Source organism: Osmia bicornis, chromosome 13, assembly GCF_907164935.1.
Source record: "Osmia bicornis bicornis chromosome 13, iOsmBic2.1, whole genome shotgun sequence".
NCBI classification, from domain to species: Eukaryota; Metazoa; Arthropoda; class Insecta; order Hymenoptera; family Megachilidae; genus Osmia; species Osmia bicornis.
Genome location: NC_060228.1, coordinates 2,934,024 through 3,856,709, shown reverse-complemented (window position 1 = coordinate 3,856,709; position 922,686 = coordinate 2,934,024). Strand labels below are relative to the sequence as shown.

The 922,686-nt window shown below is 38.0% G+C and overlaps 50 protein-coding genes and 3 long non-coding RNA genes across 138 annotated transcripts; 31 read left to right on the top strand and 22 right to left on the bottom strand.

The window, feature by feature from the left end:
• Nucleotides 1–28,363: 28,363 nt before the first annotated feature.
• On the bottom strand, nt 28,364–30,810 carry LOC114875875 (COP9 signalosome complex subunit 2). Its single transcript, XM_029186669.2, has 9 exons — nt 30,650–30,810; nt 30,135–30,329; nt 29,949–30,074; nt 29,711–29,878; nt 29,457–29,631; nt 29,225–29,363; nt 28,924–29,140; nt 28,714–28,854; nt 28,364–28,632 (listed from the first exon to the last, which is right to left on the bottom strand). Exons 1-9 carry the CDS (start codon nt 30,701–30,703, stop codon nt 28,513–28,515), a joined length of 1,335 nt encoding a protein of 444 aa, XP_029042502.1. The 5' UTR covers nt 30,704–30,810; the 3' UTR covers nt 28,364–28,512.
• Nucleotides 30,811–31,086: 276 nt separating this feature from the next.
• LOC114875874 (neuroblastoma-amplified sequence-like) lies at nt 31,087–38,459 on the top strand. Its single transcript, XM_029186668.2, has 18 exons — nt 31,087–31,187; nt 31,272–31,506; nt 31,598–32,016; nt 32,090–32,473; nt 32,552–32,762; nt 32,845–33,068; nt 33,129–33,461; nt 33,545–33,750; nt 33,831–34,127; nt 34,204–34,540; nt 34,614–35,026; nt 35,106–35,405; nt 35,473–35,761; nt 35,834–36,142; nt 36,223–36,634; nt 36,720–37,600; nt 37,686–37,808; nt 37,889–38,459. Exons 1-18 carry the CDS (start codon nt 31,101–31,103, stop codon nt 38,162–38,164), a joined length of 5,736 nt encoding a protein of 1,911 aa, XP_029042501.2. The 5' UTR covers nt 31,087–31,100; the 3' UTR covers nt 38,165–38,459.
• Nucleotides 38,460–39,070: 611 nt separating this feature from the next.
• On the top strand, nt 39,071–40,847 carry LOC114875876 (DNA repair protein complementing XP-A cells homolog). Its single transcript, XM_029186670.2, has 6 exons — nt 39,071–39,217; nt 39,474–39,650; nt 39,727–39,838; nt 39,907–40,031; nt 40,101–40,377; nt 40,483–40,847. Exons 2-6 carry the CDS (start codon nt 39,502–39,504, stop codon nt 40,642–40,644), a joined length of 825 nt encoding a protein of 274 aa, XP_029042503.1. The 5' UTR covers nt 39,071–39,217; nt 39,474–39,501; the 3' UTR covers nt 40,645–40,847.
• A 653-nt stretch (nt 40,848–41,500) lies between these two features.
• LOC114875877 (3-hydroxy-3-methylglutaryl-coenzyme A reductase) lies at nt 41,501–51,650 on the bottom strand. 9 transcript variants are annotated; one of them, XM_029186671.2, is made up of 15 exons: nt 50,556–51,023; nt 50,098–50,154; nt 49,700–49,918; nt 49,312–49,598; nt 48,973–49,202; nt 48,712–48,843; nt 48,088–48,625; nt 45,534–45,745; nt 45,346–45,457; nt 44,843–44,930; nt 44,478–44,775; nt 44,245–44,396; nt 43,111–43,675; nt 41,774–43,014; nt 41,501–41,693 (listed from the first exon to the last, which is right to left on the bottom strand). In XM_029186671.2, exons 8-15 carry the CDS (start codon nt 45,711–45,713, stop codon nt 41,570–41,572), a joined length of 2,760 nt encoding a protein of 919 aa, XP_029042504.1. In that variant the 5' UTR covers nt 45,714–45,745; nt 48,088–48,625; nt 48,712–48,843; nt 48,973–49,202; nt 49,312–49,598; nt 49,700–49,918; nt 50,098–50,154; nt 50,556–51,023; the 3' UTR covers nt 41,501–41,569. The 9 variants fall into 9 exon arrangements, with proteins under 9 accessions (XP_029042504.1, XP_029042506.1, XP_029042507.1 ...); XM_029186673.2 differs by lacking the exon at nt 50,098–50,154 and having other exon boundaries at nt 48,088–48,348; nt 48,455–48,625; XM_029186674.2 differs by lacking the exon at nt 50,098–50,154 and having other exon boundaries at nt 48,088–48,182; nt 48,455–48,625.
• On the bottom strand, nt 51,033–51,624 carry LOC114875878 (BLOC-1-related complex subunit 8 homolog). The gene is made up of 3 exons (XM_046288457.1): nt 51,570–51,624; nt 51,318–51,490; nt 51,033–51,230 (listed from the first exon to the last, which is right to left on the bottom strand). The coding sequence occupies exons 1-3, from the start codon at nt 51,622–51,624 to the stop codon at nt 51,033–51,035; spliced, it is 426 nt and encodes a 141-aa protein (XP_046144413.1).
• Nucleotides 51,651–61,456: 9,806 nt separating the features above from the next.
• LOC114875060 (vegetative cell wall protein gp1-like) lies at nt 61,457–69,554 on the top strand. Its single transcript, XM_029184954.2, has 4 exons — nt 61,457–61,723; nt 64,227–64,624; nt 65,971–66,199; nt 69,139–69,554. The coding sequence occupies exons 2-4, from the start codon at nt 64,277–64,279 to the stop codon at nt 69,288–69,290; spliced, it is 729 nt and encodes a 242-aa protein (XP_029040787.1). The 5' UTR covers nt 61,457–61,723; nt 64,227–64,276; the 3' UTR covers nt 69,291–69,554.
• Nucleotides 69,555–69,929: 375 nt separating this feature from the next.
• LOC114875058 (nesprin-1) lies at nt 69,930–158,725 on the top strand. 11 transcript variants are annotated; one of them, XM_046288525.1, is made up of 53 exons: nt 69,942–70,726; nt 81,311–81,372; nt 81,745–81,840; nt 81,921–82,004; nt 82,091–82,183; nt 82,958–83,136; nt 83,252–83,648; nt 83,726–83,872; nt 83,965–84,505; nt 84,588–86,271; nt 86,345–86,453; nt 86,707–87,751; nt 87,813–93,353; nt 93,425–93,713; nt 93,791–94,310; nt 94,432–94,880; nt 94,955–95,150; nt 95,526–95,600; nt 96,180–96,332; nt 96,428–98,675; nt 98,752–100,045; nt 100,109–100,472; nt 100,597–101,205; nt 101,270–102,055; nt 102,157–104,097; nt 104,226–104,876; nt 104,964–105,565; nt 105,639–106,281; nt 106,416–106,754; nt 106,834–107,139; nt 107,314–107,465; nt 113,075–113,885; nt 114,301–114,459; nt 114,538–114,900; nt 115,307–115,417; nt 118,246–125,419; nt 125,729–129,909; nt 130,987–131,091; nt 131,221–131,526; nt 131,848–131,982; nt 134,171–139,896; nt 140,169–140,865; nt 141,125–141,427; nt 141,580–142,536; nt 147,263–147,565; nt 150,252–150,509; nt 151,978–154,701; nt 154,817–155,001; nt 155,082–155,120; nt 155,400–155,906; nt 156,075–156,318; nt 156,732–156,787; nt 157,098–158,725. In XM_046288525.1, exons 1-53 carry the CDS (start codon nt 70,057–70,059, stop codon nt 157,315–157,317), a joined length of 47,829 nt encoding a protein of 15,942 aa, XP_046144481.1. In that variant the 5' UTR covers nt 69,942–70,056; the 3' UTR covers nt 157,318–158,725. The 11 variants fall into 11 exon arrangements, with proteins under 11 accessions (XP_029040785.2, XP_046144481.1, XP_046144479.1 ...); XM_046288523.1 differs by having other exon boundaries at nt 125,549–129,909; XM_046288521.1 differs by having other exon boundaries at nt 118,246–127,212; nt 127,276–129,909.
• Nucleotides 110,833–111,993, top strand: LOC123988438. The gene is made up of 2 exons (XR_006830041.1): nt 110,833–111,135; nt 111,252–111,993. It is a non-coding gene; the product is annotated as an uncharacterized LOC123988438 (long non-coding RNA).
• Nucleotides 158,726–160,509: 1,784 nt separating the features above from the next.
• Nucleotides 160,510–172,767, top strand: LOC114875065. 3 transcript variants are annotated; one of them, XM_029184965.2, is made up of 8 exons: nt 160,510–160,656; nt 160,741–160,928; nt 161,004–161,221; nt 161,452–161,682; nt 162,334–162,472; nt 167,491–167,643; nt 170,447–170,797; nt 170,934–172,767. In XM_029184965.2, the coding sequence occupies exons 1-8, from the start codon at nt 160,626–160,628 to the stop codon at nt 171,096–171,098; spliced, it is 1,476 nt and encodes a 491-aa protein (XP_029040798.2). In that variant the 5' UTR covers nt 160,510–160,625; the 3' UTR covers nt 171,099–172,767. The 3 variants fall into 3 exon arrangements, with proteins under 3 accessions (XP_029040798.2, XP_029040797.2, XP_029040799.1); XM_029184964.2 differs by having other exon boundaries at nt 160,510–160,928; XM_029184966.2 differs by lacking the exons at nt 160,510–160,656; nt 160,741–160,928; nt 161,004–161,221; nt 161,452–161,682; nt 162,334–162,472 and adding an exon at nt 164,926–166,293.
• Nucleotides 172,768–173,091: 324 nt separating this feature from the next.
• LOC114875066 (acylphosphatase-2-like) lies at nt 173,092–176,201 on the top strand. Its single transcript, XM_029184967.2, has 3 exons — nt 173,092–173,364; nt 173,704–173,830; nt 176,044–176,201. Exons 1-3 carry the CDS (start codon nt 173,292–173,294, stop codon nt 176,156–176,158), a joined length of 315 nt encoding a protein of 104 aa, XP_029040800.1. The 5' UTR covers nt 173,092–173,291; the 3' UTR covers nt 176,159–176,201.
• Nucleotides 176,202–176,490: 289 nt separating this feature from the next.
• Nucleotides 176,491–182,506, bottom strand: LOC114875062 (rab3 GTPase-activating protein non-catalytic subunit). The gene is given in 19 exon segments (XM_029184961.2): nt 176,491–176,705; nt 176,776–176,928; nt 177,001–177,288; nt 177,366–177,587; nt 177,666–177,793; nt 177,796–177,846; nt 177,927–178,100; nt 178,172–178,417; nt 178,482–178,576; nt 178,642–179,029; nt 179,103–179,303; nt 179,379–179,762; nt 179,834–180,657; nt 180,733–181,060; nt 181,139–181,340; nt 181,417–181,543; nt 181,642–181,723; nt 181,839–181,946; nt 182,014–182,506. Coding segments are annotated over 19 exon segments (4,239 nt in total). The 5' UTR covers nt 182,099–182,506; the 3' UTR covers nt 176,491–176,552.
• Nucleotides 182,507–182,604: 98 nt separating this feature from the next.
• Nucleotides 182,605–190,357, top strand: LOC114875064 (exportin-1). Of its 4 annotated transcripts, none has more exons than XM_046288531.1 (14): nt 182,605–182,780; nt 183,820–184,050; nt 184,124–184,318; nt 184,382–184,732; nt 184,821–185,534; nt 185,610–185,844; nt 185,930–186,093; nt 186,182–186,316; nt 186,391–186,534; nt 186,610–186,756; nt 186,836–187,084; nt 187,160–187,409; nt 187,472–187,722; nt 187,792–190,357. In XM_046288531.1, the coding sequence occupies exons 2-14, from the start codon at nt 183,853–183,855 to the stop codon at nt 187,936–187,938; spliced, it is 3,180 nt and encodes a 1,059-aa protein (XP_046144487.1). In that variant the 5' UTR covers nt 182,605–182,780; nt 183,820–183,852; the 3' UTR covers nt 187,939–190,357. The 4 variants fall into 4 exon arrangements, with proteins under 4 accessions (XP_046144487.1, XP_046144489.1, XP_046144488.1 ...); XM_046288533.1 differs by lacking the exon at nt 182,605–182,780 and adding an exon at nt 182,787–182,894; XM_046288532.1 differs by lacking the exon at nt 182,605–182,780 and adding an exon at nt 182,901–183,067 and having other exon boundaries at nt 183,824–184,050.
• An 899-nt stretch (nt 190,358–191,256) lies between these two features.
• Nucleotides 191,257–194,370, top strand: LOC114875033. Its single transcript, XM_029184892.2, is given in 10 exon segments — nt 191,257–191,837; nt 191,940–192,237; nt 192,396–192,549; nt 192,630–192,772; nt 192,853–192,893; nt 192,895–193,050; nt 193,119–193,506; nt 193,563–193,808; nt 193,878–194,200; nt 194,202–194,370. Coding segments are annotated over 10 exon segments (1,947 nt in total). The 5' UTR covers nt 191,257–191,747; the 3' UTR covers nt 194,310–194,370.
• A 250-nt stretch (nt 194,371–194,620) lies between these two features.
• LOC114875051 (protein HIRA homolog) lies at nt 194,621–199,350 on the top strand. Of its 3 annotated transcripts, none has more exons than XM_046288384.1 (12): nt 194,621–194,973; nt 195,120–195,280; nt 195,349–195,411; nt 195,521–195,631; nt 195,711–196,309; nt 196,390–196,671; nt 196,734–196,999; nt 197,078–197,621; nt 197,691–197,880; nt 197,962–198,249; nt 198,326–198,420; nt 198,531–199,350. In XM_046288384.1, the coding sequence occupies exons 2-12, from the start codon at nt 195,244–195,246 to the stop codon at nt 198,651–198,653; spliced, it is 2,598 nt and encodes an 865-aa protein (XP_046144340.1). In that variant the 5' UTR covers nt 194,621–194,973; nt 195,120–195,243; the 3' UTR covers nt 198,654–199,350. The 3 variants fall into 3 exon arrangements, with proteins under 3 accessions (XP_046144340.1, XP_046144341.1, XP_046144339.1); XM_046288385.1 differs by having other exon boundaries at nt 194,621–195,010; XM_046288383.1 differs by having other exon boundaries at nt 194,621–195,280.
• Nucleotides 199,248–202,632, bottom strand: LOC114875052 (START domain-containing protein 10-like). 5 transcript variants are annotated; one of them, XM_029184927.2, is made up of 8 exons: nt 202,336–202,632; nt 201,917–202,216; nt 201,616–201,828; nt 201,369–201,516; nt 201,086–201,238; nt 200,864–200,988; nt 200,669–200,791; nt 199,248–200,552 (listed from the first exon to the last, which is right to left on the bottom strand). In XM_029184927.2, exons 3-8 carry the CDS (start codon nt 201,769–201,771, stop codon nt 200,463–200,465), a joined length of 795 nt encoding a protein of 264 aa, XP_029040760.1. In that variant the 5' UTR covers nt 201,772–201,828; nt 201,917–202,216; nt 202,336–202,632; the 3' UTR covers nt 199,248–200,462. The 5 variants fall into 5 exon arrangements, with proteins under 5 accessions (XP_029040760.1, XP_029040761.1, XP_029040759.1 ...); XM_029184928.1 differs by having other exon boundaries at nt 201,917–202,032; XM_029184926.2 differs by having other exon boundaries at nt 202,408–202,632.
• Nucleotides 202,633–203,414: 782 nt separating this feature from the next.
• LOC114875048 (iron-sulfur cluster co-chaperone protein HscB) lies at nt 203,415–204,534 on the top strand. Of its 2 annotated transcripts, none has more exons than XM_029184923.2 (3): nt 203,415–203,953; nt 204,018–204,261; nt 204,336–204,427. In XM_029184923.2, the coding sequence occupies exons 1-3, from the start codon at nt 203,591–203,593 to the stop codon at nt 204,353–204,355; spliced, it is 627 nt and encodes a 208-aa protein (XP_029040756.2). In that variant the 5' UTR covers nt 203,415–203,590; the 3' UTR covers nt 204,356–204,427. The 2 variants fall into 2 exon arrangements, with proteins under 2 accessions (XP_029040756.2, XP_029040755.2); XM_029184922.2 differs by having other exon boundaries at nt 203,417–203,953; nt 204,018–204,274; nt 204,356–204,534.
• Nucleotides 204,535–204,729: 195 nt separating this feature from the next.
• On the bottom strand, nt 204,730–206,127 carry LOC114875049 (adenylate kinase isoenzyme 6). Of its 2 annotated transcripts, none has more exons than XM_046288364.1 (4): nt 206,038–206,127; nt 205,416–205,527; nt 205,155–205,306; nt 204,730–205,085 (listed from the first exon to the last, which is right to left on the bottom strand). In XM_046288364.1, exons 2-4 carry the CDS (start codon nt 205,456–205,458, stop codon nt 204,744–204,746), a joined length of 537 nt encoding a protein of 178 aa, XP_046144320.1. In that variant the 5' UTR covers nt 205,459–205,527; nt 206,038–206,127; the 3' UTR covers nt 204,730–204,743. The 2 variants fall into 2 exon arrangements, with proteins under 2 accessions (XP_046144320.1, XP_029040757.1); XM_029184924.2 differs by lacking the exon at nt 206,038–206,127 and adding an exon at nt 205,867–205,981.
• On the top strand, nt 206,057–211,785 carry LOC114875047 (maternal B9.10 protein-like). Of its 5 annotated transcripts, XM_029184921.2 has the most exons (4): nt 206,255–206,340; nt 206,830–207,010; nt 207,091–207,538; nt 207,632–211,785. In XM_029184921.2, exons 3-4 carry the CDS (start codon nt 207,098–207,100, stop codon nt 207,983–207,985), a joined length of 795 nt encoding a protein of 264 aa, XP_029040754.1. In that variant the 5' UTR covers nt 206,255–206,340; nt 206,830–207,010; nt 207,091–207,097; the 3' UTR covers nt 207,986–211,785. The 5 variants fall into 5 exon arrangements, with proteins under 5 accessions (XP_029040750.1, XP_029040752.1, XP_029040751.1 ...); XM_029184917.2 differs by lacking the exon at nt 206,255–206,340 and adding an exon at nt 206,057–206,145 and having other exon boundaries at nt 206,830–207,538; XM_029184919.2 differs by lacking the exon at nt 206,255–206,340 and adding an exon at nt 206,067–206,150 and having other exon boundaries at nt 206,830–207,538.
• A 2,436-nt stretch (nt 211,786–214,221) lies between these two features.
• On the bottom strand, nt 214,222–217,948 carry LOC114875067. 3 transcript variants are annotated; one of them, XM_029184968.2, is made up of 11 exons: nt 217,261–217,948; nt 216,989–217,133; nt 216,743–216,918; nt 216,499–216,677; nt 216,273–216,411; nt 216,145–216,189; nt 215,907–216,060; nt 215,467–215,804; nt 215,072–215,352; nt 214,853–214,960; nt 214,222–214,611 (listed from the first exon to the last, which is right to left on the bottom strand). In XM_029184968.2, exons 1-11 carry the CDS (start codon nt 217,345–217,347, stop codon nt 214,512–214,514), a joined length of 1,752 nt encoding a protein of 583 aa, XP_029040801.2. In that variant the 5' UTR covers nt 217,348–217,948; the 3' UTR covers nt 214,222–214,511. The 3 variants fall into 3 exon arrangements, with proteins under 3 accessions (XP_029040801.2, XP_029040802.2, XP_029040804.2); XM_029184969.2 differs by having other exon boundaries at nt 217,759–217,948; XM_029184971.2 differs by having other exon boundaries at nt 217,850–217,948.
• A 473-nt stretch (nt 217,949–218,421) lies between these two features.
• LOC114875071 (peptide methionine sulfoxide reductase) lies at nt 218,422–223,082 on the bottom strand. Of its 3 annotated transcripts, XM_029184986.2 has the most exons (7): nt 223,056–223,082; nt 222,932–222,978; nt 222,770–222,868; nt 219,894–220,060; nt 219,550–219,685; nt 219,325–219,461; nt 218,422–219,047 (listed from the first exon to the last, which is right to left on the bottom strand). In XM_029184986.2, the coding sequence occupies exons 3-7, from the start codon at nt 222,833–222,835 to the stop codon at nt 218,810–218,812; spliced, it is 744 nt and encodes a 247-aa protein (XP_029040819.1). In that variant the 5' UTR covers nt 222,836–222,868; nt 222,932–222,978; nt 223,056–223,082; the 3' UTR covers nt 218,422–218,809. The 3 variants fall into 3 exon arrangements, with proteins under 3 accessions (XP_029040819.1, XP_029040820.1, XP_029040821.1); XM_029184987.2 differs by lacking the exon at nt 223,056–223,082 and having other exon boundaries at nt 219,565–219,685; nt 222,932–223,022; XM_029184988.2 differs by lacking the exons at nt 222,770–222,868; nt 222,932–222,978; nt 223,056–223,082 and adding an exon at nt 221,742–221,868.
• Nucleotides 223,083–223,110: 28 nt separating this feature from the next.
• On the bottom strand, nt 223,111–231,600 carry LOC114875068 (protein phosphatase 1 regulatory subunit 16A). Of its 7 annotated transcripts, none has more exons than XM_029184978.2 (9): nt 231,517–231,600; nt 229,156–229,419; nt 228,779–229,096; nt 228,565–228,707; nt 228,343–228,468; nt 228,185–228,260; nt 227,886–228,103; nt 227,619–227,790; nt 223,111–223,187 (listed from the first exon to the last, which is right to left on the bottom strand). In XM_029184978.2, exons 1-9 carry the CDS (start codon nt 231,524–231,526, stop codon nt 223,120–223,122), a joined length of 1,395 nt encoding a protein of 464 aa, XP_029040811.1. In that variant the 5' UTR covers nt 231,527–231,600; the 3' UTR covers nt 223,111–223,119. The 7 variants fall into 7 exon arrangements, with proteins under 7 accessions (XP_029040811.1, XP_029040806.1, XP_046144492.1 ...); XM_029184973.2 differs by lacking the exon at nt 223,111–223,187 and adding an exon at nt 223,542–224,543; XM_046288536.1 differs by lacking the exon at nt 223,111–223,187 and adding an exon at nt 223,542–224,537.
• On the top strand, nt 230,657–232,383 carry LOC114875072. The gene is made up of 4 exons (XM_029184989.1): nt 230,657–230,744; nt 231,629–231,821; nt 231,928–232,074; nt 232,152–232,383. Exons 2-4 carry the CDS (start codon nt 231,639–231,641, stop codon nt 232,290–232,292), a joined length of 471 nt encoding a protein of 156 aa, XP_029040822.1. The 5' UTR covers nt 230,657–230,744; nt 231,629–231,638; the 3' UTR covers nt 232,293–232,383.
• A 1,618-nt stretch (nt 232,384–234,001) lies between these two features.
• On the top strand, nt 234,002–241,719 carry LOC114875070 (dual specificity protein phosphatase 15). Of its 4 annotated transcripts, none has more exons than XM_029184983.2 (8): nt 234,002–234,158; nt 235,849–236,223; nt 237,813–237,929; nt 237,998–238,122; nt 238,209–238,380; nt 238,465–238,643; nt 238,740–238,940; nt 239,031–241,719. In XM_029184983.2, the coding sequence occupies exons 2-8, from the start codon at nt 236,203–236,205 to the stop codon at nt 239,266–239,268; spliced, it is 1,053 nt and encodes a 350-aa protein (XP_029040816.1). In that variant the 5' UTR covers nt 234,002–234,158; nt 235,849–236,202; the 3' UTR covers nt 239,269–241,719. The 4 variants fall into 4 exon arrangements, with proteins under 4 accessions (XP_029040816.1, XP_029040818.1, XP_029040817.1 ...); XM_029184985.2 differs by having other exon boundaries at nt 235,846–236,223; XM_029184984.2 differs by having other exon boundaries at nt 234,002–234,173.
• Nucleotides 241,720–243,694: 1,975 nt separating this feature from the next.
• LOC114875032 (PHD finger protein rhinoceros-like) lies at nt 243,695–258,775 on the bottom strand. Of its 4 annotated transcripts, XR_003789191.2 has the most exons (12): nt 258,305–258,775; nt 257,395–258,242; nt 256,607–256,656; nt 256,014–256,528; nt 255,667–255,823; nt 255,384–255,536; nt 254,908–255,195; nt 254,598–254,771; nt 254,349–254,521; nt 254,129–254,252; nt 246,726–254,044; nt 243,695–246,201 (listed from the first exon to the last, which is right to left on the bottom strand). XR_003789191.2 is itself a non-coding variant. In XM_029184891.2 (10 exons), the coding sequence occupies exons 3-10, from the start codon at nt 256,469–256,471 to the stop codon at nt 246,908–246,910; spliced, it is 8,664 nt and encodes a 2,887-aa protein (XP_029040724.2). In that variant the 5' UTR covers nt 256,472–256,528; nt 256,607–256,656; nt 257,395–258,775; the 3' UTR covers nt 243,695–246,907. The 4 variants fall into 4 exon arrangements, 1 of the variants encoding a protein (XP_029040724.2); XR_003789189.2 differs by having other exon boundaries at nt 257,748–258,775; XR_003789192.2 differs by lacking the exon at nt 257,395–258,242.
• A 600-nt stretch (nt 258,776–259,375) lies between these two features.
• On the top strand, nt 259,376–262,171 carry LOC114875029 (protein Hook homolog 3). The gene has a single exon (XM_029184886.2). It carries the CDS (start codon nt 259,683–259,685, stop codon nt 261,798–261,800), a length of 2,118 nt encoding a protein of 705 aa, XP_029040719.1. The 5' UTR covers nt 259,376–259,682; the 3' UTR covers nt 261,801–262,171.
• A 13-nt stretch (nt 262,172–262,184) lies between these two features.
• On the bottom strand, nt 262,185–263,934 carry LOC114875046 (dehydrodolichyl diphosphate synthase complex subunit DHDDS). Of its 2 annotated transcripts, XM_029184916.2 has the most exons (6): nt 263,760–263,934; nt 263,315–263,413; nt 263,064–263,225; nt 262,835–262,983; nt 262,528–262,712; nt 262,185–262,467 (listed from the first exon to the last, which is right to left on the bottom strand). In XM_029184916.2, the coding sequence occupies exons 2-6, from the start codon at nt 263,377–263,379 to the stop codon at nt 262,237–262,239; spliced, it is 792 nt and encodes a 263-aa protein (XP_029040749.1). In that variant the 5' UTR covers nt 263,380–263,413; nt 263,760–263,934; the 3' UTR covers nt 262,185–262,236. The 2 variants fall into 2 exon arrangements, with proteins under 2 accessions (XP_029040749.1, XP_029040747.1); XM_029184914.2 differs by lacking the exon at nt 263,760–263,934 and having other exon boundaries at nt 263,315–263,638.
• A 115-nt stretch (nt 263,935–264,049) lies between these two features.
• On the top strand, nt 264,050–273,916 carry LOC114875045 (PH-interacting protein). 4 transcript variants are annotated; one of them, XM_029184913.2, is made up of 24 exons: nt 264,050–264,130; nt 264,816–265,149; nt 265,236–265,294; nt 265,364–265,393; nt 265,603–265,662; nt 266,252–266,402; nt 266,473–266,571; nt 266,665–267,002; nt 267,176–267,330; nt 267,402–267,719; nt 267,812–267,939; nt 268,105–268,229; nt 268,312–268,537; nt 268,614–268,938; nt 269,054–269,249; nt 269,331–269,579; nt 269,646–269,867; nt 269,942–270,320; nt 270,399–270,798; nt 270,886–271,116; nt 271,213–271,393; nt 271,468–271,633; nt 271,714–271,821; nt 271,929–273,916. In XM_029184913.2, the coding sequence occupies exons 2-24, from the start codon at nt 265,086–265,088 to the stop codon at nt 272,894–272,896; spliced, it is 5,178 nt and encodes a 1,725-aa protein (XP_029040746.1). In that variant the 5' UTR covers nt 264,050–264,130; nt 264,816–265,085; the 3' UTR covers nt 272,897–273,916. The 4 variants fall into 4 exon arrangements, with proteins under 4 accessions (XP_029040746.1, XP_029040745.1, XP_046144306.1 ...); XM_029184912.2 differs by having other exon boundaries at nt 267,991–268,229; XM_046288350.1 differs by having other exon boundaries at nt 267,812–268,229.
• Nucleotides 273,917–275,312: 1,396 nt separating this feature from the next.
• LOC114875043 (60S ribosomal protein L13a) lies at nt 275,313–276,963 on the top strand. The gene is made up of 6 exons (XM_029184910.2): nt 275,313–275,390; nt 275,791–275,921; nt 276,022–276,131; nt 276,303–276,448; nt 276,645–276,767; nt 276,839–276,963. Exons 1-6 carry the CDS (start codon nt 275,370–275,372, stop codon nt 276,920–276,922), a joined length of 615 nt encoding a protein of 204 aa, XP_029040743.1. The 5' UTR covers nt 275,313–275,369; the 3' UTR covers nt 276,923–276,963.
• Nucleotides 276,964–277,122: 159 nt separating this feature from the next.
• Nucleotides 277,123–278,830, bottom strand: LOC114875042 (DNA-directed RNA polymerase II subunit GRINL1A). 2 transcript variants are annotated; one of them, XM_029184909.2, is made up of 5 exons: nt 278,738–278,830; nt 278,378–278,583; nt 278,058–278,313; nt 277,613–277,981; nt 277,123–277,458 (listed from the first exon to the last, which is right to left on the bottom strand). In XM_029184909.2, the coding sequence occupies exons 2-5, from the start codon at nt 278,527–278,529 to the stop codon at nt 277,252–277,254; spliced, it is 984 nt and encodes a 327-aa protein (XP_029040742.2). In that variant the 5' UTR covers nt 278,530–278,583; nt 278,738–278,830; the 3' UTR covers nt 277,123–277,251. The 2 variants fall into 2 exon arrangements, with proteins under 2 accessions (XP_029040742.2, XP_029040741.2); XM_029184908.2 differs by having other exon boundaries at nt 278,721–278,811.
• On the top strand, nt 277,304–285,952 carry LOC114875041 (trafficking protein particle complex subunit 10). 4 transcript variants are annotated; one of them, XM_029184905.2, is made up of 12 exons: nt 277,304–277,388; nt 279,899–280,116; nt 280,322–280,515; nt 280,601–280,796; nt 280,886–280,997; nt 281,071–281,258; nt 281,343–281,561; nt 281,666–282,429; nt 282,529–283,195; nt 283,262–283,720; nt 283,921–284,242; nt 284,386–285,952. In XM_029184905.2, the coding sequence occupies exons 2-12, from the start codon at nt 279,964–279,966 to the stop codon at nt 284,511–284,513; spliced, it is 3,402 nt and encodes a 1,133-aa protein (XP_029040738.1). In that variant the 5' UTR covers nt 277,304–277,388; nt 279,899–279,963; the 3' UTR covers nt 284,514–285,952. The 4 variants fall into 4 exon arrangements, with proteins under 4 accessions (XP_029040738.1, XP_029040737.1, XP_029040739.1 ...); XM_029184904.2 differs by lacking the exon at nt 277,304–277,388 and adding an exon at nt 279,240–279,323; XM_029184906.2 differs by lacking the exon at nt 277,304–277,388 and having other exon boundaries at nt 280,023–280,133.
• A 483-nt stretch (nt 285,953–286,435) lies between these two features.
• Nucleotides 286,436–287,059, bottom strand: LOC114875038 (H/ACA ribonucleoprotein complex subunit 3). Its single transcript, XM_029184902.2, has 3 exons — nt 286,884–287,059; nt 286,683–286,725; nt 286,436–286,615 (listed from the first exon to the last, which is right to left on the bottom strand). The coding sequence occupies exons 1-3, from the start codon at nt 286,935–286,937 to the stop codon at nt 286,518–286,520; spliced, it is 195 nt and encodes a 64-aa protein (XP_029040735.1). The 5' UTR covers nt 286,938–287,059; the 3' UTR covers nt 286,436–286,517.
• Nucleotides 287,060–287,106: 47 nt separating this feature from the next.
• Nucleotides 287,107–288,046, bottom strand: LOC114875039. Its single transcript, XR_003789193.1, has 2 exons — nt 287,796–288,046; nt 287,107–287,159 (listed from the first exon to the last, which is right to left on the bottom strand). It is a non-coding gene; the product is annotated as an uncharacterized LOC114875039 (long non-coding RNA).
• A 2,787-nt stretch (nt 288,047–290,833) lies between these two features.
• On the top strand, nt 290,834–642,252 carry LOC114875061 (dystrophin). Of its 6 annotated transcripts, XM_029184958.2 has the most exons (51): nt 290,834–291,526; nt 292,152–292,242; nt 293,806–293,991; nt 302,252–302,313; nt 302,436–302,528; nt 303,287–303,364; nt 303,439–303,531; nt 303,639–303,728; nt 303,803–304,001; nt 304,277–304,425; nt 304,492–304,887; nt 305,119–307,677; nt 307,750–307,902; nt 308,288–308,449; nt 308,744–309,046; nt 309,121–309,264; nt 309,347–309,517; nt 309,594–309,776; nt 309,837–309,953; nt 310,025–310,144; nt 311,034–312,479; nt 312,673–312,900; nt 312,976–313,491; nt 313,564–314,201; nt 314,557–314,704; nt 315,069–315,182; nt 315,272–315,448; nt 315,520–315,627; nt 315,982–316,093; nt 361,909–362,117; nt 369,846–369,944; nt 383,367–383,472; nt 414,087–414,298; nt 415,536–415,690; nt 416,286–416,475; nt 480,294–480,338; nt 561,885–562,057; nt 579,166–579,310; nt 583,843–583,966; nt 589,899–590,065; nt 634,529–634,788; nt 635,931–636,089; nt 636,796–636,932; nt 637,870–638,074; nt 638,271–638,356; nt 638,433–638,760; nt 638,862–638,973; nt 639,051–639,689; nt 639,774–639,888; nt 640,270–640,377; nt 640,986–642,252. In XM_029184958.2, the coding sequence occupies exons 3-51, from the start codon at nt 293,976–293,978 to the stop codon at nt 641,084–641,086; spliced, it is 12,450 nt and encodes a 4,149-aa protein (XP_029040791.2). In that variant the 5' UTR covers nt 290,834–291,526; nt 292,152–292,242; nt 293,806–293,975; the 3' UTR covers nt 641,087–642,252. The 6 variants fall into 6 exon arrangements, with proteins under 6 accessions (XP_029040791.2, XP_029040789.2, XP_029040788.2 ...); XM_029184956.2 differs by lacking the exons at nt 290,834–291,526; nt 293,806–293,991 and adding an exon at nt 291,984–292,070 and having other exon boundaries at nt 312,697–312,900; XM_029184955.2 differs by lacking the exons at nt 290,834–291,526; nt 293,806–293,991 and adding an exon at nt 291,984–292,070.
• Nucleotides 642,253–645,828: 3,576 nt separating this feature from the next.
• Nucleotides 645,829–658,297, top strand: LOC114875054 (myophilin). The gene is made up of 5 exons (XM_029184935.2): nt 645,829–645,938; nt 646,008–646,095; nt 656,658–656,794; nt 656,879–657,083; nt 657,409–658,297. Exons 2-5 carry the CDS (start codon nt 646,042–646,044, stop codon nt 657,577–657,579), a joined length of 567 nt encoding a protein of 188 aa, XP_029040768.1. The 5' UTR covers nt 645,829–645,938; nt 646,008–646,041; the 3' UTR covers nt 657,580–658,297.
• A 641-nt stretch (nt 658,298–658,938) lies between these two features.
• Nucleotides 658,939–659,979, bottom strand: LOC114875040 (probable 28S ribosomal protein S6, mitochondrial). The gene is made up of 4 exons (XM_029184903.2): nt 659,828–659,979; nt 659,435–659,574; nt 659,191–659,352; nt 658,939–659,113 (listed from the first exon to the last, which is right to left on the bottom strand). Exons 1-4 carry the CDS (start codon nt 659,870–659,872, stop codon nt 659,011–659,013), a joined length of 450 nt encoding a protein of 149 aa, XP_029040736.1. The 5' UTR covers nt 659,873–659,979; the 3' UTR covers nt 658,939–659,010.
• Nucleotides 659,980–665,617: 5,638 nt separating this feature from the next.
• On the bottom strand, nt 665,618–776,702 carry LOC114875030 (heterogeneous nuclear ribonucleoprotein L). 3 transcript variants are annotated; one of them, XM_029184887.2, is made up of 11 exons: nt 776,402–776,702; nt 762,352–762,395; nt 760,015–760,084; nt 735,802–735,887; nt 734,932–735,028; nt 705,648–705,711; nt 680,632–680,724; nt 679,354–679,652; nt 678,801–679,024; nt 677,066–677,325; nt 665,618–675,665 (listed from the first exon to the last, which is right to left on the bottom strand). In XM_029184887.2, the coding sequence occupies exons 1-11, from the start codon at nt 776,462–776,464 to the stop codon at nt 675,526–675,528; spliced, it is 1,440 nt and encodes a 479-aa protein (XP_029040720.1). In that variant the 5' UTR covers nt 776,465–776,702; the 3' UTR covers nt 665,618–675,525. The 3 variants fall into 3 exon arrangements, with proteins under 3 accessions (XP_029040720.1, XP_029040722.1, XP_029040723.1); XM_029184889.2 differs by lacking the exon at nt 776,402–776,702 and adding an exon at nt 775,544–776,135; XM_029184890.2 differs by lacking the exon at nt 680,632–680,724.
• On the top strand, nt 731,981–735,012 carry LOC114875031. The gene is made up of 3 exons (XR_003789188.2): nt 731,981–732,187; nt 733,076–733,546; nt 734,925–735,012. It is a non-coding gene; the product is annotated as an uncharacterized LOC114875031 (long non-coding RNA).
• Nucleotides 776,703–776,800: 98 nt separating the features above from the next.
• On the bottom strand, nt 776,801–779,365 carry LOC114875056 (methyltransferase-like protein 25B). Of its 3 annotated transcripts, none has more exons than XM_029184937.2 (8): nt 779,081–779,365; nt 778,794–778,903; nt 778,459–778,720; nt 778,253–778,401; nt 777,890–778,192; nt 777,668–777,821; nt 777,493–777,602; nt 776,801–777,412 (listed from the first exon to the last, which is right to left on the bottom strand). In XM_029184937.2, exons 1-8 carry the CDS (start codon nt 779,198–779,200, stop codon nt 777,139–777,141), a joined length of 1,482 nt encoding a protein of 493 aa, XP_029040770.2. In that variant the 5' UTR covers nt 779,201–779,365; the 3' UTR covers nt 776,801–777,138. The 3 variants fall into 3 exon arrangements, with proteins under 3 accessions (XP_029040770.2, XP_029040773.2, XP_029040772.2); XM_029184940.2 differs by having other exon boundaries at nt 778,663–778,720; XM_029184939.2 differs by having other exon boundaries at nt 778,465–778,720; nt 779,081–779,364.
• Nucleotides 779,366–781,827: 2,462 nt separating this feature from the next.
• Nucleotides 781,828–786,656, top strand: LOC114875055 (bromodomain-containing protein 4-like). Its single transcript, XM_029184936.2, has 3 exons — nt 781,828–782,229; nt 783,066–786,001; nt 786,231–786,656. The coding sequence occupies exons 1-3, from the start codon at nt 782,212–782,214 to the stop codon at nt 786,394–786,396; spliced, it is 3,120 nt and encodes a 1,039-aa protein (XP_029040769.2). The 5' UTR covers nt 781,828–782,211; the 3' UTR covers nt 786,397–786,656.
• A 437-nt stretch (nt 786,657–787,093) lies between these two features.
• LOC114875036 (smad nuclear-interacting protein 1) lies at nt 787,094–788,841 on the top strand. 2 transcript variants are annotated; one of them, XM_046288349.1, is made up of 2 exons: nt 787,094–787,210; nt 787,312–788,841. In XM_046288349.1, exon 2 carries the CDS (start codon nt 787,404–787,406, stop codon nt 788,487–788,489), a length of 1,086 nt encoding a protein of 361 aa, XP_046144305.1. In that variant the 5' UTR covers nt 787,094–787,210; nt 787,312–787,403; the 3' UTR covers nt 788,490–788,841. The 2 variants fall into 2 exon arrangements, with proteins under 2 accessions (XP_046144305.1, XP_029040732.1); XM_029184899.2 differs by having other exon boundaries at nt 787,307–788,841.
• Nucleotides 788,842–789,812: 971 nt separating this feature from the next.
• Nucleotides 789,813–814,558, bottom strand: LOC114875034 (proto-oncogene tyrosine-protein kinase ROS). 3 transcript variants are annotated; one of them, XM_029184895.2, is made up of 20 exons: nt 813,798–814,558; nt 807,018–807,077; nt 801,807–801,866; nt 801,602–801,692; nt 799,953–800,185; nt 799,595–799,834; nt 798,480–798,627; nt 797,874–798,370; nt 797,509–797,798; nt 796,892–797,248; nt 796,521–796,824; nt 796,115–796,438; nt 795,430–796,031; nt 794,728–795,366; nt 793,068–794,470; nt 792,573–792,995; nt 792,244–792,467; nt 791,712–792,182; nt 791,284–791,647; nt 789,813–790,804 (listed from the first exon to the last, which is right to left on the bottom strand). In XM_029184895.2, the coding sequence occupies exons 1-20, from the start codon at nt 813,948–813,950 to the stop codon at nt 789,942–789,944; spliced, it is 7,746 nt and encodes a 2,581-aa protein (XP_029040728.2). In that variant the 5' UTR covers nt 813,951–814,558; the 3' UTR covers nt 789,813–789,941. The 3 variants fall into 3 exon arrangements, with proteins under 3 accessions (XP_029040728.2, XP_029040729.2, XP_029040730.2); XM_029184896.2 differs by having other exon boundaries at nt 792,244–792,464; XM_029184897.2 differs by having other exon boundaries at nt 799,718–799,834.
• On the top strand, nt 800,381–801,424 carry LOC114875037 (cAMP-dependent protein kinase catalytic subunit 1-like). The gene has a single exon (XM_029184901.2). The coding sequence runs from the start codon at nt 800,381–800,383 to the stop codon at nt 801,422–801,424; it is 1,044 nt and encodes a 347-aa protein (XP_029040734.1).
• A 4,248-nt stretch (nt 814,559–818,806) lies between the features above and the next one.
• Nucleotides 818,807–838,081, bottom strand: LOC114875057 (protein stum). Of its 2 annotated transcripts, none has more exons than XM_029184942.2 (9): nt 837,962–838,081; nt 832,330–832,391; nt 831,644–832,025; nt 829,867–831,565; nt 821,008–821,268; nt 820,357–820,573; nt 820,124–820,250; nt 819,796–819,990; nt 818,807–819,664 (listed from the first exon to the last, which is right to left on the bottom strand). In XM_029184942.2, exons 3-9 carry the CDS (start codon nt 832,005–832,007, stop codon nt 819,537–819,539), a joined length of 2,991 nt encoding a protein of 996 aa, XP_029040775.2. In that variant the 5' UTR covers nt 832,008–832,025; nt 832,330–832,391; nt 837,962–838,081; the 3' UTR covers nt 818,807–819,536. The 2 variants fall into 2 exon arrangements, with proteins under 2 accessions (XP_029040775.2, XP_029040774.2); XM_029184941.2 differs by lacking the exon at nt 837,962–838,081 and adding an exon at nt 834,110–834,285.
• Nucleotides 838,082–839,352: 1,271 nt separating this feature from the next.
• Nucleotides 839,353–845,158, bottom strand: LOC114875053. 2 transcript variants are annotated; one of them, XM_029184934.2, is made up of 5 exons: nt 845,111–845,158; nt 844,855–845,044; nt 844,204–844,599; nt 844,049–844,132; nt 839,353–843,963 (listed from the first exon to the last, which is right to left on the bottom strand). In XM_029184934.2, exons 2-5 carry the CDS (start codon nt 844,873–844,875, stop codon nt 841,879–841,881), a joined length of 2,586 nt encoding a protein of 861 aa, XP_029040767.2. In that variant the 5' UTR covers nt 844,876–845,044; nt 845,111–845,158; the 3' UTR covers nt 839,353–841,878. The 2 variants fall into 2 exon arrangements, with proteins under 2 accessions (XP_029040767.2, XP_029040766.2); XM_029184933.2 differs by having other exon boundaries at nt 844,855–845,152.
• An 8,545-nt stretch (nt 845,159–853,703) lies between these two features.
• LOC114878776 (MATH and LRR domain-containing protein PFE0570w) lies at nt 853,704–860,698 on the top strand. 10 transcript variants are annotated; one of them, XM_029192932.2, is made up of 10 exons: nt 854,737–855,055; nt 855,588–855,805; nt 855,951–856,498; nt 856,572–856,785; nt 856,868–857,058; nt 857,125–857,229; nt 857,304–859,733; nt 859,806–860,041; nt 860,118–860,370; nt 860,444–860,698. In XM_029192932.2, exons 3-10 carry the CDS (start codon nt 855,962–855,964, stop codon nt 860,489–860,491), a joined length of 4,014 nt encoding a protein of 1,337 aa, XP_029048765.1. In that variant the 5' UTR covers nt 854,737–855,055; nt 855,588–855,805; nt 855,951–855,961; the 3' UTR covers nt 860,492–860,698. The 10 variants fall into 10 exon arrangements, with proteins under 10 accessions (XP_029048773.1, XP_029048771.1, XP_029048767.1 ...); XM_029192931.2 differs by having other exon boundaries at nt 855,588–855,811; XM_029192940.2 differs by lacking the exon at nt 854,737–855,055 and adding an exon at nt 853,704–853,979 and having other exon boundaries at nt 855,653–856,498.
• Nucleotides 860,699–860,771: 73 nt separating this feature from the next.
• Nucleotides 860,772–863,879, bottom strand: LOC114878777 (phosphoglucomutase-2). The gene is made up of 10 exons (XM_029192941.2): nt 863,548–863,879; nt 863,372–863,478; nt 863,055–863,305; nt 862,495–862,957; nt 862,205–862,392; nt 861,963–862,140; nt 861,667–861,890; nt 861,455–861,560; nt 861,154–861,380; nt 860,772–861,073 (listed from the first exon to the last, which is right to left on the bottom strand). The coding sequence occupies exons 2-10, from the start codon at nt 863,447–863,449 to the stop codon at nt 860,971–860,973; spliced, it is 1,818 nt and encodes a 605-aa protein (XP_029048774.1). The 5' UTR covers nt 863,450–863,478; nt 863,548–863,879; the 3' UTR covers nt 860,772–860,970.
• A 636-nt stretch (nt 863,880–864,515) lies between these two features.
• Nucleotides 864,516–865,343, top strand: LOC114878770 (caltractin-like). Its single transcript, XM_029192922.2, has 2 exons — nt 864,516–864,556; nt 864,632–865,343. The coding sequence occupies exons 1-2, from the start codon at nt 864,554–864,556 to the stop codon at nt 865,130–865,132; spliced, it is 504 nt and encodes a 167-aa protein (XP_029048755.1). The 5' UTR covers nt 864,516–864,553; the 3' UTR covers nt 865,133–865,343.
• A 77-nt stretch (nt 865,344–865,420) lies between these two features.
• LOC114878774 (exosome complex component RRP43-like) lies at nt 865,421–867,038 on the bottom strand. The gene is made up of 7 exons (XM_029192927.2): nt 866,956–867,038; nt 866,617–866,653; nt 866,415–866,552; nt 866,013–866,307; nt 865,806–865,926; nt 865,624–865,727; nt 865,421–865,545 (listed from the first exon to the last, which is right to left on the bottom strand). Exons 1-7 carry the CDS (start codon nt 866,970–866,972, stop codon nt 865,421–865,423), a joined length of 837 nt encoding a protein of 278 aa, XP_029048760.2. The 5' UTR covers nt 866,973–867,038.
• Nucleotides 867,039–869,300: 2,262 nt separating this feature from the next.
• On the top strand, nt 869,301–872,096 carry LOC114878771 (condensin complex subunit 2). Its single transcript, XM_029192923.1, has 3 exons — nt 869,301–869,392; nt 869,480–869,603; nt 869,712–872,096. The coding sequence occupies exon 3, from the start codon at nt 869,776–869,778 to the stop codon at nt 871,786–871,788; it is 2,013 nt and encodes a 670-aa protein (XP_029048756.1). The 5' UTR covers nt 869,301–869,392; nt 869,480–869,603; nt 869,712–869,775; the 3' UTR covers nt 871,789–872,096.
• A 105-nt stretch (nt 872,097–872,201) lies between these two features.
• On the top strand, nt 872,202–874,552 carry LOC114878773 (malate dehydrogenase, mitochondrial-like). Its single transcript, XM_029192926.2, has 3 exons — nt 872,202–872,681; nt 872,782–873,168; nt 873,248–874,552. The coding sequence occupies exons 1-3, from the start codon at nt 872,262–872,264 to the stop codon at nt 873,620–873,622; spliced, it is 1,182 nt and encodes a 393-aa protein (XP_029048759.1). The 5' UTR covers nt 872,202–872,261; the 3' UTR covers nt 873,623–874,552.
• On the top strand, nt 874,332–878,029 carry LOC114878772 (endoplasmic reticulum junction formation protein lunapark-B). Its single transcript, XM_029192925.2, has 11 exons — nt 874,332–874,424; nt 874,491–874,552; nt 875,084–875,125; nt 875,203–875,390; nt 875,474–875,660; nt 875,776–875,787; nt 875,931–876,186; nt 876,311–876,472; nt 876,558–876,737; nt 876,804–876,887; nt 876,961–878,029. The coding sequence occupies exons 2-11, from the start codon at nt 874,526–874,528 to the stop codon at nt 877,050–877,052; spliced, it is 1,230 nt and encodes a 409-aa protein (XP_029048758.2). The 5' UTR covers nt 874,332–874,424; nt 874,491–874,525; the 3' UTR covers nt 877,053–878,029.
• Nucleotides 878,030–878,377: 348 nt separating this feature from the next.
• LOC114878775 (nascent polypeptide-associated complex subunit alpha) lies at nt 878,378–880,680 on the top strand. 4 transcript variants are annotated; one of them, XM_046288356.1, is made up of 7 exons: nt 878,576–878,787; nt 878,977–879,155; nt 879,239–879,503; nt 879,580–879,699; nt 879,902–879,997; nt 880,073–880,231; nt 880,428–880,680. In XM_046288356.1, the coding sequence occupies exons 3-7, from the start codon at nt 879,249–879,251 to the stop codon at nt 880,440–880,442; spliced, it is 645 nt and encodes a 214-aa protein (XP_046144312.1). In that variant the 5' UTR covers nt 878,576–878,787; nt 878,977–879,155; nt 879,239–879,248; the 3' UTR covers nt 880,443–880,680. The 4 variants fall into 4 exon arrangements, with proteins under 4 accessions (XP_029048762.1, XP_029048761.1, XP_046144312.1 ...); XM_029192929.2 differs by lacking the exons at nt 878,576–878,787; nt 878,977–879,155 and adding an exon at nt 878,378–878,480; XM_029192928.2 differs by lacking the exon at nt 878,977–879,155 and having other exon boundaries at nt 878,575–878,795.
• Nucleotides 880,681–910,290: 29,610 nt separating this feature from the next.
• Nucleotides 910,291–912,146, top strand: LOC114878782. The gene is made up of 7 exons (XM_046288456.1): nt 910,291–910,371; nt 910,570–910,821; nt 910,916–911,170; nt 911,232–911,398; nt 911,462–911,631; nt 911,691–911,836; nt 912,003–912,146. The coding sequence occupies exons 1-7, from the start codon at nt 910,291–910,293 to the stop codon at nt 912,144–912,146; spliced, it is 1,215 nt and encodes a 404-aa protein (XP_046144412.1).
• The last annotated feature ends 10,540 nt before the right edge of the window (nt 912,147–922,686 follow it).

Below are 922,686 nucleotides of genomic sequence, written 5' to 3'. Positions count from 1 at the left end.
CAACACAGCTAGAAGCGTACGCCTGCAAAGGGGTCATCTGTATCTGATGCGACTATCGCTATACCTTCACTCTATCTCTCGTCGAGGATCGAAGCACTTTGAATTTTTCGAATTTTTCCACATATCTCCTTGACGTCGAGCGAATCTTCGCAGATCTGCACTACGGGTATCCAAGCTTCGACATTTGTCTCAATTTCAATTTTTATTTTATTCAAAGGGCTATCGCAAATTAACGCAGGGATTAATTAATTTCATTACACAGGATAAGCTGCTGTAAATCCAGTCGAATCCCGACTATTTAGGTAATACGGGATTTACCAGTTTGTTAGTTGAATTTACCATCGTGTTATAAGTTTAATTCGCGTCCTGTCCACGCGACCAGGCTTGAAGTTAAATGGAAAGTTTCGTTGAAAGGGACTTCATAAAATATCCTCGACGATATTAGCCAAGGTAGTGAACAAACCTTCGATATTCTACGAGGAAAGTAGCAATGTACGTGACCCCACGAGCAAGTAGAACTTGCCGGAGAACAGTAGAAAGTTTTGTAACTTGAAGTACTCGCGTGGAAAAATTCACGAGTAGGAAAATATTGCATCAAGCCGGAAAGTTTTCCGTGTCTTAGCGTGCTCTGTTTGTACCAAGGGAAAAGGTGTATCGTTACAATGTAACGAAACGACAGATAAATTCTTTTGTCTCGCCCTCCGGAGAGGAATAATTTAAAAAATTATCTCGGATACAACTTCAACCGCAACTTAAATTAGTCGGTGAAATACACGGTCCAATTAACGCATTCGCAGCTGCCACGTTTTTCTTGCTTCTTTGATTAAAACGCAAACGAAAGTTGTAAAAGTCGCTGTATAATTTCACGTTCACGGCTACTCGTTACAAACGGGAACAAAACATCAAACAGGCGCAATATCAAATTCATAAACGCGAGGAATATTCAATTTAGGGAACATATTTGTCAAATAAAAATTGACGTGTGACAAAAAGGAAGCCTACAGTTGTTCGCATTTCAGGTTGAAATTAATCATATCTCTTTTGAAACTCATTTCAATTTATTTATTATAAAAGTACAAAAAGGTTTGGTACAGATTTTACAAAATTTATAAATTAAAAGGTAAAACGGTAAAAGAAACAAAAAATCCGAGGTATCAAGTATCAGTAAAGTGTCAAGACACTCCATTAAAAATTTCCTGGAAAATCTTTGAATGAAAGATAAAACGATAATGTTTGGTCGATTCGTATGACGTTGAGTTCACTTGTCGTATCGTCAGTTTCGTAAAAAAGGCCATTATTTTCTCGGTATTTCCGTCATCGTACATTCGATGCATCGACAAGGGATACGTAGCCACGGGGATGAGTCTGCGAGCAGGAAGTTCCATTTTTGTTTCGTCCAGATCGACACATCGACCGCCTTCCAGCAACGAACAATGTCGATAGCAGAGTTTCCATGGTCGGAATTATTTCCGGTTAATATTCTACCGGGCGGGCAGCAGCTAGATATAATTAAAAACCCCGCCAACCTGCGGGGAGCTCCTTCCACCGCGAAATTGCATGTAAAATTGGGCCGAACCCGCACAAGCCGGCTCGCGACTTGTGTCCGTGTCCGCGCGGGTATCGCCATACCGCAAAACCTCACCGCTACCTGGCCGTAGGTAATTTTCCCGAGGTACCATTGCTACCTTTCTCTCTCTAGATTTTCCCCACGTTTCCCATCTCTGTCTCTCGCGAAATCAAAGCTCGCAAAAGAAAATCTCGAAATGCGTGTCAACTGCACGATTCTAGTTTTACCGCCTGCTAAACACACATCGCTCGAACCGCATTTCGTTCGCGTTCCCGCGCATGTATGTGCGTTTGACTCGCGGCTCTGTAACGCGACACTATTTTCCAGCTGACACGTCGAACCCCGACGAATTTCTATCGATCGATTTCACTCGTGTTTTATGCGACCATTCGCCACGGAGCTTTCAGATTCTGATAGAACTGTGACAGAAAAGAGGACGCGAATTTCAGTAGGATTACCAGTCGATTCATTAGCGAGATTAATTACTATTAGTAGCTTCTCGCAGCTGTTCCATCAGAGAATTTATGTGTTATTCAAATTAGAATCTTCATGGGTTCTCTCAGGTTTCTTCCAAAATATTCATACAGAAATCCTATAGTTACATTGTTGTAACTATGCACGCTCGGCATCCCACTAGGGAAAATGGCGGTCTAAGCCAGCGGAGGGGTAGGTGTCCCTGCTATGGGATATGACACCTCGAGCCAGCAGGTATTATGCCTAATTCACAGGAGACATTTTTGTATTCGAGAAATTTATTAATCCTTTACATTTATTAATCCCATATATATTTGCGCCCTTTATATTTCTGTATCACTTACATCCCTGCATCTCTTACATACCTGCATCCCCTATATTTCTGCATCTCGTATATCTCAGCATTCCTTATACGCCAGAATTTATTAATAAATTATTAATATATTAATCCTTTACATTTATTAATCCCATATATATTTGGGCCCTTCATATTTCTGTATCACTTACAGGGATGTAGGGATGCAGTGATGCATTTCTTACATACCTGCATCTCCTATATTGCTGCATCTCGTATATCCCAGCATTCCTTATACGCCGGCATTTATTAATCCCTTATTAATTTATTAATCCTTTACATTTATTAATCCCATATATATTTGTGCCCTTTACATTTCTGTATCAATTACATCCCTGCATTTCTTACATATCAGCATCCTTTACATCCATACGTCCTTTACATTTCTGCATTCCTTACGTCCGCTTTTTTTTTTTTTTTTTTTTTTTTCGTGGTGGAAATCTTCAAAAAGACACCTCCAGTCCCCCTGGGGAGGGGCCGGAGGTAGTGTGGGATTTTTACCCACTAAAACCACCACGGTGGCCTGCACTGGGTCTATAGGGAGGGCGCACAGGCGCCACTATTTCGGGTCTAACCTTTGACCGTCCTACATATGCAAAACTCCACCGACATCAGGAGCCACACCCGATGCCGGCACTGCTCGGGCCGCGTGCAATGAAGATCGGGGCCCCAGCCCCGACCCCCTGCGGCCCTGCAGCCTTGCTTCAGATTCTTTACATCCCTACGTCCATTATATTCCTGTAACCCTTACATCTCCGCATTAAACAAATTTCTGCTTACTTTATATCTCTACATCCCTTACATCACTGCATTCTTTTCATCCCTACATTGTTTTCATCTCTACATTCGTTTCATTCCTACATTATCCTCATCCCCATCTTCTTTTCATCCCTGCATTGGTTTCATTCCTACATTCCTTTCATCCCTACATTCTTTTCATCCCTACATTCTTTTCAACCCTACATTCTTTTCATCCCTACATTCCTTTCATCACTACATTCTTTCACCCCTATATTCTTTTCAACCCTACATTCTTTTCATCCCTACATCCCTTTCATCCCAGCATCCCTTATATCCCTGCAAACCTTATAATAAATATATTACAAAGACTGCTTCGAGTAAAGGTAAGTAAAGGTAAGTTGTTTTTCGCCACAAATTTTGCAAAATTTAGTTCCTTTTTTCGCCACCAGAGGGCGCTGATTCGACCTCGAAATTTTAGTTCGCATTTTTGCCGCTAGAGGGCCAAAAATTGAGCATGATTTAGTTCCTTTTTCCAAAACCAGATGGCGCTGATTCAACATCGAAATTTTAGTTCAAATTTTTGCCGCTAGGGGGCGCTATTTTTTCGAGATTTTCGCGAAAATTTCGAAAAAATAGCGCCCCCTAGCGGCAAAAATTCGAACTAAAATTTTCGCGCGAAAAAAGCGCCCCCTAGCGGCCAAATTTGGAACTAAAGTTTTCGAAAAAAATTTAGTTCGAATTTTTGCCGCTAGGGGGCGCTGTTTTTTCGAGAATTTTCGCAAAAATCTCGAAAAATAGCGCCCCCTGGCGGCAAAAATTCGAACTAAAATTTCGATGTTGAATCAGCGCCATCTGGTTTTGGAAAAAAGAACTAAATCATGCTCAATTTTTGGCCCTCTAGCGGCAAAAATGTGAACTAAAATTTCGAGGTCGAATCAGCGCCCTCTGGTGGCGAAAAAAGGAACTAAATTTTGCACGATTTTGCATAAAAATGTTGCGAATGAGTAAAAAATGCAAGGATGTAAGGGATACAGAGATATAAGGGATGTAGAGATGTAGGGAATGAAGGGATGAAAAGAATGTAGGGTTGAAGAGAATGTAGGGATGAAAAGAATGTAGAGATGAAAAGAATGTACGGATGACAAGAATGTAGGGATGAAAAGAATGTAGGGGCGAAATGAATGTGGGGATGAGAGGAATGCAGGAATGGAAGGAATGTAGGTGCGAAAGGAATGTGGGGGTGGAAAGAATGTAGGGATGAAAGGAATGTAGGGATGGCAGGGATGTGGGAATGAAAAGAATGTAGGTATCAGAAAAGTGTTGGGATAAAAAGAATGTAGGGGTGAAAAGAATGTAGGGATGAAAAGAATGTAGGAATGAAAAGAATGTAGGAATGAAACGAATGAAGGGATGAAAAGAATGTAGGGATGAAAAGAATGTAGGGATGAAAAGAATGTAGGAATGAAACGAATGAAGGGATGAAAAGAATGTAGGGATGAAAAGAATTCAGTGATGTAAGGGTTGCAGAAATGTAACATATGCAGGGATGTAAGGGGTGCAGAGAGGTAAAGAATGCAGAGATGTAAGACATGCAGGGGTTTAAGGGAAACAGATGTGCTTGCGATTTATGGATGTAAGAGTAACAAAGTTGTAAAGAATGAAGGGGTTGAAGAAATGCAACGATGTATGGCATGCATAGATGTGAGGGATGCAGGCATGTAAGGGACACAGGAATGTATAGAACACAAAGGTGTAAGGGATATAAGACTATGAAGATAGGTTTGATTTCTAAGAAGCTTATAGAACAGAATGCAATACTAAATAAATTAGATTGTCAGCGCAGGCGTAGAAGGGATGAAATTATAAATTTTATTGCTCTTGAGTTTATTAAAAAGATAAAAGACAAGTAAATTATACAAGCACAGAAAATAAACCAGATGTAAATGTATGTTTAACAGCTAGATGCGCACTCCTTGGCGCTCCGGAGAAGACTGACATTGTTGTAGGAATGAAGAGAATATAGGGATGAGAAGATTGTAGAGATGAAAAGACTGCAGAGATGCAAGACATGCAGGAGTGTAAAGGATGCATGAATGTAAGAGAAGCCGAGATGTAAGGGATGTAGAGATTAGAGGAATTTTGGTAATGCGGCGATATAAGGGTTGCAGGAATATGCAGAAGGCAGGGATGTAAGTAATCTGAAGTGGCGCCGCAGGGAACCAGGCTGGGGCCCTGGTCTCCACTGCACGCGGCCCGAGGAATGCCGGCATCGGGTGTGGCCCTCGATGTCGGCGGAGCTTGGCACATGGAGGAAGGTTAAAAGTCAGACCTTCTCCTGAAATAGGGTCGGGGGGGTCCCGTTGTGTTCGTCAGGGCATCCGGGGCCCTTCCTATAGACCCAGTGCAGGCCACCGTGGTGGTTTTAGTGGGTAAAAATCCCACACTACCTCCGGCCCCTCCCCAGAAGGGGCTTGAGGTGTCTTTCTGAAGATTTCCACCACGTTAAAATAAAAAAAAAAAAAAAAAATGATGTAAGGGATGCAGAGATGTAAAGGATGCTGTTATATAAGGGATGTAAAGAGGTAAGCGATGCAGGGATGCAACAGATGCGGGAATGTAAGACTTAGAGAAATGTAAGGGGTGGAGAGTTGTAAAGGTTGCAGAGATGTAAAGGATGCTGTTATATAAGGGATGTATAGATGTAAGCAATGCAATTATGGCCTATGTTTTGGCGTGAACGAAAATTTACTTACATTATTAGTTGGAAAGATATGATGGTCAAGTTTCGTTTTTTAAATGGAACTATATATTTTTTTCATTAAGCTTTAATATGTACACCCGATTTTAATTAGTTTTCAAGATATAACGTTTACAAATTTCCTGATTTTCAGTAGATACGTCTCGGTTTGAGTAGCAAGTTGTAAAAGTGACCCTATTGTTGCGGTAAGTGCCACAGCGGGGGTCTACACTAGGAACGGCAGATCCAAAGAATAAGAAACTGCAACAAAGGCATCAAGAGCCCCCACTCCCGATGCCATTCGCTTTCGATAACGGTAGCAACTAAACAGAATTAATACCAAAGTACCTCCTATGAATTAAGCATAATACCTGCTAGTTCGAGGTATCATATCCAATGGTGGGGATACCTTCCCCTTCGCTGGCTTAGACCGTTATTTTCCCTAGAAGGGAGGCCGAGGGTGCTCGACGGTGTACGTCACGTCTGGCTTCTGGATTACATTTATATCCCATGCCGGCTATAGAGGGTGAGCCCAGGGGGCCGATGCGCCAATACGTGCCTATAATCTTCTATCTTGTCCTCTTTCCCTCGCTCGACCTTTCACTGATGCTCTTCGTCGATCGCGGACTCCTCTTCTGCGGACTACGGCTGTCTTTGCACGCTTTGCTGCTCATTTTCGAGCGTGTTTCGACGCCCGTGTACACGTTTACATTTCCTACATCAATGCTCGTCTCTCTCTGTTACCACCCTTCATTTTTTCCATCTTATACCTCGCGTTTTTGTCCGCTGTTTCTTTCATCTTCGCTCCAACTTCCCTTCTTTTTTCGTTTCTTCTTCATCCCGGGCTTGAAACTCTTCTTTCCGACCCGGGAGCTTTTCCCTCCTCCTCGGCGATGTTTTGTTTCCCTTCCGGTTTTCACTGCAGCCTCGTTTTTCAATTTCGTTGGGTCACGCGCTATTTTTCTTGCCGCGAGTTAAACACGCGTAGCGGAAGCAATCGTTGAGTAACTCTCGGCGACGATCACCCCGCTCCGCGTGCAACGTCGTAGATCTTTCAGCTCGCTATTACTCCTACGGGAGGTTTTATTTCTGAACGATGTCTTGGTCATGACTCGAAAGTCTTTATCGGACGATTCCTCGCCACATAACCGACGCTAGGAAATAGCTGTAAAATTCTGGAGATACCCCTTTATCTCTGTTGTTTAAAATAGAGAAGACAAATTTCTCAAAGGGTTCATGTTTTATTGAAACAAACAGTGGATCAAGTGCCTTCCATCGGCTCGCATAGAAGACAATAAAGTGGAAGATATGAAAAACTTGCGTAAGAAGAGGAATGATAACAAGGGAGGATAATAATATTGTTAGCGGAATGGTGGTCGTTCATCTCCCGGTTGACGGTGAAAAATAAAACAACGGGAAGAAAGGAGTCTCAATTTCGAGCGTCGTTGTCGCCCTCAAAATAAAAAAAAAGGAAGGAGAAAGTTTAGCTGTAAATTTTCGAGCAACCACTCACACCCCCCCGCACCCGCCCATAGGGGTTCTGATTTACGAGGAAGGCTTAAACGCGGACCCTCTGGTTTGTTTTTATCAATAGTTAATTCGCAATTTACATCCGTTTAAATATTCATACAGGCGTTGCCGTCGCAGCCGCGGAAACCCCGGGGCTTTCGGTCCTTCGCATACTTATCCGAGACTCTACGTCCGTCTCTTTCCTCTTTTCCTCTTTCCTCTTTATCGCGCTCTCTTGCTCCCTTTACGCCCGCCAGAGGAACACTGTGAGAGCAACGACAAAACCCAGTGGGATACGTTCGAATACCTTTGCACCCGAAACCTCTCACGCATTAAATTCTAAAGCCGCTTTCTAGTTTCGGGGTGCACCGTGGTGCACCCTTCACTCCTCTCTCGTTGCCTCATCCTTCGATAGTTGAACAAGCAGGAACAGAAGGGAGACAGAGAAAGGGAGAGGTTGTACCACGAAAACTTTGTCCTGGAGAACGATGCTTGTTGGTTACGAGAGTGTAATGCGCACCTTGCTCCTGTTTATGCTCGGATAACTGTGCAGTAAGTAGCGTGGATTTTCCTCCTACCCGCGGTTGATTAATTAACGATTAATTAAGTGGAGCGAGAGCGCAATTTGTTGTTATGAAAAGTTTAAAAACTCTGGTGGTAAATGATTAAACGTTTGATAAGCTACGTAGAGTCAAAATCAGTAGTATAGGCATGGGAATAGTCAGACAACAGTGTGGATAGAAAATGCACAAAGGAACTGGGTCACTTTGTGGCGTGGCAGTAGATTAGGACGGTAGATGATCAGACGTCGATATAGTAGTGGTATGTAACCGAGCAAGTAGTATGTGGCGGTAGATTGTCAGGCAAGTAGTACAAGACCGTGAATGTTCAGGCAATAGAATAGGGCCGACGAGTGGTCAGACAGTAATTGAGTAGTAATATGGAGTCCATATGTAGCCTGACAGTAGTATAGGGTCCGTAGCTTGCCAGACAGTAGTATAGGTCAATCGATAATTAACACGTTGAGTGCCGTAGTGAAACATGCATAGGAAAGGACTTTATAATGATAGTTATTAAAGGTACGATTATTTTATGATACAATAGTAACATTGTTGAAAATTATATTTCTTTTTTCTTAATTTGGGGTCACTGGAAACCACGATTAATTATTAATTTCACATTTGTCAATCACATTCTACAAGATCTTTTTTTATTCGGTCGATTCCTAATTGATAATTATCCACCATAATTTTTTTATAATGAATGACGGAAAGAAGTATCGACGTAACTGATCGATTCGACTAAATCAGTCGATTAAAATCCCGGCTTAAAGGGAAATCAGGCGTTGCAGTGCGAAACGAACGGTGTAAAACGAGCGTTTTAAACGTATCAACCAAGCTGGGACATAAATTAATTAATTAAAAGCGATCGCGCGACGCGACGTTACCTTGGTAGAAGAGTGCGTTTATCAAACAATTTTCCGTTTGCCCTGTTGCCGATCCGGACAACGCGACCTAACCACAACTAATTAAATTTAATGACCGAGTGACAATGGCTTTATTAATTAGTAAAATTAACCGCGTAACGCACCGATACTCGCGTGGGGATACGTGCAACCTACGGATCCAAATTCATTCGGATTTATTAATACAGTTTCTGATTTATTGAGATTTTCCTTGTTTACTATCATAAATTTTCAAATAACTCCACGTTAATTTCACCAATTACGCTCGAATTTCCACGAATAGTTTTCTCATCGTTTCAACAAGGATTTGCGTAGAAATTTCTGAAATCTCAGACAACTGTCAAGAGTTTTTTCTTATTTCATGCACGTATCCTCGGTTTGCATTCACCGGGATGTTCAAGCTAGCTTGCCGTGGCTTGTCAGCTCGTACGTGTAGTTGCGTGTTTTATTCATGAAATACGAAACTGTCTATCGTATCCGCCAGATAAGATTCAGAAAGTGTAGATTCGGTATATCGCACGGTGAACCTGTCGTTTCGCAATTGAGAACCGTGGAAACAAAAATAACGGATCACCAGCACAATCCTGCCATCGATACCTTTTATACCCTTTTCTGGATTATTTCTATTTCGTCTCATGATTTATCCACACATCCTTCGCCAACTGGTACGATCATTGACGTAGAACACTCAAGATCCTATATTTAAAACCGTACGCCAAGATTTCGTGATCCTCGAACTTTATTTGTGCAAAGGAAGATCAATATAATCGTTACCTTTCTAAGCAGAATATTTCAAAGTATAGAAAATTCAATTTCTAATTAAAACAAATAATGGGTTATTCACGTTTTGGCTGGAATCGTCGATTTCAAGGCAACCCGTAGATTTGATTCGCGAATGGTACCGGAAGGCCGATAATGAAGTGCAAATTCCGTGAACCAAGAGCGAACGGATCCACGCGCATTTAACTTCGCACCTGCGACGATCGCATAACGCGGCCAAGCCGTGTTTATAATGCACGTGTCGCATGGTCCGAGCCGCAGCCGCGAAGGCATTGTGACGTGTGCGATAACCGTAATAATCGAAGTGCTCGCAATCTACCATTGCGGCCGAGTGAACCCATGAAACCATCTCGCGTTTCGATTTTACAACAATTTTACAAACCGCATCACGATCCGGTGAAAAATCGTTTCCTAACTTCGATTTTTGCTTCCACCACCGCCGACAGTGGGGAAAAAAAAAACACCATCGTGGATGAAACTCGTTCGCAATTTGCAAATTATATATTTTCCATGATGGCTCGAAGTCGAGAGTCTAAAGATTATGATTCGACGTAATTTGGTCACTGGTTTTTACGATACCGAGTTAATGACCGTGGATTTATAGCACATTAGTTGGCGAAGGTTTATCGAGGGCGAAAAATGTACGAAGGGTGGAAAATAAATTAGGTAGACATAACGTAGATTTAAGATCGACCAAGAAACACGGACCTGATTGGAATCTATCGTTGAGGAATAGTTGTTTCTCTGTCGTCGAAAGGAGTTTATAATCCAATTACTCATTAGCCGGCATGTACACAAGAGGTTTCAGAAGGTTATTATTGGCGAAATCACTGAAATCTGACTGTAATCAAGCATTTATTGCTCCTTTACCTCGACGAGTTTAGTGGTTAAGCGTCATTATTGCGTCTCCGGTCTGACCATAAACCGACTTTTACTACTTCCTCCCTCGCATTCACGGCCCCCTTTCACAGATCTGTCGCGAACTCGAGAATCTTATTAAAAACACGCCACTTAAGTGTAAGTTACTGTACAATAATGATCATGGAAAACCAACAACTAATTAGAATTTTAGTAATTAAAGTAAATGAATTGATATATCGATATCTACTTAAATATTGATGCCCACCCGATAAGTTTCAAATAACAAATGGGTATTTTTATATTTAAAGGAAAGATTTAGGTATCTTCTTTGAAAGATGATACCGTGTCTTGACCCAGTACTTTGGAAAAACGTTTAGCGAAACTAAGACCGTTCCAGGTGAAGCGGATTAAAGCGAAACGTTCGGTAAAGCAGAGTCCTGTAAAGCGTATCCCGAGGGCTGATATATCTCCAGTTTGTAGTTCGGCTACTAAAAATCCTTTATTTCTAGCCAGCTAACGATGGGATGGCGAAAGGTGGGGTAAGAGAGGGTGGTTGCGCACCATCTGCTCTCTTCTCACGCTTTTAGCCAGTAGTGCCAGCTAGACCGACAATAAGCTGATAATTGAGCTTTTGAATAATTCCAGCTATTTAATCCTGGTTTAATAAAGCTTCCCGTTTCAAAACGCTCTTGAATTTCATTAGAGGGACTCTTGACTGAAGAATCGCGGGGGCGACATTAATGCGCGCAATTTAGTCTTTCTTTCTTTCTTTCCTTTCCTCGTTTTTTTCTCTGCCCTTTTTTTCACCTCTCTCGCTCTCTGTCTCCTCCAGACCTTTTTTCCTCTCCACGCCGTGTGTCTGTGTACGTGTGTGTTTTTTCCCCAGGTAATCGTAGCGGAGAGGACGCATAATTTAACGTAGGAAAGAAGAAAAAAAAAACAAAGAAAAAAGAAAAACGTTCGAGGGAGTACAATAGCAGAGGTTATGCGGTAAAAATTTGGCGGGTTGGTTCGCTTTTATTGTCCTACAAACGGTGCCACTGGTTTAACCTTTCCGAACGCGGGTTCTTAATATTTAACGCAGATATAATTTCGATTTCATCCAGGCCGAGATAAATCAGATGGAATTCGATTTTGCAAGGGAAGATCGTAATTCTTCGGTGTGCTCAATCTTCGATCGAACGATACGTCACACTCAACCCCTCACGAAACCGCCACCCTTCCTCGGCATCAATTATTTCGAACGGAACACGCGATTACGGGATACGTGAGTTTGAAAGAGAGAATGTCAGTATAAATGCAATGACCCGGGGGCCCCGAGTCTTGCCTCCCATAAAAGTTGCATTCCCGGGCGGAACCCCTCATGAATGTTCCATTCGAACAAGATGCCGCCCGTCGAGATCCACCAAAGTAGCACACTCAAGCCGGAAATTCTTTTCTCCGTCGACCGGAGAAAAAAAACAACAAACTTCGATACAACAGAGTTTCGAGAGAAGAGAAACAAAGGGACACCCCACTTTTGTTGTCAGCTCGAGAAAAATAATCGATCGACTAGTTTCTCTACCTGATATATCTAATTACAGAGAATACATTGTCCATCCGATACGAGGCAGAGATTGATAGAGAAAACGAGGAAAGTTAGAGTAACGGTATCTCGTTCTTCCCCTAAAGGGACACGATCAAAAGGGGCCGAACGTACAAGAGGCGGGATCGAACGCAATGACATTTTAACTATGCCAACAGTCGAGTAGTCTGTGGCCACCATCAAATATGTCACTGGCTTGGAATTCTCTTTGATGGCCCGTATATACGTATTAGGCGGCATCCTGTTAACCGATTGCGTTACTCGATACACCAGACTAAATTGTCGTGCAGAGTCCTTGTACACATCGAACACAGCTCGAATTTCTCTACGTGTACACGTGTCGAAGGGACGCGTCCAGGTTTCTAACCTTCCTCCCGAAGCTCATGAACTCCCCATAAACTGACCACTAACTACTACGCGAGTAGTTTGAATTGCTCTGGGTACAATGCTTACCGGTGTCCACTTAAGTAATGCTCGACCGTGAAGTAACGTCGTGGAAACTGATACAGGCGTGTACTAACTGCTGCTAATTGGAGGGAACGAGTTTCCTGCACGTGGAATGAAACAGAAGTTTCGGGACGAAAGGGTATGCTCCGTTGAATGATCGTGTTTGAATGGACCCTTTCATTAGAATCTATGCTGTTTGGAGCGATTAGTGACGTCGGTTAAGTTACAAATTTATTTAACGAATATTACCACATTTGCTGAAACTTTGGTTGATCTATTAATCCTTTCGCTGCCACGGGAATTTTTAAATTTGCACCATTGGGCCACGAATTTCATATTGAAAATTTTATAACGGCAAAGAAATGCGAAATATATTAAAATAATGGTACAATCTTGCCAGTGGCAGATTTTTCTTAGTGGTGGTCACCGGTGAAAAGACCAAATCGAAAGACAAGCGCCGGTCCCATGGGACCACCGTGGCAGTGAAAGGGTTAATCGCGACTGACTTGAAATGAAATTCGATGAATCGATCGTTCTCGTTAAAGTAGGCGGAATCATGGAGAATGCGAGGCCCGCAGAAGTGCAACGCGGATAACCGTGAGCTAGTCGATTAATTAGTATCGTATCGCAACGCGAGTGGCACGCTTAATTTCATGTGCACCGTCGTCGACGTATTGGTGAGAATCGCGCGAGCTTCACGTGAATCAATTAGCGATTATCTGTTCAACGGGCTGCGATAAACTCGAATAGGCTTTCAAGGAACAGGAAACGTTTCTGATAGACGGCTTTCAATGCGCTTGAAACTTTTCTGGGGATCAACGACTCTCAAGCGAGGATTAAACCTTCGATAATTTCAATTCACCTTAAACAATATTTATTATTAAAATTTTAGCGGTAGATATTGGAGATTGAAACTCGCGGGCGTTTGGATAACATCACCGACGCGTTAATGATCGAACGAGCTCGATAAAATTGATAAAACGTAGACGACTTTTATTCTTTAGAATCACGAGATTAAAGCGGTGGACGTATGAAATACAGGTGTAATAATTGTCCGTTGGCGGAGATTGGTTTAGACGTTACATCGGCCATGCGATAGGGAGCCAGCTGTTTCCTATTGTGCAGCTAATTACATCGGGGATCCAGGGACTGGGTATAGCTGGCCCGAAATTAACTAATCTACCGATGAAAGAACCCACGCCACTAAACGCTCTGCTGCATAAACTCGTATCGTTGTAGGAGGCGAGCCTTTTGATATCCCACATCCCCGTGGAGAATCGTATCGATGGAAATTTAATTGCGACATGCACGAAATCGTGCTATCCGCGCGATACAAACAGAAACCTATTCTTACATTCTCGGAACATTCGCATCCGACTTCATCCAATTTTACACGTCGCGATAATTTAAATTACTTCCTCTTTTTATCCCACCGTGTGAAATAGTAAGTTCTTCCTGTTCTGGTAATCCTCGCGAGTAGCAGCCCTTAGATCCCGAGGGTTTTGCAGAATGCGAATAACTTAACCAGGGTGGAAACTTCGCGACAACCGCGAAGCATTAAGCCCGGTTTATATTACGGTTCCCTTGTATCGTTGTGTATTACTTAGTTAGCATACGGATCGGATGTGTCGGTAAGCGCACGTGTCACGTAGCCAGGGGTAAAGTCACACGTTCCGGTATCAAAATTGGAATTTCAATGCCTCTATCCGATTAATGAGAAACCCTTTACCTTCTATACCGATATAGGTTCGATAAGTCGGTATTTCTAGCTGTGATAATCGACGGAAGCATTATAGACGGATGATTATCAATTTCGTAAAATATTCACTAGGTGGATTGTCGTAAAGCTAGACTCGATTCTGGCGAGAATTAGTGCCGATTATCCACGGGATTCGAATCGATAATACCCGATAATTGGCGATAAAACGCACGCCTGGTTGTTAATTTTCGCTCGTTCGAAAGGAAATTAATTTTCAACCCTGACTTTTCTCTACCAAAGAGATAAGTATGTTTTCATTTTGTTCCTTCGCTTTTCTTTTCTCCTTTTCTACGGATACCCAAAGCGTTTTCAGATCCCTTTACATTTGACGGAACGAATTTCTTTTCAATAAAGCGATTCCACGAGAAAGAAAATGCGTTTGGACGTGCGCCAACGGAAACGAATAAGCTTTTTCTCTTGGAACACATCGAGGAACGATCTCTTTTTATAATTGCATCCTGTGTGCGCGGGTAATTGAATTGAATTTAATCGCAAGCGTATTCGAAAGAGCATGAAATTACAAGCATATTGAAATAGAAAGATAAAATGCGAAACGGTTTATTGAAATCAACGAAGAGAGAGAAGGGTTGCGTGCGTCCCGTTTACCGGCCTTTATTTCTCTCAACCGTGTGCTCCCCGTACTATTTACTTTTTATAATGCGGATAAATTAAAAATTCTGTGCGCTTCTATCCACAGATGACAGAACAGGACAGAACAGTAATTCACTATGAATCGAAACCGCGGAATGGAACAAATTCATCGTTACAAGACAGAAGAAGTAACGACCAGCTTCCTCTGGGCGAGCCATGGAAAATCTCGAATTTGGAACGAGAGTGTCAAATGCAACGGTTTGAATTTCCTACCACTAAACACGTTGCTACGACCGCAGCTCGTGGTACTTTCGTACAACTAATATGTATACGTGTCTGAGTTGCGGTTCGTTTGCCCGGTAAAGTGTCGGTATTTGTAAATGGCACCGAAGCGAGCTATTCGTTCGTATTAATTCATACCACGAATATTTCGTATCTTCGTCTCGTCTTTCATAGATAAAACGTCGAAAGTTATTTTCAATTTCTGGGGCAAATCCGGAACAAATCTTCGGTTAGCGAGAGGTAACCGTTAATTCCGGATCGGATGGTGTAGCAAAGAGATTAAAGGCATCGCCCGAAGGAAGACGGTCGATCAAGCGATCAGAAGTAACCATCGGTATGCCAGGATCGGTCGATTGAGAATCGCGAACACGTAGGCGCTTAACGAGGGTGCTCGTGCGGAGAGAGCGAAAGGAGGAACCGAAATATACGCGAAGGATATGACGGTCGAAGATATTTCGATTCGTGAACGAACATCATCGTCGCCCCCTTTTTATTGTGTCGCTTATATACGACCCGATTCTCTCCCTCTCTCCTCTGGATTCGATTCTCATCGAAAAACCGGGCACGCTGGAACAAAAGCAGCCTGATATTATGTACGAAGAACGTACCGACGAACCTTCGGAGAATATCCGTTTGCTTTGTTAGAAATACAATTTTTCAGCATGGACGGATGAGATACTCCGGTGAAAACTCGTCGATAACTTTTTCCACGATACCGTATAGAGGGATGAAATTTAAAGGGGTGATTTTATTGCGACGATTTCAATCAAACGCGAGATCCGGTGTTTCCATTTCATCCTCTAAATTATTGTAAAACCTCTTCTTGTGCAACGCTCGGTACGCGTCCGTCATTAGAGACTACAATTCAGAAATTACTCGGGGACGTCGTTTCGTAGATAACAAACGATCCTCGGAGGTCCAGCAAACACGTTTCAAATGCATCCGTCGTCGAGCATTAAACGTTGCAGACACAATTTAGACGATGCAACGAGGAGAAAGACAGAGCTAGAGGAGAGGATGGTTGGTAGTTTACGGAAGTGCAGGCATCCCGTGAACCACGTGTTTGCCTTGGCCTGGGTGTCGTGACACGACACACAACGTCGAGTTATTACTCCATAACCCGTTGCTTTTACAGACTCCCCGAGTTAGATGATACAGGGGGAGTATAAGTAACAACATGCACGTAATATGATCCCAGCAAATACCGATCGCTTCATTGATTTGCAATTTCAATCTCACCTGAAACGATATCTCTTTCGTGCAGCGATGAATATGTACCTGCACGTATTACCGTTAATGAGTAACTATTGGAAGGGGTAGTAATTGAAAATTTCTAGATATATTTTTCGAGAATGTTTACCGAAGGAAAGTTTAAAAATTTGTGGATAGGAAAAGTTTTCAACGATATCGGCTGAAACGTGGACACGCGTTTAAAATTCAAATTTCCGTCGTATCGCCCACGATCATTATCAAAGCTCTCGGATGCAACGTGTATCTGGATTGACATATTTTCTCGCAGCAACGGTAGATAGGGAGTTCCTTGGAACGCGATATTGGACATTTCTCCGTTTCAACGATCGAAAGGTAGAGAGGGAAAGAGAACTCGTATTTGGCAAGATCTTACGGTTCCCTTTTGCGGATATGACGTAAGTCCATGCTTCCTGCAACCATCTGCGAACCACCTATCGCGTATCCCATCGAGGAATATTCAAAATACGAGACTCTATTCGATGCGAGACATCCTGTTTTAGCTGCTTTGTTATATCATACGCTAAATTTCGCGGACAGCTGTTTTGCAAGGGAAACGTAGCAAATATTTCTCTTGTTTTTCTATGGAGGTTAGATCAATATTTTGGAGAACGATAGTGTCGGTTATTGTAAAGGGGAAAAAGTACACCGTGGATACCCTGTATTTTTCTCAATTGTTAAAAATACAGAGGTTTTCGAACTTGGAACCTGACACTTTTTAATTTTATTGGAATACTAAACAATCTTCAGGTAATTAAAAGATCCGCATATTCTGCGGTATATAAGATGGATTTGACAATGTAGCAGAATCAACAAGGAAGATGTCGAATTGCAAGGAGGAAATTCGCTGAATCGCGAAGAAATTCGGTTACCGATAATCGAAGGGCGTCTCACGCGACCAGATATTGCACGGTGGACGATATTTCATCGATAGCCCCCGTTGTACACGTAGCAATATTGTGTACCGTGAACGTTTAGCCCGCGATATAACATGAGTAGTCGTTCGTAATCATTTTTATCCGAGCAAATACCAACGGATCGAGCATGTCCGTTTCCGCAACTATTATTCGACCGATCGATGAAAGTCTCCGGAGGATTTAGTCGTTACTCTTGACGAGGGCCATACCCAGAAAATGGAGTAGCCTAATCGGAGCCACTTTCACGTGGAATGTTCCCGCTGGAAAACGGCGAAAGGGAGTCTGGATATTGGGTTCGAACCCGTGCCTTATTTTCGGGGCTTACAACCACCCGCGTAACACCACGTTTCGTAGAAAATATTAAAAAAAATAATGAAATTTTTCGGAATTTTCCTCTCCCAAGTACAAACCTAGTTAAGTATTATTACTTCTAATATAAAATTTGACAAAAGGGTCAAAGAAACCTGTACGTGTTTCCCTTCTTAACTAAAGCACGTATAGAACCAACGTAGAAAATTAATCTACTGCACGATTGACCCCATTAATCTCCAAGATATATATTGTATCTCTTTCTTTTTTAATTCCTTTTCGATACAGCCGCATAGTCGCGAACGCGAATCCCTTAAATTTAACACCGTTTGACGCGCTGTCCTCTAATCAACGATCACCCTGTTCTCATCAGGATGATGTAGATTAACATGGAAAACCCGACACCCGGTGTACGATTTCACCAAGAGCGACGAGTAATACACTGCAATATTAAGTAGAGTTTCCCTTGGTACCACGGTCGGAAAAGGGACTCGGAAAACGAGGGAGAAAGGGGCGATAGAAGAGAGGGATAGGACGGCAACGTGTATGCCAGACATGTGCGACCCGCACGACTTATATCTGTTACGGGCGAGAGTATCTGCCAGCGTGGATCGCAGACGTAACACTTTCCAAGAACGTAAAGTTATAAATTTATAACTGACAGTGCATTTTTTGGCGAACCGTATCGCGGCACAGACAAGGAACCGAATACGAGGGGACGATATTGAACTGCAACCCCATACCCTATAGTCTTTGTAGTTTTTTCAAGTGAAAGGGTTGAGTTGATGCTACGATACGACGAAATGAGAGCCAACTATCTTAATCTATGGAATATCGTAGAATTTATTAAAAATATTTTGTAGCGGAGTCTACCATTTTATTCGTTACATCGAGAAAATCGGTATCGGTAGAAGAGAAAGGGTCATAATGCACGTAAATTCCAACTTTGTAGTTTTTTCAAGTGAAAGGGTTGGATTGATACTATGATACGACGAAATGAGAGCCAACTATCTTAATCTATGGAATATCGTAGAATTGATTAAAAATATTTTGTAGCGGAGTCTACCATTTTATTCGTTACATCGAGAAAATCGGTATCGGTAGAAGAGGAAGGGCCATAATGCACGTAAATTCCAACGATCGATGAACAGTTCGTAGACGTCTCTGTTTCTCGTAATTCCCCGTATTTCATCGATTCTAGAGTTCGTTCAATGGCACTCGATGTCTCGTTACGCTTCCCTTAATCGATCTAGTAATGCCTCGATGCTAATTTTAATCGTCTCGATCGTGAAGCAATAATTATTCCGACGCTACTTGCCGGCATTACCGTGTCTCATTGATAAGTGTTACGTAACGAACGAGAACGTTGTAATTTCATACTCCTCGCGTTTTAGATACCCACACACGTTCAACGATCTGCTAATTTGTCTGCAGCTGGCAGATTGAATTCACTTTAACCGCATTGAAACGCAGGGAACCGGCTACTATTTCCTCCTGTAAACTCGTTCGAAGCCTCGTTAGAAAATATATCATTCTCGTGTTACGTTGTATTATTTGGGTAACCAAAGAAACCGGGATAATTCAATTTCCATTGGGAATAATTTCAATACGAAAGAGGAAATATTCTCGGGATCAAAGAAGGGGATTTTCCTGATTTTACATGGAGATCAACATGTACAGATAAAATGAGGATTTCGCAAAACTCTGTATGAAGAGATTTACAACAATTTCTGTTCATAAATCTTTACACAGTTGTATTACAAATTATATTCTCGTTATTGTAATAAAATGATTTCGAACAAATATTCAATCGTTCTCTTCCGTTCGTAAAGAAAGGTTGATTGAAATTTGCCAAACACAGGATAAACTCGTATTTGTTACCTGCTACGTTCTCTGCACAATCGAATATAACCAGGTGAACAGTAGTTCCTGTGTAGAATCTACACTGTAGACGGTATGTGCACGTATAACGGATATAAGTCGTGCGGGTCGTACATGTCTGGCATACATGTTGCCTTCTCCACAGTTCTCACCCTCTCTCTACCCGATATCTTTGTGTTTACCTGGTCGTCTATAGAAGCACACGAACGAAATGACTGATTCCTAATTATTATACCTCGAATGATATGTTATGTTTACATACAGCTATCCTCAACCGCCGGTCTACAGAGAATTTTTACTTGTCCGCGTTAAAAAATCTACTTATTCAAAAAAAAAAAACGAAAAATAATAATAATAAAATTTTAATTTGTAACATTACGAAATAAAAATATTTTTAACTAATTTTACATTCAGCTATACTCAACTGCCGATCCGCAGAGAATTTTTACCTTTCCGCGTTAAAAAAATTTCTTATTCAAAAAGAAACCGAAAAATAATAATAATAAAATTTTAATTTATAAAATTACGAAATAAAAATATTTTTAATTAATTTTAAATTTACGTAATTTATGATTGAACATAACTGAAGACAAATTCCTGTAATGCAGCTATTCTCAATCGCAGGCCAAAAAGGGTTGAGAAATGCTGGTTTACATCACTGAAATGCAGGGTGTCAAAATTGGAAGCAAATTAAATAGCGTCGAGTTATGCATTTTTGGTGCATCGAGAAAATGCAACTGCACCTTTCTAACACGAATTTAACCGCGATCCAATTAACTTTCCCGCAGATTAAATTCATCCTGGAATCAAGGTTAAGTCGTAGAATGGTCGAAGCAGCGGAGAACAGAGATTCACTGGCTGCACGAAACATTAGCGAGGAGGGCAGTTAGCGTAGTCTAATTAAAGCGGCTAATTATGTGCCAGCAACGTAAGATGGCCGCGTATTCGAAACCGCAAACGAAAGGGGTCACAATAGCTGGTGTTACGAGAAACGCAATTAACATAAGCGTTGCTGGAGCATAATTATCAAAAGTTGTAACGCGTGTCGAATAAATGATTATAATTCGTCTCTAAGCAGAAAGCAAACAAAATTTTAACGATGAATCGTTGATAATTGAAAGAAACTATCACATTGTTTTTTCTTTTAATTTTTCAGATTCCTTCGTAGCTAATCAACATAATTGATTAGCAGTCGGTATTCTCCCGCTAGGAACGTCGTTGCATCAACATCGAAGGGGGAGAGAATCTTTGCATAGCCTAATTAACACCTACCGCGCACGAGGCTCCAGCTAATCTGACGGCAGTGTACGTTAAGGTGCTTGTTTTCGTCGGGAAGGATAATGCATACGTATTGATGCTCGAGGACATAGAGGCGACGTAAATTTCCGGAAGTCGTGAAAACGATGTTCCGAGAGAAACAGGAAGAGGATAATATTGAAATTGCGGAGAAATATGGAGAACGTTTCCGTTCTAATTTCGAACAAGTATTAAACCGTAAATAGAAACTTGTACACGAATATTTATCAAATACATTAATTCTTAAATTGTACGACGGTGTTTGAAAAGTTTCTAAAATTTAACATTTGAAAACCTGGAATCCCTTAATTTAAAGTTTTCCTCGACAACGAATAGTTTCCGAGATATTTCGTCAAACAAGTTTCCCCGCCCCTAGTTTCAAGGATTACTTTCACCCTCTTAATATGAAACTCGACCTATAAAGGAAATATGTGAGGAATATTTTTCTCATCTACCACATCGTATCAAAGTTTCATCAAAGTGGGCCACTTGATTAACATTCCGCGTTAAAAGGAAAATTTCAGCTCAGCTCTCTTTTCAGTCTGTTAGATAAAATGATACTTCTAATTTCTACCGGTGTAAAGAACCGTGTTACATAATGGAATCTTTCTGAAATCGTATTTAAAAGCAAACCAGCATAACTCACTGTCAGAGGTGAATCAGCGACGAGGGGGATAAACCAAAGAGATATCACCGGGATTCCTTCTCGAAAGGGTCGATCGTCAATAATCGAGTTAATTATCACGGACGAGAGATCGTGGGGTCGTTCAGATCGAGGGAAGATTTCGATTATCCAGCGGGAAATAACGAAAACGCTTTTCGAACTCGTCGCGCGTGTTGAACGTCACGTAGGGGTTCCATTGATCCCATATAATTTCCTAATAATCCCCTCGTGTACATTTCAAGCCGGTGGCGAGGAAACCCTATGGAAATCACGTATCCGCTGATCCCTGGCTAAGTTTATCTTAAATGAGTCCAACGGATAGTTACTGTCCACAGCAAATGGAACATTTGTTCGTTCGACGTTAGTTCGTTCGTTGGAAAACGAGATACACTGACTCTCACGTTTGTTTCCATAAGGTTAACGTTTATTTGTATAGAATAATTGGGTTTTATTGGTTTATTAACCCCTTCGATCCGACGCGATTTTCAACGATTCGTTTCACACGAGAGCATAGGCGCGAACAAGCGTGTACAAATGCTTCGTTTACTCATTAACGCTTCACTTTCACCCTCTGTATAGTGCCTAATTCCATAATCAGAATCGAATCGACTGATCAACGTCACGACGAAATTGTTCATTTTTATATGAAACTTACATTTTATTTCTACATAGAATCCTATTAAACTGTTTCTAATACAGGATGAGCGATTCTTTATTAAAGCAAACAATGGATCAACCAATCGACAGCTCGCTATTATTCATTAGCGAATATCCAATTTGTAATCCATACACCATGTTAATTTTAGCAATAGTCTAATAATAATTTCAGTGCATTACCGTTTGATTCTCACATTTCCACAAATGCTAATGTTCTACAAACGATAATCTCGAATATCGTTAAACAGCTGAAGTTAATTAATACGTAACATTCGTACCTGTCTGCAGCGAACAGAGATGATTGTTTATTAGATTGATGAATGCGAGCAATTTCGATGGTGATCAAAGAAAGAAAATTGTTAGCCGGAAGATATTGCCATTCCCGACGACAGGAAATAATTCGTGGCTTGTTAAAACGAAGAGATAATTACGTTTCTCCTCCGTGGCTCCCCTTGTTAAACTTCCGAGTCTATTGAAAATTTCGCATTCAACAGGGAAAGCTTTAATCTTTACCCTGCAGCTTTCGCGACGCGATATCGCGTTACCACGTGTATGTACGCGTGCAACGTAATATCGCTTTGTAACTGAAAATTTCAGAAATTTTGTTACACTCTCGCGATCCCTTGCCTCGATAAAACTTCGACCATTAGTTCTCGTTAGAGACGGCCGTGTTTGTCAGCGATACTGATAAACGTTCCTCCACGAGAAAGGAAATGATTATAGTGTCAATAACGTTAGATGAAATTTGCACAGGGAGTTAGAAGGATGAAAATATGAGGTAAAATTTTCTTTCATGCAAGTTGACGTTAACAGATAATATTTATATTTTTAAAAAATTTTATTTATTATTTTTCTAATAATATAGATAATGGCTTCCTTTGGCAATTCAAGCGTCACCCAAATATGGGTGACATGGCATTGAACGTGTTAAGAAATAAGAAGAATCATAGATCTCGTCAAATATAGGGCTAACTAAAGCGTTTATTCGCATTTTATCGTAGGACATAATTGGATATTATCGGATAAAAATCTCGTTACCCTTCCCCTCGATTTTCCACCGCGTAAAATGATCTTAAAAAGGGTCTTGTAACGCGATTTTTCACGGTGAAGCAGTTGTTGTATCGCGGCTGTATCGTTGCCGTTCAATTATGGAATTAACAACGTGAACGGGTCGGTCGGCCCTTTCGGTCAGCTGTGTAATAAATGTTCGCCGTTACAACGATAACGGGTCGAATGAATGCAACGGATACCGGTATTTATGCGATCCAGATATCAGTTGAACAATAACGACCGCCACGGTATCGTACGCAAACGCGTGCGCGTAATTATTTTGGAATTAATGGGGACGCGAGCTCGTTGTTGAAATACCGTTACTGAAATCAACGGGGAAAAAAGAAGGAACGAGATACAAACGCCCGAGAAGATTTGTTTTCTCCATCCTTTTTTCAATCGGTAACGCTGTTAATTGTCGTGCGAATTAAGAGGAACAAAAAGGATTGCATCGATGCAAACGATACGTTATTTCCTCTTTTCTTCATCGTTAATTATCAAAATACGATAGAAATAGGTAGAAAATTATTTTTGCTCATGAATTTCATTCACTGAAAAGAATATGTTCTTTAATATCACGATGAATAATTTAAAACTGAAGAGGAAAGAAATATTTCGCATCGTCGTATAGAAAAATTATGAATAAACATTACTTCTGATTATTTCTACAAAAAAGAACACGTTGCAAATACTTTACCAAGTAGAGGCGATAAATAAAATTTGTTTTAAGCAGGTGTTGACCGAAGAAGCGAGAAAAATGAAGCGAAACGTCTCCAAAGCGGATTTTGAAACTATACCAAAGTTCCTCCCTTTATCCCGGTAATGAGCGTTTGTTTTCTCTTTCCATTCCTTTCTGTCGCATATATCATACGAATAATACACAAAACGGGGATGGGTAAAAGAAAAAAACGAGGTGGTAGAAAAGGGGAAACGTCTCCAGGCTGAATATTTGTGTGAGAACGAAGGGATGGTTTGGCTTAAGAAACGTCTACCACGGCCGGCAACAAGGGTCGAAGGTCTCGACAAATATCATAAAATGTAAATGTTGCGGATACGCCATAGATCCAAAGGGAGAACTTCTCAATTTACCAATATGCCGAAGCCCTTTTATCCAGCTTACACACGTTCACGGCCCGATTAATTCCACGCTCGTTCGATCTGCCCACCTTTCCTCTGACCCCTTCTGCTCAGATTAAAATTTCTGATCCCGATGCTCGTACATTTTCATGGAATCCCGAATACGGAATACGTTTAACTCCACCTCGTCCTCTGTTGGCAAACAAACTTCTTCTATCCCGATCGAACCAGTCCACGAACCTCGTCAAAACTATCCTGGAAAAGGTCGTCTATCCAGCAAACGAATGCATTCCAATTCCCTATTCTCTCTATCTTCTGTTTTCACTAAATATTAGTCTATTAATTTCTAACTTCTCCTAAAGGGCTATGTAAATCAAGATTTCGTTTCCATCGGAGAAATTGCCAAAGGAACTTAATTATTGCGGATAACAAGTTAATATTAGAAATAAAATTATTCTTCGAATTAGTTTTACAACGGAGTCTAAACATTTGAAAGCTATCATTCTTCACCCTTTTCACTCAAGGTAACTCGTAAACAGGTCTAGGTAAGAGGAACTACGGAAACTATCCTCTTAAAAGGACTATCCACGGTTGAGCCCGATCTCCCGAAGAAAGTTTTCCAAGTGATCAATTCAATTTTCCAATTCGTCTTGTCCAATTCGAGCCGGTGTTAGCTGAAAGCCAGCCGGGAAAAGTTACGCGCCTCCAGGAAAACGACTTTGTCGTCGAAACCGTGAAAAACTGTTCTCGGGACACCCTTTCTCTATCGCGTTACCGAAACTCCTCGGTTCCTGATTTTTTCACGAGTTTAATTCTAATCACGGATGAGAAACTTCATAATCAGGGAGAGAAATAATTAGAAAGAAACTTATCGAACGAGTTGAGACACTTAAAAACGGATAGAAAACTATCCGCGATACGTGTGTACAAAGGGAGTTAAGTTGTATAAGATAGATGGTCGAACCGGTAGCCCTCTCTCATCCTGAACACTTATGATATATGGCCAGCCCGCTAAAAACTGGCAGATGTGTTTCCTCGTTCCTCGTCTCTTTCCATTCCCAGATACCGAGTTCTGGTGGGTCACCCTTAGCGAAACCGGATAAATCGACGCGAGGCGCGAACAATACTTGAGAGATTATACGCTTGGCCGACGCGTAGCGTCGTGACGCCTGGCTGAAAAACACCGTTGTATTCCTTGTTCCTATGATATATGGCCCCATGCGGATTCTCGTTCGCGATCGTTCTTTCCCGTGGTTTGTTTCTTGGGGGACCGGTGGAAAAAAAATTACTCGCGGGACAAGCTCCTAGCCCGTTCATCCAACGCCAACTACCTTGTGTCTTGTCCTTCGTTTATCTTCTGGGGTGGAAGAATCTTCGTGATAGGATAAATGATGAGGAAGAATTTTTCTTCGAATACTGGACACACCGTGTAATTAACTGTTTTACAAACTGTGATGCGATCGTTGTTTAACGATTGCTTTGTAAGGGATGATTACTTTGTAGAGAAAATGTCCTATCATTAAGTTGTTCGTTCCAACGTGATATTCGAGTCACGAAAAGGTAGGGAAAAAGTGAGGAGGTGAAAATTAACTCGAATCGTTCCTTAATGCGTGGTCTTAACCACCGGCTGAAAAATAACCACCTAGGAACAGAGTAAACGACAGCTCGGACCTTCTCCACGATTCACACCCCCTGTGTTTGGCTTTCAATTAAAACTTGAACTACTTCACGAGACAAATGAAGTCTCGATGAAGGTTTCTATCTCCTCCTTAACAGACGTCGAAACAGAAGAATCGTTTCCCATTCGACCAACGACGGATCTACTCGATAATAGTTCTCATCCCTCTTCCGGGTTCCTTCGTACGATTCATTAACGTAATTAATCCTACCGGTTCGACGATCGATCCGACCACAAAACCTGCTTCAAGATCCTTGAAATCCGTACGAAAGGAATATCAAAAGATTCTGGCAACTATCTTGTCGACAGGTAGTTATACGGAGGGCAAAGAGGTATAAAAAAGTAGAAGAATTCTCTTTTCTTTTTTCTTCTTTTTGCAACATGCAACGTAGACCCCGTGGGGCATCCTCTAACGGAGGAGACACTGAAAATGGAGTTTTCACTTAAATTAACTCTCCTCAAAGGCTAAAATCTACTCGCAACTGCACGAGAGCTATGTCCCTCGTGTACGTTGCAACATGAACCTGCAACGGACGTGATGCTCGAATTAAAGAGGAAGAAAAAGAGGATACAAAGAAGATAGCGGGTTTCATCGCGACTTAAACGGATCTATGATTTCCCATTGACTTAAAAGGATACATCCACTCGAGACACCTAAACGTTGAATTATTTTTGAAAAATATAAACGTGGCTTTATATTCTAATTTTTCAAAAGTGAACATGTAAAATGACTAAATTTATGGCAGGATACATGGTGGTCAATTTCAGTCCACCGTATCGTCTCGCAGACTTCTATCTGTTCGTGCGAGGAGAAATTTTGAGGAAAATTTCATTTCAAAGTCTGCAGAGGAGCTGCGTGAATACCAGCGGGTATTTCGAGCTCTGCTTTGATTGCAAGTGCCAATTAACGTTGGGGTTGCACCGTCGTCATAGTCGTTATCGTCGACGTCGTTTCACGCGTGTACTCGCGTGCCCGCTAATCACGCCGACTGCAGTTGAAACCACGACTCGTGGAAGCTTAATGCCAAAATACACAGAAACCTAGGGTACAGTACTTCTATCAACGATTTCGCGATTTTCAACTGGCTATGTTCGAAAATTTGATAAGCTATCCGCTACCAGAAGATCTCGTTACCATTTTCCTTACATCCTGATATACTTTCGCTACCTAATAGTATTACTTTACTTTAATTTTCGGAAAAAAGGGATGCATTTTTACATCCCGTTTCCTGCGGGCGGCATACTTTGGGAACTTTTACTGTCCCCTTTTGCCCAACGAACATTTTCGGCCACGCGCGCTTTGCGCGACTTTTTTCAAATCTCATTCTCTTTTGCATTTTACATTGTTTCATACATTTGCCATACTTTTGCTTCTGTTTTTTCGCCATACTTTTACAATCTTTTGCTTGAGTCTGCGTGTGTGTGCGTGTGTGTCCCCTTTTAGTCGCCTTGTACGACAGGCAGGGGATACCGTGGCCGTATTCTAATCCCCCCGAGCCACAGGGGTCCTAATAGTATTACTCCGTTGACGAATAAAAATGATAGAAAAATATCTGTATTGTACGATATCAAAATTGGTATCTCCTTTGTACCGGAAAGCTTTCAAAATTTCATTGTTCGTTTAAAATATCGCTGCATTCCCGGAGGGCGAGATCTTTAATTAAACAATAACAGAGTGTACTGTTAAAATCGATGCTGCATTATTCAATAACTGATCGTGTTAATTATTTCCAATTACGATTATTTTTTATCATACAAGACCGTCGTGGAACTCTAAATGTATCATTTAAATTTTGAACAAAAGGATGGTTATTAAATGAAAAATATTAAGGGGGATTTATTGGATTTGCCAGTGATTTTACTTTGGAAATTGATTTTCTAGCAAAGTGAGTTCCCGTAGCTTTGCAAGCTGCCACCTTAAACGTGGCGAGGATGAGGATGAACATGTTCGAGAACGAGAGGATTATACTATCCCGTAACGGGGAGGATGTAGGGCGAGCCTAGGGACCCTACCGCCCATCCTGCCTGGGGTTAACCAACATTTACATAGGCGCGAACGTAGACTGAATAACAATGCTTGAAACGGAGCTAAAACCAGCCGTGCCATTCCACTGAGACGGCACGTTTCGTCATCCTTCTGTTGAAGCACATCCTTCTGCAGGGTGTTCAATTGCTCTATGTATCGAACTTGCATGGAAATTAGGAGAGATGAATAGAACTTCGTTAATTGGACGTAACGAAGTTCAACGTTCCAAGAACTGATCGACACCTTTGACTGATATAATTGTCGATTGTTCCACTAAGCGAATACAATTTAACAATTAAATGTATTTAGAGTTGCCGGTCCGTGAATTCGACTAATGCACAGAAATGATTTCCTTATAAAGTTAGAATTAACTTGATAAAGAGGAATAAAATGGTATAGTATACGTATCGTATTAAAATTCTAACTTTATTATTATATCACAACAGATTTTATTTTTTTTTTTTTTTCAGATAGTAGAAGACAGGCATTTATGATATACTATACAATATGATGTTTAGAAATTGTTTTTATTTTGCAGTCACGCATACCATACTCCTTACGACATTTTATTAACTATTGCTAAATGCAATGAATGCAATTGACTTGTCCATTTGTCGAGAGCATAGTAACGCGCTGCACATACCGATTTTTTATCCAATTCTAGAACTTGGTTCACCTGTTAATGATATGAAATCTAGTATATAAGGCTGAGAAAGCACAATATCTTTAAATAATGATACGAAATTCTTTATATTACCTGATCTATGCGACCACGGATCGTATTATCCAAGATGCAAGACACTAATAGACTTTCGACCTCCGATACATCGATATTTAATTCTTTGCTTATGAATGGAATATAAATTCTAGTGTAAGGTTTTATTAGTTTAATCAAGACCTATAATTATACGAATGTTGTATTAAACTTTCAGAAAATTTTTAAACATTCTACGCGTACCGCACATACCTGAGTACGTATATTGCGTAATAAATCTTCGATATGCTCTCTTATAAAAGGATCATCCATTATATTATTTCTATTTTGTTTTAAAATTAATTCAAATTGATTAATATCGTTATTTTGATAACTGACCACTAGATTGGTCATTGCTAAAATTTCCGGGTCATTTTTATATGGTTTTGCTTCTTGAGAATCAAATGGATTGATACCAGATTTCATCAACCTGTTTTTTTTTTTTTTTTAATCATAACGTATTTTATGTTGCTATTATATTACACGTTACTATGCTTATCTAGTTTCTACTTACATATTTGCTAAAACTAAATATTTCAAACATGTGGTTCTCCTTGGTGATCCAGACTCATCATAATTTTTAAAAGCCTCAAAGAAATCAGTGTGTGCTTTTTCAAATTCACCCTCTCTTAAGTGCATCTTTCCTCCACATTCTTTTATTTATACACAGATAATACTATTTTACTTTAAGATATCAAGATACCTCTTAATTTCTAATTCTAATAACTTAATCTATGCTACTGTACCTCTAATCACTCCCATTATTAGTGGATGTGGTATAGCACTTTTAATGTGTAAGCTCTGTTCATACAGAGTTTTCAATTTCTTATTGTTCTTTTGGGCAGTGTACATTTGTATTTCTAATGCATATATCTCTAAAAGTTGTGTTCCTTTTTTCAAATCATCCTCCCCATCATCAGTCTGAATAAATATTATGTACATTTAGAATGTGTAAAACCAACTGCTTTAACTTACTATATAAATAATGTACACAATCTACCTGGCAACTTTGGTGAAGTTGTTTTAATATTTTTGCTAATTTATTAAAGTCTGATCGATCAAAGTACAACTTTCCCAACTTTGTGTTAGTTTTAAACCATAACCTATCATTTTTAGCATCTTTCAATGCATCTAAAGTAGTTTCATAAAAATCTTGTAACAATTCCATCTGCAAAATATTAAGTAAGGAAGAATCCTTATTTCCTAGGGTAATTTAATTAGCAGCCGTAATTACTCACATTCTTTGATGTACTAATGTAATCTAATATGGAGTTTATAGACTTTTCCGAATGGTTTCTGGTAACAGCACTTTTAATATAAGTTAATAGTTGCTTATACCTGACCATCATTTCCTTATAATTTGCCTACAAAGATATAGTAGTATAAATATATAACATCCACATAATAATAACTTAACAACATACCAATTTAAAATTAATCTTTATCATTTGCTTCAAAGCTTTGAAGCCCCATTCACCCTTTTCGCCTCCCTCTAAATCCAAAACTTTTTGAAAACTCTGTAGAGCTGCTTTTGGATCATCTTCTTTTAATGCTTTGCTATTATAATATTGATTTTCTAGATCAACGTCAGGCTCAGAATTTGAGTCCTCTGAATATTCCTAAAATTATGGTTAAAGTAACATCACTCCAACATTGTTTCTGGTAAAAAATAATTGATCATAGTACTAAAGGAAAGAAAAACTAAAAGAACATCCATATAACCTAAACAAAGTTAAGATACTCTACAACATCAATAGCCTTCTCAAAATCAAAAGAAATCTCAGTTACACTATTTTTTTATTATTTAAACATTTCAAAACGTATAAACGAATTATTTTTAAGCTTCATATATGTCAAAAATAAAAATCCTAACCTATTCCTTAAATGGAAAGATTCTTAACACAGCAATATTTCCTACCAGAAACAGACAAATACTCACAAGACCATAATCTTCCTCCTCCTCACACATAAAATCATCTTCACCGTCTGACATTTTGAAAATACTCAAAGAGAGTGAATATTAAAAATAAAACGTTCACGCTATCCTGTTGACAATCGCTGGCTGAAACGTTTGTATTTTGAAATTCACATGTATGCATGAGGTTATACATGTGCTTCTACCCAACTTATATTGTTGGAGATTCACTATACCAATATGGTTCTATCATTCTTAATTATTTTCAGCAAAGAATACATACGATTTATTTAATAATTACTCAGATTTATATGTCTAGAATACTTAAATAATTTTTACTTGAACCAATATAAATATGTTTAATAAAAGGTGAAAAAATATTCATGACGTTACACTAGTGACATGTCAAATTCTGACTGATTGCACTCTCTGGTCTGTTTTTATCGGCAAAAAAGGTTATGTTTCTGCATACAAAATGGTTAATTCAAACGAAGTATCAAATAAACCAATACTTTATGAATTGCTAGAATATTTTGTACGCAAGCAAGAACCAGAACTGATAGTAAGTTTATGTCTATGTATTCAGGACATGATTTACATTTTACAGTATTCCAGCATACAATGCATAAAATGATGTTCCTTCCAGAAATGTAAAAAGGACAGTGTAATATTACCAACAACAGGCACAATTAAAAATGCTCTGAGATATTTAAACAACAGATACTCTTTGCCAGAAAGTATATCCCAACAGATCAGTCTTACTTTACCATGGAAGTTTGCAATTAGCGACTGTGGAAGATTACTTGCAGTTTTACAAGAGACTGTAATAGAAATACGAAAAGCAAAAGATGAATACTCATCAGTTGTTGGGAAAGCTTCTGGTAAGTTATGAAGTTATATGATCTATGATCTGAGCATGTACAGATTAAAAACATAAACCAATGTTCTTCATAAAATCTTTCATTATTTTAGTACCAAAAGATGCTTTTCCACAATGGAGAAAACTTGCATGGAGTCCAGATGGAACACTTTTAGCATTAGCATCTAGCAATGGTCATACTTCCTTTTATAATGCTCTGGGAAACAATGTTTTTAATATTAATCCCAGAGCTGTTTCTCAGAACCCCCATATTTTAGAAGCTGGTGATGCAATAACTTCTATGATATTTCTCAAACCCAGAACAAATTCAGAAAAATGGTCTTATGAATTTATGTTAATCACGTACAGTGGTTTACTGAGATCATACCACATTTCACCAACCAATGGATTTGAAGACAATTATGAATTTTCTTTTGGCAATTTTTATAAAAATGGAATAACTACTGTTACCTATGATGAAAAACATCATCTATTTTATGTTGCTGGAAATACCATCACCCAAAAATTAATGGTAACTAATTTTTAATTACATATACCTCTAATAAAAACACTAATATGACACTTCTAATCGTAAAATAATATAGTCAACAGCTTCAGAAAGTGGATTAACATCATGGAGGCCTTTGTATGATTATCCATACTGCAAATTGTCATTTACTTTTGATGATCAGTCAAAAACAACATCCAAATTTTCTATATGGAACATTATTCCAACATTGAACTTGCAACCAGAATCAGTCATATTCAAAATAAAAATTTCTCCAAATAGCAAGTTACTAACATGTTTACACACAGATGGTTCAATATCATTATGGAGGTTACCAAATTTATTGATACAGAGGAAATGGAAACTGTCAGAACAACCAGACTTCAATATACCTAATCCATTGGGACATATAAAATCGAAAAAATTTCCACCCGGTGTTACTGAATTTCATCCATTAGATATTGGCTGGTGGTCTGAAGAGGTAATACTATTTTCTTTGAAAATGATGTATAATAAAATATGCAATTTTATTGGTACTGATTCATCAATGTTCTCAAAGGCAATTATAATTGCAAGATATTCTGGATCTACTTCCGTTTGCTGTACACAAAACTTAAAGAATCTATTGGGCCCAAGTCCTGAATTTTTAGCCGGGCAACCACAAATATGTGAACTCGGTCCAGACCGAGGATTTTTGTGCCTAGATTGTGAAACATTTATAACAAGTAAAAAAAGAACTAGGGAAACTAATACAGAGGGTCAAATATCAGGTTTGGATTAAACTATCTATTCAATAAACAGTTTGATTTCCTCTATGTATATATAAATGATATAATTTATTTAATTTCTAAGAAGCCTCGTCAGAAAGTGAAGAAGAAAATGACGATGAACTAGAACCAGTTAGCATATTAAATTATACCACAAATTTAATGCAGAGTACTTTATACTCTATAACAGATATTGAAAGATTTCAGCCTAAAAGAAGGAAATCAAGGGTGTTATTCAGAACTTATAGAATTCTTGGCCTTAAAAGTACAACACCTGAAGAATTGTATTCACGAAAAATTGATATCGAGGTATGAAGACATAAAGTCCAAACCAGTGTAAATTGAATTGAATAAAAAATTGTATTGCAGGAATATGAAGAAGCATTGGCATTAGCAAATATGTATAATTTAGACACAGATTTGGTATATCAGACACAATGGCGAAAGTCTGAATTATCTTTGAATGCTATTCATGAACATCTGAGCAAAGTAACAAAAAGATCTTGGGTGTTACATGAATGCATTACGCGGGTTCCAGACACTATTGAAGCAGCGCGAGAATTATTAAATTTTGGATTAAAGGGTGCTAATTTGGAAACTTTAGTAGCAATTGGAACTCATGATGATGGAAAATTTATGATGATGGACAATAATGACGAAGACTGGAATGAAATGGATGAAGCAAGTGTAAGTTTAAGACAGGTAAGCTATGCTGTTATTATGTGATATGTACAGAAACATTTTAGTACATTTGTACAGATACATTATATAATATACCAAAATAGGTACAAAAGATAAATCAGTTGCTCGAAAAAATTGACATGAAACATTTATCAGAAGCTCAAAAGGATTTAATTAAATATAGAAGGAAACTTCTGGATCATTTAGATAAACTACTTACATATGAAATCATTCTGGGATCATCATTAAAATATGATAAAACATTCTATGAAGAATTTCGGCAACTTTCAACAATTGAAAATGCGGTTAGGTATAAAAAATAATAAAAATTTCTTATAGCGTAAAGTGATTTATACTTCTATACTAGTATTATTATTTCGTTAAGAGCAGATTTGCGAAAGATGGTGACTGGCAAGGGGTTGAAATTATGTTCACATATCACGGTGAAAATTTGTTACCTCATTGGCTAGCAATCATCAGTTATTTCCCAGAAACATTAAATCCATTGAAATATAAGAAGCTTCTACCAGAATGTGATACCGACGACCAATTGTTTTTACTTGATCAATGTGAATTACGACAAAAAGACTGGTCTGAGAAAACTGAATTCAATGAAATAATTAATTTAGAAAATGATGATGAATCAAAAGTACTTTATGAAGACGACCCATCACTATCTATATATAGGTAAATTCTATCTTCCTCGCTGTGTATTTTTTTTAATATTAAAATTTGTGTATGCACGTTTCATTTTTGTTTTCAGAAATACATTACTTACACCAGAGTTATTGCAAAAATGGTACGAATCGCGAGCTTATCAAATTGAAAGAAACAGTTGCATAGTAGATAATGCTTTGCAATTAATAAAAATTGCCAAGTCACACAACATTCCTGGTTTAGAAAATCTCTTGCTAGATTTGGAAACTTTGGATGATCTCATTTACAAAGTTTATCTAGAAGATTTATCTTTAGACCAATTACAAAAATTATCTAATTTGAAGAAAATTAAATTGTTAATGAGCAAAACTACTGAAAAAAGTTTCGTTGATGATATCAAAAATTTTTTACTGCCATTTATAAAAAGAAGACATCAGTATTTGGTAAGCGTACAAATTTCACAAAACATTTATTATATTATAAGTGCTAGACCTTTTAATGTATCAAATTTTATAGGGTGGAGAATTACAAAGACATTTGTTTAACGATTACTTAGTATGCATTAGTAAAGAAGACTTAAAACTACCAGTCAAACTTTTTGAGTACTTGAAAATGTCTCGTGACGAAGAAATTCTTCAAATGATAGAAGACATTGCTACATTGGCGTTAGACTGTATTTATGCTTGCAATGATCCTAATATGTACGAAAAAGCAACGTGCATTGTAGATTCTATTTCTAAAGATCGCGATAGTAAAAGAACCAGCGCGATATGTACATTGCAAGAGGAACTTGATAGAGAACTTGTATGTACAAAAATCTTAAATCAATATGGAGTTAAAACCACGCTGAACGCATTGCGAAAAAACAAAAGCAATCCTGAAGCTGCTAAACAATTGTTAGTTGAAATGGCAAGAAGCTTGAATAAAATGTAAGCAAATAGAACATTCCAAAAGATGAACAAACTTTAAACACTTTTATATTTAATATTCTTTATATTTTATTTCAAGAACTCCGCCTCCGGATGAAAAACAATGGGCTCAGTTATTAAATGGGATGCTTGAAATTCATGGTTTGATTTTCTCATGTGTTGACATAGAAACATGCTTTGAAATTTGTGTATCGGCACGTTTAGTATCAGGAGTTAAATCAAACATACAAAATTGTGCTGTTTTAATAGAAACTAAGAAAAATGAACAATCTTTGTTGAAAGTATCTTATGAAAGAGCAGTGAACTTAATTTTGGATGCTAGTAAAGAATATTTCAACAGCTCAAAGTCCCTTACTGATAATAGTATGGAATTAGCTAGGTAAGTTTAGTCCTTGATATGTTCTAATTATTTTTTATATCAGTTGTTATTAATAATGTTATTCCAGAGCCTGTCTTCACCTGATCGCAGACGACAATCCACGAATCAAAGAAGAATACGACCTTATTAATTCGCTTCAAATTCTAACTGAATTCAACATTGATATACTACCGCTTCAAGTCCGGTTAATGCAAGACAGACTAAGATTGATACAGGATTGTTTAAATACTCGAGAGGATGCTCATAAATGTCGTCAAAGATTGTTGACTTTAGCAAATTATCTACGAATCGAAAGGAACAATAGTAGAACACAAGAAGGGAAAGTTTTGGAGTTAATAGCAAAGAAAGCACTTGAGGTAAAGCTTTGTTTCAGTATGATATTTTAAAGTAAGCAAGAGACAATAAATTTAAATAACATACTCTTTTAGATCAAGGATTTTACTGTATGTGCTGCTACTTGTCAGCAATTAATGCAGAATAATTACATTCCTGCCTGGACAGTTGCTTTAGATTTAGGATTTTGTGAAGATTATGATGATTTGAAAACTAGACAGAAATGTTTATGGTTTGCGATAAACAATGGACCTAGTGAAATGTTGAGTAAAGCGTTAGATCAAATACATTTAATAGAAATACAAATGTTACATAAAAATTTGGAACTGTGGATACCACCTAGCGAATCTGACGATTTTAACGATGCTGATAGTGAAGATGAATTTATAGATGCACTTACAACTGTGAGTAATATATGTGTATATACAGAAATGTATGAACAAATTAAACAATAGGAATGTATTAAACTATTTTTGATTTACAGCCTCAGGTAGAAACTAAAGAATTCGTTCCAAAAGTATTAGAAGCTTCTACTGAAATAGTAAAAACTTCTGCAAACATTATGAAAGATTCAACGTTTGGTTTAATTAAAAATATAAGCGATACAAATTTTTGGAAATCTAGACTGAAATTTAATTTCACAAATAACCAAGGCAATGATACAGAACACGATAATACAGAACGCCACGAAAACGATGACGACGTCCAAAGTTTTCCATGCTTTTATGAATGTTTGCATGAAAAATGTAAAGTTAGTAATCTTGATAGTAAATATACAAGTTATTCGATGCCAGATTTAGAAAACACAAAGCTAAAATGCTGTCGCGCTTTTCTAAGAGTAGCCATGTTAAGCGAATCATCTTGTTATGGATTGGAAGTCAGTGATATTAATCATTGTAAGTGTTCCATGAGAATTAAAATACAAATACAAGTAAGATAGTATGTAATTGTATATAAATAATAAATTATTTTATATTTCAGTGTTTTTAGAATGTGCAAAGTATACCATGCAAGAAGATTGGTTGTTAGGCATATGTTATTTATTTAGCGTACAAAAGAATTATATAAAAGAGGTGCAAAATGTTTTAGTGGAATTACCTGAAACAGAATTATACACTCAGACTGCTATATATTATTACTGTTTGGAGTTACATAAAAGTTTATATAAAGATTTAAAAAATTTATATTCATTTAATCCATTAAGTTTAATATGGAAAGTGATAAATGTAGCACATAAGAGCAAAGAATCTGACATTTATGAATATCTTAAATATTGGCAAAAACGTATGTTTAATAATCATGGAATACAAGACACCCAGTTTTCTGAACCAAATCAAATAATTGAAGATTATACAGATAAAAAAGACAATGAATATATACAGAAATCAAATTCAACTATTATAGAATCAAATAATAAAAAAAAATCAATTGAAAATTCGAATTTATCTGAATCTGGTGTTAATCATGATGTAGAATGGACTGATGACTGGGGCAATTTTTCTGATGAAGAAATAGTAGAGAATATTGATGATAAAACAAATGTCTTAGAACATGAATTGTGTACAGATAATAGTGTTATATTATTAAAGGACATTGGTAAATGTCTAACAGAGAAAGATCGGTTTGAAGCCTTTAAAAGAGTGTTCAATAAAATTCGAAATGCTGATGATTTTTATGAAGTAAAAAGAATGTTAATACAATGGCCGAAATTTGAAGATCCTGAATATACGCAACTTGATAAACATCCAGTCTTACAGATGATGAAGATACTTAGTCTACATGTAACAGAAGGAGGCAAAGGCAAGGATAAACGAATTTTTCAAGAATATAAAGAATTAATTGAAAGATTGTCCTCAGAAAATGTAAGTATCAAAACATAAGTAACCATATTAGATTCAGAGTTTAATCTATTACATATTATTAATTGTTTTGATTTATATGTAACAGATGCTTAAAGAATTTTTAAATAAGGAGAATATTCCCCTTGAACATGCGGTTCATATCAGGTTAGACACAGATGACCCAGAATTACATAAAGAAGCAGTAATAATCCTTCAAGAAAAGCATAAGGTATGCTTATATTTTGATTAATAATATATTCTCTAATTCTTCAATACATTTTACATTATTTTTATTATTATATGTTGCAGGAATTAATGTTATCAACATCAATACTAGAAATGTTATTTTTAAAGAATTTAACAGCATCTTTTAATCCAAATCATGAAGTTTATGGTCGAATCATTGAACACGTACTTGTGAATCGATCTTTAACAAATATAAAGGAAAATGCGGACATTCTTATACAAGAATTAAAGAAACAAGGACACATAGCTCATGCTTTATGCATAATTAGATTGGTGCAGGATATACCTCCATCTTTATGTACGTTTGATACTTGTTACCAATGTTTTACAAAAAAATAATTACTCATTCCTCTTCGTTTTTTTTTTTTACGAAAACTGTGATGCGTGTTAAATAGGAAAAATTGTAATTTAACCTGCTTTTAATGATTAAATAAGAGATTTTTTTAATGAATTGTCTTTAACTCGCGTGTAAGTAATATAAAGCTTTTACTTCAGGTATGTAGGTATCAAATACTTTAAAACCGCTATGTATATATTACGAATATTTGTTACGATATGTTATTTCTAAATATGAATGTGATATATATTAGAATATATTATTAACCAAAAATAAATATCTCTAATTTTTCACTTATCTTTCGATGTCTTCATTGCGAAGATTCAAATCTTAAGTAGTCGCTACTTTGTCGGTAAGCGCGGGGGGACGTCTGGTTGCTGTAATTTTAAAATTAGAATAGTATGAAAATATCAACAATTACAATGAAACTATATAATACATGACAAAGATAAAATTACACCCTAAGACTGGTAAATTTTTACTAACCATACATTAATTTGTAATCTTTTTTTTAATTTTACACTGAATCACAAAACTGTTGGATTTCGTGCAACACTACACCAATGACTACAGACGCAAAAAGAATAACGACGCCTTTGTCTCGAGGGGTCCTAGACACCCCCACTGAATTAGATTTCACGTTTTTACTTTAATTCTCGCTCTTAACTGAGAAGACAATTTTTACTCCGATTTTTTTAATAAATCTCCTAAAATCAACACAAGACCGACAAATTATTGAAGACTGAAACGGAAAATAGCGCTTAGGCGCTAAAGCGCGTCAGTCGGTCTCAGTCTGTGTTCGGTGATCTTCGGATGTCAAAAAGAAAGGGCGGTATATTTAAATTTTCGATATTAGCGTTATCTATGCAAAAGTAGTGGAAACTACTCGACAACTTACCTTTTGATTTTCCGAAACAGGGAAACACTAATTCAAGACCCCTTGAAAAGAAAGGTCTGTCCAATGTCCCATCTTGTTGGATCTGTAGTCACTGAGAAAACTAACAAATCAAATTAGAAATTATAGATTATATAAGTTATAAAATAAGTACTTTTAGGTAATGGAAATATATCTGAATATAAATATTTGATGTTAAATAATCAATTATAATATGTTTTTTATATTTTTGTATAATCTTTTCTGTATGTCGTATTAATTATGCATCGAATAAAAATTTACGCAATAAATATAAATTGTTTTATTAATAAAATTGCAATTAATTTTGTAATATGTATAAAATTTATAAATTTAACCTGCACAAATCATACAAACATCTCATTGTTAAAGTATTAACAATGATTATTCTGTTTTAGATTCTGCATTTATTTATATGCAAGAAAAATGTCTACTACGGTAGAATTGTGTGATTCTTCTGAGGATAAAGATTCAGTAGAAAGTAGCCAGCATTTTAAAGAACGTGCAGAACGAAATCGTCAAAAAGCATTACTTTTAAAGAAATCTAAAATCGTATCTCATCCCTATGCAAACAGGTATGATATGATAGATCTCTGTTATTGTTATGGCAGATTGAAAGATATGTAGAAGTCAATTTCATTTATTTTACAGTGAAAATGCAGGTTCAATAAAGGGTAGACAATTAAAAGTTCAAGGACAGCGTGTTATAGACAGTGGTGGTGGTTTCCTCATAGAGGAAGATAATGATTTAGAAGAACAATTGGTTTGCCCTAAAAGATATTGTAGTTTATGATTTCCTAATATTTAATCTAATACCTTGTTTTGTTTTAGTTACGAATAACAACAGAGCCTGCTCCTATCATTATTGATTCACCTCATTGTGACGAGTGTCAACAGGAATTTAAAGATTCTTATCTGTTAAAAACATTTGATCTTGCTGTATGTGATAAATGCAGGTACAACCATCATTTGAAAATACTTATTTGAAAGTAGTACTGTTATCATGATTAGTTATGTTATTTCAGAGATCCAGATGAAAAACATTCTTTAATCACAAAAACAGAAGCAAAACAAGAATATTTATTAAAGGATTGTGATTTTGATAAAAGAGAACCTCCATTAAAATTCATTACCAGAAGAAATCCTCACAATTCAAACTGGGGTGATATGAAATTGTATTTACAACTACAGATTGAGCAGAGGGCTTTGGAAGTATGGGGTACTGAAGAAAAATTATTAGAAGAAAAAGAATTACGCGATATTAAGAGAGAAGGGACCAAAATTAAAAAATTCAATAAAAAGGTAACAAGCACGTATAAAACTTAATTTCATGTCCATAGGGGAATAGATAAAATCTACTAGTACAAGTATTATTCCCAAAATCTTATCACTGTTTTTACTATCTAGATTAAACAGTTACGAATGCAAGTCAGAAGTTCGATATATGATAAAACAACGAAAGCTTCCCATACGCACGAATTTGGGGAAGACACATATAATGAAGATAATGATACATATACACACACTTGTGTTACTTGTGGTTATGAAGAAACTTATGAAAAAATGTAGTTTGTAACTGCAATGAATATAACTTAGGTATTAATTAGGCTGTGTTTCAACATTGTATGTCTTTTTCATATATTGATAAAATCTTTTTTTTTTAAATATTATCTACCAAATTTATACAAACATTGAATGAATATCGGAAACTTTCAATATTCTCATTAATTAATTATTTATTTTTATGTATATTTTATTTTAATAAAATGTTTTCAATTAAACTTCGATGCATTTTATATTTTTAATCATTTATCCTAATCGTTTTTTATTACTTAAACATATATAAACAAAAAGTATATTTTACAATGTTTATGTTATAATACCTTAATATATACACATATATTAATAAATATACATGTTATTATATTACAAATGTATTATCAATATGTATATATACATATATATTATCAATATATGTATATATATATACTTTAATTGCCGAAAGCATTCATTAAGTAGATTGTACTTGGTATACTACATAATGTACAGTCTTCGAATACATTAATTTTGTACTGCTACATTATGAGAACCTGATTGACTAAATCATTATAACTAAAAAATTAATATTGCACTACCTAAAAATATGACTCTGTTTGCAAAAAAATAATCTTTGCGTCATGTTAATTTTATACAACCAAGAGCAACTGCATAATTCTTTGTAAATTAAGTATACACATTTCGTTGCACGTTAAATACTATGCCTTAAAGATCGTTATTTAAAATTTGTTACTATGTTTCCACTGAAAGTATTAAAATCACTCCACTATTTTTATTTCTATTTTCGTTTTGATTTTTGGTAGATATTCTCCCATGTCCACAAAAAAATGATAGTTCTTTGGAATATTCTGATAAAGCAGTCGTATAATAGCATGTACACGGTATTCTATTTAAAAATCAAGAAGACCTAACCCAAGCCGTTTATGCATAACTATTGCTAAGACTTCTCTACAAAATCTTTACAAACGTTTTGTACAGGTTGTAAAACATTTGGCACAGTTAGTTTATCTCCCATATTATTTTGAGAAACAGTCATTGCGTTTGTTACCATGGTAGACGATCTAAAATAAAATAATGTACTGTGTAACTTTTTTGTTCTATTGAATTAAAAAATTAAATAAATTACTTTTGGTTAACGTACCTGTTATGCCTGAGGTGACTTTTAACCAAATGACCAGCTGTAAGGGCTGCCATTAATGAAAGTTCGCCAGCAAGCACTGTAGCGCATACGATTCTAGCTAATCTGCTAGCATTTTCACCAGGTTGGTTGGCGTGCGGGCCCTTAACACCCAATATAGCTAAACAAGCACCCTGTGCAGGAAGACCAGTTCCACCTCCGACTGTACCTATTTCTATGCTAGGCATTGTACAAGACACATACAAATCCGAACCATCTGCTCCCCATGGTTCCATCAAAGTCATGCAATTACTACTACCGACGTTCTGTGCAGGATCCTGACCCGTAGCTATAAAAATTGCAGTTACAATATTGGCAGCATGAGCATTAAAACCACCTACGCTACCAGCTACAGCAGAACCAATCATATTTTTACTTATATTCACATCAACTAAGGCATGGACTGATGTCTTCAGCACATTAGTAACAATGTCTGCAGGTACTACTGCTTCACAAACGACACTTTTACCTCTACCCTGAATCCAATTTACAGCTGCTGGCTTTTTATCAGTGCAAAAGTTACCGCTCAGTGATAATATTTCCATATCAGGAAAGTGTACCTTCACTGTATTTAGTGACTTTTCTGTCCCCTTGGACAACATGTTCATTCCCATTGCATCGCCAGTTGTTGCCACAAAGCGAATAAACAAATGTCTACCAGCGATGCGTACTTGAATTTTCGTCAATCTAGCAAATCGACTGGTTAAATCAAAACTGTCCTTCATTTCTTCAAAATTCTCAGGATCCTGCATCCATGCCATAGCTTCACTGGCTCTAACGATATTTGGAAATCTTACAACCGGTCCTCTGGTCATTCCATCAGCCACTACACGGCTCGTTACGCCACATTTTAATAATGCTCTACTTCCACGATTCGTCGATGCTACTAAACATCCTTCAGTCGTTGCCATTGGTACATGGTACAATTCGCCATCAACTAACAATGGGCCAGCAATTCCAAGCGGCACTGGTACGTATCCTATAACGTTCTCGCAACATGATCCTAACACTTTACTATAATCGTAATCTTTATACGGTAAGTCCGATAGATTTTCAGTGAACTTTCCAGCTTCCCCAATTATGAGACGTCTGATTCCAACACCTCTCTCCATATCCCCAACTGCTTTTTCCAACTGATAAGCAGTTATATGCTTGGATTTTACTAATTGAATCACTTCTTCGTCTGTTAATCCACTTGCGCCAAGCTGTGAATATTAAAAAAAATGATGTTAAAACACTGTCAATTTAACGTAAAATATACGGAACGATTATAGACCGGTCTCAATAACGAATTCGCTTACTTCAGACTTGTATATTTCAAGACATTCTTCTAAGGATCTAGGAACTTTCGATTGTAAAGGTAGACTTTCAGTGCTCAATGTATCCGCACTAAATTGTTTTACATCAGTTTGCACTTCCTTGTCGATGAACTCCATCTGATATTCATTGTCAACGTCGATCCAACCACCACCCACGCCTGACAAGGGAAAAACGGCTGACCGCATCGGGGGCATTGAATCACCAAAGCGTTGTCGCAGTGACATATTCATAGTAGCTGTATTCATATTTTCACTAGTAGCATATTCACTTTCAACTTTTTCATCCGTATCGTCCTCTTCTTTGAATCGTAATTGCTTAGCGATATCTCCTTTATCCTCGAAGAAAATGAATTTGATCGCAAGCGCGAGAAGAAGGATCAGTATCACAATATTATCTGCACTAACTGACAGCCAATTCATCAAGTATTCCTTCACCTCCGAAGAACTTTCTGTTTTGTTGTACGAATTTGCTATGATATGCGAATTTGTTGGCGACGCTTTGCCTTCTACCGTGTGTTCGCTTTCTTCATTTTTAAAAGGCCAACGACTGAAATAAATAAACAATTTCTTTGTATACTTCTTCAATTATTGATGATAGTAAAAAAAGAAAAATTTTTAAAAAAGATTACTACAACTGCGGTAAATTTAAAGTTTAACCTTCCCTGCGTGCTATTTTAACAGAATCTTCCCGAATTCGACAATAAAAGAATGAATAATTGTTGTCATTCTTAACTCGGCACGAGCGTATAGTACACTGCTTCCTAACTTAGTATACAAAGGGTTAAAGGAACCCGAACGTCGGTTGAGATACTATCTCTTTTTTGTGAAATTCATTGAATATGAATTAAACGTATACTTATATTACTGTGTAATAAGTTGAACCTGACCCCGTAGAAGTTAAGAATAAGAAAACTGTCAAACAAGAAGTACGCTCGGTTAAAAAAAGAAATCTACACACGGTGTGGGGCAGATTCTTGATAACTTTCTGTCGCTATTTCTTTGTATTGTTACCCGCTATCTGATGTATAATATATAAAGTTCATTTCAAATGAAAAAAAAAAGAAGAAAACGTATTTGTGTAGATTATGAAATGCAGGAAATAATACGGAAATATACCTGTTAGCGTGTACCACAAATAGGCCAGCCATCATGATTAATTTAACCCGTTCTACTACCGGATTTGGCTTTTGATCCTCTTCGTTCAATGGATGCATCATGAAAATCTTATCCGCGCTTAACGGTTTTATACTGTTAGTGCCACGAGACAGCTGGAAAACAATGTTAACGTAGTATTTATAATATGAACTCATCTGTAATTACTCGAAGGACATAAAAAAAAAAGCAGTTACTTCAAGGATGAGCGATAAACACGCAGGATAGAAAGTCATGAAAACAACATAATTAACAACGACACCGAGACAAGCAAAACTGCATAGGATCTCTAATCTCCTAACACCGGATAAAGATCCTATACTAATAAGTAGAGTTGCCACTAATGTGTCTAATGTAATAGTTGGTCCTAACAACGACATCCCACGAGCAATATTAGCTCTCACTTCCTCTTGGTTCCTTGAGCTTAGAGCCAGCTGTGCTAATATAGCGGCCTTTGAAAGGTCAATGATAAGCAGAAAGAAGAACAATGCATCCCTGAAAAATAATCATTTTTATACATATTTACAATTTTATTATATTTTCTTGTTCAACGAGAACTTACTTCAAATCCGAAATTTCGCTACGGCCAAAATTCACCACGCTGGATGTGAACACAACACTGGAAAATACTGTAAATAGGCCTGCGATACCTGATAAAACATACCGTTAAAATATTATTATTCTGAAATATTTCTATAGTTCAGTTTATTATCCAATCATTAGACGATAAATAAATCTATTTGGCTTCAGAGGAAATCAACATAGCACCAGAAATACGCTGAATATTTTACAAACAGAAATTTATGTAAATTCGATAATCAAATGTCGATTGCGTATCGTGAGAATGAAACGTTATCGCTTTCCATAGAACTTTCACTGACACTGAAAGCTTTCACGCGTACCATGGAAAGATCCTGCTATATGAATAATCGAGCAGTACATAATCATGGTGAACATCATACGTGTGTTTCGTACATCTAATTTTTCAAAGATTCATTTACAATGCTCACCACGCAATCTTTAATTACCCCTTACCTAATCTAGAGCGGGTACACGGTTGCTTACCTAAAATATATTTTGAACCCAATTTTTGAAGATTGCGAAACTGGTGGTAGGTGAACAGTATTGCTAGACATCTTATTATAGTCATGACTATAATATCAGCTGCATTTAGGTCCTAATAAATGACAAAACGTAAATCGTGTAATATAATTGTTGCCCGAAATGGGCGGATTTTCTGGAAATCTGCTTACGTCCGAATTACATCGGCCAGCTCGACAATGCGAGGACACAGGAAGAGCTCTATCCCGCGACTGCACGCTTCCGGTCTCCATGTTCAGGATGCATGCTGTGAGCGTGAAGGTCGTGACAATCACTTCCAAGGGATGACCGGCACAGAACCGGCCGTGAATTTCGAACAACCGCGTCAGCATGTTTCTTGTTTTCCTCAACAGCTATTTACAACCTGAAACACAGAATCATCGGTTAATTTGAATTATTCAATACCGATCAATTGACCGATCTCGATGAAATTTTCAGCACACACTGTAACACACTTAAATTTACAAATGTCGTATTTTAAATTTTCGTTACAGTTTCTTTTCCGATTTCGGCAAATTTTAATTTTTTCAAACGACAAAGCCACGTATCTTAGTAAACTAATTTGTATAGCTTCTCGAGAAACCTGAAGTCGTTTGGTCCAATTTTAAACGATGGACGAATACTTTTGCGGCAGGGCGTATGTTGGTGAAATCGACAGGGTAAACGTAAAGTGTGGCACCTCTTACTTTTTCGAGGAGAAGAGGATGTTGATCGAAGACGAGGATCAGAAATAGGTTTCGAGGAAAGCAAACGAAAGACTGTGGTTATTGCCACACCACATTTCCTTTTTATGTCAATGTTGATCCATAAAGTCATAATAATTTCAATGATGCAATAAAGTCCGACACGTGTTCGTCGGCATTCGATTTTCTTCAAGTGAAGTACCATTTTTTACCGGTTTGTCCCAGGACGTTCGGTGATGCTGAGAGAAACTTAGGTAACGCGAAGCAAAGGTGAAGGTAACGAAACCACCGATGAGCAACGTAACTTAAACAGTATCTCTATAAATAGATGTGCCCTTTGGTGTTACACCATGATTTTCAACGGGGCCGTTTAAAATTGAGACACCCTTAGGTTCTCCAAGGATGATGGAGTTATCTGTTAGCAAGAAACGAACGTCCTTCTCTGACTATTTATCAACGTAAGCGTACGTGATCATATTTTTGCGATTTCATATTTAAAAAAAGAAACTAGTTCAACGAGAGGCATAAGTTGGAAGAATGAAATGTCTGTCAAGGTCGGTAACTTTCCAAGAGCGTATGAGAACATTTCTATACTCGACTGACCACTGACCTCTTCTCACTTTCAATGAAACTACCGTTGAAAGCACTTACACCATTATTTTGACAGGGTATTGTCATTCAAATAAAGCGGTGTCAAACGATTCAGGAAATGCTACGAAGCCTCGCGATTTCCTGAAAATGATAAACCTCGAGTAGCAGCGAAGAGAAATATGTTACAGAGATAAAATTGACCAACAATGAAATCAAATGAACATTTATGCTAAACTGATCGAGTATTTATTGCTTTAGTTTAAGTTATGTATCTTTAATGATACATAAATTAACATAATTGAACTGAACTCAAAAAGCAGTTTGAATATTGGAGTCATCGTTCACGTGTCAAGTGTTCTACAATGTATTGGGACATTTATGCATACATTAATATTTAATTTCACAATTCTAGAAATCAAAATTCGGATGTATAAATAATGAGGCTTCAAGAATTTGGCACACGATTCAAATTGCACATCGTAGATTTCGAACTCATCGAACGACGTTTAGACATTTTCTTATTTGATAAACAATCCCATACTCCGATCACGATCAAAAATAAAGTATCGACTCGTTGTATATTTCTCTTTCGTTTTCCCGGATCGTGGTGAGCCAAGAATATCCGACTTGCAAGATTTTAAACATAAAATAATGAAAAGTCCAGTTTCGCGGCGGTAATTTTTGTTTGTAATCGTCTGCTCTTCCTTGCTGTTTTGTATAAAGAAGTGAAAATAAGAAAGAACGTGAAAGCCATGAAGAGTATTATTCTTTCATGAAATAAGTAGAAAGTATGACCAAGAAACTATGCACCGAATATAAAGATACATTATCGTTTTTTTCCTAAGAGCTTTTTGATTAGACACAATTTCAAGTTGTCTTCTATATTTTAAAAATAGAATTCTTGTATTAGTCCAACGCGTCTCAAGTGGTATTTTATTTTATTATGGGATACATCACGTGGATGCGTTAAGTTAAATGTAACTCGTGCTTTGTGTAAATAAATTCTTTACCGCGTCGCGGCTACTTTCGTTACATGTACTGCATCTTTAATATAGTATGAAAATTGTGCAACTAAAATGGACACTAATAACGCATGTACATACATATAATTTGCATGACAAAATTAATTAATTTTTTAAACGATCATTTCCACTAATTTCAATTATTTTGTGTAATACTCATTGTTTCGTTTCCTATTATATGGTTAAACAAGTAATCGACTATCGGTTTGATTTTATCGTGTATCAAATAATCGGGTACATTCATCAATTATCATAAAATCCTCTGTTATAAAGTTCACAATTTAGAGATTATGAATGGTGTGACTCGTAAACTGAAAAAATTGTATTCTTATTAATAGGATGATTCCATGACATTAACCCGTATATTAGTGATCTATATAATAATAATAAATAAATGCGGTCAAGCATACCTCGGTAAGGCGCACACAGCAATTCGATGGACCTCTTGACGTATTGTACACGTGGTCACGTATCGCATGTATATCGCGTGTCCGCTTTTTCCCCTCTTTTTTCGAACATTCAAAAAAGGCTTGTACGAAACAGTATAAAAAAAGTAATAAAACTTCTTATTTACATGACTGTGTTAAGTAAATATTTAAATCATAACCAATACATTAAATACAACTTATCAATCGAATTACTGAATAACTTTTGTCTTAAAATCTTTCTCTCTGAAATAGAAATAGATCTTTCACCTAGCTCTGACGAAAAAGCAATACAACTTGGTACCCGAAATTTAAAAAAGATAGAAAAGAAAACAACAGAAACGATACTGACAGTGCGGCGCTCGCCGACCAACAGCTGCGCTCACGCTCCAGCAACCTGATCGACCCTTCAGAAAACGATCGTCTTGTTCCGACTAGATTCGGCTGTATTCGTCTCTTTTTCTCTTTCTCTCTCCTTTCACGCAGCTATACCTGTTACCTTTGGTACCCGTATCATCCGTGACTGTGAAGTTTAATATTAATAAAAATAATACTTTTTTTGAATATTTATTTCTTCGAATAGATAAAGTATTTAAATTTCGTATTTACATCCTTAAACCAATGCACTTCTTTACTCCTTCGTGATCACAAGATAAATGCGCGCGAACCAGCCGTCTCCAAATCACTGTTAAACCAACATACGAGTTGGCTTACGAAATTTATTGGGAATAGTGTTATGCACTGAAATATAATAACACTTTTTATGAAAGGCGCACCAAGTTTTGCACGTTTTTAACGTTTCACTAAAGTTCATTACCCATTGAAAGTATTATACTGAATGGCAGGGAAACGGTAAAATGTAATACATACATACTGCTCGCAAGTAGCACAGCGGCAAACCGTTATAATAGCTGATAACAAAGTAGTTTTACGAGCATTAGGAAGACAAGAATGCAAACATTGATTAAGCATTCAAGGAAGATGCGTTTTTAAATTATCCTAGAGAAAAATGCATTTCACAATGCTTTTCAGCAGGTGTATAGCTTCATGGAATTTGTGAAAATGTATTTGAAATATCCGGAAACCGCCAATGTTGATTTCTGTTGGTCAAGAAATATAATTTGTATAAGTCTATACGGAGATTTGAATGCCAATATACTAAATTAAAAACAACGGAAACGCTTCGGTTCCTCGAAAAAGTACACTTACAGAGCTTTTCGAACGATTTTCATCGTTCACGCATATACGCGGTTACCAAATGGGTGTCATGCATATGTATAAACAACGAATAACAGTTTAGTTGGAAATCTTATTACGGACAGCTTCAAATAACGTTCACCATTCCCGGAACTATTTTAAATACAACAGAAGAGACCAGTGATTCACGGAAATCGTTCTCCTCGTCACGATGGACTGACACATCTCACGCAAATTTTGGCTCTATTACGTGATTACAATTGTAATTATTAGAAATAACATATTACATTCAATGAATCCTGAAAGGCACATGAGTTAATATAAAAATATAAAATAGACTTTTAAAAAATTTTTTTATAATAAAAAAATAAAAGTATAGGAAATATTTGTAGATTTTTACCTAATTATTAAAGCACAGTTGAAATTGCTTATTATCGACAAGAGAAATTATTGTCTTTTTAGTAACAGTAATTTGAAGTCCATACAAGACACGGCACCCATGACTTTATAATCGCAAAGTATTTGCGTGGTTTCTCTTAAGAAACGCGTGTAGCATATTCATTTGTCTTGTCTGTAGAATCTGCTTGGAAATTCCGTACTTATCGATGAACGAAAATTTCTATGTAAATTTAAACAATCTTAATATTAATATTTACGATTGCGTATAGTAAATCTGTTGCAGTTATCGGTATGTCAAATAAAATTTATAAAATTAACTTTAAAGATAGTGTAACTAATTTAAATTTGCATTTACATCGATTAATATTCAAGTAAACATTACTGTTTTTGCATTCTTACGTTAGACGCAAAATCGTCTTATGGGGGCCCTAGGTAGCCGCCTAGTCTGCCCAGGCCCTGATTAAACATTATATTCGTCAAATAATTATATAAGAATATTTTATTTCTTATTTAATTTTGTTATTAATTACGTGGAATTTTTTAATTGCCGTTACAGCAATTTAAAATAGAAATTTTTAAATAATCCGATTATATGTGGAGAACGTACAGTGTCCTACATCATGTGAAATTAGTAAAGTATTTCAATGTATGTAAATTATACATGTATTAATTATTGCTTCACATGACATTCCGTGATACCACAATACAAAAATTAATTTATTGAATAAAATTACGATTACATACGATTACATAAAGTAATCGATAGAACATAAAATGAGTTAAAATTTCGGCAACATTATGCAAATACTAAACAAAAATAACCTATAACAAACAAGAATATCAAATAACCAACATACCGTAGAACTTCTTTAATAATAAAATATGTTTCAAATGAACATTATCGTTTAACAATCGTTCCAATTCATACTTTGTCTTTTTTTATCACAATTTCATATATGAACCAACATTCTATACACCAATTCGTCCGACAATACACACCACTCATGCGAATTTAGCGACATCTACGCGATCTAATTCTATACATGGGATTATATGAACGACAAAGTGTGATTTTAATTATTTTTTTCTAAAATGATGATAATTAACTTCCAAATGTAATATGAAATACTAGAAATATATAGAAAGTATTTAAATATTTTACAATATTAAGAGCATCATAATAATTTTCGTTAACATTCATTACATGTTCCTTCAGATTATTTTATGACTGCAAATTACCTATTCACAACCTGGTGATACTTTTTGTAATAATAATAATCGTAATTTGTTTACACATTAAATCCACAATATCAGAAATGATAAAAAATAGCTATTTAGCTTGTTTTTTGAATCTCTGTAGAATGTCTAGCATGATTCATCATGGATTCTACTCTATTTGCAGTTTCTCTTACAACATCAGATATTTCATCCGGTAAATGATCTAATGTTGGAATGTGGGCAGATAGTCTTTTGTATACAGAATCTCTATTGCTGTCTTTTTTATGTCTACGTTGCTCTTCGTATTTCAATTGCTGTTTGAAAAATATTGCATTTTTTATAAATTCTAATGTATTCTCAAAACTTTTTCCAGCACCATGCATTGTTTTAATTGCGCTCACAGCATATTCTACATCATAACATCTGCCTAATAGTTGCTGTTGAAGAGCAAGCACTTCAACACGTTTCTCCACCATCGGAGGCAATGCTTTTCTTACATGTTCCTGTAATCTATAAAAGGCAAGAGATGGTTCGTTTGCAACTATGTGCATATTTTCAGATATACGCTCAGTTGCTACAACGATAGAAAATAATATATCAATAATCATCGAAAATCGAAATGCATTCGTTTATAACATACATACAGTCCTAACCTTTCTTAACCTTCGTTTCCAATTCCTGATCTGATTGATACACTTTCGCAGCCATGGTTCAAAGTATTATGCTAACTGCCGAGATATGTAAATACAAATTACATAAAAATCTTATTGTTAGAAGTAGTTTGAAACAATTTCTAATTGAAAAAGAAATATTTTATATTACCATTAACATACACCTATGTAATATATTTGATACGATACTATTATTTTACAGGACTTTTACAAGGTACTGCCGCAGAATATTAATTAATGAACTACTTAATGAACTAAATACAAAAATAATACATATTTAACACCATACACAAATGGTTATTGTTGATAATCTTAGCGCAACCTATTGTTAACAAGTAAAAGTAAGATGGAGAATTCTCACGGATTTTTACTTGTGGCCGGTATGGTGCTGCACCGCGCGGCCAACTCTTGCAAAAGAGGAGAAAATAAACAACATTCAAATTAGAATAGGTATACAGCAACTGTCCGACATTTAAATAAGCATTTCGAAGAATCCTCTAACATCCATCTGTTTTTTCTCTTGTAATTATTATTTAAAAGTTTATTTTAATATTAAAGTTTTTAACTATACAACTTTCAATTTCCCTCCAATGACTACGTGCGCATGTCAGACTTAGTACGTCACTTCCCTTCGAAGCTTCGTTCAGAGTGGACGCGTTCTTAACAAATGATATTAAATTATATTAAAATATTATATTAAATTGTATACTAAGTATCAGAAGTACGAAGAATAGAAGGCCACGTGCAGGATTTCTGACATCAATTCCACATTGTTATCAGAAATGCGTAAGGTGAAATTTCTTACTCTTGTTGCGAATTGAAATTGATGTTGGAACAGCAACATCTTAATTATTTCCCTTTTATATCGATAGTTTTCTAAACGTTATTAAATTTTCTCATTTTTTTGGTATTTCTTTCCATAATTTATTGTGTTAACGCGGAAAATTGGTTTTCACGTACATACTAATTTTCGTAAGAGAGTTCGACAACGTTCTCCCTTCAGAATCATAATATCACGAGATCGGTTCGGCTACCTGCTTCGGTATCAAGCCGAACAACCCCGAATGATCGTAGGAAGGATGCGTTATTTGTTTCGCGAATGTCGAGGTGATAAGACATGTTGAGACGTCGTTCCGTATATGTAGTACATAGGTACACGTATTTGTTGAAATATTTTGCATAAATTATAGAGTTTGATCGTTTGTTAGTCATAATTTTATTGCTGTTGGTTAAATTTTATTAACATAATCTTGTATTTCTTATTTGTTACAGATATTTTGTTGACATTGAAAAGACACCACGAGATACGACGCCATGCTAATTTGCAATACATTTTGGTAAAGAATTGGTAACATTTTGATTTATTGTAATCAATTAATAATATTTATTGCCACTTTTTTTTACTGAGTCGTTGTTAATTGCAAGCATTTTGAATAATTAGTACTGAGGTCAAGGAAGAAAAGATTAGAGAAATTCTGTTTCTTTGATTAATTAATAGAAAAAGGATAATTAATTTTTCATTTTATTAAATAACTTTGACTAATAATTTAATATGTGCGGTTTAAATTAGAACATAATTGAAACTGTTTGTATTTTACTGCAGATGATTGCTTCTCTTCTGCAATTATTTACTTGTTTTAATTATTTTAAACAATTTATTCTTGTTAAATCATAGTAATTATATTATAATATACAGCTTTTGGTGCAGGTTTTAATTAAAATAGAATCATTATTAAATTAAATACTGTTTATGCATGATTAATTATTGGACGTTGTTTATCGAAAAGAATTTAGATAATTTATAAATCACGTCGTAACAGAATTTCCAACAAGTTTTAGTATGCTTGCAATCTTAACAACAAGAATCCTCTACTTTAATAAAAGAGACTATTATATTTATTAAACAATGATTTTCTATCCATATAATATTCATTGAAATAATTATCAACGATCATTACAAACATTTCATTATTACGGTATTAACTAGGATCAGTATTGAACTTTAATAACATTTGTATTCATTGAAGATATTTCACGAACATAGATATTTTCATTTACAAGCCATTAATAACAGTATTTTCGTTACGAATGCTCAATAAGAAGAATGTTGTTTTGTATATTTCCACCCAGCCCATCCCTGCTCACAAGTTTTTCTTTCAGGAATTGTTGTGGTCGCGCGCAATGCGGCCGGTAGAGTCAGTGTTTGTACGAACATATTTCCAATGTTTTGATTTTTTCAAGGGTGAACTGGCCCTGAATAGAGTTGCGTTTATACAGTTAGGAATCACGCGAAAGTAGAGTCAGTGTTTGCTGCGTTATAAAATATAAAATATTTTCTAGAGCATCGCGGCTCTGATTTTTCTTTTTCCACCGTGAAAGTAGAGTCTCTATAATTGTTCGCCGAAAATTATTCACGGTCGCGTTACTATTTTTATTTTTAATTTTTTTTTAATTGCTCGATATATCCGGAATTAGAGTCAAAACACCACTGAAGAGGAGTCTTGGGCGTTGCTCCATAAGGAAAGAGTGTAAGTATCTTATTACTTTATTTAATTAATTTTAACTGAAATAGAATAATTTATAATTTCAATACTTGATAATTGAGATTTCTTTTTAATTGCTAATATTTTATAAAATTCAATTTCATATATAATTTTATTAGAATAAAAATTGATAACTTGCAAAATTAACCGTAATTCTTTTTTGTTTTGTTACAGATGAATTTTTTGATTTTGCCAAGTTTCTGGATATCCTGATGATGGGTTTCTTCACGACTTCCCCCTTGGTCGTTGGACCACAAGGAAAGAGTGTAAGTATCTTATTACTTCACTTAATTGCTTTTTATTAAAATAGAATAATTTATAATTTCAACACTTGATAATTGAGATTTCTTTTTAATTGCTAATATTTTATAAAATTCAATTTCATATATTATTTTATTAGAATAAAAATTGATAATTTTTAAAATTAACCGTAATTCTTCTTTTTTTGTTACAGATGAATTTCTTCACGACTTCCGTCTTCACCTTGACTTGACTGTCGGAAGAAGAGTATATCTGCGAACGGTGAGTCGCATGTTTTATGGTTCCTCTGGTGCCCAATCATGTCGTAGGACGAATGGTCCGAATCGACACGGGCTACCAGTTGTATATGTGATTAGCAAGCACAGTGACCATGGGTATGATTATACTCATGTGTAGTAATATTTTTATTGTTTCATTTAATTTAGTTCAGGCTAGGTCTTCTTGCACATCGCGTTTTAATATTATTTCAATTCCACACATTCCAATAGATATTTGTGAAATACATGAATGCTCTTAAATGTTCTTAAATGTTCTTAAATGTGGAATATGAAATATTTTAATACCGATACAATTTTATTTAGTTTGTAATAGAGAAGTCAAATACTATCTGACTTAGTTATTGCGAAAATTCAAAGCAATATAATATTGATAGTAATATGTATACTGGATATACGTATTAATGATGCTATTACATTGATTTAATTACATTTTGTATATTATAAATTCAAATATAATTTTAGAATTTTTTACGAGTAGTAAAATTTCATTCATTCAATACCGAAGATTAAGTTATTTAAACGTTCATGAAAAAATGAACAATTTATGTGCAAGAAGACAATTCGTGGCGGGTAGATTTCCAACTCAGAGTGATTTATTTCAACACATTTTGCGTATTCTTGAAAATTTACTCTGAGGAGGGAGTCGCCCGAGGATGTTTTATTAATTTTCACAATAAATTCTTGTTTCATTGGAAAGAATTCATAATTAGAGACATTAAATTCTTTTTTATTAAAATTTTGCATTTCTTAAATTAGTGTTGCGAAAAATTTCCAGCGCGAGAGTAAATATGACGATGCACTGACTAGTATTCGGTGGGAATCCTTCTGGTTTTTAAACTCAATCCTTTTTATTATTTAATTAATCAAATTAGTTACAAGGATTCCGCGGCCTGAGACCGTGAACACCATCTCATGGGAGACAAACCCATGCATTACTAGGCCTTTGCAGGCACAGTTTTAGAATACGGAACATATGAAAATATGTTACCATATTTTAAACTGCAGTCCTTTTGTCTATACTATGGGCGTCCGTCAATCTGACACCGTTGGATGCAACGTGTTGGACGGGCGGGTAGCGCACTTAGCGAAGGGGTGCATCCTGTCCTGGCGTTACGACGTCCAGGCGGGGTGGGTGGTATGTAGCGTCTGGCGTATGAACTAGGGGGCGTGAGACCCTTCGTTGCCAGCTGATATTAGCAGTGCACCATGTTTGCGTCATAGTTGCTCTATTTTTTTTTTTTCAGTATTTGTTCTTAAAGCTTAATATTTACAAAGTCGAGTCACTTTTATTAAATTAAAATAGTGAAATATTAGCCCGTTAGATGTTTATGTACTAATCATGTTTGTAGATCAGGATTTTCAGATTTAACCCCTTCCGTGTTTATTGCCAAAGCCCATTCACGTGCCCAGGTGCTACTTGGATGGGTAGAGGCAATGGGCACGATGACCTAGTTAATAAGAATAATCATTAATAAGCGGTTGGCATTGTGTTAGTATATCGTGCACGACGTAATCTCCACATATGGTGTGTGTGTTTTTAGGCTGTGGGATTGCGTCGGTTTAATAACTTTTTCATTTACTTTTAATTTGAAATAATATTTTATTCAACAAGATGTACGATGAACGTATAAACCAAATACTATTGTTATCATTACTATTACCATGATTATTACCATTACTATGAAATATTCTATATCAAAGTAGTTAATTAAATTTTTTAATTATCATTATACGCAATGATTGCTAGCCTTGCCAGACGATTTCAGTGAAAAATGGTACGTACCGTAGAGTGTGATGTGAGATGAAACTCGGGTGACGGAGGCGTCCCGGGACGTTCTCCCTAGTGTAGGCTCTGCGCCCGGGTGGAGTGTATGGGGGTCGTGGAATGAATTTTTGTAAGAATGTGATTTTGCCTTTTTTAAATATAGCGTTAGGTAGGTAGGTAGTATACCTTCTGGTGTGTGTGATAGATCGTAAGTAGGTAGGGCCGGGACAGGTTGTCACAGTCTCTTGGTCGGGTAGGCGCGATTTCGGTGATCAACCTGTACCTGGAATATATTTGAAGAATTGACGATACGATCGATACGAACGGAGTATGCCGTTCGCCTTCTATCTATCTGTACAATTTTTCAAATTTTTGGCGACTTCATAAGTCGTCATACGCGATCGCGATGGCACGAAACGCACAAGTTCTGCTCGAGCACGGCACGTGTGTACGAACAACGACTTATATAAAGTCCTTTTTCGTCCACGTGTCAATTAGAGTTTCGCGATTTTTCTTTTTTGTTGATTGTTTTTTTTTTTGTTTTGCGAATTTGCAAGTCTCGAGCTTTAGATATAAGTTTCAGGTGGGTGGACCGTCCGAAGAAAGAAAAGGCTATATGCCGAAGCGCCCCGACAAACTGTCTTTCAAGAGGGGAACTACTAATGATTTTGCATCCTTTTGCAAAAAAGGATGGGAAATCATTATCGTTACTACTTTGTCACTGTGCTTGCCTGTAGTTGTAGTTTTGTAATTTCAGGACAAGAGGGGGCCCGTGACCCCCATGATTTTGGGCAAATCGCGTTTTTAATTTAGTGTTGCGAATATTAACCACGGTTCAATTTAGTGTTGCGAATGAATATCGATCACGGTTCAATTTAATATTGCGTATGCATGATTATCGCGATTTTCATTTAGTGTTGCGAACTTTAAATATCGCGTTTCTTTCTTGCATTGCTTTAAAATAGAATTTAACTTTTCAATGTTGATTGCTTTAACATTTTTGAGAGTTTTGCTTTTTAATGTTCATTGCTTTAGTGTTGCGAGTAAAAGATTCACGGTTTGAGAATCCCCATTTTTTGCATTTTAATTGCATGTCTATTAAAAATAGCGTTGCGAATGATATTAGCGCGATTGTTTCCCAGTGTTGCGACTTATAAATACGCGATTGCTTTGCATTAGTTTATAGACTTCCCTGCTAATTAGTGTTGCGGTAATGAATATTCGCGTTTTGCATTAGAGTTGCGATATATGATGAAATGCCCAAAAACGATCCAGTGGAGTTGCCATGGTCCATAAGGCAGCTATGGACCAGCTGCCATGATACAGCCTTGGATTGGCTGTACCCCTTTTTTAGATTAGTGTTGCGTCTTAGAAAATTCGGTAGATTTGAGTAGTGTTGCGTTACATTTCGCGTTTTCTCTTTTTTTCTTTTTTTCAGCTTAGTGTTGCGTATAATGGAGCAGCCTTCACGCGTATGCTTTTGTACATATTATATAATTAATAAAATTAGTGTTGCGAGTAAAAAATTCACGGTTTGAGAATCCCCCTTTTCTGCATTTTAATTGCATGTCTGTTAAAGATAGTGTTGCGAATGACATTAGCGCGATTGTTTCCCAGTGTTGCGACTTATAAATACGCGATTGCTTTGCATTAGTTTATAGAGTTCCCTCCTAATTAGTGTTGCGGTAATGAATATTCGCGTTTTGCATTAGAAATGCCCAAGAACGATCCAGTGGAGTTGCCATGGTCCATAAGGCAGCTATGGACCAGCTGCCGCGGTACAGCCTTGGATTGGCTGTACCCCTTTTTTAGATTAGTGTTGCGTCTTAGAAAATTCGGTAGATTTGAGTAGTGTTGCGTTACAGTTCGCGTTTTCTCTTTTTTCTTTTTTTCAGCTTAGCGTTGCGCATAATGAAGCAGCCTTTACGCGTACGCTTTTGTACATATTATATAATTAATGAAATTAGTGTTGCGAATGAATTCGCGATTGTTATATTAGTGGAAGTAACTATGACTCACATTCGGTGGGAGTCCTTTTAAGGATTCCGCGGCCTGAGACCGTGAACACCATCTCATGGGAGACAAACCCATGCATTACTAGGCCTTTGCAGGCGCAGTTTTAGAATACGGAACATATGAAAATATGTTACCATATTCTAAACTGCAGTCCTTTTGTCTATACTATGGGCGTCCGTCAATCTGACACCGTTGGATGCAACGTGTTGGACGGGGGGGTAGCGTCCTTAGCGAAGGGGTGCATCCTGTCCTGGCGTTACGACGTCCAGGCGGGGTGGGTGGTATGTAGCGTCTGGCGTAAGACTAGGGGGCGTGAGACCCTTCGTTGCCAGCCGGTGTTTTGTCATAGTTCAGAATGTTTGCAATTTTGAAATTAGTGTTGCGTATGATTTCGGTTTGTTTTATAGGGTTTGCTTAGGGATTGCTCTTATGGGCAGTCAAACTTTTCTTTTCAGGTTCCCCTGTACCCTCCCTCCCACTGCTCCGCCCCTATTCTTTTTTTTTCTTCCCTTTTTTTAATTTTGAAAATTTTGAGCATTCGGTTATTGGAAATACTGTTGAATAATTTATGAATTTAATGTTTTCAGAATATTATTAAATACGATAAAGTTTTAAATAGAACTTTATTCAAAGTTTTATTTAAAATGGATGTTCATTTTATTTTGTGATGATTGGTGATAAATTATTTCAAGGAATATTTGTTCATTCGAGATAGCTTATTAAATTTTTATTTTACTTTATTTAAACAAAAGTATTGGATAATTGTTGTTCGGGTTGTTCAGTTTTAATTTTTGCTCGCGATTTTTCGTTTCAAGCTTACGGAAAAGCTAGTTAAATTACTTTTATAAATTGTCAAATTCTTTTCCTGAAAAGCAAAGTCTTCTTGCGATTTTCTTTTCAGTTTTTCCATTTACAATAAATTTGCATTGAAAGGTGTATTGAATAATATAATGCAATAAAGTCAAGTAGAGTCATGATTGTACGTATATTGCAGTAAAAGATAGTTGTTTCAATTAAAATATCGTGTACTGTTTGTCAACGAATGAACGAATATTAGATACTATAAAATGAAAAATAATTAATCCTTTTAAATCAAATCACTTATTGTGTAACGATATATTTTTCTAAATCTTTTTTTTTCTTTATTTTGGTACTGAAATTGTATTGATGTTCCTTCTTTTTATTGGAAACGAGTCATTAACAATGACTCTGTTTTTTGTAAAATTTTGTTTGTACTAATGCACCTTCTTTCCAGCTATTAAACATTTTGTCTTGATATGGATTCAATTAATAAGTTTCTGTTGCAGAGAAATATCTCAGGACGTATTTTGGTAATTAATCCTTTTTAGTTTGTTTCAAGAAGTATTCTGGTATTAAGGTAATACGAGTCTTATTATTTTTGGAAATTGTATCTCATCCTATTCCGAATGTTTCAGGAATTATTCTCGTATTAAGGTAATATGCGTCGTATTATTTTTGAAAATTGTATCTAACCCTTTTTAGTCTATTTCAGAAACTATTTTAATATGAAGGTAATACGAATATTATTATTTTTGCAAATTGTATCTAATCTTTCATAGTTTATTTCAGAAAGCATTCTGGTGAGGACAACAAAATCAAGAAATTCATTGTATTTATTTATGTATATCCCTTTAAATTTTTATATAAACACGTTGTAAGTTTATGGTTTTGTAGAATGACTTTACGGTCATTAAGATATAATCATTAAACACTGCAGTGTTTAATTAGGAAGCGTTAGATTTAAGCGATTTTTTAATATAATCACGAGCGCTCGTATAGATAAGTATTCTTAGTAATATAAGTACGTAGGACAAATATGCAATTGCATATTATCAATTACAGATCTGTAATTAAAGTAAAAAAAAATGTTGAGGTTGAATTGAAAAATAAAGATATTAGTAGATAAATAGATAGGCAGGTACTGAATAGAAATAATGCTCCTTTTGTTGTTCGTTTGCACAGCAATCAAAAATGTTTTGCAAATGTGCATCAAGAGGATGATGTTATTATTATAAATAAAAAAATTAATTTTTTGTATAAATGGAGGGTGGATGGGATGAGGTAGGGCGGGTCTCCACCCGCAGCAACCTCCTCGTGGTGAGACCTGGGCAATCGTATTATTTGATGTGTAATTAATAACTGTATCATTATTTCTATGGTACATTTATTAATTATGTAGCAAATAATACGAGCGAATTGGCTGCGAGATTTATGGTTCATTTTAATATTTTATTTCTGCTGCAGATTCCAATATATTCCTTAAAAAAACAGAGGAAACTTACATGTTTATCGTGAATAATGGATAAAATTAGGCTCTGTAGCGAAGACTAAAGGGGTCAAGGCAATCGACAACCTCGTGGACACCAGCTGTCAACTTCCAGTTCTAGGTCTCGTCCCTTTGTTACTTCAGTAAACTACAATTATTCTATGAAGTATATATCAAAAAATATTATCTATCTTTAATCATAAATATTTATAACTTAAATAGAAGACTTAGTTTTTAAACACCACAGAATTTTAAATAAAAAATTAGGGAAAATTCCGTCATTAGTATAATACGTATCAATTTTCATTTAATTGTACCGAAAAATGGGCAACAACATTTGCATGTATCACCTTCTGTATAACGTAATGATACTATAATAGCAGGAAGGATGACGATCAGCATTGATCATCGAAAGTCCTGAAGATTCGACGTCGATCCGAATGAAAGCACGATCTTACCTCACCGCCGATAATAAAACGGAAACGCGTGATCCTGGTTGGGAAGCGAGTGTCGGCGAGAGGCGTCGCGGCGAAAAGAGGGATGATCGCATCGAGGGCGAAAGGGAGGCAAAGGGAAGAGGAAATGTAGAACGGGAACGCTAAGCGGAATCGCGGTACGAGCGTAAACCCAAGCCGAAAGTCGAGCGACGCCAAAGTTAAATATAAATGTCGCGGCAAGCGGTCCAGGACCGATGAACCAGCGGACCGATCAGTCTCTTCGTGGTCTTCGTCGTGGACCGACTACGAAAATCGACTACGATACGTCGTTTGCCCGCGATCCTTTTTTTTTTTTCGACACGATTTTCCTTTCGATCATCGCGGCTTTAGCCGACGGTGTTACGCGAAATCGCGACCTGAACCGAACCGATCGAACCTTCTTGATCAACCGGAACCAATACGACCCATTTGTGTACCCGTTTACACTTTGGATTTTCTAAAGATTCTTGGATTTCGTTCATCTCTTGTCGACGGCCCGACGTCTCTTCGGTATTATCTTTTATTCTTCACCTTCTTCCTTTAATCCTTTTAATTTTGAATCTGCATATATTAACCCTTCTTGGTATTGCGTGAGTCTTAACCCATCAGATCTAATATAGATAAGCTATAATTCTATGATTTGTGAAATTGACTGAAAATTTAACATATCCTCTATCGTTTAATATTCTTGATTTTCAATAACCTTTGTATACGTTTTGCCCAACGAAGGGGTTGAGTATTGCGCCTCTGGTGGTGGGGTTCGTTGGACTCTTGGAATCGTTCAAGATCTCACTGTTTATTGGTCATACATTCATTTGTTTATTTTCTTATTCTCGTTTGCTTCTTTTTTCACGGTGCCGAACTCTTTGCCGAGAAATCTTCTTTGATGGTTTCACCGGATGTTTCTAACAAAGTTCAACGATTTAACCCTGCGATGAAGTTCTAATTCAGAGTATTTGATGATATTAGATTTCTAACGTTGGTCAAAGGTGATCTACGATTATCAATTAAAAATTTAGATGTTTGATAGTAAAAGCATTGTGATAGAATATATTTCAAAGGTGTGAGTTAATTCGAGGGTTGATTTATGATATTGAATTCTTTAACGATTGAAATTACTAATGACATGCAACTATAGAGTAGTTTGAGTCTCCAAGAGCCTCAACGAGTTCCCACAATTAATCGTCGCTCATTCCGACGTTCGATCTTTATTTTATTCCCAATATTAGCATTTCAAGCCCGGATTTCAATAGTAATCGCTCAGGCTTTAATCTCTGGTACGAGCAACCTGTGTCAGGAGCAACCATTCTGAACGAAGACTATTTCTGTTCGTTAATTCGGCAGTAATCTTATTTTTGGACGCAGCATCCGAGGTCCAGGATCCAGCGAGCTAACAGCCGTGTGACCGTAGATAACGCGTCTCTTTTTCACCCTACGAAACCTTCGATTCACTTTCATTTCATGTAATTTCGTCGTTTGACGTATATTCGTGTCTTCCCCCGAAACCGCGTGCTTTCTTCGTTAGCACAAGGAGGGCCTTCGATTTGTATTTTTATCCACATCAGACGAGGAACCCACCTGGGTTTCGTATGCACATGGGTTATCGTTGCCGAGTGGTGTCGTTTATAAATAGACCGTCAGTCGATTCCTCTGGATGCTTTATCGAAATCAGTGGAACGAACTCGAACGACTGCCAGCCGTCGAACCTCTCGTTCGTAATGGCGCTCGTGAACTTAACAAGAACAAAATGGACGCTTTGAAGGGTAACACGGCTGTACAGGATCCCCGTCTTTGTTTTCATCGACCAAGAAAAAAGGAGCAATAAAATTTAACGATGAATTTCTCAATTTTTGAACAGCTACCCTTGAAGTTTAAGCGTCACACGTTCGACATCTCTCGCGAATACTTGGAAAAATGAAAAGAATACTTCCTAGAATAATTTGAATTTGAATGAAAGGCGTGCGTGGCATCTCGAGGCGTACAATGAAGGCGCCATGCACCGTGCACACGAGTGTCGTCGCAAGGCCAATTGTAGGTGTTAATATTCGCGTCACTTTCTGAAATATCTGACGCAGTCGTTGCAAATATACCTGCCGTGTCGGACGTGTCTGTGGCCACCGTTCGAATCTCTCTAAAATAGAAATGTCGCTATATTTAGTCGGCCTACACTCGCCATCTAGCCAAAAAACCTTTAGACCTTCGACCTGTGTCGCACCCAACTTCCTTATACTTCATAAAGTTCATGCATGTTTAAAAATTAAACCTAACAATCTTTTTTTTTTAAATCGAGTATTATCAATAAACAGAAAGGTATCGTAATTCATTTTTATAGAAACAGTAAAAATACACTGTTTGATGTTATCTTTTATCCGAAAGATTGAGCAGAATTTCCAGTCGAATTCTCCACGTACCACGATACCTGTTGTCGAAAGAGCTCACGAATTCGCTGATAAGAAACGCGAAAAGTATAGTTTCATTTAACTTCGCCGATATGCACGTCCACGTATTGTGTAACGTCACGCACGGCGCCGCGATTTGTACGTTACACATTTTTCACGCGTTAACGTGCACAAGTCAGCGGGAAGGCAGACAATCTAAGCGCCTATTTCGAGAGACTTTTGGACGATTGCCCATCCTAATCTGCCTACTCACTGCCACTACGCGACCCAGAGCTCGTTAGACGTCGAAGACGCTTCAGCTTTCGTAGAATATCTCTTTGATCGTGCTCAATTACCGATACAATTGCCAGCTCTTCCTTTTTTAATTAACATCACACGCTCACTTTCGATAATTATCGAAAATTAGAAATCAGTCAACGCACGATTGCATGTTTGCTTGCTACACTTCCGGTTTATATTTGACTAATATATCGCCGGTTTTCCCCCGATAAATGGCGTCAATGACTTAACTGTCGGCACGCCAATGATATCACTGTCGGGTCTTCCGCCAGCAAAGTGTCGGAAGAAAATATTTTGCAAGAAACTAATGAATGAAATGTTAACGTTCGTTACAGCGATGCTAGGTGATCGAAGAGTGCCCCGTGAATCTTCGAAATAGTCAGAGATGTCGCAGCCGCCGTCGAAACCCCATGGAAAAGGCGGGCCAGGGGGTGGCTGGTCGGCCAGACCGAACGTGTCAGCCCATTACAGACCCCCGTCGCCTTACAGTCCCTCGAGTTCACCCCGTCCTCGAGGACCACCCACGCCGGTCCATCATGCTCATCCAGCGTCCCCGTTGACGTATTCCGGAATGATGCACCCGATGAGCCCGGTGCCCATAGGAATGCCGATTTCACCGGGGATGTCACCAGTTTTCGGATCGCCGACCAGCTACATACAATGTCCCAGGCCTAGATGGCCCTCCCCCCTCCCGGTTGGGAGTCAAGCACCCAGACCTTTCATACCGACTCAGGTGAATTGAAATAATTAATATTCCAGAATTAGATTAAGTTTGCGTGGCATCGTCGTGTCGAAATCGTTAAGGAAACGTTGCATGCACGAATCGACTGTCGAAAGAGGAAGTTAACGTGGCAGTGAAAGACCGGTGGGTTCAAGGGTTCTCGAGAATGGAAATTCTTTCGTGTCACGAAAGATGGAAGGTGAAAGCCTCGCCATTTCACCGTGTACGAAAGACTCGGCTCGGTGTTCGCGTGAAATTTAACGATCCATTCCTGCGAGCGAGAAGGTTGGAGATTCGCGATGACGAATTCGCCACGTGGAGCGTTTCTGCTTTCGTTTGCAACGTCTTCTTCACGCCCACGCGATGCCACGCGTTCCCTCGGTCGAGGATTCTTCGAAATAGGGACCTGAATAAAATGTAGGCCGCGGTGTGTTTCGACGAACGGTTTCTCAGGTGCGCCGTTTCATGTGAATGCACTCCGATCGGAGGATGCAACAGAGAATTTTTCTTGAATTTTTAGAGCAAAGTTAATAGATATTCTTGATTATTTTAAATTCAGTACTGCAATTTGATATTAGTGGAATTTTCAATTTACAGAATCTATTCTGTTAATATCCCAAATTGTCTTTCGTCCTATTTTTATTTATTTTTGAGTAGTTAGGAACGATTATGTCATATTGGATTCTCGAACCGTCCACTTTATACGCTCGTAGACACTCTCGGTAGATTGCATCTGCTGAGTCGATAGATTCCGCTCGTGATAAATTCGCTGACCTGGTCGAGGATTCGCGTGCTGACTCATCAACAGCTTAGAAACTGATGAATGTTCTCGCTGTCCATCAAGATCACGAACCGGGAGAAAGGATAAAAGTGTTTAAGGATCGTGCGAGGATATGTAGGTTCAAAAATGAGGGAAACAGGAATTAACACGTTAAGTACCACGGTGGTTCTTAATGACCAGCGACACAAATTTAAAGCAACCATAAATTTTATGGTATATAAATATTTGTTGGCTGAAAAATTTGATTAAGAGAACTGAGTTAAGAACGAAGATGTTAAGGTTGTAAAGGAAATGATGTTAAGAGGGCAAGAAACCGACGGATCAATAAGGAAGTTATAAAAGTAAATGGTTCATGAAAATAAATTGCTTTCAGAGAGTAATTGAAAGGTTGCAGCGTAGAAACGTAAAGCATAACGATTACAGGAAGTTGAAAGAGCAAAACCCTATTAAAAGGTTCTTATTTAACAACGACATAAATATAAATAACATTTATGTTAACGTACAATGAATAAATTTTATTTACTGTTTATTTAATATTCACGTTGTCGTTGTTATTTTCTTTGCTTTGTTTAAATAGAGCTCAATGGAAAGTGGTACATCGTCGCCCTTAGCTTGCGGACCAGCAGAATACATGATTGGACCATATAGACCCGGGGATTACGAGTACGTTGGTGTACCACTGGACCATTCCCAAACAGAAGAAGAATCCAGTGGACCCAGCACTGCGGAAATAATAGCCAACCAAAGTCAAGATTATGTGGATGAAAAATTAGCCGAGTACCAAGCTACTATTCAGCAACTTCAGAGTGAGTATTATTTTTTTATATGCATCTATCCTCTCCGTTGAACTAGTTAATAATACCTGATGATATCATTGGTTTATCGCATTGAATATTCTGATCGTTAATTACTGATAATTAAAACTAGATCGATTGATTATTGATCACAATATTGTGACCATTTTACTAGTGGAAAAAATTGGGAATCCTTTAAGATGAAAATAACATCTTTTAATGGTCCTCGATAATTTGAATGCAATTTAGTAGCGAGTGTATAGCATTCTGGGGGGAACAGTTTTTATTGGCATCCATCACTGGTGAATGTTATTTCTGTGCAACGTCGTCTTCAAGATGGACATTGACAATGATCTAACCGACCAAAAACCGATGTTTCCGATGCGGTTGTGGGAGATACTTTTTGGCAAGCGAGGAGTCAATGAAAGTTACTCTGCCAATTCACAAACTCCAATTTCGCGATATTGATTCCTTTTAACCTTGATTAGCACCGGCATTAATGGCTTACATCAATTTTTTGTGCGAGTTGTACTGCTTTTTACATTTACGTTCTAACTCGTTCTTACAAATTATGCGTGGGCATTAGCAATCGAACGCCGGTAATTAGAATAGAACCGCTAATTAACGTAAACGATCGGAATGTTTAATCTTCTGGAAAAGAAAACATTTGTTATACAATATAGGTTACGCGATAATGTTTTTTCCTTAAAAAATTGCAAGACATTCGATCACACGCGTGTGGTCGTTTCTCGTCTGTCTTCGAAGCACGATTTCGAAGGAGGGCAAATATTTTGCCAACGTTTTCAACCGGCTTAAAAGATTTACGCACGCGTTGAACCCATTACAAACAGATTTCTCAGAAATGTTTATGTAATTCTTGATTACTTATATCCAGAATCTCATAAAGTATTAGGATTCTAGATTGCTGGGTTCGTAAAATTAGAACAATAGATAGTCAAGTGGAATTTTGGAATACTATAATGATGGAACGTTGAAATACTAGAACACCAAATTATTAGAACACTGGAAAATTTCATAAGCATTTTCTTCGCCCACCAGAATTATTTCGAACAGTCCGTGTCCGACCTACCGCAATAACTGGCTGCAAAATAATTTGCATATGTCCACCGGTTGAAAGGAGACCGATTTGCGAAATTTCGCATGCTACTAGCGCGAATCAATCGGTATCGGTTGTATGTACCGTGTGTGATTCGCATACTTATTCGCTGAACCGTGTAGAAGAAATAGAAGACGATGGCTCGACTATTTATAAATAGATGTGACGAAGCACCTGCTGTGGCCGTTCACAATTGCCACCATTGACTTTTCTCTTTGGACATACAAAAATTGGCGCATTAAAAAAATCAATCAATTTCAAGAGGGTGCTGAAATTTTCATTAACACTTTATCGGCATTCTGATTAACTTTGTCGGAAATCCAAAGACCCATTGATACTAAATTAAATCATTTAGTATTTACATAGAGTAGATTGTGTTAAAAGTACACACTGATAATTTTCCTGATCAATTAGTTCTTCATATTCTTCTTCTTTTGAATCTCTGAATTCCTAATCAATGAGACGACTTTTGAAGCGACCTATAGATTGGAGAACATTCTTCTTCCTCCGCTGGTATCAGCCTCGAGTTTGTCTTTCGTAGATAAAGTAATACAATTTCGATACGCATTTATTTCCCAGCTTAACCGGGAATTAAATTAATCCCGAGTGACGAACAGTCGAGAATTCTCGTCGTAAATATTAGGCAATCGTTTCTAATTTATATGAAAGAAATATTGAAACAAGTATGATGGACTTTCCTGCAGTGAGAAAAATAATGAAAAATTCATTATTTAAATGCCGTACTGTCTACACTGTGTCACTTAAAATTTGAATGAACCTCGCTAATGTATGCACTCCCCAAAGATAATTGAGAAAGATAATCTGAAAAAGTAAATTGTCGAATACAATGACACGATTCCGGCTGTTTTGTTTACTAGTTACTGTTATCATCGTATTACGCAACGATGATTTATCGATAACGCGTCACTGTTTCGCAGAATGGTACCACCGATAAAACTCGTACCGTTTCTTACCACGTCCCACATACGATATCGGCTTATTTCACATTTTTCCTGTATTTTGTTCTACGAATCGGCTTAAGCGAACCTTTAACAAATCACGTTTATTTATAGACATTGTAACATGTTTATCGAGACGGTTTTAGACGATCGAAGACAGCGTTAATATGTCGCGTAATGGTAATTAAAAAATTTGAACCTCGATTAATCACGTTCATCGTTCGCGGTACTCCGAGATTTTATCTCGTGGTTTAATAAATATCCTTCGAAGGATTAACATCTGCGTGGGTGTCCCTTTAATTTTCTCGTAGAAAATAATCTGTTTGCTCTTCGGCCGCCATTACCAACAGCAATTCACCTTCATTCGAGTCAGTCTGAAAATAAAAAGTCTGTTTAATCATTAGGATTCGTCATCGCACGGAATAGAACCGCGTTAGTTGGACAATTTGTTAACAACAACTGTTCCAACTCGAGTGTTGTTTCGATCATTAAAATCCTGTTTCTTGGACGATATTTATCGGTTGTTTGCAAAACTGCCAGAATCTTCTTGGCAAGTGACGAGATGTACAAATATCCACTCATTATCGACTGCTAGACTCGTTAAAGCATACCACTTGTAATTTGGAACATTTTTCAGTCGGACATTCTAGACATCTAGTAACAGTCTAGTTTTAACACATTAACTTCCCTTTTTTATTAATTATAAAATGATACAAAGTTTGAAGCATCGATCACCGATGACCTCCGCAGTAACCAGAATATTAAAACGAGATACCTCGTTGATAGAAATGACTTCTCGATAAGATCTTCGTCACATTTCAAGATTTTCAAGTTTCTTGTCAACCAAAATCGCAGCATCTTCCTTCACCCTTCAGATACATCTAAATCAAGAAAACACGTTCTCGATAAAACCACCACCCATCGTCCATCCGCAACCGGAAAAAACCCGACCAATCGAAAGAAGCAGCGAGCCGGAGTGGACAGAAGGCGCGCACGTTCAAACGGCGCGGCGCAAAGTGACATTTAGTCTAGCGGAGGAGAAGGACGCAGGATAAAGCATCGATCGGTCGGCGTGCTTCCCATCAGGAAGGTTGGATTGTCCAGACATAGAGAGACCAGTCGTCAGGTCTAGACGGCGTACGGTGGCGCATGGTTCGCATCGTCACGGACATCGTCATCGTACTCGACCATCTCCTCGTCGTCGTCGTCGTCGTCGTTGTCCTCGTCATCGTGCAATGCGGATCGCGGACAACGAGAACTTGTGGTCTCGGGGTATAGGAGGGCACGGAGGGCACGGCATGGCGGAACGAGGTGGGGACCCAGCGAGAGGTCGGGAAGAGAGGCAGCAATATCGAACCGGCGGCCGTGGTGCGCGGCCAGAGTGCATTCCGTGTGAGCGGTAGACGCGTATCGCACATAGTCGCGAGCGGCCAATATGCGTGAGTACGTCGCGGGTAGAAGGTAACCTCCTCGTTTGTACGCGAGATCAAGCGGACTGGAGTTACACGCGCGAGAGAAGAGAAAAAGAAAAAAAAAAAAAGGAAAGAAACGAACGTTGGCGGTGTTTTTCGCGTCGACCGGCGAGGTACGGGAGGCGCGGCTGCCGATATACGCATGGTGGTGCGGGTAGGGTGTGGTGTGCGAAGAACAGGTGTCCACGAGCGGTTAGCTCGACCGTGAAACGAGCAGAAGCCGGAAACGGACGCGTATAGCTGCGCGTTCCGTAGGCGGTATGAATTTTCGTGGTGGCTAGCTGCGAGGAACAGAGGTAAAAAAGCAGCTCCGAGCGAGTAATGTCGACGCCACCGAAGGGCGGAAGTCCTGCCGGCAGCCGGACCAGCCCTGCCAGTCCGGCCACCCCACGTGGTGGCCGACTACGGGACAAAGTCAGCTTCTTCGAGCAGGTCTGGTCCGGAGGACGGACTGCCAGCTCCGAAGAACTGTACCACGAATTGGACGGCAGACGTAACGTCGCTCACTTCCGCTCCCCTACAAACCCTAGACCATCGTCAAGGGCTAGCGATTCGTCGTTCGAGGAGAGCTTCGAACGACTCGTAGAAGAGGGTGAATTGAACGGTTCGAAGGTAGTGAAGTTCGAGAAGATCACGGTGAGAAAAAGCGTCAGAGAGATCGCCAGCGGTGAATCTCATCAGAGGGTACTAGCGGAGACCAGCAGGACACCGAGCGAGGAACACGCCCTCGAGGACTCGGCTTATCAGAGTCACAGTCACGGGGCGCCGAGTCACGGAAGTAAGTCCAGCTCGGTAACCTCCTTCACCAGATTTCCGTCCGAGGAGAGTTTGTCGCAGAGGAGGGGCAGCAGCCCCCAACAGCATCCGGACGATCGAACACCCTCCGAGTGGTACGCCGAGTATCATACTCAGAGCTTCCAGAACGTAGCTGCCAGGATCGAATACGTACGCAGTAAAAGCGAATACGACGCGCACATCGCTGAGATTAAAGGTACTTTGCCGTTTTTTTTTTTAAAGGAATTCCTCTTTGGGTGGTGGTTCGATTGGGGGAGGGCGGGGGAGTTGCGGACAGAGGGCATGCCTGAGGGTGTACGTGATTTTCAACACGATTGATTCATCGATTAGAGTTTCTAAAGCTGAAGAAAACTGATGGTATTGAACACCATTTAACACAGATATGAATGTCACCCTTCTACAAGGGTGGTTATATAAAAACTTAATTTGGTGAAGGATTATTATGAAATTAATCGCACATTCTTAATATGAACGTCCATATCTTTGACCATAACTACTCGATGTCTGGATCTACTTACATCAGTAGTATGCAGCATCTGCTGACGTTGGTGGATTTTTAATAGGATTTTTCAAAATCCCACCTTACATCCCTATTTTTTGACTATAAAAGTGGTACTCTTATAGTTCAATAGAGTATTCGAATTAATAGGTCGACGAGAGTAGGCTACAATGCTGCACGAAGATCGTTCTTGCAGAGATAAATCGATACCAGGTCAATGTTAATTAAAGGCCAATGAAATGTTTGCGTACGTCGCTGTGATTCATTCCGAGCCAAGCTAAATAAAACGCTTGTTGTTATCAAATTTTACGTAACTGCAATTTCTTTGTTTCGTTAAATGTGTCCTCTCATCGCGGTTGATCTGTCATTTAATTACGCTCACGCCTCGTTTCTTTTTTCCTCCGTTTCACCCAGCGAATGGGTTTCATGGAAAAACTACTTGTACTTCCTTTCACGCAGACTTTTGTCGCGACTGGAAAGATGCCTGACTTTGCCTTGTGCAACGTCGCTCGATACTTGGAGCTCCATCAGATATCAGACAATAGCGAAACCCGTTGGAAAATTCTCGCGATAATAATTCGAATAAACAAAATTCATCTAAGATTAAAAAAGGTGCAATTATTGACTTTCTTACTTTTTAAGAGGTTACTTTTCATCGCTGACTCGAATGACTTTCAACAATAGATTTTATAGCGTTAACGGGTTATTGTGACGGTGATCGATCGTCTAGCGTAGAAATTAAAATAAAATTACGCGGTGACCTAGATTCGTACCGGCGACACATGCTGACAATTCATTACTCATCCGTCTGAAAGGACGAATCCGGTCTGACAATCCTTGTTGCTCTTTTCATCGATGACAGTGACCAACCACGAAGCGTGCGCCATTAAAATCAATGATCCCAATATGTACTGTTACACCCTTTCTGCTTCAGTTTCTCGGAAAAACGCGAAAATGTCATTATGGTCCGCGTTTCATGCATTAGAAATGATAACAGTGTTTTATGCCGGTTTAACATCGTCAAATTCCTGTATTGATTTTAATATGAGTCGTTAGACTAGTTAAACTTGTTGTTCTTAAAAATATGGAACTATGCTCAGCATGTTGTACGGGTGAGTGGTATTTTAAACTGTGCGACAGCTATTAGTACGATTAAGTTGTTCCACTTCTGGACGACCGTCGTTTTAATAGTTCCACGCTGGTCAGTACTTTATAGAGTAGTTAATCTCAATATCTTGACACTTGGTGCGATGCATTCATGATTTTTTATTCTATTTTCTATTCATTTAGAATTGGGTCATTTTGACTTGGCATTTTTCTCAAAAATCAACTGTCCTAATTCTATCATCAGACGTGACATACATTAACCCGTTCTCCGAGATGCATGCATACCGAAGATGTTTCTTCCGTCGATTGAATTTTGAAATTTTTCTATGCAATTTCGAGTTGGATTAAAGTTTTTTGCCTGTCGGGCGACGAAGCACCGCAGACGAATAACCTAGCTTACACGCGATCAATAGTTATTCGCCGCTGTTAAGTAGCGTATTAGCAATTCCCCCGTGGGGACCGTGGAACATTTTCTTGGGTCGTCTAGTATCAGAACAACGGAACCTTGAGAAACGACACTGCCGAAGCGAAGACGTGTTCTTTCGTAACGCGATCGTGAAATAATCCGCGAGGATTAGATAAGACGAAACGAAGCGAGTCTCGTTCTTCGCGTTACATGTTTCGCGACAGTCGAGCAATAGAGAATAAAATAATAAAATAAAATGCTTCTCGAGGAAATGCACCCGTTCGATGATTTGATCTCGATAACAATGCGTCTTACGGGTTTGATGGATAACGTTAATTTGCGGTTCTCCTTCAATAATCCCGTTGCCCACGCACGTTGCTGTTCATTACGTGGGACAAACTGGAAAGATTAGTTCGAGAGAATCTTTTCATGGCCACGGTCGATGTGGTTAACTGAAATTGTTCTTTTTAAGATGACAAATAATATTTTAGAAATTTATTTAATGTTGAATTAAAATACCGAGGGTCATCCTCAGAATGAAATTATCACGAACTGCATAGGGCCACTGACAAGGTGATGAAATTTAAAGAAATTTTAAAATAAAAGAAATTTTCGCGGATGAATCTTCTTGACGTCTACGAATTGGACGCAACCGTATCCCACGCAACGGAGCGAAATAAAAGTTGCGATATAAATTTCACTGAACACGAATTAACCGGAACTGACAGCTAACCGAGTCAGAGGAAAGTAATTTGCTCGATTAAAAACTTCCCGTTAAAGAAGGGAATAAAAGTGGAACGAAGTTGTCATAGAAGTACGGATGAATGAAAAAGTTAGCCGAGGAATTTGAAGTCGCTACGAAAATTTCACCAGTTTTTGGCACAACCTCTCGTACGTCGTGGTACCAACAGGGATATCGTCGATCGATGATCGAGAAGCAGGGCAACGAACCGTTCATCTATTCCCCACGAATAAATAAAATGTTAGGTCGAGATAACGAGCAGCGTCGAGGAAACGGGGTACACGCACACTGGGATCAATGGTTACTCGATCCAACTACCGCAAACGTCTTGTACTCCTCGTCGTCTGGTCTCTGCACGAGATCCGTGTTCGTTAAATTTTATTTCACGCTACTTTCTACGGAAGAAAATCTATAGGACGTCTTAAAATAATTTCGCATCGAGAAAACTTTGAATTTGTCTGAAATCTGAACAAACTTCATCATTTTGCAAGCTGAAATTGGAAATTTGGAAGAGTATTTCTTACAGATTGGTAATTCTTCTAACATTTTCCGGTATTTATTCTAAATGTCGGGGAAATGTGCAAACAGCGGAACACTGTTCACTTTAATTAAGCGAGAACGGAACAGAATCGTCTGTCAGATAAGAGAAACAACGTCCAACTTAAGAAAGTGTGGAAACGACAGTGAGGTCAAGGTTTACGATGGTCTGCAGTTATTAAACGGTTACGTCAGACCGGTAGCCACCATACACTCGAAAGCTACGTTTAATTTCGTTAACAAGTCACACGTTCACCCTATGTGACAGAAAAACATTGCAGAATGTGACACGACCAAAGGTGTGGGTATGTGTGTCGCGTTTTATAAAAGGGTAATGTGGTAACTCGTACTAATAGTAAACGATGACGTTATTCGGCGTCAGTTCAAGGCTAGACTCCAACCGTACTCGCCTTCTCTGGAACCTTTTTGCTACTTCTATCCTTCTTCCATCTCTTAATATTCCCTATTTTTCCTCTTCGTTATCCTCTCGAGTATCCTCATCTATTTCGTTCCTTTCTATATTTGTCCGCCTCCCTAATACTGCCTTTCTGCCCGCGACCTCCATTTTCCAGCCTCTCCGTCTCCATTCTCCATCCATCTTACTTTAATACCTTCATATTTCAGCGGTCCGTTTCTGGGAGACATTTTACGGTTGTCTCTTGTATCATGGCGGAATAATAAAATGCATTAGTGCTTAAAAAGAGAAACGAGATCAAAGGTTACGTAACCACATCAGTAGAGACAGCTGGGTACAATTTTAATCGATGAAATCAAATGTCTCTAAAATTAGACGAGATACGATATCTTTCCCTACTGTGCTTTACGATATGTTTATAGCTCGGAATTTTTAGGTGGACGCTTCAAGGCGAAGTCAAGGTCATCTTTATTCTTTCTTCCAAGAAGTTGCGTTTCAAATGCCTTCATATGAGACACAGATACCTAGTATCTTCGTTTTGAGATATCTTAAAATATTTTGCTTATGAATAATTTCACGTACCAATAGATGATGTAGATCATCCAAGTATTAATTAATTTAATTACATAGTACATGAGGTGTCGGTCAACATACCATGGACCACCCTGAATGTTTTAACAAAATGACAGCGTTCAAGATTGCCCTGACCATGCAGAAGTGAAAGAAACCTTCGGATAATAGCACGTTATTTTACGTTTCAACGTGTATGACGTTTCCATCTACCTCTGTCTGGTTTCTCTCTCGATACCGATCTCTTCTCGGCTAACCTGACCAGTGCTGGTACCATCTGTCCTCCTCTTTCTTCTTCATCGACCATTTCTATCTCGTTCCACGTCTACCTGGGTCGATTGTTTCCGATAACCGACCAAACGAGAAGAAGAGCTCGAAATTGCGGAATTAACAAGGGAGGGGTACTTGATGAAGAATCGACTCTGTCTACGAATTCAATTGGGTCAATTGATAATCTTCTCACGGACCGCCATTCATATCAGCAAGGAAGACAAATTCGATCCGGATTATGTGTATCATGCTCTGAGCTTTGCTTCCGGGTAATCGGATTTCATTTTTCTTTTTCTTTTTTTATCGAAGGACACGCAGGTGTACGTAATTGTACTCTGGATGATATTAAAATTTTATCTTCCATTCGTGGATGAAATACAATATCCATTTATAAATTAACAGTAATTAGAAATTGAAACGGGTGTATAGTATTTCTAATTAGAAGATTAATTAATTAGAAGAACTTCTATCGCCAAATTAGGTTGAAACATTGACAAATCAAATGATGCACGGACGTCACGATCATTCTCCATTAAAAACGACCGACCGTGTGTTTGTACGCGTGATTGTTTGTTAATTACTTCCTAATGAGCGTTCAGAGGGGATGAGGTAAGATTGCATGTTACGAGCGGTGCGGCGGCGTGCTTGTCAAGCAAATTGGAGAAATCATGGCGTGCAAAGTGAACCATGCAAGCAAGAAATCCTTCTGGATCGTCCTCATGCTGCTTTCCTCGATCACTCCACGCCACGAGATCGTTTGTCCTCGAATCGCTCGTAAATTTACAGAGTACGTGAGCCGATTGGGGTCGAGATTAAACAGCCGTCTTTTTCTACCTTCTTTATCGCAAGGTTGAGCAGAAAAAAAAATAGCGAATCAAGCGATTCGCTAATAACTGTTACACGTTCTTCGAACGGTAAGCGAACGAACTAAATATATCGACGCTATAAATAGAAGTTGTAAGGTTAGATAAAAATAGACGAAATGGTGTTTATTTGTTACTATTTCGAGTAAATGGCCTGTTGCTATTTCATTTAGAATTTTTAGAAAATAGACTTTTCTAATTAAGCTATAATTGCAATTAATTAATTAATTAATAAAGAAAGTGATCCCCTAAGCGTAAAGAAAATTACTAAATAATTTTTAATCGAATGTCTTTTGGAGAACTTGGAAACCGGAAATTGGAATACGTGTAGTTTAACCCAGAAGACTACACATGTCATAGCGGGTTAATTCTGTCCATCACGTGTCTAGAACCATAGGTAACTCCTAGATAGAGGTACTTGAAATACGTCCGATCCAGTAACGAGTAAACTATTCAATTTCCAAGACGTTGCGAGTGCTCATCGACGATAATTGCCAGCCGTTTCTGAATGGGAACGCACCTGCACGCCATGTGTACGCAAAAATGCTGCATCTCTCGTATTACACGCGTACCATCACGCAATTCGAGCATTGTGTTCTGATCGTGATATCAAATTAGTAAACACTGACATAATGTAAAAAGAAGAAATTTAACGCAACTCGTTATTACGATAATCACGCGGACAAATGAACACAGGTTATCAATGACAAGCACAATGCATTCATAGAATATGCAATAAAATGCACTCTTTGAAACGGGAGCACTGATCAAATGGAAATTGCTCTTATTGTTTCCCTACGAGTAGTTCTACGCATCGATCGATACTATAAATTGTGTCACTGTTCTATTTCTATAATCGTTTTGGAATACAATGATTAACGCAAAATTTTGATGAGCGACTATAATTACTCCTAGATTATAAGAAACATTTGTCACTAGGTGATTATAGTCATGTTTAGTATGTTTGAAAAATCATTCCTAACGACATCGCTAATTCGATCTGATGTGTTCAGAGAACGATTGGACTAACCCTTAAAACTTGGAACAACCGATTAGACGGTGTATGTGCAACGGCATGCATGGTAAATGGCGTGCAGTTACATTCGATAATTGAAAGTTCGCCTCGCGTTCTTACGAATGCAGCCCTTTAGGAAAGTCGTTGCAGTGAACATTATTATCGCGTTGTGTAAACTTGTTGCTGAATCGAGCCAGGCTATTTTCAGCAGCAATCATCGCTAAAAACAGAAGTTAAAACTCACTAAATAAATGTCTCCCCGACGCTAGTCAAACGAGTTCCTTTTCGTTAAGTTCTTTTTTTAATCGTGAACCTGTGTTTCTTCGCGTCTCCGTATTAATTATGCAAACATCGCCAGAAAATTCGTGTGAAATATGCTTGAAAAAGAAATAATGATTTTTTTTCTTTCACCTGCTAAAATGTTACATCAATTCGTGCCCCGAAACGCATTGAATGAAACATGAGGCGTAATTTAATTTAGCATACAGTACCGATTCGACGTGTACAATAAATCAATTCTCTTATCGCGTGACGAATGTCAAGGCTACATTCGATTACGATTGGTGGCTCGTGAATTTCCTTTATTAACGTCGTACCGAAGTAAAACGCGTCTTAATTTAAGAATTTAATTGCCGGGATTAATATTGAAAAGATTCACTGTTTGATCAGTCAGAGTTTCTTTAGCCATTCAGAACGAACAGAGAGGTAACGATTGACGTCGTGTCGTAAAAAAGAACTCGACGAGACGCTGTGATCACAGGGGTCTCTCTTGATCTTCGTTGTCTGAAACGAGACGTCAAGGCAGATGCCAGCGTTACGCTTGTTATTAAAATCAAACAGAGAGGAAGCGTAAATATAACGTAACTCGGTCTAATAAAAACGCAGAAATACACGGTTGATGAACCAAAGGAAATCGTAGATTCGTCATGGATATCGTTTACTCTGCTCCATGAATTTAATATCCATCGCGAATAGAACATGCTTACACGATAGCTCAAATCTATATAGGAAAGTCTAGGGAGAAATTGAAAGATTATTGATACAGAAATCGTTTAACGTGATCAAATGGAGAGATGGTTCTTCTGCAAGGATGCTATCAGGAGAATAGATGGGATTGTGGACCGATCGAATCACAAGTAGTTCCGATAACCTTGGGAATGGAAGTCAAGTAAATGGAAAAGAGAACAAGGTGAAATGACGCGAGGAAAGAACCTCGATTTTCCATTTAAAAATGAAATATATCATCGAACGGAATTAGTGGGATTACTATTGAATTACGAGGCAACTCATTAGTCTCATTAAATTGAAGTCGAATAAGAAGGCTGAGAGTTGTAATTAAACTGACAGAGGCCATCGAAGTGTTAATAAGATGGAGCCACGAAAACGTATCAAGATTATAAATAAGATTATTGCTACATCGAGGTACAAAAAATCTCGATAATTTCACGAGATCGAAGTCTGGTCTGCGCGAAGGGTAGCACACAATTTGTGTCATTATTGGTCCCATTTACGACGAATCCCTCTGGTTTTCTGGAAATAGATAGGAAACAGGAGAAAGAAGAATATCGAAATTCGATCGATCCTGACGGAGATGGTATCGAGCATCTGAGCTCATCCACGAGAATTTGTCCCACTTCACCGATCTTCTGGTTCCTCTTCTCGCATTTTGCTTTCGACATCGTGCAGACCGCACGAAAGCGCTAAAAATACGAATTTATATGCGCGTCCGCTTGATGCGTGTACCTCGTTTCGAGAAAAAAAAAGAGTGGAAGAGTAGGAGAAAGGCGGGATAATTTTAAATGTCAGTGATGATTGGAGAGGAAAAAACGAGACGAAACCATTCCGAGTCCAATGATTATGCACCAGTGATTTCGTAGGTGTTAAATGGCTTCCCGTACGCAATTGTTTCTTTAATTGCGTTTCATCTTGTACTTCAAGTGCAGTTGGCGCCTTGCGTCTTCTCGATAGGAGTTATCTAACGCGAAGACACGTCCGCTCTTAGAATAGCGTTTAACGAGCTCCTTTTCTTGGGAAAAATACAGTAATTAAGGGAACTGATTTATTGCAGACAAAATTGGATCCGTTTGATCGATATTTCTTCAATTATTCAGGGACCTCAGTAAATAACTTTTCATAGAAATGGTCAATTTTTCATCTAATTCTATACTCAAATTTGATTTCCACAAAAGATAAATTTATGTATTTTTAGAATTAAACGAGTTATAAGATATGAGACTGCATAGGGGACATTATCTTCCCATATTTAACTCAGAAAAATGGAAGCCATGAATTCCTAATGCTTTATGAAAGAAAACAGTATAAAAATGTCACAGAAACAAGAAACGATTCTGCTTCGTCGTCTTTAAACGTGACCATTTTACGACCCTCGCGAACCGTATGTTTTCTCTTTCAAAACTTTACACCTAACCGTATCAATGCACGAAACATATTTCTTCCGAGTTTATCGTTGCTGTTTCAACTCTCATCGCTACCATTAGTGTTCCATTAAAACAGCAGTAAAACGTCAACCTTACATAATTCACATGTCACATCGTGTTTCTTTGTTCACACCCAATTAGCTGTCCTGCTCGAGTTTTTACCTGCTCCTCTAATGATCAACGGGGTAAATTACATCTTTCACGTGGAAACGTGTAATTTTACGGGGGATTAGCCTCGCATTGATCACGCTCACCGCGTAATCTTTAAACGCAGCGTGAATTAATAAAGTGACAGGAGCTAATAAAGCTTGAGTTCGATTCTTAGACGCGTAACAGAGCTGTCCGGAGCAGACTTCTGGAGCTTATTAAGCAGAAAGCTTCTCCCTTCCTTTGTCTTCATTTCCAAGAAAGTCTGTTCGAGGCTCTTGTTTGTCTCTGAAACGAACGACGCAGTTATTTGGATAATGATACCCGAAGATTAAGTTAATGGAGCATCGAATTGGAATAATTCCAATTTTAATTTAAAGAACCCTCTTCTTTTTTTAATTTAAAAATCGATTCAAGACGTCCAATGCAGTTCACGTACGCATCGCTGAACATACACGAGCTTCTCCATTTCATATGCACGTTCACGATGCGCACCTTTTAATTAACTCTTCTGCCTCGCACAGAGAAATTTCTCTTTCCTTCGCACTTTATCCGCATTACGATCCATCGTGCAACGATCGTAATTTATAATGGGATTCACGATCGAGATACAACGTTGACGAGGTCGAAATTGTGCGTCTTTTCACAGGAACCTTTTAATTGCACTCGACGCGGTGTTTTTTCGAGTGCAAGAAAGGGGTGCATAAATTAAGCAGCCTGGGAAGGCAGATTCACAAACATTCTGTCATCGTATAAAAAAGCGGTCAAGGAGAATCCAACTTAATTCAAGCAGTTTTTGATGAAAATTCAGTTGACAGAGTTTTTATTACTTTTCTTTCAAGACGATAACTAAAGGGATTTTTAATTTGCATAATTTATGCGCTGGACTATAAACCTTTTTTGGAATATTTCTCCAGATTTTTTTTATTGTTTTATAAAATTTCGCGATGAAAGCGATTCGACACGTCTCAAGGGGTATTTTAAAGATTCACCCGGGAACGTGAACGTTTACCGCCAATAAAAGCAGTTTATTCAACGCGGCATAAGCGCACGCTAAATTTACATTCGTCGAGGAACTGGTTTCGGTTGCTACACCCTGATGCATTCATTACAATCACCAATCTTGAATTCTTTTCACTGATATTCGTTTAATTAATACATTCGACGGGTAGGTAAAAAACTGTCGACCTTTTGAAAGAATGATTTTCGTCGCACACTGCGATGATCATCAGCCACGCAATTGAACATGACGTAATGTTAGTCAAGTCTGTCAGCCACTTACTCGAACGATACGTACACATATTATTATGGATAGTTTTCTTTCGATCTTTGTTATCAATGTCGTCGAACGTTGCCTCATAATTATTCTTAGACACGAAAGGCTGTTATCGATTTCTTAATAACTTCATATCCATCGAATTTCTCTACTTTCCTCGATAATTTCATAGTCCTTCAACGAGGGAAACGCAATTTCTTTTTATATTTCAACGAAGTTACGTAACCACGTATAAAAATTCATGTTTACCCGGACTGCTAAAGCGAACTTTATGGAAGATACATAATATTTCAATTTGACAAGCTTTGAAGGGGGATTTTGTGGATTTGAAATGTAGGAAATGAAATAAGATGCAGTCACTTCCACGCACTGTTTTTTATTTTTGGAAACAGACAGTTTTACTTTAAAATAATTCAATTGAACGACTGCTATTTTTACTTTGATGTATTTAATATTTTGCTGTATTAAAATATACTCATATCTCCTTCTTTCCAGATGAACAAGAACGCGTACAGAAGAAAACTTTTGTCAACTGGATAAATTCTTACTTGTCCAAAGTAAGTAAAACTTCATAGAAACGATTTCAACAATCTTTTCTTGATTCGTCCACTTCTCTGGAAACATTTTCTGTGCACGGAAAGTTACGCAAATTCTTCGTCCCTTTTTCACTGTCCCTTCTACATAATAAGGCATCGTTTGAAATTACTCCTCATCACGAATATCAAAAGTTTAGCGGAATAACTTGTACCTGGCTCGTGAGTCTCGATTCTACGCTCCAAGTTTTGCACTTCCGGATACTTTGAAACTTGAATTAGAATCCTTTCCTCGCGACATGCATGCTACAGAAACGGGACGGCGTTGCCTTTAATCCGTTGGTCCCTTAATTCTTGATTAAAATTTTTCCATAAAACGATAAAATTCATTTCCAGAGGATTCCACCTCTCCGAGTGGATGATCTGATCGATGACCTTAAAGACGGCACCCGTCTTCTCGCCTTGTTGGAAGTTCTGTCCGGTGAGAAGCTGGTAAGTTCGTATAGCGAATGTATGCCGTAATTCTGATCGATAGAGAGTGCTCTCGGTACGAAACGTGTTTCTGTTCGCAGCCGGTTGAAAGGGGCCGTAACTTGAAGAGACCGCATTTTCTCAGCAATGCCAATACAGCTCTTCAATTCCTGCAGAGCAAGAAAGTAAATATTTTCTCCGAAGAAACTGAAAAATTTCATTCAATTTCTAAAGAAAAAATTACAAACGACCATTCGATATCTGTTCACAGATTAAATTGGTGAACATCAATTCGTCTGATTTGGTGGACGGACGACCGCCCGTTGTGTTGGGCCTGATTTGGACCATAATTCTATACTTCCAGGTAAACGATCTTCTATTTCGAACTCCGTACGATCGAAGTTACGCAAAGAAAAGCACACTTACAACTAGAATGCGGTAGTCGCTTAAGTACGAAGCTCGTGCCACATATCAGGTCATTCTATAGTCGATGTCGTTCCGATCTTATCAATTTTACATTACACGTTCGTAGGAGAAAATAATATATCAGCAAGTATGCGTGAAAATGACATTGTGTACGGAATGACCTAATACAACATCGGATTACATAAAGGTGCTGCGATGTACGCAACAGCACTATCAATCGTTTAAATTTACGGGGATTAACTTGCGAGTCACAAGGACGCGATTGATCATTCTTTTCTGTCGAAATTTTCTAATGGAATAATTCATAAATTTCCTTACGCAATGATACAGAATCATATTATAAAGAATTTAAAAAAAAATTTTCCTGTCCGACCTTTTTTCATTAAATAAGTTAGTCCTCGTTAAGAACGAAGTAAATTACAGTCCATTCTGCTAACCACATTTATTCCACAAATACAAGCTACGATCGAAGGATCGAAAGAAGGTGAGTAGCTATGGAAAAGAAAAAAGAAAAAAGAAAAGATTGTCGTTTAACTGGTACGATGGGACGAGTAAAGCTGTAGAGAAAGTCTGTGTACAGTGATAGCACGCACCTGCATGCAACTTACGCATCACACTAGTACGCACGCTAGTTCTCCTCCTTTCGTGAATTCTCTACCCCACACGATGGAATTCCCTTCGCCGTGGATCCACTGATAGCGTGATTTTATAGATCGAGGAGAATACCAGAGCTTTGGAGTATCTTGGGCACACGTGGGGTAGTCAGAGCAGCCTGGAGAGCCTCAGCACCCAAGGGTCAGCTACCAGCGAGAGGAAACGCATCAGCAGCGAAAAATGGAAACAGGGGGCGAGGAAGACTTTGTTACAATGGGTCACCAATGCCCTGCCGAAGTTAGTACAACAACGCTTAATTATTTAATTAATTATTTCGCTTCGAAGGTGTCAGTGTCGAATCCGGAGCTTCGAGTTGCGAGCGTTAACAATATTTTTCCACTTTGTCGCACAGGGACATAAAAGTCCGCGACTTCGGCGAAAGCTGGCGCGATGGCAACGCCTTCCTGGCCATCATCGACGCGATCAAAGCAAATCTGGTGAACATCGCAGCTATGAGAGAGGCGACGAACAGAGCTCGTCTAGCGACAGCTTTCCACGTGGCTGAATCGGAGCTTGGCATCGCCAGGCTCCTCGATCCTGAAGACGTCGACGTTCCCCAACCAGACGAGAAATCGATCATGACTTACGTAGCTCAGTTTCTGCATAAATATCCGGAACCAGGATCCACAGCTTCCGACTCGTTCGCTGCTGTACAGCAAGAATACGATAGATTGTTTAATTGGCTTAATGAGAAAGTTAGATACCTGGAACAGATGGATAGGGCTAATTCTTTCCCTTTGAATTATGGAGTACGTATGGTGTTTGTTGAATATTGATGATTATGTATTTTTTTTGAAATATGTTTTATTTGAATTTCTATTCGTAGGATTATGGTGCTTTGAAAGGGGAAGCTGATCAGCAGCTGGGGGTGTATAATAAATTACAACGCCTTGTTGAAACACCTAGCATGATAAGCATCACTAGAGATTCTTGGGGACATATACAGAATTTGTGGAAAACTTTTGAAATCCTTGTAAGCTCGCAGAATTTAGATTTCCAGATTAAATGCAGGTTCAATAATAATTTTATGACGTTCTTTCAATGTTTTTAATTTTAAACTCATAGATGCTTCACTGGCTCTGGATCCTAGACTCCTCTTTACCAGGCGAATTAGGGGAGGTTGGTAAATGGCTGGGTCGTGCAGAGGCTCTCTTAATATCCGACAACGACATACCCGAAGAAATGACCGAAGAAACAGCCAACATAATATCAAACAAGTTGGAAGATCACAAGAAGTTCTTCGTCGATCTACCGTCCATGACAGAACGTTTCCAAGCAGCTCGAAACTCTCAGCTCGCCTTGAAAGTTCCAGCCCAACAGTTGACCAATATGGCAACTCGATTCGAAAGCTTGCCAGATCGCGCTGCGAAACGTAGAATCCGACTAAAGTTCCTGGAGCACAAGTGCTGCCTTATTGCTTTCTTGTTCCTAGTCGAGACGAAGTTGAAAGGATGGAGCGTGAAATATGGCACCGAGGAGAAGGTGCACCAGATGCTGGAACAGTACAGAAACTTCGTGTCTCGAAACAGAATCTTTCAGGAGTTCCAGAAGGCGTACTTGGACATGCAGCAAGTCGTCGAGGATTATAAACGCGAAGGAAATGTTGGTGAGTAAAACTTGTGCATAATAAAGAAATTAAATTCTGTTTTTTAATTTCCCTACAGAAACCATATTCCCGCTTGTTATAGACAAAGAAGAAAGCGCAAGTATCGATCGTTTCATGAGAGAAACCAGCGAGAAATGGAAGAGTGTCTCCATGGACCTTCGTTGCGTGCAAAGTATGCTGGAGGAGGTCGTAGCCTACTGGCGTCGCTGGAACGTCGTCTCCGACGAGTTCGAAGCCTGGTTGATGCGAGCAGAACCAGCTCTGAACCTCCCAGAAGAAGAAAGAATGGAGTTCTTCCAAGATATAAGCGTTTGGAAGGACAAACACCAACAGCTATCCGACACAGTTACCTTCCTCATCGCCACATCCGATGAACCAGTCGCTCTGCAACTGAAACAACGTTACTCGAACCTCACTTCGAGATGGGAGTCCCTGTTCCAGGAAGCGAAACAGTACATGCGTGCTGGGGACGTGATACGAAACAGGAAGGACTACAGAGCTGGCGTGGAGACCCTGCAGAAGTGGCTAAGAAACGTCGAATCAGCTTTGTCAGCCACTGACCTAACCACCACTGAGAAGATCAAAGCCTATGGCGAGAAACTACAAGTTTTCCATAACGAGGTGGAAGGTATCGAGGATCTCTTCAAGAGCATCAGCAAGAAATTTCAAACGCTCATTCAAGATCTATCCCGTGATGAAGTGGACAAGATGATGAACACCTTGAAGAAAGAGAAAGAAGCTCTGGTCAAAGTACGAGCTTTAATTCCCATGCAACTACATTTATATCATCAGTTGTTGGTTCAACAGGAATCCCTGGAAGCTGGACAAAAAGAAATTGCTACTTGGTTGGATGAAGCAGAGAGGATGTTGATGAGTATCGACTTATCTGGAGGCAGAGAATACATCCTGGCTCAGTTGGACCGTCACAAATCCTTCTTTTCAAGGACTCTGTACTACAAATCTATGTTGGAATCCAAGAACAAGGTTTTCACCAACATTGTGAAGTCTGTGGACAGCCATGCTGATGTTAGTACAGCAGAAGGTGGCAAGACCCTGAGGGAACTCAACGAACGGTTCAATAAAGTGTCCCAAGCTGCTCAGGTTTGGGAACTACGTCTGCAAGAAGCTGTCAGATGCTGGACCAAGTTCAAAGAATGCGAGAGACAAGTGTCCGAATGGTTGTCAGTAGCAGAGACCATGATCAACGACAAACATACCGACAATAGACGATCCATAGAGTATCACAAGAATTTCTTCAGCAACGTGAGCGAGAAATGGATCCAAGATTTCGCGAACGCTGCACAGGACTTGAAGAATATCCTGCCTGTTGAACAGCAAGCTCCAATCGTGGAAGCTGTGGAAGCTTTGCAAAAACGTTGGAAGGAAGTACTGACGTTTGCTCCTCTTCATCTAATGAGACTCGAGTTCCGTCTTGACGAGACCACCTTCCTGCAGTACCTGAAGGGAATCGAAGTTGAGATCAACTCCGAGCAACAGGCTCTGATGAAGAATGATAACGTGGAAAGTATACTGCAGAGGAACAAGGAGTTCTTCGTGAATCGTGGCACAGTGCTGGAAGTGGAGAAGTGTTTGCAGACCCTGAAGAAGATCAGTCAGGCGTACAGCCAACTGCAACCCAGTGACACCAGTTTAGCCGAGGCTACTCAGAATGCTGAACGTTTGTGGGAGGAATCTGCTCAGAGAGTGGAACGTTTGAGGGATCAATTGAAACAAGTGCCTCAGCAATGGGCTGCTTACAAGAAGAAGTGAGTACTTAGAAATTTGTTATTAAAGCTAATAATTACTGGTAATTTCGACTGGTTCATATTTTCATTCTAGATTCGACGAGATGGTTCGATGGATGGACCACGTGGACAGCAATCTGAGAAGCATACTACACGAAGTGAACACGCTGGAGGAATTCGAGACAGAGAAAACAATATTCCAGGTAAGGAAAGTTATTCTGTATACTTAAAGATTCTGTATTCCAACAACGAATATGCATTGAGTCATAAAAATTCATTGAGGAGATAATTTGAATCTATTTAAATACTTTCGTCCATTTTGTCCTTGCATTCTTCGTTCTGGATAGGTTCAAGTTTTAACGGTAAATATGATATGAAGGAAAAAATATTTCGTTTCAAAGTACGCTGGGTATTCTCAGAAAATGAAAATTATTTTTGAACAATGTGTTTTATCAGAAAATATGCCGAGAAGCAGACAGCAAACGCGAGGAGATGAAGTGGTTGGTTCAAACCTTGGACAGTCTGACCTCGAATCGTTCAGATCACGAAGCCCTTTCAGAACAGAATCGTCTCGAGCAATTGATCACTCGTTACAAGAATCTGATACCCACTATTGAAATTACCATGACGAAAACCGATATCTACTCGAAGAGTTACACGTACAGAAAGGAGGTACGCGAGGTGTGCACTCTTCTGCGCAAGGTTCGTGATCAGTCCAAGGTCGACGTGGTTGCCGAAGGTCCGGAGACCCTGCAGACCGCACTGTCCCATCAGGAGAGTCGCCTGAGTAATCTGGAACAGCAGAGACCAAACATCGTCAGCATGTTGCAGCGTGGAAAAGATCTTCTAAAGGATCAACATGCTCCTCCATTCGTATCCCTCGAAGTTCAGCAACTGGAATCCAACTGGAACGACACGTACGGTCAAAGTGTAGAGACCTTGAAGACTCTGAAGAGCACTCAGAAACTGTGGAACACTTATACAGAACAAAAAGAAGAGATCTTGAAGTTGATCGAGCAAGCCGATGAAGAACTAAGAAAGATCGATTCGAAGATCTATTTCAATGCTTCCGAAGCATCCTCCGATCTTCAGAATAAGCAAGACTTCAGTTCTACGTTGAGGAAATCAGCCGAAGAGTGGATGAAGAAGCTACAAGAAACGTACAGTCAGCTGACCGACGTGACACCCCCAGAGAAGAGGGAAGTTCTGAAGAAAGAGATCACGATTACAGAAAAACGAATGGAGACCACTATAAAGACGGTCGAAGAGAAGGTTGTTCATTTGCAAAAGCACAGCACCAGATGGAACAAGTTCCAAGCGAAATTGAATGAATTACAATCGTGGGCTCAACAGAGGACACCGCAATCGATTTCTGACGCAGCAAACCTGGCAACGTCCCCCGAAGAGATGGTATACAGGACGGAGAGTTTGCAAAAGGAGATTCGAGAGAAGTACAGCGTATTGGAGTTCCTCGAACTGGAAGCTGATCGTCTCGTGAAAGGTAAGTCGACTCGTTTAATAGGTATTCTTCGAAGAATAACGAGTTACATTTTCATTCACAGGCGAAGGTAACAGACTCGAGAACAGACCGCTAAGCAGTGAGTTTTGCAAGCTCGAGAAGACCCTTGAAGTCTTGAAGAAGAGCATCGTGGTTCAACGACAGAGCGCTACTGAAAATCTAGAAACCTGGAAGGAGTACGAGAAGGGAATTAAAGAATTGAAACCGTGGATCGAAGAGTCGGAATCAAAGGCTGCTACCATAGGCAGCAAACCTACCACCTTAGCTCAAGCAACTCAGATGCTGGAAGCAGCCAAGGCTTTCGAAATACGATGCCAGCAACACTTCCCTAGAATTCAAGATTTATCACTGATCAGTCAACGAATGTCAGGTAGGACATCAGCATCCGACGAAGTGGACGCGGTTCACACTCGGTGGAACGCTGTCCACGACACAGCCGTGCAGACGACCACGAAGTTGGACAAGTTGGTCACCTCATGGAACAGCTTCGAGTCTGAGATCAAAGAATTCAACGAGTGGCTAGAAAGATCCGAAAGAACGGTACTCGTGGAGCCTAACACTCAAACTCCTGAGGTATCAGTGTTGGAGAAGGAGTTAGCACGCTTGAAGGACTTCAACAAGAGCATATCCGATCACCAGGCTCAATTAATCTCCCTAACTCAGGTGTCTGATCACATCAGCCATGGTTTGTCTCTGGAAGGAGCGTCGAACTTGAAGAGTCGAGTGTCTGATATAAAATCCAGGGTCAGTAGACTGGCAGACACTGTCAGGTTGCAGATCAACAAAGTCTCTGATTCCCTGTTAGCTCGTCAAGAGTTCCAGATGAAGATCACCGACTTCGAGAACTGGATGTCACGATTGAGGTCAAACATCGCTGAAATCAGTGATGCTAGCGTTGACACTGTAGACACGAATCTCCAGGCTGTGCATGCTTACATTCAGGAGCACTTTGAGAAACAGCCGAGTTTTGCAGCCATCTACGACGAGGTCAAACAACTGTCCTCGAAAGGATCAGTTATGGAAGCAGCTGCTTTGGATGAAACTTATACCACCTTGGCGAAGAAGTACAAAGCACTGGAGGATGACTTGCAGCAGAAGAAGAAGGGCCTGGAGAAGTGGATAGAATTGCTCAGCTGGTTAAACGATGCGAATGCTCAGTTGAGTCACTGCAAATACGAAGCAGAGGCTAGGAAACCAACTCTAGCTGACCTCGAAAGATTCTCTTCAGAGTTGCAAACCATCTACGATAAAATAGACAGCTGGAAACAGCACGTTCTACCTGACTCAGCAGTGAGTATCCAGATTAGGGATAAACAAGGAAAGCCTCTTTCAGCGGCGGATTTATTAAACGATCTGGAGAACAAAGCTATAGCCTTGAAGAATGAGATATCCGCGAAACGTGACAAGTTGGAGAACCTCGATGCCAGGTGGAACAACTTCAGAAGCTTGCAGCAAGAAATCACTGAGAAGATATTGAACACTCAAACAGCTCTTCAGGAAACAGTTTACAATGTTGATTCTTGTAAACAATTAGCACCTGCGGTGGACAAGATTGATCGATTGATCGAGGATCATCAGAAGAGGGAGCAGCAGAAAGAGATTCTTCATTTCGAGGGTAGTTCCTTGATGAAGGAGGACCAAAGATCGACGACTAACATTCAGGTAGTTCTATCTTCGGTCGATGCTAATTGGGAGAAGGTCAATGAACTTCTACGAGAACAAAGGAAGAAATACGCCGACATGAACACAGACTGGAAGGCGTACGAAGAAGCAAAACAGAAGCTGAAGAAGTCGATCGAAGAAGCAAAGACTCTGTGCCGGTCAGTCAAAGGGATACCTTACGACGTCACCCAAGCGAACATAGCTTTAGAGAAGCACAAAAAGGCATTGGAAACCTTGAAGAAAGGCAAACAATTCTTAGAGAAAATGGACACCAAAGCGCAACAGCTCATCAAGGAAACATCTCTGATGCCTAGATTCGACTCCGACTTGATAGAAACAGACTTGACTGAATCTCGACAGAATTATCAGGACATTTACAATGACATCAGTGAAAAATTGCAAGCATACGAGACTCAAGTGATCATCTGGAAACAGATAGAAGAATCCAAATCAGAACTAATCACATGGCTGACTAATACCAGTGACGTTTTGGCTTCTGCCAGCTCACGATTGGTGGATGCTGAGACTTGCCACGCGACCTTGGCAAGATACCGCGAAGAACTGCCAGGTTATCAGCAACTGTACCGAAATATCGTCTCCAAAATCGAGCAGTTAGTCAAACTGAACGATAACAAAGAAATCCCTACATTAAACTCTTTGCACAAATTATTAGACGATCAATTCCTTATGGTCACTAATTATGCAGAGAAGCTCGAATCTCTGACGTCGACCTTGAATGAAAGAGAGAGAAATATCAGGCAGGAGATGAAGAGATGCGGTGATTTAATTTCAAAGATCAGAGAGGACATCATCAAGTGTGATGATTTAACTGGCGAGAATACTAAGATTTTAGGCAGAATCAACAAGTGTCAAGAATTGAAAACAGAATTAGAGCAGTGTGATTATGCCTTGTCGAAGGTCGAAGAGACCCTGACGACCATCGCCACAGAATACCAGGGTATCTTCAGATCGAGTCTGCCTAAAGAGCTTCAAGCTCTTCAGCTTCGAAGAGACGGCGTGGCCAGCCACGCGAACAAAGTGATCGCAACCTTGGTTGCATTCTTAACTAAACTCTATCACGAGAAGTTTGGAGCTCTTCAGCGTATGGTGGTGACACTGAAAGAGAAGGTGGCTTGGTGCGAACCCGAGCAGAGCAGCGATCGTTACAATCTCGAAGTAAAAATGGCCTCTCTGATGGACGTGGAGGCTGGTATCGCTGATTGTATCGCTAGAAAAGAGGACACCGACAATTCCTTGAAGCTTCTAGCGTCTGTGGAGAGCGCGGAAACGATGGAAGACTTGAAAACCGACAGGGACAAGGTCGAGGGGGACCTGGAGTCCCTGAAGTCTAGCTTCGGCAAGATTAAAAACGATCTAGAGCGAAACATTGCGCTGTGGCAGCGATACGAGCACACCTCGGAGAGTGTTTTATCATGGTTGAAGGAGAATGAGAATAAAATCAGAGCCGAGGCTTCGGCATTGCTGAACCTGGAGGACATCGAGCAGAAGATCTCAGAGATGAGCCAAGCCCAGAAGACGGTGATGGAGTATAACGCTGAATTGAAAGCACTCACTGCTCTAGCTGAAGACATCACCAAAGTCAGCTCCGAATCCAGAGTGAACCAGTACATAGTACACCTGAACACTCGTTACGATTATGTCCTGAAGTTCCTTTCCCAATACTTGGACAGGCTTAAAGAATTGAAGGACAACAGGGATCAGTATATCGCGAACAAGAAGAAACTCGAAAAATGGATCCAGAATGCCGAGAAGACTCTGAAAGCATTCGATGAAATCACTGGACCAAAGCCTATCACTTTCTACCAGTCTCGTTTGAAGGAGTTGAAAGCGTTTGCTGAGGAACGAGAAGTTGGGCAAGGTATACTGAATAAAACCGCTGAAGCAGGCGAAGCTCTCTTCGCCAGGATCACTCCTGATCAGAGAGAAACAATCAGAGCCGAGGTGAGGAACTTCCGCAACCGAGTTGACGCCATGGCGGATCGCGCTAACGTGATCTACAAGAAGATAGAGAGTGACATGATGCACAGATCGTCGTTCGAAGATAAATTCTCGCAGGTGAAGCAATGGCTGGTGGACGCTCAGAATAAATTGGGCGAGAAACAGGAACTGCTACCAACTTTGCAGGAGAAGAAGTTAGCTCTTCATCTGTTCAGAGCCGTGGCGCAGGACGTTACTGTTCATAAAAACATTCTTCAGCAGCTTCAAGAGAGACTGAGCACAGCACCCGACGACGATGCCAGTGAAATGCTGGGGAACGTGATAGAAGCCTACGAGAAACTGTCTAACGAAGTCGAAGGAAGGATCAATATCGCAGAGAAACACGTTTCCAACCACGAAGCTTATTTCCAGACTTTCGAGAAGACTCGCGACTGGATCAACACAGTCATCAACGAAGGTACACCCATCATCGAGGACTTCTCGGTGGAAAGGGACACTGCTCAGAGCAAGATCTCGGCGATCGAGAGTCTGTTGCAGCAAAAAGCTGAAGGGGATCGAATCTTAGCTGACTGCAATCAACAGATGAACATAGTTCTCGAGCAGACATCTATGCCGGGTCATTCGGCGCTGATAACGAATTTCGAGCAGCAGAGCAAGATCTGGAAGGACTTCCTGAAGAGATGCGTCACTGCCAGGGATAAATTGAAACAGATGTTCAGTCAGTGGTCCGAGTTCGAGAAGATAGTGGAAGGTCTGGAGGCTTGGATCAAGCAGATGGAGACTCAGCTGAAGGACCAGAGTCTGAAGAGCACCGAAGAAGCAAAGAGGTCTAATCTGCAGAGACTGAAATCTCTTGAAGAGAGCATCATCGCCAAAGGCAGTGAATTCAACGCCGCGATCGAGAAGAGTCAGAGCATCGAAGCTGAAGCTGATCTTGCTACCAGAGTCTCCAGGCAAACTACTAAGTACCAGGCTATCAAGAATCAAATTAAGGAAGCCGTGATGAGATACGAGCAATTCGTGAAGGAACACCATACCTTCAACTCGAAGTACGATCAATTATTGCAATGGATCACTGATATCCAGTCAGAGCTGAAGAAGCACAGTGAAATCGTGGGTGATTTATCGGTTTTGCAGAGCAGACAGAAGCTTGTTCGCGATCTCGGTGACACTAGGACGAAGGAGAACGCTCGTTTCGAGTCTGTGATCGATCTAGGAGAGAAATTATACGTCCACACGTCTCCTGATGGTCGAGAGATCATCAGACAACAGCTGAGAAACTTAAGAACCTTGTGGGACGGATTCTCCGAAGAGCTCCAGAATACCACGCAGAAGTTGGACCAGTGTTTGATGCAATTCGCAGAATTCTCCTTGTCTCACGAGCAACTAACTGCCTGGCTTCGAGATGTCGAACGAGCTATGCATCAGCACACTGAATTGAAGTGCACTTTGGAAGAGAAACGAGCACAGCTTCAGAATCACAAGATCATGCATCAGGAGATCATGTCCCATCAGTCTCTCGTTGAGAACGTTTGCGACAAGGCTCAGCAATTGGTCGATCAGACCAAGGACACGTCTCTGAACGTCTTCCTACCTTCCATCAAACAGCTGTTCCATAATATCGTGGCTAAGTCGAAGGATTTATTAGAGAATTTAGAGGACTGCGTGGAGAAACATCATCGTTTCAATCTCCAGGTGAAGAGTTTCTCGGATTGGCTGAATGGAGAACGAGAGAAGCTTGCAGAATGCAATGACGTCACTGGAGAACGCACGGATATCACTCGAAGACTTGCTACTTTGGCGGGTTTGAAGGACGATCAGATGCAGGGAGCAGAATACCTGGAGAAATTAAAAGAACTCAGCGACATTGTGATCAAAAGAACCGCGCCTAAGGGTTGGGACACTATTAATAAGGAGATTAGCGTTTTGGAGAGCAATCTTCGACAATACTTGAGCGAAATAGGTAAGTATCCTTCAACTTTGAATGATTCTTTTAGCAGGAATACCAAAAGGAATCATTTGTTCATCGTACAGAGTCAGTGGAGGAGAAGCAAAAAGCAGCCTTGCAAAAATGGCAGGACTTTGAAGATAAATTGGAGGCACACACTAAGTGGTTCTGTGCCATGGAAGCTGCGTTCAGAGACCAGCAATTGCAACCCACTTTACAGGACAAGGAAGCTCGTTTGCAGACTTTGAAAGAGAAACGCGACGCCATACTGAAAGAAGAATCCAAGATTGATGAGTTTGTCGACAAGTCTCATAGTTTGCTCCATGCCAGTGGCGTTGATCGTATAAAACCTCTGATCTCCCAAATTAGCAAGAGGTTAATTTCAAACTCTCTAACTTCACTGTTGGTGCAATGGTCAGGGGTAGAAAGGTAAAATTTATCTTCAATTTCAGGTACCAATTGTTACACGTCCTCAGTAAAGAGGTAGTCACTCGATGCCAGACCATCGTGGACGACCATCGTGCCTATGAAGAAAAATTGAAGGTCATCGATGCCTGGCTCACTCAGTTGGAGCAAAGTTTAGCCAGCCTGAAGAAGGAGGAAGCTGGTGGGAACCTGGAAGAGAAGGTTTCCCGTTTGCAGATCCTGCTCGCTGAGAAGGAGCAAGGTGAACATCGACTGGGAGGTCTGATATCCTTTGGAGAGAGAATCCTAGCTGATACATCGGCTCAGGGACGAGAACTGATTCGTCATGAATTGAGACAAGCTCGAGAACGATGGGACAAACTGGTGGAAGGAATAGCTGAGCAACAGAAGAAACAGGATGCTCAGTCTTTGCAGTGGTCCAATTATCAAGAGACTCTGCAACAAATTCTGGCCTGGTTGGACACTATGGAGAGGTCTGTGAAACAGGACTCCTCGATCATCTGGTCGTCTCTTCAGGAAATTAAATCGAAGTTGCTGAAGAGCAAGGTAATTCTATTTTTTATAAAATGATTAGAAAATTTTTTAGATGGGCAGTGTTTATTTTCTGAAGAAAATAATGTTGAGAGTTTTGAAGGTTTCATGATGAAGAAACATTTTCTTATTCTAGGGAATGCATCAAGAAATCTTGGCATACAAACGTATCATCGAAGGAGTCTCTGAGAAAGCCAATGCTCTGTCTTACACAGCTCAAGCACCATCTGACGCTCAACAGAAAGCTGCCTCCGTTTCCGGTCGATACGATGACCTGGTTGAGATGTCGCAGAAAAATATATCCAATCTGGAGACCCTTCTAGACACGTTCCAACAATTCTACGACCTTCAGAAATCCTATCAGGATTATCAGAAACAGCAATGGGAACAGTTAGCCAATTACAGTGATTACACAGGAAACAAGGCTGCTCTTCAGGCTCAGTTGGCTAAGATCATGGAACTTCAAGATGGTCAAAGAGAAGGAGAATTGAAATTAAACATCCTCAGTGAACACGTAGCACAGAGTGCTCATAATTTATCCCCTAGATCATTAGAATCCATGGAAAGAGACCTGGCTACGTTAAGGTAAGAAAAATGAAATTCTGTAAAGAAAATTTTAAATCATTTTTCTATGAATTCTAAATTCATTTTTGGAACAGATTCGAGCAGAAGAAGTTTGCTACTGCGGTGAACGATATTATTCGGTGCATCGAAGAGAGAATCCAACAATGGAGCGAGTATGAGAATTCTTTAGAAAGATTGTTAGCCTGGTTGACTGATGCAGAGTCTTCTTTGAAGAATTATTCGTTGAAGAATACTTTGGATGAGAAACAGGAACAGCTTGAAAAATATCAGGTAATATTTTAATTAAAAAGAAAAATTGTTAGTGCACACCTTTCGTTCAGTTCTTTTTTTCGCTTCTTTTTAAGAATACATTGTTCAACCCTTTTTTGGATTCCTATGAGGATTATTTAATATTATTTTACCAAAGTTTTACGAAATAATAGAGGATTACATAAATTTTCAAAGAGTTAAGGCATGGTTAGTTTAAATTTTGGGGAGCTGCTGAAATTCTCATAATCTGAAAAAGGGTTAAATATAAAATTCCACCCCCAAATACATGATATAACGTGAGGTAGCGTATTTGAATTTATTAAGAAGAGGAAAAGATACGAGAGAGAGATGAGGTTGTCGTTAAATTCAGGCATTGTATTTGGAAAACTTTCTTAGGCACTACAAAAAACCGCCTTGTCGTGGGACACGGAAGTGACGGAACTGGTGGCCCTCGGCGACCACCTGGATCAAGTAAGAATAAAATCAATCCTGAAAACTCTTCAGCAAGGCGTGGATGCTTTCTTTTTTACGAATCTCTCATTACTGTCCCCTTCTCGCGTTCTCCTTTCATCTTTCTTTGCACTGTATCTCTATGTTATCTTCTTTCTTCTATTCTTTTCTTATTTCAGTGTGATTTGTACATGAAGATATTCAATGTACTTACTTGGGAAGTTGTTGACAGATTTCGGAAGACTTGTTACACACCTCTCACACTGTTATACTTACACTTTCTGAAATTTCACAAGCGTCTTAACACGTACTCGAGGATTTCAATCGTTTCTACTTCGATGCACGCAGACCTGTTGTTTCAAGCATGCTTGATCGAAGAATCGTGTTTCAACCTGTCGATTGATTGAATTCATACTGACTAGGGAACGTTGTTTTTTACCATTATACATACAAGAACACAACATGTACATAAAACAAGTTCAATGTCAAGGTGTTTTCATAGGGACAGAAAATGACCTAATTTGCTCGGTGCATTATATGAAACAAGTGGTGCATCCTAAATAAATGTACTTTACACCTAAAGATATCTTTTATTCATAGATATTGATCGTGAATCTCCGGCAGAACGAGGCCGAATTCGACAAAATGAGTGATGAATCATCAGAACTGATGCAAATCAGTGGTGAAACCAGGTTCTCTGCTAGTGTCCAGCAAATCACCTCTCGTTTCCAGTCCATCCAAGCAACTGCTAAGGTAAACTAACAGAAACTTACATCTTTTATCATCCATTCTAGCATTTGGATCAGTTCGAATAAAGATCCTGTGAATTTGCATCCTGTGAATTATAGGAACTGGTGAAGAAATGCGAACAAGCAGTGGCAGACCACGCAGCCTATCTAGAACGCTACAAACAATGCTCAGAATGGCTAGCAAACACACGAGTCACCTATCAGTCCATCAAAGAAGACCTCAGTGGCACTCGTCTAGAACTCTCCTCGAACGTGGCAACCCTGAAGGATCTTCTAGCCCGCCAATCCTCTGCAACTCTCCTCATAAACAACACAGTGGAAGCTGGAGAGCGATTGTACCCTACGACAGGCATGGAAGGCAGAGAAATCGTTCGTCAGCAACTCTTAGATCTTCAGCAAGCCTTCGAGGAACTGTACGACGGCGTAGCCTCAACCGAACGTGAATTACAATCCAAGATCTCACGATGGTCAGGTTTCGACGATTCCAACGAGGCATTCGAGAAGTGGCTGAAGACCATCGAGGCTCAACTGAAACCAGAAATAGAGCTAAAGACCACCCTGGACGAGAAACGAGCCCAGTTGCAAATTTATCGCACTTTCTTGCACGACGTACAGTCTCATCAACAAGACCTACTCGATCTTCGCGACAAGGTTGACAATCTTCCCGATTCCACCGACAAGGTGCATCAAACTCTGAAAAAACTGAACGACAGACACGCTACAGTGCTGAAACGAGCCGCTGCATTCGTTGAAAGGTACGAGGGCATCGTCAGTGATCATCAACAATACAGCAAGGCTGTTTTAGACACCCACGAATGGTTAGACGCGACCCACAATGCGGTTATCCTTTGGGGTGACACAGAACTTGAGCGAGTGTCTCTTCACACGAATCTTGATCGTCTGAAGAACCTTCTTCAGAGTCTACCCGAGGACAAACCAAGGGTTCAGCAAATAAGGACACTGGGAGAGAAGGTGATCCCAGGTACTTTGGAGTCTGGTCAGATTAACATTCGTTCGCAGATAGACTCGTCTCAACAAGAATGGGAGAGCTTGGTCACAGCTGTGAAGTCTACTATCGAGACTCTGGAGAACAAACTTCAGCAATGGAACGAGTTTGAGACGTCGAAGGAGAGGTGTCTAGCCTGGATGAGGGAAACCGACACGAAGCTTCACGCTGTCGACTTGAAGCCCACTTTGCAGGAGAAGAAGGAGCAACTTGAGTTCCTGCGTACTCTTCAGGGTCAAGTTCGCGCCAAAGAATTAGAGATCGACGCAGTCACAGAGAAGGCTCAGCAACTTCACAAGAACATAACTTCTCGTACTACCCACATGTCAGAACTGAGCATCAAGTACCAGCAGATCTCGAACAAGGTCAAGGACTTGAACAGTCGCTGGCATCAGTATGTCACTACCCATCAGGAATTCGACAACCAGATGGCAGAGTGTACCAGATGGTTGGACGACATCAGAAAGAAACTGGCTTACTGTTCAGACTTGGGTGCATCCTCGCAGAAGGACCTGGAGAACAAAATGGAAATTGTTCAGGATCTGTTGCTTTACAAAGAGGATGGTTTCGCGAAGGTTCAAGGAATCGTAGAGCTAGCGCAGGCTGTCTTAGCGAACACTGCACCGACTGGGCACAAAGCCATCAACGATGCTGTTGGAAAGCTTCAGGAACAGTGGAGCGCTTTGGCCTCGAAGATGTTGGAGACCAAGACCAACCTGGACGACTCTATCAACAAGTGGGCTGGTCTTTTGGAACAAATACAGTCCATGAATAAGACAGTGGACTACATGGAGACGGCCTTGAACGAATTCATACCCTTCCAAACAACCATGTCCGAGAAGAGGTGCCAGTTGGAACGTATAAAAGCTCTTGAAGAGAAGGTCCGATGCGAGAACATAGAAGTGGACAGTCTGAAGATCAAGGTCGCTGAGATGATCGCCAGTGGACCTCAAGGCTTAGCCGCATCACAGGCCCAGAGTATCTTAAATAGATTTGATACGTTGTTTGAGAAAATTAAATCATTGCTGGTGGAAAGAGAAGAACAGTACAAGGATCATCGACTTTACAAGGAAGCTCACGATGACATAATTAACTGGTTGAGTCGTGCTCGAGAAAAGATCGCATCTATGAAACAGAGACCTTTGAGCGATAAATTGGCTATCGAGAACGCTGTCGCTCCTTTAGAAAGCTTGTTGAATAAGAAGGCCCAGGGAGAGTTGCTGGTGGAACAACTTCAGCATACTGAGAAGGTCGCCAGCGCCAGTACTAGTCCTCAGGGTCAAGAAATCCTGAAGAAGGAGGTCCGAGCTTTGACTCAGAGTTTCGAGGAATTGTTCAGAGGTAAGAGGATTGTTTTAATATTATTTTAGTTTAATTAACTCACGTTCACACTGGTATTCGCGAACTTTATTTCCAGAAATCAAGCAGCAGAAGGATAAGCTGGAACAAACCGTCAGTCAATGGCGCGATTACAAGGACGAATACGAAAGACTAAGCGATTGGTTGCAACAATTCGACATTCTCATTAAGGCACAGAAGAACTCCCTGCTACCAAACGTGAAGGAGAAAGAGAAGCAGGTGCAGGAAGTGAAGGAGATACTGGAGAACCTGCTCAAAGGACAAGAGCAGATCGATAGGTTCAATAAGACAGCCTCGGGTCTGCTCTCCTCTCACCTGGACACTTACATAAACAACCAGCTGCGTCTTTTGAACTCACGATACCAGGTTCAAGTGAATCTTGCTAAAGACGTGTTAAACAAAGTGGAGACAAATTTGGCCCAGCACAAAGAGTACGAGGCTAACTTGGCGAAGACACGCGCGTGGATAGAGAACGCGAAGCAGATCATTCGGAAAGGAACGGAAGCTGCCTCAACCAGTAGTCGCGAAGAATTACAGAACAGACTGGATAATATTCAAGAGTTGCTGAGGAAGCGAGAGGAGGGTCAGAACCTGGTACACCTAACTGTGAATTGTGGCGAGAAGGTGATGAGGAACACCAGGTCGGACGGTCGCGAAGAGATCAACGCACAGCTGAAGGAGATCCAGAACGACTGGGAAAGACTAGTGAAGAAGATTTCGACCACCAAGGTCCATTTGGAGACCAGTTTGCTCCAATGGGCAGACTACAGCTCGTCTTATTTGCAACTTCAGCAATGGATCAACGACAGAGAGGCAAAGTTGCAGCAGGTCGCGACCAGGAAAGGTCTAGCTGGACTGAGTTCCTTGGCCATTGGCGAAAGGAAGGCGAACTTGAGGCAGACCAACAGTATCGTCCAGGACATCGTAGCCTTTGAACCCATGATACAATCTGTCACTACCAAGGCGGAGGATCTTCGGCAGGCTACACCAGCCACCGAGATCTCGATCAAATACAAGACCCTGAGCAAACAGGCGCAAGAATTATACGCGAAACAGAAGGAGACCGTTGAGCAACATCAATCCTTCATCGACAGCGGCAACGAGTTCATTCAATGGATACGAGCAGCTAAAGAGAGACTTGGGAAGTATTCAGAACCGACAGGTGACAAGGAGTGTCTGGCGAATAAGATCACTCAATTAAAGGTTCTCCAAAGCGAGTTACCAGAGGGTCAGAAGAAGCTGCAGCATGCGTTGGAACAAGGAAACGCTGCTTGCCAGATCGCTGACGAAGAAGACAAAGAAATAATTGAAGAGAAAGTAGCGTTGTTGCAGGAAGAGTACGATAGCTACGTGTAAGTAGAAGATATAGGTAAATCTTTGGTGTCTAATTGCTAAGATACATTTTTTTATTATAGGGATTCGTTGAACCATACGAAGAGCTTATTAGAAGAAGGCATCGTCCTATGGACTGTATACGAAGATCAATTCTCTGAGGCAACCGAATGGCTCACTCAGACTGAACAGCTGGTGCAATCCTTCAACAAGTTACAGGATAGCTTGGAGGAGAAGAAGAATGTCCTTGAACAATTCCAGATTCACCTGCAGACGTTGTTCGACTGGCAGAAGGAGCTCGATGCTTTGAACATGAAAGCTCAGATACTGTTGGACACCTGTGCTGATACCAGGGTCTCCAATGCTATCACCCAATTTACCACTAAGTACAATGCGCTTTTATCTCTGGCCAAGGAGATAATGAGACGATTGGAGCTACATTACCAGGTATTGGATTCGAATTAATAAAGATTCTGTCTCATTTAATACACCATCGTCAACCCTCTGACACTCCTGCTTCTACAATTCTTCCTTCGTTGAAATAAAACCACCCGCATCCCTTCATTTTCAGGAACACCAACAGCACAATACCCTGTACCAAGAGTGCCAGGACTGGATCGAGCGAACTCGAGACAAACTAAGCGAGTGCAAAGAGATTCCAAGTACCTTAACCGAAGTGAACAATAAATTACACACCTGCAAAGCCATCAGACAGTCCCTGGAACAAGGTCAAAACAAACTGCGTTACGCTCTTGAGCTCAAGGAAAAAGTAATCATGAATACGGAGCAAAACGGAGCAGCGAAGATTCAGGAAGACACAGAGAACCTGAAGACAGAGTTCGAAAAATTGCTGGTGAATGTAGAGGAGATCAGGCAGAAACTCGCAGCAAGGGCAACCGCGTTGGAGGAGCTGAATAAGATCCATCGACTCACTACCGATTGGATCGAGGAGATCGAGGGCAAGATCCAACCGGGTGAAATGTATAAGAATGATCTGAGCGAGAAAAAAGCGGTTTTGGAGAAGTATAAGACAGTGCAGAGGGATATTCAAGGACACGGTGAAACAGTGGATCGTTTGAAGGCTCGTCTTGCTGAAGACTCCAGCATACCAGTTGGTCCTTACCAATCTACCATCGCGAAATACGATGAATTGAATAAACTGATCGCTGAGAAGATAAAGGTAGGTATTCTGTGCTTGTTTCTGTTCACTTTTAAACTTCATTCGCGATTATTAAATTCTTTAGAACCTGGAGGAGCAAGTGAACGACCATGAAAAGTTCCAACAAGCCCACAACGAGGCAGCCGACTGGGTTCGACACACAAAGCTGGAATTGCAACAAAACTGCGACACCCATGGTGAAAAGGATCGAATCATCGAAAGGGAGAACAAAGTGAACCAAATCATCGCTTCCCTTCCCAAAGGAGAAAATTTGATCTCTAAAGTAATCCAACTAAGCGACGCTGTAATTGCTAGTACCGGCCCGGAAGGCCAGGAGACCATCAAACAGGATGTGAAACAGTTGCAAGCAAACTGGAAATCCTTGCAAGCACAGTGTCACGAGTCACAGAAGACCTTGTCCAATTGCATCTCCAGTTGGTCTCAATTCACAGCTGCGTTGGACAGCATGAAGAGATGGATAGATCACTTCCAGAAGAAGGTGAACGACGAACAAGCGAAGGAGAACAAGACTCCGGAAGACCTGGTTCGTTGTAAGAGTCTTGTAGAAGAAGCTATACAACAGAAGCCTGTTCTGGAGGATTTGAATGATAAATGCGAAGCTCTGTTGGAAATGAGTGCCTGCAGTTGGGCTCGTGACAAGACTGTCCAACTGCAGTCTGCGTATACATCGTTGCTGACGGACATGCAAGGTCTAGTTTCCCGAGTGGAGAAGAATCTTTCTGATCATACAGAATTCCTAAAAGCGAAGAAGGAAATGGAAGAGTGGTTGCGTATTGCACGAGGGTCGGTGCAGGATTGCATGGGTGTTGGAGACGTTGAATGGGCGAAAGACAAATTGGAGACAATTAAAGTGAGTTCTTGTCATTTTTATGAGAATTTTTAATTAAACAATTCTTCGCAGTCATCCAAATTCTACGATTTTTTAAAAATTATTATCCTTTTTTTTCATAGATCGTCGCAACAAGGATCACAGAGGGCCAACACTTGCTCTCAACTCTCCAAGACGCATTCACAAAGGCAATCGACACCGCAGTCCCCGAGCAACAGGAGCAATTAAGATCAGACATGGCCGGCCTCCTCTCAAGCTGGGAACAATTAAGCATCGACCTGAACACAGTTCAAGCGCAGCTGAAATCCTTACTGAATCGCTGGGAAGATCACAGCGAGGCTCATGGAAAATTGAAACGTTGGTTGGAAGAAACAGAGAAGAGTATCCAAGAGCTGCCAGACACGAAGGGAGAATTTGGCGACATGAAGACGTTATTGGAACGTTATGGGCATATCAAAGAAGAGGTCCGAAAGAAGAAATCCGAGTTGGATCATCTGATGGAAGAAGCCGAAGAATTATCAAAATTGGCAAAGAAGAACACACCTCTGGAACAAACGAAAGAATTGTTGAATCGTTGGCAAAGTTTAAGTAGCACCGTCGACGAAAGAGAGAAGCTGATCGAGAATGAGATACAAGAGTACAACGCTTACCAGGCAGCCTTGCAAGAGACCGGAAGTTGGTTGTTGCTGATATCCTTCCGACTGATGGGCCACAATTCACTGTACATTACTAACAAAGAGCAAACGGTCTCGCAAATTCAGCAACACGAGAATTTACTAGTCGAGATCGAGAACTACGCGAGTGTACTCGACGACCTGAAGCTGAAAGGAAACGGGCAGATCACTCGTTACGTGGCTGCGAACCCGGAAATCAAAACCATCATCGAAACCCAGCTGCAAAATATGCAAGAGAGTTACAATTCTCTACTGAACACCGCGTTGCAGATCAAGAAACGATTAGCCGAGTCACTGGTGAAATTCCAAGAGTACGAGAACACTTTGGAGAGCATCATGAAGAACCTGGACGCGTACGAGCCTGAAATCGCTCAGGAAATGGAAGCGCCGTTGGATACTCTTGAAATGGCGAAACAGCGATTCGAAACAGCGCGGACCTTGCACAATAAGCTTCAAGGCGAGAAGACGCGATTAGCTTTGGCGGTGGAAGCTTGCGAAGCCGCGGTCGCGTGCGTGTCCAGACCCGGAAGTCCTCTGGATGCTCCAGCTGTTCAGATCCCAGCGAGGGAGGTGGAGGTTCGGAATAAACTCGAGGAATTGATCGACCAAGCGCAAGGGCATCTGATGAACGTCACCAAGTCTCTGCACGATCTCGAAGAGCAGACCCGACAGAAAAACGTCCTTCGAGCCTGGATAAATCAGCAACGAGCCTTGTGCGCCGAATGGAAGTCTCGGCCAGCGAAATTGCGTTCCGAAGCCGCGCACGCTGAATTGCAGGCGATGAACGATCTTCTGGGGAACGTTGGCGAACGCAGAACGCACGCGTTGACCGAGCTGTCCCTCCACGAAGGCGATCAGGACATCGAGGAAGGTCTGAACAAACTGGAAGCGGAATTGACCGATGCCATAGCTGGAAAACAAGCTGCTCAGGATTTAATTCAAAAGTATCGCTCGCAAGTGCAAACTGTTCAATCCTGGTTGGACGCATTGTCGAAGAAGGTGGACGTGATCGAGAAAGGCAACGGACAGACGATCGGACAGAAGATATCGAGTGTCAAAGAGATCACAGCTGAGTTTGAATCTCAAGGACCTGGGAAGTTGAACGAGGTGAAGAGTCTCGGTGATCAAGTGATGGATTCCGTGAGCAACCTGGATTCCCAGCAAATCGAGGAGCAGATTAAATCGGTGGAGAGAAGATACGCTGATATCGCTAAGAAGCTGCAGAGAAAGGGACAGGTGCTGGACATGACAGCTCAGGGTATAGAAGCGACAAGACAGGAGATTGAAGAGAACAGAGATTGGATACAGCAAAAGGAAGAACAGGTTCAATTGTCGGAACCAGTGGGATATGATAGCAAACAGGCTGAAGAGAGACTCCTGGCTCTAAAGGTATTTTGATAAAATATTTAATTTATCAAATCTTTGCTAACTCAAAATTTAAATTTCTCTTCTATTTCTCTAGGTATTATTTTGTCCAGCACATTTGTTTGGAAATCGAGCGACTTTATATGTTTCAGGCAATGCTGAAGGAAGCTGAAGGAAAGCAGCTGGTGATCGACACCTTGGAGAAACGAGTTGGAAACATGCAAAACGAGCTGGAAACCAACGAGCAGCAGCAATTGGAGAACGAGACGAAAGCTCTACGCGGAGAACAGGCACAACTCTGTACCCTGTTAACCGAAGGAATTTCTACAGCTACCGCTGCTGCTGATGCTCGTCGCAAATTCGAAGCTGATTTGGAACGCGCCCGAGCTTGGATCAAATCTAAGAGCAACAACTTGAAGAAACTCAGCGGTTACTTACCTCTGAAGGCCGCGAAAGTGGAGCAAGATATCGTACAGCACAATGAATTGGAATCGGATATCGAATCCTTCAGCGAGAAAGATCTTAATGATATTTTGAAGCATGGACATAATTTGCTGAAGGAATGCAACGACGAAGATCGAGCTAAATTAGAAGGTGTCTTGAACGAATTGAATAAGGACTACGATGAGCTGAAGAGCGAAGCTCGTGAGAAACAGGCAGCATTGGCGGACCTTCTTCAGGGTCGCAAAGCATTCGAGAGTGAAATGGATAAGTGTAAGAGATGGGTTAACGAAGCTGAAGTAGCTATTTCTTCGGATCTACGAACGTCCAGTATTGATATTCTCCGAGAACAGCTTGCTAAGGTAATTTGTTAAAAGAATTTTTCATTCGAATGCTAATTAGATTTTAATGTCCATCAAAAATTAACTAATTTCTCCTTATGATTCTAGTACGACCGTCTGAAGAAGGAAGCCAAGGACTACGCAGACGACATCGAGAAGATCCTTCAACAAGGAAAATCCATCCTGCCAACAGTGAGCGACGCTGACAAGTTAGAATTAAACGAGCAGCTTCAGAACATGAAGGAAGCACACGGGAGAGTAGCTGGAATCATAAACGAAAGAGCTGTCGCTCTTCAAAAGAGCATCGACGAAGCTGAAGAATCATTGGCACGAGTAGCCGAGGCAGTCCAGTACATGACCGACGTACAGAAAGAGCTCCACGAACTTAACAAACCGATTGGTTCTCGCGTCGAAGACGTCGAAGCCATGTTAGATGCTTATGAAAGGATCTTGAACGATCTGAAAGGGAATAAGGCGAAACTGTCTGATTTACAATCGGTCAATGTTGCTGATCTTCATGGTGTGTTGACGCAACAGGACGATCTTATAAAAGCCATTGAGTCTCAGATCGCCAAGCTTCGTCAGTTACTTTTGTTAAGGCAACAATTTATCGCTTTGATTACCGAAATTACCACCTTCATCGCTAAGTATACAGAGATTGTCAGGGACATTGAGAACTCCGGGCAAACCATAGAAGAAAAGATTAAAAGGTACTATTTCATTTTATTTTAATTATAGTAATTTCCAAAAAAATCAACACTTTTATTTCATTTCTTTGTTCAGGTACGACGATGCAATCTTGAAGATTCAAGAATGCGAAGCCACCCTCGCCAGTGCAACAGACAAAGGCCAACAGATCGCAGCGGAAGGTTCCACTGCAGATAGAAACAACATAACAGAACAATTGCAATCATTGAAACAACAGCTTCAGGGTCTAAGAAGAGCCGTGGAGACTCAGAGAGAGCAACACGAGTTGGCAGCAGCAGAGCATAAGAGACTGGCGAATGAATTAGCTGAGATTCTTGATTGGTTGGAGGATAAAGAGAAGGAAGTAAAATCCAGACCACTTCTGGAAAGAGATCCAACCAGTGTCGAAGCTGAGCTGAAGAAGCATAACGAGCTTTGCGAGGCTGTGAACGACCATCTGGATAGAATCAGAAATCTAAAGAACTCTATGCCTTACGAAGAAGGTATGCCTGGGTCGTTGAAGGAGATGCTTAGCGAAGCCGTTTCTCTGTTGTCGTCTTTGCCAAGGGAAATGGAGGAACGTGGCAATTATTTGGAAAGTAACATGAAAATGCGACAGGAATATGCTGCGTTGACTGATAAGCTTCGAAACTGGGTTCGTGAAGCGGAGATCCGGTTGGAAAGCGACAAGGATGGGCTCGATTTTGAGAATATTCTCAGTGATCTTGAGGAACACAAGGTTTGTATAATCCTAATCTCCATAATTAATAAAAAGGATCCAAGTTCAATTTTCCATAGCCCAATCTCTGCTTCCTATATCTTTAAATAAATGAAACACCATAACATTCCAGCATCATTTAATTTCATTTGCAGATTTACTTCAGCAGCGAGCCCTCCATTCGCGAATTAGTGTCTCAACAGATCCAGCAAGCAGCCGACAAAATCTGGCCATCTCTGAACACCTCCGAGCAAGAAGAGCTGAGCGCGGAACAACAGCAGCACACTCAGTTGTTGAAGAACACTTTGAACACTGCTAAATCACATCGTGCGAGACTGGAACAAGGTGCTGAAACCTGGAAGGATTACACGCAAACTTTGGAGCGTGTTCGAGCTGTCATCGCAAGAACAAGATTCACTGATGAACCTGTCACCACTCTAGCTGGATTGCAATTCAATATTCAGAAAATCACGCACGCTCTAAACGATATACAAGTATGTATACAATCATCCTTTCCTGTTTAGCACGACGAGTATGGAGATTTAATGGTTTCTTTATGTTTTATTTTATTAGAATCAGCAATTCGAATTGGATCTCCTAAACGAACGCAGTCGCGAGGTGCTTCGATTGGCTGATGATAATAATAAAAAGACTATAGAGGAGCAAATATCTGAGATCAGTTCTGAATGGAAAAAATTGGTGTCTGGGTTAGAAGGTCGTAGAGATGCTTTGGAAGCACTGTCGAAACATTGGGAAGACTTGGAAACGCAATGGTCTCTCATTGAAACTCGTGTGAACGCGATTGAGGAAAAGAGCAGACTTTTGGACACTGTGATTCGGTCGAAGCAGAGCTTGCTCGATACCATCAAAGCTCTACGTGTAAGTATTTTTGTAGAATTATTTATTAACATAATTTTCAATTGAAACGATCACAGTTTGGATTAATAAAAAAATTCATTTTTTGGTCATTCTATGATAGAATCAAAACTATTTTGGATGATTTATGTCATAAACTTATTTCTAATTAAAAATTTCATTTTTTGTATTACATAGGAATTAGTGATAGAAGCTGAGAAGCTGAAACCATTGACAGAGGAGGTGAAAGCCCTGACAGGACCTGTTCTAGCATATCTAGCTGCCTTCACAGAAGCTGCAGCACTCGCACTCGAAGAGAAACTGAAGAAATTGCAGAATTCCGTCGAATCGTGAGTGAAAATGCATTTTTGTTGTTGGTTTTTTTGTGGTATTATGAAAGCACCGCTGAAGACACCACAATGGTGTCACAGTTACTTAGAAATGATTTATGCACTTTATTCGCGAACGCGTTTCTTTTTAAATTAAAATCAATTCCATATGAGTTTATTTTTATATAAGCAACAATTCATATTTTGCATTTATTTTTTAATTTAAAATAATTTTCATTTTTAGCACAATTTCATTTTATAGCCCTTAGATAATATTGCAATAATTCCTCTTAAAAAGACTTAATAGATTTTACAAATATATTTAAAAAGTTGCTAGTAGATTATAAATAATAAGTTTGCATTCCAGTCGATCATCTTTTATATAATTTTTTCAATCGATAATTAGGAATATTGTATTTCTCCCTATTTTGTTTCAAAGGGAAATAATTATTCAAGATTCCACCACAATTATCAGTGGAATCATCAAGAAATCATGCGGTGCAATTTTGTGCGATTTCAACGCATGTGCATGGGTGTATGCTGCTTATTGCACATTATCATCTTCTTCAAAGATGGTAATATCCGCTTTTCCCACCACCCCTTTATCAATTTTGTTTCAGGCTCTCTTCGCATCGATAATTTAATCGCAACATACTATTCTCTTTTTATATAATTTTTTCAGCAAATTTTTTACAGGCACGACGCATTGTCAATTATAATTTCACATTTCTTCTCTGTTAGAAATTTATTAGATCATCTTACGCACGCCGTTTTCTTTTCGTTATCAAGGTTTCACGTAGTCCTCGTTTCAGAATGTCAAAATCTTTTTATAGGAAGTTTATGTTGCGAGGAAAAAAAAAAGAAAGAATTTGGGAGAAATGATAAATAAGCAGCGAGGTTTCTCGGCGAGAGTAGATTCCTTACGTGTTACGACATATATCGATTTAGCATGCATTACGTGTCTTACCTCGTTCCATCATAGCCAAATTAATCCCATGACGTAATTAGGCCTTGCAAATCATTATTGCACCGTCTATCCTACTATACCGCGTCATGAAATTAATAATCATAAACGAATTGAAATAAACCGGTTAGCCTATGCGATAATCGCTCGAAACAGATGCTATCAATCAAAATCACAATTTCTTAATCACTACGTTTTCTTCACTCTGAATTTTACTATCAGATTTCCTTTTCAAAACTTGACAAATTTAGCCAGACATGTTATAATTAGAATTACAATTTTTACAAATTTTCGCTCGCTACTTTGCATAAATGATATAATTTATTCAAAAAGATAAACTAACATTACACCACTCGATTCTTTAAATATTTATTCAAGAATGAAATAATGAAATAAAAATCAAAATCAAATGAAAATTATATTCAATAAAATAGATCTTGCATCTGCATCGTTCATACTGTTTGTAAACAGTGTTGAATGATTGCGCAACGAGTTGCTCGAATTATTCGACGGTTCATTAATCGGGCATCATTAGATAATCCAAGGTTCTCCGCATTCCCGATCGATCGAACGATCGCACGTGAAAAACGAGGATTTCTAACGTCATCGCGAACACGCGAGGAGATTCCGTTTCTATTCGGGGTGCATTCGCGAATTTCATCCCCCGACGTATCGCCAGGGGGTACCACAGTCCGTTTGTCGATCGAATTCGCAACTAAATATAGATTTGACGAAGAAAAGTGGCGGCACGTTGGCCCGCTTCTGAATTTCATGGCGTAATATCCGCGGCCGGTTACACGCCAGTCACCATTTGTACGCGGCACGGTGCACTGGAAATAAAGTATGACGAGTACGGTTCAACCGAAGACGTCATCGTCACGTTGTTACCACGATTCGTTTGTTAAACAATCGTCAGACGCGATAAGGATATCGTAGAACACGTTTCTAGGCGAAAGCTTTCCAAGTGTACGATCAAGTGCAGTAGTGATTTTCGAAAGAATTCGAGGAAAAATTCATAATTACAGTAATTTCAATTTTCAAATAAGGCTATCGCGTAAAGTTGACAATTGAAATCCACGTGAAGCCTATTCCGCATAATTGGAGCAATCGCGAATTCAAAGTAAAACTTAATCACTTCGAGTGCTGATAATTGGTGCGCGGTTTAGTATAATCACGGTTCTCGAGGAAATCCAAATCCATGTGAATTCTATTCCGCGTAACTGGTGTAATTGCGGTACAATTAAACTACATACCTATGATTTTGAAATAAGACTTCGTCTAGATTCGACGATTCCCCTGGTTAAATTGAATCGCGGTGTCAAAGGAAGAGAAAATTCGTTTCTCTGTGAATCCTACTCGCGTAGTTGGATCAATCGCTATTTCTAAATAAGACTTCTGCGCGTGAAGTTGATGAAATCGTGCTTTCGAAGGAACATCAAATAGAACCTACTCTGTGTTGAATTCAAATATCCAAGTGCAGTTTGAAAAGTGATCTGAAAAAGAGCAATCGTGTCTTCCTTTAGTTTTCAAGGATATCTTTGAATATTAATGTGTTTGGTGTTGAAACGAAGTTAATTAAGTGTCTGACGAATCTTTCGGGTCGGATTGTGCAAGAGTTGAGAAGTCTACGACGTAGACGGCGGTTCCTGTCATCAACGAACGCGGAATGTCGATTGATAGTACGTAACAATGAAATTTTCATCGATGTTTCACAGTTTATTGGGTTAACGGGATTGCACGCGGTTATTGGCTTAAATATTATGACCGTAGAGAGACGGGGGTGGTCTCTATCATCAATCGATACCGAAGTAGTACGGTGTAACGTGTTTCGTAGCAGCACGTGTGCGCGGTGATATCAAACGAGCCCTAATTTCCTAAGTGTTGATAAATTTTTCAACATTTTTACCCGAGTCGTGGTGGCACAATTTGTATTCAGACAGATGGTATCGATCGTAATGCGTCTGTTTGTAACAGCACCGGCAACGTGTCCGCAGTTTCATTCTTCTGCGTCGTTGCTACAAGTAACAACCCCTTTTCATCGATTTCTAAAAAAATTATTTATTTCATTGATTTCTGGGAATAAAATTTCCATCCATTTAGACATTTAATTAAATAGCAATGCTAATGAAATTTTCGAATTCTTAGGATTTCTTTAAATATTTCTGCCTAAATCAGACGTTTGAGAAATTTATAATTCAAATCTGACGCGAAGAAAGAAATTGAAAGGGTGATCTGGAAAGAGGGCGAGCGGATCTTTTTTCGCAACGTTGCAACATCGACTGTAACCTCTCTTCGTTTCACCCTGTCGGGGAAGCTGAAAGAAAAAAAAAATAGAAAAATTCGACGGCAAAGATCTTGGAGCCAATGAACTCGCGCGGAAGTTGCAACTCGCCGGCGCGATGAACAGCCGATGTGTATTTTATTCTTAGGAACGTCGTGCGCCGCTTTTCAGGCTGTCGTTCCTCGATTTTCGTTCCCTGGCCAACGTTCTAAGCCGCATGCGTCGCGGCGCCTCGCCAACACGAAAATTCAAAGCTAATCCGTACCTTCTAATAACGTTTCGAACGGCGAACGCTGCTGTTTAGCTTGATCGTGCCGCGCCATACTGTTGTCCGATCTTTCATCCGCGATAAATCAGAGAAACGACGAACAACTATCAAGAATCAAGAGAGAATTTCCTCGAGAAAATCGATTCAATCACGGCGATCTTCGATTTTCCTCGGATAGGTACGCTCCTAACGATTGATGAATCAATCTTCATCGAAGCATCTTTTCAAAGATCATTTTCAATTTAACAGAAGAGTTAGAAAATTCTTGGCTAACGTTTCTTGGAATTTTTAAAGGTGTCTTCGGAGGTGTTAAAAAAATATACACCGTCGTTCATTGATTTGGTGTTTTCTGTGAGGAATTTTTCAAAAAGTGGATCCTACGGTTGGTGTTGTAAAAATATCTCCACGAACTGTTTTACTACGGCGATGCTGGGTTACATTGAGCCGAGTCACATGTCCGCATATGGATTGCATCACGTGGACCCAGTTACTTCCGGTTCTTACCGCCCATGGCGGTCTTTCATCGATTTTGATGAACCTAGAGTTTCGGTTGAAAATGTTCGAGGGTGACGTTCCGGAATAGGGAAGCTTTGAAAAATTCATTTATTATGCGCGTAGATAGGGAATTTGTATAATTATTTAGGAACATCGAGGAGATTTCATAATTATGACTAATACTGAAAACTTGTATCTAATTTCGCATTAGTCAGACGCGTCGTGCAACCTGTTTTATAAATGTCTGTCTGGTTTTCAAATATACCGTGGTAATCGCTCGAGTTAGACGTGGTTCGCTATTAGCAACGATGATGTCATTGTATGAAAAGAAGCGAGCACCATGCACGACACTTGACATTGACATCACGAACCTTTCCTCTACTCGGAAATTCCACGTGGACATCACTTCGGACACCTTTCGCTAAATGACACCCAAAAAGAAAGAATCTAGAATCGATAGCAGACAATCTAGATTTATAGAAAAATTCTATCAATTTTAATTAGCAAAGAAGGATTAAAAATAATTCAACTTGTTCCCTAATCCTCATTTTAAAATTGACGTCCTTGTTGTTCGACGAAATTCAAACGACCCGATGATTGTTTGCGACATTCCTGTGGTGCAGTCATCTTTACGAAAACACTTGGCAGGATACGAAACCTTGTACGATTCCCTTGGCCACGATGAAACAAAGTAGAAACAACAAGCAAATCCATATTCTTACCAGCATACATAATTGAACATATTCAAAGCTAGTGACGTGATATTACGTCTGACCGTGCCTATTTATTAACATAATAAAAAGATAAGGAAATTTGAGGGAAATTAAAACACGAACCGGCAGTGTTTAAAGAATAATTTTAATTCTACCAAACTTCTGGTCGACTCACACGTACACAGATCCCGCGTCTACTTTTAGCCAAAGCGTCCTCCGGCTGTATCTGGCTTCGTTCCAGCCACAACCGAACCAGCGACACGCATTTCCGATTCTAATTTCGTCGCATCTCCGTCTCGAACAATTCCTTGAGGCCGTTCGATCGATTCAACGTAATCCTTTCTTCTTTTCTGCCTTCCCATCGGTCGAACCCCTGCCCTGTGCGCCAGGACGACGGGACGACCACGAGTTGGCACGCGTTATTGCACACTTGCTCGCACATGAAATATGTTAAAATCTATTTTTACGCCTGGCCGACGTGGACGAGCACGCGGCTAAGAGGGCAAATCGTTTTCCGTTACCGAACTAGTGACCGAAGAGTTGCCGTCGGTGACGTTGGTATTTCATTGGGTCTGTAAACATCCGCCGGTGATTGCGACTCGGTTCGACAAGCTCGTTGCGCGCCTGTTGATTAAAGGAAACGAAATTTCCTTAGCTTTTCGATTCGATATTTCATCCCGAGGTGTTCGAATTCTTCGAATTCTCTTTCGTTACCATCGTCGAGATTCGTCGCGAATCTAAGATAGCGCAATTTCTCGCAACCGAACTTCCTAATCTTTTGAAAGGGCTCTGAAATTCATTGTATTTCGTTTCGTCGACGTTGAAATTCATCGGGTGAAAGATAATTCACGAGAAAGCTACGAACCGACGTGTAATCACGGGGGAATGAGAAATCGGTGCTCGTTACAGGCTCGTCGACTCTCTGCAGAAGAAATCGAAGAAGGCGGACGAGGACTTGGAGGCGTTCGAGAGCACCGAGCGTGAGATCGAGCACCTGAGGAAACGTCTGAACGAGGCGCGCGAACGCGCTTCGGGATTTTACATATACGGACCGAATCAGGACTCTACCGAGGAGGAACTAGAAGCGTTATCCTCGTCGGTCGGCGAGGTGCTGGAGGAAGCGAAAAAATTCTCAGGAAGCACTAAGGCGCGGTACCAAGCTAGCCAGCAGCTTGTCCCCAGCGATCTTGCTCAACATTTGACCGCTTTGGAACTTTGCGCCGAAGCGACCGCTCAAGCGATGGAGGAGAAACAGAGGGAACAGAAACGTGCCCGAACCGTCAGGTCGGATTATCTTACCGATCTCGACGAGGTTCAAGCGTGGATAAGACAGGCGGAACTGAAGGTACAGGACAGATCCATCGAACCGATCCCTCTGAAGGAGCAATTGAAACAGGTGCAAGACGAACTGGGCACGATCACCGACAAGCTCGAACGATTAACGAGAAACGGCCGTACCATCGGCGAGAACACGAGAGACGAGACCGAGAAACAATTAATCGACAGCACCGTTCACAACGTTACCGAACAGTTGAACCAAGTACGAACCTGGCTGGACAGTAGGAAACAAGTGGTGGCTGATACCATCGACGCTTGGCAGAGATTCTTGACCTTGTACGAAGCTGTGAAAACGTGGACAGAGGAGAAGAGACAGTTCCTAGTTGAGCCATTGAAGCTCAGCACCCTTGTGCAGGCCAGGCAGAGGCTGCACGAGTACTCGGTACGTGAGGGAAACTGATGCACTGATCTGAGGAGCGATCTTGTTCCTTGGAGGATGACGAGGGAACGTGATTTTGATTTCTTCAGAATTTCTTCAGAATTAAGGAAACTCGTAGTAATACTGATACAATTCTTATTTCTGAAGTGAATTAAGGGAAAAGAGGCAGAGATAGTCAGACAGCGCGTTTACCGCCACAGTAGTACAAACTTATGTGGTCAGACATACGGTAGTAATTAAAATATTAATTATAGGGCGCTATTTTAAATCATTAATATGATTTAGTTGATATTTAGAAAATTCCCAAAAATTTCACGTTCATCGTTATCCGAAACAAGAGCATGGATCATCCATCAGTGGCTCGATTTCTCTTAGGGGAGCGTATAAATTAATTGGTCTAATTCTTGTTCGTCTGCAGACAGCCGTAAAGAGCTGCAAACAAATCAACAAGAATCTCAGCGACATGGGAAAAGAGCTCGAAAGTATCGGTCAGGTGTGCAGCGTGGGTGATTTGCCCGAGAAATTGTTGGAAGCTGAAGAGGCGAAGGTTCAGGTGGAAGGTCAACTGTTGGAAAGGGTTGGTGTTTGTATAATTTAGGGATTAACGAGTCGTCCGTAAGATGCGCGTGTATGTGAATATCGTTTAACGTTTCAGAACGCGCTGCTGCAAGAAACAAGCGAGGAATGGGAGCAATGCGAACGAAAATTAAAAGAATCGAGAACGTGGATCGAGAAAGCGAAACAAAGTCTCGAATCGCAGCAAAATAAAAAGAAACCTTTAAGGGACCAGCATAGTATGCGTGAGAAAATGTTAAGCGACGTGGCGATACAGAAAACGAAAATCACTCTATCGATGGAGAAGCTTCAGGTTCACTTCCGTTCGGGTATCGGCGGTGATAGAAAAATTGGTGATACCGTAGACGAGTTACTGGCTGAATTAGACGATCTTAACACCACTGTGAAAGAACAGACGACATCGTTAGAGGCTTGTTTAGCGCAGATCGATCAATATCAACAGGTTAGGACTTAACAGCCTGTCGATGAAGAAATGTCTCTTCTTTCTTGCTCTCGACTGTAGCTGTATTCTTTCGAAACGCGATCGCTGATCCAATTCTTATTTTTGAAATGAATTAAGGGAAAAGAGGCAGAGAGAGTCAGACAACGCGTTTACCGCCACAGTAGTACAACCTTATGTGGTCAGACATAGTATGGATTATTAAAATATTAATTACAGGGTGCTATTTTAAATTATTAATATTATATTTAAAAAGTAAAAATTTTAAGCACCATAGGTGATCTCAGTGGCTGTCAACGTGGTAATTTTTTAATGGTAGATGAAATTTTATATTTGAATAGAATTGAAGGGGATCAGTGATCGATATGGTATCGAAAAGAATACGGCTGACCCCTGTTTATAATTTTAGGAGATACAACAGTTGAGGCAACAGATAATGCAGGTGGAGCAGCAACTGAGGACGGTATTGAGCCCTACTTACCTGTCCAACGACAAGGAGAAAGCTTTACAGGAGCAACAGGTAGGTTTGCCTTGATCCCACCTTTTCATCACCTGCACAAGTGCGCTAAAGCAGCAAGTTGAGTTTTTTGCATTTGCTCGATACCAACTGAAAACCACCACCAAGATACGTCGCGTTTTGTTGTCACCCCTTTGAAAATGGGGCTCGAACGAGTTAAGGGATGATGGGATAGTTTTAACCCTTCTATTCACGTGGAATTTCTCTCTATCTGCTCTCGAGACAGTGCTTGTATCTTCGTAATCTCCAAGTGACTAACAATTAACCGTCGATCGAGCACATTAATCCTTAACCCTTTTTATACATGTACCAAATTTTCAAAAGAAAAACCCTATTTTTGGTACTGTCAGGGTTAACTGCGTCAGGGTTAAAATTTTAATCGACCCTTGCATAATAATTACGTAAAGGGATCGATGAAAATTTTTCAACGTACTAATTAAAATTGGAAACATTTTGATTACCCTTGAAAAGGGTAGTTTATATTGGGAGACAGAGGTCGATGGTTTTTAATTATAATTTAGATCAAGGTGTTTCCGTTGAAACCTATTTACCCTGTTCCTAGTTTAGCCATTCATTTTATGCAATTTTCCTTGTCAAAGCTTTTCAACTCACCAAAGATGTTAATCTTGAAATTACATTCATTTAACGCTTTCTTCTTTTAACTCATAAAACCATTAAACACTATTTTCCTTTCTTCTCTATCTCTGTCTCTCTATCTCTCTATCTTCCTCTCTAGACGAAAAGAATCTGCTAATCACGCTGCTTAAAAAATTCCAAAAGTCTCGACGAAAATGTGAATCATTTTTTCGCAAATAGCGATCGAATGATTTAATCAGCATGCTATCATCGTGGTGGTACATCATGTTACGCGGTATTGGTTGGTATCATGCTCTAACTAAAATTTTGTCACCACTATCTATCTTTCTTGATATTCTCTTACGAGAGATCAATCGATCGTGTCACTCTCACGCACTTTCGTTCTTCCATGACCTTTGGAACGATTTCTCGGTTCGAACTTTGAATAATTGTGAAGAAACTTTGAAATTAATAATTCTACAAAAATATAGGGAGTACTTTTCTGAAATAAGGGAAAAATTTTCTCCCTTATTCCTGAGAAGTCCTAATTATTCCAAATTTTAATTTCTAAAGTACTTTACAAATTTGAAAAGTTTCTACCATGTACCAAAGGTTTTTAGTTTATAGTTTCTCATCTTTCTTCTCCGTGTACGTCACCAGTTTAACGACACCCATACGTGTTGCTGTTCCGTGATGGGGATTACTTGATTTTGCTTGTTTTTTTTCTTTTTTTCTTTGTGTAATACACGTGTTCTCGTTATTTTCTATCGCCGTATCACTCGTCTATCGTGTACTATACGATACGAGAGACAAAACGAATCCAGAAAATTCAAACGTATCGCACTCTGTGTCGTAAGAAGACATCGAGTAAAATGAAAAGAAAAGTAGCAATCGCACAAAGTACACGCGTAACGAATACAATAAATGTCTTGCAATGTCCGCCACACACAGAATTCTATTTCACCCACAAGATCACCGTAGGCTTTTTTATCAGCGTAGCCAAGCAATGCTGAAACCGCGAGCTTCTTTTCCGTATGAAATACCGTGCGATCGACGACGAACACGGAAACGGGAAGATACGCAAGAAAATCAAGTGACCTCCAAAGACTTGTGAAAAAAGAAAATCAATGCGAGGAACACAAGTCAATTATACCCTGATTATTTCATTCGCGATTCTTTTTCTTTTATTCTTCTCTCCGTTGTGTTTGTTCATTTTAATTTTTGTCTTTAATCCATTCGCATCGGCTATTTGATTCACGAAATTTTATTTGCTACACCCTTGCCCTTTCTTCGTCCCTTGAAAAACTATCCATTCCACACCGTTCACTTTCTATCTCGATCATCGTCTCTGCTTCGCCATCGTCGTCTTCTGGTTCTGTTCTCGGTTTCTTTTTATTTTTGTTCCTTCCTTATTATTTCTCTTGGTTCCTTGGATCTCTGTCTCTCTCTCTCCATTTCGACGATCTCTGCTTGGGTCAATCTCGCTCGCTCGCTCGGCGTGTTGTTTGTTCGTTGGTTCGTTCGTTGGATAGATTTATCGAGAGAAGATCAAATCGTTGCACAGTAAAATCCAAGCGCGTACAGAGAGGTCGAAGATCCTCGCTCAGAGAGGAACACCCGACCCGGAACCATTGGATTCATGACCAGTCTAGTCGATTAATTAAGAAACAAAAAAAAAAAAAATTGCGCGATATAGTATTGTTCCTTTGCGTAATGTCTTTTTCTCACCCGTAAAGAGTTCCACGCTTTCCATCCGGAACGAAGGCAACGTCCAAGGGAATTGTTCTCTTTTATTAAATGAAAAATTCGACGTCTGCCTTCATTCGCGGAGGGGGATCGTACGATTTTTAATACCTCAGGATCTTTTTTAGCGAACTTTATATATATATCGAGCAAATTTCCTAAACGTGGTGTCCGATCATAGAGAGCAGATGTACGGCTGTATCTTTATTTTAAAGAGAGAATAAAATGCCCTCTTTGTTGCGAACATCAATTATAATTTTTCTTTTAACTTCCTTCGCGCGTCACATGCCCATCGCTGATCATAATGTTTAATACACGCATACTAAAACTCTCCAAAAATATTAAGGAAAGGTACTCCAACCACCTCGATCCATTTAACATAATATTCTTTTTCCCTACTACAAAAACAAATACAAACAAATCAAAATAAATAAACACAAGAGACTCCCAGAAAATTGACGTATGTGTATTCCATTGTTGTGCCTTGGCTGATCATCCGTGGACGGATTAAGCAGAGCCTGCAGCAAAGGATGGACGAATGGAGGCAACGGAGCAAGATACTCATGGATCAAATATACACCGTGGACCCGTACTATGTACAGAGCAACGAGAATCGGCCGATCAATCAAGTATCGTACGCGGACATCGCAGCTGGTCGTACCAGTCCGAGTTCCAGGGGTTCTAGCCCCTTCAGAAACCCACGGGACGAAACGACCCCTCTGTCCATTCAGGTGTTGAGACCGACCGCCCAATTATCCATCCAGAAACCGGTTCTTGCACCCGATAGTTCACCGTCTCGAGTCGTTAGCGGCAAAGAAGAAGAGGCGAAGGTGCTCGAAGAACCAGAGGAGCCAAGAGAACCTGAAGCGAAAGCAACGCAGCACGTGTCCAAGATAGACTCCGTGGAGACTACGCCTAAATACAGAGCCCAATCTAGAAAAGCGACCTTCGTTAGAAGAGAAGCCGAAGCGGTTAAAGAAACAACAACCGTGGAGAACGTTGAATCTCCTAGGTTGACGAAGAGAGAACCGATGTCGCTGAAGAACACCTTGGCACCCAAAGAAGAGAGGAGAGGTAGATCGGCAAGTCCTATCTGGATGCCTGGCTTGACTTCCTACGCGGATATTCTTCGTGGAAGCAGACAGACTTCCAGAAGTCCTTCGGTCGAGATCGGCAAGGGTGCTAGATCCATCTCCAAGGACAATCCACCTGATGTGTCTAGCTCGGAAGGTGAACAGGAGAAGGTTGACCTGAAAGCTCCTACGGTTGAAGTTGAAGAACGAACCGAAGAGATTGTTGAAGAGCAACCGAGTCAGATAGTAGAGATTTATCAAGAGCCTGAAGTTGCTGAAGTGCAAACTCCTGAGAAAGTTGCTGAAACGAAAACCAGCTGGGCTGATGAAGCTATGGAAGACTATGTCATGTTGAATGAAGCTGGTTATGAAAACGTGGCAAGACCTCAGCCAGTACCAGAGATGTACAATTATATTCATCCACCTATACCGGAACTGGTGGGTTACATAGGCTCTCAGATCGCGTATCCGGTTAGTTCCTACGTCTACATGCCGGCTGCGCCTCAGCAAATCGCTATGCCTCATTACCCTGAAAGTCAGATAGCCTTTCCGGCGGAACACTACGTGGCGCAGCCTAGTTACGTACCGGAAACTGAGATCTATCAGCAGAATCAGTTCCAGAAACAACAACCGAGGCAACATCATTCATCCAAGTTCAAGAATCCAACGAAATCTCCGATAACGGTGCAGAATGTTGAAGAGAAGTGTCAGGCACCGCCTGGTTTGGAAGTGCAACCGGTTGTCCAACCGGAAACTGTCGAACCTGAAAAGCCAGTGGAACAGGAACAACCTGTGTCGTCTTCAGACGCGATTAAGCAGAAGAATGCAGGTTCCAGTGAGAGTAAAACCTTTTCCTATGCTCAGATCTTGTCTCAGGGACTTAGTACACGACCACCTGTTACTAGTTCCGTTTCTTCAACAACGAGTTCGGTGCTGAGACAGGTGAAAGAACGATCTGGTTCCCCAGCAACCTCGACATCCTCGGTGCACGAGCACAGTCCTCCTCAGGATGTGAGACAGACGAGAGAGTCTTCTGTAACTAAGCAGGAAACGAGACAGGAAGAGTGGGACACCACGAAGAAACGGGAAGGAAGGAAGACTCATCAGGATGCGCCTAAATCGAGGATTCCTGAGAAGAGAGCTCGAAGGACACCTGAGAAGTCTCAAGAAAAGTCTCAGAAAGAGAAGAAAGGTACTGTGGAGCAGAGGAAGGAAGCACCCGAAGTGAAGAGCAGAGAAACTTCTATAGATATTTCAGTTAGTTCTGAAAAGAGTGAAGCTGAAATTAAAAAGGAGAAACGAGGCGATGTTGGTCAGGAAAAGCAGGCAGATGTTGAAAAGGAGAAAGAAAGGGAGAAATCAGAAGAGAAACAAATAGGCAAATCTCAGGAGAAGAAACGAAAGACGAAGAAGAAGAAGATGGAGAAAACAGTGGACGATGAGATTGAGAAAGCTTTGAAGGAAATTGAAGACATGGATAAGCAGAAGAAGAATCAGAGAGACAAATCGAAAGAACAGATTAAGGCTAAAGATACCAGTCAAGAAAAAGCTAAAGAAGAAAGTGAAAAGAAGAATGCGAAGAGCAGCGAGAAGAAGAAGCAGAGTAAACAGAAGGTTGAGGCGAAGGGTAAGGATGAGTCAGTGATTGCTGAAACTTCGATGACTCAGTCTACCATTAAGGAACAGATTAAATCGAAGGACGATGCTAAAGAAAGCAAAGACAAAGATTCTGAGAAGAAGAATGTTAAAGACGACGTCAAGGTGAAAGGAAAAGAAACAAAAGGGGAAGTTCGGAAGGTTGAGCCTGAAAATATTGACACAACTAAGCCTGAAGTAAAAATAGAACCAACGAGTGAAATTTCAGGGAAGAAGGTCGAGGTGAAAGAAGAAAAGAAAGAGCCTTCGTCGAAGAAGAAACAGAAAGGTAAAGCTAAAGATACGAAGGTTGAAAATGATGCGGAACAAATTAAAAAATCTGTAGCTGTTGAGAAAGAACAAGTAACTAAAATGGAAGCTTCTAAAAATGCTAGAAATCTGCAAGAAAAGAAACAAGATGAGTCGAGGAAAGTGGATGAAATAATTGAAACTAAACTTGAATCGAAGGATAAACCTAGTGAACCAATAATACCGAAGGAACAAAATAAACCTAAAGAAAATGTAAAAGGTAAGGGTAAAAAGAAAGAGCAGATACCTAAGAAACTTACACAAGAGAAGGATTCTGAAGAGAAATCAGATGTAATGAAAGATAATAAAGCAGAAGAAATAAAATTAGACACGGATGTAAAAATACAAAGAGACAATAAAGGCAAGAAAGCAACAGGGAAAATAGAGAGAAGAAAGAGCGATGAAATGAAAAAAGGTCAGAAGAAAGATGAAGTGAAATCTGAAGTTGAATCGAAAACAGACATTGAAGAAGAACAGAAAGCTGCAATGAGTGCATTAGATCGTGCAATAGAATCTGGGGTAGACATTAGATCCAGAGAATCAAGTGCATCGATAAAATCAGAGGTACCAACCCCAGAGAAGGTAGAAAAAGAAGAACTTGCAATCAAGAAATCAGTAAAGGAAGACACAAAGAAACTCATTGAATCAGAGAAACAGACTAAAGCAAAAGATAAAAAGAAGGTGAAGAAAGAAGCTGATGCTGGTCTGAAAACAACTTCTGAAGCAGAAAGAATTCTTAAAGAAAATGTAGATAAGATTGAAGAGAAATCAATAATTGAAGAAAAGGGTGTTAGCGAACAAACTGTTGTAGAAGAAATAAAGAAGGAAAGTTTGGTGCAAGAGAAGGAACAGCCAGAGAAAAAGAAGAAGAAACATAAGAAATCCAAATCACCGATGAAAGGAAAGAAAGAAGAAAGTTTGAAACCTTCCTTATCAGTAGAAGAAAAAGAACAATTAAAGGAAAGAGATGAAATAGAAGCATTAATGCTTGAATTGGAAGAAAAGTGTGATAATATTAGTGAAGTTAAACAAATATCTATAAGTGAAGAAAAAATTGAAAGCAAATCCACAGAAAATGTCGCTAAAACTGAGAAGATTGATCAAGACGAAAGTTCACAAGAATTAAAAGAACATGGTGAAGATAAGGTATCTTCTATTAAAGTCATTGACAATGATTCTGTTACTGTCCCTGAAGTTCCATTGCCAGAAACATCCCCAAAACAAGAAACAGATGAACCAACTCCTACTCCATCAAAAGTGAAGAAACCAGGTAAATCAAAAGAGAAAATTACCGAAAATATTCCTCCAACCAGCATCACTGAACCCAAAGAGGAACCTAAAACCAGTCAACCGGGTACACCAAAGCTGGAGAAGAAGAAGAAAAAGAAACAAGAACACAAAAACATAACTGAAGAAAAGACAGTTACCACAAGTGTAGATCAGAAAGCTGACATCCAAACCGAAGTAATTAAAAATGAACCCCAAGAATTAATAATCAAAGAAACTATTAAAAAAGATGAAGTACCATCATCATTGAAAATTGAAGCTCCAGCAGCTGAAGTTAAAACAGATGCTGATGAAACTTCTAATGACTTGAAAATTCATGACGAAAAATCAAATAAAGAAGAAACGAATGTCCAGACTTCAGATCCAATTTCACCAGTCGATTCAACAACAGGCAAAGCATTGATCATCGAAAAGACGATCACAACAGTGACGACAACAACCAGCATCCCCGGCTCTGTGGAAGTGAAACCACCCGATGTGAAATCCGTGAAATCCGTAGAGATCTTAGAAAGCATCCCCTTACCCAAGATCGTAGGCTCCAAACCCACCGAACTAATCACCCTGCGTCCCGAAACAGTAGAGGCTAGCCTAACCACCAGATATGCTAGGGTTGCCGATGATCCAGCCGTTGGTATTCCTTCGAAAGAATCGTTAGACACTTTAGGAGACAAGTCGAATTACGCGATCTATATCGACAGTTTGACTGGTAATGACGAGCCAATTCTGTTTGGTAGCGTTCAGGATAGGAGGAGAGGTCGTTCTGGGACTCCTTTGTCGCCTAGATCTGTAGGAAGCGTAAAGGATGAACAGGATTCTGATGCTTTAGAGAAGGAGCAGGGATCTAATTTAGAAGTTACACAAAATGTTAATGCTGAAGAGTATAGGGAATTTAAATCTGGACATCCAGAGATATTGATGTTGAAGTGGGAGGGTGGAATAGGAGGAGAAAAGGGGGACAAAAGTGAAAAAGTGGAAGAGAATGTTAGGGAAGATAAATCGAGTTCTATTGTTGAGGAGTCAATTAGGGAAGAAATAAAGAAAACAGAAGTATCTCAAGTTGACGATAAAGTATCTATTATTGATTCTAAATATAAAAAGGAAGAAACTGTGCCCATTACTAAGGAATCAGTTAAGGAAGAAGTGAAGGAAATAAAGGTAATTGAAGCTGAAAATGAAGTATCTATTATTAGCGATCAAATAGAACTTCCAGAAGTTAAAACACATGATTCTAAACCAAAAATGAAGGATGTTATTTCCTATTATTACGCAGACCTAATTAAACCGTATTGGATTAATTATCACAATTACATGGAAGCTGAAAATGGTTTCTATAAAAGTTTCAAAGTAATGAAGGTGGAGGAAGAAAATGTACCTCCTTCTCCACCTCCAGAATCCACAAGGATTGAGAAAATTGTTCAGGAATCGGTTATGAAGAAGCCTGAGAAGGAGCAGGAAGAAGATATAGAAGAATCAGATGCTGAATGTAGGAAACGTGCTTTGATTGCTGAATCTGTTAAATATCCTGTTTGTACGTTCTATGAATTGGAAAGTGAATGGGTAATGTCTAAGCAGAGGAAAGATAAAGAGATTTTATCTACTTCTTCTGAAGAATCTAATACCAATAGTGTTATTGAAATCAAGAAAGAGGCTTTACAGGTGCAACCAGAAGAAAGGGAACCTTTGAAGTCAGTAACCTCTGATGCTGAAGCAATTCCGAAAATAGAAAAAAGTGTCGATAGATATACAGTTAAAATTACTGAGGAGCCTACAGACGCAGCTTTGAAAGATCAATCAATAGAGAAACTCGAAGTCACAGAAGTCAAAGAAGTCAAAGAAGTCAAAGAAGTCAAAGAAGTCAAAGAAGTCAAAGAAGTCAAAGAAGTTAAAGATGTCGAAGAGGTCAAGAAAGTTAAAGATGTCGAAGAAGTCAAGGAGGCTATTATTGATGATAAAGCAGTAACTGAACATAAAGAACCTAACGTGTTATCTGCTACCATTAAATCTGATGATGTGAATAAAAGATCTGAGACAGCAAAAGCAGAGAAAGAAAATGAAAAGAAGAAACCGGACGCCCAGAAGAAACAGAAAAAGATGGTTGAAGAAAAGTTAAAAGTGGAAACGGAAAAACATAAACAACCTGAAGTCCCTATTGAAGAAGCTATTAAAGTAGAGCAACCACCACCAAAAGTTGAAGAAGAAACAAAATCTATAACTGAATTACCTGAAGCAGAAAAAGTTAAAGAAGAAAAACAACCTGAAACAAAGAAAGAAGAAATTATTGGAAGTATAAGTATAATTGAACAGGAGTTAGAAAAGAAGTTTGCTTCTGAAAAGACAAAATCTTCTATCGAGTCGAAGAAAAAGGATGACGTTAAAACACCAACGAAAGAAGAGAAGCCTTCACTACAAGAGAGTATTACCTTAATCGAAACAACAACAGCGGAGACATTAATGACTGGTAAAGTAAGTGAAAATAAAACATCAGAAATTATGTTGAAAGAAGAGAAGGATAAACCTATGGACAAGTCTAAGAAGGAAGATACAAAAGCGTCAGCAAAATCAGGAAAGCAGAAACAGTCGAAAGAAAAAGCTGATGGTAAAACAAAATCAATACCAGAAAAGGAAGCAAAGAAGCAAGATAAACAAGAAATTAGTTCACCAGAAGTAATGAAGAAACGAGAAGAAAAATCAAAGAAAGAAAACGAAGTTCCAGAACCAACACCCAAAGAAACTGTAATTGAAATTTTTGTAGGAGAAGACAAAAAAGAAGAAAGTCAACCTGAAATGAAAGACGTCCCTAAAGAAGAAAGTCAGTCACCAGTTTGTACCAAATCTTGGGCATCTGTGGTTGGTATGAAAAGCGCCACTGATATTACTGTCCCTGAAGAAAGTCAACTAGTTATAACATCCCAGGAATCATTGATGGAAGATCTGAAAATTGAAAAGGTGGAGCAGGTGGTTGAAGTTGCAGCTGAAGAACCTCAAAATCTACCAACACAGCAGAAATCAGCGAAACAAAAGAAGAAAGATGCGAAACAAGAAAAGGGGGACATTGAATTAAAACCTTCTGTTCCTGTAGCAGAAATTGATAAAGAAAAGTCCAAAATCGAGAAACCTGAGGAATCTTCAGAAGAAATCAATAAAATTACTTCTGAAGAACCTCAGAGTCCACAACAGAAACCAGCGAAACAAAAGAAGAAAGATGCGAAACAAGAAAAGGGGGACGCTGAATTAAAACCTTCTGTTCCTGTAGCAGAAATTGATAAAGAAAAGTCCAAAATCGAGAAACCTGAGGAATCTTCAGAAGAAATCAATAAAATTACTTCTGAAGAACCTCAGAGTCCACAAACACAACAGAAACCAGCGAAACAAAAGAAGAAAGATATAAAGCAGGAATCATTGATGCAGGCTTTAACAGTTGGAAAAGTGGAGCAGGTGGTTGAAATTGCAGCTGAAGAGCCTCAAACTGCATCAACACCACAGAAACCAACGAGACAACAAAAGAAGAAAGATGCGAAACAAGAAAAGGGGGACGCTGAATTAAAACCTTCTGTTCCTGTAGCAGAAATTGATAAAGAAAAGTCCAAAATCGAGAAACCTGAGGAATCTTCAGAAGAAATCAATAAAATTACTTCTGAAGAACCTCAGAGTCCACAAACACAACAGAAACCAGCGAAACAAAAGAAGAAAGATAAAAAGCAAGAGAAAAGCATGATAGAATTAAAAGGTTCTGAAACTGAAATTGATAAAAAAGAATCGAAAATTGACAAATTTGAAGAATCAACAGAAGTGACAACAAAAGAATGCAACAAATCATATGCTCAGGTTGCAGCTGCTGCTCGAAGAACCCCTCCTAAAGAAGATATCATTCTAATGCAACCAATTCCTCTGAAATACGACCAGATTATAGACGAAGTACCTGAAGACAACAAAATTACTGAAATAGAAGAAGTAACACTTACTACAAAGTTAATAAGTGCACAAGAAATGGAAGAACCTTCTAAATCTGAAGAAATTTCAGTAACAGATTTGAAAATTGATGAAAAAGACACGTTTAAAGTGGAATCAACCTCCTGGGTAGAAGAAATCGAGAAAGAAGCTTTAGAAGACGAAGACAACATAGAATCTTCAACTTTGAACCTAACTGAAGTTGCTACTCCTGAAACGATGAAAGATTCATGGGCTTCCATAGTGGGCAAGCACGTAGAATTCATGGAGCCTGTTCCAGCACCCACTCCTGAAAAGATTGTGGTGAAGGAAGATCAAGATTCGCCTCCGCATGTACAGATTCATGTCGAAGAAGCTCCAGAACCGGTCCCAATCGAAAAAGTTGTTCAAGTTGACGAACAAGGGTTCATAGAGTTCGTGAACCGACGAGAACTACGATCCAGAAGATCCAGATCTAGATCCAGAAGTATTAGAAGAGAAGATACAACTTCGAAACAGGTTACTGATAAGACAAGTTCTGATGAAGAACAAAAGAAGATTCAAAAAGTGGAAGGGCAAAAGAAAGATAAATCTAAAAAAGAGAAGAATAAGGGTAAAACAAGTGATGTTAATGCTGATCAAGGTAAAGAAAAAGAGAATGATAATGCAATAGTAAGTGAGGTCGATGAAAAAGAAGAGAAGAAACAGCCAGAGAAGAAAGATCATTCAAAGAATAAAGGTAAACCAAAAAGAGATACGATTCAAGAAACCAAAAAAGCTGAAGAAAAGGATCAGTTGAAGGACGAGAAGCAAGAAGCACAACCTGAAAAACCTGAAATTTTAGAAGATAAACCAGATATAGATGAAAAGAAGAATATCGAAGAACCAAAAACAGAAGTGAAAGAACAACCTATCAGTGCTTCCAAGAGGAATAAAAAATCCAAGAAAGGGAAGCACGATAAAGTACAAAATAAGGAAGAATATGAAAGCAAAGAACAAGTGAAGCAAATGGATACAACGAAGACACAAAAAGAAGACCCAGAACAGCTAAAGATTGAAGAAATTAAAGAAGAACCAACACCAGTTGCAAAACCTGAATCAGCTCCAAAATCAGTAAAACGTAAAGAAAAATCCAAAGATAGAAAAGTGGAACATTTAACAAAAGAAATAGAAACCCCAGTTGAAGAGAAGAAAGAGCTAGAATCTAAAGTCGAAGAAGAAGTAAAAACTGATATGCAACAGGAACACGTAAGTAAGGAAAATCCTGACGATGCTGATTCTGGAGTAGATGTTACAAAAGAAAAGTTTCAGGTGCCAGTGGTTGAAGAAAAAGATAAAGTAACAGAAAAACCTGAAGAAGAGTCCACCGTGCCTTCCAAGATACCTGTTGAAGAAAAGGTTGCAGATAATAAAGTACAAATGAAAGAAGATAAGGAAGAAGAAAAAGAGGAAGTGAAATCCAAACTTTCATATCGAGAAAGAAGGAAACGAAAGAAGAAGGAAAAATCACGTGCAGACAAGCAGAAGAATGAAGAAATAGAAACAGATGCTTCAGAAACTACTAAAAAAGAAGAAAGAGATGTAAAACCTGTAAAATTGGAAGAAGAAAAATTAACACTGGCCCCTGAGTCAAACCAAGAGACAGAAATAAAGAAAAATATCAAAGAAACTAAGAAACCAGTTATAAAAGTTGCTGAAGTAATTGTCGACGAGATAAAACTTGCACCTGAAACGATGCCTAAAGTAATACCTAAAGAAAAAACAGGAGAAGTGCCAAAATTAATTGAAGAAACCCAAGACCCATCGAAATTAACTGAAGAAATATTAAAAACGTTGACAGATACGGTGAAGAAATATGTAAGTGAAGAAGAACCTGCTCCTGATCCTAAAGAGAAGTCGAAACGTAAAAATAAGCAGGCAAAGAAGGGTAAACGCGAAGAACAGGAATCAGCAAAGGTTAGAGATGAAGAAGTTAATTTATTGCAGGATAAAAACATTCCTGTTGTAATGGCTGACGAGATTTCAAAAGATACTGCTCAAGAAAAAGTGGTTTCTGAGTCACAGAAGTCAGAGGTTCCTGAAAAACAGGAAGTTGTGGTTGAAAGAAGCGATGAAGTAATGAAGGAAGATACTAAAGTTTTGGATACTTCAGTAACTACAATTACACAAGAACTTGATCTTGATAGTGAGACCGCCACAGAAAACAAGGAAGATCTAGTTAAAGTCTCAAAGAAAATTGAAGAAACTCCTGAAGTTCTTCCTGGCGAAGAGAAGGTTTCTCAGCAAGTTGAAGGAATTCCTGAAATTATTCCCGAAGAAAAGAAGATTTCTCAGCAAGTTGAAAGCACTCCTGAAATTCTTCCTAAAAAAGAGAAGGTTTCTCAGCAAGTTGAAGAAATTCCTGAAATTCTTCCTAAAGAAGAGAAGGTTTCTCAGCAAGTTGAAGAAATTCCTAAAATTATTCCCAAAGAAAAGAAGGTTTCTCAGCAAGTTGAAAGCACTCTTGTAATTCTTCCTGAAAAAGAGAAGGTTTCTCATAAAGTTGAAAGCACTCCTGAAATTCTTCCTGAAGAAAAGAAGGTTTCTCATAAAGTTGAAGAAACTCCTGAAATTCTTCCTAAAGAAGAGAAGGTTTCTCAGCAAGTTGAAGGCACTCCTGAAATTCTTCCTGAAGAAGAGAAGGTTTCTCATAAAGTTGAAGAAACTCATGAAATTCAGCCTGTAGAAGAAAAGATATTGCAGCAACCTGAAAAACCCCCTAAACCTTCACCTGCAGAGGAGGAAATATCACAGAAAATTGAAGAACCTCCTAAATCTGTACCTGTAGAAGAAATAGAAGAAATCGAACCATCGATTGTAAAAGAATTAGAAGACATGATCCAAGACACTGATCAAATCCCTCAAGAAAATATAGCCATAGAATCGTTATTAGACGAACTTGAAGCACCGATCGTGATTGATTCCATTGAATCCCAGTTAGAAACTGAAGAAGAATTCGAGAAGTGCATATCGAGTGAGCCAGAAATAAAGACAGCTGATATCGTGATCGAACCAGCGAAACCCAAGGTACAATTCTATATAGCAGACGAGATTTTGGTTTTAAGTCCCGAGAAAAAGAAACCAGTCCAGACCCCATTGATCTTGCAAACTTTATCAGAAATCAATGGCTCTATCAACAAATCGAAGTTCCTTTCCCTTGACAGCGGTTTCTGGCCAGACAAACACCCTTATCACGAAGCTGAACGTTATCTCTTCGAGAACTTAGCTAATTACACGAAGCAAAAACCTTCCAGCGAGGTGAATCGCGGTTCAAATGACCCCGACGACTTCGACGGGGATCACGATGGTAGTTTAAACGATCGTGGAGGAAACGGCGGTTCCACAAACCCATACTTCATGGGTGGACCCCATACCGAACGTTTGATCGCTGATCTTCCTGGAGGTATAGGTAGCTGGAGCGATTATAGTACTTACTTGTCGAGCGAAAACGAGCAGAGAACAGATTTTCTTCAGGAAAATGTCGAGAATCCAACGTCAAATCTTATTCTTCACGAATCTCTTTCTGAATTATCTGCTATACATTTCGAAGATCAACAGTCCGCTTCCAAACGCGACGAATTTTCTTTGGAGTATCCTCCATCTGAAATAACGTTAGAAAATTCCAAGGAGCTGAGATTTCAACTGGTACCCCATCGCGAAACGTCCATTTCAGACGAACAACCTCCAACACCCGAGTCCACCTCGTTCCATCGACAACTAGAACCCATTGATTCCGAACCGTACGATTCAATCGTTCCCTCAAGCAACCCTTTCCTCACTCCAGAACCCATAGAACATTTAGGTAGAGAAAGAGCATCGATGCAGCGGCACACTCCGAATGTGGAGGCGGAGAAAGAGACGGTGGTAGCTGAAGATGAGGCTGAAAAGAGGATACGAGGGATCAAGGTGCGATCACGTCTCAAGCAGGGCTCGAGCTTTAACGAGTTCAATTTATCCAGCTGTTGTTTTGTACAGATTTGCGTGTATGTGTACCACACGCTCGCGGGCGGATGTGTGTGTGTTCGCGCGTGTGCTTGGTATACTCGGCTGCAACGATTTCTTTTGATTAAGGGGAAAGGTAGAGGGAGGAGGCATACACCATGGATCTTTAGTCTTGAGGGAGAGCTTAGATCTTACGGAGGATCTAGAGCTATGTCTATACAGTATAACGTAAAAAAAATAATTAGTGAGACATTTTTCCCCCTACACTTCCCCTCAACCAAAAGAAGCCTACGTTGCACGAGACTGTACAATGTTTTTCTTTTCTGTAACCGTTTTCTCTTTTTTTTAATTATTTGTTTCTTCTGGTTTTTTCTGTCGATTTTCTTTAACAATATCACCATTTTTCTCGTCCTCTGTACTTGGAGCGTATCTTTTCTATCTATCTCGCTGATTATTTTGCTGCCACTCGCTGTTTACTGCTTAAGTTATCGCTAATCGCTGTTGCTTTCCTATCCTTTCTCATCCGCATGGTAGAATGTAAGAAATGCTCGAGCATAACGTTACTTGATTTTCGGCTTGCGTTGCGGCCTGAAATTTTCACTTTTCGAAAGTATTCTATTAGTATCGAATGAAGTTACGTTGAAGTGTTCGGTCGACAAAATTCCTGTACAATCTATATATTTTTGTTTCTATAAAATCCTATTTTGTGACAGCATCCCAGAGATACTTGAAAATTTACACAACTTTTGAACCACCCTATAGCTGCAGAACATTCTTATCAAACACTGTGTTCTTTATTCTACCTGCATGACGATACGTGCAGATATTCAAAACCATGAAATGTACAGCAGTTCCTTTCTGTTATCTGTGTTTTTTTGTATAGTTCTTCATTCGTTAAAGATTCAATTAGTCCCCTGAAGGCCCCGCCTGAAGCTAATCTATTAACATGATTGATTTGAACCTCCTGATCCGCACGACATATTTTTCAAACCACTGTTCAATCAAGTGTCGACGTTCATTTAACCGGTTGCTATGTTACAGGACATCATACAGGAGCGTCTGATGGTTTTACAGCTGAGTCTATCAAACCTGAAAGGAACTCATTTGCCACGAGATAGCATAGATTCCATGCTCTCTGCACTCACGGTGAGATTTGATACGTGACAAACTAAGAATTCCTTATATTTTTCAATAGAATATTTTTGTACTTTTTCATGATTGTGAGGCTGAAAATAAATTGTTCATTCGTTGAGAGGTTATCGAAATTAATTTCAGAATTTGCTGATGGAACTTCGTGGTTACGAGCAAGAAACAAGGCAATTAGAGGAGGAACTACATAAAATTCCAGCTGATTCTGAAGCACAAAGGCTTCTGTCCAATTTAGAGGAGGTTCAAACAAAAATTGCCACCCTTTTGACCCAAGCTGAACAAGGAAAAGCGACTTTAGATGGTGCACGTGGACAACAGGTGCAACGTGGTCACGACATTCATACTTATAAACAATTTTTGGACGAAACCGATTCCTGGCTGAAGAACATTGTTGCGAGCATGAAGGAAGAGCAACCTATCACTACGAACAAGGTGCGTTTAGATTGGAAAATTTTCAGAAATTTGATTTTTCAAACTTTCTACACCATAATTGATTTTAGTATTTTAAATTTCTAAAACTTGACCACAAAAAATTTCCAACTTAGCAATTTTCAAATTCTTATGAATCTAATATCTCAAGAAACATTAACATGCCATTAATTTAACAAAAATCAGCCTAGAGCCGGCGCCAATGTCGTAATCCCTCGATTTAGAATGCCTGTGTTTCTGGTTTATTTTTAAATAAAGTCACAGAAATAGAGAGAGAGAAAGAGAAAGAGAGAAAGATCCACGTATATGTGTCTGTACGAACAGGCTTTGCAGGACGAGTTAAGCAGTCACGCGCAACGGGTATCGGAGCTTGAATCATTGCCAGAAATCAGCACGCTGGCAAAGGTCCTGAAGAATGCTCTGTTGGAGGTGATGTCTCGTCTTCAGCAAAGGCAGCAGGTATCCAACGTTTTCCAATGCTCAGGGGCTTTCGCAAACTTCGCTGGTGTTCGCGCAACAGTCTCGTGAACTGCACGATCTTCGAAAGAAAATACGTGAAAAAAGAAAGAGAAAAGAAAAGCTCAGAGTCAGTAAAGAAAACGACCATATACCTATAGAGATTTTTTTTTTTAAGACATTAATTACATTTCTAGTCGATTTCTAATCATTCTACGGGTGGGGGGGATAAAAGGGAAAATTATTCAATCTCTTGCTGAAGTAAGGGACGTTGAAGAATAATGCTGACACAGTATGTATATAAGAAAAGGAATAATATATATACTGCCTGTATTTTGTATTATAGGGAAAAGGGAGCAGGGTGATCATTAGATAACATTGTTGGGCATCGATTGATTAAAATTTATAGTTTGATGAAATTAGTCGTTAGTCCTTAATTGCAATTATTAATAATTGATTTAATTAAAATTTGATTATTTGATGTAGATTTTTTATTAATTTTATTAGTTCTTGTACAGTGTATTCAAATATTAATTTTACAGACGAATTAAAAATTTAATTGTTAATTGAATTATAATATTGCCCAACATTGTTAGGTAGTAAAGCATGTAATCGTTCTTAATTTCATTCGCTGCTTCGACGTAGTAATTTATGTTTGTAACGCCATACTTCATTTTGCACGTTAATGGGTCAATTAAGGTTCAACGGTGAATAGAATAGAATTATGTACACCTCATATATATATATTTTTTTCTCTTTATTTTGCACCATGGTTCATCTTGTTAATTATCCATCAGGCTTTAACGATCACACGCAACACTATTCGTTACATTCATCGCACAATCACAATTCCGTTCTCATGTTTCATACGTGTATTTATTTAAAACGCACTTTATGTTCATCTAGCTTAAGGTAATGGATGTAATTGTATAGACGCAGCATTTTGTTTAAGGAATGTTAATACAGTACTCTGTAATTTTTTTCATGCTGTAATTAAAGTATTCTCATTAATCCCCATCTCCCTCCGTTTTATTTATCCCAACGTCTCATTTCGTGTCTGGTTATGGTAACGATAATAATATCATTTAAGAAAATAAACATATGTATTTACCTATATGTATCCATATTATACAGGGTGTTTAAAAGAAAATTGAAGTGAAATTTTATGAGAATTTGGTACTCGTACTTTGAATTCTCTGTATGTGTATTTGTAAAATAATAATAGAATTTTATTCGAGAAACGTTGTAAAAATACTTAAGATACGTCATTTTTTAATTCGGTATCTTTAATAGAAAGCATGTGTTCGTTAATAAATTTTCGGCCTCATTCGTTAGCGATGAATAAATTGCTGGTTCCATTTTTTAAATATATGTATACTTATATACGTATCTCGTGGTATAAGTAGAGCTTAAAATAAAGTTAAACGTAGCATTCGTTTTGATCTAAAAATACGACAGTGTTACGCGAAGTGTTCTTGTCTACGGATATATTCTCGTTCTCGCTCCGTGGCGATTATGTTTTTCAAATAAATTCTTCCGTCTCCGCCATCATCGACACCATGCAGGTGCAGCTGTGCCGATAGAAATAGACAAGGCTCACCAAATCATGTAACAATCAACGTCAACTTTCACGTAACAAACGAGTGATTCAACGTAGTGCTACCATTAACAAGGATCGTAATAAATTTTGCTACTTCAGAAACAGACATCCGTTATTATTCATGTCGCGATTACATAATGAAATACTTGTTAGTTACCAGAATGTAATGCAAGGTCTTTCATTGACCTGAATTATTATTTGTCTTTCAAGTAGCAAAATTTAGTACATTAATTGTTACAGCTTTAATCGTGCTAATCACAAAATCATTCACAAGTGCATTCACGAAGGGGGTGGAAATTGATTTTGGGAGTGAAAAATTATAGCGAGCACTTTACAAAATTTTCTTAAGTATTAGGATTGGATTAATTAGAAAATTGCTAATTATCACTAGACAATACTGAATTTTATTATTTATTGAATTCCCAATAATTACACAAAACTTGGACTTAATCAAGATTCCGAAGCTCACCCTTTGTCAAAAAAAAGACTTACACGGTACACTCAACAAAATGTCCAGAACACCAGCAACCGAAGAAGAATTTTTGTAAGCGACCCAGGTAGCTTCAATGGGGGTTGTTTTCAATTTTCCAGGAGCAAGGTGACGAGGAAGCTCGAGCCGACGAAGCGTCGGACCGAGATGACGCTACCCTCGATCAGGCACCCTCAATTCATTCGTCCCTCGAGAGTAGCATGCCATCTTTGGCCGACGTTTCCCTACAAACTGGTCAAAGTCTTCTAGAAAACGACGTCGTTGAGAAACCGCAGCAAGTGTCTAAACAGACGTCCACGAATCAAATGCCGCCATCAACAGTATGTCACTCGTTAACCACGCAGACGGTGGACACGATGCACCCAGACGTCGAGAATCCCCAAACCCAGGAAACTATAAAGATCCTGAAGACCACAGAGGGTGATCACGACGTGATCGAAATAGCCACGAAGAATCTACCCTCCGCATCGGTCCAAGAAATCGTTCAAGATCGTCCTGACACCATTGCTGAAGACATCGTCGTTGACATGAAGTATCAGGACCCAACGAACAAGGACAACACTACTAGCGAATTGAACATCTTCCATGCTGCTCCGCAGTCCTTCGAAACGGTTCTGGTCGAACCGGACGACGTGACGACCGAGGTGGTAGTAGATGAAGACGGCTCGAAGAGGATCATCGTGAGGAAACTGAGACGAACCACGATGACTAGCAGACAAACCACTCAACAACACTTGTCGTCCATGTCGACAGCGATCGGAGACGCTCCATCCATGGTGCACGCCTTCTCTGAAGCCACCATGAGGAACCAGCAGGTCACCGTCACCACCGCCAAACCAAACGGCACCATAGAAACGAGCACCAAACAGATTTACGGAGGAAGAGTGGCCACTGGAACACCGTTCAAGGACGTGAACGTAGAAGAATACGAATCAGCGCCGCAGTACACTCATGTAGTGACTCAAGGACAAATAAGAGACATCAGTCCGCAGCCTCTCGAAGAAGGTATCCTGATGGAGGGCGGTGAATGCCAGGCGAAGACGTCGAGTGTGCACGCAGTGGTGCAGCAAGTGACTAGAAGAGTGGTCAGGAAGACTAGAAGGATCATTCGAAAAGTGACGATCGTCGATGGCAAGGAGACTGCTACGGAGGAGATAATAGAGGAACCTGAAGAAGTTGAGATAGACGAGAAGAGTATTCCTCATATCAGCATCAATGTGATCAAACAGGAGGATCAACGACACCTTGGCGCAGAAACTCAGATCGAAGAAGAGAAGGAAGGTCGTCCTAAGATTGAGAAGATCAAGGATGAAGAAGATAAAATGGACAAAGATGGAGGATTGAAGGACGTCACTAGGGCTGACACTCCTATGCAAGGACCTTTCTTCGGCGCCTTTGCTAAGGACATGCATCCATGCGCGAATCAAGAACCAGAAGAAGAAGAAATTTCCCCTGACACTGGAAAAGATGTCGAAGCCGAAAGGAAGGTTACAGATGTTATAGAAATTTCTGAAACAGAACAAGTTGAGGAAATATCACAGCAAGCTCCAATTGATAGCCAAGTTGCTGATGAGAGTCTGAAGCCAGAATTACTTGAGAAGAAACCTGAAATAGTGGACAAGTACGAGCACGAGCAATTCCTGGCCGAGGTAACTGGTAAAAAATCTCTTCCAGTGAACAGTCAAGCGTTCATCGATGCTGAAGTATCCGCTGCTTTGCAGAGTCCCAGTCAAGAGATCAAGATCCAAGAGGTTTCTCAGGTAGCAGAAGAATCAATCAGATCTCCGATTGATTCCACGGTGTCGGAGGATGTACCGAGCATCGAGAAAGCGACCTGTAAGTCAGACGGTGCACCAGTAATCATCGAAACACCTGTTATGGAGGTAGAAGGTCGCACGGTAGACGTAGAAAAGCACCCTGGCACCGTAGATGCTTCCGTGCTTGAGGAACAGCCGAAGAAAGCACAAGATCTATCCGAAGAAATACCAAAGACAGTTGAAATTTCAGGAGAACCTGAAGAACCAGTCGAAACGAAGAAAGAAGAAACACGTGTCCTACCGATTAACGTGAAACAACAAATAGTGAAGGACTCGTTCGTTCCTGAAATCGATTACGATTACGTTGACGAAGCTCTGAAGCCGGAATACAAACCCATCTTCCACAAGGTGGAGATATCTCTGGCTGTGAAGAAAGAGGGAGAAGAAGCTGAGCCTATGGTGTCTGTGAAGAGTCAAACTGAACCACGACTCGCACCCTACGGTATGGTGAAGGAGGATGTAGACATCAGTCTGCCAGCAGACAAAGAAAGTACGTCTGTAATTCACGATAAGATCGTTCAGACGTCTCCACCAATGCTAGAACGACCCGTTACCTTGGAGAAAGAGGTTGCTACCTCGGACAAGCCGGTGAACACTTCAGAAAAAGAAGTTGCTACATCGGACAAGTCGGTGATCACTTCAGAGAAAGAAGAAACGGATAAATCGATCATCACTTCGGAGAAGGATGAAACTTCGGACAAGTCAATCGTTGCGTCAGAAAAAGAAGAAGAATGTCAAGCGAAGCCCACAGAATCCGAAGAAGATACAATTACTACAAAAATCGAAGAAGAAATCGGTTCACCTATGAAATCGAGCACTTCCTTGATTTCAAACCTTGCAGATTCTATGGAGATTGATATCCCTCTGTCAGATTCCTCGAAACAGGTTAGCGAAGCTCCTCAACCGGACGTGACGAAGATGTTCGCATCGGGTGAGATGGAATTGTCATTGAAGGATGAAACTTCGGAAGGTGAAGATGGATACGAGGCGGACAGGACGATGGTGTCGACCACCACGCCGGATGATGAAAATATTACGAGGACGAAGAAGAAGAAGAAGAGGAAGCAGAGAGTGAGAAGCTCCAGAGAAGAAGAACCGACAGAATTTCCTAAGACCACTACCGACGATGGAGAATTCACGGACGATGTGACACCGGTGGACAGCGAAGACGCCAAGGCGACGAAGAAGAAAAAGAAGAAAAGGAAGAGGGAGGAGGTTGATCCTAACAAGGATAAACCTTCGCGAACTCAAGAATTCACTGTCTCTGTAGCTACGTCTCCGAAACACGAAGAAGTATCGGAGATTTACGTACAGACATCGCCTCAATTAGAAGGAAGAAGGGTGTCGGAGATTTCAGATATTCACAAACAAGTACAAACTTCGCCTCAAGCTCCTGAAGATGTTGAAGTACCCAAAGTCGAAGCTCACGCAGAGATGCAAACATCTCCGTTGCCTGGTCTAGATTTCAGCAGCCAAACGGTTCAAGAAGAAATCCACAAACAAGTGCAGACCTCGCCTCAAATCCCTGAAGATATCCAAGTACCCGAAGTCGAAGAAGTTCATACAGAAATGCAGACATCTCCGTTGCTCGGCTTAGACTTCAGCACCCAGACCGTTCAAGAATCGCCTGAAACGCATCATTCGGAGATGCAGACTTCTCCATTACCTGGCTCAGACTTTGCTGTTCAAACTATCATAGAAAAACCTACAATCGAAGAAACGAGTACACAAACGTTAGAAATACCTAGGAAAGAAGTTGAAGAGTACGCTGTTCAGACCAGCCCGATTGAAGATATTCAGGTGACAGTTGTTTCGGCGGAAACTGAAGAGACCCAGGTGCAAACTGTACCTATGGATGTAGTTTCCATGGAGGCGCAGACGTCGCCAACAGTACCATCCATAGAAATGGAGACTCAGACTTTGGAGAAGACAGTGGTCGCTGTTGAACAGCAAACGACTCCTTCGCCAATTGAGGAGAAGGTTTCCACTTGCATTGCTGTTCAGACAGTGACCCCTGAAGAGCCTGAGATCGTCGAAACGGAGTCGCAAACCAGTAAACCAGAAACGACCACGTTGGACTTCAACGTTCAAGCAGATCTAGCTAAAGAGACACCGTTCGAGGTGATAGAAACCCAGACTACTCCCATGGAGAGTCCTCGACAGGCTGTTACTCAAGAAACGGAGTCGCAGACGATTTTACCCCAACCAACTCAGGAAAACACGATGCAAACCAGCCCGATCAGTGTCTCCCCGATTGGAGTCGACGTTTGTGAACTTTCTGCTCAAACCAGTCTCGAAGAAACGAAACAACTGATGGATGAACACTCGCAGACTATTCCTCCCGAGAAGATAGAAACGTTAGATAGCTCGGTACAAATAAAGACGAGCGAATTAGTCCCTGGAGTAGAGGAGAGTGTCCAGATCATCCCTGAAACACGCGACGTTCAAACGAGCGTCGAAGAAGAGAAGCCGTCGTTCGCGACGATTTCTCAGCAAACGAATGAAACGTTGCAAGATTCGTTATTTAAGAATGATGCGCAAGGAGTACAAGCCACAGTGGACGTGGTGGACGCGTCGACGGATGCAATGACGCCTGTAAAATATATAGAAATTCCAGTAGCACCTGATGTACAAGTACAAGAAACAAAAGAAGAGTTAATGATGATAAGGAGCACGAAAGAGCAGCCGTCTTCCACAGACGAGTTTATAGAAACCGAACGATTGCAAGGACTATTGGAGCAAGATGAGCCAAAGTCCGAAGATAAGGAATTATCAGTCAGCGATGACACCACGAAACCTACCGACACCTCGCAGGACACCAGTATCAGCGAGGATTTGAACGCAGCCAAAGTGGACGATGGCAGCCTTGGAAGAAGACACAAGCGAAAGAGAAGACATAAGACCATGGAAATCAGCTCACCGAGTGAAAAGGACCTTGAGTCCATCTTTGGCCACCCCGTAGAGTCGAAAGATCTGTCTTTAAAGTTATCCTATTCAGACGTTGCTAAGAAGAATGTAGGCAAAGAGAAGTCTCCTCCTGGAGATACACATTTGGAAAAAATTTCTGAATCAGAGGATGCTTCACAAAAAGAAGAAAATGAATCAATGGTCATCAAGGATGCTCAAGATGTATGGACTCTGGGCACGGAGAAACCAGATTCGGAAGTTCAACAAGTACCAATGCACATGCCTTCGCCCGAACCGATGGACACAACTGAAGAACCATTCTCACCTGCTGAGTTCGTCTTGCAGGAGGAAGATCGACCTAGGATTAAAACTTACGCGGACATTATCACTGAATCTTCCAAAAAGCTTGATCCGAAATACGAAGAAGTGGACCAAGCTTCGTGGGAGATGTCTCATCACCCAGTCCCACCGAAGGGTGCCAGTTCGAAGGCCTTCCTGCTAGCTGAAACGATGGAATACGATCCTCAGCTTCAGGTCACTCAAAGTAGTCAAACCACCAAGGCGATTTCCGATCGAATGCAATGTCTTCGAAACGCCAAACAGCCTAGCCATCTGGGAAACATTCTCCATATCGCTCACTTAGATCAAGTAGCGAACGAGAAGTTAGCCGAAGAGCGTGCTGCTGATGTGAGGAAAGAATTGTCTCGTCTGAAAGACGCTGCTCAAGAGAAAGATTCGATAGCCGCGGAAGAAACCCTGGTTGTCATCGTGGACACTATATCCACGTGGTTAGAGACGATCGAATACAGAATCTTCCTGAGCAAGGAGTGTCCCAGTGGACCATCCCACGAGGACAAGACTTACGTCGAACTGAAGGACGAAGTGGAGAACGTAGAGGAGAATATACACGAATTGAACGATATTTGGAAATTGGTCGAGACTAATTATCCAGAGAGCGATCGTGTCAATTTGCAGGAGTGTTTAGACGCTCTTATGCATCAGGTGAAGATGATCGAGGACGTAACTGCTGACAGCGAGAAGCATGTCACCAGCGAACTTGCAAGGTGGGATGAATTTGTGAACGGAGTGCACAACATGTACAGGTAAGATTCGAATGGAATAAAATATAGAAAGTGTTTCCTTTCGTAGGCGTTAGGGGAAGGGGGAGAGGGTTTCGTCTCCCCGGACGCCTTTAGTTCGGGCCGGGACCGCTAGGTGGCGTCGAGATGATCAGTGTTCTCGCTAGCGGTCGCCCGCAGTTCGAATATAAGGCAGGGATCGCCTGACGAGTCTGACGATCCCGAGACGAAACGACTTTCTCCCCTCTCCTACACTTTTTATTTTTTAATTAATCCATTTCTCATTATCGCGACAGATGGATCGAGGAGCAACGCGAACAGCTGAACAACGTCGTCGAGCAAGAAGCATCCACGCAATGGAAGCTCCAGGAGCTGGACAAGCTCGAAAACATAAATCGTTGTCACATGTGGAAAATCGCGTCTCTTCTCACCACTTCACACGAATTACTCCGCGACTACCCCGGCAAAAATATTCCGAGAGAAACCTACGCTGCTCACGAAATGACGAAAATGATCGAACACGACATTTCCATCGAACGCGAACGTCTTCTGCAGCTGTTGGCTCTTGCCGAGGAATACGAGCAGACTCTCAGAGAATTTGCTGAGATCACCGAGATTGCAGAGAACTTGTTGAACAGTCCTATATCGGTGATGAGTTTAGAACATCTTCAGGAAGAGATGCAGAAGCATAGGAAGTTCTTTGTCAATCTCAATCACTGTCGAACGATCCTGGAGTCATTGGAAGGCAATTTGGACCCTGAAACGAGGACCAAGTATTCAGACCTTCACGAAGAACTGCATAGCAGAGCTACGTCTCTGTTGGATCAAGCTGCATCCAGGGCGCAACAAATGGCTCTAGCTGCGTCCAGGTGGATGCTACTGGAACAAGGGATCAAAGAAGAAAGAGGGTGGCTCCAGGTTGCTCATCAACGGGTACCTGGCCTCCAAAATGTGAAGTCGTCTGATTACGATCAGTACATCTCTCTGTACCAAGTGAGTATTTTTAAAAATTTCAGTAGATAAAATTATTAAAGTCATCTCCTCTGAAAATGTAGATTGTATTTAAAGTTCATTCTGGAATGATGAAACATCCCATGACTTATGGAACAGAACGTAAATAATACATTAAACTTATTTTTAACTCGAGCAACATTGCAGCTAACATTTACATGATAATGTTGAACGTCAGTTTAACGGGTATCGGTTTTCGTCAACAAACGCGATTTATCGGTAACGTAAATTCTTTTTTTAGTCTCTGGAAACGGATGTGGCGAAGCATCACGCCAGGATCGTTCAGCTTCTGAACGTAGCTCGCAGTCTTAAGGAACTTGTGAACATCGAAGATCCTGAGGATCGTTACAGAGAAGCTTTGGATGTGATCGTGAAGCTTCAGATCGACGTGCAACGGTCGTTGGGAACATTGTTGAAGTTTAAGGAGAAATGGATCCTTCATGAATCATTGAAGAATCGATTGAAAAACTGGATGACGAAGGTGGAGAAGGAGATGCGCGAACCTGAATATTATCTATCCGTGGATCATTTGCACGAATTTTGGGTAAGAATTTCTAAAAGGGTTATTAACACTTCGATATCAGCATCCTTTATTCTAATATAATTATAATCTGAAACAAATGTATAATTCGCAATTTTTAAATCTCCCTCAAATAATCTCAACTTCCTAACACGTATCATTTATAATTTCATCAGGAATTGAAGGCACAATACGAAGTCCACCAAAATATGAAACTAAAGGCACACGAAAGTTTCGTAGACGCCCTCAGAATAATCGATTGCCGGGACGATATATGGCAGAGAGATTTATACAGGCAATTTGAAGATGTTTGGTTCGATGTAACTGCACATATCAAGTACATCGAAGAACAGTTGAAACAAAACATCTACCCTAAAGACATATCGCCCAACGAAGAACTGAAACTCCTTGAAAGACGATTGAACGAGTTAAGAATGACCATGGATGGTTTCCATGGTGTCCTGAAGACCGAAGAAGAATTGGATCTCTACATCGAACGACTCGCTGTTCTGTTAAATGAAATAGCATCGATTCATTGCGGAATAAGTTCTCTAAAACTGCTTTCACTACCGGCGATCGAGAAAGCCGGTGTTTTGCTGTCATCGGCTTGCAGGATCGAAGATCAGATCAGGCAGGAATTGAACGTTGCAAAGTTGCTGAGGGAAAGGCTTCAGGCTATTCATCGTGGTCTGAATCGTGTCAGGAAAGCTCATCAAGAGCAATCATCTATATTGGACCAATGCGAGGGAAGCGAACGACAGGGGAGCGACGTGGTCGCAACTGCTGTTGATCGTTGTCAAACGGTCGCTGATGAACTGGCACTCTTGTGGCAGGATATCATGGAACTCAGACAATTATTACACACCTTGCCTACTATCACGAAAGTCTCTATGTCGCCTATCAGCGTCGAAAGAGACATTTCGAACCTGCAGGATGCGCATACCGATCTCGAGGCTAGATGTTCTCGGTTGTTGCCGTTGTTGAGGAACAGGCTTGCTCTGTGGAGGAGGTTCGAAAGACAACTTGAAATGGTGCAGCAATCTGTTCAGGAGGCTGATTATATGATGGAGTTGCTGACGGTTCAAGAATCGGTTGATTACGACAGACTACTCAAAGCTACCGAACGGTTGGAGGTAAGTTTTAATGATTTTCGTGTTTCATATATTTTCACTTTCATGTGTTGGAAAAAAGATAGTAATTAAGAAAAATAATTAATTCAATGGAACGGAAAATAATAATTGAAAAATGAAACTTTCGTATCCTGAACAAGTGCAATTATATTCGACTGTAACAGCTAACGTGTTAATCAAGCAAGAATTCTTAATCAAACTAGAAGCACCCAAGATTTATTATTCAAACGGTTTTGTACTCGAACATTCCTTGAAACTCTTCGGAACCTGGAATGCGTTAAAACTTGCAGAAGTTTCAATGACTGTAATCTAGAGGTATCGAGCGCCCTGCTTTCACGTCCCCACGCTTTTACTCGTTCTAGTAAAGAAACTATGAAAAACTTGGTTGAAAAGCAACCGACGGGAGCAATAAAGTTTAAACGTGTTTCGTGTTATACATTTTCAACTATTTCGAAGAGGAAATTTACTTTTGCGTGATTTAAAATAATATCAATATTCAGCACGAAACATATCGCAAATTAATGATAAAAATATTAATTTGAAAAACTCTACGTTTCGCGCGTTAAATATCGCGAAGCGTTGCAGATTAAAAATACCAAACTTTGCAAAAGTTCGATCGTCAAATACTGCGAATTAATAATAGAAACGTTTAAACGACCAAACTTTGAAAAAAAAAAAGCGTCAGAAATGATGAGGTAACGATTGATCGATGGATCGATGCTCTCACCGGAAGACGCACTTTCCTCTTCGATAACCTTCGCCACGTGCGAGAAAAGCGCGCCTCCGAGTGCGCATGCGCGATGCGAACTGGGATCGGTGTTATCGCGGGTCAGCTATCAGTGGCGCGAGTTCCGTCGTCGAGTACGCGTCGGCCCCGCGCGCTTTTAAACGTTTCCTTTCGTTCCGTGACACAGTGACACTCGTGTAAATCAATTTCGTAATTTTATTAACGTTCGAGTGATTGTGAAATGAAGAATGAAGGATTGCGGTGACACGAGCCATGTGAACGATCGACGAAACGTCAGTTCGCTAATAGGCAAGCATGTCTGCTCCTCGACGCATCGAATCGGCTGATCGGAAGTAAACGTTAAATATTCATGCTTTCGATTTAGTAGTGAACCAATGCTCAAGAACAATTTTAATCTTTTGCACTTTGGAACGAAACGTTTAATTATTGCGTTCGAATGTGTAGTTCATTAATTTGCTGCGGTTGAAAAAAGTCAAATTTAAACACGTGCATAGGATATTTTACTTTGTTTTATTATGAATTTTTTCTTTTTATTTCATCCTTTTTCAGATTTCCAAATTTAATTCTCTGTATTATTATTTTTTAATTTAAATATCATTTGACTGGGAGTCGAAAATTTTAGAGAGCCACTGTACGTATGTACACAAAACCGAAACGGGGACGAAGAACATATATACAAACGTGCAAAACAGATGACTCGTTTTAGGAAGTTCGTAGGTAACAGCTGTGCTATGAATAGTCATTTTTAGTTTCGGTTTAGAGAATGCAGTATCTGGTGTAGATAAGCTCATCCCAAAAATATGACGGAATTACTAGTGTCTGAAGAGTGTGCGTTCTTTTTGTCATTAACATTAGAATACTAAAATTCTCTAAATTTAATCGTAATCAGCAAAAAGTCGAACAATTGAATTGTCCTTGAAGAAAGACAGATATGAAGTCATCGAGTATAATTCTTAATTTACATTTTACTTGAACGTATGATACGGTTTCGTGAAACTGCGAATTTTAGCGTCGAATAAAATTTGCCGTAAAAATGTAACGTACCCAGAGTCATTCGTCAAAAATATTATTACACATATGTTTTGACTGAAAATTGTGGAAATCGCATATTTAGTTGCCAACCCAATTATATTTTATAATTCGGGAACGATCTATATGTAATCAATCAAAATTTATAATTAACGACTTTGCATATGTAACGTAATACTTATTAATGAATCAACTCGTAACCGTCGATGATTCTTTTTTTATAACAGTAATAATAAATATTATCTAAACGTAAATTTTGAGTTTCTGTAATGTAACAGAATTTCACCGAAACAGAGTCTTTTATCTTAAAAGGGTTTAAAATATTTTCAATTTATTTGCACGCGGATAAAAAGGAAGTTGATTTACGTAACAGCCTGATACTTTCGTCGTGGGGTATACGTATCGAAATAAAGCGAAACAATACAAGTTATACCGCAGACGGGCGTTCGTTTCGCTAATCCACTTTGATGTAATTACACGGGATGACACAAACGAGCACGGCGACTGGACTTATGACGCAGTGATACGGTATGTAAACTATGCCCACGTGGATAAGCACGGGTTTACCTAAGACTCGAAGGGACTTTTGACAATGTTTACGATCGACTTGCCAGACGTTCGTTTCCGATTACGATTTTGCGCACCGAATTTCTAGTCACGAATTTAGACATCGGAATTCGACGATAAACTCGCCCGCGTCTAACTGCGCATTTTTATGCTCCCTTTTGTTATTCCACGCCACGATCGTTTGTCGATTATTCTCATATTCGAAGCGACATAAATTTGATGAAATTTTGTTAAAAATATTTTTAATAATCGCGATCGTGAAATTATTTACCATTAAAAATTTGTAAAATTTGTAAGGTAATTATAAATTTTTGTGACGGAGAAATTATAGTAATGTTGGAGACAGTTGAAGAATTTTAGGCAGAGTGATTGCACGAACGAAGCGGAAGCTACAGGCTGGCCGCAACTTCCTGTTTCGTTGCTTATCGCGATTCCTCGTCCACAATTCCGATCTGAATCCCGTTGCATTCGACTTCCGGTTCGTGAAAAGTCCAACGATCGGCTTCGTTAAAATTGTCAACTGCATCTAAAATTAACCGCGAGTATCATTGCACTTTTAGAAATGTTCATTTTATTCCTCAATCGAAATAAAATATTGCAAAGTGAAGCGAAAGAGAAATTTCATGCATTTCTTTCTGGAACTTCAATTTTTTTCCTCAAAATTTGTACAAATTGAAGCGCGCTCATAGGATGTCGTTCGAATCAAATCCGTCCGAGCGGACAGCCGCGTTACTCAAAGTATGCAAATGCCAGTTTCCCTTAAATACGAACTATAAATAATTTTGAGTCACGAGACCAGCACGTTTCGAAGCTCGCGCCTTGAATTCGGTCAGAGCGTGGTTGAACTAATTTTATGTCGTGTACTCGGGTTCGTTAACCTGCCTGAGAATTTTCCGGCGAAACTGCTAAGCGGAAATCAAATCACCGCCAACAACGTTCCTCGTCAGCGAAATTCGTGTTACTCTGGGAAACTTCCCTACTCGACTCGGTTTAACTGATATTTCAACTATTCATAGTTGCTCTAATTTTTGCTTAATTATGAATAGTCACGTTTCCTGAAAATAACGAAATAATCATTCCTATGATTATGAATTTTTTACTATATTTCAAACCTTTTCTTTTTTTTTAAATAAAAATCAGATAATTGCTTGTGCCATCGCTTCTAATTATCCGCATTGTAAATGTTAATTTAAAGATATGAGAATAGATAAAATGCTAATGCGAACGTCTACGATGGAGAGAATTAGGAAACGTTTTCCAAAGGTCCGTCGGGTTAATGGCTACGACGATCGCAATTAACTGGAAGACTATCGAGCAAATAACGAGCCAATCGTTCAATCACTCGTTTCAACATAACAATAGAACAATGTCCGAGCTTTTTTCTCTTCGCCAATCCCTGTTGTACTTGCCGTTGCATAACGTTCGATTCCATATGATCGCGGAATATACGTGAAACTAAATATCACGCATGGGTACGTCACAGATAATTTTAATCGTTGGTAATAAGCGCGAAACGCGTTCAGTGTATTTTCCTTGCTCGGAACGTTTATCCGGTGTCGCAATCTTTTATACAATGAAATCACCGATTAACATTCGCTTGTAATATCCAGGTAGAAAACGTAATCATAGAAAGAAACTAAGGAAGAGTCAACGAGGAGTCGGACCGTACAGAATCAATTAAAGTTTCATTGAACTCTTCGGTTCAATAAAAGAACGCTCTCTACGTGAGTTCGTTTCGTTCGGTGTACAGCGAAACGCGGATAAATAAGCTGATTAAGCGAACTTGATCGAACCCGTTTAATTGATACGCGTATCAGACTTAACGAACAAACAACAAGAGAAAGTGATAATCCCTAGTTTAGTCGCGGTGACCAATTTTCTGAGGAGAATCAGCTTTTAACGAGATTACTTAACGCATTCTATGGCAGGGCTCTATTAACCCTTTGCCCTAAGGAAATTATTTTCAAGACAATTAAGGTGTTTGCACTTACAAGGGAACAATAATAGATTATTAGAATAAATGAATTTTGTTGAAACAAATGAATTGAAAAATACTAATTTCATCAATTTACATAATTACTCTATCTGCAGTAGTTTCCGAGATATTCATCAAACAAAATATGTTTTGCATCCCCAACTTTGAGGGTAATTTTCACCCCTTTAACATGGACGGATGGCCGATATAAAAAAATATGTGTCAAATATTTTTACCAGAACTACATAATCGATTTCATCGAAATCGTCGATTGACACTTCGGTACGTTTCCTTGTTTGTCTTTCGTCCGGTACGAATCGTGTTGGATTGGAGTCAGGAAACGTAGGAGATAAGAAAGACGCGTTTTACGATGGGGTACGTGATACCAGAAATGGTTTCATTCGTTTTAGGGTCTCAGCGGTGATTTGGGAGCCCGAGAAGTTCTCATTGGCGAATTGCGCGAAGCTGCCGAACCTCTGCGGGAGGGTTGCGCTGCAGAGGTCCGCGAGAAGGTCGAAGCGGCGGTAAATGAGGCCGTGCAAGCCTGGGAGGACACCAGGGCCGAATTAGATGCCCGTTGCACCAAGTATCAGCACGCGTGCAGATTGTGGGAACAGTACAAAGACTCGAGCGCCGCGGTGAAGGCCTGGGTGGACACCCAGATGGACACCGTCGCCAACCTACCGCCCGAAGAAGCCGTCAAACAGATCAAGGTACGTCTTTTCAATTTAATACATCTCCATTTTTATTTTGTCGAATAAAAAATCATCGCGGTAGCGGTCAATTTGTCAACGCTCGAATATCTAACTGGAGGAGTTACTTAATTTATTTATCGAGAAAAAAGAAAGAAAGGAATAAAAAGAGCGTAGGCGCGATGAAAGCGGAATGTTTTTACAAGTTTATATTTAACCTTTGAATCATTGGATATAACATAATGGATACTTTGTTTTCGGGAGCATCTTTATCGCTGTAAAAATGAGGTAACATTAGTTTTCTTTTGGAACTCAACGGTTCGGATTATTCTGACGGTGAGTCATATTTATGGTAGTCGCACAATGTAAACTCGCTAAACAAACTTAGTAAATTACCTGAATGTCCAGTTAAGCGGCTGAATATAAGGAAGTCTTATGGTATTGTTCATTTAAATATTTGCTAAATCATTTCCAAGAGGTCGAGGTCCGAGTACATATTACCGTTCCCTGGATAATAAAAAATCATTTTCTGTGAGCTTCAAAGGCAGGGTATCGATCATCGTTATCAGGCGTGAAACGTGACATAATATTCATTATCAAACTATACAGTCACTTCTGTGCACTTTACCAAACAAGACAAGCTGTCTATCGATCTCCGATAAGCCACGAATTTTCTGCTTTTGGAGTTATCAGTTCACTGTTGATATTAAAAAAATCTCTTCGTCGAAGCAAATTTCAGATTTTTGTATACCGCAATAATCTTTGTCAAGCCTATAATTCAATTTCTCGATTTAAAAAAATAATCAGATAAAACGTAAATCCGTAACTCCGTCTACTCCACCCACGAAAACATTCGGTCAGGGAGGATATAGAGGTTGAAAAGGCGTCCCTTGAATGGAAGTAGTGTCATCGTCCCCACCACGAGTACTGGGTGCAGCGATATAGAAACGATTCACCCTACGCAAGTGCGAGAAAACGTGTCTGCGAGGGTAGGTCGTTGAAATACAGGGCAACAGAGTCTCTCTCCCCACTTTGTTAGGGTATGCGCATCGATCCCCGGAGACGGCAGTCTGGTCCAGAGCGTCGGGACGCTTGTTACTCCGGCGGGGGCCGAGTCGTTATCGTCCACGTTTTTTCTCTCAACAAGCTTGCATCGTAAACACGTTCTGAATCATATACGGATTTGGCCGGGCGACGAATTAACGCGTGCTCGTCCCGTCGGCTTTCGGCTCATCGAAAATTCAAAGCATGCGCTCGTACGCGTCGCGACGACACGTGCCCGATCATTTTCTTCGTTCCATGGAACGAACACGCGTTGACTTGCTGTGAAAAAAATAGGAACGGTGACCTAAATTCAGATAACATGTGCACACCCGAGGAGATAAAGGTACGATCGAAGAAGGATGTCAACGAGTGGACAGTGAAAGGGCGTTCTTTTCTTCGTGGAATTCACTGAAGATATCTCGGTTCTAATCTTTATTTTTTCATTCTGATGAAGTTTCTTTTTTTTTTTTTGTTCTTTCTAATCTTTTTGGATGTGTTGTGCTTTCGACCACGAGTGGGATGCGGGGTCGGAAAGTCTCCCTTGGGATACATCGTCCGCTCCCCTTTTCTTCCCTTTCTATCGATATCGTGGTCGAAACGCAGATTCTGCGTTAGAATACATGCATGCGTGGTGCAGACAGTTGAAATGGTATTCTTTGTGCATGCTATTCTACGCTAATCTAGCAAATTGTGATTTGATCGTTTGAGTAATTTCCTATTTATATTGGAGTGACATCCTCCCATTTACATTGGAATGGTTCGAAAGAACCTGTCATTTTTTTATTTTTTACAAATAATTTGGCTGAATAATTAGAAGCTTATCTAACAGAAGAAAGTTCAATAATTATTCGAAATAAAATTGCTCCAAATTGATATTTGAACACGCATTTGGTTCAAAAATGATCGGAGCTCCGAACGAATTGCATCCACTTGACGCGTGTGTCATTCATACTCGTCCCGCTTTTTTCCACGATTCTCCTTCTCTTTTTCATTCATTCATCCGTACCATTCATTTATGCGCTTGTCATTCATTCGCACACGTACGCGGTCGCTTTCTATGACGGATGAAGCTCGAATTCAGAAAACGTTAGGGCAACCGATGCTCCCGAGATCCTATCCCCTTTTCTTTTTTCAAGAAATAACAGAAATTTATATTTAGCACACGCTCGATCCCGCTATCTTTAGCGCGTAGTTAACAGGTTTCTGAAATCTTAAAGTGTCCACGAGAAACGTGATAATAGAGTGGAACGAGACTAACTCTTAATCATGGTTGTTTCGCAAACAAGTGACTCCAAGTGACAAGATAAAAAGTACGCATAATATCTTTCCTTAACACTTTCGTTTCTCGTGAATGCAATGAAAATAATTTATTCTTTCTAATGTACAAACTGTACAAACATTTTTTCCCAACTAAATTTTTCACCTTTCTGAATATTCTGCTTCAACCCTTGGGCGGTGGATCACTAAAATTTTAAGTTGTTTTTTAAAAATATTAGAAATCTTTTCTAATTTTATTCTATTCCACCATTCGAGGGTTAAAAACGCCCTAATTCTACCTCGAAAGGGTAGAAAAATTACCATATGTATGAGGAAAGATTAATAATTGTAATAAAAAGACGAAGACACTGATTTGTAAATTACGGTTTATTTCGAAATTTTCTAGATTTGCGAAGAAACGATGGCGGAACACAAGGAAAGGTTGGCGGAGCTTCGTGGCCTGGTGGCGCAAATTGCATCGGACGTCGGTTTGGATGCAAGTGGGCCATTGCACTGCGAGGTAGAGGCCCTTGGACAACGTCTCGAAGACATCCGAGAGACATTATCGTCTCTCGCAGATGCCGCGGACGCTCGTGCCCTTAACCAGGAGCTAGCACGTGGCGATTTATGTCAGACTAAAAATTTCTTGGACTCCATCCAACAGGCAAGTGTATAATTATGTAATTTTTATTTCCGTGGCTTTCATTTTTCTCTATATTAGTCAACGATGTTTCAACAGAGTAGATAATTTCTAATTTCACCTTTTGCATTCTTCAGTTATAATTAGACAAAGTCGTTGCATATTCTTGAAAATTCATTCGATGAAACTTTGAGTTTTCCCGGCAGAGCCATAAACAGTAGCACGGTTTCATAAATATTTCAACCGCGTGATAGAAATGTCGATGAAAAACGTGTTGACACGTGTGCTTAACGCCGGTACAGTTAGCACCGCGCCGTGTTTATTTCAATTAGCCCCAGTCGCTACTCGAAACATAACTACTCTTCCTCAACCGAGGTCGTTGTTCGATACAACAGAGAATCGAAGCTCCATCGAATCGATTCGTTTCTCTGTGCGATCGAATGTGTCAGGGTGAAGATCGTTGGTAAGCGAATCAACTTCCATCTATAATTACGAGCGATTAATTTAGAGTCAACGAATCGCGTAAAATGGGAATCGTCGCGACGTCGGGGATACCGCAAGGCTAAAAACGAGGGTTCTAAAGTAGGCAGTTTCATACGCGTTGAAGAACAGCATATGCTGTCTTCGTGTTCTCTTATTCTGGCCTTCGCGAATTCGTCTGGAGTCATGGGATGCCTTTGATCGCTCGTACCATCTCCTGCATTCCATCTTTCTTTAGACTACTCAGACTATTCAACGGTTACAAACGAAGACTGGGAAAATTTGATGATTTATTTGTTCGGATTTAAATGAATTATCGTAATTAGACGCCCGGGTCCATTGGACTCTTAATTGGATTAAGGATTAATGCAGTTGTCTCCCGATTTTCTTAGCTCTTCGGATACAGTGGTATAATTATACGTGTCCATCAGTTTCCGGCGTGGCTATTGGTGCTTGGCACAAGCTCAATCATTACCTCGCACGCGCGTTTATATTTTAATCGCGTTAGTTCCGAAACAATTTGTTGTGTCAAGGCCGAAGGGCTTGAAAACCGGGGCTGGCAATTGCATCAGTCACGAAATCCGCAACAGCTGAATATCCGGCCGTGCACCCGCGCCACTCTTGCCAAAACTTTCGACTACCCTGGAACACCTTCGATTCCAAGCACCTTGTTTCCGATCGAAATCCATGATTCGTCGAGGTGTCGATTGAAAATCACCCTCAAGGACACGGTTAACGCGAATGTACGAAAAGTCGATACTCGGCGAAAGGGATGCAATCGAGTACACTCGAGATAAAGGGAAGAGACTTTCATATTTGAAATTGAAATGTTCTCAGACTTCTCAATTCTAACTAATATTAATATTAATACATTAATTAGGCAAGGTTGCAAGTGGAAAACTTGAATTGAAAAATGCAACGACTGCGTTCTGACTAATTGCAATTTTAATTATTTAGGAAAATCTAGATCATCGTGTCTTACAATATAATTTTTCTAATATTTCCTCTTCAGAGCCTCGCCGCAGCGAACGAAGACGAGTCGAAGGAGCAGCTGAAGCTCCTGAGGAATCACCTCCTCGCCCTCACCTGTACAGAACCCCAGCTGCAATCAATCAAGGAGCGCAGCTTGGAGGTGTCCTCGCAGGAACCATCGGTGGTGGAGGTTCTTCAACTATGGCAGAAGGTCTTCAGGGAAACCTTTCAACAGTATCATCGTCTGTCCACTCGTCTAGTCAAAACTCAGGACAGCGTGACCGCCCTTAAACTCTGGCAAGAGTACCTATCCCACGTGCAAGACTTCCTGTCCAACGACGTCCCCGCCGACTACAGCGGTTTGTCGGAGCACAGAAATCTCTGCGAGGTTCATCAGAACCTACTGACTGATCAACAGAATCTCATCCTCACCGTTCGTTCGGAGGAGGGCGGTAACCTGTCCACCACCGAACAATTCAACATCCTGACGAATCTGCACAACGAAACGTTGTCGAAAATTATGGAGAGACACGCGGCTGTACGCGATAGGCTGACAGCATGGGACAGGTACAAGGTTGACCAAAGTAAACTGCTCGGTTGGTTGAAGGAGATCGAGAGAGAACGAAGCCAACTTCATCTTCGGTTCATTCATCTAAGGAGGCTCGACAAGATCCTCCAAAGGATACAAGCGTTATTGGATAAGATACCGGAAGGCGAGGCTCAGTTGAAGTCCCTTCAAGAGCAACAGGAAACCCTGTTGATCAATTGCGACGGGGCATTGGCTGCGTCCATCCGCATGGAACACGCAGCTGATTCCCAAAGGATAGCGAATCTCAGCGCAGGTTTGGAGACTTGGAGAGATTTCATTCAGAAGATACAGAAACTCCACGCTGAATACGAAGAACAAACGAGAAATATCAGCGCGACTTTCGAGGAGATTAGTCAAACATTAAGCACAGCTTTCCACGCGAAGGCTGCAAATGTTTCGAGGACCAGCGAACAGCTGGAATCCGTTCGACAACTGCAGGACAGGCTGTCCAACATGAGCACCGATTTAGAATCTCTCGGTGTTATTACAGAACAGTTGAGAGAGTGTCTGAGTCCTTCGGACGTGAAGTCCTTGAACCATCAACGAACACTTCTATGCCAACAGCACGGAGACCTCGAACACCAGGCTGCATTATTAGCGTGCAGATTAGACGAACGTTGCAGCCTCTACGATCGTTGGGTGGATAAATCGAGAAAATTGTACGTATCGATCGTTAATATTATGTCGAATATTCAGAAACACGATTCCACGTGGAAATCTAAAGACGCGCAGAAGAGACTGGTATGCGAATTGCAAGCAGAGATCGCTTTGCAACAGAGAGACTTATTCTGGGTGCAGAGCACCGGGCAAGATCTGCTCGAAGTTGCCGACGAGAAGGAGAAAGAGAGGATTCAACGATTCCTCGATCGCGTGAACGAGAAGTGGGATCGTTTGACAGCCATGAGCAAAGCAAGGGCGATTAAATTAGAAAATTTCATCAGAACCATGGAAACGTTGGAGAGGAGGTTGAACGAGATGTTGAGTATGGTGGCAGGCATCGAAATGGCTCAGCGATCGAAAACCCCGGTGACCGATCAGAGTCGTATCGACAGAAAGTTTCAGGACCTGCAGCATTACAGCAGCATCATCGATGCTGAAAGTGCCAACGTTAGTGAAGTGTTAAATCTCGCGGAGATATTCTTAAAGGACAGCTCGAACTACGTGTTCGAGTCAGACACGAGCGACATTTCGAGGGACATGTGTGATTTAGAGAAAAGATGGGATAAGATCTGTATAGAGGTGACAGGATCCGAAGGTTACTTTAAGTCATGGGTTCGCAAGGCTCTTGAGAAGCTAGAGAAGATTACTATAGAACACGAAGACTGGCTCAGAGAGACGGATAGCGTTCTGTCCGAGTTGGAGAACAATCTCGATGAACTTTCCAAAGAGGAAACCGATAAGGCCATCGAGAAGGCTAAGAGGATCCTCGAGGATGTCGAAGGTCACGAGTCGGTGATAGAGTTAATTAAATGGAATGTTCATAAGTTGGTAACGTATTTAGAGATAGATAATCTGAAATCCGTTATCAGCGGAACCTACCAGCTTATCGATAAGTGGGACACGTTGAAACCTAGAGTGAATACCGTTCTATCGGTGCTTCAGCGAGGTCAAAAGAATTATCGCGACTTCATTACGGTGCACGGTGCCGCGGTCGTCGGTTTGACGCAAGTTGACGTTAGATTGACGAGGACTCAACACCTCGCGACGCCTGAGCAAAAAGCGTCTGCTCAATTAAGATTGCAACAGTTGAACGAGATCGAGGAAGAGTTGAGGACTCTGAACGTTACGCTTCAAAGGGCCGACGAATTGGCGTTGAAAGTTATGCAAGAATGTCATCCGGACGAAGTGGCGAACATTCAGGAGCTGGTGGACGAGTACCAGTTACTATGGACTGATATCAAGGAGAGAGTGGCATCTCTGAGGGCAGAAATCGAAGGGCAAGAGAAGAAGGAAGTTGACGAAGCTGTACAAGTGGAAACTTTGAAATTTGAGCAAGATTCTGCTGTACAGGTGGACACTTTGCCTAGGTTACTGAGAATGACTTCCAGTGACGCTTATCTGATGGAACTGGAAGCTGCCTTGATTGAATGCAATGATGCTTTGGATACATTGGAAGTAGCAGTTACCCCGGATCCTGTTGCCGGACCCGGGTTAAATGCTAGTGCTAAGCATATAGTAAGTTTGACATAATTTGACGACATTTGGCGTTAATGTCATCGCAGCATCGCGAAATGACATTTAATATCTTCAAGTTTCTAAAGATTCTAAAATCTATCGTTCTATCTTACAGAGTAAATTGATCGGAAGCTGCCAGTCATCGATCGAACTGGCTCGTCATCTGCACAGCTTGCTCCTCGAAGACGGGAAATTGAGTCCTCAGGTTGCCAAAGTTGACGAAGTGACCGCATTGACCAACAGATACGAGAATCTTTTAATACTGGCAAGAACGCGTGAACAACAAATTAGGGAACTCAGGTAAAATTATAATTGATTATTTAACACGCTTGAATAATACTTCCTACCCAGTCAACGTTAAACAACTTTTTCATGTACAGATCGCCTATGAGTGACGTTTACACCTCTCCCTGTGATCAGTGAGTGTTCCCCTTTCGCACTAACAATTTCTCATTAACAGTCATTAACGTACTCCGTTCATTTCGTGTCTGCTTTTCTCCTCTCGTTTCACGCCAACCCATTTAGATAACGTTTGTTAGATAACATTTCTGTTGTGTATCTATTGTTTCGTTTCAGCAATTGATTTTCAAATTTAATCAAATTTTATTCCTCATTTTCAACTTATCGTTGCATCACTCGTCTTGGCCTATCCTGTATAAGTGAATATTCAAACTAAAATTTTACTTTCTTCATTGCAGTGATAATGGTAGACTGACCTGTCCCCTGTGTTCCCATCGCAATTGGGCCCAACTGGAAAACGACCTTTGGAGATTAGAAAAATGGTTAGAATTCGCTGAAGGTACTCAAAGCGAGCAGCATTCACCACCGAGCAGTATAGAACAGCTGGAGGATGTGATTCAAGACCACCGTGAATTTCTACTCGATCTCGACTGCCATAAGAGCATCCTCGTCGGTCTGAACACGGTGGGTGCTCATTTAGCCGATCATACCGAAGAATTGTGCCGAGCCAGCCAGCTCAGAGACAGACTGACCATCGCGAACACAAGATGGGACAAAGTGTGCTCGTTGGCTGCACGTTGGCAGGAACAGCTTCAAGTTTCTCTTATGTCGAATCAACAATTCCATCGCATCATAGAAGAGTTGCTTTCTTGGTTGGAGAAGACGGAAATGAGTATAAGAATCAGCGAACCGGTTGATTTGACCAAATCGCCTGAAATTATGACCGCCAAATATAATAAATTCAGGTATGTTCGATGACTTGAGAATTTTTAACTCAATTTTTACTCAAATTCTATCTTGGAAAATTTTTTTAATTCCCAAATAATTTTCCTTCTTTTGTTTTGAAAGCTCTCTAATTCTAGCACAGAATTGTATGAGAATAATGAAGAATAATGAAGATTTTTCTTGTTCAGGGAATTGAGAAGTGACTTAGAGCGATGCGAACCTCGTGTTTTGTCGCTTCAAGAGGCGGCAAATCAATTACTGGACGAGAAAGGCGAAACCAGAGCACGTCTGCAGGAACTTCGACTCAGGTTGCAGTCGCTTCGACGACTCACAGGGATATACGCTTTAAAATTAGGGGCAGCATTAGGGATGGACCCTAGAGAGGTTGGACTTGCTGCCACCACTTCTTCTCTTGCTTCCCTTTCTCAAGACGTAAGCTACATTCTATCCTATCTCTTCCATAGATTTGAAAAGACGTGAAAATAAACATTCCCTATGGTGCAGAAGAATAGTTTTAAAGAAAATATTTGCAAGGAACGTCAGTGCTCTGCGGATGGTTCTCACTTGGTAAATGTTTCATAGTAGATTTACGCACTTACGTCGTAGGATCACGTTAACCGGTATTTAACATACACCAGGCATGGATTATAATAAAAATCCAACGAAAATCATACATGAAATGTTGGAGATAAATTGATTTTCATATGGTGGTTTTCACAATTTCTATGATTTAGAGAAAAATTTTCTTTCTCATTGGAATTTTATTGTTCCATGCTTTTTATTATCAGTAGCATTCACACGCACAGTACCTTATTGTTTGTGTTTTCTCTTTTACTGTATTGTAGCTGCTCGACGAAGCTGCCTCTGGATCCGCTCAACCCCACGACGCATCTAGCACAGAGTATGTTCATTATCTGTTTTGTTTTTCACTTGAATAGAATTTTTATATATAATATTAAACAACAATCAGAATCGATTCTTCTTTATTTATAATATATTTAAAATAGTAGACCTAATTGATAAACCAGACCCAATTTACATTTGATATTTTCTATCTTGCTTATAAGATCCTCTTTCAGTTTTAAGAGAAAAAATTCCAGGTAACTCGAGTTTCAACTGAGAATTTTGGTATCTGCAATTATCTGAAACAAATTGAATATTCTCCAAATAAACGTTTATTTATGATAATCGTATAGTATCGTGTGTTTCAGTGGTGACGATGGCCAACGAACGGTATTGTCTCGAGGATACCGTTTCCTGGGCCGTGTTTTAAGGGTTTCGTTGCCGATTCAAGCCCTGATGTTGTTGGTACTTGGGATCACCTCCTTGGTACCATCCACCGAAGAAGACTACAGTTGCATGCTGTCGAACAATCTCGCCAGAAGTTTCACACCGATGCTCCTCTATACGAACGGACCTCCGCCGATTTAACATTAAAACGGCACAATACGAAACGCATCGACTTAGCTAGTCCTCGAAGAACGTTCAATCGAAATATTCCGAAAAATCGCGGCAAACGGAAACGAAATTTACGTAGCTATTTAGCTAGTCTCTCGTACAATGACGTACCATTTCCACCGTGCTATAGATGAAGAGGACACTCATGGATCTCCGTGGCTCACGAAAGTCATCGAGACAATTACACGTGTGATATAACGTTTTGTAGTCGTGTAGATTAAAACACGTTAAGGACCAAGAAACAAACGGTTCCGTTTCGCTTATTTACAATTGTGATCTTCGTTCGATATTTGCGAATTTGTCATTGTGCAATATCTTCGACAAGATTTCCGAAGATAATGTAAGAGTATGTACGACCTCTACGAACGATTTAACACGGTTATCGACGAATTTGTTCCGGTTTCGATCAGTTAACCACATCCGACATTCCATGTAACATTATCGCGTTTCTATTTATACAAACACACTGTTGATATCGTTCCTTTGATTAATTATCCACCTTTTTCGTTTTTCTTTTCTTTTTTCCTTTGATTATTATCTGTACAGAGAACGAGAGATCGAGAGAAAAAGAAAAAACGAGAAAGGTTTAATGTCACATGGAATGGACGAAAACGTGTTAACGATTAAATTATTAATTAACGAATCGCTTACGTGCACACACAGATTAACTACGAAACTTGTATGAAAAAAAAAGAGATTAAATGATATATATATATACATACATACATATATTATATACTTTCAACGAGTTTCGCGTTTTTACGGTTAGTACGTGACGAAAGATTAATATAATCTTGTTCCGACTTTATTTTTTATACGTTGCGTTTATAAATTGAGAATGAAGGAATAGAGAGAAGCGGTTACTTAAAAAAGAGAATAATTAAGAACGTAAACGTCCACTGACCGATTTCTTCAGCGTGTTCGCTAAATCGCGCTGGTCATTGGTGCTAGTTCGATGGGATAGAAAGAAACACAATAATACATTATATTGGTATCTAATATATTATAGAATTGAATTTCGAACTCTGTACGGTTACTTAAGGATGGATGAATGAAAAAGTTAAAAAAAAAAAAAGAAAAAGACACAAGTATCGCATAATAATAAACGAAGTTACCCGTTGCTGGAAGATGATGTTTTAAGAGAACGATCATTATACAGGATACGCACAAATGGATCACGAATTCTATTCGAGGTACAAAATAAGAGAACCGATTGTATTTAAAAGTGGCCCCGCTAGAATTTCGCTTCCTAATTTAAATGGTATCTTGCTTGCTACGCGATCGAGCTTTGTTATGTATTTTTATAAGGACAGAGCTTTCCGAAGACGGTGTACATCTGTCGATGTAATATAATTACAATAAATTGAGACCTATATAATTATTTGTCTGTTTTTATAGAGCGGAGTGGAAGAATCACGAAACGTTGGAGAAGTGAATCATGACGCAGGTCTAATCATCGCCTCAAATTAAAAACTGAAAATTTTCAAACGAAAAGTGTTCGTATTCCAGAAATGATATTAAAAGAAATTTTATGCAAGTGTCATTCAAGAACACTTGAAGAATCATTGCAAATATTGAAACAGCTCCATGAAATTAACATCAATTAGGATTCAGACGGGTCGAAAACATCTCAGACTTCTAAGAAAATTTTTGGCGTACAGCAATTATTAACTCTCTCATTTGTCAGGATCATAAACACAAAATGAACATTTTAGAAGTGAAACTTACATTACGTTAATTAGTAAAAGACTCCAGAAATAGATACGAGAATTGAAAACATTAACAACAGTTTTAATCATCGCATTTACTTTATTTGAATATTACCAATATTTATGACAAACATTTGTTAACACTTTGATTATCGCCTGGTATTACCTGGTTTTGTCATTAAGATTCATATCTAAGTAGGAAATTAAACACTTTACGTGTACTAATTTGAATGAACTTTAGTCATAGCATCGAGGACAAAATAACGGAGATATTTTGCAGAATGCAATTATTGTGATTATAATTAACACTTATGGCAACAAATATGAAAACCTAACAAAGTGTTGACTAAAAATAGTGTGCCAAACAGAATGCACTGATAATGTAAATTAGTAAATTAAAAGATGACTCTTTGGAATTGCATGATAATGTCTTTAATATGTTATTCTAAACACGTCAATTTTCATTATTCCAATTAACACTTCTCGTTAATTTCCCACGAGGTTCATTATACGTTGCACCAAAGACTCGTTTATACAAATACTAAAAACAATGTTTCGCAATCTTAATAGTTCATATTTCTATTTTGAAACAATGCCTAAAGCACCATTTGAATCCTGTCTAAGATATATTTTTCTTTCAAACAGTGATGGAAAATTTTCCAAGGTAAAGTCATCGATGATTCCAAGAATTCGCAACAGAACGACGATCAGACTTTCCAATGTTGTAATTGTAGAATAATACAATCGCAAGCTAAAGATTTCGTTTAATCGTATTCTATTAAAAAGCTGCTAGACATACATATGTTGCTGGCTAATTAAATGCTTAATTAAATACTATTATTATCTCTACACGTATCGCTCTCCAGTTAAGCCTTTGATTTCAGATGTGTCTATATATTTATCATTTGCCAGAATATCTTTCAAAACGATGATAAATAAAATTAATTTTAGAGGTGCAAAGGGATGAGGAGGTAAGCATTGAAGAGTGCATCAAAAATGCATCAAAAGTGCATCGACAAAGAATAGACTTCCAAATTTTCAAAGAAATAATATAAAATTTAAAAAATACAAATGCAGACGAATTTAAAATTAATACAAAGTCAGCAAAGAACCGATTTCCCTATCTGAGGGTTAAAATTAGAATTTAGAAAACTTCTGACCTTTTGCAAAAAGCTTTCATCAGTAATAATAGCTTCGAGCGTTTTAATTAATTTCTACTATAATTTCATGTTTCTTTAACTGACTCGCTAGGAAAATAACATTGATCCACGTGTTTACGTCTGAACGAAATAGAACCTCGCATATGTGCATCCAGGATCAAATCAAATGAATTCTATTTAACAGCTGCATGCAAGGTGCAGCCTGTGAGAGAGAAAAATTATTGTAAAAACGAAACAAGTTTTTGCGCAAGCGCCTCATTCACACCGTGTCCAGTGATAACGAAAGGTAATACTTAGTGTTGTAAAGACATTAGTTCGGGTAAGAGGATTTTTCATTTGATAATGAGAATTGGACACAGATCCCATCACCACTTTGAACGTCTCACATTAGTTATCTAACTCCGAACGCAGCATGTCGAATTCGAAGGAGAGAAAAGCGAAAAGTTTGAACGATATTCCTATGATTTTCAAAAAACGCAACACTAATAACACCGAATCAAAAAATTCAAATTTCAAAGTTTCTTTAGGAAATGTGCCGGATGAACAATCAGAAGAAAATGACACTTTTCATTCAGAAAAGACAATTTCTAATGAAAGTAAGTTACTCGAAGCAAGGGAATTTAGCAAAGAAGAGACTGAAAAGGAGGAAGGATATACGAAAAAATTTCAAGTGTCCGCTATTAGTATCGAGGAACGATTAGATAGTAATTCAAAGGTAATTCGTTATAAGTTTATGTCATATTTTCGTGTTTTTTCTTTACTGTTGTTGGAAAAGTTTCTTCCCGATTAGATCGGTGCTTTCGATACGTCAAATTTCGTGAATACACTGCTCGAAGACGAGAATCTGGCGAACAGGCATAAATTCAAAGATATTTTAGAGATAAAATTTGGAAAGAAGAAACGTGTCCTATCGTTCATAGACATCTTTCTATCGTTGGTTTTAATTGCCCCATTGACGGTCGGTTATTGGAGAGGAGTGTGGACGTTGATGGACATTCACGTGGACATGTACGTTATGCAAATTAATTTACTAATTACACCGATAAACAAAACAACTTTACAAAAAAACTTATAATTTGTAAAATTACCTCTTTTGTACCGTTAAAATTAAAATGCATCGTTTTGCTTATATTTATGCAAATTCTCTATCGGGTCTTCAAATTTAATGGTTTTACAAAGTCGTAAGAAGGACAAATATAAGATATATTTTATCGAATTTTTTAATTTATTATTTTAAGCTTTCCTGGTGTGTTCACGTTCGTCTTGGGTATATTGATTCACACGAGTTTCGCGGTCTTGAAGAATTTATTACACACTCGTGTGGTGAACGCATGGAAGAAGAAAACGCCATTGAATAAATTCTTTTGCAAAGGCACGCAAATTTTGTACACGTACATTTTTGGGGTTGCTTGCAATATGCAATGGAGAGGAGGATGGATCATTTATGATCATTTTGTCACTGATCTTTGGTAAGATAATTAACCATTTACCATTGTTTCAATTTCAATTTCATTTTTACAAATATTTCTCTTGTTTTCCTTTCATTTCTCTGTGTTCCCTGTTTTAGGAAACTTCTGACTTCATTTACATTTCTTACCACTGATATGGTCATAGGATAGTGGTGTATATTTTGAAACCTTCCCATCATTGTAATTTGCAGAAAAAAAGACGAGGAAAGAACAAATTTTACTATTAATGATAAGAATAACTAAGTAAAACTGTTTAAAAAGTAGAAAACAATGTTCGGAGATAGTCTAATCATTTCGAAAGTTATCTTTTTCAATGCTAATTTTGCGTTAATTAAGTATGAATATATTTAAGATAGAGAGAACTTTGTTCCACGTTAATATAGATTAACTTCCTTATTACCGCTCACTCGATATCGCGTAATCGATCGTCAGTGCTTAAACATTGCGGTATACAGCAATCGACCCGCGTTTCGACCCTGACAATGAACAAACACCTAAAAATAAAAATACCAGTAACAATACAAAAATCCAGAATGAATTGTCTTAACTGTGTGTTAAGAATTAACCATAATGATTTCATGTTTGAATTGAAATGATTTGATTGATCTTTCAAGGAATTTTATTTAACTTATTTTTAATAATTTTTTGCAGGACAATAATAGTCACCTTGCTACTGGAATTAACAATATTGGTCATTATTCGAGCCGTTCGTAATCTGCTCGCAATTCCATCGGTGATCGCCGTGGATAAACTCATCTTTGTCTTTCGTTTTCCAACCAGATATCAATTGGTAAGTTCATATCAAATTCATGTTATTTTAAAAAGAAAATCATGTTTCAATTTAAAGAGAAAACCGAAGGAAAATACACTTCTTCTTGCAAAAGATCATGAATTTCATCATATTGTAGCGATTTTCCTTCGGATACTGGATCTGATAAGGGCAGTGAAATGTTTATAATGTTATGTATTTCCCCGTAAATAATTTTATCGATTAAGATGATCGATTAAAATCATATATCGTATCAGTGTACCATTTCGTAACATTGAAACAATCGCTTTTATATAAATATTCTTCAAGGAAATATTTCATAAACTTATATTTGCTGTTACTCACAGATTAGTTAACCACTTAGATATTAATTCATGGATTAATTAAATATTTTTTGCGAGCTGCATATTTTTGCAATTATTAAAAAAGGGTCAGTAGGTTTATTTAGGAGCATTTTACAAGGTATTAAACATTGCAAAATTATGATTGTAAAGGATATATTCATAAAAAGAAAATTTCCAGGTCAAACACAAATTTTTAATTCAATTACATTTGATTATCTAGCACTTGATCGTGATAGTAAAGGATGTTGCAACTTTATCGTACAAACAAAACTTACCTACGACCATTTATCACTGAAAACAAAAAAATGATTAACTCCGTCAACGATGGAGTAAACTTTATAGTACGATCTGTTTGATACGACTGAAGGTACCTATTGCCAAGCAATAATAGTTATCGTTTATCTTTATCGTACCTGCCGAGTTATTTGCGTGCGGTTCATTGAAGCTTGTGAATCATAAAAATCGTGTATGCTTTTTCAGAAGGAAAGTAACGCATGTGGGGATGTACCTTTCCACAATAAAACAAAAACTGACTTGAAAATAGCAAACAGAAGAGAAACTTTCTTATCTAAATTAAAAGTATTCTAGGTATAAATTTGCAAAATTGTATAGTGATATAAAATAATATCACTAAATAGACGTAAAGTAATTTTTATTCAGATTGAAAATATTTTTCGAAACTTTCTCCACAAATAAACCCGTCACCAGTTGTTAATCCCTAATATCAGTACTTAAAACTGTCTTAACTTTATCATCAAACACCGGCGACGTATCTGAAACATATTACTCGTGTTAACCAGTCAAATCTCCTAATCAAAGATATCAAATTATACAATATATCTACACCAATTTTCTCACGCTTACGACCGTCGAAATGACGAAGTGTGAACGTGGTACCGGATTAAATGCGATTACACAAAAGTGTCCGAGATTCGAAGGGAAGTTTTTCGCGATTAACAAAGGCTGTCGCGAAAAAGAAGAAAAATGACGGGTCAAGGTGAGAGGATCGTGGTAATCCAAGCTTGATTGGTGTACAAAAAGGTGGCGATTAGCGATGCGTTCGTCGGTACAAAAGGCCGATGAATCTGGCGGACAGGAAACGCCACTCAGAAAAATGAGGCTTCAAGGTGGCTCGACCGGGTGGCTCCAACTCCTATCTTGTTTCTTATCAATCAACGACGATTTCCGGATTTATTAATTAGCGCCTGCTTGTCGCGTGTGTCGATCACGATTTACCCGTTCGCCCTACGGGATTTTGTTAAAAATTATGTACGATAACAATTGATATCGATGCCATTACATACAAATTTCTGTTTAAAAAAAGGTATTAATTCAACGTCTAAGATAAATTCGATCACGAGTTTCAGATGGAATGCCATCTAATCGTACAGTGATTAATCGAATCATGTATCAAAAAAATATATAATTACGCAAAAATGAAAGAATGTAATATGGAAAGTGAAATTTAAAATGCAAAGTGCATTCGTTGTTTCGATGCATTGCATGTTCAAGGATTGTAAGACTCTTTAGTCGTTCGATAATATAATATATATGTGAAAATATGGAAAACATGCTAATGGAGAGGTAACATGCGAATGGAATTAATCAAGTTCAGAGAAAATAGAATTTACACCCCCTACGATTTTATGGTATCAAATTTCAGTTCTAACATCTTTTAGATTTTTTCAATCTTTCTTATTCCATAATATTGAAAATGATTAATTACAAATTGAAACATCATCAAACACCCAAAAAATGTAAAAAAAAGAAATGGAGAATTACTCCAATCTAACACATGAACGAGTGTACCTTGTACCTACACGTGTCTATATAAAATTAATTATTAAGTACCAAGTACACTCGATAAATAAATTAGAAAAGGTAGAAATCGATGAACAATGAGGGAGAAGGGTGATCACGCAATCATCAGCAGAGATCCAAGAAAGCTTCTTCTTAAACGATGAACAAGTTTCTTGACAATCAGTTAAATTGTCCAATTTGATTCGTCAAATCTACCTGGAAGCGTTGGCGGGAAGTGGTATCATCCTCGGAGACGGGTTTGAACTTTCTTAGAACATCGATGACAAGCGTCTAAAAAGCTCGTCCCCCGTGTTCGTTCATCAAGCGTGCTTTACGGTGCAGATTTGGTGGGGAGGGTTGTCGGCGAGCTCGAGGAAGGAAGGGAAGAGTGCACACCGGTACTATTCTCTATGCCATGGCCCGTGTTACGAAGCTGTTCATGATAATGCGATGGTGTTGGTCTGTGCTTAGCACTTGATAAAAGATAGCGGTGACTGAACAGATGCCAGTGTTCACCCGACCTGTCGGCTGACAGTCTCGCGTACTCGCCCCCGGTGCGCGTCGAATACGTCAATCGCGAATAAAAAAAGGAAAAAGAAAAGAGAAAAAGAAAAAAATAGAAGTGAAGTAAAACAGAGAAAATCATTCGCGAACGTAGAAGGTGAAATTATCGTGCGATGACAAAGTCGAGGAACGTTTGAAGATGTCGAGAGGAAATCACCGAGACCTTCCGGAAAATCGTTCTCCACTAAGTTTCAAACAGTTGACGAAATTGACGCGTGAGAACAGTCAACGAAAAAGATTCTTAGGATAGAACCGATCAGTGAGATCGATGATAGGTGCGATGGATAAAATATTCAACACGGTTTGATGATCGTTGAAAAGAACAAGGATTCCTTATCTCGTTTTGATCATCGTCTAGACCGAAGAAGAACTCGGTGACCAGTTGGTGAATTGAAGTTCAACGATCGTCGTTCATCAGGGCCAATTGAATGAGCAAAAGGATAGATCCTTTGATGGAAGAATGACTGGCTGCCGGTGGAATTCTTCGATAGCCGAAGGCGTTCACCACCAAAGCGAACGTATCGCAACAGCCTCGAATCATGCATGATGAGCGGTGCGACTAGGCTCGATCAGGATTGGATGAGAATGGTCGAGTTACGAGGTGGCACCGGAATGACGAGCGGTCTCAGTGGTCGATCATCGAGTCGTCTCCATTACACGATACTAACGATTTTGGACACCGTTTTCTCAGCTACCGTCGCGGCACCAGCTGTCGTCGGTTACTGGAGAGGAACATGGGGTTTGAGCGACGTCTACGTTCATCCCGAGGATCCGGTACTGAGTAGCCTGACCTCGATACTGATCGGTTTCGTCGGCTTGTACGCGTTCAACGTGGTCCAACATGTTCTCAACGATCTGTTGCACCCTGACAAACACAGATTGTCGTACTATGTCGGATCCAGGTTGTACACAGCCGTTTTTGGCTTTTGCTGCGTAAATGCATGGCGTGGCGCGTGGCAAGCCCTCGATCTGTACACGGAACTCACAGCCGGCACCGTTTTCGCCACCACCGCTGTTAGTCTACTGGCATTGGCCATCATGCGGGCCGTGAGGAACATTTCCGCGCCGCCCTTTTCACTTTGCCTCGACTCCTGTCCTGGATACTTCGAAGTGCCGACCATGTTCCGGGTGAACGTAAGTAATTAGACGAGTCGATGACAGAATTTCGCCTTGGAGATTTGGATATTGGTACTGGGCGAAGATACGAAAGTGGATAAGGGATGAATTTTAACCCTTCTTTGAATTATGCTTCCAGAAGACTATCTATCTAAAGAAAGGTCATAATCTCTTTCACCTTCCATCCTTCAAAAATCAAAGTCTGGAGATAACGAGGACCTTACGTGGTCCCAAGTAATTGTAGCTGTAGTTTTGAATAGCGAAAGTTCGAATCAATTTCAATAATTCAGTTTCATTTAAAACTCATTGACTCGTTCAGTAGTTGTCAGCAACAATGGTATTAATGGGTTAAATAGGAAACGTATAAGCTTAGACAGCACGTTTTGACGCATCACTGGAACTAGAGCCGTGCGATGCACGCTATCGATGTGTAAGGTATAAGCACAGTTTCCGGCTGTCTCTCCCAACAGTATTGCATCCATGCACGCACGAGCTCCAACCAGTGCAACAATTTCAATATTCATTATTTTCTCGAACAAAAATGTAGTAAATTTTTGCAATTTTTTCTATTGAAATCTCCTTTCTATGATACTCCATTTGAAACATTGAAATCTACATGAAAATTAGAGTACATCTTTTAAACTATGAATACATTTTGCATTGTATTTGAAAATATTATCCATGTTCTTTTATTAATTTATAAATCTTGAGATATCGATAGTTTCATCTTGAAAGTAGAAAAAGATAGAATTGTAATACTACTTTTATCCAATCAATATTTTATAATTGTGGATAATTAATGTATAGAGAAATAATTAATGAAGCGATCCGTTGAAAAAACAACGGAGACGATCTTAAATTAATTATCGTCAGTTGAGTCCTCTTTATCACTTAAAAATCGAGGACAGAAGGGTGTCATGCAAAGTAAGCGGATGGTACACTCCGATGAAAGTTTACCTCATACGTGGTACATCGACCGGGGAAGATCCTTCGAACTTTCAATTACCAAAATATCTTCTACGTAAAGCAAACTTTAATTAGGTATAAATCTACTTGAAACCACGACAGATTATTTCATTTATATTTCTATGAAAATAAACAATCGTTGACGTAAACGATGCTCGTGATACGTTGTTTATCGTAGTTTCCAAGTCTCTACAAATATTTCCCACCTGTAAATGATACTTATCTACTGTTTATGTTGCTTGATTGCAGAACACGAGGGACTGGTCGTTGTACTTATTGGATTGTGCCTTCAGCGTGGGTGTCGTTGGTACTTTGGTCGTATTCGTTTGGAGAGGTGTTTGGATGCTTCTCGATCTCTACCTATTCCCAGAGGATCGAGAGTACTCCGCCATTGGATCTCTAGTAAGTTATTAATCCATTTTAATTCATCATTCCGAATTTTTCTTATCTTAAACTCTTTTGTTCAAATATTTGAATTCGCGATTCTAGGAAAGCGAGCTATTTTTATTTATCAATTATTGATTAGGATCGATGTTTATAGAATGTAATATTTTAATTCTCAAAATAGCTCCAAAATTTGATAAAATTTCAAATCTGAACGCCTAAAAGTATGTTTCACTATTCGAAGCTTAACACCCCTCTATACGTGAAAAATAAATGAAAGGACCAATGATTTGTAATGAAATTTATGGAAATAAAAATTCAGCTGAATCGATGAACACGTGTTATCGGGTGTCATTAACAATCACGTGTTGAACGACATTTTGAAACGTGCCACCTACGCTCACTGCTCGAGCGGCACGCTGTTGGTCCGATTGTATAATTGAATATTCGCCAATTGCATGATTGCGGGGGCACATGACAAAACTGTTGATGTGCTCGTGTGTGTGTAAGACACTTTATAACGAGCTGCGTTTACTTCTCTGAATACGATGCGGAGAGAACGCGGTCAACGAGAGGATTTGTTTAATTTTTCAATAATGACGATCGTTGATCTTCAGCCGGCTGCGCGACGATACCATAGCGAGACAAAATCATGAAAACGTGGCAAAAATCTTAGAATAATGTATCTAATATCTTTATTTAAATCTCAGTATAAGAAAATATGGTAACGAGGGTGATTCACCCCCTTTGAAACAGCAACCGTTCGTTACACTCTGTATAATTACTGGTAGATTAATTGCCTAAGTCTTTTGTGATTTTTCCATGCGATCGCGAGATGCAAACGAATCATTCGCAAACACAGATGATCCAGCGCAAATATTTCAACATTGCCAGCTTAACCGAAGCCCGTGGAATTGTTCTGTTGTAAAATAATACACAACTGGCGCCATGCATCCGACGCGACAACAATACCGACGATGTTTCTGTTAATTTGCGATTTTCTCGCGATGATTAACCCTCGAGAAAAACGTCGTCGTTTTGCAGGGCTATTTTGATCCATAAAGGATGACACTCACGATCAAATCAGGTTTCAGAGTAAATATTTACCTATTCAAATTTTCTCGTCTTTCAACTCCTTCGCTACATTATCAGTTTCTCTGGGGATGCCTAGAAGGAAGGGTGGGAACACCGGGCATCATTATTTTTCCTGGGGAAACAGGATTTTCAAAACGAAAATTTCTTTCATTTTCTTTTGATGGAATTGACATTGCATAGCTTCATTCATAAATAAATAAAACATATCATTTATATTCTTAACAATACCTTCCACTATTGATCAAATACGACTTAGGTGTTTTTTGATTTCTTATCATTTCACATTTATTACCGGACAATAATTAAATCTGCATTTAAAAATCTCAGTCTTATCAATCATGCGACTAAATATTGAATGTTTTTTAATTAGAATAGTCTCGTTATTAGAATAATTAAATAGCTGTAATTGAGAATGTGTCACCCTAAGTAAAGATTTTATTTTTAAATCTTCAACCTTATAACTGGGTCAAAAATGAAAACACTCGACCATTGTAAATGATTTCTAGTATAAATTCGTTATCAAAGACGAAAGAAACACGGAGGGAAGAGGTTCAGACGTTGAATTAAACGTCTCCCCGGTGATTAATCACGATCAGATCGATCGTAACTTTTCGAATTTGATAAAGTTAACTCGTGGAAAACCCAATGCGAAGTAAACAAATTTCATGGCGCCAGTCTATGCTCTTTCGTACAGAACTTCACTTATCAGCAGCTTTAACGCGAATTAAATTCATTTTTCTAATCAATCAATATTCTGTTTCTTTAAATAAAACATATTCGTCAGGTAAATCAGAATACAAATCGTATTATGCTTATCGAAGATTAAATCGATTTAAAACGAGATGATAAGAATAGCTCATTGTTATTTATGAACGTCTTAACACGATAAAAGCATGATATCATTTTACTCTTCATTTTCTAATGATCGAGAGATTCAAATAAAATGTTATATCTCCGTTGCGAAGAAATGATCCACAAACATTATCTTCGATGAAAATCCGAGAAATTTAACTGATACAGTTTGCGCGACGATCGCGGTAACATAAATTCTCAAGAGGGTCGATGATTGCGCGAGGGTCATCCAATTCATGCATTTACTCGCTCGCAATGCCACTTCGAAACCGTGAAACAGTCACGGACGATTTGTCGTCAAATAATTCGCTCGCATTTGTCATCAGCATCGACAATCACTAATGTTCGTTCACTATCGAATCAAAGGACTATTCTACTCTCTTTAGATCAGTCAGCTCAAAAATGAAATCTCCTCATTTTTCCTTTTTTTAAAATTTATTCTAGTTATCATTAAAATTTGTCCTGTATAGAATTCACTGTATATCCTATGGAATCGTTTTGTTTCTTTTAAAATTTATTTTAGTTATCATTAAAATTTCTTCTGTACAGAATTCACTGAGTATCAAACATATTTTTCTTCTTCGCATGAAATAAAGGTCCCCATGGGAAACACGTACTCCGAACGAAACAAGCATTCGACAATTGTTCAGTTTAAAATAATGTTACTAAATCGGTTCTAAATCGGTACACGCCAAACGTGTCAGTTGAAAGTGTCGATGATTCTATTACCACGGCATCGCTGGCGAAAATGAAACAGGCATCGAGTACGTTCGATCCATCGTCGATCCGCTCGCAGTCCACTTTCGATCCGTTTCCCGGACACTTTGATCATCCGTGTGAATGAAATTTCAACAATTGGTACGTTTGATTCCAGGCCATTGGATACGCGATAGTGACGGTGACGTTTTCCCTACAACCACTGATGAGACACGTGTGTGCTCGTCTTCAAGGTTTGCCCCGTTTGATAGCAGCGGACAGCTTCCTGTTGCTCAGCTTCCTGGGCACCGTGAACGTGTGGCGTGGTATTTGGAACATCCTGGACCTTTGGTTGTTACCAGAGAATCCAGAATTATCCTGCTGGATCACCCACGTTGGATGCTTCGTTTTCCTCGTACTTCTAAACTGCAGCAACTCCATCCTCGTCAGAGGCGTTTACATCGACGCCGAAGAGGACGACGGCAAATGCGTAGCGTTTCCTTGCCATTATCTTCGATTATTCTTTAAGGTCGGTGCATTCGATTTGATCGAAAGTTATCAATGAAATTTCTTTAAATCAACCACCTCGAGATTCATCTTCCTCGACGTCTACGAATTCAATTCAACTAAAATCTGTACTAATCGTGACAAATATTTGATTTCAGGTCGAACGCGAAAAGAAAGAAGCGAGACGACGAAACCTGCTGGTTGCCTCGAAGGACTTCCGGCCCCGTGCCGACGGAAATGCCAAAGAAACCGAGAACGGAGTGTTTTTACCGAACAGCAACGCCACGACCATCTTACCAACAAACCCGGAATCTCTCGTTTAATTACGAACATCCCGCAACGAGGAATCTGTTAATCCCGATCATCGTCGGAAGGGAACGTTATCTCTTCGAGTTTGTGCCAAACCGGTGATCGTGCAGTGACATTCCAAACATTCGAACACTTTCCAAGGACTTCTCTTAACGAAGCTGTCGAATAATAAGGCTGTAACGAGCGAATAGGCAGGTAAAATACCGAGGGAATAAGAGCATACGATCGACAGATAGATGATGTAGGTAGACACGCAAAATAGACACTTAGGGAATTGATTAAGTTAGATGGACAATTAGAGTGGGCACAAACAGGATTTCAAATTCAACGATGGACCAAGTGAATGGCTGTGAACGAGTAACGTGTGCCAATTACACGTAATTGATGTTTCTTTTTACGGTCGAGTGCGCTTCGTAATGAGTGTATCAAATGAGTGGATAAAAAAGAAAAAGCATAGGAGCTGTTTACCGTGTTTAATGTAAGTTGTACAGAATATACGTAATACTAGGGCACATGTGTATACACGTGGCGTGGTACGATTACGCGACTGTTCATTCATAATGATTCCACTGAACGAATGGTGCCTTGACACTCGAGTAACAGTTCAAGAATCGTAAGATGCTGACCGGCTTAGAAATCGACGACAATACTCCTGAACGATCCGTTTTGACAAGATTAAAGGATTTTGGTAATTAAGTTCTTAAAGGGGTATATCTGCCTAGGATCATTGAGGAACTTTTGAAAATTTTTTTTAGAAAAATTTCTATAACTATTGGAATATAATTATTTTTATTTTGTTAAAGGTATCTTTAGGAATTTTTCAGAATTTTTTTAAACAGAAGTAATAAAAAATGGAGGAGATATTAATTTGTCCAGAGGTGCTTTTGCCTTATCAAATGGAATCTTTAGAAAAATTATTTTCTCAATTCATTCAAAATTTTATGTTTCTAGATAGATTATACCCTTTTGATCCGAAGATAAAGAAGCTCGACAGCGTTGAATCCTGCAGGATTTCTAGTCATCTAATCATACGTTAACCACCGCTTTCAAATGCGTCGATATCTGTCGATCGATCGTATCGAATTTATTTGATATTTCTCTTTTTTTTTCTTCTTTGTCACACACTTATGATTATACTTTGCGATCCTAGAGTTAGATGAGACCTTGATGATGACAATGGTAATAGACTGGACACGATCATTATAAATGGGTTACAACCTTCTCCCCCGCATCCTGTACACCCCGCAGATTTTGCTCTTGTACATCAATTACGACGTCATGGCGTACTAATAATTAATTAACTGGAATAATGACGGGACAATGGGCGGCTGGCACATCGATGGGAAGTGGCTAGTTCGACGATAAGCGGACTGCCCTCCTGGCCTACATTTAATATTTTCACAATGAACAATACGATGGGCCTTCGAGCCGGAAGGTTTCCTACGATGTTCCGTAGAAAAGCGGAATCGATCGGGTTCGATCGAGTGAAATCAATCGCGTTGTGCTGACTCTTTCGTATTAAGACGAAAAACGAGCAGGGTGTTTCGTGTGAAAGAAAGAATAATACCTATGTAATATTTATAGGCAACTCTTATCACGGAACATTGAAATAAAAGAAATAAGCTGATGAATGTTGAAACAAGTATTTACATGTTGTATAATAAAAAGGTTTTATCTTTTTGATCCGCTTCTAACTTTGACTATTGAAACTCTTGGAAGCTTAGCGAGTATTAATTGAAATTTTCAAAACTTTCTAAATATTTAGAATTCGAAGCTGGAATAGCTTGAAAACTAGTACGACGTTAATAGAAGATAATTTCTCGTCGAGGACGATCGAACGGTTACGATTCGAAGGGTAATTAAAAATATAGAAAAGGGTCGAACGTGGCCAAGGGAATGTTTGATGGAGGACGATCCAACAGCGATACCGATCGATCGATCGATCGATCTCGATTGGATTCTCCTCGACAGGGGTGGGGGGAGTCTATTTGAGGCGTCGCGACGCCGTGGTGCAATGATCAGAATCAGTCGGTAGGTCGCATCACGGCGAAAGGTGAATCGTGGACGTCTGAGAAGGAGGAATTGTAGCCAAGTAGCGCGCGCGACTGCATACTGTATGCTGATCAAGTTCCGGGTACTTTTCGAACTTTCACGAGTCGAAAAAGTGAAATTCGTTAGGTGACCAATCAACCCCTTTGCCTAGGAGAATGGCAGCGGACGACCCCCTTCGAAACGAGCCATTAATTTCCGTTGAATTCGAGGTCTTTGGCAAGGTGCAGGGTAAGACTTTTGTCGGTCAGAAGGCCGTCAAATATTCAATTAACAATCTATTAATTTTCAAATTAAGATTTTCAATTTGATACTCTATGCAATTACTATAACAATAGAGCTATTCATAAGTTCCACTTCCGTTTATAATAATTTTTCAATTATTTAATTATATAGAATTTCAAGCATGGATCACCAATTACTCCCACAGCAATCAACGTGTTAATCAATCGACTTCACCTTAATTAGGAACCTTGATATTAACACACATGAATTTTAACAACACCTCGATGATTTCACTGCAGTATTCAACGCGATAATTTATAATTGAATTTTCGTACAAATTTTCAGGTGTATTTTTTCCAAAATACGTGAAAGATATATCCCTAGAATTGGGAATTTGCGGTTGGGTGAAGAACACCAAGTCCGGCACGATACTAGGAAAAATGCAGGGACCACGTGCGCTCATCGATCAGATGTGAGTTGCGATTCCTTGTCACTGAAGCCTTTTCAAAGCGTCGGGCGCCGATCGGTAAACAATGTGAAAGTTCATTTTTATTGAAATTTATCTGTCCCTCTCGTGATTACTAAGAAACAGATAAAATAAGATAAATTTACAGACGAACATCTTTATTACGCTCCACTTTACAAAATAGAAGAAACAAAGGAAGCGCGCTCGCTTCTTCGAAATAATGACTTTAATCACTTTAGGCTCTTTATATAATTAGACTCTTAATTAATATTATTACATCGTTGCACATTGCCAAAATTAGCGACAGTGATTATTAACACTTTGGAAAGGGCTCAAAATGGCACATAATTCGTAATTACTTTTCATTTGTCAATTACCATTTTTATTCTGATTTCCTTCGTTCCACGAATTCGTGATTGACACGCGTCCATGCTAACGTAAGCCCACAAATTTAGTGCTCCCTTAAAATCGCGTGACCTTAGCCGCAAATTGACGAGTAACAGCCATTAGGTAGTTCGGCCTGACTTTAATAATGATCTAATGAAATAATAGCGCGAACATCGTCGTCTCTTTCCTTCGCCAGTTATCACCGAATCATACTGAATGTTTTCCAACAGCTATACGCATAGCGGTTGATCCTTCGAGGAACCGTATTCTTGTTACATTTAAAAAAATAATCGCGTTAACAACCAAACAATGTAAACGACTAATATTGACAATGGGATGGAAGTTTACGACGATGACACTATAAGCTTGCCAGAAGGAAACGTGAACACTTTGATTTAAATGAAAAATAAAAGACAGACATAGTTACTTAAATTTTTAACTATTTTATTTTATTCATTTTATTATACTCGTTCAATGTAATGGTAGCCATCAGATTTCAACTTCTCAAATTTAATAAAATAAAATAATTAAATTTTATTTTATTAAATTAAAAAATTATTTTATTCACACTGATAATGAAAAACAAGTGTCTTAAATGATAAATGAAACAAGGGCAAGAAATTCTTCCCATGGGACGGTAGTAGAAGAATAAGAAACGAGAAGGATGTAATCGTTATTTAGAGAAGTAAGCCAGACCTACTGATCCATATATACATTTTGCCAGTTGCGTACAGACAATAGAAACAAGAATTATTTCACATCGAACGAGATCGTTGCTACACGAACAAATATAAACTTAAATACATTCATAACGATCGGTGACCAAAAAACGTCCCAGGAGGTCGAATTTACTCTGTTCGTGAACCTGAAGTTAAAGAAAATAGCTCGGTCGAGGACAAAACATCGGGTTTTGGCTTCCCCCCAAAAGGAAATCGTCTAGATTGAACTTCGTTTCAAAATCATTGTTTCTACTCCTATATTTAATTGTCAAACAGCTATGTTGTTTAATAATCGATTAAAGATTCAGAATTTTTAATTAAAAGTACATGATATGTGTTGATCCATCATCATCACTATCATTATAATAGGGGGTCGTACGCAACTGGACCATTTATAACTCTAGAGTGGTAAAAATTAGACAGAAAAATTATATTAGGGAAATTGTATCTAATGAGATATCTTTCAAAAATTTTAAGATCATCTTCGTTTTTTGAACAGGGGTTGAAAATGTGATTAGGTTCCTTCGCTGTGGGGGTATTTGTAACGTCTTCTTATCAAAATAAATGTGTAGAATTTAATAATACGATAATACCTGAATCGTATGTAATATTGTATTACAAAGAATCTTATTTTGAAAAAAAAGACGCTTATGTTACAACCCAATAGTTATATCGCGACGCCAAAAATATTGATGATAAATTGGATCGCGTTCACGTTGATAATCCGTTTGTATTGTTGTCGCGAGACAGCTGATCGAATTTAAAGATCCTACTTCGATACAGCTGCTTAAAATACCCCAACTCGGTCTGATTAGACGCTAATTATATATAAATGCGAAGCGCGCGAGATCACAGTCGGGATCGTGGCAGATAGGTGCGTATATCATTCGCATCGAGAATCACAGATCTTTCGATGATTAAGCATGTTTTGCAAAAATTATTAATCCCTGAACGAATAACAAGTTAAAAAATAAATTTAACTTTGTCATCTCGTTGGTCTTTATGAAGTTCCATAGGATACGAGAAAGTGATTTCAATGCTTGTAAAGGAAAGACAAGTTCTAAAAAATTTAAATATGTATTAATTTATAATAACCAGATTGTTTTGTTTCAGGGCACAATGGCTAACGAAAGTGGGCAGTCCAGGAAGTGAGATCCACCACTGCGAATTCACAAATTGGGAAGGCATTTCTAGGCTACAGTATAAAGGATTTGTTATACGTTTTTAGCAAAGAAATATCTATTCGTTTTGAAAATATAAGTTAAAAAACATCGACTGCTTTTGCGAATTACCGGAATTAAATAATACTTTATAAGAAAATTATTGAAGTAGTTAAATATATACATATATTTTTTAACTGCTTCAATTATTTTATTACGTGTATATATAAGTAGGAAGATTGAAAGCTATTTGGAAACCTCAAACTGAAAAATCTATTTAACGTGTATCAATTTTGAATGAAATACTTTTTAATGATATGACATATAGAGACATTAAATTCTTCCCTTGTATATTTTCATTTGATGTCCGGGAAAGGTGTAGAAAATTAAAAACACGATCGAAGCACAAACAAATTTATTGAACTTATTCTCTACTACATATTAATGGTACATGTTCGAATATCATGTTGTACCCTCATAAATAAATGTCGCATCTAACATCAACTGCGCAAGACGATATTCAGAATGGTCTTCGGGCAACTGTCTAGAAACTCTTCGTATTAATTCAACAGTATCATCGTTTGAACAATTTGTACAAATCACCTCGGTTACATTCTACAAAGATTATGTATTAATAAGCCTGAAGATTATTCAGAAAATGAATTTGATATAGCACAATACTTACTAAACTTTCTAGATATTTAGTTAGCGTAGGACTTATACGAGAAACTTCCTCTAATAGATCAGGAGTTTTTGAAAGATACGCCATCATTCGTCTTCCAGCTATTGGCAAAAGATCAGCTGCTAATCTCTCAGTATCATTTACAGCTGCAACAACCTATTTGGGAATGTTAAATATAAAATAATTATTCGCTATATAATGATACATAATTAAATTTCATTAGCGCACCTCATCCGCTAATCGGTCAAAACCGTTCACGTATAATTGACAAACTTGATGTATCCTTAATTGATCATTGTTAATTTTCCAAATAGATGCTAATGTTTGACATTTACTCATCCATTGAATAGCTTGAGTGGAACTTATGTTACCATCTACTATTTCTTGGTGAATAAAATCCATTGACGCAGAAATAACTCGACATAAAAATTCTGTTCTTAAATTATCTCTTTTGTCATCTCTATACCATGTAAGCATTACTTTATCTGTCATTGTTTGAAAAAAATATGGTTGCACCTATACAGTCGAAATTAAACACGTTTGTACAAATAATAAATAGGACAAACATGTACCTAATATAATAGTTTACTTACCACAGATTCAAACAGATTATTCAATGGTTTTGTTACTTTTAAATTAAAATGTGCCATCATGTACAAGACGTTAGCTAACTGTACATGTAACATTATTAAATCATACCAGGCAGGTGTTTGAAAAATAGCTAATGCTGCAAATGGTTGTGGACCAGAATTACATCCCTCCCATAATTCCTCTGTCTTAATTATAGTATTTTCACTTGCTTCAAGTACTTCAGACTAAACCAATATAAAACATGTTCATATAATTTTAACTAATTTTACGTTACACAAAATATTTATTTATGATAAACTCACATCAACAAATATTTCTAAAAATGCAACACAGTTTTGTAAAAATGTAATTGTTTGTATATCGGATAAACCAATCTCCTGTAAACACAACCTCTCCTTTGGTAATTTCCCAAGCTTGTTAATTAACTTGCAACTGATTCCATTCGCTTTTTTACATGAACTGACCATAAGAGACAACATACACCTTTACAAAAATTAATATTTCATATACTCGAGGTAAAAGGAAAATATATATTTAATAATAACAATTACTAAATCATTTACCATGTCTCATGTGTTTCAGTGGTATTTGTTGTAAAACGGATAACGCAGCTTCGAGAGAGTTTAGTTGCGAAATATCCTTATTCCATGACATTGCAAATTCCCAACACACATTCGCTAATAGAACACTACTTGTCAAACTATATGGAAAATGACGTTTCAATAATTTAATTCTTTCTGAAAATTTGGAAAACAAGGTAATATAATATTTCAATTAAAACAGATTAAAAATATGTATAATCATTTACCTAAAATGCATGTACAAGCAGTTGTGTCAGTTTTCACTTCCTTTTCGGTTTCAATCGGTACTGAGATTGACGTTTCTGAATCTTGTTTTAAATCAGCACTACTAGTTTCATCTGACATATTTAATCTATCAAAAGAATTATTTGTTAATTTCATCTGATCAAACTCGGTGTCCGTTGTATCTACTAGTAGAGCTGGGTCAATACCAGTAGAAACAATCCATTTTGCAACAATTTCTGACACAGAACCTAAATACAATAATAATTATATAACATGAAAATATAATATTAGTTAAAATCAAATTATACATACCTTTTCCCTTTGAGAGAACTGAGCTTAAAGAAATATTAAATTTTGTAAATGGCAATGCAAGAAACTGTGTTGTTGTATCTGATGGAGGCTGCTGGCTAAAATTACAATATTATAGTAATTGTAAAGATGTTGATTAGTAGTAAATTTTATTGCTAGTTACCTTACAATAGCATCTAAAATTGTAATATCCTCAAGATTACCAATAAGCAATGTGAATTGACAACTATCTTTAGTAACATTTTCCCACTCGTTTGTTAAATTATATATATCGTCATCCACCTTCAAATTACTCATAATAGAATCTTTTAATCGATTTACTTCATCTAAATCAGTTTCATCTTTGATATCTTCTTTCTCCTCGTTACCATTATCATCTTGAGTTTTACCGATACATTTTTCTTTATATTTCTCTAAACACATAGCAACAGCCCTGCACATTACAGCAGCACAAAGTGAATTAAATGGATTCATTGATTCCGAAAGAATATTACGAACATTTTTCCACCATAGAGATGTTTCATTATTTTCTGCACATATTTTTTCGATATCTGTGAACAATAAAAATCATATTACGAAATCAAAGAATCATGCGAATTATACAGAAACAAATTGGAAACGTACTGGCTATTGAACAAATTGCAATTAAGAGTTGTGTAAACTGTTTTAATTCATCCCTTAAATATGTATGCTTTTCCTGATTAAGCCAGTAAATTAAAGCTAATTCCATTAAAACAAATGGCTGTATATTACTGCTTGTAGCAGCTTCTTTCCATGTTGCAATGTTGTCATTCAAATGCATACATCCTTGATACATTAACTGAGCTAGAAATTAAAAACAAAAATTGTACTTGTAATCTTAACGAATGTGATTTATATCACAAAAATCAAATCACTCACAAATTTGATATTTCCTTTCTGTTTCTATGCCTTTTTTCATATCTATCAATCCCGAAGTTCCAAATTCAAAACATGACAAAAAGTCCAAGAAAAGTTTATTATCTTCTTTGAATTTTACTTTATTTTCTGTTTTAACATTAGAACATTTAAAACTATTCACCGAATTAAACAATTCAAAAATTCTATTCACTTCTTTTTCAGACGTTAGTAAAATAGCGGCTAAGTCTCTATTGTTCAAATCATTATCATTATCACTAACGGTACTACTGTTATATATCGAAGCATCAAACTGAAGTTTAATATGTTTATAAAATTGAATGACTTGCTGCAGCTGTGATGATAATAAGTAAACTGTTTTAGCTGTAGGTTCCATCTCTTCTTTGTCTGCAATGTACAACTGATATATTTATTATTACTTAAACTTATATTTACACAAAAATATTGCGCATACATACCGTATTCGTTTAATTTTTTAATGAAACAATTTGCTGCTACAAGCAAAGCATCAGGTATAATATTTTTATTCGACATTAACATTTCTATTGTTTGTATTCTAATTTCATTAGTTTTTAAATCGGAACACATATTCTCAATTTCTGACACTAATTTCTCGTCATCGAATTCTTCTTCTCGTAAGAACGTTTTTAATTTCTTAAGCAAATGTATATCACGAGCCTTTTTCCCACTTTTATTATTAAGAGCAAAATGAAATGGAACTGTTATTTCTTTTAATCCCCCAAGCGGATCCATAAAAACGCAAGAATATTGTGGTTTATTTTTTGATAGATATACATTATCATTTATTCCAAAAAGTCCATAATTGATATAAAGTAGTCGCCCGTGTTTACTTGCTGTAAATGTAGTAATCTTAGGGCCTTGTTGAGTGCTCCAAATATCTATTACCCCCTTTTTCGGAGCATAAATAACTAAGAATAGTGCTGAACGTAACTGTGAAGTTTGTTTAAATTTATTGAACTCCTTGCGCATTCCGGGGTGTTTTTCTTCCTCTACTTCAATCCATCCACATTGAGCATCCCGGTAACCCTTCCACATTCTAATCGCTATACCACATCTATTATCTACTAATATCACTCTACCCATTGCATCTAATATCACGGATAACATTTTATTCGGGCTAGATACTATCGAGTAACCCTCTCGTGTTATATCGCTCAAACCAAACCTACAAGTCATTGGCTCAACTGGTTCATGAACACTAGTCTTCGCCATTTCAAGGGATGGTTGATGCTTCGAGTTGCCCCAATTAAGAGGAAGCCAACTAAACAAATAAAAAGAATGCTCTATATTTCAGTGCCTGTTGCATTAATTGTGAGAATGATTACGCAGTACTCACGGAACAGCGGTTCCTATAGCATTCGCTAACTTGTTGGCCATTGCGATTGCAACATCCGATAGCACCGGTGCTGAACCACCTTCTAATGCATAGTGAAAACCAACGAACGGTCGTTTACCCGTTGCAATAACCAAATTATGTTGAGGAGCACTAGATCTGTAAGATGCGTTATATCCGCCACAAATAGAAGCTATCATTAAATGATCAAAACTATTCACAGAAGTAGTGCCAATCACTTCTGAATCATTGACAATATCCTGACTTTTATAGCCCCACTTCTTATATGATAAATTCGTAACTGGGGGTAAATCATCACAATTTGCTTGTACTGTAACAAAAAGAACATTATTCAGTAACTGTGCATAATATAGTCGTAAATTTGTATGATACACATTTATTATTATACCTCTAGCTAAATGATTTCTACAAGCTCTTAATGTTGAAAACAAAGAGAAACCTTGTAAGACGCATACAACAGTATTGTAAGTTATATGTACTTCTTCAGCTAAACCAGCATCACCTGCATGTTTAGGTGAACGAAATGATTGACATTTTAATCCTACTACTGGCTCACTATGTAGTTGCTCTCCTAATAATAATGCACCTGTCTAAATAATATAAATGCATTTGATAATTATTGGTTTGTCTTAACACAAGTGTATCACAATTGCAAAATATACCTACTTCAGTATAAAATCTAACATAACCAGTATTAAAGCCAACTATAATACATGTCCAATCTGGATTAGTGCCACTGCTAACTTTCCCCAATGATAATAAAGGCAAACATATTACAGATGTTATCCATTCACTAAAAAACACTTTCAATATATGGACATATTTTCAAAGAAATTCATAGCATTAAAATAACATAAAATTTAACATAATGTTACTGCAATAAATACTCACTTTGGTTCTTTTGTTATTTCACCATACCATATCATATGAAATTTGTTCTTTGTCTCCTCCACTTCTAAAGAATCCCACCTTGCTGATATAAAATTATAGCAGTAATATTAATGCAAGCTTAATTCTTATCATTTCTCATAAAAATAAAAAATCCCATTACATCATAAATGTATAAAGACATGTAAAATAATACATACAAATTAATATAATCATCTTTGTATTATATGCCATAGTAAGAACATCTCCAGTCGATGATAATGATATGAAACAATCCTGAAGTGGCAACTCATTTTGTGGAATGTCAACTAAAAAGACACCAATATTAATGTTTATTGTTCCTTAACATAATAAACTAAAGAGACAATGTCTTACACTTTGTGGTAGAATCTCCAAAAAGTAACTCCTTGATATTATTTGTATTAGTTAAATTTGCAATTCCTTTTATTTGACAAGACATATCTGATCAATTATATAAATATACTAATTTTCAAAGGCATATAATTTTTACTTTGACATCATATGCAAGTGCTGCTCAGCTGGTTAAGCTATCGACATTCTAACGTATACATACACATATAACAAAAAGATAATAGTTTCACAAACTGTCATATGCTTGTAAGTAGGGTAGTAATCACAGAGATTCTTCGTTTCAGTATTCGTACTTAATGACAAATAAACATTAGTAAACACGTCATTACTTTCATTACAGTAATAATGTAATATAAATTAGTAGTAAAGGGGAAATGTGTAAATGATTGTATGAATTGACAACGCTAAACAAAGATAAAAATATAAATATGCAATATTTATTTCTATGAAACGTTAAGTAAATTCCAAGTCAAAATGGAGAACACGTGTTGCATGACATCACGTGACGTAATTTGTGACGTTTGGAAACAGTCGCTAGAATTTTCCTGATTGGATGAAATAAACAGTTAGAACCAATAGAAACATCCGTCTCTCCGCAATGGTCCGCGTAATGTGTTCAGCCATTTTGTTATTATTTTCGAAAATCTGTAGGTTGGATTTAAGGGCGACGTAACGCTCCTATTTTTTCTCATTTCTTGTGAAAAGTGAAGAGAAAAATACTAAATTCTTATGAGATTTAAAAAACAAAGTTACGACGAAGAACGGCCTCGGTGGGTATCACGCATTTACAAGTGGAGCTCTCTTCACTGACGATCGTCGTAAACGAAGCAGAGACAGGAGAAACGAGCGAGAGAACGTGAGAAAGATAGAGAGAGAAAGAGACGGTGAGGAACAGTGAGTGTGTGAAACGAGGAACGAAATTGGTCGCGCGCGGGAATCAGCGGTTGTGTGTTTGGCCTTTTTCTGATTGTGATTTATTACGAGAGATTGTGATTGCTAGTGTGAAACGTGTGTTTTTTACCTACGAAGTGAGAATCTACTTGTTGGAGTTAATGCGGTATGTTCATACGTCGCTTATGTTACTTTATTCGTTGAACAACGACGCAATGAATAAAGTGCGCCCGGACAACAAAAATCTACAAATTTCAGTGTTCTATTATTAATATTATGAACATCTATCACTTTCCAATTGTGCTTGATTATATGCATCAAGTGAAGTACTTTTTATACTTGATTTATAAACATTGCGCACAATAAACTTCCACATAACCTTATTTGCGATTGTCAAATGTAGGTTAGGTCGAGCGGTCGCAGTGCGGTGACCTCCCTCGCTACATGTTAACAGTGATTTCGTAGTTTATTATTGCTTCTGTTTAGTTAGTTCCATTACATATATCGCGCTTTATTTTTTAAATATTTTTTACTTGGTTACAAGCAAAAACGAATGATTTTTATTAAAAGCAAAACAGTATTAAGTAGACTATTGTCTACTCTGAATTTTTTACATTCTTCTAGTTAAACTGTAACAATGTAAGACACATGTTTTATTAAAAATAATGAAATAATTATAAAAAGACAATGTTTATAGTATACATTGTTTGTCGGTACACAAACAATTAAGTGTATTTATATATATATGATCACATCTTTATATTACATTATATTACTTTTTAACTGTTTATATATTTGAGGAATAAATTAGTCTCCTTTCCAAATGTAGACCGTTGTAATATTTGTGCCTATGATATTGTAAGTTATTTACTTAATTCTAATGGCTTAATCAATTTTATAAAATTTAATTGTTTTCAGATAGAGTGTATGAAAACTGGATAACTTATAATAATGGCAACATTAGCAGAACAAGCATCAAAGCTTTTGGATTTTAATCAAAAGCTTGATATAACACTTCTTGATAACATAGTAGGTTGTATGTATACTGGGATAGGTGAGCAACAAAGAGTTGCACAAGAAGTATTAACCACACTTAAGGAACATCCAAATGCATGGACACGTGTAGATACTATTCTAGAATATTCACAGGTTAATAATTTTATTTATAATTACTTTTTATGAATTTAATAGAACTATTTCATTTACATATCAACATTTATAGAACCAACAAACAAAGTATTATGCTTTACAAATATTGGAACAAGTAATAAAGACACGGTGGAAAGTATTACCACGAAATCAGTGCGAGGGTATAAAAAAGTACATTGTAGGCCTTATTATAAAAACAAGCAGTGATCCTGAAACAATGGAGGCTTCTAAAGTTTATCTCAATAAACTTAATATGATTTTAGTTCAGGTAAGTTAATTAAAGAAGTTAAATTGTTTAATACTTTAACTAAACATATTTTCTATATTTTAGGTGTTAAAACGAGAATGGCCAAAAAACTGGGAATCCTTTATTGGTGACATTGTTGGAGCAAGTAAAACAAACGAAAGTCTTTGTCAGAATAACATGGCTATTTTGAAATTATTGTCAGAAGAAGTATTTGATTTTTCTAGCGGACAAATGACACAAACAAAAGCAAAACATTTAAAAGATACAATGTGTAGTGAATTCTCACAAATATTTCAACTATGTCAGTTTGTATTGGATAATTCACAAAATGTTCCCTTAGTAGCAGTAACACTAGAAACTCTTTTAAGGTTTTTAAATTGGATTCCCCTTGGATATATTTTTGAAACAGAATTGATAAGTACACTAGTATTCAAGGTAATTAAAAAAATTTTAAGTAATACTTCTTACATCAACATTAATATTTTTCAATATAACTGCGTTTAACTTTCTTTATTTGTTGCAGTTCTTGAATGTACCAATATTTAGAAATATCACACTAAAATGTTTGACTGAAATTGCTGGTGTCACAGTATCAACTTATAATGATATGTTTGTAATGTTATTTGTTCATGTAATGAGACAATTAGAACAAATTCTACCACTTGATACCAATATACGTGAGGCATATGCAACTGGTCAAGATCAAGAGCAAAATTTTATTCAAAACCTAGCTATATTTCTTTGCACATATTTGAAAGAACACGGTCAGTTTATAGAGACAAAGCAATTGAATGATATGCTACTCAAAGCATTGCACTACCTTGTTTTAATCTCTGAAGTTGAAGAGGTTGAAATATTCAAAATTTGTTTGGAGTATTGGAATGCATTGGCAATGGATTTATATAGTGGAAGTCCTTTGGTGGCTCCGTCGCCGTTGTTTAAAAGCATGACAATTCCACCCAGAAGATTATTCTATTGTTCAGTTTTAACGAAAGTGCGGTACATTATGATTAGCAGAATGGCTAAGCCGGAAGAAGTCCTTATTGTAGAAAATGAGAATGGAGAAGTTGTCAGAGAATTTATGAAGGACACTGATTCTATTAATTTGTATAAAAATATGAGAGAAACTCTCGTGTATCTTACTCATCTTGACTATATGGATACAGAAAGAATAATGACAGAAAAACTGCAAAATCAAGTTAATGGATCAGAATGGTCATGGAAGAATCTCAATGCGGTAAATACTTTGGAGACGTTATAAAATTCTTAATAAAGAATATCCTTTTACTAACAGTTATAATTCTTTCATTAGTTATGCTGGGCAATAGGTAGTATTTCTGGTGCAATGCATGAAGAAGATGAGAAACGATTTTTAGTAACGGTAATCAAAGACCTGTTAGGTCTTTGTGAGCAGAAAAAAGGCAAAGATAACAAAGCTATTATTGCTAGCAATATTATGTATGTAGTTGGACAATATCCAAGATTTCTTAGAGCACACTGGAAATTTTTAAAGACTGTTGTAAATAAACTCTTTGAATTTATGCACGGTAAGAATATTATATGACAGATTACGTATACTAGGAGTTATATTTTAGGAATATGTTTTAAATAATTGATAAAAATTTGTTACAGAAACCCATGATGGTGTACAAGATATGGCCTGTGACACATTCATAAAAATTGCATTGAAATGTAGGCGACATTTTGTTACAGTACAAATAGGTGAAGCAGTACCATTCATTGAAGAAATTCTTTCCACTATTAGTAGTATCATTTGCGACCTTCAAACACAGCAGGTAAGACTATTAATGATAAGTGATGTGTTGTGCATTATGTATATAAATAATTTCAATGGCTTAACATTTACTTTTATTAACAATATAGGTACATACTTTTTATGAAGCGGTTGGATACATGATAAGTGCACAGACAGATACAGTAGTTCAAGAGCAATTAATAGAAAAATATATGCTTTTACCAAATCAAGTTTGGGATGATATAATAAGTCAAGCATCTAAAGTAAGTAATATGTGATCTAAAGTACTTTGAAGTGCGTGTTTTAATGTACTTCAAATAATGTATTTTGTTTTCAGAATGTAGATGTATTAAAAGATCAAGAAGCTGTAAAACAACTTGCTAGTATTTTAAAAACAAATGTAAGAGCTTGCAAAGCTCTCGGGCATCCGTACGTGATACAATTAGGAAGAATATATTTAGATATGTTGAACGTTTATAAGGTACATTAATCATTAGGTAATTTATTTAATATTACAAAAAGACGAAATTTACTAGTTTATAAGTTTCATTTTTAGGTTATGAGTGAAAATATAAGTGCTGCAATAGCTTTAAATGGTGAAATAGTGATGGAACAATCTTTAATTAAAAGTATGCGAGTAGTCAAAAAAGAAACACTAAAACTGATCTCCGATTGGGTTAGCAGAACACCCGATCATCAAATGGTATGCAATTTTCGTTTTATATATAGAATGATATGCGATACTTTTAGAATAATTTTTGTTTGTTTCATACGTTTTGTAGGTCTTGGAAAACTTCATACCACCATTGTTGGACGCTGTATTACTGGATTATCAAAAAACAAACGTTCATTGTGCTCGAGAACCAGAGGTGCTAAGTGCTATGGCCACTATTGTAAACAGATTAGAGGGTAACATCACCAGTGAAGTACCGAAAATATTCGATGCTGTGTTTGAGTGTACTCTAGAAATGATAAATAAAGATTTTGAAGAATTCCCAGAGCACAGAACGAATTTCTTTCTACTTTTACAGGTAATTTATATATAACATTAGTTGTATGTTTATTATAATACAAATTGTAATATTTTGAACGCTTCTTTGCTGCAGGCAGTGAATGTTTACTGTTTCCCTGCATTTCTTTCAATTCCACCAGCACAATTTAAACTTGTTCTTGATTCAATAATTTGGGCTTTCAAACATACAATGAGAAACGTTGCAGATACAGGGTTACTAATACTGTATCAGCTTCTACAGAATATTGAAAATGAGGAAGCAGCGCAAAGTTTTTATCAAACATATTTCACAGATATTCTTCAACACATATTCAGTGTAGTTACAGACACATCACATATAGCAGGTAAGTTTATAACATTTCTTTTATTGTTTTTGTGTAATTAATTTTTTATAATATCTATATAGGTCTTAATATGCATGCTACAATTCTGGCATACATGTTTTCATTGGTCGAACTTGGGCGAATTCAAGTACCCTTAGGACCTGTACCAGATAACACGTTATACGTTCAAGAATTTGTCGCAAGATTGCTTAAAGCAGCATTTCCACATTTAACAGATAATCAGATTAAAATAACCGTGCAAGGATTATTTAATCTTAATCAGAATATACCAGCATTCAAGGAACATCTTAGAGATTTCCTGGTTCAAATTAGAGTAAGTTTTTATAACATTATACGTTATATATTATATATTATTTTATTGATATTAAATGTTTTTGTAAAGGAATATACTGGCGAAGATGATTCAGATTTGTATTTAGAAGAGCGAGAAACCGCATTACGATTCGCTCAAGAAGAGAAATGGCGAAAGAAAATATCAGTTCCAGGAATACTTAATCCTCATGAAATACCAGATGAAATGCAGGACTGAATTACCAGTCATCATTGTTACCTGCTGCTTCCTGTAAATCTAAATAAGAAACATTCTGTTACTGAGACTATTGTATCCTTTGATCTGCAACTTTCCCCACAACATGTACCACAACAATCATCAAAATGGATATGCATTACATACTTTTTAAAACCAAGTTCACAGTATAACATTCTTGTTAAGGAGGTAAGCCCGAAACGTGGTGATTGTTTGTCTGTTATACAGTTTTAAAAGAATTGAAACTTCTGTTATAAGTAACAGGTAAAAACGTGCTGGACAATACTATTTTATGTAATAAAGGAAACCTTTGTACATTGCTATTTAATGCAGGTAATTAATATTTTTTACTAAGCGAATATAATACAAAGGTCTATGATACCCAAAAAAAGTTATATATAGCAGTACATATAATAAGGACATATTTCATATTTTAATATTTTTAGTTGTTAGATTTTTTTTTCTTATATCGTATCTTTCATATAAGTTGTTTACAATATTGGTTATTTAAAAATATTGTATAAATTATAATACGATTATCATTGAATAACTGAATTATTAAAAAAATATTATGCATAATATCCACGTTTCTACTAAATTTAAAAATATAACTAAACTTATTTTTCAAAATAAATTTAAAACAGATGTGTAACACATTATGCATAAAATAGTGTTGCTTCAGCAAATTTAGAGGATGTTACACGTATATGTGTGTTTTTATCTGCATAAAGTTGTATAATACTATTATTAATATTGCTATATATAAATATATAGATACATAGATATATAAATATATATTGTCTGCAAGACACTGAAAAATTTTGTAAATTAAAACTACATGTCACACATAGCATTTACTTAGATTTCACTTCTCTAATTCTATATATTTATAGATAAACCAGTCTATATTTTTGTCATATTTAACAAATATAGATGAATTAAAGAAACGAAATTACAAATTTTTCAATACATTAAAACCCGTTATTATTTTTTTCTAAATGTCTTAATAATCAAAATAGATCATCCGTATTTTGAACATTATATTCTGTGGGAGACAGGGAATTTCTAATACTTAAATGATCAAGAAATATTTATTTTATTTCTTGTGTTTATTTATTACATTTTGTAAACTGTTACTTTACTTGATTTATGATGCAACAAACAGCAACTTCCTGAAAATACACATGTAACTACTGTTAATTTTTTATACAATTTAAAAATGTCAGGTGATTTTCATATTTGTTTGAATTTAAGTAATTGAATAATGAAAAAAAAACATATTCTTTGCATATAAAAGAATTTTAAAGTTTTGGGGATACAATTAACAGAATTTGGTTAATTATATTTTGTACTATTGCATTTCTATTACTTTTATAGCAATTAAACATTGCAAAATAGTTCTTAAATTTAACAAAAATTTGAAGGGCAAATTTTCTTATCGTTCGAGCTTGCCTCCATCATACTGAATACTGCAGGTGCTTTATTCTATCAATCACAAAATAATCTTGATACATGGTAACACAATTTAATACATGTCTAACAGTGGTATATGACCTACAGAAAAACTGTAAAGATAGATAAAACATTACCAAATAAAATTCGTAAAAGAAAATTTTGTGTGAAAATATAACATAAGAAATGTAAATTGCTTGGTTCTGCTTGGTAATGAAAAATGATTTCTTATAGTATGTAATTTGATACTTTTATTATTTATTGAAGCTTCTATTTCTAACATAATATGCACTGTTATTATGAAAATATTTACTTCTGATATTGATCTTTTGTTGAAGCGGATGGGAAACGAAAAGTAGTAGGTGTCACAACAAGATTGAATAGGTACATATACCATTACTGCATTTTAATAAAATGTCAACTATTTGTATCATATGAGTAAATTGAACAGCAGCTTTGCTTGAAATCCTGAAGCCATTACATTTGATACTATGCGACTCGGGTCTCAAGCTAGGCCGCTAAAATTCCAATGAAAGAAAATTAAAAAGAAAATCAATGAAATTTGATTTCTTTTTTTTTTATTTGTAAGCTGTATTTATTTGCAAGCAGTTACAAACAAAAATTCGACATCATTTTCAAACGATCCATAATAACTTTATAAAATTTTTATCACAAAAAGAAGTTGTTTGTATGAATAGGTGTAATAAGTTACAGAATGTATTTAGTCATACATAGTTGTATGTGATAAAATTACATGTAATGAGGAAAGTGCTTAAAATTCGTAAGATATCGAAGTAATAATCGTATCTAAAGTAAAGCTGCAACTAAATGTTTTATAAGCTATTCGTTTGTTATACGAGAGTCCTAAATTTAGCAAGTTTCTACACTGTAAGTGATTAAGACACAAGAATGATATATTTTTGTTGTTATATATTGATCTGTGACTTAAAACATGTTTTCTAACAAATGAGAAAAAAGAAGATAGAGATTCCTTTCTTTTTAAATTAATAATAATATAAAATAAAAATTAAGAATGTTAAAAATCAAGCTGCATAAATGTAAAAAGTATTCTACATTTTATTACTATAAAGATTTACTACTTAAATTTCAAAGCAAAAAGGTTCTGTATTGAAATTGTAGTCAAAATACTTGAATGGGTAACACAATATACTTCTTCTAATTGGTGCACAATAAATAGAAGTAATTTAATACTTATATTTATTGCTGCAATACAACTTGTGTTAATTTTTATAGAATGATTGATTATAAGGAAAGATCTCTTGCTCTCCCTCTAATCTTATTTGACCTGGAGAGAAATTAATAAACAGATTCTGTAAGCTGTTGAATTATGACATTAATCTTATAAGTTGCCAAGGATCATGTGACATAGTTGTGAGTACTGAGTACATAGTTACAGAATGGTCCGTCATGGGTGTTTGAATGAGTGGATGTATAAGTTAAGAGTTCTACCAGTTATTCATTATAATGACAGAAATATGTAAAGAGTTTAATAACACTTACTAATAAAATAAAAAATGCCACTATAATGATTCTTAGTATCTTCGATAAAATAAATATATATATAATTTACAAAATTTACAGTAAAAACTAATTTTTTCTGTTTTTTATAAATACATTTTCTATAATTACATAGTTTCCTGTTTTTTGAAATTTAATCTTTCATATAATTAAAATTCGAAATTTTCATAAATTAAAAATAAGTAGTCTCTACATATATTATTTTTTTAAATAATATAAATATCAGTTAATGTATATTAAAGAACAATACATATCAAAACATAAACTTAAAATAAGCTTAAGTCATAGGGAATAAATAAAAATTAACATATGAAATGAATAAAATTAAAAAATGTTTATTTAATATAAATTCAAATAAATTACATTCCAAATAATGTATGCATTTGAAAATTACATAAAGTGACATCTATTTTATGGAGAACAAACAATTTTCTTAAACAACTTCATTATCGATGAAGTTGATTGCACATTATACATATGTAATTACGAGTAAAAAGCTAAGCTATGTATTTTATATTCTTTTATTCATAATAATGTGTATTATTATAAATAAATAAAATGAAAATTTAAAATACATTGTTTAATCAGTAATTGAGCATTTACAGAAAGAGGGCACTATCTGATGTGATACTGGTCCTCTCTATAGCATAGTAAGCAAATGGCTTTAAAATTCAAACTTTCACATAACCGTAAGAGTTGTATTTCTTTTACATTATTGTTATAAAATGATTGAGATACCCACTGGTTAAAGTGTTTTTTTTATACATTAATTAATATAAGCTAATTTCATATATAATTGTTATTAACTTGATATTAAGGTAATGGCCGTAAGCGCATCTTTTCATCGTAATGTATTGTTATTGTCTGAAATAATTCAACCTAATGATGAATTCAAGAAACATTTCCGAAAGGTATATTTTTCATAAAAATTAAGTATGCTCAAGATACATTTAAATCTGTTTGTTTCTTTGAAATTATTCTATATATTTGCTATAAACTTTGTTTATTTACAGGGAATGTTTGATAAACCTAACACAGCTGGCTTTATACATGTTTCCCACTATTTATTAACAATATACGATTCAGAGCGTTTTAAAAAATTGATTGAATGGCCAATAATTTGTAAAAAGACTGAAGTGAAATATCGTAACAGTGTTAAAAATTATTTAATAAGTATATCAGTGGAAAACCCAGATATTGGTTTCCCAAACATACTTATGTCTCACTTAATTCATGCTGGTGGAAATAAATTTACAATTATCATGTGGAAATTATCTCAAGTAGTACTAAGAAAATATATTGCACGAGAAAGTATGATATCTTCCATAAAACTTTTATGTTATTTCTTATTTGTTGCTATAATAAACTTTAAATCCACTATTGAAAGTAATCCCATTTACTGCAATAAATTCCTATGCTTAAATAAATAATAACATATAAAATATTGTATGATTTTTTATTTTTTGTAGCTAGTTACAGTGTTATGTTTGCACCACAAGCAAGAAACAAACCATGTTTAGCAAAAAAATTTATTCAAGAAACTAATCTAAAAATCAAGCATAATATTTCTAATCATCACAAAAATTTATCAGAAATGGAAAATGCAACTAAAACTATTTTAGAGTAATAGTTTTTTTGTTTTGTTTTATACATGTATTTACAAAATTGAATTAATAAACTAATTTTATCATTTTATTTTTCAGGGAACAGAAGAAAAAATTATCTAATATTGTAACAGAAATTTTTGAAAGAGAACAGTTCATTGAAACTCTTTTAAATGAAGCACCTGTTCATCCTACAATTAAAAAATGCTTAAGGAATATAAATGATGAAGAAGTAATAAAAAGTTAGTATTATATTTTTAATATTTATTTTTACTTCTATCTAATAATCATAATAATAATAATTATCATGTGTTAATTTCAGTGTGGCAAATGAACATAACTGATGGAATAAACCGCATACAGAAAAAAAAATGCACTTTTGAAAAGTATAGAACAGCTTGGTTTTAAAGTAAATAATATAGTATTGAGTAATAGTAATAATGTTAAAGTGTTAGATGCAAAACAGATACAAAAGATAAATTGCTCAAAAATTTCAGAATTATTTTCTATAGATACACAAGTAAGTAATACTATATAGTTCATTCATAACATATAAAGAATTCAAATCAACAATATTTTCAATTCCAGTGTCTTCTATTTCAATCATATAAAAACGATAAGTTAATATTAAACAACTTTATTGTATTATTCAATTCTCTCTTAACTCAATTACATCAACTACTGAAAATAAATACAGAAGATATATCAAAGTACTTATTACAAGTAGAGGCAAGTTGTGAAGACATGAAAGCAGCACTCAATATTATTCAAACATATGTATCAGACATCGCGAAACTCTTATCCGAATCACAAGATATGTTATATCAGAATGATTTATCACAAGTTTATGACGATTCTGCATTACCTGTGATGAGCAATGTACTTTTAATGGTATCTCCTCTTATAAAATTTGATACCAACTATACTAATGAGGAATGTGACCTACAGAAACGATTGCAACTTACTCCAGTAGAAGGTAAGATTATTATTATTTATGAAAGTATCAAAAATATATGTAAAAACTTCTTTCAGGTATACACAAATCACTATTTTCACGATATGAACGTCTGAAACAAAATCATGAAACACATATTTCAAAGCTAAGAGAAAATTTATTTGTATCACGAATTAATTTTGACGATACAATTTCAACTATAAATAATGAAAACCCATCTTTACATATGCAAACAATATTTAGAAGAAATTTGTCGTCTTTAAAACCAGCGAAAAAGTATTCTCGATTATTTTCAAATCGTACAAAAAGAAGTAACAGAAGAGGTTTGTAAATGATGTAAGATATTTTGAGCATGAATGTCTTGTTACAAATTAAAAAATTTTGTTTTTCAGCAGCAAATTTAAGTATAATGTCTATGCCTTCTTCTTCAGAAGCAAATTCAACTGCAATTGTAAATGCAATTGAGGAAATGCATGATGTGTCACAGCTCAATTTAAACACGTCAGCAAAGAGTCCTTGTAATATCAATGTAGAATTTGCTACCCCTGACAAATTAACTGTCAAAGAAAATAAGCTTGAAAACACACCGGAAACGGGAAACGTACTACAAGATTTCCAAAATAAAATCAATATACTTGATATATGTGAAACAATGGAGGTAGAAATTAATAATGATTATGACAATAATCCTATAAAGACTGAGGAAAAAAAAAGGAAGGAGACATTCGATCAGTGATTTAGTTGACCGTTATAAAAAACTGCTCGAACTCAATAATCGTTCGCCAAGTTCTCAAATCAATTGTGTAAAATATAACAATGAATAATTATAAGAAACGACAATTGGCAATGTAACATGAAAAGAAATACATTTTATATCTTACTTAATATTTTATTATTAATTTATGTACATATTTATGAGATTTCTAATATGAATAAAATAATTTAAATAGTTTTAATTATTATTTAAGAAATTATTTTGTTCTAGTTATTGTTTATTTCTTACTTTAGTCATAAAATAATATTGTATGTAAAAAAATTTCAAAGATTATAACAAGACAGAAAATTTATTAAAATAATTATGTGACAAACTTACATTTTGAAAAGACCGTCATTTTTTAAGTACGACCACTGTGCTATCTATACAAAAGCGGCAGAAACTACTCAACGAATTACCGACTTATCGACTGAACTTCCGACAGTTGGTAATCGACCCTTCGGCAGTCGGTAAGTTAATGAATAGTTTGCGCCGCTTTTTATTTATATAATTTTATCCCTCATTATAGGCCAAGGCTACCCCTTTCAGTTATTAATCATTTTATCCTTCTTTAGAGGCCAAGACCCACGCTTCCTAACTATTTATTATCCTACTCCTCTTTATGGACCAACGCCTCCTTTGGCAGATATTTATTTCATCATTCTTTTTAGGAGCCTCGCGAGGACTACCACTAAATCATTGTATCTCCGTATCACTTGTGTACAAATATAGATGTAATTAAATTATTTTGTATGCAACTTTTGCATTGGCGTGTGTATATATGATGAATTCACATCGATGCATTTCATGTGTTCGTGAAAATGCACCTGAATGCGTTGCCGGTAATCATTCAGTAATAGAAGAATGTTTATATCTTCAGGTTATGTGATTTAACCAAGTTAAAAGAACAAGAGCTGCTACTTAATGTTGGGAACTTGAAATGAATTATGGATAAGAATTGCAAAATAAGTATTAAATTAATTAAGTTTAGTAAATAAAAAAATATGAAATTGGTGAAGCCAAATTGGGTTACACATGATGGTCTGTATAAAACAATATATTATTATTTGAGTAGAATGCTGAATTATAAAACAATAATTATTATCTAGGATACTCAATATTTTCCGTGGATATACATCCAGATGGAAAGAGGTTTGCCACTGGTGGTCAAGGTAATAAAACTTTTTATTTAATGTTATTTTTTTGTACAAGTAAAAGTAAATTAAAACTATCATTAATGTTATTAGCGAAAATGTATAGATTTTACTTGTCTAATTATAGGTGGAGATTCTGGAAGGGTTGTTATTTGGAATATGGAACCAGTGGTTAATGAAATTGCGGAATTAGATGAGAATATTCCAAAGATGTTATGTCAGTTAGATAACCATCTTGGTATAATCACATGATAAAATTAATTACATTATAATGCTATAATGTATATTATATATTAATATATTTATTATTTGTATAGCATGCGTCAATTGTGTTAGATGGAGTAATAATGGATTATTAGCATCAGGTGGTGTAGATAAATTAATTATGATTTGGAGATTGTCTGGTGGATCAGGTGGAAGTTCTATATTTGGTGGAAAATCTAGTGTTGAAACATGGCGTTGTATAGCTACATTACGTTCACATGAGGCTGATGTACTTGACCTTGCATGGGCACCGCATAGTCCATGGTTAGCATCTGCATCAGTGGATAACAGTGTAATTGTATGGGATGCCTCCAAATTTCCAGCTATTATAGCTGTACTAAAAGGTCATACAGGATTTGTAAAAGGAATTACTTGGGATCCAGTAGGAAAATACTTAGCCTCTCAATCTGACGATAAAACATTAAGAGTATGGCGTACCACTGATTGGACTGAAGCAGCATTAATATCAGAACCATTCGACGAATGTGGTGGAACAACTCATGTGTTAAGACTCTCTTGGAGTCCAGATGGTCAGTATTTAGTATCAGCTCATGCAATGAATGGTGGAGGCCCCACAGCACAAATAATTGAAAGGGATGGATGGACACAAGATAAAGATTTTGTCGGACATCGTAAAGCTGTTACATGTGTGGTATGTATTAAAAATGAGAAAAAAATATTATTGTATATGTACAGTATTTATTAAGTCTCTAATTCGTTCATTAATTACAGAGATTTAACGGAAATATTTTACAAAAGAAGCAACCAGGTTCTTCTAAACCTCAGCAGTATTGCTGTGTTGCTATAGGATCTCGTGATCGTTCTCTTTCTGTATGGTTAACGTCATTGAAACGACCTTTAGTAGTAATACATGAATTGTTTACACATTCAGTCTTAGATGCCAGTTGGTCACCGTGCGGTCTACGATTAGCCGCTTGTTCTTGGGATGGATCTGTTGTACTTATTGAATTTACACAACAGGAATTAGGTCAGCCATTAGATCCTGCTGAACAAGTAAGTATTCTGCATAAATTATTTAAAGCAATCAAACATTAATAATTTTTGTTTTACTATAGAGTAGTCTTCATGAACGTTTATATGGTAAACCATTGGTCCAAGGTGGTTGTACCGTAATGGAAGCACCCGAACTTCTTAATTTAAAAACATCGGCACCTCCCACACAACCGACTCAAACTCCTACAAATACAACTTCTGTACATCCACCAACTACTACTTCAACCACTCCTGCTAAAGGTCCTATAAACAAACAGATTGAAACAAGGACATCAGATGGCAAAAGACGGATAACTCCAATGTTTATACCACCGCCGTCCGATACAATGTTAATCAAATTATATTTTTACGGTCCTATATATAGTCTTTAAATATTCCCTATATTAAATAAATAATTTTTTTTTAGGGATTCATCAAGTGGTATACTGGGAGCACCGACATTTACGAGCCAAGCCAAAAGTTCTATTGTTATAGAAAAACGAAACGATGTTGTAGCACCGAACGTTACTACTTGTATAAATCCAACTAATACAAATACTCCAACTTCTACTCTTACTCTGAAACGACGCGAACAGACTACTCCAAAATCACACTCCAGTTCGCTCAATAAAAAACCAAAAGTTGCATCTGAGAGAAATATAAATCAAGTTATACTTCCTCCATTAAAACCATCTAGTTCATTGTCTCAGCAAGCTGGTCACTATGCAGTGACTGTAACTAACAATCAAGGTTTAGCTCATTTACAAGTGTTCAAAGGCACGGATTCGGAACCGACCTGGGATTTATACTTAGGATACAGTGCTGTTGCTTTAGCAGCATCACCAGCTGTTATAGCACTTGGTTTAGAGGATGGTAGTCTTCATACGTTTCATCCTGCTAAAGGATGTCGACCAGCACCTCCTTTAGCCCCACCCGCACCACTTGCAAAAGTTCATGCAGTTGGAAATGCGGTAATTGTTTTTTTTTTTTTTTTTTTATATAAAAGAAAATAATATTATACTAACTATTAATACTTTTAGGTAATGGTCATTTCAAGCTGCGGTGCGGTACGTGTTTGGGAAATAGGATATTCATGCAGAATGATAGTTTCTACTTCTGCAGCACATTTAGCAGTACCTGGCACCTCTTTATTGTCTTGTACCTTATATAATGGAATGCCACATTTAGCTTTCACTAATGCTAGAGCATACATGTATCATAAAGAAATGGGTATATAAGCTATATTACGCAATAAAAGAAAAATGTATTATATTTAGCATGTAATATATTTGAGATATATAATACTTTCAGGTACATGGTTATTAATCGGTGATAGTCAAGACCCAATATGGCGATGGGCATCATTTAATGCATCAACTACCTCCCAGGGAAATAGAGCTCCCAGAGGTCCACTTTTTTCTTTACAGGAAGGATTACTTAGAACTGCTGGGAATACTTTACCCAATCCTAGATTACCTCATAGTGCTCCAAGTGTAGTATCTTATTTGGAACAACAGTTACTAGCATCCAAAGCTCTGGGGAGTGCTCAGGAATATGTACATTGGCTTATGGCTTTGGTATCGTTTTTATTAACTCAAGGTTCATATTTTTACAGCTCCCTTTTATTTGTGAACTTTTATTTAATAATGCATTTTACAAAGTAGCATATTTTCAGACGGATTGGAAAAACGTCTGAGGCTAATTTTAGATGAACTTTTGGGTCCAAGTCACACATCAGCTTCTAAAAGTATATGGGATCCTTTAATTTTGGTATTACTTTCAGCACTTATTATTTCATGTTTTAGACTTTAAAGACGTAGTTTACGTTTATTATATCAGATACTAATAAAACAACACATTTCTGTGCTTTCTTTCTACAGGGAATTAAAAAACACAAACTTTTAGAAGATGTATTATCTGTTGTTGGTGGACATCTTCGTTGGCAGAGATTGTATCTTGAATATACAGAACAGTTAACTGCATTAAAGAATCAAACTAATTAGAAATATTTGATCACAACTAGATCTGATATAACACATAGAATTTTATACTGCAATTAAAATGGTATCAAAAAATTTTAAGGTACGTTGTAGATTACTAACAGATACAAGTTCATAAATTTTTTATTTGTGAAATATAGTCACTTTCAGTTTTAAAATATGCACATTAAGTTTTGTACTAAATCAATTGAATACACATACATAAAAGTATGTAATAGAAGTTAATTTGTTTTTAATACTTTACGCAAATATATTTAGTTCGTATACTATGTTAATTATTTAATAAAACATATCAAAAGCTGAAAGTTAAGTATAGTTTAAAAATAAAAAATGTATGGATTTTAAGTTCTAGAATGTGCTGACTAATTTTTTGACACCAATTTAGAATCAATCTGTATCTCTTGTATATTTTTAAAAACAAACATTGATAAAAAAAACATGTACAGATTTTTATATCTTATACGACACGACGATTAAAATAAATACATAAAAATAACATTTTATATAAAAAAACAAATATTGTATTTTTATTCGTAATAATTTTTGGTTCGTATTGTAAAGTTTTCTAAATACTACACAAATAAGATAAGGCATACAAACGAGAAAAAATTGTTTAGTTTATAAAAAGAAAAATTACAAGTTTTCACAATGTTCCTTTTACAACAAGTTATGAACAAATAAATTATTTAATAACACATGATATAGACAATATTGTATACTAAACCAGTCTATAAAAATCTTATAAAATGTCTTTATAAACTTTGTAATCAATTCCTACTTGTATAAATGAATAAATAACAGTTCATTTCCGTATTAAAACTTGCATAAATATCTACAATAAAAATACAATAAATTACTAATTGCTGTAACAAAATGGAATACCTAACACACGACAATAATTTTTATTTTAAATTAAATAGTCTTTTATTCTGATTTAACTTTGTTATAGAATATAATATTTCATGCTGTAAAATTTTAAATGATATTTACTGTATTTTAGATTCTAATCGCCAATTTAAAACCACCACGTAAAGTTAAGCTACTTATTTGTCTTTCAATTGACATAGTAATTTAGAAACTGTTAGTATGTATAAATAAATTCTATTCGTATACGAAGACTATTATTTTCTACAGGAATTATTGACCGAGAATAAAATTTCTAATTAAGTACATTAATACATTTAATAAAAATGCTATCCGTATTCGACTATCATTCTCAAATTTAAAGATTCAAAACTGCAATTTTAAGCCTATAACATTCTAACTTTTATCTACGTAGCAAGATATAATAGAATAACGTTTATAAATATTTCATAGAGAATATATATTAGTTTTACATTTTTACCAATTACTCTCATTTCAAATCTATTCACCTGATATTTATGCAATGTTTGAATGTTCATCCGAATGTAAATTTGAAATTACGACCTATTGTGCGTGTTACACATTTGAGAACACACTACACTTTCGATAACACACAGACTTCAAACTTCAAATATAACAAACTATGATTAGAATCTTATGTAATGCAGGCCACTGTATATTTTGTTATTCATTCTATAATCAATTGCAATAAGCAGATTTGTTCAAACAGTAACAAACCTAATACCATTATTGCTAATATAATAAAAGTTCAATTATACCCATATGTATACATACATTATAATGTTTATACACATATACCTATATAATTTAAATTTTATAAACAATTCTTTTATTAGTATGGAATGTTAGAGTACTGTATTTGATAGCTTAAATTATTATATTATTTTATAATTTTAACAGTATTATAGTGTGCCTTATTAAAAGAAGCTAATCACTGTCCATTGTAATAGACTCTTTCAATTCGGATTCATCAACATAATGGTTCTTTGAATTCCGTTCTTCCGCAGATTTTACACACTATAACAATTTACAAACACATTTTTGTAATGTTAAATTACAACTACTACATATGTAATTTCTTAATCATTTTTATTTTGCAAACTTTAATGCAGAAATTCTTAAGGAACACTTACATCTTCAATTCTTATTCGTGGTGACGATATTTGTTCAGGAAAATGCCATGGCTTATAGTTTGGATTATTTATTACTTTCCAATTAGGATAAGCTACAGAAGCCTTGTGTAACTTTTTAACCATCTGAAACAGGAAAATGTTTATAAGTAAAATTAAATTCTTATAATATATGTATACATATGTATTTTTACATACTCTTGGAGCAAATATTTGTGTAACTTTATTAACAAGCCAAACTGGTAATTTTCCATGTGGATCAGTGTGAGATACATATCCCAATTCAGAACCATCACCATTTCGTGATGGTCTTACGATATATCCTTAAATTAGAAATTTCAATAATAGAATAACAATTCTTAATTATATACGTAAATATAGAAATATATAGCAACTTTTATTTTAAATTTCAAACTATACCTGTGAGATAAGATGTTGCTCGCACAAATTGCTTTCTTGGTGGATAATCTTTATGAAAAACGGAATGATTTAGAATCAGTTGCTCTATACCAGTATCAAGCCATGATCTTTGGAGAACGAAATCTCTATTTTTCAATGGAGATGGACAGGCCACTAATTCATATGTACATATATATACATACCCACACACGCGCGCACACACGCATATATGTGTATATACATATTACTTTACTTAAACAACAATAATTTGTATTTAACATGAATATCTAACAATAACACTTACTAGAATAGTAACCAATATCATTATTTGGATTAAAAAACCCTATATCTTTTGATTCAATCATATGAGTATCCCAAACTTTTCTATATTCAGGATCATGTAGTACATCATATAAAGTTTCTGGTAAAACATCAGCAAAACGAGTTCTAATCTGTAATAATAAATAAATAACAAACATTATATAGTTTATACATACAACATCCAAATGATGAAAAATTGAATATAAGTTAAAATCTTTAAAAATATGTACTTTCACCATTTTAAAACTAATCCCTGGTACAGATTTTGTCCACACAGACAAATCTGGCTTGTTGTAATCTAATTTCCATTCATTATTATCATCATATAACTTCTTAAGTTTTTCAAAGTCTTTATCTTCAGCAATTTTAACAATCCCAATATCCATTTTAAAAAATATGATTTATCAAACAGGTAGCATAATTAATTTTCACACACAATGTTTCTGAAACAAAATAAAGTGACATAATATGATGAATAATGAAGATAATAAATACATAACAATCATTATATATTTCTTATAATAAACTTACCTGTTATTCATGGAATTTATAATGTTCTGACATAATGTTTATACATGTTTAATGCTACTGTGTATTAGGTCTTGTATTTGTACCAAAGTAATCTTTGAGCAGTCTTAATCATTATTCTGCTTTTTAAAAAGCAATGAAACATATGTTAGCTTCAAACTTCATTCATATTATAAAGAAAAAGAAAAATGATATAAAAAAGAGTCTTTCCTATGATGTGAACAACATGCAGTGTATTTTGCTATCTAAATATAACTGCATAAATTAACATATTCAATTAAAATGTATACAATTCTTGCTCATCTGTAATTGTTAAATACATACTTAGAAAATGAATAGTATTAATTAACTATAAAAATCTTAGTCGCGCTAATAATACGTATACGGTAAAGAAAAAATTAATAAATAAAAGTTTAAATTACCCGCATTAAAATAGTCACATATGTTCTCTTAAAGCATAACAACACGAAAAAATTGTCTACATGTATACATACCCTACGTATACTAAAATGATTACATTTTCTCTACAAACGTTTTTACACGTTAAAGACAATTATGTCATACATCCAACTTATCAATATGAATGAAAGTGATCACAGAACATCAAGTAGAATCAAATTTTACTAGAGTTCTCATCTGCAGAATCTACTGATCTCGTTATCAGTACGATCCAAACAGGTTAGTCGGCATCACCGTTGCTAGATAAAGGCTTCATAATTGCCAGTGATTACAGATCCAACAAAAGTGGACATGCTCTTGTTACCGAGAGGGTTACGATTTGCAGGGTCTCGGAGACCCCAAGACCAGACTAGGTCCATATTTCACAGGGGCATGCATAATTATCAGGAGATATAATTTTCACTCCTTTTGATTCTATAGTTTAGAAATTAGAATAAGCACAAGACCGAAGATTTATTGAAATATTTTGACAAATTTATGTTTTAAAAAGATCGAAATAATTTAAATAATTTTAACATTCGATCTCAGCGTCATCTATACAAAAACAACGCAAACTATTCGACAGTTTACCGACTCTCCTATGATAAGTCGATAAATAGCTTCCGCTGCTTGTCGATACGCGGCGCTAGTGTTCCCCTGGAAAATCGATCGGTAACTTGTCGAGTAGTTTGAGCCATTTCTGTATAGATGGCGAGAGGATCGAATTTAAAAAACTGTTATCATTTAGGGGTGTTAGGGACCCCGAGGCACTGATGACACCCTATCATCTTGGGGTATTATGTACCCCGAAGCACCGGTAACGCTCTTTGCATGCCAACATTATATGCCACCCTCTGTGGCCGGGGGGTTTAGAATACGGCCACGGTAACCCCTGCCTGTCGTAAGAGGCGACTAAAAGGGGGACGTAGAGGAGTGAGTGAAAGAGTGTGAGACTAAAAATTATGGATAAGGATGAATGGAATTAAAAGTTCGAAAACAACGTAGGAAATTAATGTCTCTAGAGATGAAATGAAATCAAATACCGAGATTATGGCATCCGGGGTATCAGGGACCCCTATGCATCGGTAGTGCTCTCTGTATACCGACTTGATACTATCTTGGGGTATCAGGGACCCCGAAGCACCAGTAATTCTCTCCATGTCTACTCACTGCTGTGATAATCAGTCTGTCATCAGTTTAATGGTCAAATGAATAGGTTATGACAGTCATAACAAAAGCATGTCTTTAAGAAGGGTGCTTTTTAATCTTACAAAAACAAATAGCGTTTTTTCTTTAAGGTTTAAAAACCAAAAATTGTATTATTATTATGTAGACAAAAGTAATTTTCCTTTGATAATTTTAACGAATGCTTTGCAATATTCAAGTGAAAGTCCATCAAAGTGTTGGAACTGCAATTTTATATCCAAGTCTGAATTGTTTTGTTCCAAATGCAAAGTTTTACAAGAACCACCCGAAAATTTGACTTATTTTGATATAATGGGCATTCCAAAAAGTTATGATGTAACAGTTTCAGAAGTTCAGAAAAAATACAAGGAACTTCAAAAATTATTACATCCTGATAAATTTAGTAGAAAATCTGAGGTAGGCATTATAAATTATAAGATCACCAGTCAGTTTATAAATGTATTTATTTTGATTTTCACAGAAAGAGAAAGAACTTTCTGATCATTTTTCATCATTGGTAAATAAAGCTTATAGCACATTGTCTCATCCATTAAAAAGAGGATTATATATGTTAAAGTTAAACAATGTAATGATATCAGAAGAAACAGATAATGTGAATGCAGTATTTTTAATGGAAATTATGGAGAAAAATGAGGAAATAGATGAGGCAGAAAATAATGAGGAAAAAATAAAGAAGTTAGTGGAAGAGAACGAAAGGATACTAAGTAATTTAACAAAGTAATGTTCTTTTCATTATATGAATTTGCAGTGGTCTCTAGTTGTTCATCAATTATTACAGATATTTTCCTTGTTATGTAGGAATGTGGGAGATGCATTTCGCAAAGAAGATATTAAAAAAGCAGAAACTCTTCTTATACAAATGAAATATTATGATACCATAAATAATAGATTGAAAAAGCTAAAACATGATTTAGGTATAATAGAATAACTTCTAATAATATATAAAATATTTGTAATATTAGTATATGTAAATAATTATGTATAAATGTACATTTTAATGTAAAAAGTATATTATAATATTTATTATCTATAAACTTATTCGATTAAATTACTTACTAATTTTAAACCTCTTATAAATTAACATCTTAATTATATATTTTATGAATAATATCACTGCATTGCTAATCCAATAAGTTTTTCGTTTAAATAACAGGCAGTTATAAAAAACAAAATTTAAGTAGTTAAATTATTCTTGCTGATTATCTATTTTCCACTGTTCAATCCATTGGCATATTCTATTTACATTTTCTGTAATTTGACTTAAATTGTTACTTCTCAATTCATGGACTATCTCTTCTCTATAAGCTGATTTAGCCTCTTCAAGAATAGTTTGAAATATTTCACAGTCTATGTTATCTTCTAGTTTCTTCCCTGTGTAACCTCTGTCTCTTAAACGATCATATAAAATTGTATTGTCAGTTCTCAATACAAATACAATATCAAACCATCTTTCTGGAAAGAAATCAGCTCCATGATAATCAACAATTTTTCCACCTTCACTCATTAGAGTTTCCATTTGATCTAGTAACTGCAATTAGAAATTATATTATTCATTCTTTAATGAAAATTTAAATAACATGATTTCGAACGTAATTACCTTATCTTCATCTAAAATAGGACACTGATATATTTCATCATATTCTTCTAAACATTCTTTTTCAATAGCAAATTTGCTAACATCAATCCAGGTTAATTTTGTTTTTTCGGCTAAAATACGAGACATTAAACTTTTCCCTACTCCAGGTGTACCTAAAATCGAAGATTTTATCATTTTTTTATTGATATTATTCGTAAATACTTAAACTGGAAATTATTATTGTCAATTTATTAAAATGTATTACTTTTTATTCATAATTACCTGTTATTAAAATGTTTGGAGAACTTCTATTCATGTTGATCATCTTCGAGTAATTTAATCCGTTCCTTTTGCGTTCAGTATTATTACAATTAATTACATGTCACAAACATTGCTATAAAATAACAATTTTTTAGAAACTGATGTACACGCGTTTTTACAGTTCATGAGTTGTCATGAGTGAGGGCGTTGTGAATCATTTTCAATACAATATTGGAACGAGAAGTAAGCAATAAGTTAACTTTTGATAAATTTCAAAATATTGAGAAAGATTTCTTACAAACTTGCGATCAACATTTCTTAATGTTTCATAACATCTCAATTATGTTTAATACTAACAATTAGAAGTTAAAGTTTCTTTGAAGAAAATTGTTTCTAAGAATTAAAACTACGTGACTTGGAATTTATTAATTCTGAATTTATAAAGAAGTTGATCAAGTTTTAAAATACACACCGGGTAAATATCTGGGCCACTTCAAAGTATTTAATGTTGCTTAATGTTACAGAAATTTTTGGTTTATCGATATCTTAAAGCTACTTTATAATAAATTATTGTTGTTTTCTTTTACCTATGAAGATACAAATAAAAATAACTACTGTTGAGGATCTATATTTTTCTACATACTTCATGGACATTGATGCAACGTAACACGTGTTGGGTCGAGTACGTTTATTTAAAGAGAGAGAAGACGTAGTAGTTTCACCAGAAACACGGAATTTTCGTCACTGATCCGTAAGGTCAATTTAATATTAGTATTAAATTTTTAAGTATATCGAACAAAAGTATAGTTGCAATGGCAGTGGAACATCACGATAAATAAATAATCAGCAAGATCGCGAGTTGTGGTATTTCAGGAACAATCGCTCACGGCACGACCTGGTACGACAAGAATGAGCTGGCATAATTCGTTGTGCTCATTATTTGAAAGTAATAGTTTCTTGAAATTTCATGTATTTTATAATAATGCCATTTGTTTTGTTTCTGACTATGAGTCACCCTAATCGTGATTTAAATCTTCTATGTTGTTTCTTTAAACGATTCTCCTAACCTGCGTTTATTATGGTTTATAACCTAATTAATATCCATAACATATTGTTATGTAGTTCCACTGTGAAATGAAATCAATCATTTTGTGCATGTGTATATATATTAATAATGGTATGCAACAAGTCATGTATATATGATATATTCAAAATATGTTTATTTGGATATCTTCTCAAATTTAAGCATTAAAGAAACAAATAAACATGGTTCTTATAGATACAAAGAGGCAAATAGTTATGCATTCTAAGTACAAATAGTTAATTTAGGATTGTGTTGTTAATAATTTTGTAAAGATGTTTTAATAATTATAAACTTCTAAAATATATAAAATTCAATGATTTATGAATAACAAAGTTTTTCATATGATTTCAGGTAAATTAACAGGGATAATTAGAAGAAATTGTGTATACCAAAGAAAAAGCAAGATAGTATAAAGGAAGTTATTTTCTAAAAACACAAACAAACAAAAAACAAACATCATAGATCATAAAAAATTCAAGTATTGCTGCGGTGCAGAAGGGCTCTATGTGCTCCACATCGGCTTTAGCGAATGGTATTTTAGTTTTCAAGAATATTGTAACACGGCGTCACAGAAGGATTTCATTTGCAAATTATAAACTTGGTATACGACAGAGACAACATGCGCAACGAGATCACTGCAGCAGTACTATTCTTAGTACAGCTGATAGAAAAAAACGAAAAATTTAGTCCTGATCAATTGGAGTGCTTCAAACGACGTTTAGTAGAATTATTAACTGAACGTTTTAAAAATCATTGGTTTCCTGACAAGCCATTCAAAGGTCAAGGTTATCGTTGTATTCGTGTAAATGGTCATAATCGGAGGGATGCAACTTTGGAGAGTGCTGCCAATGCTGCTGGAGTCAAATATGAAGACCTATCGTTACCTGTAGAATTAACACTTTGGGTTGATCCTAATGAAGTATGTTGCCGTTTCGGAGAAAGCAAGGGATCTTATTGCACATTGGCATCATTTGATGATAAAGAAAATACTGTACCAATTTTTCAAGGAAGCAATGAAGAAAAAGAAAATAAACAATCTGAGGGGCCGACTAAGATACAGGTAAAATATTCATTTATATCTAATTCCCTGCTTCTTGGTATCAGTAGACAGTATAACAAGACAAATATATTAAATTTTTCAATTTTCTTACAGAAATCCCCTTTGACTGCTAACGCAGAACAGCACCAAAAATCAAAACCACTAAGCTCTGCTAATCAAAATCAACAGCATAGTAATACCGGTACAGGTAGGAAACGCAATTTGAACAGTCCAAGGCTACATCTAAATAGAAATCGTTCCTGGTTCGGTCACTCCTTCAGTATGGGTTATGGTCCACATCCAATAAGTCAGCCATGGTATAATATTATGCCCCCTCATTTTTTGGGTGGTCCATCTCCACCTCCATTTATGGGTCACAGAGGAAATAAGTGGATTCACCCTCCCTCTTACCCTACAGGACCTGCCCGTTTCCATCACTGGTCTCCCAAAGCTGCTCTTAAAGTGTAAACAGTCCCTTCTTATGAAAGTAGTTAAAAAACCTGTTCCTTTCTATGAAACGAAAATTATATAATTGTTTTGCTAATAAGAGATTTTATATTTCAATCTAAATGTACATGACATTTATACTAATGCTGAAAAATGCTATTATTATTATCATTCTTCTTATTATTATTATTTACGTTACATTTTTAACAAAGTTGAAAATGATCTTTATAACAGGAACAGGTTTATTAACGTTTCAGTGACGAAAATTATTCATTCTGTAATTACAAATGACCTTGTTCGAATTACGACTAAGGCTTACGATTTTTTATGACGAAGAACTGTTGCATTATTACATGTTATATATAAATAATTAATTGGATGATAGATGTTTAATTCCGGATGCAAGGTTGCTTGTAAAAATATTAGATTAGTGAGAATTTAATTAGAATGAATTAAGTCATTGATGTGTAAGGCATACAAAATGAATGTCATATCACTTGTGGTGACACTTTCTTTAATTAATCCTCAAAAACGGATTTAGTAAAAGATAGATCATAGATATTTCAAGAGGGAGCAGTATTGATTTTTAAGCGGGTTTGAAAAATTGGATACAATTCCTCATTAAATTGTATGTAACGAATTTTAATGCCTAATATAGGCGATCTCAGTTGATTAATAAATATTGCATATATCAAATTCTGTCAAGTAACAGAGGGAAAAGGTTTTAAAGAACTTTTTCTTTGATTTGTATATATATATAGGACATTTATGCTGACTTGAGCTTCAAGGTTTGCTTTATCCTTCAATATTGTTTTAGCGCAAAGAATAAAAATTAATAATTTAGGTATATAATCTATCAACTTGTCGAGGTACATGCCCTAGAACAATATTGATAAACCATGTGAACTTTGAAATTTTAGTAACACTGATTTGAGGACAATGTTTGACAACTTATTTGTATGTATATTATATTACGTTAACGAATAGAGAAATGATATATCAATTTCGCATGCTTGTGGTGTAAAAAGAAAATTTACGCTATATTTGCTTCAGAAAGCATACCACACTTTTTATGTAAACATACTGCCTCCGAGATTCTATTAATAATCGGTTATACTAGAAGATTATTAACAAATGCATGAATTTCAAGATTAACGTGTAGTTACAAATTTTTATTTTAACTATGCTCAAAGAGAAGATAAATTGAGCTTATGGTTTTAAGTAAAACTAATAAATCTTAGCATTTAAGAATATACATTATCGATGTTAGTAGATCTATAGCTTATTACAGTTGAAACTTTAATTCTATCATGCTAAAGCTAATGTCATGTACATTGAATCTTGTATATTGTAGACAATTTATCAAACCATAGTAACTTATATCTACTTAATCAACTACTTTTTGCTTTGTTAACATGATAAATAAATGTCTTGTTTTTATTTGAAAATTTTCTATGTCTGAAGGAGTCAAAAACCAAGTACATAATATGAATTTACTTTATATACAGTATTCCGAGTGTTACAATAGTTAATTCTTTAAGTAATTTCATATCTTATTTCTCAACTTTTTATTATGTTCAAACTGATTTGTACAAATATATGTGATAACATTTAACAAGTTTTGTTTATATTTAATTATTTTACATTGTTTGGTTTTTGAACGTATCACACATACAAGGAGCATTTTAATATCATTAATGCATAAAATGTGCAATTTTTTTTCCATTTATATTGTAACATAGTGTTATTCATAAAAGTAATTTTCACGTTGTACGAATTTGCAGCTTTAATGTGAAAATTACTTTTAAGAATTATGTTTGTACAAGTATATTGTTAATTCATTGGTGCAGAAAAATCATTTAACAGAAAATATTGATAATAATATACAGCATATTTTATTGGTACATAATTAATTTATATAATTGATCTATTTTAAGAACTTTTCGTTAATATTTTAGAGCACTTAAATTGATAGTAACATGAAAAATTTAAATTGAATAGTATAGGTGTTACCATCTGTTACATATTGTATGAATCTAGTTAATTCTGATAAATAATTGGAATATTGTTATCGCTATTCTTAGTGTTCTTAGATGAATTTCTAAATATATAATCAGATTTAACGTAAATATTACGAACCGACTGTATTAGACAAATTTTTAATCAAACATGTAGTATAACAATTTGCAACTTTCATGTTTTACACGTATCATTGTTTAATATATGCATGAAATTTGCTCTACTGTAGGTGATTTTTGTGTTCAATTTGTTAATACTTATTCAGAAAGAGTCATTTTGTTGTTATGAGAGATGTGGAAATTCTATATGAATATAGATATTATTATAATGTATATGTAGAAATTAAGCAATGTTGCATTCGGACATATTCTTTTATTAATATATATGATGCTCAACATTTGAAATGTTCCAAACTTTTTAATTGTGTTCATGTATAAAAGAAAAGTATAAAAACCTTATGTATAAAAGAACCTTATGCTCCATACAATAATGAAAATATTCAGAAACAATTTTTTTATAAGAAATCTATATTCAAATAAACATGTGATAAAATACGTAGTATTAATGTATATTCGCATTCGTGACGGAAAGAAAATATCACACATTTTGGGCAAAAAAAATATAATCTCTTTTATATAAACAAAATTTTTTTATATTCATAACTTCTTAAATATTTAGTAGATAGATATTAAAATTTACAAGTGAATATAGTGCTTTGGCATTGAAAAAAAAGAGAAATTGAGATTCTTTCAGTCGCTTTTAAATATAATAGAGGCTTTAATCAGCATTTAAAGAAACAAATAAGGATTTTGATTTAAAATTTAAAAAAATCCATTTCTTTTGTACAGCCAATGAATATAAGAATTTTTAATACTTCATTATTGTACATTCTCTTATCGAGTAAGACTGTACTTTACAATCGAGTAAAAACGATGTATTGAAAGCAAACAGATTTGATATTAACATTAATGTTTGGATCATTTCGATTGTAGGGTAAGGCACTATATAAACATACATATATTCTACCACTGCTGTGTCATATGTTATAAGAATACTTCTTGTATAACTATGCAATGATAACTGTAATCCTGTTCTATAACTATATTGATCTTCGCATTTTTTCATAACTTTAAATATATATTTGTTCAATACTTTATTTCGTGTTATCCAATAAAAACTATATTACACATTCGTGCAAAATACTTACATATTATTAATTGTACGACCTCTTTACTTTTAGCACTATAATCAAAATTTATGAAGTTACTAATAAACTAATTACGAATCAAATTTTAAGGCAGCATAGGATGATTTATATCTGTACTAAAAATAAAAAATAGAAATTACAATAAAATTATATTATTGATGGCAAATTAATATTTATCATTTTTATTTTTAATTCGTCACATTTAATAAGTATAATTGTTATCAGTGTGTAGATAAACCATGTAACTTAAACGTGAATATGAAAAAAATTTATAGTATGTTGAGTGAATTAATATAATTTTTATCTTTACAAGAAGTATTGCTTTCAGAGAAACAAAATTTAACTGGGTGGCAAATCTCTTGTAATTTATCACTGTTAATTGGTAATATTGTATTCAATTTAGTTTTAAACCATTCAGTGCATTTCTTTGTAAACAAAATAAGATTTTGTAAAATTTATTGTTTTTCTTTTTCAAGTATTAAATACATTGTAAACTGTTATTATTATTGTTGTATTAACATCATTAACAATTTTATGATTACAAACATTATGTATGGGGTATAATAAACACTTAATAAATATTTCTGCAAATTAATGTCATTCAGTTTCTTTCACCTATTTTTCTCCAGCAATTTGTTCATATAAATTTAAATTGTCATACAAACAAGAATAGATGTGCAATTAAAGTTCTTTTCCGCCTGTTTTTGATTTAAAACTTCGCTAAGTATTGACATCCAATAAGAAATGCGATCTTCATTCAATGGGATTCTATTGGTCGGAGTCCAAGCTCTATTACGTATGTATGTGCACACATACATGGTACACATATTTATACTTACATACGCCCTGCAGCACGCTCCACGGCTCTCTAGGAAAAATGGCGATGAAAGCCATCGGAAAGAAAGGTGTCTCCACTGGTCACTACCGCAGCTGGCTGCGACACACTCATCAATTGTTCCATTTATTTTTTTTTTTTTATTTTTTTTTTTTTTTGACGAGGAGGGGGAAAATGCTTTATGCACACCGGGCGGGTAGTGCAAGCCCGGTAGTGTGGGACTCCTTATACCCACTAAAAACTCCCTCCTCGTACTCACCTCGTCATTCAGAATTTAATTTGCTGTATCTATCTTCTTAGCTTGTTGAATAAATTCAGTAGGAGCATGAACGCGTTGATTCTATTAGATCTGTGTGCCTTGCCTATTATTTTATCCTCTTATTTATTGTTTTACCCATATTTTCGAGCGTCGCGAGAACTACCCTCCCAAGTCATTTATTATTATATCCCTCTACATGGGCCTCGGCTCATCCTTTTCAGTTACTTACTATTTACTTATCTTTGATCGCTTACTTCTCTGCATCCCTTACATCACTGCATGTCTTACCTCTATGCATCCCTTACATTCCTGCATTCCTTACATCTCTACATCCCTTACATCACTGCATGCCTAATATTACTGCATTCTTTTCATCCCAACATTCTTTTCATCAATACATTATTTTTATCCCTACATTCTATTCATTCCTACATATTATTCATTCCTACATTCTATTCATTCCTACATATTATTCATTCCTACATTCTATTCATTCCTACATATTATTCATTCCTACATTCTATTCATTCCTACATTCTTTTCATCCCTGTTATATTATTGCTTTCCATCCCTACATTCATTTCATCCCTACATTCTTTTCATCCCAACATTGTTTTCATCCCTACATTCATATCATCCCTACATTCATATCATCCCTACATTCATTTCATCCCTACATTCATTTCAACCCTACATTCTTTTCATCCCTTCATTCCCTACATCTCTACATCCCTTATATCTCTGTATCCCTTACATCCTTGCATTTTTCACTCATTCGCAACATTTTTATGCAAAATCGTGCAAAATTTAGTTCCTTTTTTCGCCACCAGGGGGCGCTGATTCGACCTCGAAATTTTAGTTCACATTTTTGCCGCTAGAGGGCCAAAAATTGAGCATGATTTAGTTCCTTTTTCCAAAACCAGATGGCGCTGATTCAACATCGAAATTTTAGTTCAAATTTTTGCCGCTAGGGGGCGCTATTTTTTCGAGATTTTTGCGAAAATCCCGGAAAAACAGCGCCCCCTAGCGGCAAAAATTCGAACTAAATTCTTTTTGAAAACTTTAGTTCCAAATTTGGCCGCTAGAGGGCGCTATTTTTCGAAATTTTCACAAAAATCTCGAAAAAATAGCGCCCCCTAGCGGCAAAAATTCGAACTAAAATTTCGATATCGAATCAGCGCCCTCTGGTGGCGAAAAAAGGAACTAAATTTTGCAAAATTTCCGATGAAAAACTAACTTACCTTTACTTACCTTTACTCGAAGCAGTCTTGGTAATATATTTATTATAAGGTTTGCAGGGATATAAGGGATGCTGGGATGTAGAGGTAAAAGGAATGTAGGGATGAATAGATGTAAGGAATGTAGGGATGAATAGATGTAAGGAATCTAGGGATGAATAGATGTAAGGAATGTTGGGATGAATAGATGTAAGGAATGTAGGGATGAATAGATGTAAGGAATGTAGGGATGAAAGGTATGAAGGGATGGAAGGAATGTAGGGATGAAAAGAATGTGGGGATGAAAAGAATGTAGGGATGAAAAGAATGTAGGGATGAAAAGAATGTAGGGATGAAAGGTATGAAGGGATGGAAGGAATGTAGGGATGAAAAGAATGTTGGGATGAATGGATGTAAGGAATGTAGGGATGAATAGATGTAAGGAATGTAGGGATGAAAGGTATGAAGGGATGAAAAGAATGTAGGGGTGAAAAGAATGTAGGGATGAAAAGGATGTAGGGATATTAAGCATGCAGTGATATAAGAGATACAAAGATGTAAAAGATGTAGGGATGTAAGGTATGCAGAGATGTAAGGGATGCAGTGATGTAAGGCATACATGAATGTTAGGGTTGCGCGGATATAGTTATTTAAGGGTATTCCCTGCTTGGCCCATAAAGGGGAATAAATGAATATACATATAATGAGGAAGCGTGTGTCTTGACCCATGAAGAAGAATAAAATATTTAATAACTAAAATGTGCATGGTTTGGCTCATGAGTAGAGATAAAATAATAAATAATCGGAAAAAATGGATCGGGATCCATAAAGAGAGATAAAAGAATATATAAACGTTTTTGTAAAACGTATACACGTTTCCATAGATTACAGAATGCATACATATATAGAACTAAATCAAATAACATGTGCAGGAAAATCGAAAACTCGTCATCGAATTACATCAAGGTCTCATGGAACAGACCATATACATCAATGAATGATGAAAATTATTATTTATTCAAATCAGATTTAATCTTACGTAAATACTGTTCTAGATGCTCTTGCTCTTGGTTCATAGATAATATAACTTTATCTGGCTTCAATATTGGCCTAAAAAAGAAAAAATATATAAAAATCAGTATATTATTGTGAAAACTGAATAAATTATATTAACATTATCACTTATTGTGAAAAATGAGTAGTTTAGGAAATAATTGGGTCGAAATATTAAAATAAAATATTTTACAAAAAATGTGTATAGCATTATTTTTATAACACTATTTTTGTTCAAAAAAAATTTGAATTAAATAAAACTAAAAAAAATATCCTATTAGTAAAAGTAAAAACTTACAAATCAGAGCATAAAGAATTTAAGTCATCAGGTATAAAATAACGTGTGTGCGAAAACAAACCGACGAATGGATCAGTTTCGGCTTCAAAATTATCAAATCCCTTTAGTCTGTAAAAATAAAATGTAACATAAATAATGATGAATGATTTAGCTTAAACAAATATCGTAATATTTAAAGTTTATTCAAAAATTAAAATTTCCTGTAAAGTTTATACTAACCGTACAATAAAATGCCTGGCCTCTTGTATCACAGATTCTTCGACATTGCGTTTCGCTAAATTAAATATCGTAGGAAAAACTACATCGCGAAAATCACAAATTTCTATAAAATTATATTGTTCCGAATTATTTCTTTTAAATCTTGATGTAATTAACGATCGCATTCTTGGTGTATCGATCCAAATAATGCAATACTGTTTATGAAGCATTTCAGCAAACCATTCAGAACCACCAATTTCAGCTACGTAATTACATTCTATACCATCATACCAATCATGTACCTATTCAGTATACAAAAAATACATATATTTGAATTTCATGTATGAAGAAAATAATATTTTCCATGAAATGCTTTCAAACAGTTTGTAAAGCTATGTAAAATTTTAGTAACTTACAACACATCCACAAACTTTACGTAGCACTTCACGAAAATCTGTCATTAATGACATAAAAGATTCACAGCCTTTCGAATACAATAAAACGATTCCTGTATTTTCATATTGCATTTCATTCTTGTTGTCTGTTACGTCATGTACATCCCATTTATGAAAAATATTTGTATAGTATCTGCTTCCATATTTCTTACAGGTATGTATAATATAAATGATATATACAATTCCACATATTGCAACTAATATAATAGTAACAATATGTAAGAGCAAAGAGGAATGTATATCAGAATCAATACCGAATTGAAATTCAAACTGGCCGTAATTAGTTATATTTCGGCATTCTGCAAAAAAATTTAAATTACTATTTATGTATTACTAATAAACACGAAAATCATTTTAGTAAAAAATATATAAATATATCTATTTTCATTTTTTTTACATACGTTCATGCCAATTAGTTTTTTCTACTGGAGGGTTCCAAAGAGTTCCCTTCTTACTTCTTATATCACCATAAAGTACATTAAAACAGTAATTTGTATTTTGTGTAATTTTTCTACTTTGAAATTTTCCGCTTGCTTCATATCTTCCATTTACAGTCTAAAACATAAGTAGAATTTTTTAAATGATGTGTAATTTGTTATGGCATAACTCTAATATAAAAATATTAAATACAGGACTTACTAAGGTTGTAGTGAAGTTAGGATGCTTATTGTTTGGATTATGCTCCTAGAATAATTGGAGAAAGAAAGAATTGTAAATTTTTTATAAGCTTTTATAAAAGTAGAAAATTATTGCTAATAAAATAATACCAAAATATGAAACATCTGAGATATATTTGACACCTCCACATCAGAACTACAGCTGTCCCCATCTTCAAACAACCCCAATTCTACTAGTACATCTTCTACTATTGGTGTAGAAAAATTGACTTCAAAGTTTAATAGTTTACTACAAAATTTAGATAAAATTTTTCAAACATTCCATTGTAAAAAGTGTTAATTATTAAAATTATTTTTTTAATAAATATAAACTCACTTCATTGTATTATCAGATATAATACTGTATGAACATTCAATCACTGGGTCACTGATTTCTGTACGACTATAATTTGTTTTTAGAAATGCATTGTGTGCTATAATTTTTCCATTACCAAACCAGAAATTGATAGAATAACATGCTGTAAATATATATGGAAGAGTTATGTTAAAGCTACCCTAGAAACAAAATACATAATATGTTAGATTAGTTCAAAATATATTGAAAAGAATGAAATGATTACCTGATATTGAGCAATTGAACCAATAACTATATTGATTCTAGTATGTATTTCAGCATCATTAAATTTCTCAAAAGTATAATTCATACATTGTTCTTCGTTAACTGACTCATTTGCTGACAACACTACTCCGTACACGCAATTTCCTTGTGGTGGTATAAAATTGATCTGTAATTTAGCTGCAACACATTTGTATTATTATCTTAGATTAATAATACTTCAGAAAAATTAAGTATATACACTACTTACTTGGATATTTAGAAATGTCATTTCTTTCTTTTACTAATTCAAAACTAATATTAGTGGGAATATCTTCATCTTTACAACAACTCATAGATTTAAGATAAACTGACTTTATTCTAGATGAATTACAACCATCGGCATCACAGACAAACTGTAAATGATGAAAGGATATACATATTAATATAGCTTGAAATAAATAAAATTTGTAATATAAAATAAAACATTAAACTGTGGAAATGAAAAATTTACTGTTCCTTTGAAATTTAGTAAGTACTTACATCAATATTATCATTAATCATACATGCATGTATAAACATGGAGTAGTAAAATAGTAGTAATGTAGTAGTAAAATAACTTCTATACATAATGAAATTACACTTTCACGGGAATTACTTTATACTATAAATTGGGTAAAACAAATTTCACTTTTTTTATTTAAATTTTCCACAATTTGGCTATGTTTACTAAAAAAATGAATTACAATTTCTTTTTTGTAAACATTCAATAGTTTAAAAATGTTTGAATCATTCCATTCGATGTCCACTTTTCGGTGTAACAAATTTAACATATTCGATGTGACGTAAAAATGTAGCAGAATAGTCACAACAACTTTAAAAATAATATAAAACGGATGAATGCCTACGCATGTGAATGTATATGTATATTTATATATGTATATATTTATGTGCGCGTCACCGATATAACTTGTTTTTAAATTTTATCTTTATTGAATATAAAGAAGTACTGTATTTTGTATAAAATAAAACTAAACTAACCGGTTAATATTTTGACAAATGAATAAACCAGTAAGCAACAAAGTATTGCTTCATAACCTATTTGTTTCTGTTAAACTATTTGAAACCTTACCCGAGGCTGCTTTACATTTTCTAATGACAACGCAATTGAAGAACACAAAAAAGGATTTTTAAAATGATTGTATAGGCCCTATCATTTTTTTTTTATTTTGCTACAATTTATTATATGTATATGGATTTTTTCTTTAATATACACTAATTACGTACAAGTATTAAAAACAAAAAAACGAAGCATGTAAACAAATTACAAGTATATTTAACATAAATACCGTAAGTGGCCAAATAGTGTATACGCGTGCGCAGTTGTCCCAAATTATATTGTATGTATATATGTACATCTTTTTTTATTGTTTATGGCCAATAAAATTGTTAATAATAAATATTCGATAATATTTTTTCATAGATAGTAAAAAGAATATATTCTTTGTACTATTAATTTTAGTAGAAGTACGACTTAGAGTGTTTAACAAAAAATCGTGTTTGTCTAATTTGCATGCTTCGTATTTTTTAATAATAAACGACATCATGATAACGTTATGAAATCTATAGAATGTACGGAGCGATCAAAGAAATCATTGCAAAAAGAGTTAAGTATATATACATGTATATCTTTCACAGCCTATCTTAATGCAAAACTTCATTTTAATTGTTTTTTCTTTTAAATAAAATATTCGATATTACAGAGGCACAAATAAACGATTGTGTCATGAATTCGTCACCTACCGAAAAACAGCATAATGAATATCCTGTTGGTAAAATTTAAACAGCTACGATAAAAGTAATGCAAAAAGGGGAAATGTAATACTAACGAAAGATATCTGTCGCACCTAAATTGTTATCTAAAATCATACTAAAGACTTGTTCACGTTGTTCAAATCGTTTAGCCAGTAATTGAATCGTATTAACAAGCCTTTCGTCAGACTTTGACGTTTCTTCTTCACGAAGAAATAGAGCGCATTTCATATTCACTACATACGAACAATTCTCAATTATTCATACGTGATAATATTAGCTAGCAGTATAAACCGCTTCCTTGATTATCGATCACATATTTCTGTAAATACTGTACAGCTTTCTCGCTTAATCCAAGATTCGGTAAATCATTATTAAATTGGTCCAATGTTCCAGCACCAGCTATGTAACCATTTAACTTGGCGGCTAATGGTGAATTTCGAAGAATTTCGTCGCTAGTGAGGCCGGTAGTTTCGAGTAGCCATGGATGATTTCGTAGTCGATATTTTTGATGATAACTGAAAAAAGCAATAATTTGTTAAATAGGAAATGTATCTTATAATTTCTTATTTGTAACTTTAATTTAGCAGGGTCAGAAGAAATGTTCCAATCTTTTAGCAATGGCGTTCGGTCTAATAAAAATCAATTTAGGATAAGTGATATTAAATCACCAAACTGTCGACGTTTATATAACGAAACGTGAACTAGATATATCACACTAATGTTTTTTCTATCAATGTTCAAGCATTTTCTTTTTGTTACTTTTAGTTTGGTTGTTTTATGCGCCATACTTACTCTTCGGCCGGATAAAACTTTTCAAATTTTCGAACTTCCGTGAGAATCATATCTGTACGTTTTCGTTGCTCTTGTTCCCGTGATTTCTCAGCTAATAATCTTTGCTCCTCGTCGTGGTATAAAATCAAAGACATGTACTGAAAATTTATTACACGTGAAAATAAACCAACTGATTCACAAATCATTAATATATATCTTAACTATTATTGTATAATATACAACTACCTTAACGAGATTTACCTGTCTCTTGATCTTTGTAGTTAGACCATATTCATGATTCTGCCAAAACAGAGCGAGTAATTGTCCGAAGGATATAACGTTTGGGTCGTACTCGACATCAACGACTTCTGTATGATCTCCGCTGCAATAAAAATCATTAAAATAAATTAATAATAAAACTCAATTTATTTTACAAAATTTGAAAATTTTATTTCTGAACCCTTTAAAATTTATTATTTGAAAAAATCATTGTTAGAACAAGGAAGTGAATTCTTCCTATTCTAACAGTTTAAAAAAATATATATATAGAAATTATTAAAATTGAATTGGGAATACAAATGAATAGTTACATGTTCCTATAAGTTGGAGAGTCTTTTTGACCTCCAGCGTAACCAACGCAGGTCCTGACCACGCCAGGTAAAACACCAAACAGAGAATCACCGGCCCAGAAGCATCCCATTCCAAATGTAGCGCGTTTCGCTTGAATTTCTTCCAATTGTCCTGGCATTTTGTTCGACTGTTGTCCATTGTACGAAGATGTGGCATATATAAAATACAGAAAATATTTGATCGAGTTAGTGAGAGAAATCATAGCTGATACTCCGTGGACCAGATAATGAACGTGAGAAACGGATACAAGATCGTACGATCCACGTGCTTATAGAGATAGTATCGATCTTATCCGATAAAGAAGCGCAAAACCTGTTAAGTAACGGTCACATTGAAAATTAGTGGGACACCTGCAGTAGTATAAACTTGTTTTTCTATTATTACTGACAAATTTCTACTGTTTCAAAAATATTTATTTTAAAATATCTATAATAAATGAATTAAACGAGAAGATGATGAATATATTCAACTTTAACATTTGGAGTAAATAAATCTTGAAAGAATAGAAGATTAATGTAAGCACAAGTGGGTAACGATTTTAAACATTTAATTTTAAGTTTATTATTAATTTTTGGCAGATGTTAGTTTTGGTATTGCACGATATTGCTTAGCGTTTAGAAATTCCTGTTCTTTCATATCACCCGTTGTGCACCCGGTACAGGTGTGATCTGTCTACATAAAAAAAAACCGCGACGAAATGTACAGGGTGGACCTGTACAACTTGATTACCTTGATCACTTCCGTTTTTAATGCGCTGATCATATATTTTGTTATTTTAAACAACACTTTATTTCATAACGTCAATTTCTTCCCTCTTTTTAATATAATTTTTATCAATTTTATTCTCTTCCTCTATTTTAATATCTTTTATTTATAAATAAAGATTGAGTTCATGCTTGTAAGATTTCGTCATTGAAACTAAAGGTGCGAAACCCATGGAAGGTATAATCCTTGAAAAGTTATTGATCAATCTCACGTGATACTTAAAATGCTGTTCATCGACTCCGATGTACTTGGATAAGGAATGTCTACTTAATTCCTTCGATCACATTACTATCGTCACACGTAATCCAATACAGATTTACTATTTGTTATTGTAAATAGTTTTCAGCATTGTTTGAAAATTTTTACCAACTTAGCTTTAAAATTTTATAATTTATAATAATGGAAGTGGGATAGTTATTTACATAGGTATCCTCAAAAGTATTTCTTTATAATTAGTTTCAATTAAAAAAAAATAAATTTATAAATCTAACGATTTAATATGATCAAGTGATTCGTCTTTTTTGAAGCAAAGGATCAAATACAACAAGATTCAGATCATTTTATTATTGACGGAAGTACTTTTAGTTACTAGTTTAGCGCACGTGAAGAGACGGCGATGCAGTGTATTCCTAACAGATTACTAAATTTTCATTTATAAAAATTGAAATATGTGTAAACTAAAATTAACAGTTACCTAAACTATTATAATTAAATTGTTCTTCGAGTCTTCTAATATCAAATTCCTTGCTAAATCAATTTGCTACCCTAGTATTTATTGATACGAGAGAAATACATAATAATATCAATATAATAAGTTTTTGTAATAGACACCATTTCAATAAATGATTTTAGTTAACCCTTTGTTGCATTTTTGTTAATTTTGAAAAAATATTTTCTTTTCCTATAATGACAAGAAAACAAATTAATTTGTTCTATTTTGGAAGTTTCTTTAACGAAAAGTTATTAAGTCTATAATTATTATTAAAATTATTAAAAATAATGCAGCAAAAGGTTAAAAATTACGTTAAATAAATCTAAATTACCTGAGTATACAATGATGTAGCAAGAAGATTATAAAAATGAAAACTGCAATGTGACAAAATGAAATTCACTTCAAAGCCAATCAACCTCCTCTCCGGCCGAAGGAGTACGAGAAACTACCGCGTGCTACCGTCAACTCCGGCTATTTATCTCTACAGTGTCCCCTCTCCTTCGTTTTCCCCCACCCCAACGGTATTCCCGCTGTGGCGCTAGCACTTTGTCGCATATCGTTTTCTTCTTTTATTGCCGATACATTTGGATCTTTGATTTAATTTATCGGTCCTTCTGCTTTAGTATTTCAACTTATACTTTTTATAATCAATCGTCGCTTGTCACTTTGATAGCGTGCTTGCGAAATTATGAAATACCTTCTATCGGTAAACGTCGTTTGTACTTATCGTGTCATACGATTCCTTTTGCTAATCAAAATAACTAAATAACTATCTTAAGTAAATGATTTTTATACTTTTACGTGTGACATGTTTATAAATGTGACTGAATTATCTCTAATGTGAATAACAATATAGTATTTTAATCGATATCAAATCTCATCGCATATATGGGCTATATTAATTGTCAATTTAAACAGGGTTCGATAAATTCTCCATGTAAGTTGCATCAGAAAATTGAAGCCACATGTGTTCGTTAAATTAGATAACAATTGCTGGACTAACTGACTGACTGATGTAATCATTCTACCCTGGACGCTAAGCTGAATGGCTCATCATTCTTGATTTAAAAAGAGCGGTATACTATCGCGACATCAATCGTACACAGAGGTTACTATCGCATCTTTCGCCGTTAATATCATTAACTTTACATTGCATCATTAATTAAGCTGCAAAATCTCATTAAAATACGACGGTAGCAACAAATTAGAGATTGTAGTTCAAAATGAAATCGATCATGAATGGGATTGCTCAATATTACACAAGAATGAAAATATTAGGTTTAATGACATAATGAGATTAAGCAGCAACAATCATATTCGATATCAATTGTAGAAAAGTGTGAAGTAACGATGACATACCAAACAACGATAATTGATCGTGATTAAACTTCTGCGTAGCAAGAGGGTTAAATTTAGTGTCACCATCTTTGCTTGGAACACTTCCTAATGACAAGTGTTCTGAAAAAAGAACCATTTATTCATCGGCCCCGTAAACTAACAGTAATGAAATTTAAACCATACCTTCATTGTTGTTTCGGAAATGTTTTCAATTTAATATTGCGAATAAACTAGTTCAAACATTTAAACAAATTAATTGAAAGAAATGTTTATTTTAATTAGGAATTAAAGAAATTTTACTGCTTACGTTCTTCTGTATTAGTACTTCTTCGAAAATGAACCAATCTTTGACTAGTACGATCACGTGATTACTACGTCATAATAACAGGAAGTGTCTGGGAAATTTTCAAATATTCCCGGGCTTTGAAATGAAGAGCGCCTATAACATTTTTTAAAATATTATAAATTGAAAAATATTTTAATAACGATTTAATGGGAAAATATAACGTATTCCCAAGTAATATACAGAGATATTAACCAAACAATTCTCGCAACGCGTTTAAGTTTGCTTATAGAGAATAAAAATTGTATACAGGATTGAAAAATTATGCACAAAAAATACCGTTGTAAATAGAAGTAAAATAAATAAATTATACAATTTTCTAAATGTACAGAAATATAAGTAATCTCATAGTTATTAATACAATATATTATAATATATATTCCAGAAAGTATGAAATTGAATCTCATTAAAGCATATAAATATGCCAAAATTGTAATTACCATACATGTAATTCACGATGTGTTTTAAAGAAAAGAACCTAGAACATATACTATCATAGAACAACGACGTGGATAAAAATTTACAAATAAAAATATTCGTACAAATAAAGATATCTAAATGAATATAAAAAGACTTCATTTATAACTAATATTCTTATAAAAAATAGTCGAGTAGTACTCAGTACGCTATCATACATAGCTATCCTAATGGCGTATTTCTGTGCAATATACAATTCAATAATTATTGTTCGAAATATACATTGTTTTACGCCGTAATAAATAAAATTCTGTACATATTCAAAAGTAAATTCGAATTCGATTAAAATTATCTCTTATATATCGTAGTTCTTACTTAAATATTTGTTTAAGTACAATACACATAATCTCATAGAGAAGTTACTTGCTTACCATCCAAACAAAATTCACTTGATTTCCTTGGAATTAAACATACACTAGTAGATCGCATAATTAATCAAAAGTTAATATAATATCTCATTAAGATATTATAATATTTTAAAATCAAAATTTGATGATACAGAGAATCTTGCTCATCCTATACAATTATTTATAATCCTTTAGCGAAAGGATACATATAATTATTTTAAGTACATATTGACAAAGGTTCTATGCATAGAACAGAAATGAAAGAAACAGAATGTAATGAAATAAAGAAAGTAGAATGTAATGAGGACTCAGGAATAGAGTCACATAAGGACGCAGCAACTTTTCTCAGAATGATTATCACCGACAATCTCGCTGGTATTTCCAGTGAATCGTTGAAAATCTCCGCCGCTGTTGAATTCGGCATTAGAGATAGGTGATACAGGAATGCCATTTCCATTGGCATCTATCGAACCGGTGGATATATGTCGATTCTGTGCCCTTTGTTTCTTCAAATCCGACAATGATTTGACAAAAACTACCGAGACGTGTATGTTGATCTTCCCATTGGTGTCACCATCCGGCGTGTAGATTGGCTGCTGATTACCGACCGGTGGGTCGGACCCTGTTACTATCGAGGCAAACATGTAAATCCAACGCTACTTTTCTTCCTGGAAGTTCAAGCGAAATTTGCTCTCCTTCCCTTTCATTCCATTCCATCTCATTCGTCATTTCACCTTGAGTAACCCTCCACCTAATCCCCCTTCTTATACACTGAAATTGTACTTCAAAAGAAACACGACTAGTATGAAACTAGCGGCCATGCGCTAAGCGTAACATGCTTTAGCAATATAAGCATTAAGAAAGTTGCATGATGGAGCACCAGAAACGTGTTTATATGTTCTACGTGTGTCTACACAAACATCTTTACCTCCTACCTTATATTAGCAAATCATCACATTTATTAATATGTTCCCTGGTTTTTGTTTTTTTTTTTTTAAATAAAGAAAATTGTAACAGTTCATTTGTTTTCTTTTTCAATTCATTTTTCTATTTGTTGATCTATTAGACTGTGAACTAAATCTCCATGCTTTTAATTAATCACGCAACAAGTAGTGTTTATGAAAACTTATAGGAGATTCAGTTTATAATCTAATATTTGTAACTGTTATATAAAAATACACCAAGGAAGCTGTAGATTTTCTACGCCAAGATAAATCGAAAAGTTCTTTACCATTATGCTATTTAAGACTTCACTTTTGAGATATAAAAGATTAAAAATTGGGTGCTTGACTTTTGAGACACCTCCTTAAATAGATGAGTGAACAAGTGTCAGCAAACATTACCAACAGTAAGAGGTCATTCACTATTGGTCTTTGTCGTAGTATAATAAACGATACTGTAAATAATCTTTTACTATTAGATAGTATTTGCTGTGTGTGCGTGCGTATATCTACACGTGTTCATTTCTGAGTATGGATATCTGCTGTTCCCTCAGCTGCTTACGGTTTAACTGGGGCACCCCGGAAATTCAACAGTTGATTTTTAACCACTTCTATTTCGAAACCAAAGTTGCACATTGCATAATGGTAAAGGCCCTTCAATTTGTTTCGGTATAGACAATCTGTAGTTTTCACGGTATACAATCTTTTTGAAACACTCTGTACATACATGTAAAGCATATGTAATAGTTGAATTCTCTGGAACATCGAAATAACTTATGTATTTTATCATTTTTTAACAATATAAATTAATTACATTTATAAACTGTGTCAATGTCCAAACATACTCTCTATTCTAATCTCAAGCTGATCATTATTTGAAGTATTTAACTTTAATTTCAACAAATATTAAATACAAGTTTCTTATCAATGATATTAACATTTTTATAGAAAACATAAACCAAATTTCTACACATAACGCTTATAAATTTCATTCTTTATAACACCAGATTCAAAGACCTTCTGCTATACTAATATATAAAACAAAAGTATTTTAAGATATATATTGTATATATTAATTTTTGATTTTTAAACGATAACGACAATAATTCTCAATACCATTGAATTTCCCCAATACTAGTTTTATCAATATGATCGATTTGATGTGGAATCTGTAATAGAAACCTATTAATGACTATATGGTACTAATAACGTGAAACGATTCAATGTCGTGCCACAACTGACCTTGTAACGACTTTATCGTTTAGCGATAAATCTAAGAGACAGGAAGACACATTGCGCGAGTACATAATTAACACTGAGTGAATACAGTTCATCATCAGCACAATCAATATGTTAGGTTTGTGAAAAAGTTTTCATTCTTCTTCGTTTAATATTTGTTCACTAATAATTAATAGTTGGTGTATTACCTTGTTTCATTTATTGTGTAGAAAGCAAACATTATTAAAAAATGCAATTGTAATGTTAAATCTTATAAGCGTCAATGGAAGAATTGTGAATAATTTATTAAGAAAAGGAAACTGAACTTTTTTACAGACCTAATACATGTATCAAAGCAAATCGATATGTTCTATGCGCGAAATATATTTTATTTCAACAACATTCTTCTTTATGATATGTAGTAAATATACATAAAAATGCTCATTGAATATAAATTGATGCGAACTAATGCATCACGATACAGATCAATATTTAATCAATTTGTTTAGTAGAATACCGAATACTGATAATGTTATTATCAAACGTTACTACACCTGCATAGTACATTTACCGTATAAAGGAATGTTGAAAAAGACGTTTAAGGTAGATAGAAGAATTATTCTGATCCTACTTGTATATATGGAAGATATTGAGTTATTTGTGTAATGGAAATGTGCGTTTAAGCTTAGAGCACTCTAAACTGTATTATGTAAATATAAAACCAATATTATCAGAACTTCAGTTAAATCAATTGTAGATTAATCCTAATACCGTTCCGCATATAACAGTCAATAAGCTCCGTAAAATGCTAACATATGATTTGCAACAAAATCACTAAAAAGAAAGCTAATGCAGTTTAGTCCTTGCCGTAAAACAATTGTTTCGAATAAATGTTTCTATACCAGAAAAATATTTTGAACGAGAAAAATACATGTATGCATAGCACATATAAAAATTACTCGACGTTACGAGTCAAAATTTTGAAAGATATGGTAATATAAAAAGTTGAAAAATAATAATGCACAGCATCAATAATACGTTTAAAGGAACAGGAAAGTGACATAGAAAACTGACCTCGCAATTATTCAGGAGCACGGCGCAGTAATAACAGAAAAAAGAAAGGGCTGATAAATGATCAATGTTAAACATTTTGTTAACATTTTATATGTAAAAATTATGATAATGATTTTTTCTATACTACCATAGTAACAATCATTGAGTACTTAAATTTTTACATCTTTAGTTGTACAGCTGAAAATGGTTCTCATTAAAATGAGGATAAATCCTTTTTCAGTTAATAGTATTTCTCTGTTATTTTCAAACATAAATGAATATTCTATTTCGGCACAGTAAGCGCATGTTAAATATAAAATTGTAATTGCTATGAAACGTTACCAAGGTCGAGTTATGCGGTACAAACGCACGACTTAAATGGACATGACACGTGAAACGTTCTTTCCACGATTTTATGCACAAAACTACCATTTACCAGAGGATTCTACTTAACCACAACCAGTGTGAGTGTAACATGTTTTGGAATGTACCTGAGTCTTTATCGACGTCTTCGTGAAGAAACGATTCATTATCCTTCCCCTCCGGAGCTTTACGTACTGCTGTTGGTGGGGCACCAGAATCTGACTCGTTGTTTGCACTATCTCGAGCAATGATTTCATTTTCAGAAGATGGAACATTTACAGTTGGACCTCCAATATACGTCTAAAATATATCAGTTATTATTTTCTGTTTTCAATCAGTGAAAAATCAGCAATTTGCAGTATTGTATAATCTGGAATGCATTAAAATTTCATTACTTGTTGCGCTTGTAATCTTAGGCGAGCTTCTTCCTGAGCATCCTTTTTCGTAGTTAAAACTTTATCTCTTATCGAAGTTCGTCGTACACTTTGAGTACGCGTATTTATACTTTGAGATCTGCGTACTCGTCTTCCTTGTGCTTCTCGCAATCGCTTACTTTCTTGTTCGGTTTTAAGTTCAACTATCCTTTCGCGAATTTCAGGATCTTCGCAAATATCTATGAAATTAAATTCAATATTTCATCAATACTGATACTGAATAAAAACTTGTATAATTAGTACAATAAAAGTATTTCTACCCGCTGGAGTTTCATCATGTTTATTCTTTGCATTTAAATCAGCCCCATTTTGTACCAGCAACTCCAGAACTTCTAGCTGAAACGAAACAATAATCATGTCAAGCACGATAAACTTGATTCAAATAACTCAACAAATATCATGTATATAATGCTCTTACATGTCCCCAACATGCAGCTGCATGAACTGGTTGCCATTTGTCATTATCTTCAACATCAGTTGAAACATGTTGATCTAAAAGAAACTCAACTACCCTTAAGTAACCATTTGCAGCTGCAATGTGAAGCTAAAATTCGAAACGGAAAATCATCACATCTTTCTTGCTATGTGATAAATTAATAACTGTTATGTAAAAGCAATGAGTTTAAGCTAATATACGTACAGGTGTAGCACCTTGATGATCTTTGTACTCAAGATCACCACCAATAGAAGTTATATGTTGTAAGTCTCTTAACATTTGAACTTCTATTGAAGCTCTAGTTTCATCTATTAATTCTTGAGTAACGCCTCTTCTTGCCATTTCTCCTATATTATACAATAAAGTAAAAAGTTATTTACATATAATTTTAAATTATAAATATTAAAATGATTCTTACCCTCAATGCAATCCAACGTTTTTTCATCTTCACAAATATCATAAGGCATATTACCATCAGCATTAACAGCTAATAAATTTGCACCTCTTGCAATGAGGTTCTTAACTAAATGCAAGTGTCCACAGGTAGCAGCAGCATGTAATGGTGTCCATTTTTCACTATCTTCCGCATTAACATTTGCTCCAAATTCAATCAATAATTTCATCATTTCCTCATTATCATCTATGCAACATTGATGTAAAGCAGTCAATCCATCTTCATTCGTTGAATCTGGATTTACCCCTTTCTTTAGAAGACGTCTCACTGAAACATATGTCACTTCTCTATATGTAGTAAACAGTAATGGAAAAAACATTTCTGTACTTCTGTCATATTACCTTCGTCAATATCATTTCTTGCTGCAGCTTCCAAAAGCATAACACTGTCGCTAAAGTATATATGACGTTTGTTGCTTGTATGTCTGGTTTGATGTCTCATCCATTCTTTCTCACGCTGACGCCATACTTTTAACTGTTGAAGTCTTCTGTGACGAGCCAAATGCAAGCGCTCTTGAGTTGTTAGCCTTTCTATATGCACCATCTCTGCCACTAAATCGGAATGTTCCATGGCTATTTGCTTGTAATTTTTACAGCTGTATTTACCTGCTCAAAAAAAAATTTTAGTTTATATCTGTGGCTTAGAATCAATGTTTATTAATACTTCTAATATAGTATAAAAATGGTAAGACAGAAAATATTAGTAGGAGTATATTGGTATTTTAAAAAGGAATTTGGATGTTAACCAGTTTACCTTCACACTTACAAAGCCATGAATGCATTCCAAGGTATTTTAAAATTTTTTGATAAACATTAGACATCATTCTGACATAATATCAAGTTTTGCTCTTTCACATTCAAAAACCTGCATGAAATTAGCCACTTTTTCAATGTATATTTAATGTGAATGATATCATACTTTTATCCAAAACTCTGTCACATTTATCAAGTACTTAGGTAAGTAAACATACATTATTTACACAAATGTTCAAAAATATTCATTTGAATCATCATATAATCACCAACAATAAACTGTTTACAATTTGCTATAGGAATAAAACATGTTTTAAGCTTTTGGAAAGTTGTTTTCAAAATACACTTGTACTTGATAAAATTGAAAGAGTTGTTCCATGGAAATTTTTACAAAATAAGTTCTCTATTTTTTAGAAATTCATGTGTAATAATTAATACATAAATAGAATCAAAAATCAATGTAAAATAACAATATTCTTATACATGGAATTTTTGTGTGATAACAATTAATTTTAAACAAATATAACTTATATTTAATAATAAATAATATAACAATACAAAAAGATAATGTAATAATACTTATTACAGAATACAAATCTATATTTTAAGGCCCATCCTAGTCTATACATAATGTGATATAACTTTTCCATAACGAGCCATACCATTAAGAGGTTTCAACAGGTAAAAGAAATAACATATGTAAACATACTGTATTGAACGACATTGTTTTCTTATTCTTTATTGTTCGTTTCTTATCTCGGCGTATGGACAAAATAATATACTTCTCGCATAAAGCATGAAAATTAATAGAACAGATAAGGAAATAAAGAGAAATAGAGGAGAAAAAAACGAGGGCTAACAGCGTGTGAAATATCAGTAAAAGCGCCATAGAAACGGAAGTATGAATAACTTTGCCATTTTGCGATCGTAACTCAAGTTAACGCAGGTGAAAGAAATCTGTTCTAGGACTGGGGGGTGTCAAATCGCGGTATCTACTCACATTGGCAAGCGATTGCTCGTTCGTTCACTTATTCGTTCGCGATCCAATGGAATGCGGAAGTTTGCTTGTTCGTTCGTACATTCGTTCGCTTTTTTCTTTTTCGTGGGCTCGGAAAACAGCCGTGCAGCAGGTAGAAAATTTTAATTGTGACGTGCTGAACTAAGCAGAGCTAAAACTCGTGAGTACGACGTAGCGGAGAGAAAGTCACCGTGTTGATCGATGAAAACGTAACATAATTCGCAAGGTTTCTCCGATGCAATTATCTCACTGAATAATATTGAATCAGAGCTAGCTAAACGAACCCCTTGCCTTTAATTTCACAAAAATCACGTCGCTTCTGGTCTCGTCGCGGCGCCGTGCACGCGAGGAAACGCGTACCTGTCAGTCGCCATTTTTAAACTACCTGTAGAAAATCATTCGCGCGTTGCCCTTCACTGCCGCGGTAACATTGTCTTTTTTCAAATTACTTGACCTGTCTCCACGCGCACACCTCGTGCACAAATTTATCTCGTATCAAGGATTTAATCGGGGATTTACAATGTGTATACAATTTAGGAAACGTAAAATCTGAAGTTTAACACATATATGGAACTTCAAATATCTCTACTAATTTATAACACTAGTATGTTTACTCTTTCAGCTATACCTACTGTAACTATCTATAATTCACTACAATTCAAAGAAATTTCTCTATAAAAAATTAAATACATCTATTCGAATTAAAATTTACTTAATTTTTTACTTTAAAGTGTTCATTGAAAACAAATACAATCATGAAAAACGTAAAATAAATTTACAGAGAAATGAAATACAGAAGACATAAATAGACAATTTTCATTATATTCACTGTATTTTTGCAAACTACTTAAATTAAAATAGTTTAAATTATAATGATTATGTTAAAATTCCCGCCATAAAAAGAAACGAAGAACAAGCTATAGAATACTTACTATACTTCATTCATAATATTATTATAGAATTCACTTCTACATCGATAAAGTTGAGAGTGGAGGAAGTTGACAATAAAATTCTTTGTTGTTTCTTTGATGGTTGCAACGATAGGGTCTAAACGATGAAACGCAGATCATCAACAGACTCTTCTTCGTTGTTGAAAGATTCAAAATCCTCTTCAACAACATGTATCATAGAAAAGAAGCAAGAAGGAAAAATTCATTTGGCAATTGTCAGTGGAGTTTTTGCAACTACTGGAAGTTTATTCGGTAAATTTACAAGTAGCGTTGAAATGGATTCTATAGTAAGTTATGTATGATCTTCCTACCTCTAATTGTATAATAACAACGTCATGATCGTGTTCTTTATGCAAATTTTTGTACAGTATTAATTGTTTTTCTTCTCATAAGCTTGGATTTCTGCTTAAAGCAGTACTTTTAGTGCTAATGATAACAAGCAATACTGTAGGCTGTACATTTTTCGTGAAAGCACTGAATGCCAGTGGATCTTCTTTACCATGTACAATTGCCAACGCCGCCACAAGCTACGTTTGCTCGGTAATTTTCTCTTTTATCGATATATCAAAACAAACATGCAATGATAGCTAATTTATGTAATTTATTTTTAATTAAAGGCACTGGTTGGCTCTTTGATCTTTAACGAATCGACATCCCTTCTTTGGTGGTGCGGTATATCTTTCGTTATTCTGGGTTTATTACTCGTTTGTCACGATCCATCCGAAAGCGATTCTGTGAAGAAATCAAAGCAACAATAATTTAAAAATCTTGTCATCTTCCATCACTTATCCATTGTATAGCAGTATTTATATTAGTATGTACTTAATTAAATAAATGAATAAACCTTGAGAGTTATCTTTTTATTCATTAAACTATGATATTTCGGTAATCATTAAAATATTGTTTTGAATATAAATTACGAAATGGAGTGGTATGTTAATTAATTGTTATTTTATTCTAGAGCATCAATAATCTTATCTTTTTAAATTCTTATTATTTCTCTCTGTCCCATTCAAGATAAGCAATGAAAGATACGAAAGGAACGACAGAGAAACCAGCAGTAAAAAAATCTGAAGTAGTACTTGTTTTTAGAGAGTAAAGTGGATCTCCGCGCTTGTAATAGCGCCGGATAAGAAACGCGAAGAAAAAAGAATAAAAGATTCTTCCGCCCTATTTCCTTCTACACATGGACTATACAAATACTTCTTTTTTGACTGGATCGCGTCCAATATCCTCTTAAAGTTTTTCAATAACATTTTCTTTGTGTTTCAACGAATATAATAATTGTTACCCTTCAATAATTAATGAATTCAGGTATTCCTACAAGACAGGTAGACGTGAGCTATAATTTCAATTAATAATGTAAATTTAAGCGCACAAGTACAATCCTAAACTATAGCCGTAAGTACTTACGCAGAATGAACATACATCCGTTTCTGAAATATTTATTTCATTGTTACCTGAATCATTATCTAAATCGATAAAAAGCAAACATTCATTTGTTCAAAACTGTACATGCGCTACGTCCGTATATTAACGTAGGTTAGTAATGAAGGATCTTACTAGTCCAGGGTTGCTAGCACTGTGTTACGTAGATATCGTATCCCAGGTAAAAAGAGTGTATGTGTACAGAGAGCTGGCGACGAAGTTTCAGTCAACCAGGTTTTCAGTTTGTGGGGCAGGGTCGTGGTTCATAGGTGTAACATGGAACAGAAAAGGAGGGTGTTAGCGAAGAAGTGAAACAGGAAAGAAGAGCAAGAGGATGGCTTTATCGAGCGGCGACTGCGCCAAAGTGTTATTCTCAACACTGCCGTCTACCGGCTAACACCAGTCATCCTCACGAGACGATAACATGATACTCTTTCTTACCTATTTTCTCATGTTTCCTTTTCTAATTACTATACATCACATTTCTTCCATCGTAATAAACCATTACCCTTAATCTAAATTACACAAACCTTCAACTTTCAACGGTAAATCTTGAAAACATTTTGCGATTCAATCACGAGTGTTTAAAAACATTTACAAAGACATTTGATTCATGCAATTATACTTCTCAAGCTATTTACTCACCACTTAAATCATTAACCTGGCACGTTCTAGTTCATTCTTATTGAAACATTGAACTTAGAGTAGTCATTTCAAACGACTAACACTGTACGCTTCGATCATTGATGTTTCCAGTGAGATTATTGAAAAATCGATGGATAATTGTTTCAGGTCAATGAGACGATCTGTTTCGAGCATTTTCATAGACGATTTAACATGGTAATCCTTTTTTGTGATAGATCTTCCGCTATGCAACGAGTTGTACTGTCCGGTGCACGCGCCTTACGCTTTCCCCACCCTGTTATTTTACCCCCTCTTTTTACGACCACCCCCTCCAGAAACGAGTGCCCCTAGATTCTGGCAATACTTCTCGCAACCGAGACAACGGGACAGTTTTCATACGGCGCACCCTCTTGCCGATTCGGTTGCACATCAAATGATACGGATAGCGAGCCTGTGCTTTTACGCGGTTCGTGTATCCGTTTTACTTTGATCGCTGTCTATCTATTTATCGTTCGCGCGTGCACGAGCGTGTTAATTAGAAAAGGTGCCTTTAACGTGTTAAGTGTTGACAGGTAGAGTGGGATCTTGTACGATCAATCAGTTGTTTTCTTCAACAATCTCCGATTCCATTTACATTTTATTCGATCCGAACAAACAGCCTTTAAAGTAACACGAATACATAACCGTGCGAGCCCGTACAATCAATTCACAGCGAAGCCATAAGTCATAAAATTTGTACGGAGATGTTCGATTAAAGTAAATACCGGTAGTCAATTTTAATTGATCCCGCACCCATGGGACTTATGCGGTATTCTCGTGTTGTTCGAACGAATTCAACTGTGAAATTTATTAACGCACCGACAGGGGAGGAAAAAAGGAAACTCTCGCGCCTCTTTTCGTTACGCAGGAAATGTTAAAGTATAATAATCAGAGCGATCGGTATGTTTGCGAATTAAGGGAGTTTTTAAATCGATTGGTATAACAAAGCAATTTATACAAAAAAAGGTAGCGACAAAAGTGCATATTTACTTCTAGTACACGAATAAATTATTTAATATGTTTCAATTAATTATTATAATATGTAATAAATAATAACTTGAATGAATCGTGAAATTAATTTTCATACCATTCAATTTTCTCTACGAATACGTTATTGTTATTTAATATTATATTTATAAAAAATTGAGGGTAATAGCAATAATGGCTCTTCTTGCAAGACATTTAAATCTAAACGGTAGTCATTTGGGTCAGCAACATGAAAAAGTCGCTCGATTCGGTTTCTTCCCGTTTATTTTGTCAAAACTTGTATCCTGATCGTTACTTGAATTATTATCACGTTGATTTTTGCCAAGATTAATGCACGCAAGAGACGAGCTTCGATTTTCTATTTGGCATCTCTCCAACTAATGCTTGCTAGAAAATCAAAGACGTGAAAACTTTTTTAATTTATCGCCGTGGGCAAAGTAACGATTGTACCCTTTAGCCGCATTTCATTCTTTCTATAGAGGCTACCCTTTTTCTGTGTATATATATGCACGGTGCATTTAAATCGTCGGGAGAAAATCAGGCAGAAAATATAGGTTTGTTCCTCTCCAGCTGAAACGAAACAAAAGCTTTCCCTCAAATTGCTCGGCTTTCATTCAGAGTGATAACTTGATCGTTGCGCTGATGAGTTTGCCTGTATTTCCCTATTCTGTTCCACTTGTTCTGTCGTCGCGTTATCATCACGAATGATCGGAAAAAAGTTTCGTCAATAATTTATTTTTATATCTATTTTAATTTCTCGCGAATTCACCGTTGATCGCGATGAAAAGAAAAAAGGATTTCCACGAAACCGCGATTGTACAATGTGATCCGTTTCTAACGCATCGTAGTGGAATAAATGTGATGTTGAAGTAAAATCCTCGCATAGATAGGTCCCGGTGGAAAAAAAAGTGTATAGAAACGCACATGCCATGACACACTTGAAAAGAGTTTCGTGACAATCTGTTTAATCTTCGCTAGTAAATGAGATTTATGGCGCAAACAGTCCTATTTTTTTTTTTTTCATTATCTTTTCCGTACATAAATGATAAGCGAATGCGGGTAGAGGATAAAAATGATGGAATAACAGATTTCTCGTTACGCGATAGTGTACCCTCAGATATATATTTTATTAGTATTTTGTAATTATCTGAAGTTCAACGTGAAATCGAGGAAAGAATAAAAGTAATGTGTCAGTGTTGATGGGAAATATTGCACGTTTTTCTTTCTTCTAAGAAGAATATCGAAGAAACATGTTGGCACGAAGATACTCTATTACGAGACCCACGCACCGCGACTTCGAAGGTTTCAATTAGACGACGTAATCAAGTGAATCAGAACTAGTAATAGCTTTTCGAGAATCTATCTTCAACGATGATGCTGAAGGAGGAACACGACGGTGGCTACAAAAGAAACTGTTGTCCAACAATAAGATCATCGGGGAGCGAGCTCGAGAGACGAAAGATAAGAAAAGATCGACGAATCGTCTCGAGTGTGACAACCGATTGAACTGATAGTTTCTTCTTTTTTTTTATCGTGGATCTACAACGTAGCCTAAAGGGATTCTGGGCTCTGGAATCATAAGCTGGCATCATGGGGAATGGTATGAATAAGGTAAAAAATGAATAATTAAAAATTTCTTTTAGATGAATAAATAGTGAAGGGATAGTAGCATGGAATGTCTATCCTAGTTTAACCCTTTCGTAACCTAAGGAAATGAAATTCAATTCTTGTGAAATTGTAAATGCGTCACGTGAAAAAGATCTCAAAAACCAAAAAACGAAAAAATATAAGTCAGGATCTCACTTTAAAAAAATTCATTATGGATAATATTAATATTGATTATTACAGTTTAGAAAAATTAATAAAAATACCTCACTGTCTCACGAACTATCTCACTGTAAAATAAATCATTTATCACATATTTTATAATTATAAAAGAAATTTCAGTCTACTCTTCTTTAAAGAAGCTAATGATGCACGTGCTTGTACATCTTGTTTTGTTAGTTACTATATGTTAAGCTTGTAAGATTACGTCGTGGTTGCTAATTTTATCTGTCCCAGATATTAAAATTCAAAAGATATTTTTAACATTTTCTACTTGTCAGTATATCCCTTTTATATTCGAAAAGCTTCATCATTTAATTTGAAACCACCCTGTACATTCATCAATTTTCCATTAGATGAACTTGATTTCGAATTGTCACGGAGTAACATGAAATTAGTCGTTCCATTTGTCGGAAACTTTTGTAATTCTCCAATAAATCGATGCTCTAATATACAGTTTTAAGAGGCATCGTACGATGCATAATATCGCAACGATGCACGTTGAGATTTCAATCGATGGTCCCGATGGAAAGTTAAGAGCTGTACCTTTGTTCTATCGTTCCACCAAAGACACCTCATTTAAGAATGCCGCATCGATTAAGCGATTACCACGAGTCTCACCTGGTTGTACAGGTTCGAGTGATCATCCAGAAAGATGAATGATTAACGGTGAAGCACCTGCATCAAAACGCTGCTCCATCGATTTTTTTTTCTTTTAATTTTTTTTTTCAATGCTACCTCGACATCCACGTAGCTCGAGTACCGCTCGACTTTTCTCCTCACGCTAATTGCGATAGGAAGCATCAACTCATCTTCACATGAATTTAAGTGTCGCTCTTGTTACGAGTCTGAGCAGCGTTTAGAAAATAAATCCTCCGAGTAATTCGAATAATTAGCGATACATCCGCGATGGAATTAACGAGGGGAGTGAAATCACCCTTCAGAACACTGATTTAACGTCAGAAAGGCTAAGGGGATGCTCGTCTCCGTTAATTCAAAAATATTGGAAATCTCTTATTTCTTTTATATAAAAAATATTAAAATATTAGAGATGAATATTTCTAAAATAGAAATGAATAGTTATCTAGGAGGATAATTTTCTAGGGGTAATAATTCCTAAGTTCCGCCTTTCTCTGTAATAACTTCACGGAGCTAATTAGACTTTGTATGCAAATTTCTCCCTCGATTCGGAGAGTTGCGCGCTATGCCTTTACATAATTATTACTTTTGGTATGCTCTGTAATTACCCAAAGTTCAAAGGTAAAGTTTCAACCTAATATGACGCGCTCTCATCGTAAGTTGTTCGAATGAAAAAATTAAATTTGCAAATCTTATTAAGCGTTACTATTCATCTCTTTCATATTTCACATCTGTAGGTACTTCCTGGCCTCTACGTCGGGAATTATCATGATAGTAAGGATGCTGATCAATTAGAACGATTCGAGATCACCCATATTTTGGCAATTCACGACACCGCTCGTCGATTGCATTCTGTAAGTAGAACTTAAAAGTAGAACTTTAAATAATAGATTGTATAAAATATTCAACGTATTGTTTGTAGGATAAGCATTATTTATGTATACTGGCGTCGGACAGTCCAGATCAGAACTTATCTCAGTATTTCTCCCTGTGTAATGACTTCATTCACGCAGCTCGTCTGCGCGGTGGAAACGTTCTGATACATTGGTACCTGCCATGTTATGATATTAATTTTCCTTTAATCAATACATTTTTATCTGCATCTCAAAGAGATTGATGATATTCGATTTCAGCTTAGCCGGTATGTCAAGGAGCGTGACAGTAGCAGTGGCCTATATTATGAGTACCACCAATCTTTCATGGAAAGAGGCACTCAAAGTGGTCAGAGTAGGTCGTTCCATTGCCAATCCAAACGTCGGTTTTCAGCAACAGCTAAAAGATTTCGAATCTAGCCGATTGCACGAGGTACTGAAATGAATACTTCAACTAAATAAGTGGCTATTTCATCTGAGGCCGCATCGGGGTTAACATTTATCTTGTCTGACACAGGAACGACGTAGGCTGAAGGAGCGATTTCCAAGCTTGGCACTGGCAGAGTCCGATGCAGAAGTGTGTCGTACTACTTTGAGAAATTACGAAACCATGGCATTGGCACGGGAAGTGTGCGAGGGAAAATGTGCCATGGGCCGTCCTTGTCCGACTGGACTATGCAGGCAACCATCCAAAAGGTATGTTACCGTTTTGTACAGCGCTGATTAACACGGCTTCGTTTGGAAGAAGAAATGAAATCGATAAAGTTATTCGATTCGTTCGTGTATTTATAGAAGTCCAAGAAGAAAGCCATCCACGGGTAGTACTAGCAGCTTAACCAGTGGAAGAACTCCGCCACAAACACCACGAATGTTACCGTCTGCACCACCATCACCGGCTATGCAGAGATCAAGTAGCGTACTTTCGGCTGCGAGACCAAGAAGCGGTCCTGCAGGTTTACATTATTACACAGGGGGATCTGCACCTCCATCTAGGTACCATAGACTATCGTATCGTAAAGGAAGTCATGAATAAATTATCAATTCTCTCCTTGAACCTTTAGTACTATCATGTGAAACTTACAGAGCTGTGTCAAGGGTGGATTTGTCCGCGGCTGTGGCGTGCAGCAGTAGCAGTACGAGTTTGTCATCGGTGGGTAGATCCGGTCTATCTAGTAGTAATTGGCGTTTAACAGCTGGATCAGCCCCAAATACACCGAGGCCAACACCACCGGTATCTCCTCAACGTTGGCCAAGGAGAGCTTCCAATCGCCAAACACCTCAGTTGCCAGTCTCATCAGAAACTCCATCTACGACGACGTAGCACTTGAGGAACTTCCGTTCGTTCACGATTTTACCTGAATAATTTCAACGTCGTATCACGTCGACGTAACGTCAGTATTTCGTTGCGATTCTGTTGCTTGATGAGTGAAAGAAAGAATCGTCGAGAAGTATCGAACGACGGAGAACTTTGATAACATGCACTTAAGCTTCCCAGTTTGAAACGATGTTCAATTATGTGCAAAAACTTTTTCAGGAGTCTCTCAGTGAACTGCTTCGATCTGCTTGTGCTAATTCGCGAGATTGTTTGGCAAGACTATAGCACTCAGCACAACGGTGGTTTCTGCTTTTACGGGTCGATAGTTATATTTGTTAATCGCGTAAGAAAAACGACAGACTGTCGTTTGTATTGCTAATAATAATTGCAGACGTCACAGGTGGAACCGCACAAGGCACACATATTTTCTTTTCGCTTCAAGCGAATGCGTAAGGCGGAAATTCAATTGTTCAAAAGGGTTCGCGTTTCAGAAACTCACAAATTGTTCATTGACGCTGTATAATTTTAAACGTGCGTTACAATCATCGACAATCTTACGTATGGTTCTAGGATTCTCGTTAATTGACATTCTTTTTTTATAAAAAAAAGAGGTGTACCATGAATATTGTTATTTACGACGAAGCTATGAAAAACTGTCCAAAAAGATCTCTTCGTTTACTCGTGTAAAAGTCCACTCGTAGAGGATTCATTACTATGTATGGAACGTAGAGTTAGAAGTACAGAAAATCATTGCATTCAAGGGAAAGCGCTTATTCTCGTGTTTGTTTATCAATCATCGATTCGCTGTAGTTGTAAACTCGATCATATAATAGCACACGCTTGATCACTTTTCTAAAATCAAAGCTTGATGCCAATATTTGTATTCAAAGAGAAACTAAATTTTAATGGCTATCCTGAGAGATCGAGAAGGAGTATGCCATTGATATCGTTAATAATTGTGAATAGATTATTTGAGTATTAAAAAAAAAAAAAATCGATGAAACACGAGAAATATGAAAGGATCAAGAGCTGTTGTTCCCTCGAATCGTTCCATTAAGTTTATTCGCAACCGTCCATTGCAGTTGTTGGATTTTGTAGCGAAACCACGCTGTTTAGCGCAAGTTGTTAATCTAAAAGGAAGCATATTAAAACATATTTGAAGTGTGTGTCGATGGAAGCATTTTATGCACACGGAAAATAGATAGACTATCTTGTCAGAGCTTACGGTTCCCGGCGCACTTCATAGGCGGCCCCTTCCCTAGGCTTCCACCCGTGCCGTAGGCGGCCGCGGGAAGAATGACGAGACAGTGAAGGGGCCCCCTATATATAGGCCTGTGGCCGCCCGCCTCACACGCACTTACGCGCGAAAATTTGAATTAATATTTACTTTGTTATTCGTACTGTTCAGTGCTATACTAAATTCTATAATATTTAATAATTAAAAATGATGCTATTTTTGTTCTAAGTCATTTTTAATAATAATATTATTAAAATTAAGATTTTGCGTGTGCAAAAAATACCGCTAGACATCGCACACACTTGTATGCATTTGTAGGCATACGTTGTTGCAAATGGATTTCAGAAGATTTTATAAACTGTTGGCAATGGTGATTATTATGCGACTATGTCGTAGATTAGATAGACACGTTGTTATTTTTTCGTGCACCACAGGTATGTACGATTCACGCACGATGAGTGAGAAAAGAAAGAATCCGAGCGAATCTTGTACCTCATTCCTCTAATCATCGAGGCATATTTCTTAGATTTACAGGATAGAAATATTTATTTTTCTAGAATCACTCGAGCGTATCATAGATTAAAACGGAATAGTTAGAAAGTAGAGAGTAAAGTGCGCAGTTAAGAGTATATTAAAAAAATAAGAAAACAAAAAAAAAGCATTTCAGTCAACTTTTTAGCGTTATTCAATCCAGAAGGATGATTTTAACAATAACACTGACTAGGTAATTGTAACTGTATTGTTAAAATCACTTTCTTTGTATAAGCTGTACTCGTTTGAAGAACTTGATCATTAAGAGTCCAATCGATATGATCGATTACTGGTTTACTTGTTCGTTATTATTTTTAAATATTCAATTAAAGTATAGTGATAATGGAGCAATAACGTGATGTGAAAAACGTTCATGATTCAAAGTTTGATCCAGTGATCAAGTTCATTTCCATTGGTCTTTTCAAGATCATTAATGTTCTCAATTAATTCAAAGGGGTACAACTATGATGATGTTAAAAATCCACAAAGTATTTTTTATAAACTTATTGTTTTCAAACGTTTGCTGGATATTGACATATCGCTGTTATAATAATTAAATATATATATATATATATATACACCGATACACACAACGCTTGACCATTTAAATACGAAAATATATATACGTATATATATTTGTAGAGAAAGAGAGTGTGTGTGAGAGAAAGAGAGAAAACAGTTCTAAATTATACATATATATACGTTCTTTCATCTTATTGTTAGAATTTTCATTTAAATATATTTATATTTATTTAATCATTATATTTTATTTCAGTATATTTATAGAATGATCCATATTTTTCATTTGATGCTTATGCTACCTGAGTTTAGGTTGTGATTGTGAAAATAAAAAAAAATTATGAAAGAAAAGGAATGATAAACGAAATGTCTTTTGAAAATTAAATAATGATTCGTTTTAAGCTTGACAGAATAACTTTCGAAAACAGTTTAAGTCGCTGTTTATTTTTTAGAATTCTATTGTTAATGAAATATTAAATCAAGGGGAACAAATTGAAAATATACATGCGATTTTCTTCAAAGAAAGTTAGTTTTTCAATGATTTTAAAATATTGTAAAGCGACTTGTGCAAGCTTTCAAAGTTATCTCTCTATTTTTTAATTAGAATATAGAATTTCCTTATCGTTACCTTTATAGTATTTGTTTCATACTGGTGATTATTTTCCTGGCTCCGTTTATCCATAGGCTTCCCCGGAAGCGTTCTTGAAAACAATGACAGTTTGAGAAAGAGGACCTTAGATATAAGGTGCTCAGCTATAAGTAGGCATCCTTTAAGAGGATGTCATTTATAACTTTTATAATATTTAACAATTGAAAATTATATTCCATTTTTCCCTGAGAAAGCCTACTTTGCTGGGTACTATATGTTACAAGTGACTACAGATTTATGTATGCAGTTGGTAAATTATCAAGTAGTTTCCGCCGCTTGCCGAAAGGTAGCGCTGGTATTCCCGTTTTGGATCGGTAAGTTGTTGAGTAGTTTCCGCCATTTTCGTATAGATGGCGCCAGAGTCGAATTCAAAAAGTCATGGCGGTTTTTTATTTAAAATACAAATTTGTCAAACAGTTATTTGTATAAAAAGAGTCAAAATCTTATCGTTTATAGTTTTAACTTACGTCGGTATTTTAGAATGTGGGAGACGAACTCTCGTAAGATCATATATCTATTCTCAGTTTCTTTCCATTTACTCCTATATTTTTATTCACTATATGATCACAAAGTGAGAGACCTCTTGGATCAGCTGACGATGAGAGACGCGAAACAAGTAATCGAATAACCGCGTAATCTGAAACTCACAATTTTATGTACTGTTTGATGTTAACACTTATATGCAGTATAAAAAGAATCATATGAAATATAAAAAATAAACCAACTCATCTGTATTATTGCAATGTAGGTGTGGAGGATCGAACACGATGGAATTCAACAATCTTCATCCTTCTTTTTTTTAAAAAACTGTAATTATTATTAATCGTAATAATATGATTATTGACAATGACGCGGCTATGTGCACATTAAAACACCTTAATCCGTATCTTACAAGACCAGCTTTTCTTTTACATTATATACAGTAGCTAAATATTGTATTATTTCACTTTGCAATATAATAAAACTATTTATATATTTATATATTTATATATGCACGTATGTGTCCTGAATCGTTGTAAGCATCCACATTAATTAATTTCTTTTTTTTTTTATTCTGCAATATGGATACGTACAACGAATTATGAGAAATTCATTGTTATCGGGTTTTCTATGCTTAGCGTAAGTAAGAAACGAGTCGAAATTATAACGATTCCGCTTGGCTCTCCTTCCTCTGTACAACGCAATAGGCTCCGCTTATCGCCGACAAGTATTCTCTCCGGCTTCCAGGGCGTACAATGTTATTCCTCTTCTCAGAAATATACGATTAATAATCAATTAACATTTTCATTTGATCCTAAAACCAGTCGATCTTCATTTATCAAACAATTAAAATTACAATCTGATTTTTGTCCTTTCTTATCCATAGATGATTCTATTATTTACAAGCTCAATAACTGAATCTTTTTTGTAACTTTCATGTAAAATCAATGGTACAAACAACAAAAATATACATGATCAAAAAGAAAAAGAAAAACTTTGAAGCAAACGCGAACGACTTCGAGCGAGACAATCATGTACTTTTACTAGGGCAATCTACATACACTTATAATTCCTGTATCTCCAACGCTTTTATACAAATTATAGAATAAAAATGTGTGTTACATTGCAGAGATCCTTGAGCTAAGTGTAAGGTAACTGAAGTGTTTGCACATTCTAAATTATTTAGTGAACAAGATCAGACACTCAAATATTAGTCTATGTATTTTCTAGCGTATTGCACCGTCATCTATAATAATTTATTACAATCCATTAAAAACGCTTTAGATCAAATAAACAGTTTCTCTATATACATTCATTTGCCAGGAGAATCTGCCACTGTTCGAGTCAATTTTGCAACAAATACAGTTTGGAAGAGATGTACAAAACACTCTTAGCGTTTTCATGATCATCAATTGTGTCGCTATGAAGATTTCATCAAATGAAATCCTATACATAGTAGGTAACAAGATATAAAAGTGACGATTTGATCACTGTTTCAAACGTTAGAACGTTTCTCTCAGATGATTCGCTTGTACAGAATATCGTATCATAAATTCCTCACTGTTGTTCATCAATAATTTAAAACAAAAGAAAAGGCAATCATACTGTTTAGCTCAGGAATCTCTCGCTTGTCGGATACGGTACTTCTAAATAAGGAAACTCTGTAAAAACGTGATACATATATAAAAAAAGAAAATACAGGAAAACTATCTCTAAATCTACAGATGTGTTGCGTACCTCTGAAAGTAGCATACGATACACGACTTAAATACAAGTTAACGTTCAACGCGAACAAATGGCAATTCCTGTCGTATGCGAATAAAATGAAGAATTGACTGGATCTAGGGTCAAAGTTGTATACCGGTCCGCGCAGAGAAATTCCGTACCCCGGATTCCGAGCATAGAAATGTTTCCCTTGGTCGCAACAGCGAAGGAGGAAGCAGAAACAATTACGTTTTCTCCACCAAAAAAAGGAGGAAGATCCTTCCTCTGTCGCTGGCGCCACGACGGAGGGTCCAAACGAGGACAAACATTATTTTTCCAACACACCGCACACTCTAAAATCGAGCATGAACGATATTTACGCTTACTATGTTTCTCAATATAGTCCTTTAACGAACATCCAAAAGGACATTCACCATGTCCATGTTACGCAGTCGTCTTGAACGATACACGTGGATAAGATTACTTTACAAATATCAAAGTAAAAACGTAAAAACTTAAAAAAAAAAAAAAAAAAAAAAAAAGCGAACGAACTACATCTTGTTACAATAAACTATATACTATCGTATAAAAACGTATCTCAATTCTGTATAGAACTTATTTACACTATAGAAAGAATAAATTATTAACATTGTACTTTGTGTAAAATATACTTCATACATATATATATATATATAATATATAATATATAATATCAAAATGAATGGATAAAAACGATGACAAATGCGTATTGACAGTTTTTACGAATTTCCTTTGATAAAAATAATAATTACATGATCTAAGTAATTCTGTAATTTTGAATACACAAGACGACTGCATAATTATGGACAATTCGAATTATTGCGACAAAGAGACTATAAGATTAATTCGTCTAATTCGTCGAAGAAGCTGTTGCTGAGCAACAGGATTGTCCTCGTATACGATAAATTACATTTTCTTCGGATTTCTCCGCCCGAACGTCTACTACTTTAATTGTTTTCTTTATATACTATTTTCTATCGTAATATTCAACCGACGGCCTCGTTTTAAAGGGGGGAACAGGAAGGGAAAGACTCGAGCAATCCAACGGTTGGGGGGATACTGAACGTTTCTGCGCGGCCCAGGATTAATTTGCCTGGAAGATCGGACCGCGTGGTAAAACACAGCCATCACGTAAGCTTCGCACTGATTATAAAATCTTTCACGCTCATTTTCTCCCTTTCTCACTCTTAACATACACGTACATACACACACATACACAACACTCTCGCGTGCGTTCTTTCTCCTCGACTTAAACTAAATACAATCGTAAATTACAAGTATGTACAATTAACTAGTCCTTACTGCGAAATTAATGACGAGGCCGTTTACGAAGTTTATCTCAAGAATTCTTTTCTATCTCGTTCTTTCAGTACGTACATGTTACACGCATGGTGTTGCTGAAAAGAAAAAATAAAGAAGAAGAAGAGGAAACTTTGTAAACGAAAATTAAATTGAAATATTTCATACGATATCAGTTCGATTCTTCGATCTTCGTCAACGGCCTCGACAGTACTCTTCAATCAGATTTTTCTCAAGGAAAAAACATAGACATCTCGTCGTCGTCGCCGCCGCGAAATGGCACGCCCGTTCTCGTCTCTCGAGTATTGTTTAGTGTTCTTTTTGTAAGAATAAAACCGAATGTTCTCTCGAGGAGCATAGGTTCTTTCTTCGTTTAACCGTCGGAGAATGTCCTTTGAAGCGAGTCCGAAACGAGTATATCTTAGAAGTTGCTACCACCTTGTTCCCTCTCTTGCCGAAATCATCGTTTCTTATTGTGTTTCTGTTGCCGTAAGAAGGTGAAGTTTATTAAAAGAAATTCATTAATTAATGTGAATAAAGAATAACGAACTTGCTTGTGTATATATATGCATAACATAACGTAATAATAAAAAATAAAAACATAATTTATAAATACTATCAACAGCGCAAGTACTCTTTTCGTATATATATATATACAATCTGATAAAATCTTGCTAGGAAATGGTAAAAAAAAAATGTTGTATCAAATGAATTTAGCATATCGTAGGTCTAGTGGGATCAACATATTCTTATCCATCTTATAGCTTTAGCAAATCTACCAATTATTGATTTATTTATAAAATAAAATTTCTCATGATCAATGATTTTCATTAATAAAATAAGAAAAAGAATTATTTCAATAAGCCACTCGTTTGATTTAAAACCATAGTATTTAAAATAAAAAAAATAAAAAAAGAAATATGATGATTTAGATTTTGGTCCCAGTAAGCCAACGATACGATTCAACGGATGATATAAAATTGTCTTGTAAGAATAAGGTAGTACCTCGATTATTTTGGGGCCTGTACAAATTGCGGAACGCTTTATCACCTTATCACGGCAACGTGCTTTCACAGCTAGCAACCGGAAACAAGCGTGTATCGAGTCCTTTTCTTTATAGACTGTAAACATCGTACAAGCACCGTGTGTGTCCTCTGCTTCCGTTACTCCACGAGTATCATTAATTATCACCTAACTTGGCATCCTTGTGGTATACTTGTCGCGGCAGGACACGCGGAGGAGTCTCTTTGCACGGAACTATTGTTCTCCTCCTCTTCCTCCTCTTCCTCTTCCCTAGAGGATTCTTCCTCTTGGCTTTTCACCGGTGGATCTCTCGTCTCCTCGTTCGAAACATCGGAACATCGCGGTTTCTCCGTAATTAAAGCGGACTCCTCGCCATGGATCGGCGAGCCCTTCAGCTCGTAGCCCTCCTGACAACGCGTCAATTTTAACCTGATCGGCGTGACCTTGGCCGAACGAACGTTCCTAGGCGCACTGCCGCCAGTGTCCGGGTCGGTAGGCTGTTTCTCTTCTATGTTGGCAGCGACTGCCGGGTAGACAGGCTCGTCCTTTGCCGGTTCCGGAGGTGGAGGACCTACTCTACTGTCAGTCGGATGTCGTTCCTCTTCCTCCTCCTCCTCTTCGTCCGAGAGCATGATCGGTAATTCGTCCGGAGAGTCATTGCCTTTGCCCAGCGTTATGATCAATTTCGGTGGGGCAGCACCACCTTCGAGGATACGTACCCTGGCCTCCTTTCTATTCGACTGCCGTTTCTTTCGCTTTCCATTTTTATCCTTCTTACTTTTAGCTCGGAGTTTCTCGTCGTTGTCGAAACCGGCCATGATCATGCGTCTGAACTTCATGCTCTCTCTGCGCAGCTCCTCGATGCTGGGCGTGCTGCTAGGAATGCTGCTCAGTCGTTTCTTAGGCGGTCTAATCCTAGTCCTGTCGTCCTGGCCGCTCTCCTGACCACCGATTATGCTATTGCCGATTTTGATTTTCAGTTTTGGAGGACCACTGTTGGTGGTAGTGGTCGTGGTGGTCGTTGTCGTTGACCTGCCACCACTGCTCTGCCTTCCTCTCCGACGGTCCGCGTTTCCAACGGCAGCGTTACCGCTGGAACCAGCACCGTTCGCGGCACTGCCCCGTCTCCTTTCGACACCTCCCTCTTCCTCGTTGGCGTCCAAGAAGCCGGCGGGTCTTTCTTTTCTCCTCTTCTTCTCCATGTTCGCATCGACGACCGCTTTGTAGTCCTCCCTGGTAGGTATAGTGGTCATGGAAGCGACGGCTTTAGGTATGGTTATGACTGTGCGATTGATCTGTGGCACGATGATCGGCGCGGACGTCGTGAGATTCCCGCAGCCTGGCTCGTCCATGTTCATATCCTGAGAACAATACTGTCTGAGTAGCTCCTTTTTCCGCATCCGCCTGAGGTTCGAGGTGCCGGAAGCGACGGAAGCACTGGTCGCAGCCGGAGCGATTATCACGGGTGCTTGTTGAGCGAGCGGTGGTACCGACGAGGCAGGAACATAGTTTGCATCGAGGAACGGACCTTTGATCTTCACCTTCAATTGATTTCTAGAATCCGTCAAGGAGACCTTGTTGGCCTCTACGAAACCGGACGACGACGCGTCGATGCTCGCGTCGAAGTTCGGCTTCGAACAGTCTTCTTGACTCTGTTTGCCTATCAGCGCGGATCTTAACTCCTTCTCGAGGTCCTCCTCGATATCCGGAAGAGCAGGGTCGCTCACCGAGACACCCACGAAGGATCCCAGGAAGTGATTCTCGTACGTCTGACCGTGTAGCGTGGAAGAACTTGAAGCGTCGAGGGTAGAGTTGTACGTTCTCATGTCGACGGGACCAGGAATGACCGGTAGGACGGTATCGAAGCTCTGTCCAACGTTTGACTGGCTCTCGACGACGGTGGAGTCATCGTGACCCGGTGAACAAGAGAGTCTCCTGTCATCCAGGTACTTCCTAGTGCCTCCAGGACTGGATAGTCTGGATTGAATACTTTCTCCGGAAGCCATAACAGCAGAATCTCTCCTCTCGATACCCGCTGCCGCGGCGTCCGTCGACTTCTTCCGCTCTCTCATAGTACGTAAGTCGGCGATGTTCGCCTCACTGGTGGAATCTTCATCGGAGTCAAAGTCATACACTGTACCGACTAGTTTGTTTTGAATGGAGTCATCGTGCTGACTAACACCCACACCGGAGACCAGTGTTAGTCCCGCGTTCTGACCGCTTCTACCTCGTCCCCTGCCTCGGCCTCGTCCTCGTCCTCTGTAACCCGAGTGTTGGGATGAATTCTTAGCCCCTCTGCCTCGTCCTCGTGCCCCAGGAACGCTCTTCTGAGCCTCCTGCCTCGGAGACTTCCCTGGAGACTTTCCTTGTAGGGACGTAACCCGGGCTGATGTCCTGGTAGGCTTCGAAGGCGACTTCTTTCCGGAATGGTTCTTGCCGTCGGGCAGAACTTCCTGCAGGCTCTCGACGACGGTATCGGCAACGTGGCTCTCTGGCGCTACGGTGTTCAAGAAATTCATAGGCAAGGTAGGTGATTCGGTGACCTGAGTTTCCAATTGTTGCTGTGTCCTCTCGATGGTTTCTGCGGGTGGAGCGGTAACTTGTGGTGGTGGTGGAGGTGGTGGCGGTGGTGGTGTGGCTATTTTGGTAGGCGAGACCATGGCTGCGGTGAGCGCCATGTTGTGCGAGCAAGACGTGAACGCTGCGGTACATGGTGAAGCCTGTAGATTCAACGAGTCCCCCAGTGGTTTCACGTGCGACAACAACGACTGTGCTGCTGGAAAAGCTGCCCCGAATGCCGGTGGAAAAAGGGCTGGCCCGGGTGAGGGATACGGTAACGGCGCCGCGCACGACTGCGGCGGAAACAGACTTACCGGCCCGGTACCGTAGCTCGAGTCCGCTATATACGATGCTTCCATCGAGCACGGTGGAAAAGGAATGCCCGCTACGCTTTTGTACGGTGGAATGGAATGATCCTCCGCGGATGATGCGGAAGTGATCGAAGAAGATGTTGACCTTCGAGACGGTAACACTTGACTCTCTGCCCATCGGGTATCCGGACGGCCATTCAAATCATTGTAAGGTGAATTATGATCGTACTCCTGCTGCCTGACGACGTCTTCCTCTTTCTCGAGTACTCTGTCCATCATTTCAGCAGCCTGGTCGTCCTCCGATGCTGGCAATCCAATCAAATGCCTGTTCACCATCTCCATAGGGTTCTCTTCGGATATCTGTTGATTAAGCATCGTTCTTTCATGAGCTTCCTGTTGACTATGAAGGATCGAGTGCGATTGCTGTAGAAGATATTGTTCCTGTATACTTGGCGCGTTCAAATGAGTACGCGTAAGCGCTTCGGTTTCTTGAATGGATTCATTGGGGAACTGGTGGTTGCCGTATCGGTGATTCTGCGTCTCCATTAAAGCATTTAGGTGTTGCACGTCGCTGGGTTCGAAACTGTTTATGCTCGGTGGTACCCATCTCTCGTCGGTCTCCGCTCTATCGAGCTTCGCTCGTTCCACCAGGCTCACTTTATTCGCACCGCGATCCTCTTCGTAGGCCGCGTATCTATCGTTACCACTAGAGTAACACGTCTTTCGTTTCTCTTCCATCGTGTTCTTACAGCTACTGGGATGTGCTTCGTTAGGGATTATTTCTTCTTCTGGAATCTCAACACTGTTCTTCACGTTCATAACTGGTTCTATAGACTCCAGAATCTTCACCTCCTTTTCCTGTTGCTGTTCATGCTGCGGTTGATGCTGTACTTGTAATTGTTGCTGTGGCTGTTGTGGTTGTTGTTCGAAAATCTTCTCAATCGGTGGTTCCTCTTTTTTGATTTCGCCGTCTACAGGTACTGCCTCTAATTCAAACTGACTAGAATTTGATTTCTTCGAAAGTTCCATACGCAATTTCTCCACTAGATGGAGGGTTTCACGAGCGCTGTCTTCCTTCGAATCTTCCTTGAACCACAGCTCGTTGTTGAAGGAGAAACTTAATGGTACACCACGCTCTTCAACGTCCCTGGATATACCGAAACCGTCCTCGTTCACCATCTCTTCTGTTAACATATCCTGATCAAAATCAAACAATTCTGAAACACTCGCATCTTTACCATGCTGCGGGGAGAATATGGATCGGTTGCCGGATTTCCGTTTCTTTTGATGTTCCTTCTCCAGATTTTCAACCCTCTCTGAAACAGATCTAACATTCTCCTCTTCGTTATTCTCTTTTGGAACAGTCTCTTCAACAGGTACATTCTGCAATTCAATATTCTGTGGTTCAACCGCGTTCTCCAGATTCCTCTCGCATTTCTTCTTCCCAATGATAGATTTCTCTATCTGTGGTACATCAACTACATCCTTCTTTATTAGCTCCTCCGTATGTTCTTCCGATTTCGTTTTCTCCACAGCAACATCACTTTCGTTAACGTGATTTTTATGATCCTCGCTTTTCACAGCGTCCTTCATGTGTTTACTTTCATTCAATGGCTGCTTTTCTTCCTTCTCCTCCTCGCAAACGGTCTTCTCAAGCTTCACCTCGGAATTTTTACTTCTAGACATCTTATCGTGGTGTTCGCGTTTCTCCAAAAGCTTGTCCAAACCTCTCAATGATTTTTTAGGGCTATCCCTTTCTGCTCTGCGTTGTTTCATCTCTTCTTCCAAGATATTGATCGCATTCTTGTCACTGAACTTTTTGACTTTCTTCTCTTCCATTTTCGAACAACTTTCTACAGATTCACTAACCTTCGCTTGATCCACGACCGTCTGTTCGTCCTTAGTCTCCACCTCGTCTCTCTTCTCGCTCTCCTTCACAGACAGCTTGTCGTTCAGCCGCTTTTCCGGTTTTTTAATCGCCTCCTTCCCGCTCTTCTCATCCTTCGCAACGGATTCGTTCGGTTTTCGCTTTCTGCCTTCGGACTTATTTTTCTTCTCTTCCTTTCTCGGCACGGGTTGCTGTTTAGCAGCTTGACCCGATTTTTTGGCAGGTCTGGACCCAGAAATACTTCTTGACCCATCATGATCTCCAGGCCCAACGAGCAGATCCTCATCAGCCTCCGTTCCTGTTGCTGGTTGCTTTTTGTTATCTCTTTGATCTTGCTTTTTGACGCTTGCTTCTTGTTGCTGAGATTGTTGTTGTTGCTGCGACTGTTCCTTGGAGATTCGACGAGATTCCTCTCTCTCAGTAGGCGGCTGAAACTCTGGTCCCCGCCGCCCGTCGGAAGTTTTAAGCTTCTTCTCGGGCAGCTTCTTGAGTTTCCGCCCTGTAACCGTCTTCCTCTCAGCCTCTTGTCGTTCCGGCGACGTTTTACTGGCTTGCTGTCTTTTGTTCGCTGCGGTCGGCGTACTCGTGACCGTTTTACTCTTCGCCCTGTTACCTGTGTCGCTCTCGGAAGAAGAACTAGAAGAGGAACCGTCCATGAACTCGTCCGAAAGTTTTCTACGACCTGGATTCTCGGAGTCGCTACTACTCTCTGTGGAACTACTGCAACTATTGCTACTGCTGCTACTATCACTGTTACTCGAAAGTACCGAGGATTTTCGTTCGCTAGGTTTCCTAGGCCTTCTCGAACGATTGTCCTTGGAAAGGATCTCTTCCTTCCTCGAAGAAGAATCGTCCTTTTTCGAGGATAATTCTTCTTTCCTAGAAGCTTCCTCCTTTCTAGAGGACAACGAGGAAGAAGACGACGAAGAGGAAGAGGATGAAGAAGACGAAGAAGAAGAGGATGACGACGACGACGATGAGGATGTTTCTTCTTTCCTCGAAGAAAGTTCTTCCTTTCTAGATGGATCATCCTTTCGAAGTTCTTTCTTTTTACCACTCTCCGGGGATTCTTTCTTTGATCTACCATCCAGGGTTTCTGGTTCGACTTGCTGGGTAGGCTTACTGCCCATACCACTTTTTATATGCTCGGCAGCTTTCTTCGCAGCTTGTCTTTGCGGCACGTATGCTAAAATTTCTGATCCGTCTCCGAATTCTTTATCAAAATCGTAGACGTCGTTATTCTTAATCTCTTTAGACGGTTTGTTTTCCCTTTGCTTCTTAGGAGGACTTTTGTCTTTTGATTGCTTCGAAGAGGAGCACTTCGAAATCTCCTCAACTGGAGATTTAACTATTTCCGGATTAGAATCAGGCACTGGATTTTCTTTTTTATTTTGTTGTGTGCGCTGCATGATTTCCGAAGCCTTCTTCGCTGCTTGCCTTTGTGGTACGATTAACGCGGATGGTATGTATTCTTTCTTTTTAGTACTAACTTTACTTTGATTCTCTTTATTCTTCATTCCAGTATTGTGGTACGTGGATTCCGAATGCCTGGAGTCTTTGCCGAAAGCTTTCTGAGAATTTTTCGATAGATTCGCCGCGGAGAATTCTTTAACAGCCGCTTTTGTTATTAACACTGCTGAATGAGACGTGTGTTCTTGAGAATCCGAATCTGTGTCCGAGTAAATAGCCGAAGCGACGAGATGCTTCGTCGCTCCAGCGTTTAACGTTAACAATTCGTCGCTTTCACTACCAGAAGCACTTCCTAATTCTTTTTCCATATGTTCGAGCGTATGTGATCTACTATTCACAAGTTTTTCGTTCTCACTGTTTTCTTTAAGCGTCGAATGTAACTTATCCGTTGAACGAACAGTCTTTTTCGCTTTTCTACGCGATAATTTTTTCGACGGAACACTGGTGGTCTCTTCCTCGGTACTCGAATCAGTTTCGAGTTTCAGATTCTTCGACTTGTCGGGTGTTTTCGCTTTAACCGCATCCGTTTCACTACTACTGACAGACGATAAATCACTGCCGTATAGGTTCTTTCTCCGGACGGAGCCGTTGAAATATAATTTTTTACTAGAGGCACCATTGAAGTCCTGTTGTTGTTGTTGCTGTTGCTGCTGTTGTTGTTGCTGCGATTTCCTCTCGTCACTAGTCGGAGAGTCTATGCCAGCGATCCTGGCGACTATCGTGTCGAAGTCGTGAGTGTGATCCTCTGAATCGGGATGCGAGTAGAGCCGGTCGTAAATCGAAGGTCCATGGTTCGCTTCCATTACGGCTGCGGCTGCTGCAGGTGGTAGAGGTGGCCCGGACATTACTAAAGCTTGCTTGTGAAAAGTCTGTTCTCGCAGTCTGAGGAAGGATCGACAGAGTTTTTCTCTTCTGCCAACCATATAGCACAGGTTTCTGACTCTTTCCAAGTCTTGGCGGAGTTGAACGAACGTTCTCATCTTCTCCAGATCGGCTGCTTGGCCCTGATTGCGTGATCCACTACCAGAAAGTTCTCCACAACGAGGTGCCAATAAAGGTTTGTTATGGCCAGCCTGTAACGTGACATAATAAATTAAACGTATTTTATTTTTATCGATGCTTTTAATTAATACGTTATTTTTCTTAACGATACTTACCCTTCTTTTGAGCTTCCAATAGTTGTATATGTAAACAATGCTTTCAGGGTCTACATCCAATTGCTGTGAAGCAATATCCTTCAAACTCACGTGTTTGTCGAATTCTGCTTCAATTTCTTGTAATCTAATGACGAGAAAGAAATTTCGTTTAATACAACAAAAATCCTAAATCAAAGAAAAATGACAAAAGAGAATTGTAAGTGATGTAGATTAAACGTACTTTGCAGCACGTGCTTGATTTTTCTCTTCAGAAGTCATATCCTTTCTCTTACGTCTCCTAGATTCAGCATCTTCAGAATCTGATCCTGCTTTATCAGCTCCACTTCCTATACTGCCTCCAGTGCCCTGAACTTTATCTTTTGTATTTGTTCTACTATGTTTCTGGCAGTAAGACTGTAAACAAAATTTTAATATTAAAAAATGTATCATTTTTTTAATATTTTAAAGTAATTCTTTAATTGATTAATACCCTTAATTTTACTCCATCGTCAGCCATTTCATCCTCAATGATTGCCTTCATTTCCAAGCCATATTTGAAGGCACACGTTACGTGATAAGCTGTTTTACACGTCTTTATGCTACACTGGATGCAAGCACCAACCCTTTCTCGACATAATACACATATTAGAGCCCATCGACTTTGCTGTAATTCAAAATTTGTTATATGAATTTGAATTTACAAATCAATTTTCATTTAATAAGCTTATAAGTTTCCTTATTTAACATCAACTCTTATTAGCGCCCAATATTTATAAATTACATAAATATATTGCATGTACCGGAATACTGGATATCTTAGTAATAGGTTCCATTCTTTCAACACAGCCAATGCTGACTTCTGGGATCCATAAAGCACAAGAAACATGAGCCCATTTTTGGCCACTACGAGTACACTTCATAGCACCACCTTTATTAGGACAAAGAACACAATCTGGTCGTTGACTTAGAGAACAAGTTCTGCATAACCATGAACCATCTGGTATTGAAGTAATTCCATAACATGCTTGATGCACACATATGTTGCAGCAGTCACAAAATACCATTTCATTTCCTTCCTCAGAGTCAGGCTAACAACAAAATTTTGTTATATGTTAAAACGAAAGAATTTACCTTAACGTCTTTTTATAATAACATGATTAATCTATAAAACCAAATTACTAAGGAATATTATAACAGTATGCAATAAATATTTGCTGTAATACTATATTTGAAAGTAAATAATTCTATTTATAAGGTGACTGAAAAAAGCACTTACAGATCTACAAACATCACAGATTACGTTCTCGTCATATTCAATACCAAGACCTTCCTCATTCTTTACGATGGTTTGTATTCTTTCCCAACAACGAACTTCTAATTCCTCTATCACACGTTCTAATTGTGATTCTGTGATAGGTAACTGACCAGCCTAAAATTATAAAGAATTTTAAAAAATTGCGAAGAAACATTTGTTACGACCCTTCTTCAATTAAAACCTCTAATTAAATCAACCACAAATTGGTCTTTAACGGTGTTTTTATGATATTTAGTAAATATACCTGCGCACGTTCACCATTTAACACATCCAACCAAGCAATATCAGTATCATCAAGATCATAGGCACAAGCTTTTTCTGCTCGTGCAGGTGTTGTGCTTAAATGATGATCTTCCGGGTTGAAATAATCATCACGAGATATCCTTACGAATTTTTTAGGTCTATAAAAACATTGTTACCAAAGGAAATTACTAAAACAATTTAATGAATTAATCAAATGATACGAGCAACAATTTTAATTTTAAGTCTGTTAATGCAGAATATTTAAGTGTGTTTTCATACAAAGAATTACTTGAAACTTGTTAAGCTTTCATTAAGCTTTCATTTGATTTACTTGAAAGAAAAACTTACAGTTTAAATTCACTGTGCTGCTTTACAGGTGTTGCTTGAGTGATAGTGACTGTTGGTTCAGGAAGGGAGTCTGGGTTAACAGGTACTTGAACACCTCTCTCCCATTCTTGCTTCCATTGATCAGTAATAACCCAATATTCGTTAGGACTTAATGGTTCACTGTCAGGTAATTTCATTGCGCTGATCAAATCCTTACGAAATAACTCTGCAGGAGCCTCGGCAGAGGAGCGATTGTATATACTAGAGATTTTGATGTCACTAAGAGGTCTGGGGGTCCAGGATGCCCCTCCTTGACTGGACGACGCCATCGTCTCCTCCTCTTCTGAGGGGCCCATGGTAGCTGCCAGCGACGACGAACCCGTCGCTGGACCCAGCCTACATTTGCGCCTTTTGATTGCGCCTGGGCAAGACGCCAAATCATTGTCGTTTCTATTTATTCGTTTGCCTCGCTGTGCCATTCTACTATACCAAGTGAGCTAGCGGTACGTGGCACGTGCAGGTGAGCCGCGCGCACCCTGGAAGATTTTGTTCTTGCAAATTATCCAAATAATTTTGATGAAAATAAAAACAAAAACATTCATTCGATTACTCACTACATAGTCGTCCATGTATTTATTATCTAGAAAGCGGATTCCTCTCGGAGCTGCAACAAGAAAGATACAGTTACTGTACTGTTCAATTTATAAATGAAAAAAGAAGAAAAACTTCAATTAGAAAATTTGTTTGAATAAGTATTAACTTTGTCTTGACACTATAAATGATCCCTTGTGCAAAACTGACAACTCTTTATAAATAAAGAAATATTTGTACAGCATTGTATTGTTTTAATAAAAATGTTACACAAAGTAAAGCTATCATGCTACGGTATAGTATTAGCATATATGAAGTCAAAATGAAAAGAAAACAATGTATAAATTCAATAAATTATGCATTATATCAGATAAGATAAAAATAATGATTGTTTACAAAAAAAAACATGAATAGAAAACAAGTCTAATCAATGAAAGTAGTATGTAAACATAACATTAATGTATAGTACTAAATGCGTAAAAAAAAACAGGTGGATACAACTATTTAGTCATATATCATGTGATACACGCTATAACAATACTTATAGAACTAACAGGAAATACGATTACAAAAAGGAAAATATGAAATAAACATAAGCAACTAGTGTTCCACAGAGATCACAAGCGTAAGACACAAAGCATCCTTTCGCAAACTGAATTTCTAAAAGTAGCACTTGAGAATGAGAAGTATTCGATAACACAAATTCACAATTCTAACATCTAGCTCACAATAACAACTTCATATAAGAATTGTAGCGACGCAAACACGTTTGAGAGCACAAAAATTGGACAAAAGGACTGATGGTATAGACCGATTGTATTGCAGGGGGTCTGCGGCCGTTGATCCTCGATGGCCGCCGCGGAGAGGTTATAAATGGGGCAGTCCAGCAGGAATAGTTATAATTGAAACGAAATCGTTTTCCCGTAACGGTATAGGGCCGTGAGTAGTTGGAAAAGCACAAGGATCTTCGAGAAACTGGTCGCCGTGGCGGGTGGCATGTAAACATTGCGACGGAGTTACTCCGCGGCGACGCTCGAGCGGCGCCGAGGCTCGACCGTGAAGAACCGCCGTACGACTTTCGATGACTCGACACGAGGAAGTCGAGACTCGCAGTCGAGAATAGACGTCTAGAAGAAGATCGGGCGGAGAGTCGAAAATGCTCACGGGTCCATTGGGCTGGTGGTGCTCCTGCTGGCCGACAACATTGACAATACAGATGGCGACAGGCTCGACTCGCACACGAATCTCGACACACACGTATAAACATCGGAACGCACACGCAGCCGTATTCAAATACACATGCAACCGGGTGTAAGTAAATACGCACACGCGACGTGAATGCACAGGTATGCACGAACGTGAATGTAAACGCACACGATATGGATACGAACACGCGAGCACAAGTTCGACACGCACACGCAAACATGAACACGCACGCGCGCACAAGATAGAACAAGAACGAAAGAGAGAGAAAAAGATAGAGATGGTTGGAAGGCAGTAAATGCCTTATTATTGATCTATCGACGGAGAGGGTGATTTCGCGCGCGATGATGCACGTGACGAATAATAGCCGGTACGTCTGATCGTGAAGGATCGAATTATTCTTCGATCGGTAGCTCCGAGATGGCAGTAGTCCGAGTACGCCTCTGTCACGGCAGCCTAACCAAGATGTCCTCATTAGCAATTCGAGTCGCAACCGCGACCAGCTCGATTTTACTCACTTCGTAGGCCGAGGGCTCCTGTCGAGCTTGCTCGACGCCCTCAAATAGCCTCCGTAAGGACACCCGATGGCTTTCTTCCTCGCGCGGTGCACCAAATCGATATTATATTTACATTAATGTGGATACTGCTGTTTGGCGCCATCATGCCTAAAAAAATAACTGTCTGAGCGCGGAGTCACGTGACCCCGCGACACGGTGAGATCTCAAGATTGCTTTTATCCATAGGCCACGAGAGGCTCTGGGAACGGAGCTGAATAAGAACCTGTGGCATCTTCACCACGTGTGTCTTTATAATTAAGTTTCTCTTTTAGCTATCAAAGATACATGAAAGATCGATCCAAGAAATATTATTCTTTTTTAAATATATCAATTCTTTGGTATTTCTTACATATGCCATTCACCCATAGCGTTTACTCTATTCAATCTCCTTGTTCCTTTCACTTCTTTTTTTCTCCATAAAGAGATAGATACAGGAAAGACTGTAAAGATAAAAAAAAATTGACATTGATAATTATATAATTTTAGAAAATATATACTGTGCAGTTCACTTAATTCGAACACCTCACTAAGCCTAGGGAGATTCCTAATCATGAGTGTGATGCCCCTTAACTGCTTGCATCTTACTTCATGGTCATATACAGGGTGGACAAAAATGTACGAACAAAATAATGATAATGTAAATGTACAACACTGAGCATAGTAGTCTTCCCAGGTTTCCCGCCCCTCCGCGAAAGCGGTCCCGAGGGGAATGACGAGATACGGGTGGAGGCGCGATATATATAGATCTGTAGGCCCCCCACCACTTGCCAATAGACATTTACGCGGCAAAATTAAATTGAAATTTATGCTATTATTCTTATTTCTTAATTATATACTAAATTTTATAATATTTAACAATTAAAAATTATGTTATGTTCTTCTAAATCTCTTTTATTATTAATTTCGTCAAAATTGAGGTTTTAAGAATTTGTTTCCTTTATAACGCCATTTTTCCCAGGGAAGCCTACTCTGCTCGATGCTGTACAATAAGTTACTATACATTTACAACAAAACTATATAAATAGCTATATAAAAGAGAAAGTACTTCAAGTTATATAGTCTAAATTCGATCTACTTTTGTTCTTGAAGTAAGTAATGTCAAAGTGGTACCATCACGTAATTTGTAATACATTTTTGTTAAAGTTAAGTTAACAGAGGATATTAATAAACTATAAGATCAATGAATTCTGCAGACCTGAGTTAATTATTTGAAAAGTAAATGATAAATTTTCAAGTAAGATTTTTAAAAGAATTGACGTTTGCTGTAAGATTGTTTTACATGGCAGAACACATATAGTATTTTATACGATTACATTAAGATTTTTAATCAAAACTCACAATGGATGATCAGCAATTAAATAATCTAATTAAATGGCTAGACACATTTGATTTACTAACTCCTCATTTAACAGCAGAAGACATAAGTGATGGTGTAGCCTTAGCAGATGCCTTGGCTCAAATTGCCCCAGAATGGTTTACTGCTGCTTGGAGGGCAAAAATTAAAACTGATGTCAGTTCAAACTGGCGGCTCAAAGTTAGTAACCTTAAAAAAATAGTTGAAGCTGTAATGGAATATTATGTAGAATGTTTAAATCAACCATTATCGGGTTATATTAAACCTGATGCAACTAAAATTGGTGAACACTGTGATAACCATGAACTACGTCGTCTGTTGCAATTAATACTTGGGTGTGCAGTTAATTGCAATCAAAAACAGCAATATATTACAAGAATTATGGGTATGGAAGAGACTGTACAACAAGCAATTATGCAAAGTATTCAAGAATTGGAGAGTAATATGCATGGACCAAGATTAAGTTTAGGCACTAGTCTTAATTTTGAATCTTTAGATGTTGCCGATGGTACTCAACAAAGACTATTAGCAGAACTTCAATTGAATGTTGATATGAAAGAACAATTGGCACAAAAGTGTCACGAGCTTGATCAACAGCTTTCGCTCTTACAGGAAGAAAAAGCAGCATTAGTAGCAGAAAATAAGAAACTTCAAGAACGGTTAGATGAATTTGAAAATCCAGAGGAAACTGGTTCTATTTTGAAGTATTCTGGTCTTAGGAAACAAGTAGAAGCATTGAAAGATGAATTATTCAAGGTAGAAACTTCTAGAGATGACTATAGATTAAAGGTGGAATTATTAGAAAAAGAGGTATTAGAATTACAGTCTAGACAAGAAGATTTGCAAAAAGCAGCAGAGGAAGCCAATCATCTAAAAGATGAAATAGATGCATTAAGAGAGACTGCAGATAAGGTAGCCAAGTATGAACTTACAATAGAATCATACAAAAAGAAAATGGAAGACTTGAGCGATTTAAGAAGACAAGTTAAAATATTGGAAGATAAAAATTTAGAATATTTACAATCCAAGATAGATTATGAAGAAGAATCTAAACGGACTACAATGCTAAGAAATCATTTAGAAGTTTGTAAACAGCAACTTGCAGAAGCACATCATAAGTTAGATGAACAAACTAATAAGTGTGATAAACTTGAATTTGAAGGGAAAAAAATGGAAACCAAATTAAACACTTTACAAAGAGAGAGGGATAGATTGATTGTGGAAAGAGATGCTTTAAAAGAAACAAATGAGGAATTGAAATGTACACAATTACAGGCTGCAGAAAATATGACAAAACCTAGTACTGAGAGTACTGTTACAAATACGGAAATGATACCACTTGAAATTAAAGAAAAGTTATTATTTCTGCAACATGAGAATAAAATGTTGAAGCTTAAGCAGAAGGGTAACGAAGGCGAAGACAAGTTACCAACGGTTCAAGCATTATTAGACGATTCAGAAGAAAGATTAAATGCACTCAGAGCTCAAAATCGTAAAGCAAATCAAAAAATAATTGAATTAGAAAATCGCTTGGAAGAAGTATTGGGAAATCATTCAAATGGTGATACTAAAACTGATAATACTAATTTAGGACAAAAGATAACAAACTTGCAAGATGAATTAAGAAGGGTACAAGCTGAAAAGGAACGTTTGATTTTACAAGTTGAAGAACGAGAGAACGCGTTACAGGCTCAGAAACAAAAGGCCTTTACTCTTCAAGAAAAATTAACACGTCGAGAATATGATAATGCAGCGCTTGAAGAACGTTATAAAAAATATGTAGAAAAGGCGAAAAGCGTCATAAAAAGTTTAGATCCTAAACAAAACCATTCATCTCCAAATGAAGTAGCTGTTTTAAGAAATCAAATTTTAGAACAACGTAAAATTATGGAGGATATGGAACGATCTTTTAAAGAATCTAAATTAATTACAGAGATGGAAGAAAAATTAATATTATCTGCTTTTTATCGTTTAGGTTTAACTTGTCATAGAGAAGCAATAGATCAGCGTCTTGCTGCTCTAAGTTCTGGTCAGGGACAGTCTTTTTTAGCAAGACAAAGACAACCGTCCGCTAGACGTCATCCGCCTTATAATTCTAAGTAAGAACTAATAAAAAGATTATATTCGCTGATTTTATTTAAAATATATGATAATTATACTAATAACAATAATTTAAATTATGTCAACATAACAACATAATTAATTTTTATTTATTTTAAAATGTAATGTATAATTCACGATTCTTTTAATTATTGATGGAATACTTTAATATACAATTTCACAAATGTACATGCAATATTATAAATATAATAATTCAATGTATATACTGTACATGTACATTACTTATTATTATGCTTTTAGCGCATATTAAATATTTGTACATATGTATTGTGTGAACATTAATATGTACTTTTATGTCTCTACTTATTTTAAAGAAATATATTTAAAAAAACATGCTTGTGGTATTTATTTAATATGTACCGTGTATTATTTATTTAAATTTCTTTTAATATTATGATTATTTTAATATATACATTACTTAAATATTTGGTGAATGCATTCTTTCAAGTGCAATTTCTCTTTTATGATGTAACTTATCTATATAATTTGATTGTCTGCTATTTTGTATCATAGACTTCATATTTTGCATTTTCCTTACTTTTTGTATGTCAGAATAACATCTTTGATAATAAAATATTGCGTTAAGAAAATCCCATACATTAAATTCTGGCCATAATATATTGGTAAAATAAATGCATGTACTTGATATCTGAAATGTATTATATCACATCAATTTATAAAAAAAAAGTAGATTAATTTTTAAACTTACTTGCCACATAAGAAAATCACTGAATCTGACTTCTCCCGAAGTACGAATTAATAAATCTGGATTTGGTGAATTATTAGTGTACAAACAATTGGAAATAAGATCTTCATCGATATCTTCTGAAAGAATATCACCATTTTGGACACCTTCAATTACATCTTTAATAGCATGTGTAATTTCATCTCTTGCTAAAACATTATATGATAAAATTAACTTTATCTTCTGCTATGATAATGCTATAAAACTGAATGTGATATAAGTATGGCTTAAATTTTTAACATATATAAGAGTACCTTATCCATATACTTACATGTGTAAGCAAATGCAATATTGAGAAATGCTTTATTATGTTCTTTGGTAAAAATCATAGTTTCTGCTATTAATTCTTGTAGTTTTAGAGGTAGTAATGATAAATTACCAATTATACGAACCCGCAATCCATATTTTCTTATTTTATCCCTAAATTAAAATATTTATTATATCCTACAGCTGTAATAAGTATTAAATTTCTTCATAACTCCACATGATTTTCAACGTACTTTTCACCTAATAAACTGTGAAATTTCTCTTCTGCAAGATTTAAAAGCCCCTTTACTTCTTCTTCTTGTCTTTTAAAATTCTCAATGCTAAACGCATAAAATGTTACTTCCTGCACACCAAGATCTTTACACCATTGTAAAGTTTCAGCAAATTTATCAAATCTTGTAATATATAATATTATGTAGTGCAAAACAAAATAATATAAGAATAAAATGTAAAAATTATAATTATTTGTTTTAGTAATACACACCCTTTTGAATGCCCATCTAATTTTTCCATCCCATTCTTACTTGCATAACGTCTATTACCATCCATTATAAATGCTACATGTTTAGGAATATGGCCAGTGCTTAAAATTTTCATAAGCAACAGTTGAAACCAATTTAAAGTATTATCTTTTATCCATGACATTGTTTACAAATAGTTAAATACAATGGTTACATATATACATGTATACATATATCAAAATCTTAATTTTTTTCGTAAGGTTTAACAAATAATGTTTAAATTTATTCGCATAATTCTCGTATTCAATTTACATAACGATTTTTAAATTAGTTTAAAATTTTTAATTTTATAAATACTTTCGTGTCATTTTATATAATACAATATAAAGTCGGATTTATTATATAATATGTATATAAATCCACAGAAGATTATGATAAAATTGTAATAACACGAATGTTAAATATTACCTTGTTACATATTACACTTTATGTGAAAAAACGTAAAATCATTATCCTATTGACACGTCGACATTTAACCCCATTACAAATTTCAAACATTTACATATTATCTCTAAAAATTGTAGGAATGTAATAATACATATCGTTCGTTTATATAATGTATATGTTATTATATTTGTTTACAAAAATTGACAATTATTACAGAAATACAAATTCTTTAAAAAAATTATATACGTAGTACTTCATACATACATATATGTATGTATACACATATCGTTACACATCGATATTTCGAGTTTATTCGAGTTACCTAGCGTCCATCTTGAAGTTTAGCTTTTGTGAAAAAATGCATTTTATGTTTTTATTCATCATAAATATATGTAAGTATTTAAATAGTTGTAATAATAAATAATGGGAATTTAATAATTTGCAGTATTTATTTAAAACGATTATGGATATAGCTTAATCTTATTATTGATAAAAATTTCTGTATTATATCACGTTACAAAATGGATACAAAATTATCACAATACTGAAACACTTGCACCATTGAAATTGAAACATTAGTATATTTAATTTATGTAATAAAGTGATTTATATAAAAGTTTAATGTAAAATAGATGGTTATATAAGAATAATAATGTTTTTTCATTAATTACAATTTTCTTGGTTGTTGACCGTACTTTAATTTATATCGTTTTAGAATCACAAACATTTCTTTTGGGTAAAAGTTCCTTTAAATTCAATTAGATGGACTATAATTTAATTATTCATTAATGTTTATCGATGTATAACAATAACAATTATGACAAATTTCATTTTGCTACTCACTTTGCTTCATGCTATTTTTAAAATCAAAATTATATACTTTTTTCGTGTTTCTTGTAACAGCGGTTTTCGGTCACTCTATTTTTAATTTCAAATGTACCGCGTGAAATGGTGCAGATACTGTTCACAAATATATTTTATAGTGATTTAAATTTGTTAACCCATAGTAACATAGTAGAATACAACAATAACATTAAAACTAGTCATCTTATTTTGTTTTCTATTAAATTATTAAAGAAAGGAATACGGTAGTTCATTGCTTCGAAGACATACATACAAGTTGAAATAAAGTTACTCAAGGTTCTAAGGAAGCATGTTACGCTCCTGAATAATACGGTACGTTGTGTCGACAATCGGGTATGGGGGGGACTACTTTCCGTTGAGGAGGTGAGCGTGCGTGTGCGTCTCGCGGTCGAGACCTCGCAAGAGAGAAAATGAAATCTGAAATGGTTACTGCCGCGCTATGACCCTAAAAAGTAAATGTTTCTCTTTGTCTGTGAGTGAATAATGAACGATTGGTCAGGCAAAATGGAGGGCAGCGGGTCCAAAAACGAGACTGCAATTGCACCAGGTAAAGAATGAGAGCGATAAGCGCCTTTACCATCCGCAACGAAGCGAGGCGTGCGGTTCGTTCCTAAGCAACATTATTTCTTACAGAGCTGTACTTCCTAATTGCCAAATTCTTAGCGGCGGGACCTTGTTGTGAAGCCGCTGACGTAAGTATTATCGAATAAAAAGTTGTAAAATTTTGCTGAAATGTATCGTAACGATAAGGTACATTCTAGGTGCTGAAGCGTGAATTGGAGCGAGCTAAGGTAAGACGATTGGTCTGAGTTGACGTTTTGCCGGGGTGACACTATACATACCCATCGGCTCCACATGGTTTGCACGTGGTTTCTGCTTGTCAAAACATTAGAATTTCAAGGTCGGCGACCTTGATATTCGACAAATTCTGCCAATTTTATCTCGAACGTAATTGATCGATTGATCGACTTATTTTTATGATTTTTGATTTTTTTCGTAGGTTTTGCCGCAAAGAATAGATTGGGAAGGGCATGTACATAATCAAACGTTTGAAGAGTTGGTAAGTAAATTAATTGTTTAAAAGAATTTCATTTAACATATATTGCACATGATATAATAAATAGGTTATTTTTTGGAATAATATCATGGCAAATTTTATCTTGCTATCTGCGTTGTAAAATATTTGACAAATATCAGTCTCTAAGATGTACCCCGAATAGGGTGCTACCCCCTATTCCGTCCCACTCCTCAACCCTTCCCCTCCACTGTGCTTTTATACTGCTGTTGCACAAGTTTCCCCCACTACTTTACTTTCAACCAATCAGCGATAACTTCCGGCCATCTTGGATGAACTGATCAATGAATATATCTTATACTCAGACCTTATTTATAGAAACTAGTGTTGTGCGTGACGGGTGGGCTGTTCAGATTGGTCGTATTTGCTTATTTGCTCTCTGATTGGTTACAAATAGGAACTACTTTAGATCACTTAAATTTGAATTATTAGCGCGAATCGATATTGGAATTTTATATCTTTTTATCAATATTTGTAACAGATACAAGTAACCAAAAATGTTTTTAAATACGTACTGATATTATTTATGTACCGAATGAGATGAGGAATAAAAAGAATAATTATAAATTTGCAGGAGAAAAAGTATTCACATATTGGACCAAATCATTTGTTACAAATATGTGCCAGAATTGGTCCAGTATTAGAAAAAGAAGTACCACCATGTATACCAGGAGCAATATCTCTTCTTGGTGTAGGAAGACAATCTTTGCTACGTACATACGAAGGTGAGATTAAATATCATCCTGAAATATATGCACAAATGACTTTAAATATTTCATGAAATTATTGTTATAGATGTCCAGCGCCAGATACATCGAATCTTTACTTATTCTGGCAGGATAGGTGGAAAACCTTTTTTGAAATCACCTTATAGTTTATCAGTGCCTAATATAGGTGAATTAAATGTTATATTTTTCAAATTCAATGAACTACGATTTTGAGTACTTTTATTAATGTTACACTATCTTACCTTTGCTTTTTTTATAGTATATGTGCTTCAAGGACGGGAAAATTCAGGATCTTTGAGTCGGCGGGAAGCAATACCAACAAAATTCTACAATAAAATGCAGTTGTATCGACATACGTTAGGACATTTATCTGCAGTATATTGTGTTCTTTTCGATCGTACTGGAAAATATATAATAACTGGTGCAGATGACTTACTTGTTAAAGTATGGAGTTCCATTGATGGACGATTATTAGCTACTTTCCGAGGAGCATCAGCTGAAATTATGGATATCGCTGTAAATTTTGACAATACTTTACTTGCTGCTGGAAGTTTAGATCGAATATTAAGAGTTTGGTGTTTTCAAACAATGTCTCCTGTAAGAAATTAATGGTTTTCTTTTCATACTTTACACTGGTCGCTTGGTTTACGTGAAATCTACGCGTGGTTTAGAGAATAAAGAATACCCCGTAAAGCGAGAAATCAGCGTAAAGCTAGGAATATAACTTTATATTAACATACATTTTACCTTAAACCTTAATTTCTTCTTAGATTGCAGTTCTATCTGGACATTCTGGTATGATTACATCTGTAAATTTTTGTCCTATATCTTGCAATGGTGTATATTATCTAGTTTCTACAAGTACAGATGGGTCTGTTGCTTTTTGGTCCCATACAAAAAAAGGGAAGGAAAGAGCACTCTTTCAGTAAGTTAAAATATACAGTTCTAAAACAATCGTAATAATTAAAATACTTAAGATATTTCATTGTTTTATAGACCAAAACCAATTCAGTACCATGAAAAAATGCGACCCGGTCAGGCACAGATGATATGTGCTTCATTTAGCCCCGGTGGTGCATTTATGGCAGCTGGTTCAGCAGACCATCATGTTAGAGTATATGCGATGTTAGGAGATGAAGGTCCACGTAGAGTTTTGGAGGTTGAAGCAAATACTGATACAGTTGATAGTATTCAATGGGCACACAGTGGTTTAAAGTTTATTTCTGGTTCTAAAGATGGTACTGCAAATGTATGGCATTTTGAACAACAGCAGTGGATGTACAAACGTTTATTGATGACCACTAAACTGCCTGGGTAATTAAAATATTAAATATATTTATAAAACGACCATTCAATGTTTATTAATATAACTTAAATAATTACCTTTTATTTCTTATTGTGTTTAGAGAAACAGAATCAGAAGATGATTCTAATAAAAAAGCCAAGGTGACTATGGTTAGTTGGGATGTAAGTGATGAATGGGTTATCACAGCTGTAAACGATAGTTCACTCAAAGTATGGAACGCAAAATCAGGTGAACTTGTGAAAGTTTTGCGTGGACATAAAGATGAAGTTTTTGTATTAGAATCTCATCCGATAGATCCCCGTGTTATATTAAGTGCCGGGCATGACGGGCAACTTATAATTTGGGATGTTTTAAACACAGAACCAATAGCTTGTTTTCAAAATTTTATTGAAGGACAAGGTAATGGTGCCGTTTTTGATGCAAAGTGGTCCCCAGATGGAACAATGTTAGCCGCAACAGATTCTCATGGGCACCTTTTAATATATGGATTTGGATCTGGCGTTTCAAAACTTAAGATAGTGAGTTTTCATTGTTAAACGCAGTGTGTACATTTTTTTATCCAATATTTATGAATATATTTTGATATATTTTTTTATTCAGGTACCTAAAGAATTATTTTTCCATACGGATTATAGACCATTAATTCGAGATGCAAATAATTATGTTTTGGATGAACAAACCCAGACTGCACCTCATTTAATGCCTCCGCCATTTTTAGTGGATGTCGATGGAAATCCTTATCCACCGGCATTGCAAAGATTAGTTCCTGGAAGAGAGAACTGTAGAGGAGAACAATTAGTACCTAATATTGCAGTAGGTGCAGGAGGTATGTAAATTACTTTATTATTGTTTATTTTATATTTATCATAGTATATGTATATAAAAATTGATATGTTTAATAGGAATGCAAGAAGTTATAGAAGGTCTTCCATCTCAAGAACCGCGATCTAATATCGACCAATTAATTGAAGCTCTTGCACAGAGGCAAAATATTAATGCTGAAGGAGAAGAAATAGGTAATGATAGGGAAGAAAATTTAGCGGAACAACCAGTTCGTCATATGGCTAGCCCTCGGGGTAGTAGATCTGGCTTGAGAAGAGTTGGAGATGTCGAAGGTGTACGACAAAGTAGCGGTAATTGGCAAAGAGATAATACTACACCTTGGAATAAGCCTATTCTTGCTCGACCAATGAATCCAGCTGTTAGGGAAACACAATTTGACGCTCTGTACGTTTCAAATAATTTACTATGTTACAAATCACTTCTTCGAATCTGAACCTTATCAGTAGAATTTTGATAAATAGTTTAAATTAAGAAATATATTAATATACAATATTTACAGGGATGCAATGGCAGAGATGGAACTTGATAATTGGAGACGCGAAATGCGAAAAAGACCACAACCAGTATCAGATACTGCCAATACTGAAGGAAATATAAGTAGTCGATTAGCAAATCGAAAACGTAATAGAACTGCTAGACATGGTTATAGAACACGAGCTACGCGTGGCGAAGAACACGAAGACGAAGAATTTGAGGTATTTTAATTATTAAAAGTAACAATACCCAAAGTGTTTACTTAGTGCAGCAAACATGATTACATCTAAGTATATTTACAGAATCCTGATAATGTAGGCACAAGCGGAAGTTCGAGCAGTAGCAATAGTAATGATTCCACTGCTCATGAAGAAGATCTGTGTTCTGACAGTTCAACTTCAGAATCTAGTACTGAATATTCAGATTGGATCGCCGATCATGGTTTAAATCTAGAACCACCAAAACGAAGTAAACGTAAACCTGTCAAAAAGCGATCTCTTACTCCTCCTAGTGAAACAGATAAAAGACGTAGTAGACGTCCTAAAAAAAAGGTAACTAAATGTTCTTTATACTTACATTTTATTTCTTTCTGGTCTGAAACTTTTTCTTATTCCAAGGATATTCCTGTACCTAATGGTATCGACGATGTCCCAGAAGTTTTTAGACCTTCGGAATGGCTCACTGAAATAATACCAAGGAAAGCTCCGTATTATCCGCAAATGGGCGATGAAATAGTATACTTTCGCCAAGGGCATCAGTTCTATTTAGATGCCGTCAGAAATAAAAAAGTGTACGAGCTTGGTCCACGATGTGAACCCTGGAGTAAAGTTAATATAAGAGTAAGATCCTTATTTCTGAACTGGTTATGATCTTACAATCAGTTCCTTAAATAACAAATTTATTACTTTTATAGGCCCAGGAATTTGTGAAGGTAGTAGGTATTAAGTATGAAATTCGTCCACCTAGACTATGTTGTTTAAAATTGGCATTGATGGATGAAAGTGGCAGATTAAGTGGAGAAAATTTCACTATTAAATATCACGACATGGCTGATGTATTGGACTTTCTGGTTTTACGACAAACTTTCGACACAGCTTTGGCGCGTAGTTGGTCCGAAGGTGATCGATTTCGTTGTATGATCGACGATGGCTGGTGGATGGGTCAAATACAATCGATGGAACCCTTGGATGAAGATTTTCCAGAATCTTTCTTCATGTGTTTCCGTGTGAGATGGGATAACGGCGAATACGAGAGAATGAGTCCCTGGGATCTAGAACCAATTGATGAAAACAGTATGTTTCGAATTTCTAGTAATTGATGCGTTTAAGAGTTTTTTGTAGATATCGTATATTTACATACATTAATTACAGGACTTCCTGCACAACTTGGAGGTGCAGTTCCTGTGCTTCCAGAAGAAATACAAGCGATATTATATCAACCTCACGCGGAAGAATGGCCAATGGGAGACAGGGAAGCCACGTGTCGTAGGATCATACGTGGATTAGACCAAGTGATGACCCTTGCAATTGCGGAACCATTTGTGGCACCTGTTGATCTGAATATATATCCTACATATGCATTTGTCGTGGAGTATCCCATTGATATATCAACCATAAAAGCTCGTTTTGAGAATCACTTTTATCGAAGAATAACATCCGCACAGTTTGATGTTCGATACTTAGCAACGAATGCAGAGCAATTTAACGAGCCACATAGTCAAATAGTAAGGCGTGCAAGAATAGTAACTGACCTATGCCTACGTATTATAAAGTAAGATTTAGTTTACCTCTTTATTTATTTCGCTTTAATTCTATCGGAATGGAATAAATTAAGACAGATTATATATGATTTATACAGAGAAACTACAGAATTGGATGTACCAGCTCTTTATCATCAGTTAGTTGATACATATCATTCTTCAGAATCAGAGGTTGACATGGAAGATGTAAAAGATAAGCCTTCCACTAGTACTCAAAGAGCAACTTCAAGCAGAAATTCGCGTCCACAAGAAGTGTTAGATGATTGGAAAGTAGCATGTCGACAATTATTAGAAACTTTATGGCAGTGTGAAGATTCTATTCCTTTTAGGTAAAACAAGTCACTATTATTATATTACAAAAGATTACCTTCTGAATATACAAGATGTCTCATTTTAATCTTTCTATCTTTATTATCATTCTTTAGAGAGCCGGTTGACAGATTGGAACATCCAGATTATCATCAGATTATAGATACACCGATGGATTTACGTACTGTAAAAGAGGATTTATTAGGGGGCAATTACGAAACTCCTGCAGAATTTGCCAAAGATATGAAATTAATATTTTCCAATAGTCGGAATTACAACACTAACAAACGATCGAGGGTAAGTTATATTACATATAAAACGAATTATATTTCGAAGATCATTTACTTTAATGTAATATAATATTTTTGTAGATATATTCAATGACAATAAGATTATCGGCGATGTTTGAGGAACATATGCGAAAAATCATTTCAAATTGGAAATCTGCCAGAAGACGCAATAACAACAAACCAAATGCCAAAGGGAAAGGGAAAGGGAAAGGTAAAAAGGGTGCGGTTCGATTAACAAATGGCACCGGTACGTTTTAATATCACGCATTTGAATTAGTCAATTACAGATTTATAAGTATTTTAAAATATTGAAACTCTTTTATATAGGACCTTCGAAATCAAAACCTCGATCGGATGATGAGGAAATGAATAGTGAGGATGACGATGAAGATTTAGATGAAGTAGGAAAGAATAATTCTAATGTGTGCGCACCAGGTATATATCTTATTCTTCTATCAATTAGATATATATATATAATTACAGAAAATTATCTGTATTATTAATAAACAATGAAATTGATGATAATTTTATTCGTTCAACAGGACCATCACGTTTGACAAATGGTCATACTAAACGTTCTGGCAACACAACACGGCCGACCCTAAAACTTCGAATTCCTAGGGCTGCCGTATCGAAAAAACCAAAAGAAAGTGAGAGTGAAGCTAGTGACTCGGAAGCTTCCGCAGAAAATGAAAGTAGTGGTAGTGTACCTATAAGAAGGACACGCGCAAGGAAAACAGTACCTAGTGTCAGTGCTGATAGTAGTGATTCCGGAGAAGTATATACACCTAGTGGTCGCGGTAAGCAAACTCGAAAAAATCGTGCGAAAAATAGCAAAAATAGTAAACAAGTAAAAGCAAAACCGAAATTAAAATCCTACGAAGACAACATCAGTGATGTGGTAACTGATGATGATGATGAAGTGTTCACTACAAATGAGTTTTCAGATGAAGAAAGTGAAGAAGTAGTTGTTAATAGAAGTAGAACAAGATCACGGAAATTAGCATCTACGTCTGAGCACGAGGATAACGTTAAAAGCGTAACGAAAAGTGGAAGAAACAACGTCGAAAGTCAGAGTGAAGAAGATGAAGAAGAGGAAGAGGAAGAGGAAGAAGAAGAAGAGGAGGAGGAAGAGGATGATGAAGAAGAAGAACAGCGTCAAGATAGGACGAATAATCAAGATTCAGATAGCGAAGAATCGGATAAAGTTTTTCGATCAACGAAACCTCAACGAAGAGGAGTTCGTGGATCAAGGGAAACGCAAAGTCAGGAACCTGTACAAAATTCAAGAAGAAGCGGAAAACGTCCTCGTTACAATGAAGAAAGTGATGAAAGCAATACAATGCCAGTTAGGAATCGACGTAAAATTAAACGTCGGTATTATGCGGAAGAAAGTGACGAAAGTCCAGAGCCTGAAAATGTACCAGGCATTAGTATAAGTAGTAGGGGACGTGTGCGTAGAATGACAGAACGTGCACGGGCTTTCCGTGCTCTTTTAGAATCACCCTAACAACATCTTTTACGCTAGAAATAAAATGTAAATTATTAATTAATCTATGAAATAATTCTTACAAACGATTATTTAAGAATATTGTAAAAATTGAAAATGTTATTTGATCATGTTTGTTCTTTGAAACATGCGACTGTATCCATATTGTAGCATTACACTAAATTTGTGTATGCCAGGATATTATTGCCTGAAGATCTTAGACTAAGATTATAGATAGACATACGTATAAACACTTGAGATTGTCATAGCAATTCATGGTAATTACAGCTATAAAGTACTTCCATTATTATAAAGCACATCGATAATATTATTTTTTTATGTTTAAATACAGGATCAGTTAACAATGCATAAGGCAAATTTAATAGCAAGCGGAAACAGTGTAATTTTATAATGTTCTTTGGTTCTATGGGCATACCTTCTGTATAGTTTTGTAAATTTTATCACATCATTACTTATTTTCATATGAAGTATTTATAACATATATACCATTCCCGATATTCAAAATGTAATTACAATTAAATTGTTACATGATTATTTTTACAAGATATTCTGAACTGTTAATAATGTATGATGTTTACAAATACAGATGGAAAAATATTTACAAATTCTGAATTTCTATACAATAACGGTAGCAAAAACGGAATAGTATATAATAGTGTTTGTATTACATTGTTAGAAATATGTTATTGTACCTGGAATGACATGAAAAAATGCCCATCTTATTCAGGGAATATAACGTTAAGCTTAGCTAAAATTTCAAACTTCTGCTTGTTTAAACAATGTTAATTGACAAGTGAAAAGCTACTTTCATGTAAAGATCTTAAAAAGTAGAAAAATGGCATTATCTATTCGAACATGTGATTAATAAAAATGATCAGTATCAGTGCTTCTGTTTGCATCTGATGAAATGATGTAGTTAAAAATACAATGTAAGTCTTTTTAACAACAATGACATTTATTTAATGAATTTAATATTTGTATATTCTTCTAAGATAATATTTCATTTATTTTAATAAAAATTGATTTCAAATTCAATGAATTGCATAAAAAAGTAAAATATTAAGATTTTTATTATGATGTATTTTTAATATTCATTAATTATATCAAGTGTTTGTACATTAAAAAAAAAAAAAGAAAATTGTACTTATTTTTCATAATTCGGAAATTATGTTAAATGAGGCAGTGCCTTTATAAACCTGATGATTTATTTAAGGAATATGAGTGACACTTATTTTCTATCCATTTCTTGAAAGAGTACTTGAAAATTATAAAGAGATATTCATATTCTTTCAATTTAATTAATTTCGTAATGGCACTGTTTTCGCTTTTTTTTACGATTATACTTAAAATATAATGTTATTTGTAAATACAAATGCAATTTAAAGTGATTATAATTTTTTTTTAAATAACATGTAAAAAAAACGTGCGCTTTATATGATCTGTAGTATGAAGTAGCAACTTTTTACATGTAATTTATATGTCCATTAGAGGATTAAGAACCAATGCTCGTGCGACTAGGAATTTTTCATACATAGAAAATAGACATTTTTCAGATTTATATAGCTTAACAATTAATTCACTTACTGTACAATAGATTACAAGTTTTTCAAGACAGTTATGCAACCAACAAACTAACATAGCATAAGGATATGTGCACAAATATTGGAAGTTTTGACTGTCTCGAGTCATTGTGATACTAGCGTAAGAATATTAAATATATAATGATATAAATATTAATAATTAGGAGTATAATGAATATTTTTTTAATAACGCCTCAAAAAAATAGAATCATATCATGTGGATTCAAGAAGTCAAATATCTCTGATTACACTAATTTAATACAAATATTAATATTGATCATTTAATTAATTACATTATGATTAACATATTTCATATTTTAATCTTCAGAATTAATATAATTTTCTGTATATAAACATTGTTAAGTAACAAAACTTAATTAACGTAATAGTTTCGATTTATGTAAAATTTTAAATTTTAGTTGTGAAACCAATGTGCTCTGTTGCATACTTAGTTTATTAAAACCCACCGTCACCAATAAAAAAAATATTAAATTGTTTCATATTTGTTTTTCATTCAATTGAGGAACCTATAATATACTTTTAAACATTCATTTCTTGCATTAATTTATGTTTAACTAATTGATTGATTTTATGGAATTTTAAATATAAAGTCTTACCTTACCACCAGATAGCGCTGTTTACTTTTTATACTACTTTTTAATATAAGAAAATTAACTTCAATGATTGATACTATAACAATAAATTGTTCCAAATTACTCTTTCTTTACAATATTTATAAAACTATCAACTGAAAGAATTATCGAATTATACGACTTTAGTTAGAAAAAGGAATATTGTTGGATACACTGGTAACTATATCGTACCTTCCGGTAAGAGGCAAGAGGTCGCCCAATTCTCTATGTTGATGGATCCTTTTCCGGTAGGGTGACAAAATGACTGGCTTCAGTAATAAGGTTCGTATCATAAGTTTTATTATTGTAAGCTACAAGAAATAATATATCTTATGAAATATATTCGTTTGAATCAATATAATATAACTAAAAAGTTGATAAGTTCTACTTACATGTATTTAATACGAATTTGAAAAAATTATATGTTGTACCTGCTGTACGATTTTGTATGTCGTACACACGTGTTTGCATGGAACCGCATTCCTTATTTTTATTGTTATTTTATTGTTTTTCAATATTACAATAGTTTTTATTGACGGTATTTATAAACAAGTGGCAATTTTGATGTAATAAATCCATAGAATTGATGGATATTATTTGTTATTGATAATGTTGTGTAAAACTTAATGTCATTATTCTTCTTCATTTAACACTCCTATATAATATAATTATGTTTTTTTAGCCAATACTGATCGATGGCCGTGGCCATCTACTCGGTCGTTTAGCAGCAATTATTGCTAAGACCATCTTACAGGGCAACAAAGTAATTGTTGTTCGGAGTGAACAACTTAATATCTCTGGTAACTTCTTCAGGTCTGTGGAAAGGGGTATATTAGTTTTAATGACCTACTTAAACAAAGCACTGTTTGGTTTGCGTTTACTGTATGTTTTTTTACCTATGATTTTCTTTTAGGAACAAGTTGAAATTCATGTCATTCTTGCGTAAAAGATGTAATGTGAATCCAGCTCGTGGACCTTTCCATTTCCGTGCTCCTAGCAAAATATTATGGAAAACAGTTCGTGGTATATTTGAATGCTAATTAATTCTTTATATTATTTCAATTTATATCAATGATTATTTACCTACATTATTTGATAATTCAGTGATGAAAACTTCTAGTATGAGATGATTTATTATAAAATTAATAATTTGTGGTATAATTACCAAAAAATTAAAGACAGTTTAAATTACAGGAATGATTCCACACAAAACTCAAAGAGGAAAAGATGCTCTCAGAAGGTTGAAGATTTATGAAGGCTGTCCTCCACCATATGATCGCAGAAAACGTGTTGTTGTACCAGGAGCTATGAGGGTTATGTGTCTTAAGCCTGGTAGAAAGGTAAGATAAAAAATTCATTTACAGTATATATACATACATCTCATTTTTATACAATGATGTTATGGTAATTTGCGCCTGAATATAATATGCTTCATATTCTGTGATGTCACACTTGACTGAGTAAATCTAAAAAAAAAAATTTATATTAATTAAAGAAATTATGGGAGATTAATATTGTTTTTTTTTTATGTTATAGTACTGTCATGTAGGTAGATTGTCTCATGAAGTTGGGTGGAAATACAAGGCTGTGGTACGCACATTGGAAAATAAGAGGCGCGTCAGATCTATTCTTGAGGTTCAAAAGAGAGATAAACTCAAGGTATATATAAAAAATAATAATAATATAATTATATATAAGTAATATTACATACTCCGTTTCGTGTGTTTCAGAAACTTACCAAACAAGCTGGGCAAACAGTTGCTAAAGCTACAGCACCATACACAGCAATTATTAATAATTTTGGATACAATTAATATAAAAATTGTAAAACTAATAAAATCCCATAAACATTTTATTCTGAGTTATTACGATTTGTATAAAATTATTGCGTATCCATTTTATTCCTATATGTAATCCTTCAAATAATCTCATATAATCATAAAATTCGTTGCTTTCGAAAGGTTTTACTGGCCGGCTGTAACATATAAATGCTTACAGTTTAGACATCGATGACTTATTAGATTGAACACCAAATTTATTTAAAATATCTTGAGATATCGTCAATTTATTTATAAACTCTTACAAAACATTTGAACACTTATATCTATATCAAAACATATAAACTTATATATTAATAAGGTACTTAATGCTCAATACTGTCCACTGTGAAAACAACAGTTCCCCTTTTATCATTATCTTCATCATCGTGTACTTCGTGCTCTTCACTTTCAGAACCAGAATCTTTTTCACTCGGTTCACGATAAGTACCTACATTTTGAGGTACAGGTCCAATACTGTGTAAACCAAATTGTTCAGCTAATCTCTCTGCTGCATGCTTTGCTTGAATTTCCTAAAAAATAACATAATTGTTACTAAATATTCTTTATAAAAGTACCTAATACTTTCGTCGTCACATGTATCGTTAGCAATACACCGTATATACCCTGTGGACCACAAAAATATCGCGACGGCGAAAATGTTAAAGTACAAGAATATTTAATTACCTGAAGTTTGTCACTTTGCTCCTTCTGTAGTCTCAAAGATTCACTTAAATCTATAATTTTTGCTGCATCATGAACTATGAGCGGGGGTGTAGCTGCTGTAACTTCCCAGTACTTATTTTGTTTTCTTTGCTTTTCTTTTTCTGGCTCATGTACACCAGATTTAGTTGTTTTATATGGTTTAAATGGTATCTTTTTATTTTTATCTTCCGAATGGTTTTCCACTTTATTGACAATAAATGAAACATGATCAGCAGGTTCTGTAGATTCTTTTTTAAATGATTCTATTTCTGCCAAATCTTCTGGCTTAATCAAACTTTCTTCTGGTGGTAAATGTATGACTTTCTTCTTATGAACACCAGAACCTGTAGGCTAATATAGACAAATTGATAAATATTAAAACAATATACATGGAATATAAACTAATTTCTGAGAATATAAAACTAACTTGTGCCAAGATTTTCAAAGGATCATCTTCATCATCGCTGTCAAGTTGAACAATTTTCTCTGTATTTTTTGTTTCATTGTATTTGCCTGTCCATTCTAGTTTATTCATGGCCATTTTTCCTTCGGATGCTATATTCAATCCTGACAGAAGATTAGCAGCATTTTCAATATCATCTTTATTTTTTAATTCCTCCACTAATCTATCACGAAATTTCTTAATCTTTTCTCCTTTGTCTGGCAGCTTTAATATAAAGGCTCTAGAACAATAATATTATAAACAATTTACCTAATAATTCAATACATGCCATAAATCCTACCTACTTATTATTAAGAATTTTGTTCTGTCTTTCTAAGATTTCTTCCAACTGAAATTTCTTTAACTTTCCCATATCATCAATATATCCTTGATGTTCTTGTTTTGGGATAGGTGGTAAATCACCTGGTATTTTATGAAGTACTGTGCTTTTATACATCTTTTTTTATTTGTGGTATATGAACTTTACATTTAAAATGCTTGCAGAAACAACCTGTAAAATCAAGAGTTCAAATATAAATATATTTCAGAGAAATATTTAATGTTACAGCATTAGAAAATTATACGTTATACAATAAAAATCATTTAATTATACAAAATATTAAAAACGTAATTAAAGCGATTATTAACCTTTGTGATAATGTTACCTTGACAGTCACCAAAATATAATTTATATAAATATACTCTTTACATGCTTCATAAAAATTAATCTCCTGTGCTTCAATACAAATAACTATTATTTTTCCATCTATGAGATTTGGGCAAACCAAGCAAACTTACAACGGTTTCTACTAAACGGAAGTTTGCGAAAACAATTCGTATATATTTTAAAAATACGAGATATCGATACGTTTTGATAGTATCGATGTCGTACGACATGTTAAATAAAGATTCCAATTCCAACCTCAATCAACCTCAATGGAAGTTGTCTAAAGGATTGAAATACAATGTTGGATTTATTATATTATGTTGAAGTTTTGTCTGTTTGCGATCAATTAAATCATTGAAGCCAATTTAATTCATAGAGAATGCTTTAGTGTTCAGAATTTTGTTTTCAGATAAATGATAAAGTAATTTTTGTTGAAAGTAACAAAAGTGACGTAAAGTTGTAATGATTGAAAGCAGGTTCGCGAAGCAACTGCCGATCTTTAGAAATGACTTGCAATGGGGGGTCGTCTTTGGATGGTGAACGTAAAACAAATATCTTTATGGATATTAAACCAATTATCACATGTACGTTCATTAATCAAGATATTAATTCTTTTAACCTCCTTTTAGTGATGACATTATTCTTCACCACTGTTATTTACTGCTTCAATAAACTGTCAATTTCTATGATATTCCTTTCATCTTTATAATTCAGTTACATTTATTTGTAATATGCAGTTATTTATGAAATACTATATAACACATAATAGCAATTGTTGTTAACAATAGAATTTCTTTAATCATTACCATTCATTTTTAATAAACATATGTTATTTTAAATAGGTTAACGTTTTCTTCCTATATAACATTTTTCTTTACTTAAAATAAAATTGTATATATTTAACTTCATTTATTGTAACTGTTTCTAATGTAATTTTATGCATGTATTTCCCTGTAGAAGATTATGAATGTTTCATAATTATAAATTAATATGTTATGTTAATAATAATATGTAAAATTAATGTCAAAAATATAATATAATATTAATTATGAACATCTGATTGTGCCAATTCTTAATCAATCATCTGTGTATATATAAAATGATATAGTATATACAGTTTATAATGTTTCAAACTAATATATTAATTCCTTTAACGTAGATGCTGGAGATGATAAATTATTTTCTACTTTGGAAGGTAGTTTGCTTCAAGTTATACCTGCAGATATGGTGGAATGGCGTAGGTCATTTAGTAGACCAGTCAAACAAGTCAAATTGGGGGCAACTTTTGTGCCATTTTCCAAAGACATTCTTCCAACTGAGAAGAGTGTACACCTAATAAAACAACCAATATTTCATATATATTGGACTGAATGTTCTGTGAGTACATTAATAATGTAGGTATTAGAATGTTAGGTATTATATTATAGGTATTAGTGTAAGTTTCATATTATGAACATCTAATGAATTTGTTTAAATATATAATTTAGTAATATATAAGACAATATTTGGAGGAAATTGTTATCATTTAATTATGTGGTAAATAAATTCTATGTTTTTCTGATCATACATATTGAGATTACAGGATGTAGATACTTACAAGACAAGTATCAGAGAAGACATTGATAATTGGTTGAAAACATTATCACAGTATCATATTCAGGACTGGATGATTGTTTTAGTAGAAACCTATGATATTAAGAAAACTAATAAATTATTACCTAGAACAACAGTTCTGGATAAAATTCGGAGTGATTTTGCTTCTAAGAATGGCGATAGGTGAAGTAATAATTAATTAACAATTGTTTTGTACATATTTATAAATTACCTGTTTGTTATATGTTATGTATTGTATATTAAACAGATGTGTTTCTGTAATAAATCCAATCAAATCCGAAATGCGTTCAGCTGAATCGTGGAGGGGTTTAATCAGTCGTATACGCCACTTAATGCTAGTAGCATATGATAAAACATTGTCACGTTTTGAAGATATTATTAGAGAACAAAGAGAAAGTAGAAATCATCCAAATTGGAATTTCTGCCACTATTTTTTGCTACAGGTAAATTAAAACGTTGATTTTTTAACTGTATTCTACAAACTTGTTATGTTAAAAGAACAAAATATATGTTTTAATTTCAACCTTTTTAGGAAGAACTTGCATTTGTTTTACAAATGTTAGGATTGTATGATGAAGCATTAGTTCAGTATGACGAGTTAGATGCTCTCTTTACACAGTTTGTGCTTAATTCCAATGTAGGAGGTATACCAACCATATTTCATAAAATCCTCGTATTCTTTTTAATTTGAAAATTAATCGATTTTAATTTTTGTAGATATTCCAGGATGGTTAAATTTGTTTCAAGCACCATTAAATAATTGGAAAGGCGTCAATTTAAGTAGTGGTACAAATCATCAACTAAGATTTCTTTTGGCCGAGTGTAAGGCATCATTATTAGATCTTAGAAGTTATTTATTTAGTAGACAATGTGCCATGTTACTAGCTCTTAATAAACCATGGGAGGTTTGTATATTACACACAACTGTTTCTCGTTTATAAATCATAGTTGTATCATTAATATGAATGTATACATAAATTTTAATTTAGGTCGCACAAAGGTGCTTATCATTTGTTCATAACACATTAAGCGAATTACGTATCTTAGAAATTCAACGACCCGAAGGATCCATTGAATGTTGGTCTTTCCTTTGTGCACTAGAGGTATTACAAGCTTGTCAATTATCGTCTTACAATAATGATAATAATCAACAGCTAGATCTTTGCTCCTTGCATACAGCTAGTCTGTGGGCACTTGCTAGAGATAAAGTAAGTTATTCAAACTATCTCTCGTTTTTTTTTTTTAAAGAATATAAGTGAATAAATATTAGAAGAAACAGTTAGCAATTAAATATTATTATAACTTATTCTAGCTAGGAAATTTAGGAAGATTATGTGGTTTAATGCCTGGAAGTGAACCAACTAGCGAACAATTACATACAGTTGTTTACCTTATAGCTGGTATGGGAGATTCTGAATCACAGGTAGAAGGAAAATTAACTCCTACTGATAAGTTGAAGGAAGCGCTTTCATCGAAAGAAGCGTTTAAAAAACAATATCTTGAACATGCAGAATTAGCTATGGGTACTTACAAACACGTAGGCCGTATTCGATCAGCCAGATTGATAGGAAAAGAATTAGCACAATTTTATAGCGAACTCGCAGAGAATCAGAAAGCTGTTGCATTTTTATCTGATGCTTTGAAAACTTATACCGATGAAGGTTGGAATCATTTAGCAGCACAAACTCAATTGGAATTAGCTCAGTGTTACAAAAGAATGGACGATGTAGAAAAATATACGAAAGTTTGTGCAGCTATTTCTAGTTTGGATGTATTACATATTACTGTCCGTAACACATATTTTGAAGAAATGTTTGGATACATGAAATTGATCTCATTACCCCAACCATTACTTGTAGAACTTAGATGTGCTTTTGTAATACTGAGTATGGAAGTTAAAGTGATGGATAAGGTAGTACAAGATTGTGTGGTTCATATTGAGGTCAGTGTACAAAGTTTATTTCCTAGAGAAGTAAAATGCACTAAAGCGTCTGTATCCGTCGAAGAGATTCAAAAACCTCAATTATCTAACAAAAAGAAAGGTTCAAAATTACCAGTTGAACCATCAATACCACTGTACGTAATATATGTGAAATTTAATATTATTAAAATCATAGGAGAAAGAAATTAAAATTCCTTTGTACTCTTTGGCAATTAAAAAATTATTATTTTCAGATTATCGAAATGTACTCTAGAAGATATGAAACCATTTGATCCGAGTTTACTTCAGTTACAAGTATATTCATATTTCGATTACAAAGAAGATAAAAGTCTTGGATCTGCTAGTGTTGTACACAAAAATACTAAACCCGTTGTCAGACGTTCTGATAGCACAAAACATAGGAAACCGTCTGTAAACGCAAAAGGTGATTTTAGTAAAGCCCTGTCGTGTAATGAATTTGTAATGAAACCAGGCGTGAACACCTTTACATTAGTAAGGCACGTTGATCAGCCCGGATTTTACAAAATTGGTCAGCTGTCACTAGTTATCGAGGAAAAATTAGAATTTCTATCACCTATTTTAAATCCCCGATTATGTTACGAAGTAGCTAAAACTCAACCAGTAGTATCTCTGAAATGTGGTAGAGATTTACTGGCTGGCCTTATTCAAGATATAGAGTTAACTATTATGAGTGGAAGTATAAAAATAACAAAAGACATGAAACTTAAATTACGTACGTCCAGAGGATTAACGATACAAGTTGATAATTCAAAGGATGCAATGTCTAAAGAATTAGAAGTATCACTGCCAGTTTGTGAACCATTTCAAACAATACGGCTGAAGTTTAAAGCTCTAGCTGAACTACCACCAAAGAAAGATACTTTATCAATGGAACATAAGGTACTTTTTTTTTATATATTGCATAATACTTTAATAAATATATTTCTAATTATTATTTTTTGTTAGCTAAATATACAGTGCCCCTGGAATTCAGAAGAAAGTATACCTTTGCATTTTGGCCCTCCACTTATGTCAAATATGAAACTTCACACAGCAAAACAAAGGAAATTCCTTCAAATAATTGTAACAGGGTTAACGAATCAGCTTCTACAACTGATCGAGCCAGAATTGACAACAATAACATCCATAGATGTTAACTTCAAAAGTTTAAATCCGATTGCGGGCCAGAGATTAGTAATAGGAAATGGAATAAACGTATCATTTATGTGGGAACTTGAAATTGGTAAAGATGAAAAGTCTTTGATACCAATAAAGACTGATTTTCGTGTGAAATATGTACCAATCAATGATGCGGAAGAACTGAATGATCTACTTACTGATGATCCTCTACAAACACATCATTTGCAAAGAATGGAAAAATCATGCAGTGTTTATAGATGCAACTTCGATATTACAGATTATGTGGTAAGAGTGTAAATTATTTTTTTTTGTTTGATAGTTATGAACTAGTGAAATAAATTTGATTACTCATGTTATAGCCCATTTGATTAATAATTCATTTCTAATTAAATGTAAAACAAACATGACCTTATAAACGTACCTATAAAATATATTTTAATGACATTTCAGAAAGATAAATTTCTAGTTATAATATCATTTTCCAGACCTTGTTTACAGTATCATCAAAAGTTGAGGCAGCTGGAAATGGGGGTGAATTTTGTCGTGCTGGTAGCATGTGCCATCTTTATCTCACAGTAACACGTATGTTACCCACTCCTAATCCAAATCCTACACCTCAGTTAATGTATGAGGTTCTTGCTGATCAAGCTATGTGGGCTGTATGTGGTCGTACTGCTGGTATTGTGTCTTTAGAAGTTCTAGAAAAACAAAGTGTCACATTGGACGTGATGCCATTAACCAGTGGTTATTTACCTTTGCCTGTTGTTAGATTGTCTCGATATATTCCAGCTCCTGAATCAAAAAGTGGTAAGTCCTTTAATATTAATATTAATTATCGAAGCTACATGTGTAGTTTGTTTTTCACTTAACAGTTATATATGTTTTTAATACCAAAATAATTTTTTACCTTTTATGTGTTCGTGCTTGTAACATTTGTTAATTTTTTAAAGATATGATTCGTAAAAACGAAATAAGTTCTAGTTCAAGACTAGAACCATTCAGTCCTGGCCAAGTTTATAATGCTAGTAAAGCACAGCAAGTTCATGTTCTACCAGCAGCACCTTCAGAAGCAAATTGAACATAAAATTATTGATACTGAAACCGCATAGTATATCTGTGGCATTATCAAATGGAAATTGCATATACCGTAATCAAGATCATTTTTATATTGTTTGATATATTTCTGACATTGAATAATATTATCACTTATTATTTAGTCAGTCATTGCTATATTGATTTATTTTTTTATATTATTAATTGAAGTTTGAATTTTGGACAAGTAGAAATTACACATACACTGTTTCATGTTATACCTTTATATATTAATCCAAAAATCAAATTTCAATTTCTGTTATTGTTTACTTCTAAAAATAGCAGAATAATTACTAATTTAAGTTTTGCCATTAGAGGTGAAGTAAAAATGTGACAATATGAGCTGTAAGTAAAACTATAAGGTTTCATACCTGAAAAACATGAATATAGTTAAACCAAAATTACGATAACATGTTTTCACTCGTGCAGTAATGTAATTTGTATTTTCATGTAATTATTGAACAATATTCATGTTGTACAGTCTACGTATAAAATTTGACCAAAACACATGTCTGATTTAATTTGAAAAAAAGTTATAAAAATTGATCGTTTTATTTTGATCTATGTACTTATAATTCTTCCGTTATGTACATACATATAATGATATAGATGATTTCAGTTGTTTCCTATTTTTCAAATATTTAATTTTCGTATAATACATTATGTGTTAAGTTTATGATATAGTGTTCGTGATAATTTCAACTAATTTTAACAGATTGTGTCATTTTACTATTACAGTAATTGAATGTTCAATTCCGCTTGTTAGATACAATGCTGTAAAATTTGTACAAATATTTATTAAGAATATACTCATAACATCGAATAAGAATTAAAAATTGTATAGTTTGTATGTAAACATTACAAAAAAATGATAATTAACATCTATCTGAAGGATAAAAATATTGTATTCTGTATTGAATATTTATAAGAAGATGTAAGTATGTTTAGAAAGATCAAGATAAACGTTATTTAAGTTACTTTTATTTCTTATTTTTTATTAGTCAAGCTATAAATATTGCGAAAAGTATGTTTATATTGCCATGTTAATTAGTAAACCATTTTTCAAGGCAAATACTATAATACTCAATGCTTGATATTTCTGTACTAAGAAAATAACATTCGTAATATAAAATACTTTCAATAGAGAGACAGTTTTCTCATATAATTTATTGATTAACCATTAGTTAAATATTTTTCAAATTATTTCTAATTAGAAAAATATTTAAATAACATCAAATAAAAGCTACAAATACATGTAAATGTTTGCATATATACATATGTAAATATAATTAACTATATCAAATACTGTATATTGTTACTGTCTATATTAAGTTTGATACAGTATAATGTATTTAATAGAAAAGACATTAAAAATGTCATATATCAAACTGATGTACATGTATATTAAACAGAAGTGTTGTCAAATGTTGGTAAATCTTTTCTTTTCAATACTAATTTCGTCGTGTATACTCATTCAGAAAATTTTAATTTTATCAGTAATATAAGAAATTTATAAAACTTTAAGATATGTCTAACATAATGTTAAAGTTAAAAAAATTGAAGTTTGTTTTATATAATTCTATTATTATAATCTTCAGATAAAATTGTATAATATTTAAACTGGTTAGATAATGTACAATACATTGAAATATGTTTTATTTTTTATATATACACATGTTAAAATAAAGTGAATTCTGAATAAAAAAACTTTATCTATATCAATATTCACTCCATTTTAAATGTAATTGAATTTGAAGTACAATATTAAAGTATGTAGGTTGTTGAATCAAAGTGTGAATGTATTAAGCTATTAAGAATTTTGTTAGATTATCAGAAGAGGAAGCTGTGGGTGTAAAAGATCTGTGTATCTCAACTGATGAGAAACAAAAAAATACACAGATCTACATATACATTTATATGTTGTATAACAGTCTATTTAATTACATTTTTGTACAAAATAAAAATAGCCACTTAAAAATACAAATGAATATCAATAAGTAGGCAATGGTTGTTGAGTAAGCAGTAAGCCATATCTTCTTTTAAGCGTTATTCTTTCTCTTGAATATTTATCTTCCGGCGAAAATCGAGCTGAAATAAAAATTGTAACTGATTTCATCCTTTTAAAATAAATTATAATATTTTAAAAAATATTTACCTGGATGTGCTGATAGTGTAGGTTTTCCATTGGGATCTATTTTCTGTAAAATAACATTACAACAATAAAGATAAGAAAGAAGAGTTACAAACATTAATCTATATATGCAAATATAAATAAGGAAAATATAAAATGAAACATTAGTATAATACATAAAAATATATTATATAGGACATAATAAAATGATCCATTGTGTGCTACCTTTAACGTATACACACGATCTCCATTTTCATTTAAATAATACATCAAATACATGTTTGCGTTTTAATTTTTGTCAGTGTTTTTTACAAATATAACATAGGTTATGTGTTATTTTCACCACGTGATTAGCTACAGTATCTATAGATAGTAGTGTACTATCTATGGTCACTGTTAGCTATGAATGAGAGGAATAGAGAATGTTCACGCTCAGGGTTTTACTTGCCGTGATGTACTGGTGCTGCACCACGCGACCAACTGTTGCAAAAGAGCAGAAATCTGTAAAACGACATCCAAATTAGCATATACAGGAACCTCAAATCCTGGTGTCGCAGATGTCGGTATTACATAATTGAAACTTACGTTAGTTAATAAACTTATGCACTACTAATAATAATACGAAAGTGAGATGAAAGTGCATTAAAAGTAATGCAAAAATTAACGAAAAAAAATAGCATAAATAAAATTGAAAAAACAAACCACGAATCTCGCAGCCAATTTGCTCGTATTATTTGATATATAATTAATAAAAAAGAATTTAATGTCTCTAATTATGAATTCTTTTCAATGAAACAAGAATTTATTGTGAAAATTAATAAAATATCCTCGCGCGACTCTCTCCTCAGAGTAAATTTTCAAGAATACGCAAAATGTGTTGAAATAAATCACTCTGAGTTGGAAATCTACCCGTCACGAATTGTCTTCTTGCACATAAATTGTTCATTTTTTCATGAACGTGTAAATAACTTAATCTTCGGTATTGAATGAATGAAATTTTACTACTCGTAAAAAATTCTAAAATTATATTTGAATTTATAATATACAAAATGTAATTAAATCAATGTAATAGCATCATAAATTGTAAATTATTCTACTTGAATTAAAATTAATTAAATAAAGTAATAAGATACTTACACTCTTTCCTTATGAAGCAACGCCCAAGACTCCTCTTCAGTGGTGCACTGACTCTAATACCGGATATATCGAGCAATTAAAAAAAAAATTAAAAATAAAAATAAAGATATGAAATACTAGTAACGCGACCGTGAATAATTTTCGGCGAACAATTGTAGTGACTCTACTTTCACGATGAAAAAGGAAAAAGCAGAGTCGCGATATGTACTCTAGAAAATATTTTATAATACGCAGCAAACACTGACTCTACTTTCGCGTGATTCCTAATTGTACAAACGCAACTCTATTCAGGGCCAGTTCACCCTTGAAAAAATCAAAACATTGGTAATATGTTCGTACAAACACTGACTCTACCGACCGCCTTGCGCGCGGCCACAACAATTCCTGGAAGAAAAGATTAGTGGGGAGGTTGGGGATGGGTGAAAATATACAAAACAAAACCAACATTCTTCTTATTGAGTGTTCATTAAGGAAATACTGTTATTACGTGTAAATGAAAATATCAGTGTTCGTGAAATATTTTCAAAGAATACGAATATTATTCAAGCTAGATTATATTGTAATAATGAAATGTTTTAAATAATTGTTGATAATTATTTCAATGAACATTATATGGATAGAAAATCATTGTTTAATAAATATAATAGTCTCTTTTATTAAAGTAGAGGATTCTTGTTGTTAAGATTGCAAGCATACTAAAACTTGTTGGAAATTCTATTACGACGTGATTTATAAATTATCTAAATTCTTTTCGATAAACCACGTCCAGTAATTAATCATACATAAACAGTATGTAATTTAATAATGATTCTATTTTAATTAAAATCTGCACCAAAAGCTGTATATTATAATATAATTACTATGATTTAACAAGAATAAATTGTTTAAAATAATTAAAACAAATAAATAATTGCAGAAGAGAAGCAATCATCTGCAGTAAAATACAAACAGTTTCAATTATGTTCTAATTTAAAACCCATATATTAAATTACTAGTCAAAATTATTTAATAAAATGAAATTTTTCTATTAATTAATCAAAGAAACATAATTTCTCTAATTTTTCTTCCTCGACCTCAGTACTAATTATTCAAAATGCTTGCAATTAACAACGACTCAGTAAAAAAAAGTGGCAATAGATATTATCAATTTATTACAATAAATCAAAATATTACCAATTCTTTACCAAATTGTATTGCAAATTAGCATGAAGTGTCATGCGGTCGTATCTCGTGACGTCTTTTCAATGTCAACAAAATATCTGTAACAAATAAGAAATACAAGATTATGTTAATAAAATTTAACCAACAGCAATAAAATTATGACTAACAAATGATCAAACTCTATAATTTATGCAAAATATTTCAAGAAATACGTGTACCTATATACTACATATACGGAACGACGTCTCAACATGTCTTATCACCTCGACATTCGCGAAACAAATGACGCATCCTTCTTACGACCATTCGGGGTTGTTCGGCTTGATACCGAAGCAGGTAGCCGAACCAATCTCGTGATATTATGATTCTAAAGGGAGAACGTTATCGAACTCTCTTACGAAAATCAGTATGTACATCAAAATCAATTTTTTCGCGTTAGCACAATAAATTATGGAAAGAAATACCAAAAGAATGTGAAAATTTAATAACATTTAGAAAATTATAGATATAAAAGAGAAATAATTAAGATGTTGCTGTTCCAATATCAATTTCAATTCGCAACAAGCGTAAGAAATTTCACCTTACGCATTTCTGATGACAATGTGGAATTGATGTCAGAAATCCTGCACGTGGCCTTCTATTCTTCGTACTTCTGACACCTAATACACAATTTAATACAATATTTTAATATGATTTAATATAACTTCGTTATACACGCGTGCACTCAGGACGAAGCTCCGAAAGGAAATGACGTAGTAAGTCAGCATGCGCACATCTCCGGTAACGACGATTCTAATTGGTCGACAATCTGATTGCTCGAACTGGGACAGCCAATCACCGTCGTTGATAGAAATTAAGAAATGCGTTCTTCGAGAAAACGATCACACAATAAATTCCAAAGAAAAAATCGAGCATTGTGCATATATATAAAGAAATTTATATAATAAGAATAAAAAAACATGAATACATCAAGGGAAATGCTGATTAAAATTAAAAAATAATATAGTCATAATTGCGGGTGGGGATTCACCTCACGAATAGATAACCTCAATTAAGTTGGAAAAACTAAATCATTTTTCAGAGTTTAAAACAATAAATTATGAAAACAAGTAACGTGTTGTCGATAAAGAGAAGAAATATCTAAGATGATACTATGTTAATTTAAATCTGAATTCGGGACACGAGTAAAAAATTTTACCTCACGTATTTCTGAACACAATGTAGAATTAGTGTCAGAAATCTTGTACCTGATCTTCTCTTCAACTTTTCCTTTCGTTCTTCGTACTTCTGATACTTAGTATACAATTTAATATAATATTTTAACATAATTTAATATCACTTGTTAAGAACGCGTCCGCTCAGGACGACGCGACGGTTAGAAGGGTAGTGACGTAGAGAATCGGACTGTTCTGATTGGTTGACATTGGATAGCAACTGCCATTGGTGGAAATGAAAAATTGTATAGTTCAAAACTTTAATAGTAAAATAAACGTACAAATAATAAATAGAAAGGAAAAGCTCAATAATGCTCTTTTTTACAATGCTCATTTAGTTTTAAATTTTAGTTATTTGTAATTACCTGATGAATAAAGAGAAATATTAATTTCTGAAATATTAATGAAAGTCCATGGGTTCTTGTATATGCTATTATGGATATCGGATTGTCCTCGTTTATACTAATTAAAATTTCGAATAATTCTTGAATATGTTAATTTGGATGTAATTTACAAGATTCTATTCTGTTTTGAAATTTGGCCACGTGGTGCAGCACTGTACGGAGTGCAAGCAAAACCTCGTGAGTGAGCACTCTTTGTTCCCCTAAAATTTTAATTTTGGCGCATGCGTAACTCTCTACTACACAACGGTTAACTACACAAATCCATTTTGTACAGCTTCAAATTTTAAAAACTATAATCGAAAAGAACAGTTATCGAAGCAAAGAATACATTATATTATACGAAGAATGCGAATCCAAACAGTAAGAAGTATATTTTTGATAAATAAGGAAGTTAATATCAAACTAAAGCATTCATTTTATATATTAAACACTTAGAGTATATAACGACTACATTTTACTAAAGGTAATAAAAACGTCATGTCTATTTTGTACTTTTAACGTAATCATTAATTCGCTTTTTCCACTATGTTCGAACAGAATATGATACTCTTATAATCATTCAAAATTACAAGTACTATGATTATAATATACACGTCGAAAATATTGGTAAAGCAATGAATTGTGTTGTTTAGTTAATAACACAGGAGAATTTAAGATTGAATGGTGGTTGTGTTAGAACGTTTCGTTGACGAAAGCTCTGATTGTTCACGCATATGAGTGATAGATTCGTGGGTGTAGAAGTTCTGGCAATTCTTCTTAGCAAAGTCTACATTCAAACACGCGTGGTCAATGTAATGAACCATCACATTGTCACAATACAGAGTGTTACTTCCGTCGACGGACAAATTATTGTCAGTGTGGAACGAGTGTTATCCGCGCAGTGAATTCAGTCGTCGATCTATGATCGTCACGTTTACAAACATTCGTAAAATGTTTCAGAGAAATAGTTAAGGTAACTGTTTTATTTTCTTTATTTATATTTATCTAAACGTAATGATAATTAACATTTTACTTTAATACACGATTACTACATATCTAATCACGTTCAACTCCTGATACTAAACACTTGATATCGTAATAATTATATACTGACAGTGACATTACTGGATCATTAAAGAAAATAAGATTAATCAATAAACTAAGATTTTTAAAATAAATAAGCTTTTCGTTAATACTTTTCCTAGATAGGAAATGAATAGTTTACGACTATTAAAATGAGATAACAAAATATTTTTATTCCTCTTCTCTTTATTTATTTATTTTTTAAAATAAATACGATATAGATTACAAAAACCATAAATTAAAGAAAAAAACTGAATTGATAAAGCGAGCGCAGAGGTTAAAATTATCATCGTGGAAATCCATTTCAACGCATTATCTGTAAACGTTTTATGCGTAAAAAATAATCATGCACCGATACCGATACATCCACTTTAAATCTAGCGTGAACTACTACTAGTACTAGACTGCTGCAGTTTGATGTTTTATAGAAAATGGTGTGGAACAAATAAAATTGTATTTGTAACGGTCCTTTCCCTTAATCACCCGAAATAACGTTACGATCGTCAATTTTTCAGATGCAAGCAAGGAAAATTCGTTGGATTGTTCAAGTCGAAGGAGATCCATGGAATGGAGAAAGCGTCGAGGAACAAATTTCTTCTATTAGATGTAAGTTTCAGTCATTTATAAATAACACAGAATATTGTCCGTCATTCTCAATGAACTTACGCGTCTGTTAAATTAGATACACATCTACTATACCAGCTTCATTCATTTATAGGAAAACTTGATTAATATTCATAGTATATGTGATTTACGTAATTATAAATAGAAGTGATCCACACGATCACGTTTCACACCACGTTTCACCTTGTCTTGAAGCCTGAAAATATGTTAATTTAACAAACAAAAAAATAGTTTATGCATATAATCGCATATACTACAGTAGCATTTAGATTATTCAAGGTGAAACGAAACTGCTGAATGTCGTTGATGATGTGCTTTATCACATCGAGAAACTTTAAAGTATTGACCTCAAGAATCTCTTTAGAAGTGCTTATAGACTCTATTTCTGAATGTGTAATTCAAGGATTCGTTCATCGAACCTTTCTCACGAACCTAGATTAATTACACCGGAAACCATTCTTTTGGCTCGTGAATATTAAACAGATTAGTATTATATATACGATGTTCCGTTATATTAATAGGTGCTCTCTAATAATTATTTAATCCGTCTGTATCGTCATTTAAGAATCAATTTCTTTCAATAAGGAACCTTCCCTTATAAACTGACCATCAGAGTGAAACTGAATTCACGTATGCAAATCAAATCATAGAAGTCATTTTTATGTTTTAATTTCAGATTCCCCGCGCTTTAAAAATATTCATTTGGCGCCATCTAGACACGAACGGTAAAACTATTTGAACAAGAAAGATGCCCTAAAAAATAATTGTTTTTTATATTTCATTGGGATAAGTAGAACGTTCTATAATTACATATATAATAATTCTATAATTATGTGTCTAAAACTGCAATTTTGTATTTTTAACCGACTTCGAAAAAGGAGGAGGTTACCCAATTCGATCATGTTAGTTTTACCATTTGATGCTAGATGACACAAACGGTACTATTTTCAAAGCGCGCAATAATATAAAATTAAGACATAAAAATAAAGCTGGCACAATATTCTGAACTTATTAAATTAATTATTTTACAGAAACATCATTTCCTCTATTTAAATGTGTTTCCAAAAGAAATATTTACTGTTGTTTTTAAAATTAACATAAAATGAAATTTCATTATTTATTTTTAAATTAAATGAATTTAATGTGAATTTGAGTGAATCTAGTCCTATTTTAATGATGAAAATTATAAAGGTCTGTTTCTTATTTAGAAATTAATTTATAGACGATGATACGCAAATATAAGTTTTGAAGAAAGACTATGCATTGCAAATTAGCTCGATCAATATTGAAACTGTATAAGAATATAGATTATTAATACAAATCCTCAAATACTCAAAAGCATACTTAAACTGTAGGTACATCAAGAGCTTCGACATCTCAATATCTAGCAGTGTGCAAAAGTTCATCGATTAACTCGCGCAGCACCGGTGGTCTTCTCCTTATCAGTTACAAATTTTAAGCCTTTGAATACATATTATTTTATTTCAATAACTCATATATATATATTAAACAGTTATTACATAAAACTAGCTATTTTTATTTCAGAAATAACGACGTACTGAGTGTGAAATAACATGAGTTAATTAACATGAATTGCAAGATATGTGATGTGTTCAGGAATTCACATAATAGGCTGTGCATTGAATAAAAAAGTATATATGTATACACGTGCAAAATATTCAGTGATTTTAAATGATTTTAAATAAAAACCGATTATGGATGATGATATTTGTAAGTATACCAAAAAATGCAATTGGGCAATTATTTTTTTTTTAATAGTAAAATCAATCATTTTGAGTATACTTGATAATAATCTTAGATTAGTTGAATGATAGTGTATCTATGCCTGAAATTAATGCAATTAGTTGAAGAATCGGAGTCGTGACGCTGTGGGAGGTCCCTGATAGAACGACGCAGACGCATTTCCAAGAATTGCACTAATCTTACGTTTCGAATGAATTCTGGAAGCGATATAAATGTTACTAGAGTAAGCAACTAAACGTTATGAATGATAGTTGAATTGCTAACATTGGTATATAATCGTAATCTTATTCATATTTAACGTATCACATTTTAGAAACAATCTTCTGATACGTTGTACATTATTACACAATCTCATTTTACATTCTTTTTTAGTTGACGAGTAGGAAAAAGAATTGATCTTTGACCGAGAGTAGAAACTGAAATTTGTATTGTAGAGCCCCACGACCTACCTCTTTCTACCTGCCCAGTTCGAGAGGCTACTTCTTTCGATTTCTGAGATCCTGTTTACCTGTGATGCATTGGGCCTTACGGTCCACAAAGAGGAGCCCGAGGGCCTGTGCTTCGACGCTCGTAGATTGTAATCCTGCTACATATACTTTGAATCTCCAAATTATAATTAAAATTCGATAATACCAGAAAGGAATAGAAAATATAATTCTCATATAAACAATCTATTATTCACTGAATTAAAAAATAATAATAACTATAAAATTGCTTACATTTAACAAACATAAAATTACAATGATGTTTATTCAAATTAATCTTTTACAGGTATAATTACACTTTAATTTACTGTCGAGTGATTTTAACATACATCCAATGGTGCCCCAAAAATTGTAGTACCATTTTTCATTGTTTTCTTACATGGCTATCGGTAAAGTACCTATAGTAGGGAAAGGGAGAGCCCATTCAAAAAAGGAGAAAGAATGCAAAAGAGTAAATGAGACAGAGATGCAGTGTGTATAGCTAGAAGGCAGATATAGGAGTGAGGGAAGTTGGGCCTTACTCGTTGCAACTCCGAGGTTGCCAGTTCGCTCGAGACTCGGCCGGTGTGTAGTTCGTTCTTTCGTCGATTGACGCTCGCATAAAATTAAGAAGAACGTCTGTCAATTTTTCTTATTCACTTTTTTCTTCCATCTCCGTGTTGTTTCAATCTCAGCGTCATAGAATATTTCTTTTACAGTGCTCTGATGTGTGTACGCGCGACGAAGAAACGATACCGTAGTTTCACGTCGCCTGAGTTTCGATCGCGACAAAGATCGTAAAGGCTCGAAAGAAACGCCATCGTCGGTGGGAACGAGGCAAACAAGGGAGAGAGAGAGAGAGTGTACGTGTAGAAAAGAGAGAGAAAGTTTGAAGTGCATATGTGTGAAAGCGACGACGGGTTTGCTCGCATACGGGTGCAGTAGTCTTCTTGACAGTGTGGAATCAACAAGTGTGTACGAAGCGTCATTGTCGCGCCTTGTGCGCGCGCGATTCTAACCTCATCATCGAGATCGGTTCGCCTCGGCTCGGTTGATCGTCCACGATCGTTGCTGTTCTCAGTGTCGAAGTTACGCTCATGCAAGCCGTCACGGCTTGCACGTCGTGGCAATTTTAATTGATGTGATATCGTGATTTTTCTTTAACGCGCCCTTGGATACTCTTACGTCGGCGATCTCTCTGGTGACTGAGGCTCCAACGTCTCAAGATGGAAGTCGTTTACATCGGTATGTCAAACCTGTAATTACAATTTTATTGGGCGGGAAATCTGTCGATTATCATTACGTTTACTCTGTAATCATTATTTATTTTAGACGAGTTGACATCTCGGTTTTACTTGTTCCTTGTACTCATCTTGTATGTCTCATCACTTGACATATCTTTATATTACTAGGAGTCGCTCTACGTTAAGAATTTTAATTTATATTTCTTTCTGATTTTACAGGTACTTTTTAAGTTAAAAAGTATTGTATAAACTGATCGTTAAACGATGTAAGCTTAAACAGACGATGCTACACGTGAAGTGTACATAGCTTTCAAAGTACATTTACGTATTAGATCACAGCAGGATTTTTATATACCGTATGCGTACGAGCTGAAAGCGTATCGGTACCAAACCAGAACCATGTGATTTTATTACCTACCTGTATATTTTTCTACTCTCACCGTCAGTAGGCAATGAGGTTATCTGTATCCTAAGGCACGTGTTATCTAATCTTCAAAATATTTATTCATCATATACGCGAAACGCGTGTATACGTCAAGAAAATAGGTACGGTACACGTGCACGTCAAGAATGATAACTGGGCTGTGTAAGTGGCGTCATTTAGATTAGAACGCTCGTTTCGCGTACGAAGGTTCACTGAACGTACTATTAGCAAAACGATTTAAAGGAATTTCAATCCAGTCTTGTGTAAATTACCAGTATCTACTAATTATACATCAGATATTTCGTAATTGAAAAACAGTTACCATCACGTTTTCATCTACATAGTTTCTTGCTCTCTTTGCAAGAACTAAAAACAGTTCAATTAATATTATGTACATCTATCTCAATTAGTTATCGAATGAGATAACAGTGAATTATCCTGAAAAAAAGCTGGAATCTCGTTCGTGAAATAATACTTTTATCAATTATATAATTTTCTTCTATAAGCAGTTTCAAAGTATAGATATTTATTCGTCAGATGAGCATAAACAAAAGAAATGTTGTTCAGGAATTCTTCAGCAGTGTTTTATTATTCACGTGACGCACTTGGTGTGTCATCGTTTAAATACGCTTTAATCCTAAGTAAAACCTTCTCCTTTCAGAGGTTCGTCGTTGTACTCCGAGTAATGATGTATCGATGGCTGAGATTAAGATAGATGCATTTGGTTGCATACTATGACCAGATAGGACGATCCATCCCTATAGATAGAACTATAAGAAGATAACGAATGGAGTTGTGCTAGGTTGGCTCTTTTCTTCTAGCTATTTACTTTATAAATTAAACACCAGAACGGTCGCGTGAACATTATGCGGTCCCATCAGTTCATTTGACCTATGAACTTGGGACGGTGGTACGTTTAGGGCCAACGACACGCGTTCCACTGAACTCGCCAGAGGAGACGCACTCCTCACAGCCGGTAGTCCGCATTGTCATCTCGTTTAAACGATTGTTTGGCACGTTGGCGACCATACGCGGAGGGTCGTCTAGTAAAGTGCACACGGTGCTCCACTTGCATTCATCCTGGCGCCAATGAATGAAAAGGCGACGCATTGAACGACCTGTGCATAATCGTTCTTTTTCCTTGTCGACCTTATTTCGACTGTAGACGGAAAGGTGTATAAGTCTTTTAGGGAAATAGTCGTACACGTGAATCGCCTTGTCACGTTTTGCACAGTAAATGATAAGACTGTTTGATGGCAAGAATAAGTGGAAGAAGTGTTACTTTATGTCAGAGTTTCTATGGATTAAATCCGCATTAACTGTGCCTGCTATAGACAGCATTCGCTTTGGAATATTTATAGACTAATTTCGTCCTCGTGCAAGGATTGAGAATTACCCAACTGCGTTAATACAGTGTTTACTACGAAATTGAGGTAATTTGTCGTAAAACGACAGCGAACCGCGCTTCCACTGTACGACTCGTCTTTATAGCATCTTTCGCGATCTACCTCACCTCATTTTCTCGACATCTGCATCTTTTTAATGAAGAGCCGACGACGAGAGTGGCTCGGAGCCTCTCGATCGGAGGTCTTCTCGATGACGCTTAACGATTGTGGTGAAAACGATGGAGTATGACGAGAAAAAGAGAACCTAATATCAAGATCGTTAATTCGACTTTACGCCTTTCCAGGGAATGGGAACGATAACCACTCCTTTGGCTTAGAATTAATGGCTCGAATCGCATAATTCTCTCGGTAATTCGAATGGGAGGGTAAAGATATTATATATGTGTATGTAAAAATAATGGCTCTTTCACAAGTTGGTATTGGTTTAAAAGAATCAGTACGTTGATATGCTCTAGATTGTAAAAAATTTACTCTGTTGCATCATTGTATTAAGTTGTGTAACATTTTAATTAAGGCATAAGCTTCAAATTAATGTACCACAAATGCTATTCTACGAAACTTCTCTGTCATGAAATCGTGTCAGACTCCACATGCTCCAAAATCAATCATAGTTTGAAATAACAGACAATTATTCATTCTGCATTGAAATCTTTAATGAAAGACTTGTGTAGTTATTTTTATAAAACCTTAATCTTCAAATTGATGTACTGTAAGCGTAATTTACGGTACTTTTCTGTCATCAAATCAACTCAGACTTTCTGTATTTCGAAATCCGCCATTTGATATGCATCAGTCTAATATATTGTGGTCATTCCTGCAATGCATTTTTTCAATTGCAAATCAAAGAGGAAAAATTCATCGTGATACTATTTTAAATCACTGTAGAAACTGTTTTATATTAACCGCAAATGAATGCTTACGTACGTCTAGATGCAAATTAGATTATACTGATAGTAGAATAAGAATGACAGCAGAACAATTGCCTGAAGATAAAGTAATACGAGAGCCATTACTTTTGCATATACCAATACATAGATAGAGAGCATTTCTCTGGCGTATGGAAGTTGATTCGTGAAAAATGTTGCGTCCTTGAAGTAACTGATACTCGAGATCATGCTGCGACAGCGATACAGCAAACCTAATGTGCTATCGATGGCGTAATGCTCTCACTGATCTAGTCAGAGGATTAAGATGATCGTAAACACGAGACACGAGATCGTATTCATTCTAGACACGTGGAATTCGAAAGGAATCCCCGAATAGGTCAATAGGGTGCCTCTTGTTGAACTCACGGTAGGGTGTAATCAATGTCGATATCAGTAAAAGAAAAATAGGAATAGAGGATAGTCTAAAAGAACTTTATTAGGATCAAGTGTCGTTGTAATCTGAAATGTCGATGCATCCATCAAGAAGTAATTTACATTTTTTCTTCGCAACATCATTACTTCAGAATAGAATTATTTTTATCAAATGACTAATTGCTGATGAACTCATTCGTCACTGAATGATCGTACAGTAGTATCGTTTAGCAGAAGGATTCTTTGTATTAGTTGAGGCAAGTTTGCACCTGAAATTCTAAATCTGTTAATCTAAACATCAAATGGCAACTGTGTATGTTTCTTGTATATTTGTAGATTTTCCATTTTCTAATTCTCTTCTCGTTTCATGGAAAATGACTCATAATCGCTTTGGAGGCAACGAGGAACGCAAAGTTTCTTTTTAGAAAGCCACGGTTCGCGAAGTGTCAGTAGAACGGCGGGAAACATTTGTTTCGTTGATTTGCTCTAATGAACGTGCGTATAGTTGAGAAGAAGAGAGCCGCGTGTTAGCGTGCTTTTAGCTAAGTTTAGCGATGGTTTCAGATGGCTGCCACTGTTTTCGCGACGATGTATTATCGGAACGTTAACAGCATTACGCGTTTCGAAGTTACGGTTCGTTCAACCCTGCCCATTTCGTAGTAGAGGGTGGATGGAATTGGTAGAAAAGCAATCGACCGAGAGTATCGGGACACGAATGCTGTCGTAGCCGGATATCGGTTTGCCGGAAATGAAAAGTGATCGCAGAAACTGGAGATAGCAGTGCTGCGAAATTTTATTTCGTTTTGCCAGGATTTTATATCAGGGTTGTATAGATCTATATAATAGCGCCTCCACCCCTTCATTGTCATTCTCCTCGGGATTGCGAGAAGGGGCGAGAACCCGAGGAGGACCGGGGAGCCCAAAACCCGGAAACCTGGAGAAACTGGGGGGTATGCCTACATCGAAGGCCAAGAACCCCGGAACCCAGGGAAAGCCAACCATACTCGGTACTGTACATAGTTATGAAAGCAATCATAAGACAAGGTGTTAATTAGTCTCCTCCGTTGTACATTTCTTACTTAGCCATCACTGTTCACCTTCCTCGTCTAGAAAGCGAACTAACGACATATGTTTATACACGTATCAACACTTGTATCCACGTCCAAGTTTGGATTTTAGAAGAAGGTTGAGGGAAATTAGTCACGGATGCTGTGTAGCATATGTGCACAGCTGTTTCGGTTTTCTTTAGGTATAATTTGGTGCATGTCTTTAAAGAGATATTCTCATTTAAAAACGAAGAAACGTCTTTCCTTAGCTAAGGCTTAAGTACGTAATTTGTATTCATTCAACTTGAAATCGTAACACTGTTCGAATATGTACCTTCATGAAATCTGTGCATGTACAGTAACTCCATGGCCAAATGGTTAAGTTTCTGGGCCAAAGTAATGGACACTTTGCTGGAGAAGTGATGCGAGGCGGTCAACGAGCAAAGAAAACTGGTGATCGTATAGCAGTGTAAAAAAAAAAAAAAACCTGATGCACCATATTCGGAAGCGGCACGGTTTCGTAAGGAAAGCTCCACGTTGGCCGATGCCCGTCCAGGAAAGACTCACGATCTTGCACGCCTATCTTACGGCATACTTTACTTTGGCTACGTGATCCTCATTCGCGATTTCTCTCCCCCTTGGCTCCTCTTCCGGCTGCTATCTTGTACCCCTTCGAACGTAAGATAACGTTCATTCATTCATTGCTGGTCAGTGACGTCTCCGCTTAGGATCGTGTTTCGATTCAGTTCTTATTGAACTTACTTTCCATCCTTAATAATGCGATTACAATTCATTTTTCGAAGTTTTGGCTGATACAATGAAATCTGGATAGCTTGGATCTCGAGGGAAAAAATCAGTTATTACACAGAATAGGAAACGCAATCGTTTAGGATTAAAAGAAACATTTGAAAGGCTACAAAACACTGTACCGTTACCACATAAGTCGAGGAAATGCTCCGTAACGCGAAGTAATTCAATTTGAAAAAACAACATTGAAGTAACAGCAACATCGACATCCTCGATGTTTAAATTGCTTGTTGAAATTTCGAACGAAGGGGTTCTCGGATCGCGTACTTCTGATGGCTCGTGATTAATGTTCTGACGATGTTGATGAAGGTAATGAAGTCGATTAGAGTTTAGAGCATTCAATGGATGAGTGGCTAGAACCAAGAAGCGTGATGAATGGTGGTAGTTTAGAGAGAGGATAAATTCATTGGTAGTAGTGGTTATTTCGAGAATTTCTAGATATCAGAGTATTCCAATTTCAAAACGATTTGAATTTCTATTTCTGTTTCGATTTTCCTTTTACCCTGGGTTCCTGTGCTTAAAGGGGTAGATCTACGATCTTCGGTCAGAAAAGACCAAGTGGTGATGGTTTGAACTATTTCTATTATCTTTTTTTAAACATTAGAAATGAATTGTTACGTCTTTGTAAGGTCGATTTATGGAGTTGTTTTGTATTCCAAGAGACTTTGCTAAGAAGGAGGACACAATTGGTAGAAGATTGTTCCGGTCAAAGTGCAGTAGGACCTCGGTTATCCGAATGTTTGATTAACTGAATAAATATTCCAAACGTACATGTACATCTTAAGTTAGAAAGCAGTGACACCTTCTGTAATAACAAATTAATAATTTTTCTTTCTGAAGAAAGCTAACTTCAAAATTTATGTAATTAATTTTTTTTTCTTCTGACAATTGCGGTTTCATGGTACAACTGAATCATTGAGTAGGTAATGCAAAAGGGAAGCAAAGACCTACGATACAAAATATTTGTTATGAGTCTTCAGGTTTTAAATAGACGATTACTCACGTAGGGTCAGTAGACGAGTTTCGTAGGAGGGTCGTCGCTAAAAGGCGAATAGTCTTTTGAAAATCTACTCGTTGACGGGTCGAAAGCGGCCAGGTATTTAAGCACACTGTGCTTTATGACTTTCTGTTGGCCGACCTAAATTTCAAGAGTTTACTGCTGCATCTACCGAGGTCAATGAGTGTCAACGCGATAGATGACGAGTCGTCGTTTGCCACGTCGACAATAATTTCGCGTTCGTGTTGAAATGACAATGAAACCGTTGCTGTTACTGCAAAAATAAGATATATGTACTCTAGATGCCTTTCTTTTCTTCTTATCCGAATGATAATGCCTTGGATGCTTGGGTTTCTTTATTTTCAGATAAACTTATTTAAGTAACGTGATATTTATTATATAACTTGCAGTGTAATTTCATTAAATGATACGAGACATGTCTGAAGATTGATTATTTTTATATTTCAAAGACTAGGGTACACAGACAATTTTAAGAATTTTCATCTTCTTTAATGAATATGATTTTACTCTTATGTTGCAGATGAACGAGAGGATGTACAGAAGAAGACGTTTGCAAAATGGATAAATTCGCAATTACTCAAGGTAAATTAATCGTGAATTTCCCATACGGGAATTTGTTAGAGGTGTAAATTAATTTAGTGCCTCCCTTTGGCACTGAGCATCAATGTCTAATCCTTAATGAGTTAATTACCATTTTCATATAGAATCATCACGAACCGATTACCGATTTGTTCGTCGACCTGAGAGATGGCAATCGACTGTTGTCCCTTTTGGAAGTACTCACATCAAAAGTTTACGTAAGTACACAGCTCTTTAGCGAAGGTGTACGATCATAGGCGTAAGTAGGCAGAGGCCCGGATGGGCCTGGCTCCCAAAAAATGCGGCCTGACTATCCCACCTGAAGTTATTGGAATTTATATAATACACCTGAGAAAAAATTTTAATTACGCCAATGTGTACGATTACATAAGCAGACCGATGGGTCACGATAACTTATTATTGACGGACACAGTCCATTTTTTTATTCCACATCTGATGTAATCTTACAAGCATTTCGCTGACAGTTGTTCTTTTTTTAAATACACTTTGGAGTAGTGCGTTCCGTGTTTACGATATGAGACTTTGCCAGTAGAATACCAAGCAGGTGTGCGTATCGAGTACTACGAATATTTGCATAAGATTGCCGATTATCTGTGCACAGTAGGCGTAAGAGCATTCCAAGAGAAAAGCGCGCCTTGTTCACAAGTGCCTTTATTTGCTTTTAGGATTTCTGTTGCTTTTATCCTTTCTAGATAAAAAGTAGTTGTACAATTTCATTTTATGAGTAGCATTATTGGCTTTCTCTAGCTCCTTTTGTCTCTCCCTACATGTATATTGCATTTTGTCTATTTTTTTTGTTATAAAAATATAAAATAAACAAATAAATCAAATCACTGTCAGCGAAATACTGCCATACGTACGATAATTGAGCATAGAGCAATCTTTGTATCGTTCTAGATTTGCAACGTTTGTTTGTTAAAGATCAAAATCATCTGATTAGGTTTGTATTTTTCAGAAAAGAGAACGTGGTCGAATGAGAGTTCATCATCTAAATAATGTTAATAAAGCTCTGCAAATTCTAGAACAGAATAACGTGAGTTGTTGATACTAAATCTCCACCAGAATAAACGAAGAGGTGTAAATTAATGTTGGTTTATATAATTTTAGGTGAAACTCGTAAATATTAGCAGTAACGATATCGTTGATGGTAATCCTAAGCTAACACTTGGATTAGTATGGAGTATCATTCTACACTGGCAGGTCAGTTTTACGACTGGATTAGTTATCTGAAGATGAATGTTTAATTACTCGTTTAATTACTCCTTTCTGTGAAACTCTAATTCATTGTCATTAATATTTTGATTCAGGTACATTACCATCTCAAGGATTTAATGACAGAATTACAGCAGACGAATTTGGAAAAAACTCTTTTAGCATGGTGTCGTCAGAATTCACAGGTAAATACATAATTTACCACTAAAGAACTTTACTACTTGTTTTCGTGCAATAACATTTCTTCTTTGTCTTCTAGAATTACCCTGGAGTTGATATTAAAAATTTCACCACATCCTGGTCGGATGGTTTGGCATTTAACGCGATTCTCCACAAATGGAAACCACATTTGTTTGATTTTAATAATATAGCGCGTAAACATCCTAATGCTAGACTGGATCACGCATTTCGTATCGCTCAGGAACAGTTGGGTATCGAGCGTTTGTTGGATCCAGAAGGTATATCAAAGAAAATGATTGGGTACATCCTTTGTGGTCCAGTTATTTTGACCTAAGTAATTTATGCTCTCCTTAGAATCTTATGCTCCTTTTACACTCTTCCTAGATTTTTCCAGGATTTTCTCAACATTGAAAGCAAACTTTCTTCCCCTATCTTTTTTCTTAACCAAAAGAAGTCTACTTTGCACCCCACTGTATGCTTGGACCATAAAGGGATGACGTTATGTCTCTATTTACTATTATCAATTTGACACTTATGAATCAATTTATCATAGACGTGAACACATCGGTGCCAGACAAGAAGTCAATAATGATGTATGTTATGTGTCTCTTCCAATCGTTACCTCATTCCGGAGATGATATAGGCGAGATAGATCTTTCAGTAGCGAGCGATGGTAGTCCGGTTACAACACCCGGAGCTGAGGTATTCAATTTGATTTCATATCCTTTATGCAATTCACGGTGAATATTAAATGTATACTATTTATAGAATCCATTATCATTTACAAATTTTGGAACGCCAACCTCGAGGCCGATGAGTCTAGCAACGAATGTGTCCGTGGAACTCGGTGGCTATCAGGTTGCTCTTGAAGAAGTTCTCACCTGGCTTCTTGAGGCAGAAGATAAATTAAATCACGCTCCAGAACCTGGATCTAGTTTGGAAGTATTAAAGCAACAGTTCCACGAGCATGAAACCTTTCTAATGGAGTTATCCGGACACCAGGACGGTGTCGGTGCTGTACTGCAGGAAGGTGCGAGATTATTAGCGGAGGGTGGTTTACACAAGGACGAAGAGCACGAAGTTCGCGTCCAAATGTCACTATTAAATTCTCGATGGGAAGGACTTCGAATGAGCGCGATGGAAAGACAAACTAAAATTCATGAGGTGTGTTTAATGTATACATCTAATTAATCTTATCTAGTTGTTACAGATCAGATAGATAAGGATCACTTATCGCGATCAAATTGTATTACTGCTCTTGAGTTATTATTTAATTATCAATGATCGAAAGCTTATTAATTGATTTCCACTCAATAATTGCTGTCATTAATTAAGTAGTCTATTAATAAATTATCTGTTAATGAGGTGTTAGTAATTATGTTTGAATTATTACAGGTACTTATGCAAATGCAACAAGGCCAATTAGACGCATTACGGCAATGGTTAACGAGTACCGAAGATAGAATTTCGCGAGTGGCAGCTATTGAATTAAATCAATCTGCTTTAGACGATCAACTGAAACAATTAAATGAACTAGAACAAGATATTGAAGCGCAACAGGGAGTCGTCGATGGTATGAGGAATATGGTAGTTGTTGTGGATGAGGAAAATTCCGAAGCGGTTTATGCTCAAATGGAAGATCAATTATCTGCTCTTGGAGAACGATGGACTCACATTTGCCAGTGGAAAGAAGAGAGGAGGCAACGTTTACAGTCTCTTTCTTCGCTTTGGCAAAACATTAATGACGATTACAAGAGATTAGTATCCTGGTTAAATGAAACTGAAATTACATTAAAACAAATGGAGGCAAACCCAGCATCTGAAATTGGCGAGGTATTGGAAAGGATTAAAAGGTTGCAGATTTTGAAAATGGAAATGGATTCAAATCAAAGAAAATTAACGTCTTTGCAAGAATCGGTTCAAGAATTGGAAGGGCAAAGTACCTCGCCAGAGTGTGTTACTATATTGGAAAAGTTAGAAAATTTGCAAGATCAATGGGAAGCTATAGGGCAAATAATGGAAGTGCAGACTCAAAGGATTACTAGTTCAGGATTCGAGTTTGATCTAAAATCAGAAAGAGAGACAACTATGATTACAGGTAACGAATGGATGTCTGAGACAGTAACAAGTATTGCTTATAAAGAAGAAATCAGTGCAACGTCAACACCGCATAGTGATTCAAAGAAACGCCGTGTAGATAGCACCGCTAGACATGAATTTGAATCTGCTTTGCATAATCTCTATAAGTGGATCGATTATGTTGATTTAGAAATTGGACGATCCGAGGGAATGTTTGATGAATTAAGTGTTGAAGAAAAGAAAGTAGTATATAATGACACGATAGCTGATATAGAATCCCACAAAGATGAATACAACAGAGTTTTAGAATTGGGGAAACAACTTCTTGATGAATTAAATAATGCAAACGAATCAACCGAAGCGGAGGAATCAAAACTTAAAGACATCCAAAATTGTTGGATGGCAACTAGTAATCGACTCGACGAAATAAAAAGTCGTATAGAACATCTGGAGGAGGTGAAAAAATTCAAAACGGAATTGGCTAGTTTAAATCTAATGTTAGATAGTTATACCAAATGGTTTGATTCAAACAAAAGTAATAATCAGATCGAGCCATTTAGGGTAAAGATGAAATCAATGAAGTCTCACGAGGAACGGATAAAAAAGTTGTTAGAAAAAGCCAAAGAACTGTCAGAAAATCAAACCGGTACCAATGAAAATGTTAATATAAACACAGACGTGCAAACGTTTGTTTCCAGCTGGGAAAAGTTATATAAAATGCTGTCTGAAAGATTGGCTGAATTAAATGATGCTGTTGATAAAACACCACCAAAGAAATATACCGACGCAGTTGCGAATCTTACTTCTTTTATTAATAACGTGGAAAGTACATTACTGTCAGAACATATAGTGATGTCAGATGATAAAACAATGGCAGAACAATTAAGAAAGTTCAGTGATCTACAGGAATCTTTAAAAGAACACCAGGAAGTTTTTAATTATGTAAACAGTGTTGGACATGAATTAATCATGAAAACTAATGGAGACTCTCAGGGACAAAGACTTAAAGAGGCATTACAAGATCTTAATACCAAGTGGAGTGATATACCTATAATACTTGAAGAACGTCAACAGAATTTATTGAAAGACATACAATCTTTAAAAACATTCAATGATGAACTTTCTGACCTTGAAAGTTGGCTTGAAAAATCACATCACTACCTAGAAGAATTGTCAAAAGATAACGTGACAAATGATGTTGAATCTATGGAGCTTAGATTAAAGCAAGTTCAATCTTTCTGTGAAGATATAAATCGAACAAAACCAAGGATAGAACAACTTCAAACTTGTACGAACAAATTACTTGAAAATTCTGAGCCAAAATTCGCGAACGTATTAAATAATAAATTGGAAGTTGTATCGCATAAATGGAATGCTGTTGTTGATGGTGCTAAAAGTTTAAATGATAAGTATGAGGATGCTTTGAAGAAAAATGACGAGATTATTAATGGAATAGAAGATTTTACAAAATGGTTATCATCTTTAGAAAAAGAAATACCAACTGAAACAAAAATAACATCATCGGTTGAATTGTTCCAAGTTCGCGGACGATATCAATCTTTAAAGGAAAAGATTGATAAACGAGTAGAAGAGTTCAGAAATCTCAATGAAATGGGCAATGACAAACTGTTAAGTTCAGAAGGATCCTCAGTGCAGGAACTTGGTAGACGTTTTACATTTTTAAATGCTCGATGGACTGATGTTACAGATCGTATTTACGAAAGATATAGACATTTACAAAACGCTAGTCACGAATATGGCGAATTTCGTGCTTTAGTTGCACAAGAAAGCGATTGGTTGGATAAATTGGATAAGAGATTGAAGAAATCAACGGAAAGTGCTGCTGATGCTGAAGAAATATCAGAAGAACTAGATGTAAGTAAAAGTTTTATAACATTAAAAAAGTTTTTTCATATATTTATACAACTATATCTATGTTTCAAAAAGGATCTAGAAAATTACATACGAAATCATCCAGAATTAAGGCTTGAAAAAATACAAGAAATTGGAAAACAGTTGATTGAAAGCAATATTATGACACAGTCTATCCAAGCAGATGTAGAGAACTTAACAAGTCGCTGGGAAACTTTAAATAATCAGGTGCGTAAATGTTGTGTATTTGTTAATATTAACCGATACGTGTATTTATTCTCATTTATAAATTTTGTTTATAACATTAAAAATATGTTTATTTTTAACTGCATGTACTGTTACCAAAGAAATCTTATTGTTAGATACTTATGTCGAGAAAACTGTTCTTGCTTGTATGATGAATTATTAAATTACTGCATATGTGTTATACTGAAAACGAATATGTTACTTTTCTTTTAAAGCTTTCATAGATTTTCGATACAATAATGGTTTTTGTTCAGTTCTTCAAGTATCATAAGTTTTAATACCTAAGAAATATAAAAGAATAATAGTATACATAACAACTGCTATTATAATAAAGTTATATAGAAAATTAGAATTATATTTTGAGTAGGCAGGGCAGCGAGCAAAGCTGCTGGAAGGATCAGTGAAGCAAGCACAACAATTAGAAGGATGCATTCTTGCTCTTCAGCACTCCTTAACCCAAATAGATTCTGTACTAACAGCACGTCTTGACTGCGATCTTACTGCTGACGATTTGCCTCATGATTATCAGGTCTGTTAGTCATATATATATATTATTTTACTAAATATTTATATAAATAAATAATAAAACTGATGTGTCAATCAAAGCGCAAATTCTTTGCTTTTATATTAATACAAGTTATGAAGGAGCATGGCAGAGAATGTTTTTATAATTGAAGTTTGTTATATGTATTTTTTGTGAATATATTAATTAAAGTGTATAATATATAACACCTATGATTTTTGTAATTATAATTGATATGATATAACAGAAAATAGGCAATAGTAATATTGTGATAATATTAATGAAAGATTTCCAATTCAGAAATTAATGGAAGAAATGGAACATCAACGTTCTACTCTTGAAGAAATGGTGTTGCAAATTGAATCTTATAAAGCTTCTGGAAAACAGGAAGCTGCACTTAGGCTGCAAGAGCAGCTAACTCTTATTGATCAAAAGTTTGCTGAAGTTCAAAAGAAGTTTCAACGTTTCCGGTGCCCGACAAATTTAGAACCGAGATTATCCAGAGCATTAAGAGAACTTAGAGGAATAGAGGAAGCAACTTGTTTATTGGAATTGTCATCTGAAGATCCAGAAGCCATTGAAGGACAACTTAAACATTGTCTGGTAACTTATTTAATATACTTCATATTTTATAAAATTATTAATTACGTGACAAATGTATTTGTTAAACTTTATAGCGTTTCTATCAAACGCTGAGCGAGATTAAAGGCGAGATAGAAAATATAATACTGACTGGTAGAAAATTAGTTGAAGAGAAAAGCGTTGTTGAACCAGATAAATTTTCAAGACGGATTGATATGTTAAAGGAATTGTACAATAAGGTAATATGTGTATAATGTATCTGCAATCTCTACTATCATGTATTATTACATGGATGTATATATAATTATTTATGTATTGCAGCTGGGATTACATATAACTGAATCAAAATCATGTTTGGAATCTGCTTTAGATTTATCACGTGACATGTACAAAAATATGTCTTATATTAACATGTCTCTAGATAGCATTAACAAGGAATTAGATACGCAAAAAAATATGCCTGATTTACCAGTTAATGCGATATACGTACGAGTAAGTACATAAATACTCGTTAGACCGATGTATAATAGGATATTTTTTAATATTAATGTTATTATTTTTTAAATAGGAAACTTTGACAGAAGTGATACCAAGACTAAATGTCGTAAAAGATAAGTTGTTAAACTCTCAGGAAGAATTTTCCAAACTTTGTGATCCTATGTACTTAGAGCAACTTAAAGAAAAGTTATCGGATGTCGTTACCAGATTAGCAAATACCGAAAAAAGATTAAGACTTTGTAATTCTTCAGAGGTAAATATATGTAATATTTGATAAATCGTAATGATACTTAAAAAATATTAATATTTTCAGGAAGAACCTAATGTTGATGAGATAAATGCATGGCTTCTACAAATGGAAGAAAAACTCAATAAATTAGATGGTGTTCCAGTTGATCAACTGACAGAGAATCACTTTGAACAATGCAAGGTAATTAGTTATTTATGGTCTTAATGTTTTAGTTGTATTTAATACAAAAAAATTTTTGTGCTGGGTTTAAGGCTGTTCAAACTGAAATGATTGAGGCAAAACCAAAGGTCAACCAATTGCAACGTTATACATACTATCCAAAGGTTGCAGCAGTCTGCAACAAGTGGGAAGCTGTATCTAGTAGAATACAAGTACGTAATTATATTTGTGTAATTAATTTAAACATCATTCATTGCTTACCTTTTCATGGCTTGTATTGCTTGTTCTTTAACTTAACATCTGGTATATGTAATGCTTGTGCTTTATAGTACCATTACGTATATCGCATTAAAAGAATTGTTCGTAATATATATTTCACATAATTTTTTATATTTTGAAATAATACAACTGTTTATCCTTAAAAACTAATGTTTCAATTCTACTAAAATTTACGATTGTTGAAAAATATATTTTTGCATTCGTGTTCTTAAATTCTTTAAGAGCCAAAGGATAATTATGCTAAAGTAACTATGTTTTATACTAATTATTTTATATTGTATAAGTTATGTATGTACATCTATAGAAAAGTTTTGATTATATTTAATTGTATAAGTATAATCACTATTATGTATATAGTTAACACTTCACTATTTAAACAATTAAAATTAAGTATTAGTTACATTACATTATGTAACACTATACACCAGTGCATCTTATAAAACACTTTGACTCTGTCCAAGAGGTGTCTCTAGCTATGTAAATAATACTGTCACTATTAATAAAACACAGATATCAACTTTGGTGGATGGAAAAAAAAAATATTATAGATCAATCGTTTATGACATTGTCTCTCCCCTTGTATAAATTTTCAGAAGTGTGAATCTGATATGCAGAAACAAACAGAATGAGGAATGAATAAAAATGTGCTCCAAGTTTTTGTACTGGTGATGGATACACGCAATGAAAAAGCTTTGTTTGCACAATGAAATGCATTGTCACTTTCATTTTGGCCATGCTTGATATTGTCACACTATTAACAATGCTCTTTCAATTAACTGTTGCCTGTCCATGAATTTTCTGTTACCTATCATATTTTCACAGGAATGGATCCACAAGATCACAGACAGTTTATTAATAAAGAGTAAGGTGGGAGAAACTAAGGGGAGAGACAATTATGGACGCACTAAATTGTCTAAACAGCCGGAACAAACTTCGGTGCAACTAGTTAAAAAAGAAAATAAATTGATAGACGAGAATGAGGAAATATATGGCATAGGATATCTTAATCCTGCGTTTGACGAAAGTCAATGTAACGTTAGAAACACACCTGAAAGTTCTCCAATCGATATTGTTCATCGAAGCCGGAAATCTATAAAATCTGAAAAAGTAAAAGCTAAAATCGTAGATGTTAGTAAAACTGTTAGACGGAAATTAGACATGAGTTCTGTCCCTGATGTTGTTCAAACTTCTCAACCACAAGTCGTACACATAGATGACGATCCATCTTCTTCGTCTCCTGATTCAGATGCATACGTGGCTGATGAAGAATTCTTTCTATCAAAAAATAGCTCTTTATTTTCTCAAGTTTCTTCAAACACGTTGGTCACATCAGACTCGAAACCATTCAATATGTACCATACACAAATGAACCCTTTCCATATTGTTGAAGTGAAAGAAATGGAAATAGTAAAGTCAGTTGCATCTCCTGAAGATCATGTAATATTGCCAAGTGCTAATGTCAGTGTAGGATTAATGCCACAAGTTGTTGAAAGAGTAGAAATCGTTGAGGATACAGAGACAGAACCAGAATCGGTAGATACTGATACAGAAGATAAAGAGACTAGGGGTAAGATTTGCAGTACAAGTAGTACTGGAAATCAAATTGTTAACAAAAAAAGGGAGCTTATTCCTATTTTAAAGAAAAAACGTGCAGTAGATCCATATGCTGCAAAAAATGTTAAGAAGTTAACTCTTAAATTAGATGTTGAGAATGTACAATCAGAGCATCAAACTTCGTACAATAAATCAATGAGAGTAGAAGAGAATGTTACACGAATTCACGAATCTATTTCAATGAATTCACAACAATTATGTAAAATAAATAGAACTGACACAATTGAGAAAGCTTGTGCATTGAAAGACAAAGATAGCATTGCCGAGTATCTTATACTAGACGATAACGAAACACGTTCAAAATTAAGTTCGAAAACTCATATTTCTCTCTCGCCATCAGTAAGTGATGCGAAAAGAAGAAAAACACATAATGAAAAAGAATCAACCCCGTTAAGGGATACTGATTTCTCTAAATCACGTAATGAAAATCAAAATCTCGATTCGGAGAGGAGCACAAAATCCTTAATGTTTAGACGTGCCAGAAGTATCTCAAAAGATGATACATTAGAAGATTGTGAAAGCTTCTATGGAAGCGATAAAGAAACTGACGATATTTTAATTTTTTCTGATGATACAGAAATTGATGTTGGAAGTTCCAGTTCAGAAGGGGAAGATCCAAATTTAGGAGAACATGTTGAGCACCTCTTGGGCAAGGTAATTTTAATAGCACTTATCTTGCCATGCTAAGTTGCATTGTCCATATAATGTGCTATTAATAATGTAATCATTGTAACAATAACAGTTATGACTTAAAAGTTTTGTGGATATTTAATAATAGGTGAAGGTTAACATATACATAAATCAGTTTAATGCTTTGAAAATTTTTTTATGATTTTCTTCTGTATAGCTACAGGCAGAAAAATTATCGCAGGAACTGCAACAGCATAAAGCAGACGCAAAGGTTTCTGGTGATAAGAGGGTCTTTAAAGCTTCAACAAATTTATCCAGAACGGGTTTAGAGAAAAGTATTTTGGAATTTGAACAAGCTGCTCAACTGATGTTACACAGAATGGATGTTATGTTAATGAGCATCAGTAGCATTAGTAATGAGAAAGATCCTACTAAGCGTTTGGAGGTTCGTATAATTATAGTAACTTCTGGAGAGCAATAAAGTTTATGTATAGTATTTATTGATGTAATTATATTCCAGGTACTAAAGGGCGAAGTTAGTACTCTTGCACCAGATGCAGCAGCTTTAATCAGCAAAGGCGATGGTCTAGTCATGACAGTGCACACATCTGATCCCATTAGAGCTGAGAAGATAAAGAACGAACATCAGGATAAATTGAGAAGTAAATGGCATCAAGTTATGTCTGAGATAGAAACGAGACGTATACAAGCACAGCGAGCAGAAGAAATGTTGCGACAGTACAATAATATAATTGCGGAATTTGAAGATTGGTTTAGAGACGTGCCATTAAAACTTGAACAAGTGAACAATTACGAAGGGCAATTAGAATCATTCACTGAAGAATTTGATGCCAAACAAGAACAAATTCACAAACTAAACGACTTAGCAGTTGAATTGAAACGATTAAACGTTGGATATTCTGAAACTGTACGTTACAGCATTAACAGCAGGTGGCAGGAAGTTAGTTCACAATTTAAAAGATTTAGCGGCAGTAAGGATAAAGATAAGCATGTAACTGATAAGAAAGTTGAAGTGGTATGTAATCTTACTGAAATGATTTATATCTTCTTGTTATAATTATTTTTATTAAATCTTTTTATATCTTAGGATGTGGGAGGTGTTGATATGCAAGAATTCACCATGAAAGTTAATAAGATTAGAGAAGCTGTTGTGACTGTGACGAGATCTCTAAACTCAGTACCTTTGAATGGCGACGATTATGAAATGTTCTCCAGTCAAGAGGAGTGTCTTAAAAAAATTAGCAACGCTTTGAACATCCTCAAACCGAGTATCGAAGAGATCAATTCTGTTTTCGAAAATGTTGCTTCTCAGTTAAGAAGGGAACAAGCCGAACAGATCAGACGTTTAAGCGACAAATTACGAGACGAATGGATAAATGTCAATCAGAGTTATGTAGAAAGATATAATCGTTGGAATAAATGTTACGAAAAGTGGAAAGAAATTAGTAACACCTGTCGGACATTTTCGGATTGGCTAGATAAAATGGAAGATTCATTGAGAAGATTAAACTCCCTTGGTCATTCTAAAGTATCAAAAACAAAATTATTTGAGCTGGAACAAGAGATTTCTAGGATGCAGAGAACTATGAATAATATCAACGTTTCAAGTGCAAGTATTTTCAGCCGTGCTAAGTCGGAAGATATGGTGGAACTGAAAGAAATGGTAGAAACGATAAAGCGTCGCTGGCAAAATATTATAACCGATTTAAATTCAAGGAAAGAGAAGTACGTAGTTATTTAGATTGACTATATTTTATGCAACAAATGTTCATATTTTATTCTTTGAGACTGATAGTTTTTGATACACACGTAACATTGTTAAGCTTCTTCTCCTATAGAGCTATTTCAGTTGTGATTTGCCTTTGCTGCTGTAGTGATCAACGTAGAATAACCTACAATAAGAAAACATTCCTTGTAATTTAAACTATATTACATTTAACTTTTAACATTTAATAAATATAGAATTTGTGAATAAATTGATACACTGAAATAAATTTTTCAAAATTAGTAACGCGTCTATATTAGTCTTTCTTTAGATGTTTTCTGTTATAGTATATTTAATAACTATGTATTGTTTAAGGTGTTTTGCTATGGAGAAGAAAGTGAACAATGAAAGTAGAATTTTGGAAAGTGCTTATAATATCTTGGAACAAATAAATTCCTTATTGGTATCTGCAGCAAATCCCTCAGACGAGACTTCATTATCAATAAGACTGTCACTCATTAAGGTAAGCTGATACAATTAGAAAATAGTAATTTTGCAATTTAATTTTGAAATATAATCACTATTCGTGTTTAAATAATGCAGACACTAATTTATTTCATAGTGTAATATATTGTAAATTAAATTTGATATTTTGTTTTTTTGCTATTTTGATTTAAACATTAATTTCTTGGAAGTAACGTTATCAAACTGAAAGTGAACCTAATAATACTTTCCATCTCATGACTACATAGACTAAAGTGTGCCAAGACATAAATAGCATTGAACTCTTACTTTTTGCTTAGTTTATCATTAAATTGAAATTTTCTTCATATAAAATAAATTTTGTATACATTTTATATACAAAATGATAATTTATTATTTTTTAGGCAAGACAGGAAGAACTCTCTTCTCGTAAAAGGGCATTGCAGAACTTAATCAATCAAAATGGTATTCCCTCGGCAGAAGACGAATGTAACAAACTACTTGCTGATATGGATAAGGTAATTAAATTTGAAATTTATTAAACGAAAATGATGGATAGCGTGTTTGTAGTTCCAGTTTAATTAAATCATTAATATTAATTTTCTAGGCTAATACAAGTCTTTCTAATCATCGTGAATATGTTGAAAATAAACTTGCTTCTCTTAAAAAATATATTTGTACATTGGATGCTGTTATGGCATGGGTTATGGAAACTCGAACAAGAATTAATATATCTCGTGATTTACCTCAGCAAGAGAGAGCTGAAGTTATGAACAATGTTATGGTAAGCATGGAAATATTTATTTATTTAAACAATTAATAAAGAGAAATAATTAACAATATTTTATGCAACAGACTAAAGTTGAAGATCGTGAAATGGAAGTAAAAGATGTACTGGAAAATTACACCAACTTAGAGAAAGAGTGCGAATCTGCGAAGCAACCTATTTCTGTAGAATTACAAGTAAGTATACAAAGAATATCGTTTTCCACTTTATATAAATTATTTTTGTCTTCATACAATCGCGTATTTATTACAAAACATGTTCTGTACAAAAAATACTATACTAAAATTTTTAAACGTTTGACTTTCGTGGTAAAAGATTTACCAGCCAATCAGAAGCTTCCTCCTATTAGCGTCGCTATCCTATTGGCTGGGAATAGGTTAGTATAAAAGGGGGCGCTTCACGGCGTCATTATTCTTCGAACGATCGAGTGTGCGGGAGGATGTTTGCTCCGAGTTTTGTTAAAATTTGTATTTGTGATTTACTGTTGAATTTTTTCTTAAAATTCGTCGTGTATTGTCTGAATCTAACAGGAGAAGCTAAAGAAATTGAGAGAAGACTGGCAATTCGTGAAAAGCAGTGGAGAATCGCCGAATTATGATGTTAAATCTGCAACAGCGTCGGGGCCGGCGTCGCGGGGTATTGGTAAGTACTTTTCTCTCATATAATTGCATATAATCAGAATATAACTACACAAATACACGTTTTTCGATGCTTTTAATGATAAGCATCGATTTTTGACGAAATAAGTATACTCAACAAACTAATTTCCACATTTTGCAATACTTCCGGGTTTCGATTGCTATTTCTTACGCGGGAAATCCTTTTCATTCGAAATTTAGTTCCGGCTTTTGCCGCAAGATGGCGACCGTCGCTATTGAGCGAATTTCAAATATTTCCTTACGTATTATAAGTGTTACGATCTAATGCTAACAAAATATTAATATTCAAGAAATTTTATAATGAAATTATTTAAAGTCTCCTTATACACGGGTATATTGCTATTTTATAGTTTTAAACAGGTAATTGATAGAAAAATATAGTTGTTGAGTTTACTTATTTAAAAATTCATTGAAAGTAGCTCGAATTTTCTTTATACATATATCTTTGTAATTGCGAGAGAGATTTTCAAAGGAAATTGGTAATGGAACAATAAATAGTACGTTTAGCCGGGTCGGTAAGCGTGGCCACATATCACTTCCACTCCATCTTACGAAACGATATATATCCGCCACGTTAAGTGCACTCTTTTCAGCAAGTGACGGCCCTTTCTTCTACTTTCTCGTCCTCTGATCGATCAGTGTATTCAGAATTGCCGATGGCGATCAATTTCGCTTAGTCGTCGTACTTTTAATCGGAAGTCTTTTTAGTGCCATTCAGAACGGATGGCTTTGATAAAAACCGATTCAAAACTGAGCCGCAAAGACTAGGGAACGTTCAGTTTACTTTGCTTCTTACTTGCAGATTGTTCATAACTTAGAATCAAATTACAAAAGGGAAAAGGAATTATTATAGTAATGGCATTCGTATAATTATGAAAATATATAATAATATAGAAAATCTTTTATAAATTTAGTCTAATTAGTTTTGGAAAAGGGCGCGTATAGTGGGCGTTGAACGTGTTAATCGTCAGGTACCGGAAGGAAGGACGCGAGGTTGTTGATCCAAAAGCGGAGAGCTTAACGGAAAGGTCGAGGGTTTGTAGTATAAGCGAGACCGTCGGGCCGCATAATGAGCGGATAAGCCGTCTAATGTAGTCGTGGTGGAACATGGGAGGACCTAAGATAGCCGAGGCTTCGTTGTTCCCCGGTCTTCTGTTTCCAACGCTTCCTTCCTCCATTGTCTTCCATCTCCGGCGGATAGTGCTACATCAAGATGAAATCAGACTCGTTTGACAAAAGTTCGGTTACCTACAAACGGGATTAAGCTCGCGTTCTCAGCCATTCTCCAATTTATAACATTATCTTTCCATCGCTTCTACTCTTTTTATTGCCAAAAATTATTACTCCAAGTTCCAAATATTTTTCAAATCATTTTAGAACTCTGCTCGTAGAAATCAGATTCATTTTCAATCAGCGAACGTTCAAGGGTTCATTAGTCCACGCATTAACCGATGTATCATCTACACGCGTACACTGTCGGGCAAACAGTACGCGGGGAAATAAAGCTGATTAGCCGAATGAACTCTCGTAGCTTTCGCGTAACACAATATTTCATCGTTTCGATGGGAAAGCGGATTGGCGGCTGATTCGAGCTGACGCGATTAACGAACGTATATGCATTGTGAGTCACGATCGTGTTAACGGTGAATTACCTTAATCCCAGAAAAGCTATTTCCAACGAGTCTAACGTACACACGCGGAGGACGAGGAGAACGTATGTTGAACTGAACAAACACGTTGCTCGTTAGCCAGAGAGCTAATTAAGACTTTCGTATTCCTGTGGTCACGTTTTTCTTTTTTCACTGTCGTAGTCAGCATTTATTATAAATGTGAAGAATTAAATCATAGTTAGGGGTTGAAAAATCTTCTTTTTCGATAAATATCAGAAACAACAAAAATGAAAGGAAAAATGATTGCACCCCTTTAGAGATTTAGTTAATTTTTCTGTTTGATAATATTTGTTGAAAATCAGCTTATTTGATAGGCGCGATAAAAGGGGAGAAAATTTTCGAGCGGTCGATGGACAGGAAGGTGGTGAAATATATCGGATGTTGTGCCGTTGTGCTGACACAGGGATCGCGTTGTATGACGCTGTGCTAATTGCAGCTCGGTGTTGTACGAGAGACAGCTTTTTATGCCGCGACTGGTAATGACATCCGCCCTGCACAGCTGACCCCCTATTATTTCTCGGCGAGCCTCTCTTATCGAACAAAATCCCGTTGCCAATGGGACGCGTACATTTATTCCGAGCCGAATTTCGAATTTTCGCGTATCAAAGCTTTATTTCAAGCTTCTTTCATCGTAAAACCCGTCGACTGTATAATGAGTCTCGAGACGAAAACCGTATCTCTCTGTTCCACGAATTATGATGTCCTTTGTGTTTCACCAGCTCTCGGTGTAAATTCACCAGCCGAGAGTACTTTGGCCACGGGTAAAAGGGTAAGATGATTGTTAATCACATTCCGGCCTCGACAATGGAATTGTATTGCTGGGAAATCAAAAGGAAATTAAGGGAAACCGCGATGCTCTTCTGGCAGAATAGAAATTTAATCCTTTAGGATATTTTAAGGACCAGACGATGCTTTAGGGGTTTTATTCTTGATTTTCTATTCAGAAGTAAAAGGGTTAATCTTAGATATCTTTTAGAAATTATCCTTTGAATAGAAATATAGAAGGCATTGGGAATTATTAGTTAAATCATTGTTTTCAATCTCAATTTAATGCACGTGGTACGAGTATTGATGTTCCCTGAGGAAGTGAAAAACGAAGAGGGCTGTCAGGGATTTACGTCGAAAATAAGACGAAGGGACACTTCTTCGGGATCTAATAAGAGCCAGCTTAGCCATGAAATTTTATTGTACCACGAGAAAGCTTCCCAGTGCTGATGGGGTGGTTTCGTTCTGCCATACGTTACTGCTACGCATGAATGCTCGTTGGACACACGTGTGGGTGTAATACACAACATTGGGGATACATACACTAAAGCTCAAAAGTATTTGCCCATTTATTCTTTTTCTTATTTATGGGATATGTGTCTGATCTTCCCCTATCGAGTTTAAATCTTTTAGACAAATACAAATCACAATACAACCCTATAAAAATTATTGAAATCTTTTCACATAATTTGCTTAATTAGTAAGAATCTTGAAATCAAATGATTTTCAATAGCATTCAAATTATGTTGATGTCTTTTTCAACTTTAATTATTAAAATACATTACTTTATCTATGGATACTCCACCATCAGGTGTTATTTTTTTAAAAGCTTCAATTCTTTTTTTTTAAATCATAACAAATGTGCTATTTCCACAATATTTTATCTGCTTAACGTTGGGCAAATACTTTTGAGCGATATTGTATGTAGCAGAGAACGAATAACGAGGGGTGGACGGATGAGTAAAATAATGGTTTTTTGGGAGGGGTGCATCGGACACTGAAATATGTAACTTGGTTGTGGCCACGCATTACCTACAATGAGATTCCACATTAACGGGTAATTGGAAATTATTATTTAAATTCTCGTCTCGAATATCAATTTTGTACATTAACATGTTTTCCTGCAAATTGTCTCTTTACAAACGAATTTTATCTAACACGTAGAATTTATTTTCCACTTGGATTTATTTTTGAATACAGTGTTTTATCCCGTTTCTCAGAGAAGAGATGATTTGAAACGACGTAGAAATAGAATTTCTCGGCTAGAATGAAATGAAAGCCATAGATTCTTCCGCCAACCGATTGGTCTTTACTTTCCGTCTTATATCCGCTTCCGTTTCCTTCGTTGAAATTTTATTCTGTTCCCTTTTTGAACAGAAAACTCGTATATTTATAAGCTGTTTCAAGATTTCTTTTATTTTTTGTCGTATACACGAAGAAAAATCATACCAAGTTTTTTATACAAATAAAAATACAACGTGCAGAAGAAAATTGGAGAATTAAGAATCCAGAGTTTTCAGAGTATACAAAAGTGAATCGGTTTGAAATTTAATCCACCATAAAAAATAATCAAATAAAAACACAAGCAAATGTAATACACCGTATATTACATAGAGCCATATGATGAAATTAACTGAACGCGATATCCTGTCCTCTTGGAGTTCTTCCATTGTCTCGAGCTAAAACGTACAAGAATCCCTGAAATTGCAAAGTTACAAATTATAAACATTTCCTACAGAGAACTTTAGAATTGTTCGTAGTGTTAGCAACTGCAGTTAGAACTTGGGAACCAAGTAAGGCAGGTGTGCAGAATTTTGCCATGCTAATATTTCGAGGGTTGTATAGTTTTATTAAATACATATTTACTAAAATTGCTGCTTGGAAGAAATACTCGAAAAAATAATTTTTAATTTAATTCAAGAGAAAAATAGCAAAAGACCAGCTGTGACTTTTTGCTATTTTTCATCTAGTTTAATTAAAAATTACTTTTTGAGGTATTAATTTATTCAGGGTGCTATTTTTAATTTTTTAAAAATATTGCTAAGGTGTTTTCTAATTTTCTAATTCGATTTTCTCGGGATACAACCGTAAGAATAATTGTTTTCCTCTCTCACCTGCACCGCTTGCTTAGCGTTCCTAATCGCGCCAACGTGACAAATTTTTTCGATCATTCGACCCGTGAGACCGTTCAAAGGAGATCGAACAATTGTCCGTCGTGTCATTACAGTTTTATTCGGATCGAAGTAGCTGGGTATATACTCGGTCGTCTCCGATGCGATCACCAGCTTCTTGTGCTCGAGGTTCTTCGTTAACGAGATCAAACGTTTCGCGTAGAGGTCGACGATAGCCTCCTCTAGTATCAGTGCCTGTGTTAATTGAATTTCAATCGAAAAACTTCATTCTCTATCGGGAGTAATTCGTCGATAGAATACCTGAGGTTTCTTTACTAGTTTCTCCAGCCAATTGGGTAACGAAGTAGCCGCAGTCTTGCAGAAGATTCTTCGATTTAAAAATTTCCCATCCTTGATCTCTCGATGCACCGTGTCTTCTGATAGAACGTGAGAAGCGTACGGATTTGGATAGCGTTTGAAAAATGATTTGCAAACGGTTAACCAGCAGTATGGAAGGATAGTTATCTCTGCGCTTTCCTTCATTGACTGGAACTTGAAATTTTTCAAATATTAAAGATTTCTTTTGTATGTTAAATTCTTCAAAATTCTCATTCCTCGAATATTTTTGTATTCATGGGAAAATTAAGCAAAATAGAAATATTTCGATGATCAACGCAAGGGTTAATTACGTGTAAATATAACGGGGTTAAATAAACTGCGTGAACTTTCCCCATTTCGCAGTTATATTTTCAAAGGCTAGATTCTTCTTGTTGGTCGTTGAAACCTCGAGAAGAGGGAACGTTCACGCGAATCTATTCAATTACTGATGCTTACTCGTTCATTCATACCAGCTAACCCCACACCAGAACTTCTCTCTTTCACCCTCTCTTATTCTAGCAATTCATTAGTGAATCGTCAGGTACTTGGTAAATAATGGAGAGCTTCCCTCATTAACGTAACATCAATGATAATAACGCCTCCACGATTTTAAATACCTTATCGTTCTGTTTGCCATGGACAATGATCGCTGGGATTATGAACGAGCAGAGGATTTCAAGTGTAGAAACTTATTATTTTACAGTGTTGGTTAATCGAAATCGATTTGAAACAATTTTTCTGAAAAATGGTTATCCGAGGAATAACCTAATCGATTTTTATTTTATTTCTAATTATATCAAAATACATATACCTTTCACTTTTCTCTAGACCATATGCCGTCTCTAATTGTACATTAATTTCATCTGGAGGTTTTAGTTTTGATACGACATTATTCGTATGGTTGTAAAGATTTATTTACGAGATCCACATTTTGACGTGACATCGTTCTTCCGTTGTCAGAAACAGAAACATCCGTTTCTTTTTCAATATTTTGTTATTCGCGAGTACACTAGCGGAATTAATTCTGGACACTTTAAAATTTTTTAAATTATTTAATACATAATCATTTATATTTTATATTGTAATTAGTACTGATTTAAAAAAATCAGTAAAAAGACCATTTACAGCCATACTTTTAATATCCAATAAAAATTACAATTTCAACATATCAAAGGAGGTAGAAAAAAATTAATATTTCGTTGGTTACCCTTTCATCCTGTGATTGGCTATTTCACATTATGCAACGTTTCATGTTGCCAGGTGCAAAAACAAAAATAACAACACAGTTTAGATTTTTTTAAACTAAAATTTTAAAACATTTACAAACCAAATCATTTGAAAAGATTACAATAAAAATATTACGGTATCAATTTAGCATAGCAGAATATACATTTTTTGCACAGATATGAAATAAAGAATATTTTTATTCAAAGTGTCCACAATTAATTCCACCAGTGTAGTTGGTCTCTGAGTCGATTACCACGTAGAGGGCCTCAATTTTAATTTCATTCTGTATTTCACGTTATTTTAAGTTTGATCTTCGATTGACCCAGTTCTTCGATTATCACGTACCATTTTACCAAACACCGAATTAATTAAACATAACACGGCTCGATGTCGCGTATCGTGAAAATTACACTTGACACAGATTCTCAACAACCGCGTTGAAAGTCTCCGAAGTAGATACATGGTTCCCTCGAACCTAAGGATGTGCGAATGATGCTCCAACGGAGATTGTCTTCTGTTAATTCGAGCACCATGGCATGGTCTCGGTGCAGCCAGATAACAGAAGCGATTGCATGGTCGTGGATTCGTGAGAAAGCCGTAACAATTACCGGTGCCGGGGAGAAGAACACAGTCTGGCCTTCAGGTTCGTCTAAGCTGCCTTCTAAGCCGCGTTCATTACCGTACCGGTGATCAAGCTCTGGTCCATGGTAAAGAGGACGGGAAAGGGTGGCTGATGGGCAGACCTTAGGACGGGTAGAGGAAAAGGGGGGTTAAGGGGGTGGTTTAAGCGAGTGTAGCCGCGGTGGTCAGGCTTGTAATCTGACGGTGGTGGGTCGTTCGGTTGGTCAGGGTAAAACGGTCCATTAAGAGCGGGTAGCAGTTAGTGGGCATGCTATAGGAAGCAGCCAGCTTACTAATGCCAGCCCATCGGCATCCCCGTAAGGGCCGTTACCGAGGTCAGCATCGAGGGTGGTTGGCTTCGCCTTCGCGAAACTTGGATTTTGTTACGTCCACTCTGTTCACCCTTCGTTTCTGTAAACAGACGAATGTTTCGTGCCAGCCTTCAGCTGTTTGTGATCGATTGTAACGGATCCTCTATGTATATGTTTCCTACCCGGGGTATGATGTAACTGGAGTTTGCACAGTTTGTTTCCCTTGGGCGATAGGGATGGAATTATCGTTGTAATTGGAGCAACATAAGAGAAATGAATAATTCCAAGTATTAACAAAGTTTAATCATCCTAGAAACGCATTCGCTAACGACAGATTAATGTCGCGTCCCTTTTACGGGAACCCTATCGCAGCTACTCGAGCCATCATGTAATTTGAACACGCTGGACATCAGAAGTTGACGATGTTATCGGTATGTAGATACTCGAGCAAATTACCGTACGCGCACGTACTGCTTTGCTGTCTCGTGTACGGATATCCGAGCTGCTCGGCGAACGCGGCTGGTAGGGTAAGCAGAAGTTACTGATGCGAAGGGAAGAACCCCGTTAAACGCGCGGTCCCACCCCCTTCGTTGGGGTAGCTTTGCCTTCACCAACCAAAGTTTGATTACTGTTTTCACTGCGGAGCCAGGATAGAAGTGCAATACCTACCGTTCTAACAAACCCGATACATCCTCGCGTCGTTACTTCGCCGACGTCAGGACTCGGCTGGCTCTTTGCGAACTTGCCCTAGCTTCGGATTGCTAGTGAAATAATTCCTGGTATGCAAGCTTTCGTTCGTTTCTATCTCGGCGGATTCGCGTTTTGTCGGTTGCCGTCGCAGATACAGTGGATGATTAAATTATTAGAGCCATGGTATGAGAAATGGAGCCACAATTTTAAGGTTTTTACATTGTGTAACTTTTAATCAATAATTCTCCACTGTTAATATACGAAAAAATACTTTTAAAAATAGACAAATACATTTAAAAGATTATATTTATACATGTATGTTAGTATTTCGTAACGCCGCCTTTTGCTGCAATTACTGCCTCAATTCTTTTCGACATACTTTCGATGCATTTTAAACAACTCATTTTGATTGCTTCATTTCTAGCCTATACTTCTATCAAACGTTCAATCAATTGACATTTATTACTAATAATAAATATTTCCACAAATTTTCGATGGGGTTGAGTATCATAATTTTACAAGTATCATAAAAAAATAAAATCTCCGTTTAACTCGGTTTTTATTTAAGGATTAATGATATTTATGTAAAATCATCAGGAAGTCTTCGAGGACCCTCTAATTTTTCTTCTTTTTCAATTTCTTAATACATTATTTACAATTTTAATTCTTCGATTAGAAGTTTCATTTTCCATTTGGATTATTCAAGACTAAAGTAATCATTGGATCTAGTTCGAAATTGATCAATGCCATCAAGAACATTCATTCCCTATCGAAACCGACGAAGTAATTAATTCGTGACACTCATGTCCGTCGAGGGAACTTGGCTCGGGCAAGTTGCGGGGATGGAAAAGGATATTTCCCGAAGAGCAACATCAGGGTTGGAGGGAAACTTTGATTTGACTTGCACGCGACCGCTTTTGCACGAGACCTGTGGTCGCACCGTTTCTACCAAGGGACTCTGTTTCGTCATCGAACGGATTGTATTCGATCGATGGAATTAGAATTCTTGTCTGTGGTTGAGATCAAGCTTTGCTTCGCCTTAGAACCACGCAATTGTTGTCCATTCTTGTTGCAAACTGCACCCTTGTAATTTCGGGTTCGTTGGATTTCACGAATTGCGATACAGTTCGTTCCTGTTTCCCGGGGAGTTTTTATTTTTGTCTGCATCAGATTGCACCCTGCTGGTCACGGTAGAAATTAGAATTCTTGTCTTGATCGAGATCAATGTGGATTCCTCGAAACTTTGCATTTTATCATTTTAATTAAATTTTTATTTCCTATATAATTAATTTTCATAGACCGTTCCACGGAATTTTATTTTTCCCAGTTCTTATTTTCTTTCGAATTTCCATACCGTTAATTTACAGCACTAAATCCTTTGCAAATCCTCGTATTTGTCGTCCGCACAATTCGAAACTTGGAATTTTTCGATGACGATTTCGCGTGGGATTTCGCGAGCTTCCTCTGCAGAAGTTGGCGCGATTGTGCTCGAGGTGAGGGCAAGAGAGGACGGCACCAGGGAATAATACGCGAACGTTCAGAATCCGGAGTTTCGCAGGAAGGGAACAATGGACAAGATTAATGGCAAATGGCGTGAGCGTGGAGCCCAGTACCGTGGATCCCTAACACAAGCATAACGAGAGGTCGGTCTTGCATAATCTGTCTTGTGGTGTTGCTGTAAGCATCCCAAGGCCGGATTATTGGAACATTTATGGAGAGAATTTAATATCATTTCAGAATGAAATCACTTTGAAAATCCTTTTGTTTTTCTTCATTAGTGTATTTTAATCACTTGCTAATTATTAACGATACGATCGGTTAATTTCTAAACTTACATTTTTGGATTATTTAATTTGTGTTTTCTTTTTGATTAATTATTCGGTTATACAAAATTCAAAGTGTCAGTCACTCTGAAGGTGTCCATTGTTTTCTTAAAAATATCCTAACTCCAAACTTTCGATCGCCAGTGTATGTTAGGAATTTTTGTATTACGGTGATATTCAATATCGGGGATGCAGAAGATGATTTATGAACACTCGTGATTTAATCGCGCTTTCAAAGCGTCGTTGAAATAAAAGGGCGATTTAATTAAGCGTACAACAGCGCAGATTGTTCGGGTTAGATCGTGCCGTTAATTAATTTAGGAATGCTTTTCACGCAGGACACAAACAAATTTACCGTGTTATAGAATTCATCTGGAACTCAAAGGAAATCGTGTTAATTAGATTATTCTTGTTATTAATTATTATTTCGAAAGGCGTGGGAGAGACACTGCGTTACTCTGTTTCTTGTACGTATAATAATCCCTGGGGCAATTTAGTCTGGAGCTGCTCAATAATGCTTTCCTTGGTTCAAATCATTATTCATATTTCGTGATTCTTTGGCATTTCTCTTTCATTATGAACAGACCGTGGGTTTTATCACACATTTAGAAAATGGATAGTAGGTCATATTAATTAAGTTAATTTATTAGAAGTTGTGTTCTTACTATTTAAAAAAAATTACAATTTATCAGAATTGCAAAGAAAATAATGAAACTTCCATTTTACATTCTTGTTGAAAATTTAAAAAAATACCTTTTATAGATACTTGCAGAAAATCCTAATAGGTCTCTAGAATTGCTAGATATATTTTTTCCATCAAAATTGTATCCTATGCACAGATTAAAAAGAAACAGGAAAAAGATTGGGAGGAAAATCGAAAAGAATAGAAAAGACGCCCGCTCGCGATTCGCTATGGATATGGTTTACTTCAGAAGGTATTTCGAGGACGACATGGTTCCTGCACTTACGACGAACCAGAGAATAGGATATTGAAAAATCCCCGCCTTACATTGACACGTTATCCCTGCTTTCCTTCGGCTGTTCGCTTTTTCCTCTTGGTTTCGCGCCCGTTGCTAGCCGAGGATGAATGCGTGCGAGGGTGCCACCAATGGTAGCAGGTGCGCCGCGTGAATTTATCGCGACGAAGGAGCTCGACTTATGAGCGTTGCTTGTGATTTGAATCGAGCCGAAAAACTTCACCTCTAGATGATCAATATTCTTTGAAAGAAATGGTGTAGAAATGTTTTTTGTCCACGGGTAGATCTATTTCTTCAATTGCAAGTTACAAAAAATCCAACATTTTAATTCATTGGTTCTTCTACAAAACTGTTCTTTCAATTCGAAAAACCATTTCTTTAAAAAAAAGTTGATTAGTTTTGTGAGAAAAAATTCCCAAAGATACCTGTGTATCTTTTTTTACCTCCTAAGTAGGAATCATCCCTTAAAGGGGTAATTGTGCCAAGCACCATTGTATCTTTCGTAAAGAAATTAAGTGATTTGCCATTAATAAAGTTTGTCGTGCAATCGTAAATTTACACACGATGCATCGAACGTTTTGTTTTTAACAAGATATATTCTTGGCTCAAGAGAGGTTCTCGATATTGGCACGGTCAGAGGAAGAGAAAGGGAGTAAAGGTGAGACGTTGGAAACATTTGAAATCAGTGCGTTCCCTAGGGACACCTCGTAAATCGTGCGCCCTGTTGTTGGCGCCTTTCCACGTGCTCACCCCTTATACCTTTTACCCCTCTGCGTCTTTTCGTTTCCTCCGCGTCTCGCGTCTACCTTTCTTTTTCTCTCGAACGCGCGAAATCCGAGGAAATCCGAGAAAAATCGCGTTATCGCTAACCCGTGAAACAGAAGCCGTAACGGAAAGGACAGAGACTTTGGAACGCTCGGGGGCGAAGCATTTCTCGCGCCGACTATTGCCACTTTTATTCCTTTTCCTTTTCTTTATCTATCGGTCGGTAGATTTTTACACTCGAGTTTGAAATATAGGATGACGATGAAAGAGTCTCTTTAGAGCTTTTTTAAAAATAAAAGAGTCCACTGTTCTTAAAAATCTTGCTTAATCCTCGGACGGCGGACCATGGAGAGAGCCCAAATTTTACTCCGTTACATTGTTCCTTTATAATTTAAAAAAAAAATGATAGAAAAATCTTCAAATATCATTGCATTACAATATAAATTATTTTATTTTAATATTCACTTCTAATAATTCCTTAATTTTATCTTCAAAGATTAAAAACGTTTCTGTAAATTCCTCTTCGCGAATTGCTCGCGTTTCTACATTCCGTTGATTGTTCTCCAGGTTTCTATCAAGAGAGAAAGTTGGTGTAGAATGTTTTCGTGTCGCGGATTATAATACTCGTTTCACCTTTTCTCCCCTAGTGTTTTAGCTTTTTTCATCAGCTTGTGCAGTTGATTTTTCGAAGGAAAGCAGTTGCAATATTTAGAAAAGCGCGTCGAATAAAAAAGTGCATCGGTCTGCTTGTGTGCGTCTTTTCTCTCAACACGTTTAACGAAACACCGAACATACACGCGTGTGTGTGCGTGTGTGCGCGCAGTAATTTCGGTGGCTGTGGTGCGTCTGCTCTCTTTTACAAATATTGATCGTGAAAAAATAGTCCGTGTCTCCAATATGAAGACAGCTTGAACAGAACCACGGAATCGAGTTTCCCATCGAGAATCGAGTAATCTAGGTCGTTCGTGTATCGTTGCTTATAGAGCATTGTTCAATACAAATTCAGGCTATTTCCCGATGTTGTTAAAAAAAGAACGCAAACAATTGTGGAGCTATTGAAAAGAAACTCGATATCTGGCTCTTTTGAAAAGAAAATTGCATATTACTACTGGGCTGATTGGAACAGCTTTTATAAAGGATTATATTAAATTCAAATTTGACCATCAAATTCTAGATTTGATTATTTTTTTAATTAGTTTGAGAATTTTTTATTTTCATCGTGTAATCTTTTACAATTACCAGGGTTCTTAATTGCACATCATTTTTACCTTTTGTTTAGGTTCTCTTCCTATATTATTAGTTAGGTATTGGAACTGTAAAATGAAGAATTTTGTTTCTAATTACTCGAATTGATTAGTTTTAAATATTCTCCTATATATTTAACTATCAAAAAATAAAAATGTCTAATTTTGAAGATATTTCAATGGTGCATTCCTTATTTGAAAATGTCTATTTGAATTGCAAGTGCAAGAAATTCTATTTCAGTCTACTAGAGTTTCTTGGCTAGCGTTAGAAATTTGAATTGCATTGAATCTGACATGTCCATGATACGTGGATTATAATCCACATGTATGTTGCATGCATAAACGATGTTGTCGGCTAAGTTAAAACGAATGAGAAATGGTAGGCGATGTCGATTCCGTTAATCGACTGCAAGCATTTCGCTGGGACTGGCATCATTTCCGCTAGAAACGTTTCGCAAATTGAGTTCTCCATGGTCCGACGAATTAATGTCTAATAGTCTGTCCCGAGGACGGAATTAATTACTTCGACTTGGGGCTGCTGATATTAAATGCGCGAATTAACGTTCTGAAATAACGACTGACCGTAGTTACGTTAGTTTCACCTGTTCCACGTTCAAATGGACGGCCACTCGATCATCTGTTCGTGTTACTTGTAATTTACGAGGGATCGTATTTTCGATGCTACGTTCTACTGTAGTTATGTTAATCGAGTAATTGAATAATTAGACGCAGAAATTTTCCGAATAATTTTAACGTTAAAATATCACGAGGTCAGGTTCATTCATACTTCAATTTTCGAACACTTTGAACACTTTCAGTTTTTAGACTTTGTTTTGTTAGAAAAACTGTAACACAAATATTAGATAACACGAAATTAGACTAGTATAAGAAGAAACAGTGGTATTCCACAGGGAGTTTGAATTTATATCGGCGAAGAAAGTTGTTACGATTCTGGAAAGGAAAAAAGAACTTGGAGGAATATTATTGATTCGCGGTGGTGCTCGAAGACTCTTATTGTACTTGTTGAAGGGTAGAAGAATACTTTAGAACACTTGTGGAACACTGATTCCAGTTTCACATTTTGTAAGGGGGTACGTTTCATACGAATACAATGGTAATGCTGAATCTTTCCTACTATTTGGACACTATGAGACACTGTTGAGAATTGACCCAGGAATGCACATCTGGGTGCAACATTCCTCTTTCAATTATTTAAGAAGTATTTAATTTAAGCTCTTTTTAAGGGATCCCTGGGTTCTCCCAAAACCTAGACACTTAACTTTGTCAAATATGATTTTGATACTATTAATCTTGATTTTAGAAAATCTAAAGATTAAACTATTGTCATTCAAATATCAATTGTAACATTTTCTCATACACAATGTTTTAATTCAATCTCTTCTAATTAATCAAACATTGTTTTCTCCAATTTGGTGTAATGGTCACGCTTCTATAGTAGAATATTGAAAGGATTATGGGTATTGAATGAATTTCCGGTAATGGTTCTCGAAAATGGGCCGGTTCGGCCCGTTTAGCTCTAAAGTGGCTATATCTCCGTGTCAGGAGCCGGAGTCAGGGATGTCGGGTGACATTGACCGCGGGAGCAACCCCCGTAGAGGGTCGACGAGGTTTTCGCTGGCGCGTGGAAACGGCGCTTGCGCATCTCACGTTCTCGTGCAGCCGGGTTCGCGAATAAAGGGGCGACGGGGTAAAACAGTACAACCCCGGACGTCCAAGGGGTAACGACATATCAACGGCAAAGCCTGTCTTCCCTTTTATTTGAACGTGTTCCCGCGGATAAGTCGATCACGTTCGTTGCCGGTGAGATCAACGAAATCGTCTCACCCACGATACATATCATTAGCGTAATCATCGTGTTCGTTTTCGCGTGTGGAATATTTCCAAGAGGCATCATCCGTATCGTGATACTTAAGGTCGTACACAGCTACAGAGCTATTTCCGGTATCATCGGTTTTATTTTTTGGTGAAGTGATATCACAAGTGTGTGAACTACGAGGAACGTGAGCCGTGTATCTCGTGGGCTCGCATGGCATTGTTATGAAATATTTCATGTAAGTACCAGCCACGTTTAACACCTCCTTTTGTCGACGCGAAACATGGTCGTAATTAGAAATCCTGTTTACTGAATGGCGAACCGGCACCTCGTGGTAGCCCGGTATTCGATACACTCGCTGTCCATAGATTCAATTAACAATGGAATTGGCTATTTCTGTCTAGATGGATTATTGATATTTAAAGAGAAATGCTTTGTATTAGCTTTTGTTGTGTACAGAGCAAACGAACCATTTTTTCATTTTCTTTTTGTTACATATGAAAGAGGAAAATAATTTTTTTGTTGAATGATTAGTTCTACTATTAAGGTTTATTTAAAAATTCTGGATATGAATAATTTGTCTCATAATTATCAGGGTATTAGAAATGAAAAGAAAATTTTGTAGATAAAGGTAGGAATTATTGAGTCCGTATGTTTTATCGAGTAATTCGATCGCATTGCACAGGTGCATATTAATATCGCATTTGGAGATATAGTTGATTCGCGACGGGTGAATCGGCACGATGCATAGAAGAAAAAAACAAAACGGATACGTGACTTCAATGGAGGCAATCTTATCGGTTTAATTCGGTCCGCTAGGCGAGCTTGAATAAGACGTAGACTACTCGTTCTCTTTTTCCTCCGTTTTCACGAACCTTTCACCGACTCTCTGCATATCGAGGCGACTGAATAGAACCCGCGGCTCATATTCGACAATTCGTATGCACGGTTCACCATTCGACCATTCAACCGGTCTCTGGCTCGAAGACAATGGTTAAGCTTCAGTTGCGATTTCGATATGTTTTGTCCGACTTCGATTTTTTTGATTTTTCTTTCAATCATTCGATGCGAAATCGTTCGAAGATAACTCTGACTGATATTTGACGGGATATAAGTCGTAATTATAAATAGAGGATGAAATTCTTTAAAACATTGATGTACGAATGATACTTTGAAAATTGATGATTTCATTAGACAAAGTGTTAATTAGAAACCTGTTCTTTCTCAAATTCCCAGTTAGATGACTTACCCAATCATCACTTTTATCCTGTAATTTTATTTCACGAACGCAAAGAGATTGGTACGCGTTGTCCAACATTTGCATAGGGTAATTGTTCGCGATTAATTGATTCAAATGAAGCTTCTAATTACCGAATAGCAGGCCGGTGGAACGGTGTCACGGGTTTTCACTGAAATTTCAATGCTCGTCGCGTCGTTGTGAACAGGACAAATAAAATGTTTGCGTTCGATCGATTACATTTGAAAATTTTTAGCGGGAACGTGTCGTGTTGCGAGTAAAACTCGTTTGATCATCGTTAAGGACAATTATATTATTAAAAGACTACATACCTTTACCAAGGTTTAAAAATATTCTTCAATACTTTCAATTTTTAGTAATAATAAAATAATTTGTTTAGCTACATTTGCTTACATACAGCTCTGACAATTTTTAAAAGTAATTTACAATATATTTTTTTCCTAATGAGAAAAAATCAGACGAATTAATCGAGTAGTTTTTCTCGAATAAATTCTGAAGAAAATCCATTTTCAATCCAAAAGGTATGTACCCTTTTAACAGGGATTCTAAGCTGATAGATTATTCAGCCAGGCCGTTCGTAATAACTTGAAATTAATTTATTCGACGAGTGACTAGAGATCGATTGTCGAATAAGCCTGGCGTCGATTAAATTACCATCGAGGAAATTAGGACGTCGTTATTGACGTTTCGTGCGGGCCCCGTTGATCGACTCCTTTTCTACGTTTGCTCCATTTTCGAATGATTTCGATCGGCACACTCTCTCTCTGATATTCCAGCAAACAAAATTCCACCGTTCATCGTGCAGACAGCCGCGTGTTCCACGCAATTAGTTTAACACTTAACGCGCTAAAGCGAATCACGTGCCACGTTAATTCGGATTCGCTGATGTTATCGCAGCGCATCAGCTAAGTAAGCGAGTTTCGGTCCTGGATGCATTGTCCTCGATGCAGAAATTTCCAACCCGCTCTCTCTCTCTCGGGTGAAATTTGCGGGCTCGTTTTCTAGTTAACCGCGTTTCCACGATGGATTCCGAGAGATTTGGTATCCATGTGAAGTCATTTTGGTAATCAAACTTCAATTTTTCTTATATTTTTTCAAAATATGAATTTTACAGAAAGTGCTGTTCAATGTTGGCTAGAAATTCCAAGTATTTTTGGCTTTTACAACCTTGTATAACGAGCGCAACCGTATTATAACACAGATGGATGAACTTGAAACTCTTTTTTTAGTGGCGAGTGTAAAATAAAAAAAAAAACACGTTACTCTACGTATCATTCTATCGTAGGTATCAGAATTATATTTTTGCGTTGAAAATTTTTCTGTTTACAGTAGCAAAACTTTTCGATGAAATATAAATTTTGGTATTTAAATGTTGAATGCGTACGATTGTGATAAATTTTGATTTATTAGTGGTTTAAAATTTCTTTTATTTGCCCTTTTGTCGCTCGTATCAAGGAACAATTAACCATACAATCGATGGTTTTAATTAGACGAGAGCTCGTTCAGATTTAATCAGCGGTTCGATAACAGACAGCGTTCATCTTTATTTATACAGACTTTCAGCCGATTCCGTTTCGATCGTTCTCTCGTTTTAAAGAAGTCGAACGATATCGCTTTAAAGGCATTCACCTCTGATATTAATTTCGCGACAGGTCTTCCCCTTCATTTCTTTCTTCTTAAATGGCCGACATCCCTTTTCCTTTCCACCTCATTTGTGCAACGTGGTCGCGTTTGTTTCTAGCTCGTCGCTCGAAAATACCAGAGAGGCTTAAATTATTTTCTACAAAAACATGGTCTTAGAGTTTGCCACACGATTCTCGCTAATTAGAATACGTGGCTCTTAACGGGAAGTGTTCCATCTTTGGGACACTAATTTAAACATCGAAATTTCTAAGTACCTGAGTAATTAAGTATTAAAATTTTTAAATGTATCAATTTTGGAATATCTAAGTATCCAAGTATCCAATTACCTAAATACCGAATTACTTAAATATCCAAATACAAAAATACCCAAGGGGCACCTAGACAATTATTCAAAGCAATTAAAAAATATCTCTAATAAATCAAAACATCATCCTGAATAGCACAAAATTGCAACAGAAGCCGACTATACAAAATCGCGACCAGCTTATCTCGACATGTCCCCTGGCTGTAATTTTCCAAAACACAAACCGTGCACGATGTAAACCCACCACAAGACGCTTGCTCGCGGCTTTGTTTACGTATTCGCTTTGAAAGGCCGAAAAACCTGGGCTTACCAAAGCAAAATGTTCCATGGGACGGTCGCACATGTCAGGATTCAAAGGAGAGCGTTACTCACAGGGGAGAAATTGTTCGCACGTGGCGAACACGCGGCCTCTTCCCTTGGAAACGAACGTGTAAATAGTTGTTCGATCTTTAACGATACTTTCAACCATGAAATCTCTTCACCTTCCTTCCTGGAATATTTTCAATTTTTCTTAAAATATAAACTCCCTTTACTCAAAAGCTTTTTATATCCATTCAGAAATTTATATTCCACCACTTTACGCGCAGAGATTCAAGTCGTGCTTTAAACCACGTAATATTTAAGGCAGTTCGCAGGGTTTTATCGGGTTTTTTTTGCAGCCAATCAATACGGTTTATTTCAGATATATGGTAATCTTTATAATACGACCGCCGTCTGGTACTGTTAATTCAGATTGCTCGATCGCGACCATGTAGAAGGGATTACCCGATTTTTTTTAGGGCGCGTCATTAAAGTTTCGCGAAATAAAAAAAAAAAAAAAGAAAAAAGAGGAGGGATCAGCTTGTAAAAGCCGCGGGCGTTCGTTTTAGTAAGCGCGCACATGAATCAGGCCATCGTACAGTTGGTACGCGAGATGCGGTGGTGGTTGAATTTTATGACGGGTTTTCCATTAATCATCTCATCATTTCGTAGGTCTTATTCAAAGACCGTCCGATTCGAAACGCGGCATCGATTCGTCCTTGCTGAATGCAACAGCCACCGGTCGACCCAGCCATTGTGTTGAATTAAACGTTCGCCCATTGCACGATGAAGCCTTTATATATCCTAGCACCCTGGATCGGGTTACATTTCGAGAGTTAGCTTGATTGCTTGCCAGAGATTTCAATGCTGGCTCTAATTATTCATATCGTTTTCACAGTTCAAGTTGAATTGGGACCATTTGAAAAAAAGAGGCATTAAAAGGACAGTGCTAGATTTTGGTCGAAATTTTCGGTTTTAAATTCACTTGGTTGAAAAAAGGAAATGTCAAATATACGAGGGATTAGAAATTTAATTTGTGAAAAAATAGGAGGTTCTCGTTTATTAATTAGATTGATACATAATGAGATACAAATGACAGGGTGAAGTTTTGTCCGCAAATTAGGGAGGCTAATGGAAGTAAGCAGTTCAGGTTGAAAACAGGCGCGGCGAATAGACTAGTTTCGCGCTAGTTTGAGGACAATACCCGACAAATCCCCTTTTGCGACCTATCCGCCTTTGGCTAAAACAATGCACGATTCTTCCCTGAAATCACCCAGCCGAGATACGGTATAAACAATGGCCTCACTATTGCAGGGGCGTGCTCCTAGAAAATCAATGAGGTATAGTTGGGATATTCTTTTTACCTAGCTGGATCATTGTCGCGTGACGACGAGGAAGATTGAAAGTTTCATTCGATTTATCACTTAATTTAACTTTTGATTACCGGAGATATTGCTTTCTAGATGACGGATCGATTCGATTAATTAAACTGGAGTTGCATTAAATTGCAATTCGATCAGGTGATTATTTTATCACGGTATTATTATACTACGTGTAGATTAAATTGTAATGGATTAGCAGTATTGACTTTGAACGATTTCAAAATTGATAAGAGTAACGAAATGATTAATGAATTTAAATAGATATACTGAAATAATAATTACAATTCATGTAATCCTTCTATCGTATTTTCAATTGATAATTAAGAATAATAAATTGAAGCAAGTGATGATTTTTGTCAGCTGAAAAATTAATCTCATTTATATTTATTTGATAAATTCACGAACGAATCCCCACGGTATAATGTTGCAAAAAGAAATTCGAGAAGCTTAAAGCGTTAATTATTAACCGCAACGAACGATGTCCTATAAACGAGATTACATAGTTCACCGTAGCGAAAATGCAAACGCATCGAACGTATTTTTTCGCCGGAGGGTGCGGGAAATCCGATGCAAACGAGTAACTCGCTGTCAAGACGATTAAAATACCAGCAATGGGTATCGTTGGAAAATCGCTGCTCGGATCCCAGACGACAGGGATTCGGACTCGTTTAATTACCAAATGCAGTCGTCGTCTGTGATCCGCATACGAACGGCTTTGTGCTCTCTGTGTATCCGTTTTTAGGGGGTTGGATTTGCTCGGCAGAGCACGGATTAATCGAGCGGAGGGGAACGGTGCAGGCGTTATCAGTACGTCCTGCAGATAATGCGTGTCGGGATGCGGCCGCAGATAGATACAAAGATAGACAGATAGAGAGGCGGGGGCGGGTGGAAGGATAGACGAAGAGAGAATTGCGCGTGTCTGTCCATTCGACCCTATCGTGCGAAATAGCCGAGCGTGTTTGCTCCTCGTAAACCACCCCGACACGCGTGCCTTCCGACCACCCTTCCTCTGTCTTACGAACATCAACCCTCTTGGTGCATAGCTATGACGTTGCTTCGCATTGCCGCGACACATTGCCTAACCCTTCTATCGTCTAGATCAGTATCCTAAAGCAAATAAAACAATTCAGTTTGTTAAATTTCATTCGCAATGAAAAATATCTTACCTACCGCCTTTCTGATTGTCATATGAAAATTTTTATCGTGTATTCTAAGTTCACCGTGTAACGAAAGGATTAAGAACATAGACTTGTTCGCAATTAAATCGTCGACGATCGAATTCCAATGGAACAACCTGGCCATTCGACGCATACCATCGGGGGTTGTTTGTTCCGTGGGTTTTAGACGATCCTAGAACAATCGGGACGCGGCATTGTCGCGCTTCGATCATTTGTTTACACTGGATATTGCACGAGGATTGAGTTTTAAGCTACGTACAGTTCAAGCTTGACAAAGTTTCGCGATATATGTACCCGTGCGTGCGTGATCGGTTTTTGAACAGCGCCCTGTTGATCCATGGTAGAGGGATGTTCTTTTAGGGTCTAGCTTAGTCGACACCCAGTTGTTTTTGATTGTAACCTTTAACTGATCCCATGGAAAGGGATCAAAGGAGAGTTTGCGGTTTGGTAGCAAGGTAATCCGGTATTAATATGTGTACAGATGTATATCTGGTTAGGTGAAGGTTAGTATACTTGTCAATTGACGAATTGACCTCATCCTGTCAGTCGTGTGCTAAGTATTTGATTTCACTCGAGGGTTTCATCTACCTGTTTGTCTACCATATTCGTCATTGATAAACACCGAGATAGGTACTTTGATTTTGATCGAATTTGTGCTATAATGTTGCGATAACAGATCTTATTTAATCATTTTTAGTACACGTTTAATGTAAAATATTTATTGCGAGAGTAAAATTGAAAAGAGTTAGAATTAGATCAGAGTAGAAATACTCATGATTATTCAGACACACAATAACAGAAATTTTCGAAACTTTTAAGAGTAGTAATAAAATGAACAATTATGTCTGTATTTCTCAATACGTATTCCATAACGCACTGTTCATTTATTTAATCAAAATTTCATTGTTTCCTTTCACTCTGTTGTTTTCACCCGATCGTTGCCTGTCCTAAGTAATTAAAACAATAATCAATATCTGTTTTATCGTTTTATCTTTTAATGCTTCAATTTGCAGGTATAAAATTATCGCTATTTTGTGAATGAAAAGTACTTTGAAACGTTTCGAAGAAGCTTTCATCATTTTATATCTGAAATTTTTGTCGAAAATAAAGCGCGATCGCTGTTCATTAACTCGTTGGAATTCTTGCGAAATCCAATGTCTCAGTGTCGTCACTGTTCGGAGGTATTTCATGCAGACGCTCGGAGAAATTCTGTTAGCCAGAAGTTTAATTTCGAGACACGTCTAATCGATGGTAGACGAGTGTTAACGCGATTAAGCAACGCGTTCCATTCCGATTTCACCGACAGCGTGCAGCGTACCTATAATCTCGGAGCAACCATCGATATTCTCTGTATTCCCCAGCGGATGTCGAGCGGAAATGGTAACTTCACGCTGTTTTGACGCGTATAATAATTTCTCTAGAGACCGTATTCCGCCTAATCCGTGCATGCGTGTTAACGTGGATACAAGCCGATGAAAAGTATGCTTTCATCGATCTCGGTTACTGGAGTATTAATATCATTGGGTTGTCGATGAATTTCATGACAGAAAAGTATCGTAAAATGACACATACGACACGTCAGTTTAAAGCTTGAACTTTAATCGAAATATCTGTATAAAGGTTTCATTAATATTCTTATTATAAATTGAATTACAAACAACTGAAACCAGTATATGCCTTCATGGATAGCAGTGAGAATTGTTTCTTACTCCACGAGGAGCCAGCCATTTTCTGTTAAGAATATTCTTTAAGCATTTATGTAATTATTTTGCCCAAACTTCAAGCTTTAAATTGACGTGTCATAAGTGCTATTTGATAATACTTTTCTGTTATGAAATTGAATCAGACTGTAAAGAAATGTTGGAAATGAATTTCGCGTTGTTGGGACGACTGGTTTCTGAAATCCATTCCGAAAGTTTTGATATCAGGATTCTTCGAGGAGTATGATTCTCCCGAGCATTTTATTCCCACAAATCCCTTATGTTTTTTAAGCATCTCGTTTCGTAGCTGTTGTTTCATTTTATTCTGCATGCAAGATGAAGAGTCTCGTGAAAACGTGTCTTAGCTACAGGAAACGTCTAGACGTTCTGACAAGCGTCGAATCTTTTTGAAATGCTTAACGATAAATTCGCTTTAAACCTACTTTTATAGGTCGCTATAAAATTTACTGCACATAAATTTATCGTGTCTGGGATACACGGTGATGCATCACCTGCGAAATTTCCGTCTACCGGAACCGCTACTGCTAATCGATAGAGGTATTTCTGTCCTATAAAACGTACCGCCTGTGGAATCAGTCTTTGATGACAAGTGAAACATTTTTTTGGTTGCATTTCGAATACGTGAAATTCCATGATTTCTTATTGTTAGATTAGAAATTCAAGAACATCAAATGGAGATATTCACAGGTGAATTTTTGAATTTTTTAAAATTTCATCGCCAAAGTTTAACTTTTTATGTTTCTTCAATTTAATTTAATTTCATTAGTAAAACACAGTCGATATAGGAATTTATAGCATAGCGTCCAATTGAAATCACCAAGTTTCATTTCACCCTCTATTCCGGGCAACCCTCCGTTTAACGTATAAATGTCTTTCCAAGCCAGAATTACGTTGTATAAGTAGAAAAAGCTAGATTACTTCTCTTTTTGTCACTGTAAATCTTCGGTGAAACAATGTTGTGCGTCTTAGGTTGTGTACCATCTTCAGCTGGTAGCACAGCTCTATTCACCAGTCGTAAATCTCTCGGTTAAAAGAGACGCGTTGCTTAGAGGCGATGGGTAGAGGAATGGAGGTAGGCTGGAGGTTATCTTGATTGGGATATGGTAATGCGACTGGGTGGGTAGTTAAGGGGCAATTTCTATGGACGCTCGAACGCGTAGCGGGTTCCACGTGCGTTGAAGTAAGCGATAGAGGCGGCGAGCCGAATGGAAAAGGGAATAAGAGAGTCGGAGAAAAAAGGTGGATGGCGGTAAACGAGAGGAAGAAAGAGCCGGGGGTGAATCGAAGAGGGAAGAAACACGAACTAGGCGGGTAGCCCGGCATGCTAATATCGGATTTTCCCGTACGTTCGGTCCATCTGCTCGGGAAACGTTTATTCGGCGTTTTATTTCCGTTATGCGGATGAATGCCGACATACGGCCGCTCGATAGCTATACGTCGACAAAATAAAAAGAAAAAAAAAAAAAGCGTCCAATGCAACGCGAATTATTTCTTTGGAAACTTTTCACGAGGACCGAGAGGAAAACGACGAGAAAACTTGCCCGAACTTGTCGATAATCTGTCGAGATATTGGCAGTGATTTCTTGCATCCTTCTGAGCGCATTTATTTGGCTGTTACTTATCGAACGGTTGACGTTCAAAGTCTATCGCGATTCGATGTTGCGAAATTATTGCAAAACACGGCTGTTCGTATGAAATATTCAGCGGTGATGGTTCTATTCTAGTCGCGAATAAACGAACAGGTAATCCTGTTGAAGTCTTATTTCTCCGGAACTAATGTGTCAGGAATGAACTTCTGGAACTAATTAAAATAACCCTCCTAAATCGGCCGGTGCGCGAGTTCAGCTGGAAGCAATTTTACGACGAAAGTAATCGGTACGATAGTAAGAACTCTTACTAATTTAACTTTTAATGACATTATTATTTCTATAATGAGGTAGGCGCGTCCAATATGGTTCACCTGAATTTTGACTTGGAAAATATTTTCCTAAGAAATGACTTTACACAACCAAATTGAGACTTACTAAAATTATTGTAAAATCCGTAGAATTTTAACAGTTAATATTCAGACATCGTTCTATCGAGAAGTTTAATAAATAAAGCAATTGAATTATCCAATCCACACCGCAGTAGCCAACTAATTATGTTATTCATTAGCACTATTGGTTGATCCAGTTCGATATTACAAACGTGTATCGGTATCTTCAATTACGCGTGATTGCATTCACCGCGGTGATATTCGAAATGTAACGATGCGAATGGTAATAAAGGTACTTTGCGGGCTCAGTTGCTGGATTATTCGTCAAAGGAACGGGACCGTTCGTATAAATCCAGGAGCACCGCTGGTACTTTCATTAATATTCCAGTTTTTTTCCAGCAAAGGCGGCGTAGAATGATTACAGAGGGACGATGGCCTCCTCGGTTCGTATCGTATGTGGGCCAGTGGAATACACCGCCCTGTTGCTTTTAGTTGATGAACCGTCCCTATTTCCACCAGTTGGCTTCCGCTTGAGCCGCTTCTATCGCGCTGAATTCCGCTTCGCGAAAGCTCGCGATTTCACTAGCCTGTTTGTGCAGAGGATCCTTTTCGACGTTCGTGGTACAGCAAGTTTTGTACGCTTGAAAATCTACCAGCTATGCTTCTCTCTTCAATTGTCCGCGCTAAGTATTTCCGGTTTTGTAACCCTCGTTACGACTTGATCCTTTTGTCAATTGTTAGGATGAAAACCTTCTCTGAGGGAAAGTTATTCATAAAAATTGTTCATTATTTATCGTCTAATATCTTTAAATATTTTCTTAGTAGATTTTTTAGAAACTTTCTTAAAGAAAATAAAAATCATCTAAGATTTCTAAGGTTCTGTGCTGATAAAGTGTTAAATTGAAAAATTAAACAATCATATTTAATGATAATGAAGTGGATTATGTACGACCATTTTCACTAATATCTTAAAAGGGTTCTCCTTGGAGAAGTTTCTTGGAGAACTTTAGACCTCTAATGTTAAGACGAATTTTATACAGGTACTAATCTTCATTGTACTCCTGCATTTGCGAAAGAAAGTCGACTGCTAACAATGAGTAACGTTGAAAGTTTAGAGAATTTAACCGTAGAATAAAACCAGAGTCGGAAAGCCTTGTTGTTATAGTAAAAAGGAAAATTTGAAAATTTATTTTTTAAACACAATAATGTTCATTTATCCATAGAACAATCCCTAATAAAATAGTATTTGAAAAGCGTGTATTGGAGTCTCTAAAGGACCCCATCTCGTATCTTTAAGGACTGTTAACCACGAACAAAGGCAATAGAGTAATTTTCCAGGAGAAAAGTTAGCAAACAGCGTAAGAAAGTAAAATGAGACGCAAATAATCCTCGGGCACGTAGGGTCAACTGGATGCAATCTCGTAAGTCGTAGGTCGGGTTAAACAGAGAGGAGGTAGGGAAATAAATGAAGCCTCACTTAGCATGCCATAAATCGCAAGCTCAAAATAAACAAATAGGATCGTACGCCATTTAAGTAAGTCGTTAAGGTGTTCAACCGTGCGCGAGCATTATTCAAGCGCGAACAACGTTCCGTATTCACAGTTCTGTCCGTTTCCTCTGTTTCGAGTAAGTTTTCGACGATGTTGCGTTCAAAGTTAGCTACGTTATCGTAAGTAATGTACTCCATTATCAGTTACGAGGCTCGGTTGAACGAAACTCATCGAAAGCATCCTGCAAGAACTGATGCGTTCGTGGTTGTTGAGAAACTTTCCATTCGTGAGGTATGTTCTGTGTGTTTATGGCTCGTTTTAGTTTTAACGCTGATACGATGGAAAATTAGCTGTTACTTATTTGTATCCGAGAGATTAAATTAACTAGGGTTCGAAAGAAAAATAGTATTCAAGAAAGAAATGATTTGGATTGAGTGAAAAGAAAAGAAAAGAAATTTTTAATATTAAAAATGAGGAATAAGGTTCAAGAAAAATTTTAAGGAAATCTTACTTGACCCATGGTAGTTCTGGTATTAACAAGATTCGAGCATAGACGTGTTAGCATATTAAACGCGCCACGGTTAACTATATAATCGTACCGGAAGCACTTTGAATTAAAATCTCAGATTGCGTTCCTGTCGACGACATTTTAATTACCGAGCGTGGTCGTCAGGTGAAACCGGCGAGATTTTCGTTAATGAAATCTTAGGCAAACCAGCCGTCGCCAAGAAACGTTCGAATCGACCCTTTTGATAATTCTCCTTCCCACTTATTCGAACGTTTCTTTCGGTGACGAGCCAACGACCAAAGCGTTACGAATTTCCTAGATTCTCGCGAGCTTCGGCAAACGCGTTAATTGGGTATCAAGGGGTCTTTGATGTTACTCGCGCTGTTTGATTTTCCGTTTCTTCTTATAGCTTCAGGAGGTGTTTAACGTCGTTAACAACCGAACTCAAATACCTTTACTTTTTATCAATCCCCTGCTTTTTCTGGCTCCTATCCTTCGTGCTTCTTCGTTTTCCTCGAAATTTTTTCATTTTGTACATCCAGTCAGGCATAATCGTCTGCTAATGCTTTACAAACTATTCTCCATAGAACGTAAAGTATTTTAAGAAAAATAATTTCTAGGCAATTAAAAGAAATAACTCGTTAGAATAATATTCAAAATATTTTATTTTCTCATCATTTTTTATAAAAAAAGTTAGCTAAATTTGTGTTTATTCGAGTGACGTATACTTTCGGTAGTTTATTGACTGACACAGTGGCCTGACACAAAAGCACCAGGAGCGTATATATTCGTCGATTGTTCCGTTTCTTGCTCGTTCAACGATGTAACAAACGTAACTCGATCGGTCGTTGTCGTTCCGTAAACCGGACAAAAGCGATTCTAATTGTGTTTGCTACACCGGGGACTTGGTTGTTGCATAAAGGATGCTAGTTGCACGGTTCGAAGCGTCATTTGATCACCTGATTCGTTTAATGATCAGGGAAACAGAGTACCGTAATTACGAGTACGTTTCAGAGATTTTTTTATTTGTTTCTAAATTGAAACATTTTTCTAATTTGAGGACTTGAATAGAAGTTTCTTTTGTCTTTAAAGAATTTTAAATATATGTATGCACAATTTTTATTTTGCATACACTGCATAATTCATTCGTTTTGCATACACGTCTATCATATTTATTTCGCAAAATTTGGTGACGTTTATGACATATTCGAACATCCTCGTACGAATAAATTTATTACGAAGGATAATGTGTATCTAACAGCAAATATGTTAATTTGGTAAATGCATACATTTACTACATGGTCGATATATGCTCATATTAAGTTAACCCTTAAACGAATAAATATTCATGCAATCAGTTTCAGTTAAACCTTACATGGAAAAATATTCATGCTGTCAGTTTAAGTTGACGAGTAAATGCATTCACAAACAATGAAATTAAAAACTTTAGTGATAGAAGCATGTATTAGATATTTTTATATATAAAATAGATTTCAATTTTACACTGTTTTACACCAAATATATTTGTTACGTAGATTAAATCTGCGGAATATTCTACACGAAACAGTATCATGGTTCAACGTTAAAAAATCACAAGAAATATTTGAAATTCAAACGTGGAATATTCCGTACAAAAATTTGGAATATATATCTCACGAATTGTTGATTTTTCCGCATTGTACCCTAGTGGTTTTTCACGTATAGTTCTATTTAAAAAAAACAAAAAAAAGTAATTGAGAAACCTTGGAATTACCTTCATCTGGGATTATTTATTTATATAATACAAAATAATCGGCTCTCAAATTTCAATTAATATAGGATGCAGTAAAAATCATAGAAACAAACTAGAAAATAAAAACATGAAAAGTTACAAATATGTAACAGTAACCATCAAAGGGTTAATCTGTCGTCCCAGTTTGGATTTTATTCGGTTTTGAACGGAGGTGGCTTAACTCGTTCGATTTTTCGTGACTATATCCATTCGATAGGTCGTCGAAAATAGTGAAATCGATTCTTGGCGGGTTGATAGCGATTTGAAGGATTTAGGGGAGATTCAGGGCAACAACTTGCCGGCTGCGTTATGCGTGCAACGATAATGGCTGATGTGGCTTGATCGAACTGGCCACTGATTTACCCTTAATGGTCGCGCGCCGTGTATTGGGATCTGAAGTTTATGTCCTGATGGATGATGTCTCGTTCAATTTCCCTATTGTTTCACGCGTTTAATATGTTTATCGACGTTTGGAAATTGTATCGAATTTCGTGGTTGTTGATAGACGAAACGAAATCCTTTATCGCTACAATGAGAACGAGTTTCGTTGAGAGCGTTCACGAAAATGCTGGCGCATTCGTCTTTTATAGAACAATCGGGACATTTTCTCGCGAAATATCGTGGCGGAGGCTTTTATCGTCGCGGTGTTGTAAATGACGGACGAAATGAACGCTTGAGTCCTTTCACAGTGATGCATCAAGAAGCATTTCTTTTCGGTAGCTACAGGAAAAGACGTTCGCCAATGTGGAATGCTTTTGAAGGAATTTCTGTGTTACAATTTTGGGTTCTATTTCTAAAATTGATGATTTTTATTTATCGTCATTGTGGATTATTCTTTATCGTTCCTGTTCGAACATAAATAATTTTATCCTCAAAATTTTGTGCTTTTTTATTTTGTCATCCGAGTATAGAATGAAATAGAAGAATATTGGTCAGTACGAAATGGTTGTGTTTAACCAGTTCTGACCAATAAATCTTAACCCCTTTTTGCCGCTAACTGTAATCCTACAGTTAGCTTCGCATATGTTACCCGCTTACGCAAACATCCCGGGAGAGTTAAAGTTTAAAGCCTGTTTGCGCTTCACCGACGCAACCGGGAAGTCCTTTCGTTCCTACACGATATTCATCAGCATTTGATGCATAAAGAACCCGTTTCGTTATAGGATCTCTTCTTTGTCACTAAAATTTTCAGTATAGCCACTGTTTCGATAAATTAATGTTTTTATATTTTTATGATAATTTTGTAGGGTGGTTTCGAAGTAAAAAAAAAAAACAGAAAGGTAGGGAATTCAATTACCACCGTAATACATTCGTGAATAAAATTACCCGTATTTCGTTCATTGGCGAGGAAATCATTCGGATACTATTGTCCTCTGTCTTTCGTTGTCAACCGGAATTTCTTGCACGACGAAACAATGGTCAGGCGAGGGGTAGCGAAAGAAGGGGTAGGTTAATTAACTGGAGGAGGGCTATTAACAGTAATTTATCGGAGTGGTATGCGAGAACATGGACGTAGAAAGGAGAACAAGCTACTTGGTGTGCGCAGTCTGAAACGAAGCAATCCGCAATAGCCATGGTAGTCGGGATAAATCCGCGAACAATGGCTGAACTCGAGGAAAAAGGGGCGATGGCCAGAGAAAAAGAGGCAGGGAGGTGTTGGAGGCGGTTACTCAGCCGGATATCCGGGTTACATATATAAAAATCAATGTTAGATCTCGCCTCGGGAACTCGTTATTGCACCGGCTGTCTTACCTGAAGTATCATCATCGGATTCAAAGCTGGGGAACACTTGGTAGGCGAGTTTCTTGTATTTCGTTGAATTGGGGTAGAATGAAAGAGGGTTTCTCGCTGGATACAAAAGGGGCGGCAACTGGAAGATGGAAAGTTACGGTTTGATGAACATTGTTCTGATTGTTGGGTCATGGTACGAAGATAACTGAAAGAGGAATGAATATCAGACACCGTGTATTTTTATTTTTAATACACGCTCTTTTGTTGTTTCCTTTCGTTTGTTTATTTTTCATATTCATATTTAGTTTGTATATTCCAGGGATAATTAGAAATTGTTCTTTCGGGGCCAATCTAAAGGGTTAAGGTTCAATTAACACAGTGCTAATTAACTCTTTTTGAAGTAATTTTTAAATTGATGTCCTTAATAATAAAGAAACTTAAATTGTTCGATTGATGTTCAGTAAATATCCTCTAAAATAATTTTTTGTACTATTTTCAAAGGAAATAATTCACGTATTCCTATCCTTCTGAAAGTGAATATTCGAAATATGTACCTAGATACATATTTATATTTTTCTGTTGGCTCTCCATACGCGTAAATCGATCCTCCTCGCAACGTGACGTTCCCTCTACCTTTTCAGAATTTCATTGAACATTTTGTTACACGTCAGGTACCCGTAAGATTCCAACTCTGAACGTTTCCTGTCCCTTTTTTCCGGCGGGTTGACACGTTCGAGTTTTTACCCTTGGAACTGGCAGTCGAGAACGATGTCACTCGACATTCTCTGTCATCAGGAGATAAAACGGCTTCTAGTCGTGTGCCAGTAGGTAACTGGAGAGAAGTAGCTTAGACTAGAGCACCGGAACAAGACTTTTCCTCTTGGAACGATGTCAGAGACAAATAGTACCAGATGCACTGGCCTCGTTCTTTATCGTCTCCTCTTTGCCATGTCGGCTTCGTCCATGCTGCCACATTAAACTGTCGTTCCCGCGAATCTCTGCAGTTTGATCTACTCTTTCTACATCGCTGGAATTCAGTTTATTGCTTTCTACACTCGTCTCATCATTAGTTCCACTGTTTGCTAGAAAAATAAAATAGAAAACAGAGAAACCAGTTGTAATTTCTCGAGTATTCTGTTTCCTTCCATTGACACAACGAATTCAATATCATAGAAAATCAGAGAAAGTAGAAAGAAATTGCTCGAAACGATAAAATGAAAGCGATCAGAGGGGCGTGTGCACGTGTCAGGCGAGATGGTCGTATCCCGGTTTTCGTATGCCACGGAAGCCAAGTAACTTTACGAGTTCAGGATTCGATTTTTCGATCTCTTCGGGGGTTGTTACGCATGTGATACGAGCCGCATGGGATTATTTTACCGCAGCCCGCAAGGGGATCGTACGAATCGTGCTGTAAAGTCCCTCTCATTCTTGTCTTTCATGGTCGACACCTACACGTGGTTCGTGGCTCGATACCGAGGCTTCTTGACGCTCGTGTACACGTACAACAACCTTGCCGGTGTTCGTTCCCCCTCAACGTTAAGGCGACCACCCTTTCCACCCTTTCGCGTAATCTGCAACTTGTGCATCGCTTTGGAATATTTCGAAAGTTTCGAGTTACTACCGGCAACCCATTCTCGACGTTTGCTAATCGTCACGAAGTAGGTACTTTGAAACGAAGCAACAGATGATTCTAGGTTTTTTCTAGGGTAGAGAACTGATTCCATGAAAAAAATTGCATTAAGTAGAGCAAATGATGGTAATACGAATTTAATATTATTCTAAATTTCATGTCTTCTTTATATAAAATTATTTTAATTATTAATTTTTGAAGGGTCGAGCTTAATTAATTTATACCCAGATCAACGAAACATATTTAGTAGTATTTTAATTAAAATTATCTGTCAATACTTGAGCGTAGAAAAATTCTTAGTTACCATGGAAATTCTGGACTTAAAGTCAGAGCATTCGAGCGACGTGGAAAGGATAGAAGTCTCATAAATAAGGCAAGACCGGTGATACTCGCGTCTTGTCCCGTCTCGTCTTGCGGATTTCCTGAAATATGCATTTTAGGCTTTTGTACGTCTACGCGGCAGCTGCTTTTACCTTGTGTAGATACTTCTCTTTATTCACGTGCCCAGTCTAATGGCGGTAGGTTCCCGGTGTGCATCGGCCCTTAGCAAAGAGCAAATGAAGGGGAAGAGAAAAAACACGGCAAGCCTCGTAAAAAAACTCGCATAAATTTGTTCATCCGGCACATACTTTTACTGGCATTTCAAGACCCGGCTTGTTTCTTCCAACGCTGTTTCTCCAGATTTTATCCTCGTCCAATGTTTTTCCCTTCTTTTTTATCCGAAATCCTCTTTGAACTCGAATATATACGCTTCTTCCTCGAATGCTTTTACTTCAAGTTAAATCACCTTTATACACCGTGCATTTTTGGTAGTTTATAAAAAAGAATGATAAAAAAATTTATTGCTATAAAAGGAACCTTTGAAAGTAATTTTTTGCATAGAAAAAAGTAAACTTCTGTTTTTTAATCTCCGAGTTCTTAATTATGCATCGCCAGAATTTATGTCACAGACGGTAATTAAATCAGACGAATTCATTACGCTTCGTTGTGACTTCTTTAAAGTTTCCTAAAGCGAAAATTAATTGTTCGAATAACTTTGTTATTCGTATTATCTTTTTCATATTTTTATTTACGTTTGCGATATTTTTTTTATCAAACCCTAAAAATTCTCTAAAAATTCCTGTCAATCAATTCACAACGTACCCTGTACGTACTCTTCTTTTCCCTTTTAAACGAGCCATATTCGGTTTTACGAATCCTCCGTAGAGATCCACGATTCGAATGGTTGATGGTCGGATTTCTGGGAACCGATGAATCGATTTGACGACAACTAAGCGCTGTTAATAGGTTCTAGTCGTTGATGAATAAGTCAACTGTCGGAGCTCGATGTTTCAAGTGTTGCCAGTGACAGGTAATCGATTTGATCCGCGCAAAAGCTGGACGATCGGTCTTCGTGGTCCGTTTGATGTTGGTGGTTAAACGAGTTAATGGCTTTGGGAGTCACCGATCCATTTTTTCGTACGTTCGACGCCCATTCGAACTGCATGTATCTCCCGTACTCGAGCAACGGCTGTTGTTCGTGCAACTGACAGGGATTTGTAAGGGGGATGCTCTTCAGCATCGACGAACAAAGACGAACAGAGAAGTTGAAGAATTTCGTGCTCGCAGCTTGATTTTGTAGAAATTATTCTAAAATAAATTCGAGGATGAAATTTTGATATTCAGGAATTTAATAAATCCATGTAAATTTTAAGGATTAATTGTTATATTCTTGAAGCTCGAATTCTGAAGCCTTCTTCATGATTGTTTTCCAAACTCGTTCGTTTGAAGAGGTTCGTATGCCGTCAGGTTCTGAATGAAAGTAGCAATTCCTCGTATTTACATTGATAATATTGTGCGCGTACGTTCCTCGTTGGATAGACAGGCGTCGCGATGCGAGGCGGAGATCTGAAATCGTCGAAGAGAAGAGAGAAATGCACGGGAATACGACGGAGCGGCCGTCAAGCAAACAGGTATGCTTCAGAATCAATATTTGCTCGATACACGACGGCACTCTGCTCTGAATGCATCCCTCGTCACACAGCCATACACATGAACACACGCGTTACCTCTTACTCTCTGTTCGCTCCTCTCGCTTCCCTTATGTGACACGGCAGCCAGTGGTTACCACGTTTCGTCACGATTCACAGTGGGACAAAATCTCGAGAAATAAGAAAAAAGAAATTCAACGTCCTATTTTTGCACTAAAAATTCGAAATTTTATCAAGGAATTTCATCCCTTTTTAACTTACCATGGTGTTAACTGGAATAGTGTTATCTATCCATAGGATATTTTAATTTCCATATTATGATCAGTTTCTTCTTCGCGTATTAAAAATTCAGAATATTGTTAAAAAGGTGTTGGAATAAATTGCGTTCACACCCTGGATTCGCAGATTCCCACTTTCTTCGCAGTTTCGAAGTCTGCTAGGGATGGAAGTCGTTAAAAGTTTTTTCGGACTTAAATTGGGCTCGAATCGACAATGTTTCCTTCGGATGTTTTCTACCCTAAACGGTGTTAGTTTTCGTCGCCTCGAGGATACAAGGGGTTCGATCGATTTTCTTAGCCGAACGAATCGTTTTCTTTTTACGATCATCTGATTATTGTCATTTAGATCGTTTATATTAAAAGTAATTGAGTGCGAAGGAACTCGTTTTTTCTTAAGACAAAGACACCCGTATGGGTGATATTAGTCGCTCGTCTAAGCGAATTAACGCGCTGCAGATCGGTTTAATTGCACACCTGGAGTTTCCAGGGCATGTGCCGGTACACGCGTGGTCGGAAATTGCTGTTGGCGGCTGGGAATGCCTAAATGTCGATAATCACTTGAACGACAATATTCCAGACTAGACGGCACATTGCGTATTATTTGCTCGCCTGTACTAAACGCGGCAACCCTTTTCCATGGCTTGCGCTACAAAACATTAATATTCGAACACGTGCACACGTCGCCGTTTATGAGTATTATTAGATTGAGAGCCTACCAGTATTGCGAGGTTTCCTTATCTGCCACTCTTCCGGCCTGATTTTGCGAGCTTTATATACAGGGTGTCATAAGAACCCGACTCGTTATGGTTAATTAAATTTTAATCATTTTTTTTATTTGCTCCTGGTTTCACATTTAAAGTTCACCACGTTATACCAAGTATAGAAGAATATTTTATCAGAATTTCTTCAAAATTTTTTACCTTCAGTATCTTCAGAATTTTCCGAGGCACATACCTTCTCATGTCAGAGAATGTGGATCTTCTTCGAGGTTCATCGATCCGTGGGATATCGAGGGTTCAATGAGTCGCCTTTTTAACTCAGACTTTCACGAGGTGGAAAATCAGTGAAAAAGCAGAGGAAGGGTTAAAGGAACGCAGGAATTTTTTCCCTCGACCTGGAAAGTCTTCGAGTTTTGCATCGAACGCATTTTTCTTCGGTGGATAGTTATTCGAGGCGCTGAAACACAAGAGTTTCTGTTCTCTTGGCTCGTGTTTTTCTTTTCTTTTTTTTTTTTTCGAGCTCGATTAAATTTATGCAAAACGGGAACGACGTCGACGGAAACCCGAGTGTGATAAGTCATTTTGCGGCGCGAGAAAATGAAATACGGCGGAAAACAAAGACGAAACGAGGGAAAGGGATCGGAGGAAGAGGGAGGATGGTAGAACACGAAAGAAGAGCTCGTACATAGGTTGGGATTTATCGGAGCTACTGTGCGGATCACCGAGGGAAAATATATCGTTATACCCAGGGCGTTATCGATCTCGACACACACGATAAAGTAGTAACGAGACCCCGTAAACTAAAAGCACCAGCTGCTCGCCTTGGCGTTTCACGAGCAAACGCCAAGTTCTTTGCCGTTCAATATAGGAACGACCTGTATTTGTGCGCTCTTTCTTACGAGCCGATCCAGTAATGTCTGCTTGTCTACGGTTTCATCTCCTTAAAGTGATACTTCTTGATATTAACCCTGATGGGGTCGTGTGGGGCACAGCTGTACTCCACGATATTTTCTTTTAGCATACTTTCATAAATAAATGTATCATCATCGTTTCCTTATTTATAACTATCATTTACACATTTTTAATGAGTCGTTACTTTGTTTCTCTAAAAAAATAGAAATAATTCCATTGGCAAGTGTAAATTTTACTTGAATATCATCTTCAATTTGAATAACATATTTTTGTGTCTATTATAAGTAAAAGGACAGCAGAAGAAAGAATTATTTCTATAAATTCAAGAAATTTTTTCTATTTCTCTGGTACCTCTTATTTCCTCCAGAGGAATCGAGCATTTCAAATGATACAATATTTTATGTAGCGCCTATTTGTATCGAACTAGAGCATTGCAATACTCGGATACGGATAAAAATCCGTGTTCCTTCGAATCTCGGCGAGCATTATTCCAATCGGAGAAAGAGTCGTATTTCAGATCGAAGAAAGAAGCATTTTCTCTTTGTCCCTGTGCTTATTCCCGGGTACCGTTGTTCCGTTTCTCCGTAGAAAATCACGCGGCCCGTAGTCCGTGATGCGTGCGACGAGAGGAGAATTCAGAGACGGTATTTTTAATGAGAACCGACGAGAATGCGCGCGTGTATCTTCGGTCAGGTAACGTCTGCTGACGAAAGACGAAGCTAGGGGGGGAATCCTTCAGTCGAGGAGTGAACACTCGAGCTCCAGCTATACGGTTAATTATTTACTGGAGTGCCGAGGGTGAGTTTCCCTTTCACGCTGTGTTTCAACTCGCGTGTCGTATCTGCGTGTGCGTGATTCGACTTGACGAGGACCGGCGAACGTCTCGCGGTCCCCGAACTTTCCAAATAAATTTCAGCATCGTAAACTTCCTCGCTTTCGAGCGACTCGTTAAACGTCCCGTGATAGCAATATCCCCGGAACTCTTCAAAAAATCTTCCTCCCTTAACTTCGTTTCGCGGTTTAACGAGATAACATCTTCGATTCAAACTTGCCGGAGGCGAGCAAACAAGTAGAACGAGCATGCAACTGGTCAGACGTATGAAAACACGGATCTTACGCGGCAAGTAGAACGAGTCCGCGTATGGTCAGACGCGTAGAATTATGAAATTTCCCACGATACTCCGGAGTATTTCTCGAGTTTCTAAACTTGCCACGTTGTTTTAAAGTAGGTTTCCAGAGTTTACAATAATTTCGCGAGAGAAATTCAACCTGTTTTCACAGTCCTCGCAAATTGTTTCCAAGATATTTCAGAATACATCCCACGTTACAAATTATTTTTCCTATTCATAAAGGGAATAATATTTAACTCTGTCGTTTTCTCGTGTTTCATTTATCTAAAGTACTTATCAGCGAAAGGGTTAAAAGCAGCTTCTCATCCAGCCAAGTGGCACTGATCGTTCTAATTTATACACACAACGTTTCGAAACACAATCTAACCCGTTGAAGCATCCTCGTGGCGAATAAACTTTTTTCCCCAACGAGAGGTCGAGATCCTCTGAAGCAGCCTCCGGTCCCCCGGTGCAACACAACAGATTCTTCTGCGGTGTCGGCGTTGGCCAACGGCCAAAAAATCAGCCGAGCGCATTCGAACGAGATGTTGGGAAGCAGAAGGAGCCGGCGTGGTATACGGCCACAGCATCCGCGAGGAACATATGCATAACTATCGTGCACCGTTTCCCGCCGTATCGACGACACACGCATTCCTGAATTATGCATACGTCGTCAACCGAGCCTGGTGTTTGCACACCGTACCACCGGAACGTAGCTGCTCGCACGCGCAAACGCGTGTTGTACCTGGAAGAGGGCGAGTTACACACGATCGTCGCGTCAAATCCACGCTTCTGTTACGACGGCTGCTTAAGATCACCGCGTTATTTGAGGTTTCAGGTCACCGAGAACACTAGAATTATGTATACCTACCCCTTTCGTGCGCTTGTAAAAGCACCGCTGATATTATCCTGTTTAAACCCTTGCGCCTCGGCTTCGCGAACGAACTCGTCGAGATCCTTTTTTCGCGTGAATTTTTCTATTTTCTTTTTTTTTCGGGTTTTTCTTTCGGCTTCAGGTCACTTACATTGCCCCCAATTACTGTATTTCTCTTTGCTAGCAAGTCTACGATCCCTTTTGTTTCCGTAAACGAAGAACCGGCGATCCCTCCTCGTGTGTAATTTATTCGTTTCATAAGCGGCACGTTCAGAAACTAAGTGTCAAAGGGATACCTTGATAAATATCTTATGAATATGTTAATTCGCGCGGTCGGAGAAAAATGAGGAAACTCCTTTGCACCCCGTAATCTTCCTTACAAAAGGAGCACCACCACGACCTTACTACTTGCTTAAGCATATGATTTATATTCTTCTTCCACGAACGAGATGAAGCAGCTCCAGTTTGCACCTTTTACTCGTATACGTGGCTCGAACGGTTTTCATCTTCTTTTATCGTTTATGGAATATGCTGAAAGATCCATCGTCTCCGCTAACATGTTTCCTAGCGATTTTTGAACTAGCTTTTTCGAAGTCAGATAGATCACGGTGAAATACGTGCATGATTTCTTAATAGTAGAAACAATCCATATCAAATATGATTTTCATTTTCAACTTATTGGTGTAATCTTACAAATATTTCAACTTTTAAAGGATTTTTTTTCCAATATCCTTCGTTAAGTAGACTTTGATCCCTGGAGTTCTTATCCTTAAGAATTAATTAGTTATTAATTAAAAGTTCGTAAGACCTCGAAAACTTCATCATGCACTTTTTGGAATTTTATATTTTTCTCCAAGTTCTGAGGATAAGCCGAGGATTGAGGTGAGGGTTTAGTTGAAGGATTAAGCTTTCAATTGATGTGCCATAAGTGCTATTTTATTATACTTATTTTTATTTTATTCTACTTTCGATGTCCAAATACTTCAATCTGACAATTTCTTGCTTTTCATTCTTCATTTTGTCGTAATCGTTTCGGTTTCTTCTTCGTCAAACTTTCCACGCCGGATTTATTAAGTTCCGATAATTTCGACTTACAGCTGCCATCGTTCAAACTTGCGACGCCATTCGAGACGAGCCACGCTTCTGTCATCGATAAACTATCGTCGACGCTGCCCGGTGATATTTAAATACGCCCTGTAATTTTGCAATCTTTGCCCGGGCATTTCCGTCACGTCCTGTCGTGAAAGTAATTTTTCTCCGACCCTTCGTCCCTTCGGCTTTCGTCTTTCGTCTACGTCGTCTTCTCGCGAACAAAGTACCCAGAAGAATGAGATGGGAGTGTCTTGCGCTGATAAACAGAAATCCTTGTTCGGGGACATTGTAATAGAAGCAATCCTATTATCCTAATATGATAAGGTTTAATAGAGTTCGGTCGGCTGGCTTCGCTCATCCTTTCGTCTGTGTTCCAAAAAAGAAATCATCACTCGGTGGCTTTAGTCGAGGAAGATTTCAGCACCCTGGAAACTTGATCCTCGAATTCCTCGTTAGCATATTAGATCATTTTGTTATGCAAATTAAGTACGAAGATTGTTGTACAATCGTTGTGATACCTTTCATCATGAAATCAGAATGGTGCTTTTGTCTTTGGTAACAGTTGTTGGAATATAGATAAATTTTCATGCTACTTTTGTAGGATTTACTTTTGGTAGGAAACCAGGACAACTGGCACAATAGGGTATTGTCTCGTACAAACATCTCTGAAGAGACTATTCTTCTGTGTTATTATTTTTTTTCAACAAGGATTCACCATGGTAGAAGAGAATTTTTAAATAATAAATTTGAAATTCTATTTAATTGAAAAGATATTACAATTCCACTGGCTTAGCATTCCAATTGATTTTCTTTCTATAAAAGCAGTGATCCTAGCGTCTAGGATGATAGGAGAGGAATGGTAGGAGGCTCACGAAGGGAATTTATTTTCAATCGAGCCTGGGAAGAGTACCAATGGCGTGTGCCGCGATCGAAAACCGAACGGGGTTCTATTACTTTTATTTCTCTCCCTCTCTGTTCACCAGTGGAATCGCTTCCGCGAAAGAGAAGATTAATTTCTCGCGGTAAGAGAGCAGCCCTGAATTCTCGGCCGGAGGGTGAGAAGGGCGGAACAATTGCCTTGGCAAAGACGAGAGATTCAATTACATCGAAAACGTGGGGCAAAAGGGCCGCTAGCTCTGCGTGAAGCCAGATTAATTCGTCCTTTGGCGTGATGCTTCCACCGGGAGAGAAAGCATTCAAACTTTTCCTTTTTCTTTACCCGTGCGTTTTGCTTTCGATGAAACAGTTAACGGGTTTCGTTCGAGCGAAAAATATGTGAGCGTCGATTCCCTTCATTTAATTAGCCATTGTCCTTTGCAACATTAATCGCACGTTCTTTGGGATTTATATAACAAAACCTGCTCGAGCTTTTAATTGGCTGAACGAGATCGATTTAATCTGGATTAAAAATCTGAGTGTGGACGTTTTAAATGAAATGCTGATGTTTGACTTCATCCGTTTGAAATTAGAGCTTTGTTATGGGATAATCCTCTGGAGTCGAGAACTTTTTATCCAGTTGTAATTACATTTTTAATTTGCAACATACAGAAAAAAGATTACATACACGGGTACGTTTTATTCGTTTTGGAACTACCATGATGAAAATTTGCTGTTAAATTTAATTTTATGAAATTCTTTCGTTAGAAAACTAGAGTTCTTAATTTTAATCGAATGATATCATGTTAGGAATAACAGAAAGTTTGTTAAGAATAAAAAGCCGTGCATCCATCATTTGTATTTCTTACGAAACCGGAAGAAAAACGAATTATTCTTCTCAGGGGCAGAAACCACTGCAAGATTTATCCAACGTTCGTAGATAATTTCGCTGAAAATCAAGGAAAGGTAGGTCGAGTATTAACAGCAAGCCAGAGTTTAAAGCTACCACGAAGTTAGTATTCTTCATAGAAAGCGGACGCTTTATTTTAATTCACCGTCACAAGTTTCAGCACGGTTTGGGTTGCTGAAACGCAGACAGGAAAGCTTCAGCTCGGATTTATCCGCGGAAATCTTTTAATCCTTTGACCTGTGTCTCATTCGTCAAGATTTTGTCATTTCATTTACAGTCGTATCGGCGTCGAATATTTATTTGTTTTATCAATACCGATCTGTCTAAGGAAACGCATATTTTTCATACATACATCGATTCCCCTGTTAATTCTACGCCAAAACGCACTGTTATTGAAGGGGGTTTTGAAATCTTTAAACCCCTTTCTCTCCCTTACTTTCTTTCTCCCAGCTTTCTCGCTGGGCTCTTTCTTCTTCTCTTTCGACACCCTTTCTTTCTACTTTTTTTTTAGCCAGCGGGTGCCCCATGGAGCGTTCAAATGTTGAACGAGTATCACGGTTTTGCATTATATTTTATTACCGGAATCGAGTGTCTCTAATTATTTGGATTCGTTAATGATTGTCAATTAGTAACGCGAGTATTTTTCATTTTCTCCTCGTTTATCGCACATCACGTGCCATTCGATATTGGACGTTCGAAAATTCGAGTAAATATTTCAGCCGTTTTAATTGAACGATCCGTACCAGGTAGAATTACTTTTTGCTCCTGCTCGACAAATGTTTCTTGCTTGTCCGTTTTAACAGGCCATGACGTTCGGTTTGAAATACAGACTTTTGTGACAGGTGTTCCTTGACACACGAAGCGAATTCATACCGATCTGTCGCTGTAAAATATTTTTTTAATCTCTCCATTTTCGATCCTTGTCTCTGTGAAATGTACACGACGAACTGATCGTTATCGTTTAGAATGAAACGTGTTAGTCTTGTCACTGGAGCTTCGGTTGATTTCTTCCTTTGGTTATGTTTAGCTTTTGACAAAAATTGGAATGTGGGAATACCAAAGCTTGCAGTACTAAGGGTTGAAACATTAAAGCTTGGAGTAATAAAATTTGGAATACCAAAGCTGGGAATACCAAAGCTTGCAGTACTAAGGGTTGAAACATTAAAGCTTGGAGTAATAAAATTTGGAATACCAAAGCTGGGAATACGAAAGCTTGAAGTGCCAAGGGTTGAAATACCAAAGCTTGGAGTAATAAAGTTTGGAATACTAAAGCTTGAAGTACTAGAGCTTAGGACGGACTGTACCGTCCAGTACCATCAGACCACGAAACATAACGACATTATTCCCACGACGAGGGCGTTACCGCTTCATTTCGGTCGCAAGTTCTATCATAGAGAGCCCTTGTAAGGAAACAACCAACACAGGGGAATCAAGGGTGGCCGCGTTTAGCAGAACGGAAGTGTAGATTGTCCAACCATTGGGTTCCGGCTGGCAGATCACAATGGTCGAGCTGGCCTTTGGTGGAATAGTGTCAGAGGATGGCGTCGCGCAATCTATCACTCTCATTCACTCTACTATCCCGAGGAGAAGCTCTTTCGTGGCAGGGTGTTGGTTCTACTTCTCGGCGAGCTGCTTCGTTCCCCTAGTTCGTATTGTCGCATCACTTATCCCCCTGGTAGACAGGCGAACAGACGAACGGACGGTCGAGCTAAGCCCGCAGCTCGCAGCTTTCCTATTTTTCACCAGCAAGTGGGCTTCAAGCACCTCGGCCGCTTTCTCTACCACGGCTTCTTTCTCGCGGGGTCCGCCTTGCCGGAATAAAACTGCTGCCAACGAGAATTGATGTTTCTCACTGCAAATTCGTCCTATTTTTCACCGCGAACCAGCTCGCACCACTTGTCTCGACGGACCTACCTACCTGCCGCTAACAAGGGATTTCTCCCTCTTTCTCTAACTTTTCCCAACGCTCTTCCGTCTTTCCGGCTGCGTTGTACCCCGGAATAAATCGCGTCGAGTTCGTTGCACGGAGTTGCTGTTTAATTTTTCTAAACGGCGCGGTGCGCGAACCTCCCTGTTCCTCGTCGCTGGGTTATTCAATGCTAAGAGTCAGTTTAGTCGAGTTACATGAATTGCAGTAATTTGTAAAATTAAATTGAAATGCTGGATGATGTTTGATGGAACAAAGTCGAGGAAATGCAAGAAATTGAACAGATTGAAAAGCTTAAGAATCTCATAGGAAAGAATACGGTATCTTTTTCCTTTAATTTGGAATCTGTAACGTAAAGGCTGGTTCGTGGAACACCACCGAAAGTAAGGGTGCTTTCTGAAGAGGACATTCGTAACACTTGTCGCGGCGGCAGCTGCCAAGAGGAAGGGAGTTATTGCTCTCTCGTAACAACGGGAACAGGGGTGGAAGTTTTCCAACGTCAACGGGAATCAGACGGCTGGCCAACGTTGCTCTTTGAAAACGCGTCAACTCTTTATCAAAGCTAACAAGAACCGTCGACTGTCGTCCTCGCTGGTATCCGTGAGTGGCTGTCGCACGAGAAATCCATCCTCCCTGTTCGTAAATAAAAGCGTAAATCTTTCAACTCTGGACAAACCATCGAGGACCAGATGGGAGGTATCAAATTTCTTTGAAGATCCCTGGGAAGCAATTTCAAATTTTAATGAAACTCGGCATACAGATTTGTTTGCTGCTCGACGAGAATTTTCAAGTTTCAATACTTAACTTGAGTAAAATAAATCTAATTAAACTCGTGAAATAAATTTGAAATTTAATCACGAATGTTGATGATAATATTGGAATAAGGATTCCGTCACTTGTATTATCAGGAATCTTTTTTCTTATCATTCGTCTCAGATCAATTTCGATTTCTCTAACAGAAAAATATCGAAATATGCACAGCGAACATTTCTCGCAATATTTGTATTCGACTTATTCGAACGAGCCACGATATTTTATCGTACGTGTGAATTTGTACTTTTTATTCATTGCATGTAAAAACTCATTTCTCTATACGGGTCACGTATGAGTGTACGCGTCAGTCGCTAAAGCCCCTCAAAGAACAAAAGGCGAGGAGAATTTTAAACGATTGTTCGCGGGTTAGCCACGTTTCTTCCCGTTGGCGGGATTTCCTTCTCGATTAGCATAATCTAACGGGATACGGGAGGATGAACGGTTGCACGGCAGGCCTTATGCGAGACCATTGTTATTATGTATTTAGTGTGTACCTCGAGTTACCTGACTAGTTCCGAGACTATCCAACTCCAGAATGGTAGAAGGACTTAGTAGTTCAGCGAACTTATGATAGAACTTTGCCAATGCTTCGAGGTTTGCGCGGGGAGTTTCGCCATGTCTTACCTGCTGCAAACTTTCCTCCCCTATTCGGTACGGTATACAGGTGCGCGAGCCTGAATCCTTCGCGTGGTGTATCATGAAGTTTCCTGTTAGCACATAAATCATTTGACATTGATCCAACGTTAATTTCGTTGTTTGACCCTTGAATCAGGAATAAATTTATCTGGAAGTGGGACTTTTATCCTATGAGTATTATTAGTGGTCAGTATAAATTGTAGATCCTTTTGTATCTTTTCTTTTCAAATTTAATAGGGTAAAGTATACAATGATTGACACTTTAAATTAAGAAATAAAATTTAATTCAATTTCAATTGATCAATAAATAATTAGGGTTATTCAATTTATAAGTCTGTTGGTAAAATATTCTTGTATTTTATTTGCAACATTATCGCTGTCTCTGCTTCTTTCTATTCTGCACATTTAACTATTACTCCATGCGCTTTCATCGTCGTCCGTAAGTTTTCCTCGGGTTTAACAGTTCCCGGAAGTATCCTCGAAAGATGTGGCCCGAAGTTTCTCGTAAATTTAAATAAATTACGCGCACGGTACTCGCGGCAAATATTTGACTTCCACGGAGAAATTCCAGGGCGTAAGATAAATTCCGTCTTCATTTCTTCGGGAAGTTCGAGGCTGGTTAGTGGGACTATTTTCTTTCTCGATTAACCGGAAGGATTTCTCTCGTTTCAAGGCGAATCCATTAAGAGATATATCGTCGAGAAACATTTCTTGGTCCGGCAAAGTTGCCGCGTTCATGAGTAATTGTACGGGCAAACGAGCTTCTGTCATTCGTTTCGTTTCCTTTTTCTTCGCTCGCCGGTTCGTAGGGTGAGCGTAACGAAATTCAGCAATAAAACGAGCCGGCCCCCGGTTGTTAAGATAATGTCGCGGCCTGGTACCGTCGAGAATAGCGAAAGCCCGGAAATAAAATTATAATGGCTTCCGTAAAACTTGTATTCCCGTCGACTTGGTGCATAAATTACGACCCCGTCACGCGCACGATTTCTTTATGAAGTGTTTAAACCTTTCGATGCTCGCGATGCTTGAAATATCATGGAGAAATTGTGTAAGGTGTTGACGAACATTCAAGCTTACAGGAATCAAAGAAAATCAAAGAAAATTATTTAAATTATACGATAAAAGGATAAGGGGCTGAATTGTAACGAAAGGGTGGACACTTGTGTATAAGATAGTTAATGGGCAATCAGAATAATTTTGGTTAATTAAATTTTTTATGAAATTTTAAAGCTTTCTAGAAAATATTTACCCATCCCCTTTGCAAGAAGTGCATTTCTCGAAATGATTTTTTTAATTTTGACCACCTTGCACCTACTACTTGCACTTGAAGGAGAAAATGTTAATCAGATTAATTGACCCATAAACACGAAATACCGACTTGAGAATTTCTCCAACCGTGAAACAGCAGTAATAAAACGTCACCAAGGGACTGTTTTCCCTTCTGACTTTATTCTTACCCCCCTTTCGGGTTTAATACCATTTTCATCTCGGCCGCAAGAGTTGGTACGTTAGTGAAATTGTTAAGAGGGAAAATTCCATGGAAGACAATAAATCTAGGAGGGGGCGATTCGAAGATCCTTTTAATTGGACGGTCAAATAGGACCCCCGGAGAGTGCAAGGCAAACAGGGAAATATTTTCATCGTTTCAATCATCGGGACAGTAATTTATGGGAGTTTCACGGGCTTTCAAGTTTTCGAGAGGCATTGCAAATCGACCGCCAAGGAAAGGCAGCCTTCTTGCTAAAGTTTTCAATTACATTAGAGACGGCCATATTAAACGCATCTTCGAAGATTCTTCCCAGCCCTTACCTCTTCACTCTCTATCTTTATCTCCTCGGCTAACTCGATCCGAACAGAGTTCGGAGGGTAAACTTATAAACTATGAAAGTTACTTTTCTATTCAATGAATTGACCGTGCCTTCGCAGGTACGTGCCTCGAAACCGTTTCGTCTTCGACTTCTTTTCGGCTCCGCTTCCCTTTTTCCCTTCCTATTATCCATTGCCGCGCGTGAGAAAGAATACAATGTTGCCGACCGACCGGAAAATTACAAGTTTACCCGCCATGCTCGCCCCAGTCTCGTTCGTGACTTTTGAAATGGGTTTTGACGTTTTTTAACCCGTCCGACGTATGTAATTTACACAAAGGTTTCATATTTTTGGCGTGGTTTGGATGTAGGGTGATATATTAGAATTGTGAGATAAGATTTGGGTAATATTGGGGTTGGAAGACACGAATCGGGGGTTGCAAACTTTAATTTTACCACGATATATCTGTTGGGCAATAATTCAAATGATGAAATAAAAAATAAAATTGAAACTATTAATCATTAAATTTGAATTAATCTAAATATTTTGTTTCTTTTTGTTACAGAGGTCGAAAAGAGTGCAGGAGCTGCACCGGGGGCATCGGGTGCAACTGCAGGGGGCCCTCGGGGGTTGACACCGTCCCCTGCCCCCTCAACACCCTCAACCCCCGCAACTACTAGCCATTCAGTCTGCGCATCCTTATCTTCATCTTCACCATCACCTTCTTCCTCCCCTTCAGCTCTCGTAGCGGGTTTCGACAAATCAGTGCTACAGGTAAGATACTCGATTATTCTTTCAAATAATTTTACAATACTATAGTAATTAGTGGAACCGCGTTTATTAAAAAATCTCTGTATTCATATCCTCAAAAGTAGCCAAGATATTTAACCGAGGTTCTTTTCGTTTAACCTTCTGTTGCGCCCAAGGGGTCCTCTTTCTCAAAATTATCAACGTAAAACGATAACCGACCCCTAAATCGCGTCGCGCAACAGGCTGTATCGCGAGAACAAAGGACCGGCGACCACGTCCCGTAGCGATAACGTTGAAAAGAATTATGGTCAGCCATTAATCGACCAATAACCGCGACACCGGTGCCCGATACCATTTGAACCCGCCGAAAGAAACGGATAATCACCGGTCGTTATGGCGTTGCAACGTGGAAAATCCACGTTTAAATCCAATACTCGGCGGTGGGAAGTACGAGATAGAAGCCTCGTCGCCTTCTGATAACAACGACGATAACGAGCAGCTGGTGGAAGGCTGAGGGTAACGAGGATCGCGTCGCGTGGGTGGGGTTAGTTACGATAATGCAGAAGCGAGTCTGGCCTCGGGCATCTTGGCTAATTAAAGCTCATAAATTACCGGCACGTGGAAAGAGAGTGACGAGAATATGGGCTAACACGTAACGGGTCGGACGTGCCCGAGGCTAACGTTGGTACGCGTGCACGAAAGTTGAACGTGGACGAAAAAAAAGATGCGTTAAACGGCGTACCGCATGTGTAAGGGGTTGCTTTTAAATTTCCACTTCTCCCTTCGAGTTCTTTCTACGCTCGTAACGCTATTCCCGGAATTTAATCTTTTTTTCTCTGCCCTTCATTCCCAGGCACCGTGTTGTGAACCACGGGGCTAGGACGTTGGGTCTGCTCGCGAGTGATGAGCTCGGGGACAAACGTTAGTTAGAATTGGGAACCGTACTTCTTATCGTGGACGGTTTAGAGGGAAAATTCGACTCGTTCGAGGACATTTAAATTCACACGCCGTGGCATCGAGCAATCTGCCCCTTCGAAATAAGGGGTAACGCATGAGCGGTTCGTGCTTCTCGAAGTTGAAGGGACCGTCTATAACTGGATTAGCGGCGTCGTGTCGCTGAAATTAATTCCCCTTCGATATTCGGCGCTTTCGGACCTCGATTGATTTCCACTCGGCTGGAAAACACGTTTCGAGTAAACAAAAATCCTGTTGAAAAGCGTTTTCCGAATGGTTTCCCAGTCGCTTCGAACAGATTCCCCTCTTGAATCGATGCCCAGGGTGTACGGTTTTAGTCGAGTATTTAAACTCCTGTTTAAGTTAAGTATTTCACCCTTCGGGGGTAGATGTTGGGATATTTCCTGCTAGAGTTTTAGTATTCAGAATGATATCAAAGTATTTCTATTAACTTTCAGTACCATTGAATTTAAATCATTTCAATTTAAAAATTTTTTTATCATCCACACTTTCATCAAATGGTTAATCAAACTTTTAATAAAGTCAAGCTTAACAATTTCTGAAGACAGAATTGAATTCGTTCGCATAGGAAGTTCCTTTCTATGAAAATAAAATTTCCCGATTGAGCTAGTACGAGTAAGAAGCGAACGTAACCGTCTTGAAGAGCAGTCGAAGGTTCATGGAAATTTCTCCGCATGGTAGATCTCGTCTCGAGCAAATCCTGTTCGTTTTCGCAGCATCAGCTGCACCTATTTGTTGCGTCAAGGGTTTTCACCTACGAGCTTTCCCTTCGTCTTATCTGGTGAACCGTGTGCACGTTCTGAAACATGTAGACGGTGGAAAATTCGAAGGAAGAGCACGAGTCTGCCGGAATATTCTGCCATGGTCGGCACCAGTTCGGTTATCAGGAACAGAAATTAGATTTGTGTGACGCTGGACAGCGTAACTCGTGCAGCCGTGTAACTCGGTCAATTTTATCGAGTTAGTTACCGATTTCTTCGCTTACGCGGCCTGCTGATCTTCATTCGTCCCAAATCTCCTTATCGAAATGGAGAAGTATCGAAAATTACTTGGAAATAATTTTTGCAATTTTTTTGGGTCACAAAATAAAAATCTAGTAATCTATAGAAATTATACAGCGATCTAATAACCTTAATTCATTTTTCCTTATCCTTTCTGTTCGTCCTTCGACAAAATATCTGCTCGTTCTGCTTTTATGAAATTTTTCCTCGTGTTGATGCTTGTTGCGCGACAGCCCACTTCTGTCGGCTTTATTACGCGTTTGTACTACTTGCGCAGTGTCTCCGCTGTATTTACTCGAAGCGTATTCTTCCTCGAGTTGCTTCTGGCTGGTAAACAATCGAGACACTTTGTTAAAATACTGTTTCCTTGTGCCAGGACTGTTTTTAAGAATTATTTTCAAGCGAATGCAGGTTTGAGACTCTTTTATTAATGTCTTGACGATTGGAGTGTTCAAAGAACATCTGAACGATTGCTTTTGCCTTTCTGTTTTCTTCGTCTGTCGTTCTTTATGGACTGTCTAGTAACTCAGCAGAAATTATTAATATTTGTCTTGATCTTTTAAAGATTTTTTATTAGATATTTCAAAAGGTACAATTTTTATATTTTTCATAATTTCTTTAATTATTTAATATTTCATTTCAACCATGATGGTAGTTATTAAAATTTTTTACTTGACGAAATAATAAAAAAGCTAAAGATTCCTGAATAGGTTAAGTACAGCAGGCGATGATAATTTCAAGTGCAAAGGGTTAACACTGATAACAAGAAAGAACGATTGTCGAGAAAGAAGGTGTTTTAACCCACAAAGATACAAACATCCTTTCTGTTTATCTTATTTTCGACGTAATCCCTTCTGTATTATATCCTCCTCGAATGTTCCTTTACAATGTACCTTTGTGCAACCGACCGTGTATCGTTTTATCAAGCCCTTTTAACCCCTTGCACGAGCTATATTGTTCCTGCCTGTTAAGGGTACTTTAAGCACGAAATGTTGCTCTCTGTGTTTGCTTGTTTCAAACCGGTTGTCCCTATGCTTTTACTCTTGTTCGATGTTAATTTCTACTGCTTTGATGCTTCTTTGTCGCGTGGTTTGACTGTGTAATTAAGAAGAAATGATTAAAAATAATATTAGCAGCGATAGCGAAAAATCACCTAAGCTGTGACGATCTAGAAACCGAGTCGCTGTTTCAGAGTCTCTAATAAGTCAATGTTAATTCTCGCACAAAATTTACATACCTAACATCAGCTATTCGAATTCAGGTCGGACAAAAATTCATGATTATCTCCTTTGGATAGCCCTTATTGTCATCCTGTCGTCTCCATTGTGTCGATTCTACGCTTTTCCTATTTGCCGAGTCAACAGTCAGACTTCCAGCCCTGTCCAACGTCATAACAGCTATCTCCCTTCTTCCATTTCCGGCTACGCTGTCTCGCTGACAAGTATTGTGCTGTTTGCTTAAAGCAACGAGAGGATTCGAGGTAACGAGACTCGAGCAGAAATACAGTTGCCAATGAAATTCTATTTTGCCTCATGTTAGGCCACGTTCCACGTGTTACTATTACGTGGGACTGAAAAAGTAATGTTCATAGTCCGCAGAGAGATATCGTTGCGACATTGTGAACCTACACTGAAGAGCAATCGATACTGATTAATCCTTGGACAATGAATGGCGCGATAGAGAGGTTGCTACCGATAATATTGATACGTTATTAGTAATTTGATATATTGATTACATTGTTAACGCTTTGATAATTGATTTCATGGAATCCTCGATTCTGGCAATTTAATTCATTTCTATATCTAACAATGTTTAAATTGTAATTATTTAATTTTGTATATTTTCAATGATTAGAGTATACAATAAATTTAGAGTCAGATGATATTTTATGGATTCACTAAATTTTATATAAATAGTATGCTTCATTAAAAATCTATTAAATATCGAACTTCCATTTCGAGTTGATTTAACCTGAATAGTGCACGAGGCTTCAGATAAGCCTGTCCTGCTGTTAGATAAAATTCTAAGAAAAGACGAAGAGGAAAGTTTAGAAAAGCGAACCTTGAATGTTTAATCTGGTCCACTTTAAAGCTGCCAATTTATTCGCGTTACGTATCTGCAGCGACGTTTTTAAACCTCCTCTCTCATTTATAATAAAGACGCGCGTATCTTTTTTATTTTTACTGGAAAAACTCGGCCATTCCTTTCTTCTGTCCATCCAAGGTAATATTTCGAGGCCGAGGCTTGTTCGTGTAACCTGCAGAGCCTCGTTCCATGGCGCACGAAACTATTTTGTACTCCATTTTCCTTTGAGGCAGGCGTGGTATCCGGCTTATTAGATTCCCGTTCCTCCCTACGACATGTTTTCCTCTTGATACACGCCTGCTATGTTTTGGTGCTAGCAAAATGTCCAACTATCCCAACGTGTCGTCCATATTAAACTCGGTCTGAACGCGTTTCAAAAGTTGACGCTCCAAGGATTCTTCTTTGCGAGCGGAGGATTTAAGGGGAAAGAAAAAATAACAAAGTACATTCCTATTTTTTATTTTTCAAATAGGTTAATATCTTCTATCACCACATTTCGAAGGGGGTTTTATATCGTCTTCCAGATCGATGTTTTTACTGTTATCGCCAGGATTCAACATCGATTTAAGCTTTCCAGAGGGTGTCTCCTCGCATTTACCCTGAAACGTGCAGATTCTTCAAAACTATTCTTGAATTCCTTCCTTCTACCGCTCAGAAGGCACCGTCGAAACGAATTCTATCTATTTTTCATCATCCTTCGATATTGATTCGACTTGGCCGTGTTTGCAGTATGAATTAAGTAACTCGTTCATTTCCAAGCGTCGCGATGAAGTAGAAGAGCCACGATATAGGTCAGACCGAACCTCCTCGATTGTTTGCCTCGCGATATTTTTAATTAAACTGGTAAGATTCGATTGCGACGGCGATACTTGTAATCGACTTCGCGTGAACATTTTCTGGAAATGAATTTTCATCGTCTTACTTATTACAAGAGGGTCGAAGACGTCTCCTTGTATCTTAATTGCTGGCGAACACGCCGAGTGCTGGCAAGATTATCGGTAATTGGTACTACCAGTTTAATTTATGAAAATAATTGAAGAAAATTCTTTGTGTTATTTGAATTATATTAGTAGGTTGAAATGAGGGAAGTGTTCTCATTATGACTCGGTTCCCAATATGACCCAGTTGGACTACTTTAGAAGTTTTCTGTGGAAATCGGAATGCTTCATTTTATATGTCTGACTATGCGTTGATATTTCTACTGTGACTCTCAATATTACACTCTGTGACCATGGTAGTTTAAATATTTTTATAAAACCCAACTTAATTTTGTATTCTTGATTACTGGTAATCTGATTATCTTATTTAACATTTTAAAATTAATTTTAATTCAAATTTCCAATCAATCCAAAACATGAACATTTCTTAAGAAGCAAGTTCAAGGTGAACTTTCGTTTATCTTAAACAGTACGCAACTTTATATCTGTTTAGCTTCATGAAAACGTGAAAATGTTTGCTAAACGAGAAAGTCAGCCTGCAGCGAGTCAAATGACAAAGGACTGGAGAAAATGAGCCGTGTGGGAAGGACAAAGGGGTTTTCACTGAAATACTTGCCGACGTGTTTAAATATTTGCCATCATTTCGGTGTCTGGTACGCGTCTACTTTATCCGGCAGCGTCGTAAAATTTTGCGTCACCCTAAAATTTCGTAGCGATAATCATCGTGTCTGCCATTTTTCAGCAGGTCAGATATCAAAGTTACTGTGGCGTAAAGAGTCTCGTGGCATATATACGAGGACTCTCAGGAATATTTTCTTGCTTCGATACCTATATGTATATTAGATTGCTGCGTAACTTTTGTCCAATAGAGTATACCTTCTACAAATTTTATTTTTTTTCAAAACTATTATAATTACTTCAAATTATGAATATCCTAATATTTAATATATCCTTTAGTATTGAATATTCGAAGAAATCTACAATTATTTCTACACTAATTACTCCTTATTGAAACCCTCATTAGTCAGTTCATCTTATCGCCATCTAAATTACACCAGTGTCAAATAAAAAATGATGAAAGTTCACCGGACAAAAATAGCAGTGAAACAACATTCTAACGATACATAAATGACAGGGTGTACGAAGTGGCGGACAGAACTTACGCAGCAACCTAATATATATATTTTTCTACCCTCCTTCGCGATATACTCCCTTGGGAATGAAGGGGACGGGAGGGCACGTCTAGGCCTTTCATTTTCATCGGGCTTCTCTCGTCGAGCCTTTTCAACGAAGAAGAAGAAGAAGAAGAAAAAAGCGTCCACCGCGAAGAAAACCACATGAGAGATATGATCGTTCTTCGACAACATGCACTTAATCAGGCCGGCTTTATGTGGAACGGAGGGCTAAAGTGAAAGCCAGAGAGGAAGGACAGTGGCTCAGACACGAAGCTCGAGAGACTTAGGGGATGTCGAGTCGAGCGAGACCTTAATTTCCTGTAGCATTCCGGCTTATCTCTTTCGCGATTTATCGACCTAACCCGAAACTTACACGCTCACCACTCCGAGAAACATTCGTCCTGCTCGTGGAACATCCGTTTCCTACCGTTTCTTCGTATCCGAGTCCGATTATAATTGTTCCGACCACTTTTTATTGAGCTTGTAAATGTTCTTCTAGTTTGTATCCAGAGATACATGCTAAAGTATATTTGCTAATTACGTTGAATTTTTCCAGGAGAAATGAACACAGTTTCAATTAAAAAAGATCATTCTGCTTACTTTTGTTATAGGCTCTGTAATTAGAGGGAAATGAAATTCGGGGAATAATAGATGAACTGAAATACCAGACGCGAGAGATAACAAATATACCGTTAATTAATGTCTGTTAATTAATGCAATATTAAAAACGATAGATTCGTTTCGGTATTCAGTTTTTCCAGCGTATCGTAATGCAGTCTAAATATTGAAATGTACCAACTTTTTTATTGGTCGCGTGCAAAGGTAATTAGCTGCTTGTAAACGTTCAGTTTACGAATACAATTTCAGCATCCCTGACAGTCGGAATTGTATGTTGCCGGTGTTGTTGAAGCGCGTTTATTGGCTTCCGATTGTTTGTTCCAATGGGACAGTAATTAAACGGTGTACTCTTGATATTTAATTATATGCGACGATCGTAGCTAAAAACTGTTGTCCCGGAAATACGTGGTTTGCAATTGAATTTAATGTGCGTAGGATAATTTCATTACAGACGATAATAATTTGTAACGAATGGAATAATACACACTGTGATAATCATGCTTCTGTAACGAGTTCTTTCTCCTGTTTCTTGTTTGATATTAGGATACGGAGTTGGCCACTTACGGTCAGACACTCCCAGCTAATTTCCGGCTGTAAATACTCGATTCGTTTCCATCCTGTCTGCGTCCCTTTCCTCCTGATCGATGGCTCTGTTCCGTTTCCATTCCATCATGATGGCTATTTTTATAGAGACTAGAGATTCCTTGATTTGACGTCAAATACAGAGTGAACTTGATTTCATATGTCGATCGAATCGGCATAAGAATAGAAACGTATTGATCTTAGAAAGGTGGGGAAAGGTACTTTGGTATTTTTCCTTGATAGACTTTTTCTTGGGAACATAGTACATTTCTAATAATCAGAAATTGTACTTTGGAATATTCTTCTAATTTCTAATAGGTAGGGATGTGATTACTGATAAGATTTTTTAAAAAGAATTTCATGTCATTTTTGTTACAGATACGTGATTGGCTTACAGGCGAGGAAGAGATGCTGCGAAAACAAGCGGTGGTCGTCGGCGATGTCGGCGAAATCATGGAGGCGCTTGATAAACAAATGGTAAGTAGATTATCGGCTTTAGCACGAGAAAGTTATCCATTTTAAAAGCGGTAAGCGTCTTTCCTAGAATACCGCTTTTGAATTTTGCATGATTTCGATTAACTTCAGAATAATTCCGGCCAGTAATTCAATTTCCATCTCTATATAATATATATTAACAATTAGTTAAAAACAACTTCTCTATCTATAGTAATTTCTTTAAAATAACGAAGAAAATCAATGCAATAATTAAATACATTATTTCTATATAATTAAAAAACGCTTCCAACCATATAAAATATAATTTTTTTTTATTTTCATATTTTAAAAAATATTTTATCGAACGAATCAGTCGCCACAAACGTAGGGAACGAAAAATTCTATCGTTGAAAATATCGTGTTCTGTTTTACCCACGAGGGTAGAATTCTCCCTGAATCTTCATCCCTTATCTACATTGGAGGGTGAAGTTTATACGGTAGGCGAAGAGAAACTTTCTGTGTTATCAACGTACAGTTCCCTGTAATTTGTCGACAGAGGGTTACTCGGGGGATGATTCGACGCACCCCTGAAAGTAATCGCGCGATGGCGTTTTTGTTTGGCTCGTGGGTGGGGATTTCTGGGTTACTGACCGGCAAAACCCTGACATTGGCATTGGCATTAAGGGTCCAATGAACGCTGCCACGCCTTCCTCTCTGTGCGTCGACGATACGTTGTTGCTTCACGCGCAATAGTTATACTCGGACTATTGATTGCTCGGGTTCCGATTTTCGGCTTCCATGCAGCGTTCTCCTATCTGACAATTACTTTCTTTATTTTTCTTTTTATTCGATAAAGTTTTTCTTCGATAAGTAGGTAGAGCCCTTGTTTGAAATCGAAATATTTTCACATCACTTGATACCACATGATCTTTCAGCTTCAAAACGGTGCATTGTTCGATAAAGCTTGAACGAACGAATTAATTAAGACTTATTGGCAGCCCTTTCGAGACCTCTTCAATAGAGGCTGCTACCTGAACGAGCACTTCCCCTGTCCCCTTTTCTTTTCTCTCTTTGTTCTGTTCGAGTCTCGATTCTCAGACAGGAGACGATCGTCACCGATGATATTTCAAATTTTTCTTTTTCTTTTCTTCCCTCGAAACTAGCCAGAAAGTTGTGCATAGACTGATGGCGGAAATTCAGCTACTTCCTCTGATGGTTTTTACTCGGGAAAAGAACGAATGGCGTGTTCGGTTGATGAATGGAGGTCGATTTCGCAAGATCGCACGACGTTCTTTCTCCTTAAAGCGTCGGTTGGAATCAAGAAAGTTTCTGAAATGCGATTTCACAAAGATATTTGAGAATCAGTTTATCGTAGCAGTGTTTTCAAGTGGTAAATCAAAAGATACGAAGGGAATTTACAAAATAAAATTAGCTGTTAATGATAATTGCAAGTTGTGTAGTTATAATTTTGTAATAATTCATTTGAATTATCTACAAGATTCTCAAATCTTTTCATAACTACGTTTACCAATCTTCAGACTCAAATGGTGTAATAATATCATAACATTGCCCTATCTTCTCTGCATATTTCTTCCAATAATCCTCGTTTTACCTTCTTACTTGTGTTCGAGTTGAGCGAAACTCCGTTAAAGTGGTAGCACGGATCCAATATCTAATTACGGCAAGTTTTGACGAACTTTCTTCGACCAACTTCCGATTTTCGTAATTAGTGTCTCGCCAGTCAGCACCGTTAAATTGAAATTACTTTCGAATTATTTCGATTCCAGTCAGAAACAAATACTGTTCCTTCCTGAAATATAAGGAAAAATATCGTGCAATTGACACGTATTTAAAATCAAAATAAAAAATCCTAAATTAGACATATTTTTCGTGCTAGTTCCCATTTTATATTGCTTCATATTTTACCTGAAAATAATTTCTTTTTTCATTATATGATACAAAAGTTTTCAAAATATATAAATTTCTGATGATATGGATATGCAAAAAGAATTTTCCCAATTTTATTATTCATTTGTCGATTCTTTAGAAATTTTAGAATACACAGTAGTCAAGTTTTATTTGTCTTACGTATCGTATCGATGGATTATGATTTATTTCTATAAATAAATCTACGGTTTATCTTGGCCTGGTGCAATAAAATTTGCATCCTAGTTGAACGATAAAATCATTCCGAGCGTAACGTCGTTGCAACCATTTCGAGGATAAATCAGCTAGGTTCTCGTTGTAAATCGTGTCACGTTTTTGCTGTTGTTTAACGTTAAAAATTGCGAGCTGTTTTAAAATTGATGCTCAATCCCCTGCATTATTCAACGCATTTAGACTGCTTGTATCTGGCATTCTTTTATTTTCCTCTTTATCCCCGACCCCATGGATCATGGTGAATTAAATTTGACGATGCTTTGCTGCATTATTTATTCGTTGTTCATAAATTGATATAAGATAAAACTTTCATACGTGTATTGTCTTCACCTATCATTCACTGTGCAAGGGTTAATAAATAATTTCATAGAAAGTGAAATGTCGAGGAAATAAAATTAATTATGAAAATTTACAATATTAATTCTTTCCACCGAATATGCAGAGAATTAAGGTAAGGCAATTAATGTAATTACTCGCGAATATATTAGTGAGACAGCTTTGTACGTTTGTAATTGTCAGAGCGATTTTCTTAGGGTGAAAATGCTCGTCGATCTTAGCATTTGGTAATTAGAGCAGAGGGGTGAATCGCGTGTGCGCAGTGCTCATCTCCTTTGTCGGTCTCTTTGGTCTCCGATTAGATATTGTATCAGTGACAGATTCAAACTTACATCCAACAATTGAACCAAAATTTATAATTAGTATTTTGCAAATTAAATCTTGGTATCAGTTTTTCTATAATATCAACTTACAATATTTTAAGCAAATTTGTTAACGCATTGTTTAATACGCAACTCAAACTAAATCTAAATTCTATGTTTCGTCGAATCTATGGCTATTGTTTCAAAATAGGAAATCGTATTAAAAGTTTGAAATTGTTTTCACGTGTGTCGAGAACGTTTGAAGATGGTTCAAAGCGTTTACTAAACGGCACCCTCTGCTGCGCGAATTCCGTACCCCGTAGGCTTTATACCCCATAGGATCGAGGAGAGATATATATCATACCGTTCCCTAGCTACCGCGATGCCCATGAAGCTGTGAATTTCAGTCAGTTTCTCGACGAGCTTCCGTCGAAATACGCGTGCTTGAAAATCACTCGACGATGTTTTATTAATCAGTCAAATTTTAATTATTCGTTGACCAACCGTACGTTACGATTTCCTTTTGCTTCATCCACTTTATCGATGCTTTTACGGTGTGAATTATTTCCCGTGTTCCCGGACATCGTTCACGTTTACAACCCACTTATTCTTCAGACAGTGTTGGTTCGTTACCAAAAGTAAAAACATTTATTTCTCGACAACAGTGATTGAACTTTTCGTCGCAAAATTCTGTTCCTTATCCGAAAATAATTTTCCTGAAAAATAGTCAGCCACAGGGATTACTTCCGCTGTAAAGTTCAACTCTTTATTAGCATCCTATTAAACATTCAGCTCTTTTCAAAAAATAGTCAGCCACTGGGATAGTTTTTGCATAAAGTAGCATCAAATTTGCATTCTATTTAATATTCAGACCTTTTTCAAAAATAGTCGACTACAAGGGGTAGTTTTTGCTGAAAATAAGCACAATGTGAACTATTAAATTAGCATTTTGTTTTAACGATCAGTCATTTTTCAGGATCATTAATCCATTCATTTTCAGAAGTTAAAATTGTATTACTTTCAAGGTAATTTATTTTTATAAAAGGCATAGCAAGTTGTATCGAATGACCAAGTTTCGATGTTAATGGGTCAAAGTAGCACGTCGATTGATTTTTCTTCCACGCACGTTCTCTCTGTAAAATGAACAGTATCCACATGAAAGAAGGAAGTGAAAACAAGAACGGCTGTATTCGTGGGGTTCGTTAGGTCCGATTAATGAGAAGTTCGCGTGGCGTGTATGGGAAAGCGAAGTTCGCGTGCTAATTTGGAAATCGCTAACGAATCTGTGCACCTTGGTATATAGCCGCGGCTCACGGGTAAGGGAACAACGGTGAATGGTGTAACTTAGCTATCAAGCCGTAAATTCGATAATGTGATTTTGACGAGAGGGCGCCAATGAAATTTCGCCGGTGAAATAGCAAACGAAACGAAAATCGATACTACCCTGGCTGCTCGCCTTCTATCCTCTTCAGCCTCTTCTGTTCTTCGTTTTCTTCTTTCCTCTTCGGCCCGTTGAAAAGATGGAGTAAAACGAGTCACGCGTCTGGCTATTTGGACGGAATAAAAGGATTGCGGGTTGCCGGTTTGATCGTGTTTGTCCGTGTGTGTAATTGCGAGCAGGGTTATATAATACCTACTGTTTCTTTTTTAATTGGACGCCTGAATTTGAAGATTAATCGACTCGTATTTAAATGACAAAGTACAGGTTGTTTTTTCGTGGTATTAAAATAAATAAATGATTGTTCGTTGGTTTATTCTGAATAAAACGCTCGAGTAAATATTGGTTTAACGATTGTTTGAATTATTCGTTGCTGCTCTTCATTTCTATATATTTCTCTCTTTATTATAAAAGATACGTCGGATAAACATGATATTAACATTTTTATTGAAATTATTTAACAGCTGGAAATAAATGCTTCTGATTCCGATACCTTTTAACAAGCATTGGAGCATGAAATAATGATGGAACGATTATGTGAACAATTTCGCTGATATAATTAATCGCGAATAACGTTTAAATATCATTGAATTACATTATTTAATTAATAGAATGTTATTCGCCTGATTAATCCTTCTTCCTTGTTACGATAAAAATGAGTAGATAAATTCTTTATTAATGATCTTAATATAAAGTACCTGCTTATCACTTACAAGCTACATAACTCAATTAAAATAAAAAATACTTTGCACTTTGCAATATTCAGCTAATGAGTAGGTTGTCTGGAAAGGGTTAATACTTTGCGTTCATTACAAGTTTATTCTCAGTTATATTGTTATGGGGAGCAGATATCCCTCCAATATCCGGTATTTTGCATCCCTCTACGCTCGTCTTGTCACTGCTCATTTACGAGTTTTGACATTGCGGCGGTCCGCATTATTCGTCACCTCGACCCGTTCTGCGGAGGCCTACACAGTTTGACAGGTTGACAGTCACCGGTTTGACATCTCGTCATTTCCAATTCCCCTCTTGGTAGGGAATTTTTTCTTTGCGTATATTCAGCATCTATCTCTATTTTCCCATAATTTCATTATAATTCTCTAACATTTCTCATTTCTATTATTATTTACTTTATTATACCAGGGTAGGAAAACACGTCCATCAATGTACTAAAATTTAACCTGACGTTCCAACATTTCTTTCAATTTTGTTTCCTCCGTCTGATCCTGGTTTACAAGGATAACATTGTGTGTACATTTTACTTTCCACCTGCATCCGCGAATATACGTGAAAGTACGAAACCCACGTCTTCTTGTTAGAAAAGCGAGCTCAAGTTTGAGTTACGAAGGATGTTACATAAATATCCTTCTTCGGTCATGGACCCGATGTGTAGTGTGCGTAGGAAGAAATAGTCCTGTCTTCTATGGTGAACGAGAAACAGGAACGCGTTTAAGTCGCAACAGGGGATTCCGTGTACGATGGATCGAAAGGAACCACAAGCGAGCACCTCCTCGGGGTACACTAGTACATTGCAGCTTCGATTCAACGTAAGTACTCGCGTACGGAAGAAGAACATCGAAACGGAGCCGCTTTGTAAAAGACCGAGTCGGTACGAAACGAAACCGCGTCGCCTCGTACAGTAATATTTGCTTGCGTTTAACGGGCTTAATGACCCTGCCGGAAACAGGAATTTATTGCTTGCACAGGACTGCTTGCAGCGACAAACGGGCAAAAAGAAAGAAGAAAATTACGGGGCTTAATATTAACCGGCGACTCGCAAAGCTGATGTTTTCTACGATTTTCTCTCGCCGCGATACTCCTACGCGTTTAGCCGAATTAATGTAATTAAATAATCGTAGAAATTGCAACACATTTTGGGACGTTGCTTTCTGAGAGTTACGATGTTCAATGAGTATGGTTTCATATTGGGTTAAGCAGATCTTAATTAATTGAAAGTAATTTTGTTGAATACTTTAATATTTGTCTAATTAATAGTAGATACTAGGTATTGATTTAATAATTTTTATACATCAATTCAAATTTAATTTTCTCACAAAGTAAGCTTCTTCAGGGAAGATTTTATTCGATATTTTTGTGTTCAGTAGACTCGAATGAAATTGGCAATAAAAAACTTCAATTAACAATGTAACTCTATCAGCAGAAAGAAGAATCCCCTATTCCTGCCAAGATATTAAAGTGAAACTCGAAGACGATACAAGCTGATACGCAATATTGCTGAAGATACCTCCCTCGTACACGTGAAACGTCGAGAAGTCTTTCTCATCATCCCCATAAAACGTTTCCCATGTAAGGTTGTCTCTCCTTTATAGCTTCCCTCATCGTTTCTTGATAATTCGTTCAACCCGGTTGTTCCTAATTTCCCGAAGATCGACTAGACTCTGGTAATCTTTCGTGCTCGAGCGAAGATGGTGTCATTTTAAGACGAATCGAGTCAAAGACCATCAGGAACTTCCCCTTTGATGGTCGCAAAACTAATTTCGTGGGAACGTTGTTGAAGAAGGAACACGTTGCTGGTGTTGGTACTCGTCTTCTTGCGGGATAAATCCCTCGGTTACGCTCACGTTGTCCGATAATTTCGTTTTTTTTTTTCTTCGGGTTTGTTCGTTTCTTTACCTCAATGTAATAACACCGTTTTCCCGACCGCCCTTCGACGTTTCTTAGCGACCGTCCATCCCGGCAAATAGAAAAGGAAATTAACGACGTCAGTGGAAATCTTCTTACCAAAAAACCAGCCTGGTTATACCGTTCCACCTTTTTTCTCCACGTGCTAGAACACGTTAGTTCTGGGTTAGGAGAATATCCTTTGTTACGCTGTAATTTCTCTTTCTTCCTACCCTTACGCGTTCCTTTCTCGTCCTTCCTTTTCTTTGCTTCGCCAGCTCGTTCTTGTCGCTCAGCGTGAAAGCAACACGCTTTGCTTTTTCGCAAGCGCGAATCGCGTGATGCAACTTTCTTATGCCAAGTCTCGAGCCAGTCTCGTTACCCTCGCAACCTTACGATCGTTAGTTCCGCTAGGGAGAAACGGCGATAGAAATGAGCTTAGGAATCGTGCTACCTTCTCTTCAGACCACGTTAATTTTTTCGGCTGGCATTCAATTCGTTTTTAAATATTTTTTATTATAGATCTGTGTTCATTCTTGATGCATTGGAATACTATTTTAAAAGTTTCTTTATTACTAAAAATTTATATGCTAATTCAAAGATAGATTAATCTAAATCTTCGATGGCAGACAGTGTTCGAAATGATAGAGAAATATAAGAGAAAAAATGTAGGAAATATGTTCGATTTGGGTTTTTAACGATCATCTGGATTTCCACGGTACGACCACGTTGGAGTCATAAATAACTTGGAACGCAATGATCATTTATAGCTGGCCAAGACAGTCTTGTGAATTATATTCCTATCCACGAAAATTTGTGATGTGTCATTTTATTTTGTCGACTTTCCATGAGTTATGGCCAAGCGACCTCCGTGCTGTGTGTATCGAGTGCTTTTCGTGATCGTTTCGTATGATTTTATTCGAAGAACGCCATAAAGTTACTGTAAAGAGATTGTGCGACTTCTTCTTTTATACCTTACACAATTTTAATGTCTTTACAAAAGACATAACAGAATTAATTTTATTTGATAAAAAATGTAATATTACACCCATAGCTAATAGTGTCTCGTTCAGATTATTTGATATTAAAAATGATAGTCATACATGATAAATGACTGACGTTGCCTGAGAATGATGCTCGTGGAACTCGCATAATTCGTAACAGGAAATGTCCTGTGGACGTCTCTATTTCAATTTTCAGCGACATGGTTACACGTAGCCAGCAGTAATGTCATTTATCAGACTCTGATTCTGGAAACTCTGTTTCGAGCTATGAAGATTCATGAAGTCCTTTGAAAATGACTAACTTGGGGAATTCAGTCTGTTACAGTCATAGGCTAATTTATATTCAATAAATTTACATCTATAATCAGTAATTGATTACACTCGTATCATGCACCCTTATCAAGGCTCTCTTCCCTCGGTCTTGTTTCTTCCCTGGATACTTCGTTTGTTGATTACAAGTTTAATTAAAAAATTAATAATTCATAAGATATACATCATTTTAATTACTGCATATGTCCACTCCCACAGTATTCAACACGTTAACAAATTTCTCGTAACGAGACAAGTTTCCATTTTACATTTGCCAGAGGAATTGGCTTCCGTCCAGCGTTATCCTTCATTCAGTGGAACAGCCGTACAATTAAATCGACGCGTCTGCCGTTCATTCAACACCTCGGTTCGTTCTCGTTTTCTCTTTCGATAAGATTCAAGAGTTCTCCTCCTCGTTATCACTAGTCACGGACAAATGTTGTTCCGTCAAACACTGTCTACCAACATTTTTCACCGTGTAGGAAGAACGTCATCGCGCTCTCAGCACACGGAGCCGGTATAAGAAATCAGGGAACACTGTATGTACATTTCCAAGAGGGACGTATTGAATAATGCATGAGCTGATCGAGTAAGTTTCCATACTTTGCAACGATTACCCTCTGCCACCCCTTGGTAATGAACGGTATTACGGGGGGGTTAGGGAGGGTAAGACGCGTCGTGTCGCTTATGAGGGAATATTTCATAGTTGGAAAAGTTATTCGTGCCGCGCAACGAGGCTGACTTTAACCGGCAATTTATCTTCCGGTTCGTTCGGAGCGCATTCTTTTGCGAGAAGAATCAACGTGTACAGTGCTTTCGTGATAACACGGTATACCTTTCTTCCCAATTACCTTTTAATTGAATTCGAGAAGAAGACGCGATCTACCCAACGTGCTTTGGCCAACGCGATTATTCGAGCGGAACTTCAGTTTCCGGCGAGAGGATCGTTAGTTGATCGTTCCTTCTTCTTAAAGCTCCTTTTATTTATTTTCCTTAATCGGCAAATAACGTCGATCCACTTTGTTTTAGAAGTTGTTCGTTCGAGAGAATTTGTTATCAACGTACTAAAATGATAATAGGTATCATCTCGTACAGGATGTCCCGGATATTCTCGGCAAACCGCCCTGATTTATTCTCTAAATCTAAATAATAATATACCATGGAATTTAATTAAGTCCACGTACGGTAAAGCGAGCTTACGTTAGCTTGTTCTAACAGAGATTTCGTAATTAGATATTAAGTAGCTACACAGTGTGATAAGCCGAAAACATGCTTCCCGGTTGTTCGTCAAGCGTAATCTTGCGATTGTTTGCGCTTTATCCAGGCATTGAGTCGCATTATCGTTTGAAAACGGAATTTCCTATGATTTACTCGCGGCGCTACCGCGCGTTAATTACTCTCGACTTATCTGAAACAGCATGCACACGCGTTGCATCCGGGAGGAGTGCAATTACGCGTGCGTCTGAATCTCTGCTGACTTTTCAGTAGTCTAATGGCGCGATAATGCTACAGGGAAGGAGCAAATCGTGTCAAGGATAAACGACGGTTCTTTCATGAAGTCTGAACCGTTGTAGCTTTCAGAGAGAGATTATAAAACAGTCCTTTTTATTTTTACGAATGTCAGTTAAGATTATACTTGTTTTATATTTGCTCTCTGTATCAGCTGGAAAACGGAAGTGGACGGAAAAAAAAATAAAATGAGACTGAACAGTGAATATAACGTACGTTGACTGAGCGGATTAAAATGGACGCGACACGAAACGTTCTGGATATCGCTTTTCCAGCGTGAACATTCAGAATGTTCCGGGTATCTATTGAAATTCCCGTGGCTCCTGTTTCACTGGATCTGATCCTACGGGTTTTCCATTGGTTACCGTCGGGAATGCGACAGCCTATTGGCTTCTCCCTTCTGAACGAATTGGAGCGTAGTGTTCGGTTAACGTTTCCTATTCTATGGTTACCCTTTCGATTCAACGGCATCGGGATCTCTTTTGTCCGGAGAAGTATCCAAGGATATGGGGTGTGTGTAAAGAGGATAGAATTGTAACAGGTGTAACAGTTGGTTGACATCTTGATATCTGCTCCTCCTAATTCAGTGTTTGATATTTCTCGATAGTTTTGTTATATTTTTCTTCTTATCATTGAATAATATTAGTGGTATTAATCATTTTTCTAGATTTTTACCAAATTTTAACGGGCGTTTATGTACTTATGGTACGAATGATGAACTTATTAGTAATTAATCATTCATTATGCAATTTTTGCAAATTACTCATTTTGATAAAATATGCAATTACATGGTACAATGAACGCGGAATAATCGGATATTCGAAATCATTATCGAACGTCGCGTGGCAACGAAAACGAGGCGCTTTCGCATAAAATCCTGCTCTTTATGTCTCCGGTTGCATAAATCGTGTGCCATTTTCACGGCATTAGCGAGGTTCGTTTCACGCGTGACGAAGCCTTCATTATCTCGTGTCCACGCGGAATGCTCGTCTTCAACTTCGCGTTTGCACAACGACACGATGCATTACCGTACGTTACATTGAACGTCCTGGTCTCCTCGTATTTTCGTGCCTCACCACGTCGAGTTTTCCTGAGCTGGCATGCATATACTGTCAGTTTTCCAGGCCGTCGGTGACACGGAAGTAACACACGATCGATTATGAGAGAAGCTTATAAATAACTTCGTTTTTATGTATCAGTACGACGCGAGATTGAAAGTGGAAGATCACCGTTAGAATTTCCTTAAAAATATTTAAATTTTCATCGAAACATGGAAAACAGAAACAAGTGGATGAGAGATTACTAGTGATATCAATTTGAATAATGTCAAATCGTACAAATCACGTCCACGAGATAAGGATTGCGTTAAGTATTTAATTACTTTTGAAATTCCTACCGTCGGTCACTGATAATTATCGCAGTGATCCATGTAATTTTCACTGCGACAATCAACTTGTTAAAGGTGACCAAATTACACCGGATAGGATCTCGCAAGAAAAAGAAGAAAAGTGGATTAACTAGATTAGCGAGAAGTAATCTGGCCAGACTGGATCCCGATCTGGCTAATTCTACGATACTCAAGTACCAAAGGACGAGTTCTCAGCATCGAACGAAATTGAATGAAGCTGTTCGCTAATAAAAAGCCTCTTCCTCGAAGGCCATTATGATGTTCCATGTATCGATCTTGTCGTTTAAACAGTTTCTTCGTTGCTGAAGGAATTAATTGAATTATAAGGTGTATTTTGACGATCGATTCGATAAGAATTTTTTTCCCTCTCAATAGGGTGGTTCACAGTTATCCGGAATGTAATGGTATTAAAGGAAATCAGTTGGAGGAGAAGGTTTCACGGTTAGTCGACCATAGGGAAATGAATTTGATCGTTAGTTGAGAATGGGATTAGGATTCAGTGGAGAAGAAGCCCACTCGTTCAATGTCCTTTTATCTCGGACCCCTTTGCAGATTAGAGAGACTTAACACGGTTATTGTTTTCGTAATCCTCTTGGAATCTCCGGATCGACAAACATTTTCTCAGCTCTGCGATACGAGGAGAATGGGATATGATTTTTATAGGGCACTGAATGTGATCGTTGTGTTTATACGTGGGAGATGAGATCTTTGTTGACGGGATAAAAGAATAGGAAAATGAGTTATTCGAAATTTTGGAGACATATTTCGTGAATTAAATTAAATTAACACAATGGATTTGAGAAATTTACTTTGTGATACTGAAAATGATAATTGCTTCATAGAAACAATGCTTTCATTTTGCTTGAAAATAAATTTGAGAGTTTGGATTTTCATTTAAAAATATCACTGTCCTCTTACAAAATTCTCTGATGTTTATTGCGACAACTGTGTTAGCGATTCAGTTTACATTTGTACTTTCTACAAATTATAAAGCTGGAACTTTTAATTAGTCGTCGTTTCGCGCGATTTTATTGCGTTTCATAATTATATGCGGGTGACAGTGACGTATAATAATACAGTTTCCGTTCGTAATATGCTAATGAGGTTTTCAAAAAGCAAGCCCAGTATTTGTAACAATGGGCTGCGAAAATGGTAGCTCGGTTTCTGGAATACCTAGCACCGATCGATAGGCCTGTATACCAGAAAGCAGCTACAACTAGAAGGCCAGAAACAGGTGATCGACCCGAGGCTTTCGTAGAACATTTGATGGAAGCGTTTACGCTACGCAGAGCCTCTTAAATATCTCCCTTTTGTCCTCGAATAAAAGCAAATTGCTTCGTTCAAATGAAACTGACAACGATACTGTTCCCTAACTTCATATTTAATTCGCAGAAAATTTTAGTTATTCATATTCCACTCGAAAATAATGCAATCATTTTTAATAAATAATCTAAATTTTATAAACTAGAATTAGGTACCTTATTATCCACAAGGATTTCATATATAGAAAATTAATAGAGTTTAAAATAATTTTATTTAGCGTTTCTAAATTTTGCTTTCATTAAAAATGTTTTACTACTGAATTTCGCGCTTTAGAATTTATTAGTACTCGTTATGCGTCGACATGTGGCGCTTCAAACACTTCCTTTCCCTTTTGTTGTTTAGTGAGGCGCGACGGTTAGTTAAGTTTGCAAATGGCAGCCGTTGATCATAAACGCGCGAATAAAGCTTTTTGTTTTTCTTTAAAGTAAACTCTGTGTTCAATATTATTTTTCAAATAAGTTATGTGCCCAGTGTTTCTCTTCTTTGAAAAAAGGGTTTTTCGTATACGTGAAGTAACGAAGAGACAGTTTTCAGTTGACGAATTCTCGCCACGTGTTTACCATAACCTTTGTGAAGACGCGTCAAGTTTTTTCGCGTCGTACGCAGTGTGCTGTTGGAGTTTAGAAATGTCAGAAGGTAAAATTAACGCGACATTAATTATTAAATTTGATGGTAAAAATTATTATCAATGGAAATTTCAATTGTGTTGTGCATTATGTGCAAAAGACTTGTTTGAAATAACAAAGGGAATAGATTGACATTTAGAAAGCGCTCAATTAGTGGGAGTGTTAAAGTATCGCTGAATTTCGTACTTTAGAATTTATTAGTACTCGTTATGCGTCGAGATGTGCTTCAAACTCTTCCTTTTCCTTTTATTTTTTAGTGAGCCCAGGCGGTTAGTTAAGTTCGCAAATTGTTTTTCTTTAAAGTAAACTCTGCGTTCAATATTATTTTCCAAATAAAAAATATCGCTTCTTCATTAATTTATTTTTCTCTTCGACTCGTATTGATTTTCACCATTACTTTAATCCTTTATATGTCTGAATTGTACAGGATGTCCTACGAGAGCTGGGACAGAAAAAGCCGCAGTTGGACGAGTTGGTCCACACAGCGGAGGCGCTTCGAGCGGATACGAACAGACAGCAGGTGCACGGTAAAGGTAAGTCTGGTTTATTTTTTCTTGTATAAATATATTTTATGTTCTGTTGCGTTTTATTGTGCAATACGTTCAATTTGAGCAGTATCAAATAGTATGATATCAAAATAGCATTATATTGTTGTATATCAAATTGCAATTTTTTGAACATGTAAAGTCTGATATAATTTCATGACAGAAAAGTATTACACAATAGCACTTACGATATATCAAATTAAAGCTTAAGGCTTAATAAAAAAGACTGCATAAACGTTTCTTTCAAATTTTTAATGTACAGTCGTAGATTCTGAATTGCAACAAATAGATCAACTACTCTAATTGAACGATAAATCTGTTCTGATATTTATATGTCACGAAATTTATTGGCGTGGTCGAGGAATCTTAGAATCTAATCGAATATTAATTTCGTCATTTAATCAGTTACTAAATTAATGAACGAATTGTTAGTCATTTTGAAGTAGAAGACACATAGCTATGATATTGAACCGTGAAACGATGGAAATTATAATGAGAAAATAGTCACTGTACTCGATCGATGTTCGTATCGATAGTCGACGACCTTAATAACTTTTTGTCGTCGTAATTGATAGCGGAGCACCGCTTCCGCTTGCGAAGCACTTTTCAGGGCTTCGGCAAATTTCAGAAGTTTAATTATCGGCCTTGATTGCTCGACCAAAGCCTGTAATAAATTGAACCATCTGTTCCGGGAGACAGCAACTTATTATACAAAGTGTCTTCCTTTAGACTATTCTTTCGAATCGTTTCTTACATTCAAATGAATCGCGTGCAAAAGGATTCACAATGTCATTGGAAGTCTTATCTCTTTGAATCAAAGTGCATGAAACATTAAGAATCTTTTATTTTCAAAGAAATATTTTTCTGCGAAACTCTTTCGAATATTATGAAAAACACATTTATACAATTTAAAAAAACGCGCCAATACAGTTTATATTTTGGTGTCTAAGAGGCAGCTAAAATCAATACTCAACGGCAAGACAAGAAAGAGTGAAGTTCATTCTTTGATCTTCCGAATATTTCCCAACACTCTTCACTAATTGGCGTGCCGGTGGACTAACCCGTTCGAAATTAGTTGAGCTAACGATCGTGGTAATACGATCGATCAGAAAAGTTTTTAAATTCCCGCGAATCTGGTGGAGTTTGACGCAATGGAAGAGGGTCGAGGGAGAGATTAACGGCGGTGCCGTTAATTGTTTCAAGAGCCCTGGAAAGCTCTCTCTCCCTCCGATGTCGCATTGTTCCTTCTATATTAACGTGCCGGTACTTGTCAGTCCCGTCTGCTACTAGGCTCGTGCATTATAGCCAGACGATTCTTTCGGCCATTGTTTTCCACGGCCACCCACGCTGCGGGAAACAGGGGCGAAAGGGTTTCGCGTACAGAGCCTATCAACCAGTTCTGTCCATCTTAATACGCGAAAATCTGCGTTCCATTAATCGAAAAATTCTCATCGACGCTTCGTTCATGAAACTTCATGTTTTTTTTCAATTTCCAATCCCATGAAAATATTTTCAAGCTGCAGTTCAAAGTTGTTCAGCTTAAATGAAAAAGGAAAACACTTCCCTATCGATTTCGAAATCTCTGCTTGTCACTTTGGACCGAATGGAAAGTCTGTGTTTATTTTTTGGTGTTGGCTAGCGTGCACGTGCCTCTTGAAGATTGAACATAGCTGAAGTGGCTCGGCACGGCAGCTACCCTTCTGTTACCCCCGAAGGCAGCGTTTCGGCCCTTCTATGGAAATTTTTCATAACAGTCGCGTTATCAGACCCTGATAAACGCGCACCTGTCTCAGGTGAAGTGTTACTGCTTTCTCGGAGGCTTTAATTACCTGCACGAAACATGTGCAACATGCAGTTGCATCGTTCGAATGCATCCCTTATTTGGTTGGTTCAAATATGTCCGTCGAATATTTGAGTGAATTTCAAAAAGTAGCCATCAACAGAAAATAACGAGAAGTAAACATCGGGTTGTTTGTATCCAAGGTACTCAACACGGAGTCACTAACGACACTTTAAAGGTCTGCTTGAAATATTCAAGCTTTCCGTCTTTTAGATAAGCATTTCTCTTCTTTTAAACCATTAAATTACCCATCCAGTCGGTATTGAAAAGCACGTACAGGGTGAGTTAATGCTCGAGGGTTGGCTGGCGTCCTTTTACTCCCCACGTAGTCGTTCAGCTCTTCTCGCATCGGTATCAGTTTATTTCCTAAAGATGTATGTAGATAGATGCAACTAGCTGGCATACACGTTCGCATTGATTCCTTTCCGGCGGATTTCGTATTCGTCGCCGGTACTTCCGTGACTTCTGACGAATAGCTCGGGGGAGGCACGGTGGAAAAGGTGGAAAACTGTCTGGATACGTTACGTGGCTGTCGGGGCGGAACTTTCTTTGAAGGAAATTCCACGCATTGTCTTTGAGCGTGCCACGGGATTGACGTCGCTTAATCGAATACTTTATCTCTTTCGGCATTGTTCCCAAAACTACCGCTTGTCAAATGAAATTCTTTCCGTGTCGTTAATTAAATTTCTTATTAACTGCTCGATAAGGTGTCGGAACAGGGGATCTTGACATTGGATTAACTGAAGGGGTGATTCTTTTCAAAGGACTGACAAATATTCGATTAACCCTTCTTCGAATAGACGATTTACCGAAGCCATTGTTTTATTTAAGTACCATTTTACAGAATTAGCTAGTACAAATTAATTACAATTCGAAAATTAACAATTTTGCAATCTATGTTGACTAAAATTCTTGAGCATAAGTCAGTTAATAATCTCTTGTTAAGGAACTTAACATTGATTATCATTGATAAGATTAACGAAACGAAGAGGATCAATAACGCAGGACATGAATGCCTAATGCAAGTAAGTTTGCTATACTAGATTCGCTCCCGGAATTCAGGCATTCACGTACCGGATTTTACGTGACTGTGGTTCGAACACAAAACACGTACATCCACGAAGCAGATATATTAATAACAATTACGTGCACGTAACAGCTCGTCGTTGCCGGTTTACGATAATACGTAGCGAACGACGAGGCTGGTTCGGAAGCCTCCACCGCATTCCTCTGTGCGGCTTTTGGGACACGTCCGTTGCTTCTGCTGATAGGATGGTTTAGAAAGTACAAGTTCGAAGCTCAGAAGTTTGTTTCGGAGATCTGTAATGAGGCACGGGACAATGTCTCTTGGTTCTGCTTCTGACAGATGTGATTTAGATTGTTACGTATTATTAATTAGGTAAATCGTAATTAGGTGAAATTAAAAAAAGATTATAGTGCAAAATGATCATACGAAAGGATAGTCTAAAATTTAGAAGAAATGAAAATTAAAAAAGATTGTATAAATAATATCCTAGAAATGGTATCCACAGTTCTAGGATCAATGTTATGTCTAATCAATTGTCACTGACATCTGTATTCATTTGAAAAGCAATCTTCTCAATTCTGAACTATAGCAGCCGAAATTCTATCCGAGGAATTATACCAAAAGCCGCTTTAAAGCTGATAGATGTGTTTATGCGTGTTCGTCACGCTTCTACCATGACAGAGTGCGGATACACGTGTACGCAGCCTCTAGGGATAAACCGTGCCAATAATGCAGCCTATTCTTGTCGCGTTATGCAGTGAATGCATGCTTGCCTGCAGTAGTTTCGAATTTTTAACTTCGCCACGTGAATGAGAATTCCAGATAAAGTTTCCCTTACGTAACCGTCAGAGGAAACGATCAAAGAGAGCTTTGAAATACGATTTTTCGAAATTCTCTTTCAACAGTCGCAGTAGATATCGTTTCTCCACCCTTAAAGCTTTGCTGAATCTTTTCGTTAGTTCCTGACGTTGATGTTACATTTATTTAAATATACAATTTCCTAGAATATTGCAACATTTAAATTTGGAATATATTTTAAGGCTTGCTTAATTGAAAGATTTTTAGGGTCGCTTTCATAATTCAAAGAAGGGTTAATTGAATTTTTGTAGAAAATTGTATGAAGGATCATTAAGCTTGGTAAACGTGACCTGTTGCGATAAACTTGGAATTTGCCATTTTCTTATTGTGGATGATGTATTTCATAATGGATTCGATGAACCGGGATGCCTTTTGGATGGATTCCACTCGCTCCGTGTGCCAAGAGTTATTCAATTTGGGCGAGTTGCGGAGTGGAACGCTTCGATCATCTTGAAGTCCTTGGTACTTTCTGTATTACATCGGAGAACGTCATAAAAGAAATATGTAATACGTCTGTTGATGTTAGCATGAGATATTGCTGATGCTTACAATATTTAATTCTTTGAATTTTTCGCTGAAAGTATAAATTAAAATTTATATTAACATCGTGTCTTATATCGACCAGTCATACTTACAATATTAATTACATACATATAACAGTAAAATTTTAATTAAAATTCCGAATATCATTTTTAAAATGAAAGATTTTTAGAAATTTATTTTCGATAGTGGAACAATTTCTAAATTATTCATTTTGCTTTTTATATAATTGCTTCCGAATTCATGAAGATAATAATACACTGTACACAAGCCACCTTTAGCGAATCAAACCCAACCGCGAAAGCGTATTGATTAAGTAAATACATAATGTATATAGAATCATTGATTTCGAGCAAATACGTGTATTTACCATGGATGGTCACTCGCGATTATTATTTCACTTGTTCTCTTAATTGAACCAGCCATCTTTATTTCTTCAAACAACGAACAAAAGGCATTTTATAAAAATATTCATCCAACTTGTATGAAACATCAAAGTGTTTCCAAGTTTCCAGTTCGGTTCATCTGAAATTTTCCACTTGCCGCTTGCGGTTTATCTTTTCTCGGCGCGAATTCTGTTTTACTTTGCTTATTTCTCGCAGCTTACTTTTCCCAGACAAAACTTACACGGTTTCTCGACCACGGCGATCCTCGTCTCGCCACTTCGCAATTACCTCGAATCTACGGCGACTTAGGAGCGTTACATATCGTCCAAATTGTACGTACTTCGGGTAACTTATTGCGACTTGAGCATCAGGACGCGCTTTCCGCTCAAGTTCCCTCGTAATTGCTTAATTACGTCAATTAATGGGAGAGTTTGCAGCTGTGTTTCCCTCGCACGAAGAAGAAGCATGCACCTTGGCTTCTGATATTCTCTCGTTTCAGATTTTCATTTATTTCTATAATTGGTGAAATTACCTTGTTAGAGAAACGTAATGAACTTGATTAATTATCCAACGTCGGTTTCTTCTGCTTGCAAATTATCTGAACGTTTAGCGAAAAGTTTGAAGCAGAGAACGGTGAAAGGGAAACGTGTTGAAACGGTAACCATGGGAAGCAGTATTTTTAAATCCAATTAGCTTGTTAATGCCGTGATACAACTTCGACCATGCAGGAAACGACACGACGTCCCAGAGGAAGCGAGTGTTTTCAGACAGAAAAAAAAAGCAATCTCCCCAAACACCAACGTCCCTTAAGCAGCTTCGCTCTCGTCGTGTGTAATGGAGGAAGCATAATGTCTCCATCAACGATTTCCCATTATGCTTGTCGCGGCAGCTTCCTTCCTACCCTCTTTCTTTTCCGCTCGTCTGTCTACCTGATCTCGTAGAACAAAAGCTGGAGGATGCAGTTCTTTGAAGGGCGGATAAGTGTTTTTCTTCCGTGTCGAGTATCCTGTCTCGGGGAATGTATGACCATCCATCGATTCGATGGCGAAAGGAATCAAAGCTGGAAAATTCGATATTTCTACTTTTTCAATTTTCCAAATTTTCAATTTTCCATATTTCCAGTTTTCCAAATTTGTGAGTTTGGAAATTTGATATTTCCCCGCACCTCACCTGTGAGCTCTTCAGAGTTTTTTTCGCGATATCTGAAAGGAGCCTATACACTTGCTATATTCTCGTCACGAGGTGGTTGCATCTGAAGCAATTTTACGGACGCGTCATCCGGCCATTTTCATTTTCGGAGGCCGGTATTCCGGCATAACCGTTTCGTTGGTTGCCCGTGTCATAAATCATGGCTGACGTTTACACATACCCTGTTCCACGACTCACACACGGCAGCTTCTATGGAGCCGGGTATCATCCTCGTGGTCTTGCCTTCTCGGCTACATTGTTCGCGGAATCTCCTTTTCGACGACCAGAGATAAAAGTCGCGTTTCAAGTCTCGGGACCGGAAGAAGGAATCCCTGTCGGTTTAACGAGATAAATACAGCTGGTGGAGGTCGCGGTATTAATTACACGAAACGATGGTGGTAGGCAGTTAGCAGTGGCTCGTGTTATTCACGAGCAATGAAAGGTGAGAAAAATCATGGACGAGTGAAAAGACAATTTAGTGTAAAGACTCGAGTCATTTTTGACTAATGAAACATTTGAAAATATTCTGAAATAAGATTTATTTTTAGGGTTGTATTCAAATGCAAAGTGTACCTATATTTTTATTTTAGAATATTTACAAAATCTCTTTTGCTATGGTACATTTAAAATGAAAATTATTCTCTGTGTATTGGATAGAAATAATCAAACTTTGACTTACAAAATTTATATCCAATAAAATTTCTATTACCCCCGAGAAGAAGGGTTAGGGTTGAAATCAGAAGGGTTAAAATATTTTGTTATGTGTGTACTTGCATACATGCCTTAAGTATTGAATGGTTTAAAGATTCAGGTCTGTCGTTTGCCAGACCATATGAAATTCACCCCCTCTTGGTAGTTCTCTGTGTTTATCGAAGACATAGTCAAATATTTTCATCCAGAATCAACAGAGTTTATTGTTCACGTTTATCGCGGTGGATTCGGGGGTGAGATTTTGTACGTTCACCCATAGATTCGTGTTTAATAATTCAAAACACGCAATCTTCGATACGCCAGTCGAGCAAACACTCCTGGGGAATTTGCTTTCGGTACGCGGGAACGACCGCGTGTCGATATATTTTATTTACCGGCTTCTTTTTCCATCTTTTCCTGCTCACATATGGATCCACGGATTTCCTTCTCGTATTCTTCGACATCTGTTCAGCTCTACTCTAGCATGTTTACCTCAGAGGACTAAATCATGTCACCTTAGACATTATTTTATGCTGTTCAATGCGACATTTACCATTCTTTTATTGCTTTCTGTTCCACCTTTTTTTAAGTCATTTTTATTTCGATTATTTTGTCAAGTTAAAAAAAGGCACCTAATATTTTTTATTGTTATTTGAAACTTATTTTCTTCGTTCTCAAACAGGGTATCCAAAAGTGTTAAGATTCGTTCTCCATTTATATAGCATGTAAAGTGAGCACAGCAGAAAGTTGTTGTTTCTCTAATAAATTGTTGGAATTTTCCTGATGCATAAACAATTCTTCCCACGAATAGCTGTGGTTGTTTGATTTTCGTCTGAAGGATTGTTCGAAAACAAACAGAAATTTCCACCCCCAACGCAATGTTTCCCGCATAGTTGTCTCCCGAGGAAAAATAGGAAACAGGGTGTAAAAATAGTCGGCCACGAATGTTTGCTTGCTCACCTTGATCCCTTCTTCGACTATCGTGAATCTTTCTTCGTGGCAAGTTTCTCGCTTTCGCAAACTTTTTTAACTTTCCTTCGGGAAGCAATATTTGAGTGGAATACGAAATGTGATACGGCGATACGATGCTTCTTAGCTATAAACCTGATGAAAAGTTGTTATAGGTTTGATGGGCGTGGAGCACGAATCGTAGGAGAGTTTTAATCGTTTTCGTAAACGAGATAACAGGTTCTATAAGATTTTTATGAAAGTTGGGAAGGAAATTAAGAGGTGGTAAAGGAATAAAAGTAAACGAAAGCAAATTGAAATAAAAATGGTAATATTGCATTATTTAAATAAGCAAGGTAACAGCTTTTATAACACTTTTATGGAAATTAACAAGAAAAATAATAGAAGAGAGAAGTGAAGCAGTGTAGGCAAATTGAGGCGATAATTACGATCCTAAAGTAAAACGTAACACTGAGTCATAGGGTGCTTTGAATTATGTAAGTAATTAAGGTAACAGGTTTCATAACACTTTTGTGAAAATGAAGAAGAAAAATAATAGAAGGTAGAAGTAGAGCAACAGTGAGATAAAAATTGTAATGTTAAACCAGAAATCAACACGTGAAATGTTTAGTGTTAGTCGTGTAATCAGGTTAACAAGTTTCATAATAATTATGTAGTAATTAAGGAGAAAAATAATAGAAAGGTGAAGTGGAATAATCCAGGCCATCTTTAGAACTTTGAGATTTTCAATTTCCAATTTTCCAATTTCTCAGTTTTCTAATTTTCTATTTTTCTCGTTTCAATTTTCTGGAATGGTATTTGTTGAACTGCCAACATCTTGACTTTATTCATTTTCTATTGACTCGATCATTAAAGTCCCAGGGACGCATATTGTCCCTTAGGGTACTATCTTTCATCAAGATTTCTCTTTGTGGCAATTAGTTAATTGCTTCGATAAGAATCTGGTCTCGATAAACAGTGGCGGTGGTGGTTCAAAGACATTGAAGTATCTGATCGCAAAGAACCGTGGGAAAAGAAAGTCATTTTTAAAAAGTTTCTTTGTTGCTTCTTTTCGTCCACTAGGACTAACGACTAAAGTAGACAAATTCAAAGGAAGATAATTTCTTTTGTCGGGACGACCTCAAAGTTTCTTCGTGACGTTGCCCAGGGGGTTCGCAAATGCTTCTGAAATAAACGCGTGTTGATTGGAAAAGACTGGACACGTTTGAATTGACCGTAATGAGTTCCTCCGTGAAAGGGACGCAATAAACATAATAGATAGCTGTTCATACGAAATGACACATTTTGGGAAGCGCTGTTAAACTAATTAAATTGATTACTTTGTGCTAAGCTTCGTTTATGCAGCAATTCATTAAAATTTCATTTATTTGACAGCCAAAGGTATGTCATTTTCTAAAGTAATTTGTATGAAACAATTTACAATGTGTTTATTAATATTTACAACATTTAAATAACGAATAAGAAATAATGCAGTAACGAATAAAATATTTTGCTGTACGAACTTTATTGCTAAAAAGTTTGTGGATTTGTAACTAAATAATTGAATTAGCTGCTTGTTTTAAATGCCTTTTCTTTTCTTCTTTTTTTCCATTATTTTAATCGTTAGATGATCACAGTAATCCGCGTTATTACACTGTAATAGGATTCTATTGATCTGAACATGCCGAAGGATAAGCGGGTTAGAATAATTACCAATTATTTTTTGTTCGAATGATAGAGGATCGGATTTGGATAAGTGGATTCGAGAATAAAATTTCAGTATTCTTATTCAGGTCAGCGAGCCCAGTTAATTGGATGTCAAGCAAACTGTTTCTCGTACAAACGAAGGTTCACTTTAATTTACCCTGTAATTGCTTATCAAGTATGGCATTTCTCGTTCACCATAGCACTGTGTTTATTTATATAATATTTGATTAATATTTTTCAATTCATCAATAACCAGACTTTGATTTCTCAAAATTCTACATTAAAATTTTGTTATAATTTTAATTTTATCTAAATTAAAAAGTACTTCAAAAAGAGCCAAAGCACCAGGTCAAAGACAAATAAGTTTACTTTTCACTTTATCTCCCATTACGTTGTCCGAAAGGACAGTTTCCTTTAATTTTTCAAACCAAAATCTTTAGAAAAGCTTGTAACTTTTTTCACAGCACCGAGTTCCATCAAAAGTCTATAAATACAATAAACCTTTACAAACTATAGTGAAAAGTTTCTTCTTCCTGCATCAAAAGAAGTAGTCCACAAACACTCTAGCTGCAGTGCAACAAAAGTAACAAGAATTACCTTATATCTGCAAGGGAACGTTGTAAGAACAAGGACCTCGGTGCTCACCGAAGCGTGCTTCATTTTCTTTCTCGTGTCTAAAAGCTAAATGCGATTTTGCTCGCTTTGAGTCTCTTCGTTCGCTCGTCGCGCTATTTTCTCAAACTGTTTTTCGCCGCGGAATTGAAACGCAAACGCGTTTACACCGTTTGTTGTCTGACAATCGCGTGAAAAATAAAAATATTTCTCCTCGAATCATTCGCTCGACTCGGATCCGTCGTCTCGAAAACGATCTATCGCGGAGATGGACGCGTTTTGTAATTGCAATTCGCGATCGTTGCACAGCCGGAGGCGAACAATACCATCATCACCGGGACATATCGCGATTCGCACTTCCGGCGAGCGAGAACGTGGCTGAAAACCATGGAAAATCCGATTATTCGTATCACTGCTACGCACGAGAGGAATGGCGATGGTAGGAGAGGATTTTCAAAGCCGACACCACATTTGCGGTGAAATTACAATATAACGCGAGCGTCACGCGCAAAGCGGAATTTATTACCGCGCGTTTACACGCGTAAAACACCGGTAAACGATCGGTCCTGGAGTCAGCGACGCGTGAAAAGTTTGCCGCTTCTCTTTCGACTGCTGTCTTGTTACAAGATATATTAATAATTTCACATTTTTTCATTTCCGAGGAAAATCCGCGTAAAACGAATCTAACAAGCTTACCTATTTCTTTATAACAAATTCGAATTTAATTTGTAAAACAAGCAGTTTCATTACTTGTTGAACAAACGACGTACACTTTTGACTCAGCGACTGGGAATTTCAGGATCCGCGAAGCGGAGAAATAATTGGATGTTTGGTCTGGTAGGCTTGTTCTCTGGAACTCCATTTATTAGCTTGGCGCATAGGAAACGTCGAATTCATTAGACTGCAATATTATTTGAAAAATAACGAACGTCAGCTTCGAATCCTTCGTTTCCTTAGCAAGAACGTTTGACGAACGTTCGATAAGAAATCGGATTCGAAGAAGTGCTCCTTCGCAGGGACATTACACCGGCCAGATGGGGCATTCATTAAAAGGGGAAAAAGAATTTTAAAGAAGGAAGTTATTAAACTTTCCTTGCACGTAGAGGCAGAAATGACTCCACGGGGGAGTGTTAAAGAATGAGAATGTTCTGGTTATGAGTTTTACGAGCGAACGGAAGATCGAACCAGAGGGCACTCTCCCAAAACTCGTTGAAAATTCAAATAATGCTAACGATTTTCGCCTGAACAAATGAGCCACCGGTATGCGCGGTCGTCGTCCCTGTCAGGATACCTTGATCCGGAATCCTCTCTTATCAAATTCCTCTTGGATTCGTGAAAATATATTCTGTGTTAGTGATTATCCATGACACGAGGAACCTCGTTTCTTATCCTGATTACAGAGGTGTTAAAGTTGCATTATATCTTATCGCTATTCAAATTATAATTTCCATTTAATATTCTAGAATCGAATATTATAAGAATTATGAGAAATAAACGTGATTTTATATTGGGTTCGTATTATTCTGGGGATTCGCTTTAATTTAGAAGAAGGGGTGGTTTTTTTTAAAACTCTGATTCATAATTTAAACTACTTAAAATTTTTACTTTGAATGTAGGTAAACTGATAGGGTGAAAGTAGTATGAAAATTCACCGAGGGGGTCAAATTACCAAAGGGGTAATACTACCCTTACGCCTATATAAATCACAATGATGCATAGGAAAAATTCGATACGTTCTATTAAAATTCGAAAAGATATTCAGGAGTCGGGGAGTATAGTTGCAGTGGCCGGTCAGGATTATCCGCGTGCAACGAAACGATTCTCTCAACGATTTACAGGAAAGCCATTTTGCTTGGAATAAGGGTGTTCTCGAATCTGCTGGCGAAGATAAGGGTAGATTACGTATAGGCACGGCGCGCTTAACTTCGTCCGTATAACGTTCCACAGCGGCATGGAACGATCCTCGTTCGTTGAATTTTTATGGTTGTTCGCCGTACCAGCTGTAACGTCCTAGAAAGTACGATAGTATTATTACGGACGGAGATCTTAAAATATTGCCTGGCCGTATATTTCATGTAAGTGGGCGATTTCGTAGCTACGGACAAACGTAGAGAAAAGGGAATAATAGTGAGAGAGAACGACACGATCGAATTTTGCATTTATTAGACCATTTAACTTGTCTTTTAATTCTTTCAGTAGTATAGCCATACGTATGGTCAGACACAGTATTTAACATATTATTTTCTCAATCACGTCTTAACCTTTGAACTGATTTACTTGAAAATTAACATAAATATAATATAAATATTGGCTTACAGCATAGGCTATTTGTTATTCACAAATAATTTGTTAAAAATTAGGAAAATTATTTTTTGGTATACATGCACCATTTGGCCATACTGTCTGAATATACATACTCTTATAATTAAAAATTCTTTCTTAGAATAATTAACAAAGTTATCACTGCCCATTGCTATAAAATATAAATTTTGAAACAACGATATAAAAAGAATTGCACTTGAATCGTCGAAAAATATCGTAGAAAAATAAAGTTCGAGCGATCCATATTAGAAAATAACGCGTGTATCGAGTCTTAGATTCTCTTGGTACGTGATACCACAAATCAAGACAGACAGAACAAGTTGAAAATCTAGAAGTTCTCTATCACTTTGCTAAACTTCACCTTTACTTCGGATCAGCGAAAGGCGAACTAAACTTTACATCAATCTATTTCGCCGAGCTTCGTTTCAATTTCACCGTAGTTCACGTTCCTGTTAGTACCGGCTCGTTTCCGTCTCGGCCTTACAATATCCAATTTTCAGTTTCCGACTTTTATCTTTCGATTTGTAATCAACTTTCGTCGTCAACGAAAATCTGTAGTTCAACAGTTTTTATTAAGCTGATCATCAGATACTTTTGTTTAGGAAAAAGTTTAATTAAAATTGAATATCATTGGACTCTGTGAATTTCTTTCAACAATTTTTTTTTTAATTCTTGGCTTTTGGAATTATTAATTTTTCAGTGGCTGTTTTTACTTTTTTCTTTCGAAGATTTTTTAATTCTATTATAAATTAGTACTCGTAATTTTGTTCCAGTTAATAAAAGACTGAAAGAATTCTTTTGTTATTTTACTCTTTGATTCGCACTCGAACGAAGTATTTTCTTGCAACTTTCTGAAAAGGCATCGAAGGTAAGGCCAGTGTCGTTTTTCCTCTCATCTTCCCTTTACGACTGTCTATCCAGCTCGATGGAAAACACGAAATCGTCGATTGGATCGCGATGTTCCTTCTTCTGTCGGAAATCAGCTTCGACAGCTACAAAATGGCGCTTTTTCACTCTACTATGTGCGTGTTTGAGTCAATCAATAGCCTGCGCGTGCTACTTTATCTTTCTCGTTTCTCTCCATCCTGGTAATCACTACTTCCACTGTGCAACAGTTATTTTTCTGACTTCGATCCACTGCGAATTTAATATCCGTCCTGGTTACGACCATTAATCGCGCGGTATTAGTCGCCGATGGAATTAAACTTTGTACTTTACATCAGTGTTATTAAGTTCATAGAAACCCTTATTAGTTCTTAGATCTGCTCTGCTCAAAATTGTTTTCTACCTAATTACTTTCTTAATAGTTTCCAATTTGGAACAAATAATTCATGCTATTATTAGTGTTTCTGTTGAATCATCTTTAATTTTTTGCATTTATTATTCAAACAATGGACGACTGAAATAAAGAATAAGAAATAAATTCAAAATTCAAGAATCTCATAAATTCAACTTCACGATTTACGTCTCGAATATTGAATCTACCGTAGCATTAAAAGGGGTTGTAAATACGAAGTGGCGCATATTTCTCCATGTTATTCCAAATAACGAAAATGTTCCAAATGGATAAAATAATTGCCCTACCAATCTTGCTATTTTCCTCGATATTACTTCATCTGCAATTCTTCAGCAGAGGAGTACAATACCGCTTTTCAAAACGCCTGGCCGGTATAAATGGCTGAATCGTTTACGCGTTAGTTGACAATTTTCCCCGGAAGAGTCTGGGAACCGAATCGTGGCAGGGTTTCGATAATTAACGTTCGTCGCAACACGAAATAAAACGTTAGCTCGGAAATATCTCTTGCACTCCAACGAGCCGTGGAAGCGTGTAATCCTGTCGCGGCGTTTCGTCAATCAACGGGAGGGGTCGGTTTCCGGCGTCGATCCACGGCCGTGTGCTCGGGAAAAGCGGAGACATCGTAACTCGCTACGCCGTGGTACTACTTTATAAAGTCCATCGACCCGTGGCAGAGCGAGAAACTAGCGTAGCCAGCCGTTCATTAACATACAACCCCGTCGCGGCTGCAACGAAGCCGACGAGTAATTACGCACGCCTAACGCGCTTGTGTATCGCGCGACGCGAGTACGCTGTCCTAGAGACTCGTACACGTATAGGCAGGTAGCTAAGCGAGCGGGTACACGCGAGTTTCGACGCGCCACGAAGAAATGGCGAAGGGAAGTAGAATGAAACGAGGGAGGAGTAGGGGCAGGCTGGAAGGACGAGAAAGAGGGTGGAAAGGTGAAAGAGGGTAGACGCGATATCGGAGGGGTATGACAGAGTTCGAAGGTGGAGGGTGTAGTAGTAGAAGAGGAAGAAGAAGAAGAAGAAGTAGAAGAAGAAGAAAATGAGGAGGAGGGTTGATAGTAGTAGCGTCGTCAGTATCTACCTGCTGCACCGGTAGTCGAGGGGATAGACGAGGGGTTATTCGAGGTACAGAAGAGAAACGGGGTGCCACTGGCTGGCAATGGATAGTGGTTGAAGGGTAGAGAGAGAATCCGCTCTGGGTTGCCGATGGAGGCTGCTGATGGTTGGTTGTAAGGATGGTGGTCGTGGATAGTGGTAGTAACTAGAGGTGGATGGTGGTGGTAGGTAGTGGCGGGTGTAGCGGCGGTGGTGCGGCGGCAACGGTGATGGTAGTGTGCCGGTGGTAAGGGTGGTGGCGATGGTGGCGGTGGTGGTGGAGGAGGAGAGGGTGCGGCATCGTCGATGGTGGTTGTGTTGCCGGTGGTGGAGGAGGCATGGGTTGGTTCCAGTGTTCGCGCGGCCGCTCCCTGTCGCACACGGACGACTCACCCCGACGCTACCGGCGTCGCGACGCTCTCGCAACCGCCGCCAAAAACGTGCACGCGGAAAATACCGATCCTAACTACTCGTATCCGTTCACTCTGGACGTTCGTCTGCTCGGTGTTTGCGATTTTTTTTTATCGAATCGGCCTTTCTCGCGCACCGGAATCGCATCGCGACTGGTAAACGCGAAGCTCGACACAACGCAGCCCCAGGTGTAACGTGGAAAACGCGTACCGAGTTTCGCCGGCTGTGCCGCGTTCCGTTGCTTTTTGCCGCTCGACACACGTGGACCTTCTCTGTCGCGAATCGGGTAAAAGTGCGCTCTATTAAAACCGACCCGTCAGTGTTTTCCACCTGTGGATAAGCTTGGATTCGTCTGGTCCATTTTAATCGGGATTTGTTTGAAACGTTGTTATTCTACGGCGACATTTCAATTTTCATGGAAGATAGTGAATATTTCGAAGTAGTATCCCTTTAACCTTCTTCAAGTACTACTCGTTATTCTCCTATCCCTCGATCTTGGTGAATAATATCGTGCAAGGTGATCAATTAAAAAATATAAGTTTCTCTTCGAGTACCTCGTTAAAACACATATCAAGGGTGACCGTGATAACGGTGCAAACCAACAAGTGTCTTAAATCAACAAGTCGAAAGTAGCAAGATCTTGGTGAACACAAAAGCTCGTCTGTGCTGAAATTCTTAGTTCTTTAATTAATTGAGATTAATTAAGCGTTAACTCGTTGATAACGATTCGTGCTAATTGTGTAAGACAGAATTTTCAGAGTCCAATCAAATTCATTCGCATACGTATCGTGCATGGAATAATAAAGAACCATCGTTTGTATCAGCTTTAATTCGAGCTGAAACAATCACGCTTTGCGAAGCACGCAGACAGAAACCGACACGTGCCGATTCGTTTCTAAAACGCGTGCGCTGTTTTCGTTAATAATTGATGCTTAAAACGAGCTGCGATCCCCGTGAAAAGCGAGTGGAATTTGTTTCACCGTTGCTACGGGATTAAAGGACGAACCCAGCTAACTGATAGAGGGTGCGAAGCCTTTCTTCTTCGCGTCACGTGTTGCCGGCTGAAGTTTTCGGAACCTGAAGACTCAGCCACGTTAAACGTTCTTTTTCTCGGCGTTTTGAAGAACACTCGTCGCGTCGAAGAACAGCGTCGAAAGAAATCTTAACGCGATTTCATGAAGCAAGTGCACGGCTAGCTGATAGCGGAGCAACTTTTTCTCAAGTTTGCTGCCTGGAATATTGATAAGCTTGGTGGCTGGCGAATCATGCCAGTTTACTGAAAAAAAAAGAGCAACAATCGTGATTTACAGTGAACCATTTTGCTCGTACAACGAAGGCAATCGCAGGAGATGCAACGATCGAATACATATCAGAAATATCAATTTTTATCCAACTTTTCTATCACGTCAATGTGAACATCGTAACTCGACTCTTCCATACAATAAACACTTCCTGATCAATTTTTCAAGTCCACGAAATTTGTGTCACACAAGGGACCATCGTCCTGAAGACGAACCAAATTTGATCTGAGACGTTTTATTAATCAGAATCTCGACCAATTCCTTCCGATACCTTGAAGAGGGGGACCATTTTATACTATCTCTTCTCCACATAATTATTCAGCCGTATCGAGCTTCCAAGGACCAATTTATCGCTCGAATGGTGAAATATCACGACCTACCTATTCTGGGACGCGTTGTTGATATCGGACATCGGGAAGAGGAAGAACCGCGAACTCGATCGGCCAATTCGATCGTACAGATGTTGTCCAGGCTGCATTAAGGCTCTCCGAACCGTACAACATCGTCGTTCTCGTTCTGAAGCAAGTCGTCGTCGTCGTCGTCGTCGTCGTCGTCACCGAATTCCAATTATGTCGCAGCACAGGAGAGGATCCATACATGCTGGCAGTCCCGTTCCTGGTCATCCAGCCACGAACGTTGCTGTCCCCTCCTCTCACGAGGTACAAACAAGGGGGATACCTTTGCCCGGAATGGTACCATCGCGCTCTATTCACGGCAATCCTATGCACGGCAATCCGATCCATGGGTTCGTCAACCCCCTCGGACCTGCTGGTATCGTTCATTCCCCGCCTACACACCAGTCGGTCCTCTCTGGAATCCCTCATCATTCGTCGGTCGTTCACCAAGGTACTAGTCGGTCTCTTGGTTCTGAACCAAAGAGGAAGTGGAAGATCATCGGTGAATGGACGCGTTCGTACTCGCGGGTTAAATTCAATCGATTTAGAGCTGGCTTTTAAAAAGTGATCTTCTTTTGGTTTCACTATTTTTCTTCATATTTCAAGTGCTTCTTTTAAAGGAAGTATTATAGTCTGGGTTGATTTTGGAGATTTTAGAGGATTTGATTTAATCGGAGTGTTTGTAAGAAGGATGTGGGGAATAAGAAGGGTCGAGGATGGTATTTGGAGGAATAAACAATTGGGTTTGGGAAAAGGATCGATTGAGATTTGAGGAAGAACACTGTTCATATGAAATTTAATATTTAAAATCTTGAGTTTTAGAAATTTTATTCTGAAAAGAATGTTTAGCATAATTAAGAATGATTTAAACGAAATGACTATTATTTTCTCGAGAAAGCTTCCAGATAAAAAAATTGTATTCTGTATTTTTTTATTCACTTTATGACGTGAAATCACCCCTTTTTGATTACAGAATATTCTGTGCAAAATGAAAAAACCTGACACCTGTCACGTTGATAAATTTGATCGTTCTAACGTTAATAAATAACTCTATAGAAAAAATGCAGGTAAACGTCGTAAATTTCTTATGAATTTATTATTTATAAAAGGGGGTAGTTTTCCGAATTTTTCTATATAATATAATTGATGCATGAAATTTTTGAAATTCATAAAAAAGAATTTTATCACGTCATTTCTATTCAATTTCACAGTTGCGTTGTTTCTGTTGATATCATGATTTTTGCCCTATGTTCGCGTCGGACGCTGTAGAAAAGCAATTCGATTTATTCCATTTTTCCCGTCCATCGTCGAACGTTCGATCGTGCGAGAGTAATTTTCGAAACTAGAGGAAAAAGCTGTTCGATCATTTTTACCATCATCGGACAGATCAAACTTCCCATCGCGCGAGATACCGATGGAATTCGTCATTGGACGTTCATTGATCCCGCGGTTTGATCAACGGGCTTCAATAATTGAACCATGTCGACAGATGAAACAAGATACGTTCATCGTGTTTTCCGTTAAAATATAATTAAGCAGATCATATAAACCTTATATTTTATTCGTGCAATTACAATTCATCTTTCAATGAATTTTTGAAGAATTAAAGGAGAAATTGTTATTTGATTACAAAATTCTAAGAAATATTATGAATCATTGTTGCTCCAGGAAAAGTTATGTATATAATATTTTTAGTAAAAGAATATTTACAACAAGAAAATATAATAAAAAAAGAGAAAGAGAGACACGGTCAGCCAATCTCGAACGAAAGAGATCACCTCAAAAGCTTACTCAGCGTTACATGCGTTTCGGGTCGTTTTCAATTATTCTAAAAGTCAGTGTGCAATACGGTCGACGGGCAAATGAAATTGCAGCTGCTTTTGTTGATATGAAAGCCAGCTTTACAGGCTTGTACATCTACAATAGTATTTGTAGTCACACACGAAATCAAACAAGAGAACTGACGTTTGCAGGCTACACGTTTCTGTTTTAAATCAGTTCAGGAAAGGTACAATTATCAATGTAGTAAAAATAGACGTTTATAATAAGGCAGGTCGTTTATTAATACTTTGATGAATTTTATAAAATCTAAAATCTATTCATTAAAGTATTAAGGATATTTCATTTTTTTCATTCAAATCTTTATTAATTTTTTTTTTTTACTCTTAATGCTAGAATAATCAGTAATAATTTTTCAATCTCCACAAAAATCAATTTACATTCTAACAAAAACACTTCAATAGTTAAAATCATTTTATTAGGTTTGTCTTTATTATTTTCTCTTGAAGTACCATTTCTTTTAACTATATATATTAAAACCCGAACATGCTTTCAATATTATCAATGCACTTAAATAAAATCTATCATAGAAAGTGTAATTCCGAATCGTTCCATCCTCGATACGTGTGTTTTCATTAATATAAAAGCCAGCTCGGCACGCAAACTCTCGCTGAAGGTTTTCATATCGTCTGGTTCCGCTTTGAAATCGATCGATTCCTCGAAACACGAACGTTATCGATTCCCCAGCTGGTCTTCCCACTCTGTTCGCGAGCTAAGTCGTCAGCCGTACGGGCAATCCGTCACGCGGATGTTCGCTTGAAGGCACCGAGAAGATACAGCCGCCAGGCTCGCCGTATTCCTCTCACGGTTCTCCGTTGAGAACACCAATGAGTTCCGGTCACGGAACCCCCCAGGATTCACCCCACGTGGCCAGACATCGCAGGGACTCGGAACACTCGTTTGCCGTTGGATCGAGACGAGGCTCGTCGGACGTGGTCTCTCCTCTACCGGAAGGTCCCTCAGGATCACCGGATGCTCGAGTTCGTCGACGTTCCGACTACAGTCCTCATCAGGGTAGGTGGTGTCTGAAACAATCGTGTAACGTACGATGATATTACACGGTATATCGTTCGTTATTTATTTGGCTATTTAACGAGCCCGATAATCCTAGCTGGCACGGACCGAAAGGATAATTGCAATACGGTTAATTGCATCCGATTGAGTCGTTTTATTCGTTCGGATGATATGCGCGACTGGACTGACCGCAAACAACCGGTTGTCACGTGTATGAATTGTCTGCCTCGATTTGCTGCCCGTTTCGGTCACGCTTTGATCCCATGATACGTGGGCGGGTAGAAGTGATGGGTGCTTTTGGGAGATGAGGATAGATCGTTGGATCTTTTTTCCTTCTTTCGGAATGTTTCATGGTTGTGATTTAGTATAGGTAGTGAAAGATTGGGAGAACGTTCCAGGGACACTGCTTTAAAAATATTATTCTGAACGTTGAAGAATCTTTTCTCATTTATTATAAAATTGATTTTTGCATAATTTGAAAATACGTGGTTAGAAAATTTTGGGTGCAAAGGAATTAATAACTGATTCTTTTTGTAGTTTGATTAAAATTCAAAGGGTTAAAAAGTTGTTTGATAAAATTAACTTGATATAGTCAGCTCTTTAATAATTTTTATTTTCTGAAGGGTAAAAGAGGTATTTGCAAATAATTCTCGGTTGAAAACTGAAAAAGTAATTTAACCATACGGTATTGTAACGCGTACCGGAAACATGTCGGTAAAGGCTCAGCGAAGGCGGCTGTCAAAGGAAATATTCGCGAGACTTTGAGCGAATCGCGTGTACAATTTAATAGCCCGGCATCTCGGTTGGAATATTCATCGCGTTTCGTGTTTCGAGGCTCCCTTTGAATCCTTAAATAAGACCATGGAAACGATTCTCTATCCTGTTGGAAATCTTTTTTGCGGAAAACCTTCTTTTCCCATCGGCCTCCCGAAAAATGCAGCATAAACGAATAGGAAAAATAGCAGCAAATTTTTTTACAATTATCTGTGAAATTTGAATTACCAATTTTTGAATTGTTAATGAACGGTAATTTTCAATGGACCACGATGTTTGCAAATAAAAAATGGGATTAAATGAAACGTTAAAAAATTCGTGCTCGTCTAACAACAGACTGTGCGAGTACCTCAAACGTAAACGTTGAAAGTTTCGATTGGTTAGTGAATAATTAATAGCACTTTCCGCTCGGAAACTGTTTCAGAGCTTTTTCACTATTTACATCGCCAGAATACGTTAAGATGAAGAAGAACTTTATACCAGGATATAAGGATAAGTTTTCTTCGGTGTTCGTGAGCTAGAGATTTTCATTGATCTGTTTGTAAATAATTAATTATGTTTGGAGTTGTTTAGCAGTTGAATAATTTGTTTGTTGAAGTTGGAAAGTGATATGTATACTACATTTATGTGCTTTATATTCTGAACTATTTTAAATTATAGTGAAATTATTAACTATAGAAATATTAATAAATTTCACTCGTTTCAACTACAAAGATCTACAGTCACTTTATACAAAATTGTCTTCACATAATGATTCAAAAACTCTAAAAACAGTGGACTCCTTTTTAGAATCTAAAAAGGGGTAGTCTACGTTGTCTTGGGAAGAATACGGAAAGACAAGCGATTCAAAGGTTTTCACAGCGTGGCAGTCACGTATGAGAACAGCGTTTATTCCCGTGTCATTCATACTATTGTTCGTTCCGCAAAAAGTATCTGCGCGAACGCTTCAGAGGGTTGAATGAGGGCCAGAATGGCAGAGGGTAGTGGGTGTCCGTGCGTAGAATCGCGCACAACGGGGTGGCAACTCCCTTGCTACGATTGCGTGCAAAACCATCCCCTCTCTCGTGGCCTTGCTTTCATGGTGGAGTGAGTTTATCACTGTCAGGCATGGTAACGAGATAGTAAACAGTGTCGCTGAGAGTATATCGAACCGTCTACATGTTTTTCTTCCTTATCATGCTAATCTGACTACATAACTGTTATTTGCATCTAGATTAAATCCTTTTTGCATTTTATACCAAACTTGTTGATTAAATTTCAATTTCCCTGCTCATGACATGCTGGAAGTTTGCGGAGCCTGATCAGTCACTGATACGTACTACTGAATTCTTGATAAAGCACGCCCGGGCTGACCAATTATTGACTTGTACTACTGAATTTCTATAATTCGCACAAAACGATGCATTTCCCATATTCGCTGAAATTATTATTTTCATCTACCATCGCGTACAATTTTTTTAATTTAAAAATGGAAATTTAAAATGAAGTATTAAATTTCGTTTATTCTGAAAGTTAATTAATGTTATTTTTATTCGTCCCGTTGCCAAAAATTCGAGCACACGGGTGAAACTTGAGCATCGTTGAATAATTAATTATTTTATCGATTATGAAAATTATTTATTTATTTATTTATTATGAAATACGTACTTCAAATAATTTTCTACCATTTTCGAAGTAGAATTTTCAATTTTACGAACATATTAAATTGAAATGTTTGAACAGAAATTTTTTCATTAAATTTCACATGAATAAATTTCTCTTCTGCTGCAATTGCAAAGATTCTCTTAAGTCTGTCGAAATTGGTCAGCAAAACGTGAGGCTTCTTATCTCCTTAATTTTGGGATTCCGTCATAAAGGATCGAGGTAAGGAAAAAGGAAATCGTACGACCTTCGTCGAGAAGGGACGAGAGGTTGTTCACCGAGCAGAGGTTTTCTTTCGACGGACACACGTCGACACATGCCGTTTTCCTGTCACGTTCGGGACGTCTGTCTAAGGGAATGAGATAGGGTGAAAAGTTCGGATAAATTACAACGAAACGAATGAGAGAGTTCTGTGTAGACAGAAGTCATCCGCAATGTTGGGATCATTTACCCTCTTGAAGAAAAAGAATCATCTTCTGGATTCTCTACCTATTCTCTACGATATTAAGGCGAAAAAGGGAACAGAGGAGAGCGGTGAAATGTTAATAAGACAGGTGTCATAAATAATACAGCTAAATTGTATTAACTTTCTGAGTGACACGTTCTTATTAAATCCTTACGTTAGCTAAAGAAGTTCGTGGCATTCAATTTTATAAAACTGCTACGATTTTATTTTACGATCAGGGACAGGTGAATTTTTGTAATATTAAATTTAATTTAATTTACTTGTTATCCAATTATGTGAACCTTCTGGACAAATTGGATAAATTAATTAAATTACCCTCGTTCTTAATTTCGATTTTCCTTTGAAATTATTTTCAAAGGAAACTTGATTTTTTCAATTGATATATAGGAAGATTTTACAGTGGATAACAAGGTTGATCATATCATGTGTAGACAAGTGGCCTAGAAAATCTGCTTCTTACACCAACACTCCCGAGTACTGCAGTTAAAGCCTCAGTTTATTGTGTAACCTGGCGATAGATCTCGAGAAGTAGGGGACAAACTGCAGCCTGAAGACTAAATAGATTTAAGGTTCTTAGTTTGTAAGCTTTAGACAGTATGTCTTTGGCCAACCTAGAACACGTCTAGCACTGCGTCCTTAGTACCTCTAAACAACTAAGTACACTATCTCTTAAAAGTCATAGGACATTTTTTGAAGCTCCAATTATTAACAGTAGAAATATTTAATTTTCAAGCTTTTTATTTGCTACCTTATCAAAATGATATTTTTCTAGCATTTTCTTTCAATTATTTAAGTGATAATCGATGACGATAAACGTGTTAAGACTGGTAGAGACGGGTTTAAGCGTCGAGCGAGTAAAATTAGTTTCGAAAGAAAATGAAACGAGGAAAGATGGAGCATATATTTTACGATCGCGTGTCGAGCGGCGGTTCCGCAGCGGCCACTTCGATACCCGCTTGCCACCGACGCACCGATTGCACGGTTTATCTTCTTTATTGTCCGCGTCACCGCGAATTTTCCCGGAAAAATTTCACGGTAACGAGGTCCCCAAGCTTTCCCACCGATTCTCTTCTCTTTCTCCATTCGTTTCCGAGCTCGAATCAAATCGAAGTAGGGGAAGTTGTGCTCTTTTGAGAGGGTGGCTCGTTAACCGCTTTTGAGAAACTTGAAATATTTGGTCGAGTACACTCACCGGTATAATTGAAATAATCGTGAAAGAACATTGCGTTTTAAAAACTATATTAGTTTACCTAATATTACCTTTACATTGAAGAAAATCTCCAGCAATTAGAAAATATTACAGATATATTATTTTCTTCATTTGAATAATTCCCAAAAGATTATTCATTTTCCAGGGTTAATTATTATTCAGGCCAAGTGGTATCTGAAATGCAAGAATCTCAATTATGCGTATCATATTACAAAATAATCATTCTCCAATTTGTCAGTACAATTACTTTAGCGCTCTTCATTAGCGTCGTATCGTATCGTCTATTGAAATAGCTTCTCGAAGCGCGGTTTATTAGCGAGAAATTGAACGTTTGCCGTCGCGAAATTCAATCGAACCGTTTTGTTTCACGGAGCGAGAAAATAAATTGCATAAATTATATCGAAACAACAGACAGATTCAATAATTCAGTTTCACGGTATTTGTGTTTCTCTCTCGTTTTCACCGTGGGCTTGGTACGGGGGTTATACCTGTCACCGAGACAAGAGAAAAACGGCCCAAAGAGAAGACTAGACGGAATTGGATCGCCATTTTAATTGGCTCTGTCTCGTCCCATGGCACGGTCACGTTCCTTCTGTAGACCGCGTTTCCACCGGGAACGGACACTTTCTATGCAAATCGATGCGAAAGCTAAGGAGCTTCTCGGCTACACGCTTTTCTTGTATGCTCAGCCTGTTGTTCGACACGGGCATCTTAATGCGCGCCGCTGTTGGCGCAAATATTTCGCTGTTGTGCTTACGTTAACGAGGTGTCGGCATGGTTTAACCTTTCAGACGAAGCGTCATGTAAATCGTGTGTAAATAAGGATCGCTCTGAGCTGCTCGGTTGCCTTCATTTTGTCGCGAACATTCAACGCATTCGTGCCCTTTGTTTCGTCCGCGTTAGATTTCACCTGACTCACGCATATCGAATGACTGATCTCGAAACATCAAGCCTGACGTGATTTCCTGACATTAAAGCATCGGTAATTGTATTATTTTTGGTATCTCGAACATTATGAATAATTAGTACCTCAATATATAAGATTAAAAGCTCCAAGAATTCTGGAACGACGGACCATGGAGAGGTCCCCAATTCCGCCTCTGTTGCTATTTTTCAATGAAATGGAAAAACACTGATTAAATTACTTCTCAAACTCCAACTTCTGTTATTTTGATAATACAATGTGCAGTATTTCTGTCGCTTTTTCTTTATAAATGCAAAGAGTTATTTAATTTTCGAAAATTCTAAAATCGTCAGGGTTCATAAAGAATAAATTCATCCATGCCTCGAAAGGATTATTTGTTTCGGTCTTTTGTCTGAACACCGATGGAAGGCGGGGGAGGAGTTGATTCATCTCGTTGCCATTTCACGATCTAATCGTATTAAAACCAACTGAAAGTTCCCAGGGTCTCTTCTCTTTGTCGTTGCTCTGTGAATCGTCTCTGATTCTTGGGAAATCCGTCGGCACATACTGTTTCTACGAATTTACGCGTTCATAGGCTAAATTCATACTCTGTGCAGACTGTGTGCCGAGTTTAACCTCGTTTGAGTTTGCCTTAAGTTCCTTCACACTCGCGTTTGTACACCATCAGGATGGATATTTTCAACACTCTTGGGACATGAATCATCGCTGCTTTAATTCATGCTTTTCAAAGAAGAGAAAACAGCTTTTGTGTGCTGGGACAGCATTATTCTGATCAGGTTTCATTTCTGGATCTTAATTTTCATTTAGAAGTTAAATAAAATTAAAGTTAATACAATTCTTAATAAAGTAATTCTGTAATTAAAGAAAGAGCTGACAGAAATAAAAAGAATTCATTCATAAATTATTTAGGAAGCTGTCGGAAGTTATGCAAATTGGACATTTCATTTAAATAAATTCTTGTTAATTGCTCTTCTCAATCGTGGATGGTTAAAATATGCACAAAGCTGGCAATCGAATTCGAGTCGTCGAAAGGGACATCAAATTTGCCTTCGTTTTTTTTCTCTCTCTTTCTCGATTTCCATTCATTTGAATCGAGGTCCCCAAAATCGATCGTAATTTGCAAACAATTTGCACGAATCGCTGGGTAATTTCAGCGAGTTTTACGACGAAGTGGTTTGATCGATCAATCATACTGTGTGAGAGGAAAAAAAGGATCAGCTGCCAATTTTAAACACGAAAGAGACGACATTATATCCCGAATGCTCGAATTGAAACTATTAGTATCAATTAAAACAATTGTACGTTTCCAAAAAATTTTTCTCTCCAAATGTTCCTGGGATTTCACAGGAATAATTAAGTTAATTTCCACGTTCCATGTGCGATATTGGAAAAATGATTTATATACTGAAAATACGAAACAAAAGATAAAATTGATAAATAGGCTTGAATGAAATTAAATTCGCTTGTAACTCTTAATTGCTTCCAACTATAATCGGTGCTAATTAACTTTGCTATTCAAATTTATATTTAGTCGAATTAAGATTTGCCTCTAATTGAAAGTATTGTTCAAAGTACTGTTTAAATTCATTTTCATTTATTGCAAGGAATGAGCAGTCTGAAAATTTAGACCGCGATTTACAGTTCAGATTGTAAAACTTTTTAACTTAATTACGAATGGTATGATAAACGGTGATGTTTAAAAGCGACTGCTTCGACACGCGTAGTAAAACTTGGTCGACGAGCGATTTCCAGCAACAGGGAAACTTTTAATTTCTCTGCAAGCATTGTTGCGCCTCGTTCGAGGCGCATCGTTTCCCTCCGCTTTCCCGTTTTATTCGACGATCCTTTGCGGACCTCTCGGCCTTGTAACGTGCCGCGATAATAAGGTTCGCGTAACGAGTTTCCGAGCGTGTGAGCGTGTTTGCTTAATGAAATTCCGGGTGGAACGTGTGCGGGAGTAGTTCGACGCGTTTGAAACCGCAGGGACCCGCGCGAAACTCGCGACCCACGATCGAACTTGCTCGTTTAACACCCTGTTTACACGATCGTTCGACCTATCGATTGTTGTTCGAGAATCCGCCTCTCTTCCTGTTGCTTCACGCCGTCGATCTTTGTACTCGGGACACGAAACAATTTTCCAATATCAAAAAGAAATATGAATTTTAAAAGATGAAAAGTCTAATTTAAAAGTATAAAAATGAGCATACAGTGATTAAATAATAATTATTATTATACCGTGGATTAATTAACTTTTCTAATATTCCTCTTCATACGTTCCCCAGTCTATCATAGACTTTTTCTTTTAATTTCCATACGATGGTCCCTCGAAAAACCATTTTAAATCTGCTCCGAATGTAAGCTCGCGTCCGCACGTATCTCGCGTGAAGTTTTCACGAGAAGAGGAGCGCAAACGGTCTTGCGAACGAGCAGCCCATACTCCGAAGCGCTTTGCGGCCAGGCACACACGTGGGAGTCGTTAATCTCTTTATTATCCGCCTTCCAGGGGCAGATACGAAAGAAAAGTTGGCGTGGAAAGAGAAAGAGAGTGAACGGCTGACGTATGTACCTTTTTGAAACGGTTATGAAGAGGATTCGCGCGCGAGTCGGGTCGAAAATGTCTACTTTTAGCACTCGTATCACGTATCGCGGCTTCACTTCAATGTTTCCTTGTATATTTCTTTGTTCGCTGGTATTTCGTCGAAAGAAAGCTGTGGTCCGGTAATGGAAAGGAGAATCTCGCGGAAGAGCCGTTGTCTTCGAGTCGTCTGGCTGCAAAGTTTATCGGGGATTCCATTTCGGCAGGTGTAAAGTTTCGTTCCTCGAGTTCTCTGCGCTCGTCTCTCTCTCTATTTCGTTCAACTCTTCTAATGGTCAGAGTTTTGTTTCACAGCCGGACCGGAGTTATTTTTATCGCTTTGGTTGTAAAACAAAAATTCGAGAAGCTAATGAGTTTCGAGTCGAAGTTTCTTCAACACCTGCGGCAATAAACACATTTTAGTACCTTCAGATGTCCGAAGAGAGTAACCTTTGTTTAGAGGGATTAAAAGTTTTTTATTACACAAATTTATTCGATTAGATGGTTCAGATTTTATATTAGTCCACGAAGGAATATACGAATTCTTAGTATTATTTTTCTTCGTTAACCGAGCTCGCATTTTCCTTCAAGTTTAATTGAAGTTTCTCCCAGGAGGTGGTCGTTCTAAGTTCGCCCGGCGAACGTTAGAATTTTAACCAGTGAACTTCTTCAATTTCTCGATTCCCAGTGGCTCGAAAAACCACTCGAACACTCCGACTGACTCTGTTTACACTCCAGCCAGAGATATCGAACGGACATAGTGGAAAAGAGAAATGACGTCGTCGGGAAAGTCGGAACGCGATTCTGCTATCCTTGATTCGTGGGATGACTTTCTTTATTTGCACGGGTGTTCGGATAGCGGTATCTTTAAATTCGGGAACAACGGCTCGTGTAACTTTCTTCTCTAACTTGGTTCACGTTCGGAGGTAATCCACTTGGCCAAGGGTCTGTGGAAAGCTTTCGACGAGGCTATTTAACGAGATTGAGACCAACTCGAAACATGACTGCCATTGCAATTATTCCTTGTAACTTGTTTCTCTTTTATAATTGCAATTAGTTAGTTAGTCAATGCATCGATAAAAATTTATCAGGATTTTCATATTAAAAAGCTAATATTTCTTTCATTTGATCATCTTACTCGAAAATGTAACAGTTGCACTTCGAGACACTGCTAAAGGACATCCATTTGCCTGAGGCTACTGAATACCCTTTCTTTGGTTTTTGATTCAGTGAAATGTAATATTGTTCAACATGAAACGCTTCGTTCTACGCCCGAAGCAACTATTTCATTGTCTGAATATCGTTCTACCTTGATCCGGAGAGATTTCTACAGAATTTTCGCTCGAATAGAATTGCTCGTGTAGATATACTTCGTACGTACATGCTGGCTCGTTAAATCCTCCGTTGTCCTGGAGGAATATCCTGATCGTTAACTGTGGTTACGCACCACTCCAGAGAATATCTGGTGGTCAATAGTTCGATTGGCACGAGGTGTTAGTTGTATATCTTGATTGAACATCGTTAATGATTTGGTGTCTGTAATTGGGCCATAATTAAACTACGATGATTTCTGTTATAATTACTTGCAAATATAATAAATCTCAAATCCCATGAATCAAGGTGCTCGACTACTTCAACTGATAAAATCACCTTACAAATTAAAAAGAAAAATTAATCAATCTTTCTCTTTTGCTGGGTGCATCAGCAAAGGTAATTTTCTCGTAGACAGGTGGTAAAGAATAATGATCGCAGTGCATTCGCACGTAATCGGAAGCATATGCTACACCGTCGGATTGATATAATCCGACTAGCCACGCATGGCAGACTAATGTCACGAAGTTAAGAGGGCCACCAGTCGTACGGGACGTAATACTACGTGAGCTCGAATCCCGGGACCGGAAGTAAAGTGGCTTGATCTATCACCCCGGGTCTGTAAAGGGGCACCGAGCGAAAGGCGAGGAGGTTGTCTCCCGCTGGCTGCACTCAATGACTTATTACAAGAGCAATTCGCTCTCATCGACCCCTGCACGAGGGTGTGCCCCTTCTAAGCTCGCGTCAGAAGCGTGACAAGTGTTCGACGGGACATTAAAGATGGCACGTACACTCTTCAAACTCAGTGAAAAATCTTAAGGTCGTTGATTAATTCTAATGTGTCCACTTTATATTTCTCTATATTTCAGATATTGATTTTTATTCAAATTTTCAAAACATGGGGGTTGAAAAATGAGTATTCATTTTATTATTTTCCCTAAAACAAGCGATTGAATTTATCAAGGGACACGTGTCTATTGAAAATATAGCGAGATAAAGCTCGATTCATGTTGTTTTCGTTCAAACTTCGCTGCTGTTTGCCGACACCCTGTTGCGAAACGGGGATGCACACGCGTGGTATTATCAAAGGTACACGTAACCGAGTTGTACACGCGTGGAAATTTGCTTGTTACACGGATGTTGAAACGTTGCCAGTGCTTTACGCCTGCTTTCCCAGCTGTGCCCTAAGCTGCTCCAGCTTGGACACTTTCCAGCTGATTCCTCGCGCCTGCCGCGAATTTCAACATGGGCTTCCGCTTCTAGAGAAGTGCTTCTTGAAACGGTGAACACGTGCCAGTGGCCCGTTTCTTCTTGTTCGATTAACGAGCTTTCGCAAACGCTTGGTGAACATGTCTCTGCTGGTTGTATCGATGGATTTTATCTGCAGTTATTTCAACAGAAAGAAAGACACCGATCATGCGATTCTTGGCTTTATTTAAAACCTCTTTCATTCTATTTATTCATCGAAAGAGAACAAGGTAATTCTTGTGGCTGAAACGATCTATTAATTGGAATGCATTTTAAACAGCTTTACGATACGTTTATTTATTCATACGGATTCTGTTTCAAGTATTGGAAAGATGAAAGAACGAGCTTGGATAGATTTTCAAATAATTTTTTTTTAAGAGACAGAGTCTTAGCTATGATCATCAGCTGTGATTTTACTAGAAATTAGGTTAAACTAATTTTGAGAAAACAAAATTGTAAAAACACAGTTGGATTATCTAGAAAAAATAACAAACATATTAGAGCTGAGATTCTTGATAGTGAAAAGAGGGAAATGAAATTATTATCCATAAACATTTATTTCTCCATCAGTTTCACAGTTTATGATTTTTTAACAAGTCAATTTATCGTTACCCATCGATCCTCCCCTGATGCACTCTACTACCCTATAGGGAAACAATAAACAACTGGCTCCTCCGCGTAAGCGCATAAATCATCGGCCGTCATGAAAAACGTCCGCTATCTCTATCACCGATCTTCATCGAAGACAGTACGTTTCAATTCGATTCAGAGACATTAATCAATCTCCAGTTTATCATCGAACACCACTTCACTGTTTTGTATCAGTTCTGACAGCTGATAGGGTGAATAATTACGATTTTAAAATTTTCTGAAAAAATAATCATTGTTTCTGGACTTATAAACTTGCTTTGTCGTTGACTGAAATGTCATTTTGCGACCCATAATTATGTTGTAAAATGATTTGCTGTTGCAGTTACGAAGCTGAGGGAGCACTGGGACGAGATGAACTCAAAAATGATGCAAAGGAAGACGGAGTTGGACGCGATGCTCGGTGACAGCCAGAGATACGAAGCGAAGAGGAACGAGGTGGAGGTATGGTTGGCGCGAATGGAAACTCGGCTGGAGAAAATGCGGGCCGTGGGCCACACAGCCGACGTTCTCGAAGCTCAGCTACGGGAACAAAAGGTATGCTGGCATTTTTCTCCCTTTCTTCTTCCTGGAACTTTTGCATTAACCCCGCGAACCAAGCTCGGGGCTCGTTCTCTTTATTCGTTTCTCACCCGTCAATGCTTGTATTAAGCGGAAAGTAGCGATTCTGGTCGAGAGTTAAACCACGTTTCATGAGATTGGAAGTTTGATAAATGATCGGCTGCCCCCAGAAATTCCTGTAACCTTTTGCTCTACGAGCATATTTTATTAGATTGTCAGATTAATCTTAAAAAGTTTCAAAGTGGTAGTTTGAAAATTTCTAAATAAACACATTCCCTTTGAAGAATTTGTAAAAAGCAATATATTTCTGTAATTATTTAATTACAGCAAACATTTCCAGCATTCAGATGGTATCTCCGTTTGTTTGTTGTTTCCGTGTACTCGAAAACTTCTACCCTTAAAAACACCCCCATAATATAGGTACACACGTGCCGAGGTGTTAAACACTCTAACGCACGCACTCATTTCCCCGAGTGCTGACTTCCTGCCGCTGGAAAATGCCCCCTCCGTGGTATTAAATTTTACTCGCCATTAAGACGTCTTCCAATAATCTTGTAATCTAATTACACCGTCGGAAAATTATAAATAAAAGCAAATAAAATTTCTCGTTGAATCTAGTCTCCCGTGTAACTGCGAAAATAATAGATATAAAAGAAATATCCACGAGATATAATGTCCGTGGTGAGACTAGAAGTTCGTTATAGCTTCACTCACGATTAAAGAGAAGCAACGGATCGGTATTCATCCAGTAGCTGCTAACCTCTTTTTCACCGACTTTTCATCGTCCCTTTGTGTAGTAGAATAACGTGGATCTTTGAGAGAAAAATATTGCCGACCAGGGAGATAAAAGAAACGAGCAAAGTTCCAATCAACGCTAGATCGTAGTATAGGGTACATTACAGGGTAGGTACTTTGTTTACATTCAAAAGAGACGAACGAGATATTCATGGAATAATTTATTTCAACGAGGTCGGTGTATCTTCAGGATTCAGGCTTTTCTTGCTAGAGTTTCGCATCGATCCTCGTGGTTACTTCGTCAAATGTTGTCTTTTCTCTGTATCGAATTGTTAGGAATTACAGTGAGATTGTAAGGAAAGAAGTTGATTTATTGATTGAAAACGTTTTTCTAGCGATCAGAAAGCTTTTAACTCTTGGAAAACGGTCGAGTTATTTTAACTCATCATTAATGACTTAATTTTAATTATGTTTGCAGTCATTCCATGCTGAACTGCACCAATATAAGCATCAGATCGAACTGTTCAATCAATTGACACAGAAATTGATTGCCATTTACCAAGAGGATGATACAACTCGTGTGAAGAAAATGACTGAGACTATTAATCAGAGATACAACAATTTGAACACCAGGTAAGTCAAACATTGAAAACTTTAATTTTGATTTTCTTTCACTTGTATGAATTCTAAGAAAGTTTAACACGTTGATTATCACATCATTTATATATGAATGGGACCTAAATTTCCATAGGAATCCATCGCCTATTTTATTAAGAATTCTTTGATTTATCTAATTAGAAATGTTCGTATTAGATGCTTGAAATTATGCATAGAAGATATAATGAAATATTGTAACAATAATAGATAACGTTCGTGAAGAATAAAAATAATGCTTTATAAAAACTTTCAAAACACAAGGATGAATTGATTGCTATATCGTTCATTTAATAGAAAATTAGATGATTTAACGCAGTTAATTACATTGTACAATAATTTACTAATAATATTTAATAGTAATTGGTATCTTTTAAATATTTAAGTCTATCAGTTCTTATATTTTTTGATTCAAATGTACTTCTTTTCAAAATTAGAAACATAAAATAATATAGGAAAGGTTTAACGTAGCAGTCGCAGTCGTGTTAATCGGTTTTTTAGAATTAATTGCAACAATTTAAATATGTGTGGGTTTCACGGTTGCGTGACATTATGCCTGTTCGATCGGTCTCAGCATCATCAATCGTGGAAAACTGTTGCATTCCGAGATGAACTCCCTCCACAACTTCGACCGGTCTCTGGACAAGTTCTTGGCTTGGTTGAGCGAAGCTGAGTCCTCGATGGAAGGATTGGAAGCGGAAGCTGATCGACTAGGTGGACGACGGGACCAGGGTGCTCTCAGACGACCGCAACATCAGCTTAAGGTAAGTCTTATTTTTCTTCAAGCAATTCGATCAATCATTTCTATCATTTGTCTCTTCGTGCTTCATTAAGTTCCAATTAATAACAGATCAGGCGAGCACATTTTCAATATCTTATCGAAATTTTCTCTTAACGTAGCTTTCAATTTTTGTTGATATATTTCAAGCGAAATCGTGGGAATTTATATAAATTTAAGAAGCGTAGTTTAAATTCATAGATTTATCTTTCGTCACGTGTCTCGTTCCATATTTCTCGAGATATCTCGAGTTTTGCAAAATTTATCATTCGTGTTACGAGCGAAAACGATTCCCCGCGAATCAACACGTCTCGATCGTAAACAAGATGGACACGATTCAAGAACGACGAGCTCGTAACATTCTTCGAGATGTTATAACGGTCATGGTCTGGACAGAAAACCAGATCTGTATGGGTCACGTGTTGACTACGTACGGAAGGTTTTACGGTTTCGATTGATCGCCATAAAAGTGTGTCGATGCTGTTCTTCTATCGGTACATCCATTAAAAGGAAGATGCATTGATATCGTCCATCAGCTTCTGTTTCTGCATTTCTGCATAATAATCGAATCGTCTGGTTTTCTTTTCCACCGAACAAAATTATTTTGCAAAAATATTTGCAAGTTTCTCATTAGTTTTTATTCAAATCAATTTCATTACACCAATGACGTCTTTATATATTTTTTCGTATCGTTCTCTATAAAAGATAATTGTACAGAATAATGATAAAATTTCCATTTGGTGATAATTACGCGACAAGGTTCTGCGAATGATTTTCAACGAATCAGGTTATTTAAATAATCCTCTCGATGATGAGCAGATTAAACGGCTCGCAGTAACGAATTCATGACGATGATCAGGAACGGAATCCGTACGGCCGCGTTTTGTTTACAGTTCCGTGTAACTGATGAACCGGTCGCGGGGTCAAATTGATATTGCAGCAGGACCGTCTATTGCGCCATTTCGATGAAATTAATCCACGACCTGTGTGTCCTCCGTGACCATCCACGATTCTGGGAAATTAGCTTATAATATTGTTTGCCGGTCTGTATATTAGCATAATTTGCTGCTTTCATTCTTTTTCGCGCAGTTTCGCTCTGTGGTGTTGATTCGATTTCAATTTTCCAAAGACCATTAATTGGTTATTACAAATTCTTTTGCAAATTCATGTATTCTTTTAATTTTGAGAGATCATAAATTTCATAAATAGATGAACCTTCAACACCAAAGTCAAGCATTTCTGCGTTACAATAGTAATTAATGAGTGCACTAGTGTCATTGATTATTCCATAAACAGTAGGATAACTGATTGGAATCAGCCGCTCGATAAATCCCAGAATCGAATACGAAAGGAAAATCGCGACCACCGATTCCGCGGTGTCCAACCAATTGTCCAATAATAACGACCGTTGAGAATCAATGTTATTTGTCCTGTAGCCTGATTATATTTTCATGCTGCAATATGTCAATAGTTGACCCAATCACATTTTTCATTTGATTTCTTGATTTCTTCATTTTGAAAATTGCTATCTCGATTCTAAACGTCTCAACATTCAACTCCATAATATTGTATTCCTTTATCATGAAATGTCCGAGTTACGTTTGTAATTAAGAGCATCGGAACCTTAGCATCGGTAATTTATCGATGATGGTATTAGTATATTTTCAAAGCAATCAGTCGGAATTGAGCATGCTTTGAAGCAGCAAAGTTCGTTAACTCGGTGTACGGTTCAAAATGTTGCGGTTGCAACTGCAGTCGTCGTTATAGTGCAGCACTCATTGCAACAGGAATTAATTCCGAACAATGTTTCGAAGCTCCTTGCAGTTCAGGTTCAAATGCGGTCTCTCTCTCTGTCCAATCACGAATGAATTGTATATTTAGCGTTAATCGAGCCGGAATTAATTATTTTCTCCACTTGGTGGAACATCAAATCAGTCAAAGGTTACTTTATATGTAATCCTTTTTCAAAAATCGTTTTTATCAAAGCTTTATGAGTGTTCAGAAAATTATTTTGGTAGATAGCGTGTGACGTACGCAGCGCATCAGGGTTCTCTCATTTTCATTGCCGCACACAGGTGAAACAGGGCGTGCACCGCAAATTACGGTGACTAATGCCACCTGGACAGCTGCTTCCACTCATTAAACTTCGAGGTGGGAGCCACGTTATCGATTGGCATTCGTAAAAACAACTTGCTTCACCTTCATCGTTTACCTTAAGTGGAAATGAGTTAACACGTTCGATAAAATATAAATTCGCGTGCAAAAATGAATATATTTTTTCTTTATTTAAAAAATTATTTAGTAATCTAGCTGTTTCTGATGCAAAATGACATATTTCTAATGATTTCTTTTTAATTAATGGAATAAAATTCATTTTAGTGGCAATCAAAGTGTTAACAAGTTAAATCCATTGTTCTTCTCTGGGAGCAGTGAACGGTATCCTTGCATAGATTAAAAATTCCGAATAATTTCACTGGAATCCCATTGGTCAGAAATTGAATTTCCAACGCCGGAGTGTAGAATGGCGATGTTCTGGCACGCCACAAACACGTTCACGCTCGAATTATCGAACTATCGGTATTCTTGAATGCAACGAGCTGGTAATGCTAGCAGCAACGCGATTCTACTAATGACTCATGAACCCTAGCTCGTTTGGAACGTAACTTCCGCTTATATTGGCTGTTCCATGGCGAAAGGTCAATATCTTGATGGCTGATACTATCGACACGTTACAAGAAGCAAAATTCATAGGGTTCCCAATTTTTGGCTGTTAAAAATACAGATAATTATTGGAGAATCATGGACTCTTATATTATTAGATTAAATTTTAATTAATAATGGTCCTCCTTTAATATCTTTTCTATTTCGAAATTCTGAACAATATTCATATCGTCTTTAGAAAAATGACACGTTGATTGTCACAATTACCTTGCAGTGTTCTATCTTATCGTTTCTCAAACTGTCGACCTATTTTCCTGAAACACCCAGTGTAGCATCTCCATCTTTCGTGAGGCACATCCGGCGGAATTCGTAATACCTCCATCCGTGACGGTGTACGGTAGTCAGTGTGCATGAATTGCGATTTGTCGGGCTCGAGTTATGGCTCACCGATATTGGATCGTGGCTAGAATTACTTGAAATCGAAATAGGACGAACTGGGCTCGTTTGATGCGTTCCCCACGGGGCTGAGAATAAATACGCCCGCGGAGATTGCGACGCGATTCTTTTACGATATTAATATTTACGTATAGAAGTTCTCGACCGTGTGAGATCGAACTTTGAGTTATTTTATCCTTTCTCATTTAACTCTAATTTTTTTCCTAGAGAAATATTTTAATTATTATTTAGAAGGAAAGATTTGGATCTGCTTTTTATTAATCGAATCTTGCAAAAATTAGAATTAGAATCAAATATAAGTAGTATTAGAATTCATTTTTTTATATCAGATAGTTTGAATCATCCAAGATTAAATTGAATATTTCCTCAAGCAGTAGAGTGGCAAATTTATTAGGATGGAATATTCCTTGTTAATTATAAATCGCATTTCTCCTCTATAATCCACACCTGTTCCCCTTCGATCCAGCCGGAAATGGGTCAGAAATTTCCGTGATGAGCAAAGTGTTGTCCAGCTTCTTCATTCTGGCCAAAGTTCGATGCCTTTACAAACCGTTTACACGGAAAGTAGAGTTCATCGATCGGCAAAGCAACGGGAGTTGCTTAGGTGACCTGAACTTTTGTTTCGCCTCTGGTTGAACAAAGAGAAGAGGCGATAGGAGCTGCTGTCCCTAGTCTCATATTCATGGTAAACATAGCGTAGGCCGCTTCGTTAAATCAAGCCTACCGTGGCTAATCCGCTTTAACGCAATTTCACTTGGTTTTTTCAACGAACCCACCGGGAACCTCTGTTCTCGGGGATGCGCCGGCTAGAACGGCACCCTTCCTCACCAAATGGGATGTACAAAATTGCAGTCGACCAGGACAACGAGTTTCGCTTGGCGACACCGTATAACAACGTAACCGGTCTTTTTCACACGGTCAATTTCTACCCTTCGTCGCGTTCGATGAAAATTTTTCCTATAGAGCAGAGTGGAGATGGAAATTGAAACTGACGGAGAAAAATTGTTTTGCGAAACTGTGAATAGCGGAGCAAGTACTTTGTTGATATAATATATCATCTAGAATTTCAATTTAATTTACAATTTATTTGCATTCTCGTAGATATTATTCTGTTCAAAATTTGAATTTTGACGATTATCTGTTTTCTTATTGAAAAATCGCGACCAAGAAAAGTAATTCAGTCGGTTGGAAATAAATTTTGAAAAAACTAGTAGTATTTTCTTGAAGCGATTATGGTGGTCTAATCTCCTAATGGATGCACTTCGCGTGTACCAGCAATCCAATATTTGTTCGCATAATTTATTCGCTTGAAAACCTGGCAAAGTATCTGCGTTATTTTTAAATTAAATGTTTCATGTGATAAAAGTGTTTATCTGAGTTTAGTATTCTTTCGCGTGCAGAAGAGGTTCTCGTTAAGTTGATTGAATCAATATTGTGTGTACCGTGACCTAAACCAGCTCTTATTTTATTCTTATCCAGTGACGTAATTCTTTGAAGCGGAGTGATATGATAACAGAAGATTGTACTTTGAAATTATAAATAATATTAGCTTTGATATTGTGAATTTTATTATTTTATATTTACATTATAATTTTTACTTCAAATAAAAATATTGATTCACTCAACGACCAGTGTATAATCAATAATGGGTATCAATCAACTCGTAAAAACAAATAAACGTTTCTATGAAATAATAAACTAGTAGCGAGCAGTAAATAATAGAGGAATTTGAATAACAAATTAATACACAGCAAACAAGAGTAGTTATTTGTTATTTATATTTCAATGAAATCTTAAATAACAGCTAATGTTGATCATTATTCAAAATGAAAAAAGAAAGAATGTTTTAAAAATAAAATTAAGCTATATTTACACAAAATTTTATTATTTTCATTTTTAGCTATTTTTTTATTGAATTAATTGAACCCGTTAACTGCAAAGCGTTCTGAAAAGAAACCCTATAAAATTAAATGAGCTAATTAAAGATAAAGAGTCAGTTTTAGCCTCGCAATGGTACGTACCCTTTAATTTATAATCTACTCTCGACGCTATCGAAATTTTCCACATCCGTCAGAAAACTTTCATCTAGCCGTCATCGTTCAACGTCAGCCGTGATGAATATGTCCATGTATATTCATCTTGGAAAGTTTCGTCTAAAAAGTTCTGTTTAACCGTGTTGTACAGATGGTGGAAAAGGGAACGGGAAAAGTTGAACTTTTTCGAGGGCCACGGTCACGAAAAGGCGAAAGAATCGGCGAACCGAGTTAGCCACTTTCCCTTTTTCTTCTTCGCCTCCCTTTCTCACTTTAAATGCCGTCGAACGATCGATAGAGCGCGTTTTCCGCGCGCGGCCAACCGCGCCGACGATAATATTCCTCCGCTCCTAATAGCCGTTATTCCATTATGGCAACGGGTACTTCGCGTACCCGTTGGGAGAGCCTTTCCTACGCTCGTTGAAATTCCGCTTCCCGTGGCCTGAAAAGACAACGCGTAACGGAAATTTATCAGAGAGGATGCAACGCCTACGAAACGTGCTCTTAAATCACCGCGCGGAATTCTTTTTTTTTTGCTCTACTTGGAAATTACTCGTTCCTGGATTTTTTTCAGGAGATATTTGTTTCTTGGAAATCTCCTGAGAAAATGAAATTAATCACTTACAAAAGAGATGTTCGCGTTGCCGCGAGGAATCCCCGCGCGTAACAGAAAAGCTGCTTAAAAGAAGGAGGGAAAAAATGTCGTGCGTGTCGTTGAACAAGTCCCCTAAGCGGTCATTATCCGCTTGGCGATTACACGACGAGCTGGATTCGAAACATTAATTCAGCCGGTGAACGCGAGCGTCAGCCGATAAACGCACTGGAAACGCCTATCCGCTCGGACACGCCTGGCACCATCGGGGGTGGCTGGCGACTCGTTAGACGCACTTTGTCGAGCCACGGGCGCTTTTTTTTTTTTAATTGCCAACCGGGCGCTGTTCTTAATGCATTTTCGTTGAGTGGCTAACAAAGTTTGTCGAACGAGCGAAGCGAGACTGAACGTCTGCGAAGCTAGAGGGAAAAAGTGCAGCGACGAAGAGAACTGTATACACATTGCGCGATTATGCAAAACAACTGTAAAGAAATAGCTGGAGATTTTTTTTTTCTGCAGAGAGAAATAAGCTTTCTGATATATACCATTTATCTTTGTAAACTTTTGTTTTTATTATTTTATTTTATTTCTGTAATTTCAAGTTTTAAATTCATATGATGTAAATTTTATTTTACATCGATTTCATGTGATCGAATGAAATTATTTTAATATGCAATGATTAGATAGTTTCGAACTGGATTCAGAAAAAATATCGTCCGAGCTTGTGCGTGGTGAAAATATAATACGGAAGTCGTAAACGTGATGGCGTGCAGGGAAAGGGCGGAAAGAAAGAATGTCGTAAAAAGCGGATATAAAGGCGAGGCTCGCAACGGGGTGGCGGCTGCAGGCAAGTTTCTCCATTAAGGGGTGAAATTCGAGAGGCGGGTGTTCGACACGGGCACATCTTCTGCCCAACCCTTGAAACACCGACGATAAATGGGACGCGGGGAATCGATTCGAGTATCAAGGTGATTTTTTCCTACCTTTTTCTTTATTTTTCCCTGTTCGTTCTGCATATGGCACGCTCGTGCCTCTAATATTTCTTGAGTCTTAGGGTGGTTCGGTTTGAAATGGGTTCCGTATCGATGGAGGCTCTTGATTATTTGTGAAGGCTTTTGATATGCATTGTTGTTCAAGGAAATAAATTGTTTGGAACCTCCCTCGTGTATATCGTTGTATAGGGTGATGGGAAATTGGGGTTGGAGTTGCTGGAGGTGATTGGATAGGTAGATGGGGTATAAAAAGGTTTCTGTAAATAAATATAGTTTTCCGGGATCTGTTGTTAAGAAATTGCAATCAATATTTATTTTTATTTTTTCAAGAATGCACGAACAAATAATAAATAAATTTATATAAATTTTCAGCAATTGTTTCTACGAAAATTTTCAATTGAAATGTAGAAATTTAGCAGGAGTTTTACTTTATTCCTTATTTAAAAAGAGAATACGTTTTTTTAAATATTTCTTGGATACATCCCCTTTATTTTCTTCAATAGGCAGTGCACCTCCGTCTACGTACCAACCACTATTTCATACAGTTTTTCCAGCCCCCTTAGGAACTTAGATGGTTCGTATAATGTAACGAGGAAGGGGTTGTTTGCGATCGAAACAGTACGCGCATGCGCTCTCCGCTTCTTCAGAGGGCGGTAGTCTACGATATTCCTAAAATTTCGAGGTCGGTAATGTAGGAGGGATGATTCCCTTCGTAGAGGGTAGTTTTCGAGATCAGGAATTCTTTCTTACCAACAGTGACCCTGTGCAGATATTTACCCTCTGGTTCCTAGATACAAAAGGGTAGCTCTGTATGAAATTTTCATCGCCAGTCGATACCGGAAGTGACCGAGGGTATTCTAGTTTCCTGTTACATTCTGATATTTACTCGTTGACCCTATGTTAGTATTGTTAAGAACTTCGTTACCTTTCTGAAGCTAACCAACTGTATTATTATCAGTTGCTTGGTACACAATTTTGATAACTATTTTTATTAATAAAAAACATTTTAAGACAAAAATTAAAGCTATTACATTCATAGAAAAACTGAATTCTTTTCGTGTTGTAATATTTCCAATTATTATATTTTAATTATCGTTTGTAACACTCGCAATTACTGTGTTTTATCTTCATACCTTATTTTATCAGTTCTACCATTTATTTCTATATTTTTCTATGCTCCATCATTTTAGAATTTTATTTTACAAAAATTAGCTGTATTGTCACAGTTTATTGGTGACTTTTTAAAGACCGCCGGGTAAAAGAATATGTAACGATTTATGGATAATCGAAATTGCATCGTTTCACTGCCAGTCTCAATATTGTCGCTGCAGCCACACCCTACCACCTTCATTGTTTCGGAAAACCAATCTCGTAATAATTCCGGAATTCGAAGCGCGCAATAACTTCCCTTGTCAACGATAAATCCTCGATCGCGCGAACCGTTGTCTCATTCGTTAGTATAGATAGCTGTTCGATAAGTGACGCTTTCTTGTGGAATTTAATTTGTTCGAGATCATAGAAAAATGATCCGGACCTCGTTAGAACTTGCTTGCTACTTATTAAACTACATATTGAACCTTATAGTAATCAACATTTATTAAAATTTTATCAGATAATTAAATTTAAGTTTTTACTCTTTTATTGCAATGTCTGTTATGCTATAATTACATTCACCCTTTTTCCTTAGTCTCTATAAAAAAATTATCAAAACCCCTGGAACATTTATTCTCGTATTAGCGATATCATATTTGTAGATCCTTTTTCACGAGTCTCGATTACAAAAGCATTGTTTTCATTAGTGACACTCGTTTCTTTTTGCGGTCCTATTCTTGGATCGCCCAGCTTTAAAATCCCTTTATCTCGGACCCGTAATTTCGCGATTTTATTTCAAACTTAATTCGAAACTCGTTACGCTTGTAATCGAGCTTATTTCACGGTAACTTTGAAAGCGGATACATCGGCGAGATCAGGGCATGGGTAAATTGATATGAATATTAAACCGTTCCTTGATGAAATAATGAAGTAATAATTCACCGAGAGAGAAGGGAGGGAAAAAATGCATTTTTTAAAGGGTTGGTCGGCAACCTTTTTTCTCCCTGCTGTATAATGAGAGGAGCGTTCGTGAACTCCGAGGTTGGTGTAGGTGTGTGTTTACTGAAATTATACATGAGAAAATTAGTTTCGTCGAATTTACTAAGTGAGCGGTCACGGTTCGTACGGATAATGTTTATTTTCTCTAATTACTTATGTAATTACGTCGCGGAGGAAACGCTTTTAATCAGCACACTTTGTGGCCATGGCGAATTACACCGGTAATTAAACGATCATTTGCAAATTGTTTTCTCATTTTGTAAATTTGATCGATTCATTTTTATTGGTTTAGAATATTCTTGTTAAATAACGTAGAATACCTTTGAAATCAAAATATAAATTAAGAAAATAATAATTTTAATTTATTTTTAGACGGGGTGTTACAAAATTCGATAATATAACTATGGAGAACATGAGAATAGTGAGTTAAGAGGAACCTTTGAATTATTCCTCTGTAGATCTACATTTAGATCCCTTACCTACGTTAAAATAGCAAACAATGGATCTTCTGTTTTTACAGCGTTTACATACAATTACACTTCGAAAGCCATGGATGTTAGAACATTTTCATTTCCATATTAAGAGGGCAAGGTTTAGCTTTTCATTTTCATAATATTTATTTAACAGATTATCTATCGCTCGTGAATTATTGCAACCTTGTAGTATGCATATAATTTTCAACTAAAATGATTTTTCAACAATGTATGCAAGACTATCATGGTGTCCATAAGTGGTCAGGTATACCTGTTTATGCGTATTATAAAATGGTAGCTTCGTTGTCAATATTCTGTGAAATTCAACATTGTATGCTTTCTATAGACGCTTCAAGAGGCGGATACGTTTTGGCATTTCCTAGTCGCTTTTATATTTTCTTTCGATACGAAGTAATGCTTTCGGCATTCTCAATATTACATTTCTCCTCTCTGCTGATCCTTAACGGAAGATTTTTCGAATATTGCACTGTCTGCTGTTCGAGAATAATTCAAGGGGTTAAAGGTATACGAATGCTCTTGTATACTTCTTCCTATGCGTTTCCGTCTGTGGAGAGTTGTTTTCCATTCTCCATATTATTCTGTAAACGCTGCTTTAGAATATCACATGATTTTTCAGATTCTTGAAACAGTCTTAAAAGATGAACGTGTCTTTTTTTCTAGTCCCCCAATTATTATCATTTCTTAAAAAATATGCATTCAAGAATTGAAAAATAGTTTGCAACAAATTATTAAAAGAAGAAAACGAAAATAAATTCTTTTCCGTCTAAACAAGCAACGCGAGGTCCTTTCACCTCTGCTGGTGCATCGTATTTTTGGTAGCTCTCCAAAAATGTTACCCGAGTAAGAGCATCATCAGCGAGTCAGCTCAAAAAGAATTTTTTTTTTCACCTGCTTGGTGCGAAAGGGGTAAATGAAATTGGACGACAAAGGTGCAGGATCGCATGGGACGCAGTTCTCTAACACGAGAAACAGGTTGTACGCGTTCTTTGAAACGTCAACATTTTCAATTCCTCTGGCGATTCTGGTGGCTCAGAAGATAAGGAATTGCAGAAAAATCGTGGCGAAAAAAAAAAAACTCGTCTGAATGTGGACGCTGACGTGTCCCGAAGGATCATCCTTCTTCCATGTTGCACTTTTCTTTTTCACGTATTTCCAAACGTTGCATATAGATTGGTCTATGTAATTTCCTTGGACGAATAAATATTGCTGGATTTCCTTCTTTATTCTCATCCGTTATTCAACGGGAAAAACGGATTACAGAGGGGCCAACGGTTTATAGGGTGGAAAATATTATCATCCGGAATGGTGATTTCAGAATGCCGAGGGAATTACGTGCGAAACGGGGTAAACTTTGTAACGCACTTTCGAAACTTGAACAATTTAAGTAGAGCCAGCTGGCGACGTGTTATTGCTTACAGTCCCTTCATTAAATCACGGTCGACTTGGTTGTTTCGAAATTATTAAGTTTACATTGGATTCACACTTGCACGATGTTACTCTACTGTGTAAGTCGAAAGTTTCAAGTAATTTAGGCAGCTCTTCGACACTTTCAGTTTTGCTTTCCTAAAGGAAATATCGATTCGTGCGGCGTCCTTTTTAATTGGAATATTTCTGTTTCTTGAATTTCAATGCATAATTTTGTGAAAAAAGAACCCGTGGGGCCGGAAATTTAGTTGGCAACCTAATAGGAAGCGATTGGCCCATGAGTTTTCAAACTGTTTTGAATTTAAATGCAAATACCATTTTGCAAATACCATTTCGCTTGCAGATCAATTCGAGCTGACTCGCAATCATTCTTCCTGGTCATTCCCATTTCCGTCAATCGTCATTTCGAAATGTCACTCGTTTCTGCACATCACATTTGCACCAACATTTCTTTATAAATTAAAATTGACAAGTGATTGAAATAAAATTAATTCCTTTTTAAAAATATTTTCTTTTCTCAAAATTTTGCAAAAAAAAAAAAAAACAACTGAAGAGAATGTACCATCGTGCAAGTTTAATCAATTCATGTCAAGCCTGAATCTGTTCTTTTCCTTTATTTAAATTCTCCGTTGGAAAATCCTTGTAAGGACAACTACCGCAAGAGAAAGAGTGCAATGTTAGCTATCTATGGCAAGAAAAAGTGTCGTCGTCGTTGGCCAGTTACTGGATCCTGGGAAATAAGGAAGCGTGTAAAGAATAAGTAAAAGGATGCAGTCTCGTTGAGAATGTGTATTAGCATACTTGCTTTTCCTGCAGAGTTCGCTCGGAAACTTCTTTCCGTTGAATACGTTCTCGGATACCGGAAACTGAATCACCCTGTTTCACGTTACCCTCGATTTCGCATTGATTGAACGTCACTCGGTCTGGATATATTTTCAGTGTTAAAAAAAAAGCACGATAAAGAACAGGTTGGTTCTTTCTGTTCGCTATTTTGCTTTCCTTACGAGTGCCTCGTAATGGGAGATCGTAAAACTCGACGGAAGTGCACGGGTTCTCTTAGTGGTTCTGCGATTGCAATTTTTTGTTTGAAACACTTTGGGGAGCTGAAAGAATCTCTTCTGTTTCTAGCGATTTTGATGAATTTATTAACAAAACTTGGAAATTCATTTGTGGATTTACACTGCTATTGGGGATCGAATCTTTTTTAATAGATTAAATTTGAATATGGAATTCACCATCTAAATCAGTCATTTGAGATAATTTGGAGAGAAATTGGTACCTGGAATCTCATTTAGCAGCGGTCAGTGTCATGGGGTGTGATTCGACCAGGAGCAAGTATAATTCAGAGAAAATCAGGGTCGTAACTTTTGCTATCTCCAAAATCGAGAGTCTGGGCTATGATTCAGGAGACGGCGACACGATAGTATCAAGTCGACATTGCTCCGAGCTCGTAAACATTCACTGGAATGTCTTCATTCTCGGGCTAGTCGCGTCCCGTGACTCCTAGTCTCGACACTATTAGTCATGGGATTCCATCATCGTTGGTATTCTGCTGTGTGACTTTGAAATCATTCATTTCGTACAGTGGAAAATAATATTCCAAGAAATGGTGAGAAAATTTATAATAGAAAATGAATCATAGGTTTTCTATTTCCTGTTTCGAGTTACTATTCTATTATTAATAATTAATATTCTGAATTTACAACATTGTGTTTTTTTTAAATAATTTTATTCATAATGAAGCATATTTGCAAGACGATGTAACAACAAGTTAATTAGAGTGTTTTGCATAAAAATCAATTATATTTCGTATCTGGGACGGAGATTCATAGAAGAAAAATCGCGTGTATCGATCCGTAATACTCGTAGAAGTTGCTGTTGCTGGCAGCGGAAACGGTGTTCCATTTTATCGGGGAGAAAAAGTTTAGCAAAGCTGGCACTGGTCTTTCTAGCCACACTGGCAAAAAGAACAAGGAAGTAGGGGGTTGTCCCACAGGAGAAACAGTCCCGTACACGTTCGTTCCATATTCTTGTATCAAACGAGCGTCCCGTTTCCTTTTTACAAATAAATTTCAGTCCACTTCTCTGTGACATAGCGTAAGCAATTATATGGCCCGTCCTTTGAAAGGGACAGTTTAGTAACATTTAGTATATCCTTCAATTGGAACAGCATCAAACATGTAACTGGAAGTAATAAACCGATATAGTGAATCAAAGAGTGAGGGAAATTGTTTTAAATTGAAAATCTATGGAATTCTAATAATTAAAATGTATAGAGTTGCAGTAATTGAAACGAGAATTTAGAGTCCTAGTAATTAAAATGAGAGTTTATGCTGTTCTGATAATTAAAATCAGAGTCTATAGAATTCTGATAATTAAAATGAGAAATATTTTGTATCCTATCGAAGCTTTTACTGTCACGTGAAAATGTATTTTGCACCCCTTCATCGATAGCCTAATTATTTGGAAAATCCAAACACCCTTTCCACGATTCAATTCGCGACACTGTTTCTCACAAATCACCGACGCACGTTTCGCTCGTATATCTAAAGATTCGACGAATTCATGAAGTTCCAGCTGTTAGTTTCAAAGAGAGAATCGAATCGCTGACGGCCTTCTCGAACGAGCGTTTCAATTTCCGTTCTCTTTTATGCGCGTCGAACTGGAATCTTTGTCATCCATCATCCCTTCAACATTGTCGAGGCCTTAAGCAAACGCCTTAAGGATTCTGCGGGTGTACTATGGGACTCTTCCACCTACCAACTTACCATCAGAATATTAATGTTACTTTTAATATCCGTTTCAAAATATCACAAGATCCTCTTCTTAACCCCTCTAACGAAACACGTAAATTATTGACTTATAAAATAACTTGGAGAGTTCACTTAAGACATAGCTAGTGATTGTTTTCAGTCATTTTCAATTCTTCTTTCAAATATAAATTATTACACTCGCAGTTCAACTAGTTTCGTGAAACAGAGTAAAACGAAATGTCTATCACAAAAAGATTGACAGGTTACGAGTTTCAGTTGGTCGATCATTTTTTGATACATAAAAAGAAACATTCTCCAGCTATAACAATAGAGAATGGTTATGGGAGACCATTGAAAAGTTTGTCAGGAATGAAGAATGCGAGAAACGCGTGTCTTATTTCGACGAGTCGAGAATAGCAGGTGAATTATTTCGTTGTGGAAATTGTAATTTTAAAGCATTTACTCTGCGCACGCTTTTTACATGCTTTTGAAGCTTGAAGGATACTTCAGAATGTTTTGGGACTGTTTGCAACATTGTTGGAGGTCTGAAATCTCTTGGAACGCTACGTAACATCGTGTAAACACTCGGAAAGCTTGGACACTCTGTGATATTGTACAATATTGTTTGCTATTCGTGCGACATGATTTTAGCTTTGTTGTAATGTTACCGTAGTAGGTACTCTTAGATATTGGAAAACGATCCGTGAAATTGTTCATGCAAATACCTACGTTTCTGTTAGTTTATCAATAATTATAATTTCTGAATTTATGTTGAAAATTCTAACAATTTTTTAAAATTGCCTCTGGATATTATTGATATTTTAGAAGGATTCCTAATATTTTTATAAATTTAAAATTTACTGTCACACGCAGTAATACATTTGATAAATTTGAAATAAAAATAACATTACAAAGTAATTCGAAGTTCGGTTTATCAAAAAGAATGTACGATAGAAGATCGAAATTACTGAGAACCTATAGAGAAAGGTGTTCGCGTTAAGCACGACGTAGATGAGAGAAAAAAGGGGAACGTCGAAGTTTCAAAGAAAATATTGAAAGCAGTCCCCAGTCGGCGGCTCCAAAGGCTCCAGAGGCAGCGAGACGAATAACGAATCTCTGGGCACCATTAGTTTCGTATCGCAGACGATTGTCGATATCGAGGAGCCCGTTCGTTTTACGACGAGAACGAGGTTTGGGACGGGGATGGGGGAAAAAAAAAGAGCGAGCGAGAAAGCATTCTGAAGAGGTTCCTACCTGGAAGTGAAGGAAAGAAGAAAAGCGGAGGAGGTATAGTGACGAAGGACACGGCTCAATGATGAACGGTCCAGAAATGGCAGCTTTGATGTCGAAATAATTGAGTTTATTCTTCTCGGTCTGTACAGATAAGACGGACACCCCTTTCTTCTTCTGTGACGAAGTTTTTAATGGTAGCCGTTGTTCGGACTTGTTTTCTGAAACTTTAAAACTTTCCTTGTGGTTTGATTATATTCTTGTAAAATGATGGACGATGGTTTTCATAGAACGAATCAAATAAATTGTAAATGTAAAATGGAATTTTTTAAGAAAATTTATTTTAAAAATAGGAGAACTACTTCTCTTTGAATATTTTCATGACTTTTATTATTTTTTTATGTTCGGCTGTGTATATTATTATTGCAAGGGTAAAGTATCCTTCGATGGGTTAATCGTTAGTCTTTCCATGTAGAAGGGATGTTTCGATCAAGTATGATTTGAAAGCGAAACGAGAGAGAAACGTTTTTCACGTACGATATTGCCTCCTTTCCCATCCAGAAACGATCAATGGTATACTGGCAGTCTTGATTCGTGAGCAGGAGTTTCCATCCGCAATTCCTGCCAGTGGGCAGCTTCTAAAAACCGAGGCCACCTGCCGGACAGACTAATTTATCTCTCGCACGAGGTTTAAAGCCTTTCCGTCGTTTATCTTGCCGACGACGACTGCCGTGGATCCACCACTCGCTTTTTCCCTCGTTTACCCGTTATCTCTATCCTCCTCGATCCCCCTGTTCCATGCTTTTTCTCTCTCGCTTTCCGTCTTGTTCCATTCTGTCGAGCTTTAAATTGAAAAACACTTCCTCTTCGTTGGGATACCTCCCTCGCGAGGTTGCCTCCACCCCGACGAAATATATTCGTCTAGAAACTCTTGTGTTTCATGGATATTTTGAAAGTTTCCTTTACGCCGGGGACGACATCGTTATGGTTTACCATGGTCTCATGTCTTGACATGGATGAAGCAAATCTTTAAAACGATGATTGACGGTTTACAATTCTTTGTATGGGAACTGGCTTTCTTGTTCATGGTGAAAATTTATCATTTTGTAATAATAACTGTGAGTGATAAAAGTAATTATAAATTAAAATTATGTATTTTACATAGGAGCATTTTACTCCGTAATTTATTGAGATATTCTAAATTGGCGGAAACGTTTAATTTTGTAGAATTATTCCGGGCAAGTTTATTCAGTTTCACATGGAAACTCTGATTATTCTGACTATTCTAGTATTCAGCTTGATGAACACTCTTCCTGTATAAATTTGTAGGGTGAATCAAATCACTTTCTGTTAACTAATGGCAATTAAATTGGGCTTCAATTGATAGTAATTAAAATTGAATAACACCTTGTCATCAACGAGTTGAAATTTTCTTGTTACTTTTTTATTTTGGATAAACTCTTTTAATTCTTTATTAATATTTCAGTCTCTATTTCTAATTTCATATGGAATAATTTAATTATTAAAAGAAAAATAGTTACTTAAATTACTCTTCGTCGTCCATACTTGTAAAAAGTTGAGTTATCGTGGAATTGTATGAAACCATCGGGGTCGTTTTTGATTTAATTCACAGGCGACAAAATCAGGTCAGCGGTGATTTAATTGGCCGTTCACGACGGCTTCATTAAAATTCAGAAATACCGTGAATTCGAGTCGCGAACCGATGAATTCCATACCCGTTCAAGAATTGATTACCTCCTGGCTGCTAGCGCACCGGTTACATTTTCATTTTCGAACTATCGACATTTCCCCTTGGAACATTGAATCGCGAAAGATATTTCACGTTTTTGCGGGCATTTTTAATTTGTCAGGGAAAATTTATGACATCTCTGTCGTGGACAGAGGTGTCAGCCAATTTCTGTAGCTTCTACAATGCTTCAAATCAGACCTAGAAATTTTTTCAATGACATCTGGCAAATTAATTTGTATCTCCTTCAACCTTTCTTGTCCAAGACAAGAAAGAAAGGAAAGAACCTTAGTCCTTTTTGCGATAATAGTACTAAAGCGAGGTTAATTGAATGAACGATGAAGATAAGAATTTTTCATCGCTGGAAAATTGGTTTTCCAGAAGATGGGACTTAGAGATCCCATGGGGCACTTAGGAATTAATTGTGCGACAGTGCTTTGGAGGATTTCGTTTATAAAGAATAAAAGTGCAGTAATTAAAGAAAAATCCTAACAATGTAGTTGCCAGACAATGGTAAAACTTCTGACAAAGGGCTGTTGCCCTGAAAAAAGGAATCGGAACAACGAATCAAGAGGTCAGATGAGCTGTCAAATCAGCGATCCAACGAAACTGTCAGCTGTGAGCGGAACAATCACGCGAATATCGATGAAACGGGCTTAGCTTTGTAACTGCGCTCGCGCAGATAACGCCACGTTCCTTTTTACCTGCCTGGTCTCTTGTTATTTCGGTTTTAGCCGGTGTCCGGTGCGTACCGTTCGCGTACCACACGAAATCCCCGGATTTTTCGCTTGGTTCACCGACGAAACGAAATTCCCACTCTTTTTGCTCGGTTTTGTTTCCGTTCGACGAAGCTGGTTCGACATGTGTCTTCCTCGTTCCACGGTATTCAATTAAATGACTTCGAAGTATTCGATACCACACGAAATTGGCGTTATTTTCGTCTAGCTGATGTTCGTTAGCTTTTCCAACATTTTGTTAACACTTTCATTATGCTCGCTGTACACAAAAATTAATTATAAATAATATTTATGAGCATTACTATAACCCTGTAGTTTACCAAAGTTTGGAATAATTGATCAAAGAATCAATCTATACAAGACAAATATGTAATTGCAGTTAAAAGTGCATCCTTGTTGCACTTATGAGAAGTGCATTTTTGTTGCAAATACATCTAATAATTTAGAAATGATAAATTGAATCATCAGATGAAAAGATTAATTAGATACTTTAGCATTTAAAAGAGTAACGAATGGTTATTTTAGATTCTAAGTAGTATACTCCGCGCTTGGTCAGACGGCGTAGCGTATATTTCATTCATTTCTACTTGAAACTTCCATTCCTCCCCTTAGTAATGAAACAGATGATTCATTCTCTGTATGGTGCTAATAACCACAGTATAATTAATTAAAATTTTCTTCTGAAAGCAATTTTCCATTTCACCTCGAACTTGTACATTCACTAAAGCATCATAAAACATATCGGCTGACGTAATTTCGCTAGTTCCCATTTGCGCTTCAAATTAAACGATAGAAGATCCACGAGGGAATTGCAGTCTTCTCCAGTTGTGCGGTAGAAAATCTTATATCTGGAGTTTATGTCGGATACGGATGACATGTTTGTGTGAAACCGATCGCCACGAAGGAAATGAAAAATTCCAAACGAGATTTGTGCCTCGACCAGCGTCCTCCTTATCCGACGTGAATCTACGTCCGGAATTTATGCAGGACCCGAATCCCGACGTAGAAAACTGATAGAAAAATTCGTTTACCGTGCTTCCATGCCGGACCGTCCGACTTGGATAACACTGTGTTTCGACGTTTCTGACCACGAGGCTCGTTCTACTTAAAACGTTTAACCCGCTTCGGACGAACAGACACGCCGGTAACTTCATTGCGAGAATCGAATGGAAGCAGAGATTCAATTGTTCCATGGGGTAAGATAGACGAGTTAACGCGAATAGAATTCTCTACGACTCATTATGCGATCTGGGGTTAAATTGGTATTCATAGGAAAATTACCTCGGTACTGGCTGTATAGTGGAGCTTCTACTCATAACAGGGTATGTCGATATGGAGAATTATTTCCCAGTATAAATTGAATCATTGTTTCCTGTAGTAGAGATAATTTTTAATTTCAATATTTGGATTATTTTTTCTTTCTACTAAACGCCACGGAAAATTTTGTGCAGTCTATTTCATTTTATATTGTTATTCTTTTATTTGTTCCCTAATGAGATATAACATTAGAAATATCCTATAGGAGAGGAATGTAACCAACGAAACCCAACGATCCCATAATCTTTTTCTCAAACCATCCACCCTCTCTGTACTTCTTTTTCTCGCGATTTTTGAGGCTGTTACACGCGTTCCGGCTTGGGGTTTCAATGGTCCTCTCCGGGAAAAGGACGGCTGATGAGCGATGGAGAAACTTTACGTAACCTGGAAGTACTTTTCGTTGCGGAGCGAGAGGACGGAAACGCGTAAAACGGAAGAAAGGGTAACGGTGGTGGGTTGTTTTTTTGCCGTCGTTAAAACTCCTGATCCCCGGAACTCTCGAAGATGGAACTCAAACCATTTTCTTTTCACCCTTGCCACGAAACTACAATGTTCGACTACCGAAACGTTTCCTCAAACGATGTACTGGGTGGTTATAATTAACCCTTTCAATATTGATTAATTATTACAAGCAGTCAAGAGTGAAATTTCAGCCCACATGAATTTCTCAATAATGATTGCACTGTTAATTGCAGTAACTGTAATATATGGTTTAGTAGTAGAATAATAATGCAAGATTAAGTTGTTTTTTATCATTTTTATCAATTTATAAATAAGGAAAAATTGCTACAGTAAAATTTCATTTTAATGTAATTTTTGTTACAACCACCTTTTATTTTATTGAAGAATCTTTAACCCCCATGAAACTACAGCGAAAGAATTGTTATACTGATGAAATTCCTCGACCTTAGTCATTTCGGTCTACGAAATAGAACTCGGTAGAGAAAGGAATCGTCGCTAAAGGAATTCACTCGGTGAGTGGACAATTTTTCTTCCCCTTTTCATCCCTATCCCAACTGTTCGCCAGTGTTTCGTGTTGTAATTGGTTCCAAAGAAATTCGTCCAGCCTCAATGGATCCAAACGCTTTTCGTCGACCGACCAGTTCAGGATCCCGCGTTTTACTGGCAGTTTCATTACTGTCCAGTTACGTTCCGTTGGAAAAAATGCGTTAATCGCTCGCTGTCGAAACAGCAACAGCTCGTTTTTGGTTCTTTTCCACGCAGTTCGCCCATTGTCGTCGGGCTTCATGAACTTGGTAGGCTGAACGTGTAGTTTTTCGAAGGGAAAAACAAAACAAGAAAATTGCGACGAGGGGAGAGAAATAGCTTGGCGAAAAAAGTGTTCTCCATGGGCGTGGTAGAGGAGAATATATCGGTCTCTTTAATCACGCTCGCATCAGGGACGTCATTAGATTATTGCGTCGCCTAGAGGTATTCAGCTTCGGTTAATCCTGCGACGCGTGACGTGTATTACTAGCAGCGATAACGTTGATATTACATTGTTATTTGCATACGTTGCTAATAGATTCCTGCCACGTTGCTTTCAATGGCTGCCACGAAACGGACAGGTATTTGTTGCTCAACTGCTGAACAGAAAACCGTGTAGGCTCTTTTCATCTCAGGGCTTTTTATTCGTTGGATAATTGGTAACCGTTGGTGGCTAGATTAACAGATTACTGCAAAATGTAATCTGCTGTAATACAAAATAGAGATTACATGCTTTTTGCATATTTAGTTCGTTAAAACGTTTAATCATTGTAGAATCTATAATAATTGTTTAATAACACTAATAGAAGCGCAAAGTTTTCGTGCTATTACAAAAAGGATTTACAAAGGAAGTACACGAACTTCGGAACTTCGTTTCCTTCAAACTTTTCCATAACTATAACGGACCGAAAGTATTAAGTTTGTACATAGTCGAGATAAGGGAAGAATTCATATTTAAAGTTCTTTTAATGTCTACTTAACTAATATACTGAAAGTATACCTAAACTAAGTTGCAATATACAGTTTCCTTTCTCCAAACAAGAATATTAATACTAATCATATGATTCTTATTTTTGTTGCAGGTAAGTGATCAACGATTTCTCACACATTTTTATGGAGATCATCCTCGAGATAAGTAAGTGAAGTTTAATTAATAACTGCTTCATTTCCAATGCGCTTTGAGTAATGAGACTATTCGAATAACGATCGGTGTTAATTCAATCGGAAACGTTGCTTTCGTCGGATGGACGTGCTCTTCAAGCTACTCGAATCGTGGTCCTTCAGGATTTCGAACTTTAGACAGGAAGCGAGGATTTCTTTTTTCTCGTTTTAAACGACTTCGTTTATCGATCTTTCGCGATTTAAACTGAAACGGGATCGAGTCGCGAAATCTGGCCTCCGAGTCGTTAACTTTTACGAGGTAGCCGTGAATTTTAATCGGTTTTATCGGTAATTGAAAGGCAACGGGGAACGTTGGTTTTTGTCTAAAATACGATCATCAGGCCGCGAAAGTCGACTCGGGACACGCGTGTTCGATCGCGGAAACGAGAGGGGTCGGATTCATCCGATCGAAAGAGAATTTCAATTAGCCGTTAATGGACGATATGAGATTTCCGGTGGATTAAACTGGAACGCCCTATCGCTGCCCATACAAATCACTCGGAACGAACAGGCTCCGCTATCGCATCGTTCTTTTCAAAAAATGCTCTCGAATATGTATCTTCCGGTGGCTTCTCTTTCCGGTCGTATCGCGATATCAAAGGAGCTTCGTGCTTGGATATTTTTGCGTCAAAAGGATGGTCCTATTTGGAAGAACTTGCCAGTCGGCTTTCCTTTTTTTCTTTTTAGAAAAAAAAAAAAAAGCGATGAACGAGTAAAATTAATTCGAGTTGAGCTGGTTTCAATGGTTTCGTTCATTTCGCTACTGGATGCATAGACAGAATTTATAATGGTATTATACTTTGTCATAGTCGCCCGTGAGGTGATATTTTATTCTATTTTTCGAAACGAGGGATTTTACGTTGAAAGGTTTAATGAATCTTTGAAATTATTATTGTGGGATTCAATTTATTACAAGTAGTGGGACGCTACTGTTGGATCAGAAAGTAGTTGCAGTTCTAATTAAAATAGATTCTAATTAGCAACTTAATCTTTGGTTAAAAATATCATTATCATTCAAACTTGACAACAATATTCATCTCCATAAAATATCAAATTTTAGTTTCAACAAACTCTTGTACTCATTCTAAAAGAAAAAGGGGTTTAAAGTTTGAGAATAGACTTGTTCTCTCAAAAGATTAACGAAGGAAGTTGGAAACAAGTAACGGAACAGCATCGACGAGTAGAATCAAGTCAAAGTGAAACAACACTTTCAACGTCCGGAAACGATTGACCGTTCTATTCGAGTGATCGATCACGGTATTCAACGGTACTCCGGCGGGTCAGGAGGTCGTCCGGTAGCCGAAGGCGTCATATTCTCGAAGTGTTTCGATCGAAAGCCTGAGGGCTCGGTCGCTCGGTTGGCATTCAATGGGAATCGGTACATAGAAGGCGTGATGAAGCTTTCAGGATTCCCATCGAATTGATACTTCGCCTGGTTCGCGCTTTATCGGTTCCGCGGAAACGCCAGAAAGCAAGTGACGAGGCGTGAAAGAGGAAGGAAGGGGGTAGATCTTTTTTCTTCTGGAGGGGTGAAATTTAATTGAGGGGGATTTCGCGAAAGAAGCGAGCCCGGATGTATCATTAAAGCGAGCGTCTACGACCCCTGTCCCCTTCGCCCTTAACTCGCTAACCCATATTTCACGGGAGCACTTACTCTCCCGGCCATTCTTCCTTCACAAAGCCACTCGTTCCGCACAAAACTACTCGGCCGAGGTCGCCAGAGCCCAGGGCACTTCTAGCCTCGCGAAGAATCGCAGCAACGTAACCTCGTGCCTAGACTCTTCTTCTTTTTTACTCCTTCCTTCTCTAGGCTTGTCCGTGGTCTCGAAGATATCGTTAAATATGTATACACGCGAGCCTTTTTCTTACACGTTTATAATTTTGGCAAATTTAGTTTATGATCATCGGTCATTAAGAAATTTTATTTCACTGGATACAAATGGTCTTTACATTCAATTTCAGTAGTAAGTAGTAAAATTAGGCAGACGGTGAAACTCTTCAGAGAAAGTTCAAATGTCTTAGGTACTGTGCCTTTTCTTCATTGGTTTTTTGCTAGCTACTAAACCAGATTCGAAAACGTACATTAGAACTGGATAAAGCGTAATTCCGTGTTGGAGTAGATTAGGAGGTGCGGAAGTGTGACACGGGCGTTCAGTAGTGTGGATCAACGGATTCTCGGCCGTCTGATTTGTTACCGACCTATCTGGCGAATGGTACACATTTCTGTTGATATAAGAAGTTATATGAGAATAGATAACAATATTTATAATTAATATCCATCATATTTGTTTGGTGATTAATTATAAATTCTGAATAATTATTTCATTTTTTAAAAAATACCAAATTAATCTTGGAACACTTAAAATAACTTCTCGAATACAATTAAGTAATTTCCAATTATACCTGAAAATTTGCATATCAGAAACAAGAGGCAGCTTATAAATCTGTAATTGAATCCAAAGCTTTACCGTCCTAATAGACAGAGTCTCGTCTAGTATGACGAAAGCATTTTCCTAGGAAGCTTAGATGATGACAATTGCTTGTATAATTCAAAGTCGAGGGAGAAGAGCGAATATAAGGGGCTTCGATGGTTGCTTGTTGTTCGTTCTCCTCGTTCGGTGCTTCCTGTCTGCCATGGTTAGCGTGTACCTGCTAACGAACCCATTGTGGCAACTCAGCCAACGTTTGCTCGACTAATCCCGCGTGTTAGTTGCAGCTTTAATACTCGGCCACACAATGGGGCACATGCAAAATTTCGAGAGTGCGTTCTGTCTTCGGGCTGTCCGCCGGGAGCCCGCCAATTTGTCCCTTTTTGTCGTCGTGGTTTCAATTAGCGTTCGCCGCGTCACAGGACAAAGGAGGATCTCGCTTTTTACTTATAAATTACTGTCCATGAAATCGATCTTACGCCTTGGGCGAATACACAGTTTGGATAGTGTTACAATGCCCTTTACAGACAATAAAGCTTGGGATATATTCAAGATAATATCAATTAGATGCTATTTTCTTCAAGTAATTAGTTTAGTAAAGATTCTTATTTTCATCCTTATTCATTGGGTAATATAGAAATTAAGGTAATTGGAAATTGAAGCGTTTCAAAATTTCGAGCAGTGTGTAATTAAAGAGATTTTCATTTTGCAAATAATAATTACTTTGGAAATAATTTTCTTTAAAATCAAAAACAAATGTGTTCCTTGCTTTTTCATGCTTTTATTATACCGTTTATGAAGACATCTCTGAGGTACAATATCATTATATATTAATTTCACCTTTCAACGCGTGTAACGCGAGAGAAATGTACAATGGTGGCTCATAGAACACGCGATAATGAATTCGTTGCTACGACGATGCCTTTGGATTTGAATGTACCGCACCGTTGCTGATTCTGCAGCGTAATAAAGTGGTAGTACATCATATTAGTCGACTACAGTCTCCGGTAACCGCAAACCGCAGGCTGGAGGACTTGCTGCTACTTCGAATTGTCTCAATGCAGTACGCCATTATCGTAACTTGTGTCGTAGTTCTTGTTCACCCTTTCGTTTCTTTCCTCTTATTCTCATATGTACTTTCTTATTGTAGAAAGCTGGGATGTGAATCTTCATTCACTGCGATTTATAATGAATTTACATGAAAGTTGTATTTTTAAAACCAGTACCTATTAATTAATCGAACGATTCTTTTTTCTCTTTTTTTTTTTCCTTAAATTAGAGATTTCTTAACAAATTCGTAGAGTGTCGCATTGAATTTAATTTAAACTCCACATAGAAATTTTGAAAAATCAGTAAAGTACAGAAGTTGAGAAATTTAAAAGCAGCATTTCTCTCGTCGCTCGCAATGCGCGTGGATTTCTTTTCGGTAGCTTCTATTTCGAGCATCGTACCCGATGAAATTCTTCATTCCCAAAATAGCAGCAAGACAAAGTGTCGCGGAGCGTGTTTGTACGCGGTAGGAGGTGTATCATCGCGCGTGTCTCCGGCGACGGAGATTTCTTTATTCCTCTCGAAATTTGTCGTTTTCACCTTTGCCGTCAGCCAATTCGCTAGAAACACGCTTTTGTTGCTTCTCTTTTGTGTCGCGTGTTACGGTGAAATGATTTATCCGGCGGCAACAAGCGCGCGTCACCGCTGTCTCGTCGGAACTTCCGGTAATTTCGTTCGACTCTAGCTGTCGGATCGAATGAGTTTCCCCGGCTCTATCGTTTCTGTCTATTGCCGAAGTTGCGTCTAACGTCGAACCAGTTTCTCACTCGTTGGAAATTGCTGAGGGAACGCGAAACTCGCGTCTTGCCACGCGATTCGCGGATCACCGTGTAATGGACTTTGACGCGGAATAGAGCAGCTCTATGAATTTGAAAACACATTAGGAGACACGATAGAAATAGACGAATTTATTACAGCGCTTATAAAAGGTTCGTGTTAATAACTCGCGCGGTAGATAAAAATTATTTATCAAAAGAGAAACGAGAATTAAAAGCAGACCAGATGATGATACGAGCGTCTACTTTTCGCGGTTGCTGGTTGTAGTTTCGAGATCAGACCTGGTGTTGACGATCCCTTTACGCGAAAAGTTCGCCAGCGAGTCTGCGAAACTTTTTCTGGATATCGTCCGCAACAGGAATGCATTTCCTGTTCGCCGGATACATTTTACATGGCGGTAGCGACAGAGGTCGGGCGGAGCGACGCGGTTATATTGAAAACGGAGAATGTTACAAGAGTTATGAAATATCGAGAGTTCCTCCGGGCGTCGCGTCGACTTCGTTTCGTTCAACTTCTGTTCGCAAAAATCGTCGCGATTTATTTCGCCGTATTCCAGTGCGTTTTTCAGCGCAGAAAACGGGCCGAAAATCCGTTCGAGTTGTTCGGTATAATCTCTCGAGCGATTTAACGACGATGCATTTCGTTTCGCGAAGACAAATTATGGCCGAGCAATTAAACGGACTGCCGTTAAAAAAGTCGTAAGGCAACTGGACGGTTAACTTGTTTTCTCGTACTGCGATTTACCGTAGCACGATAAACTGTGAATGTAAATTAAAATTATTAATGGATCTCTTGAATGGTTTTATTCAGCAGAGATTTGCGAAATTACGGATCAGTAATATTCGGACGAATTTAAATCCGTTCGAAATCCATATTTATCGCAAAATTGAAAAGACGTAGCATTAAAATTTTGTGTACGAAGATGTCCAAGCTTTAAAAAAAAATAAATAAATTAATCTCCGCTCGTTTTTTCACATCGTTAAAAGTTTCTCGGTTTCGTCGTAAACGAGCATCCACGTTATCAGCTGTAATCGTGTCGGTATCGTTCCCACGCTCGTTATCATTGATCCGCGAGCTTCTCTAGGCAACATGGTCAGAGCCCCACATACCCAAATCACGAAAAGGGGGTTGACGGTCGACGCATGCTGCTCCTATTACGGCGAACGTTGTGACGAGCGCGAGAGAGAGGTAGAGGGGGGATGGATAGATAAATAGAGGGAGAGTATGACGAGACGACGAAAGGGTGAGCAACGAGAGCAGAGACGGGAGGGGGGTCGAGAATGGATGGCAGAAGGGCAATGTGCCCTGCGTACGGCCTCCGACGAGAGATAGTACCATTCGTTCTCCTCTTTTTTTCGTCCGTTTCTCTCGTCTTTATACCCGCTTTTGCGTTGAAACGCGCTTGTCAGCGCCACGGGGACTCTTTCACCCTGACGTTCCGCTTTCCACTGTTTTCTCGTTTTTCTTTTTTTCTCCTATCTTTTTCCCTTTTTACCTTGTCCCGGGGCCCAGAAATAATTATGTGGCGGTGGCAGTGGAAAGCGGGTCAAAAGAAAGCAGCCAAAAACCGAGGACACGAGCGAAAGATCAATGAAAGAAAATTAATGACCAGCTTCTAAATTACGTCTTATCAGAAAAAAAGGGTTCGACCCATGAAAAGGGTATCAGAGTGGAGGACAGAGAAACGAGAAACAGACGTTCTCCGAGTCTGTATGTCCTCGAAGAGTTGGACTCGGACTTCTTCTTCGTTCCGTTTTTACACCCCTTTTCAACAACGCTGATCCGTCAGCCCGGTTTCTCCGCGGCAGAGGAAGCCAAGCGGACTCGGGCTTAGCGGTGAGAAGAAACAAGCGCGCGAGGATCGTGGTGCGTTCTCGTTGACGGTGTGGCAGAGGCTCGCGTAGAACGAGGAACAGGGATGAATAGAGAAGAAAGCTGGAGAGAGGAAGAGAAGAGAGGGAGCGCGAGCTGGACTGGACGAGCCAGGGACGGGGAGGTAACGGCAGTGCTGTACCCAATGTTCCTGAGGGAACAGCCAAGCGAGAGGAGAGAAGTGGGAGGGTATGAGGTGGGCCAGACAGAGAGTAACGGAAGTGGAGAAGAGGAGAGAAGGGTGGAGTGAACGGCGAGGCGCAGGCGTGCGACTAGTCGCGGCTCGAATCCCGCCGTATTCCAAAGAGGAACACGCCACTCCGCCCCCGGCACGGCAGCCACGCGTCAGTCTCACCCGACTGACCTCCTGTCCCTAACTTCCCTCTTCGATTCCTGACCCGCGCACATTGAACTCACGCGGTTCCTACCGGCGAAAGACATCGCGCGGACCGTTCAGTCGCTCTCCGACCGGAAGTGCTGCTGCCTCGTCGCCGAGAAACATGCCGTTGGCGAGGCTCGACCGTCCAGAGATTCCTCGTTGCATCCACGGTTTCGAGATGAAACAGGATCAACGTTACGCGATCGGTGCTCGGGGACGTTGCTAGATCTACTGTCGAACTGACAGGGACCGGAAGTGCGAGACAAAGTTTCCTCGACATGGAAACGAATATCGAGACGGTCGAACGGTGCGACAGGTTGAAGATACGTTCTTTCTCCGTGTAATAACGAGACGGGAAGACACTCTTCCGGAACTTGTTTATTGTTCGTGCGAATTCGTCTCCGTGTCCGGGTGGTGGCTGGTGTTTAGTGCGCGCGAAATATTTTCTCCGACGATTCGCGTTCTCCAGTGAAACGAGAGCAGAGTAGCTTCCATTTTGTGTTGTTTTGTAAAACGTGCGTCGATTGATCGTCGATCGATATACCACGGTGCTGTGTACTCGCACGATCGAGCCACGTGTTCGGGTAAAATCGAACGAGAACGTTTAGCAAGTTGTTGAAGCATAAATATCATTACTAGTCGAAATATCAGCAATCATTGTAGATCGAGGTTCTATTAAAGCCATTATTAGAGGATTTAGTGATCGTTGTCGTTATAGTGAAAATTTATTAGACGAGAATCTTCGATATTACATAGTTATATATATATATATATATATATATATTTGAGAGATTTATGCCGTTGTTCCACGGTCAACGTAAAATCAGTTGACAGAGAAATATATTGAGAAGGAAAGAAGGGGATAGAGGAGCATTGGTAACGGAGAGAAGATTGAATTTCGGACGAAATATCGTTCGGCTAACGAGCCAGCACTCTAAATATAATAATGATCATGAGTTCGCACTTTAATTCGTGCAACAATCGACGAGTAATTAATAACGATCGATTCACGGGAGAATTTCGAGCGTTAAATTAACGTTCGTCGACATACAATTAATCAAGTGTTATTTCGAAATATCGTACGATCGGTTGCGCGACACGAAACAAAAACCCTGACCCGGCCTAACAACTTGTGCAACGAACAAATAAATAACCAGGCTAAATCGCCGACGTAGAAGAATATTTACACAGGGAAAAGTTTGCCTTGGAAACTCGTCGTCGAAGAGAAACAAAGTGAACCATGAAAATGGAGATCCGTCTACTTTGGTACGTCAACGAAGAAGAAGCGAACACTTAAATTACCGCAAGACGAACAGCAGTTTATCGATTTACTCACGCAGGATAACATGTCGCGCGCGAAACGTGCACGAGCTGTTTCGCGTTCTCCTTGGAAATATCATCAGGAGTGGGTTGTTTAAAGTCGAATATCATTCAGTCGCTTTAGTAGGATTAAAACTATGCGTTATATTGTTGTTGGATTTTTGAGACAATAATAAAAGGAAGGATAGAAAAAGGATCGTGGTGCTAGTGGATACCTCGAAGATTGATCGGCTAAGTGATAGAACAATGATCGTGGGGCTGGGCACCTAGTCGGTCGTGTCCTGACGCCGCTAATACCCAAATGGGCGAACCGAAACCAGCTTCGTCTCCGCAGCCCAACGGCGGGGTGAAACAGAAGCCGACCAGCCTGAACCTCGCACCGGGTCCCGGTTTCTATCGCAATGTCAACGGACGCGCGAGCCTGAATGATCGTCATCTACAGCACGTCACCGCTGTCATCGGCGGTGAACGCGCCGCACGCGTCAACAAGTCAGCCGCATCGTCAAATACTGCCGGCTCAGTCAACAATTCCGAGTCCGCTGGCAATTCAGCAACCGCCGTCCAGCTACCAGCTCTATCAACAGTATCATCACTATCAGCACTATCTTCAGCGTGGTCGTTGTCTGCAGAACTTGAAAATTTGCTGGAACCCCCGCCCCCACCGGCTCCAACACACCCCGCGACCACGCCTCGAACAACCTCCCTCGTCAACGACCAACAGCAACACCAGCACCAACAGCAGCAGCAGCAGCAGCAACAACAACATAACAACGTACAGTCGTCCCCGATCAACCAGCTGTCCTCCCGTAGCCCGAGTCACAATGGTCACGGATTCCCATTGTACACCCCACCAGCCCCGATTCCAGCATCCGGGGCAAATAAAGTTCGCTCTACTCCCAACGGCTTACCCCAACCAACAGCACCGCGGCGTCCTCATAGTATTACCGCTCCACCATACCACCATGTCGCAAATGTCCACCACTCCCTTGGTCAACTCGGTGTTAGAACAAACCCAGCGTCATCAATACCATCATCATCATCATCATCATCAGCAACAACAACCGTATCAACCAGCAGCACACCAGGAGCAACAACACCGTCATCGTGGAGCAGCAGCAACGTTGGCACACCAAACTCAAGCACAGCCAACGTTGTATCAGGGTTGGTACAACGGCGCGCCCATTCGGTCGCCGGTACTCCAGTATCTTTACCCACCGTCACCGGTAACAACAATGTCAGCTTCAATGGTATCAACGGGCAACAGGAACCACGGAGCAACGGTACACCCGTCAACGGTTCAATGGGACCCACGACTCGCAGCGTTATACCACCCCAGTCTCTATGGAACGGGCAGCTTCAACAACCCGTACCTAGGCGGCCTCACAGCATCGCCTCGACACCCGTTACAGCTTCAGCATGCATGCCTCCAACAGCTCCAGCAACATCAGCAACCAGCCTACCATCGTCCGCTCGTACAACAACCGAGCCTATACAATGGGGTTCCTCTGGAATGGTGTTGCACCAACCCATACCTCGCAGGGCGTACGCTTCGACCTTGCCACATCCCCAGCCACCCACGCCCACGTCACAAGGGCCCGCTCTGAGCATCCTAACGAATCCTGGTAATTCAAACACCTGGACACCAGGTGCTGCACTTCGCTCAAGACCGCACAGCATCGCTACGACACCGCAGACAGCACCCATGCCACCTGCATCTCCGTCAGATTCTGGTTATCGATCTCTCCCATCGGCAGCGAGCGACTATCAGATTCTGAAATCGCCATCAAGGTCTCAACAGCAGACCCAACAACAGCAACAACAGAATAGCGCGACACGTCGATTGTCCTTACCGTCTGCCCAGAGTCTTCTAAGGGCTAACGCACCCAGGCCTAGTCCCACCTTTCACGGCCTACCGTTTCGTCCGTTTAATTGTGGCGTCTCGCCGAATGGCAATCCTATCTTCCTGGGCTGCACCCATCTGCACAATAGCAGCTCGGGAACCGGAAGTTCCGGAACAAGAAGCTCCACACCGGCCACCAGCCCCGCCACGCCACTTACCACGTCTCAGGCCATACAGCAACTGTTGGCCCAACCACGAAACGGATTCAAGATAGTGGACGATAAGGTGTCGCTCTTCATTGAGATCCTCGACACGCAGGAGAGGTTCGCCAAGGTCAGTGGTAATACCGTGGAACGACCCTCTCGCATGCTGGTATTTTTAGGTTCGGTTCAGATGTTTCTTACGAGCTGTTTTCAATTAAGACTCCGGAGGTTATCGTTTTATTTCGGAACCGAGATGAACGGAGGCGTTTCAGGGATTTAATCGAAGGCTATCGAGTAGGCTGTTCAGTCGCTTTTATTTAAGCGATGGATCAAGTTTTCGTCGAAAAATTTATTGGAATTGAATGTTGAAATACTGTAGAGTTTAAATTAGGTAGTACTTCGAAGCGTTTCAGTAATTCTTTCATTAATTCTTTGTACCAGTTCTTCTCAAATCCCTTCGATATCGTGAACCGTTTGTTTCACAGTTCTCTATAGATAAAAATCAAGAAGTGTAAAGTCTGGTAATCTCAGGGGAGGATACAATGTTTGCTTATAACAAAACATTTTTACCTCGTCGTGTCGGGAAAAATCTAGGACACGCTGTAAAATTGGAGACAAAAGGCTTCAAATTAGATTTAGCCGTGCAAGGTTATCTTTTGATATCATTTTCACTCTGCGCCGCTCGTCGTTTATTTTCTTTTGTAATTAATCATCTTATACACCAAACATCGGGTCTGTTTGCACTTTCAAGAGAGGTATAATAAATCATCCCATCGAAGATGATGTCATAATTAAAGTACCTCGACCCATGTTTATTGGCTCTTGAATACTTCAGAAACAATACTTCGTTCCTCTGTTGGCGATCAATTAATTATAGCTTCTAATTTGGTTGATTAATTCATATGAATTAAAAAAAAAATTAATCGTCAATGATCTTGATTGATTTAATTGATTAATGAAATTAGTCGTGAATCGTTGATTATAGTCTAATGGAAATTTTGTGCAACCAGTAATTAAAATTTAATTTTTCCCTGCATTTCTAAAAATGTATCGCGAGTCTCACAAATCTCTTCTGACATTCATCGTGTGAAATATTTCACCGGTAATTATCAATAATTAATTGCATTAAAAATTAACCAACAGTGGATTGTTCCATCGAATTTCGAGCAGGTCTGTTTCCTCGCGTCGTTGACGGAATCAACGTTGGTTTGTCCGATTTCGAAATCGTCTTTCCTCGAATTTCGAAGGGGATTTCGCTTAAATCGATAACGTTCAACGATGAACAGGGATCCCATCTCGGTGTGGCATCCATCGTGGCGATGTCATACATAAATTTCACCCTTGAAAAATAAATGCGTTCGCTGGGCGCTTTACGGTACGGTGCTTCTTCTTGCATCGATCGGGCCCAGGTGAGGCTGAGAAAACGAACAGGTGTAGCGGAGAGACCGCGATTTCTAGATGAGAGTTGCTCGTTGCCATCTTGCGATATTATTTCAGTGCAACGGCTTACCGTGATACTTGGAACGTATCGCTGCTTTCGGGATCCGATTTACCGCCGCTTCCGAAGCTGCATAATGCAGAAGGAAATTGCGATGTTAACGTGGAAAGTCCATTCGAAGCGAAGGCGAGCGTAAAACTCGCGTTCTATGTTGTTGCGCTGCTGGTTTCCGTTTCAACACTATTGGTGTACATTGTTATAGAATATTAGAAACTCTGCGATTCATGGATTCTGTTGAGAGTTATTTTTATAGGTCGCGACAACTTTTCAATGACGAACATCGAGGATTTCTGTGGAAATTCGAGAATGCACCTTGTATGCACTTCCGTTTGAAACCTGCTAAAATTGCATAGGGGGATGAAAAAAGAATTGGAATTATTTAACGCATCAATTTTAGAAGGTAAATCATTTTTGTAAAAGTCGCAAATTGAATTTTTCATGGAAAGGAAGCAGATGAAAATAATATAGAAGAGATATAAATTGAATTTTTCAAGGAAAGTGAAAACTTCCCTTGAAACAAGAAATATTAAATCAAGATAAGCATATTTTACATTCTCCTAAGATTTTCGTTCATCTATTATTATATTCGCGTAGCAAATTGCAATTTTACCTTTCGAATGTCGTTGAATCGTAAAATAAAACCACCTCTTTCTTGATCGATCTTTTCAAACTTAATAGTTGTCCATCTTTCTTTTCAATTCGTTCTGCTAGGAAAGAAATGAAATACATAGACGAAAGTAGAAAACGGGAAGTATCATTAAAACTTCATCGCCCTCGCGATTCTTTTTCAATTGCTTTGCCATCTTACTGGCCGGGAATGTTATATTAAACGGACCGCTCTCACAATAGACGCAGAATGGAAAATGATGTCCCAATTCTGTACATTCCTTTTATCCGTTTAAACGTTCTTAAAATAATTGTTTCAAAAGATCACTCTACTTGCTCTTTTCTTATTTTGATTAAACTTGATGCACCAAAAATCTAGAGAAATGTCTAGCATCTTAAGGATTTTTACAAAAATTTTAGAATGTATTCTCATTCGCAGAATTTTGAGCTCGTTAACTTTTTAGGGTACAGAATTTCTGGAAAATTTTTAGATTTTTCATTGTGGTGTTATGACTGCAATTATTTTTCTTTCAAAATTCCTTTCGCTATCCAAAGGAACGTCAAATTCAAATGGCGTATCACGTTGGATGTCGCCGAATTTCACGAAATCCCTTCAATTTTTCGGCGAATAGTTGGTTGCCGGTGTTTACGAGCGGCGTTCTCTCAAAGGACACATCACGTGGCGCGGCCACAAAGCCGCACGATGCCTGCTTTCCTCTTATATATCAATCTGATGAGACGCTGTTGATCGTGCAGGAAAGAGGAACTCGGTGTGTTCCATCCTCGCCGTTTCTCTCGCGTTTGCAGCCGGTGCGCAAGGCTCTTTGAATCCTTCAAAGTTACCCAATGGCATATTAGTTTCCAAGTCGGGCACGGTCGCGTTTAATTGAAGTCTTAATATCGCGACTCAAAGCATAAATAGTCGAGCAAGTAGATTGAGCACGCAAGAAGCTTGAGTAGAGGGATGCGCGACTGGTTTACGTGCACGCGTTCCATTGCTGTCTCCCTTTATGTGTGGAACCGAGTATGCGTGACCCATCCAACCATTCACAGTGATAAATGTAAACGAGATTTCGGTTGGAGTAGCAATCCGATGAGAAGGTTTTTGCCGGAGAAGCTCTTGTACTGAATTAACGAGGGTGTAATGGATCGTGAGAAGCTTCGATCAAGCGATTTCATTTCATTTGAATTCTGGAGAAAGAAGATTGGTGTCGAGTGAATCTAAGGGTATTTCATTTGTTTCCTTTCCGTAATTGTTGGTTGAAAAGGTACAGGTATTTTCTACCTCAGTAGATATACTTGATATACCACGGGGTTAAATAAAAATTTTCTTTTTATAAAATCATATTTGTAACACCGATTTTTACTTTCTCCACGATTAAACGTAAATCATTGTTCCTACCTGGATCAATACTAGTCAGATTCCGTATTCGTAGATTTCTGATTTTTGCATTGCGATAAAGTCTGTTCGCGATCGCTCTTTCACAGGGAAATGGTTGAAACTCGCGCATAGCACGGTTTATGTAAATTTATTGAAAGTGCGGCATACCGTGTCACGCGACACTTTTACACCGAAATGGTTACATTATTGTCCCGTCAGCAGTGCGACAGGAAAGTGCAGTGTCGAGATGTTTAAAATCTTCGAAAACCGTGTCGAGGTGTACAAGAGGAATTTTCATAAAACGAGCCCTAGAATGATCGGATATAAATAAAGAAAATTCGAATTGCTAAAACTGGACCACAAAATATCGTGGAAGATTTCTGTTTAAAACACCTTGCGATCGAAAGGGTTAAATATTCATACTGGTGACGAAGTTAATTAATTTATTACTCGAAGGAAATCCATCGTTTGTTAGCTTCGTAAATCTGTTGGTTTGTTCCACGGCATACTTTCGAATTCTGTTTCCAGTTGTTGGCCAGAAGAAAGTTTTCTGTAGTAATGGCGAGTCCACGCGAAACAACGCACCTCGAGAATGTTATGCCAAGCACGGAATCAGGTCCACCCGATAATGGAAATTCCTGGCAAATTTCTGTCTAGTCTCTATCGTTAAAATGCTCCGAAAGGACTAAAATGAACTAAGAACGCTCCATAAAATTGCCATCCCCGTTTTGGTTCCTTTAATATTCATTATATTACTTGTTCGGTACAAACTTCGTACTCTTTATAGATTAGTTTAAATTGCCAAGAAATATGATTTATCAAACGTGCCACCATTTTCTGATATACGAAAGAAAATGCGATGATGACAAATTTTGCATCAGCCCAAATTGTATTGTCTACGTATCATGATCTTGTTGCAAGAAATAAGTAGAAGGAGCAAGGACAAATGGATGGAGATAAGAATGAAATAAACGTTGAATAATGGTGCTAATTTCAGATACAGATATATATTTTTGCAAAGAAAACGAGAAATGTAATGGTAACCTGACGTTTCATAATTTAATTCATTTATTAATATCATTGACTTCGAACTCGTTATTTAATCAATTATTAAAAGTAAGTGGATAGTGTGTAATATTTGGAAATAACAATTAAGCACGTTTGGACCAATTATAGTTAATATTTCATTGAGCCATTAGTATTAAATAACCAAAAGAAAAGAACTTCATTATTATTGGTATTTAGTAAATGAAAAACTTTTAAAAACGAAACAATGAAATCCTCGTTTTTACTATGGCAATTAACGTGTTAACAATTAGAGGAAGAATGTGTACAGGCATTTGCAAACTATTTTGATTAGGTAGAAATTATTTATTAGAATTTTCCTGATAGTTTCATAAGCATCAGCTTAACATCACTGTAATCCCCGATGTTCAAGTTTCCATTATAGCCTCCTAAACTGATCAGAATGAACCAAGGGACCAAAGATATTTAACGAAGGGGTTCTTCCTTTGTCTTAGCACCCATCGAGGGATGTTAATCGCTCGTTTGAAATTCACTCCTTACTTCCCATCGATTAGAGAACACACAGAATCGTTGATCATAGGATTGAAATCCCTTCAACTTGCCAGTTAATGAAGCAGTGTAAGGGGTAGTTTATCAGCTTTTTCTTACAGAAAGTTGGTAAAGTGTTCAGTTTCGAAATTACAGACTTATAATATCGAATATGCTAAATACGATATAGAAAATCGATCAAATATAAAGGTGTATCCATTTCAAATACGATACGACACCATAAGAGAAATAATTTACTCGAAGAGGATCAAGACGCAGAAAAACGGGCTAAGCATAACTAGCTAGAAGAATGAAGAAACGGTGTCTAGCATCGTGCTCATTGTTATGCATTTCCGTTATTAAATATGTATATCCCGGACTATGTTGCCGTGCAGCCGGATGCGTCTCAGTCGCGGTTGGATTAAAGGGGTGTATAAGAGGAGCACGGTTTGCTGGCGGTGTAACGGTAAAAGTTTACAAATAACGTCTGCCTTACCCCGTAATTTTCGAGAAATTATATTTCCGTGTCAATGATATTCCAAGTTTTCTTCCTCGCAGATGATCCTCTTTTCGATTGTAAATTATTCGGACACTTTCTCCTCAATTCAATAAACTTTCATCAATCAAATTGATTAATTTGAGGACGATTGGTTATTATAGAAAGCATATTAAATGCTATTTAATGCCCCTCAATTTTTGTCTTAATCACACTTAATTAAAATTTCGATATAGAATAATCATTCTCAAAATGATTTCATTGCGATCAAAAGAAAATTAACAGTATCGAGCAGTCGATGCAAAGCTGTGCCTGAAATAGCGTCCCACCTTTTGTGTGCAAAATTAACGCGGTGAAATTTTTAACACTTCTTATGGTTAAAGAATTCTTGTCCCTGTTTCCTATTTCCATCACGCCAATTTCACTAGGCAATATTTATGGATTCCTTACCTAACTATATTCATTTTTTAAATTTGACAATCTTGAAACGAGGTAGACATAGACAGGTAGTAGCAAGTTTGACGATGATAACAGGGTAGCCGGAGGTGTTGTTACCGAAACGAAGATGTCCAGGAATATATTTAACCCGTGTATCCAAGCACGTCGCTCGAAAACTAAGCCAATATACTCGGCGAACTCCGACCGGAAGGAACATGCCGACAAAAGCCTATACTCCTTACCCCGCACCGACATCCGCTTCGACTTCATCCGACGGAGCTGGGTAGGTAGCTGGCCGAGGTTCCTCGTACAATGGATCCTATCCTGCCGGAGCGTCGGCCGAGACGACTTCTTAAAGCCGCCCCACTGACGTCCAAACTTCGGACATATTTTACCCACACCCGTCCCATTAACGTGAACTTCTCCGCCGCGACACTATATCATTATGGTGTTAACGGGATCCACGACGGATAGTTTCGGCTCGAACCTCCTCTTTCTCATAAATCTCGATGACGATGACGTGCTTGCCCATCAAATTCCATGACCCATCAGCTGATACCTGGCTTTTTCCCTAGCGGGAACAGCGTACCATGGAGCGATCAAACTGGGGGATCAATTTCACCCCTTGGATAATATTTGAAGATTTACATTCTGCAGAAAGAAATTTTTTCAAATAACTGTCTTTCAAATTTATATTATATTCATGCCACGTATAATTCATCGCTAATGTCAAATACTGTCGATGGAAAGATAACGATCATCGAAGTTTAGCTGAAACTTTGATCTGAAAGGAAAATACACGCGCGTACAGTGATAGCACGTTCGTGCTCATGAATTTTATGCGCTCGTAAAACAATTACACGAGCCTGGTGCTTCGCTTTAATTCCAGTCCATTGTCGTCGCGAGTCGAGCAAAAAAGAAATAGAAGCTTTCCTGTTCGTTGCATTTTATCTTTGTTAACTCGTTACCTGTTCGTTCTCTACTATGCTCGTTCTACGCTCAGGCATCACAGTTTAAAGGCCACGTCGGAAGTCTAAATAGGAATTCTTCCTCTTCGCTCGTTTGACTGGAAATATTTAAACACTGGCACGGTTTCGCGCTTTAGCTTAGCGAGCGAATTACTCGCCGCGTAATCGCGTGTAACTAAGTGTCGCGAGAGAGCTTTTAATTAAAATTATCAGAAACAACTGTGATTAAAATCCACCCCTACAAGATAATTCATGTCTTCTAAAAAGTTAAAGATAGACGATGATTTAAATAATTTTGGGTTTGTTTATTGCTGTCACTTGTAAGTAAAATCAATTGCAAAATTTAAGAAATATCCCTGAAATTATTTCGTTTGTAATCTTTAGTATTTTAATGATTTTTATTATCGTTTGCTCTTTGAATCACATTAATTAAAAAATCCCGAAGAAAATGAACGTATCGGAATCTCCTCGATTCGAAACCCCGAAGCATTACAATTTCCTGTCGAACAAAAACGATCAGCCGATAAATCATAAGGACCGTCCAGGATAATGGTAGAATTTATCGGCGTTGAATCAAGCAGATCGAGCGTGAAATCGGGCAAATCGCGCGCGTAAATTCGCTCGGCTCTCTCGAATAGAGTTTCTAGATACGCGAGTTTAGGGGCGGCGAAAAATCAGCCGGCATTCCCGCGGATTTCGTCGGCTCGTAAAATGATTATGCAAAGCGGACGTCGTCGCCGGCTGTAAGCTCGCCTTCGCGAGGAGGCTGCTTTAATTTGGAGGCATTGTCGGGCCCTAGGAAAATTAAAAGCTTATCTCGCCCGGTCGTTCGTTGCACGCGCAGCCGACTCCGCTTGCAGTCGACGCGACGCCTGAGCTTGGCATTGTCTTGCCGCGGAATTATTATCAACACACCGGCGACGATGTTGCTGGATAGTAATTGTTTGAGCGTTGATTCCGCGCCATTGTTTCCTCGTCAGCCGGCTTCTTCAGCGTTCGCGTTACGCGTCTTTCCTTCGCATTTCTGTTGCCGGCGAGAAAACGCGTTCTTCAGCGAGATGCTGCTCCTTAATCTTGCAATTGATACGCAAAGAAAGAGGAGAAATAGCAGGCTAAAGCTTCTTTATGGATCGGAGATCTTTGTTGAAATCACTCGTTGAGAGGACAAGTGGGTTTTATGATGAATGCTGAAGAGTTGAAACAGGTAGGGTGAATTAAGTGAACTTTCTCGGAGAAATTGGTGAAATTTATTGTTGGAACTTCGTAATATTCTTTAAACAAATTGTTTTATACCTTCAAAAATATGTTAACAAACTTTAGAAATCAACCCTTGAAACGTAAAGCCTGTAGATATAACAGAAATAGTTGTATAAGTATACCCTGGTACTCGCTGTAGTACATGTCTGACTAATACCGTGTTGTACTACTTGCTGCGGTTATTTATGAAGCTACGTCGTATTGAGTAGTAAAAATCTGTAGGTAACTGGTTCTTCGTTGCTTATAGATCCTTATAGTACTCTTTAAACAGAGCATTTTAAATATTTTGGTGTTTGAAAGATTATGTCTGACTAATAACGAGTTGTACTACTTACTGCGCATTGAATAGCAAAAATCTGTGGGCAACCACTGGTCTTTCATTGCTTTCAGTCACTAACAGAGTTCTTTAGAAAGGATATTTCAAATATTTTTTTAATACTTTGGCATTTGGAGCCGTCCGTCTGACTAATAACGTTTTATACTACTGAGAAATTTCCTGTTAACTTAACGAAGGAACAAGTTCGCGCCCCGACTGACCTCGACCGGTAATGACTAGGGTCATTTCACGGTCCCAAGACGGTGGTGCGACTCGATTCATCAAGCACCGATTAATTACAAGACCTTAACTACAAGATCATGATCGTGGCAAGCTGGTAACGACAGACGAGGATGCATCGTCAGAAAGCTAGGGACGTTTCCGACGCACGCGTCGTTACGTTCTCGCAAAGGGTCTCGTTTAATATGAATTGCGTATTAATAACGAACTAACTAGGCGCGAGAACGCCGCCACTTATTATTATTTATCAGTGTGATTAATTAAAGCCGGTGTTGCGGTTCGCCGCAGCTGCGCTATCCGCGTCGGCTGGAAAATTGGTTTGCCCGCTTTCCAGTGCACCGGGACTCGAATTCCAATGGACCTTAGCGAGCGAGCGCAGGTGTTCCTTTGTCTAGCTTTTAAAAACTGTTGCACCCGGGTTATTCGTCGGTGGACGCAATTGCGAGGTGCGGGATCGGAAAGTGAAATGGAAATGAAAGCTTGTCGTGTCCTTTTATTTTCTCCTCGCACTGATGCCACGGTAAATGATGCGGAAAGATGGGGCAAAAAAGTCATGGTTGATTAATGTTGAATTTTGCTCGATACTGACATTTCATTTTCTCGATTAAAGATTTCAATGGATTTTATAGAAACGAGAAATCAGTATTCTAGAAATTATAATTATATGGTCATTTATTAAATTAGATTTAGACTTAGCTTGCAATTAGATTCAACGCGCCATTCATTTATTATTAGAACGTGGATTTTCATGCATTCATAATAAATGAAAATATGCAAAATATATGCAAATCTGCTACGTGTAAGGAAACAGTGGAAAATGTTTAGAATATGTAAAATGGGCAAATATGCGAAATAAACTGGTACTTTTAAGCAGCCTTAAAGAGAAAATATTGTAGAAAAATGTGTATTAGCATAAGCATCTGCAGTCTGTTTATTACTACAGCATCTTGAGACATTTGTTAAGCCCTTTTTACTGTGTATTCTTTAAATTCTTCATTATTCAGTCTTTGAATACTTTTTTGTAATTATCTGGAGAACAATGTTCTTGTACAACATTTGATGCTTAAATTCCTATAACGTTACCTGCTCCACGTAAGTTCGATGTTATCTAACAATACGCTTCTGTTCTTGCAAGATGAATTAGAAGCCAAGTTGTTCAACTTCTTGTCAACGATTCTGCATAGAAAGTACCAGTTTTCGTTTAATCATCCAAGTTTAGTCACGATGGTCAGTTTAGTGGTTGCCGGGTTAAACTGTTCAGGAATTCTGTGCTGTTGGTACCAGTACTTAAAACTGTAGGTATGGAACCAACAAGTACTATCATTCAATCGAGAAAATCGAAAGAAATGTAGAAAATAATTGAAGGAAATCAATCATTTGCGAATTCAGTTGCATTTTTCTTAAAACGACATTCGTGTCAGAAAATCCTCTGTTCATGATTTATCACCGTTCATATTCCTAGTTACATTACACGACACATTATTGAATATACTTTTCAATCATGCACAGCTGCTGCAAAAGTGCATAAATACTCGAGAATCCTTTGAAATGAAATGTATTGACAAATGTGTTTGAGTGACAGTGACGCGCGTTTCCGCGCACAAGAGTAATATTTCTTTATTTGAAATAAATATATACCTGGAGTGATAGGATTGATGGATAAATATATTAAAAATTTCAACTCATTTTACCATGTTTATTGTAAAATTTCAAATTTGTAAAGTGTACATAGACTTCTGGAACTGATTGTACAGAAGCCACTATACAACACGTATTGAAATCGCATTTACCAGTTGAAAACTACCAAAACCATCGTATCAGAAAGATAGAAAAAAATGTATTTTCATTCGTTCCACTGCAATATAAGCCCCCGGCGTATCGGTGTAAAACATCGAGAGCAGTATTTCATTCGTTAGTCGGAGTCAGCTGGCGCGCACTGGTCGCCCCCTAGTGTTTTCAATTGATTTTTATTACAAACTTTTTCTTCCGTTAAATAAAAACCGCCCTTCGGCGGGAAACTCTCTTAAATAACCGTTATCAGTGGCGTTAATGGCACGGTGCTATCGTTTTTCCGGTGGTCCGATAATGGTGGAGGAAAGCTGTACGCGCCGTTCGAGACCGCAGCGTACCGAAATTATCGATACATCCAGTCGACCGATATAGTTGGACACTTATGAGTTACTGGGGATAAACCTTGCCTATACCCCTCTTCCCAACCCTCGTTGGGTTTCGGTAGAAAGGAATTTGTGTCGCGGTATCGATGCGTTGTTTGACGGCAACCTGGACGCTCGATAATCCGATTTTCCAACGATATTAAAAGGAAATTCTTGAAATCTCTCGGAAATCCATCGCGAATTTCATTTTTCAAACTGATATCCCACGCGATTTGCAAAACATGGATTGGATTTTTGAATATCAGATTTTCATCGAAGGATTTAAATTTTTTAATCATGAAACTTTTTCAAGGGTTGAAATTCATTGCAAGATTGGAATAAAAAAGCTTATATTTCATACAATATTAAAATTTAAGTGTGCAACGAAAGCAAAAAGAAATACAGAATAATGTGAGAAGTGGGAAGAGGCAAATTCATTAAAATAATTTCATAAATCATAAATTAACATAATATATCGTCCACTTCATTCATAAGAGGCAGGTAATATGCTAGCTGCATAAAATCAAGCTGATTAAAATGAAATTCAGTTCTGAATAGTCGTTTCGTGTATTTTGTCAGTTTAGTAATTATCGTACTAAAAATGCACGTGGACGATGAGATAATTATCATTTATCGGTTCGAGATAATCTCACCGAAAATAACGTACTAATTGGTCGACCGCATGTACGGGGGCCACGTGAAGTCTTCCGGTTCGCAGCCACAAATATCCGTTGCCAACGAGCACACGTAACCACCGCATTCCTCGCTGTTTAATTAATCGCCAATTCGCTGGAATTTCGTTTTTCCTCGCTGAGAAAAGAATTCGTGCCAGCTATTTCTCATCAACTATTTGTAACATTCAATGTTAACCTTCTTCCTTCCACGTGTTGTTTTTATTTATTTTTTTTTTTTTTTTTAACGAAAAGAAGAAAATTTTCAAGCATGACAATGATTTAATTATTAGAACAATTATTTGAGATTTCAGATTCCAATTCAATAATTCGGTCGACTTTTCTCTCTGTCCGTTTGTTCGTTTTCCACCCCTCTTTTTCACCCCATCAAAATTCATGGTCTTGTTTCAACGTCGGTGAACCGTTTCGAATTGATTTCGTTTCATCGCGTCGTGAACGTAGGGAAACTTGGCGAATTGAATTTCGCGTGTGCGAAAATTTTCGCCGGTTCGTTGGTCTTCTCGAGGGAGACGCGAGACCGATTTAATTAAACAATTTCCCTGGAATTCGCGGCCCACCTGAACCCCCCTTTTCTCGGCCCGCTCCAGTCTCTCGATTAAGACTAAATTATGCCATCCCCTTCAGAAGTAATTCGGAGTTTAGGATGCAACTGTAAAATCGGCTGACGAATCACACCCTAGGGAAATTAGAGGCAATTGCACTGCCGAGACTGCAACGCGTGTTTTAAACGCGTTGACAAATACCAGCTCGTTCGAGCGTCAGATGCTTTTCTCTTTCCCTTTCCTTTTTCACTTATACACGCCTGGGAACATTTTCCTCATGAGAAACACTATTTTTCTTATGTTCGTTGCTTCATGATTTCTTCTTTGTAATCTTAGCTGGTTTCTGCAAGGAAATTAGTAGATCGTTTCAAGTTTAACACGGTAGTTATTTGAATTATGAAAGAAGTAAATTTCTTCGGTTAATTTTATTTTTTAAAGAGATCCATTTGAAATCATCTCTTTACAATCAATAATTTTCATGATGTTCGAGAAAATTTGCAACTTCAATTTCGAGGGCTGTTTTCATCCCTTCAGAGTGGATGATTGCCGGTACAAAAATACTCGTTAAATATTTTTTCGAGTACTATCGGGTTATTGCATATTAAATGGCCGATTTTAAAACATCAGGAGTGTGACACGATTTGATGATTGCAAAATAACACTTATGCTATTCGAATTTTAAAATTCGCTGAGAATGACTATATCATTAAATAGTAAATTTCGATCGTAATTATAGATATAATAGCCTATGGCTTTATCAGAAAAATTGCTGCAATTAATTAGAAAATGAATTTCTAAAATTATTTTCTAAAATCATGATCGGCGACTTAATTTTTATCTCTGAAAGTATTCAAACTCTTTCGTTCTTCTAATATCTAACATCTAAGGGAAACTTCTTCGGCTATTATGGGTGGTTGGAATCGCAACCATAATTTAGTCATCCATCAACTCCTGCTTTCAAACTTTTCCCACGAGCTGTATCGCATGTTTTTACCGTGTGTTTTCCAACGAACCTGTAACGTGGCACGTTATACGCGTCGCGTCGATATATCCTCGATATATCAGAGACGTTTCGCTGACACGTACGCGAAAATGTTGCTTCCCGCGAATGTGTCACGAGCAACTGGGACGAAGAGCAGTCGCGTTTCGTTTCCGTCGTGTTTGCACGAGTTCTCGATGTCTCCTCGACGTGTTATCCCATGACAGTCAGCAGAGAAGACGGCAGGGACGAGCGTTGAAACGCTTCCACCAGCAGGGGGCGATATTGTTTCCTAGTTAAATTGCAAATAACGTTAAGTAGTTGACCGTGGTCGTGGACGTTGCGGTGGCGTTTCTCGCGACGGAAACGAGCTTTTCCACGCGTTACCGTGAAACTTTCCCTCGCTTCCGCTTCGCTCTGCCTAAAACTTCAGAGCAACCCCTCTGTAACCGCGCGATATTTCACTTTTAACGCGCTGTTAAGGGAACGGTTCCTTGCCTTTCAGCTCGTTTAACGATTTCGCATTGTCACCGGCTAATTCTTAATGAGTTTCTGGCGAGATTTAAAGCGACGGAATTTTGAATTTAATAGCAATGTAATTTGATAAGTAATGGGTGCATTAGAAAATTCGCGTTATTCGCGAAATTATAACGAGTTAATTTGAATTAAACATTCTGTAGAAATTCTTTAATTCTTGAAAAGGTAATCCATAAAAGATTTTATGGCACTTCTTAAGCCACGTTGCTGGAACTCGTAACTCGTATTAATTCCCGTTAAAAGCTAAGTAACACCGTTTTCTCGTTCTTCTTTCTCCGTTGCAAACACATGTGTTAACGCCATAAACGAACACACGTAGAGCTGACCATTCTCACTGTGGCCATAAGATGGTCACTAGAGGACCATATAGCTGTACGTTTCTTTCATCTTTTTTCCTAGCCAGTTTCCCCCGTTAGAATAACGAACACTTTATTTTCTTATTTCGTTTCCTGGTAGAATGAAAGTGTTGCTTGTTTTTTGGCCTCGTTCGCCGTTAACCGCAACCGGTGTGGTGAAAGAGCCCCGACAATGAAGATAGTTACCATTACACGTACACGTTAAGCTCTTTCCTCCTTTTTCATTTTCTCCGGGCAGATATAACAGGGTAAAGGGAGCGGAGATTTGGTTAATTACAGGATTCATAAATTGCTTGTTGTTTCGTATTACGCCTTTTGTAACGTTGAATTAATTTTATCTTCAAAGGAGAAATATCCGAATATCTAATAATTGAAATAATTTTCCATACGTGAAACCCGTCTTAGATTTCTTTTGAATCGCACCTGGTTCGGTGCAAGGTACCCCAGGATCGGCATGTAGCAAGGGGGCCAAGTTAATTCCCGGTCATAGCCCAATCAAGCCCGATAAAGGAGATAAAGGACGAGCCGAGGGAGTTAACTAGGGTGGAACCGCTGCCAGTTACGGACGACGAGCCACGGAGCAAGAGAGTGGCAATGCCGAACTCTAAGTACTTCTGATAGGATTTACCTCTCTCGAAGCGCGTTCGTGGCATCTGCGCCGGGTCCTGGCTGCCTTCTCGAGCCAGGATCGGCTTCTCTCAGGACCAGGAACCTCGTAAATCAGTAATCAGAATTCCCGTGGCACCGTGGGCCGCGACCACAGTACCGCTACCTTTTGGAACACCCTTGTTAAATCGCGATCCCTCCTGTCGCGGTTCTTCTGAAAGTACGTCGAGCCTTTTGCGCAGCTTTCAGGGTGCTCAGAATTTTTAGAAATTTAATCCTATTTATTCCAGTCGAATCGCATTAAATATTTTTTCATTTAACGCAATACCACTTTCCATGGAATACATTCTTTTTAATTTGTCAGATATTGAACACAGAAACGGGGGATGATGGGGAAGCAGCCGTTTCTTGGTTGATTCGCAGCTTCGTAACTTCGACGGTGCTTAATCGCAATCGATCGACTAATGTTGGCCAACTTGGAAGCTATTTCCATAGATTAAAGCCGAGTCACCGCGAGAGAGAGGGTGGACTCGGTTACAGGTGCATCGTTTCACGGTAAATCTTCCGCGAGAGAGTGTTACAAATATTGCCAGTACTTAACGAGTTCGCCGCCCACTTCCTACGAGGGTGGATTCGAAATTCCCAAAGGGCTGGAACTTGAAGAGCGTGTCGCGAGACTCGCGATCGAACTTCCTACTCTTCGAAACGTTCCTTGAACTACGACTTCCCGCCTCTGGCCAGAGAAATTCGCGAATTAATTTGTCTCCTCTGTTCGAATCGTTTCTTTTTTCATGTTCTGCCAATCGACTTTCTTCTCTCTGCCTTTTCTCATTCGAACGATCTTTCATATTAATTTACGGCAATCAGTGTTTCGCGCCTTTTCTCCCTGCAACTTGCAAAGACTCTTTCTTCCATCAAGGAAGATGTCTTTTTCAGCTGAAATTGAGTTTGTTCGTTAAACGCTCTGAAGGAAAGAGCTTTCAGCCTTCTGTGCTGCTTTTTCAACCCTCATAAAAGCGTATGGCCGGTGTTTCTGGAGTGAAAATTATTTTAAAAAATATAGATTGTTTATTTCATTAGAAAATTAATATTTCCTTATATTTTTAATGAATATATCCACCACTAATTTCTCTAAAGAATAGAATATCTCAAGGATTAACCAGTCAATTTTCATAGCGGGTGTTTGAACGTTACGTTTCATTTCACTCTTCCGAGCCAACGACTTCTTAATCGACGATGTACTTTATGTTCCCCTCGATAAAAATTGCTTTCCTTTAACGACCTCCAATGAACGTACACCATATTTTCGCATCGCGACGCTGCGTTAATGGCGCGTTATTAGCGGCGAAGATGGTCGAACGAGGAAACGAATGGTTATGAAGTGAGCTCGTGTTTAAAGGGGGGGCCGATGCATTTCGGTGGAAATAATAGCTGCATAAATCTTGAGCGATTTTCCATGAGTTACCTTGCTCGAAGAGCAACTGGATGTCTGCCAGAACGACGTAGACAAGAAGGAATATTTGGCTGGTAACGTTTTCTTGAATAAAGAATGCCACCTAACGGTGCATGTAGATAAAACTTGTAGCATTAACACTTCTAATAACTCCACCTTTTCGATTTTGATAAATTCTAGCATTACAGCACTCGACTGATGTTTCACTTCTTACATTTGATCAATTTCTCTATTTCTTAATGGTTCAAATAATCAAATTCCACCCCCTCGTTGATTATAAAAATGTCAATTTAAGCCATAAACTTCAAAATGAAATTTCTTCTACAAAATCATGATTCCTTCTTAATCCCTAATCAACACTCTGCCATAGAATCCAGAAGGAACAGCGTTTAGCGGTTTTCCATCTCTCTGTTCTCCCAGCGATAATCCCACTCGTGGAGACCTTCTATCGGGATTGCGTAACCCTAAAGATCCCCGAGTGGAATAGAAAGGGATAGTCAGTCTGTTAGGTAGAGTGCATTAAGAGGGTCCTTAAAGTGTCCTTCGCAGTTAGGCAAGGGTAGCGCGAGGCCACTAAATCGTCGAGTTCTCTTCTAATTACGATCGTCAGAGTTGCGAATGTATTGTCAGGATCGTTCCTTTTCTTGCTCGACGTCTGACGAGACGAGTTCGCGTTGAGACAGATACTTTCGGTCCATCCTTGATTTCCTCGGCTCATTGGCCCTCGCAGTGTCGGGCGAGCGGACAAAGCGGAAGGAACATTTCTAGGCGCAGTTGGGAAACCGCGTGGTTCATTTAATTAACGGGAGATTAGCTTGGACCCTGTGCAGACGTTCTATGTACCTTCCACGGTAACTTGGACATAGCCGGTTAAATCTGCATTTCCGTCTTCGAAGTTTCGAAGGGAAACCAGACACGGCTGCAACCGGAAAGGGTTGGACAGGGTGAACGCGACAGAAGAGGATCAGGAACGTTAATGCAATCGGGAGACGGTGTTTGCGTAATTCTTGTCGAACAATTGCCATTAATTACGACGTATTCCTCTGTTATTTGATTTATGATAGATACCAGGGTATTATGCATTTGTAATCGTAAAACGTAATAATGTTAAAATTAAATAGCAATATCTTTGGCTATTTATTTGTTACATTTTCTAATGTTTTTTATAGTTGAATTAAATGAGTAGATTATATTTACACACTCGGACAATTAAGTGTTAACCATGTTATCACGAAACAAAGTATTAAGAGCAGCTGGTGAGATTAATTTAATCGTTACTTTATAACTAGCAACTTCCGCCAGACGCGATAATTGTGCTGGAAATTGAGTAAGTACAGGGAAGACTCTTAATAGAATACAAAGGACGGATGATATTAATTGTGTGCGGAATTCAATTTAAATAGGAGGATGTGAGGTGTAGTTGGGACGTGATTGATGATTGTGGGTGACTTTCTGTTTGTATTGCAAGGGAGACTAATGGTCCACGTTAGTTGGTTCGCTTTATAGAGTGTTAAGAAGAGCTTAGGAATTCATTGGAAACGAATCTTCGGTCAATTAATTAGTTCGTAGAAAATCATTTATTGAATTGATTTCAATTTCATTTTCAAACCTCCATTTATATACATTTAATTTATTTGCGCCTCAATTAAAATACTCGAATTCAAGGATTTTATTTTCGATAAAAATAATATAACTCAGAGGTGTTGCAATTAAGAGAACCCGAATTCTAAATGGCACTTTTATCAGTTTTTTTCTTTTTTTAAATTTAGGAAGTCTTATACAACGGAAGTGATATAATAATTAATTCATGGATCAATATCCAATAAGCTGTCAGTTAGCATTCGCGTTACCGTTCCAGGCGATCGATGCTCCCGATCAGGAGTATTTACATGAAAATTAGGGTCAATATTGTGCCACGAGGTTGAAACAAAAAATAGAAGAGAAAAAAACAGGAAACTGGTGAAACGGTGCTCGATCGTGGCTCGTTCGAAACTTTTCATCGCGCTCGTGTTTGAAGCGATCGCGAGAGGCAAAAGCCACGGAATTCTAATTAACGCGACACTCGTAACGATTTACATTCGTGACATAAATAATCGAATCGATACTGTGTGCTCGTGTCTCGTTTAAATTCACGCGAATTTTCCAAAAGGCTACACCATCGTCATCCTGGCTAATTGGCGCACGCAATCAAACCCGCTTACCGGCTGTAATTTATCCGCATAATAATTACGTCGTGTCGAAGGAGAAAGAGACAGCCGGGCAGGAACGTTAAAGGGATGGAACACGCGTGTTTCAGTTTCGACGTGGCACAAATCGACGTGGCCAGGAGTGGACGTAACCGCAATTGATAAACCGCCAAGCCACGTGCATTATTATGACGATAATGATGACGTTAGTGCGTTCGTTACAAGCTAACCGTCGACGAGTGCATCGTAATAAGCTGTCGATGAATATTCAGTAGCCTAGTCAAACTCTTGAACGAATGTGGTGATAACGTATTAGGCTATACCAGAAATAATATTGTTTTTTCACGGTAATTTCTAGTGCAATAAATGTCACTATCATGCTTAATTATCACGCAGGCTTAAATCATAATTATTCGCTTCCTGTTCACCTTAGTAATTTTAAATTTATTAATCCTTGTTCATGAATAATTCAGTACACTCACGGAATATTATTGGTATTTATGGAATTATAAACTTATAATTAGTAGTTCAAGTTGACACTATCACTGTTACATTTAGTATACACTTTTTAGTGTTTATACAATTAATTGGAATTTAATTGTGTTGATATCGTGACGTATGTATATAAAATTACGAGTATCGGAACTTCGAACAGATCGATGAAGCACCCAAAGCGTTTTCATTCGTTCCAAACACGTTTCCAAGCGACTCATAAATATTAATTTATGTATTTGTTATTCTGTTCCCTTTGGAAAACGAGTACTCTAAATCTGTTGCCGAATAATTGCTTATCGTTCGATAGAATCTGCATTCTGCAGGCTCTAAACTCTCGCTTTTACATTCTCGAAATGTTTTCATGAAATTAATTTCTAAACCCGGAAGAAAATATGTCGCGTATAAAATGCAGGAAATCTAGCCGGCGGTTTATACCAGCTGAGAATTTCGTTTTGAAACTAGTTCCGTTCCGCGGTTGCGAGCATATTCAGCGTTAGTTGCAAAATCCGACGGACAGCAAGCTAGAAAGGAGACTGGTTTCGTGAAAGCCTTTGCTCCTCTGGCTAAAACATCGTCTCCACGTTGCACATCGCGAGACTGCAGCGATCCGTCGCAAACTCAATTTTCGAAACATATCCAGGTGCTCGAAAGGTGATAATTCAGTATTTGGTGTCCACTCACCTGTGTGTGCAAAATAGAAATCCAAGAACACTTCAGAAAATATTAGCTCCAACAAAATGGCAAATTGAATGTTTCAGTTTTAAAATTAACCCTTTCCTAAAATTTCACTATATCCTGCTAATAAATTACAATTTGGATTTTAAACTTTTGAAATCTTTTTAGCTAAATTTTTTCTTTCTTTCAACAAATAATTATTGTAGGTGTATAAAGTAAAGGGAGATACATAGATATAAAGGCAGGTTGGCATTTGTATGTTTGCGCGTGGAGTCAGATAGAAGAGAATGCGGGCGCTAGATGTCAACATAATTGGACACGGAGGGTTGAGCGACGGTGCGAGAGAAAGGGAGATTGCCATTAGTAACGTGTGCACACGTCAGGTAAGGGTAGGAGGGGTGGATTGTCACGTGGTATTACATCCCTCGCGACTAGGCGGCTCTATTTTCAGCAAGGTGGCATCGATCGCCACTAAATTATTTCGAGCACCCTACCTATACAGCCTGCCCCAAGAAAACTGACCTACATATCTCTTTTCCTTGTCGAAGAGTAGCGTGCTGCCTTTTTTTCACGCTCCTTCCACGACTCCAGTAGAATAGGTCCGGATATGGTCGGACGCGCTGGTAAAAGCTACTTGCCCCGACGCATCGCGTTGGACCTTCTGTTTCTTTTCAATTCTCACCCTCCCCGAGGAAGCGTATTCCAAAGAACTTCTTCTTTGGATCTTTTCTGTTTCGCCAACTGTGCTATCGATCGACCAGAATTGCTCAATTTTAGCCACTTTCCTTTATGACCTTTCCACTAGGGTGTTGCGACGGGAAACTGGTTCAGGTTATTATTTTATTAGGAATGTCTTGTTTTCGGTGCGATTTGACAGTGATCTTGATATATTTTTTATGTGGAGGAAGATGATATATTCCTTATTAAAACTGATTGCAATGGAAAATCTACTTACAGTTGAATAAATTATTAACATTACAGAGAATTCCAAGTGCAACTTTTTCCAAGCAATCTTTGATATAAAATTACAAAAGCAATTGATTCTATAAAATAAGCAGCCATCAGAAGTTTTAATACTTAGTAATTGAATTCAATTTTTCTATCAGTGGTGTTACGATTGGAAGGATATAGATTGGGAATGCGATGAGGGGGAGGAGCAGGAATTTGTCGGTCACGTTTCAAGTAGGAATCGATCGTGACCGATCAGATGGAATCACGATGGATTTCAGCTGTCTCACGACGATTGACACTATGTATTCGGCCATTGATAGGTTTACAGTAATCGATAAACGCCTAAGGTCAGATCCCTTCGTGTTATCCACGCTTGTTTTATCAACGCGGAGACACACAGTTGCGTGTGACGGGCTTAAAATGCAATCTACATTACGATGCTACATCAACGTTATTTGACGCTTATTTACTTGCGTTCCCTCGCTGTTTGCCGAGTTGCCAGCAAACGTTTTGATATCTGGGTAATATCCGTGAACTCGAATTTAACGGTGTTTGCTGAAAGTAATTCGATGTTGTTGCATTACCTCTAAAGTCGACTCTCTATTTATCTTTACATTGCTTGTATGTTGTAATGTTGTTTAAAAAGTATACAGGGAAAGGTTTGATTATTTCTTAAATTAGAAGAAAGTTAGAATTCAATTTTGTTTCATTCATTCGACAATATTTAGCGAATAATTAATATTGACTTTGAGAACCTTCTCAGGAAACAGCATAGTAATAATAAGTCTCACTGTTCACGGTTTAACGATATTCAGAGTGACACGATGAAATTATGCGAGTTGTTGCACCATATGTTCCTGTTGTTTCAGGTAACCTATGCGCTTCGCAAGTTAATCTTGTATGACTAGGGGGTTATAAGATATATATATATATATATGGTGAGACCTCAGCTGACGACGTTTGGGTGTTTGAATGGTACAATTGCTGTCTCTGTTGATTATGGTAGGGGCTATTTAGACACAGTTGAATTATTGCTTTAAACTGGGAATGAGTACTTCTAACGTTTCTATTAGACTATTGCATAGTAAATGACGAATTTTCAGAGTTACGTCAACATTATACTTAGGAAATCTGGCATGATTTAATGAGACGGAAATGAAATTTATATCGTGTCGATTTGAAATTTAAAATTTGATGAAAATTAGTAAGATGTTGATAAGGAATACAAATTAATTTATTAAGCTGATATCGTGTTAGAAACTGGTAATTAGTTGACATTTTCTGAAAATAATAATTAATATAATAGCCACCTATTTCATTTCAAAATTGAGGTTTTAGTAGGTAGATAACCTGGTTGAGTAAATTAGTTATCCGGATTCAAGTGTCTGTCAAGTAATCCGTTCAGACGACCGTCTTCTCCCAGTGGACATTAAATTCGCAAGCCTATTCTCCCGAAAATCGTAAATGATAGATTACCTGTCCTAGCGGAGCCCAGTTTCTTGATCAGACCTATTTGAACACGGAGATATGAAAACGTTGAATTATTTGTGTTTCAAAGATGTCATCTAACAATGAAATTCATTAACCAATCGTTATAATTGAAGGGTGAAAATTGATTGTTATTTCCAAGAAAACTACTGTGCAAGTACATTCTGCAAAAGTTAGTTTTTATTATTACCTTCTTTTGCAGAATTGAAAAAGAAATTGTTGCAGACAGTTTTACAATTTTGCGTTTAGATACAAGTGGGAGTTTAACGTTGCTAAGAGGATAAAAAAGGAAACGAACACTTGACTTCGACTGGTCCAGTTCCGGCGATGGAATTAAGTGGCGCGATTTTTCAATTCTGAGAGTCTTTCCGTGTATTATTAAAATGCAACGTTGCGGAAGAGTTATGGATGCAATGAATATTCCCCTTATATAATGACTCTGAAAAATACTTCTCCCTGGACGCGTACACATTTTTTATGACCGCAATCTTTCGCCGCGGGTAACTAAATAATGCACCCTTGTAGAGCGCCACCCTCTACCCCTTCGCCCTGCTACATGCTCCTCTCTCATCCCTTATCGTATTATCGTTGTCTAGATAATTTTCAGAAACTTTCAATTTCGTCCTCCTCGCTGTATATTTTTGGCGTTTTAATTAACCAGTTCATCATAAAAATGATTAAAATTATATCTTTGGTGGTTTTAATAATGGAACAACGAACAGAGAATGAAATATAGAATCATTTGTTATTTTGATTAAAGTTATCTTAATTAAATTATTTAATTTAAACATTCAATTTTACGTTTCATATTGGTAATCAAATATTGTCACCATAAAATACTACTCAAAATACAATTACACCAAATGTGTAATCCACCAATGACCCGTGTCACTGAAGGTATTAATCCAGCAGAGTTCAGGAATTCCCCGAAACCAATTTACCTTCTTCAATGATCGTGTTGTATCGTCGTTACTTCCTGCTCCCCTCGAGATCCCGTTGCTCCACAATGTCGAGTAACGAACGGCAACGTATCGGGACCGGAAGTACCACGTGTCTGCACGAAAGCTCGTATTCGAGGAGTTCCGTTGAAAGGAGCCAGCCCTTTGACCGGACGTCAAAAGATTCGAGGAGATTCGAAAGTTTCCGTGTCGCTCGAATAGATCGATCTCCTTCGTCCTCCCTTGTGTACGTGATTTAATATCGAAAAATTATCCCGTGCCGCGTTGACCTACGTCGAGAACAGCTATCGGAGAAGTCCCGGTTCCAGCAATGGACGGGCTCGTTCGTTGAAGGGGTGGGTTTCCTGAACTTTCGTACGAGGTCGCAGTTTCATCCGATATTAAGAAACTTTCCATCGGTTCTCGTACTTTCGTAACCGTTCGAAATGAAGTCCAGATACGCGCAACAAAGATGGAATCGAGCCGCGAAGGGTGAAACGGGGGTGGGATGGGAGGGGTTGGCCTTGTCGAACGGGACGAGAACGAATGAGGATCGTGAGTGGAGCATCATTAGCGTCTAGATTCTAGATAGATGAGAACAAAACAGGGAACTCTCCATATCCAGCTGGGTAGACCCGTATCCCTAAGGGTTGATATGGATCTTAACCATTTGCTGGTTTGAAGTTACAAATGAAATGTTAGATAGACTGGTTGTTTTGTTAGATATATATTCAAATTGAATTTATCGTGGAACGCAAAATCATAGAATATTCTGAGAATGATTGCTATTGATTCAACGAACTGACGCAGGATTAGCCAATAAGCCTAATGGAAGATGCTCGTTTCATTCACGAACAGCCTTCCCGATGTATTCATGATCATGGAATATCAGCTGATGCAAGCACCTTAGAACCTTGGACGAACAATCGTTTCGAATAGAATTTCTGCCAAGTGAGTCTTGTTTATCTTGTCTGGACCCAGTTGCGTCATTGTTTCATAGCTTTGACTTTCATGTGCAACTTTGTGCTTGTGTTTTTGACGTTGACGAAAACTGAGAAGTGGTAAACTGATGCTGTTGCTAATTGGAAAATTTGCCTAACAATTTCCTCTTGAATGCTATCATAGCAACTGTGCATGAAGTTTGTCTTCGAAATAGAATAGTTCTATTTTGTGGTCCTGAAAATCATCTGTTTATTGACATCAGTTGCAAAGGGTTAAGGAATTTGATTTCTAAATTATCTTTAATTTTTAATTAGATTGGTATTGAGATTTTATTTAGAAGTTTTCGAAATTTCTTCTTCCTTCTTTTCTAATGACTTAGGTATTCGAAATTCAACGTTAATTTTTTGAATTCACGAGTTTACAATTATTTGATCGAATTTCGTTATAAAAATCATTTGCAACGCGCAGAAAGTCTTGAGAATCGAAGCTTGGGATTAAGTGGCAAGGAAGACGAACGGCGAATAATCGCGGGGAATGAAGGAGGAGGAAAATTAAAAGCATAATTATGCGAGATTCTTATTCATGACCGGAGGTATCCGCCGTCTGATATCTTATTATCCGTAATTCGAGGGGCTTAAGGTAATCCTCTTTCCTTTCAATAAGTTTCGCGAAATTTTCCGATTTCTTTCGTAGTACGGCTGGCAACCTAACGAGGCCGGAGAATTTCGCGTAACTGGAATTATAGCTTGCACAGAGCCCGGAGGAAAGTTATCCGTTGTTCGTGGGGCCGATTTAAAATGTATCCACCAAGCGTAAGTTACGAAGTTAACTGGGACGAGCTCGCGTATAAATTACACCAGCGAATCGAATACTTCGGTTTTCAAAACGCGAACTGAATACAACTAATTCCGCGTCGAACGCTTCTCTAAAACTTTTTCTTCCTCCTGAATGCGATATTGTTCCAGGCTGGCGATTGTTTCGTTACTGGAATTTCTGCTTGTAACTCTCTGATTTTTTTTCTTCTTGCTCGTTTATTTCTTTCTTTCCATCACCTTTCTTGTTTCTTTTTACTGATAGATTTTTAACACATGACAAAGAGCATAACTTGTGTCAGAAAGTTGAAATTGAAATGCCTCGAAGCATTTGAATTCGCGAATGATTCTTCATCGTCGAAGAGACGATTTTCTCCATCGCTTAAAACCGGAAGTACGACTTAAGAGGCGACTATTCGCGCCGCAGGAAGTCTGGAAGCAGAAAGTGGCGCAGAATTGCTACACCCCTAGGCAACGAAGCGCGAGCAACTTCTTCGGGGTGCAAGTTTCGATTCACGGGCCACGTGTTGCGGATATACGACATCGATCCGACTGGCAGTCCCGAGACAAGACAAACGTAACTCGAATTCCGTTTTCTCTCTGATCAGAAGTATGATTCGAACTTCCATTCGACACCAGCAACGCGATGGAATCCGCTTTTTCACACACGTATCCTCCGGTTGAAGTCGAGATACGTTGTTGGATCTAACTTTGATAGAAGAAGGAAAGTTTCTTACCACTTGAAATTTGGAAGTTTCTCTGGGATATCAATATTTAATGATTTTATCCTCATAATGACGTTTAATAAAAGATTGACTTTTCTGTGGCTGTTAGAGACAACCATCAGAAATTTAATTTAATCGAATAGTTAATTAATTTGGTTGCAAAGAAATAAAAATTTCACTCAAATTTTAAATACAGTTGAATTATATTTCTGAAAAAAAACGAGAATGCACAAATGATGCAGTTTTTCGAAAATCAGTGCATTCTTGATGAAAAATTTATGTATCCTCGTGGGAAGAAAAAATTCAATAGAATGAAAATCATAACAATCCTCAATTTGGCGGTCATAAATTATGCATAGGAGGGTAATTCAAAAGTTTCTCGGTACTTTACATAATACAAGGGTGATTTTATATCGCGGATCCCCTCGAATTCATTGTTCCACGGCAACTAGATGATCTCGCTTCTCGCGAATGCTAATTCAATCCGCAAGCGAGCAACGTTATTCCGTAATATATTCGCGGTGATTCTTGGGCATAAATCCCACGACACGGAACGAGCTTCCTTCCCCTCGCTGACAAATGTTTTTTTCATTCTTCTGTCGGCTGGTTATCGGCGAACGTGCCGGAAATTTGGCGAATATACGACACGGAACGTTTTCCAGTAACGAGACGAAGCGCGAGGGAAAAGGGTAGAAAGAGAAAAAAAAAAAAAAAAAACAACAACAAAATTCTGCTCCCCTCATATTGTGCCTTCAGGCTGTCGTGAATATAATAGAGTTTTCTAGGACAGACGGGATGCTGATAGTTCGCGGCATTGTGCACTTTTGCGCGTTACCGACGACGTTTCACTGCTCGATGTTCAGGAATCGTAACGCTGGAACGACGCGAGTCGAAGTGGATTTCAACGAGAATTCTCAACGATACAAATTAACGAGCCCGATGATAGTTAAAACGTAAGAAATTGATTGGTCAGAGGATGCAAAAATTTCTTTGGAATTGTTTTACAAAATTATATTGGCAACATCTGATCAAAATTTCAATAACCACCCTGTCGAAAGATACAGAGAGTATCTTGAATAGAATCGGTTAAAAGAAAATACTAAAACTTGAATACAGACAAATATATTTGTTCGCGCTAGTAATAATCGATTCAAATTCCGCGCGCTCCGCTTTTAATTGTGGAAGGCGCCGCAAGTGGCGCTAGTGTCGCCGATACGACGCAACGAACGCGTGCCGGTTAAATCGGTCATTACGTCTTTGTCTATAAGTGTTGAAGGTTCGTTTTTTGACAACGCCTATGGTAAGTTGCCTTTTGCTCTTTTCGGGTACATATGTGCCAATTTTCATTGCTGTGCACTATCATTTATATCTTTTTATATCTTTACACTATTTCCTTCGATAATGCACAGCCCTTTTCGATTGTCGTTTTCGTCGCGCTTTACTAGATAACCTTATATCATTTCGTTTATATTATTTCGTTTATGTCATTTCGTTTATACTATTTCGTTTATGTCATTTCGTTTATATTCTCTCGTTTATATTATTACGGTTAATATTCTTTCGTTATATTCTTTAATATTTCATTATATACGTTGTTCGCGATCTTTATGTACTTTATTATTGTTCTCTATATACGAGGACTAGCCACCTCTGCCGTCGACGATTAAACAAACAAACAAACAAACAAGTAAATTAACAAATAGACAAATTATTTGCTCTCGGCGCATGCGTAAGCGCGGTTCATCGGCGGCAAAGGAGGTTAGTCTCCTACTTCGCGGGTTTTATCACTAAAGCTGCGCGCTGATTGGTCAGTTTTCAACAACGAAATGTGGCTATATTACTGATCCCATTAAAAAATGGTTCAGAACTTTTCACTTCGATTTTTCGTGATCCATCCAACGGTGTAGAGGTCTTCAGGGTATATTTTAACACCCTGTATGTTCGTTGTATATTTTATATGCTATTGTGTTTGATTTGCGTTTAATAAAGAGACGATCTCTCTCTTTGACAAATCAAGGTGTATAATTTCGTTTCGCCAACAGTCCTGTCCACAGTTCGAGTTGGCCTTTCTTTTCGCAAAGTGCTCCGGTACAATGTTCCTAATCTTCCCAAATGAATTGGGAGCGTACCGTTACAATATTGTTGAATTTTGGTTATTTGAAAGAATTATAATATTTCATCTCATCCCTCATAATAGAGTACACGAATGAAATTGGTATAAAGGAAGCCAATATGAAATTCCAGAATCTATTAACTTAGGTCATACTAATTAGAAAGCATTTAGAATTAAATTACGACTTTCTGGATTAAATATAACAAAATTCTTCGTTCTTCAACACTATCGTATTCAATTCCTTACACTCGATGTCCTTCGAAAAAAGGAACACGAAATTCACCAAACGATCAATTGTCGCGCAACGTATCTCAGTCTCTTCTCTCTCCGATTTTCCTCCATAAATCACGTCGGTCCGTCGTCGTGAGAGGGTTCTCCAGAAATCGACGAAATTCCCAAGGAAAAAGTGCATCGAGCCGAGGCGAGGGTCGGAAGAATTCTCTCACGGAGAGAAGCAAGTGCATACGATTCTCTTCGGCCGTTGCTTTTCACACCTTCATTTTTCACCGGTACCCGGTCTGGAATGGTTGATCAATAATACAGAAGGCGCGGCACATCCAAGAACACGTTCACCAGCTGAAATCCTTGGCTGGATCCTCGTGTCTCCGCTGCTTTCTGTTTCAAGAAAGAGACAAAAGCGCTGTTGGCCGTGTGCAAATTGATTCCTTGTGTTCGCACTTAAGTGTCTCCTTATCGGTCGGATTTGGAGCACAGCCAATTTCTATGACGAATCGCAAGGACACCAATCGACTATTTTCAATTCTCATCCATCAATTTTTCGAATCAGGAAACTTTCTATATTTTATTTTAATATCGTTATGTTTCACAAAAAGTCTCAAGGGACGATTATTGTTTCTGAATATTCCTTCTTTATTCTTCCCTTTTTTAATTATTCATCTATGAATACAAAAGATTCTATTAAACTTCTTAAGCAGGAAATTTGAAAGATCTAGATTGCTAAATAAACTGATCGGTCTTGTCGCGATACTCGAAACATGGTGGTGGCTCGTAGATAATAGAATTGTCCCGATCCGACGTGGTAGAAGTTAGTCAGACTAGGCGAAGGAGCCAATATCAATTCCCTCGATCGTGGCATTCCCGATGCCTCGCCGCTGCAGAATGCATGAGACAATCGAACCCACTCTTTGGAGTGGCTCGTCTCTCCAAAACAATATAAGGTGAATTTCGCCTCTAACTTTCCTCCTTCGCGAGGCAAAGCAACCCCAGACAACTCGGTCGAGTGCTATCCTGTTATGGGGTGCTTGTTACCGTTAATATACCGCAAATTCATGGAGGAGTTTTCGAGCCTTTTCCTGCGCGTGTTTCGAGCAAATTTCTCTGCATACATAAAGTGTTTTATAGTTAAGAACTTTCTTTTTTTTTTTACAACCTTTGCGCATAATATCCTTTAACGTCGTTCAAACACACGAGTTACATTATGAAACTTAAAAAAGAATTAATATCTAAAATAGAATCCACGTTATAGATATTTCGAACAAATTCATAAATTTCAGTTTTTCAAGTCTGAATTTTATTCAATATCAAAGGGTGGTTTGAAATCTCAGCTCGAACAACGAACAGCGCGTTAAAACACTGCTCCTTTTTCCCACGAATCCAGCATTCCCTGGTAGCGAGACCTCGATTTCAGCAAACATACCGATCCTACGTATTCTCGTGGCCACTTGGTGCGAGCCACGCGTGAAGTCTCGAGGATCTCTTCGGTTGGAAGGACGTGGATGCGAAGAGTTAGCGCGTTGGTAGTAGAAGTGGGAAAACCGAGGCATAAAATTGCATTTGCTCGCGGTTGAAGGCAGCCGTTTGCATCGTGGCGAACCACTGCACCCCATCAACCCCTTCGTACAGTAGCCACCGCGAGACCTGTCCACCCTTCTGTTTGCTCGTTTAAAGGACTGTCTCCACGGTCGCCGGTTTAATCAAGTTCAACCGTGGAAAAATATTACCCCGAGCTGAGTTTCAATCCGAAGGACGATGAATAGGTCGATGGTGGAGGACCGATTCATTGTGCATTCAGGATGCGTATATCACCGGCCAGAGGGTGCAAACGCGTATACTGTAGTCAGAGGAGAAAAAAGAAGGCAACCTGTAACAATTGAAATCCCAGGGAATTCGTCGTGTTCGTATTCACGGTACGACACGTGTTACGTTTCCGTAAATATTTGGAGGGTTGTTCGGGGGATGATACTGGCGCGATTGAATTGTCTCGGTTATACCGTAATTGTGATGGATTGTTGCTTTATTGCGAGGGTTGCGAGATAGCAATCCACTTGTAAAGGAAATAGATGTAGCTTTATTTTGATTTTCCTTATTTGCTTCCTGTTATAAATCTTTGGAGTAAGATATATTTAATAAAATTTTAAGTAGCAGGAATATTATATTCCCGTCGCAATATTAATTTTGTAAAGCAGCAAATTAGCAAGCGACATTGCATTGCTTGCAGCGCGCAGTAGTATGCCAGTAGTATTCTCCCTAACAAGTCAGACGCTGCAGTAGAAATATCAATATATAGTGCACTCTGCTATAACATGAATTATTCAAGGGAGTAAAAATTAATTTTTTAACAGCAGAAGTGCACTACTTGGAAGCATTATACACGCAATTTTTCTGAATATCTTCCAGCGTAAAAAGCGACAAAACTTATGAAAGCCACCACGCGATCATCTCGAACACTTTAATCCGTAATCGCGTGGTCCTGTTTCCAGCTCGTTGGCCGGAATTTCGTCGCCGCGTCGTTTCCTGAGCCGTGTACGTTCTATCAGCGGAGTACATCCGGGATTTTTAGCATCTCGAGAGGGCAAGGAAAAGCGGCGGAGCCTTTGAAATGACGGTTTTCTCATCTTAAGTGGCGGGGTGCACCTATCTACTGCCGCCTGACGTTCAGGGTAGCTTACGTTTAAAGCGTTTCCACCGTCTTCTCTTCTCCTTCTCCTATTCGTTAGCTTCGTTTTCCCGGTTCTCGGTCGCTATTAGACGATTCCACCTCTGCCCGGGAATGTTCGCAATAATGTTACAAGCGTCAGTGCGGGCTGGAACAAAAGGTAGTACCAGCCTTGCAAATGTGCTCGATCTTATTAGCCGGATAGTTCTTTCGAGGCGATGGCAAGGATTTTTATCGCATTACTGGGCCATCGTTGGCGCGACAGACTCGAAGCGAACGCGAGCGTATCAAAGCGAGTCGACTAATCGAATTAAAGAGGACCTCGATATAATTTTAACGGTGATAGGGGAGGAGGAAGGCGCGTTAACGAAATGGACCAACTTCCTTTTTTCCATTACGCCTTTTTTCTCTACGTTAACGTTTCTTTCGACCCGTACATTTTGCACTTGTACCCCGCTGTGTTTCCTCCTTTACTTTTTACCCTCTCCTACTCGTTCCTTTTCGCGAGAGACGCGTCACGTTCACTGGAATGCCGCAATTAAGATCTTGTGTATTCGAACGTGAGTGTTAGCAGCGAAATCCTCGCTGAAACGAGAGATTCTTGGAGTTTTCTTTCCTCCTAGGATCGCGTTTCAACCGGCAACTTAGAATTCCTTCAACCGTGCTCAAAGGCAACCGTCCTGCGCGTAATAGGAGTAGGTTTCGTAGGTAATAATCTTCATCAGCAAGAAGAAATAAAAAAATTTATTTGAATTTACATTTCTCAAAAGATTCATTGCTACTTTCATCAGGGATGCTTGTATCAAAGTCTACTTTGTTGTCTGATTAATCAATTTAAAGATATCTATCTCTGCTAACGGTTCGATTACGCATGAGCTACGACTCTCTGTCAACGATTTATCAATCATTAACGGTAATTTGTCGACAGTATGGGGAAATTCGGTGGGCAAAACGGGCGTACGGGGCTAGTTGTCGATGACCGTGAGATTAACTTCCGTCCCTCTAAACATTACGCTCGCAGCCGCACGACGAGGAATCGATGTTGAAATTAATGCTATCGGGAAGCTTTGATAGGGATATTGCTGTGTACCAGTGCACGTGAACAGCCGGGAACAGACACGCTGAACGTTGGACGAATTCCAAGCATCCAGAGAGTCGATGATACCTACCCGTGTTTCCCACTCGTTTCCCATGTAATTGCGGATTAATCTGTACGGGTTGAAACAAAGTTTCGCGCAAAGGAAAGAAGAATCGAACGAACGAACGATTGTGCGGAATATTTTCCTGATTTTTATCAGTATTCAATGGCTAGATCCTTTCACCTTCGTTTATAAAAGGTACCTAAGCTAAGAACCCTGAAGCAAAACTAAACAATTCATATGTAAATTACTTTTCAAATGTTACGCCAAAATTTTGCAAATTGGGCTATTAAGAGCTACCCTGCCTTCTGGAGAACATAGCAAGAGAACGAATTTATTTTATCATACTCTCTTGAGACCCACCATCTTGGAACCTGAATTCACATTCAGATTTTTAACATTTTACCTCGAAAAAAATATGATTTTCCAGTCTAGAATCTTCTTAAACAATGAAATATCGCAGAGGTTGAGAAATCCATAAAAATGGTAGAATTTCACGAAAGCAATCTGCAGCGAAATTCGGTATCCTAGCCACTTTAACCAGACATCATCTTCTGTCCAAGGATCTGGTTCACTATTTTTTTTTTTCTCGTCCATTGTACGGTGCATCCTAAGCGCAACTGCACTACCCCGAGAGATATAGTGGAGAGTAGAGAGGTTTGATATAGTTGAGAGTATAGAGAAAGAGGATGATAGCAGAAGGTACGGAGGATAAAAGGAGAGTCACGGGATTTGAGCTTGGAAGTGGTATATGAGTATGATAGTCCGTTGCATATTTCAGGATCCACTTGGCGAACTGGCGTGCTTGTGAACGGGGCTACGACAATTTCTCGCACACACACACATAAGCGATCGGTCACCAACGTGATTGTACTCTCGGTTACTGTAAAAGCTCTCGAAACCACCGTCCGTGACTTAACTCGTCTCTAAACGGTGCCATTGTCAACGTAACCGAGGTGTCACCGTGGCTAACTGATAACGCTACTTTGACCAACCATTTTGGTTGATTTCTAGGTCTTGTGGTGGGCAAACCTGACTTAGAGTTCCTAACTTATTTCTTCATCGTCATTATTTTCATAGACTTAAAAATATTAAATTGAATTTCCAATGAAATTAATTTTTCGTACGTGATTCATTTGATTTGCAATAACTGGAAATTTGATATATTTTTTTGAATATACTATCGGATGCAGAGATTTTTTGGCAAACGTTATACAGCATCGTCTGGAACTCGTGTTAGCTCGCCTTTAATCCGTCTACCTGGCCGAGTTAGGAGACGAATCGTTAGGTTAGTGAACCCGTAGGCATTATTATTGCAACCGGATCCGACGACCATTAAACAACGAGGCAATGACGTGTTGTGTGCGCCGGAACTGTTCACCGTGGATCACGTCCGCTTAGCGAAACAACGATCAACGGTTCTCATTTGCAGCTCGGATTAAGAGCTTTGATTAATTCGCTAGACGACTCACTTGGCAAAAATTACATGCCCGAAATTTTACCTCAAATTCAATTCTATGATATTGGAAAAATTGTTTCTTTTTTTATATCAATCTGGGCGAATATGAATGTTTGCATTTTTGGTATCGTAAATGAAATTTGATTGCATTGAAATACATGGAATTCCTTTCTTTAAAATTGTGAATAAATATTTTTATCGTTATATGAAAGTATTCGAGAAATTTTTATTACATTTTGTAAATATTCGTCTGGTTTCCAAAAATAATTCATATTTTTATCTCATAGAATTCTTCTTGTATTAAATGCTGTTTACGAAACTAATTACTCGAAGCTTCTTAAACTAATCTACTTTTCTTTTGCTGCAGGTACGTAGACCAGGATTCATCCCCCTTTTACCAGCTAAGATACCGGTAAGTCCATTTTTACAATGATGCAGCGTAGTTAATCTAACGAGCCTGCCCATTCTGACCCTTTCAAGCGAAGAGAGGTGCTTAAGGCGTGAGAAACACTCGAGTCGAATCAAATTGAATGGAACTTGAGCGTTTCTATCGTTGATCCGACATTTTATTTCACTCTGTTTTTCATTACACCACTCGTACCTCTTTTAAAAAATAATTAATTAACTCTGATAGCTTCCACAGTATTCAGGGTGTAAAACAAAAAACTTTTCAGACAAAGCAAGTGGTATAAGTCAAAATTGATCAGACATTCATCTTCCACGGTCCGTGATCGATGGTTTAGGGGAAAGAGTGTAAAATAATGTTGCATCGAGTTACGTCGCGACGAGGGTTGATTGTTAAATGCAGCCCAGCCGGCGTGTCGTATCACCTTTTGGCGAAGGGTCGATGATACTCGAACAACCGACGAGATATCGCACCTTTCGAGCGCCTTCTACCTTCCCTTCGTTCCTTTTTGCCATGCGGCCCTTGCGATTCACCTATCCCCTTGCTTTCCACCCACACCGTCTACCCTGCCACTTCATGACGACAATGCACGTCTCATCCCACTCGGTGTTTTCTACGCTGGAATCCGGAATGTCGTCGATAAAATATTAAGGGCGAACGATATGTAGGCCAGTCGCGTGAGAAGCGTCTTTTAAATCGCGAGAAATCGTTCGATCGGTTTGGTGTTCAATTTGAATTTTTACTGGGGCCCAATGATCATTATACTTTTTTAACATGATTTTTAATTCCTTGATTGTCATTGACTTTAATATTTGATTACTTTTTTATTTAAACCGTGAGAAGGCTTAATCATCAATTATTGATTAGTCCAATTAATATCAATTCATTGAAAGATATTTTTAAATTCATCCACTTTTTTCGAATGAAAATGCAGAAATTCGTAAGAGAACTAGAATGTTGAGTATTGTCAGAAATTCTGAGGATGGAAATATTATATCCAAGAGAAGGTATTCATTTTCAAGAAATTCCTACGAAATGAGCATTCCTTTGAAATGCTTCGCGATTTAATGGACAAATTTTCATTTACCATGGAAGAAATTCCATTCTCTGGTTTCTCCTTTTTATTCTTTAGATTAGCCTCATCGAGACTATCACAGAGAACAAGTACGCTACAAATAATCGCGCGTTTGCTAACTATGTTATAAAATTTTTGTTGAAGCTGCCGGGTGTTTCGTTATGCGCGTTCTCGACTTTGATTCAGGTATTTAAGCCGCTCGTTCCTGGAATTATTTCAAGTATCTCGCTGATTCGTTCTCTGGAAAACTATTTTCAACTGATGAACATTTCTCGTTTGTAAGCAGGCCAAAGGCAATTGAATATTCTTGCGTTATTTTTTCTACACGCTTCGACGCTTTTTCATTCAAAGCATTCCTCTTAAATATAATCAAATATTTTTTACAAATGCATAGAATTAAATTTTTCTATATGAAATTTTAGTCTTGAGAATATCAACTTTCAATAATTTGTATTAATATTTAATAGATTGGTCTTCTAACTCTAATTCTAATTTAATAATTGGAATTCTAATGTTAATTAGAATTGAGTTGAATAAAATTGTAGTAAAAATGTATTATTGTTGCACTGGAAAGATTTGTAGCTGTTGATACGCGTGTCTGTACTGGATTAGTCAGTAAATGGGTGGAAACGATTAAATCTAGGAGAGCGTTTTAATTGCAAACGCTCATTCGACCGCGGGAATTGCTCGGTTTACGTCTATCCGAAATTATTTCTCCTCGTAACGGCGACGATAACTTTCATCCATTGCGGCCGTGGAACAGATAAAACTCCTAATAAAGTATTTTGACGATCGTCTCGAGTACCTGCAGTGGAATTCATTTGTCCGATGGCCGTTTTCTTAGCTTCTATCACTACTAACATCACTTGGAAACAAATGAAAATATTGCAATATTTTACAGAAATGTAAGAAGCTCTTATAAGAATGTCATATTTTGATATTTTCTTCTGTAATTGAAATAATTCTATCAGCTTTAATGAATTGATCACTGCTGATAAAGCTATTCTTGGTATTTTGTATCGTGCCAAGATAATGGGTCAAATCAATATTAGGCAGTCCTGGTTTCCTTTGCGATTGGATCAAGGGGTTGGAACTTGGTAACCTGGAAACTGGACAACAGTATTTTCGTTCTCATTTCTTCCAGGGCCATTGCTCTATTTTTTAATAAAAATTTTCCAGTTGGCGCCTTGTAAAATTAATACAATATTAATACTCCTTAGAATGTTCTTCATTTGTCTAATTAATTACTGAGGTTCGCAAATTCACGCGGAAAAAAACTTGAATCATAATTAGCTGAGGTAGAGATTTCAATTACTATGAGAATCGAAATTTGAGATGAAAAGGATCTATCGCGTAGGACCACTCATTAATTCGCAAAATTAGATGGATAAATCGAAGATGAAACGAGAGAGATCTTGCGGCTAGGTAATGATGGAATCTAGCAAACAGGGTGAACTATTATTGGTTTGCCTCCGATGAAATGCTGGATCATCGAGCTTTTTACGGTTCTGCTTGAAACACGAGGATCTTATTTTTCTCTCATCTTCTTCGTCATCAGTCGGAGGAGCTTAATGTAATTGAGCAATTAAGGGAACATGTTCTTGAAGATATTAAAGAACGATGATACGATCTTTCTTCTTAGATAAATACTCTGATAAGTATTCTCATTAAGGACTCAATCAAATCTTGTAAATATTACAAAATTAAGTAGAGTACGTTAATTACAAATTACTCAAAATGTTCAAATGATTGAATATTAACTATATAGAAAATTTCAAATTTTACTTTCATTAAATAATTACAAATAATGCTATGACCTGAAGTTACAATAATCCTCGATTAACAAAATTTCAAGCAAATTCCTTCTCGCAACCGATCACACTCAGAGTAGAATGAAACAACGTGTACTTCCAGGCAGAAAAGTTTGCACGAGAGAAAAACTCGTAGTAGAACAACTCGGCAGCATTCTCGTGAGTGATGCTTTATTGAAATTACAGAATTTTAATTGGCCACTTCAGGGCCAGCTTTGGAGAGCCGCAATCTTTCTCATAATCGACGTATAGTTAACAAACCACTCGTGTTCCGAGTGGTGGAAGCACGTTAGCTCGGACAATAATCGTGATGACTTTTCATAGGAAATTCTTTTTTCCCTGTATAGTCGACGATGAAACTGGCCATGCGAGCCTCGAATTAACGTTGTTACAAGTTACTCGCTCGTACGAATTACGAGATTCTAATTCGCCTAGCTCTTGCGAACTTTCACGGCCTCGTAACGTTTGCTAGCCAAAACGAAACCGCTCGTAATTTCGGCTTTACGCGGCTACCAACTGAGTTACACCGGATATCATCCTTTAATACGCTCCGCGTGAAAGCGACTAACGCTGTAACGCGGCGCGATCATTCATTTATCTCGCTTCTTTGCTCTGCTGCTTTTACTGCTTCTTCTCGTTATGTGGACACCTTCTGTCGGGAAACGAGAGAGTTATGGTCAATTTTCTGATCACTGTTATTTGTAACATAATAAAAAACAAAGAAGAAATATGAATCAGGACGATGTGTACGCACGGTTAATATTGATTAATTAAAGCTTGATTAGTAAATTAGAAAGGTCTAAAAACTGTGCTCTAATTAAAAAATTTTTCATTAGAGCTTGATTAAATTAATTTTCTAATTGCAGTAAATGATTTTAATGTACACCAAAATCCTTAAAATCGCAGATTGAAATTTGTGAATTTTTCACAGAAAATTATTAGTTAATATCCAGTGAGTAATATCGAGCTACCTTGGTGCGTTATTTCGTTACAAAATTGAAAAAGAACCGCGAGGAGTTCCGTGCTTTCGCATGAAATTTAATGAAAGCTGCCCTCTGCGTCAGAGTTTTCTGCAATTGTACCCATTAAATATCGTTCGCAACGGACAAGTGTCCGGCTCGGCTTAGCTATAAATTTCTATTTCGGTGACCGGTGTACGAGGAACGCGATGCATGTGTGCGCAGATCAATCGTCGCCGATGTTCAACTCCATTCCTCGGTTCTCCTCTATCGAAATTAATTTACCTGCATTTTATAATGCAATCGCGGCACGGTCGAACGGCCAGTGATTTACAGTGACGATATTTCAGAACGCGAAACTCGTTTCACCGTCACGCCTGTGAGAATCGTTCGACCGAACTCCTCGTTGTTCGCTGGAAACGCGGGAAAAAGTTGGAAAAATTGGTGAGAGTGACGCTTCTTTCTTTTTACAGTACGGTTTCATTGAATTCTTTCGGAGTTTGAATCAGTTTTTATCCAAGGGACCGTTAACGCTATTCGTTTTATGCTTTTTTTAATATTTAATTCGGTGAAGTGGATTTGAGAGTGATTTTTAGTTGAGAGTATTTAGAAATTTTATTAATTTTTCATGAATTATTATTGTACATTTTAATTATTCATGAAGTTAGTTATACTATTAATAGAAACTTGAAGGGACATTAATATTTTTCATGGAATTTTCTTTCACACTCTCACATTTTTAATTACATAAGTATAAATTAGATAATGAGAATTTAACTCCTTCTATTTATCTCAAAAACAAAACCTCAGGCGTTGAAATAACGAAGGATTTTCCAATTTATTATATTTTCCTAATGCATAACCCCTTTTTTTATACATCCAGGACATTTGATTTAGCGTAGAATGCACATAATTCAGTGGACGCATTTTCTGTCTGACATTTCCAGGACATATTCTTTCTGATTAGCGTCGACAGCGCGTCGGTTCTCGTCCTGCCCACCTTTCACGTCCTCTACATCTCTGACCGCCCCAAAAATATAATATTACCAATTTTCGGACATTCAGAGTGGCCATTGTTCGGCGTGAAAATATTGAATCGAGAGTAACGATCCACTTTTCCCTCGACGGTCCTCGCATTTTCACGAATGCGAGTCGTTCAGATAGTTTCGTGTCCTCGTGTCAAAATTGCCATTCATCGAAGTCTTTTTTTTTAATTATCTCTTCGACGAATGGCACCTGAAAATATAATGTTTGAAGTAGAATATTGGAATGATCGATGATGATGGAGGGAGAGTGGTCACTCATAATGTCAGCAAATTAGTGGCACTCGTTGCTGGTTAAATTTACAGAAGCCCTTTGATGGCTCCTCTTGCACTGTTACAACAAACCGTGACATGTATCTTGTCCGCAAACAAGCGCTTTGCTCTTTTGGGAATTCATAATGGTAGGTTTGCAGCTTGGTTGCTAGCTTTCTCGAGGAACCTCCAAAGTTTTCAATTTATTTTTAATTCATTATCAAATCTTTCTTTTGGGACATTTTAAATTTTAATATACTCATTTGTCGTCACCTTGCATTATTGACTCTCTCGTAAATGGCTTTTAGTTAATTAAAACGTATAAAGTGTTTACCTCGATATTATTTCGAGGAACAAGGTAAAGCAATTCGATCGTCGAAGATGCATGTAATAAGATCGACTTTGGTGCACATCACCGGTATTACGTTACCCCTTCTCGATTACAGAGTTACGTAATTGATTGATTAAATCACGGCTACGGTAGCCGTAATTAATGCACCCCTGATCGAGCAGTAATAAGTCCTATTAACGCGCACGATAAAGCTGGAACCGCAATTTTTCTCGATCTTCTCGAGGCGCCTCGTGCCGCAACTGACAAATTATCCGAGGTATTAATTAGAAAAATTACTTTGTCGCGAGAAATAATAATCTTGTCGGTGAAGATCAGTGTTCCGTTTAGCATTCCATGTACTTAGCAAAAGTGAAAAGAGTCTTAAACGATGAAAAGTTGAAAAATCATTAGAAATTAATATTTAAGTGTGCTCCATCATCTGGTATACTTACAACAAATTAGTAATGCAATAATAGAAGTTTAATTATTCTATAAACATAGAACGAAAATGCACGTGTTTCAGTATGTTTGGAATTTTTTTTTTCATTCACAATTGGAAAGTAGAAAGAAGTGTTGGCGATCTCGGTTACCGTTTCCGACGAGTTCGTCGGCTGCTGCAGACGGCCACTTCTGCCTCGGTGAAACAGTTAACTGTAATAAGCATCCTCACCAACGGGCTCGTTTTTAATTGAATTACAACGTCGTTAAAACATTACGCATTATTGATTATTCAAGGACCGTGCTCTCACAATTAAAAATCGGATACCCGTCATTATGAAACTCGCCGGGTACCAGGGAAAACTGGGTGATACACCAGACAAGGGGAGAAAACTGGAATTCGTAAGGGAAACTATTGACTATCGCTACTTTTCCTCGTATATGTTCCATTCGAATTGAAACTTTCTTACCTTCGACGGTATGATCATGTTTGGAGAGTCTGAAGAAACTCTTCAGCTTCGCGACTGGGGACTCGAGACCTCCGAAGCTCAGATGTTTGAAATTTAAAAATTCCCAAATTTTTAGAACTCTAAATTTCTGCCATCTGGGGATTCTAAAGCTCAAGGGTAGGGAATTTAAAAATTCCCAAATTCAAGACCTCTAAAGCTCAGAGGTTAAAAATTTGACAGTGATTCGTGACTTGTGATTTCTTGTTAACCATTTGAAAAGTTTAGAAATTTAAAGCTTCATCTAGAATGAAATTTAAAATGAAGCCTTTTATGTTACAAAAGAAAACTTCTACAAATTATTAAAAATTTGTGGAAATAGATTATTTTTAAACCTTCTTAATCAACTACTTCCCCATAGATTATGGAGCTAAACAGAAAAATGTACCTTTATTGTATCCTTTTTATTTCCTTGTTTCTTGCATTGCCTATTGGGAGCTGTTTCTTGCACACGTTCAGTTTTCTTTTAACTCGTTCTCGGTTAGAACACCATCGGGTACGCTAAACGGAACAGCAGTTTTCCGTCGTAAAAACGGAAGTTCGATCCTTCTGTCGTCTCGTTCTTCTATCCAGCTTTTCGTTGACCATCGAGCATGCACCGGTCGGTTTGCGGACCTCTTTTTGCCAACCGTGCACGTTTTACGTGCTGCTCAAAGCGTTTTTTCCTTGCCGTTTTACGCCCGGTTCGAATCTCTTTTTATTCCTTCACCATCCTTCCCTCTTCCGGTACGATTCCGTGTTTGTCCGCGAGTCGAAAGTGAATCGTAAAAACGATTCTTTGCCCGTTGATTTTCTTGTTCCCGCAATTAGCCACAGGTCTTCGAGAAGTGGGATCACTCTCTTCAGGATTTTTCGAGTGTATCGTTTCCCACAGAAGACCATTGAGAAAGGAAAGAGTCTCTGTTTACCGTCTACCACACTTCTAGCTCTTCCATAAGAGTTTTATTCCCTTCGAAGGCTCTCTTTTTCTGGATATTGTCCGTATCCCTTCGTGCATGATTGAACGCGCCCTTTGGCACCGACGGCAAGGAAATTTGGAGTGACGAAAACGGCGGTTTTATAGCTTCGGAGCGATGCAAAGTTAAAAGCAAATAGGAATTCTTTTAAATAAGAAATTTCTATACTTTTAATTTCGACGCTGCACTAATTATTAGCACTCCCAATTTTATTTTAAGGATTCTTCAGAATTATATGGTAAATATTAACTTTCGGGTTTAGGTACTTTGTCAAGTTGCAATATCGATGACAGTCTTTGAATGTCAGATGTTAGTACCGATAAGTTCTCGGATGTAAGTTAAGTTTCGAAGTTCAGGTTCAATATTGGCAATTCTAGGATCAGAGAGACACAATACCGTCGTTCCTGGAATCGTGACACGCAATGCTAACTACCCTCGAGTCATTGAGCCCAATATTTGCGATACTAGAGTCGTAGAATGCAGTAGCAGCAAATAGAGAATCGCAGAGATATAGCAGCGATGTTTCCCAAGTTGTGGTTCCCAAACTACTCGCGAACTTCATAATTGCAGATTCTTTTTTGAGCATCTGAAATTTCTACCTTCCTTCAGAAGGAATAATGAAGATTATATCCAATATTCTAAATATCAGAATATTTCTAAAAAAAGTCGACACAAAAACGTCAATTCGCATTGATCTCCAATAACAAACTGTTAAATATCCAGGACACGGGTGTCAGGATTAATTATCGCCTGGCAATTTATCGTGGATCGTCGTGACGCGTACTCGATAAACAGAAGCGTCGTGGCAAATGGAAAAAATCGACAGCTGGGAAAATCTACATTGGAAACAGTGTGGAAATTTTTTTTAAAAAAGTGCAAAATGACGCAACGAAAACATAGCCCCATTAAATTACCTCTGCGAAAATTCATCCCGTGTTTGCTTTTCAATTCGTCGTTGATGCTCGCATTCGCCAATGAAAATGATATTTGAACAGAATAAATTTTCCATGCGAACAATCGTGTGTATTTGTTAATAACTTATCGGTGTGGTGTAACGTTTGTCAGAAAATCTGGATGGTCGATGCCCTCGCCGAGAGAAAAATGTTTTGTCAATTTCTATGGTTGTTATTTTGACTGGAATTGAAAATAAGTATATCAATTATTTCATATTCAAAAAAAGTTTCTTTTAGATTTAGGATAATAATAGATATTAATTTTTTGCTTTGCAATCACGAGGATTATATATAAGTTTAATTAAATTTCAATTAATAATTTCGTCAATCAATTCTTCATGAATAATTCTTTCAGTCATAAGTATTAATGAATAAATTTTACTCATTCGTTCAATAGCGAAGAGAAGTTATCAAAATAGAACGAAATCCATTCTGGATCGAAAAGCTGATGAACAATGACTTCTGATCGGTGAAAGCCAAAAAGCTTGATGTTTTCGCGCCCATTATTTTCCAGATCCGTGGCACAACAGATTAAAGCGACCGATTGTTTCAAACCGATGCAGGTGTGGGGGGTTCGAAAGGGGTTGGAGGGAGGGTTGGATAGTGCAATAAAACAGCCGTAGAGGCGGGCAGCTCTGCACCGGCAGACGGACAGTGATTTCCAATAACGAACTCTGAAATATCCAGGCTCCGGGCCGATCCTGGAATGCAATCAATCGTTCCAACACCGGATCCTCGGCCTTTGATTACCTTTATATCCGCCGCGTTCCGTGTAACCTGGCCGCCGCTGCGTTTCCGATAAACGCTTCGGGAATGTTAAATCCGCTCGCGCAATAACCTATTCCGAGGGAAGCGTGCAGGCCGGAGCAGAACGAAGCTGAGTCCGAGCTAGCCGGGCAAGCTAATGCGCATCGACGCGAGCGGAAGTCTGTCTCTAGGTTGGAAAACGAGCGAAACCATGGCGGACCTATGCAAATGAGCACACACGGCTGACGGGGCTGAAGCCAAGGCAATCAAAGGGTCGCGAGAATCCCGTTGGACGAAGCTACACACCACTGACACAGGTCTCGAAAGGGCTGGATGGTGGAAGTAAAGCCGTGGATAGTTCTGCGGACCTCGAGTCGGCTAGTCCGGTCACGAACTTCGAATTATGATTTCGTTCGTCGAGCTTTTAACCCAGTTGGTACGGGCCTGGTCTCGCTTTTCAGATGGAAACGCCGGCCACGAGGCTGAATGGGGAAACTGGCAGGGATGTAAGGAGTTGAGAGATTCATGAGCTGGGATGTGCTTTTCGTCGTTCGAACGTGGCCCACTTCAGAGTTGTTATAATTATTCGAATTATGCGATAATACGAGGTGAAAGAAGGGGCGAGGGTGGTGAAAGGAAAATTTATATGGAGACTTTTTTTATTTTCATTTTTTCTTATCGAAGAGATAGTGATATTATTTGAACAACTTCGGCGAATGTTGGGTGAAAGGAAAATTTATATGGAGACTTTTTTTATTTTCATTTTTTCTTATCGAAGAGATAGCGATATTGTCTGAACAACTTCGTCTTAATAAACAGAAATACTTTATTATCCGATCGCGACAATAGAGATCACACGTGTCAATACAAAACTTCATCGTTCGTTTCACGATAAAAGCGACGTAACAAAGGATGTATCACCGTATCAAAAGGATCCGTGAAACGGTGTTGTATCGCGTAAACAGTATTCAAATTTTGGAAAGGAAAAGGTACGCGATACTGCGCCCTCGATCTCATAAATCTCTCTTAACCGTCGCGGCGCCGCGAGAAACCGGGTGAAAATAAACGAACTGACGAGATTTATTCGCGTCAGTGGAAAATGATAACCGTGTTGATCGTCCAGTTTTTATCGGCATCATATTTTCGCGGGGTATCGTCAACACGCATTATCAACCAGGGGTATAAAGTGGTCCCGTACAAATTTAACAAGTGCAATTCAATGAATTGTCACGCGAATAACGGGAACAGACGATTACACCGACGAGAGTGGTGTACTTTTAACGCGCGTCGGAACGAGCTTAATTACATTGCGACAATTAACGTGCCAGATCTAAAAGTGAATTATCGAAAATCGGACCCGGGGCGTCGGTCGCTTTTAAAAATTCCCGCCGCTTGCTCTCGCCCTCTCTAATCGATTTGATTTCCGTTAAATTGATTTCACGGGATGAGAGAGAATATCCGCCTCGATGATGCTCCATTCGCGTTGATACATATTGAAAATCGTCGGGGGTTTAATCGAACGTTGAATTGATTCTTAAATAAAAATTGAGGAATTAAAAAAGAAAAGAAATATGTCAGGTATTATAAACTAAAATTATTGAATCACAATTCAGTGTCACTTTGGAATAGATAATTTATAATTTTTCGATTAAATAAAAAGAGGATTAGAATTTTATTTTATTTAAAGCATAGATACTTCACTTTTCATTTCTTCTATTTTAATTCCATTAGTGAGAATTTCTATCTGCGATATGAATCGCAATAACAATCCACAAGAATATCTCGAAATTCATCGAGCCAAGAAAGCTGTAAAGCCTAAGACGATCCAGGCAGTCAGTCTTCCATTACCCTGCCACGATGGATCAATCTCGACCCAGAAACAGCTTCTTAGTTTCTTCTAGATGCAATCTTTCCTCAGTAGTTCATCATCTACGCCATTAACAAGCGCAACATTCAACGAATCCCGCCTCCTCCTCGATTCAAAAAGCTTACCAGGTCAGCTTTGACAGGCGATAACAAAATACTCGAGCGACGGAAAACTAAATTGCTGGCATCATTGGCTTAACGAGAAGTTTCCCGGTGAGATCTCTTCAACTTCGAACTTCCTTGAAGTGGCAGAGACGCAGTTAGATGATCTCAATCAGCGTCGTTTCTTCCCGAATTCGTTTACCACTTTTTCTACTCTCTTGTCCAGGAAACATAGTTACCATCTGCAACCTGTATCCAGCACCGACTCCCATGAATTTACCATTCGGGAATCGTTTACGAGGTTGCGTGCATCCAGCACCGGTTACGTAAACCGGCCGGTCAAAGGTTCGCCAAACGTGGCCACCGTCAAAGGTTGATTGAATTCCGAACTTCCGTTTGTTGGCCGGCATACTTCCGTGTTTGCCGTGTGTTTGCATCGCCGTATCGCCACGGACACGCAACTATCTATTGGCGTAAAGTAGGAAACGTTTGATTTGTGTGATCGAGAAATTATTCCGACAATTTCCTGGTAAAAGATATATTAACATTGTGCTATACAATATAGATCCCTCTAGGCACGAGTTCAATTGACACTTTGCTAATTAGCAAACATATTTCTAATTTCTAATTAATATATTTGAATTTTTCTAATTTGAGCCTTCTAACACGTTGAACGCCATGGGGGTCACCGGTGACCGGCTTCGCAATTTATACACGCTTGAATAATTAAAAGAAAACAATATAAAAACATTATTTTAAGTAATATTGCTATGGTAGAAATAATGTGAAATGGCAAATAGAAAGCTTGAAATATGAAATTGGAAAATTAATTATTACTATTCTTAGTAATTAGAGCTTTAATACGTTTCACAATAAATGCCCAATTTCACTGTGACGTTCAGAGTGTTAATGAATCAAGTGTTTCAATACTGTTTCTCCTTTTATTAAATGTATTTCAAAATAGAGCATAGAATAGAGAAATTATCTGTCTTCGACGTTCGTCCCATTCAAAGCAACAAATCGTCCAATGAACCCGACGAGTGACCATTTCGCGTCTATTGTTAGCTTCCTGGACCACGTAACCAACGGATGTAGCTAAACCGAGTACACAGGTCGATACGATTATTATCAGTTCAATAGCGTACAAAGAACGTCTGGTTCGTTCAAGGAGAAACTAAACTCGGCTCTTAATTGCCTTTGCTCGAGATAAAAATAATCGCCAGTAGCTTGCCAGCTGTTGATGGTGTTCCTTGATTCATTCTAATCAGCAGAAGGCGGCTTTAACGAAGATTTTACGTCCACGAGAATTAATTAAGCCGGTTTCTTAAGTTCACTGGCCGATGGGCGGCTACGTAGTTAGGCCATGCTTGCAGATTTTGTCGCCAGACACTCGGCGGTGAAAAAAAGAAAAGAAAAATACACGAGGAAACGAGAAACACCGAGGGTGGACTTGCCACTGAATATTCATATATTGTAATCAACCCCTTTAGTCTAGGGGTTGGACGCATATAGGCGAGCGAGCTACCTGTTTGGATAGCTGGCCACACTGGACCCGGAAACTTATTAGCAACGAATATCGATGGGAACTTGTTTGTACAGGAGTACGAACGAGTGTTTTCATGTATCTTCGTGGTCTTTGCCTGATTTTTAACCCGTTCGCTGTGATAGAATTCGCTTCTGATATAATTCTACTGTAGGGAACAGTTGGATCGCTGTTAAATTCTTCAGACAACAAGTTTCACTTTTCTTCTTTTAAATTCTTGACTTCTGGATTCAATGAATTCTTCCTTGATTGTTTTCGCTTCTCCTTCTTCTGGACAATTTCTTACTGTTTTAATTTCCTACGGACGCATGTCTACCGCTTTAACATACAAGTAATCTGTTTTGTGTACCGAGAATTGGTATGCAAAGTGCTTTCCGCGGCTTAAATTGCTTCAAACCAGCTGTTACATATTAATGCAACTCTGTGTATATCCTCAAAGAAGTGCTATTCTCGGATCAATTTCCTTCGTTCCGGCAACTTTAGATCCTCGATTTATTGATTCTCCATTAAACACTCGACGCATCGTTCTGTTTCGCAACACGAAAATGAATATTTTCACGCTGTTCCGTTCGAGTTTCCTTTTAATAATGAAACAGTGTTATCCCCTTTAACGGTAACAAAATATGCTTCCATGAATATTCATCTGTGAAATTAATTAATGGGTAAAAGATAATCCACGAAAATGAACGTTGACGTAATTAGTGCCTGAAACGGCGGTGTTTCAGAAATAATGAAACGCATTTCCCCCCGAAACGGTATCTTTTAATTTAATGCCATCTATAATTTCATATTTGGATCGTTATGATTTTCCTTTTATTTATTTTTAATTATACGAGAAACATTTATTTTTTGCACGAGTTTTGCCAACGAAAACGTCCAACGTTTTGCGCATTTCACTTCTGTACCTAAGTTGAAATGACCAGTGCGTCGCGCAAAGGTTAAAGCGTTTTTATAAAAGCTTAAAAAAAAAAGAAAGAAACGTAAAGCTGCTGGATTCTGTGAATGAAATCGTTTGAAGAGAGTAACGATCGTTTCTCTAACGATACAATTTGTTCGACGTCGAAGTTTGCAGGGATTCGCGTGCCATCGAAAAGGACGGATGGCACTCGTGTATCTCGACGCCGCATCTCGACCCAATTGGAAACTCGATCAGTCATTCACCTTCCCACCGACTGGATCATTATTTCATTTCTAATTAATTACCATCGCACAGTAGGCGATACGCTGGCCCGGCAATTTGTTAAGACTATAGCGGGAAGATGTAGAGTGAGACAAGGTTTCAGGTGGGGGTCCGTCTGTCGCTCCTCGACACTCTTGCGGATTAATTAATGCCTCGAGGTCTCCGGAGATACTCGCCGAATCTACGAGATGGAAAATTGCATAAAACAGAAGCAGAAACGGACTACGAATGGGATAGATGTAAAGAGAAAACGGCGGGATAGGAGGGGAGGGACTACACTTCTCGTCTCTCTGTGTGGCTGGGAAAGAATAATGAGAGGAAAGGAGAATCGATATTTGTACCGGTGCTTACCTGCGGACAAATTACGCTCGATTCGGAGTAACTACGACCTGGCTCCCCTTTTGTTGGCTGCCTTTTGTGCACCAGCTCCGTCCCCGGTATTCATGAAAAATTTCATCGTCAAATTTGCTGTATCCCTGGCGTTTGTCGTTTTCAGAGCAACTCTATCGGAACCTTTCCTATCCGTCCTTTCTTTCTTTAACCTTTCTGTTTTAAACATTGTTTTGTCGAGGCTTCGTTATTCTTTGGTAGATCGTTAGTCGTTTGCTTTATGAGAAAATTGGACGTTTTTATCGTTCAAGTCTGAACCAACTTTGACACATTAATTAGAGTAGAAAAAGACATGTTGGTGCTCGAATAATTAATTAAAAAATTTTTTTATTCTCTTCTAATTACAACACTGCATCATAATTAATACAGTGCCCAAATTATTCTAATTTACTATAGATTTTCAATATGTTCTTTCGAAAAATATATATATTTTTCAATTTAGATGAAGATATATCGTTTGAAATTGACCAATTTTAAGATGATTCTATGGTTACGATACATAGTACGTTCTGCTACTTTGAAAATCATATGTGATGACTGGAATGAAACGAAATATTGAATAAACGCAAAGAAAAGCGTGGTTGGGCTCGTGGGTAAGGAATCGAGGATCGTTACCTTTCGTTACTGGGTCAAGTGGAATCCCGAGTAACGAAGGAGTTCTTTGCAATTCAAGTCAAGTGGTAATGGCTGAGGCTTTTCCTTTTTCCTCGTCGGTTCTCTTTATGTTTTTTTCCGTCTCCTCTTCCTTCTTCTTCTTCTTCCTCCTTTTCACTTCTTCTTTTTTTTTTCTTTTCATATGGTTTCCCGAGGAAAAAGAGGGAAGTTCGTTGTACAGAGCGGCACGAATTCGCGAAACACGACGTAACGAGGCGACGTTGCCTTGAAAAATCGTCATCGCGAACAAAGTTGCGCTTGCGATTCTTCAAAAGAATGATCCTTAAGCTCGTTGTAAATCGTGCGGTAAATTGTTTGTAAAAATTCTTGGAAAATATGTAGGAAAATTCGAATAGGTATTTTATTAAATCGACGATGTTCTTTTAAAATAGATATATTTTCTTAGAATAATTTTAATATAATTCTTTACATTTTTTACAATGAAAAACATTTTGAAATTTCATCAAATTCAAATTTAATTGAATCAATCAAAATGAAATACATGCAACAGTAATTATGAATATTAAACTATCATAAAATATTTCAGCAGTAAATTAGTTAATCAGTCCCAGTTTTATCTATGAAGAAATGAAAAAAAAGAATCTTTAAGATCCGGCCTATTTTCCTATCCACGAGCATCTTACCCAGCCACGCTTTTAATCAGAAGCTTTACCTGACCCAGTCCCGTTTCACAGCTTTCTTCGCGGCGCTCGTTCCTGTTCACCGTCGGTGGCATCGCGATTCTTTGTTATATTCGTGAAAATAGCGCGCAAGACGCGAGGAAAGAAAGCTCGGAACGAGAAAAAGCGACGAGCATTGTCCTGCGTCCTGGTCGTCGACTCTGGTGTCCTTAATAAAGTCGAAGTGAATACCTCTTCGAAGAATTCATAGTTTCGGCACGAATCCTCAGTTAAGTCTGTGACTTTTCAAATTTAAGCCACTCTGGGATTCTCTAATCAACATATCTGAATGAAATGAAAGATCAGTGGTGTATTCTTAATACTTGCACTATAATAAATGTAGACATTCAGGAAAGAAATTATTACACATGGAAGCTCGCAGTTCTCACTCTAATTTAACAAGGTTTATAATTAGCTTCAGATTACTTAATTAATTTGTATTTTGGTTTTATTTATCAATTCATGAATTAGGTAATTTTTATATTCCGTTTTAATTTCGTTAATTAGTTAAATATAAGTTTTCTTATATTCAACCCTTTACTTATATACTTCTTCAAATTAATTTCATGGGAGTCCATCAGTTTCTTTAATTTTGCTTCATTCATTTTGACATGGTCAACGACACTCTCCTTTCAAAGGCAATCTTTCTAGCTGAAGTGTAAAAACGCTTCAATCATAAGTCGAGAATTTAATCGTGCCTGGAGAGAGTGGTCGCGAGTCGGACAATTACGCTCCAGGCGGAGAAACAGTTTCCAAAGATGAAGAAGAAGAAGAAGAAGAAGTAGTAGTAGTGGAAAAGGCAAGGGGTGGAGTAATCGGGCGAAAGAGCCACGAGTAAAACAACAATCGAGCTGGAGTTGACGTTGTAACGTGGATCGATCCACGTTTCAACCGGACCACCGAGGCTTTTCCTCTTGAAAGAAAGTTGTCGTAACCTGTTAAGTGGATTACGTCTCGGTCGAAAGCAGTCCTTGTGTAATTGAAAGGCTGTGTCAGTGATCGGTCCTACGTGGGTGCAAAACGAACGATGCTTCTGCCAACCTAATATAATTGCTAGACTTTGTGGCAACGATAGTTGAAAATGTCTGACATTTAACTGAAATTATTTCCCAGCTAGAAATATCACGATAGCATTCTGAATATTTATTATTCTAAGGAAAAACTCGTTAGTAGTTTGGTTTCTCTGCGACAAAATAATAACAGAGGTTTTTATGAGATTGAAGATGTACTGGAAGGAGATTCAGTTAAACGTTTCACGATATTCAAGAGAGTAAAGATAAGGGAAGTTTCTAAAGACGTCTCCCTTCATTATTCCTTTTACACCCCTAGCTTCTCAATTTTTTGCACTCTTCTGGGAAACGTTCCTTTCCTCTTCTTCTTTTTCTCGGTTTCTTGGTTTCGATTCACCAGGGAAGAGGAAAATGAATTTTTCTCTTTCTAAAATTTATTGTTTGCTGAGGTTCAAATAGCTGTGCCCTTTTTTTTAGAACTTGTGAATTGTGGGACTAAGATGCAAATAATTAATTGATAATTATTCAGTGAAACTGATTAAAATAAAAATTCTATGTTCCCTTTATTCTTTACTCGTGATAACGAAGAGTTCATTATGGTACAACTTTTCAACTCACGGATGATAATGATGATCGTTGGTGAAATTAAAGGAGGATAGAAGAAGGGATCAAGTGAAAACGTTGAAGTATGAAAAAGTGACTGAGATACTTGCCAACGGCTGTGAAAGCTCGCGAACTTGCTACGAAACCCGGTAATTTGCAAACAGTGAAAGGGAGTTCGCAGTTTTAAACTCCAATTTGAACCGTGGCTGCTCATCTTGGCCATCTGAAATTCACATCAGCCGGATAACTTTGACTTTTTCCCTCCTTTGATCCACTTCTTCCTGTTGCATTTATTAAATTATGCTCAACGTTTTTTTACGTGTAACCCGTTTACTTCATCACCATTTATTTCATATTACGAAATTAAAAAACATGCTATCTTTATTAGTTGAATATTCAAAGATTGTACGAGTGGAGTAATGAATAAAAATTATTGGATCTTGATATAAATATTTAATTAGTGCGTCAAAAAAACGATGGAAACTTAAAGGGTATTCGTCTGGGATGGGTACCCTTTGAGAGGATGGTAGCTCGGATGATACTGAACAACTTTCTCCTTTACCAAAATGCTCATTAAAGCTTAGTTTTTGAATTATTAATGAAAAGCATCCAGCAATCAGAGCGCGGCTAGTGCGCAGACTCCGCTGCGAGAGTGTAAGCTACGAGCCGACACGCTTCCGAGTTAGTTCATTCGCGACCATGATCGAGAGCGTTTCTCATATCTGTAATTCTTGCAGCTGATCCTGCCGTCTTTGATTGATCGGTGTTTTTCATTAATAATTTAATAACTAAGCTATTGTTCAGCATCACCCCAGCTACCACCCTTTCATACGATGCCTACCCTTAGCCGAACAACACCCTGTATGTTATTTACTTTATTCGTGATAATTAATAATTTCGCTTGAAAGTCTTAAAAAGGGAAAAGGTTCCGAATTTTACCACAATTTATTTCAGCACTTTGAAATATTAGATTTAAAAAATTGCACAAAATATGACTTTTATCAAACTATTTACGACTATTTTTATTATGATATTAATAAACAAGAAATTATTGTACAGGCAAGTGTAGAACGATTCCCTTTTTATATCTAATCGACATAAGGTTTAAAATAAATGGTTATACTCGTCCATAACCATCTTTCAAAGGAAATTCTTCAAATTCTTAAAAGACTTGAAACTCGTTCTACAATTCGTACCATAAATTCTTCAACTTCTATGCGTCTATAAATTGTGGTTAACGTTCGTAGTACACGCATGAATTATAATTAACGATGCTTCGAGGATCACAAGGTTCACATCTGACGTGTACAATATTTTTACTGTTTCAGGTACGTAAAACTGTGAAACATTTTCTCGAGCACGGCATTAAGTAAGTAATTTATGTGATCATTTTATTGGCGCTATGCGAGTCGCAGAACGAAATAACATTATCATATTTGCTGGACGAGGGGTGCCGTTTTGTTTTTACCCTCAGGCAGTCGTAAATCGGATTACTTAATGCGTACCGTTCGCTGGTGTCTGCTTGTATACAAACATCCTGATTCTAGCCCTACGGTCTAATTGTTTTTGCGAATCAAGGATAATCGCTAGCTTCCTGAACCGTCCAGAGAACGCTCCCAGACCCAAACACAGTTGTGGCTCTTTGTAACGACCTCGATTGTGATCACTTAACACCAGCTAAACCAGCGCAGCTTTTTCGTTTAACTTGCAATTATTTATCGTTCGCTTTCGTGAGATGCTTTAACTCGTGATAGATTGCTTTTTTAAATTTATTACACGGTATAGGCCCCAGTAAATTCTGCAGATCACCATAAAATATTAGCAATTTTCAACTTTTCTTTTTTTTTCTCTTTATTAACAATAATTTGCTATCATATTCGGGTATAAAATTTCGTTCGATTCGCGATTGAACGTGGTTGTAAAGCGAACGGGTTACGATATTTCGCGTGCGCGTGATGATTTAAGTGGGCAGGAAAATCCAATATTTGTTCGAGCGCAGTTTTGAAGCACCCTCGACGAATTCGCGCGGCGTTTTGACACTGGCTGTAATTTTATTTTCATTACCGACAGTTCCGCACCCGGTTTCGGAAGTTCCACGTTGCCGTGCAGTTTCATCGTCACGAGGCGAACCGTTCCAAGTTACTGCCGTTCTCGGCCGCGTACACAGAAATCCCTGGTCCCCATAAATGTCGTTCGTCTTTTACGACGCTGTTCCACGAGACATCCGAGCGAACTTTTGGGCCTTAAACTGGTTACGATGTTTCGAGTTGTCTGTACGAAGCAGCTACTCGAAATCGTGACATTCTGCTCGCGTTACTTCTTCTCTATCGTTACCTTCCTTTTGCCCTTTTCCCGCATTGCGTTAGGTGCTTGTGAATTAAAACTATTCCGCTGCGAATAGCTTCGAACGACTTTGCAGTGTGGAACAGTGGCTTCATTGTCATAGAGAGGTTCAAAATCGAGTCCTGTTTGTTGCTTTTATTTTATTTTTTTTATTAATTCATGCACTCTGTATACCTCTATATATCTTAATTAGTGCAGGTCATTTTTTTTTAAATATTGAAATAAATACTGAGTCATTTCATTTGTAATGTTCCCTCATTTTTTATTTTCTCGTTTATATAGACTTGATATTCAATATTCCAAGCACTCAGATCCATACTCGCTGTGTTAATAAATTTTTAAAAGAGAGTGTAAGAGAAATGCATTTGTATGCACTTCGAAATTGAAAAAAGTAATGCAGCTGCAAATGTCGCTAAAATTATTTGAAGAGTGTATTGTAAAAATGTCATAAACGTCGGGAATTTAATTGAAATTTGTGTTTTCTAATTTAGAGAGAAATAAATTTCTTCAAAATGAAAGGAACATTCTTATGGAGTGACTCAAATTATTTATCTAATTTTAACAATCAATTTGTGGTTTCTTCACAATAGATATTGTAACGAAAGGATTCAAGCCTGTAATCTCATGTTTCGAAGAAAATAATGAACGATGATAGGAGACAGTAGAATAGGGTGAAATAAAGTAGATTGGTATCTTTATTCCAATGACAAGGTTTTTTGTAGATTTAGATTTCTGAGAAAATAATGAGGGAAAGAAGACAGTGTAATGAGATAAAAGGAATTAGACAAAAATTCTTATGACAGTAATTGCTCAATCCTAAGAATTTTCATTGGAGAAAATTAAAATGTCAGGACTGAATTTTTCATTTTTAATTTTATCGGTTAACTCTCAAACCTCGGGAGCACGTTTAATTCCTTTTCTACTAGTTATCTTCTATTCTCGAATCGCTGGCACGATTTTTCTGTACCGCAGAAAAATCGTTTGGCTTGAAACGGTTGTTTCAACGAGACTCGTTTCGACTCGAGATCAGCAGGAAATCTAAACTGTAACGACAACGTTCGGTGTTAGGATCACGAACGGCGATAAGATTCTGAACGTTTCCTGGCATTTTCATGAAGCCCTTTAACCAAAGACTCGAAAGGAAAACAACAGTCGAGATAATAAAGCAATTACCTGAAATTGCTTATCCTGCAGGAATTAATTTGAACTTGGAGAATTTTTCAGGAAACTTATTCTGTCTTATATCATGTAACCTGATCGTTAGTGTTTGATTTATTTCTTATTCGATCACACAGTTGCAGGGACGCGTTTTTTATTTTAGGACGTGTAGGTATAATTTGTGAGATGATGAAAATGTATACCTTTGAGTAATGATATGGTATAGAAGATGATCTATGTACTATTTGCATAATTCACAGCTAACAGGTTCTCTTTAAATTATTCCCTTGTATATTTTATTATTTTTCTTTTTTTTCAAGCTTATATGATTTTTAGAAGATTATACCTATTTTCTGTTTTATTAGATTAGAAATTAGACAATGTTTATTCACGTTCTTTTTTCCATTTCACAAGAATTTTTGCAGTTCTCAGAAATTTTCAAAATTCCACTTTACTACTTCACTTTATTTTCTAAAATCCAAATTTTCTGTGTTCAGGAAATTGACAATATGAAAATATTAAAATACCACAATAATTTTCAGTTTCTTACATTTCTGTTTATTAGTAGTTGATTAATTAGTACAGAATTTAACAATTAAAGGTAATTCTAAATACAAGTACACGATACAGAAAATCTGAGAAGTGGAAAGAACAGATATACGAGGGGTTGGGGTTAACAAAGAGGCAGAAAGAGAGGGGGTGTTCTTTTCTCCCAATGTTAGGCGGCATGGAAAGAATACATTTTCACGCAGAGGGTAGTTTATTATTTCGGTGGGATCCTGTTCAAGCCCCAAGCGGTGAATCCTTCTTTTGTCTCTGTTCCTTTTGCAAACCGACTTGCTTCCACTTTTGGACAAAGTCCCTTCTTCTCCCTTGACGAACGAGAGAACCTGCAAAAGCGAAACTGTCGCTCCTTTGCGTCGATCTTCGCTCGCCTCGTTATTATCGCGCTTGCATTTGCATCTTTGTAAGACATGGTAAAATCGCTCGCTAACGCTTCGCTTTTACATTAAAATCGTCGAGGATTTTTTGTTCTCTCCTTTGTCTCCGTTTTTTGACCTCGTTTTGTGAACTTTCAGCAGATTTTCACAGGAACACTGGGCTATTGTATGTCAAAGCTTTCCGTGTCATTTGATCACACAAAAGTGTTATAAAATAACGTTTATGTTATATAAATTTAAAGGTTAAAGTGTGATGAAAATGTGTAATCGTTTGATTATTACTGTTCATGCAAAATGGCTAATTACCGGTTAGAGCAAACAATAGATCCCAGTGAAATTCCTGTATTGTTCCATTAGGGGTTTCAATCAGGATATCCTGTAGCAAAGTCTATTGATAATTTGCTGCTAATCAGCGAACAATACGGCGTTAGTTTGACAGATTTTGATCAGAAGGTATAAATCTCCAAAGTGATTGATATGTTCAATTCACATCATCAATTACAATCGATTAATGTTTATAATTTTGAACTATTCGTGGATTTAATTATTAAATATTATGAATTATTTGTTTAAATTGCAAAATGTTCGAAAATCAATACACACAGGAATTTGTCTTCTGAATTTGATGTGATTCGAACAATTTGATTGTATACCGAAACCGAAGCGTCTAACAGATCCGTTTGAACGTGAATGGGCGGTGGGCCCAGATTTAATGGGCTTTAATTCAACGTTACATAATACCTCGATGATCTTCTAATTCCCTGTGTCAGTTAATGCGGCCACGTAATTCGATCAGCGAGTCATTGATCTCGTAAACCGCTTATTGCGTCCACGTTAATTGCAGAAGAACCGTATCGCCGCAGTTCGCGTATAATTGAAAACTGTTCGTCAGAATTACAACCTGAAATTGCAATTCTCTGCCTTGTGTTATCATCCGTTCAATTCGTCGTCCTTACTTCAATCATTTCTCTGTCATTCTCAACACTTTCCTATAAATATTTCATTAATATCTTCAACACAAAATGGCTGAATTTTCGAATCAATCAGCTTTCAATTAAGTATTGTCCAATGTTCAATTTTCAATTCACTTATATCATAAAATGATAATGAAACTTTTCATTTGTTATTCTATAGAGAATTCATAGTTTTTCGAGAAATTTATAGCTATGCTTTAGAGTTCACTATTCAATATTCAATAATTTAAAGTATACGAACTCCTAATACAGCGTCGAGCATAAATAGAGTTATAAATTCAAGTATCGCGTGCAACATCGTTACAAATCTATCAGGAATAAATTGTCCTTCTTTCTTGGTGCATTTCGAATGCCATAAAGGAACGTTCGAATTAAAATCAGCCATTTGAAAGGTTAGCATTCGAAGAGGAGAATTCAGTCTTGATTTGCAAGATCGCTCGGAGCACGCGAGCCGAGCGTTACTTGCTGCATATCCTGCTACACTCTTACCTTCGTATCTCTTTCTCCTCTCGCATTCCTCTTTTCTCTCTACCGATCCTTCTGTATTCTGCCCGCTATTATTATTCTCTTCTCCTTTTCTTCTCTGTTTTCCAACAGATTCTCGCTCGCCTCTTTCACTTTGCCTCCTCGAACCGGCACGCCGTACATACGTTCGGCTTATCGCGAATTATCTTAAATATCGCCGACAGAACAATGGCATTTCAATCGCGCGAAACGCGAACTGACGTTTCCCTCGGTTTATTTATCGCGTCACGCCGTTTGACGTAACACAATCGGAAATTCCTTCGTTGAAATAATCCTCCGATTTCATGATTCTTCTTCGATTGCTTTGATCGTCAATTTATTACCCGTGAGCCAAAAGAATTGTAATAGTGACGTGACATGCCTCTTTAACCCTTTTCATTTTCTCATCAATCGTGTTTGTCAGGCTCAAATATTCGATGCCGTAGTATTAAGGTAATTGAAGAAAATTGGAATATTATAAATACACTGCTCACGAAGGTATTTGAATGGGAGGATTCTAAGTGGTTAACGCTTTGATGGTTCGAGTCATGTATTCCTAATTTTCATACATAATTTTACGCCAAATCGAAGCTAGTAATTTTGTGATAATTATTCGAACATTTCCTCTAGTATTTAAATTTTTCTTCTCATTATCACAGATTACAATATTTGTCTATTTTCCAAACTATAATTTTCTAATGTGTTGTCGAAAATGAATCGCACAGGCGGTAATTAAAATCCCGGTTAAAAATAAGTGAAATTTAAAACCGTTCAGGTATCATTCACTTCTTTCGATTCAACGGAGCACCATTCAACCGTGATCTGAAATCGTTTATGTTCACCGTACCCCTTTGCTCGCTCTTTCCTCATCATTTATTCACCTCCAGGTAACTCTGTCTCGGTCCCTCCAATTTTCTTCCGCCAATCCCTAGTCGGGTTTCTCTTTCTCGCATAATCTCAGCGGTATTTTCTTTCACTCTCGTTTACCTGTCTTCTCCGGATCTCTCTGTCTCTCATCCTCCAGTTCCTATGTCCTTCCAACTCCCCTGTCTCTCTCTTCCTCTCTCTCTCTCTCTCTCTCTCTCTCGTCACGAACACAGGAACACGCCTACGTGGCACGTGGGTGTTCAGTCGGTACACGTACGGCCACGTGTGCACGCACACATCGTCGACGGAACAACCGACACGGTGGCTCGAGTGTGGAACCCACGGAGCCGAGGGTACGGACGACAGTGCCGTGTACACACCACAACGTTCCGCACTCATGCCTTGCGTTCTCCCGCGATAGATCGGCCGCCGGCATCTCCGTTCCTCGATAGAGAGCCTGCACCGCCGCCTCCGGGCTTCTCGTCGCCGAGAAACGAACCTCGATACCGTTCCTTCTTCACCGGCAATTCACCCGAAGAGTACCTCGCAAATTTCCCACGAATCCTTTCCTTTGATCTTTCTGAATCACGCTCGATTTGTTACCCGATCAACCGCGCTTCTTGAATTTTCAACCCGATCAGCTGATCGAAGTGAAATCTCGCGTCGCGTCCCCGGCACGTGTTCGCGAGGGTGCCGAGATCCGAGTGCGTGCTCGCGACGAGGGTGCATCACCAGACGCGAATACCTTTGGGGAGGATTACGAGTGGCTGCGGGGGAGTAGCTTTCTGCTCCGCGGAGAGCTGATTAGGAGACCGACTCTGTTGAAGAGTAAATTGTTTGTTTGATGCTGCCTTCTTGGGAACTTTCAGTGAACAGAGTGTAACGGTGGGAAAGAAGATGTTGTGTTGACGAGGAAAATGGTGTTTCACGTTTACACTCGGTGTGTGTTTCATCGTTTATACTGCATCTGCCGTGCGATATGTGTTTTAACCCTTTGAATGCCATGCTAAATTGTTTGAAAATTCTATTAGCAGACTGATACTTATTTTAACGTCTTAGTCATACTTTTAATTGTAGTGTGTTACTTGCTAATTTTGTATTCAGGTCTTGATGTACCTAAGTTATCTATCTCCTAATTAGGCTAGGTAATTAAGATTCTATTATATCATACTTTCTATGGTACCTAGTTCCTTCCTGTCACCATCAATTATTTGACAATATGACAAGATAAATAAAATTTTTCATATATCATCCACATATGAATAACATGGCAATCAAAGTGTTAATCAGTGCACTAATTATCTTCTTACAAAGAAGCTGATATTCTGACCTCGGACAAATTAGTGTTTCTCTCGACAAACTGTCTGAAAATTTAGTGTTCAATTGAAGAAGAAGAAGAAGATTCGTATTCTCTTCCATTCGTCGCGACAAAAACGCGGGACGAGTATGCGGAGGGTACAAGGGCGCGCACACTTCCTACAATGTCGAGTACCGGAAGACGCGGACAGTGAGGAGGGGGGCTAGGGACGCTAGGTAGACGAGTTCCTCTTGGATGAACTGTTAGTCGAAATATTCGAGTCGAGGCGAAAAAGCTTGGCGCGAGTTCCGGCTGGATTCGAGCGTCGTTAAAGGGCGAGGCGCACGCGCGACCGCTCGCTAATTACCGCCTAACGAACGTGAACAGTGCGCTCAGTGTCTTCGTGTATCCTTGGTTAATCACCGTTCTTGCTTCTCGCGAAAATGAAATCCATCGGGAGTCGCACAACGACCGGCTTGTCTCGTGCGGTTTCGCGCGAAAACGCTCGCTACCGCCAACTTTCGAACCTCGTTCCACGCGCGTGCGTTCTCGATCCTGTTCATTCATCGATGCCCCGAAGAGTTTCGGTGACCCAGTAATTTTTGCTGGAACCGCGATATGGCGTGAGTGGATTTTATGGTGATTTTAAGTGAATTGTTAAGTGCATTCGAGTGTTATATGATTTTGATTCTTCTTTTAGTGGTAAGGTATAGGTACGATCAAGATGTGGATTAATAGTGCTTGATTCATTTGAGAAATTCTTGTTTTTATTTTATTTTCATTGTGGTTTTTTTTGATACTTTAATTAGAAAAGAATATTAGCTTCGATGTTGTACGGCTTATCTGCTCTAAAATCTTTTTAGTATCATAAGCGTTCTTGCTTAAAGAGGTTGAATTGTTTTAGCTCGTAAATCAGTTTTCTGTTACGGATATGTTTCATTAATCATATCTTATGATTAAGTTAGAGTGACATAGTACGGCAATTCTGATGTCTAATGTCTCGTTTCGTAGTAACATCCAGAAGTAACTTTAGATTAAGGAGTTTCGAAACGAAGTTCTTAGGCTTTGAGAATGTTCGGTTCACGAGTATTGAATTAATCTTGAAGCTCAACTTTGTTATAACACAGGAAACTATAATCTCGAGCGTATCCATTATCATAGTAGGGGTTGTTTAACTACATAATCTTTGTTTGTTAATTATTCCCACCCAATTTTCCATTCGTTAGATAAATTTCCAGAAATAAAATCAGATATCATTTTTCCAGTATTCAAAGATTTCTCGTTTAAAACTTTGAGAATCTGGGTTACAGTTGACCCAACTCCGCCATTCAAGAGTTGCCAATAGTAGATTACATACACTCACACCATACATCATCACCATATAGACACAATGGACCTTCCTTCGTACGATTGAATTCGCTCAGTTTCTCATTGTCTTTCAACCTAATCAATCTAACACACCCCGTGCCTCTTGATTAAATTTCTCAATCAAACTAATGAATCTTCTCGAGAATAAATAGAAAGAATCAGAAGGAAGTCGTATCAGTTGGTAGAATGTAAATTTATAACTTCGATCGGCAGGCTGTTTAACCGATTCAAAGTAATCAAGCCGAGTCGTGGACACCTCATTCTCGATTAATCGAGGAAAATGGGGAACAGAGGCGGAATTAGCGATGGCTCGCGAGCTATTTAATCGGCAGGCAGGTACCTGCATTCAAGAATCTTCCAGATACCGGGAAAGCCATTCGTCTTGGCAGACATCGTGGTCATTAAGTTAACACGGCGTATCGGTCGATCTAAGGTCTGCCATGATTCTCATGAACGGATTTATATCATTCCAAGCGTCCCTTCTACTTAACTGATCCACCAGATCCGCAATCATTGCACGATTTCCTCTCGAAATTCTCGCGTAATTCCAGTTTGTACCTTCTGCCTTGGTATGCGGTTACCTTCGTTCATGTTTGCAATCAGTTTCTCTAAAACATGATCACTTTAATGGAAGATGCTTGCTCTTTTGCACGTTGTAATCTAACGTGTTGATCATCACAGTAGTTGTAATTGTGCATTCACTTTCGCTATCATGCAATAATTATTTTTTAATTTTTATATAATCATCATAAAAATTACTCATAAATTCGTACTATGTCACGTTTATTTATGAAATCACTCACCTGTGTTCAATGATGAGTATTAATAATTTTTTATTTATAGAGCATTAATTAATCTTCTAAAGAATGTTTGTATCGTTTAAAATAATAGTTGAAATACTAGTGGATGATAGATCGAAGAATCATGGAATATCGGTGGTTTTGTTCGCGTATATTTCTATTCATGCACACATATGTGCATTCAGGATCAGCACGATGACCGTATGGGGGTTTATTAACCCCGTATCTCGACTATTGGAATCCGTTTCGATCGATACCCTTCGACGGCTCATATCGTTTCCCCCTTTTGTTCGTCGACGTCTAATTTCTCTTAAACCATACTCTTCTTTATATTCCGTACTTCTTCAGTAAAAATGAACGTTCGTTCTCCATTCTTTCGTATGGATGCTTTAAGAGAACACGAGAAGTTGACATCATTCAGGCATAATGAAAATATGTATTAATTGCTTTTTTGCTTTCTTTGCTTCGGTTAATTAATTCAAAAATGTGTCACTTAATTAAAAAGAAATTAATTTCCTTTGAATTAGAAAACTGACCTCTGATATTTTCTACCTTTTTTCATAGTTTTATTAAATGTAGTATTAGTATCATTAGAAGCACCATGGAAATCGGAATATTAATCATTTTAATAATTAATCTTGAAGTGTGTTACTAAGCGTGAAATGCACTTACATCTATCAGAAACAGGAAAGAAAGCAGAAAAGACAAAAAAGAATGATCCATGATCGACAGCATACAAAATTGCAAATGACGTTCTGGAAACTCGTCGTATTTAATCTAAACCATAAATCGCGAATCATTTTTCGAACGCATTAGTATCGATGATAGTGATTCGGATTTTTCGCAAGGTTGATCGTACCGCAGGTGCTCGTCTATTCGATTACAAGCCTGAAGTTCGAGCTCGTAATCATACTGGAGGCGATTAAAGGCAGCCATGCTATCGTCTCTTAAATTACGTAAGAAGTTGACACCGCCGCTACCTGTTTTTGCAACAGAAAAATACCTTGAACGCATTCGCTGCCATCGCTGATTTTATCGTTCCCTGCGCACAAAAATACCTTTAACACGCGGTTCTGCGGCTTCGAACCGTGGTTAATGTTCCGTACTCCTCTCTCCGTGTTTTCTTCGTTGTTCGCCACAGTGTACTTGCATTTTATGTATCAAAAATTCCCTGTCGAACGAGAATTTCATATCTTACTAAAAACGATCCTTGGAACAGGTTTTTAGTTGTCAATACTTTATTCTGTTGATTTTGGTTACATTAGAAGAACGATCATCTCAAATCAGATTTTAAAATTGATTCAGAATTGATTTTCAATTTATTACTCGGTGGTTTTAAATTGAATTTATTTACAAAACGAGCTGGCGGAATGAAAAGTTGAAGATTGAAAAATAGTTAAAAGCTTTGAGGGGTTTGTGGAAGCTGATATCGACCAGCTTTACATTGAAATCTTGAGAATATATGTAATAGCAAGAGAGCAGATGCTTAAAAAAATTGCAAAGAGAAATTCAATTTCAAAGGTGAAACTTGCTGAATAAGAAACTTTTTAAATTTGATTTTCTTTCGAAAAATGATTTATTCAAGAATTTTATTCCTCTCACTTTCTCAAATTCTTATAAAATATTATGGTACACTTTAATTCTATAATTTTTCAAATTAAATCGATACTTGATACTTAGTAAAAATCTTCGAATTAATCAGCAAAAGATCAAAGTCCCATAAGAATCAGAGGAAGTGTACTCTCATTCTCATCAAAGGTTATTAAGTAAGCGTGAATAAACAATAAGCCTTTCGTCTAATTTTTATTAAAAATTTCACGCGTCTCTAAGTTCCCGTTCGCTGACATAAAAGTTGCCGTAACCACTTAGTTTCACCGTGGATTCGTCTTCATTATTACTAATCACCTATTAAAGTTTACGTCCGATGGGCTAGTTAATAGTAAAGAGGATGAGAATGGGGGATAGGTAAGAAGCCGATGAAACTTTCAGGTGGAAAGTTTTCGGCGCATCTCGCTATCTTCTCGTCTCGACTAAACCAACATAGAGAAAGAAAGAGAGCGAACGGTGTGCAATTCCACTTTGCTTCTCGTGCAAATGGAATTTTGCGGCTGAAACGAAATCTCGATGATTAATTCGTGAGATCTCACGCTCGTTACTCGCACCACTTCCTCCTATTTTTTACCTTTTCGTCGTATTTTAATGCGACCAGCAATTTATTACACGCCCTTCTCTATTGTTCGTTTTCTTCCGTCCCACAATCGCGGGGATACGTGGCGCTTCGTTTAAACGTAATAATTTGTGGCGAGCTTTCAGTAACTCAACCTGGTGCTCTGTATTACGAGGATCGTTTAAAGAAGATAGAATAACACGGTGTTTCTGAGATAAATTCTTTGGTAATCCCAGTCACGCACCTGAACATTATTTGTTAGTAAAGAAACAGTAAATTTTCAAAATTCTACAATGCGTTTGCAAATTTGAAGATACAATTGCACGTTAACCAATTCACACTTATTCGATTGTTTGAAAAGTGAACAGATTAACTTCGTTAGCAAGGTGAAAAAAAAAATTGATTGTGAAACAGGAACCCCTTTTATCTACATGGTAATTTGAAAATGGAAATTTCGTTGAAACGTTAGTTAGCTTCTGCGCGACACAATTTGCATTCAATTTAAAATCATTCCGAGCCTTCTACTACAATAAACAGCTCGTTTTACAATTTCGTGTGAAAAGCCGTAATTACGTGACCTACGTTTACAACACCATTTTTTGACACACACCAGTCACCAAACAGAATCATGCCCTATAAACGATAAAAAATCGTGGGGACCTATGTAACACGGGTTACGCGACTTTGTACCTAGCTTCAATAAGAAGTTAATTAAAAAAAAAAAAGGCGAATAGAGTAGGTTTATTGAATTGAACGTTGAATGGAAGTACCGGGAAGTTGTTAACAATATGTATTCAGGCACATTACGGTTGATATAATTTACATTCAACTGAAATTACTCCGAATTTCTATGGCGATAAAGAGCCTTCGTTTCACATTCCACCGTGAAAATTATAATTAATACCACCGCGTTTACAATGTTTCTACCGCGTGCGTAGGTACGTGAAACGAAGCTGGAATACTTCAACGTGATTGTCTCGGTATCTAAATTCCAGTGCTATTTTTATTCGAGTGATATTAGGGGTGAGAAATCGCGCCTTAAAATCCACCAGTCAATTTTAATTACTTCTAACTTGATTGCATTTGGGTTTTACGAAAGGTATTCCAAATTGGAAGAATTATTTTGAAAGGAAATAAAAAATTAAAATATTAAAATTGGGGCTCTCTTCACGGATGAAAATCAATACAGAAGATAAAAATATTTTAATTTAATAATTTATATATTGAAGAAAGATTTCTTTCTGCCTTCGGTCTATCAACGAAGCAAGCCTCACATGTTATGAAATCTGTTCGCATGTACATAAGGAAGGAGCCGCGTTATCGTCGGGCTTTCGTCGTTTCGGTCACGGTGCAGGCTTTAATTAAAGTTTTGCAATCGATTGCGCGGGGAGAGCGCGACGAGAGTAATCAACAGTCGCCCACGCAATCAGTGATCGTCGAAGCCAAACTTCGTCTCCTGGTGGTTACGGCTCGGTACACCGTAATCGAACGGTCTTCGTATCGGCGATACACCAGCTGGACCAACTTTCCTTCGGGAACGGATTCCTTCACGTTCGTATTTTCCAAATCTTCCGGCAACTGAATCGACGTTTATCTTCGCTACGATTTCGTAGCTCGTTTCTTTCTATCGTAGAATCCTTGTACACAATAGTTGCTGAGTTTTCAATGAAAGGTATTACACTGTTGCATATCCAATGATGGTTTTTGAATTTGATTTTTAATAAATCTTAAGTGAAGTAGATTTGATAAATTATAATTATAAAAGGAATAATTATGAAAATTAGAGTTACTACTTGGAAAATGAATGATTCAAAGTTTAATGGGGTAGAAGATATAATTTTGAAATTACCTTTTCAAACTGAGAGTTTTCGAATAACCGGAATTAGATGTAGTTATTACTAATTACCTGCATTTGAGGAAGAAGAAATAATTTTCAAAATTGAAGTTGTTACTCTGAAAGCAAAAGAGGTGAAGTCTGATGGGGGATGAAAGACAATTTCGAAGGAAACTTTTCGAACCTGAATCTTCAAATAATTACTCTTTGAATATAGTTATGTATTAATTAAATAGAATTTCCAAATTCAGTAAGAAATAGAATTTTTATTATTCTTTCCACAAAATAAAAATACTCAACTTTATTGATTTCTTCTCGGTTCTTAATCGAAAACGCTGGAGCAAGATATTATTTCAAGGGAAGCACTTGACGATATTGTTCTTCTTTCGAAGTCGAAGCGTTGCTGCGATGCACTCAATGAAAGTAACTTGTGTTCGTCGGCTGAATTCTTTGTCGATAAACTCTTTCTTCCGTTTTTGTTTTACGAGCAACCTTACCAGGGATTTTTTCGTAACTCGCTGAAAGACGCCCCAACCCTTCGTCGAACTTCTCGTCGTCCTTCTCTACTCCCCCGGCTTCTTCTATTCACCTCTTTTTCTTTTTTTGTTATGCTCCAAGCAGCCTTGTTAGAAACGGCTTAAAAACTCTTCAGAATGGTGGATCGATAATCCGGAATGCGCTTGAAATCTGGTTTTCAGAGACGTCGGGACCAGCCAGGGGAAACTTTATGACCGAGTCTGCCCGCTTCCTTTAATCGATAATCAGTTTCGACAGGGAAGATTGAACAGGCTAATTCGTTTTTTGGTTAACAATAGAAATGCTATTCGTGGTATGTTACGTAGAGAAAACTTTTCACCCTTTAAATTGTCAAACTGAATTTTACATTCGTTGGATTTTTCTTGCGACAATTAATTTCAACATTCTGACATCTATGATTTCTAAAAAAATTTTATTCCTCTTTATATTTAATAAAAGATCATTGATCGTATGGAGATATTATTGATTAGTACTACTGATTATTGACTTTCTTCTTACATTTTCATCTCCTATTTAGATCGTGAAATTTACATTTATATTTATGAAAATTTTCAATTTTTTTTTTATTAGTTTCTTTTAATTGGCGCACCATGTGTGCGATTGTTTAATAGAACGTTTTCCGACTGATTCAATTCGATCAGCTTTTTCGTGGAACGAATGAAATTAAACGGTCGAAATCGAACGGCAATTACCTGTATTATGTTCCGTTCGGGGAACGAATGTTAAAGCCGATTGAGCAAATTAACTCGATCGAAATATGGTTGGTCGATCGAAAATTCGCCTCTTCCTGTCCATTCGGCTTTTGAAAACCCCCCCTGTTCAACCGAGTCGCGATGTTCTCTTCGCGAGCTACGTATATTTCCGCAACATTTTTGCCCGTCGTCATGGAGAATTAAACAGCAATCCAGCTTCGTGTAAAATTTAAATAAACCCCGGCTGTGTACATACTGAACCTACGGAATTACACGAAAAATAGTGAACAATCTCTGCTACTCGTACTTCAACTCTCCGACTGTTTAAAATTGGATAACTTTGCTTTTTATAATATGTATTTATCATTCCGTAATTAAAATTTGCATAGTAATATCTGTGCGTCTGGTTAAGCTGCATGGTAATGTGTGGAAATAATGGGATGTGAATCCTTTTTTCTTTTCCATTAAGTAGGAAAGTTATTAGGGGCAGCAGTGTTCAGTTGTATTACCGTAGTAAGCAGTTTCGTTTCATTAAGGAATTAAAGGAATAAAAATATTTTTTTAGGATTAAAACTTCTTAAGTAGTTAATTCTAAAGGTGACGAAAGCACTTTGGATTATTTAATGTTCATAAAGTTATCACTTTTGAATTGTTTAATTCTTATCTCGTACACCAAGCATACTTCAATACTTTGATACAAAACAGATGTCTTTTTTCTGAAGTGAAAGTTTCAGATAAGTTGAAAGCTCAAGGGCCAACGTTCTTAGAAGCATTAAAAATAAAGATCTTCGAAGGCAACGTTTCCCTGAAGTATTTTCGTAACAACAAGAAGCTAAGTTCACTGATCCCATAAAGATTCTCCGATTTTTCCAGACGCGATTCGCATTCGACTCGCGTCCGACATCCACCAGGCCTTTTCTACTGACTCTTTAATCTTCTATAAGCTTGAGCATCCTTAGAATAGTGATACGTTTATCCTTGCGTTTTATTGAATAACATTCGTAGACATACAAGTCTGTAACATATGGTACGAGTGGAAAAATATTTTATACTTTTAATCAAATTTCTTGGTACTGAAAAGGTAAACGAAAATGAAGATGGAATTTCCTTTTCAGGAAATAATTTGTTTTTCTAATAGAATTTCTTAGTACTGAAAAGGCGGTAGGTAAAGTTACATTTTCAATAGACGGTATTTTGTACAGTATTTTATTTTTTCATATAAAATTGTTTAATACTGGAAAAGCAGAAAATACATTCGAGGTTAAATATCATTTTTCCGGTTGAATTACCATAAAGAAACACCTTGTATATATCATTATTCATAATTCTGACATAGAAATGTTAATGAATGCAAGCTCCATATTTTGTAAAGTATAAATATCAAGTGATACATTTGTTGTATGACGATGAATTTCTGTTTGAGAGAAAAATTCCTCTGAAACTATGAATATCTAAAACTTGACACTCTTTGGGATGCAAAAATCTGTTCGAATACTTCTTCAAAGAATGGATATTTCCAAAGAAAATCATCCCCCAGACGCGAATATATTCTCGGTTCTGTCTCTGTGTCATTCGAGATTAATGATACTCCGTCGAAGGACCCTCTTTAACGAAATTAACTCATCCTCGATAATTAATTAGCGACTCAACCGTGGAGATCTGAGTTGCTCTCGCGCGACCGCTTCACGTGGCGTAAATTAGTTTCTTCGAGTGTTGGATCCGTGAAATGATTGCTTTTTAAATGGAAATTATTCTTCCACCAGTGAATGTACCGTGGATAAGTTGCCGCATTTAGAACATCATTCGAGTATCATTCAATTCAAATATAAAAAAGAGGAAGGTGTTCATTTCTTTCAATATTATTTCTGTTTTATTCTTCGCTGTAAAATACATATCGTTAACGAAGTTTCCTCTTCGAGTGAAATGTTTCTTTGTACATTGAAAAATCTCTGTTCGTGTCATATCTGCTGGCTATCTGGTTTCCGTCCAAGTATTTCCAAGGAGAATAATAGCGAAGAATCGAGGAAAGGGCGGAGGGGAGAAGGTAGCCAAGGAATCTTGATTCTCGCCAGGAGATACCGGACCCTGGCGACAAGTTTTGCTGCTCTACTTCGTTTCTTCGGTATCAAACGCGATACCATTCCTCAGACCACGGTAACCACGATGTATTCTGACAATAACACACCGAGTGTACCGTAAAATCGTGTCACAATCGAAGAAATTTCCATCGGTTAAGTCGTTCTTTACATAGTCATAAATTGATAGAATCATTTTAACCAGTTATTAGATGATTCATGGTTCGAATTGAAAAACTATTCTCGTATATCCATTATGATATATTTAGCTGACACTCGTAGCTATAGAATGTGATTAAAGTGTGTTCGTGTGTAATTGTTGGAAGCATTGAATGGCGTTTAAACTGGTTCTGATCGGACTACAAGTGGATTATAACTATTATCGTGTTGTATCAATGTCCATGATCGAACTGAGCACTAAAATGCACTCTATCGAGAAGAATTGGTTTATTTTCAGTTGTATGTGGGAATGAAAGAATTTCCAGTGATCCATTTTATTTAACAAGTTTAACGGTACAGTAGAAATAGCTATGCTTGGTGAACTATCAAAAATTAATTTCTTCATTTAATATTTTAGTTTGCTATTTTCAATTGTAATTTCAGTCTATTTAGGTTTCTAATTATTTTACTTAATTAAATTTAAGATATGTTTATTGAATGACTAATTATGAAATAACAAAAGTCTAATGTAATTTAATGACATAAAAGAATTGCAAATTAATGAAAGATTTATGCAGATATTTTCATTAAACTATAAGCTTTAAATTGATATAATATAATTGCTACTTAATGAAACTTGCACGTCATCAAATCTTCCAAGACTTTTAATATTTTTTAATTAGCCATTTGATATGCAACAACCTAACATAGCAATGCTGCTGAAGAATTTTCTATTTCATTCAATTATATTAAATTTGCGTTAAAAAAAATCAAGATCGCTAACGATTAAAGAATTATTCATTGTGTCCAAGTAATTCGCGGTTATTTTTATTAGCCCGTCGAATCGATGGACAGCGAGGGTTACGTGAATACCAGTTGAAATCCATCGTTTAGGATTTAACCGGTAATCTTCCGTTGGTCGGTCGGTTTTAAAGGTTTTCCTTGATGCACGCCGATCGGAACGTAATTCCACGATAATAGCAACTTCATAAGCCAATTACGCGTCCGCGTTAGCCTGCGTTATTTCGATATTTTCGCGACGATCGAGGGAACTTGATGATCGGACGGCTGGTTATTACCGGTAATCCGACGTGTCAATTAAAGTCGCTGATATAATGTACAAATCCGTCGGATCGAATAGGCCCCGTGTTGCGCTCGCAATAACAACACGTGACTGACACTGTTATTGATTGCGTTACATAAAAGGGTTGCACATCGGGCACGAAGGTGGACGATTAAAAGCGATTTAACAGCGATCGGTAGGTTCGTTTGAGGCGATGATAAAATCACGTCGCGTTATTTCACTGTATATCGATCGTGTTGTCATAAAACGTTAATATCTTAATCTTTCGATCGAGCCTGGTCATCCTTCTACCGTCGGTTTATTTATCGGCCTGGTTCACCGTTGATAAAACGCATATTGCAGGCCGTGGCTGGCGCGCAATCAGAGAGCAGCGAGGCATAGTATTCACGGCAATGATGTATTAATACTATTATCGCCTGATGATCACCTGCGGCCCAAACCAACATGACATTCTCGTTATTATATAACGCCACACGATTCCCTTCCATCGGATAACTCGACCCTGACATGCTCGCATTCTATTTTCCTTCATTTCGATCGATTCATTGATGCCTTGAATAGGAAACAAAATGAAATAGAAATTTATTCATTTATTCCTCTGCGTTACAAAATTATTAATTTTTATCATTTTGAAATTACAACACGTATCTCGTATAACTGAATTGATTTTTCATGAATAATTATGAGGATTTAGTTACAAGGATTGGTACAAAAATAATTACCGTAATTTAATATTCCAATTCATTTATTTTCCATTTAAAAAGAGAAGAAAACTTCGCGGTGAATAAAGTCTAAACTCTCCAACTTCTTTCGAAGTAAATTCCAAACGGAATGTCTTCAGGGTATCCTTAATTTGACGGTTTAAAAGCCACCCTTTGCAAACATCCAGCCGCGAGTGTTGAAAAGAAGACAGTTTTCACTTTTCTCGGTAGAAGCGTTCCTCTCAACCCTCGTCTGCGTGAACTTTCCTTTCCACGGCCGGTTACAATACCAGCGGATTCAAGTTCATCCGCGTAGTTAGCTTGAAAAGCGAGGACGAGACGACGGTGGTGATCGTTAAGAAATCGTCTGGCTGTCTCTGTAACCGCGTTTCCACCCCGTCCGAATCTCTCGCCCCCTTGTCGGCCAGTGTTTTCGTACGGTGTCTCCCCTCGACTGGGGTGTCTGTCATTGTGAACGATGGATAATTACGGCTCATTAACAAATAGCTTTCTTTGATGTGGAAAGCAACCACGTGCTCGTTACACGGGGAGGGTTCACTGGTCGGGGAGGGTGAGAGAAATCCATTCCGGCGGAGGGGTGAACAGGAAGTTGGGGATATAAACGAGTGAGAGAGATGCAGAGGGTTGAAGGAAGACAAAGGAAGAGGGAAAGGTAGAGTGTCGACGTTGCGGTCTAAAAAAGAACTCGATCGATATTTCGTGCACCGTGGCAGAATGCAGGCGCAACCCTCCGCGAACGAACGGGGCAGCCTCGCATTCGCGACAAAGCTTTTTGTTGTTTTTTTTTTTTTCCTTCTTTTTTTAAAGAGAACGCGCGAGAAAAGAACGAATCCGACGACGAGACACGCGGTGTGCAGCCAGACAAGCCGATGAACGACGAACTACATCCGGGGAGAGAACGTAGTCTTGGTTGGCGATAAAGATTGGAAAGAAAATAGATACATATTTATAGAATCGATATAAATGTATTCCGATTGAGATTTCAACTTCAGAAAACTTCAAACCGGCAACGCTACTTGTTTTTACGTAATCACACGTTGCAGGCGTGTTTCATAAGAGAAAAATACCGACAGTGATATTCATGCAGATAATACAATTATTCTCACGGTCGTTTGACAGGAAAGAATTTCTGCATGCTGATAAATTGCATCGTCATTCTGTATCTCGCGTGATAATTTGCAATCCTGATTATTGCTTCTCGAAGGCTACAATGTTCTGGTAGTAATTAGATTCATTTCTGAAGTTTACTTTTTCTCAGATCTTTCTCGTAGGAAAAGTTGACACTAATGATTCGAAGTTTTCTTCGTAAATTGTTCGTTTGTACGTGGGTATGTATATCCGTGCACGTTGTAACACCCTTTATAACGTATGGTGGCCATAAATTATTCATCGGTTGTTACGGCCGGCTGTCAATTGCGATGCGTCTAGACGCGGTGCATTTAAGAGTAATAGCTTGTATGCCCTTCGGACCGGATGTTAACGCGTTTGTTTCGACATATGAAACATCAAGCATGGTCTAAAGGATTCAAGAAGGTCGAATTTAATGGCGAACGGCATTTTATTGAAAATTAATTAATTTATTAATTCTTATCGCTTTCAAATAATTTTCAATACTTAGAAGGTGAAAGAAATCGAAAAAGGAATTTTGGATTCGAAAAATCCCTCGAAAATATTCGAGCAGTAGAGATATTCATATATCCCATAAATCAATCAATCGATGCATTTCCTCCCCTATCAGTTACAAATCCCTGAGATGCTTCGAAAGAAGCTAGCAAAGCAATCGGAAACAGGTAGTGAGAGTTGAAAGGTCGTTGAAACGGGGATGGAAGTAAATCGATTCTTTATTCGAGGTAGAAACGGAGACGATTTCAGTGTCGTTTACGCGCAACGCTTCCTTTTGTACCGACCCTCGTCTTATCGTAGCGCGTTGTTCACCGTCGCAGCAGGAGGGCTCCGCAAGGGCGAAGGGCAAAACGAGTCGCGCTCCGGCGATCCGTGTATCCCTTTTATGCGGAACAAGTAAAGTTGTCCGGTGTCTTTGTCCGCCTACGTCAGCTGTCTGCCGTGTCGTCCGTTTGTTCCGAGATAAATAAAAAGGAGTCTACTTCGCGAAACGTTGAAGCGACGCGCGATGGAAGATGATCGTTTGTCCTCGGTCGACAATGGCGCAGGACCCGTTTCCCAGAAAGGTGAAAAACGACACGGCTACGTTATTCGCGACCAACGCAACTCGTGCACTCTCTGTCTCTTCGTGGCGAAGGCGCGGAGGTCGTTTTGTATGCACTTGATTGGCCGTTATGAGTTTCGTCGTTTTTGGAAATGTGATAGAAAGGCAGGGATGTTTTAACTTGGACCGCTGAAATATTGGGGGATGTTTCCGGGAAATGGGCTTTTCAGATTCATTGGCTGAATTGGGAAATGTAATTCTGCTGATGTACGGAGGTTTTATTTACAGGAGATTTGAAATGAAAAATAAAATTTATATTCGATATAAATATTTGAGATAATAAATTGATGTAATTAACTTGGGGTAAAATGTATGAAAAATTCTTATATTAAATTACTCCAAATTCAATTAAATCTTATCGATTTTAAAAATTTATTTTCTCTATAATCTGGCTTATTACACAATTTCACACCATCCCCTGTAAATAAATATATCATCGATAGGGGGAAGAAAATTCAATTAGAAAATCATTTCCAAGGAATCTCACCCCCAGTTTCGTGTCATAATCCCTTAACACGCGATTCGAAGCTTAACCCCCTGGGTCATAATAACACCCCCATTCTCCAGCATTGTGCTGAAAATTATATTATTATCAACTACACCTATTGCTGTAACAATTACTTCGCTTCTGCTGAAATTTCCTTTCTAACTCGGACATTTTTATAAACCAAAGAATTCTGGAAAACTGGCGGACGGTTTCCACGTAGCTTGCAAATAGCACCCATGAAATCGAGACACCCAACACCATCGCAGCGCACACAGACACTCGATACTGCGATACCCGCAGACACTCGAGACTGGTTGCAACACGGCGTAGGGAAAAAAAGAAAAGGTTGTTCGCGAGCCCTTCTTTCCATTTTACGGTATTTCACGTTCGCACGGATATTAATCGCGACCACGAGGCGAATGGAAAGGCGTCTCTTTAACCCCCGAGGATTTTTCTCAATCATGGGGTGGCAAGCGTTACGCGATAATCGTCTAAGCTTTCGGTTGCTCTTTCAGTTCCCCTATTAATTCGACAAGCAAACCAGTGAAATTCCCTCGTGAACCGAGCCACACCGTCCTGGCTTGAACTTGATTCGTATCCAGCTACGTCTCCGTTGTGTTAGCTCTCCATAGAGAATCTCGTTGGACGGACAGAGAAGGAGAGACGTTGGATACTTGCTCGTCGAGCTTGGCCTCCCATGAGAAATCATTGCTAGCTGCTTGTACGCGGAGCTCGTCAACTCATTGCTCTGCGATCCCTCGATGAATGGCCGTGACAAAACCGTAAACGACCGTAATTGCGTCACGGTGTCCCTTCCTGTCCTGATTCGGGATGATTGGGAAGGAGAGCGGCAAGATCCCGGTGGACTCGCTGATACCTCGTAATCGTCGCCTGATCATCCCTTTGGAATATCGATATTAAAATTAAGGAAGTTTCAGCTAAAAATTTTCCCTGATTTCAAACTCTGATAGGAGTTCAAAATTTCATTTAATTACCGTGGATTTTTACTTTGAAATCAAGGAATGTGTCGATAAGTTTCTGATTTAACTCGGATCTTCGTGTATGATGTAAACTGAAACACTTGACGCGAGATCCAACACCGCAAGTTCAAGATCTTGCTTCTTTTGTGATAGTTTTGCGACCGCAAACGCGACAGGTTCTTGTAGCCTGAATCCGGCTAGGGAAACAGCTTGTTGCGAGCCTCTTGGAGAGTTTCCAACCGGAGATCCATTTCTCTGTTGATAAAGACCACTGGGAATGTGCAAGTATTTTGATCTGTTTGAAACCTGAAATTGTCGGAGTTGGTGCTCGAAGTACCGTGAGAAATTGTTTGAAATATTGCACTGTATCAAACACTGCAATAAATTATTTTTCTACTGATAATTTTAACCCTCGAATTGTGCCTCTCTCCATGGTCCGTCGTCTCTGGCGATTAAAGTACTCGTGCATTCTCGTTTCTTTTTCAATATATTTTCCAAATCTTCGTTCTATTATCACGGTACACTAATTATTTATATATAAGGTCGTCCTGGTATTCATTAGAAAGCAGTCGAACGCAGTTATAAATTAAACGGCTACCGCCGGTGGAGTTCGGTGCGGTGTACAGCGAAAAAGGGATCCGCAACAAATTGTAACGCTCGGAAACGTTGGTTCGCTCGCCGCTCGTAGATCTCTCTTTTAAAAGAATCCCGCGTGGGCCGCGATGAATTATGGCAAGCGAAAAATCCAAGTTCCTCCGTCCGCGTAGCGCTCGAATGCGCGAAACAAACGTTCCATTATAACAAAAGCCATTGTACCGGGGCCACCGTACGAGCTATAGTAATCGTTTTACGATAGAGAGACGGTCAGTGTACCGAGGTTGCTTGTCCGGCCGCGAAACTGGCAATATATTCTCCATCCAATAAGCGACCACGTCGGGAAACATAGACAGTCGGGTTGCCAAGTTCCAAGAAAAACCGCGTTACGATGCCTGTTAACCTCTTGCCCCGTGCCTTCGGTTTCTTCAAACAATCTCTTCAAGCATGCTAATGATACGAATTTATGACACCTTTATGGATATCCACTTTAAAGGTAAAGGGTTAACTGTATAGCGATTGACATTTTGAATTGAAGTTCTATTTTAATACAAGTCATCCCTTCAAAGGTCACTCTTGAATTTCTATAAGAATTTTCTACAATATTTTTGTCTATCAGAAATAATAGATGGGATTTGTAATTTATTAGAATAATTTATCGCTTAATCGTGACACACGTAATCCGCAAGGTTTTATCAGGGGAACAAGCATGATACGATTATTGCCTCTTCTTTTTCCTCTCGTCTGTCCAGCGATGCATTATGCCGTTCCAAATCACTGCTCGATGGGCGTGTTTCACACTTTTTATCGATCACAGTCCTGTGGGAATCGACCGATGGTTCGTCACCGTGTCCCTCGATGCGCCCGCAGAGATATTATTGCCAATCGATGAATGGAAGTATGATTGGGGCGAATATAGTTACACGATTGCGATGTACTTACTGGATTTCGTTTGCGACGATTGTCGAGCAAATTGTTTACCGTTAAATTGATAAATTTCAAATTTCATTATTCGTTTCAAATACAAAATTTCAAGGAAATTAAATCCCAATTTGTTTGTCGATCAGTATAAGTTATGGAAAAACCTTAGACTGCCCGTGGCTGTTCAAATATGAAATAGCAAATTTTCCCGTTACCTTAAAACTCGAGATTAATTTCCTGGGAAATGAAAGCTTTCGCGGAACACCTGTTACAAAGGATCGCACACATTCGTAATTCACAATTTACAATCATAATGAGCAGCCGAAAAGAGGAACGCGGCAAAGAGCAGGCGGGTATGTGGTCCAACGTCGGTGAAAGGAAAGCCATGGTATTTGTCGAAATTAAATCAATATCCTCCCGCAAGTTTAACGATACGTATGCGGGTAACGAGCGGATTCCCGCGTGAATTTCGCGGTGAAAAATCAACGGGCGTTGCTTTAAGCGTGTGTAAACGGGTATAAATCAATGGATGAAAAATCCTCGAGCGTTCCATGTCTGAACGGCCCTTATTTGCATGAAAAATTGATTTAGGTTCGGTCTACATAGAATCCACAAAAAAAAATACACACGCACGCATAGAGGGAGAAACGAAATATAGCCCCCATGGTGTATTTCAGAATTCGTTACTCGAATTCCTCCTCCCAGATCGATATTCACTTTCGTTTAACAATAGTGTTGTGTGTGCAAACAAATCGTGTGAAAATCCATAATATACGAGTACATAATGCATAGGAAAATATTCCATTGTGATTATACTCTTTGTACGTGCATTTTTCATGTACCATTTATTTGTTGAGAAGGTCATTGCCACCAAATCAAATATTTGTAATAATTACGATAGGCTAATTAAACACACTTTGTAATGTCGCTATGTATATTCAACATGTATGTTGAAATACCCTGCAGTGCATAATTTTGACCGACTGCTACCGATAATAATTATCGTTTGTAAGTTTCCTCCAAAGACAATTTAAAAAAATTTCACAAAAGAAGAAGAAATAAGGTAGTTGTTTCTCGGTCGAGAAAATAACGGAAGCGATGGTTCTCCGTATCTGGCGGTAATTACATTTTATTGTCCCGGAAATAGGAAAGAAATGAACAGAATCGTAGAATAACAGCTGGGAAGGTTGGTAAATTATTTGAGGAACAAAGTCTGAATCATTGGTGGGTCGGTTCAGCATTTTCCAACGTTTCTGAATCTCCCGGGATAGAAATTTCTTTCAGCCTTGAAGATGACTAAACACATTCTTCTCTGGTATCTCGCCGACAGAACCCGTTCGTTTTCCCGGGATCTTTTCTCTGCTCTTTCACCGGGCACGTTCCTCAGTGATTCCAGGGACAGCGGGGCCGTGGTAATGCCATCACGGAGGATAGCTCGTGGGAGCGTGTAACAATTTTTCAAAAGGATCGACTTCGCGCTTTAGTTCTGTAATCTTCAAATACAGCCTCTGTTTGTCCCATCGGGCCTGAAGAATTCAGCGAAGATGATTTGAACAAGATATACTTATATATCCACTGCCACGAATATTTAATATTATGGAATAATTAAAAATGAAAAATTTTAAATGATTATGCATGATTTTACGAATATATATTATTTTTCATAAGTATACAAAAACATCTCAAATAACTAACATTTACATGAAAATAACTCCTTAAAATGAACGTTTCGCGGAAGAATATTATCGTTCAGAAAGCAACCACGAATAGCGTAAAACGTAGCAGAAAGAAGGGGTTGCACGTCTCTGAAGTGCCGTTAGCAGCGGCGGGAACAACGTTACGCATCGACGGGGGATCGTAGGTGGTAGACGTTGAACAGCATCGCCACGCTCCATTTGCTCGGTTAGATAAACTCGTACACGTAACAGAGGATCGGGCCGAGGCTCGTAGCCGGCAGCTGGCGCGGCGAAAACTCGGCTGGTTCCCTTCAAAATACATAAATTCGAGGTACAAAGGAAGATACACGAGCGACGCGTAACTTGTTACCCGTGTTAAGAGAAGGATGGCGAAGGTAGAGGAAGCTTGATGGAAATGCAAAGAGGACGAGCCCGACTCGCCGAAGAGTGTTTTGAGACCAAATAAAACCGAGAAAATCGTAGCCTATGCTCGAGAGGGAGAGGTCCGAGTCTCGAGACGACTCCTCGAGACGACCCGTTCCGAACCTTTCCCCGGGACTCGACCGCTTCGAGGATCACCGACTCAGAATTCGATCTTCTTCGACGAAGGCAGCGTAATTTGAATGGACGATGTTGTCTGCAACAACTGTTTCGCGTAGCGGAACAAGGCAAAGGTACGTGAAATGACCCTTCACGCACCAGCTCTCGGAACTTTCCTTTTCCACGTATTCCATCTTGCCAGCCTTGTATGGAGTTTATGGTTGCTCTCCGAGGAGAAAGTTGACGGTGTCTGAATACCCTGAAAAAAGCCACGAGTTGAAGAGGAAAAATGGCAAAGATTCATAGCCTCCCAATCTTTAAAGGGTTAAATTCTCCGTTAACCGAATAACTAAAAAAGCCACCAGAATACCTCCGTTCCCAGGAAAATCTCATTTGTCCCGCGTCGAACGCGGTATCGATTCGCTCATCCCGTCGCCATCCGTGGCACGCAATTTTACTTACAATTTTCCATGCTGCGCCCAGATTAAACTTGGACAAAAAAAACACACACACACAGGGAAATAGGAAAACAAAAAGCGTGCAACGCTAACGTATCACCGCATCCTGCCATCTAGCCGCAGGGCGAGTTCCGATCCGCCCTTGCCTCGTGCATTTTAACGTCATCCCCCCATGGGGGGTGGCGGTGGCGGCGCGCGTCCTGCGGCATAACAAATACGTCGCGTCGTCCCCGCGTCCCGACGCTGTCCATTAGCCGGCGGTAACACGAGCGTGCCGCCTCCAAGTTGCTCGAATGCAGAGCTACGTGACGTAATGAGGTAATACTTAAATTGCGTCCACGTGTTGTGGCAGTATCGACAGACACGCAGAGCCAGGGCCTTTGGCATGGAAAGCCGTCGTCGGATAGGCAGAACTAGGCCGCAAACAATGGACCGTACCTCTTGTTAACGACGCCACTGTGGCGTCCGCTGCACCATCATCCAGCACAGTCCGGTCCGAAGCTGCAGCGAGCTTCTAGGTGTGCGTGCCACGACTATCGAGTGTCTCCAGTTAGCGATATCGGGAACGAGGCTCGAGCTGGTGCAGTGAAACCATCGGTTGTCCATCCTTCGATGCGTTCGCGCGACCCCCCGGGGCTCGGTTTTCGATGGGTCTAATTGGGTAACGCGAGAACGATTGGGTGATTCGAGCGGAATAATTGTGGGCTGCTGAAGTTTACCGTGGTCGGGTAGTTTGCTGGGGGTTTGGGACGAGATAGACTGAATTGAAAGGTTACGAGGAATTTTTTATTTTTATTTTATAGAATTGTGGTGGATATAGTGTTCGATGAGCGATAGTAGAAATTAGATTGATTTTGGGTGATAGTGGAAGTGATACCGTGAATTGTGAACGAACGTTATCCTCGACAGCTGTTCAAATTAAGAAATGTAATGCGTTACTCAATCCTCGGACGGCGGACCATGGAGAGAGTCGATTTCACTTTGGTATCGGAACTGTCCATTCCACTGACAAAATTATCAGCTCTGACAGTGCTAATAAAACACTTCGGTACCAATCGAAGAAATTGTATATCAATGAATAACTTATCAGTGACACTTTTTCCGGTTATAATTTAATTTAATCCGGTTAATTACGTTTCCCGTTGACGTTTCGATGAAAACCAAAACGGTGAATAAAAAAGGGAGCGATCGAAATAGGAAAGAAAGAAGTTAAGCTGGAGGCTTGAAAAAATTCCGGGCATTAAAGTATCTCGTATCGGACGGCGCACGTTAATCCCCAGGATTTGCGGAGATGAACTCGATGACGGTTTCCCGTGAAAAAAAAAATAGGAAAAAATTGTCCCACAGCCAGCTAAGCGTTTTCAACGTTCCACGTAATACTCGAAACGCTTCTACACGCTGCGTTCCAACGAACGAAGCGTGCATTTCGACGCGCGACGTCGTCATTTTCCCGTTTAATATGCGATGACGAGCCAGCCTGTACCTCGTGCCAAGTAGACGCAGCTTCATAACGCGTCAGACCCACGAAACGTTATTATTCCGTGACGTTCGTCTTCCATCGACGTACATGTTCAATTGTTTCCCCCCGAAACGGGTATATTTCTATGATTAAAACAATACCTTCTCTTCTGATTGTTGAATTCGACAATTACTATTATTATTTTCAGAACGGAATTCGTACGACAATGTGAAATACCATTCTAAAGTCAAAGCGCTTAATGCACCTTTGTGATTCGAATCGGGAGAAATGGAGATGATTAGGAGAGTCATTACGATTCAAGAATTCGTTAGCGATTGTCATTGCTGGTGTTAAGCAGATTTCAGCTTACAATTACTGTATTCTATTTTAAGTACGCCTCTGGTGAAGCTTATCTTTACACTCGCACATTCGAAGTCGGAATATTTTGGACAAAGAGGGTTCATCCGCGAAAGGGTGGCTGGTCCATTTTCTCTTATTTTGGCACTGTACTTGGGCTTTTCTTCTTTCCTTCAAATGGAATATGATTAATTAAAAAATTATTATATTTTTCTATGTCCAAATTTAATCTTCATCTCAACTAGGTCATACAAGAAATGACAATATTATTAATTATCAAATCAGCATTAAAAAATAGATTCTATTTCTTTCGCAAAAGAATAGGAAAAATTCAACCCTCACAGTTAAGGGCACCATTCGACAGAATCCAACCACCCCCGTCGCCCTTTAATCTCTGCGTTGATAGGGGGTGGACGTCGAGTAGAAAGAAACGGAAAACTGGAGGTAGCTGTTGGCGAGTTCGCCTGGTAGAACTCGAAGGTGCATAATAGAGCTGGCGAGTAATACATCTTGCCGGAGGACTGTCCGTATAATGCGGTGAACTATTAAGGTATTCCAGGCAAGTGCACCGCGTGTTTTAATTAACGACCGTCCATACACGGCCGACGTCTACGTATAATTTCGCTCGCTTTTAGAGAGGTAGCGGGGGCCTCTGTGCCCTGCGGATTACAGGCAACATCGATAGTCGATTAAGTTTAAGTTGTCCCCTCGGTGCACCCCACCCACGCCCTTTCATTCGCCTCGCGGCCGTGTAATTACGCGCCGCGATCCTTAGACGACGCGTGCAACGGCGCAGAATGCCAAGAGAGAGAATAATCGGTGATCCTAGATAAGAAGCCTGTATCGAGAGCTACCGCGACGACGAAGAGGACTCGTGTGACACGAAGGAGAGAGCCGGTCCAGCCAGCTCTACTCGCGACTAATTAGCGGGAATAATTAGAGGCTGATCCGGCGTGGAAAATTTTCCCGTCAGCCTCTGTAATCGCTTTCGTATCGACTCTCGCCACCGCGATATCCGTCTCGAAGCGGGTTTAATTACCGCCGTTCTAATCGCTTTTCACCGAGTTTAAATGTCTGCCGTTTCGTTTTCCTTATCCGAGACATCCGCGTCGGATGTATTTTTTCTCTACCGCGTTTCTTCGTCTCCTACGATTCCATTTCGTTCTTGGGATCGATAGAAGCAATCGGGAATATCCCGGGGACTTCATCAAAATTCCATATTCGTGGGAATCAACCGTACGGCCACCCTGAACAAACGCATACGATCGGGACGAACAGGGAACAGCACTTGTGTAGACGGTTTATTTGCACGCCGCACACGGCTACGTTTCTTCGGATTATTTTCTAGCGTGTTGCGGGATTTGCGAGGAGGATAGGGAGATGGAAAAAGTGATGCTGGAGGTGAGATTTGATTGCAGTACGTTTGGTCTTAGGTGTGGTACTTTTATCAGTTGAAATTATTTCACGTTGCAACTGATTATTTTATTTTTGATGCATTCGTTGCGGAAGTCATTTGCAATTAACGATATCAATTTTCCTGTTGATTCGATGCTGAAAAAGTGTCTCTTTTTTCATTCTCGTACTTGGAGGTTTATTTAAATTACTCCAAGTTTCTTTCCCTTCGAGTTTATACAAATCAAGGGAACTGCAACAGTTTGCAAAGTAGCAAATGCAGACGAACTTAAGAAACAAAGAAGCTGTTCTACGGTAAAATCAGTTTATAAAGAAATTGTTTCTTCAAATTCAGCCAAAGTGAATAATGTCTTGATCTACTTTCCCTGCAAGAGAACCGATACTAAATCAAGAAAGATGTGGTCGTTCGCCAAAAGACGTCGCCAAATATTCACGTAATCGCTTCTTTGTTTCCGCACGAAGGAGAGAGCTCGACGTTTCTGTTTAATGTCCCTAAAACGCTAACCTTAATTCCTTCTGCTGGTGTATTAAGGCTCGAACCAGCCGGCGACATTTCTTCTGGCCCGTTCCTTTTTTTGCGGTCATTGTGCACCGATTTAGAAGGGGTTGAATGGTCGGCGAGCTGACTTTTGTTTTTCCGCTTCCTTTCTCGTTCGTTTCAACGACGTGGACGAAGGTCGGTTTCAACTTAATTAACCGAATATTTCGTCGTTGCTTCCTCTCCAACTACCCTGCCGTTCAAGTCGTTGCACTTTTCTATTAACAACCAACCGATTGCACTTTGTTCCACTTTTATCGTCCACTGTTTGATCACTGAAATTAACTTTCCTTCGACTTTCTTCACGTTTCAGTGGGTGATCAGGTATTAATGATTCTTCTGATAGGAAATAAGAAAGTTCTTACAGATTGCTAACTTTTTATAAAGTCACAAAGAAAGTAAATCTAACGGAATTTTTCTTTTCCAATATTTTCTTCTTTTTATTTTCAGTTACATGGTTGATATTAAATTTTCAATAATAAGATTGCCATGAATTATAACGTTTGAATATATTTTATCTGCAAGTTTCCATCTACCTCGAAACTATCGATGAAGGGACAAACAGATCGGCATAATGGCGGGTATAACCATGTTCTCTGGAAACGTTCAGGAAGCCGGTGGCACGAGGTTAGGTACGCCCCGTGCTCGCGAGCAGAATATCAAATAGTCCTCCGATAGCGGAGACAGTCGAGCATGTAAGATAAACGAGCCAATATGGGCCGTGACACTCGCTAACTGCTGGATTTAGTGAGCTCGATAACCGATAACTTTCTTATTAAGTCTCGTCTCGGGCCAAGTTATCGCGGCTCCGTTTCGGGAAGGACCATTGCTCTTCTTGGATTTATGCGGTGTTCACCTATCACGTGTGAACCGAACAGATTCTAAGAATATTCTTGCTTGTTCAGTCGTTAAATCAGACAACTTTTCTGTTTATTATTTCTACATTACATAAGGAAGTTTCTTTAATTCAGATTCGAGGAACAGTTTAGATTTTCCTCAATTTTTTATTAGCCCAAAATTTTGGTACTTTGGTATTTTTAATTTTCACGTCTTATTAATAAAATTCGATCCACGAGGGGAGGGTTTCTCAGTGCAATTATCATCCTTTCTTTAATTCAGATTCGAGGAACAGTTTAGATTTTTCTTAACCTTTTATTAACTCAGAATTTTGGTAATTAGGCAATTTTAATTTCCATGACTTATTAATAAAATTCGATCCACGAAGGGAGGGTTCCTCAGTGCAATTATCACCCAACCTTTCACTGGAAAGCGATTTTCCGTACATCCACCTAATGCTTCGCTAAATGAAGCGGTACTCTTCAACCATCTCCCATGGACGAGGAAAATTGTGCGAAAAAGCAGGCGGGTTCGCCTTTTAAATCGGCTTCGTATCGACGTCATTTCACATGCATGGAATTTTATTCCACTCCGCGATATAAAATATACCCGTCGAACGAGGCGCGGTAATCGGTGGCTGTAATTTCGATCCTTCCGCATCAATGGCGGGGTACGGAACAATTTTTTTTCTTCTCTCGGCTGAAAATTACTAACGCAGACGGGGGATCGGTTGAAAATGGTAGCCGGTAAACAGCGTCTTGGTAACTTTTCTTTCCGTTGGAAAAAGCTCGAGTGGATCGAAAATAAGTTTTCGCAGGGACGGGAGAGAAGAGGAAGGAGAGCAGGCACCCTCGTAAATGTTTCACGACGAACTTTCTTTTCCCTGGTATTTAGTCACGGCCCTCTAACTTTGCCCGAGGAAGGAAGTTATTAATCTGCGAGCAGTCAATCCTTCTCTCGCCTCTCGTGGCTCACAGTCGGGTCCATTGTGCTCGTGCAATTACGACGGCCCGTTGAATTCGTCCGTGACTTTCGTCCTCTCCAGTCCGGCCCGTGGAAATAGCCATCTGCTGGCCACTTGATTGCGTAATTTGACCCTTCGCGGCTTTTCCCAGCCGATGTCTCGCGAACGACCCCGTTTTTCCACCATCCAACTTCGCCCCATGCTTCTTCAGCCTTTTTCTATTTGAAATACTTGAACTTTCTTGGACAGAAAATTAATGGTACCCTTAGAAATTATATCAGTGATCAACCTTCCATTAATTAAGGGTTGATTACAATTAGGCATTCAAATTTTTGACAATAGATTTTTGCATATTAGGGAGTAATTTAATTTAATTTAATTTTTAATATCTTCATTAATTATATTGCAAATAGAATTTTTGTAAATATCTAAGTCTTAGAAAAACAATCTCACCTTCGTTCTAAAATTAAATTATTCACAAAAATACCTTTGCCTTCGTTCAACGATTAGATCATCGATTACCTTACCATTAGCACGATCTCGTATCTCTCGACAGTTTATTTAGGTAGTATCAGATAGGATCGCGAAGATTTGTTGGCGACAATCTTATCGCCGGCCATCTCTTCAAAAATAACACTTCCTCGGCAGAGGTTAGAAGAGTGCTTCCGAAATATGCTGACACTAAGGTGTTTGTTCGCTAACATCGGGGATCAAGGTATAGAATGGTCGTGGAAGTAGAGAGGGTGAAAAAAAAAAAGGAAATATCGGGCTGACCCCGACCGAACGACGAGGGTGGCTGTTTCTATTTTCGATCGAGATCAAGCTGTCACGTAATCTCAAAGAGTTTCCAACCAGCCGGCGGAAACTCTTCTCCCTTCGATGGAATGATCGATTGCTCGAAGGAAACGACTGTGTTGTTTCCACGTTGTGATTGGCGTTTTCAGTGCAAATAGAATGCCCAGTTGCAGTTCTCGCGCCCCGTTTTCGCGCTGGATATCTATCGAGACCCTTGCCCCATTTTTCCATTTACCCGGCCAGACGTAACATTTGTTTCGATACAACCCTGGAAAGTACTCGTAGAAATCGTACCGCGGCAAACGAATACCGATAGCTACTCGTTGGATGCTGATTAAACTTATCGCTGGCGCGTTTCAAGCGACGTTCATTGTTCCAATAGTTTCATCTGTTCGATTCGTTGAATTGTAACCGAGCTGTAGTACAGTAAAATGTTCTTTACCTTATTTTTATTCATTTTGTCAGACGGTAATTGCAATTCGCAAAAATTTAAACGTGATTTTAATTAGTACTGATCGCCACTTTAATATATTTTTGAATTTTGTCCTATTTTTATTTTTAATCCCTCAGAAACTTATGTACTAAATTAATTTCTTAAATATAATTCTATCGATAATCTTCATTAGATATAAAAAGAAATGCACATGCAGGTGTAGTACCATCGGTTTATTAATATTTTCCACTCGATTTCCGTCTACAGTCTCGTAGCTACGATTCGCCGTCTCTTAAGTACCATTCTTGCGTACGATGTCCCTCTAACGACGAACTTAAACCAATTACTACCAATTTCCACCGAGCTAGAGCTCGTATTTCGAGCCTCCATTAACCGGCCGCTAAGTAGCCTTTCCTGGCAACGTAAAATAAATATACCGGTAAGCCCCGTCCTCTCGAGAAGCAATAATTCGAGGATCCAATAACCGGAAACGCCACGATTTATTCGTTGGCCGTTGGTTTTCTAATAAATTGAAAAATGTCGTTCATATTACTCTTCCGAGACGTGTTCTGTTCATCCAGGATAACAGATGTTCCTTGAAATAAAAGCTCAGAAAAAATGGTTTGAAATTTCATGATACATCAATATTGATTTTTCTAAAATTCTAATTCTTCAAAATAGGGATTGATGATCATAACCCTTATACAAGGATCCATCACTGGAACGATAAAAATTCTTTGCCATCTTCTGCTATAAATAAATTTTCAAATTTAATATTCCTTCTTTATTAAATCGTCCGTGGGCCGCATTTCCCACGGTTCTCCGCTATAAATTCAAGTAGATTCATCCTCAGGTTTCTTCCAAACGGTGTATCATTGTTAACACGCGCAAGCTTTAGCTAGAAGAGGGTTTTTCGCAAGCAATTGGACGAGCAACAGCCGACGGTGATCGAGCAACGTTATCCGTCTTAATCGAACGTCTCGAGCAGCACAAAGGGAATTCCTGAAGCTTCGCGTGGACGATCAGTGGGTTGCAGCAGGAGGCTGCTTGCTACAACCCCACGAAAGGCTATCCTTTATCTAGACAAGCTAGGAAGTCGTTCGAATAGCAGAGCAACGAGGAAACTTTATCGCAAGACGCCTCTGGCTCGTATCGATGATTTCAGGTTTGCCAATGGCCCGTGTCTTCCGTACTCGTTCATTGCGTACCCTTCCGTTCGAAGGAACGATCGATCCCGAAGAATCCTTCGCTCGATTTCTTGCATCCTCCTCTCTGCTTCGTTTATCTTCCTGCTCCTTGGCTAAACGCTATTCCAGTCGGGAAAATATTAAATAATATTTTTCTTTGGAATGGGAGCAGACGAATCGACGACAAATATTTGCCCAGCGCTTCCTTCGTTAACCGAAAGGTGAATCGATAGATTCCTTCGACTATGACTGTTTGATTTTAATAATAAATTGCGGTTGATAAAAGGTTTCGATCGTGGTCTTCAAATTTTCACGCGTTCTTCTTTTTCGTTAAAATTAATTTTGGTTGAAAAGTGTCGCATCGATTTCGCTCGTCGATAAATGTATACGAAGGAAAATATTATCAGAGATTCTTTTATAGGGGAATTTGTTTTAATCCGTCGCGAAATGAAGCGGAACGAAGCGGCGAACCGCGAGGGGTGAATTTTTCAAGCGAGCCGATGCACTTTTTCGCTGTCGTCGCGCGCGATTTGCTCCGCGGCGTTGAACCGCAAACACGCTCGGCTTCCACGTTTTTCGCCAAATATATGCGCCAGCGTCAAGTGCGAAACTGTACGGCAAATATTTCCCGCGTTTCCGCGCGTCGCTGTTGGAAAATCTGTTTGCCGTACCATTTGCACCCGGGTTCTGACAAATTCGAAACGAATACGCGATACAGGGATCTTCGATTCTGTTTGCTCGATGAAATTCAATCGATTCGCACCGTGATTGATCCGTTTTGACATCTCGTTACCTCGTTAGCGATTGTATGAATCAATATTAAATTTTTTATAACGAAAGGGTTACCAATTTTCAATTCCAAAAAGCATTGAACAACATGGTATCGAATTTATCGCGTGGTTTCTTCGAGACTCCAAATAATCAGGATGTTTGCTCGAAACAAACTAGGAATCTCTCGAAGCATCAAGAATCGTTTTTCCATGGCGGACGAGGGATTCTATACGCGTGTAACGCGTTTCGATCAAACAATTTAATCCCGTCCCCGCTGTTTGCGTTCGCGAGAGTAAACGATTCAACGTTCGCGATAGGAAAAGAGAACATATTAGGCAGAGGGTGGAGGGAGAAAAAGATCGGAATGTTGGAGGGCCAGTGCAACGGAATTGAAAGGTTCAGTGGAATTGTATAGAAGGGAGCTTTGCAATCTTTTGTCGGGGCCAGAATAAAAAAAAAAAAGTTTCTGGACAGGAGGAGCTCCTTGTTGCACCGCGCTATTGAAAGGAAATCGAACCGGTTGTTTAGTCATGCAAACGCGATGCTACCGACTGATTTCGTTTGTGTTACGTACGAAATGAAAGTTCACTGACCGGTAACAGTTTCCTGGAATCTACCCGATCGTTTCGATTTACGAGCCGGGTTTAACCCTTTTGCGATTTAAATAGACGACTGAACGCGGTGGATGAAATCGAGAGACGAATTTGGAGCGAAGTTTGATAGGTGTTCGAGAGGAATTTTCTATAGCTGTTCCTTGTTTCGCTTCGAGTACTTGCTTTCAAATAAAATTAACAACTTCCGTCGATTCGACGTAAAGTTATTATATAACGTTTCTCTATTTTTGTCAATATCTCTGTAATTGACAGCCAGTCATTTTGTAATAAGGACAGTAATGAATGTAGCGTTTATATAGTCTTTTTTATTAAGCTTCGAGCTTTAAATTGATATAATATAATTGTTATTTTGTTGTACTTTTATGTCATCAATTCTGTCATTTTTCATTTCATATATACAGAGTAATTCAATATTTAGAGTTGACATCTTTTTTAATCAGTTGTTTATTAAAAATTCATTGTCCTCTAACATAAAAATGAAAAATATTTAATCAAGTAATTATTTCAATATTTTCATTACTCCAAGCTGTACATTGAATGAAAAATATTTTCATCGTCTGCTAAAAATTTGTTAAAACTGCTAAGCGTTGCGAAAGTATTTGAAGACTGTCTGCGTTCATTTAATTAATTCACGCCCGAAAGTTTCTCCTCTGACTACTCTTTTTCCTGTTACGTCGATGCTGCCACAGATTTTTCTAGCTTGGTACTTTCTTTTTAAAATAAAACCACCAAAAAGAATGTTGGAAATTAACGTTTAATTATGCAAACCTGCTACTATCGCGCGTTATATTACCAGATGAAAGTAACAGCGGCCGTTTGCGAAATCCAAACTCGATAACACCAATACCAGCCTCTCTGATTTATGGTTCCACAAATTAAAATCGTATCAGGATTATCAACGCAACGCACTGCCGCCGGTTTGGCCTGGGAATAAAATTTTTCGAAATACGAGCTACACTTTCCTGACCCCCGTTTAATCGATACAGGAATTGGTAATCGATTCGAACACTTTTTTATGAAAGTTACACCGTTTTTCATGTTTTTTATTAAAGTAGAAATACCGAAATATGTATTACAAATTTTTTCTACAATTTGCAGTTTTACTTTATTTTCATTTACTGTTCTCATAATATCTTAATTACAATTCAAAAATTAATCATCTCTAGCTGAGCATAAAAAGAAACTTAAATTCTTTTTCAAATTGCAATATTCATTTTCATAAAATCCTTGCGAGACAAACATTTTATTCCTATTTATGTTAATTTAAATATAAATTATCGAAGAAATTTAATTATTACAAAGTACAGTGTAAAGAAGATGAGAAAGAGAACAGTGAATTCAAGAGAGAATGTTACCTGAAAGTTACAATTGTTCGTATATGTAAAATTATGCATTTTACGTGTGCATAAAAGGTGTAAGAGTGATCATTCGTAAAGTAAAATTAACAAACATTCAAAAGAAGGAAGTAGCATCCAATAGTGTTAGAAATGAGAACAAAGCAAATTCAATTACCCGAAGATACCACTCAGAGTCTCTCGTATTCCCAAGAATTTCGCTATCTCGAAAATGTTATTACCTCGCAAGTCAATTCTCGCACTGTTCTCGACTGACTTCTCTTGAAATTTCTTCCAGCCAAGCGAATGTGCGTCTCCTCGGTGTGTTTGACTGAACAGACGTAACTTAAAGCTAACTCGCGAACATCTCAAACGTTTCCACCGAAAGACGAGACTCCGTAAGGAACCGTTCGTTGAAAGTGTTCCTAGTAAGTTTCATCTATTATTTCATACCCCTTTGGATCCATGTAAATTTCCAGTTAAATCAAATATCAATTAATCTTTATATTACAAACTAGGGTAAATTTTCTATAATTAATTTCCAAGGTTTTTATCTATAGAAGAACAAGCACACATGACCCACGTGTAAGAAATAAGGGTTGATATGCAATTTAGATGAACCTCACCCTGGCATTCTAAAAATTTCGTATTCCATCGATGCTTCCCTCGCTGTAATATCTTTGCGATCGATTAATTCAGCAAATTAGCTCCAGCTGTATAGAATACGACCGATTAAAAGCCATATTGCGCCTACGAACCGTTATTTGTCCACAGGTTTAGCCGGGAAATTTCTCTCTCGGAAAATGTACCGCGGTTATTTTCCCCGAAAATTTATGACGGATACAGAGAAGCCATTAACACGACCAGCCGGATCATGGGATCGCGTTAATCCGGATCGAGGCATGGATAGCCGGACCACCCTCTGGTAATCCTTACCCCTCGATACGGTTGACGTCCTCGAAGGAGAAAACGTGGGTTTCTTAGCGAAAGTGGAACGTATGAGTGGTTGATTTTCTTTCCAGACGACAGAGAAAACGTATTTTGTTGCCGAGTTTCTGGCTGATATACGAGGCAATAGTTTGGGGGAAAAAGTGGGTCGAACAGAACCCAACCGAGACTTTAGGCTACCTATATTTTTACTCTAACGCGTAAACGTCACGAAATTGCCCAGCTATCTTTTATTTATTCTCCCTTTATCCAGTATCGTAGGCTGGCTTTACTTACCTCTTTTGGATTATATTTTTATTTGCCAAGGACAATTGATATGTGGACTGAATTTCTTTTGGATATTTATTAGGTATTAACCTAATTAACACGTTGAACGCCACAGTGAAATTAATTACTAAGAATAGTAATGATTAATTTTCAAGTTTCAAGCTTTCTATTTGTCATTTCACATTATTTGTACCATAACAGTATTACTTAAAATAATGTTTTTCTATTGTTTTTTTTTTTAATTATTCAGACATAGGTAAATTGCGGGGCCGGTCACCGATGACCCCCATGGGGTTCAACGTGTTAATTGACAAATATTAAATTTTCCACAATGAAAAACAAATCGGACCTATCGTCACAGGAGAAATTACGCTTACGTTTTTGTTTCGAGTTAGTTGCCGTCAGGGGGACGTTTAACACCCGCACCTATAAACTCAGAACTATTCCCGTTGTCGGATCTTTAAACCGTGCACGATTAATCGTTTCGCGCGTAAACGTGCCAACATTAACGCGATCGTAAAAACGTCGATGCGATGAGCCAGGTGGCAGCGTTCAAAAAGAACATCTGGCTCATTCCAGCCGAGCTCGTATCAATAATTTATCTCGGCCCGTTAACGAGTTCAAGAGCTAATAAAATTAACACGAGAGTCCGCGGCACTGCTTTTCGTTATTTGTATTTAGAATGATTAGTTGAAATTGGTATAGGTATTTGAATATTGCAGGAATAATTGCGTAAAATTTCTTTAATTCAATCTTCCAATACCTACGGTAAAAGTTGTTCAGCAACCATGAAGTGTTTAGTTTCGAATTACGATACGCACGATCTTCGAACCCGTTTTGATCGATTAGCAACGGCAGCACGGCCTTAATGCGTTCGCCGGAACGCATCGATTATGACGGTATAGAAAGTTATGGTGGCATTAGCATAGATCCACCGTTTTCCCGCACGTACACACGTGTACAGGTGCGGCAGAGAGCCGGCTCGTGCCTTCGTTATCTATGCTGACCACATGCCGCGTAATCTTCTTCATTATATCTGCTTGCCTGTTTTACATTTGCATTAAACGAAAATGTTTGCGTACGCGCGTCCTGCCGCGCGATAACGTCGAGAACTTGTGCTGACTGTTGCCCCTTTCGCTACCAAGTATCCGGTTAAATCGAGCCCGCGAACGAACCAGATCGAGGATCTTCCAGTTTTCTCTCCGTTGTCGCTCGTTTACCCTTCGCTTTGAGGATTTTACTGCGAAACGAATCGTTTATTTTCACCCGAGTTACTTGTTGCGAATAGATATCTCTTTACGACCGCACAGGGATATAATTTTCCATTTAGAGGCTTTCAATTTTCACGTCATCCGAGTTCAATACCATTTTATTCGGTTTCAAACCTTTTTTTATTTCGAAATTGTTGAAATAATTATACACCTTTGTCGAGATGTACATTGGTTATTATTGAGAGGTAAAAACAGTCGCGTTTACCAATTTATTTATTGATTTTTTTTTTCAATTTATTTCCAATCTGAAACTAGATACCTGGTTCAGAGGTAGTTTTAATAATTTTATTTTCAGAGCACTGTATCGAATTATAACGCGTCGAGTTGATTTTAACAGAAACAGCGTTTTTATAAATATATTCTAACTCCCTCAAAAGTTCGAACCCTTTAAATACCCTAACAATTAATCATAAAATCAAGCGTAAACGTTCATTTCGTTTCTATGTCTTCTCGTCCAATGAAGCTCGCCGGAAATCTCTTTGAACCCGTAGAAACGCGGAAGCTGAGCCACTTTTATCACCTTCTTTGTCTCGAATCGAGAAGAAGCCGTCGCGGCGCGGCGGTCGGAAGCCGGAAAGGCTTGTGCAATCGAGGAATTTTCGTCGGGTTTGCCGCGAACCGGGAAATTCCAGCAACGGCAATTAACGGGAGCACTTTGGTGTGTACCTCGTGGTCGGAGCCAGACAAAGGGAAGGATTCGTTGATGGAGGCACGCGAGAGCAAGCCTCCGCCTCGATCCTCTCGCCTGGCAAACATTGTTGCGTCCGGATACGGTGCTTCCAAAAGTCCGCGGTCTTGTTCGACGAAAATCTCAGCGAATGATAAGCCGCGCCGTTTTCTTTTCGATCCCTTTACCTTATCCGCCGGAAGCTCTCGATCCAGGGTATTTTTACATCATCAATCTCCGTCTTACGTCCTATCTTTACGTAGACCTAGCCAACAACGATTGATGGACGTTTCAATTTTCCACTAGAGTTTATTCAAGCGATCCAAGGAAAAACTGCTACGAGGATTTGTTCGGATACATCAACGGTGATCCTTTATCCCGTTCGCGTCTAACCAACGATGATTTCGAAACGCATAGCGGAAAGCATTCTCCCGGATAGAAAGAGAAATATCGAATCGTATCAGCTAAAAGCCGGGATCTCTTTCCGTATTTTAATTTTCCCGCTATATTTTACCAACGAACCGCGTCAGCGTGTCGCCCTTCCAGACATTTTTCCATCTCCCTAAGTACGAAACGATCCCTGAAAGAGAAACGCGACGGTGCTCACCGCTGTTTCCTTTTCTTTTTATCCGGTCTTTGAGACGTGTTTTTTAACACATTCGCGGTCGATGATGTATAGGGTGAGGTATAGTTTCACCCTTTTCCTTAAAAACTAGAAAATATAATATAACTCTTAATTCGGGTCGAAATTAAATTAAAATTGTGGCTCTCTCCTTGGTCCGCCAAATCGGAATTTCGTATGGAAATTCTTTAACTTCCTCTGTTCAGCTCTTTCGTCTGAATTTCCGGTGACATTTCCAAAGGCAAGTTGGCTGATTAGCCAACGGCAGACGAAGGGCAACGTTTCCGTTGATCGATGCAACGCACCTGCGTACCCCTGATTTATATCCAGACCACGCGGCTCGTTTTAATCTCCCTTCGTCGACGTAACCACCGTGACATTTGTAATCCGAGACAATCGTCCGCGACGGATCTGCTTGCGGGCTGGACGTTTAACGACGGGAACCGTTCGGTTGATTTGTCAAAGTACCAGCAGCCGGTTGATTTTCTCCAACCGTCCTCTTCTACCGGCGGATAATAACGATGAAAAATAACTTGGAAACGGTAATGGTCGTGGTTACGTAACAATTCTTGTTCATAGATCAACGGTGGAAACAACGGCAAGCAATTTCTCTTCGTTCTTGCTTCCTTTTCTTGTTTTTTTTTTTCGGTCTCCTGTCGGTTTCCAACTGTACGATTGCTGAAAACGTTCGCAATACACGGTGCATCGTGTGCAACTTACGACTGTCTTTCAAAGCACGCTGTCGTGCTTGCGTAACACCATGAATCACCAATGCCGTTCGTGTTTCTTCGAGATGCATACCATGGTTACGTGCTTCCTGACTTTACTCGTTGCGACAGCAAATGTACTTAACGATTAAAGAAAAGTTCTGCTTCCAAGCACGAACTTAATCCGCCATTCGCGTGCACCCTGTGCTCCCTTAGAGTTCAGACATTATGGAAAATGTTTAGGAAGCTTTGGAATGTGTTTGCGTGAAACAGGGCTACATGTATAATTTCAATTATTTTACTATTCATGGGTAATTCTGAAAATCTTGCAAATGAAAATGATGAATCTTCAGGTTCTTATTAGAATTGAAAGAAACTATAATAAATATATAATACATCATTTCTTTAATGGATTCTGAAAACTTCTCAAGAGTTCTATTTACTTATCGGAATAGACACCACTCGTAACTCAAACTCCGTAGCACCGTAATCATACAATCTACTACGTTCCTCGAGACCAGTCATTTCACTCGAATTACCCACTCTTCTGACTATTTTTCTCTTTAGCTTCCTAGACGATCGTTCCATGAACCGGTGGTAAAACTTCAGTCACAGAACAAACCCGTAATAAGTGACTGCTTATGAATTAGAGTCGGTCGCGTTGGTAATCCATCATAGGGTTTCCAAGTAACGTTTCCAGGTAATGTTGCTCGACGATCCATCAGTCGACAACGGCAGTTCTTCTATCGGTCTTTCCGAACACCGATTTGCTTTCAAAGGTGCACGCTGTTTATGTTCGGCATGGTTATTAATAATTTACGCGTCGATTCGAGTGCACCTTGCGTGACGACTTGGATATAGTAACTCGTGGGTGTAGATTTATTTGGCAAAATTCAAAGTATAACCGTAATCAAATTAATATTAATTATATAACAATGCTGTACATGCATGGTGTTTTTTAACGAGAAACAATTGTACGAATATTGGGGGTGGATTTATCATTTATTTCTCGGTATTGTAATTATCCCATTCTCGAGTTCCTTAATTATCTCACGATCAATTTCTGCGTGCTATGCGAATGGTTATAGTATCCGATACGTGTTAAACTGTGCGAATATGTTATACAATGGAATTATATTACGTTGGGCTATAATTAAACGTAGATGATTTTAACTTCAAAAGAGTAACACGGTATCGTGTGGAAAAGAACAGAATATCGTTCTGTGTAGAACGATATGTCTTTGTAAAATAATAGCTGTATAATAGGAGTTTGTATAGTTGAAGCTCCATTGTAATGTAAGGTTGATTTACATTTCGAAAGTTAGAGAAACGTGGAGAGAAATGGATAAAAATTGATTTATTTTTTAATTATTTTGTAAAGGAGGTGAGAATTACAAAATGTAATTAAATATCACGGATAGATTAATGATTTTTAAAATTCAAACACTATTTTACCTCGGTCGAAGTTCGCGTTGTGTCAGTAATCGTACCGTGTTTATTAAAAATTATGTGCAAGATACGAGAAGTTTGATGGAAAAATGAAGTACCGTCAAGTTTCGAGGAAACTTTATAGCAGACGGCGTGAATCGGGAAGTTTTAAATAAGGTTCGGCAAGTTTCCGCGATGGTTAAATTGGCGAACGATGGCGTGGGTCGTTTCATCCAGCGACACGCGTCCCTGATTTAGAATTTTAACACGGCCAACCGCGTCACAATTAACGCGATTTACAACGAGTAAATGTTGCGCGTCACACGGTGGATTGTTAGCGACCATAATCCGTACCCGTGTGACACGGTGCGATCGGGTTTTACCGCTCCATAATTCCGTATTAAATCGTGGCGAACGACTGCCTCCATTGGTGACGATGACATAATTCAATTTTCTCGAACGCCAAACTCGTTCTCCACCGAGAGCTTCCAGCTTTCCGGAAGGGTAACATTTTCGAATGGAATCAAAATTGAAAACATCCCTCTTTGTTACCACTTCTATAATTCTATATTCAAAAATTCATTGATTAAATTCTGACAATTAGATTCGAAAATTTTTTAATTTCTTATTTTAAAAAAAATTAAAAATGAGGAAAAGGGAACCCTTTTAGACGTCCCTTGAATTTAACGATGATTTGCGGTATAAAAGTCGAAAGATCAGAATTGCGGTGAACGTAGGTGTGACAGGGTTGACTAACTCGAACCGCGGGTATCAACACCTCTCGGTATCCCCCTGTTGATCGACAGATACGTGGAGCGCGGAGGGTCGCTGGCCAGTTAGTGGACGGCCGCAATGTAATCATTTGCGGTGTCGGAATGGACGCACCCTCTGCTTCTCTCTCACCCTTTCGATGGAGGGTAGCCACCGCCTCTTGGCGTTGCCAAATCCTCCCTCCGGCTCGACTATCCGAAACCGGCTGTTAATAGAGGTTGAGGATCCTCACCGAGGGGCCGCCCGAAGCGCGTGCGGTCGCCTACACTTCGGACCGATGCACTTCGATACGGTGCAGTGTCTGGGTTGCAATTGCAATTATGCATCGAGAAATTGTAGGGGGGCGATGAATCTTCGATTGACGGATTGCGGGGTTCGGTTTAACCTGTTAGCTCGGCATAAGATCGTTTTATTGGCCCATTTATGAATATTGATTAAATATAATTAACATTTAATTGAATAAATATTGATAATTAACCCACGGACGGCGGAGCATAGAGAGAGCTACAATATTAATTTAATTTTGCATCTCATATTATTTCCTTTTGTTTAAAAATTATATGTAACTTTAAGTTAATATCTTTGTATGCACTTTATAAAATTGGCTCAGGCTCCTCTGTTCAAGAGTTAAACAATTTTTTTGCAACTATTTATTAACAAAATTCTCCATACACGATCTCAGTATAAATCTTTCTGAATATTTCTTGCTTCACCGAAATAATGGGAGCTCCTGAAGAGATCTTATTCTCGAATTTCCTTGGAAAGATAGATCTCTTAGGAATCTGCAACAAATTACATTCCCCGTAGCCACGGTCACAGATATCAAGGATGATTGATGCTTGGCGAACGAGCGATGCAGAGGCGGGTCTGTGTTTGCCTGAAGCCCGTGCGATCGTTTGCACCGCGAGCCGATAGGGCCGCTCGGATCCACCGGTGCAGTCGCAATTATGCGCCGAGGAATTGCACTTGCCCCGAGGCGATGCATCATCGAGATCGGTCCGACGGAAACTACAGCCGGAGAAATGTTGAGATAATAGTATTGATAAATCGAGGATCGATCGAAGGGGTGCTTTATATCGGCTGTAGGACGACGGTGTTCATTATCCGGAACGGAGCCTTGTCGCAATTGATCGCGAGCCACGATTAACGGCCGGCGAAGAACGATATCGTAGCCCTGCATGAATTTTCGTGTCCACTTAACGCGGCTATGAATTTCCCGCGACGTTGACGATCGTTCTCGCCCCTTTTTCTATGTCTACGTACACGCGTATGAAATTTATTGAAACGCGTACGCTCGTCAAGCACGCCGCTCGCAATTTCGTTTGCGATTTTAACTGCACCGTTTAACAGACACCGTTCATGCCATTATCGTCCGCGTGTTGTTGCCGAACGATATCGCGAACGATTAATCAACCGTTTTCCGTTGTGACCATTTGCCCAGAATATTATTCGCGTGGACAGAGTGTCTTGCAATTTTATGCAGGTAGAATATATTTTTTTCCCAAATGAGTGTGGAATTTTGGATAATTACGAAGTTTGAAAAAGTGCTTGAAATCTGGAATTATTAACGCAGAGTCGGGAAATTGTACGATAAAATTCGGCAAATTTCGGCTAATGATCCTAGTGATTCTGAGGATCCAAACGGGACGCCGTTTATATCGCGGCGTATTAAACCGCGAGCATTAAAAACATGAATATTTCGCAAAAAATTTGTTCGAATGGCAGCTATCTATCCTCTAAAAAACAGACAAGAAAGAAACGAGGTATTAGACGTGGAATTTATTGATTGGGGAATTGGAAAGCCACAGTCTGCCGAGTTTATTCGAAGCTTTTAAAGCGGACATGATTTCCTACCGTGTTCGCACGAACAAATAATTTTTCTTTAGAGATTGCACATGCTGTAATGCAGCTCGGTAAATAACGGTTTAATTACTAATTTTATGTGACAAACAATTACCGCTTTTTACCATTTTATCGATCGACGCTGTGTTGCTACGTTTTATTCGACTCGTGATGCAATCTGGGCAATTAAGGTTTAGTTACATATTGTTTGGAATATTCGTTGCTATTGATTCAAGAGCTTTTGTTTGGTTATTTCGAAAATTTTATCGATAGTTCTGTAGAAACACAGATTGCAGTAATAGTGGTACTGTTCAATAACGTGTTTTAATTTTAAAAGATTCTAAATCCGAATTTTTACTATAAATGTTTAGACTTTTTAGCTTATATTTGTTGCTTTGGAATTTTTTAATTTCAACCGAGTGATTTGATTTCTGATTTTTGTATATCCATCTTGATTCACTTAGTTCTTTCAGATTTGAGATCTTTTACTTTTGAACTTCCAAAGATATGACTGTAATCTTGATTCTTTGAACTTTCACGAACCTAGTTCAAACTCCCTCGAAGTTTTCGTCAAAGATTTTTGATGACGAGGTTCCACCTTTGATCCTTTATAAGGTTGTCCTTAAATTTCTAATCTCGAGATTTTTCAACTATAAAATGTTTCTATCTTCGCAACCTTTAATCTCTACATCCTTCATCTTTGAATTGCAATACTTTGATATCTGCTCTCGAATTTGTCCTCGTATTTCTAGTCTTTTTATGTATTTTACTTCAACACAGAAACCATCCAACGTTCACGAAGAGTACGGTTTTCATTTTGGCGGGAAGCCAGAGATAATCTCTAGCGTTGGTCATCTTCGCTAATAGCCGAAGCTCTTTTCGAACATTCGAATAACTAAACTTTTCCAGGAAATTTTAATTCCATTCCTGTGGTATTCGCTCGGCCACAGATTTATTGCGCTTTTTATGCTCGGTTGGAAGCTTACTCCATCGATATAATCGTGATACCACGTTATATTCTGTTCCTTTTATAAGCTGCTACCGCAGTTTATGCCATTTGATTTCCTCCATAAATGCACTCTGTTAATGACAGTATCATAGAAACCTTCCCACAGATATTTATAATATTAATTAAACCTTGCTTTAGGAATAATTTAATTGTATCAAAATGATGCAAAATGAAACCATCCATAAGAACGATGTGAAAAATGTTCGAAATTACCCAAAATATAAATTACCTTTAAATTGTAGCACGTCAAATACAATAATGCTGATTTATTTGTTTATTCCGCGCCACCCTGAAACCCATGTTTCTGCAGAAATTATACAAATCCCATTTTGATTTATTCATCTGCACAAAATATAACGGTATTTTCCAGAAACGATAACAAGCTTTCATAATTATTCAGAATCGGAATGAAAACTTGGAAAGGTTGCAGTATTTTCCAAACGCAGCTGCAGACGGTAATGAGCTTCGCCGAATAGATATTCAATAAACCGCAGCATTGTCGTCGAATGCTGTATCGTTTTTTAATCCCCGCTCGACGGAAGCCCCTTAACATTTTCCAGTATCAAGATAATTCCTGTCGAGTCGCGTCCCAAATACCCGTTGCCGAGTATCGGTCCACACAGTGATCAATTTTTTTTCACCCGGGTGAAAATTTCGCCAACGACCGGTAAGCGGCTCCCGGTGCTTTATCTGGAGCCTGCTGCGTCCAACCCCGGCGATTGTTTCATCGAATTTCCGGCGAAAGTTGGCGCGTGAAATTCGACCCACGGTAGGCGACCAACTGCGAAATTCTCCATATTTTCCAGGCGCAAAATGGACGCTAATTGAAACGTCTGGGCGTCCCTGAACGTGGAGGGAAAATATCCTCGAAGAAGGGACCGGTTGAATCGCGACGGGGGGGTTGAAACGAAAAGTGTACGTCGCAAAGGGTGCACGGTAAAGGAATTACAGCGGCTGGCTGGCAATTATAGCGTAATAATGTAACGCAGTTAAACGCGACGAGCTGACAGGAGGAAATTAGAAAATTATAATCTAATACGAGGGCGTCGTCGGGTCAACTTTCGTCTGGCCACTGAAATTGAACGTAAATATTTCTATAATTTTCTATTTAAAATTTATACAACTTTCTATTCTATCGAATTCCTGGGAATATCTAACCATCTAACCGATATACGTTTCCTGTGCTATCTAACTGGAGGGGGTGAAAGAGGTGCTCGACAAAGAAAAAGGAAAGTACTTGTCGCGTAGAGTATACAGTAGAAAAGTTGAACACGCGAGTTTCGTGCTTTTAACCTTTCAGCCTTTTGTGCATTCAAGGTATCGATCTTGTACCTTGAACTCTGCAGCTTTCAACCGGCCAGGATTGTCCCCGATCTTTGTACCCGACACCTTTTCACCCTTAATCTTGAAACTTCTCTCCGCCATCGGCGAGAGATATTTTTTAATTATTCTTCTCGAACAATGGAACGCTCAATCTTCGTAGACATCGATAGTAAACTATACATATATATCCGACGACAAGAACAATTCCTCGAGCAGGAAAGTTTGAAAAATCTTCCCGGCGAGATATTAAGCAACGTGTAGAAGACACGATACCCTTTTCTTTAAACTTCCCGGACGATGGACGCGGTTTTTCTTTCGCAAGAAACTTTAATGAATTTCCAAGCCGCTCGGGCGTTAATTAAAAGCCCTTTTTTCAGAAATGGATCGCCCCCGTTATCGCGATGAATGATTGTGTACGTTCATTCTTCAACGGTGGATCGTGAGAAGGACCGTCTTCGTCACACGGCTAGACGGTAAAAGAGGGCTTCGAGCGGTAATTAATTAAGTGTACGAGACTCCTGTGCTCGAAAATGTTACATCGAGCTCAAAGCTTGACGTTATTGCGCCACAAAATGGATCGGTGGAAAGGTAGCGACGATATGATGGATGGCGATCGGTATCGAAGAGATTCTTCAAACCTTCTTTACCCTTTTATCCTTATTTATACTGCACTTTATTTCTTCTTATTTTCTGTTGGCGCAAAATATAGAAAATACCACAACATTGTTCGAAAGTAGTGCAAAATAGAATTCTTTGAAGTTGCATAATTGCAACTATAATTTGGTACGCGATATTTTTTTTATTTTATCAATGGCATAATTTTATCGGGTGATAAATTTACGGAGGAAATTATTTACACGAAAGGACGAGATTAATAACACCAGTTTTTCGTAGGATCAAAATGATTAACGGGATAAAACGTTGCCGTCTGTTGATGGTCGACGGTGGTTGAACGAATAAAAAGCTCGCACGAAGGGATTACGTAAACTCGGTCGCGTTTCTCTAACGCGGGGATCAGAGATTCAATCTTGTCTGCAACTCTGCCACGAGCTCTCCTAGTTATTCTATTTTAGTCTCCAAGGATCGGAAGGCGAAACGCCGCTGTAGCTAATTACGAGCGTAATGAAGAGTATGAATACAAATTAAAATTTGCACGAGTGCTTTCCCCTTTATTTTATAAACCGCCGCCTCCGGCACAAGTACGTGCAGGATTATACAAATGTTTCAGGAGGTGGCCGGATCGATAGTAGCCAGTAAAAAAAGCTTCAGAGTAAATAAATGCGATTAAATATTGCATTGTTGTTGTAGAAGAAGTAATCAGTGAGGCGGCTGACGGCGCGTCTGATCAATGGTTGACTCGTACTACTTGCGCGCCGCGTTGATTGACAGTAGAAACGAACCGTGTTCTCGCAAATATTATTTCTAGGTTGCGAATGTTTATACAATAGTACGGATTTGTAAAATATTTTCCACCTTCAGGAGATTTCAATTTTATCACAGAAATATTATTAATTCCAGTGATACTTATTTAAATTGAAAATTGTAATTTATCGGATTTTGACGAATAATTCCATAGAAATTTTGAAATAATTTATTATTAAATCTATTCTGACAAAATATAACAAATTTCAAGTGTTATAAAATCAAAGCTTAAATGTAAAGAGCAATAGAATTAATGAAATATTTGGACACAGAGGGTCGGAGAGAAATATCATTGAAAATTTCCTAATAAACCGATCGGAAAACGCTTCACGTCCATTTCAGCTCGCCATATGGATGAAATCACGGCCGCAAAGCAACGTAACGATTCAATTAACCGTAGCCAAAGCTATCACGGCTAATTATAATTCCCCGTAATTCGCGTTTGATCGCTCGATTCCGGACGATTTTGCAGCGTTCGCGTATCAGTCCCCGCGTTCGTTCACCTCTCCTCGTGTAGGGTGAACGATACCTTTCGAGCACCCTGTACATCTCGTAGGCGGTGTGCCTAGCTGACGAGAAGTGTGCCCTGGCACTGAGTGGCGGCGATAAATATTCATGGCCACCAGTCATGCCTCACCGCTATCTTTCCCCATGCCGCTGAGCTACATCCGAGTTTACTTACTCGCCGCGGTTAGGAACAGGGACAAGGTGGCTGAATACGTGACGAGGAGCCGACACATTTGCAGTTATGGTGGCCATGATGCACCGACTTGCACTCTGCTGATTCGGCAACCATCCTGACAGATGCTAGTCGAGTTTCCGCACGCGATTGCGTGTGGTAGGTCAGGAATTGCGAACGGATCGATGAATCTGTCGGCGTAATTATGAGAAAAATAGTGGTGAAAAATTTTATGAAAATTATTATTCGAAGAAATTATAGAGAAAATTAGATCAATGGAATATAGACATTTTCACCGTGCGATTTTACAGTGGAAAAAACTGTGATTCTGGCGAGCCTCTCATCCATCTTTCCAGTAGAAAAAAAGAATGGTGGCAGGAAAATAAACCGCGATGTTCCAGTAGAATCTATAGCTCCGGGGCCGATGCCAAGGGGACAGTCGACTAACGCGTTGGCAGTGTCGTTACGGCTGGAAAGTTCCACTTACGTGCAGCATGGTCGGGCGAAATGAAATTCGCACGAACTTCCTCCCTTCCCCTGTTCCTCTGTATCTCGGTAGAAAATGAAAACGTTCCGGAAAAGTGATAAATCGTAGCGCGAAGTAAGTGGCGTTAAATCTAGCTTGACCAAAAATCTAGGCGAACTTCCACCGCTTCTTTTTCCGTTCCACGAGAACATCGCCGTGATATTGGACCGGCGAGAGGCAAAAATTACCACCGTGAAACTGCGAGGATTTCGCGAGATCAGCTCGGCGAAATCTTTCGCACTTTGCCGAGGAAAAGATTGCCTAACGAATGCAGATTGTTATTTCTCTATCAAGTGATTTTATAAATATGCAAGTTTCAGAAATAGTTGATTTATGTTTAGGGTGTTAGAATTTATGGTATGATAGAAAAAATCTCCATGGATCAAACTGAATTAGGTCTACAATTGATTGATTGATCATCGAACCATTTAAAGAGGACTCGTCTGGCATCCGGAAAAGAAAGGGGGGTGGTGGTAGAACGGAAGAGGCATATTTGATGCGCATTTACAGAGAGCTAGCCTACGCGGAATACGCACAAACACTCGCATAGGCTGGCCAACCATCCCGGGCTTTTAACCCGTTGGTACGTTCAATTGAATTCCCCGCTGCCCTGGTGGCCGGCCATTTTAGCCACTATTTATTCTGTTCGAGTACACGGTAATGCGATCGAGGCCTATTACCGGCGCGGATTTTCATTTATTTGCAAACTGTCCGAGGGAAAAACGGATCGAGGAGCATCTCTCCATGGTCCGTGCGTTTCAGCTGCTCTGAACGACCACCTGAGTTTGAGGGGTTGGGCCACCCCATAGCTCTCAAAATGATAAAAAGATGTTTCTATCATTTATATTTTGTACCTGATATCCCTTTTTAATTTTCTAGAAAGTATAAACTTCAATATTTATTAAAATTATAAATTCATTAGCATAATTAGAAGAAGGGGATGACAAAGCCATCAGGTACAACGTGTATACTCGTTCACTATAGGGTAAATAACAATCTCTTTTGGCTGACCAATACTCTATAACGCAGGTGTGTTTCACTGCACGGAACTCGTCGAACAAACAGCGTCAGATCGTTGATTCGAGTTAGCTCGTTTCTCTGGAACATCAATGGGGCGTTAATTCGTCGACTGCTCCGTCGTGTACCGGCGTGACGTCGTTAACGTCGACGTACCGTGACGATTGTGCAACGGAACAAGAACACCGTTGGATCACCGACCCGTTAATCGCTGTCAAATTTCAAAATTCCAACGACGGAAATTCCGTCGCGAGCCTTGACGAGCACAGCTTGCAACTATTGTGACCGAATTCCCTTTTCCAAACGATCGTATCACCAGAACTCCCAGCTTTCGGTAAATCTAATTTACAGAAACAATAGTGGATTAGAGGTACACCGGATAATTCCAGTTTTCTTTCGGGGAAAAAAGAAGGAAAATGAGATTATCCGTGTTTACGTAAAGAGCGGAATTTAACACCGGCGCTGTTATTAAATCCCACCGAGTTTACGCGCAATATTGAGTTTACTATTTCAGCTTAAATATTCTAGAATTTAATGCAAATTTAGAGAGAATATTCACAATATAAATACACTCTTCTATCGTTTCTAATGGATTATCAAAATAAAAATAAAATAAAAGGAGCTTCTAATGAGAGAATAGAATGTTTTACAGTTAAGTAATTCAATTACCATGGAAAATATAAAAAACGAAATAGCAAATGAAGTACAGCAGGGGGATTCATAAAAATGCAGAAGGGACAATATGAAGTTGGTTATGAAGAACCGTGTCCCTAAGTTAAAATATTGAACTACCTGCTGGTCCGTCATATTTTACAATTCTTTCCTCGAATGTTTTCATTAAAACGCTTCGCGTATCCTCGCTTCCTGCATATTCAACAGCTCGAATTCCTCTCCACATAGGAACTGAAAACTGTGCAGGTATCGCGCAACCCGTTAACACCCTGCTCGCAATAAATCCTCGAATTAACGTTTACGACGGGTCGAAAGCTCGAGCAATGATATGCCCGTCGCTACATACTAAAATCGCACGCGTTTCGAAACGATCCTAATCCGGAAGTAGGAAATCGTAACACCTCGGTGGAGGTTCGATTTTCGAATAAAAGAAAATTTTCTGTTTCGTTCTCTTTGACTTATCAACCCTTGGACCTTTTAATTTCTTCCGAAGATTCAAGTTTCATCGAGCTTTTAATCTGTTATTTTTCCTTAAGAGCTTCTAATTCTCTTCTCGTCGCTTGTACAGCGCTCGACTGTCACAAGCCTTCCAATTTCTTTGCCTCTTCTAATTTCGCTAATGATCTTGGAACGCCTTTTAATTGTCCCCTTTTTCATTCCCTGACAAAGTTTATTCTTTGGAAAATTATTTCTCTTCGTCGTTGGATATGACGTAGTAAAAATTCTGAATTAATAATTAGCCGGATGCTCGTCTAACGCAGCAATTAGTCAGAAAGGTGACTCGATCTTGGATTTCGGTGATAACGAGGGAAACGATGTGGTCGAATATGTTTTCCTGAGTAGTCGGAAGGAAATTGAGCCGGATTTTCGTCGACTCTGCCAGTTTCCTCGAGATTCTCCAATAACATTTGCATACTTTCCGCAGGACCACCTACGTGGCAAGAGTTTGTTAAGCTCGAAGGGGGCTCGTATTTTCGAGACGCGACATTATTAGAGCAGCCGATGCGAGGGAGAAAAGGCGAGGAGGCTCGGCTATCGAGCGGAATCCCTTTCTCGAGGGCTTGTCGTACGCAGCCGCGATTTTTACGAGTGGCTGGATGAGATGGACGTGAGACGTTCCGGAAATTGACGAAATCGTAAAACGAGCTCCCCCGTGGATCGTAAAACTGAAATCCCGACGGAGATCGTTCGCTTGTCGACGAAGAAAGTGTTGAGCGTCGATCACGTTCATGAACCGATCTAATGGCTCTCTAAAATCGTATCGAACAGAAAAAACACTTTCGAACTTTAGTGGAAAGTGTCTTGGATCCTACTGGTCAATGATACGTAATCCCTAGTGCTTGGAACACCTCCCCTTTCTCGTTTATTGGCCATCAAAATCATGTTACTTTTGTGTCTATTCTATTGCAACTAATACTCTGCACTTTTCTAATGATTTTGTTCATTGCAGCCTTTCACAAATAAATGAATACTAAAACCCTTCAAATTTTTAAGAAGTAGATTCTTTTAATAAGAATAGGTAACTTTCAAATTAATTATTATCTTTTAATTTTAAGCTTTCAATTTGATACCTTATATGAGTTTCATATTTTTCTATCGTTTTAAAAGATTCGAAAGATTTATAAATATTCTGGAAATGTTTCTCTGAACTGTTGCTTGTTTTTTTAGTATTTTCTTTTAGTCAAAGCTTCACGTTTCATTGTCGAAGCAAACACGTTCGGTGTACTTTTTCGGTTGGAAACAGGAAATTTGATTTTGAAGGTATGGCCCCGAGTTTCCCGAGTCACTTGATCGGGCTTTAGTCGACATTTCCTCGAGCTTTGTCGACTTTCCTCGGTGAAACTTTTCCAAGGACCTTGGCTACGATTCCGGAGATATCCTGAGCATGCGGTCGGTAGTAGACGGTATCCTGAGTTCCATCTCCTAGAGGAAGTTTCATATCCGATATAGACATGTTTCGTGCTAACGCCTTTCGCAGATTCACCCTTGCACCCCTACGAAAATCGATGTTCTTATAGGGTAGCTGGTATACATCATATCAAAGGATGAGCAGAATTTCTCTGAAAATTCCTTCTAAATTTTATACTATTTCTTCAGATATTATTTTTCTCAGCATAATTTCAATTGAAGTATAATTATACTTTCATAGGTTTCTGTTACAATTGACCCCAAAATAGGATAAAAAATTAAGATAATTAGAGTAGAATATCAGTCTTTTCCAATGAAAATATATCACTGCAAGATTATTATTTTTATCAAAGAATTTATTTTAAAAGAAAATTACTTTACTCAAAATTATTTCTTTCTAAAACAAATCTTGATTTCCAGGATTTTGTATTTAACCGAACCATGAGATAGTTAGATTTTGATCGCCAATGGGGATGAAACCTGAACGTAGCGATGACTGCTGCGGTGCTCTCTAATCGTCCGCAAGCCGCTTAACCAAACTCCCCTCTCGTATCACCCTCTTTCAGTAACATTACGACGGTGGTTGGTACAGCAATTTCTCCATCAGAGCTTCAACCACTGGCATTAACGACCCCCTTGATTTTCTTAGCAATTAGCAATTAAATTTTCTAAGGAGAAGAAAATTTCATTTTTCTCATCGTGACAGGTGCTTAGGCAACCGTGAAATCATTCTCGTCGATGATAAACCTTTTGCAGGAGAAATCTTTCTCCCTGAAGAAAGTGATAGCTAGACTCACGATACTTTCGCAATCGTTTCTGGCACTTGTCGCGAAAGTTCAGCCACGTGTTTTCGACAGAAGACAAACGACAGCACTTCTTCCGGCCGGTGCCGCGTCGACGTACATTTCAAGCGTCGCCCTGACATTTAGATGATATTAAAATGAAATTTTCTCCGCTGCTGTCCCTGCTTACCGTGAGACTCGTTTCAGTTTTTGACGCGCGGCCCGGCTGGTTGCTGGCTGGTTTGCTCGCTGGCCCGAAAGCACTCGAGACGAGGGGAAATAGTGCCGAACCGGTGGACGCCGTTAATGGGTTCCGTCGACGAGCCGTTGCTTTTCGTTCACGTCGACGGGAAAAAACACAGAACGAACGACGCGCGTCTGACAGTTCTAGGGAAACAACGCCGCCAGAGAATTCGAACCTGAAATATGTATCGGTGATTTCTAATCTTGATTCATATTTTATTAGCATTTTGAACGACTACAAAAAATATTAAATGATTATGTAGAATTCGATGAATGTTCAATTTTGAAAAAATAATGATGAGAATCTTCATAAATGAGATTTTTTAGGGAAATATAGAGTGTTCCATGTGATTGTTAGAGCGCAAACAGGGGAGGAATCTGCATCGTTGAGGATTGAACTTAAGTCCCTTCACAAGTTTTCGTTCTCGCCTCGAGAGAAAACTTTCTCCTCGTTGAATCCGTATGGAGGGAAAAAAAAGGAAAAAGAGACGACCAGATTCCCTTCAAACTCGTTTGAAAGTACGACATTCACTTTGCATTTCATTCCGGAAATTGTTATCAATCTAAAGAGGACGCTGTGCCTTATGCTTCTGAAAATTTTCACGAATTTGCCGGAACTTCTTTCGCGGAAATATTCGATTTGCTGGAGAAACGACCTTCTAATTTTGAATCGAGCGATTGTCACAAGTTTTCTCATAAAAAGGTAGAATTTAAAAAAATGTGATTATATTTTAGGGATAAAAGAAACTTTTTAAAAACAGCTGGCATAGGGATGCTATTTAAATTTTACAGTGTAATTCATCCAGTTTCTTTAAAGATCGTTAAATTAGTTTATTTTTTCATGCATTTCTCTGGTATTTCTACTTTATATCTTTCCCTGATCTCGTAGCACCGCACAGTACTTGGCTTAGCAACACGATAAGCAGGTAGGATTTTAAATTCACGAGAAATGCAAGATACCGTTCATTCTTCGAGCCTCCAATGTTTTATTCAAATTTCATCTCGCCTTTTATCGCCAATAAAACAGTTCCTTTTAACAGTAAACCAAATCCTCTTGCTCCTGATTCATAACTGAGATTTACAACAATACTTGTGCATTCTGCAATAAAAGTGCATATCATAAAAAGAAAATATCAAACTTTGCAAAAATAATTTCACAAAATTCTCAAAGTTATTTGAATAATAAAAATTACTTTTCACTTGGAATTACAAGGAAATTTGTAAAATGATAATTACTAGATTCATGTATCCGTCGTTAACTGATAAACAAATAAATCCGTCGTTAGAGTACAGTGAGAATTTTCAAGCGAGCAAATATATCCGTCGAGGGTGGTCGAAGGAAATCGAATAAGAGAAAACGAGAGGTCCTTTCTCACCTTGGCAGGGGTGAAATTATTTGCGGTTCATCGGGACACGGTGACGTAGTCAGGGTGGTGTTTTACAAATCCGGCTCGTTACTTACCACAAGCTGTTCGTCGTCATGCATTATTCATCCCCGTGGCCCGTTTCCGCGCCTCGTATATTTTATTTCGATCGTCCCACCGAGCTCTCTCGCCCCTCCTCGTTTCAATCAGCCCCAAGTCGATGGCTCGGTTTCTAATCCGACAGAATGCGCCTCGATTCCTATCCCGGAGTCACATTTTACCCGGCTCAGAGGAACCGGAGGGTGGACACGCGTCATTGATTTCGTAACAAGATAGAGGACGACCACCCTTCTGACTGCCGTTTGTCCAACCCCTTTGAGGATAAAGGGGATAAATTTTCTTGGAGGTAGCCGGAGCACACGGTAACAATAGGATCCCCGACGTGGTTCTGACATGATGTATTCGATCGAATTTGTACGAAACTAATCGTTTTTCGTTACTGCTTTTTATTAAGAATTCAACCTAATGGACATTATTTGTTAGCTGTTTTTTTTTTTTTTCTAAAGAGAATTGGTTCGGATAGTATTTGTTGATGCCTCCAGAGGTAAACCTTTCTCTGACAGAACAAATGGAATTTCAAGTTGCTGGCTCGTTCAATCCTTTCGAGGATAAGGGGGTAATTTTTCTTGGAAGAATTGGATCTTCTCTAACAATGAAATCGACGTGCATTTGACGTCGCGGTGCTATCGATAAAACTTGTACAAACCGATCGTTTATCGTCCGATGGAATCGAACGTCGCTATTATTGAAATATTTTTTTAGACCTTTCCATTCATAATAGTATTAATTTTCAAACAGAAATTTTACAACTTTTTCCATTCTCCACTCTAAAGTTTCATTCGTACAATTCATTTTCCTAAATTAATTATTCTCTTTATTTAATTTTACCGGAGAACGTGAAATAAAAGACTGTAATCACGAACACAAATCTCCATAAAATTACAAGCTTCATTACCGCGAAATTTCACCAGAGAAGTGACAATCGCGTGGAAATTCGTTGAATGCGAGCCCAGCTTTCATTAAACGTGTAAATTTACAGAGTCGGGACGTTTCGTATTATCTCGGCTTCACTTTCGTGTAACCTCCTGTAACATCGTTGGGATTAGAATGAAACGGACGCGTAGCTGAGACGGTCGAATTGATTTTTCGTCTGTATATTTCGTCAGGAAATCTAGTTGCACGTGTCGGTTACAGAGAAGAATTACCTCGGGGTCATTCAGACATTCCGTTTCGGTGGTGGCCTCATTAGCGGCAGTGTTTAAAATGCTGTTTGCCGGTTAATCGCGACACGTGTCCCGGCATTTTTCCGCTCGTATCCGTGTCGGTACGAAATCCCAGCACGTGTCACCCGTACAAACAACCGTTTCGTGTACAAGCTCGTTAATGGTGATCGATAATTCGCGGGAGTTTGCATGCAGCTGGTGCGGTGATCGCGTTAAAAACACGGTTAATCGAAGGCTGGTTGCGGCTGAGACCGTAAACGACTATCACGAAGGGCAGAAATTTGTGCTGTGGTGATGCGGGAAAACGGGGAAAGAAAAATGAGCGAGGACAGTGGAGGAAATTTATATGCGTGTTTGTCGAGTGTCGAAGCGTCGAGGGTGAAAAGGTAAAATTTAAGAAAGGTGGACGAAAGATTGAATCGAGGCTCGAACGGTGGGGTGATGAGGGAACTTCCGTGTACGTAATTACGGTGGATTATCGTGAAAGTGTACGCAAAGGGGGCACTTGGCCCGGGGGGCGTGCCACCCTTCAGGGGAACCCCCCTCGGGGTGCTAGAAACAGACCGGACGATGCAAGATACATCTATATTTCGTACATGCTGCTGGCGGAGCTTCATCTCTTCGAACAGGTAAACCTGTAGCTGATAATTCGTTTCATTTATCAGGGTAATTATGGGGAATAAAAATAATTAGACAATCAAGTAACGTTTAAGATCAATTAGAATCTAATCTAATTTCTATAATTTCTCTTTTTTCCGTATAATGTGTAACCAAGCTCTTGAAAATTTCAAATTTCCTTCTTTCTGATCTGCAAAAATTATTTATTCAGTCGTTTCGGTGTTAAGAATAGCTTGAGAAATCTTTAATGCAAATGCGGGTAGAATAGAAAATTACAGAAGGAAGAAGTGCTCCTTGACGCCAATGTAAATGCAACAGCAATTTTTCAGAAGCTTCAAGACTGTTCTTGACAAAGTGTTAAGAACCTCTCCGTTCCAAGTGAATCCCTTTTGGCACGTATTTTCCATAGATCACGTAAATTCGCTGGCTTTGTTCCCGCAGGAGGGAATCCAGCGGATGGCGGCGACGAGTAGAATCGTCGCGAAATCTTCGTATACCGAAGGGTAATCGGTAATTAGAAATTCTCGATGGTATGCGCGTCGTCTACGAACGCGTAAGTGTCAGACATTGATTAAGCTTGACATCGTCGATTAAACGCGTCAAGCGGAACAAGCGAGCTCTTCTGAAAGACGGAACCCTTTGAATTATGTTGATCCTTTCTAAAGAGAAGAGATCCTTTCTTAAAATTGCTATTATTTCAAATGAAATTCATCTCAGAAATGAACGACCGAATTGAATTAAAGAAGATACAATAATTCTTGACACTCGTGCCATTTCTTTATATTTATAGGAAGATTTTTAATTAATTTTTAACTTAATTTCCATAGCTATTCGTATATTAACTTAAAGTTTGAAATATTTGTAAAATTTTCACTCGGGTATCTGGAAAATTACGCGTACGTGACCTGGAATTCATTTAGCAGGGTGGTTTTCGAGTTAAAGAATAATTAAAAACTTTGTTCTGATGAAAATTATTTTAATTGAATAAATATTATGAATTCAATAGAATTACAGATAACGTTATACATATTTATATATTATTGTTATTTTCTTGCTTACAAACACGTTTTATATATTTTTTCTTACCATCAACCCTTAAACGTTCGAAACCAATATAAATTTGAATTTCTAATTAAGAATGCTATTGTTGTATTCGCAAAAGTTTCCCAAGTGTGATATTAATCCATAAATAATTTAATTAATTAACGAAGTTATGTATTCGTTTCATTTGGGAATAACGGAACTCGTTACGTGTACGCGATGATAAATGAGGGAATATAATTCGCGAGACGCTGGTAACCGGATTTTCCTTTGGCAATTGCGTATACCATGTGTACGGAATATTATTAGGAGCTGGAACGCTGGGTAATAAAGCGGTCTACGCCTAGAAGACGTAATATTACGTCCTTACCGAGCAGAGAGGCACGAAAACGTGCATTATGCCTCCGGGCAAAGCTGAACTTCGATTTGAATCGGAACACTGCACGAACGCCCGCGGAATTGATTTAATTGACCCTGTTTGCGAGAAACCGTCGGGAATAATCGAATGTGTTATGAATCGACGATACCGAACCGATAATTTGGAATAAAAATAACAGTAAAATTGAAACGATCAAATCGTCTGATTTAATCGATACGGACTCTAATATTTTAATTTAAAACCATTCGCTTTATCAATTAATCACACGCAAGTAATTATTTCGTTTGAATTCTAAAGAACACACGCGAATTCTGCGTTACTATGGGAACAAAAGTCTCACGTGATGGGGTGGTAGTCTAGGGGGTGACAGTTCTAACTCCGCAGTTTGCGAAGGACCATCGTGTGCGTAATTTCTTTAAATATCAATCGTAGCAGAATACATATTGCGTATATTCAATTTTGTTATTTTTCTTTAAGAAATACAGTGAAGCAATAATGAGAAACAGAAGTGTAAGTTGATTATAATTTTATTAAAAATTTTCCAGTAGAAACGACGCCAATAAGACTAAACAATTTGAAAATATCTTTATTTTTCGCGAAAACTTATTTTTGTATCATACACCCTGTACGTGCGCCGCGAATAAAATCGTCCGTCGAGATTTAGCAATTCCCAGCAACGATGCTTCCCAATTTTTCTCTAAAATGAAATGAAAAAAGAAAGTGGTGTAAAAGGGAGAAAAAAGGCAACGAGTAGCCGATTCAGGACGCAGCATCGATAACGTGCAATTTGCCTAATTGCGCCACGGTCACCGCGATAAGAAGCACGAGCATCGGGGACTAGATAAAAACGCTTCACTTTTTGCTCTTTTTACATCGAATTTCCTCTGAACGCTTCTTTCCCCGTTACTTTGGCTCACCTGCATCACTTCACGGTTACCCATTATCCGGAAAATTTAATCTGCATTGAAAGCATGCAGTTAAGACCGTGCATCGATCAGTATTCAATAATTTATTGCTTAGATCTGAAAATTTGTTGAAAAGTATTTTTTGATATTTCGATGTTTTTTTTAACTTCCCGGGATATCTACGTTGAAAAAGAGACTGTACAACCTTTCTACAACCGCAGAGATTTGCTTTTTAAATTGACGCGCTATACTGTTCCAATTAAACGCCACCGATTCGGCTTTTCAACGAGAATTCCGACGGAAAGCGTTTTGATGGATGTACTGAAGCTTTTGAGGCAGCTGTTTTGCATCGTTGCACAACACGCGTCACAACATTTGCCCTCTGTATTTACTACGCTTATACAGGTTGATCCACAAAAAGCGAGGATATTTTTAATAAGTTACACTGTGACTTTTGTCTTAAAAGATTTACTTCATAAAATAATACTTAGTAATTTTTAAAACTATCATTCCAATTCAAATTTCTATTAATTAAAAAAGAAAAATCTCTTCTTCCAAGTAACAAATCTTCATGTCCATAGAAATATTATTTCCTTTCATAATTTCATCGAAGTTGTAGTCGTGATTCATCTTTGTGTTACGATCAAGTCTCTATAATCCATCCACAACAACAAGGCGAGCGAACTATTTACATCCTCGCTTTAATCCTCTAATCTCTTAGGTCGCGTGTTGCGACGATCATTGTCGACATAGGCCTCGAACGGTGAGGATGGTCGACACAGTGCAACAAAAATATTTCGTTGTCCCTTAAAATCGTTCTATCGTGTGTATCGAAAATGGAGCAAGTATAAAACGGTCGTAGCCAGTGAGAAAGTGGCAAACGCCATCGGATTAAGGCTGGTGGCCGGTGCAACGAGAAATATGAAGTACACAGGTGAATCTGGTGTATTCAATTCTGGAACGACTTTCAATCCGTGCTTCCGTGAATTATAGAAGTTAACATCCACGTCGCGGCAAGAAAAGCTGTTGAATTATTATCTGTTTCCACGGCAGAGAAACTCTATAGCCGAATTGCAGGTGCAGTGGTTGTTTTGGGGATAAAAACACAAGCTTCTAGCTTCAGATTGAGATAATGCAAGTACTATTTTACAATTGTTTTATGTTATCAAATCTTGCCAACCTTTATGCGTTTGGAAATCGGTTATTGTTTCCTGTAATTAGTAATCAATCATTTTGTGTTCATAATTTTAATGAAGTGATTATATGGTCATTTTTAATAGACTTTGAGTTTTAAATTGATATAATATAGTTATTATTTAATAGAACTTTTATATCATCAATTTAAATAAAATTTTCTGTCCTTTCAAAATCAGTCATTGTTTGTTATAATTAATAAATAACAAATTTATATGAATTATAATAATAAATCGCATAAGAGATAATTTTTAATAGACTTTGAGTTTTAAATTGATATAATATAGTTATTATTTAGTAAAATTTTTATATCATCAATTTACACCAAATTTTCTGTCCTTTCAAAATCAGTCATTGTTTGTTATAATTAGCAATTAACAAATTTATATGAATTATAATAATAAAACGCGTATGTGGTCATTTTCAGTACACTTTAAACTTGAAATTAATAAAACTGATACCCTATTTCATGATACTTTTATGTCATGAAATCTTGTCAGACTTGTGATGTTTCGAAATGGATAGTGTAAAGCTGTCTACCTGTCAGATATGCATTTCCCTGCCACCATAAATGGCTGGGGATTTAAATTCATCATATCCTATGAAACCGGCGTGTATAAACGATTTATTGAGGAGGTGTAATACCAGTTTATGTTGATCCGTGGGAATTGAATTTTCGGTAGTTGAACTAGAGGAAAACCGTGGTGAAATGGGAAACGAGCAAGGTAGCAGCATGCCACACGAAGGCGGCTACGAATATTTCTTAATTCACTTGCATCCTGGTCAATTTATTTTCATTGGACGTCCGACGGCGCACGTCAACACCGGACTCGACGGGCGCCGATGTACACCGGAAGCGTGCATAAATCACTTCTGCCCAAACGTTCGCCGCAATTCACGTCATCGCGATGACAGAATATTGCGAATGTCTTCTCCGCATCTAGCGAATATTTTCAACGCGTTCTTGTTGAGAAAATTCGCTGAAAATATTGCCGGAATTCTTGAAATTCCATCCCTGCCGTATGGCGCCTTGGGACAACAATGTTTCTTCGCGCAATAACGTCGTCCACTGGTAGAGAAATATTTTTAATGTATTTTATCCAAGCATCCGCGTAGAAATTTCAAATGATTTACCGTAACATAATATTGACGGTATATTAATTTGAATATTAAGGTTTGATGAAAATGACCACTTAAATGCAGATTTTGTAATACCGGAACAATATTTACTTATTAATGCTTGAAATTTCGTATTATCCATACACATTCATTTTCATGCATGACCGAAAGTTGGTTTTTACTTCATGAACGACCGTGATGCAATTAGTGTTTTGCTTTTATCGATAATTCAGATACCATTAATTTAATACATCAAACTTTGTAACGTAATTTTAATAATGTTGTGATAATTTTTTTTTTCGAATCTCAAATTAACATAAGTTATTATTTTTGTTGCAGGATCTTCAATCGGAGATCGAAACACACCGGGACGTTTATGCATCCCTGAATGGTACAGGGCGGAAGTTGTTAAGCTCCCTTGCCAGCCAGGATGATGCTGTTATGCTACAACGACGACTGGATGAAATGAACCAGAGATGGCATCACTTGAAAGCGAAGAGTATGGCAATAAGGTAAGTGAAACGTCTATCCTCGTCTCTAAGGGTGTGTATAAACCCTAAGTTTCTAATATCTAATGTTCTAAGTAGGTCAAATACGTTCGGACTTCCGAGATTATCTCACGGCATAAAAATTTAGAAATTCATGAAATTTTAAGTATTCTGCAAACTATTTCGAAATCACAGAAATCCCAACATTTCTTTGTCGTAAGATACTTTCAAGAATCCAATTTATTTCTAAGAAGAATCCTTAAACCGTCCAGACCCGACATTCTCGGGTTCTCGCCCATCTCTACCCTTTTCTCTCCGTTTTTCTTCGGTAACGGTGCATTTCTCTATCCTCTCTGTTTTTTTATTTTTTTTTTCGAAAACCCAATTAGTGATCGCGGTGAGAACGACGACAGGTGGAGCGTTGAAGTTTTTCAGCTCCTGTAAGCGGTAACAGGTGCGCCGTTTCGAGGCAGACATTTCATTTTGCGTGCGCGCCAGCGAAAAGTGGCTGCCGAGAATTCAGAAGAATGAATTACGCGAGATAAGTTGAAACGGCGGGGGCAGGGGTGAGAATAGAGGGATGAAAACGGGATAAAAATTGGAAACGGGATTTCGGAGAAATATAATCTTGGGGAAACGAGGAAAAAATGAGGGAGAGCGCGTTAAAGGGAAAAGAAAGTAGGTGGCTAGAAAATAAGGTGTGGAGATGAAAAGAAAAGAAAAGGGGAAGAAAGGGTGGAACGGGTAGAATCTGATGTTGGAAATGAGAGGAGGAGAGGGATGAAATGTGGTAGGAAAGGAAACAGAAGGAAATAACCGCGAACGACTTTGATTTTGAAATATTACCGAGCTTTAGCGATCGCCTGTAGCTATGGAGATTCATGTGTTGTATCGGCTGTGCGAATTCTCTATTTTCAGTGTTTTTTTTTGATGAATTTTTCTTCATACAGAATAAAATTCTGTAAAATATAAGAGCATCATTTATCGTTAGATTTCAGATGTTTTATTTTCTTATTAGTAGAATGCAAAAGGCAGAGAAATTAGTGATTAAAATCGTGAAATGTTTTAATGCACTTCTGTTATAAAAAAGCTATGAATCGAAAAGTGAGCAAAAGCGAACCTCTCTTCTCAAAGAATACAACTGCGCTTTATTTTCTCTTTTTTTTTCCATTCGAAGCCCGTGAATTTCCGAAAACTTCATTTCAAATTCTATTCCACGCGTTCGGATCGATTTATGAAGCCCTAGCATATTTGAAAAATGCATTAAACTGGTGTCAACTGGAGTGGCGCAAGGGTGGTCGGTCGATTTACAAAAATCAGGGGAAAAATGGGAAAACGTGTCGCTATGTTACAGTGACTTTTAACGCGGATGGAATTCGAAATGAAACGCGTGGCCGATTTTATTCCCTCGGTGTAAAACACAGAATTAAAATGATTTAAGGTAATGTAACAACAAAACGTTAACATCGATGAAACTTTTACATTCTTTTATTTGTAAGTGTAAATTAGGATCAACTCAGTGTTAAATGCCAATAAAAAAATTAAAAAACGCAATTTTGACATTGCAAAAATAATTGACACTCGACTTTAATAAGGAATTACATATATTACAAAATAAAAAATTTACATTTTTATTTTTCTAACATTCAGTTACTAAACTAATTCTGAAAAAATCGAATGTAATTTCTGAAAAGGATACTAAATCAAGGGGTTGAAATTCCATTGTTGAAACCCAACCAGTAAATACTTTAGCTAAAAAAAAATTGGAAAATGGATATTCGTAAATCCATAAAACAACAAAACCAAGAATTATCCTGGGGGACAACATTGTCGTAACAATGGCTTTTGACGCGCGAACAATTCCAAAGATTTCCAAGCTGGGTGGAGGGTCAGGGGGTGTGCACACGCAGTAGGTTAACTATGAAGCTGGAAATTCTCAACGTGCCATTCTCCTTTGATAACATAGCAGTTATGCGTCGTGGTAATACCCTTCCTAAGCAGAAATTGTCGCCACGAAAGAGGGCGAGACGAAATCTTTGAGTACATTATGGTGGTTTACACGATCTTCCTGTAGACATTTCGCGATCAACCCACCTGGGATTTCCCATGAAACTTTGACTGACAAACTAAGGGGTTGCTTTGATATTAGTGCATCGAAAATCTACCCTTAGATCGCGTGGATTCGGTCGTTGAACCATTAATTCCTCTTGCTACCAACGACGTATATATACGTTCCCCGAAGACGAATAATCATTTACAAAGGGCGTATATATACGTTCTCAGAAATTCACTTCTAATTATGAAAATAATTACCTGTTCTCTTGAAATTTATTCACAATTCTTTTTTACTAATTATGAGAATATATTTCATACAAAGTTGCATTGTCTGATGATCTAAATGCACTTTTTAAAAATATAAGCATTAGCCATCTTTTTCAAATTAGCGCGACATGTTTCTATTACCATAGTATTCCAGTTCGTGGAAAAATAACATATTCTTCTGTTTCTTTGTGTATTACCCGTTCTTCTCTCTCTATATCCAGAAAAAGAGAACGGTTCGGTAGTTTGTGAAATACGCTGGTGAAAAATTACCGCGCTGCTTTTTTCCAGCGTTCTGCGTTGAAAAACTCTATTCATCTTTCAATTCCCGAAAGATGGAAAAAGAAGGCTCAGAGTTCCTTGAAATCCGTCGATGAAAAATTACTACGGTGAACTGAAACGCGACGGGGAAACGTTCAGGAAATTCAGAATCCTATGTTCATATATTGTTCTCGCTTAATGCAATCAATTTTCCCTTTCTCCCATTTGTATGTGTCGACTGGTAACGAAATGTTTATTAGCCGAGAGTCGAAGAAAAATTATATTTTGTAACTGATAAGAATATAAATTCAATTTAATGAAAAGAAATTTTCCAAATTTGTTAAGATGACAATGATGATAGATATATTCACGAACTTTCGTCGTTAATTTCACGTACCGTAACACGCGAATGTATTATGAAACACTATGTATACACTTTATATCGCGTGACTTATGTTTTCGAAAGGGAATCCTTTCTCGAGCAAGTTTCGCCGGCGTTTCCAGCGGGCGTGCATAATCGGATTCATCCGGTGCAACTTGAAAGGAAACTTCTCTGTCTGAACAACCGCGCGAATTCTATGTGAAACTACGATGGAAATTTTCGACGGAAGTTTAAGCGGTTCGACGGTGACCGGTCGAAAGTAAATCCCGATGTACCACCAGAGAGATCATACGTTTTCATCGCGAGTTATTTCCATCCCGGTTTCGCGTTTCAATCTCATCCGCGAGCTTTAATAAAGATCCCTCCTCTGTTTGGACAGAGATAACAGGAACTTCTATTTCGTAGAACTGTTGCTTCATCATAATGTTTTCCGAGTTTACAGACATTTGTATTTTATTAGAAAGCTCTTTGAAATTTCCTATTGACATCCTCCGGACCGTGTACTCTGGAGAAATAGATAGACAAGGAGGGCACGAGGTTTTAATAATGTTTCGCAAACCGAAGTAAAAGGGTACCATCTTCCAAGAATTTGTCTCGTAAATAAAACTAGACTGTTCTCTTTAATCCGGAAACTTGAAAGGATTACACAAAGTTCATTCGGAGAAAAGGAAGTTTGCTTGAATTGCAGGATACGATTTTGTTCGGTGAAATAATCATCAGTGTAGTTTCATTGTTTTACTTTCAAATTATAATTGAAGAATTTTCCATTTTAGTGGAAATTCAGATTTTATTCTATGTCTGATAAAAATTTTTGAAATTTACAAAATCACAGAGTATCCGATGCTAACTGTTACAATGTTCGTAAATCCAACGTTTCGTAGGTACAAAAATTGTAGGACAAAAATTACAGTTTTCCACGAACGCGTACTTTTTATTTCCTAAACGAGCACGCTGGTATAAAAGTCTCAGCGTGATCCCGATAACGGGACATCTCTCTCCCGGTGCATTAATTTCAATCCCCGGATTTCAAAGTGTTCGTTGAAAGGGTTGGAATCGTTCTGTGGTTCGCGGAAGGACTCGAAAATTTAAGTAGCACCGATAAAGCGGAGTCAGCAACGGGTTAACCCGGATAGAGCCGAGCAATCAGTCTCCATTAATTAGTCCAAGCGCTGTCTCAAGCTCGTGGAGGTTGATTACCGGAAGAGAGTAGGGGGACACGGAGTAACCGAACGGAAGCGTTCCCTTTTTCTTTTATTCTCGTCATTTCAACTCTTTTTTTGCCCACCACGAGTGCTTCCATCTCTTCAAATGACGGCCATATTTATCAGAGACCATCTTCTTTACTTTTTCGTTGGCCAATTCTGACCATCTTCCAGGCTAGATTGGACCACAAATACTATCGGAAACGCTGATCCCGATAATTCGAGCAGAGATCGTTTTTGGCACCGATTTTCAGGTCGATTCCGTTATTTCATTGGACAGAAGCTCGGTTGGCATGTATTTTAACTGGATGCTACCCTTTTCACTTTTGTTTAACTCCGAGGATTACCTTTTTAATGGGATGTCACGATGGGTTTGATCACCTAATAGAAAATACGTATCGATTTTACCCCTCTCGTTATCTCTTATTAACAGTTTTCTAATTAAGCGAGGATCGTATTGATTTCTGGGGGATGAATTGAGCTGCTCTTCAAAGGGAAGTTAAATGTATCATTTTCAAACGAAAGAGTATAAAATTTAGGAAATAATAATAATATAAAATACAAGATTAGAATAAATTAGGCCTCTCTCCATGGTCCGCCGTCCGAGGGTTAATGATCTAGGAACCGTATTCTTCTTATTTTTTTAACTCTTCGACTTTTTATAGTATGCAAAGGATATAAAAACTTCAGAAATATTTATATGTAAAATGTTGTCTGTCTATTCTGAAGTTACAGAAGTTGTTAACAGTTCGAATTCTTTCTGTAAAAACTTTTAACTAGATCCGATTGCTCTCTGAAACTATCGGAGAATTCTCGAAAATATATTAACTTTCACGTCGAAGTAAAGATTTATCGGTAAACAACGATAGCCTGATTTCCATTTAAAGAATAATTCGGTTTAATTTCCTGGGCATTCAGGCAACAGCTTTCGTTCGCAGATGTCGTAACCTTTTTGCCGGTGCAACAGCTGTCTGCCGCTGTTGTTTGCCGTACGAATTACACAATCCTTTTCCTCTCTTATAGCGAAACTCGCTTGTTTCTAGAGTTTCGAACAAAGTACATTGTTACGAACAAACAAAGAATTGGTTGCTTGCTTTGGTACTTCCTCTCTTTCTCAAGTTGTAAACACCAACTCGTCAGCTAACTATGTTATTTTGTTTCGATCAGTGTCGGTCAGATAATGAATAAATATCAAAGGTAATAAAAGATACAACTTAATCCAATAATAATTTATTTATTCTATTTATTTATACTATATATATTATAATGGCAATTAAATTCACCAGCTTTACATCATTTTTCTATAAATTTTCTATGAAACAATCATTTTCGATCATTTAAATAATTAATCTTTTGTTACATTTAAATTAGCTTCTTCGAAAAATGAAATTAAAATTTATCAAACATTAAATAACGTTTTTCACAGCACTGTATTTTTTTTTAATATGATCTAGGGGTGAAAACATAGAAGCTCTCTATCGTCGTTAAAATATATCGTAGCCGGCTATCAACGGTTCGCTGTCGAATGTATAAAGTTCAACGTCGCGCGAACGGTACAATAAAAATCACAGAAACTTTATTCTTCGCTAGCGTGGACAGAGATTTATAACGAGAGCAGAGGGAACCATGACCGAGATAAAAATCGGCACAACGACTTTCATTGCGACGGATTTTCGCTGCAAACAGGATACCGGTAGCAGGTAAAATCAATAGCTGGAGCAATTAGTTACCGTGGCACGCACGCGAAAAGGGCAGTAGCTGCATCCGGTAGTCGGATACGCCGACCTTTCGGACTTGTTCAACATCCGGCCGCCGCTTTTTTTTTTTTCTCTCTCCCAAACCTACTGCACAAGCTATTCGAAACGGAGTGAAAAAAAAAAAAATAAACGTCGGCGAACTCTACGAGAATTTGTACGAGCGAATTGGAAAATGGGGTCGGGGATGATTCAAGGGAGAAAATTTTGTATCGTGCTACTCCGCTGAATTCGGTTCATTAGTTGTTACACCTGTGCTTCTCATTGTTATCTACTTGCAGAAGTAGATGGGAATGATTTTGGGAGAATATAAAGAAAAAAAATGAAAAGAAAGTGTTGAATTAATTATAATCGTTTTATCTTCTTAATTAAATTTTCCTCTTGCTATCTCCTGAAATTAGTATATGAATTTTAATACCACCAGCTTGTCATATTTTTGAAGCTGCTGAAAATTTCATTAATTACCATTTTCTATTTTTCACAAATTTCATTTATTATTTTCATGAAAATTCAACGCTTTCATATTTCTATACGTATCTCATTATCGTAAGCGGTTCCGTAACGTATGGCAGACGTATCAGAAAATAAAAAGAGATGATCACGAGAAACAAGAGGAGGCTGAAAGTCGAAGTGTTCGTCGGGCGAAGAGGATGATTTCTTCCGTGAAGACGGCGACGCACGGGTTGCAAAGGCGGTAAGCACGGTTGTTGGTCGGGAGCATGAATCGGGAGGAATAATTAAAGATGCCGCGGCTCTCGTGAGCGGGTAGACGGTGCCATTACTCGCGACACGATTAGCGCACTCGCGCGTTCACGTGTCGCAAAGTTGGGCGCGAAGCGTTGCACGTCGAAGCGTAGGAATCATCGAAACTATAAAACACACGCGTTGTAGGTTGGTAGAGGGTCGCGTTTACGACGTACTTCTCTAGCAAAAGACTTCAAAGCTCGTTCCGCCCCGGCTGCGTTTCCTTTAACGTCATCTCCTCCCCGGCTCGTCGTGGAAATTGTTTTCGCGTGAAAGCGTCGCGACTTTTCCGGAAGCGATCGTTCGAAGATTCGTTTCCGCCCTGCTGTTTATAAATGTTCGAATATTTGCAAAGCGTACGCGTCATCGACTGGAAAAATGAAAATTTCCCTTTCAATTTCACGATTCTAAGCTATCCACTTTTCGGAAGATTCAGTTTCATCCTGTTACACGGTTCTAACCCTGAAATCTATTCACCAGCAAAGCAGAGCTTCAACCAGAGAAGCTACATTTCTTCATGCAAGTACGTTCTTCACGATGCAATTTTTCATTCGCGTCTCTGCATCTGTCGGCTGCAGAATTCCATTTCTTACGTCGTTTCATTGTTGCATCGTCTTCGATGCAAGCAGTTATAACGCTAGTTGTTGCGATTTCATTGTATGCCAACTATTCCGCCATTTATTATCTTTCTTTGAATTTCCTTCGCTTGAATCTCAGCCATTGTTCGCGAACATGAAATGGTGATATTAAAATATTTCAATTGCAGGGCCACCCTTTCGTAATTCTCTATTATCTTATTAAATTTTTAAACGTCACCCCAGGAAACCATGCCATTTTCTAATTTTTTGAACCTCCTGTAACGTAAATTTTATTAAAGTAAAATAACAGAAAAATGAAACAGTGAATGAATGTCGAAAAAAAGGAAAAAAATTGTAGCGACGATGGCAGAGGGTGGAGATAGTTGATTCGTTGCACACCAGCCGAACCGGAAGTGACAGGTAGATAATCGCGGATCGTGATGAATCACCGTGGGCCCTTATCAGTCGGTTCTGTACATAGCCGTTCTTTTCCCGTCGTTTCGCGAACACACGGAAATCTGTCACGTACACCGCTTTTCCGCCACCGAAACGGTGTATATATGTTTCTCTCTTTTCAACGGGCCGAGGAAATCGAAGTTATTTTTACGTGACGTCGACACGATGCTGGAAGACACAGAAACATGGTTAGATACAGGGCACGAGGATGACCATCGTTCTAGCAGAAAATTCGTTGCGACCGTTCGATGGCTTTTCCTTCTAGAATTTCCACTCCGGAGATAATGGATTAAAATTTTTCGATACTTTAAACACGCGACATATTACATTATTTTCTATATTATTAAAATTTTCCTAAAAGGTATCCCCTAATTATAAAAATTCGAATTTCAAAATTAATTCTTGCTACGTCCATCCTTTTAGCGAAATGAAACGTTTCGTTTGTGATTAAAGAATTGTCCTCTCTCAGTCGCGTTAGAATTTTCTCCTTGTTTTGTATTATATCGCAAACCGGACTGTAACCAGCAATACCAATGCAGTGAAATCAAGCTGTCGCTCAAGCCGAAGCTTCCTTCCTTCCTTCCTTCCGGTCTCCGAGCAGTCGTAACTCATTACGTGGCTCCGGCGGTACGTGTTTCCAACGGTGTATCGGATGCACGATAGCGGCACGAGCTTAAAGTATGATAAGGTGTGGCTTAACGTTAATCTCCGGAAGAGCTGTCGGTTTTCCAACGTTGGATGGTTGCTTCGTGGCCGCCTAAATGCACCTTGCGCCTTCCCTAACCGTATCCGCGTGTTCGCGACGTCTATATTTTGGGGCTTTACGTCTCGTTCAAGCCAGATGCGACCCGACCGGTTTACTTAGCCATTCTGTATCCTCGAGAATCGCTGGAACCTGGAATACACTCTCTTGTACAACGTCTATCTGTCCTGGAATCAATACACATTTATACGAGCTCGTAAAACGGTGCGGCCGTTTCAACCTGTTAACCCTTAACTGCTTTTGGGGTAGAAAGGTATATTGACAGAGATAACATTGACCCTTTGTGATTTTAATATATGTGTAACATTTTGGAATTTTTATTTTTTTTATTTTTTGTATGAATAGGAAAAGTATAAATTTAATTTTAATAGGGTTGAATATGACCCTGATATACAGGGTTAACATTGACCCTCTGTAATTTTAATATATGTGTAACATTTTGGAATTTTTATTTTTTTTATTTTTTGTATGAATAGGAAAAGTATAAATTTAATTTTAATAGGGTTGAATATGACCCTGATATGGTAATTAAGGGTTAACCAAAGATGACAAATTAATTATATTGACAGGGTTAACATGGACCCTCTGTAATTTTAATACATATGTAAGATTTTGGAATTATCATCTTTTAACATTTTTTGTATGAATAGAAAAAGTACATTAATTTTAACAGGGTTGAATATGACCCTGATATGGTAATTAAGGGTTAACCGAAGGTGGCGAATTAATAATATATTATCTAAATAGATACTTCAAACGTGTCAAAACATTTTTTATTACCGCATAGATGGATTTTCAGAGCGTATCTTGTTACATGCGCGTATTTCCAGGGATTACACTCGGCGACATTACATTCTCTTAGAATTATGTAGGAGCCACAGTTTACTTAGCCAGTCTAAATCCTGGCGCGCGTGTACACGGCGAGTAAACGAGGGATTTTGTGGACCTGCTGTCGCGTCGATTTATCGTCCACGTTCGACTAGGTGTTCCCTTTAATAAATCTCGTATATTAATTCCGATTTAAAGCACTCGTTATTGCAAACAGAAACGTAACTCATCGCAGTAAGCGTTTAATCGAACTGCCGGCTCGAGTCATTCCGGGGAAAAGCGTTCCGTAGTTCCACCGATGGGTAAGCGTTTAATCTGCATAGATTAATTCGATCTGTAATCAAATCTGACCGCCGATGAATTGGTCGGCCTCTTCTCGAATGACGTCCATTTCAAATTATAGTTAAATCGTCGATGGGTATACAAAATTATATTTGTCAATTTGATTACAATTTCGATCGACGTGGGACCTTCTTCAGTTAAGTATTAATTTTCTTTCTAATGATGGAAATTTTGGGCGAATTTAATAAATTGTAGTTTCATCACTGTTCACTGATCTCTTCGAGTATCAAAGAATTTCCAAAGTATTTTTCTTCAAGGATGAGAGAACAATTTAGGATTTCTATATCCTGGCGATCTTTCATCATACTTTCGAGTAGCAAACGGTGCTGATACACCCCAAAAGACGCCATCTCTCGAATCACCATTTCCTCCCCTATGAATAGTCCTCTCCCAGATGGCTTCTTTTGTTCTCACGGAAACTTCATTCGTCGGATTTTACTTTGAACGTCAGAGATTTCAGCCCGAAGGAAAACAGACGACGATGCCCTCTGGTTTTCCTCGCGGGGGTGCGAAGGAACGGCTCGTCTCGTTTCTGACGAGTTCGTTCGTTGACTTTCATCCCCTGGCGACGCGACGTTCCGGGCGTCGGAATTTTCAGACGGTGTCGCCGTTTCTATCCAACCGGAAATTAGAAATTTCGAGGCGTGTCACCGGGTCATCTGGGCCGGTTTCACGCTCCACGTACTATCTTTTGTTCCATCTTCTGGGATCGTTCGTGTGTCGAAGAGATCGATGTCTATCATTCGTTATAAAATTCGTTTCAAACGATTACATTTCCTTTGAAAATATTTGAGTACCTCCAATTCGCCTAATTAATTAATCAAAGTTTATCATAAGTGGTTCTTGAATAGCAAGGAAAATAGAAGTATAGAGATTCTACAAATTGAATGCATTATTTTGAAATATTTCTTGCACTTCAGTCGAGAAATGGAACGAAAGAATCTGGTATCGACATAGAAAATGTCCAAGGAAATGGTCTGTCCGTCGTACGCTTCAACCCTTAAGGAAGCACGGCTTCAAAAGGGGAGCACGAGGCGTTGATAAAAAATGAAAGAATAGTTTCATGCCTGGAGGTGAGGTCTCGATGCTTCAAAGGGAGATCTGAAAATGAGTTTCTCTTGGAACAAAAGATCCGTTCACGTCACCAGGGGCAGAGCAACGGTCGGTCACTGGGTCGTCGCGATCTTACGATTTTAATTCAATATTCAAAACGCTCGGTGGAAAGAGGCTTAAGAAAGATTTTTCTTCTCTTTGTTGGTCATCCTCCTATCGCATCTTGAATTGTCTTCGTGAAATTTAAAATTTTGTCTCATGGTGTTAAATTTTAATTCCTTTCTCTCTATTGTTAATTAAATACGAGGTGATTAAATTTCGTAGCCAATTCTTTAATTTAATTTCGTAGCTGAATTCGTGCAGGATTTACACGTTATTTCGACAGAAATGCTGCTGTTAGCAGGAAGATTTAGATTTTCATTGCTGGTACAGAGTTTCTGGATACGATCGGAATGAACTGAAAGCTTATTGAATTACACCGAATCTAGAACAAAGTCTGACCAAACGTAGACTGTGCTAATTCCATTGGCTTGTCCGGTGGTGTATGCACAACCGGAGAAACTAGTGGGTGCTGTTTGATGTGAGGTAACAATGGTATTGTTTTTCGTGGTTGAAATAACTTAACCCTTCGTTGGTAGTACAACCTTCTCTGTAACCTGCTTCAACATAGTAATCCACAATTTTTTAAACAAAAACACGTCTAGGAAAATTTCAAATAGAAAAGAAAAAAAAACATACCAAATTGCAGCCACCAAAATATTAATTAAAATGTCTAATTATGAGTTGAAAAATATTTCAACATTGCTCAGTGGAAAATCCGTGTCATAACTACACCATTAGAATTTTGTACTAACATAATCGATGCTACCCACGTTCGCGTTCCTCGGCTCGCAAAGGGGTGGCGTTAAGCACTTTCGAAATGCCATTTATCGGCACTGCTTAATCCGTTTAATTTGCTGCCCGGCCGTAATCGTAAAGGAGGCCAGTTATTAAATTAGAGGCTCGTATAAAGCGAGACTGGATTTCGGAATTTACGAAAGTTTATCGCTCGTATATAACGTCGTACACCATAAAACTTCCCGATTCCGTGCCCGGCTATTATTACAACCTGAGTAACCGACTAAGTAGCTAATGGTTAATTTCGTTTAAACTTCACTCTCTCGACCCGTTAAAGCTGCGCTTTGTTTCCTCTCGAACCCGTTGCCAAAAGAAAGTACTTTGACCGATATACGAATTCACAAAATTAGAAAAATTCGAGAAGAAATTGGTATTACCATTTGTAATATTTAATTTGGTAATCAGAAGGAGTGTTAAATTAGTTCTTTGTAAGAAACGAGGTGAAAACCAACAGACCAGAATAACTTAAAATAAAAAGGAAAAGAAATAGAAAATAATTTTCCAGAGAAGAGGTTCATTAGATGTTAAGCGTGTCGGACCACAGGCTAAGAATGAGAAGAGCGCGCCCTTTGAAGAGGGGTTGCTCTTAAGGGTACGTGACGGTGTCCAGAGTAACCGATTCTTCACGTTCCACCTAGACTCGCAAGGTGTTAAAGAGAAGGTATCCAAAAAATGAAATTCTTAACAAATTTTTATTAACTCCTACCAAAATTGCAAATGTCAATAATTAATACAATGCCAAAATTAGTATAATTTACCCCATTTACAAACGATCAATTCTTCCGTTTCTTCTTACACGACTTAACATCATCTTCCATGTCCTAAGATAACGTTTCTTGCATCGTGCGTTTAAACCGTTTCATAGAAGATCCCAAGAGGAAACGGAAGTAGGATCGCTCGGGCATAAATGTTAACGGTGTGCCCGGTTATTGTTGTTTATCGGTCGAGTTTGAATCGGTTTTGTCGTGCGATCCGACCCCTTGTTCGGATTGGAATCGCGTCGGTAAATTGTTCCCCGGAGTTGAATTATAACGGTCCGCCCGTTCGCGGCAATTCCATTTGCCGACTTTATTGCGTTAACCGGTGGAACGAGTACGAAACCACGAGGACGAGTAGTCTCGATGGAAAACGGCGGGCAAGAAGCGGCGACGAGGTGATAGATCAAAAGGCTTTGTCGAGCGGATCTCTCTCCCTGCTTCTTCCGCTTTTCCGCGAGAAGAGTCGATTACTGGCGCGTCTGAACCGCGATTCTGTCAATGGATTCGAAGGGATCGAGATGGCAAAACTCGGCACGGGACGCGCGAGTCGATTCGCAGGATGAAAATCGAACGGATCTCTGCGATTTCGATGTAGAAGAGTTTGGTTAAACGTTCGCCGAGAGGCTGATTCTTCGGGGCTGGAAAAACCGGGATTACGAGAGGTGGAAATTTGAAAATCGCGAGGAAAATACGGTTCCTAGTTGAAGATGAAGTTTGAGAGCACTTTTGGTAGAATTCGAGAAATAGAATGGTGAAATATAAAGAATTGATTGTAGTCAAAAAATGAACTCATGGGAGGGGGTTGAAAATAATGGAAAAGAAAGTCTGATTGGAAATTGAATGAAAAATCTACGAATAAATCGAGAAATGAAATTATCCTTCTATCGAAAATTGAGATTCTAAAATAGGTTAATTGAGAATTAATCTACAGAAATGCTAAGTGGAATATCTCTCATAATTTTGAAGATTATCGACGAGGAGATAATAATTATATTAAAATTTGAAAAAAAGAACTTGACAGATAGTCATTGGGATGATTTATAATTCCATTAACAAGGGAAGTGAAATGTTGTTTCCATTTTAAATAAATAAATAACACGAGCATTTGCTCAAAGGAAAACGGAAACACGATGGTCTCGTTTAAATGTTTCGTCGCGATCCAAAGCCCTCTTTAAAGCTCGCTGCTGTCAGTCTATCCTGTTTACGAGCTGCTTCAGTCTTTTTGCGAGATTCAATTCTTTTTTATTATTTTTTAAATTCATTACCGCTGTTATCTGAGTGCTCAACTCGCGTTGAAAGCGTGGTTTAAACTGGAAGCGATATAGCGGATAGGAGGCAGTGAAAGAGACCCTTTGTGCGATTATTCCTGGTAAAATCCAAGCTAATTCTTAAACCGCCTTGTAAATTATACTGAAATGTCATTAACGTCCATAGGTGTTTAGAAGCATCACAAATTAGTCTACTGTTTTCGTGAAACACCTTTTTATTTATCTTGCAAAAGGAAAATAAATCTTGCTGGTCATCTCTGACAATAAACCTTCAGATAATAATAAAAAATTCATTTACTTTGAAACAAAGAGGATAAATTTTCATTGAACGCAACAAGAAATGACCGCTGTGACAATTCATCGGTAGATTGTTACATTTATAAGAAAAATAACCCATATTGAACCATGCAATATTTTTCTCTATCGGTATTTTCTGCGTTAGAGAGAAAAAAAAAATGCCCGTAGCTCATCGCAGTTTCTAAAATGTCGGTGTTCGATCAAAGCCGTGCTGAAAAAACAGACTGCGTATGAAAAATTGCAAAGCTTCTTTGACGTTGCGTCAATTGTCGTTCCATTTTTCATGAATTATCTTTCCATGAAATGATAACGCGGGCGAACGTTGTTTGATTTGAAAAAATATGACAGAAGGATATTTTTTTAAACAGAAATTCGTCAGCGTAGAAGCTTAAACGTGACATTTTCGGACGGTTGGAAAAACGAAAAGGAACGATACGAAAATAAAAATTCGACGAGCCAGATGGAAAGTCGGCTTATCCGATACCGCCATGGTCCGTTACGTTGCCACGCATTCGTTTCGCTGTTTTAATTATTTCGAATCCGGTCTCGTTTCCGGCATCACTCTAATCAAAAGTTTCGTTTCGTGATTCAATCTGCTTCTTCATTCTCTCGTCTGCTCTCGTTTCAAACTTTTGACGTACGTAATTAGATTTCATTTGAAGACATAAAATTGCACTTATGGTGTTTCAATTTCAAACTGAATATCAATATCGTTAAATAATTTATTTATTTTTACACAAATATCAACGTGTACAATAAGAAAATCAAAATTTCATTAAAATTAGTGGACCTCAATTTAAATTATAACATTAGAAATCTTTGTTGCTATTTAAAACGCTTTAAAATTTATTAGAAAAGATTGTGAAAAGGGTACGAACAACTTGTTGAAAACTGCAAAGCGATTCATTTATCCTACGCGAACTTCATAGAAACTATTTTTCAACAGACCCTTTAAAGGTCTATACTATTGTATTGTCGATACCTTTCCCAGGGATCAAGTGGAAACTGAATTATCGCTCACGTACAATAGTTTCTAAAAGAATTTCAGCTGAGTTCCCTAGCCAGTTTCCCGTAGAATTTCTTAGTGATTTATGTTACATTAGGTCGTTACGTCGGTGGTAAGAGTGTATTCAACGTTTCCGGGGACACAGTTGTTCGGTGGAGAACATCCAATTGAAATGCGATCGCACGAACGTGAAATACCGTTCGTGTTAAAAGTTCCTTCTGTTCGTGGCATTTGCAAAACGAACGGAAACTGTTCTTTCTTTTTTGTGGCTGTAACGTACGAACGCAAACACGGATTACGTTGATGTTCCATTAACCCGAAGGTACGTCCGTTGCTCGGCCCTCTGGTAATCAGGCTGCACCGAACTTGGTGCAATTAATCGTTCGACGACCGCATCGATTAAACAGCCGACATCGTCGCTATCGATCCAGGTCGAGGCTATTTGTTTCCGCCGGAAGGATCTTTCCGCTAGAAAATCAACACCCTCGTTTTTGCGGATCCCCTGATTTCCCGCACCCTTCGCTAACTTTGTTCGATCGATTAAAGTAGTGGAAAAAGAATCTTGAAATTAAGGAACTCACCGTGGTATATGATAATGAAACGAAACTTGTTATTGTAAATTAGATCGAATTGAATTTTGCTGCTGGTTTAACGTTTCGGTATTCATCGGAACCCAAGTTCTGGCTAACAGGTTGATATTTGATTTATCTATGTTAGCAATGTCTAGTTTCATGGTTCAAGCAGACACGTTAGTTACGTTTATTAGCCAGGAACCTACAGGTTTAGATACCATCGGCATACAGTGCTTCTAAGCGGTCAGCTTTCGAAGTTTCAGCTCCGTTCAAAGCGGCTTAAATCCTTTGTATCCTGGATATCTGAAATGATTTGGTTCGTTTATCAGTTTCAAGTTGATATCTTGTGTTCCCTACCTCTTCTTCTCCATTAGTTTTTTAATTTTCCAGAGGTAAATCTATTTGGAACAATATTTTCTTATTGCAATTTAATCTACTGCTCTATTATAATACTCTACAAATTTGATTCTTTTTTTCAAACCCTCGGGGTGCAAGTTCCAATTTATTTACCTACCAGAGAAAAAAAAAAAAGAAATGTCGAAGCATCCATTTCAGCGATTTTTAGTACTCGCACAATGATATATCCTGGTCTCCTTATCTCCCGGGAGAAGAAGGTAACTATTCGACGTGTACATATATACGCGCGGATCGCCGGAAGTATACAGCTGGCTCGCGGAATTCCGCAGGACTTTCATCGACGTTACAATAACTGCAATATATCCGGCCGCGGGGCTGTTCCTTCGCGATACCGTAGGACGGGAGCGTGGCTTTCGACGATGAAAAGGAGGGTTGCACGCGAACGGGGATGAGAAGACAGGAGTTTGATGTTAAGGGTGTGAGGTACTGCTACGTCGACGACGGTACAACAATGGCGGAATATAAATCTAAATCCCGTCTGCCATCCTTCCTGCCCTCCTTACCAACCATCTCTCACGCCTCGATCTTCACTCCTTTCAATCCTTTCTATTTCTTTCTCTTCTTATTCATTCCAGTTGCCTATTTTCCTGCGCCACCCTCGCCCGCCGCAACAGTCGCGTCTCTTGTATTCGTATTTACGTCGACGTTCATTTTCCTGTCTCCTTCTTCTTCTCTTTCACAACTTTTCCAATTTGATAAGTTCCTTCGGTCGCTTCTCCCTTGTTAAATCCACCGCTGGAATGTTCCTTATTTTCTATGATTTATTTTACACCCCCCCTTCTCTGCCGACCGAAACATCTTCAATTGTGTTTCTCCTTTAATTTACAGGTTCCTTTTTAATGAGATTTCGAGAGATTTTCTATTGTTTCATTTATTATTGTCTACCCTTCTTTTTTTTTTTCTTTTCACCTTTCTGAAGGTTCTTCCTCCATCAACCTTCAACCCTGTATCTTCTCCCCTTTTCGTACATACGAATGTTTCTCTTTACTCCATTCATCACCGACCTCTTTCATTTCCTCGCTCTCTTTCAATTTCTCGGGAAAATAAATATTTCTTTGCTCCGACACACGCTCACCCGTTCCCTTATCAGTATTTACGGCCTGAGATACACGTTTCCTGCTATTTTCACGGCTGATATATGTCCTCTCTGGTTTACATTTCCAATTAATCATTGTCTAATGGAAATTTTATTATTTTTAATTTACTGCTAATAGATTATTCCTTTTTGTTTACAGAAATCGGTTGGAGAGCAACACGGAACACTGGAACGCCCTGTTGCTGTCTTTGCGAGAGCTAATTGAATGGGTGATTAGAAAAGATACCGAGCTCACTGGTCTGGGTCCTGTTCGCGGGGATGTGGCTGCGTTGCAAAAACAACAGGTTAGTTTAAAAAAATTATAGTAAACGTGTAATATTTCTTCAACCCTTTCGCTATTACGAACGAAACTCAATTTAAAACGATGCAAAATATTTCCACATTCAGATAGCAAGGTTTAATTATTAAAAATATAATCTAACGAAAGGGTTATTATCGAAGGAAAATTGCCACGGGGTGAAATTTCACCCATAGCCTTTAAGGCGTTCGTACGATTAGAAGATGATCCGACGTCATCTTGAAATCCATCCGTATCTGCGCAATCTTGTCTCCGTCGAATGGCCTCGTGTACCTTGAAGCATCCGCCCGTAACCTACTGGAATGGACTGGATTACGCGAAAATGAGGCAATTAGGGTCGGCGTGTGTGCGTGGGCACATGGATGGCAGAGGGATGAAGCGAGAGCAACCCTCGGCCCAGTTTCCACGCACAAAGACGGACTAGCTCGAACTAATCCAGATTAGAACGTGCATGTTACTCGCCGCACCACGCGATTCTATGCGCCTCGCCCCTGTGAGTGGACAGGGATGATAAGGCGCATGTAGCGCGAACCTGATCACAAATGTCATCGACAGCCGACACCTGTGCTGCTACTTATCGGAAACTATCTCCCCCCCCAATCGATGCGTATTCATCGAAGGGTAAAAGTTTCGAGGATTTCATGGTGGTTTCAACGTTTCCAATCGGTGACGGGGGAGCTTAACGAGGCCAAACGATTACAGGGACGAATAAATAACCGAGACAGTATCGATCTCCCACGAATGTGAAACTGCTAATTACCCGGTACTGGAAAGACGCGATGGATTATTTCAATGGCCGGAGAGGAATTTGAAGTGGTTCGCGAGGATGTTGATGGATGGATGCTATATTTTGAGATTGATAGAGGTGAAGATGAAGTAGGATCGCGTACTGTGGATGGTTACAGATTGGAAATGGTTCTATTCCCTTGATGAATTAGGATTGGTCATTAGAGTAGTCTTCTGTAGCAGTGTGCTATTTGAAAACTGAAAACGTAAGAGGGCAGTTTAGTTATTTGGGACGCTTGAATTCATTTTTATTGAGAATTTATGTAATTGTTGAATTAGTGTCTTAGAAAAAATTCAATGGATCCTGTGTCATAAAGAGACAGGGTTAATCGAGGCATCAAAGACAATCCTCCTGTGCAATGTTATACATTGTGATCCAAAAGAACAAAGGTGGTGTGTTATTTAAGATGCCTTTGTAATATTGTATCATCTACTTGTCTCAAACAACACATCACCCTTATGTTACAATATATCACTTCTCTGAAAGTATACCCTGATGCTTATCCTCCAATTAACATTTTTATGAAGAAGAAGCTTATTTTAACCCTCTAGATACAAAGTATCTAGTCTTTCTATCACCCAAAGATAACTGATTTAAAATTTAGAATTTTCTTCACTGCAGATGCTGAAAATCACACTTGAATAATTCCATGCATAGTAAACCAAAGGTATTCATTGCTGTCTATACAAACAATCTGGTAATACAGTGCACCAGTTCATTCAGATGTACACACGTAGAGCAAATAAAACGAAGTGAAAAAAAAAGAAACGATGGTATACAGGTGGTACGAACAACGAGCTATTTTCGGGTGTACGCGATGTGCCAATGTCCCATCTGCGATGCATGAAATTCAAATATCCACATTTAAAGCTTACCGTCCTTTTCTTCCGGTTCTTTCGCCCCTTTCAAGTTAGACTTGGCCAACGACGTTTGCGACGTGACAACACGTACTTGGAACACGTGTACTCGGTGAAAACGATGTCGAAGCAGTTGTTGGACAAGAAAAGGAGGAAATCTTGTTCACCCAACACTTCGGATATAATTGTTTACCAGTAGTCGTCTTCCGATCGAATTAATCGTTTAGTTTCGAAGTAGGACGCATCGATTTTGTCGGAAAATTTGCGAGTTTTCTAGCTGTAGGAGTATTTCACGGGAACAGACGCATAATTTTAAGTTCCATACTAATGGCACCGCGAGAAAACCCATGGGGGGGTCGCGAATGCAGCCGACTAATGACCGTGCCAGAAGTAAATCCAACAGAACTCCGCAACGGTATAGTAGTTTAACAATATACTGGCCGACGTAATGCCGGAATTTCCGGGAATGGCCCGGCCCGCGTCGTTCTAATTCGCGCGCAAATAATTGTGCATAAGCGAGCGATGCGGCGTAATAATTTATGCAAATTATGAGGCGCGACTTGCCGCCAACCACCGTGTCGCTTAAGACTCGACGGAAATGGACGGATTTTTGCTCGGTTAAATTGCAAAATTACATTCTTCGCGCTTCTAATGGGTTTAATTTGATTTTGAGAATTTTGATTATTCAATAGCTTCGAGTTATACAGAATTAAATAAAATAACAAAATAATTCAGAATTCCCGGGTAAGATTATATCTTTCTGCAAGGAGGTACCATGAAGGATGCATTTCACCGTGCACCTTGCACCGTACGCGGTGCATCATGCACCATACACGCATTCTGTATGATGCACCTTGCACCTAGCACTCTGCAACTTGTACTCTGCAACTTGCATCATGCTTTATGAATTATGCATTACGCGTTACGCTTTATCTACTATACATTGTGTACAGTGCACTATTCTCTGTGCACCATAGAGAATACGATAAATAATACGGTACTCTGCCCAGTATACTCTACACGTGTCATAGCACGTTGTTTAACACTTAACAAACCATCAAGTAGTTGATCGTAATTAAACGAAAATTTATAAATTTTGCACTGCAAGAGAACTCGTTATTTTTAATTATTTTTTAATGAATCATAAAATTGCATATACATTTCATATACAGAGTGTCGTATAATTAAAAAGAAAGAAAAGTATATATAATGCTGAAAGCGTTAATTAAGGAGATTCTTCTTCAGGAATGTTCAATAGTATTACTTTGCCGTTGAAATTAATTTCGTGATCGAGAAAGAACGAATCGATATCTTGGCACAGGGCAGATAGACGGTTCGTTTTATGGCGCCATATTGGTGCGTGAAATCGAAACGGCTTGCACCGGAGTTGCATACGTGAAATGCGCTCTCATCGTAAACGGGCGGGACGATGTGCAACATAACGATGCGACGGGTCTGCAGCCGAACGGGGCGGCTTAACGCGAAATCGATCGCGCGTACGAACGGCCGGCAAAAAGGAATTGCCAGGACGAGAAATTGCCAACGATCGACAACGATTATCGCGTACAGCAATTGATTTCAACGAGCGTCTCGTTCGTGCGCAACTACGATTCCGTGCTCCACGAGCGTTCCAGGAAATTGGAGTTCCTTTAATTGCCGATATTTCCCGAATCATTGGAAATGCACGGGAAGTGCATTCAAAAGATCCTCTTTGTGTTTATAATATCAAGGAGAATAGATTGAAAATAGATTCTTTTTTATTAATTGCGAAGATGGCACTAAGGTAAAGGTTCGTTCGATAGAGGCACACAAGTTTAATATTTATTAAGATTGATCTATTTTCTTTTACTGGTTCTGTGCATGGGAATATTAGGTTACTTAACTATTCTGTAAGTAGATGCTATAAGGGGGATAGAGTTTGACTAGCAGCAACATCCTGAATACGTTATTATGAAGCACGCTCCTTAGTTAACCGACCCGTCATTCCGATAACCAATTTGATAAGGCGATTATCTCGACGTGATCAATTAGAGCGTGTCTGGAACTTCAATTGAATGAATGACACTTTAGTTGCTCTAATTTCCGTTATTAACGGATCAGCTTTAATGCACACCGTCAAATTTAGAAAGGGAGACTGTAGAGCGATTAGAAAATATTAGAAATGTGTTATTTCTATCAGCCAGAAAATTTTCCAAAAATCATTTACCGTGGTCTGTGTCTTCAAAATTAGTACTATAGACGTTATTTTATTTAGGAGAAAATTTTATTTACATTACATTTACATATATTTATAATTCGTTAACTTTGCGAAAAGGTCGAGAAGCTTTCGCGCAGGTAAAAATAATTCCCAACGAAACGAAGCGAGAAAGCTACCGCTAGTAAGACGAGATTTCATTTCCTACACTGAAAATAAAACAGAAGGACCTTCCGGTTGTGGCGACAAGGTAACTGGGTAAATTATTCCGTCCCGTTTCGAAGGATTTCTCGCGATTCGAAAGGTGCCTTCTGCTTAGCCAGGCCTGTCGAAAGGCGCAAGGATACGTAAAAACAAGTAGACGGAAGTGAAAACGTGCCTCAGCTTCCGGTGTCTAAATTCTCGGCGAGCAGAGGAATAATCTCGTTAAGCTGTTTTTTAAGCGACACTCGCCGGCGATGGCTCGTCAAACGAAATTACGGATGCACGCGTTGAGATGAAGACGCGACGTCGATGGCTCTGCACGTCGGTCCGTCGTCGACGTTGTCGTTTAAAAGCTCGTAGAATTAGCCTACTTACCCTGTTGGGCGTGTACAAGCCTCGAAAGTCGTTCGCGAACCACGAGTGGCTGCAGGGAATTGGTGTTTCTCTTCTAAATAAACGCTTTCCTGTGGTTGCAGGATGATCATCGCGGCTTCAGAAGGCAGCTCGAGGATAAGCGACCGATCGTGGAGAACAATCTTCTGAGTGGTCGCCAGTACATCGCCAATGAGCCGCCACTGTCTGATACTTCGGATTCTGAAGGTGAGTTTTTGATATTTTTTAATATTTTTCAATTTAATCTTGGATTTTCTGGGTGAGAATTTCTCAAGTGTAAAATAATTAGCAGTTAGTTTTAGAACTCTGGATAATTCAGTACTCGTTTTTCCTTTTCTATTTGAAAGATTTAAAATGTGTTCCTTCGGATTATAATTGAAAGTAAAAAATGATTGTTGAATTTCCGAAATAAAATTGAATCTCAAAGAAAATACATTTGCCCGATTCACGAGTACTTTGAGAATTAACCGTGTTCGAAATTTTCAAAGCTATTTAAAAGCCTGGTGAAGCTCTATAAAGTCGAGCAAAGCTTCGTAAAGCTGGATTTAACGAGCTCGGGTGCCGATTTAAGTGGAGCAAATGAAGTTTTAATCATTAAATTAAAACAGTCCTTTCCTTTTACTGTCGGGAATACTTTGAACGTAACGAAACAACATACCGCTACAAGTGTCGGAAATAATCTGTCCAGATCGCGAGTATTTAAAGTGAAACACTAATTAAATTAAAAATTTGAGTACAATATCAAACATAGTAGATTTGTTCGGGAAAAAATCGTGATGTCCCCTGAAGATTTCCTCGGATTTCCCAGAATAACAGAGAAAATTGATCGTTCTGTGCCGCGCGACGAAAGTTTCCGTGAAATGGTAAAGAAAGTCGGCCAAGTACATTCGTTAGTTTCCGCGGTGCTGGTTCGCAACGCGCGACTGAATTCGCCAATAGCGCAGGCCTAGTAATTAAGAGGCGCGGTAGAGCTTTCAATTCCAGTAATTCGCGCCATTCTTCTTTCTGCGAATTTTCATACCAATTAGATGCGAGCGAGTGAGAGAGAGAGAGAGAGAGAGAGAGAAACAGGAAGTGAGATAGAAAAGGGACGAAAATGGGGACCGATCGTCTCGAAGAATCCAAACTTTTCACCCGTAAATTCGTGCAATTCGAATAACAAGGGAAGCAATCATAGGAACAAAGTACCTTTGGAATGTTGAGGAATATTCATTTCCGGGTACTTTAATTCAAAATTTTCTTACTCTGATAATTTATAGTATAAATTACATTTTTTATTTGATATTAAATGAAATAAAATGTGTTACTATATAACTTTCACAGTGATAGATGTATTTTATGGGATCAATGGATTCTGTAATGTTAGATTTTCTTTTACGGCCCCTTTCGTTCTGATTTTGAGGTCAACATTCAGAATTGAAAGCGGGGTTAAAATTGATTAAAGTTGTAGTTTCAAAGGGTGGCTCCTCGGCCAGAGTTTGTCACGCGGAATGAAGGGGATTGTTAAGTGGACTGATAAAATACGAGAAGTTTTCTCTCTTCGTTTCTTCGGTTTTCTTTTTTTTTTCTTTCTTCTTCCTTCCTTTTACTTAAGCAACGGAACAAGAGAACGGCCCTTGGAAACGAGCTTCATTCGTTCTTGTCACCGCCTTTCACGTACAATAACCGCGGCGAACGTGTAACCGTGGACCTCTTGAATATTTCATTTAGATAATTCCACCCTCTCGAAAGCGGGATTATTAAGAAACGTGGGACGCGGAATTTATGATTATTTGACCAAGAAGGATTCAGAAAGTTCTCTTCCACGGAAAATGGGCTCGTCTATTAAGCCACGAAACAAATACCCTTCTAGACGTTTCATCAGACAAAGAACAATGTTGTTTTCATTCGTTTTATAATGATAGAAAAATTATAATTTTCTACTTTTATTATCATACAGTCTGTCGCTTCATTATAGATACTTTCAGATTGAAAAAATATTATTACTCTATGATAATGTACTCAAGTATTAAAATCTTCTAATAAATAATTAGACTCCAAATCATTTTGCATATTTTACAAAATTCGAATACCACGCATAGTTTGCGTACTTTGAGTTTGAGTGAGAACAGAGAACCAATGTTATTCCTGACTGAATTTCAAGTTGGTTTATCAAAATTTCAAACTATTACCTGGTTAAATGCAGCTCGCATCGATCGAGTTATCGCGAAACCTACAGATGAAACGTTGATACAAAGTTATCGAAACGAAGGAAAACGCATCGAACGTTCAAGTGAATAGTATTCAGGGGGTTAAAAGTTTCTCGGGAGTTTTTGAGTTTCCGTCGTCCTACGGGACGTCTCTTCTGAAGCTTGCAAGTTTCACCAGTTTCGGTGTACTTCCATACTTGTAACTCGATTGATAACGTCTCCTTGCTCCCAGGAGAGGGTTTCGTTAACATTGACCACAGAAGTTTTTGTTTGAAACTGCATTATTCATCGTTAAACGATTTGGTTACAAATGATCGTCTCTAAAGAAATTTATGAGGAACTTTTCAACCTCTAGCAGCAAAGACAGATTTCGTGCAAAATTGCAATCTGCAGCAATTATTAATATTAAAAAGAATTCTTCACGATTTTTTTTCACATTTCATTCGAAATTTTTCATTAATTTTTTCTCTCGCGCTATCTGTTAGGAAGCATCCTGCATATTGATACAATTTCATCGGTTAAATCAAAGTAGCCGGTCGTAGGACTGGATAGCCAGGACCCGTTGCATGATCTGGACCCCAGGATGTTATATAGGTTGAAATTTATTGACGTTACGACAACGCCCGGGAACTGCTCGATGCCGCGCACGTTTCATCGAACGTGACTCCCTGTCGAGTGACTGAAATCGTGCACCGCACGAACGCCTGGTTGTCTTCGCGCAGGAGGTCCCTGATGTTCAGATTCTGGATCTCTGTCTCATGACTGTCTCCTCCTTTTGTTAATTGTCTGAAATTGAACACTGTCAAACGTGTTCAGTCAAGACTAAATCGAATTTTACACATTTCATTTTAAGGTGAAATATTTTTTTCAATCACAATAGGATAATTAATGATTAGAGACACATTTTTGAAAAACTTGAGCTAAGATTACTTTGAAAATTTTCAAATAATTTCCAAAAAATAAAGATAGATAAAATCCCCCTTCTATTATTAACTTTGGTACTAAAATGTCTTGTATATTATCACAATAGGATAATTAATATGATTAGAGACACATTTTTGAGGAGCTAAGATTACTTTGAAAATTTTCAAATAATTTCCAAAAATTAAAGATAGATAAAATCCCCCTTCTATTATTAACTTTGGTACTAAAATGTCTTGTATATTATTCTGTTAATTACGATACAAGTGCTCGGAAAGGATAATTGAAATTACATAAATTCTGTTGTAAATCTTCGAAGCGGAAACCGCGCGAATAAAAGGCGGGAAAAAAAAGAAATTGGGGGATGAAAGGCGAAGAAGGGAAACGAGTTTGTAAGAGATAAAAAAAAAAGAAAAAAAGAACGAGCGGCAAGGGTGTACGTGACTGGAAATCGAACACGGGCAACTGTTGAATGGATGGCTTACCGATGAAGAACACGACCGCCTAATTCGATTCGGTGAAAATAGTTTTTCGATGTTTCCCTCGTGCAACTGTGATGTCTCTTTAGCGAGCCACGATCGGTCTGATTTATACGAACCCACTACCTGTTTCGACTTCTCGATCGAGTTTCTCCTACTCGATTTCCTATCGAACCATTCACCAACCTCGTGGACTGTCTTTAACATGCTCGAAGAGAATTTCTGAGTAAAGTGTTTGGAGTAATTCCAAGTAACCGTAGCAGACTAATGCGGTGAGCACAGTAGTGAATGCAAACTGAGAAATTAAGAAAATTAGTGTTTCTAATGTTACAGCAATGTTTCACTAATTGTCAAAGTGGATAAGTGCTTTCCATTATTTCGTTTAAGCGACAATTTAGAAAATTAGCGAATGCAAATGAATTTCTATCGAAACGTTGAAACCTTGATTATATAAATTGTCAAATGATTGTATAAATATTTATAGAACCCAGAATTTGAAGAAAAATCAAAGGTCCATTTGTAATTATTATTTTTTCAATCTTTATATTTTAAACCGTAATAATTAGATTAACGATGTATGTGGATAAAAATAGAAAACTGCAAGGTATGGATCGATGAATTCAGAATCGAGTAGTTGCAGAACCAAGTGATGGAATAATGGGCAACTGGTACCATAAACATAAATCATCATAACACGAGGTAGATAGGAAGGCAGGTGGAGTTTGTAGGTGTTATCAATGCTAAACATGCGCATAAAAAGTATCCGGTGTGATACGATTCGTGATTCATAGGACAATTAATTCTTAGCGATAGAGCACTGTAGGTATTACAACCCCATAACGTCATTTCTACAATTTGTTACATTTTCTCTCTAAAATAGGAAAGAAAATAAATGATTGTACAATCTTGATACATATAAGGTGTCATATAATTTCTTTATATTTTCGAGTTAGAATTTTCATACATTTTACGGGGGTGGTAACTAGGGGAGGGACATCGTTTGAGGGGATGATAGTTGAGGCGATGCTGAACAACTTTTTCCTTTACCAAAATGCTCATTAGTGCTTAATTTTTGAATTATTACTGAAAATCACCGACCAATCAGAGCGCGCCTAGTGCGCAGACTCGGCTGCGGGAGTGTCAGCTACGAGTCGGCGCGTTGACGAGTCAGTTTGTTTGCGACCATGGTTGAGTGCACTTCTCGTATCTGTCATTCGCGCAGCTGAGCCTGCGCTCTACGCGTGCTCTAATTGGTCGGTATTTTTCATTAATAATTTAATAACTAAGCCTTAACGAGTATTTTAGAAAAGGAGAAAGTTGTTCAGCATCATCCCAGCTATTATAACCTCAGAGGATACTGACCCTTAGCCAAACAACACCCTGTATGTTAATTGTTTTATTTGTTGTAATTAATAATTTCGCTTGAAAGTCTTAAAAAGGGAAAAAAGATTCAGAATTATACCACAATTTATATTAGTACTTTGAAGTATTAGATTTAAAATGTTAATTTAATATTTTTGACAGCCTATGTATAACCTAACCTAACCTTTATCAAACTAGTCAGGACTACTTTTGCAATATTAATTGACAAGAAGTTATGATATAAATGTAGAATGATTCCTTTTTTACATTTAATTCAGTTAAAACTCTGTTAATAGTTCTGCATTTTGTATCATAAATTCTTTAAGTTCTATGTGTCTATAAATTGTGGTTAATGTTCATATGTGTATCCGCTTAAGTGTTATCTCTTTTACAACATTTATAGAATAAGCTTTCCATCCCCTGAAATTTAAATAAAGCTTCAATACCCAAGTATCCTATATAATAATTATACAAATGTAATTTGAAAATGAGAATATGAGAACCTTATAGAATACAAAGTAAACATCATCTCTCTTGTGACACATCATCACAAAGTCTCGAGAACTGCGTACATACATAGCTTTGAATTCATATGGCATCCTGTGACTTTGAGGAGCAGTAATGGTATCCTATAACTTCAAAGCTATTGGTATTGAACCTAGTATCTCTGATGCTATTGATATTAGAATTCAGCGTTCAGAAGTTGTCCAGTTTGAATGTTGTGATAGCCAAAGAGGTTTAGGAAGGATTTGTCGGTAGTTGGTAGTATTAACAGGATGTTTTATTGGAAACCATTCTGAGGGTTTAACCAACCCTTTATGGAGAAGGCATTTTAGAGCATGATATTTGAATAGACTAATATCAGTTAAATAGATAATAATAAGATATTATAGATTCTAAGAATTAAAAGATATTGGAGGATCAAATGGTTTTACAATTTAACCCTTAAGTACCATGGAGGGTGAAATATGATTACTCCTTAAAATTTAAACTTTTAATAAAATGGTGAATGTTTTCTTTAAATCTAAAGGTTCATTTAAACTTCCTTGCCTCCCATGGTTAATTAACAGTTCTGAAGGATGTTCGTACTTGATGTAAATATTTCATGAACCAACTGATCCTCTACATTTTTCACTAGTATATTTAGAATGGAAGGATAGCATGTTCACGTTTAATATTCATCTTTAGCCGGAAGAGAATTGGACGGTGATTCGAGAGGGTACAGAAGCGCAGAGGAGCAAGCACGCGAGTTAACGCGCAGCATTCGCCGGGAAGTGAACAAACTTTCAGAGCAGTGGAACGCCCTAATCGAACGTAGCGATGCGTGGAAGCGGAAACTCGACGACACCGCTAACGTGAGTACTTTACCCTCCTTTTACTTACATAGAAAGCCACTTACCTTGCAACTCTGCTACCCGATATGAATACAAATATTTTGATTGCGTCAAAAAGCGATAAGCGAACTCAACCATCGATATCACGCTTCGTTTCGCTTTCCTCTTCATAAAATTGTCGCGCGATTTCGCGATCGGTGAATCGATCATTTTTTTTTTTTTTAATTTCTTTCGTGAATTTTGAGTAATTGTTACATAACAGAGATATGAAATAGTTACGTCGTATTCAAAGTCTCGTCGAATGACCCTAAAACGCAAAGTTCTGCTTCTGATTCTCCCTTCGTGCTAATTGGCCTGTCTCCACTTACAGACAATGTGATATATGTGGTAACGTAGTTTTAGGTCTCAGCGTAGTATTATATTTCTAAAGACAGGAAGAGAGTTGTAAAAGAGAAAGGCGATGACGAAAACCAGGCCCAAGGGTTGGTAAGTGTTTTTCTGGGTGAGACCTAGGGCCCTAGCGAGGGGTGCGGGTGTAAGCAAAGCGAGGTATGTGTGTGCTTTTGCGGGATGCGGCAGACTTGAGTTGGCCTTCGAGGAAAGAAGAACGTTGAGTTGCGAGCTATCTAATCAATTTTTGTATTTTATTCAATATCATTTTTATTTTCTAAACTAATAAACATAAATCATTCTTATTACCACATAATTTTTGGGGGCTCGTCCGGGATTTGAATAAAACAAATTGACTGTGTCGTCTGTGTTGAACAAGTTGTGTTGAGTTGAATACACTGTGTTGAGTTGAATACACTGTGTTGAGTTGTATACACTGTGTTGAGTTGGATACACTGTGTTGAGTTGAATACACTGTGTTGAGTTGAACTGTGTTGAAACAATTGTGTCGAAATCAAGTTGTATTTGTGAAGAGAGTTGAATTTGAAGAATCTGCCAAGATGTCAGATGCGGGAAATGATACAATAGTTGATGTTACACTGCAAGGTAGCTCTGCTAGTGACAGGCTGAAGGCCGTAGAATCGATGAAGTTGGTTGAATTAAAAGAAGAATTAAAGAAACGAAAGCTGAGGACAAGTGGAAACAAGAGAGAATTGCAAGATCGCCTAAGAGCAGCGTTGACATTAGAGATCGAGCATGGTGAAGATGAAGACGAAAGTGAATGTAATGAAGATGAAGACGAGCGTGAGCGGGACTGTGTCAAGGAGTGCACGAGGCGCATGCAGGTTTTAACGTTTAGGGATGTTGAAGAGTCCATAAATACTTTCAGTGGCGACAATAAAGAAAATATTCGTTGTTGGCTGCAGGAGTTCGAGGATATGGCGGAGTTATGCGAATGGAGTGATGTGCAGAAGGTAATATATGCGAAACGACTGCTTCGGGGATCAGCCAAAATGTTCGTCAATTATGAAAAGTGTTGTCGTAAATGGTCTGAGATGAAGCGAGCGTTAAGATCAGAGTTTTCGCAAGTTGTAGACGTGCACAAAATTCACAAAGAATTGTCTCGGAGAATTAAGAAGTCTAATGAAACATATCAGGAATATGTATATCATATGTTGGAGATAGCGAAACAGGCAGATATGGAGGTCTCAGCGGTTATTAAATACATTATCGACGGAGTGCAAGACGAAGAATCAAACAAAATGATATTGTATGGAGCGAGAAGCATTCGTGAATTGAAGGAGAAGTTCGAGTCGTACGAGACTATGAAGGAAAATTCAAGAACGAAGAGCCGACGGACTGAAGAGAAGACGAAGAAGACAATCCGTGGAACTACAACGCAGGAAAACGTACGAAGATGTTTTTTGTGTGGAGACCGGAATCACTTAAGTGTAGATTGCCCGACGAAAAGTAAAGGTGCTAAATGTTTCAAGTGTAAAGAGTATGGGCATATTGCGCCTGAGTGTGGCGGTGTGAAAAAAACTGTAAAAGATGTGAGTAGTACGTCAGAGGAATCACGGAAAAAGCGTGTTAAGGATGTGCAGATCGAGCATTGTAAGTTGGTAGCATTAATCGATTCTGGTAGCGATTTAAATCTAATGCGAGCAAGCAATTATATTAAAATTGGAGCGCCTAAATTAAATAATAGAATTTTGCAATTTCGTGGTGTAGGAACAGGGAAAAATTTCACAATGGGGGAATTTCTGACTAATATTCTAATAGACGATACAACCTATTCAATAAATATACATGTTGTGCCTGATGCATTGACACCGCATGGGTTGATAATAGGTACAGATTTTTTGGACTCGGTAGAACTCACCATGAAGGGAGGGGAAATTTTGATTAAGAAATTAGATGTACCAGAAGTTTTTAACATTAATGTTGATAATGCAAATGAGATAGATTTGTCGCATATTTCAATTTCTGATTGTAGAGAAGTAATTAAAGATTTGATTAATAGCTATGAGCCGCATAAAACTCGCGAAGTAGGGGTTACAATGAATATCGTGTTGAGCGATGACATACCTGTATATCAGAGACCGCGTAGATTGTCCCCTGATGAGAAAGTCGAAGTCGATAAGCAAATAGCCTTGTGGTTAAAAGAGGAGATCGTGCAACCGTCTCATTCGGATTATGCTAGCCCAATAGTTTTAGTGAAGAAAAAGAATGGCTCAATTAGAATTTGCGTGGACTATAGACAGTTGAATAGAAAGGTTATAAAGGACAGGTATCCCTTGCCGTTAATAGAGGATGAGCTGGATTCTTTGCAGGGCGCGACAATATTCAGCACTTTAGATTTGAAGAATGGGTTTTTCCACGTACCTGTCGAGGAGACTAGTCGGAAGTATACCGCGTTTGTTGTACCTAACGGTCATTATGAATTTTTAAAAGTACCTTTTGGGCTGTGCAATTCACCTGCCGTTTTTCAGAAATTCATGCACGCAGTATTTAGAGAAGTTATAGTAGCTGGTTTTGCCCGAATATATTTAGATGACGTAATAATTTTAGCTAGGGATGTTATTAGTGCAATTAAAAACCTTAAAACTGTATTAGAAGTTGCCAGTCAATACGGGTTGTTAATAAACTGGAGTAAATGTAGCTTTTTGCAAACAAGGGTTGAATATTTGGGGCATATTATTGAAAACGGATGTGTTCGACCATCCGAACATAAAACTAAAGCCGTAATTAAATTTCCGAAGTTGCAATGCGTAAAAGATGTACAAAGTTTTCTTGGGTTAACAGGTTATTTTAGGAAGTTTATTTATGGTTATTCAATGATTGCTCGGCCGTTAACAAATTTATTGAAAAAAGACAATAAATTCAAATTTGAGACATTAGAACAAGAAGCGTTTGAGAAGCTCAAGTTGAGTTTGAGTAGTTCACCGGTATTAAAATTGTATCGTGTAGGCGCTGAAACTGAGTTGCACACCGATGCTTCTAGTTTGGGATATGGAGCGATATTGTTGCAGCGGGATAACGTAGATGGTGCGTTTCATCCTGTGTATTATGCTAGCGGCAAAACTACACCTGCTGAAGAGAACTATCCTAGCTACGAACTAGAGGTTTTGGCAATCATAAAATCTTTAAGAAAATTCAGGGTGTATTTATTGGGAATACCGTTTAAGATAGTGACCGATTGTCAAGCGTTTGCAATGACTATGAATAAGAAAGATTTATGTGTGCGAGTGGCGAGATGGGCGCTTTTGTTAGAAGAATTTCAATATAAAGTTGAGCATAGATCGGGGAAGAATATGAAACATGTCGATGCACTGAGTAGGCATCCATTACCTACAATTATGTTTGTCAATGAAGTTGGTGATGGTTTGATAGTTAAGTTGCGTGAAGCTCAAAACGAAGACACTGATTTGCGAAAGATTCGTGATAATATAGAGGAATACCGAGCGGATGGTTATATTGTAAAGAATGATGTTCTTTATCGAGTGCTGAATGATGTACCGTTAGTGGTCGTACCTAAGCCTATGCAGGTACAGGTAGTCCGTCGAGCGCATGAACGCGGTCACTTCGGGGTGACAAAGACCGAAATGTTATTGCGAAGGGATTACTGGTTTAAAGGAATACGTCAAAAGGTAGAAAAGGTCATTCGAAGCTGCGTGGACTGCATTTTAGCTGAACGTAAACACGGTAAACAGGAGGGACTTTTAAATACAATAGATAAAGGAGAACTACCGTTGAACACATATCATGTCGATCATCTTGGCCCATTGCCTTCTACGAGAAAATCCTATCGACATATTTTTGCCGTTGTTGACGCATTTTCAAAGTTTGTGTGGTTGTATGCAACAAAGACAACAAATTCTGCTGAAGTGATTGCGTGGTTGAAAAAGCAAGCTGTGATATTCGGAAATCCTGTGCGTATCATTTCCGACCGTGGTACGAGTTTCACATCCGACGCTTTTAGAGACTATTGTAATAGTGAAAATATACTTCATGTGCTTATAACGACAGGAATACCGCGAGCTAATGGACAAGTTGAGAGGATAAATAGGACTCTTATACCGTTGCTTACTAAGTTGTCTTCTCCTAAGCCGGAGGAGTGGTATAAATATTTGGGAGTTGCACAGAAATATTTGAACGCCACTCCACACAGAAGCATTAATACAACGCCTTTTCATCTGCTGTTCGGAACTCATATGAAAATACGTGAAGACCCTGAAATTCGTAAATTAATAGAGGAAGAGTGGATTGCAATGTTCCAGATGGATCGTGACGAGGTACGGAAACGGGCAAAAGAAAAAATTGTTGAGGTCCAGGCACAAAATAGAAAGACATTTAACAAAAATCGTAAAGAGGCTATGAAGTATAAGCAGGGTCAATTGGTGGCAATTAAGAGAACGCAGGCTGCGCCTGGTTTAAAATTTCATGCTAAGTATTTGGGACCCTATAGAATTGTAAAAGTGCTACGAAATAACCGTTACGTGGTACAAAAGGAGGGAGAGCACGAAGGTCCCCAGACAACGTCGACAGCCGCCGACCATATGAAGCCTTGGCGCATCAATGAAGAAGATGATTTTTCCGAGGACTGTGACAGTGCATGTAGTGACGATGAAAACATCTGAGGACAGATGTAGAATCAGAATGGCCGAATGTGGTAACGTAGTTTTAGGTCTCAGCGTAGTATTATATTTCTAAAGACAGGAAGAGAGTTGTAAAAGAGAAAGGCGATGACGAAAACCAGGCCCAAGGGTTGGTAAGTGTTTTTCTGGGTGAGACCTAGGGCCCTAGCGAGGGGTGCGGGTGTAAGCAAAGCGAGGTATGTGTGTGCTTTTGCGGGATGCGGCAGACTTGAGTTGGCCTTCGAGGAAAGAAGAACGTTGAGTTGCGAGCTATCTAATCAATTTTTGTATTTTATTCAATATCATTTTTATTTTCTAAACTAATAAACATAAATCATTCTTATTACCACAGAGATATCAGCTGTTACGAGAATTTCCGCTAGAATAATTCACGGTTTTGTCGTTGTACTTAACACGCTACAAAGTTGAACTACTCCTGCGTCTTGAATTTTCATTTAATAGTACTCGCGAGTGGAAAGTTTGAATTGCTCATTTACCCGGCCGTGAATTTATCAGCAGCATAGAATAGAACATACGATTCTGTATGTTCTAAAATTTCAAATGTTAAATTGATATCAATTCCCTGGATCGATGAACTCGGTTTTAATTGACTAAAATTGAAATTAAAATATTTAATTAGAGGTTCTGTTAAAAACAAATCACAAAAGCTATTTGCATTTTTATTCAAAGAAAAGTTCCCGAAGAAAAATATTTTCCATCAGCAAACCATCGATTCAAAGAAAACAATGGTCGACAGTAATTCTGTAGCATCGTTTGTTCTCGTGAAAGATACAATCAGATTAAACGTTACATCTCGGAGGATAAACAAGTGGATGTAACATTCTAAGTTATCGGTGGTATCAAAAGAAGAAATCCGCAAGTACCTTGTCGCGTGGTTCATTCATCCCCCAAACCCCTGAACCAAGCCCTGTGTCGTATCGTTTTTATTATTGCCGGTACAATTTTCTCTATCGCGCGTACCTTCCATTTGTCGAAACGACTTTGTACCCTGCGGGGCAAACTAGCCAAAGCTCTGGCTGAACGTTCGGTAAAAGACGTCCGAGAAAAAGTGTGTACCAGGGTAGAGGCGATTTTTCGTTTACCAACGAAGCAAGTTTCTGCTTCTATATACCTAACGACGTTGAAATACCACGGTCCGACCCCGTTCTCCTTTCGTGGCGCACCGAATTACCTTCGTTCCCGCGATACGCCTGTAATAACGGCTTGGAAATACGTTATTAGCTTCGTCAGCGATAGTCGGGTGATTATCGACACGTCCATGATTATTTCAGTAGGATTTTCATGGCTATCCTGAGTGCACCAGGAAAATGCCAGCTGGTCTAACCATGTTCCCATGAAACTTTGATCAATTATTTAGTGAAACAAAGGAACTCGTAATAAAGGGATTTATTAGATTATTTCATAAATAATTCTTTTTAAATGTCAAAGTTTCAATGAGTACCTGGTTATCCATCTGCCTCATCAAAGTGTCCCTTTATAACTAAAAATGTCGTGTGATTCATTTATCAAATTGATAAATATTGTTAGGAAATTTTTACCATTATTTCCATGGTAATAAACGGAATAAAATCGCGTTTTAAAGGTCCCACGAACGCTTAACCCGGAATTTAACGAGTTCGACGAAGAAGGTAATAACTTCTTTTCAACGGTACTTAAAATAACATCGAGCCTGTCGGTCCGCGGAGTCCATCTTAATATAATTCGAGTGGGCCGGCAAGTCTCTGTGCTCCATTGGCCATCTTTTCCTCGCTAACGAAATCCACGAAACTCGTTCTTTGTTGAATAGGTTTCACGTCGAAAGGAGGCTCGCTCGAAATCGTGATCCTTCTTTAACTCGACCCGACCACTCATTTTTTCCTCCGTGAAAGTTCATGCAAATCTTCCATAGTCGATGAACGTGTCTCGGAGTTTTCATCTTAATTGAAACGAAACCGATGTTCCCGGGTAATTGAATGCGAAAAGTCTCTTTCCATCGTTCACGATACGTGTGTTCGACGATGGACGATGGTTTTGAGAATCAGTTTAATTAAACTTTGGTTAAAATTTGGAGAAATTATTCGTATTTATATTTTTGGAATATATTCTTATTTGGAAGAATACTACAAATTTGCTGTAGCAATTAGATTTTGCGATAACAATTAGTTTGACGATTCTTTTAGATAGTCTCTATAATGAAGGTTTCCTGAAGAAGTGTCGAGACGAATGAATGTGGTTCGTTGCTTGCGATTAATTCAAGCGGGTTAAAGCGTCGTTCGAGAAGCAAAGAAAGGAAAGATTGAAAGTTAAATTCGTGGAACGGGGAAACGAGGGAGAAAGTCGCATCGAAGGAAGCAAGACGGGCGAGCAATTAAAAGTGCATCGAATTAACGATCTTTTTACGATCATTTGACCGATACGATACACCCTGGAGATCAAAGTTTCTTCGCAATCAGCAGACTTGGACCGCGAATGCATGATTCATGAGTGAAAGAGAATTTCACTTTTAAATTCCACCTTCTTCGCTGCTCTGTTCCTTAATTATCAGCTACTCGGTAATTACACGCAACACCTATACTGTCCTCTTTAGTTAAAATATCGCATTTATCATTGTTCCATTTTTAAAAAAATTTTCATATATATTTTTTTAAAGCAAAAGTAAAATATCCTACCTGCTTTATAGAAATTCAAAAGTAATTTTATTTATTTATTCTATAATAATTGCTTCTGGGTCGATTTTATCATTTTTCTTGAACTAAGGAGAAAATGTAATTCGTGAAATTTCCTTAAAATCGTTTTATCACAAATTTAATGTAATCTGATAAGAGTACAGAGAAGGTAATAAATGTTGACAGAAGCTGGAACAAGTCAGACAATGTGTAAATAGATATTCGAGATTGAAAAAGGGGCTTGAACTCCAGGGTATGTTACTTGTGTAACTTTTACTATGGAATTTATAGTTATACGAGCTCTGTGTAATTTACCTAAGAAAAGTAAATGAAATGAATAGCAAATATTAGCAGATTTCAAAGAGTAACTGCAATAACACCGTCAAATAATTATGAGATTAAATGATAGAATTCTACAGCACCATTATACTTACTATCTGCAAGCTTAGTTATCAACAGAGCTGTTTGAGATAAAAGTCACTTCCAACACGAGAAAATAGAAGTTTTCTACTTACTCTCTTTTGTAATTGAGCGTTTCATATTGAACACCCGAACAAAGAACGATTTTTCGCAAAATATAGAATTAAAGCCGCAGAAGGGTGCGTCTAATGGTGTTGCTATTTGCCCAACGCTCAACCAGTCAGAGTTTGCTTTAAAAACAAACCTGTATTTTTACGAAGAATCAAGCCCGCGGATTCTCTTTGCCGAGGTCAGTGCCTCCACATTCAGTGAGGTTAAAATATCATCGAAAGAGCTCTCTTTGCCTCTGTGAAACAACGAAACATTCCAGCTGTGGACAACGGTTCCAGCATCAACAATCGAAAGGCACGTAGCTTTTGAATCAAAGCGTTTCTTCCAACGAAAGGGTAAGGAATGTCTTGAGAAAACTAAGGGAAATTCATATTCTACCAAATATACAAAGTAGTCCAGAAATAAATGAAAAGGTACAAATTCTATATGCAAATATGGTAGAAATTTGAAAAATATTTATGGCATGTTAATTTGGATTTATTCCGGGGAATAATAAAATTCGAAAAATGAAAATCCAAAGGGGCTCAAAATGAAATTTAAATTCTCCAAGGGCCAATATAATTATTAGTAAAATCAGCCTCCATTAGATGGTATTATCTACTTAGAAAGACCCTGTATCGAAGATAAAGAAAAATCTGGGTCTCTGTTCGGTGTTTGAAGGTTGAAAAAGTCCCGAGGTAGAATTGCCAGATAACCCGGTTTAAGCTGGAAATTAAGCTGAACCAAGCGATCACGGTTGTCTCGTCTGTGGAATTCGCCTCGGTAGTTAGCTATGTAAAGCAGTAGAGGAAGCTTGGCCGGCCCCAATCAGAGGATATAGCCGACAGCAGTTCTATCCAAATACGTGCATAGAGGGAACACACGCGTGTTCCTGGTCGACGTATGTGTTCCGCGTATTCACATTTGAGAGGGAACGAACGAATTCATAGGCGTAACCGGGCCAGCTGGGAAACTCAAACACCATCTTTCAAATTATAACCACCAGCTATCGGATTATCTTTTGAATTATTCCGGATTGCGCGCGCCTTGGCGAAATCGGCGACAGCCGAACAACGTTCCACGTTCGCAATCAGACCAGGAATTTGCTCGAGTAAAATCGATCTTTCCTTCATGGATCACCGCTGTCGATCCGAACCGAACGAAATGGGACCGGTCGTGAAAATGATAGGAAAATAGCTGGACCCTGATCGATTTACCATTTTTATTCGACCACCTTTTATATTGGAAATAGCATTCTGTCCCGTGTAACGATTCGGCTAGAGATTAGGATGAAATGTTACGTTCCGGTTCGATTGAGCGTATGTTCCATGATTTCTTTTTTTTTCACGTTTGAAGAGAACGCAAGGAAATTTTAAAGAAATTTAAACTTTTCATGAGGCGTGGAATGTATTAGTTATTTCAAAATTGTCGATGATTTAAATTAATATAATTATTGCGAGTTTTTGTTTTTCTCGTTGACGCGATTCTTGAATCGCCCTGTATGGAATTTCAAGCACGAAAGCATGGAGTAACGACAAGTTTCCGGCGATGTTAATGTACGCGGGCAGCGACCGCATCAGTATCAATCTAGTTCCCGACGAGTGGGTACTTAATCAGTCAATTAGCAATGTTCCGCTAATTGGTTAATTACCAAGCAAATTTGTAGCCAGCATAGTATTGCGCTATTGGGAACGCACGGTTATGCGTGTACATCATGTGCACGGGGGAGGTGAAAGGTACGCGACGACCTCGCTTGTCCAGGCATTAAGACACAAATGTATTTATCTGTGTGATCTATGGCTAACCATGGCATAATGAACCAGTACCTGCATAACTAGATACAACGCTCTAACGAATCGTGCCACCGCGAAGTCTAATTAGACGATCTTGATTCAAAGAAAAATCCAATTTTTCATCATTGTTTTTCGTTTTATATTGAATTAACACGTTCCTTGCCAACAGCGGTTCTCAATATTTATCATAAAGATAATTTCAACTGTTATTTTTATCTTAACGCTGGTTATCAGAATTTTAAAAATTGGATCTAGTAGGATCATGTATCATCTTCTTCGAAAACAAACAAAGTTTTACAATCTTCCGTAGAAATCCATGAAATATTGTTTCCCCGATTTATCCAGAAATACGTAACAGATGATACATGCTTATGAATAATGTACACAGTCTGTGCTCAAGTAAATTCATCCGAACCGTCTCCAGTCGTATTACAACAAAGGACTAAAGAAGCTCAGAGAATACTTTAACATAAAACGGAATTCTGATAAACAAATCCTCGGAGCAGTGTTATTTAATAAATAAGACGACACAGAAAAGAAGATACTATTGGCATGTGGTAGCACAGGGTGGAAAATTTTGAAGAAGATTTCAAGAATTATACAAAAATTTATTCCACATTTTATCATTTTCTTTGCCTTAACACTCTTTGCATCCCTTATTTTATTCCCAAACGAGACTATCAAAGATTTGCTTATCTAAGGACCAAGCATTCGACGTTTCTGAAATTTACGACAGGAAGACAGCTCCACCCGGTTCCTCCCGGCAAGTGAGTTAAAACTACGACCGGAAGTGAACACTTACTGCCTATTATCCTCCCCCAAGTTCAACGACGCGTTAAATTCTCCTCGTGGCAGCGTCCAAATATACCTGGCGGCTCGGTCTTTCAAGTTCAACGCACCCTCGCGTCGCGACGTCAATGCCTTCTCACGTTCCCGAGCAAATACTTCCAAGGTGTAATAAACTCTATCCCCGATCTGCGTCGTTGATAACCAGATAAGTGGCATTCCAACACGACTACGTCGTCTAGGAAGCAGCTTCGAGGTACGATTTGAATAAGCGAAAGGCGTGAATGACTGGCTTTTAAACGTTGCAATTAGGGGTTGATTAGTGGCAGGGTGTAGGCTTATCTCAATCGTGCTAACTATTCTTCGTGACAGCTGTCATCGATTGATTTCATGATTTTGATGAAAGATAAAGTATCTTCGTTAACGTAAATTATTTTTTTCATTTCTGTCATAAGCAAAATGACATCATTTATAATTTATTGATTATCTTCGATCACGTTATATTCAGGTCCCAATGGATCCAGCCACTATGAAAGGGTTAATCGATCTTCCTAATTGATCTTGAAAGCTCTCCTGACAGCCACTCATCGAAAATCAGTTTCATTCCGAACCCTTCGATGAAAGATGGAACTTCAACTGAGAATCGATACGTTAAGATTGATCATCTTCGAAAGAATCGTTCATTGTTTTTTCCTACGTTTCTCATCGAAACTGAACTTGATAGGAAAGAAGATTAACCGTCCGTCCGGTAACATTGGATCCTGATGAAATCGTTATCAACGAATTCGGGTTTGTCCGACGATGTTTCAGCACTCGGCGAGATTCGATTTAGAGACAGGATGTGACGGTGTCGAACGATCGTTCCAAAACAACGTCGGAAATCACGGAATCGGCCTCGACCGGTATTGTAATATCGCACGCTGACGCCTCCGACTCTTGCATTAAACATGAGTTATATGTCGGCATTGTGCTCTATACAGAGCTATGGCGATGTTAAATTTACATTATGTTCATGTGACCAATTATTGGACAAGGTACGCGTCGGTGTTGAGGGACAAAGCTTTGACAAAGTTTTCCTTGTTACGATGTTCAACCCTTTGCACTCTTAACGATTCGAACATCCTTTATAGGAGTCGAAATTCAACGTCGTTTCTGTACTTTCAATTTTCAATTACTTTGTCGCGTTTCAAGTATCATTTCTGACACGGATGCGACGTTATAAGAGAAACGGGTTAACAGAAGGATCCAATCGTGTATGAATTTCACGTAAAATTACGTGTACGTGAGTTACCGTGGACTCGATACGATGACTCGAGCTGATTCGTTGGCTCGGTTGAAACCAGTTTCTCAAGCAACCGGGAAAAATCCTGAAAAGCATTCGAACATGGTACCCGTGTTCGAGATGGAGCGGAAAAGAAGGTGGAACAGGGTGTATCGTCTTTTATCGAGGACAACGTGGCGCTTATCTCGGTCCACGATTACCTTCAGCCTGGTTGAATAAATAGATCAGCGAGTGCTCTTCGCGCGAATAGACCGAATACTCGTATCCGGTCGACGGTTACTGGCTTCGGATCGCAATAACTCTGGACGATGTCACGATGCGGGACTCCATAATTCTGCGAACTGAATCCATCTCGCGTTTCGGTTTCTCTGTTACCTTTGGAAATGTGCGGATCCGACTGTTTCCAGTGGAACTGACACCGGATGTAACGTTGATAATGATTCACTTTAGTCGGACATTTCGGTGAACGAAAGATTGCGTTTTAAAAAAGAAAAGGTAGTTTCGTCGGTGATTTTTTGATAAGATAATCTGATCAAGAATACTAAAAATATAGTTTACGTCACTTTTAGAAAGCAACGAAGGCGTTTCCGTCGAACCGTCTCTTCCCATGCACGCAACTCAAACAATCCTTTCCCTAATTTATTCAAAGTTCGCGTGACACGCAATAAGAAAACCGTGCCTCGCCATAAAGGAGTTAATAATAGCGCTTGCAAGTAAAACCGACGGGAAACGGTGAAAGGCGCGAGCATCTCGGTGTAATCGAATTCAATTAGAATAGCAATCAGTGGAGGAACTAGGTTTTTCTCAGCTGGGTCAGAGTATTAGAATCTTAGAATTTTAGAATCGTATAATATTAGAATCTTAGAATCTCAGTATCTCAGAATCCTTGAATTTTAGAATTTTATGATCTTAGAATCTTAGAATATTAAAATCTTAGAATCCCAGTATCTCAGAATCTTAGAAATTAAAAATTTTAGAACCTTAGAATTTTTTAACTTTAGAATTTTGTAATCTTAAAACTTTGGAAATTTGGAATTCTGGAGTTATAGAATTTTAAAATCTTAGGAATCTCCAGCTCCTAACTAATTACGCCAATGTGTATAATAGTGCAGGAGCGGCGATAAGTAGTCGCAAATAATAAACGACGAATTAATTTCAGCAATAGATTAACCGTGTCGATGAATCACGCGGTCTTGTGTATAAAATAAACCCGTCCAAGATAAATGTGTACAGTACTGTTAATACTAAACTTTGCTACGCAGCAAGCTGGGAATCGTATTTATAATTGACGAATGAACCATTACTCATCGCCAGGCTCCTGTCGAGCTGCCTCGTATATATCCACGTCCTGCTGTTGTTCGCTACAGACTGCAGATTAATAATACTCTGTTCACTCTCGAAAGAAAAGACAAAGAAGGAACTTTAAAAAAAAAAATCAGTGTCAGGATATCGGTGAATTTATGTTCGGTGATAGAGCCACCAGCTATCCCGTAGCTCGATAAAACACAGCTAATTGATTCACCCATGGCCGGTCAATTAATAGTTAATTAAATCCTTATTACTTTGGGTAACCAGTTTACCGTTCGATCGGCTTTTAATTAATTATCGATCGGTCGCGGAACACTCACTTTCTCTCGGGTATGATATCGATGATACGTGATCTCGAGAGGATAAGGCACACGGAAAATAAGAACCACTTAATGTTCATTCGAAATCAAATGATTCTATTTTATAATGAAGCCATGTAGGTCTAGTTTCGATATCTGATTTTCTTGATAATATAGAACATAGATACACCATAATTTTATAAAATTATTACTTCCGGAGTTCTCTATAATTATGCAATATACCAGGTGTTCCAAAAATCATCCGCTCTCCCCAAATGAATCACAATTTTCTTAAAATCTCTTCGAATATCAACAAAACAGCTCTCATCTTCTGCAAATATTAACTTCTTAGTAATATCTAATATACTTCAAAAGCAAAAGAAGATCTATCGAAAATTTAAAAAATCGTAGCACATTTTGGATCCAAATTAGACTTCCGAACCAACGTAAGATCAAAACGATTCCTGTGTTATCCACCACACAGTGGGAAGGAACCGAACAAAGCCGAGAATAACCGAGATCGGTCGAAAGGCCGGCGACGGTACACGAGGGGACTCCAGCGAGCTCCATAAGCCGGCTTCCGCTTCGTCCGGCGCGAACGGCGGAGCGTGTTCTTGTCTGTTTTTCTCTTTATATTCGTCCTTCACGCCCATTGCTTTCGTGAAAAAGTTTCTGGCCATCGTTCGTTACGCGGTATCGTTGGAAAAGTGGAAAAAGTGAGTGTAGAGGTGTGCGTAGCAAAGAATCGAGCTCGAAAAATGTGACAGCCACGGCCTAAGGGGGAGAAACGCGGCGATTTTAGTCGCAAGCAATCGCGCCTGCGCGTTTTCTTTCTCTTTCCTTCCGTTGTATGTATCATCAATTCCTCTGTGTATGTGTGCGTGTGGGAGGTGATGCGTAAAAAAAGGTTCCCATAGAAGTGCGGGGATTAGTGTCTCACGATACCGTGAGTGTACTTACTGATCGAGTGTCGTTTGTTCGGATTTTGCTGAAGAAAACTGGTAAATCATTTTAAGCAGCTGCTTCTATTTCCTTCTTTTTATTCCTTCGACGACGATCGGTTATAAAACTGTGACTCGTCGAATGATTATTATAATTGAGCCGAAGGGACGATGAAAGAGCACGATTCAATTAATCACGGATCGTTACAACATGACGGTTCGTTTCTACGGGTAATTATTGTGCGCTGCGATTAATGTTCGTCGAGAGGATTCACGTTTCAACAGTTTGTCACGGGTCAAACTCGTCTCACTTTCGATGCGGGAGATCGGATTTAGTGCAGGGAGCTATGTGCATAAATCGATGATTTTATAGTGCTGTGAACGTGGCATTAAAACAAGAGGCAGTTGCGAACAGATATTAGATGAGCCTGCTCGTAAATCTATAACTCGTAGCGTTCTAAGTTAATAAAATGCGCGTGTCACAGCAGGGACTTAATGTTGATCGCGATGGCAGATAACGTATACGGTAATAAATCATGTGGCTTTTGGTTATTCGGTATGCCATCTAACTTTGCTTTTATTTTTATAGTGTATGAGGTTAAAAGAATAGAACAAGACAAAGATAGAGAAGAAAATAGTCGTATTAAAGAAGAGTTTAAAAAAATAATAGATTATTAGATATCAAATGGTTGATTTCGAAAGGTATAAAGTCTGACATTATTTCATCAGAAAATAATACTTATGATACATCAATTTAACACTTAATGTTTGATAAAAATCGCTGACTAAATGCTTCATTAATATTCTTTATACGAACAATGATTAAACAGTGATCTTATTGATTTATTATTTGTTTCAATAAAGCAGCATCTATTTTTTATTAAGAACAGTCAATCGATGCGTCATAAGTGTTATTTGGTGATACTTTTATGTTATGAACTTGTGTTAGACTTAACATGTTTCGAAATCGGTCATTGTTTGCTATAACTCACAAGATCTTAGTGTAGGGTTTGTATAGCTATTTTCTTCAAACATTAAACTTCAAATTGATATGCCATAAGTATTATTCTGTGATACTTTTATGTCATGAAATCGTGTCAGACTTTCTATGTTGCGAAATGGGTCATTTGGTATCGCGTTTCAACTATAACAGATATATGTGCCCAGAAAAAAAAGGAATTCTTTAATTTAAAAACTGTCTAGCCACGATAAAATTCCGTCAAATTAGCAGTATGTAGTCTGTGTTGAAGCATAATTTGGCTCGCGAACGATGGATTAAATAAACCCTCCGAAACGTATCGTGAAAACGACGCGGTATTGCACTCGACGCGTCGCATAGCCGCTAATTAGAGTGACGACCAGAGAACTCCACACTAGCACATGGACATACGGTAGATACGTGAAATTGCATGACGAAAACGACCGGTTCCGAAACGAAACTGGACTTCCCTTGGTTATACTTGCTCTCCCTTCATCCTCTGTCCCTTTCCATTCATTGGCCCTTTTCCGTTCAGCACGATTTACATACTATGCGGACGATCAAAAGCCGCCTCTGTTTGGGCTCTGTTTTTAGTAGCCAAAGATAATAATTCAATTACGAATAATCATGCGATCCTGTTCTTAAATTTTATTCCATCATTCCTAAGCAACCTTATTAATTTTGCATTGTTATTAAAAATATTGGTCCCATTATTTTTCCGAATCAATTAATTCTCAAGTGTAATTAGAATTTTTGTCAGAAAGTTATTGAAAATTTCTACTTTTTATGATTTGAAATTTTAACAATTATGTATTGAAATAGACTTCAGAAACTATAATTAGATTTATGATGGATAATTTATTATGCCACGTCCGGTACAAACTTTCAAAGAACATTTTCCTTTCCTCTTTCAAGCATCGATGGCGCTTTAAATTTCCATCAAAGGATATCCCCATAGTCTCGAGCGGTTATTCATCAAAGTTGTTCACGATACAAGATTATCCGCAGATGACAGTAATTTAGTTAGACATGTTGCCTAGTCAAAGTCAGCTCGTCGAGCATCAGGGGAGGAGAAAAAAAAAAAAAAAAGAGAGAAAAGTAGAAGTTTTCAAGGCTTCCAGCCATCCAGGCTTCGAGTGCCTAAGAGTTTACTCCTCCTTGAGGTTCCTTCTCCTGCTTCAAGGTATTTGTCGACGTTCGAATGCACTCCACGAAATGGATCTCTTTACAGCTCGTAAACGTCCCGGTTGATCCTCGTTTTTTTTCCCTCAAGTTTGCCCGTAATACTTGAATTCCGTCTTAATGGCCGACACTTCGGCAATGTGGAGAGCCGATCAATGTAGGATGTCCTGGAACAAAGGTGTTGAATTGCACTTGTTCTTCGATTACCGATCAATCAGAGTTATATGGACAAATTACGCTTCGATAGAAGAGATAAAAGCAGCTGTTGAAATTTTTGTCGAATATGATCTTATTTGAAAAAATGAATTTGCGTTCGGAAAAATTCAATATCATTATTATTGAGAAAGCTTGTTATAGTTGGACTATGTTGATCCAGACTCGTCTTTAGTTCTGACGATCTCTCGCTTCCAATTAGTCCAGATTAACGAAGTTTCGTCCTCTAAGGTAACGAAGGATCTTGTTATACAGTAAATATCCCTAGCGGTATTTCCATGGAATTTATAATCGAAGGGAAACAACGATGAACCTGGATTACCGACATCCTGGTTGTCGAACATTAATTGCTTAATTATATTGCGGTACAAAATGTCGTGGCTCTTAGATAACGTTTTGAATGAGAAATTCTTGGAATGAAGTTTTATATAAAATGAAAATTTGAAGAAAATTGAAAGATTTATCCCTTTCACCGGTTAAAATATTTTTAGAAAAGATATTATCAGACAGGTAACGTAGAGATGGCTATCAGTTTGCGATGTCACGGTGTCGTTTTACAAGCTTCGGGTAAAAGCTGTCGAAACATGTTATTCCTTGTTAAAAGCTTGCTAACATCGTGCAACCATGTTCGTAATTGATCTTATACTGAAAAATACACATTTTCCTAATCGTCGTTGACATCTTTCAAATTTACGATGCACCAAACCCAATTAATAAAATACCTACATACCTCTAAATTATTTTTCCTTTCATTAGATCGGTTTTCAAAATGATAATCCCAAAGGTGGAAGCGTCTAAAGATTCCCCCATCGTTTTTTCCCCTCCAACAGGAGGAAAGCTGAACATTCTTCAGGATTGAAAGTAAACGCATTGTACAGAACCTTACACCTTGGCTGACTCGGTTTCGGCTCGGTCAGGTATCTAGTACGTTGAAAACGAGGAAGTAGACGCATTGAATACGTCCCTTCGTTATCCTCTCACTCTCTCTCTCTCTCGTTCCATACAGTAGCGAGCGGACTGACAGTTGAATCGTTTGACCCATTTCTTCGTTACGTCGTTTCGCAATGATCCGCCAGCATAACGGTCTTTTGTACCACGTTGTTACTCCATCGTGTTCCACTTGCCGTGAAGCTGAAATCGTTTGGACACGCTCACGGTTCCTTCCGCTTTCAGCTACAGATTTTCCCTTTTCTTTTTTTTTTTTCAAAACTTCGATGCCTGCTGCTTTCTACAATCACTAGATTTTATGCAGTTAGGATTGATTGAATAGAATGCATGCAGTGCATTGCTTATTGCATTCAGTTGCAGTTAACGTAGGACGCACATGGTGTGTCACCGGTAACATCCGTCAAATATTCTAATATTATATTTATCGCTGATGTGTGTCGTTAATTGCATATTTAATGAATATTCTATATGACGCACGTGCTGCGTCGCCGATAATTTTGCATATAGGACGTAGAATTCATAGTGTAGGTTATTATATTGAGTCATCTAACGAGTTGTCCATTCTGAATGAACGTTTCAAACGACCGTCCACCCGAAAGATCTTCCGGCATCGCGTTTAGTTCCTGTTTGATCGCGGAAACGACGCGTGTCCGTCTCGCGGTTGCATCTCGGTTCAAACGCATCCCGCGAGTTGTTTTGAGAGCACTTCCTCTCGTACACTTTTGCCGGCGCTTCGCGCGCATTCTGACCGCTTGAAAGGATTAGAGGAAAGGGGACAGGGGATAGACCGCGTGCTCAGACGAGAAACTCGCTGGCGGGAAAGAAGAGAAAAGAGGAGAACGCGAAAGTGGTAGCGGTGGTCGAAGAAGGGAGAAGTCGACGAGATTTCGTCGATTTTTATTCTTTTTTTTTATTTTCGAGTTGTAAGTCTTGGTTATTTCTGGCTTTCCGAACTCTCGAGCCTGGTACGCGCTCCGCGTTTATGCGAACGGAATTATACTCATATAAAATGGAGGAGATTTTCTGTTGGACTACTGGAATTATTACCTCGTATGCTCTGTTTATTGATAACAATTGAATTTTTAGAAACATCTTTGGAATTTTTGGTACGGTATCTCTAGATACCATTAACCCTTCTAACTCGACGCTTTGTATTTTAATAGATTAATTTATGTCCCACCCAATATTTAAATAAGTAGAAATCTATTGGTAGCATAGAGTATGAGGAAGCAGTACCCATTGTGATTGAACTTGTTTTATTTTTCTATACTTGTCACCGCACCTTCATAATGATACAGGATACACTTTCGAGTCATAAGTGATTGTCATTGACTACGTAATTTCTATTTTACTATTGCCAACAATAGAATCCAGTTAGTATATTTTTATTGGAGAAACGAACGAGCACTCGTTCGGCATTCGAATATTTTGAAAGAGCAAGATCTTTTAATTAAATCAATCTTCATCGCAGTACTATGTTACAAGCTGGTAGTTCAGAAGTGCATAATTATCACTCGAATGGAATGTCGAATGGCCGGGAATAGTTTATGTTACTGCAGAAATGAAGCGCATGAGAATCACGGTAGGAGTCTTGGGAGTATCCGAGCTTCTTGCAGACCTGTTTGTCACATGTGCTCGGATCTCACCAAGGGTTCTTAATATCTCACTCGTCTCGTGCTGACTTGCAGGAATTCCATAGGAGACGAATAAAACTTTCTCCTTCTCACTTATCCTACGCCAGGGCCACGATAAACCATCGAGTTTTCAATCTGTACAAACAAATTTTCAAATAAAAATTTTAATTTATTTCATTTGACTTTCAATTCAGCTTGCAAAGGGTTAATTTGTACACCTAATGTATTTTGGAAACAAAGAAGACTGCTTCAAATTTTTTCGTTCTTTCACTCTGTCAATAACAAATCAAAGCCACAATAAAACGCAACGTTCCAATCGCGATTCGCTACGGAAAAGAATCAAAGACACCCGGATCGTTGAATCGGTCCATTGTTCGTCGATCAACCACGCGAGGATCCTGCACAATGAATACATTAAACATGGCCCAATTCTTGCGGTTTAATCGACGGCTCGTAATCCATGGCAGCGGTAGCTGTTCTCGTTGAATCGAGAAACAAAGGATACGACTGTGCGCTTTGACGATACCTAACCCTTGTCCCTCGCTTTCCGACTCGTCGTTGGAATCTTAATTACTTCACAATCCATTCATGGCCGCTCGTTGTCATCGCGGTTGCATCTGATTAAAGAACGACGGTTTCAAACGTTCTCTATGGAAACTGATAGGCGCCAAGTTTGCCTAGTTTCCCGGTTGGAAAGCACGTGTTTACCTAACCCGGCTAGAAAACGCGTAACACGCGAGCAAAAAGAGCGCGCTTTTCATTAGAAAACTCACCTCGGGGCGGATGAAAGAGGCGCGGCGCGTTTGTTCACGAAGAACCTGGAGAATTTTGTGATCAAAATTTTGCCCTACCAGCTTACTGAATTCTAATATCGATTCTTTAATAATTCATCAAATATAACACCGGTTATTTAATGAAACTAGCGGTTAATTTAGCACGACGGTGAAAATTTTAATCCCGGCCTACAGATATAATCAGGATAGAACTAAAATGAAGTTTCAGTTGTTAAGAAACTTTCATTTAGCATTAAGTGACAAGAGGAAATCTCCCACGGTGGTGTCGTAATAACTGGATATCTTAGAGGAAAGGAACGAAGTTTTGCCTATGTTTCATAATTTCCGTTGATACTTTATCTCCGACCCGGCTCGAAATTGACCCTTAAGTCGCGGAAACACGGCTAAGCCTCGCCAGTGTCGCGTTTCTCTCTCGCTGATCTTTTTACGCTGGTGTATTCGTTCTTCCAGATACGTGCACGCTTTCTAGCTCGGCTCCGGCTCCCTCGAAACGACTTCCTGTTGAGTTTTGCATATTTATCACTCATGCGGGCCCCGTTGAAGATAAGCGACGCGTGGAAACCCGATCGAAACTTTGTTTCTATTCCATTAGAACGCATTATGCGTCGCCTCCTTTATTCCGAATATTTTTCTCGTTAGACTTTACGGCTGGCGGTTTAGCTTTCCATTAAATTCCGGCTGAGAAAATTCAAATAGCCAGTTACGGAGACTCTCGGTTTCCGGATAAAAATGAAAATCGACTCGGCTATTTGTTTCTTCGAGAGAAAGATCGCGTTCTTCGAGGTTGCCGATATCCGATTAAACGTCAGTACTTGTTAAAAGGCAGCAGATATTGCTATCGTTGCTAGGATCGCTACGCGTGCACGTAAAAGCAAGGGTGCGGAGAAGGGAAACACGTGTAGAGGAGATTTTCATGAAATCCCGGATAACGGCTCGCGAAATGTCGGGGATTCGAATGGAATTGGTGGAGGAGTCAAATGGTTTTCTACGTGGCTGTTACCACGGCCATAATCGGTCCGTGTGCATCCGCGTGTGCGGCTGCTAAGGTCGGGAACACCGTGTAACTCGCTGAATTGCCTTTTTATTGTTTCCGTTTCGCTCGGCATTGAACCGCGTTAGGTGTTACATGCAGATTTTATACTTTGCTTTTATGTTTCTTGCCAAATGGAAGTTGCGAATTAACCTGATGGAACTGGCTGGACAGTGATAAAGGGTTGATTAATGATTTCCAGAGAGAATTTTGTGTAACTTGACCGATTCACTCACAAATGTTTCGGAAGTTAATTGAATAACTCTCCCAGTATGTGTGAAAATCTTAAAGAAAAATTAATTTTTCATCCCCTATTATTCGTTCGACTCGTTTACTCGAAGTGATTTTCCAGCTGGCATGTAATATCTCGGCTGGAACGACACGTGCTTCGTTCCAGGCTAATTAAAAGCAGCCGGACAATCGCGGCCCATTCATCTTATTAGCACGATTCATAACCTAATTGCAGAAGTTGGCGTACTCGGCTGCCAGCCACGTAGCTGGAACCGTAACAAAGCTAACAGGCACGAGCCTAGTTTCCCTGGTTTGCTCGTCGGCACGATAGCGTTTCATTTTCGAAATTAGTTACACTCTACTAATCGGCCCACGAGTCAACATGGATCATTGAATCGTGTTCGTTCCGGGATGATATCGACGCATCGCTTCTTCTCTGATTCCCGTCGCGTCCTCCTATTGACCGGTGACCCTAATTCAGGCTCGGTCACTCTTCAATTCCGTGGATCGTCCAGACTCGTTTCGAATTGATCGAATTAAGCTCAACACGGTTAAAGATCATATCGTTTCTGGCTCGTTAGTGGCCGTAAATGGCTCCTTCGTTGGCAGCTTAACGAGAGACTATCCAACTATTCGGAACTAATTCTCTTCTTTTTTTTTATTTCATTTCAGATTGGTCGTTGACCTCTTGCATCCAATGCACTTATACACATTTTTGTTCTTCTTTTTAAATAAAAGAGCATTAGGTGCTGTACATTTTTATTACATTCTCCCAAAATCAAAAGAAAACTTTCTATTTTATTTATTTTTTTTTACATTGCACCCAAGTGTACATACGGTAGCCCAGGTTAATAAATATTCAAATAATTATGTATAATTAATTTCGAAACATTCAATTCAACTTTCTCTTACACGTGTATCACTTGTTTCACTCTGACGAGCCGGTGCATCCTCGAAAACACTTTATCGCGATGTAAGGTGCAACGAGCGGTTGTTTTATCGGTTTCCTTTCTCCTTTCCTCTCCTACATTTATCTCGTTCTTCCAACCTCCTGGTGGATATTCTGCGAAACGGGGCCCACTCAACGATACGGTTTTACGACGCCGACGAGATATGCTTCCCGCGGCCACGTCGATTTTTATTTTTCCATTTTCCTCCTTCTTCCAGGCCATAAATGAAAAGCGCAATTTCCAGCGTTTCAGTTTCACCGTTTCTTCGTGACAACTCGAGGCTTTTACCGTGGATCGTTATATTCTTGAGGAAAAGATTATAGATCTTTGAGTGCTCGAGTGACGTTTGTGTTATTTCTAGATGTGATTAGTATTTGAAATTTTTTCTATTATTGCTCGATGGTTTCCTGTATCAAGTCGTTAATTTTGAAAGTAAATGAAATAATGAAGGAAACAGAAATAATTAACATTCTTTTATTAAGAGAAAAATGTACAAATTATACATTTAATTAGATACTACTATAATTGCAATTATTCAAAAGCCTCTTTAATTACGTGTTCTAAATTTTCTTTAATTATTCTGACAGCAGTCAACGTGTTTATTTACTGAAGATTCCCAGTGTTCTTGCTCGCATAGACTATCAGTCTCGCCGAGTTTATCAAAGCCCGTAATACTGCGTCCTACGATCCGAGACTTTTACGAAGCAAGTCAAGATAAAAGCCATATTGCCGCGTTATCGGCGGGGAAAGTGTTAACGAGAGTTCTGAATCGGTCGTTTCATTAACCAAACGCCAACTTTCTATCGGTATAATACGATTTTTCAAAGCCGTCAAGCGTTGTATCTTTAACGGCGCCTTCTAGCGATCCCCCTTCGTTTTATCGCCGGGCCAATTAACATCGAGGCGAAGAGGCGAGGACGTTTTTAAACGAAAACGACCGCGATATCGTGGAAGGAAATTAGTAGGCGTCCGGACGAATGTAAAAAAACGAGGAAACGGTGCAGACAACGCGTAGGACAGCTCGTCGAGGGGTCGTCTAACAAGTAAAGAGGCTTCCTATGTAGGGTCTTCTAAGCCCTTTAACGGGAATACTCTCCGGTACTGTAAAAAAAAGAAATTTGTCCGAAGAACTTGATATCTGAAACGTTGGAAAAATTTTCAAAGCAGAAATTATGATTTCTAAATAATTCTCAAAATTAATCAAAGGGTTAATGAATTATTCTTTTGATCATTTCTACGCGAGATGCAAGTGGGCCTGTTTAAATATGTCAAAGGTGCATCGTGTCAGAGTAGTTGCATGAAGCACAGTGCATTTTCACTTTTCTTGTTAAAAACCAGTTCCTTTCGCGGTTGCAATCAATGGCGAACCCGCTGTGCTCATTCGCTCATTACTCACATCCTTCGTATACTTCTCGTCTGTTCTTGGCTCATTTTTCCGTTCTTTCGCAGCCCGCACACGATTCGCGCTCTGTCCGCTCGTTTCAGCACGTTTTTAGCCGCGCTTTGTGTCTGGATCTTTTCAAACTCGTTTCCTGTTATCGTTCACAAAATTCTTCTATCTAACTTTATACTCGTAGGATCCTGAGTGATTATCGTCAATTCATTTATCAGAGATATTAATTATAATGATATTATAGTGAATTTGTCAAGAGGAAATGTGTTTATCTGCGGCTTATACCTCGGAAATTTTTAGAATCCTATTTGTAATGATTCATTTTTGTGAGGTCAGCTTTCCTCGAACGATTCCAAGAAATTTCGATCGATTGGAAGAACAGCAATCTTTTCGTTGGCAAATTTCGGAGGGAGTAACAGCGTGTATATTTAGAGGAAGAATCAATTGCGTAGGAGCTGAATTCCTCGTTTTAACACCTCGAGCTGGAAACAACAATAAACTTGAAAATTCTTTAAATAATTCAGAAATCTTTCCACGTTTTACGCAGATCAGAAATTTTAAACAATAAATTTTCAATTTTACCGAAAATTAATTTATCATATTCCAAAAGAGAAAAAATTATTTTATTCGCGTTTATATATTAAGTTAGACAATTTATGATCGTTGATCGTAAACGAAAGGGTTAAAATTTCGTTAGGAATTTGTCGAGCGGTACAATATTTCCAAAATAATCGGACCATTCGAACACCGAGAAATTCCACAAATAATCCCAGGTCTATTCTGAACGTAACTCGGAGCTTTCACGAGGGGGTCTCGGCTATGCGGAGCTGATCTCTTTTTCGCCGAGGAAACGTCGCGGCTGGTAGGGCTTATCTAGCGTCGGTGTTGGTTGACACTACGAAACCGACACGAGCTGCATTATACGTGCTCTTTCGTCGCTTCGGCTCAGTTCACTCGCGAGCGTGCAGGCTTCACGCGTAGCTCGCCACCGCGCTTTGCTCACGTTTTCATCTTCGTAACATTATCAAGTTAACAGAAAAATATCTTTCCTCTAAGAGGATAAATCGGAAATCGTTCAGTGCTACGTATGAAAAAGAAAAAAAAATTATTCAAAATTGAACGATGACTTTATGCTGCCTATTCGAATCGGATCGAAATATCCATCGGTGCAATTGTGAGATCCATGGATCGAAGATCGATGATTATAATTCAATGAAAGAAACCTTTAATCATCACACGGATATAATAATGTAATACACTGCTCAAGTGAGTAGATTTCAAGCTACGATAGTGAAAGTCAACCAAAAGTGAATCAGCTGTGATAAATTATTATGTAAGCGTGTTAATTAAATCAAGTGCTTCCTTATTTAAAATGCTGTGAATCTGAAGGTGTCAAAATGGAGCTGGTAAAGAACAACGCGATTGAGATCCTGTCTCGTAGAAGCGTAGTGATAAAGGACTATGACATCGAGAATGGCGAGGAAGAGGAAGAGGAGGAGGATCAAAGGGACGAGAGCGATCGAGCCTCGCTGAAGATCGATCTCTCGATGGCTGAGCAATTCTACTACGAGGTGATCTCCTCGTTCGAGCAGGAGGAGGTATATATATATCTGCAATATATGTTGACACGCCTTTTAATAAACCATTCCATTGCGATTGCTAATCTGACGAGCACATCCGCGGGTGTCATTGTGTCGCAAGCGCAAAGAGCGTGTTTCAGACACGTTTTCTCCACGAGGATCGCTATTGAGGCTGCTTTGACTATCTCCTTCAATTCAATCTTTTTCTTTGTGGGAGATTCTAAGGATTTCAAGAAAATTTATGTTCTTCTATCAGTTATTGCTATTACAAATTTAATTTCTTTAGATAATTAAAAAATAGTAAGAGAATGAAACACATGAAATTTATTTTTTAATTTCAAGTACATCTTACAAAAATTAATCGATTAATTCTGTAATTTTTATTTCTATATAAAAATGTAGAATACACATTTTAATTTTCTGTCGATATTTCGTATTTCGAATCATCGTCGAAGTGTTAATGAACTCCCTCGTTACATTTCGGATCGATTGTTCCAGTTTAGAGACAAGTTCGTTGTTTCGAGTGCTTTTACCAACGATTAGCAATTCGTATCTGGTAGTTTGCGAATCGTCGATGTGTATTCGCGAACGAGGCACGTTCGAAATGAGCGGCTAGATTTCAAGGCGAACCAGTTGGCTGATAAAAGGACGTAATAAATAATGTTAGCAGGAACCCGACTGCTGTAAGGATTATCGCTTTAAATACAAGTACACGAACGCCCACGAGAATCAGTCCAACCGCGAAATGTTAGCTACGCTCGTCTCTACTGCTAACTGTAAAGCATCATTCTAATTTGACTCGTTGAATTATTTATCGTCGTTTCGGTGTGCCACACGACAAAGGGAGCCCGTTGTTCCCTCGTTTTCTGTAACAGACAGTGATTTAACGACGCCAGCTAAGTTTTTGCCTTGCTGAACAGAGCCATGAAAAGCTGAAGATTCACGTTTGAATCGCTCTAATGAGTTTCAAACGTTAAGATGTAAGTCTTAGTACAGCTAAGATGCTTAATTAAGGAATTATTCATTTCTGTCATATTATCAATATATTTTTTACAATTTTTCTTGTCGTTTAGAGAATGATTTCAAATAATTGAAGAGTTATTTTGAAATCATATCTCGAGGGAGAATCGTGATCTGAAATAGCGTTAATTAGCCAGAACGGATGAGGAGCTTAAAATGTGTCTTGGCATTTGACAGCGGGACGGGTTTGGTATGCGTGGTATGTGCAAGGCGACACAAATGGACAGGCTATTCCCTCGTTCGATGCATTATCATGCACTCCCTTCCATCGTACGAGTGGACAGGTTGTGTGTCAATGATTTCTGTGTCACGACGCGCCCATCGAAATCGGCTGTGAGCACGCATCCACGTGTCTACACAGCCAGCTTCTATGAAACAATATCCTCCAAGTGTATTTCAATCGCGTTTCATATTCTCGGAAATATTAACAGTTTATCGTCCAATGGTTTGTGTATTCAGTTATGAAAGGTGGATAACGTTTTTGGTTCGCTTTTCCTCGTTTTGTTAAGCTTCATTTTAGCTTCGTTTAATATTATTCGTAGAATTATGCTGGAATTGATGTAGCTTTTAAAAACAGCCAGGAGAGAGATGGTACCTATACGGTATTATACTGTATTATATTTTCTTACCAAATTCTATCATTTCATTCGTTGAAGGTAAATAGTGTTAACCCTCGTACGGCGGACCATGGAGAGAGCCATAATTTTGATCTAATTTTCCATCTCATATTATTTTCATTTCCTACATTTTACACTGTTCCTTTAAAAATCTGAAGCTAGAAATTGCAACATTTTCAACGTCCTCGGAAAATAAATTTCCTCTTATTACAAGACCAGGTTTTCAGTCATCAGACGAAGGGGTAGAAAAGCAGGGTAAACATCCGCGAACTAATGCAAGACATTAGGTCGGACGTTTCGCGTTTTGTATGTATAACCTTAGCCTCTGTCTATGCTGGCAGAGGTTGCAACTATCAACGATGCAGTCGCAGCCTTTCCAGGGGATGCAGCTGCACGGACAACAGATTCTGCTCGAGGCATTCCCTAGGGCGAGCGTTGCCACCGGGAATGCAATTTAACGTCGTAATTGTCCGCGGATAATTGTAATAATTAGTACCCTTGTCGTTCTCGTCGACTCGGCTCCGCAAGTGTAATGCGGTTGTTAATCACGTTGCTGATCCTTTTATCGCTCGTTCCCTTTTGTTTGCCGCCTTTTAGCGATGGCTAGGGTGAACCATGTTGCATCGTGTTTTCTTTTTTAGAATTTATAGATTATTTGTTCAATTTTTTTTTTAATGTTTGAATCGATTATTTTGAATTGCTGCAAAATATATTCTTTAAGAACGTTATTAGCACAGTAATCGTCCGAAGGCGGCTTCAAAAATAAACGCTTTTTCGTGCAGTCTCGTCACTTATCTTCATGCAAGAAATTGCATAAACGTTCTTGGTGCATCTCCTCTGCCCCGATAATGCACGCATCGCATTATCGTCTTGGGCGAAATTACGTCGATATTTCACGGGACAGGATAAACATCCTGGTAGGTGGTGCGCAAAACTTGCCCGCTTTACATAATGCAACGTTAATATTTCACGCGACGTGTTAACGCACGAATTTCGCACACCGGGACGTCGAGGGTCCTCGAAAAAAACACCACTTCCCTGACGAGTCCCGATAAATTATCCGTAGATAATTATCGAGTGGACGTCGAGAACAGACGATCATATTCCTCCGGGCTCGATTAGTCTTCCACGGACGAAATCCTCCTGATACGTGAAATCGTTTCTGCGCGATCATGTTTCAAAGTGAAGAAAGTTCGGTGGGTTGGTGTGGAACATGTTAGGAACAGGGTAGAATTTTCGACGATACAGGTTGTACTTGCCTTTGATAGAATTAATAGTTGGTTTCAGTTACAAGGCTGCTGTGATCTGGCTCCTGTTAACCACTTTGAAATTTCCAGGTGAGGGGGCGTAGAATGAATGACTGGAATCGATGGACGATGACTTTTAATATTTAATAGAATCATCAGAATTGCAATTGAGATTTTTGGATATTCTATTATTAATAGATATGTTCCTCTTCTTTGAACCCTTTCGCTATCGACACTCTTTTGGAAATTCATCTTTCATTTCTCTATCATAAAATGATATAAGATGAAAATTTAGTCTTCTTATTCTTGGTTCCCTTCGTTGAATAACTCGTGTCCTTTCAACGTTACATTGACAAGACGTTGCAAGCAGCTTGCAAAAAGGTGCAGCGACCATGTGCGATAATTTACGCCTCCCTTCCGATACGAATGAATTATGGCTTTCGACGATCGAACATCGGCTCCCTCTTATGTCGTACGATGATTTAGGGCGGCAACTCTCAATAGGGAGCTTGTATATTCTTGTTATTTCAGAAAGAAAATTCGTTGACCGTCGGTGATGTGTGAATACGTGATATAATGAATATGAAAATCGTGAAATTTTTATCGCAATTATTCCGAAGGTAAAAATTAAACTTAAATTGAGAAACGGAGACAAATGATCACTTATTTTTGAAAAATTTATATTCAGGATAAGCGTGTTCGATAATTTATTTTTTATCTAGAGTTAAATAAATTCTAATTGAAATTCCTAGCTTCTTTGGCTGAATAGATTAAGAACGATTGACGTATCTTAACCCTTGGGTTCAGACTACTTATTCTAGAGATTATACTAGTAGCTCCTTCTACTACTGATTGACGTATCGTAACCCTTGGGTCGTACTAATGGAAGGTATTCCTTATTTCTAATTAACTATTCCTTAGCTTTCGTTCTTCTTCTAAAAGCACCATGAAATTCAGTTTCGTGTCAGCCTTGAAGAAGTAAAGTTGCAGTATTTATGTTATCTTGACTGCAGAAATTATCATGGCAACCTGATAAGTAATGACTAATTTCTGATAAGTTGATATCTTTCATAGTATGAAAAGAATTATTAGAAATTTCAAATAAACTAGAAGTATATGTATTATTCGATTTTATTTAGTAAATATTTCAATTGAAATTTACATAAGTTACACAGTATTTATTTTACAGGGAATGTACGGTTACATAAAATATGTAGATGTGAAGAAAGTTAGATAATATTTCAGAGCGAACATTGTAGCACAATTTACGCATTCTATGGAAAATTATGTTGAACTGCAGTTACAGTTGAAGTCAGTCACTTTAATATTAATTTTCCTTTTTGCAGCTTAAAAAAGATTAATTTCTCATTTAAAATAGAAGCATCTTAATGGAAAGAACACCCATCAAGCTTCCATTAAAAATTTTTTATTACTCCATAATTTCATTGGTTTAATTAATCTAACATGAAAAAAGAAATACTTGAAATTTGTTACGTTTCACAAATTTACCCTTACAGAAAAATGCATATCTATTAAAAGAAGACTAAAACGTCTTGGTCTTAAGATCCCTGTCACCAGGGTGTTCACCCTTGTTTAACATCAGAATTAATTACGATGCGGTAATAAGGGCGATGCACACTTTTGCGTGATGCGACGACGATCTTACCAGCCTCTTAAAAGTTTATAAGGTCATCGGCTTCTTCTTCATGGTGCTTTTTATCCCCGATACGATGTTACACGATGTTACGCGGCGAACAGACGATCTCGTCTTGTAATCAGAATAATGAGCAAAGCTGAGTCTTGCTTCGTCCCGTGTCTCGTGGTAATTAGACGATGGATTTTCTTGCTTCTCGTGTTCGTACCCTCTACTCTTCAACAAATCGATTCTACAAAGAGCTTTAATATCAGGGTGTCGTGAAATTTCTCGCTGGAAGGTGGACGAGGTTAAATGTGTTACACACTAGAAATATAAGTTTCCATTTGAGGATCGTTGAAGTACGAAGTATCCATAAATTTTACACTCCTAAGATCTTATCCCTTCAAATAATATCGTAAGTGCAGGTACGTTTATTTTTCGTTAAATAAATTTTAACCCTTTAAATAGCGAGAAGTAAAATTCTTTTAATTTATCACTGATATTCGCGCAGATTTTCTAAATCGTTTGCAAATTAATTGTCATTCCCTCGGTATAATTCGGTACGACCCTGCTGTATAATCCCCGGATCAGAGTTTCGGTAACAAATTCAAACTACCCTCAACGTTATTCATAGTTTCGACGATGAACAGCTGAGAGACAGGTCGAGCGTACGCGAGGAGAGGCTCGCTTCGAAACTGGCCCGATGTAATTGTTCTCTTCGCGATTTTAATGATCCGAGGCGAGAGCAGTCGCGATTAACGTCGATGCATTTACCTTTCGAGCGTTCGCTCGTAAACAATGAATAATTTATTCCGTTCGCAATGGACCAGCCTGCCCCTTTCCCGTTTCGACCCTCGCTTTTTGCCGGCCCGGCCTCGTCTCGCTCCAGCAATTTCGCGTTTGAAACACACGGAAGCGAGAACGAGCCCTCGAAGTCTCGCAATTGACGGGATTAAATACTCCTCTCGGCCATTGTCACCAGAACGAACGTCGTCGATGTTAATATACTTCCTGGCGAACGGGTAAATGGGGTTCGTCGAAGGGGAAAAAATCGAGTGTTTGACGAAAAGTCGACGGCTTTAAAAGCTCGAAAATTCGTTCGAGATCGGTTCAATTTGCCATGAAATTATGGCAGTTCGAGGGTGCTATTTCTTCACGGAGGATGCTCTTTTAAAAATCAATCACCCCTTTCATCGCAACCCTTAATTACATACTAATTTAAAAATAGATATACTGTGATATTTTTTCAAATATTGGTATTTTTAAATTTCAAACATTCTATATGACATTTTTCTCTGTATTCTTATTCAAAGTATCTCTTTCGAAGGGAACCTTTGCAGGGACATAAACGCAGGATCGCGATGCATTTTCAGTCCGAGATTTTCTCAAGAATCTCGGGGACATCGATTCGCGAGCTAGTAAGGTCGGTGTTTAGCATAAACCGTGCGGGAGGAGTATCGGTATCGTTTCGCGGACGTTTTCAAGCGGATCCAACGTTTGTTATTACTCCCTTAGAAAGTACTCGGGCGGAAGTAAAACGGAGAACGTTTCAATATCTCGGTGGAATGTTACGCGTTTTATTGCCGTCGTGGAATCTCCGTGGCTCCGGTTAAGTGCTAAAATATTGCGAGTACTTTCTCCCAGCGGCGTTTCACAGCGAAATATCAGCATTGTCGTGGCTCGTACAGGCAAGTGCAACGACCTGCCATTGCGTATCGCAGCTTTGAAACCTGCCATGACACTTTGGTCCGCTTAAAACTCGAGTATCGACGACGCGAGTTGAAGCTCGTAAACAGACGCGTTATTTCGTTCGATTCGCGCCATTTTTATCGATGATCGAAAGGAAGAGAAACGTGTAGGCATCCGATCTCATCGTGGCAAAATTGACGAGACGAGAAACATCGTAACCGCGATCAATTGTCACGGTATTAAATTCATTTTGCACTTCAACTTTTGAAATTTCAAAAGGTAAAGTTTAATGAAAATGACTATCCGAACTTCTCCTTAATTTTCTTAGTTCAGATTGGCTGGTTGGTGGATTAAATTGTGGATCGGGCTGAAATTTGTACATTGTTCCCTTACGGACTTCAATCAGGGCATTTCATAGCGAGGAGCTACTTGTAATTTAATACAACACTTAATTAAACTACGGTTAATGAACATTACACGTGACGTTAGTTTGACAAATTTGACAAAGGTACGAACTTCCAAAATGAACCACATATTCACTTGATACAAACTACTATGATTTAAAATGTAGAACTTGAATAATTTATTTAACAAATACGTATAAATTTTGGGGACAAATTTTTTCAATTTTCCAGAATGAATTTCAATGAATTATGAAACCAGTATTCAATTTCATATTACAAGTTTATTTGATATGTGATCGTTCAGTGTCCATTCGGAGAGCTAGAATCAAATGATCATTAGAGCAATTAATTACTACATTCACAGTTAGCGACTAGCTAAGCGGTCAGTAGTTACACACAGAATCGCGTTAAGAGTGTCCGATTTCAAAAGTCCTTCCAACTTGTATTACAACGAGAGAGGCGAGCGGTTCGTTCCAGATTTACACTGCAAAAATGCTCACGAGCAGATTTTTACCAACGAAGTAGAGCACAAGTGTTGTTGCGCCGCGTTCTAAATATTTATTCTTGGTACTCTTCCAATTTCTCTTTCGTCACTTTAAAAACGTACGTTTTATTTTGAAAACCAATCGAAATTTATCAAATTGAAATCAATGGAGACAAATAAAAAAATTCAGAAAAATTAACGTCACTAATTCCAAATCAATTCACAAATTCACTTTAAGTTCACAATTTGAATCGTGCAAAGCTCTAATAGCGCGAATCGTTTTGTCGAAGTTTCGGTTAGAAAAACAGTATCAAAACGCGAATTCAAAGTCAATTTCGAGTCTTGTGAGGCATTCACGTGGCTCATCCGAGAGGAAACCGAGGCGTAACGAGAAAACAAGAGGCATAGTCAGAACTGGCGACGAGTCAGAAGGCAGCTGGTCTGTACGGTTCTACGGCGGGGAAGGGAGAGAATTTTAATGGGGCAGCAGGGCTGCTCTTTTCAATGGGAAAATTGTACCGGAAGTCTCCGCGGCGGTGGAGCGAACGCAGGGGTTAAAGACCCATTAAGTACGCCGCAATCTCGTCCTGCGTCGCCCTCTGTTATCTACGCGACGGAAAAGGACGGTGGAAACGGGCGACGGGGTGAAAGGGCACAGGGTTCAAGTGTAAAATGCACTCGGGTCAGCAAAAATTGCCCGCTGAACTTGCGCACACCTCGCGAAAGTAGGTTCGACCGGTGTAGGTGTCCATTCTTTTTTCATTAACCGTTGCTTTGTTTCTCATTGGCCCTCCTTTCTTTCACCATGTTTGGTTAGACCGTGCTTTCTTTAAATTCTTTGTAATGCATTGTTTTGCTTCTAAATGAACCCCGAGTCTGGTACTTTTCATGGTAAAATAAGCAAAAACTGACGTGTGTAGTCAGACATATTAAAACCTACACCAATTAAGGATACGATCAATAATTTTCATAATTAAGCATTTCTTCTTCTTTTTTCTATTATCATAATCAAAGTGATCGATCTTCGTGTTCATAGATCAATGGTATACGAAAAATCTACGACATTATTTCATGAATACAAAAGCAGAAGTTTGATTAACAATAAATTAATCAATCAAACTAATGTTCCATTGAACCATTTTTCACGCAAGAAAAATATAGAATACGAATGGTTTAAAATTTTCATTTGAAAAATAAAAATAAAGTGCTGGATAAAACTGAACCGCGAAAGTTCGACGTAACCGTGCCGCTTTGTCGAAATCACATGCATGATGCGCTTTTCACGAAGCTGGCCAAAGTTCGACTCTCAGGAAGTCGTCCCAACGCTGTCGTGTAAAACACACATTTCTGGAAACTGAATTTCTCGACGAGAGGTAAACAGTCGAGATCCCATGCGACCCCCTACCGCTCTGTTCGGTAAAAAGTTTCAAACACCAACATGCATTTGCTACGCAATTTAATATAATAACGATGTTGTATGCGAGGGAAGAAATTGAAGTGCAGGTTCAGGGTACAAGGGTTTATTCTGGTTACTTTGCTCAATTTCTTAAACCAATTATCTTCACGCATTGGAAAAATATTTTAGAATATAGAAAACGTGTATGATAAAGAATTTGAAATTAAATTTAAACTTAGTCATATGTTGGGTCGGTGAAAAGCCAATTTGGCTATTCGAAAATTAATCTGGAGGATGCTAATTTTTACCTTGGAAAATATTACAAAGTATAGAAAAAAACTTTAAATTTTAAATAATTCAGAGCTTAGAAAATAATTTGTTATTTTAAGGGTTAATCATTGTCAATTTTGATTTGATTCAGCTTCCTGAAATTATCACTCTCAAAAAATCGATTAAACAACCTGCAGTAATATTACAAGGGTCGTGTGAAACTAATTTGTATCATATCTTTAATTAACGTCATCAATTGCCATGCAACATATATAGATATATGCCCAGAATAAAATAATTTCTTCCTCTCCAACCCTTTGTTTCCAGTATATACCAATTGTACGCTGTTAATTTGTTCGTAAAATTTGACGAGTTTATTTTTTTTTTTTTTTTCCTTTTTTTAGTTATTGTGAAACGTGTAGCTCGTTACGGTTTGCTCAATTATTTGTAACGATGTGTGACTCAGCTTGTTGGGGGGAAAATGAAAGAGACAAATTGGATACTTGGTGTGTGTACATTGCTGTTATAGCATAGTGAATTGTAATTATAGCATGTAGAGTTATTTTGTTCAGTCGCTACTTCCTTTAGATAAGGATCTTTCTAACATACATTAATGACTGTGTTTTTTATGAGCAGTAATGGTGCACTAGGCAATCATTTAATGATAATTAAATAGAGTTGCACTTATGCGTTCTAAATAAAATAGTATCAATGGAAATTCATTACCAGTTTCAATATATTCAATGAATTAATATTGATTGAACTAATTGATAATTAAAAGTGTTTTTGATTTAATATTCCATTTATCCAATCTTTGAGAATAAATTGTGAATAAATTGAATAAATATTATAAATACAATCTGTGGTTATTTCACCCACAATTTATTTCCAATTATTAATTAAATAGAATATTAAATCAAGCATACTTTTAATTACCACCCATCAACGTCTCGCCCATTAATTATAAAGTCCGTTCAATCATGAATTATAACTTTCATCAATAAGAAACAATAATCGAAAATTGCAATTCTTATCTTTATTTAAAAAGATTCAACGGTTCTTATATCGTTTTATCGAAGGAAATAATCGCGAAGAACAAATTCTCCTGGAGGTTACATTATTCCATTCGAACGAAGCGGCGAGGAGGGAAGCTTTAATTATCGCGTGTTGATCAATCAGCTCCCTCGTAGACGCTGAAGCTCGTTACCAATTTTCCGCGTTATTTCACAATTCTGCAAAAATATATTAACGATTAATCGATGTCGCGCAGCTGCGGAACTTTCCGGCCGAGCGGAGGCCGTTCGACGCGGAACCCGTTAACCGTGAAATTAATTTGCCGGACGACGCGAGATTTTAATTACGTTTGGTAATGATCACGCGGTCTCCTCGCCCCGTAACCGCAGAAACGTCGAAGTAATTAAGTTCCGCCCACGCTCCGCTCGTGAAAGACGCGTCTCCGCTCGCGAGATTTCTTTATATCCCGACCGTTCTACAACCGCGACGAGCGTCTTTCCCTTTTCTTTTCTTCGTGGCCTGTTCCACATCCATCTTGACCCTTTTCCCGTATCCACAGTTACCGTTTTCTTGAAAAGGAACGAAAGCTCGCGCGTGTAACCGGTTGCTCGAAAATTCATACCCGTACGACAGCTCTTTTATCCTCGTTTCGTGAGAAATAAAAACAATATTTATTATCCAATTTTACTAATAATTAACACACTGCCAGAACAATTAATTTCGATGTTCGAGGTTTTAATAAATCCCTTCTAAACAGCTCTGATGGGCATCCAAACTTCTCTAATTAATTCTACAGACTCGCGTAAGATCTCGGTAGCAATCACGTATCACGGTTAACCACGGTCATCGCGATTGTAAACCAGCCTGAAGGGTGAGCAACAGCGATCCGGCTTGTCCCGTAATCACGGCGTTGCGTTAACAGAGGCGTGATAATTATTGTTACTGTATGCCGGCAGCCTTGTTATAAGCTTCGCCGAGCGTCGGATGCAAGGAACAAGAAGGGGTTTCAGCAGAGCTGCTGATCTCGTAGACAATTGCGCGTAATTAACAGTACGGGCCAAAGCTCGTCGTCGTTGCGGGACGAACGTGGCATATCGGTGGCTGACTGTGTACCGCCGCCTCTCATCCCTAGATACTATCGCGGAAATTGCACTTACCGTTTCTCCGTCTGCTAATCCGATTTTCACAGGCTGAATCCGCGAGCGGAGACGACACCGCGCCGAGGATCCTAACCGCGTTATACCCTTGCTTGTTATGACGAGGGTGGGTGCAATCGGATAATTTTACTGAAACGTTACTTCGACATCCAATTGCACTTTATAGGTCGCCTGCGAGGTGTGCACGGTGCTATAGGTTCTGGGTGAAAGAAGGAATTGTAATGGATTCTGTCGGGTATTGTGGGAAAGCACATAGTTTTGCTTCGAGGAGATTGTTTGCCGAGTTAAGACTCGCTTCGGTGCAATGTAGGCTTCCTTTAGAGAGAATCTCCCCATCATTTGCCTTTGATTTGGGAATTAACCTAGGTTACTGCTTGATCTAGGTCCTCTGCACTATCGTCTGCACTTCCTCTTTATTAATTAATAATTTAATACTTTCGAATGCAATGTAATATTTGTAAGAATATCTAGGTCGCTATTTGTACATAGGAACTAGGAGAAATATGTGAGTTAGGTTCACATAGAGCAGCTGACACCTAGGGACAGATGGTAGGACAATGAAAAAGGGTTGAGTGAGTTTGTATCGCCTAAGCCTTTGAGTTGCCCTCTTGCTGGTGGCTTTGAAGAATGCTTATCCGTGTACAATTTAGTAGGGCGAAGTCTGAAACTGCGAACCTTGCAGGGTTGATTATGAGAGGGGATTGTTGAGAACACCTGTTCAGTATTTTCTGATATCGCTTTATTTTCAAAACAAATAAGTTTCTTCGCAAAAGTTACTTATAATAATTTACAATAAATTTAAAAAATTTTTAACTAATTCAAAACGTCGTCAAATTTTCCCCTTCTCAAACACCATAACGATAATAAAGGTTCTCGCATAAAAAATTGTCTCGTCCGTCCATCAGATATCCTTCAAGATAATTGCATGATACTCAATTCTGTAGACTGGCTTCGTTCAAGCTCGGTCATCATTCAAAATGATAGGGGAGTGTACAAAGCGGATAGCACGTGGTAAATTAATTAACTGAAAGCCGCGGAACGTTAAGTTTGGCGCACTTAATCGGACGCGGACGAGTCAGTTTAACAGACAATCGGGCGTAATTAACACCGCGACGTCGTTGGGAAACAAGCCACTACGCGAAGCGTATCAGTATACCCGTGCCCTCCCTCATGTTGGAGAGATACAATCACGGAAATTGCTCTTACCGTCTCGCCGACTGTTAATCCGATTCCCGTGTAGCATTCTCTACCCGTGGCCGCGACTAAGTCCAGATGACTGATTCCAGATAAGAAGTAGATGACCGCTTACTGATAAGGGAACACGATACAACGTGAACGCTTGCGAACAATTCTGTCCTCTAAGTCAGCTTGCCTATGATGCTTCATTTTCTATAGTTACGGACAATGGTAACATCTAAATATCCATTTGAGAAATTAATAATTTCCTTTGAAATTCATGGAAATGCAAATAATTTGAACTTTTTCCATGATAGGGTGTTAAGATATTAAACCAAAGCATATATAATTTCCATAGCCAGGATGTATCAACGTTAATACGCATTTATTGCGTCCAAGGGGTGATATTAAGATCGTCAGCTTGGCGTCGTCAGTGCGGCGTCACCTTTGGACATTAAACGAGAAAACGATCCTCGTAACGCCGATATTGCGGCGGGTCTTCCCATAATATCACCAGGGAATCGTGTTTATCACCAGGGTGTCGGCTCTTTGAGCATCCTCGCCTTTGAGCCTGATCGTATCCTGCCGATTAATTTCATTATCATCCATTATCCTCGATAATACTTTAGGGTTTCATTTCTAGAACCATTGTGCTACGAATTTTATGTTCCACAGGTGTAGATACCTTCGAGGATGAATAATCATTGAAAATTTGAGAAATTTTAATCGTGTATTGAAATGTCTTCATCTTTATTATTTGTAGAGATAATTTTCAGGTTCATTGATCGATTTATTCTCCCTGGAGAATCTTATACCGAGGTTGCAGCCCGTCGAACGATAAATCCAATTAAACATTTATTCGCGAATGCTTCTATCAGTTTTGCATTCGGTCTGAAACAGCGAAATATCAGGGTTCCAGATTGCCCCTCGGGCAACGAATAAAAATAGAAACACGTGGAATAAACGCATATACGCGTTCGTGAGTATCTCATTTTATCGTGTTCATAGCGTAATATAAAGTGTATCAGGCTAAATGTATGCAATATTCACAAATTTGTATCGCGTTCGGAAAAAAGAACACACGCGTGATACTCCAATTTTAGTCATTATCGTTCATAATTATAAGAACAATTAAACCCGTGCGCAAATTGAGCAACCTATTCAATAAATATTTTTGGTGTAGAATTAACAAGGGAATTGATCTATGCAACAAAAAAAATGCAATTGTTAATTGCACATGCACTGTTTGCACTTTAAAAAATCTGAGGGCCTACAGATGTAGTGCTCTTCGAACCATTTATCTTCCTCTTGTGACATTTTTTCGTGAATGGCACTAATAACTGCATTATGACCCTCTATATCTCCTTTTCTTTCTTATGTATCTCATTACTAATTCTATAGTACATTACATTAAGCAGTGTTCGTTTCCTCTCTATTATTACCTTATTACCTTTTTAATTGTCCGACTAATTGAAATCCACTAATTTCGATTTGTTGCCGGATCCTTTGGTAACCAAAAAATTAATGAAGAAGTTGCCATAGAAACTAGGCAAGCTTTTCAATCATAAGGAATTTGCAACACTGTTGAATCAGTAGACAGTCTTCAGATTGATAAAAATATTTCGCGGCTCGCAAATGCATTTCCACCGGATATGTATTTTACGCGGGCAGACGAAGCGGAAAGTATTCTTGTCCGTTCTCGCGCGAAATTCCATTGTACCGACAGATGCTCTTAAAGCAAGGGATCCGTTTGGAATATGTTTCCCTGAATAGAGTTCGATCGAAGTATCGCCACTTGATATTTCTTCGAGAAATATCCTGGCGAAAAATGCGATACCGTCCGGGAACTTAAAATGATGATGCACTTGTGAACAGACAGCTTTCAAACAACCATATGAAATTTTTAGTATATAGAAACGTGTTTGTTTTATTATAATTTTGGGTAATCGTAAGACTCGTGCGTCGCCGACCTTTCGGATTGGCAAAGAGCACTGGCCGCCAGTAACCTATGCATTTTTCAATCTTTTTAATCTTCTTTTCATAATAATTTTATATAACGGTGTTCTTCAAACGTATTCGAATTGCCCTGCGCCAAAGGTTCCTTAAATCCCTGTATTTTCGTGACACTATTTATTTATATCTGCGCACAGTTGTCACGGGCAGTGACTTTCTTCGAGACAAGAATCAAATCCTCTTGGCAGCGGATTTTAAGATTCCTCTCACACGCTTTGTACGCTTCGACCAGTCACGCCCGTTCTCGCGAGCTTCGGACTTTGTCCATTCAAGTTCCGCGAATCGGTCGACTTCGAAGTATTTGTTAATTGTGTAAATGAAGAATGGTTCTCGATCAACGATTCGTTTTAAACTGGCGACCCGTTACCGTAATACATGCAAATAATCGTGATAATTCGTGGGACGATTACGCTTACAAATTATCCGTTCGTTTGTTGCTGCGTCGCACCGGTTAATTATACCGGGGAAATTTATCTACGCGAGCAGGTTTAATGAATTTATCCTCTTGTACCGCGACTAAAATATCCCCTTCGTTAATTCTGTTCGGGGAGGATGTTTTCAGGAACCTCTGCATAAAGCACTGCTGAACTGGCTTGATTAATTAGAATGGTAGACACCGTAACAAGCACAATAACTAACTCTTTTTCTAGTCTCCCGATGGTGTATACTGATTCTTTTTGTTCTATCTTTCAACCGGTTAATAGCGTGTTAAAGACCATTGATTATTATGCATTGCCTGTACCGATGCATTATACTCGGGCTTTGCAGACGGCTATATTGCTTAGCATGAGATTCTTCGACACTGATGATTTCAATTTATTCTCTCTCAGTATTACACTCTTTTTTTACAAAATTCTAATTCTTCTAATTTTTTCAAGTGCATTAGAAAATGATTTGGTACCCGAAATTCAAGGCTCTTGAAAATTTTTCTTTATTTTAAATATCAAGCGCTCATTAACATTAATTACTTCAGTTTATTTTCATTTTATTGTATTTTATCATCTCGCATTATTCAATCGCTGCATAGTTTCCGGTCATAGGTCGCGAGGAATGTCTCCTCGGGTTTCTCTCAAGAAATAAAAGATGAAAGAAAGATTCTTCTTGTTTTATCCAAGCAATCGATGGCACGCGGATCGAAATCACAGGGAAAACGTTAAGGTGAAGGTCTAGGGTAGTTCGGTGAGGCTACGAGGCCAGATTTATAATAGATGCACATGGCGTGCTGCCAACGACGAGGCGCCACAATATTGCCGCTTAGTCACCTCGGTCAGGACTCCGCTTTGTCCCTCTGTTTGGCGACGTAATAAATAACAGAAACGACCAAGAGAAAACTGAATATTTATGAAGGAATTCGGTGGCCGTCTCGGCTATACCTTTCTTCTTTTATCATTTCTTTGATACAGAACCGTCGTATCAACTCAATCATTGTCATTGTATCTATTTCGCAGTTGGAGAACCATGAAAACACCACCGTTATTATTTTTTATTTTCATATAAAAATAAAGTCCGACTGCTGTAAAATTTCTAAATTTATAATTGAATTTTACCAAATCATTTTTAAATTGAAATGTGACCCCTTTTAATTTCGTATTTGATAGTTTCGCATGGAAGACACGATTTTTCAGCGGAATCCCAGCAAGAGAAAATTGCGCTAATTATCGAACGAGTGATGCAACGACAAAGCGAGTATCGGACGGCGCCAGACAATTAGCTTGGTAAATTCCTCGAAGAAGTTCGCCAGGAGGAGGCTTGGGACTTAGGACGGAGAGAGGAGAGAGAAAGCATGGCCGAGTTAACTTTAATTGCCCGGTTGGCTACATAATAAATGACATTGCAGACGGCCAAGCTGGAGGAAAAATTGTTTCGTCGTCCGCCTCCTGGAACTCCTTTTTTCATCCGTCTGTTTGCTGGAACGATTTCGTAGCGCTGCTTCGGGAAAAGCAAGACTTATCGATGGCTTTGTAATCTTATTTTCACTTGTACATTCATCTTGAACGCAACATTCGACGTTCCTAACGGAATTTATTGCCGGAATTAGATCTTTCTCTGGTGTCTCTCCCGAGGCGACGATTCTATGTCACACATTCTCTTGCCATAATTTATCCTCGTCGTTTATTTTTTCAGATATACAAAGTTTCAGTTATAGAGGATTAAATTTCTTAATGTACAAATTTGAAAGAAGGTGCATCTCTGCAGATTATTGTTTAAACCCCGTTAATTAGTTAATTTCTTAATCCTAATTGCATAGCTTAGAAACTTCCTGAAGAGTACCAAGTTTTTACGAAGTAAGATCTTTATCCCTCGAAACAAGCGTTCTCGAGAAGGTGCAGAAAATGTGGACAACAAATAAATTCTATCCGAAAGAAAAGTTAGGATTTCTGGAGTTGGTTTTGTGTTGAAATTGTTTATCCCCATTCTCTCGGTCCCGTTACGACAGTCTTTTGCTCTTCCCTGACACTGTTCCAACCGCAGGTGTCAATAAACTTAATTAGTAGTGCACTTAGCGTCCCCGTAAAGTCGACCACTCACCGCGGTGGTGTGTGCAAATAAAGTCTTGGATAAAATTCGCGTTTCATTCTATAAACTAGATTCATTTTAAGGCAGGATTGCACAATTAAACGAGCAGATAATTTCTTTTTAATTAATTTATTTCATTTTAACTGGTGGTTGACATTACAAATTAAATAATTAAAATAAAATAGGACTATAATGTTAATTTGAAGTAGCAAGGTAAGATGATACTTAATAATTAATTTTCAAACGTAGTAATAGTGTCTTTTCTTATTTCTCTAATTATTTGCCCACCTATTATTAATTATCTACAGGACAATCAATGTGTTAATGATCAAATGTTCATCAATCGTTTTCCAAGAAAAACTGTTACAAGCATTGAATTTCCTCCGTCAACCCTCTGACGAGTTCACTTTATGCGTCGTTGATGATTCGAGCGAACTTCCGGGATCGACTTTTCTTCCGCGGCTTTTTCTTCGCTTTTCCGCTTTAAGAACGCGCGCCGGATGCCGAACAAGCACCGCTTAAAGTACTTTCATAGCGGGACGACTAATTAGAGCGATTTAACGTCCATCGTCGACGTTTATTTGGAATGCAAATGCAGACTTCCACCAACCCCTTTACCCTGCTGTTCACCTTTTTCCTTCCTTCTTTTCTCCTTCCACACCAGCCTCTATTTTTTTCTCTCGCTATCCTTCCTCTCTCTATTTTTTCCCTCTACGTTCGCCTCTTTGCTTTCACCCTCTCCTGCCATTCGTCCTGCCCTATTGTTTCGCGATTCTCTGTTCTACACTCTTCATTTTACTATTCTTCCCTTCTATCGTGCCTTTCTTGCACCCCTCCACCATTCCAACGAGACGGATTATTCGGGAATTTTTCAAGCCACCCCCTCGACGAAGGGTGTTCTTAACCCTAAAACGCGGATTTACGAGTTCTCCTCGTTGATACCTGAAATTTTTCCCTCGTCGAGGAATTTTTGATAAGAGAATCGATGTGCCGAGTTTGCGAAACGCGAGAAAAAGAGCTTTTGATATTTGATAATCGTCAGAAAAGAATGTAACACCTCTAATATTTTAAGACTTAACTTCCCCTTCTTTTATACGATAGTTAAAAATAGAATTTCCATTTTAAGATAAGTACTACACAAATAGGTAATCCCGACAAAAAAAAGGGTGCAAATCCTTCACGATCGTTCTTCCCAATCCATTCCATTCCGTTTCCAACTTACAACCCCTGTTTTCAGTGCCGAGGTTCGACCACGAAGAGGCAGCGACTTAACCAGAAAAGCGAAGAACGCTCGACGAAGAGGGGTTGCGATGGTTGAATGGGGGGTAATCGAATGAATGAAAAGCGCGGCTGAATGCTTTTGGGTCGTCGGAACAGTCTGAAAGGGATGTTAGGTGTTGTTTAAGGGTTATTGTTGCGCCCCTTTTGTCCTACCAGTTCATGATGCAGTCTGTGCCTCACGGTTCCCCTGTTAAATATAATTTATCGAAGTGGAAAAAAGGGCATCCCGTTATCTTAACAACCGTTTCTCCTCCTTTTATCATAACTCGTCGAATAAAATCTTTCAACATTAATTTCTTTCTTTTTTTTTTTTTATCAAGTATGGAAATGTTATTCGTGAAAATAGCAGAGAGCTAAATCTTCATTTGGAAATAGTTTGAATCCGAAGAGCGAAAGTAACACACGCGTCGAGGGAAATCTGCTTGAGTAACGCGAATGTTTATTTTTTGGATATTTCGGTGGTCATCGTTTTAAAATTTTATGGCTACGGGGAATTCGTCGCGTACCATGAAACTTTTTTTTATGAGCGACACACCCGATAATGGGTGGTAACATTATATCGTATATTCGCAGGAAGTTATGCTTTTTTGATGAAAAAATGTTTCCTCGATGATAATGACAATTGCACTATCCAAAATATCATTTCTAAGAAAAATTGTACATTTCAACAAGGTACGATTACATTCTCTTTCTTGCAATAAATTAATTCCCCTGGAAGGTGGTGCACGCGGAGATTAAAAAATAATTTTCTCCGAGCGTGCATCAAGAAAAATGAAAGTAAAAGAAATACAAAAGAAGAAGTTATCGCGCGTATTGTGCTCTTAAGGCATTTAACGTCCTCGTAAAATCGCGTTGCGACGTTTAATGGAGAGAACTTTCGCGCGAAGAAACCGCGTAAAGTTTCGTCTTTAAGTTTGCGTTAGCATTACCTTTCTCTCTTCTCTTCTTACGGTTTTATTATGAGAGATAAAACAAGACTAAAGGAGGAATTCAATGGTGTTTTCGTTCGGCTTGCAGAAAATATGTGTCTTCCAAAAGTCGCTGGAGGATCTGTCGTCGCGAATGGCCGCCGCCGAGGCGATCCAAAGCGGATGGCAGAATCCGAACGACGCAAACGAAGCGACGGAATTGCTGGAACAGTTGCAGAAATTTGGCGAACGATTGGTGCCCATACAGAGGAACATCGAGGACGCGAACGATCAGGCGAGCGTCTTCGCCTCGAGCAGTGTCATCGTTTCTCATGCTCTGCTGGCGAAACTCGAAGATCTCAACACCAGGTACCATTTAATCAATTTTTCATTTTAAAATGTCCATATTAGTCTGAAAAATAATATAACAATTGCGGCACACTGTAAGTAGAACAATCGTTAATTGTAAGATATTCTGCATGGATGCAACTGCACTTGTGCAGAATGCACTTTTGCCGGAATGAAGATATTACTATTAGTCGAGCGTCATGGAAAGTTAAATATTAAAAGCGATATCTTCTGCTTGGAAACGATAATAAAACACGATACGATCGACAGTTCGTGGGACTTATAAAGAACATTTTAGTACTCGGTGGAGTGAAGTTGGTTTGTGATAAAATATCTCGCATAATTCTTAACAGAGCGATGCAAATAATGAAGAAAATTTATCTGACATTTTGTATATTCATAGTTTCGTTGAAACGGAAGGTGTAAGTACGCTTAAAAAGAAAAAGAGGAAGTTTATAATTTTTAAGATGCTCAAAGTGTTAAATATTAACACTGATATATTCGTGATTTTTATGTAAAAATCTTTGTCTGGTTACAGTTTCAATATAAATACAATGTATTTTCTATTTTAAAACTGATTTCGCACACCATAATTTGCACATTCTCTCCGCATAACGCAATCTCTTCTTATGCAACTACTGCACAGCTTATCGCTTTGCTTACCTAAACACCATAACGTTGCTCGACCCGTTTCGTTCCACTTACGGATAAACGCGTTTCGTTCAACAGTTTAGTAAAAAGATGAAAGTTGAAAGCCCGTTCTGGTAGAATTAATTACTTGTCATTAGTTAAAAAAATAGTGATAACAGGAATAAGTACAAAACCTTTGGGTCAAGTAGGTGGATAGATTTCATATCCTGTTGTAGCAGTAAATAGTCAGTAAATGTTTTATTTAATTTTTAAAAATATTGAGGTATAATATTTAAAAATGAATCTTTGAAAATTTTCACAAACTGTCGATTTTTAATATTTTTGCATGGTAAAAATTTTTCAAAAAATCCTTCGTATTCCCACGGGAGGTCTATAAAATCATCTTGAACAGAATTTACGGTTCAGCAAACAGGGATGTCCTCCCCGAGATACTTTATTTAAGCAGACGTGGGAAGTCGATTATTTGTCGGTTTCCCATCGAGGATACTAAGTTTTTCATGTGTTTCTCGCAGGTGGAAGGTGCTGCAAGTGGCGGTTGACGAGCGTTACAAGTTGCTAAGCGGATTTGGAAAGGATGGCAGCACTCCGGGTAGTCAGGCTTTCCTCGCGAGCAGCGTGGAACCACCATGGGAGAGAGCCCTCACACCCGCCAAAGTGCCTTACTATATCAAGTAATCGATCTTCCTTTACTCTCTAACCCCTGGGTCCTCTTAAATTTACGCTCGAATCACGCCAGCCTGGATACCGTTCCACCCCCGATACGCAAACAAACGAATAATTGATGAGACAATTGCGATCGGAGGCAACAAGACACCTTCTGGTGTCTGGGATTTCACGTCGCGAACATTTAATCGGACCTTGCTTGCAAATCAATGAAACGATAGAAATTCCGATTTAGATTGAAAGGGGACCGTGGTGTCGTACAAACGGGGTGGAAACGGATTTCATTCTCAACGGGCTGAAATATTGATCACTTAACCGAGATTGGAAAAAATATACCAATCTGACTGAGACTTTAATTAAATTTAATTAGTAGATCTAAAGTGTTATACAGATTATTAAAAAATTCGCACTGGTTTCGATAGTTTTGAAATACTTTATTATATCGAGTGTTAAATAATTTTGTTACTAATTCTTATCTGTTTTAAATGAAAATTAAATTCAGTTTTGACCCAACCTCAGACACGCTAAATCTACGCACTCGTCGACCCGTAATAAAGTTCTTAAAACGCGAACGGAGCCAAGAATCCGGATTTAAGAAAGATTAAACGAACTTCTTGTCTCAGCCAACTTTCTTATCCGCAGCCTCAAATTATCATTTATTTCTTAATCCGTTGGTGGCCGCGGTTTAATCTTCCGAACCTGGAATATTTTCAGCCATCAATCGGAGACCACCCATTGGGATCATCCGAAGATGATAGAGCTGATGTCTTCTCTGGCGGACCTGAACGAGGTACGATTTTCGGCGTACAGAACTGCGATGAAGCTGCGCACCGTTCAGAAACGTTTATGCCGTAAGTACCTCGTTTTAATATGATATTTAATTATGGAAACGAGCGCGCGATCTCATTATAATATTGCAATTTACAAAACGATATCGGGATGATATCGCACATCTGTCGCGCGACGATACGGAATTGTAATGAATCAGACCTTACTGTATTTGTTGATATATTCACGGATCATAATGGATATTAATTATTGCCGATGGATGTTGAATTGTTGATCGAACAAATTCAGAAGTACCCTGAAATGTAGATAGAGAAAAATTGCATCACTCGTCTGCATTAACGATGAGCGTAATAATTCTATTCGTATCATTGATTAGCCAGCCTCGTACTAGTTTATTAATAGTCATAATTTTCTCGATTAATCATACGCTCGATAGCGATGACGCATTGATTATTACTGATCTATTTGATCGGTTGCACGCTTCTGTTTCGCCTTCAAGGATTTTCATCTTCTAATACTATTAATTAGAAAATGCTTTCTATTAAGTTATCACTGATGATATATCAATTTATTCGCAGAACTATCAAAAATGATATAATAGGTGTCAATCAAAACGTGTTTTAAAAATCTATTTCTTTTTCTTGTTATTTGAAGTAAAGATCCATTGTTTATTGTAACTACTAGTCAGATATTTTTGTAACGGCCTGAAAAATAGAGGTGTTTTGTAAAATATTCTTCAAACAAACAATGCGAGTGAATCTATTGTTTATTATAATTAATATGTACATATTGAAGAGTGTAACAAAAAATGTTCAGTCAAATTCATCGATCTGTGCTCGATATATCTCTTGTCAAAATCTGTACCATGTCAAAATCATTTCTGTGATGTTGATATTTATTATACCATACAATGTATCTTAAATTTAAAAAAAAGATCAACGCCACGAAGGATAATAAAATAAAATTTGTAAATTTCCATTTGCAATTCTCTGTTTGCAGTGGATATGTTGAGCCTTTCTACCGCATTAGAGCAGTTCGATTCTCACGGGCTACGAGCACAAAACGACAAGCTGATCGACATTCCCGACATGGTGACAGTGCTGACGTCTCTGTACGAAGTGATAACGGCTGACAATCCAAGCCAGGTGTCTGTGCCGTTGTGCATCGATTTGGCCATCAATTGGCTCCTCAATGTATATGATAGGTGAGTGGCGATCAACGATCCTCGATGATGAAAATAATTCACGCTCTCCCGGTGCTTTGTATCCTCGCGGAATTACTCTGCAGAGATGATTTGTTACCTAACAGAGAAGAAATATAGATTTACCTGATACCAAACTGTCATCTCTGCGCATCATTGAAAGAACTGAAACTAATCAAAATTAATATCTCGTTCACAGTCAACGAACCGGTCAGATTCGCGTGCTTTCCTTCAAAGTCGGCCTGGTCCTGTTGTGCAAGGGTCACTTGGAAGAGAAATACCGATGTGAGTTCGAACGATGTTATTTCCTTTCCAAAAATAGAGAACCAAGCCTGTCTAACCAGAACACGATTACTTGCAGATCTCTTCCGACTGATCGCTGATCCAAACAGACTGGTCGATCAACGGAAACTGGGTTTGTTATTGCACGACTGCATCCAAGTACCGCGACAGTTGGGCGAAGTGGCGGCGTTCGGTGGATCGAACATCGAGCCAAGTGTCCGCAGTTGCTTCGAGAAGGCTGGAAAGGATAAAAATGAGATCGAAGCGGTGCACTTTTTGAGTTGGTTACAGCAAGAACCGCAGAGCATGGTCTGGCTGCCTGTGCTTCATAGACTCTCCGCTGCGGAGAGCGCTAAGCATCAAGCGAAGTGTAACATATGCAAGGAATATCCCATCACTGGATTCAGGTACTTATTTATTTCCAAATCTCATCTGATTTCAGAAAAATTACCAGCAGCCTTCTTCTTCTTCGATCGGCTCTATTTTAATTTCTCTTTTTAAATTCCAGGTACCGTTGCTTGAAATGCTTCAACTTCGACATGTGTCAGAACTGTTTCTTCTCGGGTCGTAAAGCGAAGAATCACAAATTGACGCATCCGATGCAAGAATACTGCACAGCGGTAAGATATACCCTTTATATCAATCCTCAGCCTGATATACCTGATACCAGCAACAGCGATACTCGTTTATTTCTCAGACCACATCTGGCGAGGACGTGCGCGACTTCACGAGAGCTCTTCGAAACAAATTCAAGTCGAAGAGATATTTCAAGAAGCACCCGAGAGTCGGTTATCTGCCGGTGCAGACCGTTTTGGAAGGGGACGCGCTGGAGAGTCCGGCACCCTCGCCGCAGCACAGTTCTCTCAGCCAGGACATGCACTCGCGATTGGAGATGTACGCTTCACGTTTGGCGGAGGTCGAACTGTCGCGTACGAGAAGCAACTCGACGCCGGACAGCGACGACGAGCATCAACTGATCGCGCATTACTGTCAGAGTTTAAACGGTGGCGACAACGTGAACGTTCCCAGGAGTCCTGTACAGGTGATGGCCGCGATCGACGCTGAACAGAGAGAGGAACTCGAGGCGATGATACGCGAACTGGAGGAAGAGAACGCGACGCTCCAAGCGGAGTACGAACGATTGCGATCGAAACAGACGCCTGGATCGACCCCGGAGGATGGCCACGGGAATAGACAGCCCGACTGCGACATGATAGCCGAAGCGAAATTGTTGAGACAACACAAGGGAAGATTGGAGGCGCGCATGCAGATACTGGAGGACCATAATCGCCAGCTGGAGGCACAGCTGCAGAGACTCAGACAACTTTTAGACGAGGTACTTCTAGATTATTTCATTATTATCTTCGTCGAGTGCAAAAGAGCTTATTTCGAATTGAATTGTTTAATTATTTTTTTACAGCCAAACGCTTCGTCGCCGTCGAAAACAGGCACGCTGCAAACTCGAAGCGTAACAGCATCCCAATTAGCGACCGATTCTCCAGCAAAGATGAACGGACATTATCATGATTCTCCAGGTATGTTAGATCCTCAAACACTATTGACTCTTAAATAGGACTAACTTTGGGACGATGAGCTACTGAGATAGCGACAATTTAAATTTCATTTGAGTTCAAATATCTTTGTTTACTTTTCACGTCATCATTTTACTTTTCTTTACGATGTAACCCGTTGTTTAAACGTCCATTTAAAATAGTTGGAACATCCTTCCCATGCTTAGCATACAAGGGATTTGAATAATATTCAATGCGGGTATTCTTGAAATCAAACACATTATTCAAGATAAGTGGGTATTAGGCATTTCTGTTGGCGCTGTACTAACTGCATATTAATGAACGTTTCACAAAAGTATCGAATACATTAGGATAAAGCTTATTGGTATGGGTGTATGGGCGTAGGTGGTGGAGGCTCGAACGAGGGGCGAGTGAGCAGTTTAGAGAGGCCACCACCGCCACCACATTCTCACAGCGTTGCCCACAACGTGGGCAATCTCTTGCACATGGCAGGTTCGTTTCCATTATTCGTGTAATCGATTCGTACGATCATCTTGTGTAGCCTAATTAATTGCTGTGTCGAACGTTCTTATGCACGACTCGTTTCTGCTTAACAATAACAAATGCTTTCCTGTTTTTTTCACGCCACAGGATGGATGTAAGGTGAGACTATCAACGCTTCTTTTCCTGCTGGAGTTTTATTTCTGTCCTGATCGTTCTTTAAACTTTTACGTTTGATCTCGTTTAACAGGCCTATCTGTGTTCATTAAATTGAAGACATTGAAGGACTTTGTTAATAATCAATTGGATTTTTCTAATAACTCCATTTGAAATTTAAATGATCAAAATTATGAAATTTTCAAATGGAATTCTATTCTAATTACATGTTCTAACACTCGTCTGCTAATCGCTTCTTGCCTCTGCGTGTCTAACAACCATGAATTCTCAACTGAAATATGCCAGGCACTCTTTTTGTCGTTCACGTATGCGTGCATGTGATCGATTGGAAAACCATAAGTCTGAATGTGATTTAAAGAAACATCCTCACCAATCGTGTACAAAGATTACTATAATCGAAGGAGGAGCAAGAAGGGAGATTGCAATTTGAACTTCTCTTTTAGGAGACTTAGGAAAGGCTGTCGGTGAATTGGTGACGGTAATGACCAGCGAGGACTCGTCGAAGAGCAACGGGCAAAGGGCACCACCACCGGCTTTCAAATAAACCATCCCCCGAATTATTAATTATCACGGCTATGTTCGGGGTGACGATATCCAACGATAACGACGAAGAGTAAATCGACTCGTTTCGATCGCGAATTTTAATCTACGAACATTAATCTTTATAATCAATGACCAATAAGAAGTCTGGCTCTAACGCATATCAGAGAGATTGGTATTATATCGCGCAAATGCAGGGTCAGGGGAGCCGTCACAGTGGTTTTGGGTATTTTATAAGTTTTGATATACAACGTTGTATAGCTAAATTATTATTGAATAAGACGATTTATTGGTTTGGCTTTGACGGCCCTCTGAGTGTAACTTTACTACATATTGACACGTCATATCATTTCAAGAAAATAAAGAGAGAAAAGAAAAAAGATAAAGCTAATCGTACAGCGATGAAAAAACATGATGGAAAATTCATGGAAATGAATCAGTTGTTATAATGCTTTCTAGTTAAAATGAAACTATACGAAAGAGGTGAACGACGAAGAGGAATATAATGATTATAAGAGAATTACGCGAAAGGAAATATCATTAACAATGCATGCAAAAGCAATGTATCAAATCACGTACTCTATTATAGATCGTAGGATATATTTACATACCCATTCTGTTCACTGCCACGGGCTCTTCCTCAACATTATAACATACACGAATGGTACATGTTATGTGATTCTAGAGGACAGGTGAAAGAGTAACGAAGATGATTGATAAATAGAGAGAATATACGGAATGTACGAAAGAAAAAATATTCGTAAGAGATAGATGATATCCTTTCCGATATAATTCGCATCGAACACCACCCGTACACACGTACATTACATGCATATCATTATACGTTATTATACATACACACGGTTACGTAAAAGGATACACAAACGTACACGTACGTACACACATTACTCTCGACTACACACACGCTGACGACATTTTTGTAATCGATAATAAAAGCAAAGCAAAGCAATGTGCATTATTGACTTCTCAAATTTATTTTTTAATCCGGTTAATCGATCGTTTTTTCATATTTTTTAATGGATTTTAGATGGCAATGTCTATTATTTAAGCCTGCCGGATGTTACTTATATTTAAGAGTATATCGATAAGTATCTAATTTACAAGCTGTAGGCTGTATTCTGATATGTAATAAAGTTGTCTAGAAAATAATCATGTACCTTGGAAGGTGTGCTCCTCTATCCTTCTCTCTCAGACGATGGTAATAATACGTTTTATTGTGAGACAATTACGATCGTGATAAGACATAATTAGGAGGATAATTATTTTCTAACGGTGAATTATTGTTCTTAGGTGCTGTTAGGAGATTCGAACGAGTATTGAAACCTTTAATTGTCAAATGGTTGAAAGTCCAACATTTCCAAACACCTAATAAAATAAAGTGATCAATTATTGATCATTTGATCGATGAACTCTCAGATCGATCTGAAGATCATCTGGATCGCAAGGACGCTACCTTGATTGGTTCCCTTCGATCTGGTTTTAATCATCCTTCGATGGGAACCGTAAGTGAACGAGAAAAGAAAAGGATCTTATGGTCAGGTACAATTTAAAAATAATACAAAAGCATCAGTATCTTGTTGTTATTAAAAGAAATAAAGAAGAGATACGTGTAGTCTAACAAATAAGCCAAGACATTCGAATACTGGTCGAATACCGCAAATGGCATTCCCTTGGCTCGAATTCCACTGACATCGACATTTTTTTAACGACTACACGATATTATTCCAAAGCGACTGCTTATTCGACAAAAATTAAAACCGAGATAAAAATACAAACCGCAATGAAAATGAAGTAGTTGAAACGATGCAGAAAAAATGAAGACTTTATTTAAAATAAAATTAGATAAACGATAGTCTGAATATCTCCTAATGAAAAACACCTCACTCGCATAACTTCTATTATCACCGACACGTGTACAGAGTTTCCCTTCTAAATATACGAGAAAACAAATATGCAAGTATAAAACGGTGCATCCCTGTGAAAATTGCATAGCAAAGGTGGTCTCGTCGAATTATCAGGTATTTCTGAAACACGCGAAGGAAGGTCCTTGCACTTAACACTGGTTTGCGTGCAGCCATCGGGGCTAACGCGTGCTGCACACGTATGCACCGGAGATGCACTCTCAGGTAGTTGCATAGGTGGCCTCGACCTTGGTGCATCGGCCCACGCAGTGGCGTAACGCACAGCTAAGATTCTAATTTCTTGTTAAACTAACAAGGAAACGTACGTCAATGTTAATCTCTTCAGTTTCAAATTATTATTACTGACCATTTATTCGCCTTAAAAATTTCTTTAACATTCTATTTCGATCTTGTTCGTTCTATTAATAAAAATTCAACCAGGCAAATCAAATAAAAGCGAAGTATTATCGTTATAGTTCGGTCTCAATGTCATCGAGCTATTTGAATATTATCAATACCGAACGCTTTCGCGTTGAATTATCCAACGTTTAATAGATATACGTTTCACGATTTCTAAATATTAAATAATATTTGCTATTTCAGAGGGTACGGTTTAGCGAATCGCTCGATATAGATGCGAATTCCGTTTATCAGCCACGATTTTGCAAATCATATACACGTTCGTAGGACTTGAGGTACGGTCGATTGAGTCATCGATACGTGACACGTATACGAAAATACGTAAGCAGAAATTTTAGTGTACGGTTGAGATCAGCGAAGGCCGATCGTAATCGTTCCCTGTTACGGCATGTTTCTTCATTGAACGAAAAAGGCAGGGTTCTTCGTTTTAACGCTGATAAAACAACTAATAAAATTAATAAACTATACAATTTTTTGTATTTGGAGCAACCATTTAGAATTTGAACGAGTTCAATTATCATAGTATCGAGGTGCAACTATGAGTTTATTTCTTTCTATGTTATGGAATATCAGAAAAAGAGGAAACGTTTCATACAGACTCTCTGAAAGCTGTGCAAGGGGAACTCGTTATTAAAGTGAGTTCCATGCATTCCTCCTGTTACGGCGATGCTTTTCTCACGGGGCATTGAACGTCCTTAGAAATACAGTGCATACTTTTCAATGCACCAACGTGTGCAGAAATTTCAGAGCAAATGTTCTATCGGTTTCGTATACTTCCGCAAGATTGCAATATTATTTCCTGTGTTTCATTTGTTAACACCTTGAAATGACGAACGTTCTAATACTTTCATGAACGACTGTACTATTGCTTCTTTCTCTATGAATCAGTTTTTTTAGAGAAATGTAAATTGTTGGCAAGTGGATTGGAAATTTTGTGCGGTTTATTCAGGGGAGATACTATGGATGAAAATGTATACACAGGTAAAAATTTCTTGTCGTTCCATTGGTAGTTCCGTTTCCAGAACGAGTTCTCGTCCTAAAGTAACAGAGGGGCTCGAGAGAGTGGTCAGGATAAAGGTAGAGGAGAGATTCTATAGTTTGTATTCATCGTAGGATTCAAGACTGAACTGGTATTCTTTTTCAATCAAACCAGGTGTTCATTTTCAATTGATTTATTATTTTCTTTTATTGTACAATCATCGCTTAAAAATTACTAAATTACATTGAGTTAATTAAATGTAAAATTTATTGCATACATTTAATGATTTCAAGTTTCGAGTAAGAATTGGAATTCTGTAAAGTAGAAAGCATTATTTTTATGATGAATTTGTTGATACCGCGATAAGACTATCGTGTCGCGAATCTTTAAGCCTTTCGAAACGTAGCGAGTGCCATTCACAAAGCTCATCAGTCTACATCTGGTGTTGACGTCATCGGTATACACAAATCAAGTTGGTCATATGGTACAAAATTAACAAAGCAGCGATTATAAAAAAACGTAGCTTATTCAGAAGACCGCTTATCGTTACCCGTATATGGCTCGCCCGTATACTCGAATAGAAATTCTTCACTACTTTCGTTATTTCATTCTTTCTGTCGAACTGTTGTACCAAATACATTTCCTTTATTAACGTCGTTATTAATAATCATGGACATTTCGAATTCATAGAAACATAGGAAAGTATTGAAATTAAAATAGTAATCGAGGGCCTCCTTGCAGACAAACTCCTCCACTTCAAAAATCCATAAAAATCCTCTAAGTTCTAATACTGATTTTTTCAAATGATTTGCAAAATTTTGTGCCATTTATCGTGGGCATTTAAAATTCATAGAAGCACAGGAAAGTATTCAAATTAAAATAATATTCGAGGGCCCCCTTGGAGACAAAATCCCCCACTTCAAAAATCCTCTATGTTCTAATACTGATTTTTTCAAATGATTTGCAAAATCTTGTGCCATTTATCGTGGGCATTTAAAATTCATAGAAGCACAGGAAAGTATTGAAATTAAAATAGTAATCGAGGGCCCCCTTGGAGACAAAATCCCCCACTTCAAAAATCCTCTAAGTTCTAATACTGATTGTTTCAAATGATTTGCAAAATCTTGTGCCATTTATCGTGGGAATTTAAAATTCATAGAAGCACAGGAAAGTATTGAAATCAAAATAATAATCGAGGGCCCCCTTGGAGACAAAATCCCCCACTTCAAAAATCCTCCAAGTTCTAATACTGATCGTTTCAAATGATTTGCAAAATCTCTAGCAGACGCGTACCTGGGTCTCACCAGGTAGATAGATGAAGAAACGTTTCGGCAGGAAAGCGGCTCCAGGAATTCGTCAGAGACGACGCCTGACGTCACCCTCGTGCCAGACTGGAGAACGGAGGTCACGTGTCGTGGCGTCGGTCGAAAACTCAATACTCAGCCAGTCTCGAGGCGACCAATAAGCGTCGGAAGGACTCTCGCCGATCGGCACACGGTTCCCGAGCGCGTCAGTCGAGCCGCGACCGTTGAACAGTGAGTATCGTTCGCGTGTTAATCACCTTCGTACAAGTGATTCCCAATCGCAGTAAATTTGTTTGGAAGGTTTTTACCGGCGAAGACAGTCAAGGATCACACCATGGCTAGTAACAGGGCGACCAAGTCAGGATTCGCAGCTGAGGCACAAAGAAAGGTAAGAAATTAATTTTATTAATATTTTCTTTTTTAGTCGGTTAACACCGTGACCTAGTACGCATCCCTCGAGGAATTCGACCTAGTGAGGGTGGCGGCACATGCGCGCTACATGGGGTTGATTACTTCTGATGCGTTTCATTTTATTTTATTTTTATTATGATTGAAGTATGACTTTGGATTATTGATTAGGAAGGTACAATTAATTTTATTTCTAACTCCTTGCTACGGTCATCTTTCCCAGAAGGTGTACACATACGTTTCTATATAAATAAAATTATTTTATTTTGTTTCTAATTTTTCTTCGGATATAAAAATTAATCACTTTCTATCATCGATTATTTAATTTTTTCTTTGTTATTTGGAAACTTCTTGAAATACAGTAGTTATCTATAATACGTGATACATACAATTCACAGAAGGAATCCTTTTTTCTGTTCTGTTTTTATGCAGGGATTTAGAAAGAGGAATGTACACTTTGTAAATGTTGTGACGCTTTATTGTAGCTCGAACATCGAGACAATTCATATGTTTATCTTGGTACCGTGTCTACGTGCCAGTTAAACGCGTCTGTAGATTACAATACCAGCGTCAGAGATATTCCATGACGCTTATCGTCGAGTAATCCCATAAGTAATTAGAATGCAGAGTATACAGGAACAGGGCTGGACACAGGAAGATCGTTACATCAGTACCGCGAAAATATTGCGCAATTCTAAAAATGGAGTGTAATTAAATTTGATTTATCTGCCTCGAAGGTGACATCGAAAGTCATTAAAGTTTGTCGATATAAAATATTGCCGAAGATCATAGTGTACGTGACTGTAGATACAATTTGTCATTCCAATGGACTACACTGTATGTTTTCATTTACTTATTGGATTCCTCTGCGATAAGCAAGTCACGGAAATCAGTCAACCGAGAGAATAAACTGGCAAAATTGTCGGAAGGAATTCCATAGCAGTAATAACTTCTACAATCTTGAAAATATTTTGTAGAAGCTTCTGCTGAATAATCATAATTCTTCCATTTTATTAATTAACGTTCTTCAATTTCACTTTGTAATTTTTGAAGGATTGTATAATTTTTATTTAGTTCAGAATTTCTGCCCCAATATTTTCAAGAACTACATTGAAACACAGTCTTATAATTTCCAAATTTCTTCAAATTGTGCTCGAGTTAGATAAAATAAATAAATCATCCTTTCTAAGAAACCCGTAGCCACGTAGATTCGTTCGGGAAACGGTATCAAAGTTAGATAAGACTTGTGCAAGCAGAGGATTCACGTGAAGATTATCAAAGTTTTCATATGCCAGAGGAGTGTCCCCCTTGAAAACACCTGAGATAGAATCGCGTTTCCGTCGAATTCGCTCGGAAGTCGAGCTGCGTTTTGCTCGCAACAGCTGCCAGGCGATCCTTTCTTTTCGTCAGGGGAATTAAAATGAGACCCAGTTGCCAAAGAAGGGAGCGTCCCTCACGAAACCCGCTGGCCATGGTACACTTCTTCCTTAGGTTACCTCACCTTTACCTTCCCAATATTTCCACGTTGCCATGAAATCAAATTTTATTTTTGAAGCGACTTTTCTAAAAGTCTAAGCAACAGTACATTATGCAGTATTGTTGATGGTTCATTCGTGATTTCTTGAAGGGATATTCTTGTTATTTGTTAATGATTTTTAAAAATGTTTATATAGTTATTTTTATTGAATCTTCAGCTTTAAATTCATTTGCTACATGTGTTATATCGAGATACTTTTCTGTCATCAAATTGTGTCAGACTAAATATGCTTCAAAATTGGCCATTTTGTACTAAGAAATTAATGAATCTTTTATACAGTCTTTTTTGTGGAATTTTAAGCTTTAAACTGATATATCATAAATGCTATTTTGCGACACTTTTATGTCATGAAATGGTCATTTTAGAATTTGAAGTACAATTAGTACAACTAGCCTTTCTGAATTTTTACAAATGTTTAAATCCATTTAAATTTTCAATCAATTTCATAATTAACTGTTTGTAATACACTTTATAAAAGATTCTCTGGAGAAATCACCATGCACCATTAACAAAAATCAGGTCAATACTTATCAAAATTATGATGTAAAATATTCGGGTCAGATAATGATGAATAATGCTGTTGGTGATTGAACAGAGTTACAAAAGAAAGAAGGCAGAAGTAATATCAAACAAGGGGGAGAAAAATGGGGCAAAACACAAGAGGCTCGTTGTACAGAGAGACTCGTTTTCTTTTTCTTGCTCGTAAAACAATCGACGAGTACCCAGACCCGAAGGACGCTCGTTATGGCACCGGTCGAGAAACGTATGCTCATTATAAAGATACGCTTATCGTCAGTGGAATGCAACGGTTCGTTCGTCGCCTTCTGTTGTTGGTATCCAACGATTGGAAATCATTCTTCAGAAAAGAAAATCACTGATGGAAAAAGAAAATTTTCTTTAGAATGAGCCAAGTCTCTTAACCCTTTACAACCCTTCTGATAGATGAGACCCCTATCTCCTTACACCAATGGTTGAATTATTATAAACGAAAGTTTTCTGACCTACTTTTCGTACAGCTAATTAATTATCAATTTGCATATAATTATTTCGCTGACAACTGCAACGCGACGAAAGGTCAATGATAACATTATCAATCAGTTGTTTTCTGTATCTGCTGGGTCAATGGGTGCAATGATCCTCTTTAGAAAGGAATTTCTCGATTATCGTACGAAAACCAGCTTAATTACTTGGAAAATAGTTGTATGAATAATCAGTTCTTCTCTTTCCTATGAATCATAGAATTGTGTTGATAAGTTTGTACTAGTCATTGTTTTGTGGAAATGCTTTGAATTCATCGTTATCACTTTCTGTTTCAAAGTCTCACTGTGAGTTACGAAGAATTTTAATTATTGACTAATTATTATATCAAGGACTTTTATTTTAATTGAGAATTTTAAGATTTATCGTAACGAATTTTATTTCTATTTATATTGAATATTGAATTTTAGACTGGAATTCAATTTTCTGCTAAAATAAGATTTTAAGAGGGAGAGCAGGATTTATTTTTGGGAGGACCAGACCAACCCTAGCCCCTACCAAAATTCGGGACACCCTTCCTCTTGGTACACATATGGCGCTGTTTTCGAAAATTGTTATTCCAATTCGATTCTGTGTATCTTCTCGCACGGTACATCATATGGGAACGATGCTTCGTTGCAAACTAGAAATAACAATTATAGCCACGTGTTTCCGTGAAGATCGCGCGATGAATACATGGTATTATGCTCCGCGTCTAAAAATAGGCGTGCTTCATCCCCATGGAGAGGATATCTGTATTAGCCACCGGAAATACTATAAAGTGGTTTCCGTTTTAGGAACGAATTGCTGAAGAAACTACTCCAGGAACGCAGGCTTCTTACTATTTTCGTTCGTCTACTTAATCGCCGATTGACGATTCTTCCGGTTTCTTCCGCTTATTTTCAAGTAATTTCCCTCATCGCTTCTTCGAATCTCCGCTAATTCACAGCGGAAGATTATAAATTAATCAATTTCAATGATAAGCAAAGAAATTGATAAATTATTAAAATTTGCAAAAGAATTAAAATTAAAAGAATTAATTTTATTCAATTTGAAATAAAAATTTTTCTTATATTTCAAAATTGAAATACTTGAAAAATCCTGAGATTCTTCCTGTTGATTCTTATATTCTTGTAGTCTAGAGTCGCGAAATTCCACGTACGGGTTAGCAACATATAAATTTGTACACAAATCATTAGCTGACGCGCGAGGCCAAGCATGGCAATAGAGGCGAAGGACACCGCGTATGCAATACAAATTCAGTTAAGCAAATCAAGATACAAGTACAGCGTAGTGGAATTCTACATCTACGTTTTGCTCGTATTTATTTGCGCGAAAATGTGCAGAAACATCATTCTCTCAGTAACTCTGATTTCATTATGATAAATTGAACGAGCCTGACGATGAATTTTTAATAAAATCTACCGACAGGAAATCTTGATGTAATCATTGATACATAATTAATCATGCACTTCCTTGTGAAACAGTTCTTCCTTTTATTGGAATTCTTTAACCATACAAGAGGATGCATTTATTTGGTTTAATGGATCGTTGGAAAAAATTATAATTCATCAAATGCAATGCATATAAAGGAATTTATTTTCTCTCTTCGAGCACGTAAATGTAGAATACACCGAGGGTGTAAAATTCTAATTAGTAAATTTTAGCTCTTGACGATTGTCTATCTATTTAGCACAAATTACCTTGGAACCTTTAATTATGAGATTTCAAGATCCTTGGAGCAAAGTAAGGCGAAAAAGTTAAGTACAAGACTCTGAGGTAACTTTCTCTTAACAGTGAGTCACTGAAGCATAGCTTCTTCCTTATGTCATATCCTCGTCAGCTACGGACATAAGTCAACTTTAATTACCTATCGATCGTGTCAATGATTTATTACTTAATCAAACGACAAGACTCGCTATGAATTTGTCAGTAATTAAGTAAGAATATAATTTTTTGAAAGCACCGGTTTGAGTAAATTGGAAATTATTCCTCTCGTTCGTAGAAGATGACCGAATTGCAAAGTCCTCAAGAAGATCCTCGACATGGTCCTCCCCTTCATGGTCTCGCATTCTTTCAAATTAACAGTCTTGAATTCCCACGAGAACGAATTTCACGGTCGAGAGAAGCAACCATGAACTTCTCTCCCCGTGATCTGAAATATACGTTTCTATCGAACGAAATCTTATGTGCTCGTTAAAAGTCGCATGAATATTAATGAACAGATAATCACCTCTTCCCACCGACAATAAAGAAGAAATATCTGTACAGATTTTTTAATTATTCACTTGCATTATCATACAAACGTTTCTCGATCAATCTTTGAATTGTTTGTAAAGAAAAAAGGAGAACAGAGAAACTTTCCTTGGGAAGGAAATAAAATTTCATAATTAGAAGATCCTGGGAGATATTAATTATCCAAAAATGAAAAGTTTTATGTTGACCTTGTAAGTAAAATTTGAAGAAATCCAATAGCTTTCGAGTTATTTATGAAAAATTAATTTTATAGAATTCATAATCAATTTTTAAATTATTTAAACAGTAAAAAGAAAAAGGATTAAAGAGGCTTTCTTTGGAAATGAAACTCCATGATTCTACAATATGTCCACACCTCTTTAATTTTGTAAATGATAAAATTTTGCAATTATAAATTTTCAAATAGAGTTAGTTAATAAAGAAGGAAGTATATTTAAGCTTTGATGTTAGAATCGAAAGAAACAAGCGCTTGAAGTAACACGGTTCGATAAGCAGAAGTAATACGAGCTAATGGTCGGTTCAACTGGTTTATAAGATCAAACAAAGTGGCAAAGTGAATAAAACCAATGTTTCACGGCGATTGTATAACCGTGTGACGTGGATGCGAATGACTATGTTCAATTTACGAAGTTCCACGGTGGCTTTTACCTGTTCTGGCTTCATCTCGTTTAGAGATCCTTATATGGTCGACGACGAGCGAGCTACCTTCGAGGTAGCTCACATTTGAAAACGTTGCTTATTCGTGTGGATAAACCATTCGCGAATCATGCAATTCCGAGGTCTTGCTAAGTGGGTCAACGATTTTTCTTAAATGGTACGTGTTCGCCATTCGTGAAAAATGGATTACGCTTTTCATTGATCAATTCATTAGCTAATTCAGTGTCTAACTCGAGATCTTAACACTTGACCGCCACAGTGTAAATGGAGATTCGTTGTGGGACGTATAATTGAGATAGGTATTGAAACGTATTGATCTAATTATTAAGAATAGACATAGTTAATTTTCAAATTTCAAGCTTTCCATTTATTATTTTACATTATTTTTACAATAGTAGGTTTATGTATTTCTTCTGGATTTCACTAAAAATTATACTTAAACCATAGTAAAATAAATAAAAATGGTAATTTTGGAAAATATAATAATGGAATGCTTATAAACTTAAATACAAATAGTTGATCTACTGTACAAGGCATCTAAAAGGGTCAAAATGTCTTCTTATCTCGATCTCGTGACATATTGGATCTCCCTCGTAATTGGATTAACAATCGAAGACAAAAAGAATACTAGAGCGAATATTACACAATGCTGGAATGTAGGTCGATCCATTCAACTTAATCCACGATAAGTTCCATTTTTTTGTTAAGAGACTTACGTACCTTTTTATGGTGGATCGTTAACGCAAAGCCTTATCCCTAGATCGTTTCAGGAGCAAATCTGTCATCAGGTTTCGCACCGATATGGAAACTGGTCAAACGAGGGACGATTTTAAATGCAGTTATCCTTGCACTCGTGATCAAGGTGAATCGATGTAATCGATTTCTCTTTCCTTATTTTCCTTTTGCCATTCCACCATTTGATACGAATTGCATATATCAATTTAAGACGTTTCAATTCATTTTACTTAAACCTTATTCTTCCAAAAAATTACTTATTTTCACTTAGGCACCGAGGAATACTCGACACCAATTTAACTTTCTAGAAATTGCTATTTAATAAAATTCTAATACCCCTTGTCGTTTAATCGCGATCTTTATAAGTATTAGCTGTTGACAACAATCGCTACTGAACTGTTTTATCTCTGATAAGGAATTATCATTCTTGGATAAAAGATCGCTTGTTTTAATTAGCAATTTCTTGATGATCGAAATCAGGTTACTTTTCTACTTCAGCTATAAATTGAAAATCTTTCTTTATTTTTATAATAGAAATTTTCAATTAAATTAATTTCCACAATGATAAGTTCAGAAGATGGATTTCCAACTTATTGATCTAATTGATTAAATTTTTCAATTCAATTTTACGATCAATAAATCCATGAAACTTCTCTAGGTTTTCATTCTTTTCCGCTAAATAAATTCAAAGATGATTTTCAGCAGCTGTTCCGTTCAATCAGATCAGTATCTCCAATCGTAAGTTGATTAACAGCGTTAATTCAACGGCCAATAAATTAATTAAACTCGACTCGGTGTAATAAGGAAAACGATTTCACTGGTGGCAGACAGTAACAGCAATTCCTTCAATTTGTCCGCTGGTTCATTGATGGCCAGCCCTCTGACCCAGTTTTCATGACCGTGAACGAGCGAGCACGCCATTAAAAGCGTCGCTGTCGCAAGTGTTAGTGAAACACGAGGCGATCCTTTAATTGCAAACACTTGCTTCGATAGCTGACACGATCTTCTCCTCTTGGAAAGATCCGCGACTGCTTTAGACAGGATGATTCATAAAATGAGGACAGAGTTTCTTTTTTCGTATGATGCATCGATGTAACTAGAGCCTGGGTGAACTCGCTCTCCCTAAAATATTTAAGACGAAATGCAATTTACCCCCTGTGGCTCGGGGGGATCAGAATACGGCCACGGTAACCCCTGTCTGTCGTAAGAGACGACTAAAAGGGGGATGCTTTACTTACCTATACTCACCTTTACTTACCGTCTATTAAACCTTCCGAATCGATATCGGTAAAAGTCAGTTGAATTTTTATATAAGAAACTTTATTTCCCTGGAACTGCTCTTTTGTCAATAGTGCATCGGTGCAACGATGCAATTTACTTACAGAAAGTCGAGTAATTCTTTTGAACCGATATTAGTAACAGACAGTTGAATTACTGTGTAAGGAACTTTATTTCTCTGTAACTGCACTTTTGTAATGGTGCAACGATGCACCGATGCACTTTACTTACCGAAAGTCTATTAATCCTTTTAAGTCGATATTGGTAACAGACAGTTGAATTTCTGTATAAGAAACTTTATTTCTCCTTGACTGCACTTTTATAAATGGTGCAACCGATGCACCGATGCACTTTAATTATCCGAAGTCTTTTAACCCAGAATTTTGAAAATTGAAATGAAATATTGTTAATATAATTGATTGTCAATAAAATACCGTTTGAAAAACTTCATCTTGATATCAAAGTTAGGGAAGATAGTTGAATTTAAACAAGAGGTAAGCATAATTTTTAAAACCATTCAAGCTGGAACAAGAAAAAAATGATACGGGATAGGGCTCAGCTGTAAACCTGCATAATTTTCAACACAATAGGGCCCACCACACCCTTCGAACTTTAGAAGCCTGCTCGAGAAGAGCTGGATTCAAGTTCGCTTGGTATGCAGTGGAATTTATATAGGTATATAGACGACACACCCTAACGTCCTTAAACTTCTCATTTTACCTTCAACTATATCATAAAACGTAGACTATGGCATTCTTCAAATTTCGCTTAACAATAAATCTTAATTTTATGCATTGGATTTATAGAGAATTATCATTTGTTTATGCAAATGTTCTGATGGTTCTACGAACTGAAAGAAATTACCAGTATAATGTTAAGTGAAATTAAGTGATTTGAAGGCTGCTTCCATAAGTGTTTCCTACTACGCTTCGTTCCACATGGTCGGCCAAACCATCGAATATTTTTCGCGAACCGCGTACACCTCGTTAGCACGCGTCACTCTTTTTGCCGTTAATGAAATTATCGTGCGCTTACTTAATACCTAAATATAGAATTCGCATCGTGCTCTACATTGGAAGTTTATATCACAGAGATAGTGAACGCTGTTATCGTTGTACATTTAAAAAATAAATGAGGAACACTTGCGACAACATTAATACTCCCGTCTTCGATTTATTATTTAAAGTCTTTCGAGTTACCATTCTAGGATTAACAATCAAAATTATTTATCCTATGAGCACGTTGCAATTGCACATGCACATACTTGCCTGGCGGAGGAGGTGCAATTTCAACAGACGCGTTCGGTGAAAGTGAATACCTTTAGCGTGAAACTTCTTTGCTTACTGTTAGCCATTGTTTCTACGCTTCCTGATTTATATATTAAAAAAGAAACGAAATAAAACTTTTGTACTGTGATTTTATTCAGACCTCAAGCTTTTAATTAAAATACCATAAATGCATTTTCTAATATATTTGTGTTATCAAATTTTCTTATCCATTTGATGTAATTAAATCTGAGATTGATATTGAAAAGGTTAATTGGTATCACGTGTACACCGATAGTATAGAAAAAATTCAGAATTCCTGGTCTCTAAATTACCAGACGGACGCCAGATCGCCAGTATATTATTCTAATTGCATGCACACGATCAAGACGCAGCACGTTTTACGAGGGGACACGTGAAGTACATCACGATCAAGGCACCGTATGCCTAACGGAATATGCATATTGCACCGGGATGAACGCGACGGTCCACACTTACGAACCTCTCCTTTTTAGGTAGCCTTTACGTGAATAACTGTGCGCCCATTACGCGTTCTCCACGGCTCTTCATGGACTTTCCAGTACACGAACGTCGAGTTGCTCTTACTGTTACTATAATCGTCTTTTATAACAGATTTTGTAACAGGAATAAAAGTCACTTTAATTTAAATATTTAATCCTAACACTTAAAAATTTTGCAAATTGGTTAAAAAAATATTTGAAATAATAAAAGTATGTCCTTTATCATCGAAAGCAAAGAGAAACTGCTATATCTTTGAAGACTTTCTCAGCGATAAAACAGTAGGTGGAATGGCGTTGTGGCCTTTTCAGGTTGCCGTGAAACTTTCTCCGAAACGATGCCCACGTTGACGGGGAAGATTTCCGAGGCACCTCGAAGAAACAACGAGCGATGTGTGTTCAAACAAGTTGGGTCAGTGACTCCAGTGATGCTCGTGTCACAGACCCTACAGGATGTGTTACTTGGATCACTGGTACATCGTATAATTAATAACAAGCGGTCACTGGTGGCTCGTGCCCCTTCGTGCTTAAAAGATTGACGAGGATCTCGTGAAACCCTTCATCAAAATGCATGCAACATAAAAAAGACATTTCTCAAAGAAGTAGGTTTAACTTTTCTGTATGAGAAACTTTATTTCTCTGGAACTGCTCCTTTGTAATGGTGCAACGATGCACCGATGCACTTTACTTACCGACAGTCTATTAACCCTTTCTAGCCGATATTGGTATATTGTATATTATTAAGAAACTTTATACAGTTGAATTTCTATATGAGAAACTTTATTATTCTGTGACTGCACTTTTGTAATGGTGCAACGATGCACCGATGCACTTTACTTACCGAAAATCTATTAACCCTTTTAAACCAATGTTGGTATACTGTATATTATTGAGAAACTTTATATACAGTTGAATTTCTATATAAGAAACTTTATTATTCTGTGACTGCACTTTTGTAATGGTGCAACGATGCACCGATGCACTTTACTTATCGACAGTCTATTAACCCTTTCTAGCCAATATTGGTATACTGTATATTATTGAGAAACTGTATATACAGTTAAATTTCTTTATTATTCTGTGACTGCAATTTTGTAATGGTGCAACGATGCACCGATGCATCGATGCGCTTTACGTAGGTTTAACAGATTTCTCTTAAATCTGAAGATTGAAATAATTTTAGGGGTATAATATTTGTTCAATAATTTCACGAAGCAGTAATATTATTTCCACAAAATTTTATGGAACATCAACTGACCAATCGAAAATTCTGTTTCAGATCAACAGTAAATACAGCGAGGAGCTGGCGCAGGAATGTTTGGAATGGATCAAGACGATCACTGGCGAAAATATAAACACCACCGGGGACATGGACAACTTCTATGAAACGTTGAAGGACGGAGTCCTTCTTTGCAAGTAGTTAGACACTTCTTAAAAGAACATTCTAGTCGATAAGACATCTCTGTTGTTCGGTGATTAATCGTTGGGTTACTTTTTCAGGCTGGTGAACGATATCAAGGATGGATCAGTGAAGAAAATTAATAAAACTACTCTAGCTTTCAAGTGCATGGAAAATATTAACGCCTTCCTTGAAGCTGCAAGAGCGTTAGGTGTACCCGCCCAGGAAACTTTCCAGACTGTTGATCTATGGGAGAGACAGAATCTTAATTCAGTTGTAATTTGCTTACAGTCTCTTGGTAGAAAGGTATTTATATCTATATAAATTATTTTTAAAAAATATTAGGATCATACTTTTAGGAGATACTCTATTTTGAAGCGTTTAATAATAAATGAAGTTTGACAATTTTTTGTATAGTTAATTATTGAAAGTAAAGTTTTGATCTTTTCAGAAGATATAGTTATAACTTTTATCTTTATATTCAAATTTTGATCAAGTAAAAATTTTCTAAGTTGACGAAGTTATTCGCTAATTTCAAAAACAAGAACTCTACAAGAATTCATCTTCATTTATAGAATTTCTATCATAGAAAATGTTACAGTGAAAAATCTTAAATTAAATTACTTTTCAGGCGGGTAATTTTGGTAAACCAAGTATCGGACCAAAGGAAGCGGACAAAAATGTCCGCAACTTCACCGAGGAACAATTAAGGGCTGGACAGGGTGTGATTAGCCTACAGTATGGTAGCAATAAGGGTGCCAATCAGAGTGGCATTAATTTTGGGAACACTAGACATATGTAAATCCGTTCATCGAATAATTCAGTTTCACTCATTGCTCTTATTTACTTTAATCTTTATGATGAGCTAGACTTATGAAGAAAATTTTGTTGTACAACAATCCTTCTCGTTGTGGTCCAACTTAATTCTAAATGGTGCACAAAATGCATCCTCCGAATTGTTAGAGGATAAACCAGATGACTTTATATTGCATTTAAGATAGAATTAGCACGGTACGTTGTCAAATTTTTATACCTTCTCGGATAAATGAGCAGTTTCACAATTATATTTATGCTCAATAATAAAATTCGAAAGTACACCTTAGACAACAATACGCACGCGGTTGATGTATTGTGAATTGTTAAAAATACCGATCGATACTTTAACAAGAGAACAATTTATTTACAAATATAAAAAAAACAAAGGTATATTGTTATGCCAGGTGGCTACGTATTTGTTAAATATTACAAATAGATTATAAAACAGAGTTACTCGTTCGACTTGCTACTCTGTTACTGTTACTATGAAATCCCTTACGAGTTACAGTGTAACCAAATTATACTTTAAAATGAAATTCATGTTGCACGTGAGACGATAATTATTATAATTATTGTATAATGATAAATGATATATAATTACATTAAGTATTTTGTACAAATATTTTTTGATGATTATAAAAAATAATTTTTCATAATGTATTGATAACATGAGTTAATAAACAACCAACAAGTCAAAAATTAAAGGTTTCAATTTTTCTATAGAAAGTCTATAGGTCGTACATTTTAGCTACGGGGTCCTTGAAACCACAGATAATATTTTGTCGGCGCGTAGAATCGACGGGGTCCTTGACACCCCAAGATGATAGGTCATGCAGAGTCGCCGGGGTTCCTGACACCCCAAGATGATAGGTCGTTGCGCAGAGTCGCGGGGTCCCTGACACCCCAAGATAATATTTTATCGGTACACAGGGAGAGTCATCGGGTTCCCTGACACCCCAGATGCCATAATGTCGGTATACAATCAGTGTCAACGGTGGTTCGGGGTCCCAAGCACCCCGAATGGCATAATATTGGTATGCAAAAGCGTCACTAGTGCTGCGGGGTCCCAGAAAACCCGTCTGCCATGATGTGGATATGCAATCAGCGCCGATGGTACCTCGGGGTCCCAGATACCCCAGGACGATATGCAGACAGAATCTACCGCGCAATTTACATCCCTGAATTCTTTTCATCCCTACATTCTTTTTATCCATACATTGCTTACATCTCTTCATCCCTTAGATTGTGGATTTCGCGCAGTAAAACTTGGATTTTTAGGTTTTACTCATAAATAAATAAACGATCCTCTCTTGTGACTAATTATTTTTATTTATATATAACATGTTTACACAGATTTTATTATTTTAAACTGTACATACATACTGCATTATTTAATAAATAATAATAAACAAATTGCTCATCTCATGAAAGGATAATAGTCCAATCCCGAATTATATTTAAATTTGTATTTATCATTTTTCTGTTTCTTAGCCATTTCCAACATTTTTTGAACACTAGGTCTGGAACAAGAAGGAACACATAAAATTTTTGTAAGATGAAATTGAATGCTCTTTTATAAGAAAAGGTAGGTGATTACCTGTAAGGTGGGGGCAATAATTCTTCAGCAAATGTACATTCTACTTGTTCTGGTTCATTCTGTAGATATACATTTACTCTTACAATACTCAAATTCCTTTTAGATTCATCAATAATTTTATCTATTGCGGCTGGCGGAGCATCAAAGGCAATGAAGAAATGACTGCAAAATAAAAAATCATAAACATTATAATAATAGTATTACCTTTAATGACAAATTTAAAACAAATTCATGATAAGCTTACCCAGCTTTTTTGTGAACTGCACCATGACTTGATGTTTTACATGGAAGTTCCTTATCGCCCCAATTCTCAAGTTTTCTAATGAATCCTCCTGTTTCAAATATCGAATTTGCCACATTCTTTAAAATAGTTGCATATTCAGCCTGCAAATAGAATTTGTTGTCCATTTATATACTTTATGGTACAGCAAAACTCTTCTTGTTTTTGAAGTTACTGAATTAAACAATAAATTAGGGAACATACAATTTGTGATTAAATAAAATAAAAGGCAGGACTGAATTGTTATTAGACTTTATTATTACTGATAAAATATCTACATTTGGGATAAGAAATAGCAGGTTAAATAGTTTTTAAATGAAACGTATGAAACACTGTACATTACAATTACAGAATTACCTTCTTTCCGAGCCGTAATAATAATGGCATTTCATAGGTCGGCATATTTGTAAATTTTTATTTTAAATAATTAAATAAAATACACTTCAAACGTACTCCTTCCTAATAAACACAACTTAGTACTATAACCTAAATTACAATCATGGATGGAGTACAATACAGACTAGAAACCCTTTACTTTTAGTTTCTTTAACTATCGGCAGGGGGCAGTGGTAAAAGATCGGGGTGTTGTATTCCTCAAGGGATGATAGGTTCACCCAAACTGGGTGAAGAAGAGCAGTGAAGACAGGCTGATTTCACTCTTTCCTCAACTCTAGATATAACAGCTCCACCGCCAAATCTGGTGGAGCCGTCAAGGCCGCAGGCGTCCGGAGTTGGGGCTCCGGGCGCCCCTTTGCATGCGGTCCGAGAGGCCGGCACCAGGTGCGACCCCTGGTTCCGGCTACAGGGCAAGCATCACGGGGAGATCACAGTTTTGATCTCTCCAATGATGAACCCCTTTTTTAGTTCCAGTGCCGGTCGTCGTGGGGTTTTAGTCAGTAGGAATCTGACACTCCCCCGCCGACCACCCCCAGGGGTTGGCGGGGGGTCTTATGCAAGATTTCCCCACGTTAAATATTAAAAAAAAAAAAACTTTACAGACACTGATTTGAGTAAAAGTAAGTTAACATTAGCCAGCTGGATGCGGCACGATTATCAACCATTCGACCTAGAGCGAAGTGAAATCCTCTCATTCTTATAGCGGCCGCCGAGGAATGCGGATCTACTTGCGAAACATATATATATATATCGTTATTTTATTTCCTACGGTCATTTAATCCCTGTATCCCGTACATCACGGATGGTCTTGCTTCCATGCATCTTTTACATCTTCGCATCCCTTACATCTCTGCATGTATTACATCCTTGCATTCGTTACATTTCTACAACCCTTACATTTCACTATCCATTACATCATGGCTATTCTTACATTCCTTCATCCTTTACATCTCGACATCCCTTACATCACTGCATGCCTTATATCCCTGCATTCTTTTCACCCCTACATTTTTTCTCATCCCCACATTCTAATCATCCTTACATTCTTTCCATCCCTACATTCTTTTCATCCCTACATTCTTTTCATCCCTACATTCTTTTCATCCCTACATTCTTTCCATCCCTACATTCTTTTCATCCCTACATTCTTTTCATCCCTACATTCTTTTCATCCCCGCATTCTTTTCATCCCTACATTCCTTCCATCCCTTCATACCTTTCATCCCTACATTTCTTTCACCCCTTCATTCTTTTCATCCCTACATTCTTCTCATCCCCACATTCTCATCATCCTTACATTCATTCCATCCCTTCATTCTTTTCATCCCTACATTCCTTTCATCCCTACATTCTTTTCATCCCTTCATTCTATTCATCCCTACATTCCTTAGATCTCTACATCCCTTATATCTCTGTATCCCTTACATCCTTGCATTCATCACACATTCGCAACATTTTTATGCCAAATCGTGCAAAATTTAGTTCCTTTTCTCGCCGCTAGAGGGCGCTGATTTGACTTCGAAATATTAGTTCAAATTTTTTCCGCTAGGGGGCGCTGTATTTTTGAGATTTTTCGCGAAAATCTCGGAAAAATAGCGCCCCCTAGCGGCAAAAATGTGAACTAAAATTTCGATGTCGAATCAGCGCCATCTGGTTTTGGAAAAAGGAACTAAATTTTGCTCAATTTTTGGCCCTCTAGCGGCAAAAATGCGAACTAAAATTTCGATGTCGAATCAGCGCCCTCTGGTTTTGGAAAAAGGAACTAAATTTTGCTCAATTTTTGGCCCTCTAGCGGCAAAAATGTGAACTAAAATTTCGATGTCGAATCAGCGCCCTCTGGTTTTGGAAAAAGGAACTAAATTTTGCTCAATTTTTGGCCCTCTAGCGGCAAAAATGTGAACTAAAATTTCAATGTCGAATCAGCGCCCTCTGGTGGCGAAAAGAGGAACTAAATTTTGCAAAATTTCTGGCGAAAAACTACTTATCTTTACTTACCTTTACTCGAAGCAGTCTTTGTAATATATTTATTATAAGGTTTGCAGGGATATAAGGGATGCTGGGATGAAAGAGATGTAGGGGTGAAAAGAATGTAGGGATGAATAGAATGTAGGGCTGAAAGGAATGTAGGGCTGAAAGGAATGCAGGGCTGAAAGGAATGTAGGGATGAAAAGAATGTAGGGATGAAAAGAATGTAGGGATGAAAAGAATGTAGGGATGAAAAGAATGTAGAGATGAAAAGAATGTAGGGATGAAAAGAATGTAGAAATGAAAGGAATGTAGGGCTGACGAGAATGTAGGGATGAAGAGAATTTAGGGATGAAAAGAGTGTGGGGATGAAAAGAGTGTAGGGACGAAAAGAGTGTAGGGATGAAAAGAATGTAGGGTTGAAGAGAATGTAGGGATGAAGAGAATTTAGGGATGAAAAGAATGTAGGTATGAAGAGAATGTAGGGCTGAAAAGAATTTAGGGATGAAAAGAATGTAGAGATGTAATTAATGCAGGGATCTAAGGGATGAAGTGATGTATGGAATGTAGGGATGAAAAGAATGTTGGAACATAAAAAATGTGGGGATGAAAAGAATGCAGAGATATTAGGCATGCAGTGCTGTAAGGGATACAGAGTTGTAAGGCACGCATGAATGTTAGGGTTGCGCGGATGTAGTGATTTAAGGGTATTCCTCGCTTGACCCATAAAGGGGAATAAATTAATACATAATAAGGAAGCGTGCGTCTTGACCCATGAAGAAGGATAAAATAATTAATAACTAAAATGTGCATGGTTTGGCTCATAAGTGGAGATAAAATAATAAATAATTGGAAAACGTGGGTCGGGACCCATAAGGAGTGATAAAAGAATAAATAAAAGATATGGCCCTTTGATGAGCTTATTTAATAAGCGAAAAAATGAATAAGTTAACTTAAATAACTTCCGAAAGAAGATTAGAAGAGTATGTATGTTTAACAGGTTGATCTGCATCCCACGGCGGTCGCTAGAAAACTGAAGAGATCGCACCTCATTCAGAGTTATATTCCTCATATTAACAAGTAATTACTGTATTTTAAGTTTGATTTTCATGTACACTGTGTTTATAAATTGTTAAAGATAAAAAGTTATTGAATGTTGTATATATAAATAACTGTGAAAAAGTTAAGTACATCAAATAAATAAAATGAGAGAAGAATTTAGTCATAGTCATTAAATAAATTACTCAGAAGGGAAATTTAAGGGATGTAAAAATGTAAGGGATAAATAACTTAGAAAAGACGTTAGGTACATTGAATAAATAAAATGAGAGAAGAATTTAATCATAGTCATTAAATAAATTCCTCAGAAGGAAAATTGAATAAATTAAATGAATAACCTGGAAAGAAATTTAGAAAATTACATAATAACATTGCTCTTTTAAAATGATTTATTTATCAAAGCGCATGAAGTGAATACAAGTTTGTCAAACAATTATTTTAATAATTTATCGAATTTGTGCTGATTTTGATTGGTTTCTGAAAAAATCAAACCAAAGGGAATCAAAATTGTGGTCTCGGTTGTAGTGCGAGGTATGATAAAAGATGGAATAGTAAAACAGGCACGGCTATCGAGTCGACTATGTTCTCCACATGCAGATTTAATCTCACCTGGGGGTGTTTGTTACCCCCAAAATAATGACCCCTCGAGAACAATGGCATGTCCAGTCTTGTTGGATGTGTAGTCACTGTCAACAGACAAGAGAAATTCTTATAGTAGATGTTAAAACACATGCGCATACTTACGGTTTGGATCTAGCGAAAAGTACTAATAAAAGCTCGCGTGAATCGATTGCATGCTCAAGCAGCTCTATTTTAGGCAGCCATTATCAAGATCCTGATATTACGTTTTATAGAAGGACTCAGCCTTCCGTTTGTTTGTGGCGAGATTGTTATGAAAATGTTTAAAAATTATAAAATTTCTATTATATTAAAAATATGTTAACCCCTGGAAGACGAATGCTTTTTATAAAATCAATATTAATACTTCATAACAAAAAAAAAGGAATTCTTTAAATTCAATTACAAAATTCAACAATCGTGAAGCAACGAATTCTAAAATAGCATTTACTAACAATTAACAGAACTAAATTTTGTCTTACAATTAGAAAGGAGTCAACCGAATCTCAAAACTAATAAAGATACAAGTAAATTTATCGCGACATTTTCCGCAATGAACATCTAGACTCGTTGTGTATTTGCAGAGAGAAGAATTGCACAAGTTATCTTATCACAGAATTTCAGGTACATAACTGTGTGTTCCATGAAAGTTGAAGTACACTGTTGTTTAAGTAAATTGTTGTCCTTTACCCTAAAATCGTTATGTGAACCAGGTACGATGTATTCCTTTGTCTGCAAACTGGTGGTGATTTTGTGAATAGAAAATCCATTTGGGTGTCGTTTTCTTGAGGTGATGAATAAGTAGTCTTCGAGTATTCCCTTTTGTCTCGTTTCATGTTTTGGAGGTAATATTCGAACCAAAAATCGTGTTAGTATAATACAGAAGGAATAGAATACAAAATAAACGAATAATTCGTAACGATTTACAATTTATATTTAAATTAATTGAAATTAAACGTTTGTGATAAACGATAAAACACTTGAACTTGTTGAAAATTTTATCACGTTCGAATTTAATTTATAAACCAATTTTAAAAACAGAAAAATATTAGGAACTTTTTTTTTTCAATAATATTCTTGAAATTAAATATTCATAGTTCAACAGTACAATAAATTATACAATAATAAAATATGTAGTTAGAAGAGTCAACGTTTATATAGGAGGGAAAAACTAAATAAATATAAAATCGGTGGTGATCGTCGTGAGAAGGGGTGGTAGTTTTTTACTTAGTCATCTTCGATCTTCCAAAGGGAAGAATGTGTCACTGAGAATAGAGGTATACAGGATGTACGTAGTGATACAAACAGATAATTAGTGATACGTGAGAAAATAAGTCGGAAATATAATATAAAATTTTGTTGCACAAGGTTTCCTTTTCAAGAATATTGATTTTGAAAATCTACATCTATATGACAAATACATAAAGATAGAGGACAGTAATAAATATTTGCTTCTCAGCAATGTCAAGATTACTTATAAATATTGGTATAGCCCATACACACCAATATGAATATCTGAAGTGGATGTTCTTGAAAAGAGTCCAACAAAATTTTATTCTACATTTTCAATCTACATTTTCATGCAAGATCACCAGATATTATGTTTGCACCATCGATTACATATATCCTGTACAGGGTGTCCATATTGCGATAGTTCCATTTTTGCAATAAATATTTAAGATATAAAAGGACTGTTTATATAAAAAAGTTACATAGTACGAAAGAGAAAATATATTTGTATGAAATAATTTCTATAAAATTGATTATTTTTACAAGTTTAGGTGGTCCACTATTAAAGAACAAATCATGCAGGTTTTCTACTGTAAAGAAAAATTTAATTAATGAACTACTGAAAAAAGAACTTCATATCTCTCTATGAAAAAAAGAAAGAAAACTTGACCTTATACCTACTAACGCAACAATGTAAAAGAAAAATTAATTTCCTTAAATATATCTACCCCTTCATCCCCTATGACTTTTATATAAATAATCTTTTTATATCCAATATTTATAAAAATAACGAGACTATCATAGGTCATGGTGAACACTCTGTATATGCATATGGTATATGATGTGGGTGTCAATGAATCGAGTCGTTGACGCTGAATATATTGAGTAAGTATATGTTTTAATGATGTGACTCCATTAATATGTCAATATGCACAGGTAAATATTTTCTTGTTATTATATAATAGAAGTGTTACAGTGTGTAATGTGATACGATAATAAATTTAATAGTAACCATATTATAATTAAGAACTTAAAATAACTCTAAAGGGTAAACTACATCACTATCGGCTAGCGACTAATTTAGCGATAATAATAGCCTACCATGTCTTTTACTAGCGGCGCTCAGTGAGTGTGCTCTCTTCAATATTCCTTTCATTATTATTTTTATTTGAAATTTTCTTTTCTTTCACTCTCAAGTCTCCACCTAATCTCCTTTCTCTCCCTCTCTCTCATTCTACCTCTCATTCTATCAAACACTTTCACTCCTCTCCTTTCTCTCTCTCTCTCTCTCTCTTTTTTTTCTGTGTAATTATTCCTCTGTGCTCGATGTTCTCCATTAGTAACCCATTGTTCTCCCTATTATTTGTTTCAAATGCTTTCTATCGTGTCCCTTGCAACCTGTCGCTTCTACAAACGTTAACCGATTCATTCGGAACGCTTTTCGCCTCTCTGTTCAACCCTCCGCGAGTTCTACCCCTTCTGAGATCGATCGCCCACTATTTCACCAGGTGAATCATAATCACGAGTACGGATCGTTAGAGTACACGATATTTTATTTCCATTTTTCGTGTTTCCAGAATGTTAATCACTGACGACGTTACAAAGAAAAGAAATAGAATGGGGTTGATTGCGAAAAAGGGTGGTTTTGGTCGCGTTTGTGTAGCAAGGTTTAACAGTTTCTTTTGTAGAAGAAAAATTAGGGCAAACTTTTCAGTAATCAGACCTCTATTAATTCTACTAATTTATGCTAATGACTCTGATTATATGATTTCAATTTAAGTTGTCAAATTGAGGGTAGTTAAGACAATAAATTCAACTAATTTGATTTTATAATAAACAATAATACCAGTCAAATATTTACCCTGGAAAATAAACTTGAATGCTTCCTAATTCAATTAACAAATTTAATTCTAAACTAATATATACTATAAAATAAACTACTTCCTCTCGTAGCAAATAAAGAATAAGAAATCTCGCAATTTATTATTAAACCTTGCTGGCAGCGCGAACAGAGAGCAAGAAGCGTGCACCGATTTCTCAAGTGTTCTGAATTATATTTGTTCAATTGAATTCGTTCAACACACGTGTGTACAAGCGTCCCGCATACTTCTGCAACGTTTAATCATGTATGGTGGTACGATGGTCGCACAACAACGAAACAGGTGAGTGTTGTCGGTGATTGATACACATACACACGTATACATAATAATCGTATATAAATATGGATATGCGTGGATCGTGGTGGTTGTGCTGTTGTGTTCAGTGTGTGACGGTCTACGTATATTTTTCATTTAATTGTCTGCCTCTTTGTTGTTTCTGTTAATTAATCTGTGAATCGAGCGAGAAAAAATCGCGAGATCTATCTCGAACTTTCACTATTATTACTTTTGTTCGTTTATTTATTTATTTTTTTTTTTTTTTTGGTTCAAAAAATCACGTTGCGCTATGTAACGTTCAACGAACGTTCTTTACAAAGTGGTACCCTGAAAGAGTTGCTCGGTGTCGAGCGGAAAAAACGCGTACAAAGTCGTCGAAAAAGTCGCCACTAGAAACGAGCTGTAACACCCTCTCTCACGTGCCTTCTGTTCTCTATTTCCTTTTCCCTGTGATCTCTTTAATCATGACAACCGTTCTAGTGGACCTTCGATCGCAATGATCGTCGTCATAGTCGCGAGCGGATGTCGCGCGACTACTAAGAGGGTTGCACGAAACGAAGCGGACGTATCACGTACGATTAGGCTCAGCTAATTAGCTCGAATAAAGCGAATTACGAACGAGTGAATTTTTATCAATCCTCGTATGCGATTCTATCTCTCGCTCTGTGGATCGTTTCGGATCACAGACGACAGGAGAGACGCGATTGGCAACAACACACGATTGCGGAAGGGTAACAATTCCAGAACTGATGGATTTCAATGCTTATATTTCATAATCACTTTTTTTTTTTTCTATATATATTTCGTATCTTTTTTTTTTTCATATAGAATCTGTAGATATACATTCCTTGGCAAATTCGAAAAAAACTGATTCCAAAATAGGAACAGATCATTGTGCGAACTATGTATACAGGGTGCAAGTTGCTTGTTTTTGTCTTTTTTTTTTTTAATTCATCTTTCATTTTCATGTGTTTGTTGGTTTGAATTCGTTCTTATTTTTTTTTTGTCGTTCACTTTTCTTTTGCTCTTTTTTTTTGTAATATGTTGTTACTGTTGTTTTGTTGGTGAAAAGCACACGAGTGTACCTCGTAACACTGTGTCTGCTCGAAACTACACATCTATATGCTCGTTTCTTCGGCGTATGTATGTATGTGTGTTCGTTCGTATTTATTTTTTGTTTGATGCTGTTGTATATATATATATACATATATTTTTTTTTTTTTGGTTCAATCAGTATCTTTCACTCTGTTATTTTTTTCCCATTATTATTTTTTTAATTTTTCATCTGAACGGTGGTACATTTGATAGGGTGCACAGGGCTGCTAGGCACAGATAATTGACTCGCAAATAACTCTTCAAACAACATTAGAGCGTACGACATACAAGTATTAATATACACATTACATCATTAATTATTATTACTTTTTTTTGTTTTTATCCTTTTGTTATTCGTTTAAAGAGTAATCATATGCTGGATGTGTGTCTGTGTCTCCTGTGTTTATTTTTTTCTTTCTTTCTTTTTTTTTTTTTTCTTTTAAATTTAATCTTGGGATGGTTGTGTGTCATCTTCGTCTGTCACCGGTGGTGTGGCCACGATGTGTAAAATGTCTACGATCGCTTCTAACGTGTCGTATCTGAAGCTAGTGTACCGAATGAACGGCCCCTGCGACATCACAGGCTAATTATGGACGGCTAATGCTCGATCGATCATAGAAATTTTGCGACTAAAACTTCTTCAAGAAGCACAGAATCTCCCTGGAGTATCCAGGATAAATATTCTCAACTTCGTGGAAATTTATTCTCAGCGATTTCAGACCCCACACAGCATAATTAAATTTTCTATTTTAAATGCATAAAACGATAGTTTTATTATAACTTATTAAAACGAAAAACATCACAGAAATGTTCAAGGCAACAGTGCTAAAATTTCAATTTCAAAAACTTTCAAACTTAAAAAATTATCAATATATTAAAAATCAAAACACCCACTGTGATGCTGAAGGTTTTCTACTCAAAATTTAAAGCACTTAATTAGACAATTTAAAAAATTCCTAATATCTAATATGGATTCCTAAGGAAATCCCACATATGGCAGTCAATATACTAAAATCACCCTTATAACGATCTAAATTTCAAATTCATCTAATGAGAAAATCTCGAGGGTTAAAATTTCATCATCCCCAAATGAAAATTTCCATTCTAAAAATCACGAATCTTTGTACGAAAGCGACTCAACCTCCTCACCCTCTGTATCGACCCTAAAATCGCAACGATCCACGTATCCTCCCAAATTTATTTCAATAATAAAATAATATCTCTTAGGACGATCAGCATTACCGATCCATTTTGGTCTATCTTGACGCAGTGGCTGGAAGATAGTGTCCCTTGTTATGTGTAAATGTGTGTCCGTGTGACATCGAGTATTCGTGGGTGTGTGATGTTGCTGATTCGTGTACAATCAATGTATAATAATGTATACAGTCAACAAATCTTATTACATCTAGTTTGTCTTTTGACGCAGCGATGGGAAGACAGAGCATAGAGACCCTTCTGGCTCAGATGTACAATAACGAGGTGGATCATTTTTTTTTTATCGGGACAAGGGATGAACAAGGATCGGGGACAGGGTTGGTACAGCGTAAATTTTCATGGGATACAAATTTCACCCCCGATAAAGGGACAAAGGGATTTCGGGGACAAATGATTAAAAGGATACATTAGGGCTAACGCTTAGAAACATTGATATGACGCGTGGGATACGTAAGATTCTGATATGTGGGACAGGTATATGTTGCTCGGTAATACTTAGAGGGGAAGAAGGGTTTCGCTAAAAAGGTTACCGCGCTTTGATTTATTTTGTCTTCGCCCTACGTTATCCCGCATCGCGATGCCTCGCGACACCCGAAGATGTTCGATGAAAAATAAAAATTATTAGGCAGCGATATTCGAAAGCTATACGTGTGATATTATCAACGTAGAATAGATAATACTTGAAAAGATATTTCTCTTAGCTTCGGGTTCGCTCGGCATCGGATGCGATTCGGTGCACAAAAATATAATATTCTTTTTTCTTCGTTTAAAGTAATCATTTAACGCGAGATCGCGACGATACTTGTTCGAGACGTCGTTCAGATACTTGTTTAATCTCATACTTTTGGAAAATGTTCAGTATCGCAAGGATCTCGCGAATGTTGTAAATTCGAGCCACTTCAGGTACAAAAGAAATCAAAGCGCGCCCGGCAGTAATACCTTTTTTCGTATCATTATTCTTTTTTTTTTTCCTCTTCGCAATACTATTAATCGATAACAATATTAACGATATGTACCTACTCTCCGATCTACCTAACATTACCTAACTACAAACATTAAACCTAACGCTTTTAAACGCAATGTCGATCGTCGGTTGTAACATTACTTAATTCGTTGCGATTTTCACAAAATCGGCCAACCATAAATAATAATTAAGAATCAATAATTAATAATAATAGTTAAATCGTCAACATCGTCGTTAAGTCGCGATAATACTAATCAATCATAATTACAGAATCGATCGTCGAGATTTCATTGAAAATGTTTCACATGGGGAAAAAACTGCAAATATATACATACAAGATGGGATATGTATTATCGTGTTTCAAGATTCGAAAAAACGAACTGCTTTCACCTCGTTTCAATTTCTTCATATTTTTTCCTCGATTCGTTTAATTATCAAACTCGCGCTCTCTTTACAACCTCGAGTTTCGTATGCTGACGTAATTATCTCTGTAGTTTTATTATTATTATTTTTTTTTTCTTCTTTTTAATAATATGTTTTGCTTATTCGTCGGTGTGTTAACACAGTGCTATTTAGACGCTACCTGGAATACTGTACCGTTACAGACTCTCTACACTCTACAATTACAATTTGATTTTTGTACATATAAGAAGAATCTCTCTCTGTTCCATGCCCATTGTCGGAGGACGATCGCTCGCTCACTCATACACACATTCATACACGTAGGACCCGTGTTCTGGACAACATCGACGTTTTCCTTTGTACACTTTAGTCGTCCATGGAAAAAGAGAGAGAGAAAAGAAAAAAAAACAAGGAGAAAAGTAAATGAAACAACGATCATTAGCGTGCCTACGTGTTCGCGTAACGAGTTCACACACCCACACATGCACACATACACGCACAGAGAGCGAACAAGAAAGCTATGTACATTGGAGGAAGGGCCGAAAGAATAGATGCGACGCGGAACATCTTTGCAAACGATATCAGGGTCGTCCAGAACACTAGGCGACCAAAAAGTCGAGCTTTTTACAGAAGCTCGTCGTCCTCCGATGGAACAGGCGGTCAGGGATCGTTTATAAATTGTCGTCTTTAAATTTAACCCTTCCGCCGTCGATCTAGGCGAGAGACAAGCAGCTTAGAAACCGTTATCTACCCCGCGAAGGTGGATCCTCGATCCCCTTCGCGTTGCACGAGGAAATCACGATACACACGGTTCCTTTTTTCTTTTTTTTAAACACGGAGGATCTAGGATCTAGACTCTAGATGAATTTAGGAATCATTCTAATCGATCACGGAACAACTTACGACGGTGGGGAAGAGCTAAATGTAAAGAATGTAAAACCGTGACACCTCTGTTCGTCGCGAAACATACGAGAGGAGGATCGAGAAGTAACACACATGTGGGTGGTTTTGTCTTTTTGGTGTGACACATAGAAATACACAGAGCACGTGGAAACGTGTGTCCGCGAACGTGTTCGTTGTTAATGTATATATATACACATATATATATATATATATATACTAGCGTAAGATTTGCCACACGGTCATCATGTTACAGGTAAAGTGTCAGAAAATAAGCGACAGTCTGGCATGCGTGCTTGACCTCTCAAATACAATATTATTTTTTTTGTTCTTTTTCATTTTTAATTAAAGTTTCTCCATTCTTTCTTGTATCTATAGTTTGTTCTCCGGTTGGAGGTGTACCTAGGTGATTCTGATCGGGTTGGGAGTTCGGATGGAATTCCTCGAGAACGTATCGTCTACCTTCGTCCACCGACTTTTGCCCGCCTTGTCGCTCGTTTCTCATCGTCACCGTGGAATATATCAATTAGGAATGGGCAACGTAACGACTACGAATGCATTATCACAAGGTACGCAGAAGCGTATGAACGTGTGTGTGTGTGTGTGTGGAGAGAAAAAAAAAAAGAAGAGGGAGAAGAAGATTCGTTCTCGAGGAATCGGATCCTTTGATCGAGACCTAAAATCATCGAAACTCTGCGTTTGATCTTATCATCTAAAAATCGAGCATAAATTCCTTTCTTTTTTTTTCTTCTTCTACCACGCGAGTTCGCGAGACGATACACTCTTGGATTTAAATAACGCCGTACTCTCGCGGATCACATGTAATATGTTAATATCTACAAAATTTTATGATATGATTACAAGACTCCTATCTGCTTATTATCTACTTCACGCGTTTCTTTTTTATTTTCATCTCAATTCTTTAGGTCCTGCTCGCTAAATTTAAAACGAAATCCTTCGAGGATAAAAACAGTGACGTATCCTAGTGTGAACTTATTCCCCTCGCACATACATATATATATATGTATATGGTTACACATTAGAAACGACGAATAATAGTAATAATAATAATAATAATATTAATAAGAATCATTTTAATACAAGAAAAAAAGTACGAGAATGTGATGTAACGATAATTATTCAGTCCTCCCGAACGCGAATATCGAAAGAAAGAAAAATTGAAAGAAATAGAAGAAAGAAAAAGAGTGTAAACGAATTATTATTGATCCGCGGTTTTTCTTAATTCCTTAGCTTAGTACCTTTGTGTTATTCTCGCGTTGATATACACACATATAGATATATATATACATATATATCACTCTACGATTGATAAGTTTCTTGCAAGAAGAAACTTTTTGCTAATTAATCAACGTACAACGTGTATCCTTTCGTTACACTTTGCATGTTGTTCATTTTTTATATTCTCACGTGTGTTATGTCTGTAATCAGCAAGGATCATCGCTTTTTATATACTGAGCCCCTTAAAATGATATACAACTTATGCTCTAGCTGTATTGTAACAAATATTGCCTCAAATATAAACACTTCTTATTTTTTTTTTTTAAATTCCCCTTATTTAAGTTATAATTCTCATTCTTCTTTAGGTCTCTCTCTCTCTCTCGCTCTCTCTCGCACACAGGCATTTTAGAAAGGGTAACCAACGCGTGTTTTAGACCCTTTTTTTGTTTTGTTTAAATCTTGTTCCTTATTATCTTACGTTACGTATGGCCGAGTAAAGTCTCTCTATTTAATATTATTTATTTTTTAGTAGTTCATTTGGTTCGCTTCGAGAAAAAACAAACACACACAACTCGTTACTTCCTTTATCCTTTTATCGTTATTAATATTATTATTATTATTTTTAGCATATTTTGTCGCTTGTTTCATTTTTTTTTTTTTCAAATCGGAGATCTAAAACCTTTCGTTATAAAAACGTCCCGCGGCCCGACAAAATATTGCCGAGGGACCACTAATATATTGTGTGTCGTCGATTTTTCATTGTCTTCAATATAAAATTCAATTCACAGTCCGCGATCTGATCAATAGTGTACTGGCGTTTTATTTCGTGGGAATATTAAGCTTTTCCGGTTGCTCGTCCGTTCATCTCTCTTAAAAAAAAAAGAAGAAAGAAACAAATAAATAAATAAATTGTACCGAGTCCATCGTCGCAACCTGAACACTACAGCTCTGAGGGAACGTTACCCCCCTCGATCGTTCGTTTCTGTTCCCCTCTCGATGGAGCAGGGGACAATAAACGAATCTCGAATCCACAAACACGCAGCAGGGACCGATTTTTCACCCCTCTCTCTTTCTCTCTTTCTTTCTTATCCGAAAAGAAAACCTAGACTCGCGAGAAGCTTCCTCGTGCGACGCGAAAAGAAGAAGCGACATTTCGAGACGAATCGCGAGCAGATAAATCGAAGTATTAGAGATTCGACGCCCGAAAAAAAACTAACACCCCCATGAACACACACGCGCGCGCGCACACACGATCTCTCACACTTTCTCGGAGCACAATTCCAAGCGTTGTAAAATAAAATCTGAACAACGTGAAAACATAAATAGATATTTGTTCGAAGTGCATGTATAGATATCGATATTATAATATATACACGTACAGAGTATATAAAACAACGGACAGACGACAGAGCTTTCGTTCACTTTGCCGTAGAGCAAAAGAAAAGATTCTCGCGAGTCGGATTCTCTATTTTCTTCCTTAAAAATCACACGATTTTTACTTTTTGTTTTCGCGTGCACGATTGATTCAGATCCTCTGAACACTCTCGAGATAATTGTATCCGGTGTGTAGCATCTAATGGTCAATGAGGAACCTCCGATTTATTGGATCCCATGATAAAATGGTCAACGAGGAATGCGGGTGCGCATCGGCATCGAGATCGCGTAGGTGTCTTCTGGCCTCGCCACGAAACGAACCCGAAAATGGCGTGCCACGAAGAACGAACAAACGAGGAGAACGGTTCGTCGCAAACACCGGGACCGTATTTTGTTTCGCGGTGAAACCATCGGGGGGATGGGGGGGCGGTGAAGAGATACGGCCAAGGTAATAATAAGCGAACGCGACGATGGTTACCCGTGAAGCGTACTAGGTATCGTTTTGCCCGGCCCTTGATATGTAAATCCTTGCCAATTAACGGCAGATTCCCATTCAGACGGCGGGCCTCCACCCTCGAACATTATGTACAATCCTCGTGTGTCCGACAGAAGGACAGAACGATGAAGCGAATCCTCTCAGTCTCGCGAGCACAGTCTCTCTCTCTCTGCCGTCTTGGTGTCTGTCGACGAGAAGATCCGCCTCGGCATAATACTGACACTTGTGGCGTACGGCTTCGAACGGGGTAAGCACGTATACCCGGACCTCGCCAAAGTAACACAAGAATAAAAGAAACAACAGACAGAAGAAGAAGAAGAAGAAGAAGAATGGGAGGAGGATGGGGAGGAGGAAGAGGAGAAAAAATGAATAGAACAAAGTGTTGATCGTAAACATCGCTGCTTCTCGGCTGTTCCGTCTGACGATCCTCGATGACCTTCGAACAGTACCTTGATCCGTACCGTGTGCCAACTACGTCATCTTCCGTGATTTCTTGAAACACTGATAATCTCGTTGGTCCTCGACTCTCGAGGCCGAGCTGTCCGGCATTGATCCTCGAGCCAACCGATACACTTCCAGCGACCAGCGTCTGTGATCCTTCGGCCAGTCCACCAGGAGGCGAGGAGTAGATGAATAAAATTGACGACGAGACCATCCCTCTGGGTATCGGCTCGTCCTCCATGTAGGCCTGCTCCTCTCATCAATACGGCCAGAATGTAGGCAACGGAGGCGGTGGCGGCGGTGGCACGGTTGGATATAGTGTCGGCGTGGCGATCAGGACGCAGGTAGGCGGCAATGGAGGCGGCACAGGTGGCGGTAATACCGGGGATAGTGTTATCGCTGCGGCTGGGTGCAGGGCCGTGCCCGTCGGGGCACACAACGGGTGCAGGGCGAGAGAGGGACGCTGGCGCTGACGCTGACGCTGCTGGCCCTGGACCTCGCCGTTCTATTCCGAGTCCTGCTGCATTTTGACGTGCCCATTACCGGCGGAATTGCTCGACGTGCTGCCGCTGCTGGGCGGGAAACTCGTGGGTATGGTGCGCGATGAGGAGAAACACAGCTTCATTATGTACGGGAATTTGCCGTCTGAAACAGAATAAAATGAAAACGTTAGAATGGAAAAATTCATTCTTTCTGCATTTTAAATTGAACATTTTAGTTTCACCACTCTTTCCTTCTTATTCAAAAAGAAACACCTAGACTCGCGAGAAGTCCACCCTGGGTGCAATGTAGGCTTCTTTGACTAAAGGTAAAGGTACAGGGTCTCGCATCATTTACTCTCTGGTTTTGGAGAACATAGACTTCAAGACTCCAGAATAACCATAATAACACACTGGGTCAGAATAATACTTAGAGAGACAGATCACATTCCAAAGTTTAAGTATCAATAAGATATTCAAGAAGAGATCCTTGAGAAAATAAACTGACACAAGTTGGCACACTATTGTTCAATAATTCTACGCCGATACCGATTTACTGACGCAATTGATATTTATAGTTAATGAGACAAATTGTGATAAAAATTTAATTTCAGTACATATTTACAGTGCTGAGTCTTGATAAATTCGAAGGAATTTAATTTATTTTAAATAAATAATTTAACTTGAACTTTTCCGAGTTCGTACGAAGTAAAGAGAAACTGAAGTAATTCAATAATTTACATTCTATAATGACATTTATCTTGAGAAGCTTGCCTTTGGTAATAGAAAAACCTTTGAAGTGCTGAAGTTTTACCTCAGAATAAACTAAACTTCTTCCTAGTCTGTTGGTGCAAAGTCGACCAGGAATTAAACTAGGGTAGAACGTAGAAGACTGATCGAGAGCTTCTTTCTATTTGTGAACAAGATTTGGCAAAGTTAAGTTTAAAGTAGAAGCGTGGATTGAGTGGCACAGATATCGACGGAAGTTTAGATGAACACGAAGAACTTAGTTACAGTCTTGTAACGATTTGATGGATTGAAATTTTGGTAGAAATCTAGTGTCTTCGTCAACTCTGTTAATTCTGCTAACCAGTTCTATGTTTATCATACAGCTAACAGTTTGTACACTCCTATTTACAGCTAACTTATTGAAACTTCGAAGATTAATTTAACCCTTTCATAATATTCAAGCAGAAGGATATAGATTTTTTCTAAAGTTCATTCCACTAATTATTAAAGCATTTAATAAATGAAGTCACGAATCATCTTGACAGTTAATTTAAAAAAAATTCAAGAAAATTCCAATTAACATTAATATTATGTATATTAATTTCGAAAGGTAGCCAATGGAAAATGTAAATTAGAAAATGAAACGATAAGCAATTATAACGTGGTTATTAAATCGGTAATTACCTAGGTCAATTACAATAATTATAACGTGTTGCACTACATGCAACAATTAACGTGTTAAAGAATACTGGTTTGAAAAGTTGCAGATTATAGCTCCAGTAACGAGAGGATTAAATATAATGTATAGTGTAATGAAAATTTATGAAAGATACTCACTGCTGTTTTCCAGTGCTGTGTGATTGCACTCCATGATGGCAGCTACCGCGATACCGACACTGCTGAATTCGATAAGGCCGGACGACGATCGTTCCGATTTTAAGGGGAACAATTTCACTGTCGTGGGTGCTTCAATTCCACGTTCAACGAACACACGGTGTACGGTTTCTTCGGTTAAATCTGGGGGTGTGTTGAAAAAGTGAACGATCTTCGAGGGTGGTTGTATTCTATTTTTATTGGCCATTGCGGGGTTAAGGAACCTGTAATTAATAATGGTAAACATATTCATCAATTTGGGATTCATATGAAAAAATTAAAATATAATCTGTCATTCATTTAAAAAAAATTTTCATTAAATTTCCAATACTACCTGTCGGTGGTTTTCAATATTTATTTTATTTTATAATAAAGATAATCATGAAATGTTTATACAGACATTTTTATGAAACTTCAAGCTTTAATTTGATGTATCATAAGTATTATTTTATGATATTTTTCTGTCATGAAATTGTGTCAGAATTTATACGTTTCGAAATTTGTTATTGTTTGGTACAACTAGCAATCAATCATTTTATACTGAAAATATCTACAAAGAGCGTGCGTGGTTATTTTCTTGAAACATTAAGCTTTAAATTGATATGCCACAAGGATCATTTTGCAATGCTTTTATGTGATCAAAAGATCTCAGAATTTCTGCGTTTCGAAATTCGTCATACAACAATGCAATACATCAAATGTAAAGATACGAAGAAAGAAAATTACTGCAGTGGGTCATGAAAATGTATCTTCTCTATCTCTGTAGACGTTTGAAAATTATATTTCCTCAACTTCCTCCAGGCGATAAATTTTTAGCCTTGAAAGGAACTGTACCGCGGAGTACTATGTATCATCGGAAACAGATGAATCAAGCTCTGATTCCCATTGGATTTCAAACGCGTTTCCGACTTTTACCCTCCTCCCACTGCAAGCTTGTAATTAATTTCGCGCGAACGTATATAACGGCGAACGTCAAAAACGGAGACATTTGAAAGGGCCAGCTTGCAATTAACTTTTCATCGAACAAATATTAAATCCGTAGGAAGCTTGCTCCGGAAGGAAAGACGTCATTAATCGCTGCACGTTTCTGTTCCTTTCCATGCTAAACGTTCATCCACCAGTAGCTTCGCTCATTAACGTTCATTCAACGTCCAGGCACGATTCGAGCCCGATTACGCATTGATCACCTTTCAAATACTTCTAGTACTAATTTCAACATTTTTAAAAACGACCAGACCTTAGAAATTGTTTTGAAGTTTGTAAAATACAGTGATAATATAGCGCATTGCAAATGACTAATTATTGGACAATACTGCTAATTTGTATATTAACAATGGAAGAATATTTAGATAGAGAAATTGTCAAGTACTGTAGAGAAGACGATAACCTTTGATTTCTAACAATTCTCGAGAAAAATTTATAAAATTCTAAGAGTTTATAGATCAAAAAGAATGAAGACTATCAAAGTTTAGCCACCTATTTTTCTACATCTTCTCGAACTTCCAACGCTTTTATATCACAAAGTGAACGACAGAAATTGTATATCACACGCGGGGTTGTTCGAGAAGTAGGAATAAAGTCGAGAAGAGTTTGCAACGGGGCAAACATGTAACTAGAACAGAAGGTGATCCGAAAATAGGATCGGGTGTAAGAGGGATGGAAAGTAGAATATTCAACACCTGGGGTTATTTAACTTTACCTGTTATTCTTGCTTCCCGTGAAATCCTTGAAGCTCGCTGTCTTGTCGGGCAAAATGTAGGGGTTGGTGACGTCCGAGAGGAAAGCTTGTTTCGAGAAACCGAGCTGCAACCTGCCGTCCGTCCCGATCGTCACGTTGTTCAGATTCTGTAAACACCGTTCCACGGCTATGCTGTCGCCCATCTGTATCATCGCGCATCCCTCTTTCGTCTTCAAGAACTTCACCTGTCACAGAACCAACGGCAATCCATTAGCAGTTACTTATAATAACATACAACAACGAACGGTGTTTTTATTACCAGTATTAGTACCAGGATGGGCTACCTAATTATCTTGATTATTTTTAGGCAAAAATTATGTGGCATCTAAGAGGCTCCATATTATAGGAACAGGGGAAAATAAAATTTAACAATTTAAAAAATATTCAAGGTGATCATTTTTACCATACCATCTCCTATAGTAGTGATAATTATTTTTATAGAAGGAGGATCACCTACAGTACGGATGTCGTCATAAGACGCCAGGGTAGAAGGACGGTGAAAATATCGACGTACCTTCGTTACATTTCCATAGAGGCAGAACAAGTTGAACAGCTTGTCGGTGTTGACTTTATCCGGTTGCAAACCATAAACCATCATCACAGAGCCCTGTGTGCTCGAGGGTGGTGTTTGTCCCAAGGTGGGTACGTAACCAGGCCGAGGTGGTGTGGGATGCAAAGGCTCTCGACCGCTAAAATCACTCTTAATACCGTAACGCTCAACGTACGGCTCCGCATACGTTGCTGGACCATTGAAATTCTCCTCGTAACGATCGTGGCCGGCACCCGGGGGAAAAGTTACCTGTGGCGTGGAACCTGGAAACAAAGAGAAACCAGAGGATATATGGGATGTCCTCTCGCGTCCGGTGGATTTTATTCGATACCGCTAATTATGGAAATCGAGCGACTGTTGCGCGTACCTATTAATTACCAAGAGAGGAAATATTAATCGGTTAGGTCGAATGCTCGTTTACAGTATCGACGATCAAATGAAAGAGAAATTAGGCCACGTATGAAATTTTATGATTATCTATATTTTAATTGCTTTCGAGGAGTAATGTGTTTTGCATTCATATTGCAGGGATGATTTCTTAAAAATTTTTCAAATGCAACTCAAATGCAACTGCAGTGCAACTGTTCGATATCGATCACCGGTATTGCGACAGACAAGTACAGGGTTCTGGAACTGATATTTTGATTTAGCACAGAATTGATATAATTGTCGTTAGCAACGGGTTAGCCATCGATCAAGAATACTTCGTTATCGAGCTTCTCCTATTGGCTGCTATTCTTTAACAGACCGTCGCGAACTCGGATTGGGTTTCGTCCTATAGTTTTACTTCCGACAGCTCGATCACGACATAACTCCGCTACAATTACGATATCGATTTCCCGTCAAAAATTTCTACAGTCTCGTTAGTCTCGTTGCAACTTACGGTAATAACTTCCGAAACGGAAACGTGCCCTTCTGTCACCCCTTAACGAGTTACGTTACCTAACTTACGTTGAATATAATGATTTTTACAACGTGTCACATCACAGGAACGTTATTCTAGAAGGAAGATAAAAATCAGGGTAATAATCGTCTGATGAATAATTCAGGAAGATAAAAAAAGGAAAATCGTTCGAAAACTGCATCGTCCGCTATGCAATTAGACGGACCGAGTTTTTCGCACGGCTCTCAGGAAAAATCTGTAACCATCTCCATTCGATGGGTCATCCGCTCTCCCAATTCGCTTCGCTTAATTTGACTATCAAAGGGAGAGTCGAGGAGAGAAAATAGGGAGAGACTTACCGTATGGCTGGGGTGCGGCGCCGTATCTGGGCTCTGCCAACAGGGGTGCCGGTCTTCCATTTCCGGTTGCGTCGTTTTTGTGTGCACTCGATCCTGTAACAGCGCGAAGGTACCTCCATCATCACTCGATCCCATTCTGGATGATTTCATTTCGAATTGCTACGAATTTTCCTAACAACTCCCTGTTTTCCAAATTTCAATTTCCCAAACCATCCAATTTTTCATTGATATCCTGTTTCAATAAAGAAAAAATGAAAATTGTCTTGGCTGTCGGTTCACCATGTCTCGCGAACAGGACACCCATCGACAACACAGCTTCCGGATATGCTTGCTTTCAAGATAGAGTTTGCCGTGTGTCAGATGTTTTCCTTCGGCCTGCTGTTGCCTGTCGCCTGGAGATACAATCTCTGCTGCTTCGCCACCGAAACCAACCGTATACAATTGGTCTATATTAAACCGCATTACGTACACGGTACGCTACGTGGGTGTACGTAACCTTCGAGGTGTGTTGGTGAAGCAACGTCGTTGATACAGCTAGCTGTAACCTATATTGATTTCGAATATTCGATATCGCGTGCCGACACTCGATGCAACGATGCAATCCGTCGGGGACGATGCATCTTCATTCCACGACTGTCGGTGCATCGCTTCTTTGCATTAAGCTTGGAGGGAAAAATCGTGAAAGATACGGAGATCTATCCAACCTCGTTAAAAGGATAAGATGAAATACCCTTGTATAATTTCCAGAAATATTCAATTATCATTTATATTGGCAAAAACTTCATTATTTATAAAAATATAGGAAGGTTGTTTTGAATTAAATGAGAAAAAGTTAAATTAATCGGCAGGGGAAGTAATAATCTCAAGTCACCGGAGGTTTCGGTGTATAAACATCGACCGGATGTGGCAGCTTCAACTTTTATAGAGTCCTCGAAAGTTTCTCTTCGTTTTTTTTTTTTTTTCATGAAGGTAGGACGAAAATTCGATGGAAAGGGGAATCAATACTCTGTCGCGCAATTTTGACCGAGTATACTTCTGGTAATAGCGTCCTTAAATCGACAGGGATCTTTATTTAAATTTCCTCGCGGTGCAATATTTCGATCGAGACGGTGCAGGAGGATCGTAAATCACCAAGTATCCGCCGGAGAGATTCGTCGGTATTGACGTTGATTTTCCTGCAATCGCGACTCGGTTAAAACTGATTTTCTAGCTCGTTTCCCTCTTCCGGTGTGAATGGATAGTATTTAGGATAATTTATGACTGACGTCATCCCACGATTATTTGCACTGCTGTAATAGTTTGTTTTTTCGGATCGATAATTGCACGATCGTTCGTTTCGAAATTTCTTGGAGATCCGAATTTATTACCAGGGAATTTATGGTCTCTTTGGATTAAGCGATTGAATTCTCTTGGAAATTTTACGTAGTTGATAAAAATTTTTCTAATTATTGAATTTTAGGAGAGTCTAGAATAATAATTGAAATAAAATTTCTAATTTTGCAATGGTTAACCGTGTCTATTATAGAAGGAACAAGGAATATTTCAACATTAGACGAAATATTCTAAAAGTGTTGGTGTTCAGGGGCAATGGGAACATTTTAATAACAGAGCTACAGAAACATCGAAACAAATTTAAACGTACTTCGGGAAACTGTACACCCGAGTCATATAGAGACCCTTACAAGTCCATGAAACTCGATATTGGCAGTTGTAGGTCTCGCCAAGCACCTTGGAGATTGCGATTTTGGATAACCTGTCCGCCGGACAAACGTTTCGTTATTACCTCTTTTTCTATCTCCAATTCAAAAGCACATCATGCTCGTGCTGACTTTGAACTACATTTTCGAAACACGCCTTCTTTTATTATCCCTTGAATTTTCTAAAGTTCAGAGAGAAAATATTCAGCATAATATGTTTTAAAAATTCTTGGATAAACTATTTTTGTTTGTTGGAAAATGTGATATCTGTTAATTGGTCATAGTGATACGACAATTTAATTTTGATTAATTGCTTCATTACGAAATTTCGAAGCCAAAATGTCAACAGAATGATCTGATGTCAAACCCCACAAACATCAAGGTTTCAGGTGACTTTGCTATCCACCATGAGACTAATGATCCATTACCCTCCATAACGTGGGCTGTAACGTTATAAATTGCCCTACGCAAACCCTTCGGGGACCATTAAAATCGGATATTGGAACCGATGGCTTCTCAGGTAGGCTAACGAAATTCTGACATACGCTGCCAACGACTATATTGGCTGGGCTTAATGAGAAATGGTGGGTCAGAAATGACGAAAAATTGATTGCTTCCTAGGGCGAGGGAAAAACTTACCCCCTTCTATATTAAGTAACTTCATTTACGCGATGCATAAGCTTTCAAGATAATGAAGGAATACTTAGAGAACCTGCCCTTATTCTCAAAATGTAATAATCCATGAAGATAATAAAATTTTTGAAAAATTAATAAGAAATTATCGCGAAACGATTTATCGAAGGAAAAATAAAATTACACGTGGGAATCGTGTTGGACATTAGTTAGGGTCCTAAAAAACTATAATTACACAATCACCAGAACAAAGTGGATCGTATTTTCCAGTAACCGACAGTCGAGGGTCTCGGAGGTCTACCTCGATACGTGGCCGAAAACACCCTTCTAATTGCAGCATCGTTTGACTGGAAAAAGTTGCAAAAACTGGGGCATGTTTTTTTACGCAGCGAGCAACAACCAGAGGGTTTGTCCTCTTTTGTCAAGCACCTCAGAGAAAGACCTCGATGTTGAATTTTTAATCCACGATAAAAAAAGAGAAAAGGGTAGAACAACTGGTTAACTAGTACAACTCAATTAAAATTCCCTTCACTTTTTAAAAACAATTTTGAAATTATTCGATAATATTAAGTTTGTGATTTTGATCAATAATCTTCCTCAGTAATCAATATGCTAATTTATATTATTACGTGTATTTATCTGTACTATTGAAGTTAACATGTTTAGTTTATTTTCGCTAGTGGTTCGCAGCGTGAAATAAAAGATATATCGTTCAATAAAAAGGGTAAGCTACGATAAGAGAACAAAATCATGTGATGGTCCTATTTCTGGACTATCGTGGATGTATAGAGGTCGATGGAAGAATAAAAACGCTCGTAAACGTGATAAAAGCAAAATCTAATCAAAAGAAAAAGTTCCGAACCCAAATGGTAGAACGCGATCAGAAAAGGATCAGGAGGCAAAGTAAAATTCTCGGTGCTTAAAAAAACAATCTTAAACAACGTACAAACAGAATTCGATTCAATCTATTGTCTAACGATTTGGACATGTAATCACAAATGCATACGTCAGGTTGTTTCGAATCGAAGTGTACACAACGGGACCAATCGCAATCACTATCCTCTCTGTGGTTAATTAATAACGTCACGCGTGCGTATGTACTAACTCATGGCTCGTGATCCTCTGTGAGCTGTGTCCTCTCTGTTTCTGTTTCTGAACAGCCTCGGGTACTTCCGCTTACGACCTTGCCGCTTTGACAAATTGCCATTGGCTGGCCTATTGTATTAATATTCAATGCAACAATTTTCACTAAATAAACGCTGTTAACGAGAAACTGAGTTCTTAATCAAGTACCTTCTATTTATAATTTTCCACGTTATTGGTATTAATTAAAATTTGAAAATTAATCATTTTAAACGAAGCTCTCAAAATCCCATTAATGATAATGAAAAAAGTAAAATTCCAGGAACAAAATGTCTAAATAAATTGATTTACTAAGAATTAATTATCGAGAGTGAAAGAATTAATTATCCCCGTGACTTTCAACAGTTTTCTTCGAGACAATAGAAATCAAATGACCGTAAATCGGGCTGAAGGAGAATCAAGACAAAAAATTTCATCGAACGTTTTACTTAGACCGTTCCGTCTACTTTTCTTCGACTAGTTACGTTTACCGAGAGCCATCGAACGTTCGAAACAGCGGGGAAAAAGCCATCGTTCGATCGGGTATCTTTAAAAACTTCCGACGTCGGGTTACGAATCGAGTCACGAATCCGTATCAGAACTTTCTTAATCCCGGGAGTTTTTAATCTCCACGCGAACAGCCGTCCATCGTTTTTCCGTAACAAATTGACGTATCATCGATCACCGTTTCCTGATAATACAACCGATAGGAAAAAACCGTCCGATCGCTTTCTATCCACGATGCTTATCGAACAGTTGCGCACAAAAACCGAACGGACTCTTCTGTCTGTGCCCGTTCGATTGTGCAGTTTATTATTGATTCCCAAACATCCGTGCATAGATTCGGACCACCCCGCGTCGCCTACCGTGACAACCAGGATACAAGCGTTATACATCGCCATTCCAAAATAAAACACTTTATTTCCCGTCGAGACCCATTGTCCGCCTGGTTAATCCTTTCGAATCGGTGTACGTAAAACGTTAATGCTCTTTCATTCGCGTGAAATATCGTTCGTTCGGTTAATCTCCCTCCACTGACCAACGAAACGAGAAATTTACACTTTCACCGCATTGAACAAATGTTTCGTAATTAAAAATCGTTAAATTCGAATTTTCATAAAATCGTACATTAACCCTTTCGCTGTGGATGCTGGGAATAAAATAATTTTGCTATTCTATTTTCAAATACAACAGCTCTGTGCAGCGAAAGGGTTAAGCAGAGGTAAGGGTGGTAATAGCAAAAAAAAAGAAGAGACAGAGTTAAAATTAAAATACCACCTTTTGCACGAATAGAAAATCCTTTCAGAAAATTTCCTAGATGATATCAATGTTTGATTAAAAAATTATGAAACATATCAGAGAGATAGAGAAAGGAGTAAGAAACAGATTGTCCTGGTAAACTTCGTTAGACACTGTTTCATTTAACGTGTACTGACTTACCGTGATCGACCCCCATGTGTCTCGAGCTGTCGAGATACAGGGACGATTTGGTCCGCGTGTTCACAGACTCGTCGTAATCACTCTCTCACTCGTCGAAGACAGTAGTAGTAGTAGTAGTAGTAGTAGGGGAGAAGGTGTAAGAGCCGTAGACCTGCCTAAGCCCCAACATTCTCACCGGGCCCTGACTCGGTTCCACCGTGAATCCATCATCACCGTCAAGTGAACAACGAGTAGGCTGCATCTGCACACAGACAAACATTCCAACATAACAACCCCCATGTTCTTGTTTCCACGTTCCATTTTGGACGTTCTCCTCAATTATCGTTATTTGTATTGCCGCTATATTCCTGCGACCCAACATCGTGTCCGGGCCTCTCCGGTCCGTCCCGTATATTTTTTTTCTCTATATATATACACCTTTTCGTCGTACATATACGTATATACATACACACATATACATATGTTACTTTTGGTTGATGTTGTGCTTTGTTGTTGTTGTTGTTGTTACTGTTTGTTTTTTTGCTGGTGGGAAAGGGGGTACGTAGTACGTACGTCGTATATGTATATATATACATACATGTGTGTCTTTTCCTCTCTTTTATTTTTTATATAGGTTAGTTTTATATAAGTCGATCCCGTTTCTTATATATATATATATTTCTTTTTATTTTTGTAGTGTGCGTACGATAACAAGCGACAATAAGAGGATAGAATATGTACGGGTATATATATATATGTGTACAGATAGATAAGAAGTATATATACACAGATGCAAGAAGAGATAGATAGAAAAAAATATATATATATATTTCTTTTTTTTTATATATATTTTCAACGGGTAAACGACAAAGGGATGTTGTATTCTGATTTCTCTCGGTGGTGACCGGAGTAGGTGGATCTTTCTTAAATATTCTATACCATTTTTTTTATATATATTGTTTCTCTTTTTATATATTGATCTTTTTTTATTTATAATTTCTGGACGGTAACAGTGGTCGATCGAGAATGTTTGTCTGTGAGTGCACTGGTAGCCTTTGCGAAAACGTTGTGGTGGTGAGCATTTAATATATAAATATATATATATACTGGAGGGTAGACTCGTATTTTGACAATAATATTTGCTTTGCCGAGGGTTGTGCCACCCCCGACTTCGCTCTATCTATTTATATTGTCTGTTAAACAGTTATCGGGCACATTATACTCGGTGGTGGTTGTGGTGGTAGTGGTGGTGGTATGTAGAAAATTATCTCCCGATGATTGGTGAAGGTACCCTGGCAGATCTACGGCGTATTTTTGTGTGATAGAAAAAATATTCTCATACCGATTACTTTTTTTTTTTTTTTGTGCATGTTGTTCGTCTTGCCTGTTACTGTTTCTGTTATATATTGTTCATGTTGTTGTTGTTGTTGTTGTTGTGATTGTTCATGGATGTTTGTCGTTTTTCTGTGCTCCCATAAGGTTCATCCTAGAACGACTCTCATTTTTGTTCTCTTTCTCTCTCGGTTCTTGGACTCTGTGGATTCTAGCTTATGCTTTTTATTTTTTATCCAAACGGTTTCCTCTCGTGTCGTGTGTACGAAGAATGCGTGAATCTTCCGGTCGTTGATAGCGAAACGATCGTTCTCGATTAACGAGCTGAACGACGGAATATTATAGAGGAGGGGTTACTTTTTCTCGATCCGGAGATAGTAAACGTATCGTGTACCCCGGTAAGCAGGGTGGCACTCTATCGCGATCGCAGAATCCCGACGTCGATGTTTAGACGATGGAGAACAGAAGGGAGGATGGAAAAAAGGATGGCGAAGAGAGATAAGGAGAAGAGATATCGGGGGAGGAGGGCTGTGAGTTTCAAAGCGTTCACCGCCGATAACGGAATTCATTTCCCGTGTTCGAGAGCTCCGATGGCCTCGAGCGACCCTGGATTTTTCAGGGATCCTTCGTCTTGATTAACTTCGACACTCGACGAACCGCACTCTCTGCGCTCGTATCCTGTCGCGGAGAAAAGATCTCGCCCTGGGTGCGAACGACTACGATACCGGTGTCGACGTCGACCTCTTTGAATTAGTTTGCCTTCCTGGTGGAACTCAACGCCACGAGTCTATTCGTCAAATTAATTGGAATCCCGTTCGAATGGAGAAAATACTTTGAATTTTTAATTAAAAATCAGTGAATTCATTGGCACAACTATTGATGAAAAATATCAGGAATATGGATAAAGGATCATTGCAAATAGTTATTAATTTCATTGAATTAATAAAATTGATAATTTTGTGGGAAAGAAACGTGGAGGTTGTGAATTTTTTAAATTGCAAATAAAATTATAAAATTTCCTATTATCCAAAGATAAGATAAATCAAACTCTGATTTCCCAATATTCAAAAGTAATTATTGTACAGAAAATAAAAAAGTTTTTTAAAAAGAATCGAAGCCCTTCCCAGGGAGTCCGTCAAGGAGTACAGGTAAACGGAAAACGAGACGCCCTATGAATGCTAAGGCTCTACTACTGCTTGCACACTACGCTGCAGGCCGCGTCTTTTCTTTATGTTGCATTCTCGCAGATGCACGCAGCTGGCATGATCGAAAGGGATGGAAGAACGCGTGTAAAGCTTTTGCTGTCACAGCCGTGTGTCACCGTCGAGACGAGATTTGTCTAAACGTTTGTACGGTTTCCGTTTGCTTGTTAAAACGCATTGAAACGCGACGGTCAAATCTCATCGGGGAACGAACGAGTTTAGTTCTGATTCGATTTCTCCTCGGCAACTTTCGATATTGCTAAACTAAATTCGATTAGTTTCTGATTTCCTAAACGTACGCGGTAATTTTAAGTTTCGAAGCAATGTGTTTAGTTTATTTTGAACTGAATGGTATATGTTTTGATATAGTGAATGTTTTGTAGAAATTAGTTTGAAAGAAAGGAATTCAGAAAGGTTTAATCAACTTTAACGTAGAAAATTGTTTACTACAAAGGAGCACGATACGATAATTAGATTCTATTCTATTCTACAATTTTGTTTCGGTTTTACAAGACAGTTATTTCTATTTTACAACTAATCAACTAATTTTTAATTGAGATTAATTTCAGAGATTCTATTCCAGCATTTAAAGAATAAACCGCTAATTGTAAAATACTCGCATTCCATTGAAAAACTTTTACAAATAAATGCAAGGGTTAAGGTACCAAAGAACGTTCCAAGAAAACAATGCAATCGAATCGAAATAGATGTCCCGCGGGATTAAAACGATCAACGACGTTAAACGCAAACTTCCGGTCTGCTGAAGCAGCCAGCTTTAGTTACGTTCCGGAGATCGCTTCATTTCAGAAGGGAATTCCAACAGGTTCGAATGCAATTCCGGTCGACTCTTTGCAATTAAGGCTGGCGACACCGAGAAAATCTGCTCCTGAGATTTTTAATTATCCCCTACTCTATTCTCTACTTTTCTATAATACAATACAAGGGTGAGTCAAGTAATTAAAATGGTTTGTAATTTAAATCTGATTCGAGATAGAGAAGAAAGTTAAAACAAATAATTTTCGAACAGGATATCAAAGATTACAAGTTCTATTCGTGTTATCTTTTGAAAATTTTCTCGATACCCTGATACATTATCAATACGTCGATCGACTTCTGATGAAAGTGGTTTTTCAGTGTTGGTGAAAGGTTGAGAAAACTTTCAAATGGTCGAAGAATCCCTGAGAATCTTATACGATCTCACATTTCTTATGAATATGACCGATGATATCTGGAGGATATATCAGGGATTTTCTAGTATCGAAGCAGGCGATTTCACCGTGATGTATACTTCCTGTCGTTTTTCAAATTTATAAAAATAGCAAATCTTGCTTTACCGAGAAAAAAATTTATCAAGAATTAGTATAATAACATCTAATCATTTCTGTATAGACTATTCATTTTTGGAGTGCAAAATTAAATTTGCCATAAAGCAATCAAATAGAAACTGGAGATTAATGAAGATTATTATTAAACAAAAATTAAATAAAAAATAAAAGTTTAGTCATCATATTTTTATCCTACACAAAACAATATATTTTCTAGTCTAAGAGAAAACCCAAGTGTTCTAACCGGACACGTTTCACGAGAAGTGGATCAATTAAATCAACTAAAAATATCATTTACGATGAAAAATAAAAAATTTTGCTTTCGCCACGTGAAAACTCGCCGATCGACGTCCGAGCCAGCGGGAAAGTTCCATCATCGTCTTCCAGAAAAAAAGAAAAATCGTAGCCAGCGACAAGCACGTCTCAATGTTTCTAAGAACTGTACACTGCAGAAAGCAATTAAGAAATGTGTCTACATCGTTCTCACAGTTATTGGCGAAAAAAGCTGAAGCTGAACACCACCGTGCGCAAGTAGCCACGAATAAAACGAGCGTTATGGTGAAAGGGATGATAAAAAAGAAGAAAGGCTACGGGGTGAAGGACGAAGTATGAATCTTGATGTTGCAAACACGTGGTATCTTAACCCATATGCATAATTAAGCCGGCAGTACACTGATTAACACCAGTGATTGGCACTGATGAGTAGTCGAGTTTCCAATTTGAAAATTTGGAATTTCTACATTTCTAAATTTTCTAATTTCCAAATTATAAAATTTCCAAGTTTGAGAATTTAGAAGTTGAAAGATTTGGGACTTCTACATTTCTAAATTGCCTAATTTCCAAATTACCAAATTTCTAATTTTCTAAATTTGAGAATTTAAAAATTTAATATCCTAATTTCCAGAAGTTCACGTGTACCAGATTAAGGGATTCAGTGACCCATAAAGGTTAACATATCAAAAACACCATCATACGACACCTTAACGAAAAACCATGAATTTTATTTTGCAGCTGCGCGGAAATAAAGTTAACTAAAAAACACGAATAGTCTGGATAACATAGACAGTTTTAATCCTCGAAACAGATCGTAAAAAGAACCATAACGGATCGCCCATAAATGGAAATCTTTAGTGTACGTCAAATGCGAATGAAATGTGGACATAAATAAAAACGGAGACGAGAATCTGTTCGATATTTCGTTTAATCGGAAAAGTAGGATAAACTGCTTTCCTCGACGAACTTCTCCATACACGAACGATACACAGAAAGGGGTTGCCTATTGTATAGCTGTATTAAAACGCGATGAATAAATTACGGGAACGAACGATCGTCTCGATGGCCCTTGTCGATCTCGATGAGAACAAATTTTTCTGCTGAGCTTTCGTCGTTTTTTTCCCCTGAAACTATATTAGCAGTCGTGGCGGAAATCGGAACGAGTTTTAACTTCTGAAATGTCTGCTCTTTTTAATACGAAGGCAGGAATGGAATCGAAGAATTTCTGACCCTTTTGTATTTCGTTGACAGTAAAATTTAATTGAAAAGCTCATTTTTCTAACTGGAATATTTGTATTAACGAGTTGAAGAATTTTCAATTTTATCTGTGTAAAATTGTCACGTTTCAAAGTGTTTTTGCACAAAATCGATCGAATATTCATCGGATGCATAAGATGAAAGCAAATAAAAATAAAATACTGGCGGTTTGTGTACAGTCCCACGATTTGATTGCACAAGAAAATTGATTAAACGAAAACAAAGAGGTTCCGAAGGAGATGCATCGACAGGAATAAAGACGGTATCTTAAGGAAGCGGAAATGTAGGTCGCCGTTTGCGTTTGTGGCTACCGCGTTTCATACCATAAACGTATTATTCGACCGCGAGGAGTTCACTGTTCCGTGAACAATGCACGCGATATTCGCAATATTGGCCTTATTAACGATCACGCGCCACCGCACGCGGCTGACACGTTGAATTTAATCCACGATTCGATCACAGCCGGTGATTTATACGATTATATCGGCATTACTAAAGCGACTTTAATCCTGGATGAGTAACGCATCGAACCATCTCTATCATGATCGAACTCTATCGGCTACTCGATCGCGACTGACGTGGAATGATGAATGAACGTATCATCCCTATTATTGGCTAGAATTTTCAACGAACGAAACGAGCTAACTGATTTCCCCTGTGCTCTTATCATTCCCGTCCTAAGTAATGTAATTTATTGTTAAATAAAAATATTAATACTGTGAATAGAAAATTGGTAATGTATTTCCAATCCTCGAACAGCGCGGACCATGGAGAGAGCCATAGTTTAATTTTCATTTAATTCTGTATTTTATATTATTTTTATTTTCTAAATTTTATACTGTTCAAATCTGAATCACCCTTTCGTTTAAAAAATAAGTATCTAATTTTAATCGTCAATACTCTTGTATAGATTTTGTAAGTTTGAATTATGATTGACTTAGGTTTCTCTGTTCAAGGGTTAAATAAAAAACGCTATTAATATTCCACCTAAAATCATAACTATTTGTCTGCTTATTATAATATTCTAAGTACTCAAAGTGGTTTGCGTTTCGTTGACTAGCAGAGTTAAGGATAATTTCATTTTAAGTAGTATAAACCTTCTATGGTCAGACACAAAGTTTTCTCCTTCCTTGAAACATTTTAATAATTTTCTTGTGTACAACACGGCTGTGCATGAGTTTAAAAAAAAAAATGAAAGGGTGTAAACTAAATAAAGTGGTCCAGTTTGTTTCATAATAATTTCGTTTTTGCTCACAATTTAACGAGTACGGACAAAATGAACGTCGTGTGAGTTCGTGCGGCTGTTACCTGCTGTTATTTTGTGCAGTTCCCGTGTAACGAACGTAATTGTATTTTGTAATTCGTTTAAAGCGTTCCAGTTCTAAATGGGACTGGTGTATAACGAAAAAGTGTAGTGAAAAATTGGGCGATGTTGAAAAGAAAAGAGGGAAGAGGGTATTTGTCATTTGTGCACTTGCTTTGTTAGATCATATTTGAACGTTGTTTTCATGTTACCGAACTTTGATTCAATTTGGAAATAATTGATTAGATTCCATTCGAAAAATCTTTACTTCAGATTATTTTGTTGAGATAAAGTTTAACTTAATTTAGTTCAATTCGAAAGCAGTTCGATTAACTTTGGTACCGAAAGTTTGGGATTAGTTCGATTTAAAAGCATTCCCATTCGGTTAATTTTAATTTCCGAGCTCTTACCTAGGATTAGATAATATTTAACTCGATGTAACATTGAATTAGAAAGTCCTTAACTCGTTTGCTATAACTTCGGACATTTAATGAAGATTCTTGTAATTAGGTTAATACTCGAGTCAACTTAATTCTATTCTAAAATATTTATTTTGGTTACTTTCAATTCCAAAGTTAATATTATTCATTCATTCAACCCTCAATTTGCTAATTTTAATTACAAAATCTACACCTATTATTTTTTCAGTTATTAATCTAATTTAATTTAATTTCAAAATAAGCAATTTAAATTCTGGAATTTTTACTTCAAATTTTCTCTATTAAATTACAATTGACTTAATTTACTTCGATTTCACTGAAAGGTCCAATAACTTCACTTCGATGCAGTTTAATCCAAAGGTAATTAACATCTACCATGCTAATTTTCGATTCAAAAAACCGTGCTATCGTTAATAACCATTTAATCCCTTCGTATCAACCGATTTCGACTTTAAAGTCGCTTAGTTCGGCCCGCTTGAGTTTCAAAAGCAGCCGTATCGATTCCCTCTAACACGGAAACGCTCGTTCCAACTTGTTTCCGTTCAAAAACCTCTGACTCGAGCAAGTGCACAAAGGGCGTTCCTAATGTAACCCGTGGAAAACTAAATCCACGATGGAATGTGTGTTCGTAAAAGAGAACGTCGATAAGTTACGTGTCGCTTATGGGGTTTCTTAGTGAACGAGTGTCTCGAAAAGATTACAGGGTGGGTGAAAAGTCACTTTTCCATTTCACAAAGTTCGCTTTCTATCCACCCTGTACACACATATATCTTCTTATACCAGTGCTTGATATTAAAAGTTTCAAATAATTTATTTTCTACTAAAATTTGCCTAGCAATAATAACGCTATTTAATATTAATAAAATTTTGAATTCTTGAAATTGTTCCAATTCCGAGGCGTGGTATAAGAAGCACAATATTTGTATGTAATGAAACTCTTTCACGTGTTTGTTGCATTTTGAGAGGAGCACGAATGCAACACGGAACAAAGCAAAAGGGCACCAACTATACAGGAATATGCATGCAAGAGAAACGAAATGAAATTTCATGACCCAGCTACGTTGGGTGTCCCGTTCGATTGTCAATTATTCCATTTCCCGTAATAACGGATGGTTTATTTTCGACGATCGCGGCTCTTTTTTCTTCTAAACGAAACGCGAATCAAATGGCTTTTTCGATAATAACGAAACCTTTTGTGAATTGATCAGGCTGAAATTTAAATTCACTGAAAATTTATTACGAATCCTTTATCGAGAAACAAACCAATTATCGTATCAATATTTGCGATCCATTCGGTGGGCACTTGGATGAATTTATTAATGAGATAACATTAAATGTCATCGAATGACTACTCGTTTCATAGATCAAGGCATCTTTAGCAAGCTTCAACGAACTCTTTCATGAAACATCGTTTCTAACGATCTCAACGGGAAAATTATTCTCTCTGATGGAATCGTGAACAATTTACTACCTCCTAAAATCCCTTCGCAACTTTTATATCTGCTAGAGAGCCTCAGAACGTCGCGAACCGACGACAAACGTCTGCTAAAACCAGCAATCGACTTCTCTCGTAAATTCTTCAACGTCCAAATAAATATACCGTAAGTGCATCAGAAATGTAACTAAGAATGCATCGTCTGTATTTGGCTCCTTGAGATCGCTATTAACACAGACAGTGTTTGTGCCAGAGAATATTCTTAGTTTCCATTGATTATTTTACAAAAAACATGATAGATTTTACAAAATCTTCCAAAGCGTACAAATTGGAATTCGCTATCGTTATTTTCCAAGGAAATTAACCAACAATAGCAACGTTTCGTAACAAATCATTCCAGAATAAGAAAGGATCAATGATGCATCCGTAGCAGAACAATTCACCCCCGATGCATCTCACGATACATTATCTCCGGCTAGATGAAACGTCTTCGAAGCGGAAAGGAACGATCAGTTCCGGGCCAAGTGAAAACTTCCCGAATCGGCAATAACTTTGAAGCCCGTCTCGTTGCGATACGAAGAGAAAATCCAAGGTAGGAAAAATAAAAAGTTGCCAGGGCATCGATAAGCGATTTCCTCGGACCAGAGTGATCCCAAGGTTTTCGTTTCGAGGAACACCTTTATCGTCGCTGAAACGCGGCAGAGGGAGGGAGGGGATCAGTCGTGTACATAGTTCACGAACGTGGGAAACACATCAGAGAGAGGTGTATCGGGAAATGGGTCGGGAATAATCGTCGTTCGAAAAGATCGATAGGTTCTATAGACGGAAACCACGGCTGGCGACGTGATTGGCGCTTTTCCGCGTTACTAAAAATACCAACGAACTGCTTTCTTCCGCCTTTCACGGAACCATCCCGATGGTTCTTCCGCGGAAAAAAATAGTGGACAATTGTATCGAGACTTTGAAAACCTACTCTTGACACCTCTTTCACTTCGTTGACCCCATTCCTCCTTTCTTTTCCTTCTCGAGCTCTTGTAACTTTCAAACGCAACGTGTGCAAATTATCCGTGACGTACATGTAAAATGCATCGAGAATGACGTGAAAATCAATTTCGTTGTATAATTTTTAAGTATCGTTGAAATTCGTATGAATCTTTCTAATTAAAAAGGCCATAATTGCTAAAGTACTAGTAGACTAATATATTCCATCATAAGGTTTTCCGTAATCTCGTTCGCAAAAACCTTCTTAATGGCCCTCTTAAATGAAGAAAAAAAAGAACACAGGGAGAAAGTAGGGTACGTATCTGACGAGCAAGCTAGTCGGTAAACAACACCATTAAAATATTACGATAGCAATTTGTCTAGGAGGAAAATTAGGAAAATACTAACGAGAAAAGATGCTCCGAGACGTCGAGTAATTTGGTAAGGACGAAGAATGTTCCTCGTTCGAGGGAAAGAGGAAACGGTTTGTTAAACGAGGATCGCCTAAAATCGCGTAAAAAATGATTTTCCTTCGTTGCTTTAGGGAAGCTACGTCAGAAAGAGGAGAAGGTTGTTCCGGAGAGTACAATGAGGCTTTCAATTACCAGCCTCCGTTCGGTTGCATCAAACGCACGTTTTCGTGGCTGGTTCGAAGACGAGCTCGAGGAAAACGCTTGGCAGATGCCTGTTCCATTTCCCGGCAGCAATTTCCTCGACATCCGTCTGTACTCCCACACGCACGCACCCGGTCTTCCTCTTTCATAGTTCATTTCCAGTGAAATCATCGACCTCGTCGATGCGAGAAACACGTCTGACGGTTTGATTTCTCGCCAATTGGACTTCGATTCGCGTTGATCGCGGGATAACCGAGATATAATGCCGTACGAAATCGTCGGGAACGATTCGACGATTATTTCTTTGGCATTTAGAAATCCGGATGTTTGAAATTGAAACAGAATGTTAGAGGAAACTTAACGCGTAGACGCGATTAGTGTGAATTTTGCGAATTCTACCTACACACTTTGGTATAGTTTCGAGATCCTTATAGGAATTTTCATGAGAAATTCACACAGATGTCTAAGTAATTATTAGGTGCCTTTTCTTTATTTTAATTAAAGATTTATTTTTAAAGAGCTATAGTAATTCAAATTATTGAAATAATCTTTATTGTTATTACGTTGTCTTGTCACTTTTCAAATGTTCAAATTAAAAATATTAATTAAGAAGGCGTAATACTAGAGGCACCTAATATTTGGAACTTTGACACTTGCTCTAATCAAAATGATAAAAACATAGATCCTATGATCATTTATAATTAAGAAAACGAGTACCAAATTCCCGCGAAACTTCGGATGTCAGCGAAATCTGGTCGGCAGTTCGGCCAAAGTGTTAATAGTCTTCGACATCGGAAAGGAGAGCAACAGTCGACCGATCAATCACTCAGTGAAAAATTCAGAACACACAGGAACCGTCATCCGCGTTCCGAAACGACAGTTCTTCGTCCGCGGTAAAACGGGCAATGTGTCAACGTTATTTACGAGAGTATTCCTCGAGACTGTCCGAAACGTCTTGGGTCGTCTCTGACCGGTGCACCGTCGCTCGAAAATCGCTCACGTCTGTTTTCGGTTGACGATGACTCAGCCGCTGGAACGAAACCACGGTTTCGTACGCTGAGAATGCGACTAGTGATAAAAATGGTAATCGGGTCAATGCAAACCTTTCATCGACTACAAAGGTCGTTCATTGTAGTCAAAGAAGAGACACTGAATCATCCTCATCCATGAATGATGGAATTATTTTTCAAAATCATCGCCTTGAAGATTTTGGCAAGAATAACAATGGAATAAAAAATCAACCATGAAAGCGTTAATCATTTCCTGGCAACTCTCGGTCTACTCAATGAATTTATTACCTGTTCTACTTGGAACACGTGCACCCAACCACGTGTTAAACCATGAAACTATACATTCAAACTTCTGGATCTTGATTATAAAATATCTGAAGGCTACATTTTTTTTTCCGCGATTCAAGTTAAATGGTGGGTTTATTTTAACTCGCGGTATATTCGTCCAAAATAAGACTCGTCGATTTTGAGACAAGCCTGTTCGAGGAAGCCTACCATCGGAGCGTAAAGTCAAACGCAGCTGATGCGTCGCACCGGGGCATTAGTAAATAGAATAGAACGAAATCGGAGCGAGACTAAAGCGTGGCGTATCTTGGCTTCGTGGTGGACCATCACGGATCGGTCGGTTTTAATAAATTCGTAACGCACACACGGATCGGCTGCGTCAGCCTTGAATCCCGAAGGAAAGCACCGTCTCCTGTTAATGACGCTGCTTTACAACTGTCGAGAGTAACGAGCTACACGACCGGGATTCTACGGTTCGAGCCCGAGGAGCACGGCGGATTGTCTTCATGGGATATTTGCGACAGCCTGTTCAGTCACTCATCCCCGCGAACTTCGTTCCACATGGTACGACACGGATAAATAGATTCCATGGACAGAGGAGAGATGGTGAGTTACATCGTGAAAACGATACAACCCGTGTTAATTTCCCTGTTTAACCCTTTACAGACGCGTGTATGTTCTCGGAAAGTGATGGGGTAAGTTATGGGTAAGACACTTGGACAAGTTGACGACGACTTAATATCGCAATATTTTATAAGAATATTAATTTTTCATATTCTAATTAATTGCTGTAAAATATAAAATTCTAAAATGAAATAGAAGGGTATTTTTATTTTTATTAAAGAATTTTGCAAATTTTAAAACGATTACCAATAGAACTTTTAATTATTTAATCTTATGATTTAATAAAACGTAGTTCATCGTAATAAAACGAGATTACGTCTAAACAAGCATCTCTAACAAGCCAAAATACTTGGAAAAGAGCGTCCAAAGGGTCGAGCTCTTCAAAGTTCCACTTGTCCCCGGTTTTCCACGAGATTTACAATGCACGTCAATGCCGCGAGTTTCCAGGTTCCTTAATAAGGGAAAATCTAATGAAGGCCAGCAGAATCGTGGAAAGTTCCGAAACTTTGGTTATTGGACCATCGTGATCTCAGCTGTGCGCTAAGTACTAACAATACTAGGAAAACTCCGGCACGACGAGGATAAGTTTGAAGATGATAGTGAAAGTGATGCGAACAGAGAACTTGGACAATTGATCGCGAGCTTTATATACTGGATGGCAAACGATTCCTTTTGAATCGCTGCCAAATTTAAACTTTTCATCGTTTTCCTGCGACCAACGACATTGTTGAAAGTTTTTCGTTTGACGAAACTTTTCATTTAATCACATAAGAGTATCTTAATTAGAAATCTTGATATATCAAGGAGGGGGTTTTAGACTTGCTTGGAAAAATGTCAAATTATGATGGAAAGTTGAAGATTCCAAGGAATTTTAACTTGACGAAAAGGAAAAGATCGAGCCCTATCATCCCCTGTTTCCCTTCGACGATCAAGAAACCTACCCTCACGCTCCTCCGTCTGCCGTCACCCACGAACTTTCAGACAAATTAGCAATTTGCTAGCATCAGGCTAGCACCCAGAGGCCTCGGATTGGCCGAGAGGTAATGGCTCGACAGCCGAAAATTACGAACCGCCTATTTCGTGTCGTGCACATCAGGATAAACGCATAGTTACACATGTGTTAATTTTAATACGTTTTAAACCCATCGGTGGAAATTTGTATTAATTCTGGAAAAATTATTTAAATATTGCCAGGGGGTCACTGGTAAATATTGCAGATTAATATCCTGCTAATTAGATTACACGATATATCAACATTTCAATTAAGAAATTAAGTAATCACATTTTTGATGATTAATATAGTGCACTGCTCTACATTTCACTGGGACAGTTAATATGTTTAATTGTGTATACTCTGAGCAAATATCTACCAGAGTAAGTTTAAACAAGCCATATTTCACGGATTTGAGATACAGAGGAATATATAGTAACTACCCTGCTCCGAATCTTAATTAGAATCCATAACTTTCTATCGTCAATTAATATATCATGAAAACCAAAGACGTACAAAATTCCATCTGAAACCTAATACCAAATAATGAATAATAATCCAGGAAATAAAATGAAGAATTATACTAAACATGAAATTGATCAATTTCACTCTTCATTTTTACCCTAAATTTCTAACTAAAAGCTCGAACCGTATCATAATCCTTGTTCATCAGGAAACGTTATATCGTCCAAGATTTACGACACCGTGATCCGCGAAACACAAGATCGCGGTAATAATCCGGAATTTAATTAAACCAAGCTGATTGCGCGGAGTAAGCGGTTCGAAACGATACCAGAAGGTAACGATGGAAGTTATGTTTTCCTCTGCTTATCTGGTGTTGCAGGTATCTACCCGGAAAACGTACGTGAGTGACTGGCTGTACGAAAGCACTTCCAACAAACCCCGATATCAACCTCACCAAGACGTCCAGCAGCCAGTAATTGAGCATTAGGGTCGAAGCGGAGGAGCCTAGGGCGAACTGAACGCGAGACCAGCTGGTAAACGATCCAATTACTGAAAAATGTGTCTGAGATTATTTAACAGGGGTCCAGTTATTACAGGTACCTCTCGTCGTAGTTAGGACACTATAATCGTAGAAAGTATTATAAAATAAAAAATTATCTGTCCAACAAGAAACGAAAAATCACTTTTGTGATATTTGCACAATTTTCAGCTCGTTTGCCCCCGCATTCAACTTGGTTGGAAAATGCAATATCAAGGGCAGGATAAAACGAGGAACACTTTGGAGGCGGTTGGGAAGATTTAAAAATTCATTTCGCAGTCTCGTTTCGGGTTCAATCTACGTATGAAGGTATTTCGTTTAGAAAGCTGCCGCACATTTGCGAATTCACGCAGCCTCTGACGTAGACAATCCCGACTGACTGGACAGGCTGCCGCAAATCTTCCGTAAAGTCCACGCTCTACACTCGAGGAATTCTAATTCGACGCGATGCCACCTCTGGCGAAGTCGCGTAGAGCTTATTGGAACCCTGGCCACAAAGCCGGAAATACCGTTCTCATTGTGCTCCACGCCTACTTTCAATATACAAACCGACTTTATTGTTATCGGACAAGATTCAGAGGATTTTTATAATAAATCGATGATTTATGAAAATTCTTGTTTCTTTAAATTATTCTAATTATAGAAAATTCTATTGGACACAGTGTAACTATAACAAAGCAAACTTGCTAAGCTCGAATGTAAAGACGTCTTGTGAAAGGAGTTACACACTTGAAATTGTTAAGCATCGGCTAAACAATAGCCACAGGAGTGCATTGTGGGTACAAGAATCGGTATTGATAAGAAAACATTCGGTTTCACTTAAGAGAAGAGTCTTCTTTTACCAAGATAACGTGGTAAAATGTTCGTTTCAAGTTGGTAACGAAATTTATTTCAAAAGGCGACCGGTCTTTCGACCTGGCCAATATTTCTGTATACAGTTACTGTAGAATGAGTAATATTTGTAGCGGTTAGTGTGCCAACCGTTAATAGGAAAACGAATGTGTCCTATTATGAATCCTGTATGAGATTCACCAACCGGTTTTCGAGACGTCGGTTTGAATAGTAAAATGAAATAATTTATTATTGAAAATCAAGTAATTAGAAATTTTGTCACCGCGATTTCAAACGGTGTGAAAATTACGAAAGGGTTACAGTTCTCGTGTAGCTTTCGTTTACCCTTGTTCGCGAATCTCCGCAAAGCAATTAAGGGAAACTACCCGATTCAGAAGTGACGGAGCTTGAATGCGACGCATCAGAACGCAATAAGACACGGAACACGTGTTGTCACGACTAACTGTCCGTCTGAATATATTTACATGCCAGGTATTCCGAAGTGGGCTCCCCTTAAATTACAAAGCCACGGTATGCGTGTCATCGTACCGGTGACGATCTCTACTTTAGATTAATGAGTTCCCTGATCCCTGAGTGCGTGCTGGATCGAGACGTCCGTGAAACCGAGAAGAGAAAAAGCCAGGAATTCACCGCGTAAGCGTTTTCCAAGCGGAAAACGAGCGTGTCGCGTGACTACGATAACGAACTCGCCATTCAATTATTCCAAGGTGATATTGTTATTAACACCTTGCATTGGAATACAAAAAACCTGTGAAACGTGTGTCATGGGTTTGATCGTGTATCTATACTGTTTTTTCTGATAATTATAATGAAAGAATTATAGATAGAACTTGGATAATTTCATGACTCATCTAAATGACGATACAAGAAAGTCTTATATCATTATTATTGATCTTTATAGGATGATGATTGCAGGGTCATTTTGAATTAATTACAGAAATAAAATATGAAAAATATAGAAGAGTGTTATTTATAAATTTCCATAAGAATCCATTCCTAATAATTCCTGTATTTATCTCATTAAAAAAATGAATAATTAGGTATTTGAAATTGTGAGGAATATCTATCAAATAAATATTGTAAAAATGAAAATATGCGTTAAATAATGACATACCCTTCCTATCACTCTAGTTTAAATGAGGCATCATATCATCATCCATTACAGTTCTTATAATTTCATCAAAATCCCAAACGCACGACACTGTCTGTCAAAATGTTAACCGGCTGCTTATCCCTGACAGAGTTTCCACGAACGTTTCTTGGCGAATATTGAATCCAACAAAGAGAAGAGAAGTTCCGACACCTCAAGGGTAGAATTTCATTTCCCGAATCCCCGATGTCTCCTCGCCGAATCTCAATATTTTATTACACGAAGGATCAACACGGGGAGGGATTCGATCGAATAGAATCTAAAAGATTTCTCGGTGTACCTAGAATCGTCGGTTAAATCCACGATCATCGGGACAAGCTCTGGGAAGCTAATCCGAGTAATCGATAATTTATTAACCCTATTCGATTTTACCGGCCGCGGAACCGAGCGAAATAACCTGCAAGACCTTCCGCGGTGTCTCGTTTCGATTTTTCGCGCCATTTATCCGCAGACTACCAGCTATCAGGATATCCTATAAAGTTTTATGCAAAAGCATTGATCTTTATCGTCGCATTCGTGCCTCGTCTCATAGACCAAGTTTATTCTCGTTTGATCTGGGTCGAGCGAGCTTACGAAACTTAAATCTCTTCTGCCACCGATAGAAGGATTTATACATTTCGAATCGCACCTTCGGCCTCCTTTGTTTCTTACAAAGGATGTTACCAGAAGATTTATACAATTTCGAGTCACTGCATATCGAGAGGCTGATTTTGAAACACTGACATAAAAGTCCTGCGAAATGGCAGCTCTCGAATTTTCAAGGATTCGTCAGAATTGTTTTATACAGCAAGCAGCAATAAAACTGGTAGTAAATAGTTTTATCTGCCTAGCTTTTTGATCCGTAAGTTGGCATTGTCTGTGGTCTGCCATCGCGCGAGGGTAGCCAATGACGCCTCGAATTTTGGTCAGCCGTTGCCAAAGCGAAACAACAGATCGGCTACGTGACGACGGAAAATTAGAGCTAACGTGATCGGAAGATTAACTAGTCTCGTTAAAAGCCGCTATTCTTGGAGGGATCGAGCGGGTTACTCGCGTATCGTCGCGGCTATCGTCTCGCAACGACTTTTCGTTAAGTCGTCCCTGGGACACTCTAATGGGACCAATGACGCGAACGGTATGCGGACGAAACGAGAATTCATTTATTCGATTTGAACAGCTGCCATCCCTATTGTCTAGATAATGTTCAACGCATGAAGGTTTATGGTGTACCTGAGCGTGCCAGACTCAATTAACTCCGTTCTTAAACAATATAACCATGGATTAATGAGAGTAGTGATTGATTAATTATCGAATTTAAATTCTACAAAACTGATCCAAAATTGGACAAACTTAAATACATTCGAGCACGTGACAAATGGCTCTAAAGTATTCCCTCTATTTATATTCCATGTTTGTCCGCTACACATTCGCACGCGGGTAATCAAATTGTCTGACACGTGTTACGCATCTAAATTCTGCCTCTCTGTCTTCCTGTTTCATTAGGAAATGCTCTAAACTTCTAGGGAGATTTATGTTATTGGTATCTTAATACCTTTTATATTTTATCAAACACCCTTGCATAGATATTAAAAAGGAATTACGAATTCAAACTAAAAAGAGAAGTCTATGATTTACAAATTTTTAATTAAAAATATCACAGTCGAAACAGTACTCTATCTCTGAATTCTCATTTCGTTATTCAAACAAGGAGCCGAAAAATCATGAAACTGATAGAAGGAAGCAAACAGAAGGATCAGTATCGTGACCAGTAATTACCGTGAAAAGTAGTCGGAGCACTCGGACGCGTTTCTTTAGCGGAAATGAAGGTGGCTGGAAAGCAAGCGTCTGCATCTAATGAAACTTTCATCACCTCGGCGTGGATACAGGCTGGAAAAGGTTAGAAGTGCAGCAGCCAACCTGACCTATCTTCGGCTTAATTGATGTAGCGATCCACTCGAAAAGGTTACTCGTGAATCGCGACCAGTTACGAAAAATTAGCACCTTTAGGTGTTCTCCAGCCTTGAATTACGAACTGAACCTTTTTACCGTTCGAATTTTATTCGACGATTCCATGGAACGAAGGCCAAGGGTCAACTTTCGAGCACCCATTCAAAACGCGATGGAGATTTTATCATCAGCTCTCTAGGACGTGATTTATTTCTGGAAAAAATACTGCTAGTTGCAGCAGTGTTCTTTTTTTTTTCGAAGAAGCGATTGATAAATTGGGAAAATTTGTCTTCTTCTCGAAACAAACTTGTCGCCAAGTCGCGACACTAATTACCAGGGAAATTCGTCTTTGAGGCTGCTTCGAGATTTTGCAAATTCGAAGACGTCCGTGACGGCTATGAGTGACACGCGGTTCAAGCCGCGTGTAATTGGACCGAATTCCTCGAGTTCTGTGGCCGCTTGTCGTTTACGCGGATTCGCAACTCGGCTTTGTATCTGGCACGCGATTCGCGAGACCGATCCCGCCTAGGAATCTCTCAACTTCTTGCGGTTATTGCGATGTTCAATTGCTTCGACTTATTCGAAAAATAAACGAGACATCATCGAGTCCGCATCAATTTGATCAAAACTATCATTACAGGAAAAGCAAACGAACGGCAGAGAGAAATTCTATTTCAACGACTTAGCAAACGTGGAGAGTTGCAACCAAAATCCAGTTGCAAAAGCGGATCTGGTCCCGGCGTGGAACCGAAAGGCAAATTGGGTCAAAGAAGAAAATTCTAGTTCGAAACGTCGAATCGAACAGACCGCTCGTCGCTGGCTTGTAAGCGAGACATCAATTTGTCGCCCGTAGTGGAATAAATTGCCATCGAATAATTGCGATTCAAAATGGAAAAAAATATCGTATCGGTGTCGCTCTAACGAGTGCCTTTATCCTTCTGGATCGCATCGACTGATACGACAGTCGTGTTTTCACAACGAACGTCCCTCGAGTTTTCAAGCTTCGACCGTATACGCTTCGTAACTTTCGCGTCGATCTTTTGTCAAAAACGTGGCACACACGTACACGTGACAAGTATGTGTGACTCTCGTTTGCCATGTTCGTCGAATACGCGAGCAATCGATACGAATGAAGAACCGTTCCCATTGGTGACCTCTGCAAATGAATTAAATGGAAGATTCCTGATACAAGACAATCCCCGATAGAATTCTTCTCCGATCATATATTTCTATTTCAAATTTAAATCAAAATTAAATGAATAATAATTATATTTTCAAAAGAACAATAGAATTTTAAGGAAAGAAGAGTTAGGATGCATAAGTATACGTGTTCGAATTCTTAAATATATAAAACTAAGGGAGAAAAATATATCGACACTGATGATGATCTTTATCAGAGACAATCCAATTATAAAATCACAAACTCTCACGTTCAGAGGTAAAATTCAAGAGTTCATTAAAAAAAGTGTATCTTTTGTGTGGTGGTTTCACTTGAGACGAAATTTTTGTAAATTAGAATTCCACAATAACACCTACAATTTAATTACACGAAGACTAATTATAGTTAGAAAAACAATTCTATCGTTCAGAAATACAATCGAATGGAATTCTCTAGAGATAAGTGGACGAAAAAAGAGAGAAATATTTGTACGTAGGGAATTCCGTTGGAACGAGCTCGTGTTTTGTACGATTCGCGTGTAGAACTTAAATTGAACCGTGTTCCAGTGTTCGAGGCTAATTTCCTCGCGTCCAGCGTTCTTGAATGAACGTTCGATCGACGTTTCCGTGTCCAAGTAGTTCTAGCAAACATATACGCGAACCTAACGAGGAATGCATTTTACGGAAACCCTTCAAGCTCGTACCGGGACTAGGTTTTATCCAATTAGCGTCTCCTACTCGCTGAGCTAAGAACACGAAACAAGAGGAAGCCGTGAGATTCGCGTACGCGAAACAGAGGCGCCCAAAGGGAACAGATTCTTCAATCGCGTTCGTGAAAAATTTTTTCCGGTACACGGGTTCTTGCACGCGACGTCGAAAATGAATTGTGAATAATAAAACGCAACGTCGATGAGAAGAATCAAGAATGATCAAATAAATAAGAAACGGAGAGATAGAGAAAGGGTTAGAAATAGTGGAACTCACCCAACGTTGGTGTCGTGTAGTCCCAGCTCTCGGCGTCATTTTTGTAAACGTTCAACTTTGTTGGCTGAAACAAAAAAAAAATAAACGAAAGTTAGTTTCAGGGATGGAAAATTCTATACGATCAATCATCCTTATGAAAAAATATTTATCCCAATAAATTCCTAAAATTGCCAATATTTCCTAAGATTTTTAGTACAAAATTGCCAATATTTTCTGCAATCAATTCACGTTATTCAAAATAACAATAGAAAAGGTTTTATAAAACCTGTGATAAAGGATGCTTTCATAAAAATGATCTATGATCTCAGATTTCTAGACATTCGAAGAAACGATTTATGGTATTGTGAAAGGTGGGAAAAATTGACATAGCAGTGAAATGTACAACAATTGATGTTCCACTGTTTCGAGATCATCCCCTGCACGTTAGGCGTCCAGGTAACGTTCATCTAAAGCTAAGCCCTCGTAATTTCAAGCCGGGCAACCGTGGAAATTTAACACATTCCGTGCAGTAGCACTCGACGATCGTGCCCGGAATTATTAATATGGGAATTTAACGTGTAGAGCCTGCACTCGTCGCCCCATAAATCCCCGATTAGTTATGCATGTAACGTTGCAAAATGAATTATACAAATACGCGGTCGGAGCTGGAATAGCGAGAATTATACAAATTCTCAGGAAACGTAAGCATAATAGGGTTATAACGAGGGCCCCTGGAAAATAGGGCCCAGAGCTGTAACCCCCTTTCTGTAGTTTGACGAATAAATTGCCTATAATTTAAAAAAAATTCAAGACAAGAAAAATTCCAGTGATTCGATTAAACTTTCGCCCACGAGGCATACTACCCTTACAAAGATGAAATATAAAAGCGGTGTTAAACTTGTTTATTTAGTCCGCCTGGTGAAAGTTGTCTGAAAATCTGTATCGCTTTGCAGCTCAATATTTTGTTAAATTTCAATCAAGCTAACGTTATTACACGTCACTTTTGTACGAAGCTACCTTTGACGCGGGTGTACACTCTGTTCTCCGAGTTTTCAAAGTTTTTTTATTTATATTCCCTCTTTCGATACTCCCACGAGGAAACGTGGAGCAGAGTTTCTCTTTGTTCACGAAAAAAATTTAATTCTTTGTCGACGTGTCGCGCGAAGCTTCGTCGAATAATCTCTACGTTTCCCGTGGGTAGAGTTTCTCCTTTTTTTTTTATTTCTCCTTTCTGCATTCATGACTGTTCCAGTCGACGAGGAAAAATCGAAAATTTACAACCAAGATGAGATTTGATCGATGGCGTTGAATTATTGCTGGAAGAGTAACGTCGATGAAGAAGGATTAGCGACAGATGCTTTATTTTCAAAGGGATTGTTTATGGTTCACTTCCGTAAACTGTGTCGACGTTGTTAACAGAGAGTTTTTGAGATACTCTTTTTTTCTGTGATTCGATGGATGATTTATGAATGTGTAACTTGTGCTCTTTTATGGAATTTGAATGAAGTGGTGTGAAAGGAATTATTTAAAATTAGATTTTATAGAAAAAAATTTGATACAAAAATATTGTATTGGGAAATAAATAAATGAATAAATATACGTTCGAACTGGGACTCTATTCACACTGGGCTGTATTTTAATCTACCCATATTGCTTGAGAAACAAATCGATTGCGAACTGATTGCTTTTTTATACCTCAATACGGTCTTAAAGTACGTCGAGCAATCAATAGGTGATGGGAAACTTGTGGAAACAATGGAACAGCTAGTCCCTGATACGGAAAACTAGAAGTGTTCTCGTAAAGAAAATTAATTTCTAGATCGAGTTCTTAATTACTTAGTCATTTAAAATTTTCCATTACAGTTCTTCCACTATAATGTATTGAAATGTAAACGCCTAGTTAATTAAAGGTTAATGTATTTCTTCAACCTTTTAAACAGGAAGTTCCATTATTAACCACTTCGAATCTGAATTTATAGAGGAAACTATTTGGATCTGCTAAAGTTGCTTATAGAAGCTCATATGCCTTGACTTTTTCAATGTACTAATTACATAATACTATTAATCATATATGAGTGACGTGACGGAAAATTTAATGAACAGTAATGAAGGGTTTGATGTGTTAAATATTAACTCTTGACGAGGGTTCTCATTAAAGATTAAAATGTTAGAAAAAACATGGAATGATTTTCTGTTGAACTTTGAGTAGAAAGAACCTTTCCCAATTCGCCATAATCCTGTAATTAATTACAACGATCTCATAATAAATTCACTGTTGGCAAAATTCTAAACGAATGAAACAAGTTTCATGCAGTTGCTCCGGTCGCACAAGCGAGTTCGAATTACCCGTTCGTCGTAATTAACTCTGTTCGCCGGTCGATCTATGCATAAAATTTATCGGATTACGTAGCGAGCTTACGCCTGTAGAGCGTGCCGTAAATTTCAGTCTTCTCCGGCGTGCTTTCAGCGATCGTAAAAACGTCCGGCTATGCTCTTCGGTTAACAAATGCTCCAACGTCCCCCTTTCTCATAAGAATAATTCTGGCGATAGGATAGAAAGTAAAGCGCATCCTTCAGAGCGAAAAAGATAAACCGTGTGAGCCGCAGGGATGATCGATACAGATCAATATAAAATATTTTCACCCTTAACCCTTTCACCGTGAACTATCGGTCAATTGTATAAATTTTACAAAAAGGAAAAAGATGAAAACAAAATGGACTGTGACTTTACTATTATTTCACTTTAAGTGCAACGATGCACCTAAATGCAAGTGCATTTTTTTTTCTAATGGATTCATTTTTTGAACATTTTATTATAACACTTTTTTTATATGAAATGTACAAGGGAATTTATCTGGGCATAAAGAAATTTGCAATTCGACTTTTTAGAAAAGTGCATTTCAAAGTGCATCGTTGCACTTTTAATGCGGTCGCAGAAAAGTAGACCTCCTGGTTTAAACTGACCGAATGTAACGTATGTTCAGCAACTGGTAACAGTTGAACGAATGAGAAGCAGGCAAAGGAATGGCGAAGAAAAGAGAAAATGGACTGGTTTTCCACGATAAAACATTTCTAAAGCGGAGCAATGAACAGCATTCGCCAGTAGGGAACAAATCTTCTCCAAACCGAACGTTTACTACCAGTCCCGTTCGCGGGCTAAACCGGCCCAATAAAGCGTTTGAAAATGCAAGATTAATAGAACGATAAATTCACAGGGAAATAAGCGCCCTTTGACTTGCCAAACCGATGGTATTGTGTGCAAAGTGGCGAAATAAACCGAGGTCAATGAACCTCTTCCTTCTTTAATCCTACATACATTTCGCTAAAAGTACTTTCAAATAGAGTAATATTTCTCTTTCTCAAATATATTCTTCTTGCTCTAATTAGAATTTACTTTCAAGCATATTACTTGGCAGTGTTATTTAAAATTAAACTTCCAAATTACTGAAATTATAATTAAATTCTAGTTCACTCTGCTCCTAAATACTCGACTGCTTTTTCTATGGTTTAATTAAGTATGATTACAAATATTAACATTTGAAGTTGAAGATTTATGACATTTATGGGTGCTAATAATGACACCTTGGCAAACACGATTACTGGTAATAAAATCCAACAGATGAAAATACATTTCTGTCACTTCCAATTAGAAATAAATTTCCTAAATTATACGTGATGGTTTCACTCCTTAATGGATTTCGAAGAGTCAAAAGAGCAAATGGAACAGAAATAATTGAGAACATTTTAAATTTAATGAGGCATCAATTTTGAATCTCTTTCTCGTGCCAAGATTGAATAAAGGAATATGGTCGAATGAGGAAGCGTTGCACTTCGATCGAAGTCACAGTAGGAAATAATGAAAGAACTTTAGCACCTAACATTTCCACCGTTCTATACGTAACTTTCAATTCGTATGTACGTTGCTCTGAAACAGAACCTATCAGTACTATCCCGGTGATAACGCGGCAATACGTATCGATTCGGCGTCAAATATTTATCCTGATACCGTGGATACCCGTAGATAGCAGCGACAATTTGGTCGATAGTAAAATTCCACCAAAAGAGATACAGAGAGAAAATTTCGACAGGAATTACAGGCTCGTTCCACGCCATCCTTCTTTGTGCAGAAAAATATTTCCAAAACAATATCGCGTGTTGTACGAATGAAAGCACACCTACATATTTATTACAGGTGGACCACAGCGGCCAAATGGTATTCCAATATTCCTTGGATATAAATTATAAGCTGTTTGATTTTCCATGGAAGCAATGCTAGAAAGAAAAATAGCTACCAAACGTCGCAGGTTTAATATCTTTTGCAATTTCATTTGCAATTAAACTCGATTTATGTGTATTATAATTTAAAGGAGCTTGATTACAATTTTTAATTACTATGAGTCATTAAAAGTTAAAAGGCTCTGGATGATAATAATGTTGCTATATCATATTTAGTACAAAAATAGAATTACAAATATTATGAAAGAAAAGATTGTCATTTGTTAGGGGTTGAAAGCAGAAAAAAGGAAATGAACAAAACCCCCGAAAATTTATGTGGGAAGTCACAGAACCCAGGGCGATATTTCTAAACTGTATTTTTCATGGATCTAAATAGTCAGTATCCATGAACGTCTCAAGAATAAGTAACGTAAGAAAATACATATCTGTTCTCCTCACAGCTGCGACCTACGGGTCGACAATAACCTTAATTGCTCCCCTATCTTTCTCTTTCCGTCGACTTGATACGTCCTGGCTGTGCCATACATTCTCACCGCGATATTTCGTCTGATTTATCGCCGTGCCGGCTGGCGGAGAGAGAAAAAAAGAATGCACTTGCTCTTTTGTCGGGATGCACTTTTTTAACGGATAAAAATTTCGGGCTGTTGCCGCGGAATGAAAAAAAAAAAGAGACGAAAATGGTGTAAAACAGAGAAAATATCAGGCGAAAATAGCCGACACGATGCGACGGCGGTGAAACTTTCGGAAAAGATTGCCGGCCACGATCCGCGTTTCAAAGCTTCTATTTTTGTTGAAACTTTCATGCCGGTCGCTCGAAACCGGTGATTTGTGAAGGATCGAGCCAGCCGAGCGTGCTTTCGTATGAATTAAACTGTCTCTTTGCGCGCGAAGGTTCAAAGACCTCGAACAGCGATGCTGAAACACCTTTATCAAATGAAATAATGACTACAATCGCACTTTTCGAAGTCTGTTACATTACGAGAAATACTTGGTTGCATTTCTAAATTCAAAACGAGACACGTGGTAAATTTTATTTGCTGTTAAATAAATTATTGCAGCTACAAAAGCAGATGATCCTTCTAAACAAGTTTCACGATTTTCCAAATAAAACCCAATACCTAAATCTCCTTAATTTTTTCAATTTCTAAAAAAAGCTATAGAAACATGACGTTTCAGTAATCTCAGAGTAGGAAGCGGTAGCGAAGAATTTCCAGAGTAGCAATTGCAAATCGTATCTTCGCGTTGCACTTAAGCAAAGTAGATAATCCTGATCGAGCCGTGTTCATCCTTTCTGCACGGAAAGAAGCTGCAGCTAATCCGTCTCTATAGAATGATCCTGCGCCAAAACGTTTCCCTCTCGTCTTTTCCGTCGAGTACAAAAGCGTTTCCTCTCCCTCTCGCGTTAACCGCGAATATACGAAACGTCGTTTCGAAGGAAAAATCGTTATTCTCCCGGTCGTTTCGCGGCGAAAGTGAGTCGCGGAAACGTTTATAAATATCCAAGCGAAACGCCGTAAAATGCGACGATAAACGGTAGCAAGGAACGCAGCGCATCCGAGGTGAGAAGGGCACAGGGTGCACGGAATTGCGTTTCGCAATTGAGCCCTCGCAGGAGAAATTATTGAAGCTGCGAGATAAGGCTCGGCCAGGATAACGACATGCCACGGGAATTATTCAAGCGGTGGAAAACGCTAATTTCGCGGCAAGAAGGAACGTGCCTTGGAACTGCTCGAGGCGGACCGCCTTGTTTCCTCGCCTACGGGCTACCACCTTATTGGATTTCCCGATGAAAGTTGAATCAAGCAGCCGGGATTCTCTGAACATCGCGATGAAACGTTGCCGACGAAAATGAACAGAAAAATGAAAAATGAAATATGCTGATTTCTAAGTAGAAAAGTTTTCACTCGATGTCGTCAGAAAAGTTTCTGTCACTTTGGATAATCACACGGATGCATTACAATTTCTGTGAATTCTCTGTAGAATTACTTTTTAGTCAAAATTTTGCAAGTTTTCATCTGAGAAACCATTTGACCAACTGTGTCCACTTCTTCCTTATTTTAAACTGAGAATGTTTCTTGTAAAGGAATTAAAGTACTGTACGTATACAATGGTAAAAGAGTAAAGAGAAATGAAAAGTACAAAGAGTAAATACTCTCGGATCTACGCTGCTAAACGATAACAGTTTCCTGTGAAAACTGAGAGAACCTGACACCGACAACGACTCTCGCTTGCTCTCGTTTCGAGATCATTTCACGATATGTTTTCTAACGAAAACCTTTGAAGATGGAACAAGAGAAGGGTAGCCAGGGATGGGAAACAGAGACACGTAGTAACAGAGATGCAAAGAGAAAATGGTAACCCTGCTTTTAGGTCAGCTCGCGTTGCTTCAATTCGAGAAAGCTTTTCCGAGTTCAAGTGAGCGTTATCGAAGGAACGTGAGGGAGAAAAGTTCGGTGTGACGATTCTGAGATTATTGTGACGTTTTAAGATGCAAAAAGAATGTTCAAATCATTGCAAGTGCTTCGACAATTCAATCATATGATCGATCCATTCGGAAAATAAGAATCAATTTAAAATATTTCCACTTCGGTGCTTCTGAAAATATTATAAAATAATTTCTTGAAAAGAAAAATAAATATTTTAATATTAGGTATGTGTGAAAGTAATGACTGTTATTATTTTCTAAAAATTACAGCTCTTGATAATTAAGTAGCAATTATTTGGCTTCAAACGTCAACTTGATTAATTTTGAAGGATTTGGTTTCCTGCAACACACTTTTACCAATTTACCAATGGCAATGAGATCGAGTTAAATACATTTTTTTAAATGCAAAAAAATAATTATACTAATAAAGAAACTCCTATATAAGAGAGCTGTTCACAAATAATTATAAATAACAGTAATAACTTTCATGGTAAATTTCTTTAGCAGATTGATCGAGAGATACAAAGGCTCGTGTATCAGGTCACCGATCACAATAATCCCTGATTTTTTATTCGACCCGATCGAACTGAAACCATCAGCAGTATCGGTTCGCAATTAATGGAGAAAGAACACCGGGGAAATTAATATGACGACCGAGACCTCGTAATTTCGATGATAGTATTGTCCTCCCGCTCGAGCTTCGTTTCATTAATTTTAATTAAACGTCGAACATATTTAATTAATTAAATCTCGTTTCTCGCGTTATCTCCTATGCGAGACAGTTATCGTCGATCAATAGCGAAATCTCGTACGACAGGAAAAGATTCATGATAATGATTGTTCAAGTGTTTTTGTGTAATAATGTCATATGGCAGAATCTCGAGTTAGATTAAGATAGAAACTGACATTTTTGAAAACAAAATTTAAATAAAATTCATCTGAATACCTTTAATATTTGACAACTAAAAATATATTTCTGATCTATTAATTAAGTTAATTTCTATTTCTAATCTATCTTCTTACAATTGCATTATTTTATAAGTGCAACGATGCACCAAAAATGCAACTGCACCTATTATCGCAGTTATCTGAAGCATTGATCACTGAAAGACCATCATATATTTTTAAACTCCACTACTTTCAATATTATGATTAGCCCGTATTAATTACAAATAAAATTTGCTCGGTCTTGCACACAGGTAACAGACGAAGCTGAGTCAACAGTTGTTGATACGATTCGCACGTACAGTGTGATGGTAACTAATATTTGCAAAGCATACAGAAGCGTAGCAGCTAATAGGCAATCGTTGAAACGTAAGATATATATCTCTACGAATCATTTGAAGTTACGAGCTGAATATGTACTACTATTTCGTGTTACCGATATATTCGCGATCTACACTCCGAATTCTCTATTAAGATTTACAGCAAACTCTGCAACTATGTAGCTTCGAAATTTACGTTCGTTGACACTTTCGACTTCTGTGAAGTTCTAGGATTAGTATTCATGATATAAACACATTTTGAGCACATAGTTGATGTACTTTACGAAATTTTTGGATAAAAAAAACAACACGTTGCAATTTTTAATTAAAACGTTGTAAATTCAAATATTTCATCCTTATAAGTTCTAAATTATTATTGCCTTAGTATTTAAAAGGTATTTTATGAATTATAGACGGTGGAATGGTGTATGTCTATCTTATATTTACGCGCAAAGTTGCATCGCGTGGATGACGCGAGCTGTTGCATCCAAGATGCACCTGTGCAGCGTATGATACTTTTGCACCGACGAGCCAAAGGCCTTCAGCGATGAATCAGCTGTGAATCAACCGTGGTTGCCGCTACTTCGTGAAAATTAAATTGCCCACGCTTCTATGTCTGCCGATCTGTCGTAATCTTGGGCAGATTTACACTCTGACGTGCAGTTTCGCGCGTTTATTCGATGAATGAAACCGTGGTTCTACTGATTCGTATTAATTGTATCTATGAAAGGCGAAACGCCAATGAATGCAATGAATTTCTGTTCCTTTTTGGGAACCGTGATATTGATATTTATAGGAAACTGGGATATTCTCACTATTTTAGAGCTGATATTAAATAAATAATGATATTTGTAAATTTGTAAAAGAGATAGAGAGATACTTTTAACATTTTCAAAAATTTCAACCCTTCGTTGCAAATTTTCAATTATTAATTTTGTAGAAATTTATAGCTATACAATAGCCCTTCAGAAATATTTGAGATACCTGATTGTTGATTTATACAAACAAATTTTGATCTATGGACTGGAATTCTCTTCTTAATTTACCGATATCAGTTCTTACGTAACAAAACAGCCTCTACTCGTTCATGCTGTTAATCTTCATCCATTGAATTACTTTCGTCCGAACAGAAATTCATTAGAGTCTGAAAGCCGGTCTGATTCTCTCAAGCCCGGTGATTTATAACGCGATTCAACGCGTTTCAAAGCGTCGACCACCGTTCGCACAGTTACACACCCGGTTAACCGCTCGAACATTAGCGACCGATGCATTCATTTCTACGATTTCCGGCTGTTTTCCTCTAGCCACGGATACATCCGACGTAACCAGTTACGTCAATATTACGTCGACTCTCTGACGTGTTTAAACAAAATCACATCAACTTTGTCATTTCGATTAGTTACTCGACAGAACGATGACGACAGATTTCATTTATCATTTGACCTTTCAACAATATTTCTTTTCTGTTAATTCAAATGGCGTGCAATAAAAAAAAAAAAAAAAAATAGAAATAAATTATAATTAATTATTAATTGCTTAATTACTAATTATTTTAATTATTAATAACTTATTAATTTTTAATTATTAATTATTTTTAATTAATAACAACTTATTAATTATTAAAAATACTACAAAAATTGTTCTTTAAACCAATTGTACACTCACAATCAAATTAAGCTTCCTCAGGAAAAAGGTAATGCCCCGAATTCCCGTCCGTCCGTCCCCCTCGGCGTTCCCAAGGAGAATGCCGATGGAGGGGAGAAGGCCCCGCATATATAAATCTGTGACCCCCACTACTTGCGTAGAAACGTTTACGTGGGAAATTTGAATATTTACTTTGTTACATACTAAATTTAATAATTAAAAATTATATTATTGTTCTTCAAAATTACTTTTAATATTAATGTTGTTAAAATGAAAATTCTGAAATTTCCTACTTTCTTTATACCGCCACGTTCCCTATGGAATTCTGATTTGATCGCGACTGTACGTACGATAAAAAGTTTGTCCCCACTTTGTAGGAGAAAAGAAAGGACTCGGGACAGATTTATCTCCGTTTCCTTTTCTTTTTCCAACCGCTACGTTAAACTTTCTCGCCTTCACAGTCGTTTAAGAAATTCAAACCAGATGTGATGGTTAAGTTTTAAGACTTGCCTCAAACATATGCTTCCAGTGTATCAACACGATACGCTGACAAAGTGCCAAATACGCTGGAGGAGGAGGGCTAACAGTGTCCTCCCTCGTGGAAACGATACAATTTTCTGTACGAACGAATTACCTTTTGGCAAAAAATTCCCAGGGGTGTAGAACTTTAAAATCGTATCATGTCACCGAATTTCCTGGTTTTACGCGACCGTCAGACCTCGCTGTTATAAAATCATTGAGGCCATTTTAAAACCATCAGAGACGCTCCTCTCTATCGTTATAATACGGATTTATGGTCGCACTAACTGCACTGTATCTCTCGTGGGTGCACACCGGCGACAAGAATTTATGTGGCGAAGTGTTTCAACGACATTTACGAGATATAAATGGATTTAAAGTTGTATCGGACCGGCCAGCGGTGTACTTGCTGCGAAATTGCGAATAATCCAATTCATTTTATACCGGATGTCACGCATGCGATGCTACAAGCGTTAAGTTAATGATTTTAGGCTCAACGCGTCGAAAACGCGCAGGAAAATTTTGGTAATCAAAATTGAAAACTTTTATCATGAATAATATGGGTTATTAGAATGTTATTAGAATTTTCAACGAGTACTGAAAATCTGTAGCAAATAAGCCTGTAGAAATAAAACATTTGTAAAATGAATAATGCGAGTAATGTAATTAAAAAATTCATAAATGTAATGACTCTAACTAAAAGCAAGTTTTCAATTATGGAAAACATACCACACATAACGCACCATACGTTCAAAATGAAAAATTTCCTTCATAAGTACTGCGGGTAATGTAGTCAAAAAATTCACTTAATCCAAGCCCTTCAACGAAGGAGGGCTAAAATGGGTTAATTAGGAACCAAGGTTCCTATTATAATTCTACTAGCAAAAAAGTGGATAACTCATGTTCTAACATTACTCTTTGAATAAATTTTGAAAATCTTGATAACCCAGCCTTCGAATGAAGGAATAAAATTAAAAATTTCCAACATTTTTCCATTTTCTGATTGAATATTGAATCGTGAATTTTTCCTTGCTTAAAAATCTCGAATACGAGAGTGAAACTTCGAATCAAATTTTCGAAATTTTAAAAGTTACTGAGAAATGTGGAAACAAGGACCCTCAGTGAAAATTGCCACCCACGTTGAAGACGGTCCATTAGAATCTCGTCGCTGTCTCGTTTTTCCTCATTTCGGCGTTCGCAGTTCATAAAGCTGGCGTGTAAACACGTGCCACTAAATGGAAGGACGAAAATAAGGAGGGCGGGAGCAACAAAAGGGCGAGCTCGTTGAATTGCCATGTCGTTAGGTGAAGTTCCTAGTAAAGTGGAAGCATATTTAACTGGCCGTTCTCTCGGTACCACGGTTGCTTCCTGTTTCGTTCAACGTCTAATTTTCGTGGCTCTAGCGGGATAATAAATTAAAGAAGTTTGCGAACATCTACAAACGAACCGACTCTCTGTGAATTAGGTGAAACAACTGAAACTTTCGGTTTCGAGCCTCGATGGTGGTCCTCGTTATAATTTTCAGCGTCGATAAAGGTGGATATTAAATAGTAGGTCAGTGGAAAATAGAAGAATATTCTGATATTCTAGGATCATTTGACAAAATAAATTTCTGACGATCGCTGACAAGCGAAATTCTAACCACAGTATCAAGTAAAGTTTCATCGAGATAAATGGATCCTACTTCGCGATCATTTTATATTCTGTTCGTTACCAAGCTGATAAGCCGATGCTTTCGATCAATCAACTTCTATAATCTAATCTTTCATCTTCTATTAAAATCTGTCGAGGATTAAAAATTTCCAACGAAAACAATTGTTCACTGATCTGAACTCAAAGATTTCTATTGTTTTGATTGTGAGAAAATTAAATTCATATTTCTTTATTTTTTAAGAAAATTGAAAACAGGCTTTCAAATATTTTCCCTATATCATATAAATTAATCGAAATTTTATGAGAGTAATTTGAATTATTCCTGTTTCGATACAATTAACCCTTCTCTTAATTTTACCAATTCCCATTTACATATTATTATTATTTGCATCCAGTTAAATTTTATAGCTATCTCATAATAAAGTGTGTACTTCTCATACAACCCACTTTAATATTCATGAACGTTGACCGTCCGACGTCCCATTGTTTTATTAACATCGTATAAAATTACAGTGGGCGAAACGTTTTCACGCGTTTTCGCGCTTCGAAAAACAGAGAACATTTGGAACCATCGAATTTCATTGAATGCAAGTGGCATGGCCGCCGAAAAAACGGACACTCAGGCCACGGGAACGATAAAAACGCGTCGGTAAACATTTTAATGAACTGCACGTTAATCGATTCGGGACCGTCACGCCGCGGGGCCAATTATAAACTCAATCTCTGACTGACGTTGCGAAAATTGGATTCCTGGGCTCGTTTGCAAAATTACGTTTCGCTTCTTATTCAAATTTTTCCCATTTCAAAAAACGACACGAAACACTTTCACCCTACCTACCCATCCTCATTGGAAAACCGTACCGTTGTGTGTTCAGAGTTAATGGTCTTGTAATAATTGCGAAATTATTCTGATAGTCTTTTAAAGTCTCGCGAGGCATAAAAATAATGTATAAATTAAAAAATTAATTTTCTGCAAAATTAAATCAATGAGGATTGTAAATTTCTCCCCTTATTTGATATTTTGGTAAAAGGATTGCACTTCGAATGGCAAGAAATCGCCTGAATTATAATGGGATGGGAAATATGCAAATCGGCTTAAGATACACGAGTCGGGTGGAGTCGAATTACGTAAGAATCGGTGGAAAACAATCTCTTTCCTGAGTTCGATCGATTCTCAGGCATTAGGCGCGCCCATGAATCGAAGTCACCTATCATGATAAGAAATTTCTCAGGATAGAAAGCGACCTCGCCACCAAAGGATACTTTCGCGTGTTTAATCGACCCGATCGGCACACCATGAATTTCCTACTTTAATCTCCATCTCATGGATAAATTTTCATTCCACGCGTTCAACAAATAAAAATTCGTCAGAAGATAATAATTAGTTTAACAACGCTGCGTGTATGCAAACGAGATCGTTTAACAATTCAAATCGACGGACCATTCGTTTCGTGTAAAAACTCCATTATCGAAGTCGGTTGACGCATTCGATTAACATTTTCGAGCGAATGCGGCTGTGCGACAATTGAAAAGTGAAGCTACTACCTCTTCGCTGCCTTACTAATGAGATTCTTCCAAGGAAATCGCCAAAGTTTCCCGTTAATCTCAATTTCAAAGTTTTCAGTTTATACAATTAAGTGGCAGATTTCAGATTCGTGTCAGGGTTAATTATCACCGCGGTTAAATTAAAAAATTAAACAACAATATATTTGATGCTGATTGCTTCAATTAGATATTAATTATATCAATTCTATTTCCTAAATATCAATTATCAAATACCTTTATTAAAAATTCTCAATATTTAATTTTAATTAAACCATCAAGTACCATCGGTTGAAGGTTAATCCTCGCACGACGGACCATTGGAGAGAGTCCTGCTGGTTTAGTATTAATCAATCATAATAAATGGATAGTGGCTACTTTTATCAGAAATAAAATTTGAAAAATTAAGTTCAGAAATCCTTCGATAATTTTTCTTACATAAAATCTTCGTTATGGCGTACAAAATCCTTAGATTTACCAAATTAACATAAAAGTCAATGATAAATGATTCAAGCAAAGAAACAAAGGTTCTCCTGGAATACTTTGAGTACCTAAGACCTTTTAACGGCACACTTATCTTTCTTTCTCCGAAAAGGTAAGACCGTGTTCAGAGAACTAAAGCATCTCGCAATTACAACACGAAATACCCCATTTTTCTACATCCTTTAATACCAGGCGCTTCGAAGGTAGAACAGTAAATCAATTATCGTCGACTATGAACGAGGTCAGGAACGATTTCTGCAAATCTTCGTTAGTCTCCATTGTTCGTCTGTATGTGGGTTAATCACCGAACTTGGTGGCCATTTGTAAGTGGAAGTGGCCAGTGGAAGTTAGCCCGCCACCAGTTGCTGTTCGAATCGAATTCGAGTCGGACGTCGACTCTCCCGTTCGAGTTGACAGCGATCGAGATCTCGCTTCCTCGTTTCGCCTGTTGTTTCGCCAGATTTTTTTTTTTCAATCGTGACGAATTCCACGCCCGTCACGAGTCACGTTTTCCCGACTAAGCTCGCCTGCTACCCGGCTTCCAATTGGGACAAGCAATAAAATCGCTTTAATCCACCGAGGGACACGTTTCTGCTCGATTTCCGTGTCGTGTCAGTTCCGTTCCGTTAAATTGACTTTGCGATGCCTCTGGACGCCTTGCATTCGACGCTATCACTTCCTGGGACGTCTGTTTCCAGTAGAATCGGTCATTTACAGAGACGGACGGATGCTCGATAATGTCTTGTATATTTGCAAACGATTGAATCGAATCGCTTTGGGATGGTTGTTTCAGAAACGCTTAGAAATTCGTCAACCCTTTGGTGGTCTGTTCGTTCTATAATTCGAAATAGTTTCGAAATCAAAGTCTCCTATAAATAAACCCTGCACCGTTCGCCTAAGTAAGAAATAATATCGGCACGACCAATTAGAAGGGACAAGATGGTTGTTAAACCAACGACAAAGCATAGGAAGCGTTACTCTGAAGCGATCCTATTATCTATCTCCTTTGATGTCTACCCTTAGAAAACCGAGGCCAGCGTGTTCCGTATCGAGGAAGTGCTCGAATTCGTCTGGCTTTAGGCCAGTCCAAGTGTAGCTGGTGCGAACCCACGATAGATCGTGAGGTGTTGGCCGGAGAAAATCGTTCGACCGATATAGGTCATCCTGGAAATAGCGAAATCCCCCTCGATCACCTCCATTGTGTTGCTCGATTAACATGCCGCTGGTCAGCGTTTCCGGACCGTTTCAACTAACCACAGTATCCAGGACGTTCGTCTTTTCTTCCAGGTTCTTACCTCGAGAAATCACCGTCCTCTTCTTTCAGGATGAAAAAAAGAACAAAGCGGGTAGGAAAATGAAGAAAACACGGCGCGAGTTTTATCGCTTTCTTTCCGAGAAGAGAGGAAAGTTTTCCAGGATCGAGTCTTGACGAGGAGGGACGCGGTTAATTAAAGAGCGAAATCCAGAAACAAGGACGGTTAATTAATCCGGCGACGAAGATCGCGAAGTCCTCGATGCCATCGGGGATCCCTCTTAACGATTCGCGGTCCCCTGGGTTTACAAAACGATCATCGCGATCCGCAGACACTCGGGGATCTTGTTTCTAAAGCTAAACAAAACTTACCACGCCCGATGGTAACAAGAATTCTCGACGGATTGAACGCGGACTGATCTCCGGGTTCGTCTGAAGCTTACACCCGGAACGTCCCGCATAAATATCCCAAATTAATTGGTGGCCAATGCACTGTATAAACAGCAACCAACATGCCCGGCCCCGGCCCTGTCACATCAACGTCACGTTTCTGAAATACTCCGGCTATATCCGTCACCTACCAACACCAGCCTGCCCCGAATCAAGTATGCACAGGCCGGCCTCGCTTTAGCAGCTTATACGTCTTCGCGAGCACGCCCCTGTATTCATCTTAGCTAGCCAGTTGCTGCGCCCTCCTGTACGCCTGACTCCTGCCCCCGACCTAACCAACCACCCCGCTAAAGTTCAAAAGTTTCCGGCCTTTAAATAACACCTCGCGAGTCTTTATTAACTGGTTAGAAAGGAAATAAACAGGGCAACCCTGTTGCGATACAAAGAATATAGACTCTGCATTGCGCCACGGGGGCAGTTTTTAATTAAATATTAATTAACGTGCTGAAATGATATTTAGACGTTCCAGGAGTTATTGCTGCTAAGGTTTCTTTCCTTAGAATGATGGAAATGCTGTTCGAGATGAACTTATTGTAGTCAAAGGGTCAAGTGCTTCAATTTCTCAGACTCCAGTCTGCCATTCAATTCTATGACCCAAGCAAGTAGCACAATAGACAGGGAAACTTGGCTACCAGGTGAAGAAAATCGAACAACCCCCTGCCAGGTGCTATAAATAACGGAATTTCATCTTTGATCATGGCTGACGGTAGAAAACGGCCCTCTTTTACCTCGAACATGGGTATCTTCGACAAAAAGGACGACACAAAGGAGTGTGGTTTTACGCGAGCTTATAAGAACGCTGTTGGCGAAAAGTGGCAGACGCTGCGAAAAGAATTTACGACCCGCTCGACGGAGGAGCCGTCATGCTAAAAGCAACGATGAAGAACGTCCGATCGATCCCCGAGGGAAAATGTGAGATCGAGTCAAACTTCGTTCCGCTGATTGAATAGAGAGACGAATTATGTAACGATGGATTTTGGGGAAAATCTTAGGAAAATTTTTATCCACCTTTAATATTATCGAAAACTAAACTAGTAGAAAAGTTCAGGAGTTTGAAAATTTAAAGTCTCGCGAGGCATATTGATAAATTAAAAAATTAATATTTTGCGAAATTAAATCAATAAGGATTATGAATTTCTCCCCTTATTGCACTTCGAATGGCAAGAAATCGTCTGAATTATAAATCCAAGGAAAATGGAATTAATTGAATTTCTAATAAATTTTCAAAATGATTCACTTTTAATGTCGAAGCGATTCATAACTGATCGACTGAGTTATCGGAAAATTTGCAATAATCTAGAATGTCAATCGCTAACCCTGCGTCCAACCGAATCGATATCTCACATATCGATACTACCCGCGGCTATTCGTAAACGTTCGACTGTTTGCAAAGGAACAAACGAGGGAGCCCGAGCCCGGCCACGATAAATAATGGAATTTCATCTAGCGGCTGATCCGATAAATCTGCTTGTTGGTACACTGTTTACAACGAGATACCATGACTGTGGTAGGAAGATAGAACGCCCCGAGATACGATGCGGTGTTTAAGGTGAATGAGGAAGGTTAAAGGGTAAGGTTCAGTCGAAGGTTCCCCTAGAAGAACAGGGTAGAAAGGTTTTGTATCGGGGGCAATTCGTCACTTTGCAGCCGGTATTTTATCAAACCAGCCTGTGACATCGTTGATCAAGTAAAAGATTATCGCTGAGCTTCTTTCGAGTCTTAAATCCGCTTTCAGCTACTCGTAGAGGCGAAAAAAAACCGAGAGAAGGATTTCTCAAATTTATCCGATTATGCGACACGGAGTTAAGATCTCTTTTCCTCTTTCATTTCTTATGAAATATCATCTGATATTAACCCTTTCGCTACTAACGATGATTAAAGTCGTTAGCTACAAAAAGACTGCTGTTACTTGGGATCTGAATACCACGTAGCAATTAAAGTGTTAATCAACTCGTTCGATGATCCGCTGACCAGCCTGAAATTCTATCCAATGAATAGAACAGATCAGCAGAGGTAATGGCGAGAATAGCGGAAGGAAGGAAGACGGGAAGGTGGAATGGAGGATTGAGAAAAACAGAGCAAGCAAAACAGGCCGCGCAATACTGACAGAACGAGCACTACGAGTACCCGTTCGTTATTTCAATTGGTTGACGTCACTGCTGTCAAAAGCACGTGCACTTCCGCGGCGGATGCAGCGGTTTCGCTCAACGATCGGGTATAAAACGATCGTGTCCACGTGTTTCTGTGGATCGAAAGGTAATGGAAAATCTAGCTGACACAGGTATCGACTCATATCCGTGAAACCTCATCGAGGTACACCGTTCAGCGATTAACCCTTTAATCGTTATGATGGTGTTTACACGTCTAACGAATCAAGTAGTGCAAACATAGCAGATGCGATGACACAATTGCTGAATTTAGTTACTCCGAACGTTATTCGTGTCAGTCAATTGTCTAGCGCTTGATTCGCGGAGAGAAATTGACTTCTGAATTAAAAAGGATTAAATGTGCGAAATAATTATTCGCTGCTGAATAATTTAGAAATATTGATAACAAAACGTATTTCAAGAATTTCAAATCCATAAAAATAATTTGTGGATTAATTAATGTAATAATAAATAAATGAATATTAATTAGGTGATTAAGAAAAAGTAGCACGAAGTTAAAGACGATTAATTTTTCCTCTTCCCGATACGATTTTTTGAATTGCTGAATAATTTAGAAATATTGATAACAAAACGTATTTCAAGAATTTCAAATCCATAAAAATAATTTGTGGATTAATTAATGTAATAATAAATAAATGAATATTAATTAGGTGATTAAGAAAAAGTAGCACGAAGTTAAAGACGATTAATTTTACCTCTTCGCGATACAATTTTTTTCCTCTCTGCAGACACGCGTGACCCATCAAGTGCATTGCTGTGCATTCCGTCGTTGCACACGCTGAATATAACCGATGCAATGGTGCATTTATGCGCGTTGGGAAATGTCGGATCGAGATAACGCCGTGAAAGGACGTGATACGTGACACACAGTAGTAGCAGTGTGTATAATCGCGACGTTCCGCGTCCTGGCTGACCACCCCAAGGGATTTTTGGTTTATCGTTGGTGCAGTATACACGCTAGTCTCGATAATGCGGTAATTTATTGCGGGGAAAAGAAAGCAACGTTGAGTCTCTGATTTATTCGTCCAATTCGATCGGCTCTGTATCCTTTTTATTTCGCACGACCGATCCCATTATCGAATAACGTGAAAATATCATCATGAGACATTAATTATCCATAATTGAGTTCGCGAGTACTCGCAGACACCGATAGTAACGAAAGGATTAATCGCGGAGCGGAAAGTATGATTTGCTCGCTGGTTCCCAGAAAAACGGGACTCCTCCGCACGTGTGGAAAAACGAAGGCAAGAAAACAAAATGAGCCTGGTAAGATGTTGCAATTAGCATAGAAACGTTCCACGTCGGCACGAGAACAGCGACAACTTGAGCAACGGTAATTGCGTGTAATTTACTGGCATAAATGTCCTCGAGATGTCACGGCACGCGATTTTGAATGAGACCTGAGAAATGAGACACGTGAAACCACTCGCCTTCGAGCTTCGTTTTCTTTCTACTTCCTGAAATTACAGGGTGTTAATAAAAAAAAAGAAAATTATTTAGAATTTTATCGATCGGTAGAGGAAGGAATGGTATTTTATTAATTTATTAATTCACCCAAGTATTCAAAATGAAAATTTAATTTAAATTATAAATTAGAATTTAAGAAGGAATATAACCTGGGGGGTGCATATTACCACCCCCGTCTCTAATTAAGAAGCTGTTCAAATTTCGATGTAGTTACAGTGAAAGGAAAGTTCTATTTCCTAAGAAACGTTTTACGATGAGAAATACCTTTGGAAGGGGTTAATAGCCGTTTGAACGTTCGCACGGTCACCAAACATTTTCGCGTGGAAACACGATTTCCCAATCGCGGTTCTGCCCTCTCTTCTTCCCTTAGTTCGAGCAACGAGAACAAAGGTACACGCGAACGAGCTTTCTCTTTGCATCTTTGCATGCACAAGCGGGATAGAGAAGAAAAAGGACCCAAGCTGCACCGGTTTTCTCCCTCGAGTTCTACCCGCCGCTTCAGAATGCTTGACCTCGGTTACACTTCAGACACGACCTATTTACACAACGATCGAACGAGAAGCCAGTAAACCGGAAGCTCGTTAAATTCGATCCTTACTTATTCTTCGTTAAATCCGCGGGATACCGCCTTCCTCTCCCGTCGACATCTTTCAAGTAATCAACAAACGCGTCGACACTCGTTGTCGCATCAGAGAATCAATACAATTTTTTATTTCCACGATGAGATTATCTCAATTGCTTCAGAAACAATCCTGAAGAATCCTCAATAGAAATAATGACAATTTCTAAACTCCTAGCACTAATATTCAAGATATTGAAATATTTCTATATCAAATCTTTGAGATTTTAATAGAACAAGTTTCGTTAGAATTGTAGGTCGCCTTATCAGAAGCTTTAGAACGGTTTGATAACAACTCTCAGCTTTATCAGAGATCTGAAGAACTACTGATATTAGCTTGTTGCATATCAAACAGGCAAATTCAAGATACGAAGAAAACAGTGGAATTGATAATTTCTCGTTTAAAAATCCTTATCTGGAATTTGAAATGCAGGGAATTATCGAAGGATCAAATGAAACGATGTTCCTGTTCGCAACTTCCTGCGAACGGGTTGAACACGTTGCCGGGCAACAGGTATTCAAATTAACTGGCTCTTTTCTCGAATTCTACCGGGACAAACGAGGTCAGACCTCGGATACGAAGGACGTTTCAGGATAGAGAAGCGCACACGTACTTAGATGCTGCTTCTACCGGTCGATAGACCTACGTGATTGGCTTGGTAAAATGTGCAGCAAACGAGAAACTCCGTTCCTCGTCTTGTATTCCACGTGTCCCATCAACGGGATTTAAGTGTGAACCCGTTGGAAAGCTACCTTGAGGAATCGACGAACCATTTACGGAACGTCTGCTCCACGGGCTTCACTTGAAATCGTGAATTTTATTAGAGAGTTGGCTGAAGGAAGAATTGAATTTAGTACCATTCGGAACTTCGTAGCTTGGTTCTATGCGACGACTAGTTGATGGAAGGACTATGATAGCTTAACGCATCTTGTTAAAGACAGAATCATTGGTATCGATCGCGAAACATAGGTCGAGCGTAGGTAACTTCACAGGTCGCAAGATCAACACAACGTGGAAGAGGGTTGCAATGCTTGTTCAAAGGGGGAAAGTCATTAAAAGAGGGATCGTTCTAAAAATAATGGTCGTCTCAAAGGACCCTACTGTGGACTGAGATGGTGATCAAGGTGTTTGTATATTTGTCTCGGAAATACTGTTAAACCGAGTAAGTACAGTGGCGTACCTACGTCTACTTAATAACTATCTGTAATTAAGTGTCATCCTGTAAGTCATTATGCGAAACGATCCAACAGATATATAAAACAAGCTATAAATGCTTATCAAACGAACGCACTCTAAAATAAATTGAATTAATAAAAGAAACTCTCGATACCTCTGAGGGAAAAGTTTCCAAGTCTAAATTCTATCCATCTAATGAAAGTGATTTCACTTTAATCACTGTAACCAGCTATTATGTATAAAAAGAGGCGTAAATAAAGTTGCCACAAGGAAACAATAAAGTTCGATCGCGAGCCCCGAGGCTATCGTCGTTGACAGATCGTTCTTGATCCCCGATACAAAGATTCTTTGAGCGGAAAAAGTAAATCGGTCGAAAGTAACCGACCCAATGAACAATCCTCGCAAGACCGTTCGATTAAACGACAACCTGGAAGTCAACGGCAGACAAGCCTGAACTCGTTTCCGTTACCTCTTTCACGGTCTTCAACCTTTCCTTCCACCAGAATCTCATTATTCATTAAAACAACGGATCGACATGGCCGCACACGGACCCGTTTATCCGTTGTTGAATCCACCATTACCGGATCTAAACATGGTACACGTTCGCCAAATGTTTGATCAACTTCCTTCTTAGATTGTTAACCCTTTCGCTGGTAAATGAGATTACACTCCTAGGTAAATGTTAATTTAGGAAAATTTTATTATTATTTCGATAACAATTAGTACGCCATATCGAAACACGGTAATAGTTACGGAAGGAGTTTGAAATAATAGAAATCTGTGATGGTTGAGGATTTTCATCTCGAATGGTTACGACTCTGGTACAAGTCGTACAGAGTTCCGCGTAGAGCGGTATTAAACGAGTCCCGGTGAACTTTTTACGCGTGAAAGGCGCGCCCTGGACAAATCGGGTGGCTGGCGGGGATTCGAGGAAGGGAACTTGTGGAAAACGAGCTCGTAAAATGTTGCGTGACAGCTGAACGTAAACGTCGTAAATTATTGCACAATCTTGCCGGGGAATGGCTCGAGAGCGATTCCCCTGCAACTTTGTTAACCGATACGGTGGTTTAAAAACGCATTCGCGCATCCAGTTTCCTTGTAACAAGAAACGTTACATGATAATGTCGATAAGATAGTAAAATATAGAATCTTTCCTTTTACAACTATGATATCTTGCTGCAATGTTAAAACAGATAAGGAAAACTGGTTTTCCTGGGTTTAAAAAAATTTGGAAAAATTCTGAGATATTTATTGAAATGGGAACTTCTGAAAAATGAATAATTCACCTAGAACCCAGTACGTCGTGCAAGTAATTAAAATATAATTAAAATTGAATTGAAGTTTTATAAAATAAATGGTTAATTATTTCCATAGCTTCTGTATGTTTATTTTTTCGATAAATCTTGTAAATGCAATAAAATGGTCCGTGTCAATACACCTTTCGTCCACTGTAAATATTCCATTCGTAATAGGGATCGTTTCCAGCGAGCTTCTCGAGTGAAAACTCGTTGGAAAATCTAAGAAACCACCGACCCACACGATCCTGATCGTCGGTAAAAATGATGGAACCCGAACTTACGTAACGTATTCTGGTTTAATGAAACCTCAACTCGCGTGTTCGTCGCTCGTACGGCTAATCGTGGCCTGGAATTGACCGTTCACATTTATTATACACAACCGTTCGACACGGCTGAACGAGCCCCGATGTACGGACACGAGTTCACGCGTTAATTTCCTGCTTGTGAATCGCGGCATTATTCGGGAAACCACTTGATACCAAAACCGTGCTCGCGTGCATGCAGGTGTATACACTAGATCGTGTTTACCTGAACAATATCGTAAAATTTGCCGAATTTTCGGTGCAACCGCCGGCAGAAAGGCGATTTCCCGTAACGAAGCTCTAAATGGAGCGCTAATTAAACAAGGTGCTTCGATAAACGTTAAATTAATAAGTATAATCTTTCTAATTATTATGAAAAATTTTTAATCTTTCTTCAGAGAAATAGAGTCAGTTGCAATTCTATTTAAAATCAATGCCGGCTATGTAATCTTGCGTGTCAAGACGATTAAAGTGGTACAAAGGGACACAGTTCATCTCGCAGATCCGAAACAAGTCGACTTATTCAACGCACCGAACGTCTCCCAAAAATAGATGACACCCGGCATCCTCTGGAGACCACGTCCGAAAGATACGTGACACAAGAAAAGCATTGGGATCAAGAAAAATTCAAGAGAGAGACCATGCGCGATGGAATAAGCGAATAAACTCGGTCGAGCTGTCAATATTATGACACCGTACAGATTATCTATAACCCTTTTACTCAAATAGCGAGAAGAAAAATGGTTCAAGAACTAAAGAAATAGAAAAAGAAAATATGCATCCTCTTTGAAGTAGAAAATACTGCAGAAATAAAAAAGAAATTCATCTATAATAGGTTTATCCAGACATGCTAATTTGCATAGCCATCGTGGCGGCTTGAAAATACACCAAAGCCTCCTATTCGAATTGTAAATTAGCCTTTACATAAACTATTTAACCGGAAGCGATACAATGGAGAAACGAACACGGTGAAATGCGAGCGACGTTGAAACATATGAGCGTGAATTGTTAATTAGAGCGAACCGGTTCCTTTAACCCTTTCAGGGCGAGCATCACCGCAAGGTGTAAAAAATCAAAGAGAAAAGGAAAAGTATTTACGAGAATGAAATCTTAATTAGAATTGTGCATTTTTAAAGAGAATCATCCTCAATGTAATGCAGCTTCGAAATTAAACGGTGTTAATGGAAATGGCAGTAATATTATGTTTCTTGCTTGATTGCAAAGTTCATTTGCATTCTACACAATAGCCTCATAAATTCCAACGAACATGCGAGTATGCGGTCGTTTAACGTTCTATAAGCGCAAACACTGAATTACAAATTCTAGTAAATGGAAAAATGAGTTAATTCGTAATTTGAATAAATGTTGTAGAACCTGGTTTCTTTAGATTATTCATTGAATTTGCTACAAAATGCAATAATTATCACGAATAACACGTAGTTTTATAATCAGATTTTAAAAACTTTCAACGTGAAGTGTAAAAGAAGATTGAAAAATATTACAGCTGTTCGTAGGTCTATCAAAAATACATTTCATCGCGTAATGGCCAGGATAACGAGTCGTTCCATGAAAATAATTAAAAAATCCTCGACGAATACGACAATTACACGATATAATTGCCACGGAAATTTGCTGATAAAAGAATCCACGTTTCCTCGGAAAGAAAGTAGAAAACGCGATTGCACAGAAGTCAGCTCGCGAATCTTTTAACGCGAATGTCTAATTACAAGACGAAACCATCCAGCTGCCAGCTTGCAACACGTAAGCTTCGAGAAAAGCTTCATCCAGTTGGACGGCGAATCGCTCTTCCATTTGCAATTCAAATCGGTTAAACAGAGGTGAATTCACCGCGAGGGAACAGCACCGGGGTTGACTGGCAGGTGGCAGGAATTTCGGGAATTTCGCGAGAACGGGTTCAAAGCAACGTATGAAATTCGAAGCATGGTTTTAGCGGAATTTGTAAAGTCTTTTTCGTTGAAGATTAATTAGCTTGATATGGATTGCGCGACCAGAGGAACTGTTCTACTCGAGAGACTTAGAAGAGCTTATGTATTATGGAGCCAGGGAAAAAGTTGCCTCGTTTTCTGATGCACGTCCGAGTACATGGGTTCATTAATGAGCCATTAAGGGAAAACAAGAGTTGATGAATTTTGAGGAAATTCAATTAGAAGAGTGTTTAACAGGTTGCTTAGCAGATTGGAAATATGGTATGTCTAATAAAGTACGCGATAATGTAGAATAATGGGAATTATTAAAGATTTTAAGGAATAATTTTCTATAATTTAATGCCTCAGTTTGATATTTTCAATTATTACTGTTTCCTGAGATAATACAGGATGTTTATGTGTATCATTTAAAAAAGAAATAAAGAATTAATGATTAATTACTTGCAGAAATAATCTTTCAAAAACAATGTAATAAAGGATATCCTGTGCTCGTAAAATAAAAATTAGAGCTAAAATTAGATTTGTTGGAAAGTTCAAGGCTGTCCTCGATTTACCATTTTCTCGATTAATTACCAAAAGAATCGACGCGGCTTTACGAGGATATCGTAGATCGGTTTACCAGTTAGTACGCCGACATCGACATAATTAACGGCATTAACGAACTGTGTCGCATAAATTGCATCGTGCGGTATCCAATTAGCGTGCGCGTGCTGCCATGTGCATTTCATGAACAATATTTTCGCTGTTTACGCGATAACGAGTTCAATTAACGTTCGGGTAAAGAAACGTTCGCGTTCGCTAAAGGTAAGTAAGAGGAATGGTAAAATGATGTATACCTGGATTGAATCGTTTTATTAGATCCAAATCGGTCATGATTCACTCTGATAATCCGATTAACCGAGCAATGGTGGATCTTGATAGTGTCGTTTCGCGCAATTACGATCCCGCTTAATCGAACGAAACGATGATTCCATTGAGCCAACAGCGTTTCAACAAAGCTACGGTAAATCCGCGATAAAATTAAGAAATAAATAACTGGTGAATTATAAATTTTGCTCATTTTTGGGAATATTATTTTTGTAAATCATTGAATTTAACCAGCGCTGGTTAATTTTTGTCGACATTTCCTTGTAAAATTACTGATAATACTAAAAATCTACTTACACCTTCACTCTCGTTTCACCTCCTACTAAAAGAATAAAAGGACACAGGGTGGAATGGAACCATGAAAGACAGCGTGTCACCTGGCTGGTTACGGGAAAATCGAGAAAGAAAGAAGGCAGAACTAATGAAACATCGTTACAAGACCGACTCCCAAACTAATTTCCTGTTTACTTCGCGCCGTGTCCCTTTTAATCTCCCGACACTCCATCGGACAACGGGAGCTCGTATTCAGAATTTTTTTCGCCTGTGAATCCGTGTCCCGTCGCTCCGAAAACGTCAGAGATAACAGCGTTCTAATTAACCGGTAATCAAGCTGCGGCACTCTTAATTTTCGTTCGTCGAGCAGCGGGACGCTATCGGACCAGAGTATTCTTCGCTAATGGGCATTCGATGTTCTCTTCATTGCAAATTTCCAGGTTATTTTATATCAACGAAATTTCGTGAAATTCTCATGAAAATTTTCTAAATGATTTATCATTGAATTCTAGTGCTACTAAATCGAATAAAAATATGAAAATCGAACCAGCTGGATGGTGAAGATAGGTAAAACGTCGCGATAAAACGATCAACGGGACAGAAACGGCCGGTAGAAAACGAACGAGACGGTATAAAAGAAGATGAGAGGAAATAATTGCCAGATCGTTCTTCATTGTCACCGGTCGGTTAATGCGAATATTTGGTACAAACTGAAGTATAATTATAGAGGTGGCCGGAGAGCTAGGTAACTCGATCATTAGCTACGTGCTGCCAAAATGGCTTCACCCCTTGGTTAGACGCACAACCGACGGACCAAGAACCAGCTGCGAACCGTTAATGTTCGTAATCAGTTTGTACAACTAGTTGGTAGATTCGTTTGCGATCGATAGACCGAGGCCTGCGTGGTTCTTGTACAGATTTTCTGACGGACCTCAAAGAAACACCGCTCCAACTGCCACCCCCGTATAGAAAGAGGTAATAATTATGAAAAACTACAAGTCTAACATTGTCAAACGACTGTCATCGACAATTGAATTTCGTCAGAAAGTTCTGATACCAGTCACTCGAACCGCTAACAAGCGACCCCGTAGTTGCTCGACGTCGTCGAATTCTACGAGCAATCGAGTGGTTCGCTCTACGAAAAATTTCCAGTAATTGCCTTCAGCAAGTTCCAGGTTGTTTCGAGTGCAGTCGTTTTTCACGTTGACGATAACGCGATAAATTTTCGGTAAACATTCGTCATTTTTACTGGCCAACTTGGGCAATTACAAATACTATTCTCGAGTGCCTGAAAATGCAAGTAATAAATGGAACTGGGTATCGCGAAAATGATGAATTGTGTTTCTTTTTTTTAAATAAAAGTGTTAAATATAAGAATGATAAATCATCTCTGTTAAAAGTAAGATCGTGCACCGATGGAGCTCGTCTGTTTCGCACGTTTTTCGAACTATTCAAATTGACGTGAATAAAAATGCATTTACACGCGATATGCAGAGTGCACGTGGACACTGTTGCGTTCAGCACGGCAACTCCGTTCTGGAAATATTGCAAGGAACTCTGACAGCTTGACAAAGCATCGAAACGTGGCCGCTTATCGCTTAGCCTCCTCTCCAGCGGAGACGAGCGTGTAAATTTATTGAATGCAAACGATTTCCATCGAGCCTCGTGTATATTTACCCGTTACACGCACGTCATTACCAACGATCGACGTTTCCAGTTCAAAGGAGGAACTGTATTTCGAAGGACACTTGTGTTCGATAAAACTTCTGCAATTTGCATTTCAACGATCGATTTAGAATTTGAAATTTGAAAATGAAAATTAATTCTGCAATTTATTAATAATTTCACGATTTTCTATTCTAGAATTTAGGTAAAATTCCATAAGTATCCTAAATTATATGGTAGAATGCATCGATGTCGAACGGTCCTGTTTTAAATGGAGCCCTGGCCAGTAGCTGAAAGTATTTGCCAAAACGACGCTTCGCCTATAATGAAAATAGAGCCTAAGCCACTGCCCAAAGTACGAAATTGGATTTCGAGGCGGAGCTTGCGTGGCCAAATAATCCCACCCGTTTTACAACTATTGCCAATGGAAAGATCTGCCAAAACAACGTTTACCGTGCGTTGGTCGAATCGTACCACGCAAACATCTACACGAGAGAAAATAATCGAAATGGAAGTTTTTCGATTCGAACCAGAAATTAGTAATAACGAGTTACACTTTCCAATTGACGCTTGAAATCAAAAGCACGCGAAAACGTTGTCGTTCATTGGAAACGCGATGTTCGATCAGTCCACGATTCAACCAACTGAAACAAGATCTCAACTCGTTAGGTGAGAACGACCGGCTTTCACGCGTCTACCTATTCGAATCACCCTTTTTTTTTTTTCTCTCTCTCTTCTTTCAAACGACACGAAAGACCTCATTGCCTCAGGCCTAACGTTAACGCGCGTGATTTTCTTTTCACTCCACTTCGAGCGCACGGTTGCTGTTTGCACTGCGATCCTTTTCACGATGCAACAGACAGAGGAAAATGAAACGCGGGGGAAAAACGTTCCACGAGGAAAACTGGTAATTATTCTGATAGGAGATAAGTAAAACCCTCGAGGTGTTAAAATGGAATACTTTGATCTTTGATTTTAAACACGTTCAATATCGACTTAATTTTATTTAAAATAAAAATTAGCTTTGATTAAACCTAAGGTTGATTCATTAACGAAGGATAAAATGTACAGAGAAGAAAATAAGCCTCTTCAGTTTTCGCTGTTAATATTCATGAGAAAGAATTCAACGGAGAAACGGTTTCTCAAATAATGGAAACGCTCTAAATTCACGTTTCTCTTACGTAATAAGGACCCTGTATCCACGGTATCATAAAACTCGAGGAAATTCGCTGGTTTCATTCATTTTACGTGCTCGTTACATATTCCAATTACCCGCGGCACAAGCGGCCGGCTCCACTGACGACATTCTTTTCAATATTTCAACCGGTGTCTAATTAGCAAATTTAACAAATACGACTCGAAAGAATGTTCCTTTTTCCCCCGGTTTCAAATGTATTCTCACGGATGAAACTTCAGAAACCCGTGTGGTTCACTTTAGAATTCCTTTTCTACCCCTTTTATCATGATGTTCTTTTGCGCCCGATATTGCGCGAGGTGTGTAGGTGTAACGAAGCTAAAAGTCCCTCTAAATGAACCGCTCTTTATTTTTAGTATAATTGTTAACTGTTTTCTCGCAGACTAATTAAAAGCATTCAATCAAGATATTCAATTAAAAAAGTAACCTTATCTTTGATACTCTCTATTAATATTTTTCATTCGCACTGGAGAAAAATATTGTAATTTTTATACTGTATAATCAGACAGAAAGAAGGCTACTGCTGTGGAATTGAAACAGTTCAGAAAGTGTGTTTGCTTTGGATGTTTCAAAGGATTAATCTTCTGTGGTCGAAATGTTCCTTTCAGCTACAAATTTAATTAAGTACTCTTAACTAGAATGTTTATGAAATTTTTAAAGCTCCATAAAAAAGAGAAACTTAACATACAACGAATTAGTGCAATGAAAATTAAAAAAGTATGATTAATAAAAGATAGAAATAATTTTTACAGAGTCAAATCTGTCCCTATCATGGCACTTAACGAGTTAACAATTATTCTAAATCGAAGATACTGAAGATCAAAATATTAATAAAAGAAAATTGATTTCAAGTACTCACCTTGGCGAAGTCGATCTTGAGTGTGCAACAACCAGAGTATATGTCTGCTCCGTGAAGTGTCTCCTTCGCCCTGGTTGCCGATTCCACCGAGTCGAACGTGGTTACCGAAGAATTCAGTTAAGAATATATAGAAGTATCTTGCAAGCTATCGATCAACGGAAATCATCTACGAAACGGATACTCGAAGCAAAGAGGATCTCTGTCGTTCAAACGGAAATGGAAATGCTGCTAGATTCTTGGGTGAAGAAATTTTAAATAACACACTTTTGAAGCAACAGGCTACACAATTCAAGATATTCAAAAATAGATAATTTTTTTAAGGGCAATATCCTATCAAAAAAAATGGAATATAAAATAAATTTGAAATTTTGTTAATTAATCAACTGAAATATCCTATCATTATTTTTAAAAAATTCCCAACGATTTAAAGAATTAAACTAACTTTAAACATTTCAGGACAACGAACCTATTTAAAGTACAATATGTAAAACTTTCGCGTGTATCCCGGTAGTTAACCGAAGGAAAAAGGGGGTCATTCATTCGTATGCCAGGAGTTGCTTGGCGATGTTCAACCGGAAGCATCAGGAGGCTTAGGGATAAGGTCGCTGGACCGGAAGATCCTGTAACCGAGTCGTGGCGAACGCAACTTTTGCTTATAAATCTTCATCACATTGTAACGCTGGCACGTGACCGACAAACTTTACCGATTCCGACAAAAGAAAGAAGGGGAGGAAACGGAAGGGTGTTACGACGGGGATCCTCTTTCGAGCTTAAAAACCCATTTATCGCGGTTCGAGAAGCCCGAAAAAAGCTTGACGGCTCGTAAAACGCGATCCACCTTGAGTGGACAGATTGCATTGCAAAGGATATTCCACCATCGCTTGAACGCCATTCTTCTTGAAGATGACGATACGCTGAACTTGCCCGCTGGGTGCACTGATCGTGTGTAATACTTCCTGCAAAGAGAAATATATTTTTCAAAAATTATCGCTAAATTTATTTACATTCTATGCATGCCTGATTCGAACAATAAATTCGATCTCCACACGAGAGGGATGTAAATCTATCAATAATTATGCATCTGCCCTGTCCTCCAAATATTTATGAATTTTAATAGCCCTGGCTGTTCGATGATGGAAAAACTAACAAACAACCGCTTAACCTCCCGATGTACATTGAATAAAAACAATCAATTGCCAAGAATATTGCGCGTGTAGCAAATTCTTTTTCATTTCTTCCCCGTGATATTGATCATGAAAAGAACTTCAATAATCTTCCCACTGGTACTTTGTTTGAAAAAGAAAAATTTAGTGTTCGAAGGGGAAAAAAGTGGAAGATAATTTACGACACGGTTGGAAACGTTTCTTTCTGATAAAAACAAAGTCGAAAAATCGAGTCTGAGGAATCGTCGAGTTAACTCGATTAAATTTCGACTGAAGGTACATTTGTTTTTCCTCTCCGTTGTAAACATTCACGATATCACCGGTGAAAATAAGAAACGGAGAATCTAATCCTGTTTCCAAGGAAAGTGGGTCGTTTCTTTCTGTACTTCATCCACTTTTTTACATTCGCTATGAACTGCCAACGAAATATTTTCTACTGTTACCAGTCGGTCCTCGTGTATGGTCGTCGTGTGCGAAAGCAGGGAATAATAGAACGGTTAAATTGGATACGGAAAACTTTACAAAATAGGTAGTACGAGAATTCGAGTGAAATTTCACTGGATAGTTTAGTTTGTAAATACTTAAAAAGGAGAAGCTAAATCATTTTTAAATTACATAGACAACGTTATCCAGGGGCTTGACACAAATTAGAAAAGGAATAGATGAAAATTTCATTAAATCCTTGAATTTTCATTATTCCCATATGTAGTCGTGTGCAAGGTAGACTTCCTTTGGTTAAAAGTAAATATGGGAAGCCTCTTATCACTTACATTAGACCTGAGTTTGTAAATACTTAAAAAAGAGAAACTAAATAATTTTTAAATAATTACTTAGACAATGCTACCCAGAGGCTTGACACAAATTAGAAAAGGAATAGATGAAAAATTCATTAAATCCTTGAATTTCCATTATTCCCATACGTAGTCGTGTGCAAGGTAGACTTCCTTTGGTTAAAAGTAAATATGGGAAGCCTCTTACCATATACATTAGACCTGAGGAAGGAGAAGAGCCTTGGGAGATCCTTAGGAGAGCCTAAGTTACATACTCCTACATTTCCTCTTAACCAACAGAAGCCTCAGCTGCATATCACTATACATAATTTTCCTTAATAAATGCTATTATATCTTAACAGCTTCAAAAGAAATATCACACACCCCAGTGTATCTAAGGAATATTCCCTACATCTGATCATTAAAACCCACCAAGAGAAAAGAAATATGTAATGAAATCATTCCAAAAGTGATCTTCTTTGTACTCGAACAAAGAAGAACCACACCAAATGCGTTTCAATCGTAAAATGGAATTGTTAGAATGTATTTTTAAATGTGTTTCAATATAAACGTCCGCGTAAAATGGCTGGCGAACAGCAAACAGTACAGTGTTTTGCTCGACGAAAATGCACGCGTCTACGGAATCAGACTTAATTATCCGGCGTTTCCATCTGGAACGAAGAATGCAAGGCTCCTTTGTGCAGCCCGAAACTCGGATAGGGAGATCTTTTGTTGTATCTACGGCGTATATAGCGCGGTGTAAATTCAATACCATCGTCTTTACCTCCCTTTTTCTCGCCTGTCCCTGTCTCTCGTCGATCTTTAACAAAGGGAACCCTTTCTCGCTTAAACGACACCGCGAAGAAGCGGCCAGGAATCGTGATAAGAATATAGGTAATCCCTCGACACGTTTCTTTGTTCCGTTAGAAAAGTATTCGCTCGCAGAACCCCGTCCGGGGGGTAGAGCGTTAGAAAAGTAATAGATGGAAAATTAATTAAATATCTCTACGTAATCTTTTTTCATCCCTGGGAGGGGAAAAATTGAATATTATACTAATACTATAAAGTGAAAAATTTGGAAATTTTTCTATCTTCTAGAATTAAATTTGTTCACAATGGTTAACGTGTTAATCATGCAAAATTAATTTCACTTTGGATCGTTCATAACAACAATTCTTTCATAAATACTGTACAATTATAATAAATCTCATTATACCGAGTGATTCTCCAATAAGCGTAAAATTAGTTTAATTAGTCAGCACCAACTATAATGAGAACGAAATGCTGCGTCGAATACCCGTCGTTTAATATATATGAATGTAAATAAAGTTAGAAAAGTATGTAATAAAATTGTACGAGGAAGAAGAAAGACTGTAGGAAGGGGTGCATTCAAGGCGACCTAATCAAAAAGATGGCCGATTAGAGTGAAAGACACTGACGAGCAGCAGCAGCCGTCAAAGAAGCGACGGAGGAGACTAATGAAACCTCGAGCTTGTTTGAATAGCGGACGAAATTGAGGAATACATGTTTCGCTTTATTACCATGAAGACAGGGGACTTTGAAGCTACTTTGAAAGGTAAAAATATCCCCTGCAGCTTCGTGACTTAGTCAACGTTCAACACTGATGCACTTAAGAGCCGATGTGCACTTAAGATCAACAATAACCACTTCATCAATTCAAAATTAAATTAAATATTTCCTTACACTATTATTAACAAATTGACTACTATAACGTACACTATGAATTCATGGATAATACAAATTTTACTCCAAGTGGATAACAATAAAAAATAAAATTTTGAAAATATCCTGAAGGATCCCTTTTCTTCAATTCGATTCAATTCGAGAGATAGATCTGATCTCATGGTACACAGATAGCTGCACTTAACCACCTACTGTGAACAACTGGAATCAAGTTCTCGATGCTAGAAAGTCTCTGTAACCCATCCTCACCATTTCGATGACCTAACAATGGTAAGGTCAGGAGGCAAGAAAATGTCGATTAATACTTAACAAAGGAACTAATACGTGAAATGGTTACATTGTGTGTTTAGAGAATATCTTAGGAGGAATTTTATATCACAGTTAGACCCTGACAGGATACAATGGGTCTTCTAGTCACGAGCTAAAATCCGGGTTCACGATGTACGTGAAAAGATTCGCGAAGAAATAGGGAGCAACGTATACTAGCTGCTTGTGAATTATATATGGACAGATTGTATAAGATGTGGAGGAAAGTTTTCAAAATACATTTTATATCAAAGCTATACCAAAAATGGTTGAATTTTTCTTCTCTAGAAAAGATAGAATAATTTTTATATCCTGCATTTATAATTCAGCAACATCTTGTATACCATCATTCACGATAAAAGGAAGCGGCTGTTTATTTCGATTCTATCGATCGAACTTTATAAATGCCCGAAGATTAATCACATTAAGCCGTCAATAGCCAGTCTGATGAATTAAATAAGAGATGGAGCTCCTTTTGTAACGATCCACCCTCGACTGATACCCCCTGGCCAGGGCTTTTTTATTATTCGGCTCCTCGAATCTCGTCCCAATCTCATTCACCCGGTTGCAAACGTGTGAAAAAGTGATGAAGCGACACAATTACTGCGTCAATTTACCCCGACACTGTTCGAGAAACGTTCTGCCCGCGTCTGAAGACGATGGCAGCAAGAAAGGCAAGTATTTCCCTGGAGAACAATCTCTACGATATTCTCGTGTAGGTGTATTCATTACGAGAAGCCTCCTGCAGTCTAATAAGCATGACACCTGTGTCTATGAAACATCAAATTGAAGTTTTCTTAATTATTTTTAATATCAATATTTTATTTTCAGAATTCCTGCTTTCTCTATATCGTCATTTTTCTTGTGGAAGTCTATGTTTGGGTGCAAATGAAGAAATTGAAAGGCAAGGAAACCAAGGAGCTTATAAATTCTCTCTTCCTCAATTATGCACGCACGCATGCGGAAACAGAGCAACGAAAGCTATTTAGTTTCGAATAAAAGGATGCACGAGACGGATTTCTTCATTTTTATTCGTCCAGGGAAATTTCATGCAAGGAATATATAAATTGCAAATACACCGAAGACAGTGAATATATTTGAAATTTTCATAACTGATAAACTTGCATATGTAGCTCATATGACATTTGTAAGGAAAGAGATACGTCTAACTCGAAAGAAAGAACAGAAGAATCAAAGTTCATTTGCTTTCGTTTCATTGGAAATCGTATTTCTGTGGCTGACCTGCCTCATCCACGGTGGATTCTCGTATTTTTCTTCCGCCATTTTTCCCGACCCGGTATAAATATCGACGACAAATTATACTAGTGCCGTATCCTCGACGGACTGGCTACAAAACGAACATCCGGAAGAAAAGCAAACACTCGAACAAGATTCTGCTTTTAACACACATGTCAAATTTCCTGGTGATATTTCCTGAAAATCGGGGAGGTCGAAAGGAAACTTTATCCAATTTTTGAAAAGGAATGGCAATTCTTTAACACTCGAATGTCAATACCTGGGACCGTTTGGAATTAAATACAAAATTTTTATTTACAGTGATTGATCTCTTTTACAAATACAAGTAACGCGAATAATATATGCAAATAGAAATTACAAATAACAATTTCCTTACAATGAAATCAAATTTCTTCGCCTTATAGTAAGTATACGTCCGATCAGCTTCGAAGTCGGACTGAATACTGATGAAAGACACAGTAGCATAGATATCTCTCTAATGTAATCAAAACAAACTACACCGAGCATCGACTCTGCAATGGCGAAGACAAACAAACCTGAACATCAGCAGCAAAGTATTAAATGAAAATTTTCCTTCTTTCGAGCTCTTAAAATTGTATTAACTTGGTTGATTTTACACCAATTTTTTATCATATTTTCAGTGATTTCTAAATTTTTCTATTGTATAATAGTTTCGAAAAATTCTAAAGGGATTCGGTAAATATTTCTTGATTAACAACAGACAAATCTCTCTATTTTTCAACAGATACGTAGGAAAGGTGGAGTTTTTAAGAAAGCTTTTATAATGACCGGTTCGAAGCACACCGGAGACAAGTAATCGGCGTACGAGGGGATCTCTTCGGCATCTCCTATCCTCATTTTTATTCTACACCAGCCGGATCCACGAGTTTGACCTACCTCACGTACCAGTCACCTTCGCCTTCCCTTCATCTTCTTTCCAACCGTGACTGATATAAACGCAACTGGTAGGTTAACTTTAGAGAAGAGCATCAAAGGATACATGTATACACACGTGCACAGCTGTGAAAACCACGACAACTGGATCTCTCGTAATTCCTATGAGCTCTTTAATCATGAAGCATGCCATTCTGAAACTAGGCACGCCGTACATCTTCCCAGTCACATCAATGAAGAAGCTTGGAAAGATTAAAAAGAACACGGACGAGAGAATGAACGCGTCGAGATGCGTTAAGAAACTCCCTGCTAGATTCGAGGCTCGAGTTTTCTTACAAAATATTTTTTTTTTTTATGCATTCCTTTCATTTTACCTTGAAATTAATTCCTCTGCTAGCCAAACTTGTGATTTAAAATTAAAATGTAATTTTAAATTCTGATTTTCTAATTTTCATATTAATTCTTTGGGGTGTTATCTATCCACTCCAGATGAGCTCAGTGTTTTATTTTAATGTTAAATAAAGTTTGCTCGTATTTGTATACTTCTACAATGATAAATAAAAAGAAAATGTCTAAGTTTTCTTAATACCTTTAATGGCTTTTAACGTAATTTTCCTCAAGTTCTGCTCAGAATCATATTTAACTACTAATGAAACTGGCCGTGTAAGATAAGCAAAGGCCGTGAACAAAAGAAGGAACATTGAATTCCACCGTTGCTTTGTGGTATTGTTTTCAATGCAAATATTGAACTTTCTTTGGCCAGGTCGAGCTGTGTCTTGAGAAAAGTCGAAAATTCCGGTGAAAGACAATGAGAGAAATCGAGGGAAATCCTTGCGGTTTGATATTTTTAACTCGATATTTTCTTACGGAAGCCGGTCGCTTTTAAACTTCTTCCCCATTACCCGGCTACCATGTAAATGCGACCGCCGGAGCTAACTTTTGAAAGACCAAGTGTGTTCGCCAAAAGCTGCGGTGACTCCCCCGGTGTTCCTCTAATTCCCACGGGAAACTTCCACCACCGTAGGATTATTCTGCATACGCTCGTGTGTGCACGACGAAATTCCCAAGGGAACAACGGCTTTATTTCGTGGAAAAACGTTAGCTTTCGTAGCTGAACGAAAAGCAAACGGCGAGATAGCAGAATGGTAGAATAATCGGGCCAGAGGTGATTTCTTTTTTCTCCAACAAAAATACTCAGAAAATGAAGAAGCTTTTTCTCGTTTGAAACTAATATGTAACACCCGCCTATGTATAATACCCCGCAGAATTATTTTGACCCAGCTAGAAAAATAAAACTGTTCCTTGAAATAATTAAAATGTCTAATGAAATCAAATTTTTTATCTTTGCGAAATGAATATTTTGTGCTGGAAAAATTTTCATAAATAAATTGACGACATTGAAAATTATTGAATTTTTACGCCCCTATTTAAGCGAGTATCATTTGTTTCAAAAATTTCTACGGCTGTTTCTCGTGCAAAGAGAAGAGAATAAAAAGAAAAGCCATGTTCTTTTCCCGGCTCCTCATTACCATTCAAAACGTAGGCTGGCCTCGTTTGACCCGTTGCCGCCAGGAGCATAGAATTTTCCACATTGTCCCAACCGGCTGTGGAATCATGCAAACGTAGCCACCGGGGGCTAAGTTTCCGAGGAACAAGCCCTGGCTGCTCGACCACCGTCGAAAACCACAATTTTCTACCCCAACTTCTTTCCCCTAATTCCATCGAGACTCCTGCAGGGTGAAGATCGTCCCGCTTACGAGCAAAGACTCGAGTGCGCTCTGACCTTAATCGTCGCCCAGTGTGTACGTATCCAGGGGTTGCTCGTGAAGAAGTCGATTGCCAAGGTGTTAAAGGGAAGAAATACGATTGAGGATCCTCGAGAAAGGATTATACTGGGTGTTGAGAAAAAAAAATCTTTCAGTAAAGGATTCCTTGCTGAACTTAAATGAGAAATTAACCCTTCTATGGTGGATTCATTTAGATAGTGGCATTAAAATTAAAATTATGTTACTTTTGCAAGGTAGTAAACATTGGATTTTTTTCCTTGCTGAACTTAAATGAGAAATTAACCCTTCTATGGTGGACTCATTTAGAAGGTGGTATTAAAATAAAAATTACGTTACTTTTGCAAGGTATATTTTTTTCTCGGATGAAATATAAGATTTTACAGGAAGAGTTTAGAATCTTGGAATTTTGGAATCCTGAAATTTTTCGCTCCATTTACCAAGAAATTTCTACCTTCTGTGTCGAGGAAGCTTTTCCTAGAACACCTTATAGAAACGTAGAACACGTAACAGCCTCTACAGAGACAGCTGCTTGAGTACAGGTCTCCGGGAAAGCAGATACACGAAATCGAAAGGAAATGTAATCGTAGCGGAGGAAACTCTTAAATCTGTGATGCGAGCACGTGACTCGAATTGACTACGAAGCTGAACGCAAGCATCTCGCTTTGATCACAATGCTCTTGTGTCTGTGGCGACCATTCGTGATCACGTTTCCATTTTATATTGTGTTTCCAGCCCGGAATTCCTGTTATGCTCGAAAGAGCTCGCTGGATTGAATTCTCTAAGAGCAACCAGCAAGTTATACCAGATCAAGCTTTTCGTTTACCTGTACTTTGATGTTTAACCATTTTCCTATTATAGTTACTAGGTAATCCAACATAGATCATAGTTAAAAAAAAAATTTTGTGAATTCCTCCCTTCGATCCACACGACCAAAAATTCATATCAAAGCCACAAATCCTTTTCTAAATAATCGTTATATTTCTGAGTACATACCTAAATCTCTAAATAGAACACATGACAAAAAAATGATTTAATATTGAGTTCGCTAAGCCTCAGTAAACAAAAGCGCTACTCCACCCACGCGCGACCCGTTGTCATTAAATTATCTTACACACGCACACACGACTGTACCCACGTGCATTTGGTATGTACACAGCTGGTGTTTCCAGATGACGTGTTTTAATCGCACCAACTCACTGTTTCGTCGCAACAACGAGGAGGAGGACTTAGTTTGCGCCAGTTTTCGCACGAATAAATATTGATTTTTGCTACTTGTTGGACGAGCAACAACACTTTCGACGAATTTTCATCCTCCACCCACGCAACCTCTCTCGAATCGATCAACCGAACGGTTTCGTTATCAGTTATTATCGAATCGATTAAAATTCAACGCTCAATGTTGCGAGACACGGATTTTAACGCCACCGAACCAGACGCTATTTGATACTTGAGCTCGGTTCGCGATAAGGTAATGTCTGTTCTGAAATACGTAACTACTTTCAGATAAGCCTGGCTGCTGTATCAAGCGCACAGTATGGTGTATTATCGTTAGATACGGAAACGAAGCCGTTTCAGCAGGCGGCATTGTTAACCGTACCAAGCAGATAGGGTGGAGACGCTTTTCCGTCAAGTATCTGTTACCCTACTTAACTTCCAGATCCTTGAACGTCTTGCCAACTTTCCGTCATCTAGCTGGCAATTCAATAGATTTATTCATTTTCGGGTTACTTCGACAACTTCGCTTTGAATAACAATTCGAGACCGTCCCACTGTGCTTTGGGGTAATTAGGGGATTTCTGAAGAACTCTGCACATATTGCAACCACCGCATTATTCGAGGCATTCGGTTCGAGACTGCCCTAAATGCAAAATAACTTTCGACTTGCTTTCATTTTTTTTTTCTAATTAACCCACTATTGCGCTGAATGCCTCCTTTATTAATGACGCCTAAAAGCACCCACTTGTACACGGATATTTTTACTAGAACGAAATATCCCCGAAGAGCGTACTCCGTTTCAGTTTTCCCTTGTTCGAAAGACTTTACGACGCGAACGACAATTAACTGGGACGTTTGAAAAGTTGCCCCGACGGATAAGCAAACAATTCAAGCCGGCCGACATTGTTCCTCAACAAGTTGCAACCAGCAGTCGTTACGGTGTATAAACTCATCAACGGGTAGTAACGTGGAGAGCCATAAAATGGTGGACGTTGGCAAAATGGAAACTACACCGGTGTCGGTGGATTTAATGTACGTTGATCCGCGACGCGTGGAAAGGCCTATACTAAATCCGGATTTCGAACTCATCCGACTTAATCCTACGACTCGAGTGCTCGATGGAAAGCGCTTAGATGGTTTTCCGACAAATATCGATTGTCACTGAACGCTATCGTCGCCATTACCAGGCATTATTCCGAGTGGAATATACAGGCTAATTCAAAACGATCAAACGAAGTAACATGAAGAAAAATTTCTTTACAATCAGCCTGTAAATTTTAATAATCGTTCGCGAACTCGTCAACCAGCTGCGTCATTTAAATTAAGGATAGCACCGAAACTTTCCTTCGTCGTTCATCGACATCAACGCGAAAAACAAAACGTAATTATTCGTCCAGATGGCCGACGTTGTAATCTGCACCGACACCCGCTGCATTTTCTCCTGGAAATTTCCGCTGAACACTTTACAAATAATTGCCCATTGATAAGGAACGACGTTGTCTCGAAAAGTTTATGAGAAAACTTGAGGGGAGATAAAAAGGAAATTGCAAGAATTGTTCGAGGAAGTGGTATCTGCATCGACTTCGTTAATTTCTTGTGAGAGGAACTTGTTCATCAACGTTCTTTCATATTTATTTACAACGAAGTAACAATGGAAGTGACGATGATATTTATGACTGTAATTCCTTTTCCAATTTCCTTGAATGACAAGGAAAAAAATGTATTTAATAATAAATTAGCAGATTTGTATACGAATTTGTGCGAAGTTTTTACAAACTTAATTTCTTTCCAAATTTTTCAAAATGATAAATGCTGGTTCAAGTAACAAATGATGTAAGTACGGAAATAAACGGGCGCATCATTTATCACTCCGATTTCTAAATTACAACCGAATTTCTTAGACGCTGTTTGAAACACGCGAAAGCTGTTCTTTATTGCTAAATGTTTCGCGAAAGCATCGAACGTCTTCCGTGAAGTGTAGCTCATAAAATTCCATTAAGAGACCGTAACTTCTCCGGGCTGTTACTTAGAAGAACGTGTCTCGTTCAACGGACGCATATTAACCCGTGAATTAATTTCACGCGAGTTACGAGGCTGCTAGAGCAACAAATATTCGGGACAAATTAAAATTGTGCCAGCCCGGTAAAAGCGACTCCTCGAAGGCATTCTCGATATTAGCTCCGAGGGGTCGGCCGTGTCCGGAATTAATTACACGCTGTTCATAAATCCCAACGGAGAGTGTAATGTATTCATGCTTTTCGTCAACACGAGCCAGAAGTACGAGGCAGAAAAAGTGACTGCAAAGAGACAAAGAACGGGCTTCCCTTTTCCCTCGAATTACTCGCAAGACTCGCGAAAACTTCTCGACCAACTTTTCCGGCGCTGCGAACCTGTTCGGAAGGGGGTCTTTTTCCGAGTTTGTTTAACAAAAAGAGAAAAAAAAAGGGAAGTCTCGCCGGATTGTTTGCCAGGCAAACAAGCTATCCAACTTTCCACGTGTCTTATCCAATGTCTTCGGAAACGAGGAAAGCATGCTTCCGAACAACTACCTGATACTTTTCGAGTCCCATTCGTGGAACGATTACTAAACATTGAATCGAACTTCAACAGAAGGTAACTTTTCTAAATTGTCAATTCTAAAGACTGGTGTTTGCTGTGGAATAATAGAATGATTATCTGAAGTCGAAGAAATAGGTATTTTTATGCTATGATGGGTGGACATCTAATCCATCATTATCTAATTTACCAAAGATTCATCGACTCGAATAGATCTAACGATGACTCGTGTAGAAATGATAAGTAATTGAATTTCAAAGGCATGCTACGAGCTGTGCATTCCATGTTATTCTCTTTCATCTTGGATTTAGGCGAAGAGATATTTCTCAAGAACAATGGGAATATCTAAGGAACAATAAAGAAGCATGACTGACACTTGCTGTTTATATGTAGTTCTAACGCTGTACATAATCTGCTCGAGGAACTTATTTTGAATATAAGAGGAGAAACGTATGCAGCAAATGTATGGTATAAAATCGTACAGATCCATGAATCCACCTGGCGTCAAATATATCCGTGACATCATCGACATCCAACGAGATCAAAAAATAGTTGTGCAGTCAGAATAGAATGATCCCTCGTCGGATCGCGGGATGCACGGGATTGGTGAAAATGTGCAGCATACCAGTTCAAGGATAATCTGAGAAAGCAATCGTCCAATGATATACAGCGTGAATCAATTGGGTCGAGTTATATCCGAAGCTTAGTTGTAGATAGGAAAAAATTGAATTCATGTAGGAATACCTGTTTCCTTATGACTTCACCTTTTTATAAGTGCAACGATGCAACTGCATTTATTAACACCTTGACTGCAACAAGGCATACTACATTCTAATATTGGAATACTTAAGTAAATTTTCAAATTCCAAATTTCAAGCTTCCAATTAACATCTCACTAATTAATATAGATAAATGATACTATTAAAAATAATATTTTTCTACTGCTTTCTTTCAATTATTCGAGTACTGGCGTGCTGAATGAATTTTCTTTGCAATTCTATTTCTAAAAAGAATTATCCAATGTACCAAATATTCAACAAAAGTGGTACTCGATAATGCTGTTGAAAACTTATCGTGAACTTTGTTTGAACCCGAAATTTCCTAACGCATACACACGACGGTGTGCCCTCTGGCCGAATTAAAATATTCAAATTGCAGCTGGTTGCTGTATATTCAGAGCATGCTTGAAATGAATTTATCAGGTGTCTCGCGTTGAAAGATTAAACTTTCGTTGCATAGAGGGGGTGCAATAATTAAAGCACAGCTGATAAGCTGCAGCGACAGTAATCTCTTCCTTGTTTAACCCTTTCGCTGCTGACACTTATTCGAATCTTTTACAATTACCATTTATGATCATCCGTGGTTAAGTCGCAGCGAGGTTCGAGGATTGCATCATCATGATGGATACTTTTTCTCGAATCGAAGCCAGATTAACTCGCGCGAAAGAATTCAAGCGCGATGTTCGACGCGCGCTGAATTTATCGCGCGTCTATTTAAGAAGCCGGGCAACGTAATCTCGCGAGAAGAACACGAAGAAGCGAGTAGATGACGCACGAGGAAGGCGCGATCGCGAGGTCGATGCCATCCAAGCGAACCGTATCGCTTGCTAAATGATTCAGCAACGTCGATGATCAGAAGGCTCTCGCCGGTAATGATCTCCGGTAACGCTTCGACAAATAACAGGTCGCGAATAAATCAGTGAAACCCGGAGCCTAGGGGCATTCCCTATTATTAGATGTTAATAATGAAATGAAATTCACTTTAAGAAAATAAAAAATTTTTCCAATTTCTTATTTTATTGAGAACCTTTCATATCACCATGGTAGTTATGGATTAACATTGTCACAAGCGGATACAATATCCGTGAAATTTTATACACTGTAAACATTAGAATCTAGTTTCATCCGGAGAAGCAAACTTTCAAAAAGCTTGCCTAGTAAGGTGATCACTGATACGAGATAAAACAAGAAGTTAATAGAATCTGATACACAAGATCGTTCAATTTCCACAGTGTCAAGCGTGAAACACATAGTAGGTTGATACTTCCTTTGATCGTAAATATAATGGTTGGAAAAGCATCTTGGTATGGACGTTTCATTCGCCACGGGTCGATACAACGTGCACGTTAATATCAGATAATGGATACGCGATGGGTGAGAATGGGCAGAACGATAAAATTGTGGAAACGACGGGAAGAGTTATAGTCGGTGGAAAATGGAAAGAAAATTATATTTTTCCTTGGAACACTGTCGTATCTTGTGCATCGAAAACGAACAAATGAAATGAAAAAATGAAATTTATGGAAAAGATAAATATAAAAATGATATTTATGATGCATAACGAACCGAAGTCGACATGCAGTTGTAATATTATTTAAAAAAGTACAAATTTATTATTTGCAACTGAAGAATAATTATGCATTTTTGTAACAGTAAAATGTTTAAAAAATATGCAATGATTAATATATGGTAAAATATTACACTCTGCGGTTGATATCCGAGTGTAGAATATAAATGCAGCAAACTTTCTGCCAGTAGTATAGGTCAATCAAATGTGCCAGTGGTATAGGTCAATCGTATATGAACCGTGACTGTTTTATAGCAACGAGACATGCAAACGTGCGTTGTTGCAGCAGTTTAAGAAAATTAATAAGCATTTCTGTCCTGTTAATACTTGGCATTACCCAACGTTATCGTACAATCTATCATAATTAAGTTTTTAATGAAAAAACAGATTAAAATCAAATGAAATGACACGTTATTATATTTTTGCATTAATGTAACAATATAGAATAACAAATTGATAGTTTCAACTGAAACATGTTAATTCGAATGGAATGATACGATCTAAGAGGGAAGTCTTTCGCTAAAAGGATTATCAAGTTCCACGTGTCTTTCACTCAAGCGTCATAGTTAACTCGTTTCCCCTGGTTAACATGTTCAGAGACGAATTGCAGGAAGGTAACGAATTAAGGAAAATTAGAAGCACTTTCGCGAGATACGTGCACCCCCATCAATCACGCTTAAACAAACCCCATAGCTGAGGAAACAGTCATCGACTCTAGAAGCACAGCAAACAAGACGAGTTTCAATGCTCGCTTCGCACACGGAAACGGACAAGCCTTTATTTGGAAACACTTTTCGTGGCTTGACCAAACGGAGTAAAAACATTACATTCGATAACCATGACAGTGACGTGTACCGCTACGCTTTTATATTATTAAAATCTTGTTGGAGTACTTTTTTAATTATTCGTATATTACAATTTTAATTTTCGTATCAAAGTTCTAATTAACCCTTTCACTACAGCGAAATTTAACCCAAAATTATTAAATTATAGTTTAGATAATTCTGGGATAATTTAATAATTTTGATAAGTAATTAATTTTGATATCAGGGTCCCAATTAACCCTTCCACTACAGCGAAATTTAACCCAAAATTATTAAATTATAGTTTAGAATTCTTATTCTATTGAATAACAATTCTGGGATAATTTAATAATGTTGATAAGTAATTAATTTTGATAGTGATATGACAATTATTATCCCAAATGCAATTTATTAAATAAGACAGTTTTTCAAAATGTACCTAATATTACAAGAAGCAGCTCTCGAACCCAAAATTATTAAATTATAGTTTAGAATAGTTATTCTATTGAATTCTAGGATAATTTAATCATTTTGATAAGTAATTAATTTTGATAGATCATAATTACTATCCCAAATGCAATTTATTATCACTTGAAAATATCCAAATAAGACAGTTTTTCAAAATATAACTAATACTACAAGAATCAGCTCTCTAACTCGCAGTGAATCCATTATCACGCTTAAAAGGTAATTAATTGAGACGGGTACGAATACTTTTGCGCCACACTGTACGTATCTGTTTATATTTAGCACAATTGCACAGCTCGGACAGCGTTCGTTCGTTTTGCTTATTTGAACGGTCGCGCGAAAACATCTGTTCTATCGAATGCCTGGCCAATCGAGATTTTTCCACGCGAGCACGCGCGCGAGTAATTCGAACGGTTATTCGTAATCGGCTGTCTGTACGTACAGGGTAAACGCGTCGGCTGTCACAGAGGTAGAAAAGTAAAAAAAAAAAAAAAAAAAACCGTATCGGGCATGTGTTACGAGGCTGGTGTATCAATTGAATCTGTCCGCGAGCGAATTAATCGAAGGTAAACGGACGGGCTAGATTCGCCTGATACGGATTTATTGCGGCGGGAAACGCGGTTGTTGCTCTGTCACGCGCGAGGATACAACCAGCCGCACGGTTTCGCGCGCTTGCGAATTCAACGCGAGCAAGAGGCATGTGTTATGCAGTCACGCGATCCGCGTGCATAAGCTTCGACGCGCTCGGGACGCGATCCAGACGCGAATCAGACGTGCGAGCGTGCTTGACGATAAAATTAGAAGCGTAAGGTGCGACGTGATTAACAACCTCTTTTTTCTATGCTAAATCGAGCCGTAATGCGTGTAACGAGGAACGCGAGAAAATAATGCCGTGTTTTCATTTTAGACTGACAACGAAACGGAGCTTTCGAAAAGAAATAAGGGTAGATGAACTTTACACCAGTAAATCAGGTTTAATGGATCGATTTCAGTCTGGAAAAATGTCACGTAAAAGACCTCGCACCTGTGGGACCTGATTTAGTGACCCTCTACCCCTGCAGTCCTATGGGGATGACATCGAACTTGTAGGAGCATGTTTAAAGTTACTTTGGGTTCATCGATCTAGAATAATTTAAAACTTACACGAACCCTTAGGACACAAATATATTCCGGATTCTTATAAGGTGCGAACAATTCTGATCAGAGTAAAGCTGAAAATATAGTGCAACGAAGAATCCTGAGGATTTGAAACATCCTAGGATCCTACATGCTTTACAAGCACGTGAAATCCCATAATACTCGGAACCACTAAGACCCTGAAACGTGGTAGCTCTTCTGATGGGTTCTGGGGATTGCTAGATCCCTTGTATAGTGTACCAGAAATCTAGGATTACGTGTATCGCGTCCCAAGAATTTCGACCGTATCATTAACACCAGTAATCTCTGTTTTCCCCGATGATTCCAAATTTATCCAATAAGATTTCAAGAAAATATATATAACAACTTTATGTAATCGTCGAAAATTTTTGAAACAATTCTATCGAAAGATGCAAAGTGTCTGGAACAGGAATGAATTTACTCCTAGGATAGAAATTACAGTCCACGCGAACCGTAGTTACAATGGTAGTTGTAGGCGGTAATAGGAACTCAAACGGAAGTTCCTAACGAAGAGCAATTTCGTTACAACTGCTGGGAATAGAAACGCGGACTTAACTGCATGTACGAACGCTCGATATAATTCGTGAATTACCGACGCTGAAGGCACTCAGTTTGGTTTGTGTCTTTTATAGACGCCATTTAAAAGGCTCGAGGAAAAGAAAGGAACCACTTTATCCGAGGACACTTTTCTATAATAACGTTGAGAAACCTATGAACATCAGGAACCCAACTACTCTAATATACAGTAATTAATAATACAAAAAATTGTTGATATGGAAATTGCATGGTAAAATGCAAACTATATTTTGGCCGAAGTGAAAAATCTTTTGCATTATTAGTTTAAGAGATATGATGATTTTGTTTTTTAAATGGAACCATATATTTTTTTCAGATCATGTGATAGTGCTTCTCAAGACGAATTCATTAAGCCTTGATTTTAATTAATTTTCAAGATATAATGTTTACAAATTTCCCGATTTTCAGTAGATACGTCTTGGTTTGAGTCATAAAAGCAGCCCTATTTCTTATTCTTTTGATCTGCCCGCAACAATAGAGCCACTTTTACTACTTGCTACTCAAACCGAGACGTATCCACTGAAAATCGGGAAATTCGTAAACGTTATATTTTGAAAACTAATTAAAATCGAGTGTATACATTAAAGCTTAATGAATTCGTCTTGAGAAGCACTATGACACGTTTACAATGTAACCAGCTGAACCCAAAGTGATACATGGTGCCGGTCAGTGCTGTCACAACACTGTCTCTTAAATTTCTAATGATTATATAGGGTCGTTCTAAGGCACGTCCAAGAATTTCCCTGCTATATGTCACGAACTTTCCGGTCGGCTATGCGGAAAAATCAATATTTATGGCACGCTGTCAACTGGCTCTACCATCGTGGCTCTATTTTGGTGATAGGCCTGATTCTACCTTTACCGCAACCGTGCCTCGACCTCTCGGGGTGTTCGAATTTTGACGAGTACAAATACGCTCGACTAGGAAAAAAGACACGGGACTAATCGATCCGAACAGAGGCTGAAAAGCTCCTCGAACGTGAAAGCAAGTTCATCGACATAAATCAAACGACGTCGGTGATAGCCTGAGAAAAAGCTGATCCCAGCCAGAAGGAATAAAACGCAGTAGCCGAGAGATCGTGAATCTCTTCGAAACGATTCGTCCACCCACGTATGGGTGACACTGGAAGACAGAAAGACGTCAGCTTGAGAGGGTCGTTTCGATTCGTGAGGAGAAAACCTAGATTTCTCAAGGACACTGATACGTCTACCATTGGTAAAAACACAGTTTCTATTGATTATTTGATATTGATTATTAATTAATCGACGATTTGAAATTTTAACACATTCTGTAACCCTAGAATAATAATTTAATTTATGTGTAATATTTCTGATTAGGTTGGTCGAAGAATTCTTAATATAAAATGACGATAAGCATTTGATTGCTAAGGAAACACTACGGTTCTCAGGGGTGTCGCTTTGGAAACAGATACAAATCGTTGATATTTCGATGAAAAATATATGTTTGAAAAATAATGGAACGATGGCCCATAGGTGGGCAGCTCGTTCCACACCCATTCGCCTAAAGGTGTAACGAAAGACAGTAGAAGAGAAAAGAGCGTGGGCGAGGGGAAAGGGTGGGTTTTATCGATTATCGACTAGAGCCGGAAAAAGAGCACAGCTTGATGGATTCAAACACGGCCTACCACTTTTCCCGACTACTTCAACCACACCCTACCTCGGTCACTGTTGGAGAGTCGTTAAAATGGAACACTATCGAGTGCGAGCAGAAGAAGCAGGGAAAAATTTCACTGATTCCTGATACGTACGTGTGCCAGAACAAATCGTAACGCAATACCCGCGGACCGAGTGTTCTTATGTTTCACGCCTTTTTTTGAAAATATTTGTAACACTTAACACCTTCTGTTATCCATGATATTTATAATAAACTGTTCTTTAATTACATCGAAGAATTTTTTTATTGGATTGATAAAAAGGCATTTCATTTTTGTCAGTAAGCAACATTGACATCCAGAATAATTAAATATTCAAAAAAATTTGATTAATCATCATCGAATACTATCAATTGTCAATATTGTATTAACAATGTATGTACATATATTATTTAATCTTCACCGAGTAAATTGCCAAATGAATATAATGAATCAATAGAGTACAAAGTTAATTAGAATAAGTGATTCTACCGCGATGCTCAAACAAGACATCCTGAACAGCAACCCTTAGAAAACTGAAACCGGAGAATGAAACATTGATCGTTTCAAGAAATTGCTGTCTCGCCTGTTCAACGAATTAATCCTCCCTCGACTAATGACGAGAATCTGTTCCAGCTGAATATTATGATACCACTCGAGTAACATTAATCAAAATACCCGGCGGCTGAAGCGGAGGTAACAATGCAAGGCATCGGAAGAGCGAACCGTTTAATAAAATCCTCGATTACCTCGCACGGTTTATTTTTAATCGATTTCACGTACAGCGCCGTAACAATTATTACAGTTCGCAAAAGCCGACGAACGCGTTCTCATCGAGAGCCAATCGGTCCGCGTATCAATTGCATTCGATCAGGAATAATTTATCGTTTCATTTGAATCTGGCTCGAGTGGCTCGGATTTGATTCGCGTGACCGATCGCAATTCAGTTTTATCGGCTCCAAGATGAAACCGATTGGTCGTTTAGACGACACGTGTAATTAGGCAACGGCAATGTCCTGTCGATACCGGGGAATCGAACGAGTGCATAAAAATGCATTCGCGTTGCAGCGAACGAATCTCGGACGATTGAAGACAGACGCGAAAATTCATTAGTATGGGTTATAAATTCGTGCTTCTGACAGGAAGTTAGATGCTTTCCCTTTTGCTTTTCATTATTTCCACGGGTTCTCGTTTATCTCATCCTACCGACGATTTATCGCCATGTTTCGAGTTACGATTGGACGCAGCGCGACGCGCGTCTAAAATAATGCCAGTTTCTCTAATTATCTTCCTACCTACGCAAACGTGGCTTGGATTTTCAACGTATATCAAAATGATTTTACAAAGCTTCCGGGAACCTCTGATAACACAAAGAAGAAGACGTACTTTGCGCATGGCTGACCTAATCGTCGAAAGTATTTATTATAGTACCGAAAGGATTAAATATCATTGTAGTTCACAATAAATTTTATAAAATACCTCGGTTAAAATTGGACTAAATAACTTGACGTTTTTTGAGAAGCTATAAAAATTAATTCGCTAAAATATTTTCATCGTTTTAAAAAATTACAATTTGTTGGAATCGTGAAGAATAATAGTGAATGGTAATTTTTCAACTTTTTTATGTGAGCCTTTAAAGTTATAAGTAATTAAAATTCACACGTTCACTGTATATTCTAACAATGTTATGATAGAAAATATTTATCAACCGAAACGTGAACAATTGAATAGTTGAATCGAATCGATCGTCTTGCCGATTCAAGTGTAACATCGTTCATTTACAGAACCGTCGTACAGCAGCTTTGAACCGTTCGAAATCCTTGAATGAGGAACGGTTGCACGGTCGATTGCAATTTAAAAGGGCGCCACGGTATTGTGGAAAATCGAGAGCATTCTCGTGGACTTTCATAGAATCGAACTTTTGAGGACAGACTCTCGGAGCACTTTAAGAATGTTCGTAGGGGGCAAATAAAAAAGAAAAGAAGGCTTTCCCGATGTTAGGCTCTCTTCTGCTTCCTTTACCTTCCACTTGTTTTCTACTTATAAGCTACTTCCTGAAAGGCGATTCTTTTATCCGTCAAACTTCTAACGCGAACAGTCGGGAAACGGGTTCAACTCGGGAAGAAAGGAAACGGGAGCCGCGTTTTGCTTCGATTTATTCACGGTTACGGTCTCGTTCGCTCGAACGGAACGAATATTTCAAAACTTTCCGGCGAGATAATTGGATAAAAGAAGCGATATTAATATTTAGAAATACGGTGCCTGTTAAATTCGATTCTAAATTCTTCCTATAAATTTCAAACTCGATCCATACGTACAACAAATAAACTCGTACGTAAAATTCAATTTATGATCACCGCAAAACATTGAAAAGTAAACTACCCCGGGGTGCATAACGAAACATAGAAATTTATTTTGAAACGCAATATCCAACGGGAAAGCATTTGTTCCCGAGGAACCGAAAATTAATTCGCATTATTCCAGTCCGAATGGTTCATATCCCGCTGAAATTGATCGCGCAGCATCCCGTCCGGGAGCGATAAACCCGACGAAATAAAATTCAAACGAGCGTCGTTAGTCCGGGGCCTGCCAGGATACGCTTCGACGAGGGACTATTTTTTTTCTAGCCGCTAATAAAACGCGAATTTTTATTCCCTTGTGATAAAAATCGATCCGGAATCGTTGGTCTGATAAAGGCTAGCCAGCTTTTCGAAATTATTTTCATTCGCAACGGCATGAAAACCCGCTAATTAATATTACAATTTCGCGAACGCGAGGATCGAATGATAAACGATCGTGATAAATAGAAAGTAGAGCAATCTTTCCAGTGTGATCCCAGATTTTGCGATAGAAAGTTGCGCAAACGTGGAGCAGAAAAACCGAAGCCGGTGTAGGCGGTTAAACGCAAGTCCAGCTCCCTAACGGTATACAGAGTTAGATTCTCTAAGTTCTAAGTACTCGAGCAACTCTAGAAGAAGCATTGAAACGAGCCGATAAGGTTACACCCGCTGCAGTAACTGGATCTCGATCGTAGATTTCTATTTAAATCGTAGAAAATACCGGTCGGGACAAACTGTCTTCGGGTCTGTTAACTGCTGGATAACGAGAGGGAAAAGGAGGAAAAGCGACGAAATCGCATTCTGCACGAACGAACTTGGTAAACGGAAGAGGTAATCCACTTTGGAAGCAAAGTTCCTATTTCTTCCTCTTATCTACACTTCCGCCCTTATCTTCGAAGCTTACCATATGTCTGATTTTAATGGAGGGGGTGAATTATTTATCGCGGACCTAGGAATGCGCTCTCGTGCAAGGATTTTAAATTAAAAGAAACACGCTAAAAATGCATCCCGAGAAGTTTCTAAGAAACATTCAGTCTTTTCAAATGATATACAAAATTAAATTAAAAAGTTTTTTATTTAAAACCTGCGTCAAAGAATTGCATCAACCTTCGGATTAATTCTACCCCGTCTTTCGCGAAATTCTTTGACCGTGACTTAAAAATTTCTCTCTCCTTTCAACGCCGAATGAAACTCAAAGCTTTTCTCCAAATACAAAGAGGTTTTCACGGATTTGTCGTAGGAAGTTCCGCGTTAGTTGCAAATGGGAAGTGAATGCATAAGAAATGTGCAATGCGAGAGACAACCTTTCTCCCGGTAGACGAGAGAAGTAGGTCGTAGACATTAAACGCATAGAGCCGCTTTATACACCGTGTAACGAAAACCGCGGAAAACATCTTGTTACCGCGTATGGGAATATAATTCTAGCCTAGTGTCCTCTAGACACCAACGAAAGCTTGCAGGCTTTGGTTGCAGCCCGGTTCTAATATGGAACTTCATTCCGTGTCACGAGTTACGAGCGAGAAAATTGAACGTAGAGGAAAATGGATTTAATGACTCGGCTGATGAACCTATAAAATACACTGCCACTTGCTAATTTAGAGCATATTACAATTTTCAAAGGCACATAAATATTTGAGTAAAAAAAATATTGAAAATTATACTAATTATAATTCAAAATATTTGGGGTAGACAAAAGGATATTCAAAAAGATAAAATTCCAAATTTTCGGCTAAAAATGGAAGACCGTGCAAAGTTGTTCGGTGAAATGTGGAGCATGGCCAATTAAAATATTTTCATTGGAAGCGGTGCTATCGGTGACGTGCGGACAGCAAGTAGCACCATATAAATTCGACGAAACGCCGTCACTTTAAAATAACATCTATCCGGAGCCGAAGTAATATACCATGGTATTTCAAATAAAAGCACTCCATCGTACCAGAGACACCGCAGACCCGCTTCCTAAGGTGTTAATCTTAATCCGCTGACTCAAACGGGCGCCCGTTGATGATTTATTACCGGGATTAAAGCGCGTGAAAATTCATTGCTACCTACAGTTTCCGACTTAACTTAATACACAAGATTGTGTATACACAGAGTGCTTAGCAATAATTGACAATTTTATTTGAAACTTCAGGTAATACTTTTGATAAATGAAAATTGATTTTAGTCTGATTACCTTGAATAAATAAAAAGTCAAATTACTATGCATACTGCATGCATCGCTCGCACAGTATTCATATTTCAGAAAGACAATATTGCTCTACACAGGGAGAATTATTTCAGGAAGAATTCCAATTTCGAATAACGAAAGCTGAACTTGAAATTTTCCATTTTCTTTTGTACCACCGTGTATGATATATCGAGCCGTTGCACGTTTACATGCGGGGAAAATTCGTATTCGGTTCGCGTACACCCGCGTGACTGATGGTGGCGTTCTTTTGAGCGATGTCGAAAAGCTGGCACCGGCTTATTCCATACGTGCCTTCAAAATTTGTCACCGGTACTCGAGAACAACCTCTAAAGAGTTACGAACCGTTCGTGCTAAAACGCGTACGTGCTTCGGGTTCACTAGTTGCACATCGCGCCGAAGTGTGAAACGCTTTTTTTTCTTTATTTTCAATCGTACCGAGTCCGTGATTCGAAACTTTACAGAAATTCCGTGTAACGCGATGATTTATCAGGTTACTCGTTCTAATTGAGCCGAAAATATCTGAGGAGACAGGGGAAGCCGCGAATACCGCGTCCAAAGAACACACGAGACACGTGTGTGGGTGTGTATCAACCTTAAGGCGAATGCCAGACGTGGGTTACATACGGTATCCGAGAAATTCCTCTGCAACGATGATAAATAGTCTTTTTTGCATAGCTTGATCGTTTTTCTATGCAAGGTGTGCTGTAAACAAGGCTGATGATGTACGAGATTGATAGCGATCGCGAGACCGTGTGACAAATGATAGGTACACTCGCGATCGAATGAAACTACCGTATGAAAAGCTATTTTTCTGAAATTTTCTCGTGATAAAATAACAGAATTACCAGGGAAATGGAAGAAAATTGGTTAAATCTGACAATTTATAGGGATCGCTACAGCGAGCGTTGACGTTTATCGGTCCGTAACACGCGGCTCCGTGAAAGTCCTCGAAATTATTGGGATAATTTGCATATCGTAACGAACGGAAGGCAAGAAATCGGACTGCAACGGGTTACGCGGCACATTTGTAAAAATATCGATAGGTTATCGCGAGGTAACAGAGTTCCGACGTTAAAAGATCCATCGAAGGAATAGAAGGAACTGTGCTAATAGTGTTTCTTTTCCATATTGCTGACGCGTTACGAACGAAACTTCGAGGAAAGTTTTAATAAACGAACGTGCACGTTTTACCGAGAATACTTCGAACGTCCATCATCGAACGTCTCTCCAATTTTTCCTCGTTCGAATTCAGCCATTGTACGAAGAATGAGCGGCGTGCAAAGAATTACGAACGAGGCTGAACAGTGAAGCACCGTTTCGAATAACACCTATACCCTATCTATGATTTCTTCGAAAGCAGCTTTCAATCAACGCATCGAGTAATTAAATTCTGCAGAATAATAACGATATTTTCTAAGCCCAGATGCATACGAAAAACGAAATGGCAAAGGACAAGTTGCGCCTTGCACTATCCGCGCTTAAGTCCTTAAAGAGGCTCTTTAATTAGTTCGTCTGTCCGTCGCAGAGATAACGGCAAGAAGGAAAAAGGAAAAAGGGAGGAAAAAAGAACACCAAGCATTGTGACCGGAAAGCTATGCGAGAATTCGCGAATGGGAGTGCGAACAATGCCAGATCGCACAAGCATCGACTATTCGAGGGACAGAAACAGCGACAGGGCTCATCTATTATTGGCGCAAAACAGAAATAAAATGCAGTACGACGGTCTGTGAAACATACGATGCTTGCGTTCTGTTGCTAACTTTTCCACCCTTTCCCCTTTTCCCAACATTTTTCTTCTCTGATTTTCTGCATGCACGCGAATGTACTCGACGATAGTGAATTCAGTCAAATTTCACTAACTGAAACCTGGAACACATTAAGTATCAGAGAACACTTACCACAGTGATGGGGTAGACCGGGTTGATAATTGTGAAGAGGAGAACGTGATTGGGTTTGTTATTGTCTTCTCTGAAACAGATAAAAGAAATATAATCCAGATTTTCAAAAGTAACTTTATGCAACGTCAAGATTAGATAAATTTTTTAATGTTTTATTTAACGATACCTAAGCATCTTACGAACTTATTATTAATTTTAATGTCTCGTAAAATAAAGCACTTCCTCCCTTCTGTTCGAAAGCTTTCAGCACCAAGTTTTCATATATACGATTATTTAAAGCAGACTGTAAGTTACACTGGCCGCAGAGCGAGAAGTTTCGAATTTACGAGAGAAATTTTCCGCGTCGCATGAAAACTTTCACGAGAACATAAAGGGTCAACGATGTTTGCAATTTTTTCACGGCTGAATTGCCGCCACGTCACCGAACAATTGTAACAATTTAGTCGTTTCAAACGGTAACTCGATGTATCTCCATTATACAACATCGAGCAATTCTTACCGAGATGGAACAGTGAAAAATTCTGCATTTCACCGGTGGATAGGGTAGGAACGAAGAGGGGGGGAGAGTGGATGGTGCAGCGTTGAATTGCAGTGAAATTACATCAGCCAGCGCACAGTTGGCGAAATTTTTTATTAAATCAGAGCTGGCGCGAGCGGGTTGAGAAAAGGGTTCGCAACGAATATTCGATTACTCGAGAGAAACGAAACGAAGAAAAAATTGTCCCGGTAATTTCCTTCCAAGATTCGACGAGGCCGAGACACAACGAGAGTGAAGTACCTATCGATACATAGCTGCCTATACATTTTTCATCAACGTATTCTTTCGCTTCCGCTTTGAGGCCAATTGGAAATTCAGCCGCCTACCATTTTTTTCCCCCGTGGGAAAAAAAGGGAGACACCCGGGTGCTCTCGTTCTGCAATTCAAAATAGCCAATTCGCCGCGAATCTGTTGCTCCTACTCTGAATGATTAAACATTCTACGATTCGTCGGTGAACAGTAACGAAAAAGATAAAATTGCAGGAAAAAGAAAGTTCGCGCCGTGGTTCATTTATTCTTTTTCTCCAAGATTAAAATGATTCAATTAAAACGGTGATAATTGATTGGAATTAATATGATCCAATAAAATTTGCAAGATTAACAAAATATCAGTGGAATTCTCACTACTTTCTCTCTTTTTATTTTGTAATTATCTGAAAATAATTATCGGTCAAATTGGATGAATTGAAGATACGACACCAGCCTCCAAAGTTTGTCCCGCTGAATGATAATTAACATTCACCAATTTAGTAAAATGGCCACAGGAAACCATCTGTCCGAATAAGGGTTGGTAATTGTCCAATTTGATGTATACGTAAAGCCGAATACACTTGTGGTCATTGAACAAGGTTTGCGGATGACAGTGGATTCGCGATCGGTCAATAATGCGTTAAAGGGGGGGAATTGGCCGTTGATAACGTCGCGAGACAGACGCGTACACGTCGAAATTAATTAAAACGTCGCAGCCGGTCCGCAAACTTTCCGACCGATCCCAATGAGTCGGCTCCGGCCAAGTCTAATAATAAGAAGTTAACTCGAGCGTTAAGCGTGATTCAGAGAGACGGGAATTTGATATCGAATGATATCCACCTCCATGGAACTTGACTTCGCTAATTTTCTGTCGCGAAAACGCGAATCTCGCGACGGAACGAGCCGGGGATATGAATTTCTTTGAAGATGCGCTGCGATTCGATGCAAAGTGAAATTATGATCAAAGTATATATAGATACTTCGATCCCTTAACGCATTACAATATTTAAGCCTTACTTAAACAAGGGTGGATTCAGAGGAGATGACGAGAACAATTACCACCCTTCCCTAAAGAGGTAATCTTGAAAAAATTAATTTAAAATTATTTTCCTAGTATTTTAATATTTTTTAAATATACTATCAGATATAATTTAACAAGTTTCTTTTAGATACATAAGGGATCATCAAATTATAAGGGTCATAAAAGCAACGTAAAGCATGGCCATCCCTCACACAAACCCTATTAACACTTTCCACTCTAATAAAATTTAATTTAGGTATAATTAAGTTATGGTTAACTTGCACGCATTGATTATCGTATTAACAAGTTGACTGCCACACTGAAGCTGTTAAAGGTTTCATTATGTAGAATTTTATCTATTATTTTCATAATATTTTATTTCTATTATCAGAAAATTAGAGTGTCTAATATGAATATTTTTAATTAAAGAAAAAAAAAGGATTCCTAATAATTCCTATAGAAATTCAATAAATCGTACCTTGTTAATGTAACCATTATGAATAAATTATATTATAAAAATAAAACATACCTTTTACGTCGTGGCTCGTCTCCGTACCCGCCATACTCGTGATTCTGAAACAAAGAAAATCACAAAAATTATAACATCTATTAATGGCATCAATTATAGGTATCTGAACAATGACGAATGTTTGCAATAATAAATATAAAGTTTTAGAAAATGGAAAGGTTACAAAATGCTGCAACGAGGGTGTGTTTTGAAACGGATGAACCGATTTGGTGACTCGAACACGGGATATTGTTTTTCGTGTTGGCTGAAGGTTGCATAAGAGAAATTCGCGTTGCAATTTTGGCTGAACTTCGATGGTACGCGATGTCACCGAGGATGCGTACTCGAGCAATCTATTAATACACGTCCACGCGTCTTTTTACGACAGCACCGAAAGCAGACGGAAATAGTGCAGCGAGACACTTTAGGGGCGGTAAGTGACGAGCCCTAAGTGAATCAATTGTTCTTTATTCTATAAAGAGGAAGATTGTTACCCTTTGGGATAGATGTAGATTTATGCTATGCAACTGAAGTATCCATTATCTAAAATTAACAAAACTAAATCTGATTTTTATTTTTAACAACCTCGATCACCTAAAAATAACAACAATTAAAAGAATGACTAAACAGAAAAATTTACACTCTCTTGCCAGGAAGAATTATTTATTTTTAAGATAGAAAAGAAATCTGAGACATCCATCATAGCCACGCCTCTAAGGATAGGAATAAACTATGTGTTTTTTTTTTTTTTTTTTTTTTTTTTTTAATTTTAATTTTAAATGACAAGGACGTTACAAGTATGTCTGACAAAAAAGTATTTGTTCAAGGAGACTTACATCATCAGTTAGAACTGAAAAAATCCTTACACAAATTCTGGTTATTATCTTAACCATACCTGAATATAAATGCAAAATATCGTGAATGTTAAGTTTATAATTCTTGATAAATAAATTTTCAGGAATCCGACATTTTTCTTCTTTTTACATTTTGGAATCATGTTTTATGGTTCTGTTTACATGTTATTCTCTGCAGATATTTTTTTCTCTCTTTCTTATAGACGTATGTTTAGAACATTTGTTAAGTGAATCGAATGTTTAGACAACCGATGTTTGGATAATCGAGATCCTGCTGTATTTGAACTTTGAACTTTAAACTCGACGAACCAAAGTATAAGAGAAACAAGGCGATACGTTTTGATAAATCGATTATCACAGCAAATGGCAATCTTCTACTTTGTATGATATACATTTCCATCGAATCGTGTTTTCGTATCTCGTCGGAACATGAAATGTCATTGTTATTTTACACGCGAGATAAGATAATAAAAAATAAATTTCACTGAAGCTTTCATTAGGTCATGATAATAAGTTTAATTATTCAATCGCTTCGTGGTTATTCATTTCTGATTCATTATTCCTAGCAGAGCAGTTCTTCAAAATAATGATATCGATGAATCAAACGTTAATCGTGGGTGGCGTATAAGCTCGATAAAGAAAATTGAAGGAACATTATGTTCCGAATGCATGCAAATTTTCTGTAACGAATGATATTGCCTCGGCGACGTTCCGATAACCTTACGAAAGCAATTTAATTTCGTAATTTACGATCCCACTGGTTGCCGCGTACTTGAGAGAAATGCTGTTTAATCGTGAAACGTGGCAAGAGTTCGCGTGCAAATTTACGTAATCACGTTCGATCGAAATAATTGAATCGTTCTGCTTAAAAAAAAGCAGAGGGGGGAAAAGAGAATTCCAGTTGGAAACGAATCGACGCGATAAGACCGCGAACAAAGTGAAACAGAGAAGGAGGTTTAATTGAATGACGAGTCTCTGTCAGAAATTAACATTCATTATTCCCTGACAAGCCACGCCAATTAGTCGTTCTTTTGCATTGAAAGGCGGCTCGTAAAAGTCGTTTAAATTTCAATTTCAACTTCTCAACGCATCCCAGCTCCCCTGTGGCCGTGTATTTTCCAAGCGGAACCGTGTCGATTCGATTCCATCGCGATACGCTTTCGGCTCAATTTTTCAACCGAAAACCGATGACACGCGCTAGCTGAAAACGATTCGAATTTCCATTAAAACCGAATTGAAGCCGAGAATTTCGAGAATCAAAATATCAAGAGACTTTCCGATAAGATTAACCCGAAACATATTTTCTCACTCTCTGCAGATAAACTGGGTCGCCTGTCCCATCGTTGCTTCAGATTTTCAGAAAATCTCAGAAAAATTCTAAAATACGAAGTCTCTATCGTTGCACCAAATGTTCGAAACTTTTAAAATTTCGAAGAGGTGTGAAATTTTATTAGTGCCATCAAATAGTCAGATTACCCGTGGAGAATTAAAGAGCCAATTGCTGTAGGAAATAGTTGAATTTTTATGAAAAAGGATTAAGAAGATTTCTATCGCTTCGCTTCATTTGCTCGCAAACCACCGTCAGAGGGTGTACGCGTTCAAAGCGAAACGTTTCCAACCTATGTGTTCGAAAAATAAAGGAAAGAAATTGTAGAAGAAGCATCAATCGGGCGGTTGGCCAAACAAATTCTCGCGAAGTAGGAAAAAAGAACGCAGCAGGAAGCTAAGAGGAATTCTTACGGAATGGTTTTGGTACACGATCAAAGATTTCTGACGGTATGCGTTGTACAGGTCGCATAGTATCACCGTTACGAGGCACGGTGAATCCCACGTAGAATCTGTAATACGTTGTTATAAACATAACTCAGCATTGGCTTCCCGCCAACCACGTGGTTTCACGCTCAATGGATCACGCCCGAACGGCCGGTTAAAAAATATCACCGTCAACGACACCCCCGATAAATTCCGTCCATCACGATGGAACGCGTAAAATCTTGAGAGCCTTTTCATTTCCGGCAACGAGAAACCTCCGATCTTTTCCTTTTACGATCGAATAACAATGCGTGCCCTGCTTTCTTGTTGATCGTGGTATTCAAGTTCGTTTTGAAACTGATTAGAAAATGAATTAGTTGGCAACGATTAAGAATAATATAACTCGAAAGGAAAACTATGCAAGAAATCAGGCTAATTGGACATCAGGTGATGAAAACACACGGTGAAATCTTGTTTACAAGCATTAGATAGTGTTTCTCTAAATAAAATCTCACGTTAGAAGAAATTTACCGGCATTGCAGAAAAATGCATCTCGTGTCTTGTTGCATTGTAATTGCAGTTACAGTCTGGATAGCAGAAAACACGTGAATAGGATACTCCGAGTAAAAGCTCGCAGACAGCTCGTATATCAGAGCGACACGAAAAACTACGCTCGACATTTTACGGTTTGATTCTCCGAGTGGGCGGAATCTGTAAGTGGAAACGGATAAAATGAAAACAAGGCGAGGGCGTCGTACAACCGTCTCAGAGTCGAGGAGAAAGTCGACTGGCCGAGTGCCAACCACGTGCTGATAAAGAGATTAACCACAGAAACAATGCTTATGCTTCGTAATGACTTAGTTTGTCCACGAGGACTACTTTCAGAACTTTCCTATGATCAGAAGAATGAATTTCTTGACTTAAAATTTTCAATTCTACAAAATCGATGAATTCCTATGGAAATATTGTTCCTTCATCCCCTAAAATTTTACCACGAAAAAATTCATCATCTTCTAAAACTATAATTATTGCGTCCAGCACAAGGATTTCAGCTCGAGAAGACAAGAAAACAGGGTGAAACACAGGTTCTTGAGAGACGACGATGCATTTACTAACAACGAGTTAGATGCAGGTGAAATTTAAGGAGGAACACGCGTGAAAAGTTTCGTCTTACCAGGTTTTACCAAGGATGCCGGTAGAAGGCTGTACGTAATTCATAGCCGACAAGATAATTGGGCCACCGTGATTCCAGCACTCAGAGACAGCGAAACGGTCTGTCTGCATGTGAACACACAAGAAGGATGCACCACTCTACCGGGTATCGCTTCAACGTTTAACCCCTTTCCCTATGAATTTTCCAAGCAACCGCATGCACCTAGTTAGATCGCGTTTACATGATCCATTTAGTTTGATCATGGTTTCTCTAGGCAGCGTACTCGCGTGCTACGTTTCCACGTGAATCGAACCTCTTTCGTGTATTATAGAATTAGACAGAGTAAACTGTGCAATAATTAACACCTTAAATTAATGATCTACTTAATGAGTGAAACTGTGCCTGAAAAAGAACTCCACAACTGATCAAACTTTGAAATACTTAAAAAAATAATAATAAAGTTGAAAATATTAATTATTAGCGTAAGTCCAAGTTTTCACAGGAAAGCAGAAATAATTTTTGAATAAATTAAAAAGTTGACCTATATAAATAATAGAAACATATTTGAGAATATTAATGGAAAAGCAGAATCATTCAAGTAGAAGGGTTAATGGGCCAACAGCTGGTCCACAGTTCAAAGGAATACCATAACGTTTCAATTGCTGCACGTTGAGAGATACGTTCAAGTCTTGGCTCGCTAAAGAACAACAACGATAATAACAGATAGATTAACCAAGGAAGCAGCTGTTCGAAATACAATGTAGGCACTTGGAACACGTCGCGTGCTCGATGTCCGCTTATCGATTTCGCTTCGCTGAATATTATGTCCGTCGTGACGAGACAGCTGATAGGGTGAAACTAGGGTGAAGAAGTAGGAAAATCGGAGAATACGAAATGTATGCCGCTGCGAATGGCATTGGAATATGAATGGATATTAAAGTGACCCAGGAGGACAAAGAAGGGTGGCGAATTTTTTCGACCGACCAAATTATACCGTCCACCAATGATATTCGAGGATCTTGCAGAATTATTCACAGTACATTCTTATACATTGTCCCTCGGTAAAATTTTAATATTCATAAATTGTGAGAATAACGATGGACTCTGTTCAGAAGATTTTCGAATCATAGAATTGAAACTTTGAAAGTTGAAGATATACTGCAAATTTTTTCAACAAAAATTTAAGAATCCTAATTGGACGCGTCTTGGCTCCTGTTTAATAAGAGTCTGATGGTATTTCAGAATAATGATTCTAGCATTGAATACAAAGGAACAATTTTGGGCAATTCGATACCGCAACGGCGTGAACCTGTCACCTCATTACGTTTGATCGATCTATATTGAAACCGAGGTTTGTCGTAGTCAGCTACACAGTCGCTCCTAAATCATCGTCGGCGTAGCAGAACCTTTTCGTCACGTCCAATTGATTCTAAACGCAATTATTGGAGCAGAACAATGCCCGACGCCAACGCGCGACAGAGTCCGCTTAATTCCCTCGAAACGCGAAACAACGAATCGTTTAAATGTTAATGGAAAGTAGTTCTTTGGCAAACGCGCGAGGAATGCCGCGAGAATTCGCGTCAAATTTTTCGTCTTCCGTAACGTGATTTCCAGTTAAACCATTCGAATTGGAAAGAAAATAACTCGGATACTTTCTCACGCAAAGGTATAAATTCCGCAATTATTGCTTATGCAAGTGGACGCTGAAGTATGCGAATTTCTGAGAGAATAACTTTATGGAATCTTATGGTTGCGTCAAGAATATTCGCTACTGCGATTTTCAGAAAAATGAAGATAATTATGATTAATCTTAAATTCAACCATTACGAGTGTGACACAATATTATAAACTAAAGTGTTAAGACACTAGTAATAATTTCTTCCTAATAGCTGAATTTAATGATCCAGAACTGACAGTTTCTATCACCTCTTACTACAATTTACGAACCACTAAATTCAGCAAGTCATTAAGGATTCTATAAATGCAGCAGAATTGCACTAATATTCACTCTAAGTATCGTTTAAAAGTCTGTAGAATCTTGAGGACATCGATCATTTAAAAAAGAGTTAAGGATTTGTTTCTTTGAAAAAGGTATCAATCAAAGTCACTGAAAATTCTACGACAACTGAATCGTTGGAACATTTACAAAATGTATCGAATTCCGATCGCTTGTCTCAGCCAATGGACAGGGTCGTTGCGCTGGTTACAGATAGGTCGGTACCAAATAAGAAGCAGTCTGCCAGGAATTCTTCAACTACAGTTAATTGAATTTGCACGCGATTGCTAGACCAGAACAACGCTCGTGACGGAACGCTGCAACTTAATTTCCCATTTCGCTTAATCCGTGGCACGCGGGTCGCGTTTGCGTCTCGACGGAATTCAACGCATCAGTCGTCAAACCGTCATCCCCGTCGGCCCTGCCAGACCGGCCTAAAACTAGATTTATATCACCAACGAGCGAGAATGAACGCGAAATCATTAATCAGACCGATGCGCTGATACATGGCGGCGACGTTTCCTAAATGTTTTCTAAACTATCGAATAAGCATCGGCTCGTTCCGTCGACTTTAACGCTTGAAATACCAAGCGCTCTTTCAAGAAATATAAATAAAAATATGTATCGTCTAATAAATGAATACGTTTAGAAATGGCAGACATACAGCGACTAATACATACGTGTATAAGTTCAATAAATTTTACGCTTTTACCCTGCCATATACACACGTATGCGCCATTCGAAAATGACTCGACTTTTAACCCATTTGCATGAGAAGAGAATATATCCGTTCATGTCGCCAGGCCATTATCACTTTTAACCCATTTGCATCAGAAACTGATATATTCGCGTATAGTCAAAACTAACTAGACACCAGAATTTATGCCAACTTGTATGCGATGCTACAATTTCATGAATATTTCTCAAACCATTATCGTAGTATAAAAAACTTGGTACCATTCACTTAGAATTTCTTTTAATTCCTTTCCTCTTAGATCCGCGATAACGGCAACTGTTGCGATAACGCTCGTTAATGACCGTAGCAGTGTTGAACGCATTAATAATCCATATCAACGCGTGCTGTACTAGATACGATTTCTATTGTGACAGTCGACTAAAGACCGTGTACACACCGTTGGTAACAAGAGTATCATTACAGCGAAACCACCGGTGTCTGGTACACGTACAGTCGAACCGCATAAATCTTGGGAGCAAAGGACAAAGCGAATATTACGATTTCAGCACTGTACGTCTAGTACAGTTTCCACTTGTTCATCGGTTATTGCATTTCGCGCTTGCACTATCGCATTTGCATAGTCGAGTTAACGAGGAAAATTTCCTTGAAAATCAGTGAACCGGCATTACGCAGAAAATAATGGCCCGTTCGTTATTCCCGTTTCTATCCGACCGGGTCATTTTCAACGAATACTACCAACCCCTCTTTCCTGACAACGAGTCTCATTACAAACGAGGAAAACTGCTGAAAATGGGAAAACAGCCACGGGGAGAAACGAACAAGGATAGAGTGAACCGCGACCGACCACCGCCCTTTATCGTCGAAGGTTCGCGTTCTAATTTCATTTTACCTCGCCTTACTAACTTCCACGGCCGACCTTAATCTCGCTAAACTACTCGCGGTGAAATTTTCACACGGAGTTTATAGAGAACACGCGCCGACTGTTCGGAAAGGAAACGGTGCAAACCGGCGATAATGAGATACCGCGGGGACAAAGTTCGCGACATTCGCGAATAACCCAGCCCGGCTAAGGGAAATAGGATAAAGTAAATTGTTCATTATAGATTTTGATGAGAGCTAACCAGCATGGATAATTGCGAAATGTTTAGAGTGCAGTTTAATCCTTTTGATCGCCGCGTTGCTCGATAAAAGCGCTACCGGAGTATCGGTTTCAGAAATTGCAGCTTTAAATTTGAAACTAATTTAATGTTTTTTGCATTATGTAAAAGAAAACGGCGCATCTCGAATAAACATCTGGTAAGGAGAATTCGATACCAGAGAAAATCCGATTTCCTTCAAACGGAAAACTCGTTTTCCTTGTGGATTGTATTTCAAGTTCAGCCGCATGTACAGCATAAACTCTAACGGAGAGCATTGCAACTTTAATACAAAGGTACTGGAACGAAACTTTCATAGGAAACTTCGATAATTGAAAAGAGCAATGCGGATGAACTGGCGACGTCCATTTACAAAACAAAGAAAGATAAAAACAGCGGACAGCTGATTTCTGTAAAACGATCGTTCTCATTGAAAAATAGAAATAAAAATGGGAGCATACGTGTGCTTTCTGCGCGATTAAAAATCTTGAAAATCATTACTCTTTATCCATATGTATGAACGAAGCACCTAGATAAAATTTGCAATTAAAATCGAGGCATTTATCAACTTTTTTGTTTATACTAGAAATCAAAGTTTTTTGTCTAGTGTAAAGTGTTTGCATTTCAAAATAACTAGCTTGCAATAGAAATTTTCTAAAAAGAAAACGTCTCGAATCTCTCGATTTGATAAATTGAATTTAAGACAGCGGTTCGCCTTCTTAGGGTCAAGGGTAAGTGTAAAGGGATGAGCCTAGGGGAACCCATGGAGAGCCTAGGGAGAGACTAATCTACAACTTTCTGTTTTCGCATATAAAGAACGTGGACAAACAAGGCAACTGGTGGGACACTTCTTCCCCTACACTTCCTTTCAACCCTCGTTCACTTTCCTAGGGTCATTATTTCAAATACCATTTCACCAAATTGCTACGTGTAAACAAATTTCCTTAGCAAACTTAATAAAATAATGGAATATTACATAAATTTTCAACGTGCATTAAAAGATTATTATTAATTAAAAAAATTTGCAGAGCACCTGGTGCTCCTATAATCCAAAGGGTTAACGAAGGGAGGTTTAAATTGCACACAACTGTGCGTAAATAAGAGAAAATTGTGAGAGATGGAAATGGAAAATAGATTAATCACTTCGAGATTGGATTCATAACGCAAACGTCTTCGAAATGAGGATAAACCCCTGCGAAGACGAGATTCATATTCGAACGCTCAAGGCTAGATGGTAACTCTAATTGCAACAGGGTGGCACGTACCCTTCGCGTAATTAGAATTCTCTCTACCGCATACGGTACTTAGTAGTTGTCTATTAATTAAGCCAAATCGATGGGCCATCGAATGGATGGCATTGGCAGTCAGAAAATTGCATAGTCATCGCTGGACCGTTCTAATTATCCTCCGGCAACACTTCCGGATATAATTAATCATAATATAATCGACGAGAAGCCGGGTTATCGCGAGTTTCTAGCTTCCGAAAGTTCCGGAAGAATCTTGATCGGAGCGAGTAAGTTTTTACACAGAGATCTTGAGGGTTCCTCAGGGCGATTGATATTCTTCCTCTGTGTCGCGGAGAGACCGACAAATTCTCCGCCTCGAGCGAATAATCACACGTCCCGGGACCGTGGATGGTCCAATAAATTTCCCCGGCTGCCTTACTTTAACTCCAACATCCCACTCAACGTATACGTTGCCGGAAATCGCGAATGAATGATGCACCGGCCGCACTTTCATTCGTATCCTTCGCGAGATCTATAATTTTCTCGATAGAATGGAACGTGTTGCGCTTTAGCCGGTCTCGTATTCGTGGCTAACGTACAATCCGACGTGATATTTCGAGCTACGTGAAAGATTTCGTGTCATCGAGCCAACGATTCTTCGATAAAACGTGCTTTCTGACGGGAAAATCGAGAAGGATGTTCGTCTATGATGCTACGTGAATTTTAAGAAGGTACTCTCGTAAATCGGTTCGCGAAAATCTGAATTTTTCTTATACATTTTTTATAGCTCGAAACGTGAAGAATAATTCCTAGAAGGAAATTGTAAGATCCGGAGAGTTACTCAAATTGCAACCCTCCGAATGGAACTGTGTAAAAGTAGGAGCAGGTAAACTCCAACAGGTAATTGTGTTACCTGTTCGTTTTTCGTTAATGATCAAACAAATGGAGAAGGAAATGTAAATAAAGTTCCACAAAACAGTTAATTAACTGTAACTTACAAGAGAAGAAAAGTAGAATTAAATGTCTTTTCAATTTTGGAGCATCAAAAGTTCCCTCGATAGAAAAGTATACATTTTAGAAAAATTAGAATTCGAAGAATTAGGCAACTTTCACGCGAAGGTAAACATAACGCATAGAGAATTCAACGAGGGAAATTGCAATGCTCGAGAACAATGGCCTTTCAAAGCCATCGCGACGTATCGAATGGCGGTTTATTTTCGTGTCAGCGTAATAATCATGATCGATGGAACAATGATATTATGATCGATGACAATTTACCGTATATTCAATACTCTTATCCATCCGGCTAAGCATTATTCCATTATGTGCAATATCGAAAGCAATTTACGCCGATGCACCCAGACAATCTGCATTCCGTGCAAAACGTGCGAGCAATTTAATTGACTGTTTTATTCAACGATCGGCAATAAAAATTTCCCTCTTTGACCCAAATATTTTATTACAAGAAGAAGGTCAAACTCCTAAGAAACGAAGATATTTATCGAACACCCAAGCGTCGCTCCAGTTTCGTACCTGTTAATCTTCGTTTTAAACCGTTCCAGAAAAATCCCAAAAGCGAGAAAACGTCGAGGTGAACTATCCCCGTTTCGGCGTGAAACTTTCATGCAATATCGCCTCGATGCGGCCAGTCATAGGGCATAAAACGGCAAGGCAAAGTGTCGCTCGAGCGACGTTCATGAATTTCATTCTCGATACAGCTCCGAAGTATCCGCTCGATCGACGTCGTATCGATCTTTTTATAACGGATACACATCGTCACAGGTGACGGTGTTCGGAGTTACGTCGCAGGAATACCGAGGTAAGGGTATTTTGGTCGACGTGACACACCGAGATCCAAACGGGCGGACACTGTCGCTAACTTTGAGAGACAGCCTGTCTTTGCGTTGGCAAAGTTCAAACGAACGGGTTTCCGTTCGCGGCGAACAAACGGAGAACAGGGCGAAAACGAGTTCGATTCGTTGGAGGCGACTGTAATTAACGGGTGGATTGACAAAATTTGATTATCATTCTCGCGATGCTTGCTATCGAAATAGAAATCCTAATACCTAATTTCAAATATCTAACACTAATATTTCTAATTCAATTACTCATTTTACTCCGAAAATTATGACTGGAGCATCCATGAAAAACCTCTAATTAAAACGATAATAGAACAGATAATTTTTAGTGATTGATGAAAGTACAGACGATGAGTATTCATACTTTTGTCCTTTTGAAAACGGGAGCATTCGAGCTTCTATCATTAACGATGACAATTACATTGAATGGTGTGAATGAATTTAACGAGATTAATGTCGGCTTCTGTTACAACCAGTGACGAGATTAATGACGATTCGCATTCTCAAGCCAGACTAAGATCAAGATAACGGTCCTTTAAACCGTTCTGTCTAGGTCTCAGCGACGATTACCTGAGCTGTTCGAGGGCGTTTGAATTTCAATAACAGATGCACGAGCCAAGATAAACCGGCGGAACGATCGGTACGATGGGATTTAATCGCGTGCAAACGTCGCGACCGTCTATAGTATTCTTTTTCCAGGATCGTTGAATATTTCATCGAGAAGAAGTATTGAAACGCTTTGATCCTCAACCTCGCCATCGAGCATGCAAAAAAACAGCGATATATCATCGCAGTTTTTCGAAAACAAGTCAATATGTGTACACTGTTGAATAAAATTATAAAACAAAGATATTTTGATTCATTTTTTTAATTTACTTATGAAAAAGATTCATAAATCTTTCTGTAACGGATTAATTTCAATAACTTATGATTCTTTTTTCCTATTCCAAAATTACGAAGGTGTCAAAATCTTTTAACACATTTATTTTATAATTTTATTCAACAGTGTACTCAGACATTATACAACGCGTTGCAGAGAACCGGTCAAATCGATTTATTTCTGGTTTTACACTCGATTAACATTAACATCGTACCGCTGAGCCGCTGTTTTTCCATGAATCCTAGCCAAGAGAAACGCAGAGTAAGAAACCTTTACCGTAAATGGAAACATTTTCTCATTATCCATCGACTTTCTGACGAGAATCACTCATGGAACACGGTATAAGCATACATATTTTAACGGTGACCTATAGAAACGACTACTGCTTCTGGTTTTATAGAGTACCTATGAATCGCTAGGAATCGTTGACCTATCATAGATCGATTTCTAATATAAGCAAGGAAATGAATTTTCTCGAGATGACTGTGTCAGAAACACGGCTCGCGATGGAATTAATTTAAAATTGAATTAGAAGTAAATTAGAAAAAATTGCATTTTTCTTAAGAAACCGAAGGATTAGAAAAGCTTAATTAACACGTTGAACGCCATAGGGGTCCCCGGTGACCGACATCGCAAATTACACATTGCCTGAATTAAAAGAATTAATAATTAAAAGAAAAACATTATTTTAAGTAAAATGGTACATAGAGAGCTTAAAATTTGAAATTTTTAAATTAAGTATTTCTATTCTTAATAATTAGAGCTATAACAAATGACTATTTTCACCGTGGCGTTCGATGTGTTAATGAATTATTAATAAAATTTCTTCTGAAAAAGTATCATACAAATGCAACTCGTTGTACGATTATATCGAGCAGCGAATCTATTAGTAGGAAAAAATAATAACAGAATAAACATATGGAGTTCAGTGTACCGATCAAGGTATTCCACAATCGTCTCACAATCGTGTGAAAATATGATGGACGTACACGCATATGTAACACGTTGCGTCTACCGTTACATCATTCGCGGTATGTGTTCTCAACAGCATGCAGTGCTACCAACCGTGGAGCGAAGGTTACGAAGCTGTTAGCGTGACAATGACCTTTCCACGGCTTTCCACGTTCAATATTTACCGTTCACATATGTTTACGTTTTCACGGAAGATTTGTAGGAACGACAAGGCAAACATTCACACGTAGATAACGCGTGTAAGATACAACATCGTGGAAAACATTGAAACAACAATTTCTAAATGATAACAGGACATCTAACCCGTTCGATCATTAATTAAAAACATTAATACGCATAAATTATGATAAGAGAATTAAATAGGCGTTCTTATTTTTATTTATAAATACTGATTAACTGGGGGGTGATCCGCTTATGCAATTAAATTGCAAATGTGACCGCTGTGTTATTTCAGCGGAGCGAATTAATCTTTGCAATTACGATATCGCTGTACATATGTATAACTTAAAAAATAATCAATCTGAAAACATTTCTCTAATTAAGCAGGGATATAAATATTTCTTGGAAATATCTCAATTGAGATAGTAAATCGTGTGTTTTGTGGGTAAGAGAAATGTTCTCGAAGTAAGAATAACAAATGAAAATAAATAATTGATACGTAAAGTACGTATCAATGGTATTCTCGTACCTTCGAAATCCTCGCCGGATACATTCGGTTAATATAACGTTAACGGAATATGCCCAGGGAACGATTTCAGCACGAAAACGTTGCTCCAAAGAAAGGAATTGATAATAGTATCATAGAAACCGTCGGTCGAAGACTCCTAAGTCCAAGAACGCGTAGGAGCAACAGTGCTGCTATTATCTTTGCCCTCGGTGTTTCTCCCAATAATCTCATTGGTCACGGGTATTGAAACGGAACTGCCCTTCGTGATAATCGTAGACGGTGAGCATCGCGACAACGCCTCGTCTCGCTATGATAACGCGATGGAAATTATCGACCCCGGTTCACCGACGGGGGTTTGTTTTGAACGTGCATCCTCGCGCACAGCCGTCGCCAATAACGACGATAGAACGAAACGGGCTGGCAGGCAGGCCTTCTGCTACTCCACGACGGTGGCGACGGCGTCGTCAACGACACCGTATCGTATAATACAAACCGGAGCACACGTACGAGATAACAGGTTGCTGCCGAAACACGAGACACGTATCAGGCTAACGTGCGTTTCGCATTATAACACGACACGACCACGACACGAGACAATCTCCTTCGAGAGCGCGCGCATCGCCCATTGTTTCGACGCGGCGGTGGCGGTGATATGGGTAAAAGCGACCGGATAAATGGCGACTTTCCCCCCTCCGCTGCTCGCGACCGCCTCGCGAGTTGTAAATCTCACGCGACACGCCGAAACGCACGCGTTCACTGTCTACTTCTATCACGAATCGTTCGTCTGATAAAAAAAATATCATCCGACAAACACCGAACGACGATCTTATCCGGGGAGAAATTTTACATCGACCGTACGAAATGTATAAAAGTACTCACCCTGTGACCGGATTCCTCGAGTCGCTGCCTCTTGGAGTGTGGTCCGTCTCCGTTGAATGCCATCCTGGGGCCTCGGCACCGGGCAATTACTTTTCAAGCAGAAGACACTCGATGCAACAACGACACGTCCGTGTGTATACCGCGCGGCTCTCTACCGTGTCGACGATCTCGTGCGCGGACGGGGGAGGGGGGAGGAAGGAGAAAATAATCGGTAGGACACGACGCGAACGCGACGAGAACAGACAAACGCGCGAGAGCGGCTTAAGGGAAACTGGATCTCGACGTTGCTGGAGAGGAACGTCTCTGCCCCTAGCGAACTAGCCGGCTACTGCAACGCTATCTACCGACGCTTCTCTTCAAGTAGCAACGGATCCTTAAGGCGGAACTGCGCGCATGCGCGTCAGCGCTATGACGTATGCTCGTATTGGCCGACGCGTTGCGCGTCTAACGCGAGTATTTTCTTAAATAACGCGTCGAATTAAACGATGCGGGACGTGTTTAAATATATCACTGCCGTGTTTGAAAGTGCAAAGACAATTAAGGTAGATTGTTCGAATCAACGACTGTAATTAAACGGTATTGTCCAATCAAGGAGGCACATTGTAATCTGGAGAGATTTTGATTCATGGACGCGGGAAGTCCAACTGCGAGGATACATTGTACAGAGTTCAAGAGCGAAGATCAAGGTAAGTGGGATTATTTATCGATAAGTGATCGAGGAACAATAAACCGCTCGGTTATTTTTTCCTTGACATTAACACTAAATTTCGTGGTGACAGCCGGCTGTCGAACACTGGTTTTAGTGTTGGCGTCAAATTTTTCTCGGATAAGAATAAAAATCTGTCGTACAATACAATGGTTTCGACCAATGGCGCCAACATCATTCTGAGCGATCCAAATATTATAACTTGTTGCCACTGATTCAGATAGCCATTGATTTCTGCATTATTTATGTCAGAATCTTGTATCTGTAAATTATTGTCAAAATGTGCTGTTGCTGCAGTACAGTATCTAGAATAAATAGGAAAATATTTTTACAGTTATTGTCATTAAATATTTATATCTCAATTATGAAGTATCGACTACTTAACTGTTTAAATGACATCCCTTTTGTTACTTTAACATTTCTCAATTGACTATGCCTTAATTTTTCACATTTTTTTATTAAAATAGTCTCTAAAGCTGCTCTATAAGTATGCACCTGAAACAAGTTATTTTGTTCGGTCATGTACATTCAAATACGCATATATTATTATTGCACTCAACTATTAAATCTTCATAGCATCCAGTCTTTAATTTGTCACAGTATTTTTCAATAGCATGGCATGCTACTTCTAATGATGTATAAGTTAGCAAATGATTTTTACGCGACATCAGGTACTTGCTAAGCGGATACCCCTTTAATCCACTTATTTCTGAACTAAAAATAAGTCATGTTACACGATCTAGAAAACTAACAGGGATAAATTTTATGAAAGATATACAAACTGTATCGTTAATTTCATATAACAACATCCTACAATACAAATAAATTTTGCTTCGTCTCTGGATGAGTAAAGTTTTAACAATATTGGAGCTAAATCTCCACAAGGATGAAGTCCTACAAGACCAAATTTAATTTCTGCTTCGTTTAAAATGAATTTATTTTGAAATAATTCTTGTAATTGACTAACTAATTTTGATTCAACTAAATTTGAGGGTTCCAACTTTGCTATAAATTGCTGTGGACATTTTTCACTAAAATTAGGTAAATGCTTTCTTATAGACATCAGTAATTCTTCATCCCATTTCCTGTAACAAATATAAATCTTCAAGATTAACAGTAAATTTCATGCGTCATTAGAACTTTACCTAGCTTGTTGCAACAATATACAATCTTGTTCAATACAAGTAACATATAATCCATATCGAAAAGCTAAGATACGAGCCAAATGACCCATTCCAGCTCCAATATCAACAATACATTTACAATTAGCTTCATAGGCACAATCTGCACACACCTAAAATATTTATAATACATCAGAATAATGAACATGTACTGAACTAGAAATTAGTACAATTACTTCAGCTATCTCTTGTATCTCATATCTCTTTTTCTTTTTTATGTGTTTTGAGAACAAGTTTCTAAATTTATGATCCTGGGAATGTAACTCCTCAAATGCTTCATTCTTATCCTTTCTATATGTTTCATTATTGTTATTATTTAGTATATTGAGTTCACAAGATATAATACTTTCTGGGTCCTCATGGTTTCTGTTCACCTGTAGAATATTAGTCACTTGACGAAGTGCGAGTAATGACAAAGGCCACACGCGTTTGCTGTAACATAATTGAACAAATATTGTACACCAAAGTGCAAACCATAAGTTCAAACTTTAGTATCTGTACCCACCACAAGATGTCTCCTGCCAGCCATTTACCAAACTCTTGAGGAGGTGTATCTTGCAAAGTAAACCTCCAACTTCCTGGCAATTTCTCCCATAAGTTTTCTTGAAAAAAGTCCTGTAAAACAAATATAAAACCTGTACAATCGCTGGAAGTCACTATTCGTGAGAAATAACAAAGGACGCAAGCTATGGTGATCAGAGTTCATGCATCAGTAGGTGTAGGGTAAAAATCCGACCAAAATATGTCTCGATACAAAATATGATTTCAAGATCTGATTTCTGTAGTACGTACCACGATGTAAGAGTTCAATAGCCAACCGTGTACGTCTAAAACGGAAAATATTTGGTCGATCGTGACACGAATTTTTGTACAGACTCTACATGTGCACCAAATGTCGCTAGTTGCGGCCATGGTTGCTGTAAAATGGCCGCGGGAATTCGATTGAATCAGTCCACGTGCTTTTAATTACATATCAAAGTTGTATACTTTTAGGTAGACACTTTACACGAAAAATATTAAAAATGGACAAAATTTAGCTATAAATATTTCATCTTCAATCACCAATTTTTCTTAGAAACTTAGATAGAAATTAGAACTTAAGAACCACACGAGTTAGAACTTAAAAACCATCATCATCGTCCGGTTTTTTAATTACATTTTACCGTTTGAAAATCTACTCTCTGTGATAGAAATAGAAAGTGCAGCGGGCATTACGTCGGATAAGGATACTTTTTGTTTAACGCCTGGTATACTATTTAATTATATAAGATCGTTATAAGCATATGCATAGAGGCGAATGATACTGTAAGTATAATGCAGTTTTCCGCAAGGAAAGTGACCACTCAGAACAAAATGCTAACCTGCCGGACGACAAAAACCGAACTACCTAATCGATTCGAACTTTTCATATTGTAAAGGTTTGCGTGTACCGTTCGAGGAAGCTAAGGAAAGTGATCGTTCAATAATCTATTTTCCCACGTAACAGATGAAAATTCAATGGGATCTTAATCAAGGTCTTATGGAATTATGATCATCCTCCGATGGTTTCGACACAGAATACAGGGGAAATTGGGATTGTTTGTTTTGCTTTATTTATTAATTAGAAGATCCCTGAGTATTCTCGCTGTGTCCCACTTTACGCCACTTTCACTCTTCAGCAGTTACGTTATTGCTCATGAGCGCACCGCTCTTCGAGGACTATATACCTACAATGAACGTATACGAGCGAAAAAGGAGAATCGTATCATCTGCCACTCTATATCTCGGACTTTCATGAGAACATGACGGCTGAGATTCCTGCAATAACGTTTCACAAGGCTGCTGTTGCAATTATTTCCAAAGCCTGTAATGAGCTGTCATTCTTAAGTATTCTTTATTTATCCATCCTCGGTCATTTTTAAAACACACATCGTCTTTGAACTGATTACAGTTCGTCAAGTTTATTAAGTGAATCTTGATATCATTTCACTGTCTTCGGGACTGAAATTTAGTCATGAAATTCCCGCTCGGTTTATTCATTCAATTTACTCCGCATCTTTTAACGAAGATGACTGAAACTAATTGACCAGTCGATTCTTTGTTCATCCTGTTCGAATCTCTCGATGGTTACTTGGACCTCTTACGCCAACGTAAGTGAAAGTTTCCAAGTAGGACGAGCGAATCTCGTCTCCACTTGGATATTTGTTAAATCCTCATCTCTGCTGGTCACTATGGACCACTGTTCGTCCATCGAAATTGTTAAATGTCAATGCGCGGTTTCAAAATCGATCGACGAACTTTCAAGCGCGAAGTGAAAACGATTTCTGAAGTTGAAAAGTGAATCCGAGGAACTGGGTATCACTTAGAACTGACTTGTCTCCGATCCGCGATAAATCAATGTAGAATACATGTTACGCAAGTATGAGAACTTTGCATCATCCGAGCTTTTGCAACGAAGGGATTTACCAGGTCATCCTCGCTAAACTGGTAGTCTAGGCTTCCTTTCACAGTAGCCTGAACGCGATTTACGGAAAATAGTGCACGCGATCTTTTCACGCGGGACGAACTTGCTTGGAGAACCTCGGGATATTTTTATTGCGGAATAATCGTGACGATGTCCGTTCGTAATATAATTATGTAAATCCCTATCGATGTTCGATGTAGTTAACTATTCATACACATTCTGATAAATTGAAAGATACGGCAAGGTGCAATCGGCTAAATTAAAATACAGTTGTAATGTATGTGTTACAACGATAACGAAGTACAATTAGCTGAACGGAAAGTTGAAACTGATAACAATTCTCGGTGTATAATTGTACCGAGTCGATAAATGGAAAAAGTTCCTTTTTATTATCACAGTTGTAAAATTTTTCAGGAGATTAAAACCTGATGGAAACTTTAAAAAATAGGTAGAAACAATTAATTATTTACTCCGTTAAATTAAAAAATTGGTACAAGGAACAATTCATTGTCCATATATTTTAATTATTATTACTTGTTACCTAATTAATCATGAAACCACGTCGTACATGAGATTAATACTTGTCAAGATAAAGAATTTTTATCACTACTTTCTTGACCAATATAAATTCAAGAAAATTAATCGACAGAACTTGCTCATCGTACTGAAAGAGAGGTCGTTATACACACGCAGGAAATGATTCGTTCGTAAGAAATCGTTCGCTTGGAACCGCTTTAAGGCTTTAGCGAAAGTAATGATAACTGCTTGATCACGCGACCGCGTACTCTCACAGATACAAAAAGTCACACAGGTACGCAGAAACGTGTTGCTAGGGTTCGAGGCGGTAGTCTTTCACCGAATAATTCGGTGTGTACCATGCCGGACGCGGACACGGCCTTCTCCTAGAGGAAAGGCAGGTTTCGGTTTCGATAGGCCTTGGGGGTCAACTGAGAACCGATCCTCCTCTGATACAATCGTCTTCCTTTCTTTTCGATAGGTGGACGGACGGAATTAAAGAAAGTCGACGACCACTCTGCCCGTTTCCCCTTCTCACGGCTATCTCTTAGTTGCTTGAATCTTTTCTTTTTATTTTCGTATTTTTTATTCTCATCTCGGATCACGTCTGTATGTCCTGCACGCTATTGCTTTAACGCTGTCTTGCGCTAGCCGCGAAGTGTACGTATGTAGCCAGCAGTCAGAGAAAGGTGCCCCACCGTATTCAATATTAGAGAGGAGCTTCTTGAAGAGTCCAGTGGTGGTGGCATCAGGTAGGGAGAAACGGGCCTCTGGGCCCAATCTGTCCTCAGTTCCCATACGAAGCTCCATTCAATATCGTTCAGTACATGCCCGGTCCTAAGGATAACATGTTGCCTATCGCGAGTTAGCCGCTATTTGATTAAGTTGACACGTGAAATCGGTGAAGTGTGACTTGTACGTTCGAGGGCTCCGTCGACTGATCAATTTCGGGCACGCGCCTACCATGCGGTTCATCGAGCTGGTAATTAATTAAAAATCGTTCGTTGTCTTTCGAGAGTATCCGCAGAAATTCACGGAGAAACTCTCGGTAGCGGCGCGTTAATAGGATAAACGGTTCGTTTGTAGGAATGTGTCCGCTTGTACTTTCATCGTAATAAGCATGTCTCGTAGTCGCGGGAAACGTTCGACGCGGTTCTATCATTTGTAATCAGTCAGCGTATCGCCTTTGGCTACTTTGCTAGGGAAAGTATATCAAATTAACGAAGCGTTTATACGTATTTAGCTAATCATTCGCGATTTACTGTTGTTTGTATTATCCGAGGAATTGTAATGATTCGATAATTTCATTTGTTCTTAATTAGTATGAGAATCGTGTAAATACCTGGATTCGTATCGGCTTTTCTTTTCTTTTTTTGTTCGAGGAATATTAAGAAGTCTCCGCTTTAGGAGAGTCACCGAATTCTCGAGGTGAAACGCGCACGTTGTGAATCTAAAACCTAAATTTTCTCTCCTTCTTTCTCCGTAACCATGTGAAGCAAGCGACAAGAATTTCTGTTCTATCCGCGCAATTTAAACTCGAGAAACATCCTATATCCGATACGTGCTGTAACTCGGCCTCGCCATATCGGGAACACGATCGCGGCTGGGAATCGCTTATCAGGGTACCAGTAACTGTCCATTCGGCGACGCTAGAATACCAATCGATCGGCCTCTTAAGGTCTTACAGGATGTTTCTTCTCGTTTATTAATCGGGTCACTCGGTTAGCCACGCGCAACCGATGTTTCCACAAACGCGTTTCGCGTTCGAATCGCAGAGATACGATTCCCGTACGTTCCGACGTGAATTAATCATTGCAGATTCTCGTAGCGGCGGCGATTCTCGTCGTTGCGACCTTTGCCAAAGATGAGTCCTCGAAAAGCCGCGACAAGAGACAACAGGTGGCGTTTTATCCGAGGAGAGGAGGTAGACCGCCACCCTACGCGGTCCAAATGGAGCCGATCGTTCAGTACTCCCAGAGAGACCCTCTTTACAATCCTCTGGCCAGCTCCAAGAGCGACGATCACTATGAGGAGGCTCCATTGAATTACTACCCGACTGAACCAGAGCCGATAATCGAAATCATCATCAAGGAATCCAACGAGTCTTTGCCAACACCTGTGCCACCACCTCCTCCTCCACCTCCTAAACCCACGAAAGAACCCATACAGGTGTTCTATGTCAAGTATGAGAAAAAGAAAGGCTACGGAGATAAGCCTCGAGTCGTTTACGACCCACCGGTGCCCGCGCTAACACCTGTCGAGGAACACGAGGAGATCAAACCGGATAACCCGGCGCCTTACCCGGAAGAACCTGTTCATACACCAACACCGGCTCCTTCAGAACCTTCCACGACTTTAAGAGCCATCATTCGACCAGACAGCGAGGTTTATCACTCTGGTTCTAGCGGTATCCGCGTTACATTCGGCACGGAACAGGTGCCGCCGAACAATCACAACAAACGCAGCGACCTGGAGACACCACCTGTCCAACAACAATCCAAGCCACCCACCAGCGCTCCAGGATCTCCGAAAAGGCAACACGGTCCCTATCAACCGATTCAACCCGTGCATCAAAGGTTACCACCCGCGTTTCCGCAGCAGAGGATCGCAAATTCATTTCCACAACCGCAAACGCTTCATCAACCGCCACAGCAACAGCCGCCGTTGAATTTCTTGCAACAGCAACAGCCGCCATTCCAGTCTCCAGCTCAGCAGAGAAACCCGTTGCAAAGACCTCAACGACTGCCTATAACGATCCAAGGCTTGCCGGAAGTGCAGCAACGAGCGCCGTTCAACAACTTCCCTAACCCAGCCCCCTCTCACCGCGTCAATATCAATCATCCGCAGCAACCAGGTTTCCCTCCTGCGTTGTCGGTCTCCCATCAGAACGTGCAGATACAGAATCAGCCTTTAAATCAGGGAAATCACTTCAACGTGGAACAACAACCGCAGCAACAGCAACCTATACCTCCTTATAAACAACACGAGTTGGAGAAACAGAGGTACCACGAGCAACGTCGTCAACAAGAGCTGCTGAAGCAACGCGAACATCAAAGACAGCACGAACAGCAGAGGCTTCAGGAGCATCAGAGATTCTTGGAACAGCAGAGACAGACGGAACAGCAGAGGCACATAGAGCAACAGAGGCTGTTGGAACAGCAGAGACAACAAGATCATCAGAGAATTCAGGAACAGCAGAGATTGCAGGAGCAGCAGAGACTGCAAGAGCAACAGCGATTGCAGGAACAGCAGAGGTTGCTGGAGCAACGTAGGAGAAAGCAAGAGCAAGAGCATAAACTGTTGCAAGAACAACAGTATCGTTCACAGTTGAAGTATAATCAAGCGCAGTCGGTGCAAGGTATACCGCAGATCCCTGTGCAACCTCAGCTTCCAAAGCCTGAAGGAGAAATTTTCAAAGCTGTTCCAAAACTTGAACAGCACTATGCGATTCGAGAGAATCCACTCCATCCTGGTCCTTTCCCGCCTAATCCTTCTCATCAGTCGACAGGATTCTCGGAACCAACACGGAATCAGTACGATTCCATTCAGCAATTAACTACATCCGCAGAGAATCATCAGTTTCTAAGAACTCCGCCGAGTGAATTTCTAAACGATCATCAGCAGCATCTAAACACGAAACAACAAATCATTCAAAATCAACAGCAAGGATTTTATTCTCAAAATACCCAAACCCCTCAACATCAACAAGTACAACAACGATTCCCGCCATCCTCCCAGCGATCATCCATCTGGGGACGTCCATCATTCTCCGGGAATAATCCATCCCAAAAGATTTACGCTACCCCAGTCACCCCTACGGAAGACTATAACGCAATCTCCACGATCAGACCGTTCATTTCGAGTACTTCGACTACTACCACCACTACGACAACTACAACCACGACTACGGAAGCGCCGACAACTGCCCCCCCAAAGAACGAAGCAAAGATCAAGGAGAACATCGCTAATTTGCCGGATGAAGTGCCAGATGATATCAGGGAGCAGCTGCTGAGTTCCGGTATTTTGGGTAACGCCGACATACAGATACTGGATTACGACAAGGTCGGCGACATACCGATAGAGAAACTACCGCCTGAGGCACTGGCTAATTTCTACGGCGCCGGAGGTGGTTCCGCGGTCGCAGCCAGCGAACCGGTCCCCTCGATCATCAAGAAGCCCAAAACGGCTGAGAGTTTATCTTCCTCATCCGCTTCCTCGTCCACCTCTTCTTCGTCTTCCACCTCTTCGGCAGTTTCGGGGAACAAGCCGGCTGCCGGTAGCACCACTCAGATCGAGCAGGCCACCTTGCGGCCCGGCGGCGTGGAGATGAAAGTAGTACGCTTCGATCCGAATACGGAGCAAGGCCAGGCGATCGCTGATCAGCACATACGCGACGATGCTACCAGGTTGAATCCCGTAACCGTGGGAGCCAGGGACGAGTCCCAGTACAATCGTTATCTACCGCTCAAAGTGAGCGGCGCTTCCTTCCCTATCCCGGACGTACCTCAGTTGAACGGTCGAAAAATTTCCAGCGTGGTCGTGCTGGCGCCGGTTGATTATAACTTTCAAGAAGAGAAGGAGATCGAGTCGAGGCAGGGCAGGAGGGTCAGCGATGTACAGGCGGTCAAGTTTCTCGCCGGTGACACGTTGAAGCAGCTGGTGAAAAAACCATCCGCGGAGAACTACAAGAAGTGGCTGGAACAGGAGAGCCGTACCGAGCCGCAGAAACAGTCGGTGGTGTTGTTGGTAACCATGTAAGTGGTGGAACCCGTGTACGATGCCATAACTAATCACCCTTACCTACCTGTTTGCCATCGTTAATTGGTCCGTTCGCTTTAAATGGCGCGGCCGATTATTCTTTAATGAGCCATAGCTACTTCCATCCATCGAAGATCCTGAATCCGTCTTTGATCCGCTTCCGTGAACTAACGAGCATCACTTTCCTTCGGCTTTCGGGTAATGCTTTTTCTTACGGTGTTGCAGGCCAAAGGACGCGAAGCAAGGTGAAAAAGAGATCTTCATGTACGACGTGGTCTCACAAACTGTGAGCAAACTGGCTGGAGATCTGTCCACCGCCTTTGTGGACGCAGCCGAAAGCAATTCTGATAATACCGATTCCTTCAATGATTCTAGTTTCTCAGCGCAGTAATCTGTGTTAGGATGGGGTCACTGCTATGATCTATCATAGCACTTACGGTTTGAATTTAATAAGGAACGAAAGATGAAACAGGCTTAGTGTGCCAAGTCCATGAAAAACATATAAAACTTGATGTTACTTGTACATGTTATCTTAATGTTACAACGAAACCGGAAGAAGGTTTCAGAGAGGTAGAGGACATAAAAGTATACGTGTAGATACGTGCATTATGTATTATTATGTATATATTGATTTTCTACTCTTTTTTTATACAAAATAAATGCAATCCTTTTTTATAGGTATGAATAGTTTCTTTGTATACCATGATCGATTTTGAAACTATTCGAGAACCTTATACGATTTACAACGTTATACTAATTAATTTAGTATTTATTTATACTAAAATTTTTAATGGCAATTGCCGTTAATCCCCCTCCCCCTTTCTTTGATTCGCGGATCTCCCTGGGGTGCATAGAAGTGCATCCCTCCCTACCACTTGCATACTCACATTGACGCGGGAGAATTTGAATTTACATTCATGCTATTTTTTATATTTCTTAATTATATGAAAAGTTTTATAATATCTGATAATTAAGAATTATGGTATTTGTTTTCTATAAATCTCTTCTATTTATTATTAATGTAGTCAAAATTAAAGTTTTGACGAGTAAGTAACGCCATCTTCCCTAGTGAAGCCGTTGTGCTCGATACTGTAAATACAAATGGCTGCGAGCCGTGTTGCGTTTAATACGATTGAACGGAGTATCTAGCGTTATAACGAAAGTTTTAAATATAAAGAGATACGCTCTAATAATAATCGAATAACGTAAGCATAAAGTATACATTTTCTTCTACTTTTATAATAATATATTTTTATAGGCTCGTGTTTTGGTGTGTCTATAACACACTATTTTGTTGTCAGAATAGGTTATCTTGTTTTCACGTCCTTCGCATCAACATGCCAGAAGTCTGATCGACAAAGTATTATTCGAAGAAACTGATCGATGAAAGGGTAAATAATGTCTAGCAGCAGTTCTGAAAGCAGTGACGACAGTCGTCATGAGAAATCACGGAAGAGACGTAAACACAGACGCGACGAGAGTCCTAACCAAGACAGGCGTTCGAACAGAAAGGAATCGAGCAACAAGAATCGAAGTTACAGAGATGGTAGAGAAGGTAGGGACGTTCACAAATTTAGCAGAGACGTAAGAAGAGAAAATAATGATGTACATCGTGATAGATCGCAACGCGAACGGGATAGGGAATATAGGAATAGTCGGCATGATCATCCGAGGAGAGACGATGAGAAACAAAATGACAGGAGAAGGTTTGAAAGGTCTCCTTTGAGAAGAGAAGAACCTCGTTCAAGGCATAGAGAGTACGAGGAAAAAGGCAGAAGATACAGAGATGTAGGTGATCATAGAAGATACGATGATACGAATAAAGAAAGGAGGAATACTTTTGAAGAAATGAAAATGAAGAAGGATCACCCTTCACCAGAATGGGGTAAACCCTCTGTAAAATCAGAATCTAAACCAAAGCCCCAGGATAAAGAGAAGCCAAATTTTGAGTTGTCTGGGAAATTAACGGAGGATACAAATACTATAAATGGAATAGTTATTAAATATTCTGAACCATCAGATTCAAGAAAACCTAAACGCAGATGGAGATTGTATCCCTTCAAAGGAGAGAAAGCATTACCCACCTTGTATGTTCATAGACAATCAGCGTATTTAATGGGCAGAGATAGAAAAATTGCTGATATTCCTTTGGATCATCCTTCGTGTTCTAAACAGCACGCTGTCTTACAATATCGTTTAGTATCTTTTCAAAGAGAAGGTGGTGGTGAAGGGAAAAGAATACGCCCTTACCTTATAGACTTGGAGTCTGCAAATGGTACATTTGTAAATAATGTAAAGTTAGAACCAAGAAGATATCATGAATTATTGGAGAGAGATGTATTACGTTTTGGATTCAGCTCGAGAGAATATGTTCTTTTACATGAACACAGCAAGGATGATTCCTTGGACGATGATGTCCCCTTAACTACTACAACAACAACAACAACAACTACTACTGTTACTACTACTACAAGTACTGCATAGGTAATTTTTCAGTCTATGATACTTCATGAATATGTTACTTTTTCTCAATATAAGTAACTTTTCATGTACTTTATTCCAGGAATTTGTAAAATATTTGAACAAACAAATCTTTAAATAATTTTAAATTCATTAGCAGTATATTAATATCATCTATTAGATACGATTATAAAACTAGTGTGATTTTTCTTAAGTTATACAGTAAAAAGAAATCTTATTGCTATTCTTAAATAGAGCATTTATGACGGTACAATATTCACTGTAATAAAAATCTTTAATTCTTGGTAAAACAATTTGTCGTTAATGACAAAAATTCATTATAATAAACAATATTTGAACAATGTTTATTCATTTACATCGAAACTTTTATTTAGCCCGAACTTAGACGGTAAATTTCATAATTTGCGTGATTGGATAACAAGTAATATGTGTGAGTTAATATAAACGTGTATGTATAACATACGATTATTACTTCCTTTGCCATATACATTTTTTAATGTGATATTAAAAGTTATTTACAAGAGTTGATTTACTCTCGGTAAAAAATTATTTCGAGGAACTAACAGTATTCAGACAATATTTAAATAGGAAGACTCTAAAAAATATTTCAGAAAACTTGTCGGATTATTTTATTTTGTAAATGTATTTATTTTATTTTCATAACTAAATAGTTTAAACAATTTTGTCTTACAAAATTATCAAAATATTTTCGGAGAATATCCAAATTTTATTGCTACAATTACCACAGTATATTCTTTCAATTTGTATACCTATAACACTCTTCTAATACTTTTACGAAATTTAAAAAAATATTAAATTTGTTTGAGAGTAAAATATTTACAGTCCCCTTGAAAATGTATGAATGTATTATTAAAATTGTAAAATACGAGTTTAGAACGCTATCAGTTCAGTCATATAAAATTTAATATAATTGAAGACGTATTACTCTTAATTGTACTATTCTCAATAAGAATCACTAAATTTATACATAAAACTTAACAAATCCTTACGTAACATGAAATATCAATTTTTTATATTTTACCCTACGATATCACCGAATATGAAATTTGTACAATGAACAGTGAAAATTAGATCATACTTTTACGTAATTAAATAAATACATTAGTCGCGATAACAAGTATAAAACTATTACTTTCGATCACTTTATAATAATACTCTACACCTATTCTCGTATCTTACGTGTTACGACAACAAGTCACCGATTAATAACTAAAACTGCTACAGTAAAAAAAAAAAAGAAATTTCTGCCACAAATTTGCCTACAAATTAATGATACGTATTAAACTTTTAAATATTTACATATTATTAATATGGCAGTTTAGAACTATGGAACTTGACGCGCGTTTCCAGTTTCATCGTGCAGTTATAACTGAAACTTACGATTGTGCTTTAACGACTTTAATTAATCCATCCTCACCTTTAACAACAATAACTTCAGGATCCGTTCACTCTAACGGCATCCGTATTAATATTCGTGTACGTGACTATATTGTTGCTGTCTTCGACGACAGGAGTTTGTCTTAATAAATTTAACAACGCACTGTTTATCACCAAAGGAATGTTGGCTTTACCATTTTGTAAATTAGAATGAGTCCTTTGAATTTTTGGCAATGTGCTTTTAACGTTACCATCGTTCGCCATTGTGTCTCCACCGATAACACTGTTCTTCAGAGGAAGAACATTTTGCGAACTAATTAAAGATGAGCTAGGTCGAGTTGGTGGAGCTAAACTGATACTGGAGCTTAACGAACTAGAACTTCTACCTTCTAAACTTATCTCCGAACCTCGTCGTTCGACTATGTTCCTTTTATTCTTCCGTTGATCAGTTAGAGACGTGAAGGAGTCTCTTTTTAAGATCGTTTTAACAGTCGGTCCTGATTGCGAGCAATCAGAAGGGTTAGACTTTTCAGTCATACTTGCAAGCGATGCTCTTTTACGCTCTGGTAAACTTAAACTGGATACCGAAGATCTCTTATCACATTTCTTCCCAAGTTGTTCTTTGGTACCACTCAAAGTGCCTTTCTGTTCTTGATCAGAGTGTAAATTCTTCTTTAGATCTCCATTTGTACTAGGTTTGGTTGTATTAGTCAGGTTCGGATGAGAGATATGGATCGATCGAGGCACTTCGTATCCGTTCGTCGAATTTTCCCTTAAAATAATATCCTCGTTATCCGCTAATAACTCTAAATATTTCGGTGTATCACTGGATTGCGTTGTCAGGGCTGCGTTATGAGAATTCTGAAGGAATGGTTGCATATCGCGACTGCCTTCGGAACTGCTCGATTTCCAGGAGTTCCCTGAGAAAATCATTCGATTATAATATATTCCCTTATCGAGAAAGTTTTTATGAATTATGATGAAAGATCGATGGAGAAAGCAGAGGATAGACGATGTTTAGAATAAACCTACCTGAATTATTATGATTTTGATTCTCGTCGGCAAAGTAAGCCATGTTAGACACGCCTGCAAGCATGAGCCATGCGATGATAAATATGTGTCCAAGCAAATTTTTATATTTATACATTGAACATTTTTATGAATTAACGAACAATGATCATCGAGAGAATTATGTAACTCGAGAGAAGCATGCTTATTTTTACACCGAAGATAAATTGAGCGATAAGACATTTATAGACGTATGATTGTATATGTCAGTAAAAGCTAACATGTAAAATAAGCGCTCTTCAGATTCGACAAGCCAAGATGTATCAGATTGACAATTTCGTGCCAACAGATTTGCATAATGCAAATATTTAAGTACGAGTCTAGGCCTCACCTCTTCTAGCCAGGTAATGGCCAGCGTGTACCGGACTTAACGGCGCGTCCTCTATAGTGCTACGAAGACTAACTATGTTTTCAAGGCAAACTTTGAAACTCGGCCTGGCATCAGCGGCACTCCAACAACGCAGCATCAGTTGATGTAGAACAGGTGGACAGTTGAGAGGTTTGGGTAACCTTCCACCCGCACGAACGTGGTGTAATACTTCTAGATTAGTCCTGGCAGGATACGGTTGCTGCCCCAACGACGTGATTTCCCACATCAGTACTCCAAATGCCCAAACGTCACTCTGAGAAGTGAATACTCCATCTACCAACGATTCAGGAGCCATCCAACGAACGGGGAGCAACCCTTCCCCTTCCTGTATGGAAAAGAAATTTGAATATCATTGTAACCCTAAATGATGAAGTTACAGGAGTACTGACCTTTCTATAGTAATCGTTCTTGTATATATCCCTGGCAAGGCCAAAGTCACCGATCTTAACGACACGGTTCTCTCGATCCCTAGCAGACACCAGGCAATTTCTGCAGGCTAGATCTCTATGTACAAAATGCAGGTCCTCCAAATAACGACATCCCCTAGCCACATCTTCGCACATGGCAAGTAAATCTTGCAAGCGTAGAGCATGTGGATCGGAAGGCTGCAACGATCGGCTGGCTCTCAAATAACTTAACAAATCGCCAGCCTCCATGAGTTCCAGCACCAACAGTGGTGGATCTGTGTCTAGACAAACTCCCAGGAGTCTGAGCACGTGTTTATGCCGAAAATGGCTCATAAGTCTGGCTTCCTGAAGGAACTCCGTCTTCTCCTGAGCCGATGCTCCCTTTCGTAGGGTCTTTATAGCAACCGGGGTGATTCCCGGTCTCTCCAAATCTTTCGCGTTACCTTGAAACACCTGTGAAATTTTCGAATAGAAATTTATCACTTTCCCGGTGACGTTCACCTCTCACACTCACCTCTCCAAATGCCCCGCTGCCTAGAAACTTGGCCAGTGTGATTTGTTCTCTCCTGATTTTCGGCAACGTCGAGTCGTCAGGATCGGTTTGCAAGGTGGACGCATAAAGAGCGTTGGATTGAACGAAATTTCCTCTCGGTATCTCCCGTAGAGTCGCCAGTTCTACGTCGCTAACTAACGGAGGTAAAACTGCCTTTTTGTCCTCCTTGCGTTGCCGATACACTGCTGAATTACAAAATTGATCCTTTATATTTCTCTTACGATCTCTGATCTCTGATTACATCGGCTGATGTTGGGGTTCAGTACCCCCCGATATAATCCTACACTTACGGCAAAGAAAATAACAAAAGCAGATGAGCATGATGGTGATAACAGGGACGCTGAGTCCCAGCACCAATCCAAGATGCTGTTGTGCCGCTAATATTCCTCCTGTAGTTTCAGTTAAATCAATGACGAGACTGGATCTGCTCCATGGGCCAAATCCGTACGCGTTTTTAGCCTGAACCCGGAACCGATACTTGTCGTCCATGTCGCCCGTGATTATCCAGTAATTATCCGTTCCATTGTAATATAGTTTCCAGCTGGTATTATCGCTCGAGTCTATTTGTTCATTGATCTCGTTTATTTTCATCCCTTCCAGACGGTATAACGTGATCTGTGAACCATGAGCCTGGGCAGGTTCCCAGTTTAATTGATACACGGAATTGCGAAGCTTAGTAACTGTAGGCATCCCAGGCGCACTTGGTACATCACCTATAAATAAAAATAAACAATTTAGAAAATCAGGAAAATGTAATTAGAATGTTAATTTTAAAATTCGTTTACCCATTGTCAGAAACGTGAACCCCCCATCGGGTGGCCAAACAAAGTCTTTCTTATAATTAGGATATCTAATGAGCAGACGAAATTTGTACGAAGTCCGCGGTTGTAGGTTCTTGATAAAGTAGGTCACTTTGTTTTTGTCCATTTTAGAATCATTCGCCACTTGCCAGTCCTCCATGGCAACATCTTTGTACTCTAAAGTGTATTTGACTTGATTGACGGTTGGCGTCCAAGTTACGTTCAGACTGTTCAAACTGACCCCAGTTAGGAGTATTTTATTAGGCTCCGGGTACATTGTCACCGGTTTGCCAAGACTCTCGCTGTAATTGTCGTTAGATCCAGCAGGATAGGCACGGACGAACACTTTATACTTCTGACCAGGCAACCATGGTTCGAGCATGCTAAAGAATCGACCATCCGCGGTGCGCTCGTTGCCCTTTATCAACTGTTCTCCCTTTTGTCGTGCCCCGTTTATCAGACTATCGAGCTTCCAATGTATTTCGTATCGGACAGCGGCAGCGTTTAGTATCTTTGGCGGCATCCAATAAACGATGGCCAACGTTGGCGTCAGAGCCTCGACAGTTACATTTTCTGGAGCAGTCGGAGCACCAGCTCCGGTTCTCAGTACCACGCCAGAGCCAAACTCTAAGCTCATCGATGCTAAATCAGCATAGTAATTGCTCAATGCCAGTTTCAATCTGTACTTCGTGAAAGGCTTCAGATTCTTTATTTGATACTCAGTTTCGTACGTCTGCAACTTTGTTCTGTCAGTGTCCTTGCACATGTTAGGATCATTTTCCAAGCACGGAGACACGTATATCGTGTACAGTGTCGTAGGTAAATTATATTCCTTGCAATCGAACTGAGGAACAGGTCGAGGAAGCTTCACAGTGATAGTGTTCGCTGTTTTATTGGATTCTTCGACGTTGTAGGACACCTGATGGGGTATCAAGCAATTCGTTATGGGATAGGATTGCAATGATTTCCCAAGGGCTTTTATACTGCGCACGGTTGGCAGATAGAAATGCTTGATATCTCCATCGTCAGGGTACTTTTTATTTACGAAGTAAATCTGATCCTCCGCGATATTGGACCAATAGATGTTCATCTTGTCGACTGTTAACGAGGTCGGTGGCAGGCCTTTGTTGAAGCTCGCGCTCACTATCAAGCTGCAAGTGCAACCATTCATGTCAGCGATGTTTAGGTGCCCTTCCAGGGAGATCCAGTACATGACTGGTTTCTGATAGTTCGTGCTGTCGATCGTCATCACGGGAATCACCAACGGTCTGTACGGACAAGAGCAGTCGTCTGCGTGATTGAAGAACAATTGATTCGATTTTCCATTCAAATCGGATTGCATTATCACTCCGATGTCCTTCTTCGTTAATTCTATCCAGTACAGTGATCTGTAACAAATCATTATCATAAAGTGTATTAAGGTCTGATGAATTCAATTGGCCGATTTCTATTAACACTTTGATTGCCACGCTAAAGCTGTTGAAAATTTCATAAAGTATTACTTTTCACAAATCTTAAAATAGTTCATTATATTTTTATTTCCAATTAGGTAAGTCAATGAATTTCTGATAATATGAGTGATGGATTCCTATTGAAATTCAAGTGTATATGGCAGTCAGAGTGTTAAGCAAAATGCACTAATTACCCTGTAGATGGTAACACGTCAAGGTTCACTATGCGCCTATTCGTCGTGACGATATTCTCGTACTTAAGAATACCAACTTGCCAGGTGGTCAAATCCAACTTCATGATACGACCTTCGTTTTCTATGTAGCTCGATTCGGACCAATACAAGTTCCTCGCCACCCAATCAACGGTTATGCTAAGAGCACTGTTGTTCAATGCCAACATTTTCGTGGCATTCGCCCCGTTCAACTCCGAAGTGACCAACTCTTGCATCTCGTTTATCCAATAGATTTTACTCTCCGCAGCTAGATAGGCCACCTCGACGGCAATGTGTCGCGTGATCGTGTAATTTACTTCTTGATCTAGATCCGATACCCTAACCGCATCCAGCGTAGCTACTAACAGTTGGGGTACCGGATTCTCATATATCGTTGAAATGTTTATCACATCCGTGTACGGCCCTGCGCCGATCTCGGTATGCGCTCGAACTTGAAAATAGTAAGTTGTATTTGACAAGAGATCTTGCACAGTGTGCTCCAGTAATGAGGCAGGAATCAACGAGTTATCACAGATTTGGATCTCTGTGTGGTTCTCTATGAACCAACATTGAACTGTGTACCCAGTGATCAAACCATTAGTGAACTCTGGTTGGTCCCATCTGTAATAAAATTATCTCTTTCATTTATTTTCTTCTGTAAAATTTCTTTCTGTAAATTCTTACCTGAATATCGCGAATATATTCACGTTCTCGCTTAGTGGTTCTTTGTGAAACTCTATGAAGGCTCTGGGATTGGTTGGCTGGGTCGGCACACTTTGCGGTGATCTTAATATCTTCCTGGTATGGTGTGCAGTTTCCCAGTAAGTGAAAGCTTTCACTGTCACCTCCAGTACCGAATAAGGTAGAATCTGTTCCGAGTTGTTGTAAGGCATCGAAGTCTTGGTCGTGATCTCTGGATTCGAATTCGTGTTTATATAGTCTGCGAATTTCACTTCGTAGAATACAGTGCCGTAGTTGATGTTCTCGACAGGGTCCCAGGATATGTTGAAGTTCCTCCAGATCCCTTCAACTCTGATGCTACTGTAATTAACCGCGTTTGGTAGAACGACCACTGTCTCTGATGTTAAATTCTTCGGGTATTGATGAAGAGCTGGATCCATCACGGCTACCATGCGAAGGCCCGATAGAGTGATGCCATTTATCACAGCTGTGTTCTGACCTGACAGATCGCCTATCACTGCGTTTCGTTCGTCTTGCAGCCAGAAAAGGTGCTCTGAAAAGTAACACAAAGAGCCTTGCATGTTTGGATGCTGCAGGGCTGACACCTGGAAACAAAATTAACAGATCAATACAAAATTTAAAACATCAGTCAATCGAGGCAAGAAAAATATTTGATAAGAATAAGAACCTTCTCGGGCACAATTTTGTGACTCATAGGGATCCTTTCTGACGTTGGTGCACGATAGACAATCGATCCACTCTCATAACTACGAACAATCCAATAAACGTATCTGTTTTCTGTGTCCAACGTTAAACCCATCACTTGTTTGCCATTGAATATCTCGTCAGAATGATAGTATCTTCTATCCTGACCATTTAAGCGCGCTACTTCAACCGCATGACCCGTGGACCAATATAAATACGCCTCCAAAGAATCGATCATTAATTCTTTAACGATGGCTAAAATTGACATAGGTTCCTGATGAGATCCATTTAAGTTTGCTCTTGTTATCTGGAATGAATAGGTATGAAAATAAATCATACTTGTCTTGGAGGTATTAAAATTTGATTGAAAGGATCTTTGTTATATTTACAATTTGTTGCTTCGGATTAGCCCAGTATAATTTTCTCGATAGCCAGTCAACAGCCACGCTACCGACAGAATGTATGTTCATCTTGCTCTTCTGATGGCTGGTGACATTGTATCGGTACAACGCGGAATTATTTCCCACGATATATAGAACATCCTTGTACCAAGTGACGTCGACGATATGATAGTCGGTCTCTGCTTCTTTTAAACTCGCTTTGTATATCAGAGTATCGATATTCTCGCCAGTTACGTCGCTTCTTAGGAGACCTTCGTTCGCGGACCAAAGAATGGTCGCGTGTGATCCGTCTCTAAAATTCGGACGATTTTTATGCAAAATATTTCAGATTTTTCGAATAATATTAGAAAGAAATTTACCTTAACGTTCGTCCCCTGAATTCGGTGGACCACGGTCCTCTGCCAGCGCTGGTATAAGCGGCAGCTTTGATCGAATACTCTGATTTCTCTCGAAGATTATGCACAGTGTGAAACGATCCGGCGATATCTTTCTGATGGATCGTCTCACCAGTGGACTCGTCCTTGATCTCGAGCTCGTAGGACCAATTCTGCCAAGCGCCCTTACCCTGACCGCCCAACAGATGAGGCGCTTGCCAGGAAACTTTGGCCCTTTCTACACCGAGAACAGCTTGGACACCCGTGGGGGGATTCACCGGGACAGGAATGGGCTGGCTCGCGTCCATAAGTACATTGACACTGATAAATGAACCGTTCGACCTGGAAGGGACATCTCTATTCAGCATTCTGTACCGAGGTCGTAGGATCAGAGATCGAAGTTCAATATGTATTCAAAAATTCCAGTTGAAAATAAGGGTTTCCCTTTATGCCACTTGAATGCAACTCGAGAATATTTCATACACCATTGAAGATACGAGAAAAGTGTTTTAGATAAGATTCTAAGGTCAACTTAATTTTTCAAATGGAATACAATGGATTACAAGATCTGAATTTTTCGGATTTCATAAATGGATTCTCACCTATCAGGATAAGCATTATGAAAATATCTGTTCTTTCCTGAATGATATCCTTCTATCAATACCTCCTCCCCGTTGGTAAAGTAAAACAAACCGTTCGCCATTGCTAAAGAGATTACATTCTTGAATTTCGGTTGCTGAGTGTTGTTACGGATATTCAACAGCTCCCGACCATCCAGGGAAAGTGACTTCACCGTGTTATTAACGTGACTAGGGACTAACAATCGGAAGTTCGTGTGGTCTACAGTGAATGCTTTCAAACAAGCTTCTTCCAGGATTAAATAAGGCTGAACCTGAAGAGAATAGCTGGTGCTTTTATTTATTTCATGGAAATTATTGTTCGAATCTGTTAAAAAGACTCCAAGTACCTCGTGTTTCACTCCGTTGCTAATGTCAGCCAGATCCAATCTGTACAAACCGCCGCTGTTCACCCAGAATAAGTATCCATTGTACGGGTCTACTTCGATGTGAGTAGGTTGCGATATGAAACCAGCCACGGCAACCGTCAAACCTCTTCCATCTAGATTGCATCTTGCTATCTGCCAAACCGTCGTCGCGTGTTTCACCTCGCCCAGAATGTATAAATGCAGGTTCAGCCAATCGACGGACAGGCTTAACGGTTTGAAATTAGTTTGACTGGGGCTCAGTATCACTGTCGGTTTCGTTCGTTTCGCGAGGGACGTTCTGTACACGTATCCCATGGAATCAGAGACGAAAAGCTGAGCGGAAGCAACGTGGATCGCGACACCACGAATCGTACTGGTGTTCTCGTAAATCACGCTGGGATCGTCAAGCATATCCGCGTCCTGCTTCATGACTACGTGTTGCCCTCCGAGAATTAGAATGGGTTGTTGCGTGTCTTTCACTGGAATATTATCGAATTAATTAACTGATCGTGTTTTGAGAGAATTAGTCTTTCGAAATACATTTTTATCTATTTCAAAATTTTCCCAGCTCTTTCTATTCGTACGTACCAGCCGGTTCCGGGGTTGTTGTAATGCAAGTGACCGCAGGAGGACCCTCGCCGACACCGTTTCTCATAGTTACACTTATGGAATAATTTTGATTCGGCTCGAGATTTTGAATCAAGTAGTGATTCGTGTTCTCTGACGTTGGTATATCCTGTTAATTGATTGTAAATAGTGTTAGAGAATTTATTATTTTAGCTTATCCCTTTCGATCCCTTCGGGAAATCAGTATGCGAGTAGGGAAAGAAACGCCATGCCAGAAACGTGTATCGCGGAAGATCTGGTTCATACAAGTTAACAAGCTGATATTAACGGGATTAAATGGTATAAATTAATCCTTTACAGTCTGGTATTCTTAATTAATTTTAAATTTTATATTAAAATGTTTCAATTTTATAAATATAGTAGCGTTTAATTAGGCTTATGCCGGTGAGGCACACTTGGACCGTAAAGAATTAATAGATTTGCGATAGTAGAGTTATTCGAAGCAATAAGGAAGCTGTTAAAGCGTATGCATTTTAAAAATATTAGTAAGCCTAAAGTAGGCTATAGTTTAATAAATAATTTAACACGTTGACTACCGTAATGAAAATAGTAGTTAATTTGTGAATTTCAATTTTTAAACTTTCAGTTTGCTATCCAATTTGCTATGGCATTCAACGTGTTAATAAATATCTCGAATTATAAAAAATATCGACAATTTTCTAAGCTGCATAGAAAAATTTGCATTCTCCATAAACCATGCTTGTTCCTTTAGCATTTTTATCTATCAAAGTGCATTCTTACTCGGGAAAGGTGAGGAATCTTGTAGAACCAGTTGATATATCGCACAGTGCTGTCTGCTATAACAGTTAGAAAGAATAGGAAAGTGCTATTGGCTTTTTGCGTCGACGTATTCGTCGATAGAACGTTGCTTTTAGTGACGATAGCTTAGAAAGATAAGTACGTGTAGCTAAAGTAATAGATTGTTGCATATCAAATGATGAATTACAAAATATATAAATAATCCACCTTTCGATCTGCAACAATTTTGACAGAGAAAAGGTGATCGAGAAAAGTGATCAAGAGACATTGATAATTGGTATTCGTTCGAATGGTTGAAGTTCTGGCGTGGCGTGTACCTTAAGCTGGGAGTAGTCAGCCCCTTGCAGACGCAGGACATAAGACAAAAGTGGCCCGTTTGGAAATGGACCTGGTTCCCAAGACACAGAGACACGGCAGCTGTCAACCACCGCCGCTCTTACAATTATCGGTGCTGAGGTCGGTAAACCCTCTGCCAGCGTTCGTATCACGACGCTCGGAGCGGAGACGATCGGCTCGGGATTGTGTTGCGATGATTTTAAGAGTAACGCTACGCGAAACTGCAATTAAACACGACAGTCGTCCGGAATTAATCTATTATTGAGAAAATTCAATTTGGAACTTCTCTTGATTAACACCTTCGAGCCCATTTGGGTAGATGAGATGGTGTGTACTTACTCTGTACTTCGTGTACGGTTGCAAGTTCTCCACCAAGATCTGATCATCTTCCCCCCAGGATTGATTTCTGCAGTACTGCCAAGTTTCAGCCAGCTCTTCGTACCTCCATTGCACCAGATACGAGATGCCTCCTCCGCGTCTTTCGATGTCTATTCCTTTCCATTCGAGCCTCAGAGATGTTGCGGTCAACGAGTCCGCCACCAGAGCCGGCGCGGGTGGGATGCCTATTTCCGCTGATAATCGACAAGAAAAATCATTTCGTTACGTTCACAGACTTGAAGATCGACGAAAGTCGATTGAGTCGCCAATTTCACGAAACCTAACCGCGTTCTTGTCTAATCAATTCTCTGTGTATACTGTATACGAAGAATCTCATCCGACGATGAATAATCTATAAATTTTACAAATATCTTCCGAGAAGAGACAGAATGAACCCAGAACGACAGCGTGCGTTCGCCGAGTACCAGAAGATACTGGACGAGCTGAAGACTGCGTTCCTCGAGCGATGGAAGGTTAAGAAAACTGACAACGTCTCCATGAAGGACTTCGAGCGATTTCGAACGGTCGGAAGCGGTGCTTTCGGACGGGTTATACTCGTCAAATACAGGCCAACTTCCGTCTACTACGCTATGAAGATCCTGGACAAAGCGAAGATCGTGAAGATGAAACAGGTGGATCACACCCACAACGAGAAGAAGATACTCCAGTGTGTTAGGTTCCCTTTCGTCGTCTTCATGGAGTTCTTCTTCAAGGATAACTCTTACATTTATATGGTATTGCCGTTTATAAATGGCGGGGAAATGTTTACGCATCTAAGGCGAATGGGGAAGTTCGATGAATCCCTGGCGAAATTCTATGCAGCCCAGGTGGCTTTGGCGTTGGAATACCTTCATCATTGCAGTCTGGTTTACAGAGATTTGAAACCGGAGAATATTTTGATTCAGCACACTGGTTACATACGAGTGACGGATTTCGGTTTTTGCAAAATGATCGACGGAAGAACTTGGACGCTGTGCGGCACACCCGAGTACCTGGCACCGGAAGTGATCCTGTCAAAGGGTTACGGGAAATCCGTGGACTGGTGGAGTTTCGGTGTGCTGATCTACGAGATGAACGCTGGTTATCCACCGTTTTATTCGCGGGATCCCATGAAGATATACGAGAAGATCGTTGCTGGGAAATATAAATTCGCTCATCATTTTGGCGAAGAGTTGAAGGATATCTTGAAGAATATACTTCAGGTGGATCTGACAAGACGGTATGGGAACTTGAAGGGTGGTAGCATGGATATCAAAGGGCACAAATGGTTCCAATCGCTGGACTGGAACCAGATTTACCATCAGAAGATCACGCCCAGTTTTATACCGCAATGCGAAACACCGGAGGACACGAGAAATTTTGATCATTACGAGGAGGAGTCGTTGAGGGTGGATCAGGTCGATCGTTTCGCCAAAGAGTTTGCAAATTTTTAATTTTAACATACGATATAAAATAATTAGTGGTAGACAGTTTCAGTTTTTTTCAAAAGTGCATCGTTGCATTTATCGAAAAATTGAAGTTGCAAGAAGGTTTTCCTCTGCAACTTTCTTTCTATTTTCAACGGTCTTAAGGATATAGTTTAATATTGCTCGAAAGACTATTTTCGTTACCTTTCAATTGTTGGAAGTAACGATTTAGCGCGTCGTGACAACCCAGAACACAATAGAGTTCCTTGGGCGGCAGCAGTTCTTGCGTTCCATTCTGTAAAGAATACCATTTGATTTTGTAGAAAACAAAACTAGACGTAGGAAAATAATATGAGCAACGTTCAATTTCATGATAAGCAGTAATATTGTTTCAGAATATTGTACTAACGCAGACGGCTTGACAGCTCGTGTCGAGTGCTCGTTGCCACGCTCCACAGCCTTTTGTGCACTGAAACAGATGAAAGCAACGTTCGTGTAAAATTGCGTTACATGCTTGTATAAAATGTATTACAGTTAATCGAATTATTATTCAACGATTTATAAAAAGTTTATTATTACATTGCAATTCATCTATGAATTAGCGAAACGAAAACTCCATTATTCATCTCAGATTTTTATTATAATTACAGTTTTCCCTTAATATTATTTTCTTTTGGACACTAATTAGTTTTCATTAAAATTCTTCGAATTTTTTACATTTCCTAGCTCGGAATTTTGATAGTAGACATTGGTTTGCTTTTAAGTGGTATCTAGAAGGATAAGAAGTACTTATAGCTTTTCCAGTTTATCTTGTCTTCGGTGGAATAGAAAATACCAGCAGTTAGAGCTTGGTGTAATTTATCTACCCTAAAATAGAGTTTCCATTTTTTGGCCACTGTCTAAATAAATCGCTGCGAAAATGATTAACCCTCCGTGGCATTAATTTTGTCACTGCACGGTTAGCAAGTTGAAGAGTTAAAAGACAGTTGGTCCAATTTCTGAGTGGCGTACGACCGATGCCAGACACGACATTATTTTGGCATTGAACCGACTGCAACGTCCACGAGACATGTTGAACTCGTGTTTGAAAAGACGAAGAGGAAGGTACGGCACGTGCCTCAAGTAACGCCCACGTTCATAAGACGGGTCGGTCGGTGTTCGTGCCGAGCATGGATTTGCGAACCGAAGTTTAACGCATTAACTTTCTGCACGAGAGGATGTGGGCATTTGTCGGCGACAACAAGCCGGTCGAACAGAAACGAAGGAAACGAACGTGCCACGAGCATGGAACGTGTCATTTTTGTTCGCCATTGAAATCGTGATCGTGCATGCAACGTACTGAATTTTTTCACTTAAGCCTTCAACGCTGATACGTTCCTCTTAAGCCTTGCCTTTTTTTCCTTTCCATGTGAACGATAAACGCGTCGCGAGATCAGCAAATGTTATCGTACAGAAAATTGCGTTACATCTTTGACGTGGTTTATTAACCCGTTTCGTAGCAATCTTGCTTAATAATTAATAGAAGAATTCATCATTCTTTCTGTTCGATCGTTAATTAACCTGGCGATGATCAGCTGGGAATTTTTACCAAGAGGTGTTAATAGGGAAAGTTATCAAAAGTGATCAATTCCTGTGAGATGCATGTGCATCGTTGCATTTACAAAACAATGCAGTCTTCTTTGAAGCATTCATATTTTCTTTTAAATCCAATCAAAGAAGAGGTATAACTCTCAGTTGCATGGACGGAGGTCGTCTATCTTGAGATAAATAAAGAATCCGGTAGGGAGCATCTTGAAATGGAACATAACGCGAAATGTAAATACACAGAAGTGATTTGCCCTGCTCGGCCACTTCAACAACTCCAGGAAGACACGGAGATAGTTTGTGGTAGGAGTTCCTCTTCATCGAGTAGCTTTCCGTTAACTGCAACTCGTTCTGCTCTTCAAGTACATATCATCTTTCAGCATAGGACTGGATGAATCTGTTCTAGTCGCGTTTCCTGTTTCAATTTCAAACTTTGCCTGGTAGCAAGTCGGTAATTGGTATTTAATCGTCCTTGAGAGCCATTTACCAATTGTCAAGCTGATCGACACTCGGCCGAGTTCGAGAGGCGCCGCACATGAATGATACCACTCTCGACATTTTAGAATAATAAGCGACCCGGGGAAAGCTTAATAGTTCACCTGTGTCAATTATTTAAATTTTCTACGACTCAAAAGTACTGCGTTCGGATATCGCAATTATATTCATTTTTAATTGGGTGATAAGAGATCAGTTTATTCGAGTGGACATACTTGTCACCTAGGTGATAATTACTAAATTAATTAAAATAATTAATCTGCAATTTTTTTAAGAGGAATTACTCAGGGTAGTACCTCCATCTCTAATTGAATTTTTCATCTATAAAGTGTACAATTTTGATTGAGAAAAAATTTACTGAGTCAGATAGGAAAAATATGGAGTACGATGATTGTTGACTAATTAACGCCATCACGCAGTAATTCCAATATTTATATGCACATATGTACTGCGGTATTGGAGGGTATCACATAGGTCAGATCGTCTGAAAAATCGAGAAGGAACCTTCGGTGCTAGATAAATAAGTTATTAATAAACATTTGGTGGCAGTCTAGTTTTACGACCGCAGCTTGAAGCATTGTAACAACACGCGACATCGACGCCGATCGAGTAAAATAATTGTTATCGAAGTAAGTACGCGTGTACGAGGAATCTATCAAACAAATCACCGGCAATCTCGTTTCGTAGAAAGTGTAATTTATTTGAGTGAAAAGCTCGGGTTTAAAAATACGACGTTGGCTGATCATTGTTATCGTTAGAAAAAAAAAAAAAAAGAAAAGAGAGTAGATACAAAGGGAAGGAATCGAAGGAGCGTGTAACAGGCGTCGGACAAGCATATTTATCTACGCAATGCACGATAGTCGAAACGGCCGTTCTAACAACCGAGGCGACGATTATTTTTAACGTCTCAATTAATCATATTTTCTCCGTGACATTTCATTGCTTCGCCCATTATCAAGCTCGATCCCCTTTTTCAATTAGTTCGCACGAAACACTGCGTTTCTTGAACGCTTCGCTCTTCCATCCCTACCATTCGATTCCATTGGTTGATTAGGCGATTTTTACACTAGGATCAAAAGAATAGATCAAGTGATTGTAATTTGAGGCAAAAATAATTTTTTTGATAGTTCGATGCAATTGATAATTCGTGGTCAATCAATCAAAGATGATCCAATTTAAATACTTTATTAAGATTTGCCCGAGCTCGTTAAATGTTTGCGTTTTTTTTTTTCTGACGGAGCAGCAAATAACAATAATAGGGGTTGACAAAACTATCAGACGATGGAAAACGGTTGAAGCATAGTGGCTCGACGCTGCTGCCCGCTAATTTCTCACTTCCTCATTAAAACCTCAACACGCATTACGCCCCAGGCCTGGCCCTCGCTCTACTTGGCTCCCCGTAGATCGTAGATCTTCATGCTACCACGGACGAGGATCTATCCGTTCTCTCCTCGTTTCGCTTGTACCCTAACTGATTCCATTCGAACGACACAAGATGGTGACGCGTCGGCAAAGAACACTGTTGGAAAATGAATAATTCATTTGTTTCCAACATTTCTCCTTCCATTTCTCTCGTCGTAATTAATTAGAACTTATGAAAAATGCGGAAGCAAGATATACACACTTTGGTTGTTTACAGATAGATACAAGAGGGATGAGGGTGGTCTTGAGAGATTCGTTTGCACGAAATAAACGAAGGAGTCGAACAGTTTCTGGTAGCCAATGTCGAGTAGCTACATTTGTCATGGATATCCTCAATCACGGTGGTCCTCCACTTCAGGAACATGCTTCAAATGTCTAGACTCGATATGGCAGACTCGCTTTTCCCAGACAGAAATTTTTCTTTCTCTTGAGGTTGTTTGTATCCTCTTGCTACTACGTAAACTAACTAATTTTCATTTCTTCGTTCAATTTCATTTAAATTAATTTCGAAGTTGACCAAATGAATTAAGTTTCATTTTTTCGTAAAAATTTCAATGGATTTTTGTATGAAAAATTTCTTTCTTCCTGGTTGTATCATTCGTCACGGGACACGTGATGGTACAAAAGAAATTCCGGGGGTTCGTCGCTATCGAACCATGAAATTACCGGAAATAGCGTCGTGGCCGAACCAGTCTCGTATAAATTTCAGCTCTCGAAAACGCAGCGCAAAAATTCCTTCCTCTCCACACGAGTCTACGCATCTAACGCTTAGATTTCTTTCTGCAAACGTTTCGAAGTAGGTACATCGCGAACACGAGCGAGAATTTAGCGATAAAATCGCCGGGATTAACGGAGGATGGTAATTAGGGTTGCGTTTAGCAAAAAGTAGAGCGTCTTCCTCTCGAATCGTGTCGACCACGAGCTAACCGTTACTCGTGCGCGTTACTGGAACGTACGAACCGTGAAACGAGGCGAGGGAGGAAATCGTTTCTAGCGCAATTCACCTATCCGCAACTCCTGGTATTCGTGGCTTATTCAACTCTGCACGCAACTTTATACCACGCGATTCTTTCGAAAGACGTGCAATCTGTAGTCTGAAATATGAAAAATAATGTTCTCTTAAAGAATAAAATAAAGGGTTGCTCCACCCCCATCAATTAACAAAATCATTATAACAATGGTTCATCCTAAAAAATCATTCAGGAAGCTACTGCAGTAAAGGGTTAACGATCACATTCCTATTTTTCGGTGGAGCCCAATAATTAACCGTATCGCAGGGCCTTTTGTCCTTTTCGTCGCGTTAATTACAGCTCTCGCTTCCTACCCTGGAGACACGCGTAGCTGGATATCCTTCCGGCCACGCTAGGGGTCCTTTCTTTTTCCCCTTTGTAAAATGGAACGTGCTAATGGATCGTCTACGAATCCAGGAACGCTTCTAAATTTCAAATACCTCAACACCCACGACTAAACTCGTGGTATCGATGCATCCTACCAAATCTCTTCTGGTAAGGGTTAAATAGCCATGCTTTTCCTGCGCTTTTTCGGCCAGACTTCCGGAACGGGGCCGAAGAAGAGGACGGCGAACGGTGTGGAAAGAGAGGAGAGAACGGAGAGAGCGAATCCGGAGTCACACGGTAATTTGGCGACATCCGCCATAGGACGCACTTGTACGCGATCCAATTTAAAGTCACGAAGCCGTACGAACCCAACCATTCTTTCATTCGTACCCGTAATACGTATACACGTTTCGTCGGCCACCTATCTACGTACACTGGAATAGAATGGTACAAGGGGGTGAAAGGGAGACGGTGAATCTGACTTTGTTTTTATTTGCCGTTTACCGTCTCTTTAGCAGCGAGCCAGTGAACGGGCACCCCGGGGTCCATCAGCGGAAGTACTTTCATTGTGCCTGGGGACCGGCGTCCCTTTATTTTTGTCTCCGACGTTTGCCTATGTTAATAAACGTTCCACGATACTCGCCGACGGAGATGCTTTAAATTTGATGGTAACAAGAGAATTATACGCGAGTCCAAGGCCCAGACTGGACGAGAATTAATCCTTTTGGACGGAGGGAATGTTAATATTAACCCTTTAATTGAAAAGGTGTATTTCAACTTACCTGGTCGATCTTGCATCGTACTCCACACCCCACCTCTGAGCTCAAGTCGTCCGTTCGATTCTGGAAAAGAAATAATCAAAATTTAATACAAATGTTTCAATCTTTGGAAGTGATAAATTTCTAAATCCTGAAGTTATAAATTGCAGAACCCTCCAAGGGTGTATTTGGATCTGACTCCCACGCCTATACAAGGGTGCTTTATAAACTCTTATTACCCTATTTTAAGAAATAGTTTTTTAATACTGAATTCCCACACGTCCCAACGAAATATGCAAACCATTTCCGTGTTGGAAGTCGATTGCAGTGTAACGACAGGCTATGCACGCGATGATTGAAATTCATGAACGGGCAGGTGACAATAGAATTCTTGAATAAATATACAATTGTTACGGTAATTAAGAATTCATAGGTACTAGCTGACTCCCGAAATTCCCATGGTGAAACGCATGGTTTCACACCCTCGCTATCGCCATTGGAATTATCCACCCTTATTCTAAACGATTCCTCGTGTTCTTTTTTTAACGATTTACTTTCGTTTCTATTAAAAGCCGGACGCGCACCTGTGTACCGGAAGCGTGTAACGTACAGGTGCAGAGGGTGTAACGGGTGCGTTAGCCAAAACTTATGCTCAGACGACTCGTCACGATTATTCGGCGATTCATTCGCGACAGGCTAGGTACACCGGGGGTGTCAATTGAACCGGATGAAACAGTTTACTATCTTTTAAAGCTGGCAAGCGATTCAATTTATTTTCTGCGGCCCCTGCACCTAACTACTCTGCCGTTACCAGCATTCGAATCACAATTTTTTTTTTTACTTCAACTTTGATTTATTTTATATCGAGATACATGAGATTTCATTTTTCTTATGTTATCATTAACCCTTTCATTGCTAATGGTACCTATAGGTGGTCGAGAAATTAATTTTTCTATTCGCGAAGTATTCTAATTTTTTTGTCATCAATAACTGTTTAAATTTTCTAACAAGGAGACCTCACAGCTGTTGGGTCATCAATTTTAATACAGCTTTTTCTGGTGAATCTTGATGAAAAATAAGTTGACTCATATTCGACACTTTTTGTCAATATTCAATATTTAAGGTCATAGATATAGATATTTAAAGAAAAGAAAAAAAAATCTAGAGAAAAAATGAACTCACCCTCGACGGGATTTGAACTCGCGACAGCATAGTTCAACGAAAGTGTTGAAGGTTGGTTTACTAATTTAATATTTCAGGAAATTAGAGAATTAAAATATAAAATATCTTCTTAAATATAGAGTATTGACAAAAACCACCGAATATGGGTCAATTTATTTTTCATCAGGATTCACCAAAATAAGCTAAATATCGTAATCGATGAGCCAATAGCTGTGAGGTCTCCTTGTAAGTGCAATTTTCATCTCTCGTTGTATTATTTGCCACAGAAAGGGGTGAGGTATTTGAAAGTATACTTTTGAAAAATCATACACGAGCAACGATTATTATTCTGTTTTCCCAGCGAACAAGAGAATCTGCGACGAGTGACGAGTCCCCTGATAAAGTCTCAAAGCCGGTTGCAGTGTTTTCGCGGCTATCGCCTCGCGGCATGGATGTATCAATTTTACGATGAATTCCTTTTTTTTCCTTTCTCTGTTCTTTCCATTGCCAGAGGAGCGTCTCGTTGTTCGTTCCTTGCCGGCTGATGCTCGTTTAACTTTGCACCCGATTAATCAAACAGACCTAGACTACCGCGCCGTATGAAACGCGTACCCTTACGACACGTTACAAACTCTTCATACCAGAATGTTCGTGTAATAATTTACTTTTGAAAATTCAGCTGTCTGTTTACATCGTTCGTGTTCCTGCTTTTTGATTACGGATTGTTTTCTTGACCCTCGATTAATAATTTTAACACTTCGGTGATTTCATCGTTGGATTATTTGAAGTAGCTTCAGAGAATTACGCATGATTCTATTATAAAAATTAATTACTGAATTACTGAGGATTGATTTGCAGCTGCGAATAGTTCATTTTATTGTTTATCGCTAAAAGCTGCCATTCTCAAGACGGAAATCAGTCGGTAAAAAGCCGCTTTATCTGATCTAAGGTAATCGTCTAACCTGCTCGTCCTTCCGCACGTCCTTCCGCCGTGTTCAACGTCTTTGTTATGCTTCACGGAGTTCGCCAACTGTTGCACCTCGCTTCCGAAAGACTTCAACGTTGATGATTGAGCCTAACGACCAGTCTTTGTCTCTACCCTTCAACTCGATGCACGCGAGACAATTTTTTGTCGAAGCCTGCCTCCAAGGCTTTAGCAGAATCATGATTGTTTCACCTTGATCGTGAATTTTATTTCTGATACCAAAGTATTAACAGAAAGATTTTTCCAATTGATCAATTCGGCCTCTAATCAATCTTCGAGCTATAGACTTATTTTCTTCTATAGCTTCTCAGATTTTCCTGGATAGCTTGAAGATTCATACGAATCTTCATTATTCGAAATGAAAATTTATCCAAAGCTTCCATAAAATTGCAAAAAGGACTGGAATTCTATTGCGAATCGTTCAGATAATGAAGACACGTTACATAAACCTTGATGCAACGTTCAGCCATTCAGTAATTACAGAGTCTCTCATGAAAAGGCTAGGGACATTCGACTTGAAATAACAAGAGGTGTTTGACAGGTTGAAAGCATCCAAAGGTGTTTCAAGTTGAAGGCAAAAGGGTATCAGGTTTTTTCATGCGGTTTTGAACAAACCACGGTCGCACGGTGTTGAATGTATACCGGACGGTGTCCACTCGGATAGGGCATCCACCTTCGAAGTCTGAGGCTTGTCTTTGGCAAACACCTTAACAGCTTTTCCAACGTTTGACCGAGGTGCAAACGTTCCGTTCGTCTACGAAACCGCGTCAATTATTCTCGCGTTAATTGAAAAGATACGCATCGCCTCGCGTGCTTCAGTTTCCACTCGTTAGAGCACTCGTTTTTTCGTTTTGATGATACACCAAAGCGCTTCCTCGTCTTTTCCTCGAACGTTGCATAATCCGTGTAGTCATCTTACAATCAGGTGGTTTTGCAGCTTTGAAATTAATTAGTCACGACTAGTTGCAATACTGTTACATTATTTGAAGCGTGCACAGTAATAATTGTAGCGCAACGGGATAATTTTACTTGGAATTAATTGCACCATTAGGGTGGACATATTAGCATTTATATTTGTATTTAGTAATTGTTAGAATGGAAGTTTCAAAAATGATATAAAATTTAGAATGGTTCATAAACTACAAGTTAATCTCTCGAATGTTTTATTGTCGCTGCGACGAGGATTCGTCGAATACACGGTCGCCATTTAATTTCGTTAATTACCTTCAAGATCACGGGACGAATTAAAAACAACCACCATCAGCTGCCACTCATTACGATCTTCAAACTGCCGTTGCTTACAACGTGCATGTGTTTTAATTGATATGACGTCATGTAGAGGCGCCGAAAATTCTGTTTTCCAGGATTCCCTAATTGTTTAAACCCTTGCAATTTTTCATAATATTCTATAATTGATTTTTAATGCTTCGTGAAGGTTTCAAGTTCTTCTTTTCGATTCGAAATATCTATCAATTAACGTTGTTCCATCATGATGGATCGTGAGAGAAAATCATGTGTGTCCCTCGCCTTTTGAACAAGAAATTCCCTCGAATTCACGAAATCTAATGGATGTGGGTATCGCCCCTATACGAAAATTCAATTCACACGAGTTCGAGTATCAAAAAATTCAAAAATTCTTTTTGTACAACTTTGCATACAAGAAATTATGTAATGGAAACCTTGATAAAGATTACTTGTTATGCAACACGAGTATCGTTCGTTTTTTATTGAAAACTACACGTGTATCGCGCGTACTTAATCAAAGAAATTTTATAAAAAATTCAATTCCATGTCACTGATGTCACTTAAGTTACTTAATTTATTTCTCAATTAAACTTGTTAGATGAATCTTCGTTGAACAAGCTATCCTATCTCGTACAAAACTTGCACTTTTCTAATAAAAATCACGTCACCGTCTCACTTACCAAGCACCTCGGTCTTCATAACAGCGCATGTTTGCTTACATGTGAATTTTATTTTTTCAACCTCGAATGCGTTCGTTTAAGTTTGCAAAGAACGCAAAATCAAGATGCAACCGATTCGCACGGTCATCGAAGCGATTTCAAATTTCACACGATTATAGGTGCACCTCGAGGTGAACCCGTAGCAAGTCACGAGGCTGTTGTAGGTGAGAGGATGTGGCCGGCAGGAAGTTCATTGTGTACGGGTACACATATAATATTGCACGTACTACGATCCTGCGGATTCAACTACGTAGTTTCATGTACCAGCTCAAAATTCTGCAGGTTTGATTCGAATCCTTAGAGGTATGATACGTGCTCGTCGTCGAATTATGGTCAGAGCTTGTTCGCGTCCACGCAGAACGAAATCGTATGTAGGTTAACGCGTGGGCGGGGATCCATTACACGAGACGTTTATGTAATTATTTTTCAATTAAAGGGAAAAATTCAACGTAGACGAAATCGAGGAATTCCAAGGATCTATTGAGTCGTCTGGGCATAGGAGAGAATTGTCTCAAGTACTTTGTTATTGCTATTTTTCGTCAAGCGTATCATTAATATCATAATTTAATTTTTCTCTGGGAAATTTCAAATTTCCTTAATAAAGCGCGAATGGCCCCAAATTTCGCGCCAAAACGATCCACGTCGAAACGGACCAGCAATAAAGTTTCGAGAGCTGATCATGGTGATTATGTAAACGATGGGGTCATCCTAAGCATCACCTCGAGATACGATAACACGACTTTACTATTCGTGTTTACCAAATAACTCGGGCGCCAACGATCGTAAACAATCCACAGATTTTTATAAACTCTTCCGATACTTTTTTATCCTTCATCGGGAACCTTACTTTTTATCGTCATCTCCGAACCGATTCCCTTGTTGCCCTCCGAACTTCAGAAGACGTAAAGAAAAAAAAAAACGGAGCTCGAAGGGAAGATAAGGGACGGAGAAATTGATTTCTAAACCGTGATTTCTTTTATCTGGAATCGTATAATTAAAACGTAACGCTTCAAGGAAAATTTTCTTTTATCCACTGATAAACGCGTGGCACTACATAAAAATTAAAATAAATGGATTATTTTTCTTATTTAGTGGGATATTTTAGTAGAACGGGGAAGTCTATAGATAAGATGGTTCCCATCGTCTCGTGTGAACAGACTAGCGGTAAGATGCTCGTAATCTGTGTCTTCGGCAATTGGCGTGAACGAAAATTGCCAGCAATTATCAATTTAACTCTTCACGAAAGGATCGGTTTAATCATTTCACCAGACCGCCTTTTGTTCCGTTCATCTCTCCTGATGCATCCTTTCAATCTTCTCATTCAATCTTTCTACCGGTCGGTGGGTACAGAGAAAAAGGATACAGACGAAAAAAAGACGAGTGCAAATGCTAGATCCTCTGAAAAGATTTTTAGCGATGAGTGTTTGATACACGAAGGTATTCGAATTTTTTAAAGCCTCGAAGTTACCAAATTTTCTAATTAAATTCACATTTCTACATGATACTTAACAAACGTACTTATTACAGTAGACTCTCGTTATATTGCCGCCGATGGGATTCCAGGAGCGGAAAATTTGTTAATTTTCCAAGCTCTCATTTGAAGGAGAAAGGGGAGATAGAAATTTTGAAAGGATGGCATATACTTAAAAATTTATGTAAGTGTCAAATTGCTCGCATGACAATATAAAGAGAGTTTACTGTGTACCATTTTATCAAATACCGTTCGAATACTTTCCTACGTCTTTTGTCTATCTAAATGACATAGTTCGATCGATTTTTTTAATGAAAAACATGAAAAATATCCTTCTGTATCCGTTACAACTCGTCTTTCATCCTCGAGACCGTGCTTATGGACTGCGATGATGCTCCGTCGTGTAGTTAAGTTAATTAATGAATGGTATAGTCGGGATGGAGAGTGGACTTAAATTGATACGTCCTTCGTGCGGAGCCATTTTTATGCCACGCTCGCTTCGCTTCGACAACGCTTCTTGCTACTTTCAATAAATCGGTGATCGTTTTTTTCTGCATACTCGTAAAAAATTATATTAATTTTCGAATAAAAAATCGTATACGCCTCGCTGTTCGATGACAAATGATGTACGATACGCAGACACAAATTGAAATAACAAAATCAGTGCTAATCAACACCTCTCATTTAAAAAAAAAAAATGATTGCCACGTTTCGTTTCCACGGACCAATCGTGAACTTCATGGTTGCATTGACCTCTTTGCAAGGAACCGCCGCGATAAAGAAATTTCTCAGCGATTGCGATTATTTATTGCTGTAAACAATCGAGTTCGTCGTTGCAACGCGTGTCATGAAAATACAGGATGGAGAAAACATTGCCTATTTCACGGGCGATTTAGTGTTCGGTCCACTTTTATCACGATCACTTTTATCTGTCGCCACTTTCATAATAATATTACAAGTAATCGCGTGGAATGATAATCAATACCGTGGTTCTTCGTGATTTACCGTAATCTAGTCGCAATTTTGCCCAGATCGAGAAATATCGAATTTATATAAATAACCTGTCACCTTTGTACCGAATTTGGCAAAAGTTATCGGACGAGTTCCTTTTTTGGAACAATGCAAAGGTTGTAAATATTCGTGATACGCTGTGATTGGAAATAATGGGATTAAAAATTAATTAACTTTAATACTGAAATTTTAACGTTAATAAAATTGCTAACCTGGTTCAAATCGAGGTCCGGACATTTCGAGGCGCATTCTTCTTGGAGATTGGCAGGAGTTGCCCGATCCTCGAGATCTTCTGGCAGAAACGCCGAGACGCTTCCCGCCAACGCCAACACCTTCAGAAACACGCATAATCCCTTTGCTAACATAATATCCACAACCCCCCCGGAGACGAGCCCTCGATCACCCTCCGCAGAATTTTCGTAAATGGTATCTTCAACTGTCCATCGTCATTGTTCTCTCGATCCTGACAACATCCGCGATACTACCAATAAATTCGTCAATTTTAGACTTTCTTTTTCCACATTCTTCCACATCGATTGTCGTACTCGAAGAACTCGAACAATCCTTTAATAAATTACTGTTCCCTTCGAATAAGGAAGTACGATACTTGGATCACTGTCACTCGGGGAACCACTCACTGAACGAGTAGATTATTTTATTTCTGTCAAATATCACTGATGACACTTCTGGATATGGAAAACTACTTTCCAAAATTTTTCTTCTATTCATCCAGTCAATCGGAAAACACGATCGTCACAATCCACAAACGCAACTGTCAGTAAATGTTCGCATCACTTTTCTCTTCCTCGATTATAGTCAATCAAGGGACGATTGCTGAAGGGCTGTTAGCCAGGTGTGCACAGGTAGAATTGCCATGAAAAAAATATCGAATGATTTCGAATTACCTGTGACGTTCGAGTCACGAGGCTCGCACTGCAACAGCCCGGCGTGGTTGTTGTTAATGTCTGGCAAGCATAAGAGCAACTGACTCCGAATAGCCACTAGAGAGTCAACTATCCCCCACCATTGCCACCCTTATCTGTTGCACTCTGCTTGACCAATTCCCTCCGGTGCTGGTGGCTATACAAACCAGCCTGACGAGAGTGTGTAATTTAGTATGCCTGTGGATGTCTGAAGACGAACAGAAGGGAGGGACGTTTTGAACCTTCGTGCAGGTCCGACCGACCATTGGTCAATTGGCAGATTGACCTGTTCTTACTATCCTCGTAAACTTTCATTCATACATTCGCACGTGCCGTTTCAGCTGGGTGTCCACGTTGCCGGTGTCTTTGAGATCGGCTAATATGAACGGTACAAAAGGAAATGTTATTTGGAGATGGGGATCTTTTGTTGGAGGATTGAATTTGATTTTTAGAAAGATCAGCTTGGGAATTATAGTATGTAGGAATTAAAAATGAATTTTTTGGAGCAAAATATTGGCATTGGCAATATGAATGATATGTAGAAATAGGCATTTATTGTTGAAGGGTCATTTGGAGATGGGGATCTTTTGTTGGAGGATTGAATTTGATTTTTAGAAAGATCAGCTTGGGAATTATAGTATGTAGGAATTAAAAATGAATTTTTTGGAGCAAAATATTGGCATTGGCAATATGAATGATATGTAGAAATAGGAATTTATTGTTGAAGGGTCATTTGGAGATGGGGATCTTTTGTTGGAGGATTGAATTTGATTTTTAGAATGATCATCTTGAAAATTATTGTACGTAGGAATTAAAAATGAATTTCTTGGATTAAAATATTGGCATTGGCAGTATGAATGATATATGGAAATAGACTTTTTTTATTGAAGGGTTGAAATTGATTTTTATAATGATAGCTTTAAATTTTTTGAAAGAAGGTAAGCAATTACCTTAAACGAAGTAAATTTCTTTCTTTATTTTGCGCATACAACTAAGCACTATGTACAACAATACCGAGCTGAATTGAAATTATACATTGGCTGAAGATCACTTCGTTAAGTCAACCACCCTCTTCTCTCGCATTAGGTCGGATGGTACAAAGCAAATTCGAAGCGGAGCTTCAAACAAATACAACCCATATTGACGTTTCTGACCGGAAAAAGAATGCGTTCTTTCAAAAAATTTCTGTACACACGCTTCGTTCTGACACCCTTAACTTCTATTTACAGTGCGCCCTAAAAAGCGCAGTGATGTTAACTGAAAACTCGTTTCAATTTTCTCCAGCGACGAATAAACGTGTGATTGTTTGTTTAATGCTATTCCTTGGGTAACCGTGTTCAAGTGAAAACGATGATTCATTTCGACAGATTAAATCTGCGTACGACAAGAGTTGGGCTTGTATTATCCGAGTTACCATTGTCAGTCGTTGAGGTTCTTTCTTTTCGATGACCCGAGAGAAACCCATTCTTCGACGCCAACGCATATCTATTCGATCGAATGGCTCGCGTTAACGTCTTATTTTATTTACTGCATCCTTTTTAACAGTTTCAGTACCACTATTGCGTACACGATTCTTCTTCCACGTTCCTTAGTTTCAGCAATTCCAGAAGTTGCTGAAATTCTTCGCTTGGGTACGTCACCTATCTAACAGAAAGAAATAGGATAAGTGACTATGTATCATGTTTCAAAAGAATATTTCAAATAGCAGCCTCTTTAAATCTCGTTGCTGTAATAGCAATGCAAATCCCTAAGAAAAATGGCACCTTAGAGGAAGACTCTATGAATGTTTATTTAGAAAAATTTTATTTAGATTTTGGATGCTCCTCTCTAAGGACTTCTAGTCTTTCAGTTAATCTAAGGAGTTCTAAAATAACCAAAAGCTTCGAGACTTGAAGGAGATTCTTCCTGAAAAGCGAAGAGCAATCGATTAACACGAAAAGATGATGATCAGACGAATTCAGACCAGCTCGTTATGAAACGACAGCGATCTGTGGCACGTTAGTACCAACCTCAATGGCGGTTACAGGTTACCTAGGGCTTCCTGCGGAAATGGCCAATATACTCCTCCGACCTCCGACTCACTCAGTCACTCGCTCACTCGGATCACTCCTGTTTGGTGTACCCTGTACCCATATGATCGCCCTGTCGCTCGACACGTACTCGTTACGGGTCATCATCGTGATCTATGCGCCTACAACAAACGTTACATCCTTAATCTGGCCTAACCTGCTAATCCTACGCTCGTGCTGAGCGAGAAAGTTGACATTATTCCTCGGCCGGACAGTGTTGCTCCGTGATCACTTCAGAGTGCCTTCGGTTTGATTTGATGCTAATGTGTGACTAGATTTGATTAGAGACCTTTCATTTTGAAATTATTCGTGAACACATTGGTAAAGATACGAGAATAAAATAAAATTCTATAATAATTTATAATCTCTGGGGAGAAAACTGAAAAATTAAATTTAACGAAGTTATTAATCTTTCAAGACATTTACTGACCTTTCTACCACCCTCTACAACTGTCTGGACATTCTTATGATAGAGCACACACATGATTCTCTAATAAAGCAATAAATTAGATGGGACGATAATTGCTTTAATCTACCGAAAGTAACACATTTATCATCAGCCCGATTGTAAGAGTAATGTTTTCAAATGTGCATCAGGTACGACCCAATTCACACGTACTCGAGGTATGCCGTTTGTTTTGCATGCAACACGATTGTCGCACAAAGGGAGGAGCATTTCGTGTAAGACGCCCAGACGGATAGTACAGAGCTTACCCTGCTTTACACGATACACCAACAATTCGGCTCTATTAGGCCAATAAAGTGTATCAAAGAAGAGGAATGCGCCCCGCGTCAATCGTAAATGTAACGTCGGTTAGTCTGTCCGTGGATCGTGCTCAACTTATGCGGGGTGCGGGTGGATAACTCATTTATATTGACTAGGACTGTGCGTACGTTAGGGTGGGAGGAAAATTTTCAATTTTAAAATTCGAATAGCGATAATAATTTACAAATAAATTAATTGGAAATGTTCATCAGAAAGAAAGGTGTAGTTAGAAAATTTAAATACACTTTATTTCTTTATATAAAAATGTCTTAGTGACCCCTATTATTATTGCCAATTAATGCATCGCTTACATATTGAAGGAAAGAATCTTCAAGATTGAAATAATTATTCGTAATTAATAAAACGTGCAAGTGTCCGCGGAACAAAGTTCAGCTTAACCAATCTCGTATGGTTTTCAATTCTTTACGATGATAAATTGTTATCTTTATCGGAAATTAATTGCGATCCAATAGCTCTTGTAACACTTGAACAAAAGTAACACCTATACTCCTGTTACTCATTAGCCTTGTTTACCGCTTTTCTTTTCAATTACAATCTCCACATATTTGTTTTGACATATGAATTGATGGTGGTAATGAGAAATGCGTCATAGTTCGATGACACCGTTTTTTTTAATTAACACAAAGTCACCAAAGCTTTGTCATTGTGTCATAATTTTATAGATCGTGTAGACAGGATTTTAGGAAATGATGCTGAGGGTAAAATCAAGAATGACGAAATAGCGTTCACGGCTTTGGTTTTTAATTAATAATATTAAAAAATTCGAATGAAAAGTGTCTAATTGTAAGATCGGTGATCTCCAGAGCACCGACGATTGGACGTCCTGTCAGTAGGGGTATGTACAACCATTGAATTCTAAAAACTAAAACCGCAAGATTATAAAAATAATTTTGTTTGATTAATTTGTATTTTAAAAATACCGCCAACTTATCGACCGCCGTAAGGTCGATCGATAAGTCGTTTTAATAGTTTTCGCTGCTATCCGACAGAAAGCGCTGGTATTCTCTGTTCTAGAAAATCGATCGATAACTTGTCGAGTAATTTGAATCGTTTTTGTATAGATGGGATTGGCATTGAATTTAAAAAATTTTCAATTTATGGCGATCTTTTTAAAATACAAGTTTGTCAAACAATTATTTTAATAATTTTTCAGTCTTCTGCTGATTTTGACTGATTTCTAAGAAAATAGAATCAAAGGGAGTCAACATTGTGTCTTTTCAAATTATTTCCATCTATTCTTGGGAAGCTTGACAAAAAATATTTCAAATAGGAATGAAAACAGTTTCGGGACATATAAACCCTCGCGTTTTTTTTTTAATTTTTTAGCGAAATGATTAATATAAAATAAAACAATTTCCAAATAAAAATTCATCATCACTCCAACTACCACCATCGATAGTTAATTAATTAACGTGTGATCTATAAAATTTTGCCAAATAATGTATTTAAAAAAATGAAGAGCCTTTATTTTAATTAGGGAATGGAAAAAGGGGGAACAATTCATATTTACAGATATTAATTGTAAGTTGAATAAGTCGAATAGTTGAGTATATGGATGTATGTATACGTATATTATATGTTGCACTTGTAAAAATATAAAGTACGTTTTTTCAAAACGTATTTATTCCATCGACGACGAGAATGATAAATAGAACGAGAAAGCAAAATATAAAATACCCTTTTATATTTCTTTGAAACTCCATCGTGAAACGTTTAACGAACGTTTCTTTTATTCCAAATAAAAGAATCTTACCGTTGCGAATAAAACTAAAAAGGTAATTTCCGTTCGACGCAACGAGTACATTTTGAAAGAACGCCACGAATAGGTTGCTTTCATTGAAAGCGATTAATTTTCAAGAACTTCGTTTCGATCGCGAGTTGATTTTCAAACGTTTATTTCCCCTTCGTTCTTCTTAAATCCTTTTTTGCCGCGAAACGAAACGACGCGTTTCACAATAATTTCGTAGGAAAAATTTGATGATCTAGGAAAAAAATTCCCGAGGGTTGTATTCGAATTTGCAATAACGATTTCTTTAGCGGATCTTCAAGCGGAAAAAGATTCCTTTATTCGCAGCTTTTTGTTATCGAGAAGGCACGTAGTGAAAAATCGTTGATGTAGGACAATATAAAAACCGTCTCGCTTAGTACGATAAGGGTGAAAAATCGCGTTAATTATCGCGTACGTTCCGTCCCTCTTAGCGCGTGACTTGGTACACCTGGGGGCATTGCTGCTGGTTCCCCGCCTCTCGCTTCGGGGTCGTTAAGGGCTGCTTCGGACGCCTTGAATCTCTTGTATTTTCCTAAAAGAAAAAAGAAACAGATATTACTACACCTCTCCGTCGAATATCTAAAAAAAAGTATTTATTTTTCCCTCAAAATTTTCATGTTTCTTTATAATCTCATTGATCTAGAATCGATAATTATTACTTACTGGCTAAACGGACCAGAGTAACGCCCCACCAAATGCTCCAACCCCAACCAACCAGGCAGAATAATACAGTGAATAATTGACCAACCCCAACCATCAGATTTACCACGAATGCCCCGAGTCTCGATTTCACTCCAGCCACTGATGAGAATCTCGGTTGACCTGTGCATAAGTTGAAAATTCCGCTCCAAACGGTACCTAGAAACGAGAACACCTTGATTTAACACACTTTTATACAGATATCTATGTCACTAAATTTAGCAGTTAAATTTATGGTACGAGAATCTTTTAGAAAATAAAGCAGAGGTTTAATTTGATGTACTGATTTTACCGGAACCAGGCAGTAGAACGTTCCAAACGAGACAAAACCAGGCGAGAGGAACTGGTAGACATGGAATAGCGCCACGCATTAGGGAATTGTGCTCTACCAGAACATCCGGTATCTTAGCTTTTGGTTCCTATTGTTCGATAGAAAATTTCAATTATGGAAACTTGAAAAATTAGAAATTGAAATTGAAGTTTTTTTTATCGCTTGTGGTAATATTTGTCTATTTCAATTATTACCTCTGATAATGGGGGTGGTGCTACGCTGGTAAGACTGTGCTTGGCACGTATGTTTCTTGTGCGTTCTACTTCAGCGTTTCTCTTGCATTTACAGCTGTCGAATAACCGGCGACAAATAGCGCCGAATTTCCTTTCCGGTGGACAACAGACACTGGCCTCTGCAGGCGCGATCCTCGATTTTCTTGAGCAACATTTCATATCCCTGAGCCGTTTGCATCTAACGGAACAATATTTAATTACTTGAAAGTTTATAAAAATAATATTTGCCTGAGGAATTTTATAAATACCGATTTCAATTTACGGTTTACGTGTTAATGAGTTAGATCAAATTCGTCTCTCCTTGCAATCAATCTAGAAAGCATAACCATGAATATTGATGTATCAGTAAAACATTGAATCACGATGAAACTCGTTAGCAGCTCGTCTAAATTTTCAGGTGAAAGTTGGTTCTTCATGTTTCATTAATTTTAATCTTATGAAAAATAAACACTTGGGCTGAGTTTCTAATTTTCTTAACTTTGCATCCTATTAAACTCTGAACATTATTCAGTAATTAATTTTCAATTCCTCTTAAATAAAATTTGAATAATTTTATATTACTTGCCATCTTAATGATTTTAAAAGTAAAATAAAATTTCCAAACGAAGTTACCTGCATCTGTCCTTGAATTTAGGCCAACAACCAACGGGTGCATTGTCGCTCGCATTGTTCGCCGGAAGCTGTTCGTTTCTGTTCGTCAAGGTAGTGATCCTGGAATGTTTCCCGGGCCAGGCTAATCCCTTTGGATTAGTACGGCAAGCTAGACACCTCATACTGCGACAGCACTCGCCACAACGATCCCAAGATCTCTTCCAACGAGTGAAAAGCTTTTCGGGGGGTCGTTCGCCAACGCCGTTCGCTGCTGCCAGCACCCTGTAATCAAAGAACCAGCCGCACCCCGTTAAAGTATTATTAAAAACTACTTTACTCCGTTGATCGATCGATCACGCGATAAAAGAGCTTTCAGAGTCGATTAAGAAAAGAAACAGAAAAAGATGAATCGTGACACGGTTTATGAAACTGTTACGACGAATGGTGGCAAGGTACAGGGTGTTTCAAGGATTTCGTGAGATCAAATGTAGGTCACTGTACGATTCATTCATTTAGAATAATTTATTCGTTTTCGTTAAAATAAAAAAGGATTGAATTTTTGCTTCGTTACTTCAACTCAATTCATTTTCTTAATAAAGTTTGTAATCTAGGATCATTCGTTCAATACCGCGACAAATTAGATGCTTATAGAGTTTCAGCACAATAGAATATATTTGAATCATTTATAATTCCTATATCGTTGTTCAATTGTTGGGTTGATAGCACTTTAATAGGGTTGTATAAATTTTTCAACATTCCCCTTGTCTAAAAATTTGAACTCTCCTTAAGCCTCGCTTACAAGCAATAAATTAGCACGAGAAAATGTTACACACTGAAATGTCGCGTAGGATTGTTATCGATCGCGAGAGGAGCAACGTGCACAAAATTCCACGTGTTCAGCCCTGTTGCCGCCGCGGATCTACCCTTCCTTCCGGTTGTCTTAGCACCTTCGTTCTTCTACGAACGCTCGCACTAACAAAATCTTACCTTCTGCTTTTACTTTATCGAAGAACTCTTCGGATCGCGGTTCGAACACCGACGCGTTTTTCACAATGAACGAAAGTTTAGAGGGATGATACGACGAAGAAATTTTTAGAGGCAAAGAAAAGGTATTGCTCGATGTGGATGATGAAAAGCGAGGATCGCGGCTCTGCCTCGTGTCGCACGAAGATTGCTGGTGCCGCAGTACTCGGGGGTTGGTGGTACCTCGGAGGACGAAGGGCGGAGAAGCGTAGGGAGGGTGGCCGGCCTTAACTGGCCGGTCACGCAAAGATTTTCTCCTTCGGTCACCTGCATTACACGTAAGACCACGACTTCCTTCGGTTGACCGCGAAATCGATAACCAAGAATGGCGAAGTTCTTTAACTCAACACCCGACGCTTTTTCAAGGCGCCCCTGCACGACTACCCCTTTTCCATTTTATTAGAAATCTTTTTCTACGTTCTTTTAATCGTTTTCCTAATTTTAATTCTTATTAATTTTAAGGAATCTATGAGGGGTCTATGAAAAATCATTAATTCTTTTTGTTATTCTTCTTCTTATTAATTTATTATATTTTGAAATGTATTTTTTGGTATATTGGAGCTTAATGAAATTTCTTAGATTTCTTATTTTTTGATTTCTAATTTGGAATTTTATGTAGGGATTTTCCTTTCGATGAATCAGCTAATGATCGCTGAATATAGAAACTGAATGCGCAAATCCGTGACGAACGTTTCAATGACACGAACTTTTTAATCGCGTTCGCTTTGACCAGTTGAACAGATTACCCTTGCGAAATGTGCGTGTGAATGTCGTTTCACTCGTGAGACCCTGAGGAACGAAGATGTACGAACGAAATCGAACTTTCTCCTTCAGCACGCTTGCTTAGAACGATTATAAAAATAACACTTTCTATGGAATCTCCTTGCCCTTTCGGAGAAATACACGAAATGAAACGTTATTCTTACATTTGTTCACAAAAAGATGGAAAATTATTTTAATGGGTGACTTCAGTCTAAGACGATTTGATCAGAGAAAAGTACCATTAAATGGCACTTATGATATATCAATTTAAAGCTCAAAATTCAATAAAAACAACTGCATACACATTTCATAAATATTTTTATAATAAAGAATTTTATGAATTAAAGCAGAAATTTTACCAATCAAATTAAGCATCAGGAATAAAAACCTAGTATATTGCTTTTTATGAAACCTTTGAGGGTACACAATATTTTTTACGATCAATAACCTGATTTATGATTCATGGGAAAATGAAAAATGAATTTCTACGTGATCGTAAAAAATTGAACGAGTGATAAGAAAGTCCTGCGAACATTGTAAAACCGTGACGTAAGAAAACATATCATTAAGCGAGCAAAGAATTATGCGATACGTAGTGTAACGATGTCCAACGCGTGTTAATATGTATATTACGCGCCATCACATGGCGCCATGGAAATTGCGGTACTAACGCGTTTACGACATCGATTTTTCACATATTTGGATGCTATAAAGATATTGTTCAACCTGAATAAATAAAAAAATATCGTGAACACCCGTCGCAGAATTAAGTTAACAAAATGAAATCTCTCTACATCTGTTTGCAAGCTGAGCAAACATTTTTATGTTATTTATAAAACATTTTTTTTATCCTTTTAATGAAAACAATGACAATCATGTTCTATTTATTTCTCAGATTAATTTTATGTGATTGAAAAAAAATATGTTACATGGGATTTAATTAATTAATTAGCAATCAATATAAAAAAATTAGTAATCAAATAGGTTCTAATATTCTTCTTATTGAAAGCAATAGATACAAAAATGAAATTACAAAATTACATATCTCTAGTGTGATAATTATTATTATATGTAATGTGTCTGACCATACTCGTCTACTTTCACTGTAACAGTCAATATATTGAGATGTACTACTTAGAGATTCTCACACCACCATGGAGATATGATAATTCTATCAGCCTTTGCTACTTTGTGCCCGTCATCATTAATAATTAATTATAGGCCTTAATTATTGAATTATATAAATGTCTGCTTTTTATCATTGCTAAAACAAACTATTCTGTCTGTTTTCACTAAATTTAAATGCTTCGCCACTAATCGTGCCAAATCGAAAGCTATTTTACCAATTCCTCTGCTACTTTCACAGAAAATTGTTTCGCAAACGACGCGTGTTTGCGGTCGTTGGGTCACGTTAAACAAAACCATTAAAAGTTGCCGTAGAACCGTCATGAAAGTTCGTACCGTAGCCGCGTTACAATTTTCCACGGCGATCGTGCCATGGAGCCGCCAAAATCGTGCAGCTCAAATGAAGAAAGAAGAAACTTTCAACAACACAATTACCTTGTTACACTACGTTCACCTGCTCGCGATCAGTTAACGCCTTTCAACAAAACAAATGGCCAACAATGATTTTATTATAGATGTCGTCTGCAATAATATAATTTGATTAATGTTTCACTGATTACCTTTTGTAACTGACAAGAGTCATTATTTCCGTCAAGAAACTTCGTTTGTGGAAATTTCTTCTATAGAATTTGAATGATACACTTTCTCTCCGCTAATTATCTGCTCAACTAGACCATTCGCAGTAGCAATTACACGAGAAATCAAAAGGAAACAAGGGAAAAGCTCGAGTTATGATGAAAAACGAATCACTATGATTGCATCCTCCAAAAAATTCCTTTTTTAATAAAATTCAGATATGTATGGGTGCCTAAATTTTTGTACTATTCAATAATAATTATACAGACGAATTTGAACTGTAATAATTAGAAAGAATAAACGAAAAGAATGCAACGAAATCGCACACGTGCCGTGTTTAAGTTACGTGACCGGCGCTTAACACGCTGACGAGGTTAATTAACATAAACAACAGCTAAAACCTAATCGCATTGCAAATTCGAGGGAAATAATCGATGACCCTGCAGTTTCGCGTACGAATACCCAGTTTTGATTCGTTTTTTCAAAATTCACAAGGAAATGATATCGAGTTTGATTCTCTGAAACTATTCGTAGCGAAGGGTGTTAAAAGGGTGCCTTGTGTCGCAGCGCAATTCATTTCACTCGATCTCTGTTAATTATAAATATATTCTCGGAACGTAATTCCTCTACGTCACGTTGCGGATACCGTGACGCTCTTATCAACGTGTTATCGCCACGCTGTCGCTTTTGTCTCGAAAATATGCCAGGCAAATATCGTTTTAATTCTTCATCGTGCTATTTTCAGTCGTTTTATAAGACTGTCCTTGAATATTTATGGTGAGATTTATTTGAAACGTTTATTAGATACTAAAAGGGGTTGAATCCTAATTTCTAGTTCAGAAGAAAAACGTTGAATACCGATATAAATAATGGGAAAAATTGCTCCTGGACATTTTAATTTCTACGATCTTCCACCCAAACTTCTTTCACGTTTAATCAACAACCGTTTCCCGTGAATAATAGAAGAATCTACAAACGGGGAATACCGTCGACAAATAAGAAGTCCAGGTAATAAGCGTTTGACGTCAATGTCGCGCGAAACTGGGCCAAACACGAAGGGCTAGTTCACGCCTCCACCCCTCGTCACGCGATCCTTCACCTTCCGAAACCCTGCTGTGAAACGTCTCCAAAAATCTCGGCAAGGACCAACCTCGCTGAATATTTCCCGGATAAACACCTGGATCGTGTGGACGAAGAGACGAGAAGAAGAAGGGTGCCAGCCGAGTGAAATACACAGGGGTGGACGTGGTTCGACCTTGGCCGCACGCGATGCTGACCATTCGCAGGACACTCCACGTAGCTGTTCTACGTCGATTTTCGGTTCGACTAAACCTAACTATCCACCACGATCTGACATTATGCAGATGACCAGCTACCAGTCCACTGATCGTCCGTCAAACGCTGACGGCTCGTGGTTCGAGGCAGCGAAATGGACAGATCATATTTTCACCTTGTTCTTCAGGATCTTTCTTCGTCTCGTATTTTAAACTCAGTGTTGTGATATAGGATTTGGAGTAATCTTTGTGCAACGATGACGTTTGATTTTGATGTGTGAATTATTGTCAAATTAGACTACTGTTAGAAAGGGAAATTTTATTTTAAGGGATGCTTAAGGTGATCTGGTTGCATTTTTATCCGAGCACCATGGAATTTAAACAATTTTCAAGAGTACAGAGAAACTTTGGTGCAAGGTACAATCAACTTTTATGTTAAATCGTCGATAACAGAAAAAGTGGGAAAACAAGTTGATGGAATATGCAAGAAGATAAAAGGAAACTGAAAGGTCTGCGTTTACGTTCAACAGGCCGGAAATGGCGTGCACGTGTAACCGTGTTTTTAGAGGAATCCCGTTCGCCAACGTGAACGATACACTAATAATAGACGTGATAATATTTGCTTGACCCGTGTATGGGGTGTGCAAGGCGATTGTGTGTGAGTTGCACATTTGGCGAAGATTATTTTCAGAAGCCAGGGATAGACACTGTTTGGTTCATTTAAAATTATTTGGGGAAAGAGTAATCCTGATAATTGACTTTCTTGCAGTTCTTCTTCTATTTTTATTCTATTAAGAGTATATCAAAAATTCCATCATTTTCTAATACTCTATTTTACAATTACTAATTTTTATTATCATAGATTGATCATTCAAAGTTCTTTTTATAAAAATTTCAATTAATATTAAAATAAGTTATTTTCTAATACAGTATTTGATTTGGAAGAATCTTACTTTTTCTTCAGAGTTTCTAATTATAAATATTGAGTACTAGAGAACGTAATATTTATTTTCATTCTAGTAGATTAGAAATCCCTGTTGCAGTGGTAGCTAGGCACATTAATACAACATTAATAACATTGTGACAAGGGTGAATTATTAAATGTACCGCTGAAATAACTTTCAGATCTTGCAAGTATTATTCAGTTTTTTTTTTTATTGCTCACTCGACCCGTTTTCTAGAAGCCGAATTAGCAAACGAATTTCGTGAACGTTCCCAGCTATGTCTCAATCTTGATCTTGAGCAACATTAACGAGTGGAAAATAAAATTTTTAATTAGAATTTTTTACATCGTACAATTAACTATAGCTAAAACTTGTTATTTTTCTTATTTCCTAAGCAAAGCTATGGAGGAAACTAATTTTGCACTGTACACAATCCATCTTCACAACTTCCGTGACTTATCTAGAATCAAAGTGAGCAAACACTTGAATACTCTCTACAATTACAAAGAATCGTGTCACGGAATTTACCTAAAACCTCGGATACCCTGAATAATTTTAAGAAATTTCTTCAAAAAGTTAAAGACACTGGAATTTTAACTTGGAATTTTTAAAAAATAAAATTAAGGAAGAAAAGAAAATGGAAAAGATGGAATGCATGTAACAGTTCTAATTGCAAATTTTTCGATCTACTTTGCTTCAAATAATTAATTTCCTATGTGACACCTTAATGAATAAAGAAAATTCTTGTTTGTTAAGACGTTTCAGTATTCGTTTCGCGATTATACAGCATCGTCACGCTACGTGGCAGTACGTAATAAAATCTCGCGAAACTGTTATGACCCTACCGCGTAAAAAAGTCATTTAATCTCATTATAATTACGTTAATAACGGAGCTCGTATCGATACGCGCACGAGAATGATTAATTGTTCTAACAATAGCGTTTGATGAACGTCACTTCCGAATGGAAAAACGTAGAAAAGCTTGCAGTGTAACATTGTAAAACGACGTGTATATTTGTTACCTGGAAACTCGTCGTACAGATTATACCTATGTTATTAGCATTATGCATGCAAATGTTATTAAATACGATACAACCGGACGAAATATTCCTATAACTGTAACTGCTGCTGTGAACGATAATACAGCATGATTTAATTAAGATGTTCAGAAATTGCTTGAGGGAATTGTAGATTATTAGATGTATCATTTTTCTTACGGTTATTGGAGATTAGAAATATTTTTATGCAATGAAATGTTAACTTTTTAAAATTATTTTTCAAATGTTGTAATTGAAACCCTCTGTGTCTTTATATTTTTCTGAATTTTCTAATTTTCTAATTGATCCTAATATTAAAATTGAACCACTCCTCCTATTTCCAATATCACAATTAATAATTGCGACGTTGGATTTGAATCGCCCTGTAGCAATTCTCCAACAAACGGTAATCGACAGTTCGCGTCAGTTCCACATTCATTGTCGATCGCACGATCGCTAATTAAACTCGATCTTGACACCTTTATCTAGCCGTCGATTCTATTACATCGTCGAGCAAAAAACCGTCTGTCGAACGAGGGAAAATAAAAGAGGAATCATGGTTCAGAGGCGTGGACGTAGTACGGTCCTATCCGCTTCACGGTTGCAACCTTCCCTTCTTTTTATTTTCTTTCTGTCTCGTTTTACGGAACGCTTGAAAGAATCAGCGACGTCCGTGTAATAAGGCGATTCGAAATTCTGATTTATAATCCCTCTTGGGCCAAGCCTCGCCGATGTAAATCTCCATGGGATCGATAAACCCAACCCGGTTCCATCGACCACCGGGCAAGGGTGGTGCTTTATATGTGACCGGGGTGAAGGAACTCCGTGGATCTTACGCGATGGGCCAAGTTTTCCGCGCAACCCTTTGTGTCTCTGATATTCCCGACAAGTGGCTACCAACAGCACGAACTTGGAAAACAATTTAATTGCACGCGTCCAACGACGTACTTCCTTCCGTTCTCCGATACACTTTCTTCTTTTTTTTAATCTAAGACATTCTAATGGTTTCCTAATAAAAGTCTTAAGCAGAGTTTTTGAATCTGAATTTTTATAATTTCTATTTATTTTATTTTCTACTTTTGATAATAATCAAAATACATGATTTTGTAAAGAAATTCAATCTTGTTCTGTAATTAATGTTAAAGCTACTCTTAGGTAATATTTCTAATTAACCCAGAGACTGTAATTAAAACCAGAGTAACGTGACACGAATTAAATAGAAAAGTATATAATTTCTACCACGATTTTTCAGATATTCTGTTTTCTAAATAATTTTACTATAACCAGAAATTATATATTACTCGTATATTACCTTCCAAACTGTTTCAACTCGCCTCAAAATTTGCATGGAACTATTAATTCTCCGTTAAGTGCACCTAAACAAGGGTGTATAAGGGTAACCACGTACTAAAACGCTCAACAGTGAATAACTGGGGGGTTGATGTAGTTCGTGATCTCTGTCGTGATACACTGACTTCAAGGAGAAAACCACCCCGATGAAAAATAACTTCAAAAATGATTTTCTCGAATAATATGAAAAATTCTAGATAAATCGACTAATGTAATCTGAGAATAAATCTTCGTTCTTGATCGAGGAAATCATACGAAAATTGATAACCAGGTAAAAAAATAGATTCCCGGGGAGGTAACGATTTCAGGAATAAACGTTTTAGGGAATCATAACTTTCCCGCCGGAAGCTAGGGGCAATTCTTTTATCCAGAGGACGCGACTCATCACGAAAGCGATTCGTTTAATTGAGAATGATGCCTCGTTTTCGTGTCGTGAGCCTCCGCTTATAATTCGATTTTCCAATCCGTCGCGTTCGCTTTGTCCGTACACGGTTGCCTCCTATGTGCTCTGTGTCCTTTAATACAGGCACCCGAATCGGATCCACGGCAATTTATTCTCGTTTCCGACGGCATAAATAGTTCTCCTATGCTGTGAATCTTTCTAGATTAACATCAGCACGATTTAGATACAAATATGATTTCGTGCGATTCTAACTCAAAGTATCACAACCCCTGAAATCAATTATTATAAAAATTCTACCAGAATTTCCATAGAGAAATAAGCGGCGATACAAAATTTAAATTAATTACTTCGCGATAATTTAAGATAAAATAATTAAATGTACTCACGCTGGTTCTCCGTTCTGTTCCAAGTGCACCACGTTCCCACTGAGGGTCTCGATCTCCTGGGCCCGTTTCACTACGTGCATCCCGGTTTTCTCCCTAGGCGAGGACACCCCTTTAACAGTGTCCACGCTGACCCCGGTGTCGGTGGACCGAACGCTTTCGATCGAATCGACCGACACCCCCGCGGATGACTTCACGGACATACCACTTCCATGATTCCCCGCTCGCGGTTTCACCCCGGAGCTGTTCACATTTTTCCTATCATCGTTCACTGCACCAACCGTGACGGACACATTATTCTGCTCCGAGTTATTCTTCATTGCCGAACTAGAATTCGTCGCACTCTTCGTCTCCGAATCGTTAGCTGACCTAGGAGCTGCTTTAACATCCCCCCCAGCACTCCCGATGCTGACCACTGTCCTGTGAGTACCATTACTCGAATGATTCTTAATGAAATCATTCGACTCGATTTCGTTACTTTTAACTGAATTAGAAGCCGGCTGAGATTTCATCGAATTCGATTCCTCGATCTTCTGATCGTTCGACCTGGAAGTTTTAACAGTCTGATCGTTTTGACTCCTGTTCTTAGCTGAACCAGTGGTTGCACTGTTCACTTTACCAACGTTCTTCAAGGACTGACTGATACTGCTGTTCTTCGAATGACCGATGGATTCACTGGGAACTGGGGAATCCGTCCTGTTTTCTGTTCCACCTTTCGTTCGGTTGTGATTGCTGTTAGGTTTGCTAGCTTTCTGAGGATTCGGACGCTGATCATCGCTCGCGTTTTGCTTACCGACATCTTCGTTCGATGAATTGGAAGATTTACCACTGGAAGGATCACTTTGGTTCTTCTTCTCGGGATTCAGGCTCTTCTTGTCCGAAGAATCCTTCTCCAGAAGCACTGTATTCGCGTCGATGTGAAGAGGTTGAACAGCAGTTGTCGCTGTGGTGTTCACCATGCTGGAAGTTCCGGTGGCAGTCGAGGTTTGTCTTAATAAATCTATCAGATTTAATTCGCCAGTCTGCTCGGTGTTCGAATTTTTCTCACTAGTCTGAGACTCTTTCTGCCCTGCTTCCGGTTGTTTCCCACTCTGATTGGTGTCGTTCGTCTGTTCGTTACTTGTTCGACCATCTTTCTGCCCCTTATCCACCGGCTTCTTGTTTTTCTCGTTAGGCTGATTAATCGTGATGAACCTGGCTGGGTTCAAGTTATTAGTGCTCACCCTGTTGGTCTTCAAGGGAATCTTCGAGGGAGACGTTACGCGTTCTTTGCTCGTCGTTCTTCCAGCCGTTGAATTCTTCTCCTGGTTCACCCTCCTCGAGTTCTTGAGATTCTTCGCCGGAGAGACGAACACCTTCTGCGTTTTCGTCGGCGATGTCTTCGCGGTTTCCTTGAAACGATCTCTGCGCGTGGTTTGGGGTGTTTTTTCAGGTTTCGTTGGAGTTCCTTGGATCGGAGACAATTTGCTGGGTGTCTTCGAGACCTGGCGACGCGTGGCCAGGTTCGTCTTGCTGTTGCTGTTACCGTAGGCATTTAGGCGATTTCTGGAGTCCGCGGCGTTCAGACGGCCTCTGGAATCTACGCGACGACCGAGCTTCGGGGAGGAGAGACGCTCGGTTGATTTGCTGAGGGACGTCGAACGCTGCCGCGTTGGTTGCGGTATTAGGCTCCTTCTCGGACTACTCTGTTGCGATACTGAAACTAAAGATTAAAAAATTACAAGAATTAAAAAATTTTGACAAATTTTCAGAAATCCTACAGAAATAAATTGTATCAAACCTCGACGATCAATTCTACCCCTTCTTCGACCGTCCCCAGCCTCGGGGGATTGTGGTCTGGACCTCGATCGCGGCGGAGGTCCTTTGAATCCCCGTCCTCGAAAGGGTGAGACCCTGCCAGCGGCCAAGGTCGGTGACGGGGTCCTAGCTTCCGGGGATACAGGCCTCGAGTCCGCGATAATAACGAAACTTGATCGCCTGTGCGCCCTCGAGGACGACGTGGAGGAAGGTGCGACCTTGTAGGGCTCGGGTGCACGCGGCGGTGGCGGCGGTATCGTTGGGGGTGACAGGTAATTCCCGTCGGGTGCCGCGAGCACCCTGAACGGAGGTGGTCTTGCAACATGGCCGTCGTCTATCCGCCTCATCCTTTCGAGGCCCCAAAGCTGTAATAAGAATGCATTTGGTTGAAAAAGAGCACTTTATCATGAGTGATTATCTTCGTACTACAGAGACATCATTTGCTTATGAATCATTGCTTTCCTAAATAGGTAATCAGTGTACACTACATTTCTCTCTGATACTATCTTATCTCCGATTTATCAGTACATGTTGATGTTTCTATTCTTATTACAATGAAATTGTAATTTAAATGGTACTTGACATACAATTGAGATAAAGATTTCGAGATGGATATTTAAAGTATTATCCAAGAATTTGGTGTTGAAATTCTTGGGGAAATCTTAATACCTCGAGTCCTTCATGCAGACCACCAGAATGCGAAGCACGCCGAGATCCGTTGTCGCTCTCACCTAAAAAAGACAAATTAAGAAATACAGAAAACGTTAGGTATTTGGAAGAGAGAGTAGTAATAATTTAGAAGTAATGGGTGAAACTTAGATTCTTTAGAAATTGTTTTCAAACCCCCTGACATTCATCTCCCTGACTATGATAGATAAATAGAGACAAGAATATTAAATATTATTAATTAATTATATAGTCATATTTATTTCCAAGTGTCGATAGTCATAAATCTCACTTCTACCTTTCTCATTTCTTTTTTTAAATCAGATTCACGACTGTCCCCTTGTCACAGTGTAATTATTCGAACATTGTTGCAATTGTTCACTCTACTTTTTAGGTGCTCCGTGTACATATATTTTGTTCACGCTCTCATACGCGGGAATGTTCGACTCGATTCTTATTATCACAATACCGTGACGTTGTACTACATTTTCTATGTTCTCTCCCTGTAACTTGAAATCTATTATCTTTTTTTCATTGAAAAAAAAAGACGAGACAGTCGATTCTTTTGAGAATTTTGTGTTCATGAGTAAACTTGGATCGTTCTTAAACGAAAAAGGTCGTTTCCCTCTTGTTTTAGAAACTTTCTATCTTGCTTTGGAAATCTTTCCTTTCTATTTGGAAATGTTGCGTTGCTTGGGTGAATGCTCTCGGGCAATCTGCCTTTTGAAAGCCTTTTGCATTTATTGGGAAACTGAGAATTGAAATTCAATTTTGATTGTGGAACTTTTTATTAAAATAAAATATCAAACGTATTTGATATTCAAAAGTTCGGAACTCGCGAAATTACACAGTCTGTGAAAGAGCAACGCCGCGCGGGCTTCTTCATTCAAGAAACCGTGGAACGGAAATCCCGTGTCTCATTTGAATCTCGTTACGTAGACATGCACGTTACGAAACGTCGGTTTTATGGTTTTGAACGCGTTATGTTTTCGATGCACATCATTATGGATCAAGTGTATGAAAAAATAGGTCAATGGAATCCGACGAAGCAAGCGTACCGTGTGTTTATTATACCGATGAATTTATTTACCGTACCTGCACTTCCTATTTCTTTATTCACTAACGAACACGTCCTACGATTACGGTTATTATTAAACGCTACCTTGAAAAATTCAGTGCCACGTTTTTCAAATGCTTTATTACGACACCGTATCATTTTCCAATTTACCAATTTACCATAAATGAAAATGGTACCGAATTGTCGAAACGAAATTACACAAGGTATAATTTAAAGCACTGAAATCAAATCCAGGAATATTTCTAATAATAGGAGGAAAGAAAGAATTTCATTTAGGATTTTACTGTCACTGTCACTTCAAACTCACTAACTATCCAAATACTTATGCAGTGTACTTGGATTATGAATCATCAGAGGCAGATTACAAAAGGTCCTAAATAAAGAAGATACTATGATGTTTTTAATGATTCACAGGACATTGAATCAATTTCTAATCAATTCAAATATCAGCATTTATCAACAGAAGAATAATCAAAGATTGTTTCTAACGATTCATAGGACGTTGAATCAATTTCCAATCAAGGATAATCACAGATCTATAGAATCTTCCTCACTCTTCTAATCAAACCAAGTCAAATTCTGATTTTTTTATATGTATCACTTAAAAAATATTTTAAAGCTTGCAACAACCCATGGAACACTCAATAAACTTCGAATTTAATAAATGAAACATCCATTAGCACAAGAATAATCCAAGATAATCACAGAAGTAACGACGATCCAAGCGCCATCCGGAACGGACGATGCGAACGCACCTAGACGACGTTCTCCAGGTCGGCGGTCCTCGAAACAGTTGCATAGCATCCACTGACATTCCTCGAATCGTCAACAGGGCAATTTCGTAGCTCGTTCGAAAAAGCCAACACGATCCCAACGCGACGACGGCCTCGTGCTCGAAACGCGATTTACGGCATTCGCGACGGCGACGCGTTGATTTACGATTGCCGTTTGTCTGAAATTAATGGACAAGCCAATAGAGGCACGATTTGCGAGGTACAAAGCTGTGGCTACGTTTCTGGAGACCTATTGCACGCTTTCTAGAAATCTGTCTCCCGTGAATCGCAACGGAACGGATCTGTGACGAGCTGAACTTCTCTTCCTCTTCGTGTCCATCGGCGCGAGTAAATGGAGGGAGTTGAATTCTAATCTGATTTTCCCCGGATGAAAGCTATTCATTTGCGATTTCCATTTTGCACGAATAGAAAAATAGACGAAGATATTTTTATCCGATATTCCCCGAGTAAGATGTAGCTGCGACGGACAGCATAGTTCTACTGAGCGAACATCGACGAGCGTACGAGATGCTTTCCGGTAATTAGGCTCCTGAAATTCTTAACGAGTTATCCTCGTCTGGCGCCTCTAACTGGGACGAAAAATAAATGATCGAAGAAACCGGTGTTAATTAATTTGAACGATTTGAAAATTTACACTTTTGATAGTTTAATGAACTTAATGACTTTCTGAAATTTTCTTCTAATATTCATGAGCAGGAGGATTCATTAGCAACCTTGACACCGCAAAAAGTGTTTGTGAAATATGAATGCAGAGGCATGGTATGATCGACGATTTTCCAGCTGCTTCTGCATGCACCCTGCACTCTATCTAATTGCAATCGAGAATTGAAAATACGATGCGGGCGTAAGGGGTTGAAAATTAGTCGAGTCCGTTCAAGAATGGCAGGGATGATAAATTAACACTTCGAAATGGTATTTAATCGTAGATTATTTTGTATCGGTAACAATTTAATATACACCACAGAGAAAAATTAATGGTACATCTGATTCCATCAACTCTCCACACAATAAAAAAAGCAATTTCTCGATTAATTCATCCTGTTAGCGGTATCATCATCAAGCTTAGAGCAACGATATCTCTTGGTGACAGATTCCGTTCAATTTCATTCGAACGTTTAACTAACGAGGCTGGTTTAACGAGAGCCCAGAGGCCAGAAGCACCAGCTGTAACAGCATCTCCCCCATGATCGACGTTATAAATAACGATTTGCCGTTGATGAGGCGCGGCAAAGGTTGCTCGTTCGTTTAATTAGCATCGGTTGCGCAACATTTAATTAAACATCGACTTTTCCTCTTTCCTTCGACGCGTTAAAATGAATCGTTCGAGCCAATTTGCGAGTATGGAAAATACGAAACGGAGCCACTTCCATCAGGTGAACGACCCCACGCGTCCGTGTGTACTCATCCCACCTGTATTCATCGGACAAGGAAGTTCCTCGCCGCGTAACGATCATGTAACAACCGATTATTTTACCAGGCACTCGAGCAAGAATCGAATTAATTATTTCTTCAATCCAGATTTCGAAACTCGGTAGAAAATGTGGTACAATTAGGCGCTAATAACCCGGTAATTAACGCTTACAAAAAAAAGAGAATAAGGTTCCCTTTCGATTCCATTGAACAACAGTGAAGAAATATTAATTCAATGACATTTGAACAAAGTACAGGTAAAAAGAAAAGCTAGAATTTCGAGTACAATCATTCGGCGGTAATTGATAGTTGTTGAAAATTACAAAGAATTTTTGCCTCGACGAAATTACACACGAATGTGTTACTTCGCGACGAGGTACAAGTTGCCTTTAGTAGCAATCTGAAACAGCTCGCGATCCGATTACGGCTAATTCGATGCAATAAATTTCGACACAGTCCAGATTACATGTTACCTCTTTTTCTTTTTTCTTCTTTCCAACGGAAACGATCAAACGACACATACTGTGTACAGAAACATCTCGCGTGCAACTTGCTGTACTTGCTTTCATTCAAAACGTACATCGTGTTCCTTGACAATTGTCATCGATCAACAGCGGAACATAAGCGTATGCGTGCGGATTAATTATATGCGACCGTGGGCATATTAAAGATCAATGTATCAAATCAAATGAGTAGTGCAACTAAGGGATTAATAGAGTCAGCTAAGAAATTATGCTCCTTTTTCATAGTATATACTGAAATATTTTTTTAAATTTCGGGTGTTGGAATTTTATATTGTCACAGTAGAGAGAGCTATGTGTAATCAAACACATTGCAATTATAATTACTTTAATTTTTTAAATTAAGCTATTCAGAAATATTCTAAAGTAATTTTAATACCATATGAAATCCTTTTTCATTAATTATTTGACCCAGTTAAGAAATCAAAAATTAAACTTTTCAGAAATATTCCAGAGTAATTTTAATCCCATATGAAATCCTTTTTCATTAATTATTTAACCCAGCTAAGAAATCAAAAATATTTTATCCTCAAATGTAATAATTTTAATCATGAATCTACGTAATGCTGTTAAAACTTATCGCGGAATAATTAAAGTCGAGACTTGATGGCGGCAAGGATGAAAGAAATTCCGTAGGATTTTTCCTGCTTAAGTGGAACAGTCGGACTTTTATCGATCTGATTCAAATTCAAGCATGGAGACCGCCACGAGGTAAACGAGCGACTTTTCCTACTCTAAAATAACAATGAAAATTCACAGATTCGTAATACCCTATCTGTCCACTCTATTTCTTTTTTACAAATTTTCTTCATGTATCGTCTACGATCGATCGTTTCAAATAGAAATTCATTGTAATGATCGAAGAATCGCAACAAGTAAGAGGACGAATATATTCAAGGCGGCCGTTGTTATAATCGCAGCAGATGTTATCCAGCTAGACCAAAAAAAGGCATGACCCATGAAATTTCAAGTACGACCTCGTGCGCCAGTCACGAGAGCAACGTCGTGTCGTGCGAATTCCATCAATGCGCAAGAAATTCAAAACATCGCGCTCCTAGCGTGAATGCGACTTCCAATACGCACCTGATCTTCAGTTTTAACCCACTAGTATATTTTAGGGCTCGAGAATCACCTTTCCAAATTATTTCATTTAATTGCAATCAAACATTCCTGAAGATCTTCTGGTATTTTTCAAATTAAAAAATTAATTACACTTGCTGATAATTCACAACACTTCACTTGGTTCTTAAAAACACTTTTGGAGTGTTTCATTTCATCTATAGACGGATTTTGAAAATTCTTATCTGGAAGCCCGAAAATTTACTCGAAATTCGGAATAAGCCTAGGTGATGAGGAGGAATCTTAAAAGCTGACAAGAATCCCTTTAAATAAACTCGAAACTTACAAATAAAAATAATTTTGAAATTATCCCCAGGTCTAGACAGACAATAAAAATCAGAAACTTAATTCAAAACTTTGGTTCAATTGTAATGAAGATTAGAAGATTAGAATCTCTCTAAAAATAAAAATAAAGTTTCTAAAATTAATTCTCAACTTTGCCTAGATCTAACCAGACAATAGAAAGTGGGAACTTAAAGCATAATCCTAATCAAAATCAAAAAATCCTAAGGGAAAACAATAATTCCACCAAGATTCCTTACACACGCGAAGAATATATATTATAAAATTAATTTGCACCTACTTCCAAATAAACGGAACAAATAAAAATCATTAAATCGTTCGCGAATACGTGAATAAGAATGGTCAACATTAAGTGGAAACTTTCTAAGGTTCGATAAAGGGTATGATTCATTAGGGAAAGCGCGTCTTACCTGGCTACCAGGTGGACAGCGAAGTTTCGTCGCCGGGCAGGGTGCATTTACGAGGGTGCAAGCCTCAAGGAAGCGTCGATAGTCGGCATCGACGTGCCGCGGCGTCGGTCCGCGTCTTCGCGTAAGCACGAACGCGTTCTTACTGCCACGGGGTTGGCCTGCTAGCCTGTTCGTCGAGAAAGCGAGGGTACAAGCTGGTCACTTGGGAGGCGCTGGCGCGATGACCAGAGGAAATGTGGACGATTGTCGTGGATCTTGGGTTCGATTGATCATTGATTCAGATAACGATTCATTCCGAAACAACCATATCAGAAGCTGTTATTTGAAATGAAATTAAAGCTAGGGTTGAAGAAGAAGAGAGGATAATGAAATTGCAAAATTGAAGATTTTTTTAAGAGCTGTAACACTCCAACTTCTCAATTTTATTGAGGCAGAGAGCTTGGCCTATTAAGGCTTGAAAATGATCGCAATTGTAGCTACTTTGTTTTTTAAAACAGTTTGCCACATTTCTCAAAAGGACCATAATGAAGCATGATCCCTGGTTAATTAACATAGTATTGTAGAATAGAGATTCTTCAGATCTCGTCCTCCTTGACGGTAATTGTATTCGCTCTTTCATTACCGTAGATGTTAATGGAACAGGTGGTGTCTACGTCTGCACGAACAGTTTTAGAACCAAAGATAGGTGCGTTGAAAATGGTCAAAGTGGTACATTCAACGATTTCAATTCTAGATCGTTGCATCTAATTGCTGATGATAAAAAGAGCCTAATTGATGGTGGTTCTTTATAGAAGACACCAAATATGGATCAATCTATTTTTTTTTTCTTTTCTTTCATGTTACCATTAACTTTACAAGGTCCCAATTAAAATTCTACATGATGATCAAAGAAAATACAGTAAAAAAGTAAATGCAATAAAGTTCCTAAGAATAGCATAGGAATAAAATTATTCCCAATTTCCTTGCATAATATCGATCGTCGTTGAACGTGTAACGCTCGTCCACCCACACGTTGGATCATACACGCGGCGAAAATTGTTGCAACACTTGCGAATAAACGAGCGTGTATCGTTCGGGGTTTTGCACAAGCGTTTCATAACAAGGCTCTCGCAGGCGAGGCCGTTCATTCATTCATTTGGTCGAATAAGGTGTACTGGATCCAAATTATTGGAACATTAGCTTGATTGAAGCGAGCTGGGCTCGGCCTGATCGCGCGATCGATTTTCTCCGTGTAAGTACAGCGAGTTGCATAAGTGTTTGTACCATTCTCAATTAGACATACGCGATACTTTTTTCACCACGTGTTAAATACAATCGAATAATTAAGAAAAAAAATATTTAAAAAGGAATAAAAATGAAACATGCTGTGATAAAAAGAAAAAGAATAAATCTATTTTTAAACACATTTTATTCATTTGTACAATTTATATTATAATTATCGTCGATATTTTATACACAGTATATTCGACTTGGAATTAAATAGATAATTTCCTACGGGAATCGTTTTTCGTGCCAAAATCAAAGCTCGTGAATCTCGACTCTGCTCAAGCTAAAAGTTCTGAGAACTTGGTCCTTTAACAAAGATCTTCTATTATTTTTTCTTTATTAAATACTAAGGAATGAAAGGAGGTAGTTAAAGAACCTGTCCAATTCTTTATTTTTGCAAATTCTGAATGGAAGACGCAGAACACTAACTCTTGAAACATAGTCGAATCGATAAAGCACGTTGAACCTTTGTTTTTGGCAAACACGATTTATTTTTACTTTGCAGCGGAATTCTCGTTTCACTTCGAGCCAGTTCAAAAGTAAATCGAATCGCTTTCCTTTTCTATTCATTTCAAACTAAAATTTATTTAGCTTACTACATTGCTTTGATGAATATTCGATAAATCACAGGGTTTGATGAACCGAGTGAAAAAATTTTAATTGAACGCCATAACAGAGATACGTAATTACATAATTATTTTCTATTACTTACCAGAATTGATACTACCCACTTCGGATCGGAAAACTTAAATGGGTATTAAATAATATTTTTAAAATAAAAATTCAAAGGTGTATCCAACATATTTAACTAATCATCGATAAGAATAAAACGACACAATTTTTTGGTATGATCTTATATTGATCAATTATACTTCAATGTATCGCTTACATTTCTCAAAGTAATTATAAGGAGCTCAAACCTATCTCGTTTAGGTTCGAGTCTACTTAAAAGTATTGCTTCTGTTTCTCGAAATACTTGGATCCCAACTCTAGTGAACAGCCTAAAAATACACGTACGCCACAAAATGCTATTCTTCATCGCATAGGTACGTGCTAACACGTACTCGAACTTTACAATGGTTACTTTCGATTTTAATTACAATACCCATGATCTCCACAGAAACTTTCTATTACACAAGTTGAAAATCAGAGGGAAGAACGGCACGATTCACAATATCCAAGAGAAATATTTCACGTGAAACGCAATGTATTTTTTTTTTTAGAAGAATCGCGATGGATTCTGATAAAAATTATTATTACAGTGATTATTATGCATTTCATTAGTAAACCATCTTTGTATTTCCATTGGTGTAACCAGATTAGGGGCCAGGTTGGTTCCGACCCCCTAAAAATGTGGAGTGGCCACCTCTTCATTCCAAAATTTTCCAAGTTCCAGAATTTCAAAATTCCAAAATTTCCAAGAGATCCATTTCATCCCATAAGAAATCCCAGTTACACCAATGTGTAACTCTATTATAATCATTACTTTTTTTTATTTGGAAGTAGCATTTGTGATACTGATCAATTTATTAGCCGTGAAAGTACGGTAAACAGTAATTTTAAATTGCATAGAAGCTCGTTAAGATATCGAAGAAGTAAATAAGCTTAGCTTTCGTTTTCATTGGACCGTTTTACAACGAAAGTATCGGTTATTACAGCGAGCTTGTATTCACATCGAAATCGGTTATTTAACCATTCCAATAGACTTATCTTAATTACACTTGTGTATTTCTCTTTTTTTTTTCCCAAATAGAAGTACGTAAGACATGCAAAGAAAGAAAAGAAATTACGATTACGCTATAACACATTGATTCAAGCCATACATTATAAATAAGTACTAAATCTTGCAAGGAGAGCTTTCCCAACTTTGGTACCATGATTCTTGTCTCGTAACAGAAATCTTATTCCTCGCAAATATATACCTTAATGAGTATAAGTTCGACCGTAATATTGTCAGCTATATTATGCCATATCTATACCAGCACACGCAATGAAAATGTATTACTCCCTTTCTACTACTCCGTATCAAATGAATTTAAAAGACACATCACAACGCAAAATATTTGCGAGGTGAGCCCTAAATGTAATTGGAAGTAGCACGCGTTATTATACTGCACTATGGAAACCATAGCATCCGACAACGAATCTTTAAATATTGTCTCATTTCAATACGCACGAACGCAATTTCGTTCTATAATATTTAATCGCAGTAACAAGAATAAAAGTTCGTTATCTAATTTAGTTGGGCTATTTTCCGATCTAGAATGATCTATACAAAACTGTAGAGAAAAGAAAAGGAGAAGTCCATTTACACATGACAGAAAGTTGTAAGAAGGAATTAATTCCATGTCTGATTGATTTTAATCAAATTACACACGCGTTACTTGTAACACATAATTGACTAATGTAAATAGCTAAAGGTGATTGGCATGAAACTAAATCTCATCCGGCAAGCAATAAATTTACAACTGTACAAATAAAATAAATAAAACTCTATGTCTGCAGTGGTGTATAGAATGTTCTTCCCTAAACTACTGATCTTGGTACAGCCTTAAGTTTCACATAGTTACAAAAAATAATGCTCTGTTATCTTTAAAGGAACTCCCTGCTAAAGTATTTAATAATCTTCTGAAATATCAGCTGAAATACTCTTACACCTTTGATCCCACCTTATCCTGGCTCCTCTGAAGCCTTTTATGATCTTTCCTATATTTCTCAATCGTTAGATCAGCATTATCGGTGTTCGATAAGCTTAACGCGACAGGATCTAAACTTGCGGCAAGCTTTAGATAAGTCTCCTCCATTTCTTTAGTGATCTTTACCTCGTAATCAAAATCTGTAGCGTCCCCTTTCTTCAATGTTTTAGGTAAAACTTTCTCCTCTTCAATCGGTACGTCGAAGGTTATTAAATCCTTATCTTTGTCTAGGACCGTGTTATTTACATTCAGTGAAAAATTATTTACATCCTTATTTGAATCTCTCTCTTTGAAACCTTCGACTTTTACCTCCGCGTTTGCGCATTTATTCATTGAAGAATTCTCGTATAACTGTTGATTATCACCGAGCGGTATAGATTTTGTTTTAGGTTCATTTAAATACAATAGGGAAGGACTTTTATCCATTATGTTTTCATTAGGCTTTAATTTCGTGTAGCTTGGTACTGAGTTATCCATGTGAACGGACGACTGAACCCATTCGGCTACTCTTTGTAACTGATTATTGTCGTGCAGCAATATCGGTGTACTTTCCTCGCTACTAGTCGAGACCGATCTTTCAGATCCAGAACGAGATAATTTCTTCGAATGAACTAAAGCAGTATTTGGTTTGTTACTTCCGCTAGTGTATAATACAGTTTTATAGTGGCCAGCGTTATCTAAAAGAATGTTTTTCGATCCTGGTGTCACTCTCACCAGACAGTTTCTAGGACCGGTTGTTCTGTTCTGACTATTCGGTTTTGCGTTACCAATATTATGCAAACGGGTTGATCGAACAACGTCGCTAGAACTGCTAGATGGATCGGAAGTTGAAATTACCATACTATCGCTACTAAAACTTGGACTAGTGGCCACTTCAATTTGTCCAGAATCATTCTGGGTTGTAACGCTGTCAACATTTTTCACTTCTATTAATGTTAACTGCGGTGGCCGATTAGTTTCTTCTTTCGGTCTGTCATTCTTCCAAACCCTATCATTAATTACATCAATCTCTATATCACTGTTGAACTTTTCCCCATTTTTACCGTCCTTTTTCGTTTGTGATTTCAGCTTCGTCCATTCGTTCTTCCATAATCTATCATTAATAATATCAATGTGGCTTTGTTCTTTTCCATCAAAGTAAGTTTTAGGATTTTCAGGAACTGTATGGCTGTGATTCGAAGGTTTCTTTTCCAATTTGCTCCAAGAATTTAAATTGAATTTAGAGTCAGCTTGTAAATCGCATTTTTTATTCGCTCTAATTTGTTTTCCTTTATCAGAGTTTAGTTTACTATTGCTACATGTATCATTAATCTTTTGGGATATTGCCTGTTTAATCGTGTTTTCATTTTGATTTTGAAACACAATTTGCGCATCGTTCCGACGCATCGAATTCTTTTTATTTAAATTAACTTTTGTGTTCAGACTTAAACGAGTGGCGTCCTTTAAATTGTCTACAACTTTACCGTTCTTACTTACAAATTTATCTTTTGTGCATAAGTGTTGACAGTTGCTATTCTTTGTACAATTGTTCTGATATTGTACTTTACTGTTGACATTTTCATTCACCTCATGGTACACCGCGTGTACCATAGAATTTTGGCATTCTTTATTTTGACCATTTTTGTCAATATTCTTTAAATTATCCCCATGTTTCTCCACGTTTTGTGCATATTTCATTGCACATTCGTTGCAAGGAAATACACCTTGTACGCTAGTTTGAGTTTCAGCATCAACCATTAAAATACTTCTATGGCATGTACAAGTATCACAATGTTTGCCAAATATTCGTTCCTTTTCCCGATCTTCTAAAACCTTGGCCATTATTGCAGCTGAGACAATATCCACCGGTGGTTTGGATTCATCTGCGTCATCGTCGCTATGTTTATCACCAGCTGACTTAGTTACATTGTATACCATTGCTGTTGGAGGAAATGTTGAGATCGGTACTGTAATACTTTTCACGTCAGGCGGTGTAGCATCATTCGAACGTTTCTTTTGTGCAATATATGTCTTCACTTTTGCTTGTACTTCAGATGGTAACTGAAGATAAAAAGACCAACCATATGTTAATGTAATTTTTACACAGTACAATCATTATATATTTAAATCAATTCAAATGGCTTACAGAGTCATATTTTTGACCAACAAAATTGGAAGGTTTACACTGGAGAAGCTGTATTGCTAAATTCACATCATGTCTGTACTTTTCCTGAAACGAAAACATACATTTCATTCATAATTCAATCGAAAAATTATCAGATTTTGATACTGGAAACATACATTATCTTGGGTTAAACGATGTATAGTATAATTTGCATCGGCTAATCTATGAGACAAGGTTGCAATATCCTTGGTAAATGCACTTTTTTCTGTTTCACATTTATCTACAATCCTTAATAATTTATCCTCGAGACTTTGATTTACTTTTTGAACACGTTTATGAGCCTCGTGTAATCTTGAATATTTCTCTTGCCATATTACAAGTTCTTCCTTCAAGGAAGCTAATTCTCCATTTGGAAATTTATCAGCCTCGTTCAGAAACTGTGTCTCCATTGTTACTATGTGATTATCCCTTTCCAATAAACGTTGTCTTAAGTTTTCTATCTCTACATGCAAATGCATGTCTCCATGTTGCTGATCATTTTGATTGCAATTTACACATTTGCAACCACATTCCTGAAACATATAGTCACAGTTACTAATTTCCTTGCATGGTAACATGTATTAGCTAAGTACTCCAAGGAGTAAAAGATAATTGACTATTGTGAAGCAGATTCAGTTTTATTTGCAATATGTTTATTTTTCTTTAATAATCTTTAATTCACAAAAGAACTTATAGCTGTTACTTTCCACCTTTTATTTTTTATATGTATTATATCTCCATTAATTTTTATCACAGTATCATATTTATTTACTGTTATTGTTACGTACCTTACATTTTTCAGCCATCATGTAGTACGCAAATTATATTAAAAATGTTGAAAAAATATTTATGAATAGCGAGACTTCGAAATTGGAGCCTCATAACCCTAATGTTCAGTTCGTACAGAAATATGGACAGCCTTTACACGTTCGAACGCAATTTAATTCCTCATAACATTATCAGCCACCGGGTCGATCTCTGTAATAAAATTTGTTTTTACGAAGTTATTAGTGTTTAAAGAAATATTATTTCGATAAACTTTACAATGACAGATTGCAAGTTCCTTGTCGTCTGCCACACATCAATTTAAGTCAGTAACTACAGATACAAGAAGAATGGACATGCCTTTGTTCTGGAAGGGTCCCAGACAACCCCAGATGAAATTAGGTCTGCGTGTAGAGAGCACAATCGGTATGGCAGTTATGCTTGTTTTAGCACCCCCTTTGAATATGCTTTGAATAAAAATAATGATATAGTACATCTCGTGACATATGGGTTGAAAATCGCTATCATAGTAGATAGAATGTCGCGTAAAAAAGAAATTCACGCGTCAAAGTCTATCATTATTATTACAGAATAACGAATAGCACCATAGCTTTCTTCTAGTATAGGTTTTATCTGCCTCCGGAAAGTAATTAATTAATTATTAGCAATTTTTAGAGTGATCATTCTTGTAGGTTCGAACCGCTGCCCCTATAAGGCTCATGATTAATTAATTACTGACTGGATTCTTACAAAACCTATATTAGAAAGTCGCTACAAGTATGTAGATTAAGAATCAATCATAAAAGTTACCCCCTTAATTAGAACTAACACAAGGCCGAAAAATCATTAAAATAATTGTTTAACAAATTTAACTTCAGTTACTTTGGAAAATTAATTAAAGAATCGAAGAGTATTTGTAACTGTTATTATTGTATAACGATTATAACTATTTGATAAAAATCAAATTTATATTAAAACACAATAATCACTTCTTAATATTGTATAAAAATTAAATAATTCAAACAAATTTACTGAATATCCGTGTATAAAAGTTAGAAAAATAATAAATTTCAATAGATATAACAATAATTTAATTAACAAATAATTGTAAAATTATAAATAGTAATTAAATAAATTTCAATAGAATAATCAAACAAAATTTTACAATATACCCACGCGAAAATTAAAGAAATAAACAATTTAAATAGATATAACAATAATTTGATTAATAAACAATTGTAAAATTAAAAATAATAATTAAATAATTTTTAATAGAATAATTAAACAAAATTTTACAATATACCCACGCGGAAATGTAAAGAAATAAACAATTTAAATAGATATAACAATAATTTGATTAATAAACAATTGTAAAATATAAAATAATAATTAAACAAATATTAACAAATATCAGATAGAAATAGTTAAACTGCGGAACCGGTGAAGCGGAACGTCATGCTTGATTGCGCGCGGCGCGCGCAGGTACAAGCGCGACCTGGAGAGAGGTCAAATCTAGTCAGTCTTATCGCGACCGCTGAAGGATACGGATGGATCTGTCAAACATATACCGGTACGGGTTGATACCATGGATATTCGTGCATGGATTTATCAGTGTGTTACCACAAGTGTTATTGTGTGTGCCTATGGTGTTTCCTATAGTCTTTCCCATGTATTTTGGAATATTTATACGGATATATTAGTGCGTTTTATGGTGTGGTCACCCATGTGTTTTGACATTTTTATACAAGTGCATGAGTGTGCTGTGTGGTGTGGTACCCCATATACCTGCATGTGCTTTATTGTGTTTTATGGTGTGGTTTCCTATGTGCTTTGGCATATATTTACGGATTTATTAGTGGGTTTTATGGAGTGGTACCCTATGTGTTTTGGCATATTTATACGGATTTATTAGTAGGTTTTATGGAGTGGTACCCTATCTGTTTTACTATAATTTTGCAACTATTTTATGGTGTTCTATGGTTTTGATCTTCATGTGTTTTGGGATGTATTTGCATGTGTTTTACCATGTTTTATGGTGTAGTTATTCCCATATAGTTTTGCATGCATATTTTTGAATTATCCTATGTATTAGCATATAAATACAACAAATTGAGAGAAAACATATATCGTTCAAGAATCGTGATTTTTATGCTTTCAGATGAGTGCTTTGCCAGTGGGGATACCGTTTTTTTGACGAGCCAACAGTCGAGCTATGGATCAATTATGGATCAATCTAATTGTAAGATGCGTGGCGAGTGCAGTGGTGCAAGTCAACGATCGGTGAGTCGCATGCTTTAAAGTACCTCCGGTTCCCATCATGTCGTAGGACGAATGGTCCGTAGCGACACGGGAATTGGTTGTAATTTTTTTTTTTTGAGCGAGCATAGTGACCCACGAATATCACTGTATTATTTTATACAATGATAATCGTGCAAATTGGTTTTTTGTGTATTTTATGCCTTAGCTCAGGATAGGGTTTTCTTGTACATATTTACATATATAGATTTCGAGTTTAAAAATGTAGAGAAGTCGGATGACCCTCCGACTTCACAATACACTTTCTTTTTTATATGTACAAGAATTTATTTCGCGATGAGCGGATTTCAATATCAAAGTAATAAGCATGAATACTATTAATTATTATAACTACTTACTTTGATAACGAAATCGCTCTTGAAATTGAAACGTTATTCCAATTTTACTCGTGAAATTGGCATCAGATTAGTATATGGGCTGGCCCCCAGGGGGGTCGGTACTTGCTTTTCAAGCATTGTATAAAGTTCCCCTTTCGAACTTGAAATTCATTCTGTCTCGTTGACGGTTCTCGACCCTAAACACTCATCATTCGCACTTCAGCCTCACGAACTCTATCACATAATCATTTATCCATCTGCATACCTTTGTGTAGTGAAATATTACCCCGTTAGATATTAATGTACCAGTCATGTTTCTAAATCAGGATTTTTTATTTTAATTAGTGTTGCGAAAAATTTCCAACGCGAGAGTAAATATGACTATACACTGACTAGTATTCGGTGGGAATCCTTTTGGTTTTTAAACTCAAACCAATATTTTATTTATTTAATCAAATTAGTTACAAGGATTCCGCGGCATAAGACCGTGAAACACCATCTCATGGGAGATAAACCCATGCATTACTAGGCCTTTGCAGGCGCAGCTTTAGAGTACGGAACATATGAAAATATGTTACCATATTCTAAACTGTAGTCCTTTTGTCTATACTAGGGGCGTCCGTCAATCTGACACCGTTGGATGCAACGTGTTGGACGGGCGGGTAGCGCTCTTAGCGAAGGGGTGCATCCTGTCCTGGCGTTACGACGTCCAGGCGGGGTGGGTGGTATGTAGCGTCTGGCGTATGAACTAGGGGGCCTAAGAACCTTCGTTGCCAGCTGATATTAGCAGTGGACGTATGTTTGAGTCATATTTGCTCAATTTTGCTTTTCAATATTTGCTCTTCAAGCATAATTTAAAGCTCCCCTTTAGTCATGTTGCTAGATCAGGATTTTCTATTTTAATTAGTGTTGCGAAAAATTTCCAGCGCGAGAGTAACTATGACGATGCACTTACTAGTATTCGGTGGGAATCCTTTTGCTTTTTAAACTCAATGTTTTATTTAATTAATCAAATTATATACAAGGATTCCGCGGCATAAGACCGTGAACACCATCTCATGGGAGATAAAACCATGCATTACTAGGCCTTTGCAGGCGCAGCTTTAGAATGTGGCGGAGTACCAAATCTTCCATTTGATAAACTGCAGCCTTTTGTCTATACTATGGGCGTCCGTCAATCTGACACCGTTGGATGCAACGTGTTGGACGGGCGGGTAGCGCTCTTAGCGAAGGGGTGCACCCTGTTCTAGGCGGGGTGGGTGGTATGTAGCGTCGAGCGTAAGTTCAGGGGGCCTAAGAACCTCCGTCGCCAGCTGATATTAGAAGTGCACCATTTTTGCGTCATAGTTGCTCTATTTTGCTTTTCAGTATTAGCTCTTCTTTCGTACTTGAAATTCATTCTGTCACGTTCACGGTTCTCGACCATAAACACTCATCATTCACACTTCAGCCTCACGAACTCCATCACATAATCATTTATCCACCCGCATACCCTGGTATAGTGAAATATTAGCCCGTTAGATGTTTATGTACTAGTCATGTTTTTAGATCGGGATTTTCTATTTTAATTAGTGTTACGAAAAATTTCCAACGCGAGAGTAAATATGACAATGCACTGACTAGTATTCGGTGGGAATCCTTTTGGTTTTTAAACTCAATCGAATATTTTATTTATTTAATCAAATTAGTTACAAGGATTCCGCGGCATAAGACCGTGAAACACCATCTCATGGGAGACAAACCCATGCATTACTAGGCCTTTGCAGGCGCAGCTTTAGGATACGGAACATATGAAAATATGTTACCATATTCTAAACTGTAGTCCTTTTGTCTATACTATGGGCGTCCGTCAATCTGACACCGTTGGATGCAACGTGTTGGACGGGCGGGTAGCGCTCTTAGCGAAGGGGTGCATCCTGTCCTGGCGTTACGACGTCCAGGCGGGGTGGGTGGTATGTAGCGTCGAGCGCAAGTTCAGGGGGCCTAAGAACCTCCGTTGCCAGCTGATATTAGCAGTGCACCATGTTAGTGTCATAGTTGCTCAATTTTTCTTTTCAGTATTTGCTCTTCAAGCATTGTATAAAGTTCCCTTTTCGAACTTGAAATTCATTCTGTCACGTTCACGGTTCTCGACCTCACGAACTCTGTCTCATAACCATTTATCCACCTGCATACCTTTGTGTAGTGAAATATTACCCCGTTAGATATTAATGTACCAGACATGTTTCTAGATTAGGATTTTCTATTTTAATTAGTGTTGCGAAAAATTTCCAACGCGAGAGTAAATATGACTATACACTGACTAGTATTCGGTGGGAATCCTTTTGGTTTTTATGTGATAAAATTAGTTACAAGGATTCCGCGGCATAAGACCGTGAACACCACCTCATGGGAGATAAAACCATGCATTACTAGGCCTTTGCAGGCACAGCCATAGAGTACGGGACATTTAAGTATGTCGCATTCCATACGCTAAGCTGTCTTAAAGTCCTTTTGCCTATACTATTAGCGTCCACCACTCGGACACGTTGGATGCAACGTGTTCGATGGGTGGGTAGCGCTATTAGCGAAGGGGTGCATCCTGCCTTAATGGCCAGGTGCCATTACGGCCAGGTGCCTTAAACAGGCGGGATGGGTGGTATGTAGCGTCTGGCGTATGAACTAGGGGGCCTAAGAACCTTCGTTGCCAGCTGATATTAGCAGTGGACGCATGTGGAGTCATATTTGCTTAATTTTGCTTTTCAATATTTGCTCTTCAAGCATAATTTAAAGCTCCCCTTTAGTCATGTTGCTAGATCAGTATTTTCTATTTTAATTAGTGTTGCGAAAGATAACGCGAGAGTAAATATGACGATGCACTTACGAGTATAGGGTGGGAATCCTTTTGGTTTTTAAACACAATGTTTTATTTAATTAATCAAATTAGTTACAAGGATTCCGCGGCATAAGACCGTGAAACCATCTCATGGGAGATAAAACCATGCATTACTAGGCCTTTTCAGGCGCAGCTTTAGAATGTGGCGCACGACCATATGTTACATATTGTAAACTGCAGCCTTTTGTCTATACTATGGGCGTCCGTCAATCTGACACGTTGGATGCAACGTGTTGGACGGGCGGGTAGCGCTCTTAGCGAAGGGGTGCATCCTATCCTAGGCGGGGTGGGTGGTGGTAGCGTCGAACGCAAGTTCAGGGGGCCTAAGAACCTCCCTTGCCAGCCCTATATTAGAAGTGCACCATGTTAGCGTCATACTTGCTCTATTTTGCTTTTCAGTATTTGCTCTTCAAGCATTGTAGAAAGCTCTTCGTTCATACTTCAACTTCATTCTGTCACGTTCACGATTCTCGACTCTAAACATTCATCATTCACACTTCAGCCTCACGAACTCTATCACATAATCATTTATCCACCCGCATACCCCAGTATAGTGAAATATTAGCCCGTTCGATGTTTATGTACTAGTCATGTTTTTAGATCAGGATTTTCTATTTTAATTACTCATCTGAAAAAATAACCTCACACCGCGTTACGCATTTCCTTTTAGCCCCAATCACTCTGTCTTACTTTCGCGGTCATCCTCCAAGCTATCCGACTATATACTCCACCCCCTTGGGGGGACCAGTCCATATACTAAATCAGAGCTGTGAAATTTCGCTGATATTCTTACTTTTAATAAAGTGAAAATATCATCTTTAGTTTTTCCTAATCATACATTTTAGCTTAGGCATTTCAGCACACATGAAGAAAACTGGTAGGTGAAAATACCTTTGGCCTTGTTCATTTTTATGCCCAAAGCTCATTCGGGTACTTAGATGTACTCGCGTGGGTGGAGGGCGGTGGACAAAGTTTAGTTTTAAGTGTAATACATTTTGGCGACTGATAAAAGTAGTGAACCAATAGTGAACCACGATACAAGTTCCACATGTGTGTGTGTGGTTAGGATGTGGGATTTGTATCGTTTATTAACAATCTTAACTTACTATAACATTACAAAATACTTATCAAGAATAAATTGAAAAATTTTTACATTAGATAATTCAATAGAATACGAAAATTAAATGTGTTACTTTAACATAATGTTCACTATCATTTGTCAGTCGATTTCAGCAAAAAGGTATGAACTTATTAGAGTGTGAATGTAGAATTGAACTCGGGTGACGGAGGCGTCCCGGGACGTTCTCCCTAGGTGTAGGCATTTTTGCACCCGGGTGGTTGTGTGAGAATCGTGGAGTGAATTTTTGTGAGATTGGTTTTGCCCTTTTTTAAATATAGCAATAGGTAGGCAGGTAGTTTACTTCTGGTATGATTGAGATTAGTTTATAAGTAGGCAGGGCCAGAGCAAGCTTTCATGTTTCTCTTCGTATCCTCCTCTAATACGTGAGAAGCTTGTATCTGGGGTTGGAAATTAAAAAATCGAGAGGATAAATGAAAATGCAAATTAATTAGTTGATTAATTAATTAATTTAGCATTCTCTCTTGATTTTTTCAAGGCCAAGCCTTAGTTTGTAGGTCGTAGTCGTGGTACTAGACCCGATTACAAAAATGAAATATAAAAGTGAAAGTGAAACTGAAGTGAAGTGAAATTAAAATTATTTTGTGCTTGGACATTTGTAAAAATTATGCACGTATGCGAGTAGCGATTCAGAGAATTGTTGCTCGTTTACGTGTTTCGTTTTTATGAATGCCTGAGCAAGCGTAAAATTTTCGCGAGTGATTTTTGTGAGGCTATTGCCGAAGAAAGAAGTGGCCATGTGCTGAAGAGCCCCGGTAAAATTTGCCCAGAAGAGGGGAACTACTAATGGCTCTCCATCTTCGGATGGACAGTCATTCTGTCACTATGCTCGCTAATTTGTTCTTCTCTTTTTTTTTCCTTGACCGGTATGAAAAGTACCGTCGAGAACATATTGAATTTGAAATTTTATTGCAATTTTGTTTCTATTCTCGGCATTTTCAGTTTCAATTGTAATTGAAATTGTGGTGTTAATTATATTTTCTCTTTCAGAATTTTGTTGTTAAAATTTTTATTTTATGTTGTCTGTTTTGGGGGGTTTTATATTTTTAGGGGATTCACTATTTTATTTCAGGAAATTATTCTTTTCTTATCGATTTCATATGTATTATCTTATCCTCTCATATCATACATTCGTATTCTCGTTTCTTTTATTAAACAGCTCCGAGGTTGCAATGGTAATTATGTTTTCTGTTTTCATATTCTACCGTTTCAATTGTTACTGAGATTATGTTGTTAATAATCATATTTTCTGTTACAGCATTTTATTGTTGAAGTGTTGTTACGTAGGCGAGTACGTGCACCGGTGGATACTTTCGAATAAAAGGGAATTTTCTTTTGCTTTGCTCGCCTTTTGTGTTTTCTTTCTTTTTTGATTTTCCTTTCCTTTTCACTTTTGATTATGACGAGTATAACATTAGAATAGTAAGTACCGTAGGGTCCTTGTAATTATTTTCAAGGTAATTTAAGACATCATCGAGGGATCATTGAAGAATTCATTTGTTTTAAGTTACTTTTAAGTTGATTTTAAAATACTGTAAGCGAGTTAAGAGCGAAAGTATGCGAGGAGATGAGTATGTGCATGCAGTATGTTTATGAACGAGTTATGTGTGTAGAGGTATGGTGCAAATTCTTTATCAGTATTGTGATAAAGAATTTGCTGCCCAAATTATGATGCGGCTGTCTATCCGAGGAAACAATTACATATCTCGGCATAGGGTCCTTGTAATTATTTTTAAGTTAATTTAAAACATCATCGAGGGATCATCGAAGAATTCATTTGTTTTTGTAAGCGAGTTAAAAATGAAAGTATGTGAGGAGATGAGTATGTGCATGCAGTATGTTTATGAACGGGTTATGTGTATGGACTAGTATGGAGGTATGATGCAAATTTTTTATCGGTATTGTGGTAAAGAATTTGCTGCCCAAATTGTGATGCGGCTGTCTATCCGAGGAAACATTTACATATCTCAGCATGTTAAGAGAAGTGTAATTGTCGCTTTACGATACTAAGCTGCCAACTTTGAAAACGAATGAAATTGTAATTGATCGATGCGAAGATCGATGTGGGGGATCGGCGTGACCGTAAGTCTATCCTCCATTACGCGAGCCTACGGGCTAATTAGAGTCTATACTCGGTTATCTCGTTGGCAACAGCTTGATAGGCGAGGTCCTTGTTATGGTGGGAGGTTGGGACTAGGTGTTAGGGTGGGTCACAATCGTAGCCACCTCCACGTGGTGTGACCTGGTAATCGGTATCGCCGTCTAAACATTTATCAAATGATAATTTTTAGAAAACGATACCGAGCTGAACGCTACGATTCGCGAAGATAAAGTAGTAACATAAATTTTTTCGAGTCAGCTTTTTGATTGCTGATGAATATAACTTTGAAATTAATTACTTTTTTTATTATATGACTAATTTGCATTGAAACATGTTATTTTAAAAGAAAAATGATAAATTAGGAATAGAGGCCCGTACACCCCTCTGGTTAAGGAACATAGGTACAGATATGCAATATATTTGTTCGATCGTATAATTTGATTTCGAAACATCGAGTTCCCTGACGTCTAAGTGTCCGCAATGCTGATACCAATGACAAAATGATCGTTAAGTTATTATTATCGACGATTTGTTAAGCATTATTAATAATTATGGCCAAGCTGCATCAGCGTTTCTTTTCTCCAAGTCTTGTGTTTTCTCACGGTGAGTCTTCTCATCGATTCATATCAATTGGTGATCGATTCTTTTTAACAAAACGAATTGCGGATCTAACTGGGCGCATACATTGACAACATCCATTGATCTAAAAATGTTTTTTTTTTCTTGGCAATTGGGAGTAGGAAAGGGAAATAGGAAGATATGAAGAACGCGAGCCCTCAATTTATTCTTCTTTTTCTTTTTTTCTTTCTTCCTTGGTTCGCTTCTTTTCATTCTCACATTCAATCAAGTAATTCGTTCTTCTCACAAAGAACACACTTTCTTATTTACTCTTTACGATCTTATTCTTCTAATATGTTCTCGTCCACACACATGCATACACAACATTGATTTCATATGTAAATTATATCTTATGTTCTCAAATCGTATAAAATAAAGCCAAAAAAGAATTGCCAATAATTATATATATTTTTGATTCTATACCGCAGTTCACCAGAGTCCATAACTGCGAAAAGACCAGTTTTCGTTCTTCACGCATCTCCAGTGCGCATCTTCGCCCTGATTGGCGATACTCCAAACGAAGTGGAAAGCGATTAGCAGAGAGCTCGCTGCGTTCCCCCACCATCTTCCAACCTGCGCGTCGCAGTTATGAACTCTGGTGAACTGCGGTATAAATTATGTAACATTTATGTTTTATTGTGGCAGCATTGTTTGTTATAAGAATAGCGTGCATAATAAAAATATCGTATATTATTATACAAATTTTATAATATTAACATTACATATATATAATGTACGAGCCATTGGTTTTTAAAGAAAGAACAGTCCGTAGTCTTCGTGGAACACCTGCTGGTACAGTTACCATAATAATAAACTTTTCAAAAATTCTCATCCCTTTTGGAATCTTACTTTATGCAGGGTAAATACGTCTATGGAATATTCAGAATAGTTTATTATTCATATATCAGAGTTTCATTACATATTAGAAATATTCTATTTAATAAATAAAATGATGTTGTTTGATATGGGTTCCATGCATATTAGGTTAGGTTAGGTTAGGTTATATGTGATTGAAATACATTTTTAAAGGAAATTTTGGTGTATTATGTAAGTAAATATAATATTTGTCTTATAAAATCATCAATGTAATATATCAAACACTCAACTAAAAATTGTTTCAATCACATATAACCTAACCTAACCTAACCTAATATGCATGGAACCCATATCAGACAACACTCAATAAAATATATGATGTAGTAGTGTATATAATTATTGGTTATTAGTAAATTAATATTATCATATAAAAGGTGTTGAAAGTTGTAAGATCAATAGTATGTAATGAAATAACCAATTTTATGGTTTTTTAATGTTTTTTTAAAAGAATTGTCTAGAAAGTTGACTGTACATATACAAAAATCTTGTTAATCAAAACATGTATTACATTGCAGCTACTGTCTTTCCAAGAAAAAGAAATTTATTGATGAGCTTAATGAAATTGATTTCGTTAACACAGAAAAACTTATTGCTGAAGAACGGATGGCAAAACAATCTTGGCTAAATTCAAACCTTCAGCCTATTGCTTCAAAAGTTCTTCATAGACAACGTCAAAAGGAAGCAGAAAAAGAAAACTCTTAAGTATCATCTCCAACAATATCTGAAACAAATAGTAATTGTAAATAATTGTAATAAATTTAAAAAATAAATTTGTTAAGATGCTAAATGCATTGAACAAAGTTATTCATTGAAGAACATTATATGCAACATTATATATCTTTATTTAAAAAGATAAAAATTCAATACATATGCTTCAGGTAAAGATAAAATGGATAAAGAACCTTTAAATAATAAAAATTCATGTAATAAATTTGTTGAAACTGAAGATGATAGTATATTAGATTTTAAAAGTCCAGAATCAAAAGGTCATAAATCAAGATTAAATGAATTGTATGATCATAATGTAAGAAAAAAGATGACCATTGTGAAGCTTAAGGGCTCTGCGAAAAATCATAAAGACACAAAATTTAAACAACATTCAGAGAAAGAGAAAAAGGGAAATTTAAAACAGTCCCAGCCTTCGATAGAATCGTCATTTTTTAAATCTGAAAATAGTTCTGACAATAAAAGTGATACTACTAATGTGAAAGCAGCTCTTGTATGTCCATTATGTTTTAAAATATTTAAAGATCTTAACTCTCAAGCATTACATATGAAAATCTGTGCCTACAAAAATAATATTTCTACAAAAAAATTATTAGATGCTATAGAACTCCAAAAACGTCAGGAAAATGAAAGGAAATCATTAGGTTTACTTGCTGCACCTATAGTACAAGAAAAAAAGAAAGTAGTATCACGTAAAGTAGTATGTTTCTCCAATTAAATATTTTATTTTAATATCTTATAAATTTAAAATTAAGAATGATACTTTTATATAGAATGCACATGAAGATTCTGACCTTCAACTTGCATTAGCATTGTCAAAATCTCTTCAAGAAGTAGAGGAATTAAATGAAATTGACGAAATTGAGGGATTCTCTAAGACCTCAGAGCAATTTATATCAGGAATAGTTGAACCAATTTATGAGGAGCCCTTAGAAAGATTTGGATTTGCAAGTAGTAAACCTCCATTGCTGGTAAAAAGTAAAAAAAGTATGATCATGTTAAAACGTTCATATTCTTATTTTAGATCAAAATTGAATTAGTATTTTTAATATGATACGTTTTTCATTAGGGAGAATCAGTCAAACAACTCTTTTGCAAACAAGATCTCAAGAAGAGCGAAATCGTATCTTAACAGAAAAAATTTCAGAAATTTTAATGGAAGATGAACTAGTTACTCAAAATGAAAAAATCATATATAATCCAGAAATTGGGAAAGAAGTTACTTTAAAAAGCCAGTTGCTTAAAAAGCTTTTATACAAGGTATGAATACTTTTTATTATTATTTATTATAAAACATTAACATTATTTTTATTTATTTATTTTAAGGAGAAGCAACTGTGGAATAAAGCAAGTTTATCATCAAATCAGGAGTGTTTTTATGTGTCAAATCTTTCAGAATATATCATTCCAGAAGAAATCCAAGTAGAAATGGTAAGTAAGATGTCAAATACAATAAACATAATCTCTTAGAAAGTTTGTAAATTTTATTTAAACTGTATCTGCAGGAAAATAAAACTACTTTACAATTTGTAAATACATGCAACTTAGAGGATACAAACTTAAATCAATCTAAAATAAATGTTTCTAACAATAAAGAAATGTTTGATGAATCATCTCATAGAGAATTATGTCTTATAAATGAAAAATGTGAAAAATGTCAAAATAAACAATTCGTTAATACTTTAGTAATGAATTGGGGGAATGCATTAAACGATAGTTCTGCGAGTGATTTAATAATATTTGTTAATGGCAACAAACATATTTGGGCACATAAATTAGTTTTCTATGTACACTGTTCAAATATTCTACTTGATATTACACCTAATAATTCTTCATTGTTTCCTGAAATTAAAGAACAAATTAGCTGGGTAGATGTACCTTATAACATTGCTTTAGCATTTTTGGAATTTATTTACTGTGGAATTATTCAAAAGTATTTTAATGTTTGTGAAGAGTTGATAAGTTTCTCATCTTTGAGAAACTTAGCAAGAAAGTATAAAGTAAAACAATTGTTTGATTATTTAGAAATAAAAGAAACTGAAATTAAACAAGTAAAAAATCAAATCCACAATGAAAATAACATTGAATGTGAAAAACAAACAACTACTGGCGAAGAAAATAATTTAAACTTAAGTAATAGTAGTCTAGAAAATTTAATCTCCGATACAAATCAGGAATTTACATCACACGAATTAAAGGAGAATATACATCCAGAAAAATTATCTCAAAATGTTTATTTAAATAATGTAAATACTAGCAGGTATTGTAGTATGTCTCCTGATATGTTTGACGATATTAATGATACAATATCACGGAATAAAATAAAGCGTAGTGATGATGTTATGGACATTGATGACCCAGAAAACAGTCAAGAATTTAATACGTTTCATTCCGTTGATGAAATAAGAGTCAGTAGAGCTGATTCTACCATCTGTTCTAAGAACATTGAAGAAACCATAAATTCAGTTTCCAATTCATCACATTCGAGTCAGTTAAAAAGAAAAACTCTTAAAAGTAATCTTAGTTTATTTATTGAACAATTTCGAAAAGAAAATGCAAACTCAGATGTTGATTCCGATTCTGAAACTTCAAATTTATTAATTAATCCTAAACCAGATAGAAATCCGTTTAATGTAAGAAATAATGACAGTACTATTCAGTGTACAGTATTTTGTGGAAACACTGTTGTTGAAGAAACAGGAAAAAAAAGACGAAATGTTTTAAACATATTTGACAATTATATAAGCCCGAAATTAAATACAATCATGATGCACAACAAAAGTAATGCTAGTATATGTTCTGATTTTGAATCCACACAATCGATAGAATGCAATGTAGAAAATTGTACAGAAAAAAATGCAAAGAATAACTTAGTGAATAAAAATATTAATAATGAAGAAACAGACATTCAAAGTGAAGTACATAACACAACTATAGAAGCATCCTCCATATCAAAATTTAATGAAAGCCGAGATAGCATTCTTTTGAATGTTGATACAAATGAAGATGAAATGTCTATGTATTCAAAATATAAAGAAGAACATGGAAATAATAGCATACTAAAATATCGAGATTATATAAAAAAGTACGTACTAGAAAAAACAAATAATAGGGGTAATGATACTACTTTACTTTCAAACATAAATGGGAATTCTGAAATTAAAATAAATCCAGTAAAAGAATATGAAACTCAAACTGAAAGAACACAACTGAATTCTAGTTTTGATGATGAAGATAGAAATGACTGTTCTGTCAATGCTACATCACCAATAAGTAGTAGAAAAAGTCAAAGAACTAGTAACTTAAGTAAACTAAGAAATAATGAATCAGAAAATAATATAGATATGGAAGTAATAGGAAAAAATTTACAGACATCGTCAACACAGCCAAATACTAACAACAATCCTCGGATGTCTCCTATATCAATATCTTCTAGCCCAGGATTAGATTTTGATGTTTCAAATTTGTATAAATGTCAAGAAAATAAAGACATTTCAAATTCCGAGAAATCTACTAATAATGATAATTTTGAAAATGATATTCATTTGGTAAGTGTTCATGTTAATGATGATGATGATAATAGCATAAGCATTTCTTTACCTAATATTAAAGAAATAAATCAGTTAAATAAACGCGATTCTCTTCAAAGTTGCAATATAAATAAAGAAATTACAAGTAATGACAATATTGAACTGACTACATCTAATGAAAAATCCTCAATCAGAAAACAAAATAATAGAAAATTTCAGAGAAAGTCTGTTTCTGAAACAAATATAAATATTAATAAAGAAAGGGTTGTAAATAATAATAGTTCAAAGAAATCTCAATGTAAATGTCAAAGCCAAATGTTAAGAACAGTTAAGTCACCAGTAATTATTAGAGATAATGTTACTCCTCCTCCAGATTATGGCAACATGAAGACACCAGAATTGCATGTATGTTATTAATTTATATTATTGTATAACATAATACCTAGTTAAATTTATATTGTAAGAATTTAATTCTAGGCGCAATTAGACAAGTATGGATTAAAAATCCAAAAACGGGAAAGAGCGGTGAAATTATTAACATATATTTATAATGAGTTACATCCTATAATTAATGCAGTCTCGAATATAGAATCGGAATTTACAACTATAAGTAGTGAAGATGAAGAACCGCCAGCGAAAAGAATGAGTTATGATAAAAATTATATTAATTGCATTAACGATAATGAATGCGAAGCACCACTTTCACAAGACAGGTATGTTCTTTTTCCGCGTTTGTGTCTGTAAATTATATCCTTGCAAATTTAAGTTATAAATCTCGCAATTTTGTAGTATTACAAATAACCAGTCACCGATTACTATTATTGATGAAGAAAAACAATTTGATGAACCTGAATCTATGACTTCAGTCGATAATACAAAAAATATTAAAAACATACTTTTGAAATTAATTAATACTGATAAAGAACTACATAATAAAATTTTGGCTTACGAACCATTGTGTATAGAATCTGTACATTCTTTATTGAAAGCAGAAGGTTTCAAATGTAAAGTAAATACTGTCATGGATTTCTTGGATGAGCAGGTAATATTTCTTTTTTTGAAATAAAATATAATTTCTTAAATATTTTAATGTAATTTAATTATAATTCTTTCAGTGTATTACATTTTATTTTAAAGAAACAAAACACATTAAAAAAAGCTGATTTCCATATGCATGTATATTAAAAAAACATTATTGAAAAGTGACGTTAATATATTGTTAAAATTATTAATGAATTTAGGAAAAAAGAAATACAATTATGAAATTGATCAAATTAAATATAACTTTTAACTATTACGAATGTTATAAACACTATTAATATATTGTGTATGATTTTTTATGATGAAATGAATAAAAAAATACTTCTGAACTCGGACCTTCTTATTTATAGCTAATGGACATCTTATAGAAAACTGTCTGACTATGTTTGATGAAACAACATATTATTGATAAGAAGTTTATTCTTTAAATATTTATTTCATTATACTCATGTTACATGGAAAAATAAAAAAGTGTAAAGGTGAATATCTATGTTTACATATTCTAACAGTTCCATTGTAATAAATTTAAAACAGTAACTTTTTGTTTATTGACTGCTATTATAATTCCAGATAGCCAAGAATATTTATTTAATAATATTATTTAACTTGTACGTGGTAAAAGACAATTTATTTCAGGTTGAAGAAATTCTGTTACAATAGCTGATACCATTTCATCAAGTGTGTTCCTTAGTACTTCGGTATCTCTAAAAATAATTACATAAAATAACTCTAATGTTTTATAGCCAAATTTACATTATTTTTACTAAAAATATAAAACACTTACTTTTCTGTTGAGCGCGTACATAATTCACTGTAGTACTTAATTTTAGGTTCAGTACCACTGGTTCTCAATGTTACTACTAAACCATTGTTAAATGTAAATGTTATCATTTGACTAGATTTTGAAACTGGTAAAACTGCCTTCTTTTCTGGTTGTGTATTATCATATCCAGTTGTTAGATCACGAACACCCGTTATGGTATATTTCCCCTTGAGAATATCTACTGGATACTTAAGAAAAGTTGAAGTTTAAATAGTAATTAAAATTCTTTATAAATACATATTGTTATATGCAAAGTTCTTACTGTATTTGATTTCCCAGAGTATGTTCGTAATCTTTCAAATATCTTTTTAATTACATCTGGTTCATAACAGATCCAATATGAATTCTTAGAAATATGATATCCATATCTAAAATAAATGTATACATTTTTTGATTTGAGTATACACTTAAAAGGAACAAAAATATGGATTATCAGTTTATTTCTATTTAATATAGATAAATTGTAAGACATACTGAATGTATATTTCATTCAACTTATCATGGAGAGTAAATCCCATAGTCTCAAGATAAGTCGCTAATTCGGCTAAATGCATGCCAGCACTTATACCATCTTTATCAAGGACATTTGTACTACACATGAAACCAATGGCTTCCTCATATGCAAATAAAACCTCTTTACCTGCATTTTTCAATTCCACAGTCCTATTACCCATCCACTTAAAACCTGTTAAAGTTTCCTTTTAAACCAAAGAAAGTATATAATAGTAGAAATGATGAAAGTAACTAAACTTTGTTTTAAACATACATACCTCAAAATTAAATCCTTCTTGTTTAGCCATTGATACCAAAATTTTACTTGAGACTGTTGATGACAACATATAAATATTTGAAAAATCTGTATCAACATGTTGCACTTGATACTTGTGCAACATCCACCAACCTAACAGTGCTCCCAATTCATTTCCAGAGAAAATGTACCATTCACCACTGTAAAGAAAATATGAAAACATGTTACATTTAATATATGGAAATACAAATTTTAGATACACACTTTTTCATTTTTATAGCACAAGCTAATCTATCTGCATCAGGGTCATTTGCAAGAATAATAGAGGAGGAATTTTTATTAGCTATTTGTATACTTAGATCTAAAGCACTTTTCCCCTCTTCAGGATTTGGAAATTTGACAGTTGGAAATTCTGGATCTGGTAATTTTTGTTCTTCAACTACTATAAATGGCTGTAATAAATTAAGATAATTTGTAATTTTAACATAGAACATTGTTCAACTTTCAGTTGTAATTAACTATACTACAAAAATACTACGAAATTATACTAATACCTTTAAATTTGCAGCATTAAAAGCTGCAGTCATATATTCATATCCAACACCATGCATGGGAGTATAAACAAATTTTAGTATTGTATTTCTATTTACTTCAGGATACAAAACACTTTGTTTCAGATCACTAAAGTAAGACTGCATAATATCATTCCATGGATCTATATATAAATCACTGGTGTAAACTTTCATAACATCCCAAGAGGATTCAGCTGGTTCAAGATTTTCAAGTATGTATTTTTGAATCTTCTTATCATGTGGTGATATTATTTGTGCACCATTTTCCCAATAAACTTTGTAACCATTATCATCCTTAGGATTGTGAGAAGCTGTGATCATTATTCCAGCTGCACACTTATATTTTAATACACCATAAGGTATAAATGGAGTTGGCACAACTTTTGAAAATAGGTATACTTTCACATTTTTTGCCACAAAAATTGCAGCAGTTAGTTCTGCAAACCTGCAATGATGTTATGGGAGTTTTAATAGTATATAAATACATTTCTTAAACAAATTCTATAATTACTACATTACAGTTATTAAAAATTCTTATCAACCTTTTACTATAATAACGACCATCATATCCTATTATGACACTCCTTTTAGTTGCATTAGTATCAAGTATGTACTTTGATAAACCTTGACCAGTTTGAACTATAACTAAATCATTCATTTGACTATATCCTGGACCCATACGGCCTCTCAGTCCAGCAGTGCCAAATTCAAGTCTTTTTAGAAATAATTTAGACAAAACTTCATTATTGCTATTTTGAATAAGTTCTTCAATTTCCTGTTCAGCATTTTGACCCTATAATACATCAAATATTAGCATTAATTTATAGATACGTTTTATATATAATTAAAAAATTAATACCTTATTCCACTGTAACCACTCATTGATTTTATCATCCAAGTCAGTATTACCAGTATTAATAGACACTTTTCTATTCATGATGAAAATGTCCTTTTCAATTAATTAACCTAATAAAAAACAAATAATTATAAATAAAATATTTAATACATTAGTGAGATTAATTATATATTACATACCTAACAACATATATTGAGTTCAGTATTGATGTTAATTTAATGTGTAATATACCAAATGTAGTTTCAGATAAATAAACATATATAATAATATAATTTTTCTAATATAAACACGACATAATAATCAAATTGAATCAAACTAAGTATGTCAGTGACTACAGATGCATGCAGAGAGCACAGTCAGTATAATAATCGTGCCTGTTTTATCAGTGACTCTTTTACCGCACCCCAAACTAACATCTGAAATGACACAATTTTCATTCTCTTTGATTCTATTTTTATTTTAAATCAGTCAAAAGCAGCACAAAACTGAACAATTATTATTGTAACAAGACCAAAAAATTATTAGAATAATTATTTGACAAATTTTAAAGTTGGCCACTGCGCCATCTATACAAAAGCGGCGGAAACTACTCAATAAATTACCCACTTATCGACTGAACTTCCGACAGTCGATAATCGGCCCTTCGGCAGTCGGTAAGTTAACTAAAAGTTTGCGCCGCTTTTATATAGATGGAGCAATGAGCGATGATTTGGGGTATTAGGGGTATCAAAGACCCCTGTGCATCGATAGCGCAGTCTGCGCACCGAGCTAATATCATCTTGGGGTATTAGGGACCCCAAAACTAAGATGTACATACGACCCATAGATGTTATGTGTTAGGAAATTTCTACTATGATTCTGATGCCCCTCTACAATCTGCTTCTGCCCTCGTGGTCATATACACTGGCTTGAACTTCAAGTTTAATGATTATGTTAAATAAACATAAACAACCAACTATCAGACAATGCCTTATAACAATTGACATCTTATTAAATTGTTTTTTAGCATGAAATAAAGTGTGCCACAACCACTTCAGTAATACTTAATCATTGCAAGTTAATTTGATTATAAATGAAATATCATACTTGCTATATTACCATTGATATTTTTTTAAATTTATAATTAAACAAAAGATATAAAGTTTCAAAAATATAGTAGATATTATTTAATTAAACTTTTTAAATATGGTATGTATTATATTTAGTATTTATTAATACTTTGATTAGATTATATATATACTTAAATTAATAATCTTGTTTTAGGCCTCTACTTCTAAAAAACAATTGATTAAAAAGAAGGGTGTACCAAAAATGGAATTGACTGCTGAACAAAAAAATGATATAAAAGAAGCATTTGATTTATTTGATCCAGATGGTACTGGAAGAATTGCTACCAAAGAACTTAAAGTGGCCATTCGTGCCCTTGGATTTGAACCAAAGAAAGAAGAAGTAAAAAAATTAATAGCAGATGTTGATCCAGATGGACTTGGTACTTTGTCATTTGAAGAATTTTTGAACTTAATGTCCACAAAAATGCTAGAAAAGGATACAAAGGAAGAAGTTTTAAAAGCATTTCGTCTATTTGATGATGATAACACAGGAAAAATATCTTTTAAAAATTTAAAAAGAGTGGCTAGAGAATTAGGTGAAAATCTTACAGATGAAGAATTACAAGAAATGATTGATGAAGCAGATAAAGATGGTGATGGAGAAATTTCTCAAGAAGAATTTTTGCGTATTATGAAAAAAACTAGTTTGTATTAATTTTCCATGACTTTTATCTCAGCAATGATTACTTTTAATCTTCATGTAATTCGTCCAGAGATCTTAAAAATCTCAATTATTTGCAATCAGAAGCTTTCCTGTTCTGATAATTATATTATAATTTTGTTTCACTGTAATTAATCTTGAAAGTTTTATACCATACAACTTAATGCAATAAAGAAGAAGCTATTTTTATACATAATTTATTAAATAAAATATAACGTTAAATATTATAAAATATTTGTACATTATTTTATTATTGCTCATTTTATAATTTGGTACAATTTTTCATTTTTTCATTTCTTCTTCGGTTGATACCATAGCAATATTAATTAATGATCTTACCGACTCTGCTCTTTTTTTAGATTTTGTTAAACTTTTCAGAAACATATCTTGGGAAATTGGAATTCCTCCTAAATGAGAATATGATGCATTAGTTAAAATTTCGTAAAAATTTATAAACATTTTAGTTTAACTAACATTTTACATACCAGGTTTATGTATACAACAGATTTTTTCCTTATTCAATACAACTGTTAATTTTCCCAAAGATAAACTTTCTTCTTCATCAGTAGGATCAGCAATTAGTAACTGACTAAAGATGTAATTTATTTATAATACTGTTTTATTTGTTATTTTAATATTTAATCATAAATGAAATAATATGGCTTACTTATCAAATATTGCAAAAGTAACAGAAACTGGTAATGCTTTTATTGGAAGTTTTATTTTTTTCACAGAACTTATAGAAATATTTCCAGTTTCAATATTGTAATTCACTTCTGGTAAAGTCACTATACATAAAAATATTACATACATTAGCTGAATAGTATATTAATATTTTTAAGTATTGTTTAAAATATAATTATATGAAACTTACATGTATTAAGTGCAGCAGTCAAAGCTCCCACACAAGCATCAATTGCTGAACCATCATAATTAATACATAGAAGATCACAATATAAAACCCATGCTAGTTTACCTTTACAAATACAAAGATCTTTCAAGTCAATAGCTGCTGAATTTATTAATATATTATTTATCAAATTTGAAATAATTTGGGCTTGATCACTTGGTGGTCCTGGTCGAAATTTTGGAGAACATAATGGATGAAGTTCCACATTTGGTACAATATATCCATATTCAGGAGATTCTGTTCTAGGAGTAGCTAATTCCTGAAGTAAAAAGAACAATTATTATAATATTTTCATTCATATTTATTTTTGTGCCTATTATTAACTATGTGAAATATAAACAAACATTTTAAATAATAAATACTTACAGCTTTAATACCACATACAACTGTTGTACTACCAATTTTGAATATAGCTGAACTATCAGCATGCGTTATTGATGAAATGTTAACACTAATTGAACGAAAACTTAAAAACTGTCTACCATCTGGTCGAACATTTTGTGCCTAGAAACTTTCAGTAATTTTATAAATTGTAATATATAATATTTACAAATATATATACACTTACCAAGTGGTCCTGCAAATATTTTACAGGATGAATAGTCCTATAATTATATTTGTAGTTAAATATAAATAATAAATTAAAGACTTGGTTATTCAAATGCTTCACAATTATATTTATAAATATATTTATAAATATAAAATATCATCTAATGTTAAATATCATATTAAAATGATTACTAAAAAGGTTATGTTGAAGTACTGTAAGCAGGTATGGTATCAACTTTCAACTTTATATTTTATAGTAATAAGTATAGTACGGTTAAATAAATAATAAATACACGTATTACTATATTAATAAAAAGATGTATCATGTAGTTTATACATTACTGTAAAAAATACTGACTTATATTGAGAATCCATAATTTAAACGTCTCCTGTATTTGCAAATACAATACGAACACGCTCGGCGTCCACTACGGAAAATGCCTGCCATAAAAATATATCATAATTCAAGTAGCATTAGCCCGCCGCGCGGCGGTGTGGCGCAGATACGACATTTCATGGCGGCTTTTTAAGAATAATAGCGTGTTAAACATTCCTTTCATCCCTGCATTCCATTCATCCCTCCATTCTTTTCATACATATATCCCTTACATCCCTACATTCTTTTCATCCCTACATTCATTTCATCCCTACATTCATTTCATCCCTACATTCATTTCATCCCTACATTCTTTTCATCCCTACATTCATTTCATCCCTACATTCTTCTCATCCCTACATCCCTTTCATCCCTTTCATCCCTTATATCCCTGCAAACCTTATAATAAATATATTACAAAGACTGCTTCGAGTAAAGGTAAGTAAAGGTAAGTAGTTTTTCGCCAGAAATTTTGCAAAATTTAGTTCCTTTTTCCAAAACCAGAGGGCGCTGATTCGACATCGAAATTTTAGTTCGCATTTTTGCAGCTAGAGGGCCAAAAATTGAGCAAAATTTAGTTCTTTTTTCGAAAACCAGAGGGCGCTGATTCGACATCGAAATTTTAGTTCGAATTTTTGCCGCTAGGGGGCCAAAAAATGACCAAAATTTAGTTCTTTTTTCGAAAACCAGAGGGCGCTGATTCGACATCGAAATTTTAGTTCACATTTTCGCCGCTAGAGGGCCAAAAATTGAGCAAAATTTAGTTCCTTTTTCCAAAACCAGAGGGCGCTGATTCGACATCGAAATTTTAGTTCGCATTTTTGCCGCTAGAGGGTCAAAAATTGAGCAAAATTTAGTTCTTTTTTCGAAAACCAGAGGGCGCTGATTCAACATCGAAATTTTAGTTCGAATTTTTGCCGCTAGGGGGCGCTATTTTTCGAAATTTTCGCGAAAATCTCGAAAACATAGCGCCCCCTAGCGGCAAAAATTTGAACTAAAGTTTCGATATCGGATCAGCGCCCCCTGACGGCGAAAAAAGGAACTAAATTTTGCACAATTTTGCATAAAAATGTTGCGACTGTGTGAAGAATGCAAGGATGTAAACGATACAGAGATATTAGGGATGTAGGGATGAAAAGGATGTAGGGATGAAAGGAATGTAGGGATGGAAAGGAATGTAGGGATGAAAGGAATGTAGGGTTGAAAAATGTAGGGATGAAAAGAATGTAGGGATGAAAAAGAGTGAAGGGGTGAAAGAAATGTAGGGATGAAAAAAATGTAGGGATGATAAGAAGGCATGGTGGTACGGTACGTGGAGATGTAAGGGGTGTAGAAATGTAGGGGATGTGGAGATGTAAGAGATGCATGATTATAAAGCCTGAAAAAATGTAAAAGACGCCGAGGTATAAGGAATGCTGGGATATCGAAGATTAATCGAAAATATCGATATATTGAAACTATTGATATATCGAGACTATCGATTAATAGAAACTATCGATATATCGAATTTTGAATGCGGTAAGGGTGTTAATGTACGTAATGGATAGAAAAGATAACTTAAATTCCAAAAAAATTTCAGCACATGTAATTAATTATTAATAAATGCAATGATTATAGCACAGTTGTAATAGTTATTCAAAAAGAGACAAATTATCATTAAAAAGAAAAAAGAAAAAAAAAGTTGTGAATCATGGACTTGTACCGTAGACAACTAGATTGCGAGTCAAGCGTTTTATGTACCGCGGAGCTAAGCATTTCTATGTGTTAGTTTGTCATGCTTCTCAATGTAAGGGGTAACTAACTTTAATTGTTAATATCTTTTAAACAATTAGCCGTCTTCCCCCAAAACGGGGTATAGGCGTGTTCAGGGCGACGAGCTCTACAAGGTGGCAAAATTTCATTAATAAGTGAGCGTAACACTTGGGTAGTTTCCCTCGTAAGTACCGTATTATACTGTAGAATACCATGTATAATACATTGTATAATATCTCACGTATAATAAGTGGCCAACCCTGGTCATAACCCCTCGGGTACAAAGGCGTGTTCAGTTTTTTTATTTCTGTAGTTACTGCACCTTATTTAGCGATGCTGCCAATAGTATGGAAAATCATATGCATTTTCATGTTTATAAAAATTAATACAAGTAAACTTTATTTTACATTAAGCTGTTAGCATTTTACAGAGCTTAGCATTTATAAAAATGTGTACATAATAATAAGTATATATTAATTAAAAATAAAGTTGAATTATTATTGTTCAAATAAAATGCTTTTATGAACACTTTCACGTTCAAAATGATTTGAATTTGTGTCATTTTCTGTTGCATTCGACGAGGTCTATCGAAGCAAACAAAAGTTAAAAGATCCATACGTATTTTATGTGTTAGTTCTTATGAATTTTGTACCAGATGGAAAATCAGGTGTGATATAATAAAATTTACATATATGTTAATAAAAATACTCTTGAGATTTCATGCATCGCCCAACTTTTGTTATGTTGTTTTTAGGATCTTATAAAAAAATTGAAGGTGCTCCGTCAAGTACAATACGAATTACAACAATATTATTCGTTATTAAGATTTGTAAGGACTGATCTAGAGAAGATAATAAATAACTTTAGTTCACTAAGTGGTAAAATATTTAATTTATTAATTTAGTAACTAATGGAAGTTTACATAAAACTGTGTATTATATTTTGTTAAAGGAATTCAACTCCTAAGTTAAGAATCTTTGTTTTAGATAAAAAATCCATGCATTAAAGATATAGAGTTCAATAATATAAGTACTTACATAAATTTGAAAAATGAATGACCTTAAAAGTAAAGAAAACATGCCATTAGGAGCTTTGGCATCACCTTCACGAAGAAAATCTGTTCTACTGCAAAATACATTAACTCCTATTTTGATAGAAAACAACGATGAAGCAGAACGATTAGCTCTACATCATGAAATGAATGCTACTTCTACCCCTATTGGCAATGTAAATGTAAATAATAAACGTAGATCTTTGGGTCTTGGCTTCTTAGCTCAGATGTCAGCACCTGAAATAACAAAACATATAAGTGATTGCATAAAATTAAATACTGAAAATAAGATTAATACTAAAAATGCATTTAGTCTTGAAATGATTGATTTCATGACCTATATGATAAGCAAGAAAGATGCTAATATGACTAATCTGCAAGTAGCTAGCACATCTTTAGATGTTAGCACCAAAATTTATGGTTTTCGTGTAGATAGTGTTCATACAGAAATAATGAAAATGTCTGGTGGATTAGATAGACACGAAGATGGGGGCCCAGTTAACGATACACAAGCACAGATTAATAGTGAACAAGAAAACGAAGCAGATAATCTACATAAACTAGGTAAAAAGAAGAGGAAAAGAAATAAACAAAAAATCTTTGAAACAAAGGATAATTTAAGAGGAACAATTGAAACTATAAAACCTTCATTATGGATGAGAGAAGATCATGATGTGCAAACTACAAATGCATTGTATCAAGTAATGCTGCCAAACCATGCAAATTCTCAATTCTATTTACATCCATACAATGATGTTATTGTTGATATCATAGAACACAAAGTGAACAGTGAATGCATAAAAGAATCTATTCCGAAGATAGAAGACTTTTCTGAATTGCAAACATGTCCACCTTTGGTTAGTTTTGAATTTCTTAATTGGTCTGGTAACGATGAAGTAGAAGAAAACGAGGGTGAACAATCAGAAGAAAATAATGAAAATGAATTTCATTTTAACTTAGATGCTAGTTTACCATCTGAAGATGAAGTAATCCATACTGATATGAATTATTTAGATATGCAAGATGAAGAAGAAACTGTGGACCAATGTGTTGATGCTAAGAGAGCAGAAACAAAGATTATAGATCTATGTAAAGTTGTGTCTAATTGTGGTGTAACTAAAATGTCTGAATACTCTTTTCTTCATAGAAATATGAATATACACTGGGCTGGCCCGTCTCATTGGAAAATAAATAATTTTAGAAATCTCGCTGAACGTAGTAAAATCATTGAGAAATGTCATGAACAGCCAGCTAGAAGAAAAAGAGAAATTGAACTCAAGTATGATGATAAAACGAAAGAATTTATAGAAACAATGTTTGTACTGTCTCGTTCTAATATGAAATCAGAAGGTGCCAGAACAGAGTGGCTAGAAGAAAGAATCACTTTGCCAGTGGATACACATTATGATATTGCATGTACTATTAAACTGTATCTTCATAAATTGATAAGTCTAGAAAAAAGTGATAAATTAAATGCTACTCATATTTCTGATATAGAGGATTATGATTACAATAATGAGAATGATACATCGAATTATTGTCCTTCTGTACCTAATAACGATTATGAGACATGTGGAGACAATGTTAATGAAAATGAATGCGATATTGAAACTGGGACGCAACCAGAAATTCAAGCTCTTACTGAAAATAATCTAGTTGCTGTTCCTAAATTGACAAATAAAATACCTATTGCATTTAGTGTCCAAGCCAAAAGAATTGATATGAGACAACTGAAAAAGTCCATTTGGAAGAGTTTAACTATGAAAACAGATAATTCAACGGTACAAGAAAAGAATACACAAAATGCAGTAGAAGAAGAAGAAGATAAAATGAACGAGAGCAAAGATTTTAGCAAAATTTATAAAACATTACCGAATATATTAACAAAAACTAATATAGAAGCACTGAGTTTTCCTATTTCCTTTGTCTCTTTGTTGCATTTAGCAAATGAAAAAACATTGAAAATACGATCTCTTCCTGATATGTCTGAGATTATTGTAGAAGCGGATTAAATGTATCTATACTATAATCGAACCTTTTATTATGAAAGTAAAGCAATTTATTTAATTTGATATTATTTTTATTTTAATAAAATTTGCCCCATTTTCATAATAGGTGGTTCAATTAATAATTAGAGTTATTGATTACATATAAGTAAATCTACTTTTCACATTTGTATATTTATATTATTAATACTAGAAACACATAAAATGTATATTACACAAAATGTTTCAATTTCCTATTTCTTTGTTGCTTATGTTAATACTTTTAATATTATCGTATGTAATACAACATAAAAATAAACAAAATTTTGTAATTATTGGAAATTTTGTAATTTTGTAATTATTAGTCATTCAATTGTTTTTTATATTTAATGATTATGTATATATGTATATATATCTTTAACTTAAACTCATAACCTTTATGAAAATTTATCTTCTTTCTATATTATCAATATCAGGAATGTTACAACAAATGATCGGATATGATTGTAATACAACGATGCCGTTTGAAACCTATCGAGAAATCCATATCGCGCTGCCTTTACCGGAACATTTCAAATATATCAACTGGTGATAAAAAAATTGAGAATACAGAGGACAAGAATAATGATAAAAAATTAGAAAAGAAAACTGATGCTTGCAGCACCAAGAAACCAGATTTTAATGGTTGGGATTATTTTTTACCAGATCGTAAAGGTGATGTACAAGTTACTATAATTGGAGGCAGTGATGCATCAATTTATGCAGCAGTACTTTTGAAACAATCTCGTTTGATAAAGCAAATACATCTGGTAGATACAAAAGGTTCATTAATGAGTGCAGTATTAGATGCGAATCATATCGATACGTCAACTCGTATAAAGTATTTTAAAAGAAGGAATTTAAAAGAGGCTCTGAAAGAAGTATGTTATTACTATGATTTTTTTCGAAATTTCATACATATATAGAATTTAAAATACAAAATTCATTAATATCATTTTATTGTAAATGATTAATATCTAGACAAATATTATCGCATTAATGGACGAAACGAATCTAGATACAAAAGATTTAAATATCATATCTCAATTTGAAGCTGCATCAATGTATGTGCATGAAATGGCTGAGAAAATGGTACGATTCAATTCAAATTCTTTGGTCGCCGTTTTCGCTAGACCGGTTACAGCTACACTTCCCATGGTATCAGAGGTCTACAAACATTCTGGATGGTGGGATCCAGACAGGATCATTGGTTCGACTGCTCTCGATCGCATGCGAATGGAAGCGATTACCGCGAATCTATTAGATTTGAATCCTGCTTTCTTATCGGTTCCAATGGTCGGTGGAGCCGATTCTAATAGCATTGTTCCGCTTTTATCACGAGCTAGTCCCATCAATGGATTCCCTATCGTATGAAAATACAATTATCTATATTAAATTTTCGTACTGAAGCAACACTGCTTATAGTAATAGACAAATATTGTTATAGGCACAGCAAAGAATGCTGTTGCAGTCTTTGCGTAATGCTGACAAAAAAATAGCAAATAATGGATCCGAAGGGCCATCATTGTCCGACGGCGTGGCTGCTGCTAAATTAATTCTTATGCTTGCCGGTGGACTTAGCGGATATGAAAATATCGTTTCTTCTGCTTATGTACGATCAAACGTATTACCGGTATGTCGGTTTTTTACAACTGAATTGCAGTTTGGGACAAGTGGGGTGATGAAAAATTTTGGTTTGCCTAAAATATCATCTTCGGAAATATCACTTGTTGAACAAGCGATTCCTTTGATTAACGAATGCATCGAAATGGCAATAAAAGCAGTTAAAAGTAATAGACATATTACAATGAAAAATACATAAATTAATTTCTTTTGTGTAGGACTAACATGAAGACCTATTCAAATAAAATTATAAATTTCAATATTATTTTAATATAAAAATTATCTTTTTAATGTATATATAGTTTTGGAGGCCGTATATTTTGCTATGGAATAAAAATAGTGATATTAAAATATCGATTATTTTAATTGAGTATAACACGTCAGCTCTATTTATGTATCTTTTAAAACGTTATACACCTAGCTGCATAAATATTATGTTCGTCGCTGTAATCACAGTTTGAAAGAAATTTATAATTAATATTCATTTCGTTAATTGCATTTCTTCCTTATCGGTATGTGCAGAAAGTGAGCCGTATGCATAGTGACAGTGACTACTGAACTTGTAGTCACTGATAATGAGTAATGGTGACTTGTGCCTCAGTTCGGTTTGCAGGTTCAAACGGAACGGTATTTCAATTCCGGTTAATTCTTTGTAAGAACGAGTATGAAGTGTTAATCGTTGCAATTCGATAATACACGATTTTAGTGAAAATCAAGATTATTTCTGTACACACTTTATTAATTTGTCTACATAAAAGTGACAAATGAAATAAAGAATCCTCAACATCTGTTGATTCATCCATGTATTCTAATGTATAAGTCCACCGCGCGCCGAAAGAAAATACCCATTTTTTTTCAAACATGATGTCAAATCTCTGGTTATTACAATTCGAAAAGTGTTTATAGAAGATTTGATCTATAAATAACGTAACAAAACGGAGAAGGATTTAAATTTGGGTCGACTACGTCTACACACCGTCCGGCTAAGCTATTTTAAAATTGTACGAAACTCTTGTTTTGACACCTTACGTTCGAGCCGTTTTATTTTCTTTAATTCAATTTTACAGTTTACAGAGACTGATAATAAAATTTTAACGGCAACATGGGAATAATATTGTCAAGATTTCGAGTAAGTTTACATCGCTACTTATATGAATATTAATATTTTATCTTTTAGAGGTTAGCATTCTACCACATTGCACTTTTTTTTACAATACAGTTAGGAATAATGTCATACTATTTTAAGAATCCATTTATACCTTGTACCTTATGTTTCTTTATGTTAAAATAAAATAAAAATAAACATATATATTCACAATTGACAGGTTTTCGAGGTTAGGCGCGAAAATAAGATTTTAAATAAAGTATAGGTAGTGAAAACTATGTATGTATTTTTTTATGAACCCCATATCATATGTAAAGTTCAGTGCTCTTTGATTTATAGTTGAAAATTTATATTAATCTGATTAAAGTTTCTGATATTGAATGATTAATCAAAATTGACTAATAATTTATACAGTATAATTATACATTCCATAATTACCATTCAATGACTATGCATTAGTGCTATTTAAAACTTTCATGTCTAGATTGGAAATATGTAAAAAAAATATAATATCTACTATTATTATATGAAGATAAAATTTTGTTTACATTTCAGAAAAAGAAAACAACTATTGAAATATTAGAAACTCTTGATATGGTAAGAAATTGATATTTAAAAAAATATATATTTATGAGAAACATTTACAAAATTCATTGCAAATTTTGTTTTAACAGAAAATTAAAGAAATAGAGAGATATGGGCAAACTACAGAACAGAGACATAAAAAAATTGTTGGAACATTGATTCTATATAGTGTTATACTTTATATTGTAACAGCATTCATTTTTTACTTTTATTTCTTCCCAGCATCTTTATATGATCAAATATTTTATATCATTCCATTGTTAATTTTTCCAATTCTGTAAGTACTATATAAATTTTGTTTGTTGCTTTGAATAAAATTATATGTTATTTATATATGAAATAAATATATAATTCCCACAGAATTTTGCTAACAAAAAAGATGGTTACATGGTATTACAAACGTAAAATTTCTGAAAATCAGGAAAAATTAAGTACCATGCAATCAGAGAAAAGGAAAATCTTAGATGAGGTTACAGAAACTGAAACATATAAAAAAGCTAAAGAAATTTTAATGAAGTTTGCTCCTGATCAATTAAGAATGACTCCTGTAAGTACAAAAGTAAATGTGACTTAAAAAGTAATTATATATACTTTAATAATTTTGTTCATATTGCAATATGTTTTTCTATTTTTATTAATTTTTTCTTTTCTTTATTTTACAGTTATCTCCACAGGTTTGTATTTCATATACATTAAATAATTCCCTTATAACACAATTTGTATACAGGTGTAAACATTTCATTTTGTGTAATAAGTTATTAAAAATAATTTCCAAAAGATTGGTGCAAAATTTGATGAAAGGAAACTTTTATTTTAGCCAACTTACAAGGTGTCACCATCACAAGAAACACCTCAGCGATTTAGCATGTCACAAAATGTAATATCCCCAATACCTGCTTCTGGGGAACTACGAAGAAGAGTAGTAACAAATCAAAATCAACCTCCAAATGTGCAAGGTGGCATGCCCACTAACACTGGCCCTGTCCCAATTGGCATGGCTCCCATTCAGAATCCATCAAGTACTCCTTTCCAGAGTGGTGTTAGACCAATTAATACCCCGGTCATGGGTTATCGTTAGTATTTTTAGGATTAAAATTATTTTTTAAATATTATTATTCCATCTTGTTATTCTTTTTTTTATTTAATATATACGCGTGCCGATAAATTACATAAATTATAAAGTTGATTATGTAACAGGATCACCATTACCTCGTCCAGTATTACCACGTGAAAGGAATTACTTGGATCGATTCATTGATTATTTAGTGGGAGATGGTCCATCAAATCGGTATGCGTTAATCTGCCGACATTGTGAATCACACAATGGAATGGCATTAAAAGAAGAGTTTGAATACTTTGGTAAACATTTATCATAATCTATCAAAATAAATATAAAACTCAATTAAGATATTAAATGCTTAAGATATATGCGTTTATGTTATAGGATTCAGATGTTGTTATTGCAACTTCTGGAATCCAGCAAGAAAACAGAAACCTTCTGCACCGAAATTGGAATATGATGTAACTTTTACACATAGTCTATCATCTCCTGATCAAATTTCTGCTACCGCAAACGCAGAAGACTCGAAACTTCCACAAGTTGAATCAACCCCATCAGATACAGGTTTGGACATACCTAACTTATTAAAAACGGCATAACAGGTATCAACATTAACAAAAATAATTTTAGATTCCGATATCGAAGTAGTTGAGAAACCTACCGAAATCCCGGAAGATCCTGAACATACTGAAAAACCAGTTGAAAATGAATGTGGTAAGAAAAGATGTCATTGAACGCGTTTATAATATAACATGGTTTTAATGTAATTTGTAACGAATAATCTCAGATGAACCGGATGCTGCAAAGTCTGATGCAAAAGAGGAGGATAAGGCCGAAGAAAATGTTGAGAAAATGGATGTTGACGAATCGTTTTCCTAACACAAACACATTTCAAAGGAATTTGTGACAGAAAACCTTTTGTTATGAATCGTACTACAATTGTAGTACATAGATGTAGAGGTATAGATGTTTAACAAAAACGTAAATACTATATTACTCAAACAAGAGTTTGGAAGTGAAAGCAAATAACATGATACTCGACAATAGATAGTAATATAGTATTTGCAGAAACCATATGAATACTATATTCTCATATTTGAATGAAAAATCATTCCAAATTGTTCTTGTCTAACTCTTGTTAGGATTTTGGGTAACTGCAGAATGAAGCAAAATGATCGAAAGTACTTAGAAAAGATATTATCAATACGATATCTTATTAATTCCCATAAGATTTTTGCTTCATCTATGCGTTACTTACAAAATCGTGAAATTTCATAATATATTGACAAATTTTTAGAAATCGTTTTTTCTTCTAAAAATTTTAAATTATCTGAAGCATTATAAAAATGCCCACGTTGAAAATTGTAGTCAATAATGCGTTTCAATCAAGACTGCTTATCTCGTCAATAGTGGACATTAGTATATTTATATTAGAAAAAATTACTCTTTTTTTTGTTTTTCGTGATATTTGATTTTTTTTCTTATACCAATTTAAATCTCGAATAATTTATGTTCTCAATTTTCCTTTTTAATAGATTTGTGTTGTCTTGTAAACTCACAAATTTCGTGCTCCACTATATCATTAGATCGATTACTGGTTTAATGTTACGTTATAGAAGGTATGAATACTTTTTATATTCATAATTTGTATAAAAGAAAAAAAAAGAAAGAAGAAAGTAGTAAGTTGAACTGTTTCTTATTGCAATCTTTTCTAACATAAGTATTGTTGTGATAGTAACACGTATTATCTGTTTCAGTAATATTTATTACAAGCGAAAGCAATGTATATATGTATTAGAAAAAAAAAAATCGGCGTTTATTAAAAAATACAATAGCTTTGGCTAGTTTTTACTTTTCATTATCTATTAAAATTAAAACATTCTATTTTCTTTTAAATTATTTATGTTTAAAAACTTAATATGGCGTGCGAAATATAAATAAATTGAAATTTTGTATTTATGAGATGCCAAAAAAAATTATTTTAATGATTATTACGGAAAATATACATTTTTAATGACTATACATGTTCGTACTTTTTTTGTCTCATGATTGAATAAATTTATAGCGAGAATTGTGGAGCTTTTAATAAATGAAATAATTTTTTATTAGGAGAATGAGTTTCATAAAACAATGATACTTTCCTTCTCCCTTTACGTAGCCAATTGCGGGTGCTGATTTAACAAAGCGCTTACTGGCGCCTTGCGTTCGGAAAAGTAATGAACCTATGCTCGTTCGGGCACATGTGTGAATTGGTCTCAGTTTACATGGTAAAAATAGTGCTCGGTCGACGACGGATTATCGTTTGAGGTAAATCTAACGATTTTTTCGACATCGTTTTGCAACGATAGTAAAAGAGCGCGAATATCGGGAAAGAAGAATCTAATGTAATTTCCCGTGCAAATCATATTGCGTGATATGTTCTATTGTCAACGGTGAACACACGAAATGTTTGTGCCTCGACGATTTTTACTCGCACAATTCACTGTGCATAATATCAATGTAAAACATCGTATAAAGCGTACAGAGAAATAGAGAACATGTTGCTCGTATCTAATAGAAAGTCCATAAATGTGCTGTGATAGCTAAGCATAAGTAATGAAGAATATTACCGATGGTATTTTCGCAAGTATTTTTTGACTACCTTTAGTGGGCGCCATAACAACGTCCATTTGTCTTGTGATAATCATTGTGGGATAAGTGTTTATTCTGTCTGTCCAATTATTTTATATTCATTAGTAAACTTTCACCCTATCAATACATTTTATCAGTGTTTTATTTATATTTCTTAAACTGCGTATTTTAGATTATACTGTGGTCGAAACTCTAAGGCGGGGCGGACTTTGTTAACCCGGTATTAAACACGTGCGATCAATTGCCGTAGAATGGTTCTGATTTAGTTAAATTAAAAATGTAAAATATATTAAATGTAAACGGAAATATTAAATGTTAATAATTTGCATTAATTGTATTTTGGAAATTTCTGTATGTATCAGATATACCTGTATGTGGTATGTAATAAAGAATATTAAAATATAAGAAGTACCTGATTTAATCATCTGTTGTAGATCAATCAACATGCCTGAATTAACTGAACTTGACAAAGCTGCGAGCTCTGAACCTAGCAAGGTTGAAGCAACAGCAGCAGGATCTGGTACTGATTCAGACTCGGATGACACCCTTCCAGATTTGGATGATGGAGGTGCCGGTGGCACTGTGGGTTTCTCAGCGACAACTGTCACTGGTCTTCCCATTGATATGGTTTCTAAGGCAAAACAAAGTCGAGGGGAGAAAAAAGCAAGAAAGCTTATGAGCAAATTAGGACTAAAACCTGTATGTTTTACATTTTCAATATATTAGGAGTTTAAAATATAATTGGATAATATAATTTATTTTCTGTTGTTTGTAGGTTCAAGGTGTTAACAGAGTAACTATTCGTAAATCAAAGAATATTCTCTTTGTAATTAACAAACCAGATGTACTGAAGAATCCAGCATCAGATACTTACATAGTATTTGGTGAAGCGAAGGTAAAATTTTTAAATTATACGTTAAATTTGTATGTAATAACATTAGTATTTTGTATAAATGATGATCTTTATAGTTTTGCATAATACAAGCTGAGAAACTTTGTAGAAAAATTCCTTGGCAGACTGATACTTTTAGTAGTAGTAATATTTTTTAGAGAAATATTTTATGATTTTTAATTACTAACAAAACTCTTTCTTGTAGATTGAAGATCTTAGTCAGCAAGCTCAGGTAGCAGCAGCTGAGAAATTCAAAGAACCACCAGTTATTCCAGCAACTGAAGCTGGTGGTAGTACTACGGTAAAATATTTTATTTTATTATTTTAATTGGCAATTTTATTCTAACTTTTAATATCTGAAATTGGTATCTTCAAGGTTGTCGCGCCGATACAGGAAGAATCGGAGGAAGAGGTCGATGAAACGGGTGTTGAAGAAAAGGATATTGACTTAGTAATGACTCAAGCTAATGTATCTCGAGGGAAGGCTATTAAAGCTCTCAAAAATAATCAAAATGATATTGTCAATGCTATTATGGTAAGTTCTTAAACGAAATGTTTAAACAAACTTTTGTGAAAGTATGATATGATGATTGATGCAATGGTTTCGCATTTATCATCAGAATGAAAATGTTGTTGAAAACACCTTGGCAGACTGATAAGCTATCTTTATAGCTAAAATTATTGCTTCATGTAAAGTTCAAGAATTTACGCCTTTGTTCTGTATGTTTCAGGAATTGACAATGTGATGAACCTGCTTAGAAATAGGGTGCGCTACGTCGTAGCTCGCGTTGTGAGGTCATTTATTTTATCATCTGCATCATCAGGGAAAACATCATCCTTCTTTTTGTCTCATTACATTGAATTGTTAAGCTCGAATACCAGGAGATCAGAGTTCGCACGGAGACCGTGATGCTTGTCTCAAACAAATCCACATGTATATACATAATTCACATGAAACAAAATAAATACACTAAGGTCACACTATGTTTGTTGTTTGTTGTTTGTTATTTAATAAGCGTACCAATTAAAAATCAGATTCGTTAACATTACATAATTCAACTATGTGGGAGCAAAGGGGGTGAGATTAAACACAAGCATTAGTCCTAGTCAAAACGTGTCTTCGCTGCGGAGTACGCGCCGAGCACCGACCTTCTCTCACAGACGCCAGGGAACGAACTGCGACGTAAGCGCAGCCGTGTTGCGTCGATCTCCCCACTCCTTCACCTCAGAAGAGCGGGAGAGCGACTCGCAACAACTAAGGGAGCACTAGCGCCATCTATTAAAGAGTGGCGGAAACTATTTGATAATTTACCGACTGCTGTCGGTAACTCGATGGTAAGCCGGTAAGTAGTTTCCGCTGTGTTATCCTGTTTCGGAAAATCGATGGTAACTTATCGAGTAGTTTGAGCCGCTTTTGAAGAGATGGCGCTGGGGTCGAATTTTAAAAATAATTTACGGCGGTCTTTATTAAAATGTAAATTTGTTAAACAATTAGTTTAATACTTTTGCGGTCCTGTGTTGATTTTTACAAATAGAATCAAAGGGAGTCGAAATTCTCTTCTCAGTTGTTAGATGGCAGATCATTTTTTATGCCCATCAAATGACATATTTAAAAACTTTGATTTTAACATTATAAATGAACAAGGGATACGGAGATACAGCGATTTAGTGGTAGTCACCGCGAGGGGACTATCATCGCGGGGTGTCATGGGCCCTGGACTCTGCGCACCGACCCAATATCATCTTGGGGTGTTAGGGACCCCGAAGCTAAGATGTGCGACCCATACTTTTTATAGGAAAATTGAAACCTCTTAAATTGAGAAGTGACACGGACGGACGTCTTTGCGTTTTATATATAATAAGATCGCGGTATCATTATTAGGATTCTATTACACTCATCGAATCTTTTACAAGCGCTTGTTAAAACCGTTTATCATTCCATAAAAAGCAATTTTTGATTTTCCTACCTTCGCCACTCACTGCTAGATAGCATAAATGGGACTGTTTTTAAATTGCGCGAAGATATGTAATAAGAAAAAAAAAAAAATAAAAAGAAGACTTGTACAATATTTTTAGCTTATTAAATTAATTAACTTAATGTAATTTTACATTTTCTTTTACTACTGTACAAATTAAGCTGGTGTTATATCTTAATTATGAATGAAAGCTTTGGAAGCAAAAGTTACGTTCCCGAAATAGTGATAATTTTTATTACTCTAAAGTCGTTTATACTCTTTCACTATTTTAAAGATCTAGCTTTTCATCTAGTATTTCAATTCAACTTCCGTCAGTGCGGAAGTATTACAGAAACTTTTATAAGCCGTTTCGCGCACGTGTCACGGCGTACAGTAGCAAAAGGCGGGGGTGGAAAAAAGCGTGATATTAGAGCGTGGACGTGCCATCCTCTCTATCTAACCGAGAATCCGCTAATATTTGAGATTTCGGTCTCGTATATGACGTTACCCACGTGTGACATCTGGCAAGGATCTTAAGGCGCTTTATTGCCAACAAAGAAGCGTGTTCGCAATATTGTCACGTAATAAAAGGAGCAACGCGAAGGAAACACCTGCTGAACTCTAGTAATCGAATTTCCATTCGCTACGTCACAGTGAAAACGACACGCGTTAACAATAAAACGTGTTAAGAAAAAAAGAAAAAAGAATCGCAATAAGTGTTTAGAAGACTAACAAGTGTTCCATTAACGTTAATGAACCTCCAGTTTACGAGGCTCACTTCCGTTTTAATTTTCACGCACTCAAGCGTTGGAAAATTAAGCACCTAGATTAATTAAGTCACTTAAGGAACAAGTAATTTGTGTAAACTCGGCAACTTCTGTTAACGTAATTTTCCATTCATTCTTAGAATTCTGGAGGATATTTTATAGAAGCTATGGTAGTTTCCAGGGGCCATTATTTAATTCAAGTGTACCATTTTACTGTAATAGAAGATTAAATAAATAAAATATACTTACTTGCAATTTCATTCATCCCTTATGTAAAAAATAGTCTCTCATCAAGCTGCGTTGATAAAAGTCTAGGGGTAGCGGAGAGGTACCTATTTGGCCCTGGTCCGAGCCATGATGCGAGATGACAGTCTCTTTGTGCACGAGTTTATGAAGATGTCGCATCGAACGAACGCCGACCACGAGGACGTGCGAAGCGTTTACAAAACGCTTACGCGTATCACGGGCCGCGTACACATCGACGCCGACCCACATTATCTGATGGCACCGACATACGTCTTCGCTGTCAGCCGATCGTTAAAGGAACAATCAGACACGCCAGAGACGGATCGGCTGCCATGGACCTCTCTCCCTCCTCTTTCTCCTCCTGTCAGCCTCTTCATTCTTTACTATTTTTTTCCATTCTTTTTTTTTCATTCTTCCGTTCGTGATCGGTCTCTTGATTCACGAGCATCCGTTTCGAACTTCCGCTTGTAACCACTTGACCGATCAGGAGGCTATTAACACGTTGTATGCCGCGGTAAACGCGGAAGTACTTAGTCAGAGATAATAAAACGCTAATTAACGATCGTAAGATGGCTTGATTTTCGCGTTAAACGTACCTAATGTTATTTAAAATTTGTTCCTTCCTCTTGAAACCGTGTCGAAAATACAGAAGAAAGATGAAGGGGAAGAGAAGAAAGAAGAAGAGAATAAAGGATCCATCGAGCCATGTGGCAGGCGCAAACGGTGTGAGTAATGGCGTCGACCAATCGCTTCCAGGTCTTAAAACACGAACGCACCTCTTATCCCTCTCCCTTACGTATCTCTCACCTCTTTCCCGCTCGCTATCAATCCTCTTCTCCTCTCCTTTCCACCGTGCGATGCGTATAATAACGAGCGAGCTATCATCAACGGGATCATTATCATCGATCGATCGACGGCCTTCATCCTCTTCTTCCTTTTTCCTCCTCGTCGTTGCGATCCTCGATAAGTGGCCCAGTATGCGCGCAGGGATGAAACGATTACAGGGAACGAGGGACAGTGAGATTGGCGAGGTTTAACGACGAAATTATACCGGCAACTCGGCCACGGTGGTGTCCATGAAGACGTAATATTTTTCTGCCGGCCGAAACCGATGGAACGTTTAACCCTCGATGATCGGAGCTCGCAGCGTGATTTCGCGGAGGACACGCGCGAGGCTGCGCTGCCTTTTCTCACCCTCTGGGCCATGATTCTCGTACCGGCGAATTAAGCAATGAAATTATCGTACGCTCTCTACCGTGAATATTTACTGCGCCTTGGAAACATGCTTGATAAATATTAATATGATCCTGATGGAGGAGAAAGAGGAACGAAAGAGAGGATTAATGTGTTGCTTTTCTACAAGGTATGTCTCTTCTAATGGTTCTTCGGAATAGAATTGCATTTCGATCGCGTTTAATTCAATTAATCGCGTTATTGGATAAAGTTCTCTGCGGAATCGAGGACAGAGAGGTAAGAGCATCGCTAAGGTTTCCCACAAATGGCTGCTGCTTGGTTGTTTATTTCGACGGAAGTATAAGTCGCGTTTCAAGGTAGCGATTCGTTCCATTTTGCATGAAACGAAATGCAAGTATAGAAACCATAATTAGTTACCTTGTTCCTTGAATTCTGAGTAAATCTCACTTTAAGTCTCACGATCGGTGGATTCACTTCTTCTTTAGATCGTCTTAGAAGAGTTGTTTTCACGATCAATATGACGAAGCGACGAGCAAGAAGCTGAATAAGCCAACAGGGTTACCTCCGCTTCCGTCGCTCTTCCAGATATTAACGCTCTTCCCGACGATCGAGGATTTCTTCTTTTTCAGCGTCGGATACGAACCGGATGATCGATGATCTAGAAACGAAGAAAACGATCGTCATTATTTTCTTTCCGCTCAACTTGCCACAAAATGATTTGTATTTAAGTTTTCTTCTGCAAATTAATTGCTTCCGATAAAATTTTAATTGCATTATACACTTCTTATTAAAAATCTATTCAATGTCTGTAGAAAAGAATTCGTCACGTCCAGTCCCTTCAAAATTTCGGCTCCTTTGGAAACTAAACTACCAGGGTCGGTTCAATTTTGCGTCGAAACCGTGACCAACGTAAAAGTCACAATATTGAAGGCTGCGAACCGATCGCGAAACGAGGATCATTTTCCCCAACAACTTTTCAGGATGTTACCTGAGAAACGCGCGGCGCCTTTCAGCGTCCGCGTGACCAATCGCTGAAGCATAGCATTCACGATTTCACGTTTTCTCTGTTAAATATCTGACATTTTCCGCGTAGGGATGTTTGAATCGCAGGTACCTGTTTATTTTGAGGGCGGTTCGCAAGATTTTCTTTGGGACCAGGGAGCCGCAATTGTACCCTTCGATGAACATAAGGTTTTCATAAGTCATTGTGCATCTTTTTGAATTCAAAAAACATTCGAGTATTAAAATTTTTATTTTCCAGTATATAATACCTCGAAGGAATGAAAGGGACCGAAAGACATCTTCTGTCGAGTAATTACGCGAGGGGTCAGCAATGGGGGATCCCGAAGGAACGAGCGGATCATCGCGACCGCGGTTGGAAGTAGGTGGTTTAAGGGTTTTAGGTGTGCCGGACGAAGGGTGAGGCGGAGGTGAGCAGTGCTTTACCTCTATATAGGCTGCCGTGACGTGTCCGTGGTGGGATAGCCGGCGCGAGAGCACTATATTACATCATTGGCGGCCATTTTGGACCACCCAAGTCGCTGTCAGAGCATAAAAAATATGAAGTTCTTTTAGGGCCGCCTTTTTTCCGTGCCGCCAGCGGCGCGGCTCTGCCGGATCGTACCGTAACGCAGAAAGGCGGCGCGAACGGAGAATAGAGAGAAGCTGAAGAGGAGCAACGATGAGAAAGAGACGGAGGACGAGGAGGTTGTTGGAAACAGGAGAGAACGAGATCGGATCGAGGTGGAGAGAATCGGATGGAAGAGGAAAGAGGATGCCGAAGAAGGGGGTGAAGGAGGTGATGAAGCGAAACCGAAGGTTGGAGAGAACTTTCGAAGGTTCCCCCGGAGGAAGGAGAGAAACGAGAGTATTCCGAGTAGCTCCGGAACGAGAGATTTAGAAATTGAAGAAAACCCGTGGAGAAAGAAGAAACGACTCTTCCGAGGGTAATAGAGTGGAAGAGAAGAATTGAAGAGGGTGGCGAGGCGCCACCTTAGAAAAGCGAGATGCCGATAACAGAGAGAACATGGTCGATGAAAATATATATATTTTCCTGGAAGATACGGGGTAACAATTGAAAAACAAAGGGGGTGCATCAGAAGCAACTTTGCCTAATATAAATTCGAGATCATTAATAAACACGAAAAATTGAAGATTATAGTGAATTAATTAAAAATATTGATGCTTTTAATAGCGTATCAGTACATCTGCCATAAATCGTGTATCAAAGAGCAACATTGGAGAACAATTGGAAAGGAAGATTGGTGCGCCAGAAGGGATCCACAATGTAGCAAGAATTTTTCTAGGCAATATTTTTAACTATTCTTAGAGAGTTAAATCGCAAGGCGGGTACGGGGCATGAAGGATAGTCCCGATTCATCACGGCGGAACAGAATGGAAGGGAACGAGGGAAGATAAGTAATCGTAGAGCTTAAAAAGCGCGGCACGGCGATGGCGGACGAAACGATGTAACCCCGGCTTAACTACATAAGTACATCTTTCTTTTACGTTCCTCGTGAGCAGAGCCCGCGGCCTCTCGTTTCTCTCCTCCTTCACCATCCCGTAGCCCTACCCTTTTCTTTGACCTATCCGATTATGCCTTCTTCTATCTACCCGGTTTCTCTTTCGTTCCTTGTATTTCCCTTTTATTGCCATTTCTTTGCCCTTTCTTACGCCTGCTATTCCTCGAAATCATTTCAAAAATATTTAAAAAAATTAAATACTAATTATAAATTGATTTGATTAATTACCAATTTATCGCGTCTCTATCTATATCACCAAAATCGAATTAACAAAGTTTCATAAACGAGCTGCTTCAATCGAACCCTCGGTTAGAAACGATAACGAGCTATCAACTGCCACTCGCGGCATGGATAATCGAATGCCAACTGCGGTCTCGTGTTTACTCTGGCAGCAACGCGAAGAAAACGAGGCTGACGAATCGAATTGCCGAGCAATTTGCTGCCGTTTCACTTGCCTCCATTCTCTCCACCGCCTTCCTATACGTTCAATGAATCTATTCGAATCAATCACGTTAGATATAAAATATCCTTTCTTCTATTCATTACAATGACCTCCTTTACCATGTATTACCCTCTTTTTACTCGCTCAAAGAGGAGAAGAGGATGATATTTATACCTATTTACTCTTTCAATGACTCTATTACACATTTTTAGGCAATTTAGATGGAGATCACGATAAAACCACTTACCGATGGACGCTTTGTTGAAGTAACAACTGATTCTAGTATTTCAGAAAGGAATAAAATAATGTTTTATTCATACTACAATCGGGATGATAAAGAATAGTAGAGATTCACGAAAAGAATTCTCTTCGAACAATAATTTCCATGCTGAAACGAGGAAAAAAGGAATTGGAAGGGAATCGTTTCGCTAAGGCAGATAAGTCACGCGAAAAGCATACGGTTCGACACGAAACTCCGATTCTCTCCCGGTAGAATAATAGAGGGTGATCATTTGCAAGGCAATAATTCAAGGCCGGCTGGTTAAACGTAATATCTCTTAAAACTCGACGCGAGATTAAACGTTCGGACGATTAATCATCATCGACTGCTAAGGCTCTCGCGAAAACCGATACATCGAATACTTTGATAAAGGATGGAGCTGGATTTATTATTACCGAAGCAGCTCGTTGTTCTCGATCTCGAGAAATTGATCGTCGAAATCGTACGGCATTCATCGAGCGGAAGTTAATTAGTCCGCGTTTTCATCGTAGATGAAAAATTCATTGATATTTGTGAAAAGGATCGGTGCCAACGGAAGGCGGCTGAAATCGATGTTAATATCGTTCGGGCGTTGCGGGATGAACGTAAGCGTGTTCGATAAAACGATGAGAGAGGAAGCCGAGGATACAAATTTATTCGCGGAGCATGTTTGGTAGGCGTTCGAAGTGACGCAGCCCGCGCGGCCAATTTATTCCGGCGCGGTAAAAGGTTCCTCTCGCTCGCCTGCGGACGAAGCGCGAAGACGAAGGTGGTGGCTACGATCAAGTCATTCCATTATCTGAATTGAGTGCTGCTCGTGGGTACCTGCAATCAGTTTTTCCCCCCGTTCCCACTTACCTCGGCTCTTCGCATCTCTCGTCACGCCCTCGAGATCTCACCGAAATGAACGCGTACCAAAGGGAACTGAATCCGTAGCTCCGCTTGCAACCGGACGGATTCCTTATGCATAGAAAATATTCCAAGATTTTCTGAATTTTTCTTATTTTCCGGCTCTTCGAATCGTTTGACGGAAGGTCATTTTCATGGACGATTTTTCAAGTTCATCTCAATTCAACAAGTTCATCAAGTTCAATAATTGCAATAACGTTTGCCACTTTTTATTTAATGAGATCGTTTCGGATCGAAGGAAGAAAAAGCGAACGGGATCCCGATGGTCGATGGTCGGGGTAGCAATAACGCGGGCCGAATTACGGGATCATTAGATCCAATTTGGGATTAAAATATTGCCTGCTAATAAGAATCGCGCCGACCGAACATGCATCTCTCGCATAATTGCATTATTATGATCTCCCTTTTAGCGGACAAATTGCCTCGTGGTGTCTTTAACGCAAAACCGACCGTGTACCATCTTTCTTCTACTCTTCAGATTCTTTTTTCCTTCGTTTAATAGTCGATTTCGAGCATCCTCATATTCGTGAGTAATTACGAAACAGACGACGATGGAAGGATGAGAAACATTAAAAATGTATTTTTATCCAGGGTATGCAAGGTAGTAATGGACTACGAATTGCTTTTAAATCGCTTTGATTCCCTTTGAACGTAAGTTTCAAATTAATTTAAATAAAATTTAAAGTGCTTGGAAAGCTAGTTAAAGGATAGCCGAGGAATGAGAATTTCAAGAAGCACCCTGACCAATTATATTCTCATTTAGATGGATACGATGATAATTCTGAATCGGTTATCATTATCATTATCATTCGATTCTGTATATTACGTCGAGCAATTAAACTTACATGCGAGCACTTTCTTCCAATTCCCCGCTCACCCTCTTCGCCGTCACGATCTTAAAGCGAGTCGTATCGACGGTTTCGTGAGAAATTATGCAAGCCATCGCGCCACTTTAAATCGGTAATTATTTTGTCGCTTTTTAGTCGAGCCAGTATGCGTGTCGTTTTCACTTCTTATTTTCATCCATCTTCGTCTTCCTTCTCTCCCTGGATTCTCATGGTTCCCTTTCGTAACTCGCGTCATTTTCATCGACGAAGCTTTCCTTTTTCCCCCTCGCATATTTACCGAACTCGATCACGCTAACGATCGACCGGCGACACGATCCTTCAACGAGCACTCGAATTATCGTAATCGTGCGTCTCTCATCGTCAGGATGGCGTTGACGGAAAAATTGTTCTAACAACCATATATTCCATAATACATTACACGTAAACGATGCTTGTAAATAAAGTTTCTACATCCTGAAGACATTAGCTGCACGCTGTTGAAATTTTCAGAGAAGTTCGTCACGCCTGTTTCATTTTTAATTAAACATGTAGCAATTAGTCTTCAGGAAGTATGTATGAAAAATTGCGCTTCTCAGTTCGCTTGCGTTTAATTGACTTCAACTTCTTCTCGGCTCGTTTCGTTTTGGTAAACAGCGCTGCTTCGAATATGGCGAGCACCGTTTGATTAGCGGGGTTTCGTAGCTCGTCATAGAAAATACGCCACAATTCCTTTTGCATCGAGCGATGCATGCCTTTAATGGACGAAACTGCGTTCACGCTGGCCTGCATTAACATGGCGTTCGCGTTCAAGGAAGCCGAACGAGCGGTTCGAGAAACAGCTCTGAATAAACACAGCGACGATTCGTTTGGTCTACGGTTAGCAGGTTATGCGAGATAATAGACTTTTGTAAAATTACAAAATGGAAAGGAAGAAGGTCCAGATGGACATCGTCATCGGGGAGGACAAGGGTGGCGAGGATGGTGGTAGTTTAAGGCCGAAAGTTTCACGAGACTGGGAAACTGGAGAGCAGGGCCCACGATCTAATCTACCCGGGATTTATCCTCCTCGGCCTCCTTTCGGCGCCATAATATCTGCGGGCGCAGCTGCTGCCGTTTCGGCTATCCTTTCTGGTAGGCGGCGACTTATCTCTACTTTACGACTTGACCAGCTTCGACGCTTAACGTCGAATCCGGCCGGTGCTGTGCGCGGAGCAGATAAAATGGTGGTCCACCGTCTCTGGTGGCCATTTTGCCTCTAATTAATTGACGGCACTCGGAGTCGGCCACCAAAAAACCCCTTGGACCGGACCGATGCCTGTTTCCCGGCTTAATGTATTCGGATACCTATGTATCCCTTTCTCTCGGATGCCTCTCGGTCCCGAGGGAACGGGTTCGCGTTTAAATTTCGCATTGACTGACGATTCAATGCAGCGTCGCGTCCGATCTACCGACCGTAAATGTAAATTCGCGACGAAGAAAGACGCCACGTTCTGTGCCGGTGCGTGTCACCGACCCTTGTTCCCAGCCAGACGCTTGTCGTCCAGGTGATGCTTTCGTGCCTCTTTCACTCTTCTTCTCGCGCTTTCGATCTCCGAAAAACATCGACATTTTCAAATTTCTAAGTTTCAATAAGATCAGCGATTTCGAAGGTGTTCGCGTTAGGTATTATCCTCCGTCTACCATTATCCCGAATCCGCATCGTCGTTCGCCGAACAAAGGGATATTCGGTCGCAAAATGGTAATAACCCGGCAGAGGTGTCGCTAGACGATCGCGAATGCTCGATGTAAGTATATACAACAATAAGCACGGGTTACAGTATAGTCGGTTCGTTGTTTCTGTCGGCCTTAAACGGTTGCCTCGGCACGGCCGCGTCGCTTAGGAAGGAAGATGGTAATCTGAATGGGCCTCTCGGTGTTCTTAGCCGGCGCGGCGCGGCGTGGCGGGTGCCAGCGGCAGATAGGAATCGCCTGGGGGAGCGTATCGTGGTCCCCGTGTGCCAGGTTCTCTGTATACGTAGAGGTGCAATCCACGCCGGGATATAGGATAACGTAGGACCCCACTTAGCTACTAATGCTGTCGCTACTCGCCCTTTCCCAGCGTAAATTATGTCCTCGAGACCAGGATCGTCCGTTTCGCCCGCGACCGCCCTCGCCCACGGGAATATAACACGATCTCCGGGCTAATCGGCTCTCTCGTACGTGCTCGACCCGACAACCGCTACCACAGCCGCGAGAAGACTTCCCGATAGTCTGCCATTTTCTTTTTTTATACTTCCCCGGGTCCCTGATATCGGGAAAGGCGGCTGTGTAAGAGGATACCTCGTCGATGGTGTTCCTTTTTCCAGGTGAAACTACTGTTCGAGAGAGATTTTTTCGCCGACCGTCGCTGGCGACTTGGAAATAAAGAAATGAGAGGATTTAATATCGTTTGGAATATTCCTCTCTTTCCACGTTACATCGCTGATATATTAATTAAGTTCTCTAGATTGATTTTCAAACGTCAATTCGCACCAGTCTCATTTACCAGAGTGTCCGATAGAAGAGGTATCTACTTGTCGATTCAACGAGGCGTAACCGAGACGCGTGCAACGCGTATGCAAAGCCAGTTCAGCTCTTCGCGGTCGAGGAAGAGGCTCGTTAGCGTCATTTTAGATCGCATCGTGGTTGGAGGATAGATCGAAGAATAGAAAGGAGAAGCAGGTGATTTGTGGCTTTTCCCCGGCGACCACGCGACGTTCCACCGACAATTTGTATTTCCGATTTCTAAGACGGAACGCTCCGGGGCGACCAGGTGCTGGAAAGGTGGCTCGTACGATGGTTCATTGTGTCGGCAACTTTTGAGACGCCTCGCGTCGACTTCTCGCGTGTTACGAAAGCCACGAGCTGTACGATGTGGGTTAGGTGAAAGAAACACCTAACGAGGGTCCGAAAGTTTCGAAACGAAAGCGATAAGGATGTCTTCGACTCCTTCCGTGGATCACCGTAGACAGGGAACAAAAGAGATCAACGCTTAGGGATGGGATGTTCTCTTCGAACTTTTAGACATTTGAATATTTTGTGCTCAGAGGTACAATAGAATATTTTTCAAATTAAAAAATATCACGAAATTTGTCTGGCGCAGAAAATGAAAAGGATAAAAATTCAAGTGATAAATAATGAAAAAACGAAGGAAGATACAAAAGAACGAGAGGCAGGCTGTGAATTGAACAGCATACGACACACGTGGACTTTTAGGACGCGTCTGCCATTGTGACGATCTAAGGGTGGTCGGTAGGACAAATCTGTCCCTTTTGTCGCTGACCGCTTGGCACGCATTGTGCGTTGCGGTAACGTCGACAGTGGATGCACCAACAGCGGCAGAAACAACAACAGCAACGACAATGCCACGTTACAAACGATCGAGTGGGCGGTAGCCGTGTTTTCGGTTGTCCCTTCCTTTCATTCTCGCTCCAAGGGCGCAACATCCTCTCGATTCCTTCTCCGAGGTCCTGCTGGCAGGACACGCGCGTCCCGCCATTCATCTTCGCGTCCAACCAGTCGAAGGATTTCTTTTTTTCTTCACAGACAAAATCACCCGGTGAATCTTCGTTGCTTCCCTTTCATGTTTAAGTAGTCGCTGGTTTCGTGTCGCGTGCGCTTGAAACGATATCTTGAAACAATTTCGATTGTTAATCACACTTTACAGACATTTTTCCTTTACGAGAAATAAACCAGAAATCTTCCAACTATGCCATAAAGTCACCCCCGGATGCGTTATGGATCTCTAGATTGCTTCTTTGTCGCGAGAAATCTGGTGCCATTCGCGGGACCATTGTTTTTTTTTTCAACGTATACGTACGGGAAACGAGGAACGTAAAGCCGGCTTCCATCGAAATGGAACATAGGTATCAGCGATGATCCCCGTGCGAGGCGCCAGCTGGTTCATATTGAAACCAACCCCCTATCGTCGTCGACCACTGTCCTCCCCACCATCCTTCTATAAAGAACCTAAATCATTTTCAGCCCCTCTACCGGTGCTGCCTGCGTGCACTAACTACCCCTGGTTTCCTCAGGGGCCACACCCTGGCTGGTCAGGCTCCACCTACCGAAAGGTCTATCGTTATAAAGTCCTCCTTCGCCATTTAATCTCATTCATTCTATTCAAGGCTTCGATAAAAAAATTTGTTGCTTCTTATTGTAAAATTGTGTTCACGAGTATTTTATACTTTGGAGGGGAGAAATTTTGGGTATTTTATATTTCCATCTTAAAAACTTCAAGAAGAAAAATCTGTATCAAGCTTAATTAAGCATCTCGCGAGAAAGCGGACAGAAGCGTCGAAAATTCAACTGGTTGCGTTGCTTGTACTAATGGCTTGATTAATGGATCGACTTGGTGAAAAGAGGAAGAAACGATTGTCACGCTCGACAGAGGATTTTCATGGCGGGATTGCATTTGACGCGATAATCGATTAGACACGAGGCCGGAAAGGATTTTTAATCACGTGCAAACAGTAATTAAAGTCGAGCGAAGAGGAAATCAGCATGGCGCAGCTGGTACGATTTCGAAACGATTATTTAGTGTCTCCGTAAGCTGATGATTATTAGCTTTGAACTGTTATGGAACAGCATGGAGGATCTTCTAATTAGATAATAATCACCTGCGGGGCAACGATATCAACGGGTCGGAAAGTTGACGGACGACTATCGCGGACGAAAGGGTGAAATCGTTAGCCACGAACAAAGGAAGAAGCTCAGGTAACGACGATAGGGAACTGTGGATTCAAGTGTTTCTTCTCCTCTCGTTGTCAGGATGAGCGAAGATTGATAGCGCGATATTCTTTCACGAACGATATTCCAGAAATTATGATCGCACGAAACGAGCGTGGAGGCTTTGAAAATTTTTCTTCGACAAAAAGGTGAAACAATTTCTCATTGTCTGGCAACTGTACAAATATGGAAAAAACGAGTCGAACGAGACGCGGTCACGGTAATTCAGACTTCATTTCGTATAAACAATATTGACACAACGCCACACCTATTACGTGGCCCACCTTAATTGATCTCGGCTAACCATTAATCGAGCTGCCGTAAGAACGTTCCTCGGTATCGCTCCTTTTCATTAATCATTCCTTCGTTTTCAGGTCGTCCCATCGATCACGGGAACAGCTGTTCGAAATCGTCTTTCTCCTCGTATACTCCGCGAATTCTTTATTTTCATCAAGAAATAAAAATTGACGACCCATTGTTCTATGGAACGGCTCGTTCGTTCTGTTCCTTCTTTTCCCGACGATTGATTGATTGATCGTTCGAACGACACTCTGTAACCACGATAGGAACGAACTACTTTCACGAGTTGATCGAATGAAAATTTTAAGAATTCTTGAAAACACAATTCAACAAGAGAATCGTATGTTACAAGCAATATCGACAAAGCGAAAGACAAATGATCGACGCGAGTTCCAGATTCCTTGATCGATCATGACGAGAGGCTATCATAATCGATAATACCCTGCTGGCTGTAGAAACGACCTCGAATGGCCACGATGCTGATCGTTATTCATTTCCCTTACAGACCGACAGCCCGCGCATCGTCATCGTATCGTCATTTGCCAGATCTCGTTCGCTTTTTCCTCGCGTTAACTCGCCAGCTTTTCGCTCCCATTCGTCTCCACCCCCGTACTTCCATTACTTTCTCATTTTCCAGGAAAAATGGTTGCTCGGATCAAAATGGAAAAGATTCTACCATTGTTCGGTAGACGAAGTTCCTTTTCAAACTCCCAACGAAAAGACTGAAATTGAATAACAAATAAGATTTTTACAATTCACGAATGACTGTTAACAGTGTAAACAAGGTAATTCCTGTAGCAAGATCATCTTCACCGGGAATGATGTATTCGAGGTCGTTAATAGTTGCAGCTTCGAGAAGAGCAAGATCTCTTCTACCGTTTCTAATAGAGCGATGTTCGATCGATCATATTACCATGTCGTTCTGACAAACGATCGCGTTCACTGCAACCGTAACAGGTCCATGGAACAGCGACTGCATGATGTATCGTGCGGCAATCAAGCGTTCAATACCCGCATTTAATGTGCTGTCTAAATCGATGTTACACTAGACACTATGGTGAATATAAAATTCTCTTGCGACCAACTTCATTTTCGAATCAAAGAAAGGTGATACGTATCGCGTGTCATCGATCTATTCGATGAGAACGAGTGACATTCGATTTGATGAATTTTAGGGAAGGCCTTTCCTCGATTTGCTGTAGAATTTTCTTTTACATCTGTACTCTAATAAATATCCGGGAGAGGATTCGAGAGATCCGCTTGGTAGATCGCATAAACGTGATTGTCTCAATCGAACAGAGGGAGGAAGGATGGAGGAAGAACCGCAAAACCGCTATCGAACCGGCGATTAATTCGTCGATCGTTCCTTAGGGACGCGGAAGTAATGAAAAAGCAGATCGTCTCGATCGTATCGTCGCCGATAACTCTCGATCGCGTTCACGTGGGCGAGAGAGAGCGTGTCCCACGGCTGAGTAGGTGAAATGGGCCGGGCCAGAGGGGGTGAAAAATAGAAATTAAGGGCCGGTGAGTTATCGCGGTTGCGTGAGAAGTGGTTCGAGATAAATCAAACCGCAGCTCCGACCGCAACCGCCACCCCGAGCTTCGATCACGAACGCAAAAACCCCATGGCAAATCCCCATGGGATTAATAGTGTGCCACGGCTGGAACCGGTGCTCCTGATTGGTCCAATTCCCTGGCGCAACGCGCACCGGCTGTTCTTTCCTTTCTTCTTTTTTCTTTTTTAATCCCCTCTCACTTCGACGAGGGTAAACTCCTGACCTCAGGAAGACTTTGCCAAGTCTTTCGCAACCCTCGTCGAATTTTAAATTGACCGATACCTCTAACGTCATCGCTGTTTTACTTTTGTTTCCTTCATGGTTGTGGCAGCCATTTTGATAGAGACGTTAAGACTTGCGCGATGAAAATGGTCGAATTAATTCTCGAATTAATTTATCGATGTTACATCATCGAAGGGGAAAAGTTTCAGTCGATATTATGCTTCAACCCTTAGCCGAAAAGGTAGAAGTTAAATTTTCACACTCCTTTCTCCGGCCGCTTTCACTTAAGGTATTTTGTTTGAAACGCCGGCAATCTGGATAAGCTGGCTACCTGAAAGGGCGATAGTCCGTCAATAGATCCGTTGGCTAATTCCGTCGACACAGTTTCAAGGAACAGGCGCAGCGGTACAAGTGAGACGGCCGTCGAGAGTTATGATCTTCACAGACTATTAACTACGATACGGCCACATTCCATGGACTTGAGTTTCTTCGGGTCCGTGGGCCGTAGGAAATGCAGGTAAGATGGTTAAGGATTTGGTCGCGTTTACATATATAACCGGAGTTAAGTAGGAACTAAAGCTTGATGAGGGCTCTCACGAGGGGGCCGTTCCACGGTCAGAAAAATTCATGTTCCCCTTCTTGAAGTCGTCCAATAAAATGGCTGCTCCACGGTGTTCGTTGTATATATTATAAAACTCTAGGTGTCACGATTTACGCTTAATATCGAGACGAGAAAGAAACTCGGAGGTGCGACGAGCTTCTATAAATATCATCAACGGTTTGTGGCTTGGAACGAGACAATATTCATATCGAGAACCACCATGGCGGAGGATTTATAATCTTCAACGGTTCCACTCGCTTTTGATAAAATATTTCGTCTAGCTAGTAAGCCCATTGGAATCGTAAGAAACACCCTTTTGTCCTGAACGGATGATAAACGGCGAAAATATTTATTCGCCACGGGATACCTTGCCTTGGGTGTCTCCGTTTCAATTTCAATCGAAATATAGAGAATCAATTTTCTTTTTCTTGTATTATGCAGAGACACCTATTTTTTGTTTTTCATCAATCATGATTCTATTATAATTTCAAGTACGAACAAGAAGATTTTATAATTCTTCTTAATTTTCTGCAATTAGTAATTTGAGAATATTTTTAACGCTTCCAGTTTCGAAAATTAGCTTCATATATTTCCTCGATAAGAGAAAGATCGCGCGGTGAGTGTAACTCCCCGTTATAAAGCAAGGAGTTAATTGAAAGTGTCAAAGTATGGTCGTTGAGCAAGAAACGCGATGGTGGTGCGCGAACGAAAAATGGCGGGGTTAAATGAAGCTCATTTTGTCGCCAGATCCTCATCTAAATTACACCGTGATCGTGTAACTAACACACTTGTGCATTGTCGCGTGACACAGACAAGTGTTGCGGCTCGATCTTATCCGCCACGAATGAAGTATAAATGTTGCACCTGTCATTATCTCGTTACCAGGCGGTGCTACGTCGCCTCGTTACCTTCGTCAGCCACGAAATTCCGATTGCTCTCGGATCATTGTGTATCGCTCTCTATATCGGTCGCCAATCGGCTCGAGTTAACAAGCTGAATTGTTGCCGATTTTCTTGAAAGATCACGAAAGAATGTACCAAGATTGGGAATATCTTTTTCAGCCACCATTCTGGAATCCCACCATCGACCATCGAATTCATAAAAATATATTAATCAATTTAATGTTAAAAGAAGACTCGTGGATCTTTTATTTCCTCGAAGAGGGTTTCAAGAAGCCTTATATCAAACCTTTTCTTCTTCCATGCATTTACCAGTTTAAGGTGTTCAATCATTGATCAGATACCGACGAACATCAGACGAGCGTTGTAATTACGCAAATCATCAGTAGGGACTTGGAATGGAACATTACAAAGTCGAGTCGAGGGTTTCGTGCTTTGAAATCATGAACGATCCTACGCGATCGGTATAAAACACGCTTTTACCCATGAACTCCTTTAAAGCGTGCAATTTCTACAAGCTTGTTGGTCGAGGCTTGTCTCTCGTTAGACCACGTCTCACTTAATCGAACCTGGTCGAGCGAAACCAGAAATGAGGAGGGGAATAAAAGAAAAAGAGAATCGGAAGGTAGGTTCCCCGTATGCGACCCGAGTTCTACTTCATCTGAACACGAACTGGTAGACACTGACCAGGCCTGCGTGTCCGCCATTATCTGATCCATACGTGAGGAGGTATGGTGACCATGCGCGAACTTGCAGCGAAATGCCGCCTTCAATCGTTGGAACTCGGTAATTTCAAACATCTTGCGAACTTTTCTATCGCGCATGAATATTTATCTATTTCTAAGGGTTGCAATTATAGTAGCCTAATTGTTGCTTAAAAAAATATGATACGAGAGGAAGGCGCGAGGCGAAATGCGTGGCACGTCGATGAAGATCGCGCAAAGATAACCAGATCACGGAGCTGTTCGTTCAGCTTCGCTAAAAATCGTTCGTTCGTCTTTGCGTTCCCCCACGTTGCTCGCGAAATAACCATACCGCAGGAGAAACGAAAGGAACAAAGGTGAGCGGCGGGCACCTGTGCGGAGTGGCCGGGAGGAAAGGGTGCTACGGCAAAACAGAAGCGTTCGAGAAGAAAGAATACGTTCAGCGTACGAATGAGCGAGAGTAGAATGGAGCGTAAAAAGACGGCTCGAATGGGTGGTGCGAAAGTTGGAAGAAAAAATGGAGAAGAAAGAAGAGAAACGGTGAAAAAGACGGAACAGAGAGCTGGAGGAAACAATGTAACGGATAGAATGCGAAGGAATAAAACGTGTCGGAAGCTGAATACAAACTACACTAAAACTCCATTTATTTGAATGAAATTTTCACTCAACCGGTGAACTTTTAATATCGAAATTCTGAAAGAAAATTTCAAAATTAACGATACGATCAAAGTGGTAACACGAATGGCACAAAGTATACCAGGAACACCTCTTCAGGGCCAGTCGTTTCGAAAAAGGGACGAAGAAACCGCGGGCAGTGTCATGAGTAAGAGAGACGCCAAAAATATAGAGACCAGAGGAGGAAGCAAAAAAAAAAAATAAGGGGACCAGAAAAAGATCCCTGGTATTATGTGGTCGGGGCCCCTGCTTCATCGAAACACGAGCGGGCAAACAACAGGCTGGGCCCCGCGTGTATCCGCCATTGTTTGGCCCATGTGAGGAGGCATGCGGCCATGTTTCCCCACGTATACCGGGCGACCGGATAAAAAGAGGACGGCGGAAGGGGAGCAGAAGGTGTACGTGAGGTCGACCAGCAGGAAAGTGGGGGTTAAGAAAGGGTGGAGGCGAGTAGGGCCTGTTAGGTCCCTTGGGTCCCTCCAGGCAACCTATCGTTGCTAGCTGTGTCTACATACACTGAACATCAAGTTTTTTTGAAGCTTCTATTAGGACATTTTCCCTTTCGTCGATTATTATTGAATTTAATTAAATTACATTTCATTTTTTTAATAAATAAATATATTCAATGTTAATGCTAAGGTGAAAGAAATAAAATGAACTGCTAAAAAAAAAAGACGACTCTGGAATTCCATAAGCTAAGCAAAACACACGAATCGCGATTGCGAAATTACAGATGCAAATTTCCTCATTAGCATACACATCCGTGTTCAAAGTTCTGCACTTTAGTGCATAACACGGTCAGCCATCGATGCACTCGTGCGCGTACTTAAATTCGTGCCCGTGTAAGAAATATATGTGTGACTGTCTTAGCATTAATTATTGAGCATCGATAGGCACGCTCGGCGTGCACGCGTTCTCCCCGCGGACGATCCAGCACGCGCGTAAATTTACGCTTATGCCTGTATTGATTTTTATATTAATTATCAGCCACCAGACACGGTAGATCCACCGAGACTGCGAATGTAAACACCGTAAATAATGGTATGCGGAGATGAGCATGGCGATACCGAAGGAGAGAAACATTTTGTGCGTGCTTAATTCGGATCGTATTACCGCATCGATGCATCATGCAATTTTCTGCAGTATTTTTAACAAGTGCATTCGTTGCAATTTTGTCGGATGTTCCTTTTCCAAACACCATAAGAATCCGGGCTTATTCCACGAACACTAAGTTGCAGAGAGAAAAACAAGAACAACTCGAGCAATTAAACATCCCATGCTCGAAATCGTCATCGCGCGTAAATTAACGTATTTAATTTTTCCTCGAGCAAATACCGGCACGTAATCACGCGTACTCGCGTGTGCATAAATACGCTCGCGGATATATTCCTATAAATTGACACGTACTCGTGCACACAAAGTCTAAAGCACACGTTGCCAACGAGCGTGTGTATGGGAAGAACTGGTTCGGCTCGCCAGTTAATTATAACCCATAACGATCGGTCCATCAAATCTGATCACATGGACGTTGAAGATCCTCGAGGCGAGGTAAGTGTATGGGTAACCAACACCGAGGATACCATAACGTTATCCACTGACTTGGCAATGCCACGGGTAAATGAAGCTTTTACGCAGCCCGTTGGATCGGGTTTGTTATGGGATCAACACTTTCATCGCGGCGTGCCGCGTTAGGCATACGTTCGAAGGCTAACCATCGTTCGCATATAATCGTACCATGGACGTGCCATTTCCAACACCGAGAGAGGCATCTTTGTTCGTCCTATTCCTTTCTATGGCGGTTAACCTTCAAGTTTCTCTTCTCGAAGGATCCTTTTGTTTCGATACTTTAGACCCTCTTTGCGTCACGGTGGACCAAACTCGTCGAAGTTAATTTAAGCTCAGAATTCCCCTTGCAAAAAGTTCCAATTTTTATCATCTGTCTCCATTACGGGAGCATCGAAGTCTCCCCTGAAGCTAATATGAAGAACTGGCAGTCGATAAGCGATATTATCAGCCTCCACCCTAACTTTGGCTCGTCCCACCGCGTCTAACGTTCATGAATTCGCGTACGTTCGTCTAATGGGGAAACAAGTTAGCCATGGCGGTGTAGCTAAGGGGTGTGTCACGACAGATGTTCCAACCCTGCCACCAAGGGGATAATTGAGTATTGTAAGGCGACAACAAAATCAAATTTCGGTCTGTGTACACACGCGTTAGCAGCATCTACTCCCTTTTCATGGCTACCCCAACAGATTTTCCAATCCTTGCCGTCTCTGAAGGCGAACTATAAATTATCCTTCCGAATGGTCACAATAATCATGTAATTTATGACGTTTGCAGAGCTGTACAATCAAAATTCTGACACTGAATCCATGCTATTTTGATGTTAGCATTCATGAAAAAAATGAGGATGTTCCAAATTGAATTATTTTTCTTTAAATTACGAATTCCACACGATGGATGCCATTTTTCTCTATAACGATAATGACGTCCTGTTTACGCGACTTCTTTTGTAGGATTCTGTGCAATTTGCACGGGGTTGGTGGAGGGACATTCGTCATCTAGTCTTTCGGCAGATGGGTCGCAAACGATCCAGCGTCACGAATCGGCCTCCATTGGCAGATGTCCCTCGATCGTTGGACGAATTCTGATGGTTCGCGAGCGGAGGAACGTCGACAGCTTCGTCGCGCGATAAAATGTAAATCAACTAATGGACGACGGGCTGGAGCAGATGAACCGATCGGGCCGATCGTAAATCACGGTCCTACGATTCACTTAGAGCTTTTTCTTCAATACCGTGTGGCCAGCCGTTGGTTGGACAGCCAGCGACGTAATTCCTCCGATCGGTTCGAAGATTAACCCTTAAACGGACTTATTCCTTCTGACGGACACGCGTGAATCCTTTTTTCTCGCCTCTACACGCCTCGCGATCCATTCCTTTTCTGCCGTCTACGTATGTGATCTTTTTATTCGCGGTTTTTCGCTAGTTTCGCTTAAACAATTCACGAATATCTGAAAGGATATCGTTGGTAAGTTTGCTTTTAGTTGATCTAAAAGTTGGCCAAGCAACGTCACGAAGAAGCGAGCGTATCTGGCCGTTTCTAAAATCGTTTCCACGGAATCCTTCGAGCCGCCAGGTGGTTCTTAATTGAAGCTAGCCGGCGCTGGCAATCGTAAAATCGTTGGAGTAGAACAGGATACCGTTTTTAGGATCGCAATCACGCCGGATCGTTGCATCGTCGTGGCGTGATCCTCGTTACGAGAAAACCTGGCTGTGGGAAAACAGGAAGCAACAGATCCTTATGGCTTCCCCGAACTTCTTGTTCACGAACCGGTTCACAGTTCACGATTAACCGTCAACAGCTTTCGCCTTCTTATGTTCACAAGGATGTTAACGTTCAGTTTTGGTATTCAGAAAAGGCCCCGAATAATTAAACGCTTCTTTCTTTTTGTTCGCACGATGTCGTTCGAATTTTATCGCATAAAATAAAATGAACCGACCGGTTCGTTCCATCGACGATTTAAGGAGCTCTTTCACGCACTTCCGCCACCTCTAATCAAGCGGCGGTTGTTGATTGTGAGCCGTGTTATTACGCGAAATAGCCAGCCTGCAGAACGATCCGGCGATAAAAACGCAGTCGAGATTGCGAGTGGTGCATTAGCGTGCACGCTGCGCACACATGCTAAACGATTGTACGCACGTGCACCGCTTAGATGCAAGGCCGGGTGCATCGGTGCAACGAGCAGCAGCGAGCAGGCTTATCGATTACGCTGCTGGCACCTTCGGCCAACCTTTCTTACGCCTCTTTCTTCGCTGATTACGATCCACCGTGGATCTTATCGGACACGCTTCGCAACGACAAGCGGTTCCCGATGAAATGCTCCGAGTACTACATGCTCGATCGTGATTTGCTCGAGCACGGGAAATCGAGAACGACTATGATTATTGAACAGAGAACTCGAAAGTGGGACGGAGAGATTAGGTGGATGATAATGTTTCCATTGGATTTATGGACTCTCGGTGTCGATGAGATATTGGAAAGATTTTCAGATTCTATTTCAAAGTTGAGATTAAAATTCTTGAGTTGCAATGAATTATTATACATGGTAGAATGAATAGATTTAACATTGTAGGATCGGAACTATGAAATAAAAAGGATACTGAAATATGTAAACCCCCTCGTTGCGAATTACGTATTCAAGTAAACGTGGAGTCGCAATTTTTCTTCAAAGTAGCAAGATAACAGGCAATAAATTATGTATAAAGTATTAACGATCAATTTGCAACCTATCGCACAAAGAAACATCTTCTCTACCTAATAATTCAGTAACCACCTTGTTCCTTTTACCCTTTTTTTTTTCTGAACGCCCCTTTCCACATAACGATTCCCCTTGCAAGTCTTCTTCCGCAGAGTGGTTTGGCTTTCTTCGAGTTTCCTCGGATTACGTGACCGTACCCCATTACCCTGTTCTCGGCTTCCCGCCGCGTCGCGTCGTTCAACCACGCGATCCCTCTGTCACCTAATAACGCTCCTCCTAATCGGCTGATAAGAGGACACGCGAGTGTCGTTGCATAAATAAAGCCAAGATCTGCGAAGCAGTTCAAACACGCAGACACCTTGTCTTCTAGCTAAACTTACGCGCAGAACAACCGATAAACGGCTCGTAATTAACCCTCGAGACGGAGTCTCGTACATAACGATACGTTCTCAAAAGTTTTCTTTCAAATATCATTGCCAAACGAACGAAGGGAGCAAATTTTGCAAATATAAATGATAATTTTTTGAAAATTTTTGACATAGGAAATATAAATATTTTTTAAGTGATAGCCTCGACGAGAGCCCTCTCTTCCTGCTCGGTTCGTTGAAAAGCTGATATGTAAATTGTACTCGTAAATCAGTCGCGACGATAAACACGTTCTACGCGGCCAGCTTTTTTATGGGGCTTTTATGAAAATTGGACAATTGAGAGATAATCAGTGCACGCTCGCCCAGCTGAGTATCGTTCAAGGTACATAATAAGCATTTAAATGACAGTAGATACAAGATAAAGAATAGTTGGATAAATTCTACCATCCTATTTCTACGTTAAATTTCTTTCAACCACCATGATTCTACTCCATCATGACTGACAAATAGCAATGAAAAAAGGGCTACCGGATTTCCGGCAACACCGTATCACAAAGTGAATTTTCTCTCTTTCATTTTTCCCCCCGGTTGAAAGCGTACTCGTCTGGCGTGAATATAAAAAAAAGAAGGTAAAGAATCGATGTCTGCTTTCCAAATTCGAAAGAGAGTAATGTCGGATGGGTGACTCGGCAAGAACGAGAGCACGAGCTGCTCTCTCTACCTGAAGCTTCTAAACGAGCCAAGAGGGGAAGGTGATGCATCGTGGGGCGTGACTGGCCGGCCAAAGAGGATTTCGTGGCCAGGATTGTGTTTTGACGTGTTTTGACAAACGGGCGCCATTATACCGGCACCGAGCCCAAAGGCGCTTTGAGTGCTACCCGACCAACCCGAGCGACCTAGGTGGCCGTGTTCCAGCAAACCATCCTGCACTCTCAACCATCCTACGAAACAATTACACCTCCGGAAGCCTCTACTTTGTACAATACCGAACAATCATTTTTCCCAACTGTTACCGGCTATAGATCCTTTGGATGCTGCTCTTTCTTTCGTTTCTGTCCTTCCAAATGAATAAAACTTCCCGAGAATGCAAATCGAGAGATCAAGAGCTCGGATTATTTGATTTCCGAGGGAATTAGGCACTCGAATTTACAAATTACGTACGGGGTTACGCAGGATAAAGAATGCGAATAAAGAGTCCCGAGGGATGTAAATCGAGCGATTAAGTTAAGCCGCAAATTAAAGCGTTACCGTTGGCGTTACAGTTTCAGATGGCACCGTGCTAGTCGCTAATTAATATTAATGCAGCACGGTCGCCAAGAGAATTCAATTCCGCAGGCGCGATGAGATAAATCAGCGGCTTATCGCCATCTCGGTATTTCCAATTAATTACACAAAAGATTGCGATCTTCCAATCGCGAGCAGTGAAATAAAGTCTGAGAGCAGGCGAGACGCGTTGGTAATAAAATTATACGCGAAGAAATTAAGCAGAAAAGTGAATCGACGTCAGTCGACTTATCGTATCGTTAACAGCCTTTCGATCCTGCTTCGGTTATATGACATGGAATTTGCATATTTTAATTGCCACTTTGATGAAATTCTTTTCTTCGAAATGAATCGGCCACGATGACAGTGTTATAAAAAGAATTTAATGATTTTTTGTTCGGAGATGCGATAATTTAACGTTTCCTGTTGGAAAATCCTCTTGTCATGGGAAAATTCCTTTCGCACAGTATTTTCAAGCATGGAACCTCCATAGAGTTCCAGGTGAAAACGCTCTTTCGAAACGCCCCCTCCGTCGAAACGCTCCACCCTCTGATTCCACGAGAACTGAACAACAGATGATCTTACGAATCTGTAAACTACCGACAAACATCGCGTTTGGCAGGCGGTTCGGGCGGGGAACCCCATGAAAATTATACGGGGTGAACCGCTACGATGGCCATCTCTTAATATCCACCGCACAACACCGCCGAAGGGATTAGCTTTCTTCCTTTTTTATCTATTTGGTAATTTTAGGGTCGCCTAGCGGGTTCTTAGCCTCGTCCTCCGATTACCATGCAATAAACGATCTTTCCCTAATGGATTTTCGTTAGAATCTTATATGAAATAAATTGACATTCAATCGAGAGAGTGAAATAAATAATTATTTAGAAAAATATGTCCCTATTTATATATAGAGAGACTAAACGAAGGTGTGGTAGGAATAAAAATAAATTGAAGGGTATTTTTCCTGTTACCTCCCTGTATGATAGAGAAAAGGGAGAAGGGACACAGCTGACTATTTCTCACTGCTTCCTTTGTGCCCTGCATTTCCTTCACTCTTGTCGATGCTGCCCTCTACTCGGAGGCGCCTGCATGAAGAACCTCGAGAGTTCTTCCAGAATCTAACAATCGTCTTCGATTTACCAAATGAAATGTTTATGTAATAATTTAATAAAATTTCAAGCTTCAAATTGACATATCGCGAGCGTTATTTTATAATACTTTTCAGTCATCAAATCGCGTTAGAATGTATCCTAAAATTGATGAAGGTGTTGCGCAGCTTCGAACTTGATATTCCGACAGAAGCGTCTAGATAACGAAGCTGGTACTCTTTAGAAATCCTCTGCTCTCAGGCTAATTACGAGCACAGAGAAACGTAGCCGAATATTTACGATTGGCGAGCGGTTGGCAGTAAACATTCGAACGAACGAAAGCAGCTCCTTAATTTCCCTTAACGACCGGCCCAGCTCGACCATTACAACGGTCAGTACCGCGTAATTACGAAGTCACGGAAACGTAAAGGCTCGCTATCAAACGCCTCGCGGTTTAATCACCTCCATATTGAGGCTCGATCCTGTATGCAGGAAAAGAAAAGTAAAAGAACGATCGAGCTACCGGTCTTTCGAAGAGGTCCGTGCGCTGGCCTCGTCGCCTCGTCGACCACCGGGTCCACGCTGTGTCGACTTTCCTAATCACGCTTGCAAAGCCTCCTGTGCTCGATGCTAATCCCTCTTGAAACACAAACAGACACTCGCGCTGCTTACCAGGGCGTAACCGAACGATCCTTTCGATCATTAGAAGCGTATACTCTTACACGCGAGAGATAATGAATACATAGGTTCCAATAGGATCTTCGACGACTAGGAAGCACCTACTGAAATCGAAGTTCATCTTTCTTTTTTATTTAGCTCCAAGAAATTGTCAATTTTTGTAGAAACCTGCAATGCGAATGAATAAAAAATGAAATGGAAAGGAAACGTTGAAAATAACCTCGGTGTTATGGTAATAACAAGATCTATTCGCTGGAGAAAAAGCGATATTCTAATGGTGGGCAAGAACCGGGAAAGAAGAATTCTGTTTCGAAGGACGTCGTCGAAGCATCCAGGATATCGTCGACGGTCGGTGTCGGCGGATCAAGGAAAGGATGTCAGGGTATCGCCAGATAAGAATCGATAGGACCTAGCTGAACGAGGAAAGTAGAAGGCAAACGACACAACCGTGTACCACCGATAACTGTCAAACGGTTATGGCTGACTTGAAACAAAGCCCGCATCGACACCGAAAAGATTTCCATTCGAACAAAACTGTCGTCGACGACTCGTTTAATTCTTAATCGTCTAGAAAATTGGATAGATCGAAAAGTTAAGGTTTATTCACGATATTTACACGCTGGTATAGCGGTCAGATCAATGGACGGATCTTTGGATCCAGGTATACAATGAGCCCTATACCTCTCTTTTTTCCCTTTCTAGTCGAATAGATCTTTTGAAAGGTCCGCACTTAATAGACCCCAGGGACTCGGCGACTTGTTTGGACGTTTGTGGTATAAACAGAGCGACACCTGGTGATCTATGCACTCGCCTTACCGGGATGAAACGAGCCGAAACGCGAAAGTCGACGAGCTTTCGGCATTCAGGGTGGCCCTGACTCCACAATAACCGTAGAATGTCGCGCGACAACCAAGGACGTGGAAAAGTAGCCACTTTTCAGCTTCCCTGGAATCGATGGGTGCAGTTAATCTCCTCTTACATGCGACACACCGGATTACATCCTACCAGGGGAACCCATGTTGCGATTGTATGCTCAGATCTCTTCTACAAAATTGATTTTTGAATTTTTATAAATTCGATAAATTTGTAAAAGCGATAAATGTTGTAAGTTTGAATAACGTTCAAGTAAGAAACGGTAAATGGGAAAATAAAGGAACGAAATTTTACTTGTATCACTCGGATCGTTTACAATTCCAACCGCTCAATTCTTCGATTTCTCAAGGGAACGGTCTTGAGATCGTGTCCCAAGCCCGTTTGTAAAGTAAGCTATTAAATTCGTTCAAATAAGCCGCCGCGGATGAATGTGATCGCCAATTAGGCAAGCGTGGCCGGCGTTCATGTAGACGAGATTATTCGATCCACGGTGAAATCGGTAAGAACGAGCGTATGTAAGGAGGACGCGCAGCTCAGAAAAGGAGATGCTCGTTCGCGTTGCATTCCGTTCTTCCTTTTTCGGTTTCGGTGCACCGGCCACGATTTTTCCTCGACGCGGCCCTTTTTTCATTCGCTAAGCTGCCGGACAATTCGGACCGCTTTATATATACATCCGCACACTTGCGTGGACTGCATAATATTAAGAACGTAACACGTTTTATGGCACACGACCACCCAGCATGCGTTTCTCGAATCCCTTTCTGTCAGGGGTATAACACGTCCGGTTTGATTACTAGTAACGAATCACTTCTATTGATGATTCTATATGATCGTCAAGCATGTCATAAATTATCCATGGAAGCTAATTAAGCTTCCAAATAAATACCACCGGCGCGGTGCAGAATAAAGAGTTTGCTTTGGGAAGAAAAGAAATTGGAGTAACTTTTTAACCTCTCAAGCAAAAGGTATCTCCCCTCCTTATACAGACGGTCCAGCACATTCCTCGCCTTAACATTTTTACTGCCATCGTATAAAGAAAAATGGCTCTGTTGGAGTGAAGATACAAGGTAACAGTGATAGGAGGAATATGAAAGAGGCAACTTAACGAACAGTAAATTTCTCTGAAACGACACGGTTATACCAGTTACTCTACAAAGTGACTGTTCCGTCTTGCCGAGAGATACCTTTCGAATACATTCACGTGTAACAGAAACGTTCGCGTAGAATTACACTTTTATCTATTCACTTTAACGCGGCGTTCTTCGTCGCGACCACCCAACGCGTTCGCCACGGTGTGTCGGGAGTAAGGTACACCTTGAGGTTCGACGATTCTCAAGGTTTTCACGTGTCACGAATCGCGTTGACAATCTTCGAGCGATCGATATACGAGCGGCGAGGAGAAGGAACGATCGAGAAAGACGGGGAGAGACAGTCGGTGGTGAGACTGTCGGATGTAACCGTAGGAGGTCCTCCATTTCGATTCACAGCGGTCCTCAGGATCTTGTCCTGGGAAAGCCATAAATGGTGATCAAGTCGTGCTGATCCAGAGGCATCGGCCATGCCACGTACCATGTATCTTGCACGAAAAGAGGAAGAAAAAATTCGCCGCCTTTATTTGTCCCGCGGAAGGAGCATTTTTAAATTGCGAAGGAATCTTCTTGCGATCGATTTGAAATTAAAATAAAAAACGACTGCTTTAGCAAAAGAAAGTCTTTCCCTCTTTCACTAGAATATCTTCCAGTAAAAACAAAGAGAAAAGAAGTAAGGAAATACATGACGGTGGGTGGATGTAAGAGGACAGCGACAAAGGGGCAACAATTACTTTATTTTGACTTTGCGGCTGGCTTTTGGATCTTTCAGTCGTCCCGCACCCTTTTGTCCCTCGGTGAACCATGTCGGACGTGAAAAAAGGGGGATCCTGCGGCGCGTTTACCTGTTTCCTACCTGTCAACCGCGCGCCGGAAGACCACGATCTCCCGTATCGCGACAAATGGTCTTAGACGCCTGCCTCTTTACAGTCGTGCCGAATTCTATGCTCGGATTCTACCTAGCCAGCTAGAGCTCCAGTCATCTAGAGTTACGTTCGAAAACCCCTTGGAATCTCCGCTTCCTCCGCTTCGGATCGCGCAACCTTTGCGAACAATCCGTTTCGAGATTTACGATGCAACGGGGTTGTTGCATTTTCCAGAGCAATATCGCGATGGTTATTAATACGATGAGGATGAAAGGATAAAAATGGAATTTTTCTTTTTATCTGTATGAAAGGTACGTGTTTGTAACTTGACTCGATTCTTTGAGTGGCAGGTCGCGTTTGAATGAAACCGGTCGAAATTTCCGCGTCGAATTTGTGTCAGCGTTTAACGTGAAACTGGCGAGCCAAAGAGTCGTTTCAAATGGAAATTCGTGAAGCTGATACCGAGTCGATTTTCACGGCTTTCACGCGACCGAAATCCCGTAGATGGAATGGAAAAACGAGGCGTACCGACGACGACGCTGAAAAATCGACCTGGTACCCGTCTCGACTGCCTGATTTGCAATTGAATGATCCAATTTCGGGACAATCGATTCGATGAAGATTTACGACTGAAAACTAGCCACGAAGTGGTTGATTTCTATCCGAATTTCTTGCAACACTACCGTATAATCAAAGCGCGACGATTCGTAAAAATCTGTAAAAAGCGTTCGAATTATGGAAGAATGGTTCTGCTTTGCACTTGAATGACCCAATTCCGAGGTCTGATATTACGGCGTGTTCGCAAGAAAGCAATCCGAAACCTGCTATTGTGGCGAACAATATTCTCATCTCCTTTGCAAATGAATGGATAAAGGAACGCTGTGACTTGGGAACATGGATTTTCCGCGGCGACAATCTCGTTGACTTTTTGTAAGACGCTCGTGACTCTGGGACCCTTAAGCTCCCGTTCACAATACAATTATACGGGTCTACGAGACGTTTCGTAAGAGCTAGGGCTCGTTATGCTAAACGAGCCGTTTAAAAGTCGTTTCTCCTTGCGATTCGATCGATTCATCCTGGCGTAAGAAAACACGCTGGGTTTTTGTGTTTCGGAAATCACACGTGAAAGGGTGCCTTTCTGTAAAACATCTCGCTTCAGCGATAATTTCAAAACGTTACCTATCAGTTTTTCATTAGATTTTAATAAAAGACTTTAATAGTATTATGAGTGATTATAAGATCCAACCTGTTAATATTTAATTTGCAAATAAAATAAAAAACAGATGACGCTGTCGTCCATCGACGATGGAATCTCCGACACCAGAATCATGAAAATTTTTGCAAATATCAATCAAAATGTTACAGTACGAACAAAACCATAGGTACTTCGTTGGAAACCATGAAAATCCGCTCCATCCAAGGAATTAGTTGGTAGAGTTTGCTGGACAGGAAGAAGGAAAACATCAACGTGAATGGCACGTAACCTCATTAACACTACACGATTTCCCTTTTCTTCGAAAGAGTTAACACGATCATCAGTATTTGCGACTGTTCCCTGTCAGGAATCGCAACGACTACGCTGCCCCTGTGGTTTCTCCCCGATATCCAACAGCACCGGTAATCAACCGCAGGACAATCGTTATCAATCGTCGATCAGAAAGCCGGTCGAGTTCTCTGATCTGAGTAAATGCAAGTACGCTAAATCCCAGGTGGAGAATGATATTTGTACAACTCAGAGGCTGCTCAACAAGATCCAGCATCTGAAGAAAAGTATTCAAGATCTAGAGTCTGCTCAACAAAACATCAAAGTTTATGTAAAGCATTCGATATTAATTAAAACCAAATTTAAAGGAATCGTAAAGGGCTACACTGTTAATTGTATCTAATTTTCAAATACAAATTCAACAGAGAAATTCTGGACATAAAGATGTCCCCAGTCAAACCGAAGATCCAGCCCCACCAGAGTTGAACAACGCTCGACAGATAGTGAACAATTGTATAGCAGAAATGTCGAAGTTAAAAACATTTTTGGAAGATGAAAATTGTTGGTGGAAGATATTCAGGAAACGGGAGTTCAACTGCTGTGAACAGAAACTGCCTCATCTTCATGGTTTTCTGGATGGGACAATGGTCACCTTGAAAATGCTCGAAGAAACACTCGACGTATGAATAAATAATTAATCAAGAAAATATAGAATATTAAAGATATACGTATCGATTTCAGCCGAATAAAGAATTTGTAACGTCAACCCCAATAAGATCAAGATCCTTGGAAAATCACGGCCCTGAAATGCAATTTGACGAGGGAAAAAAATACAAAGAACAGGACACAGATACTGCGAGAAACTTAAGTAAAATGAGTCCTCGCACAAGTTTTCAAGTTGATCAAAAGTGAGTGAATTCGATCAACAGGATTAAAATTATATAATTTTCTACGAGTTTATTTTCCTTCAGGACCATCGATTCTTGTCTAAACAACTGTCCTGTATCTTGCAGGCAACAAACTCCAAATTCTCCTCGATCAACTTATTCTCGAAATCATTCTCAAATTTATCCTGGAACCTCTAAAGAACCATCAAGGAATGAAACGCTGCAACGAGAAGAGCGCAGAATCAACCCCATCAGTAAATACTAATAGAAACTTGAATAATTAAAAATGTTATGATTGAAAATTTTGTTTCAGATCAATTACCAAAACAGATGTGGCAAACGAAAAGCGCGATAGGTTTTGGACAGAGACCAAGGCCGAGTTACACGTTCAGTAGTGAAAACACAGCGAGAAGAAAGATTATTGCTGCTGATATCAGCACCTCCACGGATCTGATTACGGTATTATCATAAATGAATTATTGAACGGCATTCAGGCAGGCTTTTAGCAAGCTAGCGTCTATAAATCATCTATTCTATATCATAATTATAGTGTTTATAAAATTTCGTATAATTAGATCATATTGAATTTCAATTAACAAGCTTGAAACGTGTGATCTATATTCAGGAGATACCGTACAAAAACATCGCCGTTTCGGCGCAGAGCTTTAAATCGTTGGCGGATGGAAGTTTCTTGGATCAGAATCAGAATAAAATGTCCCAGGGAGGATCGAGATCCAAGAGCAGGAGCAGAAACAGCGGGAAGGAATAAAAGTAAAAAGTCGAGAAACAAAAGGGAAACGCGTGTTTCAATGGCGCCATCCTTTTAATCGGAAGTGACACGTTCGTTTTGTCTTGACAGGAGAAATTTTAGTCGATCATTAATTTTATATTCCTTTCCTTGCAACATGCTATCGTTTCTATTCGAGAGAATAATTGGATAATTTACGTTGGACACTTTCGAAAGGCTTTCGAGCTTTGAAGAAGATATGGAGAAGAATAAGAACGTGTAGAAGGGGACAGGTTAGATTAAGATTGCTTGAGAACTCTGGATGCTTGGATTTTATAGATAAATTTAGGTTTCTATATTTCAAGGAATTTTTTATGGACCGAACCATCATCGTGGCAAGGTGTCCAGCGACTTCAATCGACGAGAATTTAAAAATGGGCACCAAAACGATACTGATATGTCGACAGCACGCGATACTTCGATCGCCGCTTTCAAGTTCTACTTCGCTTCAAAGCACAAGTTCGACTGGCACCAGCATTTATGTACTGAAGAAACTGTAGAAGACATTAGTATTAGGGGATGAGCGGAGAGGCAAGGTACAACGAAGGAAGAAATGGCGACATGGGAGTATCAAAGAGATGGCAGTCGTCGCAAACGGAAGCTGCAAAATTCGATCAACATAACCGTCAATCGATGTCCCCTGATGAACCAACTTCTATTTATGAATCTAAGGATGCGTCGAAAGTCTGTACAAAATCATGCGTGAAGAATTTGAAGGAAAAAAAGATGAAATCTACTAGAAGTGGTTGCTCGAAGCACTGCACTGGGTATAAAAAGGATGTAAACAACCAAAGGTTGTTTGATAAATTCGTTTTTTGATTGATAAATCAATTTAATTAATCATTCATTATGTTAATTAATGTTTTAGTTGCAAGAAGACGATGTGTTCGCCAAAGAAGAATGATAAATTAGGATACAGGATAAAAAGAAGCAAGAAGAAGCTTCAACAAATTTCTAATCAAGTGAAGGTAAGACGAGATAACGATTCTTGATTAATTGATTTGATATTTAATACCTTTACAGAAAAGGACCAAGCTGTCTGTAAAGAAGATCAAAAAGATGTACGAGAACTTCAGCGCGAAAAGAGCGGCAGGATTCAAGTGCGACACCCGAAAATGCAGGAGCACAGTATTGGACTGCGGCGCGAGTGAATGTGCAAAACCCAACATGTTGTTCAGCACGTTTTACAAGCTGAGAGACAAGATCACAAGGGACAAGGAGGATACATCTTACACGATCTGCCATTCGAAATCGTCTCGTGTTGGTACAAAGAACAACGATCTCATGGTGGTGAAAGAAAAATCGACAGAGACCAGCGTGGATGAAGAAACGAGCATGTAAAGAAGTACCTAACATTAGCTGACGAAGTACCACGTTTTCAATACTCATAATTTACAATTCAATTTTGTCCAATTTCATTTCAATTCAATCTGTAATCTCTTGTGATAATAAAATGGAAGGTGATCAAACAAGAGTTTATAAATCTGACCACCCTGTGAAAGAAGGGGTTGATTCTGATAGCTAATAATTGCAAAATTGATAATTAAAGCCGGGCGTGAAAAATTGGAATTGTAAAATTTCAATAAAAAGGGTTGTGGAAGTTGAGAGGGCAGAGGGTCGATGGCACCCTTGAAAGTCGGTTAGATTCAGTAGTTCTGATAGCTAATAATTGGAAAATTGATAATTAAAGCTTGAGGGTGTGAAAAATTGGAATTGTAAAATTTCAATAAAAAGGGTTATGGAAGTTGAGAGGGGAGAGGGTCGATGGTACCCTTGAAAGTCGGTTAGATTGCGGAGTAGTTCTGATAGCTAATAATTGGAGAATTGATAATTAAAGCTTAAGGGTGTGAAAAATTGGAATTACAAAATTTTAATAGAAAGGGTTATGGAAGTTGGGAGGGCAGAGGGTCGATGGCACCCTTGAAAGTCGACCAGATCGACGCGTAAAGATAATGTTGTACCTTAGGCGTCGATCGAGAGCCGATGATTCGATAATTCTGCGGTTATTCGCGGGATAAATAAAGGGAATAACCCCGATGGAGATCGTTTGGTGGTGGACGGGCTCCTTTAGTTACGTGGGCGCTAAGCAGCGATATATCACCGGTCGGTATTCACCAGGCAAATCGACTTTTATTGCTTTATAGCCGCTTGTAAGCTGGCCGTGACGAGCAACTCCGTTCCGCGGCGCGCGTGTAATCTGGATGTAAGGAGCTCGTTATTACGGTTGACCCATTCACGATCCAACTTCCTTTTAACGATGGAACCAGCTCGTAATGGCCGATCCCAGTCACCCAGCCGGATTAGCTGTCCCGCTAACGACCTTATCGTTCCTTTTTTCTTTTACCTCCTCGCCGCCATTACTCACCTCCTCTCAACTTTTTTCCAAGAACTTTGGACAAATGGAACCCGGAGGAATATTCTCTTGAATCGATTATTTATGCTAAAATGGAAGTTGGTAATAGAGAGGTCAGAATGTCCAGGAAGTTTAAAACATTCAAGATTGCTTCACGGTATTAAATACGTTTCGATATCGCTTTTAAAGATAATGCAAATTGCTTTTGATTAACGCCAATAACTAATTTGCATTGGTAAGTGAATGATTATGGAACTGTTCATTTTCTGATGTCTCCTTATTAAGACTTTCTTGTACCTTGTATACTTAACAGTTCATTTGCATCCACAAGTGTTCTAAAACATTAGTTAAATTCGACTATTTAACATTCGCGATAAGATTAACCAGTGAAAACCTCGGTAGCCTCTCTCCGCGTATGTTCGATGCTTATTAAAATGAATAAAAGACATCGATGAAATGTCAGCAGCTGACTGGGCCGGTAAAAAAAGGGAAACGAAAAAGAGGTACGCATCTACAACAAGATCCTCTCGCCGGTTCGTCCCGTCGTCTCGCGTGTTTCTTTCGCCGAGGCAAGTCTGTCAAGCGTAACCGCTCAATCCTCGTGATTAACCTTCGACAGGTCCCCGTCGAGGACAATTTTCCACGATTGCAAGTTCATTTACGAGCACCCTCCGCCGATACACGAACCGTGCGCGCACATGCCGCACGAATTGCGTGTTTTCTTTATTGGCCGATTGAATAATACATGGAGCCGAATAGTATTAGAACGACATGGCACGCGATGTCCATGACGCCTGTCATGTCGCGCGGGTCACACGTCACGATTTTGACGAGTTCTTTAGGGAAGGCTGATTTATCGAACCGGGATCAAGCGTGTTAAACCTCTCTCCAGCAACGATGATTAACTCTCGGACGGCAAACGCGATTGAGCGAAAGAATTTCTAAAGTTCGAGAGATCAAATACCTCTGGACGGAACTTTCGTATCTGCAAGTAAGTCTAGACGCGATTTAAATCTATCAAATTTTGTTAGCTGCTCGGAACGATTCTTGTACTCGGGGCGAATCTACAACGAGGAGGACAAGAGAGGCGGTTTCTTGACACGGGGCAAGCCGGTCGCGGCATAAATCACAATGAAACGCATGGCTCATTATACTTGCAGGCACTCGTGTAATTGCGACGGGCGTGTCCACGCCTGTTTGCCCGTGCAGATCCAACGGAGTGGCGTTTCGGTACAACACACGTCCGTGTGTCTCCTCTCTTTTTCTCTCCAGCTGGTACCACGACCACGTCGAATCCGGTGGTTTTCGCGGGCCGGAAATGCGCGGCCGGATATGGGCGTGACGCGTGGCGCGGGGTTAAAAACGACCCGCGACCCCGAATTATACCTTTTCGTTTATGGCAATTGTACTCACCGTAACGACCGAGCTGTCTCTCCAACCTCCCTCTTGCACGGTCCTGATTTTGTGACGAAGATATTGGACATCGATGATGCTGATTATTCACCGACACTCTGAAAAAAATTAATTAATTTTTATTAGTATTATCATTGTATTTTAAAATTATCGTCCACGAATAAAAATCAGTTTTTCACCCAAGTTTTACGAATGCTTATTAACACCCCATTGGTCATCCGAACGCTAAGGGTGTAAGAGGTTACAGCATTGTTACCGGACATCGACAAATTACGGTCGTGGTGTTTTCATCCGCGCGGTTTACAACCCTCTGCCACTGAAAGCGTGGCGCGATAAGTCGCGAAACAATGGAAGGTGAAACGTATCGAATGAAAGAAACCCGCTGAGAAAGGGGAACGACCACCCGCCGCCTTTTAACACCGAAGTTCCGCAATTTTCACGCTTTTCCCTTGTTGTTTCGCCTCCCCTTTCGTCTGTACGTCTTATGCAAATGAAGCGTCGCGACGTTCCGGTTAATGGGAGCTGAACCGAGTCTCTGACCATCGAATTGGTCATGGATCGTTACTCATCGTTGACCACCAACGACTCGACTTTCAGGAGCGGTGTGTTTAACGTTGCGTAAGCTTCTTATCGATACCTGTTCGATAATTTCTTACGAAATATGTTTTTCGGTTCACTTTTCTCATCGCACGGTAGAATGTCGAAATCGTGTCTGGTGCATTAAAAAAAGAAAAAAGTACACTTTCTAATTGAATTCCTTCCTTATGGGAAACGCGTGGAAATCCTGTTCGATTTCCTATTTTCCGTAAGGCGATTGATTAAATCCGCATAACTCGAGCGTCGATTGCGCATCAGGAAATTTCAATCGACGTAAAAACGAGTGAGAAACGTCGCGCATTTGAAATTTTAATTAACTTTAATTATCGTGGCAAGTCTTACGTTTCCGTTAACGAGACGTACGGTGTACAGTAATCGACACAATCGTTCGGACACCCAGCGTGTCCAACTAACATCCCATAAACCTGTGTTTTAAGCGTCTGGAAACGCCATCAAAGTCGCGGCTACGTTCGACCAAGTCGAATCGCAACAAATTCATCGAAATTCCTTGGCAAACGAGTAACGGGACACGGCGAACATGAGAATGAAAGGGAATGACCAGCGAAAAAGGTCTTACCGAGTGATTTAATCGCGCAACCTAGAAACGTAAACACTGCAATCACTATAAATTTTCTGTGAAAGACAGAACACGGTTTCCTGTTGTATAATCACCCAGAAAAGGAACCTTCGACTGTTCGATAAATAATTAAATAATTGACGGCCAAAAATCACGAAGCTTCCTGAAGTACGCTATAATTTCCGAACTCGAAAAGGATTAAAATTATTTGTACACCCGTCGACGACGTACTAAAATGCTCAAAATATGTACTAGCTTCAACTTAAAGTAAGAAATAAAATTCTGCAAAAGATACGAGATGAAATGATACATTGTGGCATCCTGTTAGCGGAAATGTCTAACGTGTTGGTATAAACATCCTTAGCCTAATCGTTTGATCGGAGAGGCGGAAACGTCTGGCAGGAATCGGTTTCCCGGGACATTCCACGTGTGTCACGAGGCCGTAAAAAAAAAAAAAATATCGAAAATTACGAGGTTATACGATGCGCGGAGCGGGTCTAACCCACACACGTGTAACTGGCACCCACACGTGCTGGCGAGCGGCACCCACACCGAGGCGCGAGGCGAGAGCCAGTTCGCATGGTGGTTTCCACACGCATAATCACCTGTCTCGTCCATCATAAGCAGCGTACCTGGCCAGATGTAATGCGCCGCGGGCCCACGCAAAACCCGTCCGACATCGCAACGTTTCAACACACGCCCACGATCGGTCGGCTCGCTTTCAAAATGTCGTAAGTCAAATTGCCCCGGCGTGCACCGTTTCATCATCCGGATGCGGGCCAGAGCTCTCCTCTGCGAACGCGTCGTTTTTTGCACGTACTTTGCGCTGTCGATCATCGGATAATTAAAATTAAAAAGAAATACGGATCGATCTGGAGGAACGAAGTATCAAAATTCAGAGATATCTCTGGATAATAACGAGGATTAATTAAATCCTTAATTAGGAAACGCAGCGAATGATTAATATTCTAACGCCTGTACTCCAGCCTCATGCTGATTGTTCATCTGTTTGGTAACATTTTACCCTAGATCCTAGCGGTAATTATGGAAATTCGTATGACTGATGTCTGTACCTAACGATGAACAATGCAGATCTATCATGAGAAACGGGCTGCACTAAGATACGTATTAATGGTTTTCCAGCGATGAATATGTAAGGCAATTTACTTAAGGAAGCGTTAAAATCAGATTAAGAGGCTCCTAGTGGAGATACTTCATTGTTATCTCGAAGATCTTCGAAAAGCGAAGTTCCATTTGTATTCAACATTTGTACACTGATTACACTAACGATCAATCATTCCTCGGTAAATAGTATGCAATAACTAAGACAGGAAATAAACACACCGGTATCATTGCCGTGCACTTCCTTTAACCCTTTTGCTGCGGTCGCTTCGGCCGGAAACTGTAAGTACACTTCTGTTTCCAATAGTCATATGAAAATTTCCATTACATGCCAACTGTCTCGCGTTGGACGACTGAAGTAGCTAAAGGGTTAAACAAACCATTTTTCAACCTTGTTGCCAGGAAAACGATGCGCACCTTGCCATCCGGCGATATATACCAGCAGGGCAATCGGCAAAAAAGGTTTCCGTTTCTTGCCCGAACTCGTTCGACCGTCGACAATTTGAACGACTAACGAGAATACGGCAAAAAATTAATATTTCGAGACCGCGAGAGCAAAGGTAGGCCATTTGTTTAACGGCCAATCGGATGAGAGCTCGGGATCGGGATGGGCGTTCTGAAAAATTCGGTTAGGATTCCCTTTTTCACCTGGACGAGGAATTCAGGGTACAAAAACTGTGTTGTGCGCTATGGCGGTGGAGGAGAGGCGCGTAGATAAGGGAGGAGAGGAGAGGAAGAGAGATAAAAGGGTTCGCGTGTAGATGACCGGCATGCTTTCAGGGAGTCCAGTTTGCGATGAAATTAGCCGTGTCCGTTCGGTCCAAGACAAAAAGTAATGGCTTTCACGCTAGGCACTCGGGATTAATTAACGAAACGACCGAAAATGGCCGCGGTACCAGCTCCATACCTTCGGACCTCTGCATAAGAACGATTTCTCTTCGGCTCTTTCGTCGTTTCTGGACACGTGTAACGAGCCACGGGACTACAAATGACCGCCAATCGTCACCTGTCATTCAAATTTCTTAAATTACTCCAAACAGGCGCGTTGGGACTAATTAAACACCTCCGATATCATCTCTGATCGGTGCAGCGCATCAATTACTCCCTCCTCGTTCCGAGGTGTTCGAACCAGATGAGATAAACCTGTTTCAATTTTTTTTAAATAATAAAATAATATATTATTTAGAGTGATTCGTTTCTACATCCTTCTTTTACCTTCGCGCAATCCAGAGATTCAAATTTCGACAGAACAATCGTCCGGATACCGGACGTTTCGTTTTTCGAACGAAGACGTAGACGGTTCCCGCGACAGCTTGACAGACGGACATTAACGATCCACGATGGATCCGCGTGATTTCCATCGCGAGATCGCACATGTTTGTCCACGGCAAGGTTCTTTGCTCGAACGCAGGTGCAGCAGCGAAATCGTGATTCGAATCGATCTTCGGTCGTCGTCATTGTCAGCGCCAGGATTCATCGCGAACAGCGAGAAACGAAGATAAATTTGCTGTCGGTAAGGCAAATTTAACGAGGCGAATTTCCTCGTTCGCGATGAAAAATTAATTAAAACGAAACCACTCGATTATTTGCAAAACAAAGATCAAAATAAACCGAAAATAAACTAGTCCCTTTTTACCTTCCCTCGAGAGAGCAAACATTAGCAGGCAGGGGCTATGGGGTGCCGTGGGCAATAAGGCGCGGAAAGCGCGCGTGAAACGATTATTCGACTCGTGCGGGCTGCCGCAAAATTGAGAGTTAACGAACCTCGACGAACCCGGCTGACACTCGGTTGGTTGCGTAATCGTGGCCAGGTTAAATCCGCACGCTTTACCGCTGACACACGTGCCAATGGACGAACGAAGCCGGGGGAATTCGCGGACAGAGTGGAGAAAAGTTGACAGGTAATTTATCCGAACGAGAGACAGCGAGAGGAGGAGACGAATATTTCCGCGGCACGTCGCTTATCTAAGTGGCTGCTTAACCGTTTAACGGTTTGTTTGTCGGACTATCCAGCACCTGGACGAGGCGTCTAGAACGCCTCGAAGCGTCGGCGTCGATTCGTTCCAACCTTCTTGCTCTCCTTCTAACGACCGGCTCTATGGTTCGTTTGATCGTTGAGAGTCATTGAAATGCGGGAATACAAACACTGCTTGTTTATTACGTCCTCGAGTTAATGAACTTTAATTGTTCGACTTGATAAATTTGCATCCTGTCGATGCTTTTTTAAAAGCTGAGAAATTTTGCGAATTCTAAAGGCAGCCTCGATTTTTCCAATCAAAATTGATATTCACACGTACAGGTAGCAAGAAACGTCCCATTCAAAAATCTGTATTCAACGATTGATTCCTCTCGGATGACGTACGATGGGAGGTTTATGGTGTTCGAGCTTTCTTGCTGGCTTTTCAACAGACACGGATAGAATCTCCAGTCACGCGCGACACAATAATTTCTCACGAACGTGCAAGCATGTGGGACACTCGGATCCGGGCATTTTCAGCACGTGGTCGGGTAACAATTATATTGTTATTGTCAGCGATTTGTATTCCATCGTGGTCCGTGATTCTTTCCGATTCACCGTTACATCCGCGACAATAGAGTCGTTCGTAATCGTCCATGAACATTTTCTTACTCCTTCTTGCCAGTCAACCGGACTGTTTATTTTTACAAATATGGGGATGAAAGTTTTACGAAGAATTTCCGAGCTCTACCGCGAAATAATTTCTTTACTATGGTCGCAACCAGGAAGTGTAAGCATTCCGTCTTGAGAAAATTGAACGATGGTATTCTCAGATACACGGGGATTGAATTTGAATTGATTAAATTGAATTTACTTAAAATCCAGGTTCCTCCAGGTGATATTGTGTTCCTCGTTCGACGTTCTCGGGGTCGTTCATCGCTGTAAAGGACAAAATTGCTATCCCCTTTTCGAATATAAATTCTGCGCCGGGCAGTGGCTGTTTCTCAGCACGAATTGCACTGCGGCAAACGCAGCGGAAGGCGTTCTTGTTTCCTATGGGGCAGGATCGATCTATAGTCCGCCATTGAGAAGAGGGAGAGAGAGAGAGAGCCAAGAGGGTTTTCTGGTATCGCCGTATGGCAAACAGCAGATGTGCTGTACACCCGTGGTCTCCCTTTGCCTCTCCCTTCTCTATCTTTTACCATGCCCTTTTGCTTCGTTCGCCAGCTTTCTCTGTTTTATGGACTCATCGCGAAGCAAAGAGGACCCTCTTCTTCGGATCGGTGTGTTTACCATAAGGCAAGCATTGTCGAACGCTCAAATGACACTCATAGATATGTCAGTTCATTTCTTTTTTCTTTTCTATACGCGCAAGCATTCCGCCGGATGTATACGAGGAATCGATTTACGAGGGATGTTCCAACAGAGCCGCCCTTTCTTATTTTCTATGGTGAATAGGCGATCTCGTGTAAACGCTCTTTGAAAACCTTCCCCTATCGATTACTCATTCTAATTTTAAAATGTGGAGGATTAGAAATGACGCGAGGCTTAATGAGTCAATGACGAAACACGTCGCCCCTGGTTAGAGGTAATTAACCCTAAAACTGTTCAACCTTGCTAAGTAATAGATCACGATGGTTATCGAATGACGTAGCAGATTCGAATCACCTCTGATTCCTCTAATCGCTCAAAGTAATAAAATTTCAGTCCCCTCGGAAAGCATACGGATAAGGATTTTCAGCTTGGCAATAAATTAAAGATAATTCACGTTTAATGGTAACCATAAGAAAGATTATTCGCCTGCATCGGTCCTTCGACTTCTTTTCTTAACGACTTTAACGATGCTCTTTTAAACGAACCTTTATCATTAACATACGTACAGTGTGACACTGGTGTATCCTTAAAAAGATACAGTTAATTAAAAAAGAAGAAGAAGAGGGGAACACGTTTGGGCGCAGGTTGAAACTCCAGCATCGAAGAGCGGGGACCATTTTGTTCCTTCCAATTTAGGAAGGAGGAAATGATACCGGGGCTCGTCCCTTCTCCGCATGCAGTCCCATGTATATTCCAGCCAGACACAAAAGAAAATAATTAGCTTTCCTGCCGATAGATAGATAAACGCACGTATTCAGACAATTTTGGTAGGCAACGATTATTAACGGTCAGCAGGGTGTCCCGGTTTGCTGTCTGTGTTCGAACGGTCGGAAATTAATTACTCGTTAAATCAATCCCGTATATGGAATCAAGTTTCTCCGCTCCTTTAGAGTATTGTTTGCATTGTCCTTTTGACGTTTACTTTATCGCCATTGACGATTCTATTTTACAATTCATTGTTACAACGATACACTTCTGTATCTCAATGAGGAAACAAAAATTCATGGTCTTCATAGGAATTACCTTACACGCATTATTCTCGAAAGATCCAACGGCATTCCCTTAATTTTCCTTCTTCGACCTTCTCTAGAATCATTACGATGCAAGGTCCAGGTCGAAACCATCCCAG

Excerpts from the sequence above, each read along its gene's own strand:
- LOC114875874 (XM_029186668.2), top strand. The coding sequence starts at position 31,101 with ATGGTTAATTCAAACGAAGTATCAAATAAACCAATACTTTATGAATTG. Across the intron at positions 33,069-33,128 it reads CACGAAAAATTGATATCGAG|GAATATGAAGAAGCATTGGC; the intron begins GTATGAAGACAT and ends ATTGTATTGCAG. Across the intron at positions 37,601-37,685 it reads AAAGATTGTCCTCAGAAAAT|ATGCTTAAAGAATTTTTAAA; the intron begins GTAAGTATCAAA and ends TATATGTAACAG.
- LOC114875875 (XM_029186669.2), bottom strand. The coding sequence starts at position 30,703 with ATGTCAGACGGTGAAGATGATTTTATGTGTGAGGAGGAGGAAGATTAT. Across the intron at positions 30,330-30,649 it reads AGGAGGAAGATTATGGTCTT|GAATATTCAGAGGACTCAAA; the intron begins GTGAGTATTTGT and ends CCATAATTTTAG. Across the intron at positions 29,632-29,710 it reads AACTTCACCAAAGTTGCCAG|ACTGATGATGGGGAGGATGA; the intron begins GTAGATTGTGTA and ends ATATTTATTCAG.
- LOC114875040 (XM_029184903.2), bottom strand. The coding sequence starts at position 659,872 with ATGCCGACCTATGAAATGCCATTATTATTACGGCTCGGAAAGAAG. Across the intron at positions 659,575-659,827 it reads TATTACGGCTCGGAAAGAAG|GCTGAATATGCAACTATTTT; the intron begins GTAATTCTGTAA and ends TTCTATTTGCAG. Across the intron at positions 659,114-659,190 it reads TTATTGCCCCCACCTTACAG|ACCTAGTGTTCAAAAAATGT; the intron begins GTAATCACCTAC and ends TTCTTGTTCCAG.
- LOC114875029 (XM_029184886.2), top strand. The coding sequence starts at position 259,683 with ATGGATGATCAGCAATTAAATAATCTAATTAAATGGCTAGACACATTT.
- LOC114875055 (XM_029184936.2), top strand. Across the intron at positions 786,002-786,230 it reads GTGGTGTTGTTGGTAACCAT|GCCAAAGGACGCGAAGCAAG; the intron begins GTAAGTGGTGGA and ends ACGGTGTTGCAG.
- LOC114875054 (XM_029184935.2), top strand. The coding sequence starts at position 646,042 with ATGGCTAGTAACAGGGCGACCAAGTCAGGATTCGCAGCTGAGGCACAA. Across the intron at positions 646,096-656,657 it reads CAGCTGAGGCACAAAGAAAG|ATCAACAGTAAATACAGCGA; the intron begins GTAAGAAATTAA and ends ATTCTGTTTCAG. Across the intron at positions 656,795-656,878 it reads GACGGAGTCCTTCTTTGCAA|GCTGGTGAACGATATCAAGG; the intron begins GTAGTTAGACAC and ends TTACTTTTTCAG.
- LOC114875071 (XM_029184986.2), bottom strand. The coding sequence starts at position 222,835 with ATGGTGACACTAAATTTAACCCTCTTGCTACGCAGAAGTTTAATCACG. Across the intron at positions 220,061-222,769 it reads CGATCAATTATCGTTGTTTG|TCGAACAAAATGCCAGGACA; the intron begins GTATGTCATCGT and ends AATGGACAACAG. Across the intron at positions 219,462-219,549 it reads GACAGGTAAATCTCGTTAAG|TACATGTCTTTGATTTTATA; the intron begins GTAGTTGTATAT and ends ATAAATTTTCAG.
- LOC114875058 (XM_046288518.1), top strand. The coding sequence starts at position 70,057 with ATGTCGACGCCACCGAAGGGCGGAAGTCCTGCCGGCAGCCGGACCAGC. Across the intron at positions 83,137-83,251 it reads GTCACCAATGCCCTGCCGAA|GGACATAAAAGTCCGCGACT; the intron begins GTTAGTACAACA and ends TTTGTCGCACAG. Across the intron at positions 156,319-156,731 it reads TTGCTTCCCTTTCTCAAGAC|CTGCTCGACGAAGCTGCCTC; the intron begins GTAAGCTACATT and ends ACTGTATTGTAG.
- LOC114875067 (XM_029184968.2), bottom strand. The coding sequence starts at position 217,347 with ATGTATAGAAGTTATTTTACTACTACATTACTACTATTTTACTACTCC. Across the intron at positions 216,190-216,272 it reads CTCAGATGTTTCATATTTTG|GAGCATAATCCAAACAATAA; the intron begins GTATTATTTTAT and ends CAATTATTCTAG. Across the intron at positions 215,353-215,466 it reads GTAAAGTTTGTGGATGTGTT|GTACATGATTGGTATGATGG; the intron begins GTAAGTTACTAA and ends TATACTGAATAG.
- LOC114875046 (XM_029184914.2), bottom strand. The coding sequence starts at position 263,475 with ATGTCATGGATAAAAGATAATACTTTAAATTGGTTTCAACTGTTGCTT. Across the intron at positions 262,713-262,834 it reads TATTGCATTTGCTTACACAT|CAAGAGATGAAATTACACAT; the intron begins GTAAGTATATGG and ends ATAATGTTTTAG. Across the intron at positions 262,468-262,527 it reads GTGATTTTCTTATGTGGCAA|ATATCAAGTACATGCATTTA; the intron begins GTAAGTTTAAAA and ends AATACATTTCAG.
- LOC114875036 (XM_046288349.1), top strand. The coding sequence starts at position 787,404 with ATGTCTAGCAGCAGTTCTGAAAGCAGTGACGACAGTCGTCATGAGAAA.
- LOC114875045 (XM_046288350.1), top strand. The coding sequence starts at position 265,086 with ATGAACGATTGGTCAGGCAAAATGGAGGGCAGCGGGTCCAAAAACGAG. Across the intron at positions 268,538-268,613 it reads TATTGCAGTAGGTGCAGGAG|GAATGCAAGAAGTTATAGAA; the intron begins GTATGTAAATTA and ends TATGTTTAATAG. Across the intron at positions 270,799-270,885 it reads CTATGCCTACGTATTATAAA|AGAAACTACAGAATTGGATG; the intron begins GTAAGATTTAGT and ends TGATTTATACAG.
- LOC114875042 (XM_029184909.2), bottom strand. The coding sequence starts at position 278,529 with ATGTATAAAAGCACAGTACTTCATAAAATACCAGGTGATTTACCACCT. Across the intron at positions 278,314-278,377 it reads AACAAAATTCTTAATAATAA|AGCCTTTATATTAAAGCTGC; the intron begins GTAGGTAGGATT and ends TTATTGTTCTAG. Across the intron at positions 277,459-277,612 it reads AGCAAAGTGACAAACTTCAG|GAAATTCAAGCAAAGCATGC; the intron begins GTAATTAAATAT and ends GTTATTTTTTAG.
- LOC114875878 (XM_046288457.1), bottom strand. The coding sequence starts at position 51,624 with ATGGCTGCGAAAGTGTATCAATCAGATCAGGAATTGGAAACGAAGGTT. Across the intron at positions 51,491-51,569 it reads GGAAACGAAGGTTAAGAAAG|CAACTGAGCGTATATCTGAA; the intron begins GTTAGGACTGTA and ends CTATCGTTGTAG. Across the intron at positions 51,231-51,317 it reads GTTATGATGTAGAATATGCT|CAATTGAAATACGAAGAGCA; the intron begins GTGAGCGCAATT and ends TTTTTCAAACAG.
- LOC114875030 (XM_029184887.2), bottom strand. The coding sequence starts at position 776,464 with ATGGCATTCAACGGAGACGGACCACACTCCAAGAGGCAGCGACTCGAG. Across the intron at positions 705,712-734,931 it reads TCAAGATCGACTTCGCCAAG|CCAACAAAGTTGAACGTTTA; the intron begins GTGAGTACTTGA and ends TTTTTGTTTCAG. Across the intron at positions 680,725-705,647 it reads CTACACGACACCAACGTTGG|GATCGAGTGCACACAAAAAC; the intron begins GTGAGTTCCACT and ends GCGCTGTTACAG.
- LOC114875052 (XM_029184927.2), bottom strand. The coding sequence starts at position 201,771 with ATGGATATTGGGATTGTTAAAATTGCTGAAGATAAAGACTTTGAAAAA. Across the intron at positions 200,989-201,085 it reads AGCAACATCTTATCTCACAG|GATATATCGTAAGACCATCA; the intron begins GTATAGTTTGAA and ends TTCTAATTTAAG. Across the intron at positions 200,553-200,668 it reads CACGAATAAGAATTGAAGAT|TGTGTAAAATCTGCGGAAGA; the intron begins GTAAGTGTTCCT and ends AAATTGTTATAG.
- LOC114875047 (XM_029184917.2), top strand. The coding sequence starts at position 207,098 with ATGCGCAACGAGATCACTGCAGCAGTACTATTCTTAGTACAGCTGATA. Across the intron at positions 207,539-207,631 it reads AGGGGCCGACTAAGATACAG|AAATCCCCTTTGACTGCTAA; the intron begins GTAAAATATTCA and ends ATTTTCTTACAG.
- LOC114875032 (XM_029184891.2), bottom strand. The coding sequence starts at position 256,471 with ATGGCACAGCGAGGCAAACGAATAAATAGAAACGACAATGATTTGGCG. Across the intron at positions 255,537-255,666 it reads TAAATGGTGAACGTGCGCAG|GCTGGTCAGTTACCTATCAC; the intron begins GTATATTTACTA and ends TTATAATTTTAG. Across the intron at positions 254,772-254,907 it reads CTAAGATATCCAGTATTCCG|CAAAGTCGATGGGCTCTAAT; the intron begins GTACATGCAATA and ends TTTGAATTACAG.
- LOC114875049 (XM_046288364.1), bottom strand. The coding sequence starts at position 205,458 with ATGATCAACATGAATAGAAGTTCTCCAAACATTTTAATAACAG. Across the intron at positions 205,307-205,415 it reads TCCAAACATTTTAATAACAG|GTACACCTGGAGTAGGGAAA; the intron begins GTAATTATGAAT and ends CTTCGATTTTAG. Across the intron at positions 205,086-205,154 it reads CTATTTTAGATGAAGATAAG|TTACTAGATCAAATGGAAAC; the intron begins GTAATTACGTTC and ends TTCTAATTGCAG.
- LOC114878775 (XM_029192928.2), top strand. Across the intron at positions 879,700-879,901 it reads TAGTATTTGGTGAAGCGAAG|ATTGAAGATCTTAGTCAGCA; the intron begins GTAAAATTTTTA and ends TCTTTCTTGTAG. Across the intron at positions 879,998-880,072 it reads AAGCTGGTGGTAGTACTACG|GTTGTCGCGCCGATACAGGA; the intron begins GTAAAATATTTT and ends GGTATCTTCAAG.
- LOC114875060 (XM_029184954.2), top strand. The coding sequence starts at position 64,277 with ATGTCGCAGCCGCCGTCGAAACCCCATGGAAAAGGCGGGCCAGGGGGT. Across the intron at positions 64,625-65,970 it reads GACCTTTCATACCGACTCAG|AGCTCAATGGAAAGTGGTAC; the intron begins GTGAATTGAAAT and ends TTGTTTAAATAG. Across the intron at positions 66,200-69,138 it reads TACTATTCAGCAACTTCAGA|ATACATCTAAATCAAGAAAA; the intron begins GTGAGTATTATT and ends TTCACCCTTCAG.
- LOC114878777 (XM_029192941.2), bottom strand. The coding sequence starts at position 863,449 with ATGAATAGAAAAGTGTCTATTAATACTGGTAATACTGACTTGGATGAT. Across the intron at positions 863,306-863,371 it reads AGTGGTTACAGTGGAATAAG|GGTCAAAATGCTGAACAGGA; the intron begins GTATTAATTTTT and ends GATGTATTATAG. Across the intron at positions 861,074-861,153 it reads TGTACGCGCTCAACAGAAAA|AGATACCGAAGTACTAAGGA; the intron begins GTAAGTGTTTTA and ends AATTATTTTTAG.
- LOC114875051 (XM_046288384.1), top strand. The coding sequence starts at position 195,244 with ATGAAATTGGTGAAGCCAAATTGGGTTACACATGATG. Across the intron at positions 195,412-195,520 it reads GTTTGCCACTGGTGGTCAAG|GTGGAGATTCTGGAAGGGTT; the intron begins GTAATAAAACTT and ends GTCTAATTATAG. Across the intron at positions 196,672-196,733 it reads CATTAGATCCTGCTGAACAA|AGTAGTCTTCATGAACGTTT; the intron begins GTAAGTATTCTG and ends GTTTTACTATAG.
- LOC114875038 (XM_029184902.2), bottom strand. The coding sequence starts at position 286,937 with ATGTATTTGATGTATTATTTAAATGAAAATGGAGATCGTGTGTATACG. Across the intron at positions 286,726-286,883 it reads ATCGTGTGTATACGTTAAAG|AAAATAGATCCCAATGGAAA; the intron begins GTAGCACACAAT and ends GTTATTTTACAG. Across the intron at positions 286,616-286,682 it reads TACACTATCAGCACATCCAG|CTCGATTTTCGCCGGAAGAT; the intron begins GTAAATATTTTT and ends TTTTTATTTCAG.
- LOC114878772 (XM_029192925.2), top strand. The coding sequence starts at position 874,526 with ATGGGAATAATATTGTCAAGATTTCGA. Across the intron at positions 876,738-876,803 it reads ATCAACCCCATCAGATACAG|ATTCCGATATCGAAGTAGTT; the intron begins GTTTGGACATAC and ends AAATAATTTTAG. Across the intron at positions 876,888-876,960 it reads ACCAGTTGAAAATGAATGTG|ATGAACCGGATGCTGCAAAG; the intron begins GTAAGAAAAGAT and ends GAATAATCTCAG.
- LOC114875043 (XM_029184910.2), top strand. The coding sequence starts at position 275,370 with ATGACTGGCTTCAGTAATAAG. Across the intron at positions 275,922-276,021 it reads ATCTCTGGTAACTTCTTCAG|GAACAAGTTGAAATTCATGT; the intron begins GTCTGTGGAAAG and ends ATTTTCTTTTAG. Across the intron at positions 276,449-276,644 it reads GTCTTAAGCCTGGTAGAAAG|TACTGTCATGTAGGTAGATT; the intron begins GTAAGATAAAAA and ends TTTATGTTATAG.
- LOC114875056 (XM_029184937.2), bottom strand. The coding sequence starts at position 779,200 with ATGGCCGCAACTAGCGACATTTGGTGCACATGTAGAGTCTGTACAAAA. Across the intron at positions 778,721-778,793 it reads CTGGCAGGAGACATCTTGTG|CAAACGCGTGTGGCCTTTGT; the intron begins GTGGGTACAGAT and ends ATTATGTTACAG. Across the intron at positions 778,193-778,252 it reads ATATTGTTGCAACAAGCTAG|GAAATGGGATGAAGAATTAC; the intron begins GTAAAGTTCTAA and ends TATTTGTTACAG.
- LOC114875034 (XM_029184895.2), bottom strand. The coding sequence starts at position 813,950 with ATGTTAGCAAAGGGATTATGCGTGTTTCTGAAGGTGTTGGCGTTGGCG. Across the intron at positions 807,078-813,797 it reads CGGACCTCGATTTGAACCAG|AATCGAACGGACGACTTGAG; the intron begins GTTAGCAATTTT and ends TTTCTTTTCCAG. Across the intron at positions 792,996-793,067 it reads GTTCACGTTTCTGACAATGG|GTGATGTACCAAGTGCGCCT; the intron begins GTAAACGAATTT and ends TTTTATTTATAG.
- LOC114875066 (XM_029184967.2), top strand. The coding sequence starts at position 173,292 with ATGGCAGCGGACGACCCCCTTCGAAACGAGCCATTAATTTCCGTTGAA. Across the intron at positions 173,365-173,703 it reads GGTCTTTGGCAAGGTGCAGG|GTGTATTTTTTCCAAAATAC; the intron begins GTAAGACTTTTG and ends ACAAATTTTCAG. Across the intron at positions 173,831-176,043 it reads CGTGCGCTCATCGATCAGAT|GGCACAATGGCTAACGAAAG; the intron begins GTGAGTTGCGAT and ends GTTTTGTTTCAG.
- LOC114878774 (XM_029192927.2), bottom strand. Across the intron at positions 866,553-866,616 it reads AATATTTGCAGGACCACTTG|GCACAAAATGTTCGACCAGA; the intron begins GTAAGTGTATAT and ends GAAAGTTTCTAG. Across the intron at positions 865,546-865,623 it reads CTGTTGTATACATAAACCTG|GAGGAATTCCAATTTCCCAA; the intron begins GTATGTAAAATG and ends ATTCTCATTTAG.
- LOC114878773 (XM_029192926.2), top strand. The coding sequence starts at position 872,262 with ATGATTGTAATACAACGATGCCGTTTGAAACCTATCGAGAAATCCATA. Across the intron at positions 872,682-872,781 it reads TAAAAGAGGCTCTGAAAGAA|ACAAATATTATCGCATTAAT; the intron begins GTATGTTATTAC and ends ATTAATATCTAG. Across the intron at positions 873,169-873,247 it reads CCATCAATGGATTCCCTATC|GCACAGCAAAGAATGCTGTT; the intron begins GTATGAAAATAC and ends ATATTGTTATAG.
- LOC114875061 (XM_029184955.2), top strand. Across the intron at positions 315,183-315,271 it reads TACTTGCTGATATGGATAAG|GCTAATACAAGTCTTTCTAA; the intron begins GTAATTAAATTT and ends TTAATTTTCTAG. Across the intron at positions 636,933-637,869 it reads CGTTCAGAAACGTTTATGCC|TGGATATGTTGAGCCTTTCT; the intron begins GTAAGTACCTCG and ends CTCTGTTTGCAG.
- LOC114875053 (XM_029184934.2), bottom strand. The coding sequence starts at position 844,875 with ATGATGGCTGAAAAATGTAAG. Across the intron at positions 844,600-844,854 it reads TGATGGCTGAAAAATGTAAG|GAATGTGGTTGCAAATGTGT; the intron begins GTACGTAACAAT and ends TATATGTTTCAG. Across the intron at positions 844,133-844,203 it reads ATCGTTTAACCCAAGATAAT|GAAAAGTACAGACATGATGT; the intron begins GTATGTTTCCAG and ends TTTTCGTTTCAG.
- LOC114875037 (XM_029184901.2), top strand. The coding sequence starts at position 800,381 with ATGAACCCAGAACGACAGCGTGCGTTCGCCGAGTACCAGAAGATACTG.
- LOC114878782 (XM_046288456.1), top strand. The coding sequence starts at position 910,291 with ATGACGCTGTCGTCCATCGACGATGGAATCTCCGACACCAGAATCATG. Across the intron at positions 910,822-910,915 it reads AACAAAACATCAAAGTTTAT|AGAAATTCTGGACATAAAGA; the intron begins GTAAAGCATTCG and ends CAAATTCAACAG. Across the intron at positions 911,399-911,461 it reads AGTTTTCAAGTTGATCAAAA|GACCATCGATTCTTGTCTAA; the intron begins GTGAGTGAATTC and ends ATTTTCCTTCAG.
- LOC114875072 (XM_029184989.1), top strand. The coding sequence starts at position 231,639 with ATGAAACGCAGATCATCAACAGACTCTTCTTCGTTGTTGAAAGATTCA. Across the intron at positions 231,822-231,927 it reads GCGTTGAAATGGATTCTATA|CTTGGATTTCTGCTTAAAGC; the intron begins GTAAGTTATGTA and ends TCTTCTCATAAG. Across the intron at positions 232,075-232,151 it reads CCACAAGCTACGTTTGCTCG|GCACTGGTTGGCTCTTTGAT; the intron begins GTAATTTTCTCT and ends TTTTAATTAAAG.
- LOC114875068 (XM_029184973.2), bottom strand. Across the intron at positions 229,097-229,155 it reads AAGAAATGATATTGACGAAG|TGACATATGTTTCAGTGAGA; the intron begins GTAATATGACAG and ends CATATAGAGAAG. Across the intron at positions 228,469-228,564 it reads ATCATCAAGGTGCTACACCT|CTTCACATTGCAGCTGCAAA; the intron begins GTACGTATATTA and ends TTCGAATTTTAG.
- LOC114875057 (XM_029184941.2), bottom strand. The coding sequence starts at position 834,218 with ATGTCAGTGGATGCTATGCAACTGTTTCGAGGACCGCCGACCTGGAGA. Across the intron at positions 832,392-834,109 it reads CTTGGATCGTCGTTACTTCT|GTGAGAGCGACAACGGATCT; the intron begins GTGATTATCTTG and ends TGTCTTTTTTAG. Across the intron at positions 819,991-820,123 it reads CGTTCTACTGCCTGGTTCCG|GTACCGTTTGGAGCGGAATT; the intron begins GTAAAATCAGTA and ends TCTCGTTTCTAG.
- LOC114875064 (XM_046288531.1), top strand. The coding sequence starts at position 183,853 with ATGGCAACATTAGCAGAACAAGCATCAAAGCTTTTGGATTTTAATCAA. Across the intron at positions 185,535-185,609 it reads CATGGAAGAATCTCAATGCG|TTATGCTGGGCAATAGGTAG; the intron begins GTAAATACTTTG and ends TTCTTTCATTAG. Across the intron at positions 185,845-185,929 it reads ACTCTTTGAATTTATGCACG|AAACCCATGATGGTGTACAA; the intron begins GTAAGAATATTA and ends AATTTGTTACAG.
- LOC114875065 (XM_029184964.2), top strand. The coding sequence starts at position 160,626 with ATGTCGAATTCGAAGGAGAGAAAAGCGAAAAGTTTGAACGATATTCCT. Across the intron at positions 161,222-161,451 it reads ATGGACATTCACGTGGACAT|CTTTCCTGGTGTGTTCACGT; the intron begins GTACGTTATGCA and ends TATTATTTTAAG. Across the intron at positions 161,683-162,333 it reads CATTTTGTCACTGATCTTTG|GACAATAATAGTCACCTTGC; the intron begins GTAAGATAATTA and ends AATTTTTTGCAG.
- LOC114878776 (XM_029192940.2), top strand. The coding sequence starts at position 855,962 with ATGGATAAAGAACCTTTAAATAATAAAAATTCATGTAATAAATTTGTT. Across the intron at positions 856,499-856,571 it reads AAGTAGTATCACGTAAAGTA|AATGCACATGAAGATTCTGA; the intron begins GTATGTTTCTCC and ends ACTTTTATATAG. Across the intron at positions 860,042-860,117 it reads GCACCACTTTCACAAGACAG|TATTACAAATAACCAGTCAC; the intron begins GTATGTTCTTTT and ends GCAATTTTGTAG.
- LOC114875876 (XM_029186670.2), top strand. The coding sequence starts at position 39,502 with ATGTCTACTACGGTAGAATTGTGTGATTCTTCTGAGGATAAAGATTCA. Across the intron at positions 39,651-39,726 it reads TCTCATCCCTATGCAAACAG|TGAAAATGCAGGTTCAATAA; the intron begins GTATGATATGAT and ends TTTATTTTACAG. Across the intron at positions 40,032-40,100 it reads GCTGTATGTGATAAATGCAG|AGATCCAGATGAAAAACATT; the intron begins GTACAACCATCA and ends ATGTTATTTCAG.
- LOC114875041 (XM_029184904.2), top strand. The coding sequence starts at position 279,245 with ATGACTTGCAATGGGGGGTCGTCTTTGGATGGTGAACGTAAAACAAAT. Across the intron at positions 280,797-280,885 it reads GCCACTATTTTTTGCTACAG|GAAGAACTTGCATTTGTTTT; the intron begins GTAAATTAAAAC and ends CAACCTTTTTAG. Across the intron at positions 281,562-281,665 it reads GGGCACTTGCTAGAGATAAA|CTAGGAAATTTAGGAAGATT; the intron begins GTAAGTTATTCA and ends AACTTATTCTAG.
- LOC114875070 (XM_029184983.2), top strand. The coding sequence starts at position 236,203 with ATGGGGAATGGTATGAATAAG. Across the intron at positions 237,930-237,997 it reads CCGCTCGTCGATTGCATTCT|GATAAGCATTATTTATGTAT; the intron begins GTAAGTAGAACT and ends TATTGTTTGTAG. Across the intron at positions 238,381-238,464 it reads AATCTAGCCGATTGCACGAG|GAACGACGTAGGCTGAAGGA; the intron begins GTACTGAAATGA and ends TGTCTGACACAG.
- LOC114875048 (XM_029184922.2), top strand. The coding sequence starts at position 203,591 with ATGTCTTTAAGAAGGGTGCTTTTTAATCTTACAAAAACAAATAGCGTT. Across the intron at positions 203,954-204,017 it reads AATTTAGTAGAAAATCTGAG|AAAGAGAAAGAACTTTCTGA; the intron begins GTAGGCATTATA and ends TGATTTTCACAG. Across the intron at positions 204,275-204,355 it reads ATACTAAGTAATTTAACAAA|GAATGTGGGAGATGCATTTC; the intron begins GTAATGTTCTTT and ends CTTGTTATGTAG.
- LOC114875877 (XM_046288360.1), bottom strand. The coding sequence starts at position 45,713 with ATGCTGACGCGGTTGTTCGAAATTCACGGCCGGTTCTGTGCCGGTCAT. Across the intron at positions 44,931-45,345 it reads GGGTTCAAAATATATTTTAG|GTATCGCAGGCCTATTTACA; the intron begins GTAAGCAACCGT and ends ATGTTTTATCAG. Across the intron at positions 43,676-44,244 it reads TTTGTGGTACACGCTAACAG|TCGTTGGCCTTTTAAAAATG; the intron begins GTATATTTCCGT and ends TATTTATTTCAG.
- LOC114878771 (XM_029192923.1), top strand. The coding sequence starts at position 869,776 with ATGAATGACCTTAAAAGTAAAGAAAACATGCCATTAGGAGCTTTGGCA.